Here is a 1,115,948-nt window from a genome sequence, read left to right as displayed (position 1 = left end):
GTGACATTTGAACATTGTGAAGTCAATCCCTGATGTAACTCGAAATTTTTATGATTCCCAGAAAGTTTATTGTTACGAGTGGAGCTCTCGGTCATGATTGATTGTAAAATTTTACTGAGCAGGATACTATGAATCTACATCGAAAATACCCAAATTTTTGATGAAAAAAAATGATCGAAAGTTAAAGTTTTGTATAAACTCTTTATTCAACATTAAATCACAATTTACGTTAAAACGTGATTAATTCAAAAAGTTTTTCCCCTTCACTCAATGATTTCAAATACGGATTCTGGGTTTTTCTCCTCGCCCTGTTTAAACGTGAATTTCTCAGTAACCTGAATTTTGATTAAACTCTGACTTCGGACATGTTAGTTCAACCATGACTTTCAGGCTGTGTAAAAATTTACCTTAGAGTCATTTCGTCTTGGGTAAAATTTTTGCTCAAAAATTTGATACATTAACTTTATATTCAATTTAAAATGCATGAGCAGCAAATATTGGGTTCAATCAAATTAATTGCTATTCAATAGTTAAAAGGTTTTTGGTTAGTTTCATTCGCGTTTAATGAAAAATGTTATTTAAGAATTGAAACAATCTCTTTGTTAGACTGGCCACACAATGTGGACTGAAATAGTTTATTGGACACGATTTAATTAGCCAATTGAAAGAATCGAAAGAAATGTATTTCAACAATTTAGTCAAAATTATTGGTTATTTAAACTTAAAACGTGATCTTTTTGGTATCAAGTGAGGGTTAATTTAAGGTACAATCATAGTATAAATGATGATAAACAAAAAAGGTTAATCTGATTTCATGATCGATAATTCACTGTGAATCAAATTGAAGACTGAAAATGAATGTCCCAAAATGTCTAAAACAGACAAACATTCATGAGTTGGAACAAGAAGGGAATAAGAAACTTTATACAAAAAAATGTTTCAAAGAAGAAGAAGAAAAAGAAAAAGAGAAAAAAAAGAATCAAAAAATTGAATGAATGATGAAAAAGCGAGTAAAACAGGGAAAGAAAAGGGCAATTTGAAGAAACCATTTAGACTGATGATTAGTGATACATTGTCCTTGCTATCATCACCATCATCAGTCGGAATCAATGGATTACCATTCACCAAGTCATTCTCAATGATGAGTTTAATAATATCTCCATCATCATCTCTTCTGTTGATCATTTTACCCCTTTTAATATCATCTTCATACCTTTTCTCTCTCTCTCTTCATCTTCCTCTCTTCTTGTTTACTTGTTTACAGGCTTACATCAGGTCATCTTAATCCAAATCCTTGTGGCAATGTTTTAACTCGCAACTAATAACCTGAATCAAGATGAACATTATATTGACAAGAATGAATGGTCAGTAGAGAATCCGGTTGATCCAAGTCATTCATATCTTCTCTCTCTTTTCCTCTCTTTCCTTTTCTTTCCTTTTTATTAACTTGATATGAAGGGATGAAAAAAAAGGTAACTTGGATCAGGCCAAAGCTGTCAGCTTGTTGCAAGTTGTTGCTGCCTTTACCGTTATTGCTGTTACCGTTGCTTTTACTGTTGTTATTCACTGTTACAAGCAACAAGGTTTGGTGTAGGCCTAAAGGGCATTGGGTTGGGCATCGTATCATTGGTGAGAAACAGCAAAAGGACCTGTCATGACGATGATGATGATGATGAACAAACCAAACAATCTTCATCCTCATCCCTCCCCTGCTTTTGAGCTTCTTGTTTACCTCCCTTGGGCTTTCTTAGGAAGAATCTGAAAATGATAAGGATGATGATGATGATGATGATGATGATGGTGATGATGAGAATGGTAAAGGTAGCCACTTGAGGCTATTTTTTACGTTCAATATACCTTCTTTTTTTAGCTGGTTTGAGACAAAATTGATCATCATTCTTGGATAACCCTTCCAGGTTGATTGCAAAAGTATCAATCAGTTGGTACACAGGGTCAACCCAATAATCAGGAATTTGGTTAAATTTTTTTATATAAATAATCACATTCTTTCAAGACAATTAAGCTCAACACACTTGGAATACGGAATGAATAATTTCAACATTTTTTTCTTCATAATTTATTCATTTCATCAATTTCTTTTCTCTTTTATTTCTTCTTCTTCTTTTCTTTAACCAGATTTATAAACTTAAGTTAATGACTGTATTCATTAGTAGCATTAGTGGACGATAGTTGATGTCAAATTGAAGCTGCGTGCGAAGTATTAAGGGAATTAGCTTCGATTATGTATCACTATTTTACTGTATTTATAAGCATTTTGAGTTCAATAATAAATTGATATTAACTCACTTTCACACGTCAATTCCGATACAAGTTTCTAAATTAAGATTCTTATTCATTAATCAGTTAATCATCATAGCGGTCAACATTAAGAAAGAATCATAAAGTTTAGCTTTTCTCAAATGAATACCTGACAAATACAAATAAGACTCAATTAGCAAAATTATACATTTAATTAGCAAAAACTAAGTAGCCAAAGGCATTAAAAGCCAATGTAACTCAAGAACCACTTCAAGGATCAAACAATTCAATATTTTAGGTATAATACAGAGGCAAGTCTGAAATAGAGTCAAAGTCAAGATACAATGACGGATGTCTTCTCATGATATAACTTTGAAAAATCATGTTTGGCTAAATTGATTTGTTTGATGTTTCGTCGCTTAAAACAAATCAATATCAATAAAGTCACATGTAGACGTCAAGTTGGCACGTACTTCACTATGTAAATTTGCGTTACTTTTCCTTTGAGTACTCAATTCGAATGCCATATTACAGAAAAAGTTATTCAATTAAATCAGTGCTTGCTAGGGAAGTTACCTGAATTGCGATTTCATACAACGTTGCGTATTCAACAAAACTTTGATTGTCAATAAATGAAAAGTGCTTTTAATTTATTAGAAAAACAATTGAAATATTATTGAATTAGCTGAAGGTATCAATGCTGCTGTTTGATGAAAGCTCTATTTTTAAAGCAAACTAAACTGCAACGTGAACGGCATTTGTTCAGATTTGACATCAGCTATCATGAGTTGAGGTGGAAATTATTTTTCATCAAACTTCCGGTGAAACTTGAACGTCTTCGCCATGTACTCGGATTATATCAATGATAACGCTATGCATGTACTCAAAGGCTTCATCAGCAAGTAAGATGTCAGTATGTGACCACAGAGGCCATGTAACTATGTGATCAATAAAAGGCCGATCTGTTGATAGCGAATTGATGAATAATATGAGTTTGTGTAAATTATTTCAGAAGCAAATATTTACCTGGCAAAATGTTTCTCAGCTTTTGAACGCTTACTGGTGGAGCAAAATAGTCATTTAACCCACTAATGAGAACCAAATTGTGTATTGGAACATTTTCAAAGGGAAATTTGGGCGGCTCTTCCGAACCATATACTTCAAGGTTTGTCTTTGGACCATAATCAAACTCACGAATTTGATCATATTTGAATGGTTGAATTACATGAAGAGCATTTTTAATTGAGTTTTGATCCACTTGACTGAGTAGTACTTTTATTTGATCTGGTGAAATCATTTCTCGATCAGGTCCAAACAAGTAATTGTAAATTTCGAGGCAAATCAATTTGACAGCATCGTTTGTGCATATTATCGATAAAATGGCATCAAATTCTTGGAGAAAGGGTATTAAAGGACCTGAATATTGTGATCCCATTTCCGTGAGCAGTAAAGATGATGGTATAACAGATGTGACTCCCTTTCTGTGACCATAAAACGCTATTGGTGCAACAAGTATGTTTAAATCCAATTTACAGGCAAATTGTGGTTGCTTCACTAATAGAGTTAGCATTGTAATAGTTGCTTGTGAATAACCGATGTAAACAATTTTCTCTGAATAAAGTTACAAATATTAAAATTATCGATTGAATAAGTGTGTCAGTGCAAATGAAGCTCTTACCAAATCCAGTTTCATCAATAATATAATCCACCATAGCAGTTATATCATACTTGCCCATTTCAACGAAGGTAAAGTTCCAAAATTCAGCATCTGAAAGAAGATATTCATCAGAGGCAAATTCATAAACATATTGATACATGTATATTAATAGAATAAGATGTAAAAGCTTATAACTGTTTAGTCTAAATAAATTAATTATGCAAATTAGACAGGATAATTTACCTTTATATGGATCGAGTCGAGTATGATTCGAATACCTGGTCCTCTGTCATTTCCCAGCCAAACATCGAACTCCCCATTGGCCAAAGCAAAAGCAAGACTTTTCGATGTATCATGAGGAGGACTACCATCGACCCATTCCTTTATGTGACCGCCTGGTCCATTGATCATGAAGCTACTACATGATGTGGGTGCACCGTGAAGCACTAGAATTGGCTTGAGGTTCCGTCCTCGAGCTGCTTGAGCATATGGATTGATGATTCGATACAACTCAAGTATGTAACCATCTTCTGTTGTAACAAAGTGACGTTCGTATTTGAAGCCTCGAGATACAATCAACTGTCCACAGGTTAGAGCTTGATTTAATGTTGTCCTGAATGGATTCAATATAAGTTGTTCCTGGACAAAATTAGGATTCTCTGGTGGAGGCAACTTTTGATATGAGACGTTTGAATAGCTTGAGGAAAGAAGTAGACTTAAAAGGAAACTTGGAATTATGCAAAGGTGGAATAACTGCGATAAATTAGAACCCATTTTATTGACGGAAATATTCTACTTCCTTTACTTTCTATTTCAACCACTAATTGATTGAATTATGTGCCAACCTGCCCTTGTAATTATAAATTTATTTACTGAACATTTTACTGTGTAAATTTTTTGTGTGAATATTTGCTGATCATTGAAAATTCAGCCCTTTGATGTCTCGACTTGAGCATTAAATATAAATATTAATCTTGTTTTGGCTAAAAAACGAGCAAATTCAAAGTACCGCTTCTCTGCACAAATATTTGAATTTGAGTAATGAATCAGATTAAATGCCTATGCCTGAATTTCATTTCGGTCAAAATTCAACTTATTCATTGTACAATCATTATATTCATAATATCCAAGTTGTTTCAATCAGTTGAATTCATCCGCGAATGCTTCTCGATGAAAGAAGTAAACTTAACTTATCTGTTTTTCTCAATCGAAGCGAGGGTAAATTATCTAGAAAAGCCAATTGGTGCTCAAATTTCCGTTTCACCTTTCTAACGATTTAGGACTAGATTATCAAGATCCAAGGAATCGACTATTAAATTTACCATTTACCATTTACATTGATATTAAGATCTTGAATTGTTTTAAAATTGAAAAATTGTTTTTTCGTTAAGTCGGTTTAGGTAAACTAGAAAATATTTGCTCATCCTTGTCAGCCATTCACTTGTGCTTTATATGGTTTATAAATATTAACCTAAAATATTCAATTAGCTGAGATTGATTCAAAATAAGATTAAAAGACTGCAAACATTTAGGCCAGTCGCAATTGAAAAGTTTCAATTCATTAAAAGATTAGAACAAAAATGTTTCTTTTCTTGATCACGGATCTTATTATCATTATAATTGTGATTCATCTTTTTTTTGCTTTACCATATTTACTTGTATTCATTCCCAACTGTATATCAATTTCAATGAAAGTTGTCAACATGTTTATAAACCTGTAAAAATGCAAATCTCCTTTGGAGGTCAGTATTGAGGTCAGTCTTTTTCATCTTCATTGTTGGTAACATGAGATGGACGCAAATTGATGATGAGAGACAGCATTATGAAATAAATCACAGTTGATTAGGCAAACCCAAATTAAACTAGTCAACTCTAATCTCACGTGCACAGTAAAACTAAGGGTCAACCAACAATTTGTTACATTTTACCTTCTTTAACTAACCTAAACATCTATTTTTGTTTTTGTTTTTACAGTAAACAAGAGGAAAAACAAACGCAATAACTCAAACCAAATTTCAAGATCAAGCTGAATTACGATTCAAGATCATACAGATAAAGAAGGCTAGTCAAGCTGCTTCAGACTCAGATTGAAAAAAACTATAAATCGAAAGCTTATGAGTAGAGCATTCCTCCAAAATCAGATCGAAATTCGTGTTGAATTAAGAGTTATCCAGAAAATCTCTTGAACGCCATGACGACCACAGAATGCATTACTCATACAAACATACTTGAATCATCGAACACGACATCCCAAACAATCTTAGGTCAATTGGGCTTTCCTTAGTTACATTGCATTCCCAACAGTTAACTCGATGAAAAATTGACAAGAACTTAATTATTAATTTTTTATAAAGTGTACTTTACGATTTAATGTGTTAGTCATCTTTGGGGACTTTCAGTCAAATGACATTAACTTTAACTGTATCTTTCTTGTTAAAAATAACATTATTCAGAAGCCAAAAGAATGGTTATTTGATGAAACTGGGCAAAGCTAACCCAAGAGTCAATGAAATGGTTGCCAGTGATGATACGAAACTGGGTGAAACCATGCAAAGGCCAGCAAATGTAAATCCAACATCATTCCGATTGGTTCGCAATAGAAATAAATTGATCTACAGAACATAAAGCATTATATTTTAGTGAACATTAAACAGTTACAAAAATGAATGCACAGATGATTCGAGTCTTACCTCGTTCATGGTTGCGATTGTATGGGATGAGTCGAGTGAAAATGAGAGTCGATAGACTTTGTCAAACATTTGGATTGATAGTTGATTTACGCGAACCAAATGATAAGTAACCCAAAAAAGGTAAAACGCATCAACCAGAAATCTCAAGACAGCGAATGACAGAAAATAAAATGAGCTGGCATAACTCAATATGATACCAAAAGCGAAAATACAATGGCCAATGTAGTACGAATAGAAAGCGAAAAGAACAAATGTTAGAAATTTATCCATGCAACGAATAGATTCAGTTGTTTTATCGTAACTTAAACGGATTAATTTAGCAATACGATTGATATCAATCGATCTTTCATTTTGCCTTATAATTATATCCAGTGAATTGTTTAGAGGTATGAAGCTTGATTGGCAATAGATGCAGCATTCAATGATAAATTGTACGAAAATTAGTGAACTACATTGAGTGATGCATGCTGTTACTGAAAGGAAAATCATTTCACTTCGAAAACCAAGTTTGCGATAATAATTGAGATAATTGTTGTACCCAGTAATGGCCAGTTCACAAATAAAGGCCAACTTGATGAACAATCGATTGATTTTGAGTTGTTTCTCCACATATTCAGTTGAGTCAATATCGAAGCCATTCTTGACGATCCTTTTATAAGCATTCAAGTATTTTATGTACATTGAATAATCCATGTAAAAGTTCAATAGGATTAAACCAAGGCTTAGAGCATACAGTTGGTTGTAAATTTTCTCATACTTGACAATATTGTCGTCGTAAAGGGAAATTGTTGGATCAAAGATTGAATAAAGTCTGTAAAAAGTTTTGAAGATCATTAATGCTGAGCAAACCCAAATTATTATTTTACTTGATACATTTTTATTAATACGAACAAGTAAATAGCCAAGTATGCTGATTGGTTCATGTTGGCCATTGCCGTTGTGTGTTGACTCGATTGCATCCATAATTGCTGATTGTCAGTTTGATTGTAGTTTGTTAAACTAAATGTCTTTCTCGCCTTTTCAGTTTCATTGATTATGTGTTGCGTTGGTGAACTTGTTTTTATAATAAAACTAATCATCAATCATTGGAACTGAATAAATTGAAATGTAATAATTTCAACCAAATTATTGATTCATTAAAAATAGACTGTTTCTTTTGAAAATAAACTGTTTATTGTTCGTTTTAATTTCAATGAAATTAATAACATCTTTGTTGTGTTACATTGACACCAAATTGTGCACACTGGTAACTGCAATTAGCGCAAAAAATTTGGATTTCAGGAAATTTTAGTGGATTTCTGGGCTCTGGAAATTGGAAAATTTTTTGTGCTATGATTGCCAGATTGCGCTATACACGATTTGCATATGACTGAACTAGAGATGATTCATCGCCAATCTCAATCTTTACTTTTCTGAAACTATTGAAAAGACTTGAGACCTTCATAGTTTTATCCTGATTGATTAGGAGTAAGAAATTGAAATTCAGAAGCTTTAACTTTTGTGTAAAAAGTTGAGTGGTTGCTTGGTTTGCAGGGACATGGAAATGGATTAGATTGCTGTAAACAAAAACCTTCTCTGAGGAGTAGTTATCGAGAAAATTGCTTCTTAAGTTGAAAATTCAATTGCATTTTGTACAGTTATGGGACCAGACATCTCCATTAAATTGATGTCGTTGATGTAATTGTTGATGCCAAACCAGAAAATGGATTTACTTTGAAAAATAAAGTTGCATTCTTTTGTGCAAATGGATAACTTCAATTTAAAGTTAAAGCTCCCGTTTCGAGCGATGGTGCCAGTTAGAAGGTTGAAACTTGTCTACCTTCAACAGAAAGGGCTGGCCAACCGCACCAGTTAAAAAATCTTTTAGAGTCATCGCTGGTTCCTTCGATATCAAACAATAACATCGAAACTTTGTACCTCGATAACTCAATAAATACATGAGCTATTAACATAATTCCTTCACCAAATATCATACATTGCAATGCTCATGTGATAGCAAAAGAAAAAATCACCATTTCCGCAAAATCGCTCAAGAAACATGAGTTTCTAATGCAAAAGTTTGCTTTTGTTGTCAATTGAATGCTTAAAATGCTTCTTTGAGGTAAATTGCAACTCTTTTGATTCATTCTCGTTATGTGCTAAAAGTATTTGATTGTGTACGAAATTCTGATACAAATCTTTCTGAGATTCATTAGTATTCTATTATGCCACTTGGTATATGACATTTGAGTCCAAGAATTGTGTCGATAGCTTTTGTACTTGTTGAGTTATCGAGGTTCAAAGTTTCGATTTTATTGTCCAAAATCGAAGGAGCCAGTGATAAATCGAGAAACATTTTTAGTAGGTGATGTTGGCCAGCTCTTTTCAATTACGAAAAACAAGTTTCAATCTTCTAACTGTTATCATCGCTCGAAACGGGAGCTTTAACTTTAAATCGAAGTTATCCGATTGTACAAAAAAATGAAACTTTATTTTTCAAAGTAAATCCATTTGCTGGTTAAGCATGAACAATTACATCAAGGATATCAATTTGATGGAAATATCTGTTTTCATAACTGCACAATAAGCAATCGAAACTTTAACTTTAGACGCAATTTTCTCGAAAACTATAGCTCAGAGAACACGATTCTTGGACTCAAATGTCATATACCAAGTAGCATAATATAATACTGATGAATATCAGAAAGATTTGTATCAGAATTTCGTGAAAAATCAAATACTTTTAGCACATAACGAGAATGAATCAAAAGAGTTGCAATTTACCTCAAAGAAGCATTTTAAGCATTCAATTGAATACAAAAGCAAACTATTGCATTAGAAACTCATTTTTCATGGGCCATCTTTGGGCAACTGGTAATTTTTGCTCTTATCATAGCATACCAATTGCAATATGAGTGGTTTGATGAATGAATTGCGTTGATAGCTTTTGTACTTGTTGAGTTATCGAGGTTCAAAGTTTCGATGTTATTGCACGAAATCGAAGGAACCAGTGATAAATTGAGAAGATTTTGCAGTTGGTTAGGTTTGGGGGACCTTTTGGTTGAAGGTGCACAAGTTTCAACCTTCTAACTACTCTTATCGCTGGAAATGAGAGCCTTTACCTAAAATCGAAGTTAGCCGTTTGTACAAAATATGAAACTTTATTTTCCAAAGTAAATCCATTTTCTGGTTTGGCATGAAAAGTTACATCAGAGGTATAAATTTGCTGGAAATATCTCGTCTCATAACTGTACAAACAGTCATCGAAGTTTTAACTTTTGAAATTTATTGAAAACAACTTTTTCATTTCGCAAATGGTTTAATCAAGTGTTTCCTCTATTTATGCATGTACTTAGCAGCAACAATCTTTTTCACGTTTATTTTCTGTACCGTGGTTAAATCCATGATCCTCCCAAAAACGTTGAGATCAGTGAGAATCTTCGAAAGCTCTTTGATAATCAATTTATTTCTAGCTTCTCTCAAATTTCTCTTTTTCTGAGTTTCTCCACATTTTTCTGGCATACGCTCTTATTGATCGCTGTATTATTAACAGCACCACAATATTATATGGTGCTTGATTACTTGATAAAACTGGGCAATGCTAAGCCAAGAGTCAATGAAATGGTTGCCAGCGATGATACGAAACTGGGTGAAACCATGCAAAGGCCAGCAAATGTAAATCCAACATCATTCCGATTGGTTCGCAATAGAAATAAATTGATCTACAGAACAAAAATTATTATATTAGTACATGATATTTCAGTGAACATTGAATCATTAAATAAAATGTTAGAGGTTTACCTCATTCATCGTGACAATTGAATGGGATGAATCGAGGCTAAATGAAAGTTGATAGACTTTATCAAAAATACGAGTTGAACTTTGATTTACACAGACTAAATGATACGTTATTAAAACAAGGTAAGACGATTCACCAAAGAACCTAAAGATCATCCATAAAGTGTAATAAATTGAACAACGACTTGCATCCAAAATTTCACCAACAATAAGAATACAATGACCAGTAAAGTACAAATAAAAGACGAAAATGGCAAAAGCTAAAAACTTGTCCATAATACGAACAGATTCAACTGTCTTACTGTAATACAAGCGAAGTGATTTGGCAATGCTATTCATATTGTTTGGCAATGACTTGTTCAATAAAGAATCAAGTAAATTGTTCAAAGGCTTGAAACTTGATTGTGAGTAGGTACAGCACTCAATAATGAATTGCATCGAGAAGACGTATCCAAAAAGAGCAAATGCCATTAAAATTAACTCGACGAAAAAGACTATTGAAAAGTCAGTCGGTCTATCGGATAGATAATGGTTAACCGAAGTAGTTAGCATTTCGTAGATGGTTGCAAAAACTAGAAAAAATCGGTTGATTTTGATGCACCTTTTCTTAAATCCATTTGAAGCTAAACCAAAGTTGCTACGAACAATTGTCTGGTAAATGTCCAAATATTTTAAGTACATTGAACGGTTAAATTTAAAGTGCAATATGATTAGGCCAAAACTGATTGAATGCAGTTGAGTGTAAATTAGTTCATACTTGACGACACCGCGACTATGTGGGGAATCTTGTTGGATTGTTGGGTTAAAAACTCGATATAATTTATACAGACCTTTGGCTGTTATGCCCAAAGAGGTTATCCAAAATATTACTTGGCTTGTTACATTTTCACGTACAAAGGCACGGCCAAATATACTGATGGGTTCATGTTGGCCATTTTGACGATTTGATTCAATATCGACCATTGTAAATGACAATTTCAACTATTTCTTCTGGTCAAGTCGAGGCATCTTTTTATTTTTGTTCATCTCATTGTTACTGTTGGTGACAAACTTGATGTTTACTGTTATTCCGTCCATAAGTGAAGATGTAATCAATCAATGTTGAGTAAATTGAAATAATTTTAACCAAATTATTGATTCGGTGATACTTCAATGATTGATTCAACAAATTGGTTATTGATTATCAATCTTTCAAACTGACTTAAACAATCAGTCATTGATGTCAATGTAAATAATTCAAAGTCAAGGTTAGTTAATACTGAGAAATGAATAACATTTTATTTAATTTGATCAAATCTATTCAGAGAATTTCAACGAATTTTGGGCTGAAATTAGAGAAAGCATTCGATTCTTAGCTATCTCATTAAATCAAATTGAATCCCTGCCAACTTAACCAAAATCAACCTTAAAACCAAAGAAATGACTTGAAATGACATTCTATGGATGTGCTGCACAAAGATTTCTGGTTGTCGGTAAGATTCTGGTAAAAAGCCTGATTCATCATTGTATATGTAATATAATGAATTAAACCATGCATTTTATCAACTGTTGGAGTGATTAACGCCAATTGAATATCATTAAGCTATAACTAACTTCAATTATTATAATAATATATAAACTAGTACCAAGCAGACAAGTTTTTTTATGAAATCAGATACGAGGTTTCATTGTTTCTATCACATATTTTGTATTGATTGTGCTAAATGAGCTAATTAAATCTTTCTTGATCTTTATCAAATAATATAAAAGTATGCGAAACTCGAATTGTTTCCATTCAGTTTTATATGTTTGTTGAAAATTGTGTGATTACCATAATAGAACTAAAATAAAAGTAAAATGAATTTCTTGATCATTTTAAGTGCCATCTTTTGTCTCTCACCCATCAGTGCTGCTCCAACCGAAGGTAAGACTTTTGCTAACCTAATCTTAGCCTAGTCTTGTTAATGTTGTACCGTTTTTACAGGACCAACTCCACTTGCCAAAGCCGCTGTCGAATTTAATCGGAGATTCGTTAATGAATGGGAACAAATGGTTCCTGGTTAGTTAATAAGTAAATGCTTTCTTAATAACATTAAAAAACTTTGAATTCTCAATTTACAATTCTCAGGTTGGGATTCAAAAGCTTCACTTCAATCAAATCTTATGGCTCTTCTCTCAAGACCTTTTGACAACAATATGGTTCCTGGTGAGTTTTATCAACTTTTGTGTCCAATCACAGATTACCTTTATGTTTGAATTGTTATATCAGCATGGAACCCAGATATCAGTGCCAAGGAAAATTTCGAAAAGTACATTGTTCTTCTTGACGTCGAAGGTAAATATTTTCATTTGATTTTATTTGATTACAACAACATTGTTTAATTACATCTTTAGGTTTAGCTAGAAACAAATCTGTTGTTGATAATATGGCACTGATTGTTCAAAAATACTTCAATAAATTGCCGATTCCAAGTAAGTATTCATAAGTACAAATGATTTCAGTCGAATCTCATTTTAATTTCATGTTTCATTATTCATCTACAAATGATCAGTGTTTTTCCCGAAAAGTGAAATCGAAGAAAAGATTGTCGATAAAATGACTAAGTTTGTCACAGAACATTTTGATCGTAAGTAAATAGTTTTAAGAAAATTTATACAATTTCTTTATTTATTATAATTTCTTATATTTTTGATTCTCTGTTTCCATTAGATAACATTAAAACTGAGACTCTTGGCCAAGCTGTTAATGCTTGGCTCGATAGTCTTGATATTAAAAGTAAGTACAAGTGTATTGTAATAGTGTTATATTTTACTGATCAATTGCACTTTTTTCATGTTTTCAGTTTCGGATCCTAAAGACTTCATCAAAAGCACTTTAGAGACAATTTTTGCCCAAATTTCCTTTCCTGGTTTCAGTTCTGATAAAACTTTTCAAGATAATGTGGTTGGACTAACTGAATTTATTTTTCAAAAAATTGACTTTTGAATTTCCATGCCTGCATAAAATATTATCAAAATGATGATTCAATAAACCTTATAATTTAAGCATAAAATAAGCTAAACTCATTTCTTTATTAATACAATTTACAATTCCATATGAGCATACAAAACTGAATGAAAACAATTCGATTTTGCCCCGCTTATAAGCAAAGTATCAATCTTGTATCATGGAAAGCGATTAAGCTCAACTCTTTTATTTAAAATCTCTTTCAGTAAATAAGTGTTTTTTCATGGCGTAAAACAGCACCACTATTGTAATCCCGTTTTGCAAAAAACAGATTCAATTAGAGTAATTATCCAATCTTTGGAAACGTGCCTAATCCAATAATAATGTTTTGAGACATATAAGGCCATTCTCTGTAGCAAAACTGAACTCTTTCCGTTTCAGTCTTTCCCAAATCATCAATGTTCAATATCATTGCCGACTTGCTTTCTTGGAATGGTTTCCACTTAGTTTCACCAACCATTGGAGGCTCACTGTAAATAAATAATGAATCAGTCATTAGATGGATCACTCAATGAAATGAATAAACTTACCCATTTTCAGCAAAATGAGTCCAAATTTTCATCATTTCACGAGTCAATGAGACATCTCTCTGTGAACAAGCAGGATTTAGCAGATTTATTCCGAAACCGTAAGGCACATCAGCTCCATGATAGATTCCTATCCATTCAGGCATAATGTCGACTGGCTTTTGAGTGTGATAATAAGCATAGACTTTACCGCCCTGTTTACCCAAGCTAGAAGCGTATTGAAGTCCAAACTCATAAGTTGGACAAATGAATGTAACATCACTGTAAGCTCTTTCAAGTTGAAACCTGAAATCTGAATTGTTAGTTTCAGGACCAAAGTAGAGTTCACGGTAATAGTCGACTGAATCAGAAGCAAAAATGCGCTTCAAGTATGTTGTAGCTTGTTGATATGATATTGGCTCAGGGGCTTTTAGATAATCAAAGGCTATGGGATAATCAAAGGCTATGGGATAATCAAAGGCTATGGGATAATCAAAGGCTATGGGATCGACAGTTGTCATGAACAGCGAACCGTCATTTCTTTCAACGCCCAATAGAATGTCAATCGAATTATCAAAGAGTCCTTCTGCAAAAGCTTTGGATGGTTCGTAAGGAAGGAAATCATCGCCCACGGTGAAGGAATATGCTATTGCTTTATCATTTATGTTATTCAGAATTTCAGTTGTTGGCAAATTCTGCATGCATTCAAGAACATCTTTCGATTCTGAACATGATGTTTTGTTGTACAGTTTCCAAGAATCTGTAATCAAGGCATCGTCATTGTGATTCAGGTGAATTGTCCCTGATCCAAGAATAGCTCGTTTAAAAAGTCCTTTTGAAAGGGGAGATAATAAATGAGCAGAGACTGAAATCGAACCAGCAGATTGGCCGAAAATTGTCACGCTATTTGGATCACCGCCAAACTTTTGAATGTTTTCATGGACCCATTTCAAAGCAAGCAGCTGATCCTGCAAACCAATATTTGAAGGAATTCTGGGTTCTTCAGCTCCAAAGTGAATAAAGCCAAATGCATTGAGACGATAATTTATAGAGACGAGTACAACATCATGTAATGCAACAATTGGATGTCCTAAAATAACTCCAGATCCAGCTGTGAATCCACCGCCATGAATCCAGAAAAGTACTGGTCGTTGTTTGACTGATGAACTATTGAAAGTTGATTCAGTAACATGAACATTTAGATAGAGACAGTCTTCACTGGTTTCTTGTATACTCGGCATGACATGTGGTTGAAGACAAGCTGGACCTGAATCAGTCGCTGATCTAACCTCTTTCCATGGGTCTGGTTTAACTGGTAACTGTAACCTCAACTTACCAACCGGCGGCTTTGCATATGGAATACCGAGAAACTGGTAAACACCAATCGATTCATATTCGATAACTTTACCTTGAATAGGGCCACTAGTCAAATTAACTATTGGAGTTGCATCGAGCCCATAAATGGGGGAAAAAATTAAACAGAAAACTACGAAAATATACAAAGTTTGTTATTTTTGCAATTAAATGAAAAAAACACAATTCAAATCCAATTGTTATTGCACGTTTATATATTGTATTATCACAAATTAATCATTGAATTTCAATTGAGAGACGGAGACGGAGAAAATCCGAGAAAACAATAGATTCTAAAGGGTGTTGCGCGTTATTATTGCCAGTTATCTTATCTCAATGGAGATTTATAAGATTTCCATTGGACATCTTCATCTTTATCAGTTGTTTAATCTCCATTCGGATGAGATAACTGGCAAGAATAACACGCAACACCCTTTAGTTTTGACTAGATTTATTGAACAATAAATTTTAGTACAAAAGTGTTGGGGAAATTCACTTGAATTTTCAATTAGGTCGATTTGATTGCATTTTAAGATGTCATGCTACTGCATCAAAAATATTTGTGATTAAGCAGATTATCTTAATCACAAATAGTTTAGATAAAGTGGCATAATTTGCTTATACAAGTTATGAATCATTGTTATTGTATGAAAAGAGTAAAGAGATAGCTTTCCATAGGAAACAATGGCAGGTGAGTTAGGCGAGATTTGGGTGGATGTAATCACATTAATTTCAAGTAAAGCCTGTTATAAATTGATCTTTTAACGTCTATCACAGCATGTGGATATAAACTCGAGGGCGAAGTCTGAGTGTTTATTTCATAACCAGAGAAAGGCAAAGAACAATCTTGATTAAAAAATATTCTTAAACTATTTTTTAATCCAAATCATACTTGCATTTTTAAGCATAAAACCCAGTTTTTTCATTTTTAGATATCTTTCTCTTACGAATTCAGTTTTCTGGTTGTAAAGGGTGTTGCGGATAAAAATTGGAGATTATCTTACTTTAAATTATGATAAAAATGAAGATAACAAAATTTAAATAAGAGACAAAAGGAAAATATGTAAAAATTGCTTTTCGTCAGAGATTTTTCTTAATCTAAGGTAAGATAATTTCCAACTTTTATCCACAACACCCTTTAACTAGTTATTTTTTTGTTTTTTCTGGCCAAATTGAACAATCTAACAACCGTCAATAGTTTGCAGTACTGCCTCTGCATTTCCCCCTTGTCTCTATTTTCACGAATTTCTCAGAAACCTAAACTCGGAGAAAGTTCTGACTATTTTTTGTGGATGTAGTTTAATCATGACTTTCATGTAACGGCTAAATTTTCTTTAGAACCCGCTCAGTTTGGCTCCAAGTTGTGCGCAGAAATTGGTGTTTTTTACTTTATATGCATATGAATGGATGTATGGATGCTAATTTGCCTCATTCAACTGAAACCTAATCACCATTAAATAGACAAATTATTAAGCCTTAAAGCTGACAAGAGTTTCAATTTAAAGTATCAATTTAACATGATGATGATGGATAATGCAAATTGTTTAACCGGCGTTTAACTGTATATTTACAACAACAGTTTCTTAATACTTTGATCATGAATTTAACTTTGATTAATCAAGTACAGGGTTAACCGGTGAAGGTAAGAAAAATCAACTTTTAAATTACAATCAAAATGATCATAAAATAAAGTTGATCATTATAATTATGATTGGGCTGCGAAAATGTTTTCATTCAATTTTGGGTAAAATGAAAAGGTTGAAGTTGAGTTACCCAAAAAAAGTGATACAAGATTCAACCTTTTGCCATTTGAAGTGATTTGAAATTAACCTTAAGCTTGATTAAATGAAGATACAATTTTACCTTAAAAGTGTTGCATATATTTAATAATGATTATTTAAAGGTTAAGAGGATTGAATGAAAATTTAAATATAAAGATCAACTTGATTTGAAGGGTTTGCAATTTGTTAACAAATTTCATCTTCTTTTCAGTCAATCTGGAAACATTTTCATTTGAATGGACAGTTGATTGATTCAAATATAATTGACGTTTTATGTGATAATCAAATTGACAATTATATGAATTTATGAAAGTATATCAAAAGGCAAACTCGCCTTATTGTCACCTTAAGCATTGATGTTCATTTTGATTTGAAAAATCTTTCCTCTCAAACTCGCTATTTTTCACTATTTATCAAATTATTGTTTTTATTATTGCTGTTTAAATATCATTTTGTTGGATCATTGAACTCATTTGGCTTTAATTTTCAACCAATATTAAGTATCATTTTAATGGTTGATTATAATTGATAAAAAAATGTGTCTGACTTACTTAATTGATCCAACCTGAGGCTGTTAATTTTTTGCAACAACTTGATGCTTCTTTTTGTATGATCATCATTTAGATATAGTCATCTAATGAGTAAGACAATGATCAATGTTTATACATTAATCGAGAACTTGAATTAAACCGCTAGATTAACTTACAATCTGCAACTTAATTTTCATTCAATTCAAAAACTGCCCAATTCAAGTGCAAAAATGAAAATAAAATTTTTGCTCAACTTTTTTTGGTTTTGTTAACTCTTATTTCCATCAATAGATGGCATCACTAACAACGTGTTCTTTACCGGTTTGATTAGATTTATTGTAACAAGTTTTGCATATTTGTACTTTGGAGAGAACTAAATGTAACTGTATCAAAGTAAACCGATTGGTTAGATTCGTACACATAGCCATGCTCCATGATATTTTCAATAACATAGACAATTTGTAAGATTTATCGGGCGTTTTTTTATTATTTTACGCCTTCACGCAGGCATAACTCATAAACCGTGCTACAGACCTCAGACTTGAACCATGAGATTATGCAGATTGCACAACCATAAGTTTGAACGCTAGAGGTTATTCAAGGTCTATTCTTTATTTGACCTCTAATTGACATTGAAAGGTCATTTTCTGAAATCGCCAAATTTTTCTAGCCCAATTATATTAGTTACAAGTACATAACTGTTACCATCTGTAAGATAAATGCGCGATTGAGTAACTTGATGGTATGGAATCACTCATATCCTTTAGCCAGTATGAGTTTCGAGAGTTTCTTCAATATTTAGACCATCAAAACTTTACAACACAAATTAAGCATTTCGAAAAAATTAGACTACATCTTCATAGAATGAAATACTCATTATTCTCTTGATTAAATGTTGCATAAGGTTCTACAGTTACGTTATAAATCCAGATAGGACTTACGTTAAAAACGAAACCGGCCAAATGAAACATAAGTAATTGATTACGCTGGCAATGGGCTAGAGATAAACGAAAGGCAAATGCCGATTATCTCCTATAGACTCCTCGAATTGTTGGTAAATCGCTTCCTCATTTACCGGGAGCCTAATAATCAGGTTCGGTTCTGGTCGCCGTTGACATGATATTTATACGATATTATTGGAAAGATCATTTGACAAAAATTATGATTTACAACATTGGAATAATAGAAATAGTGATTATTACACTATTAAACTGGCAAACTGAGAACCCTCCTGAAGTTAAATTCAACTGTGAGGCTGAAAAGGAATGAATACTGAAAAACGAGAGGAAAAAGAGGAGGGACGAGATGAAAAAAATTGGGAGAGAAAATCATCATCCAGTTTCCACTAGATACGTGGTTTTGACAGTCAAATAAACACGCTATTAAAATTGACTCAATGTATGGATATTAAGATGGATTTATTGTTTTCTTGTCTCTTTCATTTCACACCGGTTTATCTCTTTACTCAACCACCCACAATTGAATAATACCGGGCGTTTTTTTCGCCTTCATGCAGGTATAACTCATGAGTGCTAAGTGCTACAGAACTCAGACTTGAACTATAAGCTTATTCAGATTGAATAACCATAAGTTCAGACGCTCAAGGTTATTCAAGGTCAATTCTCCATTTCACCTCTAATAACTCATAATATTGGAAAGATAAATGAATTTTTTACAATTAACTGAATTTTATGGAATCACTCATATGGTTCAGCTAGTATCAGTAATGAACATGTGACTAACACTATCGCGTCAGAAAAACTTTGAGATCTCAGAAAATGACCTTTCTATGTCAATTAGAGGTCACATAAAGAATTGACCTTGAATAACCTTGAGCGTTTATTTGGTTATCAAAACCACGTATCTACTGGAAACTGTATGATGATGAAGAGGACCATAATTTAGTTTGTAAAATTTTAAATTATTATTCACTTATAATACTTATCATTTATTGTAGCGATTGTGATCGTAAATTATTTTTCACTGAATCAAATCCAATCCAAATTTAAAAATGTTGACTTAAATTATTGATGAAAAACTATTGTCAATGAGAAAAACTAAAAAATTTGTGGTGTGATTTGAACCTTGGTTGGCTGCAGGTATAAAACTGATTTACTTATCCTTCTAATGCAACAATAGACCATCAACCTGAATAATTATAAAGTTTTTTCTCTTAAGTCAATAGTGAGAGATACGGATTCTGCATTTTTTCCCTCAGTCTGTTTGGAAGCTAAGCTCTCAGTAAACTCTATTCCGAAAAAGCTCTTACTATTTATGCAGTTTAATCATGGTTTCAGGCTGCATAAAATTTTCTTTAGAATCCTTTTAGTTTGGCCACAATCTTTACGCAGAAATTTCATGTTTTGACTTTATATTAATATATTGTGTAGATTCATTTTGATTATTTGTTTATTATGGTTCAAATTACTTTTAATAATCCGTGTACCTGGCAATTTCATCAAATAATAGTTTGATTTGTACCCATTTGGGTCCAAAAAAATCAAGGTAAGTCTGTGGCTATTCTTAGTGGAATAGCAAAATTGCCTTTCTGTTTGAGGAAATGGGTGCTAAAAAGCAAAATCACGAATTTGTCTTCAAAATTCACCTTTTGAGAGGTTCATCATAACTCTAACTCATAGAATACCTTAATGAGAGAATCCTACAAATTCCCTCCCAGAACTATTATAACTTAAAAATAACCCTTTTCTCAATCACCTGTTTTTTGCCACCAAAATTAAAGCAAATTCAATTTACTGAAATAAATTTTTGCTTCCCGATCAACCTGAGTTATTAATAAATACACTCAAACCAAGACTTTAGACATCAGCTAGACAATCCCACAAACAGACAACTCATACTAACTCGAACTTGAATGAAGCTGAAATTTTTTGAATTTAACTGAACACTTTACAAGCCTGGCATAATATTTAATTTATGAAAGATACTCCAAATGAAACTACCAAATATATTAGCTTCTTTGATATTTTCTAATTTAACCATTGTCATAATTTTGTATTTTAATTTAAACTCTTCAACACTTTTACTAGTATATTTCCCCTTACAGTAGCATAAGCCGTCTAGTGGTCCAGCCGAGTGCATTCGCCCGTTACTTTTCCCTTAACGAGAGTAGCCGTCTGTATACCTTATTCCTGTGATTGAGTGAAAACGCCATAAAAACTGAAGAGGAAATTAAGAAAATTTTATCTTCTATCTGACAATTAATTAGTAAATTGTTTATTAAAGATGGAGCTATCATCAAATATATCATCAATTCAATATTCAGTTTCGCCGAAAATTAAAGTTTATTATGAATGGATATTTAATCAATAAACAAGATGCAACTTCGGTATACGAATAAAATGTGAATAAAATTCAAAGTTGAACATTAAACTGAACTAAGTTTTCAGGGGAAAAGAAAAGAAATAAAATGTTGGAAAACATGGAAATCGTTGATTGAGGGAGCAATTTTTAAGGTAAGGATTTTATCCAATGTTGATGTTGCATGATGATAACTTGAACCAACTTTTCATGACTGAAGATATAAAAAAACCTGCAACTCAGTTCGCATGTGTCAATGAGTCACATGATTCACTTCTTCTATTTCCGCCATTTTCCATCATTAATCGTGTTATCCATCAACTGTTATCAATCTTTCCCTGTAACTCCCAGGATACAAATAATAATAGTGATAATATAATAAGTAAATTAATATAAATTTGCCGTTTTTCTTCTTCTTCTCATCTTACTCTACATTTTATTTCCTTTACTACAGTTTAACATATCAGTGTTTTCACATTTTTTCACATTGGCCATTATGTTTGTTGTACTTACACTGGTTACAGGGAATGAAAAAGGATACCAAAAATGGTTAAACTACCGGTTCCAAGTTGACCATGATTGTTAACTAATTATCAATGTTTGTTTTCGCCTTGATATGGATTAGATGAAAAGTGTTGAAACAAATGTCCAAATCAATGGTTCGTTGAAATATATATATTTTGGTTAATCTTGTAAAAAATTTAATCTCAATTGAATATCAAGTAAGAAAAGGATAACATTTGCGTGAAGCAAGGAAAGGAACATCAAAATGAATCAAAGTAAGTAAACATTTTATATTCAACTTGATGTACATTTCAAGCGAACTCATTTTCATATTGAAATTGCTTTTTTCAGTTTCCATTTTTTCTTGTTTTCATTCATTTAAAATGTACAATTTACAAGAATTTGAAATGATTGAATTTGAGAAATTTTTCTCTTCTTTTCTTTTGTTATTTTTAAAATGAAATTTGTCTTTTTGCATTGAAGATGATGCCAATTATCGTTGGAGGACAGGTAAAGATGTTGGTCCAAGTGGTCCACGAACGGTTCGTTTTCCGATGGGCACTCCGTCATGTCACTCATCCGGAAATCAGTTGAATCAATTGCTGCTCTCGTTGAGAGAGTTGATTGAATGGGTAATCAAGAAACGAACCGAGTTGACCTCAATGTCGTCCATTGGCGGTGATGTCTCGACAATATCTAAGCAACTTGAAGAACTGACTCTATTCCGAATGTCTCTTGAAGAGGAAAGGCCAGTCATCGAGACAACCTTAATGTCGGGTCGATCATATCTATCCAAAGATGATCCTCAAGGTAAGCTTGAAATGAATTGTTTAACCCAACTCCAACCAAGATTCAGCCTTCAATCACTTTTCATCTCAATTGAACTCATCACCAATTCAAGTGTAGTCTTCATGTTTACAATCATCATAATAATCATGTCACACGTAAATTGGTTGAATAACGCAATCTGAATACATAAAAAAATATTCAGGGAAAACATGAAATTCATTATTTTCCTTTTTTTCATCATTTTAATGTTCACCAATTGTTGAGGTTGGTGAACCTTGAATGACTATTTTAATCTCAACCCAAAGTCAGTTTTTGTTTTACTAATCAATAGGGAAGCATTTCTTTTCACTCCAAGATTCAACTGGGAGGGAATAATGTTATGCTAATAATGATAACAGGGAATGTTGAAAGTGTTTCATCTTTACTATCAAAAGCAATCCAATCTTTCCATCCATTTCACCTTTCAACATTTACTCACCATCTTGACCTTTATTTACTTCTTTGTTTCAAGTGCAAATCGTTGGCCTTTAATTCAATTCTAGTCATTCATTACCAATCACTCGTTATTGCCCATTTTGTTTTGTATGAAATCAAAAGGTTATTTTCAGCTTTTCTGTCCTGTTTTTGATTCCTTTGATTAATCGTTTATTTAATGATTTTTGCTGCTTCTTTGCTTAAACATTAAATGATGATTATCTTGAAATTTCAATGGTTAATTAACTGAAATGAAAGTTAGTTTTTAAAAGCTGTTAACACTCAATCATAATGGAAATGTTTCCTTTTGTTGACTGCTCATTTAGACGACTCTTGATCATGTTGACAAGATTAATGTGCTAATTGCTAATCAATTCAAGTCTTTTATTAAGTCTCCTCACGAATCTTGTGTTGCTGATTGAGAGTCACTCTACCTTTATGTTTTTACTTGTTTATTATTCTTGTTGGTCAATTGTCTTGTTCAATCAAAGGTCTTGACCTTAAACAAGAATCATTCATCTCATGTTCAAGATTTAATATTGTTGGGTCAATATTGGTTGGTGAATGTTGATGCAGCGCATTTCAAATGATGACTGATTCCGTTCAGTAACAACAAGAAACTTCATGAAATTGGATTAGGGAAAGGCTATTATTTCACGTTTCAACCATTCATTTCTTTCAATGACAATTATTCATTGATATTAGAATGGCAAAGGGTCACAGCAACGGAAGTAAAGTAGACAAACTCAGAACAGAAAAGGTTAAAAGATGAAATCAAATGGCAAGTTCAACTTGTATTCAGGTAACTGACGAAAGAAATTTCATCAAAGAAATGGGTTAAAATTCTCATATTAAATCATGTTGAACAACCACGAGATTTAATAAAACATGAAAAGGTGAAAATATTTCGAATAATTACGTTTCTTTTGGAGAGATTTTCACGGTTTTCATTTTTGCCATTTAAGCTCTTGTTCAACACATTTCTTGGTTTAAACCCAGAAACAGCTCTAAATTTTAATTTGATTAACATCAAATTTGATTAAAGTCTTTACCTACATTCAACTTGCACTTCGCTTTTATTAATAAATCATAAGTCTTTATCCAATAGTTAAATAAACTGTAAACTGTAGCTTTTCATTCATTGAGATTCAATTATCTTTGGGTTGTGAACAGATTAATCTTTAGACTGGAGATTTTTGCATGTAAAAGTGACGATAAAGTCTGGAGTAAGATGATTCTTTATTCCTTTGAATTAGTTACAGTTTTCAACTAAATTTTTGTTTCTTAGGTTTGGATTACAGTGAAGATGAAGATCGTTACAGGGTAAATGGAGGCGATGAGGAGGTTATACGCAAGACGACTCGATCCATCCGTAGAGAAGTTAAAAAACTGACAGAAAAATGGTCCGAATTGTTACAATTGACTGAACAACGACAACGAAGATTAGATGATATTCTTAGGGTAAGTAAGAGATCGAAACAATTGCCAGTTTATGCTGATTTTCAACTCATAGAAACAATTTAAAGATTTTCTAGTAAATGCATTTCGAACCAGAAAACACTGAAAATACACTTTTGACTAAAAATATTTAGACATTTAAGGATTGCTTGGGAATAAAAGGACTTGAAAAATACGAATTTCAACGTTAATGAAAAGCCTTTTCTCCATTAATTAGCATTCTCAGCATAATCTAATGATTCTCTTGTTTCTAATCATTCAATGTTTTGGTTTTGGGTTGCTTTTACCTTTCTTTATTAACCTTATTATTCCAGAAAATGATTACACTGCAAAAACAAATGGATGATTTAACTGGTAAACTTCACATGGCTGAGATAAATAAAAGCAAATGGCTACCATTAAATGATATTATATTGGATCGACTTTCAGAACAATTATCCGAGCTTCAGGTTAGTGGTAAAATTAATTTGTATAAACTTGTTAAGACAATTAATCAGCAAGATTTAACCAGAAAAATTGAGTTCATCTTTGCCTTTTTACATTAATTTTTACTCATTTTGATTAAGCCTACATTTTACCGAGGCTTAATCATTTCAAGCGTTATTTATTAATAACCTCTTCTTTTTTTAATATTCATTTTGTTTCTCTTCTTTTCTCTTCTACCTTTTACCAACAGCTTTTTCGTGATATTATTTATAACTGTCAAATATTGGTTGAATCAATGAATGATACAGCTTCACGAATTACTGGTTCAAATGTGCTTCTTTCTCATGTCAATTTAAACCGTTTGGAGGAATTGAATACTCGCTGGAAGTTGATCCAAGTGGCTGTTGATGAAAGGCGTAAAGGATTGGAAGAGGCAATGAAAGATTCCAGTTCATCTGTGGGTCAATCCTTTCTCAATGATAATCTTGAACATCCATGGGAACGAGCTGTGGCTCCAAATAAAGTACCTTATTATATCAAGTAAGCTTTATTTTACTTTATTAAACCCGATTCTTTATCCAACCCAAAATGAATAAGAACCTTAAGGTTAACCTTTTTTGTATTTACTCTCTTGTTTACATTTTAGCCATTCAAATGAAACTACTCACTGGGATCATCCTAAAATGATAGACTTGATGAATTCATTGGTTGAATTTAATGAGATTCGTTATTCTGCTTATCGAACTGCAATGAAACTTCGAACCATCCAAAGATCTCTCAATATTGATTACATCCATTTGGGATCATTAATCAAAATATTTGACGGCCATGGACTCCATGGACAAAATGATAAACTAATCAGTGTGCCTGAGATAATTAATTGCCTGCAAACTGTTTACGAATCAACTGTAACCCCATCTGAAGCAGCTCCACTTATCGATATACCTTTATCAATTAATCTTTGCCTTAACTGGTTACTCAATTTGTACGACACGTAAGTAAATTATTTGTTAATTTAATTAAACAGTTTACACAGTTTACAGTTGACTACCTAAAACTGTCCCTTTAGTGTGGTAGATGAAAAGAGCGCGCCTTTCAAAAATTAATATTTGACTCAAGTTGAGCTTTTATTATATTTTTATTATTAACATTTTTACTAATTAAACACAATTTTCTGTTGATTTTATATTATTTAAAGATGTTTTTTCAATTTTTAGTTTACTGTTTATTACAATTTTGATTGGATTTAATTGTTAGGAATTTAGCTTCTTTTTATTTTCCAAAGATGGTGCCTTGGTTGAGAGCAATTTTAAACAGTCACGAAAGATGAGTTTTCACATTTCTCATGTTTATATTCAGATAAATCTAATAACAGTATTAACCAGTTTTTGGGAGTGAAACCACTATTTCTTATTGAATGATTTCACCCATTTTCATCAAGAATCCTTCCTCTTCTTTATCTTAATCAATTTGAATATCAAATGTTTTATTGATAAGCAATCAAAACATGTGTTAACTGTTAACTCATTTTTGTGACTGCATTTGTCTACTGAATCTAAATGACATTTGCTAAATGTTTGAGTAAAAAAAGATGTTTCAAATTTACAGTTTTTCTTTTGAATATTTCATGAGTAGGAAATGGATTTAATGAAATTTCTCCATGAAATAGGAGTGTATGAAGATTTCTGATGAAAAATGTTCATTTTCATTTTGATTTACAGCTAGTTTTTTCAGACTAATTTCTCATTTACAGTAATGTGAAGACGTAAAATTTCTGGTTTGAGTTACTGCCCGTGTGAAATGTTTCATTAATTTTTGCTTCGGATGTTTCTTTTCTTTTTTCAGATCTAATCGTACTGGTTTGGTTAGAGTTTTTTCATTCAAAATTGGTTTGATAACTTTATGCAAAGGAGCTCTCGAAGACAAGTATCGATGTAAATATCAATTTGATAAATAGTGCTGTTTACCAAAAAATTGATTCCATTCTTTTTGTTTTTTTTCCGAAATTCGCTTTCTTCAGTTATGTTTAGGTTGATTGCCGATGTTCATGGATTTGCTGATGAACGTAAATTGGGCCTGTTATTACATGAATTAATTCAAGTGCCTCGCCTTTTAGGGGAAATCAATGCTTTTGGAGGACCAAATATTGAACCAAGTGTACGATCCTGCTTTCAATTGGCTGGTTACAAGACTGACATTGATTCAACCGATTTCCTAGTCTGGCTTCAACGTGAACCTCAATCAACCGTTTGGTTACCCGTATTTCATCGATTAGTTGCTGCCGAGGCAGCCAAACATAAAGCTACATGTAATGTTTGCAAGCAATTTCCCATCATTGGTTTTCGCTACAAGTGTTTACTCTGTTTTAATTTTGACATGTGCCAATTGTGTTTCCTTTCTGATCGAACCGCTAAAAGTCACAAGATAACTCACCCAATGCAGGAATATTGTCTAACCACGTCGTCCGGTGAAGAGGTTAGAGATTTTACTCGCATCATTTGTAACAAGTTCAAATCTAAATCACATTTTGAGCGTAACTACAACAAGTACAGTTATCTTCCTGTACAATCAACTAATGGTATTCACCATGGTGAACTTGAAGGTGATTGTCTTGACGAAAGTTCACCAATGCACAATTTAACTCATCAAATTCCCGTTGACATGCACTCCAAGCTTGAATTGTACGCAAATAGGTTGGCAGAAGCTGAGCTCAACAATTATTCTGACCAGGTTAACCTAGATGAACAGTAAGTATTATCATGTTCAATCATTCCAAGCAAATCCATACAGAAACAAACAATCAAACCGAACTTGAACTATTGCCTTGTTTTTACTTTACCTTACAGGAATGATGTTGATCACCAGATTATGGGTCAATATTGTCAACCATTGAGCTCCGATTATGCTTACAACTTAAACCAATGTAATCCTGGTCAAATGATGGGTCCTATTGAAACAGAAGATCGTAAAGAATTGGAATCCATTATTTACTCTCTTGAACAAGAAAATAGGTAAAAGCAAAAAAAGCCATTTTCCTTGTTATATTACCAAAAGATTATCCACTTAAATCATCATCAATTAATTATATTGACCATTAATTTTCTTTTGTCCTTTCCATTGCTTTTTATTTTCACTCAGATTACTTCAAGCTGAATATGAAAGGTTAAAAGCTGGAAAGAATCAAGAACAACAACAACACCAACAACATCATATATCAAATGGGAAAGCATATTCAATGAATCATGTTGATGGGTTAATAGGGAACGATTTGGCTGCATATTCATCATCAAACTCAAGCAGAGAGGAAGCTTTAATTGCTGAAGCTAAAGCCCTACGATTAAGGAAAGATGAATTGGAAACGAAAAAGCTTCTACTTGAAGAGCAGAATAAACAATTGGAATCTACTTTGAAAAGATTGAGACAATATTTAAATGGAGAATCTGATGAGATGGTTACAACCAATTTACATACAATCCGGAGTACAGGTTATCCATCCTTTCATCGAACCTCATCAACACCAAGATACTATCACAATACTCATTACAATAGTTCACCATATCGATCTAATCATCATTATCACCATCCACCTTCACCGCCGTCTCATCATCAATCAAACCCATATCTAGATGAAATCAGATGATTGATGTAAGACAAAATGACCAACAAAAAAACAACCAAACCAAAACCAAAAACCAGAAAAAAAACTCCAACACGAACAAAGCTTATTACATTGTTATTTGCCAAAGAAAAGCACCTTTTTAAAACCTAAATTGTGATACACCATTTATCAACATTAACATGTTAACTACAATCAATCATATCGCAATACAATCATAATCAATTGATGAACCAGACAAGCTTACCAGGTTGTTGATGATTTGATTGAAAGTAAAAAAGAAACATTTCATATCAACTACATTTTAACCATACACAATCATTATACCTCATATTGGGATTGGCCTTTGATTTTAAGCAAGACAATTAGTATTACAACAACAAAACCATGACAAATCGACCAAGAAAATCAAATGTTATTCAAATATCGATTGTTTTCTTTTTCTGCCAAGTTTTGAGTTAGAATTTGATTTATCTTGTTGTTAATGATGTTACTAGTGGAAGAAGACACCAAAACATATAGTCTATCGAATAGTCTATTCAGTTTCTAATGTTTGGGTGTGCAACTTTGTTTTATTTTCAAATCATTTATCAACTCAACAACAGTTATCGTTAATATTGTTGGACAATTAATCAACTAAAATAGCTGTTTTGAACAAAATCAAAGGATGAAATCAAGAAATAAAGGAATCAACACATGATCATCAACTTCTTTTGCCGTTTCTTGTATTGTTTCCTAACATTTTATATCGCATAAACTTACACATACACAAACCTTAACCTAAAAAGTCTTGGTAAAAATGTTTCCATTTATGTTTGAATAATTGTACATTTTGCTCTGTTAAATCTTATTTGTTTTAGAAAATAATAAAAATTATTTGATAATCAATGAAAAAAAGATCAATTTATTATCTGACAAAAATCTACGCTGAACTTGAGCGTCTTGTGATACATCTTAAGGTCTCATTACTCTGATTTTGTTGGCAACAGCAGCCAAAGCAGTTAGCTGTAATCGGCTAAATATAGATTTGAAGAAATGACATTGAACTTGATTTAAACCTCATGATCTCTACTCATCATCATCCTCATCTCCTCAAAGCTGATCATGATCATTTTTCTGGTTAGCTTTGTATTTTGGTGCAACATTTTAAGTCGATACAAAACCCAAAAGATCAACCAAAGTATCGAGTTAATGTGATCAAGTCTTTGTTTTGTTTTTTTTTCGTTTTCTCAATTTTCTTTCCTAATTTACTGATTTAATAACCAATAATGGTTTGTGATTTTGACAGTTCAATTGAAAAGCTTCCTGATAATGTATTATTCACCATAATCAACAAAGTTCAATTCCTTGATGATCTGTTCAATGTTTGTTTAGGTAATATATTTCAACCCAAAACATATGATTACCGCATTTGCTGATATTTTATCTTTAGTTAACAGACGATGGAATGATCTTGGTCAATACAGATTACAACACATCAAACATTTAATTGGTTTACCAAAAGGTAATTGTAATTAAATTGACCAATTAACCGTTTTAAATAATTAATGTAATTTAATTTCCTTTGCATGTTACATGCAGATAGTCAAGTTACAATCAAAGATAGAGAGACTCTGTTTTTCAATTCCTCACCGATTCCAAGTTCATCTCGAGTAAAACAAATTTTACCAAATATTCAGGTAATCATGCAATTTCATTTATTATTAATATGACTGAATAATTACATCTAAATTTGTTTTCGCAGACAATTTTAATTAAAGAAAAATTGGATTGTGATAAATTATCAACTGCAGGGACAGCGGTAAGCTGTTGTAAACAAGAGGAGTTGCCAAGCCGGGTAGAGCTAGCATCAGACGCCAAAGGTTTATTCATTTACGATTGTGTCAAGTTAATTTTATATGAGCCCAGTCCTGAGATTGAATTGAATGACCCAGAAGTTAAATATTTGAAAACATTTCTTGATCTCATCGATGTTTATGGTCAATATATCGAATCATTGACTATCTTAACCTTAGACTGTCAACAACTTAAAATTTTGTCAAACCTATTGACAGGTGATAACTGGAAAGGTAACACTTTGAATTTTTCCTCTTTGCTCTTTATTCTTGTATCAATGTTCACGAAGTTTCAAACCCTTGGTATCTGTTTGTGTTCACGGCATTTGAACTGTTAATCCTCAACTGTTCATGTTGGCAAAGCAACGTGTTGGCATGTTAGGCGCAATTGTATTAAAAACTTTTGCCATTGAAAAGTTATTAACCTTCCTTTGTATAAATTTTTGTCTGATAAATATTTTAGCTGAATAGTCTTTTCACCGGCAAGAGTTAAAGAAAAATGAACCAACAGGCTGAAAGTCAAACAGTAGATTTACCTTGAATAATCTTGCGAGTTACTTTAAATTTACAGAATGCAAGCATGAACTTGAACATGGACATGAAAAATTGTTCAAAGGTTTTGACCACAAACAAATGCTATGAATTTGAAAAACTTACTTTTATTTACATTACAGATTTGGATGGCAATTATCCTGCGTATCCTGAAGATGTTACCCATCTAACAATTGGTATTCCTGTTTGGTATGATTTTCGTTATGTAACTTTACGATGTCCTCAACTTGAAACTCTTTATTTTTTGGCTCGAGACTCATGGAACCTTGTGACACATCATCAATTTGATTCTTTTCAACATTATAGTTTAAGAAACTTGTTCCTTGAATTTTGGGTAAGTAAATAATCTCGAGACAGATGAAGGTAACGAAAAAAATTAACAACAAGCAATTGACTTGAAATAATGCAACAGATTGATGTAAACAAGAAGTCTATTTAAAGCTATACACTCAACATGTACTTTTACTGTTACTGGGTTCCAACAATTGTCAAGAATTGAGTCCATTGTGGATTGAATCTACTCTAATTTCATTGAATGGACAATAGTTGGAAACAAAGAGTGCTTGAAAAGTGCTTGAAGTTGCATTGCAAGTTCAATGTTCTGATTTTTTCTAATGTCTCTTTTTTTATTCTCATCTTTTAGGCCAACGACTATTGTCACATTGATCCATGGGTCTATGTGAAATTATTTCCCAAAATACGCCAATTGGCTATCCGTGATCATCCCAAGCTTGACGATTCTTCCGTTTACTCGCATCTGGTTTCACTCCGTTATCTGGATAATCTTGATGTACGAGGTTGTCCCAAAGTTTCACCTTCATCGACTGAAAAAATAATTTGGAATGCTCAGTGTGATTTACCCCATCGTGTTAATTATTTTTGTGGTCCTTACGAAAGAGTCAATTTCGTCAAAATAAATGCTGACTTTATATTTACTTCTTGGAAACTTGGTTCTGTCAATCCATTTGATTTGTATTCAATGTTGGCTCGACAGTTGTTAAGTGCTGGTCAAAGGCTAACCTAACTCAGCACATTGTCCAACAATTTGGCTTTCACAAACTCTGTATATATTTGCTTATCACGATGTTCATGTCAAATATTTATACATAGATGGTTAAAAATATTGTATATAAATCCTGGAATACTTGTAAAAACCATTTAAGTTTCAGTATCAATCAATAAACGGTTTTTGAATGTGATTTATGCAGTTATTTTAATTGAGGTAATACTGATGTTGTCGGTTGTGAAGAGTACTTTGGGGCTAATCATTACAAGTCGTTTCATGTCAAATACGAATGTACCAATGAAACAATCGATACAAATGGCTGTTACCCATTCACAGAGAGAAGCAATTAGATGCAAGTAATAGCCATCCTCATCTCTGGTCCATTTACGAGGGTTGGTACCATTGAAGCGTCTCATTGCTTCTGGACCAAGGAAAAAGGTTATGATAAAAGTAATTGTTAAAGTGGTTGACAGAAAAAATCTAATGTAACAAATTGGTTTTTCATTGAGATGCGGATAAGATTTAAAAGTTATCCAAGTTTGTAACCAGCAATAGATTCCACCAGAGCAAAAACACATTAATGCACCAGTAAGATGAACCCGGATGAGATTGGTTTCTTGAAAATTGGCCACCATTGACATTCCCAAACAGGCCATCATCCCAATAAGGAAAGATATTTTATTGATGGTTAAAAGTAATCGTTGACCATGAATACGATTGTCCTTATAATAATGATAAACTTGCTTATACCTTGGGATGAAAAATGGTAAAAATAAAGTCAATTTCATAAATCCAAATGCTTAGGAGTTTGCTTCATTCAAAGATCAAAATTTACAGAATAAAAGCTTTTTCAATCACTTCAGGAATAAAAACCAGAAAATCTCATGTACTATCTGAAAATATGCTTATAAGATCATCATTAGAAACATCAGAGATTTTTAACATGGAAGATTTGGTAAATTTTTGTATCTCGGATATTAAAATCTCTCTGAATTTTTAAAAACCTATTTATTCCTGGAATTTTATCCAATTTAATCTCATGAAATTATGATGATTGAATGTAGCAAAATCCGAGACTTGTTGATCATCTTGTAATGTATGTGAGTAATAACTGGATCAATACCTGAAATAAGTTGTGAATAGATATAAAACGGCCACAATGTTTAGCAATTGGGCAAATACACATGATTCTGGACTTGTTGTTCCCGTGTCACTTATATATGGAAATTCTGGACTTATATTGCCATCAGTTACTGATAAAAAATACCTGAAAACAATGATAAAACAATAAAGATTGCTATTATTACCAGTATTTCCCAAGAAAGTGTTTAAGGTTAAAAGGTGATTTCGATTGAAACTTGATAGCTATATTATTGTATTAGTAAGCAAAATGTAAACTTGAATCCTTTTACTAGATAATTAATGATTGATTGACTGATTTCAAGGTTAATCAGGATTAACAGGCAACGTACTTTGAGCTGTGAAATTGAATAAACATTTTTACCATATTAAGCTATAAAAAATGGAATAATGTTATTAAATTAAAAAGCAGATTTAAGGGAGGAACAGCAAGAGTTTTTAGTTGGCTCAGCTCATCAATTATCGCATTTAGAACTATTTAATTTATATTTGTTTGTGAGATTGTAAATGGAGTATAAGAAGGGGTAAAGTTAAGATGAAATTGGTTAACTCACGTTGTGATGAAAGTCGCTGGTAAAAGTATTGAGGCAGCCAAAGGCACCCAATGAACATTAGTCCAAGCCATTTTAGATTCACTGACTTATCTTTGGCAGTTGGACCGAGTCAAGTGATCGAAATTATTCAGTGGGTAATCATCTGTCTTAACTATTGAGAAACACGACTTTCCTGGTTAATATGACAACTTCAATTATAATCACTTTAATTGGAAACACTTTTTTAACCACTTTAATGGGAAACTTATGAGTATTACCAGCCACTTATTATCAACACAGTTGAAGTTGAGTGAAAGCAAACTGGAAATGAAACGAAATCATCTATTCAGGGCCATCCAAGTGTATTAACTAATCTACTCGTTGATAACACAATAACTGATTAAAGATATGACTCTATTTATTATGCGAATATTGTGGCTTTAAAACTTGGCTTAATCAGTTTAAGGCAAAGAGTTACTCTTTGGTTTAAGGGGAAATGTGATTAAACTCTTGTTTTAAGACAAAAACTTGGTCAAATCGAGACAAAGGTGAAAGGATATAATATTTGAATTGACACGCATAAAGGCAACTTTAAAGCTACTGATTCTGTTTCAAAAATATTTAGTTTTTGGTTAAAATTTCCATGAATACTCGGTTAAAAAGGATGGTTCAAAATTTTTAACTTGTGATTTTAGAAATGACAACATAAGAATCAATATTTACAGAGTTTCCATTTTTTATTTTCTTGCATTTGAACCGAGATGGCAAAAACGGTCACTTGGTCGATGATGCATTGTTAAAACAGTCATGATAAATTAAAAATTCAAGATGAAAAATTTCAACCAGTCGTCAAACAAGTCCATTATTGTATCACTTGTACATGTAGTTCTGAATCTATGTACCATCAGTTATTGTACGATCTATACAAAAATAGAGCCTTTGGGAATCATGAGATTTCCGATTTACCTAGAAGACTTCAAATGTTTGGTGGGCGATCAACTCCGACTAGTGATGAACATTTCCATCGAGAATGATAAGTACAAGTAATTGATCAAAATGATAAAGTTAACTTCTCTACTATACTTCTTGGTCGGTATGGAGCCACTCATATTCACATCGAAGTTTATTCTCGAAACACGGAAAATTATTTCTGAATTCAACCCCGAATTATAAATGATATAAACTTATCTTGATCCAATTTATTAATTTATAATACAATAACTTTATTCTTATGAATCATTCGCTACATCAGGGATTGACTGCACAATGTTCAGACGTGGAACTATATTGGTTACAAAAAAATTGTCATGAATAAATGAGTTTTATTATTTCAAAATTTATTTTAATACTGTATTACTAATAAAATTTAAACTTTAAAATCAATTAACATGAAGGTTATCCGAGTTGAATTTGTTTAATCAACTATTGTTAATGACTAGTGTTCGGAATGAACGGGGCCCGAGAGTTAAACCAACTACATTTTCGGCAAATCCTTCAATAGTCAAGTTGGCAGCATAATCATTGTTGTTTACGGTAATAACAACAAGTTGATTTTCTTCAGTTTTAAATACAGTCGATCTAACATTATCATCTGGATTAGTAACTTTAAAACCTAATCTGGTTGATCCTGGTTTCAAAAATTTACTGAAATGAGCAAGTGCATAGTACATCGGCTGCTTATAATATTCTTGTTTTTCAGCATTCACAATTATCGCAGCATCGGCAAAATTCGATACCCAGTTAGGTCCACCAATCATGTTAAGAGCAAGATTCCAATCTACCCAACCTGAACTCCAATGATTCATATTTCCAACCAAATCATTTACATATTCTTCACCTCTGCTCCATGAACCTAACTTCACTGTGGATTGGAGAAGAAATGTTTAGAAAAAGATATTAGTTCTGTACCGAATTATGATTGATTAAAAAATTGTATAAAATGAATAACATTCATTACCTTCTGGATTTTTATAGCTCAAACCAGTACATGCTTCAGTCGATAATATGAAATAATCTGGATAAAATTTATGAGTGATGTCGGATTGGTCGAAACCAAACTGTGCATTTTCATACCAATGAACAGCAATACCAGAAACATATTCTGCTGCCATTGGGAAATTTAAGACTCTTGCTGCATAACGAAATAGTAATGATACATTGTCATCAAGTATCATTAATTTAAGCTTATCCTTGCCATAGCCTGCAGCTTCGAGGCTCGGGCCAAGATCTTTAAATATCCAGAACATCATTTGCTCAGGAGATAATGCAAGACAGTTGAAAGGGTAATAAGGATTGAAACCAGCACCTGGTTCGTTCATAGTAGTCAATCCCCAAAACTCAAGTCCATGCTTCTTATATTCGTCTAAAAATCTGAAGAGTGAGAAAATATTCAGATGGTTATATTAATTATTGTTATGCATTGATAGAATTATCTGGTTGGTTCAGAATAAATGAAATGGAAGATGGAAGGATAATGACATATTTTCAAAAAGGCTGAGTTAACGAGATAATGAAGCAAGTACAGAATCCCTATGGTTTTCATATGTTAAATTTTAAGAGTAACAAGTGATACATACTTTACAATGTAATTGGCCATTGCTTTGTAATAAACTTCTCCTGGATCACCAATCAAGATTCCTGTACCATTTATCCTTTGTTGATATTTCATCCAAGCTGGAGGTGACCACATGCTACCAAATAATTTCAAGCCTCCAGAAAAATCATTTGCTAGTTTAATATAAGGAATCTGTTGTTAAGGTGTAAATAATGGAAAGATATTGAAAAAATTGAGTGTCAGAAGTGGATTATCGTCATTTACGGCATAATAATTTACCTTGTATTCTAAATCCTCTTCGGCCAGTGCGAAATGAGTCCAGTTCAAATCTTGGTAATCATCTTGATAAGTGTAAGGACGAGTTGAAAAATCAGATCCACCAATGGGTACTCGGCCCATGTTATACTCCAATCCATCTTTGCCGAAATAATCTCGAATCAGGTCCAAGACCAATTTATCTGGAAGTGATTTAATGTTAATTCCAGCAGCATCGGTAAAAGCACCACCAAAACCAATAATTTGTTGATACGTTTCGTTAACATTTATTGAAAGTTTGATGGAATCAGCTGTAACTGTATTAAGAGTCTTAGGATCTAATGTATCTTTATGGAATCGATGCTCATCTTTATCAGATACATAAGAGTAAATCAACCCTTTTGGTGGATTAGTCACTGGTTCAAATGAATCACATTCAAGTTCATTGCAAACACAAACGAAAGAATCTTCTTTGAATTTTCTTTTGTGGCAACCATCAGTTTTGATTGTATTGATGAAAAGTAACAAAACGATTGTACAAGCAAGTAATTTATCCATGGTTTAACTCGGCGAAATCGAAGTCTATTAATATCTTGAATCTGAAAAAGTTCCAACAATTTATACCTAAATCACTGACTTAATCTCTTAATGATTGATCTTTAATTGGTCTGACAAATGGTGAGTACAAATAAACAGTGTGATAAGAATTGAAATTAACTGGAACTCAAATTGTGATAGTCAAGCAATAATAATATTATCAAGAAATCAAAGGATCATCGATAAAGTAAACTAGGTTATTAACAATTTTCTGTTCAGTGCAAATAATTTTATAATGATCAATTTAGCACTAAATGAATTTTTATTAGTAAATTTCCATGAAAATTAACGCCTCAAAGAGTTGTCGATCAGTTTGTACTAAAAATTTGATAAATACAATGGAATTCCCATGTTTCAAAATTAAAATGAATTTTCCCGATTTTTTTGTACTGTCCTTACGAAAAAATGGCAATTTTGTAAATCTCGAACTTTGAGGTCACATAGCGTTGTTAATAATGAAAAGTTTTTCAAAGTCATTCCATTGAATTATAGTAATTGGGTTGATAAAAATTACTTTTCTCAATTTTTATCCTGATCTCCAAGTTTTCGAGAAATGTTCGATTAAAAAAGTTTCTATCGCGAGAAAATCACAGTAAAGAACCTTAGTTTTTAGAAATTTTTGAGCCGCACGAAATTTCATTTTTTTGATTTTTTCCCAATAAATTTCGAATTAGAAAACGGAGAATCATAAATCATGCGTCAAAAAAATTCTGCATCCTTCTTCAAATGATTTTCAAAAGATTTGTTTTAATTGATGCGATTAGCAATAAAATATTCACATTCAAAGTCCCGACACATTGAGCCGGACAACCGCATATAAAAAGAAAGAGAAATGAAAGAGAAAAAGAGAGTAAATAAATTGAAAAGAAAGTAAAAAGAAAGAGTCACTTTATTGCCATCTTCTGGCACCAGAAAAAAATTCACCGTTGAATTGCACACTCTTCTCCTTTACTCTTTGGTTGTGTCTATTGCAATGAGTTAAGTTTATTTTGAAAAACATTGCATTTTGAGCCTTAGAGATTGTTAAATCTATTTATGAATTTGAGCTGTATCCATCTCAAGATCAACAACTAAGACAGATGATTTAGGTCTAATCACCACGATTTAAATACGCTGTTCAATGGAGTCAAGATTTGTTGCTCTCTTTCTTGGAACCATATCAAACTATTACTAGGTCAGACGATCGATCGTCAATATCGGAGCGTGCAGCAATAGAATGCAGTGAACATTCTTATTTCAGCAGAAAATTTTTTCGATTTTTATATTAATTACAATCAAAGAAATGATTTGAATAACTAATGGAATATTCAATGCAAGAATTTTGCTTATGAGAGTTGAATAAGAGCATTCGCAAGATGTTTCTCATGAAACACAGAAATTTTAGTCAAGGGGTTTTACTCTTTCGTATATTGCTTTGATTCTTTTTCAAAGACATTATTCAAACATGAACGCTCTCACTCATTTATCAAAAATTGGTTAATCTTCATTAATTTCAACAAAATTTTGTGATCTACCTTCAAATTCTTGCTGCCTGTTAATATAATTCATGATTGCTGAGGTTTTCTTGCGTTCTAACCTTCGTCCATCTTTGCATATGACATATCTATGTGCGCAGAACACATAATAAATGTGTTTCAAATGTGTTGTAAATAACATTGTTTCATGTTAAATATGATGAGTTGCGTTGTTAAATAAAGAAAACTGTTTTTCTAATGTCCTACAAGGGTAGGCATTGCAAAGATATCTGTTGCTTTAACTTGTTTCGAGACGCAGAAAGATTTAGTTTTTTAGTGAGTAGTTTTTTAGTGGAGGACATTGCTAGTATTTCTAGCTATATTTCGATTATAATTGATGATAAAATGATGGATCTTTCATGTAGATATCCAAAAGCATTGAGAATGTTCAAATGAACTCTAAACGTCAAAGGTCGAATTTCCGGAAAATGAACTGCGATGGTCTAAATTTTTGTTCCAATTCTTCAAAATGACCTAAAACGACCATCTTGCTAATATCAAATTCGAAAACAGAACTATTCGTGAAATAAACGTAAATTGCTCTTTCATGAGTTTGTGACTTTTTGCATGTTTTGAGTCATATTTCGATAACTAATAGTGATATAATAATGCACCTGCATGAAAGCAATGAAAAACTGTCGAAAAATGATAAATGACCTTCAAATGACCTCTAAAGGCCACAGGTCAAAATCCCGACAAATGACCTCCGATGACCTTGGATTTCACTTCAGTTCTTCAAATTGATTCAATATGCTCTAATATTAAGTTTGATGAAATTTACTCAAGCCGTTACCGAGATTTTTTGAGGACAAAAAAGTTGAAAGTGAATTTGAGTTTACGGTAGTGCGAGTTAAAATCTCCACTTCGTTTCACTACGCTCCGATAAAAATCTTGATTGTAACTTGAAATATAAATATAAGAATTATTCTGATTGAGATAATTAAATACAGTGATAAGTTATAATTATGGCCTCCACAAAGCTTGATATTAACCTAGTTGACTTAGCCAATGATCCTTTGATTCCACGATAGTATTATTTTATTGCCTGACTATGACAATTTGAATGTCAGTGAATTTCCAGTCAATTCTTATCTCATTGTTTGTGAGATCAATCATTATGAGATTAAGTAAGTCATTTAGGTATAAATTGCTGGAACTTTTTCAAATTCGAGGTATTAATTGACTTCGATTTCGCCGAGTTAAACCATGGATAAATTACTTGCTTGTACAATCGTTTTGTTACTTTTCATCAATACAATCAAAACTGATGGTTGCCACAAAAGAAAATTCAAAGAAGATTCTTTCGTTTGTGTTTGCAATGAACTTGAATGTGATTCATTTGAACCAGTGACTAATCCACCAAAAGGGTTGATTTACTCTTATGTATCTGATAAAGATGAGCATCGATTCCATAAAGATACATTAGATCCCAAGACTCTTAATACAGTTACAGCTGATTCCATCAAACTTTCAATAAATGTTAACGAAACGTATCAACAAATTATTGGTTTTGGTGGTGCTTTTACCGATGCTGCTGGAATTAACATTAAATCACTTCCAGATAAATTGGTCTTGGACCTGATTCGTGATTATTTTGGTAAAGATGGATTGGAGTATAACATGGGTCGAGTAACAATTGGTGGAGCTGATTTTTCACCTCGCCCTTACACTCATCAAGATGATTACCAAGATTTGAACTGGACTCATTTTGCACTGGCTGAGGAGGATTTAGAATACAAGGTAAATTATTATGCCGTAAATGACGATAATCCACTTCTGACACTCAATTTTTTCAATATCTTTCCATTATTTACACCTTAACAACAGATTCCTTATATTAAATTAGCAAATGATTTTTCTGGAGGCTTGAAATTATTTGGCAGTATGTGGTCACCTCCAGCTTGGATGAAATATCAACAAAGGATAAATGGTACAGGAATCTTGATTGGTGATCCAGGAGAAGTTTATTACAAAGCAATGGCCAGTTATATGGTAAAGTATGTATTACTTGTCACTCTTAAATTTTGAGATAGATTAATAGTTACTCTTATACTACAGTTAGCAATTACTTTATTTTCAAGTTTTCACATCCCTTCTCGGAAATCTTCTTCCATTATCCTTTTATCCCTTTTGATGCTACACTTTATTCATTCAATTTTTTTTATATTGATTATTGATATTAACCATCTGAATATTTTCTTACTCTACAGATTTCTAGACGAATATAAGAAACATGGAGTCGAATTTTGGGGAATAACTACTTTGAACGAACCAAGTGCTGGTTTCAAACCTGATTACCCTTTCAACTGTCTTGGAATATCTCCTGAACAAATGACTAAATGGATAGCTAAAGATCTTGGCCCAATCCTCAAAGCTGCTGGTTATGGCAAGGATAAGCTTAAATTATTGATACTTGATGACAATGTATCATTGCTATTTCTTTATGCATCGAGAGTGTTTAGTAACTACGAAGCATCACAATATGTTTCTGGTGTTGCTGTTCACTGGTATGAGAATAAGCTGTTTGGTTTCGATCAGTTCGACAAAACTCATCAATTTTTCCCTGATTATTTCATGCTATCGACTGAAGCATGTACTGGTTTGGGCTATGATGGCATAGCAGGTAATAAATGATTTTAGTTCTGTCTAACCAATATAACATTGTAATTCGAACAAAACAAAATATCTTTTTCTAACTTTTTTTTCCAATCCGCAGTGAAATTAGGTTTATGGAGCAGAGGTGAAGAATATGCAAATGATTTGGTTGGAAATATGAATCATTGGAGTTCAGGTTGGGTGGATTGGAATCTTGCTCTCAACACGATTGGTGGACCTAATTGGGTATCTATGTTTGTCGATTCTCCGATAATTGTGAACGCTGAAAAACAAGAATATTATAAGCAACCGATGTACTATGCACTGGCTCATTTCAGTAAATTTTTGAAACCAGGATCAACCCGATTAGGTTTTAAAGTTACTAATCCAGATGATAATGTTAGAACGACTGTATTTAAAACTGATCAAAATCAACTTGTTGTTATTACTGTAAACAGTAATGATTATGCTGCCAACTTGACTATTGAAGGATTTGCCGAAAATGTCGTTGGTTTAACTCTCGGACCCCATTCATTCCGAACACTTGTCATTAACAAAAGTTGATTAAACAAAGTCCATACGGGTATTTGCATGTAATAGGACTTTAAAGTTGTTGGATTTCAATAAGACAGTATAAAATAAATGCTCAAAATGCTAACAAGACTCAATTATTCATCACTATAATTATACTTCGATACAATGTCACATCTGAACATTGTGCAGTCACTTCCAGATGAATGAATTATACCTATTATCTACAAAAATGAAGTGATACTATTTGAAGTTGATATTGTCAAAAGAGTTCATATATGGCAATGTCTTTTAACCCTCCTTTGCTACTCTTAAAAAAAGTTACTTATGCACTACACTGGTGACAAAAATAGTTAGGGTAATAAAGCAAAAACTTGTGAACTTGAAAGGGTGACCCTGACCCAAAGAGTGAAGGAAGAAGAGACTTCCTTTACTCTTTGCCCTGACCTTTACTAGGCAAAATTTTATAATTATAATTTTTATGGCTTTACAGTTTTTCTAGTCCTTATTCGAGTTTTGTCCTTTTCTTTTTTGTCTCTTTTCATTAACAAGCTTTGTTTTTTCAATCTTGGTCCAAATTTTTAAGCTTTTCAAACTTTTTTTAGTTGCAAAAAATTCAAATTTTCAGTGTTCATGTAGTTTTTTCGTGCTGATATAAAACATATCAATCAAGTAACAATCAATTAATTATAAAATAGTTGATAATTCATATTCATATTTGAGTCCAATTGGATTACAGTCAAGCCTAGTGTTGCACTGATATTATCGATACGAGTAATAGTATTGATATTTCACTCAACAATACGCATCGATATTTTGAAAAATAGTATCGATATTTTCGATATTTTCTGTTGGTTGTAAGTTCAAATAAAGAGAGGTTTATGTTTGCCTTTGTTTGAGTGAAATCACCATTTTTTCCTGAATCAAGCAAAGGATTTGTAGAATCCTGTTAATTTTTTCGTCTACAATCAACAAGATGTTATTCTTAAATGAAACAATCAAAATTAATCTTTTGACTTACATTGAACAACATTCAAAAACCAAGTCTTCCAAAAGTTTGCTTGAAAAAGCTTATTACCTACTATACAATGTAAGTTAATCAAAATTTTGTGTTCCATTTTTAACGAAACTTTCTGCCGATTTCAGATGACTAAAAGAAGTTCTGTTTGGTCACACTTTTAAGGGAAAAAAGATGGTGACCCAAGGCTTAAATTATGTCGAACTTCGCTCAAATCAACTACTAATGCATCCTAGTTAATGAAACACATCAAAACTCACCATAAAAGTGTGAATTTAACCATAAATGATCAACAAAAAGAGTCAACTGAAAATGATTGTCAACGTATTGATGCCTTTATATCTTCTGTTGAATCAATGCAAAGTAAGTAAAATAGTAATCATAATAAGTTTTAAAATTATTAGTGTTTTTAAGCTTAAATGTTCAATTTTTTGCCTTTGAATTTAGTCCAGAGACAACATGACTTTGACTTGAAATACTTAACATAAAAATTAATCAATATATCGTTAGAAAGAGGAAATTAAATGATTTTTAACAATATAATATTAAGACTTGTAGATCAACTGTGTCTTGACTTACGTCAAGTTGAAATATTTAAATCACTCTTTCGATTGAAGTTTACTTGAAAAAGATCATGTTACTGCTCGATAATAAGAAAACTTAGATAAATTATAATTGAATAGGTGAATTACTCATAGAATGTAAATACAAATTAAGTATAAAGATTATTTTTCAAAATTTTCATTGAAAATCATGATGACACTGAAAATATTCGTGTTACATGAAATCTACGGGAAAAAATTGTTGCTACCTTAGAGCTCGAAAATACTTGAAGTAAAAATGCTGTTTTATACATCAAATGAAAGCGTTTTGAATGCTCGACCCAAAACTATATCAACCATATCTGTCAGATTTTTCTCTCTGAAAAAAGTCAGGGTCGCCAGGATGACATTACCTTATATTCAATATATAATAAAGGCTATGAAAATTTTTTTGTTGACTTGCAGCTCAGTGGTTATTGATGTACCAATGTTTTATACACCAAATGAAAGCTTATTAGATGCTTGGGCCAAACTTGTATGAAGCATGTTTGTCCGATTTTCGGTTCTGAAAAAGTCATGGGTCGCCAGGATGACTTTTACCATTTTAATGGCTATCGCAAAATATTGACTTTCAATATTGATTATTAAGTTAATCAAATTGAAATATTGACTAATTTTTCTAATTTATTATATTTATCTTTTCAGGTGGGGGCTTATCAGACAATTTTGACCAGGAAATAGCTTGGTGGGTTATTTGGAACAGTTTACCATTTCGAGTTGTTGAACAAAAAGGGTTTAAAGATATAGTAAAAACGCTCAATAATAATTATTCATCACCTTCAAGGAACAAATTGGAAAACATTATTTGTAAATTATATGAAGTTAAATCAAATCAAATGAGGACTTTTTTAGACGATGTAAAATGGTTGGCATTAACTGCTGATGGATGGAAAGATATCAAAAATCAAATATCTTACGTTGGAGTAACTCTTCATTTCATTGATAATTACCAAATGATGAGTATATGTATCAAGGCAAACCAATTTACCGGAGAAGCAACTGCTGAAAGGATTGAGAGTGTGATCAGACAAACTTGTGATGAATTTGCTATTGATATTGCTCGAGTTGTTTCAATTACAACTGATGCTGGAGCAAATTACAAAAAAGCAGGCAAAAATATTGCTGCTCATATTCATTGTGTTGCTCATTGTATGAATCGCGTTGTGGAAGATGGATTGGAAAACAGTCTTTTGTTATCTGATACAGTTGAGAATGTTCGTAATATTGTAACAGCTTTCAAGCAAAGTTCAATATTAATGGATAGTCTTCGGAATCATCGACTGAATAATGAGGATGAGCCTTTGAAATTGATTCTAAGATGTTGTTACTCGTTGAAACTCAACTTATTTAATGATACATGATCAGATCCAACTGCTGGAATGCACAATGGGTTGAAACATTTCCTAGAATCTGAAATTATCGTTATTCCTCGAAATGAAAATCCTTTGAAGTTTTGGCAGTCAAACAAAGGCAACCCCATAATCTTGCGATTAAACATCTTACAGTTCAAGCTAAATCTGTTCCAGCCAAACGATTGATTTCAAAAACAGGTTCAATCATCACTGATAAGAGAAGCCGAATCAAGCCAAAAAATGTAAATGTATTAACCTTCTTAGGTTCAATTCCCGAGAGCCTCATTTGAACTTTAAATTTGTATACTGAATTTACAATATTGAACTGACAAAATAATATTAATAATATTCCCAATACTTTTGATATTTCAATATTTTCAATACATCAATACTTGATCAACCAATACCAATACTATCAATCATTACTTTACCAAAGTATTGTGCATCTAGGCAAGCCTCTCAAAGTTAGTCGTTGCCTAGACACCAGAGTAGACAATTGTCCATTCAATTCAATTTCCCTCTTATTAATGAAGCTTCAACATGCCTCGTCGTAATTTGAATTATAGTGAAAAATAGAGCTTTGATGGCCAAAGATCAGAATCTGTATTCTGAACAGATTGCCTTGAAGTTCAAATCTGTAAATCAATGGTACATAATATAATTAATAACAAATCAAAGGTAAAAAGTGCCATTGAGAAAAACAAAGGACGGTCAAAAAGGTTAGTCATAATGTATCAATAAGAGTTCGAATTTGATCAAATTATTTCCTTTTTTAGGATCGTTGAATCAGTAAATTTTTTTGATGAAAAAATTGTTAATTATATTCAATCAATGCAAAATGTTGAATTTCCAATTACAAGCTTGATGATAGGCGGCTCGACTGGCAAATGAATATCAAGTCAATATTGTAGCTTCAAGAGGATGGTTTCATCTATTCAAATCAAGGTGTAAAGTTAAACATGGAAAATTACATGAGGAATCAACAAGTGCTCATCTTGCTGATGTTGAAAGTTTCACTAAAAATATGATATAGAAAATAATGAATAAATATGAACCAAATATGATCTACAATTTGGACGAGACAGCTATTTTTCACCGACAGCTTCCAAGCAAGACTTATTTCATTACCAAATAACCTAAAATTTACAAAGAAAGAGTAACATTGGCTTTTTTGCGATTCTGTTGGAGATAAATTGACTACAATCATAATAGGCAAATCACGCAATCCTAAAGCTCTTAGAAGAAATCAACAACATTTACCGGCTTTGGATATAATTTATCAAGATAATTCAGCAGCTTTACTTTTTTCCGTTTCACCCATCAGCACAAATAATGACTCTGACTTATATGCAAAACTTAATCCAGTCATAGTACATCATCATTAATGCAATGATTTATAACCTGAGAAAACCTCAGTTTCTCCATGAACTATGAACTCTCAAAAGTCCTAGGCAAAGTGCCCACTAGAACCCAACCACTCAACCTGATAACTTAATCTTTTCTTCAATCATTTTCTATCGACCTACACTAACTAACTAAAACACCCAATTTAAAGCTAGAAGCTATTGCCACCCTTCAACTTGACCATTTTTCCCGACTTATGCTACACTTTGGAGCGAAATCATAGATACACAGGTTTTTTATATTATTTAGTAAATGATTGAGATAGTCTAATTTTTCGAAATAACTTGATTCTAATTGAGATAAGCATTAAATTTATATGCAACAATCAAGGAGAAAATATTTAAAAATTTCGCAATTTTTTTTCCGAAAATCCAGGGTTGCAGAATTATAAATTCAACATATAAAATTATGATTAATAATGAGTTTGAGCTCCTTTGAAAGTTTCAACTTCAAACAACCGCTTATTCATGCTTTCTATGAGCTTTTGCAATAATTCTGGCTCGATATTGTACCATGCGTTTTCAATCGCAGTCCATAATTCGTCAACCGAACTGTTTTGCTTATTAGCATGGTGAAAAGCCTTACTTAATCCATTGATATCTTGCGTATTTCGTTCCTTTGCCTGTTATATTGACTGGAACAACTTAGAGATCAATTTCAACTCCTTAGGTATAAATAAAGGAAGCAAATTAAACAGAATCTTAGTTAAGTTTCGCTAATCATTTAAAAAACATCAAAGTTAAATCTTTTCAATTATTTTCATCAACAATTTTGGCGACCATGGCAGGATACTGCCCAACTTTGTTTCCTTTCCTTGTTATCCTTGTTCATTCTTTGACTCCTAACCTCAAACCAACAACCGTTCACCAACAACAGTGAGTTGATAGTGAGACGAGCCAGCTCTTGTTAACCTGCTAATCGATCACCATTTAGCTTGTAACTTCTCACAAGGGAAGTTACCCAAGTGTCACTCCTGTATTTTGATGTTTGATAGCTCATTCGATAGGGCCAAAGAGTGGAATAAACGGGTTGATCGGTTTCGTCTGCGAGTTAAGTGGTTCCTAAGATATTTGGGTTTAAAATTTGGGCATTTTCATTAATATCATTTTTCTAAATCATTAAAATTGTCTAGGAAGATGTAGCCTAGTGGATAAAAGAGTAGGTGAAAGTATGGATATTTTGGGTACGAATCCTGGTGACTTTGCATTTTTAATCAATTCAAATAATTTAGCATTTTTTAATCCAATTTTTTTTTATAAATTTTTGTTGATAATTAATTGTATTAAATATTAAAAATTAATATAAATCATTTAATCACATGTTTTTAATCAACAAAAATTTATAAAAAAATTGGATTAAAAAATGCTAAATTATTTGAATTGATTAAAAATAAAGTCACCAGGATTCGAACCCAAAATCTCCATACTTTGTCCTACTCCTTCATGCACTAGACTACACCTTCCTGGACAATTTTAATGATTTTAATGCAAATGCCCAAATTTTAAACCCAAATATCTCAGGAACCACTCAACTCGCAGGCAAGACCCAACAGGGTATTTTTCTACACCCTTAGCCCTATCGAATGAGCTATCAAACATAAAAATCCAGGAGTGACACTTGGGTAACTTCCCTCGTCAGCATCATCTAATCAACTTAAGAAATGGAATTTCATCCCGTTAAGTTGAATTGAAAAATTTTTCCCAAACAACATATAAAGCTTAAACCATCTCACCAATCATTACAATGCAACCCGAACCAAATGTTCCTTCCTTGCACGTTGTGCGTCAGCCATGCGATCGACTGAAGATCTTCAAACTCACACCATTATCCTGTAGTGATAGCTAAGATCTTCTCGACTGAATCGAAGAATATGAAACGAATGCTAATGCACATGGGTGGGATGATGTTATGAAAATGAATGTACTTCCTCTATATTTGAAAGGAACAGCCCGAAAATGGTACAATAATTGTACTCACAAGGGAACCTTACGAATTGTTAAATCGATATTGATTAATCATTTATTGGCATCGATAGACCACTTGACCTGAAGGTCAGCGATACTTATTTTAGCTGCCACCTTTTCGGTTTTCGTCCGCTAGAGGCCATTTTGTATTCCGCTTTTTGCATACATTTGAAAGCTTTTCAATGACAATGCAATGTTATTATTGGTTTTTCTTTATTTTCACTTATCAATACATGAAAGTAAGTGAAAAAATGTGTTTTTCTGTCAACTGAATTTGATGGTAGTGTGGAATAGTATATAAGTGGAAGCCACATACAGCTTTTTGACAATGTACACATCTGATAAAAGCAGTTTTTGTGCAGTCTATTTGACATTTCTCGCCCTCTAGCGACCTGAAACCGAAAAGGTGGCAGCTAAAAATAGTATCGCTGACCTTCGGGTCACGTGGGCTATCGATGCCAATCATCGATTTATTGATATCGTTTTAACAATCGTAAGGTTCCCTTGTCAGTCAAGTTTATTATCAGCTCCTAAAACCTACGCTAATTTGAAGGTAGCTTTAGTCGAAGGTCTCTGTCCAATAAATTATCGCAGTCATTAACACACAAATTAGCCACATCAAAACAGAAAGAGAATCAGTCTGTACAATCGTATATTCATCACATGGTAAACGTTTGTCGAAGGATTGATCCATTAATGTCTGGGGCTATCATGATGAGCTATTAGGCTGCAAGGAGCAAGGAGAACTGGTTTTGTATTAGCCGCGTTTTGTTATTACTGACTTCTCAGGCCGCCGCAAGGGCTCTTTTTGTAGCTAAGGAAGCGGGAAATCATTTTCTTTGTTTATTGTTGTAAAATATGGATTTCAAAAGTGATCTAATCGAACAAATAAAAACGGAACATCAACGAACTTTTATTTTGTTTGGTGTCCTCGCTTCTCACTCAAACACCATCATCCACCAGAATCTCAAAAAATTGATTGGTGACAAGGCGATAAGTCTATCGCAAGTCGCAAAATATGCAGCTGAATTCAGGCAAGGTCAGCTTATTGACCAACGTGGCCATGGAGGTGATAGATCAGATCCCGCTGCCTTGGAACAACAAGTGAACAAAATTCAAGCGCTAATGGATGATTCGAGACACTGGTCTCAAAGGCGTTTATCGATGGTGTCGGGTGTCCCGAAAACTACTGTGGGCCACATATGCAAAGACATTTTGAAGTTGCGTAAATTGCTTGGAAAATGGGTCCCTCACAATTTGAGCCCTGAGCAAAAGGAACGACGTGTTACTAAGTGCAGAATCAACCTTATGCACTGGCAAAAGACACAAACCCTGTTGAAAAGGACGCTAACCATCGATGAAACGTGGGTGTCACTCTACATGGCTCCAGACCGTAGCTAAGCCAGATCTTATGTGTATCCAGGTGAGGCAAACCCACAAATCGTAAGGCAAAACATTCACAGCCCTAAAAGGATGCTAATAATGGCAATGGATCACAAAGGAATTGCTTTTTGGGAGCTCATGGCAGAGAAAACCACTGTCAAGGCCGACAGCTATGTAGCCTTTTTGGACAGGCATATTGAAAATTGGCTAGGTACAAGATCAAGTCGGTATCTGTGGTTGTTACATGGCAATGCTAGACCTCATGAAGCTACTAAAGTTAAAGAATATTTAGCAGAAAAAGGAATCACCCTTTGGGACCACCCGCCCTATTCACCTGATATTAGCCCCCTAGATTTTTGCTGCTTTGGACAACTAAAGAGGGCCTTGAGAGGAGTCCAATACCAAAATTGGGTAGAGTTTGAGGAACGTTTGACCGAGGTTGTGGCAAACCTTAACGTAGAACACAAAATGGGCGGGGTCAATGATTTACCAGAAAGATGGAAGCGAGTTATTGATGAAAATGGAGAGTATCTCCAATAATTAACAAATTTGCCAAATTTCATATTGATATGATTTGAAATAAAAAAGTTATTAAAAAACAAAATCAGTTCTCCTTGCTAAGGGCAGCCTAATATATTCATGCTGGATTGCTCCCTAAAATAGCTGAATCTTTAGACCTATTAAGCCCCACAGGAATATATGATTTTCTCAAAAAGGTAATTATTGCTGAGGAATCAACTCACAGGAGCAAACCAACACAAACATTGAGGAAAACTTCAAAATATAAGATAATAAGTAATTGATGATATCATGTTATTAGTGGCTGTATTAGTAATATAAATACAGCCACTTCCAGAAGCACAACCAAATAATCCACCAGTAGCACCGACACTTCTTGTAGCACCACCAACGACTCCATCAACAATTCTTCCAATAACACTTTGGATTTCGCTGTCTGTTGAATTTCTTCCAATTGTACCTAATTCTCCAATTACAGTGCCATTGCAACTGTTTTGATCGTTTTGGTTAATGAATGCATCCTCCCTTGTGGCAAGTCGTTTACCACCAGCAGATCACCTTGGCATTCTACTCATTGTCTGAAAAAAAGAGAGATATACAAAGAAAATGTTGTTAAATGTATGTCAATGGTAACATTCAAGATGTGACTCCTTACCTTGTATTTTGTTAACGTAAATGAACAAAGAAATGAAAAACCTAATTTCTAAACTTACAAGGGAAGTAACCTCGTTGGTACGGGCAGATCAAAATGAAAGTGGGTTGAATGGAAAGCCCGTGTCAGAAAACCCTTAAAAACATTAATCTCCCATGGAGGAAATCGATCTAAAAAAAGTTACAGGGTCAATTTGACCCACTTTCATTTTGATCTGTCCGTACCAACGAGGTTACTTCCCTTGTTAGAATAACAATAATCAAATGAAGAAAAACTGTGGTCAGTTTTGGTCACAGGCGAGGAATATATAATGAGTATATTTAAGCGTCACTCTACGAGGACTCTTTCACTCTCTCCTCATTGGTTAGTGACCTTAACACTGTATTGCCCTTTACAAGGCCTTGTTAAGAGGTTTAGGATGATCCTTTTGCTTGTATGCACCTTCTCTTAAGTTTAAGAAAGAAAGCTTTTCCATCAAAAAAAATGATACATGATACATGATAACAACCCTAAATTACGCTCGATATCACGATCTCTTAATTTATGTGGTACCCAATGTCCTTCCTTTTGGATCATACCCAATGCTTGTAACCGCCTAATCACTGTCGATCTGTTAACTTCAAGTTGCACTGCAAGCTCATCCGTCATTTGACATGGATCATGGTCCGAAATTTCTTCGAGTTAACTGTCCTCGAACTTCTGCGCTCTTTGTCGGCAACACCATAATCACTATTTTTAAACCTTCTAAACCAATTTCTAACTGTGGTTTCAGATGGACAATGTAGAGCATAGTTTTCTGATAAAACTCGATGCGTTTCAGCACCTGTTTTTGCTTGAAGAAAGTAGTGCAAGATCACTTCCCGCAAATGATGTTTCGTCGGAATAAATTCGGCCATACTAAGTTCTCAAAAACTACACTCACAATCAAAAAATAATTAACCTAACTATGTATTTCGATAGTCCGAATTGATTACTACAGGAAACGGAGTTCATAGGCCATCGGAAACAGAAAGGTTGAAAGTGGCGCCATCTATTAAAAAACAGCAGAAACTTATGCACACCCTAATAGATGACTTAATTGTGTTCTCAAAAACGTTTGACGAACACTTAGGTAAGATTGAAAAAGTGTTAACTCGATTAATCCAGGCTGGTTTGACCATTAAACTCAGTAAATGCGAATGGCTGAAAACTAAAATCCTCTACTTGGGACATGTTGTCACTGCCGAAGGACAGGAACCTGATCCAAGTAAAATTTAAGCGGTAAAAAATTTCCCAACTCCACAAACCATTAGAGATGTAAAGTCTTTGTGGCTTTGTGCTCCTATTACCGTAAATTTATTTCAAAACTTGCTGATCTAGCAAAACCACTAACCGAACTAACAAAAAAGGACATTCCATTTGTTAAGAGTGTTTCCTAAGAACGATCCTTCGATCTAATTCTTAGTGTATGGTGTTTGAGTAGGGTTAGGTATCAAATACTTCTAAAAGAAAGTAACTTATTTTAAAAGGCTCTGCGAATCATTATAGTGGTATAAGTGTAGTCTATTCCGTCCATTCCTTTATCTATTGCCATTGTAAGGTGAAAGCTGTGTGATTTTTACTACATGTGCGACATCTCTGCATTGTACTTGTGCAGTCGATCATTCTGTGTGGCCCTGAGCATTTCAGGCAAAAACTCTGTCTACCTTTGCATTGCCTGATCCAATGTTTGACTGACCCACATTTGTAGCATTTCCTGACATTGAAGGGGTCCCCAACTCGTAACTTTTCTCCATTGTAGTGTATTTCACCCTGAGTTTGTCTGCTATTTATGATCTTATATGAGCACCTGTCTCGACCAGAAGATTGGTAAAAATACCTCCTTGAGGGGTATATGTCTTCATTATGTCAAAGCGGCTTTTTTCTAAGAGTTTGAGATTTAGTAGTTTTATTTGGGTGATAATCTCCTTCCATGAGGTCTTGTCTTTCTATTGTATAACCAAAACTTAATGATGGGTGTCTTTATGCTGTTTTTTCTACTTGTAGATTGAGGATTTTGCAGATATCCATTAGAGCCTATCTTTTGTGTTCTTTTTAAAGGATAACTATCTATCTATATATTTTCCATCAGATTTTTGATAGGTCCGAAGTCCATTGGCGATTTGAGCATTTCCGCTATATCTCTTTGTAGCCAGTACTGGATATGATTGTACCAAAGCCTCTCATTGATAATGATTCCCAGGGAATACTATTATCTACGTTTGGTGTTTGTTTAAATCGTTTAAGATTTTTGGCATTTTGAATACTATAAAGTTGTGTTCTTACGAGGGATCCACTTGACAGGTTGTCTCTGTGTGGTACAAGTTGAAGCGGGCATGTTTGAGACAAAGGATTGATCGTTGGATGTTGAGGGGGTATTACTTTGGGTTATGGGCATTGAGGCTGAGGTTTCTTTCCTGTTTGTTTCACAGTCAGTAAGTTTAGAGTTATTGTCATTTATATTTGATAGTCCAGAGATGATTTCGTGCTGCCATATCTGATTCTCAAGGGTATTGAGATCCGGTTCCTTAGCTGCTTCAATTTCCATTTCTTCCGTCAGGTTCTGTCAGGTTGGAGGGCATGGGTATACAGAGATCACCTCTTAAGAACCTCTTTTTTTTCTCGATAACTAATTCATCATTCGTTATTCATTTGATTAGATATATTCAGTTTATTCCAAATTGCCTTTTTGTGAACCATAAAACTTTTACGTAAGTTTTTGAAAGTTATGTCGAGCTTATTGATCTAATCAATTGTGCCATTCGGACTTAAGAAACTTGCCCACACCCATATTTCACAAAGTTACTAGAAGAAACATCAAAATGGTAAGTTCAAAATACTTCATAAAATCTTTAGCGTGATTGAGATTATTGCCATATTCTGAAAATCACTAACAAATATTTCTTATCTTTTTGAAGCCACGATTATCCGAAGCATCTGTAATAAATCCCCTTTTCTCTTTGTCTCGTAGAGAGCAAGGTGCTGGAAACATTACCCCTTTGGAAGATTTACTGCAAAAAAGTTTGAGGCAAATAATTTTGAATATCCAGGCTGGCAGTCATTATGAGTTTGACGAAGAAGAAGATCTTTATTTGGTTGATTCGATTGCTGAAGATGCGGCTGATGTTACTTTCGAACCACTCCCTGCGTCAGAAAATGATGTTTTTACTTATGATTACTGCTGTAAAGTTTTACAATGGAAAGATGATAATCCAAATGCTTCATTTGATAGACTCAAACACCATTTCCGACGAGTGTAATCAGCCAGTTAAATTAAACGCTTTGGTGACTATGTTGAAGCCCAAGGAACAATTCGAGAAAAAAACAGTTGATTGCTAATCACGTATATGAAAGTATGTATGTTATTACAGTATTTGAGTATCTCTGACTTGAAACAAAAATTTTTATCTTTCACTTTTTCATACCAGTCAAAAAACTTAACCCTTTCATTACTTGTCATTAAATCAGGTTCATAATACATACTCGATGGATAATTACCATTGTATGACCAATTCTCAACACAGTTAAATTTATGAGGAAACCAACCTTTTTGCTCTTCAAAACCCAAAGCTTTAGGAAGAGCTTTCAATGGCATAGGCAAAAAAGCCACTGAATCAATAAACTTAACATTCATGTATTCCATTGATATTATCTTAGATCCAGTTTTAATTATATCTGGAGTGCCTGCAATTTGATAATCGTTCAAGTACTTCAATATGGAATGAAAGTCATAAGCTTTGCCGTTGTGTGCAATTACATATATCTTAGGATTTTTAACAATCTGCCTTTTATCTTGTTTGACTAGAGAAGCTCTCAAATCCTTAAACAGCCGCTTACAAAAAAGCTGAATACAATTTTCTCCTAAATATTCTAATTTAATTTTTTCACAAAACTCACAATGATGGTCAGGAATAGCATTTACAACACACACATTTAGCTATCAAAAGCATCGGTTTATGCGTTCCATTATCAACAACATAGCTTTCAATATCGTAAAAAATGAACAATTTTACACATGAATCTTCTTTGTTCAACTTGATTAACGATGGTTTGCTAATATAGCATAAGTGATTTTTAGAAGAAACCATCTCACGACAACCAGTACAATAAAACTCTCCACATTTTTGCTGCTTCTTCGAGTTCTTCAAGTTCTTTTGCATAGCTCACAGAATTTTAGTTTTGAGCAAATTGAATTCTGTATATGATTATCAAAATAATTTACATTATTAAACTCTCTACAGCATTCATTACAGTATTTAAGTTCAATTAACTGACACTGTGATTCAGTGAAACATTTTTTACAAATTGACTGACAATGATGCTGTGTTTTTCCCTAAAACCCTATCAGACAATAACTACAGAAGTATTTATAACCTAAAAATGCCTTCATAGATCTCGTTGGAAAATAATGATTATCATTATAAATTAGATAAATATTGTTTTTATCAGGGCACTGGCAAATATTATTTTCTTAGTCTTAACATCTGTTACTACTATTCTATAACCTGAAAGTACGTTTTGAAACTTTTGTAACTCTTCTATTCCACAATTTGTGTAGGGAAGAACATTGGCTAAATTACACAGCGTCTCTGCTGCATCCTTCTGTTGACGTCCAACATCATCTTTAATTCTTCGCCAATCATTACCAGTGACTTTATCTTCTATAGCTTTACCAACAATTAGAGATCTTGCACAGCATAAACCATCCTTCTCAATTTTTATTGCTTTTGGAGAAAGTCTCTCGTACGATGCTAAATCTGTCACACCATATTTCTTTCATGACCCCCTCCTGATGGCATTTTTATGATAACAATATCAATGATTAATATACCTTCAATTAAAAATTCAAGTTTTGACTGACAAGCTTTGAAAATAGCATTAAATATAACATTTCTTGTTAACTGAGAACCCTTTTTTAATGATACCCAGCTATCATGGGATAGACTTTCATTTTTGATGGCTATTCTTATTCGGTCTCCTGGTTGTACATCATAATCAATATTAGAGATCACAGTGAATAATGTTTCCTCTATATCTCTTATCAATTCTTCTAATGCAGTTATTCGTTCTGTCCCATCATAAGTAATCCTTTACGTGCGCGTTATCTCTATGTAATTCCAATCTTCGTTCCTTCGCTCATTTGAGGATAAAAATTGATATTCAAGCATTTTAAATATGGAAATTTTTTGCAAATTTTTTGGTTTTTTTGGTTTTTTACAATTATATATTCATAGTTATATTATTATTCAAAAATTAAGTGTTGAAAAATGTAAGCAAAATGTAAATTGATTATTATATGTGTAATATTATAAATCAGAAATGGAATCAAAATTAAAAATAATTATTGAGTATCAATATATGCGTTACGCTTCGTATTGCGTGATCATCGCTTACGTTTCTGTGGGGAAAGAGAAGCAGGATGAGGAACATCTTTTAATAAGTTTTCAGTTGCAATGCAGTAGACAAGCTCAAAACAATCTGACCTATAATCGTTCAGCACTGTTTTAATTAGTGTTCGGAGATACATGTCCTTTTTAAGGTGACTGTAATGATCAACAATATGATCTATCGCAGCAGTCCTTGAAAGCTCAAAAAAGTTCATCACTTTAATGAAAAGTGTGTGGCTTTCTTTGTCTATCACATGATTAGTGAACAAACCATTTTGAGTTGTCGATATCGGCTCTGATGATACTGTTACACGAATGATCAGAAGTGAAAGAACTTCAATTTCATCGTTTTTCCCCTTCTGATTGCAAGCTTTACAGTCTTTTTTCATCAGAGCCTTTGCTTGAATATAAAGATTGTAAACAATACAATTGAGTAAAATTTCTTTACATGCTTCTACATCAGGATCAAAGTTGTCAATGAAGTATGTCATAGCTGGAATAATTTTACAAAGCCTATCTATCTTTTTTTTAGTAAGCATTAGCTCAGAAACCTTGTCTTTTTCGAGCAGGACTGCGAAAGTAGTAGTTGCATTATCATCTTCATCTTCAATTAAATGTAAAGATCTGCGATAGTAAGAATTGTTTGTAAAAGATCTTACAGAGTGTTGATCATTAAACAAATCTTTCAACTTTTTGAGCTCATTTGACTTCAGTCTCAAACCTGTTGGAGTCCACGTCCCGTCTTTTTGCCATATCCTTAGATCAATGCTCAAACATGCTTTAGGTTTTTCCTCAGACTCTTGCGTTGTTCTCATTATTCTGATAGATTTCGTCTTATTGGCCAGAGTTCCTGTACCACGCGAAATTAGTGAAACATGAGGTTGTCAAATTCCATTTCAATAATACAATGTAGAGCTAAAGCGTGCGAAGATTGTAATATAACGATCTAACTTTTTTCTTTCACAGTTAGAGTACGTTTAACGATTAGTTGCGCGATTCTTTCACCTTTTCTTGCTGTAAATGTTTTCCTACCAAGGTTGAATAGAACGACTTCGACTTCGCTTCTATTACCAGGTTCAATAATACCACCAACAACCGTAATTAATGCAGATGGGGGATAATCAGCGACTACTCGACCGTAATAACCTTCGTTCAAGTCAACACAGATTCGAGTTTTCAATTTGATATAATCTTTCGCTTTGATTTCAAATTTTTTAAGACAATACAAGCTTAGACCAAGAGAAGATTGTTCAACTGACGAGAAAGAAACACCTTTAGAAATGATTTTAACCTTCAGCGACATGGAGCAACCTACGGAGGCAAAAAGACAAAAAGATTTAGAATCAACACATGCAAATGCATCTGACCATAACTCTAACAATAAACCAATATCTGAATAAAGTTACAGACATTAAAAACGTAATGTAACTCTATTCGTAGCTACCGATAGCTAAGTCCTGGCCATCGAGCCAGAGGATTTTATGTTGTAGCTACCGAGAGCTAAGACCTGGCCATTGAGCCTAAGGGTTTCATGTTGTAGCTACTAAGAGCTAGGACCTGGCCATCGAGCCTAAGGATTTTTATCGAGCGTTAAACGCTGATATCGGTTCAAAGTTAGAGTCTTAAGAGCAAAACTACTAACCTAATTTGACAAATTTAGCGTTGCATTTCTCTGCTTATATAGCAAAATAAAAGTTAAGTTCAGCCCTCAAGACCAATATAGCAATACTTTCATTGGTTGGTTTAACTGTAATTTACATATATGTTCAGGTTGAAGAGTTGTATATTAATATGCATTATTATTATGATTAGTTTTCTCATCTTTGATTTACCCTGCTAAAGGCTAAAGAGTTGTAATACAATGTTAAGTTGTGCCTGGATTTGTACTACTCTCTGTCTTCTTTGACCTTTAGATTGAATTTAATTGAATTTATAACTTATATATTGATTTTATTTTTGTTAAGATTTATAGCTAAAAAAATATAATACTGAATGTGTTTGACTTTTCCCTCTTTTGAATTATTGTATTGAATTTAATTTTAAACTTGTCATCTTTATCTGATCTAGGGACTATCGAAAAATTTGTCTTGAAACATAATAAAATGAGAAGATAGTTAAATTTAGGGTTTGATGCCTTCAACTTTTTTGAATTATTGTTATATTGAATTTGATTGAATTGAATTCAATGACAGCCATACGCTATTTGAGATACAAATAATAAAATGTATAAAAGCCTGATATATTCAAAGAAAAAAACTTAGTATACCTGGAAAAAATAGATGCATTGTATTCAGTTAACGCATTTTGAAATATTATTTAATTGAATTGACTTTAAAATACTTGGAATCTGCACATAAAAATCCAGGATCGAGATTAACAAAATTTTCCCATCAATTTTTGTGATTGGAAGAAGAAAAAGTATGAAGATTCATATTTGAATGATGATCATCCTTCATATACAATAAAATTGACCCTGAGAAAATTTTTGAGAGCTTAGAAGCTTTTCGGTTAGAAAATTCGCATTTGAAAAGAGGCCTAAATTGTTAAATGGTTGCATATTCTTTTGTTACCCTTGTTCTCATCTTAAAGGTTGTTTAAAATTCCATTGTTGTTCGAAAATATGAAGTTTAGGTCAATGTAGGGGAATCTTTGTTAATATGAGTGTAACTCAACATTTATATTGGCCAAGTATTAGCTATAACTTCATTCCAGTGTTAAGCTGGAAATCTGTTTTCAGATAAAATTCAATTCAATTCATTTCAATCGATTGAAATTTAAAGTAATTTTCATTTAATTTAATTTAATTTAATTAATCAGTGATTTCATTTCATCAGTAAATATTCATTCGTATCTAATAATGAATCAACCGATACCTAAAAAAGCTAAAACAACAATCACCAGACTGATCTCAACAGTCAACTGTGCCTGAAAACCAACCTTCAACTAGCAAAAAACCACAAAATTTGGTGAATTCTGATTCCAGAGGCAAAGATTTGATGAATTTGAAAAAAACCATCAAATGTACCAAGCATCCTGCTGGTTTATCAAGACGCGTTGATATGCATTTTGACGATGTGAAGGAAACGTCAAGAAATATCTTAAAAATAATTTCAAAATTATCTTTTGAAATTGAAAGTGTCAAAAAAATTGTGATCGACAACAACTCAGTCATCAAAACAAAAAAGCAAGAAATCAGTGCAGAGGTGCAGGTGTTGAAATTCAGGAAATTTTGCTGCTCATCCAGTGACGGTGAATCACTTTGTTCAATTCCGCAACAGGACAACAATCTTGAAACAGATACCAACGAATAAGGTAAATTATTGTTTAATAAAATAAATGTTCAATTCTATTTATTAGAGCGATCCATTGATGGTTACCCTCGCATAGTTAACTTAACTTGAGGTGGATAAAAACACTTTTAAGTTACTCTCCAGGTCTTATTAGATCAGGGAAAAAGGTTTGGACAATTTCTGATTAGTTTTTATTAAGTTGTGCGCAAAAACAAAAATTTTTGACGAAGAAATTTTTTGAGCTCAGAAATCAAAATTTTTACAGATTTTTCGAAATTTTGGACTTCAAATAAGACTTTTAGCTGCATCTGGACTTCAAATTGGATGCATAAGGCGACTGGATTCTGGATATACAGTCTGAAGTCTAAATTTCTCGCGTAAAGTTTGAAAAAATTTTGATTTCTGAGCTCAAAAAATTTCTTCGTCAAAAATTTTTGTTTTGCGCACAACTTAGTCAAAACTAATCGGAAATTGTCCAAACCTTTTTCCCTGATCAAATAAGACCTGGAGAGTAACTTTCAAGTGTTTTTATCCATCTCAAGTTAAGTTAACTATGCGAGGGTAACCATCAATGGATCGCTCTAATATTATGATGTCGATAACTTCCGTTAAACAAAAACGGGCACCTAATTTTTTACTTTTTTGTACTACTAATGCACTATTAAAAAATATATAATTCATTCGAAAACTCGATTACCAGCTCATGCCGATCCCTTGCGAGTTTTACTTGGAGAGTTACATAAATTGTAACCAGAAAATCTTTACTGTATGCATTAATTTTTTTATTGGAAATGAATATTTTGATATTATTCTGTTTCATTTTTTCACCCATTCATGGGCATAATTTAACTCCGATAGTCAACTTGACTAGTGGTCTATCCAAGGTAAAGTTACTGAATATGAATCGACTGGTGTTTACCAGTTTCTCGGTATTCCTTATGCAAAGCCACCGGTTGGTAAATTAAGGTTACAGTTACCAGTTAAACCAGTTGGACTGACTTTGGTTCATCTTGTCTCCAACCATACATCACAGCTGATATAAAAAGCATCAGCGAAGACTGTCTCTATCTAATAAATGTCTATGTCACTGAATCAACTTTTAATAACTCATCAAACAAACTACATGTACGACCAGTACTTTTATGGATTCATGGGGGTGGTTTTACAACGGGAACTGGAAATATCGAAGGAATTCCTTTGGTTCCCTTACATGATGTTTTACTAGTCTCTATAAATTATCGTCTCAATGCATTTGGTTTCATGCACTTTGGAGCAAATGAGCCTCGAATCCCTCCAAATATTGGTTTTCAAGATCAACTATTTGCAATGAAATGGGTTCATGAAAATATCCAAAAGTTTGGCGGTGATCCGAATAGCGGGACAATCTTCGGCCCATCTGCTGGATCGATTTCAGTCTCTGCTCATTTATTGTCACCACTTTCAAAAGGACTCTTCAAAAGAATTCATTCTTCTTGAATCAGGAACAGTTTATTCTAGTGATCATGCAATGGATACTTTGATAACCGATTCTTGGAAACTTTACAACAAAACATCATGTTCAAAATCGAATGATGTTCTTGAATGTATACAGAATTTGACAGCAAAAGAAATTCTAAACAGTTTGAATAATAAAGTAGTAACATTTTCCTTCACAGTTGGTGACGATTTCCTTCCTTACGAACCATCCAAAGTTCTTGCAGAAGGATTATACGATAATTCAGTTGACCTTTTATTGGGCGTTTAAAAGAACGAAGCTTCGATGTTCATGAATGCTATCGATCCCATATCTTTCAATTACTTTTCCCCTAAGCCCATATCGTATGGTGAAGCTACAAACTTTTCGGAACGTATTTTTGATTCTAAATCAATCGACTATTTCCGCGAACTCTACTTTGGTCCAGAAACTAACAACTCAGATTATTTGAGAACTCAACTTGAGAGAGCTTACAGTGACCTTTTATTTGTTTGTCCAGCTTATATATTTGGACATCAATATGCTTCTAAAGGTACAAAGAGTGGTAAAGTTTTTGCTTATTTCCACACACAGAGATCAACATCTTTTTTTGCTTTCTGCACTCATGGATGGGAACACATCATGGAGCTGACCTTCCTTATGTTTTCGGTTATCCCTTGATGAATCCTGGTTATTCACAGAAAGATATCTCATTTCGCTGAAAATGGGTAAGTTTATTCATTTCATTGAGTGATCCATCTAATGACTGATTCATTATTTACAGTGAGCCTCCAATGGTTGGTGAAACTAAATGGAAGCCATTCCAACAAAAGATGTTAGCAATGATATTGAATATCAAATCAGAAATTGAAAATCAAAAACAGGGAAAGACTGAAACGGAAAGAATTGAATTTTGTCTTAAGGAATGGACTTACATATCGCAACACATTAATAATAATAATAGCATTACAATGCCTAATTTTATTTCTGACGCTTTTATGGAAGCCAATTAAATTCATTTTGCATAATACTATTCCCTGTCAATACAATGTAGTAAAAATAGTCAATAAAAATTTTATTGAATTTTGTCAAATACTGGCCGTTTTTTTCATTCGACGTCTGATCTAAAGGTCTGCGATTTAACCATGAATTTTCGAAAGGATCTGCAAATGAATAGGGAAAACCACCTGTTGAAATATGCATTCAAAATAAACTATTTTTAGTTTTGATTGCGAGTATCAAGTCTTCGAATACAATCATGCGAGAAAAATGCAAATAGTCTTCTCATGAACAGACAGGTTTTCACATTTTCAACTTGTATTAAAACTGCGCAAATTCCGATCCAGTAAACATCAAAATGGAACTTCAGAGGAATTGAGGCAGCATAATGCATCAAAATTAAGTCTTATCACAAGAGTTCGCAAACAACATGAAAGGCAAATCTTATTCTACACAGAATTGAGATGCTTTCAAGTTTGGTCAGAGGCAGATAATCAATTTCTGTTATTGCAAAAATACATTAATGATGTAAGATCTAATTCACAATATTCATCTCAATAATCAGGTCAAATTCAATAAAATAAAACTCTTGGTTCGTTCTGCTGTAATCCCCCAATAATTGTTATTTGAAAAGATAACCATGAATAATTGAGTCTTGTTAGTGTTTCTAATATTTTTTTTATATTATCGCACTAATAAAATATAACAACAGGAAGATGAGTCGTGTGGATTTTGTTTAATCAACTTTTGTTAATGACAAGTGTTCGGAATGAACGGGGTCCGAGAGTTAAACCGATGGGATTTTCGGCAAAACCTTCGATTGTCATGTTGACAGCATGATCATTACTGTTTACAGTAATAACAACAAGTTGATTTTGATCAGTTTTAAATACAGTCGTTCTAACATTATCATTTGGATTAGTAACTTTAAAACCTAATCTGGTTGATCCTGGTTTCAAAAATTTACTGAAATGAGCCAGTGCATAGTACATCGGTTGCTTATAATATTCTTGTTTTTCAGCGTTCACAATTATTGGCGCATCGACAAAGTTAGATACCCAGTTAGGTCCACCAATCATGTTAAGAGCAAGATTCCAATCTACCCAACCTGAACTCCAATGATTCATATTTCCAACTAAATCATTTGCATATTCTTCACCTCTCTTCCATGAACCAAGTCTCACTGCAAATAGGTAAAAAATGAAAGATTTAGTTATTTCAAAAACAACACTTTAAGATTAGACGACAAAACTAATAACATTTATTCATAACATTACCTCCTGGATCGTCTGAGCCCGCACCAGTACATGCTTCAGTCGATAGCATCAAATAATCTGGGAAAAATTGATGAGTTTTGTCAAATCCATCAAAACCAAACTGTGCATTCTCATACCAGTGAACTGCAATACCAGAAACATATTGTGATGCTTCGTAGTTACTAAACACTCTCGATGCATAAAGAAATAGCAATGAAACATTGTCATCAAGTATCAATAATTTAAGCTTATCCTTGCCATAACCAGCAGCTTTGAGGATTGGGCCAAGATCTTTAGCTATCCATTTAGTCATTTGTTCAGGAGATATTCCAAGACAGTTGAAAGGGTAATCAGGTTTGAAACCAGCACTTGGTTCGTTCAAAGTAGTTATTCCCCAAAACTCAACTCCATGTTTCTTATATTCGTCTAGAAATCTGTAGATTAAGAAAATATTGAGATGGTTGAATATCAATTATAAAATTATCTTTGATAAATAAAGCTCAATGAATGGAATGCTTCAGTAAGAAGAAATGAAAGGGCAATGGCAGAAGATTCCAAAAACGGCTGTATAAACTTGATAATAAATCAGTTACGGTTTAGGTATAAGAGTAACTATAAATCTATGTCGAAAAGTAGAGTAACAAGTGATACATACTTTACCATGTAACTGGCCATTGCTTTGTAATAAATTTCTCCTGGATCACCAATCAAGGTTCCTGTACCATTTATCCTTTGTTGATATTTCATCCAAGCTGGAGGTGACCACATACTGCCAAATAATTTCAAGCCTCCAGAAAAATCATTTGCAATTTTAATATAAGGAATCTGTTGTTAAGATGAAAAAATTAAACACCGAGCGGATAATCATCATTTACAGTATAATAATTTACCTTGTATACTAAATCCTCCTCAGCCAGTGCAAAATGAGTCCAGTTCAAATCTTGGTAATCATCTTGATAAGTGTAAGGACGAGTTGAAAAATCAGCTCCACCAATTGTTACTCGGCCCATGTTATACTCCAATCCATCTTTACCAAAATAATCACGAATCAGGTCCAAGACCAATTTATCTGGAAGTGATTTAATGTTAATTCCAGCAGCATCGGTAAAAGAACCACCAAAACCAATAATTTGTTGATAAGTTTCGTTAACATTTATGGATAATTTAATGGAATCAGCTGTAACTGCATTAACAAGCGTCTTAGGATCTAATGTATCTTTATGGAATCGATGCTCATCTCTATCAGATAAATAAGAGTAAATCAACCCTTTTGGTGGATTAGTCACTGGTTCAAATGAATCACATTCAAGTTCATTGCAAACACAAACGAAAGAATCGTCTTTGAATTTTCTTTTGTGGCAACCATCAGTCTTGACTGTGTTGATTAAAAGTAACAAAACTATTGTACAAGAAAGTAATTTATCCATGGTTCAACTCGGCGAAATCCAAGTCAATTAATATCTTGAAATTGGAAAAGTTCCATCAATTTATATCCAAATCACTAAATTAATCTAATAAATATTGATCTCTAATTTGTCTGACGATTATATCATGACAACCATGTAAAAATTGGAATCCACTGCCATGAAAAATTATAATAACCACACATCTGTTTTGTGCAAATAATTTGTCAGCTGATTGTCCCAATTAATGCTTAGACATTGCGATGAGATTCCTATTTAAGGTTTGATTCAGGTTGATTAATATGAAGCGATTGGAATTGGGTTAAATAACACAATCAGGGTTTTCTCTGCGATTAAAATGGGTTTCATTGTTATTAATATTATAACTTATCAGTGTTTTTGATTGTTTTGATCAGACCAATTGTTATATTTAAAGACACAATCCAGATTTTGTAACAGTTTGACAATGTTCCAATTTTGAAAGCAACATTTATCTCGATTCCATTGAACAGCGTAATTAAAAATCATGGCTATCGGACCTACATCTCTGCGTTAGCTGATAAGCAGTTGATAGATTCAGCTCAAATTCATAAACAGCTCTAACAATTTACATTGAACAAGCTTCAAATGAAATGTATGTTATTCACGTTTGAGTCCATTTTTCACTCAAGATTACACCAATACACACATAGAAACATTAAATGATGTCTATTGAATTATTTTGGTGTAATTTTTCTGAAATGAATTAGATTATTCAATGCGTCAATCGATTAATGAAAAACATGGAAATTATATTTGTAAACAAATTGTAAAACTCAGCCGGCTTTCATATATTTGCAGAGTTACTGATCAAATCAAGGAGTGCTTAGGAAATTATTAATTAAAGCAAACAAAGACCATTGATTATTGGCTAGTAATTGATGATTACTGGTACAATGTTTGATCATAATCAACGTAAACCAATGACTGAAAAAACCATCAGCAATGCTCAAGATAGATAGACTAGAGATAGACTTTTGACTTTACAAATCTTATGCATTTTGTTTATGGCACTAATTGTGATAAGATGGTGATGCACATTAATGGTAGCTGTTAGCTGTTAATTGTTAATTGTTATTAAATCATTTTCTGTTTCATCTAATGAACTGCTTTTAATGCTTAAGTTACTCTTTAATCAGATGAGATAATGACAGATTTACTCTAAACCTTTTCAGATTAATGTTTGCTTTCAATGCTTAGGCCTTTTTCAAACGTTTTAACCTTTTTGAGTGTTTATTTGCATCCAAAAATTTCAGTTAACAATCAGTTAACTGTTGACCATTTAAGTTTCACTTGTTAATTGTATCATCAAATTTTTGCCTAAATCCCGTTCTAAGATTGGGAATAAACAATGATCAAAGATCGTTGCAAAGAAATTCAAAATGTTGTCCAAAAGATTCGGATTGAATTGTATTGTTTCCTCTACTTTCTGGCCACTCATATGATCAAATTACCCTTGAATCAGTTAATTTTTGATAAATTGTGTTTAAATGATTACAGACTTGCTGCTGACTCTTGCGAGTCACTAAGTGATGAACCAGATAGTAAAGTATACAATCAAATTGAAACATCTATGGTTAACCTCGCAATCTATCAACATTTACTCTCCATTTTACCATCAATAATTTTAACCCTTTTTCTGGGCCATTGGATTGATCTAAGGTTGGATCATTTAAGATATATTTTAGCATTACCTTGTATAGGAGGAGCCATGCTTAACATCTTTTTGACTGTTCAATGTATTAATTTCGATGCAGGTAAGTAATTGTTTAAATATTTAACTCGGCTGTTGAAATGGTTCATTTCCCTTATTTCGATAGAGTCTTACCAGTTGAATAGCCAAAAATTTACGTAAATTTTTATTGATATTACACTACTTTTAATCAATATTAACCTTAGAACACTCATTTAAAACAGAAATCTAATTATTTACGTATTTGCAATAAGATTGCAATTGAAACGTTATTTAATTAGATGTCGATCTCCACCTGTTTAGGGGACGTATAAAAATTTAATGTAAAGACTATCATACGACTTTATTTGTTTACCAAACGTAATCTCCTTTTCATTATAATTTTACCTTTGTTAAAATTTTTAATTTTTCTCATTTAAATTATAATTTTCTATTCTAATTTTTAATTTAGAGCCAATTGACACTATTTATCCTTACATCATCACTGGATTTTCTGGAATTGAAATTCTTGTCATTACTGGAGCCTTTACTTTTATTTGCAAAACAACTGATTCAAAATATCGTTCAATACGCTTTATCATATTGGACTCCATTTCTGCTCTTGGTAAGTTACCATTATTTTAAACATCTGATAGTAACAACGGAAATCAACTCAATTTTTCTTGCTTCTTGTTTCAATTTCAGCATTTCCTTTGGCAAATTTTCTAAGCAAAAAACTACTATCCCAATCTCCATGGATTCTTGGACAATATCGCAACTATATTGGTGTGTTTCTTATTAGTGGAACCATTTTAACCTTCACAGAATTTTGGGTTCTCATCACTCTTTTAACAAAAAAATCAAATTCAGCTCATTCATCTCGACGACAATCACGTAAATTTTCTCAAGCTTCTGCTTACAGCTATTACAAATCATTGCATGATGCTAAAGCACGACGTGTAACCGCATTTTCACTACAATTTCCTGGGCCAAGTGTTCGTCGTGAGTCTCTAGTAAACCAAGCTCAAGCAAGGCGTACCTCAGTTGCTAACATTTTAATGGGATTCAGTTTGATGAATAAACCACAAGGTCAACGGCAAAGTCTTGGTACACTTTCAGAAGATGATTTGGACACTCGAAGGCCTTCAACTATCGCTCAGGGTGTTAACCGTAACAATGCGCCAACAACAGATTTCACTCTATCTCAAGTTTTCCATTATACAAATGTCACAATGACTTTAAAATCATTTTTACGGCCTCGAGTGAATAACGGAAGGGTTCAATTAATGTGCTTAACTGTTTCAATGATATTCATCTTTTTTGCTATCAACAGTGAAACAATGATCGATCAAAGTTTAACTCGAAACATTTTCAGATGGACCAAAACGCACACTGATTTTGTAACTGATATGAAAAGGCTCGGAATAAGTTTGGCAAGTGTTGTAGTCATGATAATATTGGTCAGTCTAGCCAAATTAGAAGACCTTAGCATAACCATGATTGGAGCTTGTTCAATTTTAATTTCTTTGCTGGTGAAAGGGTTTTACGTGGATCCCATTGGTTTTTACTTAAGTGCGATGATTGAGATTTTCTTTGGCCTGACATTAGCTGGATTCCGATCATTGGTAACCCGAATCGTTTACAATTACGAGACTGCTAAAGTATTTGCAATTATCGCCTGTTTTATGACTCTAATTCATCCAACTCAGATTTTTATCTTCCACAAATTGCTAAACACGGCTATGCAATCAAAACCAAATGTACTATATCTGTGTCTTTGTTTGACTTTACTGATTCCTATCAAAACGATAATCTATGTTGGCCTAACGCACAAACAAACGGTCAACCAGCGGAAATCTTTTTGTTCAATCCAAATAATCCCAACATCACATTCAGTTAGGCCGGCTAATGTGTTTGAATTACCGGGACCTAAACAGGATGAAAGGCGAAAATCAAATAGATTCTGAATCATTTTATCGATTATTCGGATGATTGCACCCATGAACTTTTATTCAATCATATTGATTTGCTAATCATTGATGTCTCATAGTGTGCAACAATGAGAGGGAGTTGTATTGAAATCAGGATTATTTCCTGATCATTGTTTTTATGCACGTTATTATGTGAATTTTATATTTTTAAATTATCATCAAAATTAAAATGTCATGTAAAATTAAATCCAAGTACATTTCTTAATTTACTTTGAATAATAAAATGTCCAGTGGTTAAAACCAATGTCATCTTTCAGCTTTAATTCAAAAAAGGACAATGGGCAAAAAGTGGTTCACCTTTTGTTTCTTAAAAAATTATGGCGAGTTTTGTGTTTATTACGAATTGATTTCTTCCTTTTCCTCTTTCAAATTGGAACCTCGTTAATTGCTGTACCTGTTAATCAACTTGTGCAAGACAAAATATGTCTAAACAATTTATTCTTAAATCACTCTATTTGTAATGATATAACCAATATTCCTCCAGCCTTTGAAGACGTCAAAAAGGATATCTTAGAGGCTTCAACTTTCATCAAAAGTTATCAATACATAGTTTCAGCATCTCCAGCAATATTTTTGTCATTATTTCTTGGAAGATGGATGGACCTTTATCCAGGACACATGAAGTACCTCTTATCATTACCCTGTTTGGGAGGATTAATTCAAAGTTTAATTTTAATTTATCAAGTTTATTTTTGGCAAATCGGTAAGTCTTATAAGAATGATTGAAAAGATGAATTCAGGTCTAGTTTGCACAAGAAAACAGCTCGATATGAACATGAAGAGTATCAGTTTTCAATTTCAATTGTTTTATAAGAAAAGTCCAAATATTGTAATATGTAATTTCGATTGAATGTACAGATGCTCGCAAAACAGTTTATAGTTACATTAGTTATGGAATCACTGGCGGAGAAACGTTGGTATCGATTGGATCTTATACTTATGTTGCTCGTAAAACAGCCATTGATTACCGGCCATTAAGATTTGCTGTGATTGAATTTTTTCGTCTCTCAGGTAAACAAAGTGTTATTAATTAGTTTTGTTGATAGTTGCATGCATTAGAATTTCAATTAAGTCTGATAATTTACTCTTTTCACAGCTTATCCGTTGGCTAATGCACTAGGTGCTAAACTACTGTCTACTCGACCATGGTTTGGTTTAGGTTTTCGTAATTACATTGGAGTTTTTATAGTTTTTGGATTAACAAAGCTGATAACGGCTCTGTGGGTTCTGGTTACTTTGCATGACGCCGAGGAATCTGATTTAGTTTTCAATACTGATCCAGAACAGCCAATTGAATGGAGAGGAAAAGAAACCAATGGCAAATCATTTGTTTCCAATGTTTTCAGCCTATCAAATTTGTCTCAAACATTTCAAACATTGATTCGAACTCGTCCCAATGCTCAAAGGGCTCAATTGTGGCATTTAATTTTGGCTTCTTCTTTAGTCCCCTGGAGCTTACTTTGTGATACATTGATTGGATTTCAATTTGCACAGAAAGTCTATGGTTGGAATTATGAATTTTTTTCATATGTTTCTGCAGTATTTGAAGTTGCTCCAATGCTTTTCAAACCCATTGCTACGTATGTTTTGATTCATCGACATCTCTTTCGAGATGTAAGCTTGGCTGCTCTGGGCAATTTATCAATGTTTATTGGCGCTATTATAAGAGGTGTCCTCCTTCAACCATTAGGATATTATATTACCATTTTTACCCATTTCACCATGAGTTTAGGTCCAATTGGATTAAGGTCAATCATCACCAGAGTGGTCGATTACAACGAAATCGCTCAAGTTTATGCAATCATATCTTTGGTATCATCTATTTCACCCATCATTGGAACCATTGTCATAACGAATATATTTGCAGCTACTATCGAAACCTATCCAGGAATAGTTTATCATTTCATTGCTCTAACTTTAATTTATCCCTTGATGGTTATTCTGGGTGTTGATTTAACTCAGAGACATTTCAATCATCTAGAAGAAGAGGATTTATCTATTGATCCAGAGAAACGTCCAAAGTCAGATTCATTCGCAATGGCACAAATTGAAAATCCAAAGATTAATCACCAACAGAAGGTTCAACAAGTAGTTGACATTAAATGTTGATATGAAACATGATTAATTCCTACCATGATAAGAAATTACAAATTTCATCGATTCAATAAGTGATACGATCTGAAGTTTATTGAAAATTGAAAATATAATTATTTCAAGATAATTTACAGCAAAAAATGTTTTCCAAAATAAATTAATTTTTAAAATCTAAACAACAGATCATTGTATTCAACATGTGTTAAAATTTTTAATTTTTTGATAAAAATTTCAAAATCTTGTTTTAAAATTGAAGTAGAAAAAAATATTTTGATATTCCTACAGTTTTTCATCAGAATATGAGGCTGATGAAATGGTCGAAGTCCTTTTGTTTGATGTTTTGTTGATTGATACAAATGATGGTGGTGATGATATCGATTGAGAAACTACTGAATGTGGGGATGAAATTGAGGAGTTCCCAGGTCTGGCTGGTTCAATTTGAGCTTCATCCGATGGCTCTGAATATGTTTGATTATCTGCAAACATGGAACTGTTATCACCACTTATCTGACCAGAAACAGATATTAATGATGGATATTTGATAGCTTGTTCATAAGGTGGAGGTAAATCATTATTATTCCTCGATATTGATCCTCTTAAAGCGAAATTGGAAGCCTGTACGAGACAAAAAAGAAAGGAAACAAAATCAAATCAGAAATCATTGTATAATATTAATATCAACGAATTTGAAAAGTAAAATATTGAAAACAATGAATTTGTAAAGTCAAAATAAACCAATTTTTCATATTCACTGCTTTCTATTGTACATTGTAATCATGATTGCCTATTTTGGTTACCAGTTTATCTTACCAGTTGATCTCGATGAAATCAAGTCAAACATACCTAAAAATGACAAACATAATCCTAAAACTAAATTGCAAACAAAGTAGCCATTTTGGATACTATTGCCATTGTAGACTGAATAGGAGTTTAAATGACAAAAGATAGTTTGGAAGCGAAATTGGTTGAAAGTTTACTCAAGATAATTTCGGTTAAATAGACAATCAGCAGAATATGTATTATCACTATATTAGTAATGTAATAATGATACTAGAAATCATTAAAATGGCAATAATAATCAATGAATATGACTTTCTTTTATCCTGGTGAAACTAAACAATCTCATTTCATTATCTAACCTAAGTTTAGATAATACAAGTAACAACCAGGAAAGAGAGTAAACCAGAGTTGGTGCTGGTATTTGAATTGATGGTAAAGTGGTGAACAAAATAGGCTTATAGTGTGATCACAATTAAATCAAACACGCAACCTGACCTGACTAACATCCCGATGCATTTGATTAGTTGGTCCAATTGAGCCAAAAACCTGGCGACATCTTGTTATACCGTTAACCATTGTACCAAAGCAAAAGATCCTCCAGCAAAGTAGAATGAGCCAAAAGATTATATTTATTCCGAGAAGGCATATTAAGACACTGAATAAAGTAGAGCGACAACGAAACGCATTAAACAATTATATCTTATGACCATTGTAATTAATTTAAAAGTGGGTACTTACATTTGATAAGCTGGAAAGAATGATTGAGCCATCGATGTTAACTCATGCTAACTTGTTGATGATCGTTTGATGTCAACCGTTTTGTTTAACCAAAAGGGTTTTAGGATTACAAAATGTTTGTTTGGATTAACAACCAAACGACTTTTAAAACAACATTTTAATGGTAATTACTGATTTTAGGACATTGATCTGGTGAAATGCGGAATGGATATGATAAATTAAAAATAACAGACAAAGGAAGAGAAATAAAAAGGACAGAAAGACATAGGAAGACTAAGGGAGAGGGAGGGAGAGGGAAAAGAGAGGGAAAAAATGTGTAGACTAAAGCTTTCATTATAAACAACCTAACTACAATCAGTTTGTAATAACACACAGTAATAATGAATTTTTGTTCATAAACAGTTCTTAACACAATTTGTTAATGCATCTTCAAAAACATCAAATGCTAATCTTAAAATGGGATACAATTTGGGTTACCAAAGACTGAAAAAATAAAAGTAAAGCAACTTTAGTCTTACATGTTGCATTCATTGTACATTGTATTTTCAATTAGTTTTATACATTAAATTGAGTATCTATTTTTGCAACTTTTGAAATGATAATGATGAATCAAAACACTTAAACAGGTATTTGATATGAATTTTGTTCGTGCAAAAAAATCAAAAAATTCTGCATTTGTTAGGAGTACGATGTTAGTCTGAATCCAGCTCTAACGTTATGATGTAAATTAGCTAAAATCGATTGCTGAATGGTCTTTTTATGCACAAAAATAAGAAAGTTGAACATTTAAACTCCAACTTTTAAGTGATTAGAGACATTTATAAATTGCTAGAAACCCTCAAAAACTGAGGTTTGAGTACTATTAACTAGTAGTTAGTGAAACAATAACATTCCATTGATTGAGACAATGAAATATTAGATTAATGATTGATTTAGCTATGATGAAGTCATTCTATTTATTGGAATGTGCTGCTAAATATTCGTAAAATAAAATATGAATGATAAAATTCATTGAAAAGGTTGACGAATCCAATACATTGAGTTGAATAACAGTAATTACTTTTTTTAAATTATATTTAGAAACAGTGACTTATTGTTTTGATCAATTCAAATACATATAGATTGAATTTTACTGTGGCCCAATGAAACCACTAATGTCCGAAATACACATTGATGATATTGTATATTGATAAAATTTACATCACGAAAAAATCGCGAACTAGCCTCTTGGCTGCGTCTGTTTAGTTTTGTTTCAATCGCAAATATAAGCGAACGAAAACTAGCAAAGGACAACATAAATTTTGATAAATTTAATTGATTGAAAAGCACCTTTACTTTGACTTTTAAATTTGATACACTGGGTACTGTGTACGCCTTTAAGGAAACCACGAAAATAAAGCGTGTCGATTGCGTTATCAAGTACACCCTGACATATTCCCATTTTTAGACAGTTGTAACTTCTGTTATATAATCAGATTTCCAGTCATTCCAGAATACTGTTTATTATTATATTGAAACTGATGTTTTCTTTGCTTGAATCATGGAGTTACAAAACACTCTGCCTTCCGTAAGACTCGTTTCCATCAAAAATGCAAAACGCTTCTTCATCCAGATTTCATTGATTTATAATATCTGGGAACAGAAACATTACCTGCTTCTGCTTTCAATTTGATAAAATACCTGTCCACTATATTTTTATCAATCTTTGCGGAGCAATAAAGATCTTCTGATCCCATCTATCAATTAACTTTTAATTAAACCATTAAATGTGTTGATCGGAGGATTTATTATAAAGATTGAATGATTGGTGTAAATGAAAATGATAGTACAAGTAATATACTGTAGATGGCAAAATAAAGAAGTTGAAATCAGAATTTAAAGTTCAAATTCAGCATTATAATCTTCATGAGCCATCTTAATAACCAATGGTGGAAACATCAGGTCCTTAAATTGTTCTTTCATAAAAATATTTGTCCTTTTACACACATGGGCTGACCACAAAAATCCTTTTCGTCTCCATTGGACCAATTGACTGGAATCTGGCCAAAAATCGCCTTAGAGTTATGAATCCATACACCTGCTAATTAATCACTAAAACCATCGACACTTGCATTGAAAGCATTTTCAACAATCAGGTCAAAAGAAGACAAAGTTAAATGGTTCCATAGACAATTGTGTATACTATCACTTTTAAATCACTATCACATTGATTGCATTGAATAAGAAAAACATTAAAATTAAGTTTAGATGAAAACAAAAAAACTTTGAAACATAAATAAACTGAACAATCAATTCTCAATTGAAACTTTTCTGCTCGAGTCAAACTTTAAACTACAGATGGAGCTGCAATTTTTACAGTTATTTCAACGATTGAACTTCAATCGTTTTGCTAATGTTTTTGCTAATGTTTACAGTAAGCAATAAAAAAATAATTAAATTCATCTGTATAATTAAATATTATTTATGTATAGATATAGATAATAACAATAAACAATAAATTGAAAGATTAAAATGAGTTAAACAATCGGGTTAGGAAGACTAAGAAATGAAAACATAATCAAATGTAAGCAAATCTTTTTTTTCTGGCTCATATTTTTGGTGACTGATTAAAAATTATTGATTTTTGATAAGTAAATTAAGAATGGTTAATTGTGTGGATGAGCAGTTGATCAGTAAAATAGCATTTTTTTAAAAAAAATAGAATGATAGTTAAACATTGAGCCAGAAAAAAATTTGGAAGCAACTTTGAATCATGTTGTTTGACACTTTTTGCTTGGTGATGAAGAATTAGTATTTTTGTTGTTGATGGTGAATGATGGTTTGATGGATTCAGGATGATGATGAAGTTGATGAGCGATTGAATGTATCAAAAGATCAGTAAGTGGTTTCAGCATAAGAAAATCCAGGGAATGCATTATCAGGTATGCTGTTGGCACCAGACATATTAACAGATTTACAAACCGACTGAGGAACTGGTTCCTTGGTAAAATCAGGATCAATATTTCTCAAGTCCATATAACCTTTCTGTAGATAACAAAAAAACAATAACAATTAATACATAATGGGAAACATGAATGATGACAATAACAACAATGAGTACAGATGAACTTCATTAACAATGAAAAAACTTGAATCCCACACACACAGTGGTATCAAAGGTACATTTTCATCATGTATCTAATTGTATAATTATTGATAATCACTTTTAATCTAAACTCTACTAACCACATTGGGATTAAATGGAGGTATTATTTGTTTGGATTCCAACTCGGTCCATACAATTGGCTTGAAAAAATCATGTCGTTTAATCTCATCTGCATCATTTTTAGATCCAAGACGCTTACGTTTATCCTTTTGAAGAAGCTACAATCAAAGAAAAATGAGTGAAAAGATAAAAGCATTATTATAAGAATTGTAACCATTATCTACAATTGAGTAAATGAAATAATGATGATCCAACGAGTTGTATAACAAGGTTAAGCGGATAATTCAGCTGATCGTATCAGCTACTTACCCCTTCAAGTATACTGCGCGCAGCTAATGAAATATTAGTCCGCAGACGAACCGGCTTATTTAAAATATTATCATACATTTCAACTGTGTCCCGACTGTAAAATGGAGGCTAGGAGAAAACAAGAAAATAGATAATTAATTGATTAGTCGGTGAAATTGTAACATAATTATCTATTGGGAATTTTTTTACAGTCAAAACAATTGAAAGAAGAAAATCTGAAGAGTGGGAAAATCAAGTAAACAAATGCATGTGAAAGTGAATGTAAACAAATCAGAAGACTTTTACTCAACCAATCTAAATATTAATCTATTAATAATATTTACATTTATATTTAGTCTTATTGGTACATTTTGATGCCAATTGATTGTCTTTTTTTGCACCAAAAATTATCTTTTAATGTCAATTAAACAGGTATCATGTGAGAATCGGAAATCAATTGAATATGCTAATTTCAGGTTCATTTGTTACTGAATCAGGTTAGTATCATTTTCAAAGATAGTGTCTTTAATATTGCATTCAGCAATTAATCGTTGTTAATGAAATTACAATTGGGGGCAGAATTGATTCAATTGAATCGGTTAAGATGTCAATTTCATAATAATTTTATAGTGACAATAAAATTTCCATGTAATTCATATTTACAATTGTTTTTACAACTCACACACAGAGCAAGGATGATCTCAGAATTGCTATCAACCCATGATAATAACAATTAATGGCGTATCTAATACAAAATTAGAAAGAAATTTGTAACTTGATTTCGTAAACAAATTGAAATCTAAATCAACTCAATTTATCCGTCTGCTTCTTGTACTGTATTTACATAAAGTCTGTAATTGCTTATTACATTAATATCTGGTTAAATGTGGTTAAGCTGATCAGTGATCAATGATTCTTAATGGTTTAACCATCCAATTGAGCCTAAGTTGATTACCAATTTTGGATCACATTAAAAATCGTATCATGTTGAATGTAAAAATTAAAAATGTATTCCTTTGCAACCAGCTTCAACATTTTCAACCAATTTTGCCCTTTTTGTGTTAACATATTAATTGTTGTTTTGATGTAGTCAATTTGATCAGTTGATAAACTGTTTCTAAATTATTATTTAATCAGCTACTTGATATACATAGACTGGTGTTTACTTTAATTTAAATAAACATTTCAATGTTTAGCTTTAGTGTCTATCCCTAAATTGATTGCTTTGATCACCAAAAATAAAAATTAATGACTGATTAACATTGTTATTTAATTTACAATTGAAGGTCAATTCGGGGCGTAAATTTAGCAATGTTGACTACAACAGGATCAGATGATTTTTGTTATTCAAGTCAAAGTTGTACTTTGAAATTAATAGGAATTTTTATATAAAGAAAAAGTCATTTGTTTTTCAAGTGGAAATTTTGAATTGATATCAATGTAAAAAGGCTTTAAAATTATATTATACACTTGGTTTTACGGGGCAATTTAGAGTAAACTTAACCACCAACCAGAAGTTAATCAGTAAATTAGTAATAAATTGTGAGCTTCTAAAAATAGTAGACTCTCAAGTTGGTTTATCCAATAAACTTTCATTGTAAAGACAAATACTATTAGATTTGAGGCGATGATAGGAAATGTGAAAGTGTATTGCAATTAATTTGCAACTACAATTATTGTAAATCTTTAGACTTGATAAGCATGGTGATAAAAAATTTCCAAGTTAGGAAAGGAAAAGAAAGGAAAATCATCACTCATGAAAAAAGTGTTACAGTGGATTGGAATTGCATGATACGAATATGGTTGTTGAACAAAAAATATTGGTTATAAATGATGATTGCAAATTATGCCAACAACTATGACAAAACTGATAATGATAGATGTTTGAAACTCAATTCAACTTGGTGGTTAAAAGACCGATTAGGGAAACAATTCAAAGCTCAATAACATTGAATACAAGTCAAAAAAAAGTGAATGTTCATCATGATTCAATCAACTGATTGACTGAGAAAGATGGAAATGAAAAGAGAAAGGAAAAGAACCAGTAAAGGAAGAAAAAAGGTAAATGGGAAAAGCTTACCAATCCATAGAGCATCTCATAAAGTACAGCTCCTAAACACCACCAATCAACCCGTCTATCGTAGGCTTCTTTTCGCAACACTTCGGGTGCAAGGTATTCAGGTGTACCACAAAAGGTTGAGGTTGTATCACGATCACGGAGTCCATCTTTACATAGTCCAAAGTCAGTTAGGACAACATGACCTTCTGAGTCGAGTAATATGTTTTCTGGTTTAAGGTCACGGTAAACAATACCTTGGCTGTGAAGGTAACCCAAAGCAGATGTAATCTCGGCTGCATAGAAGCGAGCTCGAGGTTCGGAAAAATATTTGTCCCGTTGTAGGTGGAAAAAGAGTTCACCTCCGTTAACATAGTCCAGTACAAAGTAAAGTTTATCTCGCGATTGAAAAGAATAATGTAGGCCTACCAGGAATGGATGGTTCAAATTTTTGAGTAGCACATTTCGTTCACACATCACATTGTTGCGTTCATTTTTTTTGAGTATAACCTTTTTCTGTAAGACTTTGACCGCATAAATTTTCTCCTCGGCTTTGTGACGGGCAATCAACACTTTACCAAATGATCCATGGCCAATTACCTTGAGAAATTCAAAGTCTGACGGTTTAGCGTGTTTCATCTCACTTGGTCCCAAGTCCAATGATTTATCAACCCCATTGTTACCATTGTTGGCCATCAATCCAGTCGATGAGTTAAGGCTGTTGCTGTTGCTGGTGTATTTGTTGCTGTTGCTATTGCTGTGGTTACTGCGAGCGCTATTTTTGCTGATTTTACTTGATGGCGAGGCTAACATCATCTCACTTGGCCAACTACCATCGACAGACATGTTTTCAACTTCATTTTCATCGGAGGAACTTGTTGAACTTGATTGATCCGTTGAACGGTGATCCGAGGATGGGGAAATGTCAACCAATTTGGTCTTGTTACGACGAGAATTACCAAGTTTAAGTTTAACCTTCCAACGGTCCCATCGGCTGAGGTCAACCATAGCAGCACCTTTTTTCAACACGTCTAAACCCAGTTTGGATTGTTAGCCAGGTCAACAGGCCAAAAAAATATATATACACAAATGGCAGATGACCAATTTTAACAATCTTTTTGAATCTAGAAAAGGTTAAAAAAAATAAACTTGATGTTAACCAGTGAAGAGAATGTTGAATCTAAAGTGAAAATGAAGAGGGAGGCTTGAAGTTGCTGATTGGATAATCATCATTTATCAATGATGACGACTAATTATGAAGATAGTAGCAAAGAGTAACTTACTTGATTGAGCGCGATTTAATTGTGCATTTGTTCAGGATAAAAACAAAAATGGTTTCACTATAAAATCCAATGTGACAAATAAAACAAAAACAATAAGAATAAGGGTGGAAACAATCCCAATTGATGTTTATCTCAACACTCATCATGGTTGCAAATTGCAATGGCAAATACAGCAACATTGCACAAGTTTAATTGGTCCACATCAGATGATAGGTAAATCCAATCAACAATTGGTAAAAATAACACAATTTGACCTTAATTTAGTCCATTATGGAATAAAATGTTAAATATATTTTTTAAAAAGTAAACTTTTGATTATGAACTTGAAAAAATAATTTGATTATGATCGGAATAAGAAATTTACATTATGTCAGTACAGTGGATTACAGTTTTTAAAGCTTTATTTAGCTCTTATTGAGCTTTAAGATGTTCAATGGCTAATTTAATTAGCTGTAAATACTCTATTCGAGTCAACGGGAAAGATTCATTGAGAGCCAATTCCTCTTCTATCGTTTCTTTTAATAAACTTAAGCCATCCAAACCATTTGAGAGTAAAACATCCCAATCTAAAATTCCTTTCGATTTATTAAGTAAATGAGTTAATGAGCATTCTTCAGTCTTCTTGGTGGACTTTTCATGATTCTGGAGTCCATTTTCACTGGGTTCAGTGGCTGTGATACGAGTATGGCTTCGTAAAGCGTATCTTGATGTTGAAGGTTTTGGGTCAAGGACTGATTTAGTTTTAGAACTTGAAGCTTCTTCGTTTGTTTTTTGCTTTTTAGGTGTTTTCGGTGAATCTTCGACCAAGTCTAGAATGCCCAACTTCTGTCTGAAAGTTTGCCTGTATTCTTGGCATTTCTTTAAAAACATTTTACCTAAAATACTGTTACGATGACAAAGTCGAACTGCTTTGCCCCATTTTCTTGATGATCTCATGACCAGTGAGATATTTCCAGGGTGATTGTGATCCTCAACAACTTGGAGATTGAACATAACAACTAAATCATCGGCTGTTGTTAGGTCAACACATCTGAATGTGTCATAATGTTGAGCCTGGTCATTGTTTTCTTCTTTCCAGATATTGAGAGGGAAGTATCTTTCGTAGGCAACTTGAAAATAATCATAGTTTATTGACTCCAGTCCTTGTGGCAAACGACCATCAGGTCCAAAGAAAGGTGCATATTTTGGCTTGGTGGTATCCCAAATGACGGCATTGATACAACATGGACTTTTATTAAAAGCTAGAACTTGACAGCAGATGTCAACAAAGGCACCGGGAGCGGGTAAATTACATAATTGATTACCATTCAGAATTTTTAAGGAAAACCATTGCTCTAAAAGATGACAAACTTCCCTATCGGCTGGTAAGTTGAATCTGGTTTCGGTTAAAGCTTTGTTACGTTCATCGCCCATGGGATTGTCATAATTGTAAGAAAATAGAGGGAAAAATACAGTTTTTGTTGATGGGGTGAATAGGAAGGCGACGGATGATCCCGTTCTTTGAACTTTTAAAGAGCTAACTTTTATTATTTGGCCAACAGCTATTTTTGTTTGAGTACCAAAGGTTTCCAGTTCGATACCTTTTTCGCTTGTGGGATCAATTATCGTGACATATTTAAACTTTGTTGCGCTAGAATGGCGAACAGATTTCACAACACCGAATACGGTGGAAACGAAACTTTCACCGTCTTCAAATTTCCAATTAATGAGTTCGGCAAGACATTTGATACCATCAATTTTCTTTTTATCAAGCAAAGTTTTATAATTTTGGCTTATTTCAGCGCACGGCGATCGAGTAGAGGCGTCAGATTCACGCTGTGGACTTAATGTTGAAGATGAAGAATTTGGAGAATCAGAATCACTGATTGAACTATGAGAGAAAAACTCGTCTCTCGGTAGGAACGAGCTAAATTGTGACGATGAAATAGTTGTCATAATAATGACAAAACGAATAAACAAAAAAATAACAAAAAAATAACAGGCTTACAGTTAGAGACAACTTTGATGATGAAAGTTTCATAAGCTTTCAATCAGCTGTAACCGCGACAAAAGCATTTTTCTAACGCCTCCATCTATCATCCAAATATGAAACTAAAAAAACAGTTGATTAAACAGTAATTCATTAAAATGATTGTTGGTCGACTTATGAGATATTCAATTTGAAATTTATTATTGCACTGGGTATATAACAGTATGGAATAACAATAAGTATACATTGATTTGTTAATTTGTTAATAAGGGTACAATTTACCTGAATTTGGCCTTTTGAGTTAGTCTGTTGAATATGAATCTTATTAAGTGTATAATAATACGGTAAGCCCTCGATTTTTTTACACAAATGGATAGGAAGAATCGTAACAGCTCCGTATAGCTGAATTATAAATGATTATGTTTTTATAAACCAACAAAGATACTTGATAGTATTTGATTGTTTGATGGCTTGTCATTAAATGGCTCTTTTTGCAAGGATACCGAGAGGTTACTGTACATGCATTGGGACGTTTAAAAATTGATCTTGAATTCCAGTATAGTGGATCACAACGAATTTTGATAATATATGTTGGCTTGAATTGTTTCAACAAGATTACAAAAGAGATAAACTGTTGAATCTTGAATTGTTGACCTGTGAATTAATCATCATCGTCCTCTTGAAACATAAATAAGCCAACTTTGTCTAGGAACCAAGCACCAAAATGAGCAGCATAGGCTCCAGCAAAAACACCAGAAATCATGGTAAATAAAGTTAATCCATATGTTTTGACTTTACTCTTGTTGTTGCTTTCAAGAAATGAGATAATCTCATCAACTTGGTACATAATATCATTCAATGATCTCTCAGGTGGTTGTTTACCAAGATAATCACCATACTTTTCATCTGATTTAGAGAAAGCTGATGTTGGAGATGATGTTGATGATGGTGTTGATGATGATGATAATGAGGCACAATGTTGTAAACTTTTTGAAACATGGAGCAAGTTTAACTGATTTCCAGAAGATCCTTTAATTGCACTTGAGTAAGATGAGCTTTTACCACAACGTAACAGGTGACCCAAAATTGGGCGACTAATTATTTGATTCCACATGTTTAAAAAAATGAAAAATAAAAATTGAAACAAATGTAACTAATTCTGAGATTCTATCTATTGTCAACTTTATCAACACAAGTGGTGAGTAAACTTGTTGAATTGTCAGCTGATTTCTGGAAATGGGCGGGTTCAAAGGCTCAAAAAATCGGTTGAGAGCTATTTTAGGAATGAGATTTCAGTGTTTGCTGACATAGAATGAAGTTCATTTCATTCCTTATTGCTAGCAATTAACTTCATATGAGCAATCATAAAGTCTATGAGTTTTTACATGATATGAAAAATAGACGCGTAATTAAAGGAGAGCTGCAAATGATGGAGGTGACAAGAAAGTCAATCTTAATAACAAAATTTTGGCATATTGATCAAGATAATAATGAAGATTGAGAGCAGAAAAGGACAAGAATATTGTTGATTAAGATTTACTTCAGATTAAATTGTATGCTATTTCATATTTGCATATTCCTAATCTAAAAGAATAAGAATGATTTTTTATATTTTGAGATAATATTTTGCTTGAAAGTGAGGATAGATTGAAAAATAATCAATATCTTTGAAAAAACATTGCTTGCTCGAAAACAAAAAGATGAAAACATCAATTAAGATAAAATTTTATCAACAAAATGTGATTTTTTATGAGTACAAGAATCATCTGATTTTTTAAAAAACTGGTCATTTGGGTTTTCATTATTGACAATATTTCAGGTGAACCAGAAATGAAAATCGGGTTATTCTTGCATATTGATTTTTTCATATTTTTTGCCTTTGCCTCTGCTTATGAAGCAACAGGTTTAGTTTTGGTTTCATTGTCTCTGCTGCTTCATAATTATCTCAACTAATATCACCAAATTTTGTGATTAAGTTAAGATTATTTTTACCTTTTCATTTGTTCGTTTAGTATAATTAATATTAGGTTAGCCGTTTTTCTCAATTTGAATTACCTACTGTATGTAAATTGTTGATTGTATTCACCTAACAATCGATTACTGTAACAATGTAATTCTCATTGGGTAACTTCCCTAAAGTAAAATAAATATTTAATGGGAAATTGAAACAATTTCCAGCTGAAATTATTAATAGACGATACTTGACTTAATTAGCTTCATCAATTAAGATTTTAGATAAAATCAAATTGAGTTGATTGCAAGCAAATTTACCAAAAATCACTTGACAGAAAAAAGAGAAAAACAAACAAAAAGAATCGGTTATCGATGATAGATTGCTATTAGATGCCAAAATAATCGACCAATTGTCCGAAAACCGAGAAACCAGATTTCACATTGAAATTTATTGAAATTTGTTAAAAGTTCCGAAAAAAAATTCAATGGAAATTGCTTGGAATCTTCTTTGGTGCTGACAACTTGTAATTTTTAAGATCAAACGCATTAATTGACAGTCATTCCAGATTGATAGTTCCAAAGATTTACCAGCAAAGCTCACCATAAATTCATATGGAATCTAAAATTTAAAAAAAATTGTATTCTGTTGTTATACAATAATGATTCTCAAGATGTAATGTTAAACGTTTAAGAGGGAACCATCGCCATTACCGAAGCGTGATATGGCTCCGAGGATTGGCAAGACCCAAAAACCTAGAAATTCAACTCAGAAGTTTAACTAAAATAGACTTGAATCAATTCTAGTGTAATTTTCAAACTGTATTTACATTAAAAAACAATTAACTTAATTATCATCCTATTCTTGTCTCTTGTTATTTTTACGTAAGACATTGCGTTTTCGGGATTTAATTATTTTTGCGTTTTTTTTATTCAAACCAATAATTTCTCCACTCATGGTTTTTGATTAATCTTGAATGTGATCGGTTATCAATTGTACGTAACATCAACCAATACATTGTTTTGTTACCCAATTAGATTAACCAATTGCTGAGAAGAAGACAAATCCATGGCACATTAAACATTAATAAGTACAGTTGAAGTTGACTTATGCACTATTCACCTTGTAACCATTCAACACCATACTTCATCCTAATTTAAAATAGTCTTTAATAGTTTTAATTTATTTTGTCATTCTTTTAATAATCAACTTTATTTTGTAAAACATCCTTTTTTTGAATTTGTTTTTTAAATCATTTCTTTTGAACAGGATAGACAACAATGCATGTAAGTATCTCATTTCAGGTTACAGACCAGATCTGCCTTGTATTATATAATACGTTTAGATGGCAGCACTGCAATACCTTCTGGTTGATGTTTAACATTGTGGTAGTGTTTAAGAGTGTTTTTAGGTTTTTTGGTTTGCTAATTTTTTTTTGTATTTAACTTTACTTCATTATTAAATTGTTATTCGATCAGTTTTATGTTGGATTTACACCGGTAATCATGGCATCATCAACAGTACCGGGGGGCAGTAAGAATGCTGATCTTGATGGAATATGGGATGATCTCAAATCAGGTATTGAACAGGTTTACATCCACAAAACAGAAAATATGTCCAAGAATAGATATATGGAGCTTTATACGTGAGTAGCTTTTTCGATTTCTCTTTTAATTAATCCTCATAACTAGTCTATATACTCTTATCTAATCCCTGTTGTTGTCCAAATTTTACTTACTAATCCTTTATCTTCTTCCATCTCATAGACATGTTTATAATTATTGTACAAGCGTCCATCCTCAGGGTAGTCAACGTAGCCCGATCGGCTCTATCGGAGCTAAAAACAAGAAAGCACCAGCTCAAGGAGGTGCTCATTTTGTTGGATACGAGTTGTATAAAAGATTAAAGGATTTTCTCCGAGATTATCTAACCAAAGTGCTCCATGTAATATTCAACAGCCTTTTTTGCAATGATCATTGTTGTTAATCAATTTTTCTCTTTCTTTTTTTCATGACCTTCTTCACATTGTTCATGCTGCAACAACCTATTGTGCTACCTGCTTGCGATTACAACTTGTTTCCGTTTGGCCTCAAAAATGGGTTTCTTCGCTACTCGGATGATTTAACAACTTACTGTCATCTTGTGCTTGACTCTTAATGCCTCAATGATTGTCTTTCTGATGATCTGTCCATATTTAGGAGGGTATTGATAAAATGGATGAAAATGTGTTAGCATTTTACACCCAACAGTGGCAGGAATATGATTTCTCTAGTAGAGTATTGAATGGTATCTGCTCCTATTTGAATAGACATTGGGTTAAACGGGAGTGTGATGAGGGTATTAAGGGTATTCATGAAATTTACCAAGTGAGTTCATTTCCATGTCATTCCATCTACCTGTTGTTTTAATGTCATCTAATCTCTGTTTTTAATGTTTTGTTTTTCTCTGTTGCTCTAGCTTGCTCTCTACACTTGGAGGGATTGCCTTTTTGAACCTCTCAATCAACAAGTAACAAATGCTGTTTTAAAATTAATAGAAAAAGAACGGAACGGGGAAACGATTAATACAAGATTAGTTAGTGGCGTAATAAGCTCATATGGTACGTTTAATTTAATTGAAATCCACCAAAATGTTTGTATTTACAAGAAAATGATGAATCATGCTATCTTAGATAGAATAAGAGAATCTATTGATTATCTAATGCATCACCTCATGTCCTGTATTTTTGTTATCTATACAAAGAGCCAAGTGCATAATATTTCATTTTCGCTTTAAGCAGACGTGCACTACCCTAGATTTTAAATAGTATTTTAATGCGCAAATCTTTCTTTGTTTTTTACAGTTGATCTTGGACTTAATGACAATAAACCCGCTGGTAAAGGTCCTAATTTATCACTATATAAAGAACGTTTTGAATCAAAATTTTTAGAAGATACAGAAAGATATTACAATAGAGAAAGTACGGAGTTTCTTCGTCAAAATGCAGTCACTGAATACATGAAAAAAGCTGAACAAAGACTTCAAGAAGAAGAGAAACGTGTTGCAACGTATCTTCATGAGACCACTCAAGCACCTTTGGCCAAAACTTGTGAAAAAGTACTTATAGAGAAACATTTGGAAATATTTCATTCAGAGTTTCAGAATATGTTAAATGGTGATAAAAATGAAGATCTTAGAAGAATGTTTCAACTTGTATCTCGTATACCTGATGGTTTAGGGGAACTGAAAAATTTACTGGAGAAACATATAACAGATCAAGGCCTTGCAGCGATCGATCGAATCAGTGATTCAGCTATGAATGATCCTCGACTGTATGTAACAACTATTTTAGGCGTCCATCAGAAATATAATCATCTAGTTAATACATCATTCAACAATGAATCTGGTTTTGTCGCTGCACTAGACAAAGTAAGTCAATAAGATATTACTCAATTATAGCTCATCCTTGATATTAAATTATTTTTCTTTTATTTCCTTAGGCCTGTGGTAAATTCATCAATAATAACTCCTTGACAAAAATTGCAAATTCATCATCAAAATCTCCTGAACTATTGGCTAAATATTGTGATTTCCTTTTGAAAAAGAGCTCAAAAAATGCCGAAGAATCCGAATTAGAGGATCTTTTGAATCAAGTAATGGTAGTCTTCAAGTACATTGAAGATAAAGATGTCTTCCAAAAGTTTTATAGCAAAATGTTAGCTAAAAGATTGGTAGGTCATATGTCTGCCAGCGATGACTCAGAAGAGAGTATGATATCAAAACTGAAGGTAAATTTGAACTTTGTCCTAACTTTATGCTTTATTTTAGCTTTCTTTGTCCATTTTGCTCATACTAATCAACATTTCTTTTACTTTTAACAGCAAGCCTGTGGCTACGAATATACATCAAAATTACAACGAATGTTTCAAGACATAGGAGTGAGCAAAGGACTCAATGAACAATTTCAACAGCATCTCAAAAATTCTAAAGAAAGTCTTGATTTAGACTTCAGCATTCAAGTCTTAAGTTCTGGATCATGGCCTTTTCAGCAGTCTTTCACTTTTGCTTTGCCACACGAAGTAAGATATTTTTCATCTATTATATCTTCATTTTCTTAATTCTTATCAATTCTTTTAAATACAGCTTGAAAGGAGTGTTCAGAGATTTACCTCATTCTATAGCGGACAACACAGTGGTAGGAAGCTTCACTGGCTTTACAATATGTCTAAAGGAGAGCTTTCAACTAATTGTTTTAAAAATAAATATACTCTTCAGGTAATTTTAAATTCAATTAATATCAAGGAAAAGCTTTCTAAACTCTGGTTTTTTTCAGGCTTCAACTTTTCAAATGGCTGTGCTTTTACAATATAATACTGCAGATAGCTATACACTACAACAACTTTGTGATTGTACCCAGATTAAAATGGACGTGTTGGTTCAAGTTATTCATATTTTGTTGAAAGTTCGTCTCCTCACATGTGACGATATATCAGTCATTCAAAGTGAAACCAATGAAGACGAAACTGAAGGATTAACAGCTAATTCTGTCATTTCACTGTATACTGGCTATAAAAACAAAAAACTTAGAGTAAATATTAATGTTCCCATGAAAACTGAATATAAACAAGAACAAGAAAAAACTCATAAACACATTGAGGAAGACAGGAAATTGGTTATTCAGGTAAGATTTTCCGCTTATCTATTGCATCATTATCTAATCATATTTTTTACTTCTTTCCAACGTAATTAGGCCGCAATTGTAAGGATTATGAAAATGAGGAAAAAGCTCAAACATCAACAACTCTTAGCCGAAGTTTTAGAACAACTTAAATCACGATTTAAACCCAGTGTACCTGTGATTAAGGTAAGCAACTAATTTGGCAATGGTTTTAACTAAAGCTGTCAAATTTTATATTTCTAACTTGAATTTTGTTATTTTGCAGAAATGTATCGATATTTTGATTGAAAAGGAATACCTAGAAAGAACCGATAATTCAAAAGATACCTACAATTACCTTGCTTAAAAATAACATTTTTGGAAAATCACATTTTATTAAAAACTGCATTGTAATTAGTTTTGATCGATCAATTGTGCTCTTCATTGTGGATAACAACAGAAGCATGATCTAACCAAATATGCTTTCATGTCTGTTCTTTTTTTACAAATTCAAACTACAAGGGACATTTTCATGGTATTGACGACATTTGCTGTTATAAATCCTGAAACATCTTGCAAATAAGTCTGAATTTTCAGGGACGATTTTTGAAAAGTATAACTGAAAATCAAGACATCTTTTGGAATACATTCTCAACAATAGATTCTCTCTCTTTCTTTTTCGATAAAACAAAAGCCTTTGTACATTGAAGTAATTTATTTGTCTATAGCTTATTGTGCCTAAAAACAAAAGATCATTCCTTCGAAGCAGAGCAAATGAAATGAAAACAAAAACAAGATGAAAAGTGATAGCATAAACTGAAAAAAAGAAAGACAAGAGATGTATTGTTCTATGTATGCAGTCACCACCATTTTTACCTGGACATCCACAAACATTAAGCAAATTTCCTGATAAGGCTCAAATACTGGACTAATCCTTACTATAAATAAATCACCAGTTAAATCAATCAAACTTTAGGAGCAAAGAAAAAATTCATACTCTTAATTACCATTTATTCACCTTTCCCTTTTTTTCTTGTACATCCTAAACGCTTTATCTGGCTTTTGCTGTCATAATTATCATAACTTGAAACACCACCTACAACAAATGTGAAATGAAACAAAATCAGGCTACTTTTGAACATTTTGTACAATAATTGAATAATCCAATTTATTTGTCTAATTGATTGAAAATATTTGGTCTAATTTTTTCATTTCTTGATCCATAATGTTATCAATATCAGCATCGGAAGAATTGGAATTTGTAGTTTTATCCAAAATACTGGGCTTCAGACGGTACAAAGGTCTAAAGGCAAAATTGTTTGATGTACTTTGTGCATTGATTTGTGAATTATTTTGCGAATTATTTTGAGCATTACTTAGTACATTAACTTCACTATGAATTGAATTTTCACGGAATATCAAGCTCTCTTGACTCCCATTTAGAGTGTCTCCACCGGTTGTGTCCATATCCTCAATCATTTCTTCAGAATCATCAAAACATGATGTATCGTATACACTTCGTTCTTCTTCGCCTACATCTTCTCCCGTGACCATGAATTTGGCAAATCTATAGATTATCAAAAATAAAAAAATTATACTCAAAAGGGTTAAACAAATTTCATCAGAATATAAACAAAATGTAATTACGTAGGATGAGTTGAGAGGTTAGTTTTCCTGTGGGTGTTTAACAATAATCTGTTGTTGAACGTCAAATGAATTTAACCACAGGTAAATGAGCTTTCATGAATAAACTCTACTCATTGATCTAATTACTTACATCTTAAATCACAGGATAATAAAATTACATATTTAACATGAATTGCAGATGTTAATTGTTTCTTATGTTTAGTTACAACAGAATCAGAGAAATTGGAAATCGATTTGAATAAAATGAGAATTTTTTGAGCAAAATTACGTACTATATTTTTACATGGAATGAATTGGTAATTTACTTTAAAACTACTCAAATGGAAAAATTTTAAAAATACTTTTATAGAATAAAATTTTGAAATTGTATTGTAAAAATTGAATGAATGTTAATTGGCATAAAAGAGTAGTTAGAGAATTTTTGATAACTAAAATTCAGTACCTTTCAGGTGTTTTAAGCTTGTTGATAACTTTCCAAGGATCAATTTCAGGAGATCGACAATATTCACGTAGCTTTTTAAGCTCCTCCTGTGTGGCTAATAATCCTTGTAAATAGTATTCATCTTCAGTTAACAAAGTTCTTGGTTCAGGTTTCTTGCATCGCCTGAAAGAAAAATTGATACATCATTCAACTAAAGTTGTAAAATTAATAGTACAATCCACTTAAAATATTGCAAACCACAGTTCATAAAACAGTTTTCGAAGGTGAAATCATCAACAGGTGATCAAGTTGATCTGTGCAGATCTGTTCAACTTCAAAAAGAGTTTGTTTACAATCAAATGCGCTCTCTTTTCGCACATGATCTCCAAACTGTCACTAGTTAATTTTAATATGAATTGGTAATGCAAAATACTCACAACCACAACTTCTCCCAGAGATTGCTAAAGTTGTAATGCAAAATTAATACTCCACATAGCGATAGTCCAACAGATGGTAAAGAATTTGAAAGCATGATTAGAGAAAGAGCTAGAATCTGGAAGAATATTCAGAAAATAATAATCAGATAAAAGGCGAATTAAGTCAATGCAAGTGTAAATATGATTTACCTGACATGTCCACTGCACTAAGTTTAAGGTTTTCGGATGAGTTGGTGGACCATAACGATAGGCGAAAGCAAAAGTGATAAATGCAGCAATCACTGTATACCAAATAATATATGTTCCATAATCGATAATCTGCTGATAAATTCTGTCCTTGCACAGCTGATAAACAAATCCAATGGTTGAGCTACCGAAAATAAGAGTGGCATAAGCGAATCTCTAGAATTTAAGAATAAATACGCATTAGAAAATATATATAATGGGGAAAATTTCATGTTAGAAGGATTAAATTTTGTCTTTGAAGCAGATGCTCATGATTACTTAGATTAAGAGACGATTAAGGGGCTTAGATTGTAACGATTTCGTATTTACGATTGCAATTGTTTAGGAAACAATCATACATTCAAATTTGAACTGTTTCATCAGACTGTTGCCTCACAAAAAACGTGACATTCAGGGTTATTTTCGAAATGAGATTAATTCGAGAGTACTTCAGATGTATTGAAAATAAAATCCTATCAAGTAACAGATGATAGATGATCATTTCGAAAGCTTATCAGAGTAAAAAGTACCGCAAAATGCTTCAAATGAGACAATTCAAGTCTACAAACCTTTGGCACAAATCTACCTAGAACGAAAAATACAACAAGTATAGATCCTAAACACCCCAAAATGAGTGAACAAACGTAATAAAAACTTGCACTTCTGCAAAAAAAAGAGAAAAAAAGAATTAAATGAGAAAAAAATAAACAAGAAAAAAAATTCCAAATCATATGTTCTACAACAACAAACAAACCTAATGTGATAACAGTCTTTACTGGAAGCTTTTGACCGTTATACGTAGATTAATCAAAGATTAAGTATTAATGTCACTTTAAAGACGAATAATTATACTTGAAAAATGCCAGCTGAATTAAATCAGGAGGGAAATAAAGAAAACAAAGAAAACTTACTTTGAGTAACTTGGAGCTTTATAAAATAACAGTATGCCCATAAGAGTCAATCCAATCATAAGTGGGTCGAAAGAAACATTATAATTATAATTGATAATGGCCAGTGAACAGGCTAATATTGGGAAAATTAAAAATATCAAGGTACTGAGATCCATCAGAGATTAGCGTGAAATTTACAAACAATTACATTAACGATTTAAATATGAATTTTCAACTTTCCATTTTAGCCTTTATAACCTAAGCTTGTGAAACATGTACCGATATATCGATTAAAGAAAATTGTAAACATCGAAACTGAATGCGCCAAACTATTATTTAAACAAAAATTGTAATCAAACCAATTAATTTTGCTGTAATTTGCATGCAAAAATTTAATATCCATATTAAATTCAATTCAACATATAATTAACATCAAGAAATTTTATACCTAAAAAAATCAATGATTTAAACAATGGTATAAAATAGCTCAAATTAGTTCAATAGTCGGTTTTCGTGTCCACTTAACGCATTTTCACGGTTTCCATCTTCGATCTTTTAATCAAGCTTAAAGTTTACATAAATTGAGGCAGTTTTTATAGTCTTTAGAGTGTCTGATTAACACAATAAGATTGTAAAATCCTAAATTTCTTAAGAATATGTTACTAGATGGAGACTAAGAAAAAGCATTTCGTTAAAGCGCACTCAAGTCTAATTTGCTATAGTTGATAGCAAATCCATTTAAACATTAAAATTAGCTTTTCTCTAATGGCAGTCAATTGCAAGATTATATATGAAAGAGTTTAATCTTAGTGGTTTTTAATAATCCTTTGAAGGATTCGGAATTATTTAATATTATATGCTGTTTCATTTAAAATATACACGATCATTTTCTTGCATAATTTTAGCATTCTTAATCGAGTTGTCCGTCTTAAATATACTTTAAACAGATCAAATTAACTTTAAAATAGCAGTAAATAACCTTTTTGTGAATTTTTGTTTAAAACATTTCAACTAATTTTAAAGCAAAAATGAAAAATAAACTTGTTAATCCAAAATCGATAGTATTGGTTTCTATCTTTATTTGCTTTCATCTCATTTCAAATGTGACTTCTTCATTATCATTGGATGAATTATCATTGGATGAAAATAATGAAATTACCTATCTAAAGGATAAACCATTGGCTTTACAATCAACAAAAACCTGTGGTAATAGAATCATTGAACCAGACGAGCAATGCGATTGTGGTCGACCAGATTGTGGTAGTTGTTGTGATGGCAAGACCTGTATGCTCAACTCTACGGCTTGTTGTGGAAGCGGTCCCTGTTGTAATCCAAAGACATGTTTTCCTTACGCTAGAATTGACAATGTAGTTTGCAAAAAAGCTGTAGATGAATGTGATTTACCTGAATATTGTGATGGACTTTCTGAATTTTGCCCAGAAGATCGCTACAAACCAAATGGTATCCCATGTAACAAGTCACAGTTTAATGCAAGGTGTTACGCAGGTCGTTGTGCAAACCACGCTATACAATGTGGTAAACTCTGGGGTCCAAATATTATCCAAAGTCATGAGTCTTGTTATCAGGCTAAACTGATGGGTAAAACAACATTTCCTTGTAAACTCGAAGGGCCCATGAATAAAACGGAACAGCAGTGTACCATAGATGATACTACCTGTGGTCTACTTTATTGTAACGCTCCTGCAAATACTAAATTGGTTTACGAACAACCCTTTGCTGGCAGTAAAAAACATAATATTATCAACGGAACACATCAATGTTTAGCTTTAGAGGGTTCATTGTCATCTTTAAATCCTGGAATGGTTCCTGATGGTTCGCCTTGTGGTACAACTATTTCTGGAATGTGTGTTGGCGTTAAATGTGTCCTTGTTGATACTGTTTTAAAAAAAATCAAGGCTTGCCCCAAAAATTGTTCAGGACATGGGATATGTAATAATGCTGGTGCATGTCATTGTGATCCTTTATATACTAGTTCCGATTGCTCTGTTGAAATCTCTAAAAATATGTCAAAACCAATGAATGGGTCAACGGCTTCACTCATCTTCAAACCAACTTCAAAGCAAATAGCGGAATGTCGAGATAAATTACGAATATTTACAACATCAGCATCATCTCAACCCGTTAATCTATCTACATTTACCTTGGCCATTATCATCGGATTCTTACTCTCAGTCCTGGTTTCAGTAGCTGTTCTCTGGAATTTGTATCATCGCTATGGATCAAGCAATACTGAAGATAACCGACCAGGAACAGCACCCAAACCACCAGCAACACCAGCAACACCAGCAACTCCAGCAACTCCAGCAATCCCACCAAATTGAATCCTAGAAATGATAAAATTCATCTCTACATATAAACTTAACTCAGCCAATTATTATTACTTTTTTACTCTTTCTATCTAAATTCTGGTTTACTTAACTCTACTTTTTCAACAATCCTCTCCATCTCATAATGCTGTTCAAAAATCTCATTAAATTCAATATAAGTGTTTTGGATATAATTTTTTGACAATAAATTTAATTAATTTTCAAGTTTGTTATCCCTGATTTACATTTAAAAAGCTTATAAAAACAATATCTTTATCAGAAACATTATGATTACAGGTGATTATGGATTTAATGCTGGCTCTTGAGCCTTTAATTCACACAAAAAGGCAATATATTCCTGTAACGGGTCTTTGTGATAATCCTGGTTATTGCATCTGTTGAACCTGACTATGTTCAACTCAATAACCTGGATAACAAATTCAACTCAACAATTAAATTTCCTATCTAGATGTTGTAAGCATATCATCAAATTCCCATCAAATCTGGCAAATCTATTGTTTAACCATTATTACACACGGAAATTTGCAATATTTCAAATCACCGAAATGAAATCCTCCAATAACAATGAAATATCGTAAAATTTCACCGTTTTAGTTTCCTTTTCAGATTCCATTTTACATTCTCAGCCAATTTAATCATTTCCTTGATTGAAACGAACCTCATTCCAACCTCCATTACATATTTACCAGTGTTTTTTTGTCCAAGTACATTAACTTTCTCATATATTTGCTTTGATTGTGACTTATTGCTGTCATTTTTTCACTGTTTCTTGAATCTTTAGCTTTTCCTATTAACCATCGAGCGCATATTCAAAGCCATTCCTCAAAAAAGGTTCAACTCCGGAGTACAAAATGATTAAATCAGATTCATTCCCAAAGTTTCTCCCTCAAAAATGTATTCAGTTGAAATAGAGTTGGTTATTGAATGAGATAACAAGAAATAAAGTTTACGATTCAACGGTAAATCCATAGGAAGAAATGGATAAATCAACTCGATTAACATCAACAATCATATTAAACTCCAATCTGGTTTCACCAGCAACAGCAAGTCCGTTAACCAAATTATCAATGACAACAACACTGGCAACAACAGTAAACCCAAGTCCAAGCAATTCATCAAGCACAATGACCACAACTCCAGTGACAACCTTTGATGAACTTTATGGAGCCTTTGCTGGTTCACCTGGAGATGAAATTTCATCTGAATCTCTTTCATCTTACAGTCAAGAGTTTAAAACTCAATACCGGGAATACCTTAAAATTGAAATAATCATACTTTACACACTCCTCATCTCTGGCAGTTTAACCAATTTGTTTGCCCTTTTCCAGATTGCCTTTAAAAATCACCACAAAACTGGTTCCAATATACTTTTATTAAACCTTGTCATTGTTGACCTGTTTGTCGTCCTGTTTACCATTTTCCCACAAATACTTTGGTGCCAATCAATCTCATGGGAAGTCGGACAAATAGCGTGTAAACTGTACCAAACACTGCGCAATTTTAGCCTTTTCTCGTCCTCCTTTATGGTCATCTGTATAAGCTACAATCGCTATTATCTACTCAAAGAGCCTCACATTTTTCAAAAGGAGAAACAAAGGGCTTACCGAATGCTCAAAATCACCTACATTTCATCATTTCTGCTCAGTATTCCTCAGGTATGTATTTTAATTTCAATCAAATTTCAGTTTCATTCAATGTCTAGACAGTTACGTAATCATAGTTTTACCTGAATTTTGTTTCCAATTTCACTCTCTCAATGTAAACATCAAGCAAAAACAACGATTAACCAATCTGGTTCATAGCCATTCAAATATTTCATATTCAATCCAAGCTACAATATTAAACTGTAAAGCTTCAAATTTTACCGAATCTTGAAGCAACTCCAACAATTGGTTCACTGTTACAACAAAAATTAATAACTGCCAACAAGAAGATGAACGATCAAAGAGTAATATTTCAAAGACTATTTGTTGCTCAGCAATGAAGATGATCTAAAATATCAGAAAGTTGCCTTCATTACCATAAAGATTATGGAATAATATTAATATAAAGACTCAAGAATCAAATCGTTCATTCATTAAACAAAAATCAGAAAGATTATCAAAACTATCCCAATCCTCCCAATAATCAAACCTAAAACTTGATCAAACATTAACTTAACAATTGGAAATGACTTAAAATTAGTTTTTGACTATTTCTTGGATAAGTCTTGGAAGTTTTATAACATGTTTTAAAATATTTACTGCAAATTTGAATTGCTTTTTCTAATTTGATTAAGAGCATTACTCAATATTATTACTGAATTCATAGTAAATTTAATTAAAATTAGATACATTTACATTTGATTGCTTGAAAAATCGTCAATTTCCAATCATTTATGTTTTCATGGAAAGTAAATTAAATGGCGAATGAATAATATCTTTTCAATATATTCTTAGGATTTTATGTATTAACTTGTGGAGTTTCAATTAATTTTTGTTAATCAAACTCTTATTCAATCGAAATGTTAATTGAAAAATTAATCTTTTCATGAAGTTATAAGGTTTTTACACCAAAATTAGATTCTGAATCAACTATGAATTTACAAGTGTTTCAATGTTAATCCTTTTCCTTTGCGATATTTGATCTCAATTGCAATTAAAACTTGTTTAATAATTAATTTTGCTTCTGCACAAAGGTTTCCAATTTATCAAATTAAAATCTCAAGAGTTTTGTTACCGGAAAACCATTTTTAAAAGTAAATTCAACAATCATTATTTTTAATTGCTCTTAAACGGTTAAACAACAAGTTGCTGGCAAAACTCATTTTTCAATGTTAAACTTGATTTGACATTTTACCTGACAAAAGTTTGAGGCTTTTTAGTTGCGATCAGTAGATCTGCCGAATGACTATTCAAAACGATTTCAAGCAAAGTGATGGAACAACAATCAAAAGTGATTTCAATTGTTGTACATTCAATTTACTTTTACATCGAAATCAGTTAATCAATAGCTTTTCAAGTGCATTCACTGAGCTTCTTCCTACGTAATTTTCATCTTCACTTTAAATTGTGCATCAAATTGCACCAAATTGTTGAGAGTTGAATGAATTGAATATAGCACTAAGTTTGGGGTTAAATCAAATCAAACTATTTCAACTTGTTTGAGTATTTTAATTTTGATAGTTTGGATTGTAAAATACTGTCAAAAGTCCATTACTAGAAAGTAAATACCAGTAGCTGAGAAATACAAATTAGTCTTGATCCAAGTGATTGATTTTCTGGTTGATTCTATTCAGTGTTAGATTTTGTCGAATTGAGTAGGTTAACTACGACAAGAATATTTAAGATGATTAGAGAATCTGGTATAAGCCTTCATTCATCGTCAATTTCCATCATAACTTTTTTCCTGAAACTGGTGTTGAAAAGACTTGACACCTTCATAGTTTTATCCTAATTGATTAGGAGTGAAAATAAGAAAGAAACTCAGAAGCTTTAAGTTTTGAGTAAAAAGTTGTGTCTTGCTTGGTTTGTAGGGATGTGGAAATAGATTAGTTTGTTGTAAACGAAAAACTTCTCTGATCAGTAGTTTTCGAGAAAATTGCGTCTAAAGTTTAAACTTCGAACGCTTTTTGTACAGTTGCGAAGCGAGATGAGCCCAGCAAATTGATAAATTTAATGTGATTTTTAACGACAAACCAGAAAATGAATTTGATTTAGAAAATAAAGTTTAACTTTTTTGTACAAATGGATAACTTCGATTTTGAGTTAAAGGTCTCTTTGCGAGCGATGGTCACAGTTAGAAGGTTGAAACTTGTTTACCTTCAACAGAAAGCACTGGCCAACCTCACCGACTGAATAATCTTTCAGATTTATCACTGGTCTCTTCGATTTCGAACAATAACTTCGAGACTTTGAACCTCGCTAACTCAATAAATACCTGAGTTATTAACATAATTCCTTCACCAAATATCATACATAGCAATGCTTATGTTATAGCAAAAGAAGCAATTACCATTTCCTCAATATCGTTCAAGAAAATCGAGTTTCTAATGCAGTAGATTGCTTTTGTTGTCAATTGAATGCTTAAAAAGCTTCTTTGAGGTGAATTGCAACTCTTTTGCTTCATTCTCGTTATGAGCTAGAAGTATTTGCGTTTGTACTAAATTCTGATCCAAATTTTTCTGATATTCATCGGTGTTATATTATAGCACTTTATATATGACATTTTAATCCAAGAATTGTGTCGATGGCTCTTGTACTTATTGAGTTATCGAGGTTCAAAGTTTCGATGTTATTGTCCAAAATCGAAGGAACCAGCGATAAATCGAGAAGAATTTTTAATTTGTGAGGTTGGCCAGTCAATTCTGTTGGCGAAAAACAAGTTTCAACCTTCTAAATGCTACCATCGCGCTGAACGGCTGCTTTAACTTAAAATCGAAGTTATCCGTTTGTACAAAAAAGTGAAAATTTATTTTCCAAAGTGAATCCATTTTCTGGTTTAACATGAAAAGGTATATTAAACACATTAATTTGAGGGAAATATCTGCTTTCATAACTGCACAATAAGCGATCGAAGTTTCAACTTAAGACGCGATTTTATCGACAACTATAGCTCAGAGAACCCAATTCTTGGATTCAAATGTCATATTGCAAGTGCTATAATATAATACCGATGAATAATAAAAAAATTTGGATCCAACTTTAGTACAAACGCAAATAGTTTTACCTCATAATGAGAATGAAGCAAAAGAGCTGCAATTCACCTCAAAGAAGCTTTTTAAGCATTCAATTGACAACAAAAGCAATCTATGCATTAGAAACTCGATTTTCTTGAGCGATTTTGTGGTAATGGTGATTTTTTCTTTTGCTATAACATAAGCATTGCAATGTGTGATGTTTGGTGAAGGAATTATGTTAATAGCTCATGTATTTATTGAGTTATCGAGGTACAAAGTTTCGATGTTATTGTTCGAAATCGAAGGCATCAGTGATAAATCTAAAAGATTAATCAGTCAGTGAGGTTGGCCAGTGCTTTCTGCTGAAGTTAAACAAGTTTCAACCTTCTTACTATTACCATCGCTCGAAACGAGTCCTTTAACTCAAAATCGAAGTTATCCATTTGTACAAAAAAGTGAAACTTTTTTTTCTAAATCAAATGCATTTTCTGGTTTTTCGTTAAAAATTACATTAGAGGTATAAATTCGCTGGGCACAGCTCGCTTCATAACTGCACAATAAGCGATCGAAGTTTCGACTTCAGACGCAATTTTCTCGAAAACTACTGATCAGAGAAGTTTTTCGTTTACATCAATCTAATCTATTTTCACGTCCTTACAAACCAAGCAAGACACAACTTTTTACTCAAAACTTTAAGCTTTGCATTTCCATCTTCGATCCACTGAAAACTTTTGATAGTATCTAACGATTTACTTTGTTAGTAATTAATTTTGTTAACCATTTTCATCGGCAAACCCTATTTGTGATTAATAATTTACAGAAATTTCAGGTCCCTTCATTTGAATTGGTCAAGAACGTAGTCATTTCCCAGTTTTTTGAATCGAGTTCCCTGGAAATTTCGTGAAAAATGATCTTTTTGTAAACCTTATTCATAATTTGCAATCTCAACTTTTTGATGCTGTCTTCAAGTCTAGACTCATTCAACTGCTGAAAGACTTGTCCAGACTTGGACTATCATATTTAACAAAAGTATCCAATTTCATGAAGAGTGTTTTCAATATTCATTTGAGATTAATTCCATAAACCAATTTCTGAACAACTATTGAAATTTACTCTTTCAAGCGAAACTCAGAGCAAGAAAAAATAAAATGATCGGCACAAAGCAAAATGCTCGTTCAACATTCAAAATATCATTTATAAAGCTTAATTCCCAATGCTGTACTAAGCCTTACTAAACAATCTGAAATTTTAAAGTTTCAATCCAATGATTTGATCATGATTCATTATAAATCAAATTACTACAATGTCTAGTCTAACATAAAACTATTAATATAATCCGTTTCAAGTAATACCTTTATACTTCAAGTTCAAAGCATATAAATCAAAGAATCGCGTTATTCAAAATTAGATGCAAATTAATTTGACAGCAAATAATCAATCAATTCTACATCATGAGAAAAGTGATAAATACTATTCATAATAAATAGATTAACAGCATTTCCATCATCTTCTTAACTCTAAACAATTAAAGACGATCTTGAGTCACATTGAAAAGTGTATTATTGACTTAAATGTGTCCAATTTTCTGGTTAAATCTTCGGTCTTTGCTGAACCAGAAAACCCATTCTCAAAATATTCACTTCTAAAGTTATTTAGCTTTGTCGATGCTCTTCATTTCTAGTATTGAGATATTTCCACCAAACTTGATTACTTTCATTAAAGATCTTCCAAAATTCAATCAACAATTCTGAATGTGATCAGTTAATAATAGCATCTTCATTGATGTAAATTGAGTAGAAACATTTTGGAAGCGTTGATGTTATCAAATGAAATAAGATATTCAATGCTAAATGTGGAGTCTAAATTAAATGGAAATTGGAAAAGGAATTAATAAGTTTATTTTCAGGTTTAATAACATGAAACCTGTTGGCTGCCAATATTAGACAATAACATTTACTGAATGATTTTCAAAAGACTGTAAGAACTTCTTACTAGGAAGGATTCCAAAGCCTTTCAATGAACATAATTAGGTGAAAAATAAGGTTGCAAATTAAATTTTGTCAACATTCAAGTTCAACTATTAAATAGTAAATAGAATTAGAAATGAAAACAAGTTTGATTTAAAGTATTTTACAGCAATTAGTCGAGATTGATTTACAATTTGATTTCTAATGCACTATTCTAATTTCTAATTCATTATTCAACATCAACTCAACATCATTCCTGGAAACTGATGTGGAATGAGAAATAAGCGTAAAAAAGATGAGTTTCCAGATTATTAATAATTCACGATGGAATTGGAAATTGCAAATTTACCTGAATCTTTATATCAACAGATTATTCAACGTCTTGAGTATCTTCATAACCTCATTTGCCATAAGAAAATGTTGTAAGCATTAATGTTGGATAACAAATTATGAATGTTAATTTGAATCCATTTTGTCTCAACATTCATTTTCCTGCCAACTGTGATTCAAGTTTGACAAAAAAAGGTTTAAATTACAATTTCGGGTTTTCATTTTACTTAACCAGAAACTGTGTTAACCAGAAACCCATTGTTTGGTTTTCAATGGAAGCCAGTGTTAGGAAAAAAACAAGGAAAATAATCATTTGTTAAACTGATTTATATCTTAATTATATCAATATTAATATTGATTACGATGTTCAATTGAATTGCAATTTTAGGTGGATTCAATAAACAGTCTGACCAAGCCTTTAATGTAATTTACTTTTTTTATTATCGTGAATATATTAGAATATTTTGACTTGATTTATCAACAAATCTCTCCATCATCATTATACTAAAAGCATTTTCAGCATTTGTTTTCCTCAGCAAATCAGCAGATTCTTTTATTTATACTTTCACCTTTCCTTTGGCATGTTATTATAGCTTAAAAACATGTACAAAAGCAGTGATACAAGAAGTTGTTTCAAGATTAAACTTTACATTTTCAAGACATTTTAAAGGCAAAACATTTTCCTCTGTAAATAACAGGGCTCATCATGTTGACTGCATTATCAAAACACTCAGTAAACCCATGACTTTCAGGGAATCCTGTAAGTGTTGAAAGAATGAGAAAAAATGATAAAAGAATGGCCAAGAAGTGCATTCTTCAAAGGCATCAAAAAATCTCATGTTGAAGTCAATGTCTTTTCAGACTTCATCTTAAATTGGAAATGACGATAAATATGATCAATAAATTGAACAAGAATTTTCTTTGCCTGAAATTTGATTTGGAATCATTGAACTCCAATGATAATCGGATGAAAAAATACAAAACTAAAATGGACTGAAAGGCAATTGTTGACAAGATTAACTGCAAATTAACTTAGCAATTGACTTTAATGTACAATAATGGAGTCAAGTTATCACATTAATACATTTACTGGTTAATTGTAGTTGCAATAATTTACAAAGTAACATTAACGTTGACTAAATGGTTAATTGTTCAACAATCAATTTCTCATTATTACCACTTATGAACACTTTTAGAGAAACTTGAAGGCTCTTTATTTAATCAAATTAATCATTTTCCTGATTGATTGACAAGATGAATGCAAGAAAATGTTCATTTACCTTTTGATTTACAAAATTTTCATGATCACTCCATGATCAACATTAATCATGTTTTACGCCTTCATTTGCATTGGATTTTGACATGAAGAAAAAATGGAAATTTTTGTCATTTATTAAAACGGTAAACTTTACTTCAATCATTTTCGTTGATGAAGTTATTAATATTAATATTAACCTAATAAAATATTAATTATTGATCCTTAAATGTTTACCTTTATCAAGTTTACTCAACCTTACATTGAAGGCAAAGTAAAGCTCATCTTGTTGCCTTACAAGTGAGACCTTGTCAGGTTAAATCTTTGCTCATCAACCCTGGTTAATCGAGTTGATCATTAACCAGAAAACGTTACTTCAAACTCCATGTATAATGTAAGAAGTGATACCCTGGTGGAAAAGTTTATCCGAAACAAACAATTTCGTTTAAAATAAGTTTGAATTTACTCGCCCGAGTAATTGAATGATTTAAAATTTGCAAGATTCGGGTTTACAATTTTCATGTAAGTTATCGTAAGAATGATATAAATTTAGTGTTAATCGACCCTTTTTAATCTAAGCAAAGAAGCTAACAAAGCCCAATATTTATCCGTGTTTTATACTGATATGCACCCTTTATAAACTGCTTGATTATTGAAAAATTGTTTGATTAAGTAAAATTTATCAAAATTGATTGAAGGTTTCCTCAAACTAAATATTAGTTTAATAATTTTCCATATTTCATTGAAAACAATGTAAGTTATAATTTATATCAAGTTATTATGGGTTTCTATCAATGATCTTTGTGTGTTTAAATTAAAATCGATGTGATGATAAATTGTTTCATCACATCTATCATAGCAAAACAGTTGTTGTTAATGTAAAGCCATATGTTTATATCAATCAGTTCTTCTTCATGTTTTCTAAGTATTACTAGTGTAATCAGAAAAATAGTCCATGAGAAATTTGAAGACTCAGCTAATATTCAAAAACACTATTAAAGTAAGTAATTAATTTTTTTGTTGGCTATTTCAATGATATATTGATGTGAGGATAAATTGTTTCCTCACATCTCACCTAGCAAAATAATAGTTGTTAATATTAAGCCAGATATCATATAAAATTCAATTAAATCAACTTCTCCTTTCTTTGTTACAGAATGCTGTTACTAATAATCATTTTGAGTGGCCAGCAGAATTTTCAGCAGTTTGATGAAGATGGTGAAGAAATGAAAAATGAATGAAGTCATTTCAATTTGTAAATATTTAGGCATGAAGCACAATTAGTCTTTATCAATACATATTTGAATCAATTATAACACAGAGAATTAACTGATTACTAGCAATCTTAATCTAAGTTATTTGTGATTTAATACAATATCTTATTGTTTTATTGTCGAAACTTGCACGAGTTATCATCAAAAAATTGCAATTTTAATCTTTAATTTCATTTATTTTAGAATTGAATAATGCTTTTTCAAACAATTTTTTCCACCAGGGTAATAACAATAGCAAAGGCAATAATGACCATTTAGCTGTGTCCATCATAAATTGTGCAAACCTGGTTCTAACCAGAAAAACACTTTTACCTAAATGAAAAGACAATTGGGTTAAAAGGTAAAGTCTTTTCACTAATTTGTCTAATGAATAGTTGAGACAAGGCAAGATAACATGTTTACAATAATGAAAGCTAAATGTTTCCTTCAATCAAAATTGGCTTTTCAAACCCAATTGTTGTTACCTAAAAGTATCACATTCACATTTCAATTATAAAACATGGAAAAGGAATAAATTGGTAAAATTTGAAGCCAATTTCAATTCTTTTGTTTAATTTCATCTACTTTTGAGTCTATAAATTTTGTTTAATCAAATCCACTTTTCCCTTTCATTTGTCTCAACTATCTGTTAAATTGAATGGCAGGTTAACTGATAAAACTGGTGCACAGCTTGAAGGTCCATTATTTATGTCCATCCTTTATACTTTTGCCATGCAATAACAAGAAAGGGTCAAAAGTTAAACTTATTACATTGCTAAGCCATCATCTGAATCAACGATAAACGATTCTGATGAACAATGGAAGAAGAAAGAAGATGAAAAAAAAGGTTAAAAGTACAGTAATACCACAAAAAGTCTATTCAAGTGTCAATATCACAAGTTACTTAAGACAAATGGGATTCTTGTTCACATTCCCATTGCTGGGAAGGAAAAGCAAAAATCCAAATGTTTATCAATCCTGATAATCAATCTGTTGAACATGAAATGTTTATTGACTTTCCCTGAAAAGAGCAGCAATAAAAGGTAAAAATGAAAATTAACTCGTTTCCAACTTGCAAATTGAATGATGAAAAAGCTGTTGTTTTCAAATAATTGATTTATTAAAAAATAATTGTACAAAATGGCATAAAAAGTGTAACCAGAACTCAGTGAAAAGATGAACTAAAACAGCAAAATATTCAATCTTTTCATCATTACTATCTTTATTATTTACACTTGAATCGTTTGCGAGTTTTGCCGAGTTTACATTTAATATCATTTATTGCCTTTTTACACTCAAATTTCATTTTTCATTATTACTTTTGTTATTGTGCTTTTAATGATATTTTTCATTCCTTTTACTGTTGCCTCTTGATTAATTATTAAGATTGAATCTTCATTTTGGCTGAACAAAAGCAGTTTGGTTAAACAATTGCCTTGGAATTGATGATATTTTTACTGCTGATTTGTTTTGGGAGTCAATCAGAGATGAACTTTTATACTGACAATTTTACCTTCAATCCATCTAATTAGTTGATACAGAAATTGTTTATTTACTTGTCTGTAAATATTGAAGGAAGGAATCGAGTAAAGCTCATTAAAGCACCTTATTATACTTGAATTGTTATTCAATTTGCTTTTTTTCACCTTCCATCCTTTAACATTATTTTTGATGAATAATGGATTGTGTGTTGATTGCAATTTAAAAATAACTAATCACTTTAAAAGATTCATCTTTAATGAGCTCATCTTGGTTGAACACATTTAACCATCAATCCAATTAACTTACCGAAAAAAAATTTAATGCTTTCATAAACAATTAGATTAAAGATGAAATTTGAATAAAATAACTTCAAGTGAAACAAAAACAATAATTCAGTCAAGTTGACCATTTCAGTTAACTCAACCTGACAACTATTGAAGTAAATCAACCTAAAAAAGATTGAATATTAGGTTTAACCAGTTGTTCAAATAATGGTCAAAGACAATGAAAGATGAAACTGAAATTTGGGTTTACTCAATATTTTGCCTTTTCTGGTTTACTTTTATTTTTTGGGTTAACTCTTGTTTTCTGGTTTACAGTTCATCATTTATAAAGTTCAACCTCAACCCGATCACAAATTCAACCAGTGCGTTGGCTTCACTTTTTTCACTTCGCAATGGCAACTGCGAGCTTACAACTTTTACACTTTACTGGGAATGTATCTCATACCTTTACAGTTGATTATATTACTTTATTCAAAAATAATTGCCTCTCTTAACCTGGATAAATATGTTGTAGGTAAGTTAACCTTTACATTTGTTTCAACATTAAGACTCATTGTATCATGTGTTTAAATCTGGAACCGAAAAGTGTTTTTCATCTTGCAAAAGGGTAAAATGGTTAAACAACATTGTTTTACTATTTATTTATTAAATGAACAGAAAATATTACAGCTGGAAATAAAAACATTGTAACTCTTATACCAGAGCAATGTTATTCATTATGAATTAGTCTAAGGCTGTTTTTTTCACCTCCATTTGATAAACTGCAACAAAATAATCTGTTTAACATGAAATTTGTATAAATTTTTCGTCTGCTTTATGAAATAAATATTCAGTTATCTTTGTATAACTTCATGTTGTACTGCAAGCCCACGGTCATGTTGGAAGGAAAGCAAAATGTTGAAAAGTTATATTTTTTTCTCGTCTTTACCTTTTCAATATTCATGAAGGTTCTTGATGATACTGATTATTATCTTGATGCAGATGATTGTGATTATGTTACACTTTTATCACATTGAAATGAGGTTACAAGAAGGATAAATGTTAACACTTTTATACTCTTTTTGTTTATCGTTTTACTTTTGTATCAATCATTTCCCTGAAGCAATTCAATCTCTTCCATCTCATGATGAAACTCTGCTCTATTTATTGCCTTAATTTATACCTGAGACTTTGTCTCTCAGTAAATTAATTTGATTTACATAATAACCTTGTAATACATTGAAAATGTCTGCCTTTTGGGTTAACCTTTTCTTCATTTTCCCTCATTTTACATCTTTTTTTGCTATTCAATTTTGATCCTTCATTTTCATTTACAAGTGATTTATGATTTTGATTTATGACAAATTTTATTAATTTTTATTGATTTTACCTTACAAAATTAGCTATTAATATTCAATAAATATTGTCTCTTGAAGTCTTTCAGGTTAATCTTGGAGTTAAACACTCCAAAGTTGAATTCAATTTTCATTTCATGAGATTCACTTGAATGTAAGCTTTCATTGAGGTGAGCTTTTAGCTTTTCATTTTGATTCAACTTCAACTTTTATTGGCATTTAATTACTCAAAATCAATCTTTTACAATCTAAATGTTTGTTTTTTGTCTGACAAGAAAGTTCATTTGATCAGCAAATAACTTGGGGATTTTGTTGGTTATATTGTAACATTTGAACCTCATTTCTTTGGCTGGAAAACATTGAAAAGTAATTTAGTTCAATCTTTATAATCAACAGTCTGCAATCGTTCAATCTTTCAATATATTTTACGAAAACTGTTTATTTATTTATTTAGTTATTTAACCCTGAAGCCATTGAATTTACTAGATTTGTCAAAAGTCAGAATGAATACGATTTGCTTTATTCAAAGGTGCTTCAGTCTACAATGTTGTTTACATCGTTTTCAGTTTTGTGATACAAATTGTATAACAAATTGTTGGACAGTTCAATTATAAAAGTTTAAGATGAGCTTGATTGGACTTTTTGTAAATAAATACTGGCCTTTGATTGCAACAATTGAAATAAAGTGATACATTGGATTGACAGGGAATAATGACCAATGTTACTTTATTTGGTCAATTTGGAGTTTATTTATAGCTTCACTTTGGATTGTCAGGGTTTTCATGTTAACAAGTTTATCAATTTATTCAAATTAATCTAAAAGGTGTTTTATTAATAGTTAGCTTAATTTGAGTAGGTTGGAGTTATAAATAGGCTGAGATGTAAGGTAAGAATCAGGTGTAATCAATTCAATTGGGACTTGAAATGGACCCTGGCAAGAGTAATAGAGTTATACTCTTTGGACCCTGGTCAAAATGAAAATAAACTTAATGAAAGGTGACAAACGTTCAAAATGTAAATTTTAATGACACCTCAAAAGATCACATCAAAAAGCTGTAGCCAGTAATATGGAGCATTTGGAACTGATTTGAATCTTGTTTGACGGAACTTTTGATAGCATCTTTCATAAAATTAAGTTTAATTTCAATTTGATGAGCATCAATTTTTGGTGACAGAGACCCCTTTGGCTGCATTTGTAAATTAATCTCATATGATTCAACAGTTTCCTTGGCTTCAAAGACTGTTGGTTTATTTAAATGATTTGTTAAATTTTATTGTGATTTTTTAATAAATTAATTGAGATTTTATAAATGTGAGGTTTAGAAAGTTCCAGTGTTTATTAAAATGGGATAAAGGTTTAAGTGTTTATAAATTTTTAATGGTAAGCTTGTTTGACTTTTTATAATTTTGTATTTTTTATCTTCTTTTGTTTCTGTTTGCCTTTTAGCGCGAATGAGCAAGTCTGCTTCAAGCGAGGAACGTCTTTCACAAAAAACAAATTGTATGCTCAAAACTAAACGCAAAGCAATTAGTACCTTTCTCGCAGTTACAATATCATTTACAGTTTGTTGGACTCCGTACGCCTTTATTGTCCTCTGGCAAGTGTTCAGTGGTCAAGATGAGATAATCAATCCCGTTTTTACCAGTTTAATGTACATGTTTGCTCTACTCTCATGTACTCTTAACCCCATTGTTAATAGCAGCCATCTTTATCGTGTGCTCTTCTGCTGTAAAAGATCTGGTTCCTCGTGTCAAATGGTGAACCGTCTAAGGCCGCTACGGGGTCGTGCTAATGGATCTGATTTAAAGCCAATCAACTGCTCAAATGATAAAGCCAACATACTGAAATAGTACCAAAGCTTCAAACCTGAACCACTCGACCAAACAAACCAAAGAATTAACAATCCGATAGACTGCCGTTTGGAATGGATTGCAAGCACATGGCATCATTGGTGGATCAATGATTGTGAAAAAGAGTACAATCATAATGAAATTCTGATTCTTGTTGGTAACTCAATCATTTTCACTATGCTGTTTACATTTGTTAGTGTAAAATGTGAGTTGATTCCTTCATTTCTAGTTGAGTATGTTGCCTCACATTTAAAAGCCCTATAAAACAACTAACTTGAAACCATGTCCACTGAGTCCAGTTGAAATACTTATTGTAAGTTTTGAGGTATATGAGAAGCTGCAGACTCTATTTAATAAGACCAAAAATTATTTTTCTCATCCTTCTTCTGTGTATGTTGCAAATTATTTTTCAAGTGTAACTTAATGTCATCATTAATGTTTGAAAATTAATAAAAAACACTGAATAATCACGTTTACTAATCCACAATCCTCATTAAACTCGGAAAAATTAATAAATGACACCAACACAAGTTGAATGGCTGTTTTGTCAACACTTGATTATTGATTTGGCAAGTTGAGATGAATTAGATTTAGGTGTGATTGATTCAATTGAAAATTTGTTTCTCAACCATGCAGAGCAAATTTAGACATAGATTAACAATCTCTATTGATTTCATTGCATCTCAATCCATTGAACTCTTAATGATTATCCAATCATTCTGTTCTTTTTTCACTCCAAAAAACAAAATACATAGTAAGGAGTAAATATTTGAAAGCGAATCCAAAGCCAATAATATAAACTTATAAAGTTTTCTCCTTCTTTTTCTTCATTAAAAGCAATTATACAATTTATATCGGGCTCATTCTCAATTTCTGAACTTCCAATGAACTTTAAGGAAGAAGGGAAATAATATATAATTGAATTCCTTATGTATTAGAAAGGTTAAAGTGGAATCAGTTGAAATTGGTATAAAACTGTCAAGAATTCCAATACAATTCAAGCTCTGAATCAGACTGCACTGTAATTTCTTTTTTTATATTATCCTTGCGTTCATTGTTATCATAGCAGGATGTGAATTGAACTATACACTTGAATAAAATCATCTCATTAACTCTTTTGTCAAAGGCAGAAAATTATACCATCAAAACGAAGCATATCCATTGAAATTACAAGTTTACATCGGGAACACATTCTGCTGAAAAAAATATTTAAGATAGTAATTAGTCTTTTAATATAACAAGTTACTTGTTGCTTATAATCTAAACCAGTGGAAAATGAATTTACTTACGTCCTAATTAAGAATAACGATGAAAACATTATTGTTATTGATGATGGAAACACTGAATTGTAACAAAAAAATTTACATTGAGCAAGCTAATCTTTAATACAGCTGATAGTGCCTTACATTAAGCATGTTAGTTGAAGCGCCATTTTTAATTATCATCAATAAACTGTTGAAAGGTTTATTATGTATGCGTTTGATCGCTGGAAATGCTTCGATTAACCCTAATTTAACATCTATTTAACAAACAATTATACTCCAAGTGGTTGCTCATTTTAATAACCGTTGATGAAATATATTTATGCCTATTAGATAGGTTATAATTTTTTGTCTGCAATGAATTGATAAGCCTGAAAAGATTTCTGTTGAATACCTTTCTAAATGTTGCCAATAATACAGTCCATGGTGAATCCATCCATTAACTGTAAATAGGATATGAAATAGATTATGATTAGCCTTTCTAAGTTACAAATCAAGTGTATTAAGATAATTTTGTTACCTTAACACAGCAAGCTTCATCATCTTACCTTTCAACTTCAATGCCATACATATCAATGAACCAAACATATTTATTGATCAAAATGAAGATGACCGTTTGATTAGCATTATTCAGTTGAAAGAAGGAATGAATGAAAATACAAATTCACCAGATTCTTCATGGATCAAATATCTTATAACAATATCCAGAAGCCTAATAATAATAATGATATGTTGATCCCAAAAAACCCTGTTCAATATCCTTTACTATTCAAGTTTAATGAACTTGCCAGAAACTAAAGCCATCAAGTCCAACATTGAAACTCACCTTTACATCCATTCAGTCAAATCAAGTTCAATTATTAATATTTACTGATTTAACAATCAAAAAAAGCCTTAGCCTTGAGGGTTAAAATTGTGAAAATTTAGGATCAAGTTAACCCAAATTAGACTTATAAAATAAGGTTATTCAATTGAAAATAACAATTTCATTACAACCATTTTATGCCTTCATTTTCATTGTTCAATCTTATTCATTTGCCATTAAGGAATCTAGAATGCTTTTTTTATCGTTTGTCTTGAATCTTTATCAAATCCATGATAACCTTCAATATCCTTTCAAAAATCTTATTGGTCTTCAATAATTGGATAACTCACATTATTACCATCATTTTTACTGAATGTAATATTCTGAACATTTACTTTTTTGTTGCTCTTTTTTTTCACTCAAAATGTGAATTACACATTTGATGCACTTGAACTGAGAGTAACTTCAGATGAAAATTGAATACAAATTTTATCACATATTTAACACAGCTGATCAATAATGTTGTTAAAATTTAATACCATACAATTGGAATGGTTAAACTTTTAAATAGCAACAAAATAAAGAGTGAAAAAAGGTGAAAAAATGAAAATTTGATCGTCTTGTTAGAAGGCTTTAGACAACCTTTTTTGTCAACATCAATTTTCAATTCAACTTTGCTTCAACAAATTTGATGTATACATTTTATGTACAAATGATTGGGTTCCTTTCGACCTTTAATGTTGAATCTTTAATAAATTAATCGAATTGTCATCTTTATCATTATCTCTCCATTTCAGCATGATAATTGTTCAGTTCAATGTACTCAACCTTCACCTACCTTAAGAGCAGAAAAACCCAAAAAAAAGTCAAAATCAATTTCAAGTCTATTCAATTTAGATGAATAAACTTTTCAAGACACAAATTAATGGTCTTTTTGTAATCATATTTCACTTAAATACTGGAAACTTCAATGATTAATCAAGGTTTGTCAGTTATTTAGTGTTATCAACCTTTTAATGGTTCATTTGATTATATATCTAACAGCTTTTTGTTAAATGGTTTGTCAAGCTGTTGAGATTTTAGTAAATTGATTTTCATTTACAATTAAGAGTACAAAATTACATCAACCTTTTATGTATAAAACAAAAGTCAACGAATATTAAATGATTAAATTCTGGGCCTTCAATTTCTTTGGCGAAACTTGAATCAAAAGAGAGCAAAAAAGCTATTCAATCCATTGTGTACTGGAATTGCTTCAATGCAAGAAATGATGATTAAAAACAATTGGCTCATTGTTTTTTGTTGCCTTTAAAAATCAACCTTCTTTTAAAGATTCATGAAAAATTCATTAAATTCACGGTGAAAGTGCTTATCAAATTTAATATTATTCTGGAAACATTTTCCATTTTATATATTTTTTTATCTTTTTGAGCTTTTATCGATATTTTTAGTGATATATTTTTGTTTAACAATGATATGCAAGTATGGATGTAAAAAAAGAGAATTGAATTGATTTTATAATAAATAATGAAAATTGAATGGTTTTTGTTTCATTTTCCTTTGGAGTTTCTTTTGGATTTTGCTTTACTCCTGTTATAGTCAATCGTTGGTTGATTTACTAATTAGTTGAGTTATGCTTGTCACTGTTGACTGATTGCTTCCCGGTGACAGTGATTCCTGTGATGAGGTTGGTTCGTAAACTGGTTCAGAATGTTCCAGTTCTGATTGTTGACTGGTTTCTTTGGGTAAACCTGGATCTTCTCCATTATCTTCATTTGTTGCTTTCACTGGTTGATAATTTGATGAAGATTGCAGGTGATTTGGAGGTATTGGAGGTAGGTTTGATGAAGAATCCAGATTCCTAATTGATATTGGATCATCACTGTCCATCAAGTCACTTTCATAAACTAATAATTTAGATTAAATACGATTGGGAAAAGAAAACAAGGAAATGTTATTTAACATGAATATTATTTAAGATTATAACGATTGATAGATGCTTATTGATTTTCAACTTACCCAAGCTTGAGGTTCCATCATCACCTTTACCATAATCATCTCTTCGGTAATTTATGTATGGATATTTGTTGTTACCGTAATTGTAATTCAAACCATAAGATGATTCATCCATTGAGACTGATTGAGGTCGAGTGCGAGGTTGAGGTAGTTGACCGGCTGCTGTTGATGAGGAAATGGTTGATTGAGATTGCAGTGATAAACCATCGGTCAGATCAATAACCAGTGATCGCTGGTCATCTTGATTTCCTGATTTTGATCGATTAATTATGCTTCGTCGAGCATGATTAGGTGAAGGTGAAATACGGTTAACAATATCTTCAACTGAATCTCTTGAGAAAAGTGATGAAGATACTGAACCTTTGAGTGTTGCATTGTTAATGTTATTGCTGATGGAAACCTTGCGAGTTCGACGTCGAGGAGATTTCAGGCTAAATGAAGTATTTAATGAATGCAATCCAGAGTTTGGGAAAGATCCTTTCTCCGTTCCGACAGATCCTGGTTTCAAGGTTGTTGCGGAAACATTTTCAACAGATGAACCAAGAATCATGTTGGTTATTCGGGAACCAATGAAATCTGGTAATATGTTTAAGGCTGATTGTGATATGGAAGATGGTGGACGACGACCAGATGAACTTTGATTTTGTCGATAGTCCATTTCTTGATCTTGAGTGTTGAACATTAAGTTTGACATTAAATCAGCACTAGGACTGTTAGGAGGAGTCAAGTACTGTGTCATCGGGTCAACTTCATCCTCCATAATGGTTTCCAGTGAGGGAGGAATAAATTCACTCTCTTCTGAGTTAATTTCTAAATTAATGGCAGATCCAAGGTAAGGTTGATTTCTTAGTCCCATCGATGATTTAGTGTAAGGTAAGGTAGGTGAAGATTCATCCCAGTAAGAGTCACGTTGTAGACGAGGAAATTTATTGTACATAGAGTCAACAATTATCATAGAAACAACCAGATTACGATCAAGTATCCAATTCAACTCAAAATCATCATCATCTTCACCAAAAGGGTTAATCAGTTGTTCAGCCACCTTGAGCCAACCCATGAAAAAGAAAAACTCTAAAATTGTAAATATGGGTACGTAAAGGTCAATATCATAGCCTGAGTAACCTTGTGCTGGGTCAAGGTATTGTCGAGCCACAAGGGTAGCAAAAAAGTAAGTGTAAACAGCAATGGTAACCGTTTGAGTGTAAACCAAAGGTATTGAGATCCAATCAAAGGCAAACAAATCACCGCCCATGGATCTAAAACGGTAAGCTTCGGTTAATATTTGCTTCATTAAAATGTCATCCTTGATGCGACCCTCTTTACGAGCTCGAATTGTTAAATTGGTAAACCAGGCGGCTGGAAGCCACCATTTACCATGTGTCCCGGTAACTTCATCATAAGCAAGTTTCTCCTCTTTGGTCATTAAACCTGCTTCAACAAGATGGTCCAGAGTAGGGAAACGTCTACGAACCGATGTACTAATGGCCTGGAAACACAAAGCTTGCAGCAATAATAGATAACGAGCCAATGTTCGCCGAATAATTCGACCTCTCTCATCGTTACCATGAATATATCCTGCTATCATCAATAACAAACTAATAATTGAAAAAATAGACATAGATTAAAAAGTGTTTCTTGCTTATTTCATAACCAAATATTAATAATTTCAATAAATAAAAAATCATTGTTCAAGTAAACAGAGAGATTTTGATCTCTTCTTGTGATTCTATCTTAAATAATAAAACTAGCTATAGATATTTATATCTTATTAATTATGCAAATGACAGCTAGACTTTTCAATTTGCTCGTAACAATTTAGTTTCGTTTGATCCAGAAAAAATGAAACCTATTTCATGAAATTTCTCATAAATTTTAGGTAACATGTGAAGATGAAAAGGCAAAAATGGGAAACAAAGTAAATGTGAGAAATTGTTTAACAAATGTTGTAAGTGGAAGAAGAGGTTTGAAATTTTCCGTTTTATCTGATTTTAAATTCTATTTCTTAGGATTTCTTCTTACTCATGAAATATTAATAAATTTATTGATAATTTACTTACTCATCAGGCCATGGGATGGCTGAGAATTGTTTCCACCAGCGGTTAACCACTATAGAAACGTAAAAACCAAGCACAAATGAAAGTGGAATCAACTTGGTAAAGGCTTCACAATATAGAGCAACTTTTTCAAATACTCTGTAATAAGATGATAATAAGATGATTATAAGAAAGGAAATTATTAATTAACAATTTTAAAATACACATTTGATTGTTGATTAAAAAGAAATTAAAATGAATATTAATCACGTTGAGAGATTTTAAAATGCTTCCCAACTATTTTCGTATGGTCTTGTATAACCTCTTATCTTGATATCGTCTGTCTATTTGTTGTAATGTTACAAATACAATCAATCGATGAATCGAACGCTTTTAATTTCCCTTTTCAGAAAAATTAATATTCAAATTATGCTTTAATCGGCTGAAAATATGAAATTAAAACCAAATAAATTTAAAAATAAATATTCGTTTCATTGTTGATTGATTTGTTTGAATGTTTAACCTTTCAATCAGTCTATTTCTTCGCCTTAAATTCAATCAACTTGATTAGGAATGAAACGTTTCTTGTTTGCATATCAATTCATTTTGTATCCATAAACAAACCTAAACTAGAAGCAACTTAAAATTAGGTTTAAAATAGCATTCTAATTCAATAGACTAACTAACCTAAATTTAATTTTACCATATTCCTGCCAATGATTTTAATAATCAACTTTAATCAAATTAATCCAGACTTCATTTTCTTCCTCAATACAATTTGAGATGAAAAAAATCATAATTAGTTGACACAACAAGCATCTTAACAGGTTAATCTTTAATATTTGATTGATTGTAATTCAAGTAACTTACACTAATTAACTGTAAGCTAATCAATTTACTTTCATAGCAATCCCATAAACCATGTCATTTCCAGTGTTTTGTTTTTGCCTGAGTTAAGCCTTTAACTCTAATACCTACATCAATAAAAACACGAGCTCAATTGTTAAAGTAAATTTTTCTGCTTGTTTGTTATTTAATCATCATTGCAAACAAGAAGAAATGTTGTTGATTGTTTACCATGTGAGATCAAAATGTCAATCGTTGATAGTACAAAAATCAAAAACAAAAGTAAACCTTGAAGACAACATTTGTAACCCAATCAAGTGAAGTTGTAGATTGAACATGAAAAACTGAGATTACCATCAAACACAGCATTATCACCGAGTTGAAATGACTGAGGGAAACTGTTGAAAATGTCTGATTGACCCAAATTAACAAAGTAAATTGACACTATTGATTCTGGTCAAATCAACAGAAAGACCAGATCAGCAAGATGTCACAAAGCTTAGACTGTCTTGGTGAATATAATGGATGGGAAATGGTTGTAATGGATAAAAGCAAATCTTCAATCTTACCTACGCTGTGGATCTGTTAACCCATAACGATAAACTAGACTGAGGCTATAATAGCACATACAAAAGATCAACATTTCACGATATAGAAGTTTATAAATGCTTCCTTTCCAGCGAACCAACAGCTTAGCAAATCCAGCTAGCTGGGTGTTGGCAACGTTCAGTGAATAGGTAATGGTCATTGTTGGTGATGTCAATAAATTCCGGGTCTAAATGGTGTAAACACAACACAACACTAAACACCAAATGAGGCTTAAGTAAATGATTAAACTGGAGAATGAGTAAATTGTTGATTTGGTGGTTAAGGTTGATGTTGGACTGAAGCGAATGTGAACGAGTCGCACCTTATCATAGCACAAAATTGAAGGTTGAATGACTTATTACTAGAGTTGATTTTTTGTTGTTGAAAGTCACATGAAAAATTATACTCATTACAGCTATTGTCTCCTTCATCGTCATCATCTTCACCACAATCTTCATTATTATTAGCTGTATTCATGGAGATGTAATTTACGGTGAAACAAAAAGCTGTCACTTTTTTTTCCATGTAAATAAAAAAGACATACAAAGGGTTCAAAGGCAATGGGACAAGATAATGTTGGTTTAAAGAAATGGATTTAGAGGATGAAAGGGTTTCATTTTCATGGTTACTCGATATTTACCGCCTTATTGTTGAAGGAGGGTTAAAGGAGGGACAATTAGTACTTTTAAATTACTCTGAGGAGGAGATTGACTGGATTCACTGGAAATTTCATGATAAACATTTTAATATTTTTGTTTCTTTAACTTTCATTGTTATCTTTTTTTGCCATTAGCTTTTACTTTGCCAATTACCAGAATGGTTATTAGGGACCCAAATTTTGTTCATCTTACAGTTTTTGGGTTGAAAACATTTTGATCCCCTCTTTTGTTTTTGCTTATTCAATTCATTTTTTGGGTTATTTTTGGTTAGTCTAGTTAAATATCTAACATTGAGGTTGATCTGGAAAAGTAGAGACAAGAGTATTGCTGGTATTCATAAGAAGTTATTATTCTTGGCAATCATTCAATTTCATTAAAAAAACATCGTCATTATCATTGGGTTGAAGAGGAAGAAGTAAAAAAAAGGTTAGATTTGTTATGCATTCAATGTAAAGGCCTAATTTATTGCAGCAAGTAGTTGTAGATTGAGTAATTCAATTGCTTCCATTTAATCACCTTGTAATAACATTGCTATTCACAGATATAATCACGAATCCAACATTAATTGTTGTAATAATATCCCAGCAAAACAAAGTAACGACAATACTCTCAATGTGTGATCTCGTTTCATAACAGGCTTTACGACTAGAGTCTAATTTACCTTTCATAATTTGATATTTTATTTTTTCCACCTTTCTCTTTTACCTTTTATGATTTGAAAAAAGGTTGAACATAATACAATCCATGTTAATTCTTAACCTTTCCTTGTTATTACAATTCTTTAGGCTTTAATTGTTATTACGGTTCACACTGTTGAATGGAACAGTTGATTTTGTTGCTGCTCAAATCATTTATCATGATCCATCTTTTCACACTTGAATTGATTTTCTTGGAATATTAAGATGAAGATAAAAAGTATGCAGAAAAAAATGATAGTCTTTGGTGATTCTTTGTAAAGGTAGGCGTCAATGGATAAGAGTCATCTGTAACTCTTTTCATTGATTGTCTTCATCAGTACAACCATTAAAATAATGCATGAAACTTGATTTTTACGTTCCAAGATGATTGTTATCTGTTATATCTTTGTAAATTGTTGCCAAGTTTCATCTTTCCAAGGTCTTGGTTAGTACAATCATCCTCATCCTTTGCTTTCTCTTATATCCTTTGATTTGACATCATTTAACATTATCATAACGCAAAAATACGCCAAGCAGTCTGGATTGGAAGAGTTTATGTTTTTTATCTTTCCTTTCATCTTTGCTTTCATCGTCATTTACCCATCCATAGCAGCAACGACCAGAGTATAGAGGATCCACATTGTTCGGAGCTTTAATCTTGACTGTCAAAATGTTGGGTACAATATACGCCAATTACAGTCAATTGTATAATGGCAATCATATCTGAAACCAGTATTCAGCAGAAATGTATAGAACTTTTCCTTCAAGTTGTTATTCGCCAGTAATAAAAAGCAGCAACTTGTTGATGTTGGTAAACTGTTTTTGTCAATCCAATGTTAGGTTAACACTTGTAAATTAATTGAGTTACATGTTTGTTTTTATTCCCATCCAAATAAATTGCAAATAATGTTTTACTGATTTTCACTTTTATACAGAAATAAAACTATACATGTATTGTAAATATGAAAACAATTTAATTTATAGATTGTTTACTTTTAATTTGGCTTGTTTATTTGTTTAGAGAGCGAATCTATCTTTTATCTAATATCTTCTATTCAAATATCTTATATCTGTTACTCGTATCAATTGCGATTTCATTTTTGTTTTCTTAAATGTTGAGAAAAACATTTTTCAAAAATCAAATTTCATTAATTACTGACATTCGAGATTCATTGTTAAACTCATCACTATAAATTAAACCGATAATTAAATTACAACAAAATTGTTTGCTAACCATCAGGCTATCATCGGAACCGGCTTTATCCAACACAACCACCAACCATTCACCATTTCCCACATTAACCGGATTGAGTCAACCCTTAATGATTGAAAAGCTCTTACTATGAAATTCCTACTAACCATATACTAATAGTAAATAATTTGCTGAGAAATCTGAGGTAAGAAGAAAAACCGATTTCCTGTCATTCATTATCATTGAGTCCTACCTCAATCCACACCAATCCTCAAAAAATAACAAACATTACGTAAATATTAAGTGTTTTAAAACATTTTTATTGTGCAGCAACTTAAATACATGAAATCATTTAAAATTGAAATATTATTACAGAATATTTTGACTCATGTTTCAGTATTTATAATCAACTTTAAATAACAATCATTGATTTACCCAAGTGGTATCCTCCATGGATGCAAAGCATGAAATGAAATCCAGTCAGATTCCCAGCTTATATAAATGTCTGGTTGATGTTGCGATGTGACAACTGAATTTTGTGACTACTGTTGAAGGTTTAAGATCATAATGTTACTTTTTTGTATAATTTAACCATTGAAATCTGAGATTCGAGGCTCACTGTTGAACTCATCAACATGAAATCTGAAGAAAAAGATTGTATAAAACTGTTTATTCCGAGAAAACATTTTCACCCAACATTGAATTCATCCTTTACAAGATGAAACATTTTGATAACAGTTTTTAAACCTTCAATTCGTAAATTAATCTTGCATGTTAGTGAACTTGATATTATATTTTTAAACGGTTGATTTTAATCCAAAAAAAGGGTCACCATCTTGATTCCATAGACATTTGATCTTGTAACCAGTTTACTGACCTTACAACTCCAACCATTTCAGGTTGACTGTCAATTCAAGTGTACAAAGTCCCTCGGACATTGACATTTATAATGGCTTATAACCATGTTAACCTTTTAAAGCAAATTTGACTCGAGAGCAACATTAATTGCATTTGTTTAACTCATTTGATTTACAATGTTAGTTTCACTGATTTCAATCTGCTAATACTACCTGATTAAAAGTCATTAACCATCACACCTGATTACTCACAATATTCAATGGATGTTTTATTCATCTCATCAAGTTGTTACAGCAATAACAGACAAAATGGTTCAATGAAGATTAATAGTTTGCCAGTTTTATTAATTAATTTAGGCTTTTTTTACCAGATTTTGTTTACATTTTGAATTTATTTTAATCATTTCAAATGCGCTAAATTATCACATTTTTTGCCAATTGATTTACTGTAAGCAAAAAAAGATGTCACTTTATTTTACATCAATTAATCATCACTTGTCAGATGATGAATGCAGCATTTCAACCTTTTTTGCTGAATTTGCACAAGTCTGACAGGTAAAAGTTTTCAGGGAATTCAAACTCAATTCTGGTTTAATAATTGATAAATTTGTGGATTGAATCGATATGATTATAAGGATCAAAATTGTTTGGAGCAATTTGTTTTGGTAACTTGGTTTGTCTATTCAAGATCCACATCAATCTTGGTTTACTAACTATTAGATTCAGCTAATTTTGATAAGTTGATTCCTTTCAGGTTACCACGGAAATTGATTAAATGGTGAATAAGATGATGAAACTTTTCTAGTAACTGAATCAAGTGTTGGTTAAATCTTGCTTATTATTTTTTATCTACCTTAAACAACATCAACTTTACCTCACAACTCTGAACATTTTCATCTTTAAATGAATTTTCACCTCGGAGACCTCAAGTTGTCAAGCTAAAGGTCGACTTAAATACACTATGTAAACTCCTATGTTTATTACTCTATTTATTTTTATTTTGCCACTTTTCAAGCAGATTTAATTATTTTTTATAAAAATCCAATCTACAAATGAGCATTTAATTAACTGTTTTACTCAATTAATCTTATAAAAACCTAAATTATCGAAGAAAGACGACAATTCAAGGTTTATCCTTGGGGCAGTGAGATAAGTAACCAGATATTCACCAAAAAGGTAAACATTGCTACATGACATGAAGGTCATTGTGTTTTAAATCATTTGTATTTAATTGCTAGACATTCAGTAAATGCGCCACATTGTTTAACTACAAAATTATAAGAAATCAACTTGAAATAACAATAATTTAATGAATTAATCTGATAATTATTAATGCGTGCGAAGATTCGCCTCCAGATTCGCAGGTTTCATTTATGTTATATGATTAAAATTTCATGTAAAATTTTGCAGTAATTAATATCTAATTTATATCGGCTTCTTATGCCATTTCAATGAAAATTTCACCTCGAGTAATCAGAAAACTATATCAATACTGATAGAAGTTTATTTATGACGATTAATTATTTGATAAACAGCATATCAAATTCTTATGGATTTGATAGGTTGATTTCAGAGACATGTAGTTCAGCTATTCAATGGTCAACCTCAACTCTATCTGAGAACCCGTGACAATAAGCTGGATCATCTTTTCTTGAGTACATGGAGATATGATTTCGATTGAAATCATGTCTCCATGTACCTAATATTATGCTCCTATCTATATTATACTTCTGCTTCGATAATATTAGGTTGACCGGCTCAATGTGTCAGTAATTTAAATGTGAATTTTTTATTTTTGTTCGGATAATTTAGCGTGAGCTTTGAAAATCATATAAAGATTCAGAATTTGTTTGACGCGCATCTATAATTTATCATTTACTAACCCGAACTTTATTGGGAAGAGTCGAAAAAATGAAATTGCGTGCGACTCAAAATTTTATCAAATGCAGGGCTCCCTGTGATTTGCTCGCGATGGAATCTTTTTTAATCGAACATTTCTCGAAAACTTGGGGATCAGGAGAAAAATTGAATAAAAGTGATTTTTAATCAACCCAAGTACTATAACTGAATGGAATGACTTTGCAAAATTTTTCATTGGTACCAACAACCTATATGGCCACAGAGTTCGAGATTTACAAAATTGCCATTTTTCGATTTTTTCTAATTAATTGTGAATTACCAGTGTGTAAAGGGTTTAAGATGTGTCAAAAAATTCTCAATCTCTATTTATGTGGTTTTTAAAAGAATTGACTTGATTGGTTCTGGCCTCAATAAAAGTTTCTCATTTAAAGTCTCGACTCATTGAGCCGGACACCATAATAGATTCTAATATCTAATTTATATCGGCTTCTTATGTCATCTCAATAAACATTTCACTACGAGTAATCAAATCTATATTTCATTTACAACAATTAATCCTATTCAAATCATCCTATTTCAACTATTATATTTATATTCTACTAATATTTAAAATAAAATCTTTTGACATTGAATTTTTGAATTGATATATCACGAAAAAATTGAATTAAGTCAATTGGTAATTGAAGAAATCGAATCGAGACTCGTGATAACTTATAAGTTATAACATACACTTTATGTATTTGAATATTGCGGGATCAATGGTGATTGAAGCGCTACCTTTACTGTTAATGGTTAACAGTTGTTTTCCCGGGCCATTTGGTTTGAAACTGGTGTACATATCTTGCTACTCTGTTGGTCGTTAACTATTAAAAGTGTCTTTAAATGGTTCATTTTGTGAATCCTTTAACTGTGATTGTATTTAATCTGATTGACCAAGTGCCCAAATGTCGTCACCTTCACAATCGCCTAAACCTCTATCCCCCATCACCACTCCACCTTCACCTTCATTCGCCAATCCGTTGAAAGATATTCAGCTGAAAAGCTCAATGAACGCCCTAAAGGAGAACTATCTTCGATCAAAGATTACTAAAGGTATGCTTGTTTGTATTTTCATTACCATGTATCATATTTATATTTAATTTCGTCTTGCTACCCATATTTCAATTTACCATTGTACATTAACCGTCTGTTTGTCTCTTTTTCCTGTAATTTTTCCCTCAATTTTCGTTTCTGTTCTGCAGACTATGAGACTTTATCTGAAGAAATTCAAAGACTGCAGAAAAAGAATGAAGAGCTTGAATTTGAAAATAACGAGTTTCGAGAGACTATCGATTATCTCAACTGTGAAAAACAAATAATTGAAGAAGACAAGAAAGAATTCGAGGAACAGTTGGCGAAGGAGATAATCACTCGCACTGAGATTGAGGCCAAACTGCAACAAGCATACAACAAGATTCAATCATTAGAGTAAGTTTATCTTTATTTTGGGCTCCAAATGCTACTAAAATATTAGCAAAATTTTATTCACTTATCTTTTTGGGAACCAGTTTACCTGGGCAATCATACTAATCATTTTTCATTATTTTTTTATCCTACTTTAGAAATGAAATTGAGAGCCTCGGGAAAGAGGTTAAAGATAGAAATGATGAACTTGATAAATTGGATAAAAGGTATATCAAACATCGAGCCATCTGGGAAGAGAACGAAAGACGGGCAGAAGATGAAATTAAAAGGTTGGACCAATTTATTGACGAAATGAAAAGTATTCTTAAAGGCAATTATGACATTGTATCTAAATGTAAACCTCTGGAGCTAATGTTTCAAAAGTTAATTGAAACGAACCAATCTGGAGAAAACGATTGAAATCTCATTTGTTTTTAATTGAAACTCACATTAATGCGACCTGATTTTCCCTTTTTCAGTACTGTTCCAATGTTTTTGTATTTCACATCACATTGTAACACAATGACTTGAAGCAACCATTTTTATTGTTTATTTATTCTTATGTTCTTTGTATCCTGATTGCTTGTTAAAACTTTAAATGTACACGAAAATATCCATTCTAATTATCTAAAATTATCAATTTCATTTTACTTTCCCGCTTGACAAGAATCAAGATTTAGATTAACCGCTGAGGATTGCATGGAAATGTTGCTTTTAAAAGACAAAGATTAAACAAGATGTATTTATTAAATCGTTAATCATTTTCGCATCTCGATAAAAACAGTTTTGGAAAATTCATCGTCATACAAAAATTATTTAACCTAAAACGTTTTCTCTTTAATATCTTTATCCTTGATCACGGGGAATGTCCAAGCTCCAATGGTATACATCATACAAATACTCAGTACATCTTTTCCCATTTGTAACCAACTGAATACTGGTACAATCTTTGATCCGTCAATTTCGGTCCAATTGACTGCCGTTTCACCGATATTACAATTAATCCTTTCAGCAAGGTAAAGCAGTTCAACATCGAAAGCCCATTTTTCCACATGCATGTAATTGAAAAGAATACGAGCAATGTTTCGACCAAACATTTTGAATCCACATTGTGTGTCTTTAACACTACGTACTGTGAAAAACCAAACCACAAAATGGAAACCAAGCATCAAAATAGTTCTAAAAATAGATCTACTGGCCATAGCTTGTCGTTCTAGGTGAGCTCTGGATCCAATTGCAATGGAATTGATTAAGTCGACCTCATTGTCTGTCGATTGGTACAAATAATTTTCCAATTTTTCAATATCACCAAATTTAGTTGCGCCGTCAGCATCTGCAAACAATATCAATTTTCCTCGGGCAGAGAGGACACCTAAACGAACTGCTCCTCCTTTACCTCGATTTTTGGTTGCTGTCAGAACTCTCACTTTATCTGTCCCATATTTACGTGAATATTGGAGAGCAATTTGTGTTGTTTTATCACGAGAACCATCGTCAACAATAATAATCTCGTATGTGAACTTTTCCCCTTTAGGACAACTCCATGTAACATCTGATGTGCCAACATCTTTCACTTTAGAGTCTACTTTAGATGACTGATTGATTGTTTCATTTGATCGTCTCTCTAAATAATCGAGAGCCTCATCCAACATAGAAGGTAACCGAAGCTCCTCGTTATAAGCTGGAATAATAACAGATAAATATTTTTCACTTTTAGATGGTATTTCCTTCTCCTTGTCACTCATTAACGGAGGAAAAGGTAAACGTTCTTCTGTGACTGGATCTAGGTAATATCTTTCATCTTCATGGACAATTATCTTTGGTTTACCCGTTGAGTTTAGTTTAATAGTAAGAAAAATACCCAACAAGGCAATGTACAGAATAACGAAACAAACAATTATTAACATGGTAAAGAATATGAAATCGGTGATGAGATGACCAGAGACAATAGAAGCGCGTGAAACGTGTCCCGAGGTTACTTTGGACACGTTTCAGTGAGAAATATTAGATAAGATACAAATAAATTAATGATGTGGTAAATAAAAACAAAAATTATTAAATCTATCAACTGTCGAGCTGGACAGCGCCACCTACAACATATGGTTTTCTAAAATTAGGTGTTGTTTTGATGAAATGTTTTCTCATGAGTTGTTTTGGTGTTGAAGTTTTATTTATTAATTGAACTAAGTGACTTTATACTATTTAATTTTTTATTACAAGTTTTCTCTTTTGATTCAGGAACAATGGAAAGAATTGATTTAGACGACGATCAAAAAGGTTACCGCTGGGAAACCGAATATGAAAAGACATGGGAAGCGATTCGTGAAAATGAAGAAGGACTGCTCCAGCCTTCTGTCAATGATATGATTCACCGAGCCAAAAGAAAGCGACTTACCGATCGTAAAAATGTTCGTCTTGGAATGATGAGACATCTTTACATTGTCATAGATATGTCTCAAGCAATGGTTGAAGTTGACTTGAAGCCAACACGAATTTATTGTACTTTGAAGATATTACAATTATTTCTCAATGATTTTTTCGATCAAAATCCAATAAGTCAAATTGGAATCATCGTGACACGGAATAAAAGAGGTGAAAAAATGGTTGAATCTACTGGTAATCATAAAGCATTAATGGACACTGTCAATAAACTAATGGACGTAAGCTGTGTTGGCGAACCATCACTCCAAAATGCTCTGGAGATTTGTTTACATTCATTAAAACATCTTCCAGCTCATACAAGTAAAGAAGTTTTGGTCATTTTCGGCTCATTAACAACCTGTGATCCATCTGATATTAACGAGACAATCGAAGCATTGGTCAAATATAATATAAGGGCTTCAGTAATTGGTTTAGCCGCCGAAGTCAAAATTTGTCAAAAACTAGCTAAATCTACTAAAGGAACTTATGATGTTATCCTGGATGAAAATCATTGTAAAGACTTAATATTCGAGCATCTTAATCCTCCCCCAGCCACTGCAAACTCTGAATCATCTTTAATTAAAATGGGATTTCCTCCTTATATGAATGATGGAGAGGGTAAACCGGCAATGTGTGTTTGTCATCTCTCTACAAGCGTCAATTTCTCAACATCAGGCTACTTTTGTCCTCAATGTGAATCTAAATATTGTGATCTTCCCGTTGAATGTCAAACATGTGGTCTAACATTAGTTTCATCAACTCATCTTTCACGATCTTATCATCACTTGTTCCCTGTTGATCTTTTTAACGAAATGGATTTTGAAAATGGCGAAAAATGTTTCGCATGTCAATTAGAGTTAACCAAAGGTTCTCAGTGTAGTCATTGTCAAAATTTTTTCTGCATTGAATGTGATCTTTTTGTTCACGAGAATATGCACCTTTGTCCTGGTTGTGCCAGTAAACCAGGTACACACAGATAATCATAATTGAAACTCAATCTATTTATAAGAAAAGATTTCATTTAATAAATTTCACTTTTTACTTTTGCAAATCATTTTTTGATAAAGTTGTTTTACAATTGATATAAAAAAGAATTGCATTGAAATGAATAATAAAATACAATTTGAATTGTGCACAGCCCAAGAGAATAAATAATATTGAAATTTGACAAACATTTAAATACTATGCTTTCGAGTTCGCTTTAAAAATATCAATGCTATCAAAGAGGCGATGAAAGTACACACTCGTAAGACTTTGGATCACATTTCGGATATTCTTTGACTCTAGGATGCTTAAGATCTCCAACATCTTGTTCAATATCAGTTTTGGATGATGCATCAATACTTTGAGATTCATCTAAATTCCCAGTGACCTCATCGTCTTCCTCATAATCAATTGCTGGAACAGTTGCTGGACCTTTATCTTTCACACAGGCACACCGATAAGACTTGTCTCTCGGTACATACAACTGCCTCGGTACACCGATCCAATTCCTTTTTGTTCCTCCACTCATGTCAGAACACCAGACTCTATGGTAATTTGTTTCAGCATGGAATTCACTATTGCAATGAGGAAATTGGTCAGTATCTTCCAATGCTTTGGCTTCTTCCTCATCCATTTTTAAATACATAGATTGAACATATTCAACTGCCTTGGTAGGACAACCTGAATCATCATAATAGGTTCCAACTAAACGACCAACTCTTTTGTAATCTTTTTCATAAAAATCTTCCCATTGACGGACGCTTGAAAACGAATCGACGGTTAAACCAGTCACATCATCCACTAAACCTTCTTCATCAAATTTTCCGGTAACGAAAGCACGAGTGGCATCTTTACCAGAGAAAAATGCATATGCTCCTCCAGGTCCATAGTGTTTAGATCCGCTAGATACATCATATACAACACCAAGAAAGGAAAGGTAAATTTTAGCTTCTTTCCCGTCACCCTTGAACTGAGCCAGCTCTTCTTTGGTCATCAAAATCTCGCCAGTATTTAAGCAGCTATTGCTGACAGCTTTATCTGATTTAGATGCTGGATAAGCTAGGGAAGAACATCAAGAAATTAGTACTCATTGGTTTATAATATTTAAATTCAAATAAAAAGATATACTTACATCCTCTGATTCCATTGTAGACTGTATTACCAAGGAAAAAAATTAGCTCAATACTTTGATCTTTGATGGAAGGACGGATATAAACAATTGAAATACCAATTAATGGTACCAGTAAACTGATGATTGCTATGATTAATTTCATTTCAATGGGGGATCAACTCGTTAATTGTATCACAAATTTGCTTAAAAAGAAAAAACAACACAATAACAAAGAAAGCAGGTAACCAAACTGGCAACTTGAAATTGGTAAAAACTACATCAAATAAAAGTTGTTGGCTGATTAATTACATTAATTTCAACAAAACTCTAGAAATAAAATAGAAAGTTAAAATTAGTAAAAGTTGTTTGAAAAAAGCTGTTATTCAATGAATTGATAAATTACTAAATTACGTAAAGAGATCCACTGAAAGCAACTTCAAAACACAACACTGATCACCTGATTTTCTATTTACCTGTAACAGGTAACCTGTTGCTAACACAGAAAGTGAAAATCTTTTCTCATGCTTCAGTTACTTTTAGTTACACGTATTTTAAGGTTCTTTATTTTAGTTTTGATCAACTCGGCCGAGCTATTCGATTATTTTTCTTCATCTATTAATGCAAAATTGATTAGAATTAGCCTTTCAATGAAATTTTGCAGAATTAACCGCTGAAAATGACTTATGATCAGCATGACAGATTTTTGCTGAACAGCTGTACGGCTGTAGCCAAGATATTTCCATAAAGCTGTTAGGAAAAAATCGAACTATGAACAAATTTTTAGCAACAGGTACGTAAAATAGTTCATTTATTACATGTTTAATTCATTATACAAAGACTTCACTTCAATTACTTCCCTGTGCACCAACGTTGTTTAAACGGTGTATCTTCAAAAATCAGTTTTATTGGTTTCTATTAATGCAGCAAACTTTTATTGAGTCCAATATTGAGAGAAAAATTAGATTCTTCAAAGGATTTGTTAATGCTTCATGTGAAAAAGCGAAATACTTTTATCGTTCAAAGATTTCTTTGTATGGTGCTTGATGAGATTAGACTTTGTGAAATTTGATTTTGCTTTGAATTTGAAAAGGGTCTAAAGTTCATTATTAGAAGAATCTCTCGTTTAATTATCTTCTTTATCGTTTTCAATGGTTTTTCTTTAATTACAGAAATAACAAATGGTTCAATGAAATTTAATTTCTCCATTACTTATGTAGGAGTAAAACTGTTTAGTATTAAATCATTTTTAATGGTTAAAAATAATGGTTTTTGATTAAAACATATAGTGAGACCATGATTTCATTTCTAATAAAACATTAAACACAGAACAGCGGGCATTTTATGAAACAAGATAACAAGACTTGGTGAAATTTTCAGTTATAATCAGCTTCTTCTTCTCTTCCATCTTCATCTTCATCGGCTGTTCCAACCTCTTGGTATTGTTGATATTCAGCAATCAAGTCAGCCATATTAGATTGTGCTTCTGTGAATTCCATTTCATCCATACCTTCACCAGTATACCAATGAAGGAAAGCTTTTCGCCTGAACATGGAAAAGAATTGTTCTTGGAGTCTTTTGAATACCTCTTGACTGGCAGTTGTATTGCCGATGAATGTGGCTGACATTGGAAAATCTTTTGGTGGGATATCACAGACAGCAGTTTTTACATTATTAGGAATCCAATCAACGAAATAGGCTGAATTTTTACTTTGCATTGCAGTCATTTCGTCTTCTACTTCTTTGGTTGACATTTTACCACGGAAAATAGCTGCTACAGCCAAATAACGGCCATGTTTAGCGTCACAAGCAGCCATCATATTCTTTGAATCAATCATCTGTTGTGACAGTTCATGTACAGATAAACTAGAGAAATTACGAGAAGCTCTTGACATGATTGGAGCAAAACTAGAAACAAAGAAATGCAAACGAGGAAAGGGAACCATGTTTACTGCCAGCTTCCTAAGATCAGCATTTAATTGACCAGGGAAACGAAGACAAGTTGTGACTCCGGACATAGTGTAAGATACTAATTGATTGAGATCACCATAGGTTGGTTCAGAAAGTTTCAATGAGCGTAAACAAATATCATGAAGAGCTTCATTGTCAATAACAAAGGTCATATCAGTTGACTCCAATAATTGGTGAACTGAGAGAGTTGCATTGTAAGGCTCAACAACAGTGTTAGACACTTTAGGTGATGGAAAAACTGAGAAGGTAGTCATAATACGATCAGGATATTCCTCTCGAATTTTAGAAATAATTAAAGTACCCATACCAGAACCGGTACCACCACCTAAAGAGTGACACAGCTGAAAACCTTGTAAACAATCACACCTTTCAGCTTCACGACGTAAAACGTCCATCACTGAATCAACCAATTCTGCTCCCTCGGTGTAATAACCCTTTGCCCAATTATTACCAGCTCCAGATTGGCCATTAATAAAATTGTCTGGTCGAAATATGCCTCCTAAAGGACCTGACCTTACTGCTTCCATTGTACCTGGTTCGAGATCAACCAAAATGGATCTAGGAACATAGACTCCCTCTGAAATGAGTGGAAAAACAGAAATTAATGTAAAGCTGGGTAAAGATTTGAAAGTCACGAATGATGCAATAAATAACTAAATTGATAACACTTACCTCCGGCTTCATTAAAGTAAACATTAATTCTTTCCAACTTAGAGGTACGGTCATTAGTAACTTTGCTAGAAAGATCATTGATAGCAGTACATCTCCCATTGCCATCAATTCCGTGTTCATCAGCAATAACTTGCCAAAATTTGGAACCAATTTGATTACCACATTGTCCAGTTTGAATTTGAATAATTTCACGCATTTTTATTAAAAAATTTGAAGATAAAAAACTCACAAGGTATTAATAGCAGAATTTAAAAACAATTAAAAAAATACACTGAAAACTGAACGGGTAAAATTGTAAATTGACTGTAAAACTGTAAAAACGAGCAGAAGATTGGGTAATCAAAAGGTGAAACTTGGTTCTTTCAGGTAATTTCAATTGATGATGATGTTGGTGGTGGTGGTGGTGGAAGTGATGATGAAGATGAAAAGGTAACAGTCAATATGGAATCAAACTGTATCTCAATTTAAATAATCAAGCAAGAAAGGGAATTTAAGATAACTGAAAGTGACAACAAATTGAATTCGGTGTTTTAAGCCTTCGTTACCTAGGCTAGCAACGCTACAGTGATTGGCTGTCTCAGTTTCTGGTAATTGTTAACAACTAAAACGTAATTTGATTTGATCAGATGAACCGTTGTTTTAGTAAATTTTATTCACTCTTTCTTTTCTTTCTTTCTTCTTTCTTTCTTCTCTTTCTCTCTTTCGCTTTCGTTCTTTCTCCCTCTCGCATCTCAACAACCAATGATGTCTGGTTTCTTGAAATGATGATTGATAAACATGTGTTTAATGAAAAGAGACAATTTTCAATTAAATATTAACGGCTTTTTGTGGCGGTTAATTTTTTTATCTTTAATTGTATTTACAATGTATAAAATGAATTGATCAATATTAACAAACATTTTTTTCTGTGCGTTCTTCTTCCAGATTTTTAAGATATTAAGTTATGTCATATTATACAAAACCAAATGAGGATGATTTTTCAAGTGGGAAAGACAGTTTAGAGTAAGCAGCTTCAAATGATGACTCTTTATATGTAACCAAAGGACGTTTGACTTTCCTCGGGCTTGGTAATGGACAGTTTGGAATCGGATTTCGCGTTAAATGGGCTGGTGAACAGGAACCTGAATATTGACTTATATTACCAGAACCAGAACGAAGTGGTCCTACCCTTGGGAAACCATGCCGTGCACTTCTAACATTTTCAACTGCTTGGAGAGCTTTTAGTTTATTATGCAGTTCAGTAAAAGTTGGTCGTCCTCCTGGTTCACGTTTCCAACACTCGGACATGATTGAATAGAAATGAGGCGGACAGTCTTCTGGGCATGATAAGTGATGACCATCACGGATTAAATCGATGACTTGTTCATTGGAAAATCCAGTGTAGGGTTGGCATCCATAGGAAAAGATTTCCCAGAGTACAACCCCAAATGACCAGACATCTGATGCTGAAGTAAATTTTTCATAAAATATGGACTCAGGAGGAAGCCAGCGAATGGGAACTGACATATTATTAGGAATACAATAATAATCACTTGAATAATCTTCCCTATTTAAACGAAAATTGCTTATTTTGATTGTCAAGTAATCAGAGACCAGGCAATTACGGCATGCTAAGTCTCTGTGGGTGAAATGTTTAGATGATAGATATTCCATTCCGGCTGCAATTTGAATTGATATGTGAAGCAAATCTTGAATCTCAAGAGTTATTATTGACTGGGCTGAGGAGGAGCGACCAAGTGAGCTTGATTTACGAGGGTTGTAGGCTTGTAAAATACCAAGAAGATTGCCTTCAGCCATGAGCTCAAACATCATACATAATGGTCTATCAGTAAAACAAACACCGAGGAGGCAAACAATATTTGTGTGCTGTAAGGAAGCCAAAGATGCAGCTTCTGATTTGAAGTTTTCAATCAACGCTGGAGACGAATCTTCACGAAGTGTCCTTATTGCTACTGGAACAACTACCCCTTGAGGTATTAACAGCTCACCCATTAAAATATCACCTAGATCACTTTCACACAATTTACCCTCAAATTTTATCGAGCTCATAGGATAGTGGATAAGTTTACCCTGTTTTTCAGAGATAACATCGGACAGTTGATTCAATTGGTTTGAAGGAGTTGGACTTTGAGGATTTACTGTCTCGGAGTAACGATTAGGATCATATTCAACCCACAATGGAGCAGGACTTCGTTTACATAAAACAGGAGAAATAGGTGAAGAGTATTGAGCAGTTCGAAGTGCTGTTGTCATGTAACTGGCAACACTTGATTTACGGTTTAAAACTTGACGATAGATGATCACAATGAATATTATCAAGAAACCACAAATGGCTGCCAATATTGGTGTTAGTAGGAAATATAGACGGTATGTGTCCTCTGCAATTGACCAATGAACAAAAAATTGAATGAGTTTACTGTTAATGAGTTTATTATTCTGGAAAACTTACCACATCGAGGTATATCACAGAATTCGCGTTTTCTTAAATTTTCATCAACCAGGCACCATGGTTGAGCTTCAATTCCATCAGGATTTCGGCAATAATTATGGCCTCCAATCAATTCTTCATAGTGAATTGTATTATAACCAACGCTCCAAGGAAGGCATTTGCGTCCAGAAGTACTGTGATCAACTATTCCACGATACTCTCGTCCATTTTCACTGAAGCATACTTGAGCATCTAGATGAATATAGACAGAAAAGGAATTAATCAATAAAACCAATATAAGAATAAAAAGGTAAATATCAAATTCAAAATTGTCAAATATTAGTGGAATGAATATAAATCTTTTCTATGCAAATCTATCATTTTATATGTAGGTCACTATTTGCTAAACTATAATGAGCTTCTGAAGAAGTTTTATCAATATCATAGAAATGTTCAACAAGCAACTTATTTGATGACGATGTCAACAAGAAAATCAAGTTTATGTTACAGTATTATTGGAATAATATGCTCAACATTTTATCATGAAACTTTTCACCATCATCATCTCATTCTGTATTGCAAAAATGTGTGGTTACCCTTAATAGTTGAAAGATATAAACTTGACTGTTTATATTAAAGATTCCGTAAAGATTTGAATTTTTTACTCAAAATTTAACTCTAACTCCCTTTTTTCTGCAATTTCCTCAGGCTATTACTATCAATTTCAACTGTACTCTTGAGACGAAACCATTTGACAAGAGCATAACCTTTTTACATGGAGTAAAGAAATCCAGCCAAGATTGATGCATTTTTTTCTTGTTCAAGCATTTCTAGTTACTCATTATACAGGGTTGCAACCAGATACATGGAGTGGGTTCAGAAAACTATGACCATAAATGAAATTAACTCAATTTCTTAACCTCAGGAAATGAAGTTAACAAGTATTTAAAGCTGGTTGAATAATTTGCCATCAGTTTGATCTACAAAATGACTTCACATCTCAGCGTTTATAATACAACAAGAATTTGGTTTGAAAGTGTTTTAAATTTCTCAATTTAATCTATACATTTTGGCTGCCTTGTTCAGAGTTTGTTGGAAAATTTCAACAGAGGCTGACTTTTGGTGATATCAGTTTCAAAAAATATTCATGTAAATATTGTATGTTTACTGAAGAAAGGGAAACGAGTAAAAAAATCTCACCAAAGCCAATATCGAAATCAAAAATATCAAAACAAATCAAATAATCTCCAAGGGTATTATTAGCAGTAAAAATGCAATTTCATATCAAGTTTCTCGTTTTAATGTAATAACCATGAAATGAGCATTTTTTTCTCCGACACTAATATTTTCTTATTTTTCTTTCTCAACAAAATTCAGGGGCAATTTGGGAACATGAGTTTAAAATGACTCGGAAAAGATGAATCGTTCAAATAAAGTGATAAAAAGGATGGAAGATTAAATTTTGTTTTTCATACCTTTAAGAGGACGAACTGAAGATGGCACTCCAAGTTGAACACATTCAGAATCACCAGGAGCTCCAAGAATGGGTAAATTTGTACACTTGGGCAACAAATTGGCGTTAATTACTGGTATATTTCGAGCCATTGAATACTCTTTTCGGCATATTGAACTTTCCAAGATTTCACATTCATCTCGACAAATCTGGTAATAATGATTGGAGGTGAGGACAAAAGAGCCACAAAAGTAATGAAAAAGATGAATTATTATGTGAAATTTATAATATATTTGTTATCAAAGGCCAGATTTGAATCAGATGCTTTGATAGTCACAGGGTGAGGAAGAAATGGGTGAAAATATTGACAACTGTGGAGTATAAATAGATAAATCAATTTAAGCTTGATCAATCATGTTTTTTGCTTGCTCCAGGGAATTTATGTGTTCATTTTATATCCGGAAGAAAGGTTATATTCACCTTATCTCAAGGTAAAAAAAGATAACCATTCCCAGTATTATATATGTTAGGTGTGTAAGCATGTAATGTAATTGTTTGCAAGTCTTTCCCTGCTTTCTTTCGAGTTGATTTATTTGTTACAATTTTCTCAGTTTCTACTTTTCATCTTATATTCCAATTCCAAGTAACTCATAAATTGCATATAATACAGGTTTAGATAAGGTAAAATGCCCGTGAAAACCTGAAAAACATTTAACATTGATTCCTCTGGTGAATCCTCTAAATTATATCAATTCATTTTATTGTGGCCATTGCAGCAGCATTGGAGGTAAGTAACAAGAAACAAAAAAATAAATAACCTTTTTTACTCCTCATCTCATCATTTTTCACTATATAAATGTATCGTTTCCTTTATTTCTATCTTTTCTTTTTTTCCTTTTCTTCTGATTTAGTTATATCTCTCCTCGATTAACTGGCTGGATCAAGAATGTATTAAGCTGGACCATGGTTGGAACCAAGAATTCCAAGTTTCTACTCGTTGGATTGACTGTGCAAAAATAATGCAGTTCAATAGATTCTAGACTAATACTGGTTTAAAATGAAGTCTACTTTGGTTGTTCTTGTCCAAGACTTAAGATCTCCATCGTTTCTACCCTAATAACCAGGATTATTCTTGTCACAATATGCTTTCCATCTTAACAACAAGTGTTCCTACATTCCATGTTACTGTTTACTCTCAAGTCTGATGATTGAATGGACTTTAATATATTTACGTACTCCATGTGATCCAGGAAATCTGTCTTCACTCATGATGTACACTTTTGGAGTATTAGACAATATTTACAAGGTATGTTTGTTTACCAATTTTCATGTTTTTTAATTTTCAATCTACAAGTTGTTTTTGGTATTATCTCATTACTTTCTCTTGATTTTTGTATTTAGGGATTTAAAGACAAGTTGTTAATCACTAACCTTTCGTATTCCCAATTGGCCTGATGGTTCAGTGCGGCAAACAGGAAAATTATAAAAGCAAACGGATGATATTGCAAATCGGTGGCATTGATGTGAAATTTGGTGTGATGTTGCTATCATTTCAAAGAGAACAGCCAAATTTTCTTCCAAAATTTCTTGGCTTATTTCCGATTCTAAATAGATACTTCGATTACCAATAAACTGTGAACACAATTTGCCAACATAAAGGCTACACTTTGGTCCTGAACGAGACTCTGAGGATGATGATGATGACAATGCTGGTGACAGTGGAAATGTTGATGGTGATGATGGTGGTGATAAAGTTGATGATGAAGGCAAAATGGCTTTCGATGAGCTACAAATAACAAGAGGAAAAAGGAGAAACATATATTATAGTTATAATATGGAAACTGTTTTTTGCTTTCATTTGCAACCATTTTCATGGTGAAAATGGATAAAACATCAATTTGATTGAGCGGAAACATTTTAAAGTAAAAAAGAGAGAGAGAGGAAAAACAAGAAAAATTGTTGCAAATTTGTGATTTGAAAATATTGTTGAGAAAATTCGCTGTTCAAAAGTCTCCTGAATTTTCACGAGCAGAGGAAAAAGTAGATGATTTGAAATTAATAGTAAACCTTTTCTTATCAGAGGAACCATTAATCATCTGGAAAACCTTTCATATTTTCCTCTCATAATCAATTGTAATAATATTCACGTAAACATCCAAAACAGTATTTCAATGATGAATTAATGTAATCATCATCAGCATCATCATCATCTTGATCGCTTTCAACAGGAACAATTTATAATAATTAACGGGACAACCTGAATGCCAACCCTTGATTAACAACCTCTAATGAAAGTTACTTCATCCATTTTACTGTATTTTATGTAATTAACTTTTGTTATCATTAACACTGATTTATGTTGGATTAAAAGTGATTAAAAGGTTTTCGCCTGAATTAAAATCAATTTAAATTATATTTTTTGGTAAATTATTGAGAATAATGTTTGCCCAGTAATTTACATTAATGTTTGTTTTTTGTTATACTGAAAGGTTAAGGAAATGTTGACTTGTAAATATGATTATGTTAAGTAATTTTACTAATTCAATTAAATTAATTGTCACTTCACATTTTTTCAAGAGAGATTTACTTGAACGATTCATTTTAATTTGCTCAAATGATTTATGCGCTAATAAATATTGTTAATTGAATATTTAATTTGATTTCAAGTCTTTCCAATGTCTATTGAAGTGATTGTATTCCAATATGATTATTTATTAATAGCAAATATCTGCCATGAATTTTGATTATTTAAATCTCGATCAGCAATAGTTTTCACCAAAATGGATCCAGGTTTGATGAATATGTCTTTAAATTGTTTAATCAATCATCATAATCATAATGTTTCAGCTGTTTAAGGTACTTTCAGTGGCTCCAAAAATAGCAATTAAAATTGATTGAGTGAAAGGAAAGGTGTAAGGATAGATTGTTGAACAGCTTGGTGGTTTGCCTTTTGTATCTTGCAACAATCAATGGTATGATTAAATGGTCCCAAATGATTAATTAAAGCTTCAATAGATTGACGTTGACGGAATATTGTAAAGTTTTTAGCCTTGATTACGAAAAGGAGAGTGATTGCTTGATTGTAATAAACCATATTAGACACTGTTTATGTGTACCTTGATATGTTTCAGGAAAATTGGTTGAAACAGGGAAGAGAGAAGAATTATGAAAGAATAAGATGATAAAGATGAAGGTTGTGCTTGAAGTTTCCATTTAATGTTGGATGGCAGGAAAATTGCAAGTAAAAACTGATGGATTCCAAGTCTTTTCATGATCACTTAGCAGGAATTGGGTTAAGATGAAAGTCAGGGAATGGGAAACGATTTAAAGGCCAAATCGTCTTAAAGTACAAAACAAAATGTGACACAAAGTGATGTCTGTACATTTGCCATATATAATGCCAAATAGATTTAAAAAGTTGGATGGAAATGTTGCAGAATCCAAAGTTGATGATCTTTGAAGCTTTTGTTGCCATAATATTTGTATGTTATGGGTACATATAAAATGAACAACAGTAACACTGGTGAATAGACAAGGAATCAAGTAAATCATGAGGCAAACTGTACCAAGGAAACGGAAGTTGAAAATAAGCCCAAGGAGGGAATGAAGATGATGATTAAGATGATAATGAAGATCCATTTATGTGAGTGACAGTTGATGCAATGAAGATGAAAAAAGAGGCTGAAAAATTGTAAAGCCAATGGTGAAAAACCAATGGAGATGAATCTTTGTTGCTTTAAGCTTGAAGCCTGTGAGTATCTCCATTGATTCCTCCATGGATGAATAGGCAGACGATGATAACAATGAAAAGTCTATTCTTGTCTTAATAAATAGCTTCATCCACAATGATCGAGAATACAGTTGATTGTTGTTTGATTACAATGAGAGAAGGCAAGAAAAATAGTTCAATTATTTGAAGAGAAAAAAAACAAAATAAAATAAAAACAAACCTAACCTTACCACACCTAATGCGATGTCATACACTGTACAAGGCCTAAACAATTGGCCCCACCAACACACCCAGGTTTTCATGAGAAAATCAATCAGCAAATACATTTAGTTTAACCATTGATTGTAATAGTAAAAATCAAATCACAAATTTTGAAACAAAGAGAAGGGTTTAAATGCAAAAAAAGCAAAAAGGACTTCTAACATCAGACGATCTTACCTTGGTTTTGATTGAGTTTGATGAAATCCATTGAAATGTCCCAATGAATTTGGATAATCGGTGATTATTGGTATTGAATTGCTTAACAAATTTGATGATCCAGTATCTAAATAGTAAAAATTGAGAAAATAAAATTAATTAAATCAAAATCAAAACAATTCATCTTTTGCTGTTTACAAAGGCGCACTGCTTAGGCCTAACACATTTAATGTTGACTTTGGGTAGCTTGTAACATTTTGCACCTTATTGGGTTTGCAAAATAGCTTTAATTATACATTTTCAGATTAATTAAAGTCTACAATATTTACTATTTGATTGTAAACCTTAAATGTTCAATTTTAGTTGAAGTAGATTGTCATAAAATAGGGTAAAGTTAAAAAAACGGGAAATTACATTTTAATCTAAAGTAACCCTTAAGGTAAACTTACAGAAACCAAACATGTGTACTGTTGATATTACAGGTTTGCATGAATATTTATGATCAAATAAATGATTTAATCAGTCAAGTTAAAAGTAAAACTAAATAACATGGATAAACAATGAAAGGTTAAGTTGAACAAATTAATAAATTGTTGCTACCATTAATATATTAACATCAGCAACCTTAATTAACTGCAGGCTTAACCTCAACACTGACATTGGTAAATGTTTCCATATCAAGATATCAAGCAATAACTAGAGCTAACCATTTCCAGATATTTACTAGTAAATTGATTAACAGTAGATTGTTGAAGCCAAATTTCAAGTTTACTCACACAAAGGTATAAATTAAAGGTTACAAACCTGAAGTGACAACAAGGATTCCAAGAGTTTCCAGAGTTACATGTTTATTTGTTGCTTCACACTTGTAATAACCAGTATCATGAATGTCCAGATTGTTGATTAACAGTCTGGACGTTAATCTTCCTCCATTTGAAGGAATCAATTTGATTGTTAATTTACCTCTGACCGGTTCAATTGGAGCTTCATTTTTAAGCCATCGAATGATTGGTAAAGGATAACCTCGAAATGAACATTTTAACCTCACTTTCGATCCAATTGTACGAGTTACATTTCTCAATTTACCAATCAACTTTAAATAAGGCTGTGAATCTGTGTATTGAAGAGCAGAAGAAAATGTCAAAATTAAATTTCATTGAAAATGATTTGTTTCAAGCGCAATCTTGTAATTGACTTCAATTATCATGAAATGCTCTATTGATTCTAATTGATACAATAATTATGAGTTGATGTTTTTTTTCTTGCCATCAACTAATGAAAGGTTGATGGAAATGAGGAATGAATATTGAATAACATTGATTTCCTGAGAGATGAAACGGAATCTTGCAAGATTGAAACTTTCCTGTATATATCAAGTTGGAGTAAAGATGAAGACTTGAACAAGTCAAATCAATAAAGTTATCGAGTTGAGTGAAATTTATTTTTTCATGTTTTTGTTTCCTCAAAATGTTCAAAGGTTTTGTTACTCCAAAACCAAACTGGCTTTGGGTTGAGTTAAAGTTGAATAACTTGCTTTGCATTATCATTTTGACAAGAAACTGGGAAAGGTTAATAAGCATTGTACCGACTTTAAATTGTCTATTATTTTGATAGTCAAAGATTATTTGTTTCCAGCAAACATTTCATCTTATCCAAACGTGACAAGTATAAATGATGAATAATACAACCTCTTTTCTTGTTTCAAAACTTGTTTCAATCTCTAAACTGTATTGTTCAGAGTCTAATTGAAATAGTGTCTCATCTTTCGGTTATTTTGCATTATTATTGTGACAAGAAACTTCCGAGACCTTAAACACTCATTAGTATTGTCACAACCTTTCGAGTAAACTTGATTTCATCTCAACACTAAGCCAACTTAAAGGCCATGTTATGACAAGCAAAATTTTGTCTAAAAGTTTATCGCCAAAATTAATAACAATTTCAACTTAAATCATTAAGACTCATTAAGTCGTTAAGATAGTTCACCGTCTAGATCAAAATCTAGATTTTCAGAAAAATCTATTTTCTATAAATTCATGACTGACTCTGGTCATGTTTATTCATGTGCACTTTGTACACAGGAAAATGTACATTTCTCAAGTAGCGAAAAATTTCTAGCGTAGAAAACCATTTGCAAGCATTTTTCTTCAGGGTAAATTGCTCATTCCCTAACTGCTCAAAAACTCTGTAAAAATCATAAAATTTTACAAAATATTTCATTTCAATTCATTCTCAGTGGAAAAACTGCTAAAAAGACTGATTTATCCAAAAATAAGTGTGAATCCAAAAATGACTTTTTTAGTTGAGTTTGAAATGATGCATAACAAAGTGTTTGATTATTGGGAAGCTTGGGTAGTTTGCATGAAAATACTGGTTCAACATGCATATCGTCTAAATGATTTGAAGTTGATTTGAGCCTAATAAAATGAGGAAGCGTTTAAGACTGACATGAACCATTACTCAAACGGCTTATAATCAACAATTAGATTAATAATTTTGATTTCAATGTGGATGATTGATAATAAATTAGATTGAGGAAATAGGAAAGTATGAATCAAAAATGATTGGTAAAAAGCGAGCGAAAAGCAAAAGGCATAATATAATATTGACATTTCTCGAGTTGTTGTTCTTGTTATTTCATCCTGAAACTGGGAATCCTTTCTTGATTTACCTTTTACTCTCTCACTCCTTACGGGTAATAATCTTTAACCCTACTTATTTCAGAGTCATTAATCATATTAAATTAGAAGGTAAGAAAGGGAAGAAAACTTTCATTCCATCTTGATTGGGTTATAAGTTCAACCTTTTTTACTCGTCACCTTGGAGTGTGTTCAAGTGTAAGGAGTGAAAATACAACTCTTGATATAAAAGTAAAAAGATGAAGATTCCAATTGAAATGATTTCAATGATTGATATTCACCTTAATTCCATATTGATGATGTTTCCACCTTTTCCAAATCAATTCCCAACATCATCATAATCATCATTATCATCTGATGAAAGTGAATGAATAAAAGATGATGATTATCATTGGGAAGAAGCAAAAAAAAACCCAAGAAAAACTAAATTTTCCTAAAACTCAAAATTCGCCTTTTCTCCTCATCTTATCCTCTTCAAAGCCCGATTGAAACTTAATGGGTTGAAAATGATGAACTTGATCATGATAATGATGATGTTCAGAATTGAAGATTACAATTTGATTAAGGAAAAAGTTATTGGAAAAGCTGATTGAGATTAAAAAAGGTAAAATTAAAATGCTTAATGAAATGTTCAACTTTAAGTGTAACCTTTACCAAAGTTTAACCCAATTTAACCAGATTATCATTACAATAACAGCCATTAATATGATTAAAAGTGACTCTAATAATGATGATTAAAAGGCTCATCAAATTACTCTAATGTAATTAAACCAACAACGAAAAGTGGATCAAAATTTTCTCGTCTTATTTATTATAATAAAGCACAACATCATTACTGTAAATGCATTTGAAACATTAAGAGATGCTTTAGAGTTGCTTCTGTTTGATCAACTTATTAATTACAATTTTTACAGTCATTAACTGTTCTTGAGTTTAATCAACATTTAATTGATAAATATGAGTGAAATGAATGTTAATTGTGAATTCATGTTCACAGTAATTCGTGATTAGTTGAGCAAAAAAGCGAAAGTAAATTCACTGGATTGCGCTTTTAAATGGTTTTTAACTTACCTTTGGCTGATTGTGGAACTTGATTTTTAGGAGTTTTCCTGGTCAATCCATGGTTGACAGTTTGCCTGTTGATTGTAAAGTAAATGTTGATAAATGTTTAGTTTGCTTTTCGTTGTTTAATTGTGATTTGTTGTCTCAACCTTAATTGTTATTAACTTTCAACTTTCAAGTTGACAAAACCTAATGAAAAGTAATCTTTAAAAGCCATTATAAAAGTTTACTGGATTCACTATTTTAATGTTGTTTGAACAGTTTGTAAACAGTAAATTTGTAAACTTCAATTGTTGAATGTTCAAAATTGATCCATTGATTGTTTCGATAATCATTTTTTCCTTCAATCATTTCTCTGTTTACGCTCATGAATGTTTCAACTGTTGATGGATTAATTGAAATTTTCAGTCTCTAATAGTGAAAATTGAACAAAATTTAAATGTTTACTCTGATAAGTTGAACAAAAGAAGTGAAAATGAAAGGATGATCATGATGATGGTTATCGATGATAGAGTGATGATGATGTGTAAGCTGACAGAGTTACAAAATGAGAAACTGTGAAAACTGTCAAAAGATATTTTGATTGATTTACTCTCAATCTTTTCTTTATTCTTGTGATGATGAAAATGAGTAAAATTTCAGGTAAAATAGCACGTAAAAAGCAATTTAAAAGTGTTTCATTCTGCTTTCTCAATATTATTGAAGGAAAAAGAAGGCGAGAAAAAAGTGAAAATGAAAAATGAATGAAATTCAATAACAATGAAGGGAACTGAGGAAAAAAAGGTGAAAACGGAAAAAATGATTATAACTATTTAACGATCAATAAATTGTTGAGAAAAGTCTAAATCACTATTAATGATTGAACTAACAAAAGGTTGCTTTGAATGATGAAGTCAACCTAAAACTGTAACTCACTAATCATTGATAAAAACTTGAAAAAATGATTTTCAACAAAAAAAAGAAAATTTTATTTCTAATTTGATCACAATTTACTCTTGAAATGTTGATCGATTACTTTCAATATTAATGCAACAATTTGTTCATCTTCATCAAACTAAATCAGTTGAACAATTTGAATAAATTTCTTGTCAGTTCTGAGAGATTTCAGAGTTGATTCTTTGCTTAATTTTGAGCGATTTGTTGATCAACTGAAGTGGCGTTTTGTTATTGAGATCAAACTGTTGCTTGATTCAATTAAGAATGAAAAGCTCTTTTTAATTGCGACTTTTGTTTTTTTACTTGAAAGGATTATTTCTGAAAGGTTCAACAAGTTCATCATGAGTTGAAAAATGTGAAACAAAAGTTGCTTCCGTTTTTTGGTTCTTTCATTACTCGAGGTTGAAGAACCACAAATCAAAATTATCATTGAATCAGTAAATCAGCCTTGTTTTCATTGAACATGTTCATCAATCGATATTGTTTTAAATCGCCAATTTGACAAGTTTCAAGGTAACAAAATAAAACCTCAAAGGTGATTACGCTTTCCTCTTTTGAAACTTTTACTTTTTTTGTACTTTTAATCTTACCATTTGATATCATTAAATTGAACAACTTGAGAGTGACTTTTGAAGTTGAAACGAAATTTGAACAAAGAGTTTTGAGTTTACCCAAAAAATTGGAAAACAAAACATCTAAATTGATAGATTATACTTTGAAACTTTTACAATATTTTCAATGATAATAATTGTCATTTTGTGACAAGTTAAAGAACCCGGAAAAAATGGAGTAAAAATGGATCAAAATTGGTTCTAAAATTAAAGTAAGGAAAAGGTGAAACAAAAGTATGAAGAGTAAAAAAATGGGTGAAAATATCAACTTACTCATTATTATTGTTTCCATTTTTACTCCCTGTTGAACCCGAGCCAAGTATATTTGATTCAACTGTATCATATTCTGACGGTAAGATGTTTCCATTTTTATTGCTATTTCCCTCTTCATCATCTTCTTCGGCTTCCTCATCGATTCCACCATCTTCCCCATCACCACCGCCATCATCATCATCATTATCACTTGGCTTTTCAATGTCATTCCCTTTGTCTGGGAGTGTCATTGAGATATGATCATGAGTCCAAACTATACAAGATAAGAAATACAAAACCAATGATTAATGGAAATCAAATGAACGGGAAAAAATTCATAACAATTATCAGCATAATCATCACTATCATCATCACCATCATTATCATAGTTATCGACATAATTATCGTCATTCTCTTCCCTCCCAGTCTCTTGACCAAAGTAAAGATCAAAGTGTGAACACAATGAGGCTCATTGATAGTTGAGTCAACCTAAAGAGCCACCTTTTGCCCATCAAACAAGAGCTTACCACTCGCCTTCATTGTGATAACATTCAAACGTCTTTTCAATCCCAGTTTTCACTCCCTTAACAGTCGCTATTTGTTTCAATTTCAAGTTTTCCTCTTTTCGAATCAATTCAACATTCCAATCAACTTTGATTTTTATTATCCTTTAATGTTTATTATTGCTTGTTATTTTTGTACTCCTCAGCACTCCATTATTATCATGTCATGGAATGAGTTTCAGTTTTGCATTTCCATGCTACTTGAAACCCATTACTTTGAATCAATTTTAATCAGTATATGTGGTGAATCTATCATTATTTTCCGCATTATCATCATTATCAATGCTATTATATCATCTGAAAAGTATAAACATTATGCTATAATATCTTTGTTTGTGAAATGAAAAAAAGCTTTATCAAAGATGATGAAAAGATGGAGTATAAAGCTGTTTAAATGCAAATGTTTATTTGTAGTTACTTTTTTTGTAGCTTTACCAGTAAAGCAAATTGAACCTAAATAGACTTTTTATTATTATCACCAGCATTATAATAAAAGTAATAACAATAATAAAGTGATATCTAAATTACAATATTTTCACATGAAACTGATATTGTTAGTGCATTTTTTTTACTTAGTGATAACTTTTATGATAATAGGTGAGAAGCTTATATTATAACTTTTCATAAGACAGGAAAATTTACTCTATTCATTTTAGGGCATTAAAGGTATTTGCAAATTATTATTATCATCTTTGATGAACACTTATTTCATATAAAACAGATCATATTAATTCCAAGGCTATTATTACATTTTTGACATTGATGAAGCAGTTAGTTTGGGTTTGCTTTGATTTGCCAAGAAGCTATCGAATGCTCATAAACAGGAAAATTATTTTTACTCAGATTGCGATCGTGCTTTGGATTGGCACATCTCAAAAGTCATCCAATTGTCAGATTAAACTAAAGTAATTCCGATTAGGTTAGGTTTGGTTAGGTTAGATCAGTTAAGATCAAATATAATCATATTCATAGATTATTTTGAAATCGATATTTAAAGATTTTTAATCGATTTACTAAGAAGTTTTAATCGCAAAAATGATCGATTGTTCGATCGTGTCGATTTTTTCAATCTTTTCGAAATACAATTTTATTCTGCTCTTTCCGTGCGTTCCGGAATCGAATCGCATTTCTGATGAGAGATCAATACTCTGTTTGATTTGAGTCGCTTTTTAAATCTATTAATCTGTTAATCGATTAATTTATAATCGATTTTTCATTCTATGCAAGCGTTTGTTAAACAAATTCATGCAAATTGTTTTGCTAATGAACCAAGAAAAATTGTCGCTAATTTAACTTACTCTTGCAAATGTTAAGTAAATTTCATGGTAGTTAACTTGAGTTAGCTATGAGACTTCACATTTCAATTCAGTTCAGAAGCTTTATCAACTAAAATTTTACCGCAACTTGCAATATCATTAAGGGGATAATCAGTTGAGGTGTCAAGTTAACATTGAAATAGTAATTAATCATCATCATCACTATAATTTTCATCGTCATTATCATGATAATCATCATCATAACGACTCAACTTTTATTCCCAATCAATTTTGACCACATTGGTTGGAAAAAGCTTCAACCTTATTCAACTCTGTAATCAAAATGGTTTATCCGCGAAAGTTGAGAGCAAAATTTAAGGAAATGAAAAAAAAGATGAGCTTCAAAAGTGATTATCAATTACGGTATCAAATTTCATGATGGAACTGATGATAATGATGATGACAATCCTAAAGTTTCAACAGCAAAAAGCTAGAAGAAAAGAAGCCAAGAAGCAAAGAAAAAGAAGGAAAAATTCATCTTCTCCCAAGCAAAGGAAACTGTTGGATGATGAAAATGTTGTCATGAAAAGTATAGCAAGAGAATGAAAAAAAGTGAAGGTAAAAAAAATTAATAACATCCCAGCGAGTATTGGAGTATAAAATGTATAAGAAGGAGAGACTCGAAAAAAAAGGTTGATTCAATTTTCACACTGCAAGGTTGAGCTTTCATTCTTGGACACAAAGAAAGTGACGCTAGATTCAAGAAGAAAAGTATCCAGAATCGCTTAGTTGAACCATCATGAGACTATTCAACTGGGAGTGAAAAATAGTGATAACCTTTTTTGTATCCTTGGTTCATCAAAATGTTTCATCTTTCATTTTGCTTCACCTTAAATGCTTCAACAACCAACAATATGACAACTTGATTGAAATCACATTATTGAACCTTTTTTGCTTTAACATTCAAACTTGCTCAACTTTTGCTCGACAAAATATTTGGCAAACTTTCAAATATCATATTATAAATACAAATGTAATAAAAATAAAGATCAATATCAAGATGAAATCATTTTTTTGCACAAAAAAATGAACAGCAAAAATGAGCAAAAGAAAGCTCGAAATTTCAATTTCACTTTTTTCCACCTTTTGTTTGATGAGTTTTGTCGCACTTTTAAATGAAAATTGAACTCGACAGTAATGATGACTTGATAATAAAGTTTAATTTAATAGAGTTGAGGGAAAAGGCAAAAAATTCATTTTCCCTGTTCATTCCAGGTTTTGTTACCTGAGTAAATGAAAAAATATTTGACACTTTTTGTTGATCCATTTTAAACTAGCATTTCATGAAACTTGTTTACCCTTGAAATTCATACTTTTTTCAAGTCTTTTTTTTCCTGAAAGTGATAATGGATTCATGATTACATGATTTGACTGGAAAAGATTGAGTTTAAATTGATGATGAATTCAAGTCTTTTGTTTCATTTTTTTCTTGTTGTTCGTCTCTTCACTCGGCAATTCGATCAGTTAAATCCTTGCTTTTTCAACATTAAAACTGAGTAAATCTCATGAGAACAGTTTATATTGATACCCATTGAATTGGAGATTCTTATGGATGGAAAGATGAAAATGATGGAAATGATGAGGATGAGGGAAATGGTGTAATAATAAACGTAGCACTTGTGAATATAACCTGGCATGAAACCCTTGAGAGATAATTATTTCAAATTTTTTGCTCTCTTCAGAGATTCTTATTGTCTTTTTTGTTGTTGTTCAAAAGTATCCAATTGTGAAGGTAAATTATTTTGTTCACCTTTCTTTTGTTCAACATTTTTCTTGTCAACAATTTTCAACTCGACAAAAATCAATTTCATCCACTGAAATGCTCGACAATTATAATGAAATCACTTTCATCCATCATTAAAACAATCATTTTTTTGTTCAATTTTGTTGAAGCCATTAAACTGTTTTATAAAGTCTTATTTGAAATGTATTAAATTGTTAATTTAATGGCAATTGAATAGATATTTTTTGAAAAATTTTTGAAATTATTTTGTCAAATGAAAAGTTGAGCCAAATAGCATGCATTTGAAAGCTCGAGTACAAGGTGAAGCGAGTTATTCCATATAAAAGTCAGGTTATTGTTAAATTTAATTTGGGTGTAAATGTGACAGGTGATAGATGGCAGAAGTGAATGAGTTTAAACTTTTAACAGTCAACATGATTTAATTGCATTTTTCAAATTTTTACTGATAATTGTTCAATAGCTTCATTATTCTCAACATTTGTCCAAGATGATTTAGAATCAAAGTACCGGGCTATTAAGTTAACTTTTAGGCGCGTTTAAAGGTATCCCTCCTGAACGGTTACTGATACAGACCTCAGATTTGAACGATGAGCTTTCGTAGATTGGACTACAAGTTCGCAAGGTCATTCAAAGTCACTCTATTATTCGACCTCTAAATGACATTTGAAGGTAATTTGTTGAGAGTACGTAATTTTTCATATCGTTTAATGTTAGTCACAAGTTCATAACTCTTAATCCGGAAAGTTGAAGGTTAACCGGCCTTTTCGTACAAACGGTATGGAAACGCTCATATCCTTAGGCTAGCATGAGTTATCAACACCCGACAAACAATGACCAATCGATCAACATTTCCTACTCAGAAAATGACCTCAAAATGGGAATTAGAGGTCGAACATGGCTTGACTATGAATGACCTTGAGCATTTTAATTTACAGTTTTACAGCCTTCAGAAGCTTATAGTACAAATCTGAGGTCTTTGACATCAACCGAGTTATGCCTGTTAAGTTCGTAAAACCAAAAAACGAACCAAATCTTCCGCGATATAAGGATGTTACAATAGAAAATTCAGAGTAAATGTAGAAACAAAAAGAAAATCATAAAGCCATGAGCCGGAAATTGTACTTCAAGAGAGTGGAGAATGCTTCATTGACGATGATTGCTACTTTGATATACCATTTGATTCAGATAGTTGGAAATGTCTTTCTGATCTACCTAGGGATGCTCTTGAATCAAATCTTGGCTAAATAGAAGTGGCATGGACTACTATTTAGTAAGATTTGACAGAAATATATTGTTGCTTTTTTAATATGGAAGAGGGTCAATCGACGAACGGACATTAACATGTTTAACAAACGCAGAAGTGATCGGTAAAGGGAAAAATGTAAATGAATGCTATTATAATGGTTTGAAATAAAAAATGGAATTTTCCGATTTCTCTTGTTACCTCACTTTTTGATGATGATTAGTGCTAAAGAATTAAGTTTTTCATTGTAAATAAATTTTTTATGTCAACCTTTTAAGGTTATCAAGCTCATTCCGTTATTGACCTAAAATTGGCAATAGACTTTATTTTCTAAGAGAACAAAATTTTACAGATCGGTTAATGTCATCAACATGTTAATGTCTCTTACCATTAGAAAATTAAACGGATTCTTCTCAAAACAATTGCGTAACTGAGTGGTATGGAAATGATCATATCCTTTGGCCATCATGAGTTATTCGGTTAGCTTTCTAATGGTAATAGTTAGGAACGTGTGACTAACATTGACCGATCTGAAAAATTACGTACTTTCAACAAATTAACATCAAATGTCATTTAGAGGTCAAATAATGAAGTGACCTTGAATTACCTTGAGCATGCGAACTCATAGTTCTTTAATCTTTGGAAGCTCAGGGTTCTGGTCTTAGGTCTACAGCATGAACCGTTCGTGAGTCCGTGAGTTGTGCCTACATAAAGGCGTAAAAGGGAGAAAATGCTCGGTGATAAAAAGCTTCAATCGATAATTAATGATTAAAAGCTCAAACTGTTTAAATGAGTCTTTTTTCAAAGGTGCAATTCACCACGTGTTGTTGAATAAAATTCATTTCTGAAGGGAATACCCTCACCTGTTTTGATTAATTATGATGACAATGAAATGTGTCATGAAAGGAAAAGTTTAATAATAAAAATAAACTATTAATTTGTCACTATTATTATTTTAAACTAAACTAAATATTAATCCACTAAAGGGAAGAAAGGTGAATGACAAGTTGAGGAAAGGAATCAAACATCTTTATAATAAACACATTTATTTGTAGTCCTGCAATTGTTTGCAATCAAATTGAAATTGTTTTTTCATTATTGTACCAAAAATGAATAGCAAATACGCAAAGCGCATTGAATGAGCTGTGTTGAGTGATAAAGCAAATATAATTTACCATTTGGCCATTAAATGTTTAACATTACTTTTCCTCTTTATCTTCCTCATTTCATCCTCCCATTTTATCCTCATCAATTCATACTCTTTCAATTTTATTAGGAAAAGATTAACAGGCGAAAATCGCAAAATGAAAATGAAAGGTTTCATCTTCAATTGAATCAAAATGTAAATGTTGAATATCATGATTGAAACTCAATAGTGAACAGTCAACATTAATGAATAGTTTCTCCAGACAAGATGAAAGTGGTTGGAATGGAAAAAAAGTGAGAAAAGATTGAAGCAAAATGAATTGGATAAATAGTAACCTTAGATTGACCGTAAATGCTTGCAATTATTGGTCAACAATGTCCAACAGCGATTTTCACTTTTCACTTTTCCTTTTGTTCTTTGTCCATGATGGTCATCATTTCTTGCCCTCACAAGTTGACTTGCCAATTACATTTACATTTACTTTTCTTGCCATTTCCAGTCTTCGGTTATTGTCTTGGTATCATCAGTAGGATATCAATCTTGTAACCAAGATGAACATGCTGATGGTAATGATGGAAATGAGCAAAACTCTGTTCAACATTATTCCTCTTTGACCCCATGCTGACCTATTATACTATTTATTATTGCTTCAATTTCTCAATCTATTTATTTCTACTCCTTTCCTTTACATGGCCGTGCCTAATTGAACAATTGTTGGCCATTTTGCGAATCATAATGTACATTATTATGAACAATTGTCAGCTCTTGCCATTTTCAAACTTGATCAAAGTTTAATGTAAATAAGATTACAGTCAAACATTGTCTTGATATTCAATTGAGCCCCTGACAATAATAAGTCACAATTTACAATGGTTTCATCAAAAGTATTGTAATAAAAAGGTTTTCATCAAAAAATTAAATATTAATAAAAACACTTTCTTGACATTCGCTTGATGCGAAGTGTCTTCTCGAATTGAAAAGCCTTTGATCAGAGTTGGTCTTGGTCGATTTTTCAATGCTTTTGATCGGATATTATTATTATGAAATTGATGCCCTTTGTGATGGTTTCTTAGTGATTTGGTTTGATCTTAATATGCATTTCAAGTCTCATTGTCTCAATTGATTCAAAGTTGAGGTTTAAGACTCAGATTAGAGTATAAATCTCAGGTTATTATCATTATAACTGAGGAATGACAACTGATTGAAAATGTTAAATGACTAAAGTTGATTTGATTTCAATACATTTCTTAAAGACTTTTGTTTAACCTTTTTATACCATTTCCCAATGAAGCAATTAAAGGTTGAAATGAAGTTAAATGAAAGGTTTCGTCGTTCATTAGTCGATTGATCTTACGAAGTGATTTGAAATTTGCGATTCATTTATTAAATTACTATTCAACTCTTCGTCTCTAAACGCAAACTATTAGTACAATTAGTTTAATCAAGCTGAAATGTTTATCTTTTTTTGGTAAATGGTTTGAAAAGTAAAGTGAAACAAAATCGCTTTTTGTTTTTGGTTCTTGAATTGCCTTTCAACCAAAATATGCTGGCTACAGTCTTGAGAGTTTGAAAAAGTGGCGATAAAAAGAGCAGGCAAAGTGAAAGGTTAAAGTTATTTCGAAGGTAAAAAAAGATGACTTTCTGGAGTATTTGGCGTAATTTGAAAGAGCAATTTGCTACCTTTTACTATTCAATGATGATTCAATTCTTAGCCTTTTTTTGATGGAAGAAGAAGCAACAACAAAAGTTTCATTGCCATTCCCAAATAATGCACTTGTTTACCATTTTCAAATGAAAACTCAGCACCAATAGCATCACTTGACCAAAGTATTGGTAATAGAAAGAAGAAGAAAGAAGAAGAAAGAAAGTCATCACAATTTCTTAACCATTAGGTCAAGTTAATTTGATAAAATGTTACCTCCAATGCAATCAACTTCAAATCCCCTGATTATTTGGCCTTTCATTTCAATGTATCCAGATGTAACTCAGAGTTACCTTAACTGTTTAAGCTGAAACAAGATAAGTTGAGTTGGATGATGATGAGAATAAGCTTGGACAAGATGCGATCGATTCACTTGATTCTCATCATCATTCTGTATATATTTATTGTTTCTGTTTTCACTTCACTCTTGCAATCACAAGAATTGTCATCAACTTGGAATTAAATAGAAAAAGCTAATTGTAAAGCAAATTTCGTTTTCTTCTTCTTCTTTTTTTCGCAGGGGAGTTCAATGACAGGTATGGTGACATGAATAAAATGATGAGGATAAAGATGATGATTATGATGAAATGATAATGAGAAACATTGTTACAAGTGAATTGAACAGTAACAACAAGCTAAGAAGACCTTTTAGCCTTCCAAAGCACTGACTTGAATGTCAATGAATTTTCATCTTCACGTAAAAACTGTAGATTCACATGAAAACGATCTTTATTTTTTGTCTCTTGTAAATGTACTTACAAATCAAGTTGAGTAAACTTTAATCAAACATCTGATGTGGCCAACTTCAATCGACATTTATATCAATTGAAACTATTCAAATGTTTGGGTAAATGCGATATTATGATAATGAACACTATATCGTGCTGTAAATTGAATGATATTAAATATGATTATCTTTGTGATCATTGCAAGTTTTCATTAGCAAAAAAAGATTCACGAAAAGATGCAAGTTATTAAAGCTGGAAATTACCTTGAATCACGAGAAGATTAAACCCTTTTCTGTTCATCATTAACCGATTTAATGAAATGTTAACTGCCGTTTTCTGATTCCATTGCCTTATCAACAAATGACAAATGTTAATCTTTCAATAATGATACAAAGCTAACAACGGATGGAACTCAACTTTCAGGAGTTAAGTTGGCAAGTTGGTTACCTTTGTTTAAAGGTTATTCATTTGTTGCCAAAACTGAGATCAACATTAGAGTTTCATTTATTGTCATCATAGTACAAAATGTACTCTATTAAAGGTCTGTGAGTTTGATTTGAACCTTCATGTAAACCATTCATTTTGCAAATCTTAGACTCTAAATATCTATAAGAAGCAAATCACTTTAATCATAAAACTAACATTTCAGTCAGTTAGCAATTCCACTTCTGTATAATGCTAATAATCTGATGATCTATCCTAAACTTTTTGTACAAAATGTTCTCGAAAAGTTTACCTTCATTTTGATGGTTGAATACTGTCTATAAGTCCAATGAAACTGTCTCAATTGAGTTTTGAAAATTAGTCCAAAACATTAGGCCATACCTTGGAAGCCTTTCCATATGAAAGTATTGTTTTCAAATAGACGATGAAAAGGTTTCTATCAAAATTATCTTTTTTTTTGTAATTGACTAAAATTTTGGTTAAACTTTGACCAATTATGAGTTTGAATTTAAGCTTGAAATGGCATTAATTTCAAATGCTTTCACCATTTAAAGGGTAGATTGGTTTTTGAAGAGGAAAAAGTGGGAAATCCAATTTAGCTAAGTGAACTTTACAGGATTAAGATTGAATGGTCATTGAGATTGAAATATGAATCAAAATCAATGTCAACAGTTGCAACTATGATGATAACCTTATGCTGACCATCTAATTTATATCCTCCACTCTCATCTTCATCCCAATTCTCACCATTATCATCCTTCAAGTCTTTTTTTTTACTTTATTATCATCGCGTAAACATGATAAAATAACCTGAAAACCCATTGTACATCAAACCTCAATCATCACCATGATAAACAACAATAAAGATAATATTAATATTTGTCTTCGTTTTTCCTCTTCATCTTTCATCTTCATCTTGGTTCACACTCGAGAGTCAATCAATAACACTTTGCACTTTTACCCTGCTATTTAACCAACAGATAATCTTGATTCAACATGAAAAGAATGAGAAAATTTTTGTCTCACTTTAGCCTCAGTATACTGCTGTTTACCTCTGCAATATTATATTATTATTACCATTATCATTGTCATTATTATTCAGTTTACTGATGTTATTTTATTGAAAAAAAGACGAGACCAAAGTCAGGGAAGAAGGAAAAGACTGAAAGTGACTTTGTAATAAACTTTACTCGCAAGTTTGCCTGGAAAGAGCAGGGAAGCGAAATTGATGTGAAGATGAAAAGGATGATAAGAGAATGAGGCAAAAATGAAAATGCAAAGGGCGATATTGGATAGATGAAGATGAACCAAGGGAATCATCATTATAAATATAAAGTCTCAACATTTTTGTCGATAAAATGAGAGAAGAAGAAGAAGAAGAAAAAAAATATTCTTTTTTCCCTTCTTGTTCCCTGTTTCACCAGTTTTCTTGTGATGATAAAAGTATAAATAAAGAGGTCGACTCTTGAGAATGATAAAGATGGTGAGACAAAAGGTAAAAACTTGATGAAAGTGATGATAATGATGATGATAATTGTGAATGTTCAATCCATTAACCAAGAACAACGGTAAACGATTGAGAAAGTTGTTCACTAATGAATCAAACTGAAGGAATGTTGAAATTGCTTTCATTCCGATATTCAAATGAAGGGGCAAAAATTATGGTGAAACTGGTGAGGTAATGAGGGTAAAGAGTTTAAAGCATTTCAAAAGCAAGCTCGGAGTGAATATGAAGTGGGAGTAAATATTGGGAGTGAAAACTCAAAGTCAAATAATGAAAGTTAAATGAGTTGGAAACATTGTAACACTTTTTCAAGTAAATATTTACTCCAATCTAACCATTCAAATTTTAAATTGTACAAAAGAAACAATCATTTGAATGTTTCACTTTTCAGTGAATTTTGGCTTCCATACTCTTGATGCAATCAAAGCTGTTGTCCAAGTAAATGTTGATGAACCAAAGTAGTTATAATGTTGAGCAAATTTGTTTTTTCTCGATAACTTGATTGGTAAGAAGCTCTTCTCATGAGATTTCAGGGTTTTGTGTTGAGTGGTGAGTTTAAAGCTGGGACTGATAATGATATTGATAATGATATTAATAATGTTGATTATAATAATTGTAAACACTTTGCATTTTCGGTGCAAAGTAACTATGATTGATTAGGATGAAAATTTGTGTCTTTCATCTTTAAACCATGGAAACATTGAAATCTCTTGACAATCTCAACTGCAATCTCTAGTAAACAAAAACGGGTTCAGAAGAAGAAGAAGATGAAACAAAGAGCAAGGCAAAGGAAACATTTTCATCATTATTTTTCCTCTCTTTTACCTGATAATGTTTTTCATCACTTTGGGAATTTTGTCGATACACAGTTTTGTAAAGTACAGATTCATTGGCAATTTTCATCTGACACTGACAACAACAAATAAAAATGAATGTACTTTTTGCTTTCACTTGTTTAATGTTTCAGCTTTTTTGCTTTACCTTTAAATGTTTCTCTTTACTTCTCATCTAAAGCCAGAAAAATATCATATTTTCATTCCGAGTTTACTTAAATTCATATTTATCTGCATTTATACAACATGCTTTTAACGTTCATGTTTCATGTTGCGCCTTTTTTGTTTCCTCCTAATGTCTTGATATTCAGAGGAAGTTGTCAACATTAATTTCAATTGAGATGCACATTTTTAACCCACTTTAATAGTATAATCATTTTACATTTCATCTTTGAACCCATTATTTTCAATAAGAAAACAATTTTTCTTTTAAACAACAACAAGAAAAAAACAAAAGGAAAACATTCAGGTTAGCCTTTTATACTTGAATACCTTGGAGTGTAACCAGATGATGAATGGCACCATGAAATGAACACTGACAAGTATCCAATATGTCATGAATGCAAATTGAAATATTGGATAATGGTTTATGGATAGAACAGTAAATCTTGAATAATTTGAACAGAATTTCATGTCAATGGAAGAAATGAAATAAAAATCAATTTTACAGTCAACTCTAATTGCTAAGAGTGTTTGAGCAACATTTAAAGTCCATTCACTTGACAAGTTTGACTTGAAAAATGAAAATAGTTATGAGCTTTTAATTACTCAAATGAAATGTTGGACTTGATTTGATTTGCATTTTGAAGGTTTGAATTAATTTCAACCTTTTAATGGACTGTTTGACCGTTAATGAATCTTTGTGTTTACAATTTGTTGAGTTTTAAAGTTGACAAAAGGTTTGCCAGGTTTGAATTGGCAAATAAGTTGAAAGGTTAAAAAGTGAAACCATAAATAGAAACAAATGAATCAGAAAGTATTTGGTCATTGGAAAGGAACCATTATTTGTTCAACTTTGATCACAAACACTAAACACACATCAGGAAACCTTTATTTTCATCATTACTTTGTTGTTGATTTATCATTGAAACATTGAATGACTTTTATCTGTAATCATTCAAGTTTTCCAGGTTAAATTGAGTGAAGCAAAAGCGAACCAACATGCAATTCATTCAACACACAGTTAAACACCAAATAAAAGTTCAACTTGAATCAATGATTAGCACAGAAAATCAAAAGAATCAAAATGATTGGAAATTATATTAAAAATGAAATTCACAAATGTTGACCAAATTGACCAGCAAAAGCTGAAGTAAATGTAAAAGAATGGAAATTCAAATTTAGTCAAAAATGTCAACAACTCAAGAAGACTAAATTGGAGTCTAAATTAGAGACTAAATTATCCAATTCACTAATTAAAGTAAATTTTTGTCATTTTCTTGTCAACTCTAATCAACACTAATTACAGTATTAAAAGTAAGTGTCAAAGAAAGTTGAGTGAAGGAAGAAAAAAGTTGGAAAAGAAATAAAAATTGATGAATAAAATTATCAACATGATATGAACAAAGAGAAGAGGGGAAAAAAGACTTGAAATTGAACTAATCAAGTTGAACATTAAACTGTTTCGAGTCTCGAAAGGGAATCATTTTCATCAAATTAACAATTTTTCATTTCGTTTCTTCCATCAAACATGCCTTTCATCCTGATCATCAACCTCATCAACTCGATTGTTAACAATGGTTAATTAAAGACATTTGTAGTTCAATTGTTATTCAAGTCAAGTCTATCGCAATGACAAATCAGTAAAAGAGTTTCAATTTAAACTTCTTTAATTTCCAGTTGAACCTTTGGACAATGTCCATTTGTTTTCATGTTTCAAAGTCTCTCAACTTTAAAACCATTCAAGTTGAACTTTTGTTTGTCTTTTGTTGAAAATGAACTTTTTTTTGTGTTCAACTTTACTTCTGCAAATGGAAAAGGTCTGAACAAAGGAAAAAGTTATCAGAATGATAATTCAATTCAATATCTTTCACTTTTTTTCTTCTTTCCTTTGCTTTTTCTTTGCCCTTCCTTTTTACCCTTTTGTTATTCAAATAATGTTGATGATACACATTTACATATGGAAATGGATTCATCTTTCAAGTACCCTGCAGTTCAAGTATCACCTTTCACTTTTCATGGGAAAACTGAAAGATTGAAAGGGCAACCAGATAAGTCATGATATTATGTATTACTGATGAATATAAATATCAGAAAAGAGTGAAGAGAAAAAGCAAATTTCAATATTTTCTCATTTTTAACATAAATATTATGTTAATATGAATGAACCTTTAAACAAATGAATATTGATATTGATGAGAAATTGATCAAATTTGTTGCCATAATGAACCGGTTGATGTTGGGTTAAAAGGTTTTACTTGGCACTTGTAACCCGAAATTATTGAATTACCTTTTATTGGAAGGAAATTGTTTGTCAAAAAAGGTTTCCTTGTGAATCGGGTTGCAAGTGCAATACAAATAAATAGCCATTTAATCATCAGATAATTGTTTCAACAAAAAAGGTGATTTGGTGAAACAAAAGGGTAAAAGAGGAGCAAAAGTCAGGAAACGGAAAACAATTCAACATCCATTTTTGTGGTTAAACTAGCTAATTTGAAGCTTTCAGGTGAAACAAAAAGTAGCCAATTAGAGTTCAATTTTCACTGTTCATTGTTTCATTTAATTTCATGAAACTAGAGATTTTAGTCTTTTTCTGTTTTCCAATTTCAACAGCTTCTAATTGTGTTTACCTGAATACAATTGTGACTTTGCTATTGAGGAATAATTTGTTTTGATGAATGATAATCAAGGTCTTGGATGGAGATGAATCTTGGGTTTAGAAGAGGAAAAAGGTTGAGATTAATTGAGGCGAAAACGTCTTTACCAGATTGTCAAAGTTAATCCTTAACTTGATTCCAAGATTTTCAGTGTTTCTGGTAAATACTGTATTGGGTTAAGACTAATTACATAGGCCATTGAACAGACAAAATGTTTCATTGTCTTTTCCCATCAACAGCTTTTTTTCAACTTTTCTTTGTTTCGCCCTTTAATCAACCAATCTGTACAACATGAGGTTGATTAATTATCATTGAAATGAGGAAACAATCAACAACAGAAGCTTAACGATGATGATGATAATCAGGGCTAAAGCAGGCTAAAGCTGGTGAAAAAGGGAAAAAGTAACATAATTGTTGATACAATCTTATTAAACAGTGACAAATTATTTAAATGAGAAACAGGCAAAAATATTATTTTTCATTAATCTTCACTCATCTAGTTATTCATGATAATTCAAATGTAACTCAGGTAAAAGTTAAAAATAATCATTAACATGATTAACTGACAAACAATGTTTATAAGAGTGAAAAGTGAGAAACTCAAAGCTCAATGTTAACTTTAAGTTTCTGACCTTTTTCAGTGTCCATTAAAATTGCCTTTCATTTCAATGTCCAATGCTTTTTTAAATTTTTGGATTCTCCCATTTTTGGCAACAAAAATGTCAAACTATTAATGTTGATTTATCTGAACATGATCAAGTGTGAGAATGAATCATTCTGAATCAGAAATTATTTATTGATATTGTTAATGGCTTATTACGAGTCTTCAATATTCATTGATCGTTAAATTTACACTTATCTTGACATTTTAATTTCAAGGTTTCAACTCGTTTTGATCAATTTTCAGGCTTGCGACAGTTTAGTCTTAAAATTTTCTGGTTGCCATCTGCAATTCATTCATTCAATCAGCAGATATTAAGTTATTTTAAAAGGTGAATACAGTTTCTATGCACATTTTAATACTCGCATCCCAAACACGAATTTTCATGGAAAATGAGAAAATTTTCGATAAAAATCATTAATAACCAATTATCGATTTATCGTTTCTGAGGTTCCTTTGAAATGTTGTCACTGTCAATATACAATTTTAAATTCAATTATTTTTTTTGGTTTTTACTTGCTTTTTGTGAAAACCCTCGTCCGTAGAGGAATTGAGTTTTCTTAAAATAAAACTAAATTGATTAAACTATTTCATTATGCGCACAATATAATAAATGTTTGCGACCCGACTTGAGTGGGTACAGAAAGTGAAAAGTTGCCAGTGAACATTATAAACTTCAAGTACTCTTTTCGGTTTAACTTGACAAACCATTTGACTAAACCTTTACCAAAATGTACGGCTTTTTAACTAAATGCAAAGCAGCATTTCATGAATTAATATGTAAAATTTTAATCTTGGCCGGTCACTCTAAAGGTGAACCTTTCACGGAAGCTGGGAAATCATTGAGACGATTTGAAAGTCTAACAATTTCTTCGAGAGCATCGAATTATGGCTTTAAATATTGCAATCAAAAGAACCGAACTCATGTCAACTCTAAAGTGGACAAAATACATTTGCTTATTCGACTTTCCGTTTTCTCTTCAATTGTTCGAGTTTTCACGTTTATCTTTTTTCCCAATGGAAACATTTCTCTTTACCTGGCCAATATACGTTACAAAAGCGACAAATCTGATGCAGCCATATTCACGGTTGTCTTGTTTGCCAGCATTTCGTGTCTCCTTATACGAGAATATTTTTTAATCATTGAAAGGCGAAATGTTTTTCGATACAATTTCACCATTTATCATTGTTTAATCAACAATCACTTGAAACAATGTAAACTGAAACTGTTTCCAACTTTAGTTGAACCCTTTTACCGCACTGTAACTTCAATATCCATCTTGGCATATCAGTTGACTCTATCGGCTACCATTTCATGTTTTACCTGCAATGTTTTAATTTACTTTTTCAATGATAACTTTTATTCCGACAATGTTTACCGAATTTTCTGCCTTCTCTGGATTCCAGCTGCTTCGATAACCTTTGCCAGTCTAGCCAACTCGGTCAACTCGGTAGCTGGCTATTTAGCTCTGCATATAACCTTTGATCTTTATCGGGTTCAATCGATGAAACTTTGGGTTAAATATTTAAGAAACGAACACACTAAAGACACACGAGTTCAATCAAAAATTATGTCTTTGATCATCTCTTGTCTTAACGAATACGATTATCAATCTAAAAGAGTCCGAAAGCTGGCCTTCATTGGAATGTTCATGTTCTTTATGATGACAAATTTACTTCTTTTCATTTCAGGGATCGTCAAATCCTATTCACAGGCTTTTCAGATTTTCTTGATTTTCCTAGGTTCCTCTTCAATTATCGTCGTCGTTTGTCTTTGTTATGCTACTGCTACATTTTTAAGTCAAGTAAGAGACACTTTTTCATTCAATGCAAAATCAAGATTGATTTAAAACTTATAATTGAAATATTTGTTTTTTGTAACAAATTCAATGATAATGTTTCATGCTTTTTCCCGACTATTAGTTGAATAATCTGTACCATCAACTCCACTTGAGCTGTCGCTACAACAAGTTTAACTTGTCTGTATCTTTAAAGGTAAGACATCAACTAATAGCTTTAATACAATATGTACCAAGATTTAATGATTTTGAGTAGAAAACAGTGAATTTCATCAGGAAATATTTACATTATAAACTTAATGTTATTAAGATACTGATCAATTAATTCAATTTGTTTCATCTCGAGGCTCTTGAAATTTTAGACCGAGTTTTAAGTCCACACAATGGGACAACTATTGATGGAGGTTTGCAAGTAACAAAAACTTTTGTCGTTTTTGTAAGTAAAATTTTTAACCCTTTCAATCTCTTATTTGATTCCAATTTGAAATGTTGATTATTTCTGTTAATTTTCAGTTCTGCTTGGAATTCGCTTCCGTATTTATGCTTCTTGTTTGCAATTTGAAACAAAAACTATTCTAACCCGAAGCAACATGTAACTTAATTTAATAATTACCACTGATTAACCATTAAAAAAGTATTAAAAATATGTCAATTTTCGTTGCCGTCCACTGATTTTCAGGGAAGCATACTTTGCTCATCATAAGCTTTCGATAAATGATTCATAACATTTTAATCTTAGGTAAATATGGCTATTGACCTTTGTCAATTTTACCGAGAGCTGAGATGATCCTGGGCTAGTATGCCGATCCAGGCGATGAATCTGAAGCCGATGCTACTGCTACTGGCCCTGAAGCTGTTGAGTTAGCTTAGTTTACTGGCTTAACAGAGTTACCGGTTGAAGTTACTGATGATAATGCTTCTACAGTTGAACTTGAATTTGTGTCAAGTCTTTTTACCCATTTTTGATATGAAAAGTAGAACTGGTAATTTTTTTAATAAAATTTTGAACCTTTGCTTTTGTTTCATTTTGGCTTCACATTTGATAATCACATAGATTTGCTGAAACTCTTTATTTTGAATAAATTTATCTTGAAAAATGAATTTTTCAGTTTTCTAACTTGTTCATGTGACCAATGATAATGCAATCAAATTGATCATCCATGAAATTCAAATTAAACTTTGAGCCATTTTTTTGTTCATTCATTTTCTCTCCATGCATATAACATTGTATATTAGATTAGGAATAAATGTACTTTTCTCGCTGCAACTCCAATGAATAGGCATTTCCATTCCCTGGCCACATAATATAATATGCATTTCTTTTCATCTTTTTTTTCTTCCCTCCTTCTTCCATCTTTTGCTAGTTGCTTTTTTCACCATTCAGTCATCTTTTCCTCCATCACAAGTTTTCCTTCCAGGCCAACATCTCTTATTTTTACCAACAATTATGCAAATCAAAGAGTCAAATCCTTTCTCCTTTGGCATTCATTTGATTCTCCTTCTTCTGCCATTGCGACCATTTTCTTGATTTCCTAAAGTTGACTTGAACTGTTCAATGTTAAACTTGAAATTGTAATGAATGGAAACCAAGCAAACAATTTGAGTTTACAAGGTTTAATCGTAAAAAATTGTATCATCAAAATAAAGTTTAATCAGTCAAGATTGTTTCATTTCAATGGAACGCCCTTTAACCATTCACTTGATTATCCTGAATACGATTATCATGATCATTGCCAAATCAATATTGACTTGAAAATTTCTCATCAAAGAGCACCTACTGAGGGCAAAAGAAGCAGAAAATTTTCAAAAGCAAAGATGAACCGTCAAAAGACTAAGAAACTAATCGAAACCAGTTTCACCTTGAAAATATCAAAATAACTGTCAAATTAACGATTTTTGATCTGAAGATTGAATACTCATATTAAACCATTAACCTGCATAACCAATCATCACGTCATAAATTAATGAATAAATATTAATAAATAATTTCTCATTTCATCAGAATAATTCATTAGCGATTGATTTTACTTAATGTGATCCGACTCATTGTTGATCAGTTAATTTAGCCCATAGAGTCGTAAAGTGAAAAACAAAAGCAAAACAATTAAGTTGCCAAAGTGAAGTCTGAAACTTCGGGTAATCTTTTCGGGTTAACTTATTTGGCCAAACATTTAACCAAAAATGTATCAAATTTTGACTCAATTTATAGCAACATTTCATCAACTAATGAGCAAAATTTTACTCTTTACCGGTTACTCTAAAGGTGAAGCTTTCCTTGAGGTTGGAAAATCATTGAAACAATTTGAAAGTCTAACAATTTCTTTGAGAGCATCAAAGTATGGCTTTAAATATTGCAATCAAAAGTACCGAACTCATGTCCCCTCTAAAGTTCACCCAATATATTTACTTATTCGACTTTCCGTTTTCTCTTCAATTGTTCGAGTTTTCATGTTTATCTTTTTTCCCAATGAAACCATTTCCCTTTACCTGGCCAATATACACTATAAAAGTGAAAAGTCGCATACAGCGATATTTACGGTTGTCTTGTTTGCTATTATTTCATGCCTTATTATGCGAGAATATTTTTTAATCATTGAAAGGCGAAACGCTATTCGATACAATTTCACCATTTACCTTTGTTTAATCAACAATCATTTGAGACAATGTAAATTGAAACTCTTTCCATCTTTAGTTGAACCCTTTTACCGAACTGTAACTTCAATATCCATCTTGGCATATCAGTTGACTCTATCGACTACCATCCCGGGTTGAAATATCAAGAATTATCTTACTGTAGAAAATGATTTATCAAGATTTTTGTAATATAACTATAAAATAATTCTGCGTTTGCAAGTATTCATGATTTGCCAAATCACCTTCCATGTTGACACAAGGAATATTAGTGAAGTACAATTGCTAAGAAATGAATATGGTTTTCAGCATGATAATATTTAATTTAAAAGCCTTAAATTTATGTGATATGAAATTATTTAAAATATTAGAAAGAATGGATAGATTTTTAATTGTTAATATTTAATCAGTAATTGAAACATGAATTTGACAAGATTTGATTAAATATTGATTTTTGTTTGATGACATGACCATGGAGATTTCATGACAAGATCATTTCAATATTAAATTAAAACTAATCATGTTCAAAATTTTCAACGAGCTCAGTTCCCCAATAGATATCATCTTCATTTCTTTCCTTGAAAATGATGGCTTTATTTCTGATTCTCTCGGCTCTCATAACACAAATATCGTTGCACAATCTTAGCTTGTAGAAAAATCTTTTGAGCAGCTGATTGTTAGAAATAGCCCGTAAGTTTCTATTCATACAGCCACTAGAACCAGTGTGAACACTCTGTGATTCGAATGTTTTGAATTTCTTAAATACAACGAATGAATGACTTAAACATGTTGTCCGTGAACTTGATGGTAATCCAATGAAATATTCAATCAAACCAAAGTTAGGCTTTTGATTCAGACCGATACTGTGAGAAAAGTAATAAGATGCAGATGTTCTTCTGTAAGTGTAGATCATAGAATGAAAAATCACTTTATCCAATTTGATTCTTGGAAAGATCTTAGCATTATCTCTGGTGGCCCATGGTGCGCATCGTTTTAATGTTCTTAATACTTGTTCATCTTCAATCATACTAAGAACAGGTTTATCAATGAACCTCTTCACTTCATGTGATTTAAATGGTAAGAACTCTCGTATTTCATCAGGTAAATTACCAACAGATTCATCGCTGAAGCCTACTACTGCTTTACTGAGGCAATAGGTCTTTGAAATTTGATTAAGTTGACCTCTTGTTCCATGAAAACCTTGCTTCAAATTGTACATGTTGTTCTCGTAAACAAATGCTGAAAAATTTGTACAATTTCCGATTTCTGATATTTGATGGGGTAAATGTCTCAGTAAGTGCAGGTTGAATGTCATTGAGTAAACACCAAAAATATCCTGATATGATTTCAAAAAAATACCGATTAAAAATTGTAAATCATTTATATCTTGTCTTGAAAGCTCTTTTTGCACCATTGTCCGAAGAATGATAACAAAACACGATATTAACTTGAAAAAGTCATCAGAAATTTTTCCTCTGAAGATTGGTAGCAGATAAAAAGCTGTCATCCTTAGTTCATGTGCTTTCCAATGCGTTAGCAATGATAATGGTCTGACTTTCCTAGTAAACTCGTGTGGTATTGCTATGATCTTGACATGTTCATCGAATGTGTTCGTTAAGTTGGCTTCTCTTTGGATGAGTTTCAGTAACAAAGCTCTGAATATGCCTTCAAGACAAGCATGCATGTAGTCAACAGGAACTTGATTGGGAACTTTAATAAGGCTAGTAAGTATAGTTGAACCATGAATACCATAATGAGGTCTTTCTTGGTTACTTGCAATATTCGCTGCTTCGATGTAAAATTCATGTGATTTCAACGTTGGATTATCATCAACATCATACCGGTATATTCTGTGATTCCGATTTCTGTGATCAGCTATGGATTCACATCTTTGCTTACAGTATGGGCAGCCAAATTCAGCATTGAAAAGCATACAATTTAAAGACTTCGGTTTTGCCACTGAATCCATTATGATCAAACCGATTCTAACATAGACAATGATTTCTCGTCCGCCAACCATCAATATCTTGCCATTGAAAAGATCAGACAAAGGATTTTTAATACATTTTTCCCATAAAAGATCATGTTGCACTCGTTGAGAACCCCACCAAATACCAGCAGTCATCACGTTACTCTTATTGTATCTCCTATGGTGTGGTAGCTCAGCGATAGTGAATGTTAACGGTGTCACAATTGTATTATTTGACTTAACCATTGAGGCATCATCTAAGTTCAACAGTAATGTGATCTTGGCATGATCTTGACATGAAAGTGTCACCAAATCAGACCATATCCGCTTGTAGCATGTACTTTCAATGAAATCACCAAAATTGTTTGTAGTTCTTATATCCTTATTGATCAAATACTCAGAATTATTCTGCATGATGTAATTTATCGATGATTCCATGCCAAACACTGACAAAGATCCATGGTCCTGTGAACAGCACTGTGGCGTTTCCAGATTGGTAAAATCCATTGACAAACAATGATACTTGAATAATGAGAAATTTATACTGCAATTCGAGAAAATTGTGTCTTTAAATTGCTTGTAATCAGGTAATTTAATACTACTGTCAGTGATGAATTTTATCAACGTGTAAAGAGATTTAGATGCGACGTCATTGATTTTAAATCTCACTGACATCGAGGAGAATAGTTTAAAAATTGTGTTGATTAGATCTTCATTCGAGATTAGTTGATTTGTAATTGGCACAACGATATTGCTGTCTAAATGTTGTTCAATCACATTTGAATGTTGAGATGTGGAAGAGGATTCATCAGTGCTAATATCACTTGAAGATATGGCCACTCTTATCCTTCTTCTTCGTCCATTGTTACGGTGATAAGATGTTGAGAATGATCTTATTCGTTTAGAGCACATAATTTATTTGATAAGATACACAGATAATTTAATTTAACTATTATAAATGTGTAGAAATTTGGTCACTTTAATGCATTTGAAATCATTCACTGTTTCTTCATTGTGATCACTATGGATACCGATAAAATCAAACAGTTGTTTGAGTCATGTGATATGAGCATTAAATTGCAAGGTGAGTTTCTAATACCATTAATGATACGACATTTACTAATTTATTCCAAAGATGCCAGTGTTATTTATTGTAGTGAAAATTATACGGATTTTACCATAAGTAAAGCTCGTTATTTTGCCAAAAAGGTCAATGATGTCGATGCTTGGATCGAAAATCAAACTTCAAGACCTGATCCATTCGATGATAAAAGTCAAGTGAAGGTTGTGTTTTACGGATCATCCAAAGAAGCTAACAAGATCTGTCGTGATCTGAAAGGTGATGCAGCTTTAATTATGAAAGCTAAGCGGAATGATGGCTATTCAGCATCAACTTCAAGACGTGGAAGCTCAGACAGGAATTTGCGGTCTAAAACTATCACTGATATCAATCCAACGAGTGGGGAAGCTATTAGTATGATTCGTGCATTGGAGAATAGAATTGAATCACTTGAAGCGAAAATGTCTGAAATTGAGCGGTCAGTTGACGACATTTCAGATAAATGTGATGATTTGAAAGATCAGAAGGATGAAGATAATGAAATCGAGATCATTGGAACTAAAAGTAATCATAGAATAGCTGAAATTGCTTCATCAATAATTGAGAAAAAAAGACTAAGTAAAAAGGTGAGTTCATGACAAGAACATGCCAAGATCTTACAGTGAACATTATTTTTACAGTTTATCAATCAAGTCAAAAAGTGGACCCATAAAGATCTTAGTAATGATCAGATTAAACAAGTAAGGAGTGCTCTATTGAGTGGGTCAACTTTAGCATCGAAGGTGGCTATTAAATTAGGTACAATCATTTTTGGGGATGAAATGCTGCGAAAAGCTCTACTCGGTGTTAATGGTGAGTTTACAAGAAAGCCACGACAATTTGAAAGAAAGGAAATTATTCCAAAAGAAAAAGAACAGATTCTCAGAGGTAAGGTCTTACTAAGATCATGTTAAGATCTTATAATAAAAATTTCAATTAAACAGATGTACTAGCGCTTTATGATGAAAGCGTATTCACTGATGGCCAGGGTTGGAATCAAATTGTGCGTGGTCCAATTAATCAAAAAGGCAGGGAAATCCAAACAGATACAAATAGTATTAAAAGAAAAGATAAATCACCAAGTCCACAATTCAGTAAAAGACCGCGAATAGCGAGTGATGATGAAGATACAAGATCTCCTGATGAATGTAATAAATTCAATGTATCAAATTTTGAGCCACCATTTTCACAGCCACTTCAGAATGAAATTGATAATTCTTCTGAACATGAAGATTGAAATATTTTTATATTGAAATTGGTTGTAACACTTTGAAATTTTTGTACGGTCCCTATATTTTTGCACACATGTTTTCATCATAGCAATTCTCTTTAGAATAAATTCAACAAGTCAATTACTCAGCGTTCATTATTTATTTCCTTTCGTTTCTCGATTTAATTCTGACTCTTATTATATTCTTGAGTGATTAAAATGGGCTCTCAAACAGGTAAGTGACCAAAATTATAATGTTATTATTTTGTTACTAATAATATATTCTCTGTTCACATTTTCAGATGATTATTGGATTTGTTATAAAAATGTGAGCAATAAGGAGTTCCAATGCATAAAGCTTTCAGATACTGACAAATCGAAGATTGAACTGGAATATTATCTTAACAAAGCCCTTCCCGTTTTCATGACAATATCTGATGAAAAAATGATGGTTCGAATCATCTTGATTGGATCTGAAGAAGAGGTTAAAAGTCATAAAGATTCCATCACATCAGCTAAAGGTAATTCTATGATCATGCCATGATCATGGCAAGAAAAATAATCACATTCTCTAATTGCAAGCGTTCTCCTCCATTTTCAGACAAAGCTGCTTCCGAGCTAAAAGATTTTATGGCAAAGACGTTAGAAAATCAAGATAAATTAATGGAAGCCATGATGGCGCTAACGCAAAATCAAAAAGAACAAGAAAATGAAATCAAGGCGATCCGGCTTGAATTACAATCACTCCATCGAAGTCCAAAAAGCCCTTCATTCCCATTGAATTCTCCTGGACCTAATACTGGAGCAAGTGGTAATTCTCAACCTGACTCTGATGAATCTGAAAAAACTCAGCTATCCAGTAAGAGCTACATTCCTGAAGGATACATTAAAGCTCCTGCTGCTTCAGGTCGCCATGAGCTTAAACATATCGTCCCTGTTAAACGTTTCATTCCAAATTCAACCAGTCAAATAAGGTTGACTGGTGATGAAGTACTGGCAGCTGCAAGGAGAAATCCTGAGGTAAGAATGGTTTCATGACATGACCTTACTATGACCATGATGATATCGTAAAATTTATCTATTCTTCTCTTTTTATTCAGTGGCTCAAGACAGTTGAAAATCTAAAGATCAGTGGTATCAGTGAAGCTTCAATGTGTTTAGTTAGAAATCTACTAGTTGATGGACCGACCTCAGTGAGGAAGCTTTCACGAGCCCTGGCTTCATCAATTTATGGTGATAAAATACTTGCTACTTTCTTGATGGGATACGATGGCAAAAGTGGCCGAAACATACGCTTTGACCCACTAAAGACTGGTCCAGAAAGGCAAACATTACCAATAGATGAAGAGATGAAAATGAGAAGTAAGATCTTACCAGTTTCTTAGCAAGTTAATTTTAATGTTACTTTTTCTTATAGAAATTTATTCAATCGTTGATGAGATATTTGAGCGTCAAGCAATATGGAGGGAGCTTGTCGCAGATCCGATCAACCAAAAAGGAAGGGACGACAAGAAAAAGTCAAAACTCAAAGTCTTAGTCGCAAGTACTTCAGACAATGTTACTGACAATGTCAATGAAAGCCAACAATGATACCAAAGCAATCGCCATAAAGATCATTCAAGTTCTTGAGAGAAACAAGACATTATTCATTTAATATTTTCATAACAAACCATTTTCATTATTTCATATAATCTCAAGATTTAAATAAAAAAGGATTAAGATCACGAAGATTTTATGCTGAATCATCAATCCCTCCATGTTTGAAATATTCGCGTACTTTTACATGAACACTAAATGTTCTTCACAATTTATTTTGAAGACGTTGTATGTTCATGGTACGATCATGCCATGCTCATAATCCATTTTTGTGAGTTACTTCATTGAATAATATCTATTTTTCGCGAAAAGCTACTATAAGATTTGCCAAAAGTTGGCTGATTTTGCACTCTTTTTTTTAAAAATTCTATCAAAGATTTTGAAAATTTTTATGAATAGAATGTAGTCTGAAGTTAGTGAAAAAACTTCTAATTCTTACAATTATTAGCTTGGTTTTAGTTGCAAGACCGAACAGATAATATTAGAATGATCTTGTGTGTCTCTCCTTCAATAAGATCCCATAGGTTTTTTAACCCGGGATTTCATGTTTGCTTTTTTCATTTGCAATGTACTTTTTCAATTCAAACTTTTATTCCGACAATGTTTACCCAATTTGCTGCCTTCTTTGGATGCCAGCCTCTTCAATAACCTTTGCCAGTCTAGCCAGCTCGGTCAACTCTGTAGCTGGCTATTCAGCCTTATATATTACCCTTGATCTTTATCGTGTTCAGTCAATGAAACTTTGGGTTAAACACTTAAGACACTCTCGTAATCAATTTGATGCATCAAACCTATTAACATGCCTATTAACATGCCTATTAACATGCCTTTGTTATGCTGCTGCAGCAGCATAACAAAGGCAAATGGTGACAAAAATTGAAGACGCACCAAGGAAAATAAAGAACATGCGAAAAGCTTGTGAATAGGGTTTAATGATTATTGAAACGAACAGGAAAAAATTGGCCGTCATAGCAAATATGGTTATACCGAGGAAGGCCATATTTCGAGTTCTTTTGGCTTGATAGTCGTACTCGTTGAGACAGGAGATGATGAATGTTAATAGGTTTGATGCATCAAATTGATTACGAGAGTGTCTTAAGTGTTTAACCCAAAGTTTCATTGACTGAACACGATAAAGATCAAGGGTAATATATAAGGCTGAATAGCCAGCTACAGAGTTGACCGAGCTGGCTAGACTGGCAAAGGTTATTGAAGAGGCTGGCATCCAAAGAAGGCAGCAAATTGGGTAAACATTGTCGGAATAAAAGTTTGAATTGAAAAAGTACATTGCAAATGAAAAAAGCAAACATGAAATCCCGGGTTAAAAAACCTATGGGATCTTATTGAAGGAGAGACACACAAGATCATTCTAATATTATCTGTTCGGTCTTGCAACTAAAACCAAGCTAATAATTGTAAGAATTAGAAGTTTTTTCACTAACTTCAGACTACATTCTATTCATAAAAATTTTCAAAATCTTTGATAGAATTTTTAAAAAAAAGAGTGCAAAATCAGCCAACTTTTGGCAAATCTTATAGTAGCTTTTCGCGAAAAATAGATATTATTCAATGAAGTAACTCACAAAAATGGATTATGAGCATGGCATGATCGTACCATGAACATACAACGTCTTCAAAATAAATTGTGAAGAACATTTAGTGTTCATGTAAAAGTACGCGAATATTTCAAACATGGAGGGATTGATGATTCAGCATAAAATCTTCGTGATCTTAATCCTTTTTTATTTAAATCTTGAGATTATATGAAATAATGAAAATGGTTTGTTATGAAAATATTAAATGAATAATGTCTTGTTTCTCTCAAGAACTTGAATGATCTTTATGGCGATTGCTTTGGTATCATTGTTGGCTTTCATTGACATTGTCAGTAACATTGTCTGAAGTACTTGCGACTAAGACTTTGAGTTTTGACTTTTTCTTGTCGTCCCTTCCTTTTTGGTTGATCGGATCTGCGACAAGCTCCCTCCATATTGCTTGACGCTCAAATATCTCATCAACGATTGAATAAATTTCTATAAGAAAAAGTAACATTAAAATTAACTTGCTAAGAAACTGGTAAGATCTTACTTCTCATTTTCATCTCTTCATCTATTGGTAATGTTTGCCTTTCTGGACCAGTCTTTAGTGGGTCAAAGCGTATGTTTCGGCCACTTTTGCCATCGTATCCCATCAAGAAAGTAGCAAGTATTTTATCACCATAAATTGATGAAGCCAGGGCTCGTGAAAGCTTCCTCACTGAGGTCGGTCCATCAACTAGTAGATTTCTAACTAAACACATTGAAGCTTCACTGATACCACTGATCTTTAGATTTTCAACTGTCTTGAGCCACTGAATAAAAAGAGAAGAATAGATAAATTTTACGATATCATCATGGTCATAGTAAGGTCATGTCATGAAACCATTCTTACCTCAGGATTTCTCCTTGCAGCTGCCAGTACTTCATCACCAGTCAACCTTATTTGACTGGTTGAATTTGGAATGAAACGTTTAACAGGGACGATATGTTTAAGCTCATGGCGACCTGAAGCAGCAGGAGCTTTAATGTATCCTTCAGGAATGTAGCTCTTACTGGATAGCTGAGTTTTTTCAGATTCATCAGAGTCAGGTTGAGAATTACCACTTGCTCCAGTATTAGGTCCAGGAGAATTCAATGGGAATGAAGGGCTTTTTGGACTTCGATGGAGTGATTGTAATTCAAGCCGGATCGCCTTGATTTCATTTTCTTGTTCTTTTTGATTTTGCGTTAGCGCCATCATGGCTTCCATTAATTTATCTTGATTTTCTAACGTCTTTGCCATAAAATCTTTTAGCTCGGAAGCAGCTTTGTCTGAAAATGGAGGAGAACGCTTGCAATTAGAGAATGTGATTATTTTTCTTGCCATGATCATGGCATGATCATAGAATTACCTTTAGCTGATGTGATGGAATCTTTATGACTTTTAACCTCTTCTTCAGATCCAATCAAGATGATTCGAACCATCATTTTTTCATCAGATATTGTCATGAAAACGGGAAGGGCTTTGTTAAGATAATATTCCAGTTCAATCTTCGATTTGTCAGTATCTGAAAGCTTTATGCATTGGAACTCCTTATTGCTCACATTTTTATAACAAATCCAATAATCATCTGAAAATGTGAACAGAGAATATATTATTAGTAACAAAATAATAACATTATAATTTTGGTCACTTACCTGTTTGAGAGCCCATTTTAATCACTCAAGAATATAATAAGAGTCAGAATTAAATCGAGAAACGAAAGGAAATAAATAATGAACGCTGAGTAATTGACTTGTTGAATTTATTCTAAAGAGAATTGCTATGATGAAAACATGTGTGCAAAAATATAGGGACCGTACAAAAATTTCAAAGTGTTACAACCAATTTCAATATAAAAATATTTCAATCTTCATGTTCAGAAGAATTATCAATTTCATTCTGAAGTGGCTGTGAAAATGGTGGCTCAAAATTTGATACATTGAATTTATTACATTCATCAGGAGATCTTGTATCTTCATCATCACTCGCTATTCGCGGTCTTTTACTGAATTGTGGACTTGGTGATTTATCTTTTCTTTTAATACTATTTGTATCTGTTTGGATTTCCCTGCCTTTTTGATTAATTGGACCACGCACAATTTGATTCCAACCCTGGCCATCAGTGAATACGCTTTCATCATAAAGCGCTAGTACATCTGTTTAATTGAAATTTTTATTATAAGATCTTAACATGATCTTAGTAAGACCTTACCTCTGAGAATCTGTTCTTTTTCTTTTGGAATAATTTCCTTTCTTTCAAATTGTCGTGGCTTTCTTGTAAACTCACCATTAACACCGAGTAGAGCTTTTCGCAGCATTTCATCCCCAAAAATGATTGTACCTAATTTAATAGCCACCTTCGATGCTAAAGTTGACCCACTCAATAGAGCACTCCTTACTTGTTTAATCTGATCATTACTAAGATCTTTATGGGTCCACTTTTTGACTTGATTGATAAACTGTAAAAATAATGTTCACTGTAAGATCTTGGCATGTTCTTGTCATGAACTCACCTTTTTACTTAGTCTTTTTTTCTCAATTATTGATGAAGCAATTTCAGCTATTCTATGATTACTTTTAGTTCCAATGATCTCGATTTCATTATCTTCATCCTTCTGATCTTTCAAATCATCACATTTATCTGAAATGTCGTCAACTGACCGCTCAATTTCAGACATTTTCGCTTCAAGTGATTCAATTCTATTCTCCAATGCACGAATCATACTAATAGCTTCCCCACTCGTTGGATTGATATCAGTGATAGTTTTAGACCGCAAATTCCTGTCTGAGCTTCCACGTCTTGAAGTTGATGCTGAATAGCCATCATTCCGCTTAGCTTTCATAATTAAAGCTGCATCACCTTTCAGATCACGACAGATCTTGTTAGCTTCTTTGGATGATCCGTAAAACACAACCTTCACTTGACTTTTATCATCGAATGGATCAGGTCTTGAAGTTTGATTTTCGATCCAAGCATCGACATCATTGACCTTTTTGGCAAAATAACGAGCTTTACTTATGGTAAAATCCGTATAATTTTCACTACAATAAATAACACTGGCATCTTTGGAATAAATTAGTAAATGTCGTATCATTAATGGTATTAGAAACTCACCTTGCAATTTAATGCTCATATCACATGACTCAAACAACTGTTTGATTTTATCGGTATCCATAGTGATCACAATGAAGAAACAGTGAATGATTTCAAATGCATTAAAGTGACCAAATTTCTACACATTTATAATAGTTAAATTAAATTATCTGTGTATCTTATCAAATAAATTATGTGCTCTAAACGAATAAGATCATTCTCAACATCTTATCACCGTAACAATGGACGAAGAAGAAGGATAAGAGTGGCCATATCTTCAAGTGATATTAGCACTGATGAATCCTCTTCCACATCTCAACATTCAAATGTGATTGAACAACATTTAGACAGCAATATCGTTGTGCCAATTACAAATCAACTAATCTCGAATGAAGATCTAATCAACACAATTTTTAAACTATTCTCCTCGATGTCAGTGAGATTTAAAATCAATGACGTCGCATCTAAATCTCTTTACACGTTGATAAAATTCATCACTGACAGTAGTATTAAATTACCTGATTACAAGCAATTTAAAGACACAATTTTCTCGAATTGCAGTATAAATTTCTCATTATTCAAGTATCATTGTTTGTCAATGGATTTTACCAATCTGGAAACGCCACAGTGCTGTTCACAGGACCATGGATCTTTGTCAGTGTTTGGCATGGAATCATCGATAAATTACATCATGCAGAATAATTCTGAGTATTTGATCAATAAGGATATAAGAACTACAAACAATTTTGGTGATTTCATTGAAAGTACATGCTACAAGCGGATATGGTCTGATTTGGTGACACTTTCATGTCAAGATCATGCCAAGATCACATTACTGTTGAACTTAGATGATGCCTCAATGGTTAAGTCAAATAATACAATTGTGACACCGTTAACATTCACTATCGCTGAGCTACCACACCATAGGAGATACAATAAGAGTAACGTGATGACTGCTGGTATTTGGTGGGGTTCTCAACGAGTGCAACATGATCTTTTATGGGAAAAATGTATTAAAAATCCTTTGTCTGATCTTTTCAATGGCAAGATATTGATGGTTGGCGGACGAGAAATCATTGTCTATGTTAGAATCGGTTTGATCATAATGGATTCAGTGGCAAAACCGAAGTCTTTAAATTGTATGCTTTTCAATGCTGAATTTGGCTGCCCATACTGTAAGCAAAGATGTGAATCCATAGCTGATCACAGAAATCGGAATCACAGAATATACCGGTATGATGTTGATGATAATCCAACGTTGAAATCACATGAATTTTACATCGAAGCAGCGAATATTGCAAGTAACCAAGAAAGACCTCATTATGGTATTCATGGTTCAACTATACTTACTAGCCTTATTAAAGTTCCCAATCAAGTTCCTGTTGACTACATGCATGCTTGTCTTGAAGGCATATTCAGAGCTTTGTTACTGAAACTCATCCAAAGAGAAGCCAACTTAACGAACACATTCGATGAACATGTCAAGATCATAGCAATACCACACGAGTTTACTAGGAAAGTCAGACCATTATCATTGCTAACGCATTGGAAAGCACATGAACTAAGGATGACAGCTTTTTATCTGCTACCAATCTTCAGAGGAAAAATTTCTGATGACTTTTTCAAGTTAATATCGTGTTTTGTTATCATTCTTCGGACAATGGTGCAAAAAGAGCTTTCAAGACAAGATATAAATGATTTACAATTTTTAATCGGTATTTTTTTGAAATCATATCAGGATATTTTTGGTGTTTACTCAATGACATTCAACCTGCACTTACTGAGACATTTACCCCATCAAATATCAGAAATCGGAAATTGTACAAATTTTTCAGCATTTGTTTACGAGAACAACATGTACAATTTGAAGCAAGGTTTTCATGGAACAAGAGGTCAACTTAATCAAATTTCAAAGACCTATTGCCTCAGTAAAGCAGTAGTAGGCTTCAGCGATGAATCTGTTGGTAATTTACCTGATGAAATACGAGAGTTCTTACCATTTAAATCACATGAAGTGAAGAGGTTCATTGATAAACCTGTTCTTAGTATGATTGAAGATGAACAAGTATTAAGAACATTAAAACGATGCGCACCATGGGCCACCAGAGATAATGCTAAGATCTTTCCAAGAATCAAATTGGATAAAGTGATTTTTCATTCTATGATCTACACTTACAGAAGAACATCTGCATCTTATTACTTTTCTCACAGTATCGGTCTGAATCAAAAGCCTAACTTTGGTTTGATTGAATATTTCATTGGATTACCATCAAGTTCACGGACAACATGTTTAAGTCATTCATTCGTTGTATTTAAGAAATTCAAAACATTCGAATCACAGAGTGTTCACACTGGTTCTAGTGGCTGTATGAATAGAAACTTACGGGCTATTTCTAACAATCAGCTGCTCAAAAGATTTTTCTACAAGCTAAGATTGTGCAACGATATTTGTGTTATGAGAGCCGAGAGAATCAGAAATAAAGCCATCATTTTCAAGGAAAGAAATGAAGATGATATCTATTGGGGAACTGAGCTCGTTGAAAATTTTGAACATGATTAGTTTTAATTTAATATTGAAATGATCTTGTCATGAAATCTCCATGGTCATGTCATCAAACAAAAATCAATATTTAATCAAATCTTGTCAAATTCATGTTTCAATTACTGATTAAATATTAACAATTAAAAATCTATCCATTCTTTCTAATATTTTAAATAATTTCATATCACATAAATTTAAGGCTTTTAAATTAAATATTATCATGCTGAAAACCATATTCATTTCTTAGCAATTGTACTTCACTAATATTCCTTGTGTCAACATGGAAGGTGATTTGGCAAATCATGAATACTTGCAAACGCAGAATTATTTTATAGTTATATTACAAAAATCTTGATAAATCATTTTCTACAGTAAGATAATTCTTGATATTTCAACCCGGGTGCTACATTTTTAAGTCAAGTAAGAGACACTTCTTCCATTCAATACAAAATGAAGATTGATTTTTTGGCTAATCATTAATAATTTATGAATCGAATAAGAACTCATTGATTGCTTTAAGAATGAGTTCCACTATCCCAATGATTGGGGAAACGGTAAAGGTTATTCAGATAATTATAAGCAGAAAGAAAGAAAGTTGATAGTGAAAGTAAAAAATCGTAATCAAAATAAAAATTGAAAATATTTGTTCTTTTAAACAAATTCAATGATTATATTTCATGTTTTTCCTGATTAGTTGAACAATCTGTACCATCAACTTCATATGAGCTGTCGCTACAACAAGTTCAACTTGTCTGTATCTTTAAAGGTAAGACATGAACTAGCATTTCAAGATTTAATGATATTGATGAGAAAAACAAGGAACTTCATGAGAAAATGCTTTTCATTGTAAATTAATGTTAAGATACTAATCGATTAGTACAATTTATTTCTTCTCAAGGCTCTTGAAATTTTAGACCGAGTTCTAAGTCCATACAATGGGATAACTATCGACGGAGGTTCGAAGATATCAAAGTTATTTGTCGTTTTTGTAAGTAAAATGTTTAACCTTTTCAATCTCTTATTTGATTCCAATTTGAAATGTTGATTATTTCTGTAAATTTTCAGTTCTGCTTGGAATTTGCTTCCGTATTTATGCTTCTTATTTGCAATTTGAAATCACTTTTTTAACGCAAAACACCATGTAATTCAATAACTATTGATAATTAACCAATAACAAAGTATTACAAAAATGTTTCAATATCTTTAGTCCATCAAACTCAATTTAGAGGTAAGAAATGAATCTAATTTAAAATTATACACTTTAATATGCTCTCAACCGTTTACTTGATAAACATTAAAAGGTTGAAAAAGGACAAAATTTTGTTCATTTCACCACAAATTTGTTCAACATTATCTGGTAAAAGTAAAGTTTCATGGTTAGTTCAATATAGTTGATTGATTATATTGTAAAATCAATTACTATACTCATTGATTTATTTGCTTGTCGATTGTTATATTTAATAGTTTTGATTCTCTGGGTTTTATTTCTTGATTGAGCTTTCTCGAGCAATCATTTTTGTCTTTCCCATTCAAATTGATTTATACGTTTTTTTTCAAGCTATTTACTGTTGTCAAAATGATTTAGTGTTTACATTATTTTCAATGTTCTTGTTTTTACCCTTTTGGGTTTTTATTTAATTTAGTCATCTAATACAATCAACTGATGACAATCAAGACAGTATAAAAAGGCAGTTTATATTATTGGCTTATTATTGAAAAAGGTTTGAAAAAAGCATCAACGGACATCACAGTTAATCTTGTTATTAGATTATCAATCAATTGAGCATTGTGTTATTATCGAAGAGTAAACAATTCATCTAATAATACAATTGTTATGATTATTAGTATTTTTTACTCAATATTAACATGTATGTTTAATATACACACAGATATTTTGTTTCCTTGGAAACAAATTGTAGTTTATGTTCACTTTAGTGTAAACTTTTACATCCACTTTTTACATGCACAATGGTAATGTAAATTATCTGTAGCATAATTTAAAGATACAATGAGTGTGAAAATCATTGGACCAACGGTGTTGACTTTGAAAGGGTTCAATTGAAGATGGACTGTCCAGTGGTTAACAGAAATGATAAATTGTTGAAGGTAATCGTTTTCTGGTTGATTTAATTTCGGTTCACATTGATGAGCTAGAAGAAAGTGTAAGGGATCGACACTACTTTTTGCCTCTCTTAATTTACAGTTTGTAATTCAATGTCAACCCCCATTAGTTTAATATCACATGTTTAGCTTTTCTTCCTTTTCCTCTTTACTTAATATAAATACTGGTCAATTTGACCAACAGATTAGATTATGTTTTTCTCTCTCTCTCTCTCTTTAAAACTGTGATCAACAAATTGTTAATTGATTGAAGAGGGTATTCTCTCAATACTGTGCTCATCATAATCAACTTAATTTACTTAAAAATAAGTCTAATTACTTATTACCTGTGCTCTTGTGTTAACGTTTGATTTACTGGTGACTTAGACACCTCAACTGAAATAAAATAATTTAACCTCAAATTGATTAACAACGTTGATTATACTTAAAGTTATTGAGAAACTGATCTCAGTTGTAAGTCTCTATTCCTCATCCCTGAAGAGACCTTACAAATGGCGAGGATGCTACTCTGAAATCGAACCAGTTAATTGTGTACCATTATCGTGTTTTACTGAAATTGAAGAGAGTTTCTCTCAAAACCTAGTGAAGATTAATCAACAAAATTACTAAACAAAAGCTGAATCTTCACCGTTAAACCTTGAGGAGAGTATTCTCTCATAAATAAAGATTTGTCATTAACACAATCAACTCGTTCGTCAGAATCTTACGATTAAACCTAACCAACATCAGACCTCGATAACTAGTTCCTGCTTTTTCAAATTTAGTATCAATATTGTTCTTCAAATCGTCATTTCGTTGAATTGAAGAGCGTATGCTCTCAAATGTGATAAAGCTGATCAACTATAAATCTGGTTCTGTTGTAAATTGAGTTCAACATTAAGTTCTGTTATAACCTTTATTTAACCTTGGTACAACATTGAAAACTAAGCAACTATATTCATTCCTGCTTACATCTTGAAACAATCGAGGCTTTCATCATTGATCAAACTAATTTAGATTCGCTTTGGTCATTTTCTCAGTTTCCTACTCTTGAAGATAGCGTTGAAGATACATCAATAGTATCAATCAAACCAAATATGGCAACTGTAAAAGATTACTTATCATCAGAAACTGTTAAAAGAGAAACAGCACAAGTTCTCGGTCTCAACATGCCACCATCAATGAAGATAAACTATGTAACTGGTCAAGTCAAACAAGCATTGAGAACAAATGCCATTTATCATAAATCAATTAATACAGTTGGTGAATGGAACCTAGAACTTGTATTTGATAAAAAATGGCTAGAAACACCTGAAAGTATAAAACGTTTACGAAACTATAAAATTACTGAAGATAATATAGTAAATCTAGTTTTGTCTGAAATTGATGATGATATTGATTTAGATGAAGAAACATTGTTTGAAATGGGTTTTACAGCAGCTCAAGTATCTCGATTCAGACAAATGGCTCAAAAAGAAGCAAACAAAGACGAAGAAACATTTGGACCTCAGTCATTATGCTTTAATCGCTTACCAGATAAAAACCAAGATAAAAGCAAAGTAACCTTTGAGCCTAATAAACCTTCGACAAGTTATGAATACGAGAAACCACCGCAAGAAGCTATTTCAGCGCAAGATAAATTTATTGAAATGAATAAAGACAGAATAATCCAACCATTTGATGAAAGATGTGAGACGATTCTAGCATATTTAGATCGTTTCGTTAATTTGATGTTTGATGTTTATGAATTATCAGAAGACATTGCAATTAAACTACTAAAAACCAGAGTCTCTGCGGACGTTTACCAGCTAATCAAGAATATTGAATCAAGATGTCACAATTTAACCTTGAAACAACTGATTACAGAAATAAGAAAAAGTTATATTGGGCAACCAGAACTCATTGCCGCTAAAAATCGTTTGTTTTATCAAAAATTTCAAATCGGAATGGACCCTCAATCATACGTTAAAGCAATTACAGACGCTTACAAAACAGTTATCCCATTTTCAAAAGACATTCATATTGCTTATTGGTTATTAACCTTGTTACCTGAGAGACTCGTATTTAACGCTATTCACGAGCAAACAATTGATTCAACTGAAAAGGTTTTAACGTTACTAATTACTTATGTTAATAGGATATTGACTGACAATATAAGAAGGAATGAAAGAAGATCAGAGCCTAGAATTGCTCAGTCTAATCAAAATTATTACAGTCAACCAAATAATTATCAACAAACAAACAACAATCAACAGCAATATCCTCAACAACAAAACAACTATCAAAATAGTAATCAAACAAGTAACAATAATCAATCTCCTAGATACACTAGAGGAGGTTACAACAACAGAAGAGCGAACAATCGTGGATACAGAAACAATTATAACCGTCGAGATAGACCTCCACGTTATGAAGATGCAATTCAATCATCATCTAATGCTAATCAAAACCAAAATACAAGTTCAAACGTAACTAATACGAACCAAAATTCATCAAATGCAGCAACTCCTTGTTTGATTTGTTACGCCCCTGGTCATGTTGCTGCAAATTGTCCTCAAAACAATAATACAAATAACAATACGGTTAATCAAGCAAATTATTTACATGTTTTAGCTACGGCTTCAAGTGAAAAGAAGAATAATGTCCCTGAAATCAAAATTTTAGTAGAAGAAACTGATTTATCAATTAACGGTTTATTTGATACGGGTGCAAATGCTACCGTTATTAAGACTGAAGTTGCAGAAAAACTTGGTTTAAGAATCTACAAATTCAGAGAAAGCTTCATGGGATTTGCAGTAACAACAACGAAAGCTGCTGGTGTAACTCAAGTAATTTTCAAAACGGTTGAACCGTTCTATCAAAATGCACTAAGAGTTTATGTATTTGACAATTTACCTTATGATATCATTTTGGGATCTAACTTCTCATATTGGTGTGATGCGGGTGCAACAATTGTTAATCATGAACGCTGGTCAATTTTTCAACATGAAGGAACATTTTTTCCTCTCAAATTATCAATCAAGATTCCATCAAAAGTCAGTTTTGATTATGTTTTCACTGAGTATTTTCCAAAAATATTTGGTCCTGAAGTTCCAAGTGAACCAGAAAAAACACCAGAAAAACCAATTAAGAAAAGAAATCGAAGGAAAAATAAAAAAGTGGATGATAATTCAGCAACTAATCCAGATTTCGCAGTAAATTCTTATAACATACTCAACATTGAAAAAACTGAAAATGAAAAGTATGAAAAAACTTTCATGAAGATGAAAATCGATAAAAGAAAAGAAGAGTTTCCTTCGCAAATTGACAACGTAATGCAAACGTTGAATTGTGGGGTCGATCCAAGACTTAATTATAAACAAAAAATAAGATTGAATAATTTTTTCAAAGTCTATTCGGACGTGTTTTCGAAGTCAAAATACGATATTGGAAAAATTCCTGCTGAAAAAGTTGGAATTAAAATTGATTTGGGAATGAATCCAATACCTCAATGCAAACCATATCGACTGGGACCTGAAAAAAGGGAAATTTTAGACAATATGATAAAAGAGCTGATTGAAAATGATATTGTTGAACCATCAACATCACGAGGTGGTTCACCTGCCTTTTTAGTTCCAAAACCTACTCCAGGTACTTACAGATTCGTCACATCATTTCAAGAACTAAATGCTTTAATGCGAACCAGAAATTATCCAATGCCAAACATTGAAGATTTTATACAAGCACTTGCTGGTTACAATTACTTTATCACTATTGACTTTGCTCAAGGATTCCATCAAATTGAATTAGATCCTGAAGAGCGAGAAAAGGTTGCCTTTGTCACTGAAACAGGCAAATACCAATACATAAGGCTACCAATGGGCTTAGCAGACAGTCCAGCATATTTTCAACAATTTGTCAACAAAATCTTCGGTAAACTATTATATAAATGTTGTCTAGCATACATTGACGACGTAATCATTTTTGGAAAGACATTTGATGAACTTTTGATGAATGCGACTCAAACCTTTAACAAAGTTAGAGAAGTCGGACTTAAAATTCAGCCTGATAAATGCAAGTGGGGGCATGAAGAAGTAAAATTCCTAGGACATATTATATCTGGTAAATCTATTAAACCAGATCCATCGAAAATTGAAAGATTGAAACAATTTAGTCCACCTAAAGATTTAAAATCACTGCAAAGTCAACTCGGATTATTCAATTATTTGTCGAAATTTATACCAAATTATTCAACTTTAGCTTCAAACTTATTTGAATTATGTAGTCGCAAGAAAAAATTTAAATGGACGTCAATACATCAACAAAACTGGGAATTAATTAAATCAATACTTATCAGAGATTGCGAACTCTGTCAATTTGACCCACTCAAAGAGCATCAACTTGAAGTTGACGCATCATCGATTGCTGTGGGAGGAATGTTAACACAAAAAGAAGAAGATAACTGGCGCCCAGTTGCTTATTTCGGTCAAAAATTAGCTAAACATCAGTTAGCATATACAATCACAGAAAAAGAATGCCTTGCTGTTATTGTAGGAGTACTTAAATATGGTCATTACTTACTTGGTAGACCTTTCACAATTATATCCGATCATTGTGCACTTTGTTCACTGAAGAAAATCAACTTTAAATGCGCTCGATTACACAGATGGGCAACAATTTTATCACAATACAATTACAAAATCATTTATAAAAAAGGCAGTGAACATCCAGCGGACTGTTTTTCTCGTAGTAACGAGTGGAAACACAAAAGAACGGGTGAAATTGATGAGGAGGATTTTTACCGTTACATTCACTATTTAAATGCTCCGAGTTTAAATTTAATTTTAGAAAATGATGATTCGTCACAAACAAATGAACCTTTAGTAATTGAAAATGAAGATAGATGTGATTTGATTTCTTTACATGAAACTGAAAATGAAAATGAATCTGTTCAAATCGCAACGATAAAAGAAATTATAACAGATATTAATGAAAAAACTGGTCAACCTGAAATCATGGACAACCATACCATGAAAAAATTTATCTTCAGCATCACTTACCCAGAAATTGAAAAGAATCATTCAATTTTTCACCAAGAACAAGAAAAAGATTCATTCATTAAGAGAATCAAAGAAGAAATACTGAACGAGAAGATTCATCATAAAAACTACATCATTAAAAATGATCTTGTTTGTCGTAAAATGAAAAATGGTAAAATTGCTGTTTACGTACCTGCTTCCTTAATTGAGAAAGTCTACACTGAATATCATGAGAAAACATTAGGAGGACACTTTGGCTATAAACCAACAGCTAAACGTATAAGAGAAAATTTCTGGTTCCCACTCATGAATAAGATTATTCGTGATAAAATCAGACTTTGTGATATCTGTGGTAGATACAAGCATAAAACAACAAACGATCATATCCCTAGATCAATGCCGGTTCCAAAGTTACCACTTGAAAGAATCCAGATTGATGTTGTTGGTGCTTATAAAAGTTCAAACCTGCGAAACAAATATCTTTTCGTTGCAGTTGACATGTTAACACACTTTGTATTTGCTCAGGCATACAGGAATCAAACATCAAAAGAAGCAAAAGAGTTTATTGAGTACATCATTCGATTTGTTGGACCATTAAACGAAATCCAAACTGATAACGGTCCATGTTTTAGGTCAGATGACTTCAAAAAATATGTTGAAGAAAATCAATTCAAACATATAAAGTCAACACCTTACCGACCAGAATCACAAGGATTAGTTGAAAGAACCAACGGAATCATTGGGAACTTGATAAAAATGACAGCTGATGGAAATATAAAAAATTGGGACAAAAATTTAACCAGAAACATAATAAGCTATAACCATACACCTTCAGAGTCCCTTGGAAACTCTCCACATTATCTGCTTTTTCAGATTCCATCAAGAACAACTCTTACAAATCAAATGGATACTCCAATCGAGTTCGATAGAAGTAACATCGAAGCGATCAGACAAGAGGTTATTGATCAAAGGTTAATTAAACAGGAAAGATTCATGCAGAATCAAAAATTGAAAGAGAAACCATTCAAACCAGGGGATATTGTTAGAGTTGCTATCAAAAACATTAGCTTAACCCTTGGTAAAAAGTTAACTCCATCATTTAAAGGTAAATACATTGTTCACAATGTTTTGGATTCAGTCGCTGAAATTACTTGCATCGAAACTCTGAAAAAATTTAGAGTAAATTTTGACCAACTCAAGCTTATCAACGTTGGTGAAACAGAAATTGAAGCAATTGAACAAGAATCAAGCGAGTAAAACAAGGAAAACCGTCATTATTCATAATTCATCAAATTACTAAGTAATCTTCACCTGTTAATAGAATAATCTACAACGAAAAATATACAACGAAACAATCTCATGATCATCATTGAAACAACATTAAGAAAAGTAGTTTTAATCTTTTACAATATTAACAACAATTAGTTCAAAATCAAGAGTCAAAATTAACCAAAACTAACGTATTTTAAGAACCTAAAGTTCAAGGATTATCATGATTTACAACAAAACTAACAAATCAAATTCACCTTATAATGCTCAAACTAGATGCTCAATAACATATTCACAGTTAATATTACTTTAAAAATGTTTAAAAATACCAAAAAACTCGAACACAAAATGACCAAAAATTTACCTTAGAAATGCCATTGAAACTCGCTCATTAATGATAAAGTCAGATTTATTTTTGGATTAGCTCCAATTTTAATGCATAGTTGAACAGATCTCGTTGAGATCTTTCGATTGATATATTGCTTTCCTTCACCAACTCAAACCCTTCAATACCACAAGTGACCAAAGTTTCAGCCTCCACCCCCACGAATCATGTTTTTTGCTTATAATTTTGGAATCAAATGTTGTAGATCAATGTTCAATGTCTCAAAAGATTCATATTTAGCTCAGTAAAGATGCTTAATGATAAAAAACATCTTAAACTTACATTTACCTATTACAAGGTGAAAAAACCTAAAATTTAGTCAAAATAAATAAGCTTGAATGGTTACTTTTGGATAGTTGAACAGCTCAATAATTGTCCAACTTATCATAACATATTATATATCAATCGAAAGCTCAATTCATGGTGAAGGTAACTGTATAGTTTAACTGAATGCATTGTTAAAACATGAAGCTCAAAAAACGATCAAATCAAGTCATGTTTTTCATAGATTTAGCATTGAAAAATTTCTCAATGTCATAGCTTTCGAGCCGATAATCCTACAAATCTAAAACCAATTTTAACTCGTTTAGATTGTTCAAATTAGCTCTAACAAATGCTTTAAAAAGCAACAAAAAGTCAATTTCAAGTTTCGAGTTTCATCTCAAAACCAATGCTAAATCTCATGAGATCAATCTTTCAACAATAACTAACCATCAAAGCTAATCATGCTCATGAAAACAAATTTTATGCATACAATTTTGATGCACTTATGAGTATCGATGGTCAATTAATCAAATATTTTTCATTTATCGATGGATTGCCTTAATGTCTCCATCTATTGTTTTGTCAATTTACATTGTCAATGGTCTTCCTTTTCCTCTTTTGATAAAAATGCACTCATTACTAGATCAAGCAGTTATAATACATGTTTCTTAATGCTCTCATTTACTTCAATCTTTTCTCATGAGTTTGTTAATGAATTTTTGGTGCATTTTTCAGTTAATTTCAAAATTGAGTTCAATATTGTTTCAAGTTGTCACAGAAGTAAACGTTTGAAGAGAGTATTCTCTCAAATGATCATCATCTCTGCATCATAATCAAAAACAAGCGACAAATATAGTGGTACAGTGTTCAGCTAATGAAGTGAAGATGCTTATTGAATTGAAAGCTCATGTTTTCTATGCTCATTTCTCGGAAATAAATTCATTTCAATTCCAAATTGATTGCTAAAATTGAATCAAATTCAACAATAAGTGAAAATTGTGCTCACATCTAACCAACAAACATCAATCAATTGAGCTGCTTGTACATCAAATCATCATTAAACCGTCAATCTCAACATTAAACAAACTACTCTTCTTCTGGTCATTCATTCAGCACCTTCAATAATTGCTGTATCGTTGCTAATTGACGAGCGTATGCTCTCAATCTGATGGTCAACTTTCTTCATTTCATCACCTTTACATGTTATTCAGTAACCACATCTAATCTCGACCATAAAGTACTCTCTAACTGAAGAGGTTTGATCCATTCATTTGACTTGATTCAGGTTCAAAGTCTAACAACCAAATTGGTGGATTCTTTTGATATTGGATTAGCATTAAGTTTTGAATCAAATATCAACAGTGATAAGATTGAAGGAAAATTGGTCAAAGACAAGGTTTTTACTGAAAGCAATCATCATCTTTTCATCTTAAGCAATTACCATTAATCTCATAATAGATTGAAATGTCATCTTCATCGTCATCTTTAGCAATAACAAAAGTCTATGATGTTAAACAATTCTACCAATTCATCGAAGACAAGTACAAAAGAAAGTTCAAAAACACAGCAGTCGAAAGCATCTTTTCAGCATTCAATATTGTTAAGCTTAAGCCTGGTTTTACCATTGATAACGATCCTGGACTCGGTATAACCAAAAATTTGTGCAATCTTTGCGACCAATTAGCTGTTGAACCTTATAAATGTTACAATTGTGATCGACTTTATTGCAAATTATGTTCACATTTCATGGTAATTGTCAACAAAATAACTAAAAATGAATCAATACTGGGAATCAATGATAGCTATTTGGAAAATTTAGCATTCAATTGTATAAGTCATAATTGTAACAGTCAACAAATCTTGAAAAGAGTATCATCAGATCGTGAATTTGACTCAGAAATAATAACAGTTAATTGTATCTACAATAACTGTAAAGAAAAGAGATTTTATTCATTAATGATTGACCACATTAGTAACTGTAAACTGCAATCAAATGTCTTCAAATTTGATCAATCGTACATTGCTGACACTTTCATCAACATTATGGACCCAATACTCAAGCAAGATGACTTGATGGTAAAGTTTTTATCAACAATAACAACTGGAGATGAAAACCATTGTAATCAAACGGCTCAAGATGTATATAAGCAAACCTTCATAAGTTCATTTGAAAGACAACATAAAAACTTAATTCAACAAAAGGAAAGAATCGAAGGCCTTCAAAAGCAAATCGATGAAAAAAGAGCCAATTCTGCTAAGCAAATTAATAATCAACAAGTTAAACGACCTTCTTATTCATACCCATCAAAAAATGCAAACAAATGTATCAACAACGACCGTCCAAGTAAACGAGTGAGAGAATCGAGTTCAGTTGCTTCAGAATGTTATTCCATTGTTGATTGGGGCGATTGGAATAAACCAATCATGAATAATAATGATGTTAATGAAAAACAAATGAAAAGCTCCATCACTCACCCAATTAATCATGAACCAAACCAAATTCAAGTTAAATCAGTTATAAGTAAACCTGCAATTACAGATATTGAAATTGAAGACATTGATGATGTTTTGTCCACAAATCTCGATGCTTATCAACCAGATAGCAAAAGTGGTCCAAAAACTAAACAATCAATGGAATACAGTGATCTTTTAAAAAGAAAGTTTCATGATTACCAAAGAAGACACTCAGTTGAACGAAATAAGAAAACCAGAATAAGACGTGATGTTGCTTACGATTCGATTAAAGCTGAATTTTGTGTTAAACAGCTAGAGATGATCAAACCTCCACAACACTTTGCTTGGTTAATAGCGAAAAATAATGTCCAGCTTCACCAAGATAGTTTAAATGCTTGTTCAATTGATATTGAAAACTTAACACTGAGAGTAAAAACTTCTTCCAATCAAACGTCCAAAATACAAGTTCCATGTTGGATTTCTATCGTTGATTCATCAGGAGAAATCATATTTAATGAATTCATTAAACATCCAAAATCAGCAATTGAAGACTTTATGACTGAACATCATAACATTACATGGGTTCAGTTAAAATATGCACCAACATTTTACCATGTCCGTAAACGAATCATCACGATATTGAGGAAATATAAGCGAATTATTGTGTCAGGTCAAGCTCAGGACTTCAAAAACCTATTCATAAATCCAAATGATCATGATTATCTACTTCCAAGAATCATTTGTATCTCGAGTTATTATAATTGTAGATCTAATTCACCACAATTAGGATTGAAATATTGTATATTTACGCTTTTTGGTAAGATCACTCAATCCAGAGAACACTCTTCATTGGTTGATGCTGCTTATACAATGTATTTATATTTGATCGACTACCAAAGAATTGAACAAACTAGAATCAAATGGCTCAGCACACAACCAGTAAGAATCCACGGACTCTACCAAGGTTATGTTTATCCAAAAAATCATTACATGTCTGGACTTATTAATGACATTATGAATTACATTGATGATTGGCCAAACCCTTTGAAAAATGATGTTGCTTTGAAACATTACATGTCAAAAACTCGAAGACAAGAAAAACTGAATAATAGATCTTATGATGAAACCAATTTCGTCGAACCAATACCAAACCATGACCGTCCAATCCCTTATAAGTTTAATGAGGCAAAATTTCGTTACCTTTGCCGCCCTCGAACCTAATGAAGGACCGATTGCGACTTAGTGGGGGCATCTGTAAGGGATCGACACTACTTTTTGCCTCTCTTAATTTACAGTTTGTAATTCAATGTCAACCCCCATTAGTTTAATATCACATGTTTAGCTTTTCTTCCTTTTCCTCTTTACTTAATATAAATACTGGTCAATTTGACCAACAGATTAGATTATGTTTTTCTCTCTCTCTCTCTTTAAAACTGTGATCAACAAATTGTTAATTGATTGAAGAGGGTATTCTCTCAATACTGTGCTCATCATAATCAACTTAATTTACTTAAAAATAAGTCTAATTACTTATTACCTGTGCTCTTGTGTTAACGTTTGATTTACTGGTGACTTAGACACCTCAACTGAAATAAAATAATTTAACCTCAAATTGATTAACAACGTTGATTATACTTAAAGTTATTGAGAAACTGATCTCAGTTGTAAGTCTCTATTCCTCATCCCTGAAGAGACCTTACAAAAGAAAGGAAAAAGTTATGATAATGATTGACACCATTGGACAATTTGTAATGATAGGTTTGTAAATATTTATCAAACGTAATTAGAGACCAAAGGCAAGATTTTGCTTCAATTTAACCGGTTTTCATCATTTTCAGATTGTTAATATTAAGTTTACTGTTTGAAAAGGTAAGGCAACCGTTTTTGTTTCATATGTACTTATTTGTACTTTTATCGTTTAAATCAATATTGATTCATGTTTCTTTTACAATCTAAAATCAACAAAGGGTGATGAAGATAGGAAAAGAAAGCTTAAAGCTTATCACTTTGGCCATCCCAATAGTCAAAATGTATCAATCAGTTAACTAACCTGAGATGTAGTTTAATTTGGATTTTTGGTTGGGTTTACCAAGGGGAATAATATTGAAGGCTCAAGATTATATCCTTTTGTATTGAAAGGGTAACAATCAAGATGAAAGCCTTTTTTGTATACCTCCTTATATCACCAGGTTATTCATTAATCACAATACAAAAATAGAAAAGGATTTACAGAGAGAATAAATGTTATCAATAAAACAATATGTAAACGGGAAAACGATCGGAATAATCTCCAAATTACTCGATAAATTGTTCAACCTGAGAACAATAATTTCCACCAACAGTTGGTCAATATAATTAATTTAAATCAGAATATTTAATTAAATGAAAATCAACACAAGTCACATTGAAATAAGCAAAAACATGAAAGGATTGAACTGTTAGGTAATGGAAGCCATTGACTTCAAAATTGGAGGGAAAAGGCTATCATGTGATCAAAGGACATGAATCCTAAAGGGGGCGCAATTAAAGATATCAAGATATTGACTTGTAATTTAAGATGATCGTTAAAATGTTATGATTGTAAACAATTTAGTTTGATCTAGTGAAGTTGATTAATCATTAGATGCGAATGTTGGACAAAATTGTTAAAAGATTACAAACAGTAAGGATGATTAAATGAAAAACTAAATAAGGAATTGGTAATCCCATTGGATCGTATCAAAGACTCGATATCTTAAAGTTGATACTCTTGCAAACTATTAATTGATCAATTTATTTATTTCTTCAAACATTCTCTGGATTATCATCATTCCCATCATCATTATCCATCATTATCAACTGTTTGTGCTCATTTATTTTGCTCTAAAATGAGTCAATGAAAAAGGTAAGTATAATTCCTATTTATTTTTCCTTGCTACAATTTTTGCCATTTGATAAACATTATCCCTTACCTTACGCGAACTCTTTCTTTCTTGTTGTTTTGTTCATCCTTAAACTGTAATTTTATTTTGTCTTATTTATTTAGGTAGCCAGTTAATTGCCCTTGAATCACGTTCATTCAACTACTTTAATCATGTCTTCTGGCCAGTTGAGATAAATCCGTTTTTTTGGTTTCCTTACGATTGTTAATGTGATCCAATGGAAGATATTGAGAGCAAAAAAACAAAAGCAAATGCTAAATACTGAAAGGCATGGACATTAACTGGAAGACAAACGTTTTTACTGGTCATTTCTGTTAATTGTAACAAATTAACCATCCAACTTTTGCTCATTACAATGGATGGAATCTTTTGTTAGTTAACAGTCAAAAGAAGTTAATGATTGTTGGATAAACATGTAAAGACACTCAAAAGTGAAGCCTGTGACATTAAATTCATCCTGTTGAGTTGGACTTTATCTCTAAGGAAAGGAAAGCCAAAATGACAACATAAGCAATCAAACCCAATTAGCAAACCCAAAAGTGAATATAATTCAAGCTAACCAAATTGCTACAAATTCAAGACCAATAATTGATCAATTGAATTGAAATGGTAAGACAACAGTTTCCAAACAATTCTGTTGGTTAACAATAGCAATAGGTTTATACAGATCGTAACTCCTATCATTTCCAATCAAAAATACTTATTTTGATTAGCTGTTACCTGAAACGTTCATAGATACCAGAGTAATCCGATGATTATGATAATGATGGTCTCGAATTTCAAGATTTTCAAGATTAATAAGTAGATTAACCTTGCAATACATTTGTATTTGATGACTCTTCACCGATGGAAGTGAATAATAATGATTGAGTGCTTTTTACAATTGTACATTTAATCAGTTTAATCGTCTTCAAAGTTGACTTAAGATGCACTTTAAAGATTATAAAAGGCTGATTATATCCATTGAACAGTTATTAATTACAGTGGAGTTAATCATCACTATGCAACTTACCCGATGGAGTTTCAAATAACCTTTCCTCGGTCAATTGATTATGTGAAGATGAGAAGAACGGAAAAGTTGATTTTTGACTTGTATCAATGGTAAACTGACTGTCTTGTTTAACCATGTGATGATCACGATTAGAGTCATGTAGACCAGATTGTTGATGTTGATCAAAAGGATAATTTTTGTGAGGCGAACTGAATTTACCAAAATGATGATTAGTTAAACTTTTGGGTACAAAAAGGAGCGTTATCCAAACACAAACAAACAATGTCATCATTTGAAACTTGATGAACAAAATTGATGACAGCAATGATGAAGTGTAATATAAACAGAGAAGAAGAAGAGAAGTGAAACTTCCTAAACACTTGATTAGTCTATTGTTACACTTTTAAACATGATTTGAAATGTCCATTGATTGTGTTTAAAAAAATGTCGAGTCAATCCAAAAAAGTGAAAAACCGGACAATAAGAAAGTTACTCCATTAAACATTGAAAACACATTGTGACTCAAATAAAGTCTCAATGATAACTGAGCATAAAATTCACTCCCAGTTTCTCAATGTCGACTCAGTCTTGCTCACTTTTTGCTTACTCATCTCACGCAATCTTCCTTCTTCCTCCTTTTCCTCATCCTTTCATCATCTTCTTCTTGATCATCTTCCTCCTCTTTGCCTTTCCTTCACAATTATATCACAAACTTGAACAACATCATCATACTTCATGAAATAACATTTAACAAGTTGAAAGTGAGTTAAATGTGGAGATGGAGAAAGAAAGAAGAAAAAACAAAATTTTGATAAATTTTCCTTCCAAACACTGAATTATTTTCCTCTTATTAGCCTTTTTTGGTGAAACTTATATCAGATAAAAATAATGATTAAAATATACTTTTCTTTTCTTTTGCAGGCTTACAGTTCAATGTTTGGTGACTACTTTTTTGTTCAATCTAATAATCAATGGTATCAATGATTGAATCGATAAATTGATTGATTATAAATGTAATAATAACCATAATAACATAGTTGCTGATGATTATTGCGATAATGGAAATATTCTGGTACATTTGTTGGCCTGAAAACCAAATGGAAATTAAATTGTGTGTTTACATTTAAATGTAAGTAAATGAATAATCTTGAGTGGAAATTGTTTTCAATTGAAAAGTTTCCAGCGCAATAAAGTTGCAAATTTTCAGCTGTTGACAATTTACTCATTTTATCACTTCAAGTGTGCTCAGTGGCAATGATAATTGTTTTGTTTTAAAGCTTCCAATTTGATTGTTACCATTACATGATTATTATCAGTGTCAACTTTAAATTGAACTCTTTTTTGCCTTCTCTCTGAACAAAGTGTATAATTATTTTTCATTATCATTATCTTTTCTCCTTTTCTTTCTAGCTTTTGTTCGCCATGCAATAATATCTGGTTCTGTCAATAACATTCACATTTTTACGCCTATCAATCTGATTCTGGGAGGTTTCACATTTAATACAGCTTGGTGTAAATCTTGAAGAAAAAGTCGGTTCTTTGGTATAAACTGGATGAAACAATTTTTGCCAACTAATCAACATGATTCCCCATTGAAGACATTTAGAATTGAATTAAGTTACGCCCAAAATGGTTCAACATCATCAGGATCATCATGAGAAACCACTAAAGAAAAATGAAGTTTATTCTTACATTAAATTCAAGACAACATTTTCACCAAAATGGCTTTTGGACTGTTGATTAAAAGGATGAACTCCTATTGTATTGATGAACCTAATGAAGAGCAAGGATAATTTTTTAATTTGCTAATGAGATGCTCTAGTAATTATCATCTAGAAGATTCCAAGCTCATCATAAGTTATGGTAAACCTGGTTGACTTGATTGATGCTGACAAACAAATAAGAAAAGTTGATGGCAATAATTGAATTGGAGTTTGTATTATCTAATGGAAGAGCAATCGACTTGATTCTAGCTCTATTGGTATATTACATTGAAAACTGTTGTTGCCCTTCAATACGAATCACCTGTCCAAGCCTTGCATCTATAATTTTTGGGAAAATGGTTTCAATTATTGCAACCAACAAAACAGTAATTGATTTAACGATTGATTGAGTGTTTACCATCAAAATCAATGCATAACAACTTAAATATCACTTAATCACATTTCATTTTCTTCTTCCTCCTCTCATTATTTCTACCTTTTAAATACAATCTAATCACGTTAAGAGCTATCCTACTAACACAACAAAGCTTACAAAAAAAAGTATCAACATGCGATTGAACCTTAATGATCATGCTGGAAGTAATCGTAATAATGGGGAAAAAGTGAACATGGAAAAGTAAAGCACAAAAAGGAGATGTAAAACCTGGTAATTCAAATCATGTTTTACCTCATGTAATCTGTTCCTGATGAGTCCAGTGTTTATATGTAAGCTTCAGTTGGAACTAGTAATGAGTAAATGATGACATTGATTTTGTGTAAGGAAAAGCAAACGATGAGCAAATCTGACAACATAACAGCAACATCAACAAATTCAATAACAAGCAAAAAAAAATAACCCAAAAGTCCAAGTACATGTGTATATTGTGTGAAAGTAATCAATAATAGATTGGTAATTAGTAATCACAAAGACATTGATGACCAGAAATTAACCAGAAAGACATTCCAGAAGACTTTTGTGGATGACCAAAGTATCAATAACCTGGAAAAGAAATACATTTCCACCAAAACGGCTGACTGACCATCACTCAATTCAATTATCTAATCATTGGTTTATTCACGATTAGATAAACCCACTTTTTGAATATCCTTTTGCTTGCTTCTTTCTCGCCTGCAAACGGTAATGAAATTGTATCAATAACTTTGATTTTTTTCTGTTGATTGTTAAATAGCTAAACTCATTAATCAGCATCATGTTGTTAATAAGGTTAACATTATAATCAACTAATGAGAGATTCCTTGTTCATCCAATCTCTCATTGAGAATCGAATAATCAGTTTCATTGCCTCTTTTTTCGTGTCTCTTCACCCAAATTAGATTAACACAAATAATTTATTTAACCTCACTAATATTTATTTTCATCAAAACCATCATGAGAGGAACAGCAAAAAAAAGGACAAATCTGAAGATTCATCATTACTTTTCTGTTAGTACATATAATGCACGGATAATCAGTCAAGATATTTTTGTTACTAATCACTTTTTTGTTCATCCTTTTATTCAGACTCTGGACTTGAATCTCACTACTAATCGGACCAAGAAATTAACCTTTTGCTGTTGCATTTCTCTCTGTTACAAATTGAATCAACATTAAATTAAAGTTACTCTGGATGGCAATTTAATTGATGTATTTTGTGCCTCTCTTTCGCTTTTCGATTAATATGATTGAAATTGTTTCCTACATTGTGCTTTTCTTGGTTATTGTTATATCATTTCACTCCTCATAAACTGTCAACTTGGATCAAGTCAATTTTTAAAGCAACAAACAAAAAGTCAATCAGTTAATTCATCTTTACATTGGTGATCAGCTGAAAATGCAATTTCATCTTAAACTCAATTACCATTTCAATCCTGTTGTCAGACACCATTTTACTTTCACTGCATCACCATTGAATATAATGGAAACTGAAAACATCTATGACAAAAGGACCAAGAAGTAAATTCAATTTAAGACTTGACTTACCAAATGGAGATACATTGTCAAGAAGGAAAACCTTACCCATGATTCATAAGTTAACCATAATCATCTTGAATATTTGCCATCTTTTGGAACCAATTCACTTCTTCAACATACTTTCACTTTTTTCATAGGTACGTATACCTTTAAATGGCTTTAATGCTTTTATCCAAAGTAACCTTTTTTTCAACTTACTGTTTTCAATAGAAAAGTTACTTTTCTTTTCTACGTAAAGTCCAAAAAAAGATTTTCTGGGTTATTCTTAAGGGTTTTAGTTTATTTCTTATCCGTGACTCAAGGCCTGAAGGGCTTATCTCAAATCGGCTCAAAATTTTTTCTTAAAACTGGACAACAACCTTAGTTTAAACATTTTACTTGAACAGACACTTTACCCTTGACCAAAATCATTGTATTCACTTTTGACTATTTTCAATTGAAATGAAGTTTTCATTCGTATTGTTAGTTTTTTTAATTTTATTTATTTCCGTAAATGCTAATGTGATTATTAATTATAAGACAGGATCTGGTGAATCGATAAGATATGATGGATATAAACCAATTAACACAAATCTTAAATCAATTTGGAAAGGAATCATGCCTGGTATGTTTATTACGGTTATGGTGCTCTCTAGTGTTTAGCAATTAACTAACATTGTAAGTGTCTTTTTTATCATCAAAGGTACCAAATGGTGTGGATTGGGTGACCAAGCTAAACATTACAATGATCTTGGTGAATATGCTGATGTTGATAGGTGCTGTCGTGATCATGACCATTGTCCAACCAGAATGAGATCTATGAGGGTGGCCTATGGTCTAATGAACTTCTCGTTATATACCATGTAAGTTATAGTTTTCATTATTCTCTCCAAGTCATATGATAGTTCACAAGTTCAAAGGTTAAATTTTGTTGAATATTAAAAATGGCCTCAGAAAAAGGGATAACCATCTAAGATTGCCTCAAAATTTTAGCAAGTCTTATTATCTTCATGGACACTTTGATACTTCAAGTCTAAATCATGAATACTCTATCTTCAGTTGTCTAACCTTCAAATATCAAAGTGAATTGTATTGAATTGAATAACTAGATGAAATGTGAATAGTGAATAGCCCAAAAGATTGAATACTATTAAAAATTGAACAATTTAAGAAACGTTTAAAAGCTATTCTTTCGAGTTAGCTTTAAAAATATCAATGCTACGGGCACAGTTGCTGGAGCTTTATCTTTCACGCTTGCAATTCTTAAAATTTATTAGTTAGTCAATTATTTGAGAGTGAATTTGTAGTAGGCCTACTTTATGATTGAAAATTTGTCGTACATTAATTAATTGTCTTTGTTTCTTGTTTCAGATCCCATTGTCGATGTGATGAAGCCTTCTACAAGTGTCTCAAGAAAACAAAATCTTCCTTAAGTGACTTAATTGGTAACATTTATTTCAACGTGATGCAAACAGCCTGTATAGATACAGCGAAACCTTGTAAATCAAAATTTGACCCATTTTGCGCTGATTCCATATTTTTTAAAGGAAGACCCAAATCAGAGCCTAGAATTGTTTTTGTACCAAATAAATTAGAATATTGATCAAGTTCAACTTTCTATGGTTTTAGCTCATTTAACATTTAACTTTCATCGGTTCTAACATCACTAGTGCCATCTATATTTTTCTCCGTTTACTAGCTCTACTTATTGCCACTTTGCCATTAAGCTCGGAAAACTACAGATATTTACTGATTGTACTGAAACTCAGGACCAGATTTCCTGGTAAATATGATTAACCAAATGAACGCAAACCTCCATCAATAAATTGATAGCTGTTTACTCGTTCATTTTGATATCTTCATTAGAAAATATGAAAATCAAATGCTATAACACGAGTAACATTATTTAATGCCTTTGGAGTAAATTCAGATTACCTGTGGACATAAGACTTAATATTTAATCGTCATTGAATCTGAAAAATACTTCACAGCATCTTTGAGATAGGACTTTTTACATGTACACATGTATAATATGAGTATTGAAATAAAATAATGTTTTGGAAATAATAGTTTAATGTTTGTGTAATCAATGTGGACATTTTAAACTTTTCCAAGCTTTCATGACGAGTATAAGGATTAGAGCTTAATTTGTGTTTTTATAAGTTTTGATTAGATATGTTTTTTGGTGCCAGCACGAATAAAATAGAAAATTTTTGTATTAAAAGAATAGTATTTTGTAGTTGACGTTCCATATTTTGGGTGTTTCATATCAAAAGAAGTGGCAATCCAACAATCACTTGGTTAAATAGCCTTTGAATAGTTCCATCGGTAAAGGGAACACTATTGTTGAATTTTTCTCGGCAGCAATTGAGCTAAGGGTTTGTAGGTATCGTAATTGTAAAGCAGCGGGTGAATCTGCAATAACATCGGCAGCTTCTTTCAGAGCTCTTGAAGCCTTTTGCTCTCCTTCAGCGGCAATCACTTTAGCACGAGCTTCTCGAGAAGCTTCAGCTTCAGCAGCCATGGCTCTTTGTAATTGTTGAGGTAGACGAACATCCTTACTGCAAGAGATGCAAAAACAAATTATTATTTCATCAACTCTAAATGTAAAACGAGTGTCAAGTCACTTACACTTCAACGCGTTCAACTTTAACTCCCCAAGGATCAGTGGCAACATCCAAACTACTCTGAATCATATGGCTAATTGATTCTCTTTCACTGAGAAGTTCAGATAAGTTTTTGGTTCCAAGTACATTACGGAGTGTTGTAGCAGCTAGTAAACGTGTTGACATTCCATAGTCTGCGACATTTGTAACAGCAACAGTAGCATTACTAATGCGATAATAAACAACCGCATCAACAGCTACAGTTACAGAGTCCTTAGATAAGATCTAAAGAAATATAAATAAAAGAAACAATTGTCACTTCAGGTAAGAAAAAAAGTAGATAGATGGCACAGTTGATTTGATTTAACATTGTGATTATGAAATGTGATTTTGTGTTTATAATGTAATTCCGAAATCGCACGCAAAAAATACTCACCTCTTGAGGCGGAACATCAAAAGTCACCGTTCTCAAATCAATTTTACAATATGAATCAATACAGGGAATGATGAAGAAGATACCAGGTCCACGAGCCCCACCCTTAACCAAGCGTCCTAACCTAAAAATAACGGCTCTTTCATATTCTTGGACAACCTGGAATAAAGAACAAATGAAAATATAAAATTGAAATATTAATTGAATAATGTAAAAGATAAATAATGTAAATTTTCAACATGAAACGGGGTAAGAGTTTGATTAATATTTATTTGACTTACCTTAACGGTAAAGAGAAGAGAGAATGGTAAAGTAATGACAATCAATAAGATTGATATAACGCGTAGCAAGGTAGCAATTATAGCATTGTTTTCACCCACATTTGCTGAAATAAAGGAAAAAGAAAGAGTAAATGAGATAGCTCCAGTTTAGCTCTCTTTAATAAACTTACCTCCATCTTCATGGTCAGAAAACACGAATTTCCGTTCAGATTTTTGTGGTGGTGGTGTGAGGGCAATTTCAACGGACATTTTTCCAATTTAAAACACGATCACTAAGTTGTGAAAGATCGATAATAAAGAAAAAAGCGTTACTCTAAATTGACTAGGATAGACAGAGGCAGGATGGAGCGAGATGCGCCCAGCTGGCCCATAAGACTAGTTGAGATCAAACAAAGCGCGTAACCATTGGAGAGATTTTCCGAGATTATCCAAACATTAAATAAAGTCTGGTTTAATGTAGCTATCGATGAGGAAACTTAAAGGCCTGAGTTACGTGATAGATTGGGACTTCACAGTTTTATTTAAAGTCAATTCGCACTAATCAGCTGTAGCTGTATTCCATGGTTTGGATTAGGTCTTGGTTAAGGATAATAAATCTGAAACCGTCTAATATTAATCCTCACTTCTTTCTTTTAAACCATAACCCATTTTGGATATCAAAAGATTAACAGTGATTGTTTCACAAAATTATTGAATTAACAAAGTTTATCGTAATAGAGTTGGGTTTTTATTATCAAATATGGTCTTGAGATCAATTAAAATAAAACATTCAAACATTCAATTTTATACAACTTTGTATTCGGGGGATATAATTCTATTAATAATTGAATGGGAATTCAATAAGTGAATGAGATTAACAATGAGTGATTAAAATAAAGAATTTTTTATTTGATATTGCCAGATTAGTTGATGTTTGTTAATTATAAGTGATTTTGATTTACATTAAAACAAGTCGCGATATAGAGAGGTTTTCAGAGTTGTTCAAAGAGCTTACAAGTTATCTCGAGATTATAAATGTGATCAATCAGATATTAATATATTTTTCTCAGAACCCTCACAAGTCGCCGTGATTAACCATGATTTCAATAACGAATGAAATTTTAGTCTAAAAGAAAGATAGTTAAGTATTAAATTATTATCAAATTGATTTCTGTGTATAAAAAATCCAAGCTAGCAAATCTTGCAGCTATCAGCTAATCATCCTTGATCAGCTAGTTATATGTCCTTTAAACAATTCCATTGGAATAGGGAATACTATTGTTGAGTTTTTCTCGGCTGCAATAGTAGCCAGAGTTTGCAAATATCGTAATTGCAAGGCAGCAGGTGCATCGCTAATAACATCGGCAGCTTCTTTCAGAGCTCTTGAAGCCTTTTGCTCTCCTTCAGCAGCAATCACTTTAGCACGAGCTTCTCGAGAAGCTTCAGCTTCAGCAGCCATGGCTCTTTGTAACTGCTGAGGTAGACGAACATCCTTACTGCAGAAAAAAACAAGAATAACAAATGATTATTTCATCAACACTAAAAACACCACTAAGCATCAAGTCACTTACACTTCAACACGTTCGACTTTTACTCCCCAAGGATCGGTTGCTTCATCTAAACTACTCTGAATCATGTGGCTAATTGATTCTCTTTCACTGAGAAGTTCAGATAAGTTTTTGGTTCCAAGTACATTACGGAGTGTTGTAGCGGCCAATAAACGGGTTGATCGTCCATAATCTTCAACATTGGTAACGGCAACAGTGGCATTACTGATTCGATAATAAACCACAGCATCAACTGTCGTAGTTACTGAATCTTTAGACAGAACCTGTAATGGCAAATTAAAACAGCTGTATGAGTTATCATCTAATATCACATAGTAAAATGAAAATTCTTACCTCTTGAGGTGGTACATCAAAAGTCACTGTTCTCAGATCCACTTTAGTATATGAATCGATGCAGGGAATAACAAAAAAGATACCAGGCCCACGGGCACCACCTTTAAGCAAACGACCTAACCTAAAAATAACAGCTCTCTCATATTCTTGGACAACCTAAAATAAAAAAACATACGAAACATTAGTTAACATACAGTATTAAAAACCTAAACGCACACAGTTTCTCAGCTGATCATTATTTCATTTGTTAATGATAATTAGATTACGTACCTTTATACAGTAAAAAAGAGAGAATGGTAATGTAACGATAACCAGTAAAACTGAAATAGCTGTTAGAAAGAAAGTAGCTATAGAATTGGCTTCCTTCTTAGCTATTAAAACAGATACATGTTAAAAAATAATTAGTAAAGATTCAAGATTGCTTTTGACTTCCAAAGCTGATTCCTAATAAATTAAATTCAAACTTACAATTTTCATCATGGTCCGAGAAGATGAACTTCCTATCAGTTTTTTGAATATCTGCAACTTCAATATCAACCGACATTATTTAAATGAACAAAGAAAAATAACAAGAACAGAATAAACAAAAGAAAAAGCAAATGAATAATAGTTTATCAAACGATGCAACGACAAAGGTGTGTGATTATGCACAAGAGCAAAAAGAAACTGTTTTCCTTTCCCTTGTTTACCATTTTTTTAAATATATATCCAGCTAATTATCTGATCGGTTCGAGAGTTACTCCTCATCCAGATTTTGTGTGAAATGCTTTGACGCAACAATGAATCATACTGATAACATACAAAACCGTTTATCTTTGATTTGTAGAGTTGATTAAACGATACAAAATAAAATGATTACAAAAAGTTTCGAAGACCGGACCAAAGATTAGAGTAGTGCTAGGTTCTTATGAGATGATATTTACGCATGCAAAATGAAGGATTATTTTTAGATGTGTAATCCAATATTACTCACATTAACCGATATCAATTCATGGTGAAGTTCATAGTTAAGTAAAGGATTCAATTAGTCAGTTCACGTGCAATAAACATCAGTTTGTTTGTATTATTTGAATAATCTTGATCTTCATTGTCTTCCTTTAAATTGATGAACTAATCGGTTTCCTAAAATTATTTGATTTGTAAATGAAATCTTCATCAAGATTCCAAATCATTTCATTATAAAGCTAAGTGCAAAAGTATTGGCTATCGAACTCAAAATCCTGAAAAATCCAAATCGCGCCAAATCGTCGTAACTCATCATTAAAATGAATTTTCCAATACTTTTACACTAACTTAGCTTTAGTTAATCTATTAATCTATTAGTGATTCATTCAATACCGTTTGCTTTTGATATGAGAAAATGAAAACTCTGAATGATCAATAAAGGTTCAATACACAATTGGCTTTATGTACAAAAAGAAGATATTTTATTGAAAATAGGTAACATTGAAGGTGACCAGGTTAGTGTTAACATTGTTAATTGGTGATTATAATAAAAAAAGAAACAAGCCACAACATTAATAATTTGTTCTTAAATTGCTTTGCTAGTTTCTTAAAGAGCTCATCAAGCTGTCTCAAGATTAATGTATAAATGTTAAAAGCGTCTTACAATTTTTGATTTTTTTGTTAATCATCGACGGAATAAAACACGAGGCAGAAATGAGTACAGCTGATGTGTGTTTTTTGTGTGTGATGCAGTTTCGAATGACAAATAAAAGGTATAAGGTATAAGCTTACAGAGGGATAAAAATTGCATTAAATCCCGCATTACTCTTTTCTCATTTTTTTTAACTTAGAAATAAAATATATATTATATATTTCCATGATTCAGTGCACCGAGCAGAGATTCTACGACAATAATCACATGGTTATATGTCCTTTAAATAATTCCATTGGAATAGGGAATACTATTGTTGAGTTTTTCTCGGCCGCAATTGAGGAAAGGGTTTGTAGGTATCGTAATTGTAAAGCAGCAGGTGAATCTGTAATAACATCGGCAGCTTCTTTCAAAGCTCTTGAAGCCTTTTGCTCTCCTTCAGCAGCAATAACTTTAGCTCGAGCTTCCCGAGCAGCTTCAGCCTCAGCAGCCATGGCTCTTTGTAATTGCACTGGTAAACGAACATCCTTACTACAAGGAAAGAAAAGTAAGAATGAATAATGATACAGACAATTTGTTGCAATCTCAAGAGATTGATTTGGCTTTTAAAATAGAAATATTATGATTGATTTACAGCATATAACTTACACTTCAACACGTTCGACTTTTACTCCCCAAGGATCGGTTGCTTCATCTAAACTACTCTGAATCATGTGGCTAATTGATTCTCTTTCACTGAGAAGTTCAGATAAGTTTTTGGTTCCAAGTACATTTCGGAGTGTTGTAGCGGCCAATAAACGGGTTGATCGTCCATAATCTTCAACATTGGTAACGGCAACAGTGGCATTACTGATTCGATAATAAACTACAGCATCAACAGCTACAGTTACTGAGTCCTTAGATAAGATCTGTAAATCAAAATTAAAATTAAATATTTATTAAATCGTAACGTCAAATATGATGTGGGTGACTATAAAATTAAAATCCTAAAATGATCACTTGTTTTCATAGATTGATGGAAACGTGAGCGAAGTTTTGGACTACTCATGTAAATTAATTGCAAACCAGCTAGTATAATGCATAACATCAAAGATCACATTTGCTAGAAAATCAACAATATATTGTTGTAAATTGATTCATTTGATTGGAAAGAGTTGTTCTCATTACTTATTTTCAATCTCTAATTGATATGAATATAACTGATGATGAATCACTAATTTACGATCAGGATAAAAGCAGCTCAGGTTCTGATGAGAAAGGTACCATGGAAAATGAGATAAAGAAGTTAAATATTTGAGTTCTATTGGCTGGTAAAGAGAGAAAATGATAACGTTAAACAAGTTGAAACTCTTTTTTTTGTTAATGCCACAGATCAAAAGACAGAGTATTGTCGAAGAGAAACCATAATAAGTTGAGCTGATAGTCCATCAATGAAAATCTCTTGATAGTTGATAAATATTTGAGTAACAAATAAGTCAAACCAATGAATGCCACAAAATATATGCCATGAATATGAATGGGGGAGAAGCTAACAAAATAAGATAAACAGCATCTCATTTCATCACTTTACACCAATTTGGTCTAGGTTAATGGTATGCATTTTAGTTGATTTAGCAATTAATGTATCCGAAGAAATCACTTATATCTCAGAAGTCATGTAACCCCTTGAAATGTGATCAATTATGTTCATGAATAACTTTCCCTTTCAACACCATCCGAAAGTTGTAGAAATCAAAGATTCTCACCTCTTGAGGAGGAACATCAAAGGACACTGTTCTCAGATCAATTTTACAATATGAATCAATACAGGGAATAATAAAGAAGATACCAGGTCCACGGGCACCACCTTTAAGCAAACGACCTAACCTAAAAATAACAGCTCTCTCATATTCTTGGACAACCTAGGAAATAGAAGAAAAAAAAATGTAAATAAATAATGGTGATAAATAAGTATGCGTGATGAGGAATTTATGTTATGAAATAAATCAAGTTAAGAAGAAAGTGACAGCCTTGCGTGCACAAATATTCAAAATAACTTATCCAAGTCTATTCTTAATCAAGTATGGTCAACGACTCAGCATATCAAATAAATGAAATCTCTATCATACAAAAATGAATTGACAGTTGAATGGATAAAAATAGCAAAAGATGGAAAGAAAGAAGACCATGTGTGTAAAGAAAATGTTTTGACTTGACTAAACTTTAAATGCTTTTAAAACAAAAGTTGAAGGTAAAGCTATTTATGAAACAGTAAGTTGAAACAGTTGAAAAAGAAATACTTACATTAACGATGGTATCAGTTTCAAGAGATTACATATAATCATTATTTAATGACAAATTAAACACAACATGCTTAAATAACAATTACAAGAAAGAATCGATTTTGCCAACAAACTTTTTCCGTGTTAAAATGACAAGCAACAAGCAACCCAAAACAACCTTGGCAACGCCATGTTGTAAGGGAAATCATATGTTTAAACGAGAGAGGAAAAGAAAGAGAAGTTAGAGAAAGAGAGAGAGAGAAAGCGATACAAAATGGAAGACTCAATTTTAAAGACTGAAAAAACAAAACTAGCAATTAAAGTTAATTAAATTAAAACTGTAGATCTATCAAGTGAATGTTGAAAAATTGTCACCACTAGATGAACAGAAGAAAAGACATGTTGATTATGATAGATTGGGTGTGATTCAGGCTACTTCATGTGTCAATTAACCAAGGCTGGTTTTCATGTAACAGGCAAAAGGGGAGGAAAGACAAGACTAGTTTTTTTTGGTTGGAACATTGGAATATTTGTTGGATGACAATAACAATTTGATTAACTTACCTTAATACAAAACATAAGAGAGAATGGTAATGTAACGACAATCAGTACAACCGATATGGCGGTTAGAAAGTAGGCACATAAGCCATTGTTTTCAGTGTTATTTGCTGTGAAACAAAGAAAAGAAAAGCGTAATTAGTTGGAAAGTTTATCATGTTTACAGCTGGTTTTCAAATCAACCTTACCACCATCTTCATGATCAGAAAAGACAAATTTTTGTTCAGTTTTCCGAGTACGTGCAACTTCCACATCAACTGACATTATTTAAATCAAACAAGATTAAATAATAATATCACAAGAACAGAATAACAAAAGCAAAAGAAAAAGCAAATGATGAAGAGTTTATCAGACGATGCAACGAGAGAGGCAACGACAAGGGTGTGAGTGAGTTACAGTAAAAAGGAAAGCTCAATAAAAATGTCTGCCATTTGCTTGTTTACTTTTGGCTGTTTTATCATGTGAACTCTGCGTAATTATCTGATTATAGAGTTGAGCAAGATTTTTTGTCTCTTTTTTTCATCATCATTAGTTCATCATGTTATCATCAAATGTATGTGTTGATCGGAGATTAATTATGAAAAAATTTGCTTACTTATAACCAAATGATAGAAACCCAATTTAAGTCTTTTCAATGTAATGTGTTTTGTTATACAGTTGAAAATATTGGTCCTTTGGTCAAGACGCTCAATCCAAGAATTGGGTTTTAATTAGAGCAATAAATGTATTGAGTTTACTTGAGTCTTAATATCCTCAAGATTTCATGTTTAATTAGCCTTTGTGTTACGCAGTTAACATAATTTCAATGGCTATTACTTGTTGAAGTCCAATTCAATTAATGAAGTACACATGAATTGATGAGACATTCATTTGCAGACATGTAATATAACCATTGATTTGGGCAAACAGACCTTTTCCAATGATGATCAATATCATCTAGATGATTACAATGAATGATTCTAGTTTACCATGTGGACTCATCAGGGGATAAAAAATAGTTTTTAACAAGGTAAGCATTCCTTACACGTATTATGTACAGTGAAATTGGATCAATTTGAATGAATAAACATGTGAGCAATAAGATTTGCAAACATGATAGGTTTGTATTTTCAGTAATCATGAAAATCGTATGTCAAACGAACCTTCAATATTGGACAATAATATTCAATTACCGTTGTTGTATCGATTAATGATAAAGCTTGTATTGTAAGCATTATAAACATATGCTAACCAGATGGAAAAGATTGAAATGGATCAACATTAACCTCCATGTAATGTTAATAATCCAGTTTTGATTATTTTAAATTATTCAATGGTATATTCAATTCCTTTGAGATTAAATATGTATTTGTATGATACAATTTACATTGATTTATATTTTTGTTCATTGCTGCTATCCTTCAATTCACCATCAATGCTTCAAATTCAACTCTTAATGCATCGGGATATGCTTTTTTTATTCAAATTAATTCTACTTCCAATTTACTCGATTCCGTTTCTTTCCAGATTACATTCCCATGTTAATTGGTAACAATTGTATCGTTAACATTTCAACCTTTGGCTTCAATAAATTTTGTCAATTGACAATCAATAAGACAAGCATGAGAGTTCAGTGAAAAAAGCTCAAGTTTTAACCAATGTCAATGATAGAAAATCAGAAGAGGAGAGAACAAAAGACTTTTCTAATGACCTGAATAATCATCGTATCCAGCCAATTATAAGCTGGAAATGTTAGACATTTACAAAACCGCCATTTTCACCGTTTTATCATCGGTTAAAAAATTAGCTTCAATAGATAACAATCAACATTTTGTAAGTAGTCTTGATGACTAGTGAGTCAAGCCATTGTCAATAAAATAAACATTCACTTTTGTCAGCTTTTCAGTTGGTATCTAACCCTTGAAAGTAAGTGATCATAAATTAAAATAATCAGTCTTTTTATTTCTGTTGGTTAACTCATTCAATACAGCTGGAACCGAGTCTATTCCTAAGGTGACCAATTCGCAAAGAAAGGAGCGATTACGACTTGATATTTGGTGAAAGAATTTTAAATCAAAGGAACGTTTAATCGGATATTGATGAGGTAAGATAGATTGAAAGATCAAACAGTAATCCATCATAATGGTTTATAGATGATCAAGAATTGAGGTTAAAGGTTGAATCCATGAGATTCACTGAAATTAACCTTGATAACTCTTTCTTTCTGCTTTTTGTTCACCTTATTACATTTTGTTTTGGTCAAAACCTAATAGTCTAAAGAACATATCATCTGAAAATTTAATCCAATACTAATGGTTAATTACGTTACAGGTCCAGATTATTGCGGCATTTGAGACAATGATGGTTTATAACACAATACACTAACCGAGATAAACTCTCAGCAGGGTTATTCTGAGATGAGATTAGATGGTTCTAAACGGAACAACATAATGAGATTGGAATCCTTATTTTGGAAGGAATAATGAGTTGAATAAAAAAGAGGAAGAAGATGAACAAAATGAACAAAAACAACAAGGAAAAAGACAGACTCAAGATAATGAAAGGCTATTTCTTAAAGAAGAGTCAAGTGACCAATAAGACTGGCCATTTATTGTTGCCATCTGAATTTGTTCCCGGGTTGAATTAAATTAGCTCCTTTATTCAGGACAATTGAGCTTTCACCAATAAACTTAAATGTCAAGACAAGTAAGCATAAATTTTGATTAAGCCTTTCCTTGTAAATTATTCTCATCTCATCTTAACGCTCAATCTTTTTTCCCTTTCAACTTAATCCTTTAAGATTATTCTTTCACCAACAACTTATAAATTGAATCATTTCCAATTTATTAGTGTGCAATCAATGTTTCATGTCCCAAACAATCAAACCAATTGTTCCCCTTAAACACCCCTCAAGCCACAACCAATTTTCTCACTTAACCTCATTATTGACAGTTTTCACTCTTCTTTTTTATTTCTCTTGTTATTGTCTTCCTCTTGCAATTTATATCTTCATTAATCCTTTTTTCTCCTCTTCTTCCCTGTTATTGTTATCCTTTACGTATTCCAGAATCACTTGAGAAATCACTGGAAATCAATTTAACAAACCAACCTGATTATGTGTGTATCATCTTACAACAATGCAGAAAACCTGAAGGATTTACCATGGGGAATGGTATTACTCTATTAACATTGTTATTTACATCAGCAACAATCTCTGTCCAATCGTCACCATCTATATCCTTACTAAACGATCCATGAATTTCAACAATTTCATCCATATGGATAACGAAAGATTTACCTAATTCTTACACCAATACGTATTGTGCTCTTAACCTCGGAATAACCCTGTGAAATCAAATGTTCAATTGAAGGTCAATTAACTGAGCATTTCCATTTTCTTCAACCTTTTTACCTTCCCTCAACTCTTTCATCTCATTCAGCATATCATGCAAACTTGTCGTTGCCTTGACAGTTATTATTCTAAAATCCTATTAATTATCTAGTGATCGAACTACACTTGATTTGAATATTCCTTTTACCTTTTATTTCCCTTCTGTATACATTCATCTCTGTCTCAAGTCTAGTTTAACAATGAAAAAACGTCAGAAATGACCAGAATCTATCACTAAGGTAACCGATGAAACTGGTTAGTAATAAATAGACCTTATTGTTAAAATGATATTGAGATAGAGAATTATTATTTTTATCTCTTCATATTGTTGTGATAAAAACTGTTCAAAAAAAGACGAATAAGTACTAGGAGGAGAAGAAGAATAGGAATTGCGAGAATAACATTCTCTTTTGATGCTATTGATATTGATTAAGAACATATTAGCAGTTGGATCCAGGGCGTTCCAAAGAAGAGGGAAAAAAACTTGTGAAACATTTTATTCGATTGGATCGTTAAGAAGAGAACCAAGATGAGGATAAATCATCAGAATCATGGACAGAAACAGAAAACTCAAGACAAAATATCAGTTAATTTGATAACAATTGATTCACTTATCTTTTGGCCATCTCTGAATCAGGTTATACAGCTTTTTTTCCTGTTAATAATCTTTCTACAACTCTTTCCATCCCACTAAAACTACTATTAACCATAAAATATTTTCAGTTTACCCCTGAACTTTACTCACAACCTTTTAATCTACTCATCAGTCTTATGATTGTTTAGTAATCATATTAACCATTATTCTCAATACACACATATACTATTAGGACATGTACACATACACTAACAGTTAACTTTTTTTTCTTACCACTGTAATTAATTCCTCTTGAGAGTTTAATTTGGGCTGTAAAGCATCCATTAATGAATAGTAAATTTTGTATCCAATTATCATCTGTATTAATCTAACGATTCTAATTATTATCATTTTCTTTCTCTTCGATTTTAGCTATTAACCATGTATAAGTTAAAAGTACAGATTGATCATTGGAAACAGCTTAATGTATCCCAGGATAAAGAAGAATCAAAATTTGGCCTCTTTTCCTTCTCTGATCAACCCATCACTCGCAGGCCAACTAAAGAATGACCAACGGAAGGAAACGCAAATAGATAACATGGATGGTTAAACCAGGATGGAAACGAGAAAAGAGATCATTGATTTGATAAAGTGGATTGCAACAAAAGAATTGGATTAAATACTTATATTGTATCTAAATCCATTTGATGTTAATCAAATGTTGAATAGTTGAAATACATAATGATACAATAATGGATACAAAATTTTGACCATTCATGGATCCAAACGTTTCCAATCAATTACAAGAAAAGAGGATAAAATGGTTTGTCCAGTTGATCAATGAATGTCAGTGTTGAACATTTTTCTTCAACTTTTCCTATCCTGAATCTTGTTGAAATTGGTAGATTAAAACATTCACTTACCGTTGAAGATATGCTGTTAGATTGAAAAACACTAAAAAAGCTGCTACATTTTAATGTTAGAGTTGGTACTTTTAAAATTGAATAGGAAAGTGAAAAAAATGATTTCTTCCTATGATCGATTGAAAGTGTATGTGTGTGAATCTTAGCTGCTTTTTTCATTTCTATCTTCATCTTCTTTGTCATTTTCTGCTTCTTCATCTTCGTCGTTTTCTTCTGATTAAATGCAACCAGCAAATACTAGGAAATTTGAAACAGTTTCAGAAGACCTGACAACTTTTAATGCAACTAATGTTTCCAAAGCTCCCATTGTGTGAACAATTTCTTGTTGTTCATCATTTAATTTGATTGGGACGTTTGCTGTTTTTTTTTTCTTCTTTTCAATTTTCTCATTCCTTGCAACTTTCACGATGATGATGGTGAGGATGATAAAAAAAGAAGAAGAGAAAAGTGAAAAGTGAAAGCTAAAGATACGATTGAATAGGATGTTGAGTAGAAGATGAAGACGAAGTAGAAGGAAAAAAGGCTGCAACGATGAGAATGAAAAGAGAGGCCTAGAAGAAGATAAAGAAAGAGATGATAATGATGAAGATTGAGAGGAAAAAGATGAGAAATGGTAAAGTAAAAAGACCAAAAGATGAGCATAAGTTAGATGTAAGTTTATGTTACATTCACAGTTGAATCTCTTTTGGCTCATTGAAAAAGCAAAACTCATTTTTGTCTTGTTCATTCTTCTTCTTTTAGGAATCTCAAGCAAGCCAAGGGATAAGAGATAATCATTGAAATGGATTTGATTCGAACTGATTGTCCAACTAAATCTTGAATTTCATCTTTTCCTGATTGAAAGTCGGATAAACATTTCAACGTATTGTATTTACTGTATGTGCCCATCAATATTTATCAACATTCAGTTTAATTAATCAAATTTTATTTCCACTCTTCCATAGAAACAAAATTGACTGTTGTTGAAGGATCCAACGTTATAATCAACTCGACAATTAATGGACAATTATTTTCCAATTGGTTCCTCCATTAACTGCTGGTCAAGAGTTATTTCATCTTTACTCGTACAAGAACCAGTGTCAATGGAAAGTTGAGATTACTATTGGATTGTAAATATATTTATCAGAACATTCAATTCTAATTACAGTAAACCCATGATCAAACCTTATCATTATTTCCTTAATGAATGTTTAGTTGAGTCAAAGATGATTTAATTAAATTAATTGAATCAACTTTAATTGAACTGTTTTCATCTCTTTCTTTACAGCCTCATTTCAGTCAGAGACAATTGTCAATCCTATTAATAGATGGTTAACAATCAACAATAAAAACTTCACCAAAGGAACCAAAGGAAAAACGAAGAAAGAATGAAAAAAAGACAAGGAAAAAAGGCAAAGAAAGCAAACGAGAAGATGAAATTATCTTCCATCAATACTCATAATAATAATGAAAATAATAATGTTGGTTCTTTATATTTCACTATTTTTTTATTATTTATCTCAAAATAATCTTTTGATGACTTTTATTACATATTTTTGGATGTTACCATTTCCTAGAAAGGTCAATTGTACTTGGAACCAGTCCAAATTGTTGTCCAATCATCAGCAAAAACTAATATAAATTGTCATAGCTGATATTACAAAATTGTTGTAGTTGTAAGATGTAGACACATATAACCAAAAGGAAGGGCCATATTTCAATGCGACTTTTTGTTGTGGTAAAAACACAAAAAGATGTTGAGATATGACAAGTTTCATGTTGATTTTAATTTCATTGGCTTTTGCAGATTCTTATTGAATGTCACTCAACTTGAAAGATGTTTGTTTATCATTATTTGCCATAACAAACTTAAATTCATCTTTTTTTATTATGAATTTACTTTGACAGCAAGACATCATCTTTCTGACCTACAAAATGACATCTTTCTGAGCTTTAATTTGTTTGAAATAAAACAAACTCAAAAAGATTCAAATAAGTCTACCAATGAAACCAATCCAAATTGGACACAATCAAGAAAATGTGATTAAATTGTCGCCAAACTCGGAGCAAATACTGAAGGGCAAATATTACAGGTTTATTGTAATATAAATCAATGTATCAACACTTTTCTTTTGCCAATTTGGTTTCTTTACTTGAACATAAATGTTTAACCAAATTGTTTCTTTTGCCTTTTTCTTATAATGATTCCATCAATGTATTGAAAAGATTGAAATTCAGCCGTGAACCTTTTCAACTGGTCACACAATCAGGATGATGATGATTATGGGCAAATATTTTTCATCTAAAATGAAATGGAAACTTATTTTCAGGACAAAAATACTGTTATACACACCAACATCATGAAAGGCAAACATAATTCAAATGGCTTCAAGGCTTCCTTGACTTAAATCTCAATTGAATCAATTGCTTTTCCCTTTTCGCCTTTTAACTTCACCGAATCCTTAAGAGTTGCAATTTCAAGCTCAATTCAAGAGTACTCTGGTTAAATTGATAATCTGGAAAAATTGTTGAGAGATCCAAAGGAAAAAAGAAAAAGGAAAAACCTGGAAAAATATGAAAAAATGTATCTTTGTGCTCGTCAGGCACAAGCTAATGGTCTGCCAGTGTTAATGTCATTTGGTCAATTGGAGGAAGGGAAAAAAAGTTAAACCTTCAACCTGATCTAATTTAATCAACTTTGCTTCCAATGTTACCTTCAACCTTTTCCTAATTGTACAACTTGATATTATTTGTTATTATATCAGATGATAATCTGTTTAAATAAATAGTATAAATTGATTGGTATATTGATACACTAAATAAATATGTTAACAAGCAGTGAAATGAATAAATGTAACTGACATTGAATATAAAGTATCCTAATGAGAATGGTTTCTGCTGGTGAAAATTCAACTTGCTTCCAAGTTGAATGAACATTACAATAGCGTCAACACTTACTAACATTCATCCTCAGCTTGAATCACTTGGTCCATGTCTTCAAATAGGAAATGTTTAATCATTTAATAGGAAATTGAAACTTTCCCCAAATCAAAGTTAAACTAAGCATTTCAACTAAAATAGACAACATTTTAACATGCCAAGAAGCCTTTGATTTTCAATGGAAAGAAATGTTGAAAAACAATAACATTAACATCAACATGTAACATTAATGAGCAACAATTCCTTTTATTTGTATTTAATTTTCAATCAACTGTACATTTAACCTCTATCTTTCTACCTCTTCCCTGCATTTCCTGAGTATTTCAATGATTCTGCTTTTAATGATTAACAGGCTTGAGTGTAGCTAAAGGCTATATTTACAGTTAAAGTAAACAATTGTTGAAACTTTTCTTGTACAGTTGTAACAGACTGCAACCAAATAGGTGAACTTTTCCTCTAAGAATGAAAACCCTCATGAACACATGCTAATTCAGAGTTGTAGATGAATGGCAAGTGTAAGATGGAGTCGCAACATTGAAATTCAATCGTCTGAAGGTTAGCTAATGAACTTGTCGGAGATGGATAGAATAAAAGAAAAAGATTTGATTATTTCCTTTTCCAAAATAAATGCCAAAATGAATTTATTATTCATTTTAAGTAGAAGATGAACACTTCAAGTCACTTTCAAAACATTTGACAAATCGCATTAGTACACTTAAACATAAACTCCTAGAAATTAAAATGAAAATCAGTTAATAATTACAGTTGATATAAATTTTTAATAACTAAATCTAGTTACTTACAATGGGTAAAGCCTTGAGATCCCTACAAAATGGCATGGCTTACATGGAACCAATTTGTTCACAATAACAAAGTAAAAACATAATTTAGATTTAAATTTCAACAGCAACAATCAACTTGACAATAAAATTAATAGACTAAATTGTTCCTGTTAAATCCAATTGTGATGTAAATTATAAACAAATTAAAGTAAAAGTCAAACATTACAAGTAACCAAAGACAAAAGGTAAAGTAAAAAAAATGAATAAAAAGGAGGGAAAAGTAAATATCAAAACTGGTAAAGGCGCTCAATACAAATGGTTAAATGCAAGAAAAGACAAAATTAGGAAGAAAACAATTTAAATTGCCAAACATTAACCATTTAAAGATAAAATGAAATAAATTTAATTTTAATTGTAGACAATAAAAGGCAGTAATCAACAATTTATCCAATTCAGTGAAACTTGCAGCCTCCAAGTGCAGTGGGTTTGTAAAGGCAAGTATAAAAATCAAGATTACAACTAAAAGTTGACTTGATTTTGACAGTAAAGCAAATTGATTGAATTAATCAAAGGCCAATCTTTTCACGATCTCAATTAAAGTTAAATCAAAATGTAATCAAGACTCAATTAGAAGCGCTTTTATCTCAATCAATTTAACTCTTGTTCAACTCTCTGGCAACATAAATCACGAAAGCAAAAAAAGAGCTCAAACTCAAAGGTTTATTAATTTTCTGCATAATTAAACCTCAATAATACAGACTAAGTATAATAATAAATTGACATTTTCCTATCTCATAATAGTCAGCTGGTTGAGACACTAATAACTTTAACCAACACAATTACAGTTGTAATTAACTGAACAATCTTAAAGAAGGTCGAGAAAATCAATACAAATTGGTTAAACAGTAAACCCATTTTCATCTGAATCAGTCTCAACCTTTTCCATCATTTAAACATTTTGATTGTTAATGACAAAATTAGACAGTTTATTTTTAACACTGTTTTGATTGTGATTAGAGAAGCTAAAAGTTGACAAAATGGTCAATCAATTGAGCCATCGATTGACAAGAAAGACTTGGGTTTACTTGGTTAACCTTTTAATTTTCAATTGTATTCAATGAATAATGATAAATTCAGTGCTCTTTTGACAGTTCAATTGTTATCACATTTTGAGGTTCCATTTTTTTCTGGGATTTTTCACTCCATACAAATGTTTCCTTGGTTATTCATGTGAAAATTCATGTTGATGAAAAGATTAAGATTTATTTCAATAGACAAAGAAAGAAAAGGAAATTTTCCAGTTTACTTTTTTCAACCTTTCCTTCAATTTCACTGTTAATGGTTGTGATTGTGTTTGAAAGAGACTGATTTTGCTTCCAACATTGATAAATCATTTTTAATTTCATTATAACCATAAGCTTTTTTTGATACCAAATGAGAGACGGTTTGATTTATCCTTGGAGTTAGTTTAATCTTTATTGTTGATATCATACCTTGTTGCATGATTGATGGCAACAATTTACTGGCATATTAAAATGACTGAATTATCAAGCCCATAAGTTGAACAGTTGAAAAGGAGTGAAACTTTTTTCTCTCAACTCATTAGCATTTTGAGATTTTTGCAAAAAAATCAGCTTCTTTAAACTGTGAGTGGTTAGTAGAGGCTATTAATAACAAAAGGGAATGAAAATAAAAGTTCAATTTACTGATAATTTGACTTCAGATTCAGATTACTAATAAACCACAGAAAGTTAATGAGAAAGAAAATTCGTTATTTATCTGAATGAATTTAGTCAGAACAAGTCAGAAAATTTGGTTTGCTATCTTTAAATTGAGATGATGTTGCATCTGTTTTGACTTGGCTATTTGGATGCTTAAAGAAGTTTTGCTTTCAACTGAATGATTAGTTTGAACTAGGCATTAAATCTTAAACAGAAGTGTTCATTTCGATCAGTAAAATTGATACAATGATGAAAAATCTCTCTCATTAATTATTGAGACTTTATGGGATAAAAGATTGCGACCCTTTCAAGATCCAGATCTGAGATTTTAAGGTCTTCTTAGACATTTCGTCAGAACAGTAGACTATAAGCAGCTCTGTCTGAAACATTGACGATTCACCATTTGACGAGTTGATCGTAATCACGGTGAATTGATGAGTTCTAACAGACATTTCGTGATTATCCGATGAGTTATGAGGTTATAGAGCATTTCAATGAAGAAGCAAAAAAACACAATTTAGTCATTGAAGCAACTTGGCATAAAGTTTGTGAATAAAAACGATAGTCAGCTCAATGTAGCGCAATTAAGACCAATAGAAAGGTTTTGGAACCATCCGGAGTCCCTGGTTATTATTTTGAGCTCATTTGATTATTGAATTAACCATTAGGATTGACCAAGTTCAATAAATCCCAAGCCCGAACTTTATTTCAATATGTGTTTCCTCCGCAAAGCTAAATGTTCCAAGAATAAACTTGGCTAACTTTCATTTGGTCGTTAAACTGTGAGATTTCCGATTTTGGTTAAAATTGATTTTGATCCTAATAAAAGCTTCCAATCCATTGAACAATTAGCTTGGGTGAGAAGGGAAACATTTTTCATTGGAAAAGTTGATTGATTGAATCACTTTGATTGGCAATTTGGTTTTCAAAATTGACCAATAATCCAAAGCTGTGAGAAAAATTCAACATTCAATATGAAAGAAAATTTATTTCAATATAATCGATTATGAGCCTGAAAATGTCTATCAATATTTATCAATTTAACTTGAACCCATCCAAAGGTTTACTTTCATCTTATCAATATTAAAGAAACATTGAAACCAGGAAAAGTTTTAGACTCAAGCATGAGATTGAACGCTAAGAATGCATTATTATTAATCCAAGGGAAAGCATTATTGTTATTAATAAGAATGAAAATAAAGGCAAAATGTTGAACAAAAATCGGCCAACATTTTACTCCATTTGCTTGACCAGAGAAAAGTTTTGCAAATAATCTTTAGTAATAAAGTGTTTCAAGTGATCAAGTAAACATCATGTTAACTCGGAACAAATTGCCAGAGCAAAATTGATCCATTCCGAGTTGATTGGAAGAAATGTGAAAATAATTATCGAACAAAGTTTTCAATTATTCGTAAAAACTTTTTCTCGTCTGATGTTTGTTGGCAAATTATTCGGCAAATCTGAGGCCAAGAACTTTATTCAGCTGAACAGAATAATTGATGAGGAAGAAATGGATGAAAAGAAGAAAAGATTGAAGAAAAATATTGAATTTTTTGTTTGCCTGGAAAACAATTTAATCCATCTGTTACTATTGTTTCGTCTGTTGAATCTGATGTCTGATTAAAGATTGATTTATTCACCATTTCACTTGGAAGAAGCGATGAAATTTCATTTTACAAATGTTAACCTTTTATTTTGTTGTTCATCAGTTCATGTTTTAATGAGCAAAACCAAAATATCGACTCGATTCTGGTATAAAAAGCTTTTGCTTTATTGATTTTCAAATGATACTTGAAAGATGATTTACTTTTACCCAATAAATGTACGATGTTTGGCGTAAAGTCAATCATGACTGAATCAAATTGGTTTCAATTTTATTGTTGTTACAAATTATCAAAATGTTTCTCAAGGGTTGATCAATTATATTACTGATGTTTATCATGAAATACTTGAACAACGAAAGGAAAGGTAAAATATTGGATTCTCAATTGTCAATAAAGCATGAATCTGCCTCTTCAAGTGTCTCTGTATTTGGTCAACTTTTGCTTCTCAATTAGCCTCATCCATTTCAGTCACATTCAGTTTAGAAGAAAAATCTTGCAAATCGACGATTTTCTTGGCCAATCTCGATAATCCTAGATGCTCTTGAATCACGACAGTAGTAAAGGTTGACTATTGTGTCAAAAAGGCGGGGCTTATTTTTACCCCCAAAAAAGCGGAAAACAAGTTTTAAGAGGTTAGTTTGAATGCTATTTTGTTATAGCCAATTGCCATACTTTTTGTTTACTAGTTTTTAGCGAAAACAAGCTATGCCTCAGGGCATATACCGTACCCATAGACCTCAATGTTAATTATTTTTCTTAATTAACTTAGCAACTAACACTAACCAATTGATGTACAATACGTTGTTTTGAAGGTGTCTTTCTAACCATATGAAAAACTTTCCTAACAAGCCAATATTCACTAAAATTTTCAACACTAATTACTAATTACTAAAATTTTTAAAATGCTAATTAACAAAAATTTAACTAACAAATTATAATGTTTCATACATAGTTTTGAAGCTATTTCTTAGCTGTATTTAACTATGTTTAAACCAAACCTCTATGAGCAAACCGAGCTGAGAAAAAGTTTTTCTAGTCGCGAGCATAATAGAACGTGACTTTGAACATGAATCCTCAAAACCTTCGAAAGTTTTATGAAGAGTGCGTCTCTGACATCGAGGATGATTATTTAAACTCATCGCAAGAAGAACCATCCTCAACATCAAATATTGGCGACTCCTGTGTTGGTCAATTTTTGGTTAACGCTGATTGTTTCCGGGAAAGAGTTGAACCAACTTTAATCGATTTGGTTTCAGATGATGAAGAAGAAGAAGCACCCGTAAATAGAGGCTTCAAACGATTACGAGCTGACTCTATTTCTTTGTCCGACTGTAGTAGGTTCAAACCTTTGGACCTCTCAATGAAAAATTGGCTTTTCCATTCATTTGCCTTGCTTTTCTTTCATTTCATTTTTTAATTATTTGCACTTACCTTTTTGTATTTCCCCTTTTCATTTTCATTTTCTCCATTTTGAATTTTCCATTCTTTGTATTTTGAATTTTTCCAATTTTTCCAATCTCAATAAATTATTTTGAGTGAAATCTCTTTGTTTTTTTTCATTTGAAAAAGCAATTTTTTTCATTCAGTATTCGCTACCTGAGAAGAATACCCAGGCCGGGCGATGGGGAAAATTCACGTTCTATTATGCTCGCGACTAGAAAAAAATTTTCTCAGCTCGGTTAGAAAGACACCTTCAAAACAACGTATTGTACATCAATTGGTTAGTGTTAGTTGCTAAGTTAATTAAGAAAAATAATTAACATTGAGGTCTATGGGTACGGTATATGCCCTGAGGCATAGCTTGTTTTCGCTAAAAACTAGTAAACAAAAAGTATGGCAATTGGCTATAACAAAATAGCATTCAAACTAACCTCTTAAAACTTGTTTTCCGCTTTTTTGGGGGTAAAAATAAGCCCCGCCTTTTTGACACAATAGTCAACCTTTACTACTCACGACTGAAAGGATTTTCTCAGCGACTTCGCAAAGCTTTAGTTAGGGTAACTTAACTTGGACATTCCGATCGCATTTTACTAATATCAATCGAGCTGAGATAACGTAAAATTTTAAACTTTGGAGGGAACACAATTCAGGGCTGCATTAAGCTTAAGCTTGCCATCTTCAGACATGATGTCTTGTAAAGACTCTTACCTTTCATTCATTTTTCAAGATCCACTTTTTGAATTCATGTTCGTACATTTACGAACGAAAGAAGTTTTGCCCAAAATGAATGAAATTCATCATGAATGATTGAACAATGAATATCTTAGAAAGTTTTCATTTGATGAATTCATGCCCTTCGCGATTAATCAAGATAGCTATTGATGAATAAACAATTTTCACTCAATTTGTAAATCTTCAAAAATATTTTAATGTTTACACTTTTGCACAAAGGTTGACAAAGTTTGTAAGCCTTGCGTCTAATGAATCAAGCAACAAGTTTAAGCGCTAATTTGAATTTTTATCTAAAATTCTTTTTCTGTTGATCATTTCGAACAGTGTAACATTTCGATAATCACTTGGATTTCAACTTGCTTCACTTGCTTCGATGACATGAAAAGGTAAATGCTTTTTGAAAAAAACAATGAAGATGAAAAGTTACACCTGAATTGTCACTTTAAGCATTTGTTAATCACTTGTAAACGACTTTGACTTTTCACCTGATAACTTTACTCACTTTCAAATGATGATTATATGTTGGTGAATTTGAAAAGGTTGAATAAGCTAAAAAATGACTTTTCAAAAAAATGTCATTACCTGAGAGTAAAATTTTGTATTTTTTTTGTGTTACCTCAATAACTGTAAAGTACAATGTAAATATTACAAAGGCAACAAATTTAAACATTAGTTGAATAGTTTAAAATTGTTATTTTAAAGGTTAGAGTGGAAAAGGAGAAAAGCTGTGTTTACCTTTTCAAGGGTTATAATGAAAACAGATGAGAATCATGAATAATTCAAATGAATTGGAAACAATGATTTACATTTAACTTGATTGCTTTCAAGTTGTTGTTGTTGCTTCAATTTTGTGTTATAATCTTAAGTGTAAAGAAGATGAAACCAATAGTGAAAAGGAAAACATTTCAATCAATAGTAATTATCTTTAGTCGAAATCTTCTTTTCTCTCGTTTCTTCTTCACACAAAGTTGATCTTTTCAGGTTCACATGCAAGGAATCATGAGCTGAATAATTAGTTGAAATAGCTGCAAGATTGTGGAAGAAGGATAATTATGAACTTTGATTACAATTAATCATGTAAATAAGTGAAGAAAGTTTTTGCAACGAAAAAAAGAAACTTTCGTAAAATGACGTCAAATTGGGTTCGTTAGGATGAAACTCATGAAACTTGAGTAACAGTTTGATGGCGTTGTTTACTGAGAGCCTTGCTAGTGCCAAAGTTGTGATAAGGTTGAAATGAAGAGAGAAATGTTGAGATTGTTTTAAACCCTTTAAGCATCATTAATAAAGATTGTGAATCTGTCGAGGCATTATCAGCCATTTATCAAAGCAACTAAGTTTCACTTCAATTGTTTCATTAGCATTTTGTTTTCACTTTTGTTGCGAACATTTAAAACACTTGACTTTTTTGCAAGTCTTTAACCTGAGTAAAGACACTTGCAATAATTCAAAATGAGCTTCGAAAACAATCGATATTTGCATTTTAATCCTTTCCATTTATCGACGATCATTGAATAGATAAGGTGAAGGTGCAAGAAGGTTTCACTATTAGTCAAGTAAATAAACTTGGATTAAACAGATTCAATCTTCTCAGTTTATCGATCGACATCTTTGCGAAATTGTGTTTCTTTCATCATTCCAACCAATTTACTTTCAACACTCGAGTTCTGATTTTCCGAAGTTCGAAGCATCAGTTTTTAAAGTGACTTCTTGCATAGAAAGAGAAATTTATTTTTCAAAATAACTGCATTGAAAGTTGAAAGTTACTTCTCAAAAAATTTGACCGAAAAATCTTCTTCCACAACTGAACAAAAGTCGATCGAAGTTTCAACTTTGAACTCGATCTTCTCGAAAACTATCCATCACAGAAACTCTTTAGCTTCACAAATTGATTCCGTTTTTATGCGTCTATCACAAGCTAAAAATGTCTAAACTCTCAACTCGAATTAAATTTTTTCATTTGCAACTTTGGAAGTTTTTTCGATTCTTTTGTTATGGAAAAATTGATTTCGTAAAAAATCCCCGTTTTTAGATTGAATCAGTGGCCTGCCTGTTCTCAATGTTTCAAGTTATTCCAATCACTTTTTCACAATATTCGAACAGCAAATTAATGATTTCTTAAAGTTGCATCAGAAAAACTAGTGCGATGGAAAAATCTGTATAAAAAGTGATCGCAGTGGGAACATTGAATTTCTCGAAAAATTTTATGATATTATTACCAGAGAATAATACCAATAATACCAGAGAAATTTTCAGACTGCACTTGAGCTGGTCAAGACTGAGACCTAAAAAGTTCACAAGAGCTGCATGAACCCAATCGTAACGCATAACTTATCATACATAAAAGGTGAACATGATCATTCTCAAATTGAGTTAACTAATGCCATCGGCATCGCTGTAAATCAAATCTATGAAACGCGAAAGCATCAGAATTGGTTACAATTGCATCAAAATTTGAAAAAAATTGAGAACAGAGAAATGACCTTTGACTGCAAAAAATGAAAACCTATGAGAGGTGATGATTGAAAATTCAGTTTTGAACAAAGAAAATGATGAAAAGAGAAAATTTTCTAAAAACTGGAATCGAACGAAAAATGATAAGTTTTTCAGAAGTTATTGAATTGGCAAAGTAAAAATAATATTAATTACAATAGTCTTGAACACAGTGAAAGATGAGGATGAAGAAAAGACTGCCTGACAATTAGGTTGTCAACTTTTCAGTGACTTTCTATTGATATAAACACAGAGATATTTTTCTGTGTTGAGAATGAAAAATGATTTTCAACTCTATTCTACTTTTTTTACCCATGAAATGATCTCTTCACCATATGATATCCTTCATCATTTTCATCATCATCATTATAATCATCTTTATTTACTGTCAATCGATCTAATAACATCTTAATCTAATGATGTAATAAAAGTGAAGAGCAAAAGAAGAGGAAAGTTTTCTTGATTATCCTTTTTTTTACTGGCAACATCAACATTAACATTTTTGCTGTTCAACTTTTTTGTGTTCAACTTTTGCAGCTCAATTCATTGTATAATGTTCATTTCAATCATCATTGATTGAAACAACGAAATGGTTAAACAGTGAACACTGATTGATTGATGGAACAATGATTTTCATTTGATTGTCTTTAAACATCAATTTAAACATTAATCATGAAATTGATTTTGAAAATTGTCATCAACTCTTTAACCATCATATAATTTACTTTTACAACTTTTCTCATGTAAATCTTTTCTCTGTTTCAACTTTTTACTTTTCACTGATTCAGCTTATGTGCTCACTTTATCTGATTTAACCATGAAAATCATTAATCTTGCACTTCTTTTGTTTTGTCTCTCCTTACCTAATTTATTATTCATGACGATCATGATGATGATGATGATGATGGGAAAGAAGATGAAAAGAATAAGCTGCATTGGAAAAGTTATCATTATTCATTACAAATTTAAATGGTCTTAATACCATTGTAACATTGATACAATCAAGTTAGCATTAATTGAATGAAGTAACAATCTATTTTTTGTTCCTTCCTCATTTCATTTTTGTCTATTCCAATGTCATTTAACAAAAGGACCAAGAAACAATTGCTATACAAAAAGACATTTCATTGATTAATCTTTTTTTGTCTCATATTTAACTTGTCAGTTTATCAATAGTAATGTTTGATGAATATTGGTGAACAATTTTCAAGGTTCAATGATGAATGGATTGGATTAGGCTTATACATCAATAGTAACATGAGATATGAATTTCAATGAAATAATCACCTAAAAGTAATGCACAAAAGTTTTTTCCACTTTTCACGCAACCATCATGTGGTTGAAATTGATTGACCAATGTAGTTTGAAATCTTTACACCAAGTCAATTAATCAACAAATGAAGCAACTAAAAGATCGATGAAAAACTCCATCCAAAGCTTTATCCAATTCTTATTCAGTTCTTATATGAATGCAAGAAAATCGATGCAATCACAACTAGCTATTGTATCCAACGATAACGAGTTGTAATAAACATCGAAATTACTCGTCACTTCCAACTCGAACAGATTTGACTTGAAGAATGACTTGTGAAATCATTTTGCAGCGACAATCGTAGTTGATGAAACTTTTGTTACTGGTAGGATTTGAACCTGGGTATCATTGCCTAACTTAACCAAACCTAACCTAACACTTAACCATTTAGCTATCGTGGTTTTTAAGCTTAACGACAAAGACTTATTTAGAAACCAATTCACTTTGAACGGAACGGTCAATTGAGAGATATTGAAATGCGAAGTTTTTTTCGTTAATAAATAAGACCATCTATGCAAATATGGGATGGGCTTGAAAGTCTTTTCAGCACATCTACACATGTTGTTGAAAGCTGTACTCAGTTTGAAGTTATTCTGTTTAAGCGATATAGTCGTTGAACGGAATCAAAAAGTGAATTTTCAAAATGGTTAAGCTGAGTTAAAATCTTCACTTCGTTTCACTACGCTCCGATAATGATAAAATTGCTAAAAGAAATTTGTAGCGTTAGGTGGATCAAAATTTTTGATGTTTCTTTGTGTACCAAATAGTCACGGTTGCCATGCAAGAGAGTAGCAAAAGCTCAAGCTAGACAGTCGACCTTGTAGGTTGAATCAATGTTTCATTTGTCGTCTCAGTAAAAGTGAAATGCAAACATGAAATAAACTAGAAAATTTACAGTTCAATTACTTTGAATCGTAATAACTCGAAACCAGTTAATGATTATTTTAGTTTACCAAAGAAAAAAATACACAAAAATACCATAATTGGTACACTTTAATTTGGTCCATTAATCGCACAACAGTTTGCGAGAAAAATATGAAATCATATTTTAACTTGAATCATTTTGTATTTAAGTGAGTTTCACTTCATTAACCTTAAATCAATACATTTGATTGTTTCCCAATGCCGTCTTGAACACGGCCATTAATAACATGTTAACTTGAATGTAATCAAAAATATTGAATGTAAACCTAAAACCAATACAAGAGCACAAAATTGAATGTGAAAGTGAAGGGAAAACGAGAAATGCAAAAAGTCCAACATAAATCAATCCCTTTAATAACACATTTCTTAATATATTCAAACTATTATCATCATCACCATTATATTATTCATACGATTAATTTAATTATACGATTAAACGAAATAAATGTGATAATATTTACCAGTTACTTGTTAGCCGACTATCAAATGTTGTCTAACACACAAAATCAAATTAATTATCGTTACATTAAAATGGGTTAGAAAGTTAAATCATGTGAGCTCAACATTATCATCATCATTTGTTTATTCAACAATTTATCTGACTGCTGAATAAAATGATATAAAAATAGAGCCAACAGAGGCAAAAATGGAGAAAAACTAATAAATTTTTCGTTTTTTGTTCCAATTCCACAAAATAATGTTTTTGGTCAACAATTTCGGTCCTTTTTTTACTCGAACCAAACCATTTCAAATGCAATTCATTCCAAGTATTCAAATGTTGAACAATTTCATTAATATTCATGAATTGAGGAAAATGATAAAGAGAGAAATAAAAAAGTAAATGATGAAAATAAATGTTTTTGACAGTTAACAAGATAACTCATAATATTGATAAATGATATTGAAAGTGGGTTAAAAGATATTCCATGATGAGTCGAAAAAGACTGCGTATTCTTAAAAAAACTAGCGAAAAAATTTTGTCCACAAAAGTTCGAAAGTATTGCATTCCATTCACAAATGATTAATGGTTGGAATAATTAGAAATGACGAAAATTTCGATTAAATCCAATGTTTGCATAAAGTTATCAAGGAATTTACAGGGAGTGCACTGGGAGTTTTCGGCGATTTTTCAGGCAATTTTGACAATTGCCATTGCCAAAAGTATTTTTCATTCTTTGTTCTGATGATGAACTTTTTGATTGCAAACAGTTGCAGAATTGAAGATGTTTGAGCTGCTTTGGATTATTGCTCAGCATTTGAACGTTGCTATTGAAGGAGTTAATGATAATTATCGAATGCGAATTTGGATTTTTCCACTTTTCTCTTTATAGAAACATTTTGCTTCCTTCTTTCAGAGTTGAACTAATGAACAATTTTTTTCTCGTCTATTTTGCAGATGATTTAATCACTATAATTTTACTCTTGTTCAACCTCATTGTAACTAGTTTTTGTCTGTTTTTATTGCTCATCAAACTGATAAAGTGTTTAATATTAGAGTCTTTTTGTGTGCTTTGATAAAAGTCTATTTTTACTTCGAAAAATGGAGCGAAAAAATAACGAGAAATAATTTCTGTTTTTGGCTTTATTTTAGTTGCTTTTAGTTTCTACTCTTTATTAGACCTAAGAGGCCAATAAACTGTAACAATTGAGGGAAAAGATTCAAGACTAACTAGGTTGGTATAAAAATGTTGAAGCCTGAACAAGTTGAACAAAAATACTTATGATAATGATGATGATTAAGTAGCAAATAAGGTTTCGTTACTCAATGTTTATTATCATTTCAAGATTTGTCTCTATTTGTATCTGTTTGCCACCTTCAATGATGAATACTTTCGAGTGTTTGTAATGTTAATCATGAAGAGAATGATGGAAAAGTAAAAAATATTCAACTTTGAGGTTAGAATATCATATTTTTGTGTCTTTTTTGCCACATTCATTGCTATTCATTTCACGAAAAGTTGTTGTCTAGCTATGAAAGAGACTCAAAGAATCAATCAAAATGGCAAACGCAAAAAGGCTTCATTTTTATCCAACTTTTTCTTCTTCTTTTTTTTCTCAATCTCTCTATTCAACTCCACCTCGGGTATGAACAAGATTGACGATAAAGGTGATGATAATAATTGTTGGTGATACGGAAAATTGTTGAGGTTAACTTTGAAGAAACACAGGAAAACCAATTGAACTTCGTTTCCTGAAAAACATTATCTTCACCTTTTTTCTTCTCATCATGAAACAGTAGCCCATTAAAGATCCTGATCAAGTCAACACTTTGTTGCTTACAAATCACGTCTTAGAGGCTTTTCAACTCCAAATGAGTTGGACTTTCAATACGATGACTCCATTACACAGAATATTTTACTCCAAATCTCAGTGACAGATTGAAATTGCAAAGCAAGAGAACAGAGCATTTCAAGCATTGATCATCCATTTGCCTAAATTGTTTGTCAGCCCAGAACTGAATCATCTTGAGAGAAAATCTTTTCTTGCAAAGTTCCATCATGGATGGAAGAAGACTGAAACTTTTGCTCTAATCCAAAGAATTAAGATTAACATGATTGAAGCAAACTAAGCAATAAGTTTCAATTTTGAAAGAAATGATCGAAAATAAAAAACGGACAAAATTGAAAGGAATTGTCGTCGAGTGGAAATATGCAGATGAATTTGGCAGATTAAATCAATAGGAAATCTTCATTTTGATTGAAATATTGAGTTGCAATATTTAGCAAATGAAACACTCGGAATAATGTGATTGGAAATGAATTTCTGCCTGAATAACCACAACACAAGTTGACGTTACATGCAATGATTACGTCAAGTTGTAACATGAAACCTTTATATTTTTAAGTCACTCTCAATGTTTACCAACTATTAGTCAAGTTGAGCAAATACTCATCACGACAACAACTCAAGTTCAAGTCCAGCCCGTGATATAACCTCGATATTGGCATGGATTTATAATCACATATTCATGCATTTTCTGAGCAAAAGTTGGGAAAAACGAAAATCGTGAAAATCAATTATTTTTTGTCGAAATGAAAATCGAGATTATTCGTGACTCCATTTGAAGACGATAAATCTAGCAAATGATATTCATTTCAAGACAATTTCAAGTTGCATTGTTGATGTTTCAATGTTACAAGTTGATGTAATCACTTGAATGAGATTCAATCAATAATCATTCTCGTTGCTCTTGAGTGTTTCATGGAGAGTGACAAACTATTTCCATGTTCATCTTACTATTGAAACTTTTTTGGCTTCTGATGCTTTACTGGTTATTATACACTTGAAGTTTACAAAAGTTGTTAACAAAAGTGTGTACAACTGGAAATGAAAAATAAACTAATATTATTTTCATTTTACCTTATCCAACTTGAAACCCATTCAACTTTTCCCTTTCGTGATAACACAACAACAAAAAGGAAGAGATAATAATAATAGTAATGATGAGCAATAATAGCTACAAATAACTGATAGATATAATATTCATTTGATCCATTCTTTTGCATACAACATGCAAAGAGAAGAGAATCAAAAATACTTTTCTTTATTTTCTTGACTCTAGTTCTTTTTTTCTTCCTGTTCCTCCGAGTTAACTTCAAAACTTTTATTTGAAAGCAAAATTCAAGAAGCAACACAAATGCAGAAACAAGGAATAATAATAAAAGAAGAAGAAAAATATGAACACAAAAGTTATCCTGAAATGTTCTGTTCTTTTTGCATCAACAACAATAGCAATTGATCTTAAACGATTTTGTTCATCTTTACTCGAATTTGGTTGTTACAAAAACTTGCAGAACTTCATTGAACAAGGGAAAAGAGAAAAGAAGAGAAAAAAATAAGAAGTAAAATCAAAATATTTGTTCCACTTGATGTAACCATGCATGAGATGGAAAAGAGATAAAAGTAGAATCGCCAGTTTCAATTGAATCACCAATCAACTTTATTTCAATTTTCATCTTTTGTCTATTCAACGGAAAATGTCAAACTTCAAAGTTCATCAGGAAATCACAAATTTCATAGACAAACAAACAAGTGAAAAAGGCATTTCTCTTTGTAACCACAAAGAAGAAGAAAAGATATTCTGTTCATGAAGAGATGAATTTTCGAAGTTCATTTAAATTCACTTTTTCACCGTCAAGTTCAAGTTACCTTGACTGTCAGTTTTATCAAACATTTGCTTTTGTTTTCTGTCATTAGAAGTCAATGTAAACTTGCAACACTTGGGAATTGTAATGAAAGTTCAACAGAGTTGATCAATTGGCATTTTTGATTGATTCAACTTTGCAATTCGTTTTCATTGATCTTGCAAATGAGAAGCAAAAAAAATGTTTACCAACGAAATGCGTTTCAAGATGAAATTTGTCTTGATTGTTGGTTGTTGCAATCGCTAGGTTTTCGTCCCAAAAGAGCTTCAGGACAAGAAGAAAAATGAATTATTCTGACTTGATGATAATGCTAATGGTACATCAGAAGAGGATAACAGTTGTGTACAGTTGAGCGAGGTTCCAGGTTGTGAAGTATACAAGTTGACAGATAATGGTGAAGAGCCAACTGTATATATTAACACATTTTTGCTTCTCTTTTCATCTTCATCTTCAGTTCTTCTTTCTTTTTTTAACGGTCACTTTTCTATTCTTTTTCATCCTCTTTTCATCTCATCTTTTTTGGTCTTGCATTACAAAGTCAAGTTGGTAAAATTTTCAAAGATAATCACAGGCTTTTGGACCAGTCTTTGGATACAGTTTTGCATTCACATGTTACAAAGTGTTAATCAACCTTTGGTAACTTTTGCTTCAACAGTCAACATTCTGGTTGAATGGTGGATTCAATGGGAATCAAGATGGACACCATCTCAGTTTACAAGTTACATTATTGCATTACTTTTACTGTTGCTCTAAATAATGATAATAATAAAAATAACAATCATGATGATGTGATGAAAGTCTTTGGGCCACTTCAATGAACATTAACTCTAAACATGAGCTGGACAAAAGGATAACCAAAATGCCAATTAAAGTCTTGTCAAAATGGTTGAGATATTATTTACAATTGACTCGTAAACTGTTAGTTTACTTTAACGACAAATGATATTAAACTGGATCATTTTACCTTTACCAGTGAACAAAATTGAAAGGCTGGAAAAGGCGACATTGAAATGAATAGATTCACTCTTCTCTCAATTATTGAAATATTTTAATTCCAAATGTGTACCATTTGCTTTTAACTTGCAATGATTGATTAGCTCAATGTAACCTTTCAATAATGATTGTAATTCATGCCCAGTGAACTGGATTCACCCTGAAAGATCACATTGGATGCCAGTAAAGTTTACATTGACACAAATACTCAAATATCTTCTTACTCTGGCTACTTATTATAAAGTTTATAAAATAGCAATTTTCTTTCACTGCTCGGTTTACAAACAAAAACCTAACCCAACCAAACTGGTCATTTAAAATACCAGTACAAATGGTTCAAGTTTCGTTTAATTGGCGCTGAGAAAAGCCATGTAAGGTAGAAATCTTAACCCACTGAATTTATTCATTGCCTTACTCCTTGACTCGAATCTCTAGATTCATTTTCATTTAATTCATTTAAATTCATTTTATTCATTTAAATCAAACCTTAATTGTTAGCCCTCAGATACCCAATTGTTCAAACAATATAATTCAGCCCTAATTGTAATACTCAAATGCAGTTCTTGTTTATTTTAAATCTTAAATTCAGAATCTAAAACCATGTAAATTGACCACAAATCCTGGTTAATCTTCCCACCAAATTAAGTTGCAAATTTTGAGCACAAAAAGAAAGAAAGGTAAAAATCTCTTTCTTTATGGTTAACATTTTCAACCTAATAACTCACCTCTGTCTAATCCCTTTACACTAAAAAGGCTACAATCTCTAGAGAGATATCTGTATCTGGTTTATGTCTCAAGACATGTCACCAAGGTAAAAGCCATATAGCTTGGTAGTGCTAATTAGCTGATAAGAGTAACTTAGTCACTCGTACTAATTAGCCAACTTTAGACAAAGCTCGACAGAAAAACCTTTTTACTCTCCAACTGTTCCCTCCAAAATTTACTCTTTGTTTTCAACATTGGTATAAAACCAAATTTATCTTATTTTTTGATTCACTTCACAAATTCATTTGTAAGTCAACTTAAACCATTCTTGTAAACCATCATTAAGCTTTTCAACTCAATTGTTTAGCTTCTCATTTCTCAAGAAATCTCAACATTATTCACAGTATTCTTACTTTTGTTCAAATTAATAAAGTTATTCTCGTATAACTCTCAGTACTCTTGATTTGTGTGTATTTCATCTCTTAAGAGATATCCAAGGTTCACAGTATTCATCTGTTCAGTGAGAATTCACAAGAACGATCCTTGATTCGAACTGAAAACTTGTAGTGAAAGCAAGTGTGCAGCCTTCTACTCAGATAGCTACCGTAAACCGAACCTTTCACTTGGCGACTCTGGCAGGATCGTCTTTTGTGTTATCTCGCTGTGTATGTGTTTTATTGTGTTCCCCCTGCTTGACTCAGTTTGACCTTCCTGAAGGTTATAAGCTTCAAAACCTTGTGTCCTTCAAAACTCTAGAATATCGGACTCGCCGTGCCCTTTACTTAGTGCCTGACTCAGTTCTCTTGAACTATTCAATTTCAAATTCTCAAAGATTCACCGAAATCTCTTCTTCATTCAACTTAATTCAAAGTCAAGACACTCAAGTACTCATAGCTATTCATTAGCTCTTACAAGGTAAAATTGTATCAAGTTTTTACGATTATTCCTCAAAGAATATTTCGATATACACCATTTCTTGAATCTAATTCAATTCCAATTTTTCAAAGAATACTCCTTCCAAACAATTCAATCCTTTTCAATTTTAAATAAAATTCAACTCCAGTTCTCTGAACTCGTTCCTTAAACTTTGAACATTGTTCAAACTTACAAAGTCAATTCAACTTTCTATTCCGATTCAACTTTAACTTAACTCCAGTTCTACTCGAACTCTTATTCACAACTCCGAACTCTTATTCAACTTCTATTGACTTCATCCATCATTCAACTTTAACCATCACTTAAGTGATATCATTGTGAACATTTACTTGCATTACTAATTCAACTCAAATGGCAGCTACTAGAAGAAAGAAATTCAATGTTTCTTCAGACATTCCTATTGTCTTCGAGATGACTCCAGAAGAGGTTACCGAAATCTTAACTTCATGGCATGTTAGTACGCCAATTGCTTGTCTGGCCAGAAAGCGGTTGTACGAGTGTATCAAAACACATCTAATATGGCTTGGAGATTCGCTCAGCGATGAAGAGATCGAAGGTTTACCAACTGAAGAAGTAACTACTTTTCAAGTTCCTGATTGGATGAGCTCATGTCGACGCCAAGGATTCACAGAAGATGAAATTAAGACCGTCATAAGAACTTTAGGTCGTAACCGCGAAGCTATGCTTCGAACAACTTTTAACGAAGTTATTTCTATTCCTCTTCCTACTGCTAATCAACGCAAACTTATTCAAATATTGAACTCCTTAGGTGCTAACATTGTTGATCCTCCTGAAACTCCGATTCCTCAAGCTTCCCCACTATTCAGTAATGCTTCCCCTCCTCAAAATGAATCACAATTTAATTCTCAATTTCTCTTGAATGCCCTTTCCAATTTAAAACCTGATCCTCATGTTACTGAGTTTAAGAAAGGTGAAGATGCTCTTGATTTTATTACCAACACTGAGCAAAGACTCGCTCAAGAAAATGTTGACGATGCTACTCGGTTGAGATGTTTTAAAAAGGCTTTAGCTCATGAACTTTTAGCTGTTTCTAAAACTTTAGATCCAACTATTAGAACTTATAGAGAGTATATAACAGCAATCATTAATGCAGTTAAAACTCCTGCGATGCAATATTCCGCTCAGTTCCAATTAAGACAACTCAAATATAATCCAACCGATCATCCTAATACATTTTTGCTAAAATTAAGAACTTCACTTACTAAAGCTGTAGGTACATATACCGAAGAGGTATTCAAGCATGAACTTTTAAATCACCTCCCTTATTACATTCTCACTGAAGTCAATACTTTAGGCATCAATGATGACCTTCCTAAAATAACTAATTTACTTATTCGAAAGCATTTCGAAGCCGAACAACAAAAAACTTATAACAAAAACAAATCCAATTCCTCTCAACCTCATAAAACTTCAACTCTTAACAACTTGCTAAGAAAACCTGATCATAGAAATTCAAACACTCGTTCTCAACCCTACCGTTCTAATCAAACTTCAAATTCAAACACAGTTACTTGCAATTATTGTAAGAAACCCGGTCATACCCTCCAACAATGTCGAACTAGACCCCAAAATAATCCAAATTATCGTTCCAATACTTCTAATAACCCTACTAATCCTAATATTAGAGCAATTACTGCACCTCCAAGTGCAACTTCTCCTGCAAACACGCCATCATCTTTCAATTTAGCCACGTCTCTTCCTCCTGAACCTCAAGCTGATGCTTTGAGAAACCCAGGACTTCTTTGGACACTTTCCTCAGTTCCAACTGTTCCTCTTCTAACTCAGTTGGGTGAAACTCAATTGTCTCACATGCCTCAAGCAACTTTTAAACTCTGTAAACCTACTCGTGAATTGGTCCGAGAAGGTCGTGTATTGCTTGATACTGGTTCTACTTTGTCAGCCCTTGATGCCAGCATCGCCGAAGAACTTGATGCTCACATTATTCCTTATACTCGAACATTAAAAGGAATCGCTGCAAAACAATATGTCCCATCTCAAGGTTTTGCTTATGCTGTTGTCAAACATCCAGCTATGGCGGAATCAAGAGTTTTCCGAATCCATATTGTTAAAGACTTTGAACCAGCCTGCCTGATTGGAAATGCGTTCATTCATTTATACTATTTCACTTTGAAATCCGATGGCGAAAATTACAAAACTACCTGCTCTGAATCCCTAGATTCACCTCCATTAGATCCTACTTTTTACTTCCGATTTTGTACCCCTGATGAAACTAAACTAATCTTTGACACTACAACTCTTCCTGATCATAATAATGCAAATAACTACATAATTGATACCCGTCCAAACTCAACTCAGCCTGTTCCAATTCCTGTTCAAATTGAAAATACTTCTGCTCATATGGCTAAATGCGAATTCATTACTCCTGAAGAGTATAAAGAAATCAAAATTCAACCTTTCCGAGAAAAAATAGCAGCACGAATCAATCCTGAATTACCTCAAGAATTGCAAGAGCAATTAACTGATTTAATTGATTCTTTTCAAACAAGTTTCTCACAGTCAAAAAATGATTTGGGACTTGTTCCAGCTTCAGTTTGTCCAGTTAAGATTGATCTTGATAATCAAGAAATTCCCAACCAGAATCCATACAATTGTGCTATTCACAGACGACTAGAATTTAAAAAGATCATTAATGAAATGCTTGCAAACGACATTATCGAGCATAGTACTGCTCCTGGTGGTTCACCTTCCCTCTTGGTTCCTAAACCTGATGGAAGTTTTCGAATGGTAATTGATTACCGAAAACTTAACCGAATCACCAAAGTCCCTCGTTATCCTATGCCCAGAATAGACGACTGTTTAGAAGTCGTAAGAGGAGGCAAATATTTTAATATCTTTGACTTAGCTCAAGGATATCACCAAATTGAGCTTCCTCCAGGTGAAAGAGAGAAAACCGTATTCGTCACTCCTGATGGTAAATACCACTATAAGCGTATGCCAATGGGTTTGGCCAGTGCACCTTTCATCTTTCAACGATTGATGAATAAAGTCTTAGAAGGCTTAATCTATCAGAAATGCATTGGGTATTTCGATGACATTCCAGTCGTAGGAAAAGATTTTCCTGATTTGCTTGATAATACTAAACTCGTATTAGATCGTCTACAACAATTTAACCTCAAAGTTAAATTAGAAAAATGCCATTTTGGTTTTGAAGAAATACTACTTCTTGGACATCTTGTCTCTGGACAAGGAATTAGACCCGATCCCAAGAAAGTCGAAGCTCTGAAAAACCTCCCTTATCCTCGTAATGTACGAGAATTACAAAGCATTCTTGGTTGCTATAACTATTTTTCTCGTTATATTCCTAATTTCTCAACACTAGCTGCTCCTCTTTATCGTCTTATTTCAAAAGAAAAAAGATTCCAAATTTTTCCCGAAGATAGAAAAGTCCTCGATACCCTCAAAGATTCACTAATTTCCACAACCATGCTAGTCCATTTTGATCCAAATCTACGAAGAAAGATCTCTGCTGATGCATCTGATCATGCCGTTGGTGGAATCCTTCTTCAAGAAGATCCAAAGTCACCTTCTTATGATTCTAATATTCCCATTGAAGAAGTCAAAGACTGGCTTCCCCTTTCCTTCTATTCACAAAAACTCCAAAAGTATCAAAAACATTATTCAGTTTCTGAAAAGGAACTTCTAGCCATTTTTGTTGGTGTAAACAAATTTACCCATTTCCTCGAAGGAGATCTATTTCTCATTGAGACAGATCATCACGCTTTTTGCCAGTTAACTAAAGTTAATTTCAAAAATTCAAGATTACAACGTTGGTCAATTATGTTGTCAACTTACAACTTTAAAGTTGTCTATAAAAAAGGCTCTACTCATCCTCCTGACTGCTTTTCCCGTTATCAAAATTTCTGGTCACATCGTAAAACTATCGATCCTGAAGAAGAATTCCTTGATCGTATCTATTTACTTGATTATATTTCTGATCCTTCTGAAAATCGCTATTACGATATTGGTCTAAATGCACTTTGCTTTGCTGAAATACCTCATTTAAATGATTTAAATCATGTTCCAGCTATCTTATATTCAACTCACTCTGAAACTTCTCACATCAAAACTTCTTCAAATCCCTCACCCTCCGAATTCAGTATATGGAAAGACAAAGTTCGATCCACTCAAGCTAACAATCCAGATATTCAGAAAATTATCACTCTCTATCGCTCTGACGATCCAATTGCTGTTAAACGCTATGTTATCCGAGATGGCCTGTTATACAGGAAAGACATTAATACACCCTTTGGTTCACGTCTGGTAATTGACTCTCATCTCCTGAAAGATATCTTCTCCTATGAACATGAGAGCCCCTTAGGTGGACATTTTGGCCCAGAGAAAACTTATCTTCAAATCTCAAGAAGATTCTGGTGTCAATATCTTTATGATATGGTGAAACAATTATGCGACAATTGCATGATTTGTCAAATTGCAAAACCTACGAACGTCATCTACGTAGATCCCTCAGTTAAACCCATTCCTCGAGAAATCTTTGAAAGATTTGAATTGGATGTTCAAGGCCCTATTGTGGTCAATCAGGTTAAGAAATATATAATTGTATTAGTTGACACACTTTCAAGATATGTCATCGCAAAGCTTACTAACAACCAAACAGCTCAAACAGTTATAGATTTGTTAAAGTCAGTATTTCAAACTTATGGATTTCCAAAAGTTATTCAAACTGACCAAGGAACCAACTTCACAAGTGAAGCGGTTCATCAGTTCCTCAAGGAAAATGGTGTTAAACATGAGAAATCAAATCCCTACCATCCACAATCTCAAGGTATAGTCGAACGAGCAAATCGTACGATTGCTGAAAGATTGAGATCGTATGTGATTGCCAATAATACTAAGAATCTAAAGAATACGCTTGAAGCGTCTTTATTTGCAATTAATTCATCTGTCCACAAAATTACTCGATTCAGCCCCTATTTTCTAGTTTATGGAAGACATCCGAGAAAGCCCTTAGACAATCTATTAGATTTCCCTGATGCCAATTACTTTAATGTAAATCAAGCTAGAAAGTTAGCCTACGCCAGACTCCATTCTCAACAACTCTATCAAATTAATCGAACTAAAGCTCTGCATCAATCTTCCCCATATCGCTTAGGCGATTTTGTCTTTGTAAAAAATGAATCAGTAGATTCATCAATAGCAAAGAAACTTAGAGAGAAATTTCATGGCCCTTATCTAGTCTGTGGAATCCAAAAAGGTTCCCTTCTTTTGTTAGAAACTGAAGATTTAGGTTTATTCAGCGCAAATGTTTCAAATACGAAACTTTACCGGGGTGAGCTTAATGAAAGAATGATTAAATTGAAAAATCAATATTTTAATCCCGATACATACTTAGAATCAGAAACCTTTAGTTTGCCTGATTCAGTTTCTGAAACTGAATTAAGTCAGACTGAAATGACTGATTCTTCAACTGATTCAGATGATCACTCTAATGATTTAACTGATCACTCTAGTGATTTAACTTTGCCAGATTCAAATACAAACTCAGATTTAGATTTCAATTCAGAAAACACCCAAACAGATTCAAATTCAGAACAATTAGAGCCCCCCTTAATCATCTCCAAAGATGATTTTAACTTAAACAAATTTCTTCAGATTCCCTTCGATTCATCTTCAAATCAAACAATTCAAAATTCAGATAAAAATTTAGCTACAAAAAGTATATCTCAAGATATATTTAAAACCAGTAAAAGCCAACCGAAAATATCTTTAAGTAAAACTAATACAATTCCTAAACAATTAGCTTCAGAAACCATCTCTCAAGAGATATTAAATTCAAACAATTCCGATAGTGCAGAAAATCTTAATTCAAATATTGATTTAAATTCAACAATTAATCCAAATTCAAATTCTCGAGAAATTTCAAATAATTCAAATTATATTGATAAAGAGTTTCCCATAAAAGCAAAGAAGCCCAAACCCAGAAAAAAGTATATTACAGCAGACAGAGAAATTTCCCATCAAAATAAAAATTTGAGTAATCATTTAAATGATATTAACAAAAGACAAACCAGAGCCCAGACAAGAAACCTAAAATTAGGCGCCAACACTTATGTGTTATACTCTTGTTATGCTATCAATAAGTCAGCGGTAAAAATCACAAAGCCTGGTAAAGATAAACTTTTGACAATATCAAACTTTGATTTAACAAATTTTTTAACCAATGAGAATTGTCCTCGCAATCAAGGGAAAATAAAATTTTTTCCCCCTTGTACCAATGTTACCAACAGTAAAACAAAAGAATCCATAAACCTTTCACTTCACTCTTCGTCTCTCTTAAGACCAGACAAAGTCTCCAACTTTAGAAAATTTTCTAAGTTCCATTTTTACCTTAATCCGACCACAACTCTACTTAACACTTTCAACTTTCAACTTGGTTCAAGTTGTTTTAATCTTTTCCATTTGAACTTAAAGTTCCAATTCTTCATAGAATATTCATTATCCTTTCTCCTGTTCATTTCAACTCAGTTATTATACTTTCAAATTCATTTCCAAAATTTTCCTCACCTTCCGATTTCTTCAACACTTTACTTCTTCCAGTCTATCTTTCCATTCCATCCCTCAAAGGATATTTCAAGTTTCAGTTCTTTAGAACTATTCAACAGTTTTTCTTAAAACTTCTTCAAATTCATTTCAATTCTTGTGAATTTATCCAGTCCTTTAAGACTATTTCCAAGTTTTTCATAAACTCCTTTGATTTTGTGTTGAATTCAATTTACTCTGACTCAAGTTTACCAAGTTTTCTCGATTGTTTCAATATGAATCCAGCAAAGAGAACCATTATTGAAAAAGTGCTTCCTTCAGGGAAAACTATCAGAATTCCTACGCCTCCTTCAATTGCAAATCGAATTCGAAGTCCTTCACCGACTCCGCTCAACATGTTTCCTGATGAAGGATTAGTGCGTGCTTCGTATACCGATGATCCAAATACCATCATCTATGTTCCTCGAAGAGTTCCTCGTGACTCAAATACCCGAACTTCATCTATGGAATTTTTGTCATTAATCTCTGACGAACCAACTGCAGTCAATGTTCATCCAGATTTGAATCGTGATTCAAATGAATCTCGAAATCATCCAGTGAATTCATCATCATTGAACTCATCAGCTCAAGCTGAATCATCTAAATTGCCTTCGCCTCCACCACCGAATCATAAGTACACCAAGGAGAACTATGACTTTAAGTCTAATGTGTTGAGTGATGACTCGAATGATGAAGATGAACTTTTGGCCATTCGATTGAGTCGAGAACCTCGAGCTCCAAGTGCTACTTTCCCTCAAACTCTTTCTCATCAACTTTACCAAAAGCCACCTAATCAATGGAAAGAAGAAAATTTTGCTAAGCCTCTGATTCCTGGTACTTCCAAAAGAACCCAATCGACTGTTCGATTTGATTTACCGCCTCAAAGCTCTAAGAAAGAGAAGGAAAAGGACGCTGATAAAGCTGATAAAGTTCAGAAGCCAATCGCTGGAGCAATCAATAAGAATAATTTACAAATAACTCCTTATCACGGTATCGGTAAGCCTTCCAAACTTGACTCTACTATTCCGAATCAGTTACCCAGATTCCCTTTCAAACCCACTATCATTCCTCCTAAAATTAATACCACTCGTAAATTGTGGCCTAATAAATATTTAAAACCAAATGAATATAATTTCGCTAGAAATGAATATCCAGCTCCTCTCCCAACTGCACCTCTTCCATATTTCTGTTCAGATGAACATTTTCTCGAAATTAGAGAAATTATTAAGAAAAAGGCCGAAGTTTTCTCAAACATTAGAAAAGATTTCAATCAAATGATTAGAACCAAACTCTATGATAATGTCTATCATCAGCCAGAAATTAAAACAATGTTTTTACCTCCAATTCCTCATGGAATAGTAAAAGCCCATATAAACAATCCAGAATTTGATTCAATTGCTGAATCAGTTCGATGCATCTTTTGCGAGCAATATAGTATTCAACCTCTTGAATGCCGAAGTTGCAAAAGCTGTTATTGTCGTGAATGTTTCCATTGGTTGAGAAAACTTGTCTACACTCTCGAACTTCTTCCTTTACCTCATAATGACCAATTCCTTTGTATTCACCCTCGCTGCCTTCAATATCATTCTCAAAGGGATGATTATCCTTTCATTCAAACCCTTTCCAACAAAAAGACTCTGGAAATTTACAATAAATCTACATTCAAATGTAGAAGAACTTTATGTATCTCTAGTTTCCCACCTGAATTATTCCTCAAACATGAGTTAGGTTGTCGTTTAGGTTTGTTCAGTGAACAAATCGTATTAGATAAACCTATGCAAGAAATCATTGCAGCTCCAGTTCGTGAAGAACTTAAAAAGGCCCCAAAAAATATTGCAAATTTCCTTCCAAGTCATTTTAAAACTGGAAACTTCGACCTTCCAGAAAATCATAGATCCCACGATAATCAGTGGTATGAAAAGATGAACCTTTGGGCTTGTCTTTCTCATATGAAAGATGAAGATCCTAATGACCCTTACCTCCGACCAATTGCAATCAGATCAATTGCAAATTTCAGCCTTGGATTCTGGGATGCTACCAAGCAACTCAAAGATCCAACTCATCCTCTCTCTGAAGGAGAACATTTTATTCAACATATTGTTGGATTAGAGCCAATCAAAGGTCCTAAAATTGATCCTAAGATCATCAAACCCCGACCTCATACAATTACCTGGTCCAATGTTCCCTTTTACCTCTTAACTGATTCGGAAGAATGGGTCCAAGTTGCCCGAGGTTTTCCCCCTAAATTCACTCCATCTTATCAAAAGACCGTAGCTCCTGATACTGAGGATAAACTCACACCTTTCATCAGAATCAATCCTCTTGAAAGAATCTCTCCCGAAGAAAGAGATCAACTTTTTGAATATGCAAAGCATTATTTCCCTACACTTCGTGGATTCCGAATGGAACAGATCTTTCCAACCACCACAAGTCTTAAGCATTTGCATAATAGGCAAAATAAATTAGCAGTAGCTACCCGAGAATTTCATTCTCTAACAACAATTAATATGCCACCTCTTCGCAGTAAAACTGAAAAACTAATTACTGAAAGCATTAAAATTCATCCGTCTCCTGAGACAACTTTTTCAGTTCATATGGCGTATTGCCGAGTTAAAGGATGGACTGCTGATGAACGAAATCCAGCTATGCGACCACGACCTATTTGGGTAGTAATCGTGGATGGCTATCGAAATATAGTCTATGAATCTCTCATTCGTCATGAGAAAATTGATCACATGGATACTCAATTCCATGGTTTAACACCAAAAGACATAAAGTCTGCTAAATCATTTGAGTCAATTCGAGATCAGATTCTCGCTTTCTTTCTCACTGCAACTGCAATCGTAGGTTCTGGCCTGATAAACTTAATGAGATCTCTCGATTTACATGATGATGAGATAGAGGCCCTTCAGCACAAATTCAGGGAGATTACCCAATTCTTCTCTCCTTATTCTGGTTCCCCTGCTGCTCTTTCACTTGTTTCTTTCCTTTTGCTTCCTGGTTTTACCATCAAGGCTGAACCACATTCTCCAGCCGTCGAAGCCATAACAGGAATGAACCTTTATATGGCATATTGGCAAGACATTGAAACAATGTCTCGAAAGTTTGGTGGAATCAATCATGCCAACATCACTCGAACGTGTGGAAATGCGAAAGTCTCAAGACTTCTCGAAATCTATCGCAAACGAGTTGAATCTCAACAAGCTCGTTGGCCAGCAGATTGGGCATATGTCCTAAGACATGGAAAGCCTGAATTTAAAGCACCCTGCGTTCCTCCTGCTTCCTCTCCTGCCTCTTCAGATTATTCAAACTTTGGCTCAGAATGCAATGTATCAATTCATTCAGTTTCCTCAAGATCTTCCTCACCATCTATCACATCAGAATATGAATGGACTGAACCTCCTGAATATATTTCTCCTGCTCCTTCAAATAGCCCTCGATTGGAAAAAGATTTCCCCCTCATCGATCTTTCAGATGATTCTGAATCTGAATCAAGCCAGCCAATCATTCCACTTATTCCAGTTCAAATCCCTACAACTCCGGCTTCCCCTCAACATTCCACATCATCTCAATCAACTGATTCCATTCATTCAAATTGGTCTCAAGAAAATGTAGCTCAAGCTACCTCAAACTCTAACTGTGACTCTGAATCCTCAAATGGGAATAGAAAAAGAAGACACGATAGCGCTAAGGAACAATCTCCAATGTTTCCTCCACCATTAATTGAATTTGATCACCCTCCGTCACCTTCATCTTCAATCTACTCATATATTGCTGATTTAATCAGGACTCCATCTCCTCCTGCTTCAAACCCGAGATCTTCCCCTGTTCATTCTCTGAAACATCAACAACAACAACTACTTCAACTTCTTCTTCTTCATCTGTATCAACAACTTCAACTTCTTCTTCCCATTCAACTTTTTCTTCCTCATCCTCATCCTCATCTTCCTCCGGCTCTTCTTCCTCTTCTTCTTCTCCACCTTCATCTGCATCCAGGTATGGAAAAGGACGAATCATTCCGATTCCAATTCCATCAAGTCCATTTCAAAGACTTCCAAGAGTTCAGAATCAATCGGACACAAGCAACTTTTCAAATCGCTCCACTCAATCTGGATCTTCTCAAGCCACAATCATTCAAAGGCCCTTTCAAATTAATCCAAGCCAAGTCCGATCACATATTTTCTATCCAACTAGACAGAGATCAAGCTCACGAGATTCAGCATCAAGTCGTGCTGCATCGATATAAATTCACTGAGTAATCAAGGTCTCAAATTCAGGGAAGTGTAAGGTAGAAATCTTAACCCACTGAATTTATTCATTGCCTTACTCCTTGACTCGAATCTCTAGATTCATTTTCATTTAATTCATTTAAATTCATTTTATTCATTTAAATCAAACCTTAATTGTTAGCCCTCAGATACCCAATTGTTCAAACAATATAATTCAGCCCTAATTGTAATACTCAAATGCAGTTCTTGTTTATTTTAAATCTTAAATTCAGAATCTAAAACCATGTAAATTGACCACAAATCCTGGTTAATCTTCCCACCAAATTAAGTTGCAAATTTTGAGCACAAAAAGAAAGAAAGGTAAAAATCTCTTTCTTTATGGTTAACATTTTCAACCTAATAACTCACCTCTGTCTAATCCCTTTACACTAAAAAGGCTACAATCTCTAGAGAGATATCTGTATCTGGTTTATGTCTCAAGACATGTCACCAAGGTAAAAGCCATATAGCTTGGTAGTGCTAATTAGCTGATAAGAGTAACTTAGTCACTCGTACTAATTAGCCAACTTTAGACAAAGCTCGACAGAAAAACCTTTTTACTCTCCAACTGTTCCCTCCAAAATTTACTCTTTGTTTTCAACATTGGTATAAAACCAAATTTATCTTATTTTTTGATTCACTTCACAAATTCATTTGTAAGTCAACTTAAACCATTCTTGTAAACCATCATTAAGCTTTTCAACTCAATTGTTTAGCTTCTCATTTCTCAAGAAATCTCAACATTATTCACAGTATTCTTACTTTTGTTCAAATTAATAAAGTTATTCTCGTATAACTCTCAGTACTCTTGATTTGTGTGTATTTCATCTCTTAAGAGATATCCAAGGTTCACAGTATTCATCTGTTCAGTGAGAATTCACAAGAACGATCCTTGATTCGAACTGAAAACTTGTAGTGAAAGCAAGTGTGCAGCCTTCTACTCAGATAGCTACCGTAAACCGAACCTTTCAGCCAACTAACTTTAAACCAAAAGGTTGAAGGTTCAAGTCTCACTCAAGGTCTATTTACGATCATTTCAACTGCTCAAATGATTGACTAAACGATCGAAAGTATGAGCTAAAAGACCAGAAACCCAGAAAGTTTCGACTGCCACAGTAACAGCACAGAAGCCTAAAGCTGCGCGTCGTGAAGAAGCAAGATAAATTCATGGGCAAGGCTAAGAAAGCATTCAAGGATGTGATAGAGCTAAGATCAAGCTTCCTTGCAGCATTGGATCCAATATTGAATAAGGTTAGCGAGACAGTGTTATGATGATTCCTTGTTTAATCGCGATAGCCTCCAACTCGAGGAAAATTCACACCATTATAAGTTATCCAAGTTTACCTGCGGTCGTCTTGTGGTTTAACACTCGAGCATCTCAACTACATCAATTGCAACTATTCGTATGTTTGTATCGCTAAGTAAGACAGCAGTTACAAACAGCTTGAAAATAAATGTTGAATCGCTATCAAAATAAACAAAGAAATCGTTTCTTAAAAGTTATCACGATTCATGGGATTCATCCAACGCTTCAGCTCATGATCGGTTTTGCAATAGCTAGTCTTTAAGGGAATATAAAATGATGAAGAATCAAACTTAAGATTTGCTTCTAATGTTGCATGCATTGGCCTGGTTTTTCGATTATTCAAGTTTTTATGTACATTATGGGTTTATTTTGCATGATTGTGAAAAAACTAAAGAGGATAAAAAAACTGTTGAAACAAGAGCGAGAAAAAAAGTTAAGTTATAAATGAAAAGAGACGATGACAATTTGATGGCAATTTATATTTTTGCTCGATTTGGTTGCTTCTATTAGATTGATTTCCTATCCAATGGTAAGAGTATAAAAAGTCTTAATGAGCATTGAATAGCTGTAAAACTTGGAGTGGAAGCAAAATGTTAACTAATGCAACAATCAGAATGATATTGAGAAGGCAATAAAAATGAACAAAACTAGAGACACTTAACTGTGAAATAGCTGATGTACGGATACATTAATCTTAAGGGCCAGTCATCGGTAATAGTAAACATTGAAGTGAAACAAGAAAAAAATAATGTCAACAATCCGAGAAAGTATTTGCTGTTTAGTCAATTTGGCAACAAAAACTGATCCAATAATGAAGCAACAACAATTGAAAGGGTTCATCTTTTGTTTCACCAACATCAACCTGCATCACAAGCAACTAATAAGGCAACATTTATTCTCATTATTTGTAGACAATTTTTATTCAGAAAATTCCATAATCCATAATGAAAGGTAACATGACGAGCAAAATGAGTGTCACTGGAACATCATTAGTAAAAGATATTTCTCAATCTTATTTCAAATCTTTCGTGTCTGGTCATCATCTTCATTGGCGAGTCTTATCATTACAAACATGTTTCAGCATGATGAGGTGTAACACTTAATGATGTCAACATGATTCCATCAAGGTAAAAATGGCCAAAAATGGAAGCGATGAGGAAGCAAGAAAAAAATGAGCAAGAAAAAGGTAGACAAAGAAAAGCAAAAAGATGCGAAAATAGAAAAAAAAGCGAAATTCATTAATCAAACATTTGTCCACTTGGAGTAAAGTTTATCAACCAGATCAACTCCCAGTTGATGAACATTGAAACCTTTAACCTTATAAGTTGAATGGTTAAAGAGAGTGTAAATTGCAATTCGTTAATCAAATTTTTAGATTCAATTTTTTCTCATTTCTTTTTTGTATCCATTTATCCAGTTGCCAGCATTCAGTGTGTCGTCAAATGTTGTCATGAAATTGTGTGTTTTCTTGAAGATAATGAACATTATGGGATGAGCAATGAAAAGATTAATGACACTTTTTTTCCTTCTGTTAATGTGTTTAGATTAATTGTTTAACAGGGCAAGAAATTTGATGAAGAAAAGTAATTTCAGAATTAAGATGATTTTGGTGATGGGAAAAAAAGTTTGTTTAAACTCTTTACTGGCAAGTGTTGCAAATCTTGTAAATCTCATGAATCAAGATTCATTCATTAGCCATTGTTATCCATTAACATTATTAGCATGATAACTCATTTTGTGCATTTCAAGTTTTATTCAAAGAAGTGGCAAAAAGAAGTTTTCATTTTCACATTTTCAAAACATGCAAATATTCAGATATTTCATCTCATTACTTATCAACTCTCTGTTGAAATGGTTATCATGTTGAATGAAAAGTAGAAGAATCAACTTTTTTATCGTTATGACTAACTTTGATGCCTTTTTTGCTCACTTTGACCTCTCACATCGAAAACAGTTGAATGGCTTGGGTTGAAACTTTTGACTCAATTTATGCGTAAATTCATGGTGAATAGTAATGATGATGGTCAAAAGATGAAAGGAAAGGATACAAGTTTTCATCACTCACAATTAACTTGATGTCTTCTTTCATTTGCTCCAAGTGATTTTAATGTGCACATATTAGGCGACAACAAATGAAGAATAACAGATTTTGTCCAAAAAAAGTTTACAAGTTTTCGGATCATTTCAAGTGAAGGCTATTTCTGATACTGGTCAATAGGTGAAGATACACTAGGAAAATTGTGTTGGTCATTTCGCTTCAGAGATCAACTCATATTCCTTGAAAACCAAATAGTCATCTAGTTCATTCCGAAGAAAGTGCATTTTCTGATGATGAAAGAGAGATGCGATCAAAGTGCTCTACATTCTTGAAGCATTCTTCATTTTAAATTTATCGGGCTTCACGATGTAATGACCTAGCGAAGGAAATGTCAATTTTTGTTCCAAAAACACTCGATTTGTCACAGAAAGAAAAGCTTGAAAACTGTCAAACAATGAAAAAGTTTGGAACTAGCAATAACTTATCAACCGATCTGATTCTGTTGGAGTGAGTTTTTGATGTTTCTCTCTTCAAAAGCTTAAAAAGAAGGTCCAGAGAATCTTCGTTGACTGATCTAAAGGAAAGAACTTCTCTCAGAGAAGGTCGATCTTTTCTTGTTCGCCTCTATCTTGGTATGGATTTGAAGAAATGAGTTTATTTTTCGTAGCTCAAGTTGATTTCTGTACCTAAATGTACAACTTGATTAAAAGTTGAAGCTTTTCGCTTGCAACATTAGGCTTAGAGCATAATCGATTTCCCTAATAGATGAACAGAAAGTCACTTTTATTCATTTTTTCACGATTTGTTTGATAATTTAAAATGGTATTTGTCACTAAACCGAGTGCAATATTAATGCATCCGTGAGAGATTTCAGTCAACAGCCTTTAACTCGGAAAGGAAATTAAAATTTTGAGTATTTCATGAAACTACTAAAACGTTTATAATGGACATTTTCATGGTCAATACGTCCAATTGACTAGTCTTTGGATCAACACTAATGGCAAAACTTTAGCTCTTAACGCTTTATAACATTCAACATTTGTAAAGACAACTTTATCCAGATTTAAAAGTATTCAATCATTTTTGTATCTAAATCAAAGCATTTAGTACACTGATCGATCATGATCAACTTAATCTACTTTATTGCAAATTGATGTTTCCTGTTCAATCAACTTTGTCCATGGGAATAACTACTGACCAACTTGTGATCATAGCGACAATCAAAATGTAGTTCAATTGAAAAGGAACAATAAAACGAAAATAATTTATTCGCAAAATGCAATTTTACCAAAATAAGAAACAAGTCATCAAAAGAAAAGTTTCAATACATGAAATGCATTCAGTTACAAGAAAGTTAATCCAATTCAACTGTTAGTTCTGATTACAACCGTGTTATTGGTTCAAAGAAGTTGAAGTTTACTGGGAAATGGCCCATTGATGGACTCGAGTAGCAACTTTTATCAATCAAAATGATGCAAATTGAAACAAACCAAATTATAATATCAATTATCAACCTTTTTGTTTGCACCAACTTTGCACCCTTTTTCATTCACTTTTATCGTCTCTTGAATAACATCAATGGAGTGAATAAAGATGAAAGGGAGGGAACACACAGAATTGGAATTATAATGATAATGATGATTGATTCAGTTATGGGATGAATGAATGAATAAATGGTAAGATATGACAAGTTTCGCTGGGATAAAAGATTAGAATAATTCGCAACTTGAAATGTGCAATTGTATTTGATTAGGCTTTTCCAGATAAAGAAACAAAAGATAACCACAGTTACTGGGATTGGAAACATTTTCTCCTTCATTTCTCTTCTATTTTCACCTGAACATTTGATATTGATTAAAGGATAACATTAAAAGGCTTCCTAATAGAGCTTTCTTCTCATCACTTCTCATGGAAAAATGGAAACATTTCGTCTTGATTTTTGCTCAAATAATCTATCAATTGAATGTTTTCATTCTCGCCAATCCTTCAACAACCCAACTTAAGAACAGCCGGAATGTTTTAAGTAGTAGAACGGGATTTTCGATCTCAATGGAGATGAGAAATGAGAAAGTTCTCATAGAATTCTGGAAAATCTTTTTTTCTGAAAAATCGAGAGCGCTTGAGATTGAAATGTTTTTTAATTACATGTTGAACTCGAGTATTGAATGATAAATTGAAAGCAAAACTTTGCGGTTAGAATTCAAAGTTTGTAGAAATGAGATGAAGAATAAATAGGTTCATGAATTTTTCAATTCATAGAATGTTCTAAAAAATATGATTTATGGAATTTTCATCGTCTTGATCATGTCTTTTACATGATGCTAAAGAATGGTGAAAAAAGTTGAAAAGGCAAACCTCAACTTGTAAGCTTAACGAGACTTCCTTAGTAAGCGATCCTTTGTAACCACATAAGTTATCGATTGAACTTTTTTTGTCAACTTTCAGTAAAACGAACCAACTATAAATGCAAATTTCCAGGCCTTTTCTGTAAAATTTTCGTTCATTTCTCAATTAACCTGGAATCATGAAAATAGAAGAGCTAATTTATTCGAGTTTTTCCGCTCAATTTTCTCGCTTCAAACCAGTGTTGGACGAAATGTAAAACTGCATTATAATTACATTATCACTTAAAGTAAATGAAAAGTGAAAACTTGTAAATGGTTAGAGTTTCGTGTCAACATCATTCCCAGTCAATCTTTGCCTTTGAATCGTTTATAATACAATGTAAGCAAACATCTCAATGGTCATTCAATACCTTGACATGGATTTGAATATTTTTTCATTTTCATCATTTTTCTTTTTCTACTTTGCTTTGTTTGTAAATCATTTCCATTATTTTACAATATTTAGTTCTGAAACTTTTCAGAGTAAATGATGAAAAAAAGATTTGCTCATGAATTTTACAACTCTTTTCTTTTCAAATTCACACAATTTTTCATGACTTTTTTATAGACGAAAACTGTTTACAGGAAAAGCTTTTTTTTTAATTTTTATGAATGAATAATGACAGACTAGATTTTACTGTTGCTAATGGGGAAATAACGATTGCTTTGACCTTATTGATGGTCGATATTGTTGAATGTTATAACCTTGATGGAAAAGTGTTGAACAGTAAAAAGTAAAAAGTTTGTCCATCATTTTCAGTGTTTATTGATTTTCCTTTTTGTTCCACCTTCGATTCGTCAGAAACAATTGAAATGCTTTTTTTGCTTTTTCGTTTTCTCTCACAAATGAAATTCTGGACAAAATGATGGATCATGAATAATATGTAATAATGATTGTGACAAGACCAATTGCCATTTTACCTTAACTTTTGCAACTTCAACATTTATGAAAACAAGAAAAAAATCAAGGTTCAATCGAAACTCTGTTTTTTTCATTTTTCACTCCTTTTCCTTTACCATTACTCAGCTGGGAGTTTAAAGTAAATTTAACAATTGGAAAATTAACAATTCAATATTTTACCATTAAGTTGTTGAATGGAGAAAAAGACATTTCCAGCTTTTCACAAACCATCAAATTCATCACAAGGTGATGTGAACAATTTCAATGGTTTATTATTCAATTCCCGATAGATTTAGAAACAAAATATTGATTATTTTATCCAATGTTCAAAATTGTTCGCCTTTTCACTCAACAACTCCAACATTCAAAATGAACTAATCTTGCGATAAAAATGTTTTACAAAATCAAATCGAAAGTAAAACGATAAAAGCACAATTCAAACAAAATCTTGCTACGAACAACTGATTAAAGAATATCTTAATTTTTGAAGGAATTTTTCTAACACCTAACTTTTTTATGTCCATTTAGCTTTTAATAGATATTTAACAAGTATCCAGAGTCACTTACCCGACTCGATGCGATTTCAAAGATTAGTGAAACATTTAATTTAGCTAACAAAAGAGTTGAAATGCTCAAGTGAAGAGAACGTTCGAAAAAGGATTTATTGTCAGTTGATGTAGACAGATCAATAAGTGCCTTCGTTGCACTCGTTTTGTTAGTAAATAATCATGATATGAAAATTGACCGAATTTTACAAGTTTTTCGAATTGATTTCGAATTAGTTTTGAATAAAATCAATATTTGTCAAATGAAGAACAATAATTTTTATCTCACACCATTACACTTCTCCACGAAAAAATCAATTAAATAGTTATTATTTATACGATTAAACAATAACAAAGAATATAATAGACTAAATATCATCGTTTGAATATCAAATGAATACAAAGTTACCAAGAATCAATTAGTCTTTAAAAGATGAAAAAGCTAAAAGGTTAAAGGGGGAAGAATTCGAAGATTTGAAAAGTGATTAGCTTTTGTAGCTTCGTCAGCATTTTACCTCAACTAAATCTGATTTTATTAGTGTACTAGATCAAGGGAAAAGATAAAGATTTAACGAGAATCGCAGGACAATTAAAAAGGAACCACAGAAAAAATCTTTAAAAAATAGGAGTTAAACTATATCTTAATGAGATTAAGCAGAACAGAAATTGTTTGCATCGAAAATCCGGAAAAACCATCAACTTGGAGAAATCGAAGAAATGAAACCGATGGAAAGACAATAACTTTCTAACAATTCAAATCATTCATGGAAATCCATTTGGAATTGACCTTCTCAAGCATCAATATTTAAAAGCTAATTGTCGAATAGAGAAAAATGTTAATTTCGTTGACGAACCGAGTTAATTTTGATAGTGATTCACTTTTTTGTCTCTTCCTTGCATTCCATTCTTTTTACTTGTGCTGTTGCTCATTGCCTGTGTAGTTACCATGAACAACTTTCAAGAGTTCATCAATCATGAGAAGAGTTGGAAAGAAGAGGAAAGGCAAAAAAAGGAGAAAATAATTGAAAGTTGAAAATGTCTCTTCGTTTTACAGTCTTAACCAAGTTTTACCAAATGTTCAACTTTTCCAAGTCTCTAGTTTGGTCTGTCAACTTGAAGGTAAAATCAATCTTTCATCTTGATCGTCATCTAAGCCTATTCACTATAATTATATATTTTTTTGTTGCTTTCCATTCATTCCATTGATTTTGTTTCACTTTTAACTGCAAATGAAAATGATACACTTTTTTGTCTCTCAACTTGAACATCTTCATCTTGGCTGATCATCTCTTTTTGCTCATCCATTTCATTGAAAATGAAAAGCCCTTTCAAATGAAACAATGAACAACTCGAGGTATAATTGCGCCCATCAATTCAATTAGAACAAATAAAGAGATGAAAAACAGAGAACCGAGAGAAGAGGGAAAAAAAGAAGTTCAGAACTTTATTCTTGCTCATTTCTACTCGAAAAGATAATTTAATCGAAATCGTGACAAGTTTATTGAAAACAATTGAAACTCTTTGCCTGTATAATTGAACATTGAGTAGAGAGAAAAAATATTCAATGTTTATCATTTAGGAATACAAATTTTAAAGCTCAACCAAGTTGTCAGACACGCAAAGATGAAGCGCACAACTGATGCAAAAGTATTCAGTTTCATTTGTAAACCAACTTTAAAAGTAAACAAGGTTTGATTTTAAATTTGATAAAAACTTCTGTAAAGAGTTTACTTTAACGAAATAACATGATCATGTTTTTGTACCAACAACAAGATCAACATTAATAATTGAAACTTGTTGGTGTCCATTCAAAGTGTTTTTTATTCAATTTAAAATGGCCACTTACTTAGCTTTTAATGAACTAATCTGAGAAATCATTTTTCAATTTGTTTTTAAAAAGGTTCAACTTTTTATCGACTTTAGCTATCGAGTCAATGAGCAATTTTTTTCGATTTTTTGCGATTCTCTTCATGATGGCTGGTTCAGTTTTGAAAATGGAAAATTTTGAGTTTAGTTTTTTCTTGCTTTTAGATTGAATATGGTGAGGAAACTCATGGTTTCAAAGGAAAGAGTAAAAAATGACCAATTTCTGATTGATGGATGTGATGTGAATTTAATGATGGTCTGGGTCAGATTTTCCGATCATGTAAAGTTGACTTCTGTATTCGCTAGAAATTCAGTCTCGAGTTTGTATCCTTTAAGTTACAAACTTGTGACCACTTGTCATGAAATTTTTCCTTCATGTATAAGCTATTAACCTGAGCTTCCTTACTAAACAAAGCAAGTTAGGCTGTCTGACTGGTTAAGATTGAGTCTGTATGGTTATGGAGAGTTTGCAGTTGCTGCATTCAAATCTCATAGTATTATAAAATGCAAAATTTAAAAAATGTCGTTTCTCAATACATTTTTATTCCATACTTCTCATGAAAATAAGTTTAAACAAATGAATTTCCCAACTTGCAACTTTGGATTTTGTTTTGTAAGTCTTTTCAGTAAACTCGCATCTTTGACTAATCATGAACGGAAACATGGAATACAGATATGTCATTCATACTTATTACAGAAAAGATTCTCTGTCAAGGAAAACAATGAGGAACTTGATCAAATCATTGGCGATAAAAGCCACAGCTCCGACTTCGTCTATCGATCTTCGCAAAAAGCATTAATTAACTTAATACTCATATCTTTTTACCAACACGTGTTATAAACATGTAACAAACATCAACCAATCTGAAAAAGTCAGCCCTCTCAGAAATTGACCCGCAAATGTCAGGTCTTTAGAGGTCAAGTAACTGAATGACCTTGAATGTCCTTGAAACTCTGGATTTATGGTTTTACAATTTTGGGAATTCTACTGCTCAAATATAGTCAAAATCTGACTTCTGGTCTCAAGTTGAAGTATAAAAAACCAATATAAACATCTATTTGCTTTAAAAAATCATAAATTATTGTTATGCTCATTAATACCGAAAGTGCTGTGAAAAAAACACATTAGACTAACAATTTTAGCCGTTTAACTCTAATCAGTTTTGTCATGAAACTTTGCATTCGTCAGTATTAGAATGGTAAAGAATCAATTTGAAACTTGTAAAATTGGCAAAAATCAATTTTAAACAAAATGAAAGCGAGAGAAAAAGAAATGAGAAAATTGATTTTTCATTTGAAATCGATCAAAATAAATGTTAAATGGTACAATAAAAAAAGATTAAAAATGCGTATTTTCTGTAATTAGATTTGCATAAAAAATTATCTTTTGTTGCTACAAAAGACCATTATATTGTTTCAATTGTGCTGCAAATTGTTGGCAAAACATGATTGTTGATTACATGAGAGTTGAAGGAAGAAGAAGAAGCAAAACTATCAATAAAATGTTTAAAGTTTAATCCATCTTATTAAGTTTCATTTCATTTTGAAACCATTTCTATACACAATACAATTTTCACTTCAACTTTTCTTCTTCGTCTTCTTCTTCTTCGCTTTTCATCTCAACATCTTTGTTAGTTGCAACTAATATTATCGTACTTTAATCACTGATAATGCAATAAAGGATCAACTTTAATGTGATGAGGGGAGGGAAAGCAGTGAAACAAAACTGAAAACTGTAAACCTTGAAAGTGGGTGAAGATGGTTTAATTTATTTTAAGATCTTTTACAAATGGAAAAGTATCTGATTTTTTTGTTCCTCTTCTTCATTTCAAATGTAAAAAGAGCAAAAACAAAAGTAGAAGAGCAGAGACGCAAAAAGTGGCGAAAAAAAAGTTCATCTCAATTGAAAGATCAAGACTGTCAAGAGTTGGGTGTTTATGTGTTCAACATTTTACTTGATAAAAATTGCATTTAACCAAGTTGAAGCTTATTGTACAATTTAAACTTTATTTAATGTTAATTAGATGAAGTGCAAAGGATGAGTAAAAGGAGAATGTAAATGAAAGAAAGAAAACGATTTATTCCATTTCATTTCATTTCTTCTTTTTTTCTCTTCTTCAGCTTTTCCATTCTCGTCTCATTTTTGCATGATGATCATGATTCGAGCAATAAATGGTAAACAAGAAAGTAAAACAAGAGCCTCAAGAATTCATGGGAATGACTGAAAGACCAACGAAATTGGAACAAAAAAAATTGACAACTTTTTCTCTTCTTTTCAATCATTCATCATTTTTGTCGAAAAACTTTCTTCTTCATGTTTTCATGTTGATGAAAAAAGAAAATTTTGAAACGATTTTTGCATGGAATCGAGTTTTCAATTGGTCAAATGTTTAGGAACAAGATGATGACGAACTGAGAAATTGGGTGAAAATTTTCAACTTTGGGTTCCTTCATGTGAGCCAAAAAAGTCGAGTTGATTATTATTAGACAAAAGCTGAATCTTTAAACTGATCGAGTATAATTGGTTAAACTGTTGGACAGTCGCCAGAAACTGGAAAAGTCTGGTTGCGAATCAAAAGATAAAGGCTTTTATAAATGGATACAGTGTAAGAGTTTCAATGGAAATGGTTTTGTAAATTATGGGTTGAGCTATTTACGATTGAATGTACGATTTGTGCGGCCTTAGTTTTTGGCCTCATTTAACTTGTGTGTAAACTTTATTCAAAACATTGATCCAATAATGAACCATGAAAGTCTTTCAACAAAAATTCACGAAAAGTTTGGGAAATTTTTTTCGCTTTTCATTTTTCTCTACACAAGACAAAAGATGTTTTCAAATGTTATTTACATTCATTGGTTGATGAATTTATTTTGGCGAGTTAATTACACATGATTAGGGTAACAGTAACGCATGTTAACTTATCATTTATGATGGTTATGATGAGGATGAAGATGAAAGTGAGAGCTTAAGAAACTGTCAAAATTTTTGTTCGTTTGTTTGTTGTGTGTTTAAATGGCAATTTAACAAGTGTACAAGTGTATTAGTTTGTTACTTTTAAGTCAACCTTTTGCTTTACTTTTTTTTGGTGAATCAACTTTAAAACATTTCTTGAGAGTAAACAATTGATTCATTGTTTTCCTTTGATTCCTTGGCTTTTGTTTTTTTTGCAAATGCACATGAAACTGTTATTAGTTGTGCTAAAACTTGCAGGGGAGTAATGGAATCATCACGGAATGTTATCATGCTAAAATCATATCAAACATTTGATAATGAGAGTTTATTTAGATTTTAAAAGAAACTTTTTTTTCTCAACTTTTTTTTCTTTTCACCACTTTCCAATTAGCTTGATGATGCTATTATTGCTATTATTGTATCATAATAATTATCCTTGCTTTTCACTTCAACTATTGATTGATGGTTAAACTTTTCATCTTTACTTTATGATGATGGGTTGTCTTTCATTTTGTATTGTTAAAGTTTCCCGAGTCGATGTTTCGACTGAACATTTTTACTGAAGCCCATTGATCATGTTTCATTTGGTGCACAAAAGGCATTTGATTTGGGTTGAGTTGAAGTCTATTGAGAGGCTTCTACTTACTGACATATCCAGTTGTTTGGTGAAGGTGATGATGTTGGTTATTAGGGTTATTAGGGTTGTTGTTGTTGTTGTTGTTGGGGTTCCCTCGGAATGCCGAGTCTGGTGGATAACCTGGACTCATGCTTGATTCGGGTGAAGGAATTGCACCTTTTCTAGGCATCTCGTAGCTATATTGGGCATTGACAGTTTCGTTATTCATGGTCGCTTTCTAATTTCAATCTTTTCTCTCCTTGTATTTGTTTTCCTTCTTTGTAAGTTATTATTGTAAATCAACTTTGTCCATTTTAATCACAATTGTAAAACTGGACACTTTAACCTGGTTTGCACAAAGGTGAAAAAGTTTTCGATTTATGTTGAAAATCTTGATTGATAAACCTTTAAACGGTTTAAATAAAGGTCACATTAATGATTGTTGAATGCTGGGTTGAGCTAGGAACAGAAAGAGTTTACTGTTTACTCTGATGCTACACTTTTCAGTTTACATTACTGACTGATTGATGTTGGTAAACTTTTCAGCTACGAGGCAATATCAGAGTTCAACATGCAATGTTGAGATGAATTCATGGTGACACCTATGATTCGAAATTCGAAATGAGTCGCTATTTTTATTTCAGTCAGAGTTTTGGTTTTAACTTAAGATTGACTTCAACTGCAATTAATTTAAAAACTATCTAAAAGATGATTTGTAAACTTGAAACTTTGTTATTAGTTGATTATCAATCGAAAGCTTATGATGAGCATATTATGCTTGCCTGAAATCAGTGGATGGCAAACGAAGTATCTTTAAAAATATTTTTATTGCCTGTTATTGGTTAATCATACATAGTTATTAAATTACATGTTGTTTTTGGTTAAAAAAATGCTTTCAAATTGCAAATGAGAAGCATAAATACAGAAGCGAATTCCAAGCAGAACTGAAAATTTACAAAAATAATCAACCTTTCAAATTAGAATCAAATAAAAGATTGAAAAGGTTCAACATTTTACTTACGGAAAGAACAAATGTCTTTGATATCTTCAAACCTCCATCGATAGCTATTCCATTGTGTGGACTTAAAACTCGGTCTAAAATTTCAAGAGCCTTGAGAAGAAATGAATTGAACTGAATGATTATTACCTTAATAACATGAATCTAACAATTGTAAATAAAACATTTTCAGATGAAATTCATTGCTTTTTTCATCAATATCATTAAATCTTAAATGTTAGTTAATGTCTTACCTTTAAAGATACAGACAAGTTAAACTTGTTATAGCGACAGGTCATGTGAAGTTGATGGTACAGATTATTCAACTAATAGTCGAGAAAAACTCATAAAATTTATCATCAAGAAAACTAATTTTCAATAGACTCTCATGGACTTTCATAGACTCGAAGTTATATGATGAAAAGTATCTCGGGCTTCGCCCTCGATAGTAAATCATACAACTTCTCGTTGCAGTTGATTAAATAATACTTACTTGACTTAAAAAAGTAGCGGCAGCATAAGAAAGACAAACGATGACGCAAATAGAAGCTGAACCAAGTAAAATCATGAGCATTCGAAAAGCTGGTGAATAGGATTTGACTATAATTGAAATGAAAAGGAAAAGATTGGTCGTCATCGAAAACATGGTTATACCGATGAAGCCCAAATTTCGAGCTCTTTTGGTTTGGTAGTCGTACTCGTTGAGACAAGAGATGATCAATGATAAAATTTTTGATTGAACTCGTTTATTGTGACTGTTTCTCAAATGTTTAACCCAAAGTTTCATTGATTGAGCTCGATAAAGATCAAAAGTTATATGCAGTGCTAAATAGCCAGCTACAGAGTTGACCGAGCTGGCTAGACCGGCAAAGGTTATTGAAGAAGCTGGAACCCAGAGAAGGCAGCAAATTCGGTAAACATTGTCAGTAAAAAAGTTTGAATTGTTTAAATAAATTAAAACGACACAAACATAACCTGAAAAGGTAGCTACAAGAGTTAAATGATAAGCCAAGATGGATATTAAAGTTACAGTTTTATAAAAGGGTTCAATTAAAGTTGGAAAGAGTTTCAAGTGACATTGTTTCAAATTGTTGTTGATTAAACAATGATAAATGGTGAAATTGTAACGAAAAACATTTCGCCTTTCGATGACTAAAAAATATTCTCGTATAAGAAGGCATGAAATAATGGCAAACAAGACAATCATGAATATCACTGTAAGTGGCTTTTCACTGTGATAGTGTATATTGGCCAGGTAAAGGGAAATGGTTTCATTGGGGAAAAAGATAAACATGAAAACTCGGCCGATTGAAGAGAGAATGGAAAGTCGAATAAGTAAATATATTGGGTCAACTTTAGAGTGGACATGAGTACGGTTCTTTTGATTGCAATATTTAAAGCCATACTTTGATGCTTTTAGTGAAATTGTTAGACTTTCAAATTGTTTCAATGATTTTGAAGCTTCCGTGAAGGGTTCGCTTTTGGAGTAACCGGTAAAGAGTAAAATTTTACTCATCAGTTGATGAAATGCTGCTTTTAACCGAGTCAAATATTTGCACATTTTTGGGCAAATGTTAGTTAACCAGCAAAGATTACTTGAAATTCAAAATGTCACTTCACTTTGGCAAATTAATTTGATTGCTGTTCTATTTCACTTTTTACAGTCACGCAAATCGGGTTGTAAACATTTTCATCATCTTGTGCGCATAATGATGTAGTTTCATCAATTTATAACAATCATTACTTGATATAAAAAGGTAATTTACTCAGCGGACAAGACATTTGCAGAAAAAGTAGGTAAAACTAAAGAAATGAGTTTTAAATACAAACAGTGACAACATTTCTCACAAGTGAACTTTAGAAATTGTAAATCGATAATTGGTTATTAATGACTTTTTCACCGGAAATTTTCCCATTTTTCAAGAAAGTTCATGTGAAGGGAGTATCAAAATGTCCCTAGAAATAGTATTTACCTTACTAATGCAATTATCATATCGTCTGACTGAGATCGATGCAACTGTCTCGTTAATTGTCTACGCGTAAGCTAAAACTATCAAAATTTTACCTTCTTACAAGGTAAAATAAATTACCCAGTCTAGAGCAGAAACTACCGGGTCGACTATCGCATTCTAAGGGTATGGTGCATTGCAGCTAGAAGTTCAGTTGGGATTGGCCCACTTTTGAAATCTAGAAGACTTTTATTAGTTGAGATTGTTGCATTCCGATAGAGCAACCTTAAACCAATCATTTGATTATCATGAATAAGATTGAAATTATATGATTTTCAGATGATAATTGATTTGAAACTTCATTGACAAAACATACTACTGATAAAAAGAAGAAACAGAAAATTTTAAAACCAAAGAATGATGAGTTGGAAGTCTAAAAATTGAAAACGAGTTTCACCTTGAAATGAAAAAATGTCATTTTATCGATTTTTGATGATTGATTAGCATCTTGATACTAATCGATGCAATGTAAAAGACTAGATCATCTGACATTTCATTGTACAGTGGAAGTTTCACTTAAGTTTTACAAATCTCAATAGGCGACGTCTAACGGAAGAAATTTATGGACTGAATTTTGAAACTTTTTCTCGCTACTTGAGAAGTTTATATTTGATCAAAGATGGGCAAAAATCTTTTTTAGTGTAATTTTGATAGTATTTCGTTGAATAATTCCATATTTGAGGGTCGATTTACTTTGGTTAAAAATCGTAAAATTTTAATCTTTACAAATTTGTCAAAAAATTAGCCCAGTATATGGCGACCCTACAAAAATACAACGTGAGCGTGGCCCAGTGGGTTAAAAACTGCGATAATCTTCATATGTTGTAATCTGCATTTCAGGGTTAGCGTTCAAATCTCGCCAAGTCCTGTGTTTGGGGTGAGTGCAGTACAGTCCGCAATTAGTAGTAAAAGGGCGTCTTTCAAGCCATTTCTTTTCCATACGCAAATTAAGCGCGGTGCGAGGGGAGAAGCCCTCTGATAAAGTAACACAAAGATTGACGTTTTATGATTTATTAAAGAAAAAATCAGGTGACGAAGACAATGGCAAATGAAAAAAACGCAAAAGATTTGAAAAGGGGGAAAAATTATGTTCAAGATTGAGGTCCTCCAAATCATGAAAATAAAACATGTTTATTACCATATTCAGCAAGCGGTCTAAGTTGAAAAAATTGTATCTCTCTTCATATTGCATTGATTGTGAGTGTGTAAATTGTAATTAAAATTAACTAGTAAGTTTCATTGCTGCAAAAATTAAACTGACTTAGTTGCATCATAAGTTGACCAATTACAACATAAAGCTTCTTATATTCAACATCTTATCAATTTCTCATTGTGCGGAAAGTAATTTATTGAAGTGAATATGGATATATGGACATCACCCTGTGTTCCAGTTGACACGGTGAAAGTTCATGTGGTACCCAAAATTTACCTCGTTTGGTCATTTTGAGGACATCCTGTATAGGGTGTTTGAGGAATCTCGATGTAGCCCGCTAAGTGCCTTATACTCCAATGTCTCTCAATGTCAGGAATTCATAAAATTATGTGATTCTCTTGCATCATCTCCGGCATCATCTCCCTCTTCATCATCTTGGTCTCCTCCTTTATCTTCAAAATGGTCCTCTTCCCCTTCTTCATCTTCAGCCTCTACATGGTCCTCTTCCTCAGGTTCGTCTTCCTCTTTATTGTCCTCTTCCGCTACGCTAACTTCTTAATCTTCAGCTTCGTCTTCCTCTTCAGGTTTGTCTTCAGCGTCTTCATTATCATTCATTGATCAGCCGTATTCTTTCATCAACTTAGATGATCAAGGAAAATTAATAATTCCTAAGAATAATGAGGAAGTATTTCAGCATTTTGACTTAATTGTAAAAGATGATGAATTCCCTATCGAAATTCTGCCTGAAATACGGAGGGAGGACGAATGGATCAATGATATGGTTGATATTATTTTGAAAGATCCAACTGACCCGGTAATGATGTATGATGAATTTAAAAAATTTTTAGATAATTTGTTTGATACCCCATATATGCAATAAAGAAATTTGATTTTTAATCAATTTTGCTTATTTAAAAAAACGCGAAAAACCATTGGAAAAATTTTGTTCATTATTTCATTCCTGAAAATGAGCTTTCTGGTACGCAAAGCAAATTATCTCTTTTATACAAAGATGTAATTAAAAGCAAGAGAAAGTCGATAGATAGCTAAAACCTATTTCGATTTGCGTCAATTTTATATTGACCCAAATTATCAAGCAAATACTTTTAACAATGCAAAGGTGATGATGCTAGTTGATCAACAAGTCAATCAAATTGAAACAATGGGTAAATCAATTAAATATTAGTGATCAAGAAAACAGTTGTTGTTGATTTATGTCAACACTGTATTGTTAATAATATGTTTTCTTTTTGCAATTTCCTTGCAATTTGCACTCCTTGCTTTCTCAACTCTTCATCTGGTTAACTGCATCCTCTTTTGATTTCTGTCGGTTTGGTTTTTTTTGAATTTTGTAATCCCACTGTGCGTTGGGTTAAGGCCTGTGATCCTAAACTTTTTACAATGTTTTTATGGATGACAGAGGCTGAACAAGCCTGTAGCCAAAAATTTACAATATCACGCTGAGTTTGGTCGAAACTGAATCAATAAACTTTTATTTAAAATCCATATTTTAACTTAAGCGGTTGTTGATCAGTGATCTTTGCTCTACAAAAAAGCTTAAGATAGTGAAGGGTTAGGTAATAGGCCGTAAGGGTAGAAAAACATCTCCCTATTACGCTTTAAAGTTCCATCCTGCTCATTGGAATACCCTAAAACCAAAATCCTTGATGAAATAGACTGAAAAATGGCAAAAAGATGCATTCAATACAAATTCTAATATTATGCATTAAGCTAATTTTTAAATGTTTTCCACAAACCATTTCTAACAAATCATGGATCTGTTGAAACCAAGCTTTACCCAAATAAATGAAGGAATTTTCCGCACATCGGGGTTCGTCCACATTTTCTCGTATTGTTTACCTCAATTTTTTTTGAACGGTTAATTGGTGTTTACACTCAGTTTTTCTCTGGTTCAGCCTTTTTTCAATTATTCAATGATGACCATTCTAATATCAATCAATAGGTAAGCTGTTTTTAAGAATAGTTCAATGCAATGATTAATGTATGATTTTTTTCTACGCTAGCGTTGTTTTTTGTCGAGATTTTATGAAAAACTGAAAAACGACTTTTATGGCCTCAGATGCAAGTTTATTCACATAAACAGGGACATTGAGATGGTTATAAAAGGACTAGTCAACTTCCAAAGGATATCATAAACGAATGGCACAGAAAGTGCGATTTCATCAGGATTGACATACATGCTGAAACATTGTGGTATTGTAACTTCTGCTATGATTTTGAGTAAACTACTCTTCTTATATTTCAATATTTCGTTATCAAATATCAACAATTGTCTTTTCAGAATACCATTATGAATATGTATGGAGCTTCGCAACATTACTGGCCATAGGATGTTTTTTGCCAATCCGGGCTACTTTTCCTGCAATCGCTGATCACATCATAAATGTTCTTGTAAGTTTTTTCGTTAGCGGTCATGAAACTTGTATACTAATGTTTTTTCGTTTTTTCAGAAACGATTCAAAATGCACGGAACTCAGATTTCCTTCAGCTTCAACGACCAGAAGATTGACCACAAGGATGTCAACATTAAACCTCTATTTTTGGACATTATAAATAGTGTTGAAGTGTTTGTTGACATTGTTAGTGTTTGCACTGATGACTCGCTAGTGAATATTGAATGACCTATCTGCTTTTCCCCCATAGCTGAAAGATGCTACAATTTTCCCAGCAATTACCTTCTTTGTACCAGTTGTAGCTTTAAATGGTTTTTTGAAACAACTGTCAGAGCTTTTAGTTATGATGTAGAGAGATTCAATGTTTGGCCCAATTTGAACAATTTTATTTTAAATTGAGTGACCGGGTGATTTTTCTGAGTGACCGGGTGATCATGGTTGCCTTGACAACTTGTCTGACGATGAACTTTTTTATTAGACCTCTCTTCATCTTAACTATGTTCTCAGATGAACAAAGAACAAATAGATGTACCAGTTAATTATTTGCCAGCAGGTTTAGAGGCAGTTGCAGCAATCAATTTTTTCGTTTTGCTTTTTGTATTGATATTTTTTTATTTTTGCGAAATGTTTCGTGGTCGTTAGCTAAAGATAACTACGTTTTTACATTTGAGCTTACAAATTATCATCCTGTTGGTAGTAGAGTTGAACCCAAAAGACAGTAAATGACTTCGAATGTAGATCAAAAAAGTTAGCCTAGAAATACAGGCAGCAGAATGCAGAGAAAGTGAACCAGAAAACGGAAATGATAGCAATGAAGACTTGCCTTAAAAGGAAAACAGAATTTTGTCGAAAACATTGAACCAAACACCTGAACATTTCCATAGCTCATTCACGTAACATAATTCAATTAGGTATAGATGGTTTGAATGCTTGCGCATTAGATAGCGAATGTATTGAAATTGAAAATGAAGGAGAAGATGGATCAATTAAAATGAAGCTTGTTCCATGTTGGGTTGCGATAATTAATTCATATGGTGAATTAACTTTTAATGAATAAATAAGATATCCGCAAAATAATAAGAATAATGTTACAAAGCTTTCACGGGTTAACTTGGAAAGAAATTCAATATGCTCCATCATTTTATAAGGTTCGACTTCAAGTAATCCAAGAGATAAAAAAGTACGAAATAATCATTGTTCGCAATCAAACTGTTGATTTTGCGTATTTGATGATTAATGTTGGAAATCATAACTACTTATTACCAAGAACTGTTCATATCCCATCTTTTTATAATTGTCGTTCAAATGCAGACTCAATTGCACTAAAATATATTGTATTTGTAATGTTTGATAAAATTTTTCAATCTAAACATCATTCTCCGTTACTCGATGCAGCATTCACAATGTACTTGTATTTGATCGATCGACATCGTATTGTATCGTATCTGTCACCCAAGTACCAGTAAGTAGGTACTAGTGTGACCTTAGGGGAGGGATCTGTAAGGGAATGACACTTCAATATTCCCTCTCCACAACCAATCATCAGTAAACACATATTTAACTTCAAATGGTGTAACTTGTATTAAATCAAGCTGAAACAAAATGCTATTTCCTTTTCCCTTTTTGTAGTATAAAAGGTAATGTAAATGAAGACAAATTGTCAGTTAACTTCGTCATGTTTGCCACTCAATCTTTTACCCAAACTGAACCTGATTGTTGAATACTTCCAATTTACTCAGTCTTGCCTTCATCTTCCTTCTCAGTTCCATCTTTGTACCGAATGACCAACATTGTTAATGCAAGTTATTCAATAAACTAAAATTCAATTTAATTACTAGGGTAACTCGTTTACCTCTGGTGTATCTGTTTCTTCTGTTCAAAAGATTACCTTTACTGTTGACAGAGTCACGGAATACGAACAAATTTCTGTGTGGTGATTCACTGATCTATTATCCCCGGTGAAACACTTACACTTATATCCCGATGTACCGGTCATTTTTTCAAATTTACGCCTTCATGCAGGCATAACTCACGAATGTTTTGACGCTACAGACCCAGACGGCTCCTCAAGGTTATACAAGGTCACTTCTTTATTTGACCTATAATTGACATTAGAAGGTCATTTTCTGGAATAGCTTTCAGCATTGGAAAGATAAATTAATTTTTATGAAATGCGCTTGATTAACTGGATGGTATGAAATCACTCATATCCTTTAGCTAGTATGAGTTACGAACATGTGATTAACATGATAGGGTGAGAAAAATTTCAGAAAATGACCTTCCAATTTCAATTAGAGATCAAATAAAAACGTGACCTTGAATAACCTTGAGCATCCGCACTTATGATTGTGCAATTTGCCTAAGCTCTTCGTTCAAGTCTGAGGTCTGTAGCGTCAAACGTTCGTGAGTTAGAGCATAGCAATCTGGTACTTTACGTTTTCGACTAAGCAATAATCCAGAGCCATTGGAATCGGTTTTGTGTAACATGAATAAAACATTTTTCAGTCAAGATTAAAATTATCTGCAATTGCAAATAAACCCAATATCAGGTGCAGCCTTGAGCTCAGCTATCTTTGAAAAACTCCTCTCACTTAACGAGCTTGACTTTGAATCTTGACTGGACAAATTAATACTACTGTTTTTATCGGAAAAATTTAGTACCCTGAATAAGAAATGAAGAATAAATTAGTCGTGAAATGAAATACATTTTTAATTTCAACGAGCTTGCAAGATCCATTAAAATCTCAATCGTCAGAAAATTGTGACATACGATCGAAATGCCAATCAGCATTTTTTTCAGTTGTACGTTCTTGATTCCTCGCTACAGGATACTCAATGAAGGGGGGTAAGGTATTCAGCCAGTGCCATATTTGAAATTTACCTTTTGTTACTATAGTCCGTCTATAATGCTTTTCAATTTACCTGTTCACATGTAGATATTTACATCCAAGTCCTTAACAGTAACCACTGTTTATGAAGTTGCGACAGGAGATCACGCTATAAATAGAAAATATAAATAATTATGTTAGAAACAGTTTGTTGTTTAGTAAAAATTAACACTCACCCATTGAATTGTGTCTTCGACATGATAATGTTGAAGATTAGATTCAAAAATTAAAGCAAAATATCCAAAAAATAACCAATTAAGGGTAAAATTGATAAATTCATTGGGATTGAAAATGTAAACAAACATTTTTTCATGGACAATTTATAAGTTGAATATTGGAAACATGGATATGGATATGCAGGATATGCAGCATCAAAAAAGTTAAGCTTATTTTATTTATTTCAGATCATACAGGGCATTTCAGCTAATTTTAATGTTGTAAATTGGCTATATCTTTGCCCCTGAAGAACCTTAAGGCTAGATATTTTCAAGGTAAATGTCATTCAAGGTCATTGCGTCATTTGACCTCTAACTGATATTTGGAGGTCATTTTCTGAAAGTGAAATTTTCAGATTGTTTGATGCTAGTGACATGTTCATAACTTATTGTGGTCAAAAGATATGAGTGTTTACACATTTTTGTGTTGATCAATTGGTTTTGAGAAAAATGTATTTATCTTTCTAACGCTGTGAGATACTGCCTCGTAATAAACACCAATCAATCTGTAAATTTTTGCACTCTTTGAAAATAACCTCCAAATATCAGTTAGAGGTCAAATGACGCAATGACCTTGAATGACATTGACCTTGAAATATCACAATTGAGTATCGCCCAAATTTCCATAAACAAAATATCTAGCCTTAAGGTTCTTCAGGAGCAAAGATATAGCCAATTTACAATTGTAAAATTAGCTGAAATGCCCTGTATGATCTGAGCTTTAAATGAGTTCAATTGGTGAAACAAAAATTTTATGCAATCGTAAATTCAGTTGATTTAAAGATCGAATCGATTTTAGTTTTGATGTCGGTTGGTGCATACGAGCCTAAATCAACATGAATATTTCACCAGTTTGATTAACAATCTTTCGTTTCACGGCTAAGCACATAGAGATACATTTGTAATCATCAATAGAATGACAAGTAACACCAATATAAGAACGAGAATTAAACTCATCAATTCAATCATTTGTTCTATTGGTTATGATGGTGAATTCAATTAATTTAGTTGCAAACAAATAAAAAAAACACACGGTCAATATTCAGACCGATCAAACACGAAGTCAAAATAATCAATATGAATGAGTTTATGCAAAAATGTTAAAGATGATGAAGAAGCAAATGACAGATTCAACTTCATGTAAATTCACACCAATAAGGACAATAAAAAAAGATAAAAAACTAGTTAATGTTCAAACACACTGAACATACGACAAATTAACACCATACATGTTAAGGTGATATTTTAGGTATATAAACTTAGGCAGGTGCGACAGCGCTTTTGCGTCCTCGGTGAGTAAGTAGATGTTGATGGTTAAGATAGACAAGTGGAAGAAAATCAAGAAAAGTGAGTTGCTTCAGGGATTTGTGTTTGTTTCTAGCAAAAGGTAGAAAATAGCTCAAGTCGGGTAAAATGGTCAATTTGAAGTGTAAGAAGCTTCTGGTTAAGACAGAACAGAATTTCATAGTTAGACTTCATGTTCACAGATGTCATTGTATGCTCAAAAACATCTCGTTTTTGTTCTCAAAGATGCAATTGAAAAGATTTAGTTACTTCAAACATTATTACATTATGATTGTTAAGAGTTAAAGTACAAAAAAGATGATAGCGGACAGTAAGGAAGACCTAATCTCTAAAAACAATGGTCAGAATCTAAATTCGTTTCACTCATCAGAGAGGTGCTAAGTGCATCTAACGTAAAATTATGTAGAAAATAAACTTGGATGATCTCATCGTAGATGCTAGCTCTCGAACATTTTGTACACAGAACAGAAATTTGTTATTAATGGTAAAAGCCGATAAACTTAGGCAAAGGCTGATAATAGATCTTATCAAAGTGTCTCACGAATATGACCCTAAATGATACAGTCTTTCACAGACCCATTTAAATCAAAGTTGAAATAAACCAGAGGGAGCCTCATGTAATGCTGAACAGAGAAGCGCAATTTCATTAAAAATATTGAAAAGTAACAGCAAAATGTAGTTCAAGTTAACTTTATTCATTCCATCAGAATCTTCAGCTCAGATTATTTTCCAACAGGCCTCTGATGTCCCCAATGATAGGCATGTGTAAAGATAAAAGGTGTCACCATTAGACAATAAAATGTAATCTCGTTATATTCATTCTAATCTTCCTCTACGCTGTGCTTGTCTCTCCTTTTTTTGTACAACTATAAGCATAAACTAGCTGCTGTTATTACCTTCATTCAGTACATCACATCATCATCATCAACTTTATCCAAAAACAGCACAAAAAGCAACATTATTTGAATCAAGTTAGTAAATCTTTGGCTATGATCAAGCTGTGAGACTAAACAAAATCTCGGATACATTTTTCTTAGCTTGAAGCTTCCATTTAGTTAATCAACTTTATCAACTCAATTTGAATTTAAAACAATCGCCAATTTACAACTCTTTCAACCTCAATCATTCCATCTTTACCTTTGTCCATCTTGTTTCATCAAATTAAACTGATTATAATATTATCATCATTTCATTTGCAATATGACTTTATTCTGATTGTTTAATAGTCCATTGGATTACATCAATTTATACACTGTTTCAATGTGTTGGTGAATTGAAATAAACATTGCTGTTGTTTTCATTGACGATAAGTTTATGTCGGAATCAATTGGAAACATAATTAAATCTTGTTTTTGATTATCAATTTCATTAGCAATTCACTTTGATAGAATCCATTCTAAATAATTGAACATTTAAACTGATTGAAAGACATCAATGACATCAAATCCAATGGTTGTAAATGGATAATTTTTGGTGGATTATACCAGTTTTCATGGTAAGTGATTACACTTTTCACCAATGAATCTTTCATTTGTTCACCCAAAACACAGAGAAAAATTGAATTGAACCATTTTGAACAGACAATCTTTCAAATGACATGTTTCGTTAACGATTTTACTTTCTTTTTCACTCTTGAGAAATCATTCATGAAACTTCGGAAATCCTTTCTATTTATCTCTTTAATTTTCTTATTTTATTGGTCATCATCAATTTATGCTGTTATTTCATTAATCAATTTAATGCTGGTCAACAGTAACTATAACAAGAAGAGAAACGGAAAGGCTATCAATAGTTTTATCAAAGGGATTAAAGTTATTGAAGTAAACAAAAATATGGACTCTCTTCATCATCTCATGTTACCTTGTCAACAGGTTAACAACTAATCAATCCTAAAGTCTCATGATATTTAATTACAATTAGATAAGTGAACAGATGAAGTGAAAAATTGCAAGATTTTGAAAGATCGCCATTGAAAGTGGAAACGTATGTCAGTCTCGAATTGCCACAAATTGAGATCGAAATGAGCGTTTCATTCAAGTAAAGTTCTAATGGTTACAAAACTAGTTCATAAGATGAAAAAATGATTCGAATGACTTGATTGAGATTATTTAAAAATCACATTTCAAGAAGTTCCAAACTTGAATTGACTTCAAGTTGACAATACCGAGTTCATAGCGAAGGAGTTGAGTTGAGTGTTGATATTTTGTGGCATAAAAATGAGTCAATTAGTGCTATTGAAAATTTCGATGAAAGCTTGAGATTTTTATGAAGCTCATTTTCCTAATGCCACTTTTCATGGTCAATCAGAAAATTCACTTATTTTGGGAAATAAAATTTTCTTTTTCTGTACAACAGATCACTTCGATTTTCAATTAAACTTAGAGCTTCGAGTGACAATAAGAGTGAAAGAGCAGAAACTTATTTTTAGTCGATGAAGAAGGTTGGTAAACACTCGAACACTTTATTCAATTTATCTACAGCTCTCTTGATTCGGTCTTTAAACTCTGAACACCGGGATCGTGAGAATGATATCAGATTCCATTCACTCATCAATTATTAGATAATACTCTGAGCTACAGAATATATAGAAATATTAGATCAATCAAGATCATATATGAAAAGTTATAGCATTGTATTACTTATGTTGTCAGATTGTATCAGATCTTGATATCTTAATCATATGTGGAAAAAATTCGTTTACGATTCAGTCAAAAATCAACTACTGCTAAGTCAAAAACTAGAGTATTGGTTATGGTTGACTTTACAGAAAAGTTTTTTTTCATAAAATAAACGTTCATTTTCAAACTTGAACAGAAACGTTTTTTCCTTCAAATGTTTAAAAATGCGTTCCTAAGAATTTTTGAAAGAAAAAGTTTTGTTAGAACAAATTGTACTCGACAATAAAAATGAACTTTTGATGAGTTGCACTTTTTTTCATGACAAAAAAGTTCAATTTCGAGTTCAATGGATTCTAGTTAGAGTTGCAACAATTTTCGACTTACAAAGTCAAATGAAATGCTGATAGACTTTTGCAGAAAAAAAGTTTACAAACAAGAAACTCATTCGTTTGGAACAATTTTTCTCTCCATAAAGAACAGTTTGTTTCTTAAAAACATTTCGAGTCGAAACATTTCCCTCATAAACAATCTAATGCGTCGAGTCATTAAAAGTGTCGAAATTTTCTTTTGAAACAATTTCCTTGAAAAATGTTTTCCATTAGTTTCGATGGTTGATAAACGATTATCATGAAAATTGCAACATTTCATGTTGACAATGGACTGAAGAGTTTCACACTTTTACATCGATAAATATAGAAATGAAATACTTTAAGTTGATGATGGTTACAAAAAGGATTGGGAAAAGTGTCGAGTCAAGAGAAAAGTATTGAACGCAAATCTCTTGAATGGTTACATTTTGGATGAAAATCCGTTTCGACGTGACTGAGTAAAGAAGAAAAAGAAAAAGAAAACGAAAAAAAGATTCAAAATGTATTATTTTCTCAACCATTTTCACCAAGTGAATCAACTCTATTTATCTCTGTCCTTTCCAAGTTACGAACATGAAATGAAAACAAAACTCATCAAGTAGCAATTCAAATGTTGTCACAGGTATGAACACATTACCATGCAAACAGTCTACCAACAGTTGGCAACATTTCACACTTCTTTTTCCTTTACATTTTTCTCTATTCATCTCATGAAAACTTGCCATCTTACAGGGAGTGAAGAGTGGTCGATAAGTGTCCCTCAACTGTTCAACATCAACATTCATCATGAGCCATTTGCACAATCCTGACAATTAAGTACAAAAGTTTAAAAACGAGTTAAACTAAGTGAAAAAAACGAGTAAAAATTTTGTTCGTTTCAACACAAGTCATTTGATATCCAAAAATGGATATTTTTTTCTTCGTTCAATCTTTTTCTTTGCTTTTTCTTGTCGCCCTGCATTCGTCAACCTTCGTCAAGTCAAATGTCACTGAATTTTACTCTCAATTCCATCAATCAAATTTAATCGAGTGTCATCATGTACCTACCAGGGTTTACCATGTGAACCAGGAAAATGATTCAACATTTAGATTAGTTTTTGAAACGCTCTATTCTTTACTCTCTTTTTTGCTCTGTTTATCCATTCTGACGATTCTCAAGAGTAAATAATATTTAATCAAAATTTTCTTTTCACCTCATTTTCCTTTTGCAGTTTCATGATACTCAGAAAATTTGTAACTTACCTTTCAATTTTGGATCTGCTATTTACTTTGCCAAAATGTAAAATAATGTAAACCAATAAAAGTGGGTAAAGAAAAAGTCGCTTTTTTCCTCTTTTCTCTTCATCAACTTTTCTTCTTCTTCTTCTTTTGCCTACTCATCAAATCAATATTCAACCCATCATTTTCAACTCATCATGTTGGTTTATTGATAAACTTGAACAACAATATTCAACAGTTGAATGCTTTGTTTACAGTGTTCTAACACATGAAAAGTTTGCTCAAACTGAAATGTTATTAAATTTACAGGGAAGGAAATGCATAGGAAAAAATTCACACTTTTCTTTACATGATAATAATTGTGATAACAGAATATTGAAGTAGAATAAAAAGGAAGAGAGAAAAAATTTGATATTGGAAAAATGTTTTTCTTTTTTTCCAATTTTATCGATAAACTTTTTCCAACTCGCTATTGGAATAATTGATAAGATGGAAAAGTTGATATTAAAAGAGTGAATAAATTGTTTGATAAGCCTTTTTTGATGCCTTTTTTATTGGCTTATCGAAAAGTTTTGAATGAAGAAGAAAAATTGTCAGCAAAAGTCGAACATTTGATTATTTTGATCACTTTTCTCTTGCTTCGATTGATGCACTTTTCTCCATTTCCACTGATAAACTAATCGTAAATCCCTTTGAATAACCTTTTTACTTCCTTTTTAAGCTGTTTACTTACTTGCTTATCAACATTACTACAACCATTATCATTATGATTGTTATTATTGTCACTATTTTAAAGCTTATATCAAGATTAGTTTGTTATCTTCATCTTTAACTCCCAGTGCTTTTAAAGTTGAACATTTATTCTTGGCCTGTTTCTTTTGTTTTAGTCTTTTAGCTCAATGATAATGTTCATGTTAAGCTCTGGATTTTTTGGCCAATGCAAATTGATAGACATTTGTTGAGATGAACAAAAATTTCATTCCGTCTTTGCCTCAAAGTACATTGAAAAACATCCTTTTGTTTTAACTGAACCTTTGTAATAAGTTTACTTTTTCATCCAATTCTCCATGCTCGATCAACTTTAGAACTTTCGTACTTTGTTTTTCTGATATCTTCATATCAGTTGCTTTTGACACTTTTCAGACTAAAATTGTAGCGATGATAATTTGAGCTATTCAAAAATGACCTTCAGAAGTCATTTGAAGGTCAAATAAACGAATGGCCTTAAATGCCTTGAAACTTTGCAAAAATTGTCTTTTAATTCTCAAGAGCATATCGTTCAAATATAAGCAATTTGGCTGTTTGTGTCTTTGAATATTGGATGAAACGTGAAGTAAATGAGGTTTAATAGCAGAAGATAGATTTCGAAGATTTTTGAATGAACTTCAAATGACCTCTAAAGGTCAAGTGCCCTTTAAAGGTCGATATAATCTTCCTTCAGTTATTGTGATGTCACATGTTAAGTATCAACTTGATATCGAGTATTCATGCAATTTTACGCCTGTTTGCTGTCATAACTCACGATTGGTTTATGGTAAAGAACTCGAATTCGCGCCATCAGCTTCCTCAAATGTAAGAACAATAAATATGAACGCTCAAGGTCACTCTATAATTTGACCTAACTGACATTTAGAGGTCATTTCCTGAGAATGTGAACTTTTGCAAATTGGTTTTCTGTTGAAAACTCATAGTGCGTAAACCGATACCATTGAGCTTACATGAATATACAAGATCTGAGTTTCATAACAAAGATTCTCAGATTCTATTAGAGACATTTTTACTAGAAGTAGAACACATTGTTGATAACTCTTAACATATGATGTAAAAATTTGGTAAAAATTATCAATATAACCTTCCGTTGTTATGGTAAGTATATTTACTGCATTTAAGAGTTTTAAGTAACAAAGATCAGTCAGCAACTAAGAATTTTACTTGGCCGGACATTTTCTTATCCTGTACTCCTTTTTGCAGTCATAACTCACAAGCGGCTAGTGCTACAGACATCAGTTTTCAGCCATGAGTCTGGGCAGATTGAAGCATCATAAGTTTTGAACGCTAAAGGTCATTCAAGGCAATCTCTTTGTTTGACCTCTAACTGACATTGAAATTCGCGTGGTCTCGACTTGATTTAATGGATCATTTTTTATTGAATCTCTTAAAAATTTAGTCTTATTTATTTGCATTATTAGTTTTTAATATAAGCATTTCAAGGGAGACATTTTATAACGCAACATGATAATTTCATTTATCCCTTGAAAAAAGTTTCAAATTATTTGCTCCATTTAATCTATTTTTTTACACCATCCTAGACGACAGGGAATTCAATTTTTAACCCTGTTCTACAAAAATGATTATCATGAAAATAATTATTCAATTATGATAATTCAACTGGATGGATGTAATGTTTTGGCACAAAGTTGAATAATTGACTGGTTTGGTAGACATTTTTTCAACTTTTTTTAAAAAAAATTTCATCATTCATGAAATAATCAGTCAATCGTGCACACAAAGTCAAGACTATTTTCACCTTCATTTGTTGATGAATTGACAATTTATTTAATCTAATAACAAGAATAGTTTTTCTCCTCCTTCGTTTTATATAAAATAAATGATTCAATTTAAAGAACCAAAAACTGAACAAAAAATTATCGAAGGCGAATCTGAAAGGGGAAAAAAGTAAAGATAACTTTGATGATCCATCATGATAATGTCAATGGTATAATTATTTTATTCATGATATACAACTAATGGTTGAATGAAATGTTTTTTATGTTGAAACGGGAAAAAGATTAACTTAATAAAAATTCAATAAATTGCGATTAACCCAATAGTAACATTTAATATGATTACATAAATAATAAATCAAAAGATTTTCTTCGATCATAATGATATATTTTTAACAAACCATTTCTTCTGTGTCTGTTCGCGTTACAATTACCAATTGAACAGATAATCGATTCGAATACAGTCAATGTCGAAAATCTAAATTACTTTATCCAAAGTCGAGTATAACCTCAGTCGAGTAGCTTGAATTGCTCATCATTTTTGGGTCAAAAGCCTCGGAACAGTAACCAGAAACACAAGTTCGTCAACGATTAATTATCAAATCTGAATTCATTAAACCTGAACGTCATTGGTGTAAACGAAACTCAAATTGATTATAGACGATTAAAAAGCAAGAAAAAATAATTAGCAGATAATGATGATTAAAGATGAACTTGCAAGTTGCTTGAAAACATGAGATTCGTTGGCAACTCAACATTAACATGATTAGTTGGTTAACATAATTTTTACTCAACCTCATGTTTTGTGCTTTCACTTTTGCTACTGTTTTGTTTATGATCACATTCATTATCATTATTGATAGTCTAATTGTTTTATTGTTTTGCCTTTTCCTTCCTTCCAAGTCTCTTGTACTCTAGATGTCTTTCAATGATAATGAAATAACATAATGATGGATAGCATCAAGTTGTGCAACTTTACTCATCAGGATACAAAATATTGCAATAGAAGGTAATCAACGTAATCATTGGATAATTTCAACTCGACGAAAATCATTATCATTTAATAACATTTCTTTTCACTCCAACATTCGTCATATCAATTGCAAATTCATTGATAGTTTTCACTCCCTGCTGTTGACAAACCAATAGCATCAATCATCTCATCACAAGTCACCTTGTCTTCAATTGAACAGAAATGAAAGCGTTAAATCAAACAAAATTTGAAACTTGAAATGTATCAATGTCAATGGAAAATTGTAACAAAATTCTGTAAATCATTTTACTTTTTTCCTTCTTTTCATCAATATCATAAATAATGAACAACGTTAAACTCGAGGGATAAATGGTTTGACATTCATTGATTTATCATTGATTCCTCGGAATAATGGACAAGTGGGAAGAAGAGTCGACGGTTTATTACACTGATAATGATGCTTATGATATTGACTTTAAGTTTACGATTAGTTTTTTTAGATTTTTTCAGCAATAAAAAAGTTCTTTGTTGCTTTTTTATTGATTGATAAATGAATCTTTTTTTTCTCAATTTCCAAACGAATTGAATCATCTCTAATCTGGTCATTTTTTGTCTTACAAAATGTTCGTATTACCATGAGGCTAAAAGACATCAATCACATATTATAAATCTGCTATTCACATGGAAAAATGGTGATAACATTTAACCAGGGAATTGATTGGTAAACAAACAGAGAGCTGACCATGCTATTCATGGTGAAATCAAGTGCAATAATCAGTATATTCTTGTATAATTTGCATCACCTTCTTGACCCTTGACATGTAAAGATCAATAGAAAAGGTGTTTCAATTGAAATCGAAATTGAAACTCGATTGAAAAAGTTGGAAATGTCAAGAGTTGAATGTAAATGTTTTGCAAATTTTAATCACAATGGGTTTTCCATGAAGATAAAAAAGAATAGAATTTTGTGACCATTCCTTGTTTTTCATGATGCAATTTGATGAAGTTATTCTGCATTGATGGAGAATCCATTTGATTGAGAATAAAGATGAACCATGTAAACATGAAAGTTGAAAGGGAAAAAAGTAAAGTTAATTTAGTTCTGCTATTTGCAATTGAATCACACTCTTGTAATTTACTAGACTCATGAATAATTGTATATAATCATGAATGAATCTCTATATTTCTTTTTTGGTTGCAAATGAATTGAGAAATCCTACGATAATAGGCTCAGATTTATTGACAACTTTCGATCAACTGTATAATTGCTTCTTCATTAGCACATTGAAGAGCAAAAGTAACATTTTCAATTTCATTTTCAATCAGACTGCCAACTGTCTATTTTTATCCTACGTAAATATAGCTATTCAGATAACAAATAAGATGTTGAATGAGAATAACTTTACAACCAGAAAAGTTATTGACTCGAAAACTACGTATTATATTTGTGATTCGATGCCATTCATTTTTGGTTTCAGAATGTTCAGGTTATTCAACATCACTTATTTGTTCGCTGATCACACTTGATGACTATGTTCGAACCATCTCGTTTTATCAACGTCATTTCTGAAAGTTTACCAATGCAAACAAACTTTATTGAATACCTTCAAACAATTTGATAAAATTAAATGAAACCCTCAGCTTTAACCCGTTAAGACAACCTAGAAACTTTCATTCAATAGGCTACACCCATTCGGTTTATCAACCATTTCGTTCAGTTCGATTCGGTCGTAACCATTTCGTTGAGTCTTTTTGAATGGACCGAGCAGTCGAGAGTTCAAAGTCTGGATGAATAATATTTTGAGACGAAACAGTTATGATCTTCAAACATCAGTCAAACATCAACAATCAGTGTTCAGTAGTGATCAGCATTTTATCACGCAATTTTCGGTTTCACTTTTCCAATATCGACCTTTTGGACTTTTTCTCTCTCAAAATCTGATGAATTTTCTGTTGAAAAACTGCAAGTTAGAAATGTGAAATTTCTTATAAACGAACTGATCGGCAACAGATAATGCAAATAAACCTTAAACTTATAGAGAATGAATGATTTTCAACTTTTATCAACATTTAGCAAACATTTCTCTTGGCAGTATTGATTTTTTAGACTGATTGTTATTCGTTACAAGTCGATTTTATTTCAAAAAGATATACCAAGTGTTTAGATACCAGCATAACGAAAAAGAATAACCAATGCTAATAAAGTGAAGAGAAAATTGTTAGGTCAATCAAAGGTGAATGATGTGCATCATGTATTATTGAGCACCTGTTTTGAAATATCATGAACTAAACCAAAAATTAAATTACAATACAAGTCATTTATGAAATTGTATCCATGATGGATAGTCAATTCTTTTCAACTATAAATCAATTGTATTATTTTGCAGGTTGATTGAAAGGTAAAGAAAAGTTTAGTTTTCAATAAAACTTGAAATGAAACATGACGAGTTTCAAAGTGATTACTTATCAAACAATTGAATCAAATTATTCAGCTTTTTTCAACTAAAAGTGCAAATTATACATTAACATGTTTAACATATTTGAGGTTATTTATTGGTAAGTGTTAGGCTGTCTATTAGGAATCCTGGATGTAACTTTACTGATTCAGGGGTTTGATAATTTCAATCTATCAACAATTCAATTACTCTTCTTACCTGCAGCTGTTTCATCTGAATAAACTCTAACATGGTTAAAGTGGTTAACACTTGCGTTCATTGCCATGTTTTGTCATTAAATTAATCAATTCATTCAACATTAATGTTCAGAAAATTAATCAAATGTAAATAATTTAAACAACAAGAAAAATCGGTAACCAAATAGAAACTTGAAATCATTTCGAGTGCACAGGGAAACAAAATCAGTGTTGATGTTTGACAAAATGTCTAATTAAATGCTCCTGAATAAATTGCAATTTTCATGATCAATTAATTGTGTAATTGATGAGAAAATTTTGCAAATTTTAAAATTTATATTTTCGTTGAATAACCAAAAACTATACTTTGACAGCCCAAGTGTAACGATTAGAGAGAAAAGCAAGCTTTTGATTACCCGTTTCAACTCTTGATTCATTTGAAAAGGGAAACTAAAAAGTGATAAAAATTCAAATATCTCATTTATAAACTTCTTTCCTTCAACATTCATGATTGGATAACCCTTTTACACTTCTAAAAGTAACAGCTCTGAAACTTGTCTTTCAACAAGGACTAGCGAATGTTGTGACATCGATTATTGACAAGGAATTTCAAGGAATTTTTGCGGTGTTTGTTGGCTATTACTCGACTCTTGGATTATCTTAATTTACAAAGAACTCGTCACAAAAAGTTGAGTAACAATTGACTTCGAGAAGTGCGACTAAACTTAAAGCATGAATAAATTGTATTAATAATTTGATTTTCATCTCGAAGTAATTCAAATGTTATACATCAAATGTAAATGGTACTACGTCTGGTGCTACGAAGGCAGCTATAATCCTTTTGACTATAAAAGTAAAACTTTTCAATGATCAAAGTACTCCAAATGCACCAAACTCTGAGAATTTGAATGTTGAGAGAAAAAATTTCTTATCAAAATGTTAACATTCTCTTGGTACATTGATTTTGAATATTTTTTTTCTTCATCAACTTTTCTTTCTTTTCCTCGTTCCTTTTCTCTGCTATTTTTGCCATTCCTTTTAATGGTAGCACCAGCCTAATGGATACCAATTTTATTCAGTTCCCAGGCCATGAAAAAAGTATCGAGATAATATCAATTTTTATTGACTACAAGAATTGCTTCTTTTATCTCTACCCAAAAATAGCAAGAGACTAAAGCAAACTCAACACAACCAAATCAATTCCGTAATAACTACTTCAATAAACATGAAAAAACCACAAGAAAAGAGTTGAAAATTGGGTTGAACAAAACAAAAATTACCAAATTTTCCAAATTACAGATGCTCTTCCAAATCGCCTCTTTGATGACACTTTAAATTACCTTGAGCTGAAAACAATCCATTAAATTTGGAATCAAACAAAAAGCGAAGTTTAAATGAACGTAATTTGACCAGAAAAAAGTTCCAAAAAATCAATTTCCAAATAGTTACATTGTGAAACATGAAAATGGAGCCTCAACATTTAAATGTCGATAAAAGATTGAAAGTAAAAGGTCAATCATTTCAATGAAAAACAATAAACACTGTGTTGCAATTGTAATGTAATATAAAAAAAGGTTGATTAAGGTCAACATTGAGCATTTCAAAACAGTTGCCAAACACATCTTGACAAGGATAACAATGTTATTCAATTTTGGTCAATTATTGGTTCGCCTGATCTTCCCTTTCATCTTTTCTTTCATCTTTATCTTGATGCCTTTCATCGTCAATTGGCACATGGAAAAGGTTTGAAAGGTTGAGTTTAGAAAATTTCCAATTTTATCATTATTCCATTGACTGGGAGGTAAAAAGCATTCCACTAAAAGCAAATTGGAGGTTATTTTAATTACATTACATTTGATGTAATACAAAGGCAAGACTATCACCATTTGTACGTCTCACTGTGTTCATAATTTAATCAGAATATAATTACTTAAGAGAAGAGAAAAAAAGTTTTTACTTTTTTTTCTGCATTTCGTTGTTTCTCCTCTTCTCTTCATCATTGTAATGCTTTTTTCTTGCCTTTGTTTTCCTCTCTCATTATAATACAAATTTGCCTTCAGCATTTGTAAAGTTGACGGTGAGAAGGTGAAATTGAACAAGCAAAGGAAAAGCTTTCTTTATGCCGAGTTTTGTTCAAGAATGAAAAATTATTTCCATTTTTATTTGCTTCGCCTTTTCAAACCATGATAATAAAGATTTTGTTTGCCAATGATAATAATAATGAGTTTACTTTTGAGCTCAATTTTGGTCTCGGCTTCATCTGCTTATGTTTTCTTCATTCCTTTTTCATCACTCTTTCTCATCATCATCATGATTAATTATGAGATAAAAAGTATTGAATTGTTAAGTTGAATAAGATTGTCAAGAGTTTACTTTCTCTCTGCCATTCAAATCTTTTTTTGTTGAGCTACTTTGCATTATTTATGAGAACCATTTTCATCATATTTACAGTTTTCCAGCCATTTATTGAGCAAAGAAAAGAGCTTTTGCTTCTTTACCTTTTTTACCGTTAAATTGTTGACTTTCATTCAATTTCAAGCTAATCATTATGTTGTTAATCACTGTGTTTAACTGTAAATTATCTTGCTCATATTTGCTACTTGTTCACTTTTATTCACTTGCATTCTGTAAATGGGTTATTTAAGAAACTATCATTGACTTTGCTCAATCATGCTGGTGCACCTTTCATTTCTGGTTTCCCTTCATTTCTGCTATCAAATTAAGCTAATTAAGTACACGTGAATCATCACATGCCATCTTACAGTTCAACTGTTAATCTCATGTAAACATAAGGTTATAATTAGAAGGAAAAAAATGTTTGGCTTTTATGCAGTTCGTTCAATGGAATCAAGATGTGCGGATGCTATAAGATTAGAATCGAGACTTTCTTTTCTAATTTCAAGTGCTTTTTGGAGCAGATATTTCTGATAGATGAAGTCCAAATCAACGAAATGGTCATTTTCCGTTTGAAGGCTCTTCAATTCCTTTTCCTAAAAAGACAAAAATTGAAAATCAAAAGCTCAAATCAGAAAGTCTTTTTGCTTTACTCTATTCTCATCATTTTTAGTCGTAATTCTTGTCGTAAAATGATGAGAAATCAGTCCAAAAACTTCTAAAAACTTTTATAATATTTTCTGTTTGGTCTTAATATAATTACAATGTTTAAATACATGACGAAGGTTTAGTCTCAGTTAGTCTCAGTGTTTCAATGGCAGAATAATCTGCGAATTTCGCGAATATCTTAGCACCTGTGTCATTCCTCTGTTGATATTTTGTTAAGTAAAGTATTCACCCAGCCTTTTCTGACTGAAACATGTGATGATTAGGCCATGAAGGTCTTTTTGTAGCCTCCAAAGCTGTTGAACCACTTGGATTAATCAGCGATCCAGCACTATCATTGAACCATCCAACGCTTCTATTGATTTGGCTTGAAATGATGATGGCAATGATTAAGACTGAAGAAAGCGAAAGAACAATCGATGCAGAATTGCCAAATGGTCAATCTTTTCTCATAAAACCTTAACAAAAGTCCAAAGAACAGATTTGCAAAAAACTTGCCAAGTCCAAAATTTCCCCAATAAAACTCTTTAAAAATGTTATAATGAGCCTTTTATAATAAAATCAAACTTTTCTTTTCCTCAATTAATTTCATTTGCATTCATAATTTAATAGTAAAAATTTTCCGCATTTCAAGTGTTTCATGAACATAGCATAACTGTAAATCGATTTGAGTCTAACTTTCATTTCTTGCACAAAAGTATAACAGAAGATGAGAAATCTGAAATTCTATCGATATCATAATCATAATCACAGGGACTTTTAATGAACACTTCCTATATTTGAATAGTAAAAGTTTTAATTTTCACAAGAATTGAGCAAACAACTGTGACGAACACTTTCTCTTAACAAAGTTCATTATTGAATAAGCATGAGATGAGAAAATTATTTGCTCAATTGTTGGCTGAACAAACTTGAACAATTACAAGTTAACTGTTCACAATCAAAGTTGAAAGATTTTTCATCAAACTTTGATCAACTGAACAAGAAAGTGTTAAAAGAGCAATAAAAATCCAAGGAAAGACGATCCAAAAAAACTAATAAAATAGCAGTTAAGAGTAAATATTATTTTGAAGCAATTTAAAGAGAAGCACAAAAATAGAGCAAAATAATAGTCTGTGTCAAACTTGACTAAACTCGAGCAACTAAAATGATTAAAAACTTTTGCTTTGATGGCAAAATAAGAAGGCATTTCGAATGTTGAACAATTGAAGAAAACGAAAGAAAATTTTCATTTCCAAATAATGAATTGAAATGAAAAGTTGTTGACATTGAATGGCGATTGCGATTGCAATTAACAGTTGAATACACAATAGAACTAAGAAAGAAGTAGAAAAAAATTATAAAATCCAAGTTGAAACATGATTCCATTAGAAAAGGTTTGACAAAATGTGAAATGAACACTGAATCGTTGTCAACAATTTTGCCAGATTAATTCATTGTTGTCACATTTTGTGTGGTAAAAGGATTCAATCAATTTGATTGTCTATTCAATTGTCTTCGTTTGTTTACCAACAAGAAAATCAAATGAAAACAATCGTCGAAATTTGATTTTCCTTTATTCCTTTATTGCTCTCATTGTTACATTCAAATGAATCAATTTTAATCTCATTTTTGCAACACAAACTTTTCCCTCTTTTATCGAGTTATTGTCCTTAAACATTCAATCGAATAGTTTTTTCTTTAAAATGACATTTCGATACTTTTTTTTGTTGATCTCTTTTCAATGCAACTTGTTTGGATCAAAAGCTGAGTAGGAGGAAGATGCATCTGCAAGGATTAACTGAACAACATGAAAGTCCGAAAGCTTTTTGGTGAAAAGGAATGAAAAGTGTTAAGTTGACATGGAATGGGAATGGAAACAAAAACAGCGAACAGGATTATCATGGTTTTAATGGTAAAGGTAGAAGGCTAACAATGGCGAAATACGAGTAAAGAATGGAAATTGACTTTGATGAAGATTGAACAATTTTCTTTTCTTTCAATTGAATAACTTGAAACTGGAAAAGAACAGTTATCGTCGAGTTTCACGTTCCCTTTACCTCGGTTTGTTATTTCATCTGAACAGCCATTATTTGCTTATTATCATCATCTTTTCATTAACACACTAAATCATTGGTATCATCAAATTTTGTTCAACTTTTCACTTTTCATTCAGTTTTAAATTCTTTTCGTTCTTTTGTTTTCTGTTTAATCAACTGGAAATACTGATGAATTGTTCGGTGAAATGTAACGAGATTAAAATGAATATCAACTATGAATGTTAATCGTGACAATTTTTGAAGAGAAAGTTGCAAGTTCTAGACTCACTTGGACATTTGAGCAAACAAATCTTTTTTATTTCATGACCAAGCATAATGTAACAGCAAAAACTGATTCAATTCGGAAATGATTACAATGACAAAATATTGACACTTGTCAGTTGATTAAGTGTTTCACTTGTCAATGGCAGGTCAAAGGAAAGTGTTGAACGTGTACAAACAAGATGATGACTATGCTAAATGGGAATCATTTTTATGCCTTTTTTGTACTCACCAAACCTGACAAATGCTCAGAGTTAGCGAAATGAGTTTACCAAATGAAGTGACTTGAATTTTTACAACACTTTTGGCTCTGTCGGATCAAACTACATTCATCAATAATAATATCGAGCATTTAATTTCTCATTTTTCAACATTTTTCTCTGTTTCTTTACTCAAAGAGGAAAAGTTGTTTTAAGTTTATTTTATTTCTTTAACCAAATCGGACAATTTTTCCTGTTGTTTGGTAAAGTATAAAACTGTGTTTTAAATTTACTTTTCTTGTCAAAACTCAATTCCTTTGATCTATCGGTAATGTATTTAATGTATTGATATTCAAATCTATTTAGCTTTTAAGGGAATCGAGATAAACGCTGACCTGAAGCAATGCTATCCTGAGTTATAATCCTGCTCAATTTGATTCATGCTCGAGGAAACTTTTGGCAATGTTTTGTTAAGGATGAAGCTTTCGATTGTTCAATTTGAATGTTATGTGACAAAATTTATGAGTAAACAAGGGTTTTGTTAAGAGTTTTCAACAATCTTTATGGAATGGATAAAGTTTCGTGATTTTATCTGTTTGTGCCAATCTGATCGTTTTGCTCAAAGATTTTATTTTTCTACTTAATATCGGAAATAAGACTATTTGCATCCAATTTAAATTCGGTTGCACAAATAAAGTCTGAGAAAAGCTGAAGAATGCTAAAGAAGCTAATATATGCAAATAGATTAGTAGAAATAAAGTCATCCATGCAAAACAGAATTTAGATGTTATTCACTTCCAAGTGTTCCTACATGAATATCATCATTACTATCTTGAGCACAAAATTAACTTAAATAGACAACAAACAGCAACCCAGAAAAGGTCCAACGAAAAGTCACGAAAAGTCAATTATTTTTGTTTTCTAAACAAATATTGTTTTTAACGGACAAACCTAATGATATGACATCGTTTTAAAGCCTAAAATGGTTTGAACTGAACTGGTCATATAACAAGCTCCATGCCTTCTTTACCTGTGGCTCAATGCAGCCTTTAAAAGTTGTACATGACCGTGACTCTTGACTGCTTTGCACAACTTGAATATGCTCTTGATTTGTGATCTTTAGCCATGCTCGTCGTATCATGATGAATATGTAATTTCAAACAGTGAATCAACTTCCTGAGGGGTTGAAAAAGTCACTTAAACTGATCAAACTAGTGTCAAAAGTGATTCCTCAAAATTTCTAAGTTTTTCTTTGCCTGCAGGATTGTACTCTTCAAAAGACATGGAAAAACTTTCAAGTAATAATGTTAAAGGTATTACTTAGCTTGTTTCATTAGAAAAGTTTTATCCGATAAAATAAAATTCTCAACTCAATGTGTTTAAAACGACACTCTACTCAATCTAACAGTCAATCCAAAGGAAATTGGATTCATGCAAATTGGCCAAAATTTACCCCCAGAGGTTGGGATATAAACAGCTTATACATTTGATTTACGATTTGAAAGAAATTGATTTAACCTAAAATTGAAAATAAAAGCCAATAAAGAGTTTAAAAATACTTTTCTGTGTCACACTAATCTGACCATTGATGAACTGCAAATAGAATGAAGTTTCCAATGAAACTTGGCCAACTTTGCTCAACCTTTCACTTCCCTTGAGTAAATTAATTGAAAAATATCGATTAACATTCACTGTGAGCAAATACAGTTAGCTAATTAGCTAATTTGATTGAGCCAGTGTCAGTTTCAAGAGTAAAATTTATCACATTTCCTGACAACCCAATGAGATTAAGTTAACCAAAAGTTGAATAAAATATAACGATAAGTGACTAAACGAATTGCCAGGTAAATTTGATAACCTTTGATCACTATTCAACTTTTCTGAATATTAATGATTGGAAGAAGAAAGCAAAGAAAAGCAAAAGTAGAGCAAAAGCTTCTAGTCGAGCAAAATAGTCCATCAATATGTAAAAACTCTGGGATTTACAGGGAATGATATTTATCTTGATATTGCTTTTTTTGGCCTTTACCATCTTGAGCCATGTTGTTTGGCAGGAAAGCCAGAGTTGGAGGAAGATGATGGAGGAAGAAGAAAACGAAAAGAGATGAAACATGAAATATCATCTTGAATCAAGGTTGGAAGCTCTAGAGAATCGTAAATATCAATTCAATTCATGGGTCGCGATCAACACACATATTTTATATCATATTCAGTATTCTTATCTCTGTTTTTTTGATCAACTTCTTTAATAAAAAAAATAGTTTACAGAAGCAAGGAAACAAAAATGAAATGCATAAATTCATTGCCTGTTATCCTGAAGGGAATTTCAAGTTGACCAATTTAATATGATACTCGTTTAATTCATTGAAAGTCATTTCACATTCAGCCCATCATCATCAACATTTTCATCTTTTCTTGCGACATGAGACACAATTATCTTCATCCATTACCAGCGAGTTAAATGTCAATTAAAGATTATTTAAACTGCCAGAATCACGCTGTTACAATAATACCAATTTAATGTAACCATCAACCATTTTCTGGTTAACATTCAGGGATCATGAGCCAACCTAATGAGTCTTATTTACTTTCATTTCAACTCTTTTGCGAAAACTTTTTTTTCTCTTTTTTTAAAAGTCGAACCAATTGACGAACCAAAAAGAAATTGATAATTGCTTCGAATCTTGAAATCTTTAAATTATTCATTTTCTTCCTCAATTACAACTCAAGAAACATTGAAAGCTTTTCTGGTTAAGAAGCAAAACTTGGGATTGAATCTTTTTTTATTACAAAAACTTGGTTTAGAGTTTTGAGATTTTTCCTCCAAAAGTGATTTACTTTAAAATTTGCATATTTTTTCATGGAATCTCTAGAAACTCTAAAAATTGAAATGGATACTCTGATTGGCCAATGATGATATCTGATTGAATCTGAGTTGCATGTTGATTCGGTTTAGTAATGCTTTTAATCTAAACAGGAACAGAAAACTCATAAATTAGTGTTTGATTACTAATCTATTTGGATATTTGAAAGACTCTGAATGGAAGAAAAATTAATTTCCTTTTTTATTCTCTTCACTTTTTTCCTTTCCCTTTTCACAGCAAAAATAATTATATGAATTATATTATGCATTATTGAAACTGTTAAGCCTCAAGTTATCAAGTATTATTAGTTTCATCTCAAACAATAAAGTAACAGTGAATAAAACAAATGAACAACTTGAATAATACTTGGCTCTTTCAATGCCATTACTAGACATTCAATGGTTACCCTTTCACAGGATATTTTATCTCCTCTATTATTAGGATTATGATTGTTATTATTTTCATCATTACCAGAATTAATCGCAACTTTGACAAACAAGAAAAGCTCTGAGTAAAGCAAAAATGAATGGAAACAATGAAAGCAAGAAAAGGTTGAAATGGCAAAAATTTTGCGTAAAAAAAGAAGAAGAAAAAAATGTTTCTCTTTTCACGATAAATGTCATTATTCAATTGATTTTTGACTCGATTGAGGTTCAACTACACTTTGCGGTTTAATCTCATTTGGAACCAACTGAATGTCATCAGAATAAGAATGAAATTTTCTTGCAAGATTCAGTTCTAATGAGATTACATTTCTTCATGTCAAGTTTAAAATAATTGCTATAATTAATAACATGAACACATTGGCTCAACGTTTGACTTCAAGCTGTTGAATCAACATTTCCAGTAAATTAAACATCGAAAATGTTGGCAACAAAATTGACGAAAAAAATGGAAACAAAAATTTTCGACAAAAATTCAGTTGAAAATCTTTTCCATTGATTATTAATATTTAAAAGGTAAAAGGCATTTCCACTTTTCCTTTTCGCTCAATTTCAGATGAATGAATTTTGATGACATTTTTCTTGAGCTTTTCATTTTTGATTAACCTTTACAAGCCACTTGATATCAAAGAGTAAGTAATGAACCTGAATCGAGTTGGCCAATGACCAAGACTTGAAGTTGAATTATTTAAGCAAGACTATCATGAAGATAATCCAATTGAAAGGTTCATTTCATTTTTCAACTTTTACAAAATTACTTATTGGGAGTGAAAACAAAAAAAGTTGATTCTATTACAGGAAAAGCAAATATTGATAAGTTGAACACTTTTCTTTGAGAAACATTTAATATTTGTTTTACCATTTAACAGTTTGAAGGTTAACATTCATACAATTTTAAATAAAGTTTAAAAAAAGATACTTTTTATGCTTTTCACTCCCAGTTTTGGAGTTTTTTTGGTTTTGCTATTTTTTAATCTTTTACTTAATAATTTTGTTTTGAAAAAATTCATTTAATTGTTGATCATTTTGAACACTTTTTCATGAGATTCGAGGAAATTGAGAAAATGATGAATGTGATTTGGAAAAGGATTTGGACTGAATAGTTGTTTACTTGAAATGAACATTTGATCGTTTCGTTGGAAAAGTAAATGCAACTGAATTCGTTTCAATATATTTGCTTCTAGTTTATATTGATGTGTACAGGGAGTTTCTGGGTGAATGTTGAAAAGAGAAAAAATGTTTTTCTCCAAAAGTTCATTGAAAATTCTTTGAATACTTTTCCATGATTAATGTCCAACTTTGAGAAACATTATTCGTTGACGATCTTTTCATCACTTGACCAAATTGTCGTTTCATTGGTAAATCACAAAACAACTAATCATGAATCTTCAAGTTTATGATTCCCTGGAAATGAACTTTTGATCTCATTATTAATCAAATATGAAAAGTGTTGAAGCCCGTTGAAATGAGCCCGGCGAAAGGACGAAGAAAAAAAGTTCAATCCAATGATTGATTATCGTCACTCAAAAAGCGCATTTATTGAATCACTTGAAGCCAGAAAAGAGAAAATGTCAAATTATTTTTTATTCCAATCCTTTTTTTCTCATGTATAATAGCACAGCTTTTTGTAGCCAAATGATTGATTCAAATTGAATTCAAAGTCGAACTTTTTTTTCTCATTTTTTCTCCCAAAATTTATTCATCCATTTTCCTCAGAATGCTTGCTCTTTAAAGGCAAAAATGATTATCAATTTTGTCGCCTTGGTGTTGAGCCAGATTTGACAAAATTTAAGTGCAAATCTGTGATTATCATGTTAATGGTTGCTGAACTTTTTTATCCCTTCACAAGGTCAATGTTTAAGAACAAAATTGCCAATCATTTTCATGGCTAAATGGCAAACAAATTGCAAGTTCAACAAGTTGACGAAAGTACTTGAACCTTTGTCGAAAGTTTTTTTTCGTTGCTCCATTTGCATTAACTTTGTACATTTGCTCATCTTTTTTTGTCCTCAAAACTTGTCCAAGTTCGTCTATTCTCTGTTCGCTTCTGTTCGCTCATTGCTCTAATCATCATTAAATTGCATTTCACCTTCTTATTTGCTCTAAGTAATTGAAGTAGTTTTCCAAACCATTGAATTTACTGACACAAAAATTGCGATATAAAAGATTAACTATTTGCTATTTAATTTCAAGTAAAAGGGAAACTTTATTTTCATCATTTTCTTTTCTTCCTTCCTTGCTCTTCATCAGACACTCTCTTTTTCACCTCTTTTTCATGATTACTTTTCCCGAGTACCATGGTGGTTAGAAAACTTGTATTCACAGTAAAGAGTAAAGTTTAACCGAAAAGGGAAACAACCGTTTAAAGGAGGGAAAAAAAAAGTTTGGAGTGAATGGACAGGAAAAAAGAGTAATTTGGTCATCAGAAAAGATTAAGATTATCTTTTTCATTCTGTTGAGTGTGAAAAAAGTACGCTTGACACACATTCGAAGATTTGTGAACAAGATTAATGAGGTTAAATTAGTGTTGGACCGATTGTTGAAGTGAATTGAGGTTACTTTACTTGCCACTTTAATCCCAACATTTGGCAACATCTCAACCGAGGATAGTCTATCCTCTAGGTTGACTCGAGACTACACTGGCTAATCAATTATTGAACGGGTCAACATTCATCTTGTTCAGTTTTTACAATTTCATTTCATTCCAGGTAAATAACCTTTGATGAACATTTTCATTTTCATGTCAAGCAAAAATGGAGAAAAATGATTCAACTTTTGTACTTTATTCAATTTATCAAAATTGTTGAGAAGGAAATGAAATTTTGTGTGTAAATTTGTGAAAAAAGACACAAACACAAAATGGATTTTTCAAGTTGCTATTTTTCATTTGATACAGCGTAATATAAGTTATTAGAGTCGCAGTTGCAAACAGTTTCAAAATGTTATATCCACTTGAAATGGTTGATTGTGATATTAATAAAGTACAGATTAAAGTTGAAGTTCAATATTGAATGAAAGCAAATGCTCTTGAAATGCTTTGACTGTAAGGCAAACAGCTTTTAGTCATAGTTGGTAACATTTGATAGCAACAGAAAACTGGACAATTATTGAGCAAATAAATTCCATCAAAATAATAAACCAATTAAACTATTTGCTTAATATCGTCGTGTTATGTTTCCATTGAAAATGAGCAAATGATATTTATAACGTCATTATAATGTTTTGCAACAATAGCAAGTCTTTAACCTTTGGAGTGAATTGCGTTTTATCCTTAAAGTTGCTTTACTCTTCAAAGTTCGAGACTTTAGAGGCTTAATTCAGACGCTATTTTGGTTTATCAAACTTCTTCGAACCTGATCAATCTCAGAATATCGAATGTATTAAACTGATTATGTTTGTTCAAAGTTAAGATTCTTTTTCTAGTTTGAGTTTGAATGTTTATTATTGTGTTATTATTGATCTTTGGTTACATTATGAGGCGGAAGAGTCAAGGTTTTTACATCTTTTGATTGACTCTAAATGGATGAATAATATTCAATGGTTACATGTCCAGCATTTCCTCTTGCATCAATCATCTAACTCAAGGAATGTTAATTAAGCTAAGAAAAGTTTGTGAGTCGAAAGCTTCGTCTAAATGGATCGAGAAAGTTTTGTCTTTTTTATTCTTCTTTTTCCGTCTGGATAGATAGTTGTTCATCTTGAATTTCCAATTGATTTTCGATCTTTTTCTTGTTTATTCTTGTTCGTTATAAAACATAAAACATAACCAGAAATGCCATTAAGTTGGCCCTTAGAAAGCTCATCATTTTGCCAAAGATAAACTTTTCTCTCCTTGCAATAAGGTTGAGGAATCATCTAAAAGCTAAAAGTTACTTGTAATGTTAATCTCGTGAATGAACAACTGGACAGCAAAAGAAATTGTTTTTTCGACATTTTTTGGCTTTTCGAGGATCAAAAGGCAGCAAAAGATGAGATTACTCGAGTAAACAGTGAAAGGCAAGACAATGGCAACAGAAGTAATAATAAAGTGAAAAAATTATCGTTAACCAAGTAAAGGAAAAGTTGAATAGTTTTGAAACAAAAAGCAATAACAAAGCAAAAATACTAAGCAATGAAACAGAAAGCCAAATGTCAGTCTGATTAATGGATGGGTTTGGGTACAAAATTGGGTTGCTTTACGAAACATGATGATGTCGAGTGAAAAGTCAATGAAAGTTAAACGTTATGGTAAACAATATTATGATTACATAAATAATTGTCACCTGAGATTGCAACTGTCAGGTGGAGAGAAAAAAGTGTTTACACAATTTTTTCTCTTCTCTTTGGCCTTTTCACTTTTCCTCTCATTTCCAAACTCATCTCGAGTCTTGAAGTTGACAATTATTCAAAGATAATTGCTGTTCAATTGAATGGAAATCAAACAGAGCAAAGTTGATGAAATGCTTGACGAACATCATTTTTTTCGTAAATAATTTTCATCTCTATCGAGTTTTGGAACTTTCAAAACCTCACTTTTTTCTCTCTTCTCGCCATGCAATTTCAGAGCTTTTTTTCATACCTTCCAAGACTATTAATAATAGACTGAATAGAATGAGTTTCTTCATTTTTGGTTATCTAAATGTTTATTTCATGAATAAAAAAAGCTCATATACAGAGATGAATTTATGATTTAAAAGTTTTCCTTGTTAAACAACTTGTTCAACTGTTTACTTTTGCCACTTTTCATTTTCATATCTGATTTGATTTCTTTTGTTGCCTTTGACTTTGAATTTTGTGCTGAAATTAAGTGAAAATTATTGACTGGAATTAGGTTTAGTTAATCATTTCATATTAGTTAACCTTTACACTTCTCAAGATGACAAGCATGGAAAGGTTAGAAGAAGAAAATATTCTCATTTATTCAAAAGATAATCTTGATATTTATATTACAAGTAGCCCATTATAAGTTGCTTATTATCATGATTTTCATTGAAATTCCAAGCTCAATTTCCAGGTTAAGTTGGATCATTTAAGGTTAGTAAATGAATATTTATCGGTTGAACAGGCTTTAAATGAGGCTTGGGAGTTGAATGGGATTGCACTGGGAGTAAACTGGGAGTGAAGTAATGAAAGGTTAACTTGTCAAGCAGCAAGAAACAAGAGTAAAACTCTTGTAATTGTAAGCTCATGGAAATGAATGAATATTATTGAACTTCATCTTGAACTTCATTTTTTACAGCCTTTAAGCTTCAACAATCCCACATTCATAATCACAGAATGCTGCGATTCGAGTGTTTCTCAGTCAATCATAGATTTTGACATTTCTCATGATTCATAAGAAAAGATAGAATTGAGCGAAAATCGCAATTCCAATGTTATCATGTGCTTGGATAACGGTAGATAAAAGAATCGTCTTGGAAATTTTGTGTTTCTTGAGCAACATTTTTGCTCGATTCATAAAGAAAATGTGGAAATTCTTTTGAACTTTTTTATCATGTGCTTGGAATGAATCATTGGTAAATCGTTGATATCATTACTGTTAATACCTTCATTGATATGTTTTCAGTCAAATTTTCCGTATCAATCATTTGACCTTCTCATGAGGATTAACTTTAATTCAATGAATGGCAACTTTGGTTCAACATGGTGAAACAGATTTTTCTTTTTATCTTCCCTTGGATTTCCTTCTCTTCTTTTCATTTCACCTGTCCATGTATCCAACTGTTCAATTCCAACTGAATTATCTTCTCAAGTATCTAATTGATATTCATATGATAATAGAATTTCTTCTTTTTTCTCCTTTTTCTCTCTTCGTCTGTTCTTTTCTCAAAGTGACGCAAAATTTCGTCTCATTGTGTTGTGATATCAATGGAATATTCTGATATTAAGAATAAATCTGTCAATTTATTTGTTCCAATTTTATTTATGTATTCCAAAAGATGCATTTAAACTCTGCTAACTAAATGTTATTAACTTGGATTTATCATCACAGCTAAATAAGAAAAATTGCTATTTTTGTGTCTCTCTTTCAGGAAAGAATAAAAGATTCATCAGAGAAAAATAAAGCCAATTCTCTAATCAGATAACATGGGAAACAGCATGAATGAGAATCCATCAAAAAATGCTAATTTCCAGTGAAAAAGAACAAGAAAAGAACAAGAAAATGTCGAAAGATATTCAACTTGAAATGTTTCTTGCAAAACTCATCTTTCATAACTATTGACCAAAGAAGTAAAAAAAACTAAGAAAAGTGAAATTCAATGAAGGAAAAGATGAAAGGTAAAAGATAAAATGCAACAAAATGATTGCAAGTGAATAATTTACCTTTACGATCAAATTACAATTGAAATTAAATTATTATTCCCAGATATTCATGCATTAATAAGATGAAAAGGAAACATTAACGAACCCAGAAAAGGAAAGAAAGTTGCTTTTCCAGTGAACACCATCGACTATCGAGATTGTCATTTGATAATACTGTGGTTACCAATTCGTGAAATGTTCAATTTGACTGATTGAACCTTTAATGGTCACCTTGTCTGTTCTGTGCGAGTTCATTGTAAACTCTTTGACTTGCGCATTTCTCTGTGAGTAAACTTTACACTTAGACTTTCATTCAGTATAACATGGCAATTGTCATGATGAGGATGATTACATGTGAATAGTGAATGGATATAAAGATTATCACAAAGCAAAGTGTAAAGTTTAAAAGGATATGAAAAGAAGAAAGAAAATCTTTTTTCTGTTGAACCAAATTTTCTAATTCCACTTTTCTCTTTTTTCCACCTTTTCACAGGGAGTTAATGTTTATCGTCAACGACAAGTGAATGTTTAACTTGCATTTGCTTTTCATCAAATTCAACCAAAGTTTCATCTCACACTTTCGGCAAAGTGCTTTGGACAGTTTGCTTTTCGAGGAAAAACCAATAATTGCAACTTTTCACCAAAACTGTTCAATCATTTTCTTCATTTTTTCTTCTTCTCAAGTGAATAATGTGAACAAAGTGTCAGACGAATGGTCAAAGTCTCATTTTCTTATCATTCACTGTTACGGTTAACATCATCATGTGTGGTGTTGTGTCTTTAGTGGCTTTGTTTGCTTCGGTTTAATTAATGACTGCAAAGTGTCCAAGAGATTGAACTAAAGAATCACAATCCCAGTGCGAACATGGATCCACCTGGAATCAACAACATTTTCAGTCAACTACGAACTCTTTACTCACCTTCACCTTCATCATCACATTTACCCTCTTCACCCTTGTCCGATTCATCTGAAGAACCTCTTTACTTGGACCATTTATCAGTTGACCCTTCACTCAACTCGACGGGAACTTCATTTTGTGGATCGCTCATTTCTTCCCTCGATCCAAATGTGTCACAAATTTACGCCGATGAATGTTCATTTGCCAATGTTGAAGAGGTTGTCCGAATCCTGGTTCCTCTCGTCTTTTCAATCATTGTAGTCATTGGTTTACTGGGCAATTCACTGGTCGTCATTGTCGTCCTTTGGGACGATCAGATGCGCTCAACAACCAATGTACTTATATTCAACCTGGCAGTTGCCGATTTACTTTTCATCATTTTCTGTGTTCCCTTTACGGCAACCGATTATGCTCTTAAATACTGGCCCTTTGGGGACATTTGGTGTCGCATTGTACAGTATCTCATCTACGTATCTGCCTTTGCCTCCATCTACACTCTTGTCCTCATGTCACTTGATCGTTTTCTTGCCGTAGTCCATCCCATTGCTTCCCTTTCCATTCGAACTGAGGTCAATGCCTACAGAGCGATAACCATCCTTTGGATAGCAATAATATTTCTATGTCTTCCTATTTTAATTGTTCACCAAGTCCACGTCGACCTCGACAGTGAAACATCCCACTTGTGCCACATCAATCCAGCCGAGAATAAATTTTTTGCTCCTTCCGTGTTCCTCTCCTCTTATGCTATCCCACTCACTCTTGCCTTTGTACTCTATGTGTACATGTTGAAACGTCTTTGGCACAATGACATTAGAACTGGCCGGTCTGTTCGAAACAAGAGAAAAGTTACTCGAATGGTTGTCGTTGTGGTGGTCATTTTTGCCATCTGCTGGGGACCCATTCACATTGTTCTCACTCTAAGGTCTCAGGGAATGTTTGAACCCGACTCTAAATTCAAGTTGGTCACTTTGATTGTTTCTCAAATTTTGGCTTACATCAACTCTTGCATCAATCCAATTTTGTACGCCTTTTTGTCGGAAAATTTTCGCAAAGCTTTTCGAAAGGTTATCTCTTGTCGTCCAAGTGGCTCACGTCGACGCCATGATCGTCCAGGCTCAGCTAAAGAGGAAACCAATAGGATGGACGAGTTAACAACGGCAACGTGCCAAACAACCAAACGAACTGAGCTCACAAATGGATGTGTATGATGTCAAGTTCAATCGAAATTGTCATTTATAAAGTGTAAAACACTCAGTGTTTCAGTGAGGAAACTGCAAAAAAGCAAAAAATCGAATGGAATAATAAATTTATTTTTTCTCTTTCCATTCTCATTCTCATCTTTAAATAATAAAAATTGTTATCAATCCAAAAACTCGAAGGTTAACAGATTCAATGATTAAAAAGGTCCACACATAAGTTGGTTTCCATTCAAACCAGCAAAAGTAAAACAACAAAAAAATGATTATCAATCAAATTCACAATTCTCATGAAATTTTGAGCTATTTCAACAACTGAACTCACTGATGAAACTGAAAGTCGGACACTTTTTCAATTAATTTACCCAAGGATCAGGATTATCAACAGTCAGAACTTTTCTGATCTAATACGCATTACTTTGTGATACCTTCCATAATGTTTCATGACATCCATATTTTGAATCAAAGTTGCTTTCAATGCACAAAGATACTAAAAATGAGGCAAAACTTAATATGAATATATCACATATTATTCATGGTCGGTACAATATTATTGCAGAAACAGTGATGGGTCAAACAGACGCAATCGGCTTTTAAAATCAATATAAATCTATTGAAAGTTTTAATACAAAAATCGGTTTGAACCAGGTTAGTTAGTTAGTTAGTTTGGGCCCACAAAGACCTTTGACAAAATGGAAAATTTTAGGTAAAATCACATTCGAAATTGAAAGTCGATTCATTTGCACAGTACACGAAAAGTGTCCGACTGTCAGTTTATCATTTAGAGTTTCAACTGCTCGATAAGTTATATGAGAAGTGGGAATTTGATTGGCGATACTTTTTGCTATTTCATCTTTTTGTTCATTTGCTTTTACTGTTTTGAACTTAAACCGCAAAAACACTATAACTTGCTGTTTACCCAATCGCCCAAATTTGAATCTATACTCAATTGATAAATCAGTTTTACCGCTCAAAGTTCATTGTTTATTAGAATCAAATCAACTTTAATCATCAAAGTAAACCGTCACAATCAGTTAGCAGGTTCAAAGTTTAACTGTTCAAAATTGACATTTTTTGTCACTTTAATAATGCAAAATGAGCTGATGAGAAACACAACCTTGATCAGCAATAAAACTGCGATCATCATTATTCAAGAGTTGCTTTCCAAAATGAAAAAGTAGACAAAATTTCAAACGAACTTATCCATCCATAATGAGTTACTGGGTCAAGCTTTTTAATTAACTTTGAATACAAAATAATGTAATCGTTTGAATTAGTAAACTTTACGCAGAGACAATTCAATGATGTGAACCAGTCAACATTTATGATTCTGCAAAGACTTTAAATTTTAATTTAAACCTTTTGCAACTTGGCAACCAAAAAGCTTACCAGTTAAAGTAGAGATTTGAGGGGAAAATTTAATCAGTTGAAATTTAAAGCAATCAACTCAACAAGAATGACTTGAAGAAAATGCATGATGAGTTCAAGTCAACTTTATAAACCATTAATATTTTATCATGAGTTGGCTTCAAGTCTAATGTATTTTGATTATTTTGCCTATGAACAGCTTCAAAGGTAAAGGTTGCAAGAGGGAAAGAAAAGTGAAAAATCTGTCTTTTCATATTAAGCTCAACATGAATAACAAGTGACCTGAACCAGTGAACATTATCGTTTTTTTCCCTGACTTCTTTCTTTTCCCTGTTCAGATCTTTTTTCTTTCAGATCTGCTGATCATTTGGAGGTCAAATAAACCCACAACTATTATCTTGAAATGTAAAAATATTGAGATTCTGTTTCATCTAAAACCTTTGACTTCTTTTAATGATCGCTTCAACTTGTTCCCTGTAATCTTGAACCTACTGATGTTGCCCATGATAATGAAGAGAAGGCAAAAAAAAGAGTTCCAAGTGTCTCATGTTAACCATTGTAAAGAATATCTTTTTTTCTCTCTTCTGTTTACTTCTTTTTTCCTTCCAATGCAGATTCTTGTTGAATAAATGATGGTTAAATGATGAAAATGTGAAACAAAATCTGTGATTAAATTGAATTTTACCTTCATTAATGTGGATGGAAAAGTTACGTAAATGTTTATCAGTTCAACTCGATAGCTCTATTGACTCTGCCATCATGTGGAACCATTTCAAGTTGAGCTGATTGAATGCTCAAACACTCACCTTCTTAGGTAAACGGAAAACAGCAAAATGGCTCTTGAACCATTTCACCATTTACTGTCAATATTACGAAAGATGCTTCAGTTTCATTCACATTTTGCGCGAAAATTCATTGATAATGTTTTCTCTAAATTTTCATGATGCTTTTCAATATCTCATGGTTCCTTGATTTCAATGTGTTTCAAGGAATGGAAATCATTTCAGAAAACTTCTTAGTGAACATGAAACTTTACATATTCAAAGTTCGTTACAATTCAACTTTTCTTGGCATTTCATGACATTTGAAACGTTTTCATTTCATCTAAAGTTATTGAAAGTGAAATATCAATTACAAGATTCTCAACTTATTGTAAAACTTTAAATGTTACACAAGAAAACATTAAACTTTAAATATTCATGATATAATTGGATTAGCTGATGAGCATCTGGTTGTAACAAGAAGTTCTGATGATTTTTCAGTTGGTAATCCATGCTCGTTTGTGGTATTAATTTTCTTTGGCTACTTTTTTTACCATTAAAGTAACAACGAAAAAAGGAAAAATAACAAATGAGCAAAACAATTAAACCATCAAACTGTAAAAATCAGTCAATTGTTATTAATCAATTATTTTGCTTCAAATAATTTTCCATTCAACTTTTTTTTCTTCAAATTTTCTGTTCTTTTATTTCTTAACCCATTCTTTGGAAACTTTGTAGTCAACAATAAAAAAACCATCGACAGTTGAGAAGCAATTAAAAACGACTTTTCAACTGTTTACATTTCCAAGAATCAATAATTAATTAGCGAAAAGGCAAAATACAGAAATTGAAAAACTTAAGATTACTAATTAAAGTGTTTTCAAGATCATTTTCAGCATGAAATCTTTTAAAACAAAAGGATAAATTCATAATTAAGGATACTTTTCTTTACTTATTTCGTCAAACTTTCATTCCTTTATACAAACAATGTTACGATTTAAAACGCAGTATTTTCTCGGCAGCTTGAAAAAAACTTAAGCATATAAAGAGTCAGAATGGAAATGAAAATTGTCTGAGTTTGGCGAAAATTTTTCTGTAGCTTGGTGATTTTGAAGATATTAGTATTGAGCATTGGTAGGTCTAAATATTATTAGAGTTACAAATCTTTTCAATGTAGGATGCTATGGAGTTCAAGATTATAAAATGAGCAAAAACTCCCATAAAATCTTAACAAAAAAGGTTAAATAAACGAATAACTTTAAAGTTCCAAATTTCAAACTCTTCAGTCATAATTTATTCAAAGTTCAAATACTTTAATAGTTCAAACTAACACAAAATCTGACACAGATTATTCTTGCAACATGATCATGAATAAGTTAAACAGTTGGATTTTGGTTATCATCTTATTATCAGAGCATAAGCGACCAATATTGAATTGATATTGACCAAAGGGAATAAATTGGTAATTTTTTCAAGCTTTTCTTTGCCACTTTGAGTACTAATATTTTTTTGTAGCAAGAGCCTGGCTGAAAAGTTCTTTTCTGTGGCTTGTCAAAAAATTTCAATGCCCTTTCAGCATTTCTACCAAGCTCAGTTGCTTTTACCTAGAATTTTGCTTTCAGCCTCGAGACACTTTCTGTGCGTTATATCTACACCTTTTACTAATGAAACAAGTTTAACGCGTTTCAGAAACGAACAACGACTAAAAACCTAAACATCACGCAACAAATTCTGATGCTGAATTGCAAACATTTGCAGTTTGAGCGGAGGTAAAGTTTTCCTTTTTTATGTCTGTACCAAAAAACAGTTGACTTCTACGAACTTTAAAGTTTATAGCATTTTTGGTCTTTATCTTAGAAGCTATGCGTGCTAGAAAAAAATGCGTTTGATTTTTGCAACAATCATTCATGTATAACTAGGGCGCGATAAATACGCAAAGTCAGTAGTCATATAAAGTCCTCTTCGAGGACGACTTGGTTTTTCCAGGACAAGTTGGTTTTTCTGGGACAGTCCGCTTCTGGGACAAACGAACTGTCCGCTTCTAAGCCAATGATACCGTCATACGGTGTTAGTTTTTTACCGGGAAAAAATGAAACTTTTTTTAATTAAAATAAATAACCTCTTTTCTCTTTTCAGTCAATCATCACCTTTAACCATCCAGCTTAGAAGGGTACTGACTCACGTTGAGTCAGCCCTGATTGCTGTCCTCTCCTTTATCCGCCGTACTCTCGAGCTGGCGATCGAGAAAATACGCTCGTTTGAGGACCAGGAGGCGCGAATCGAGCGCCTGTTGGTGCGAAATCAGCGGCTGTTGGCGCAAAACCAGCAACTCCAAAACAAAAACTAGGAGCTGAGAGCTGAGATGGCAGAGGTGAGGAATGAACTGGCCGAAAAGGACCAGTTCATAACATACATTGATTTGCGCTGTGAAGCCGCCTTTGGTTTCCCTCCTGAAGTATTACAAGAGAGATATGCTCGGTGGGTCGAGTCTCGAGTACGAGAACTCGAGCTCAGAGACTCAAGCCGAGACCTCTAAATTTGTATAAATTTCATTTTCATTTTTCTATTAATTTTCATTAAAAAAGTTTATTTATTTTCATTGAAAAAAGTTTCATTTTTTTCCCGGTAAAAAACTAACACCGTATGACGACATCATTGGTTTAGAAGTGGACAGTTCATTTTTCCCAGAAGCGGACTGTCCCAGAAAAACCAAGTTGTCCTGGAAAAACCAAGTCGTCCTCAAAGAGGACTTTATATGACTACTAAAGTCCCATTTTATAGCATTGTCAAAATTAGTTTAGTTTGATGAAATTTCGATTGCATTACGTTCAATTTTGAAACAATATTTTAGCTCATTTTTCAGTTATTCACATTAAAAATTTGATTCTTTTGAATGTGGATTGAACTCAGCAAAAGAATTTTAAGATGATTCATGACCGCAGTAGCCTCTTGTTATTGATAACAATTCTTATTGCAGTTCCAATATGAAGTTTTACCTTTTTATTGCTGCTAATCCAGTCAGCTATTTGCAAAGTCATTTCCTATTTCGTTTGCAATTTTCAATGGACAAGATAATCAATCATGTCCAGTTCCTTTCAGTATCAATAGGTTTTTGGTTTCTTTGTCAAAAAGCATTTTCAAATCATTTTTAGGCATTTAACAAAATCAAGTCAAGAATCAAGCTGTTCATTAGTTTGAAATGATGAACAATCTGCAATTAGATAAAATACAAAACTGAAAATGGTCAAATCTCCCAGTAGAATAAAAATGATGATGATAATGATCTTTTGACCATCCTAATCATCATGATAATGAATCATTTTCATTTTGAATCAATAATCTTTCAAGCGGATAAAGATTGTCTCAACAATGTCATCACAATGGTTGATTAAACTTGAATATAAATCAAAATTATTTCCCTTTTATTTTGGTTCAGTTGAATGTTTTAATAAACGACAATTGATGGTCAACTGATAATTAATTGAAACTTTGGTCAATCATTTTGAAGTCAACCAAACAAAATGGAAAAAAAGGTTTACTCCGATGAAAAGACGAAAAGAGCACAAAGAAAAACAAGTTTTTTTTCATCGATAATTCAAGCTAATGATGATAACAGGGAATGGTGAAGATAATGGTAATAAAAATGAATTATATCGTTGTGTTATTGATTAATTCAGATAAATAAATTAACCTCATTTTTTCGTCTACTTTGTCTTCCTTTTTCCCAACTCAACTTATCAGTTCATATTCAAACCTGGAAACTTGTTCACACTTATCATTCAATTGACTTTCATTTATCGCCAATGAAAATGGATAAAGAAAATGTTTTCCATTAGAACAGTCGAATGTTTAGTTTTGAGATGAAAAATGATTCTTGCTCAATGTCCAAATGGTCAATTCTTCTTTCATCAGAAATCCAAGGTTAGACAAAAGTTTAATCATGAAAACGGATCTTGAATTGAATCTTTTTTTGGAATCAAAATGATCAAGATGTTAATTTCCGTTTACCTTTTGCAATCTTTGACACTTTTAGATCAATTGTTTTCCTTCAATTTTGATTCTTTGATTCTTTTTGGTGAATCCATCTTTTATTTGAAGATTCAACTTTTACCAATTAGACTTTAGTTGAATCTGTAGTTGAGCCTTTCTTGCCAATTTAAACTTTGATTCAATGGTTAAACTTTGATTGCTGGTAATCAAAGGAAAAGGTTTGTTTAACGAAACATCAAATTGATTAAAGCCTTGAGCAATTGTTTCTTGTATCAACATAAACTTGTCAAACTTACATTTTCACATTGGAAAAATAAAAGCCAATGAACAAGATTGGGTCAACATTTTGGGTCAAAAAACATGTTTATCTTGAATATTTTTGTATCTATGACAAAAGTAATTTGACTTGAATAAGATTACATCAAAAATGATGGAAGAAAAAATTTGATCCACTTTCTTTGATAACAGGGAATGATAACGAATAAGATGCAAAATCATTTCATGTTATTCATGGAAAATTATCACAACTTCAGAACCTCACATTTGGCAAAAAACTTTATTCCTCTTCCATCAATTGTCTGAGAATCTGGTCAGTTTCACAATTCTCATGAAATGCTGCGAAATCCATATCTTCTTAAGTTGCATGATATTCGCCATTTTTTCAATTCTCTCTGAATCAAGTGCTTTATCCGTTTATTTTTTGCCTTTTAATGCATTTTCTTTTCTCCAAACTTAATCCATTCTTATAGATATCACAAATCACATTGAGCAATTCAACTCTAATCCATTCCCTGAATGGCTTTTAAAATTAGATAATCTTTCTGTTTTGAAATTAGCAGATGAAAATGCTTCACTCTACCGATGCAGTCAATGAAACCAAATTTCAAGATGAATTTCGAGTGAAGATCGATTGAAATTAAATTTGAATGCTGACGAATTGAAGGACATTCAGAATGGCTTTTAATCTTCAGCAATGATGGTTCCTTAAAAATGCTATTCTTGCTTTACTTTAATCTCTTCTTGATGGTTAAATTATTTTACAAAATTGATTAATTAACTTTCACTCCCAGTGAAGCTAAATGAGCTGTAAAATTGAACAAATTTTCTAACCCTTTTTCATGTTAATTAACCATCCAAGTCAAAGTATTACACAGAGATGTGACCATTAAATCATCGAGTCTATCTTGATTTAGTCTGTCAAACCTATTAATTAGTGAAACAATTAGCCAAAATTATAAAGTAGCAAATGAGTTGCAAGTGCAATTAATAATTGAAAAATGTTAAAATTCACCAAAAGCATTGTGATAAAGGTGATAATTTTAGTTAACATGAACATTAATATGAAGTTGAACCAAAAAGTGTTTGTACAACAAACAAGAAAAGTTCATTTTTCTTCATTTCAGATTATCCATTTAGCAAATAAAGTTGAATGCAAAGGCTTTTCTCTGCCATCTCTACTTGCAACAATTTGCTGATTAAAGTAAACAATTTAATTTAATTGATAAACTTTACGGCAAGTTGATTTACAATGAAAATGTTGAACCAGAAAAGTATTTAAAATTGTGCTTTCTGTTGCATGAACAAAACATGAATCTTATTTGATAATTCACATTCTGCATCCAACAATGAACCAGAATAAAGCAAATATCCGAATTGGAACAAAAATTCTGGAAATAACTCAGGATATTGGGATGACCTTGTTTTGCCAGCCAATAATTGTGATTAAACTGATAATCTTACCATCAACTCATCAACTGATAAACAATAAACTCGCTCTTTTTTTACTCTTTCATTTCCGTTGGTAAACCTAATCAAATTAATCATTCATTTTATTGTTTATAAATACTTTTCGACTTTATTTGTTCATCTCATCATTCCTGACCATTCTTATCCCACTTCATCCTTGACTCTCATCTTTCATGAGACAAATTTTTTTTTCATCAATCATAAATCTCATCATGACAACAAAATCTTGGTAACCCTTTACAGTTGTGACTTTCAATATTTGGCTTTTTTCTTGCTTCTTATTTTTCATGTTTCTTTCCATTGACAACACTTTTACTCGTAAGGTTATTAATATTTTCATTATCATTATCGTTGTTATTATTATTGCTATTAAAGGCATTGTTTGCTATGATAATGTTTCGAGTTTGCTTGGCGAAAATGAAATGAATAAATGGATTGATGGTGAAAAAATGCTCTTTTTTGATGAGGGTCAACATTTTGTTCCTTCTTCACCATTACCCAGTTTCACTGAGACTACCCAGACTGAAATTTATCTAGAAATGGACAACAAAAAGGACAAACTTAATGTAACCATTATTGCTATGGCTATTATTTTCATGATTATTGGATGTAAAGTTAGTGAAGATGTCAAGAGATGGTGAAACTAATGAAATTGTTTTAATAAACGGACTATCAAACATGTTTTGAAATGAGATGCAATATTAATTGGAATCACATTATATGATTGAAAACAGTTATATCAATGATCAATCGTTTATTTAGTCCTTTACGCCTGTTCAACCGTATTTTTTTGAAACCGCTTGATTAATTGAACGACATCAAAACATTCATGTCTTTTGAACAACAGGAGTTATGAAACAGAATGTATATAAATACGATTATGATCATTAAGATCACCACAATTTAAGCTTGATTCGTGAAGTTTTTTTTGCAAAATGACTAAATTAAAATTGTAAGGTTCATGATCTCACTCGAAATTGATGGTGTCAATACCAATACAATAGTCAATTCAATTTACTCGTCAATATTTACTTTTGAAATTTTTCATAGACGATAAGCTCACTCCGATTGCGTTCCTACCAGTTACGGTGAATTCGCTCGGTTAGAAAAACGTGGTGCCATGTATTATGTACAGCGTACAGTAAGTTCACCAATGCTTAGGAAAGTTGAGTTACAGTTAAAATCACATATTGTGATATTGTGTCAAGGACATTTAAGGTCATGTATTTATTTGACCTCTAATCGACTTTTGTTTGTTTTCTTAAAGTGCAACAATTTTTCAGATCGGTTGATGCTTTTTACATGTTGGTAAGGATGCTTGTTTTCGCCTAAGAATTAGAATTTCTTGCGAGAAATAATTTAGATGTACTTTCACATGAAACGACCGAATTTAAAACTCATTTTTCTACGACTTATACTTCTCCCGACAATGACCTTTGAATTTTAACTTTTGTAGAAGCTCATTTGATTTATTTTTAAAGAATATATTTATACTACAAATTCGTTTTCCTCAATTTCCAGGTGATTGTTTTGCTCAATGAAAAGAAGTTTGAGATTTGAGTATTTTGCCAACATTCTTTTAGCCCGAACCAGGAGTAAATTTCAACATGATCTAAATCATCAATGGGTTCATTTCAGTCCAACTCGATTGGGATCCAATATTCTGTATAGATTTTTGGAAATTAGAAATTATTGAAATAAAAAAATCAAGAATCATACTCTGCATATAAAAAAATCACAAATACGCAAAGGTAATTTTAATACAATGCTAATTACAAAAAATAAAATAAATCTTGTCCAGCTTTGTGTTTCGAGTTATTAACCAAAATATTACCAGTTTTCATTCTGTTGGGAGCACTATTCAAGTTTGGGACATGAATTCATGCACTGAAAAACATAATGCATGTCTGTCGCATTCTCATCGCTAGCAGAAAATTCAACTAGTTTTAGTTTTTTCAATATTGTACCCCTTTACAGAGCATTTGCTGTTGTAAAACGGCTATTACTTTGCACTGGAGCGACCTTGTGGATAGATATTTTGTTTTTGGAAATTTCAACAATACTCAATTGTAATCTCAAGGTCAAGATCATTCAAGGCATTTCGTTATTTGACCTCTAACTGATATTTGGAGGTCATTTTCTGCGAGAAAAAATTTTACGTTGTTTATTGTTCGATGCTAGAGACATATTGATAACTTATGCGAATTCAAATATTCTTATTCAAACAACGAAACGACCTTAAATGACCTTGACCTTGAGATATACAATAGAGTATCACTGAATTTTCCATAAACACAATATCTAGTCTCAAGATCACTGTATTGCAGAGTAGCAGCCGTTTCACAACAGAAAATTTAGCTGAATTGTGCTGTATTAGGATTCTTAGGGGCCTGAAGATAAAGATTTTCATTGATAAATTTTTTGAACATTGAATTTAATAAACGTACCGAAACGATAATGAATTGCAGTCTTTCAAGACTTCCGAAATGGAGAACATCTGATTCGAAATAAAACACCGGTACACATATAGCTAAAGATTTAATTACCGATTGTTTAATATTGGCTCCTCTCGCTTGTATCTCTGCTGGAATGCTGCTACACGAGACCATTTCGAGTTGGCCACAATAATTGAAAATTGATTTGCCTCTTTCATGAATTGGCGTAATCAACCATTTTAAAGGGGTGGGTTCCGAACCAATGTAATAATATTATTGTGAATTGTTTTGAACCGCAACCTAGCCGGCATGAGATGTATAACGAAATGAAGTTTAAAGTAGACCATAAAGGTTGTATCATTAACTTTGGAAATAATATGCTCAGATAGCTCCATCAATTAGTTGCTCTGATCAATAATAACCGCAGTGAGTAGGAAAATCTGCAGCTACATAATTTCTTCACATATATTTTGTACTTAAGGTATAAATTAGTGCAATAAAGGAGTTGATCCAAGTTATTGCAATATAAGGATAGTTAGTACTTTGAGTTTAACAGTAAAATATATAACTTTTGCTTTTGGTTTGCTCTTCAATTAATCGGCGTCATGTGATACATGCTGTAATGAAATTATGCATGAAATAACAGAGTTTTCAAATAAGGAACTAGAATAAGCTTGTCATTCAGTTATTTGACCTCTAATTGACTTTTAGATGCCAATTTCTGAAAGTTCAAACTATTTCACATAGGTTGATTTTGTCTCATGCTGATAACTCATGTGAGTAAAAAGATATGAGTGTTTAGTTGATGAATGCCGTATGAGTTTGAGTAAACCGTATGATCGTAATTTGGCATTGTTTCAACCATTTTTCAGCAAAATCAAAACAGAAATTTTCAAAAAACTCATGGAACTGATTCCAGCATTAAATGAATTCGATCAATATTTCTCTCGAAACAATTTCCATATTCTTTTGTTCAGAGTTTCTCGTCGAATCATTGCATGATTAGCTAAATAGTAGATGACGAAGTTTGACCCATTCATATATTTCTATCCACTCAAATCTGTCTTTAGATGTTGCACTTGATTTTTGCAATTGAATCTATAAATTCCGCATTCAATAACTTCATGGTCATTTGTAGATTAAATTTATGAATATTTATCTTTCCACTCTCCCTTTATCATTATAATCATGTTTACCAGATCTATTAAAGCCCATTATTTATTGAATGAATCGATTTGTAAAAGCAAAATATTTTATTTTTTACCTTTTCAATGATTGAATGGTGTAAAAGTTGAGTCTAGTTGCAATCTGAAGCAACTCAGTTACATGAGACAGATAGACAGCATTGAAATGGAATTGCATTTTTAAAGAAAAAAAATCTCCAGTTAAATCTTGTCAACAACCTGATAATATACAATTTTTGCGTAAGGATAAACTATATAAACCTGAATGTTACACATAATTTAATGTTGAACAGGAAAAATAAGACGGAATGAGATGAAAATTGTGAGCTGACAGAAACACGAATAAAAATTTTGCTTTCATTGCAATGTAATTTTGAAGTTTTACAAGTTCAATTTTACTCAACTTTCAATACACAAAATGAGACAGAATGAAATAAAGCAAAATAAAGAGCAAACAACAAGATCAATATTGATGTTATTGAAAGATCTTTCCACAATCAAAAGGTGAACTAAATTAAACATTGAATTCATTTCATCCACTCTTTATACTCATACAGTTGGCATTATTTTAATACATTGAAAGAGGCAAGTTGCTGGTGTTTTTTGTACAATTTTGTTCAAAGGTAAGGTTGAGTTTTTAGGATTCAATTTCTTTCTTTTTTATTATTATGTTGAGTCTTAATTTAATTCAGATTTCAGTTGAAATGGCAAATATTGAAAAGTCAACACTTCAATTCAAGTGTTGATTAATCAACATATGAAATTGAATCATTAAGTAAAGTGATTAGAATGACTTATTTGAGGAAACAATTTTCAATGTCACCATTATTGAGAGATTAATTGAAATGGAGACGAAAAATGGTTCCGAGTTTTTGAAATTAATCGCTTCTTTTACATGTGACAATCTTTGGGTTTACTCTCTTCTTTGCATGTAAACATCAATGTTAAGTCAGTATCATGTAACATGATGAGAATGATGATGATAAGGGAAGGTAAAAGTTGCTTGGGAAGATACGGCGTAGAGGGAATGAAAATAAATCAAATGATTGAGAGGAAATACAAAAATTAAACTTGAATGCTTTGGGTTTTTTGGGTAATCAATTGTTTATCTGTCTGGTGGTTTGCTTGTTTAGTATATTTGTGTATTGATGTGTTTTAAATGGCTTTAGTTAAAGCTTTGATGTGATTAGAGTGGAAAAAGTGGGTAAAAGTGGGTGAAAAGAGGGAAAGAAGTTGCGGGTCTAAAGAGTCTTCATGTCACCCACAGACAACAATATTATTGAAAACCATTTCAACCTACACTTTGTTTGTTTGTCTGGTTGGGTAAGATTATTATTATTATTATTATTATGATTATAATGATGATGACGGAAGATTATGGAAGATTATGGATGATGAATGAGTGAGTGAAAAACATCTTCATCTTGTTGTTGTTGTTGTTGTTTTCTGGTAATGAGAAATAATTTGAAGCTAAAACAAAACAGAAAAGTGCACTCTTTTCAATGTTTCAGCTTTTCTCATTTTCTGCCTTTTACTTCTTTTGTTTTCCTCCTTATTTTTTCATTCCAAATTTTGGCAACTTTGTCTTTTGGCAATTTGGCCAGTTCACAGTGTAACCCTTATTTGTCTGTCATTTCAACAGTACATTACTTAAGAGATGACTTTGTCAGCCTTTGCTCTTTACTTTGTTGCCATCTTCATCATTCTTGGCCTTCATCATTTTCCTTTTCTATTACCTCTTGAGTCGATAAATCATGCAACAGGAACAAGATCAATTCAATCCTGGAAACTTCGAAAACAAACAGAAAACTCGAATATTGCTGTTCTTTACTGGTGTTATTGTTTTGCCTTTAGTTACACTCTTTTTTTGCACCTTTTCCCTCATGTTGGAGTTTTTTGTTGTTTGTTCAGCTTCAGTCTTGATATCCAAACATTATTGGCTTGAAAACTTTAGTCTTTAAAACTTGAGTCTTTACACATTGGTTATTTGCTGCAATAACACGGATTAACTTGACTATCATGGAGAGGCCAAAGAAACTGGAAATGCCATTGAAATGAAAGATTTTTTATCGAAATTTGTTTCACTTGTAAAAGAGGAAAGTGAAACTTCGGTTAGTTTTAACAAGAAATATGTTATATTAAAAAAATTGAAAATGAAACGTCCGCCAATCCATTTGCTTTTTTGTTCCTTATGACTAGGCTTTCTTTGGCTTAGGATCGTCTTTTATTCTTGACCATTTACGTAGCTTGGTTAGACACAAATTGATCCATGGCGTGACATTGGAAGTGCACTGACTGAAATGAGAAAATAAAGAATTCCAATAAATTAAAGGTTAAATGATTGATGATTAAATTAATTGAATAGATAAACTGTTATTCATCATCTTATTCCAGTTTTCCTTTTTCTTATTACAGCTTTCTCTTGGTTTCTCTCACTCCAACTCTTCAATCGATTGGAGCCTCATGGTTGCCTTTTAATCACTAATCAATACCAATAATAGTCAAATTAATCAATAATTGACTTTACATTATGTTCATAACCATTAACTAAGTGACTTAAATAAAATCAATCATGAATAAAAGAGATAGAGAAAGTGGGAAAAGAGAAACAAATTGTTGAATTGGATATCAATAAGTGACTGTACATGATAATATTATTAGTGGTAATTTTACTTCTTTTTTCTCTTAAATAATTCTCAATGAGAATATCAGATGATGATCAACTGGTTGTTATTAAATTAATGCTAATGCTACTTACATAATCCAAGTCCTTGGCAAAAGAGTAAAAGATTATAAGCAAATGTTTCAGGAGATTCAGTAAATATATCAGAGCAATCGTCAATTTTAACAATTGTAGTCAACTTTGGGTCCAAAAGGGATTGAAGTTGATTTGCTGCTTGAACAAGTTGAGATCGACTTCCAGTAACCACAAGAGCATCAACTTTCAGTTTATCCTTTAATTGGCTTGAAATATCGGTTCGACTAAATAAATCAACAAACAAAATAAATCAAAAATTAATTCAAATCATTTACAAATTCAAAACCAGATGTTACACAAACTGTATAACTAAATCACTGGATGGAGCTACTCTCAACGCATTTTCCCGCTATAAACACATGTAGAGTTGAATGCGTGTCTGTTGATGTTTAATTAGTATCGACCAATTTATTGCCATATAATTTATTTTTTATGTAATAATTAATTATTCATTTGAAACCATGTTTGGTTTTATCAGTTTAATTGATTTACATTTGGTTGCTTGTGTTTGATCATTTTAAGATCAGAAACAGCATCCATTAAATTAACACCATCAACATGATTTTGTATTAGCTAATACATTAGCTGATTTACTACAGCAATTGTGTAATCGACTGTTCTGTTCCATCATCAATAGCAATTGCTCAATTGGGAACAATTGGTTTCAACTGGTTAAACTTTTATTAGGCATTGTGTTCATTAACTGTTACTGTTACCCTTTTCGTGTACCTTTCTAGTACTTATGGGAATTTCAAGTCCAACAAAAGTACAGTTCAACAATCTTGGTAAATTGGTTGCTCTCTTTGTGTGTTGGCCTTTACGTATTTCAATTGTAATCAACTCTAGATGCAGTTATTGAAAGTCTTAATGAACTAAGTAAGTGAATTGTGAACTAAACCTTTGATTTTTACATTTGTTTACTCCAACCTGTGTTTACTCTTGCTGTTGTACTAATATAATCATCATTCGTACTAAATAATTGTGTTTATTGTTTATATTGTCTAATACAACAATTGACAATTGACAATCTAGTTTATCAACTAAAATCAACATTAATATGTATCTACATTAAAAGTCTACACGTCTAATTTGCAGTTGATAAATATAAATATTGGCTCTCATTACTTTCATCATTCCAGTGAAACTTTATGACTTTTTCCTTTGTTCTTGTTTATATTATTCATTATCATTAATTTAATCATTGATTGAGTTGATTAAAAGGAAGGAACAAATGATCTTACCTTAAATAAGCATCCTGGTAACGTTTAACATTCTTAGCATTGATACGACGTTGGAGTTGCTTTCTCAAAAACTTTTTACCCACTGTTTGCCTGTTTTCCTTATTATCAGCAGCCTAAATTGAATTAAATTGATTATAATTACACCAAACCAAATTGGAGCAATAAACCTTCAAAGTGAATTCAAACAATCGTAAATATGTTCACCAAATCATCATCAGCAACTTATTGTAATATACAAAATTATGCTCTTCAAAGCCTCAAGATTTTTCTCATTGATCGAGAATGATTTACTTCAAATAGACAAAAAGTTACAAAAATCTCATCAACCTGATGTGACTGATCATCTTGGTGGATGGAAAGTTGTGTGCAATCAACTAATTACCTGACCTTGACAATCAAGAGATGGAAATTATTTCAATTTTTTTGTTTACATCTTTTGTCAACTCATCAAGATTGTTCAACATTTATATCAATTGAAAGTTAATGACTGTCAACCCTTCATTGCTCAACACACAGTTTCACCATAAACTTGTACTTTTTGCCAATCATTGTCAATTTATTGTTCTAACTTTTAATAGCCGATAATTAGTAGCTATTAATGAATCAACTACTTCAAGGCTGTGGAGATCCTGAAGAGAACGAAAATGAAAAAGGAAAAAATGAAACATTAGTGGATTGAATGATAACATTACATGATATTAATAAACTTACCTCATCAATTTATTTATAGCTGGTAAAGTTGATGATGATGATCGGAATAATAACAATTGTAATGGTTTAATTACCGTTGGCCTACAATGAATGAGAACCACTCCAAGGATACGATCTGGATTATCCATCTATTAATCAATCAATTAGAGGAACACATATTGTTGGTTACAAATCTTTCTGGAGTCTTTCGGTGACATAGGATTCTCATTATTGGATGTTACTTACAGCGAAACGAGCGATCACGTTGGCTCCAGCGCCTTCACCAATACCAACACAATATTTCATCCTGTTATAATTAACATCATAAAGAAAGGAATTGTAATATTTATATGACACAAGTTGTAAAACAACCAGGAAATCTGTTTACTTGAAAAAATCAAGAATCGCTGGAATATCTTCACTTAGATCTTGCATCGAAGGGAATGGGAAACTATCTGGTAAATCTGGAGCATCAAATTCTTGACCCGGTACTTCAATGTGAATCCAAACTGAGCGAGCTTTCAACTTTCCCATGCATGAATGTTCAACCAATTTATGAAATTCCGTATCTAAATTAAGAACAGAAAAAGTAATGAACCAATGCAAATTTGCATCCACAGGGCAATAGTCGTTGCTATGTTATCTTAAGTTTTTATGTAATACATAATTTCCTCATAATTGCTGTGCATTACAATTGTTAATTTAATAATGAATCTTCCAATTTGCCTAAGGGATGGTTCTTCTTTGCTCAGATTCAATCATGAAACATTGCTGGTGCTTCGATAATTGAATAAGATTTTGGCTAACAAGATTTGTTTGAATGGTGTTGGAATTATTCTTTATTTAATCTGCAATTAAGTCTGGCTAATTAAATTAACATCTGATGAGATCGAATAAGGTAGATTGAAGTAAAGGCTGAGATAATGACAAAATTTAACAGCCTTTAATTAAGGAAGAGTTAAATTTTCTTGCGTAAAATATCAATCAATTTACGTTAAATTTGATCTATTGAGGAAGCTTAAAATGATGAAAATACACTGCCCGACGAATAGTGGGAATAAGCTATTCCAAGAGTCTCATTATCTCAGCTCTTACTGTATTAGATTTATGAAAATCAAAAATAAAGAGCACTTGAATAAAATTGTCAATTAATTTAATGGTCTTTTCCCCTTCACTTTGCTATTTCTTGATCGAATCTTCAGTTTATTAATATAAGTGATAAATGAGAATCAAGAGACGCTCATGAGAATATAAGAATATAATCTTGTTTAAAGATTGAATAAATTGTCAAAAATGAGATAAACTCAATCCAATCTTTGTATCTTGGGCTATGTTTTTTCACTTTTCAAACAAATGGAAAGCTTTTTTGTTGTTTTTGCTTTCTTTTGTCTTTTTTTTCTTACATGGACAATCGTGTAATTTGAATTTGTTTATTCTCATTTTCGTGAAACCCGAAACTTTACTGAACATATTAGATTAACTAATGTACTTACGATTAGTTCCTACATCATGGATTGTTAAAAAAACTGGAGTTGTAAGAGTAACTTGACTAAGATCTCCTTGGACATAAGCATTAACTATACCACAATGAGAAGTTTTCAATTCATATCTCTGAAAGTTGAGCAAACAATGTTAACTAATTGTACAATTTGATTGATTAAACACAAAATTGGACATTGAAACAATAAAATATGAACTTACCATTTCCTCAGTATCATCATAGTCATCCACATCGTAGGTGTAAATTGTTGGAATTATACGCTTTTTTGTTTTGGAATTAGCACTCATAGTGAATATAACAAATAATCATTTACACTTGTTTCAAGTGAATAAAAAACAATTCAATTGTAAATGTTAGAAGAACAAAATAAAGTAAATTATATTCATTGAAAATCCCAAATATTAAGGTTTATTATCTTATGTTTACAACTTGAATTGTAGCAACTGGGTAAATCTCATTCTGGGTAAGACCACTTTTACTATTAACTCAAAACATTTATTGGATGTGTGCACAAAAATAAACTATTTAATTGACAAAAAGAGCAATATAATGATATAATTTGATGAAATAAAATAAATATCAATTAATCTTTGTCATTGTTATTAAAATAGATTTTATTGTGAGTGACTTGAGACGTCATCTAGTGCATCAATTTCAAACTACTAAACATCTAATACAAGAAAAACTTGATAATTTTAATCAATCTCTGAATTTCATTTTCAAAATAATGTAGCAAAGACAATAACAATATTTGATCTTTGAGTCAAATTCATTCTTGCTTCAAACAACAATTAAGCCAGAAGATACAATACAGATACCGAAGATACGTAGAGGTTTTAAATCAACCGAGAAATTATATTGATGTTTACTGTTTGATACAAGATCAAATAATCAAAACAGAGTAATATTTCAATGTGGAGTAATATTTTACCAAAGAGTGCACTTTTTTTCTGGATTCATTTTAGCTTTGGATGGACAGTTGAAGGCTTCAGAAAATTCAACCATGTTTGACAAAGTGCCGATAATTCTGAAGATAAGAAAAAAAAAGTATAATTAGATAACATGATTTGTGGGAATTTTGTCTGATATCAAGTAACACAATAAATTATGGGTCACCTAAAAATTCCTGGACTATGTACATCTGTTCGTATCATATGAGATAAAGCTGGAGTCCTCCATTTGCCACAATAAAACTGGTGAATTAAAACAAAAGGTAAAAAAATCAGGTTAAATTGTTTAAATAACGACAGACGTAATAGAGCAATAAAAGATACTTTACATGAGCTGATCTAATGAAAAATAGTTGATATGGATTATATTTAAGGCCAGGTAATAATGGCTCTTCTCCGTGATCCTTGACGTACTTTTTGTAAGCCTTTCAAATTATCAAATTACAATTTATAAATAAGATCAAATTGCAAGCTTAAATAAGTGATAAATGTAAATAATGTCTATCTTGTAATAACCATTTGTCCTAAACTTACCACAATTGCTTGTTTCATGCCACCATTGTCTGCTATATTTTCAGCAAGTGTTCGATTTCCATTAACCTGGATAAGTTATTGGATAAATGATTAACATTTTGTCAAATCAATTAGTGATAAAATCAGTTTACCTTTTCACCAGTCTTTTTGAGTTCAAATTGACTATACTGTTCTGCATAGCAGCGAGTTTTGGCTTCAAATTTTTCCGTAGTTGAATCTGACCACCAATTTTCATAATTCCCGTGCTCATCAAATTTTCTACCAACAGTGTCAAAACCATGAGAAATTTCATGTCCAATAATCCAGCCAACTGCTCCGAAATTTAAGTACCTGCAATACAAAATGAATCTTTTAATTTAAGTAAATCAACGTATACTTGATCTTACATGGGATAATCAGCATTGATTCCAGTTGATTCAATGATGCTGAGTGGAAATTGAATGCTATTTTCTTGATGACGGTAATAAGCATTTATATCGATAACATTACTGTAATCAACCCAACTTTAGGTGGAAAAAAGATAAAAAAGACGAGAATTAATTTTAAAAAATACTGATAATCAATCTGGAAATGCTGAACACTTTACAATCCTTTCTCATTTCCAGTAGTAATCTTGAGGTAATCTTTATCCTTCTTCCAATGTCTGAGAAACAAAATCATTTCAAACCATGTAGTGTTTCTACCAGTAGGAACCTGGTCAAAGAGAGAAACAAATAGAGAGGAATGCATAACAATTATAATCAATAAAAGTGAATATGTGAACAGGTAAAAACATTAGGGTATTAATTTTGTTGTGGCTAGGAGTTTTGGATAAAAAAGATTGCGGAAATGACTTACCTCTTGATAATAATCATTGATTATATCGAAATCAGTCAATTCCTGGGGATAACCAACATGTAAGGTCATCAAACTTGTCTTATTTAGAGCAGCTTCCATTGATTGTGCATCCATCCAATCAGATGATTTAATCATTCCAACAAAAGATTCTTTGATATATTCGGTCATTTTTGACATCTGTCCAAATAAATAAGGCGAGATATAGAAGGGAAAAATGCAATAAATGTGAGTGGAAATTGATAAATCAATCAGATGTTATGAATATGACAAGAAAAAGTAGAATGGACAAAACCGATACAAAATTATTTTATTCAAGCTTACCAAATTGAGATTACTTTTGTCTTCAGTTGCATTAATATAAAGTCCAGATGAACCAATGTTGAAATATTTTTTGACCGTTTCCATGCAAAATGAATGTCTAGGCTTTAATGATTTACGTCCATCGATATGTTGATAAAATTCACGACCCAGCAAGGCCCAGCGTTCGTCTAGTAAAACGGTTGAACTGAGCACAACTCGCCATAACAAATAGTTGGCCAAAACTCTATATGTTTATAATTTTTATAGATATTGTTACATATGGACCTTATATGAATATGGAAGTTATATGGACCAACCTTTTATCTGTTGATTCAATCAGCTCACTCACGGCTTTAATATAATTTGGCACATAAACAATTATGTAGCTGTCATTATTAACAATTGAAAATGGATCAAAGATGCCATTGAAATATTGAGTCCAGTTGTACGCTTCCTGTGATAATGCTTGTAACTGGTCAATCTTCATTGGGTTGTAATAGTTGTGAGGAGTATTACGAGATATTGTCAGCTGTAAACGAGAAAAAATTAAAATATATAACGTTCTAAGAATTTACATTCTTTGAAATACTCACTAAAGCCAATTGTATCGCAAATTGTAACACTTTTGCCATTTCAGCTTCAGCTAAGGCTTGATCAGCTCCAAGGTATACACTCGATTTTACCATAAAACGTAGGTATTCCTGAAGAACGGGATCATCTAGATCTTCCTCGTAGTAACTACGTTCTTCTAAAGCTAAATTGGCCTCACCAATCTGCACAAATAAACGATTGTTATTAATATGTACAGTTCAATTGGAGTTCGGTCAATTTACATAGATAACGTTGAATTTTTGGTAGAAAATGTGTGGTGAAATGGTGATCGAAGCAAAGATGTCATGAGGATAACCATATTTACGCATATTGACCAATGTATCAACAACGTCAAACTCATCTTGCTTCCATTTGGTTCCCGAAACCACAGGCCAACCACCTAACTGATCGAGAACACCAAGGAGTAAAGAGCTTCCTAAATTTTCCAAATTATCTGTAAAATGTGAACAAAACCAGAAAAAATTCAATTTACTGTTGACTTCTGCAAAAGTTAAATACATACCTTTATCCATACACAAATCATAAAGATTTTTCATTTTAGTCAAATAATTATCATTTTGTGTTGTATTGATGGATTCTAGAAGAACTGGAAAAAGATTGAGAATTAAATAAAAATCAAATGCTAATAGAATCACTTACCTTTCAATCTGTTGTTAATCTTTACTTGAGCTAGTGAAGTAGTCCACATGTTTGTACGATCCTCTGGTATCTCTATAAATTCATTGTCTAATCCTCCGCATGCAAATTCATAAAAACCATCACATGGTGAAACTTCTTCATTTAGTTGGTCCAAAATAGTAGAGGCTAAACAATTTATAATTAATCAGTAAATAAATAAAAGCATTTTATAAAGAAAACATGATTTGAAAAACAAAGCAACTTACCTGCTTTGATACACTCTCGGCTTAAACAAACTTTGTTAACTAAAACATTGAAAACAGAAACAGTTGTTAGACCCAAATATACCCAAAATTGATTAACAGCTTGTTAATGATGTTTGATTATTCAATTGTATGTTTAAATAGAAATTAAAATTGACACTTGAGATTGGACAAGAAAAGGCTTACCTTGGCAGTAAGATGTGATAATCACAATGGCTAATGTAAAACATATGAATAATGTTACAATGACTAACAGGAGAAGACATTTTTCAGAGCGAGTCAATTTTCTGAAAATTTGAGATTTATTTGGAAGCAAATTTAGTGCAAAATTTGCCACTTTAACCATAAATGATTTAACAATTGGAAATATTAACTAGAAAAAATTAACTTTAATTTAACATTAACAAATAGACAATTTAACAATAGATTTCAACTGGAAAACAAATAAACAGAGCAATCTTGTTTCTTTACGGAAATATGTTGACTAAGAGATCAACAAGTTATCAGACGATAAAGCAAAGAGTGATAACTCTTTCTCTTTGCTATAAAGGGACCGATAAATTAAACGTGAAATACAAAACAATATTCATCGGTCATTTCATGGTTGACATGGCAATCTTAATGATAATAAACATAATAGCAATAAAGACTGGTAAATATTAAGAATCAGGAATAAACAGAGTGTGGAATGAGAAAAAAGTGAAAAGATTTAATTCAATCGATACATTTTAATAGATTCAGAAGACTCAACAGTTTAACAAGATTGTCAATTTAACCGAAATCAATATAATTGTAATATCGGACGAGCTATTTGTACATTAGAATCACAGATTGCATCGACTTAATTGATGTTGACATTATTGGTTGTTTTTTTGCCTCCTTTCATTGAATTATCCTTTTTTTGGTGGAGGACAACTTTGATAAATATTAATATTATCATTACTGAGACAGTGAAGGTCTTGAATATTTCCTATTAATCATTGAACCTGATGCTGAGTCAAGGATATACACTTCTGGATCGTAAATTGTTGTAGCAGCTAATTGTCCATTTTGGTCATCATCAAAAGCCTTCTCTTCTGATTCAAATGTTGGATCCCACGGTTGAAGCTTAGATGAACCCAATAGAGCAAAATAATGAGTCCCTATGATACAAATAGCTGTGGTTACCAGAAAAAGGTTTGACCAATGGTGGAGATCAGGGTGATCACCAACTAAGTAATAAGCTGTTTGATTCATTATCATACCGCCAAAATTGTGCATGCTATCAATTAAACCACCCAATAAACCAGAATAGGTTGGTGCTAAATCTAGGTGAACACCATAACTACCAGCAATCTGTGCAGCGGCTAATGTTTTGGCGAGTACAATACAAGTGATCACTGCTTTCGTTTTGTGGCCAACTAGGGTTGACACTACGAGAAACAATGGTCCGAAAATGAAGCCTTAAATTAAATATAAAATGAAAAGTGTAATTAGAAAATTTTGTTGCCGCATAAAAAATTTAATTGTTTAAACGACAAACTCACCGAAATCGGCACATATTTTCCTGATTGCTGTAGTTGAAAATATACCTTTCTCACGTAATTTATCTGAACAATAACTAAACATAGTTAATGAAATCGATGATCCAACGTAAGGTAAAGCTGCATATACACCATCCTTAAAGAAAAGAGTAAGACATTAATAAAGATGGATTTCTTCACTTCAAGTTTTCTTTACCTGTGTCATTGATATCTTCAACAAAGATTTGAAAAATTCTGGAATTTGGGTGGCAATCACAGCACTATACCAACCATGAGAAAAGTGAACAAAAATCAAAGCCCAAACAGGACCTGAGAGGAACATTTGTACCCATGGAATAGGATTATTCTGATAAAGAAATCAATAAAAAAGAGATTTTCCCGGGTTGAAAATGATAGCGCGTAATTGTCATGGCCTCTGGTTTGCTAGCATCAGGGCAAATTAAGACTAATAACGCAGCAAAAAGTTGAGGCATTAGGATTTGAATCATAAATTGCTAAAATATTAGTCAACTTAAGACAAAAAAATCTGTGTACATTATGCAAAGCTTTTATCTGTTACTCACTGAATTAATTTTATCGTTTATCGTTGACCGTTCTTTGAGTATATATTCTTTCTCTGCTTGACTTATTAATGGATGCTTTTCTGGTTCATCAGTAACAATCATAAACCACAAAAGTCCCATAAAAATGTTGCCTGAACCTAAAATATAAAATGGTAAAGGCCAGCCACCAAGATAGTTGAGACTACATAAGTAACCAACGAATGGACCTGTTAATATCATGGCTATCATTGCACCCGAAGATATGGTTGTGATGAATAAAGTTTTTTCATATTTGGGTGACCAACGAGAGGCCAAACCACTGTAACTGGATAGTCCAGGACCTAAGAAGAATCCGATGACAAAAGCTAGAGCACAGACGGCATAGACATTCCATCTAACAGCCCAAGGAAATAATAACATTGAGACTCCAGCCGTGAGACAACTTGCCAATACAATTCGCTTTGGTCTCAATCTATCAGCCAATCGACCAGCCGGAATAGGACTAAACAAACCTCCACAAAACATTATTGAAATCAACCTATCAACGGTACTTTGAGTCCATTTAAAATTAGACTCTGTATCGATTTTGCGACTGTTAAGTTTGTCCTGCAGCCCAGCATTGGTGACTTCATTTTTCAATGACTCTGATCGAGTATGTGAATGTACTATAGAGACCGATGATACGACTATGGTCATTTTGGAGGAACAGAATATGATATTTATAAAGAAAGCGGCCACACAAACAATTACTCGTATTTTGATGAAAGGTTGTTTCGGTGGGTCAGACACAAAATTTGAATCCATTGTATTAATTGATCTCGTTTACATGAAAGAATAGAATCAAAATCAAATTGAAATTTTAGAGTGTTTAGTGTCTAAATCTATGCGTCTGAAAAAGTCAAATAACCTTTATTTGTATAGATGTCCATTCTATGTTTCTATGACAATTCGTTGATTAAATATTTTTAAATTTTTTACATTTTTTGCCAGCCAAGTAAAATGGCATTGGAACCATTGGCTCAGTAATTTAGTACTAACGAGGGATCAATAAAGGTCTAGAGGTGAGTTGCTTCCACGCGATGAACATTGTTTACAGAACTGCCAATATTAATAATGTCAAGTTAGTTCTGCTTAGATTCTTGTGCTGATTTTTCTTTCAAGGTGATGATAAATAGATCTAAATAATAAGAATATCTAATAATATAATAGTTTTATTTTTTTCATTTTCTTGTTGTTGGAGCGTAGCAAAGCGAAGCGAAGATTTCAACTGAACTTATCAATATTATCAATATGAATTTGGATATTTTGTCAAGAAACCTGACATTGATGATAACATTGACTTTCACGTTTAAACATTAGATGAAAAGTTTCTATTATAAGGTATGACTGGTAAAGTTTTGAACAAATTTTTGAGCATTGATATGAGACAGTTGGACTAGACTCACAGGCACCATTGCATAGTTAAATCAGAGGTGGACTTCGCAAGAATACGTTGTGAAAAAATAAATTAATTTTGATAAAAGATCATCAAAATATGGCCTTAAATGGACAAAGGTTCAAAATCTGATTTCGATTCGAATGCCTTTCGTTAAAAACCTTATATTTTCAACTTCATACCAGGGTTTTGAAGAATCTAAAAATGACGAAATTCGGCCTCAAAGCTGTTGAAAAGGATATAATTCGCCCAATATAACTCAATATAGACCGATTGAAAGGTTCAGGTCATTATCGAAACACAATTTAACAGACATTCGGTAGAAGACCAAATTTTTCATCAATTCAAAATCAATTTACTAAAAAAAGACTTGCGAATTAAAAGGATAATAAGGTCAAATTTGATGCCGTTGATAAAATCGCGATCTTTTATTGTATAACAATCCTTTCGATATTGTTTGTTTGTTAAAAATGTGACAAAAAAGCGACTGAGTTGAATCCAGCTAGAGTCGACTGCTTGACTAACTCGATCGGCTAACTTCGGAGTCTAGTTATGAGAGGTTTGAGTGTATTAATATTACTGAAAATTCCAGCACATTTTCAGCCCAGCTTAATGTTAGCATATGGATATGAGTTACTTCAGCATAGTTTAGGCACAATATGCTAAATGATTATTGATAATTGAAATTAAAGTAGCATATTGTTTTAATTTTTGCTTTCGAAATAAGCCATCGAATGGAGGTTTTGCAATAACTTGATCAGGGTCAAGTCTACATTGTATAAAAAGTGGGATATGATCAGTTTTTAAATTTGCAAAATCTGCTGGCGCTTCACTGAATATCACATTTTCGGTGTGCAAGATATAATCATATCTATGGCCGTTTCCTTGTGTTTCAAAATAGGTATCAGATGTTGGGTGAACAGAAAGGCGCAGCTTTTTGGTGAATGCTTTTAAACATCCGTCACTATCTGTTGGATTAACAGTCCGATCGATATCCGCATTGAAATCGCCTACGATAATTTAATATTTGGCAGGCAAAAATTCTTTGTCCTCATCATCTTTTCCACTGTGTAACATCCGGCAAGTTGTCGCAAGAAGATTTGTAAAATAGTCAAAAACAGTAGCTCTGTCCATGTTAGGGGAGCGATGTGTATTGATAAATCCAATGCCTTCACTATGAATGATGGCTTGGATCATGTTGTGGCAGATAGAAAATTCATGAAATTTGGGGCGCCACGAGTATAGAAAATCGCCATATTTGCACCATCATAAAATTCTAATCTAAATTGGTGTTTACCTTGTTGTAGGCTATTGTGGGACCTAGCTGAAGCTCTACTTATCTCTTGTGAGACAGTGAATGTCTTGAATATTTCCTATCGATCATTGAGCCTGACGCTGAGTCAAGGATCGTAAATTGTTGTAGCAGCTAATTGTGCATCTGATTGATGATCCAACGTAAGGTAAATCTGCATACAAATCACTATCCTCTCGAGGAAAAACAATTTTCTAAGTCGCCATCTATCGCATTGATCTAACATATTAACAAATTGTTTCTTCAACTGTAAATTTTGATAACAAATTATTTTCTGTAACTAGATGGCGACTGTGAAAATTTCAAGCGAGAGTAAAAAAAGTTTCCTTAAAAGGATAGTGGTGTGTGCATACCAATACTACAATTTGATTTAAATTACTAATGGTTAAAGGTATTGGAAGTGGATAATTAATGAAAAAAATATAAATTTATTAACTTGAACAACAATTGAGAACTACATCAACCTCGTGAAGATTTTGACAAAATTAATTTCAAACAATCATCAGGTAATTTATCCATTGACATGTTTAAAGTTAGACTTGGATGGTTAGTCTACTGGGTGATCAATAATAACCGCACATGTGTATTTTCGAAAACTTTTGAACGGCACGTCGGATTCCAAAATGGATGTCACTTTTGGAATCAGCATCGAAAAGGAGTTTTTTTGAGACCATGTTGAAAATTTCGAAAATTTTTGAGTTTTCAATGGAAAATTGCATTGGAAATTCGATTTCATTGTATTGATGGACTGCACAGTAGAAATTGTGCATTTTTGTTTTTTGATGTTTAAAATAATGTTCCTTAGCTCAAATTCCCGATATTACAGGTTTATCGACTTATACAATGAAATCGAATTTCCAATGCAATTTTCCATTGAAAACTCAAAAATTTTCGAAATTTTCAACATGGTCTCAAAAAAACTCCTTTTCGATGCTGATTCCAAAAGTGACATCCATTTTGGAATCCGAAGTGCCGTTCAAAAGTTTTTCGAAAATACACATGTGCGATTATTATTGATCACCCAGTAAATAAAGGGTGTAACACTTAAAAAGGCACAAATGAAGGAGGTAACAAGAAAGCTAATCTTACCTTAATCACAAAATTTGACGATATTGATTAAGATAATAATGAAGCAACAGAGACAATGAAACCAAAACCTAATCTGTTGCTTCGAAATCTTCATTATTATCTTAAGCGATGTCACCAAATTTTGTGATTAAGGTAAGATATGCTTTCTTGTTACCTCCTTCATTTGTGCCTTTTTAAGTGTTACACCCTTTATTAATAGATTAATAATAGAAAAGAAAGTCGAAATTGAATGAAGACACTTTGGATTAAAAAGGAAACAGTATTTAAGTTTTGTTGTTTAATTTCATCACCCACTTGTTCTTGGAATTGTGTGAAGAAAAATAAGGATATAAGAATTTTATATCACTAGGTATAAAACTTCAACTTTTGAGCGGCCAGAATTGGCTGCATTCTGTAGTAACTGAGCAAGTAACTGAGAGCAAGCTAACACTTTGAGTAGTTGGTTTGATGCAAAACTGTAACTGGATAGTCCAGGACCTAAAAAGAATCCGCAGACAAAACTTAGAGCAAAGGTGGCATTTGCATTCCATTTAGCAGCCAGAGGAAATTATAATATTGAAACTCCAGCAGCGAAAAAACTTGCCGATACAATCAGTTTCGGTCTCAATCTATCAGCCAGAACGGGACTAAAAAAGTCTCCAGCAAAAATTAGCGACATCAATTTATCAATTATTTATAATACTTTGGGTCACTTAAAATCAGGTTCGATTTTGCCACTATTTACTTTGTCCTGTAATTCAGTATTGGTGGCTTCATTTTTCAAAGAGTTTGATTGACTATGTGAATGTACAATAGAAATCGATGACACTACGAAGGTCATTCTAGAAGCAATCAACGTGAAATATTTAAAAAAGGCGGCATCACAAACAATTGCTCGTATTTTGATGAAAGGTTGTTTTGGTGGGTCAAACACAATATTTGAATCCATTGTATTAATCGATCTCGTTTACATGAAAAATAGATAAAAATCAAATTGAAATTTTAGAGTGTTTAGTGTCTAAGTCTAGTCTGTTATTAATGTTGATCTATTTATAATGTTTGATTATTGTGTCTTTCATTATGATTTAATGTTTGCCTTGAAAATTAAATTTAAATTTTTTAATTTTAATGGCAACTTTCCATTTCTTTTTTGACTTTAAGTTGCAAGACTTCTTTATGTCTAGCGATGATAGAGATTATTTGCTTACATGTTTTACTCGCATGAAACTGAGTAGATATTTTATTAATCCCATCGATAAGTTAAAGTGTCAATGCTGATTAAGTGGAAAAAATGGATTAAAATCAGAGATATTGACCTGGGAGATTGATTCAAGTCTTGGTTTGCAGCGCTCTTCAACAAGCCAACAATCAACTGCAACATTATATCATCATCTCAGCTCACTTACCCAATTCAAAATTCACTAACTCCCACCCATCATCATCATCATCATCATTAACATCTCTCACTCTCTGATTTCCCTCTGTTTCTTTCATCTAAAAGCTCAAACCTGATCAAAACTTTGATGAAATTCAAATGAAACATTTGTCAACCTTCCATTTCTTAGGTGTATACCTTTGTGATTATTACTGATTTATGCTTCCATGACAGTATAATTTTTACAATTAACTTTATTTAGTGACACTTATTTTTAAATTTTCAAGGATCAATCCATTTCGTTTTTACATTTCTTTCAACCTTATCAAGTCTTCCATTCAACATGGCTTCCAGAGATGGTCCAACCAATGCATCGTTAAATAATGAGTTGAGTATACATCATTCACCCAGAAATCAACACTAGATTATCATCAAATTAACCCACCAATTGATTCATGATTTCAGGAAAACCATGAAAAATGATGAATTTCGGAAAATGTCCAAGATCAATCGTAAGTTGACGACTTTTTTTCACCATAATTAATCTTCCCTTTTATAAATTAACCTTGATTTACTTCAATTTTCCCCTTATTTACTTTTCATTAACCTTTTTTAACAATATAAAAATTATTGAATTATTATTAAATGTTGATGTTCAATTCATAAAGTTAAATATTCAATCAACTGATTCACTTTATTGAATATTTACTCACATGATGGCTAATAAACAACATTGATTCTGTTTTTAAAATTTAATTTTTTTCATACAATTTTGATAATAACATCCAAGTGAAAATGAGAGCGAACCTTTAAAATGTTATACCTTTCAACTATTGTCAACAATTAGAACGATCATGATTATCTTTTACCTTGAGAGTTTCCATTAAAAAATCCCGGAAGAAAATATTGATTCAAAGTAAACAATTAGAGAGAAACTGATCAACAATAAGAGGTTTGATTGATTTGCCGATCAAGGTGATACAATTTTTCCATTGTTAAATAACAGTTCAATGACAATTTACTTCAATCTCAAGCATAAAAAAGTCCCAATATTGGCAGTAAAACCAGTTTTTCAATTTTGTTTACTTCGACTTGAAATTTTAATCAGTTGATAATGCTTATAATTAAGGGAAAATTAAAATTAATGGAAATCAGGAAAAATCGCATAATTTTTGAGAAATGACACCAATTCAGATGAGCTCATCTTATCAGTCTAAAGGAGTAAAGATTCAACAATTATCCTAATTTTTAATCAATTGCCTTGCTACTAATTTCAATTATTAAATGGGTTTGCCCTGGAATTGTTTTAAATGGCAATTTAATCACTCTTGAAGACATTAAGAGATTGTATCAAGTGGCTCAATGTGAGCTTATCAAAAATCGTAAGACTGTTAGACCTTGTTAGATACAATTTCAGGGTCAATTGATGATTGTTGATTAAATTGCAGATGAGATGATGATTCTGACGCTGAATCTAAACTTAGATAAAATAAGTCAACCTAATCAAATACGAGTTACAATTTGAGTGAAATCAATAACTTTACAGATGCACTTGTGCACAACATTTAGATATTGAAAAGGGTTTGTTGCTGATAAGCTGTTGAATAAGTTTGTATCATCTTTCAAATGCTACATTGACTTACTGGTTATGTCATCAAGGTTTACTAATTAAATTGGATAGGAATTCCTATTGATAGTGTTTCAATTAAAAATCTCGAGTTTATCATCATTTGATGTAAACATATTTACCAGACTATCACCACAAACCTTGGCTTGATCATTGTAAAGGGTGCGTGCTAGAACTGACAATCTAATCTCAATAATAATTAAAAAATTGTTACAGATGAAAATGTCCAACCAGTAGTAAAGATTTCCATTTGACATTTCCAGCTATTTAATCACAACGAAATAAGATGATTGTAAATCAGTAACACCCTTTAATATCATATGATATTGATCAGAAAGTACTCAATTGAAATTGTATCTCAACCTGTTATTCAGATGTTATTTAATTTGCTATTTTGCGCTCAATTTTACTAAAAATAACATGGCTTCGAGCTGAAGTTTTAATCTAGATTAAAGTTTAAGGCATAAAGATTTATATCGATTGATAATCATCGCAAAGTTGATTATTAGCCAACTCGTTGTAATCAGATGAAGCTGTACTATTGTCAACCAAGTCAATCAATTAACTGATTTGTATTTGATATCTTGTACTGAATCAATTGTGGAATGAATATTTCATAATTGAACCAACTTTGAAAATTGATCAACTATTGAATTGGGTTACATTTCATCTTTATATGCAATCATAATACAACTTGATTGCGATTTCGGTAGTGATCATAAAAATGGATAATCGTTTAAAAATTGCTGCTAATTGGTTTTAAGTTGATTAATTCATTAATGGATGATTCTGTTTATCTTATTGCAGTTAGTAGATGACAGATACTCATCCTTTTATATCATAATTAACCTTATTTACCTAAAAGTGTTTATCCTTTTCTGGTTTTATTTACAAGAGCATTTTATATTAATCATGATCAACTAATCTGCATGGACACATTTTGGTACGATTTAGTGAATCTTTTTTTCTCAGCAACTATTATTGTACAATGTAACTGAAATTTTATTTGTTATGTTCAATAGACTTGAAATTGATGAGAAATGATTATTTTCTTACGAATTTCATATTGACTGAAATTTAATATGATTCATAAATGATATCAACTCTGTTAACTGATGAGACTGATTGAATATTTGCCAGCTTGATTATGCAGATGTCAACAGCTGTAGCTCAATTTAAAATTAATATTACTCGTCCTTTAATCAAAATCAACCTTTTGATAGTCGATGTTGAGGAAATATAGCAATTCAGTTATTGAAAACAAGATTCAAGAAAATTTATAACTTATCGTTCTGCTCCAATTGATAGAGAAATACTTTCTTAATTCAAACACTTCTAACATTACGTTCCAAGGCGTGGAAGAGTATCTCCAAAACTGTTGATGAATTCATATATTTCAGCTTTGTAATTTATGATCGTCCTGATTGTCGAATCAAAGTTTAATATACATATGTTATACATAGGTGGTTGTACTTTTACATCGTATAAACAAGGGAAACAAAAAACGCATAACACAAAAGCATCAGATTATTTGTGGAAATTTTCCTGATCATTATAATCAGATCTAGTAAGATTTTGCAGTTTCATCAACAATAATTGATAATTAATTTGCTATTACGACAAATTTTTTGTTTACTAATGTTTTTTGTTTATCATTTTCATCTTTTCTCTCTTTCCTCTTCTTTAAATTTGTCTCAATAAATAGCCTTGTTACAATGTTATTAATAATTGTAATTTCCCAATGACGGATAATGTTATATAACAAACGCATTAAATCATCATTTTCATACACTTCTCGCAATGCTAAACAATTGATAAAGCATATTTTCATCCAAAATTAATCATATGGATCAATAACCATCTAATTTTTTGCTTATAATGATTACATTACAGCGGCTGTTCGTATCAAATCTGAACCCTCCTTATTGATGTTCATCGCTTGTATCGGTGCTCTTCTCGGTGGTTTCTCAGTAGGAATGGTGATTGGATATGCTTCACCAGCAGTTAATAGTATGGAAAAGCGCAATAGCCATCCTCATTATGACCGTAAATTGGATTCCGAGGTGGAAACTTGGATCCGAAGTATACCAACCATTGGTGCCATTGTGGGAGGTTTAGCTGGAGGTAATGATAAATAGATGCACAAAACCAATAAATAATATAATATAATAGAAACAATATTTAAATGAAAAACTGTTTCCATTTTCAATCAATTCTCATGCATAATTACTCACCATTACAGGTCCACTTTCTAGTATCACTGGTCGACGGATGTGTCTAATTTTATCATGTTTACCAATGTTTTTGGGATGGATATTGATTGCAGCGGCAAAAAATACGCCAATGATTATAACTGGAAGGTTAATTACTGGACTCGTATCAGGGATATTTTGTTGTGCCACACCAACTTATGTTCTTGAAGTTGTACCATTATCTTTACGAGGTACTTTTGGAAGTGGTTTTCAGGTGAGCTTCATTAAAAATGTTTTTCTCTCGAGAAACGTGTCTAATATTTGAATATTATTCTGAACTTGTTCGAATAGGTTTTTGTTGTTATTGGTATACTTCTTTCGTCAATTTTTGGAATGCAAGTTGAATGGCAAATGCTTGCATTTTTATCTTCAATTTCGTCAATAATAATGCCCATAGCATTGTATTTTTGTCCCGAATCACCTATTCACCTTTTCAATAAGAAAGGAGCAACAAAGGAAACTTTAAATGCTTTGAAAAGGTTGAGAAGTGAATCAAGCCAAATTGACGCTGAATTTGAGGAAATATCCAAAACTCCCAGTGAAAGGCAACCAATGATTCTCAGCTGGGAACAAATTAAAACACCAAACGTTTATTATCCACTTTTCTATGTATGTGGAATGCTCTTCTTCCAACAAGCCTCCGGAGTTAATGCGGTCGTTTTCAATGAACTGGACATTTTTGATCTTTCGGGAATCAAATTGGATTCAAACTATTGTGCCATTATCTTGAATACAGTGGTTGTTGTTGTGACCGTAGGAAGTGCTTCCATTTCCGATAAGTTTGGACGTAAAGTTTTATTATTTGTATCAGGTAAATATTGATTCAGATGTTTGATAAAATTCAATGAAAATATCTTCATTAACATCAATCACTGCTTAAACTTTTCATCTAATCCAATCTCGTCTTCAACAGGTGTTGGTAATACACTTTCATTATTCAGTTTGTCAGTCTTCTTTTACCTAAGCGACAAGAATTCAAACTTTGGACAAAATTATGGCTGGATTGCTTTACTTTCAACAATAGCGTATTTATCCTGTTTTGCCATTGGCTATGGACCCATTCCTTGGGCCATTGCACCAGAAATGTCGCCTTACTTTGCTCGTGGTTTCATCACGGCCGCAGGAACCTTCATCAATTGGGCAACTTGCTTTCTGGTAACCAAAGAGTTTGAAAAAATGGAACATTTATTAACTCCTGCTGGATCGTTTGCATTTTTCACCATAATCTCTTTCATTGGAATGCTGTTTACCTCGTTCGTCCTTCCAGAAACCAAGGGTAAATCAATAGAGGAAATCCAAGCACTTTTTAATAAAAAAGCGAAACCAGAAAAGCAAACCATATCAACCATCCATTTAGATTCCTTGGATATACCTAGTACAATTGAAAAGGGAAGAAGTAAAAAAGATTCAAATATCTAATGTAATTTAACCGGTTGAGACAGCAAAGTTAGCAAGCTCTTGTATTACATCCATCAACCATCAATCAGCAAGAAGTCATCTATTGTGGTTTGCACTTCTGAAAGTCTTCTGATAATTTGACCATCAAGATCAACCCATGTTAGGAAAAGAGTTGAACAAATGCAACTACAATCGCCTTATTTCAATAACAGATGATATTGAAGTGGAAATTTTCAGAAGAAAATTGTGAATAATCTTCTCTAATACTGGTTTTTATCATTGTTTTTTTCAATTAACTGAAAGTTATATTTGTAAGTTTAAGCTTTAAAGCAAGCAGTTTGCAAATTATCCTTTTGCTATGTTGTAAATATACGTCTTGAAGTTGACAACTCCTATAAAATTTTTACATCCATTTGGTATAACATTAATATCGATGTACAGTTGTATAGCATTTTGTTGAAAACCAAAATGTTTAACAATTTTATAAGACAATTGATTAAAAATATACTTGAGAAATTGAGTAAAATAATAATTTTTATAACAAATGTTCGGTCTGTGAAAGAAACATTTAACAGAATCCATTGAGAATGTAAAAATTTTCAATGCATGTTGAAGACAAACTAGATTTTTCTTCAAGCTATTGACGTTGGCTGACATGGTTTTTCAATGATTTATCAAACTTTTTTATTCACTTACTAAGCTATCCATGGTTAGTCATTTACTGAGTTGGTTTCAGGAATATAATAGCACTGAACAGTGGATCCGATGGAAATCAATTGAAGGTTAACATCCTCTTAAGCTTTAACTCGTAATTGTATTCTTTCTCAACTGTATAATCAAGATCCATTTAACTGTAATACACTTTCAAATTGAATTACTTTTACACAGTTCATCTGTTCCGTGAATTGAAGTAATGCCTATTTGAATTGATTAATCCTGGAATTAATTCACGATGAAAAATACCAACAGCATACTAAATAGAAGTCAACATTAACGTCATAATGATCAGGAAAAACACCAGGGAAACTTCCTTTCTGGCTAGATTCACTAAAGGTTTCAAAATTTTGGCATAATCTTTACCAGCGAATTCGCTTAAATTGAGACAAAAAATATGAACTAGAAAATTAAATTACACCTAATTGCATGTTTCGTACATTTTAAAATTGAAACAATTAACTTTGAAATGGATAAAAGCAAAATCGTACATTCAATGAGATTCATTTCTGTAGATGGCAACACTTATACTTTCCATTAAGTATTAATATTAGTATTGCCGACCGTACAGTTAGCAATACACTTACCTTGACAGTAAGATGTGATAATCACAATGGCTAATGTAAAACATATGAATAATGTTACAATGACTAACAGGAGAAGGCATTTTTCAGAGCGAGTCAATTTTCTGAAAATTTGAGATTTATTTGGAACAGAATGTGGAATGAGAAAAAAGTGAAAAGATTTAATTCAATCGATACATTTTAATAGATTCAGAAGACTCAACAGTTTAACAAGATTGTCAATTTAACCGAAATCAATATAATTGTAATATCGGACGAGCTATTTGTACATTAGAATCACAGATTGCATCGACTTAATTGATGTTGACATTATTGGTTGTTTTTTTACCTCCTTTCATTGAATTATCCTTTTTTGGTGGAGGACAACTTTGATAAATATTAATATTGTCATTACTGAGACAGTGAAGGTCTTGAATATTTCCTATTAATCATTGAACCTGATGCTGAGTCAAGGATATACACTTCTGGATCGTAAATTGTTGTAGCAGCTAATTGTCCATTTTGGTCATCATCAAAAGCCTTCTCTTCTGATTCAAATGTTGGATCCCACGGTTGAAGCTTGGATGAACCCAATAGAGCAAAATAATGGGTTCCAATGATGCAAATAGCTGTGGTTACCAGAAAAAGGTTTGACCAATGGTGGAGATCAGGGTGATCGCCAACTAAGTAATAAGCTGTTTGATTCATTATCATACCGCCAAAATTGTGCATGCTATCAATTAAGCCACCCAGTAAACCAGAATAGGTTGGTGATAAGTCTAGGTGAACACCATAACTACCAGCAATCTGTGCAGCCGCTAATGTTTTGGCGAGTACAATACAAGTGATCACTGCTTTCGTTTTGTGACCAACAAGGGTTGACACTACGAGAAACAATGGTCCAAAAATGAAGCCTTAAATTAAAGATAAAAAGTGTAATTAGAAAATTTTGTAGTCGTATAAAGAGTTGAAAGTCATTTAATCAATGAAAAACTCACCAAAATCGGCACATATTTTCCTGATTGCTGTAGTTGAAAATATACCTTTCTCACGTAATTTATCTGAACAATAACTAAACATAGTTAATGAAATTGATGATCCAACGTAAGGTAAAGCTGCAAATACACCATCCTTAAAGAAAAGAGTAACTCGACATTAATAAAGATGGATTTATTTCACTTCAAGTTTTCTCTACCTGTGACATTGATATCTTCAACAAAGATTTGAAAAATTCTGGGACTTGGGTGGCAATGATAGCACTAAACCAACCATGAGAGAAATGAACAAAAATCAAAGCCCAAATAGGACCTGAAAGGAACATTTGTGCCCATGGAATAGGATTATTCTGATAAAGAAATAAAAAAGAGATTTTTTTTACAACACAAAAATCTGTGTACATTATGCAAAGCTTTCATCTGTTACTCACTGAATTACTTTTATCGTTTATCGTTGACCGTTCTTTGAGTATATATTCTTTCTCTGATTGGCTTATTAACGGGTGGTTTTCTGGTTCATCAGTGACAATCATAAACCACAAAAGTCCCATAAAAATGTTGCCGGAACCTAAAATGTAAAAGGGCAAAGGCCAGCCACCAAGATAGTTGAGACTACATAAGTATCCAACGAATGGACCTGTTAATATCATGGCTATCATTGCACCCGAAGATATGGTTGTGATGAATAAAGTTTTTTCATATTTGGGTGACCAACGAGATACTAAACCACTGTAACTGGATAGTCCAGGACCTAAGAAGAATCCGATGACAAAACCTAGAGCACAGACAGCATAGACATTCCATCTAACAGCCGAAGGAAATAATAACATTGAGACTCCAGCCGTGAGACAACTTGCCAATACAATTCGCTTTGGTCCCAATCTATCTGCCAATCGACCAGCCGGGATAGGACTAAACAAACCTCCACAAAACATTATTGAAATCAACCTATCAACGGTACTTTGAGTCCATTTAAAATTAGACTCTGTATCGATTTTGCGACTGTTAAGTTTGTCCTGCAGCCCAGCATTGGTGACTTCATTTTTCAATGACTCTGATCGAGTATGTGAATGTACTATAGAGACCGATGATACGACTATGGTCATTTTGCAAGAACAGAATATGAGATTTATAAAGAAAGCGGCCACACAAACAATTACTCGTATTTTGATGAAAGGTTGTTTCGATGGGTCAGACACAATATTTGAATCCATTGTATTAATTGCTCTAGTTTACATGAAAAAATAGAATCAAAATCAAATTGAAATTTTAGTGTTTACTGTCTGAGTCTAAGCGTCTCAAAATTGGTAAAATAACCTTTATTTGTATAGATGTGCATTTTAAGTTTCTATGACAATTAGTTGATCAAATAATTTCATGTAAAGTCATTTTGTATAGTCAAGTAAAATGGCATTGGAACGATTGACAAAATCAAATTGTTGGTAATTTCACGTGAAAGCAAAGGAAAACATCAAGTTTGGTTTTACAATTTGTTTATTTTAAAACAAAAGCTTTATGGAAAGAATTGAAAGGTGGGCCATGACGATTTAACTCGAATAATTAACAAAAAATACCAAAAGAAAAGGTGATTACATTTGATGGAATAGGAGGAATAAATTTGATGGACACAATATGCAAATCGAAGGGTGATTAAGGCGCAATAGGCAAAATAAAGATGGGAGTAGATGTTTAAATTAAGAAACAGTCAAAAAGCACATTTAACACATAACTTTGCGATTCTGTCTTTTATGGGGCGTCTTTGTCCATTAAAGCATCAAAAATTGAAATAAATCAGAGAAAAACAGCTTCATTTAAAATACAATAGGCTCAATGGAAAAAATTGATGAATTTAAATACTTGATGAAGTTGTTTGATCATTTTAACAGGCTTGGCTAATTGAATTGGCAATGATAGATTAATTTCAAAATGAAACCTTCAACAGATTTATCAATATTATCACTTCTTAAACAATCAACAGATATAATTTTTGTCATTTGAGAAAACGCATATTCTCTCTTAAGCAGTTGAATCCTTTTCAACTTTCGTATAAAGAAACAGGATATTTTTTCGAAGTCAAGTGTAATTTGAATGAAGCTGTTCGCACATTAATGTTCTTGACTAAAGAACTGGTTAAAATTCAATAAAAATTGACATTGAAAGGTTATGCGGTGAAAAATTGGTGTTTTTGATCCGTTACGAGTTAACAGGACGTTCATAATGTAATAATGTCTATGATGATTTAGTCACAATTAGGTAACAATTGGAATCAACTTTGTTTTGGTTTAAGGAGAAAAAGGACATCGTTTAGCCAATAATAGGACAACTCGAGATCACCTTCACATAAGTATGGTACTTTAGTCCAGGCAACCAATTCTAAATCATTTGGTTCGATATAATCTTGGATAAATGATTGAGCATGTTGTTCCAATGAATTTCCAGTCAAATTTATTACTTCACTGGGTTTGTGTCCATTGCTTGATGATTCAACATACTGGTTAAGAGGAAGAACCAAAGCGAGCAATATTCGTCCATTGGGTTTAATTTTTTGCCTCATCTTTTTTATCATGCTTAATGGACGATCACATCGATCTAGCACATTTAAACAACTGATAAGGTTGAAAGACAGATCATTTTCAAACCATTTATCAACATCTAAAACTTCATATCCTCTCTTGGCCAGCAGTCTTTTCATCACTGGACTAACCTCGGTACAATATGTTTTATGAAAATATTTGGCCATCACTGAGGTTACTCTTCCATCTCCAGATCCAATATCCAATAGAAGAGATTCTGAGTCAGATTCAACTGAATTAATTTCATCGTAGATGAGACTGAATTGTTGGTTAGAGAAAACAAACATTGATCCTCGCTTCAATAATCCATTTATTGAGGTGGCAGTCATGAAGAGACCCAAAAATGCCTGAGCCAAAGCATTGAAGATGTGAGTAAATAACCAATCGGATTTCTGGTAGCACGTTTTGATAAAATTATCTGTTTCCGTGTCATACGATAATTCGACAAACTTGGAAGCAATAGATTCATCGACTTTGGTTAAATCACATTTGTACCATTTGGAACTGTCAAAATTTCTCAACTGTTCCTCACGGAGCATCCTCTCATACAAACTTCGGGCAAGGGAACCACGTATTATCGGCCTTTGTTGATTACAATTAACCAATTTACAATCCATCACCAATAGAAACGGGATCCTTTGCCAATAGTAACGATGATAAAGCTTTCTTTTTTACTTCTTCAAGGTTTGTTAAGTATTCTTTTATCTGCTAAATCACTTGGCTGATGATGAGTGTTACCTTTTTCACTGGAAATGGTCACTGGGTCTTCTTTGTTTCTCTTTCCAAATAGAGTATAAAACTGACGATTGTTTGATCAACCTTTTGACAAATCCAAATTCAAGACATTACTGAAAACATGAAAGAAACAGATTAGTAAAGGATTAATAAAATGGATGCATAAAAAGATAACACTAGGATGCCATGAGTGACAAAACAGCTGAAAGAAAAGCGATAGAAAAAGCCAAACAAAATGGTTACATGAACTGAAAATCCTACCAGTGAATCAATCGGTACTTTATAGTTGCTGGTAACCTTGAATTTTTGCAATTAACAGACGTAAAAATTAACTAATTATACACACAATCATGCTTTTAATACTTATTATATTTTACAAAAAAAACTAAACACAGTATAAGAGGTTGGAAATTTACCCAATAGATGTATCGGTTATCCTCACTACCAGTTTCTTTTTACCCATTCAGGCAGACTCTTTGAATGGGTTTCTGGTTATCCTTTTAATAGCATAATTATGATATTTTTTATTTAATTTAGCTTTTATTTGCATATATAGAAATTGATAAAGTGGTAGATCTTCACAAAATTGCAATAAAGCTCTAATCAATATGCAAAAGCCTGGTTTGCTTCAAAATCATCAAGTTTACCGGTGATTTCATATCTATCAACTCTCAAGCAGAGAAAATTGAATTCATGTCTTCTTAAATTACCTTATCATTGTTTAAGCTGACTAATTTTGATCGTAATCATCAAACTAATTAAAAAACCCATTTCATAAAGCTAAGTAAACAGAGGGACCATTGAGGGATCGTTAAAGGCCGAGAGGTGAGTTGCTTCCAAATGTACCATACAAAATATATGGGGAATATTGTTTACAGAGCTGCAAATATTAATAATGTAAATATTAGTGCTTTCAGACATTTGCCTGTTGCAATTACAATTATATTTAGATCCTTAAACACCTTTTATATGATTTTCATCATATCTAGGTTTAAAATAGTCCATTTTTAATTAATTTTATATCTTGCCGGATGATTTGTGATTTATATATCAATCCCTTAACAAGAAGTCTACTTGAGTTTCAACCTTGTTTTTGTTGTACTTCTTACTTTACTTGCTGTTTTACTTGACCATAATTATTTAATTATTCTAATTGTATTTTAGTGTATCGACTTTTTTATAATTGTGTTTTGTTACCTATTGGCTTCAATAGTCTCCTGATCAGCTGTCTTGAGATGGACACCCTCAAAAATTTGAATCCAACCGAAGAAGAGGAAGACGACGATGATGAGGATGATGAAGACTATGTTCCCAGCAAAGAAGATCTAGAAAATGATGGTTTGTTGAGTGATTATATTAGCCGAAAAATTTTACCAATCGCTAATTCTTGTTCTGCTTTTTCCTCTTTCTTCCTTCAAGATGATGTTGATAAGGACGATGACGCCGAGGGCTCTAGCGATAGTGGTTCTGATGAGGGCGATGGTGATGATCTGAACAAAGTAAAGAAGACCAAAAAGCGTGGAAGAAAGAGGAAAGTATCGGCATCCAATGATAATGCCGAGAATGTTTCTGAAGATGGCAAAAAAGAGCTGACCATTGAGGAGAAGAAGAAAAAAGCTGACGACTTGTGGGCTGAGTTAAATCAGACTAGTTCAAATAAAACAGAATCGAAACCCAAAGTAGATTCAAAGACAAGTAGTGAAATAAAATCGGAAGAAAAGGTCTATGATTTCGCTGGTGAAACTGTCGTTATTAAGGAGACACCTAAAGATAAAACTATCATAAGGTAAATCATAGCCAAATTGTCTTATCACTGCTCATTAGATTCTATATTACCAAATACTTGTGTTCGTGATCGAGCAACATCAAATGTATTATCTGTGATGTCATGCTTGCTTCTCTATGTATTGTCCGGTAATTAATTTTTTCTTTCTACTTTTTAGCTCATCATCAAGCTCATCAGCTCAATCTACTAACTCTCGCATACCTGTTAGACGAAGTGGTTTAAAAGACTTGGTATCCAATCTTGGTAAAAAATCGAAACTCGGAACATTACAAAAATCTAAATTGGACTGGGACAGTTTCAAGCGTGAAGAAGGAATCGAGGATGAATTGAAACAGGCTACTTTGAGTAAAGATGGTTATGTTGAAAGACAAGCTTTTCTTTCTCGAGCTGATGTGAGGCAGTTTGAAATTGAAAAGTCGATTCGTTCAAAAATTCGGAAACCTCAATAAATCGACTGGATACTTGATGTTCAAAATTAAAGACATAAAAGTACCGATAATTCCTTCATGCGATTTGAAGCTAACTTTCTACTAATTAACACTTGAAAAGCAAAGCCATGAAAAAAACTGAATACGTAAATAGATTCTTGGATGTTGAACCATGTGGCCCTTTGTTAGAAAATAAATCTGACATGGATTCATTTCTTTACTCTCTTCATTTCTTTTGTTTCATTTTTTATAATTTCAACAACCATCATCTTTCAAACCATAGACGAAAATCAACTCACTTTACCAGGGCAATTTCAATCATCAAGAGTCCAAAGCTCAGTATGGACAGATAATTAATATGAAATACCAATTAACTCCATGCTTTTCAAAATTGTATTTTTGATGTATCAACTCCATTGTAGCTTAATCAATATATTTTTTCTCTGTCTCTATCTTCCCACCTTTATCCTCCTTCTCTTTTTTACTCATTAAATTATCTCTATTGATCTTTCAATGAATTTCAATGAATTAAGATGTCTAAATTTTTAAATCATTAACAAATCACAAACAAATCATTTCATGTCAATTCCAATTGTATTATAGATTGATCACTCAAAAATTGAATTGGTGGTTAAAGAAATCTAGTCTTGCATAACTTACCAATCATGCCAATAATATTGGAATCAGGCAAAGCGATATAATCATCTGACACCTTTGACTATAATTTATAATCAAGGAAAAAGGTAAATGAATTAACATTATACAGTAAATTTAGCCATCAGTTTTCAATGTTTAATAGACTCTGGTCAACTTCACACTGAAGTCATCTCAATACTGTAGTATATTATTTTTCCCATAATTTTACTGTAAAGTTAACCAAAATATATGATAAAATGAGTAAAGGAGAAATTGTCATCTCTGGAATTTCCGGTCGATGGCCTAAATCAGATAATTTAGATGAGTTCTGGGAAAATTTAAAGCAATCGAAACCCATGTATGAAAAGGAGGATTTTCCATATTCAAAATGTAATTATTTTATCCATAATGTTTCATCTTTTAAACTAATCCTTATTGCGCTTTGTTTTTAAATGCAACAGTTTTTCCTGTCACCAGCCTAGCTAAAGGATCTTTAAAAAATGCTAGACTTTTCGATGCTCAATTCTTCGGATATTCCGATCGTGATGCTGCTGATCTTGATGCTCAATTCAGAATCCTCCATGAAACCGTCTACGAAAGTCTTTGGGACGCAGGTAAGCAACTTTAATGTTTCTATAAAGTCAGTCCAGTGTTTGTTTTCAATTTCATTATAACTACTACTGCTTGTACTTATTACCGTAATTTAAATAAGCTAAATTAACAATCATTTATGCTCGTGTTTGATTATCTTCTTAATTTTCTTAACACAATTCAAATTCTTGTAAGCATAAAAGTCTTAGCATAGTATTTTGCCGTCGATCTCGGATTTTTGCTGATTATGTGTTGCCTAGCTGGGTTTATCCTTTTATCCTATGCAATTCAATTATCCGATTAACGTAAAATGAAAGGATTGGTTAAATTTTAATTGAAAGTCTAACCTTTTACTGATTAATCAGTTGGCATTTAAGTTGACTGAATAATTTCTCTTAGGTAAATTGATCCTTTATCATTTACGTTATGTTTTTTTATAAAAGCATAATTTACATTGATGTTTTACCTTTAAGCTGTCATCATAAATATAAAATAGTGGCGAGTCTTCCTCTTATGATAAATTAAATTGTGGGTTATCTTTGTTCAAGGAAACAATTTTATTTTATTTTAACTCTCATGATATAATTCCATAGCTAATTGTATAGATTTCAAAAATTGATTTCCATGCTTTAACCCTTTCTATCTACATTTATTTTTAATTCTTCTATTTATGTAGGAATTCAACCAGATGATTGGAGGTCAACACGAACTGGATTTTATGTTGGATCATTTACCGATGATGCTGACACAGTGGTTAATCCCGACAAACGTGTTGACTTTATTCAATTACTGGCGTCCAGGATTCCATACGCATTTGATTTCATTGGTCCAACTCTTCAAGTTGACACGGCTTGTGCAGCATCTCTAACCGCTCTCCACGAAGCTTACTTGGCTTTGAAAAGAGGACAATGTGAACGAGCTATTGTAGCCGGTGTAGCTGTTCACCAAAGATTCGGTATCAACATCGAAGGAAGAGAACTGGATGTGCTTTCAAAGTCAGGTAAATCGCGATGTCTTGATGTTGATGCTGACGGTTATGTCAGATGTGAAGCAGTAATTTCACTTGTACTCCAGTGGTCGTCACAAGCTAAACGAACCTATGCAACCATATTGGGTAGTTCAACAAATGCTGATGGCTATAAAGTGACCGGTATCACAGCTCCTGGAGCAGCAACTCAAGCCATCTTAATGAGAACGGCCCTGTCTGCGGCATCAATTGACCCTATGGATGTTGATTATATTGAAGGCCACATAACATCAACTCAAGCTGGCGATGTTGCTGAATGTGAATCTATATTAGAAGCTTATCGAGGAAATAGCGATAAACCAATTACTGTTGGATGTGTTAAATCATTTATAGGCCATTCTGAAGGAGCTTCAGGGTTAACTGCTGTGGCTAAAGTGGTGAAAATATTTCAAAATAAACTAATTCCTGCTGATATTGGTTTAACCAATCCAAACCCAAAGATCGCTGGGTTATTTGATGGTAGATTGGTTCCAGTATCCAAACCCATCAATTTTACTGGAAAATATATTGGAATCAACTCATTTGGATATGGTGGTGCTAACGCTCATGTAATTGTAACCTGCAATGCTCCTGAATACAAATCAAACAATTCTGTTTCGCATAATGGATATCGATTGGTTTGCTTTTGTAATCGAACCATGGAAGGAATCGACAAGATGATTAACTGGCTACAACATGAACCGAAAGCAACTCGATCTGATTGTCTGTCATTGTTGGATGATCTTGCAACAATTAAACCCTCGACCGGAATGGTTGCTCGAGGTTATGTTATACTTAATAAACAACAAGCTATTATTGCTCAGGATAAAGCAATTGTGACCCAAATGGAATCAACATTGACTGTTTCACTTGACGCTTCGCTAAAAAATTATTTAAAAACGTTAACTGCTTTCAAACCGTTTAAAAACTCTATTGATGCTTCAATTAAATGTCTCAAGAAAAGTGATGTTTCTGACTTATCACCTGATTCGCTGGTTATTTTAACTTTTATTGGAATTATCGATCTGCTTAAATCGTTGAACTTATCATTTAATTTACTTGATTGTAATTTAGCTTATCAGCAGGCAGTAATCAAATATCTAGAAGGAAAGTTGTCCCGAAATGAAATAATCAGTTCAACAATGAAAGAAATGCAATTGAATGGAAAGTTAAAACAGACCAACAAATCACACGAAGATCGTTCGTCAACAGTTAAAGTATCTTCTTCACCTCCACAATCATCATCATCGGTGATGTTAAACCTTGGGTCAAATCTAATTTTGTCTCAAAATGGAAACATTATATTCCAATCTTCAAATCTTAATGAACCCAATCTTTGGTTAGAAGCCTTTCATTCTGCCTTGGGAACAGTTTATCTTCTTGGTTGCCAAATTAGATTGTCTTCACTGTATCCAACCTACAATTATCCAGTGTCTCGTGATTGTCCATCATTAGCAGGTTTAATTAGCTGGTCACATACAGTTCAATATCCAACCATTGATAGATTTAACCATTATGCTGATTTACCCAAGAAAACAGATCATAAAATCGACTTGTTGGATCCAGAATATTTCTCTGTCAGTGATCACATTATAGATGATCGAGTAGTTTTCCCAGCTACTGGATACATCCATTTGATTCGTAAACATTTATCTTCAATTTACTTGGGAGCATTCATGGATCCGTTTGACGTTTCATTCAGAGTGTGGAATGTTACAATCAACCGAGCAGTTTTCATCACTGATCCAATAGTTTTCACAGTAGTCTATGATCCAGACAGTAAAGCTTTTGAAATAATAACTTCAGGAAATATTATTGCCACTGGATCAGCTTCACTTCTTGACTTAAGCTCTTGGAGTGCCCAAGAAAGAGACGATTATCGTTATAATAAAACAATCGAAAGTGAAGACATGGAATTAAATCGTGAAGAGTTTTACCAAGAAATGACTATATTGGGTTATCGTTATCAATCCAGCTATCAAAATGTTTCATCAGTAAAAATAGTTCGATCCAGTGCTGTCCTCAGTTATACTAAAAATTGGATGGCGTTAGCTGATTGTTTCTTTCAACTGGAAGCTTTCTGGTCAAATGAGAGAAAATTATTGGTACCAACGAAAATCAGTGAATTACGATTCGATGCTGATTTATTTAAATCACACTTAACATCCGAACAAGAATTTATTAAAGTCTATTCTACTAGACCTGGTTTGATTGGTACAAGTGGTCTGATCATTGATGGAATGGAGGTGAAAGAATTTCCTATCAAAGGTCAAAAGGATCGATTACGAATCGGTCAACAAGCATTTACTCCCTTTGATAGTTTGATTGATGTCGATGAACAGTTGGTTAAACTGAGGACAAGGTATTGCGAGTTTAATGCAAAATTATTACAAAAAGATGTATCACACATTGATTTGGAGGAAATTAAAACTCTTTCTGAGTCAATACCAGCTGAATACAACCAAAATATTCTCAAACTGCAAAAAAATCCTTTAAATATCCTAAACAGAGTTGATTTCTTTCTCAATGAATTGAAAGATAATCAAAATGAAAATATTTTCGATGATTTGATTACCTTGATACCGGCTGATTGTGTTCATCCTCTAATTGATTTGGTTGCAGACAACAATCGGAAAGAAGCAAAGATAACAATTCAAAATTATGCTTTTAGCTCTCAAATGTTGAAAAAATATATTCAACAACAATTCAGTGCGATTGGTAAAAACTGTGTCTTTGTGGATGGAAAAACTGATAAATTAAACAAACCTGCTGATTCTAAACCTGGAACTGAAATGACCCTGACTGTCTACAAGCATAAATCATTAGATTTAATGGCTGGCTCACTATATTCAGATTATTGCGAATCTTCAATTGTGTCTACAATGAGAGGCAAATTTTGTCTAATTTTGACTCGAGAAAAGCTAACCTCGACAGAAGAGCAACTTGCTGATGTTTGTCAGTTAAAAATTGAAGTTGATCCATCAATATCCACAAAACTGAGTGGATTAATGGAAAAATCAAATTATATTCAAATTGGATCAACTTTTTGTAAAGAAACAGGTTTAAGATGTATTTTATACCGACGTAAGCCTACAGATTTAACCAAGCCTCATCGTATAATTAAAATAAACGGTTCATCTGATTGCTCTTGGTTTGACGAGATTAAGAAAACTGTTGACAATTCAATTAATGATATAAGTCGCCTTTGGCTGGTTGCTGATGACTCTTATCAAAATGGTATACTTGGATTAGCCAGTTGTCTCGCATTAGAACCAGAGTTGAATAAAATTCGTTGTATATTTACTCCTGGCAAGTCTTTTAATGAAACGGATCTAACCCAATCTTTGATTGACCGCGATTTATTGATCAACACTTGTCTGGATGGAGTTTGGGGTTTTCACCGCATTTCCGTCTTATCACCTGAAAAGGAACAAAGATTCACTACTTCAGAGTATGTTTACTTGAAATCAATTTCCAGGAGTGTTCAATGGCTACAAGATGATACTTTGATTACAGACTTGAAAAATAATCCATCGCTAGCTAATGAGCTAATTACAGTTGCCTATTCAAGTATTAACTTTCGTGATGTTATGGTAGCAAATGAACTGATGCCACCCAACGCTTATCCCCATAAACTACTTTTCCGCTTAGGAATGGAGTTTTCAGGCTATTCAGCCACCGGTCAACGAATAATGGGAATTGTTGGTGGTAACGGTTTCGCAAGCTTCATCGATCCAAAATCTTCACCATTTTTGTTTACTCTCCCAGTACCCGATTCTTGGTCTTTGGCTCAAGCAGCAACTGTACCCATATGTTATGGGACAGTTATCTATGCTTTGATTATGAGGGGAAAATTAGAGCCTGGAGAAACTGTACTCATCCATGCTGGTTCTGGTGGTGTTGGTCTTGCGGCAATATCCATTTGTTTGTCTCTTGGCTGTAAAATATTTACAACTGTTTCCTCAGCTAAAAAGCGAAAGATGGTTCAGCGGATGTTTCCACAATTGACTGATGATTGCTTTGCTGATTCTCGGAGTACTTCTTTTGAAGAGTATATCTTGCGTAAAACCAATGGTCGGGGTGTTGATGTTGTCCTCAACTCTTTGATTCGTGAAAAACTGGACGCTGGTTTACAAGTGTTGGCTGATCATGGACGTTTCCTAGATTTATCCAAGGTCGATATTTATGCAGACAAAAAAATAGGTAAGTTCGTTAAAACATTGAACGCAAGCTAGTTTAACCAGCAGAAATTTGTGTCAAACCTTTTTACAGAAAAAAATGTTTTTGAACCTCTGTTCTCAGACCAAACAATATTACGGCCCAATATAGCAATCCACTCTATTTGTTTGGCAACATTTTTATTTTCCAAGAAAGCTAATGAAGTTGATCGCCTCACTCGAATATTTATGGATGGAATGGCTGATGGTTCGGTCATTCCTTTACCTTACAAAACATATAATCATTCAGAAGTATCTACTGCTTTCAGTGACATGATGTCTGCCAAACATATTGGCAAATTAATTGTAGAAGTGCGCGGTGAATCAAATCCGACCACTAACCATTCAACACAAGATAACAAATCAATGCTCGAAAAACCTGGGTTTTCAATCCCTTGTTTAAAACAAACCATTTTTGATTCAGAAAAGGTTTACATGATTATTGGTGGTTTGGGAGGAATGGGTCTTGAAATGGCACTTTGGATGGTTGAGCGAAACGTTCGGAAATTAGTTATTACCTCAAGATCGGGGATTAAAACAAATTACCAACGATATGTGATAAGAAAGATAAAATCTGTTCCAAATACAAGGGTTGAAATAAGCCGTTTGGACGCATCTCATTACAAATCAGCGATTCGATTGATTAGGGAGGCCTCAAGATTGGGTCCTATTGGTGGTATTTTTAATCTAGCAGTAGTTCTTCGTGATGGTCTTTTTCAAAATCAAACTCTCGATGCTTTTAAAACTGTCTGTTTGCCCAAGATTGAAATAACTCGAAATTTGGATATTTTAAGTCGTGAAAACTGTAAACATCTCGATTATTTTGTCACTTTTTCATCCATTGCTTCTCTTGGTAATTTGGGACAATCTAATTATGGTTACGCTAACAGTTTTATGGAAAGATTGTGTGAAAATAGACGGAAAGATGGACTACCAGGATTAGCTATCCAGTGGGGTCCAGTAGATGATGTTGGTATTGCTGTTCGTACTTTAGGTGAAAAAAAATCTGTAGGTGGCTTTGAGCCCCAAAGAATACGATCATGTCTAGAGATGTTGAACTTTTTCCTTGGATCTACAGTCTCTGTAGCCTTTTCAGCCATTCCAGTGGTTGAGAATGAACAAAGTGACCCACAAGATGCATTGCTTCGTGTCTCACGAATCCTAGGGGTTAAAGATATTCGAGTAATAAACTTGAAGCTTCGCCTTCGTGATCTTGGTATGGACTCAGTGCAAGCAATTGAAGTCAGAGAATACCTTGAAAATACTTACAATTTATCCTTTGCGGCTGCATCAATCTATGACTTGACTCTTGAAAATTTGGTTAAAATTGCTGCTGTAGAGATAAGTTCAGTTGAAGAGGAATTCAAAGATTTAGACAAAATTTTCAGACCGCTCAAAACGACTGGTCCAAGGCCTGTCTTCTTCTTCCCGCCTGCAATATTTGATTTCCTTGGTATGCTTCCCTTGGCTCGAGGTCTTGAACGTCAAGTTTTTGGCATTGATTTCACTGATGATGCAGATATAGTTAAAAGCTGGGAAACTCTTACTGATTACTATTGTGCACGGATTTTGGAACAATGGCCATCTGAACCAAGTTATGATTTCGTCTCTTATTCACTTGGAGCTGCGTTTGCTTTTGAGGTGGGCCGAAAGATTCAATCGATTCGCGGTCCAAATGCAGTCAATCGTATCGTCTTCATTGATTCAACTCCCTTTGGTATACAACAAGCGCTCTCATGGTCAACCAAGATTGCTGAAAAGGTTGGCAACGTACATATCGATAAAGAAACTTTACTTGCTTTCCTCAGGCGTATGGACCGAAAACAGGGTAATTCATGGCGATCTCGAGTTTACAAGACTACTCAACAGGCATCCAGCTCTGATCTCATGGAGGATGTATTGTTTAGCAAGTATCAATATATTTCTCAGATGAAAATCGAGCCCAGATTGAAAGCAGATGCTCTCTTCTTCAAATGTAAACATGCTATTTCAGCATTCGAAGGAAGTATTACTGTTTCCCTTGACAAGGTAAGATTTATCATCATCATCACCATATCTTTTGCACCATTCTCATCAAGCATGTCTTCATCCATCATGATATTTGTTATTCAATCAATAACATATTTTCAATATGCTATAGAAACATTAAGATATAGCAAAGTAAACCAAATCAAACTGACCATTACCAAAACTGTATTTAAACAATTAAACAAAATACAAGTAAATTATTGGTCAAACATATGATTAGACTTTCAAAATATTTACTTACCCAAATAATGGCCCAGCCTAAACAGCTCTGTTTAACAACCTAAAGGAGTAAATAATCATACACATTGTTTCACTTATGATGGTCACTAATTTTGTCCTTTGATTGCAAATTGTTTCAACATAAAACCAATTAATCTCCTTTAAGACAAGTCAAGAAATACTAATTAATCATCAAAATATAACAATATACCTACCAAATGAGTTGGAAGGTTTAGGTTGACTAACAAGGCAAAAGAAACATCAGGTTGATGTCAACAGACGATTAGAGGGAGCATTAACCAGATTTTAGTTGAACGATTATTTAACCTAAATAAATTATTTTCTTCTCTAGATTTATTTGATTCATAATTGGCCAGATTTTTCCAAATTGTGACCAATAATACTCAACTCAAATATATTTATAACTATTCTGGTAAACCCTGTATTTAGATGGAAGGATGAGTTTATTTTCAGATCAATAGGCTTTAAATAGATGAATTTGTTGAATGACAACTTTATCTCAACTCTTCTGTGCCTCAAGATTATTACAGTTTCTTTTGTTTATCCTTTTACTTCTTCCTTTCCTTTTCCCTGTTTTCGGATTCATTTACTGGATAAGCTCTGGGAAAAGGATAGTTTCAAGTTATCATTTCTCTTATTATTATCACTATTATTATTATCATTATGTGATATCGAGAAACAAACATTATATTTTTTTTCCTCGGCCCTTTCATCATTCCCATCTCTACCAAATCATCTATTATTTTCATTCAATTGTATTGTTGAAAAATTTCTAACACTTTTTTTTCTTCTCTTTTTTTCTGTTGCAAAATTTTCATCATCAAGTCAATCGATGGCAATATCAAGACCATAATGTTGGACTCTAACCATGCCGAAGTGATAAACCAATGTAAAGATTTACTAATTGCCGAGTGCAATGCATTTCTTGCTGTTTAGTTAAACATGATCAAGACTGTATTTCAATCTTTAACTGCTGATCACTTTTGTTATGGGTTCATCAGAGGTGGAATCAATCAGCTTCAGCGACATAACTAATAAATTGATTCAATCATGATCAAGTGGTGGTTTCATTTTACATACTGTGACTGATGAATACTTATTGCAAACAACCAATATTTAATCATCTTAATGTTTTTACTGTCTTACCTGGTTTTATATTTCCAATTAACCGTAATTGCTTACAAGTGTATCCATGATTAGTCTTGACTGGTTTACAATTATGCTACTGTTTGAAATCAAATTTCAATTGATACCAATGATAAATTGTGTTAATGTTCACGTAATAATCAATTGATATTATTTTGTCTGTTATAATGTAGAAGCTGAAGAAGCTTCAAAATTTGATAAAACCTCTTTATAGTGGACTGTAACTGGACTTTGGCTTTTTTTAATCTTAAGATGATTGAAATTGGTAAAATGATGAAAATTGAATTGTAAATGGATTGAAAATTTATGACGGAATCGATCCATAAACAAGTGAATCAACAACAGTTACAATGAAAAACAAAGTATAAATTGACAAAAGCAATGTTACAATTTGACTTTTAAAATTAACTATTGATAGTAAACTGGAAAATCAAAAGGCTGAACCAAATCTGAAGACAATAAGGACATTTTAATTCAAATCTGTGAGCAGTTGCTTCGGTTGAAAAACTCATTTAAATACAATGAAATGAGCAAATATTTTATCAAGTGAAAACCCAGAAGAAGCTGGAATGAAGAGGAATCAAGAGGAATATGAAGTTTAAGATTGAATAAGAAAAGCTTTTCTTGATATTTTTTATATTCTGGATTGTATTCTGTTGTCTGAATTGATTGTTGTGAAAATAACAATAATAATGTTATATACAAATAATGATAGACTACAGATAAGATGACTTTGAAAGTTAGACTTTCTCAACTTTGGCTTTTGCTGAATTTATTTCAAGTGAAATATCAACGCTTCAATCCTTATCTTTAACATCAATAAATTTGATGATTCTCAGTTTTTTTCAACAGTTGAAGAGTTAAACAATTGAATGGGAATAAAGAAAAGTCTTGGAAAACTAATCAACATAATAAAGTATTTCATTTCTGTATAGACTTTTGATGTGTCAAAGCAAAAGAAGGCAAACATTGAAATGGAAGCCATTTCATTGTGAACACAAAAAGTCTAGTCTTTTTTGATAGTCAATCAATCAACTGATTTATAGCTAAAAAAGTGCTTGTAATTGGTAAGGTTTGATTGACTAAATCTGGCTTTAGCTTTAACATTGTTATGATTAAGTGATTTTTGATGACGCTGGAAGGCCTTTTCATCTTGCAAGTTTGTCACCAGCAAACAAAAATTTTCAATGTTTTCACCTTTCAAGCTCAGTTCAGCCTGAAATTGTATCACTCATTTTCCGAATACATTCACAAAATTTCCTTTTTTGTTGACGGGTAAATCAAATTATTGAATGAACCAAATGATATAAATTCATAAAGAGTGGTGAAAATATATGGATAGGGTTTAGCTTATGGCTCGCATTATAATGAAACTTTAACCCATAATTCAATACACTGTTGGCCTTTTTCAATGGATAAATTGAATTAAATCAATATCAAGATTTGAGATTCAACTTTTTTCTTCTTCATTTCCATAGCAGATATTCTTGTAGTCAGATAGTTACGATGTTAGTGATTTTTTGGCAAAAAAAAGATGTCCTTCAATCAAGATAAATGGCATGGCAAAGGGTTGCAAATACATGCATATTGCAGTTGTTTGTTGGGCCTATTGAAGGCAACTTATAAACAATGTACACAGTAAATCGTAACAGAAAGAGTAACATTTTTGGCTGAATCGATGATTAAATTTTACTTTTTACACCAGACTATGTCTATGACAGTGAAAAATAATGAAACTTGTTTTTGAAAGAATAAAAATAAAAGCAAGAAATTTTTTATATTTTTTACTCTTTCTTGCCTCGAGGTCGATACTTTTAATGGTCACATTTGTAATTATAGTTGCTCATCATTAATTTCATCAAAATTTTAACAAATTCACAATTTATAATTGACTATTTACTAATTGAAATCTAAAAAGCTCAACACAATTATTGTTAAACAAATCTAAAAATAAGACTGTCGTTTTTCATTAAACCGAAAGATGTCAGGATTTTTAATGTTTGGATTTTTTCGCGGTGTTGATAGATCCATAAACGGTAAACGATATTTGTAAATCAATGTCACTTACAGTTGAAGTTAATCAAATTAAGGGACTATTAATCTAGTTGATTGTGTGTGCTTTTAAAGGCTATATTTGAATCTTCAATAAACAATTTAGTTTATTGTTAAACAATAATGGTTACAAAATGACTGGCTCAAACCATTAAAAATAATTATTTTAATATATCATATCTTTATTCACCTATCATAAACAGAGGGAAAGATATCATTGTCAAGGAACCGAAAAATTAACTCGACTGGTAAAGAAATATGGATTGAGTTAACCATTAATCATGGTAAGTGAATATGTTTAAGTCGACAATTAACTGTATTGATATTTCTCACACAATTAGTCAATTTATTGCTCATATTAATCCTTGTTAAGTATCCTCGTTCAATTTGCTTTGAAAATTCAATTTTCAGGTTTAATAGATTATTGATTTGTTATTTCAGTATTGAATTTACACTCTAAATGAAATAAATTTATATTTTTAGCTTCTCTTTTCTGGTCATTTTAGAGCTGACGATGCAAGCATTCCGAAACATTGTTGAGTTTCCAGTTTTCCTGATAAATGGCAACCAATATTGGCAAATCACATTATAATGGTAACGAGTGTAACTTTATGTATCTCGCAATGACAATTCTTTTTTCAAATATTAATCATTATCATTTGGCTTGTAATTGTTATTGCATTGAAAAGGGTTAAAGGGTAAATAGATGGATATAGAGGGTTAAAGAGATTCACAAAAATTGGTAAACAGCTGAAGCTTTAGGTCTTTAGGGTTTTGTTAGGTAATGTTTTTTACTTTTACCTTTTGACTTTGATTTATGTGGATTAGGTTCATCATGATGATAATTTTTGATTACAATTTTGTTCACCATCAATTGTGATTATTGAATTTGTGTCTTTGTCAGTATGACCTTTTCTTGATGAAAATAAATCATGAGGAAAATTTCAAATCAATTGTAAGTTACATTGAAAATAAAAGTAATATTTTCTGCCCTGTCCAAGTGTTTAAAAACTTACGTCTTACCCAAAAAAAGGACTCTGTTCATCTCATCCACTGTTTAAACATCATTTTCATTAAATCTAGATATGTAACTGCTATAAAGAATGGATAAAACAATTGGATTGAAATGACTTTCGCTGAGACATGAGAATATAAATTGTTAAGAAACTGGACCAAGAAACTGAAGAAAAATCTAACGTAAAACTGTCCTGAGATCAGTTCAAAAAACAGCAAAATGACCAACTCTAACAGTGTTTACATTTGTGTCTAGATGTAAAGTGATTGACTGGAAAAGGTCACTGGGAGTTGAAAACTGCAGCCATTTTGGGTTCACATTAGACAAATATTGCCAATTCAATTTTATCTGCTAAAATTCATTGAAACCCTTCCCTGAACCATCATTCTTTGCCTTTCAAATTGGTAATCAAAGATTTATAATGATAATAGCATAGTATTACCATTTAAATTGCAGCTCAACAGTGATGCCAAATATCATCATCATTATTCCAGTTCAACTTTTTTTCATTGATAAACCCAAGGTTTATGTCTAACAAACTGGTTAGTTTAATAATCTGGAAAACCAGAAAAAATGACATTTACCTTACACTTGACTCAACAATTAAATTTCAATTTGCCTCAATTTTTGCTCATCAAAACAATCAGAAAATGGTTAGTTGATCAGTTAACTTACATTATGATTATCATAATCAAATAGAGTTAATAAATAGCAAACAAGTCTAAAAAATTGAACTCATCAGACTAAATCTATTTCTGATGCTTCTCCTTCATCAAAGAAAAAGGTAAACACAATATTTTCCACCCAAGGATCAGAATGTAATTAACCCTGAACATTAATTATCATTCATAGAACAGTAAAAAATAAATTTAATTAACAGAAAGTATAAATAACCAAATCAATTTGCGACTTTGCTGGCGACGATTGTCCCTAAATGAACCCTTGAAGCTAAAAGCAAACAATACCAGAAATCACCAAGAATTACCAGATTACTCTTTAAATCTGCAAATTTGGGAATCATTTTTGTTGAACAATATAAGTTGGACGATAACATTGAAGATTGTCTAAACAACGGTTGGAATGGAATATAAACTCAGTTATAGAATCGCCATCGTTGGAACCTTAGTCAATCAGTTGATGGCTCTAACAATTGTTGTTACCAGCAACCTCTATAGTCATGATAATCTTCAATTTTCTCAACTGCTTTTCATCAATTCATCGTATTCAATTTCAATGGATTTCATGGGTTTAGTTTCAAATTCAAAAGAGCGGAAAAATAGGACGAAGAAAACATGTAATCATAAAAGTAACCCAATCAATTGTGAATATACAGTATTTTGGGTTGATATTGAATGTTGAACAGTTCAACCAGCAATTGTATTTTTTTCCTGATAAATATTCTGAAATGAATTACTGAACACCAGAAATGTATACTCACAAGTAGTCAGATGTTTTTCGTTGCAAGACTGATTGATGAAAAAAAATTCATGTCAAAATCAAAACAATTTCAAGAGGTAAAAGGATTATCTGTCAATTTTCTGGTTTTTTTATTCATTTCATCACCATAAGAGGATTTGAAACGTTTAATTTTGTTTATCTATTTCATTATTGTCAACCTTAATTGTTTGATTCCCTTGTATGATATTCAGATAAACAATTTGTGTCTTTTGTTGATACTGATAATGGTCTTATTCAATGAGTGTTTCTCCATTCAAGTATAAGTAAACACTTTGTAACTCTTATTTTTGTAACCCTTTTCACCATTTCAACCATTTTTTAGTCTACAATCAATACAATCTTTACAATCTTTATCGGAAAAAGTATAAGGTCAAAGTGTTCAAAAAATTTTCGTCTTATATCGACCTTTAAAATGATTGGAAGGCAAAAAAATGTCCTCTTTGGTTACAAGGAATTGACAAAATTGCCACTTTTGTATCAAGAGTTTTCATCAAGTGTGGTTACAATCATTGAATCGATTTTATAATTTGTTTCTTGATTCTTTCCACTCAACAATTTATTCTGTTTTTAAATTAAACTTGAATTGGCTCAACTAAAATAATATCAAATTTACCGCAAAAATTGTGCTTTTCCCGCTTCTGGTGAAAGAGAGGGAAGGAGGTTGATCAATTCGTCATGAGAAAGGGTTTCATTTTTATATCAATTTGATTTTTCCGATTTGTGTTTGTTTTAATTTTAATTTTCTACATTTATTTCTTGATTATTTACTCGTTTACCATTGAAATATCTTCAAGTCTATATTGTAATTGTTTACTTGTTAGTGTTAACAGCTGGGAGAACGCAAAGGATTAAAATTATGTGCCATTTAACCCTGCATTTGATAAAAGGCTGTAAGATAAATCGTTTCATTTCGAATAACTTGTTTATTTTGACTGTCTTTTAGTTTTTTTGTGTTATTTACAACTGCTATATTTGCTACTTTCAACCCATTGTATACTATTCAACTTTATTCAACATGACAGAAGATTCAACAATTAATGTTATTTTGCTCAAAGTATTTGCTTTCTGTAGATTCACTTTACGAAGGAAGCAAGACAAGATGGAAGGTTGAAGTGTCAATTTATTATTTGGTGGTACATCGTTTTTTTTCTGGATCCTCGTTTGATTTTAATTTCATGATGGTTATTATTTACAATTGCTGAGCTTTTGTGTTCCAATTTAGGACAAAAATGACTTTAGGACAGGAAAAAAGGCAATTAGTCAACTGCTGTTCTTCGTGTTGCTGCAACTGTAAATGTATTTTTGGTTACTTGCCTTGAAAGTTACAAATGCTTCTAATTGAAATAATTTATAATTGGATCGAAATATGGATGTAGAGGTAAATAGCAATTTGATTATTTTCCCTTTTTTACTGCTCTTGTATTTTACTGTCCAGATCATTTAATCAACGTTACATTTACCTTTTAATTTCTTTGCCAAGGTTACACAATTTTATCAAAGGAAGGATCAAGTTAACACTGTTTTCCGTTTTACCAGTTAATATATTCACATTTAACTTGATCATCAGTCACTTTCTTTCACTTTACTACTACAACATTATCAGCATTCATTAATGGAGTAACACCATTAACAGCAGCATCCTTATCATAATCATCACCATCACTTCCATATTATTTTGCCCTTCTGATATTCATCTTATTCATTCTTGTGTCTCTAGAAATTATTTTATCAGACCAATCATTATGTTGTTTTATCTTTAAAAATCTTTTTAATTAATCAAGATTAACTAAATATACTGGCAAGAAAATCGTTCTTGTGCTAATCTGTGGTTAAAAAATATGTTAAAAAGTACTTTTAAAGAAAATTCTAGGGAAATTCAGCAAAAAAGATATCAAGACTTGACTTTCAATCGACGTCGTTCCAAAAGCCTCCAGCCCAAGACTTAAATCCAAAGTTTATTCTTAAGTTAGTATAGTTATCTTATTGTCTCAGGTTGATTAATTGTTTAGCCTTTTGTTCATTTCTTAGCTTTAGAAATGATTTTTCAGGCGTATTTCTTGCTATAAATGGCGCGTCTATCATAAAAAATTGTACATTTAAGAGTAGGTGCCACGATACTCTTCATGATCTTAATATATGGTGATTTAAGGATGAATTGATTTTCCAAATCATTTCAAATTTCTGTATCATTTAGCTCATGGTATATTCATTAATTCCTGTTAATGTTATCTAATAAGTATTCCTTGTTTTTTAATTATTCAGAATATACTGATTTGTCCCTAAATTTTAGCCCACAGGTTAGATGGTTCTGCGACTTTCTGCAAACTTCGAATGCATATAATACATTTTCTGATGAACGCGTGGTCGTATCTTAATTGGATTTTCGGAATCAGCATTAAAAATTACATTGAAAAAGTTCATTTGGTGTGAATATTTCAACAGGCGATTTCCCTATTCATTTGCAAAATCTTCTTGATTATCATTTTTGGGTACATCAACATCCAGAAGCCATCATTTCTCGTACGTGATTATGCTGTTGGTTATGTTTCTCTGGTATTGTTTTCCTCCTTCAACTCACATACCTAGTTTTAGTCATCCGATCCCATGTAAGGTGAATTTACTTTATATTGTATGTGATTCACTCTGACTGTAACCACAATTGACTGTGATTGAAATCCCTTTGAACTCTTCAATAGATATTGATGAATGATGGATTGTTTCCTTTTCATTTAAGTTCACCTTTGGTAAATTGCGTTATACTCTTGCGTTGATTGGAATCATTGGATAATCATTAGACCCAATTTGTGATTGAAATGCTAAAAATGCTCAAAAACATCCTCACAGGGTTATAGAAATAACTGAGCAAATCTTTGGACAAAATATCAGCTGTTCACAGCTGGACAATTGATTTTATTGATTTTGACCAGAAACGTCATCTGATTTTACAAGTTGAATTTCAATATAATCACTCAATTCTGTAAAAAATTATCACTAAATATAACCTCATTTGCAGGTTGAAAGGATAAACAAAGCAACCAAAGCAAAAATGTCTCCAATAAATGAAAAAGCATTGATTACGATCATAAATTTACTCCTTCCCTCGCTATATCCATCACACTGTTTTATCACTAGAAATGATTTTATTAGACCAATAATTTCGTTTCCCATCCTTAACAATTTCTTTAATTAATCAACATAAACATTCACATCTTTGCCGCAAAAAATCACTGAATTGAAATGATAGTCTTTTTATCGTCTTCTGTTGTTGATTGATCGGTAAGGAAAAAAAAGTCATATCTTTTGGCTTGAAAATTGATTTCACAAAAGATTCAACTCTTAACCCAAAAAGAGTAAAAATGATTGACTAAATATCACATGAAAGCTAATCGATTTATTAAGCAAAATTTGCTGTCATTTAGGTTCTTTCATTCATATTTTTTCACTTCAATTACATTTCAAGTTCACCCTGATTGTTTACATTTTGCTCACAGCTATTGTATAATAAATATATTTAATATACATAATTCAACTGAAAAATACATTGCCAATGCAAACACAACAGTAATAAATACCAGAGCAATGATCAATTTGTAATTCAAGTCGGCAAATCAATGTTTGATGGTTTAATATTCATATAAGCCTATGAGCTATGATAAGTATAAATAATTTATTTCAATTGAATATTGAATATTGATAACAGATTGTCTCCAAATTGGGTAACAAATTAAAGTGAAACCTTTTCAGACCAAATCTAGTTAGTTAACCGATAGTGACTTAACCCGATACAAGGAATTGTCCCATTATTAAACCAATCACGTATTCAAAATTGGGTTACTATGGTTAGTAATGGTTGCTCATTGATTGTATTTATATTTACATTGCTAGCTAACTGTAAGCCAACACAAAGCGACCGTTCAATGGCTGATATACAGCATTCAATGATAATTTTTTATTGTTCACAAATTAACAAGAATTATATCAATTGCTCACTTTAATTAATATGACGTCTTTCATTTTATCCATTAAAAGTTCCAGAGCATTGGATAATTCAATTACTTGCATGAGTAAAAACAAAGTAAATGAAAATTGAAATGAAATCACTTTTTGTAAGTTTTGCCTGTCTTCTCATTTTACCTTGGTCTATTCATGGAGTACTGGGTGAAATCCTGGAGCAACTTACATCCACAGTTGGTGACATTTTACAGCCAGCTTCAGAAAATAAGGAATATGAAACTGAACAAAATTATTTGAAGCTATTTAAAAGAGTTGACGATGAAGCTTTAACCTGTGGACAGCTAATTGAATCTCGCGGATTCAGATATGAGCGCCATTTCGTCACCACAGATGATGGTTACATCATACAATTGTATCGGATCATCAATCCTTATGCTAAAGCAGCTTATGGTAAAAAATTGAAGCCAGTTCTGTTGGTACATGGAGTTTTATTGTCCTGTAGCTGTTGGATGTTCAATCAGCCTGATGGTCACATTGAGGAATGGTCTCTGGGTGTTCCACCCAATGTTACATCAAGCAGTCTTGCCTTTGTTTTGGCTAATCTTGAATTTGATGTTTGGCTTGGCAATAACCGAGGGACATCTTACTCAACTAACCATACGACACTTAACCCATCTAAAGGTAATTAACAGTCTTTAAAACAATTCAGTTATAACCTTTTCTTTCACTTATAATAGATAGAGAATTTTGGGATTTCAGTTTTGCTGACATGGGTACATATGATTTCCCGGCAATGATAAATTATGTTACCAATACTACTGGTTTCGGTTAGTATTTACACTTTTCTTTGGCTTTTTTTATTAATATCTATTTATTAATATTAATATTATCTTTTGTTTCGACCTTTATCTTGTTCATTTTAATTTTGTTTCATCGATGAGCAGAAAAAATTGTCTACATTGGCATGTCTCAGGGAAATCTTCAAATGTTTCTGTCGCTCTCGGATGATCCATCGCTGGCTGATAAACTGGATCTTAACATTGCAATAGCACCGGTGGGTTCGTATGAAGTGCCTCCAATCCTGCTCTATCATGCACTTCAAAATCCAGTGATTGAAGAACTGACTCGCGTTCATTTACTTGGCCCTTTTCCGCATTTTGTGGCTGAATTTGATGCCACATTGTCCGTTCTTTGCTCCAACCCTGCCCTCAAAAAAATTTGTACTACTATTTACTTCTTAATTTTTGGCTACGATCCGAAGATGCTAAATGGAAAACGATTTCCAGTAATAACCAGTCTAATTGATTCCATACCAGAGAAAAGTATAACTCATTTCGCCCAAGTAATATTAGCTAAAGAGTTCCACAAATTTGATTATGGTTCGAAAAAAAATTTAGCTACTTACGGCACCGAAAAAGCTCCTGGGTATAACTTTTCTCGAATACCAACTCACAATTTAGTTTTAATCAGTGGCCTAAATGATAACCTAGCGTCTCCAGCTAACGTTGCAATATTGAAAAAACGACTATCAGGTAAGACACTTGAATAGACGCCAATGGAAAAAATTGATTAACTATTTCTTTTCAATTTAGGTCCACCCTTGGTAGATTACGTTGTACCTTATCCTGATTGGAATCATGTGGACCCAATTTTTGGATTGGAAGCTTACAAATATTGTCACAGTGTAATTGTCGACCTACTGCGAAAATATGCGAAGGCATGAACGGATTGGGTTGGCTATCATTACCGTTAATCTTGGTAATCGTAAATATCTTCAAATGGTCTGCTTGGTTTTGATAGCTACAATTGATTCGAGTGTGTATATAAAACATAAATCGACATATTCACTGGTTTTCACTTAAATGGTAAATCATTAATTGCCTTGCAAAAGATATCAAAATTGAACAATGTTTTTTTTATTTCTAGGTTTAACCTTTCAAGCAAAGTTCAGAGACTCTCGTGTTACATTAATCACTGATTGTAATTATGAGTTGTATTTTTATAGATGAAGCAATAATATTTGCTAATTATTATACAAAATGTAAGGTTAAACAAAAGGCAACAAATTAAAGATTACCAGCTTGCTGCAAAAACGATGATAATTATTTCTATCATTTCATATCTTCATATTAGATGATTTTATAAAGGAAATAGTTATATATTTATGTGTTAAAGAATCTTTTTAATTAATCAAGATTAACAATATTAACAGTTCTTACAGGAAAAATCACTTTGAGCTGAATTGGTTTGATTTTTTATTGTCTCTGGTTGATTAATTTCATATTTTTTGGCTTTAAATTGATTTAATCAAATGCTAATATTTCCTTTCTTTAGGTTGTTCATCAGTCGTGTTGATACTAAAGTTGATCAATTAGTTAATATATTAATGTTCATATTAATATATATATTGTTGCACCAATATTTTACAGTCGCGATTGAATTTCTGAGTTATCCTGAGTTAGTCTTTTTATTATCAAAACAAATGTATTAGGCACTAATGATGAGGTTGTTATTGGTGTTGAATCTTCTGTTTGGTTACTTCACATAGTCATCTCCGTGTTGATTTAAATTGTCTCAATCAGATTTGAAATTGTAAAATCATTTGGAAACATTAACATGATGTGCGTGTGATGTGAATGCTGATGAATGTTACTATTGCTTGAAAGATGAAACGATGAGAAATGGTAAATATTGAGCTGTTTATATTTTTGTTTATCACATTCACAATGATTTGTTTTTTTTTCTTACCTCTTTTTCAGTTGGAAATGATGATTATTTGATCATTTTCACTCAAATAATCAGCACCATAATCAATTAACACATTAACACAATTTCGAGATGGATGCTGGTTTTTGGGTTGATGTTATCTGAATGTAATAACTCACCAGAATGTTTATGTTACCAAATGTTGATCTCAGTTGAACCGGAAAAAAAACAGTAACCTTTAATGTTCTGGTTGTTGGATAGGCTGATGATGTTGATGCTCATTGTTCACTCTTTTATAAATAATAGCAAATATTATTAATGTTACCAGAAATAAATAATAATAATAATTATTATTATTATTCCTTATTCAATGTTTAAGTTTATTCTCATCTCTATGCTGGTTGTGCTCTTTTTATCGTATCAGATCGATAACCACGAATGGAAGCTCCAGAACCTGGATAACCAGGAATCCTTTTATCACGAAAATTGAGGCAACAACACATACAAAGAAGTGTTATTGAAAATAAAACTCCACCAACCAGCTGAATGACAAATTTCAATGATATTGGTGGTTGATTGGCTTGTGCAGATGAGGATGAAAAATTCCAAGTGTTGGACCTTCGATGAAGTCTAACTGAAACTCTTACTGTAGTCTGTTGTTGGGTTTGACTTTGTGCTGTTGAACTTGTCCTTGTTGGCTTTGAGGTTGATCTTGATGTTGATCTTGATGTTTGACTTGCCGTTGAACTTGATGTTAGGTCTGTTGTTGTGGTCGTTGTTGTTGTTGGTGTTGTCGGTATTGAGGTTGAAGTTGACTCTTTGGAGGTTGACGTTGACCGACTGTCAACCCATTTGAATGCAACAATGAAACAAAGAAGGAAAAAGGTTGTTGATATTGTAATATTAGATTTAGATGAGAACAACATTTTACTTGATAAAATAATGACAGGAACAACAACAATAACAATAATAATAATAATAACTGGCGATAGATGAAGATGAATATGAGGATGGCGATGGTGAGGAGGATGATGGTGGAGTTGGAATTGAAGATGATGATGTTGATGCTATTGATCGACACCATGGTAAGCAACTAACAGGCAAGTTGAACCTTTATTTCATCTCAATTCTGATGTTGATAGTGAAGAAGGAGAGAAACAGGGAAAAGGGAAAGATTCCTGGAGGCTGCGTCACCTTCATTTTCCTTCATCATCTTTTATCATCTCTCGTTTTTCCTTCCCTTTTATCATGCTCCTTATCCAGAAGCTCAGAGTTGAAACTCTCAAAACAAGTCTCTCTCCTAGTCTTCAATGTTAGTCTTCAATGTTAGCCTCAATGTTAGCCTCAATGTGTGTGTGTGTGTGAGTCTCTGTAAAAGATGTTGAAATGAAAAAGAGAAAGAAGATGATTTTACTTTGTACTATTGCTTTTCATGATGATACTGATGATGATGAAGGGGATGCTCTGAGCTTTTCAAAAAGTAACTACAAAATGAGTTAAAGAAAAGGGACCAAAAATTTTGTGACTAGGAATGAACTTGCAATAAGAGTAAGAAAAAGGGAGAAAAAATTGAATCTAATAGTTGAGGCGAATGTGAATGATGAGAATGAGGAAGAGAGAGAAAAATGAAGATAATAATGATGATGATGAAGATACAACAATTTTGCTTTACTCTGGAGGAGAAATAACTTTTCAGGGCAATAATAATGTTAAGAGATTGTTGCCAAAAGAAATGTAAGTGCATAAGAAAATCCAGAAAAGACTGGGAGTAAAAATGGATAAAACAGTAAGCCAAACGATAAGGTAATATTTAGATGCAACTGAATAATTTCCATTTACATTTTTATCTTAATCTAACCTAATCATCTCACAAAGCCCTCTTCATTCTGTGTGCGTGTTCAAGCATTAAACTGTTTCCAGTCAATCCACTAATCAATGTTTTCACCATTCAATTTCATCCTTTTTAACCAGTTTTTAAATTGTATAAAACATTGAAATTTATTGATTTAGCTTTTTTTGTGTGTGTTTGATAAATCTGATGAGTCTTCATTGTTAACCAATGTTTACCCTTTTCAAATGGTTTAACCATTGATTCAACCATTTTATATTTTTAATATCATCATTAAGTCTATTGCTAATGAATTAAATTGTGTGAACATTTTGATCAATCATTTGTTTTTAATGAAAAGCATTCCAAAATGGATTCAAGTCAATTGAATCAACCTTTGATATTTATGCTTTGATTCCCAGTGAAAATTAATAATGTTTGACAATATTTTTAAATTAAAAATAATCATTTTAAGAGAAAGGTTGAGATTTCATTTTTCAATTTTAGTTCAATTTTTTTCCTCTTCATCATTGATACAATTGTAAATTGAGAAAATTAATTAACAAATAATTACGGCTTAAGGTTCCACTTTCATCCAGTTGTTATCAACAATTGAATTGATCTTGAATTTAATTTACTTTTTTCACTTCTTTTCAATCCATTTTTCAATTGAAATACTTGAGATACCTTTGAGTTTCTCATATTTCATTTCAACTTTTGTTTTCACTTTGTTGACATCTTTCAGCAAATCAATTCATTTTTTACAAAAATTTAGGTAATTTGATCTGATTAACGGTACTTTATTAATTTTGTGTTAATCTGGCAAAAATTTCATTCTTCTCGTTAGATTTAGATTAACTCTGAAAGTGTGATTAAATTTTGATTCTCCAAAAAATTGTAACTTGATTCGTTTTTAATCAACATTTGGTTCACTTTTGCTACCAATTATTATACAATTACAATTTACTGGACATTATTGAAGTTTGAAAGGTTTCATTTCAAGAGTTGGGTTAACTTTAGAGGTAAACCTAACATTGAGGCCTTAAATGTAACTTATTGATTGTCAACACTTAGACACGTGAAAATGTTACCAGCAACTGTTTTACTTGAGTTACCTGATCAGGTGTACAAGCGACTTACTGGCGCCAGACAGGAGACTTAGGACGAGTGACCTAAAAGGCCTAAAGGCAATTCACCTTTGATTTGCTTTGAGGAAAGGTAAAACAGCAACTTTTTGTCAAATGTTAAGCTCAAGGTGAAAGGTGGATGGTAAAGAGGTAAAACCTTTACCGACATATAGCTTACCCTTTTTTATCTTTGTTTTTTTGGGTCTCCTTTTTTTTCGCTCTCCTCCTTCAATCCTTTTCAGGCAACTTCTGTTAATTATTGTTGGTCTCTTTTAAGCTATTTTTAAACAAACAATGGATATTCAAATAGTCCCTTAGGCCTGTAAATTATCATCAATATTAACTTAACTGGGTTGATTTGTTACATCAAAACAATTGTCAGTAATCAGATACTGTTGAACCTTTCATCGACTCAATCTATTGTCAGGTTTAGGCTTTACACATTATCAATGTTTTATTCAGTATATCTTGTCCTTTCCTTTTCAACCTGTAACTCGCTGTGTTTTAACACTAATAAAACATGATTCAAATTAACCTGTTTTGTTTTAACCCAATTTGTTTTGCTGGTTTTATTGGCTCGTAGGGCAGATTCAATCAAGATTGGTGTGTCATCTTTGAACACCTTCAATCATGATTCAATGTTCAACGTTTGCTTACATTGGGATTAAGATTTCAGACCCTTAATCACAACACATTTACATAGGGAAATAATGGCTTGAATAATTTTGTGATCCAATTTTCTGGTTTCCATTCATTTTCCCGCATCCATGTTGCTGGGGTTGCTTTGTTTTTTGGCTAAATTATTTTGTTAATTATTTTGTTTAAAGCTGCTTCTCTCATTAACCTACACTTCTTAAGTTAATGAGATTAAACTAGACTGCAAATTTCATCAGGGTTTCATCAGATATCAAAGATTCTGGAGACATGATTGATACGAGTTTCCAATTTTAACATTATTAGTAAAATGTATTAAACACAAACTTGCTTTAATCTTCACTTTTGTCCAATTTGCTTTTCTTCACTTTTCCTTACATTATTATTAGATTATTGTTTCTCAATTTGTTTCTCAATCGGTGATTCCTGAAGTGATTTTAATTTAAACATGGTTGCCATTAACAATCTATTATTGTGTTGTTTTGTAATATTCATCACTCTTGTCCGTTCATCTGAATCGTTTTGCTTTGGATTAATCTGCAGCTGTGTTCCATGGGTTTCAAAATCATGTTGTGGTACTTTTAGGAAATGTTGCCTCCAATATCAAGCTTGGTAAGACTTTTTCATTTTAACAAGATATTTGTTTTTGATTTGATTTAACTCTAATCAATTCTCGATATTGATTATAATTGCTCTGATTGTCTTTTGAAAACAAGGCTAAGTCCTTTGATTGGAACTGAAGACGTTTTCTCTGAATATATCGATGCTATGGCTGGTGAAGCAATGAACGAAGCAGGTCTTGTTGAAGGCTATCCTGATGGACAGGTTGTCCCTATTAACGATCCTTCACAACTTGGTGCTATTCCAGTTATTCCTGGACCTCCTCCACATAGGATATTGAATGATGCTTGAGTTGAACATGATTAAATAATAAATTAACGATCTGCATCTTTCATCTTTCAATTCATTCGCAATAAAAGATTAAATATACTAGAAAATTATATCTGTTTTAGTTATTCTAGTTATTTTGATATTGAGGAATGAAATACAAAGTAATTTAGATTACCACCTTCAATAGATTTCTTTATAAATTTTATTATATTTAATATTAATATATTATTGTTTTCATATAAATTTATGCGATGAACAATTTAGTCCTCGTATTAGTTTATGTTTAGCTTGTGAAATATTTTCTCTTGATATAATCAATTTTTATAAAATAAACTTTAACATACAACATGGAAAAATCAGGTAATTTGATTTGATTATTTCTTTCACCTAAAACAATTTTTCCAATATAGACAATATTGGCATGATGGAGAAAATGGATGATCCGAATTGTAAAGATTGTGAATTACTTTGATGGTTTGTAATTCAGTGCAATCTCTTTCACTTTTGGAAGCAAATCTTTCAATCTGTTTTCAATTTGTTCCTTTTCTTCTTGACTGGTGTCGTCCTTTTGCGCTTTCAAACGTCGAACAATTAAGTCTTCACATTCACGGAAAAGTTGATGAGTTTCTAATGGTAAAGATGATTTCAATGCAGTCAAAAGTTGTGGGACAAATTTTCCAGATGCATGCACCATAATTTGTTTGGCAGATCCAAATATCAAAAGTACACAAAGATGTAAAATTAAAGGATAATCAAGTGAGTCAGTTTCATTCAGAGTGACTATTAAATTTTGACGAAGTTCACTGATCATTATTGCCTCTCTTTTTTTATCAACCTTTTTAATCATAATGTCACAAGCTTCCAAAGTATTGTCCAGTTCAGTAAAAAAGTTGTCCAGTGTAGAATCATTTAAAGTAGCAACCAATTTATTGAAATTTTCCCTCAGCTTGGAGTCTAATTTGTTGATAATTTTCTGACGACCCTAAAAATTAAAATAAAAAATGAGGTAATTATCAATTAATAAATTTTAATCCATTTCATTAATGATTCAAGTATTTACCTCATTCGATGTTCCCATTGGTTGACCTGATCTCTGTCTTTCTTGATCAACAAGAAATAAAATGTTATCAACTAACTCTGAACAAAGAGATTTCAGTAGATATTTAGAAAGCGATATCCGTAATTCATCTGCAATAGAAAAAAATAATGAGAAAAATATTATTTAACTAAATGTGATAAATATAACCAGATTGTTTGAAATCACTCACCATCAAGAGTTTTCAGTCCTTTCTCATAAATTAAAATATTGCCGTGTAAATTATTAATTGTATTTTGAACATCAGTAACAGTCTTTTTTATGGAAGATGTTTCCTTGTTCATTGATTCATTGAATAATTGACGGGCGATTTCCAAATATGCTGCTCTTAGAGGTTCAATAAGGAAATCAGAGATTGTTTCAACAGTTTCAGCGTCATGTTCACCGGATGGATCAATTTTTGTTTTTAAAACATTGATAAGACTGGTAAGATCGATAGACAATCCAGGATCATTTGAAGATTCATCTTCAGAGCCTGATTCATCACCAGCACCTTTTTGATTAGCTCGATACTTCTTTTTAACAGCTTTAGTTTTAACTTCACGTCCTTGGGTGGAAAAGGTTTTAGTGGCACCAGATCTTCGCTTTCGCTCGTCTTTTCTGACAGCTGCAGCTGATTTAGAATCCCCAGCAGCAGCTTTATCTTTAAATGCTTGATTAGCAGCAACAAATATTTTGAAAAGAACTCCATCTTTTAAATCTTTTTCTGCCTTTTCTCTCATCAAATCACTTAATGGTTCTAAACAGCTCGATGCAAATTCATTCGAAACAATAAGAGTATTATTTAACAAAGTAAACTTGTTTGCCTCGCTTTCATTACGAGCTTTATATTCATCAATCAATATTTTCAAATCATCATCATTTAAAATCGAGGGAAGAACATCAGTCAAATTCATCCATGATTTATCAGCTAAGCAATCATCTACTGCACCTTCCAATTGCAGAATGATACTTGTACCGACACAACATGTGGATAAAAAAATTAAATCTTCAAATCCTTGTCTTTTCTTGAGAGCTTTTGGCTCGGAGATACCGATTCTAGCTAAAGCGTCATATTCAAGACATCCATTGTGCTTGTAAAAACTTTCAATCCATTCTTTTTGCGTTGATGAGTAAATACTTGGAATAAAAGTTCGATTGAGACCAGTAGTTAATTGGCCATTTATTCGTCCTGTTTTCAATAAATCGTCCAATACCGCTAAAGAAAGAAGCAAACATTGAAAAACTCTGATATTTTAAGGATTTATGATATCACTTACAATTAAATATTCTTTCAGGAAATCGATATCTGCTAACAATCTGAGACACCACCAATGGACGAGTAATAGCTGACAAAACACCCGTAATTTTTGCTTTATATTGATCAATGTAATTGCGCGTAAAAAATGTTGACTGATTATTAACATCTTGAACACCATCAATTGTAGAACCAAGATGAGACACAATAATTTGATGGATGAAATCAGTTGGTAATGAATAATTTTTAGCCAATTCAGAAACATCTAGAACACCTTTTTTCTGCAACTTTTCATTTATTTCTACTGCCAATTGTTCTTTGTAATCACGACTAATAAGCTCTTCATTGACAAACGAAATGTAACCAGAAGAAGATCGGGCAACTTCTTTAGCTTTAACATCAATATGACTGTAGTCAACATTTAAATTATTAGCAAGATCCACAAAGGTAATCCTTCCATTCGATACTATCAATTCATCTTGAATTTCACGCATCAGATGGTCAGGAGTGATATATTCTTTACCGTCAGCTGTATAAATCACATCTAGTAAATTTAAATTGACCAATTTCTTGACAATTTCAATACAATTGCGTTCTGAGAGACGCTGAAGAGTTGCTACTGTTTGACTCAGCTGAAAATCGGCAGCCAATCTTTTTACTTCCTCCCAATCTGAAGCCATGATAGATACCAACAATATCACTAGTTAATGGTCAATAATATACACATATAAAACAATTAGAAAAAACCAAAAGTAAATTCCAAAACAAATAATCACAAAAATAAGATTACAAGTTGCCACGCATCAAAAATGTAAACAAACAATATTTTGTTGAATTTCCAGCAAAAACAGACAACGCCATCTTTTTAATTGATAGCAAACTAAAAGGCGCAATTTTTATCAATACTTCGTTGAGATAAGTCGCAAATTTCTTGTGTCCTGAAAATTGTAATTAATTAGCTTAATTAAAGTAATCAAACTTATTTTTTCTATTGTGAAATTAATAACTCAAAGTCTCCTAATGAATACTGTGTCTTCCTCACCAACTCCGGACCCCATCACCTCCAGTTTGACCAAATTCAAGGATTACATGTGTTCTCTCCTTTCACCTAAGACCAAGGACAAGCACATAGTTAATATTGAAAACAGTTTTGCTCTAGTTCTTGAGGCTGTTAGTGCTGCATCTCAAAATCTGGAGGTAATCAAGAAATTGAACTCCATTGAAAACACGCTTAAAACGTATCAACCTACTCCATCATATGCTAGCGTTGCAGCTAAACCGAAAGTTCAAGTCAAGACTATCCTAATCAAACCAATCGACCCTGAAAAAAACAAGGAAACGAGTGAAGCCATTACTCAGCAGGTAAAATTGGATCCTACCATCAAGATAGATTCAATTTTCACTGGAAATAAATACGTGAAAGTAACCTCTTCTGATCCACAAATCAAAGCTAAATTGTCAAAGTTACATCTCCTTCCTGAAACGTCAATAGTTGAAGCTAAGAAGCTATTACCTCAAATATCTTTTTCGGTGAACAAAGATCAACTAGAAAAAGAAGAATCCTTTATAACAAGAAACAACCTTCCTGACAAGGAGTGCACCTTTGTGAAAACCATTGAATATAAATCATTTAAGGACGTTGAAAAAGTTAAAGTTATTGTGAGACTTTCCAAAGTCAATAGAGTTCATTTGGCCAACCAAGGAAAAGTTTTTATGGGAGGACATAGTGTTACCTTCAAAAGTGATATCTACGTCAAGTACTGTACTAACTGCTACAAAGCTGGTCACCTCACTCACCATTGTAAACATCCAGCTGACATCGAACCAAGACCTGAAGGTTGCTGCATGTTGTGTAAAACTGCTAAACTAAACTCAACAGACCACAAACCAAAATCAAAAAATTGTCAAGCCTATCAAATCGAAAGAAAAAGAATAGCCAACATCACTGACTGGGATGATGAATCTCAATAAACTTAATTGGTACAATCATAACTGTAATAAAGCGAATGATAAAACTCTAAATGCTATAAACAACATAAAAAAGTATCAAATTATCACCCTTCAGGAAGCAGCCACAGCACCTCTTCTAAATCTATTCAATCAAAACTACAGAATCTTTACCCATGGCAGATCAGCGACAATCACCCTCTCCTCACTCAATGCATCATCAGAACCAATCTCAAGAGATTCCATCTTCACTAAAATTCATATCGATGACAAACCTCTCTTCATAATTAACATCTACATCACTCCGAACTTGACTCTTCAAGAATACATTACAGAACTCAATGACATCTTTAACAAATTCAAAAAGGTCAAACAATCACCATTAATCATCATCGGGGATGTTAATGCTACCAACTCATTATGGTCTTATACAATTAATCACACTAATGAAGATAAAGGAATACATCTTGCTGGTCTCCTGAATGAATACTATCTTGAACCTGTTAGTAAACCTGACATCTACAATTATACTTTCATCAGCCATACTAGCAAACACTTCTGGATTGATTTAATGGCCACGAATCTTCATTCCATCTTTAAAAATGTTGAAATTAAACAAGAAATGCATGATGCTGCCTTCGATCATAGACCCTCTTCCATCTCAATCAGCTTTACTGGTGCTAAAATAAAGTCACCCAACAACAAGATTACCATTGTAAACACCAAAGTACTGGTTCCAAAGATAAATGAACTACTCTCAGTTCAACCAGAAATTGATGATATGCAAGACAAGGAAGAGCTGGAAATGCTGGTCAATCAATTATTTATAAAAATGGTAAACATCGCAAATGAATCAAGACGAAAAATCATCATCAAAAACATCATTAATCATCTTGCTGACGACTCCTTGTTAAAGGAGAAAAAACGACTCATTCAAATCATCAAGAAAAACAGAAATAGTAAATATCTAAGCGACCAACTGATGATGATTAAACAAAAAATTAACAAACAAATCAAAGACAACATCAAATTGCACTTTGATCAGAGCAACATTGGTCCTATCAAATTATGGAAAAATATTTATTCAATATTTAAAATCAATGAAACTGCCTCACAAAAATTTCATGATAATTGTCATCAGGAGCTTGGAACCTACGAAGAAATCAATCTGGTAAATCTGCTTAGACACTCAAGTACTCCACCTGAGCCGCTCAACCTAAGCTCTCCTGATGTCATCAACATGGATCAACTGAAAGAAATGGTCAAGGGCTTAAACAACTCCTCACCTGGTCCTGACTCCATCAACAAAGCTGCTACTAAAGAGATAATCCTCTCGAATATTCATTTCTTTCATAGACTTTATAATGTCCTTTTCAACAACTCCATCTTTCCCAAATGCTGGAAAACCAGCTTAACCATATTAATACCTAAATCTGACAACATTAGAGTAAGAACTATTAAAACAATATCCAATTTTGGGAAAATACTTGAAATTATCATCAAGAACCAAATCCTTCATATAATTCCCCCTGACTCCTTCTTGATACAGCATGCCTATCAAGCTAATAAGAGTGTTTCCTCCTGCCTCCTCTCCCTCCTTACCAACCAAAAACTCACCTTAACCCTTTTACAAACTGACATAGTTGGAGCTTTCGATCATATCGATCACAACTCTTTTCTTAAATTCATTGAAGACTTAAATCCTAATCCTCTCCTTCTTAATATCCTCAAACATTACCTTCACGATAGATCACAAGTAATCTTTTCCAAGGAAAAAACATACTTTAAAAACAATGAGAAAGGTGTGCCTCAGGGTTCAATCCTGGGTCCTTTTCTTTTCATCATTGGAATTGATAAAATCTTAAATTATCTTCAATTTGAAAAATTTAATGATAAAGTATCCCCTTCAGTATTTAGATACAGATTTGCAGCATATGCTGATGATATTTTCATCAGTCTTGTAGACAATAGATATTCATCCTACCCTGAGCTACTAATAAACAAATCAAAAGAGATAATTAATGAAATTAACACGCAGCTGAACAAGATATCCTTGTCTGCCTCACTAGAAAAATCAAGTCTTCTGGTGTCTGATAAAATATACAAGAAAATAGATCAAAATTCTCTACCTTTCAGAATAGATACCAAAGCCAAGTGCCTAGGTTTTCCGATTACTCATGTTAAACTCTTTGGTTCTTACACCGACACCAAAACATTACTTCAAGAAGTCAAAACTTACATAAACACTAAATTCAGTAACTTAAACCTGCTTAGATCTCTACCTAACAAAACCCAAAAAATGATCATCTACTCCTTGCTCTACAGCAAAATTACCCCCTATTCACCTCTTCTCCTTCCTACCCTCATCCACAATCAATGTTTCAGAGACAGTTTAACTCTTGCCTTAACATCTGAACTTAACACTGCAGTTGGTCTCAAAGGAAGAGACAATATCCTAATGGCATATGCTGCCTTAGGAATTAAACCACCATGGCTAATCTGTATTGGATCGGCAATCTCACAGATTCTACAGCTTAAACAAAACAATATCTTGAAACTGACAGATGAACCCTATGATAACATTAATCTACCGGTCCGTTCAGATAAAATCTGGTACAACAACAACATCTATGCTGCTCAATATACCAATGAAATTACTCAGAAAATATGGCAACAAAAAGTCAAGCATAAACAAGAAGGACAAAGCATGTTGCTGGTTTTACCTCAATGGAAAATCATATCTTCTTTCAAAAGAATCAACCCAAACTTAAGACTACTAATAGGTACCTACAACTTCATCTTCCAAGGAAAAACCTGTGCGTGTGGACATCCAAAATTTGACAACATACACTTAATAGCTCACTGTGAAAAATACAATTCTGTTAGACCCCAACTACCTCAAAAACTCCGGCACCTTACCATTCCTCAATATGCCTTCATGTATCCCTTTAAATGCAAAAAATTACTAGATGCTATTTGTAAAGATCTTGTACTCAATGAAAATTGTAACAATCCATCTGACTCAACTCCCACTCAAATATAAATGTACCCACCAGCAGCCCACCCTTAGCTGCTGCCTCTCACAGAGGCGAAAGCCATCAATTATCAATAAAACTCAAATTAACCGCAAAACTGTTTTTGTTGCTAGTAAATATGATAAATTGTAAAAACATTGATAAATAATGGATATTACAATGAATCAAAACTTCACAGCTAGTTAATGAATGGAAAATTTTGTCAATAAATTACTATTTTCTAAATGATGATCCCAATTTTGGACAATAATAAAGCGTGAATAACCAAAAAGGACAACAAATGTTGGTTACAAAAAACCGTTCACAACTCTATAAGTACATTGTAATTGAATGAGGTATTGAATTGAAATTTTTTTTGTGAATGATGAAAGTTTGTAAAAAGGTTAAGAAAAGGTAAGTAATATGTCGGTAAAGGTTTGTCTTTCCTCTGCCCTCTCAACCTTTAACCTTAGGCTTAACATTTGACAAAAATTTGCTCTAAAATGTTCAACCTTAAACTTCAAAGGTAAGCAAAGGTGAGTGTAAATTGCCTTTAGGCCTTTTAGGCCAGTCGTCTTAAGTCTCCTTGTCTGGCGCCAGTAAGTCGCTTGTACACCTGATCAGGTAACTCAAGTAAAATAGTTGCAGGTTACATTTTCACGTGTCTCAATAATTGCCTTCAATCAATAAGTTTCATCCATTATAAATCCTTTTTTTTACAATCAATCCTATGTATTTACCCATTGCAAAAAGATGCAACCAGGATTGATCAAGAGATAAAATCAACTTTGGTGTTACAATCGCAGGTGTAAAAGTGGACTTTGAAAGGCTACAAAGTTCAGGATAATCATTTGAGATTTACTCAATTAATTACTCGCCAAGTATATTATTTATAATCATTGTTTGTTTTGAAAATAGTCAACAGACACATTAAGCTTTTAATTGCCATTGTTTCCTGATTTGGCTTCTAAATGTTACTTTTGGTTTTTACACTACAGTGTGAAGTGAAAATGAATTTTACTTTGAGAAATTGTTCAACAATTAAAATTTTTTTATTGATCAACCGGATTAGATATAATTTTTGAACAAGAAAAATTGTTTAAATTTTACAAAAGTGTTATTAAAATGCAAATTGGGACTTGAGATTGAATTGGAATTGAAAAAGGAGAAGGAAAATTGAGGAATCAAAAAATTAGTTGAACATGATATTATATTAATAAGTAGTTTGAAATATTAAACTATCTATGATCTATAAATTGCGATATTATGATGAATTGATGAGTTGATGCTTATGGTAATCAAATCTAATCAACAAGTAAAAATAATTGCCAAGGTAAACATGATGAAAAACAATGATTAGATTATGTTGGACATAAAAAATTATGTTTTGCTAAGTTACAAAAAAACGGTTAGTCAATCTTTATGTTGGCACTTTGCAATGAATTTTTATAATGTTGATTAATTTTGATTGATTTTCGTGGTTTATTTTTTCTATTGGTAACGCCATCAGGGTCGTCCATTATTTTAATTAATTTAGCTTGATCACCGGCATCAATTGGAGCAATTGAGATATCTCTTACAGCTCTGAATTCACCACAATTGTTGAGATGTTCATTTTCAAGGCGGAAAAAGTTCCAAATGAAGCGTCTAAATATCTCAAGGGGAGCTAAAATGGAGACCATCAGGTCAGCATGGACAACACCAATTTCTGTGAGTGAAACAGATAATGTCCAGCCAAAGCGAAGAATTAAATCTTCACAAATGGCAAAGTAATAGAAGACTGGTGAGGAATAGACCATTTCTTCCCGTAAAAATGGATACTCGGATGGACTGGACGAATCAAATAGACCCCAATCCATTTTAATGTCCCAAATATAAGTGTAACAAGAGCTGATTATAAGAGCAATTATCCAGAGAGTGAAAAATGGATTGTCAGTTGATTCATCATAATTGGGTTGATAAGCTTTGGTTAAAGATGAGAATAGGATGACGAAAAAAGTTGTTGAATATTTGCCAGCATTGACTAAATGGGGAAAAGGTCCTCGGTTGTCATCATAGTAACGTCTTAAACATTGACAAAATCTAAACCAAGCTGGAAGACAATTTAAAACGGCTCGAGTAATTAATTCAACCTTGGTTCCACCTGAACATCGCTCTGGAAAAAGAATCAAGAAAATAGAATGAGAAAATTTGAATTTATCGGCAATAAGCTTGGAATGTCCCCTTCAATGTTATAATCTTAATGCTTCCTTTTCCACCTCAACACCTTCACTAATAATCATAAAGTGAAAGGTAAGCGCTGTCTGATGGTCAAAGTTCATGCGATACTTTTGTCAAGATTTCACATGATGACAAGTAAAACAAGCAAAAGAGTCAAATTTTAGTCAAAAGTACCAGAAAGTGACGCATGACATCTGAAGGAAACTCCTCCTCACTAGGATAAAAAAGATAGTGAAGATCAATGATTCTCTTTAGTTTAGTATCAACTGTTAAAGTGACAAACCAACACTCAAAATAAAAATTGATCAGTGTAAATTACTTCGGTTAAATCAAATCAAAATGTGTTGCCAGGTACAACGCAATGTGGACTCAAGTAAACCCAGCTTAAATTTTGTTGCTAGTGAAGAGGAGACAGTGATACACCAATTGGTTGATCTTTTACATATAAACTGTGATATAGACATTGTTGATCTTTTAAAAGAGGCGATGGCCTACATTTCAGAACTGCAAAGACATCTCGCAAATTGAGGTATGTTAAATTAAGAGTTAATTTCAATTATATTTTTGCAGTTTTGTCTGACAATTTGTGTTAATCTCCTTTTGTGAATTCCCCTTCATTTTCCCCTTATAGAATCTGTTATATGCCAAGTGATCATGCAATGCTTACTTACCATGACTTGAATACCAGTTGTCTATGGCACCAGATGAAAACACTGAGATGTAAAAGCAAATAAAATATTGGATATCGACAAATATTGGTGACATACTATTCATCTGATCAGCTAACCAAAAGTCAGCAAACTTAACCCGGCAGAATGGGGCTGCTAAACATCTCCCCTGTAAAAGATCAATATAAATGTAAATATTATAGTATGGTAGATTATAATAATGTCTAACCTCTAACTTGTAATGTATTTATAAATAAATATTGAAATTATTTGTTAATTACCATTATTCTGAGGAACCAGAATCGTGCATTTCTTTGAAAAGTGTCAGTTGGATTAAAAAGAAAGAACAACATAAACAGAACCAGAAGCAACGGATTGATTATCTTGGGTATATGAAGATAATCACTGTAAAGATAAGATATTACCGAAGTAGACCATAGGACACTTAGAATAGCTGCAATTTCGATAATGTGTTGCTCCGATAAATGATCTCTTGGATCAAGTTCAAAGATAAGAACATGATTGACGCCTGAGGTTCTCCAGCCATAAACATTGATACCCATTAAGAATAGAAAAAGTATCACCAAAAAGGTTGCCCGGTAAAGGCGAAAAGTAATTGTGAGATTATTTTGAGGGTCTCGGAATACTCCAGTAATCAATACAATTGCAAGTAAAATGACAAACGCTCCTGAAAAGAAGCCCACTTTAAATGTAGTCCATTGGCTTTGTTGGTCATTCAATGGGGGAACTCGAAGACGCTTCATTGCTCTCTGTCGATGTCCTTCCTCTAATTCTTGAGTAAACAGATTTTCCGTTTCTTCGATCAACTTGTGAATCTCTTTATTCAAATGGAAAGGTGCATTTTCGACATGAGCTCTTCTCCATTTGAGACCTTCATCGTTCCCTAACAGTTTATCGTGTTTCTTGAGAATCTTGACAAATCCAGTAAAATTCAGGTTCTGGTAACTTTGTAATAACACAAGGCTAAGGTAAAATTCAGAGAAACCCAATTTTAATTCTCGCAACTTACGATTGCGATGTCTCTCATCAGCTTTTTGTAAAATAAAGTCTTTGGCATTAAAAATGCTGCGAAAATTGCCATCTTCATCGCGACGAGGAAAAGTGTCAAATTTACTTTTAATCAGATTGAGCTCATTTTTGAGGGTTGAAAATTTTCTAGTTGCTTCGGCCAGTTTTTCAGCGAAAAATATATTTATTTTGGCCAATTCTTTTTCGCAAAAGCTCAAAAATTCCTCATCAAATGCTTTATTATACCGAGTTATCTCATCTCGATCAGCAACTAATGATAGTGACAAATATTGGAAAAAAAGGAAAAACCAGAAACCAAAATAGAACAATTAACATAAGGAACAAGAAAATGGGATTTAAAACGAGTCGAAAAGGGTCACTAATGAATAAATGAAGTAAACTATCGATTGCTTAAAGAAATTGCTTATTTCATTATTCAATGGACCACAATGTAATTGACAAGAGCTAGAATTAATATTATAGAGATTTGATTTGCACAGCAGCTATCACTTACCTTCCGGTGATGGTTGCCTTTCCATTGCACTGTACAACATGTATTTCATCTCTTCGTAGAGTATATATTGTTTTCGCCATTCTGGAGTAATAAGAGCCGCCAAATGTTCAGCAAACTTCATTTTTATTAAATTGTACAGCTAACTTGAAATGAAATTACCTCTGAATTAAGTCTACTATTTTGAGTTAGATGATTTTAGATGAATCAAAAAATCAAATCACAATCAAAACATAGGAACAATGCCATCTAGTGTAGATAAAATGAACTCGACTCGAATCATTTTCTAGACTTAACCCAAGATCTATTAATAATTAAATAATAGATCAATTTTTCGTTCATTTATTGGATGTAAAAACAATATAAAATGAGGTGAGAACATATGTGAATAAATTATAATGCAAAATGTGTATAAAAACGGGTTATAACCGATTAGTAAAACCGAAGATTGATTAAATCGAATGAAGTAAACTGCTAAATGAGAGTAAAACGCTAAAGAGTCATTTCTCCGGTGATCTTGATATTATTTGATAACCATGACATTATACCATGACATTCTAATTGTGTCTGAAGTTGAGTAATTCACCAGATTAAATAATCTAGTTGATAGCAGTTGAAAGAAACAATCATCTATGGGAATTAATCGCGATTAACTTGAAAGCCTTTTCATTACTATTCTTGAACTAGTCCAAGATGATAATAAAAGCACAAGATAATTGTGACACAGCTTAAAACATGTGTACCAATGTAAGCTGACAACGGTTGAGAAATGAAGTAATATAAACATGTGAAAGTAAAGATTAACACATGATTTTGCTAATAATAATTAATGGTCAAAACAAAGGTAAAAATAAAACAACAAAATGATTCAAAAAAAGGTGAAAATGCAGATTGTAATGACAATAAGGTTGATTAAATGAGCAGCTTGCAGTGAGAACCAAATGAGAAAAGTAAATTGATTTAAACAGATATCTTGTTTTGTACCATCAATACAAATTGGTGTGTTAGTCCCAGTAAAGACTAGTAAAGCAAGAATAGGAAGGGAAAAGAAAGGAAAGAAAGAGGAAAAAGTAATGTCAGTTGACAAGATAAAATAAAAGCGAAATGGTGAGACAAAAAAAGGTGAAAATAATCTGCATGAAACACTCTGAATAAGATGGTGTTAAGGGAATTGGTGAAAACAGCTGTCTCCCTCTGGTTGTTAAAAGTGAACTAGCATTTATCGATGATTATCTTTAACATGATCGGATGCTCATGTGACTCGATTTATATGAGGTCAGCTGGTTCGTGGCAAGCCGCGTGCTCTTGATTCCTCTTCCTTCGACCATCAACAGCAGCAGCAGTCGCAAAAACAACAGCCATAACAACATCAGCAACATGCTTGTCTCTCTCCTTGCGAGTTGACATACGCTTTGAAAGCTCTTTTTTTTAATGGATTCATCAGGTAACCAGTGATACAGCGATGCTGATGAAAGCCGGCAAAGGTTTACCAAAAGTCTGTCTCTTTCTCAGCCTCACAAAAAAAAACAGAGGGCTCAATGGATGAAAAGGTGAGATGAAGAGCATATGTTATGAGGGAAGTACGAGGTTCACACGGTTTCCGGGTAAAAAAGCATACGAATAAAATGTCCAATGTTCAATGTTGTTGTTTTTTGTTTTCACCTTTTCGTCAGTATCTTTTTCACTTCTTTTAATTTCCTTTGTCTCTCCGTCATCTCGACTCTTAATGTTTCTGCCATTCCATGTCGTCCAATATTGAAAAATGTGTACTCTTTGTGTTGATGTCCATCTTGAGCAAACACTGCAATATGAGTAAAACATGGGTCCGTTTTTCAAGTTTAACAGCTAAATATATTATTAATAATGTTATTATTATCAATGGCTAAGTGCGTTTCCCATTCATAATATATAAGCTTGTTAATCGTGTGTGAGCTTGGCTCTTCTTCCTCTTTATCTCCTTTACCATCTTGGCCATCATCTCTTTCACTTTTTGTATGCCGGTCTCATCTTTGTAACCATAAGGTCTATTCAAAAAAAAACGGGAAAAGCCTGGAAGAGAGAGAGAGAGAAGAAAACGTGTTAAAAATGATGATAAAGATGAGAAGGATGAGAAAGAGTAATAACAAGTTCAGGTCAGGTTAATTTGGTCAAATTGTAGCGTCAAAATATTGATTTGTCAAGTCCTCCTTTTGGCCACCGTCCAAGATCCTAAAGAGACAAGAATAATTGTAGGTTTTTGAGTGAAAGGGAAAGTTTATCTTCTGGTTTCATCTTTGTCATCTTTCTCTTCACTGCTAATCTAGTTATATTTTTTGAGTATCTAAATTAAATTAAACTAATTCAATTGGTTATTGTCCTTGCTTTGAACAATAAGAGCTGAATGATAACAATGTGTTCAATCAACAGCGGTGAAACACTTTCATTGCTTTTGTAATGTACTGATAAATGTTTAAATTGTTTACAAGATAATTCAAATGTTTTAATTCAATCGATTCTTTTTTTTTCTTCTTCCTTTCATTTTATTATATTGATGACAATGATGAAAATATATCAACAATGTTTGAATGAATAATTAGATATGTTTGAGATGTGCTTGTGTAATAAGAGTTTTCATTTCATTATTTGATTTCTGTAGTTGTACAGTTGTTCAAAGTAATGTTTACATTTTTTTCAGGCTAAATGGATTAGATTTACTTGAGGGATTAATCCAACTCTATTGTGCTGTTTTATATAAAAATGTATTATTAATCTGCTAATGTATTGTAACATTATAGTTGTGATGGTTTTAGGTTGAAAATTTACTTGTTTAATCACATTTAGCGGGTAAATTGGACCTCTTTTTCAGTTTATCAGCTCATTAGCCAGACAATCAACAGTTGCAGTTATCCAGTTATCAATGTGATTATCAAGAATTGGGCAATTTTTTAGACACAAAGCGATCCTTTTCATCGTAATTTCAATATTAACGGGAGATTCAACAAAAGGAAATTCTTAATTTAACTTGTCTTCACTTTACTGGGCGAAACAATCAACTGATTGTCGTTGAAAGTAGAGTTTATCCATCAAGGTTGTCAGCAAGAAGGTTAAACTGTTAATCAGGAATCAGTTGACGGCTGTTAAGATATTCAATGGAGATTGAGATGCTTTTGATTAATAGTATCAATATGTGTGTGTGAGTGCGTTGTCTTTGTGTGTTCAATATAATTTGAATGATAAAATTGACATTGGAAGGCATGATGTTGATGATGAGGAAGGAAATGGATGAAAGTGAAATGAGGATGAAACAGGAAAAAAAAGCATCTCAACAAAAAATAGAGTATCGACCAAGAAAAAAGTTCCCAGAGAAACAAAAGGTTGGTCTCTTTTTTTAGCTTTTTTCATCATTATTATCATTCCGAACTTTATCAGCAGTGAAATCACAAGTATTGAGCCAAAAATCTGGACAACACGTGTAACAATAAGACTAAAATTAGCTAATTGTAGTTTAATTAGCAACAATACATGTTCAACAGGAAAATTTCATTCCATTCAATATTAATTCAACGTCAATTCCGAGTTTTGGTCTCTCTTTCATTCCTGGTTTATAAGCATCATCATATTGGTAAAGTATTTGACATTAATTAAGTGAAAATCAATCAATAGTCTGCTTAAAGGTTCAATCGTTTATCTTGAAGTCAATCTTGACAAAAATACCAGGTAAAATCATTTCCACGTTTTGTAACCTCTTAACCAGGTAACCTTGACACGCAAACGACTTGTTATTTGGTGGTTCCTAGAGGAGAAAGTTGTAAAGAAAATGAAAGGTTAATATATTTAAAGTAATTTGAATGAGTAAATCAAAAGTTTAAATTGCTTTCTCGTTTTTTTCGGTCTCCTTCTTCAACCTACAACTATAACCCTGCAATTATATCCTTAATAGACTGTTAATAAACAAAACAAAAAGTGTACCACTGATTGACTCAAAATGATGGCAAGTCTTTAAGATAGATCACCATGTAAAGGTTTGATGAAGGTCAGCAAACACACAAAATGATAATAACAGTCTTTTTAAACATTTTTACCCTCAGACCACTAATGATAGACTTTGGTCAAATTATTGGACTACAGATTTGTACAACTTATTTAGGATATAAATAAGTTGAAAGTAAGAAAACAAAGGAGAAAAGGATTCAAAATTACCTAAAGTTATTTACCTGAGTAATCATTATTTCAAGTTGTACATATTTGCTCGTCTTACCTGGATAAAGATATGGGAGGAAGAAAAGAAAAATTAGATCACTAAATCGTTTTATTTTCCCTCTTTAAATTATTGCTGCTTCTTTTACCATCTTAAAACAAACGTCTTGAACATTTGCTTATCGTCCTTGCTGTGTTTTAAAAAACAATCTTCCAAGGTTTTTTTGCATCCGATCATCATTCTCATCATCTGTAGAGGGAGTAAAAAAGACAAGAGTGAAAGAGTCAATGTTATCATCAGCTCACCCACTTCTCATCTGCCGCTGGTTCCCATTGAAAAAAAGCACAAGATGATGACGAGGTGAAAGAGTGAGAGTGAGGCAAGATGAAAATCGCACATGGTTAAGCTTCCGTTGTGAGTTACTTGCGGTTATACAGCAAGAAGTTAACAATTAACTTGATCCGGTTTTTTTTAACCTTCAACATTTTTTCCTTCTCTATCTGGCACTAAGATGTTGTTGCTGAATGGATGCATATTTATTGAAGCTTCAAGTTGAAGTAAAATCAAACGTAAACTGATTATAATTAACATTAATTAAACATATTGACAAGACAAAATGCAAAAAATTGTGTAACATACACACAATAGGAATCTTATTGGCTGTGAGAAAAAAAAGCGCAAAGGCGTAAAGCGCCAAGTTTAACCGTCTTTATAGTCATTAGACTTTCTTAATGTTGAATCTTTTTTTCGCTTCACCTTAGCCTTATTATTAGCATTACTAACGTGATGTTTTCACATTGGAAAGACACAAATCATAGATTCATCAGTCGAATTAAGGTGAACATTTGTTCTTCCGTTTGTAAACGATTGATGCGAATCCAGCTTCCGATTGCTTATGCAGAGTTACTTAAGAGAGAAAGAGAGAGAGAAGGAAGAAACAGTGATGAGAAGAAGAGAGTTAATTGTAGGCAAAAAAGGTACCATTTTGTAGTTATTGTAATTTAACTTCACGGTCAACAGGTAGTCCGTTAAAAAAGGTCAAATTTTCTGGGCCAAATCGAGTTAAGAACGACTTAAGGTTAACGAAATGTTGCCTGTTACATGTTGCTCTCGCTGCTGCTTCCCTCTCTTGTTTATTAGCTTGCTTAACCCGTAATGGATTCTCAACCATTTTTAAGCTGTTGAGGAAAAGATAGTTACATAAACAATAAGGTATCAAAAAAATCTGTTTACCTTGTTTCCGGTTATTATTAACCTTGTTATTGATATACTTAAATATAGTGAATGATAAGTATTATACTATTTTCTAATCAATTGATGTGCTCATTGTGCATAGCAATGGGCTTGAGAGTTACAACTCATTGAAATGTGGAAAGTGAAAATGGCAGGTTCATTGTAGCTCTTCATTAATCACAGTAAGTATTCCCTTTCCTTCCTTATGTAACATATCCTTCCAACAATTGTAATTTAATCTAATCAAATTTTTTGTATATTTTTACTCCATTAGGTTACGTTTTGTGCATTTCAAGTTGAAAGATGGCTTAACGGTTTTGGTACATCAATCATAATGTAAATTATTATTTTATTGGTAACCTGTAGAGTTAAGCCTTTGTTCACTCTAGGTTTACCGTTTAATTGTGCCATTTTACTTGAACTGATTTTCTCAGTTTGAATTTGATTAATTAGATGGAAAGTATATTTGTTTAAATAATTGGATGACACTTTTTTTTGTATTGATACATATCTAGCTGGCAGCTACAAATTGTAATGGACTATTGGAATGGCGAGGAAAAATGTTTTGTCAAAAACCAAAGTTACAAGCAAGAAACGCGTTCATGTTCACCAACTTTCACTTTCATGATCTATTCTGAGCTTCTCATCATCATCAAGATCATCGTTTTACACTCTTCTCATCTCTTAATAATTATCCACTTCCGAAAGCTGTTGAACCAATCATTACAAAGGCTCTCACGCTCATCAGACAACAGCCGTAACATTTGCAAGCTCAAATCAAGTCAATGTAACTAACATAATTTTTGTCAATTGCGAACATCATTTCCAATTGAACCTGCCTCCAAAACAAAGATAAACTCACAGGGGAAAAAGGCTGACAATTTGTTTTCTCACCTAACCCTCAACGTCAACCAGGGTGTTTCAATACCAGTCCAATTTATTTGTTCAACATTGAACTGATTGCTATGGTAATTTTGAACCCAGCAAGATACAAACATTTTAAAAGAGTCAAAGTTTACAAAGCAGATGAGAGTTGAAACTCTGCTTATCCTTGCATAGTGTGGTCAGTGGTGCCTTTTTTGTCTCCTCTTGGTCCAAATTGTGTCAATATTTGTGCTTCCGGTCAAGCAATGGCAAGAAAATAAGAAAAGAAAGTCAAATCTTTACATCTTTTCCTCTTACAAAAAAAATATCCAACTGAACATTTTGTCACATGTTTTTTAAGGGCTTTTACTATTGACGTTTTTTGTTTACAAGTCAAGGTTCGAATTACGTTCAAACTGACACAATAAATATCCTTTGGGTTGCAATTATTTACCAATTTGCAGTTGAATATCAGATTATCAAGTGATTTGATCGAAACATGGAAAGACAACAAGCCGACGAGAGCAAAACTAAATGGAAGAGTTAACTCTGAATGAGATTGAACAAGGACTAAATGGTTGGCTTGAGTATAAATGAGGCGAAAAGGAGTTGTTATGATCAGAAATTTGAAGACGTCTCGGTGGTTTGACTATTTTCCCCGATTTTTAATCATAAATTCAACTGAAACAAATCAGCTGAACGATGTGTAAAGAAATACGTTAATCGATTATCCACAAAAATTAGAAACTGTTTTGCCGTTATTTTTAGTTCTTATAGAGATTGGTAAGTTAAGTCAATAGTCAATACTATTTGAATAATATTAATTTGGTTTTTTCTATTTTAATTTCAGCTCAACTAGCAAGGAAGCCATCTGATTAAACATAACAATTCCCTGAAGGAAACACTTTCTTCCTTTCCATCATCATTGTAATCATGCTGATTAACATGTGCATTGAATGTAAAGCCAACAAACTGCAACAGATCGCGAAGTGCGTCTCACCTTAATCATCACAAACATCATCAAATAGATTATATGTTTTAATAATGATTCATATTGAACCTTTAATTAATTATCAAAAATATTGAAAATGTGCAATTCTACTGTTTCCATTGATTGGTTGGTTAAACGTTATGGACAAGTTACAAAATTAAATGATTGTACAATGCAATGGACAAGGTAAACAAGGTAAAAACACAAACTCAAGTTAATTTGGTGTTTTGTGACAACATCTTGCATCGATATGTTATCAACCATTGAATCCATACAACGTTTATTTTTCCTTCTTTGGATGTGATAATAATAATAATATTAATAATAATAATGTTCCCAACAGAATTGACGCAGAAATAATATTATTAATAATAATAATAGTAACATAAAAAGTAACCTTTACTATAAGCTTGGAGTGAATCCATCTGGCATCTTTAATATTTCATCAACATTACATTTTTTTATCCCTATCCTAACATTCCCAATTGCATTCCCAATATTTGACCCTGTTCCTGGTTCCCAAAATCCCTGTCCAAAAGGGAGTTTCATCCTTCATTATATCAATAATAATCTTGAGTGTGATTCATGTTGTAAAGAGTACAACATTAATGTACATGGAAACCCAAAGAACCAGTTTTTATCCATTCAGTGAGTGTCAAAATTTTGTCTCTCTTTTTAGGCCTTTTGTTTTGTCTACATTCAAAATTTATTCATTAAATGGGCTTAATTTGTACATTTACATTTTAATACTGCTTTCAACATTTGCATCAGATGACTAACCTTTATGCTTAAGGTCTTGCAGATGGAAAGTTAATAAACTCAATTCCCATGTCAATGGTATTATATTGGTAAACACGTGGCTCAATCATTCTTTATATTCATGGCTTTTATTAAAATGGACTTATTATTGATCTATCCCTTTATCCAATCTAATTGGTCACCATAGAGAGGAACAATTTGGTTGATGATTCTGAATAACATGAGATTGGTTGAGATTAAAAAGCAAGGAATCACTAAAAATTAGCATTTCAAGTTTGCTGGATTTAACTTCAAGTCTTTGAATGTAAATGATTGACTAACTTTCCTGAAAGCTTGTAACAACAATCTGCTGTTGCTTTTTGATAGTCTTTTGTTTCCAATTTAAATTAACTTGGCCTGACTTTGGGTGTTCATGGTTGTGAATGTGTGAATAATGAGTAAAGAAATGAACAGAATAATTGAGTAAACTTTACATTAAACAAATGACAATGAAACGGCCCATTGATGGTTGTAATTCAGTTGTAAAACAGCAAGACTTGCAGATAATTGATGTTACAATGTTGAATCTCCTATTCTTGCTGTTGATTTTTTGTTGTGCTTTACCTTTTTTACCCAACAATGTAAAGCACTTGAGTTTGATGAGTTGTTACCTGTTTTCCTCTTTGCTGTTGATGAGTGATGCTAGGATTGATTCATATGAACCGGAAAGGAGTTAAAATTGTTAAGGTAAACACCAGCTCAAAATAATGTAAGCGTGCCCAACTGTAATTAAAAAGATAAATTTGTATATTTATTTGCTGTTGTCTTTGATTTGGATCACTTGTTTGTAAACCCGTAAGCTCAACAAACTAAAACTAGAACAAGATAAAATTGAATATGAGAACATCTCAAATTATCTGTTAATTTTCACATAAATTGACACAAGTTAGACATGATGATAAATTGTCGAAAATTAAAAACCAAAAAGCGAAAGTAAATCAATTGTAAACACAATGCACATAAAAAACAAATAGACAAAACAATTATCGACAAAAAAGCTTCCACGAATCTTAAATTTCCAACTCGATAACTTGATATTTTTGAAATCTAATCACCAGACAATCAAGCTATTAATAACTCGAGCCTAAACTATTAAAACCAAAATTAAAAACACAAAAAATCTTGATTAAAAGCAAATTAAAAATTAAGGAAAATAATGAAAACAAAAAAGCAACACGAGTAGCGACTTCTGTTGATAAAAATATGAACAACGAAAAATGGTTAGGTTTGAAAGATTGATGTTTATAAGATGAAAATGGCAATTTGAAAAATTTAGTAATTTAATTTAAAAATAAAGAAACAGATTTAGATTCTATTAGAGTTTTTAATTTTCTTTTCTTTTCGTTGATGATTTAAATCATTTTAGTATAATTTGTTTAGTTTTCATTTTGATTTTTTTGGATTTTGTTTCTTTGCTTTTCTTTACAATCTTGGCTTAATTGTGTTTCATCAGTAAAACACTTGACAAACAAAAAGGTTAATGTCCATGAAAATTGTGGTATCAATTGAAAGAAAATGAAGTTTATAATGAAAAGATGAGACATAAGATGAAGACAGGTGAAAGAAGAAGAAGAAGATTAACAAACAAAAAAAATCTCTTCATCTTTTCCAAGCATCTTTGAAATGAGCTGAAAAGAAATGGTTTTAAATATGAAAAAAGATGTTTCTAATCACACTGAGAATAGGAACTGAACAGAAGAAAATCAGAAACAAAAAATAGTCACATTTCGGTGAGTTGATCATTTTATCCCTTGCAATGAAGATGAAGATGAAAATGATGATAAAGAGTAATCTATTCAGGTTATGAGAAGCAACCAAAAAGCGTTAACATTTTGGGTTCAACTTTGTTGATTGTTGCTCCGTAACAATTTCATTTGCTCAATCAATTGCAAGTCTTTTCAATTGATTATTAAACTAATTGACAAAATGATAATCAACAAAAGACATTCAATGAAACATTAACAGCAAACATGTAATTGTAATAATAAAGGTAAAACGTATTTTTTTGTCATTTAGCTTTTTGTTTGCTTCATTTGCTTATTTTTTCCCGTTCATTTTTTCATCCATTAATTTGAATTTATTATTAAGCAAAAATCAATTTCAACAATTTTTAAACAAATAATCAGTTTATCAACTTGATTAACCTTTTTTGTTGCAAGGATTGAAATTTATATTTCTAGTTAATCAACGATAATTTGGTTATTTTGTTGTATAAGTTAGGTTTGTTTGTTTGTATCGTTTGAGAAGACATTTTGTTTTAGAGGAAGGCCTCAGTAGTTAATCAAGAATCAAAAGCTGATTAAACTAATTCAGGTTAAAATTACACACTCAACTGTAGCTGGTTAAAACTATTAACTTTAATTTCGTTGATTAGGTTTAAACTAAAGAAACTGGCAAAAGAATGGGAAAAGAACAATTAATTGCAATCTCTTGATTCATTCAGAGGTTTGGTTTCCCCACATTTAGGTTGAGTTAATCAAAATTGAACTTTCAATGAAGGTTTTCATGATGAATATGGTGATGATGATGAGAGGTGACAATGGCCATGATAAATGGAAATGCATGCAAAGAATGAAAAGAAGAGACTAAAAAATCAAATTCTCATTTTTCCTTTGCTTGCTTTTTCACCATTCAAATTGAGGGAAGAGTTTGAGTCTAAACTGGTCAACGATTGAATAATTAATTGTTGCCCAGTTTGTTATGGTTAAACTACAATAATGATGATTGTTGATGAAAATTTGTTAGGCAGTGAGCAATTAATTGTATTACAATTGTAACTATTTATTGGTAAATCCATTTTCTTATTGTTTGCCTTTTTACGCAGTTTTGATGAGCGATCAGGATTTAGGTTAACCTGGACTTGATCTGGTTTCACTTTAATTTTGAGTCAACCTTTAACCTTGTCCAATGGTTAATCAATAAAGAAACTTGGTTTTCGCTTGAAGTCCATCCATCGATTCAAACAATTGACCATTTTCAATGTTGGCCATCTTTTCCTTGTTCATTTACAGCAATCATTTAATGGCTTATATTAGTTGATTGGTAATGCGAGTTTTTTTTTGCGTTTCTTTCTTTGCTTTTGGTTTTTCCCTTTTCTTCTGGTTTTCAGGTTCACTTTTAATAAGTTTTAATTCCGTAGGCTTCAAGGCTTGACATGAGGACATAAAAGAGCCAAAGGCCAATGAATAGTATCGTTGTTACTAGTTTCCAGCTCAATGGACCTCCAAGTTCCCCGCCAATGATAACCCATCGTCTTAAACCCAGGACTATACAACAAACGCCTGCACATATACAAAATAGTGTCACCGAGAATGCAAGGTTTCCTGGTTCTACGTAAAATTTACGGCCATGGTAGGTGTGATGAGCAGCGGCAATGAACCAAGCAATTCCAATGCCAAGGAAAACATTTACAGCATTACTGCCAGTTACATTGCCAATTGAAGAGTCGGCATATTTGTCGTTTATTGCTGCAACTTTACTGGCAAAGGTATCTGTTACGAGATTTTGGAAACAGAATAAAAGAGTTAATTTTTGCTCATTTTTTTGGATCAAAATTTGATTCTTTTTCGACTTTTTGTTCGGAATAAGATTTCGGACTCTCTTTGAAACCTCATTCCAGGTTTAAAAATGAATTTTCATCGCTTCATTGAAACGTTTTTCGACTCAATCTAAGGCCTTTGAGTACATGATTTTTTTTACTGTCTTAACATTTCTTTTTTTGAATACTTGCCAATGAATTCAAGTGTAAATTTTTACTATTAATATCTTATTAATAAAGACTTCAAATGTAAGGTCGATTTTAGGAAAAGACGGAAAATTTCGTCTCTTTATTTTTCTTCGTTTTTTGTGCTTACCTGGTACACTAGTGCCCAGAGCGACAAATGAGATTGCCGTTATAGCATCTTTTAAGCCAACAGAGCAGCCAAAATGAGAAGCACAGTCACCAATGACTGCAGTCAAGGCACCAATCAACACAATGCTTGTTATGAAACAGGCCCAACCACCCCAAATATCTGTCAATGAAAAGTGAGATTCAGAATTCAGTGTAAGATTATTTGATACAATTTTACTAATTCATTATTAATGTCGTTCCAACAAGAAATACAACAAGTATTATCAAAGACCCTCACATTTTCAAGTTTACACAAATTGCCTATGTAATCTACCAATAATACTGAAAAGATTATTAATCAAAATCACTGAAAAATCAAGTAGAATGAATAAAATTTTATCAAAGACTTAATTTTTACATCAAATTTGACGACTTATTTGCATAGAAAATGAAATTTCTCAACTGATTCTCATCTCGAATCTTCATGAAAATGATAATATTGGATCAACGAATCATTGAATCAATGAATCAAATGATTAATTACCTGTGGGAGGTACAAGAGCAAATAATACTTTCCAAAATAAGGTAATAAAGTGCATAACATAATCTGAGCATGAGGGCATTCGTTGTTCACCATCTTCATCGCCCCCATCATCATCACCTGTTGAGAAAATGAAAAATTTAAATATTATGTTGCCTTGTATTTCAACTTGAAATTGCAATCACTTGTAAGACTGAACATTTACCTGGACTAACGGTAATGGCTTCAACAAATTGATCCCACCAACATGATGAACCAACAAATGAAGTGGTATTTTTTTGGAATAATTTATCAACAGTATTCTGTTTTGTAATATCAAGTGTTGATGGTTAGAGTAAGAAATTGGTAAAAGGAGAAAGAAATGGGACTTACCTTAAACTCTTTACTTTCTTTGATACGAATTTCAACTCTCCAAACTTCACCCAATTTCGGACGACCTAAAAGAGCGACTTCCTTCTCTTGGCGAGATAAATTAGATTTAGGCGATTCCGGTAAATCAGTTTCTTGAAATTAAAAAAAAAGGAGTCAACAGATATTCAGACTTGAAGAGACTACCAGAAGTGATCAACTTACCTACATCCCATATTGGTTCACCCAATTCAACGTAAAATACAGCGTCTTTCTCGTAACTTTCATTATCGATTATTTGAACTTCAATTTCTTTGCTGTTGATGGAGAAAATATTCAAAAGATTAATTACAATTGAATCGACCATAAATTATCAACACAATTGAGTTTATTTCCCGTATTACAATAATTTCCCGTAATAAAAGGAGAAAATTAAACCTAAAAATGAACAATTGAATTGAACTCTCCAAATGAATTGATTCACAATAGTTTTCTAATAATAAAACTTGAACATTATAATTCACTTTTTTAGGCAACAATTGAATGGGATTTGGATTTTTTGGTAAACCCAATTTTTATTGATAAGTTTTTCTACATCCCAATAGATGGCGCCTGAATACAGAAAATTTTTCACTTTTTTCAATGCTTTAAATTGCTCTTTTTCATCAAATTAAATTAAATTTATTAAAAGTAAACAATTCTTGACCTCTTCTCCTAATCGAATTGAGGAAATGACACTCACTTGTCAAATTATCTGAGAATTGAAAGCGATTACCTTTCCTGAATCAAACAAAACTTCATCGTAGACTCGGAGTTCAGTCCGAAATTAATATGAAAGATTCCAACTGGAGAAGCAAAAACAATTAGAAAAGAGTCGAAATTTTTCTTACACCTCAGGTCTCATTCTCATTGTTTATCTTGAAATAATCTAATTCAATTTTTGTAATATTTGTGATTCTCTATTTTATAAGCCTTTTCCTAAAACTCCATGAGTCTATCTGCTTGAATAAAATTCATTGGTGAGATCCGTTGGGAGATCGGTTTTCCAATGTTATTTAGCAAAATCAACTGAAATTATGAGTGAAATTGATTGATAATTTAATCTGATGGTGAGGTTGAGATGAAGAGGTAAGAATATATTTAAGACTTGAAATATGAGTTGAACGAGTAAAAGTGTTAATTTACTCTGTTGGTTACACATTGAATCACATTTTTTGCCTAAACAGCAAGGAATGGTGAAAATAGCGCATCAAATCAATCAATTTATACCGTATTTTAAAGAAATGAAATATTTTTTGCTCAAGAACAAAGACTTTTATTCACTGAGTAAAAGTAAAATTGAAATATGAAGACTTGAAAAGCATAAAAAAAAATGAAAATAAAATGAGCAAACAAACACTCGGAGTGAAAGGGAGTTGAACTGGGAGTGAAAAGTGTATTGAAATGAAGTTGAAAAGATGAGTAGAAAGCAAATTGATAACTTGTTTCAAAGATTAATGTTTACACTTTTGCCTGTCAACTGTTCAATGATGAAAAAGTGATGAATTTGAAATTTGGCGAAAAAAAGTTGCAAGAAGTTCAAAGGAACAAAAAAGAGGGAAAATGAAAACACAAATTTAGACAATCATGAAACTAACTATAATATTTACTAATGAGAAGGACAAACAATTTGATGATGAAGCAGCGGATGATCGGGTTACAGTGATAATGGTTCAGCCTTTTTCAGGGTTGAATAGTGAATGAAGCCTTTTATCCAAACGATGAGGATAAAAGGATAACAATGATATTGATGAAGATGATTTTAATGACGATTCTGGTGATCATCTACATTCGTCCATAAAACAAATAAGACGATTGGTTATCAGCCTCAATTGAATGAATAAGAACTTTTTTTCTGCTGAATTGACCTCTTCTTTGAAAGATTATCTTTAATCATTTTTGACCTTAATTGTGTTTATAGTTTTCATGATAATTTGCCTTTGTTTGTCAACAGTTTTTCATTGTTATTGGATAATGATTAATCACATTTAGTGGATTTGATTCAACATGAGTTTCAGTTTTAATATTTCATTACTAATTGCGGTAATTTAGATGAATTTATTGAATGAGAATCACGTCTGTTAATGGCTTTTGTTTTGATTGTTGGTTGGAAATGCAATTTTTAAAGATCATTATATGATAATTAAGAGTAATTATGATTAAAAATGTGTTGCACAAAAGAGTCTAACAAGAGTAGGAAAGGGAAGGCAAAAAACTGATGAATCAAAGTAAATAGTGGTTACAATTAAATTAACATTTTCTTGGGTAAATATTAATATTGATTATTAATTATATGATTAAGAGAGATTAATTTGATCACCAATTAGAGTTGATAATAATGGGTATTAATGGTGAATCTTGAAAGTGAAACTTGCAAAAGACAAAATGAACAGTGAAAAATTGATTGTTCAGAGTTGAACAGTTAACGATTTGAGAGAATCGCTCTTCTGTGGCTTTTACCAATAATTATGCTGTCAAATTTTCTTTGGTCAAACAATTAACTGGCAGTTAATGATGATGATTTTTAAGTTAATTACTGTTAACATTATTATAGTCTTTTCCTTGATTAACGATGAAATTAACTCATAGTATTATATTGATAGAGTTATTGGTTTAATGGTTCAATAATGTTAAATACCAAGCAATAGGAATACAGAAAGTCAACTAAAAATCAAAATTATTTTCAATTTTCGCCGATTTGAGTCGATCAATCGTGAAAATCGTTAACTGTCGCTCTCACTTTGCACCTTTTGAAATGAAAAAGGACAATCAATAGATGCTGACAATCAGTTGGTTATCAGATTGTAATTCATCTCTGCAATTAAGAGGTTGGTGGCACTTGACGAGTATCACAATTGCATTGAATGTTGAACGATTTCCAATTTTGGTGTCTATTTGAGCAAAATAATTGAAAATGCTTCAACTTTTCAATTTACCATTAAATTTATTGCCTTCTTCAATTTGAATTGTATTCAAATGAATGGCTTTTTTTCTTGATTCTGGTAATTTATTGATATTAATATAATAATGATAACCTTTTGTACTTTTATATCATCAACTTTACATTTACAAGTACATTTAGATTATATTAAGATACAATCATTGAATGGACCTTTATTGTTATTATTGTTATTGTTATTTATCTTTACTGTTATAACATTTAAATTGTCAACTAAATCAAGGGAAAATCATTTTATAGCTAATAGTTTATCACAATGGTAATAATTTAGCCATAAAGATGAGTTATCAAATATTAATGTTGAAAGTGATTCAAAAGACGAAACACTTTTATTGTAACTGTTAATCAATCATATTTACTGATCATTTCAATGATCAAAGTGTCGCATTTTTGTTCATGTTAAGTCAACTTTAAATTTTCACACATTTAACATTAACACTCAATTGTTACATTAAATGGACGTTCATCATTTTCAATTGAAATTGGATATTAATTGCGATAATTTTGATTCCTTTTTTCAAGCCTTTCATGCTATGGTTATTTTATTGAATAAATCATTCAAATTTTCAACTGATTTTGTCATTATCTCTGATTATTATTAGTTGACTTATTAGACTAAATGTTATTTAATATCATAATTAGCATTAAAAATGAATCTAAAACTAAATTCATTATAACATGGAAACATTTTATGGAAAAGACAATCAAATAAAGCGCCATTAATCAAGTCACATTGGCAACCACGCCTCAACAGAAAGGATTGGAAAGATTTATTTTGAGTTAAGCCTTCGTTGTAAATGTTTTACGGTTAATTGTATTTGATTAAAGTGTATTTTGGCCAATTGATTTTTACTCTATCCTATTAAAGCCTGGAAACATCATGTGCCGGAAGAAGGTAAGAAAAAAGTATATTTAATTGACAAGAATTCCAATTTATAATAATATTGGAGCAAAAATTTGCTAACAATTACTTTAGCTTTTGAACATTTTTGTGTTTTCCCTCTGTTTTTAATGGTAAAATTAACCTCTTCTTTTTGTCTATTTTTATATTCAATTATTACAGCAAAGGTAAAGGCAGTATCTAATCAAGTGAGAGTTTCAAATGGAGTTTAAATTGCCCTGAGAATTAAAATTGAATCGAAAGAGTTTACAAAGTTTTTTTTTGTAACTGAACATTCAGTGAAAGAACAGATGAACATTTTTGTTTCTGGTAAGTTTATAATTAGCATGTTAAATAATTGGTCGTCCATTTTAATTGTTTTATTTTCTTATTGTTTTGTTTCAGCTGGCTTGTGTTTCTGGTTTTGACTGTTGATCGCATAAGGGTAATTGAATAATGCAACCCAACGCCTCCAGAACAAATACTGTATAATGTGTCCATCAAGAACAGACGATGCTGAGCAGACGACACAAAGAAAAGGCCAACTGGTTTCAAATTGGTGGCATTTCAGGAACTGTTGAAGTTAATTATGGGAAATTAATCTAGTCAAGTGATCTCAAGGAGTTATTTTGTTATGATTGTGATGATGTTTGACTGCTCGTATGGATAAATATTTTAGAGGAATACTTATTGGAGTTAACCAGAAAGACTATGAATTTTCAACGAATTATTGAGCAAATTATTCATCATGTTATTGGAGTTGCTTTTTTTCTCAATACCAGAGAGAAAATTTTGAGCCAACTTGTCAGAAAACACTTTCCCCGTCATCAAATTGATTGATATTTTATTATTAATCATTTATTAAGACATTTCTTATCAAATTGGTTTGTTGTTTGATTAAAATTTAGCATTAAACAGCAACAAAAAAGTGTGTTACCATGAAAATGAAAACACTTTTTGATGTTTCAGTTTGATGGATTATTAGATGAAATGATTTAGTGTCTGATGGATGAGAGGCAAAATTGACAATGAAATACATATTCCTGTTAGGCGTTAAAGAAGACGAGTTGGAAACATTGACATAACCCAAGTTAATCAAAGTTTAATGGATATATTGCTACATAACTGTAATCCAATGGAGTTAATCCTATTCTGTGGAATTAAATAATGACAATTAACACGAGATTATAATGTCATTAACCAGCAAGTAAGAACTGCAAACATCTCAAGAGGAAAACGAGCAATATTATCAACAAAAAGATTCATCAAGTTTTTGTTGGTGCACATTAACAATCTATTGCAATTGTTAATGATAATTTGATTATGCATTGTAATCATTGGTCCACAATGTTGACAAATGGCCATTTTAAGCTGAGGCTTGACTGATCTCATAATCAATGATGGATTTGGACACAAAAAGAGATGGAGTCAAAAAAATTCAGCAAGATTATTGTTTCTAATTGGATATTATCATGATGATGAGGAAAAGGAGGAGTAAACACACACAGAATATAAGGAGGGAAAATAAAAAAGTTAGATTATTCAGATTATAGAGATAATTAACGAGGTAATCAGTTTGGATTTAATGTGAATTGTGAATTGCAAGAGATGTAAAGTATTAATTGCAGTGGATTGACATTGTCATTAAACATTTTCAAATCTATTACCAGTTTGTTTCAATTATAAAAACTAATCGAACAGATTAGTAGCTAATTTATCTAACAATACAATTCAATTGAAAAGTGTGCAGATTAATTTAATTCCATTAATTTTGTACTCGATAATTTAACCATGTTCAAGTTACGTTCAGACATTTTAAACGGTAAAAACTGAGCTTCTGTTGTGATTAGAAAGTTGAAGCATAGATGGCATTAAACGGTACAAGATGATAAAAAATTAATTTTTCATTCCATGATTTTCATCAGGTTTTATTGAATTTCAATTTCAATCAATAAATTTTTCTCTTTTAAAGATACAAGTTCATTTTGATAAGCATTGAACCATAATAATTTCATCAATAAATCTCATTTGTATTGCAAACTAATCGAGGTAAGTGAAGCTGTTGAATATTGAAAATGCTTACACAAGAAACAAAAAAAAGAACCAAAATGAGAAAAAATACAAATTAAAATACTACAGTCACCATTGAGATAATACACTCATTATTTCAACAATGGCTAATTAAACAGAAGTTAAATCTAATTTTGATTTAAGTCAATTTCATTTCGATTTCCTTTCGTAAAATATCAATGAAAAAGCTCAAGAAATCAACTAGAAGTGACAATTAAGCTTGAATTTCAGCTTGTTGAGACATTTCATGGTTTTAAGCTTTCCAACTTCAGATTGACTTAAGGAACACTCAGTTATAATATCAATTTTTTCAGTCAATGATACATGTTACATGTTATATTGACACTTGATCTTCTTAATTGAGACTTGAATCGTCTGACCCTTTTACCCCTCAATTTTTTTGTTGTTTTAGTTCACCTAGATGGCAGCATTCAAAAGTCAAAAGTCATAAGTCAACGTAATGCTGTAAATGATTTGAAATTGAAACTCAACTATTATTGTAAAATGTAGACTTTTTTAACCAAAAATATTTGTCTTACAATGTTATAAACGATTACTTGGATTGCCAAAAAATCTTGAATAGTTTGAACTTTTATATTCAATTTTTGTGTCCATTAGTGTCAAGTATCTTCTAGAAAGATCATCAACTCAACAGGATTAAACCGTTAAATGTGATTTTTTGAAAAGTGTTGACCTCATTTTCATCTCGTCTGACTTTATGAAAAGAAATCAAATTTAAGATTATCAATAATCACATTGAAAGTTCTTTAATCATAATCATCACACTGTTCAGTCAAGTTTTACCTTTAATTTTCAACTTGTGAGCTGTTAATGCATGAATCTTTAACAAGAATGAGTTGAGCTAACATTTATCCATAAGATTGAGTCTTCCAAACGTCTTTTTAGACTCCAACAATTGGATTCATTTAATGGTTAGTATATTGATTATCTTCTGTTACCTTTAATCTTCTTCTATTTGGAAAGTTGATCGAAAAGGAAAACATCGCTGCTCATGGAAATAAAACGACCATTTATTTACCATCAATGGCCAGTACCAATGCAATATTCATTCCCATAATGACGTTACCTTAAGAATGGTCAACTCAATTTGGAATGGTCTTCAGTCTAATATTTAATGTTCTGATGTGATTGTTTAACGTTTCGTTGATTTTCCTTCATTTCAATTCTTCAGATTTTTACTATTTGTTCTTTATTCTCTCTTCTTTTCTTCCCTTTCTCTTCTCTTTCCCTTCTGTTTCTATTCCAAACGATTATCCATCTTTACTTACTCACAACTTACGTAAGCCAGTAGCCATAGTCTAGCTTTACTATTTGCCAATCTGATGATTCTGGATAATGAGCCATGCAATGAAAATAACATTAACATTCTTTCATCTTCTCTTTTCCCTTCTTTCCCCTCATTTTTATTCATTCATTTTGTTTTATCCTCGTTTCCATCCTTAGACCTTTTAACATTCCAATCTACTCAGTTCCATACACTCTTATCACTTCAACCTTTTTCGTCTTCGTTACAGGCAAAAAAATAGGATGGCAAAAAAGCATCAAACAAACAAACAATCATGGAAACATTTTACTTTCATCTCACCATCCGGTCAGAACTCAGTGGTGACCATTTATATTATTTATCTTGAACCTGAAGGCTGAAACACACAGACACACTTTAATGCACTGCAAGGAGGAAGAAACAAGAGACCCAAAAAAAGTGAAGGCGAAAAAAGAGGAACCAAGAAAATCATCTTTAATCTCGTTTAGTGAAAAACAGGCAAAAGCTATTCAATGGAAAGTGATTAATGATAATAACATTTTTTGTCGACTCCAAATATCACCAATTTGATTAACAATTTAAATATCCAATTTTCATTCACAAATCCATATTCATTAGGATTCCAGTGAGCTTGCTGATTAACCTGAATACAGCCCAAAGCAGAGGAGGAAAGACGATACCAGTGATTGTACCAGTAATCAGTTGAATGGTGGTTAATGTTTCCATATCAAATACCCAATTGAATATTCAGGCAAAATACTTGAAGCAAAAGTTGGAAACTTTAAAATTTGAAAGAAGCTACCAAATTGCGATCGCAAAGGAAAAACCAAAGTCAACCTTTTTTTTGCTTTTCATTTCCATGCCAAGTAGTAACCAGAAAACTTCATCATCTACCTCTTTTCACCATTACATGATAATATTTATACGATGAAAATTTAGAAGAATCTTATCAGGAATATGAATAATATCCGACAATATGTACATCTACTTATGAATTCAGCTTCACGGTCCAAAGAATTGTATGAATGTTTTTTTCCACTTTTTGTTCCTCATCAACTTACATGTATTAGGAGTTATTATTGATATGAATCAGAATTGATTCTTTCATGAACAAATAATCATGTAACATATTTTTTCATCCCTAATTCAAATTGAAGGAAAGAAAATTTAAATTTTTCCAATTTCTCCTCGTTAAGGTAAATAATGTCTAACTCAATAATCAACATTAAAAAACAACTCGCAAGGTTGATTATAATGAGTTGCAAGTTAATTGTTTGTTTGACTGTTTAATAAATTGTAAAAATATTCAGACTCAATCTATTGACTCAAGATTTGGTTGTTTGATAACAACAAAATAAGGTTTTCTGGATTCAAGTAAAGCTTTCCTCATGTAAAACGCAAACCTTACAACCTTTTTTGTTCAACTCCGTTTGTTATTTCAATTTGTTTCATGTTTTGCCAGTTATTTTGGCTGATTTATCTTCATGAAAATTTATTTCACTTTCAATGAGCATTCTCTGAATAACAATGATAAAAGTGACAGAATCTGTTGTGAAAAAAACTGAGTTGCAAAGAAAAAGAAATGCAAAAAAGAAGCTTGAAAATTGTTGTGATCAAAATTTGGATTTGGTGAAGCTTGGTGATCATTTCATTGAATAGATAACAGTATATTTCATGATCATCATGAAGATAATGGTGAAGGTGAAAAAAACTGAGACAGAAATGAATGTTCAACTGAGCGTAAAGAGCAAGCTTGGCAGGTTACCATGTATTTGGGTTTTCACTTCATTACAGTGAACTGCTTTTGTTTTCAATCCTTTTCATATTTCTCCTCTCATTTTAATCTTGATCATCTTCATGTTCATGATCATCTTGAATATGAACCATCAAGACTAGTGTGACAGCCGTCGGGATCAAACACTTTAAGTGCTTCTGTTGGGTTGAACCTGATTCAAGGGTAAATATTTTTGTATTTCATTTCATTGAGTTTCTTATTTTGTTTTTGTTACCAACTTTTCAGACGATTTAATGTTCAATCAAGACCTAAGGGTTAATCCATCAAAAGGTGAACAATGAAATTGGTGAAAACAAAAGCTTATTTTTGCACTGTTTACAGTCTCATCAACACTTGTGAGATAAATTTAGTCTCCTCTTTACCTGTCAACACATTTAACTAACTTTGTCCATCTCTTTGATAATTTGATTTCTAGGACCTACTTTATCATGATCATCATGGTCTTTGTCATTATCATCTTTACCATCATCTTCATTATATTACTGAATGAATGGTAAAAGTTGTACAGTGTAAGTTATAATAACCTAAAGCTATTTGGGTTGAAGACAAAGCTCAAAGTTATTGTCATTGAATAAACAGCCTTTATTGGGTTTCACATTTGACAATCAAGTTGATAATAAAAGCTGAAAACAATTCACATGATTGAGACAATTAAGGGTTCCAACTAATTTGTATATCTCACAGTGTGACTCTTTAATGGTTGAAAAGGGCGCTTCAAGGCAAGACATCAGCTGTTAACCTTTTGTTGCATTTTCATTATAAAATTTGCTTTTCAATATCGACTTTTCATTTTGTTTTCTCGTTTTTACGTCATAAATTGTTTTTATTACTATTGATTGGTGTATTTACCGGGAAATTGGTGTTATTAATTGGCCATAAAGGATCTATTATTGTTTCAATGTGTTCAACTGAGCGTTGAAATGTGATATTTTTTTGTACTTTTCATGACGGCAAACATGTGTAGTCAATGGTTTGTCTGAAGGGTTTCAAATAATGTGATGATATTAATAGTATCAATCGGCAGATGAATATAAGATTAAATTACAACATTAGATGGAAATGCGTGTGTTTGGTCAGCAAATGTTGGATATTCAAAAGAGATAAATATTGGATTAAGGTATGGATTTTGAGCAGCAGAATATTGAACAGGAACAAAGTATTTAGGAATTGGAGGGTTTATTATTTATGAATGAGGATTGGAGTTGATGAAAGTTAGTTTGTTGTTAGCTTGACTGAATTATTGGAAAAGTTATTATGAAGAAAGGCAGAAATAAGGCAACAAAATGGAAAGCTAATCACAATTTATCAAATTGATTAATAATTACAGAAGAAAAGTTACAATTCTCAAGATTTATCTACCATCAAAAGACCCTGAATGGTTGAACTCTGTTTTTTTGCAGTGAAAATAATTATCATTTTGTTGACTATTTGAAAGGTTAAAAATAATTTGATATCATTCTGAATTTGATTAGTGTTTATTGATAATTAGACTCATTTCCTCTACAATCAGTTTAAATTGCAATTTTTAATTTTGAAGATCGCGCAAATTACACTCCAATTACGTCACTAACACTTTCCCTCTCTTTTTGCACCATGTGATTCATTTTACAGTTTTTTTAAGAAAAGGTTCGTTAACTTATAATTTTTGTGCAAAATTTTAGTTAATTAATTGTGTTCGTTTTGTTAATTACCTCAGTAAGTTTAGCTTTTTATCGTAAACATAAATCTTCAACATTTAATTGAAGGAGTTGTTCTGTATAACAGTGGATTTCTTGATTGGTTGATTATGACTTGGCAGCTTATTTTAAGATCTTTGTATGGAAAGATCTTTGTATTGAATCTATTGATTAAAGTGTCCTTTCATAATGTAATAACATCATTATTACCTGAATTGATTGAAAGCCCGGGAATAGGATTGAATCAAGGACTCAGAAATGGAAACAAACTCAATCGGTTGAGTACAAAAGTGGTAAAGTGGTAAAAATTGATTAAACTTACCATGTTTCATTATTTTCAAAAATTAATTCACCTTCTTTCATTATGAAATCTCTTTCTCCTTTAGCTGAACCTTCAATTGTTTTATATGGAAGTATAACTTGTCCTCTTGCACCACTAACTCGACTAACCTGGAGAAGATAGGGTCCAACTGATTCTGGTATTTCGATTGACGCTTCTTTGAATGCAAAAACACCTGAATGGTCATCATCGAGAATCATCACTGTGGCAGTCGGAGGTGTCCCCAACTGTAATTTAGGCCAGTCTTTACCAATGTTGACCAGGCCTCCATTATCAATGTTGAGATATCGAGGATTACTCAGGCGGCAGTAAAAATGTTCATCTTCTTCAAAAACATCATCATCTATGACACTTATCATCACCTGTTGCACGACAAAAGATATATAAATCAATTAATAATTTAATTGAATTTTTTTCATAGAGAAAGGTAACCAAAAAATTCTAATTAAATAATGTTACAAATGAAACAAGTTTAGTTTAAACATGAAGAATCCTTTTCTGTTTACTCCTGTTTCTAATAATATACACTTTTGTATATACTTTTACGTTCCTTATTTACAAAATGAATTGAGATCCGTCATCTTTATTTACTTTGAACAATTTAATTATCTACTCAGAAAAATTTCAATTTAAACTATCACTAAATTGCGAGTAAAATACTTATTAATCATCTTTTTATTTGTCATAGTCAATTGGTAATGAGAAATCTGAATTGGTTATTTCAACACTTAACCAGGCAGAAGTAGCAGTTTTAATAAATTGCTTTGCAATCTCATTTATTAATAATACGCAAAGAGGCAAGGAGTAAATGCCATGAAATAAATTAACTGTTGGTGATAGGGATAATTGAATTGGATCTGTAATATCTTTAATGATCACTGTTAAATTGTTGAAATGTAAATATTTCCCAAGTCGAGGTTGTTTGTTTAATTGTCAATTAATTTCCATTTTGCGTGTTTCAAAGTAAAACTATTGACTAAACTATAAGAGCGAAGAAAAGATACTAAAATAATTTATTTATTTTTTCTCTTCAACAAAAATCCAGGTGATTTACCTGTTTGGAAGTTTCGTTTGGCTGGAAAACGATGGTTTCATTGACTCCAATATAATCAGAGCCAGCATTAGCTGTACCATCTTCAGTGGCAAAATCAACTGCAATCGATTTGGATAAATCACCTTCACGGGCAACTGTTACAGCAAATTGTCCAACATTTTCCATTACCGTATAATGAGCAGGATCAAAAAAAACTTTGATTACACTTTCCAACTTCTTTTGAGTTCCATCTTTCTTATCCTCGACCTTTTCCACCCTCCTTTTAACCATGGCCGATCCTCCAGTTAATTTTTTGGTTGCCTTCAATGTTGACAAGTTCATCAAATTTGACGATCCATTTGAAAAATTAAAGGAAAGAAAGAAAGATGAATAAAATTGTCCATCAACAATCAATCATCCAAATTTATATTCACTCTGGAAGACAAAGGATTTCGTATAGACTGTTCACAATGCCATTGAAATCATAAACTATGTTCACCTTTATCATTCAACCCAAATCTAATGAACTTGTTCGTATATTACACAACTGAGAATATGCTGGATTACAGATTTACTTGGACTTTCACCAGAAAAACTGCAATCTCAATTGAATAATGATCATTTTGATTCTAACTTTTGCTGAAATGTTCACATTTGATGATAATGGATATATTTTTTGTGCATTTTGACAACTTTGAATGATTATCCTTATGATTGTTGTTGCTTTTTTTCCTCTTCCCTGAGCTTGAATTATAATGATTCAAAATTAATCCAAAAATTGTAGCTAAATGGGATCATTTAATCCTTATATTTTTCTACAATTGTTGATACAATTATCTCGTTAATCCAGCTTAATTATTGTTCATGTTGAGATTTAAGGGCAAATATACTAGCAAATTGGAACCATTGAAAGAGCTATGATTATTCATTTGGTTAACGAGACTTTTTACAATTACATTTAATGACAACAATGAGGACAACAACAATACTAAACATTGTAAATCGTTGACAATGTTTGTACATAATATTAAATGCATGTATGTATCATCTTGCGACGAAAATGATTACATCGGCAACAATTTAACAAAACAAACAAGCAAATGTATAAAGATAATAAGATAATGAAGTTTCTGTTTCTTCCCTTTACCTTTCAACATCTATTTAATACAAAGATATATATGTTGAAAGGTAAAGGGAAGAAACAGAATGCTATTAAATGTGAAAACCTAGAAACTGATAGTTGACGATAACTGTAAAGATGAACAAAATGATTATCCAGTTTATGCTATTGTTATTGTTGATCTTGGTGATGATAGTGATGATCGGAAGAGAGGAAACTAAAATTTATCACAAAATCTGGTTTCAAACAAATTTCATAGATAAAAAGATGAAGGGAAGAGCAAGAGTAAAGCTGTAAATGTAAGTTAATGTTAAGAATGGGCCACAATTGTAGATGAACATTTTTGGCAACACTTTCTGTCCAAGTAAATTTGACACTATTCCAAAGGAAATAAAATAGGTTATTTGAACACAGAGATCAGTCTATTTCTGGAAACCATGTTTTTCCTCTTCTCATGCCGTGTTATTCAGTTTTTCACTCACAGTCAGATTCATAATGATATTAGGACATTTCTTAGCCATATCATTATCAATATGCAATCTTGTTCAGCCAATCTTCACTAGTTTTTCCTGATGTTAAACAATTTAATTAAAATTCACATTTTCACATTATATCGATTGGGACTGAGGACAGGAAAATAATAGTAATGAGTTTGTTTTGATAATCTGAATTTCAGTATCAACTCATCTGCTAACATCTGAAAATAATATAAAAAAATGATGATAATAATGATACAGATAACAATGAAATAAGCAGTAAATCTTGATTCTTTCCCATGCTGGTTCTTTTCATTAAATTTCATCTAAACAATCTTGGTACCAACCAAGAAAAATTGGCATTGACATTGATTCAATTGAAAATGATATAAAGATACAATTGTTACCAATTAAGAATACAAAAATTAAATAATAATGATAATAATAGCGATAAGGAAAAAAAACTAATCAATAACTGAACAAGAAAAAGTATTCAATTGAATTAGAATCAAGAAGAAGAATCATTATTAGATGAGAACAAAAAGGTTAAAGAACGTAATTATATCTTTCATTTTGACAATGATACATAATAAATAAAATGGCAGGATTAATAAATGGTTTTAATTAAGTTACTATTAACTGATTACATTTCAATGTTCAACTGGACCAAATAAATTATTGAAATCAATGAGATATAAAAAGGTCAAAGGAAAGATCCAGCAAAGGTTGTAAAAGAGTAAAATGATCAGATTCATTTTCAAATATTCAATCAAAGTTTAAATCATTAATCTAATTTGATTAACTGAATGTTAACTCGTTTATAGATTTTAATCAACCCTCTCTTAATTAATTAGCAATGGAAGGAAATCAGGGGAAATTGTTTAATTTGCGAAACCGATAACAAAAATAGTTGAGTTATTTTATTTTTAAGGTAAAATGTTGCATTGAAATGAATGTTGAAATGAATTTGATTTGTTCATTTTAAATTTACCGGATTCTCAGAGAGATGATCAGGCTGTTTAAATGGTTATTCAAAGTGAAGAAAGGATTGATTAATAGATGAGTTGAAACATATAAATCAAGACTAAGAAATAACTTACATGAGAAGAGGAATAAAAATGAAGGTATAAAAATTTTGTTGGTTTCCATGCTAGACTTAATCATACGATTAACGGGATCAAATAAAGATGAAAATGAACAGTTGAAGCAACTAAAAAATGTGATCCAACCAAAGAGTAACTCTTTGGATCCAACTGAACAATCTGAGTGTATTAAGGTTTCACTGCATCAACAATTAGTCAGTAAATGAAGAGGCACAAAGGTTAAGGTAAAGTCACATTTCACAATCAAACCTAAAATTGGTTATTGTCAAATTAATATTACAAAACTGATTGTCCTCAATAGTTAAATTCAATGGAAATTTGCTTCAGGGATAAATGAAAATAAAGGCAATCTAATTTTCACATTTCCATGATCATAACCATGTAAAGACTACATTCAAAAACTGTAATGCATTCCTAATCAGACACTTTTGGGTTAAAATAAAAGCTACAAAATTAGAAAGAGAAAAGTCTTCTGTTTTAAATCTCTTTCTTTCTATCTTTCTTATTCTCTTTCTTTTATAACCTTAAATTCCTAATGGGTTTATGATAAGAGTTAAGTAAGAGTTGACAATAGGTTACCTTGGATACTTAAAATCAGACTTTTCTTATCACATTTTTCAGTTGCTTTATTTTGTCTGTTAAAGATTCAATTTTTGGACCGTTTTTTTTGTCTTAATGTTGACAATTTATTATTGTTAAATAGTAACTATTTCTCTACGAAACTGTCTTCAATCCATTATTAATCAGTTGTTTGCTCAGTTAATTTCACAGTCAACGTGATCTAACCAGTTAATCTTTATTGACAATGGATTATTAATCTGCTAATGGTTCTTCATCTCATTGTGATTCCATGGGCTTACTTTTTGTGATTCACTTAATTTTTAACTTTGAATTAATTTGGTGTATAATTACATGATTGAAATGGTAAACATGCTTTGAATTGAATCAATGGTTTCCTCCAACTCTTGAAAAGTCAATCTTGAGACATTGATAAACATTCCTTGATTCTTAGCTGCTAATGTTTATGTGCTTCAAAGTGATTGATAGATTCAATTGATGGATTCTGCCTTTGATTTTCGTTTTTTTTTCAATTTTATATTCTGTGCAACTTTTAAACATTTTTCAAGTAAATAACAATATTGAAAGAGTAACATTGGATGTTATTTGAATCGACATTATTGTTGACTGAGTTAACTTGATTCAAAGTATTGATAATATTGACAATGAATGATTAATTCCACGGTGAAGAAGAAAACGAGAAAAGAAGATGATGAAGATTGTGATTTGAAAAATAAATGATAGGAATAGTTTAAGAGGAAAGTGAAAAGATGAAAGTGAATAAAAAAGAAGTTCAATTTGAATGGAACATTTAATTCTATTTTTAAAAGCATGTACGGCTGATGATGGTAATGAAGATAAAAATACATTGGCAAAGTTAGAATAAGAAGAATCTTCACTGAGTAGGAATTTGAATAATGATAATAGCAATAACAATAATAATGATAATAATAATGCAAATGCATGAAATATTAAATTGAAGTTTTAAAGAAGAAAAAAAGTGTCAACAATTGAAACGAATCACCAATTACCATGAGAAGAGAAGCTTTTTGATTGGCAAAAAGCAACGAAATTGAATTTACAGTAGTAAGTTGAAAAAATGTGCTTATTTTGCTGTTAATCAAGCAGAATTAAGAAGAACAAGGTTGAAACTAATGAACAAATATAAAATAATTTTCTTTTTCTTTTCAGTGTTTACCTAAAATTATGGAACTAACGGAATCTGAAGACTCGTGGGGTCTCAACTCATCCAACGGAAGCTCTATTCCAAGCATTGATTATCTGATGAAAGCTAATGTGAATAATGAAGGATGGCATGAAAAAGATACATTTTCAGACAGTCTTTCAACAATTTTCTCAATGTGACACTTGAACACTTTTGGTGGTTTGAACCCTTGAAATGGGCTCATGTCTAAATTGTTGCTTGATCTTGAACCATTTCCACCTTGGATTCAATTCATTTGGCAACGCAAGTCTTAATTTTATCATCTTGAGTTTAATTACAAGCAAATTTGGATTAATACTTAACGTGTCAAGTATAATCAGCAATGAATGCTTGGTGAGTACAAAAAGTTTCACTGTTTCTTCACTACATTTAATGTTTTTAAATTTTACCCAATAACTATAGTTAGTCTCTTCATGATATATTCATTTTCATTCATTTTATTTGCTTACATCTTCGGAAGTGTCAACAAATTTTCATTTTTCCCCTCCTTCTGTTAGTTGAAAGCAACAAGAAAAAAAACGCTTATCTAGGTCATTCACAAAATCATATTTCAGTACAATTCAGTTGAGTGAAACAAAATGATGACATTGATGACATCTACTTTATCAAAATAGTATAATATCTAATATCAAATGTTTAAGAAGTTCTGTAGCATAATAAAAGCTTTTCTTTTATTATTAAACAAAATTAACATCAATCTTATTCTGATGTAGAGATTTTTCAAAGTGAAACTCTTTTTTCTACCCTAAATCCAAGACGTTCAATATAAGGTGAACAAGGAAAAGTTATTAATCAAAATGGACCTTAAAAATGTGATATTGCAGCATCATGAATTGATTCTGAAAGCTAAAGATATTATACTACACAGTATTAATGCATGGATATGTTGGAAGGAAAAATGAAAAATCTTTTGTTTCCACTTTTTGACCCATTCCAACATTTTATTATCATATCATTTGATGTTACCAAAAGTTGAACTCAAAATTTATTCATCATAAATTGATATTTATTTAAGCTAAATTTCCGGTTACTCTTGACCCTGTCAATCCTGCGAATTGTGCGAACAATTTGACATGAGAAGAAGACGAGAAGTTAATTTCAGAAGTGGAAGAATTTTCTTGCTGCTTCAGGCTAAACAGATGATGATGATGATTATTATTATTTGAACAAGAGAAATGATTATTGGTACTCAATCATATCTCTTTTTTTACCACCTCTTAACAAGTTTTAAACACTCTAATTTGATTTATTGATGATAACAAATTCAATGAATGATTTATGGTGAGAAATACGATTTAGAGATAAATAATTCATACTTTTTTTCGAGATGATTTAACACAAGGTGAAAATACGTTAATGTTCAATGGTCATTGATTTTGATTTGTTTCTTTTTCTTCTACTTTTTAGCTAAAAGTTAAGTATGTTTTAATGGCACTCACCTGGAGACGATAAAATGCTCGACTTTTAGGCCCACGATTGATGATCTCTTCTCTGGCCATGTGTTCAATATCCTCCATTTGTGCATCCGGATGTTTCTTGCGAAGTTCACGAAGAATTGAAATAAACTCACGTCGATGTTCCTCAAACTCTTTCGTCTCCTCATTAATATCTTCATCATCATCAAACACTCTAAACATTCCATGAGAGTGAACACCTGATGTTAAATGAGTCGACTGACTTGCTGCATCTCCAGAAAGGTCAACATGATTAGACAATATCTTATCACCCAACTCAACATCTTCAGCATCACCTTCACCTTGAACAATGACTCCACGCTTATTCATGCGATAATTTTTGGACAAATATTTGTAAATAAGAAGACGACGATCGGCAATCCAAGCGGTCAGCACGGTAGCCGGGAAAAAGGCAAAGGTTAAAAAGGCTTCCCAAAGGTCAACAATGCCCGGTGAAATGACGGAAAGTATAATAAACAGCCAGATGTAGGCGAAAACGGACCAAACCATTGTAACGAAAAAAACTCTCAAATGTTTAATCTTTTTAACCTCACCGGTTGGAACAACCCAAACACAAACGGCGATAATGACAAACATGTTGAATGCCGCAGAACCGACAATGGTTCCAGGACCAAGATCACCAGCCTCGTAGTTTTGTGCATACACTTCAATGATGCTGAGTAAAATTTCAGGTGCACTTGATCCTAAAGCCATAAGGGTTAAATTGGAAACTGTTTCATTCCAAATGCGAACCGAGATGACCTGATACTCGCCGTTTGCTTTTTTAATGCGCACATCGCGTTCTTGTGAGGTAATCACCTCAATGGCAGCCATAAATTTATCGGCAACTATAGAGACACCTACAAACAGGTAGACAAGGCAGAAAAAATAGACTAAACCGCGAACAATTACATCACCGGTGGACAGGTTTTCCATTGGACGCCAGGCTGGAAGAACCAGTCCATCTTTACATGCTAATCGATGAACTGATGAGGTTCGATTGGTGTGTAAATAAACTGTTGAAGAGGGTTTAGAGGAAGGTGAATCTGGTGCTTCGGCTGAGGATGATGAGACATCTGCTGTTTCCACTGCGGATGATACAAGCAATGAAGAGGTTAATGATGCTGATGAAAACGATGATGGTCTCGATGAAGAGGAAGAGGAAGAAAATGATGAAAACGATGGTGATGATGATGGTACAGAGGATGATAATGATGATGTGTATGAAGGTGATGCGGATGATATTGAAAATAATCTGTTGTCATATTGTTCTCGTGAAATGTCGTTTATATTGTTGAGGTCAGTGTTGATTCCAATGGTAACAAGGTTGTGTTTTTTATTATTCCCTGTTTGACTAGATTGCACAGGTAAACAGTGTAAACTGCATAACAATAGTATTAACAAAAGGTTGTATAAAGGTTTTAACAGTTTAATTGTTAATAACCTGTCGTTTTTCATCATGAATTGAGGATGACTTGGATAACACTGAATCCTACAGTGAAAAGAAGACGAAGAAGCAAGAAAAAAGGCAAAAAATGGTGAATTCAAGGAATGTTAACTTTTCTTGGAATGGATTGGATTAAATTTTTCCCTTCTTCTTCTTCCTGATATTAATTTAAACATTCGATGGAAAACACTTTATCAATTCGAATGAAAAAAGGATCAAAATTTTCATCTAAATTGCTGTTAACTGGTGAAGTTTAATGCACAAGTGCAAGAGTGCAACATTGAGAAGACGAGACAATTTAAAAATTGAGTCGCTACACAGTATTGCACTGAAAAAAAGAGTTGATGGAAAAAACAAAAACACTGAAAATACAAAACTCAAACTCGAGATGAACATTAACAATGTTATATTAACAATAAAGTGGATGTAAGGTTGTGATGATTTACTGGTGTCGAGTATGAAAAAGATGATAATGATGAAGATGAAGATCAAGTTGGTAAATGGTGGAGCCAAAAAGTAGAGGATAAAGATGAAGTCTAACTCATCATCAACTGACTGTTTAATTGACTAAATAATTTCCTGGCTTGGATAACCTTTCAAAGGTTGTCTTTGCTAGAGACTCCATTTTTTTGTTTCAACCTCTGTAATTTTTTAGCTACTCATTTAAGTCCCAAAGCTTGAGCTAAATTTGAAACAGCTAAACATAAAAAGTTGGATAATTATCAACATTAAACCTAGCGCCTTCTAGTGAATTTCAACTTCATCTGATTACAATCCTGATCATGTAACAAAAGATGAACCTAAACTCACCTTAAATGACAAGAAAATGAAATTTGTCTTCAGTCACCTTTGTGACCTCTAAACAACAGAAAGGACCATCAAAGGAGCAAATCTTGTTTTACCTCGAAATCAATGTTTAAAATGAAAACCATTATCTTTCATTATTGATTGTAACTGAAGATGATTTTGAAATGAATAAACGATTCATTGATTAAATCAATTAAACTCTGGAGTTGCAGTTGAAACTAAAAGGTTGAGATGAATTGAATGTTTTGATTTATTCAATTCGGTGTTTAGTTTTTTTAAATTAATTTTTTTCTGTTCATTTTTATATTCGTTTTAATGGTTATTGGAGCGATTAATTGGCTGCTGGTTGAACTAATTGTATAACACTGATTAAGTCTATGTTTCATTTGTTGTTCAGTTGAAGAGGGAAATGCCATTCAAATGAAGTACTTTATCAATGTATCATTAATTTTGTGTAAACACAGGCAGATTAGAAGCTGAAATCAAGAGCTGACTTAATTAAATTGCTCGCAATTGAAATTAGTTGAGAAAATTAAGGAAAAAAGTTGATTATTTTGATTGATTGGAAACAAAATGAACAAAGGAATCACCTTTTTCTTGGTTGTTGTTTTTTCAAAGACAAATGAATGTTCACACTAACTAACGATTAACTCTTTTGTTTCAATTTTCAGCAACAAAATTGAGTTTACATGGTAAACAATCAATAATCTTTATTCAGTTTTTTGATAGTCAACAGGGAATGTAAATTTATTATTAAGTGAAACAATATCTTAATGACAAAAAACGCCTTTCATTTGTTTAATGATTTCGTCTTTTCCTTCAATTCTGTACTTTAGATGAAACTCAATTTACATTAGATTAACATGATAAAAGGTAATATAAAACAAAATGTTTTAAAACAAAGTAAAGGTTTACAATTTATGCTAAATTGTCAATCATCAAAAACAGAGTAAAAAACATTCTTAGCTGGCAGCACAAACAGATTAACAATGTTAACACACAAATTACAATTAAAGAAATTACAGAAATTTTGTTCTCCTCACAATTTGATCAAATAGTCATTTGATTATCCTAAATTTGCAACTTAATCAGGTTAACGATCACTGAGCATCACAAGTTCAAGCATCGATCAAAGCTGAATAATAATTTTCAGCTTGAATCAAGATCAAGCAGCAAAAACTGTTTAATCACGAAACAGGCAACTTGGTCATGATCAAAGCGATTGTAAGATGATTTGTATTCAGTCAGCTTCACTTGAAATATCTAAGTTGAGCTTTAAATTTAATCCAAATTCAGGGTTAATCTTGGCTATTGAATAGGTTTAACTTGTAATTAAGCTTCGAGTCAGATAAGTTAAACTGAGTTACCAGGTTGATCTTTGGCTTATTTGCTTGTTGAAGAGACAAGAAAAGGTAAAACTTGACCAATTAAAATGATTGTTATTTTGATGAGAGTTGATCCTTTCACCTGAAATGTTCAGACAAGACTCAATGTTTCATGCAACTTCAAGAGCAATACACTCGTTTGGTAGGTAACATTTGCCTAGCAAATTAACTGGAATCATTGGGTTCATTGGGTGAAGTGTGACAGCGTTACTTGGTTTACAAGCTGAAGCCATCATTTGATTGTTACTCGTCACTTGATACTCTCAATCATTCAAGTCAAGTTGAATGCAAAAAATTGAATGTTGAACCATTTCCTTTGTGAGGCTATTAATTGAAACATTTCATCTTGACCCATGCATGGTAACAATACTTGCTCACCCTTGACCTTTCCTTTCCTTCCTCACGATAACCTTCACCAGATGAAATTGATTGATTAAGAGGGTGAAGAATAACATTTTGTCATCAATTTTACCTAAAATTTTGGTCACCCAAATGATTACCAAAAGTTGCCAACAGTGTTCACTCAAATGTTTAGTCAAATGAAGAAGAAGATGAAAATTTTTGAATAAAAGGTCAGCTTACCTGATATCCAAGTGCAATGGTGATTTGTCTTCATGTTTGATAATTAGTTTATCCCAATGATTGAGATTACTATTTGAATTTGGCATTCCCATTAACAGTGGCAATGAGTAGAAGAAGGTAAATTTATTGGGAAAAAATTTGCTTCTCAATTGATTTTTCACTTCATTTTTGTTTCCATTGATTTACTTGCAATCGTTTCCAGAGCAAATTAAAGCTTTTGGATGAAATTGTTCACCGGCAACATTGAAAAACTGATGAGCTAATTATTGGAAGCAATTGATTTCATTCATTTGCTGTGACTCTTGCAACCAAACAATCTGTTGACAGAAGTAGAAGGAGGAAAAAAATTAATAAAAATTAATATCAAAATATGATCATCATTTTCAAATTGAAATTCACATGAAAATGGAAAGCTAAAAAAGTCTCATCAAATGATCAAATTCAAATGAATAAATTACAGTTTCTTTTGCAATACCTTTTATTAATAACTTTGCAGCAGGGAAATATTTACAATATCATCAATAAAACAAATTAAATTTTTCTTACACAATTCAATAATCTAGTCTTGTACTTTTCATTAAATTCAATATTGAATGCAATTTAATTGTTTCATTTCTCATGTTACCTTCACACTTTCAAATCTAATATTGAGCCAAACCTGGAGCATCTTCAAGTTGAATGTTTGCTGAAAAAATAGCAAATGTTAAGATGACAAGGTAAAGCTCAATGAACCAGAAACAGCTGTTGACTCAACATGCTCAATCAAATAATTTCAATCACTAAAATGGTCAAAATTCAATTCGTTTCAAGTTCAACATTTGAATCTGCAAAAGGCCCAAACAACACAAGGACAAGACTAAAGTTTACTTGAAGACTCAAGTTGCTCACATTGCCAGACCAACTTATTTGCAAGGTCGATCTGTTTGATCGCGTTCACTAAAGATCGATCGATAGAATCGACATTTTGTTTAAATTCGCTGTTCCAAGTCTTGTCTTTTGCTCTTCGAGTCTTAATCTTTAGACTTTGATGCGAAATATTGCTATGATTAAGGCTAATGAACCATTTGGTTGACTTTGGTTTGTTGTCTAATCGCTATTGTTGATGAGAAAAGTTGATTTTTGAATTTACTTTGAATGCGTTTGAATTTGAAGCTACAAATGAATAATTTTTTTCTATGAATGTATTTAGTTGAATAAAAGGCTTTCATTATTGTTATTGATCAAACATTTACCTAGTAATCAAAGGAATACCAAGTGAAAATGGTTGATAAAAACTTGTAAAAGTTTGATGCTTATAAGATTAATAGGTGTACAGTTATCGTCAGGGAGTGAAAAACAGGCAACATGAAATGTTTACAATTCTGAAGCTGTAAAATGAATTGAAGAAGCTGCTGTGGAAAGGAAAAAACAAGACAAATAACATTTGAAAGTGATAACGTATTTCACATTTGTTAACATTATTATTATGTATAAAGAAGGCGAACAAGAAAAGGTTCACGTTGAACACATAAATATCATGAAAATAGCAATAATAATAACATCTAATGATTCACTATTCTTGCAATGATAAAAGGTTAAACTAGCTTCTTTTTGTGTACCTTTAAAGGATCAATTGTTACAATCATTTTGCTTTCTTGCTGATTTCATCAACTTGCTAACTTACATGGAAAAAGGTTCATAATAAATTGTACAAAATTGTGAATAAAAGCGAGGGAAACTTTTGAATTTAAACTATAATTGAATAAGGTCAAGCATATCAGATGGTACAAAAAAAGAGTCAAAAAATGTTAACAAAGTTTATTATCAAAGCTTTCTTTTGTTGACTTTTTTTCTCACTCCTTCGTCTTCACATTATGAGTTTATTTTTTTTGACTCTGTCATTTCTTTGAATTTTTCAACACAACAACTCGTAGGAAGCCAGATTGCAAGACTCTATTGAATTATTTCAACATTTTTATATTCAGAAGCAAAGTAAAAGCAAAAAGTTCAAAATTTAAAATTTTCATGACTGGTCCATTACGAAAGCTATTAAAATTGAAAAGTAAAATATTCATTGGACATTAAGTCGATTAATCGATCAAAAAGTCAAATCGATTAGACAATCGATTTTAAAATGAAATCAAGGTAGGATAGGTCAGGCCAGGTTAGGTTAGATGAAGATGAAATGACTTCATGCTTCATCGAATAACGAAAGCAAATTTCAAAAGTTAGCAAAGTCGTGGATAAATATTGATACATGAAGATGATTAATAGATAATATCAACAGATCGATCGAAGGAAGGAATCGATTAGAAAATCGATTTTAAATCAAATAAGGTTAGGGTAGATTAGCTTAGGTTAGATGAAAGTGACAATTTCATGCTTCTCCAAATGACGAAAGTTCATTAAAGCAACTTCAAAGCTATCAAATACGTAAATATTCATGGATGAATAAATCTTTAATCGATTAAGACACCAAATCGATTGATCGATTAAATGAAGATACAGTTAATCGATTAATCGATAGATTTTAAAATGAAATTGGGTTAGGATAGGTTAGGTTAGGTTAGATGAGGATGAAAAATTTCATGCTTCATCAAATTACACCGCAGCTTTCCATGGTTTTCAGCTGAAGTAATCTGGGAAACATTCAGATTTTGTTCTGAATTTTTCTTCCTCAGTTGAAAAGTTTTCTCAATTGAATCAAATGATATGTGATTGAAAAATGAAAAGAATCATTCCACCTTCGCAGTGTAAAGATTTTGGTTAAAAGACAAACTCAATTGTTTCAATTGAATTTTTCGTGATTGGAATGAACCTCTTTTCTCTTGCTCTCTCTCTCTCTTTCCCCTCTCTCCACAAAATTCAGTGTGAATTGACCTGAACCAGAAATGGTAACCAACATGAGTTTGATGATAAAGTTTACAGCAGCAGAAGCAAAAAAGTAAACTTGAAACATAAGAAAAGTTGAATTGATTTAAAGTTTAAAAGTTGATACAAAAACAGAGTAAGTAAATATATATGAAAAAGGCGAAAAGCTATTCTTTGCAATATTCAATGGAAGAAGAAAAAAGAGAAAGAAAATGCGAAAGAAAAGAAAGAGAAAACTAAATTTTCTTTCATGGAAAAGTATTTTTATCACATTTTGGAATCCTTTTGATGGCAAACAAAAAATACTCATGAGATTAAACAAGGAAAGTGTTGTGAAAGTGTGAATGAAAGGGAAAAAAGATAGCATAAATTGATGATGAAAAAAGAGTTGAATGTTTCAAATTTATTCAGGGAGTGAATTGAGTTCAATATTTGATAACAAATAATAATATGCATGATAAGGAAGTGAAATAAGACAAAAAGGGTTTGAATTGATAATGACGTGGCAAGAGGACACAGTTAGTGTAAAATGAAATGTAAAATTGAAAGAGTCAGTGACAGTGTCCATGGATGGACAAAGCGTTAAACGATGTAAACGAGGCTAAAGTTTAAACTCTTTTGTAACAAATTTGCTTGGGAAGTAAAAATATCAAGATATAAATTCAATTCCCAGGATAAAGTTAAAGATAAACAAATAATGAAAAATATGAGCCCATTTTTTGAGCCTTCAGGTTAAACTGTTTTACTCAACCTTTTGATTTAATCCAATATCGAGTCAATTTTTCACCTTTACTTTATATTTAGATTTTGGGAAATCTTTTTTATCGGCAAAAGTTTCAATGTTATTTTACTTTGTTCACTCCAACTGGGAGTCAATTTTGAATGCTTTCAGTGTTTGACTTGAAAATGGGGGACAAATAAGTAAATAACTTTACCCTCAACTTTTAGGTAAAATCATCTTCATCATGATCGTCTTCATCATCTCTTTGATCATCATGATTCTTCCTTTGCTTTACCAGATAAGATGAGAGGATCAAAGATGAGGGAAGGAAAGGAAATCCAAGTAAGCTTGCAGGTTGGCCTAAAGGTTTTACAAATTCAATTCTCATGGGAACTTCCCATGGCACCAAGAATCATATTTCATGGCAATAATGGCTTGTACTTAGATGATGATGAGAAAAGAGGAAGAGAGGCAAAATATGAAGATAAGAAGAATGAAGTAAATAACCATTGCAAGATATCAAAATTTCATCTTATTTAGCCAATATTATTATTTAGAGAAAAGCCTTTTTGCTCAGTTTTTTTCCTTATACTTCTAATAACAAGTTGAATTTGTAGCATTTGTAGCATTATTAGTACATTATAACCTTATCGTTGGGTTGGTTTAGAACAACTTTCATTAGTTTCATCATGTTTCACGATTTTTCCTGTCAATATTTTCTTCGCTCAACTTTTCGCAAAACTTGTTTTCCAATGTGATTAAAGTAATATTTTTAATAATAACTAAATTTGTCCGATTATTTTGACGCTATCATTTGAAGATGAAGAGGTTGACCAGTTCAATAGCTGAGAGTCACAAATTTCAAGCTCAAGTCAAATGTCTCAGACTTGAAAAGCCTTCCAGAAATTATGTTAAAGAGTTATCGGTTCAAATGAATCAACATTAAAACCAAAATTTTGTTTTGATTTAAGTTTTGTTTGTTTCGCATTTCAATCCAAATATTAAAAGTAAACACTTTTTTAATAACAATCAGATGAGAGTAAAATTAGCTCGATCATTGAGTTTTAGATAACTTTTTTCAATAAGGTTTGCAATTCTTGAATAAGCACTGAAGGCAGTGAATTAAGCGATTGATTCAATCTGTTTCGGAACTTGCGACGGAAAAATTACCAGAAAATTATTGAGTACAAACTTGTATAAACTGGCAATCTTGAAATCAATAAAATCCGAGAAGTAAATATAAAATGTCTGATTAAATGAAAAGTCCGAGTTAATGATAAGCTAAATGTCACATATTTTTACACAATTTTTTCGTTTTTCTGGTTTCTTTTCAGCCTTTTAGAGGCTTTTTGTCCCTAAAATTGTTTTATTGCTAAAAAATAATGACAATGTTTAGTTGTAAAATTGTTGATATTGAACCAATCAAATGTTATCTTAAATGTTATTGTTGGTCTTAACCTTTTCTCGAAAAGTCTTGATTGTTTACCAGATTTTAAATGGACTCTTTACTGTTGTCATGTACTTTCAACTAATTTATCCTGAAAAATTGAAAATTCACTTGGAGTTTTGATGCTTTTTCTTGCTGAATAATCATTTTGACTAGCAAACACCAGTTTCACCATTAATGTGGTTAAATTGTTCAACAGTAAATTGAGTCAAAATTTGTCAAATGATTAAAGTGAAGTTATTATAAAGCAAAAATGAGAAGAAGAAAAGTGAACAAAATTCAACAAAAGATGATAGTAATGGATGCTTGAAATTGAACTCTGTTTAACCATTTTACTCAATTGTAATGGATTGGCCTTGATTTGGACAGTTTAATTGTTTCCTTTTGAAATTGCAATGAATAAATTGTTGACATTTATAAGCCAAGCAGCTCAGTAGGTGTCCAAAATGAGCTTCAAGAATCCCTTTACCAAAGTAAACCTTTTTATTGTAATAACAAAACTTTTAGTTATCACAGCAAAACAACTCAATGGAAACGAGAATTATATAAATGTTCATATTTTATGCTCAATTTAGGAACCATTTTGTTTTTAATTCAAGTTTAACCTTTTCTTGTTTCTCTCTCTTCACTGATTCTTCCTCTTCATCATTCACTTTCTGCTCTTCATTTAACTCTAGATACGCTCAGTAAACACGAATTGAAACAAGAGGAAAACCTAATCTCAACTCTGAATTGTTATCTTGATAACTTGTCTTGCTTTTTTTGAATTTTTAACATTTTCCATGCAGAATCATGGTAATCATTTTTGTTCAGCAAATTGTTGAGGTTGATCAAAATTGAGCTACTTTACTCTTCACTTGTTCAAGAGTCAGACTGGTCAAGTTGAGCTTCATGTTATTCATTTTCTGAAAACATTTTTCTTCGTTCGTCTTTCACTTCATTATTGAATGAAATGAATCATTGAAATCAGTTCTCTAAAGATCTTCTTTAAAGGTCAGACAGTTTTCAAAGTTCAATCTGAAATGATTACTGGCTGAAATGACTGATCATTTTACAAAGAATGATACTTTTCGAATCCAGACAAACTTGAAATTTGAAATTTCTTCAACTTCTCTCGTTTGAAGCATTTTAATTTTGAACTGGAATCGATTTCAGATGATGATTGAGTAGATTGAGGTTTATATTGATGACAACGAATTTGGTCTGAAAATTGGCAGCTCATGAAATGAAGTAAAAGGTGAAAGTTTGCTCTTGAAATGTTCAACCTTTTTTTGAAATGACCTGTAATGATGGGCGGGAATTCTCGGGCTTACTTTATTATTGGAACTGTCAGAATACCATTTCATGTTTAATTAAATGTTGAATGAAATTTTTTCTCTTCTTTTACATCTTGAATTGTTCTCAGGAATTTTATGAATGAATGAATGAATTTTATTCAACCTTCTTTTTTCTTCTTGTTCACCTTTTTACTTTTCTCTTTTCTTTTCTTTTCCTCAGTCAACATTAAAGTCTTGAGATTGAATGTATAACAAGATTGTGATATGATGTACAAGACAATGATTATCATCATTTTATACCATTCAAGTTGATGTTCAACTGTGAATTATGTGAAAATATTTGTCATCCCTGTGAGCTGATTGTTGTGATAATTTATAATAATCAAGTGCTCGTAAAAATGATGAAACTTGATAAGCGTTTGACACGCAACTTTACCAATGTCTTTACCAGAGTAACATGAAGACATTCATTTCTCATTATCATTCCCAGATAAGTATGGTTTCATCAACTTCCATTTTCAACCTTTGTTCAACCTTCAAATTTCATGATCAAAATATTGAGATTGAGTTTAATAAAAGTGTGAAGTAAGCTTTCACATGCCATTGATTCAAACTGGGTTCACCAAATTTCACGTTAAAACATCGAAACAAAACCAACAATCATTACCAAAAATTCATCCAAATTTTCCTATTATTTCAATAGAATCAAGATGCAAATTCAATTCAAAATTTTAGATTTTGAGCGCACACTTGGCTAAATCTGGTTCTGGTCAAATCGTCATGTGATAATTATTATATTGATATTAAAGCAAAGTTGATAATAAATTGTCTTTAGCTAAGTGATTTGATTGTTATGATTATTATTATTGGGGCGTCAACAGTTTTAGACTAACCCTTGATTGTTACCTTGACCAGTATTCATTATCATGTAAATGAACTGGCTACACGAGAATCATGATATTCATGTTGAGCCTTTTTCCATCTTCATTGGCTTTTCTTGTTCCCTCCTTTTTTAGATAATGTCAAATTGTATAATATTTGAGGGAAAAAAATGAGATATAATAACACACGAAAATTGCAACTATTCATTAATTCCAGACACTGAGCATTCACCATTTATAAATGTAATCGTCTGGCTTTCATTCACCTTCAATTGAATCAGTTTTACTTTTGAAACAAAACAATTGAACAGGCAAACTAAGACACTTGTCAAAGTTGGTTCGTAAGGGAAGGTCATTTGTTTCAACTGTGGTCAAATGATTCTCAATGGATTCCCTTCTTGGTCAGTTTGTAACACAATTTGTTGTTGTCCAAAAACTTGCAAGGTAACGATTTTGACAGGATAGTGTTCAAAGATACAAACAGGCAAAATTGTACTTTTCATTATTGTAAGGAAAGGGAAAAGTTTTTACTTGCATTTGCTCACAGGCAAAGTCAAATGTTGAACAGGAGACAAAAAGAGCGATAAAAATGAGTAAAAATGATGAAAAGAATCATTGGTTCAGTTTTTCTTGCTCTCATCTTTCAGCTTTCATATTCAATGAATCATATACAGTTTTGTCTGATGATGCCATTCATTTATCATGAAAAGAATGGAACAAGAAGGAGAGAGAAAAAAGATAAAATAATTGAGAGTTGGATGAAGTCGAAGATGAAAAGAGATGATGAAAAGAAGAAGAAGAAAAGCTCAATTTGAGAGGAAAGAATGGAAAAATGTGGATGAGAATCAATTTAATAATGATAATAATAGTCGTAACCATCACAACTATTGCTATTATTATTAGCAAAATGGACTAGGTCAGATGAAGAAGGTTTAACGATGCAAAAAAAAGAGAAGCTGAAAATTGGATAAAGCAAAGGATATGACATAAATTGGACTCCCTGAAGAGAGTTAAGATGGATGAATTAAGATTCACTCCAAGATAACTGGGAGTGATAAGACTCTGGGAGTGAATAGTGAGGAAACATTTAAACTCAACATTTGATGTTGAATTGCAAAAGTTGAACCAAGACTCATATGGATACAAATGGCCTTCAAAAAGTTTCAACTTTGTTCATCTTGAAAGAGTAAAGATGAAAAGGGATAATAACAAGGAGTGAAAGTAAGTGATAATATCTTGACATTAGTTTCGTCTTCATTCATGACTGTCTTTCGTTACCTTCAATAGTTACTCCATCAAGTCATGATGACGATATGATGATGATGATGATGAAAAGGTTTTTCCGTTTGAGATTTGCAGCAAAAGCTTTTACCAATAAAATTTGAAGGAAAAGTTGAAAAGTGATGAACAAAAAAAGTGAATTTTCGTTGGAAGCAAAAAATGAATCTTCTTCTTTTTTTTGCTTCTTCTCCTTTCATTCTGTCTTTCTGTCAATTGAACTTTTTTTTGCACTTTACTGAGTAATCTCAAGTCATGTGTGATAAGTTAGCTTTAATCCATTAGATCAAAACTGGGAGTTTTTTCCCTCTTCATCACCAACACTTTGAATGCTTGGTGTGGCTTGCAAGGTTTGTGCTTATAGTTTTTTACTCGACTTGCTCATCTGGGAGTGAAAAATATTGTTTCAACTGTTCAAAAAGGTTTAAATGATTGTTTGTCGACCAAGCCAAAAAAAGGTCATCATGATTCACAAGAGGGAGAATGATGGTGATGATGGTTGAAACTATGGGAGGTTATGAAAAATGCTGAGCTTTTTTACTGTTATTGTCGTTACAATCATGTTGACTCTTTTGGCTCTTCTTGTATTAATAAAAAAAATTGGAGCAAAAAATTGAAGCTCAGTTGGGAGTTAAATATATCGTCATCTTGTTCATTTTTTTTGTGCAACGTTTAAAACTTGGTCCTTTCTTAATCACCAAAACTAACCGTAAACATTAATTTTTATTAATATAAAACGAATGTCTCTTTTCATAGTCCAACCACTCGCATCATTATCATCATGTCATTTGTTACCCTAAACTGGGAGTCAACTGGGAATGTTGAAGTTTAAGGGAAGCAGATAAATATATTTATACTCGAGTTAATAGCGCACTGTTGTTTAATGTATATAATCAGGGTCAGGGTAAAGAAATTGAGATTGGAATGGAAGCCGATTAAGGTTGTGAAAGACTCTCCATCCACAGGCAAGTAAACTGCAAGTTGATGTTTAAAATTATAAGTTTAAAGCAAAATTACTCAAATTACTTTTGTTAAAAAAATTGACTAAAAATGAAATAATATGAGTCTCGGTAAATCGAGAAAAACTGAATTCCTCAATTTTTATGAATCATTGACAAGGATAGGTTAGTTTTACCCTGAGTACGAGAGCCACCGCAGGTTCAGGCAGAGGGTAAATGTGACTGCTCGACTGAATCGCCTGACTTATGACTGCTTCTAAGTCAGAATCCCGTCATTATACGGTAATATCGTTAAGTACTCGGTGTGACTGTAGGTAGGTTGATCGGTGAATCGATGAATATTTGTAAATATTTTTCCCTTTTTGTCGGAGTCACGAATTCAGCTGAAATGATGATTTTCTCTGTTTCATTGAGCAAAATTGGATTTAAAAGTTTTCTTAGGTGTATTCAAAGGTCGCATGAAGAGTTAATGAAATTTCAAAAGACTGAGTCAACTTAAAGAGCTACAACAAAAGCGGGACCAAAATTGACTGTAAAATAAACAGTCTATCGATCAATCATGTCCAGCATTTAATATGCACAGAATATGCAATAACGTCGACAGTTTCATAACTTTAAAATTTTCCAAATGCTTCTTGCATTTTCACTAACACTTGCCCATTCCCACCTCCAAAGCACTTGATCAACAAGATAAGAGACTGGGAAGCTTTTCCCTCCCAGTCAATCACTTGATAGCAACAATGCGAGTTAAAACTCATGTATTTGAAAATGAAATTTCAATAAAAGCTTAGAAACCAATAAATATCAATATTGTGTAACATTTTAATATCAATATTTACCTGTTTTCAGTTGATAACATTTTTGATTAATTTACAAAGGTAAAGGTAACTCAATATGATGTCGAGATTATTTACTCGCTATAAATGAAAAGTAAAATATTACTGTTTAGAGTTATCATTCACTTGATTATCTGATATTAATTTACGTCAACTCTCATATTTTCATCTCAAGAAGCAACACAAAGATTTATCACTCCAAGAGCATGAATCAATAAAAATAGCAATGCTAATAGCGATGATATTTTGTGAGGTTTGTGTGCTTTCGGCTCATGAATATTGTGCTAAAAGGATTATGAAACTTTTTTTGTTACCTTGAAACAAAGTTGAATGTTGATTCAAACAAGAATTTCATTTCCATCATAAATGGTGATAGACATTTTATGCAAAGATAATTGATTGGTGTTGAACGAAACAAAGCTCAAACAAACAAGGATGAGAAAAGTTTTCTTGAAATGTTGATAATAATAATGATATATTAATCTGTATTGTGAAAGGTTCAGGTAAGTGTTCAGTGAGCACAAAATTGAAACACTTTTTTGCTTCTCTCATGAAATGATATCAACTTTTTTTTATTGTTGATATTTTGCTTCTTTTTTCCTTTTTTACTTCATGATGAACAAACATGAAACATTAACGCTTTATTCAAGGCTATCGTTTTGTTATAATAACGGTAATAAAAAAAACAATTGTTATACATTGTTATCATGATGATTGGATGAACAAAAGCAAACAATTGAATTCAATTGTTTCACACAAATCATTCAGCAAATGTTACTCGTGTTACTAGCCTTAACCTTGTGTAAACTGTTATCATTTTCTGTTTTCTGTCCACCAAATTGTGGATTCACTGGGAGTTCAACAACAGTTTCAGATATTACAATTGATATCAACTTTCCTTTGATTACATTTACCAAACTTTTCCCATTAAAATCACTTCTAAATGAAACGAAACCAGAAAATACTTTGCTTGGTTCGAGTTTAGATATTTTCAAGAAAAGTTGGACAAATGAAGTCCTCTTCTGAATCAGTCTGGCCACAAAGAAACTGACAGAACTTTTACTTTATATAGCTTTTGGAAACGAAAAGTCAATTTATTTTTAGAAGAAAATAATCGAAAAGTGTCTATCATGTTTCGGAAAAATTCATTCAAAGAGGAAAAAATCTACTCGGAGTTCAAAAAGACATCTGACGATTTTTTCGCTGTGCATTTTCGAATGGGTTTAAAAATGTTATCTATTCGAAGTCGAAATTAAAACGTAGCGAGGATAACTTGATTCACCAGAATTCCGTCAGTTCTGACATGAACGTATAGAACTGTAAAATATGTTTGACACCTTAATATTTCAGTTCTCAACAGAAATAAATGAATAAGAAAATTCGAAGCTGAACAAGAACTTAAATATTACGATTTTTTTCGCTGTCCCAACTTTGCAACTTAAGCTTTCGTCCAATATAAGTTTCTATTTTGGGATTCCTGAAGTTCTTGAAAATTTGTTTGCCCTTGCGACAATGTAAGAGATGAATGATTATCTTTCTGATTTTTCCTTCAACAGTTCTTAGAATCTTTCGTTGAGCTGTTCAATGCACACATCGCAAAACTCAGATTCTGTATTCTTTTTCCTTTCGTCTAAGGATTTGATAAGTTTCTTTCTGAGGTTCCAAAGAGGTATTCTCATTTTTTCGGCTCCAAAAGCAGACAAATAAGTTTTCAGAAGTTCAGATGCTGTTCTAAAAATTGGTTTGATCATTTGATACTTATGAACTTTACATGAAAGTGAGCTTTTCTTACCTTCATATCAAGATTAATGTTTTCCTGTTGCTTATTGTTAACTATGTCGAACCCGTAAACCAGAAGAATGTAAATTATCGAAGAGAATCAATTTCCAACTTGAGTAATTTTTGTTTCATCGTCAGTCGCCAGTGAACATTAAAGTTGACTAAAATTTTCTATTGCATAGAGAAATGAGGGAAAAAAAGGAAATGAAAAGTTAATTAGTTAAATGAGAATAGAGAGGAAAACTATTGATCCAATTTAATTGTGTGTGATTAAAATGGATGAAAATTTGAGTCCAGATTAATAGCAACATGATATCATCATTGAACCATTATCATACGTCAACCTAATTCTGAGTTTTCATTTTTTCCTTTTTTCTGTTTCATTCTGTACTTCAATTTGGACGTGACTTTGTTCAACAATTGAACTCAGCTCAGATCAAGTCAAATTACCAATTAAAGTCAAGTTAAATTATATTAAACAACCAGACAGAATCAATATCCATCAACCAGAATTGCAAGAGAAGACAAAAAGAGCGAAAAAAGTGAAACTTTAATCAAAGATAATCAGGTAATTCGACGTTTCATCGATTGTGACTATTGATCAAACAATGGATTTTTGAAAAGTCGACAGTCAAAATTGAATATCATTTTCAGCAGATATTCACAGAGAAGAATAATGATGTTCCAGTATAATCTTGCATGATACTCTGAGTTTGAAAACATTTGCTTGTTGAAACATTTTTCAATTTGGTTTGAGTTCAATGAAGTGCAAAAACAATTTGTTGCCTTCAAAATGCTCGACGCAAATTGTGATCCAAAAATGAATCGAATCTCGACTTTATCCTTGATCATTATAAACTCAACTTCAGTTCTGTCAACTGATGTTCAATTTTTCATTATAAAAGTTGAATCTGTGATAATCTTTGATGTCTTCATCATGATCATCATTCACTTGCTATTGGAATGAAAATTGAATTTCATCAAATGCAATCATTTTGTCAGAAAATGAAATGAAAAATGGATTTTCATTGGCGAATTATTGTCATTTGATTGAGTTTCAGTGTAATTGATCCACTGATTTTGGTCAAAAGATTACCGACTAAATCTGGTCAGTTTCTTTGGGATCAAAATGTTGCAGCATTTCATCGTAACTCAAGTTTCCTTAGAACTTCAAGTTGACCGCAAATTCGGTTAATTCAAATTTATATTCTTCTCTATTCATCATGAACTTTGCAAATGTTTTTGATGAAATTTCTCAACTGATTAGGAATTGCAAGAAATATTGCCTCAAATAAAACATTGTGTGACTTGAATGGTAAATTTTTGCTCGAAATTGTAAATTGCATTTTCTTTCTTTACATATTTCCAGTTTTCAAAATTTCAATAATGAAACTTTCTTATTATGAAAGGAAAAGTTAATAAAATTTCAATTGGTAATCAAATAAATTTCAATTTCCATTTGGTTTTACCAAGAAAAGACGATGAAAATAATGAATATCACTTCGATTGGAACAAAGAAATTTTAAATAACCAGAAACAATTCAATTTGTTCATTAATATGAAAATTTTAAGAATCTATTAAATCTTATTGAATAATAACTAAACTAAAGACTCCAAGTTAACGTACTTTATGCTGTTGAAACTTGCATAGACTAAAGTCAAGTTATAACTCAAGAAATTAAAATTGTCATTCAATGAAAACTTCATTCCAGTACTCAAAGTCAGACATGAAATAAACTTATTACTTTGAATGGGCAATGAGAACTGAAAGTTAGTCTATTGAATGCATTACGAGCTATTATACTCATCAGTAAATGAAGTAAAGCATGATGTTGAAAACTTTGTAACGAACACTTCAATCATCAATCAAAATATTTATCCTTCAATTGAGTTTGAATAAGACTGAAAAGGCAATTTTTTAGGTTTTCTGGTAAACAAGAAAATTTGGTTCTTTTTCATGGATTTAAGTTGATCACAATCTACAGTCTGGATAATTTGTGTAACCATTTATATCAAAAATATAAGCTTTTCAAATGCGTTTAACTTTCTTAATAATTCCTAGTTAATTATTTAAGATCATTTCAATTTTCATGCTTTTTTAAGCCTTTGAGGTTGAACACTTGACAATATTTTGAGATGCAATATTTGGATCCTTATTTGGTATTTGAACTTAGAATGCTAAACTTGAGGCTTTGAACATTTACTGTTGCTGTTTGAACGAAAGATTTAAACAATAATAAATTTGAATTTGAAATGCATTGATTCGATATTGAAATTTGGGTTCATCTTTTCTTGACATATAATGTTCACTTTAACCTAAATATTGTCAATTTTGTTTGTACTTTTTTTCAATGGCTTTTACATGATTCTGATGAAAGACAATTTTGATCGTTCTTAATGGTTTTGTGTTAAGGTGAGATTATTTTGCTCAGCATTTCATTTACTTTTCTCAATTTAAATGGCCTTCCATTAAAACCATTATTTTATTTGCAATACAAAAGGTTCATTTTAATTTTAAAATGCAAAGAAGAAGACGAAGAATTGTCTTTGGAATGAACATGTAAATGATACAAAGGTTAACATTGATAATCGATAGAATACATTTAAATTTTCATGATAATGGAACGATATTAATTTTCAATGATTTCCCGATTCCATGCAATATCTAATGTAATATAAAAGCCATTCAAGTTTAACCCAAAATCCTTTTCTGGTTCAATACAATTACCGCATAAGTTGGCCAATAAGTTTATCAATGTTTCAATGACATTTGCGAGGTTCTTTGTGCCTTCTCAGTGTTCCTGCTGTTATCAGCATTTATTACATTATCCTGTTATAAAATGTTGAGATGAATGTTGATATATTTATAGCCTATCAAAGTGTCACACTGTAGCTTCATGTTGTACCTTTAATTAGGTTTGACAATGTAAGCCGAGAGGAAGCAAGAAAAAATGGATTTTTACTTTTAATTTATGGTTTCTTGCCAGGTTGACGTGAATGGTATAACAATAATAGTAATGGTGAAAATGGTAATAATACCACAACAAAAGAACACACAAAATATGCAAGATAATTAGCAGATAATGTTTCATTGTTACCATTATTGTTATTAATAAATGATTGTTAATAGTTGCGATTCTCTTCATTAAAGCAACTAATGTCAAGTTTGACAAAAAACAAGACCAATAATGAATCCAAGTTATTGCAATTCAGTCAAGATCATCTTTATTCGTGAGACGGAATCAAAACAAATCAGAAAAGGTCAATCGTCATGAAATGAGATGAGAATCCCAATCATCTATTTTTAGTCTAAAACTGTCGATATAAATTGATGAATGGATTCAAGTCAATTCAAGTTGTCAACCTTTACATTTGCGTCAATTTTTCGGATTATTTTGTTAAAAACTAAACATTTGTTTCAAATCAAAGGAATCAATGATTAATCTTTAACTTTTACATTTTGTTGTCTTAAAACTGCTTGGAGTGAAAGAAGGGAATGATTTAACGATTAATTTGACCAATCAATCAATTCAAGACTGATCACTGATATGAATTTCAAGCTTGTTTTGCTTGGATTTTGGATTAATGGGAATCTTGTTTCATCAATTTTGTTCAATGTTTTTTGATCAGAAAATCGATAATTATTAATTTAAATCCAGGCTAAGAAACCTTAGCATTTGGTTGAGCAACTAATTGTTTACCTTTTTCATTGTTGATCTAAAGTTAATTTAGTTTATAACTGCAATAATAATAAAAACATTTCTATGTTTTTCAATGAAACTGCAAATATTTTTCCCTCTTTAATCTAATAGACTTTATTTTTGATTATCATATTAATAGTATGATTATCATTAGAATGGTAAAGTAAATGACTTTCCTTCCCTTTCCTTTTGCTCTTTGAATATTAGTATTTCTTGCTGATTATTTCACTCTTTACTTTTGCTTGAAATCACATGAAAACTTTTATCCCTTTTGATAACCATTTATATTTATAAATCAAATGTTAAACTTAGTTTTAACTTAAGTGGGTTTACTTGTTAACTAAATGATGAACGATAGTTATCACTTCAACATATCATTTAAAATAACAAAAACATTCCTCACTTGCAGGGAGTGATTGTTATGCTTAATAATTATGAAAGCAGTTACTTAGTTTCACTCCATTTCACCATGGCTATTGATTAGCTGTTTAACAATAGTCAAAGGTAAAGTGTGATTCAGTTTGACTACGATTTTAACCTTCATCTTGCTAAACTGGGTTCATCTTAATCACCAATAACAGCTTGTTTTGAGGCATCTTAATGTCGATGAATAATGAATGGAATCAATTGGTCAGATTAGGTTCAATTTGGGTTTTTATGTTGATCAAGTTGATTGAGGTTGAAATGGTTAATGAGTGTTAAACGAAAAGGAACAAAAAGTTTAGTTTAAAAAGCATTTTTTTCTTCTGGTAAACACTGAAGTTCTCATCAGAATAATGTTTCCTATTTTGGTTATTTGATAGTTGATATAAAGCAATGATGATGTTGATGATTATGATGATGATACTGAATCAATCGATTGAAATGTTGTTACAATCTCAGTTGAATTACATGAGAATCTTTTTTCTTTTCTTTTCTTTCGCCTTCCTTCTTAACCATCATGACTATTGATTCAGGTAATATAAGATTGGGAATTAAGCAGAAGAGTGGAGAACAAAATGGAAAGGAAATGTTGTTTCACTCCTCAAGATTCATGATTATTCTGTTGTACCGACTGATGATGTGCTTAAAATGATAATCTAAAACAATAACCATTCAATTTTCAGTTAACTTTCATTTTTACCCAAACGTTAATCACAATCTGAATCAACATTGAAAAGGTTTTTTGTTTTTGTTCCTTGTTTCATGCTTTACCTTTATGATGCTACAGAAAAGCAAAACATGAAACAATTTAACCTGATGATGATAATAACGATGCTGAAACGAGTCTTCAATTTTCAACTCATTTCACCGTTAATGGACTTTCAACTTGAAACAGATTATTTTGCTTCGCTTCAATTTCACCTTCAACTTTTTTTTCATCAATTGACAATCAATTATTGGTAAAGTTGTTTCATTGGTAATCATCAATTCAGTTGACTTAGTCAATTGTTTTGTACTTTGTCCATCTTGGACATTATTGGCATCATATTAGATACAATTTTTCATCTAAAATCCAAGTATAACAACAATTGTTACTCTTGACTCTTCAGTTGAACTGGAAGAATCAACAAACAGGAAAATGTAACTTGCCAATGAACACAGAATCATAAAAAGTGATTGAACAAAAGGAAAGTTGAGGCAAAATTGGAGCAAAAAAGATCAATGATAATGGGTAAAGCAATAAACGGCAAATGATACTGAATAAAAGTACATCAAATCATCTGAGGAATGAAGAGTTTGAAACAAAGCCAGAGAATCAATAGTTTGATAATAAAATGAGTTTAGTGTATGAGACTGAGATGGATTCATAATTTGAAGATAAACCCAATCCCAAGACTGATCAAGTGGATCAACATTGAATGGAAACGTTTAGTAGCCACAAATATTTCCTTGACTTCACTTGGAGTGCATCTAATGAAACCATTTTGAAGATGTTTTTGAAGGCGAAGATCAACCTTTGAAAAGTGAAAAGCCATTGCCTTGTTCATTGACTTTATTTAGATACTCTTTGCATTTGTTTCAATTCATCTTCATTCCCATTCTTATCCTTTTTCAACCTTTCTAATCATTTAAATCTTGCCTGATTTATTTAGATTTGCATTCTGTTTGCTTTACCATCAAACTGATTTATTATCAGTGCCTTTTGCGCTTCCAGTGTTTACCTTGCAACTCTGTGACGTTTCATTATCATTATTATTACTTTGCTGAACAGATTTTCCCTGCAAATTAACTGCATTGTATGAACATGAGGATATTTATCAAACTGCAAATTGTCATTTGGCAAAAGTTATTGGTCCAAGTTTGGTAAAAGGTTCAAAGATTGATAATGTTCATCTTGCTTTTACTTGCAATGAATATTGTAAAACAGAAAAGGTAAGAACGATTCTCTGCAAATAAAACAAGGTAAAAGTTGACTGATCATCAATTTGATTTACACTGATTCCATGTTATTCATTGGAATCATTCAGGTTTAAGACTTTTTCCTCAGTTAAACAGTTTTTCTACATTTGGATACATTTTGCTTTCGATATTTTTGTTGCACTGTTTTTGCTTTGCAAAGCAAATTCAAACTGTTGAGGTTGTTCAAGTTTCATTTTAATTTCATTTTCCACTTACATTTGTATTTGTTTATTCTTGATTGTATTTTGTTATAATAAGGTTGCTTGAAAATTAAATGGTTTGCTTCACATTTTGAGTATACTTTGAAAGTGAAGAGGAAAATTTAAATTGAATTGACATGAAACACACTCAGGCTCAAGTTTACATTGAATAATTTATTCATTTTGTGACCATTTACATGGCTGGAAAGTTTCAAGTTACGAGTCAAGTATCCATTGACACGCAACCTTAAAGATGTGTAACAGTGTAAATGAAATCATTTTAAAACAGTTTATGTTCACAATCGAAGCAACAAAATGATTTTAATTTGTTCAAAACTGCCAGTTAAACGTTTAATGTTTCCAGAAGCCAATTTGTTTCATTACAATGTTTTAATATTGAAATAGCCAAAGCGGTTGAATAGTGTGTTAATAATCAATGGAAAAAGTCGAAATAGATTGAAAAATTAACATTAAAAGTAGCATTCAGTTGAATCTTTATTGCAACTCGTTTGTTTTAACTATTTGGCTGACAGGATGAAAATAAATAAGTTCAATGTGAAGTCAAATTTGCAGTTGGATTAAATGTTTATTTGAACCAGATTGACTTTATTCAACAGTCTCATCAATACAGATTTATTCAAAGATTCCCTGGAATAATTAAAATAACCAAATCATCCATGATGAACATTGAACCAGGCAAGTTATTTAGGTCTTTAAAGGAAACCTTCGAGTCCTACAACTTGAATAGCTGAACTGATCAACTGAAAGACAATTTTATTTGAATTGCATCGACTTTGCCTGACAAGTTACTGTTTACTATCGATTTAGTCGCTTCCAAGTTTAATCATTGTATCACAATTAAGTGGAGAGTTTACTATTACCGGCTTTGATTTACTGTTCTCTCGACTTGCTTTTGACCTGAATGTCACAGTCAACGTGTAAAGTTAAAAACTGAATAAAGTCAATTTGTGTTTGACTTGGAACTGTTAACAGAATCAAATCAACTCCAGTCACCACAGTAATCAATCAAGTCAGTTATTTAGCAAAATATGCTTTTGTTTTATGGGATAAAACAACCCAAATAACCAAAATTATTAGACCAATTACCATATTAAACTGAGTAGCATTAAAGATCATTTAAAGTGCAACTTATTATCCAAACACTCACCCAAACCTTCATCAAATTACCAGTTTTTAACCAGTTAAATGCATCTCTCGTATTTTACAAAATGCACAAAACTGTCCATCTTAACTCTCATGAACTCATCAAGATGAGGGAAATAATTATCATTGAATTTTAATACTCTTTCCCTAATGTTTACATTAGTTAATCATTTTGATGGCAACATTATTTACCTTTTATTGAGACTGTTTCAAAATATCCTAAACATTGTTACGACTCTACAAAGGGTGAAATCAGCTTTACTTCACAAGTATTTTACATGATAAATAACAGAGTGCAAAATGTTTATCCAATATTTATATTTGAATTTCGTTTTTTTTTGCACAAAAAAAGTTTACAGAACATTTGAAGTATCAAAAAAGGGATGAAATTGTTGAACAAAAAAAAAACGAATTCTTTTGGATGCAAAATTCGTTTCAATTGATGGTTAACCTTTTACTTGTACCTGTGTTATTGCCCTGACAATAATAATGAAAATGATAAAATGATGTTATTAGAGGTAATAGTTATGATCAATCAATGTCGCCAGTTTTGCCTGTTTGAATTGTTGTGTCTTTTGGGTTCTTATGTAACATGTAATGAAAACTGAAGATGATTACATTGATTTATCAATGAACAATGATTAAATACACAATAGATCAATGTCAAGTAGTGTATATCCATAGAGAGACAGAAAACAAAGACAGAGACTGGAGTTTCAATTGTCACAGAAAATGTCAACTTGACAAGTCCAGGTCAAGATTAACCTGACATTGTGAAACATTGGAACCAAGTTTTCAACTGTTTAACAGAAAGTCCAGTAAATTGCATGGAAACATGAAAGAAAAGGTTTCAAGAAAATTTTCTCCTCCAGAAAAACTGGGAATGTCAAGGAATGTGTTGGGATGCACTGGGATTGAGACTCATTGATGCTCTTGTTATTGACTGTAACAAGGCAACTGGAAAAGGTCTTAATAAATGATCTTAATTAACCTCTTAAAATGTGTGTAAATCAAGTCTGGCTTTTGTTTCTTGTTCAACATTTTACTTGTTACAATTCATGTTACATGTTGTAAGGTTAATAAATAATCAGCTTGATTGATATTTAATTCAACATCTTTGATTTAAGGTACAAATGATTGTCAACATTTTTGGGTTTTTTCTGGTTCTTCCAACTTTCAAATGTAAATTGTAATTTTAAATGCAAGTTTTTCATGAAAATTTAAGTTTTGTTTCTCTGTTCAGTTTAATGCTTCGTTTCATGCTTTCTGATAAAGGTTGTGATTGTGCTGTGCTCATGTCACAGGGAAACATGAATGGAACAATCATGATGAAAATGGTTACAGATGAAATAAAAAGAAAGGAAATTAGAGTTTTTTTGCTCTCTTCAGTTGTAAGAAGTGCAGATATTTTCATCTTCTTCTTGCGCTTGGCTGTCTTGGCATTTAGTTAACCAAATCAGAGTATTCCCTGGTTACTGGGAATGTTCAAAACGCCAACTCGTGTATCCAAAGTGATTAGATTTCTGCTCTTTTTTTATTTGAATCTACTTCAAGTGGAAATAAATAGTGAAATGAAAAGAATCACAATTGCAAAAAGTGGAATAAAAAGGAATGGAACAAAAAAAAGAAGGGAAAATGAATGAATAAAATTCATATGATGACTGGAGTAATGATAGTAATGATGGTGATGAGCTTGGTGAAAGGGAATGGAAATGGAAGTGAAAATCGTTTAATAGGTCATAAAAAGTGTAAAAGGATAATTATCGCTATTTTTTCAACCAATCAGTAAAGTCTTTGTCTTAGATGTTCTGTGTTTGTTCAGACAAGTTGAATCTTTTTGAATCCAGTTTGTGCAATATTCACTTATTCAGTGTGCATCCAATGTTTCATGAGTTTCAAAATGATCAGTTTCGTAATCACTAAAATAATCAATTAGAATGTCAATGAAGATTCTGCCTCCAATCAATATTTTTTGTCTTTATTAGTGGAGCATTACTCAAGCATTCAGATTTTAGTGATTTATTCAATTTTTTGCCTTTCATTTACTCTTTTTGTCAGACTTTTTTTGCAATTCCAAGGAATCGATTGATTTATGCATAAAACTCTTAATAATATTGAGTAATGAATCTTGTGTACGTGCTATATGGTACGTGTAGACATCATAAATAGTTCAATATCATCGGGCAAAATTTTTCTGCTTGTAATAAAGACTAAAATGAAATAAAGAGCTCTCAAAGTAAATAATGACCAAAATTTAGATTGCTGAGTAAACAGATCAGATGCCAAGTTGAAGTGTTTGTTGATTAGGTCTGATAATGATCTGAATGCTAGGCATGACTAGCTCACTTAAAAGCAATGCATTCACCATAAATATGACCAGACAAGTGATAACTTAGCAGATACTTTTTGTGATCGCTTTCTGTGAACATAAAATTTTGTACTTCCAAGTTGAGCTAAAGCAATGAAGTCTAAGCTTGGAATGGGCATTATTGGTTGATTTATTGTCTATTTATATTTTTATTTAGATTGTTAAAAATCTAACATAACGTTACCTAACCTATCAAATACTTGTCTATCGTCGTACTTTTTCGCATAAATTTCACCAGTCTAAGTGCTTGAAATATTCAATGTTTCATGCAGATTCATGAGAGTTTCAAGCAATCGTCTACAACGAAAGGGAGTAAAAATTTTTTTCAAAACTTTTTTCAAATTCTTATAATGAGTTAGTCGTCAACTGACGAAATAAAATAAGATTTGAATGTGAGTAATGAAGAAAATCGCTCTTGGTGTGATATTTAAAATGAAATAATTTATTTAATAAGCATTTATTGGAACGTAATCTTTGAAAATTGATTATCAGTGCTATTAAATAGTAAAGGTAAATTTTTTAAGAAAAATCATCAACCACAGTTGTTATCTTAAATGAAATTATGAGAGTGTTAATGACAAGTTTAATAACTTTATTATCTTTTATTTTCAACTTGACAATTAATTGTGTCTGGGAGTGAAAATTGTTTGGAGCCATATTTTTTGGGCTTTGCACAGTTTTTTACAGCATTATATTACATTTACTTGAAAGCCTAAAAACAAGAAATATTTTCCATCTTTTTTTGAAAATGATTGATGAGCTTTGCTAGCCTTTCCATTGTTATTATTGTTACAGATGATACTCATGATCATGTTGTCGTTGATGATGATGAGAATGATGATAAAGATGATAAAGATGATTGAAATGATTTAACAATCAACCATAGAGTTAACCAATCAATTGAATGATTCGTTTGGAAAGTTGATTAACTTTGAAGGAGAAAAGGTTTTTTGCCTTTACTTGAACAATAACAATAAGAAATGTGAATAAGAATGAAAATGAGAAAAAGTAGTTTTGATAAAAAAAAGTAGAGAAGATGGAAAAATATATTTCATGGTAAAAATAAGATTCTGCCTCCATGGCTACAGGGAGTTTATTTTGTATAGTAATGATAATAATAATAATGATTGAAGCATTGAATGAGAAACACTTTCCATCATGTTGTTTCTGAGTGAGTAAAATAAGTAAAACCTGAAAACCCATATTTTTCAAGATTAGGTTAACTTGCAAGTCATTTGCATGGGAAAGCTCAATGTTGGAGTAAATTTTTCACCCTTTTGTTTACTCAGATTCATCAATATTTTTTAACTCGAGAAACTGATAGAAAAGGGAAGAAAAAAATTACTGCTATTTTCATGGTTTTCAGCTTCATAACAATGGACCATCAACGAATCGGAAGTTTCTTGATACACTTAAATCACATGTATCATGAAAAGAGGGATGAAAATTTCCATTTGGTTTCAGGCTAAACAAGTTAAAAATGTATTATTTTGCTTTATCCTTCAATCCCTTTACAATGATAACGGATGTTGGAGGGAAATTTTAATTCATTGATTCATTTTCACTTAACTGAATAAGCTTCAGATTCGATTGTTGTTTTATTGGCTCGCCAATTGGTCGACAGTTTAATTAATGAGCAAACATGTTTAATTTTCAAGATTGTAATCATTGTTGACTTTTCTACTAAACAGAATTATCTCGACCATCAATTTTCCTCCTTGAAATTTACTAATTTATCTAATATCTGTGAGGCTGATCAGACTGATAATGGGTATGATAAAGCCTCTAGAGTGTTGTTTGACAGTTTGCTTTTCAATTTTCATCATGAAAATGAACACTGAACTTGATTACTGTTAAGATGATTAAATAATCTGTAAGATAAACTTGTTAAAGACAATTGACTGGAAGGGATTTCACTTGTTATTAAGTTGGCCAAGGAAAGGGAAGGTAAAGTGAAGCCAAAAAATTGAATATCTTGAGCCAATAGTTAGTCTTTAAGGCTCTAATTATGTCAATCATTGACTGATCAAAGTCACTTTGCCAGGTTAATTAAAGCCTTTTGTTTTGGCAACTTTAATAATGTTTAAAGTTAATTGTAAATTGAAAGTCTCAACTGAATCACAATCAACTTATCAAATGCAAAATGTATTCAATTGTCAATTTATCTCATAAAAGCCAAACCGATAACCTCATAAGCATATAAACCTTTTCATTGCGAGTTTATTTCAAGTTTACTCTCATCCTAAGGCTATTCTTGAGCCAATTACCTGACTTTTTTTCTGGTTATTTTTAAGATAACTTTTTTGCCTTTTCTTTTGGATTCAATGCAAATCATAAATTGAACCATTAACCCTTTCCCATGGTTAACTGTTCAATGGTTGCAATCAGAGGACCAATAAAGTTGATGAGCTCAAGTTTAGTGAAACCTTTCATGTTCAAATGTCAAATGTAAATGGGTTTCGTGATTAAAAAATATTTCAACTTGTTCAAATGAAATATATTGAAGTTGATGAAGAGCTAAAAATAATGTTTACCGATAAATAAATAAAGCGTATCAATTTGGATGCATTTAATTAGCTGTTTGACTTGCAAGTGACAAAAAATAATGCATTTGCTTTGTATTTGCTTCAATGTTGTCAGTTATCTGTTTCATATTCAAAGCGATCAATCAACTGATATCAGGTTTAATTAGGAAAACTGGACAGTATTAATGAAAATAATATAAACTCTGGACAATTGGTCTTGATAAAGGTTTGTCAAGGTAAACAGTTTCATGCCCACAAGCACTGATGACTATTGGTGAAATTTACAATGCTATTTGGTCAGCTTTCAATTGTTTACAGCTATTGTTGGTCACTTGCAATTGAGTCGTAGGTTGATAAAGTAAATGAAAAGATGAAACAAAAATCTTCATTAATTTTCGCTATTGAATTATACCTTTTTTCATTTTATCATTCCCTGTAAGCCTGGGAGGTTAAACTAAATCCTCAGCTAATAACAACTTACCATTAACAACATAAACTGTTGACTGATTTAATAATCGATTTCAGATTTATAATCGAATTTTCGACTGGACAAAAATCGATTTTTACTGTCATTTCTCTCGATCAAAAGGAATCTAAATATTTAGCTAAATTTTTGAATAACTTTTCGTTCTAGCCGATTGCGGAACAATCGATTTAAATCGTTAATGATCGGGAATTGGTAATGATAAAAATCGATATTTACCTTAATGATCGATGCATAAAAATCGATTTTTAACCGCACTATTTCGTGACTCTAATAAATGCTTTTGTGTGTAAAACAATCGATTATTGTGCCAAAAATGTGGTTCAAAAGTAGATTCAATTGAATCTCCTGAAACTTTGGTGTTTATGTTGCAACAAAATAATTGATGAACCACAAGAAAATCGATTGAATCGCTAATCAAATTGAATGGCAAATCATTAATGTCAACTTTTCATCCAACCTTAATCACTAAGCTATTTATGATACAATAAAAACTGGCGAAATAAAAAAAACCCAATTCTTAGACCAAAAGTAATAAAATGTTATCACTTTACTTCAGGTAATTTTCATTATCATATTTCATGAATAACTATTGTTACGAGTCACTTTGATATGTTGACATTTTTATGGTAAACTCATTAACAATTGTTAATATCATCAGGTAATCTTATTTATCTGCATAAGTTTTGCTGATTCAATCAATCATCAAATTAAATTTCAATCCTAACAATTGAACAATTAAAAAGCATTAATAGCACACACAAAGCTTGATAATAAAGTGATAAACCTGTTGAAAGTCCCAGTCAACTGGGAGTGAAAAGGTGATGTAAAGCATTTTACAGTAAAATAACATTTCCATGAAAAAAACTCTTTTTCCAATTATCGTAAATTGTTCAACAATGTTTTCATGATGATGTCTTTTCATTTCAGACACACAAAAAATGTTGAACAACTTTGTGACATTTTGAAATTTTGCTTCTCTCCAAAAGACACTTTCAATTGAAAAATGAACCATTTTCAGTTATTTATATTATCAATCAATCAGTTGCTATTTTGGTTCAGTTATTGCTGAATCTTTCGGTGAAATCTTGTATTCAATTTATCAGGAAAAGTTGCCTTTATTATTGAGGCAAATGGAGTCAACTTGTTTCATTTCCAATCAAATCACCTGTCAATTTGGTGAGTCAATTTGGCTCTTCAGATTGAACAATTTGTAGCAATTATAATTGTAGTTTTTCAGTTGAAATGAAACTCACGGTAAAACTTGTTAACCTTTCAAGTTATCACATTTTGTTTATTGTTTTCTGTCAAAAAAATTATCTCTCATCTGATAATATCATATCGATCCCATCGTAATTGATTTATCATCACAATGTACACATGATATTCAGTTTATAAATAGGTTATTACACTGGGAGTTGAGAAGGAAAAATATCAATCCAAGATTATAATGTATCAACTGGAGTCAAAATGTCCATTTTTATTTCAAGTGAAACTTTAATTTGAATCGAGTTTGCCATTTTTATTGCAATTAATTAAATTTTAATGAAATTGATCAATGATGACACTTTACTGATGAACATTTGAACATTTCTTGCTTTTCATTTCCATTTTGTTTGTAATTTTAAATTTGAGTCAACCTGAAATTTGCAAATCAACTTGGATTACTTTGGTGTATTTTTGCATAAAAATGATGATCACTTCATGATTGAAGTTGAATTTGATTTGAAATAAAGGTTTACATGATTCAATTGCAGTTTACATGAATAACATTTTACACTAAACATTTTTCAATAAACATTGCCATTTAAATTAGTTTCAAAGGTTGATTAACATTTGGCTAATTCATTGAACATCAGTTGAAGTAAAATAAAAGCATTTGGATATTTGGACAATTTTAAAGTTGATTTAAAGATGAACACACAATTTTTTACTTTACATCAAATCAAAGATTCACTTGAATAGACTAAAATCAAAAGTCTGGTCAAAGTTGAAGATTTAATGGATTCAGATGAAAGCTTAATTTTGATCATTAACTAGATTCTGGTAAACATTGGACTGGCATTCTTGGTGGTTGATTATCATCTTGGACCATCTTTAAGTCCAAAAATTATTGTCACTGAATTGATCCAAGGGTTGAGTTTTTTTCTCGAGTTGATTCAGTAAAAGGATTTGCAATTTTAAATCCATAGTTATCAATCTTGTGATGCCCAAGAAGGTAAAACTGGACCCACAAAATGCTGCAAAGGAAGCAAACAGGAAAATTGTGTCTAAAAAGACTAAAAATATCCCTTTCTATCCTTTTTTTGGGTTACTTCATGTTTTTTGCAACCTTTTTTTCACTTTTTGATAAAAAGATGAACCCATTATCCTTTTGGGTCAACTCTTGAAGTATTTTTGCTGTCCTGTTGTTGAGTATAAAACATGTTATCCAATGTCGACTAACATTGATATGATTATTATTATTATCGTCATTGTCATTGTTATTACGATGATTTTGTGTTGTTACCAGAATAGCAATCAAATGAGAATCGTAAACATTTTTTTCTTTCTTGTGATTTGGCTTTACTGGCAAGAGCTTCATAATGATAATGATGGTAAGTTAAACAGCATTGAAGGTTGCAATTGATTCAGTTTATTGATTGAAATCAATTTCTTGAATGTACCAAAATCAGGTTGAAAAAAGATGATGAAAGTGATTCGTTTCTGGTTGCAAATAAAACCAGGAATGAGCAAAAGTAAAACAATACACATTGTGATACACATTCAATTGTGTATAATTATTGAATGACCATCAAAATTTGGTTCATTTTCAGATCATTTCAGCTTTTATAACTCAACAGGGTTACCTTAATGATTATCATCATCATCACTGAGTAAATGTTTCTCAGTGGGAACCTTTCGCTTTATCGTCTTTTTTACTTTAATGTATATTTACATCAATTGGTCCATCTTTTATCTTTCATCTCTTTTTTTTGGTTCCTTTTCTGGTCAATCTTGGCAATTGTTAAGCTTTCACATTCATGGTAAATAATAAACATCATAAATTGTGACATAATATTCCTATTATCATATTATAAGGTTGAAAATGAACAATCATCATGATTACAATTTGTTGACTTGCAGAGTGAATAAATGATAACACTTTCAGTTATTTAAGTTAACACATTTCTGGTCTTTTCAAAACCCATTTGTATTCATCAATTATTATATTTGGTTATATAATAATTATCATCTTCATCCTGAAAGGACAGTATCATTATCATCATCATCATCTTGGTTTTATTATTGACTTGCTCTTCTTCACCCAATAATGTTGGATCAATAAACTTGGATATTTTCTGGTTCATTTCTGGTCACTTTTGGGTTTCAAATTGTCTTTTATTTGTTTGTCAGTACCAATGGTCACAGTTTCAACTAATTATCATTAGAAATGATTTTAAATATTTATTTTACCAAACACATTAATGTTTGAAGTTGAATTGGCAATTTTTTAGGTTTCAATTGGGTTTGGGTTGAAGTTGATTTTTCTGGTTCTCTTGGAAAATCCATTATTTTGGGTCACAAATGCACTTCACAATGGTTAATTAATCACAATCATCTTTGGAAATGTTAATCATCTTTTATCAAAATGTTGCACCGAAAAAAAACTGGTACTCCTTTCAATGGGTTTTTGGACTTAATGTATTATCTGGTTTAAACGTTGTTTTTAAGCTTAGTCGACCATTTTATTCATCTTTTTATACCCTTTTTCACTGTGATAATGTTCAACTTTCAACTGTAAGGCTATCTATTATTTTAATTATCATTTTCTAGGTTAAATTATTTCAATAACCTTAACACTGGTTGGTAATGGGAAGTTGCAAGTAATGAATGTTAAATTGAACTATTACTTTTCATGTGAACACCATTAAATATCATAGATGACTGAATTGTCAAACCAATATTTCATCCAATATCTAATCTGTATGATAATTTAAGTTGAAAAAAAATTGTCATTAACAGACTAATCTGATCAATTTTGTATTTAAAAATTGTGTTCTTTTTGCTCTTCACTGACTTTTCACTTTGACTTTTACAATTTTTGCTAGTCAACTTTCATCATTTTTCATGAGTATTATTAACTCTTTCAATTGAAAAGTTTCAATTGTTGTAAAGATTATTGTTGTTGTTTTGTTATAATGTATTTTTGTATATTATTAATGAGTTAATTAAAACTTACAGTGTAAACAAAGTTTGACCACATAAAAGACTGAATTTAACCTCAAGTGAACTCATGAAAAACATGGAGATATTTTTTTGCTTTTGCTTTCCTTGTTTTTAACTGTCTCTCTATAAATAGGCTTTGGCTTTTATGAATGTTAAACCAAGCATCGACCAAAATAATGATGATGATGATGGTTTATATTAATTAACAACAAGAAAAGTTAATCGATTATTTGATTCCTTTTCAGTTGACCTTACAATTGATTTATTTGGATTCAGTTTTTAAACACAACATTAAAGATCAGATGGTAAACACATTACACAGTAAAATTGAAAATATACAAAATCCAATAGCGAAAGTTATAACTCTTGACTAGTTAGTTGGGTTTAAGATTGACTTTTTCCTCCACAAAATTAACTATTCAAGGTAGACACAAAATGATGAGCTTGAATTTGCTGTTAATCAACATGATTCATGTTTAGAGTAAATTGATTAATAAGATGAAATACAATTGAAAGTAAAAAACATGGATGTAAGTCACGTAAAAAATATACATTTCTTATTAGGAATCAAGATGGAAGCAAAAAAGAAGACAAAGAAACGGTTAGAAAAGACAAAGAGACAAAAAAAGGAGAACACAAAATTATGTTAATCATAAGGTGAAACATTTTGTCATTTCATTTGCTTCTTGTTACCAAATTAAGTAAAGCGGCAGATTGTCTTATCTTTCTGTCTGTCTCTGTCTGTCTCTGTCTTGCATGGGAATATTGTTACCCGTTAACAAAAGATTTTCAATATTAATTGAAAGTATGACAAAGGTTCATCTACAAAACGACAAAAAAAGACTACTTTTGATTCTGTTCTGCTTTTTGAAGCTTCATTTCTTATTCTTCAAAATCATCATCGTAATTTGTATCATCTTCATGTATATCATCATTGACTGTGAATTGGAGGTGAACGATATTCAAAGAAATACCTATCCAGAATATCGATGTTATTGCTCTTATACTATCTGTGCCTTACTACTGTGAATCATTTGCCAATTCAGTGGAAAATGTTTGATCAACATTGTGACTTATTTTCTGGTTTCATTTGGTTCCTTTTTCTTGTTTAACTGGTCCTACAGTTTTTCCTCATTCTAGGTGTACATTAAACTTATAATGGTTAATTATGTCGACTGTCAATTGTTGATAAGTGAATCGACTGTGTTAACTTCATGTGTCCTAATTATTTGACATCGGAACCAATCAATTTTGTGAATTAGAGTCAACAGAAGGAGTAAGTCAACAGGCAATAACTAATCATTTTGCTGTCAAAGATGAATAAAGATGGTTGCACATACAAGTGATCAGTGAACCTTCGATAATTTACAATCCTATTCTGTTTTACTTCATTATTATACTGTGTCAATTAATAAATATACATTTATACAAACAGAAAAGGGTAAGATTATTGAACTCTGCTGTTATTAATTTTCATCCCATAAGTTTCACTTTCGATAATTCAGCTTTTCTCTTTTGATTCTTCTTGTTTCTCTATTGATTACGATTAGATAATGAGTTATTAATTTGGCTATTTGAAACTGCATAAGTAATGAGAAAAGTATCATCAATTACTGTTAGTCACATTAGGCTACATTATGATGTATCATGATTTCATTAATACTTTACAGACCAATTATGGTATAAAAAAATTTTCGTCACTTGTTCAGGTTAACTGAAACTGATCAAGACTTACCGAGGTTTGTTGAGATTGTATCCATTGAGATAGTTTTGGCATATGATGGATCACTAATTTAATTTGATTTCAAATTAATCAAAAAACTTGGATTGATTTGGTATACTTTAGTTTAATTTGATGAAACAAGTAAACTCTCGATGGACAAGTCTACCTTTTAGTAATATGGAAGAGATGATAGTTGAAAACTTGTCTACGTTCACTCAACAATAAACCAGTAAAGATGTAACAATATAAAATGAAAAAAAGGTTGAAATTTAGCACAATTTATCAATTTATTTCATATATTCATCACTAAAGTTGAAAATTAATGTAAATGCATACATTAAACAATGAGCTTTTTGGCGGTAGAACGGAATAGGAACCCAATCTATTATTTGAATGAATACAACGTTTATGCTAGAGTTGATTAAACACAATTGATTTTATAATAACTGTTATCAATAGATGATGATGTTTATAATGATGATGACGATGATGAAAATGATTGATCTGGTTATAAAGGAACGAACGAGCAAACATAAAAGGAAGGAAACCAAAGGAAGTTTGTAGACAAATGTTAATAGTTATATTGATAGATGTTTTTCCCAATTGATCTTTAGTTTAAATGTAAAAAACCTTTACATTCACCTTGATTCACTTTATCATCATAGAAATATAAACATTGATGATGATATTAATCTAAGAATACATGAAATGAACTTAACGTACAAGAGTTTCTCTCATGGTTATGCAATGAAATTAAGTGAATACAAATTTAACCATTGCAAGACTGAGAATGAAACTGAACTTTCAATCGGAAAGAAGGGAATTTCTCATTTTCTATCTTCTTTTTCTCCTTCACTTTCTCTCTTCTCCTCTTCACTATCTCTCTTTCTTGTTCTCTTTCTAATTCAAGAAATACTATGAAAACCATGAGAGATGAATGCGCAAGAATATTGAATCGATTAAGCATGGTTAAGACTTTTGGTACCTTCAATTTTATACTATTTTATCGATTAGTTTATATCAAGTTACCATGACAATTAGAATCTTAATGATGCCTAAACTTAGTATTCTGGTTAGATTGTGAGTAACATATGGAACATACTTGTTCAGTTAATTATCATGTAATTTTATAGCCAATTTTTAAACATAAACATAATTATGTGGGTAAGTTTCAACTCTTTGCAATCACCAGATCTCATTACTACTAACCACAAAAGGGTAATTACGAGTAGAGGAGGTAACTTATTCGGGCAACATAATTAGAAGATGAACAATTAAATAAAAAACAGATTAATCTATTAATGGATCTTTATTAAATTAGATAATTTCGAAGGAACAGTCAATAGCTGTGATAGCAATTGTGATAGCTTTTCTAATAAATCCTGAATAGAGTCGGATGGGTCAACATTTACAGTCAAAGTTTCACCAACGACATTTTTGATGAAAATTTGCATTCTAGATGTAGCTAATGTATTATGATGGTGATTGGGCCACAACGCATACTTGCTAATGATATGTAAGACTGTTCCATTCCTTGAGACTGGAAACGGCGCAATTTTGAATCATCACCATAATAGTAAGGGAATGATGATATTGAATAATTATCTTGAGATTTTAGTTCTAAGATTTTGTTGAAGATGGCGAAAATGACTTGGTTTTGTAATTGATTAAAATATCCTTAGATTCAGATGATTTGGCTTGATTATTTATCTCATGTAAAGGTATTTTTCCACGATCGGGAGTATTACGTTCACTATTATCACTATTTGGTGTGTATTGCACTTTGTTATCCAAAAGTTGGATCGAATCACTTTTTCCCTGAGCTAAATGGAGTAAATTTATGGCAAATTGTGTGGCATTATACGGATTCCAGTCAAGTCCATGAATACGTTGATCATGGGTTGAAATATAGTGTACAGGATTGGAGATTTTCTAGAAAAAAATTATGGATTGAAAATTATTTTTTGCTAGAAAATAAATTGAACTGGCTAAAGAGCTTTGGTAAAATTACTCTTTTATCCTAAATCTGGTGTCCAAATCCAAATCCTAAACAAGGTCTTCGGTGTTCTCTGAGATCCCAAACGTAAACGAAAGTGTCCATGGAACATGATGCCAAAAGGTTTTGATCAAAAGGAGCCCAGTTAAAGGCAGTAACAACTCTACGGTGATCCTTCAACATTATCGGTGATCGACATGACATCAGCTTCGATGTCTTTGTGTTCCGCGGTGACTTTCTCATTACTGCAACGGGTAGACATTTTGATAGATCTGCAATCACAATTTGAACTGGTAGTCAAGAGAGTAAGTTTTGAAATAAGCAGCAAGATATGAATGGAGATATAAATAGAGAGAGGAACTAAATAAATCCAAGGCAAAATTATCAGAAACTTACAAAATAAATATAAAACAAGTGAAAATAATTGAACGCATACCTTTTGAAGATGGAATCAAACAATATTAACAAAGATAAATAACCGATTTAACAATTAAGCCAATTCAAATCATTAGGACCTAAAACTAAAACCAAACAAGAACATTTTTTCTCTAGTTATCTGTTTCATGAAACTCACTCGACTTAAAAAAGCAAATTGAAATTATTTGGGCAACATAATTAGAAATTGAAAAATTGAATAAAAACAGATTAATCTATAAATGGATCTTTATTAAATTATATAGTGTCCATTTATTTGGTTTCTTCAGGTTTATCAAAAACAAATGTTAGACCACATTTTCCGCAATATTGACGATCGAAATGATTAGCCATGAAAACACCAGCTCCACATTCCTCATTAGTACACTCACGTCGTAACCTAGTAATTTTACCATTTTCGTCGACCTGGAGAGGATGAACAAAAGAAAAGAATCAGTAAGTGAAATTAATAGATAAATAGGCAATATGGAATACTATCAGTTTGCGATAAAACGCGACAGTAAAGGCTATTATAAAGGACAGAGTGTCAGTGGAAATAATTGATCTTACCTTATAATATCTAAGGACAGCTAATTTAACCTTCTTTTTCTTATGCTTATTCTTTTTTGGTGTGGTGTAATTCTTCTTTTTCCTTTTCTTGGCACCTCCCGGGAGACCGACCACAAAGTTTACAGTTGAACCCTCTTCAAGGGTTAATTCAGAAATTAGCTGATCTTCATCTAAAATACTTCCACCGAAAATGAGTCGACCATCTTCTTCGAAAGAAACGTCAATTTGTGTAAGCTTTTCTAATAAATCCTGAATAGAGTCGGATGAGTCAACATTTACAGTCAAAGTTTCACCGACGACATTTTTGACGAAAATTTGCATTCTAGATGTATCTAATGCGATCCCGAGATGGACCTAAATAGTAAAGATCACAGTAAGAAAGAGAAAAAGAGATTAAATTCATGCACAAAACAATGTAAGAAATGTACACGGGTAAATGAACCAGGCCAAGGGAACCAAATAAAACCAAGGTAAAATTACCAGAAATATACAAATTGAATACAGAACAAGTGGAAATAATTGAACACATACCTTTTGAAAATGGAATCAAACAATATTAACAAAGATAAATAACCAAATTTAACTACAATTAAGCCAATTCAAATCATTAGGACTTGGATAAAAACCAAACACAAACACTATTAGAGGAAACGGAAATAAGCCGCAACCATGCTCTCTATACAACACACTTATTCTTTTGCCAACCAATCAGGAAAAATGAGGTTTGAACGCCATCTACCAGTCTTTACTTCTACTACTTCTTCTCTTAATCTCACATTTTATAGTAATAAATTGATGAACTAGATGTCACGACGGATTATTGTACCTAAAATTTTTGCCATGCTTGAAGTTTAAATAACAACTTGTTAAAAAACAGGACGAGTTACATGCTTGCTTACCTTTGATGCGGTGTTGTATCTCAACAAATTGTTCTGTGGTCTAAAATAATTTCCCCACGGAATATTTTTTCAACAAACAAGTATTGTTAGGTTAAGTAAAGTAAAGAATTAAATAAAGACAGTGTTGCTTATTAAAAGTACCAAGTACATTATTGTCAATACCTTTTATAAGGAAAACCTAAATTATTAATTTAACATCAACAACCCTTTTTTTAGAGAAGGTGAAATATGACTACTAGACCGAAAGGATCCGAGTCTGAAAGGTCAGACAGTCCATCATCATCGTCATCTTCTACATCATCATTGTCTGCTTCATCTGAGAGTAAGGTTAACGGTGAAATTATTACGAATGGAGATCACAAGGAAAATGGTGAAACCAATAATGTAAAATGTATAGAGAACCCATGTGCTTCTGAAGTCAAATCCGAATGTGATGTATTGGAAGGATCATTTTTTGGTCATTTAAATGGTCATCCTCTCGAAGAGCCTGTTATAATTTATCAATTTGAATTGGCCCAATATTTATGTGGTAGATTAATTGGAAGAAATGGTCATTTTGTTAACCAAATTAAAGAAAAATCTAATGCCAGTGTTATTGTTAATCGTCATCCACTTTCTCCTCTTTATAAAATTTGTAGCATAGAAGGTGAGTAAACAGTTTTCCTTTTCTCTTCATTATTTCCTTTAGATTGCGTGGCTAGTTTTAATCAATGATGCCCTTTCCTAACAACATGTGTTTCAATTTATCGACCGTGGATAACCATTATCAACTTGAATCGTTAATGTTACTGAAACAGTTGTACATTTTGTTGTTACATCTTTTCTTATCCTTTTCTTGTATCATCTTGATCTTTCAGGAACTAGATCTGAAATAAGAAGAGCATTGCGATTAATTCGCTCCAGATTTCCGGTGTATGAGTTTCCTGAAGTTACATTGCAACAGATAAATGTTATCAGTCCATTATTACAAGCTTGCCAAGTCACCGTACCTCAATCTTGTCAGGTAAGTGTTTTCTATCTCAAAATTGTTCTGATTGACTATTGTATTCTATTATTCTGTTTAATCAAACAATTATCCTACTTGTATAGAAAAGTCATTAATTTATTCTTCAATTTTCCTTATAATAGCTCCATCTTCCTGAAGGAGTCTCATGTGATGTGATATTGTCCAACGTGGTTGATGCTGCACATATTTTCGTTAGACAACCAACACATCCAACTTATCCATCGCTTAGTCGACTGGACCAATTCATGAATGCCACTTACTCTGTTGATACCCCTCCTGTTCTCTCTCCTCATCGTATGTTTTTAAGCATTCTATTTATTTATTCGGATACGGAATTTACCTCACCATTCAATTTAATTGACGTAACTAATATTCTCTCTTTCTATATTCTTTTAACACGACATCTTAAACTCGATTCAGCTGGTGATATATGTGCCGTCAACATGTGTAATGCCTGGTATCGGGCAATGGTAGTCAGTTTATTGGATGACATGGAAGTTGAAGTCAAATTTGTTGATTATGGTGGCTATGCTCGTGCACCGATCTCATCTCTCAGGCAAATTAGATATGACTTTATGACTTTGCCTTTCCAAGCCACAGAATGTTATTTAGCAAATGTTAAACCTACTGACGGTAAGTTAAATCATCTGGTGCTTATTCTTGATCAACTAATTGATTGTTCCATACAATTTAATCCTTAAATCAGAAAACCAAGGATGGTCTAAAGAAGCCAACGTTGTTTTTCATGATCTCGCTCAAGGACAAATGTTACAAGCTAAAATTGTTGCTTATGCTGATGATGGTATACCTTTGATCCATTTACACAAAATTCAAGGAGCTTCGGTAGGTTTCATCTCTAAAACAATGCTTTCACCTTAAGCATCATCATCAACATCATCAACAACATTGTCATCATCAAGAACTGTTGAAACAGAACACTTTTATTAGTCTCACTATTTTGTGGTCATTTAAGTTATAATTGTTGCATCTTGTCTCTCCTCGTGTTCACTTTTCTCATCATCTCTCAATCTCTGCATCGTGTTCATTTCTCTTTTTTCTCTTCACTTCTCCATTTTTCTCTTTTTATCTGCTTCATGAAACACACTCGACTTAAAAAAGCAAATTGAAGAAATTATAAGTCTATCCTGCGTTTTCCATCGCTTCAATGAGCTCTTCTTTTTTGCACTTGTGTATATATTTTTCTCATCACTTGCTCACCCATCCTCTCTCTCTTCTCTTCTCTCTTTTTTCACCAAAGACAGATTTTAAGAAGAGTTAGTCAGACTTGAAAAAAGTACAGAGAAAAAAAAGGTCTAAACATGCTCATCATTAGGACTGGTTTGTCTTGCCCTAAGCTAGGTTGACAGCCTTAGCTCAATGAAAACAGAAATCTAGTTGAACAAGTTAGTACAACGTACCTTTATATATAAATGATTGAGCATTTCATCTCTATCTTTCAACTCCATTGGGTGAGCCCATAATATTAGAATATCTTATTTTCTTCCCCCTTTTCTTCTTTTCTCTTTCTCTTTCATCTGCAGCGTTTATTCTCGGCATTTGAAAGCAACTTTTATGTATTCATTAAAAACGTGCTCTTTACCTTTACCTTTCCTTCCTTACCTCAGCTAGCTTCTTGATGATAGTGTTTTTGTAATTTATTTAGCAGCTTAAATGCTTTAAATTTTTATTATTGATTGCCGAAATGATGTTAAAAGTGAACATGATTCAGACTGATCAAGTTTATTAGAATTATTATCAAGCAAATATGCTTGAGGATGTTTACTGAGCCTATTCTATCAATTTATTTTTCAATCTGACGAAGAAACTTAAATTAATAGCTGCTGTGGCAACACTTGACTACTAATTTGATTGTTTCTCTCAAATTCACAGACAAAACTTGTTAATTTAGTGTAAAATTTTTCATTACAATTGATTTTTTTCCTGATTTGACATCTAATTAATAATATTTTACCATTTTTTTCAGAGCGTCTTCATTAATCAAGAATTGGTAAATCGAGGACTTGCTGAATGGATTGAACATCAAATATGGGAATAAATTGCATGGTATCCTGTTATAAAACGAAAAAAATCAAGTGACATTATTAATGATTAAAAGCGAAGACTGTCGATCATCAATCATCATCGTATATTCATATAAAATAGCTTACGAGTTGAAAATCATCCATAACGACACCAATATATAAAAATGTTTCATTTTCAACTTGAATTTAAAATTATTCTTTTTTTGTTTCTCTTTTCTCTTTTTCTTTTCTTTGGTTCATCAACAATCAGACTTTATATTTATCAATTTTGACTAACAATTTACTGTTATGCTTGTTGCCAAAAGTAAATGGCTTAATGATAATCCGTATGAGATAAACCTTTGTTTTTTTGGCTTGGTTAAGCTTCATTTTTCACATCACCATTTTTTTCTTGCTGTTTTGAGATTTGGTTTTAACATAAGTCTAATATTTGATGAAACATTTGGTTATATTTCAATGATAATATGTAAACTTAATAATATTTTAAAAATGTAATAATCAGGGGAAATATTTAATTATTATTTGATTGGAGGAAGCAAAAATTAATCAATCAATGTTACTTGAACGCAACAAAAGAAACCATTGTAAATGTTTGTTCACATTTTATCACAACAATTATAACAATATTTTCTGAATTATATTATTAGATTATTATAATACTCTAGTATTAGATTGAAACTTGATTAAAAAAAACAAGCAAACAGTTAATCAACAATTAGTAAACAATCAATCTGTCTATTATTGTTGTAATAAAAGAAGAGCGCAAACAATAAACAACAAATGATAATCATTTACATAATCTTTTGTCTATTTAAAATTAAATCTGATTAAACTCACTGATTCAATTGTATTTGATCTAATAAACGTAGTTAAATAAACAATTGTTTCTAATATTTACTCATAGTCCTCAATGATGATCACTATTAGTGATGAGAAAAGGTTGAAACAAAAGCTTTTAGTTGCTTAGCAAAAAATGCTGCATTAGCAAGCTACTTCAACCTTTCCAATTCACTCACATGGGTATCATGATCATGTCCATGATTAATCAATCACGGATCTTTTTTTATTTAATTTAAACAGTAATTATTATATTTAAAACTATGATCTTTCCAATAAGCCCAAACACGTGCGTCAATTCAGAGCGCTTCAATCTCAAATAAGTGTTAATAGTGAAAACTGTAATTTATAAGACGCATTTCTGAGTATATATTTCACTTGAAAACCAATGTAACTTTAAGATCATACTTCAAAGGATCATTTCTAGAGTATGATTGGGACGTTTCGTTAACAAAACGAAGTCCAACTCAGCCACGATGAGGAGTTAAGGGGCTTTTTCCTGAGCGGGAAACGGAGTGTCTAGAATTGACTTGTTCAGACCTAGCACTCATTGATGACCGTTCTTGACCGGTTTAATTACCGGTTAGGAGGGAATTAGCTCGATCTGAGTGGTATTATTAAAAAACCAAAAACAGAAGCACTTTTTAAAGTAATATTCATTACTTGTTAATGGATCTTTGAGATCTTGAATGAGTAACATATTCAGATGTTTTTTAAATGTTCAGTTTCATTGCTTTAATTCATGAATTGGTTTTAAATTAAACGTAAGATTGATACAATATTTACTAAAATGGTTGCTTTACAATAGCAGTTTATTTAGCACACTTATCCTCAACTGATTAATTAAAATTTTCAAAATGCCAAAACATTGTTTAATCTCAATGTTTAAATAATTTAGAAAACAATCCTTTCTTCTTGCTTCGCTCTGGATTATTATTGGATCGAGAATTCTCCTTGTGTGATGAGCTATTTTTACAAAACCTTGAATTAAAGTTAATTCCTCCTCTACTATTACTTGATATATTATTGTAACCAGTCCTTTGTGTTGGTGGAGGTGAGGTTGAAGAGGAGGTTGTTGAGTCAACCTTTTCAAAAGGTGATTCGCTCTTCTTTGGATAGTCTGATAGACCAAGGCCTAGTAAGAGACCTTCATCTAGGCCTGGTTCAATATCGTCATAATTGAGGCAAGATATTCTAGACTCTAAATCGTAATCCTCTTTATTAAGAAAATCTAATAGTGGAGGTCGTTCTAGATGTAAGGTTGACCATCTTGTTTGCGGATATTGATTGGCTGGATTAAAAAAACTAGGCCCAGGAAGGTTAGATGATGGTGACTTTGATGAGGATGAAGATGATGACAATGGTGAGGTTGATACTGTGATTTTAGCTGGTTGTGAAATTTCAGTGAAAAAAGGGTGAGACCGAATTGATGGATATGAGCCCAAAGTAAAATCATCTGAAGCACCTAAACGGGAACAGGGATCCAGGGTAAGTAATGATTTTATCAAATCTTCGGCCTCTGGATAAATTTTATCATCTGGAAAAGTAAGATTGAGGGCAAGTATCTTGTGAAAGATGAGATAGTCAGTTGCGTCATTGAATGGTGGACTTCCTACCAACATTTGATATATAATACAACCATAAGCCCATAAATCTGAGCTTGTGAAACATCTTGCACATGTTATCATCTCTGGTGATACATACTGAGCTGTACCAACAAACGAGTTACTCCGAGAGTTTTTTGTTTTGTTATTGTTCCTATTATGTGCTCGATATCTAGAGTGTTGCTGCCTTGACTCATCACTTGAACTATTATTTTCATCTTCCTGTTTTTCGTCTGATTTGTTGTTCTCGACGTCATCCTCGTCATCAGTTTCTTCTCTGTCACTTTCTGCATCGCCATTTTTGTTTTCCTCGTCTCCTCCGTTTTGGGTTCTTTCTTTGCTTCTTGACTTGGTCATCCTTTTCTTTCGTATAGTCAAGGGGGTAGGTTTAATCGAATCCGTGCTACCTTGAAAAGCTGAACCAAAATCAGTTATTTGTATTTGCATTTTATCATTCAAAAGTAAGTTCTCAGGTTTTAAGTCTCTGTCGGATTGAAAATAAAGAAGAAAGATGATAGAAATTTTAGACGTGAAGCTAATACTGTTTCACCTGTTAAAGACGAAAACAAGTAATTTACCTGTGAATAATGCCCAACTTGTGCAGATACTCCAAAGCAAGGAGAATTTGAGCTGAGTAAAACCGGGTACATTCTTCGTTGAAACCAGATAATTTATTGATATATGTCAACAATTCTCCTCCTCTGGCAAAGCTGAGTCCAAAAACTGTAACAGAAAAGGTAAAGAAAAAAGATATAGAAAGATCGACAGACAGACAGAGACAGATTGAGACAGAGAAAGAGAGTAGCAGACAGCCAGTCAAGGAGAGACAGTGAAAAAGAGATGAAAGGAAAGATGAAGAAATGAGATATCAATAAGTCAATCAAAAAGGTATTTAAAGAAAAAAGATCAAATGTCAGGGAAGACGAGGTGAACAAGCAAGATAGAGAAATATTAAAAACTCACATAACCGGTGAGAGTCTTGAAAAGAAAAATGCAACCTTATGAAATAAGGACTTGAATGTGAGTCCAATAGATTTAGGATATCTTTCTCCCTCATAATTGCTTTAGCCTTGTTTTCTTTCAAAAGTTGCCTTTTCTCACAGATTTTGATTGCATACTTTTGTTTGGTGTGTGTATCAACAGCCAAGGCCACCATAGAGAATGAACCTTCCCCAATTAAACCAATAAACTTAAAATCTTGTGCACATTTCTTTCTAATCAGAGGTTTATCGGAGGGTTGGGCAGTTGGATTGTTTGTTGTTGAATTACTCGTGTTGTTCATTTGGTTGTTTGTTTTTGTTTTCTTGAAAAAGGGTCAAAACACTGATAACAAAACAGAGTACATATAGAAGCAGGTAAGCCGGTGAAGGTGAAAATAAGAGGTGTAGTATTAGTTGAAAACAGAGACGAAACAGCCACTTTCAAAATAAATGATACAATTTAATCAGCAGAAAATGAAATAAAATTGACTCACAAAAGTAAAATAACAGCAATCTTCTGCATAAATACAGAATAATGTACATTGATTCTACTGCTGAGACTGTTAAACCGGCGCAGCCGCGGCAGCTTTTAAGGCGCCACCTAGCCAGTTTAACTCTGGCTAGGCTTTAACAGCTTAGCTGGGAATGCGAGGAGGAGGTGAGGACTTAAGCTAAGGTGATCGCGACGAAATCAGGACTTGGCGAGGATAAACGCTAATCCCAAGATGCAGAATACAAAATTATAAAGATTAACAATCTTATTGTAAGTGCTAAACATTAGGCTTCAGTTATTTTGACAATTTAATAAGAGCCATCTATGGCTTGAAAAATGAAGCCAGCGAAAATAAAAAAGCTTGGATCGTCTTTTTTAATTGTTAATTAAAATCCTCAATTATTTATCATGTGTTTGTAATCTAATGTTTAAATGCTCTATGGTTCCATTATTATAATTTTACTGCTTTTTATGCAAAATCTATAGTTACATTGTGTTTCTGTATGATTGTCAAAATTTATAATTTATCCTCACAAAAGATGGGCTTATAACCCCTTTCTGATGCATTCACATGACTGTGCTGAATCAATCCCAAACAAACTGATCAACATACAAATATAAACATGATCACATGAGTATAATTCAAAAATCCACTAAATATTCAACATCGAGTATTGGATACGATATAAACATGCTTCTCGTAAATAGCCAACAAGAATGGACTTTTCGAATCATAAATGCTTGGCGACATTTAGGATCACATGAAGTAGATAGAAGCGATTTGGTGTTTCCGTGTTTTGAATGCTTGGTGATGTAAGACAAAAACAAAAGCTAAACTATATGGAAAAACTAATAATCTAAAACATGAAGTCGCAGCACGAAGAATCGTCTGACAATGGCACCTGTGAATACAAAAATCATAAGCAAAAAATGAAGAAAATTGAAGAAGCTGAAAGTTATCTCTCTTTTAAAAAATTCTGAACTCTCAACCTTGGATGGTCTAGTCATTGAAACAACCCTCATGAAGTTATATTTGTCGTACTAAATGTTACTTCAAATGTTATAAATGCTAAATTATATTGTAAAACAGTTTGCTTGAGTTACTTTCTTTTCCTTTGTTAGATAAGTTTATTTTGTATTTCTTTCTCAACTGTTGTAACTCAATCCAAAAGTGATTATCCACCTCCTCTACTGAAAAGTCACATTTTTCTTTACCTGAATCTGGTACTCAGAAACTTGATAATATTAACTTACAAAAAGTCAGTAAGATTAGAAGTAACTCCGAAAAAATATTCCAGATGTCCTTTGCTGTGAGCACTGCGTAAGCCTAGTTAAAGCGATTCTCCCTTATAATAAAGAAATAAATGATTCCTTACGTTTATAGATTTATATGCGATCCCTCTACTGACAAAAACTTTTGGTTTTATGCTTTTAATAAAGATTGTTTACATGATGTAAATTACATCGGTAAATTTATAATTGTTACAAGTGGACAATTATTTAATTCAGTTTTATTAGATCCCTTTTGATGCCATCTAAATCAAATGATTTGATTGTGATAACATAGAATATTTTAACACTTTGATTCTTCCAATTTTTAAATTTGAAAGATCCAAGCCTGGATAAAAGTGTCTTAAACTTTCTATTATGTGGCTTAAATGTAAATACCCATTAACTCCAACCGAAGATAGTAATATTTGGTATCCAGAAATTGATGGCTGTGGTCTTCTGTGTAATATAACATTAATATCAACTGAAGATCAAACTTCAATCCAAAACATTGTTTGGTATGCTGGATTAAGTGTCATCATATTTCTTTCTTTGTGTCTATTTACTTTTCGTGTTGATTGGAAAAGTGCTAACCGTTATCCATCGGTTGGAATTTATTATCTTTCTATCTGCCTTTTTCTCCATTATATTGGATGGATGGTTCAATTTTTTTACACCAAACAATCAATAGTTTGTCGTCATGACAATACTAGAAGATATAGTGAACCAGGTAGTCCTGGGTCAGCACTTTGTATTCTAGTTTTCTTTCTTATTTACTACTTTGGCATAGCAGCGCTTATCTGGCTGGTTATTGTCTGTTACCTTTGGTATCATAAACTCAAAGTGCCCAAAGGAAATTTTAATGATCTTATTGAAAAACGTCGCCAACCTATGCATGTTTTCGCATGGAGTATTCCATTTGCTCTTACCGTAATGATAATCCTTCTTAACAAAATTGATAGTTATCCGATGCTTGGAATCTGCTTCGTTAGTTCTGACGAGCCTATTATGCAGATTTTTGTTTGGATACCCATTATCTTATGCCTATCTGTAGGCATTTTTAATACCAGTAAAACTATGCATGTTTTAATTAAAGCAAAATCAGTTGCTGTTTCACATCTCACAAAGAGGAGAAAGCGTGATGCTACCATCAACAGAATGCTTATAAGATTAGGTAAGTTTGGTATAAGTTATATCTCTTTGTTATCTTTAAATGAACTAATTATAATATAATATCTTTACTTGATTTTCTTAGGAATCTTTTGGTGTTGTTTGTTGAAATTCTTTGCTGTGGTTATTTATGCTCAAATAACAGACCATTTAAACTCCCATAAATGGAAAAAAAAGTTAGATAATCTTGTATTGTAAGTAATAATGTCTCTTTTTGCTCTAAATTCAACTTTTCTACTAATTACTGTATAATTTCAATTATTTACAGATGTTCAATAGATTCAATGATTCCTAAATTGGATCCAAACAGAACTGCTGAATGTGAACCAAATGTATCGGCTCCTAGTTTGTCTCACTTGAAAATCCAATTATTTGTTTGGTTCAGTGTTGGTTTTACTATTATTATTTGGTTATTCACCCGAGCATCGTGGGAGGCATGGAGGAGATTTTTTCTCAAAAAGTGTGATGCCTATTCAATAGGACGTCATGGAAGAAAACATGAAATGTTAGCAAAAGCGTATAAATACCGGAGAGCCACTAAATATAATCAAGAATCTCTTCATGGTGATCCAGTTGACATGAATCTCACTTCTGCAACATCGCAGGAAATATCAACTGAATGGCTTGCTAATTTTCCCAAATTTCTTCAACGAAGAGCTGCTATTACAAGTCTGACTAATGCCAATCATTATTTGTCTAGGTATAGAACTTACAACAACAATAATAACTCTTCAATATCAGACACTAGTATGCAACAAGGATTGTCCTGTGGCTCCATGATCAGTAATCATCAATCACTCGATTCACAGGCTAGTATTGATATTATTAGTCGTCATGTTCGCCGTAAAACAAAGAAAGAGCGTGTACGTCTCTCCTCCAAGATTGGTCTTTGGAAACGGCGAGGGAGTGATTCTTCGATTCAAAGTAACAACCTTGCAATTATTAGCAATCAAATTCGCTCTCATGACGCTGTTACTAGAGCAACAAGTACTGGTGACTTACAATTACCAGGTCCTTCGTCAGTGTTACCTGCCTGTAGCTATTTACCTTCCTCTTTTCCTCACCCAACTGCGTATCCTGTTATGTCTCCTACATTTTCAGTAATGAGCCGACCAAGAACCGATAAACCTCCTGTTAATCATCCCTTTACACATGGGATGTCCCAACAAGGAGATTCACTCATAAATCCATTGCAAGAACGACGTCGACCAGATAGTAGCATCAATGGTAGTAGCGCGTCAGCTTCGCAACAAAATGCAAATTTAGGAGTTGGCTATCTTAACTCTTTTAATTGTACAATGTCAATGTCAGGGCAACCCTTAGGCCCTTTTGCAAATCCAAATCTCATGGTTAATGGCTGCGGTCCGCCTAATGGAATACCCAATTATTTTGGATTTTCAGCTCCAACACCATTCTCTCAACAACCGCCAACTTCATCACTTTATAATCCATACTACCCACTGGTTCCTTGTGCTCCTTTTTCAAATGGTGCCAGTAATTTAGATGAATTGCAAAGTATTAACCGTGCAAGAGAAGCTTGCCTTCCTTTGATCACTGGTGTTGACACTTGCAGTGAAGACGGAGAAAAAAAGTTTTTACCAATAGCAATTTCAGACTCTGAAGGTTTTACTGATGGTGGATTTGGTCCATCAGTTAGTCGCACAACAAGTCGAACGGCCCGTCGTTTACAAGGTAGCTCTTGTAAGTGAACTAAGGCTTTTGCTCAATGAAGAAAAAATCAACAACTGATTAACTTTCGCTAATGAAGTGCTCAAGATTTATCGAGTTTTTAAAAGCTGACTATTTATGAAACTGTCTTTCTATTTCGCTGTTTATTGACATGAATTATTCGACTCATCCTTCAATATTGGAATATTATCTCAAAATCTTTGCGGCTCAATAACTAATTTAATTTCCATGACAACTTTACTTGACTCAATCTCAATAAGGTCAAGTTTCTCAACTATACTAAAATTGCAAAGAATTGAAAAGAAAATTTTTTTCCACGTAAAGTAAAATACTACAAATTTGTGATGATTTGTGCTTTATGTGGAATCAAATACCCCAAAATATACATGAATCTCGTTTATGTCAGCAATCAGCTTACAGAAAACTGCCTTCACTTCTATTTATTGTTAGACTCTTAACCGAAAGGATTAAAAACATAGGACTATATCCATGATAATTATCTAATACTGTTCTAGTTGATCATGTTGTTGGTTATTTTGTGTGTATAAGTTCGAACTATTTATAGATCTTTTTATAAAAATCTGACCATTTGGTAAAAATTGAAATACTCTAAAGTAAATCAACAAATTTCAACTTGAACAGTATTTCTCACTGTTAACAATCAGTGGAAAAGCACAGATAAATATCAAGGTTACTCGTTCTTTTGCCTCTGTATAAATGTTCATTATTTTTTCACATCAATCTATAAACTTGATTACTTTTTCATCATCACCTGAAAATCCTCATCACAGATTTCTGATAAATTTGTGGTTTTTGACCATACTGTCAATAAAATATTTTCATTTTCAATACGTTTCAAACGATCTCTTTATTTTCAAAAAAATATCATTGCAATTTTTGAGTTTAGAAGATAAATTTTCCTATTTACAAAAAAATTTAAAAAACAAAACTTCCAGTGAAAATAAAAACTAAATAATGTTGATATTTAGCAATAATAATGGACATTGTGTATTAAATATAACCATTAAAAGAAAGATTAGATCATAACATTTCGCTAGTTATCAAAGAAGTAACAAATTTTGATAAACTAAATATTATGAAGGTTACTTTGGACTTACAAAATTATCTTTAATTATCTGGCAAGAGTTTTTTTGGATTGAGAATGTTATTGGGATCGAAAAGTTGTTTCAATTGTTTCATTAAATCAACCACTTCACGTTGCTTTGAATAGTATATTAAGTGTCTCTTTTTCATTCCTAATCCATGTTCAGCTGAAACACTTCCATTGCGTTCACCCACCCATTCATGTAAAAGAGTTTCTATCGATTTGATTTCATCGCTAGTAAATGACTTTGCAGAAATGGCCAGATGAAGGTTGTTATCAGCCAAATGACCATGGCCACTAACTCGAATCAGATCTTTTTTGTTTGCTAAATGTTCTCTCATTATATCGACAATTCGATAATAGTCTTTATGTTCAAGAGAAACGTCATATGAAAGCGCTTCGCCTTCTGCTTTAATTGCTATCATAATTTGCTCACGCATCGCCCAAAGTTTATTGTAACTGGTTAAATCTGTGGATAAAACTGCATCATTGACAATTCCCTCATCAGAAATCATGGTGTCAAGGAAGTTGGTTAAATTGTCTCTGATAACCTCTTCACTGGATCCAGGGAATATGGAAATTTCAAAGAGAACATAAAACGGTGCCGAGAAAGGAGGTTCAAGGTGCAAGTTGATGTGAACAGAGTCCATTGTAGTTTGATCCATCAATTCATATGCACTTAAATATGCAACAAATCGCGATCGGATGATTTTCAACAGTTTAACTGAAGCTTCGTAACTTGGTACTCCAAGAAGGGCAACAACTTTATCGATTGGTTTTACTGGACACAAAATGGATGCTTTGGTTATTACTCCGAGAGTTCCTTCAGAACCAATGAACAGCTGTTTCAAATCATACCCAGTATTGTCTTTGCGAAGAGTTGACATCATATTAAGGACAGTTCCATCAGCTTTAACAGCCTCTAATCCAAGGACTGATCCATGAAGAGAACCATACCTAACGTAACGGATTCCCCCTGTTGAGCAAAAAATAGGTTCAAATTATTTATATGTATTTCTATAGACTCTTATTCAAACGGGTGAAAACAACTGAAAATACATGAGCAGTAAGATATTACCTGCATTAGTAGCTATATTCCCTCCAACATGACACGAGCCCTTTGCTCCCAAATCATAAGGCATCATATATCCTTTTTCGTTGACAAACGACTCAGCTGTTTCCAGAATGACTCCAGGCTGACAAGTTAACACTCCAGTGGTATCATTGAATTCAATTATCTTGTTCATTGCTTCCATTGAGATTATAATTTCGTCATCTTGAGGAACTGAACCAGCTACTAAACTTGTATTTCCTCCTTGAACGACCAACTGTAGACGATGATCATTACAATATGACAAGATTTTGGAAACATCTTCCGTTGTCGAAGGAACCAAAGTCAAGCTACTTTTTCCTGTGAATATCAAGAACGGTTGAGTAAAACTGAAGTTATGAATTGAAATTTGTTAAGAGCCAAATTTACCTTCGTGGAGGCCTAACCAATCACGGTTATATTTCTCCAAGTCAGTTTGTTTAACCCGATTTTCACCCAAAACTGATTTAAAATAGTCAACATTGGATGCTTGGATAGAATTCAATTGTCTCACTGAATTAAAACGAAATAACCTTAACAATGAATTACCAAACTTCACATTTGATAACATGGTCGACGATGATTGATATGACTATGGTGAACAAACCGAAAGACGATATGGCGATGTCAATAAATAGATTACATTACAGACTTGTTGATAAGCAACATCAGTTAACATAATAACATAATATTTTCAAAACAAATCAAGCTATATGCGCGGTAAAAATGAATTAACCTAACGAGATCGCGATTTCTTCTTTTATTATTAATTCAATCTGAGTATTCCATGTTCTCATCAATTTTTATTTCTTTTTTATCAAACTGAATGAATTAAGTACCAGAAGAACACTCTATTATAGATAGACTTGTTCATAATCAGCACATCAACCGCATATTTCTGAAGTAAAGTTCATTTGTTCAAAAGTTCAATTGAATGATTCATTCAATATTTTCAATTTTCAAGATTCATGGTGGAAAAGTTAAAAAGCTAATAATAAGTAAAGTAGCAATGAAAATTATTTCAATGTTTATTAATCTTGTCGCTTCTACCAAGAAACTAGAGCCATCGATGGTGCTGATCAAATTAATGCCGAGAGCTCTGAAAATCTTAATGAAATTGATCTTTGTAATGATGTGAATCAGTGATATCAGAAGAGTACCTTCAACCTTTGCTCTGTTTCTGAAACAATGAAACCAGCAAAATACCATGTAACTATGTATCTATCATCTGATTATCGCAAGATTATTTCGTTTCGTAAAATTATAATTAACAATCTTTTTATCCTCGTAAAATTGACCCTGTATTGATTAACCGAGATAAATGTATATCAAATTGGCCATGAAACTTTAATTGTGAATCATATTGTACCAATGTAATACAGAATCTATTTTGAAAAAACCCTTCTGATTAGTAGCAATCAAATCGATGTAATCTATGCATGTTTTTCAGTTTATATTATTTGATCTCGAACCAGCAAAACAAAATTGCATTCATTCAAATACAATACAAACATCAATAGATTGTTGCTTAGACGAATGGGTTAAATCACAGCGAGTTAATGGAGGAATTAATTGCAGCTCTAATGGTAACAATGAAGAAAGTAGGCGATTAGAAAAGATGTTAATTGAGAAACAATCAAACTTGATACATTTAATACAAACTGATTAGATTATCTTCAAATAGGCTCTAGATCACGATTGATCACGTAGATCAAAAACAAGTTATTGCTGTTAGTGAAAATTGACTACAATTTGACCTTAAGAAAGGCACTTTTTTGTTGTTTGATTTCCCCATCCATTGATTTAATACTTGCTTTATTGGTAGCGCTATTACATTCACTCAGTTGCTCTTGCTCTTCATCTGCTCTTTCTTTCTCTTCCTTTGTGTATGTTATTTTGTAGTGTTTACTTGTCTTTCTCTCACAGTTCTTACCATTTTTATTTTCATTTTTTAGTTAATCGCTGTGTCTAAATTAAAATGATAACGTCATACAGAATGAGATTAATTATTTATCTGTTTGACTACCTATTACTTTGTATCTTTTAATTTTATAATATATTTGGAACTTCATCAATAATTCCTTTAATGGGTCAAAATTTTTATTTAGCTTGTTGTCATTAACTTTTCTTCCTCCAGTCAACACCAAATTTTTTTTTTGTAAATCTACTTCTTTTATTCTATTGTTGATTCAATCTATGTTGAAGTAAAAGGATGTCCAGGGTTCGCCATTACAACCAAATTAATATCTGGAATATAGATCACAGGAAACATTTAATTACTATCTTGCTGTTATTGTTGCTACTTTCACTTGCTGTTGTTAATGTCAGTGGTTTATGACAACCTCTCTCTTCTCTATTTATATCTCCATTCATATCTTGCTGCTTATTTCAAAACTTACTCTCTTGACTACCAGTTCAAATTGTGATTGCAGATCTATCAAAATGTCTACCCGTTGGAGTAATGAGAAAGTCACCGCGGAACACAAAGACATCGAAGCTGATGTCATGTCGATCCATTCCAAAGGTCGTTACGTTGCTTTGTCAAATTCAAGAAACATCTATATTATCGACATTGACAACCCGTCCAAGATAGCTCGGTCGGTTGCACGATCATCTAAATGGGACGTTACAGCTTCCGAATGGAGTCCTCATAAAACTAGTTATCTTGGTCTAAGCTATTATCACTACATTGCGGTTTATTCATTTGCCGGTAAGCACTTTATCTTTGCTTTGTGAAAATTCAATTTTCCTCTTTTCTATTGTTATGAAAGCAGCTACAGAATTTAAATAACGCTTCTTATGAATTGTGTTTCTTTTCTATAGATGTCAATTCGGATAAAGGAATAGTCTCTGATACAAGGCGATTTCAAAGAAATCCTGAACCCGAAATATTGTTGAAGGGTCACCGTAGAGTTGTTACTGACTTTAACTGGGCTCCTTTTGATCAAAACCTTTTGGCATCATGTTCCATGGACACTTTCGTTTACGTTTGGGATCTCAGAGAACACCGAAGACCTTGTTTAGGATTTTCATCTGTAGGTAAGTCAGTAAACAAAATCAAGGTTATATTTGTTGTTACCAAGGCTTTGTGTACCATCCTATTTTTGACATAAATTATCCTGCTTTGTTTGCAGTTGGCCCAAGTCAAGTCAAATGGTCCAAGTCTGATGAAAACATCTTAGCAACAGCATTAGAGGGGGACATTCGGATTTGGGATAAAAGGGTAATATTACCAAAGCTCTTTAGCCAATTCAATTTATTTTCTAGCAAAAAATAATTTTCAATTCATAATTTTTTTACAGAAAATCGCCAATCCTGTACACTATATTTCAGCTCATGATCAACGTATTCATGGACTTGACTGGAATCCGTATAATGCCACACAATTTGCCACTTGTAGTCAGGATTGTACAGTCAAATTTTGGGAATTATCAACTGTTATTCAAGAAGAGCCAGTTGTTTTGCCCACCAAACTTCCGGTTTGGCGAGCTAAATTTACTCCATTTAGAGATGGATTGATCACAGTAGTGGTACCGCAACTTCGACGGACTGGTGACATCAATTCGTTATGGCTATGGAATACAAACAATTTAGAGCAACCTGTGCATTCTTTTTTTGGTCCAACCGATGTAGTCATTGATTTTGGGTGGCGTTGGAAACCAGATATCAGCGCTGCTGAGCTAGTCACATGGTCTAAGGATAGTACCCTTCGTATATGGACTGTAGATAAACCCATTTTATCATTATTCAATGAAGTTAGAGTCGTCGACCCACTTGATTATTCACCGGCTGGAGAAGTTGAAAATAGGAGTATATTTATTTGTAATACAATAAATATTGGTATGACCTCTCCTCAAGCTCAGGGAAAAAGTGATTCGATCCGACTTTTGGATAACAAAGTGCAATACACACCAAATAGTGATATTAGTGAACGTAATACTCCCGATCGTGGAAAAATACCTTTACATGAGATAAATAATCAAGCCAAATCATCTGAATCTAAGGATATTTTAATTAATTACAAAACCAAGTCATTTTCGCCATCTTCAACAAAATCTCAGAACTACAAGGCAGCTTCTGTTGAACCCATTTCCTCAGGATTACTAACTCCACCTGATCTTCAAGATGAATTTGCTCTTATGAATCTAGAATCTTATCAATTTACTAGTTCAAATTTAAGAATTGATGATTTTAATCCAATTAAACGTTATTGTATAGTCAGTGTGGAAGCATCATACAAATCTGGCCTTCGAGTTAAACTCAAAGTAACTTTTCCCAATTCCTATCCTAATGGTATTGCACCAACGTTCGAGATTCTTGACGATGGTGAATTGGACAAAGTTAGACGCAGTGAGATTCTTCGTATCTTAAGTAACACAGCACAAAAACAAGTCAAGCAAAACCGTCCGTGCTTAGAACCCTGTCTAAGAGATTTTGCTACTGCATTAGACCGTAAAGTCAACCTGAACGTTAGCTCTCTTCCCAACAACGCGACAAGCACCTCTTCATCTGACTACTCAACTCTTTATGGTAGTTTCCATGATGCCCAAGTTCCTTTTCCAAAAATTTGTGGAGCTCGTTTTTGTGGAGCTGATCTTTTAATTTGTTTTGGAAAGATGTCTTATTTCCAGCGGATTAATGATTCAAATGACCATACACCTAGAGCCTTATCTGATTTATCAGCTTATTTGCAAACTAATTACCGTCCTCTTGCGCCGATGCCAGTTAAATCTTTCACAGATTTTGGTAAATCTCAAGATAATTATTCAATATCATCATTCCCTTACTATTATGGTGATGATTCAAAATTGCGCCGTTTCCAGTCTCAAGGATTAGAACGGTCTTACATATCATTAGCAAGTATGCGTTGTGGCCCAATTACCATTTATAATGCTTCGGAACTAATGCCTTGTAACCGTAGATTAGCTGAAAAGTATATTTTCAATTACAAAAGTAGAGTGGAAATGTGTCAAAAAAATGCTGCAGTTGCATATGAAGAGAACCGGAAAGATCTTCATCAAACATGGAATCTTGCTATGCTTTCCTGCGATCCTATTTTAAACTGGAACTCTTATAATCATCTTAGCACTGATGCACCATGGGCCACTCACCCGTTTGGACGTAAAATGATTCAATCTTTGATTGACTTCTACCTTTTAACAATGGGAGACATTCAGACTGCAGCTATGTTATGCTGTTTATTTTCTTCACGATGTACAAATTGTGGTAAACTAGGCTGTCCTCAGCGCTGTACTTCTGAATATGACGGTAGTTTAATTAATTATGTGGTAAGGATTCTTAACGTTGTCAAATGACTTCTGCTCAATTTCACTGATTTCAAAAATTCAATTTTCTTTTATTCAACATGATTTAGCTTCCAAAACTCTTGAGAAAGCTGTCAAAGGTATTGAGTCTTTTATGATTCTGCATCCTTTTTGATGTTTGATTTTTAGTCATTTTGAATTCTTTAATCACCTTTTTATTTTTTAACTCGCTACTAAATCTGTTTTGTTATTGCTCCTAACAATGCTAACACTAAAAAAATTCAGTCTAATCAATTTTAATGGTTAATTATGTTTGTTTTTTTTAGCCTGGAGAATCAGGATGTAGTACAATTTCCGAACAATCAACCTCGACTACCCCAGTTGTTACGAAAATATCTGATGATTGGAGCATAAGTGAGTATATTATAGCAAACTTGAAATGATTTTGTCTATCAAAACTAAATTAATTTTTAATTACTTTAAATTACAGTTTCTGCAATAAAAAGTTTCAAACGAAATCGATCAAACTCTTGGAGTGATTCAGTTGAAAATGAATTACATTCTCCTCATGCTATTCTTGACTCGTATCGTTACAATTGTAACGAGATGGCTTTATTAAGAGACCAAAGAGAAGCTGAAAAGGCTGAAATTTATGGTAAAATGTTGGATCCTCGACTAAACCTTTATTTTGATTGCATTAAACAAATGTACGGCGATTTACTTCTTCGTTGGGGTTTACTTGGTAAACGAACCCAACTAATGAAATATGTACAAGACAACTTTAACTTTCAACAAGATGATACCTTACGATCAATTAACATTATCTCTATATGTCAATATTGTTCAAACCACTGTCCAACTTCATCATCAAGTCAATGCATGGAGTGTAAAAGATTAAATCTTAATTGTTCACTTTGTAATATATCCGTTCGAGGAATAGTCAGCTTTTGTCAAGTCTGTGGCCATGGAGGACACGCAAAGCACATGTTCAACTGGTTCACTAATAATGATAATTGTCCTACAGGTTGTGGGTGTAAATGTATTTTAGAAGAAAAAAATATCTAAAGTTACTCTCACACACAAATAATTTATCTCAACTTATCATTTAATGTTACTTTTTTATTTCTTTGTAAGAGATCATTTCATTTTGATAAAGATATAATTTAAACTCTTGAATCTAGATTGTTTTTCATTTCATCATTCAATTTCATTAAAATGTTGGTGGTAATTAATTTTTTTGAAATGTTATTTTATGAATAATGATTAACATTTTATATGCTTATGAGAATGAAAATTCTGGTCAAAAAAAGTCGTGACCATTCGAGACAATATCTAAACACTAGATGGCAGCCTTGTAAATGTCTAAGATATTCAGTCTGCATATCTTTCAACCTAAGAATTGTTATCTTTATTTTGTTTTGAAAACTGTTTATCTTAAGTGGGGACCAATTTGATTATTAGGTAAATCAAAGTCTGTGAAGGTGTCAATAATGGCTTTATCTGGTGAAGATCTCAACTTGGAAAGTGATATTAAAAGAGCCGTTGAATTGCTCGGAAAGCTGCAACGGACTGAATATTCTGTATGGATGGGATCAGATGTTAATCAAAACAAATTAGCTGCTCTTCAAAAAGTATTGGAATCTGATTTTTTCAATGCTGTTCGTGAAGTTTATGAACGTGTTTATGAAACAGTGGACATCACTGGAAGTCCTGATATCAGAGCTTCTGCTACGGCAAAGGCTACAGTTGCTGTATTTGCTGCTAGTGAAGGCCACTCTCATCCGAGAATAGTAGAATTGCCAAAAACTGATGAAGGTTTGTTAAATACTATATTATATGCCTAACTGTTTCTAATATCTTTACTCGTCTTATATTTAGGTCTAGGCTTTAATGTTATGGGAGGAAGAGAACAAAATTCACCAATTTACATTTCAAGAATCATTCCTGGTGGAGTTGCAGATCGACAAGGTGGCTTAAGACGAGGAGATCAACTAATCTCTATCAACGGTGTTAATGTGGAAGGCGGAAATCACGAAGAGGCTGTTGAACTATTAAAAGTAGCTCAAGGAAAAGTTGTTCTGGTTGTTCGATATACACCGAAAGTATTAGAAGAAATGGAGATGAGATTTGATAAACAAAGAATGGTTCGTCGAAGCAAAAACTAGTTTCTCCTTTTAATCAGACTTGTTAAAATCAACATTTTTTAACCAATGCTTCCAAATCAATCCTTTTACATTTTTTCCTTTGTGTAACCTCATTGTGTTTGTCTATTATAAATCTATTGTAGATTAAAAATCAATGCTTCAAATCCAATTTTCCATGTGAGTTGCGTGACCAGTTTTGAAAAACTGTATGATATTCATTTCTATGGAATCCAATAATTAATCAACTTATCAAAAAACTATCCCACAGTAATTATATTGAGTTAGTTTTAAGTATATTATATTAGGGGGAAAACATGCATGACCTTATAAGGCATTCATGCAAATGTTTTACTCATCATTTTTAACAAGTAAAGTGAGTTACATACATGGAATATTTATAATATAATTAAATGTAACATGGAAATTCAGAAATTGTTGATCACTCTTATCAACTTAAACTCCATTAGCTAATATGATGGTAAATAATCAAATGGAGTGCCATTAATCAATCAAAATCCGATTTTAGTGATTGAAAGCTTGTATGGAATTTGGCTGGATACAAAATTAATAATATTGGAGATTAACTTGATCAATACAAGTAGATGATTGAATTGAAAGCCTCACTCACTCAAGGAGGTTGTGATGAAATTAGTAAAAGCTCGAAACTGCTCTCACACCACCACCCGATTGAGTGAGGAAGGCTTTTTGAAGATCTCGATGAATTTCTCGTATGAAATGATCATGGGATTTAGTGGTTCTTCAAGTCAATTGGCTGTAGAGTCCAACAGAGATAAAGTCTCAGGTGAAAAAACCACCATGAAATAAGGCCTAATACAAAGAGAGATAAAAATAAATCGCAATAAGTAAAATATGAAGTGATATCCAAACTAAATACAACGTCAATTCAATTGAACCAAAATAATCACAATTATGGAACATTTAAAATAAAACTGCGAAACAAAAATAAATCCAATATACAACAATACGTTTGATTATATAAAATTGGTTAGTAAAACTGTGAATAAATGACATTTTAGGGAAATTATTATATAAAGAATCAAGAACTTACCCAATAATCTCATGGATATTAGAGTCAGTGAATTTGAATTGCAGGAAGAGTGTACATTTCATGTGAAAATATATCAAATTGGCGTAGAATGAGAGCTTTAAATAAACAAAAAAGTCAGTATAAAGAGATGTTGATGATGTTAATACTGATAGTGAAATTGAATGAATTAGAGAAAGAAAACAACGATTAATGATAGAATAGATAGGTGGATCATAGATTAAAATAGACATAGTAATCGATTATAAGGTGTTTTATACAAATAAATAGAGAAAGAAGGTAAAATTATCATGATTGCCATCGTAAATGGCTGGTAAGGCTAGGAATTGATGAATAACACAAGAATCACATTGCAAAAGGTTAAAAATAAAGAGGATAAATATTGGACAGTTGAAATTAAATAAATTTTGGTTTTGGAAAGGCTTCTCTTTTATCTTCCATCCCTTACAGTTAGCTTTTTTCATTTATCTCTTTCTTTACATGATCGGAGCCTGAGCAAGAGAGGATTTAAAAAGGCGAAGAAAGGTTCTTAGCATCGAGAAAAAAAAGAATTGAGAAGTAAAGGCAAAAAAGAGGAAGATCATTGAGAGGGAAGAAAAAGAGAAGAAAATCGAAGCTCGGATTTACAGAGAGATAGCAAAAGTACAATCAGTAAATGAAAATGATACTTACATATAAGGATTCCATAAAATATGTAATCATGGCGATGCATTAGAATGAAATAGAGAAAGAAAAATGGAAAGAGAGAGAGAGAGAGATTACTATTATTATGATTATGATGAACACTGATGTTGATAGGATACACTGGCTTTACTAAGGTTTTGACTTTTTGATAATGGTAGTGAAGCAAAGGGAGACACTTAGCGAGAGAAAGAGATATATAGAGGGAAAAGAGGAAGAAATGCTAGTAAAAATTATATTAATACTTGATTGTATGTCAGTTAGAATAATTAAGATTTGATTACTGGCAGAATGATTAGCTGATGATACAAGAAAATGAATCAAAGGTTAATTAAAAAGCGAAGACCATGTTAAGCGAGCAAAAAATAGGATTGAATGACTGAGGGAAACTGAATGTAGCTTATTCCGCAATCTCTTATTTAGAAGGCAAGAAAAGAGAGGTTGCTTCAGCTTGAATTATTGTTAACCAAATTGGATTGGATTTCTGAAAAGCAAACTGAACAATTAATTTGTTTGCATATTAGAAGCATATTTTTTTATTGCTATCGCTTAATTTAACTTGTTCACTGTGTAAGGATGGAAAGAGTCAGAGAGGAAAGGAAAACGAATAGAAAGTTGTTGGGTTTTGGTGTTGTGTAAGGAAAGTGCAATGATGAAGATGAGAACATAGTAAATCGAAAAATGATTAGGGATTGAAAAAAATAAAAGAGAAGTCAATAAGAGAAGAAAAGGAAGAAGAAGAGAAGAGAGAAGAGGAAGATAAATGGTAAAGACTAGAGAAAGCACAAGTTAGACTGGTAAAAGTCGATCGATAATCAACCTTCTCTATGGTTACTTTCGATGATATTGAAAGAATGAAGGTCAACCTAAATTTTAGCCAAAAAAAGGTCTCAGAGAAAGTAATCGAACCAGAGTATCCACCTAATTTGATAATGATTGCCATTGATTAACATATTGACAGCGGCCAACACAGTCGTGAGATTTACATTGAAGCTATTTTAATAGTGTTTTACGAGTTTTGTAGGACATGGCATTTAATAAGCTATTTGTATCTTTCAGTCGATATTTACATTCACATGTTTTGTAACAACATGCATTTGTTTTAGAGTTTGCTTTTTGTAACTCGATTTTGTTGATCATGAGATTGAATCCTCCTACTTGAAATCATTTGAACATTGAACATGATACACGGATGTTTATTTGAATGGACTTGCATTGTTAACTGAGATCAGATATCAAATGAGGGAAAATGTAAATGCTATTGATATTGATGCTCGCTATAGTCAATAACCTATTCAGCTTTTTAACTTTCAACTTTCAATCAACTGGACTTTCATTAGCAGCAAAAAATCCCAATAAGAGCCATCCAAACAAAGGCCTTAAAAAGTATTCAATTATTAAGACTTAACAAAAAGATTCTTATTAAGCTTAAGATTATGATTTAGTGGATACCTGTATAGTTAAAATGAATCAAACAAACGCGTTAGTGTTACCTTACTGGAAGACTGGTTCATGAATGGAAAAATTCGTGTAAATGTATCAAATGAGACAATATAATTTATATTCACTTACTCTACAATGACTTGTATAATAGAATGAAGTGATTAAGAAGAAATATTGTTAAAAAATAATGTTTGTATTCATCTTTACTTTGTATTGTTTAACAAAAACTTCAGTTCACCCGCAGTTGCATTGCATGAAATTTAAATGATTGTGTGAGAAAGTGTAAAAATTGAAAATACGATAGCCTTTTTTAGCTTAGCCGAAACTGTCCCTAAAATGAATATTAAATGTCTATTATTGGATAAATTTTAACAAAATTTAACTTCACATAAATCTTGGTCAATCCATAGGCATCTGGTAATCTGGTAATAAGTTAGCCACGCATTCTTAGATAAAGTTGCGGTCGATAATAAACTTCTGTAAAGATGCAAAGAGGATTCCGATATTGAGCAATATTCAAATCGATGAAAGCATCATCCCACAGTTCTGGCCAAGGTAGATTTGCTTCGGGATTTACAAGCATCGTTTGCAATTGTTCAGCCATTTTTTCACTAGTAATCAATTTCATTTTTGCCATAGTAAAGGCTCTTGATGTCTTGTGGCGACACAGAAACCTCGTACATCCTTTTTCACTTGAAAGATTTTCATCGATTAAAAAATAGCTAATGTAAAGATGCTTGTCGTAGGAACATGCCATATACGTATCCAGAATAAATCTATCGCCTTCGTGTATCACGCTTTCAAAAACGTTTCTATTGAAATAATCATAACCAGAATGAGCCAATCTGAGTCCACTAAAAAACCAAGAGAAAGGAATAGGATTAGTCTATTGAACAATGGATATTGATATGAATTTCCCTACGTTGGATTCATTTCTATGTTGGAATAACTGACCAATCGGTCCGTATTTGGACGGTTAGTTTTAAAAGTTAAGCTCATAGTGTATTTTACTGGTATTCCTGTGAAAGCTGCAAGCTGTTGGTAATTTCATGTACAGAATGTTTAAAATAACAGTTATTTTTGTCACAGAAAAATATAAAAAGTTTTTTGAATGAAGTGATAGGCTTACCTGGTGAAATACTTGTTGCTGTTTGGTTTTGCATTCAACATCAGACCAATCAATGCGAATATTAAAATATTCCTTGTCATCAAACATTTTTACTTTAATATTGACTGTAAGAAAAGGTACAATACAATTGTAGTACAATTAAAGAAGCAAACGAAGAATCAAACATTAACTAACAAGTACAAGTAAGTACGTCCAAAATATTATTCAATTTTCAAACTTACGGATATTTGGATCACCACTCTCAGCCATTTTTGAGTAGCACAGTTAAATTAAACTAAACAATGATCAATCTAATTTATAAAAAGTAAAAAAGTCTTTGTCCAACGTTTGAACTGGAATATAATTTGTTGATAAAAAATCCTTGATAAAGAAACAATTGTTTGTTGCAAAATAGGCCAGTCACCTTTGACCAAAATCTGAAGCGCCAATTTTAACACTGGGACAACTTTCTAGGTAAAACAGCAATGTCTGGGAATTGTATCAATTGCATAAATAATATAACTCAATAAAAATTCAATATTATTTAATATTTAATGCTTAACGGCCAATTGAGCTATATTTGGATTTATTTTTAATAATTGACAATTGAAATTATCCGAGAGAATGGCATTACATGTTCTAAGCTGAAAATTCGAGCTCTGTTGAGGAAAATCATGTTGTTTGCAAACTGGTGCTGTAAACTGATAAATCAGAAGATTTGTTAACAGAGTAAGATCATAATCTAACTTTGAGCAAATGATAAATTCAGTCAACTAGAGATGTCGCATTTTTTATTGAAACGATTATGATTTGTCAAAGTTCTGGCAATTTCGCTAAAAATATTGAACTTTTAGTTCTATCCTGGTTACATGAGGAATATATCTAAAAGTTGCTGCCTTTCTAAATTTTAATTTTGAATTTGAATATTTTGAAATTGTTTCAATGGTTGAATTTTGATTTGAGTCAAGGTAATAATTATATCATTGATGAAATATATTTAAGAAATTATTTATTAAAGAGACACAGAAGTGTTAATAATAATAAAGTGAGAAACATAGATGTATTATATACCACTTGTTTTAATCATTGTTTTAATATTATTCAACAGCGACTTTATTTAGCCACAACAGAGATGCTGGCTGTGTGATTATTTTGAGTGACTGGATTGGAACCGTCATCTCCACGAGTCTGAGGCGGACTTCTAACTATAATATTACCATTTTCGAGCATCGCTGATCTCAATATTAATGCTCGAGTTTTTTTCTGCCATTCCTTGCCCATATTGAATGCCTTTTCAAAAGTTACTGTTCTCTGATCCACATCTTTGGCGTAAATTATCTTATTGTGAGAATCTATGCGTGCCTGAAATTTAAAAAACGATATTAATTATTGAGTTTTCATTGTTTCAATAGAAATGAATTTATACCTGAATTTGACCATCTAAAATGAGCTGCATCAACTCGTTTTCCAAAGCATTCACATTGGTATTAAACGCTGCGGCCATTTTGTTCATGTCAGCCGATAAGTATGGTGAAAAATATTGAACCAGTGCTAAGTTTCGAATCATATTGTAGAGTATTTTAATATGTGGAGCAAGATAGATGTCTAAAAAGAGATTGTCTTTCATTTCGGATGCTATGGAAAGGCAACTGGCATATTTAGAGTCATAAAATTTCGAGATGGCATCTCTTAACTGTGGCTCCAGTTCGAGAAACAATTTGAAAGATGAGCTTGTGATAATCAAACGATGCAGTTCACTCCTATTGAAACTTGCCAATGCACATAATCCACCATAAATGGCAACATTGTTCGGACTTAGTATCTCCCAATAATCAGGCGTAAAATGATCAAAATTAGCAGCTAAGAAATGCTTAGCAGCTGACTTGTATTTTTTATTAGCCAAGTCAGCCAATCCGGCAGCACAGTGAAGTTTTGTGCCTATTGGACTATTAGGTGAATATTCGGGGGTTCCTTCAGCCTTTGACACATAACTCATCACATGATTCCAATTTTGGGCATAAATACTGACTTTGATCACATTTAAACACATATTCACGACATGTTTACCACTAGTACAATAGTCTCGAGACCTTGAATAACATTTCAAAGCATTGCTTATGTCACCCAGTTTGAGGTAGTGATCACCCAAGTCATCATGTCCTCTCCTTACACTTTCCTTAATTGAATTTGATTTGTAATTTTTAAGATCCGTGTCAAGCTTTTCTAGATTACTTGCACCTTTTTTACTGCGGCTTTCGATCCAAGCTGAATCTATTTGACCAATAACTTTTTCAGGTGTCAAACCTTGCTGTTTTAAGGCTTCTGTTAACCGGCAATAGATTTGTGTGTATAAACTAGTATTAAAGGTGTTTTCTTTTATGTAATTTAGTGCCATTTTAAGAGCATCAACACGCAAAGATGTACAATGATCAGCAATGAATAGGAGACGTTGAATTTTAGCCATTCCAGAATAGCAACTTGCATAAAATTCCAAGTCTAGAGTGGGATTTTCGACCAGGTAATTAGATGAATAGGAAGTATCATTCCATGTAGAGCCGATGTCACCACCTTCAGCGGAGCTTCCATCGTCCATCGGCATATCCAGTTGCATGGGTTCAACATTGTTTGATGCCATATTTGTAGAATTAAAACAAAAACAAATTTAATACAAATTTAACAAAACTGAAGAGCACGCAGCGAAATCTTATTAATCTTCCTTGTAAACAGCTTTGCGAGGGGGACAGAAAAAAGCTTAGCAACATCAACAGCTCCATCTTTTGTCATTGTTTGATAATTTTTATGACAGACAAAGAAATTGTTAAAAATAATTAATCAAGAATTAATTTTTAATAGAGTAACAATAATATTTGATAAAACCATTGAAAGTTGATGAAAAAGTCAGAAATCGTTCAGATGTCCAAAGAAAAAATAAAAATTTAATTGTTTTCTTTGTTTCAACAAAATTTGATGGATCTAAAAAGTAGGTCCAAGGAATTACTCGAATGATGAAGTCTTCTACTTAATACTTAACTACTGCATTTTAGTTTTCTAATTTAAGCGTCTAAATGTGTTTAAATAGATAAAATGATGCAGAATTCAACATTTGAATCTCTGATTTCATTAAAACTTGCATTTTGAAAGTTTCTAAAGACTATTTTTAGTAAAAATTATCAAATTTAATTGTGTAAAAAAATTGTATCGATTCAATATCGTAGGTTAAATATCGATAAGTATCACTGGATTCTGATATTTACTGATTTTGTTGTTGAGTCATACAATAGGAAGCTGGTAAATAGAAGCATAACAAAATATATCAAATTACTTTTCTGTATTTTATGTCCAATTTGTGACTGATTAATCTCTCAATTTTTTAAATTACTATCAGATAAAGATCTTTGTTTTTTTCTACTTATAAAGTGAAAAATAGTAAAGAAATAATGAGTCAGGATCGATCCCAAATCCGTAGAGCATCTCATTCTGGAAGTTGGTATTCCTCATCAGAAAGAGAATTAAGGTCACAATTGGACAATTGGTTAGCCAAAGCTGGACCCAGTGTCTATGGTCCTGCTCGAGCAATCATTGCTCCTCATGCTGGTTATCAATACTGTGGTGCTTGTGCGGCTCACGCTTACAAAGAGATCGATCCATCCATTGTCAAGCGCATCTTTATTCTTGGACCTTCTCATCATGTTCGTCTTTCTGGTTGCGCCCTTTCCCCAGCCAAAGTATGCAAAACTCCTTTATATGATTTAAAAGTGGACCATTCAACGTATGAAACATTGTATAAAACAGGAGCCTTTGAAGAGATGTCCTTAGATACTGATGAGGATGAACACAGTATTGAAATGCATATGCCATACATTGCTAAAGTTATGGAAGGCCATGATTTTCAAATTGTGCCTGTTATGGTGGGCTCTTTATCCTCAGATAAAGAAGCTTTATATGGTCGAATTTTTGCTCCATTCCTTGCCAACCCTGAAAACTTTTTTGTTATATCATCTGATTTTTGTCACTGGGGATCACGGTTCAGTTACCAATATTATGATGCTACCTGGGGAGAGATATATGAATCCATACAGAAACTTGATGAACTTGGTATGAGTATAATTGAAAAAACTTCCCCCAAAGAATTTACAAGTTATTTAAAAGAGTACGGGAACACGATTTGTGGCCGTCATCCAATAGGTGTTTTGCTCAATGCCGTCCATATCTTGAATACCAACGAAAATCAAAAGATTTCTATCAAATTTCTCAACTATGCCCAATCAAGTCGATGTATCTACAAGCAAGATTCATCAGTTAGTTATGCTGCTGGCTCCTGTCGATTTGATCGATGAAACAACAAAACTAAATTTCAATGAACTATCAGTTCACTCATTTGTAACCGGTGATTGATTTCTGCTAAACAAAATACTTACCAATAATACCATTCACTACTCATCGTCATCATCACCAATAAAGCTTTTCATTTTTTAACCGCTATTTATTCATTCGTCAAACTACTGGACATGTATAAAATTAGTCCAGCCTTGGTGAATCCTTGAGGAAACGGACATGCCCTTTTTAATTGTTTATTTAGTTGACTTAGAAGATAAGCCTTTAAACCTAATCGGCTGTTTACTGGAAAACACCGTTTTCATGGTCTTCAGGAGCTTCCTTCTTTCTCACTTTTATCGTGTCTTTCTTAATTTACTTTTCATCTTTACCAAACGAGCCTTTCCGTCCGTTTATTAACTAAATTGACAAGGTTTGTTTTGTTTTATCCGCTTCAAGGTAGACAACAATTTCAATGGTAATTTGCTTCATCAGCCTATCCATAAAACTTGCTTGAAAAATGTCCTTACTTGATACATTCAATTAATTGAACTCCTTTAGCTTTTCTCTCTCCTTCTCTCTATAGACAATCAGCTCACAATCAAATGAGAGTGATTAGTTTAACTTTATATTCCTCGCAGTTAAGTTTTAAAACACGTCACTCCTGGTTATTTTCATATCAATGAGAAAAAGCTGTTTAAAATAATTTAGCAAAAACACCGAGAAAAGTAAATATTGTGAAAAAATAACCATAGATATGAAAAGACTTGACCAAGGTTGATTTGTTTTCAAAACTATCTCAAGTTGAACCTCCTCTTTTCAATACTTTAATTTTTCAGATATTTTTATTGGTTTTTATCTTCCAAGAACTACGTTCATCTGTTCAGTGATCTAAATTTATTCTATCCCTTCCTTTTCCTCTTAACCCTCTTAACTTTTCTCTCTTTTTTGTTCATCTCTCTGAATCGTCTTTAGAAAATATTATCTCCTTGTTAACCACACTTGTGTTTTCATTTATCAAAACCTATCGCCAATCATCAGAGATGAAACGTTTTTTTGTGTTCACTGCCCTTAGTTTTTTGCAGCCTTTAATAGTTCATGCATCGTTCACAATTATACTTTCAGTCCTCCAAAGAATTCGAACATGGTTTGAAGCCAATGATTCTGGACCTAAAATAATTGATTACCCTATGCTTCATTCTGATAGGCTATTTGGTTAAACCCATGACTGTGTTACAAATCCTGCGTTTACTCTTCAGGCCAAAGGTGAGACATAGTGAAATGATAATGTGTAAATTAAATTTATCATGTGTATTATCGTTTTCATCAATTTGTGTCTAATTTCAAGGCTTGATCTCAAAATATTGTGACCTAAGTGTGCCAAAATCAAAGGCAATCAATTTCGCCATTATGTTAAGTCAGCAAAAAAACCAAGCAAGTGAACAATCCAAAGGATAAACTCATTGTATTTGTATCTTTATATCCATCTACCATGCCTATTTTTTCCTCTCTCATTATCGATATCATCATTGTTCCATTATTAATTGACGATTGTTGTTAGTTTTTACCAGTATTTTTAACTGTTTGCCAGTCAGCTTCATTTTCACCATTATTTCTTGGTAACAATCATCGGCCAACATTATAGTAAACCCAACCGAACAGGCTATACAACCCCTGAAAAGACTGGTTATTTCACATTTCCTTTTACAGTTAACATGTTACACCTGGTTGGAAGATATCATTTTTGTTAACTTATCTTTGATAGATGAACTATTATTGAACTTTTCAAGTGATTCATTTTTCAATCATTTTTTATCACAATTTTACATTCTAACAATTCTCTATATCAATCTAGTTGTTGCATAGCGATAGTAAATGTTTAGGTTTATATTTCGCTTCTTGTTACCGATGATTGATCAATTGCTGAATGAGACTCTGTTTTTAGTTAAATCATAGAATTGAAAAACATTCCAACGAATCAGATGATTAAATAAATAGGTGTTATGATGATGATAATGATGATGAGTATACCTATTTTCATTGCGTCCTCTATGGAAACCTCCATTCAAACTGTTTTTCAACAAGCTCACAAGCTAAACTCAAGCAAAAACAAACACAAAAACCTGATATCAGTAAAACGAGAATAACAAAAGACAATTCAATGGGATTATCATAAATTAATCTGAATAGAGGAATGAAAAAGTGAATATTTCCCAATGAAACTGTAATTTATTATCATATTTACCTATTTTTTCAATTAAACCTATTCAATGATAACTTAAAAAATAATAGATATTTTTTTCCAATAAACATTTCTTTGTTGTTAAAGTTTTCGCTTAAAGTGATTTAAAAAAATTAATGACTGATTTGTAGATTTGTTGTAACTTTTTATTATTCCAGTTGATCTTGACAAATTTAAACACAATTTATTAATCACCGTGAAAGAGTTAGATGAAAAAAAAGAAGTAATTGGTTAAATTAAAAAGTCTGTAAACCGATAGACTCAAGCAATCTTGGCTTACTTGTTGGTTGTTAAGCTATATTTTACAATAAGCCCAGAGCAAAACGAAACAAAATACAAAAAAGTTTCAAATGATAGCTATGAATCAATTTACAAATTACAATTAAATGGACGGTGATGTTTCATCTGTTAATTACAATGGTGGTTGGATGCTCAGTTTATGGTGAATAGCTGCAAATTGTTGCAGTTTTACAGGTTGAAATGGATAACAGAAGGAAAAAAGTTGAAATGTATGAAGTGATGGGAAAATGTGAGCTGAAAAAGAGCGGAATTAACTAAAGATTGAAGATTTGTTGTTGCCAGCAAGAAAGGTAAGAAAGAGGATTAGAGGGAGAAAGAAAGGTTGAAGAAGGCTAAGATGGAAAGGTCGTTAACAGGAATGAAACGTAGCAGTGTGTAACTGAACATGAAATTGTTAGAGAGGAAGAACCAGTTCGGATGACTGGGAAGAGAAGTGTAAAGACAGGGAGTAAATAGATGTGATTTGGATCATCAGATGAGATTTTACTGGTAGGCAATTGTCTTTCCAATTAACTGATTGTGAAGTGAATGTCAAGATTGTAATTAGACAAAGAGCGAGCAAGAGAAGGCACCTTTCTTTAAAGAAAAAGTACCTAAGCAGATTTTTCCATTTTACAAAATTTCAACCAATTTCCTTTTATTTTCGTGGAAAATGTGTTTTTTTTGTCCGGCGAATTGTTGGTCAGTTTAAATGAGTGGAATCAGCAGGTTGAATTACAATATAAATTAATTTATCATCAACTACGAATCAATCAATTGTTGCAAATTTCATTTCAAATGAAATATACACATTTTGGTGGAACAATAAAGAAAAAGCAAAAAGCAAAAAGTTGATTAGTAAGGTCATTGAGAGTTTATGCCAAATTATTGGAGTAAATAATTTTGATCTTTAACTCCAGGCTAGATGACGATTGAGATATCTTGAGTTTCTTTGCGTTTCCTTGAAAAGATGATAATTTTTGTTTTTTTCCTTCTCAAAAAAAGAGTGAAAAATAGAAAGATAGAGAACAAGCATATGTATAAAAAGACATACTAAGAAATGAGTGTTTTTTTGTGAATAGATTTATGATGTGTTGTGTGTTGAATGTTTTGTGATTTGCGTGTGTGAAGAAAGAGAAAGAAAGAGAAGGGAAACAAGAGTGAAATGTCAATAAGATTTGAATGTCCACATGAAGAATAATGATTTGATGTTAAGTTGAGATGTCGGAGAACATTAGATTTGCCTTCAATATTTTTTTTGCATTTTAGTCATGATAATAATAAATTTAGAAGATGTATACGAATGATTAACGCAGAATAAAGATAAAGAAAAGCAAAAAAGATGTCTATATTGACAATTATTCGATTCTGGATTTCTTCTCCAACGATCCATTATCTTCGCTTCCTTTGATTTCATTAGTAATCTCCTCCACAGGTCTCTTAATAGCAGTAGCATTAGTTGTTGTTTTAGAGAGGGTATCCATATCGGTTATAACATTTTCCTCTAAAGAATTATTTTCAGACTTTTTAATTTCGCTAATTTTTGTATCACCATTATCAGCAACATTGTGATCATCGTTACAGCTTTCACCATTGGCCACATGTCCATTATTGTTTGTTGTGATTGTTGTTGTGGTGGTCGGTGGGGTTGGTGTTGCTGTTGGAGTTAAAATAGTAGAGTTGGTGGGTGCGTCGGCTGTATTTTCAGCTGTACTGTTGTTCAAATCATCTGAACTTAAATTAGAGTAACTTAGATTACTGTTGTCTCCATTTGTTATAATCTGTTGTCGTGAATTATCATCTGAACATAGACCTAAACCATCTTTACTATCTTCGATGCAGTTATATGCGCTACCATTATTTTTATCATTTCGTCCTAATCTTGAATCTCCATCTAGATCATCTTTAGTTGAATCATTACTCTTTTCTTCTACTTCGGAGGCATTAGATACAGGTACAGATATATTGGAATCATCATCTAATACTTTATCACCTCCACCGTTTGTATGAGAATCACCATTACCATTCTTTAAATCATCATCATCTTTTTCATTATCATTCTCATTTGCAACTCCATCAGGAGTAGGCATATTATCCAATAAGTTAAGTTTCATTTCTTTAATCCAATAATGTGTCCATAAAGTTAATTCTACTTTATGTGGAGTCCATTTAGCAGTGGGATCTGCATACGGATAAAATGAAAGGAATGTAAAGTGTGATTACACATTTTTTTTACTGAAAAAATAACAAAGAGATTATATTGAACAAGAAAATATGACTTACCTTCGGCTTGTAGTCTGTCACAGGCGACTTTAATTTGGTCAGCGAAAGCAATAAATTCATTTACGGTATAATTGGTGTTTTCTATTCCTGGAACTGACATTAAACATTCATCCGCCATGAAAGGACAAATCTCGGGAGCATAAGCACATAAAATAGCTAAGACAAAATAAAAAAAGTACCCGTATTAAAATCTAATAAGAATATTTTTTTGCTTATTAGCTAAATAATGATTTTTAGATATTACTGATGACAGTATGACAACAAAAAAAAACTAAATTATCACACTCAAAAGATTTCATAAAAATAATACACATCTAAAATAAATATCTAAATACCTGATGCGGTAGCAACTCCAATCCCTTTTAAATTGACCAATGCTGAAATAGCTCCATGGAGATTCGTTGGACATTTTTTGAAAGCTTTGGTGGATACTGCTTTAACTGCAGTTTCTGTATTCATTCGTACAAGATCCAATAAACCTGCACGATTTTTGGTTCGCCATAATTTCCATTTAGTTATCTGTACCAACTCATCATGCCGGATTTGACGCTCTTTACGCGCCGCTAAAATCTTTGGTAATTCTTCTTGATACCTAAGAAATAAAAATAATATTCAAGATAAGAATAAAAATATAAAACAAAGAAAATATATGTCACTAAATATATATGTGTAACTAATTACTAAATTAATAAATTGTAAAATAAAAGAATTATTACATAAGTAAAACTTTTATTCAATCAACTGATCAATAAAAAGCGCAAAAAAGTTAATCTGTCAAAAAATATTGGATGCTAACAAGAAATAAAGTCAAAGGGAGGAAAGTAGACCGAGAGAAGCTGCCATATAAAGACCTTAAGAAATACAACGAATACAAAGATTTAACTCAATTAATCTATTCCTTATTCTTTAAAATATTTACCATAATAAATGAATATTGTAATAAGCCGAAAGATCCAACAATTATATATTGAAATAATATAAAAAAGTAGCGAGAAAAATTACGCTACATTTATGCTATTTTGTATGGAAAAAGATGGTAAAAGAGAGCATAAGACTGACTTGCTATCGGTTCAATGAAAATGGTGGCTTTAGTTGGTTGTTGAAGTTGCTTGCTTGTTGTATGTATGTATGTTGGTTATATTGGGTAGAAAGAAGAGAAGAGAGGAAAGGAAAGGAAAAGAAAAAGAAAGAAAAAAAGAAAGACTAACTAAAAGCAAAAAGAAAGAGAAAGAAAGAGAAGTAAAAATTAAAACAAAGAAAGATTGAATAAAAAAAGGTTAAAATTAATAAACATTCAACTTGGATTGAAAAGTTTACCGGTATAAATAAGTGTTTACATCTCCAGAGACATACAACAACAAAAACTGTGAAATAGAGAGGCAAGTAACACGAGCAAAAAAGAGATATTCGTAAAACTCGCCTCTCAATCGTATATATATATACTATAGATTATAATATGAGGTAGAAAGAGAGCAAAGAAAGAAAAACCAGTAAAAGAAAGAGAAGAGAATAAGAGAGAGAGAGAAAAGAGACCGGGATAGAAAGATTATTAAATGAAAAAATAAAGTCTTACCAATTATCCAATTTAATTGCTTCTTGTGGACCACTTTTTTTAGAACCACGAGTTGCCTGAGCTCGAATCTTGAAAACTTCCTTATATTGTGATAAAACATAAAGCCATTGGTTACTAGTTGCCTTACTAAAAAACTTAATAGAAGAATCATTTACAGTCGCCATTATCAATGTATGGAGAGATAGAGAGTCAGCTTTAGCATCAGTTGAAAGCTTTCAAACAAACTAAACTCAACTCAAAACAGGCAACCTTCTCCTCTAAATGTTGTGAGTCTGACTCGTTTTCCCCTCTTTTCTTTTCATGCCCCTTTTTTCTCATCCAACTTACGAGTCACACAACATACAGTGAGACCTCTCATAAGTTAACAAAAAGGTACTCATCGGGTGTACATCCCAGCAGATGGCTCTTCTGTTGAAGAGGCTTGTTACTAGTTAAGGTTTTATTAGCGTAAAGCTAAGTCTCTTACTTTTTCAAAAATGAGAGGTTGTGAGTGATACGGGCAGACTGTAACTCAACAAGCCATTTCACAGCTAAAGCTGCTGGCATCAGTTAAAGCTGAATTTTCATCTCACAATTGCACATTACAATGGCGACTGTAAATGATTCTTCTATTAAGTTTTTTTCAAAGGGTAGCAGTAACCAATGGCTTTATGTTTTATCACAATATAAGGAAGTTTTCAAGATTCGAGCTCAGGCAACTCGTGGTTCTAAAAAAAGTGGTCCACAAGAAGCAATTAAATTGGATAATTGGTAAGACTTTATTTTTCATTTAATAATCTTTCTATCCCGGTCTCTTTTCTCTCTCTCTCTTATTCTCTTCTCTTTCTTTTACTGGTTTTTCTTTCTTTACTCTCTTTCTACCTCATATTATAATCTATAGTATATATATATACGATTGAGAGGCGAGTTTTACGAATATCTCTTTTTTGCTCGTGTTACTTGCCTCTCTATTTCACAGTTTTTGTTGTTGTATGTCTCTGGAGATGTAAACACTTATTTATACCGGTAAACTTTTCAATCCAAGTTGAATGTTTATTAATTTTAACCTTTTTTTATTCAATCTTTCTTTGTTTTAATTTTTACTTCTCTTTCTTTCTCTTTCTTTTTGCTTTTAGTTAGTCTTTCTTTTTTTCTTTCTTTTTCTTTTCCTTTCCTTTCCTCTCTTCTCTTCTTTCTACCCAATATAACCAACATACATACATACAACAAGAAACAACTTCAACAACCAACTAAAGCCACCATTTTCATTGAACCGATAGCAAGTCAGTCTTATGCTCTCTTTTACCATCTTTTTCCATACAAAATAGCATAAATGTAGCGTAATTTTTCTCGCTACTTTTTTATATTATTTCAATATATAATTGTTGGATCTTTCGGCTTATTACAATATTCATTTATTATGGTAAATATTTTAAAGAATAAGGAATAGATTAATTGAGTTAAATCTTTGTATTCGTTGTATTTCTTAAGGTCTTTATATGGCAGCTTCTCTCGGTCTACTTTCCTCCCTTTGACTTTATTTCTTGTTAGCATCCAATATTTTTTGACAGATTAACTTTTTGCGCTTTTTATTGATCAGTTGATTGAATAAAAGTTTTACTTATGTAATAATTCTTTTATTTTACAATTTATTAATTTAGTAATTAGTTACACATATATATTTAGTGACATATATTTTCTTTGTTTTATATTTTTATTCTTATCTTGAATATTATTTTTATTTCTTAGGTATCAAGAAGAATTACCAAAGATTTTAGCGGCGCGTAAAGAGCGTCAAATCCGGCATGATGAGTTGGTACAGATAACAAAATGGAAATTATGGCGAACCAAAAATCGTGCAGGTTTATTGGATCTTGTACGAATGAATACAGAAACTGCAGTTAAAGCAGTATCCACCAAAGCTTTCAAAAAATGTCCAACGAATCTCCATGGAGCTATTTCAGCATTGGTCAATTTAAAAGGGATTGGAGTTGCTACCGCATCAGGTATTTAGTCATTTATTTTAGATGTGTATTATTTTCTGTGAAATCTTTTGATTGTGATGATTTAGTTTGTTGTTGTCAATCTGTCATCAGTAATATCTAAAAATCATTATTTAGCTAATAAGCAAAAAAAATTATTCTTACTAGATTTTAATACGGGTACTTTTTTATTTTGTCTTAGCTATTTTATGTGCTTATGCTCCAGAGATTTGTCCTTTCATGGCGGATGAATGTTTAATGTCAGTTCCAGGAATAGAAAACACCAATTATACCGTAAATGAATTTATTGCTTTCGCTGACCAAATTAAAGTCGCCTGTGACAGACTACAAGCCGAAGGTAAGTCATCTTTTCTTGTTTTATATAATTTCTTTGTTGTCATTTTTTACTCAAGCTAAGAGTAATCACACTTTACATTCCTTTCATTTCATTCATATGTAGATCCCACTGCTAAATGGACTCCACATAAAGTAGAATTAACTTTATGGACACATTATTGGATTAAAGAAATGAAACTTAACTTATTGGATAATATGCCTACTCCTGATGGAGTTGCAAATGAGAATGATAATGAAAAAGATGATGATGATTTAAAGAATGGTAATGGTGATTCTCATACAAACGGTGGAGGTGATAAAGTATTAGATGATGATTCCAATATATCTGTACCTGTATCTAATGCCTCCGAAGTAGAAGAAAAGAGTAATGATTCAACTAAAGATGATCTAGATGGAGATTCAAGATTAGGACGAAATGATAAAAATAATGGTAGCGCATATAACTGCATCGAAGATAGTAAAGATGGTTTAGGTCTATGTTCAGATGATAATTCACGACAACAGATTATAACTAATGGAGACAACAGTAATCTAAGTTACTCTAATTTAAGTTCAGATGATTTGAACAATAGTACAGCTGAAAATACAGCCGACGCACCCACCAACTCTACTATTTTAACACCAACAGCAACACCAACCCCACCGACTACAACAACAACAATCACAACAAACAATAATGGACATGTGGCCAATGGTGAAAGCTGTAACGATGATCACAATGTTGCTGATAATGGTGATACAAAAATTAGCGAAATTAAAAAGTCTGAAAATAATTCTTTAGAGGAAAATGTTATAACCGATATGGATACCCTCTCTAAAACAACAACTAACGCTACTGCTATTAAGAGACCTGTGGAGGAGATTACTAATGAAATCAAAGGAAGCGAAGATAATGGATCGTTGGAGAAGAAATCCAGAATCGAATAATTGTCAATATAGACATCTTTTTTGCTTTTCTTTATCTTTATTCTGCGTTAATCATTCGTATACATCTTCTAAATTTATTATTATCATGACTAAAATGCAAAAAAAATATTGAAAGTAACTCCAACGTTCTCCGACATCTCAACTCAACAAAAGAAATATTGTTTCCTCTATAATCAAACGGGAAGCTATGCTAACTCAACGGCCACTTTTTCACTAAAATCCAATGTGGTTCAAATAAATCAATTCTATTCTTAAACAAGCATCTCCACTTTAATCAACTGTCTATTTAATTACCTTTTCTAAATGATTTAGTTCTATGTTAAATATCTTTGCTTCAATAAGAATATGTATTTAAAAAAATTACATTTTGTCTACATTGTTTTCAAGTCATCAAATATTTCATCAATTTAAGCTTCTTTATTAAAGTTTATTTGAATATCAATTCCACGAATAAATTGTCATTGATGAAAATCTTTTCTTACTTTCATTCAAGCCCAATTAATTCTTGAACTTTCAACAATTATAGCTAATTCAATTCATCTTTCAACTCAAGTCTCTGACTAACAATTGAAACTAGATTACTCACCTTCGTTAATGACAACTTTCTTAGACTCTCGCAGTCATAAAGGTTAATTTAGTTGACACATCGTTTTGTGAAATTTGGTGTAGATTTGTTTGTTTAAGATTAAATAAATACAAAGTTAATTATTCAGTAAATTACATTTCATAGTTAAGTTAGGGTTTATCAAAAAGAGTAACAATTTGTTTAAAATTGATTAAAAAATATGAATTAAGTTACATGAAATTTGACAAAATTTGAATTGACTAATGACTAAACTGTAATGCTGTCAGCTTATCTGGCGGGAGATGACAGTATTAAAATGTCTTGATTATCATCAACCAGAATATTAATCATCAAGCTCAGAATGTCTGATTACACAGAATAGTGACAAGGCAAAGATAAGGCAAAGGAATTCAACAATTACAGCGAACGCATTCAATCCAAGTGCGATTCCTCCTCTAAGATCATAAAAGCGACCCAAAACACGACCACATCCCTAATTAAAAGTAAAATGAAATCAAATTAGTCAAGAATTTCAAAAGTAAATTCTGAAAACACAAAGGCTAAAGATTGAATCCTTGATCATTCATTTGTTTGTCTTGAGTTAAGCAACGATTTCCATGTTGTCAGCAATTGCATTTCAATTTATTTAAACGCGTAATCAGGATTGATGGACTTATACTAACCTCTTGATTAATAAAGTTGGCTTGCTCTCGATAACATGAAACAGGAACTTCTAATCCATATCTATGGTAATCGTTGAAGTTTTCAGCTCCACAACATTTTAACTAAAATGAAAAAACAAATGTATTATCAATGGAGATCATAAGGAATTTAAAAAGTGTTTCAATTTACCTTAACCTGGATAAAATCAAGTAATTCTCGAGCTTTTTCTGAAAATGGCCTTTGTTGTATTTGGATCAAAACTTGTTGAGTTACATAGTATTCCAGCTAGAAAAGAAAATCAATTTGTAAGATTGACGAAAATTCAGGCTTACAGAAAAAGCAAATTGAATTTGCTTGATCATAATACATACTCTGTCCCCGAAACCATGAGTTGCAGCTAGGACTACACAAGCAATCGCTAGTCCAATTAAAAGAGCCATAATGAAAATGTACTGTGAAATAAAATGGACAAGAAAAGTGAAAATGTTGAGCCGTAATTTGATTAAATGATATTCTTGCTTACTGAGCCCAATTTACAGGTTGAATTGGTCAGAGTTCCGATGCATCCGATAATTGATAAAATAACAATCGCCAATCCACTAAACATCATTATCCAGCCAACGTTAATGAAATTTTCCGTGTCAATGTACAGCGTTGGTTCGTACATTTTTGGATCGATACGAAACCAGAGTCCAATTCCAATCAATGTCATCCCTGTGCACTGAAGGATATCATGGAAGGATACGAAATTTTATTTAATTTCACATTTTGAATAGTCGATGAAGTTATCAAAATTAAACAATTGTATTATGTAAGTTGGTAAGGTTTGAAAGTCAGCAGTAAAAATAGACGCAGACATCCTGTGGTTTTATCAATTTCTTGAGTTGAGTAGTTTGAGTTATCCAAGATTTCAGTTGACAGTTGAACAATATTGGTTGTTAATTGAAATAATTACTTACCCAGAGAAGGAAATTGAAAAAAATGAGAAACACTTTAACGCAAGAGAAGTATTGGACAGAGTAACCCATTTCTGACGGTTCCTTGTCAGACTCCTTCTCGTTGCTGTAATCTTGTGTTTGAGACCCAATGGTGAGGCCGAGTTTATTGTGGTTGACTGTTGGTAATTAAAGGCTGGTCAATGATCAATGTTGTTAAAAAGTTGACCAAAATTCGTAGATGACAAACAATAGATTTAAAAGCAATTAACAAGAAGCGACGCAAAAGTAAACTTAAGGTAAACTGGTTTACTTATTGAGACTTGATCATCAAACATAACTAAAAAAAGAGAGGGAAACAAAATAATGGGTAAATTGAAAAGAAACAATTAAAGTGCCATTTTGTAAATTAATTAAGTTATTCAAATTTAGTAGATTAAAATGGCTAATTTGAGTTTAATAAATAGATAGACATTAAGTGACCTAAACAACAAACTTGAGTCAATAGTTATTAAATCATTGTGAATGATTTACAGAAACGACTGAAATGAAAAGTCACTCCTTCAGTTAGGAGTTTTGGTTCACTTTTTTCCGGTCTCTCATAGTAATCATCATTATTATCACCATCATCCTCAAAATAAATTGTTAAATCATTGATTGACTCAGCAAAACATTTTGTCCAGTTGACATTAGATTTGATTGAAGGTAAAATCAAAATACTACATTTTCAACCTTATTGAACAAGATCATTATCCCTCAGCAATAATCTTGTTGACAAAACCTATAGAATTAGATTTAATCTGGTTTATGATCTGACTAACACAATGTGTAATGATAATTGTCAGGTAAAACCCTAATTAATTATGAATCTTTGCAAGCTCCTAATCATTAGTGCTAATAAAACCTAAGTAAAATCAACATTTTGCTTACAGAAGTCAATTGTTAAATAATTTCAATGTTTTTCAAATCATCAAGTATTATATAAATTCATTCATCAAGAGGCGAATCTACTCCAAGCTTTATTCAATCTTAAAAATACTCAATTTTTAGCAATTCAAGTCTTAAAAAACTCAAGTCTCATGACTCAAGGATTGCAAACCGTGTTACTCACTTTATTAAATCGCGACTTTATTAACTGTAATCATAAAGGTTAATTTAGTTGACGCATTGTTCTCGTGGACTTTTTTCTTCGCAAAAGCAAATAATTAGTCCATTTATGTCAAGCTTTCCCGTTCTCTTCATAATGAAAATTTGCAGGTAATTATTGAATTCGTACAAGATTCGCAACGTAAATTTAACTTTTTTATTTTTGAAAACTAAATGTATTCACAATTTAAAGATTATAACTTGTACATGACTATTAAACTGAGCATCAATGGTAATCAAAATAAGATGGTTCAGCAGATGGAGTTGTCAAAAACAGCAGCAGCGCAATGATGAAATTTGATTATGTTGAAAAAATTAATACATATGTACCATCCATTAGAAGTAGTGATTATTTGACGGAAGAAAGGATTCTTGAGCATAATTTACACATCACATTAATTGTGGTTAGGTTTCCGGCCAATCAGTATTGGCATAAGTTGACAACCGTTTAATGAGAGCACTGAGATGTCAAATAAAGATAGAAAATTAAGCGATTAATAACAGAAATATATCACATATTGGTTGAATACTAAGGTTCTATCGAGCATTTCAAAACCTCTCGAAAGATTCAATAATCATTTAAATTATTAATTAGGTGGATATTAACATAGAAAATAATAACTTACCTTTTTTGTTTACTATAGCGATCTACCAATTTTTTAAATTCATATATGTGTTGAATGAGCTTTTCATTTTCTAATTTATATTCTTCAATCCTCTTTGAGAGTTTGACACATTTAATTTCATACAATTTATCTTCAAAACTGAGCAATTCAGGGTTTGTAATACTTTCGGTTCCAGGTTCTTGTTTAATATTTTTATCCATTTCAAAAGGATCATTTAAGTTGTAGCTAAACGGCAATGAAACACAATAATCCATCAGCTTAGCAGCTTTTAATAAGATGTAAGTTAACTAAAACCAGAGAAATTAGTGGTCATTTAAAGACAGTTAATATAAACAACAATTAAAATATTAATAAAACCTAAAATGCAGTATTTCAGACAATGAGAGTCTCATCATGTCTCACATTTAGTTGCCCGCTAAATAGTGAAAATAAGCTATTACCACGAAACACTATATTTTGAGGTTAATCAAAATGTGAACAATATTTTTGAATGAAATACATTGATTTATTAAAAAAGATTCACCGACACGAAACTTTAAATTAGATTTTGCTAAATGGCCTAACAATCAATTCTGATTCAAATTATTGAAATAAGTAAATTCTGAAGTAAAGATTGGAAGCAAGGTTAGATTATCATCATCAGAAAGGAAAGAAAGAGAAAAAGTTCCTGAAATTATTGATCAAAATTTGGATGATTTAATGGTTGAATGAAAAAAATGTTTTAAAACTTGAAGATGAAGGTTTTGAGCAAATCATGAAGATAATACACAATTGTAGATAAATCAAAAACTGAAAATTCAATTTTCTATAATTGAAATTGAACGCGTTGAAAGTATTGCATTTGGTTAAATCCAATTAGTCTTGTGTCTTCATTGAGAATTGATTTTTTCTTAAAATGATGGGTATATAACAATAAAAATGGACAAGCATGGTCAATGTATAAGATGCATATATTGCATAACAATCTCTTATAAATTTTAGCTTACAATTAGATATTAATCGCGATTTTTTTACAAAAGGAGGAGAGAAAAATATAAACAGCATAGGTCCAAATATAACTCTGTCATTTGCTTTGTGTGGTTGTGTATGAATTGATGTGGTGTAATTTGTGTGTAGGTGTAAGGGTATGTACTTTATGTATGTTTTCACGAAAATTATCCGCATTTTTTCAAATTTGTCATTTAACTATGTACAGAAGCCAAAAATGGGTAATTTAATTCATCCATTTACGGCAAGTTGATGCTCCACAAAGACAAGGTATTTTAGAGGAATCATCTTCAACGTCAAAACGATAATCATAGGTTAACTGTCAAGATAAATAAAAAATGTTAATTTGTAAATCGAAATAAATCTAAATAAAATTTTTTGCTTTATGTTAAAATAGTTTTCATTAAACTCAGAATACTAACCTCTTCGCCTCTAGATATTTTACGGCTTGCAATAATAAGAATTTTGTTTTCCCTGTCGATTTGTACAATTTCAGCAACACAGTTAGGATTGCAGGAGTGATTGATGTATCTCGCCAAGCCTCCTCTTAATGTGGCATCAACAACACGATTCTCGTCCAGTCTAAACATGTAAACACCTCGACGATTCTGAAAAGTAAAAAAAAATAAGTTAAAAATATGTCACGATGAATGATAATTATATAGAAATAATTAAGTGATTAAAACTTACTTGAGTCTCATACAGTCTTTCATTTCTTTCAGCTATTTCATTTCTAATCAATTGGCCGATATATTCTATGATCATTGTATGTTTTTCAATATCTCGAGCTGCATATAAGCCAAGTCCAGCGATTCGAGATCGAGCTAAATAAACCATCTGTCTCCAGTCAGTTTTCATCTTTTTGTACTGTTGTGATTTAGAGTGGAAAAATTGTTTAATATAAGGAGATTGCTCTTCACAGCAGGCTAATGATGATTGCAATGATGATCGAGTAGCAGATCGTGTTTGTAGTGTGTGTACACGTTTGTAAGGAACTAATAATCTTGGTTCAGTTCGGGCACAGCCAGTTGGATTGATTGGTAAGGGTAATTCAAGTAAGTCTGATCGAGTATGGCGAAAATTATAATCACTAAGACTATCTACACCAGGAAATGATTCCAATATACGGCTGACTGAGGCTTCTGAAAGGCCGAAAAGATCTTCTCCTGTTATGAATTCAGTGAAAACTTTGATGATCCCCGCTTCTTCTCTGATTTTTACAATTGCGTCTAAAATATCTTTCCAAACAGATTTAGGTGAATCAGCTCTGTAAGTAACTTTTTCATATCCTTCTTCTTCAATTTCAACAACGAACTCAGGTTTTCCATCTTTTTCTTGAATTGTACAAATATATTTACACCTTTTGGTCAACTCTCTCATGCTCCAATAGAATCTATGAATTCGATAGCCGACTGGATAGATACTTGTCGGACTGTGAAAAGCAGATAGCTGGTGAGGCAGCAATTGGCCGATATTAAGAAATATAAGGCTTCCAATTCGCATCAAATGCGATCCATCAGAATGTATCATACGAGACATTTGTTTGTCTTCCTCACGTTGAACATGAACTCGACGAGGCACAGTGAAACTTTCCATCATTTCTTTCTGCTTAACACCTTTAGGTATATGTTGAGGACAAAAAATGGACTTATCCTTGAAGAACATACACTTATCACTGACAGCACAAGGGAAATGGTAAACGCTCGTACATTTTGGCCTGAAACATTTCAAAGAAGCGCCCACTCTATGACAATGGATACATTCAGTTGTTAAACCTCGGCGACAAGCTGCTTCCACATTGAATAGAAAACCTCCACAAGTTTCATATACTTCAGGTGACCATAAAACACAATTAAGATGAACCCATTTACCGACATCCATATTAAGGAGTCGAGCACTTCCATCAGTTTTACCATCACCGGCAATTTGACAAAGGACACATTTGCGGGAGTCTGGAGGTAATACTCTGGGTCGATAAGACATATCGAAATTCGTTCTGATGTGAGGATAGAATTCACTTGATTTTTCTGGTTCAGGTCTTTTGGGCTCCTCAAACAAGTTGGCTTTCCAAAGTTTATACTTTGTGCCAAACCATTGTTTAGATTGCGTCGAGGATTCAGCTGATGATGACCTGGCAATATCGTCTTCTACCCACTGTCTTCGTTTGTCATCTTTATCAGTTGCTGTGAGAGATGGAAGTTGAGAGGGTGACATAGTAGCTGATCGACTTTCTCCTTCATTGATCTCATCTTCTTCCATCATAGGACTCATCGGAGGCAAAATATCCATCGGTGTTTCATGGATAAGCTGTTCATCACTAATTGATTGGTCACCCCAATGTCCAACAACGGGGCCCGCTTCTTTATTTTCAGATTGAGATGAAGAGCCATGTGAAAGAGCAAACTTCATATAGCAATTAGTACTACAAAAAGTTATTTCTTCTTCGTCAGATTCTTCTCGTGCTGATGGTGGGAAATCAGTTAATTTCTTTTTGAAGCCAGTATTAATGACGACAACTTCACAAAAACGACAGAATTTCATATTCTCATCAAGAATACTATCCATATCACCGTCTTCTAGCTTGTTTATGGAATCTTTGCAATTTTCCATCGATTGTTCATCATTGGGACAAGGAGATGATGTTCGGCCAACAACTTCCCAATGAAGAGGGATTTTGATTTGGAGCATATCAGCAACACGAGATACAATTTGTTCAACATCATCGTTTGAAGATAATGTTAATATCACTGGAATATTTCGAGAATCGGGGGATGGCACAATAGGTGTTCTTGAGATTTGTTTCTTTTTATTCGACTCGATAGCTTCTTTGTCAAGATTCTCCTTATTTTTCTCCAAGTCGGTATCAGGATCACAAGAGGAAACCTTGCTGACGGGTGAATCATTGACTTTACTCACTGCTGGCTGAGCTGAAGATGTTATTGGCTTCAAAAGAATTGGTCTCAACAATGGTATTACTGGAGATGCTCGACTATCATCTTTCTTGTTAGATTCACTATCATCAAAAGCTGGTAAAACTCTGAACCAACAATCAGATTCCTCATATAAACAGCACTCAGGTGAACTTGAAGATATGACACTATCTGGACTGTCACAATCTCTAACGAGACGGCTATGAGAATTGGTCTGTCCAAAAATAAATTGAGATCCTTGTAAAGTATTTGGAGAGAATTCTTGACTGTAAAAACTACGTTCAGATGATCGTTTAGGTAAAGATGTTTCAATCAAGGTTGATTTTTGTACAGGTGTGACTTTTTTCAGACTTTTAGAAGAATATTGATCTTGAATATTCGGTAAATAAGCTCTACCATAAACTCCCTTTAAGCACGATTGGGTAGCATTAAGATCACCACTTCCAAAGATTGGACATACATTATGATTCGGGCTGATTTCGGGTTCCTGAATTTGAATAGGTTCTAATTTCCGCAGTTGAGTCATTAAATTAGTTATATACAGTTCATGACTTTCATCAGCTCGGTTGGATGAAGATTTTCGTGGTCGTTTCTTAGGTATAGCCCCTGGTTCACTAACTTTGGGTTCTTTTCGTTTTCCAGGCCTTTTCTTTTTAGGCTTAAGTTCTTCAGGTGGAGGTGTAGGCTCTCTTTCTAATTGCGCTTTTCTTATATCGAGAGAGGATATTTTCTTCTTTGGGTTCGCTGTCAATGAGTTAACACCATCGCTAGATTGCCCTTCTTGTGTAGTCCCATGTTCAGTTGAAGTAGAGTTCTGTTCAATAAGAGTATCATTTACAGCATAATTATCAACACCACTTCCTTGCTCAGCAAAATTTAACTGAAATGATCGTGATTCCCCAACTTCACTCGAATCAGATGCGGTGATTGTAGTCGTCGTATTAAGTATTTGCTGCTGTTGCTGCTGCTGTTGTTGTTGCTGTTGCTGATGTAATTGCTGAGATTGCTGTTGCTGCTGTTGATTCTGCAATTGCTGGCCTTGTTGGTGCTGTTGCACCGGCTGCGCTTGTGGAGACTGTTGTGGTTGTATTTGTTGGGACTGCTGTGGCTGTGTTTGTTGAGGCTGATGTTGGTGGTGTTGCGATTGCTGGGATTGCTGCTGTTGCTGCTGCGGTAGTTGCTGAGCCTGTTGTTTGAGTTGTTGCTGTTGCTGTTGCTGCTGTTGATGATGGTGATGTTGTTGGTGTTGTTGGTGTTGTTGATGCTGTTGAATCAGCATTTGCGGAGACTGTGGTTCTTGTTTAGGCTGCAATTGTTGGACTTGTTGATGCTGTGACGGCGACTGTGGTGGCATTGGCTGAGATTGCTGCTGATGTTGATGCTGCTGTTGTGGTTGCTGTTGTGGTTGCTGTTGTGGTTGCTGTTGTGGTTGCTGTTGTGGCTGTGACTGTGGCTGTGGTTGTGGCTTTGGTTGTGGCTGTGACGGCGACTGGGGTGGCATTTGCTGAGATTGGAGCTGTGGTTGCGACTGGGACTGTGGTTGAGGCTGTGGTTGTGGCTGTGACTGTGACTGTTGTTGCATTTGATGGGGAGACATTGGACCCATTTGTGGCCTTTGCATTCTATTCCAAGGCTGTTGTGGTTTACCACGAATCATTTGCTGTTGATGAAGTTGTTGTTGAGAATGCAAGTGAGGTTGAAATTGATGCATTCGAGGATCTCCAGGATGCCTGAAAACATGATAACCCGAATTTTCAACTGTTCCTGATGGGGACCATCTTCTAAACTCATCAGCTGGCATTGCTTCGTGTTGTTGTGGCTGATGTTGCTGTTGTGGCTGCGGCTGAGGCTGAGGCTGAGGCTGAGGCTGAGGCTGAGGCTGAGGCTGAGGCTGAGGCTGTGCATGTGGCTGTGTCTGTGACTGTTGTTGATGTTGTTGGTGTTGTTGCTGTTGCTGCTGCTGAAGCTGTTGCTGTTGCTTTTGCTGCTTTTGCTGCTGTTGTTGTTGCAATTGCTGTTGTTTTTTGACTGCTTCTAATTGTTTTCTAACACTCTCTCGATCAATATTGATTTTATCTAATTCAGCCTGATCGGACTCAGATAACTCACATCCATTCTTTTTTCTTGCTCGTTGGCGAGCATTAATGGTTTTCTTTGCTTTAAGCAGTCTTGCTTTCTCTGCTTCTAAACTTTTCTGGATATCAGCGAGAGTTTTTGGTTGCTGTTGATTGCCCCATTGATTATCATGGAATCTTTCACTAGGTTGTTGAACATTCATCTGAGGTGGGTTGGATGGCCCTACACTTGAACTAAAAGGATGAGGTGCTTGTGATGGATTTAAGGTTGGACTTTGTAAGTTAGAGTTTGGTGAAACCAAGCCAGTTTGACCAACTTGGATATGGTTCATGTGAGATCCACTTGGAGGTATTTGCTGCAGCGTATAAGTACCAGACATTCTAGGAGGAGCTTGAAACATCATAACAGGATGACGCTGAGCTGCATTCATTCGTGGTCCTAGAAAATGTTGCTGAGTAGCCACTCCTTGTGGAGGTGGAAGTTGATGGTGTTGAGGATGCATTTGAGGCATTCGGGGATCTTTTGTTTCAGGCCAGGAATGTTGTTGCGGTACTTGGTGTCCATAAGATGGTGCAGATGGAGAAGGTGGAACATTTGGTGGCATCAATGGATTTTGCAAAAGCGGTCCCGTTGTAACTGTCGATAAAGTATCATCAGACAGAATTTCAGCTTTAAGTCTTTCAAACTCTAAATCACTTAATAGAGCATCACCTTGGCCTATAAAACTATCACCAGGTTGTGTGTTATGTTGTGTATGTTGTGGCGGCATCGAGCTAACATTAGAAATTGGTTGGCGAATTAAATTTGCACTTGATGGTACAGACTCTTCCATAGGCGAATACACATGAGATTGTGGTGTAGTGGTGGTGGGATAAGGTGGAGGGAGTGGAAATTTAACGTCATTAGTCGGAGTTCCTGGATATGGAGGGGGCGGTGGATGCATGTTGGAACTCAGCGAAGATGTATGAGGAATCACTACCAAAGAAGTATCTAGTGACTTTAATGGCTCTTGTTTGATTAAAGTTCCACTAATTGATACACTCGTATCATTTGAGGCCTTTTTGTTCTCCGATTCCTTTTCGTGTGGATCAAATTTGCCTAACCCTTTATGCTCTTCGTTGTCCACTTTCGCCTTCTCACCATCCTCGTCTTTATCACAGATTTCATCAAAATGCGCATCAAGAATATTATTTTTACTTCCAGTTGCTCCATCAAGCATTTGATGAAGTTCTGGATCAGCATACTCTAATATATTAAAATCGTTGCCTAAGCCCAATAATTCATCATCATCTAGATCATCTGGGGTGGCATCTTCTTCATTCAAAACAGATTCTTGCACATGTTTGACTAGCTCAATTGAAAATGGAGTTTTAACATCTTCCTCTGGTTTAGAGGGGGATTTGATGATGTGCGAGTCACTCTGACTTGTGGTAGCAACAGTAGTTTGAGCTCCAACAACTTTTTCAATAGACTCGACCTCTTCAGGATTGGTACTGATATTGGCACTGTTTTGAGATTGCTGATTAAGAGATGAGACGGTTGCTTGATTTGAAGCAAATTGAGGACTCGAAGCTGGTTTTCCAGGAGAAGGGGCCAAGTTACTGTTAGGCTGGATGAAAGGTGAGACGGCTGCTGGATTTGAAGCAAATTGTGGACTTGAAACTGGTTGTCCAGGAGAAGGAGCCATGTTACTGTTATGCGGATTAAAAGGTGAAACGGTTGTTTGATTAGAAACGAACTGTGGACTCGAAACTGGTTGTCCAGGAGAGGGAGCCAAATTACTATTAGATTGGCTGAAAGGTGATACAGTTGCTCTATTTGAGGCGAACTGGGGACTCGAAACTGGTTGTCCAGGAGAAGGAGCGAAACTATTAGGTTGGCTGAAAGGCGAGACTGTTGATCGATTTGAAGCGAATTGGGGACTTGGAACTGAGTGTCCAGGAGATGGGGTCGAACTGCTGTTAGGTTGATTAAAATTGAAATGTTCAGTTTGAGGAGACTGAGTTTGATTTGGCCGCATAGTTAGCTGAGGAGATGAAGGCGAACTAGGTGGTTGGAAAGGAGTAGGAGTCCGTTTCATTCCCTGTATTAATTGCATTCTTTGCATTTGCATTTGATGTGGGGATAATGGACCCATCTGTGGTCTTTGCATTCTATTCCAAGGCGGTTGTTGTTGTGGTTTACCACGAATCATTTGCTGTTGATGAAGTTGTTGCTGAGAATGCAAGTGAGGTTGAAATTGATGCATTCGAGGTTCGCCAGGATGCCTGAAAACATGATAACCTGGATTTTTAACAGTTCCTGGTGGGGACCATCTTCTAAATTCATCAGCTGGCATTGTTTCATAGTTAGATTGCAGTTGTTGTTGTTGCTGTTGTTGCGGTTGCGGTGGTTGTTGTTGCTGTTGGTGCTGGTGCTGTTGATGGTGCTGTTGTTGAAGTTGCTGCTGTTGAATTTGCTGTTGCTGTTGTTGTTGTTGCTGTTGTTGTTGTTGTTGTTGTTGCTGTTGTTGTTGAAGCTGTTGCTGTTGATGCTGTTGTTGCTGTTGAAGCTGTTGTTGCTGATGCTGTGACTGTTGCTGTAATTGGTGCTGTTGATGTTGTTGGTGCTGTTGTTGCTGCTGTGATTGCTGCTGCATTTGTTGTTGCTGTTGGGGCTGCTGTTGAGCTACTCCTGACTGAACATGTTGAATCATCGGTGGTCGATAACCCTCAGAATGGGACGGTCCACTTGGAAAAGCAATTCTATTAGGGTCTATTGGGGGTCTAACCCGAGATACAATTAATGGACTTTTTTGAGGTCCAGTTAAAGGCAGTCTTTGATGCTGTCCAATCATCGGACTAGAGGCTGTTAACGTTGTTGGTCTTATTATACTAGAGGAATCATTTATTGGTGTTGTTGGGGCTGAATTTGAATCGTGCTGTTGAGCAAACGATTCGTCTACCCCAGAAAAACAGAATTGTTGATTATTCTCTACTTCATTTGAATTCTGAGGCATATATACTGGGTTATTCTCTTGACTTTCACTACCGAAACTATTCGACTTGTGATCACTATCAAATGGTCCTTGTGTTTGTTGCTGTACATTCAATAAAGATTGCTGCCTCTGCTCTTGCAGAAGTTGATGCTCTTGCATTTGTTGCTGCTTTTGCATTTGTTGCACTTGTTTCCATTGCATTTCTTGGTCACTTTCACGACGGGTATTCGACCTTAAATAAAAAAAACATTCAATTAGAATTTTTCCTTATTCATCAAAATTTATAACATAGATTTAAGTTTATGTAAATAATAAGCTAAATAAACATTGAACGAACTGTTTTAAAACATTGAAATCATGCAAATGAGTACTATTGTACATACCTATTATCTTTGTAGCTCCCTTTATTTTGTTCTTGTTGAGCCTTTTGTGCTCGATTTTGGCGATTTTCTTTGGCCTTTTGGCGAAATGGAGCTCTAGCATCATCCGAAAGTTGGCGCCAATATTTGTTTGCTTGTTTGCACCGTTCACTAATGTCAGGTATATCTCTTTTAAGATTAGGATAAGTCATGTTGCAATATAATATTGCCGAGATAGTTGAATTTAATCCTAGCGCTTCTTCTTCCTCAAATTTGATAATTTTTTGATCTTCATCATTAGGAGCTTGAGCTTTTGTTGGAGGTGGCACAGGAAGCTGTTGAGGAGATGCTGGTGGAGGCTGTTGTTGAGGTTGAGAGTCGGGGAAAGGTGTTCTCGGAGAAAATGGTTCAACAGTAGGCGAACTGCTTCCTGAAGTTTGAAGGAATGTATTTGCTTGTAGCCTGATAGGTTCGCGATTGAAGGTAGGCCTGATTGACACTGGGGTGGGTGATATTTGCTGTGGTGTTGGTGGTTGTTGATGTTGTTGAGGTGAAATATGATGAGGTATTTGATGCGGATGCCTATGGGGATGAAATTGTTGATGCTGATGTAGTTGAGGCTGGGGTTGAGGTTGAGACTGAAGGAGCTGATGTAGATGTGAATGAGGACGAATATGCTGCGAATGTTGTTGATGAGGGGGTGTCTGTTTTTGCATTTGTTTTTGTAGTTGGACCTGTGGATGCTGATGTTGCAGTGGTATTTGCTGTTGGGGTTGGGGTAGTTGTTGTTGCGGCTGTGGCTGCTGCTGCTGCTGTAGTTGATGCTGTTGTAGTTGCTGTTGTTGCGGTTGCTGTTGTGGTGGTAATGACGGAGGAGCTGGAGAAGGCTGCTGTGGTTTGATTTGAGGTGACCGATGAACAACCATTTCTGGCTGCCTTGGACCTGGAACATCTTTGACTATATTAACAGAATTATTAATATTTGTAGGTAATAAAGATGTGAACGAAGGAAATTCTTCTACAGCCTGATTTTGACCATTTACAGTGGCTGTTTGAGGACTTAAAACTCCTTGAAAAACATCTTCTACATCTTTACTATCCATGTGGGGTAAACCACTATCCACAACAATAGTTTCTAAATTAAAATTCGTGTTTAAAATGACTGCGTCGATTCCATCTTTAGCGTCATTAATTGATTTATCTACAGTAGGTGAATTGCCTAGAACTTCGTCGTTTTTGTCAAGATCGTCATCATAAAGGATATTCATCAGCTCTTCATCTTGCGGAAGATCTTGAGGCAACAAGCCATTCAAATCATCATCGTCCATAGTGACAGAAGTGGATGCATCATCCGAGGATTTCCTAGTTTCACTTAACTTTACTTTTGTGAATGGTGACTTAGCGATAGGAGTATCAGAGTGATTGAAAGTGACCGTTTGCTCATTTGTAATTCTATTCAAAAACGATGAACTCTCATCTATACTTGGGGGATGTTTAAAGTTCACATTTGAATCTGGCACCGAGTTATTTTGGCCTGACATATTTGAAGATTCTTTACTTGATTCAAGCAGACCCTTACCAAAAAAGGCTTCTTGTAAATAGGAAGGGAAACTATCAAGTAATTGACTCTTTTTCTTCATTCTTCTTCGTCTTTTTGGTTTTTCGTTCTGTATATTTGGATCAAGCTCACTTGGAGCATTCTCTATTGCGTCGCCATCTTCGTCTTTACTCCAACGAGTGCGATTTTTAACACAGAAACCTCCGATTCCGAGACGTTGTATCTTTCTCTGCTTTTTCTTCTTTTCACTAGCATCTAATGAATCAGTCTTGGAAGATCCGTCCTCCGTCTTGAAATCTTCATTATCTTCATCCCTTGTATCGTCTATTTCTCCACTAGGTAAAAGATTAACTTTACTCGTTCTCTTTGCACGCGGTCTTTTAGGAGGGTCCAACTGAAGAGATTTTATAAGCGACATACCGCCTTCAGACAGCGTTACACCATCCAGATGGAACTGACTTTGATATTTATTGTGATTTGACTTTAAAGCTGATGAATTTGCAAAGGATTCTGAAGAAGGCACCAGAGAAGTTTGAGAAGAAAAAGTCGATGATGCATTAACATTTGGTACCGAATCTCGACCTGTACAAGATGCATCTTTAATTGCATTAGATGAAACATTTCCATTGACAAGAAACTGCATGGACCCACTATTATTATCTAAAGAACTGGCTAGTTTACCAGAGACGGAATCAACAGAAGAACGAGGCGAGACTAACGGAGATGCACGTGAAACATTGCCAGTCCCTCCTAGGCTACCTTCAATACTTAAAGCTCTTTGTCTTTTCGTTGGCATTGCATTGAGTTTAAGAGCTGAAAAAAAATGAAATGAAAACAATTTGTAAGCATAAAATATTGAAAAAGCATACAAAGATGGCAGAGTTGAAAATATGCATACCTTGCAAATGAGCGGATGGTTCATCTTTAGGACGACATAATATACATTTATAACCAAAATCTGCTGCTCCTTCGCAATCATCTTCATTGCTCATCCCATCACATTTTGAATGTAACCACCTAAAGTAAAAAATTAAAGAATAAAAGCGGTGTAATGGATGAATTATAGAATGAAAAAAGGGTGTACAATTCAAATGAAAATAAATAAACATACCGTTTACAATGGATACACTGAATTATGAGATCATTTTCTACATAATCAGCGTAGCACACAGGACAAGAAGTCTGACTACTACAAGGGCCACATTCGGTGTAATTTTTTTGCCACAATGAATTAATTCCAGGAGATATGGATCCACATTTAATACACACTACACACCATTTACACTTCCATGTCCCGACTGGTATATCATCCAAAGGTGGATCGAGGCAATATGTATGATAGCTTATGTCACATTCATCACACAATAATAGCTTACCCTCGTCGTTGGCTTTACCACAGCCTTCACATACAGTACATTCAAGGCACCTCCAACCTTTACTTAATATAACTTTTGTTACTTTAATATTAGCACAATAAGGATGATAACACTGACCACACTGAGAACATATGATTAACCATCCTTCTTCACCTTTACCCAAGCTTCCACAGATAACACATAAATCTTGGGACAAGAGGAATTCATCCTTAACTGAACAGAAGACCATATGATTTTCCATTAGGACTCATGTAGTTCCAATATGAAGAGGATAGGGCTGATAATCACTTGATTGATGTTTAATCACTTGAAAATAAATTCTCTTTAATAATATTTTACAATAAAACAAACCTTTCACACACACACACTTCTTGGTGACACCACAATCACTCTTTTAAAAAGGGCCGGTAAGAATCGTCCGGTTCACAACAATTACAATCACAACAACTTTCATCCATCATATTGATTGTACATAAATCATTTTACAATATATAAACTGTCAATAAAACTTGTTTACAAAAAAGTCAATTAAATTAAAAATTGTAAATCGGAAAAAATGAACAGTTTTGATGTGTGTGTTTTAATATCGGACGCCATTTTGGCGAATTGTTTATAAACCTATAGTCCTATATTCATAATAGTCTGCCATCTAGTATTGCTATGAAACATTATTTTCTAGGATTTTTTGTTGCAACGAAATTTCGAATCTATTTATCGAAACTTTTTTATTTACAAAGAAATATAGTTCTTAATTAAGAAATGATTATTAATCAGACCAACTCCAAGCTATAAAATGGTTCTATATTTGTATTGATTAAAATAAACCATAATTATTAAAGAGATGTATTTTAAGCTATGAATAAAATTAGTAGATTTTTTATTCAAGTTCACCATAAAAGGATTATTTTTTTGATAACAACTCCAGACTTTACACCTCAGAAAGGTCTGAGATTTTAATATTTTGATAAATTTACTTCTTATAGTATGAGTAGGTTTAATTTAAATGTTCAAGGAGCATATCGATAAGTCAATTATTTAGACATGTAAATTTGGAATTGTTGCTCGAGGAATTTATTTGGTTAAGATTTTTAATTTCATGGTTTTTAGACACTTTGTCAATCATCACATCATGATAGACAATATCGGATTTGAATTCAAAAAGAATGGAATTAGTGGTCAAAATAGATTTCTACTGGTTTCTTTTCTTTAAGGGATCTCGGATCTTAGAAAAAGTTATAACTTGATGCGATTTTGTTGCTAAATTTTGTCTGTGAATAGCAAAAAAATAGATCAACAGCTTATAATAAACAACTGGTAAATGATACTCCTATGATATTACTATGATGAAAATGTCAGTAATCATGAAGTTCACATGTTTCTCAGCTTAGCCAGTCTTTGACTAAGATCATCTTGATCGGCAGAAGCCACACTTGCGTCACCAATGCTCGCTGTCTCTTCTCTTGGTAGCTCCATTTTCAATTCGATGCTAAAAATGAGAAGAAAAAGAAACAGAGTTTGATTAATTAACAATGAAATGATATTTCTATCGATAAAGGATCGCTTTACTTACCCTGCTTCTTCTGCAACTTGTTTCATTAAGTGATCAACATCATTTTGTGGCACTGAAAGTGTAGTAGTTGAGCTCATTGTATCTTCCATAACAGACGATTGTACATCAAGATCCTCAAACTGTTTTTCAAATTTATCCATAACAGAAGATATCTTTTCTAAATTCATACTCTTCATTGCCGCATCCATGGCTTTAACAACTCCAGTCATACTCTGAGTAACCTTTCTGGTAGTTAAAGCAGTTTGTACACGACTGGCCACAGCATCAATTCGAGCACTCATTCTCAAGTAATTGAGTGATTGATTTTTTTGCCTTATAGCATTCTCTGCATGAATCTTGGCAGCTTCGTAATTATTTTTCGTAATAGCCATCTTACACTTCTCCTTCTCCTTCTTCTCCTCTTTTTCACATTTCTTAGAATTCCTTAGAAGATCCTTGGACGCAAATTTGAGATTGAATAGATGCTCTTCAAAAAAATAAAGGAAAATTAGAGTTTAGTTTAATCATAGTGCTTAACCAATAGACTTGATTGACAAAATAAACGTTAAAAATGGGAGAAACCAAGATTTTTCTATTGAAAATCAACATAGATAGATATAAACAACTTACTTTCCATCGTTGCTACAGACATGGCTGGGTCACAATTTTAATAGCTACTATTATCTTTTCTTAAGGGACACAGATTAACCAAAAGCTGGACACAAACAAATAGAAATCTAGATTAATTATTAATTTGTGATAAAGAGAATGACTAATAATCAGTTTCAGCAACCAACTGACATCGCATCAATAAACAGTGAGGTGGAGTTACTGGTGGTATTGTTTACATGCCAACCAATATCAATTCAACTGATCCAAAATAATCTCTGGTCTTGTTTTAATTTATTTTGAGTAAACTGAGTTATTAATTTTAAAATTACTGTTAATAATTCTGTAGTTTTTTCTAGTAATTATGGCTATCACCTTGTATAATCTCTATGAATCTATTTTATTAGTTATAAATGCCGTAGCGATCCTTCATGAAGAAAGATTTCTTAACAAAAGTAAGTTTCTTTGATTGCTTATGTTATCTTTATTTGAACTAATCTCTCTCTAAAACTCAATAATCTGTGTATTTTCATAGTCAATAATTTCGAATGATAAGAGTCCTCAATACTGAAATCATCTTCGTTTTCCTTTTTTGTTTACAATTCATTCATTTACTTATTGGTTTAATTTTTTCCAGTTGGCTGGGGGAGAAATCAAAACAACCCTATGAATTTCAATCAGCCTTATGGTGTGCCTCCACCGCAACCAGGAGTTAAGGCCAACATTTTAAACCTAATACATTCAATTAGAACGGTCATGAGAGGTCCGTATGCAGTAAATTAAGACGAAACTTAGTTCTAATTTTGATCTTCTTTTCATTTCAGTACCGCTGATATTTCTAAATGTTGTCACCATTTTGTTCAAACTTCTTGTTGGTTAAAAGCTGCTGAACTGCCCTATGCTGAATATTAAAAAGTTTTGGAAAGATTTAATTTGTAATACATTTCTCAATTAAATTTCCTCTAGAAAATTTTAAATACTCATGACATGATGTTGATTTGTTCCATTTGTTTTCATTTCACCGTTAAAATTTATTGAAAAAGAGCAAAACTAGAAATTAATTACGAAGACTTTTTATTTAAATTAAACCAAAAGAACTGCATTTATACAACCATCATTTTCTGGATGATTAGTCACTTGAGCATATTTACCCCAAATAACTCTACCAGATTGTGTAACTAAACCAAGTTCTGATACATTTACTTCGATAATAGTTCCTTTAGTTATAACTCCTAAGCTAGTGAACATCTGAGAGCTAGGATTCTTTTTAACGCCTATTATTGGAAGATGGAAAGTTGTCTTTAATTCAGGATGAGTAACGTGAGCCTTTTTAAATCTCAGTCCCATAGGTCTTATAAAGCGTTCAAATTTCGGAGGTTTACGTGTGAACCCTTCACCAACATAACAAACTTTAGTAACCATTCTTTTCCAGGCCTTCTTTTTCCTTTTTCCCGTCTTGATAACTTTGAAGACTTCAGCATCTGACTGTGCTTTAACTTTAGGTAATGGCACTTCCCATTTACCGGCCTTTTCTTTTCTTTTTTGTTTAATCATGTTAGAAAGAACTTTGGCTCTGCTTTGACCTTCTCTGTCCAATAAATAGGCAGGTACGGCACCTTCTTTAACCTCTTCTTCGGCCTTCTTTTTAGACTTCTTCATTTCATGCATCCTCATTGTCTTCTTCATTTGGATTTTCTCCTTGAATCGTTCCCTGTTAAACATCTTGGCTTTCAATTTCCTTAAAGTCTTAGCTTTGTGCGAGATTTCTCGATGGGCCCGAGCCTCCTTTTTACGTTTACGTTCTTCATAATCAAGACGACGTCCATAGCGCTTCCTATGGAGCTCGATGTGGTTGTTTTGTGGCATGTTGTTTTATCTGAAAAAAGATACCAGAAAAGAAAGAGTTATTACGCACTTAAAAATTGATGTTTAAAGACACACGTTTGACAGGACGTGTTAGGACCAAAATAAACTTACATTAATTCACAATTTAATTTAAAACAACAAATTAACCAAAAAGAACAATTAACTAAAAATTGATAAGGTTTGGGTTAGTAAATAACCCACGTTTAATTTTTGAATCGCCTTTTGGGGACCATTGAAACATTGCAGCGTTTCTTTTAAAGAGCGCAGCTTGAACGAGAAAAGGCAAAAAACTTGTTCATTTTAATACACTCAAACCTCGTATATTTTGCCTTTTTTGAGTGCGGACATCTAACGTTCAAAAAAATAGAATAAGCACATTTTTACTTATGTTGACTGTAAATTACAGTAGCTCACAATCAAATGAGCTCACTTTTTGACTCATTTGAGCAAATTTTATTTTCAGAGACTGTAATTTACAGTCACCATAACTAAAAATTTGCTCATTTTATTTTTTTGAACGTTAGATGTCCGCACTCAAAAAAGGCAAAATATACGAGGTTTTGCTGTATTGTTACAATGATTAATAAAATTTACTGGAATTAAATAAACTCGGAAGACGATGTTCATTATCCATGTGATATTGTTGAAGAAGAATAATTATTAAAATGAACAAGGTGAATGAAAAAATCAAAACAATTAATTGCATAGTAATGAAAGACACATGAGAGATGAAAGGTGAACAAGTTTGATTTCCATTGTGAACTTTATTCAGAATGCCAGATTCTCCAGATTCGTGATCGGATTTAAAGGAAGACATTTTCTAAGCTATTCTGAATAAACTAATCCAGTGTATTCAAAAAATATTAGTTAGGATTTCAAAGAATTGAAATGGAGTAGAAAAAAGTTGCTTTGAGCTTTTATAGCAATTTACTCGTTTCAATAGATTGATACTTTAATTCTGAACAATGCTTGAACGAACAATTGAAATCTGAATTGAAGTGTATAAAAGAATTGATAAGTTGATTAAATTTTATTTCAACCATAGATTCAAATTTCGTCAAGGTTGGCTCAAGTTTCATACTCACAATTGTTTAACAAATGACACTTCAATACTTTGATTTTTTAATGACATGTAACTCATCAGTTTAAATATCATTGTATAAATTATTATCCAAAGGATTTGACTTTTGGTATTTGAAATGCTTAAATAGATGCACCAATACTCAGATAAATCAAATAACTATTCGAGATGTGATGGAATAAAATGAATTTTATGGTAAATTTTGATTGTGATTTAATATTGAGATGAAGATTAATCTTAAACAAGTCATTTAAAAAAATAAGATAAGATTTTCCAGAGTTGATAAAATTTAGGAAACGATGATAAAAATCAATACCCTGCCAGCATCCCAGATTTGTATGGCAAAAGGGAATCAACTAAGTCAATATGTTGTATGATTTATAAATGAAATCACTTTTGAATAAGTAAAATAAATAAAACTATAGGAGAAAACATTTTAAAATTGAAATATCTTCCAGATTTTTTAAGATGAGTCTTCAATTTTTCGCCAAATAACATTGCATAACCCTTTAACAATAGCTTTATGTTGATCAGTAATCACTTCATTGTTAATTTCAGCATTTGTACTTGGATTTTCTCTATTTTCCACTGCATTGATGCTTTTCGAGCCTTCTCCAGAACCAAGATCTTCATGTATTTGCAAAGCTTTCATTGCAACCACCAAAGGTTGTGGGCAAACAGGTGCTGCAGATTGATCAGAGCCATCCTTAGTAATCGCTTTAGTGTTTTCATACGTTTCGTTAGTTGAACGAGAATTTTCGTTGCTTTTTGTCCTTTCATTTTCCAGCTGTTTTATTCGCCCTTCCAGTGATCTTATGTATTCCAATATCTGCTGACTCAGAATAACTTTATGCTGAGGTTGAACACTATTTTCATGATTACTGTAGTTATTGCTGTTGTTTTTGGCAGTTTTTGATTTCACTAAATAAAAGAAAAACGAAGGTTAATTTAATAATTTACAAAAATTCCAGTTACAGATTTGATTTTTAAGGCATCAGTAAAACACTTTTGATAATTTGTAGAAGATTGAAAACTTACGAGCTAACGATGGATTGATACTTGTTACTCCATTCGTATTGGAATTAACGATTGAAGAATTATGAGGTATTAAAGAACCATCTGGACCTTCCCGTGAAGATAAAGCATTATCTAAAAGCAGGCACAATTGTTTCAATTCAAAGTTTTCTCGGACCAATTCAAACTGTTTTCCTTCTAACTGAGTTAGTTTATTAGAATAGTTTGTCACTTCATGCCGCATAACTCTGGACATATGTGTTCCAAAAGATTGCCATTCTCGTGCAATTGATCTACACCGAGACCTTTCGTCTTCAAGGAAACAGGCCAGTTCACGTAGCTCATTGTTCTCAGATATTAAATGATAATTTTGTTGCTTGAGCTGTTGCAATGTGGACAAATGATGGTTTATATCTTTAGTCATTGCGCCATTATCATAAAGAAGTTTCCTGTTTTTAGCTTCTAGACTTCTAATTCGAGAAATTAAGTCGTCCAATGTTAACTGTCCCAACAATTCATCATCAGGTGTTGGTGGAGGAGGAGTTGTTACCGACGAAGTTACTGGACTCCAAACATCAGCTCTTTGAGCATAAACAGTTCCGTGAGGATTTGAGCTTCCTGAATATAGAGAAGTTGGTTTACCCAGTAGAAGATTCTTATATTGAGCTTCAACTGGTTGGGGTTGTTTCTGTTGATGTTGCTGGTGAGATGAAGATCCTGATGCTAACGGAGGTAAAGGAGGTGGTGGGGGTTGGCCACTTGAATGGCTAGCCTCATCTCCATGTATATTGGACACAGAAGAGTTAGACATTTAGGCAACCATAGAATATCTGTAAAGATCTAAACAAAGTTAATTTTAATAGAAAAATAAACAATCAAGTAAAGTTGAATTAAAAAAGCGCGACTTAGTTGTCATTTTTTACACACAAGTTAATGGACAACAAACTTCCTCAAATATCATAACAAAAGTGGATAAAAATCATTTACTTACATTAACATTCGAAATTAGGATACTCAATGTATCTAGAAAAACTAATTTCTAAATTTTAGTTGAGAATCAGTCAATTAACATAACTTTAGATTTACTTTGAGAAGTCAAGAGCCAAAGTTACAAAAATTTGGCCCAGAAAGTTGTTTTCACAGGAGCAACAATTCAAACACAAATTTTATCTAATTTCTGGAACACTTTACGAGTAAGCCTTTACCGCCTATTCAAAACCAAGTCTTCAATAATAAATTAATATTATACGAAGATTATAATTTTTAAATATTTGTTGAGATAAGATGAAATTTAGGGTGAAAGAGGCTGAAAATTATTCTGAAAAAAATAGTGACATCTTCCACCAAATAAAAGTTCAAATTAGGCATGAAAGAGGGCGCTAAGTAACCAGTAAACAATAAACGAGTCAATAATTTATTTAATTTTTATTGATATTTCTAGCTAATTATTACTATATTTAGATCGACTTAGATTTCAACTTATAAGTGAACATTCAATAAGGCATCCTGTTGATGACAATCTCGGAAACTTGGAATAAAACGCTTCAACATCCACAAGTAATCCTTCCAGGTAAAACTAGTGTATCTTGTCAATGCAAAATCATCTTCCTATCAGCCTAGCACCGCTATTATAAACATTAGTTTTTATCAACTAATAGCTAACAAACTAATTACCTAGAAAATCTCGATTCAATGACATAGAAAATATTTGTGCCCTTAACATGGACTGTAAGTATTCAACAAAAAATCCTCTACTCTCCTCGAAACTTCAATGTATTCCCATTTGCCATTAAGGTACCAATCAATCATTGTTCAATTTTAGGAATACAATGTAAAAATAATGACAATTTATATCTAAAAGTAGGTAATATTTTGAAAATAGCCAACTATGGATTGATACGTCATTGACAGTAATTTTCAAGTTTACCATTATATTTACCGTTTAACAAAGCGTGTTGATCCTCAGTTTCCTTGAAAATAATTTTACACATTTGTTTGTACGGAAATAAAATTCAGACGATTATTTATAAATAAATAAATAAATAATCACCACCTAATTTGATTATTTGACTCAAACACCCTGTTTACTGTTAATTAGACATGCTAACTAATTTGAATTGGTATGAAAGGTTACAAAGGAAACATTTAAACTGAATGTTGCATGTTTGTACATTTTGTTGTACATTTTGGACGAGTCAATTGATTTCAATTGTTTATGAGTAAGCTAATCAAATTGAGAAGAACTCCAATGAACAAAACAATAGGATTATTCATCTCATACAAGCACTTGTCAACCTTTTATTTACAACCAACAAACAGTCCAAATTACAATAACAAATGATTAATGTCTTCTATTTTAAAACAAGACATAATTGCGATAATTAAACTCCATTAACCCTTAATAATCACTCTCAACTTAATCATTTGTCATCACAGAGTTGAAAAAATTGGATTCTAAACATTGCCATTTACAATGTAAACTTTACACTGCTTCAAACAAATCTGACAAAGCAATTTGTTGGTGTTGACTTAAATCGTTCAATTCTGGAACTGATTTGATTTTTTCATTTCTGGATACAGATTTTGTTAGGCTGATAACCTTGATTGCCAATGAGACTATCAAGATGGAAACAGCAAAAGGGTTGAATTAACCTGCAGTGTGAATAACTTTTATCACCTTTTAAACGGTTATGCAAATATAACAAGAGCAAAGTGGAATCGCGCTTGTATCCAAGACCAATAACCATTGAATAGCCTTCAAGTTGAACAAACAATCGGCTGGTCAATGAAAAATCATGCAAGCTAGAAATTTATGGTCATAATTGTGACCAACAATGATTGAAGGGAAATTTCATGCTCCATAAGTGGTCACCATAATGATCAGAAAACATTGTCATTTTTTACTTGTTTTTTGTTCTTCGGGAAATTGCGAGAAGGAAAAGTGAAAACAAATTAAAATGAGTGAATTAAGGTAATAATAAGGTTTTTATTGTTGACCCATCATGATGAACGTCATGTTACTCTGACTATAACTAGATAAACAACTCTATTGAAATCAAGTTTGAAAGCCTTCAAGGGCAATCCTCTTTACGAGATGTAAGATGTTCAAGTTTAGTGTTAATAATATCGAGTGTATGCGACGGTAAATAATAAATAGCAATTTTTGAGGGAGTAAAGAATAAGGTGAAAACAATTTAAGGTGGAGAGATAGTTGAACAATTTTCAGAAATATATAAAGGTAAGAAAAATTCTGAGAAACGTCAATTAGATTTACTTGATTTAAACTGTTCAGTTCCAAGATTGTCTTTTTTTCAATTTCCCTCTCACTCGTCTATTGGTTGAAATATGGAGTCTAAGCTTTTTGTGTTAGCTTTATTTTTTTGCGTCTCATTTGCTTTTGTTTCAGGTAATTGATTAATTCACCATTCATTTGGAATATTTTTTATCTTAATTTTATTTCATCATTTAATGAAATGATTTACTCAACCTTTTTTTGCCTGTATTTCACAACTAACAGCTCAAAGAAGCAAAAATTGCGATCAAACTTTGATCGAAGCTGACAAGTGTTTGAAAAGACTTCTTTATGTTGGAGACTGGAATCTTACAATCATCAGAAATGAAGCTGATCTCGTTGCTCACTGTCGGTAAGTTTTATTCATTTAATTATCAGTCTTTCGATTATTAATTTATTATTAATTTTGTCTTACAGGGATACAAAGAAGGATATGGCTTGTATCAAAAGGTATCAAAAATGCTTGAACAGCTTCCCTCGAGAAGTCTTTAATTTGATGTCTCGAAATGCTCGTCAACTCAACAAGGAGAGATGTGAAGATGCCAAAGGAAAAGCCGGTAAGTTTCATTAGCATACTAGATTATTTAAATCATCATCTTGAAATTTTAAGATTTATTTTAATCTATAAGTTTCACTGTTACAATTAACGTTCTCTTGAGCTATTTTATATTTTTTCTGATGAAATCATCTTTTTTATCTCTTAGAATTCTTGAAGCACATTAAATGTTTGGACAATTCAACAATCAGTGTTAATATGTGCATGGACAAAGTAATCGTCCTTCTTGATTATATTGCAAATAATATTAAAGGTGATCGTGATGCTATGCTTGGTTCAACATGCTGTGCTGTCCACTTGGGTTTAAGCTGTTTCACTGAGAAGGTTAATGAAAACTGTGCTAAGAAAACTGGTCCAGAAACCTCTGTCTATGTAACCGCTAAAGTTAATCAGATGGTCGCTGATGTATTTGACTTAGCTTGTGCTAAAGTGCCCGATGTTGCCTCATGTGATAAATCTAATCCTGAATTGATGAAAACTTACCGCAGTATAATCGCTCCATCCGCAAACATTAAACGTCAACAAATTTCACCATTGATTCCATTGATGAAGGTTGTCAAAAAGATTGAACTTTAAACTGAAAACTCAACCTTGACATGATTTTTAATTGATTCCCTTTTCACACTTTTTTACCAATCAACCCACCCTAAATCAATTTATTTGTGTCTATTTCACTCATGTATTGTATTGCAATTGATATTTAATAAAAATAATGACTTATAAGCAAGCTTTACACATAAAATTGATTTACATCGTTTTCTCAGAGCTCATGGTAACAGGCATGTGTTCAATATTTGAGGATTTTTATGAAAATTTTATCAAAGAACGAAATCATTCCATCATTAAATTGCCACAGAACGAAATTTCAATGGACAACTAACTAAGGACAGGCGAAGACTTACAGTATTTAGTTATCCAATAAAATGAAAATTCCAGCTTCAATAATTCTCGAGTCAAGTTGAAATTGAAGTCAATATCAATTGGAACACAATCAAACCTAAATTGAAAAGAATTGAAAAAATGTAAAAAACTCAAAATAACAGTGACATTAAAACAATTATAGCGCAAGTTGATACAATTGATGTTGATTTTTAAACAAAACTACTATTTTTTATCCAGCTTTTTTTTAATGATAATATGATATTTTTTATTTTTAATGCTGGTTTCAATTTCATGTTATTAAAAGTGCAATACATTCAGGGTGCTATTAAAGTTGATAAATTTACCTTATTTATGGAGCAGTTTCGTGAGCCTGTCGTAAATATTATTCACTAAATGATTAAGTCTTAGAAGCTTTACCTGTGCGATTCAACAACAACATAAGTTTTGGGCTTACATGATTGATTGTCTTATCCTTGATTTTACCTTTAATTGTCCAATTTTCCAAGTGTTGACTTTGCAGCAAATTTAAAAGAGATTTACATTGTTTTAGTGTGTACATGTTAATAATACAAAGTGAAATTTCACTTCAATCATCTTCAAATCAACTTAAAATTTTCACTCGACAATATCAAGTAAGTAAACAATCTTCAGTTGCAAATAATGCATAATTTAAGCTTTTAATTTCTCCAATATAGTTAAATGACAATTAGAACTGTCTTTTAACAATGCAAATCAGAACTGGAAGTTTGTTTGAAAAAGGTGCAATCATTAACCTCGACATGTGAATTGAATTACAAGATTGCCTGAGAAGAATAATAAATCAAGTTATCAAATTGATTGAATTTTCGATGAATGAAAACATCAATATTGCAATAATTTAACAAAAAGTTATAAACACAACAATCAAGATTTGTCAATGACAATTGTTAAACCTTAAGTTTGTTCAATCAAATTTGGGTGGATCCGATCTATTCAACTTGAGTCTAGGATCAGATATTTTAATGCATCAGCTTTCTCGCCTAACCTAAACTAGTCTAACGTAAACAAATTCAGTTCACCTGATTTAAGTTGATAATCTTTGATACTTGAGTGTTGATTCAGTTAGCTCTGATTTAAAGGGAGAAGAAATTCATTGACGGATTCTTATATTCGCTCACTCTTTGACTATCTGATATTTTATTGATATATCGCTTGTACGCATAGGCCTTACCGATTGGATTTGTTGTCAATTGAACTTTGATTTAAATGTCGAGTTTTTGGGAACCTGCTGATGATTTTAAGGGTGAATTGAAGTTTGACAATGACTTCGAGCCCAGTGAACAATTCGAGCCAATGGCTGACAGGGTTGAATACTTGAACAAATTGGGTGAGTAACATTCAAAGCTTATTGTTTACATTTTATAATGCAGATTAACTCATTAATGTTTCTGTTTTTTATTCATTTTTTTTTCTTTACTCATGCATTTAGAATCAAAATTAAAGAAAATAAAAGGTACTGGTCGTGAACCTTCCACCAAGGATATCTTAAACTGTTTAAATTCAGCCAAAGAAGATTTTGTATCCAAATTTCATTCACAAGAGTCCAATAACTCTGACAGTCAGATATTGGAAGAACAGGAATCTCTAGGTTTTAATACTGGTAAATTGCTGACTGATTTGGAAAGAGTTGTTTTTCCTAATCGCTCAACAAATAACCCTGAAGAGCTAGAAAAGTTACTCAAATGTGACATCTTAGCAATACTGGCTGAAAGAGCAGCTAAATCAGATAAAACCGATGATGGAAAGCCTCAAGATGAGTGACAACATATTGACGCTTAATAAATGCAAGATTCATGTTCAAATCATCGAAAAATTTTCTCGGTCAACAATTACCCATGTAAATAAAAGCGCAACTCAATAGTTTGTTAATAGAAAAACCTTTTTTCATATTTTCGCAAATTTGTTTTGTGATTTTTTTCTCGCAAAAATGTGAATAAAAAACTAGAAATCATAGCTAGTCAACATTTTCAGTTATCCGACATTTAATTCTTAATAAATTTGAATGTTTACTCAGGGATTGCTGAACTTGAAAAAACTGGTTGGTTGTGATGACTGGTGATTGGCAACTTCACAAGTCCGACAAACAATATTTTATTCATTCAACGAACGTCTCAATTTTCCTTGAATTTTCTCATTCTTGTCTAGTGATCTTTAGTTTTTTGTTTGACAAATTACACCATTTTCAGTTTATCACCATATGACCAATATCATCATGTTTCAATGTTTGTTTGAATATACCATTGGATCTTTGGTAAACACAATTTTCAGTGTTTATTCAATTAGATTGAAAAACGTTTTATTACCGAACTTAAAGAATTTCTTGTTCCCATAACCGATTGTGTCCAACCTCTGAAATCTAAACCCAAAAACCCATCAAATCCGTTTTTTAATGATACGTCACATGGTTATCTAGGATTATGATTTGAATTTGAAGCTTTATTTTTTAAATCACAGGATAGTTCTTGTTGTTAAATCCAAAACCTAACTAAATGATATGAAATTAAATAGCAAATAGTCAACTTTTATTAGCTTTGAATGATTTAACATCTCACTGTGACAGATAACAACAATGCCTGATCTCAAGTTTTACACATTGTTTCATTAACTTTAGTGTGTGAGCTAAATTTTCATAATTTCGTGATTAATTTTGTTTCAAGTTTCGTATTAGTTAGATGTTTCTTGATCTTATTGCTCTAAGAGTGCTTATCAGTTAGATCAAAATTAAGCTTGAAATTATTTTTTCATGAACAGTTTCCTTGAAACAAAGAAAGGATCACTCTTTGTCAGATTATCCAAGTTGAAACTGATAACTAAATTGACTATTTCATGTGTAGCATTCAATAAGCATCTATTGTTTTTATCCTGATAGAATAATCTATGAACTCTATGGAAGAAATAATGAAGAAAGTGGTTCTGGTTAATAAACAATGCTGATAAATTTTTATCTCCAGTAACTGTAATGCACAATTTATAACCAGTATTTATGCATCACCAGTCTAGAAGGAAACATCGTCATCAGCAACTATTCAACTTTTCAGATTAAAGTTATGAATTATTTATTATTGAATGTGTTTGGGACAATTTCATTATTTCAATTAATCAATGGTCGGACCATAACACCTGCAATCAACGATACTATAGTTGAATTTGATTGCTCATCTCCGAATGTAACTTCAAGTGAACTTCGCACAGCAATTTGTGGTAAGTAAATTATTATTTATCTCAATTGCTAGGAATTTAATTCTCGGTTTGATTTTAAAATTGAAGGTAGCCATGTTGGTGCGATCAACATTGACGAGAAGGAAACAAACAAAAAATGTAAGTCATCATCATCAATAAATTGTTTACATTATTGTTAACGATTGTCTTTAAATCTTCCCCTCAGTCATTCCTATTGCTATTGTTGCATTGCTAATCGGGATAATTATCTGTGGTACAATTTATCTAACATTTTATTTAAAGAGGAAAAAGTCTGCCAAGAATGGAAAGGTTGAGAGTCAAGAACAAAGCAAACCCATCGAAGAGCTAAAGATTCATGAAATCAAAAGTGACGCCAATAAAAAAACAGTGACTAATGAGACGAAAGATAATGGCAAAGATCAGCCATTTTATTCACAATCCATTGTACCAGATGATCAGCTAGATGAGGTTTCATTGAGTGATTGATAACCATCGAAAATTTTTTGACCTGGAATCACTACTTGGCTACTCAGACTTGCAGATGTTGAATGTCCATTCAAATTTTAAGCTATTAAAGATGGTCAAATGCTTGTGGTCACTTCATGCCACAAAATGGAGAATCGTTATCAACTTTTCATTGTTATTGATTCCTGACTCTGAAAAAACTGGAAAATCTAAGAATCATATATTTCAATAAAATCTTGATGTTGTATCTTCAGATTTAGTTGGTTATCGATTCACCTTTGACTCTATTCCTATTTTTCAAGTAAGGTTTAAAATGAGTTGATCAGAAGCATTTGAATATGTTTTAAATTTAATTTTAAAGACAGTGTTAGATGAAATTGTAGTATTTTTAATTGAATAGAATTGGTTTAAATTCGTAATTAACCTGTGCACTTGATTTGTATGGGTTGCGATATTTTATTTTAAAGAAATGAATCAATCAGATTTGGGTTCTTTGTACTTATTTACGGAACAGGGAAATCAGACAACTTTGTGTAAAATAAGATTATCGTAAACACTTACAATGAACTGAAAGGATCTTTAACAATTAACGAGCCTTAACGAGATGTAAATTAAACAAAAGTGAAATAAACAAAATATTAGATACACACGAGTTGTTATCAATTTCATAACAACTTAATTACTATTAATAACTATTAAAATGAAAAGTACGTAACGCTTTAATCGCTTCAATGCGAGACATGTTAAGAGAGTTTGATGCAATTTATTATCATTTTGATTAGTTGCTGCCTTTTTCAAATTGTAATCTAGTTTGATGAATGTTGAATCAATTTGTTCTCATGTTGATGTTAATATGACCATCGATTGATAAATGATTCCTAACAGGCAATCGAAACCTTTATTGCCTATTTTGGCTTTATTAATGTTGTTTTGTGCTTCAGCGGGACTATTATTTAACAAAGGTTCGTTCTCAGGCTGTAAGACATCTATGCGTAATGCATTATCGATGGATCAAAAGGCCATTCCAGTGAGAATAGTTCAACCAAAAGCTTCTTTTAGAATGATCAAGAGACCCAGAGCGGCCGTAGCAACACCATCAGGATGTAGTTCAGCCTCTCAAACGAGTTGCCCGTGTTCAGCTCCTTCAACATGTGGATGCAATACACCAGCATCAATGTCAGTGAACATGATTCCAGCGCCATCACCAGTATCAGTTTCTGTTCCAACGCCAATGGCATGGAATAATCAGCCAACGTTAACAATGATAACAAATTCTGGAAGTTGGTCAATGACTTTACCTTCATCCGTGCCTGCACCGGCTCCAGCTCCTGCTCCAGCTCCAGCTCCAGTGCCAGCACATGCACCAGCAGCCGCCCCAGTTCAAATGATAACAATGCCACCGATGAGCTCAGGATGGGGACCAGCAACCGCCCCTGCTCCTGCTCCAGTGGCAACATTGCCAATAATGGCCACTGGTTGGCAATCAATGCCTGCTCAAATCCAAGCACCAGTGCCGATGCCAACTATGGGATGGTCAATGCCTGTTCAGTCACCAGCTCCAACACCGATTTCTGCACCAATAATGATGGGATGGGCACCAATGCCTGCTCCTGCACCAGCCCCTGCACCAGCACCAGCACCGATACCCGCAATCATGATGGGCTGGGCTCCGGCACCAGCGCCAGCACCACCTCCAATGATTGCTCCCTCCATGGGCTGGGGTCCAGCTCCTTCCCCATCTCCAATGATCGCCCCTTCGATGGGTTGGGGTCCTCCTGCACCAACAATGATGATGGTTCCAGTGTCCAATCCTAGTCCATCTGGTTGGGGATCGAAAGGTAATTCCAAATGTGGATCAAATTCCGATTGTGGATCACAACAACAAGTACTTTACATAGTTGTAGAGGAACAGACAATGACACCAATGATGATGAAGGATAGCTGGGATTAATTATCAAAATTTTAAAGTGTAAAATAAATTTACTCCAATGCTTAACTTAGACGATATCGTTAATTTATTGCTGTTAAACTATCTGGTCAACATTTCGAAAATTTTTTTTATAGAATGTCATCTTAAAGATAACAAATGTCACTTCCATAATCTTCCGGTTATCTAATTTTGTCGAATCAAACTAAAACTTGTAGAATTCATCTGAATGAATGAATCACTCATGAATTCTTAAATGTTAATAATACTCCTTACTTATTTTCAGTTCTCTATTTCCTTTTTTATTGTGTTTCCAGTACTCTTTGTGATCAATGTTCAACAAATTGATCAACTTTTAATTATCTCTAAATTTGTAACGTTAATAAACTCCTAACGTTCAATGATTAACGTTAGTAACTCCTTTCCTGTAACTATTGATCAACTATTGATTCCTGAATTTTCTGCATCGATAACAGTGTCTTCCAACAAGGCATTACCGTGTTGCTTATTTAAAAATATGACCATTTAATTGACTTGATTTGATTGAATATTGATGCCTAAAATGAATTTTCTTGAATCGTAAAAAGATATTTTACTTTCAACTTTATTCTGAAACTTTGTTTTCATGTCTTTTTAGATTTTATACACAAGATGGCGGTATAAGCGATTTTTTCTTTCAATTTTCATTTTACAGGATGTTCCCTGGAAGCTGTCTGCCATTTTATTTGTTAGCAACAAGGAGTAAATTGATCTGTTTTATTTATTTCAATTTAAATTGTCTATTTTCTTCAAATTGATAAAATTTATAAGTTGAAATTATCTTCTGACTAATTCAAGCTCCGAAAAATGACACCAATCACGCTAATCATTCTCTGATCATCAAAGATGCCAATAAGTACGATGATACAACTATTTTAGAGTTAGAAAATTGATGAAACTTGATTACGTTTATTTATATTACAAGACATTGTGCTTTCACTTTTGTGATGTCGCCTTGAATCAAAGCAATAACTCATTAGACAGTGATACTCTTCAGCCTCTTATATACTCTCAATATACTCGCTTTCTTCCCTGATTTATTTTGGAATTTCTCTGTTTCAACATGATTTCAACATATCTTTCATCTTTAGCATGATTTATTTTCCATGAGTCAGTTTTCATCGCAATCGCCTTTCTTTTATTGTTATTAGGTGAGTTTTCTTATTGAGAAAAGGGTGGATGGCCCATTTTTTATTTTCTGTAACACTCCTGATTCATTGATTTTCTCATTTATTTATATTCTTCAACATTCTCGTCCAGATTTAATGATTCTATTGTTTTGTTGTTTTCTCTCCTGACTAGTTACCACTCGTTTAAAAAAGTATTCCAAATATAAACAGTTGGCAGTTAGCCGTCCAAAAACCTTTATCTTTTTAAGGTTTTCTTGGCAGCTTTAACGGTAACCAAAAGACTTGATGATAATTCATAAATAGTTGATAACTTCTCTTCTCAAACTAAATACAAACACTTTTGTTGCTGCTGCGTGACAAAACAATTCATTTGGTGATGCACAATGGCTGCTGCTTACAGACCTTACAAAGACGAAGACAGCTTTGATAATTTGAATGCTCTAGATGATGATGGGTTAAATTGGCCGGACAATGAACCTGCGTCTCTTCAAATTTATGAGCGAACCACTGAAGATTTACCATTTCCAAGCAATCGTCGATATTTGATAGCATGTCTTGGGCTAGCTATTATGTCAATGTTTATCGGATTAATGATTGGTTATTTCGCTCATTCTTCTCATGATGAGTGTATACCCAATTACGTTGTTTCTCTTCACTCAGTGCGACAAGAAGATCCTACAATCAGTTCTAAGCTGTTAAATTCAATTGATGTTGCTAATTTAGAGAGTTTGGTTCGTGAATTCAGCAAAGAGCCTAGAGTACCCGGTTCTGCTAGGGATCAATACTTGGTTTCATTTATACAGAAATACTTTTTGGACGCATCATTCGACAAAGTCTCAATTCTCAACTATACTGCTCTTCTCTCGTTACCAGATGAAATAAATCCAAATCTAATTCAAATAATTAATGAAGATACCAAACAAGTTGTTTTCAATTCTAGTGAAGGCTTGAAATTGGACCCTAAACAAATTCATCCTTTCAGTGCCTATTCTCCAAATATTGACCTTCAGGTATTCATACGAACAATTTGTATTACAAACTTATCATAACCAAAACTAGAACTTATTACAAATATATTCTCTTTTTCATTATCAGGGGGATTTGGTTTATGTAAATAATGGACATCCTGATGATTATCGTTTACTCGTTGATAAATACTCAATTGACTTTAAAGGAAAAATTATTTTAGTTAAGCTTGGTGAGTTACCGTTGGATCAAGTTGTCCACACAGCCAAGTTCCATGCCGTCGCAGCTATAATCTTTTTCCCAGATCATAAATTTTTTGAAGTCAATCATTCGGCATTTAAGTTTCCCAGTGATGCAATTAAATGGGAGTCTGCTCTTTGGGCCGAGTTTGGGGATCCTTTGTCTCCAAACTATCCGTCAACAGCGTATGCTTATAGAGAGAATCTAGGCTCACATAAAAATACACTTGCTAAAATTTCTGCTCAACCCATTAGTAGTGACCAAGCAATGAGGCTCATTCATCTTTTAGGTGGTCATAAATCACCTCCAGAATGGAATTCAGGATCGAATTTTTCACACGCAATCGGACCAGGATTTAATAACAGTAATCTCAAAATTAGAATCAAAGTGAATAATCATCTGAAAAACGAAACTATTTCCAATGTATTTGGTTACATTAAAGGTCGCGTGGAACCTGATAGATATATTCTCATCGGTAGTCATCGTGATTCTCTTACAAAAGGAGCAATGGACGCAGCCAGTGGAACTGGTGTCATGCTAGAGGTTGCTCGGGCTTTCGGAGAACTTCTAAAGAAAGGTTGGAGGCCAAGAAGGACAATAATTTTCTGTAGTTGGGGAGCCGAAGAGTTTAATTTGCAAGGCTCTACTGAATGGTTAGAAGATAAATATAAACTTCTCCACGCTCGAGGTATTGTGTATATCAACGCAGACACTGTTGTCTCAGGTAACGATTCACTGAGAGTGTTTGCATCCCCTCTTCTCCACCATGCAATTCTCAATGCCACCAAAATGGTATCCAATCCAGATAAAGATGATTCTCAACATAAAACAGTATTTGAAAAATGGTTCGCAACATTTCCTTATGTTCGTAATGACACTATTGTCAAACAATCTGGATTTATCCAGAAAAATTCTTATGAAATGGATCTCTTTTATGGGGATCAAGATATTTTTGCTGATCTACTTACAAAAGAGGAAACTTTGGCTCATCTCAATCATGTTAACTCTACTTACCTCATTTCATACATTGAAGGTGTCATTTCACATCGACAACCACAAATACTTCCCATCCAAGGGCGTTCAGTGTATGCAGCATTTACCACTTTTTTAGGAATACCATCAATGGATTTAAGTTATGTTTCATCTAATCAAAACTCTGAGGCAAAATCTCTATCAGCATACAGTCTGATTCATACTCAATATGACACTTTCGATCTCTTCAAAACATCGATTGATCCTGATTTCAAATATCATAAAGCAATGGCACAAATTTATGCCGAAGTTTTACGAGATTTCTCAGAATCTTTGTTCATTCCCTTTAATTTATTTCATTACGTCCAATTTTTACAAAACGTCCAACTTAAAATATATTATCAAGCACAGCATCTTTTCCCTAAAGGAGGCTTAGACACCGGTAAGATTGAAATTTTAAAATAATGTTTAAAACGTATTTTTACTAACACATGCTTGTTCTTGCAGATGTACTCAGTTCAGCTATTCATAATTTCACTGATTCTGTTTACAATTTTCATCTACGTCAAGGATCAATTGATTTCTCCGAGTAAGTTGTCTTTATAAACTTTTTTGACTTAAAATTTGGTATATATTTAATGATTAAACCAGATTTTAATTTACACTTTATTATGGTTGAATTTATAATTCTAACTAATTATTAACTCTTCTAAATTTTTACTCTTCTAGTCCAATGGCAATAAGGACAATAAACGATCAACTTATTCTACTAGAAAGAGTCTTTCTCGATCCTGTTCAACTTTACATGGTTAACAATATTCATTTAATCCAAAACCCAGAAGGACTATACTCAGGAGAGAATGAAACTCTGGTTGGACTAATCAACTCACTTTATCAGATCTTCAGCAATCCGCATAATTTAGACGCTGAGGGGAATAATTTACCCACTATTTTAGAGCGCGGGTTGAAGCCTCGGCTTTCTATTCTAGTCCATGCTATTCAGAATGCTGCCGACATCATTAACAGCGTAGTCTGAGAAACAAATTACAATTGCGTACAAATGTGCGTTCTCCTGATATCGTTTTCAAAAAGACTGAATCAACTAAGATGAAACGATTTCTGTTCTGGTGATATTGACTTCAAATATTTTAGAAAACATGAGATTTTAATATAAGATTTTATTATAAGATTTACTTGGGATATCAAATTGTTGATGCTCGAACTAATTAGAATCTCCAAGCGCTTTAATCCAAAGAATTCCATCCGTAATCTCAGATTGTACAAAATGAATTTTGTGAATGTGAAAAGAAATAACCGATTTGTTGATAATTTGCTAATAATTTGACTAAACATTTTCTTAGCGCTTGCAACCAAAAGATAACTTAATCGGTTTTAAATTATTTTCATTTCCCCTCTTCGTTTATAGTATTAACCAGTGTTATGTAATCATTACCTTTTAATGTTTCCTTTCAAAGCTTGATTGTAGGAAGTGTTAATTTATAGAACTTCCATTTAAGATTCTTTTTCATGAATAGAAACAAGCTCAGAAAAATGCCTATGTTTATCATCATCATTATTGTTTGGATTGTTGATGGTTATGCTAATGGAAGCTACTTTAACTGTTGAACTCAAATGTAATACATTCATGTATACATAAATTTGCTTGAAATATTCATGGTTCTTCCACTTTTGGAAATTCTCTGATCTATTGAGTCTTCAAACGATAGTAACCAGAGTTAGTCAGAATCCAGTGTGACAATCTGAATCTTAACTAAAATTTATTATATTGTGGAAACGACTGAATGCTATAAAATGGATTGAACCGAAATGAACGAGCTTCAATTTACCATCGAATGCTGAAATAAATGAACAATTATTTGATTAATTTGAATTTGCGTTTAAAACCTTTGGAATACAAACCTTTCAAGCTCAATAAGTCTAACAACTCGGTTTTTGAGGCAATCCGAGCCGTCAGATCGGATGCTGTCGAAGTCTTGCTCAGTTGCTCTCTTCAGCACTTTAATCTCTTCAACTATAGTCATCAGCTGGTAAAAGTATTCCAAAGCTTCACAATGCGACTGAACACTCGAAATCAAATATCTCTGCAATAAATAAATGTAAACGTACTGCTCCGATCTGGTTGGAAAGATCGAAGATTGGCATTACAGTTGAAGTTAAATATAAAAAACAACAAATTTGATGTTGCTTCAACATTAATTATTACTAACTTGATTGTATTTTTGAACCTCAGTCTGGGCAGATCAGCGTTAAAGATGATGACCAAAAAAAGTAATGCTACAACGTTAAAGTCACTTTTAAAACGAACTGGAAAACTATCCATAAAATAGACGGCTTTTTTAAGCAAATTTGGATTTGCCGTGTACATTAGTTTTCTTGAGCATATTTTACCGCCAAACTGAACGATTGGAAAATTGAAGATAAAAATAAAATTAAATTATTGTTTCTGTTTAGCATTTTGAATGCTTCACAATAAATGAGAATGGGAATTGTATGGTAAATATTTTATATGAGGCGAAATCGCAATAATTTTCAACTTACAAGCCAACCGTCGATTGTAGCATCATAGGTAGTTACATTTTTCATTGCATTGAGATCCAAGAATGCATCTTTTAGCAATATAATTTTATCATGTAAAGTCAATTTCCTAAATGCTCGAGATTTTTGACAAGAACGTACAAGTTCAACGGGAAGTGGATCAGCGTATAAGTTAGCTCTGCTTTCATTCAAATCTCCTTCTCCTTGGGCTCTTTTCAATCTGACAATTTCGTGTAAAGCAGAGACCGCTTCTTGCAAAGCAAATGATTCAAATCCATCCAACGCAGTTTCCTTTGATAAAAATTCTGATTTTATACTCATTGGTGAAAAGTTAACTGCCAATATCTTTTTCCCTACATTAGAATTCCAAATCTTGTTCTTCAGGCAATTCTCTTGATCCCTTGGCTTACATTTATCGGAAATTCTTGTAACTCGGTTTTCTGGTGAGATTAAATATTGCCTTGTTAATGACACTGTTGGCGATGAGCTTTCAATATTTTTTGTTACAGTTGAGTTAGAATCATCAATTGGGCGGTTGCAAGCAACAGTTGGCATCAACATTTCATTTAAAGTCGAAGAGTTCAATGAAGGTGGATCTGGATCCAAATTTGAGTTGTAATAAGAATCGATTGCACGAGTAAATATCTTTATTTGGCCATGCTCGAGCATTCTTTCTTTCTTGAGAGAAAAACTTTCCATTTCATTCGATTTTTGGTTTACAGGTGTTTGAGCGTTATCCAAGCTGAAGACTGTATCAATACTCACTGGGGAAATTGATGGCAATAGTATTGACGTTTCCACGTCGATTAATTTTTGACTTGAAAACAAGACTTCGTTCTGTGTCACAGAGGGAACAAATTGAGATAAATGTTCGTAAAACTCCATTATTGGATTGCAAAAGTGATGATGAGTTCAGGAAAAAAGATTGGTAACCATTTAACAAAAGAAACAACCAAATGAGCTGAAAGCTGCCTTTTTACAAAGAGACCGGTAATTGATCAATTGAAGTGAGAATAGAAAAATGGATGAAATAAATGCTAATAAAATTGAAATAATTACGTATAGCTAAATGTGCTCAACAATTGCTTGGATCACAATTAAGGATAAATAATAACTGAGCACGCTTGAATAAAGTAAGTCACTAGAGCATCAGAGCTGTAATTTTTTGATTTATTTTTGCTAATCTTATCAAATATGCTTTAAGGTGAATTACAGTAGATAATTGTTCTGAACTTTTCACTTACATCTATCAGAGTTTCACATCAAGAGATAAATCTTTCTGATATTCGAAAAGGATAAAAAAGATCAAGAAATCATGAACTTTTCATCAAAATATTGGCAAAAACTAATGCGATATATTGTACAGTCTTCCTCTTTTAATCAGTCTACTTTTACAAATGCAAAAATCTAAATCTTTCCTTACAGATTAAAGCCTCTCTAGAGCTATTAAAGTTTTCAAATTATTATTATATTGTTATTATAGATTCCAAAATGGAAAGATTTTATTTCAAGCGAAAAAGTAAAAATTTTAGTTTTCATTAGCCCTTTACGAATATCATATAATCATAATATCAACGCTGAAAACTTCCATCTATAAATATCTGTATGAATAAAGGCATTGGTTTGAGTAAATCCTCGATGAGTTTTGTTTAGATTTATTCAAGCCAAAATTATGAATAGAAAAATCAGCAAGTAATTGTCAATTTTGTAAATCAATTGACTTGATATAATGCTGGAAATCATTGTTTTTCATAGAACCTGATAAGAGCTGATTATCCAGGTTGATATATAATGTAGAGCAATTCATTGATGATATATCATTGATATGAGATTAGACTCTTTGGGGTTCATCCTCTTACATTAAATCTCTTATAAACTCAAGGTGGTTGTTAACTTATGAAACATATTTGAATCATGATTTCTGACATTTCCATTGTTTTATGAGCTTTTCGATTTAACTTCCATCAGCTTCATAAATCTTTTTACATTTTGGCCATTATTTCATAGCGATTTGAGTAACATCGAGAAGTAGCGCACATATTTCTCACCTGATAGCAACCTTCTTCAATTGATCCTGAAATTGTGATGTTGACCAACAAAACTCTAACAAATGACAAATTGTGTGACTGCTGAAAAATGAATACAAATTGCAAACATATTCTGGTTAGATCAGGTTACCAGCCATGATGGACTACATTTTATATGTAATGTTGAGTACATTCAACTATTCAACTTGTTGACATTTATTTCATTAAATAATTTGGCAAAACATTTTTTAAAACCTTGCAGCCGATTTTGAATAATTTTCAAGTTAAATTTTTATTTTATTGTATTTCAACATGAAATTAAAATAGTTATCAAAAGACTTATTTATGGTCAAAATAATCTTTATCTATAGAAGCAAAAATCGTGTTATGAACCTTGCAATGCAAGATTTTACAATTTCTATTGGACGGAATTTTTAATTCTTGCCTTTTCTTGTTGATCATACTTGACAGTCGTCATTACCACTTTCTGGACTTGTATTTGAATGTCTTCGTAATTGGTTGGAGTATCAGGCCTTCAGAATAGTAACTGTTGGTGGGTTGTAACAATTATCTGAGAAAATTGAAAAGATAAACAAAGGCTTCATGTGCAATTGTCCTCATGAGTTGCCAAAAAATGACTGGAATGGATGCTTCCTTTGCAAATTTCTAGTTTTACTGTTAACTTGAGATGGAATCAAGTTCAAGGTATCAATCTCGTCTATGTCATCTTCTTCGTCTGAGCTGTTCCTTGGTGTTTCAGCCATTTTCCGACGGTATTGAGGTGAATAGATAAAGTCTTTGGTCTGGCTAATCAACATCCTTATGAAAATGATCATGAGTACGAGCAGGATAGGCTCGAAAACAAGAGTGACCCATTTCAGCTGTTTAACCTCCTCGTCTTTGGAGCTATGAGATCCAATCAGTTCAAAAATGAAACCAAAAATGGTTAAAAATAAAAACTTTTTACACTGAGAAACATTTTCTTTAAGGGTAGACCATAAACCATAGCCAGTAGTGGTAGCAATGTAAAGGCCAGTGATCACAAAAAATTGGCTATGATGTCTATATTTGATGTGTCCTTTGGTTTCCTTAATTTTACCCTTGTAGTGAGTGAAAACATTGATTGTCCAAACGGTAAGGCCAATTAAATAGGCACTTAAAGTAGCAATTAAAATGATTTTAACGAGGGCAAAAGATTTGCTTGCTTTAAAGTTGAGAGGAAGCAAGATTGAGCGTTTCTTTCTACCCATAGGACTGGGTTCATCAGCAAAGCTGATAACACTGATTGGGTCGTTGGAAGATATTGTTGCAAACTAAATTGAGCCAAGTTCCACTATTGAAGTAATTGTAGATGAGTAGATAATTAAATCACAAAAATCACAGAAAAAAATGTTAAAAAACAACCAGATGAAACAAGGAAAAGTCTGGTTAAGATGCAAGCAATGAGACACAAGATACCACAACTCTTCTGGTTGCCTTACATCATGGCGCAAACAAGTTTTTGTATCTAAAAACCAGTTTTCGTATTATTGACGATTGGTTTGTTCCCCTTGTCAAATGCAATTGAATAAATGAAACTGTAAACCTTAATCACCAGCAGAAGGAAGCTTAACAAAAACTAAAATGAAAAATCACAATATGATCTATAGAACTGTTTTAAAGGGGAAAGCATTTTAAAGTAAATACAAATAGTTTGCAAATCCTCTAAAATATACTAACCGTTGCAACTGACATGTGAGTCAACTTGATTTCTATTGAGTCATTTCACTATCTACTGTCATTACTGAGGAACAAGCAGCTCAATGAAGTCACTAGACTTCAATACCTAGTATATGTTGAATTAATAGAAAGTTCATCATGGTAGAGGTCAGTTCGTTTCATACAAACATGCAAAGTTACTGCGAATCTAACAGGAGTAATGTTTGCTTTTTGAAGGCATAGTTTAAAACTGAAGCTCTTTGCTCAGTCCAACTCATAATGGTGAATAGTTATTTTAGGGTTATTCCGAGGGTTATTTTAGCCCCATATTTAAGCCTCGATATTTTGAAAATCTAGTTGAAAACCAGATTCGGATTATGCCAAATTTTAAACCTTAAAACTGTTTTTGACCACTTTAGTCCCTCTATTTTCAAGATCACAAGTTTTCTGGGTATGAGAATAATCCTGGGCTGAAAGCAAATCTCAATCCCTTTTTAAGGCCAAACAAACTTACTAAATTCAACATTCGAAGAACTATCTTTGTGTTGTTTACTTCACTTCTTTACCTGTGCTTCAAGTTGTCCAAAATGAACACGTTTAAATATTTGATTGTCTTATCAGTTATTTTAAATATAGCGCAAAAAACATCCAGTCATGTGGTTAGATCAACCAGAGATTCTGATTTTGATGAATACAATGAAGATGCTCGAAAAATTGATGAACCCGAGGCTGATCTTTCAGTGAATGAAAATCCTGATAAAAACATTGACACATTAGAGGATGAAACTTTGGAAAAACCTTACTGGGATGCAACGAGATTATCTAAACAGTACAATCTACATCGAAAATTGTTTTTCAAACCAAAAACTCGTCCACCTGTAATCAAAGTCAAATTAAGCTCTCCCAAACCAATGGTAAAACCAAGTAGTGCCTCAACAGTGAAGCGTAATAAGCCATTATCAACACCAATACCATCAACCACCTCATCGACGACAACTACCACAACTACGACGACCACAACTACAACTACAACTGAATCTCCTAAATTGAGTGAAGGACTTATGATTTTTGAAAATTTCGAAGAACCAGTCGCTACAACTACGGAGTACATCACTGATTCTATGTTATTACCAATTGAACTTACCAGTTAATAAAGAAAACTGATCTCGAAACAAATTTTAAATTAAAGTCAGGTGATTTAACAATATTTGTATCTTTTTTTGAATGCATTTGCTTTATAAAATAGCATTTTCCGCGAAAATGTACATTACAAAATAAAGTCCCAAACAGTCCAGTCAAACTGAAAACTGGAAATTATCGCAGATCACCGAATTATTTTGTTGATCATGGTCCAATTTCTTGATATTGTTTAACTTTTCCTAACTCCACCAGCAACTTTTTTCAATAGGAATTGGTAAGCATAGGAAAAATCTCTCTCTCCATGACCATTGTTGGTCATAGCTTTGTAAATCGATAGAGCCAAAGCTCCCATAGGAGTAGGGGCATCAGTTAAACTAGCACAAGACTGAGAAATACCTAAATCTTTAGCAATTAGTTCAACTTTGAAGCCAGGCTTATAATCTCTAGCAGATGGCACATTTTCCATTATACCAGGAACAGGATTGTAGGTATCAGAGCACCAGGTACGACCAGAACTGATGTTGAGAATTTCGGTCATCATTTTGGGATCTATACCAAGGCCTTGAGCTAAAGCAAGGGTTTCACTAGTTCCAATCATTGATATGGCAAGCATCATATTGTTGCAAATTTTTGCAGCTGAACCGGCACCAGTGTCACCACAGTGGATAACCCTACGTCCCATACAGAGTAATAAGGATTCAACTTTTTTAACCAAATCGGCTTTACCACCACACATAAAGGTTAGAGTACCAGCATTGGCAGCAGGAACGGCACCAGCAACAGGAGTATCTAAGAAATCAACTCCAGCATCATTGCTCAATTGTAGTAGCTTTTTGGATGTATTTGGGTGAACAGTTGAACAGTCCATCAAGATGGTTCCTTTCTTAGCTTTAGTGAGTAATCCATTTGATCCTGAGAAAACTTCGATCACATAAGGATCAGCAGGAACCATTGTGAACACTCGATCACATTTTTCAGCAACTTCAGCTGGGCTAGAAGCAACTACAGCTCCTTTAGCCTTGAATTGCTCAACAGCTGCTGAATTGATGTCGTAAACAACCAGAGAGTTACCCTTGTTGATAAGGTGGTTAGCCATAGGAGTACCCATGAAACCTAGTCCGATCCATCCAACATGAGCTTGACATTTTTGAACTAAAGATTTAAGAATGGAGATTAATTAAAAAAGTCAAATTATAAGGCACATGAAATAAGTGTTGGATGAAAGTTAGACGAGAAACATTGAACAAAGTTGTCTTTGCCTGGTTCATTGTTTGTTTATTTTGGTAATTTCACTTTTACTTACAATGTAATCCTTGGTTCAATGATTTGGAAGTCAATTTAACGATACTCCTTAAAGTGATCATGATGGTTTAATTTGGCGACTGATTTTAAATGAAAAAATAGAAAAATGAAATGAACAAAACAAGGTAACTGCAGAAAGAAACAAAATGATGATTGTTTAATATCTCTAGTCTGGTTTAAAGAGAAGCTCTTTGGTCTGGTAACTATAGAAGAAGAAAGCGTATCACTCAAGGCATCAAGGACGACAATAACGTTTCCTAATCTTCCATCAGATTATAAGCTGTTCATATTTATCTACTTCTTTAGATTTAATTTTGATTATATTTCTATCATTTCTTTCTCTACCTTCATTTGTTAATTTCTACTTGAGATTGATGCAATCTAAACCTTGAACTCTCAAAGTCATTTCTTATTTAATTATCGGAGCGTAGTGAAACGAAGTGAAGATTTTAACTCAGATATGCCTTTTCGAAAATCCACTTTTTGTTTTACTGTGTACAAGATATCTAACGAATGAAACATCATAGAAACTTGATATTTGACACTTAAACAGAAAATGTTGAGACAGTGAAACGATCAACTTTTCAAGGTCATCGGAGGTCATTTTTCGGGATTTCGACCTTTGACCTTTAGAGGTCATTTGAAGGTCGTTTGAAATTTTTCGAGGTATTTCGATGACTATCAGGAAGATTCAACATTATATCAACAATAGTAATCGAAATATGGCCAAAAAAGGGGCAAAAAACTCTGAAACTCATGCAAAAGCAATTTTTTGCAATTATGATATCTCCTAAACGGTTGAGGTCCCGAAATTGATATTGGCAACATGCCTGATTAAGAGCATGTTGCAGATCTGAAAATCGAAAAACGAGCATCAAAGGTCATTTTTCGGGATTTTTCCCTTCGACTTTAAAGGTCATTTGATGTTCATTTGAAAATTATTGTTACATTCGATTCAATTTATAAAAGATACATCATCGTAGATCGTATATCAACATCATAATAGTCATCAAAATATAGCTCTAACTACGACAAAATCGTCTTGGAAATGTTGAATCTTCTTTCGCTTCCCCGTCTTTTTCTCTGTATAACAGTGAGTTGAAGTTTTAACATCAACAAGATGGCAGATCGATATTTTAGGCTCTAGAAAGAAGAGCAAGAAAAAAGTAAGGCAATCGGACGTCACCACTTAATGAGTAAAGTTAGAAAATATTGTGGTCTCTTAGACTGTTCATTAAATGTAATGTCAAGTTAATTTTGTTGCCTATCATTTGTATTGGTCTCATTTCCGCCACTTCTCATAATTTGCGTTTCGCACCTTCAGTCGTAAACTTAAGTCATTCATTCAAACTCACCCAATAGACAGGGAAAGTATTCTCAGTGTAAACCTAAAAATACCTCAGCTATCAATCTTTATAACCAAAATTTTTTACTTGTTTTAAAGTAAACAAATATTGAATAAAACCCCACATGTATATATCTATATAGCGGCAAAGGAATTATACATTCGATGCCCAATTCATAAATTAAATCTATTCATTGACCAAAACTATGCATCGACTTTTTTCGAAGTTAAGTTTCGTTTTTTGTTAAATCTAATAAAAAATACGATAGATTCAATTCGTTACTAACGCTCCGATTTTGGCGAGCGATCGTCTGACCTAGTTAATGTTGAATGTGTTTAATATTTCCTGTGATTTCCTAACAAGAAATAACGTCACTACAATGATACAATGTTTAAGATGATAATGATAATTATAAAACTTATCAATTGTAGACTAATGAATGAATTGAGTTGGTTATAACCTCTTCAAGAATTTAATTATTACTTTCTACCACCTAATCGTTATCTTTGTGTTACTGGTTCGACAATTTTCTAGCATTCATTTTCCCTAAATGACTACCATCAGGTCATTTTAGTTAATAAGATGGAAGGTGAATCAACGGTCGTTTTATAATATCATTGGATCCATATTACGAGCAAGTTGATTACGACAAAAAAGCATTTGTTTATGATAATCGAGGTGACTTTTTAGACTTAAAATTAAAAGTATTTGTGAATGAATAATGAAGATTGTTGATTTGGCTACAGGTAATCAAGTACAATCAATTTTATTGTCATCTGAAATTCGTGAAGCGTTAACTTTCTGAGCGACATTACATCAGTTCGTGCTAAGATTAAGTGTCTCAAGACTGGTTAAAGGTTTTAACAATTGTTTTCATTCAAATACTTAAAGAATTTGGCTAAACAAGACTGTCAATTTGATTGGAAGTAATCAACATTATTTTTTTGAGCTTCTTGGTCTATGTAAAGATCATTATTAATGTCTGCAATTTGATAATTGTGATTGAGCTCAAAGTCGGCTGATGTAGCATTTTGCTCAGCAAATGTATCTTCAAATGAACCAGGTCCATATTGGTTTTGTTGATCTGGAAAAAATATTTCATTAGTCACCATGCTTCTCTCTTCATATTGATGTTCGTTGGATAGACCCATGGTTTCTGGATTTGAACAATTTGACGATGAAGATGTTGATGGCATCGATTCTGGCGTAAAAAAAGAACAGCATAATTGAGATTGCATTGATTCTTGAGTTGATGCTAATGGTAAAGAATGTTGCGACAAGAACATGGAATGATCATGTTGAGAAGTGAAATATAATTGCTCAGGAAGAGATGTTTGATAAGTCAATGGTGATGCGGAGATAGGAATAAACTCATTTTCGACATATTGACCCACATCGTTTTGTCCAGAGGAATTAATAGCACATATAGTTGGTGAACTTGGAAAGGGAAAAATATTAGCAAACGGTGCTTCATCCGTATGCTTGAAATCAGCGCAGTTTTTAATCTGACTGGAATGACCTCCATCATGATTTTCATCTTTTGACAGTGCAGCTAATTTACTGTTAGCGATTTCATCCACTCTATATTTCAACTCTGCAGTCGTCTTGTTACCACAATAAGGAGTAAGTAATTTTACGGTTTCACGTCGAATTTTTTCGCCTTGCTCTTCGCTGCAAAAAATAAAGGTTATTAAACATATTAACAAACTTTTTGAAGCGGAATAAAATACAAACCTTAAAGCTGTGGCCAGGACATGCAAAAGTATTGTTGTCTCATCATGTTCTAATTTACCAGTAGAGTTTATGTAGACATAAGTGTTGTTAATGGCTCGTAGTCTGTGCACCACTTCACCCACACCATCATTGCTTCTTAGTGCTGCAAGAACATAAAAAAATAAGATTAGTTCAAGTATTCTTACGCTTTTGTATGATCTATTTACTTTTAGTGTGTAAATAAAGTGATATTTGTTGATCGTCAGGACATATAAAGCTGTACGCTGATTTCCCAATAACATCTACTGGTTGGAATCCAATGACATTGACGATTCTTTAAAATTCAAAAAATAATGTTAAACGTCTATTTATTACTTCAGAAAATCGTCGCTTTACAATAACGTAATATTTTACTTACCGGTGATCAGCATACAAGATCATTCCATCGAGGTTCATTAAAAGATGATATTGATCGTTTTTAGTAAACCTATAGTTTATTTGCGAGGATAGACTAGAATCTTTTATAACATCTATTGAACCTCGAATCAAAATCGCTGTATTATAGTTTATCAAGTGATCATTTTTCGTCTGTGCTATTTCCAATTTTCTAGTTATTAGTTGTTTATAGTATTGAATTATGCCTTCAAACCGTACCAACTGATATTTTTTGCATTGTTTCCTTAGATTCTTCTTTTCACACATTCTAAAGTTTATGCATAACTCCTGTTTGTCAAGTTCTGTTGGTTTCATAATAGCATCTTTGAAGTGACTGATTTCATTCACAACCTTTTCACAATCTTCTTCGTGAATCAAAGTTGTAAGTTTGCTTCCATAGATATCATATTCTTTATAGCCCAATTCTTCAAGTGCATTTTTACTAGAAAATATGACAGTCAATGTTCCATCACATATAACGTAATTTCTATTCCCTGTTGACTATAAAAATAAGATAATTATTTTCAATCCTGATCCAAAATTAAATTGATGCATAGAAATATTTTGTAAATGATACAAACATACCTGAGATAGTCTGTGATTTAAATCAACAATGAATGGTGTAACATCCAAATCCCTGAAAGCTATAAAAACATATCTTTAAAATGTATAGATGAATGATATATAAATCATTTTTACAGGGACTTACCATGCATAAACTTGATGTAACCAGTGGCTAATTTTAAACTTTCATTTTTAGATAATTTTGAGTCACTTCGACTGATGAATGGCACTAGAGATCCAATTTCATCAATTAACTGCTTTTGAATTGATCGACGTTTTCTCTCATCGTTTATCTTTTTTTGTATAATATTTTGTTTTGATTTTTTAGCTTTGTTGCAATCCATTTAACTGAAAAGGAGTAATGTAAAAAAGGTATAGATTATTCATAAATATTATATTATATTATATTATATTATATTATTATCGTATTTATACTGTCTTATTTATATTTATACTATATTCATATTTATACGAATAAAAGTGTTTATAACTATCTCGGCTCAAAGAAATTCATGATAACATAACTTGAACGAGTTCAATGAATGTGCGTCCAAACTATTATCTAATTATCAAGATTATAACATGATCTTATAACATTATACTTTAACTTTTTTATTTAATTCTAGTTTTATCACTATTGATATTAGCAGTCTCATTGTATTTCATGATATGGATAACGCGACTAGCAACTATAATAACGATAAAGGATTCCCTTTCAATCTGAAAATTTGGATTCATTGGAAAACTTGATGATTTCTTGACAACGACTATATGAGAATTTCGTTGTGGTTCATTTGCTCATAAACTTTTTTATGTGATAATGTAAATGAAGATTTCCTGACTAGGCCCACAAGCAAATAGCGATGTTACATTACTCATGAACTCTTTAAGGTGCTAAAGATTCAATCTCCTGGAATAAATATACCATTCATGCATGTATTTTAATTGATTTATTATCATTTGTGCTGGCAAAATTCGTGATATTATTCAGAATGAACTATTAACTCGAGTATGGTGGAAGTGAACAGAGATTATGATGTCTTTCTCAGTGTTGGATTCAGCCAGTGAATCTAAAAAAGCTATCGACCAAGTGAATTTACTGTTTCTGTGTTAAGCTTCAGGCTCATTTGTACATAAAATCAGTTATCACATTCAAGGTAAACATCCTGGTATCAAATTTAACTGGGCTCTTTCAACACTGAATGCATATTACGAGCAAATTGATTCAATCATGGCAATGATAGATTCATAAAAGATGTGAAACTTTATGGAAATGATGATTATTTTGGTGATGATTATCGCGGCAACTTGTTAGATGTGGCATTTTTAAAAAGTATTGTTGATAAATTTGGGAATAAACCTGTTGATATGATTACTAAGGATGGTGGAATCAATTTTATCGATTCACCTAAAATTCAAAAAAAGTTATCTTTCCAGTTTATATTACATAAGTCCTTAGCTACCATTAATTGTTTCAAGTCTAATGTTCTTTTCATTGTCAAAATGACCCTTTCTCTCGTTCATTGGTTATTTATTTTGGTAATTTCACTTTAACTTACAATGTAATCCTTGGTTCAATGATTTGGAAGTCAATCTAACGATGATTTCTTGATTAGTACGCGATGAGAATTTCGTCGTGGTTCATTTGTTCGTACACTCTTTAAGCTGCTAAAGACTTAATTTACTCAGATGAATATACCCATCATACATACATAGTAACTGATTCAACATCATTTGTGCTGGCAAAATTCGTGATAGTATTCAGAATGAAGTATTAACTCGAGTATGGTGCAAATTAACAAAGATATTCATGTCTTTTTCAGTGTTGGATTTAGAAAGTGAATCTAAAAAAGATCTCAATTAAGTGAATGCGCTGTTTCTGTGTGGCTCATTTGTACATGCAGTCAATTATTACATTCAAAGCTAACATTCTGGTCTCAAATTTAACTGGGTTGCTTCAACTCTAAATCTCTATTGCGAGCAAGTTAATTCAATCAAAACTGCAATTGGCGCTGATAGATTAATCAAGCATGTAAAACTTGATAACTGATTTTGGTTTTAACATTGAGGTTAATTGTAGGATGTAGAATTTTTGCAAAGTTTTGTTGATAAATTTGGGAATGAAACTTTTGATTTGGTTACTGGGGATGGTGGAATCAATTGTATCGATGCACAAGAAGAGTTGTCTTTCCCTTTGCTATTACATCAGTTTTTAGTAGCCATTAATCGTCTCAAGTCTGGCAGTAGTTTCATTGTCAAAATGTCTTTTCTCTCGTTCATTGGTTGTTTATTTTGGTAATTTCACTTTTACTTACAATGTAATTCTTGGTTCAATGATTTTCAAGTCAATTTAACAATACTCCTTAAAGTGATCATGAAGGTTAATTAATTATTAATTATTAATCAATGAATTCAATTAATGTGTTTAAAAGTTCCTGATATTGCTGAACGAAAAATAACGTCACTACAATGATAAAATGTAATGTTGATTATAAAACTTATGAATTGTAGACTACTGAAGGTATCGAGCTGGTTAAAACCTCTATAAGAATTTAATTTCTACCACCTAATCGTATTCTTGTGTTACTGGTTTGATAATTTTCTAGCATTCATTTTCCCTAAATGACTAACATTAGGTCATTTCAGTTAATAAGACGGATGGTCAACAAGACTCAAAAACATACTTGGAAGTAATCATGATTACAACGGTTCAATGTTCACAATTTACAAAGCTCTTCAAATAATCATGTTTTTCTAGCATTAGCAATTTGAATAAGCATTAAGCATTCACAAGAAAGAGCTGACAGATGGAATCAAAGATAAAATATAGATAATTTGATATATAAGTTTTTAATCTTCAAATTTTTTACTCAACCAATTGCCCGAAATCTTACCTCGTTTATGATCGACTATTGCTAACTTTAACTCTCACTCAAGTTCAATGTTCACAATTTACAAAGCTCTTCAAATAATCATGTTTTTCTAGCATTAGCAATTTGAGATGAACTTTCAACAAAATCATTGGATTTATATCCACATTCAATCTGCAATTGATTACAACACGAAAGCAATTGGTTATGGGCTGGTTAGACGTAGAATGCAAATTATTTGTGAATGAATAATGATTTCTGTTAATTTGGTAAATTGTAATAGTGCAATCAATTTTATTATTTCATCTGAAGTGCGTGAAGCGTTAACTTTCCGATCAACATTACATCAGTTTTTGCTGCCATTAAGTGTCTCAGGACTGGTTGAAGTTTGAAAAAAAAATTTGACATTCAAATATCGAAAGAATTTAGCTCAACAAGACTCAAAAACATACTTGGAAGTAATCATGATTACATTGGAGAATCTCGATGATTTCTTGACTTAAGTAATAAATAGGAAGAATAGACAGTGAATGTTGTCTATTCGAAGCTGTGAAATATGGCTGAGATAATCTAACCTAACCTAACCTAGAGCGCGATAATAATCGATCATTTATTTGAATCTATAGCACTGTTTATTATATGTGTCCGTATAACAAGACTCTCATCGAAAAAAAATATTAATTTCAGAAACAACAAAGGAATCGGTAATTTAGAAAAATGATAAATATGGATCTACTTACATTATTTTCATTAGTTGGACGCAGTTCCTGAAGTATCTGTTGCATCGTTCACAGGTTAATAAGAGTAATAAGCTCAATAATAGAGCTCAATGAGAGTTGAACAGTTGAAGAATTGAACAAAAATGTCTTTTCCTCGTTCATTTGTTGTTTATTTTGGTAATTTCACTTTTACTTACAATGTAATCCTTGGTTAAATGATTTTCAAGTCAATTTAACGATACTCCTTAAAGTGATCATGATAGATATTTAATGATGAATTAATTATTAATTGTTAATTAATGAATTCAAATAATGTGTTCAATAGTTCCTGATATTGCCTAACGAGAAATAACGTCACTACAATGATACAATGTTTAAGATAATAATGAAGATTATAAAACTTATTAATTGTAGACCTATTAATGAATAAAGTTGGTTATAACCTGCCCAAGAATTTCATTTCTACTTGCTGCACTTAAAAATCGTTATCTCGATGATTTCTTAATTAGAACAACATGGGAACTTCGTTGTGGTTCATTGTTTAGACATGTTCGAGCCGTTCCGAGATGTTTATTAGTTCCTAAGATTGCTAATATTAAATAACGTCACTACAATGATACAATGTAATGTTGATTATAAAACTTATGAATTGTAGACTAATGAGTGAATCGATTTGCTTGAAACCTCTATAAGAATTTATTTTCTACTACCTTATCGTTATCTTTGTGTTACTGGTTTGATAATTTTCTAGCATCCATTTTCCCTAAATGACTACCATTAGGTCATTTTAGCAAATAAGACGGATGGTGAATAAAAGTTCGTTTTATCATTTGATTCATATGCACATTCAATCTGCAATTGATTACAACAAGAAAGCAATTGGTTGGGGTGGGTTATGGGCTGGTTAGACGTAGAATGCAATTTTTTTGTGAACGAATTATGATTTCTGTTAATTACTTAATAGTAATAGTACCATCAATTTCATTATTTCATCGAAGCGTTGAAGCGTTAACTTATGGATAAACATTACATCAGTTTTTGCTGCCATTAAGTGTCTCAGGACTGGTTGAAGTTTGACAAAAAAATTTGACATTCAAATACTGAAAGAATTTGGCTCAACAAGACTTAAAAACATACTTGGAAGTAATCATGATTACATTGGAGAATCTCGATGATTTCTTGACTTGGCCGTCATGGGAATTTCGTTGTGGCTCATTGTTTAGACACGATCTAGATTGCACTCGAACGATGACGACCTAGATGATAAAGATTTAATCTCCTGAAATAAACATACTAATCTGACTGATTTAACCTCATTTTTGCTTGCAAAATTCGTGATAAGATACAGAATGAACTGCTAACATACCAGCATTGGCAGCAGGAACAGCACCAGCAACAGGAGTATCTAAGAAATCAACTCCAGCATCATTGCTCAATTGTAGTAGCTTTTTGGATGTATTTGGGTGAACAGTTGAACAGTCCATCAAGATGGTTCCTTTCTTAGCTTTAGTGAGTAATCCATTTGATCATGAGAAAACTTCGATCACATAAGGATCAGCAGGAACCATTGTGAACACTCGATCACATTTTTCAGCAACTTCAGCTGGGCTAGAAGCAACTACAGCTGCTGAATTGATGTCGTAAACAACCAGAGAGTTACCCTTGTTGATAAGGTGGTTAGCCATAGGAGTACCCATGAAACCTAGTCCAATCCATCCAACATGACATTTTTGAACTAGAGATTTAAATTTTAATCGAGATCAATGAGAGTTTGGCGGGAAAAATTGAACAAAATTATGTTTTTCCTCGTTCATTGGTTCTTTATTTTGGTAATTTCACTTTTACTTACAATGTAATCCTTGGTTCAATGATTTGCAAGTCAATTTAACGATACTCCTTAAAGTGATCATGATAGTTCAAGCCAATCAACTAGAAATCTTTAAAGATTCAATCTCCTGGAATAAATATACCATTCATGGATGTATGCTAATTGATTTATTATCATTTGCGCTAATAGAAATTCCTGAACACATTCAGAATGAACTATTAACTCGAGTATGGTGGAAGTGAACTGAGATTATGATGTCTTAAACAGTGTTTGATCTAGCCAGTGAATCTTGAAAAGTTTTTTTCGCGTTTCGTATATAGTGCTGTCTCTGTGTTAAGCTCCAGGCTCATTTGTACATGAAGTCAATTATTACATTCAAAGCAAACATTCTGGTATCAAATTTAACTGGGTTGATTCATAACTAAATCCATATAACGGGCACGTTGATGCAATCAAGAAAGCAATTGGCGATGATAGATTCATCAAGCATGTGAAACTCTAAGATAATTTGTTTTTTGGTGATGATAACCAGCATTGGCAGCAGGAACGGCACCAGCAACAGGAGTATCTAAGAAATCAACTCCAGCATCATTGCTCAATTGTAGTAGCTTTTTGGATGTATTTGGGTGAACAGTTGAACAGTCCATCAAGATGGTTCCTTTCTTAGCTTTAGTGAGTAATCCATTTGATCCTGAGAAAACTTCGATCACATAAGGATCAGCAGGAACCATTGTGAACACTCGATCACATTTTTAGTTCTGTTTATTTATAGGAGTGCTCACGAAACCTAGTCCTATCTATCCAACATGTGCTAGACATTTTTGAACTAAAGATTGCAATTTGAATCGAGATCAATAAAAAAAGTCAAATTATAAGGCACATGAAATAAGTGTTGGATGAAATTTAGACGAGAAACATTGAACAAAGTTGTCTTCGCCTGGTTCATCGGATGTTTATTTTGGTGATTTCACTTTTACTTTCAATGTGATCCTTGGTTCAATGATTTGCAAGTCAATTTAACGATACTCCTTAAAGTGATTAAAGTAAAGTGATGATCAATTAATGATGAATTAATTATCAATTATTAATAAATGAATTCAATTAATGTGTTTAATAGTTCCTAAGATTTCCTAAAAAGAAATAACGTCACTTCAATGATAAAATGTAATGTAAATTATAAAACTAAATGAATTGTAGACTAATGAATGTAGCGAGTTAGTATAACCTCTACAAGAATTAAATTGCTTCCTGCACTTGAAAATCATTATCTCGATGATTTCTTGACTGAACCACCATGAGAATTTGGTTGTGGTTCATTGTTTTGACATGGTTTCCAGTGCCTGTGAACTCTTTTAGATAATAGAGAGTAAATCTTCTAGAATGTACAGACCAATATAACTGATTTAACATTTGTGCTTGCAAAATTCGTGATATTATTCAGAATGAACTTGATAACTTGGCAACTCGGATTGATAACTTGGCAGAGTTTAATTAACGTGAGTATGTATTTAATCTAATGAACAAGATTATAAACTTAAAGTCTTATGACATTATACATTCATACTTTAACTTTTTTTATTTTCTTTCAGTTTTGTGACTATTGATGTTAGCAGTCTCATTTCACTTCATGATATGGATTACGCGACTAACATCGATCAACTTTTTGATAAAAGATTCACTTTCAATCTTAAAAATTTGGATACATTGGAGAATCTCGATGATTTCTTGACTTGGCCGCCATGGGAATTTCGTTGTGGTTCATTGTTTAGACATGATCTAGATTGCACTCGAACTCTTTTAGATGATAAGGATTTAATCTCCTGGAATAAACATACCAATCGAACTGATTTAACATCTTTTGTGCTCAAAGAAATTCGTTATAAGATTTAGAATGCACTATTAACTCGAGTATGGTGCAAATTAACAGAGATTATTACGTCTTTTCCAGTGTTGGATTTAGAAAGTGAATCTAAAAAAGATCTCAATAAAGTGAATTCACTGTTTTGGTGTGAAGCTCCCGGCTCATTTGTCAATGAAGTCAATTATTACATTCAAAGCAAACATCTTGGTATCAAATTTAACTGGATTGCTTCAACACTAAATCCATATTACGAGCAAGTTGATCTAATCAAAATAGCATTAGATTCATCAAACATGTGGTACTTCATGATAACTGGATTTTTGGTGATGATAATCGAGGCGTGGAATTGTGGCATTTTGGCAAAGACTTAAAGTTAGTATGAATAAACCTGTTGATATGATTACTGAAGACAGTGGAATCAATTGTGTCGATTCACCTGAAATTCAAGAGGAGTTATCTTTCCAGTTGATATTACATCAGTCCTTAGCTAGTATTAATTGTTTCAAATCTAATTTTCTTTTCATTGTCAAAATGTCCTTTCTCCCGTTCATTGCTTGTTTGTTTTGGTAATTTAAATTCACTTACAACGTAATCCTTGGTTCAATGATTTGCGAGCAAATTTAAATGGTTACTGGAAATATTGGAATCAATTGTATCGATGCAGCCGAAATTCAAGAGGAATCTTTCACGTTTATTTTAAAGCAGTTTTTAGATGCGATTTACTGTCTCAAGAATGGTGGCAGCTTTAGCACCAAAATTTTTTTCCATCATAAACACTGACACTCACCTATCTAATAACTAATCTGTTTTCCGAGGTTTAATTCTTCGAACCGGTCACAAGTAAACCTTGTAATTCTGAAGTTTATGAATAGGTTTATATCAAGCTATATGAAATTACTTAAATGTGATTTCAAGCTCCAAATAACATTTCTCCATATAGTAGTAATTTGCAAAATTTTAAATGAAAATACTCAAAATATGAAACAGTTATTCTACAAGAACATGAGTTACTGAGGTATTTCAACAGAGCTGATTATCTCAATTGAATGACATAGAAAGACAGCAAAATTCAGGAAAAAATAGGACGGAAGAACATACATTACTTACCCTAAAAGGGAATCAACTGTTTACTGAATTTTTTGTGGTACTTGGAACTACTGTTTATACTATAATTGACGAACGCTATTAGAAACAAGATTGAGTTTTTGATGAAAAGGCACAAAAAGTTCGTTGAAATAAATTTGTTTGATTTGCACTAAGAAGTTGACTAACTTAACTGTCTTGATTTATGATAGCTTCAAGATTGAATCAAAACAGCAAATTCTTCCAGTAAATTTCATAATCAAAAATACTCACTTAATTTAAGTGAGTGGCCATTAAATTTCAATAAAAAAATTTACTCGCAAATTACTGTGAGTAATTTAATTACAAAATACAATCATGGAATCCGGTAATTACCGGTATGCAACAAAACATGAACAATCTATGATAAAAAATAAACTTGTGAAAAGCAAATTTGATTTACTAAATGTTATATAACCCTAAATACATTCGCAATTTGTTTGTTTTTCTGAAATTTTGAAATTCGAAACAATTAATTTGAAATAAATCTAACAAAAACTGAACCAATACTTACGAATTACTTTATGGTGAATAGTTTTAATATTCGCATACATAGTATGGCTAGTATAAACTAAATAGAACCACAATAGAATGATTGAGATTTTATCCTTGACTTTTTCTAGGTTTATCTTCAATACTTCAATAGCACTCTGGAATAATCTTCTGTTTTCTTGGAATTTTTTCTTATTTGAACTACCTGAGCCAAAGTTGATCAATACTTTCTCTTCCTTGCTGATATTAATTGTCTCAGAAGCCGTTGAATTGGTGGTTGATTGATTGTTACTGCTACTTCTTAGTTGTTGGACATTGTATGTAGACTTAGAAGTTGATAAGAGGCACGATGATTCCTTCCTTCCAACACCTTCATTTCTATAATCACATTTCAATTGCTGATATTAGTGTCATTGTTAATAGAGGTCACACTATACTTACTAAAGTCTAGAAGCATTCTTGTTGCTTTTTTGCAAAAAATTGTTCCTTCTGACGAGATACATTCTCACGATTATAACTACGGCTGTCGAACATAATAAAGAATCGATACAATTTTAGAATAAATAAATGAGTTGATAGTTATTCAATTTAAGTTGCGAATATCCAAATGAAATTGTCAAGCAGCTTCTGCTGATAGTTAATCAGATTACAAATCAAATTATTTACTCAAGGTTATCCACGGTTTGTTTAGCTAGGTGTTTCCCTGAACAATCTAAACAGATCCATATTCCATATGTGAACCTGACCCATTATGGATTGAGAGCACCACATTCAAAACAACTCTAAATAGAAAGAAAATATTAATTTCAGAAACTATCTAAACCAAAGGTCCTGAGCTAAAGCAAGGGTTTCTCTAACTTTTCCTAACTCCACCAGCAACTTTTTTCAATAGGAATTGGTAAGCATAGGAAAAATCTCTCTCTCCATGACCATTGTTGGTCATAGCTTTGTAAATCGATAGAGCCAAAGCTCCCATAGGAGTAGGGGCATCAGTTAAACTAGCACAAGACTGAGAAATACCTAAATCCTTAGCAATTAGTTCAACTTTGAAGCCAGGCTTATAATCTCTAGCAGATGGCACGTTTTCCATTATACCAGGAACAGCTTTTTGGATGTATTTGGGTGAACACATTCAGAATGAAATATTAACTCGAGTATGGTGGAAGTGAACTGATATTATGATGTCTTAAACAGTGTTGGATCTAGCCAGTGAATCTTGAAAAGCTCCTAACGAAGTGAAGTTTTTTTCGCGTTTCGTATATAGCGCTGTCTCTGTTTTAAGCCCCAGGCTCATTTGTACATGAAGTCAATTATTACATTCAAAGCAAACAAACTGTTCTGAAAATTTAATAGATTCTTTCAACACTGAATGCATATTACGAGCATATTGACTCATAACTAAATCCATATCACGGGCAAGTTGATGCAATCAAGAAAACAATTGGCGTTGATAGATTCATCAAGCATGGGAAACTTTATGATAATTGGTTTTTTGGTGATGATAATCGAGGTGACTTGTTATATGTGGAATTTTCGCAAAGTATTGTTGATAATTTAGGAATAAACCTGTTGATCTATTAGTTACCGGGTATGTTGAAATCAATCAGAATGAACTATTAACTCGAACATGGTGCAAGTTAGTAGAGATTATTATGTCTTTCTCAGTGGTGAATTCAGAAAGTGATTTTAAAAAAGATCTCAATGAAGTGAATTTACTGTTACTGTGTGCAAGTCATTTGTAGATGCATTCAATTATTACATTCAAACAAACTGTTCTGAAAATTTAATTGGGTTGCTTCAACACTAAATCCATATCTCGAGAAGTTAATACAATCAAAACAGCAATTGGTGATAGATTCATCAAAAATGTGAAACTACTTGTGATTTGTTACTAAAGATTGTGGAAGCATTTCATGGATGCATATGCATTCAATAGTTATCTTTCCTAGTGATATTACACCAGTTTTTAGCTACTATTAATTTCCTCGAGGCTGGTGGTAGTTTAGTTGTCAAAATGTTTAATTTATTCTAATCGCATACACACTCACTCACCTATCTAATGACTAATCTGTTTTCTTAGGTCTCGTTCTTCAAATCGGTCACTAAAAAATCTAGAATTTCAGTTCTTTATATTGTGTGTTGAGCTAATACATGAAAGAGAACTTTAATTGACAAAATAATTAAAGAATGTGTACAAAAAGGAAAGAAGTCTCTAAAATCACACAATTATACGAAGTTATTCCGAAAAAATTCATTGCAAATCAAGCAACCAAGCGAACTTACATTCAAAGCAACCACCCGGTATCAAATTGATTGATTTATAACTAAATCATTATTACGGGCAAGGCACAGTGGCTTTAAAGCAGTTATGCATATTCGAATGATAATAGAGAACCTGATTGTACAAATCAGGTACTGTATTGTAGAGAGATGCTTTCTGGTTGAAAAGAGTTGATAAATCTGTCCATCCTCTTTTGGAAACATCAACTACCTGAAAAGATTAAAAAAGTTATTATTATCTAATGAAAAACTTCGTAAAAATATAATTAACAACCTTAGAGCCAATCGTTGTTGCTTGATTCTGTAATGAGTCAACTAAAGAACCTTCTTTCACCTTTAAATAAGTCAGGATTTTAAACAAAAAACAAGCCAGGAAAAAACAAATGAAAAAAAATAATGAATAAAGGAGGTTCAAACTTATTAATAAATAAAACTCATAAATGAGTTTAGCTTTTCCTGTTAGAGTTCCAGCAATATCAGCAGCTTTTTGTGAAGCAATCGAACCAATTTTCAAAGCCTAATTAAAAAAAGATTGATAATTATTTTTGAATCAACCAATGCATAAAAAATGCTTACGTTTTCAGACGCCTTTGAAGCTACTTTGGTGGCTGTATTTGCGATTGAGGATAGTGAAGACAAGAAGATGATTCAAATATTAGAAAAATGGAAATATTTTTCATAATCAGGTCTAGAAGCATTTTCTTGTTGCTTTTTTGCAAAAAATTGTTCTTTCTGACGAGATAGATTCTCATGATTATAACTACGGATGTTGAACATAATAAAAAATCGATACAATTTTAGAATAAAATAGATGAGTTGATAGAAGATAAAATTAAGTAGCGAATATCCAAATGAAATTGTCAAGCAGCTTGTGCTGGTAGATAATCAGATGAAAATTTGGAAAGATTTTATTAGTGGTGGTCAGTACCTTTGGTAGCTACTTGCAGCCCATTCGTCTTCATCCCAAGATGACTGTTTTCCGCTATTTTTAGATGCATTGGAAGCCGAACTTGACGAGAAACTAGGAATGACTCGCGAAACATAGTCTTTTGCTGTTGAAGATTCAATGGACCAACTTTTACAGCAGCTTCTGTGGCGATCTAATGAAAAGACATAAATTTGTAAGACTAATTGGTAATTTTCAAGTTTTGTTTCACACATACCTTACCACCAGCTTTCATCTTAGCCAATTCAATATCCTTCCATTTGTCCATAGTGATTGAACGAACAAAACTGCGAAACAAGGAAAACAATTCATTTACTCAAGGTTATCCATGGTTTGTTTAGCTATACCCTTAATAGGCTAAATCATATGGTAGACTTTACCTCAAATGAACTCCGAGTCCCCGGTGTTTCCCTGAGCAATCTAAACAGATCCATATTCCATATGTGACGCTGACCCATTGTGGATTGAGAGCACCACATTCAAAACAACTCTAAATAGAAAGAAAATATTAATTTTAGAAACAACAAAGGAATCAGATATTTAAAAAAATGGATAAATATGGATTAACTTACATTATTATCATTAGTTGGACGCAGTTCTTGAAGTATCTGTTGCCTCGTTCATTGGTTGTTTATTTTGGTAATTTCACTTTTACTTACAATGTAATCCTTGGTTCAATGATTTTCAAGTCAATTTAACGATACTCCTTAAAGTGATCACTGATCATGCTAGTTAAAACTAAACTCATATTTAGCCACTTCTTTAGATTTAATTTTGATTATATTTCTATCATTTCTTTCTCTGCCTTCATTTTTTAATACTTGAGATTGATGCAATCTAAACCTTGAACTCTCATAGCCATTTCTAATTAATGTTTAATGTGTTAGAATAAGATTTCCTAACAAGAAATAACGTCACTACAATGATGCAATGTTTGAGGTGATAATGATAATTATAAAACTTATGAATTGTAGACAAATGATGAATCAAGTTGGTTATAAACTTTACAAGAATTTAATTTCTGCTTGCTGCCTCCTAAATATCGTTATATTCGTGTTACAGGATTGACAATTATTCATTTTCCCTGGATGTCTACCATCAGCGCATTTCAGTGAATAAGACGGAAGGTGAATCAATGGTCGTTTTAGCATTAGCTCCCTAACCGCAAGTTGACTACAACAAGAAAGCAGTTGGTTATGATAATTGAGGGTTGGTGTAACTGAAATTCAAAGTATTTGTGATAAATAACGAACCCTGTTGATTTGGTTACAATCAATTTTATTATGGTATCTGAAATGTGTGAAGCTTTAATTTTTCAATTGACATTACATCATTTTTTGCTGCCATTAACTGCCTCTGGACGGGTTATAGTTTTTATCAGTTTTTGTTTCATTCATACACTGAGAAAATTTGGCTAATTTAGAATCAAGAATTTGATTTGAAGTAATCAACATTGTTTTTTAGGCTTCTTGATCTATGTAAAGCTAATTGTTAATGTCTGCAATTTGAAAATTATAATTGGGTCCAGAGTTGGGTGATATAGTATTTTGTTCAGCAAATGTTTCTTCGAATGAACCAGTTCCATGTTGATCTGCAAAAAATATTTCATTAGTCGCCATGCTTCTCGCTTCAAATCGAGCTTCATTAGATAGACCCATGATTTCTGGATTGAAACGATTTGACGATGAAGATGTTGATGGCATCGATTCTGGTGTAGAAAGAGAAGAACATAATTGAGATTGCATCAGTTCTTGAGTTGATGCTAATGGTAAAGAATGTGGCGACGAAAAAATCGAAGAATCATGTTGAGAAGTGAAATATAATTGCTCAGGAAGAGATGTTTGATAAGTCAATGGTGATGCGGAGATATGGATAAACTCATTTTCGACATATTGACCCACAACGTTTTGACCAGAGGAATTAATACCACATATAGTCGGTGAACTTGGAAAGGGAGAAATATTCGGGAACGGTGCTTCATCTGTACGCTTGAAATCAACGCAGTTTTTAATCTGACTGGGATGACCTGCACCATGATTTTCATCTTTTTTCAGTGCAGCTAATTTACTGTTAGCAATTTCATCCACTCGATATTTGAACTCTGCAGTCGTCTTGTTACCACAATAAGGAGTAAGTAATTTTACGGTTTCACGTCGAATTTTTTCGCCTTGCTCTTCACTGCGAGAAAATAAAGGTTATTAAACATATTAACAAACTTTTTGAAGCGGAATAAAATACAAACCTTAAAGCTGTGGCCAGGACATGAAAAAGTATAGTTGTATCATCATATTCTAATTTACCAGCAGAGTTTATGTAGACATAAGTGTTGTTAATGGCTCGTAGTCTGTGCACCACTTCACCCACACCATCATTGCTTCTTAGTGCTGCAAGAAAATAAAAAAATAAGATTAGTTTAAATATTCCTAATTTTTTGTATGTTCTATTTACTTTTTGTGTGTAAATAAAGTGACATTGCTTGATCGTCAGGACAGATATAGCTGTATGCTGATTTTCCAATAACATCTAATGGTTGAAATCCAATGACATTGACAATTCTTTAAAATTCAAAAAATAATGTTAATAGTCTATTTACTTCAAAGAATGTTCGCTGCTCAATAACATTTAACTTACCGATGATCAGCATACAAGATAGTTCCATCAAGTCTCATTAAAAGATGATATTGGTTTTTGTTAGTGAACCTATAGTTTGTTTGCGAGGATAGACTAGAACCTTTTATAACATCTATTGAACCTCGAATCAAAATTGCTGGATCATAGTTTATCGGGTCATCATTTTTTGCATTCTTTATTCCTCCTTTTCTAGCTAATAGTTGTTTGAAAAATTCAATTTTACCTTCAAATCGAACCAACTGAAATTTTCTGAATTGATTCCTTATATTCTTCTTTTCATACACTCTAAAATTTATGCAAAAGTCCTGTTTGTCAAGTTCTGTTGGTTTTATAATAGCATCTTTGTAGTTACTGGTCGCATTCATAACTTCTTTAATATCTTCTTCATGAATCAAAGATGTAAGTTTGCATCCATAGATATCATATTCTTTATAGCCTAGTTCTTTAAGTGCATCTTCACTAGAAAATATGACAGTCAATGCTCCATCACATATAACATAACTTCTATCATCTGTTGACTATAAAAAATAAGACAATTATCATTATTTCAAACGTTGATTAAATTTAATTTGATGCATTAAAATACTTTGTTAATGAAACAAAAATACCTGAGATAATCTGTGATTTAAATCAGAAATGAATGGCGTAACATCCAAATCCCTGAAAGCTATAAAAACATATCTTTAAGGTGTATAGCTGAATGATATATAAATCATTTTTACCTGGACTTACCATGCATAAATTTGATGTAACCAGTGGCTAATTTTAAACTTTCATTTTTGGATAATTTTGCATCACTTCGACTGATGAATGGCACTAGAGATCCAATTTCATCAATTAACTGCGTTTGAATTGCACGACGTTTTCTCTCATCATTTCTCTTTTTTTGTATGTTTTGTTTGGATTTCATAGCTTCGGTTCGATCCGTTTATCTGAAAAGGAAACTGAAAATAATTAGTATAGTTTCTTGTTGTTACTTATGAATTGTTATTAATGTCGTAACATAAAAGGGTGCAAATCTATTTGGGCTTGCAGAATTCATGATAAAATTTTAAGTGGCTTATAAAATTTGATCAGTAAATTACAGCGATTATTAAATTTTTTCTATTGTTAAGTTCAGAATTCAAAAATATGAGAGCAAAAAACTTTGTTTAAACTTGTAGTTAATCTTTAGTTTTGTTGTGTTAGCTCCGTTGCGATCCATGGCTATTATAACGACAGAGGATTCACTTTGCATCTGAAAATTCAGATACATTGGAAAACTCAATGATTTCTTGACAACCAGAATGCCATGAGAATTTGGCTGTGGTTCATTTGCTCATAAACTTTTCTATGTGATAATGAAAATGAAGATTTCATGACTAGGCCTCCAATCAAATAGCGATGTTACATTGCTCCTGAACTCTTTAAGGGGCTAAAGATTCAATCTCCTCCATCGATAAATATACCATTCATGAATGTAGACTAAATGATTTATTATCATTTGCGCTCAAAGAAATTTGTGATTACATTCAGAATGCACTATATACTCGAGTATGATGGCTGTGAACAGAGATCATGATGTCTTTAACAGTGTTGGATCTAGCCAGTGAATCTTGAAAAGCTATGGACCAAGTGAATCTACTGTTTCTGTGTTAAGCTCTAGGCTCATTTCTACATGCAGTCATTTATTACATTCAAGGCAAACATCCTGGGATCAAATTTAACTGGGTTCTTTCAACACTGAATGCATATTACGAGCAAAATGATCCAATCATGGGGATGATAGATTCATAAAAAATGTGAAACTTTATGATAATCGATTTTTGGTGATGATTATCCAGGCAACTTGTTAGATGTGGCATTTTTGAAAAGTATTGTTGATGAATTTGGGAATAAACCTGTTGATATGATTACTGAGGATGGTGGAATCAATTGTATCGATTCACCTAAAATTCAAGAGGAGTTATCTTTCCAGTTGATATTACATAAGTCCTTAGCTACCATTAATCGTTCCAAGTCTAATGTCCTTTCTCTCGTTCATTGGATGTTATTTTGGTAATTTCACTTTTACTTACAATGTAATCATTGGTTCAATGATTTTCAAGTCAATGTAACGATACTCCTTGAAGTGATCATGATAGTTAATTAATAAGGAATTTAATTATTAGTTGTTAATTAATGAATTCAAATAATGTGTTCAACAGTTCCTGATATTGCCTAACGAAAAATAAAGTCACTACAATGATACAATGTTTAAGATGATATGTAATGATAATTATAATATAAATTGTAGACTTATTAATGAATAAAGTTGGTTATAACCTGTCCAAGAATTTCATTTCTACTTGCTGCACTTAAAAATCGTTATCTCGATGATTTATTAATTAGAACAACATGGGAACTTCGTTGTGGTTCATTGTTTAGACATGTTCGAGCCGTTTCGAGATGTTTATTAGTTCCTAACAAGTAATAATGTCACTACAAATGATACAATGTAATGTTGATTATAAAACTTATGAATTGTAGACTAATGAATGAATCGAGTTAGTTAAGGTATGACCGGTAAAAACCCAGAAACGTTTTTTAGAATTGAATTGCGTCAGTTAGACTAGACTTACAGGCACCATTTAACCGTTGAAATAAAGGTACACTTCTCAAGCACATCTTCTGAAAAAAAGAATTAATTTTGATCAAAAATCGCCAAGTTATGACCTTAAATGAACAAAGGCGTCAAAATCTGATTTTGCCTTTTCCCAAAAACCATAAATTTTTCAACTTTATACTAGGGCTTCGAAGAATCAAAAAATGGTGAAATTTGGTCTCAAAGTTATTAGAAAAGATGTAATTCAATTAATATAACCCAAAATAGATCAATTGCAAGGTCCAGGCCATCGGAAAAACTAAATTTCGTGGACGTTTGATAAAAAAACGGGTCGTCAAGCTTTTCCAAAAAGACTTTTTAGAAAAATGACCTGGATTTCGAATATTTCGAGTAATATGTTGAAATAAAAAGGTCTTAAGGTCACCTTACTGCTGTCTATGAGATGCTGACGTTTTTATTTCAGGCTAATTGCTCGAAATATTCGAAATCAAAGTCATTTTTTAAAAATTCTTTTTAAAAAAGCTTGAAAACCCGTTTTTTTATCAAACGTCCACGAAATTTAGTTTTTCCGGTGGCCTGGGCCTTGCAATTGATCTATGTTGGGTTATATTAAGTGAATTACATCTTTTTCAATAACTTTGAGACCAAATTTCACCATTTTTTGATTCTTCGAAGCCCTAGTATAAAGTTGAAAAATTTATGGTTTTTGGGAAAAGGCAAAATCAGATTTTGACGCCTTTGTTCATTTAAGGTCATAACTTGGCGATTTTTGATCAAAATTAATTCTTTTTTTCAGAAGATGTGCTTGAGAAGTGTACCTTTATTTCAACGGTTAAATGGTGCCTGTAAGTCTAGTCTAACTGACGCAATTCAATTCTAAAAAACGTTTCTGGGTTTTTACCGGTCATACCTTATAACCTCTACAAGGATTTAATTGCTACTTCCTGCTACTTAAATATCGTTATCTCGATGATTTCTTGACAACGACGCCATGAGAATTTCGTTTTGGTTTATTTATTGAAGATGGTTTCGATTGCCTATGAACTCTTTTGAATAATAAAGAGTAAATATCCTGGAATAAACACACCAATCGAACTGATTCAACATCATTTGTGGTCAAAGAAATCCGTGATAATTCAGAATGAACTAACAACTCGAGCATGGTGCAAATTAACAGAGATTATTACGTCTTTCCCAGTTTTGAATTTAAAAATGAATCTGAAAAAGATCACAAAGGAGTGAATTTACTGTTTAGGTGTGAAGCTTCAGACTCAATTGTACATGCAGTCAATTATTACATTCAAAGCAAACATCCTGGTCTCAAATTTAACTGGGCTGCTTCAACACTAAATCCATATATCGAGCAAGTTGATGCAATCAAAACAGCGATTGGCGATGATAGATTCATCAAGCATGTGAAATTCTATGATTGATTTTTTCAATAATTGTTTTTTGGTGATGTCGTTTTGGTTTTTGGTTTTGGTGGCTTCATCACAAACACTTTCAGCCCACTCATCCAATGACTAATCTATTTTTCGACTTCTCATCCATTCTCATCCATTCGAGGTCACTAGCAAATCTGGTAATTCTGAGCTTTATACTTTGCGAAAGTGAACGTGATTTAATTGACCAAATAACTAAAGCTCATATTCAAAAGGAAAGGAGTCTACAATCATCAATTTTACCTGCAGCAGTTATTCCCAAACAATTGATAAAATTTAAAGCAAGATCCTAGTTCAAATATTTTCGCAAATTGACTATTGAACACAACTTAGACAATTATTATATATTTATACGATAAGGCAATTATTTTTGAAGACAAAATAAGAAGACCCTAAGAGGGACTCAGAATGATTGAAAAATGGCATAACTATTTCTTTGAAAACCATTTTCTATAATATTTAAACTTTTATGCTAATGTGAATAAATATTTGACAAGATATCAAAGTAAACTACTATCTATTTGTTGAAACAAAAGAGAGAAAGACATGTAGTACTTACCAAAAAAATTGTTCAAAAATAGTAGTCCGAAGGTATACTTGTTTATTGATATAAAAACTAGATTAAATTGCTGATGATGGCTAAATAACAATGTTGCATTAGTTTAAATAATTTGTGAATTCTGTTATGTAAATAGCTTGACTTATAATAAAGAAAATGAAATTGAACAATGAATGAAAACATGCAAAACTTTTACTGCATTACAAAATCAAAAAACTAATGAAATTATGTAAGTAGCCATTAAATTCAAATAAAAATTTAACTAGTAAGGCACTGTAGACAATTTAATTATATAATCCAATGATGAATCCGGTTATAAACTTTGCTTAATTAACATGAACAATCAATAATGCACAATAAAATTGTTAAAAATGGATTTTATTAAGCTTAATGTTGAATAAATCGTAATGTATAAACGCTATGCATAAACCTGTGGTAACCTCAACGGATTTAATAATTGCAGTAACAACGAATGTGGATGTATTAAGTTTTTAACACCCAATTCAATATAAATCTAATAGAAGCTACTTGCTAATTATAAATATGATGGAAGCGAAATTATATGCTATATATGCAGATACAATTCGCGTCTGCCATAGAATTAAAAATAAAAATTGAATTGAATTGAATGATCTATAAATGTTTATCAGCACATCTTTAATACTCAGGAAACGCGAGAATACGGTTGAGGTTTGGCGCCATAATAGTGGCAAAATATTCTTAATTTAAAATTAACAATCTTTGTATTAGCCAGATGGAAAGGCATGGAATTTTATGTAGATGAAAAATTTAAGCGAGGAACAAAAAAAATCATTTTTTTGTTGAATTTGTTTGAACTGTGATGTTAATATTCATAGTTGTAAATTACTTTCTTCTTGAAGATTTCCTAACAAGAAATAACGTCACTACAATGATACAATGAAATGTTAATTATAAAACAAAATGAATTGTAGACTAATGAATGAATCGAGTTGATTATAACCTCTACAAGAATTTAATTGCTACTTCCTGCACCTAAAAACATAAAACAATCATGAGTTCAAAATTACATTCAAGACTCTTGAATCAAGAGCAAGCAAATGACTAACAATGAAACTACTCTTACTCAGATCTAGAAGCATTTTCTTGTCGCTTTTTAGCAAAAAATTGTTCCTTCTGACGAGATACATTCTCATGATTATAACTACGGATGTTGAACATAATCGTTGAAAATCGATAAAATTTTAGAATAAAATAGATGAGTTGATAGTTATTCACTTTAAGTAGCGAATATCCAAATGAAATTGTCAAGCAGCTTGTGCTGATAGTTAATCAATTTACAAATCAAATTATTTACTCAAGGTTATCCACGGTTTGTTTAGCTAGGTGTTTCCCTGAACAATATAAACAGATCCATATTCCATATGTGAACCTGACCCATTGTGGATTGACAGCACCACATCCAAAACAACTCTAAATTGAAACAAAATATCAATTTCAGAAACTATCTAAACCAAAGGTCCTGAGCTAAAGGACCTTTGCTTTATAAAATAGCATTTTCCGCGAAAATGTACATTACAAAATAAAGTCCCAAACTGAAAACTGGAAATTATCGCAGATCAACGAATTATTTTGTTGATCATGGTCCAATTTCTTGATATTGTTTAACTTTTCCTAACTCCACCAGCAACTTTTTTCAATAGGAATTGGTAAGCATAAGAAAAATATCTCTCTCCATGACCATTGTTGGTCATTGCTTTGTAGATCGATAGAGCCAAAGCTCCCATAGGAGTAGGGGCATCAGTTAAACTAGCACAAGACTGAGAAATACCTAAATCTTTAGCAATTAGTTCAACTTTGAAGCCAGGCTTATAATCTCTAGCAGATGGCACATTTTCCATTATACCAGGAACAGGATTGTAGGTATCAGAGCACCAGGTACGACCAGAACTGATGTTGAGAATTTCGGTCATCATTTTGAGATCTATACCAAGGCCTTGAGCTAAAGCAAGGGTAGTGATGTTCGATATGATTATTTTTTATATATCGATATTTTTGATATTGAGGGCTTTAATATCGATATATCAAAAAATATCAAAAAAACTTTTTTACATTTAAATTTGACTCATTTGATTTGCTGAAATGTTTTTGTCACGCAGAGTTGCAAAGTCACATGTGCTTAGCCTTAATTCAATTATCAATTCAACATTTCTAGCTGTAAAACACAAATATTTTCAAGACGAGAAAGATTGTTCATGAAAAATTGGACGCATTAATGTCCAAAGGTGCAACTTTAACCATTTTTTCAATGTTTTTATATCGATACCATATCGTAACTCATATTGATATTTTCTTGGAAAAAATATCGATATATATCGGTTGTTTCGATATATTAGCACATCACTAAGCAAGGGTTTCACTAGTTCCAATCATTGATATGGCAAGCATCATATTGTTGCAAATTTTTGCAGCTGAACCGGCACCAGTGTCACCACAATGGATAACTCTACGTCCCATACAGAGTAATAAGGATTCAACTTTTTTAACCAAATGGGCTTTACCACCACACATAAAGGTTAGAGTACCAGCATTGGCAGCAGGAACGGCACCAGCAACAGGAGTATCTAAGAAATCAACTCCAGCATCATTGCTCAATTGTAGTAGCTTTTTGGATGTATTTGGGTGAACAGTTGAACAGTCCATCAAGATGGTTCCTTTCTTAGCTTTAGTGAGTAATCCATTTGATCCTGAGAAAACTTCGATCACATAAGGATCAGCAGGAACCATTGTGAACACTCGATCACATTTTTAGTTCCGGTTAGCCATAGGAGAACCCATGAAACCTAGTCCAATCCATCCAACATGCGCTTGACATTTTTGAGCTAAAGGTTTAAATTTGAATCGAGATCAATGAGAGTTTGGCGAGAAACATTGAACAAAATTGTCTTTTCTTCGTTCATTGGTTGTTTATTTTGGTAATTTCACTTTTACTTACAATGTAATCCTTGGTTCAATGAATTGCAAGTCAATTTAACGATACTTCTTAAAGTGATCATGATAGTTAATTAATGATGAATTAATTATTAGTTGTTAATTAATGAATTCAAATAATGTGTTCAATAGTTCCTGATATTGCCTAACCAGAAATAACGTAACTTTAATTATACAATGTTTAAGCTAATAATGATAATTATAAAACTTATGAATTGTAACCCTATTAATGAATAAAGTTGGTTATAACCTCTTCAAGAATTTGATTTATACTTGCTGCACTTAAAATCGTTATCTCGTTAATTTTTTGTATTCCAAGCAAATATCGATGTTACATTGCTCATGAACTCTTCAAGGTGCTAAAGATTCAATCTTCTGGAATAAATATTCCATTCATGCATGTATACTAATTGATTTATTATCATTTGCGCTCGAAGAAATGCGTGATTCACCTGTGAACTCTTTTGAATAATAAAGAGTAAATCTATTGGAATAAACATACCAATCGAACTGATTTAACATCATTTTTGCTTGCAAAATTCGTGATATTATTCAGAATGAACTATTAACTCGAGCATAGTGGCAATTGTCACAGAGACGTGACAGAGATTGTCACGTCTTTGTCAGTGTTGGATTTAAAAAGTGAATCTAAAAAAGATCTCAATGAAGTGAATTCAATGTTTTGGTGTAAAGCTCCCGGCTCATTTGTACTAGGTGTTCGGATGAACTATCCCTACATTGGCGCGTTTATAACTCAGCAACTATAAATACTAGAGAGATATGATATAAGCCATTCGATAGAAAAAATGTAAAAGTTTTGTATGGCGCTACTTTGGAAATTTTTCGAATACAGAGTGTTTTTCGGTAAATCGTCAAAGTTGAAAAAGTGTCACATTTTGCTGTGCGTGATTTTTTCTAATTTTTTATCAGGCCATATTGAAGTTCCAAAGATTTTATTTCCGATGGTCTTATGCTGAAAATGCTCCGATAAATGGTTCTCAAGATATCAGCGTTCAAAGTAAGGGAATTCTTCCATAGGAAACAATAGGACTCAGAACGCAAACACGCAAATGAGCCAAATGACAAAAGGAATATGCTTAACTGATCAGGAAGGATCACTTGACTGTCAATAGCTCTTATTTTACCATTTTTTGTTGCGAATTCCGTTATTTGATTTTGAAGAATTCACAATGATTGTCACTTTTGCTCCGCTCTTGGAGGTATGTAAAAAGAACTTTTGACGGCAGGCTGTCACCACAAGATCCTTTTTAATCCATTAAGCATATTCTTTTTGTCATTTGGCTCATTTGCGTGTTTGCGTTCTGAGTCCCATTGTTTCCTATGGAAGAATTCCCTTACTTTGAACGCTGATATCTTGAGAACCATTTATCGGAGCATTTTCAGCATAAGACCATCGGAAATAAGATCTTTGGAACTTCAATATGGCCTGATAAAAAATTAGAAAAAATCACGCACAGCAAAATGTGACACTTTTTCAACTTTGACGATTTACCGAAAAACACTCTGTATTCGAAAAATTTCCAAAGTAGCGCCATACAAAACTTTTACATTTTTTCTATCGAATGGCTTATATCATATCTCTCTAGTATTTATAGTTGCTGAGTTATAAACGCGCCAATGTAGGGATAGTTCATCCGAACATCATTTTTTAGCTGCCATTAATTTTTTTCAAATCTAATGTTAACATCCTGGACTTAAATTTTATTGGGTTGATTAATATCTAACAAATGCGTTGTAAGTCCATACTATGGGCAAGTTACATCTCTTCAATCGAATCAGCAAATGCTGTTTTGCTCAATCTAAATTTTTGCAAATTGATGTGTTAAATTTATGAGTTGATTCAATGCTTTGTTACTGTGACGGTGGAATCAATATTATTATATCTGAATAACAAGAGTAGTTATTATTCCATTGATATTAATCTATTTTAACAGCCATCAACTTTCTGGTTGTTCAAAGATTTTTAAAATAGAGTAGCGAACTGATTTTAGAAATAAATATGATTCTCAAATCAACAAAATTAACCTTTCTTCTTAATAAAACCAAAAAACTCGCTCAGATTCACTTGAAGAGTTCACAGTTTCTGATAGATGGAATTAACTTGAGGTAAGATTTTGATTTAAGTATGTTGACAGATGTTATTAAAGTATTCCTACACAATTGAATGCCTCAATCGAAAAATATTGATAACTTACCTTAAAGTGAAGAAATTGTCCAAATTGCAATATTTTGAAAAATGCAATGGATATTATCACTACTATTGGTGACTGCTATTTTAAACTAGATTAAGTCGGTGATGATTATTATCCACAATAACGTAATAGTTTGTTAATTTGTAATGAAATAATTCTCACTGAAATAAATTCGTATCTTTTAACTTACTACAATCTGTATAGCTCAACTTATGAAAATGTAAAATGAATAAACAGACAATTCTCCAAGTAAATTGCAAAATCAAAATGCTCACTGAATTTACGTAATTGGCCATTAAATTTAACGAAAAGATTAAGATAAAAGGCAATGTATCAATTTAATTACAAAATTCAATGATAAAATCCGGTAAAAACTGATGCTTAATAAACATAAATGATGAACAATTAACTTGTTAAAAATGCATTTCATTTAGCTAAATGTTAAATTACTTTAAATGTATGGAACCATAGAAAAAAGCTAGATAAAGTTAGAAAAGGATTATCACCAATAAATTTTTAAATTAGCAATGCATGGTTTGAACATAATCTTAACCTCAACTTATTTAATAATCAGTTAAATTTCAGTACAAATTTGGTTGTTTTTTCAATTTTTTCGTATCTACTTACAATTCGAAATTAATCTAATAGGTACTAGAAAAAACATTTACTAATCATAACATGGCAAAAAAGTTTAGATATTTTTTGTAAACAATGACTAGTTTGAATTGCATAAAGCAACGATAGAATCGAAAAATTCATTGAATTAAATTTAATGATAAATAGATTTTCTTTAATAATCCAAAACGCGAGAATCAGATTTGGTATAATATTCTTAATGGTAAACTAACAATCTTTGTAGCCAGATGAAATGGCATGGAATCCTATTAAGATAATTGTGAAAAACTATGATAATGTAGTTGATAATGTAAACAGTGCTCTTGACATGGAAAAATCGTTAGTCTCGAACATTTTATGCAGACCTGATTTGTATAATGGAATGGTAACTTGGAAGATTTAAATAAATGTGAGCATTAATTATTATCTCATGAACAATAGTATTAACTTGTAATCTTATAACATATATTCATACTTTGTAACTTTTTTATTCTATTCTAGTTTTGTGGCTATTGATGATAGCAGTCTCATTTTAATTCATGAGATGGATCGCGCGATTAACATCGCTATTATAACGATAAAGAATTCACTTTGCATCTGAAAATTCGGATACATTGGAAAACTCGATGATTTCTTGGCAACGACGAGAATGAGAATTTCGCTGGGGTTCATTTGCTCATAATCTTTTTTATGTGATAATGAAAATGAAGATTTCCTGACTAGGCCTCCAAGCAAATAGCGATGTTACATTGCTCATGAACTCTTTAAGGTGCTAAAGATTCAATCTCCTGGAATAAATACACCAATCATGCATGTATTTTAATTGGTTTATTATCATTTGCACTCAAAGAAATTCGTGATTACATTCAGAATGAACTATTAACTATTATGATGTCTTTCTCACTTCACTTTCTCAGTGTTGGATCTAGCCAGTGAATCTTGAAAAGCTCTTAACGAAGCGCTGTTTCTGTGTTAAGCTCCAGCCTCATTTGTACATGCAGTCAATTATTATAGGTTATTATTACAAGTTAACAGGTAATGTGATGTCTTTGTCATTGTTAGATTCAGCCAGTGAATCTAAAAAAGCTATCGACCAAGTGAATTTACTGTTTCTGTGTTAAGCTTCAGGCTAATTTGTATATAAAGTCAATTAATACATTCAGAGCAAACATCCTGGTCTCAAATTTAACTGGGTTCTTTCAACACTGAATGCATATTACGAGCAAATTGATCCAATCATGGTGATGATAGATTCATCAAAAATGTGAAACTTTAAGGAAATTTGGTTTTTGGTGATGATTAGCACGGCAACTTGTTAGATGTGGCATTTTTGCAAAGTATTGTTGATAAATTTGGGAATAAACCTGTTGATATGATTACTGAGGATGTTGGAATCAATTGCATTGATGCGCCTTAAATTCGAGAGGAGTTATCTTACCAGTTGATATTACATCAGTTTTTAGCTGCCATTAATTGTTTCAAGTCTAATGTTAGTTTTATTGGCAAAATGTCCTTTCTCTCGTTCATTGGTTGTTTATTTTGGTAATTTCAACAGATCCATATTCCATGTGTGACGCTAACCCATTGTGGATTGAGAGCACCACATTCAAAACAACTCTAAATAGAAAGAAAATATTAATTTTAGAAACAACAAAGGAATTAGTAATTTAAAAAAATGATAAATATGGATCAACTTACATTATCATTAGTTGGACGCAGTTCCTGAAGTATCTGCCTTGTCCTCGGACTAGCCATGGTTAGTCATCATATGTTATCTAAGAAATCACTTACATTGCTCAATTGTAGTAGCTTTTTGATTATATTTGGGTGAACAGTTGAACAGTCCATCAAGATGGTTCAACCTTTAGCCTTGAATTGCTCAACAGCTGCTGAATTGATGTCGTAAACAACCAGAGAGTTACACTTGTTGATAAGATGGTTAGCCATAGGAGTACCCATGAAACCCAGTCCGATCCATCCAACATGAGCTTGACATTTTTGAACTAGAGATTTAAATTTGAATCGAGATCAATAAGAGTTTGGCGAGAAGAATTGAACAAAATTGTCTTTGCCTCGTTCATTGTTTGTTTATTTTGGTAATTTCACTTTTACTTACAATGTAATCCTTGGTTCAATGATTTGGAAGTCAATTTAACGATACTTCTTGAAGTGATCATGATAGTTAATTAATGATGAATTAATTATTAATTATTAATTAATGAAATCAATTAATGTGTTTAATAGTTCCTAAGATTTCCTAACGAGAAATAACGTCACTACAATGATACAATGTAATGTTAATTATAAAACTAAATGAATTGTAGACTAATGAATGAATCGAGTTAGTATAACCTCTACAAGAATTAAATTGCTTCCTGCACTTGAAAATCATTATCTCGATGATTTCTTGACTGGACTGCCATGAGAATTTCGTTGTGGTTCATTGTTTAGACATGGTTTCTATTGCCTGTGAACTCTTTTGAATAATAAAAAGTAAATCTTCTGGAATAAACATACCAATCGAACTGATTTAACATCATTTGTGCTCAAAGAAATTCGTGATATTATTCAGAATGAACTATCAACTTGAGCATGGTGCAAATTAACAGAGATTATTAGATCTTTTCCAGTGTTAGATTTGAAAAGTGAATCTAAAAAAGATCTCAATTCACTGTTTTGGTGTGAAGCTCCCGGCTCATTTGTCAATGAAGTCAATTATTACATTCAAAGCAAACATCTTGGTATCAAATTTAACTGGGTTGCTTCAACACTAAATCCATATCACGAGCAAGTTGATCTAATCAAAATAGCATTAGATTCATCAAACATGTGGTACTTTATGATAACTGGATTTTTGGTGATGATAATCGAGGTGACTCGTTAGTTGTGGCATTTTGGCAAAGTATTAGTATGAATAAACCTGTTGATATGATTACTGAAGATGGTGGAATCAATTGTATCGGTTCACCTAAAATTCAAGAGGAGTTATATTTCCAGTTGATATTACATCAGTCCTAAGCTGCCATTAATTTAACATAATAAACATCAATTTTACCTGTTTGGCTATTCCGAAGCAATTTTTGGAAATGAAAAGGTTCTATGTTGTTCAAAGAATTACGAAAAATTGGCTTTTGAACTTAACATTGTTAATATTCCACAGAATTTCCCTGTTCAATAAAGCCAAAAAACATCGCTATAGACAAAGAGATTGAATTGTAAACAAAACAATGAATTGAATGGAATGATCTATAAATTTTTATCAGCACATCTTTAATACTCAGGAAACGCGAGAATTAGTTTGAGATTTGGCCCCATAATAGTGGCATAATATTCTTAATTTAAAATTAACAATCTTTGTATTAGCCAGACGGAAAGGCATGGAATTTTATGTAGATGAAAAATTTAAGCGAGCAATAAAAATAAAATCATTTTTTCTTGTTGGATTTGTTTGAATTGTGATGTTAACATTCATAGTTGTATATTACTTTCTTCTTGAATTCTTTTTACTAGAAGCTTTAGGACTGTCATTGAGAAGTTCCCAGAAATCATCTTCTTCTGTTTTCTTGGAGTTTTTCTTATTTGAACTACCTTCGCCAAAGTTGATCAATGTTTTCTCTTCCTTGCTGATATTAACTGTCTTCGAAGCCGTTGAATTGGTGGTAGATTGATTGTTACTGCTACTACTTAGTTGTTGGACATTAGGTGTAGACTTGGAAGTTGATAAGAGACTTGATGATTCCTTCCTTCCAACACCTTCATTTCTATAATCACAGTTATCTTCTTTATAACCCTCTTGATAGCTTCCACCCTGATCTCCAGTTCCATAATCATATTCATTGCTCTCAGAATTAGGATCACTGTAGAGAGATGCTTTCTGGTTGAAAAGAGTTGACAAATCTGTCCATCCTCTTTTGGAAACATCAACTACCTGAAAAGATTAAAAAAGTTATTAATATCTAATGAAAAACGTTCATCTAATGAAAAAATTAACAACCTTAGAGCCAATCGTTGTTGCTTGATTCTGTAATGAGTCAACTAAAGAACCTTCTTTCACCTTTAAATAAGTCAGGATTTAAAACAAAAAACAAGCAAGGAAAAAACAAATAAAAAAATAAAAAAATAGTCAGAAAATAAAAACAATTGATTGAAAAAATAATGAATGTAGGAGGTTAAAACTTAAATAAAACTCATAAATGAGTTTACCTTTTCATTTAGAGTTCCAGCAATCTCAGCAGCTTTTTGTGAAGCAATCGAACCAATTTTCAAAGCCTAATTAAAAAAAGATTGATAATTATTTTTTTCATCAACCAATGCATAAAAAATGCTTACGTTTTCAGACGCCTTTGACGCTACTTTGGTGGCTGTACTTGCGATTGAGGATAGTGAAGACTAGAAGATGATTCAGATGAACATTAGAAAAATGGAAATATTTTTCATTATTTTCTGTACTTACTATTGAGAAACCCCATGAATCCAAACCGTAATCAGATTGGCTTCTTGGAGGTTGGGCACTATAACCAAACCCGGAATATTTTCCTCCTTGGCTAGGCGGGAGATCACTGACAAAATAATTTTCGATTGAATGGTGACAAAAAGGTTTTGATTATTATTTGAATAAGTGTAAAAAACATAAAACAATCATGAGTTCAAAATTACATTCAATAGCAAGCAAATGACTAACAATGACACTATACTTACTCAGGTCTAGAAGCATTTTCTTGTTGCTTTTTAGCAAAAAATTGTTCCTTCTGACGAGATACATTCTCATGATTATAACTACGGATGTTGAACATAATAAAAAATCGATACAATTTTAGAATAAAATAGATGAGTTGATAGAAGTTAAAATTAAGTAGCGAATATCCGAATGAAATTGTCAAGCAGTTTGTGCTGGTAGATAATCAGATGAAAATTTGGAAAGATTTCATTAGTGGTGGTCAGTACCTTTGGTAGCTACTTGCAGCCCATTCGTCTTCATCCCAAGATGACTGTTTTCCGCTATTTTTAGATGCATTGGAAGCCGAACTTGACGAGAAACTAGGAATGACTCGCGAAACATAGTCTTTTGCTGTTGAAGATTCAATGGACCAACTTTTACCAGCAGCTTCTGTGGCGATCTAATGAAAATACATAAATTTGTAAGACTAATTGGTAATTTTCAAGTTTTGTTTCACACATACCTTATCACGATACAGAGCAGCAGCTTTTGAGTTATATCTTTCACTCAGTGGCATAGAAGGGTTCCAATCAGGTTGACTGGAAAGAAACTCCTTTGCTTTTTTATTACCACCAGCTTTCATCTTAGCCAATTCAATATCCTTCCATTTGTCCATAGTGATTGAACGAACAAAACTGCGGAAGAAGGAAAACAATTCATTTACTCAAGGTTATCTATGGTTTGTTTAGCTATACCATTAATAGGCTAAATCATATGGTAGACTTTACCTCAAATGAACTCCGAGTCCCCGGTGTTTCCCTGAGCAATCTAAACAGATCCATATTCCATATGTGACGCTGACCCATTGTGGATTGAGAGCACCACATTCAAAACAACTCTAAACAGAAAGAAAATATTAATTTTAGAAACAACAAAGGAATCAGATATTTAAAAAAAATGATAAATATGGATTAACTTACATTATTATCATTAGTTGGACGCAGTTCTTGAAGTATCCGCCTTGTCCTTGGACTAGCCATGGTTAAATTTGGTTAGATTTGGACTAAATTACAAACTAAATTAATCAATAAATTTAAGAAAACAGTTGGCAGTTAAGAGGTTGAATTGGTTAAGAGTAACATAAATGAATATTGAGCTACCAAGTTGAGAGGTAATTGTGACGACAGCACTGTCAGGTTAGGAAAAAATTTCAGCTGGAAAAAGTAGAAAGAGAAAGATGCCTTGAAAGAGTATGAGTGAAAGCTATCATTGCATTTAATAAAATCACCCATTTCACGTTGTAATTAAAAATTTTAATCTCAAAAACTGTTCTGTTAATCAACTATAGCTCAGGAAATCAATAATTTTTTTGGAATTAATTGTAAGTATAGGTGATATCCATTAATCACGCTGTTTTTATGCATCTTTTTAGATTTGTTTTGGTTTTTCATCATTGTTTACATTTTTATTTTCTTTATTTGAAGTTGATTATTTTCGACTTTTTATTCATTCCAGATTTAAAAATCTGAAGCCTTTTTCAGATTCTCTTATTGTGATCACATGCTTAATATCTATCAATCATTAACCATGGGCAAAGGACAAAGATCAGAAGGCAACACTAGGGTAAGAGAGTTTAATTTACTCAGCTGTTAGACATGTAATATTTATTTCATGCCTCGATTTACAGCCTGGCAGTTCTTGTGCATCTCATCTGCACAATTTTTATCACCAACTCTTGGAATTACAATAATCAATAGATTCATTGGATTTGATGATGTGAAAGAACCAACTGATGGACCTATCGCCGATTCCAGTCTTGGCTCTCTGGTTGAGGAGGAAGAAGTTGACACCAATTTGACACCAGCTAATGATCAAAAAAATGTATAAAAAGGAAGCTTTGCCCAAAAAATCAGGCATAAATATTGCATAAATCTTCAAGCAAGAAATTTGGGTCGTTTACGTCGCGATTCACTCATGCTGTTTCAGCTTGTGCTGCTAGATCATCTCTTTCAATATTCTTATCCGTTGAAATGTTGGAAAAGAGGTAAAGATGGAGATAAAGATGAAAATGTCCATAAGACGAATAAAATATTAACCCCTTGTTATTATTTTTGTTTCGACATTTTCAACAATCTTTATCATAATCATCTTTATCTCTTTTCAACATTTAGGTAGTGAATGCTTGAACCTTACTTACCACAACACCTTTTTAATGTTATCCAAAATGTTATTCAATGAATTGAAGAAATTGCGCGAATTCGAAAGTTTTTCTTGATAATTTTGATAGAGTCATCAGTAAATATTGTAAAAGTTTTAATGTCGTTCGAAATAAACATTTATAACAATATTAACTCTAATGAATGAATTTATTACATTATTTAAGACTCATACGCTTGTGCTTGTTGCATGATTAAATTGTAGTAAAATCCTTTCTTTTTAATCAATTCTTGATGAGAACCAGTTTCAATGATTTTTCCCTTAGCTATAACGACAATAATATCAGCATTTTGAATGGTACTCAGTCGATGGGCGATAATCATCACAGTTTTTCCTTTCATAACAGTTTCTAAAGCTTGTTGGATTGATTTTTCCGCGCTAGCATCCAAAGCGCTTGTTGCTTCGTCTAATATCAAAATTGTTGGATTTTTAAGAATTGCCCGTGCAATTGCGATTCTTTGTTTTTGTCCACCAGAAACTGCTAAACCTCTCTCACCAACTTGAGTATCGTAGCCATCTGGAAACTGTTTAATGAATTCATCTGCATTAGCAAGTTTTGCTGCTTCATAAACTTCCTCATCTGAAGCTCCAGGTTTGCCAAAGCGGATGTTTTCCCTGATTGTTGTAGCAAATAAAGTTGGCTCTTGGTTGATGTATCCGATTAACTGTCCTCTCAACCAGCGACAATTCATTTGGCGAATATCTGTTCCATCAATTTTTATTGACCCTTCATCAACATCATAAAATCTTTCAATGAGTGCAGCTATAGTTGATTTACCTGACCCTGATAAACCACAAATTGCTGTCACTGTTCCTGGTTTAAGATTTAAGTTTAATTGTTTTAAAACTTCTTGACCAGGTCTTGTTGGATATGAAAATTTAACGTTATTAAATTGAATGTCACCAGATGGATTAGATAAAATCATTCCTCCAATTGCTGGGATTTTGTGTTTTGAATCTATAAATTCAAAGATTCTTTCCCCTGCGCTACAAGCTCTAATGTATTGACCAATCAAAAGCGATAATTGTGCCAATGACCGTTGAACAGTTTGACTTTAATGAGAACATCAAGAAAATAGAAATAAAAGGTTATTGGAATGCGATTAAATTTAATAGTTTGAATATCGTACCTTGCCACCAGAAAAGACATTAGACTGCCCGGAGTGACATCGCCAATCGAGACAAGATATCCTCCCATCATCAAAGTTCCTAGAACTAATTGATTCAATGCTAAATTTGTGACTCCTCTGAACATACCAATGCCAATTCCTAACGCTGTATTCATTTGATTAGTTAATGCCATCTCATTAGAAAAGGATCTGAAAAGAAAATTGAAAATACGTTGATTTCCGTTATCATTATGGATTTATCATTCAAAATTAACGGCAACTTACTCGAATTCTCGATCTTCCAATGAAAATGCTTTGACAGTTCTGATATCCCCTATGGCTTCATTAGCAACTTCAGTTGCTTTAGCAATCTTATAAAAAAATAACAATTTTAATAACAAAAAAAGATGAAAGTAAATCAAAGCTCACCTGTTTCTGACATTCATCGGAAAGTCTTTTAAGATAATAACCGAAAATTCTTCCTACCGATACCATAGCAGGCAAAACTAAACCAAGTGTTAAAGTCATTTTGGAAGATAAAGAATATAAAGAAACCGCCGAACCAATTACCTAGAAAATGTATCAAATAATTAGTTCATTGTTCCTTTGAATTTAAAGCTAATTTATTTTACCTGAGTAATACTTCTGATACCCTGAGAAATTATCAGCTTGAAGGAACTTTTAAAATCTTGAACATCAGTAGTCAAACGGCTGATTATGTCACCGGTTGAGTTTTTGTCAAAAAATTCAACATCTTGATCAAGAATACATCGAAAAAGCTTTATACGAAGGTTGAGCGCCATTCTTTCTCCAATGATAGATAAAGTTGATATGTTGATGAATGTCCCTAAACTCTGTTGAGAAAATGAGCATCAAAGTAGAAGCGCCAAAATTTATTGTTTTTAACATACCTGAAGTAAATAAAGAGTTATTAAAGTATAGACTGGATTCTTGATTTCTCCAATCAGTTCGGTTATTGACCATTGATTAGTTCCTTGAATATATTTACTCAGATCATTGATAATTGATCCAAGAGCCAAAGGAATTTTTATATTGAGCACAGCGACACAAAGAGCACTCTGTTGATTGGATAGATTTTAGTTTTCCAGTTATCATAGTCAATATGTATTCTTACAGCGATTGAAATAAATAATAAGATATAATCATTCTTAATAAAAGCCCATATTCGAGACCATCTAAAGTGCTTATGTTCATTTTCCTTTGAAAATGCTGGCTCATCTTTTGGGGAAATTATCTCGGTAATATCAGAGTCTCCATGATGTCCAACTTCACATTTCACGTGAACTAAATTGTAAATCTGATAACCAGAAAAGGCAATTAAACCCGAAGCCAGTCCAACCTTTCTTCCATGCGTTTTGATATTTTGACCGAATCGGACATTTTTCAGTGACTTGAAAACAGATGAAACGTTAGGATGCCAACTATTAGATAAATTAAAGAAAAAACATTTATATGAAAATATAATTACAGATTCTACACAGAAGCTTGCTCTGATATTTTTTCAATTAAAAGGAAAACGACTCACCTACGTGATAATGATAGAAAATTATTTGTCCCATGAGAACGTACAAGCTTTAATATCAACATCGATAAAAATCAAGTCATCAACGAAAACAAAAACAGCTGATTTTGTTGAAATAAATTTTGATCACTTGTTTATCTTTGAAATATTCTGATGAATAAATACATAGATAATGGAGTTTAATTTAATCCACTTTCAGCATGGCGAAATAATAATGTAATTAAAGTAATTCGGTTTAAAAAATTTACTTCATTTCATAACAAAAATTTGGAATCAGATATTTTTAAAGGATTAATTAGGGGCGATTCTTTAATTGCAAGAAATCTTCTTTTAAAGGGAATCTTCTTTCGGGAAATAAAATTTTCTGTTTTTGTGACATAAGTCACTTCGATTTTAGGTTAATCATATTTTTTTTTATTGATCTCAAAAGTTAGCACATAAAGTCACATGAAATATCAGGTCCATCCCTGTACGAAGACGATCGAAATTTCACCTTCGTAAATTGTGGACCAGAAAAATCGATTACATTGTAATTGTTAAATGGAGTTTTCTTACTACATTATTGGTTAAATTAAAATGAAACCAAATCAAATATGTAGCATAATCGATGTAAACAAAGCCAAAAAATCATTCGTTTAAATAGCTTCTGTGGAAATAAGCTTAAAAGCTATTCACAGAGAGTCTCATTATGAGAGGTTTGAGTGTAATCCACAAAGTTCCAACTAACTCGAAAAGTTATTCCTTAGTTCTTGGAATCTCTAATTTCACCTTAAGGCTTTAGCGATTGCGACTTAAGCTCTTTTGGTCCAGCCCTTTATTCAAATCACTTTTAAAGGTCTTGTAAGGAGTTTATTTTCATCTTAATCTTTGGTCACTCAACGATCTCTACTGGCTACATTGGTTTATTTCAGTGAAGGGTAAATCAGTTTTACTTTGGCATTTCACCAGTAAACATCATGAATCAACGTGTATCTAAAAGGATTGTTGAAATACAAACTTTATCTGAACGCTTGTCTAACCTGTGCAATCAAATTATTTATAACTATGGAGAGATTATTAATTATACAAATCAAATTGATAAATTATCACAATCTTCAAATTTAGAGTAAGAAACAATTTTTTTTGCTAATTAAATTTTATTCCATTAATTTTTTCTGTTCTTTTTATATCTACAGTTTATATGAAATTCAAGAGCTGGAAACTTTGAGTGACAAATTAAACAACGTCAAGATAAGTATTGATCAGAATGTTGAGTTCTGGACAACTCAGTGTAACAACTTGAACAACGCTTTGAGAAATACTCTTCCCGAAATTTTTGCAATTATCAATGGACCACATTGCAATCAATCATTAAATTGTAATGGTGTTCCAATCCCTGATAAGGAACAAGCTTGCCAATCCTGGTGTGAATCTCTGACCTGTATTTGTTTGAATGTGCGCCACGAATTGACATTAATAGCAGCTTACTTTCCAGTTTGGGAAGAAATTTTTAATAACATGAGATATGATGCTGATAATATGGTTGGACAGTTGGTAAAGAACACATTCATCATCGAGAAACAGCCGCCTCAAGTTATCAGAACAAATAAGCAATTCCAAGCGTCCATACGCTCTTTGATCGGAGGACTTTTCAACTCTAATAATACACTGTTTAATAGCTCAAGCGTTAGTGTCTCCATATTGAGCGAGTCACAAGCCATTTTAATGATCTCACAAGAAGACAACTCTTTATTTAGCGACGCTTCTGGTGAAATATCCAATAGCGAAAGTAGCCTGGAATATCAGTCAACAACAGGACAATCTATTGCACATTTTGAGCATCTCATCTTGAAGAAAATTAACAGGACCGAAAAAAAGGGAACAGAATCGGTGACAGATGAGAAATTTGCTTTACTTTTCCAAGCAACGATCAAACTGGGTGAACTCGTATTTCACGTCAAGGTAAGTTATACAATAATTGTGTTTCCATCATTTGTGTCCATTTGCTCATAATTATTTTTCCTATTTTGTAGGCTCTATCATCGCCTTTGGTCGTTATTGTTCATGGTAATCAGGAGAACCATGCTTGGGCAACAATCACTTGGGACAATGCTTCACAAATCTCTTCAGTGGTAAGTCATCATTGATCTCGTTTCATTACATTTCTCATTTTTAACATTGAAATTTTCTTCAGGATCGAATTCCGTTCATCGTTCCAGATGAAATTCTTTGGGCCAGAGTTGGACATGTTCTGAGTAACAAGTTCAGTTCAAACGTTGGATGTAATCTTGCGCCAAGAGATTTAAGATTTCTTGCTAGAACAGCCTTCAGGGATCCCAGTTTACTTGATTTTGAAAATCTCTATTTGAGTCGCGCACAATTTTCCAAGGCACCTTTGCCGAATCGCGATTTCACATTTTGGGAATGGTTCTATTCAATTCTAAAGTTGAACCGGGAACACCTGAAAGATTTATGGCAACCACAACGCTTGATCCATGGATTTATTTCTCGAAAGGATGCTGAGGATGCTTTAATGGATAAACCAGAAGGAACTTTTCTACTGAGATTCAGTGAAAAAAAACTCGGTGCTATTTCCATAGCTTGTAGAGCACATTCGACGTTTGGGAATTCCGTTTACATGGTTGAACCATACAGTCTCAATGATTTATATTCAGTTTCTTTATCTGAACGCATACATTACACAAGACGTTTAAAATACTTGTATCCAAATATACCAAAAGAACAAGTTTTCAAATTCACAGAAACACTAACTCCTGGATATGTTGCAGGGTCATTCCTTTCATAAAAATTCATAACAATCTTTATTATTGATTAAGTCGAGTCATGGATCAAGTTTCATCGAATTATAAGATTTTCCTGACAGCTTATAAATGATGTAAATAAAATGAAAAAAAAATAAAATAAAACATTGATTTGAAAAGCTGGATATTTACATGATCAGCTGTTTTTAACAGCCAGACGTGATTCACTCTAAACATAATTGTCACTACAATGTAATGATTGCACTATTAAAATCACTGTTATTGAAAATAATATTAACGTACATAATTACATGGAATTACGTTCAGAATTAAATTGGAAAAATTGATTGTTCGAGTAAAATACGACCAATACAGCTTTAATCTGAAGATAAAATTGATGTTTCGGATTTTGTTTGAAGTCTTTTTTCATACTTGGCGCTCTTTTCAATTTCTAGACTTCTGTTGGTCAAGTTAAAGCATTGATTGTGTAGCTCTATCAAGATCCCAATTATTTGACGATAAGGCTACACGCGCTTGATGTTCATCACATCCCATAACTTCACGAAGTTTAGCTATTTTAGCATCAAAATCATGATTAGACCATTTTTCCTTATCATTTTCAGGTCGAGCATAAACTGAAGTCCAGTGTTTTGCCGTTTGCACGAACAGTTCATGGTTTTCCTTGTATTGTTTAGCAACGACAGCATCCTGGGGATCATCTGGCTCTGCAGCGGCTAGTAATGCCTGTAAACTAAGTAAAACAGTTCTTATAGTCAATGCAGCAGCCCATTGATCTTGCAGGATATCCAAACATATAGCACCAGTGACTGAAGAGATATTTGGGTGCCAAATCTTAGTTGTGAATCTCATCTTAGGAGGATTAAAAGGGTAAGTTGATGGTATTTTGATTTCCAAATTGAAAATACCTCCTTCATATGGAGTATCTGGAGGTCCTGTATATGATAAATAAAGATCATGTTAAAAAATCATAAAAAAAGTCTGTATGAAATATGCAATATTCAAGTAACAAATAAAATCTCAATGAATAACGAAAAGGTTGAATATGTATCAATATATTTCAATGAGCTAAACCTATTCTCGTCATCAAGATTGAACTCTTATCCATCTAACAATTAAGTAAGTCAACAATAAAATCAATGATTAAGCTGAAATAGACTGTTGGAAATGATGGTTAGTTTGTTATCAGTTATCTGTCAACGTGGTAACCAGAGACATGTTTAACAAAAGAAAAAAAGTAAATATCAATTTAAATTACCTGTAATCTTTCCTATTAAATCCAGTAGACTGCCGTTAACCATTTCAATGGATATGGCTTTCTTTTGAGCTTCGTCAAACTTGGCTACTTCATTTAATTCACGTTGAATCCTTTGCGTAGCAATATTAGCCATTATGGATCAGTTTATGAAAAACAAGTAAATAAAAAAAACCAATGATTAAAGCAACGAAGATAGATAGAGTTCATAATACTGTCAATATTCCCAAAATAAAACGGTTGGTACTAACAGGCCACAATAACAATACTCCAACCATAATAACCATAATCGAGTTTCAGCGCTCCCTATGTGTTTAATTTTTATGAAAATTACTAAAGGAGGTTTTTACGAAATTGGGAGGCGGTGGGAGGCAGTTGGGTCATCATTAATTAATTCATTTACTGATGAATCTCGATGCAAAAGCATTGAAAAAATTCATTTTAATTATGACGATTGACTGAATTCATCAGGCTTTTTAGTACAAATAAAAAAATCACTCGACGATCATAATTTAGTATCCAGTTTATTGACTGTACCTAGAAAGACAAGCAAGCTTGGCGAACCTCAGCTTGGACTCAAACGTGAATTAATCTTGAATTAACTAAAATAAAATAAAATTAAATTTACTTGTATCAATGGCGACATTGAAATTTAAATTTTATTGAAGGTTTTCAACCATCTCTCATTGAAGCCACATTCACTTAGTGACTTCCAAATTATTTGAGATGTTCAACTCTAATCAAAGCAGCCATAATTAAAGCTGTTTAATTAAATGAAATAAGCATATAATAAATTTAGTAAAATTGGTATTGAATTAACTTTGTCCAAGGCTCAATAATTGTTACGAATTGAGACCAATACAGATGTAAATATCGAAGTAATTTTGATAATGTGACAATTTTATTGCTCGAAATCTTCAATGTGAACAAGCCAATACAATTCAGAGGAAAAGAATAATAGACTTACATGGTAATTTTAAATTGTAAACAATCTGAATCTATTTTTATAGTCTTATAATAGTTTCACTAATTAAGCTAACTTGTTACAAATTATATTTGTATAGGTCAAAGGGTAATGTTGGATTTGGTCGTGGCTAATGATCAACAAGTATTGATCCATTATCTGATTATGACTATCAGAGATTTCTTTATGCTCAGAGTCTTTTTGATACATTTGACAAACTGACTTACTCTAGTATTGAAGGAAGAAGGAAATATTACTTACTTTTCTTGATTTTTCTTTCATGATAACAATCCAAGGTTAATTTAATCTGTTTTGATTAATATCAACTCTTAGCAATCATTTATCTTCAATTTAGATTGGTAAACATCCTGAAAGACTTCAAACCTAAGCTGAATCTGACTAAAAAAGCCCAGGTTGGTATTAAAACCTCTGTTTATCCAAATTGTAAACAATAGCGTCTCAATAGTGTCCTATCGCTCTTACCCAAACTAATTTAATCTTCTTGAAAGTAGATTATCATCAATTGACCGACATTTGTCAATAATTAAATTTTGTGTGATAGCGAAGAAGACGTTTCCCACAATCCAGAGGAAAACCTTCCAGAAATATGGACGATATCTTTGGATTCAACAGGAACCATGATGACAACTACTACAAAATTCTTGGATGTGATAGACTTTCTGATGTAAGTAATCGTTTGCTCATTCAACCATTATAAGTCCATTTAGTCTAATAATTCTTGAATCTTAAAGATCAATCATATAACCAAATAATATCTTGAACCATATTTGTTGATTCATATCAAGCTCTCTGTTGAACAATTTCAATTGACTTTACTTCACACGCTAATGATTGATCTTATATTACCATGATTTGTCGCCTCTAGCTTCTAGATTAAAATTTATAATAAATTGCAATATATTAATTTTCTGATGTGCCTTTGAATGTTGTTGGCCGTGTCGGTCATTTTTCAATATTTCAACTGGATGAAGCTGCTCGGTTTGAATACTGTATCAGCTTGTTTAATGGACAGTGATATGATAATTTAAATCCAAGCTGACATTGAACAAGATTATCCTTGAAACAAATTAATTGCAAATTCAAGTATATTCTTGTGTTATTATTCATTGAGTTAATGTATCATTATTGATACAATTTAGAAAAGTTTAGCTTAAAGTGAGAACAAAAATAAGCAAAAACAAAATACATTGATTCATCTTGTTAAAAGGCTTTCAAGTGCACATAATTGAATGCTGTTAGTTGATTAAGATTGTCGATTCTGTAATACTTATCCATCAGGAAACACATTCATAATCATATATTGTATTTCTTAATATTTCCATGACATCTAATATCTCGTAATTTTCTCTTTCATAATAGGTCGATCAGATTATGAAGGAATATCGATTAAGAGCAATTAAATGTCATCCAGATAAAAAGCCGGAAGATGAACAAGCAACGCAAGAGTTTGAAAAGCTTCAAAGGGCCAAAGAAATATTAACTGACACCGAGAACCGTAAACAGTATGATAAATGGCTTGACTCTGGAATATCTCTTCCCTTTGAAAAATGGTTGAATATTTCACGAAATGTTCATACATCAATACATTGGATGAACCGACGTCTAACCAACCCCATGATCACATATCCAGAGGAAAACCAGCTTTGGAAGCCAAATCAATTTAAATGGGAACGAGATTATGATGATGAAGTTCTGAGGAAATTTCGCAATTATGAGCTTTAATGAAAATCAAGTTGACAATATTCCCTTTATGCAGCATTGTCAACAGGATAAATTATATGGCATGACAAAAATTGACGATTCCTAAAATGATTATCTCTACTGTATTAAAATATTGGAGTATTATAATCGCACAATTAAATATATCAACATTTCTCTCGCTTAATCTATTGTTGCTCACTCAGAAAATATGGTAAATAAAATATTATTCCCAATCACAGGGGAATCCAGTGGTTGTCACTCCAATCTGAGTGGATGATTTGTAAATGGAAACTTTATCTGAGATTTCATCTTTTCTCCATCAAAAAGTAGATGTGAAATTCAATAATGTAAACATTTGTAAATTCAATAGGAAAAGTTATATATTTAACAGTTGAAACTGATGAGTTGTGAATGACTGTGATGACGATGATAACAAAATTAATAAAATTAATAGCGAGATGCTTTAATTGGGTTGAAAAAATAAAATAAAAACCCAACTGAAATAAAGATCAAAATTAACGGCCAAATGAATGGAAGATGTTTTAAGTTGATGTTTGATTGTGCCTCCAATTTATCCTTTACAATCTTCAATCACTGGACCAATAAAGGGATCTGCAAGTTTTAGAAGGAAGGTTTCAAATTAAATTAGAAAACGCATGAATCTAGTTTTGATCATCATTCCTCCATTAGAGTTGGATGAAAGAAAAAGGAAAACAATTCATCAGTCTAATAAAATAGGATATTGGCGTGTTGAAGTCAACAATTATGAAAATATTGAGTGAAGATAAAAACAAAATTTAATGCTACGAAGTTATAGCAGGAGGGCGAGCGTAGGCTTTAGGAATGAATCCGTATTTACGTATTTTAGGAGCATAAGCCCAAAGCCAACCATCAACCTTTTGATTATTGTAATTAGCGTATATCCAATCGCCTCGTCTAACACTGAGATCATCTGGCGCTTGAGCTTTATAATCATATAACATAACCAATTCTGTTCCAAAGGGTCGACCTTCAATAACCGGTGTCATCAAGAGTTCACCACTATCCTCTTGAGATGGAGGTGGTGGAGGTGGACTGGGTGAATTGTGGTCAATTAAATTATCAAGTAAATGGTGTTGATGGTGATGGTGGTGGTGATGATGGTGATTATTATTAGGACGATGGTTACCAATAGATCCTGAGTTAACCTCACCACTTGCACTGCCACCTTCTCCTTCTCCACCGCAACCGCTGCCACTACCAGCCCCATTACCATTGGGTATACGGTTGATTGAGCTACATGAATTACCATTTGAGGTGGGTGCTGAAGAATTGGCTGCTTGTTGATGAACCATACTGGGATCTGAATAAGAAAAGTAAAAGAAGAGAAAATCATTAGTTAACTTTTTTCTTTCCTCTATCTTTGATTTCATTTTCCTCTCTTCTTTATCATCATTTCTCTCTCTCTCTCTTCTTTCTTCATTTAATTGCTTGTCTCGTCTTTTCGGATCGTTAATATGTTACTCCAGACACTTCTTCTCAGTTGATTTAATACATTAAACTTGAAAAAGGTTAAATTTTACATTCTGGGCGGACCAGTGCAGTTTTTAAGCAGCCGGCATGTTTCTTGATTGATACCATATTGTATATACACGATGAAGATGATGAAGGTTAATAAGATGAAGAATAATGGGCAAAGAAGAAAGAAAAAAAGATGATGGTGATAGGTATAAGTAAAGGAAAAGTCAAAGAGAGAAACGAATCGGTCTAAGATTAAGAGGTGAAAAAACATCATAGTCGATCTTTTGATTATATTTCTCAGTTATCTGGTAATTTTAAACTATGGTCAAGAAAAGAAAAGATAAAAACTAGACCAGCGGGAATCTTATTATGACCAGTATAAGGTACCAGATTAATAGTCTGAAGACAGACAGGGCAGATATGAAGGATGCTAAGAAGAGTTTTCCTTCTCTCACATACATTCTATCTAATTTTTTCATCTTCTTTTTCAGTTACAATCACACATAAATCTTTTTACAACCAACGCTACGATATTATCGAGAGAGAAGAGGAGAGAACCATGAGAAAGAGTGAGCAAGAAGAGAGAGAGAGAGAGAGAGAGAGAGAGAGAATAGCACGCTGGGATACACTCTTAATTACTTCTTCTTTCTAATCTTTAAGAAAGATTCTCCTACCGATATTTGACTTAAAATAACCTGCATAAACCTGAAGACACAGCGGTGAATAACTGTGAGACTGTAAAAAAATCTCACAAGAAGACAGGGTCAAGATTGGTTAGTAAACGGAGAACGGAGTTGACCTGCGTTTGTCTCCATCTCTTTAGTCTTTTCATGTTCAAGGTAACCAAAAGAAGCACTTGTTTCAAATCTGGGTAGCTAAGTGGGTGTTTAAACAAGATTCAAATATTGCAAAAAAGAGAGTAAAAGAACCAAAAAGAAGATGCTGAGAAGAGTAAAAAAATCAAAGATGGATACCTCTAAAACGTTCTGCACGCAAATCTGGTTGACCAAAAGTTAAAAACAATCATCCATAAAAAGAGTCATAATATATAAATAGTAAGTCATTTTGAATATCACTTAAATTAACTGAATAGATGGCAATGAAAAAACTCTTATATTTTCACGAAATTAAAACACAAAATTGTAAAATCAGAACTTTTTAAGCTGAAATAAATCGTCCAGCAACAGGTTAATTACAATAACATATAAATCTATTGATATCGCGGGTTTTTTAGGGAAAGAAGGAAAGTGCGCCATATTTAAATTGAGACAGACTGTTTCAAATTCAATGTTTTCAAATTGAAAATGTGTAGAAATGATTGGGATTGACTTGAAAAATGTGATATTGAAGATTTTAACAAATTAATTGGGTGAAGATCTGAACATTTGCTTACCTTGAATCATCTCAAAGGGACAGAGAAAAGCTGACGGAACGAAACCTTCTTGTCCATCAGATCTAACAATCCAAAACCAATCAGTATCCTCTTTATTTAGAACAGTCACTGATTCTCCTCTTTCAACACTTACATCATTCTCATCTCGAGCGATAAAAGTGAATAAAACAATATAATGACCAGACGGATCCTTGTGAAATGGTGAAACTTCAATGGATGGCGGCGCTGAGCTTACATGCAATAAATGATTGTCTTTGATTTCATCTTCAAGTAAACTATTAGAGTAATGATGATTAAGATGGCGATACTGAGTTTGATGATGATGATTGTGACTTTGATTGTTGTTATTTATATTCAAATTGTTGTTGATGTTGTTGTTATTAATGTTGTTGAGATTGTGAGCACTATTATTGACATGGTGATGCGATGTATTGTTCAGATATGTTTGATGGTGATTTATTTCATTAGGTGCATCATTTGTATTGCTTGTGTCCAAACCATTTCGATGACTTTTCTTGTGTTTAATATTTAAGGCTAGATCGGCTAAATGACTTCCAATGGGTGCACAATATGAGTGTGGTATAAAACCTTCTTGGTTATTTTCCGCAATCACATAGATCCATCCTTTCTCTTGGTACAGTATATTAACTATTTGGCCTCGTTTAACTTCAAGTTCATCATCAACACAGGGATTAAAATCATGTAAGACAACCATCTTTGAATCAGGTGACAAGCCATTTTCCTTTTCAATACCAACTCGGACCAATGTTTCAATTGAATTACTTCCAGTGATACGACCTAGAATTGGTTGACGAGTAGTTGGCTTGTCTATGTCTGTAAGTGTCAATTAAAATAAAAAATCAAGTGATTAGCATGATTGAAAATAAACAGCAAACAAGCAGATTGAAGAAAGGTGATGAGAAAGAGAGAGGCAGAGAGGGGAAAAGCAGACTTGTTGCGTTCAAAACAAAAACAAAACAAAAAACAAGTGAAAAATTTACTAACCTTTGGTCTTTTTATTTCGTCTTACACGAGCTGAGCACAGAAAGGCCATTTCCGGATCAGCCTCTATCGATGGTTAAACTAACACTGGTCGGTTATTAATGAGAAACAAATCAAAAAATATAAAATAAAGAAACGACTGAAACAATAAAAACCCCATAAGCTGAAAAAGTAAGAGAAAAACAGAGAGAGAAGGGGGAGATGGATTGAGTAGGAAAGTCAGAAGATGAAAAGTTTGGAATAAAAGTTGTTGCTTTGGTTCTTCTTTATCTTCCTAAAGTGAGTTTGGGATGAAGAAAAAAAAAGAAAAAGAGAAGATAGACAGAGGAAGATAGAATGATGAAAGAGGAAATGATGAGCAAAGAGAGATTGAAAGAGTAGGTTGAACTTGCCTAAGGCTTGTAAGATTGGAAGATTTACTGATGATCGTTCTCCTTTTCTCTTCTTTTTTTTCTTACCTTTTTCTTTTGTGTTCAGAGTCGTTGGTTAATATCAATAATCCAATGATAATTAATAAATTATGCTAATCATTTGAATACGTGCACAAACATATTAAAAATGAATGTTGATGGCGAGTTGCACAAGAAAAACCAAAACATAAAAATCTATATCCACATAACATGGTAAACAACAATGTAAACAAGAGATGAAATGAGAAATATTGAAACGATATGAGATTAATTGTTAATAACAGTCAAATTGGTTGCAATAAGTTTAGTTGATTTTGTAAAATTAAGAAAAATAAAAACTAAAAAGACTGAGAAATATTAAAATTGAGTCAAGTTTACATATGACTGTTAAAGATGGAAGCTGTTATTAAATTGTGAGGGTTGAAGATGGGTTAAAGCTGAGTAGGAGTTAGAAGCTGTTCGCCTCTCAAGATCATATTTTTTGGATGTTATTATCATCTTTATCTTTTCAGACTCTGTGGGCTTACTGGACGGACATTGTAAGTTAATTTATATTCATGATTGTGGTGAGATTGTCAATAATTTAAACCTACACCTTTATTGATTCAAAGTAATGTACTTATGCTTTATGCCTATGCTTTTACCTATGCTTGTGTTCAGCTCATGTATTGCTATTAATTTGTTTTTTATATTTCTTCTTATTCTTCTTATTATTGCCATTTTAATTAGCATTTGAATGAATTAATATTACGATACGTTCAATGCCCTAATGATAGCTAACAGAATAACATAATTGTATGTGTTGAGAATAATTGTTTACATTTTCACGAGAAAATAATCAACATTTGATTATGCTAATCAGGCAAAGCTCAGTTTGCTCATTCAAAGATTCAATATCTTCTCAATTATATTGTATTGATTTAATTTTAGTCTAATTTATTCATTTTATAATTATACAACAACGTATTTGCTTCATCATATTTGATACATTTTATTGGAAAATTACAATTTGTTTGTTACAATGTTTCATTTAAAAATTAGCTTCAATTTGATTCAAATTCAATTCAGATTAATGGGCTTGTCAATTGTCTGTCAAGTTCAAGACCAATGACCTAAACATCAATTAGCTAGAAAGGTACTGATGATGATAGCTCATGATTAATTCGAGGAGGAGGAAAATGATAATAAAGAGTCCATCTTTTATATTTTAATTTATGTAGATATGATTTTGCATGATACATTAATCATTAAAACAAATTTTCTATCATCATAATCATCATCAGCTTTTCTCATTATCAGCTTACCAAAAATATTAATATAAAAGCTTAAAAGCATGTATTCACATTGAAGAAACAATCTAGAGTTTGATTGTTACAGCTCTGCAAGTATTTCAAATAGCTTGGAATCTTTAACTCTAATAATTTAATCATTATTTTTAGAGAGTCGGAAAAAATGCTCAAAATCGACCATTCTAGTTATAATCAATTGTAATCTTGAGTTCAAACAATTGAATACACTTGAATGATTTTTGGATTTTCCAGAGCTTAAATCTTGAATTTTGCAATGTATTTCGTTGGATTTCATGATTCATAGCTAACGTATTCAGAAACCAATTGTTTATTTAACAAAATTTTCATCTACTCTCAATATTGCTCAGTTGTTCTTGAGATTTGCAAACAGTAACTCAAATACTATAAATAATTGCTCACTTTGATCAGATCGAAGTGTCTTCAACTATTAAAGATTGATTATTTAATAGAGTTTATTTGTTAAGCTTCGACTTCGATGCATCTAAAACTTTAAAGTTTTCCAGCCGTTTCCATATTTAATAATGGCTGATAAATAAATGAAATGCAAGATTTTAATTAATAATGAAAGACATAATAATATAAAATACAAAAAAGATGATCACAAAATATGGTTATAATTTGAGGCAGCCGATCTTTGTTCAGTTCCTTGGGAAATGTTTTTGTTTTTTGTTGTTGATCTTAAGGTTAACATTTGGGTATTCCTCAGTTGCAAGTCACTCAACCCAATTCATCAAATTTACATTCATTGTTAACCTTTTACAATTTATTCGATTATTGGTAACTTAACTTGTCACCAAGAATCGGAAATAAGAGGTCAAATGTTTGGTGATTGGATTGGTTGACTTTTTAGGGTCCACGAGAGTTCCAGCAGCAGGATATAATGCTTTACATCGGTCACTTGAAAATAAGAAGTCATCTTGTTTACAGACCATGTCACTTAATCCAGTAAATGCTTTCTCCATGAAATTATTCATTGCTTCTCTACCAGCTCCTTGACATTTTTCAGCAGTCATCCTGTTAAAGTGATTGAAATTGAAATAAAATTTGAATTAGAAACAGAAAATACAATTAAGAGTAAAAGTAAACTTTTCTGCATATTCATACAAAAAGATTTGATAAGTCTCGAAGCCTCCAAGACTGAAAACGATGAAAATGCGATAACTTACTCGAGTAAACAGTTTTGCCACCGATTGTATGAACAGCAAGTTAAATCAAGTCGATCATCGAAGTCTTCATGTTTGTTAACCTTGTCAATAGAGGCCTGGTAGGGTTGATTACATTTAGTCTTGTACTCATCTTTACCTAAAACATTTTCAGCAATACATGGAGAATGACGAAGGAATTCTGTTGATAATGAAAAGGAAGAAAGACGAAACAAGTTTTACTCCTAATTCAAGTAAATCGTAATATTGGAGTGGTGATGCAGTTAAACATATAAATCTCAAAACTTACCTGTTCTTAATTCACCAGGTTTACAAAATCTATCAATAGATTTCGAGAATTGATCGAGAACAAATTCAAACATTTCCTTTTGAATTGGAGTTCCACATTTTTCCATATGATCTTTGAAGCAGTTTACACCTTCCAATGAATTTCTATAGCCACAAAATTGAATATATCCAACATAAATTAATCAAAAAAACATATTAAAGATAGGATTAAGCTTCATTAAGGTTTATAGATGAAAAAAAGCTAAAACCTCTGAACCCGGGAAAGTGTTAAAATGGCAAAAGGGAAAATTATTAAAATCAGATGTCTCTACTTACGAGCAAATCTCATCAATTCCTCTTGAAGATGTAATCAATTTGTACGATTGTGAATCATTTGTATATCGATCAACCTTTTCAATACAATCTTGTAACTCTTTCATGTGACAATTAGCTTTGGGTCTTCTTCCTCTGAATTTGTTCTTCTTCTTGTCATTAGCACAACTAATCAAGGTAAGACAGAAAGCAATAACAATTGCTGCAACAAACACTTTCTTAAACATTTTGGATAAGTAACAATGAAATCAACTTGCAGCACGTATAGGTGTATCGAGATGTTTCCAAGTGAAAAGTTAATTGTAAAATGAGGTAAGTATTTCTAGTTTGATGACTGTCTACATTAATGATTTGATAGAGTAAGGAGGAATCTCTGACAATTAGGGTTGAAAAAAGGTGAGTCTAATTTAATACACAAGGTAAGATATTAAAGAAAAGCTGTTCTTACTTTCTCTATTTTTTTCTCTTCTTCAGCTAGAAATGATTGCCAACTAAAAATATCAACCTGTTTCTCGTACAATAAACAAATGTAATTACACTGGACACTTTGGAGTTTGGCAACAATAATAACCAATGTTAATCATCATTATCATCGTGACTCGTAATCACCACAAATAAACCGGTTATTTACGTAAATAGCCAAACTATTGCTGTGAAGTGTCCAACAACAATAATAATTATTCCTGTTTCTCTGTACTCTTCAACATGTCCTTAACACTTTGATTACTTTTTCTCGTCATTTTAGAATAGATTTATATTTTTAAACTCAAGTTAATCCTTTCCAATAGTTACTATTGAACACTATGAATTGGTCAATTGTTGATTATTAACCAACAGCAACAACGAGGCTTAATGCTTTTCAAAGGTAAAATTAAATTTTGGTTTCACTGTCAATAAATAATAATTTATGAAATGTCGTCTTCCTTAATAACATTATCAAGGACAATTTAATTTCCTTCACTTTGATTGATTTGTTGTCTTTATTGTTGATAGTGTTTTTTATGAACAATATTTAACTCTCAAATGTTTAATAAACCTTGATTGATTCATCATTTGGAAAGCAAATTGTCCATTGATTAACCATGACTCGATAGTCACCATATGTTAGACATACTGTGCAAGTATTTCCAATTTTCATCTTGTTTTTTTTGTGTAAAAAATAGTCAATTTGATCATTCCATTTGCATATTCAATTGAATAGATATAATTTACGAGAATTAACTCATACCAGTGATTCATTCCATGCCTGTGGCTGTTAGTTGATTGTCATTAAATGATAGTATTTCCTTGAAAATGATTGAAATCCAAAATTTTCACTTTATCTTGCTATTAACACTAACCAAAGGGAAAATAATGTCTCCATTGTTACATCGGATGTCTTGAATGAAAAAACATTTGAATCACAGTTAAACTTAATTGTCATTAATGTGTCTACGTTTTTGCATCATTATACACTTTTTATGACTATTTTTGCCATTATTTAAATTTATTAATGGCTAATTGTTAGATCAAAGTAACCAGAAAATTACGACCCGAAAACTTGAACCAACATTTAGTCTCATCTAAACTCGAACTAAAATATCCAAAGACTGAAATGATTTATTTTTACAATTTTAATGATTTTAGTTTCAAAATGGAATATCAAAATTATTTTAATTATTGTCTCAGATATTTATCAATAACATTGTTTTATCGTTTGTTTTGCTAACAAATGACATCAACTGATTGACTTTTTTACTGCGTACCTTTTCAATTTGAGTCTAGAAACAATTGTTTCATTGATTAAAATGAGCGAGTCTTCTTTAATTTTCAGATTTAGGTTTAGTAAATAGTTTTGTTCAGTAATTTACTTTATTCTGGTTGTTGGTTGATAACAATTTCAATTTGTTTATGAAATATTTTGCTAACAATTGAGTTAGTTAAATGAAATTGGTATAAGACCCCCAATCCATAGATTTTGCTTTCTAAACTGACTGTAAGATGTCGACACCTTATTGAATATTTTTCGCCCCAAATATCTTCTCATATTTTAAAACCTTCTTGACGGAATCTAATTTTGTATCATTAATTGGTTATTATTATTTACACTGATTTCTAATAATGTTTCTTCAATCAATTTTATAACCAAATCAAATCCTATTTTAATTATAGCCACCCTTTGCTGGCAAAAAAACTAATCCATTATTTATTTGTTACCTTCTACTTTGGTTAAAGCCTCAGTTATTTACTTCAAGGTTTAATCCTTCTTTTTAAAGGATCGGGATCAAATACCTGATCTGCTACCTTCACTATCAGCCATTTTTTGATTCTTAATGCAATCAAGCTTGCAATTAAGGTAAGATAATTAACAATTTAACTTTATTTGACACTTGTTTCATCTGCGATTGAATTTGAATTGCTCTCACCATTATTTATAGGTTTTATCTATTGTTTGTGATAATAGTTTATCCAAAGTTTCATCGAATACCGCTGTTTATTTCATTTTATTTTGTTTTCATTTTTCAGGCTAACCAATGTCTCAAGCGTCTTCGCATAAACTGCCAACTATGCTTTCTGAGGGTGGTGATGGTGATAATTGCAATAATGCCAACCTATTAGGATGTAATCTGAATGATGAAAACCCGCTCACTGGCAAAAGTAAAACATCTAATGACAATAATATCAAGTCAAGTGGAGAAACATCAAATAATTATGCATCTTTGACTGAAGCTGTTATTAGTAATAATAGCAGAGAAAGTAGTAACGCGGATAGTGATAAAGATTGGGTTTCTTGTGAGGATACACAAGAAACAGGTGACTCGAGTCGGAGTGGTGGAGAAGAACGATCTCCTGTTAGTGAACTGTCTTGTGGAAGTTCATTTTCAAATGCAAGTGAAGATAAGTGGACACCTATCTCAGGTCCAATGCAATGGATTCAACAGCAAATTTGTCAAGGAACCGATCCAAGAGAGGTTTTACGTGAGGTTTTACCTGAAACCTTAGATCATTTGCCTCCACGAGTTGACAATTTAGTCCTTTGGAAGATTCTACTTAATTTATTTGCTGAGCCTCCACAACGGAAGAAGCAACCACACGTCAATACACTTGATGACGTTGTTGAATTAATTAAAAAATGTAAAAATATTATTGTTTTGACTGGTGCTGGTGTCTCAGTATCCTGTGGAATACCTGATTTTCGATCTGCAAATGGTATCTATGCTAGATTGATAGAAATATTTCCCGAACTTCCAGATCCCCAAGCAATGTTTGACATTGAATATTTTCGTGACGATCCAAGACCTTTCTTTAAATTTGCCAAGGAAATTTATCCTGGACAATTTCAACCTTCAATAGCTCATAAATTTATTAAACTCATCGAAGACAAGGGTAAATTGCTGCGAAATTACACTCAAAATATCGATACTTTAGAAAAAGCTGCTGGAATTGAGAAAGTTATTACTTGTCATGGATCCTTTGCTACAGCAACATGTACGGTATGTGGATATAAAACAAATTCAGACGCTATCAAAGAGGATATATTTGCACAGCGATTACCATTGTGTCCCAAATGTCCTGAAGACGCTGATCCTACACCTGTTATTAAACCTGACATTGTTTTCTTTGGTGAAAGCCTGTCGAGTGAGTTTCATGACTCAATGGCTATGGACAAAGATAAATGTGATTTACTCATTGTGATGGGCTCATCATTGAAAGTACGACCAGTAGCTTTAATTCCAACTGCAATCCCTCCCGAAGTACCTCGTATATTAATCAACAGAGAATCTTTGAAACACATTTGTTTCGACGTTGAATTACTTGGTGATTGTGACGATGTGGTACAACAAATATGTCGTAAAATTGGTGGAGACTGGCTTTCTATATGTAAAGAAGAACCTAATAATGCATCCGCTGATAAAAAAGAAGGAACCTCAAATGGTACAAATAAAAATAGTGATATAGACTCATTCGAGTCAAATTCTGATTCTTCTAAATCATCACCTCCAATTTCACCAGTGGGCCCAGTTAAAGAGGAATCAGCTTCAATGTTATCAATGCCTGATGATGATTCAATGGAAGCTGGACCAAGTCATGCCTCTCATAAATACCTATCTTAGATTAACCCTGGTTAGGTTTTTATCATGTCTCCTTTCTATCTCTCTAATTTCATTTCATTTAACTCTACCAATACAAACTTCACTTTCTTGAAATTAATTATATTGATACGTTTCATCATCGCCATCAATAATTTGAATGAAAGTTTATCATAAAAAGTTCAATACACCATCTTTTCATCACTGGTCCGATTCAAACAATAAATTCTGTTTCCAATTCATTTTAAATATCGACGTTGATGGCTAATGGACATTCAAGACAAAAGATAAACTTTTTTATTCAATCATTTGTGACCAGCTGAAAAACAGCCATTCTAATGTTCTGTGTACAATCTAAACATGAACATGCTCTATTATGAGTTACATGCATTTTCTTTTGAATATTTCACATACACTGTTCTCATTTTTCCAAATCGCCTGAGTTTTACCTGATCCAGCTATAAGTTGCTCTCTCACACACACACAAGCAAGCAAACCGTACAAATCAATTCAAAAAGTACCGAGACCACTTTTTATCGCTATTTCTATTCCAATTGGCCTTGTTTTCGGATTAAAACAAAACTTCAGTTGGATGTAACTTTTGATTAAGCATCATCATTATCAATTCAATTTATCATCAACAATTATCTCATCAACTCAACATGACCCAATGGTAGAGAAACATCATTGATTCATCCTCGATCTTCATTTTTGAATATCAACCTAATTATACCGATGGGTTGAATTTTATCCCAAGATACTCTGGATACTTTCTATTATTTAAACACAAAGAATACTTCTTCCATTTAATATCTAAAATCCTCGGGCTTATTTGAAACCAAATTTTTCCTCTTAAAGTATATAATTTTGATTAACGGGATATGAAAGATCTCGTTAAATTTTATCCTAAATTATTATTACTATTCTTCAAGCCTGTTTCAATTATTCTTTCCACTGTTTGGCCAAATAATCGATCTTAACATTTAGGCCTTTTTGTGGATGAAAGGATAATAACTTACAATCTTTGTTTAAACAGAATTGTCAAACTTTTTAAATCTTGAAATACAAAGTTGAAACAACACTGTTGTTTAATTGAATTGACTCTTCATAAAATAATGAAGTAATCATTAATATTATGTATCAAACACAAAATTCGAAAAAAATCTTGTAAAAATAATAAAGAGTAGCAAATCGTTGTTGTATCGCTACTATTGTTGTTACAAACTCCGTCTCAAATCATTTTTTTATCTAAATATCAGTATAATTGACCAAAACTGAATTTCAGGTATATTTACTTAGAGCGTGCGACTCGCCCAGAGCCTAATTATACTAAAAAAATAGCTTATTCATTTTTTAATCATGAAAATATACTAAAAGAATGCTTCGAGAAATTTAGTCTCATTTGATGTTAGATAAAAATCGGGAAAAACTATCATTCAGTTCCACAGAGTCGACAAGTTGTCAATTTATTGATAGCGAGAATTTTTATCTAATAAAACTGAAAATTCCCAGGAAAATATAAAAATATGAGTAGATCTTGATTATGAGAGTTTGATTGTGATTATATACCAAATTCAAAAGTTTAGTTTATAGTTTAGTTACATTATTTACATACATTACCAGGATAGTTTAATGACATTGATGGTATCATTTGAACAATTGAGTCTATCAAATATTAAGATCGCAACTAAAAAATAAGATAACTATTCAATTTGATCCGAACAAGATTCTTAGACAATCGAATGACTATTAAAATTAGTTTACTGATGTAAAATTTAATGCTTTTAGGAATGAAAACGAGATGTTTATCAAAAACTTGAATCTTTATTGAATGACATTAATAGACTTGGCGTTAACGCAGTCAACCAAATTATTCACGAAAAAAGGAGGTTCTAATTAGACAATCAAGATTTAGTGTTAAGAAATTTTCTATTAAATATTTATTTACTTTTATTTAGTAATAACTTCGATGTTTAAAACTTAACTAACAATTGTAAGACACTAATTAATGAATAGATCTGACCTTATTTAATCTTAAAATCATAGTGTCTTTCATTTAATTCATAATATTATGTTTTTGATCAATACTTATTTAGTGTTAACTTTTTTCGTAAATTTGGTTTACAGTTTGGCATCGGATAGTTCCAATTCTTGGCATTTGGTTGAAACTTTCACCAAACATTGGTTAGCTAATTGGACTCAAGAGACTGAACTTAAATATGGTTCCATATTACTTGAAAGCAACATTTCCTCCCAGTGTTACAACTCAATTAGACAATATATGACAAAATTGAAATCATTTGATCCAAACGCTGTTCAAAGTAAGTTACACACTTTTTCACTTTTAGTAAGGTTGTCAGTAAAAATTTTTAACCACTTTCTAGTGTTCGATTCTTCTGGAAAGATTCCTTCTGGTCTTCTTCAAGGTTCATGGACAGATTTAGGAGCTTTCGATGAATGTTTGGCACTTCCATCCAGTCAATATTGTCTCGTATACAGCAAAATTCCGCTAATCTGGTCCCGAAAATATGAAGGATTTTTCCATCCAAGCAATCAGCAGTTGTACAATCATGATTCTAATCCAACTTTCCACCGATTAATCTCGCAATATGGCCATTACTTTCTTCAAATGAACATAACGACTGGAATATGTCTTCCTTTGGGTTGTTCAGTGGATGAACTTCGTTTATTACTCATCTCTGGTCTTTCTAGTCATAACTCAGGATTACAATTTGATGTGGATTCATGTCAAACTCATTCCTATCCAGTGCCATGGAAGAAACATGAAATAATTGCTGCCTCTATTTTGTTAGGTGTTGTTATTGCCAACATTATCGGTTCGTTTACTTCATCCGTGCCAATCTTGCGATTTTTCGATGTCCCATCAAATTTAGATAAAGTATTATCATCTCCTCAACATACGCCGTTTCCCTGTCTTGGTGGAATCAAAAGTTTAACCATGATCTACCTAATTTGTGGTCATGTTGTTTGGGGTTTACTATTCAATAGTTTTGATAATCTATTTGCTCTTCCATCTACTCTGGTCAATCCGTTGGGACTTTCAGTGCTTCTTGGTCCAGACACTGTTGAAACCTTTTTCCTAGTCAATGGTTTGGAAATGATGACTCTGTTTCTCACTAAATCACCGTCATCATTATCATCTTCACCTAATTTTCCCCTTACAATTTTCTTGTTGCTTCGTTGGTTTCGTTTCGCTATTACTGTTGGTTGGTTCATTTGTATCAACATCATTGTCTTCTCAGATCATTTTAGAGTCGCTTTTGGTGGACCTTTCTGGCATCACCTTCAATCAGCGGCATCAATCTCATCAACTTGCGCTTCTACCTGGCTTAATCATCTCTTTTTAATTTCTCATTACTTTAATTCACCTGAAAACTGGAATACATGTTTGTTAGCTGATTGGTATCTAGAAGTCGATTTCATCTACGTTATACTCTTCATCTTCTTCATAACTCCATTTCTAGGAAACAAAACATTCAAACCAATTTTAAATTCAACTCTAATCATCTTGGTAGGAACCTTAATTACCGCAATAATCACGATTGTCTATGATGTTCAAACTTCTTGGCTTCCAACTAATTTTGTTTCAAACCAATTTGCAAAGTATCTTGTTTACATTCACTCAAAGCCTTGGGCTCATTTGAGTCCATATTTTTTCGGTGTTATTCAGGCTTTTGCTATGAACTCGGATAAACCCAAAATCAATAAGGTAAGAACCCTAAAAACTCTAAACGACAATAATGTTACGATCACATAACATTTAGCTGATTTTTCAATCTAAAAGCACACAAAACACATACAAAAAACTCGAAATTGTTAGCTCTAACAGTCTCTATTACTCATTACAGCAATTAATTGATGGCAATTAGAAAACTCATGCTTGACGCAAACAGAATCACGATAAAATCTAATAGTTATGCTCCAACAGCGTATTACTAACACTATTATTGCTGTTTTGTTACTAAAAAGACACAACTAACACAATTGAAACACTTTTGCACAAATTGACACAAATACTGAGAAACAAATGGCCAAAAACGGGTGGAAATTGATTTCTTTCATATTTAGACTATGTCAATGTGTAGAGGAATAAAAACTGAAGCCATTTGTGCGATTTAAAAGTTTCTCTGGTCAATGGTTTTCGAAAAAAAAGAGTTCAAACTTGAGACTTCGATCGCCTTTTTTACAATAATTGAGGCCGATTTTTTCGTGAAACGTATTTCCCCGTATGTAATTTTTAATGGCCAACCAGACAATGAACTTATTTTGAGAAATAAAATTTTCTTTTTTTCGAAAAACACGTAAGTTCGATTTTGAATTAAATCGACTTTTTACGATGACCATTTGAGTTAGAGAACTGAAACTTGTTATTCGTCGCTAAAAATTGTTTTGTCACATCATGTGTGCATTACTTTTTTTAGTTCATTGAAGATTCTCTTGATTTTGGCCATTAACCCAAAAACTTTGGACCTCAATAGTTCGAAAACGGCATCACCTAGAATCATCATTCTTTGGCGTAACATTAGATTTTATTATGGTTTATAACAAAATGTGAATGAAAACCGAAGTAATCTAAACTAGTTCATTTAATAATGAATATTCTTTTGACACATCATAAGTAACCAGTTATCTTTGATAACAAAGTCTCAAAACTGACAACCTAATAATAAAATGTTATAACTTTTTTCGTGGTTTCTTGAATCATCTAAAATTTCAATTTATCATAACCGTATGATAAAATCTAATGTTAGGTCAAAGAATGATGATTCTAGGTGATTCCGTTCTCGAACTATTGAGGTCCAAAATTTTTGGGTTAATGGCCAAAATCAAGAGAATCTTCAATGAACTAAAAAAAGTAATGCACACATGATGTGACAAAACAATTTTTATCGACCAATACCGAGTTTCAGTTCTCTAACTAAAATGGTCATCGAGAAAAGTCGATTTAATTCAAAATCGAACTTATGTGTTTTTCGAAAAAAAGAAAATTTTATTTCTCAAAGTAAGTGCATTATCTGGTTGGCCATTAAAAGTTACATACGGGGAAATACGTTTCACGAAAAAATCGGTCTCAATTATTGTAAAAAAGGCGATCGAAGTCTCAAATTTGAACTCGATCCTATCGAAAACTATTGACCAGAGAAACTTTTAAATCGCACAAATGGATTCACTTTCCATTTCTCTACAACGTAACAGTGTCTAAATTTGCAAGAAATTAATTCCCTCCCGTTTTTGACCATTTGTTTTTCAGTATTCTTGTCAATTTGTGCATAAATGTTACAATTGTGTTAGTTGTGTCTTTTCCTAACAATTTGTTGTTTTATTCTGAATACCTAAATCCAAGCTTTGCAGATTCATTAATTTGTTCAATATTTCTAACGACAGAAACTCATTCCCTTAGGATGGTTAATATTTTGGCTTTCTGTAGTCACGATAGACTCTTATGAGATTGTTACCAATATTAACCTTTTTACAGTAAAACGATCATTCGCAATCCTCTATGGTTCAACTTTTCGCCTGATCTGGTCACTCTTCGTCAGCTGGCTAATTTACGCCTCTCACTACTCTTTAACGTGGTCTTGGGTGAAGAAACTGCTCTCTTCCAAGTTTCTCGGTGTTTTATCTCGCTTCAATTTGAATGCACTTTTTGTCAATTTCCTAATTGTCCGATTTAATAATGCAACTCAAAGATCACTAATGAATCTTTCAATATCGACAATCCTATTCAGTTACAATATTCCGATCTTATTGCAAACATATTTTCTTTCCGCTGTGTTCACAATTCTGGTTGACAAACCAGTAACACGGATTATGATGGATTCAATTAGGAAAAATTTCACGATCAATGACAATGATAAACAGAATCCAAAGTTGCCATTGAATGTTGTTAAATAATACATCGTCAAAAGCATCATGAAAAGTTCAAAGCATCAATGACCCATCAGAACAATAAATTATGTGTTTTTATTCAAAATATTTACACTGATGGCTGATAGACAAACAAGATACAAGGACAAGGAAACAATTCTTCATAAAATCATGAATTAAATATAATTATGAGTGTATCAACTACAAAGACTTGTAAAATAATAACAAGTAGCGAATCGTTGTTGTATTGTTACTATTGTGGTTTGGAGTTTATTTTTAAATTCATAGCCATGTATCACTATGTTTGATTAAAACACTGAAAATTTAAGTAAATCGTCCGTTTTGGTTTAAAGACAATGAAAGCTATAAGATACAAGTTTCGACCTATTGATAACTACTCAAATGCATGTTTTGACCTCCGTGCCTGAGTTGACATTCTCTTCTTTGGATAAATTTTTTTAAAAAGTAAGATAGCTTGAGGTCCATAGAGAGGAAGTCAGGTAATTAGGGTTAATTGGCAATAATTCAGAGTCCAAGCTTTGTTAGAGTCACTAGTAAAGTTTAAGAGAAAAAAATTTGGGGATTTCTACACTTTTCAGGGCTGTAAAAAGACAATATTTTTGTGAATATTTGGCCTAATTTGATTTTTTTAAACGGATCTATTAAGGATATATAATGTTTTAACCAGAAAGGTCGCAATCAAACTTTTTTTCATAGCGAACCACAAAATATACCTCTTAGGGTACTTGATACCCTAATAGCAAACATAGGGTAAGGCAGAAAAAAAATATTTTATACATAAGTATTCTTGTAGAAAAATTGGTTTATAGTATATCTGGGTTGTATTATTTCCAAGACATTTTCAAATTTTATTGTAAGCTTTAATTTTCTTGCGATTTAGTGAGAAATGATTTGACTTTCCTTGGTTTTGAGAAATATTCAAATTTACCGCTACTACAACTCACTCTTGTTGATTTGGTTACAGCATACTTTAACGCCAACTCAGTAAACTGTATTAATTTTGTTGACTTGTCAGATTTGTCATGTTTAGTGTTATTTTTGTTGAATAAATTGAGCAATTACTTAATCATGGTGGTCAACAATTTAGTTTTGCTTGCTCTAATTAGTGTTCTTCCTAGTCTATCTTTTGGATTTTACATTGGAATTGATGCTCATGCACAGGAATGTTTCTTTGAAAGGGTAACAAGTGGTACTAAAATGGGTTTAATGTTTGAAGTAGTTGAAGGTGGATTCCTTGATATCGATGTTAAAATCACCGGTGAGTTTATCTATTATTTTATATCTGCAAGACTTTTTTCATTGATATTTTTTTCATCACACTAAACTATATAGGTCCTGATAATAAAGTTGTCCACCAAGAAGAGAGAGTTTCATCTGGTAAATACACTTTTGCAGCCCATATGGATGGCGTCTATCATTACTGCTTCAGCAATGCCATGTCTACTATGACTCCTAAGGCTGTTATGTTTTCTTTGGATATTGGTGAAGCACCGAAACCAGAGACACCAGACAATGATACCTCACACAATAAATTGGAGGATATGATTAAAGAACTTTCATCTGCTTTAATAAGCGTTAAACATGAACAAGAATATATGGCTGTTAGAGATAGGATTCATAGATCAATCAATGAATCAACTAATTCAAGGGTTGTTTTGTGGGCCTTTTTCGAAGCAATAGTTCTATCTGCTATGACTTTAGGACAAGTATTTTACCTCAAACGATTCTTCGAGGTAAGAAGGGTGGTTTAAAATTTTTTTTCTAATAAAAACGTGTTCCACGGTATCTAAGATCTTATTTTCAATTTTTACTCATCAATGCATTAAAAGTATTTAAATTTGAAAAATAAAATTTTGATCATCTTTTTTGGGTGAAAAAATAGTTTATTCAACTTGTTCAATACATTGAGAAGGTAATGGCAGTGATTTCACTAAAGTTAAACAGCTTTCATACAGCTCATCATAAGCTTCATTCTTGCGAATCATGACCATAACACAGGGTCTTTTAACACCCATAGCAGCAGAAATGTCATAACGAAGAGGAACAAATGCAAATGGAATATCATTTTCTTCGCAAAGAACAGGTAAATGGCTGATCACATCAATTGGAGTTACATCGCCAGCAATGACAATGATACCTTTATCCCCCCGTCTAATTTGTTTTTGGACATTTTTTAAACCGGCCACAATTCCTTTCTTCTTTGCAGCTTTTTTGGTTAGTTTCAACAGCTTTTTGGTCATCTTTCTAGAAGCCATTGGCTTCGCAATAACTGAAACATAATTTAACTTGTCTTCATAGGCCAAATTCACAATGCTCGCTGGATCCGAGGTAGTATCACCATTCTCATCCAAGCGTGTTTTCTTTAAAGCTGATTCATCCTGAACTTCATCAGCTGTAGTTTCGGCTGGACGTTTCATTATTTGAAGTGGTCAACTAAAGTTAAATCACACAAAAAAATAAATTAAATCAAAGTCTACAATGAACTTAAACAAAAACAAATAAGATGGAAACCATGTGAGTTTGGAAATTTTACTGGAAAACCAATAGGCCACACTACATGCTCAGTTGCTATTAGCAACACGACCAAAAATCTTAAGTTTCCTTAGGATTACTCTAAATCCTCAATCGCTATACGGATATGTCAAACTTGATAAAACAGGTTCAATTGTTACGGATAGCTACTGATATTATTTAAACCATTTATCGATTTTAATAGTAAATCAATATTAAATTACAACAGTGGCGTCAAAATTCAATGATCACCGAAATTATGATTTATCTTGCGCCTTCCCATAATGGCGGTTGCTTCAAAAATTATTTTTAATGAAGATATATTGATTTTATTATAACAATTAAACAAAGCATAAGGATGCGACTGGTCGATGTATGTTAATTGAACATTCCAATTGCTTTATTTTTCATGTTTTTCTTATCTGGTTCTGTTGATACCCGAAATGTCATCAATTTTTGATCAACAATCTGACATCGACTTGACAAGTGTTCAAACAGGTCTCATTATAGTGATAGCAGTCATAGTTATAACTATTTTCATTTGGTGTTGTGTTTGCTGTATAATTTCAATGTGTAGTGGAGGTGCTGGAATAGATCAAGTGCGTTCATCCATGGTTTCTGTTTATCATTCATTATCAGCCGGAAAAAGATCAAACAGTTCAAATGTTCATTCGTCTCAACAATTAAATGATGAAGTTAGTCAACAAACTGGAGTTTTTTCAATCGCTTTGAACGACACCACACAAGGTCAAACTATTGACACTGCTGACAAAGAATCCAATCCAAGTGATTTAACAATGACTACATCAATGGAGACTGCTGGAAGATCATGTTTACGTCCTAAGCAAATGATTAAAATAAATAAAATGAAAAAATAACCATTGCTGTGTATAATAATCATGGAATGTATGAATTGCTTTGAAAAGATAGACGAGTGAAAGTGTTTGTGATGCAAATAAATTAAACATTTTGATTATAAAACAATCACAAGGCTTGAGACAATTAATGGCAGCTAAAGACTGATATTACATCAACGGGAAGGATAACTCTTCTTTAATTTCAGGTGCATCAATACAATTCCACCATCACAGTAACCAAATCAACGAATTTATTCTTAAATTGAACACAAAACACAAAATTTAGATCAAACAAAACAACTCGATTATCATCACTGGTTGCTGTTTGATGAGATCAACTTACCCGTAATATGAATTCAGCATAAATCAACCCATTTAAATTTAAGACCAGAATGTTTGCTTTCAATGTAATAATCGAATACATGTAAATAAATGTTTAAGTTCCATTCGATAGCCAATTTTTTGAAAATCTTTAAACAACTTGGAGCAATTTGTAAATCGTTCAATGAATTGTTTCGGGATAGCTTCTGCAGGTAAAATTGATGGCTGTAGGAAATTCAGACGAGCCTGTTTTATTCAAATATTTTAATATTTTTTAAATTTCTTCTATTGTGAACATCAGATGAGATTGCTTCAAATTTAAAAGTAAAATGATTCAGAAGAAATTAGTCAAGTAAAATAATACAATTGATTCAAATCAAACGAAATTGACTAATAAGATTTTAGATTTGTAACTAATGAAGAAACGGCAATAGATTCATGAATTGAGATGAGATTCATAATTTACAATAAAAACATAGTTGACTGCTTTCATAAAGTTACTTTTTTTAAAAAAATAAATAATTTTGATTTAATTAATGGCATCCACAGGATTTAACGACCATATTCCTATACTTTTTGAGGATAACATTAGAATTATCATCAAAATAGAGAACCATAATAGAAGTCAATTTGGTGGGCGCACAATTAGCTTTAGGCACTTTGTTTGGTTCCATTGTATGAACGAGTGTTTGAACTATGGCATGATTGGTGGCATTCATTTGAGCAGTGAGTGGGAAAGAACATTCGCCATCACAAAAGAATGCTGCATATCCATCGGGGGCAATTATCCAATCTTGCCACCCGAGATCTTTGAAGCTAACATATAAGCTCTTTTTTTGGCAACTGCGGCTTGAAACGAATTCCGTAAAATCTATAGAATAAAATTTAAATGAAATCTAGTAATCATTAAAATTAAATATTAACTATGCTAACTTACCATAATAAGGATTATGAGGTTTAAGAGCAGTCACTTCGTCACTACTTTTTGTATCTCTTTTTTTTCGATGCAGCAAATGGGATTGGCGTTCGAAGAAAGCAAGAACAAAAGGTCGCTTATCTTCAATAGGATCACTTAGCCCAATGTCCTTTGGGTCAAGCTCTTTACCTGAAATCAGATTGATGATTAGTTTTCATAATTGGCAAATGTGAATACAACTTACCAGTCGATAGCGAGAATACAGTCACATAAAGACCGAGATTGCTTAACGGATGATCAATCCATTCTTGAATGGCACCAGTGATATTAAACATTAGCCAGCCTTGTTTATAAGAAAAAGTTTTAGAATCTATCAAGCGAGATTGCCTGAAAACGGGATAAAATACATATTAATATATGATACAATTGATAAATCTCGTTTCACAAAGATAACTCACTGATTATCAAGATCAGTGATCATATCAATATTTATCTTGAGGAGATCAAATATTGCAGTTGAAGAACGAGTTGCGCCTAGGAACAATCGTAACTCAGCACTTAAGACTTTACTGCCTGGAGCTATTTCCCTTGTATCAAACCAGAGATCAGACTCTTCATCATGTCCAACATGCGTCACATGTATTGGAACTAAAAAGAAAGGAAAGGAAAAAGAAGAGAGAACAAATTAGTTATCACATAATCAAATCCCGCCAAAGTCAACATACATTTACTAACAAAGCTGACAATTACATCTGACTCGTTAAGAGCTTTAACACTTGTTCTTCTTAAAACTTCGCCTTCAACGATAACAGGATGAGAATCATCGCAATCAAGATTAGCCGTTTCTTCATTGAAAAACGATTGATACAAATTTTGAAGGTAAACGGATGAAAACAAATCTGTAACAGAGTAGAAAAGAAAAGAGAAGAAACAATTGGATGTAAATGATTGCAGAATAAAAAAAATAAGGTAAATTATGAATAGAACCAAACAACTATGTAAACTTGTTCATCATTCCACACCATGGGACATCACACAGAGATAAAGGTACGGATAAAGAAAGAACGAAGTATTTTCGTCGCCAAAGCATAAGAATCACAAAAATAAACATTAAAAAACACTTACCTTTTCTCTTTGGTTTTGGTCTATGATCTAATCCGAACAGATTGAGCATCTGATATTGAAGTTGCCGCTTTTCTGCGGCCGGTAGAAGCTTGTAAGCAATACTTTGATCATAACTGGCACCAGAAAGTTGCAATGCAAATAAAACTTCAATCAAATTAAAGACACCAATGAAAGACTTGATTGTAAATTTCATTGTAAATTCATCAAGCAAACGATATATCGAGTTTCGGCTTGACGTTTCATTATTTAAAGTAGTCAGCTAAAGTTAAATCACACAAAAAAATAAATTAAATAAAGGTCAACAATGAATTTCATTGAATGAAATTAAACAAAAACAAATAAGATGGAAACCATGTGAGTTTGGAAATTTTACTGGAAATTTCATGTCAATTTGGGTGCGCCACAGTGGCGACACTATTCGCTTGCTAGCGAACTACAAATGTGTATTATGATCAAATTCAATTTACAAGCTAAATTTTATACAACATACTTTATTTATATTTTAATACATTTTAAATTTGAGACCAGAATGTTTGCTTTCAATGTAATAATCGAATACATGTAAATAAATGTTTAAGTTCCGTTCGATAGCCAATTTTTGAAAATCTTTAAACAACATGAAGCAATTTGTAAATCGTTCAATCAATTGTTTCGGGATAGCTTCTGCAGGTAAAATTGATGGTTGTAGAGACTCTTTTCCTTTTTAACATATGCTTTAGTTATTTGGTCAATTAACTCACGTTCACTTTCACAATGTATAAACCTCAGAGTTACCAGATTTGCTAGTGACCTCGAATGAATGAGAAGTCGAAAAACAGATTAACCATTAGATGAGTGGGTGAAAGTGTTTGTGATGAAAATGAATCAAGCAACAGGAACTTTCCTCTTTGTCTTTGTAAATAAAATGTTCTCTTTCTGAGAATCAAGTTAAAATATATTCCATTTTTTCGACCAAATTAACAAAATTACCAGTGTAAATCAGCTTGGAAAACGATTCATCTGTAACAGAGTAAAATTATTATTAACATTTATAGTCATTGACTTATTTACCATTTCATAACTTACTCAATAGAATCTCAGGAACAGAAAAAATCTCTAATAAAGAGTTTTGGTATTTTGTTTGACTCATCTCGTAAGCATTCTTGATTTTTTCAAGACTACTTGCAACTTTTTGTACAGTTGCAACATCGAATCTACGATTTTCAACAGAGGAACCTTTAAAAATGAGCAACATTCCAAAATTGGTTGTTCTGTTTGGATTTGTGTGTGTAAAAGATGGAATAATGGCTAAATCAGCAAACAATGAGGTTAGTAAATAGATTAATCCCACCATTAACCGAGATAAACAGGAGCTCATATGTAAAATTAGAATATCAGTTGACTTGAGACATTCAATTGAGGCAATCAATTGTGTAAGAATACTTTTAATAACATCCTGTTCTTGTAGTATAATTGTTAACGATTTAGAGCCTTTTTCATTTGAAATTTCTGTCAAATGACTAAAATATGGATCAATGATGACAAAATTTCTACCTTCAGATGAATAAATGCTCGTTTCACCTTTAACAATCATTCTTGATTCCAGATGATGAAACTTATTGGAAATTAAAGAAGAAATCGCACTCAATTCAGGTCCTAAAATGTATTTGAATTGTGTGGCATCATCAGATAATATGTGAGTTATCAAAGAGTTGAATCTGTCCAAAGTTTTTTCGTTAGCGGCTGAAGATGCGATTTCTGTAGCCGGCATACAATCACTAGAGTCAGTAACCAAATTATAAAGATGAAGTAAATATTTGTCCACAAATTTTGAATTTGTAATCCTATTGAATCCAGAGCCAAACGTAAGTTTCATCTTTGATATATCAACTGGACTAATGGTTGACCAACGATTCAAAATATTTTCTGCTTCATCACGGTCGTATAAATTTTTGAGAATTACAGTAATTCTTTCAAAACTGATTTGTTCATCTTGTTTACGTTTTTCGTAGCTTTCTTGGCTACATACTGCGTTCAAAAGAGCATATAAATAATATTTGAACATACATAAGTGCTTAAAATCCAAATCTTGACCAGAAGTTAGTCGAAATCTATCAGAAACTGTGAAAGTATGATATCTCTTCAAGTAAATCCGAGTGATGGCCTTTTTGGTTTTATTAAGAGAAAGGTAAATTTTCTCCCTTTGAGGATCATTATAAATGTCTAAGTTCCGTTCGATAGCCAATTTTTGAAAATCTTTAAACAACTTGGAACATTCTGTAAATTGATCAATGAATTGTTTCGGAATAATTGTTGCAGGTAAAATTGATGATTGTAAAGACTCCTTTCCTTTTTGAATGTATGTTTTAGTCAGTTGGTCAATTAAATCACGTTTACTTTCATGTAGCTTGATACACACGGCATAAACCTCAGAATTACCAGATTTACTAGTGACCGGTTTGAAGAATGAAACCTCGGAAAACAGATTAGTCATTAGATAGGTGAGTGAAAGTGTCTGCGATGAGAATAAATTAAACATTTTGACAATGAAACTACCACCAGCCTTGAGACAATTAATGGCAGCTAAAAACTGATGCAATATCAACGGGAAAGATAACTCTTCTTGAATTTCAGGTGCATCGATACAATTGATGCCACCATCCCCAGTAACCAAATCAACTGGTTTATTTCTAAATTTATCAATAATACTTTGCAAAAATGCCACATCTAACAAGTCGCCGCGATTATCATCACCAAAAAACCAATGATCATAGAATTTCACATGCTTGATGAATCTATCATCGCCAATTGCTGTTTTGATTGCATCAACTTGCTCGTAATATGGATTTAGTGTTGAAGCAGCCCAGTTAAATTTGAGACCAGGATGTTTGCCTTGAATGTAATAATTGACTGCATGTACAAATGAGCCTGGAGCTTCGCACAGAAACAACGCATTCACTTCATTGAGATCTTTTTTAGATTCACTTTCTAAATCCAACACTGGAAAAGACGTGATAATCTCTGTTAATTTGCACCATGCTCGAGTTAATAGTTCATTCTGAATCTTATCACGAATTTCTTTGAGCACAAAAGATGTTAAATCAGTTCGATTGGTATGTTTATTCCAGGAGATTAAATCCTTATCATCTAAAAGAGTTCGAGTGCAATCTAGATCATGTCTAAACAATGAACCACAACGAAATTCCCATGGCGGCCAAGTCAAGAAATCATCGAGATTCTCCAATGTATCCAAATTTTTAAGATTAAAAGTGAATCTTTTATCAAAAAGTTGATCGATGTTAGTCGCGTAATCCATATCATGAAGTGAAATGAGACTGCTATTATCAAAAGTCACAAAACTGAAAGAAAATAAAAAAAAGTTAAAGCATGAATGCATAATGTCATAAGACTTTAAGTTTATAATCTTGTTCATTAGATTAGATACATACTCACGTTAATTAAACTCTTCCAAGTTATCAACCCATAACACATAATCAGGTCTGCATAAAATATTCAGGACGAACGAGTTTTCCAATATTAAAATACTGTTTACTTTAGTAACTAGAGTAATTTTTCACAAAAATGGCTATTCTTACTACAAACATGTGAAATCCTAACCGTGAAAATAACTGCATCATTAAAAAAATTCAAAAATTGAATGATAAAAATACTTTTACAGCGGATAATTTTATTAATTATTTATGATTCTTTTCTTTTCAGATTTATATTGAATCATGCATTAAACAACAGTATCTCAGCCAAAAAGTATAAAAAATAGCAAAAGTAAAAAATTTACAGATTAGCAAAATTATTTAAATATTAAATCACAGTTAATAATGAAAATATTGATCGCTAGAGTCAGTGTCGTTTCTATTTAAAAATATTCAGTATTAATAAAATTGTGACTTCATGTTCTGAATGGCGATGAAGTTTAAAGGATTTGTTTAATGGCATTCATTGATGAATTTTACTTTGAATAAATGATTTTGTTGAAAGTTCATCTCAAATTGCTAATGCTAGAAAAACATGATTATTTGAAGAGCTTTGTAAATTGTGAACATTGAACTTGAGTGAGAGTTAAAGTTAGCAATAGTCGATCATAAACGAGGTAAGATTTCGGGCAATTGGTTGAGTAAAAAACGTGAAGATTAAAAACTTTGTTCCTAATCAAATTATCTATATTTTATCTTTGATTCCTTCTTTCAGCTTTTTCTTGTGAATGCTTAAGAAAACTTCCTTTTCGATTGTAATCGGTTCCATGTCAAGATGTTTATGAATAAAGCTTAATGAAAGCGCTGAAGTTAAATCATGTGCGGTAAAAAAATTACGAGATGAATTGGCACCAATCATGGCCCGGACAGCCCAAGGCATAACAAATGGAATATCAGTTTGGTTGTAATGAACTGTGTTCTTGATTGTGACCACTTTTCGCTCAATTTTATTGGCTTCGATATCATTTGTTTCCCCATCGTCTGAACCTTTGGAGCTCTTGTCATGATGATTTCCACGGAGACTAGAAAACTCGCCTGGATGATCAAAACTGTTAACTTGGAGAAGCTGTTTGATGGCTCGAAGGTTGGCCTTTGTGTGAAAAGATTGAGTATTAATAAATAAAACTGGTTGAGTGACCATTTCAAAGTTTTCCTTGTGAATTGGGTACATCCAGGCATCTAAGCAAACGCCTACTTTGAAACGTAGCTCAGTGGAAAGTGTCATCAGTGTTGTTGCACCACCAAATGAGTGTCCCATTATTACGGCAGAATCTATGTCGATGAGATTTTCAAACTCAGTAGGATCTAGCATGGGATCTAGAAGATTTTGTACTTCATATCCAGCATTAAGCGCTTCCAATAGATCTAGTGTTCTGATGCATTCTTTAACTCTCCGATGAATTTGTTTATTTCTCAAATTATATCGACCTTCTTTGATGGGTAAATAGGGAATCCAGTCCGTTGTTATGTGAGGAATTATAGCTGAATTAGACAGCGCTTTTGGAGGCAAGTAATTTGGATCATCGATTTCATCATAACCCTCTTCTTCGTCGTCAGTAAATTTGAGAGGTCCATCAACTGAATTTATGTTCATGTTTGAACCTGACATTGGCATCCGAGTTTCCTTGGCAAAGAAAGTACAGCAAGCTGATCCATCTCGATGTTCAACAGCTAAAAAATATCAAAGAGAAATAATAAAATATAAATTTTTGGTCAAAAATTTGAAATCAAAAAAGATCATTCCATTATAATTGGCCTTCAAAAAGTTAATGCACTTCATGTCTATTGTTAAATAAAGGAAAATACTACAAAGACCATTAAAAAGTGAAGGTTGTAATTTTAGACTGAAAAAAGTAGGAAAAGTAAATGTTTGCTGTAACAAAGCGCAAATACTTTGATAATTTTACGTCTTTTATAACCAAATTGAATATTTTTCATCTTGTTAATGAACTATGAGTAGGTTAAAATAATTTCTTACCCGCAACTATGAATCCATGAGAAGCCAGATCGAGACATAAAGCTGAATAGCTCGACCGACAAGCTCCTACTCCATGTGAAAACACAATTAATGGCATTTTTCGATCTTTCATTGGCTTCGCCTTGGGTAGGGCTGGAATGAAAACATCCCCAGTGTACCATCTTAAAATTTTTTTGAAAGGTGACCAGTTAATACCACCGACAGACATTAATCCTTCCCGATAATTTTCATGAGGTAGCCAATTTGGCCACATTAAATGTTGACTTTTAATGGGTACAGTATCAGCTGCTGGATAGTAAAGTCTCACCATTATACCAGATATCCGAGAAAATCCAATCATTATATCACGAAAGCCAACATTCTGATATGGTCCTGTAGGCAATGGGATATGGCGACGACCATTGGTGGTTAAACAACGATCACGGGTAACTTTTATTGTTTTAGTCATGTTTCTGATTACTTTGGAGGCCAGTTTTTAGGCAGTTTATCACAAATGGCAGATTTTAAATGAAACAAACTATGAATATCACTCAAGCTTTTAGTAAACTAAAATGAGTCGAAAGTGAGTGACAAAAATAAAAGGGGAAAATAGAGATAGTTATTATTAGACAATTACCAAAGTATATTGATATTTGCACTGAATGCTTGGATAAAGCGTTGAAAAGGATGGGTTGATTTGCAAAAGTGAAATCACTCAAAAAAAATGGAAAGTGAGATAAATAAGGTTACCAAGACATGGTTTACTTTTAAGTTTACAACAATAACAGCTCCAAAGCAACTGCAGAGATGAACAAGACAAGTTAGAAGTTGTTCTTGATGATAAAGTGGTTTCTAATGAAGATAATAATGGAGGCCCGAGTGAGTACAAATAAATCTTTAAATGAACTGCAAGTATGAAATTTGAAAAGTACTGGACTATAAGATAAAAGGGATCTGAGATTCGTGTTTAACCCAAATTTGACAGCTGCTTTGACCACCAAAAAACACCAAACATAAAACACAATCAAGATAACATGACTATACAATCTTAAATAATTATCTTCAAGATGAACAATAGTTTAAATCATTTGCTGTTTCTCACTTTTTGACAAATTTGTTTCACAAGCTTGGAATGAAGTAAATTGAAAATATGAAATAATATGAAAAGGGATGATAATAAGTGGCATAACTAACTGATAAAAGGTTGTTCATATTCAAACAGAAGATTCAGACAAAAGGTGAGAGAAAAAAGGTTGACAAAACAAAACATAAAACTCACCTTAGAATTGCATCATTTGATATTCAAAGATTTCAGCTGAAGAGTACATAGACATGGTTGAAGTATGGAATTTGTTGACTAAAGAGTAAGAGCTAATAAACAACGATAAACAACTGGTTAAACTGATGAGATGGTAATGATGAGATAAACTCCTTATTATGGATTTAAGCAGCTTTTCAGTTCAGAATAGCTGTTGGCAGGGTGTATTTAAAATTTCTATTTAATTTACAACCATTATGATAATTAACTTCCTACTGGTTATTATCTGGACAAGATAGTCTGAATAATGTAAAACTGATTAACAAATTATAAGCAAAAATTCAACAACACATTGTAAACAATAACCCATCACCTATTGAGCTTCCTTCGCATCATATGTTTTGGACTGCTAAGACCTCTCTCTCTGTTTGGCTTCAAATCCAATGTTTGTCTGTTTGGTTACACATGTAAATATTTTCGGTAGCGTAATAAACCCATTAATCTTTGAGCTATTTATATTCATAGCGTTATTCATTCTAGCGAAATGTCTTAAAATTTACAGTTTAGTTCAATGATCAAATTTAAAGACCATTAACAGAGTATTGTTTTCATTAAATTAAATTAAAGTTACCGGTGCAAAGTTTTAATAAGAAAAACATGAGTAAATTGGGATTTGATTGAATCACGATTCGAATCAATTCAACTTGGTTGTAAAACAATGAAATTTATGCAAAATAGTTTGTAATTGTGTAAGTTGAAAAGTAAACCTGTTTTTATTAAATAAACTGACCGGTGCAAATTGAGTTGATTACCAATGAAGCAAATAGAGTAACTTTCTCGCCCAAATAAATCACAATTAATTTTCAAGTGATAATTAACCGTGTCATTTCCTAATCTGTTTTATCTTAATTGGGTGACCGTGATTGATTTTGTCCATGGAAACACCGCCTTGAACTATATTAGAGATTGATGTGATACTGAAAAAGAATAGTAAAATTTGAATGCTCATTGTGTTTGATAATGAGCACAAATTAGAGGAATCGGTATTGATTGCAAACAGAATAAAGCTTAATTTATTAAGTTAAATATGTATTTACACATCTTACAAGATTTAAAGATCACTGAGAGGACATCAAAATACAAAAGTTCACTTTTCTATTTTGATAATCATTGGACTGAATTTGGGTTAAAATTGCACAAAATCGCAGTTATAGTTTATCAATCCAACAATAATCAAGGTAGAAACAGTTTTCCGAGTTATTAAATCGATAATTTAACCGAAAGTGAAAGTATATTTTCCACCGAAATTTTGGAAATGGAAAGGATTAAAGCCATTGAATCCTTGATTGGCTTGCGATTCTGGGTCTAATGGATCTTCACCTGCATCAAATTTTCGTCTCTTTTCTGGATCAGTAAGAACTTCTTTGGCCGAAGCTATATCAATAAATTTCTTTTCCGCAGATTTTTTCTCGTCTCCTTGGAAATTATCAGGATGCCATTTTTGGGCTAATTTACGATAAGCTTTCAATATATCTTTCTTGTTCGCATTCCTAGGTAAAAAAACGAATAAAAGATAATTAAAAATTGTACAGACAGGTAGAAAATTTTAGCTCAAGTTATTTTGAATATGATAAGTGCAGTGATTAATCTTTGAGTAGCAAAATTACCTTCTGACTCCAAGAATTTTATAATAGTCTCTTGCTTGTCGTTGGCGGCCTTTAACAGCTTTCAAACCCTCTTGGGCTCTTTTAAGATCTGGTTCAATTTCACGGGCTCGCGCATAGTCCGATTGAGCTATAAAATATAAATTTTTCATTAAATAAACGAGTTTTCGCTAGAAATTTGAGCTTGAATTACCGTTTTCATAATCATCGTTGTTTAAATATGCATCAGCTCTATCACAGAGAGTAGCGGCATCATTTGGATCAAGTTCTAAAGCTTCAGTACAAACTTCTATGGCTTTTGTAGGGTTGTCGAGCTGTGGAAATAAAAATAAACCATAGTTATTAGAACAAAAATTACATCAAACCAAAAATGAAATGAACCACTTACCTTGGTAAGGCAATGACAAGATTTTTTCTTTATTAACTGTACAATATTCGTTACTCCTGATTCAACTTTAAGAGCTGCGTTGGACTTTTCAACACATTCAGCAAATTGTTCAGTTTGCGAGAAATCGTTCATTGATTTAAAATGACCAGCTAACTTTTTGACTTTTTTATAATGTTCCCAACAGTTTTTATGATCTGGATCAAGTTTAAGACATTCCCTGATGGTTGTCAGAGATTCTTCAACATCCCCAATTTCATAATGGAGTTTACTTAACTTTAAGTAGCCATCAGTGTTGTCTACTTTTAATTTAGTAGCTGCCCTTAAATCACTGATAGCGTTGAAATAATCAGCAACATTTTCAAAACATGTAGCTCTCATTTCTCGTAATTTGACATCCCATGGCAATTCGTGAATTAATTTTGTTATCACATCAATTGCCATAGGCCATGCACCGTCATCATAATACATGTAAGCAGTTTGTAGATCGTGTTTGATTGGTTCTATAGATGTATACAAACGTGTGGCTTCTTCATTATAAGGGTCATTACGCAAAACCCATTCAAGATCTATGTGAGCTTCATCAAGATATCCTTGCTTCATCAGAACTCCTCCACGTTGCAAACGCGCCGATAGAAAATCTGGCTTCAATTGAATGACTTGATTTAAATCTTCAAGAGCTGGTTTAGACTTTCCCAATGCCAGATATACTGTTGCTCTTTTGAAGTACGTTAGATAATTTTTAGGATCCGCCTCTGCAAAATTAAACAATGCAAGGATATGATGATTTGAAGTTGGACAGTGGAATCAAAAAATATATTCTTACCGACAGCAGCATGATAATGAGACAAAGCATCACTATATTGTCCTCTGGCTACCATTTGCTTCCCCAATTCGAGGTGGCTTTCAATTTCATCGCTGGATAGACTATCCAGACCTATTAAAATAAAGATTAAAGTGAAATATTCATTAGCAGATCTCTAACAAAATATGACCAACTCAAAAATGATTTTAAAAGACAACTATGAACACAACATAATGGTATCTAATGACAGCAACAATTAGTTGCTAAAAATTAAAATTTACTCACCATCGAAGCTATTTAAAATAAGAAGCATCCAGATAGACATCAAATTTGTATAACAAACTCTTTCGAGCAAAGTATTTATCACTGGTAATTGATATATATACATTTTGTCAGTATAATCAAATTAATGTTATGTTACATTCAATGTCCAAAGAGAAGTCCAGGTGATCAGAGACTGTATAACACTAATAAACACATCAACAGTCAGATCAATGAAGAAAACTGAAATCAAATGGGAAAAATTTAATTCATCGTCATTCAAATAAAAACAGCTTCTAGTTAGAGTTAAAAGAATTAAGCTCTTTAAGCTAAAACTTGACAACAAACTAGATATACATGTGTTGAACTGTGATTGGCTGTTTTGACAACAGGAAGAAGCGCCAAAATGAAAATATTTGAATTTTTTCTGGTTAATCTCAACCAGAATCTACTTTTCCTATCTAATTCAATACAAAAAGTATAATAAATATATAAATTTGAATTCTAATAAATTTTTAACAATAAGTATACTAAAATAAGAATGATATGTATGTTAATCAATTGTTAGAGTTCCTTTTATTAACTTTGTCTGGCCATATCAATGCAACAAAATTCATTTAAAGGGCGGTCCATGAGTAGGGTTTGATTTGTAAACGTTTAATTTTTAAACCACTCAATATTTAAGAATCTTATTTATGTTATCGGACTAATCACACTCTGAGGCTTCTGAGTCTTATTATTTCCAGTTTTTTGTTGCTTGAAAATTTTGGTTGCATTAATAAAATTATTAAAAATTACCTGCAAATCAATAAAATATTGGTTTGAAATCCTACCAACAATTAATTTAACCTAGTTATTTAATACATCTAATAATATAACAGATTTTCCATCTAAAAAAAACAGTATTTTGAGCAGCTGAACATACTCATGTAAAAAGAATGAAATTATGCAGCATAGACTCAGATGACAAAAGATGTTTAATTTCAATGATAACTTTTTAAATGTCAGTTTTTTGAGCACTCAAGTACAATATTTGCAAAGAGCGTTGAAACCTCCATTAACTTTCGCACTCAAAATTTTTCAATAACGATGAATGAAATGACAAAAAATCAGATACATCAATGTTAATAAGTAAGTCATTTTATCCCCTCTGTACGCACTCAATATAACTGACGATTATGGAACTAATGTTGAATCTTAGCTTGTTAAATGACGATTATTAGGCCACTCAGGTATACTTTACCAATGTTTCAATCGATCCAAAATAGCCTAAATTTGGGTTAAAAGATAATAATTGTGATATTCTTGGTTGAAAGGATGTTTTATAAAGCTGTTTCAAACCAACAGTGACGTATTAAATAAGGGGATTTTTAATCAAGACAATGATTGAACAAATATTTGTTTATCATTTAATGTTGAATTATTACAAATGATTTGAATTTAAAAAAGGCTCAATTATCACAAATTGATAAAATAAGAAAAAAATAATAGTTGATTGAATTAAAAAATTTAAAGACGGCATTTTTTAACATGGTTGGTCTTTTTGCATTTGAAGGCTTCATTGAATGGAGCAAAATGTTTGACTATAAAATTGACTGGAGTTCTTTCAATTTTATCATTTGAACAGAACATCTGAAATTGAGAAAAAAAATAAAATTAATTGGATATTTTCAACAAGTTATCATAGATTGAAAAGTATAATCAGAAATCGATTTAAAGTGATTCTTATCCGGCAATAGAATAGGATCTTTCAAGAGTTTGCCAAAATTGAATAAATTTCATTCTGATGACAGATACAATTTTGAATGGTTTACCTGAGCATATGATATGAAGAATATTTGCTCCAGTGAAAAGTTTTTAATATCTTTTGGTATCCTAACATCTCTTGAGTTTGCTACTAAATCATTGAATGCTTCAAATGAAATTCGCAATCCTTCAACATCACGAATAACTTGTTCCAATGATCTATTGTTTAAACCAACAATTGAATCATAAACATTATCAAAACACCTTGAATTAGTTTGATAATCGATAGACCCTTTCGTTGTCCACCAATTGCGTTTAGCACCGTTCTCATCAATCTCTGATCCTTGCAAATCAATGGCAGCAATAATGTCTCTACCGATTATTGAGCCAATTGCTCCATAATTGATTGGTAATGGTGCGTCGGAATTATAAATTGGTGTTTGTAAAAACCCAGGACTGTAGACTATAAATTGAAAAACACAAAAAACAATCGACAATTAAATAGTGAAATTAAACAAGAAAAAATCATCCGACTTACCTAATTTCAAGTTTTCTTGGTCAAAGAAGCTATCAACAGAAAGTATACCAGGAACATCGCTAAACAGAAAAAAATGAATTAAATCATCATGATTGCTGTTTTGTTGAGGGAATCAAAATGTGTTGCTCATTGTCAATGAACATACAAATTGATGATTGTAATGTACTTACGGGTTTGGTATTGGTTTGGTAAATTTCTGTCTCAATCGTCTTAATTCTTTATAAGTTTGTCCTGTAATTACATCTATTATACTTCCAAGATATTTACGATCAGAATAATCGGGAATGTCTGAATAATATTCTTCGACTTTATCCTTTTTGGCGATCCAATCATCATAACCTACCAAGCCTTCAATTTTTTCAAGCTACAGATGCAAAGAGAAACAAATATTAGAAAATGGATATTTTTATCATAATTGAGACAATTTGATCGAACCTTTCTCTTAATACGATTTTTCATCTCACGATCTTTATCGGCCATTGAGATAGTTTGCAAGTTATTGATTAAGTAGGTTTTAATTGTCTTCACAATTGTAGCCACTCTATTTCGCGAAGTCGAGTCAAAATATTTTTCAACATACAGTCGCTTTAATGCATGACTGTAATATTTAAATGTTGCTTGTAAACAATATTTTTCACGATTCACTTCATCAACAGGCAAATCATTTAAGTGTCCTCCATATTGGGAAACAAATTTCCAACCAATATACGTAGTAATTACTCTGCAAAAATAGTAAAATAATGTTAACATCTAATTGTTACCTGGAAACTTGTTTCAATAGTAACTTACTTGTTTGAGGTAGTCGATAATATTTCATCAAGTCTCTTATAATACGATTGGTGAGATAATAAGATGGGTTCAGTCTTGGATAAAGTAATATTAACGGTTCCAAAAATTTCTCTCAACACGAATTCCCATGGAATCTAAAATGAAGAAATTTGATAATAAGTAAATTGATTTTGAGATGTCTTAAAATTTTAAAGCTTACCTTTCGTTCAGGACTAGTTTCAATGAGCTCACCAAGACTCATATATTTATCTTCAGATTTATCCATCAATGCTGCTGAATAGGCTTTAGCAAGTTCCTTTTCAAACGCAACAACCTCATCAATTAATTGGTTATTTAGCTGACCACGTTTTCGGCCCATTTTTTCAACCCAACCTCTTATTGATGCTTTGTAATCCTCAACTTTAGTATTGATGATATCAGTAGTATTATCGCTCTCTTTCAATGTGTCCCAAATGCTTGAGTATTCAGGCAGATCAATCTAATTGACACAAAAGAAAATTAAAAATAAGTGTTAATTCTGTGTCTGTACTTCAACTATGAAAATATAACAAACCTTTAAAATATATTTAGTTCTATATTTCGGGTTAACTATTACTGACATGCCAATGATCCAGTTGCCATTCCATTCAGTTCTAGCCTTAACATAGCTATCAGTCCAGTTAACAGAGGCCTTGACTAAATCTTCAGAGTCTGAACTTTCCGAATCTCCATTCTCAACATTAACTGTAGTTGTTTCCTCCTGGTTGCTCGAAATTAAAGGCCATCCTCCAATATCTTGTAACTCCTCATCAAGCCATTTAGCTGCATAATAAGGCGCTGATATGAAGTGATAAAAAAATACGGAAGATTAAGAATCGATTTGTAAAAAATAACCAACTAAAGCGTCTTACCTGCATCGAGACAGTTTTTATAAAAAGTGGAAGCAAGTTGAACAGGAACCGGACTGCGAACCAAACTTGTTCCTAATAGAGCTGTAAATTGAAATGAACAAAATCGAATTAATATAATTAAATCATCATTTAAAAACAATAAACTGGTAATTAACAGAAAAATAAAATCACATTTTAGCTTATTTACGTTTTAAGAGGGAATAATTTCAACCATTGAGTAACAGCTAAAATTTTGAGAGGTAAATTCAATTTAGATTTTACTGATTTACATTTTTAATCTGTTCATTGTCATCATTTTATTTCACCTTGAAATCCAAATTTCAACCTTTCCATTATTATAAATCAGTCGCTAAAAGCTGGTTTCATCAATTGATTAACTAACTACTCGAGGAAAATTTTTAAGGTTATTTACTTTAGTAGAAAATTTCCAATCGATTTGAAAAACTCATTGTATTCTTCTCGATTAATTTGTCATTTATTTGCATTGACATCACCAAAATTCAAGAACAATAGATTCAGCAAATCAGTCAATCAATATTGAAAATGAATTGTTATGAGTAGGTGAAATCATCAACAATTTTTTAAAACAGAAACCAGAAGCATTAAGAAAAATCAGACTAACGCTGAACTAACCCTAACAACGATTGAAAGAAAGCTCAATTAAGGGAAAATTCATTCGATCTGATTAACATATTCGATACTCTAAATGAACTGATAATCAAAGGCTGAAATCAAACCTTTCGACTGTTAGGAGTGAAATGATTTGATTGTTGGTATTGTAAAGAATGTAAAATTTGAATGAATCAATCTTTTCACAAGGTGATGGACAACATATTGTTGGCTTGACCAAATATATAATTTTTTTCAATATTGTTTGTCTTGTATTCAACCTTGATTGTTATCATTATTATTGCTATTAATGTTGTCATTTGATGCACTTAAACATGTTAGCCTTGACTAGTGAATCTTTATATACATTATTACCTGGATTTACAATTAACTATTGCTTACCACTCGAAAAGGTAAACCAAAAAATTGTCCCTCAACTATTATCATCAAATCTATTCATTAGTAAATTAAGAATAAAGCCTTAAAAATTGATTTAACCCTCTAGGTTTGTTATTAACATTTTCATCATAACACTGTACAGATTATTTCAATTCAACTAATAATATATTATTTGGGTATTGATTGTGGTTAATATTAGCAGTTAAACATGCGAAAGAGGAAAGATAAATTGAAAAATACAATTTTCAAGTCATTTTGTTATTCCAACTTCAATCCACCAACAATCGAATCAATTTTGATGCTGTAAGATTGATCAAGCCATGAGATAGAATCAGAATCTTTACCTTTACTAATTATCATTATCTAGACTAATTATTGAAATTGTCTCACAATGAATCACAACGTAAAAGTCAGTTAGTTGAGAGCAACCAGTTAAAAGTCACCAATCAGTTAATTTCAAACGGCTGCTTCAAGCAACTCTATTGATAAAGAATCAACATGTTTAAATATGAATTGATAGTTTAATTTAGCTGCTATTTTGATTATAAAAAATGTAAAACTAAAGCTGTAAACTGAAGCTATCAGCTAATTGAGATGAAAAAAATTGTTACAATAATCGATCAAGTTATTTAGATCGCAAGTGAATCCGGTTTTTGTGTATTTAAAAACTAAAGATTACACTTAATGCAACAAAGTACTGGCTATTGGATCAATTAGACTGTCCAGGCTATTTAAAGATCATCAAAGTCATCATTTTTCCACTCAATTTTTAATCAGTTAACTGGGTAAAGTTGCCTTCATTTTCAAGCGGACACTTTTCCTTGTCAGCTGACCAATTGAATAACCACCGAATAACCATTAAAATGATTTTGAACTTACTCTTAATTTGTTTAATTAAAGTTTCTTGCAGTTCATGTTTAACTGAATAATTCCTTGGCTTTTCCAGGATAATCCATTTACCACAGGCGAGTGAATAAAGATCATTACAAGCATCAGAATCTCTATCAAGATATTTTATCATTTGTTTACCTGCAAATAAAGGAAAAAATTAATATTCAGCAAAAAGGTTAATCAAAATTATGTAAATGATTGAAATCACAGTTGAATCGAGTTGGTAAAGGTTTAATTACAGTTAGATTCAGGTTTTTTGTCTCAAGATATTTCAATGGGTTTTTTTGTCTCGATCACTGATGATTAGCTTTTTGCTAATTGTGAGAAAGATTGATCAGTAAATCAGACTTGATTATTCGAGTATAATAAAAAACACTTATCCAATCAAGTGAAACGTATGACAATCAATTCACGGTTAAACCAACCATTAGTAATTTAGTTTAATCACTTTCTCTCCTTCCTTCCAAATCAAGTCCTAACAGTTTATTGGAGTTAAAGAGTGAAAATCCTCAACCACCCACAAATTATTACAGTTAACCCCATTAAAATTTGTCCATTATTTATTGATATCATTATGATTACGTATTTTTTTGTTTGTAAATTACATTTTCACTACAATTCAATAGTCATTTACAATCAAAAATGTCTAACGTTTTAAGACAATCAAAGGTTGTATTGTTTATAAATCATAACCTTAACCTTAGTCAAATATTAATCATAAACACTCCATCATTAAAAATTATCATTAAACATAGAAACTGATTTGAAATTGTTTAAAGTCAATAATAAAAATAATTGATTGCAAGCTCAATTTAAATGTTAAACTTCCCTCAACCAGAAAAAAAAACATTGGGATGGACGTTCAGAAAAACTGGTTAAAATCTGGTTAATTCCTGGTAAACTTGGTCAATGTCATTTTTAATCGAGATTATGACGATTTAGATGATTGTGACGAAGTGAATTGCTAAATAGCTTTGAAGGAAAATGATTATAATTTACTGATTTTCTGTTTACATCTTCAATGTATGCTTCAAACACTTGTAATACCAAAGGCATTGCTTTAACCGCACAAGGCTTTTCTCGTTTTTTCACCAATAATTATCTTAACCATTTGTTGCTATTAAACAAAAATTGCTAATTCAATGTTTTTGCGATAGAAATGCTCAACAATTTATGACATGATTAAGCTAACTAAGATGACTTATCGACAAACATTCATAATACAGTTGTATAAGTGTTATGTACGGCTCTATTTGTGTTTACAACTCTAACTGACAATCAGTGATTACAAATTGATTGACTAAATTACAACCTGAAACTGGTTAAATTATTGAAAATGGTCAAACTTACCGGAAGCTTTACATCCTTCTGACCTGCAGATTCCTGTTAAAACACAGCACAAGAAAAGTGATATTAGTCCGAGGGAAATAAACGTTAATTATAATCAACTAACCTATCTTTTTATTCTCATTGCCCGATTTAGCGACTAATAATATGACCAGAAGTACTAAAACAAAAGTTGCAAAAATGGCATAAGCCCACTTTTTCCCCATTTTGATGGTGTCGAGTTTATTTTAAAACTTATATAAATGGATGGGAATATTAACACTACTTCAATATATCCAATAGTAGGGCACAGCAGATTAGTAGTTAATTAGTCCACAAATACATAGATTATATGAATTGGTTGATAAATTAATCCATTGTGAATGGTGAGTCGATTGGTGAACAAATCCGGTAACGCTGAATTGAACAAAATCAAAACAAGCCGATGTTAATATAAAATATAACTTTTCAAGACAATTCAGTAACTCTGGATACTGACTTTTTTCACATGAGTGTTAATCCAATTGGGTTGATGTTGGCGTGGTTCACAAATAATCAACAGGCAATGTGAAATGGGGAAAAAATAACAAAAGTTAGCTAATGGAGGTAATACAGAAAACGAAAAGATATCTTTAAGATGGACAGTAATTTTTCCTTATTGAAAGTGTGATTACCAGGTTGAGTCCATGATCAGCTTATACAAGTCAACTTTCTCTTCCCTTCTAAACAAGTTTGCTACTCAAGACTTGCGGGCATTCAATGGTTAATTAGGAAAAGAAGGAGAAGAAGATGAAAAAGAAAGAGAAGATTAAAGGTAGACAGAAAAGGAATAAAGAGTGAGAGAAGAGAAAGAAATAAACCAAGAAATAAGGTAAAGGCAAGATTAGTTAGTGTAAAAAAGAGAAGGAAAAAATTGAAAATCCATTGAAATTTCAGTTTGATTGACGGTGATTTTCATGATGATCACTACTAACCTTTCTTCACTTTGTCCCAATCATCATTTTATCATCTCTTTCTTTATTCTCTCTCTCCCTCTATCTCTGGTTATCGCGACTCGAGGAACGAGTTATCACCTTGTAATACGAGTTTCTGGAAACATTAACACAGGAAAGTAAAACCTAAATTCAAGATTGGAGGAAATAACTCAAAGACGAACACGATGGCTTAAGTGGAGTCAGTGTCACTGTTGGCTCAGCTGTTGTTGGTGAACACAGATTAAACAGAGAGATTGAAGCGTGAGTTATCCGTAAAAGGTTACTTTGCAAGTGTTTGAAATGAAATTTGTTTACGATCGATTCGTGTTGACACCAAATTTTAATAGCATTTTGTGGGTGAATGAGAAATGATCAAGTGAAGAGAGGGAAATGGAGAGAGAGGGAGGTTGAAAGAGAGAGAACGAAAGTTGAAGATAAAGTGATTTTGGGTTTACTTGTTGTTTGCTTGCAATTGGAGAAACTTGATTCGGCTTTGACCGGAAAAATCGAAACAAGTTATTAACTGCTAATCTTGATCTCACAATTTACCTGTCTACTGTTAATCTATCTTTCTACTTTAGTGTCTATTTAGTTGTTTCATTCCCTTTCCTTAATCTGAAAAATTTCCTTCTAACCTCCTTTAGGATGTCTTTTTACTTCATTTTTTCACTTCACTCCAATCTATCGTTTCTGTTGTTTTTTTCACTCTCTTCAGTTGTCGCTTACATTTCGCTATTTCTTTCACTATTGATTACTAATTGTTACCATGTAATTGTAAAGTGTTAACCATTAATCCTTCAATGTTATATCTTCACGATTATTCATTAAATAATCCTGTTTACTCAGTCTTTTAAAGGTTATTTATTGACCGAGTCAGGTTCATCAATTGATTGGTAAAATGATAACACAGTTTGTATTGAACTGATAGTAATAATGTTCAAAGGGATTAACCAATGAAACCTTTAATGACTAGTTTGTACTTTAATTGTCAAGAATTAGGCGAATCAAAATTAACAAATAATTCAAACGACAATTAAATAGCATGAAAATAAATACTCGTTCATCTTGTAATTGTAACTCACAAGCACTTAAGGTTCTCATTAGTTAACATTGAGCGACTCACAAGGATAACAAAATCAAATCAAATTGACGCTAATCAGTTGTAATTAATAAACGAAATGACTAGCAATTGTCAATCTACAGACACTTTAAAATAAGGTCAAAAAAGGTCTATCTTGGACAAGCTGAGAGCGTCTTCCTGACTTTTCAAATTATTCCGTAATTTTTAATAATTTAGGCTCAAAATTTGATTATTAATGATAACAATTTAATTTTCCTGAAATCTTGAAACAAAAATATATGGCGTCAATATTGATTGATATTGTAAAACCTGGAGAAACAGGAAGGTAATCAAACTAAAAATATTGAATATTAAATAATTGACTGGAACAAACTGAACATAAAATATTTGATAAATGAAATGCTCCTAGCAATAAGAAAGGAGATTCCATGAAGTATATATAATATATTAATTACAATAAACAATATTAGAATCACCTTAAAACAGATGATCTTAAGTTGACATTTTTTTAACATAGTTATTTATGCTTTTAAATATCTTTCTTGAACGTTCAAAACACTACTTCTTGATTTGACAATTGGTCAACAATTCCTCTATCATTTTCCTAACTTCCACCTGACTCACAAGCATAAATAACAATATTAGTTATTGAATTAAGAAGAATAATCAAATCTAAGTATCCATAGATGATTGGTTGGCCTCCGAATAGTGAAAATGGTCAAGATGATGAATAACAACCAATCGATAAATTAATGTCATCGAGGAGTCTTGTGAACTCGAGAATCAAAGTCTTCCATGCTGTCAACCCAAGTATAATATGCGATTGCCACCAAAACAAAAGCAATCGGGAAAATAATTTTGGAATAAGCGTCGACCTGATTGGTTCCTGAGCCAAAATGTTTCATACCCCGGAATAATTTCTCAAAAAAACAGGAAGGTCTATGAAAATCATGTCTTCTCTCGTCTTCACAGGATTTGTTTTTCTTCTGTAAAAAATAGAATCCATGAATTAAAATAAAATTGAATTAGAAAGAGTATAAACAAGTTACTGAGGAAACATGGAACTCAGTTTTTTCCTGATATCATCTTACCGTTTGATTAATGTTGTTGTTGTCCCAGCAAGTAGCAATGACAAACTCAATAAGACCAAGGAACACGAAAGTTGTACAAATGTTATTCCAGATATGAATTGAGATTATATAAGAAGCATAAATATGGACAGTTTGGACTTGTTGAGTTATTAATGAAAGTAGAGAAGTAACAATCAGGGTAACTCTGGCTGGATAGCTGTGAGATGGAATCCAGAATCCAATAAATGAGGTAGAAACGATGATAAAACTGGGAACGTATTTTCTAGACACAAAATATCCCAATCCTCTATCCAATACTAAAGCTGTTTGGAGACAAGCGAAAGCTCCTGATGAAAGAAAATAAATTATATTAGTTGAGATATTATTAATAAATTGTTTGAAATCGTAATAATTGTTTAGGTTTACAATTCAAAGTGAGAGTTATGTACAGTTTAAATGAACAGACTGTGATCATCAGCTGAATTTGATTTATCGATCGGCGGATTGCAACAAGTTTCAAGATTTTTCATTATAATACTGACTAGTTAGGAAATTGAAATATCTATTCAAATTGTGTAAAAATGTGGAATTAATCTAATTAAGTTCATCTGAATGTAAATAAGACAAAATTAATGGTTAAACCTTGAAAAGACAAAGACTTTTAGGAAGAAAAGCCAAGACCACAACAAACAGCCAGGATAAATGTTAATCGTTTACTATCAATTAACTGTGATCAATATACAAACAGTTAAACAACATATTGGACTTATTTCACTCGAGTAATATATTTAAATGCTTGCTCAACCAAACAATTTCAACTTTTTCCCCTGCTTGGTTCAAGATCTTTTCTGTTGATCCTTTTCATGCTACAACCTTTGCTTGTCTGAGCTGTGTCTTCATCTATCTGTTTGTCAAGTTTGAGTAAAGGCGTAATAATGGCAAAAATAGAGTGTAACTTACTTGGATTATCATAATCGGTACAATCAACAGAATCACTTTGATTTAAGCTGACCATATAATCTGTGTTATAAAGATCTGGAGATAGCTCAGTTTTACTCCATTTTAATCGAACCGTTTTAATTCTATGAGACACTATTGAATGATGATGACGATAAATTGGATAGCCAGACGAAACATCAAGATGCCAAGAAATGTGATAAAACCCGGAGACATGTGACAAAATTTGAAAATTAGATGAGTACGGGTTAACAAAGAAACTTGATAGTTTGATTAGAATGAGAAAAATTCCAAGATACTCAACTCATTCCGATGTTGATGGCACAGGAGTGTTTGTCGTGGGGATATTTACGGAAGCTCATGTGGCAAAATAAAACAACTGATACTCTGTTTGAAAGAAATCATAGAAAGAAAATCAAAATTAGTGAATTTTGTATCGTACGGATTGAAAGCAAAAAGCTTGATCAACTCACCTTTGGGTCATTTGTACACTTTTATTTGGAAATATTTCAAAATAAGACATCGGAGATTTTTCAAGGTACATATCACCACGAATACCGTTTTTAAAAAAGACTGATGGACACCAAAGCTTTTTATCCCAAGTTTTGTCCAAAATTAATTGATCTGTGATTGCTGTTAATGTTGCATTGGTTATATTTAAACGTGGCTCGGTCCATTTTAACTTGATAAATAAGTCAATCGTTATGGACTGGAAAATTGAAGCAAAAAAATCAGACTTTAAGCCAAAAATAAGTAACATTGCAATTGAACAACTTGTAATATAACATCATTAGTCTTGTGTCTTGATTTGGTTACGAGTAGCTTTCAAATATCATCCGAGATCTTAATTAAAACAAAATTGTGATTGACAATTGATTAAGAGTCTGACATATATAACTTGGCGTTTAAATGCATGTACATATCCTATGTCTATTAAATATTAACCTCAAATATCGTTTAATATTGGTTAAATTGTAACCATGGTATGATCCTTGAAGATATAAATTGCGACCTTGATAGTAATAAGAATAAGAATTTGAAGGTTTGAATGTGATACAGTTTCATCGGTTTCCAGAGTAAGTCTCAATGATCTCAAAGGAATCTTTTAATTTTGACTGATATAACAATGTAATGTAATAAAAAAAATAAATTTTGACCATAGTCATCTTCATGATCCTCTTTTATTATCATTATCATACACATTGTCATGGTTAAACTTATTTTGTTCAACGTTTACTTCAACATTCTTCTTTGAACAAAAAAAAATCGTGTTCAAAAACAATTTTACTCCCAATTTCAGTGAACAATTTCTCAAATAATAACATCTCTCTGATATTGAACTGAATATTGAACAAATTTCCCTGAAAACTGACTGAACAAATATGACAAATTCAATCTAAATAACCAATTCGTTGTGTACCAGTTGATTTGAATTATTAAAACAATGTTAATCCAACAATGGTGTGAAGTTAACAAGGTACATAATTGAACTTACCAATTCCCCTTCATTGACGGTTATCAACCTAAGATCAGTTATTTCCACTTCGACGTCAATTGGTGCTCCTGAATTAAATACAAAAAAGGCTTATTAATGAAAATTCATGAAGATTTAGTGTTAATTAGTAGTAGACTTGGCTTACCTCGTGGTTTTGGTGGTATAATAAGATCATAACTACTAGGTAAAAGGTACTTTCGAATGGATCTGCATAATTTGTTAATTGGTAGAATTAAATTGATTTGAAAAAGGGGGAAGAGAGAGAAATTACAGGTTAATTAACACAATTAACTTACGCAAAAGCTTTGTAATCAAAAAATAAACTGACAATAAGTAAATTGATGCCAAGTAATCGTAGATAAGGCATATTGATGATTGATGGCACTCCAGACTTGTTGATATCCAAATTGACAATCAATATTAATTATTAACAATAGATGCTACCGTTTATGTTGATAGTGATGATTGTAGCATAAAATTTACTAATAACCAGAGTAGTGTCAAACTTAGGACTAAAATGGCTATTTACAAAACACAGATTCAACAGTTGAAACTTTGAAAATTGCACAGAGTGAATATGGAATAATCAGGAATTTATCGATTGGATTGGGACAAGTAATTAATCTATTATTCTAAGGTCGGAGTAATTAGAGTTGTTGGCATGTTGATGTTGTTTGTGGAAACTTGGAGGTTAAACAAATCAGAGAGATGAAAACTAGCCCGGATTATCTGGTTAAGAGAGTTAAAGATGATAAAATTGGATGAATCGATCATTGAATGTTATTAAAAAAGGTTGGACAATGGGCATGAAATTATATGACGATAATGAGGGAGGAAGTGGGAAAGTAATGGGATGATCATGAGAATAATGATAATATTGTGATCATCAGATGATGACAAAGTTGACCAAAAGGTTTAAGAAGGAAAAAGAAAGTTCATCTTACCATTTAGTTTACTTCTAGGTCTTTCATCTTCAATTTTATATATTTTGATAGACACGATGATGATAATGTTGATGAGTTGATTATGCGTCGCCATATATATATATAAATATATATATATCGTAAGTATTATAATAATGGTTGTGATCAAGTTTCACTTGAATATTATTAATGGTTATTGTTTGGACTCCAAATGATTTGGGTTTGATTGGAAAGAGAACCAGAAAAAGGCAAAGGAAAAAAAAAGTAGAGGGAAAAATAAAATAAATGGAGGCAAAGTGATTCATTGGACAAAACCAATAACAACTCTAATGGAGGCTTAACAAAGGTTATAACAATGGCTACAAGATAAACATTATTCATTATAACTTTGATCCACCTTTAACCCTTATTAAGTTAATCATAATTTTATTAATCATATTTATATTAATCATATTTATATCCAATTTGGTCCTTGTTTAGTTAAATAAACCCTGTTAAATCAAGTTAACTGTTATATTTAATTTGTGTGACGTGAAAAGACCAAACCTGGTAAAAACATTGTTGCTACCAGGAGTTGGAAAAAGAGACAACGAAAAATCCTTTTTCGCCATATTCAACACTTTTTCTGGTCCACTTTTCTCATGTTTTTTGGCCCTTCCATCATCAACATCACCAATATCATCTTCATCATTTCCATGGTTACAAGTGTTTATATCTATTTATATATCATTTACTTTGGTATCTTTTTATTAATCATCTCCTGGGTATTGAACATGATGGATGTAAGGATGATGCCCAATTGGTTTACATATGGGATACCCTTTTATTGAAAATGTAAAATATCAATCCGGATACAATGTTATACTTGACTAGATTCATTATAATAACAATAACAAGTGTAATATTTTCATGATAATCTAATTTCACATTCAACTCATATTCAAGAACCAAGCAAATCAATCTTTGATTTCAATGTCAAAAACAAGAAGTGTTGGTTAAAAGACTCAAAAAGTGACAAATTAATATCAAATAAATGCATCTAAATTGCTACGAAATTTCAATTTATTTTAAAATTTAATTGAGTAGTGATTAGACAAATTAAAAAAACAAAACGTTGATTATAACATAATAGGAGTATTCAAGTTATATACACTTTTAGACGCCTTTGAATATTTCTCACTCCTCAACTCCAAGTATGAAATTGCTGTTAAACTGAAACAGATTTGGATTGTCGATTTTGAAATGGTTTATAATGATTTAAATTGGTCAAATTACTTAATAAATTACCCAAATCAAGTGCAATGTCAGCTAATAGAAAGGAATCAAAGTTTTCTGGTTTCAACTTCAATTGAATGAACTGAACGAGATAAAATTATTATTTTAAATTTTACTGAAAAACAGATGATCGTATTTGATTCTAGATTAAATCAACAAACATAAGACAAAAAAACTAGGCAAGATTGAATCAAGTTACATGCGCCAGTCATGATAATTCAGAATGAATGAACCTGAAATCTTTTACAATGGGTTATAACACTAAGCAAGACAATCAGTTTTAAACAAGTTGAGTTGAAATAAAAGTTTGTTATTTAAATCACAGATTAATTTGTCAATTTTTCAGTTTTGAAAAAAAACTTCAAAGCTAACCAATGGACATGAAAAACGTTTACCTTCAGATTACCAGAAAAAATGGTTCAACTGTTAACCCTAAAAGATGGAATCTATGAAAACTGGTTAAATTGTGTTCATTATACTAGTTAAATTACCAAAAAAAAAATTTCTTGACACTCTGTGTGTTTGTGTGTCCAGTATTGAATGATTTGAAAGATAGACATTAGTTGTCCATATTAAATGAATCCTGAAAGAAAAATGTCAATTCTAATATGGATTGGAACATTTTTCTCACTTCTAATTGTCTTGTTATTTGTTATATCGTTTTCACTCTATTGTGATCCAGCCAAATCATCGTTCAATCCTAACTCTATCTGTTTAACCTCTGAATGTGTAAAAACAGGTAAGGGGAAAGCATTAAAACTGCCATTTCTTTATTCTTTTCTTTCTTCTACATTCAACCTAGTCATAGTTCAACTGTTGGTGCCATTTTTTAACCTTATCAATCCATTTTTATTTCATTATTCAATCTTACCGGCTGGTTTAACAACTGTAACTAAAAAGCTTCATCTTTATTAAGTGCAATGGATATCACTGCTGAACCATGTAATGATTTTTTTCAATATGCATGTGGTAATTGGAATAAGAAACACATCATTCCAGAAGATCGCTCCAGTATCAGTACATTTGAAGTATTGGCTGAAAATCTTCAACTTATTCTAAGAAGTAAGCAACAAACTAAAATTAATCTCATCATTTCACTGTTTTAATCACATCTTTATTACCATCGTCATCATGTTTTGTCTTCAAACAGATCTTCTTGAGGAACCAGCTTCAAGTCATGACAATAGTGCAACAATTAAGGCTAAAACCTTTTATAAATCTTGTATGAATATTGGTAAGTTCCAATTTCTTCTCTCAATTATTTTGCAACTAAATATAGCTTCTAATTAACGATCAACAAACTGATGAGCAAAGGTTGAAAACAATTGAAAACGGTTGAGAAAATATCATTTTTGGTTTAACAAAAATAAGTAATCTGATAACAGTTTTGAACCTTCACTGTAATCAGCCATTTTGCCTTTGTTGTCTAAGATTTTACCCGCTTAATTATGTTTCATCTTCATTTTAACTTTGCCTTTTTGCCTTTGACATCATTTTGGCCAATATTTCTTGAAATTTTCTCAGCTTGCTATTGTTTTTAATGTAAAAATTATATTTTTTTAAATTGTGACTCTTTCATCACACCAAAAATGATTCCTTAATTGCAGAGGAAGTAGTTAAGGTTGGTGATATTCCGTTAAAGAAAACGTTAAGTGATTTAGGTGACTGGCCAGTTACAAATAAAAAATGGACCAAACCAAATTGGTCATTTGAAGAGTTATTGGGACGACTTCGGGGAGATTATAATCAAGGAATAATTATTGAACAATGGATTGGAGTTGATGATCGTAATTCATCTTTACATATAATTCAAGTAAGTGATCACATATTTTATACAAAAAATCCTAAGCAAATCCATGCTAACCAAAAAAAACCATCAACAGAAAACTCAAAAAGATACAATCAAACTTTATGCTAGACTTCTGTTATCAATAGCAATAACCATCATTCTTCATCCATTTTCTGATCAAAGGTGAAAATATTGAATGTAAAAGATGAAATTGGTTCAGCTTGTTCAGGTAATTTTAATATAAAATTATAATGTTACCAAAGCAAAAACATTGAAAAGTAAAAAAATCTATTGGTTATTGGTTTTGCGTTTTTGCTTTTCACTTCAATAATATAATATAAGCAAAATAAATGAAAAACAACAAGAAAAGCAAAAAATATTTCAAAATGAAAACAATAACAAGGAAACATTTTTCTTTTCTGTTCAATATCATATTTGTAATTCAATTGTAATCAATTAACATCTTATAACACTTTATTGTTTTCATTTTTTATTCTTCTTTTCTGCTTCTCATAATATTTACCAACATTGAATGGATCATTGATTTCAACGTCTTTTTAATCTATTATCCTTATTATTGTGTCTTTTTTCCGACATTTTCAAGATCGATCAAATGTCTTTAGGTTTACCAAGTCAAGATTATTATTTGAACCCGAGCAGTAAAAAGGATAAAGAAGCTTATTACAAGTTAATGGTTGACATTGCGATTTTACTTGGAGCTGAATATGATTACGCTCAACAACAGATGCAACAAGTTTTAAATTTTGAAACTAAACTTGCAAATGTGAGTCAACAAACAAATGAAAAAACATTTGCAATTCTTAACCCAAAATTCAATGTTGAAAGTCAATTTTTTGCTGACATCTGAAAAAATCAAATGAATACAACTCTTGCTCAACTTACGCTATAGCGAATTATGATAAAATCTGTTTGATTAATATCATAAATTCCTTCATAATTTACAGAAATACGATTATTCGTGATTGTCCCTTTGATTAACACTATTCCAAGCGGAGATAAATATGCACAACATTGTTTATTTTGATTACATTTATGATGATTTACTGCTATATTTGTCTTCCTTGGATCTTAATTTACCTCAATCAACAATCCCACTCTTTCCTGGTATTGCTTGTTCACCTTCTTAAGAATCATATCAAACAAACTTACATAAATTAACACTTAAAGTTTTTCACAATCACTTACCATTGATCAATATGCATAACAGTATAAATATCAAGCTGTACCCACCACTGATATAATATGCCATATTGAAAAAATTAAATAAGAATTCATTTGATTTCCATAACATTGAATATTGGGTAAATTTTACAATCAAAATGACTAATTGGTTTACCTTTTTATTTCCATTGCAGGCAAGTCTTCCAGAATCTGAACGCCAAGATACAAATGCCATTTACACCAAGTTGACCGTTCAACAATTAAGTGATTTAATACCCGAATTCAACTGGCTTGTCTATCTAAATACATTTTTACCAATCAAAATCGACAAAAATGAGCCAGTTGTCGTTTACTGTATGCCATACCTATTCAATATCAGATCAATTCTGCTTGAAACTCAGCCTCATATATTATATAACTACGCAATTTGGAGATTAGTAAACTATGTAACCATTTACATGGGAGGTGATTATCAAAATAAGAGGGGCGAGTTTCGTAAAGTAATTGCTGGTGTTACAGCTGAAAGACTTCGATGGTCTTCTTGTGTTGAAATGATTAATAAGCGCCTTGGTACCGCCGTTGGATCATTATTTATACGCGAAAATTTTGATCAAGAAAGTAAAAGAACGGTAAGCTTCACCATATATTTTCCCATTAACACCAGTTACAATCATCATCATTGTTATTTTCATCATCATCCTTACTTAATCTTGCGCATTCAATTCATGGGCTTACAATTTTTTCATGCTGTTGAACATCCAAACGTTGAATTTGCCTAAGGCTTGAATCAGGATTTAAAACGGATTTATTGTCAAATTGCTTCTTTTTTTCTGTTGATACCTTGGAAAATATTTTTTGTTTCTCTTACACCTTACCGTAATATGATTGTAATTAGTTTTACCGTATTTTTTTCCTCTCTATTTCTTCAATAGATTGAGATTAAATCGTCTTTTAATAATTTTAAGCTCCTTACTTAAGCTTCTTCATCTTCTTCTTATTGCTACTGTATTTCTTGGATGATATGAGGAAAAAGACAGTTTCATTGTGTTGTTTTTTTTATTTCATGATAATGCTACTCTTATAAATTCAATTGTAAATAGTGAATGTTTCTGTTTGACTCCATAGATTTGATTTTAAATTCGCAATTAAATTTTCAATGGATAGTTCCAAGACCTTGAGGCTATTTCGACTTAGATCTTTTTGTTCATATCAAAGTTGAGCTGGTACACTATAATGTTATCACTTTGTTATTCAGCAAGGTTAAGACTTTGTAAGATTAAAGAATGATTACAACAGGGATTTTTTACTCTTATTGCATTTCTTATCTGTATCAACACTTGAAACTGATTTTTCCGCAATAAATCTGTAATCAAGTGCAGTAAATCATAAAAATCATGCAGACATTAACCCAAAGGCAATGTTATTCAATGGATAATCTTTTGTTCCTGGTTTGCTGTCTGAGGCATACAAAATGTTTACTCAATCATGCCAAATATTAGGCCATTCAATAAATAATCCAACTAGGTGTGAAAGAAATGAGTTTAATCTATGATTATCTAAGTAATGATTTCTCAGTCGAAAACATTTTCGTACTGATCTCTCGAAATCGAGATCCTTTGAAAAGATCCTTGATAGCGGACTTCAACATAGTTTGGTCTGTCTGTCAGAGTATGCAAATGGTCTTTTAGCCTTATTTCAAGCCATTGAACACCTAGAAATCACTTGGTCCTAGAGATCACACAGCTATCTTGGCCTTTTTGAGTTCTTTGAAGTACCAGTAGACGAAGTAAGAACCAGGGGTTCATCTGACACAGATTCGGTGATTTTCCTTTTTTGATGAGCTTTCAGGTTATTCTGTAGAAGATGTTAGTTGCTATAACTGTACCTTGTTGATTGTAATCGAAAATTGAAGTAGATTCAAATAATTTTTCTAAACAAAATTTCTTCTAAACATATGAAAAAGATGCTCTTTCAAGACATTAGTTTGACTTTGGTAACATCGTCAAATAATTCCTTCGTACTTAGTTGGACTACTTATTGAATGACTTGTTAAATATTGGAAACATTTTTATTATTTTATGACAATTAGTTAAGTTTCTTAATTGTTTGGTTCTATTTGATTAGCAGTTTCATGTATAATTTCAGTCGGGAATTACTTTTGAAAAAATAACAAAACTAACAACAAAGTTATAAACCATTTGATTTATTTGGGTTATTGTTTTATATCTGATTAACTCCTTTTTAACATAATTTTTTAGGCTCTTGAAATGATTCACAATATTCGCGCGGCTTTCAATGAATTGATTGATGAAAATGATTGGATGGATAATGAAACTAAACATGTTGCTAAGGAAAAGGCGAATGCAATGAACGAACGGATCGGCTATTCAGAGACATTAACCAACCCAGTTGAAGTATCAAAGGAGTATGAAAAGGTTAATTAAAATTGACAACAAATTGTGTTACAAAATTAAAATCTTATATTGACTGTTTTTCATTGTTACAGCTTCAAGTTTACGAATCCCAGTTTCTTATAAATATTTTGAAGCTACTTAAATTTGAATCAGCCCGGAATCTTGAAAAATTACGGAAACCTGTTGATAAAGATAAATGGACAACTGAACCAGCCGTGGTCAACGCTTTTTACAATCCCAACAAAAACGATATCGTGTTTCCAGCTGGGATACTTCAGCCAAATTTTTATAGTCATATTTACCCAAAGTAAGGAATTATTTTCTCAGCTCATTTTCAATTATTTAATTGCTTGAATTCTTGTCATTTTTTCAGATCACTTAACTATGGAGGTATTGGTGTTGTTATCGGACACGAGATTACTCATGGATTTGATGCTAAAGGCCGACAATTTGATAAAGAAGGAAATCTTAAGGAATGGTGGAACAATGCAACTGTTCAAAAATTTTACGAGCGTACTCAATGCATTATCGATCAATATTCAAGTTATGTTCTTCAAGAAGTTGGCCTTAATATTAACGGAAAAATGACCCAAGGAGAAAATATCGCTGACAATGGCGGCTTGAAACAAGCATATCGAGTAGGTTGACTCAAAGATTGCCTTTTCAATCTTAATTTTATAACTTGCATATTTATCGTTCATCTTTAGGCTTTCAAAAAGTGGGAAAAACAACATGGAATCGAACCACTTCTACCTGGATTAGATTTGAATCATGATCAATTATTCTTTCTTAATTATGCACAAGTAAGTTGACTGTCAATTAAATTTATGGCTGGCATTCGCATAGACTTACAGATAGGTATTCAAGTTTGAAAAACCAAGATACTCTTACAACAAAAGGTACTTCGTAATTCCACCTTCTAGACTTGATTTATTGATCAATTCTATCTTGATCAAAAATCGAATCAATTTATTTCTATTGAAATTTTTCCATATTTCTTTCACTATCTTTTGGTTTAAACTTGAATATTAATAGTTGTATAGATTGATGGAAAAATAAAATTGAAATTGAATTGTATGCAATTATCATAACTCTCAGAGTTTCAAGTTTCAAGCTTCAACCAATTTACAATTTACCTTATAACATTAAGTTACTCTTAACGATTAAGTTGCTAGGCATGATAAATTGTAGCTAATCAAAAGGTTGTTTGATTACTCAATTGAAAGTTGAAACATGATGAAAAGAAATTGTTAAGTGTACCTTTCAGGTAAACTAATGTCATCTGTTGGAATGAATAATAAACTTTTCTATAAAATTTGGCATTACAGTAGTTTTGACTCTTAAATTAAAATCATGAAAATTATCCTAATAGACATTGATATTTTAATTAGATTTGGTGTGGATCCATGCGAAATCAAGACGCGTTGAGTAAGATTCGTACTTCAGCTCATAGTCCTGGTCCAATCAGGTTGGCTCTTAAATGGTTCAATTTTTTACTATTTACTAATTTTCAATTTTTTCCATCTAATTTTCAGAGTTCTTGGACCTTTATCTAATTCCTACGATTTTGCTAAGGCCTACAACTGTCCATTAGGAAGTCGAATGAATCCAAAAAAGAAGTGCTCTGTTTGGTGATGGAAATGAAACCCAATTTTCTCAGATCGCAATCTGCAGTTGATGACCAATGATGAGCATAAATTATAAAGTCATGGGACACTTTAATTAAGTCCATCGAGACTTGAAATAATAACCAGCAATATTTATTATTCAAATTTTTGTATAATTTGTTAAGTCGGATTATAGCGAAATATTTGATTAGCAATAGTCTGATATCTTCCGATTCAGTGTAATCAGTGTTTTGGCTTTTTTTACGCCAAATCGAAGAGAGTTTTAATGGTTAATAATTATATTTCCATTAAGATTGACCTTTATTCAGTTTTATTAAATTGTTAACTTAGTGTAAAATACATTCAAATGAGAAACTCTTTTATAAGAAAAGAAAACCGATTTTCTTGTAATATTGGTCATAAATTTGCCAAAATTATAGACAATAGCTACATCAGCATGAGGCCAATTGATTGACCTGAGAATCACTGAATTTTAAAATATGCATATCATTAATTGACTACCAATAAGTAATAATAATAACAACATTTTATTAAAATTGAAAAAGCAGAATAAGAAAACCAAATCTATTTTAATTGCGGTTTTAATCGGGTCAATTGTTAATCATTGTTTATAGCTAACCAAATTGATTTGATCTATCATTTATCAATGTATATTTCACCATTAATCAGTTCCTATTGATTTACAATTGTATTGACATGTATTGTATTATCACATCATTTTCATTATTATTATCGTTATTATTATTCCAATCAAATTTTCCCTAACAAACAATTCTCATGTAAATGGTAGTAAAAATAATCAACTAATTGTTACAATAAAAGTGAAAGAAAAATTTCAAACCACTGTGAAAACGTTATCCACTGTTAGTTATCAATCTTAATGAGCTAAAATAATCAACTAATTTAATTGAATAATCTTTATATTCTCTTTCATCTTTAATGTTAAATAACTCTTTCATCAGATAAATACTGTTTGATAATTACTGTAGCTTCTGAAGATTCAATTCATCATTGATCAACAAGTTACTTCTCAATTTGCCATCAAGTTAATGTCATATATTGTAATTATAATGAAAAGTCTGTAATTTAGAGAGGCAATCTAAATCCATTCTTAATCATCGTTGAACTTATGGTTAGGGTTTAATGTTGGTTTCAATTAAATTCATTGAGTTAACAATGGAATTATGGGCTAATTATTTTAGCATGAGAATTAAGCCAATCTCTCAAGACCTTGATTAATCCTTGATGACAATAATACAATAAACCAAATAAAGAATAGTGACGTTAATGACAGTCAATTAATTACAATTAAATGTCCACATGATCAATTACAGAAGGTAAAATATTTACTCTTCTAAATCAAACAAGAAAAATCCCTGATTAGTACAGATTTTTCTTTTTACAGTCACAATTTCAACCAATCTTATTATCACATAATCTAAATCAATTCAAGTCAAACAAGCAGCAATATAAAAAATCTTACAATTTACATAATTAAAATTGCTAAAAGTGTTTAGTGATCTGTAATAATACAAGAAAGAAGTAAGAAGTCTAAAATATACAATGAAAAACAGAGGAAAGCATCATAAGATATTTGGAAGGTGAATTGATAATTACACGTGTTGATTAGAGACGTTGATTGTTGATGATCTTCACGTGAATATGACAATAGATGATTAAAAAAGATTGAATCAAAACATTTGATTTGGATATTTCCAGTTAAGTCGTTGGACCAGAAATGATTGAGACATTGACCACCATTGTTAATGGTGGCGTGATGTGTTAGGGGCGCTAATTATAAACAGTGAATCAATAATGTTGACTTCGTTGTTGCTGGTGCCGGTTAACTGTTGATTTTTGATTGTAAATGATTAACTTACTATTAACTGATTCACGTCTCATAAAGTTATTGAGAACAGCGAAACCACAAATGAAGAAAAGGATTACTAAAGAAACAATGATGGCCACAACCAACCAGAAGGGAAAATCACAGTCAGACATTTGCTGATAGGAGGAACAGTAGCCATTTTGGAGCAGCTTTCTGTTCACCGTTAACTCAGCGTCTTCAGTGTATAACAAGGATTCATTTTTGGTACACGAATGAACAACTAATTGGGTTAAACATTCATCAGCCTCCCAGAAAGAGCAGCACGCTGATTTGATATCTTCATCTGATATTGGACCCCATTTTTTCTCTGAGTTATAAACACAGTCAGCCGTTTGACGTCCATGGGAGTTCATACATTTTTTCACTTTTAACTTGTTGAAGCTAATATTATATAAATAATGGATGTCAACCATTTCCCGATTAGAGTCTAGATAAGGTTCAACGGTCTTCTTTTCATTCCACTGGTACACTTTGGAGCCATTTACCAGGCAAATATGGCTTATTAAAACAATGGCAACGCTTATCCATATCAATGTGTTGATGGTTGCCTTGATTAGAAGTAAAAAGTGTCGCTGATCAAACACAAACATTATAAGAGATTGATATATTTGTTGATTATATCCTCCAAATATTGGTTCAACTAATTGCCCGATAATTACTATATATATTTGTATAATTATATATACACACACATACACATTTGGAAACAAAGAAACGGTTAGATTTGGATAAAAGTTATCGACTATGAATGCATTTACGAAATGAACAGTCAATTACATGTTAACATCTCTACAAATGGCAAAGTTAAGCAAGTGAAAGGTAAGTAATGATGTTTTGTTTGTTAGTTGATTATGATAAAAGATGAAACCTAACCATTTGCCTAATTGAATAGGAAACATCAAGCTTCGCAATTTACCTTAATACAATGATCTATCATCTGTCTTTTGCCTTCAATGTCTTCTTTATCATAATAAATAAATCTCTCATCATCACTATCATCATCATAGTAACAGGTAAACACAATTATAAATGAAAATGCTAATCCTCAGACCACAGAATTAATATGATAAGCTTTTCAAGAGGCTCTTATTTTCCTCTCTCTCTCTCTTTTCCCACCTAATGATAATCAACTTAATTATGACATTTCTATTACCTTTGCGATTATACTTTGCGAGATTAAATCACGAAAATTCTGTTTTTTATTGATAATTCTGATAGAAAGGAAACACAAATGCAATGTATGGTTAGGATGAGATTAACCATTCCACCTGAAACTTAAAATAAGGTTAATATGTATGGATGGCTGTTTAAAAATGTGGATGATCTCGATATATGTTGTGGCATTTAGCAATGATCCAAATAATAAGGTAATTATGGTAGTAAATGATTGTCCAGATAGTTAGGTGAGATTGAACAGTAGACCAACCCAGTGACACCTTAGTAACTTCATTGTATGATACGGATGTTGTTCTTATCATCATTCATGGGTGTTTTTTGATACTCTAAATGAATTTGATTTAATCAAGTGAAAGGAAATTTTCCAATTTTCCATTATTTTAACCCTTAATGATTAAAGTAAATCGATGCAAATAATGGTAAACCAGTGTTAAGACATTGGACGCTGATTGTGCATATCGATACTGATTACACCAGTTCACACAATTTTCATGATAATTTCTAATCAATAACCGTTTTTATTTTTCCTTTTCCAGTTTCAGTTCCAGGATAAACAGCAGAACGGTCATTAACCCATCACCTAATCACTGGAATTTCAGATTGTTGAATTGAAAAGTCGAAAAGATGTGAACTTGTCTCATACAAATAATGTAAATGATCCGTTGAACACATGTAGGTACTGATGATAAATATGGTGAGTATTGGATCAAGGTGATTGAGAAGTGACCGCATCTTGCTTCAATGGAGATGTTTTCATTGTATCATCACTAATTTCTGCCTTTTTACGATTCATTAAATATCTAACAGCAAAACCCAGAGCAAGGATGATTATGGTTAAACTAAAGACGACGGATAAAGACACAATTAACATTGGACTGATTTTTGGATCAGCTACAGAAGGCCAAAAGGTTAAATAACAATCAGACAATTGTTGGTATGATGAGCAGTAGCCATTCTGTAGCTCCATTGTGGCTGAGATCAATTCCTGGTCATTGAAATAAAATTGAGACTCATCATCGGGACACAGATCAAGAACCAAATTTTTTAAACACTCATTTCCCTCCCAAAATGAGCAGCAAGATGATTTAGTCTCTTCTTTATCGGATAATTGGTACCATTTCTCCATTGAATTGTAAACACAATCAGCAAAGGCTGCCTGATGGTTGTATAAACATTTCCTCAAATTGTACTTCAACTTTGAATAGCAAATGTTGTATAAATCTGAAGTATCGACATTGGTAGCACCAGAGAAGTCATTTTCCGCCTTTTCCGGATCGGATGCTTGGCATATTGAAGAGTTGCTGATTAAAATAGTAACTGTCCAAATTAATTTGATAATAGTTGACCTGGTCGGTGTGTTTAATGTGGTTAAAGATGGTAAATTTATATTCAAAAAGAAACACATGGTTTAGTTTATGTTGGATTAACCAATCTTCAAACAATCCGTAATTATTTACCAATAATTATGTTGAACAAGGCAAGAAATACCAATGCAGATCAATAAGCATTAATAAACACATGTTGATCAACCAGACTATTTATAAAGATCCGATTGAACCAATGAATGAACATGAACATGGAACAAAAAAACGCCTTCCTAATTTAGGAATAGTTTATTCAGTGAAAAATAGTTTTATAAATCAAATGAAGATATCAAGCCCAACACGAAGCTAATACATAAAAATCTACATAAAAAGTTATGAAAGCTGAGCTTATCTTGATTGGATTCAATGTTGGAAAATTTATGCAAATTTCACCAAAAATTTTTCATAGTTTTTCAAGTTAAACATGGAAAAATGGATTGAATTGAGATTACAAATTCATTATGGATCAGTCAATTGAAACATTATGGATAAGAAGCAAAACCAAATATACCTGTTGATGGATATCAGTAAAGCAAGCTTTGGGACTAAGAGAGACTCATTGAATTAATTTTTTCAATAACTTATTCTTGATGGTTTAAGTTCAACATGGCCTGACATTTTTACAATCTTGATTATCTTTGAACTTGAACCAGATTAATCTTGAAGCTTTTCATTAAATCGTCATCTCATTCAGCTCGAGACTATAAATAAAGCATAAAGGCTCTTAATTGTAACATTGATGTCCATAGTTAAACCTTGACATATTTAACAACATTGAATATGATCTGAAAATAAAATTGCAAGACCTTTTGACATTATCAAGTGCAAATGAGTTTTAACGCAAACTCACCAGCTTTTAACTCCCAGACATTTTTCCAACTGATAACAGAGTTTTGTTGAACAGTTGGATGATAATATCTTACCTTTACTCATCCATTTAATCATTCAATTTATATATCGACAACAGATTCGATTGATTTGGCCAGTAAATCACGGGAAAGAAAAGAGGAAGAAAAGTAAACTCAAATATTCAGTGATGTCTACAAATAAGGCAAATTGTGGTGACCAAAAGGACAACAATGAAGGCTCTGTAAAGGACAATGTGAAAGATGTTAATAACAATGAAAACAATGTTAAAAGTGTTCATTGTAAGGATAATTGTTTACCCGTTGTTAATCATGCCATTTCGGGTGGTTCATCAAAGGAGAAACAATGTTCAGGTAAACGTTTTAGGTTACCCTTTTTTAATAAAAAAACTGTCAAACCTGGTAAACCGATTGATGAAACCATCAATGAGGAAGGTTTGATCTCGGGAAGGCGAAGGACTTCATCCGTTGGAGAGAAAGATATGGAAACTGTTCGTAAAAATTCAAAAGCTTTGGCCATTCGTCGTGGTCCACACGATATTGAACCTGAAACTCAATCAGCTCCAGTCAATTGAAAGATTTACATCAACATATGGTCAAGTGTTTTGCTACTATTCAACATTTTCAATATAAATGTCAACTCGTTTCCTTCAAAATTATTATTAACTTCACTGAATGTTGTCCATATTATATTATTTAATTTGATTGTTTAATGGTTGATTTTAATCATCACCATCATCAGTACCATCGTCCGTCAACGAAATTCAATCAAAAAAAGTATAATTAGTGCCCAACAATAGATGTGGCAATTTATTTCAATTATTTTGTCTTCCATGTTAAACCTAAATGTTTAACCTTGTTTTTTTTCGTTGTGACCAAATTTTGTGCTCAACTTGTTAAATTATAATTTATTGATTGTAATTACAAATGTTTCTCCATCAATATATAATTATAAATCTATATGTAAACAATTTATGACTAATTAACCTACAAAATACAATAAAAGAGCAAAGTCACAATTAATTCACATTGCATCAATATGATTTCAATCAATTTTTAACAAACAATATTTCAATACAATGGTCAGGTTTTTCATTGTAAGTGGTTTTATAAATATAATAACCGAAAGGATAATAAAGGTGACCAGAAATGTCATTGAAAAGTCCAGTTTTTTTCAAGTTAACCAACAAGGTTTGGGTTACTTTGAGGGTTATTTAATCAATAATCACAATCAATCTCATTTAACTGTAAATATTGAAATGAATGTGTTTTTATACAATGAAAGTGAATTGAGATGAAAACATAATTCAAAATCTATCTCTGTGTTCATCTTACAATTAGACTGTGAGATGCTTTAGGAAATGTTAAAGGTTGAAATGACAATACAATCATGAGATTTACATAATATAGTGAACATTATTTTTAACCTGACAAATACATTATTATTAGGACAAACAATTATCATAATAGCTGAATTATTTCCACATGAATAACAATTTATTTTTCTTTCATCTCCTTGAGGCTTTCTTTTTTTCTCCTTGTCTTTATTTTCTTCTTTGTCATCTTTTGCTTTTTCCATCCTCATCTTTTCCATTATAATTATCTTTGTAATCATTGTCATCATAATTTGTAAATGAGTTTCAAATTGCTAGGACAGTAAATGAAGAAAAGGCAAAATCATTATGATTGTAATCAAGTAGTATTAGCAATGAACAAGTTACCAACTTACATTCAACTGTTGCTTCAGGACTTTGGTGAAGGCTTAGTTAGACCTCGATCAGATTTGAATTTTGATTTGGGAAGCTTCACGAATCCTTTCAATCTGTTGAACAAAAGTCAGAAATTATTTTCTTTGGAATTGAAACAATCTGTGATAAAAATACATACATACATAATTGAGTCCTATTAAACCTGAAACATAAAATGCTAGAGAAAGAAATATAAGTGAGTCTAATGAAAATGTCGCTTGAAAACTGAAATTGTTGTTAATTAACTAATGATGATTGAAGATTGTTTTGGTTTGTTGATTAAAGTTTGTTTAGTGTTTAGGAAATGTAGTTGCGTGTAACAAAATAAAATTAATTTCCGATTCATTCATCCATTTTGTTGACTCTTCTTTGCCTCATTTCGTTACAATCACAAATGATTACAGGAAATCAATAGAACCTTCCAAATTATAATAAGTAATAGTTGATGGTGAGAGAGAGGTAAAAAAGATCAGCAATAACAATAATAAAGCTATGGAACAGCAAAAATGTTGCTGCTAAAAGTAAATCAAATTAGCTCTTAATAAACTGTGTAACATTCAATGTAACAACAAGTAACAAGTGTTATTAATAAAAAATTTGGGCCTTTCGATATGGATTGTTTCAGTTTACGCCAACAATTGCTTTCTTGATTAACATAAGTGTTAGTGAAGGATCCAATTTACTGTACATCACCTTTTGTCGATTCAAAAGGGAAACCATTGGATGGTAATCAATGTTGATAGTGACTTGATAAAAACCAATTTTCACTGTTTGCTGAATTGATCGGCTGCCGTTGGTGAATTAACCATCAAACTTGACTTTTACTCAGAGAGGTTGATTGATGATTGGTTAGCGTTGGTGTCCATGTTGCTCAATTGTACTGATTCAACAAATACCTGTGAAAGATGAATATTTTAAAGATATTAACGCTTTTCTGGAAATTTGTTAGATTATTATTGTTAACCAATAACATGGTTAATTAATTGAGAGTGGAATCAGCAGTAGCAAGGTAAAAAGGAATTGACTTCACTTGCCTGAAGGTGATTTGAGTTAATTTGCTCATCAGGCGTTTCATTTGACTTTACTTTGTTTGACAATCCAAAAGATGATTATAAAGATAAAGTGAATAAAGTAGTAAAGGTTCAAGATCAAAAATTAAACCTCAATACCTTTTACTTTTCAACCTAATCTTGCTTTCCAATTCAATAATGAAATTAATAATAATAATGTTCGTTTGATTAACTCCACTACGACCTTCATATCCCTTAACCGGATCTGATTGTGATCATTACAGCTTTGTAACAGCAGCAGTTAATCGTCAACAAATTGTTAATTTTTTTGCTCATAAATGCTTTTTACTCAGTATTATGATTATTATCAGAATTATTATTAATTCTAATCATCTTCACGACGGTCTCCAATGAGTTAAGCTTAAGGCAATTGAGAAGCAATATTCATCAGGCATATTTTACATGTTGATCATCATTTGCTTGTTTGCTTCTTCTGCTCATTGTCACTTGTTGCTTTTGGCATAAATGAAGTGATCACTATTAATAAACTGTGATTACAATCAATCCAAGTCCATTTATTTGTTTACCTGGATTCAGAAAAAAAAGAGCAAATAAACATTAGAAAAAAAGGGAAAACAAGATTGTAATTACTTTCACTACTCATTTTTGTTGATGTTTATTGGCATGAATTGAATCAATGGGATCTTCATGTTTTTCCAACCTTTTTCTTCTTCATATTGATTAATTTAATCTAATCACAGTTGATTGCAATGACTAATTACTAATTAGTAACCAGATGAAAAAAGTTAACATGCAAAGTTGATGGAAAAAAATGAAAAATCCTCTTTTGATTTCCCTAATTACGAGTATCAAGCAGGCCTATTTGGCACTTTCTAATTTTGCGTTTATGTGTACTAACTATTTACCATTTAAATCAAAATAGTAGCGACAATTAATGCCAATTTAATTGTAACCTTGAAAGATTTCATTTTATAGTTAAAAATGTTTTTAATTTTTCTCATCAGCGGTAATCACACCAGCAACAGCAGTAAAAATGGTGAAATGAAAACAGCTTGATGGTCAAGTAAGGTGAGTAAATGCTGAGATGGTTAAAGATGAAAAATGATAATATCTTTTATAAGAGTTGACTACATTCAAAGGTAAAGGTAAACTTGAATATCTTGGTAACAGAAGGAACGAATAAAGAAGACAAATAAGATGATAAAGATGATGGAGACGAAGAAGAAGACGAAGAAGAGTAATGAAAAAAGAGGAAAGAATCAGAAAGGAGTGAGAAAGAGATACTGGTGTAAGCACTGTTGTAGTGGAGATGAAGTAAGATATCCTCTTGAAAACGAAAGTGAATCTTCAACTTGGCGAACAGGTTAGTTGAATGTAATCGAGCGGTAAATAAGCTACTATTAAATATAAATTAGTTAACATTCAAACACCAAACAAACAAAATTGAAAACAATAAACAAAATATAACAGTGAAAAAAGCCAAACGAGGGAAAACTGTTGATACGGTCGGTCATCTGGTGGATTTTTTTTGGATTACAAATTTCATCTATTGTACAACGATTTGAAAATGTTTCAAAGCTCATCGATTGCTGCTATCAACAATATGTATCTAAATTACAATTTTAAATAAGTGTAAATTACCAACATTATCACCATCATCATTATTAATGGTAGTTGGTTCATCATTTGTTTCTCATTTCCTCGTTAAATTCATTATTAGTTGATGAATCTTCAATCAAGTTGCCACTAAAAATGTCAACATCTTCAAGACCAATTGTAAAATGTAAACCGACAATGTGACTGAATTTAACAACCATTTGTGATGATTACATCGTGCTAATTGTGGCCATTAAGACTATCTGATTTGTGATCTTTTAATAAACCTGGGAAAATCCATTTCATTAACCAAAGCCATACCTGTTTTTTAATGAAGACAATGATTTTAATTATTCTGTTTATCATTTCCCTGATACCATTGAGTTTACAAGAGTGTATACGATTTGAGTTTCATGAAAAAATTGAATCAACCTTTGGTCAATCTGATTTGATTAGAGCCATGTGTATTGGTAAAGGAGGACGTATTATTGATTACTCTCTACAAATGATTCAATTAGTTGGTCCATCAATTTTCAATGTAACCTTCCATTGTTGTGGTAAGCAATATTTGCATGCATTTCATTATTTTAGCTCTTCAACTTGAGACTTGTCAAAAAGCCATCTTCTAATTAGGTTAATTGTGTTCCTTATTGATTATTGTGATTCTTTTTTTGGGTTAACCTTGTTGATTACCCATTATAGTAACCCAATGATCTTTTAAGATTCCTTTAATCCTTACCGTTTAGGTATTTTCAAGTGATGTGTTATTGTTAGTTTCATTGTTAGCCATCTAATAGGAAGGGATAACAAAAGTTGCCTGATTAGAAATGGTCTTCATCAATCAACTGATCAAATTGACCTTCAATCAGATAAGTTTGCCTGACCCCAAGATTTTTGATTAATATAAATATTATTATTTATGATATGATAATGTAAAACCTAATGCTTGACCTCACTTTATTGATGCTATCACCAACCAAATAGCAACAAAAGGGTCTCTTAATTGCAAGGATAACCTTTAATCAACCAGATTTACTGTCTATTTTTGAAACAAAAACCACTTGAAGGTAAACAAACAAACCTATGATAATCAGTAAACACTTTTGACTCTTCTTATTTAAGACTCATTTCCTTACCATGAAACTGTCATCAATTGTCCTGAAAATTGAAATTTCTGTTTTTCCTTATCTTGTCAATTGAATGTAAACTTGCCATTGCTTAGGTTTCACCATTCAATGGTTAAATTGTTTGCTTTCTTGGGTAAAATTGAATTTTGCATTTCAAGCCAAAAGATATTACCATTAATTTTGCCAAGTTGATTAGCAATTAATTTGAAGAAGTGTAAAAATCTGAATCATATTTTTGTATCATCACTGGACCTGACCTTTCACTTTAATACAAAATCAACTCTCGGAAGTGACATATTAACCTTATAACAGGACCAAATTGTCAAAGCTGTATCTTTATCAGTTTTACATCAATAGGTCAGGCTTTAGTTAGATTGAGGGACGATATTTATATCATTACTCATTGAACAGACTGTTGAATAATACAGACTTTAGATGAAAAGATTTGAAAATTTTAAATATTCACCTTTTATTTGTGAGCCAATATTTTCCTTTTGATTGTTAATTCAATTGAAATATAAATTAACAATTTAGATTAGCAAATGTTTACAACGGTAAACCATAAAAAATTGTCAATAAACTGTTATCAGACTAAACCATGATTAACCTTGTTTCTGGTTGAATCAAAATTGAAAATCAAACTGATAACCAGGAATCATCTCGATTCCTAACCAAATATAACCATTTCCAATGAAAACTCATCAGTTGATAATTAACAGCAAAGTAGACTCAATATTTAGCCTTAGTGTATTATTATGAGCTATCAATCAGAGTTGTTTATTCATTGCATATTTATGAGCCATAATGACCAAAAAGTGCGAATGAAATCATCATTATTCATCAATCTTGAGACGATAAGCGTTTCATTTCTGTGAAAATTGTCAATAATTTTCCTTTTAATAGAAGGCAATTTTAGAAAGCAAATTAATCAATTTAAGTCTAATTTTCCGTCACTAATGCTATTATTAATAGTAGACTTGAACTGATTTTGATCATTTTGGTCATCAACAGCTTCATTAGCTATCAACAGTGAACCTGACTTTTGTTCATACTTCAGCTGATCAGCTTTTCATTCAGACAAACATACAAAGTCACTGATCATAGGAATTGCATCCTTCTCAATGCATTTTAAGTATTGATTATGTGAGTAAACCTCTGTAAATCGTTTCAAATCCGTCCGAATTTGAATTGTAAATTGGTTGATAATGAATGAATGAATGATGCCAATGTTTCAATCTGATTCCATAAGCACTTTTGATCGTAAAATCAATGAATGTACCAAATAAATGGATATTAACTCAAGTCTTTAATGTCAAGAGCTATTTTGTGTTACTATTTACTGCTGTTATCTTTGACCAGAAATTGAGGAAATTCCTAAATATCAGTTTGATATCAAATTCTGACCAGTCTGAAACAAGGTTGATGAAACTGAATGGGTAACAGAGTCAACTTTGCTCATATAAATAAAGGTATTTAGGTTAAGACCTTGGCTCATCTTGACTGTTGGGAAGAAAGTGAAAAAACAAATGAAATTAATGTTGACAAGTTTTTAATAAAAAGCATTAATAATCTGAATAATGATGGGGTTAACCATGAAAATTATCTGCGCCTTAAATCTCATTAGCAAGTTGTTACATCATTAAGTCAACTTGTGATAAATTCATGTCAATTTTTGATACTAATTGTCTCACAAGATTTATCGGTATAAAGGACTTTCATTCATTGAAATAACATTTCTTAATTGTACGATTAACATTGAAAGTTGTAGATATTCCTGAAAACCTAAGATATGAACAATTTTAATCTACAAGGTAATTGAGTTAAATGTGTGTAATTGTAGCCTTTTTCAATTTTTGTTCAAAGAAAGAGGTTGAATTGAATTTGCGAAACAAGAGCAGCAATTAAAAATAAATGATTGCGTGTTCAACTCTGATACATGTAAACATGGTCAACAAATGTTACTTTATCTGATTTGGAATCTTTTTTTTCTTTTTGTTTATCCTTTCTCTTAGCTCCGTCATATTGCCTTAGTGATCACGATTGTCCAATCAATTTTAATTGTAAAAACGGAATCTGCTCAGTTGCTGAATGTATTTTGACCGATGAGCCGGAAATTGTACTTCAAGAGAGTCGAGAATGCTTCATTGACGATGATTGCTACTTTGATATACCATTTGATTCGGATAATTGGAGATGTCTTCCTGATCCATGGTGCTTCCATAATAAATCTTGTGATAATTCGTACAATTTTTGTAAAAGGTGCCCAACAGGTTACATAGATGCTGACCCAAAACGATTCACAGATGGCACTGTTCAACCTCCGACAACTTCATCTCCTTGGTGGTTAACACCTTCATCAATACCCAACAATGATCCTGATGTTAGTAGTTATTTTGGTTCCACCGATCAACCAATCAATTCTGTTCATCATGAGCATTCAGTTCCTAACAATACTGAGACAACATCTTTGGTCTCAAGTTTTGATACAACTATCAATTCAACGCCAATCACAAGAACGGTTACAACCTCTACAACCTCTGAAACTCCTGAACCAATTACAGTCGGTTTTGATGAACTTAGTCCAAATGGAAATAATTCAGAGACTGGATTTGGCGCCTCAGATTTACCAATCAACTTATCGGATGATGAGTTAATCACAAACGTCTCTGTCATTGATTTAGCAAGAATAGACTCAGTTGATGAAATAGGGGAAGCCTTGAATAGCACTGAATTTTCCACACCACAGCCTCCGATATCAACTTCAATTTCCTCGTCACCATCAAGTCCAGATTCGTCTTCTAATCCTTCATCCTCTTTGTCACCATCGGGCTCAGACTCACCATCTAATCCTTCATCACCCTCGTCACCATTGAGCTCAGAGTCATCATATAATCCTCCATTGGCCTCGTTAACATCGGTTTCATCTCACAATTTGAATAACTTTGAATCAAGACCTTTTGTTACAGCTAATCCTTTCGCTTGGGCTGGACTTTTTGAAAGTGATTTGAATAGAACATCAACAAATAGAAACAACACTAACGCTGAGAGAGGCACGACTAATATACCTAATTTTACCGATATCAATTATATCTGAATAAACTAATTTGTAAATTTTTTTCATTATTCAATTACTGGCATTTATACAACAACTATGACAACTATATGAAACAAGTTTACGGCTGCTTGGAATGTGATGGTACTTTGTGAACTCCTCCAGTCGCCAAAAGACCACAGCAATCTGGTACTTTACGTTTTCGACTCAGCAATAATCCAGAGCCATTGGAATCTGTTTTGTGTAACATGAATAAAATATTTTTACTCAAGATTAAAATGAAATTGTAAATAAATCCTTACGAGTAAAATACTTACGAGCTTTATCTTCACTCAAAATTATAACAGGTGCCGCCTTGAGCTCAGCTATCTTTGAAAAACTCCTCTCACTGAACGAGCTTGACTGTGAATCTTGGCTGGAGAAATTAATACTACTGTTTTTATCAGACAAATTTTGTACCCTGAATAAGAAATGAAGAATAAATTAATTGTAAAACAAAAATGAAATTCATTTTCAATTTCAACATACTTGCGAGATCCATTAGATTCTGAACTGTCAGAAAATTGTGATATACGATTAAAATCCCAATCAGCATTGGTTTCACTTGTACGTTCTTGATGCTTCGCTACAGGATACTCAATGAAGGGGGGTAAGTCTGCCTTTTTTTGTACTAAGGTAAGACTATTGATGGAAAATGATCCAAAGTCTTTCGATAAGCTACGACTGGAATTCCTAAATGGAGATCTGTTAGAGTTTGATGAGATCTTAATCTTGATATGCTGGTCTCGCCATTTAGTAAATCGATTTGCTTCAAGGAAAGAAAAGAACGCAATCCAGATAAGAAACCCAAACTCGAAGGTGGCAGTCATTGAAATCACAAATAAATAAGAAACCATGCTTCCAGTGTCTGTATTATGATGAAAGAAAGGTAGGAATTAGCAAGCGATTGTCATATGGTTGAAGTTCAATACTTACCTTTTGTCATTGAGGTTGTTACTTCGCCCAGGATAATCAAGTAAAATGTCAACAGAAAAGTGAAACTTCCGATACAGAATTGTTGTAACTCATCTTCATCAGAAGATAACCATTCAATAAAGGAACGATGTTCAATCGATATAATGAATTTAAATTGGCAAATATCACAATTTAAAATTTTGGTAGCTGATATCCATTTTGATAGGCAAGATGAGTGGCAATAGGCAAGTTCACCAACACAGTTACATGGTTGTATCAAAGGACAATCATTAGAGGAAGTTGTCAAACAAATACGACAGATATTTTGAGGCTCAGGCTTGGAAACGGTCTCCGTCATGTTAAGGATAATTTAGATGAATACTACTTAAGGTAAGTACATTAAATAAAATTAAATTTGATAGTTAACTAATTTAAAACAAAAGGATTATTTAGAGCCAAAGAAAACTAAAAATAGTCTTGACTCATTAGTATAGAGCAACATGTCTTACAAGTGTAACTTTATTAAGGTTCAATATTTTTAAATATTTTAATTAAATTAAGCCTAATATTGATGAATGAGAAATGAAACCTGTCACTAAAGTCATCGCCATAGCTTACAATTTTCACCAAAATCATATTGTGTCACTAAATTGTTTATTATAATCATATTATGCTTATTTTTATCCTTTATACCCTAGACTTGACCAGAAATCAAGGAACTCAAACAAGTGTCTCTCAACAAAACCGCTTTAACGATTCAAGTTCCGAAAGAGTGAACATACAAGGTTGTCGACATCAAAAGGTCAAAAAGAGGATAGAAAACCGAGAAGTCGATATTTCAATATCCAGAGTCTTACTCAAATTTCACTTTCACAATCAATCACAAATGGATGATTGCGGTGATATGAACTCATACTCTACCTAATACCTAAAATCGCAGCTTAATACTCATTATGTTTAATTAGTTTGAGCAATCTGCAGCCTGACTAGAGAAGTGTCGAGCTGAAGTGGATTTTTACACCCTTACCGTTAGGGAAATCAAAATACTCTACTTGTCTTCGATTTTGATTTTTTTCCTTATTTACGGCTAAATATTCTCTATCTGAGGGTACATCGCACTTTCATTCATTTTCAATCCACTTTTGCAGTTGTTAAAACCATTGAAAAGCAATGACAAAAATCATGAATTCCCAATTGAGTCAAATTGCTTTTTAAGGAGGCAGATTCCTCGCGACATCAATAATTAGATTGCAAAAAAATCCAAGTTTCTTAAAAAGTTGACAGTTGGACACCAAAATTGAACCAGCTGACTTAAAAATCAATGTAGGCTTTGTTGTAAGAAATTTGCCAACTCTGAGTTGATAATAATCATGAGTCTGATATTAACGAATCTCATTTACCAATATTCGGTCCCACCCGAACAATCCTTCACTGGCCTCAAATGGTTATTTCAAAGATAAACGTCCATTGCCGATGCCTCAGAAAGAGCATATCATGTATCATATTGTGATGTTGAAAAATAAGGACTTGAACCATTATTAAAAACAAAATACCAAAGTTAACCTCAAATAAAAATGTTACTGATTAAAGTTTAAACAGTTTTCAAATTTTGAGCTTTGACGTTGAAAATTTGTATCTAGAAGCGATCTGGAGGTTCGCTAAATTGGTCAATGAAAAAATCACTTAATACATTGGATCTGATGATTAGGATATTAAAAGGGTTATTTTTAGTTGAGATTCACTTGCCAATGCATAATTAAGTTAATCCGATCAACCAAACCAACTTTTACTAATGATACTTTTGATGGGCCATTAAGCAAGCCAGTTCAATAACCAGAAATGCTGCAATTTCAAATGAGATAAGTGTTGGTTAGATGAAAGTCAACTATTTATAATAATTAGGTTATCATAGTTTAAAATAAATAGAAGCCAAAAGTACAAGTAAATGAGAACTGGTCATTACACTGTCCATTATAAATCAGTGGTAAGAGTCATGATAGATAGCAGAGTCCAAATTATCATCTTTCGAAATCTTTTCTATCAGGATCTGTACAAGACACTGTCTTGAGAACAAGCCTAGAAACTGAAAAAGTCCTTAATCAACAGCGTTCGGTGCCTACTAGACTGGTCATAAATGGCCCACTCAATCAACTCGAGTCCTGCATTGAGATCCGGTTCCAAGGGTTGAAAGTAAATATGTGAATGCCGATCATGAGGTCATCACTCGAGAAGAGATCACTAACTGTTGATCATTGTAATCGGGAAACATTACAATCTTTTTGATTTAACAGGTAATTTATTTCTTTCATAATTAGAATGTTAAATTAAATTTTACAATACGTCTTGTCACCGAGTTTTTTTTTACAAAATCAAGCTTAAAAAATTAATTGGAAATAATTATTTTCAGCCTAAAATGATAGACTGTATTGCGTTAATGCGGGTATTTTATATCAATTACAAAAATAGAAGGAATAAGATTTGTTATATATATTAATTTCAATATAAAATTGCGTTAATTTATAACTTGTGTTTTGCCAACGTTGATCAAACCATTTATGCAACATATTTTAAATATGTTTTGATAAATTAGCACTGAACCTGCAGTTGATTTGGTTTCACACTTTGTGCTTGACAAATATTGCAATTGTATGATATCACGAAGATAGGTTAAATGTACAATTTAGTAATTCATTCAACTCGATCTGCTTTATTGACATCATTCGTAAATCATTTGGCCAAAAACAAGTCCATGTTCCGTATTCACTTGTATCTACTTTCACTATAATGCTGATATTGGTATTCGACGTCTAATATGTTCACCTGGACTAACAGCAATCACTAGCGGCATTTTATTTTGTTCAGGTTTGTTTGAAAATCGATTTTTTACGCGAGAGGAAAAATCCAATGATGATGATGACGATGACGATGACGATGGGATTTGAGGTGGCTTTAAATGAGCAAATTGTGATATGGACGGTGACTGAGAGGCAAAATTTGATGATGAAGATGGCGATGATAATGAAGGCATTAAATGAATTGCCTGAGATTTTTGTTGATTGGATGATTTAAATGGAGACAAAGGCCTCCATTGGCCAAAGTCAAGAGAGGTAACCTTTATTGATGTCCCTGGAGGTGGTTTATGATTGGAAGGAATGGGTGAAATGGTTCCCACAGAGACGGTCGTTGATGGTGCAACAGTTGACCTTAAGCCTGCTAGTAGCATTGGAAAATCGATTCGTGTTCGAGTTGTTTTACGTGTAAATGAACTTGGATCTCGACTTGTTAGCTTGGTTACCTCGGTAGAAACAGCGGGTGGCTCTGGAGTTGTAGTTGTCGTTGTAGAGGTTGTTGTGGTCGTTGTAGTCGATGTTGAAGTTGTTGAGGTTGGAGTACTGGTTGTTGATGGTGTCATTCTTACTCTCCTCGTGGTTGATACAAAAGGTGCCTTTGTTGTGGTAGTAGTTGCAGTAGTTGGTGCTCTTGGTAATACAACCCTTACTAATCCTGATGTTATTATGGGCAATCCAGTAGTTGTGGTAGTTGGTGTTGTACTAGCTGTTACAGGTCTCACAGTTGTTAAAGATGGTTTTGAAGGGCGAAGTCGTTCAGCAAATCGATTGATTAATGATGGTGAGTTACTAGAGTGATAATTTGAATGACGCCGATTATCGTTTGTTGGATAAAGAAACGTTTTACGTTCATCCGTAAGAATATTATTGTTACTGTCAAAAGTTGAAGGTTTTGATTGATATTTATTTGGCTTTGAAGAGGGTAAAGGTGTTGTAGTTGTTGATGTTGTTGTTGATGTGGTAGTTGAAATGGCTAGTGAGGTTGATGATGTTCCTACGGTTGGGCCTCTTGTTGGGGTCAAGGTGGGTCTTCGGGTTGACTTTAAAGGTTTAAGGTGGATAGCTGTTAATACAGAATCAATGGGTGTATCTTCGCTGTTTTTCTCATAAAATATATTTCCTCGAATCTGTAATGGCATTGATTGATCTTTCAAGTTCAACATTGGATCCGTGTGATAAGATGTAACAATTAGTGAATCAAAATCAATTTCTGGTCTACCTGGACCAACCATCCTCAACTGAATCAATCCTTCTTTCAATTCCTGTTGAACCAAACTTGGAATCAGTTGATCATTGCGTGATGATCCTGGTGACCTTTCCTCTGTTTCTTGAGTCAATTTTGATTCGATAGATTTCCTTGAATATGCTAATGAATTTCGAGCTTGAATAATCTTTTTCCGATCAAGATAGACACGAAAATGGACAATCAATGAGCCCTTTCTAAAAGCGTAAACTTCACTCTTAATTATTGAATTATCAATTGATGTCCATTGGAGAGCAGAATGAATCTGGAAAATAAAAAAACAATAAATTAGAGTTGATGTTAAATTGTTAAATTGAATGTTGAATGAAATTTAGATGAATCAAGTGAAATGCAAATTTCAATGGTATAATAATTAATGGATTACAATTGAGTTTATTACTTTACAGGCTTGACTTTAAATTAATTTAAGAGTTATAGCTACAATAAGATGGTGATTTCTGGCCTCTTCAATCACCATTAAATTCATGATAGCCAAGATAATAGTTGAAAATAGCTGATAATGGCAATTTGTGAGAAGAAGAAAAAATAAGGTTGATTCATTGAACAAGAAATTGGTCATTAAAAAGGCATTTAATGATGATATTTAGTTGAGATGAAATTTAAAAAAACAAATGAAGATTCAGTTGATCTTGTAATACAAATGCCTTTATAAATTTCTCTAACCTGGTTTATGTTGAGAAGTGATCTTATCTGATTGGGAGGATGAATAAGATGAACCCGATACAGATGAAGATGTAAATGTATCTGATGGCGAGGATGATGGAAAAGAAGAGAGAGAGAAAAGGCTAAATGAAATGAATCAGAATTAATGTTGATATTCCCAGAAGTTTAGTTAATTGGATTCGGATGGGAATCATCTAAAAACAATGCTGTTCCAGTTACCACACCCGAAAAAGGTTGATGAAGAAGAGGAAAGATGAAGATGATTTAAGTGAGAGAAGGTGGATTAAATGCTCAAGGGAAAGGCAAATACTTAATTCATCTTAATTCATCAATTAGAGGTTTCATTTTTTTCATCATTTTATTCTTGTCTTGGTCATTATTAGGATTAAATTTACGCCCTTAAACTGGCCTGCGGCAGCGGATGGGTGATTTTCAGTCAAAGGCATTTACAGGTAACAGACACAAATTGTAGGAGTAAAGAGAAGTGAATTTAATAATAAAAATACCGTTAAGCTTGCAATAAAAATGTAATCAAGAATGAATGATTATTGGTGAAAAAAAAGATTGTTTTTCTTGTTCAATTGGAACGATGATTTTCAAGATCAGCAAATTTTTGCTTTGATTTACCTTCTTTTTTTTCACTTCTTTCCAAGCTTCTAATGACATTCATTTTTACAGGTTAAAAAATGTTCACTGTTTGCTCTAGTTTGGTTGACTATTAATGAACACTTGAACAGATTAACATTATTCTTGTTCATATTGATCATTAAAAGGCAGATGAACATTTGGTGACTTTGCTGTTTAGACTAAAAATTATCATTCAAAGTTTTACCGTTGAAAAGCAATTGACATCAATTGTTGATGTTTAAGATTACATTTTTTGTTGTTCAAAGACGATTGTTGTTGTTTCATGTCAATGATAAGTGTATTAATGGTGATGAAGTTGAATTATACAATAACGGTGATGGAGTTATCGTATTCAGTCTCTTTTTGCTAACTGAATTGGGTAGCAATTCAAGTCCTCTCATAATGGCAATATTCATTTCATAACAATACAATTGTGTGGTTTAAAAGATGAAGACAAATGGATGATCAACAAGATGGGATTGTATTAATTGAATGGGATAACAAGTAGGAAAACAATGATTTTGTTAACATTTGTAGTAAACTTGATGGAAACTGAAACATTTTCAGAATCAATTTTGCAACATTTGTAAGTAAAAAGAGGCAAAAATAAAACCAGCGGGAAAGTAAAAGCAAGATGTTGATCAGAATGATCTGAGAAAGAGATGAAGAAAGGTAAACTTGATAAAAGGCTACAAAAAGTGTCATTGTAGAGGTTTGCGGCTCAATAAACGCAATAACCCGTTTTTACACTCTTGTATTTCTCAGTCGTTAATCATGCTATTTAAACCGTCTTCTGGTTACAATAAAATCAAATGAAACAAAAGCTTAACAAGACTTCAACTATTATCTTCATTGTTTCATAAAACAAAAACCAATGAATAGAGTTTCAACCAAAAAAAATCTCACTGATTGAAATCAAATCTTGAATCATTTTTCAGACAAATTAATAGTTATCCAATTAAACAAGTAACTCAACCTTTTTTCATTCAATAGCAATTGAAATAGTCAGACAAAACAATTTAAAATTTGTAATGGCTACTTAACTTACAAGAGTTAAATATCAAATGTTGAAATGTAAAAACTATGAAAGGCCATTTTATGGTTATAAAAACACTTCGCTAGGCATTTCGTTTTGGTCACTTTGAGCGTTGATTTATGCTGCTCAAGTTTAGTGAACAATTGAGTCTGACCAAAGTAGACTTAAATGAAGAGTTAATGAAACGAATCATTTGAAAGCATTGACAATTAAACGTTGGATTGAAAACTAAAAGTTAACCAAAAATTTCACTAAAATGTAATTTTTAGCAGAAAAGTTTTCGATGTTTAATCAAATATAAAATCAAGGAAGGGCTCAATCGATTAAATATTAGGCGATAATAATAGTCGCATAATTTTTGTGAAATGACAATAATTCAAAAAGCTAACCTCATTTTATCAAAAAATCATTAATACAGTAAATGATTCAACGATTATCCTGATTTTAAGCTTAATCAAAATTATTGAATTTCTTTTTGTCGATTTATGGATTTTATCATGAAAACTATTTTCATAAATCACCTGAGTTGCCATCAATTGATAATTGTGTCTAATCAACTTTTAAAATTGAAAGTGAAAAATGAATTAAGATTGAGACTATTGAAGTTACTGGTGCTTAAAATAGGTGAAAGACCGACAATTGTTTTGTTAACCCAAATTGACCTTTTATACTTACAATGGCATTATACTTTTCGGCCTTTTCGAGGAATGCTGTAGACGAAGTATTGTACAGTGAAGGGACAAAATCGTCGCCAGATATAACACGGAATCGTCCACTGACTGGTAAAATGGTGGCTTTACTTAGATTTGTTATGATACCTTTAATAGTGGAAATAAAATTAGATGCAAAAAAGGACGCAATTAATTTACTGTGATACTGAAAGATGATTGAAGAGAGCAATGATGAAGAATACGGTTAAAGTTAATTAGATGATGTTCAAAGAAACAGTTACAATTAAAGATGAGAGTAACAAGAGTTGGTCAATTGTGTGTGTGTGTGTTTTGACGATGACCCGATTTAAGACTCGCAACACTTGTATCACAACATCCGGCAGCAGGACATCAAGTCCATCATATTCATTATCATCATTATTATTAGCAACTCTTGACTTGAGCCAGTTTGAGTCGAGCCAGTTATTACTTTGAAAGTGACCAACTTGAATGTAACAACTAATATGGTTATGGACATTAATTATATACACAAACGTTTGAGATTGAGAGAAGAGAAGAAGAAGAAATTAAGATTTTAAAAAATGAATCAAGATTAAGATGAAGATGAAGATTAACTTGTAAAAAAAGGGTTTTCGTGTGAATTAAACTTGTTGTGTTAACTCGACATTCAAATGTTAAATTGTGATAATCATTTATGCATAACTTAAGGGCATTTTCATCATTATTATCATTATTTATACTCAGTTCATTTCAGTTCATCTATTGTCAATTTTTAACCAATTTACAATTGGTTAAACTAATTTTCATTTAACATTGAAAAGCAAATGTTGATCAAATCACATCAATTGTCACTATTGAAAGAGATTGGGTTTTCTGGAGATTCACTAAATTAACGATATCCATGACTTTTGGTTAATCACGCAAATTGAAAAGTAATCAAGTTAAACAGTTTAAGTATTCATGATTTTTCATTTGTTACATCAACAGTAAAAGGTTTGCTTTTGGGCAAGCAAATGGTAATAATTGATGATAATTTTGTATTTATATTGATCAATTGTAATAATTTTTATATGAAAAAAGTGAGTTTTTATAAGCTCAAGATCATGATTTTTCATGACTTTTTACGGATTCTAAGCAATCAATTAACTCGAATCAATGGATTGTAATATTGTTCAACTGGAATGTCTTTTCAAGATGCTTTTTTCATGTTTCAAATTGAGACAATTTGATACATGAATATCGATAGATTATGAGATTTGCTTTAAGAATTTAAATGTTGGTTGAAATTTGAAATCAAACATAATTAGTATTACTTGGATTGACATCTTAACCAGGAACTGGAAAGGTTAATCGTATTCAAATAATCACAATTGAAAAAGATTGTAACAGAGTTTTCAACAAAGATTGGTGTTAAAGAATAAGAAAACAATGAAGATTATTCTGAGTGAAAAAAATTCAATTCTAATGCAAATCGGATGGTTAACAGTTTTGACAATTCAATTGAAATGAAGATAATTTGTCTGTGACTTGTAACTATTATTAATATTTAGATATGAAAAGTTGCAAGTTGAAAAGATTAGCTAATGGTTTCAAGAGAAAGGTTGAGGAAATAAATCATTTCAGGTAAATTGAATCAATTCAACTTAGGATGCAAATTTCAATTTCAATTGTGTAAATTGTTGCACTGGAAATTGAGATGAGCAAATTTATGGAAAGAAAATTTATCCTTATTCTTGAATAGTAAAAATGAGAATCACAATCTTGAATAAAGACACAAAATAAACTCAATTTACTCGTGTCATTATTATTGTGATTTACATTTAAATGTCGTGAATCATGATTCTGAGTGGAGGATGATTATGCGATTGAACATATGATGGAAAATAAGACATTTACATGTCTTTATTCAAATGGGTCACCATGATTTTGTAAATTGTCAAGCCTTGAACACACAATTGACTGGTTAAATATTGGCAAGTTACAAAGCAAATTTGGTTTGCTGTTTAACCTGCATTAAGATGATCATTGTAATTGTTTTCCTTCAACTTTATATTCTTGTATCATGTATCTCGGCCAATGGTGGCTTTAATCAACTGCAAACCCATTTACATACCCAAGTAGACAGCAACTCCGATAACGGTTAATAGAGCAGCCAGGATAAGTATGGCTGTTAATAGGATGGCACAACAAGCCGGTGAACAACAACGTCTTGGAAATGAAGATGAATCCCATGAAAGAGTTGATGATGCTTGGCATGAATTAATCATTGGCGGAATATGATTATAAGTAATTATGGAGGCTGGATGACTGTGTAAAGATGGTGCTGGTCCATATTCATCATTTCCCGTTGAATCCCATACAATGTAAGGTAAATCTTCAGGTGAAGCAAATCGACGGCCACATGAGCCACCATTGCTTCGAATCATTTTACAGCTCATTTCAATTCCATTGATTTAAACATCATCCATAGCCACCGTTCATTTGTAAGCCAAGAGATACCAAAAATTGAACCGAAATAACAATCAAAACAAAAATCACCAGAATCAATGCAAAAAAAAGAGGGAAAATAAAAGTAGACCAAAAAATTCAAAACAATCAGATGAATTATCCACAGGTAAAACAATTTAAATGTAAATCAAGATAACACAAGTAAACAATCGATAGAAGGCACAAAATTAATAAACTACAAACAATTAATCCAACAACCGACACTTAAGAAGCTAAATCTTCAACAAGATTACCAAGTAAGAGTTCAAACGAGAGCTAACTGTTCGTACCAAAACTCACTCTCAAACCAAACCGTCAGATGGCGTCGCATCGTTAATAAACGCCATCTGCTGTCAAAAATAGAAAAGGTAAAACTTCCAATTCTGATTCAGAGATCAGTTCAAATGAAATAGCAACTAAAGCCTTTTGTTATTGATAAATCATAACAGTTTATTATTAATAGAATCAATGATTTCACTGAGAAAATCAAACAACAACAATAAGTGAGTTGAACTTTGAAAAGACGTGAAAAGCGGGAAAAAGTAGTTTCTTTGAAAATCTCACAATTTAAATGTTAACATTTTTGTTGAAGTTAATTTTGAGGAAAAATTTGAAACAAATTTAAATTCTTTTTTTGGGCTTGACTAATTCAATACAAGGTAAGAATAAGGTAAGATGATTATCATTATGAAACCAGGTATTTACTAATAAAAGAGTCAAAGGATTGGTCAAACAGTTGATGACCTGGTTTGTTGGTTTTTTTTCACGCAATCCCAATGAACAATAAACAACAAGCAACATCATGTTATCATCATTTTTCCTTTGCTTCATCATGTTTACCTTCTTGAATTTCATCTGTAAACTTCAGGTCATCTAAATGGTTTATCAAATGATTATCATTATCAAAAAAAAGGCTCACATGAAAAGACAAGGTTGAACAAAATCTCAAAATTAAATGTCATCATGTAAACACTTGCAACTTTATTTTGTTCAAAAGCAACTTGAAATGTGAGAAATTGTCACAATTGGAATTGTTAATGTTGAGAAACAGTCAAAATTAGATTAACTTTTACTTTTTCCCATTTTTAGACCAAAACCCGACGACAGTTGAATGTTACTGTGTCAACGAGTCTCTTCAACCCACCAAACGAAAACCTTACCTTAATTAACAATCAATTGTTTCTTCAACTTGAACCATAATCGTTTCAACTTGATTAACCCAAAATTCAATGTTACCCATCGGGTTATTTGGCATCATTACAACCAATAATGGGAAGATCATGGTCGACCAAAATTTTCAAATGATCAAAGACTATTTTGATAAAAGCATCTTTTAAGGGAATTTTTAGAACTTTAAAACTCGGTAAAATTTAGAAATTTTTTGATCGATTCCGATCGTCAACACTAATTTCAACCAAAAATCGACTAAACTCCAAATAGTTGATCAATCATAATGAACACTTTTTCAATTATTCAACAGTTCTCTTGATTTCGGCAATTGGCTAATGTTGTTCAATCGTTAATGTTCACCAATAATTCCTATCGATAAGCTTCAGCTCTGCAAATATTGCAATCACTCGAATCGAGGCTCAACCGAAAATCGAAGTTGCATAGAAACAGAAAATTTATTTCCCGAAATAAGTGCCTTTTCTGATTGACCATCAACAGTTAAATCAATGTTATGAAAAAGTCTGTCAACTTGTCTGTGATCAATGCTCTAAAGGCGATTTTAGTTTGAATTAGAACGTGATTTTATCGATGGATGTTGATCAGGGAAATTTTTTGATGGCACAAATGGACTACATTTTCTTACCTTTGCAAACCTACCAAGTGTCAACTCGGAAGGCAAAGGTTATAATTGAACCTTTTAACGCATTTAAGGTTGTCACCTTAGATTGCTTTAAATAATTGGGATTGTTTCAGAGTTGGATAAAATGTTCATCTTGAGTTGATCTTGATTGTGTTCCTACTGACATAATCATGAGGAATGATGAGAAAAGATTAATTTGTTTCACCTTTTTTTTCTGATGAGTTTTCATTGAATGTTGAACCTTTTCTCATTCCTGTGTTTCTTCAATTGAATTATCATTATCATCAACATTGGTTACTTTGTTTCCTTATTTATTAACACAAACCATTAATAACCAATTATATTGTCAATCAAGTTAATTTTGTTTTCTTTTGTAGACTTCTCATTACATTTCAATGATAACTCTCATCAGAATCATGATGAACACGATGATAATAAAGATGAAAAGGGCAAAAATATTGTTCACTTGATTGAACCTTCAATTGTTCAAATGTAAACCACCATAACCACAATAATAGATAGTAATCTTCATCTTTCACTCAAAGCCAATAATCATTTTGTTTCCCCTCATTTTCCAGATTAAATTGTTAACAATTTACAGAATTATTATTAATTTTCAATCAATTTCAACGGTCCAAGATAAATGGTTCAATTTGATGGCAAACACAAATCAATGAAACACAAGCAAAAAACCCAAAAAAAAATGTGTTTCTCTCAAAGTCTGAAAAAAACATTGAACAATTAAAAAGATTCAAATTGTCGACAGCAATCTAAAATTGTTAATGAACTGATATTTAAAAAGGTTAATTCTGTTGGCCAATTAAAGCAAAATAATAAGCAAAATTTAGCACATTGACCCATCCTTGACTGTTAATTAGTATTATGATAATTAACATGATGATTATGATGAAAAGCAAGATAAATATGAAAAGTCTCAATGAAAAGCGAGAACAAAAAAGTGATCCTTTTTTTTCTTGAAAAGTATTCCGTTGTTTCACATGAATAAAGTTATTTTTAATGTTCACACCATTTAATTGTCATGTAAGACAATTAACCAACATGTTGATTTATCATGTGATGATGGATTTGATGAAGAAACTTGAAAATGGACTGAAAAATGAACGAGAAAAATATTGATCTTTCAGGTTAAAAGGATAATGATGAGGAAAAGGATTTCCCTTCAATGACAATGAGAGATCAAAGATGAACATTTCAACCTCATTTCATGTAAGTCACTGAATCTTCATTTTCGTCATTAATCTATTCTTGAATCTTTTTCACATTATTTTATGCAAAAATTTCCACTCATTTGAAAGCTTTTTTTAATTAGAAAACAAGATTTTCAAGAAAAAATGATTCAGATTTTAATCAGTTGTATTTGCATTTTCAGCAAGTCGACTAGAGACTGAAGAGTCATTGAGGCGTTCAGTGTTTTATTTCAGTTCTGAATTGTTCAAGTTTTCCGATTTTTTCTTGGAATTTGTTTCTTCTACTAATGGTCATTGATTGATGATCAATTATCAATTGCTACAAACCTGATAACCCAATAAAATTTGGTGAATTCAAGGTTAGTAAAAGGAAATCTTTTTGTTTCAAAAAATCAGGAAAATGGGAAACATTTCAACAAAACGTTTGACAATTAACTAAATATTGGAATGGAAGTCGGATTCTTTTGTTTCATGTCAATGCCAGGAAAATGAACAATTAAACCTTTTAACCTGACAGGATGAAATTTTTATATAACCTTTTATCTTAGGCAGACATCTTAATCAGGCTTGTGTTGATGAGACAAGCTTTTCATCAAATTGGCTTTAAATGATGAATAAAAGTGATCATATTTTGGGAAATTTATTTAACAGCAAAATGATTATTAATAGTTTGCTACAATGCTGATGAAAATAGTAATCATCAATTTAATAATGTTGACCTTATCAGGTTCCATCATTGTTCACATTTTCTCAGGCCAAGAGGCTTGGTATAACGGGTTGACTAAACGCTTAAGGTACTACTGCCACAAATGGGTTGATTCACAGAGGTTGTATTGTTGAAGACTGAAGTAGATTTTATTCAATTAAGTGTCTCATTAGCAATTGTTTTGTCATTAACAGGGTTTAGTTGAGCACCAATCATGCTAAATGAGTTAACTGTCCATGGCTTATATCAGACCTACCAATGGTAGACAGTAAAGTGATAATCGATAATCATTACTGAATGGTATTTGAACAGAAAAGTAAATATTTAAATGAATAACTGATTTGGTTAATGTTGATTGTCATATACAATAACAGTTGAACCTTTTAATGGATTCCTTGTTCAGTTGATATTGTTACGAGAGTTTTGTTTTCCTCTTTTTGCTTTGCTTTGGTCGATTCAATTGCGTTTGTTTCATCAATTATCATCACCCTCAACATGGAGTAGGTGTTTGTTTGTCTTTAACTAAACAAGTTGAGGTGAGTTGCAAGAGATTCAATGAAAGAATAGAAAAGGAACCCGAAAAAAGGTTAAAATAGGAGAAGCAGGAAGATGGTGATTTGATGATTGAAAAAGCATTTGATGGTCATTAACTTAATCCAGTTGTATTACAGTTTTGACTAAACCAGGGTTGGTTTCATCACTAAAGGTCACTATCAATAATAATACTATTTGTCTTTATTACCTTTATAACCATTATTAAATTGATATTTCAATGCTCTTCAAGCTCAAAATCAATGTTAAACCAGCAAATAAATGCTTCTATTTTTTTGGTCTCCAATGGTAATTGTTTCATCAGTTAGCAGCATTTTTGCCCTTTTTATTTCAAAATTAATCGTCAAATAAATCGTTTTATCCCTCTTTCGTGTTCACCATTTCACACAAATTGTTAGGCATAAAATTTCAAAATCACCGAGAGGCTAATCATGATAGTTGAGGCCTTTGCTTTGCAAAAATCAAGAACGCAAATTGGATTGTTTTTTAACATTAACAGCAATTTGTTACATCAACAATTAGAACCAGATTTGAGCAACTGAACCTAGAGCCATCTGGATGACTTAAATGTAACTTTTTTAAAGTGAACTGGAGTTAAATTTTTATTGTAATTGATATCCATTTTTATCAGCATAAATTGTTAAGTCAAGATTGGTAAATTTGATCATTAATTACGACAAAGCTTTGATTTTAAAAGTTAAAAAAGACTATTTTCGATCAAATTCTGTCTAAATAGCAATGAGATTAAATGCAGTGACATTTTTTGAGCATAACGACTGTCAAAAGTGGCTCTGTCTGAAAAGATAAAGTCAATATTATAATAGTTAATGAACAAGTTTTCAGTGTAAATACTAATTGTAAAAGGTAAACCAACAATGTAATATCAATTGTGATGATTACGTTATTATATCGTGCTAAATATTGCCATTTAGACTGTTGATTGCTGCCTGATTGGAATTACAATAAACCTGGGAAAACCCATTTCATTGAATCAAGTTCTACCTGATTTTAAGACAATCTATCCACCGATTTATTTCAAATCATCTTAATAATTCCATAGTTTGCTCAAATTATTTATTGTAGATGATTCTATTAATTGTATTAATATCAATGTAATAACCGAAAGGATAATAAAGATGACCAGAAAAAATGTAACAAAAAAGTCCAATTTTTCAAGTTAACCAACAAGGTTTGAGTTACTTTGAGGGTTATTTAATCAATAATCACAATCAATCTCATTTAACTGTAAATATTGAAATGAATGTGTTTTTATACAATGAAAGTGAATTGAGATGAAAACATAATTCAAAATCTATCTCTGTGTTCATCTTACAATTAGACTGTGAGATGCTTTAGGAAATGTTAAAGGTTGAAATGACAATACAATCAAGAGATTTACATAATATAGTGAACATTATTTTTAACCTGACAAATACATTATTATTAGGACAAACAATTATCATAATAGCTGAATTATTTTCACATGAATAACAATTTCTTTTTCTTTCATCTCCTTGAGGCTTTCTTTTCGTCATCTTTTTCATTACAATCAGCTTACTCAGTTACTATTTCAATCAGCAAATCTTCAACCAGCCAAGCATCTGATCCGGAAAAGGCGAAAAATGACTTCTCTGGTGCTACCAATGTTGATACTTCAGGAATTGATCTTGGCAACGATGGAGCTACAGAATGGCTACTGCTCATCATATCAACGATTTTCTGATTGTTATTTAACCTTTTGGCCTCTGTAACTGATCCAAAAATCAGTCCAATGTTAATTGTGTCTTTATCCGTCGTCTTTAGTTTAACCATAATCATCCTTGCTCTGGGTTTTGCTGTTAGATATTTAATGAATCGTAAAAAGGCAGAGATTAGTGATGATACAATGAAAACATCTCAATTGAAGCAAGATGCGATCATTTCTCAATTACCTTGATTCAATACTTACCATATTTATCATCAGTACCTACATGTGTTCAACGGATCATTTATGAGACAAGTTCACATCTTTACTTTTCGACTTTTCAATTCAACAATCAAAAATTCCAGTGATTAGGTTACAATATCGATTTTAAGCTCAAACTCTTTTCTTTAAAAGACTTTGGTTAAAAGCTTAAAAGATTAACGAATCAGGAATAAATCTGGTTCACAGGTTCTGACCAGTTTCACCAATCTCTGAACCTTTGAGGAGGGACCAAAATTTCATATGAAAGGTCTAGGGCCTTGGAATGGGAACTTTACTTTTCATCGAGTTGTCACTAAAAATGTCAACATCTTCAAGACCAATTGTAAAATGTAAACCGACAATGTGACTGAATTTAACAACCATTTGTGATGATTACATCGTGCTAATTGTGGCCATTAAGACTATCTGATTTGTGATCTTTTAATGAACCTGGGAAAATCCATTTCATTAACCAAAGCCATACCTGTTTTTTAATGAAGACAATGATTTTAATTATTCTGTTTATCATTTCACTGGTACCATTGAGTTTACAAGAATGCCACCGATTTGAGTTTCATGAAACTATTGAATCAAGCTTCAGCCTATCTGATTCCATCCGAGACATGTGTAATAAAAAAGGACGAATTGTTGATTACTCTTCACAATTGATTAAAAAACCTGGTCCGCCAATTTTCAATGTGACCTTCCAATGTTGTGGTAAGCATATTTCGTAGCAATTAAAAATGCACGATTGTGTGTTCAGATGTTACTTTGTATTGACTTTAAATTCTCTTTCTTTTAGCTCCGTCATATTGCCTAAGTGATCACGATTGTCCAATCAATTTCAATTGTAAAAACGGAATCTGCTCAGTTGCTGAATGCGAATTCACCGAGGAGCCGGAAATTTTATGGCAAGAGGGTCAAGAATGTTTGATTGACGATGATTGCTCCTTTTATATATTACCATATGATTCAGAGAATTGGAAATGTCTTCCTGATCCGCGGTGTTCCCATGGTAAAACTTGTGATGATTCGTACAATTTTTGTAAAAGGTGCCCAACAGGTTACATAGATGCTGACCCAAAACGATTCACAGGTGGTAATGTTTAGATAAAACAAGTTTACGGCTGCTTGCAATGTGAAGATACTTTGTGAACTCTTCCAGTCGCCAAAAGACCACAGCAATCTGGTACTTTACGTTTTCGTTACTTTACGTTATGATCCAAAGTCTTTCGATAGGCTACGACTGGAAGTCTCAAATGGAGATCTGTTAGAGTTTGATGAGATCTTAATCTTGATATGCTGGTCTCGCCATTTACTAAATCGATTTGCTTCAAGGAAAGAAAAGAACGCAATCCAGATAAGAAACCCAAACTCGAAGGTGGCAGTCATTGAAATCACAAATAAATAAGAAACCATGCTTCCAGTGTCTGAATTATGATGAAAGAAAGGGTAGGAATTAGAAAGCCATTGTCATATGGTTGAAGTTCAATACTTACCTTTTGTCATTGAGGTTGTTACTTCGCCCAGGATAATCAAGTAAAATGTCAACAGAAAAGTGAAGCTTCCGATACAGAATTGTTGTAATTCATCTTCATCAGAAGATAACCATTCAATAAAGGAACGATGTTCAATCGATATTATGAATTTAAATTGGCAAATATCACAATTTAAAATTTTGGTAGCTGATATCCATTTTGATAGGCAAGATGAATGGCAATAGGCAAGTTCACCAACACAGTTACATGGTTGTATCAAAGGACAATCATCAGGGGAAGTTGTTAAACAACGATTGAAATCCTTATGCCTTGCTAAAGTATAAAAACGCAGGCTGGTAAGTTAGCCAGTGCCATACTATGGTAACCGAGTTAAATTGTTTAAAAATATTTCGATAAGCTCCGGATGGAAGTTTTGAATGGATCCAGATAAGAAAAGGAATGGCAGCATTTAAATGAATAATAAACCATGCTTTCAGTTTCTGTAAATGATGATGAAAGAAAGGGTAGAATTAGCAAGGAATTGTCATATGGTTTAAAGGTCAATACTTACCTTTTGTTATTGAGGTTGTTACTTCGCCCAGATAATTAAGTAAGATTCTAACAGATACAGATACAGCCTCCGATACAGAATTGGGAAAATTTTCAATCAATATGATGAATTTAAATTGAATCACAAATTTTGGTCCTGATAACTATTTTCATTGGCAAGATAAATGGCAATAGGCAAGTTACAGAGTACAACAAATTACAGGGCTGCTTTAACGGACAAGCATACAAGGCTGTTGTTAATCAAATACGAACGATATTTTCAGGCTCTGGCTTAGAAATGGTCTCCGTCATGTCAAGGATAATTTAACACCAGCAAGGAAAATTCATTAAAATTTAACTCGATAGTTAAGAAATATAAGACAAAAGCAATAGGTAAACAGAAACAAAGGATTATGTAGAGCCAAAGAAAACAAAAAAATTGTTTTGACTCATCAGTTTGGTAAGAGAGCAACATGTTTCTTTATGCCTTTAAAACTGTTATGTTTTGTTATTCAATGTGTTTGCTTTCGCAAATTAATTTAATTTTTGTGTTTTTTATATTTTTCTAGTTTTTAACTATAGACTTTTATCTATAAAAAGCCATACTTCGAAGTAGTTCGAATGATTTTAGCTTGTTCTTCCTGTTTTAAAATTCTAACTGACGTTTTCGTTTTTTCTTCGCAGCTTCACAGTTTTTATCAAAGAAATTTGGAACAATTTTAAAAAAGATGATTAAAGACTTATCCATTTGACTTAGAAAGGTAAGTAACAGTGTCCTGATTTGAGTGTATTTGCGCAAATAATTAGGTGATAATGATGATGATGATCCCAAATATCCAATCGGATTAGATTAAGAAGAAAGGATTTCAAATGGAAAAGAATGTTCAAGATTTAGTGTTTTTTTCCCCACTTCTCTTCACTTTCTATTATTCCGTTTGTTTAATCATTTGATTTGTTAACTTGACCAATCAGTGATTGAAATAAAACCCCAATGGATGTTTAAATTATTGTGATGTAGTCATAATCACCTTGACCACCAAATTGCATCGATCTGTGAGTCAATGTATTCTTGGTGACCTTACGTCAATGATTCCCAATCATCATCGTCATAATCATCAGCTAAACCTTCCACCAAAATCATATTATTATGTCACTAAATTGTTTATTATTATATTGTACCCTATTTTATCATTTACATACTAGATTTGACTAGGAATCAAGGAACTTAACCCAGTGTCATTCTCAACAAATCCTCCTGATGTTTTAAATTTTTTAATCCAACAAGTGATTTTATTGGTGCAGGACTACCCCTCATTTTTTTAAAGGATATATCATCATCCATCATCATTTGAACACACAAAGAACCAACAAAGACATCAATCCACAAAACCAAGTTTTAGAGGCGTTCTTTTTAACCAACTTGACGATTTTACTTTTCATTTTACTGTGAAGGAGGAAATTTTAATTTTTTTTCCGGATAAGAATAAACTTTGGTTGCCGAAAATCAAAAGGTCAAAAGAGGATAGAAAACACGAGTAGTCGGCATTTCAATACTTGGAATTTACCTTTCTCCTGTAATGGTGGAGATTTTTATCACCTTAACAAGATGATTACAGTACCAAGAAATCCTTATCATGTTCGTGTTCAATCTCGCTCCTCAAGCCCAGAGTCTTACTCGTCCATTTCTCAGATGGGCGATTACGGTGATATGGACTCATTCAAGTCTACACTACCAACTAAGCTTTATAATCATTATGATCAAGTCTGTTTTAATAATATCATCAGTGAATCTAGTCACCTCCATATTAATCATAATCATACCTCACCTTCTCTCAACAACATCACCAACCACAACAGTAATAATAATCACCACCCTCTTCAACGAAACAACCATCAAAATCACGTAAATAGTCAGCATAATAATCATGAGTCTGATCATCAACGAACACCATGCACCATTTCCCGGTCCTATTCATCTAATTCGTCCCTGGCCTCGAATGATTCTTTCAAAGATAAACGTCGATTACCAATGCCCCCAAAGGGACATATCATGTATCACCCATCTCGTTACAAGACGGAGCTTTGTCGACAATGGGAAGAACTTGGCTATTGTGAATATGATGATAGATGTCTTTTTGCCCATGGAATTTATGAGCTCAAACCATTACCTAATCGTCACCCCAAGTACAAAACAGAAAAATGCTCAGCATTCCATGATCAAGGTTTTTGTTCATTTGGACCTCGATGTAGTTTTATCCATTCCAAAGTTGATCCTGCCGATCTTTTAGAAAAAGTTCTCACCAACTTACCCAAAATTCCAATGCCTGAGAATCCTGAGGATAAAGAGAATATCAATACAATTGTAGAGCCTGATGATGACGATCGTTTACCCATTTTCAAAAAGATCGCTCCTTCAACGGGCTCAGTTTCTGGTTGATTGGTTAAGGAGATATTTATATTTATATATATATGTATAAGAGTTAAAAGAAAAGGTCATTTCCTATGTCAGTCATTACGAGAAATCGATTTGTTTCAAACAGCAGTTCAAAGTTAATTCACATTTTTGTTTTAAGTAATTTTTATCAAAGAAAAAAAAATCATCTTTATATATAGTCATTTATATTTCATATACACATCAATCCACCCCTTTAATGATTTCATTGTGAATTAAATTTCACTCATTGTTATCCACTCTTTATAATCGTGATTTAAATTTCATAAACAAAGTTTATATTAGTTACAAAAAAATTGAAATTTAACGATAAAAGAAATTGTTTATTTTTCTATACTATCAATTCTCTATTCTTTTCAATCCAAAAATCTCAACAAGCAATGATTTTCCAATAATCTATTTGACTAGTAGCTCGATTGTTGGTACCTTCATTCATTTGGTTATTCAATTTAGTTCATTCATGGTCACTTAGACTCAAATCATGAAGCTGGCCTAAGAATCAAGGTTAGGTGGTCCTGTCAAATGGTGTTTCAAGTAAATTATAATACAACCAAAATAAGGAAGGATTAGATGATAATACAGCAAAAAGAACGATAAAAACCTTGCTCTCATTCAGTAAATAACATTTGTTTTGGAATCTTGCTCCGTGTTGGTCACTTTGATCATCTTTTGATGATTAACTTCACCCTTTTATTTGAAACTTTATTGATTAGATGCATGGGAACTTGAACCGATTTAGATAATGGTAAATTTATGAGATTTTATAATTCCATCGTTGATTGATCTCCAATGGGATTAACAGGTAATAGTTTACATGATATCCGTAAAGCATTGCAAAAAAGAAACAGATGACTAGCCTTGAGACAATCAGAATCAATTTAATTACCAAAGAATGAAGGTTAATCATCATTGATTTAGAAACAGTATATAAATATGAAGAAAGGTTCACATATAATAAAGTGAGTTTTAATTACAAGGGCAATCAGACTGCCTGAGGATTAATTTTGTTAATTTTCTTGTTGTCCGTAAAAGTCGACAAAACTTTGAATACAACATAGTGATTAAAGTTAATGATTTTATTTACATTATGTTGAATCATAATCATAAAAAAATAAATTATTTACAGAGACAGCAATTAAGAAGTTACAAGAAAAGATAAACATCAGTTTGACATAAGACTCGATCAGGTTAATACATAACTAAGCATGAACCGTGCGTCCAGTCAAATCGATTCGAGTTTAAATGAAAACTCTTTGAAGAATCAAAAGGAAATTCGTGATCTCACAGCGGTGAATACAATCTGAAACCATTGAAAAATAAACATTTTTCGATGGACATGGAATAACATCGGTGGTCGTTGACATTCTTGACAATTGCTTGCTCCAATAAACTGGATTATGCTACAAGGCGTGATGCGATTGAAACTACAGGACCAATTAAGAACCGTTTTGCGAGTTCAGTTTTTTCTGGTGGGTTGATTGACCTCAATTTTTCCATTATTTGAGGAATCTGACTATCACAAGAATCCAGAGATGGCCATTTACCGCAACCAAGATCCAGAACATCTTTAGCTATATTGTCAACGATGGTCCTTTCATGGAAAAAAAGAAAAAAAATATTTAACATTCTCAATCTTAAAGAATTTGTCAGTCAATGTAGCTGTAAATGAAGTTTCAACAGTTGAATGGCCTAAGCTCTTTATGACTTCCTTGTTATATTATAAATCTGTAAAGGAAGAGTTGACCGGAGAAACTTGATTTCTAACTAGTAACCCAGCATTTATCATGTCTTGATAAAAGCAAGATACCAATGAAACAACATTTATTTAACTGTTAAATTATGTTGGTAATAATTACCTGATCAATCTAACGGTCGAATCCGGTGATTTTGAGCAATGGTGACGAACCAAGTCAATTGTTTGGTTATAAATTAAGTGAAATGTACAACACAAAGTTGATAAGAGATCATCATCATGAACATTGGCTGAAATATAGTCAATTCGACGGAATCCATGTTCCAATGAGTTGTAAAATATTTTTGAAGTCTCCGGAGTAACACATTCTAGATGTTTCAAGATTTCTGAAGAGTAGAAGAAATAACAATGTATTAATAAAAACTGATAAATTTACATGTATAAGATGAGATGTCAACTGTTTTAAACAGTCAATGACAAATGGTTCAGCTAAAATAGCTAAAAAGTACATCTTTAAACAGGTATGAGACAGGCAAAACAAAGTTCAATAGCAAACGATAATAATCATGTCATCATAAAATTCAGCTTTTCACCAATTTAATAGACTAATTTAAAATTATCAATTTTTAATATTGTTTATCAATGTAGCAGCTGTTTATTAAGTAGCGTTAAAATAGCCATTGTAGTGTAAATAGCGATTATCCTTTAACTTACCGGCTCGACCTTTGGTTGCGTCACAATACTCTTTAAGTGATTTTTTCCCTCCGTGTACAATTATGTTGAGAACTTGTCGAGGAAATGGCTTTAAACATTTACCATAGCGAGTGGCAACTTTCATTGCTGATTTACCGTGTCTGGAATATTACAATAGAATGGATTTGATTAATTTATGCTAAAAAAGAGGTAAAACAAAGGGTAAGGTATAGATGAAGCTGAAGTAGGATTCTTACTTGCAATATATTTGAAGTTCTGTTTCATTTCTTGGTATTATCAAATCTTCTCCAATCATAAACAATTTTTTGAAACTTTTATCTGCTTCGATCTCCATAGATATACATAATTCAGGATCTGGCTTGGACTTACTTTTCCGATATCTACCAAGTGAGCTGTCACCTCGTGATGAATTGGTTGAATCGATTGGGTTATGCTCGATCTCATCAATGTCTTCATCAAGAATGGCACTTTCCATGTTTCGATAAACTCTTTTCATCATCACCTCAGTCAGATTGACCGCTGATCGAGCTTCAATAGTTATACACAAGGTAAACACAGTCGCAAAGGTAGCAAACAATTGACAGTATTTCATTTTGTTGACTTTCAATTTGGATGGTTCTATTAACTTATCGTTTCTTTATTTTTTTCAGGCTGATTCACACAAATGAAAGTTGTATTTTTATAGCTAAAGTCAAGTGTGACCGGTTGTAACTATTCACTCACTTATGATTTCTAAATGAAATCAGTTGAATATATTATGCATCAAAAGATATAAAGATTACCAGGAGGGACGATTTTGATGTCATTTTCTCCGCCTTGACTCTTCACAAAAAAACCAGGCAAGGTGGATCACTCTGGTGTCTTTCATTATTTTTTTTCTAATCAAATCTTAATTCGCTCAAGGTAACTTGAAAGACTTGCTTGACTTTTGATTTGGAACCTGAAATACTACAAGATAATTTGTATTGTTCAACTTGAGAAACAACCTAATAACGGGAGTTTTATTTTTTAAATTCAATCTCACTGCCAATTAATATCTTGGTGCTGCTGTCAGTGGTTGTTAATCCCCAGTCATTTTATTATCACAAGACCAATTAGCTGGATTAACTTGATTTGCAATCAGAAGACCATTAACAAAGAACTCCCATTTAATGGACAATAATTCAAAGCGGGTGTGTGCTCTTAACTCAACATCTATTATTATTCCAGAGCTCTTCGCAATTAATTTTCATACACACAGCCATGTATATTCACGAAAACCACCTTAAGGGTTAACTTGAAGGTAAATTATGGTCACTTGGGAAAACAATTGATCTTTCAAGTGAGTAATTGATTGTTATGCAATTATATTTCAAGGGTAACAAAATGAATAACTAATGGTATCACTCTTATGACAATTTGAGGCTACTGTCTTCTGATTTATGAGTTAATGTTTGATTGAGCAATGTTTTAATTGCGCAAATTTACCATTACTTTTATCTTATTGTTCTAATTAAGCTGAATGTGCGATTTTGTAGACTAGGGTACATATGAAGACGTTCAAGTGGAAGTAATAATTTAGATACGCTCTTAAAAATCTTCGTTCTTGTCTCTTACAGTGAGTTTTGTCTTATATTGCAAGTTGCATTTTTATTAGGACTCATTTTATTTTAGATTTAGATAGTTCTCATATTGCTTAGAACCATTCAATAACAATACATTTTTATTCTCACTTGAAAATTCCATCTTTTTATCTGAAAAATAGGTAAGAGTAAGGTTTTACGGACTAAGGAGTGGCAACATGGGACATTTAAATTAAGATCCAATCTGGTTAATCTTTAAAATTAAGTCTAATGGTTATAATGGTAATTGAACTAATTGTTACAGTCACCTACCAGAACCTCCACCAAGCTGGAAATAGCTTATTTACACTATTCTTCGAGCAGCATAATTCATAATTTAAACTGATTTTGAGAGTTTTTAGATTGATATTTCACGAAAGAAAATTTAATTAAGCCTATTGATAATTAAAGAAATCGAATCAAAATTCGACGAAATCCAAAAGTAGATAAAACTCCTCCTTGTTAGGGGCCATTGAAAAAATTATGTGCAGTTTCTGGTAGGTGCACTTTTTGGTAGGTGACTGTAGTTACTAATCTTGTCTCAAATCCATGGATACTGAAAGAGGAGTAGAGAAAATTCTGATTAATCATAAATTTCATATGAAAAACAATTAAATTTGAATGTTCACATGTTTGTGTATTATTTATCAATTTTACCATTGGTTAGCAAAAGTGTGTGATTTAAGTTCCGCCTTAGTCCGTAAAACCTTACTCTTACCGAAAAATATTTGAAAAAATTTTGTTTTGTGCGCTTGACTATTTCAAATGTGCGTCTCCATAGTGACTGAAATCATTTGTATCCATGCTTGTTCATTTCAATATGCGTTTCTCTTTAAACTTCTCTAAGTTCGACACTTAATATTCTTGGGTATTTTATTTCATACGTGATTAATTTTTATCAACATGGATCTGGAGATTGAAAGCTTTGATGACTTTGGATTAAGATCTCCTGTACGGAGTACATCTCGAAATAAAAAGTGGTTTGAGCGGACTGAAGCTCTGAATTTGAAAGATGATGATGTTTCCATTCGGTCAAAAATCTGGAATTTTGGCTTGAATTTAATGAAACCCTCTTATATAGGGGAAGGCCGTGACTACTCGTAAGTAATCGGATCTCATTGAATTTATTTTTTACTTATTTGGTTCTGTTTTGTATTTACAGGTCAACTATCAAAAACTTGATAAACGTCGGGTTATTGAAATCGACCAGAAACGAAGAGAAAGATACATATTCGTGTACATGGCAAATTTATGACAAAAATGGACAAACTCACACGGACAAGGATTTGAAGGATTACATTCGTACACATTACACCAGGAAAGTTGATATAAAAAAAGATCTTTCCGTTTGTACCTACAGAGAATGTGATCGTTCAACATGTACTTATCATGATGGAAAAACTCCACGCACAACTAACACTGTTGTTGGTAAAATTTCTAAACTCATCGCAACTTGGTATTGTGTCTACTGCCAAGAGCCTTTATCCTATAAGGCAGGTGTCGGAGACCACGGAAAAGCTTGTCCATATCAAGTACGAGCTGCTTCCGAGGATCCCCAAAAATCAGATTCAAGATCAAACAAAAATCTGAGAGGCGCACAAATAAACGTCGAAAAGATAACTTCACCTGAAAGCTTTGAAGAGGAATTGAATAATTTTCTCGAAAAAATTCATTACCAGATGCAAGCATCTGACTGTTATTCAGAAGAAAAAGGTTTTGACATTTTCATGGAAGAGCTAAAACAAAATCCGTCATTTGAATTCATCGAAGTTTTCAAAAAATTTCATTATTCCCCTACAAAATATCGTGTCAATATGTAAGTTTTTTTATCAATCAATCGAAATTTTTCATCCTTATTTTTATTATGATGTTATCATTTTGTTATTTTTTACTTTCAGTGAAGACGACAAATTTTATCAAATCATTTACGTGCCTAAGAATATACGATACCCTGATAAAGCAAAATCACCAAGATTCCAGATGGTGGAAATCTCTGCTGAAAAAGTAATTACAATTCATCGATTGGACGCGATCCGTGATCAAGCAATTGGTGCAGCAGCAGATGACGAAAAATGCCATTATGATGGTTGTGCTTGTGGAGGCAAGTTTGAAAATGGCGATCAAGAACGATTGATCGGACATGTGTTCGAAAACAACATTGTGATCGTATGCGTTGGATGTGGACTAGGCTTAAGAAACATAAAGGATTATGAGGAGCATTTACGACCGCAATGCTGGCTGCCAAGACCATCAACGGGAAATGAAAAAAATAACAGCTGAATAATTTTCAAGCATTTATATAAATCAAAAACCAATTTATAATTTACTATGCAAGTATATTGCTAGTTTTTTGATATTTACTTTATTTGCTAGTTTTTTTAGTTCAAATAAATTACCAAAATAAACAAAAAAATCTGATTCAATTATTATTTCAGTTACATGAAAATAAAAAACTCAGTGCAAATATTTTGCTTGCGATGTTAATGTTATTGTCACTAGTTTTACAGTACTGTCAAAGTACTGTCAGAAATACTTATCAGGATATCGACTCCCCAAACTGGTCTATGCATTATACTCAATCAGATTCGTTTCAAACACTTTTTAAGTGTTGCTAAGTATTAATTTTTCTATGTTTTCATTAGATAACAAACTTGACTCAAAGAAGAAAGAATTTTTTATTAGAATAACCTTCATTAGATGAGATTTGGATTCACTCCCAATTCGGTATGACAGTATCTTTTTCGTAATTCCTATTTCCCAAACTCCAGCCGATAATTTCATGACTGTGCAATAATAATGAACTTTATTCAAGTAACCTACAATTAGTGCTGGTTGTGTATAGTATTTCAGATTTTGAAATATGGTTTTTATATTTAATTTTCAATTTAATTTCAATATCACCTATCAAAATTTTGACAGTATTGTCAAGATACTGAAAAACTGAAAAGCAGATAATTAAAGGTAAACTTTTGTAAGTCAAGTTAAGAATACTTATTTATGCATAAAAATATAATTAAGTTAAAAAATGTTATTCTGATCTATCGTCTTATAAAACTAGTGTACTTTGTTCCCGCATAGATAGCCCCAGACCCAGACTTCATAAACAAACAGGAAAAAGAATACCAACTTTTAAAATTTTTGAATTAAATGCAGCGGCTATTTTGCATTAACATTCATACAGTGTTTAAAATTTGTAAAACAATATAAACCGAAGTGTGTTAAATTAATTAATTCTTGTAAATTTGTGTAAACTAATATGTGTTCATATCAAAAGATGTGCAATAGTAGTGACATTTCAATAGTATTGCATATATTTTATTCTTTTGATTGTAAGAATTTGATTTAATGCAATAATGCAATGCAATATGATTTAATATTATATGCAATATTAGTAAATATTGCACATAATATTGTTTTAAGTCAAAATATAACATATAATTCAAAGCGGGTGTGTGCTCTTAACTCAACATCTATTATTATTCCAGAGCTCCCCGCAATTTATTTTCATACACACAGCCATGTATATTCACGAAAACCACCTTAAGGGTTAATTTGAAGGTAAATCATGGTCACTTGGGAAAACAATTGATCTTTCAAGTGAGTACATTAGTTCAACGGATATCTTTTTTCTGATAGACGCCACCTACTGTTCTTTAGATCTTTAATAATACCATTGGTAATATAGTAGACGGCACTTATCAAAAACTAACCTAAGCGTGAAACTAGTGTAATTGATTGTTATGCAATTATATTTAAGGGTAACAAAATGAATAACTAATGGTATCACTCTTATGACAATTTGAGGCTACTGTCTTCTGATTTATGAGTTAATGTTTGATTGAGCAATGTTTTAATTGCGCAAATTTACCATTACTTTTATCTTATTGTTCTGATTAAGCTAAATCTGCGATTTTGTAGACTAGGGTACATATGTAATTTAAATGTGGACGTTCAAGTTAACAATAATTTAGATACGCTCTTTAAAATCTTCGTTCTTGTCTCTTACAGTGAGTTTTGTCTTATATTGCAAGTTGCATTTTTATTAGGACTCATTTTATTTTAGATTTAGATAGTTCTCATATTGCTTAGAACCATTCAATAACAATAACATTTTTATTCTCACTTTAAAATTCCATCTTTTTATCTGAAAAATATTTGAAAAAATTTTGTTTTGTGCGCTTGACTTCATTTCAAATGTGCGTCTCCATAGTGACTAAAATCATTTGTATCCATGCTTGTTCATTTCAATATGCGTTTCTCTTTAAACCTCTCTTAGTTCAACACTTGATATTCTTGGGTATTTTATTTCATACGTGATTAATTTTTATCAACATGGATCTGGAGATTGAAAGCTTTGATGACTTTGGATTAGACCATCGTTTACAAAAATCAATCAAAATGGTTGGATGGTCAAAGCCAACTGGAATTCAATCGGCTGTTATTCCCCTTGCTCTGGAAGGTAAAGATATTCTTGTTAGTGGGAGAACAGGTTGTGGTAAAACCGCAGCTTATCTGATTCCTATATTGAACAGGATAATTATCGACAAACAAAACAATTGCGAACAACGTACTAGTGCGGTTATACTAGCTCCAACTAAAGAACTCTGTCGCCAGATCTTTGTTACTGCTACTCAACTTAATCGAAGCTCATCAAATCTGGTCCGTATAACTTCTTTACTGGAAGGTAAAGATGAAAAGATTAACACGACAATTATTGAAGATCAGGATTTAATTGTCTCAACACCAGCCAAACTAATCAAATATACCAAAGTGAGTGAATTCATAATCAAACCTTACCCTCAATTTTGCACACTACCTTTTCTTTAAAGCATATTACAATAACCTTTGAAGCAGAATGTGTGCTAAATAAACTCAATTTTACGTCGCTCTTCTTGGCTCGTATTTTGTGGTCCTGTAAGATGAATCGTTGACTTACATTTCTTTTTTTCATTTCAGATGGAAAGTTTATGTTCTGGCCTTAAATTTCTAGTGGTTGATGAAGCTGATTTAGTTTTTTCATTTTTCTACAAAGAAGAGATTTTAAAAATTTTTACTTCAGCAATGAATAATTCCTTTTGCCAGTGTTTCCTGGTATCTGCTACGTTGGAAGCTGCGGCTGAAGACATCAAAGAAATGAAAAAATTTCTCAAAAATCCTGTATCATGTAAATTGGAAGAGCCTGACATTGTTGAGAATTTGGATCAATATGTTATTAAATGTGATGACGATGAAAAATTTGTTATTTTAGCAGCCCTATTCAAGCTGAATTTAATCGCTGGAAAAACTCTAATCTTTGTCAACACAACAAATATGTGCTATAAGATAAAACTATTTCTAGAACAATTCGGAGTCAGAAGCTGTGTCTTAAACTCTGAACTGCCTGTAAAGTCACGTTGTTTAACCATAGAAGAATTTAACAAAGGAGTTTATGAAATCATCATAGCAAATGATGCGATCTGGTCCGACGCCGATAAAAACGACGAAAAGAACAGCAAAGACAACAAAGACAGTAAAGAAAGCTCGAAGAAAAAAAGACGGACTGAAGATAATTTATCAAACGTTTCTAGAGGAATCGACTTTCAATTTGTTTCCAATGTTGTTAACTTTGATTTCCCTCTAACAGTAGCTTCATATATTCACAGAGTTGGAAGAACAGCTCGTGGATCCCATGATACTGATGGTACAGTTCTGTCCTTGATATGTCCAAAAGAAATGCCACGTTATGAGCTAATGAAAGAAAAGTTACAAATCGATTCTAATTTCAAGCCATACAACTTTAGAATGGAAGAGTTAGAAGCATTCAGATATCGTTCTAGAGATGCTCTAAGAGCAGTAACTGGTATTGCAATCAAGGAAGCTCGAATAAAAGAAATTCGTAAAGAACTTCTTAGTTCGGAAAAACTGAAAGCTTATTTCAAAGCGAATCCAAAAGATCTAAAAGTTCTCACTCAAGACAAAACCTTAGGAACTACAAAACAGAAATTCAATCATCTTAAACATATTCCTGATTATATAGTTCCCCCAACATTACAAAGTGTTTTACACGGAAGCAAAGGATCCCGGAAAAAGTTACCTGGACAAGATGCTACACTTCATCTGGTTTCTCATTCAGTGAAAAGGCGTAAAAATAAATCAAATAAAAAGAAGATAGACCCACTCAATATGTAATAAATTTTTGTAGAATAAATTTCGATAAAAACACTTTTGTGCATAAATATTAAAACCTTGTATTGATGTTAATTATTTGACAATGAAAACGCTCCATGAAATTATTTTGTTTAATAAATGCAGACCATTTTTAGTTGCATAAATGCTTTGAATAATTTGAGAATTTTGAATAAAAACTTCAACACCATGACTCGATAGAAATTGTTTCTTCGGCTAGTTAGGAGGTAATAAAACGACATTTTCGGTTCTCCTCCTTGCAACAGTTTTGCGTTAGTCAAGACAGTCAAAATTTTAACAAGTTTTATTGTAGATGTTGAATTGCATGAAATGCAGACAAAAGGCTGTGTCCATACTTTTGGCAAAAAGGTTTATGGAGTTCGACAAAACACATTACTGTGATATTTAGATCTTATCTTTGGAAATGTTCGTTTTCTTGTGATAACTCTTTAAAAGGTATCGGTTAATCTGGGATTTTCAAAAATAGGATAAGAATACTTTTGAGCCTGGTTTAAGAAAGTTCATTTCCGTCGGAAACGATCTTCTTAGACACTGTAACCAATCTCTGAACCACGGAGGATGGGCTAAGATTTTGGATATAAGGTCCACGAAACCTTTGAAGACTATTGTATTTTAGTGTTTCCTTCAATTGTTCTACCTGTTTCACCATTCCAGTTGATATTTCATCATGTTTTCCCGTATTTCCATTTTCTTTGTTTTCTTGGCCATCGCCAACGGACAGTTTGTCCAACAACAATTGATGAGTGAAGACCCAGAGCCAGAGGTAAAAATAATATTTCTAGATAATTTATTCTTTGATTTATTTTTTCTAAATTTGTTTAATTTTCTTATTTTATTATTCGCATCTTTTAGCCTGTTAAAGTGAAAGAATACGACTTCGATTGCCGTAACAAGAATGGGTATTTTGCCGACGTCTCGGAGAAATGCCAAGTTTACCATGTATGCCAATCATCTGAGAGTGCACCCGAACAAACACTCAAACATTCATTCAACTGTCCTGAAGGAACCTTCTTCAATCAAGAAGTGTTAACTTGTGCTCACGAAACCGATTGTGGAAGTAGTGAGAGATTCTACCAAAATCAAAATTCTCAGAATTATCCTCTTCAAAAATCTGAGCAGCACCCTGAACAATTTCAACAAGTCAACATTTTTTAATCCTAATAAATAAATAATGTTAATTTGTCCAATTTGAATTTGTCTATTCTTTTAAAAATTAAAGGTTTTGGTGTTTTGACTTTCAAATAGCAGAAGGAGATAAGAGATGGCGTCATCTCAAAAGTATTTGTATTGACTGTATGAAGAAAAGTCTTGTTGATTATTTTCCTTTGTTGTTAAATTTTAATCAACTGAAGTTTCAAAATACGTTTAAACTTGAATATTTAAATTGTGTTTTCTTTTTAATCCCATTAGTTAGTATTCTTAGTGTTCACCCTCGTTTTTCCCCCTATCTCCTTATGGTCTTTGGTTGTATATTTTGGCTGACTGTATCAAGACCGTGCACCACATAGCCAGCAACAATAAAAACCTCTATAAACTGTAAATTGATGTCTATTATTGATGTTTTCTTTAAAGTACCCTATTCTCAAATCCTTTCATTTTTCATCTATCTTTTAGTATCACGTAAAAACTAAGCCTGGCCTCATATTCGGATAGAGAAGGGTCTTCTGAGGGTGGTATAACTCCCCCAGTATCACCTCCACCTCGGAAAAGGCAGAGGAGATCTGCACCTTCGCTGTCTTTCCTGGCTGAAGAAGTAGACACTCGGAATTTATCAAGCGTCTCCGAGGGTAACTGTAGTACGATGCAGCAAACCAATTGTCCAACAAATGGCTGCCTAGTTAATGATGGAACTGCTAGCGAGGATAAAGGTTACTCTCATCAGGAGCCCATTGGTAGTCGAAATGATTCTGGTGAGAGTCATCAACAGAATGGAGATGGTACCAGTTACACTGATACCAATGGTTCCGCCACTACACTGCCTCATGTGAAGATTAAATCTCGAACTGAAAGAGATATAATTAAGTTGATTGGACAGCATCTTCAAGGACTTGGCTTAAGTCAAACAGTGGAGCAGCTTATCAAAGAATCTGGTTGTAGGTTAGATCATCCAGCAGCTACAAAGTTTCAAACTCATGTTATTGAAGGTGATTGGGTTAAAGCCGAAGATGACCTTCTTGAACTTAAGTCCATGTTAGAGCATCCACAAGCTCTTTTAGAAATTAAGTTTCTACTCTTAGAGCAAAAATATCTTGAGTTTTTGGATGACAACCGTGTAATTGATGCACTTTACTGTCTTCGTAATGAATTAACTCCGTTAAATCACAAAATCAATCGGGTTCATGAGCTAAGTCGCTTCATTATGTGTAATCCTGGAGATGAACTGCGTAAATTATCTGGCTGGGATGGCAAAGGCCTACAATCGAGGCAATTATTAATGGAGAAACTTCAGGCTTTCCTTCCGCCTTCAGTTATGCTACCTCCGAGACGTTTACGGACACTCTTGTGCCAAGCGATTGAATTACAAAAAGAACGCTGCTTTTATCATAATAATATCAACGAAAAAAATTACGATAATTATTCTCTACTCGTTGACCATACTTGTAGCAAGTAAGTCCATCTCATTTAAATCTATCCAGATTTCTCATTCTACAGTGTTGAAATATTGCTAATTATGTACTTATATCTTATTTTTATTCTCACAGAGAAAACATGCCCTGTGAAACTACTCAAATTCTCACTGATCATGGCGATGAAGTTTGGTTTTGTCGTTTTTCAAATGATGGGACCAAATTGGCGTCAGGCTCAAAAGATAGTACTGTTATTATTTGGGACGTTGATCCAGTAAGCAAATATTAGCTTGTAAATGCCAATTGTCTATTTCATCATAAATTTTATCTTTTACATCTCAGGACACTTTAACTTTAAAACACAAGCACACATTCGACGGCCATTCATATGGTGTATCTTATATTTCATGGAGTCCCGATGACAATTATATTATTGCCTGTGGACCTGATGATTGCTCAGATCTATGGGTTTGGAATGTACAAGTAAGTTCCTATCTTTTTTTTATGGTAATCTTAAAGCCCGTTTTAAGTATCTAACTTGTTTTTTATCTTTTTTTAGACTGGTGAGCTCCGAGTCAAAGTTAGTCATAGTCCAGAAGATAGCCTAACAACCTGTTCTTGGCATAAAGATGGCAGAAAATTTGTGACTGGAGGCTTAAGAGGTCAATTCTATCAATGTGTAGGTTCATACTGTGTTTTAAAGTCTACAAAATCTCGTTCTCGATTATAAAATTTTCAAGCAAACATGCACCAAAAGCTGTTAAGAATGTAGATTTCATTTGTTTAAAATTTTAATTTAAATTTTCATTGTTTTTTTAATCACTTGACCAATATAGGATATAGATGGAGCTATCTTGGACCAATGGGAAGGCGTTAGAGTGCAATCCTTGAGCTATCGCAAAGATGGAAAAACAATTTTAGCTGCCGATACCCACCATCGTATCAGAGGTTATAATTTGGAAGACGTCATTGATTTTAACATGTAAGAGACTCAACTATTTATCACATGCGATCCATTATGGATATTAAAATTTCATTTTCAATTATTGTAATAATTTTGAAGTTAATTGAATGTTAATCCATTTTTTCTCTTCTCTTTACTTAGTATTCAAGAAGATCATTCCATTATATCATTTTGTACCGATGAGACAGGAAGGTTAGCTTTGGTTAATGTTTCTTCCCAGGGTGTTCATCTTTGGGATTTGGAAGATAGAATACTTGTGAGAAAATTTCAAGGCGTCACACAAGGATATTACACAATACATTCTTGCTTCGGCGGAGTTAATCAAGTTTACGTCGCAAGTGGAAGTGAAGGTATTTTCATTTTCACATTTCTTTTTGATGGTCTCTTTCGATGTAAAATTATTGAAAAGATGATCAAAATAAATAAAATTAATCAACAACTAATTCTATCTTTTGCTATTTTCTATTTCTTCAGATCATAAAGTTTATATATGGCACATAAAAAGAGAGAGACCTATTAACGTTCTAACAGGTCATGCGAGAACTGTGAATTGTGTCTCTTGGAATTCCAAATATCCTCAATTGTTAGCGAGTGCCTCTGACGATTCTACTATACGAATCTGGGGTCCAGCCAAATCCGGATCTCAAACATCCTGCTCACCAGATCAATCTTCATTAGTACTATCATCAAATAATTGTTTTCAAGACTTTTTCTAATTACTCATCATCATCGATTTCAAGTTAAATAACCCCTTTCAATCGTCATCATCGAGTTCTTTTTTCTGAAGACCGTGACGAAGACTATGTGCAGTTTTACTTATCACATTTGGTTCTGAAAAAATAATATCGCTTTAGTAATATCTTAAAAATGCATAATAGAACAAATTTCTTATGAAAAACTAAAGTTTTTTGTTCAATTTACTTCGCAAATGGTTTTATACATTTTATAAAAACAAACAATTATTCAAGCAAGAAGTGCATTAAACAAGCAAGAAAGGTATTGCTTACCTTTTAGGTTTCAACAAGCTATTCTATCGGTTAAACATTGTAAAATTTTCTTCTCTGGCGTTATTTTTATTTAATTTTTAAATTGACTGGCTAAAAGTCAATGTCCACTCTATTATTTCATGTAATTGATACAAAGAAAAATGTAAACAAGAACGACGTTGATTCCGTTCTTGACAGGATTTACAAGTCGTATATCTTTTGGCATCACACCAAACTTGGTTTAACCATTAACAGGGTAAATAGAAAGCTCATTTAGTGGTACTGATTTAAATCAATTAGCATTATTTTTAAAAATAGAAATGAGATATTAAAATGAATGGAGAAATGCTAATAAAAACCAGTTATTTAAACATCAAGTATAATTGAGGCTGTTTATTTGTTTTAGATTGGAAAGAGATCTATTTAACAGTGGCTTAAAGATTAATCAGATGAGATTAAATGAAAGTATAAAACAATAAGAAGTAACGGATAGGAATATCGAATCCTGAAGCCCTGATGAAATTTCCAATGGCTTTGCTTACCAAACACGTCGAGTTGATGGCAGTTTCCCTTCATTATCAACACTTGTTTTCATCTTTTGGTCTGCTGTCGTGTTTTGATTCCATTTTGATATGGGTTTACAAGTAACTCCTTATATTTAGATACCAAGGAATGATTTGATTTGATTAAATCAAATGCAGATCAGTAGTCAAAAGGTTTCCAAACATTAAGGCGATGAACTATCATTTGAACAGATGTGAGTTTGCTAGCAATTTCATTTTCTTATAATTTATGTACATGCTTGTAGGTAAATTGGGTTTAATCAATTTAACTGTTTTCATTATGAATCCTTTCTTTTCCTATCATAACATACTCTGGATTTTCAATGTTGATCAGTTCCACCAGTTTATTACCAAAGACCATCTTGAGTTTCATGGATTTTTTGATGGCCGCTATAAAACTATCGATTGGATCATCATTCGGTTAATCATACTTAACATATTTAACTACTATGATGATCTTTCATCCAGTAGGCTTTAAGACTCCTCTTTCGAGAACATCAAAAAAGTCGATAAAGTACAGTGAATATTCAACTGGTTTACCATTCTAATCTTGAAGAACCTGGAGAAAGATTAGATGAACTTTATAACATAACATTTATACAACTGTTGGCTCTAATGATAACGATAGCATCAATTTTGCAACATTTCTGTTATCAATCATACAGATCAGAATACAAATCATACAATTGAGTGCTAACTACTGTGAAATATGAAGAAACTCTCAGATCTTCATTCTGAGCTGCGAATTGAAAAAAAGATTGAAAAAAGAAGGAAAATTACTTTGATTTTCTTGGAAAACAAACGCCTCAATTAGACCATAGAATTGATTGTTGATATTCCTCCAAAAAATGATTCAAGTTCCAATAATCTTGGTGTGGGGTGTAACAGTATTTGCCAATATTGTGACGCGAATCAAATCATATGGGAAATGAATCAGATGGAATGGGTTAAAGTTTCATGGATACCAATGGGTATCTGGCATAGAAACATGCAATCTAATCAAAGGAGACCGATTTTTTTCCACCACATTTTCAATCAATTTTTTCATGCGATTCCAGCCAAATCCACCAAATTGTTCATCACTTTCGGATATGATAGATATGAAGGTTGTGAATAAAGGATGCGTTAGATTAGTGTGGTTGGACAATGCAAGAGATTGCTAAAGTGGGGAAAAGTCTGTCTCAAAGTGTTTCAAAATTTTCAATCGATCTTTGATAAATTATCATCAATGACAAGGAAAGTTTCAATTGAATGACAATAGACAATTTCCTCAATTTCATGTGTTAATAATTTGATAAGATATTATGTATTTTTACACCAAACAATTAAGTCCGGTTTATGTAACAAAAATGTAATATTCTTACATATAATCTGACGAATCTAACATTTTCTAATCTAATACGGGTGTTTATCATGAAAATGGGAATAAAAACATAGATTAGCAATTTGTAAACAAAGGTTGAAGTGTTTGTTTGATTTATACTGATGAAGGAAGCATCATTTGCCAGTTAAACAGTTGTTACCAATTCATTAACATGGCCACATCACAGTCTTTAACAAGTAAATGTGTCTTTTATTTATTGTTAGTCTTCACTTGCCATTCAAATGCTGATCAATGGACCTATGACAATCAAACTATTGACTGGAGTGGTTATACTTGGCGAATCAAGGATGGCTATCGCAGTCCAGGACCAAACTATTTCACCAATGATAGCATTAGTGTCACCAATGATACATTGACTCTTACATCCAAACCGTTGAGTGAAGGAAAGTGGAGTTCAGCCGAGATTTACACTGTTTCCTCCCTTGGTCATGGCACTTATCAGTGGATCATTGAATCGGAGATCGCCACTCTTCCTCCTCAAATTTGTCTAGGTTTGTTTACATGGGAAGACAATGCTCCAGAAGTATTTAATCGTGAAGTAGACATTGAAATATCTAAATTTGGAGAAGCAAATTTAACAACAAATGCTCAATTTACTATCCAACCTCATGAAGTTCCTGGAAACATCTTTCGATTTGACATCAAACCTTCTCCTGGCCGTAGTCAAGCCGAGTTTACCTGGTCACCTTGTGGTGTGACATTTAGGTTGACCAAGGAAAGTGATGAAAAGCAATATTTCAATCACACCGATACAAGATACCATATGGCTCATGGAAATGAAAATGTTCACATAAATCTTTGGCTTTTCGATGGTCAACCACCAACTCCAAGTGAACCAGTTACTATTGACATTTCATCGTTCACTTTCCGCACTCTTGACGAAACCAATCCAGAATATATTGTACCATGCATTACACAAAATTCAATGCTGCCCAATGTAACAGCGATATCGGTATAAAATCATTCAAAAGTCATTCAAAAGTCGAGTCTTGTTGGGAAAATTGATTTCAATTATGAACCAAGATTTGGCTGTATTTATTGGGTTTTGAGTAAAAGCATAAATTGCTTTCTCAGAAATTTTCGAGTCAAGATTTCTTTATCGATAGTCATGAACTGAATAATGAATGAAAATAATGGAAACAAGATACAGCATTGAAATGGGTTAATCTTTGACAAATAAGTTATGAAACTAATATCCATCGATTGATCTCTTTATCTCAAAGCTTTCTGAGGGAATCGATGGATATTTTTATGGGTTTTTAGTTTAATAATTAGCTCAAATTGGATGTAAATTGATTGATTGTTTGACCAGAAAATTGAATTTTCAATGTTGATTGAAATATGTTTTGATTTAAAAGAAAAGTTTCCATTTGTTATCTCAACTGCAGTGATTAAAGACTATCAATAATATGAATCTACTTCATCTTAAAATATAAATGTCACAACTGAATGTCCATTTATCAATAACTGTAATAAAGTTAATGTTTTATTGTTCAACTTCATTTCGATGCCTTTCACTAAATCAACCATATTTATCATCACCAGGTTACCATGGATAGAATCAATTGATTGTGAATTCCATTGGATTCCATTGACACCTAATCTTCTTTCTTCGGTCAATTATCAAGAATGAAATCAAGAGCAATCACAAAATAAATGTCAATTTAATTGACACTGATTCATTTTTTCCTCACCATTCAGCTTCTTCTAAAACCCTTTTCATGACCAACCTTAATCAAGCAACACTCTATTTTCAGCCATCATACAAACTCTTCACCATAATCAGATAACATTTCCAATCAAACGATCTTAAACTCATCATTATTTCTTGCTTTATAACCGCCAACAATTTAAAAACCCAAGACAGTCAGATTTTAATTTTGGGTTTGACTTTTTCAAGTTGAATTTTGGGTTAAGATTGAATGAGAGACAATTATAATGCCAGGTTGAGTTAATGTTCAATTCAACCATTTTTATTGTATTCAAAAGAAATGGAAAAGCCTGAATTGGATGAAAAAAATGATTTTCAGGTAAAGTGAAAATGAAAATCTGGAAAAATGAGCTGAAAATAAATAGTCAACAGATGAATGTTTATAATAAGCTGAGATTGTAAAGGTAATGGCAAGTTATTATGAATAACAAGGGTTAAGTCTAGGGTTATCATTATTACAATTATTTTTGAGTTTAGTGTTTAATCATTTTTTAAATGACGATATGAAGGGTAAAAATTAACAGATGAAATGAAAACCTTTTTTTATCTTTGGTGATAATTGGCATCCTCGAAGACAATTGAGAACAATACATTAGGTTAATGATGATAATCTTGACAATGGATGGAAGTTGAACCTAAAAAATGATATTGGGTGGGAATGGGTTTCACCTTTTAGGTTAACAGTACAATGGGTAGGAATGAAAACATGAGAGTAAAGCTGTACATTTTTGTAATGCTTAGTCTGTGTTACAATAAGATCATATTTAAAGGTAAACACACGCAAACCCAAACTGGTTATTTAGGTATTTGGCAAATTTACAGTATCAAATGGTCAACAGTCAAAGCTCATCTTGAACATGTTTAAATAAATATATTTTTGGCTTGTATTGAAATAAAAAGTTAATGTCATCCGATGGCCTTAGCCTCAGTTTAACCTTTCTCGGGCAAAGCTTCGGTTAGTACTGTTGGCGGTTGATCCTCCACTAGTTGAACCAGTAATGGTTGAACGGTTGCAATGACTTCCATCATTACGTTGGTTGGGATTGAATATTTTTCTTATCGCTAGTTTAACTTCACGAATGCGAAATATGTAAATGAATGGATCGACTATGGCTTTCATTATTACCAAAAGGTTACATATTGAACTTATTATGATCACTATTTTTCTGGGTATAGCAAATATTGAGAATGGACAGCCATCTTGGCAGGTTAAAACCAGAAAAGTAACGGCAGGAACCCAACAGAGAAGATAAGTTCCAAGTATCAGTAAACTGGTAATCAAAGCTTTGGTGTTTGTCCTGGTTGGACCGACTGTCGTTAATCTGTTGTCTTTTACTTTTGACAATATTTTGTGGTGAGGTTGGTTGGTGCTGTCATTGTGCTTCTTGCTGTTGATTGACTGACGTCCAATTGGTACTTCATTTGAAACATTTTCATCCATTGTGATCAATTTATTGAGAGACTCTTTCGATTGAATAAGAGTTGATCCATTTGATTGAATCAGTGGAGATGTTGAATGTTTTACTGGTTGACTTGGTGGTAATGAATTTACAGTTTCAATCGATTTAACTCTAATGTAATTAACTTTATCTGCAGGATCAATTGAGGTCTCCACTGATTGAGATTGAGGATCAAATGTGATTGGAGTTGATGAAGATATTGACGAAGTAGATGATTCAGTTGGTTTAGGGCATTGACGGAAGATGAGGACATGTTTAGATGATGGCGTGCTTTTGGAGCCATTTTGTATCAACATGGCTGCCGCTTTGGGAAATGACGATTCCGAGACACATCCATGTCTGGACTGGCATCTCATTTGTTGATTTTGTCGGATTATTTTAAATATTCGGGTGTAAAGGAAAAACATCAACACCAATGGAATCGCGAAAAAGGACAATATAAACAGGCGATAACGCTTGGATGCTAGAAAATCATAATCACAATTTATTGAGCGAAAACCTGTTTTTTTATCAAAAATAGGTGGAAAAATAAATACTTGAATCAGTAAATGGTAAATAAAAGGTGAACGAGTGGTTGATACAATTATATTAACAGAAGTAGAAAAGGAAAATCAAATTTACTCGATTGGGTAAAAGGTTGGCACAATGAATAAGCAAAATGAAAATGGTCAACTCACCTTGACATGGAATTGAATAAAAGTAGATTGTAAATGCTGTTAAAGGAATGCCCCAGCAAATAGCACTGATTGAATGAATACTTCGTGTTACATGGTGTGAGAAAAATGCCCGAACACTGAAACAATAAAAAGACAATTACAATAAAATAAGTTAAACATTAAAACAAAACATTAGATAGGAAAAGTGAAACCATTCAATAGACAAACAAAAGTGGTTAAAAAACTGAACAGGGTTGAAAAAGCATTCCCAAGCCTCCCAGTAATCAAGTGAAAAATGTTTAAAACCTGATTGAGAATTGATTTTTGATCATATCGCATTTATGTGGCATATCAAATGCGCATAAAATAGCGTTTGAGTGTTTTTTTCTGGATAAGACTGTTGTTAAATTTTAGGTCATATTTCAATATATTTACTTTGGACTATGGACAAAACATTTGACTTGCGAAGAGTTGAGACTAAGTGTGTTTGTAGTAGTTTAAAACTGTGTCCATTAGTGCTATGAAAAGTTTTCCGATTGACAGTTTTTGAGAAAATCGAATTAAAAGTTGTAACTTCGATCGCCTTTTGTTCAATTATGTTAGCAGATTTTTACATGAAACTCATTTCGCTCATGAGACTTTTGATTGTCAAGCAGAAAATGCACTTTTTTGAGAGATAAAATTTTCTTTTTCCTGTGCAACAGATCAGTTCGATTTCTAGTTAAACCTGACGCTTCGAGTGACAGTAAGAATCAGAGAGGTGAAATTTGTTATTTGTCGATAAAAATTGTTGGTAAAAAAATTCTCTAACTCTGATGGTTTGAGTGCTATTCTAATAAGAAAACTGTTTTTTAGCGAATTTAAATATTTATAAAATAAAAATCATATCGATATCATAAAAAATGTAAATTATTTTCTGAATAAAATTCAAATTTTCTTTATTGAGTTTAAAATTTCAATAGTTTTTAATTGCGATGATATTTTAACATAATTTAACCAGTTTTTAAAGATTTGGGTTAAGACAATCATAACCGTTGAGTAGCCTTTAACCTTATGAGACTATCTCGATAAACCTTAAGATAGACAATTTTTCTCACTGACAAACTTACAAATATGAATATAAACGTTTAATTTATCAGTTTTTTACATCTTTACATTACCAGAAAATAACCAGAATATAACCAGAACAAACTAACATGTAAAGACAGAGAGTTATACCAGTTGACACATGGAATCTTATTTTTTAAAAATTTACTTCGATTGCTACCAATTAATCAATGGCTAGCAAACAAGTTGAGTAAACAATTTAATTTATTCCCAAATTGAATGAATCTTTTTGTACGTAAGGCCACTAATGATGATTGATACAACCCTAATGATCAAACCTTTCAATACAAACAAACCTTATCCTCACTGGATTTACTGATGAACACAAATTGATATAAAATTAAGACAACAAACAAGAAGATGATTATGATGTCGATGACGAGTCAAAAAGGATGCATGGAAATGAAAATAAAAATGTAAACTAAAGTTGATATTAACTTGTATTGAATCTAATAATACCAAATTTAGTGTATAAAGGCTGCAAAACCTTTTGCCTGAACCAACAGAAAAATGTTATAAAATATTTTGATAACCTTGATATCATGAAATTTGATATAACATCCAGAGTAAGCAAATAATCGTATTGGAAGGCAAAAATATCATAAAAGCAAACAAACAAGAAAAAGGAATATTTTTATTCCATTTTTTCCTGTTAAATTGTTGATTGAGTTTTGAACCTTTTCAACCAATCAAACTGATCATTAAATGTGTCATTTCGTATTGAACAATTTAACAAACAATTGATGCACCAAAATAACACTGATTAAATTAAACTGCTCTAACCTGATAAACAGGTTAAACAAAATCAATAAACTGAATGCCTAGTAATTTGATTTATCTTGTAGCTTGAAAAAGCTAAATTTTCATTTCAATTGATGCTGTTTAACCAGAAACAAATCCATTATAATTGAAGGAAAATCCTGAATAAAAGTGCTTTAAAGCAAGCAAAATTGACTGAATGTTTAAAATCATTAAAAATTGGATTCAAAATGAGCTTTCAACAATTTAAATTGTTCAATTACTGAGCGAGTCTTATTTTTTTTATTATTTTTCATTTGCTTTTCAAGCAACAAACAAAAATGTTGAAAGCAAAAGAAGCTTCGCTTTTATTTGAATCCCTTTTTTTACTCCATTTCTTACCTTGATTTACCTTGTTCATTGCTAATGAAAATCAATCAAAATGTACATGTTAAGAAGTTTATCTGATGAACATGGAAAAAAGAAACAAAACAAAATGAGAAACAAGAATTTTCCTGCATTTTCAATGATTTACTCTGAACTTCTGTCTGATAATGATAAATCTCAGCGGAGCAAAACAGACTTTTATTTTATTATTATTGTTGTTGTTACAATTGTTAGTCAACAATCAGTTTCATTTAAATTAACAGTACAACTTGTACATTGTAATTTAACCAGTAAATAAGCTTATGATCACAATTAAACCTTGAATCAATCATAATCAATTGTCGAGACACAGAGACTCCAATGAAAAACAAAGGTTAAATCTTGAGTGGGAAGAGATGACGATTGGTTATAATTGTTACTCAGCAAATACAAACCTTTCATTGTAATTTAATGTAATTATAAGATTAATGTTAAGAATGATCTACAAATGAATAGGGAAATCGCCTGTTGAAACATTTCCATAAAACAGACTTTTTAAATGTAATCACTCCCCAGAAAATAGCCAAACAGAATGAAAAATGAAGAAAACTGTATCGAACGAAAGATTTTATTTCCTTTTTTTCAAATCAAAAGAGATCGAAAACCAACCAATTCTAATCATAATCCATGAAAGTGAGCATACAAAGTAATTTGGTGAAGATTTTGAGTCTAAAAATCGCCAAATATGATGAAAAAGGCAAAACCTTTGGATAAAAGGTTAATAGGTTAGACTTTGGTTGCTGAGGGTGGTCATAACAAATGCAAGTAAGGTTAAATTGATTGTGAGATCGAAGCGATTCTTTAGTTGTGTCTTTAGTTATTTCAAATGATAAATAAAAAGTTTAAATGCTTAATGGAAGCGAACTAAAGCTGCAATCTTTGAGAGAAATGTATCTTTGTAGATCGTCTTCAAATAAGATTTTTGATTATTTCATTTTTCAAGTGTTCTTACTAATTTGTTACATATTATAATGAAACAAAACTCTTCATTGTAAAATATTTCTCAATGTAAGAGGTATAAACAAGAACAAATTAGCTATTCGTAATTAGCATGAAATTTTGATTGAGAGCAAATTTGCATTAGAAAGAATAGGAAAAACAGGCGATTTTGCAGATGCTCCTTTTCAGGTGCAACCCTTTCCCTTTCCTGGTCCATTTCGGTGTGTATCAAGTTGATAATCATGGTTGAATAGTCATCATAATCCAACCCAACTTAAGCTACTTAACCTAAATCCAGAATGTAAACCCAGAAAATTGAATGCAACTGAATACTAACAACAGTAATACTGGAAGTAACAACAATAAAACCAAATTTTACCTGCAATTTATTCTTATTCCTTTAAATGTTCAATTGGGACTTGCAAATTTTGAATAAAAAGGTAGCTTTGAATGATTATCTAGATCAAGATTTGCTTCAATATTACTGTTATTAATACATTTATTGATTCAGACTGAACAAACTTCTACTCATCTGTTTAATTGTTGTCGATCGCTTTAAACAGCAAATGTCACAATAATAAAGTGAAATAGCTCGATGCTTATAAGACAGTTTTTTAGTTTTCAATTTCTCTGATGAAGACTTAAAGTAATTTTGGTTTTGTAAGTATGAAGCTACCCAAAAGACTGACTTGCTAAACTTCCAAACAAATTGTACTACGTAATTAGAAGATTTGGACAATTTTCAAACTTATTTGTAACTTTTTTACTGGATTTATTGCTGAATTAACAATTGATATCGAAATCATTGTATGTACACTTTTGAATTGTTGTTCAATGGCATTCTGAAGTTTCCAACAGCTTTGATCTGAGCTAGCTTATTTTAGCATTTGTTTCAGCAGGTTTAGGATAAACAGCTCAAAGAAAATTATTAGAAGCAGACAAGTTAATGGATTTTATTGCTAATGTAATTCAATGAAAGGTTTTCTGGATAAATTCTTGACTCTTCATTGTTGCTCGTTTCTGTTAGTGTATTTAGAAATCGATAAATGAATAAAATTTTGTCCATTAAATTGTGTGATGAAGTTGACAACGCGATTAAGTCACTTCCTCAAGATTGAAATTAACATTTGAAAAGGATTATCAAATGACTCTAAACATGGTTTTGAATCGTCAAGAAAAAGAAAACATTTTTCAATGTTTGTACAAAGTGAAATTGACTTTGCAGTTTTCCTGAAAATTTCATAAATAATTTCCAACTTTTCCAGTTGAATGTAAATAATGAAAGGTAAATGTCAGACAATTTAATTATTTACATGACTAAATGATCTGTTTACTTGTTGATATTCAATTTGACCAATTAAATGCTCATCTACAAGTGTCAACTAATTATGTCAACAGTTTTCATTTAATCAAACAAAAATCATCACTTGACTCACCAACTTTCCCCTCACAATTAATTCCAGAAACCATGTAATAGAATCATAAAAGAGACCCAAATGAATATCTCAATATTCCTGGACTTTTTTTTCGAGTAAATTGATAGCATTCAAGTGAATACTTTTTGTTGATTGCTTTGCTTCATATTAACCATTTAAATTCAACAATAAACTCAAAAGCAGTAAACATGAGAATGATTAAAATATATAAATATAAATGTAAATGAATGGGAAAATGTAATTGTGATTTGGACAAGAAAAAAGTTGCAGTTGAAAACTTGTTGAGATAAACAAAACTCTTGAGGCTTTTCAGATTGTATTACTTTAATGTAATGTTGAACAATTATAATGAACATTTTTAATGTAAACCAAAAGAAGGAAAAAAAATTGTTTAATAATAATTAACTAAATTGTAAATGTTAAGAATGTAAATGAGTGTAAATGTTTCTCATCTTAATGTTCAGGTTGGACAGAGATTTAATAAGATTAGAAATTCAGAAAAGAGAGAAAAGTAAAAAGATAATTACAATTAATTATCTTTTAAGAAATCATCAATTTAAATTACTCTCTTCTGTTGACATGTTATTCAATGACAATGGCTTATTTGGTCGGAATTATAACTGGGAGTGAAAAAACTCCCAGCTTCAAACTCTTTATCTTTTTCCTTTTGGAAATGCATTTAACTTGAATAAACTTTCATTGGTTATTAAAAATGCAAGTTTTACTTTTTCTTGTCAATTTTTTTCCCTAAATTGTTTCAAAGTTGAGTTGATCAAATTATCACTTAGAAAAGCTGAAAAATTGAATTTTCAAGAAAATTTTCATTCGCTTTTGTTAAGTAATTGAATAAAAACTCGAAGCATGAAAAGTCTTCAACATAATGATTCGACTGATTATGTAGATTGACCAAAAGGATTCAATAAAAGTGATAAAAGTTGAGTCTTGACAACTTGATATTTCAGTCTTAATCTTGATGATAGACTTTGAATGTAAAACAATTTATCATTCAAAATGAGTTGAAAGCTTAGTTTAATGATGAAAATTTTTACAAAACTTTCTGTTTACTCGACAATGTTGATAATATCAGCTTCGAGTTGAGCATAATGGTCATTTCGTTTCTTTTCCGGAAGGATTCGGTCGAACTTTGAAATTCAGATTCAAGTTGGTGAAGGAAATAATCATGAATTTTATGAGAGTTATGAAATGAATTCTCGGTGATTTTGTTCGATGAAAGTTGAGGTTTTGGTGAAGTTGATATCGGATTATTGTTGGAATTGAATCTATGATGGAACTGTCATTTTTTCAATTTTAGGTTCATCCAAGTTCGATAGTTGATTCTCTAATGGTTCTGTTTGGATTGAGTATATTGCTTTGAAGTTGAATACATTGTTTCATCTTATTGTGAACGAAGGTTGCAAATGTTGAGATTTCTTGTTATTGCTTCTCAAACGATTAACTTGTCCATGTATTGTTATCACAGTCGTGATCATTTGACATTTCAATCAATAACATATTACTCAATGAGATGACATGATAACCTAAACATGATACTCATCAATATACACATATTGTTATCTGATATTAGGCTATTCTCTATCACCATGACAGAAATCGTGGAATATATTTTCATTGATAAATCATTTCGTTCAAATGTATTTTTGGTTCAACATTTTTCAAGTTATTGATACAATTTTTCCATTCCCTTTCAGGACAAATGTACTATTGAGAAATGCACTTATTGAAAGCTTCTTAATATTTTTTCTTTAATAAATCATTTCAAATCGTTAGCTATTGATTTGAATAAAAAAAAAGACAAAACAAAATGAAAAAGAAATTCCCGATCGAGAAAACCATTAACAATAAAGACTGCAGGGAAAATTGACAACATATCAACTCTGAATAAGTTCATATTGAAAAAGTATTTCTGAATAGCAAATAAGTTGAAAATATTATTTGTGATTGCAAAATGGTCTGTATAAGTTATGGAAATGAAAAGTCGGAAGAACAGAAATTATTGGAAAAAGCAGATTCAATTCGACAGCACCTTGAGTAACATGAGGTTCTTCAAAATCTTGACTGACTCATGATACTGAAAGAAAAAGTTTTGTAAATTGTAACAGAATCGAGTGGCTTAGTGAACAGACAAGTGTCTTAATTAAGGGTGATCATCGCTTAATAGACCAACATTTTTACCATCCAGTGTCAGACAAAACTTGACAAAGCTTGCAAGGCTAATGGTTAGAGTCCTGAGGTTATGCCATCCGACTCACCCAGAGGTCCCAAGTTAGGTTAGCTGTGAACAGCTTAGGTCGTAGTTTGTCAAGTCTTGTACGACACTAGAAGGTAACAATGCTAGTCTATTAACCGATAATCACCGTTAATTAAGCTCGTCTGTTCACCAAGTCACTCGATTCTGTTACGACCTCAGCTGCTCACAGCTAACCTAACTTGAGACCTCTGGTTGAGTGGATGGCATAACCTCAGGACTCTAACCATTAGCCTTGCAAGAAAAGTCAAAGTTAGCGTCAAACACTGAAGCATACAAAAAACTTTAACCTAAACTAACTCAACCCAACCGACCAAATGATGATTGTTTCTGGCTTCTATACACACAACTCAACAAGTGTCGATCAATAAAAGACGAATAAAAATGTTTCTAACTTCTTGTCACAACGATAATGCAAAATGATCGAGATTCGAGTCTACACTTAGAATTGAAATCTTTCAACCTTTGAAAATTGTAATTTAATGATTTCAATTTTTAATATTAGGGTGTTCGATAATGCTTTGACCTGAGGTATTTTCTCTGAATTCTGGTAAAAATTAACATTTTGATATGATTCTCCGTACTTAAAAACAAATATTTACCGAGTTTGGTCAGCATCGATCAACATTTAGTCGAGTTATCAGGTCAAATTGCGTTTTGAAATCGATTTACGGCTGAATACTAGTAACTCAAAGGTCAAATATGACCTTCCTGTATTAAGGATCGGCTTATTGTGCAAACATGCGAAATCTCCAAGCATTCAGGTATTAAATGAGGTAAAAAAAGTCCAACTTTACCTAAAGGCCAGCCGTTTATGGTCATTTTGCGGATGCGTTACTTAAAATCGGTAATTTCTTTTTGAGTGACCGCAAAAACACAATGACAAATTTACCGTGAGAAATTTCTAATGCTAAAAATTCCTCATTATCTGGCCTTTGAAATCATAAAATTTTTCAGTCTTTAATGCGCGATTTTATCCTGTGAAATCTTCTTATAAGATGTATCCATTAAGATTTGTGTTTAGCAAGCAAAGGAGTTTGATGAAGGTGAAGACGTTGAATAGAAAAATTTCGGGAAAAATTTACGATCATGCGATGTCACTTTCCAATTCAACTAATGTAGCCCTGATGATTAATATAACACTTTAAAACTTCATAAACAACGCACAGAACGCGTTATTGCATCGATAAAAGAGAAAAAGGCTTAAATTTAGATACTTTTCAGAGAGAAGCCAAAAAATAGGCATGCCGACGGAATTTTTAAAAATCCTTTTAGATGGCCTCTATATACTTCCCAAGGAAGTGATTTAACTCTTTAGTTTGAAAAAATAATTTATTTTTCTTATTGAGGTCAACACATTATCGAACACCCTAATACATAACCAAACCAACGATGCTGGATAAAATAATCATGACCAGCAACTGGTAAAAACCACAATGACAATGCATGACCAAATGATATTAGCAAGTTTCAGTCAAAATCTATGAATCGTAAAATAAAACTGACAAAAAATGACATGAGCTTCTAATAACGTTGGTCGGTTGCAATGTGACAACTTTGAGTTTCCCATAAAACTGGCTCAACAATCATAAATAATCCAGTTTCTGTCTTGTTAACACAATGGTTCAACATGGACAGTCTTTGATCAATATTGATCTGATTAATATTGCATTGTGAGCAAACAAATGTCCAATATTTCAGTGAACAAAATTAAATGGTCTAACAATTGACTTATCAACTGTTTACACAGGAATCGATTGAGAAAATTGCTGTTGCTTCCAAACTTAGAGCTCAATATCAATTGAAAAATGAACAGTTTCACTTCAATAATCATTCCTTGAATATAATTTCATTGCTCATATTACAATCTGTTTATTCAATTGATTAGCAAATTTTAAATTTACTTTTCCAGTTTATTTACAGTTGATCAATTTTTCCATTCATTTCACCCTTTCCTTTCGAAGTAACGTTTCCATGTTATATCAATTTTACTTTGTACATTTCACCTTCTTGCTGTGGTTTCCATTCACAACTCATTGAACATTTGATTAGCCAAGTTAACAAGTATTGAGCCTGGAAAGCCATGAGATACAATTGAACCCGATTAAATTGAAATACAATCAGAAAATAAAATTGTTTCTCGATCTTTTTAAATTGATTTCCAATAATGTTCATCTCTAGTTGTAATTGACAATCCAATTAACTTTAATGAACTGCAAACCAATTAGATTGATTAGACAAGAAAGTTTCCTTTCAGCTTCCCATTTCCATTTTATTAAACATTCAACATCATTTAATCAACAAGGTTTATGATTGGAAACACGAAGAGTTTTATTGAACCAAATGTATTCCACTTGCATAGTCAAGTTGATTCTTCATCAGATCATAATTTCAATTTAGATCAGGAATTTACATTTGAACTCTAATCGAACTCAAAAAGTTGACCAAAGGGTCGAGACACTCAATCCAATCATTTGTAATTGTTGAATGCCAACTTGAGTTTCTGGTTAACCAGGACTTGTAACCAGAAAATGTTTAATGTTTAATGCATCTGCAACTCATTTATTTCACATTTTATTCAAATTTAAGTTAATTCGACAATTTACTTTAATTATTCCAAATGATTTTTGTTGTTCTTTTTGAATGGACAATTTTGATGAGAAAAATGATCTTTTTTTGGAATAATTTGATTCACTTTTGCTGCGTAGGAAACTTTTGGTAAAACAATGTTTCAATTCATCATTGCTTTTAATCAACAAATGACATTTGCGAGTTTAATCCTTTAACAGCTTTGCTAATTCCTTCCAATGCGTGGGTTGAGACAATTGTGATTGAAAATTGAAAACTTGTCTTGTAATGTTAATAAAAGGATGGAAAGCAATGATCAAGAAAAGGCTTCAAGGCAAAAATCTCCAAAGTCTATTGAATCAACTTAATTGCGTCTGATTAAGTAAAGATGGTTTTAAAATGATACAGTTGACAGCTTAAAATGATACTTTTGTTGGTCAAATCTCTTGATTTAAAAGCTCCGAAATCAAGTTACATCAAGTCGAATCATTAGACAACTGGAAATGAATTTAAAGTTACGAAAAGACTTGAAACTTCAAAATGAATTCACATTACCAAGTATTAGTAACTTTATAACTATTAATATTCAAATACTCATTCATGTGTTCGATGGGACTAATTGCCAATAGCGATTAATAGCAATTTAAATAGACTGTGTTTGAGTAATTATCGTATGGAAGTGATGAATAGAGGTAAAAGTTGAATCAGATTTTAATTGTTCTATCAAAGATAATTGGCTATGAATTTCTAAGAAAATGAAATAATTGATAATCTAATTAAATGATGAAGCAAGTGGTGATAATTAAGGCAATTAGAGCTGATGATTAACCTGAGTTAATGACTGCAATTATAAGGAGAGTATTTGAGCTTTGATAATTTACGGGTTAAAAATATAGACATTTATTCAAACATTGTTGCCCATGATTATCATGCAATTATTTGTAGCTATTATCATGTCTGGGAGTGATTAGTTATTGTAAGTTGATAAGACGGGATCAACTGGGAATGTAATTTATAAGGTGAGAAATGTCCATTTCTTGCCGTTGATCACAATATTGAGTCAATATTATCAAGATTGATGAGACTTGATGCGTCTGTTTATTGCATTCATCTGTGAAAATGGGTTGAAATGATAATGATAATAATGGTAATTACAATAGTCAAAGTAGCTTTTTTTGGTTGACTTAATCGCCAAACTTAAGTCAACTTGATAGTTGAACCAGAAAAGGAAAAGTTACCTTAATGATAAACAATGAATTAACACTTGCTGTATATTGATTTTTCACTTTCAATTCAACTTTGACTTTATCATACAATAACTGTTGCCCAAAACCTGTTAACGACATTTATTATTACCTTTTCATTTCCGATTACATTAAAGTACAGATATTATATTCAGATAATATTCAAGATGTTAATCAGAGGCAAGTCAAGATTGAAACTTGTATAAGCTTAAGAGCAAGTTACATCGCAAAAAGATAGCATCGTGACTACTCAAAATGCCTGAGAATCGATAGGAAGAGCTCAAATCATTGGTCTTTTTAACACAGAAACAAGCCAATTTTTCATTGAAAAAAAGCAAATTTCGAATGACAATTTGATCAATTCTATTACACTCTTGTGGGTTAACTAGTTTGAGCTGATGAACTTAAGCAAATTGAAGACCATTTGCATGAAATTTCCCACATGTTTTCAATTAATACATTCGTTTCGAATACGAATTTCCAGTTTTAACTGAAAATACGTCATGCTTAGACTCTTAAGATTCTTAGGCTATTATTGGTTTGATGAACAAACTACAGTTTATTATTAGTAATACTTTGCTACTTGTCATTGCTGTAGTTGATGCTTATTATTAGTTCATCAATACTGGAACCACCTTTTATTGAGTATTTAAAAGCACACACATGAGAGTTACTTGACTACATAAATTAAAGGCAACACCAACTCACGAAATATAAAATTTATGGATAGTGATGAAACTAAATGACATGAATTACAATTAATCTTTGACAATAAACGTTGATTACTATTGAATGAAATACGTCACAGTTGATTATATCCTACTCTGAATATATTGAACTGCATGATGAAGCCTTTTACCATTTTAAATTACTATTTGTTGCGTTAAACTGTTTACTCTCAGCATTCATTGATAATTCATGATCAAAGTAGCTAATAAATTTTTTATTCGCGGGAAACAGTTTGTTTAGTGACTAACGTGTGAAAGATGAACATCAAAAGACAAGTTTAAATTTCGTTTAATTGTTAAGTTGAAATCGTTGTTTCCCATTGTATCATGAGCTCTTTTGGACTAACAATGCTGAAGTATTTCATAACGAGTAGTGATTCATTTATGCGTCAATTACTCGATTAGGGAATCTTGTAGAGTCAGACGAAAAAGGGTCGGAAATCGAACGAATTTAAAGTTTTAAATTCCCAAAGAATTGATTATAATTTCATTTCCGCTCTAAAATTTGAATAAATCTCTTGAAAATTGAAGCTTCTTGTGCTCCAAGCGAAACAATAAAATTGAGCTTTTGAAGATTTGAACCTTTATCTATTGGTGTTTAAATAAAATTTAAACACCCGCAAGACTTGAAAATGGGCATAAAATAAAATAAAACATTCCATTTTTATTCTATTCTCCCACGATCCCTAACAAACAAACTAAAAATCGAAGTATCGAACTTCTTCATAGAAAGCAATAGAATTTTTTGTACAGTGGACAGAAATTTCACAAGATGATAGAGTCCCATCCCAGCTTTGTTCTCCTCAGTTCGAAATGGCAAATCCATCATCATCTCAATAAAAAATAATCGACACTATCAGATGTAGCTGCATAATCGACATTCGTAGAAAATTTTTTGTAAATTCTGTGGAGACTGTATGTCAATATGTCAATCTGTGTTACCATATGATGAGACCTCGAGTGAACCTTCAATCGATCCAGTGACTTAGGCTTGTATGGTGGGAATTTTGGATAATTACGCTTCACAAGGTCATTTTGAGGCAATCGACACTAGAAATCTTCAGCCCCAGTAATTCCAACAATTTTCTTGGTCTCCGAAAATAAAACTGAAGAAGAATATTCAGAGGACAGAGGTTTCTAGCGGCTTCACGATGACTCGATTGATTTGTCGAAATGTAAATGATTTAACACATTGAACAAAAATTAATTTGAATTTTCATTTATTGTTCAGTTCATTTTCAATTATTACTTTTTATTGAAATAAATTATTTTCATTTTCAATTTTCCATGCATACAACTTTAATTGAAATAGATGTGCAAAATAATAGTTTTTCTGTAAAAAACAGAAAAGAGAATCACAAAAAAATAAAACACAATTCCTTCATTTAATATCATTTCTTTCAATTCTAATAAATCCATAAGTTTCATGAAGCCTCTTTTAATGCTGTGAGCTATTCAAAAAAGGTTATTTGAAAATTTACGAAATCATAGTGACTTCGATTAAAGCGACAGAGTCGAGAAAGTATCCAGACAAGTGCTTTTGATGTTCAAGTTCGTAAGCTACATTGATAGCTCAGAGAGTTTTGAAGCTACCCTAAACTGAAGACTGGGCCTAATTGGTGCTCTAGGTGCGCATATTTCACCAAGAATTTTCTTCAACACAGAGATTGGCAATTTTCCATTTCAGATATTTCATTTTCTCATCGATTGATAGATCTCATTTAGGTCACTCTCGATGCATTTCGTCGATTTTTTCGATAAATCAATCTAATAATCAACTCTACTCCAACAGTTATTCATATCTTTACAAACAACAAACTATAACCTGATTAATTATGCAAGAACGTAATAAGATTAAAAATATCATAATAAAATTATGAATTTTGTTTTTCGTTTGGAAAACAAAAAAAAAGTTTAATTTCCTGTCTAACCTTGAACTTGAACATTATCAAGTTGAATTTCAAGTGTTTAAAAATTGAAACGGTTAAGGTAATGATTGTAGCGATGAGTATGGTGATGATGAACATGATGGTAATGATGATAATTGGAGTGAAAAGGAAAAATTTTGACAATTCCATCGAGATTTTTTCTTCTTCTTCTTCACCCAACATGATGATAATGTTAACAAGTTAATCATGTGAATGATGAAAATATCCACGAATCTTGATGAATAATGAATTTAGTTTTTTGATCTTTTTTTCTCGTTTTGTTTATTCAATTGAACAAGTATTAAGTGAGTAAAAAGTGCTTTTACTGTGTTGTTTTCATGTTATTAATGTTTTGTTTATCTGAATCGACCTGGATTTGAAATGAAATTTTACTCATCAACCTGTTACCATCTCATGGACATGAATATTTACAAAGATAGAGTTGAGAGGAAAAACGAGGAAAAAAAGTTTCAACATGTAACATGGAAGGTAGAAAAAAGATGAAAATATTTTAGTTCTCAATTTTTCTTGATGAAACGAAATGAATTAAGCGTGAAACACCGTCAGAGGAAAAACATTGAGTTAAAAGAAGGTTGAAATTTTACTCTATCAATATCTATTTATTGCTTGCCTCATGTCAATTGAATAAATCGGAACTTGTTATTGATAGCGATAATCACAATTCAATATAATCATCTCTGCCTTAAAAGCTTTCTGCTTACTTTTTTACCAGCCAATTGATTACATGTTTACTACTAATGATGAAAATTTCACGGTTCAACTGATGCTCAGCAAACGAATCTAAATCACTCTTTATTCAGGTCGGTAAAATGTCAGAGTTTAATATTACTGGGCGTTTCAATTGTTTATTAATCATAGTCAGCACATTGAACCATGAATAAAACAAAATATATAAGACTCGATGCAGCTCAAGAAAAGTCTAACATGAAAATATGCTGAATTAGCTTTAGGTTCAAGCAAGTCTTATGGTAAAGGAATCAAGTGTCGTTTGAATTTTGCGGTTAAAACGGTAACTGAGTTACCTTAAAACAATTTGATCAATCTTGAGCAAACATTGTTGAAGATCAAATTACAATTTTTTGCATTATTCTTGTGACAGTTGATTGTCCATCCAATGACCTTGACTTTTCGAAAGAAATGAACTACTATTTTTGTATCAGATGATTTTACTATTATAAATGTTAGCTTGTAGTACAACTTTGTTGTGGCCTAAGTTAACCTAACATTACCAAATATCTCGAAATTTAATTCACCAAAGCCTTTAAAGGTTGTGGTGAATGGTAAATGTTTATTGCGAGGGAATCTCATGAATCGTAAATCGATATCGAGATTTCATTGGTAGCTATCGGTACATCAGGCCTTGTCGAAGACCAATATAGCGAAATTAGCTGCCTGTTTCGGTGACTTTAAATGTTTAAATATTTGGTAATGCTAAGTTAGGGCAGGTCAGGTTAGGTTAGGTTACAACAAAGTTGTATTACAAGCGATATTTGATACAAAAACACTCTGCTTGTTAATTCTTTAAAAGAGTATCACATTTTGATTGCAACTTTTAGTTGATTAATTACAGCATTTGTATGACATTTAGTTTTTGTAACAGTAATTGAATTGTGACGTTTTTACTTTGAATCTATTTAGCTATTTTTTTCTCCTTAGAAGCTAAGAAATGAGAATGAAAATCTTGAGCTGAATGAATCAACAATTGTGAATGGAAATAATGAGTATATTCATGGGTATATTCACATGAGAATTGATTAGATGTGGAAGGCAAAGCAAAGGTAAAAAGTAGTAAGAATCATATTAATAGTAATATGAGTCTGTTCCAAATACATTATGCACTTTCGTACCTAGTGGATAAAAAAGACTTGACTTGCCATTTCACTCCATTTCAATGAAGATGCTAGCGGATACTTTCTAGCTTTCAAGTAAGAAGGTGGATACTTCAAGAACTGCGTCCAACTAATGATAATAATGTAAGTTGATCCATATTCATCACTTTTTTTAAATTACTGATTCCTTTGTTGTTTCTGAAATTAATATTTTCTTTCTATTTAGAGTTGTTTTGAATGTGGTGCTCTCAATCCACAATGGGTCAGTGTCACATATGGAATATGGATCTGTTTAGATTGCTCAGGGAAACACCGGGGACTCGGAGTTCATTTGAGGTAATTTCTGGTGAGGTAAACGAACCATGGATAACCTTGAGTAAATGAATTGTTTTTCTTCTTCCGCAGTTTCGTTCGTTCAATCACTATGGACAAATGGAAGGATATTGAATTGGCTAAGATGAAAGCTGGTGGTAATAAAAAAGCAAAGGAATTTCTTTCCAGTCAACCTGATTGGAACCCTTCTATGCCACTGAGTGAAAGATATAACTCAAAAGCTGCTGCTTTGTATCGTGATAAGGTATGTGTGAAACAAAACTTTAAAATTACCAATTAGTCTTACAAATTTCTGTCTTTTCATTAGATCGTCACAGAAGCAGCTGGTAAAAGTTGGTCCATTGAATCTTCAACAGCAAAAGACTATGTTTCGCGAGTCATTCCTAGTTTCTCGTCGAGTTCGGCTTCCAATGCATCTAAAAATAGCGGAAAACAGTCATCTTGGGATGAAGACGAATGGGCTGCAAGTAGCTACCAAAGGTACTGACCACCACTAATGAAATCTTTCCAAATTTTCATCTGATTATCTACCAGCACAAACTGCTTGACAATTTCATTTGGATATTCGCTACTTAATTTTAACTTCTATCAACTCATCTATTTTATTCTAAAATTGTATCGATTTTTTATTATGTTCAACATCCGTAGTTATAATCATGAGAATGTATCTCGTCAGAAAGAACAGTTTTTTGCAAAAAAGCAACAAGAAAATGCTTCTAACCTGAACCTTAGACTTGAGTAAGTATAGTGATTGTTTTATGTTTTGCACACTTATACGAATAATAATCAAAACCTTTTTGTCACCATTCGATCGAAAATTATTTTGTCAGTGATCTTACGCCTAGCCAAGGAGGAAAATATTCCGGGTTTGTTTATAGTGCTCAACCTCCGAGAAGCCGATCTGATTAAGGTTGATAAGCAACAACGATTGGCTCTAAGGCTGTGAATTATATTTTTACGAAGCTTTTAATTAGATATTAATAACTTTTTTAATCTTTTCAGGTAGTTGATGTTTCCAAAAGAGGATGGACAGATTTATCAACTCTCTATAGTGATCCTAATTCTGAGAGCAATATGATTATGGAACTGGAGATCAGGGTGGAAGCTATCAAGAGGGTTATAAAGAAGATAACTGTGATTATAGAAATGAAGGTGTTGGAAGGAAGGAATCATCAAGCCTCTTATCAACTTCCAAGTCTACACCTAATGTCCAACAACTAAATAGTAGCAGTAACAATCAATCTATCACCAATTCAACGGCTTCGAAGACTATTAATATCAGCAAGGAAGAGAAAACATTGATCAACTTCGGCGAAGGAAGTTCAAATAAGAAAAACTCGAAGAAAACAGAAGAAGATGATTTCTGGGAACTTCTCTATGACAGTCCTAAAGCTTCTAGTAAAAAGAGTTCAAAAAGAAAGTAGTTTACAACTATGAATGTTAACATCACAATTCAAACAAATCCAACGCGATAAAAATGATTTTATTTCAATTCATCGCTTTAAATTTTTCATCTACATGAAGTTTCATGCCTTTCCATCGGGCTAATAAAAAGATTTTTCATTTTGAGTTAAGAATATTATGCCACTATTATGGGTCAAATCTCAACCTAAGTCTCGCGTTTCGTACCTAGTGGATAAAAAAGATGATCCATTTCGATGAAGATGCTGAAGATGGACAAGGTGTTCAATACAATGGATAAACTAAGGTAAAGATGAATAAAGTGAGTGAAACTATTAACTCTAATCAGAATATGTTGACTTTATTTTGTTTACCCAAACAAACAGGTAAATCAAGGCTGATGATGCTTGTTCAACTAAGTGATTATAATATTATCATGTAAGAATGGAGAGATCAAAGAGCAAAGAGATCAAAAAGAATGATTAGAATTGATCATTTAGCTTTCACTCAGTTTTCCTGATATTTGGTTGAAAGTGTCAATCGAAGTTGAGATGAAAATCGGAAAAAATTTCATTAAAGATACTCCACTTTATTGATCTAACATGACTATCAATTTAGGTTAGTTTATGAATAAAATTAAGAGTCAATTTCTTGATGGAAATGAAATTATCATTTCAAATTCATTTAATTGACTATTTCCCTTTCGAAGTAGTTCGATTGAAAATTCTTAGTAATTTCAGTTTGAAAATGATCAACTCTGTCCATAGTTTGATATTATTTTTGGAAGACAATTGCTTTTGAAAAGTTTCCATCACTAAACGTTATCGATAGTGATTCTGGTCAAAATTGCTGAGAAACTATTCAATGGTTGCAACTAATGGTTATTTCCAAGTAAAACATGAAACTCTTACCGGTAATGAAGAGGTCTAACGATTCCTTTGTAATGAATAAAGGCTAATGCCAAAAGGTGAAGTACTGATGATATTAAAGCGGAACAGCGGACAATTTCTAGAGCCAGGAAGGGACAAGTGTCAAAGTGAATGTCAAACACAACTGGAAGGTAAGAGTTGAAAACAAATCCAAGTGCATTAAGAAGGGAGGCAATTGTATCTGTACAGGCAAGGTTAAGCGAGAGTATTAGAACGGGCGACTTCTTATGTGTTCCCATACGTCCCACAATGATGAGGCCAACATTGAGAGTGACGGAAACGAGACAGGCAAATATCAATGGAGGACAAAGCAATTTGTAAAGTGTAATCTGAGTTTGTCTTTCTGCATCATCTTCACTCTTGATGGGCTCACTGACGTTACTTGGTACAACACAATAGTTCATTTTAAACTTGAAATGACCCTTTATTTTTCAACATGAACCAGCGATAGTGAAGTAATCAAAGTTTGGATAGACATTGAAGTTGATCACAAATGAATCAAAGAGTTTCAACAATTTCATCTGTCAAAAACGATTCAATAAAGTTTTTACATGAAAATATCATTGATGGGCAAAAGGAAAGGAAACATTGAAAAAACAATCTGATTCAAGGTTCAAGATGATTCTGGTTGATGCTCAGACAATCAATGATGAAATGGCTAAAATGATTTTCTCAAAATGAGCACATCTCTGACTCACCAACTCTACACATTTTTGCCATCATCTTCCTCATCATCATCAACATTTTCGTTGCATTCATTTTAACTTGTTTTTCCCTCACTTTTCATTCTTACTTATTGTTAACTTTTGCAATCCTTTTGAATTTTATTCTATTTTTCCATTCATTTCTTTTTTATTTTCCTGCTCATCAATATCATCCTTTATTCATGATCAACTTTACATATGAAAATACCTTTTATTCAGAATCAATAGCCATTTAGATTGGAGTCATTGTACAAATAGTCAGCTAACAAGCGCGAAGTTAGTTTACACTGACAAGGAAAATGTTCAATCTGAAATTAAGTCCATGCATTTTGAATGATATTCATTTACATTGCTTTTCAACAAAAAATCACTTGTTCATATTGGATTAGATTTACAAGTCTATTTTCGATTATCAAATTCGAACAGAACTTTTCGCAGTTTCTTGAGAAATTAATTTCTTTCAAGAGTAGAAGTGAATGTCACTGCAAATGCATTTTACTCTCAAGTCAAAAAGTTCGCTGCTTTTGCAAATGAGTTTTGAGAGAAAAAAAAGTTTTGATTGCTTAGTCATTTCATCTACTCATTAACACTTCAAGTGTCAATTTAAATGCTATTCATTTGATGAAAAAATGATTGTCTTTGGGCTCAATTAACCTTTTATGACGTTCAAAATGTACATTTTAAAGTATTCAAAAGTGCATAGACAATGGTTCAAGTACAATTGACGAAAATGGTTAAATCATCATTTCTTTTTGAGTCATACAATTTGCAAGATCATCAATTAGGAAGCAAAGTGAAATGAAAAAATTGTAATTAATGAGCTTCTTAAATTGCAATTAATTGTTGAAATTATGTTTCAAGTGAATCTTGTTGAGTTTTTGTCGTTGATAAAAGGTCAATGCTTTTTGTTGTTTTTTCCCATCAAATTATTCCTCAAGTTTTTTGGTTCATTTTATTCATGTTTTCACTCAAATTTCAATTTCAAAGTTCATCATTTACTTTTGATTCTTAATGCATCTTGGAATTTGTTTTCAATCCTTTTGCCAACACTTTATTGAACCATGTCGAGATTCAAGTTAATAAATGTATCTTCTTCCATCACATGGAATATTTATTAATGAATGAAATTTTGAGGCAAATTTTTCTTCTTTTGCATTCCGATTGTTTCTTCCGTCTAAATTGTCATGAGGAACAAGTGTTTTAATCCTGAAAAAGATTATGCAAATAGTGTTTCATGAAAACTAGTTTTCAATTTCATTCATTAGTAAAGTTTTTTACTTTTCTTTTGTTTGTTTTGTTCCATCAAATACTTGAAAATGAATGAAAAAGAAACAAAAATATGAATTCATTTCTAGTCTGGAAAAGTTGTACCCAATGTTAATGGTCCAATGATTTGAAAGATGAGATTTTATACAAATCTATTTGAATCAATTTTGAGCGAAACATGGAAATTTTGCTCAAAATGAATTATGTTTTGTTTGATGAACCTCGATCAAATTGTCGTAAAGGTGAAAAGTTTATTTTGTAAACAGAAACTGATTCAAGGTGAAGCATCAAATGTTTGACACAAAATAGCAGAAAGTCTTAAGTCTATCAGTTGGATTACCTTACCTTTATGCAAAGCAATTGGAGCTACTTAGAATCATTTGTTAAATGGTTTTAATTTAAGTTTTAATCAGTACTGAAATTTTCAACCGCAATTTTCGTACAAAACTTCTTGACCAACTCAATACGTCAAGTCGTTTTCAAACAAGATGAAAGTTAATACTTTTGTTGAAATCACTAGCAAATGCTGACACCTATTGCTTCGATTTCAAACCTTTCTCTCGAAATATTTTAGTTCAATCTTTAAATGAATTTCAGATAATAAACAAAATCTTTAAAGCTAACCATTCGATTTTCATGCCAATGTTCAGGATAATGTTAAGATTTCACTTTAGCCCTATTCATTTTCAATATGCTATTAAGGCAGACATTTTCAATCACGTTTGGTTTATCTTTCCAACGGTATAATTTTTTCACTCTTGACAAACTTCAACCCATCTGAAAAAGTTTGTACTCTTAGAAAATGACCTTCAAATTTCATCTGAGGTCAAATAACGGAATTACAAAAATTATTTCAACTTAAGAGTGCAACTGTGACCGAATTGTCTATAGGACTTTTGATAAAAGTTAACATTGCTTTTTAATGTCAGCTTTCGTAAAATTTTGTTTATTTCAAATGACAAGATTCTTTATTTTTGGTGTCAGATACTCTTTCATTTCGATTTTTAATTATTAAATGACTCAAATATATTTCATTTCTCATTACATTAGTAAAACAATCAAGAAATTAGCTAGAATTGACATTCCACATTGGATTCGATCTATTAACGGAGATTGAATATGCTATCCTGCAGAGCTGTGATTCAAATTGTCATTGATTTGACTCAGCTTTGTATTCAATATAAAACAGCCAACATAAGCACAAAATTCAATCGCAAATGATAAAATTATGGCACATGTATTTAAATGTATGTCAAAGCGTGCAAAGTATAATAAAAATCCACCAAATTGTCTCGATTCTGGATACTAAATTCATCTCAACTTCTATTACATCTGAGTATCCGGAAAGTTTTCTAGATAAATCTGGTTACAAAAGATGTAGAGATAAACTTTAAGTTGAAGAAACTTGGATCCATTTGCTAATCGATATAATGGACCGGATTCATCATGAGAGGCAGAAAAGGGTAAAAGTATTAGGGGAAAAAGGCAAAGAAAGAAAGATGTAAAATGAATTGAATGAAGAAAAGTTCATCTATTTTGTTGATGTCAAGCTGAGTAGATTTATCTTTTGGTAAAGCATAAAGGGTTAAAGTGTGAAAAAAGAGTCGTAAATGTCGTCTCATCAATGCAAATTAATTTACTGTTCAAATAGCATCTCAATCTGCTTACATTTCCAGTACATTACAAGACTATTACCAGGCATTAATCTCCTACTGAGGTGAACATTGAAACCACTTTACCAATTAGTTTATCAACTTTGCATATACTTATTTACCTTTTCAATGAAAAGAAACAAATTGAACCAAAAAAATTGATAAACTTAGAGTTGAATTGAATCAAAATGCTAAAATAAACTAAACAAGTCCAAACGTCGAAAAATCAATTTCATTTAGAAAATTTCGAACACTGAAAAGATGCAAAAAAACAAAACTTGAACAAAATCTAACGAGTCCATCTTTAGTCCATTTCAAGATTTCTTTAGAGAGGAAAAAATCTTTCTGTTTTAAACAAATGAAGGTAGAGAAAGAAATGATAGAAATATAATCAAAATTAAATCTAAAGAAGTAGATAAATATGAACAGCTTATAATCTGATGGAAGATTAGGAAACGTTATTGTCGTCCTTGATGACTTGAGTGATACGCTTTCTTCTTCTATAGTTACCAGACCAAAGAGCTTCTCTTTAAACCAGACTAGAGATATTAAACAATCATCATTTTGATTCTGGAGGAGCTGTAGTTGCTGAAAAATGTGATCCACCCAATGGTTCACAATGGTTCCTGCTGATCCTTATGTGATCGAAGTTTTCTCAGGATCAAATGGATTACTCAGTAAAGCAAAAAAAGGAACCATCTTGATGGACTGTTCAACTGTTCACCCAAATACATCCAAAAAGCTACTACAATTGAGCAATGATGCTGGAGTTGATTTCTTAGATACTCCTGTTGCTGGTGCCGTTCCTGCTGCCAATGCTGGTACTCTAACCTTTATGTGTGGTGGTAAAGCCGATTTGGTTAAAAAAGTTGAATCCTTGTTACTCTGTATGGGACGTAGGGTTATCCATTGTGGTGACACTGGTGCAGGTTCAACAATATGATGGCTAACCATGGCTAGTCCGTGGAAAAGGCAGATACTGCAGGAACTACCTCCATTTAATGATAATAATGTAAGTTGATCCATATTTATCACTTTTTTTAAATTACTGATTCCTTTGTTGTTTCTGAAATTAATATTTTCTTTCTATTTAGAGTTGTTTTGAATGTGGTGCTCTCAATCCACAATGGGTCAGTGTCACATATGGAATATGGATCTGTTTAGATTGCTCAGGGAAACACCGGGGACTCGGAGTTCATTTGAGGTAAAGTCTACCATATGATTTAGCCTATTAAGGGTATAGCTAAACAAACCATGGATAACCTTGAGTAAATGAATTGTTTTCCTTCTTCCGCAGTTTTGTTCGTTCAATCACTATGGACAAATGGTGATCTCTTATCACGATACGATATCTTGGGATGAAAACGAATGGACTGCAAGGAGCTACCAAAGGTACTGACCACCACTAATAAAATCTTTCCAAATTTTCATCTGATTATCTACCAGCACAAGCTGCTTGACAATTTCATTTGGATATTCGCTACTTAATTTTATCTTCTATCAACTCATCTATTTTATTCTAAAATTGTAGCCATTTTTTATTATGTTCAACATCCGTAGTTATAATCATGAGAATGTATCTCGTCAGAAGGAACTATTTTTTGCAAAAAGCAACAAGAAAATGCTTCTAGACCTGAGTAAGTATGGTGTCACTGTTAGTCATTTGCTTGCTCTTGAATGTAATTTTGAACTCATGATTGTTTTGTTTTTTACACTTATTCAAATAAGAATCACAACTTTTTTGTCAACATTCGATCGAAAATTATTTTGTCAGTGATCTCCCGCCTAGCCAAGGAGGAAAATATTCCGGGTTTGGTTATCTGGTCAATCTGATTACGTTTGATAAGCACGAAATCTCCTCTTTGTCTTTTATAAACATGTGAACAATCCTCTGTCGACCAAGAGGAATGATAGGCGTTGAAATCCCCGACAATTGGCACCATATCTGCTCCTGGCAAATTCCTTGCCATGTCAAAAAGTTTAGTAATAAGCGTTTCAAACCTCTCACGAGGCATGATTTCCGTGTTGAGTGTCAAATATATCGAAAAAATACACAATTTCATATTGCTCCATAGCAAATACGCAGCACATAACAGTGCACAAGGTATCCTGGGAACCGCTCGTAAACTAAGAAAATCATTTTCATAAATTTTAATTGTGGAAGCATGAGGGTCAACGTAATCTATCGTTTGTATATTAGCTGCATCTCGATTTGACACCTCCACTTGAATAACCTCAGTATATACACATAAATCAGCATCATTGTTTTGTCCATGTGAATCGAGGAATTCTGTGGCTCGACGCGTAAGCCCACAATTGCCATAACACACCTTCAATGTTTTCAATGTTTGCATATTGGATAAAAAAAACTACACTAGGATCGAGATTTGATGATTACAACTATAATTTGGACTCTCGAAACAGAAATACTTGTTGACCTGAGTATTTCTGTTTCGGTCATGTTGGTGTGAACATTTAGTTACACATTTAACATCTAGATTTCTTTAGATTAAAAGCGTTCTTCCGATGGCGGAACAGAAACTGTTGCGAAACGAAATGGAAAAAGGTTTATTGGATATACTGAACATCACGCTACCGTGCGGTCATGAATGTCCAATAGAGTTAATTGAACCTAATTACTGCTTCCACGATAAAGAAATCAGTTAAGTTCATTTTAATTTTTACACCAAAATCATTTCAAATCATGATTTTATTTTTATTGCTGACCCTTTCAAACTTTTACAAATACACCGTAATCAATCAAAAATCTGTAGCATCAATTATGCAGGACCTACCGAAGTCATTTACAACACAGAGAAAAATAGCATTACTCAAAAAGATAACATTGTTCGACTAGGACCTAACGAAGTTCGAATCAATTCATAGGCGATGTCATGTATTTACAAGCACACAGATCTCGACAAATCTGACCTCTGGTCAGATGATCTATGTTCAAATAAAACAAACATAACAGAGCCTTCTTTATTTCAGGTCAAGTTCAGCTCTCATCAAAACTATGTTTATTGTCCTACTAAAGCTATCTACTTATTGAATAAGACTTATCCATGTCCAGATTTTCCATTTAGCATTCCAGTAAACATCTCATTTAGCGTAGCTGATTTCACTTATAATCCATCTACTCTAAGAACAATTGGAAGCTTTATAATTGTAGAAGACTGTAGTTTTAAAATAAACATGCATTTGGAGTCACAGAGCACTTTGCAAGGTACAATTGCTATCCATGATAGATTAATCAATGAGATACAAACTAACCACTTCAATTCTTTTGAACATAACACAAGTATTTCCAATCTAATCATCATTCTCTTGGTTCTTTTAACAATACTTGTTACTTTTGCGATTGTATAGCCAGAAAACAAAATCAACAGCCTCTACAAACGAAATGAAAGTAGAGCTGGAAAACAAAACTCAAACAATCACAAGAAAAGAAAGAAATCCTTTGCTGAAAAGACAAGTATTAACCGAAAAAAATGAGTCCGAAGACTCACCATTCTTTAAGTATTCTTCTAAAATCTAACATTTCACTTACAACCTTTTTTACTGTATTTAACACTTATTACTTTTAAATTAATTCAATTTAATCAATTAATCTAAAAAAATACAACAAAAAGAAAGAAAACTAAATGTAAAATTATTTAATCAGCATTTTGAACATCTGAATCATCTTGAACTAAAATAACAATTCGCTATATTAAGGGAAACTCATGAAATTAGCTGCCCGATGAATGGTGAAAATAGGCTATTCCACAGCATTCTCATTATCTGAGATATGCACACGAAGTGTGCTGGAGCAAGCAATGAACAAAAGTGAACACCAGTTAAACAAAATGAACATGATGAAGTGATGGAGTGAAGATGGCATTTTAGATGTCTTTATGATATCTTTTATTGTAAATTTTTTGCCAAATATCAATTGCTTTTTTGAGTGCTTCTTTTGTGTTTTCTTTATCCGCAAGGAGTACCAGGGCAACTCTAAGCACATTTAAAACCTTAAATAAGGGCATGCAAGGGTCCAGGAGGAACAGGATAGCTTGGTGTCAGGATTTTGACACCGTTTGATGATTTGTAAAGCTCCGCTTGTTTTTTACTAAGTCGTTTCTCATTAGTTTGTTAATTCATCCCGTCAAAACGATTTTGGTCAATTTCTCAAACATTAGTTTGTTTCTAATCTTCACACCATCATCGACTACTAAAACATCTTTTAAACAATTATCTTTTACTTCTCAACATGATACTTCCAGGTTCTTGACACTGCATTCTTTTCATTAGCGTATACTCAAGAACCGATGCACTCACAATTATGGTTTTCTTTTTACACCAGAATCCCTGCGCTCAACGTCTTCATCGTCAAACTTTTCCAATCCAGAAATCAGAAGCCTATCCTATGCAGCTCAATGTGAAGAAGTATGTCGACTAGTGAAATATTTTTTACAGATCAACATCACTAATATGGAACTGGTTCATTTAGATATACTCGCTGAAAAAATACTACATCAGTCAACTCTGGTCTTAGTTACAATTATCAAATTGCAGATTTAACAATGATCTTTACATAGGTCAAGAAGCCACAAAAATAATGTTGATTACTTCTAATCAAATTCTTGAGTCTTGTTGTGGCAAATATTTTCAGTGTCAAAATTTTTTTAAAAAACTTTCACCAGTCCTGCGACACTTAATCCCAGCAAAAAATGAGGTAATGTCGATTGGAAAATAAAGCTTCACGCACTTAAGATGACATAAAAAAAATTGATTGTACCTGTAACAGATTTGGATATTAAATTATAGTAGTAAGTAAGGGCTACAGCTCGAAAAAGGCGGTCCTTAGCAACACATGTTTTTGCGCGAAAAGAGAGGGAAGAATTGGGGGTAAAATAAAACTGCAGCACCATCTTGCGTAGAGAAATAAGACTTTATTAATAAAATTGAATAAAATTTTTTAATACAAAATCATATGATTTCACAATGGTTGGTTCTTTATACTTACCTGTTAGTTGGACTGCCTTTCGTATACAGTTTCTCACACAGGTTTTCGAACCAAGGTTTTACCGGCCACATGCAATCCACCCAATCCTAATTTTTAACTTCTTGGCGAATATCTTTTCTATCGAACCAGGGGCAGCGTAGGAAGCAGTGAGAGGGTCAAATATTATCATTTTGTAGTCCTTTTCCTTGTAGAGGCGTAAAAGTCTACAATGGGCAGATGAATCTTCCAACCCATTGTAACTTGAAATTAATACACAAAGTTTCTCACCTTTGCGTGCACACAATTCTTTGATGACTGTTTCTAGGGTACTGTAGATTTTTAAAGAAGGGTCTTTACTTACCGGACCAAATTGGCGAGACATTTTCATATCCTTACATGAACATGTACCCTCGATTTTGTACCCACTTTTTTTACCCCGCTCTATTTGACATGCGCGGCTAAGGGCCGCCTTTTTCGGGCTGTAGCCCTTACTTACTACTAATTATGACAAATACTTTGCATTTTACATCCAACCAGCCAACTCATTTATCATAAGCAATTGCTTTTTTGTTGTAATGAACTTGCGCGTAATATGGATCCAATTATACAACGACCATTGATTCACCTTCAGTCTTATTTGAACTGATGTTATTTATTTAGAGAAAATGAACAATAGAAAATAATCAAACCAGTAACACAAAGATAACAATTTTAAGGGGGCAGCAAGTAGAAATTAAAACCAGATTTCATTTTCTCTTTCAGTTTTTCTTATACTGAAGGTTGATTTTTCGTTAATAATTTAAGTCTTTTAAATGTGGATTTTTCACAGAAAAAATAATTTAGCAATCAGTCATGATGATAGGGTCCACTTCTATTGACATGTCAACCCGTGTCATGTTTATCTGCTCACAATTAAAATGACTCGTACCAATTTACCAGAAACTTGTTTTGATCGCGGGATGGATTCAGGCTTACAGTTAATTATGAAACTCTTTTCATTCTCGGTTGAATGTTTCTTGTCCAAAAACTAAATTTATCTTAATTTAACTTCTTTCAATCCAATATTTTATCGATAAATTTACTGGGAGTAAACTGCATAAAATATTAGTCAACATGAAATTGGCTTCATCCCATAGTTTATCGACTGGGAACAAAGTAAAGAAAGTTTGTCATTGAACTGGCCGGTTGGTTGAGATGAACATTGAAATTGCTAAAAATAATCAAGAGATAGTGTCTGGAAATGAGGGGAAAAAGTCATTTGATTATCACAATTTGAACTGGATAAAGAGTCGATATTGATCAGTAAACCATTACCAATATGGTTTAACCATGAGGTTGAGTTGACAAGCTTCAAGATGCAACTTTAGTCAACATTTGATTCAGTCAAAGTGAATGAAGGAAACAAATCTTTTAAATGCATTGCGATTGAAACAATCCTTTATAGCTTTCATTGACCATTTAAGTATAACAATTAGTCTTGAGGTTTATGCAGAAGCCCTTGACATTTACCAGTAGAGACAACTTTCAATAAGAATTCAAGTTCTTTTACCGATTCTTATTGTTCATACAACATGGTGGAGCTGAAATGAAGCCAATTTCATGCTGAACAATATTTATGTTGATTACCGATCTTACAGACCACAATACAGAAGAAAAGATAGAATAAGAGAAACAATCATTTGGATGAAAGCATAAAGGATGAAGGGAATTGAGCATTAACTGCTTTTTTGAATCAATTTATCGTCCTTTACAGTCGAGAATAAGTTTGAATTTTGGGTAATTTCAGGTCAAATTGGTTGCGGTCAAATATTTGGTATTCAAATGTAAAATGATAAATGTTAAGCTCAATCAAGATTGAATATGGAATTTCTTGAAAAAGAATTTCGTTGAAACCAGAAAATGTGTTTTGCCTTTGTCAATTGCAATGAGATGAATGTTGACTTAATCTTTGATTACTAAACAAATAAAATATCATTTCAAACCTTTGCTCAACATTTTCTTGTCTAACCTTTAATCGCTCTCTTGGCAGTTTCAATTTGATTCTTGATCATTTCTTGGCATTTTGTTTTCTGGTTAATATCATCATGACTCAAAAGTAGCCCAAAGTAAACACATTTAATGATCTTTGTTGTAAAAGTGTTTACAAACTGTAATCAACTGGAACTTGGTTCATCTTAACCTGGTAAGTAAAAATTGGCAAATGAACAAATTAAAGCTTCAATATTAAACTCACGTAATTTGACAAAATTCTGTAAATAAGAAAAGCCAAGGAAAAGGTTTGGGAGAAGCGAAAAGTCGAAACAAAAGGAAAATGCATAAGGAGACAAAAATGCTCAAGAGATGCTGTGACTTTTTTGCCTGAGTAAAATAATAATAGTTGGTGGTTATTATCATGATTATGGTGATGATCATGTTCATCATAACAATGGTTGATGGTTAAAAGTAACCATCATCATTAGCATTATCATCACAAGTAGCTACAGTTTAGCAAAATTTTGATCATTTTAGTGCTGCTCACCTTCAACGTGATTCACTTTGTTTCAAATTGATAAAAAGGCTCTAAAAAACATGAAATTACCTCTGTGTTTTACCTCCTTTCATTCAATTATTTATTTTAGCATGCATTCATTTATCATCCACCAAAATGAAGAAAAATTGGACTTTGAGTCTGTTGCGTTGCTAATTTATGAGTCTGAAATATTTTCTGAGCAAAAGAGGGTAAATCTATTGAAATTATATTTGGCGTTTTTTTGTTTTTCTATCTGTCTGTGGTCATAGCTTACGAATGATACTACAGACTCAAGATTCAACCGATGAGCTTCCGCAGGTTGCAAAAGCATTTGACTTGAACCATAAGCTTGCGCGGATTGAAGAGCCATAAGTACGAACACACGAGGTCATTCAAGGTCACTCCATTATTTGACCTCTAAATCACGTTTGAAGGTCATTTTCTGAAAGTAAAACCTTTTTCAGATTGTTTGATGTTTGTTACATGTTCTTTACTCATACCGATCAAACAATCAAACAAATGAATGACTTCATGTGTTCGTACTCATGGTTCAAGTCTATGGACTGTAGCACCAACAAGTATCAACCATGCACTTGATTGTTTAAATGTGTTGACTTGTTTAATGCTCAAATATTTGCTGAAAATGAAAAAGTATTTCTTGATTTGAATAAAACTGAAACCTTTATCTCCCATAATAATAATAGTTTCCCTATGTAATTGATTCAAACAGATGCACAATGTTTGCAGCGAAAAAAATAAAAGAAAAAAAGTTTACGAAATGAATGCTAAAAATTCATGACAATTTTTCATGATGCTCGAGCGAAATTGGAGAATTATTTTTGTTCTTTCTTTAACATTCTCGGTTCAATTTGAAAATAAATTCAATTGAAATCTATTTTCCATTTCATTTGATCCAATTTGGTGAACACAGATAAATAAAAAAGGTAACAAGAAGAAAAAGATGAAAAAGATGAAGATGAAGAAGAAAATGAGGAAAGAAATAAAATGTTTGAAACAGACTCAGGGCAAGTTTCAATTCTCATCTAAATTGAAAGCTAAGGAGGTAACAATTTTCCTCTGAATTAACTTCACAATCAAGGCGAATCGCAAGAGAGAAGCAAAGAGAGAGAGAAAAAAGCGAATCAAAAGATTGGACCATTTCATGATGATGAACATGATGATAAGAAAGTGATTCTTGAAAAACAATTTAATCTTGATTTTTCAATCTTTCGATACTTTCTTCCTGGCCTTTCCTTTTGCATTACATCAATTTTGTACTTTCTCAATCTTTCACTTGATGATATTATCATTAAGTTGAAAAGGGCAAACAATATAAAAGGTTAAATGTTGAAGAAGAGTCTTTGGTTCGTCAAGTAACACAAAAAAGGGTGAAAAATTCAAGTAAACCACAAGAAAGAAAGAGAATGAATGACTTAAAAGAGATTGAAATTTGCATGAAAATGAAAGGGCAAATTGTTTCCAATAAATAACCTAAAACTGGTTCATTTTTCTGCAAACAACATTTGACAAAATTTCAATTACACGTACATTTCAATGGAAGGTAAAAAATGTTGCAAAGTTTAGGCAATGAAAGAACTGCTTTTGATGTTGATTGAAATTTTTCAATTCAATTTGATACTTTTTTCTTTGATTTATTTTGCATCTTGAATCAAGCTTTTACTCTTTCTGTACATTTTCGAGCTGAGAGTTTGTGTGTTAAATTAACTCTCCTCCTTGTGTCCGTATAACTAGACTATTAACAATTGTAATTGTTACTCAATATAATATATATATAGACTATAAATTGAAAAACATAAACAACAATTGACAATTAAAAAGTGAAATTAAACAAGAAAAAATCATTCGACTTACCTAATTTCAAGTTTTCTTGGTCAAAGAAGCTATCAACAGAAAGTATACCAGGAACATCGCTAAACCGAAAAAAATGAATTAAACCATCATGATTGCTGTTTTGTTGAGGGAATCAAAATGTGTTGCTCATTGTCAATGAACATACAAATTGATGATTGTAATGAACTTACGGGTTTGGTATTGGTTTGGTAAATTTCTGTCTCAATCGTCTTAATTCTTTATAAGTTTGTCCTGTAATTACATCTATTATACTTCCAAGATATTTACGATCAGAATAATCGGGAATGTCTGAATAATATTCTTCGACTTTATCCTTTTTGGCGATCCAATCATCATAACCTACCAAGCCTTCAATTTTTTCAAGCTACAGATGCAGAGAGAAGCAGATATTAGAAAATGGATATTTTTACCATAATTGAGACAATTTGATCGAACCTTTCTCTTAATACGATTTTTCATCTCACGATCTTTATCGGCCATTGAGATAGTTTGCAAGTTATTGATTAAGTAGGTTTTAATTGTCTTCACAATTGTAGCCACTCTATTTCGCGAAGTCGAGTCAAAATATTTTTCAACATAAAGTCGCTTTAATGCATGACTGTAATATTTAAATGTTGCTTGTAAGCAATATTTTTCACGATTCACTTCATCAACAGGCAAATCATTTAAGTGTCCTCCATATTGGGAAACAAATTTCCAACCAATATACGTAGTAATTACTCTGCAAAAATAGTAAAATAATGTTAACATCTAATTGTTACCTGGAAACTTGTTTCAATAGTAACTTACTTGTTTGAGGTAGTCGATAATATTTCATCAAGTCTCTTATAATACGATTGGTGAGATAATAAGATGGGTTCAGTCTTGGATAAAGTAATATTAACGGTTCCAAAAATTTCTCTTAACACGAATTCCCATGGAATCTAAAATGAAGAAATTTGATAATGATAAGTAAATTGATTTGAGTTGTCTTAAAATTTTAAAGTTTACCTTTCGTTCAGGACTAGTTTCAATGAGCTCACCAAGACTCATATATTTATCTTCAGATTTATCCATCAATGCTGCTGAATAGGCTTTAGCAAGTTCTTTTTCAAACGCAACAACCTCATCAATTAATTGGTTATTTAGCTGACCACGTTTTCGGCCCATTTTTTCAACCCAACCTCTTATTGATGCTTTGTAATCCTCAACTTTAGTATTGATGATATCAGTAGTATTATCGCTCTCTTTCAATGTGTCCCAAATGCTTGAGTATTCAGGCAGATCAATCTAGTTGACACAAAAGAAAATTAAAAATAAGTGTTAATTCTGTGTCTGTACTTCAACTATGAAAATATAACAAACCTTTAAAATATATTTAGTTCTATATTTCGGATTGATTATTACTGACATGCCAATGATCCAGTTGCCATTCCATTCAGTTCTAGCCTTAACATAGCTATCAGTCCAGTTAACAGAGGCCTTGACTAAATCTTCAGAGTCTGAACTTTCCGAATCTCCATTCTCAACATTTACTGTAGTTGTTTCCTCCTGGTTGTTCGAAATTAAAGGCCATCCTCCAATATCTTGTAACTCCTCATCAAGCCATTTAGCTGCATAATAAGGCGCTGATATAAAGTGATAAAAAACACGGAAGATTAAGAATCGATTTGTAAAAAATAACCAACTAAAGCGCCTTACCTGCATCGAGACAGTTTTTATAAAAAGTGGAAGCAAGTTGAACAGGAACCGGACGGCGAACCAAACTTGTTCCTAATAGAGCTGTAAATTGAAATGAACAAAATCGAAGAAATCAAAAGTGTAGGAATACAATCAGCAATAAAAGACAAAATTGTTGATAATCTTGATCAATTTGTTGGTGATATTGTCCATAGTCTTAGATGAGTATCTGAATTTTTAATTGTCGACGCTTAGTAAAGCGAAGATTGTTTACCGAGTTTAGCCATTCTCAGAAAAATTAAATCGTCAAAATAAAGTTTTTAATTTTTTCTGAAATTTTTTTACGTCAGCACATCGCATCATCATCACATCATTCAGTCCATCCTGTCTCAAGTTTCCTGGTAAACTTTCCTTCGGTAGATGGCAGTAAATGTGTAGTCGAGTTGCGTTGAAAACAAAAGTTACAGTTGTATAGAGCTGATGATAAAGTTGATGTTGAATAGTGAAGTTAGTCAGTTTAAGCAAACTGTTTCATCGAGTAACACTGTTAGGGATTAAATGTCGTAATGGCCAGTTTACTCATGAATAAACTGATTAGTTTTAATTAATTTGTGTGCATTTGTTTTCCGTTTCGTGTCTTCATTTTGTATTCATCTTTTCCTCACTTTTTTTGACAACTTTTTGTTGTGATTGAAAACAAAAAAAACTGTTGGTTGACTTTTAACCAACAATCAGTGTAAATAAGATGAATCTATTAATTACAAGTTGGATACTTTTAATACCAAACTGTTATGCCAATCAAATAAACTATAATCACCAACAATTGGATAATTTTACCAATGAAAGTGGACTAAAAGTTGACCAACAATCTCAACCGAATGGATTTAAAGTAGTCAACAAAAGATCCTATTCACTTTACGGATCAAACAATAAGCAAATCCAAAGTGAACGACTCAAATTACCATCAAGTAAGTTGAACTTTTTTTTCAAGCAAAAGTTTGATCAACAAATCCATTTGCAAGTTCAACTTTCAATTTGAAAAAAACTCACAATGAAAGCCAATCTAGATTAATCCACAAAAAATGATCCAGAAATGGGCAACACAAAACTCGAATAAATGTTGAACCTCAAAGTTACTGGTCGTAAAAATAATAAGTTAAGCAAAGTAAACTGTCCAAACAATTTACACTCTAATCAAATGTCTGTCATAATTGGCACAACATTTAAACAGATTTCAGTTTATGTACATTCTGTGCTTTTTTTGACCAAAAATAACCATTACAACGTTCCGTTGTTTATGACCGATTTTACTGTCTCTTTGACCTTCTTGTCCGTTTATCTTTCTTGTACTGTTGTGACCTTTCAGAGTAAACATAAAACCTTTTTGTCTTGACAGCTCAAAACTTTGACCCACAATTTGTGTCTCTGTGTGTGTGTTTAGTGTCCATCTCAATGAACCATTGTTTACCCAAACTGAAGGCAGATTATTGCTACAACATGATACCGTTAAGATGGTGAAAATTTACACAGTCTCATCATATTAGTTACAAGTAATACATTGTATCCAAGTTTATCCTCAACATTACATATGAAAAGTTGAAAAAGATTGCCTTTCCTTGTTTACAGTTTAGACCTTCTTATGTTTTCCAGCAATTAGTTAAAGACTTGAACAGGATCTGTAAAATGAGAAGACGGGCGAGTCCATTGGAAGGCCGTTTCTGATTGACTTTTCCAGTTGCATTGCAATTTTGTCTTGAGTCGAAATTGCAATTTTTAATAATCATTTGCATTTCTGTAAACAAAATAAAAATGAAATTGATTATTTGTTCAACATTTTTTTTGATGAAAAAGAAATAAGTTTGGAAAAATCAAACATTTTTTTTCCTTTTGCCTGGTTCCAAGATTATTGCTTTTCAAATATTTGACACATTATTTCCTTGGAATGAAGTGTTATTTGAAAATTTTGAGATTATGATGAGGTGCATGTTGATAGAGTCTTGAGAAACCTTGTACAATGATATTGGTATGAGTGAGTTGTAATTTGAAGACAAGATAAACTTTATTCAAAAGTTCATCAAAATTGGGTGAATTTTTTTTTCTTTTTCTTCTTATATGCACTTGAGTTGATAAAAAATTGTGTTTTTGAGTTTGTCTTTTTGTATCCTTCAACCGATTCTTTTGCTTGATATAATGTTGAGTATGGTAGAGTTTTGATGATTTCAAGTGTTTTGCGCTTTGCTTGACTTTGCTCAGCTTTTGGATACAACTGTACTTGTTTAATGTTTTCTTGTAAAATGCATATTTATAATATTCAGATTATTTTTTAGAAACATTTTTAAGATTTTGAGCAAAATGTTGGTCATAAAAAGGTAGAAACTTGAGTGTCCAGTTTAAATGTTTTTTGTTCAATGATGAACTCAATTCTGGTTGACAGAAGGAAATGTTGAAAAGTTAAATTGTTGACACTTTCTGCTATTCTGATTCCATTGGACACTTGAGTTTTGAAACTCGAAAAAATTCTCTTTCCTATCCTGTTGTTAAAAAGGTTTACAATTACTTTTGAACTTTTGATTTGTTATCAAAAACTGAATCCATTTGATGGGGAAATTCAGAAATCTATCTATTTTCGATCGAAACAATGGTTGATTGAAGAATGAGATAATTAACAATCGATTCGACTAATTGCTTCTGAGCATCTGCTTCAAGGTTTCCAATCTAAAGGTCGAGATCTTGAACCAACTTTTTTAGCAAATTGTACTATTCAGACAAAATTTATAACCATCAAAAAAGCAGCGTAAGTTATCGTTTTTTTGTCCAGCGCAAAACAAATGATAATAAAAAATTCATTTTGTTTTGTCTAAATTACTTTCTTGTTAGAGGCAATGAAACGGCTGGAACTCGAATGTAATAGTAAAGCATCACAAAAAGACCAAAATGCTTGCTAAAAGAGAATGGGCTAGGTTGAATCATGCTGAGCTAGGTCGGGCAAGCAAATGGTTTATTACTCAAATATGTTATTGAATAAAAAAATCTTTGAGTTTTGGAGTTTTTGAATGAGTAACTTATTTTATCGGAAAAGATTTAATTCATTTAATTAACAGGAAAAGTTGATGTTGCGAGCTCAAGTGAAAGCAGAAGGTCTAAATGCAAAATTTTTATCCGTCATCGGACGAATCCAATCTTTTTCAATAACATATTTGATTTCAAACCTTTTGTTGAAAGTTCCATGTAAAATGTTGATTTATTTAGGAGCGAGAGCTTTTCGACAAAAAAGGCCACTTGTAAGACCAGTGAACCACTGGTCATATGATAAAAAGCGTACTTTAACCAATATTTTGTGGCAATCGAGCCTAATCTAGTCATTATCAAGAAAGTTTGGATTTCTGTAATCGTTATATCCCGTGATCCAATTCTTGAAAACCGATTTCCTTTCGTAATCGATGGAACTATTCAAGAACTGGATCCACACAAAATTTCAACTTCTGTCATGACTAATTTTCGAGAAAGTATCAAAAACAGTTTTAACTTCAAAGCGCGATTGGGACAAAACGTGTTTTTTCGTGGCACATTCGCTTTTCGATTAATCACATTGATTTGAGATCGAACTAAAATCTGTTGGCTGATAAAATCGATTGCTCCATCGATTACTGCATCTATCGATTGAAAATAGCTTTTTGCTTGCAAATTAATTGTAGCACTTCAAGTGTTATCGCAATCTGTTGTCAAAATAATAATGCAAAATAACTCGATGATTAGTTTTTGACTTGAAAATTTTGTGCTGACAAAAATTTCTTCCTGTACTTTTTTCATAAACTAATCAAATTAATAAGAAAAAAAATCAGAATCAAAATGAGTAAAATGCTTCGAAATTTGATCGAAATTGAAAAAAAATTGATTTGCAAATTGAAATGAAACTTATCAGATTTGTATTTATTTTCACATTTTTCTCGGTAAAATAAAACAGGAATCAATATTGTTTTTATATGCATGCCTAAGTAAACACTGAATTTAATCTTGAAATTTTATCTCTCTTTCAATATTTTTCATCAACTGAATCTGTCAACTAATTTTTCGGTCCATGTCTTGTTATTTACTTGAGATGCCTTTTTATACCAGCCTCATCATCATACGATTTTGATATATTAAGAATAAGTGGAATGTTATTGATGTCTTTTTTAATACAACATCTTGCAAGTATTTTTTTTAATAATATGTCTGGATAGGAACAGTATGCAGGTTTTTTTTCCTGCTTCATCATTCAAGATAATCAAAAACATATTAGAAGAAGGAAAGATGAAAAAAGGGAAGAAAAAAGATGAAGATGAGAAGAAGAGAGAGAGAGAGGGTGAAAAAATCAAGTAATCTCATGTCAATATTTGGTTAACCTTTATTTTACTTTTAGGTTAATAAAGTTGCCAAAATGTTGGCTCACATTATTCAGTGGAAAAACATTTTAAAATGTTGACAATCAAATTTTTAATTTTAAATTTTCCCTTCCCTTTCTTCCAGCAACTAGTCAATCTTTAAATCAAACAAATTAATCATAACTGCTACAGTTTCAGGTGATGTTTCAATCTTGTCTAAATGAAGCATCAACATTTAGAAGCAAAAAAATCAAATCCAAACAGATTCTTGAATCAAAGCTAACATCCACTACAATAGAAGGCAAAGTTTTTAACACCAAAAACGAAGTCTTCAGCTGTAGCTTGAAAGGAACGGAAATTACCAATTGAGTTCTTAAAAAGATTCAAAAGTTCTTTCTGTAAAAAGATGATTTTCCAACGTTATGAGACCTTTCGAACTCTTACTCTGCTAGAAAGATTTATTGAGCTTATGGCCTGACCTCAACCTTTAATCTTAGGACCGTAGACATACCAATACCAGGTTGAAGCTTCTTCTTCATACAGACACCAACTCTTCTGACCAACTTGACTTCGAGCCAAAAATTCAATGCGACAGCTTCTTCATAACTCAAGAAATTATCTTGATCGAAATTCGAATCTTTATTCGCTGGTCCATTTTCTCGTAAAATATTGCAACTTTTGCGAAGTTCAGGGTTGATCGTGAAATGAAGATGGAAAATTATTTGAACAAGAAAATTAGACTTTCAGTGTTTACTTAATGAAGACGGTTAAAGATATAACATGATAAATTAAAGATAAAAAATAAGAGTGAAAATGAGAAGAGAAATCTGAAATGGAAAAAAAGCAGAACTTTTGTTGCAGGTAAAAGAAGTAAGTAAAGGTAAAATAAAGTTACATAATTGGAAATTCATCTCATTAATGAGCCTCATAATAACAGTGATAATAATGATAATAATAATTCCAAGACATTTCCATGTATTTTCATTTCCAATTTTCATCATACTTTTGGTGTGCATTAAACCAGATAATGAAAGTTGATGAAAAACAAAACAAGTAGCAAAAGAAACTGTGGGATTGAAATTAAAGAGGAAAAAAAGGTAAAGAAAAAAAAGAAAGAAAAGAAAGAAAAGAAAGAAAAGAGATGAAATTCAAAGTATTATTCAGTTGCAATCTATTTACAGAATTGAATACAAAGTAAAACTTAAATAATTGTAAACTCCCAGGTAAAGCATAAGCATTCTTTTATTCAACAGATTTTCCATTCTCAATTTATTCTCAGTGAATAAACTTTTGCAAATGTTAAGCTATAATTTACTCAAAGAAATGCTCAAAATGCTGAAAACAACTCAAAATGCTAAGAACATTTTGAATGGCAAAATTGTTCCTTTTCTCATTCTGTCAATCACAATCTTCTCGAGTCTCTCATCTTGATCACTTCATCAAGAATGATCAGTAATCGAACCTCAAAAGTTGATCATTTGCACAGTCGAATCGACAATTTTCTGGTCACTTGAATTTCCACTTGGAATTTGAAAGTTTATAAAATTTCGATTTCACTCATTTTCTTTTTCGTTTATCATTATTATTTCTTTATTGGAATTATTATTACGATATTTTCTTTCCTTCCCTGTAGCTCATTCAATGGGTTAACCTCATCTTATCATTACTGATATTTGCATTTATCTAAATATTGCACACTTTTATGCTTCAAAGTGGATGGTAAAATATGCAAAGCAAAAAGGTTGAAGTATATTAAACCTGAAAATGTAATAATAATAATTTCAAATTGATTTGTATTATAATATGTATTCAACATTTTTTTCTCCTTCTCATGATAATAATAAAAATACTTTGCGTGAATACGAGTCTTGCAATATTGTAAATACTCGAGTATTCAAGATATTATACACATCATGAACATGATACATGTACTTGATAATAATCTTGTTTTTTCTCTCCTCTTCTTCTTCTTTCTTTACACTTCTCTTTTATTCTTCCCAACCAATTTCTTGCCAATTGTTGTGGGTTTATTAGAGATTGACTGATGGATTCATTCGTCTAATTTTATTCATTTAATAATTGAATATCCATCCATTTTTAGGAACATTCATTATCTACTAGAAGAGACAACTCAGACAAAATAGATTTTTGCTCAAAAATGATTTTCACCTTTTCCATGCAAATAAGCAACTCGAGTAAACTCGAAGTTTTCATCAAAAACTATTTATGAACCTTTCTTATTAAAGCATGGAACATGAGTTTCCAAAACGAATTCGCGATGGAACGAAACGATTTCAAACGATAACTTCAATATCAAGATCATTCTACAAAGATGATGTGAACAAAAACTTCCAAGCAATGATTGAAAACCAAGCTATTGAAGCTAACAAAATCAATCGGAATAAAACATGGTGAATCTGAAGCTACTGCTGCTGCTGAACTTGAATATCCCGATGATGCTGAGTCTCATCAACTTGATCATCGTCCTGATACTGCAGATGGTCCTGAAACTAACGCTCCTGATGAAACTGCTGATGATTTTGATAATGTTGAGTTACCTTTGTTACCGGTTGATGTTGGTCCTGATGGTGAATCTGAAGCTGCTGCTGCTGCTCAACTTGTAGCTTTGATGTCAATCGGATGAATAAGTTGCCGAAGGTTGAACTTTATTTATAAGAAAATTAGTAGCTAAAGTTAGCATTTCTTTGGATGATAAGAAGATTTAATGTAAAAGTTAAAGCAAAATAAATTTCTAGCAATGGAATCAGTTTAAACAGACATTAAATGGGTAATCATCATCAATACTTGAAGTATCCCAGGTCAAGTTGAATAAGTTTGACAATTTGCGTTCAAAATGCAAATGAACACATAATTGAATAAGAAATTTTCTGGTTGAGAGGCAAAGTAAGGAATGGAGAAAATTTGTTCACTGAATAATAATCTAAATAGTTTATATTAATAATGAAAATGGAGCTTGAAAAGAAGGGTGAAAATTGGTTAAAAGTAATTTACCAATTTTGTGCCCAACTTTATACTTTTGGTGTTAAACGGTTAAATAAATTTTGTAAAATTGAACACATTTGAATGGCTGATGAACAAGACAAACAAAATATTAAAATGTAAATTTCAAACCTTGCGTTCATTATTATTATTAAAAAAAAGCTGTTGACGGAAAGGAAAACAAAAGTTGAACCAAATTTGTAATCAATAAGCAAAGTAATGGATTCACAGTTTGCTTCTCAAAATTACAAGCCTGTGAAGCTGATGAAACCTTTGTTGGCCAAAAGATGCATGAAAATTGAGAAGCAACAAGAAAGTACCAGCTAAGCCAGGAACAAGGTTAAACTTGAAATTGAATCAAATTTCCATGAAAGAAGAGAGAAAAAGTATTTTTTATCGTTTCATGTGAAATGATGAAAAAAAAGGCTAAACATTTCATTGAACAAATTTTGCTTTTTCTTATTTTCTTCTACTCTTTGCTTTCCCTGTTGATGCATTCTTACCTTTTTGAACATGAAAATGCTGGTGAATACAATGAACAATCCCTTGGAATGAAAAGAAAACTGAAAATTTATTCCTGAATCATGTTACCTGACTGTGTTTATGCAACTTGACATTCAGCTTTAACCAGTCAACACTTGCAAAGTATCCATAAATTAATATCATTGAGTAAATGTTGCAACTTACAATTGGAAATTTCAATTTCAAAGTTGAACTGAAAAGATATTGTTACATGAATGGTTTGCTTCTTTTTTACCATGTAAACATTTAATTGTATTTAATCATTCAAGTTGAACTCAGTTTTCTTATTCCATTTGAAGAAAATGAAAATTGAAATTTGTTTGCAAAAGTGAAAGAAAATGTACAAAAGAATATTAAATGACCATTTAAGTGCCTTTTCAAAGGCCGTTTAAAATGTCATTAACAGAACTTTTCTGATAAAGAACTTTTTTCTCGCAAATCTTTTTCTTGAAAAACTTTTACCTTGAATCGATTGAAAAGTTACAGTTGAAAAGTCCGATTAAACGATGAAAGGAAATTTACAAGTTTCTCTTTCAAATTATTCAACTGTTTATGATTTGTTCATCAGTTTCAGGAATTGATGCAAAAGTCGAGAAATTGAAATGAATTCATTTTGCAACTTTTCATGTAATTTTTTCATTTGTTTCTTTTATTTTGTTTGCCTTTTAGTTTAATTTGAATTTGTTAATGTTTAGATGTTTAGATTGATCAAAGCTGAATGTGAGGCAAACTCGGGAAACATTGTTCAACACTTTTCCACTTGACATTATTATTGGAAAAGTTGAAGTATTTCAACTTAATTTGTCTCAAGCAATCTTTAAGTCTTTTTTCTTCATACCTCATCATGAACAGATAAAAATGAAAGTTATCTTAATGATGAAAAATGTTTCCCAGTAATCGTCTTTAATCAATCATATTAAACTGTCAACTTGCAACTTGCGGCTTAATTTATCAATCAAAATGATCAAATTTTTTAACCAGCAAAGACGAAGGAATGTCAATAAATGAACTCTTTCAAATATTAGCTCAAATGAAATGGAGAATCTCGAATGAAATTTTTGCCTCAATTTCCAGTAAATCATTGGACAAGAGAATTTCTGTTCAATTGTTGATCTCAATTCAATGTCGCTGCATATGGTACAACTCCAGCTGACATACTATGACCGATGATAAGATCATGGTCATAATAATGTGAATACAGTTTTCAAGTTTGAACGGAAACCTAGAAAAGATATTTGGCTCTTTGCATATTCACTTGTTTTGATTAAAATTTGCTAAAACTTGATGAAAATGTTTTTTTGAGGTTAGCAAGGTTTACCATGATACTGAAAATATGAAACTCAGTAAATCTCTTGAAGATATTTCCATGTATTTTTGCCTTTGAACAGCTTTTCACTTGTAAAGAGATATCAAGAGCCATTAAACAATATCAAATAACAGGGAATCAATTTCACATTGAAATCGAGCCCTTTCTTCTTCTTTAAACCTTCTCATGAAAATTTTCAAAACAAAGCAAAACCTTGACAACTTGTCGAGTTAATCAAGTAAATTGCGCTAATAAAAACCTTTTATAGAAAATTTTCACTCCAACCTTTGCCTTTGAATAGACTTTGCAAATTTCAATGGAAAACAAAAAAATGTCCAATTTTCCTAATTCAATACTTCTATCCATTGAAAAGCAGAGTCTTGAGATTTGAATGTAAACAACTTTTTGGTTTACCTTTTTGACTCTTCATTTTAACGATGAAATGAAACGATCAAGTTGTAATTCAAAGTTGATCACATTTTCAGTTTCCATGTTGCGTGGCAAAAAAGAATGAAACGCAAAAAATGAAAAAGAACAAGAAATGTTGAACAAGATGTTCATTTTTTCTTCATTCCAACCATTTCAATCATCATCATCATTCTCATCATTTTGTTCATTTTCATTTTAAAACTTTCATATGTAACTTGAACAGAGACAAAAGTGCAGCAAGTTGTAAAGATGAAGGAAAGATGCTGGAGAAGAAGAAGAGGGGAAAAACAAGAAATGAAATGGACAGTTTTTTACTCTTCCTCATCATCCTCTTATCTTTCAACTTATTTTCCAAAATGAGATTCTCTTCTCTTCCTTTCCTCCCTTCATCTCCTTTATTGACCTTAAACAAGAAACAAACAAAACTGTTAAAAAACAAGATTGTTTCCTTTAACGTGATAATGTCTAGTAAAGTCACAAAATGTTAACACGAAAATATTGACTTATCCTTTGAAAATGAAAGGCAACTCAACTTGACGAAGCAAAAAGTCGTTCAACTTGAATCATTCATTCACATTAACCTTCACTTTATTTTGTTCAGTTTCAAGATTTACATTTAAAATGTTTCATTAGGCAACCCTTTTCAATGAACCAATTTACATGAACAACAACCTGAAGAGTCAAAAATATACTCATGATTGATACCATGATGAGGAAAAAGTGTTTACTCATGGGTGGCCAAAGTGTTTAGGGTTACATTAATTGTTCATCTAATGAGTTTCATTACAGATTGAAAAGTCACTTGAACAAAAGCCATCTCTAGTAACGAGAGAAACGAGAAAAAAGTGTTTTTTCTTTACGTTCAACAAAGTTAATAGCTTTGGAAAATTTTCATTTTTTCATTTTGAATTTCATGTTTCAATTTAATCGTAAATTTGTGTTTGTAAAATGATGAGGAATGGTGAAAAGAGTTTCATCAGTTTGGAAGGGACAAAAATTGGCATTTACTTGATCAATTTCTTTCTTCATCTTGTTTCATTTTGCATCACTTTTTAGTCACATTAATTCTGCTTCTCTGAATCTGAGTAACATTCAAGTATCATCATCATCATCTCCTGTTTGACATCATTTTTGCCTTACTCATCTTTACTTCATCCGGTTCCTCCCAACTAATGTGTCTCATTTTGATCCTTTTTTCTCTCTCTCTCTCTTCATCATTCATAATTTTCATCCTTCATCTTTCATTCAAATTTCATCTTTTCTCTCTCTTTTACAAGTATCCTTTTTGCCACCTCAAATTCAATCCAATTTCAAGTTGCAATTTACAATCAATTGTAAACTGTGAAACTGGTGAAATGGTGAAAATGTAAACTGAAAGATTTTCAATTCCAATTGCAAGTAAAAAATGGTTGAAATTGCCTGAGCTGAGAGCAGAGTGAACAAATGATAATTTGATGAAATTATTTGCTAAACAATTAACTCAATTGAAAAATGAAACTATGAATGAAAACTTTTCTACCATTGATGACAAAGTGTTATGGTGATGATGTAGAAAAAAAGAGGATGAAAATGAGAACGATAAAGAGAAAGAAGATGAAGATGGAAAGCAAAAGCAGAAACACAGTCATCTGATAATAATAGTTGCAAGAGTAAGTGAAAGTGATGAAGGAACAGATGAAGATAGTAAAAGTTTAAAATGAGAGAGATAATGATGTACTTAAAGGAAGATGATGAAGATGAAGATAACATTTTAAACTTTTTGACTCTAAATTTATCAGCAAACATTCAATTGTTGTACAGTAATTGGAGTCAACACGAGCATTTAAACTAATGATTGTGAGTCACTGGATGCTATCCTTTTATGACCCAACAGTGCTTCATCTTGGGTTGCATTGAGCCAGACTCGTCGGCCTCTAACTTGAGGCTCTGTGCAAGTCGACATGAAACATGGATGAGTGTCAATGGATGTAAATCGGTTTTTTTTCTTACTTTACTTTCTTCCTTTCTCATTCACTATCTTTCATCTTTGTATTCTTCTTCTCTATCTTTCCTTATGATGGATTCAGGCTCAAATGATGCGGCACTCATTGAATCAAATGGAGCCTATTAAATGCTTCTAAATCATAGGTTTCACTGGATCACATCTTCACATCTTTTTTTTCTGCTCATCTTTTTTTCTTTTCTCTTCTTTCTTTTACCAATAGTTTCTGTCTAAGTTTTTTTTCCTCTCTTCATTCCATCTTGCTGTTTCATCCTTTTTTGTCTCTTCATCATCTTCATCATCCCCATCCAAATCTTAATCTTTTTTTCATCTCTTATTTACAGTAAATGGCTTACTTGTTATAAAGTCGATAAGTAAACCAATAATCCAATCTTTTCCTCTCACTCCAAACTTTGGTTCAACTTTACTCTTTCTCCATCTTTTTTACATCCAAATTTCATTCAAATGAACTTTACTCTCTTTCAACCATTAACCCTGACTGACTTTTCAAACTCAATACCTTTAACCTGAAGCAGTCAACCTTTAGTTATGCTTTATTTCAGCCTCTTCCCCTTTTGAGGATGAAAAACATTGATTACTTTTCATCAACAAAAAAAGGTGAAAAGAGGCAAGCAAACTCTCTGTACACTGCAATTGAAAAGATCAATTGGCTTGCTTACAAATTGCCCAAGATTAATCAAGAAACATGAGCTGAATAAATAATTGCTTCATTTTGTTTTGAAACAAATTAAGCCCATTTAAACCAGTTATGGTTAATCAATCAGTTGAATCAAAAGTTCAACTTCAACATTGTCGGTTATTATTGCCTTATTATGAAAACTAATCTGATAAAACTTTATAAAGAAAGTCTTTATTTATCCCAACACTCGTCGCTAAAGCTGGTTGAATGATCTAGCGATGACTTCAGACTCTACTGGGTAAGATTTGTGGTCGGATTGTGCTGAAAGATTTTAAAATTGATGATTTGGACACGGTAAAAGTCGTAGCAAGGTTTCCGTAGGTGAAGCTGTGGAAGAATCACTAATGTATTACCCTCTTATTATAAGCGAAATACGACCTTCAAACCATCAAACACTCTGCATAGTGATATTGTAGATGCTAATATGGTGAATGCGATTGAATTGTATTTGCATTAGAGTCGCACTTTTGAATGTTTGTTCCAACGCAACAAAGACTGGTATCATGAAGTCAGGCTTGCATTTAATCACATTAACCAAATTATCTTTAAAATTGGTCGATTTCTTGAGCTATTCTAGCAAAAACCAACAGGTACACGAAACTGTTTACATTTTAGCATTAAAACTTGTTAGTTGTAAGTTAAATTTTAACCGATGAGTTGGTTGAATCAACTCTGGAAGCGTCATTAGGTTACTTTGCATTGTAACAGAAACACTTGATTAGACTGGAAATGACTGGATTGAGTCACAATAACTATAACTTTGATGACTAAAGTTGCTCTAAATGTCCTAATAAAATAACATATCACTCGAATAACATTCAAAAGGTCATTTATGACTGCTCAATTCAATATAATCAGCGTTCAATTATGCATATAAGTTTATCAAGCTATCAAATCTTTGTTGCAATAAATATCCTTTTTCATTTAATTCAGCTGCATTTATTTATATGAAAATGCATCTACATTAAAGTAAAATTGAGTAAATAAAGTTGACCAAATGTCCAGCAAGCAAACAAAAAGTGACCCTTGTTTAACCAAAGTAACCAAAGTGCACGTTTTGATGGCACAAGATGCATCCGCATCCACTTTTATCAACAAAGCTGAGAAGCACCAGACAAAGTGTTTCCTTGATTAATTCAGAAAAGTAAAAAAAATCAATAGCGAAAATTGTGATTGAAAAGTTGCCAATGCAATTTCATCTGGAAAAAGATTATTCCTTTGACCACAAGTTAAACCTCAACAAAATGGTTACCATAAATCTTAGCCAATTTTAGATGATAATCATTTGGACAAGATTTTGAAGGGAAACTTGAATGGACCAGACAAAGCTTGAACCCAGACAAAACAAGAAAAAAGTGAGACAAATTTCAATATAAAATATTGGCTAACAATTGATTTTGAGTCACACGAAGACACAACAATTTGAAAATGGGTTGCACTTAAAATTAGATTAAAAATGTGTGGCAAGTAGCAACACAAAAGAATCAATTTAATGTGTTGAAAAAATAATGCCATTGAGATGATCTCACAAAGAAACAGTACTTGTGATGTTTTCATCTCACCCTTCCAAGTGGCACTCGTGTGTATCAAAATTGCCCTTATAACGGTATATTTAACACTCACAGAGACACAGAGGTTCACATAATGAAGGGAAACAATGAGCTTACAAGTGAATAATAATGAGCACAAAAGGCCCAGATAGACTCGTCTATATCAACAGAAGGTTTATTGTTGGTCGTTTATCAATTCAATAGCATTCAAAAATATAATATTGTTGAAGAGGGAAAGGGAAAAGATGATGAAAAAAAGGAAGAAGAAGGAAGAAGACCAAATGAAAGTTGAAAAGGGAGGAGAAAGTTGATGATAGTGATGATGATAAACAAAGTGAATGAAAGATGGTGCAATAAAAATGATGATGTACAGCTTTGGGTTATCATTGAGCACTGCAAGGAGCTGCAAATTATAATAATTTGATTGAAAAAAAGACGAAGATCCAAGAGACTCTCTTGGAACCTTAACCGGCTTGAAAAAGTTAAATTGTCATAAAAAGTTGTTATACTTTATTTGATTGGGCAAAGAGAGTAGTAAAAAAAAGAAGAAGAGAGAAAAATATCTTTTCATTGCTGCTTTTCAATAACATTATTCAATAATAACCAGTGAATGGGAAAAAATCGTTTCTCCTTTCATCAACAAACATTATCATTGACATAATTTGGCCATACACTGATGATGAAAGTGATGATGATAATGAAGAAAGAAGAGGATGAAAAAGTTGACGCTCTATTATTACCATTATTAAATCGTTATTTTCACTTTTCATTACCAACAAAACTTTAATCATGAGCCAGACAAGTTTACCTCTAACCTCCTTCCTTGTCAAACCCAGTCACTCATCGGTTTACCGTTGAAATAAACAACAATGGACAGCCTTTTCTCACTTGCTTCAATCATTCAATTTTCATTTTCAATTTAAACTTTTCATAGTTCATCACTTAATTGCATCAATGATGTCTTTTCAACCATTTCAACTGTGAGTTGAAGATGCAAAAAAATCATCTTTTCTTCATCTTTACCTTTGCATCTTTTTTCTCCCCTCTTCTTTACATCATCAATCCTTTCTTTTCACACTTGAATTTTTTCCGACCTAAAAATGGATAAAGAACAATATTCATGCAAAGTCATTACTTTGCTTTTGTGTAGTGTTTTTGCCTAAAAATGAGGCGAAAAAGCATTCTTGTGTTGGCCTTTGAAAAAGGGGCTTTTTGTCTTTTCATCTTTCCTTCTTTGACCCTCTTTTTTTCCTGGCTACTCTTGACGCCATTTTGAGATGAAGATGAAAATAATCAAAATGATTCTTGCACTCTTTTTACCCATCCTCACTTTGCTTCAACATTCATCAACAAAAGTAACCAACAATCAAGTTAACTTGTTTTCCCGTTCATTTTGCTTAAACTTTTATTGCTCTTTATTGAAGCAAAACTTTCAAGCATCTCATCCTCATCCTCATCCCTTATCTTTATCTGTCACTTTGCCAAAAGTCTAAAAGTCCAACTCTCTACTGGCTTTCAGACAAGTTACTCTTTGCCCTTTTCCTTTCCATCCTCATCTCTTTACATATTTACACTTTTCTTTTCATCTTTTACGGTCAACTTCATCCTTACCATCACCATCATCATTATCATCATTTTCACCATTCTCATTGAAATCATTATCCAATAAGAAAAGAAAATTTTCCAATCATTTAGACAATCCAAATGAAACTCAATCATTTTCATGTTCCAAGATTACAACTCTTACGAACAAAAAATGACTTCTTTTATTACATCATTTAAACATTTTGCAACTTTCAATGTTTACCTTTACTGTTTACCTTTTGACTTGCAATCAAGTTTACTCAACAATTAACGTTAATTATATTTACTTTGAGCAAAATTTTCTTCACTTTTCATTTCCATGGAATAATATCAAAAAGTAACTCTTTTCTTCATGTTATCCTCTTTATTTGACCGGAAAAAGTTTGCAAATTACAATAGTAAAACTGACCAAACAAAGACAGAAAAAAACATTTCCATTAATAGTAACATGAGCTTTAGAAGGAAAAAGATTCATGAAAAATTTTCACAACAAAAATGCAAATAATTCGTAATGATATAATGCATTTACATTGACAAATTAATGATGAATCAGTCTATGAAAGGAAAAAAAGTTGTCATCAGATTATCTCAACATTTATCAACATTTTCTCCTTTCAGTTCCTTTCCAGTTCCTTTTCAGTTTCATTTCAGTCTTGCTAACCGATGAGCAAAAAAGTATGAAAAATGTAATGAAAATTATTCATTTATTTGAAGCAAAATTTTGTCAATCCTTTTGTAACAAATGATTTATTCCGACCATTTTTAGAGTCAAATTTAGCAAATTTAATCAAACAACTTTTAATAAACTTGAAGGAAACTGGTTAAAGTGAAGAGGAAAAGAGGTTGAAAAGTGAAACAAATGGTTTGCAAGTGACTCACCAACTTGGAGACAATTAATTTTGATTAAAAGTTTAGATTGGTAAACATTATGAATGGCCAATTTTCCCTCGGACATTCACATAATGCATAATGTACTAGCAACAAATGAAATCGCATCCAAAACACAAGAGACTAATTAGAGGTTAGAAAATGAAATGGAAAAAAGAAAACTATTTTTTCTCCTCATTTCATCCATTCTGTTCTGTTGCTGATAAAATTGAAACGAGTCATCAGAAACAATCAACTGTCGACTTTGCCAATTCATAAAAAAACACTAATATGTGTTATCACATTTTCACTCCCAGTTATCGATAGAACATTGAAATGAGGAAAAAGTTGCATTTACACATTTGCATCGATTAGGTGAAAGCCCAAGAAGTGACCTTAATGTCCATTGGTTACTCTTATTCTTACATGACTTGAATTTCTTTCAACAATTTTTTTCCTCTCCACTTGTCCTTGTTCCTCTATAATCATAATCATCTTTATCTTCATCATCTTAACCCTCTCTTGTTCACCAAGCCATTTGCTTTCCACCAAATTGAAGCATTTTTTTCCTTCTTCTTTGCTCAACCTTTTGCATCAAACTTTTTTTCCCTTCTCCCTTTACTTGATGTTGTTTTACATTCAATTGATTGGTTACATGCATTTTGGTGCTCAGATTGAATTAGAAGCAAAAAAAACAATAAACACAAAAAGTACAAAAAATCGAGATCAATTGAACTCTCAAACCTGATTACCATTTGTGGTTGAGAGTAAAAATTTTTACATTCAATATCCAAAAGAAAAGCAATGAAAAAAAGCTCTCAGAGTCTCAATGAGTAGCAGGGTAAAAGAACGAGTAAAAACAAGAAACTTTAATCGTAACTCACTCTGTATCGACTTTTAAATCGATAACATTTTTTTTTCTCTCTCTTTCACCATTTACATTTCTTGACCCTTTTTTATCCTCCTCACTCCATCACTTTTCTCTCTCTCTTTTCGTCTCCATTGTCATCATTTGCTGGAAAAAAGCAAAATGAGCAAAAACAGAAACAAGAAGAGCAAAAAACTCGATATCAAACATTTTGCACTTTACCATAATTTCATAACTTTATTTCCTTTTCCTTCCTCTTTCATCTCAACCAATTTTTCCTCCTCATCATCCATGTTCAACCATATTCATTTGTCTATTTTTTGTCCCTCAACCTCATCATCATCTTGATCCATTTTTTTGCAAAATATTTTCCTCTTTTCTCGACTCAAATTGGTCCAACTATTTATCATGAAAAATGATGTTATCCATTGGGTTGCACTTGGAGTTAAACAAAAACTCAAAGGGCAACATAAAACACCTTGAAAAGAGCAGCTTGACTTTGCTTTTTCAATCATTTTTCTTCTTCTCTCAACCATTTTCCCAAACCGTTGCACATTCAAAATGATGCTCTTTGATTAGCCTTATCATGTCGCTCATCATAAAATATCCTTTGGCTGACCAAATGGCCATTTCTTTTTTATCCATTTTCTCATCTTGCTCTTTACCATTTTGTTCAACTTTTTTGGACTCTTTTGTTTTGAACCTTTTTTACGTTGAAAACAAACATTCATCAATATCAATTAAAATCAACACTCTTTACGTGAATGCATTTTGAAACTGATCAAGTTCATCTCTAGTTTTTACTCTTGAATCTTACAATTTCATCTCTAAATTGGTTATTTATTGTGACTCTTTGTTTCGCTAATTGGCCTTCATTCGCTTGATTATTTCATCTTGTCTTTCCTTTTTTCATCATCTAATCATGTTAACTTGTTATTAGATTAACTTATTGTATTAAAGAAACTAGATTAGACACACTAAATAAATCATTGATCTAAACAAGAGTTTAACCAAGTGACAAACACGCTTCAATTTTCGGCTTGTTGGCACATTGAAATTTTAAAATTCAATTTTCACCTTGAATGGAAACATTTTCAACAATGTTGCCTGGTAATTGCAAGACAAGAATTCAATTTCAATCCATTGAATATTGAATCAAATGTGATTTGTTGATTATTCTAGTTTTGGTTTTCATGTACTTTTACCTGATAATATTGTTTACTAATCAATTGTATTTTTGGATATCTTTTCACAGTGGCTGAACCGCATATTGTTATGGAAGTTATGGATGAATATGTTGTTACTGGCAATACTGCTGTTTTCAAATGCAATATACCAAATTTTATTAAAGACTATTTAATCATTTCAGCTTGGATTGAAGATCAAACCATGGTTGTTATTCAATCACTTTCAAATTATGTGATAAACATGCAAACACTAGGTGATAGCAGGTATCTAATGTTGCCAACGGGTGAACTTTACATTCGCCAAGTTGACAGTTCATTGAACCAACGGAGCTACAAATGCCGTGCAAGACACAAGTTGACTGGTGAAACCTACATCAGCTCAACAGCGGGTAAACTTATTGTTTCAGGTAAAGTTGAATGGTTTAATGTTTTCATCCCTGACCAGGGCTTGAACCCGTAATGTTGCAACCTTTTACCCTCCTTCATACCCACTGTGCTATCAACTATACAATGGATTCAAAGACTATCAAACTTGATCCAATTTATCCTAACCTAATCTAACCTAGCCTAATTTTCATTGTTATTTGATTAAATCAAGAATACAAACTATTATTGGATTGGGCAAAAATTAATGTCTGCTCAGCTAAAGAGTCAAATGTACAATCTAATATAATTCAAGTCAAACCTTTGGCTTATTTTGCATTATTATAGCGATTAGAAATTGATAAGGCTCGAAACAGCCGCCTTGGCAAAGCATGCTTTGTGACTTGAGGTTATCTTTACAAGCACATCTTTTGCGTTTCTCGACAGAAAATTTGCTCGGGCCAAATTGTTGCAAAAGCTTTGATTAATTATGCATGATGAATGAACATGCATTGATAATTTGTTTGTCGAGTCGAATTGTTTGCTGTGGTTAAGGGAAGAATGAATAAAAAATTCAGCGAAAAAAAACAATCGATCCATTCCTAGCAATAGTTACAAATTGATGCATCAAAAGTCTTTCATCATGTGTATACAGAGACACACATCAAACACATTATATACAATAAACATCAGCAACATTGTTTTAGCCTGAGGGAATCAAGAAAAGGTCTTTCATTTTGTTCACAATTTAACAAAAATTTGGTGCTAACTTGGCGAATAATTGCCTCATTGTCTTTATTTTGTGCAACTTTTTCTCTTCACTGCTCAGCTTGCATTCAGCCAAAGCCATGAGTTAATATTATTTGTCAGCAAAAGAGTATCGCACAAGGCACAACAAAGATGAAAAAAGTTGCCCAACAAAATATTACAGGGATGAAGTGCGTGGTTAGAAAAAAATGGAAAAAATTACAAATGAAATAGCATAGTTTACCTTCTGGTGAGATGTAAAACTGGGAATAACACTTATCAAATATTAACAGAACACAAGCTGAATACCCTGAGGAAAATTTCACGGAAGAAAGAAGCAAATAAGATAAAAATGATGGCGAAAGGAGATCATGATAAGGATAAACTTATAATAATAATACATGAAATAGCAAAGCTAAAAAAGCTGATGATAATAAGAAGGAAGAAAAAATATGATAAAAGTAAAAAACATAAAAATGAACAGATAACCACAGTAATAAAAGGTTATCACTAAGTTTATATGATAAAAACTTTAAAATGCAAGTTCATTTATCAAATTGAATCTTTATCTTTTTTGAAACTCATAAGTAGATGATGAAAAGTTAAGATGGAGAAAAGATGATAAACTGATTGCTTAGAGTAGTAAAAATGGCGAGACTTGATGCTGGTAGTTAAATAGTGCAAGCTCAATACTGGGAGTTGAACACTGGGAGTTTTGAGAGTGCAATGTGAATGCTAGAAGTTCAATGCTGGGAGTTGAATGTTTGGAGTTAAATACTGGGAGGTGATAATGATGATGATGGATACAAAATGGTTAGTGAGTAAATTAAAAGTGAAAATATTTTTTCCACAACAAATGCAGACTTTTACGATGGAGAAAATTGAAAGATTAAAGGTTTTTCAAGAGGAATCATCTTTATCATCTTTTTTGTGTTTTTTTTCTTCTTCATTTCTGTTCATCTTGATAAGTTTTGCTCTTTACTCAAACAAATAAGTGGGAAAAGTTTCTCCCAAGGCTTTTATTAAAGATCACTAGAGCGCTAAAGGTTTACTGCCTCCACCCCTTTATCATCATTTTCATCACTACAGAAAAAGCGTCTTGTTCTTTACTCTTTTTTTCATCTTCTTTGTTTTTTCTCTTTTCTCACTTTTCCCATGAGAGATGACTTTTCATGGTTACCAAATCATTTTCACATATATAACCATGCAAACAATAAGGAAAAGTCAGTTACTCTTTAGTCTTATTTTTGCACTCTTGTATCCAAAATGAGGCTTACATGAGCTCAAATTATCAGTCACAAGAATAGGCTAAAGTATGATGAACAAGTGCAGAGGAAGAAAGGAAAAGATTTGTAGATATTGTTCTGATAATTATGATGATTATGGTGATGGATAAAAACATAAGGATAAAGATTTTTTTCTCTCTTGGCGTCTACTTTGATAATGTCGGATGAAATAAGGTACAAGTTGATGATGATGATGATGAGTATTCATAGTAAATAACATTGACTTTGAATCTACTTATTGGCATAATTTTATGTGTCATAATGTTGCACGTAATAATACATAATAATATGTAATACAATATTTTTTTGCCTCATCTTATTACAGAACAATTGTCGGTTCAAGAGAATATATTTTTTTTCTGTTCATTTTTTGCACTCTTTTTCCACATCATCATGTTTACTCATAATGATAATCAGTTTGAATGATAATTTTTTTTCTCTCTCTGTTTCTCTCTTTTTCTCTTGATGTCGATAATGGCGATAATAATTCTTAACCATCATCATCAACATAATCGTTAACAATAAAGAATCTCATAATGTGATAAGTCCACGTATAAGTGATATACGATCTATTGTGTTGGCTGTTAAAGGTGATACAGTGATACTTCCCTGTGTAGCTCAAGGTTATCCTGTGCCACATTATAATTGGCTTAAGAAAGAGTCAACGGAAAGATATTTGACCACTCTTTCACCCAGTTTGATGGTTGATGAAAGGATGACCCGATTAGATGGCATTGTATTTATTCAAAATGTTAAAATTCAAGATTCTGGAATTTATGTGTGCCAAGTGAATAATACAATTGGCGAGGAAAGAGCAGAAACTAAGCTGCTTGTCCGAGGTAAGTTTTCACACTTTTTATCCAACAAGCATTGAGCAAAGATAGATGTCCGTTTATCAGAAATCAAAATCCGCTCACCTGACCCTTTTATGTGTACTCAACTATCGAAAAGATTAATTATGCGAATTCAAATATTTAAATTTCACGATTAATGGTTACCTAGTTGCCATTATTAAGCTGCCTAACCTTGTGTAATGATTATATGCTGTGCCTGTCAAAACATTCAAGGCATTAGTTATAAATTATCGTTTCATTTTGCATAATTATTATGACAAGAAATGGTTTAAATCAGGTAATCAAGTCGACAAGCAACAGACTAAAGTCGATTCGATCATCGACCTCAAACACTTGAAAGCATCTTAAACGGACACTATTTTTGACTCATTAACTTTATAACAAAATCGAGTGTAGACTGGATCACATCAACACTTCAAGTTCAACCTAGAGGTGAGCCTTTACTGCATCAAATTTATTACTTGTCAGCCTCTTAACTCGTCATCAAGTCACGAGTTCCAATGCTATTTATGCAAATGCTTTGCTCTAAATCCATCTCTCCATCACATTATAACTTACTGAATGGGTAAACTTTGACTTCATGAGTATCATGAATCATTGCAAAACCACCAAATCTGATTGTCTCAATTCAACAAAATTGAACAAAACTCTTTCTCTTCTAAAAATTACCATTTTTGCAAATCGAGTCAATGATAATTTTATGACAATAACCAGTAAAATTGAAACTTATACCAATAAAAGTGAAGCTGGAAACATGTATTCATGGTAATGATTGTAGAAAAGAATTACAAGTTTCAATATTGACTCATTTGAATAACAATGGACTGCAGAGTAAACTTTTCTTCTTACCTTTCACACTTTCCCAAGTGACAACATGTTTGAGAATGATGGCGAAAAAATTTATTCAATCGTTAATTGAATACCATGTTAATCATTTTCCCTTTTCACCAAACTTTTCAAACTTTCCAATTTTTTCTCTCCCCAACAAAACTTTTTCTATTGTTTTTTCCTCTGCCCTTATAAATGGTCTCATTATTGGTGGAATGAATATTTTTTTGTGAGAAAATGAAAAAGAAATGAACTGAAAATGATCAACTGAATAAGAATATCTATACATCTACATTCATAGATGAATTTTTTTCTTCGCATTATTTTTCATCATCCCAAGAATATCAAGTATTAAAAATTATTGAAGTGAAAATATTTATTTCTCCTTTTTGCTTGCTCGGAATATCTTTTCAGCTCAGCAAAGATTTTCCAAACTTGAAGGAGAAGCAAAAATTTAAGTTGAAAATAATGATAATGATTACGATTCAGTTGTTGGGTTCAAAATTGAAACCCCTTTTGCACTCTTCTTAGCCAACAATTTCACCACAAGAAGGAGAAATATTTCGATATTATTTTGATAAATTTTCTTCTATTAACATTCTATTTAAAGAGTTATATAGAGTAAAGTTGAACCTGATGAACGAATATGTGTATCATGTGCATCTGAAAGGGAAAAGATTTGTTGGTGAAAGAATTTGATTCTGAAGAAGAAAAAAAAGTATAAAGAGAAAAGTGACATTGAAAGGAGTAGAGAAGGAAAAAATTGTTACAAAATTGATAGAAAATGAGAAGAATAAGAATAAAGAGTGAAAAAAATGATCCGGAATACGAATTGTGTTTCGATTATCATGGAACAGTGCGAATGTTAAGAAGACTATTGAAGAGGCAAGAAGAAGAAGAAAAAGTATTTGAGAAAAAGCGTTATCAGGTTCACTGAAAAACTATTCATTTGCCTTCATCATAATCATGATATTTCTCACTTCTTTCCTCGTCTTCTCTTTCTTTTCCTGAATATCAATGAAACTTGGAAACAGATAAGTGATGAGAATGGAATGAAAAGAGATGGAAAAATTGTTTCGATCTTTTTTTTGCATCGATAAAAGAAAGGAAAAAGTAGGAGTTGAAATGAGTTGTTCAGATGATGATAATGATGATGATTATCAAAGAGTTGGAGCAAAGAGATGCAAAAAAAGGGTTGAATAGCAATGATAACCTTATGGTGTCAATAACTATGAATCAATAAAATAAATAAAAAATGGCAAAACCAAATTGAATCTTAATATGAATTCAAATTTACGTCTCTTTTACCATTCAAATTTTATCTCTTTTCATTTACTTCTTTTTATTTCACTTTTACCTCTCACATCATCATTATCATCCCATCTTGTTACTGAAGTTTGAGCATTTGCAGACAAAATGTTTCATCTTTATTCATTAGAGTGAAACCAAAATTTAGACGTTTTTCATCCTTTTTTTACAATCGCATTTTCAATCATTACTTATCATGATATTGTTTCATTTTGTTTCATAATTAAACAAGAGATGAAAAGAAGCACTTGAAAAATATCTTTGATGAATCTGTTCAGTTGATGAAATACACTTCATCTATTAAGCTATTGTCTGAACTTTTCAAATAGTAATTTATTATATCAAGTTGCAAAAGCTTCAACACATTTTTTTGTTATTATAAAAGCTAGTTTTTTGCATTAATCGATGATTAGTCAAACAGCCAAGTTTTGCACATAAAAATTGGAGTTCAATATTTAAACTATTTATAATGTTAAAACTAGTATGTTTTGTAACTACTAGTAGCATGAAAAAAAGTATCTATTGGACCTAAGGACATTTCAGGTATTTTTAGTATTACTCAGCTTATTACTCGGCCTGTGAGTGACCTAGAGATTTCTATGAAAATTTCGCGAATACTTATTAGTAGTAAATAAGAAGAGAAGAGTGGAAAGGGCATGTCGAAGAGGCAGCAAATGAATGAACTCTCAAGTTTCAAAGTTTTAATTTAATTTTTGAATTGAAAACTTCACAATTTTCGTTTTTTCGAGCAATGTTCAACTAAATAATCATCAAACTCTCTCTTTCCCTCTTTATCCTTTCGAAAGAATTAACAAATTTTGCCGATTTGGAAAGAGACGTCGTGGGACAAGAAAAAAACGCGTTTTTTTTATTAGAATTTTTCTAATGGAAGAGAATGAGAGAATTTTTTGATTGAAACTATTTATTTTTCTTTTTGCTTCTATGAAAATATGGCTACAAAATCATTTTTTATCGCCAACTTCTTGGGCTTTTTTTGCTGCCCATTCCAAATATTGTCTCTCAAACTTTCCTTTCGGAAAACCAAAATGGTTTTCCATCCGCTTACTCATGTAGTCGCAGAACATGTCGCGATCTTTCAAGTCCTGAACCAATTCCAAGTTCACTCGGGAAATTCTTTCTTTCGCTCGTTAGCCTCTCTGGCTTGAGTAGTTAGGGCTTCCACTTTGCCACAAAAGCTGTCTCAAAGTTAGCATGACGTACGCACCTTACGTACGTCTGCTGTACACTGTCCCAGAGTCGGACATTAGAAGGAAAAAAAGCTGTCCTAAAGCAGACAAGTTGTCCTGAAGTAGGTCTTTTTAACATTACTTTCACACGAAGAATTGAACGAAACTTTTAGTTTATTGTCCGCCATAGCATGACCCTCCACGTTCACTCCTAGAAGGGAGCCTCTCAAGCTCACTTATGAACCTCCACCCCCTTTCCGATCCGAAACCAGTTTTTTTCAGACCGAAGAATTAACAATCTTTAGCTCCGCCCCTTCGACTCTTCCCTTCTTATTTACTACTCTTATTTGTTATGGTCATCTAAGTTTATTTTCGGAAACCGCTCCTATTGATATTAGAGATTAATTAAGGTCAAATCATGATTCGAGAAGTCGCATAATCGTACTGGTAAAGTTTCATTCTTCTGTCATGAGTCTTAGCCAGTTGTTTACAAAAACTGCACCATATGACCGTATCCATGCTGTCCTGGTGTGGATATTTTTTGTCAAAAAACAGCGGTTTCCATACTTCTATCAGCTTACATGTTGCATGATTAAATAAGTACCTAAAATTATCCAGGTTTGAGATCAGTTTGCTGACACAATATGCCTCTTGGATTGGCTTTGATACATTTTGTATTTATAATAGTTTAGAAAGTATCTTACTGTTTAATCTAATGCTTTAGCAACTGAGCTATCCGGAAATTTCAAGTTTAACCCTTATAAGGCCATCTCTAAGTTACCCATGATCACTTATGAGATAAGAGCAGCTCTGGTTTTGTTGGTTTGTCATCAGGAAAATGTTGCTGTTGTGGTTATCATCAATTTGACTTGATAAAAAAAGCCAAATCTTTACATGACCATAGTTTATCGAGCTTTTTTTGTTTTTTTCCAATGTGAAGTAAATGTTTGATAAAAGTGAGTGATCGCTGATAAACGTACAGAATTGAAAAGATGAAGGTTCAAAGTGATATGATGATGATAATGGATGGATAGATGAATGGATGGGTGAATGAATGAATGAATGAGAAAGAGTAAAGTAAAAGAAGTTACTCATCATTCGACTCTTAGACTCTCAGGGAAGCCAAAAGAGAGAAGAAGAAAGAAGCGAAAGAAAAAAAAGAGTTGATGTGATGATGAAGAGGAAAAGGAAAAAGATGAAATGAAGAATGATGAGGATGAAGAGTAGAGGGTAAAACAGGAAGATGATAAAGAAGGATTGAAATTTATCAATGGTCTTGGAAAAGGGGTGAAAACTAAATGACCTTCAATTGGAGCGATAAATGATCTTACCTCATTAACAAATCATTCATTGCCTTATAATGTATTCCTTTTATACTTGCATTATCATCATCATTTACATTCACCAGAGCCTGACAGTTTCTTTCATCAAGATTAAATTGATTCAAATCAGTTTCTTTTCACTTCATCATCCTCCTCATCCTCATCATCTGAATATCAATTAATTTTTTTCTCTTTCATTTGAAGAGAGAAAAAATTTCCATTTAATTAACCATTAAATTGTGCTAATTACTTTCTCTCTTAGCAAAACTTTTTTTTCTTCCTTCGCCAAATCATTTTCATGAAAATTGTCACAACTTTTGCTCTTTTGGGTTCACATTTTTTCTCTCATCTATTAATTGAACTCAGACAAAAATAATGATTAGCTAATCTAATGCCTCGAGGTGATGGATTATTCAAGTTGTACATCAATCTGACTTTTATCAGTTTCAGTTTAACTGGGAGTTAAAGTTATCTTTTTTTTTATAACAAAGTGTTGTAACGTTTTAAAGTTGTTTGAGTTTTTCAGTTCAACTGTAAAAGTTTTTTTGTTCAACAAAAAAAAAGATGAACAAACAATCTAAATCTATCATTATCTGTTTCATTTTAGCCTTTTATTTTGTTCACCTTCAAAGTTCTGCAACGTTTTTGCTCAACATTAACCTTATTGGATGTTTCATGAGCCTTTAGGCTCTGACAGATGACATATCTTTATCCCTTACCTTTTCAATGTTTTCATGTTTTCCTTTTCATTGTTATGTATTATTCCAACGAAATGTTGCATTCTTGACGCACTTCTCAACTGGCTGTCAATGAGTTGCTCCTATTAATTATCTGCTTCATTTTAATTGCTCAACAATATAGATGTGCATTTGACAATTAATTGCAACATGAATGATGATGTACCCTGTGGCTGAGCAACATTGATGTTCAATATTTTCATTCGAGTTTCAAGATGTGTGATCTTTAAATGTAACGTGAAAAGAGACTTGTTTCAAGTTTGGTTAAGCTTTCATGATCATCCCTGCAAGGCTTGCAACTAATCTCTTACCTGGCATCTCATGTTGACGTCCTTAATGGCTTCCTTGAATGGCTATTTTTGTGTACAATTTTGTTTATTTAGTTTGCTTTTCTTTTCCTTCCTTTCCTTCAATTGCAATGTTATTAATTAGTTTCTATGTAGATATGGTTTTACTCATTTTACTATTGTTAGCAGTTTCCTCAAATCTTTCTTGTCTATTCTTATTTCAGGGAGAGTAAAGTGAGAAAATGATTCTCTAAGCAATAATAAGTTCTTTTACTCTTTCTTATTCCTTTTTTTTCCATCCTCCCTTTACTCTTTTTCCTATCAATCCGTTTTTACTCTTCTCAAGATTTACTTTCACAGTAAACGATTTCATTTACATTTATTCATAGCGAGAGGAAAACTATCATTTGAATGACATTATTCTTGATTAACATACTAATAGTTATAATTTGCATGAAATTGTGGTGATTCTGTACTTTTCTTCTTCTTTTCTCTTCTCAATTTCTCCTTGTTTTCCCTTCTTCAAACACACATTTGCTTGATACCTTGATAAATTACTTGCTCCAAAATGAACCTCAAACCTTTCATTAATTTTGAGCGAAAATTAGTTGAGAAAATTTGAAAACCATTATCAAGAAAATGTCGTTCGTTAAGATTGAATAAAACTTTGGTAAAGTTTCCATCAAGTTGGAATCGAACCATCTTTTAAGTTTGTCAATAAGTACTTAACTATGATAAAATTTTTAGTGCTAGAGGGCGATGTTTGCAGTCTAGTGAGCATACAAAGGAACCTAGGAAACAAGTTTTGGTAAGAATGTGGTGTGTTACCGAAAACCAAGATGGATGACACACTTGAGTTTTTCTTTGTTGTTCTATATCTTCTTTCCAAACTGTTTCAGCTTAGTACTATTTATGGTGAAAGGGTGTTTAGCGTTCAGTTTGCCATGTTTTGTCTGGCAAGAATAAACGGGTACACTCTGCTTTGCGTACAGAGCTTTCGACACAGTATGAAAAAAAATTTATGCTTATCTTGAAAAATTGGGCCAGGCACATCATGTATTGAAGCAGGAGGGCAAATAGGCCTGTGCTTCAAGAAAATTTTGTTTATTTCTATTATATATTTGTGATTAAAACAGCAATAAAATATTCAGTCAGTTCCTAGGGAAAATGTCTGATTCGTGTTCGGACCTTAATCTGAACATTTTCTAGGTCGCGGTTCTCAACGGAACATTGTACAGATACGTAATTACTAATTAAGCAATGCTGATCAACTTGCCATCCTCCTTTCCTTGAAAGTTCTTGACAATACGCTAGTGAGATGCCAAATTTGGGAGCTAATTTTCCCTGGGACTGAGTAAATCCTTCGGCAACCTCAAAAAATTGGCTTAATTTAGCATCTGGCTTTTTCAGCGTTGCGGACACATTTATTTAGAGGAAAATCATTCCTAACTTTTTGACAACTACATAGACAGAGGAACAATAATAGGGTTAAGATTATTCATTAATTAACCTCTATCGCTGACTTTGACTCTGACGCTACCTCTGACTTTCTCAGCTAATCAAGGTTTTTCAATATTCAACTAGAACTTGGACCATTCGTGAAATGTCAACTTTAAGAATGACATTTGCAATACTTGAACTTGAATAATTGATGATTTGTGAATGAAGCACTATCGAAGCAAAAAGTACTCAAAAATGTCTGTCTCATTATTATGAAAGGTTTCATTTTTTATGACATTTTTTGTCTAGCTAATATGAGAATGATAATGTTGGCAATAAATGAAGATGGTTATAAGATATGAAAACAAGACAAAACAGTACAACAATACAAAAAGACTTGAAATTTGATACCTTAATGAATATCATTAAGTCTTGTCTCGATGTAAACAATTTCCCTTAATATGAGAGAAGATGGAGAAGAAAGATTAACAAGAAAAATTGGACAAAACCGAAAACAATCTAAAACTCGATTACTCAGTTTCATCTTGATAAACTCATAAATTGTAATACAATCAATGCATTAACCTTGACAATTTCATCGACTAGCTTCTTTGGACATTAAAAGTCAAGTATTCGCTTTCTTCTTGGATCTTCAGTAATCTGAACCTAGTTCAAGAATAAAGATGAATTAGAATAATTTGGAAAAATATTACAAAAAATTCGAGAAAATATGCTCTATCATCTCGAACCATTCAGAAGAAGAAAATGTTGAAACTTTTCATTTCTCAATTCATCATTATATTTGTTCATGTTTCTATCAAACTCGTGTGAGTCTATCAGAACAATTCAATGGTTGTCAACAAGATGAGTAAATATTTAATTTCATGATACAATCTTTGCAAAGATTCATATTGAATAGACACTTATCATTTCTCTTATTTCATTAGAATAACTTTCGTCTTTCCTTCACTTCCATTTTATCCACTCTGCTGACTATTCAAACAATAATGATGACAATGAATGGTAAATGAGTGGAAACAATATTTTTTGTCTGATTAAATCGATAAATCAGAAACAAAATAATCTTTTTTCTCTTCGTCTATTGTTTTTACTCAGCAGAATCTTGTTTGAAAAATTAACTCGGAAATCATTTATTTTCATGTTAGTTTTTTTCCGTTAATAAATTATATTCTCATTATTATCATGAATCAACTTTGTTTAAAGGTTGTTTCACTTTTGGCAGTTTCACCTGAAGCTTGGTCAAGAAGTGAGGATAAGAAAAAAACAAACTTCAAGTAAAGATGGAAAAGTTAAATAAAGATTAACTTGAAAGAAAATCTTGTTATAAGATGGACAATGTTGAGATGAGAATGATGATGATGATGATGGTGATGACCATGATGATGATAAAGAGAATAGGAAATGAATGATGAAGGCAAAGGCTATTGTCAATGTTCATTCTATTGCTGTTCATTTCACTCTTTCACTTTTATCTCAAATAACAACTATAATCTTTGTAAAAGATAAGCAAAGTAAAAATATCATTCCGTTTTAATCTACTGTTATCCAATTTCACCATTTTCAATCGGTTAACTACTATAATCAACTGGACATGATAACATGACATGTCACTCCAAATCCCAGTCCTTCCGGACAATCAGGTTAAAGTATCTATTAAATACTTTTCGAGTATTCCTTATTCTCCTTCATCACCATCATTATCAAGTCAATGATGCATTGTTACATATTCAATCAACTTTTACTGGAGTTAGTTTAAAACGCGTGCAATCCTTTTGAGATTCAAGTAGTAATACTTTCAAACGAAAATAATGACTAATGCACCGCGAATCAAACTTCATGACATATATACTGAATAATGCTTACTATTCATTGTTTTTTTAAAATAGCTACTTTTGAGCGCGTAGTCCTAAGATTTAAAAAAAGAAACGAAGGTACATAAGAATTCGCTGATTGGTTTTTGTTACACACTTTTTATTGCATAATTTGTCGAATCGGTATCTGACAATTACATCAATCAATAAAAATCTATTCATAAATCTTATTCATTGCGATTAGCTATTTCTTTTTAATGCTATATTAATGTGCATAGTGAAACACAACAGTGAATATGACTACTTACCTACATTATACGCACCTAATGCTTTGATGATATGAAACATTCTCGGTAGGTCAGTCATTCCATTCATTCACTGAATTGTCTACAGACTTTTGTCCTCTGAATCGGACTGATTCAACCTCACCATAAACTAGAAAATAAAACTATATAGAGCTATATCGTAGCTTTCCATCTGCATTTTGTGGTTTACTTTTCACAACAAAACCGGTTTCAAGAACGGTTATGATCATATGGAAAGCTTAGAAAGCATACCATCAATAGATGGCGCCACTCTAAAACGTTCTTAATATAAGTCTCCCTATCTCATATTCTATTGCCACAAAAGTGGTAGCCACAATACAAAGTGTTTGGCTTTAAAGAAATAAACCCGGGTTCAAACCCGACCCGAGGCCAGTGAAAGATTCAAATTTGAATCAAATCTCACCTAGCAAACAAAACCTAACCTAGTAACATAACCTGATAACCTAACCTAGCAGACTTCTGCGTGAAAGCGCTGTATTCTGAGAATGTCTCAGAATACAGTGTCTTTTTCTATTAAATAAAAGCTATTTAATTAAATTTAATAAAATTTAATATTGTCGCTTCTTGAATTATATGATACATGGACGATCTCATCAGATCTTGATCATTAAATTAAAATTTGCGATCGGTTACAAGCATGCGGCTACATACAGTCAATAAGCCTAACCTATTATACGTAACCTAAAAAAATAATAAAAGATAATAAATACAATAAAAATAATAAATAATATTAAAAAATCCCACTAATAAGATTAACACCATTTAGATGCGTGTAGTGTGATTTCTATATGCAAGGTCAGGGAAACATCACTCCATCATGTGGCATTTCCACGAAGCCCAGTTAGCGTTCAACGGCGCAAACCTATATAGATTTTCACAAAAATTTTCATTTTTATAATTTGCCATGGCTAAGCTTTAGGTTGTTAAGCATTTGATTTGTGTTGGATCAAATGGTAAAATTTATCAGTAAAAGTGAATATTTTGACATGAAAAATTAACGAAACTCCAGTATCGGAAAATTCTTAAAGCGTGATGCACTAATTGCATAACTCTCTATCTCTTGTTTAATAGCTTGTTATATATATCAATTAGACTTCTTTTTTCTGTCTTCTGTCGCTTTTACTCAGCCTCGATTAATCTCATATTTTGTTAATTGAACTTATCGATGACTAACTGCAGGCTACACTAGACGTTCTTGCTTCATTTCATTTTAAAGTGTCTCCAAACTTTGGTGCGAAGAGTTGATTCATTGATTTTTCATTTGAGCAACAAATTTTCATCTTATTCCATCTCTTTTCAGCCTTTCCCTCATCTTCATGTCTCTTCCTTTTCATTTATTTTTACAACTCATTTTATCATTAATCAAGTTTCTTGCTTGGTTAAATCTTGAATTTTGTCTCTCACTTCTCTTTCCATCTCTATTTATTATTATTTTGATTAATTTTTGCCTTCTTTCCTCTCACTTTTCATGACATCTGAAACGAGGAAACATTTTCATCTTGTAAGCCCATCTTGATCTGCCTCTTGTCTTCAATTATACAATACTGTTCAATATTGTTCAATATTTCAAACTTTAATTTCTCATGATTATCACAGTTGTAGGCACAAAGTGAGAGCAAAAAAATGAAAAGTTGTTCAATGTTCAACTTATTCGTTTGCCAAACCAAAAATTTCAATACATTCATCATTGGTTATATCAAGCAACACATTTGTATCTGATTGTTCAACATTTCCTCAGCCATTTGTTTATATCTATATTCATTGGTTAAATGTTTTTTCCCTGTTCAACTCTTTTTCATGTTCAATCTACTTTTTCCTTCTCTTTGAAACTTTTCATTCTCATTTGTTCTGATGGAATGTTTAACTTGGAATGTAAAATGAAAAATTGGATGACAATGAATCACAAGTTGATGTTTTTACTAACAAATTCACATAATTCCACTTTTACCATGGTTACTCTGAATCGAGACTTCAACTCGACTAGCAAACCCATTAGTATAATTTGTAAATTAAAATGATTCTTATTTTGGATTTTCATCATTTACTTTTCTTCTCTCTTCCTTTTCTCTTCTCCCTTATTCTGGGATTTACAGTATTACCATGTAATTTTGTGTTTTCCAAATTTCCATCAATTTCAATTTCATGGAGAACAACAAAATGAATGGAAAACTCCTTTTCATCTGTTTACTTCTTCTCGCAACTAATCAAATCTTTTATTCACTTTCTTTTATGAATTTCTATAAGGTATGACAGCTCGAGTTTTGTACTAATTCAGAGAAAAATGCAAAAAGTTTAACAAAATTTGCAAACATTCGAAAGTTGAAAGGTCCACTTCGATACTGAATCGACAAAAAATAATCTTATTTCTTCTCACTAAAGGACGATAATGAGTTTCATACCTTTTAGCATAGATATTGAGACTACTGAATGATTTGTCCAAACAACATCCAAATACTTGTCTTGACAACTTAAGTCTAAACTCTCAAGTTTGTTTAGCATTTTACTTTTGATCAAATGATTAGACAAAAAAATCTTCATTTTCAACAGAAAAACAAAAAGTTGGCAAACTTTCGAAAAATGACCTTGATTGACCTTGAGCATCATACTATGAGGAAAGACCTGCAAATTTTGCATTAAAGTCAAATAAGTGAACAACCAAAAAGTTCGAGAGCAAACTTCAAAATTTTCAGTGTGAAAAGTTGGCTTTTACAAGCGGTTTGTCATTGCCTAAAACAGAGAGAAAATTTGTACAATTTGTTCCAACATTTTGTTGACAGAGTCGTTTTGTAGACATTTTTTAAACTCGGAAATTCCGTTAAATACATTGCTATGCAAAATAGTCCCAAAGCTGCCATTTCAATAACCATAAGTGTGGAAGTATCATTGAATGAAACATTGATTATTATCATTCGAAACCAGTTTAGATGCTTTCTTTGTAATGGATCAAGGCGTTGTTCAACTTGCTAGTTGAGAGCAAATTGTGTCAAAATATCGATATCTTTCAATGAGATTCAATTAATTTGGTAATTTTCATTTTCCACACAAAAAAATTACCATGAAATGTTGCTAACAATTATAAAACTCATCTCATGACAAGAGTATACAGATAAAAAATGTCCAACATTATTCTTCTCCACACTTGCCCATTCAGTTGTTCATTGAGAGGCAATAAAAGCTACCCAACATTTCCCATGAAAATTATGAACAAATTAATGTCGAGAAAAAAAGTCTGAAAGAAAAGCAAAAGAATGAAAGTTTCACAAGGTTAAACACTACTGAACACTCGGTGTAGCGTATCCAATCGTGGCTTAGCAACATCCATGATCTTGTAGAGCACCAAATGAATGGTTCATGATGAGATTGCATGTTGATAAACATTGTATTTTCATTGATGAAATGGAATGAGGAAAGAATGAAATTCCCTCAGATTGAGACAAAGTTTAACCAACAACTTTGATCAAGTAAAATATTCATTCCCAGTGAAAATATTTTCACTCCCTTCAATTTGTCATTCTTAATCAGTTTTGATGCAAACATTTTCCCTTTCACTTTCCTTCTCGAAGCAAAATTAATCAATTTTTATTCAATTTGATTCATTCATATTTGATAATGAAAATTTCATTTTCATTCACATTTTTTCTTCTTCTCTTCGCAATCAGTTTCATGTAAATTGTTTCATCAAAAGCCTTCACAAATGAAACAATTTTCATTTACATAATATTACATTTAATACCAAACCTTGCCTTTTGTTGAAAACAATTTTGCTTTTCATTTTTACTTCTTTTCCCTTCCAATTGATTAACACTTTAACTTGCCTAACTTGATAATCATTTTCATTTGCTCAATGAGATTCACGAAAATTGAACAACTCAGTATATATTAACATGTAATGATGATGATGGTCATGATAACTTTGTATATAAAGCGTTGAACACCCATTGACTTTCATTACAAATGTTAATCATGAGAATGATTACAATAGAAAACTTTGAATCTTTTCATAATCAAACTTACATTCAATTGAACTGCAATTTATTACCTGCAATTGTAGCGTGATTTACCTTCATTTGGGTTTTGCACATCTTTTTGGGTTCCTTTACTCACCTTTCAATGATAACATTTACTTGTTAGGATGAGCCGAGTGAAAATCCACCGAGTCATCTCCTGAAGATCACTTTACAGAATCTAGTGAGCGTCGAGGAGAAGACTTTTACGGGTGTCACTAAAAGACCAAACAAACGGCCAAATGGGCAAAAAAACGCAAAAATAAATAGAAATATATTGTTTTGAATAATTACTAATAAAAAAAGTAAACACAAATATTAAGTGTTCGAAGAAGATAGTTAATTTAAAAAGGATAGTAAAATGCATTACAATTTGGAGAGCGCGTTTAATCTATATCTATACCATATATAAAGTCAAAACATGAAAGGAGGGTCTCCAGAATTTTTCACTTTTTTATCCTTGGGAGTTAAGAACTCAACTTTTTTTTCCTAAATAGAGTCCTACATTCTGAGTTCAAAAATAAAAACTATTCTCATTTTAGATCAGCGGTTTCTGAGTTATACGAGGTCAAAGTGCGCAACTTTCGAGGCCATTTAAGACCGGACTATTAATTCAATTTCTTTCTTACTTTGGCAATCAATAGATCTTGAAGAGGCCTATCGAATAGTATATAAAACTTTTCTTTATCTATCATAGTTTACGGTTAAAACTTCACCGAAAAAATTCGGACAACTTGGGCGCTTGGCCTTAGGTTTGATCGCAGAGTCATGATATTCAGTTTTTAGCCACACTGTATAGAGGCGCAAAGATTAGATCGGAAACTTTTTCGATATCATTTATTTTTCATAGAAAAAAAGAGGCATGAAATCTGCAGTAATCCCATGTTAAAACCCATAGACAAAATTGAAACCAGATAAAAGAGCAAACCTAACGCTGAAAACCATTAAACTGAGTATGATAATGATTGTGGACCACATTAGAAAAGATATCCGTCAACAGTTTTCAGTATAGAGCGTTTTAACGCTTTCACCTGTTTGCAGTGATAACTTACAGACATTTAATGCTACAGACCCCAGATTTGAGGTTAAAGCATCTTCATGACATGCGAAAAAATAATAGCAATTTCTCAAGGTCATTCAAGGTCATCCCGATAATTGACCTCTAAATGACCTTGCAAAGTGCGCTCTGGGATGAGCACATTTTTTTAGACCTGATTATCTTTGTTGCATATCGATTGGGTGTGGCACAGAGAGACTTTAATCGCAAAAAAGGTGAAAGCGTTAAAACGCTCTATACTGAAAACTGTTGACGGATATCTTTTCTAATGTGGTCCACAATCATTATCATACTCAGTTTAATGGTTTTCAGCGTTAGGTTTGCTCTTTTATCTGGTTTCAATTTTGTCTATGGGTTTTAACATGGGATTACTGCAGATTTCATGCCTCTTTTTTTCTATGAAAAATAAATGATATCGAAAAAGTTTCCGATCTAATCTTTGCGCCTCTATACAGTGTGGCTAAAAACTGAATATCATGACTCTGCGATCAAACCTAAGGCCAAGCGCCCAAGTTGTCCGAATTTTTTCGGTGAAGTTTTAACCGTAAACTATGATAGATAAAGAAAAGTTTTATATACTATTCGATAGGCCTCTTCAAGATCTATTGATTGCCAAAGTAAGAAAGAAATTGAATTAATAGTCCGGTCTTAAATGGCCTCGAAAGTTGCGCACTTTGACCTCGTATAACTCAGAAACCGCTGATCTAAAATGAGAATAGTTTTTATTTTTGAACTCAGAATGTAGGCCTCTATTTAGGAAAAAAAAGTTGAGTTCTTAACTCCCAAGGATAAAAAAGTGAAAAATTCTGGAGACCCTCCTTTTTGCGTAAAGATTGTGGCCAAACTAAAAGGATTCTAAAGAAAATTTTTTCAAAGCCTGAAAGTCATGATTAAACTACATCCACGAAAAATAGTCTGAGCTTCATCGGAATTCAGGTACCTGAGAAATTAGCGTTTAAACAGGGTAGGGGAAAAAATTGCAAATCCGTATCTTTTACCATTGACTTTGGGGAAAAATTTTTTTGATTTAGGTTGATTGCTGGTTTATTGTTAAATCAGAAGGATAAGTAAAATCATTTTTCGAGTAAAGAGTTAGGTAAAAAACATGTTGCCTCAAATGTTGAACCAAATTTTATTTTATTTTTTCTCATTGACAATGGATTTTCATCAATAATTTGAATTTTTAAATGTGGATTGGATTTTTTGTATTCAGTGAAAAGAAATTTACGATCAGTCATGATCGTGGCTCAGCTTGTTAGTTTTAATTAACAAAAGGTTTGATAATACGCTCTTAATATTAATCATGATGGGGACGAATGTAAATATAGTTGATTGTGGACAACAGTAGTTTTTAAACATGAAATAAATTAGAGTAACTGTGTCATCTTTTCCGTTAATAGATTTTCATCACGATTGGCTAATGAACTTCCAGTGGTCTTTCTTTCCAAGAATCTGATTTGTCCATAAGTTATGGTAAAAAGCCATCTCGAAATTACTTTTAAAACACGATCTACAATTCAATAGAAATTAAAGAAAAATAATTAGTTTATTTGAATAAGAACAATGAGTGATTTTAAATATGAGTTGAATGAAGGGCAAAAATAAATAGAAATATATTGTTTTGAATAATTAACTAATTAAAAAAGTAAACGTATTAAGTGTTTGATAAAGATAGTTATTTTAAAAAAGGATAGTAAAATGCATTACAATTTGAATAGCGCGTTTTTCAAACTGAAATTTGAGGGGTCGTCTCCATATTTCCACCCTATCCACCCTGGTTTATATGTCCAATACTTTTGCTTCTTTCATCAAAAGACATCGCTCTCGTTAAAAACTGGCTCGAGCGTTTCATGTACTTGCCTTGTAAGTGTGAATGGCAAAGGTAACGTTTTGCATTATTGATCAACAAACATTTGATTAACTTCAAAGGTTATTGTTTACAAAAATGGAGCAAAGTAACTACAAGGGAAATTACTGTATGCGTTTGGCTGTTTATTTATTTCTTGGTTTTTTTTCTGTACTGTTCAGCTCTACAACTCACAACCTGAACGTTGAGTAAATAATAATGAAAATGAAAAAAAGCAACTCTGAGATTGAAGATGGTAAAGAGATGAGGAAAGTGGAAACTCTTAGATAAATAGAAACTGAAACTGATATTGAATTTGAACTGGAGTTATTTATAAATAATGTAAGATAAATAAAACACACGGAAAGGGTAACAGTGAAACAAAACAAAAATGTACAATAAACAGAGTTTACAGCATTGAAAGTCGACTCTTTTCACTTACAATGAATTTTCAGGTTATTCAAAAGCCAAGAAAGCGACAAGAAAAGCTGACAATTTTCCCAATAATCCAACCTTTTTTGACAAACCTGAACCTTAAGCTAAACAACAAAAAAATGTTGAGCAAAAAATGCCAATAATGAGTTAGTTTATCCTAATTTGGATGCAAAAAATCGAGTTGCAAGATAGAATAGAAAATGAAAGGATAAGAGAAAATCAGATTGTTCAGATTCCATCTGTGAATGGGATAAACAATTGATCCTGTTGAATAAGGAAATGTTGACTAAATAAATTGCTATAAATAACAAAAAAAGTAAGTCGATAGACTATTTGAAAATGGCTCCTTTTTTGCCTTCTTGGGTTGCCTTTTCAAGTATTCAATCCTTGCCTTAATCTTTTCCAGATCTGATACTTGAAAGGATATTAAAAACAAATTAATTTCATTTTTTATCGTTCTTATTCATCTTAATTAATCTCTGTTAACTTTTGAATTTAATTAATTATTGTTAACGTTTTCTGCTTAAGCTGTTCATCGTCCAAAGGCAATATGGCTTGAATTTGGAAGTTGCTTGTTACATTATTTGCTGTGTTGTTTGGCCTAACTGCAAGTCGATAACTTTATTATGTTTGATTGGAAAACCATTTTTCAACTTAAATAAGATAAATGATTATGATGATCACAAATTATTTCATCGTCATCTTTATCATCATCAACTTAATATACTTTGTTTTTTCTTCTTCCATTGGATTCTCCGAGATTCTGGCTTTCATCGCTTTTTTTCAACCATTACACTGAAACCATTTAACCTTCTTAAATTGCTATTTTCAAAGGGTCATCATAAAATATCTCTTTTTGCTTTCTAATGGACATTATCATTTCTTAATAACGTTATTATTATGTTTCATTGTTGTTATTATTTATTGTGGCGCTTTAAAGAGAGATCAACGTTTAAATCAACTGTTTAACTAAATTCAATTAAGCTTTTCTTGGTTACACTATTTTCAATCATTAAAGGCATCTTCAACATTGAATTGTTTCAACAATTTACTTTGCTTTATCAACTATTTATAAAGTCAAATGTACTTCTAGATTTAGATGAATGGTGAAAAATTTTCAATCTAATAACAGTTTGCAAATTAAATTGTTTCAACTACAATTATTAACATTTTGTTTACTTTCTTTTGTTGTATAAAAACCAATTTCAATTCAAGTTCTTCCACTTTGTTTTCCATTTTTCTTTGTAAATAACTCCGATTATTACTGAAATAATAATCATTTTGTGCATTTCTCATCATTTCCTATTATTGCTGGTTCTTTAAAGACTTTTCCTCTTCCAAAGAAATTCATAATGAAAATGAGTAAAGATAATTTGTTGATAAATTTGTGTTGAATTGTTTCAATCTTGTGATGCATTGTCTTGTCAACAACCATTTGCTTTCAATTAAACTTGTCTTCAATGCTATTTTTAGAAACTTTGTAACAGCTCAGACTTGATCATTTTAAAGGTTGAACAATTGTTGATCAAGGATTAGTCCTAGTTAATCTTGTGGTTCTTTATTGATTTCCTGAGTCCAGTTAAAGGATATCCTCATGGTATTAACCTCTTCTCGTAACTGTTAACAATTATCAGCATTTGTCTGAATTCAATCTTTTCCTTCTCTTTCGTTTTACTTAGTTTTTTAACATTGCCAGACTCTTCTTGATTGACAGTTTCAATTAATTCAAATAATAATTCAAGGTTTAACCATGCCTGTGACTTGCTTCTCCATAATGATAGCTAATAGCATTTACACAATGTCATCAGAAATGAGGATGAACACAAAAAATCTTTACAAGCTAATCATATGCTGAAGTGTTTTTTTATGCTCCATAAACTCATATTCGCCTTCAATAATTGAATTAATTGTTTCCCTCCTAATCTTGAAGTTTATTCATAATTAATCTTGTGAGCCTCTTGGCTGGTAATTGGCTGGTAAATTGCTTCATATCACAACAGAATCCCATGTAAACTCTAATATTTGAGTAATCCTGGCAGTTCCAACTTGTCTCCATCATCAATGGTTTATAAATCAGTCAGTTAAAAATGAAGATATGTAACATCCATAGAAGAAAAAAACTGTCCAGTTGAACCATGATGACAGCATTTTGTATTCAGATACCTGCATAAATAAGGGGAAAAAGTCATTAGCAATTGTGATTGTTTGATGGAGTTTGAAAAAATTGATTACTTTTCCTCACTTCTTTTAATCAAAGCTTACGTGGTTACGATGAAAAAACCACAAATTCATGTTAACAATTATTGTTGCCAGTGTTGACTTTAGGTGAATAATACAAGTAAACGTTTATTCCTGTTTGAATAGAGAGGAAAATAAAGAAATATATTAATAGAAATAAATGTTGAACATTATATAATTTAGTTTAAACGTACCCTAAATCTATTTACAAAATGACAAACCATCAGGCAAAATGAATTGATGCAAAGTAATGGAATGTCCCAGTGATGAATATGAAGGTGGATAAAGGAGAAGCAGAATGATGCTGATGATGACGATTATGATGATAAAAAAGGAGAGAGAGAGAGAGGAAAGGAAAGAAGAAAAAATCAACATGAATGTATCATGGTTTAGGTTTGATGACGAGAAGGAAAAAAACTTAGCAAGTTGAAAAAAAGCTGCATGACTGAATCGTTGTTAGGAATATATTTGAAGGAATGAAAATTGTAATGGTAGACTAAAGTAGGTAACCATTTGATTACATATAATGGTTGACCGAGCTCAGAGTAACCATATAAATCTATTACACAGACTCATAGGAATATATATCCAACTATTTGGATAACTATAGTTAGATGTAAACATTTTTTTCCAGTTGTGAAGAAAATGATTTCAAGTTAAAGATGATAGAAAAGGAAGAAGAGGCGAAAAAAGCGAGGAAAGAAACATGAAGGAGGTGAAACAATAGAGAAGGGAAAAAAAGATGATGTTGATGATGATGAAGAAAAAATAGAATCTGTTTCTGTATTTGGTTCATCATTTGAAGATTAAAACTGATGCTTTCAATCAATATGATATTAGGCTCATCTTTTCGTTATGAGGACAAGAAGAAGTTTAAGGTGAAATGATGTTAGTTTTTTCTCTAACTTTCTTCTAGTTCATCATCATCATCATCATCATCATTTTCTGAATCTTGGGAAAATGAGTTTACTTTCAGACAGAATAATGTTTTGTTAGATCAAGATGGAGAAACAGAAACATAGTTTAGTTATATATATAAATATATCCTTTTTTTGATGATAACTTCAGTGGGAGGTTTAGCTGATGGTCGCTATTGACATAATTGGTTGCCATTAAACACTTGATCGCTCCCGCAACTTCCATTGAATAGGTGCTTTTAAAAGTATCAAAACGATGAGGTTAAGCTCAATATTCAACTATAAATAGAGATGAAGGGAGAAAGATTTTTGTTAGTTACAATATTAAAGGGAATCAATCAGTATTACGAGTTTTACTTACAATAATATTTTGTTTACGGTTCAAGATATCAGTATTGTTTCAGGATAATCAGTGATGATGATGGTGGTGGTGATGTTGATGATTTGGATAAGTGAGATGTAAATTGATTTTCCATTTGAAATGTTGTTTTTTAGATTGAAAACAATAAAATATTTTCTCTTTTCTCTCTTTACTTTTAATGTTCAATTTGTTTCCATTTGCTGTTTCCATATGTGTTGTCAAATTTAGAATCATCAACTTATCATGATTCAATGTTAATAAGATGGTAAAGAATAGTAAATCAGGTAAAGACTGTCACGTTAACCTCTTAATGTACAGGTAATAGATTCATATTCACCATTCTAGATTCGTGTTTCTCGATAATTCCATTTGTTCATGTTGATGTTTTTATGCATATAATATAAACATTTGGAAAGGTAAAGAACAGAGAATCTGAAAAACAAAGAAAAAAAAGAACTTTTAAATCATATTCATCTAAATCACAAGTCACAAAGTCAAAAGAAAAAGTGATTTACCTTTTCGACTTTGCAGGTAATTTAAACGGCTAAACGGTGATAAACATCAAACATCAATTGATTTAACATGGTTAGTGAGAATGAACAAAGACTTACATGTAAAGGTAAAAATCACGAAATGTAGAGATTGATACAAAAAAAGCAAACAAACGAAACAAAAAAGAGAAATGTTGAAGTAATGAATGATATTACAAGCAATTGTGTAAATAATATTTCCCTTTTGGTTAAATCTGTTCACCAAGATTCTTGGTATGTAACATAATAGGCAAACATTCATCTTTATCTTCATCATTTCTACAGATTGTTCAGTTTATCTCGTTGGTTCATCTATGCAACTCCTTGTTTCCTCCATGCTTATTGCAACCATTTTTTGCCTTGTCTTTCTCCTCTTCTCCTTGATTCCTCTTGTGATCATCTTTTTATTCATCAACCCCTTTCCACCATCATCATCATTATCAACAGCAGCAGCAATTGATTGTTTCCTTGTGTTATAACTATTTAGCAATAAGAAGAAGAAGAAAAAATAGCCGACTGTACATGATTCCAACTATCCATGGATGTATCTTTAAATGTATGTTACGATTGACAACAATTGTCAGAAGAGTTTTGTCGAGTTTAATCATCGTTGCACCAAATAGAGAGAGTAATAAGCAGCTTCTTTTCGGGTGACTTTACCAATCGTTTGACATGGAAACTGGAATGTAGAGGGAAAAGGAGAAAGATATACAGTTAGAAACAAAAATGACACACAAAATCATATATCATTATCAATTTAAATCAATCATCTTGCCTTTTGACAGAAAATTGTCTAACACAAGAAATAGCCTTGTAATTGCCTTTGCCTTTTACGTACAGTTAAAGGATGAAGAGACTTGATCTTCCCTTTACTAGCTTATCCTTTCATCATTGTTTTTACCCACTTCGACTACCTTTATCATTTCAATGGCAACATTTTTTACTTTGTTTTTATTGATTATGATCGATCAAGTTTATATTTATGTATGTAATAGTTACATAAATACATGAAGATGGAGAAGAAGAAAAATGTCTCTCTTTTTACCAGACAAAAATGTAAACATATTAAGTTGGAATTACACTTTTGTACTGGAAAACAATTGTGATGACAAGTAACGTCTGAAAATGAAAAATCATTTTCATCTCAATGGATTTGGAGAACCACTTTTTTTTCAACAAAAAAATCATATATTAAACTGATTATTGAACACACACAAAAGTTATATATTAATAACTCTGCTAACTCGAGTCAACTTTTGGATTATTCTTGTACATCACACACTTCATGTAATACATGAGTGTGAAAAGCAAGTTTTGAAAAATGATTCTCAATACCCTTTGAGCTAATCAACAAATTGGTTTGTCGTCAACAAAATGTGTTGATGAAAATGATTTTGCATCTAAATAGTGAATTTGGTTAATCATTAGATTCTTACAATTATACTGGAATATTGTTTTTTTGTGACTTCCTTTTGCTCTTGCAAGTATTAGTAGAGGAAGAAGTAAAAAAACAAAATCAGTTTGTCTCATGATTCCTCTGGAGATCCATAAATCTGATGATGATAATGATGATGGTGACGAAGATAATAGTAATAATGATAAGGTTGATGATAGTGTTGATGTTGATCCCAATTACTCTTTGATATACACTTCTAAGCTATTATGATCATGACATTTATTTAATAATCATGTTACCATTGTTTTTTCTCTCCTCTGACTGTCTTCTTCCTTTTGCTTTAACTAACATCAATTACACTGGAAACCATCAAACATGAAAATTACATTTGATTAACAGCTCCATTGTCCGCAAAACTGGTGCCTTCAAGTGAATCAACTGATGTTGGAAGTTCACTATTTCTTAACTGTTCGGTAACTGGCCATCCAATAGATTCAATAGTATGGGAGAAAGATCATAAACCAATTAAAGGAGATTCATCTGAACTCGGGATACATTTAGTGGCAAAAGATTTGCTTCACATTGAATCGATCAAAAGTAAACACCGAGGAATATACCAATGTTTTGCCTCAAATGAATACGAATCTGTCCATGCTTCATCACAAATAAACATAAGAGGTAATGAATCTTGATTCCAAATTAACAATAAAAATCCTAATCCACCAAGAATAAACATTGAGTGTAAAGCGAAAAGTCGAACAGCCAGAATAACAAGATCTGTGGAGTCAGCTGAGTTTGATTGAATCTGTGAGAGAAAGAAAAATTTTATAAAAATGTGTTAAATCAATAATTGAAAACAAATGGTGTTGAGTGAAAAGGTAAATGATGAGTATAAAGTGAAAAAGGTAAGAGATTTAGATGATCCTGGACAGATTTCAAGTGAACAAAAAAAACGCAGACACTAAAAGTTCACAGATATAGCCCTGGTTGAACAGATTATTAAGTTATCCAATTTTTAGGAGAAACAAATTGCTTTTCATCTTCATCTTCTGTTTTCAACACTCAATAAAAACCTTTCCCATTCCATAACCCATGTCTTACTCATCTCTTTTTTCCGTTGCTCATTTTCATCTTTTCCATTCCTTTCCTCCTCCTCCTCCTACTGCACCATTTTTCCCTTTGCATCGTCTGCTTTTCTTTCCTCGTCTTTGTTTAACTTCTTGTTTAACCAAACAACTTTATTTCTCCTTCTATGGCTTTTTGCTTCATCTTTTTTCTTACATCGCACTTGTCTCAACATGGCTTCTCATCACTTTCGATTCAACTGTTCATTTTACAACTGATGATGGTTATATGATGACAACAATGGCGATGATTATCCTGTTAATGATGGCTCATGATTTATCAACAATAGATGATCCTCCTGAGTTTAAGGAAACCTTTAAATCACAAACTTTAGATCCTGGTCCTTCATTGTCACTCAAATGTGTAGCAGCCGGTAATCCGTTACCACAAATAACCTGGACTCTTGATGGTTTTCCAATTCCAGAAAGCATGAGAGTTCGTTTTGGTGATTTTGTAACTAAGGTAAGAAGATTAATAAACAAAGTCAAAATATTTTACAATTGATGAGCTTTTGATTGAGAAGTTTAAAAATGAAATCTTATGCAACCTTTTGTTAAACTGAAATACCATCTGGAATAATCTGGAATCAACTGCAGACGTTAACATAAAGGCGTCAAGTTTGAAAAATGAACCAACATGCTAATTGAATAATCTAAATTAGTAATTGGCATAATTTGTTTACAATTAACAGTTTAAACGTTATCATTAATCAATTTGTTTTCTTGGTAATTAAAGAAAACTGATTGTTGAAAACTGATTTGGTGAAAGGGCAAAAATGAAACCATTAACTGGTTTAATTGAATGTAAGCATTTTGAATCAACAAATGTAACCAAAACTGAAAGATACAATAAATCAACTGATTTTCATCATTTCTCTACCCTTTAGTTAATCACTTTCAACCCTGAAGCTTTGTTTGCTTATTTGCTCTTTCAATCAACGCAATTGTTTTGTTAAACAGTTGACAAACACAGCAAACAGAAACACCAGTAAACTGTCAATTTTATTAACAAATAAAAGTCAACAAATTGTCTCATTAGTTTCTCGTTTTAAAACACCCGCCATTCAATCAACACCCAAGATAGGCAAAGGTGAAAGGGCAACTGTTGGTTATGATGGTGAATTCAAGAAGGTTGAGATGAATCAAATAAAACAAAACACACGGTCAATATTCAGACCAAACAGACATGAAGTCAAAATATTCAATTTAAACAAGTTTATTAAAAATTGTTGTAGATGATGAAGAAGCAATTGACAGATTCAACTTAAGTGAATTAACACCAAGAGGACAATACAAAAAAGATACAAAACTAGTTAAGTTTAAACAGACAACAAAAGTACACCATCGACATACAATATACACCATAAGTGTTAGTGTGACATTTTAGGTATTTATAGTAGGCCAGGTAAGACAGCCCTTTTGAGTCCTCGGTGAGTAAGAGTTTGTTTGACGGTTGAGATGGACAAGTGGAAGAAAACCAAGGAATGTGAGTTCCTCTAGGGATTTGTGTTTGTTGGTAGCAAGAGGTTGAAAATAGCTTAAGTAGGTAAAAATGGTCAAGTTGAAGGGTCAAAATAGCTTCTAGGTTTAAGGGGTGAAATTAGGTGTTGTAGTTAGTTAGAGTAGGCCAATAGTAAATGATTAAAGAAAAGATCAAGTTATTAGGTTGAATGGTTGAGATACAGTGGGCACTTTCCCTAGGACTTTTGAGGGTTCATAGTTCATGGAGAAACTGAGGTTTTCTCATGAACTATGAGTTGTACAGGTAAACAAATGTTACCAACAGATTTGTCTCAACAAGAGGAAGCTAATGATATGTAGAAATATTAAGGAATATCAGAGGTTCCTTATTCAGTAGCTTCATGTGGTGAAATGTACGGGAAAAGGTAAAAATAAGGGTTTTTCATAGTTATCAGTGAAATGACTTATCAGGTCAAAACTAATTATTAATCATTAAGTTCATGATGATGAACTATGAGTGAATAAAGTGTTGAATGTTAGTCAGAGTCATTATTGGTGAAGTTGGAAGATGAAACGAGAAAAAGTGAAAAAAGTCAAAAATTGAAATGAATTTAGATTAAAGGTAAATCATGACTAATAAGTCAAATTGAACATTTAGATAGATAGAAAGGTTAGTTTAAGTTATGATAAATCAAGTAATGTTGATATTTTCAACCAACAGCCTCCCTTGCTAGGAACAAACACAATTAACTAATGTTGAGCAAATTGATACATTTGCTTAAATTTGCTGGTGTTAACGATTTGGTTAACATATCGGCTGGTTGTTTAGTTGTTGGAATATACTCAATTCTTATTTTACCATTTTCTTGATGATCACGTATAAAATGAAAACGCATATCAATATGCTTAGTAAGTTTCGGTAAACAACTATTTTTGGATAAAAGGATTGCACCTTGATTGTCGCTGTAGATTGTGATTGGAGGGGTCAAATGTACATGTAATTCGGTTAGTAGTTGAATGTACCACAAAACATCTTTAGTACATTCACTAATTGAAACGTATTCAGCTTCGGTAGTTGATAGGGCAACACTTTTCTGGAGTCTCGAAGCCCAAGAAACTGGTGAATCTCCAAGTGTCACAGTGAAACCATTTGTTGACTTTCTTTTAACGAGATCACCACCAAAGTCAGCATCACAATAACCATGTAATTGGAGGTCAGGATTCGGATAATTGTAGATGATGCCATGATCAATTGTACCTTTAAGGTAGCGGAAGATTTTCTTGATTGCTCCCCAATGAATGTCATTATAACACGAATTAAATTGACTCGCTTTGTTGACCTGAAAGGAAATGTCAGGGCGAGAGATGATGGACAGGTACAATAATGCACCAACGGCTTCTTGGTATGGAATTGATGCATCAGGAGGATCATTAGTTGCAATCAGTTTAATGTTAGGATCGCCAGGAGAACCAATTGGTTTGCAATTTTCCATGTGGAAACGTTTCAGCAATGATTTAATGTAAGCTGATTGCTTGATTTTAATTGATGAACGATCTGGACTCTGGATAATCTCCATACCTACAAAAACTTGAGGAGATTGGAACTTCATATCGAAAGCTTTTGACAAGGAATTAGTTAATTTTTCAAGTTCACTTTTGTTAGTACTAACAACAAGTCCATCGTCAACATAAATGACACAAATAGTTAAGGAATTTTGATTATTGACGAAAATACATTGATCAGCTTTGCATTGAGTAAATTTATGGTTTGAGAAGAACTCAACAATTTTTGCATTCCACTGACGTGGAGCTTGTTTTAGGCCATACAAGCCTTTCTTTAATTTGAACACTTTACCACTTTTATCGTCAAATCCAACTGGTTGCTGCATATAAATCTCTTCATAGAGATCACCATAAAGAAATGCAGTTTTAACGTCGAACTGTAATAAATACATTTTGTTAGCAGCAGCAATTGAAAGTATTGCTCTTATCGAGTCGTAACGAGCGACTGGACTGTAAGTCTCAAAATAGTCGACTCCATATTTTTGAGAGTAACCTTTAGCTACCAATCTAGCTTTAAATCTCTCAATAGTTCCATCACTTTTACGTTTGATTCGGTAAACCCAACGACATGAAATTACTCGTTTACCTTTCGGAAGTTCAACTAAATCATAAACATTGTTGTCATTTAAAGATTTCATTTCATCTTTCATTGCGTTTAACCAATTAACTGAGTCTGCTGAACTCATCGCTTCATCATAACTTAATGGTTCCAATATATTGTCAGAAATTGAAGCAAGACACATGTTAACAAATGAATTTCCTTTTAAATTTAGGTTGGTCAGTTCATCCTCATCAAGTGGGTCGTAAATGATAGTCTCATCACTATCAGAGTCATTATCATCTTCATTTATATCTTCATCATTGACTCCACATAATTTTCTTAAGTTAACAACTTCGTCATTATTAACACTATCAATTGTAGCTTCTCCATTGTCATCATTTTCGGAAAACTTGACATTACAAGTTACACTAATTTTGTTTGTAAATGGATCGTAAACACGATAGTTTTTAGTTGTTTCGGTGTAACCGATAAATATACACTTCTTGGACTTTGCATCCCACTTCTTTCTTTGTTGATCAGGTATTTTGACGTAAACAACACAACCAAAAACGCGAAGATGGTCGTAACAAGGTTTTTTATTGTACCAGAGCTCATATGGTGTTACACTTTTATGTTTTTTGTTAATTACTAAATTCATTACATAGACAGCAGTGTTCATTGCTTCGGCCCACAGTCTTTTAGGTAATTTACTCGCGAACAACATCGATCGAGCTAATTCAGCAATCGACCGATTCTCTCTCTCAATCAGTCCATTTTGTTGAGGAGTATAAGGACAACTCAACTCGTGAGTAATAACATTGTTTTTCAAAATCGTTTCAACTCTACTATTAATAAACTCTAATCCATTATCGGATCTCATTATCTTCACCTTCGAACCGGTAACCTTTTCAGTCTCCTTAATATGTTCATCAATTTTTGCAAAAGTGTCTGATTTGTGGGTAATGAAGTAAATTGAACGAAAGGAACTGAATTCATCTTTTATTACTAATGCATAATTTGAACCTCTAATTGATGAAACTTCCATTGGACCAACTAGATCGCAATGAAAAGCTTCACCAACCTTTACTCCTCTAGGTACAGCAGTCTTGAATGACTTTGAACACATTTTACCTTTCATACATCCATCACAAACAAATTTATTAGGGTCACAATCAATCTTAATTTTAGGTAACAAACCTTCTTTGGACATTTCAATGATTTTATGGACATTAACATGGGCAAGTCGTTTATGCCACTCGCTTAATGAAGCATCTCTAACAACTAGAGCAAAACTATTTTCATCTTTTCGTGTCTTCAAATTTAAAACGAATGAATTACCAACTGGTCTACAAGTCATCAATACTCTACCCGACTTACTATCACTAATTTCTGTTCCTTCTAATGAGGAAAATAACTTGTAACCTTTTTTCATTGCTTGCATCCATGAAAACAAATTGAATTTACCAAGTCGAGGAGTAAACAATACATTTTCAAGTTTACACTTATTCCATTTTTCACCATCAAAACATTCAGCTAATACTGTACCTTTAGCTATACCAGTAATTTTATTCCCATCTCCAATAGTCAAAGGTATTGGCTCTTCCAATTCAACAAATTCACTAAAACTATTAATGTCACTGGTACAGTGATAAGAGCAACCTGAGTCCCAATACCAAACTAACTCATTTGATCTATTTTCATGTGCTGTATAAGCAATATCATGTTCGTTACTCATTTCATTTTCATTGTTATTTAAAGCTACATTAGCTTGTTGATTGTTATTTCTGTTTGAATAATTATTTCTATTGCTGGGTAAGTTTACATTGTTAGGACGCTGAAAGTTTCTATTTCCTCTGAAATTATTGTTGTTATTGCTCGAGTAATTATGTCTGTTAGAGTTGTTGTTGTTATTGGAATAGTTGTTACTTCTGTTTTGATTGGTGCATCTGTTTGAATTATTTCTGAAGTTATTTGATTGAGAATTCAGATTGTTTCTTTGATTGTAGTGATTGTTATTTCTATTGAAATTATTGTTGTTGTTTGCTCTTCTTCTACAATCATTCTTCAGGTGTCCTTTAAGACCACAATTGAAACAAAATTTATCTTTCACATTATAATGAATTTTATTCGCAGGTTTAACTAACAAGGCTTCACCTTTCTTACTTGGGTTACCTTCATTTATACGTTTCTCTGTTCGCAAGAGATTAGCTTTCAACTGAGCTAGCGTAATTGAATCACCTGTATCTATTCTCATTTCAATATTTTGTCGGAAATTTTCATAAATAATCGGTAAATCATCTAAAACTTTCATTACAAGATTTTCTTCATCAACATCAATTTTACGATCTTTATTTAACTTAATAGCAGTCTCAAGTTCGGAGAAATAACTAGCAACTGTATGAGCCGAAGTGAACTTTACTTCAATGATTTTTCTCTTGACACTGAATGAGCTTTGTTTAGTTCGCTCTTCTCTAAAATTAATAATATTGGTAAACATTTCATGAGCAGTGGTAGCATTAATAAATAAACTTGTTAGACTTACATCTTCGGAATCAATGCTAAGCATGATTAGTTGTTGAGCGGTGGAATCTTTGACATCCCATTCATTGATTTCGGTGTTTCTTCTGGTGATGTCACGTTGAGTGAGAGTAAGAATCTCATCAGCATTATATTCAGATGGACGTGATGATGAACCGTCAAGAATTTGAAGTATTCCTTTGGATTTACAGATGGTTTCGATGGACCTTTTCCAAACATAATAATTTGTCTTGGTCAATTTAATCACTTGGATTTCGTTGGGAATCATGATGGTGTTGTCGGTGATGATTATTCAAAAGGATGATGTTTAACTAGTGGACACAATAGCCAATATTCAGGTTTAAAGATTTAGTATCAAATACTGATGACAAAACAAACACAAGTCAGCAAAGCGTGACTGGGCCCATAACCTGTTGGTTATGATGGTGAATTCAAGAAGGTTGAGATGAATCAAATAAAACAAAACACACGGTCAATATTCAGACCAAACAGACATGAAGTCAAAATATTCAATTTAAACAAGTTTATTAAAAATTGTTGTAGATGATGAAGAAGCAATTGACAGATTCAACTTAAGTGAATTAACACCAAGAGGACAATACAAAAAAGATACAAAACTAGTTAAGTTTAAACAGACAACAAAAGTACACCATCGACATACAATATACACCATAAGTGTTAGTGTGACATTTTAGGTATTTATAGTAGGCCAGGTAAGACAGCCCTTTTGAGTCCTCGGTGAGTAAGAGTTTGTTTGACGGTTGAGATGGACAAGTGGAAGAAAACCAAGGAATGTGAGTTCCTCTAGGGATTTGTGTTTGTTGGTAGCAAGAGGTTGAAAATAGCTTAAGTAGGTAAAAATGGTCAAGTTGAAGGGTCAAAATAGCTTCTAGGTTTAAGGGGTGAAATTAGGTGTTGTAGTTAGTTAGAGTAGGCCAATAGTAAATGATTAAAGAAAAGATCAAGTTATTAGGTTGAATGGTTGAGATACAGTGGGCACTTTCCCTAGGACTTTTGAGGGTTCATAGTTCATGGAGAAACTGAGGTTTTCTCATGAACTATGAGTTGTACAGGTAAACAAATGTTACCAACAGATTTGTCTCAACAAGAGGAAGCTAATGATATGTAGAAATATTAAGGAATATCAGAGGTTCCTTATTCAGTAGCTTCATGTGGTGAAATGTACGGGAAAAGGTAAAAATAAGGGTTTTTCATAGTTATCAGTGAAATGACTTATCAGGTCAAAACTAATTATTAATCATTAAGTTCATGATGATGAACTATGAGTGAATAAAGTGTTGAATGTTAGTCAGAGTCATTATTGGTGAAGTTGGAAGATGAAACGAGAAAAAGTGAAAAAAGTCAAAAATTGAAATGAATTTAGATTAAAGGTAAATCATGACTAATAAGTCAAATTGAACATTTAGATAGATAGAAAGGTTAGTTTAAGTTATGATAAATCAAGTAATGTTGATATTTTCAACCAACAGCAACAAATTACAGCATTTGTTTCTGATAAGAAGAAATGGTTTCACTTGAAATTAGGATAATCAGAATTGAGGCAAAAAACGTATGAAAAACATTAACATTTAATGAAGCGAAAAAAAGATTAACAAAAGGATTAGAAAGAGTTGCTCTTTCCATTTTGATTAACAGAAGTAATTGAAATTATCTCATTTACCAAATGATGGTGAACCCAATCACAATTAGACAAGTTGAAGATGACTTTCAAGGATTCAGTTAATAGACGGTGTAAAATGATTACAGAATATTATGCTCATTGTGAATGCAAATTCATAGGCAAGGTAAAGGATTGAAATTTTGTCTGATTTCCCCTTCTAAAACTGGTGAAAACCATTGTAACCCATTAGATGAATTTAAAAATATACAAGAAATGATAGCAAGCTTAATTTAGATTTTTATAAATTCCTTGGTGAACGATATTTTCCAACTTATCTTATTCTTTATTCATTTCTTTTCCTCTTGAAAACTTATCATTTGCTCTCTATTTTCCTTCTGTGCTTCAACCTTATCCTGCTAAACCTTAATTTCATGTAACTTTTTGCCCATAATTTAATCATATTTTACTTCTCTTACTCCACAAATAAGGTTGCAATGGAAGAGAGTAAAATATGGTAAAAAAAGAAATGGTAATAAGAAATTTAACAGGTATATAACTGTATTATAAAAAGATGTTGAAGACGCACCAGAAATAGGCAGTAAATGTGTTCACTGTGAGGTTGCCAAGTGATTGATTCAAATTGCTTCAAGGAAGAGGAAATGATCTGGAGAGAAAGATGAAGAGGAAGATGCTCTTTTTTTCGATGATGATTATGATGACACAAAGAAAAAGGTTAAATAGTTTGGTTCCTAACTTACATCTTTGTTGACAAGTTAAGTCTCAATAGTAATTTAAAGTGGTAAAAAATGATTACAAGTATCATACAATAACCAAGTTAAATGCATGTCAATTTTTTAACCTTGTCTCATCATCATCAATTGAATGGGTGTTTTAATGGCACCAACACCGAGAAACACTGAAAAATACATCAACATCATAAATTGATTTCCAATCTCTGAATGGATCCATGAATATTTATCCTAAAGTTGATCAAATCCTGGCTGTTAGTCGGGCCTCGCTGTTTGAACTTGATCTCTAAGGCCTAACTCATGGGCTTCACTTATTGAACTTGAATCTTTGATCCAAAATCCTTGGTCTAAATAGTTGATTTGATTCTTAGATTTATCTCTTCGACCTCACTATTCGTACCAGTTTACATAATTGAATAATTTTGAAGCTGCCGACACCTTTCTTTAACTGCTTAAACCAGGTTGCTTTAGTTGATTGAATTTTCTCAGGATGGTTAGTTTAGAGATTGAGAATTGCCATTCAATTGTTGACCAAGTATTAGAGTGTGTCAATCAATTGGATATCCTTTCGACTATCCAATGAATCCAAACATTTTAGTCTTCCTTTTTCTCTTGTCTTCCTGTCCCCTGTAATGATAATAATAATAATTTCATGGTTAAATGGACCTCTAAAAAGGTATTGAAAGGATGTTGAAAAGGAATTATTAGGAGAGAACGAAAGATGAAGATGAAGATGATAAGCAAAGATGAAAGAGTAATATAACAACATTGTCTTGGTGTAATAGTCAAGATACCATGTTTCCGGTCACATGAATTGATACTAAATCTTGCTTATCATTGGCTCAGCATTTCATTTCTTGCAAGTTTTTCTTTTTCTACCCATCTTGAAACCTGCTCATCTAATTATCATTTGCTATTATCGTTTGTTTCTCTTCTTCTTCAAAAAAGAGAAACTTCATCTTCAATTGTGGAATGAATCCATGAATATCTTTTGGTAAACTCTTTCCTTTGGTTTGATCACTTAAACTCGCCCAAATTGGCTTGACACTCAAAACAGAGATAGATGTGAATGAGATGAAGAGGATAAATTGAATGGAAGAAGAGGAAGATGAAAGGGAAAGATACAATAATGATGAGCATCTAAAACAAATACAAAAACCTTAATGATTCCAAGAAGATGTTCACTTAACTGTATCTTAATTTGCAATCAAACTTTCCCTTTCTATACATCTCACTTTGTTTGTGGTCAATTTAGATTTCAACGCGAAAAGGTAAAGATTTAATGAGCAGCTTTACATATTTCAAGAGCTTTCACTTTCACCAAATTTTGCTCGTCATTGAAAAATACAGCAGCAACTAAATTCACAAAGATAAAGATAATAATAAAAGTTAACAATAAAAGAAATTATTTGTAAGTTGTAAATGATAAAAATAAACCTTACCAAGTACATGGTGTAGGAAGATGATGTTAACTGTAGGCCCAAACAAACCAATGTAAAGCTGAACAAATAACGAGTTAAAATTGAATTTTTCCTCTATTATCTGTTATAAATTAATCCCATGTGAAAAATTGGACAAAACATTTACTAATAATGAACAAGACTTTGCAATCATCGCTATAAAAAACCCTTTCAATGGCTATTTTTATCAAAATTTTGAAAAACAAAATCCCAATCAAAGGGGAAAGCTTTCAGCTCCATCTATTGTTGAAATCAAAATGCTAATTGGGAGTCAAAAGTAAACAAAGTCCATCGACCATTCAGTGTTTTGAATATCTGTTGACCAGAATATTGGATTAGAGTCCAAATTGATTTAAGTGAATTAAAGTTTAACATTTCAGTGACAATAAACTGTGAAAAGAATGTATTTATTCAAAAAGTGAAGTACAATTTCAAGATGAAAAGCAGATTGAGTCGGATTGTAATGTTGCTTCAACTCATCATTTCACCTCACACTTGTCCAGTTATTATTTAAAATTGCCATCTCTAATATAAACTTCAATCTTTACCATTTGATTTCACCTTTAACTTTATTTTTCTCATGTTCAACTTCAGTCCAGGACAAGAGGAAAAGAAGAGAAGAAAAAAGAAGTGAAAAACATTGAAAATGAAAAGTTTATTTTATGTGTGTTGTTACATGACTTACACTTGACTTTTAGACTCATTTTACGAATCAAATGTTGACAGCCATTAACATCAACAAGAATAAAATGATGATGATAAAAACTCATCATAATCATCATTTATAGAGAGAAGAAGGAAAAAGATTTCACATCCAGAGAAAAAAAGATACTTGTTTCTCTTCCATTTGACCCATAATTTGAAATAAAAAGCGCAAAGTATTCAAAGAAGAGAAGGAAAGATGTTGAAAGATATAAAAAAGACGATCATGTTGATCATCATCATCATCTCACCATCATCAATTGTAAAATTGTCCATCCATTGATAATCATATTTCATATCCAATTCTTAACTGTATCTTCATCTTTTTTCATTCCTTTCACTCCATCCATTTCATCATATCACATCATTTCCCATTTTCATTGCCATTTCTCATCATTTCTCTTCACATTTTTTCTCTCTCTTTTCCTCCTTTCACCATCAATTACCATCCCCTGATTGCTGAACAATTAATAGGAAAATTTGGTCGTCAGTTATGTCAACATTTCAGATGTGCGAGTTGAAGATGGAGGTGAATATAAATGTAAAGCTGATAATGGAGCTTCATCCATTGAACACGGTCAACGTGTAAATATCAAAGGACCACCAACAGTTCGGCCAATGGGAAACATAACAATTGTTGCTGGTGACCTTTTACTAATCAACTGTCCAGTCGCTGGTTATCCAATTGAATCGATAACATGGACAAAAGGTAAGAATCGTTTTCAAACACTTTCCATTTCAAGTCAACTTTGAAATGAAAACTGTTGCTTTAGTCTTGTCTTGATATCAACTCAAGTAACTGGTAATGAGAAACTTTTTTTTGTTTCGTCTTCAATTACATTTGTTATGAACAAGATAACGGAATAACAAGTTGACCAACCATGAATTACAGTCGTTTCAACCATATTTACACATCTTTGTCTTTACATTTCTTTTTTTCTCTCATCATCTTCTTTAACCATTTCCATTGCGATTATTTTACTCTTTTTTTTATTATTATCATCAGGCTCTTGAAATGGCACATTCATTCAGTGTATAAATTAACCCAGACTTGCCTTGTCCCTTGTTGCTCTCTTGTGTTAACCAAAAGCTTCTTTGAATCTCTTATACGCAGTACAAATTTATAATGCAGTAAAAGCATCTACCGAATGCTTAAACCTAAACAATTAGAGATTGAATTCCGACAGGAATCAACCATTATTACGATAAATTCTCACTTAAATTGTGTTTCTACTCTTGTATGTTTTGCTTCTCAAACATTTCCTGTTCTCCACTTCAACTAACTTTTATTATTATTATTACATTTCTTTCCTCTTTCATCTCAAAACACTCTTTCATCCATCTTTATCTCTATCTCCAACTGCATCTTTATGCTTCATCTTTTCGGTGAAAAGTCTAAACTAGATTTTCAGATTCGATTAAGAGTCACATTAGATTCAAATTATGTGTATTGTCTGAACCCAAACTCTGTTATTGTAAACTTGCATAATATCTCTGAATCTAGTTTATTTCATCCTCCCACCCGATCAAACTTCACACACTATGAGGTCCATCAATGTTGCCCTTGTTTACAATTCCTATTATGAAATTGCTCCCAAACTCCCAAATCATCCATACCAGCTCTTCCTCTGAGCTTTCACTAGTTATCACTCCAAACTCATCTCCAACTCCCTAGCTCTCCTCCCAGCCTCACTCCAAACTCCCAAGTTATCCATCCCAAGCTCTTCTCTGAGCTTGGACTAGCTATCACTCCAAGCTCATCTCAAGCTCCCAGAATTTCACTCCAAGTTCTCCCTCTGGATTCTCCCTTCCAGTTTAAGCTCACAGTTCTTTCCCTTTCACCTCTCTAGATCAGAGACACTATTTCAACTTCCCTTTAACCGTGTAAGTAAAGAAACAGAGTAATGGCATTTCAATGTTTCCATTTCCCTTCCTCTCTTCGCACTCTACTCCACTACGTAGCTATCCATAGGTCGTCATCTCTGTACAAACGCGCGAATTCACGTATTCATTTTTCCCTCTCAAATTCCATCATTCCATTTGAGTTCCTCCACTAGCTTCCTCATTCCGATAACTCGCAATTTCTCCCCCTAATTCATCCTCCCAGTTTTCACTCCCAGATTTCCTTCCCTGTTCTCCTTCCCAGTTTGCCTCCCAATCTGATATTGTTATTTTTCCCTCAAAATATTCATCTATTCCTTTTGACGCTCTATTAGACTGCTTTTACAGCTGACTCAATCAATGATACTTTTAATGATAGTGAATATGAGGAAAAAGGGATTGCTAAAACAGTCTATTGCAGCAACTCATATGATTGTATATTTAGTCGTAATATGAATCAATCTCTGGGTTTTTGGTGCATCCACTATCTTCATTATTCCTGTCCCTTTTGGGTTTGGTATACAAACACATAAGCAGCATGATTGATTGTCCATTGAAAAAAAAGTTACCAGACAAACTGTGTTATAGCCAAACAGTTAAGCTTCTCGTGAGATTTAAAAGCAATTGATTTGAAGCCATGAAAGTATCACTTTGATAATGTATATTATCAACTAGCATGTATCAAGTGTATCATCATCAGTTTCATCACCCTCTCTACATGTGAATCATTGAACAAATTACACTTTGAATGAAATAACAGAGCCAAGGAACAAACTAAACCGGCAACAAAAAGGTAATCAATAACATTATCGATAGTCAAGTAAACAAGAAGGAAAAAAAGATTCAACTGTTCATGTTGATATGAAAGCGCATCACACATACAAAATAACAATATTTATGTTATCCTTTTGTTTCTCCAACCTTTTACATTGAAAGAGACTTTAGTTGAAGTTGTAATTGTACAGAAACAATGGTTTTATATTATTATATGAATAGTAAAGTTAATCAATAATTAAAATATTAATTTAAAGACAAAAGCCAAAAAGTATGTAATGCATACAACAAACTGATTTACTTTCCTATCCCATTGGATATAAAAGGACTTGCAGTTGTTGTTTATTCACAATGGTTAATTATAAATGAGAGTTAATGATAAAGATTACTTAAGCTTTCTTTACTCTCAACAGTTCATTTGTTATTAAAGATTATGCTTAAGCATCCTCCTTTCAATGTCTAGTATTGGAAGCTCAATTCAGCTGACATTTGTTGTTTATAATGTAGGGTTATCCATTATCAACTGGGAATTGGTTTGTCCAGTGAAAGATGATGAGCCAGAAAATAAACCAAAATCAAGGTTAAACATGTTACAAGGAAGAGTCATTGATATAAATTAAGAATGAATAAAGCGAGTTGAACTTCATGGATGAACTTGAGATCAAAGAAAAGCTGGTCTTTTGGGTTCGACCGAAATCATGAAAATGTTTTACAGTAACAATGAAAGGTTTTTCACGTAAAAGGGTCTTCTTTAGATACGATCTTGTGCAACAAGAGTGACTTTGTTAGGTTGAATAGAAGCTTGTCTCTCGACTTGAAAATGTTGGTTTTCTGTCATTTTTCTTTCATCTTTTTATCGATGAATTGAATATTTGTGATTTATGCTGTTGCTTGTATAATGATTATCGATGATTAATTTAATTGTTTTATTTCTTCTTTTTCTTTTAAATGTATTCTAGCTGGACATAGACTGCCCGATAATCATCGACAAAAGGTTCATGATAATGGTTCACTTGAAATACATCAAGTTGAAAGCTCAGTTGATGAAGGTTTTTATGCTTGCCTTGCTCGTAACAAACAAAACCAACAATCTGAGTCCAGTTTATACATTAGTGTTAAAGGTAAGTGAAATTTTGTTGATGATCAACACTTTATTTCAACTTTAATCCAACACTTGACAGTATATTTATCAACATCCAATTCATTAAATCATTAAGTCCAGTTAAACAAGGTTAATCTTTTCTCACAAAATGTTGATCATCTTTTCACCATCTAAATCAATCTGCACTTAAACCAAATTTTACCCTCAAACAAGTACATTTCAATCACTAACACTTTCATTTCAGCTAAATAATCATTCAATTATACAAAATTTTGTCAACTGTTAATCAACTTCAAACATGGCGCTAATCAGTTTCCCTCGCTTTTTTTCATCAAATCACATGACAAGTGACGATTTCAATGTAACCAAAGAGTAACAGAAGATAGTTAATTTTTACAAATGCAACCATTAAGATTTATTTCTTCGAGTTAATTGTTCCTTTATTATCAGTCATAACTTATAACATTTTCTTCAGATGATTTCACTTAAATTGTGACCAAGTTTACTCTTAAACCATGTGAAATAAACAATAAATGTGTGAAAAAGGGAAACAAAAGGCGTATTGAGCTGTAATAATTTGTGACTTTGGTAACTATGAATGTACCCTGGAGTTGAAGCTTTATTAACACAGTTTAATCAAAACCAAGTTGACCAATGGTTATATAAATCATCCTGATTATATCAAAATTGATTTGGATTCGGACTCTTCATGGTTCCAACTTGCAATTGGATTAGCGAATTTTTCCCGTTAATGTTTCACGCTTGACTTATCAGCAAGTAATAAAATGGGCGTCGGTTTACTCTCTTTCCCTCTTTCTGTGGACAAACTGGTTAAATTGTGGTCATCTCGTTGTTTATGAGCCAATTCCAGTGCTTTCTAAAGACTTCCAGAAGCAACCCGTTCTAATGGGAAAGTCAATGAAAAGATGGAGATATGAAATATCATCAGACATTATGCAAAAGATTGATATGTCGACCCGTGTTTTTTGGTGGTGACCAACCCCAGGATATTTATAAAGACATCAAAATTGGAAGTTAAAGGAAAAAGATTAACCATAGCATTTGTTCTGAGTATTGACTATTTCTCAATACTTTTCAATTTGAAGCTGGACTTGATTCATGAGATGCAAGAAAATGGCTATCGATTAATTATTCAATCCTAAAGATTTCAAAGGTTTTCATCTAAATGAAAATGAACTATTCTCATCAAATTGTAATCCTGTTTCAACAGTAAGCAAGACTTCTGTCATCTCTACTGTTACATACTCAGCTAACCAGCAATCAGAAAGCTAAACAAGGCAGAAGTCCATGGCAGGAACAAAAAATGCCCACCAAAAGGAACCCATTTTCTGTTAACAGCTTCTTTCTTCAATCGATATTATTCTCAAGTTTTCCCTCCTCACCTTCATCTGTCTTTATTTTTTCTTCCTCTCCTCCTTTTTCCGTACTTACACTTTTTACTCTATTTTTCAGCCAAACACTGTGTTACCTTGAATTTAGATTAGTTTGTTGTCTTCAACTTAAACTTCACCTTAAAAACAACTTGTTTTTTCTTCATCTTATTGTCATCAGCAACTTTACCAACTTATACAGAATAAGAATGAATTTAAGTTATTGCGAATTCATTGTCAAGTTTCACAATCTCCACCTTAATTCTGTCCACTAACATTATTCGAGTAAACTCTTTACTAACCTGATAATTTACTCAAACCCTATTACCATCTCTTGAACAAAGATCCGTCAACCTTTCCATTCTTCCATAAAACTCGTGATATTTTGTCTACATGAAAAGCTTCAAATTTATTCTAAAATTTCAATGGTTCCTGACAAACACACACTTAAGGAGACCATTTTTACAACAAATTACCAGACAATTTTCAATACTCGTTGTCATGTTGATTTGAAATGTTGACGTAAACCAATCAATTTAAACATTTTCCAAGCTTAAAGCTGGAAAATGCATAAAATCCAATCAATGAAATGTATTTGTTTTTACATTGATTAACCAGAAAATGAGAATCAATTTTGCTTCATTTTCCCAGCAAGTGAGGTCAATTTAACCATATTAGCCAAAAGAAAGCCAAGATTCTTTAGCCCTTTATATACACACTCACAAAGACCATTATTGAATAAACTGTTTAGTCCAACAAGAATCGATATCTTTGATGAAGAAAAAAAAGTCTCATTTTTTAGTTAATCACTGTAATTGTAATTCTCCAAGAATGCAATGCTTTTTTGCTTCTCTTATTAATTTTCATTTTATTTCTTCCCTTCTTTTTCTTCCCGGCTTCCAATGTTATTCCAATGACTGGGGATTACACATAAACACACACTCACACAGTGCGTCCAACAATAGCCAACTTCTCATTTCCTGCAAACCTCAGGGAGGGTCAACGAGCATCAGTAATTTGCACAGCAGCCAGTGGTGATTATCCGATTCATGTTAAATGGTTGAAAGACAATGTTCCCGTTAACCATCAACGAGGCATCAAAGTATCCCAACTGTCTGACTATTCATCAATCTTGCTCTTTGAATCACTGGCATTGGAACACAAAGGCAATTACACTTGTATAGCAACCAATGAAGCTGGAACAGCAACTCACACTGCCCATATGATTATCCATGGTGAGTCAAGAAAAGAAAGTAAAAGTGGAGAAAGCAATAGTCGAAAGTGACTCCAAGCTAGGGAAAAAAAAGGAAAAGCCAAAGTGGAAGAAAAATTGAAACAAAAAAATCTCATCTCTTGGCTGCAAATGACCATTTCAATAGCTTCAATTGTGAATCTTCAAGATACCAAGAAATGTGCTTTTACTCTCTGAGTTGCTTGTTATGGGACAAAAAATTGGTCAAACAATTTTTTGTTTTTGCTTCTCATGGAAATGTCAACTTTCACCTTCATCATCAATTGTGTTGATAATTGAATTTGATTCCTGTTAAAGGTAATCAGAGTCATGGAAAAAGGTCACCAGATGATTTGTCTAACTACATTTTTGGCCTTTTTGTAGTTGAATAGTTGTTTGGTTGAAAGGGAACACACAGAATGTACAAAATAGCAAATAAGAAATGGGTAAAGACAAGACAATTAAATTGAATCAATTGTTAGCCTGACTATTTACTGTTTGTTACTTCACAATTTTCACTGAAAGTGACTTGAATTTTAAACTCAAGTGAAGAAAAAAATTGCAAGGAAAAGTTATTTTCTTGTAACAGGAATGATTATGATGAGGTTGATGGTGATGGTGATGAATGAAAGTAAATATCTCAAAGAGAGAAGGAAAAAAATCAAAAGTAAAAGGTGAAAATGTTGGGACAAAATATGATTACAGATGAGAAAAGGTGAAAAGAGTGAAACTTGAATTACTTGTGCCTTATCATATTTAACCATCTAAACTGTGATGAATTTATAGATCAAACAAACGTTTCAATTTTCGACTTTTAATCATGACAATTGATCATAGACAGTTTAATGAAGAAACTGTTAACAGATTTGATTATCGAAGGTGAAATTGAATTGAAATTGTCAACAAGTAAATGTAATGAATCTAGCAAAAGAAACGTTCATTTTAAATGGAAAAAACTTGAGAGGAAAAAGATTTTCCTTCAATGTTAAAGTTCACTCTTGACTTTTGATCAAATATTGAAGCAAAAATTTAGATTTAATTGATAAAATTAATGAAATTATCAGTTAATTTCAAGTGTAATTTAGTTGATTGAAAAATAGTGAAACTCTGAAGGTAACAATGTTGATTGAAAAAGAGACTTGGATTCATTTCAACTTGCGCTCAACATTTTTGCCTACCAAATGAATAACTTATGCTTCTTGGATGATGAACATGATGAGAATTGCTTTTTTATTTATTGTTCATTTCCAATGTTTAAATGTATTATTCACATGAAGATGAGAATAGAAGAAAAAAGTTGATGTAATACTTTTTTTTTCATTAATATTATGTGTGTTGTTGAACAAAGTGAATTGTTGTTACGTTAGGATTTAATGTTACAAGTTAAAAGGAAAGAGAGGTTTCACATTGAAAAGATGAGCAAATTTAAAAGCCTGATGATCATCAATCTTAACCAATTTCAAGTAATTTCATTCATTAATCTTGAAATGATATTGATTTTGGTGTAATTCAGTAAATTGTTCAAAGTTAAACATGTAAAAAGCTGAAACCATTTTAACATCTTTTTCCTTCACTGACAAGTCTTTATAATTTTCACCACTTCCATTGATTTCCTTCAATTCAAAGTCAATCTTTAATTATTCATTTTTCCTCAAATAATTTCTATTCCATTCCAAGTGTTTCTTTTCATTCTAATCCATCTTTGACTATTTATTTCAATTTGATTGTTTACTAATCAATTTGATTAGTTAATCTTTTCAATGTTTGCGTTTTGCTTCTCGTTGATCCATTTTGATGCCATTTTTGGCTTTTGTTTTCAACTTGAGTTGCTCTTGAATGAAAATTTGAAATTAAGCTCACCAGATTAATCAAAGTTATACTATTGAATGATTGCTTGCAGTTAAATTAAATTAACACTTCTTTCACTGTGATTAGTTGGATGAAACTTGATTTGTCAAATGAAATGTGATTTAATGTGACAGTGGCAAGAATCAATTGTTTATGATTTACTTTCATTAAATCAAATTAACCAGCAATCTTGTTTGACTTTGAGAAGTAAAACCTCTTTTCTTTTACTTACATTAATAATTTGCTATCAAATTAATCACTAATTTTCTCGGTAATCATAATCATTATGAATTTACTTTGAGCATTTCAGTTATTTCAAGGGATTTTGGTATCAAGATGCTTCAATTGAATTAGATAATCTTGAAAAATTGTTTGCCTCAACAAAAAGCATTACATTACAATTCAATTAGACATTGTATTATTAAAAAATAAGTAAGAGAATGTTGCTATTTTTGTGTGTTTCTTTCCTCACATTATCATCATTACCATTGTATGTTACCAATTACTTTAACTTTAATTTCATTTCATTAACCAATTAGATAATTTTCCCTTTCATCTTGATTAATTATTATCATTGAACTATCATGTTTATCAACTTCATTAGTCTTAATTCAGGTTAATCTATTCAATAGTTTTTTTCCCTTCTCTCCAAGTTTTACTTGAAGAGGAGAAAAGCTTAATTAAATCATTTAAGATCAATGATAACAATGAAACTAAAGCAATGCAGGCCTATGAATAGCAACAAGAACAAAAGGCAAACCATTGAAACATTGATTATTCAAATCGGCAAATCATTGAAATCACTGAAAGATTTACAAATAACAGTCGAGTTAAAGATTTAACAATTGATCAGTTACAAAGATATTAGTAGAGACAATGGTTTCAATTTAAATTGAAATACAGTCAAATACAAATTCCTTGTAAGATACAATTCTTAATGTAATGGGTAAACCAACCTGATATCACGAATCTAAATCATTATTCCTCCGATTGAATGTTTTCCTTATAACTGGGGAAACTGTTTCAAATATAACTCAACTATAAATCAATTAAACTACAATTAAAAATTGAATGGATTAGTTAAGCTTGGAAAAAGTCCGTCAACAAACAATAACAAATTGCGGTAAGGCTTTACTTTTACGGACAAAGGCGTGAACACTAAAACATATGATTTTTTGGTTAGGTAAGTTAGATCAAGGGGCTGTTGGTTGGTCGGTCAGGTTAGGTTAGGTTCGGTTAGGTTAGGTTAGGTTAGGTTTGGTAAGGTTGGGGTGGGCTTAGGTCGGCCTGGGGCCTTAATTAGCTTCATTTAATTCAATTGTTCATAAAGAGCGCTTTTAAAAGACGTCTACCATTGGATGATTTTTAAAGTTCACGCCTTTGTCCGTAAAAGTAAAGCCTTACCCAAATTGCTTTAATAGCGTTAATTTACATAGTTGATTTGAAAAAACACAGATGGAGGCTGTGAAGGCTTTCAATCTGGAGTTTGATTTCAACGGTTTTTTCAATTTTCAAACATTTCGTTTCATTTGCTTAATTGATTATCGATTTGTTTATAAAATAATAATTGTTTTGGTAGAGAAATATTGATTGAAATTTTCGATTTTGTTTACATCAGAAACATCACTTGACCAGATTTTAGAGTGTTTTTTTGGTTAAGAAAGGCTGTTTGCAAAAGAAGCCCGAAAATATGAAGATTCACATTGAGAGTTACATTGAATGGTTTCCAAAAATTGCTTGGAATGGGATTTACTGTTTCTCATTTGTCTCTCATGTAATCATCATTATAATCATCATTTTCTTACTCTTTTTTCCTTCTTTCTTTCTCCTCCTTCTGTCCATTCCTTTTATTTATGGATCCATAATTATCAATCCTCAGTGCCTCCTCGTTGGATTATTGAACCAGTTGACAGTTCAGTTGTCCAAGGTCGAAGTATATCAATAGACTGTCAAGCTGAAGGATATCCAATTCCTCGAATTCGTTGGACTAAAGGAGAAGGTTTGTGCTTCTTTCATTTTCATCAACAGCCTCATCATCTTGTTCCCCTTTCTCTATCATCATCATCTTCTGTTTACCTTTCCCTTTATATTCACCTTTTTTGTTATATTCATACTCACGAAATGCTCATTAACATTCATTGAACTTTTCTTGTTCCTCACCTTTCCATTCCTTACAATTCACACATCATGTTATCTTTCTTACCTTGCTATTTTTCTTAGGTAACTGACAATTCATCTTGTTCATCTCTTTTTTTTATCATCTCTTTATTATCGCTTATTTACCTTTCAAATCGTCTCTATTTCACATCTTCATATTTTTTTTGATTCATCATTTGCAAAATTATCATTTTCTGCAATTCTTATAACCATTTGAATAATTTTCCATACCTTTAGTATTCTTTTTAAACTGATTCAATCGATAAAACAATAGCAATTTGTTTGTTCATCAACTTGTTCAACTATCATTTTACTTTCATCACAATATTCAAATAAATCAGAACTTTCATTTGCAGACTTCCAGTCAATTCAATTGACTCGATTCAAAGCTCCAGTCTCCCTCTATTGTTACATAATCAAGTTACTAACACTTTCTTAATTTATCCATTTTTAACCCTTCTTCCTCAGCATTTCATCTTTAATTGTTTTACCAGTCTCATTAATTTGCGTTTTTTATTTTGTCTGTCTACAGGCTATCAACAAGAGCCACCAACCAATTTTAAACCCATTAATTCGAGTCCACACCTGCTTGTATTTGAAAATGGTTCCCTTGCTATCCATAATGCTCAAAAATCAGACGCTGGTTACTATTTATGTCAAACTAATAACAATATTGGAGCCGGTTTGAGTAAAGTAATTAAATTAACAGTCAATGGTAAGTTGATCAGTGATATAATTAGCAAAATTGACTATTTAAGTTTAGATTTTAATGTTAACACTTGTGGGTTTAATCGTTTATTTTTATAGTCGCTGCTCATTTCGAGACAAAATTTAATGTAGTTACCGTTACTAAAGGCGAAGAGGCTCGTTTGCAGTGTAAATCAATTGGAGATAAACCAATAACCATAACTTGGTCCAAAGATAAAATAAATTTTACACCTAGAGATGATCCAAGATATGAACTTTTCGAAGAAGCTAATCCAGAAGGTGAGTTTCAAAATTCAAGATTCTCAAAATTGTAACAAATTCTAAAAATATCTTAATCTTTTATGAAGGTATGGTTTCTGAAATACTCATACGAGATGCTGATAGACGTGACTCAGCTCTGTTCACATGTAACACTTTCAACAGTTTTGGTAAAGATGAAACAAATATCCAATTGCTCCTTCAAGGTAAAAAAAATCCAATACTATTCGCATTTTGAACACAATTTCCGATTTAAATCTAATATTTCTGTTTACTACTCATTGTCCAATTTCAGAGCCTCCGGATCCGCCTCAAGATATAAAAATTGTTGATCATGATGGAAGATCAGCAACAGTCTCATGGTCACCACCTTATCCAGGAAACAGTCCAATCATTGATTACATTATTCAATATAAATTGGATAAAGGTATAGATTGATCAACACAGTGTAACAAAAGTAAGCACTCACTTTTCTCATTTCATTTCTTTGATTGAACCAGAAAAATGGACAGCAACTAAAGGCTCATGGAATGCTAGTGCATCAGGAGGAGTAACATCTTATCGGATTGAAGGTCTTCACCCATTAACTCATTATCAATTGCGAATGTATGCAACAAATGCAATTGGTCGAAGTGAACCAAGCTCAGTAATTCATTTTCGTACTGATGAAGAAGGTAAACTTTCTCTGATTCTTTTAACATCAATCTTAATCTTCATTCTGTATTTGCATTTATTAAGCTAACGATAAATTCAATGATAATCCATTCATTTGTTTTTATCATTTGCTTTTTTGTCTTTATTATAATATCAAAGTCTACCATTCTTGTAAATCTAACTTTGTCCTTATTTATCTTCTCATGAATTGTTATAGCTCCAGGAGGGCCTCCACTTCATATCAAGGCAATTCCCATGAGTTCATCGTCTGTTCGAGTCACATGGAAACCGCCTAAAAAAGAGTTGACTTTTGGTCCTATTATGGGCTATTATGTTGGCTATAAGATTAAAGAGACTAACCGGGAAGAAACTGGTGGATCATATACTTACAAAACTTTGGAAGCCAATGATCGCTCAGTAAACATGGAAGCTCAAATAACTGGATTAACTCGAGCAACAAAATACTCAATAACCGTCCAAGCTTTTAACTCGAAAGGTTCAGGTCCAGCATCTGAAAAGATTCTTGTCCAAACATTAGAAAGAGGTGAGTAAACATTAAATTACAGTTTTCTTTCCAATCCAATATATTCAATTGAACTGTTTATTAATCTCTCTCTTCACAATTTCATTTAACAGATCCACCTTCAACACCTAACTTAAAAGTGTCTTCAAAAACGTCCAATTCAATTACAATTACATGGTTACCCGAGTCTCAAAATCAACCTGACACGCCAACAGGTAAGAAACAACTAAATTGAAATGGATATAATTTTGGTGTAATAAAGCGAGATATTAAAACTTCAAATCATTTCTTCTTTAATTAGGTTATATTGTCTACACGAAACGTTCAAGTTCAGACAAGTGGGATTCATCTGAAATACCTGGAAGTCAAACTTCACATACAGTAGAAGGTCTGAGCTGTGGATCTTCCTACCAATTTTATATCGTTGCATTTGATGATATTGGTAAAAGTGATCCATCAAACATTATTTATGTCAAAACTGAAGGTCTTGGTAAGTCCACAGTTTTTAATTGTAAAGCTGGATTTTTTTCATTCTTACAATCAGAATTTAATTGATGCTTTCGTTTTCTTGTTTACAGCTCCAGTTGCGCCAGATAAACACTCCCTGTTAACAATAAATTCCTCTGCCGCCGTTGTTCATTCCGATTCATGGCATGATGGGGGATGTCCAATCGATAAAATGGAAATAATGTATAAAGAAGAGAAAAAGAAAGAATGGTTAACCTTACCTTTTGTGTTCCCTCCGTCCAAAGAAGATAAAGATATTATTATAAGTGATCTTCGACCTGCTACTTCATATGAGCTCAAAATAATTGCGACCAATGAAGCTGGCTCAACTACCGTTTCTCACACATTCAAAACAAACAGTTTAATAAGAGGTAATTTAATCATAAATTGAACCATAATACTTTAATTCTAATCGAAACATCCTTGTTTTTCTTTCTATACTTTTACTCCAATTATTCCAATCTTATTGATTGAAAATCTCCAACCATTAATTTTGATAATCTGTGTTTTGCATTGGAAAATTAAGCAGAAAAAGGGCCTTTCATGATTGGTAATGAAGCATCCAAATCAGCGGTTGATTCTAGTTCCTACTCTGAATTAAATTTAATCTTACCAACAATTATCTCCATTGGAGCTACTTTTATCGTTTTGAGTTTTCTTATTTGTATACTATTCTTGAAAAGACGTAATAATAACATGAGCTTTTATGGTACGTATCGTAATTTTTTGCGAATATTTGAAATCACGCAGATAAAACTGAACTAATTTATTCATTATTAATTACAGAAAACCAGGGTCTTTATGAACCAAGTAAACGTGAACCAGGTAGTGAATCACTTCGCTTAACGTCGCTGGATGGGACATTGAAAAAATCAACAAATGGTGCAGCTGCTAGTCTAGAATCAAGCAATTACCCATCTTCATATGGAATGACCAAGATTGAATCAGAAAAGGATTTATCTGATGGTCTTATTGAGACAGAAGTTAAACGAGCATGTCCTTCGCCCATTAAGCAGGTACAATTTTTAATCAAACTCAACTTTTACCACTTGAATCAATTATTATAATAACAAATGCATAATTTTGAACACTTTTATTTTTCTTTTTATTCTTTAGCACGTACAATTGAATCAAGCTGAACCATTATACGCAACTGTTAAACGCACTCCTCGTCAACCACGAACTGATGTACACGTCTACAATTATCCAAGTAAGCAAGTGTGCAAAGCTGTGATAATTGAATGCTAATAAATCTGTTCGTTTGGTTTATAATTTAATTGTACAGTTACACAAGCCACATCAGATTCTGGATGTGCCTCAGAAGCTTCATGGCAAAGTATGTCATTAGCCGGACAACCTAACCAAGGAACAATCAACACAAACACATTGTTACGATTCCATGAAGTAAATGATGAAAAAACTTTGACAGGTAACAATTTGTGAAGAAAAACGAGTTTTACATCAATAAAATTATCAAAATTAATTTCACATTTCCTTTTTTCCGCAGCAATACCAATTACTGCTGCTAGTTATGCGACTTATATTGAGCGTCAACCCATTCTGGTTTGTCAACAACAGCGCTACAATAATGGCAGCTACACACGAGGACCGATTCCCCAATAGTAAAAGTTAAAAGATGCTCTTGTCATTAAAAAGCTCAGAAAATAATTTAAATTGGAAATTCTGTTGTGCATTCCAAATATCACGATGGATCTCAGGAAATGACTTAATGTCAGTGATAATTTTATAACTTAAAGCAAAAGAGTAACCTTTTCCGGATGTCATTTTAATAATGATTATTCCACAATGTTGTTAGATTGCGTTCAATATAATTTTCACCATGTTTTACACAAGTGAAACTAACCAACGCTGAACACATTGAGATCAGCTATGCCATAATGGAGTCGACCGTGACTTCACTCTTCCCATTATTTATTAGTCAAACTTTTTATTAGTAGTTTTTATATTAATAATTGTAAATTTTTGCTCCTCAATTTTTCTGTCCTCCAACTTTGATTCATTAACATTAGACGATGCTTCATGTTTAACGCTTTTTTATAATGTAAAAGTATGTTCTCCATTTACTGAGTCTACTCTCAGTAGCCTTTATTAACCTGCAAAGAAACACACTTTCCTGTGAGAAATGCAAAAGTGTTTCAGGGTAAATGCAATAACAACCATTAATATCATGGTTGTGCAAAAAAATTACACAAAAGCTGATTAAATGGAAGTGAATCTATTTTTTTTGTATTTTACATTGTACTTATAAAACTTATACAATTAAATACCAAAATAGTCTTTTAAAACTGCGTTCAATTTAATCTTCAAACTCACCAATTTTAAAAAGCCAAAGAGTAAAAACACAATAACAAATGTCCAAAATTGAATCCAAAATAAACAGCAACAAGATGGTAAAAACAGACGAATTGGATGTTCGATATCAAATTACCAAAAAGAAGTATAAAACACTGAGAGAAGCTGAAATTAAATTATTATAAACGAAGTTAAAAATTACAAATAAATTGTTAAAATGGTTACAATAACGGTTGATTGACATCAATTGCTTTTATTACATTTGAAATGTTAAACTAACGGTTAAAAGTTAGGTATCTCCATCAAAAGATGGCAGTATTGAGCAAGACAAAATAGTCGAGACTAAAAAGATGAAAAAGGTTCCAAGATAAAGTGAATGTTGAGTTGTTTAGTTATGTTCAGTTTAACCGAGTAACTTCAACAAGAAACACCATTTATTACAATTAATTTTATTGCAATTCTTAATGAAATTGAATTAATAATTTGTGGCACAATCGGAGAAAATTGTTTAACTGTTGAAACCCGGATTTTGTTGTGACCAGTTTAGTTGTTTTGTGCTTTTTGTTTCACTTTAAACTGTTGGTTGACTTTTAACCAACAATCAGTGTAAATAAGATGAATCTATTAATTACAAGTTGGATACTTTTAATACCAAACTGTTATGCCAATCAAATAAACTATAATCACCAACAATTGGATAAGTTTACCAATGAAAGTGGACTAAAAGTTGACCAACAATCTCAACCGAATGGATTTAAAGTAGTCAACAAAAGATCCTATTCACTTTACGGATCAAACAATAAGCAAATCCAAGAGCGACTCAAATCTCCGTCAAGTAAGTCAATTTTTCTTTCCATTTAACCCAATCTTTAATTTATAATTAACCCAAAATCGACCAAAATCATTACCAACAATTGACAATCACATCACTAATCATTTTCAATCTAAATCATGACCAAATGTTTCTTCAACAGCCAAGGAAAGTTAAGGTTTACCAAGTCAACCTCAAGTTGAATCTCTTACCAGTTGGAATATAAATGTGGCAATAAAACCAAATGAGTTTACACTGGAAATATTGTAAAATATTAAGATTTTCATGATAAACTGTTGAAAATGTGACGATAAATTGATAATAAAGACACGAAAATGTCCAATTCTTAAAAAAAGTCTATTAAATGATGATCATATGTAAGCTTTAACCCTTTGGATAACCCAAGGGCAATCATTGGAGCAAATCTAGAAATTATTTTCATCAGTTTTTTCCTCTCATCCGAACCATATTATATTTGAAATGTGAATAATAAGAAATCTCAACTTTTATTCCTTAACCAGTGATCATTTAATTTAACCGTACATTTGACTTTGTAATCAGTTTAGTTTTAGGCTAAACATTTTTTCCCTTTTCTTCCTCCAACAACATAAATTATTTCAATGTGAAAATGTTAACTGTAAACATTGTCTCTTCACTATAAGTCAACATTACGCTTTAATGTTACTCGAGTTTCAAGTAAATTTGATAATCTCAAGTTTCCCATTGAAATGTGATCAACAACATTTGTCAACATTTTTCAACGTCTTTTGCTTGTTGATCAAAAATATTGATTGTTAAATTGGTTCGCCTCTTAAATTATTAACAAACAATGAAAGTCGTCAGTCAAGCTGAAATGATCACGCAATTGATATCATTACAGTTTAATCCATCAAACCTTGACTTTCAAGTTTGATAAATCAATTCAAGTTTCACCAAATTTAAACTCATCTGTTTCAATTGGAAAATGTTGAATCGATTCGCCAAATCAGTTGCATATTTATCTTGTTCATTTGCTAATGAAAATGAAACATGTTAACATGTCAAAGTTCAATAATTAACTTGACTGATAGTTGAATATGCATAATACTCATTTCATGTTCACTTGTAACACACTTTTACTCCAAGTCTAATTATAATCATGAAAATGATAATTCAAATGATTCATTGAGTGATCTTTTTTTACTCTTTCTTCTCTTTTCACATCAGCAAAACGATAAATCAAAAAACATGATCATATCATCAATATACACAGACAGAACCGGAAACATAATGAATAACATTATTCTTCAACATTTAGCTTAATGGTGTAACTCTGCATCAACTTTGCTTCAAACCATTTCCAGAGAGTTTCCAGTGAACTTCAGGGAACACAAGTCGAGTTGGAAACCAGAGCAAAATTGTACAATAATTTTCCATCGAATTTCAGATCAAACTCGAAAATTCTTCAATCGAAGAGTAAAAACCAAGAAAAAGCGATTTTTCTTATTCATAGCAATTCTAAGCTAACCTAAGCTGACCTAACCTAACTCATAAAAATTACAAACTAAATGCTGATCTTCGAGGTATGAGCTTCGAATTGATTCATCGCAGTTTTGGATGTTCAAGATCATTCGATGTTCAAGTTTCAGCACTTCTAACATGAGTTTGAAATTCGAACGAACCAAAATTTCGAAAAATTTCACGCTTCACTTTTGTAGATAACCTTTAGTATATTTTCCTGTAACAATCACGTTTCTCTGAATTAATTTTAAATTTCCAATCAGTTGTTAGACGATATCAGTAATAAAAGCCTTTTTCTAGGCAGTTTCATGAGAACTCATTGATTCTTAATAATTGCTCTTTCGATCCTGAATGAAAATAAAGGTTCTAGTGAATTAATTTGCAAAAAGTATTATTTTAAATAATTTTGCGTTCCTTCACTTTTGCTCATTAACCAGTCTTTATTAGCTTTCATTTTTTACTCTAATCTTGTTGTTGATTAAAGAGATAAAATTGAGGTGTTGACCAAAGTAAAATATAATATCAGGTAATTTTGGGTGTTTCCTGTGTTTTGTGGGCGTAAAATTGTACTAATTCTGTTGTGGTTTTGGATAACAAGCTTCCATTATTCCGCTTCCTTTATTTTTATGTATCGTATATTATTTCACTTTCGCCATTCATTTTTATCATCATAATCATCATCATCGTCAGTCATCATTTTATATCTTTTTTCACAAACTTTCTACCTTTTCTTCTTACTCTCATTTCAGCCCATTTCATGATCAACATTTGAAAATGCATTTCAACAATTCCATCAACATTAATATGATCATTATTAAACCTCAATTTTGCTATCATTATTGATGTTTAACAAACATTGAATTGATTAAAAGAGGCAAAATGTTGACTTTTACTGTTGAACTTTTCTTCAATTTTACATGAAAAACTACACAAGAAAATATGAAACCTTATCAGTTGGAATAGAGAAAAAATATTTTTTTCTCTTTTCATGATTGATATATAATATCTTGCAAAAGTTTCATCTAATGATCATTTGAATTCTGATTGCTATTGCTCATGAAAACAATTTAAATGTTTAACCAAGAAGAGTGAAACATGATGACATGAATCGAAAAAAGTAAAGGTAAAACCAAGATGAATAGTTTTCTCGAGTCAATACAAGTTGACATCTATTGTCACCCCTTTTCACTCCCAGTAAACTCCACACTATTGGAATCTTGTGTTATCATTTAACCATTGAAAGAAGCAGTAAAAGACAGAATAAGAAGAATGATTGAAACCTTTTCTTTAGTCGTTCTCTTCTCTCATCTATTCATTTCACTGCCAACATTTTGCCAGTTTTTCGTCCTTCGCTCATCTCTGGGACTTTCCCTTTTCGTTGGTCCTCTACAAGGCTCAAGGCAAAAGTGTAAACAAATTGATCCAAACTAATAACAACTGTGTACACTTTGTTGCCACTTTTTGTTTCCTACTTTTTTCAACCTTACATCGCCTCTAGCATTTCCTTCAACATCACAATGTTATAACTGTGCATTTGATTATGAACCAAGCCAGCTAACTATTTCTCTGATTGTTTGCTTAACAATTACAATAACTTCAATAGTCGATTGTTTTTCTTCCCAATCCGCTTCCAATGTCTTTCATAATTTATTAGCCTATTATTATTCAGACACAATCCAACAAAAGACATTTTCTGACATTCATTTCAGAAATGCATTTAACTTTGAATTAGAAGCTGAAACATCTGTATTCATTTACTTTTGTCAGAGCATAGCCAAGCCAAGCAAAGAGTTTTGCTCATGAAATTCATTTTCAAATTAACTCTTCGATCTCTTGTAAACAAGTTTTCTGACGAACGATGAGCTCAAACTTGTCATAGAATCTTGTCAGTGACGAAACTTGGATTTCCCAAATTGCGAGCTCATCAGAGTTCCTTTAACTTAACATTAGATTTTAAAACGAAATGAAAAACACAGATTTGCGAAATTCTGTTTGTGATTTCTGTGGAAACTCATTTTCTCGATGTTCATTTTTTGATCAGTAATTCACTTGCAATTGTTTCGTTCAGTTAAATGTTTAGAGTTAAAGTGAAATGCATTTATGAATGTTTCCAATGAAATAACAATTTAGCCAAACATAAGCAACTAAATAATTTATTGTAAATATTTTTTCATATCTTGTGTTGGTTACTAACCAAATTACCAAATCATTATTGAAGAAATAAATTAGACTCTCTTTTTTGATTGTAACCAGAAAAGCTGATTTGTTAAACTGGATAATGTTCACATTATATGCACCAGTTGTAATTGAATTTTTAAGATACCTTCTGGCAAGAAAAGATGTTATAAAATGAATAAAGTTGAAGCGCAAAAAAGACTCTGAATTTTGAACATTCTTCAACTGTTTATATACAATTAGAAATTTTGATTTCAATTTAAATTACCTTTTAGACATTGTGCTTTGTCTTGTGCTTATTACCTATTCCAGCTTATTGTAAACATTAACATCATTATCATAATAAATAATGATAATATTTTTGCTTTCATTTCTCATTTTTTCTTCTTCTCTCTCTTCATGCAAATTATCATTTCTGTAAATAATAACAGAAATATAACATTATCTAGTTCACATTTTGACATTTATCAACCTTCAACTGCACCAAACTACAGGGAAGAAAAATAGAGGTTAAAGTTTTACTTTTTGAATAATTTATTAATGTGTGTATTATATGAGCAGATGACTGGTAATAACTAAAGAGAGAGAGAGAGAGAGAGAAAAAAAATACAAAATATAATAAGTTCTAAATAGTTTGTAAATGGAAAACGTTATTGTTCATTCTTTATTTTAATTTCAAGATGAATTCATTTTTTCATCAGGTTTCAACCTTTTTGCCAAATCTATTGTTGCCTGTTGTCAGTAACATCTTGTTTGCATCAAGAAACATTTTAACCCTCAATGAGCTCATTCTTTTGCTAACCAAAATTATTAAACTTATTTGCAAAATGGTCGTCCCAATGAGCTCTTCCCTTGAAATTGTTACACAAAACTGAGAAAGTCAAATCTGAGTTTCAGAACATTTTCAAAAGAATCGCTAAATTGAGCTTTCTGATTGACCTAAAAGAGCATGATTTTTAGGTTTATATCTACCATTTTCTTTCATATTCAGAATAGAATTTTTTATCAGCTTGAAATTTTTCTCAAATTTTAACGGAAAGTCCAACATTTGTTGAGTCATGTTCAATTATTAGTTGCAAATGATGAATATTCAATATCGACATGAAAATACTTAAATTGTTTAAAGGTGTTAAGTTGTGACTAGTCTTGACAAGATCATGATTGATAATGGAATGAAATTGATAAAGTGATGAGATGAAGGAATAAAGTTGATCATTCTCTATTACATGATAATACAATGGAATGGGATAACAATTGTTATGATAATTGTCTATCTATTTGTTGCACATTTATCGAGACTTGATAGTTGCCAACTTGTTATCAGATGATTCAGATCAATAGGGAAAAGAAAAACCATAATCTGATTTTCTTCTTCTCTCTCATTGAACATGTTAAACTCATTCATGATTCCCATTATTTTAGCTTTTGTTTTTCCTCCTTTTCCCGATCATTGACTTTTCCCTGTCAAAAACGAACCTTCAACATCTTTCCAAGATTAACCTTTAAATGCTAAATAAACTGATAGCAATTATAAATTTCGTCTTCTCGTCGCTATTCAACAATCAAATTTGCATAAAATTAGCTAAACATTAAATTTTATTTTTTTTCTTTTCTCAACAAAATTCCAAAAAAAAGACAAAATAAGATTCATTTTAATCATCAAATTGACAACCTAATAATACTCTGGTTAATCCAGTTCACCAGCAAACTCAATCAGCAAACTTGATCATCCAAACATTTATCCATGGGATAAGGATTGAAAAGAAGTTGAACTTTTCCATTGTTATCATGAAATGTTCATCATTAATTCAAATCAACCGAGAATTGAGATGTTAATCAGAAGAAAAGAGTTAACACGAAATTAGCAAGTTTACCTTTTCGCCTGTTCAGTAAACGGTGAAGACAAAAGGTTAAAATTACGGATAAAATTAAACTTCTTAATTTAACACTTGAGTGAACGTTTCTTTTAAAATAAGTTAATCAACTCATTATTCAATAAACTTTTCAATCAACATCAAAGTTTATCAAGTAAAAAGCTTGTTCAACTTTGCTCAATTGAAGGAAACAATTCAAGTGTCAAATCTGTAATCAGAGAAGCTCAGCGAACCCAAATTTTTCGACTTTTCACAACTGCAAAATGGTTCGAGCACAAAATGGACAAAGTCGAATGTTGAGAAAAATTAAGATCTAATAAAGATGTTGTAATAAATTTCTTGTCTCTCGAGTTAATTAATTAACCCGCCATTAAAAAGCTGAATAATAAAACATGAAAATAGTGTTTGCCTGATATCATTAATTATCATCTTAAGATTGAGTGTAATCGTTAATGAAAAATCGCAAGAAACAAGATTGAGAAAAGTTTCATTCTCTCATCAATTCTATCAGATTTTTCATGTTGACAGTTTCATTATCAGATTCTTTATCGTCTTTAGCAACACCTTTGAGCAACAAAATCGCAAAAACCAATTTAAACACTTTTTCATCATTAATTTCAACAAGTAAAGATGAATCAGAGAATTGATTGCCACTGTTGAAATTAAATGTTTAATCATTTAACCTGATTATTCAGTTAAATGAAATTTTCTACTGAATTGTAATCATTATTGGAAAGTTGAAGAGTAAAATGAATAATTTGAAATTCATCAACAAGTCATCATGAATAATGTTTAAATACATTTGAGTGAACATAAATGAAGGGAAAAAGTTGAACGATAAAAGTTGACAAATTTTGAATATTTACATTCGATAACAATGTAAACAGGGAATGATAACAAAATAATAATTTAAATAAATAATCAAAAGGAAAATTTGAATAATGAAAAAAGTTCAACTTACATTGTCAACATTTACAATTGAATAACTTTATTGTTTAAACTAAATCTTTCCATTTCATCTTTAAAATCGTTGCTCATAATTATTCAAATTGTAAGGCAACACCAAAGCATTGACCAGTTTCGAGTTGGAATTGAGTTCTAAGAGTGAATCAGTAATTGCAAAGATTGACCTTTTTTCCTCTTCGACTTTTTTGTCAAAAGTGAATTTCGCTTTACTTTTGAAAGAGTAAAATGTTGTCAATTTGATAAATCCTTAGTTCTCAGTAAATGGCAAAATTGTTTCACTTTCCTTGATTCGAGGATTCATCGTTTTTCATCGGAAAAAAGTTCAACAATCAAATCTATTTTTCTGCCAAAGGTGACTTTGCTTTGCTCTTTAATAATTGACAATTTTAATCAGTGACAGGTTTAGATTTACCTGAATTCAATTGAAATAATATAATCGTTTTTCTCAAGCTTTTCCTTTGTTTTTTTCCTCATTTTGTGGTAACTTTTTTTGATGAAAGGAAAGGTTAACAAAAGTGTGAAAAAAACAAAATAAATGCTTTCGATTGTCTTTCAGTTTTCATCTTTGTCCACATGAAACTTTTATCGTATCAAAATTGATGACAATTTGTTTAAAACTTTTCCTTCGCCTTTGATTATTCTTCCATCAACTGTCAAAAGACATTTGTTTCAATCTTTACTTTTAACTTACCTGGGGACAAGACAAGAGAGTAAAAAAGGTGCAAGATTTGTGTCCAATTTTCTTGTCAAAATGTTGTGAACTCATCAAAATAGTTATTTTTATCTACTATTGGATCCACAATATTCAGTCTTTGAATTGCAAAAAATGGTGAAAATTTATGTTCTTTGATATTTATATTAAAATCTACAAATTCAAGATTGAAATTTCCTTTTGAGCCATTTCTATCTTTTAATCTGCTCATAACTTCAAATGAAACTAACAGAAAAGGTCTTCGTTTGACATATCGTATTTCATCACTTCGTTTCGAGGTCAGTGCCACTACTTTTTGAACACTAACAAAAGTTCTTTTCTGAAACTTAATCGTCTCAAATTTCGCATGCTTCAATATGCATGTTTTGGTACATTCTGTGGCGATTTAGTCTAGGCGACTTTCTCCTTGAGATCGATACGAATCGTCAAAAACGATAATCTGATCAATATTAATATTGATTCTGAGTACATTTCAATTCTGTGTAAAAGTCTAATGAAATACTTTAACAGCTTAAGTTTGATTGTTGAACCGATTCATTCATTAGTCTCTTCACTTGACTGACTTGCTTGAAAATCATTACTAAAAACGATTCGAGAAGCATTTCGATGCTGAAAAATGAAAACTTTGCATAAACTCACCTTATCAGACGAAAGAGAAAAGAAAACGAAGCAACAAACTTTTCGTTTCTTCATTTTCTTCAGCATTACCATTCCTCAATCCTTTGAATTGCAACTTAATTAAGCTGAAATTTCGTCAACACAATCTAATGTGTTTGCTCTAATGATTACCAATGTTGATAATTATGGCAATTTATTTAGTGAAGAAACAAGAGGACAAAAATTTGATCTCTTTTCACACCTTAATTTAATGACTATAATGCTTGAGCACTTAGCAATTATAGTGATCATCTTGAGTGGCAACCAGTAATTACAATTTCAGTGAACAAAATAACCATCAACATGGAATTAAACAGAAAAGAAAATTGCTAAAAAATTGAGATTCTCAATCAATGGATACATAATTTGAAATGCTATTTATAGCAGCGACAAACTGAATAATAAAAATTGATATCAAAAAATTTCAACAAATATCAAGGAAATTCAATTTACTCTAATAAATTTTGATATAAAATGAAAATAAACTTTTTGTCTCCAAATTAGAAACACATTTTTCCATTTTTCTCATGAAAATGGTTCAACTTTGTTTTCTCATAAGTGTTACAATAAACTTGAATAGCTTGATGAAATGATTATACGTTATTGGTATTAATGATTATTAGTGAGCTTTGATGGTTTCTCAATCATGAAATGGCTTTTATCATGTTAATAGGAATTTACTAATAGTTTCATCTTGAAGTGTAATAAATCAAAATTAAGATTCAATTTCATGTTGAAATTGGATCAGTTTAAGTTGCTTATTGATGCCATAAGTTTACACTTTATTAAAAGCACTTTTGCCACTCGTTGACTTGAAGTCATTTATAATAACAATAATGGTAAACATGATGATGAAGATAATAATGATAAAGTTCATCTTTTCCAGTTTCCATGAGAAAAGACAAAAAGAGTTAACGAGTTGATTGTGATATAATGAGATAAAGCTGTCGAGTTGAAATGAGCCATTGGAATGTTGAACAATTGTTGGTGCAAAAAGGGTTCAAATTTATGATCAATAAAAGTACCGTTTCATGGCCTGAAGAATGAAATTCCGATTTTCTCTCTTCACCAAAACTTGACTTTTATCGATTTAACCTGAAGCTTGCAAAGAAAAGGAAAGAAGCTCATCAGAGTTTTCAAGTTTCTCTTCCAAAGTGAGAGGTTAAAGTGCAAGATTAGTTTAGTCTTTAACAAGGATTACGTCTTATTACAGTTAATAGCATCATTATCAGCACCTTTCGAGTTTTGGTGGTAAAAGATGAGTTTCTGTAATTCGCTTTTCTTCGACAATAAATTTCTATTTCCAAGGATTGACCTTTTCTGGTTTCCCTAAAAATTGGTCAAACTTTTGTTTCAACTTTTTGTGAAAAGGTTTCATCTTTAGTTTGATCGTAATGAGAGCAATTTTGTCAATCATTTGTTTTCCAGTTGATCATTTAATTTGATTTTAATGAGAGTTCAAGTGTTGACATTGAAGCTTAAAAATTGATTTGTTACAATTTCACTCGACTAACTGATTAAATTTGTTGAAAAAGGTCAAAGAGAGCAAATCAATTATTATAAATAGCGCAACATTGAGAGTGAAAATATTTTTTCCAATAATGTTTACTCCAAAGTGTCTCTAGTTTTTTCAGTGTTTTTACCAATGATACTGATGACGAAGATGAAAGTGAAAAGTCAAATTGTGCTTCAAGATAAATGTTGAAATAATGTTTTGAGAAGAAGATGAAAAGAGAGGAAAAAAAAGTTTTGTCATCATTGATAATATAATTTACGAATCAATTTTGAGCTTGGAAAAGTTTTGCCTCTAATTGTCATCACTTAACTTGTAATCATTGCCTTAGCCTTGTTCCTTGCCTTGCACTTACGGGTGCAGTCTTGTCCCATTGATTATGGATAATGAGGCCAACAATGTAATGATGATTTGCCTTGATCCTCATCAGACTCAGCATCACTTGAAGGGAAGCGCAAAGGAAGAAAAAAATTGCACTAAAAACTGTCAGTTTTGCCAGTCTTTTTCAACCCAATCTATTTAATGGAGCAAACTAACCTTCTCACTCTTGACTCATTTTTTTCACTCAAACTTTCAACCTTTCTTCTTCTCCATCTTCTTCATCTTCATCTTCTTCATCTTCATCTTCATCTTTTCCATCCTTGTGTTTTCCTCTAAAAATTACTATCATTTTCTTTTCTCTTTTCTCTCATTCCTCTTCTCACCATTCATGCCATTATTATTAGTTGTCTATTTATTTAACTCCCTGGACTTTTGATTAAATAACTTTTTTACAGCTTCAAATATTTATAGCCATCTTTTTCACTTTTCCTCAGTTTCCATTCAAGTGCAGTTTGCACATCTTTTGTCCTCATCATCATGACTATCATCATCAATGCCACTCACCAAACAAGCAAACCAACAAAAGCATACTCAACAAACACTTACAGAGCAGAAAAAAAACAATCATTATGTTGAGATAACTCTTCAATCTTTTTTTCATTATTTTTCATTTTACTTTTTTTCATCTCGCCTTTACCTTCACCTTCAACTGTTTATCATTTAGCATTTTCACACTTAAATTCAAATCTTCTCTTCATTTATTTTCATCTCAGAATTTTCAATTTCATCATTTTCGTCATTTTCAAAATTTATAAATTTTCCAAAACTTGAAGCCATTTTCATCTCTATAATGATCAAGTTCAGTGACATGATGAAATTGGGAAAACTCAATTTGGCTTTGATAATGAATTTTACAAGTTTGTCAGTTTCTCATTAATTTTCATCTTCAACTAATAACTTTATTGAAGGAGCGTTTCATTCATTTTCAATTGTCATCATGTGTGCAAAAAGTACTCTAATGTAATCTTGCAATTCTTGTAATTGTCCTCTTCTTTCATCCTTTCCTTTACTTTTCATCATCTTCTTTCATCGACTTTTTTCTTCATCATCTTTCACAAGTTCCAAGACTCTTGAGTTTCAAGGCAAGAACAAAAAGTCTTTTCTTTCATTTTCACTCGCCTTCTCTCTCTCTCTCATCCTAATCATCTTTATTTTTGTACTTCTGCCATTCTTTCATTTCTATACTTTCATTGCCATGAAAAGAGAAATCATCATTTTTTCCTCACTTTTTTATCCTTCTCGCCGTCTTAACTATTTACTCGAGATATTGACTTGTAACTTATAAATCTGTGTTTCAAATCTTTTCCATTGTTTGATATTTTCGTCTTCTCTCAAATTGTTTTCTCCTCTCTATAATCATAATCTTTATCATCTCAAACAATAACCAGAATGAAATTGCATCGTAAAATAAAAACTTGCAAAGTTGCTTACCTTGCCATTCAATGGAGTGGCAATATTTACTGTCAACTTGGCAAACACACAGATAGACTGTGCAAGTCCAACACACACAAAAATTCAAAGTAAATGCATTTTATCCTGAAAGTTGCAGCATTTTAGGTTTAAAGTTGATATTTTTAAACGAAAAGTAAACAAATTTTCAATCCAAGTTTTACTGAGGAAAACAATTGCAAAGCAATGTTTTCTTTGTTTTGTAAATCAAATTTAATAATTTCTCTGATACTCTTTTTTATTGATCGGAAAATCACATTTTAATAGTAAAAGGGTAACTTTAAAGCTTCAGCACTTTTAACATCATTATCATGTTAACTAAGACTGATGTTAAATCAAAACTATGCTCAGTGGAGTAAAATCAATCCCAGTCAAAAGTGCATTGAACAGATGAGTTTGAGAATTTTCTCAACTGACTTTTCTTTCAAAATTTTTGCTGGAAATACTGATTAGACTTTGGATCGATATCGAAAAAATAGATTTTTTTCGCATTTCACGATTTCAAATTGACATTCTCTCGTCCATTTGGCTCTTATCATTTCATTTTTGTACTTTCATCACAGTAAAGGGAAATTCGATGTGTAAACATTCGAATTTTAAAATCGATTAAATCGATTTTTGTCCCGAAATTCATAGCTCGAATTGGATTTCAGTCGAGCCTAGTTGCTTGATTAAACAGTTATGTTAGGTTTCTTGCTTGTGTCTACGGATGCAGGCTTGAACCTACATTTCGCTTCCCGGGTGTTTACATTCATAGTGTTTAGACAGAAAATTGCTCGATATTTGCTATCAATCGATGCAAATACAAATCGCTTAAAGAATCGATTAAAAACTCATTAAATATCTATCAAATCGTTTATGAATCGATTTTCACTACAAATCGACATTTATCTTTGGATTATTTTGCATTATTTTTGTATGACAAAAAGCAGATAAAACTTTATCTAAAATCTCTCTGATTATTTCCGCAAATGGATTGAAAGTTGAAAGCGTAACTTTTACTGCTCTTAAACAATTGTCATGTTATTTTGAACCAGTAAACATAATTTATCACATTTTAGTCAACAGTTTCAAAATATTGTACTCATTGTCGATAACTGTTTATACTTCTGAGACTTTTGAAATGCAATCATTTATCATAAAAGTTAAAGTGAACATTTAGTTTTCCGTCGACTTTCAACTAAATGATAACAAGAAAGAAAAATCATTTTATTCAGAAACAAATTTATCATAAACTCACCAAATTTAAACCTGTAAACACTTTAAAAAACAGCAAGTAAAGGGAAGCAAAAAGGTTGACAAAAAAAAGTGCAATCATTTGAACCATTTATTGATTGTTTTTCAATAGTCTGTGCAAGACGCAAACTTGAACTAGAAACTTGACAATTTATTTACTAGGAAAAAAAGGATAATTATTATTTTCCTAAGATAATGATACATGATCATTAAAAGTGACAAAATTATTTCAAAATAATGCAAAGTATGATTGAGGTTGACATTAATTTAGATTATTTTACCTCAATTTCGGGTTCATCATTGCATTATCATGAATAACCATTATTAGTTACATTTTCACTCCCAGCATTTGAAATGTTCAACTTTTCCGTCTCTTCTTTTTTCCCATGAGAATATTTACATTTCTCAAATATAATTCTCGTTTTGACATAATTTTCTCATGTGTAACAATTAACCGTAATAACTTAATTTCGTTGCTTTTCTCCCTGTTAATGACTTTCGTTCATCTTCATGATTGTCCTCTTCATCTTTATCATCATGCAATAATAATGATTCCATCCATTATTATCATTATCATTACCATTATTATTGTAATCAACATCACTTTCTGTTTACTGTTGGTAACAATTAATTAAAAAACAATTTTTTCTTCTTCTTTCGTTTTTTCAGTCTTTTTCCCTTTTCTTCAACCATTTAATTAACCTTTAATCACACAATTAAACCAAACAATTATTAATGACAACAGATGCAACTAATTGTTATTCAATTGTTGTGTTAAACTTCATTCAATGTTTCACATTTAAAATGTTCAACAACAGTCAACAATCGTTTAATTAACATTTGTTGAAATGAAAAGTCTTTTACTTTCATTTGAATTTAGCAAAAGTTTTACTTTTCAAACAAATTTTTCATTCATCACAACTGAACAACGATAAATTGTTCAAAATTTTTTCCTCAAAACATTCATCCATTCATCTTTATGCTTTTTTTGTCTACTTTTTTTCATTTTCATTTTCATTTCATGAAATATTTTTCCTCTCTTCTTCTTGTTTCAAAGTGAAAAAAAGATGATTGAAACTTTTGAGAGCTGAAAAAACACTCGAGAATACAATCATTTCTACTTTTTTATCATTGCTTTTGTAAAGTATAGCTTTGCAACTTTTTTTGTGCTTTTCAAACAGTTTAACCTTTCACTTGATTTGATCAATTTTGGTTTCATCTGTGACCAACAGTTGATGATTCTCGGTGAATTATGCAGATTGAACGAGTTGGAAAACGACTGAATTTTGTCAAATTGAGTGCAAAGTTTTTTCTTTCTATGAATTATTCATGGAAAAGAAATTTCGAACGCAAAAAAGTGCTAAAGACTGGTCTCAATGCAGTTTTCTGTGTAAATCTTTAAATCAGTTGAACTGTGTCTTGAAAGAGGCAAAGATCATTTCTTCGAAATCATTTCTTCCTGTTGTCGAACGATTTCGGTCAATTCTTCAACGTCCGAAATTAGAGCTTCCAGGTGCGTGCGCGTACAATTCATCGCCGCGAACGAGGCAAAGGGCTCTCATGAGGTGATGAATCATGCGATAATTAAGGTATATGCGATAATCGGCTAGAAAATCGGAAATCTTTTTATTCCAACCAGAAATGGAATGAGTTTTTTGTAAAAGTAAACATTGTTGCTCTGAAAGCAAAAAGAAGCGTGAATGAGAGCAAAAAATTGAGAATCCATTTGAAAGGATTAAGATGAGATAAAGTTGCCAATGGAAGTGCAAAGGTAGCAAAGATATTAGAAAAAAGTAGACTAGATAAAGGTATAAAGGTAGAAAAGTAGAGAAAAGATTAACTGAAATCCATTCAATCTTTTGACCGTTAAACACTAGTAATTCCAAAATCTGGTTATCTAAAGGTAAACGATTTCCTCCAAGACCAACATCATCATCATCAACAACATCATTAACTTTATCAAAGGATTATTTTTGGTAGAGCTTGAAACAGTATTAATACTCGATAAAGAACGAAGCAAAAGAAGAAACGAAAAAAGCATTTCTCGAATCAAACATTTCATTTTTGTCCCAACCTTGATCCATCGAATTGAACATTTTTTTAAATATCCCAATTAGCAAAAGGAAAGGCAAAAGAGAAGCAAAATGTTTGCAATCAATTTTAACCATTGATAATTTGTTATCATGATAATTGGGAGACTCTTGATTCTGCCATGATCAATTCCTAATTGGAGATTCCATGTATTGCAATCATTAACTTTTCCTCTCATCATCATCATTTAGAATCTTCTATTCATCCTTCATATTCTTGAAGCGATTCTTGTTCTTGATCCATTGAATATTGACATAGAAACCCATATACAAAACCTACTAATAGACCTTCTCCTCCTTTTAATCCTCCTTTCTTGTTATATACTCTTCAAACAATCCTTTATCAATGATGATAATGATGATGATTGTCATGATTTCTCTGTTTCCCATGAATCTGATTCCTCTTAATGGACCATTCCCATGAGTTTCCACTACCAGAATGGCCATAAAAGAGGAAGCAAAAAAAGAAGAAGGTAAAGAGAGAAGAAAAAAAACTCTACGTTTGTTTTTATTTGTACCTTTTCCATCATCTTCCTTCTCATCTTCTTGTTTTTGGTCAATCACAAATTATTTTTCTTCTATTTACTACTTTCTCATCTTCTTCTCAACTGTATTCTTTGATGAACTGACAATCATGTTAATGGTTTCCATGATACAACCTTGATAACTGACGGTCCAAAGACAAGTAGTAAAGACGAAAAACAAGAAAATGGACAAAAATTGATTTTCATTGTTGGACACAACTTTTCTAGTTGCACTTTCATTCCGTTTACATCATTAGTTTCAATTAACATCATTATCATTCTCATGAAACATTGTGAATAATTTATTGGAAAAGGAAAACGATTCTTTTCGAGAAATGGTAAAAAAGCATTTCGAACTTTTGGCTAAAAAAGAATCGAAAATTTGGGAAAAAAATTCGAACTTATGAAATTTTCTTCTTTTCTGTATCAATATTTGCCAATGAACAAGTTGCAAGATTAATGAACCTAATCATGTTTCGAACTTGTATTTAACGCTTTTTTTCGTTTACCTCAATTTTAATGTTAACATCATGAGTTATCAAATCATCTCAACTTTTCTATTTCCTTTTTTTCTGCTCAATTTTAAGGATAATTTTCTTTCATTTTTTTCTTTGCTCTCTCTTGCCTTCATGATCCTCATCATGCTCTTGTGCTGCTTTCTTCAATATCACACTTGAATATTCTCAACATTTAATGATCTTTTACTTCTATTTATACTCTGGACTATTTTACTCCCCTTTATCTCTATTTACGATTCATTCTTATCTTCAACTTCTTCTTCCTGCTACTTGATTTCATTCTCATGCTGAGATCATTTGTATGAATATTTACATTTTTTTCTCTTTGACTTTCTCTCAATCATTTTTCAGCTCTCGTACTTAATCATTTTTTCATTGAGCCAACATGAACAAAATTACTTTACATGGAATGAATAACTTTTTTTAAGATGCCGAAAAAAAATGATTCATTTGAGCTGAAAATTGAACAAGTTAACAAAACGAATCGGCTTTACTTTTTTTCAGCATCCAAAGTCATTTTTCATTCCTAGTCTTGAATCAGTCAAAGAGCAGATTTTGAAAAGGTTGAAAAAACCTCTTTCAATGGATTCTGAAAATTGAAAAACATAGAATCATAGAAATATCATTAAAGAAAAAAATATCGAAATTTACACAAATGATAATAATCACTCCCAGTGAGTCGATAGTGGATGCTTCTCAGTGAAGCGTTTTCCTTCAAAAGTTCAACTCCAAGACTCCTAACTTTAATGTTATAAAGTGAAAATCAAATGTCAAGAACGGTCACGCAACTTCACTGAATCATCGAACAATGACGAGGGCTCAAGTTTCGATAAGAAAAACTTCCGTAAAAATAAGTTTTCGTTTTGAGGCGAGCATCGTCTTATCAAGATTATTGGATAATAATCATTCCCAGATCTTAGAATTGGATAAACAAAAGTCCAACACTGTTCTAAGCTTTCAACGAAAAGTGAAAAAATTCTTTTAAATTCGTTATCAGATTCTTCATTATCATTATTCATTGTGCTTGTATTCATTCCCTAATCTTGCAATTCTGATGGGAAAATTAGAACTTAATCAAAAAGTTCTAAAAACTTTAGATTTTTATCTCGATATTTTATAAAAAGAGAAAAATTGCAAATTCTTTGTCCTTTTCTGTACTAGTTTTGTAATTTATTGCATTATCATTGTTATTGTGTTGCCACTTTAATATATAAAATGATTCATGAGAAATGTGATAATACAAAAAAAAAAGAGTTTGAATGAAACGAAATTTACAAGATTTATTAACATTATCATTATCAATATTATCATCACTATTTATAAAGGTTGAAATGTTTCGCGAAAATTAAACTGATTTAAGTTGAAAAGCTTTTTGCACCAATTGAAGTGTATTAAACATGAAAACCAATAAATTGTCATTACGCTTACCTAAACCGCCAATCCAATAACCGTGTCAACACAGGGAATGAAGAGAAACTTAACTTAAATCAATCCATTGTTAACAAACTTATCTTCCTTTTCTTGTTCATCTTTTTCATCATTTCACAAGTTTGTATTTTTTTTGTAACTTTTTCTTTCATTTTTAAATGGCAAGATGAAAAGATGAGGATGCAAAGGGAAAAATAGAGAGAAGAGGAAGAAGAAGAAAACAGGAAAAAGAATGAACAGGGAATGAACTGGGAGTGAAAAACTATCAATCGGCTTTACTTTTTTTTCTCACTTTCCATCCTTCTCTTTCCAGTTAATGTGACGATAAAAGTTGAATCGAAAGGTGAATAAAGAGGGAAAAAGGAGAATCAAAATAGTTTCAATACTTAAAAGAATCTTGACTTTCTTTTCACTGCATTCTGTAAAGAACAAGAAAATTATTCTTTACCTTTTCAGAACTTTTCCTTTTCTTCATTTTCTATTCACTGCTTAAGACTCAACAAAGTCAAGGATGTTACCATTTGTACATTTTCCCTTTCATTTTCATACTCGACTAATAAGTGATAAAATTGAAGCGAAAAACCAAGCTCAAAAATGCATCAACTGACATTCAATATTCGTTGACGAATTTGAGAAAATGCAAAATATTTCCATTCGTGTTGAGAGTTTTCATTACAATTGATGTTGCATTGTAATTGAAGCTGTCAATGTTGATGAAAATAATTAGAAAGAAATGAGCATTAAAATGAAAGGAAAGGGCAAAGGGAAGAGTAAAGTTTCAATTGATGTTGTTGGTATGTTTAATGTTTGCCAGTTGAGTGCTTACAAATGTAAAGATTGATAAATGCGTGAGTCTGCCAAGGTGAAATGTTACAGGGAATGATGATTAGAGGGAAACAACGAGGAAGCAAAAAATTGAGATAAAATATCCAATCCATTTAGTAACAGATGAGAGGCAAATTGACGCCCAAGAATGAAACAAATCAGATTCTCTGTTTTTCCTTTTTCCTTTTTCTTCTTCTTCTCTCAGCCTTCATTCCCAATGAGATAAACAAGAAGCTGAATGAAAACAGAAAAACAGATGAAGAACAAGAAAAGAGAGGAGAGAAAGTAAAAATATCAGATATTCTGCAACTAATTTCACTTACGATAACCTAATACACAGAGAAACACTGAGCAAATTGTCAGTGACATGAAGCCAGCTAAAAGTGAATAGACATAAAAAAGAAAAGGAAAAAGTTCTGAACAATGTTTCAGATGTTTGCTTCTTATAACCATGGAAACTATTAGAGTAATTGCAAGGGAATGCAAGAGCAAGAAACAAGAAATACGAATTTCTATCAACTTTGAATTCGAAGGAGAAACGAAAATTTTCTGTTCGTCTTTGCCATTGCATTAAAAAATTGTAATTGCTAATCAAAAGCAATTAAAGGCAATTGTTGTTGAGTAAAAAAAGGTTGAACAGTTTCCATTGAAATGATGAGCGATGGACCAGATGATGCTAGGAAAATGATGTTTGATTACAAATGATAATGTTGTCAATTGTTGTTGAATATAAATAGAAAGAGAGGAGAAAAAAGTTAAACAAGAATATTGCATGAGAAAAGAACATGAAAAAGGATTTTCCATAATCTTCCAAGCATAATGTTACAGAAGCAAAAATTGACTAACCGGACATCCCTTTGAGCGACACTTTTCACTACCATTTCAACTTGTAATAACATTATTATATTAATATGATATTATTTCAATGAAAATTTATTTACAGCAAAAGATGAAAACAGAAGAGTGGAAAAAATGTGACAAAAGCAGCAAATGGGTAAAAACATTTGCTTTTTTGTGACACTTTTCAAAATCGAATCAACTTTTTTCATTCCTTTTCCATGTTCATTATTGCATTTGTTTTTTTTTGTTTCATGAAAATTCCTTCATAACTTTTTCTTTGAAATTTTCTGGCAAATTCTTGAAGCGCTTTGTGCTTTTCATTTCAACTTTTGTTTGGTTCATTTTGGTGCTTTTCGAGTTTGATTGCAAGTTTTTTATTCTCATTGATTAGGTGCTTTTATTTGCAATGATCAATGTTTAAGCTTTTATTTTGTATTTAAGGTTTGTGCATTTCTCACGAGAGTTCAACTTTTTCGAGTTCAACTGTTTGGTGCAAAAAAAAAAGTTTGAACCATTAAGACTTTTGTTTTGGTAGGTTAAATAATCAGCCAAACCATTGGTTTCTAATTAAACAGACGTCAGGCTTGATTGTAAGGGAATAACGAGTTGAAGGTGAAAATGATGATGATAAAGGATGGAATGGGAAAGAGAAAAGAAATCGATCTTATCCTCATGAGTGATTCCAACAGCTTGTTCTTCATTCCATGTCTTATCTGCTCTTTTGAGCTGTAAGGTTACAGAGGAAAAGAAGCAAATTGAAGAGTAAAGGAAAAGAGTAGATGCAGAGGAGGTGAAGAGAAAAAAAAACCAAGTTATCATCAGAATTTTCAACTTCGAGTATTATATATTTGCAAGAAAACTTGAAAAGTATTCATTGGAATCTCAAAGTAATTATCAATTGTAATTGCAATAGTTGCATTAGTTTTATGCAAAAAATTTCAAGATTCATTCTCGCTCAACTTGCTTTTAGTAATGAAATGCATTTTTGGTTCATCGAGTTAATGAAAGAGAGAAAACAAAAGAAGCTTTCATGATCATTTCACTGTTTTTCACTTTTCATTTCATCGAAAATCTCGAATGCTAAGAGATTTCTGACTATCCAAACTATTGCACTAACAAAATCTTGTTCTCAACCTGAGGCTGTGTGACTTCTTTTGTGAAATTGTCTTTTCTCAGTTTCCATTTCATTTGTAAAGATCAAAAGCTTTTGTATCAATCGAAACTTAAACTTGCATTTTGTGAAAGATTTTGACTGAAAATTATTATTACTTGAGTTTCATCTCAACGAGTATAAATTTTCACTCGAATGCTGTCTTTTGCTGTTGTTGTAATTAAAAGCTATTTGATTGATTATCCCATGAACTAATCAATTATCGTCTTTTATAGTCATTTTTATTTAACGTTTTCTTTCAACTCGTTTTGCTTTCTCTCTTCCTTTTCAGCCTTATTATTACTTTTGATAACTGGAATAGAGTTGACAAAGGGATTTGTTGAATACTTTTGTATTGAATGCAAGAGAACATGAAAAGCGAGAGAAACTTAAGGTCAACTTTCAGTGCATTTGGGCCACTTATTATTATCATTATATGATAAAATGTCCATTGATCTTTGATCACAACTAAAAACTCGATGAAGAATTCAAATTGAATGGTTTATTCCCATTTATAAGATAAATTACATTTCACCTCAAAAACCATTTATCATCAGAAAAATGAAACTTTCCTCAACATCATCATCTCCAACAAGAAGAAGAAGAAGAAGCGAAAAAAGTGAACAAACTTTTTCTTGCAAACCCTTTTCATGCCATCCAAAGCATCCCTAGCATCATCATCATCGTCTCCTTATTTCCCCATCTTCATTCCCTGTCATTTCAAGTAAAATGATTCTAATTAAATTCAACCCTAACCTCAGCCCATTAATAGAATCCCTTTTTTTCTCGTAACCCAACTTTTCTCTAATTGCTTCAATACTTTTCTTTCTTTCCTCTTTTCCATCTTAATCTTTTCATTCGTCCCTTTACTTTCCATCTTCATCATCTTTCCTCAACTCCCTTCATTTGCCAACTTTTAAAGCTAATTAAACTTCTCGTAACTTTCAAGTTTCAGACATTGAACACTCTCTTTATCCTCTAATTGTTTCAATAAGCATATCACTTTCAGCTCTCATGCTTGACCTTCCCAATCCATCTTTAGACCAGCATTCGATGAGAAACTACAATCAAACAATTACTTGTACAAGGCTGGTCAATAGTAGATTGAACAAAAAGGATTGTTTTCGCTATACTTTAGCATTAGTTAAAGTCGAACAGATTTCATTACCAAAGTTTCAAAAGTTTTGTAAACACACAGAAATGAATCTGAAACACTTCACAAGTTGCAAAGCCTCAAATCTTATTCAAATTTCAAATAAAATTTGTTGATGCAAAACTTAAAGTTTCGGTTCTCTTCAAATAACTCAATTTGCTACTTCGCTACAATCCAAATAACATTGTTTTTCGAGTTTCCAGGCTTAATGAAAAGTCAATCGAAGGACCAAATCATGTATTTAAGCAGCTTCTATCAACTAGAATTCAATTTTAACGATATTTATTTGATGTAGAATCAGTTCAATATTGCAACTGAAATGCTTTGAATGTAAATTGCATGGAAAAGTCGTTCAACTAATCAGATTATTCATCCTTGTTATGTTTGCATTTGAGTTATTTTCAAATTCGTGTCCATTAAAATTGATTGATGTTTGTTTAATGAAAGGGAAAATTGCGATTCACATTGAAGCAAAACTATTATCCTGACAATTGTAATTAAAAAATAACTCGCAATTGCATTCATTTTTCAGTCCTTAACAAGACAATTTGACAAGTTATGGGAAAATATTTGTTCCTCTTTTTCGTAAATTAAACATTTCATGATGAATAGAGGAAAAGATTTGAACAATTTAAGCAAAATAAGGGTAAACAGAATGCAGTTTAAAGCAAAGATGATGCTTAGGAAATGAATAAGATGAAGGTAAATGATTAACTAGACGATATTTAAATATCAACCAATGCGTAACTAATTTAAATGTTATCTGTTCAACTGAAAAGGTATTGAACCATGAAAATGGTCCACACATTTGGATAGACCTTTTAATGAGTGAAAAGAGCAAAGCTTTTTGTTTCACTTTGCTTCTTCCCTCCGCATTCATTAAACTCATTGCCATACTCATTTTCACTCTCATCAACTTTTATCCTCATTCAATTGATTCATCTTCAAACACTAAACCATGATGGGTTAATTGGATCAATCAATGTTAACCATTATTCAACATTTCATTTTGATATTTCAATGCTCAACAACGACAATGGCTTTTCAATAGCAATTCATTTCTAACTCATAAACGTTTAGACCAAACATAAATATCCTTTTATGAATAGCATTAAATAATGAATTTAGATTATGTTTCGATCCTTGGAAATGTTTCTCAGACGATTGTCAATTGATTTTGGGTCGATTTGTGGTTCTTTATTGGATATATTTTTGGGTTGGACTTTGCATTAAACTCCAATTGTCTTTCTTTTCCAGGATATCCACCAACATTTTTACGTACTTTTGATGAAGCCGTTCTTGAAGAAGGAGCTTCTCTATCGCTTAACTGTGTAGCTTATGGTAATCCACTTCCTCAAGTGACATGGTTACTCGATGGATATCCTGTTCTTGATATCTCGAGGTACAGAATAGGAGATTATGTGACTAAAGATGGACGCCTTGTTAGTTATGTTAATATTACTTCTGTTTTGGCTCAAGGTAAGTCTTTAACCATTTTACATCTTTGGTTAACCATTGAAACAATCTGCCAGTTGAAAGTCAAACCTATTCAGTAATTATCAACAGAACAGTCGATTTTCTCCAAGAACTTGCACTTCAATCGACAAGCAAAACGTATTCGATCATTTGTTATTCTTTTTGCTTGATCTCCTGACGGCAGAAGCTAAGAGACATTCAGCTTAAGAGGTTCTGTTCGCTATTTCCAGCGGAATCGTTTCTTAATAATGTTTAAAGAAACTCTCTTTGCGTCAAAAATCATCTAAAAGCCTTACAAAGACACTTCAATGATTAGCAAAGTAAATTAAAGACAATAATAGTCTCAAAACAGCGTTTAGTGCATTGGATTGTTTGATCAAAATGTTTATGAAGTTGGTTCAAAGTGTTTATCGAGAAAGATTTCCACATTTGTTTGTATCAAGAGTTTAATAACTGAGGCTGAAAGTCTATCGCATTGCAGACTCGATTAGCTCTCTAAAGGTATGAAAGCGCTAGATTATTTGACTAATGTTTAGATTTGTTTACTTTTATAATTTTACTGAGTTTATTATGAATTCTGTTGTTAAACTTGAATTCAATTGGATTAGATATCAATTACTTTACAGTTTTACTTCAATAACTCAATAAAACAAAATTGGATTGTTTTTTGTTTCATTGATTCCTTCCGATTGAAAACTAAATTTCAATTTAAACATTTAGAAAGTGATTCGCTAAACGGTTTACAATCCCCACAAACTGTAATGCATAGTTGAATCTCAATTGTTCAACATTCAGATTTAATCGATTGAGCTTTTTTGATCTCTTCAGTTGATCATTTGAACTAATGGCTTAGACAACTTGTAATGCCATTACATCTGTCTATAATGTACATAATATGGTATTGTTTTCATGTTCACCATGTTATTGGATGAAATGATAATGATGACATGTGAAGTGGAAACCGTTTTTGATGGACTGATAAGAATGGTAATTTGATACAAATTTATGGTTAAACAGCAAGTTGCTCAATTTGCACTCCATGTTATCACAAGGAAAGAACCATGAATCCAATGAAGCAAGCAAAAGCCTCGAAATACTCATCAAATTGCTCAAAAAAATGAAAGTAAAGAGACGGAAAAGAAGAGCAAAGAGACAAAAATTAATGTTTATTAGCAAATGAAATTACAAAGAATACAATTTTCCAGTTTCTCTTCCTTTCCGTGTCAACATTTTTTTCAATAAACCACGTTAATGATGTAAAATGAGTGAATAAATATCACTTTTTTTTGCTCGCAAAAAATGACTTTGAAAAGAGACAAAAAAGCAAAGGAAAAAATAAACTGTTTCCTTCCGATTCTTTAATTGACTGGCCATTCAAGTCTCAATGGTGATAATAAATTAATAAACTTGATGAGCGACAATTGAAGGGAAAATTGATGAAACAATTTAAAGACAATTGATGGACAATTGTTGAGTTAATAAGGAAATGCATAAATGCTGAGACTTGAATTGAAGTAAAGTTTTCAGCAAAAGGCAAATGGTGATAATGAGAGTGAAATGAAGAAGGAAAAATTGTTAACTTTGGTTACCAGGATTGACGTTTGAATAGGACAGGGAAAGGGTTCCAAGAGTAATGATAATCTTGAAGAAAATGGTAAAGATGAGTTTTTACATGGAAACTGGATGATGGGAATTAATGATCCATTCATCTAGCTTGCTTATTGGCCTTATTCTGGTTCATGTTCAACTTTTTTCTCGAGTTTTCTTTTCTTCTCTTCCTTTAGATTCTCAAGGAATTGTAATACAAAAAAAACTTGAACTTCTTTTGGTTGTTGATGTTGAATGATTTTTGGTTAACAATGAATGTGCAATTTGAGCAAATTGTTAATGAAAATTGGTTTCCATTGCAATGTGAATAGTCTTGGGAAACAAAAGGTCAACATTGAAAAATTGTAATAACTTTTTAATGTTATAATAAGCAACAAATCAGGTTGACTGTTGATCATTTATAATGTTGCTTTAATAAAATGCATGACGATATAAATCACTGTCAACCAGTTTCTCGAACAACTTTTTTCTTTTCATTTTTTCGTCCTTTCTTCTTGCCATCACTTATATCGTTATACAATTTTGCTTCATTATCATTTCTTGAATGGAAAAATTTGACCTTTTTTCAGTGTTTTTGCTCATTTCATTTGGAAACATTATTAGTATTTAATATAGCATTTCGAGTTGGGTTTGAAGGGAAAGAATGAGTTCAATGGTTAACCAAATGAATGCAACAATCTTTGATTAATAACTTTCTATTCATTTCATTCCACAGATGGAGGACTTTATGAATGCACAGCATCTAATGATGTAGATACAGTTCGCCATTCGAGACGCATTAATATATTGGGACCACCATTCATAAGGCCAATGAAAAACATTTCAGGAGTTGCCGAGGAATCGCTTATAATCAACTGTCCCATTGGTGGTTATCCAATTGAAACCATTTTCTGGGAAAGAGGTTCGTTCAAACTCGTTTCAAACATTTTCCCTTTTCTTTCCTTGTCCAACTTTACCAGGACTTTTCGTCCAAAGTATTTCCAAGTTTCCTCTTGACCATTTCGTTGCATTACCAATGATTTTAGTGCAATGAAACAGAATCAGAATTAGAATTGTTTTTGGTTGTAAAACTTAAGCTCGTCATAAACTTAACGAAAATTTGATTCGTTCGTTTTGTGCAATGTTTCGTTGGAATTGTTTATTGTTTGATTAGAGAATTATTGATTAGATTGTTTGTTTTGTTCCATTTTGTAAATCAAGTTTAATTTCATTTTCATTCATCGTTACAACCTTTTCTCATTACAAATTCAGACTTTTATCTTTGTTCATGACTTTGAAAGAAACAGGAAAATGAGAAAAAAATGAAACACTTTTATTTCTGAATTGCATACTTTAAAGGATAATGAGTATTCAACTTGTACTCGAGTGATTGCACTGAATTTTAATATAATTGGAAAATTATTTTCCTTCATTATTCCATTCATTCATCGATTCAACTAATCTTTATTTCACCATTGATAGAGGTTCAATGTATTTACTTGAAGGAATGAGAAAAAAGAAGGAAAATGATGAGAAAATTTCGATCTTTTTCTTGTTGCATTTGTTCATCTAATATCAGAATGATTTGTATTAACCCTTCTATTCATCATCTTTTCTCGCAAATTTAAGCATTCATTTTGCTAATCCAATCAAACTTTGTGTTGACATTTTCCTTCGACTTTTTCCTTGAATTCATTTTTCATTTCTTGATCAACTCTTTGCTTTCAACAAAATGGTGTAAAACAATTTCATTCAACTTTTCCCAAAATTGTTTCTTTTCTCTTTGTTTCATATTCTGTCAACTGAATTGAGTTTGCATTCTCTTTGGACTTGAACAAAGAGCAAGAACAAATGTCTACCAAATGATGTATGATTTCATTTGATTTTTTGTCCACAAATCATTTCAATTGCAAACAAGAAGCAATCCAAAAAGGTCTAGTTTGCTGTTTAACAATGCGAACAAATGAACTCAACCAGAATCTTAGATAACTTTTGATTCCATTATAAGAGAGGCAGGGAAAAGAAAAGACGGAGAAGAAAGAAAAATGTGACAAAAAAAAGTTGAATAATTAATGTCAAAAACATTGGAAATTAGAACTTTTCTTCAAATTTTCATTAGTCAGTTACAAGTTTACAACAATTTCAATAATATTCATTCATCAATCATGCTGTGATGAACACTGAGGAATTAATATTCGTGCTGAGAAACATTCAAGTGGTTTTCAGTTTCGAAGTTACTCTTGAAAAGTCAATTTTCGCCTGAAATCAATTGTTGAACTTGATTTTGACAGAAACTTGCTCATTGAAAGATGAAGATGAATTGCTTTCAACGAAAAATTTGAACCAAAGTGAAACCTCAAAGGTTAAAGGTTCAAGCGAAATGTCGTTCAATCAGTTGTGACGATTGACGCAAATGAAATGTTTGAGTTAAGTTGGTTGAGAAAAGGAAGAAATAATTTTCTTGGAAAAAAATGTTGGACCTTTGGAGAGACAATGAGATGAGGAAGAGACGAAAAAAACAAAGCTTTTAACCAGTCAGTCAATGAAAAATGGCCCTGATCTTGAAGATGTTTAGTTTGTTTCGCTGATTATTTTCAACAATCAAACCTTTACTGGGTCAAGAAATGGAAAGGAAATGGGAAAAGATGATGATGATGATCGAAGTGAAAACTCTATAAGTATGTGTGTATTAACTTGTTTTGTGTAAAACTTTTCTCAGTTTTTTTTCTTCTTTTCGTTTTTTTCCTCCTTTTTTCCATCTTTTATCCAATTTGAAGGAGATGATATAAAAGTTTGAGCAAAGTTCGGAGAAACATTTTCCAGAATCTATGGTAGGAGGAGAAAAGGGGAAATTTTCTTGTTCAAATCAATTTCTTTTATTAAATTTACAATCAGTTAAAGTAATAGTTTTAAATGAAAAGGCCAAGTCCATTTATTTAATCACTATTTTTTCACTTTTACTTTTCTCTATTCAAAATTCTTACCTTTTCATCTCGCAAAAATTATCAAAGAAATTCAGAAATTCGCTCACAATTGCACACATTTTGGCACAATTACGTGACAGTGAATTAAAAATAAAGTTCAACCGTACAACGAGTCGATCATCAATTGAAATCTTTTTCAGTTAAAACAAGTTTATTGTATGAAAAATGGCTTAAAACACTCGGAAGTACGTGAATGTCCTCTTCTGGGACAACTGTCCGTACTGAGACAAGAAGGTGAGAGCAATACAATGAATTGAAAAATTATTTCGAAATGAATTCTGAATAAAATTAAACTAAACAATAATCTTTGAAATCTCGGGTTTTAATCCTTTTGTTGAAGGCGACGAGAAAATCGTTCAATGAGTTCTCGACTTTGAACAAAACTTCTTTTTAACCTTATAGCGATGTACTTTAAGAATTTGAATCGTTCTTATATTCTTGAATTTCTTGAACTTTCACGCGCAATTCTTCGACATATTTGGTTCTGTAGCTCAAACCACTTTCGAATCATGACACACCTGATAGCAAGAAAATGCCGTTTCTTATAACTTGAGAGTTGAATTTCTTTCTGTTTCCTTCTGTGTTCCATAGGTTTTGTTCCGTCTATTCTGTTCCCATTGGAACTTATCTGAAAAGATTTTTTCAAATTTCACTCTAAGTGTTTCATGAAATTGATGAATATTGAAAGTTGAAACTTTCAGTTGCTGTAAATTAGCTGTTGAAATCAATTGCAGCCTTTTAACAAATAAAAGTTTGCCTCAAAATCATTCAACTTTGAATAAAATAATTTCAACTCTTTTTGCTTTTCCCTCTAAATGTTGAACCTAATATCTTATCTTTTTCTACTCCTCTCCTTTCATCTTGGAAACACTCCTTTATTTGTCAACCTTTAATGATGATATTTCCACTGAATTTAATATGAAACTTTCAACAGATAATACAATTGAACAATAAAAAAAATAATGCAACTAATAACAATAATAATAAAAGTGTGTGTGAAAGTGAAAAGAGAGAGAGAGAAAGACAAAATAGGGAAACAAATATTTTCCCATTTAGATTAATATCATAACTCTTTTCACTCTCTACTGCTTTGATAAATGATAACTCAACGAAATTTGCGTGAAACTTTATCTCATTATGATAACGATATTATAACTTTGTAACTTGAAATGAATTATTTCCTTTTGCAGTTTTCACTTTATTAGCGATCAGTTATCGTCATTAAAAATATTACAATGGAAACTCGAAAAGCAAGGAAATCGTGAAAATGGCGATCATTTTTTTTCTTCTTTTCCCAATCAATTTGAGTAATTTATTATCAAAAGCTCTTCGATTTTGTGTAAAGAGTTTTGTATTGAAATTTGTATTGCCTTTAGCAAATGTTTATACAGTAAATTAACAATTGGAATATAAAATTAGCTGAAAATTCTTGTGAGATTTGGTAATTGAGAATTAAGTGGAAGAGAATAAAATACAAATAGAATTTGATTTTCATCTGGAATTGGCTTCATTGATGAGAATGATGATGATTGTATAAAAGGCAAATGAAAAGTGATGATAATCGTTTTGAAAAAAAGGATATATTCAAGTGTCTCTCGAGTCTACTTCAGTTTAGCCTTATTTTGGTTTCCAAGACTCAAATCTTTTATTGCATTGTTTTTAAGGCAAAAACAAAACCTCAAGAGTCTAATAATTGTTTGCTTAGGCTTTTCAATTGTTTGAGTTAACAATCAAAAGGTAACAAATTGAAATTCCGTCTCAACAAATTGATTAAAGTTGATGATTCTTTTTATTGTCAACCAAGAAAATGAAGTTTTTACCAAAAGTGGCTGAAACCAGTAAACTTGAAAAGTGCCAAAAAATCATTCAACCCAATGAAATGTTTACGAATTCCTATTGGTTCAAAATCTTTAGAACAATCATTTTTGATGAGCTAATCGAAAAGTTATATGAAAAAAGATAAAGTGTTTTGCCAAAAATCAGAGCCAATCAAGCCACAAGCTTCTTTTTTGATGACAACAATTCAGCTTCAAGCTTCTAAACCTAACTTCCTACGGAACACAAAACTTTTAAAACCTGTAAGTCTCGTGTTAACAAGGAAACGCATCTGTTTAGCTGTAAATCTACTGGAAAATGTTTTAGTTCATGAAGCATATCAATTTGATTTGGGATGATATGGTGTTGAATTACTTGGAAAAAAAGATATTAATGCCGATCTTGGTGTTTTTATTTTCGAATTTCTGAGCACTTTGCCTAAAAACCACCTTAAGACCGCCTTGAGCCCCTGAAAATCTTGTAAAAATGTACGAGTGTCTCTAGTAACAATTAGAATTTTCGTCAGTTGTCGTTTTCATATCATTTACTGGATCAGCATTCTGTGTAAGTGTGAGAATTTTCAAAATTTAATGAAGAAGTTATACATCAAAATGATTTTCATTATTGGTTTCATCACTATTATTTGACTTGACATTGTAACATTAGTTTATCAGCCTTTCCATTTTGCCTTTGCCTTCAGTTTATTGTTGGCTTTACTTTTAATGGAGTAACTGAAAGAGAATCCATTAAAACATTTGCTTCAACTTGTATTTGAACAAATCATATTCAATGAAACCTTTTGTTTGCTTCGAGATCACTCGCCAAAATCGGATCGTTAGTGGCATAGTGATTTTATTGCATTTTTTCAATTCAATATTCGCTCCATTTTAAGACGTTTTTTGTAATATCTCAGCAAGCATATTGTTGGATGGACTGTTTTCAGGAAGAATTCGAACTGAAATTCTAATCAACAAATGAGAAAGTAGCACATAAATCTATCGACCCTATTGAACTGTCATTAATAGCAGATGATAAATGCGAGAAAAATGAAACGGTAAAAAAGCGCTCGGAGTAAGAAAATCCAAGAAACCAGAAAGGCCATTTTATTACTATTAGCTATTAGAGGAAATCTCGAAGCAAACAAAAGGTTTCATTGAATATGATTTGTTCAAATACAGCCTTTCCATTTTGCCTTTGCCTTTGGTTCAGTTTATTGTTGGCTTTACTTTTAATGGAGTAACTGAAAGAGAATCCATTAAAACATTTGCTTCAACTTGTATTTGAACAAATCATATTCAATGAAACCTTTTGTTTGCTTCGAGATTTCCTCTAATAGCTAATAGTAATAAAATGGCCTTTCTGGTTTCTTGGATTTTCTTACTCCGAGCGCTTTTTTACCGTTTCATTTTTCTCGCATTTATCATCTGCTATTAATGACAGTTCAATAGGGTCGATAGATTTATGTGCTACTTTCTCATTTGTTGATTAGAATTTCAGTTCGAATTCTTCCTGAAAACAGTCCATCCAACAATATGCTTGCTGAGATATTACAAAAAACGTCTTAAAATGGAGCGAATATTGAATTGAAAAAATGCAATAAAATCACTATGCCACTAACGATCCGATTTTGGCGAGTGATCTCGAAGCAAACAAAAGGTTTCATTGAATATGATTTGTTCAAATACAAGTTGAAGCAAATGTTTTAATGGATTCTCTTTCAGTTACTCCATTAAAAGTAAAGCCAACAATAAACTGAACCAAAGGCAAAGGCAAAATGGAAAGGCTGATAAACTAATAATACAATGTCGAGTTAAACGCAAACATTTTACTTTTGAATAAGCAATCTTAATCACCAAACCATTTAAGATGTTTAACCATTACATTAGTAAAGGCTTCTTGTTTATCCAAGAATAAGCGAAAAACGGTAAAAATAAAAATTTTACGCTCTTTAGTTTTTACCTCAATTCCTGGCTTGTAAATAATTTACAAACTCAATCGGATTATCACAGTTGAATTAGATGAATTAATTTTATTGGTGATTAATGTTTCCATTTGGAGCCATTTCCACATTTCATTTTCATTGCTCACTTTACTTCGTTATTTGCAAGATTACCTCTTCTTATTTTTGGTACAATTGTTTCATCTGATTGAAGCTCAACACAAAGTTGCTGTCAACTCGAATCAATTGAATAGATTCATGAGATTTATTCACAGTTTAATAATCTCTGTTGAATGAATCACTTTCATCTTCATGGTGTTATGCATCCAATTTACCAACCGCATAATCACACGGATTAAAGTGTAAACATGCAAGTTGATCCATTTAAAGCAACTTTCATTGAATAAAGTCTGAATGATTAAACTGAAAGTTTAGAGGTTTCTCAGTTTAAAGATAAGATGATTTTGCATGGGAAAAGGTTCAATCATTTTCGCGATTCAAGTCAATGTTTAAATAGATTTGGAGGAAACACCAAAAATATCACTTGAAATGCTTTCGTTGATTAGCTGAATAAAGTTGATGATCTTGTTGTTTATACTTATGATTGGTTTAGTTTGTGCCTGGTCTAATTGTATCAACTTTGGCCATGTTTAACAAATCGTAATCTAATTTGATAAATCATTAGATTTACTTTAATCATAATGTTTACTTTTTGTTTATTGATTATTCCATGTTAACCCTTTTAACTCAACACTTTCTCTCTGCTTTGGTTTTGGCATCATTATTTTTGTAACCACTAATCTCATTTGGATAAAAATCTTGAGCAATTACTCATGACATCATTAATTAACATGAATCAAATTTGTTGCCAGCTAATTATGGTTAGCATTTTTTAACATCAGCCAAAGTAGAAGATAATTTTTAAAGGTTAAACCTTCCAACCGATGATTCCAACATTGAAAACTTTTGTAGAGGTCAGTCTTCAAGGTTGTACTGATGTAGAATTGATTTATAGAGAAAATTGTTTTCAACTGAAGAGATCGGTCCAAAGTCAGATCGTTCGGTTAATTAAGTGCAGTTTATTGTTTCGATGAAATATGTGGTGACTGATAACTAGATCGAAAATGATGGAGTGATAATTTTTACAATATACGCTAGTAGAATCAATGTTCACAGTCGTGTGATTGCAGTCCGTCATTAAGAAAAAGTAAGCCAAAGCACCAACTACAAAATGGCTCAGGTCTAAACTTTTCTACAGCTCTAAAAACTCTGGTTGTCATAAGGGTCGAGAGAGTCCACTTTCACATCAAAGGCAACGGCACACTAGTTTTGTATCAGGTTGATAACTCATAGTCATTGCCAGGGTACGTTAAAGTTTGTGTAACCCTCAGTAAAGCGAGCTTTGTATCTTGACAATCATTGTAGTTATCGATCTGTGTCAACAGCAACCAGCTTCAAATGTTGACTAGAGACAAAATGAGCGAATGACCTTGTATAACCTTGGAAATGCGAATCCAAAGTTGTTCAATTCTTGTAAGTGGTTCAAACCTGAGATCTGTAAACGATTGTCAAAAAGCTCATTTATTGATAACTTAACTCGCAACCTGACCTTAAATCATTAGTCTCTGCCGTGAAGTTGTATGAAAATATCTCGTCATTTCTCTAGGTAAACATTACAAAAAGGAGGCTCCAAGTATTCATTATGTAAACAGCTTTTCTGAACTTAGAACAGATAAAAACTAAAATGCATTCAATGTTGAAATTAAAGTTGAATAAAAAGCCCTTTCATCTTGCTCCAATTCACCTTTCTTAATCATTCAATTTGGTTCAATAATCTAGAATGATAATCATTGAAAGTTGTGAAGAGAAACGATGAAAATAGTGAAAAAGATGATAATGATGTAATGATGCTGTCGAATCCATGAAAATATTTAAATATCCATTTAAAATGATTTAACTTTTTTTTCGTTTTCCAAACTCAAAGGCAAGCCACAAGTCGAAACAGTTTTCATGTAACTTTACCGTGCTTTTCCCTTTTCATTTAACTCTTCATTAGTGAATTTGGTTTTACACTTTCAACTAGCATGATGATGAATCAGGATGCTGATGGAAATTCCAAGAGAGGAAAGACGAACATGATTCTAAATTGGAGTTTATGGGGAAAAGTAACTGATGATGTTTAACCCATTACAATTTTTTCACCTATCTTCCATTCTCTATCATCAGTATCACCATTCAGACCTTTATCTCTCTTGATGACAATATTTATTGGTTTCATTCATTCCTCTTTCGTTCCTCTTTTTGCTCTCTTTTCACACTTTTTTATCTCATTTGACATTTCACTCTTCGTCTTTTTCAATGCATTAACGAAGGGAAAAAAAGGTTAAAATGAATTGGTGATTGACTTAATCATAAACAAGATTACAAGTTTATTTAATGTTTCAAGTGCTTTTTTGTGTTCAAATCATTTTTCGTGTTTAATTTGTTTCCGTTTCAACCATAAATCAACCTTTTTTTCGCCTTTCAGCTCTTTGAAGCTTTCATGATACAATGGTTTCAATGAAGCCAAGTTATCAATGTTTTCTGGTTAATCTAAATGATTTGTTTCGTTGCATGAAAAGTGGAAAATAAATGAAAATGATTTAGTATAAAAAGAAGAAACGATTCATTACCAATCATTAATAATTTGCCTTTGTGATTCAACAAATTGAATTGATTCTTGACTCTCTCGATCTCTCGATGAAATCTTGGCCAATTCATTTAAGGCGACCATCTCATTTATAGTAATGATAACAATAAAGAGAAACAAAAGGTCACAACAATTGATCAAAAATTGTTTTTCTTTTCTTCTCTGATAATTTATATCTATTTTATTTGTCAGAATAATTCATTTAACTATTTCAGCCAAAATGCAATTTGCACTTGATAACTGATGTACATTATCATTTGATTATTGTGTTACTCCCAAGATCACTCCAAAGGTTCAATCATCCATCCAGCTAGAGCATCTCTCGATTAACTTTCATTGACATCACTAGGGTCACGCTCAGATTTGACCCAACAGTCCAGTCACAATTCAGCTTCCATTCCATCCAGTGTCAATCCGAGCATTTCTCATCATTAATCTAAATTCGAGTTACAAACAAGCTGAACCATCCCAGTCAGACAAGCTATAAGATTAATGTAAGATAATCGCAAATTTTCATTTCAACTCCCAGTGGAACTCCCAGCTCCGAGTTCACAAGGCTCTCTAGCGATCTGGGCCGATCTCATGCTTAGTCTATCGAATATATTTCGGTGTGCGATATGAAGATCAAAGTGAATTGTCTGAAATTTTGGTGAATCGAAGTAAGCACTTTAGTATTAAATATAACATTTCAATTTTGAATTCGAAGAATTGATTCCAGTTTTGTCAGAGATAGCAAAAACATGAACAAATGCATAGCGAAGTGTAAATTGTTTTTGAGCTCATTTCTTCCAACTGTTCTATGATGAGAAGATTGAATTTTATTAAGAAGACTTGGGACACCATCTTTGTCAATCGAATTCTCATCTTAACTTCAACTCGACTCCCAGTTGATATTCCAGTCGCATTCCCTGTAAAACAGCTTGAGACTCGTGGCGCAACTTCCATTCTTACTCCCTTGTGAACCTTTTGCCGGAACTGCTAGTAGAATCAAACTTCCATTCTTGATCAATGAATCTTCAGTCTCTTGTCATCAGTTTGCAATTATTGGCAAACTTATTCTCTGTCTTTTAATTTAATTTTTACCCATCAATATCATTCTTCATCTGCCTTTTTCCCTGTCATACAATATGACTCGTCTATAAATTATGGCCTGTCAAATGGACTCTCTGTCTTCTTCCTCTTCCGTATTTAAAACACTGAACAGCTAAAAATGTTACCCAGGAAACTCAATTTGAACATTCATTGAAACGAACATGAGTTTACTTTTTATTTCAACCCTCATTATTGACTCACATCAAACATGTCACAATCACTAATCAAATAATATGCAATCCTCATTTTCCTATTTGATTTTCATCCAATTCACTCCCAGTCCAAATGATAACCAGATATCGACTCATAACTATTTTTCAACAAGCCAACACTTTTAACAGCATCATGCTTTTGCTTGTTGCTCATCTAATCATCAGTTAATCTTTAAATTGAACATGACTTCAATCATGCACTAACTATTTTTGCACTTCATTCCCAGACCAAACCAGACTTTCCAATTTTCCATTTCATTTTCATGCCCAACTCAGAACAACTCTGAAAGGTCATTTGACTTTATGTCAACAGTCTTGAATATGGAAATTATCATTCTTGCAAAACTAATATCCAAGCAAAATTGAAAAGAAAAAGCAAAGTGGACATTCCCATGTGAATCAGAGTCATCAAAAATAGAAATGAATAATTTTGTTGATTCAGAATGAAAAGCAAATTGTTAGAAGACAAACAATCAGTCAATAATAAAACTACAATTGTAATACAAAATAACAAGTTAAAGCACATGAAATGTTTATGCAAATACTGTAAATGTAAACACTATGTAAATGCATTTTTCAGTTGAATTCGTGACTTGAAATTCGAAGGGGAAAAAGTTGGAAACAGGAAATGAATTTGTTGAAACTTTATCAATAAAAAGTTCAGACAATTAGAAATCTTTTATTGGAAGAAAATTTTCCATTTTTTCTCATTCCATTCATTCACCTTGAAAGGCACTCAGCTAAATATACTTTTCTGTAACAAAATAAACTCAATAACCTTGAGACAATAAAACTTATCCTGCTTTTTGTTTGCATTAATCTTCAATTCATATTATTCAAGAGTTCATTTATCATGAAATATTCTTCCCTCGATTCAATACTGATTCTCTTGCCAATGACATTCAATCCAATCTTGCAAGCATTTCTTTTCCATCCAAAAACTCCGGAACTTGAATCAATCTATTTCAATGACAAAACATGAACAACCAGAAAGTGAGTGAAAAAATATTAATGAAACGAATTTCCGATAAATTTTGTTGCAAGCAAAGAGAAGAGAGAGAAAAAAAACTGAATATCAGAACTTTTTACTCAACATTTTCATGAAGATATTTAGTTATCAACATTTTTCTTTTACCAGCTTTACACCAATCAAGTGAAAAACAAGAAACAACCTGATACATTTTTATCTCGTTTCAGAAGTTCATTGGTTGTTCAATTCAAGTTTTTCTCCTTTTTTGTTATTTTCTTATTTTCTTTTGCCTTTTTTACATCAAATGAGAATCTTGATTGATGTAGCAACTGCAACTATTATCAAGTGAATAAAGTTGAAAATTTTGTGTGAACTTGAAAGATGATGAGAAACAGTGATAACTCGAGTAAATTGAAGACTTAATTATCTTTTGAAAAGGCCAATATTTGTTAACAAAGTTTGAAACAATTTTTCAATTTTCATTCCATTTATCATGTACTGTCATCCAAAGAAGGTTAATTATCGCAACAATATTTTCTTAAACCTTATCATGTCTAAATTGGATTTTTTGACTTCCTTTTCCAAGATTATTCCGAGAATTTTCTAGTTTCATATCAACCTCCCAGTCCAACTCCCAGCCAAACTCCCAGCCAAACTCCCAGTCAAACTCCCAGTCAAACTCCCAGTTGAACCTTCAGCTCAACTTTTATTCGCACTCCCAGCTCAACTCCCTGAAAGGTCATTATAAACACTCCATCATGTTTATTGTATGGTTCACTGATTTACTCCAATCCAATTGCTTTTCTTGTAACTTGCCTTTTCCTCATCATTTTTGGTCTTGTTAAATGAATAGTTTTTTTTTCTGTGCCAGAATTTTCTCTTTCTCCAAATTATTTTCATGAAACTTTTTTTCGCCTTGTAAGATTCTTATCCAATTTGAATATGATTTTCGTTAAATCCTGGCTTTTGCTCTGTTAGTCGATGAGTTATTCAGTGAGATGTTATATTGAACGATAAGCGGTTTTATCACATCTATTTGATGTTATTACACTGGGAATGAATAATTTAATATAAAATGTTATATTATGTTTCTATTTCTGGTATTAATCTTTATTTAGTATGTCTATGTCTTGACGTACAAAATAATTATTAACCTGAACAAAATGAACATGATTCTTATCACTTGGCTTAACTTGGAATTTCAAGATTTTCCGATTCACTCTTTTTTCTCAACTCAGTTTTACTACTTTTTTTCATCACTACATCTAATTGTTGGTTAAATTCCCAGTCACGTTGATGGATATTTTGTCTTGGTCACGGATAAATAGCAGACCAAATGATTATTATTTGCTCAAGAATAGTTCAATAGTTTTGATGATAGAAATGTTTAGCATTTGAATTGATGAAAAATGAAATGGTAAAGTTGATTTTCATTAGAAAATCAAAATTTTGTACTGAATTTCAGCTCAACTCATTCATTTGTAAAAGTCAGTTTTTCTGATGAAAATGATTTCATTATAAACGAGTTTAAATGTGAAGGTCAGGATTAGTTGATAATCTTGGTGAAGATTTGACCAGTTTGGAAATGATTTTAATTCCATTTATTAATGAGCTTAATCACACTGCAACTGATAATGAAGTTCAAATGTTGCAGTTTATTAGCTAAAAATAGTTACTTTTAGTTGCACTTAGAGATTAAAAAACTCTTATTCATTAACATTGCACTTAACAACATTGCTAATCTTCAAGCTAAACATTTCCCAATCATGATGGAAAAACTCAATTCTGCTAATCCTGATAATAATTTTTCTTTTGATTCTTTTGCAACAGAAAACATTCGTCTTCCATATAACCATAGACAAAAAGTTCTAGCCAATGGAACTTTAATCATCAACGACGTTGAACGAGCCACTGATCAGGGTAAATACACGTGTGGAGCGCGCAATAAGGAAGGTGTAGAAGCCAAGGGAAGTTTTTACGTTTCAGTTTTAGGTAAGTTCAGAACTTTCTCGTTATTCCTGTGATTTACGATTCTAGCAGCACATAAATGCAAGTTAGAGTCTCACTTCAACGCATATAGCTATCGTAGCGATCGCTATCGATCAATCGATTTATAGCTATCGTTAGATAACCCTCACTCTTGGTTGCATTGGATAATGAAAGATGGATGAATGAATGAACGAATGCAATGCGAATAGAATCATGCTGCAATGGATAAATGTTCACATTCACAAGTGTGATTTACTTGAACGGGTTCAGGCTGTGCTCTGAAGACAAAGTTTCACTTTCCCATTCGATTTTTAAATCAGAATCGATTGATCGATTGAAAATCGTTGGCAGTTGCGTTTGTATTTTAATACATTTGTTTTGATTTAAAGATCTCAAAGTCGATAAATGTTTTCATTCGATAAGGGTTTCTCAGTATCGATTTAAAATCGAATGGTTTCATTCAGGTTAAATCAATCGATTTTTTAGATTCATCAGAGTACAATTATGTCTATCAAAATGCTGTGATAATTTGGTTAGTTTAATCATTAACATCTAATTAAAATCAATTTTATCAACCCTAATGTGCATTAAATATTAAGATCATTATTTGAGGTTGCATCTAGAAGATTTTTCAATTATGAGAATGACTTTTTAGTTAGCATTTTTCGCATCTTATCACAGCATTTTAAAACTAATGACCATTCATGATTGAATTGATTGCCAAATAGGGAATCTGCAAGTGGTTAGGAAATGTTCATTATCTGATGCTTAAGAATAAAGAGTTTTCATTGTTGTGAACAAAACTCAACTATTTTCCTCTCTTGACTACACTTTTCTTATCGTGAATAAAAATAAGAGGTTCATTTGCATTGAGATGATTGATTGTTTTATGCAAATTGTTTACCTAAGATGACATTGATCACACCATTTACTGGCAAGTTTTGTTGTCCTCGCATCTCTCACTAGTATTACAGACAAAATTTAATAAGCATTCCTGAAGTGACATGATAAAGTCAGTCTATTCTTGTACAGGGGAAGGTAAGAAAAAGAATGAAGGGAAGCAAAAATTGAAGTATTGATTTATTCAAATTACATTAACAGGTGAAGTTTTATATCAAGTACAAAAAAAGTTTCAAAATTGTGAACATTTTTTTTAAAATAAACAGGGAATTATCAAATGAAATTTTGGTTGAAAAAATCTGATTAAAAGTATGCCTGAAAAGTTCATAAATCTGAAAAAAAACTATTATAAAGATAATGGTTAAATTGAGTAAACGTTTTACTAACGTTCAGATAAACTTCATTACAGAATCAATGTTATCAACTTTTCATGCCTTTAATATCTTCACCTTTTTGTCTTACCTTAAGCCTCTTAACACTTTTCAACTGTATAGTAAACGATTAATCACAAAAATTAATAGCACTTAATTAAATGAGACTAAAAAATTTACAGCTCAGAGGAAAGCCGAGATAACTTGAGATAAATCTTGAATGGGTTTAAATTGAATGCTAAAACAGCTTACTTACAATAACTTTAATCGAGTTGATATTGCTTCAAAATAATCGATGTTTCTTTTTCGATTTAATCGATTTTGGTTAGTGTATGATCGATTGTGAACCAACATATTGAATGTCGATTATTGAGCGAATCAAGCCTAAGCTAACCTATTCAAACCTAAAAGTTTCTTTCATAAAAATCGATGCAAATCGATTCATATATCGATTTTAGTTTACGATTTTTAATTTTCGCTCCACAAAAATCGATTATTTCTCAAGCGCAAAATGCATTCTAGCGTTTAAACGTGAGAAAAATAGAGCTTCGAAATTTGAAATGCTCTGTGTGACTCATCAATCTCGATTAGAATCGTGATATTCAAGAGCAAAAAGAGACTGTTTATTTTCATAGCAAAGTTGCTTTAATCTCAAGCAACCAATATCATGAAGGCTTAATGAATCTGCATAATCACTTTTGTATAATCACTTAACAAATATTGTCTTTTTTCTAAACTTTTTACTTTTATTTTTGATTCAATCTTCACAGTTCGTCCTTTTATTGATCCGTTCAATTTTTCAAGTAACCTTCAATCGGGTCAGCGTTATAATGCTTTATGTTCAGTTACGCGAGGTGATCCTCCGATAGAGATTCGTTGGTTAAAAGATGGTCGACCGATAACTGGAGTTTCATCTTCCTCAATGGATTCAAATCCTTCATCATCTCCTCACCCATTGGGCATTGATATAATTCAAGTGAAAGATTTTTCTTCTCACCTTACCTTTGAATCTCTTGGACCAGAACACAGAGGAAATTACACTTGTATTGCAACAAATAGTGCCGGAAGTGATTTACACAATGCCTCAATGATTATTCACGGTAAGTACATTCACTCCATTACGCCAAGTGCTCATTGAGAGAGATTTCAAAGAATTTGTCCAAAAAAATAACTTGCAATGAATCTTGACTAACTAGATTCCGAGAAGAAAGTGAAATGATAAAATGAAAGTTTCACTGTGATACAGAACATGCTCAAATTAGTTCATTTCTCTAAGAAAAATTGAATGAAATTTTCATTCGAACTTCAATTGTTCGTAATTGTGGCGCTTCATTGTATCGATCTGAATCGAGATGAGGTTAGATCGGAAGAGTTTAATTTCTCGATCTTTAGATGTAAACTTTAGCTGATGAACTTTTAATGCACCGATTTCTGGATCAACATGTAATATCAATCAAGAAAATCTGTTAAATCAATTCATGGTAAACTTATTACTAGACAAGGTGAGCAAATTGAGTATTTTAATTTTACGTTTGTTTCTTTGTTGGCTCAATTTATTCAAAGCCACAAAGCAAATTGATTCATTTCAACTTGAACCCTAATCTCAGTTTATTCAATAAAATAATAAACTTGATGGTTTCCTATTGAAACACAGCCACAACGGTAATAACCAGAATACAGATTAGAGTGAAAACAGATTACATTGAGACTGTTAATTCTGAACAAAGTTAATTTAAATGGACTCAGAAAGGAAACAGATGCACAATCAAAGTTGGAACAGGCAGTGAAACAACAGTGAAATTTACAGGAAGCTGGAGAAAAGTCAGAAACTGAGTAAAACCAATATCAAGAATCAACCAGATAAACAGATTACAGATTGTCCAGTATAAGTCTCGAGTTAATGTAAATTGATTGGAAAGCTTAAATGTTTACATTAAAATGCAGTGGAAATGTTGACATAAACTTTTGCCCACTAAATGTCAAAATTTGCAACTCAACAAATGAACGATGAATGAGAATGTTTTCATCACTTACCGCAATTAGTCAACCTATTAAGCAAAACTTATTCAGCCAATGTCAACACTGATGCAGATTCAGTTTTAATAAACTTGTAAGACTCAAACATCGATTCAAGCTGGAAGAAAACTTTTGAATAACATTTCGCAAAAAGAACTTCAAAAACTATTTTCTCTGAAAACATGGCATAAAACTTTTCTAACAAATCGTGGATTCTAAATGATATATCATTGTTGGAGTATCGAGTCAAGCGACCAAACAGTTTCTATAAGCGTTCTTTCAACGTTCTGTCGTTTTTAAAAGATTCCCTAATTGTCTCTTTACTTTAAAGCATGTAATTAACTGTTAATCACTCGAACGATCCTCTAACTTGTCAACTAGTTTTTGCTTTTTCTCCTTTTATTTTGTACAAAAAGCTAAAGTATGATTGATTTTTCATGTGTTGATATTTTGTCTCAACAATAAATTAATTGTTTGATAAATCCTAAAAACCATGTCAATAGAAGCGATGAAACTTATGATCAAAAAGACTTGTTAAGCTGGAAATTGTTTGAAAAATGAAATTGAATGATTTAAGTCTTTAATGTTGCCAAAACTGAAAAATGTTCAAAGTGGATTGGCCAAACTGCTGAATGACCGTTTACACTCTAAATGTTGTGTTATAAATAATAATTTACGTACCGATAAATTAGGGCAAATGATGTGAAGAAAGTGAAATAAATAGTTGATGGTTTGCTGTTGATGCATGATTATCTCAATGAAAATGGACTGAACAACCACAATGGCCAATGGATAGTCTAAATTTTGTCTCTTTCTTTTTCTTTCGATGCATTTTTTTCTCAACTTTTTTCTTCACCATCTTTTTGCTTTCCTTTTTCCCAACAATTTTGCTTTTTCCTTTTCTTCATACTCTTCTGAATATTCACTTGCCATGGTTATTACCATGCCTCACAATGGTAAAGATGATGATGTAGTAGTAAGAAGATGGTGAAAAAAAGTGTTGTTGTGTCTAAAAGTACAACAAAAAGGAGAAAAGGTTGAAGCTCAAGAATAGAAGAGGAAAAAGGCAAGAAAAACTCTTTTCTCAGGGAAACTTCTTTTTTTTCCTTCTTCTTTTTGTTTGTGTTCAACAACAAATATCGAAAGGTTCATAACCTTGGTGAGGTTAAATGTTGTATGTGTGTTACCCTTAAGCTCTATGACAATACAGGAAATGACTTTTATCCTTTTGATTTGGAATACATTTGGATGAGGAAAAAAAGAAGCACAACTTGAATCATCAGCAAAAATTGAACCGGAATCGAGTCTGATTATTAGAACTTTTCTGTTGACTTTCAACTCTTGCCATCTTATTTGACTGTGCAACTTCATTATCAAATGTTGATGTTTTCAATGAGAAAACATTGTCTCTCAATTGAGCTTCTCAGCGCGACATTTACCTTTTCCCCTGTTTACTCATGAAAAATGCTCAACTTGACAAAATTATTTTTTTGCATTTTCTTCACTTTCTGTTTTTTTCGCTTCTTCTTCTTCTGACAATTTACATTCTTGTGTTCAATTTTTACTTAGTGACAATGCAATTGCAATCGTATTAGGCTCAAGGCTTACCGGAGTCTCTTTGAGACTCTTGATGTAAACTCTTGTTTACCTTGAGGGTGAAAAAGGTTGAATGGAAAAGGACAAAATGGTGAAAAATGTTCATGAAAATTGTTCATTTCATGTTGCCTTCTTCAGAAGAGAAAATGAAATTTAAAATAAGTTGCACTTTTCCATCTTGCAATGTTAATGCTTTTACTTTTCAATAGTAAATAAGTTGTTATGAAAATTGTTTCAACTTGCTCTTCATCTTCATCATTGTCTTATTGCTGCATCAGATTATTTTCATTATTGAACTTTTTTTTCAACTTTTTTACTTTTTCTCTTCTTTTTCACTTTATCATCACAATTTTGTCACTCATTTAGTCAACTTTATTTAGCGTTTTAAGAGTTTTAAAAGTGCAAAAGATTTTAAGTAAAAATGAAACATTTTCTCGAAATTTTGCTTTTCTAAATTCTCTCAACTTTTAAAGGTCAAAGTAATCAACATTAAGAATAAGTTGAATCAATGGAATCTGATTAAATTGGATTTTTCTAAACCCTTTATTCCAATCACTTTTTCATGATGAAAAGGTAAAAACTTTTTTTCTATTAAATTGTAGGTTTTAATTTTTATTCAAAGCTCTTCAGATATGGAAAGGTGTTAAAATAGAAACTGAATTTCCATTGAAATTCAAACTCAATATGAATAATGGTTGAACCATGAGATGACTGGTAATGTTTGCGTGACATTCCATGAGTATCTTGATGAACACCAAATGAACATTCGGTTAGGTGCTATCTAACCTCAGGCAAGTCACGTATGAATGTATTCCTTTGATGATAAAGAAATGCTTAATTTACCATTGTAATGTGTGTTCAAGTTATGATTTACTGTTAATTCATAATCAGTTGAACCAGAAATCCTTTTCCCAAAAAGTCAACTCTTCAAATTGGTTGTGCCAATATTGTTAATTAAAGCTTATTGGACTATCACAGACATTGAGGTTGTACTATTGTTGAGATTATCGAAGGTTGATATTGATCTTAACCATTTACTTTCGAATGCTTTCGATCTTTCAATCAGCTTTTGAACAATATTTACCTTCAACTGTTCATTATGCCATATCATCAGAATTTAACTAAAAAAAGATGTTTTTCCTCTTCAATTTAGTCTTTTTGTTTCTTTTGCCTTCTTTTTTGTTCCAACAAATGAAATGATTACGAGTTGGGAAAAGTGCTGAATCAATGATTGAAACTTTGATGAAAGAAACTTATTGTCAATAAATCAAATTGATATCTTCCACTTCGATTGATATGGATGAGTACGATGAAGCAAAAGTAAACCAAAATTTCATCGAAATTAAACTTCGAATCCTAGTTCGAAAAACTCAACTTTATCCAAACTCGTCTTCACAAACCTTTGCTGCTGAAAACTTTACATTTGGCTGTTATCGAATGTACTTGAACTTAATCACTTTTAGCGTTAAAGTCCAGTTAATTAACTATTCAAGTTGAATAAATGTCAGCTAATTGCTTAGGATAATTGAGTCACTTCATTATTCCATATCGAGTTTAACCGTTGATAGTCATTTGTTGTCTCACATTAAATGCAACTTAAAATTAATGATAAATTGTCTTTAATTTTATCATTAAACTTTTCACCAAAAGCATTACAATTAATTTAATGAGTTATCCATTTTTTCAATTTTTTGCATCAACAACTGGGATGGCACAATTATGTGATAATTAACTTTTAATTGTTTAACATTTAAATTTTTTTCTGCTCTCTTTTAATCTGCTTTGAAAATTTTTGTTGGCAAAGTTTTGGCAAACAAATGGCTAAGTAAATTGCAAAATTGAATCAAATTGTTTCCAATTGATTTATTTGATTCTTGACTTTGCTTCCAATCTTGTTCACCTTCAATTGATAAATGAATTTCTTATGCAAGTTACGGCTCTGGAAAAGGATTTGTGATTTATTCAATTGAACAAATGTCATGTTAACCTGAATATTTTAGCTCATTTATCATTTTGAACTTTTACATCCCACTAAAGGGCTCTGAAAGCAGTTCAAATTAGCCTCATTTCAATGCATGAAGACATTGCTACGATTTACATTGAACGCAAGGTTCAAGTCGAGAACAGACTTAGGCTGAACACGTGCTAATATTGTGCTATCGAACTATCGAGTTCAGACATTAATATTTGTCATGATCGATTTCAAGTCAATCGATTTTTTCCTACTTTCCGATTTCAGCATAACTTATTAATCGACTTTATTAATCGATTGAAAATCAAGATTGAAAGTCAACAGAAAACGAGGAAACGAAATACTGCTATCAGTCAACGTCGATGAAATTTGAAGAATTGACACATTCAATGTTACAAATCGTAAAATAGAATGTTAGAAACAACAAAATTTTATCGAAAAATTTGGTGAAAGCGAAGTTTTAGGTACTTTTATCTATTTTTTGGTCTCAATTTTGCTGAAATGGCTATCAATCCTCATTAATCACTGCATTCAAATCAGTTCAAATAGTTGAAAAAATGTCTATTGTATTAAGCTTAATGAATGATGAATTGCTATTCAGTTGTTATTTAATATCAAAACAGTGTTTGCTGGTTTAATTTCATTTTAATTTCCCATGATAATCATTAAATGTAAACTTTATGGAACCACTTTGTGTTCAACATTTAGTCTCATTATTATTCAAGAATAATTTTTTTAAATTCAACTACAATTTTTATTCATTTTGTCATTATCAAGTATTTAAGCTCATTTTTCATCACTATTTTTCATGATGAATGATGAATGAAAAATGAATTTCTTCAGATTTTCAAACAATCTGACAGCTAATCTAATCAACTAGAATTGATTCACTTGAAGAAACTATTGATGAATAATGAATAATTTTTTAAATATTTCATCGCATTTCGCAAAAACTTAATTCAATAAACTCTTTAATTAACCTTGAATGGTCAAATACAATGAAGTTGATTGTGATTAAATGGTTGATTCTTTGTAAAGCAATAACTGTAATGACATTGAAATGTAAAGGTAAAGGAAATAAAAGATTATTGTTTACACTGAATAAGCTTCAATCATTACAATCTTTTACTTTTGAATTGCCTTCTTTTAACAAATGAAAAAGTGCTAATCTTCGCCAAGATTTAAGCTGCTTCAAATTCAAGCTTTTTAATCCATTGGTTTTCAAAAGAAAAAATTTGTTTAACTATTGAAAAAGTTCATAGCCTCTGTTCCTTAAGATACCCGATGGACAGTTTGTGTCTGAACCTTTGCTTTGAGTAAACTGCCTAAACTGTCTCAAGCATTGTTTTAGGGAATGACTTTTTTCAATAGTTAAACAAATTTTTCCTTTTGAAAACCAATGGATTAAAAAGCTTGAATTTGAAGCAGCTTAAATCTGGGCGAAGATTAGCACTTTTTCATTTGTTAAAAGAAAGCAAATCAAAAGTAAAAGACTGTATTATTAGTTTCTTTACCCTTTAGGCTTGGGCAAGTTGAGAATGACCAAGTAAAATGAGAATACAAGATTGTTACAAATGCAAGTTTATTGGTTATGATAAAAGGCCTTTGACCAAGAGCAAGAATAATAAGAGAATAGCAAGAAAAAAATAAGAATCCAAGAGCCACCAGAATGTTATCAAGAATAAAAAGAAGTACAATTTAATATCAATGAGAAAAGAGAAAGAAAATCCAAGGTAAATGCATTTATTCAAGAATACTCTGATCCATTAAATTGGTTACCATGTTTAAGATGCTTTAATAGCGACCTGATTGACCTTGTTTTTTCTTTCTCACATTTTCCGTCTTTGAACTGTTCTTTCAATTCACACAAATGCTAACAAAATTGTGAACTTTGAAGAAACAAAATGAATGTTTAACCAAAAATTTCAACTGAATAAGTGAACGAATTTAACAGAATAGCGATCAATGGTGCAATCTTTCGTTGAGTTGACGATTAACGATCCGAGAGGTTCTTTGTTAATCGAAACGATTTCCAAAGTTATGTAATCAAATTATTTCATTTCGAAATTCATGAACCATGTGCAGTTACCATGAAATATTCCCAATGATTAGCAAAATGAGAATATGTGTTCTGTTTTTCCTTATTCATGAAATGAATAAAGATAAGAGAAAAATAATTACTCCAACAATTTAAAGTATGCAATTTGTACGCTTATTTTATTATCATGTTCATAGTCATTCATCTCTGTTTTATCTCAAAATTTGTCACTCCCAGTGCTAATATCTTGATAATGAGCATGAAGGGTAAGCACAGTTACAGTTAAGGTAAATGATGAAATGAATGAGAAAAGGGAAATTGAATATGTAGTATCTTTAACATTCGTTTCGTCAATTTTTATTCCTAAAATTGTGATGCAATCTCTGATAAACTATTTTGTTGAAGCGACTGTAAGAATAAAAAGGAAAATTTTATTTTTATTTCTACTGTTGCCCAATTTTGTCTCTTCTAAACACACATATGTATTCACAGTCTCGATAACCTGATATTCATAATCATAATAATAATAAGGAGTGAAATGAGAATAATAATAATGTATAAAAAATGTCTAAGAATAAACACAGAATTTTTGTATAGCGAGAATTTTGTGCATCTTGAAATGTGTCAACCGTCAAACAAAAAATTTGCATCTATATGAGTTTTTATCTTGAAAACTTCCCTTTTTTGTTCCATTCTCAACATTTTATTTTCTCATTTTTCCCTCAGTTTTCGCCTTCTTTCTTCCAAGAGAGGCAAAAAGGTTAGAAAATAACTTGGCAAAATATTCATACAACTGTTAGGTTTAGTTTAATATAAAAGTAACTTTTCACAGTTTACAGAGAGGGCACAGAAACTGCCACCTAATTTACATTTCAAGGTTCCTCATTCATGAATTGAACTTTTGTTTTTCGACTTTGACTGCGCGCCATTGTGCACGAATCTTGCAAACTTTTTCTAATATGCCAATCGAACGTATTGAATGTTTCCAAGTGGAAGGTCATGTTGACCGGAGTTCGATTAAAAAACTCGAACATAGAATATTACCGTATCAGCTTTTTAATGTAAAAACTGACGTTTTTTATTCTGTTTTATTTATATTGTTTTGAGTCATACCTAACGCACGGTAATGCTATAGAACAAAGGTTCGAACTATAATTTCAATCGTGCAAGGTCATCCAAGGTCACTCAAGGAGTTCTAAATGACATTTTATATCATTTTAGAAAAGACTTTTCCAGATTGACTGATACCGGGCGTTTTTTTCATTTTACGCCTTCATGCAGGCATAACTTACGTACGGTTAATGCTACAGACTTCAGACTTGAACCATAAGCTTATTCAGATTGCACAACCATAAATTCGAGTACTCAAGGTTATTCAAGGTCAAGTCTTTATTTGACCTCTAATTGACATGCAAAGGTTATTTTCTGAGATCGCAAATTTTTATGACCGATAGTGTTAGTTACATGCTCATAACTCATACTAGCTGCAGGATATGGGCGAGCCCATAACATTCAGTTGATTAGGAAGAATTAGGAAAAAATCTTTTCAATGGTATTAGTTAGGAGCATGTAACTAACATTATCGGTCATAAAAATTTTGCGATTTCAGAAAATGACCTTTCAATGTCAATTAGAGGTCAAATAAAGAATTGACCTCGAATAACCTTGAGCACTCGAATTTATGGTTGTGCAAGCTATGAATAAGCTTATGGTTCAAGTCTGAAGTCTGTAGCACTAACCGTTCGTGAGTTATGCCTAAGGCGTAAAATGAAAAAAAACGCCCGGTATTTGAGACACGTTCATTTCTCGACTGAACAATCCATGCTCATTTATTATTCATCTAACAATACACTGTATTCAGCTCCGACGAAATTGAATAGATTTGAATCAAAATAAACCGCTTATTGAAATGTTTATTGATACACACTTTATGAGCTTTTAGTTGTGAATATTCAATATGATGAATTTAATTTTATTGATTCAATTGTTTTAACATATTTTCTGTGCACGGTGGTGCATTTAATATCAGGAAACATGGTACGGATATACAGAGTTTTACAGATACGAAAGACATCGCTACGCCAAAAGAATGTAGTGTTGTAAGAATAAGTTTTAATTTTATCCAAACAAGATTTATAGATGTGGAAGTAAAGACAGTTATCGTTGTGGTTAAATATGGAAATAGCAGATATCACCTGATTAATCACTTGTTTTCCTTTATGTGAGCCACTTCTTTCTGGCCTATCGATTACCAAATCTTGATACTCCTTACAAATAAATTTCTTCGCTGGTGAAATGCTGATGAAGATTTGAATTAAAAAAAGCCTAATTTAAATGAAGAACACAAAAATTCACAAGATAAGCTTATGCGACTTGAAATGTTGTATTAAAGACAACTTTATTGTAATATTAGGTTCCGGAAATAAAAGTAAAAAATTGCGGTGGTTTTGTTGGTGTTGAAACTGTAAACAATGTGGAAAAATGTAAACACTTGTTTTGGGTTCGAAATTTTCGCGATTCTTCTGTCGGTGGCAAGTCGAAAAGAAAAAAGATTTTAGCTATATAGATATAGCAATTGAATGTTATGGAAACACCTTCGTCATTGATTGAAATTAGTTATGAACATGTAACCACAGTCAACCAATTTACATGGTTTAAACTCTCAGGAAAATTTACTGAAATGTCATTTAGAGGTCAATAGCGAAATGACCTTGAATGACCGCGTGCATTTGAACTGTCTTTAAGTATTTCAATCTGCGCGATCGCATGACTTGGATCTGAGGTCTGTAGTAACATTTCTTGAATTATGAACGCAAACAGGTAGTAAGATTAAAAAACGTCCAGTACTTTAGTCAAACCTACCAAGCTTTGATTTCTGTTAAAATAATAAACCAAAATATTCCATTGAATTACAGACCTTCAGCTATTAAATCGTATTTACTTCATTGTTCAACTTAACAGATTTTCATATTAAACTCATGCAATACATTCAAACTTGCATATCGATCAATACAGTGTTAATATCAGATGACATTTTACTTTGCTTGAAACTATGGTTCAACATGAAATTTATTCATTCAACTCCCTTTACTTTCTGATTGACTTTGATTGATAAATTAATTTGATGTAATAACAAAGTTGATCAGTCTATATTGAAATGAATATCAACCTTGTGAATTAGCTGGACAAAATAATGATGTATAAAAACTGATTGACAGATAGTTGTGACACAATTTTACATCTCTCGAGTTGCCTTTTGTCCATTCACATTCTTGTCCAGATAATAAACATTGGACATACAAAAACATTGATCCACATTTTGCTTCCCTTATGAATACATTTCTTAGACAAGGTTGAAAGATACAAAAGTTTTTATTAATATCATCATCATAATAAGGATGAAATATATTGTCACAAGGTTGAATACAACTGCAACTAAATTCATGGGAAAATTATGAATACAATTTTCTTCATTTTTATTTGAGCATTTATGTTGCTGTCTGTTGAACCAAATGCTCACATACAGCATGATGAGTATGCAGAAAGGAAAGAAAACGAACAAAAAAATATTTGATTCTCAAACAAATTCTTAGTTTTTTGTTCCAAAACAAAGACAATTTCATGTGTATGCATAGTATTTGCATAAATTGGTAAATTAAACAATCCTTTTGACAAGCACAATGTTGGAGTGAAAATTATATTGAACTGTCAGAAGAAGAAAAAGGAAAATATTTAATGATAATGAAAATAATGAAATGTCGGTATTTACAGTTTAATGTTGATAGTTGAAGATAAAAAATTTAACCTTTTTTTCATATTCTTTCAACATTTTTAAATGAAATCTATTTTCTCATTCTTGAGCAAATTCTTGAAATATCCTCATGAAAACAACTTGACTGAGTAAATATTAGCTATAAGAGTTTGTCAACTTTAGTCCAAAATTTTTCATGATTATTTTATCGATATAAAACTTATGAGGCATTAGAAGCAAAATCTTCATACGGCTCATGAAAAATCTTGTTGAATCACAATGGAAATTCATAGTCAACAAACATTCAGACGAAAGCTCAAACTTGTTTCGCTAGCTTAAGATTTAGATTCGACATGTACAGATAGATTGCGATTTAAACAATACTTTCAGAATTTTCTTTGAATGGAAAACTTCGACGATTCAGAATCTCACTGGATTTTTTTGGATAATTTTTACTATTCATTAGTGAAAATTTCGCCAAGAAGTTTTTTCTTGAGTTTGAATGGTTTTCGTTCGGAATTTCACTGGGAGTTGCACAAAAAACTCAATCGTGAAAAAGTTTGTTATTTGACTGCAAGTGTTGAACTTTTTCATGAGTTGTTTGATATTAATAAAGTTATCAATTTTTGGGCAGATTCTTTCTTCTCTACTCGGAAAATTGGCATTCCAAGTGACATTTTATTGATAATAATTGGTTTTTCATTATCTATCTAATTACCAACTTCTAGTACCTCCTCGATGGCATATTGAGCCAAGGGATACTGCAGTGATCAAAGATCAATTAGCAATTATTGATTGTCAAGCAGATGGATTCCCTGTTCCTCAAACACATTGGTCAAGAGCAGAAGGTAAGTCAATAATGTTAATCAAATTAATCTTGACACCATAAAAAGAGCAGCCAATTCAAAGGTAGCCTGAAACTATTGAACCTGAGCTTCCTAATTAAAGACAATCAATTGTCAAGTTTACCAATTAACAAGAATATCAATTACCAATTATCTTTCTCATCACACAATCTATGCAATATTTCACTCCCAGCATAACAAAAGAAATATCAACTCAAGTAGCTCTTTATTTTCATATCAAAAGCAAGTCATGTTTTTGCCCTTCAAATCCCGTTACCAAAAAAATTATATCAAACAATATCAAGTACACCAAGTGAAAAGATCAAAATTAGGTTAAGTCAGGTTAAGTTAGATATGATTCCAACAAAAGTTATCGATTTCGTTGCGAAAGACTTCAGCAGTGCGACAAGTCTTGATAAAGTGTCTAATTGCAAGTTGAAAAACCACAACTTTCATAACATCAAGATTCATCGAAAGGAGAGAAACATTTTTAGATCAGATTTTTCCCACTTGAATTTTTCCATGTTAACAAAACGAAATAAAATGTCAATCAATCAAAATCTATTAGACCCTCTCTCTAGCCTTTGTAGCATCCTTGGGAGTGAAAACTCCAAGCTTATTATCATGTTATTGGTTTAACATTATAGACTGTCCCAAACATAAAAAAGTGCTTGAAAAAGCCATCAGTTAACCAGAATGTGAAATCTTTCTGTTCACTTTTTTTTCTCTCTGTGGTTTCATTTTTCTTGGAACCAATAATAATAATACATAAAATATTGTAGTTCAAGTTACTGATAAGAGTTGGAGCAAACAAATATATTATTATACTTTCATTTAAATTGAGCAGCAAAAAAGTGACTCAAGAATAAGCTTGAAATGATGAAGATGAAAAAAATTTCTTCTCTCGATATTAATAGTGAATCCATTTTTTTGCTGTTGATATTTTACCCTCCCAGTCAAGAATCAACTATAACCTGTCACTCAAAGTGACCGACATTTTCATTATGTAAATGTTGACTTTTTGCTTGTTTTTTTTCAATTTATTTCATTTCATATTTATCAATCGGAAAAGTGTTTACAATTTATATTTATTATTACCTTTCAATGTGACTTTTGTTTTTCCATTCAATTTTTTTCTTGTTAAATCAAAATTTATATTCTCATCTTTTTTGCAACTTCAAGTGCATCAAAATGAGTTTATCTTGGTGAAAAGTTTCAACCTTTTTTGCCTTTTATGGGCCAGTTTTATTTACTCAATGTCCATTGAAATGCCAGAAAACTATTATTTCCACATTACAATACAGGGAAGGAAAAAATATTTAATTCAACTTTTATTGGTTTTCACTGGAAACGAGAAAATCTCACAAATATTGTTTTACTTTATTCCCTCATTGCTCTTTCCCTTTAGGTTACCTTCAAGAACCATCGACCAATTTTAAGCCAATCAATTCAAGTCCACATTTGAGGGTTTTCGAGAACGGATCTCTTGCTATTCATAATGCTCAAAAGTCAGATGCTGGCTACTATTTGTGTCAAACGAGTAACAACATTGGGTCCGGCCTTAGTAAAGTCATTAAACTCACAGTTCATGGTGAGTATGATTTATGAGTTTATAAACTTTTTTTTAGTTTTTCGTTAATGGACTTTTCGTTTTCCAGTGGCTGCTCATTTTGAAACCAAGTTTAACGTTCACACTGTACGGAAGGGTCAAGAGGCTCGGGTTCAATGTAAAGCAATAGGAGACAAGCCAATTACTATAAACTGGCTCAAGGATAAAATAAGCTTTAACCCTCGAGATGATGTACGTTATGAGTTGTTTGAAGAAGCCAGTTCAGAAGGTTAGTACAAGATGAACGTTTGAAAAATTCAGTGGCTTGAAATAATTTGTTAATTTCCACTTTGAAAGGACGATTGTAAAAATTGAATCAGAATTTCTTTTTTCATTACTAATGGAAATATCAACCCATTTTTTCGATCATGAGTTGTAACGAAATTGAACTTTTTTTTCGTTTCCGTATCAATCGTTTTCCAGGTTTGATTTCTGAAATTTTAATCCGAAGTGCCGATAGACGTGACTCTGCCTTGTTTACTTGCAACACTTTTAATGGTTTTGGTAAAGATGAAACCAATGTTCAGCTTCTTCTTCAAGGTAAACCTTTTTTGCTTCATCAGTGTTGTATTATATTCTGTCCACCCGGAAGTTTAATTTTCTCACCCAAATTCATTTCAATAGTAAATCTTTTCAACAATTTCCTATTCACTATTTACCTTTTCTCTTCTATTCTGTCTTCTTCTTTTTTCATTCTTCTATTTTCTCTCTCACACAACTATTCTTTTTCCACATTCAAACCTTTTTTATCCATTGAAACCATTCACAGAGCCTCCTGATGCACCACAGGATGTTAAAATATCTGACCATGATGGAAGATCAGCAACAATTACATGGTCACCCCCTTATCCCGGAAATAGTCCAATAATGGAATACATTGTTCAATATAAATTGGAGAAAGGTAAATAAGAAAATGAGATTAAACCAATTCCGATCAAATTATTGTCCAATTACTTGAAATTTTTATCCTTTTGCCAACCATTAACCATACAAATCTCCAGAAAAGAACTGAACTTAAAAGAAATTCTTTAAAAATCAAATTTCAAACGCAATAAGCTAAAATGATTTCATTGCTACACTCAAAGTTTACCCTCATGAGCAGACACAAACTCCGTGTGAGATGCTAAGATGTTAAGTCTCTCAGGTTATCTTCAATCAATAACTAGTAAAGTACATCAGCAAACAGCTTTAAAGACTCTTTACGAGGAAAGAGCCTCAACACTCATTTAAGTAACCGAACAAGTGCTTGCTTATAGCATAACTTTAGAGCTTTATACAGCCTCTTTTAAGAGCAACAAAAGTCGAAGTGAATTCATTATTTAACTTGTATTTTGAGTTAGTTGTACTTCAAGATGTTGACGTAGAAGCAGAATCGTACTAGAAACAAATTAATATCATGATCAATTTTCTTGTTCTGTAAGATTTGAAGCTGAAGTTTTGAGCAAGTTCAATATTATTATTGTTTCATTTTTTGAATAAACAATAAGACATTAAACATTATTTTGCAACTTTACTTCCTAACTCTTTAGTTGAAAAAAAACCAATTACCAATATTAATACAATGATGATGATTATTATTATGATTATTTTTCATGAGAAAAGTTTCTTCTTTGAAAGCAATCAGCTAAATTGATTCTCATTAGAGGGTAAAAATGAGTGTCATGATGAAAGATATTAATATAAAACTTGAGAAGATTAAAATGAACATGGAAAAAAAGGAGAAGAAATAATGAGAATTGGAATATACAAGAAAGAAAAAAGGATTCGGAAATGATGTTATTTGTGGTTCTTGTTTGTTGCAAATTCATGAGTCATTCTTTTACCATCTTGTTTACTTTCTTGTATCATCATCATTATAACCATCATCTTGATTATCATCATCATCCTCATCTTGTTATAACCCAGAAAAATGGACTGCATCACGAGGCTTTTGGAATGGCTCAGCTCCAGGAGGTGCAACTTTATATAAGCTGAAAAATCTTCATCCAGTGACACATTATCAGTTGAGGATGTTTGCAACAAATGCAATTGGACGCAGTGAGGCCAGTCAAATCATTCATTTCCGGACTGATGAAGAAGGTATGCATCAATACTATTTCCTCTCATCAATCTAAATCTCTTTTCTTCATCATCCTCATCATCATTATCCTCTTCCATCTTTTCCCTTTCCATTTATACGTTTCCCTCGATTCTATCCATTTCAATCAATTATTATTCCCATTTTTTCCTCATTATACTTTTTTCACTCATCGATTCGAACCATTGTTTTTAACCTTTAACCTGATCAACCTTAACCTTGTCCTTGTTTCAAATGTAATTTTTTTCCTTCTCTTCATTTCATCTTCGATGGACAATGAAAATGTCATTAATTTATTTCACCTTTTCTTGCTGCTTCTAATGTTTAATGTCACCTTTTTCATTCAATAACTAAATCCTCTTTAATAACAATTTTGATGTTCCCATAATGATTCATTGTTACCCTGCAAGTTTTTTTCATCAAAATTTTGTCCTAATAATAGCAATAGATAATGGTTCTTGATAGTTTCTAGACTTTTTTTCCTCTCTCTCATTGCTTCTTGTTCCTGATCAACTGAAAAGATTTGAAAGCCTTTGGGTCAATCTTATGTCACAGTTGATTGAATTTATTGATCAGTCTTGTAAGCCATTGCAACAGTTGCACACAATTGAATGTATTACATGGCTTATAAGACGGTTGATGAATCTTTATCAAGTTGATTTTGTTAACTGAATAGCTTAATGTAAGGTAAAAATGAAAAAGGTTGATTATTTCATTTTTGTATTGATAAATTTGATTATCCAACTAATGATGGAAAAGCCTGCAAGGTAGATTCAGGTTGAAACAGGTAAAACAAATTTGGTGAAAAATGTATTTCTCGAGAAAAGAAGAAGAAAAATTGAATCCAAACTCGTTAATCATTTCATTTTGATCGCAGTACTTTTACAACTCGATTATTGATGAACTGCTTTTTCTCGCTCATTTGCAGCACCAGGAGGGCCACCACTCCATATCAAAGCAATACCCATAAGTTCATCGTCCATTCGGGTAACATGGAAACCACCCAAAAAAGAGTTGACTTTCGGTGTTATCAAGGGTTACTATGTTGGCTACAAAGTGGCCAAAGACACTGATGAGGCTGGTGGTCAACGTGCGGTGAACGGGGAAGGTGAAGGCAGTAAGGTTGAGGGTTCACCCAATGGAGCCTCTTATACGTACAAGACGCTGGAAGCCAAGGACAGGTCGTCCAATGAAGAGGCTCACATAACTGGCTTGACTCGAGCAACAAAATACTTTGTTACTGTTCAAGCTTTCAACTCGAAAGGCTCAGGTCCAGCATCTGAAGAGGTTCTTGTCCAAACTTTGGAGAAAGGTTAGTCAAGGGAAAGGGGAAGAGCTGACCGATTGAGAAAAAGATATTGTTCCAAGCCATTTGATTTCAATTTACTATCATCATCATGAGACAGATGAAGATAGAGAGAGATGAAACTCTGACTAGAATGAAAATCATGACATGTTTTTTTTCGCTTCTAGTAATGATAGACTATACTAGGCGAAATAATGTTCAAATTGAAAAATTTTTGTCTCCAAATTTTCTGTTTGCAATCATTTAACTAGTAATTTTATTTACTTTTTTTTCAAACACGATTAAACTTGAAATTGTTCATCAATTGAATGAACATCAGTATCATCATTATTGATGATGAAGCAAAACTTTTCACTGTAACATTTTATCGCAATAATGATTTCAAATTTTTACTATCTTTATCTAATTACAGATCCTCCTGTTTCACCAAATCTCAAAGTAAACTCAAAAACTTCTTATTCAATCACCATCTCTTGGTCCATTGATCAACAAGCTCAAACTGATCCTCCAACAGGTAAATATCAACTGAATAATTTCAACTAGAGGTGGGCGATTACATCGATTACCTCGATTATAATCGATTAGTTCAAACAAAATAATTATCGATTAGAGAAAAAAGTTAATCGATTAGTAAACATGCTAAATCTAGCTATATTAGCTAGTACAGTTTGTTTTTTCACGTTGAATTCATGGCGAATTTTCAGTGAATTCATGTTATTTTTGAAGTTTTCTTGCTTTTTTTCGATTAATCGATTAATCGATTATCTGAAGAAATTTTTGATTATAATCGATTATCTGATTATCAACTAATCGCCCACCTCTAATTTCAACCCTGATTGTTCACAATTTATATGCATCATTGGGTCACTTTACAGCATTACAAGTTTTAAAATGAAAGTTTAGTTGAGAAGCAATTGCTCTTAACATCAGCAGATTTGATCTCAATAAACTTCTCATTTCGCTGTAAAATCCGATTGAGCGGAAAGCTTCACTTCCTCACAAATGTATTACAAAGTTATGTTAGATTGCAATTCTAGTATCATTCGATTTTTAATCGATTTTCCATATTATCTTCGATTATTCACAAACTAATCGAATACTGTCTCGATACTCAAATATTTGAATCGGTGCACTTTCATTTATCACAACTTTTCAGTACAAAGTATCGATTAAAATCGATTTTTCGTTAGATTTTTATGAAACAGGGGTGTCTTTAAGATTAACAGCTTATGTTAGCAGATTGACAAACATTGTGACTACTGACTAGTGTTTCGATTCTGATCAATTGATCTATCAAATCGATCAGAGTCGAATGTTAGATCGAACGATTAAATCAATTTTAAAAGAAAAATTCGTGATCGGAGATTTCGCCTCATTTGTGCTGCTGATTTCTGGTCGAATCGAATTTTTTATTAGAAATTTTCTCAATTTTATGGATTTCTAAAATGAGCTTGTTAAAATTGTCTTCATCTTTCGGATGAAAATTGGCAAAATTATGAGTTTGACGGTTGAACCACATATTTAAATTAGACTCGTTATATGAAGCTATAACTTGACTGGCAAGATAAAATAAAACTTATTAACCTTATTAACTTTCATCAGTTGATATAGTCAATTTGTTATCAATAATAATAAACTTTTCATCTTTCATTAAATCATTAACCTCAAGATGAGGGAAAAACAAAGATTATATACCATGAATGGAATGTTGAACGATATATCATCCTCATCTTGATGATGGTGATGATAATGATGAGAATAATGAAGAGAGATGAAAGAGTGTGATGCAACTTTTTTTCACTTATTTTTTTCCTCTTCTTTATCCTGTCATCGTCAACTTTCCCTGAATTTTTTGCTTCCCTAACTTGATAATTTAATAAACAATAAGCCTTGAATATTAGATGAATTTTCACTCATTGCTATTGAACTTTCTCTATTGCCTGGTAATAATAATGTTTTTTTTGTATAAAATAAAAAATAATGAAAAAAAAGTGTTATTAGAGAAGCAAAGTCAAAGTTCAACTCATGATAATGTTGAGCCAAAACAAAATATTCAACTTTTTTTCTGCCTCAACACAAATATCAATACTAATTGATCCATTAAATTTAATAACTTTTTATATTATTTCTACAACTACAAAACTCATTATAATCATACAAATCTTTTCTTTTCAGGTTACATTATTCATATGAAACGATCAAATTCAGATAAATGGGAATCAATTGAAGTCTCAGCAAGTCAAACATCTCATACATTTGAAGGTCTAAGCTGTGGTACAAGCTATCAGTTTTATATAATTGCCTTTAATGAAATTGGTAAATCTGATCCAAGTAACATTATTTACGTCAAGACGGAAGGTTTAGGTAAGTCAACCAGAAAACTCCAAAAAACTCCCAGCTTATCAGTTATCAGCCCAGCACACAGTTAGACAATTAAATGCTAGCCGAATTCAATGAAAATGAATATTGAGAATCAAATGAATAGTAATGATTGGAAAACGATAAATCAAAATTTTTTTCAACTTAAGGCTCATATTGTTACCGGATAGCATTTGGTGATCAACATGCCAAGACTAGACTTTCTTTAAGCAATCGATTTTATTCGACTTTCAGAGTCTTATCACATTCATTATCAGTTATTCACTAAACCGCCCAGCAAAAATCCCAGTAACTCCCAGTCAGAATTTTGTTGATTTTCCTCACAATTGAGCAAGTAATGTAATGCAAGCGAGTTAATAAGGAGAATTATCAAAGATTACTTGAGAATTCTCTGGGAGTTTTCACTCCAACAAGAATATCATTCCTAGTGTTCAATATTATCTGCACAATTCTCAGATTAGTGCGAAGTAAAGCATTTGTATTTATATTCATTCAATAAGATATTGTATTACATCTTTCCTCATCTTCTTATTTCTCAATGTATTCCTAAGTCGTTTTCATTCTCTGTTATCTTCATTGTCTTTCTTCATCCAATGTTATCATTTTAATATGGACATTGGATAATTGATATTGCATTGTTAGACTTTAACACAATTCTGTTCATTTTTAGCTCCCGTTGCTCCAGATAAGCATTCATTGTTGTCCATTAATTCAACCAATGCTGTTATCCATTTGGATTCTTGGCATGATGGAGGTTGTCCCATGAACAAGATTGAGATTATGTATAAAGAAGAAAAAAGATCCGATTGGTTAAGTCTTCCTTTTATTTTTCCTTCACCATCTTCATCATCTGTACCATCATCATCATCATCATCTTCCGCCACTTTATCATCATCTCGAGACGAGAAAGATATTTTATTGAATAATCTTCGTCCAGCAACAAATTATGATCTTAAGATTACGGCTACAAATGAAGCTGGACCCATTCAAGCTGCTTATTCATTTAAGACGAGCTTCAAAGCCAATCGAGGTAAGCCCATTATTCAACAATTTTATTCTGATGAATGTTCAACTTGTTCAAATATGTTCATCATTTTCATTATTTTACATCATCTTGTCAGCATCACTTGAAAGCATCTTTTGTTTGTGCTTTTACGGAATGCTCATTTCAACAGGATTTAAACAAATATTTTTTAATAATCACATTATGAGTGATATTCAAGTGTTGAATAGTCTTTTTTTTGCATGGTAAACATTGATGTGACTCATGATAATAGAAGATTGTTGATGAGCAAAAATATTTCACTTTTGATATTCATTCATTTGATTGATTTACTGTGTTAATATGTGCTCTCTTTCAATCAATTTAATTAAAAAATGCTTTTTTCCATTTTCCTTTTTCTTTCCATCACTTTTCATTCACTTGACATTTTTTTCACACCTACAATAATTATCAATAATTATATTTGACTCTTGGATAAACTTTTAAATTGCATTCAATGGATTCAACTCAACATTAAAGGACATTCCCTGATTGGCAATGAAGCATCCAAATCTTCAGCTGATCATTCCCTTTACCTCGATATGAATCTGCTTTTACCGACAACGATAACAATTGGAGTTACCTTCATCATTTTGACTTTTCTCGTTTGCTTAATTTTCTTGAAGAAGAGACAAAACAATATTAGTTTTTATGGTAATAATTTTATCACATTTAAATTCCCAAACCTTTTCAAGCTAAAGCTATCAAAACATAACCCAAAACTGGTTGACAGTCAGAACTAGACAAAAATATCAAGTCAAAATAACTAAACAAGTCTTAAGATTCGAACAGTTCTTGCAAGATTAACGTTTTTACATTCAAGTTTGGCTAGTAATGATACTTGGCTTTTTATCGTATCAGCTCTTGAAACTTGATCGTCCTTAAAAGGTGTAATGTAGCTCAATCAGGTTTTATCAGCCTAGGATTTCTGAGGACGATTGATCGTAAAAATCGGAAATCGCACATTCCTGGATCTAACCAATCCTAACCTAATCTAACCTGACCTAATACATTTAAAAACATCGAATTTGATTTTTTATTTCTTTAATTTTTCTTTTGCAGAAAATCCTGGAATTTATGATTCAGGAAAATGTGAACCTGTTAACGAGTCCGTCCGACTAACACAACTGGATGCTGGAAGCATGAAAAAGTCAACCGGTGACGCTGCATCTGCCCTTGATTCAGGTTACTTTCCATCACCTTATGCGATGACGAAGATTGAAAATGAAAAAAATGAAGTTAACGGTGTCCTCCAAATGGAAACTAAAAGACCAATAAACTCCCCAATTAAAAAGGTAAAATTCAAAATTTTTCCCATTTCGTTTCAAACATGATTCTCATTTCATTTAAACTTCATTCTCAAACTTGAACACTATCTTGTGACCAAAATGATAAACTGATGAAAATGTTTGCCATTTTTTACAACTTATTAGTATTTTGTACGCTTAATAGTTTCCATTTGTGAATCAAAGTCGCTCAACTTTTCAAATAAAATTGCTATTTTAGTGTAAAATATTAGCTGAAATAATATAAACTTTTCCTTCTCATTCCATCGATATTATTCAATTTACTCAGTTTCATTTTGTTGAGCCATTAGAATAAATAAAGACAAATGTTTTCCAAATGTGATTCTTTGCTTTGGTCAACAATGTTTGTCTTTCAAACTTGAAACTTTTCAATAAGTTGACAATTTATCTCAACTATTGATGAAAAAAGAACTGAATAAGACTAAATGTGGTAGAAGAAGCAAAAAGAAAGTCATAAATGCTAGAATAAAGAAGAAGAGGAAAAATATGAAAAAAACTCCCAGTGATGATTCTCTATTAGTATTGAGTTTATTGTTTTAGATTCTATTCTTTTTCATAAAAGATGATGATGATAATGGTGATGATGGTGATGCTGATGATAAAAATGAAGATTGTTGAGATGAATGTTCACCATAAAAAGATGAAGATGATTCTTGGAACATTGATTTTTGCTTCTCTCTTCTTCATCTTTCCACTGTTCACTGTGGGAAAAAAAAGAAGTTCATTGAAGCAATAAATAACCTTTTCTCATTTTTATTTCTTTTCATTATTTTTTCACGGTTTACCCCTTATAATATCTAATAACAATGTCCAGGGAGTTTTTGTACTCCCACTTATCCACTGTGTCTTAACATTTTTGCCTGCATTTTTTTTATATCTCACAACGTTGACAAGTTTTTACCAGTTTGCTTCAACTATCATTTGAAATGTACATGAAGAGCAAAATGTATGAACAAGTATTAAATAGAAACAATTGAAAGCCAAATGTCATAACCAAAGACAATTTTCACTTATTATCATTGGCTCAGTTGAGCTTCAACTGTTTAGATTAAGAATCAAAGTTTGCTGTCCAGTAAACACCAAAAACAAAACCCCAAAGCTGATATCATGAAACATGATCAAACTCGCAATTAAACTCTTTTCAAAACACTCTTTTTGCATGTTCATCTTAATAGTCCCTGATGCCTCCAAGCTAAACAGTTATTTTGCATTATTACTGTAACAGAGAAGCGGTTGAGATCTTCAACAGTTTATAGTTTCACGGTGATTTTGCTTTGATGAGAATCTCTATCTTTTTTCCGGAATTCATCTGAGAAAATGTCTCGAAGAATCGATGAGAAATGGATTGATTAAAATGTTCATTTTCATTTTTTTTGGTGAAACACTTTTGACCAAACTTATTAGATTTGTAGACTGGAAGACATTTAAACATGATTGGGTTATTTTGCATTATTGTGACAATTGCTCTAAATGATTATTGATTGAATTGTTCTGTTATTTAATCATCATTAATAATCAATAATATGCAACTCACTTGTACAAACCTCTTGTTGTTTATTACATTTATCCTTTTTACACCAAATCAGTTTGATTGAATTCACCTTATCTTGTTGATTGTTAAGTTGCCCATGAAAGGTTTATTTAATAATAAAAGGTTTGACACGGAGGATAAATTGATGAACAATCTGGAGTAATCTTGATCATTTTGATTCTCATGATGATTTGGAATGAACGAAACAGAACGGAAAAAAGCGAAAGGCAAAAAAAGTGAAATCTCAATTGATTGTCAATCAGTAATCAGTATAATACTTGCAATATACAGTAAAACAGTTTACATGGCAGCGACCATTGTTTTCATCATCAAACAAGGTTCAAGACAATTGCAAATAACTAATATTTTTGTCATCATTATCATCATAATCATGATGAGAAACAAGAATCTTCATCGTTGATATCTTGAACATCTTTATATTAATGATTATTCCCATCATCCCTACAGAGTCAAAACAATGAACCAGATTGGGTTGACATTTTGTTTACTCTTGTTTAACCAATTCATTTTGTTCATTCATTCATTTGCCTTCTTAAATCTGAAACAAGAGTAATGATTATTATGCTGATTATAATAATAATGATAATAATGGTAAAAGGCAGATTTGTTGTCCACTAAACATGAAAATAAAAACAAAAAGCAGCAATTTATTAAAACTTGCTCATCATTTTGGTTAAGGATAAACTTGTAGATGGATCATTTAACTGACAATTGCAAATTGCCTGTCCATAATTGAATTGTTGGTCAATCCTTTTGACTTCTTTTGAGTCCTTTTTTTTGCTGGACAACCTTTTCTTCCTTTCATATTCATCTCTTTTTTTCTTGTCCCATCTTTGCCTCTCAGTTAATACATCAATCATTTTGCATATAAATAAATGTTATTTATTGTTATACACTCATAACTTTTCTTCATCAGATTTATCTTCTTTCTTCATCATTCTATCATCTTTATCATCAACTATTGTTATTAACTTGCATTTAAATTACTAAGTAACTGTTTAATGTAATAAAAAAATACTAGAGGTCATTAGAATCATCAGAGTCACTTCCTTTTCCTTTGCTGTTTTTTCCCTCGCTTTTTTCATTCACATGGTAAAGCTTATAAACATGTAAATTGTAAACCCTTTTTTCAGACTCTTTATTATCATCTTTTCATCTTTATTTTCATCTTTCCTATCATCTGTATCATCAGTATCATCATCTCTCTTTCTTGTTCATCTTATTGCGTATCTTCTGTTTAACAAAATGTGAATTTTGATGTAACTTTCTTTTTAGTGAAACATTCTTTATACTTTTCGGTCTTGCTTTTTTCCCTCTGTAAGTTTCTTCATCATCATCATCATTTTCTTATCCTGCTGAGTAGACGGTAGTCAGTTTAATCAATCAATCATCTATTGTACTCTCTTGTACCATGAATGTATATCATCTAAAACATCATCTTTTTCATCGTTTTTCTTTTTTTTGTTGCCCTCCATCCTTCACTTAACACAGCATTCAACATCCGAATCAGGAGAGCCTTTATATGCAACAGTCAAAAGGACTCCTCGTCCACCTCGATCGGATGTCCATGTTTACCATTATCCAAGTAAGTGTATATTGTGTCTCTTCACTTTCATCCCATTTATTAACTTGGCAATTTTATACTGACCAATTTTTTCACTTGCAATCAATCTAATCGACTGCTCTTAAATGATTTACATGGTTTATCTCTTTATAGACAATCTTGACATAAAGTTGATGGTTACATTATTTGTAACTTTGTAAGAAAGATCTGTTAAAACTGAGTCTATTAGTCTAAATAGCTTTAAATGGTAGTCAGATTAGATTGGTCAAATTTGATGCATTAGTCTTCCAAGCTTAGTTTTTAAAAGAGCCAGAGTTTGTTTTGCTAATTGTTGTAAAAAAAATTTTCTTTTTCCTCAGTGACACAAGCTACTTCTGATTCTGGGTGCAACTCTGAAGCTTCATGGCAGAATATGGTTACTCCGAGTCAGTCAAGTCACGAGGCAACTATTAACTCTGCAACTTTAGTGCGATTTCATGAAGGACCATCAGAGAAAGGATTATCTTGTAAGTTTTATTGGGCTTTTCCTGCTTCCTAAATGTTCTGGTTTCATCTTCATTTCATTTGATCTTAATTTATCGCTATTTTTATCTTATTTTCAGCTACTCCAATGACTTCCATGTACTCTGTTTACACTGACCGTCAACCCATGCTCATGTGCCAAAGCTCACAACGTTTCAATGGTAGCTATTCACGAGGCTCAATCTCCTGAAACTTACAAAAGCCTTAGTAAATTGCTTAAAACATGTGGCCAATCTTCACCTCAATTGTATAAAGTTTTTTGGTTTGACTTATGAACTTTATTGAGTCATCAAGAGCCTGATTATCTGATCATCTGATAAGATGTTGGATGCAATCAGATTACTTTCATCGCCGGTTCATCATTCCAATAACCTCAGGATCTGTAAACTAAGTTCATCTAGTCTTGAAACCAAATCACACCCAGCTTACAAAAATGTGATTCAATTTAACTTTTCACTTCAATGCCTTGTGATTTGATGGAAATGATTACAATGACAGAATCAAGTTACACCTGAAAATGAAAGTAATTTGAATCTCCTGGATGGTTACAACAATTTAATCTCTTAATTGCATCAACTTAGCTTTCTATCTACAAACTTGGTTACACCGCCATTAAAGCTTCTCCATTGACGATCCATTTTTTTCCAACACTCAATTAAAGCCTAAATCTCTTTTCTGCTCAAAATGTTCTTATAATGTACATCTACTTCAGCTGATCTAGTCATGGATGGTTAACAAGAAAATGTTAATGCCTTCATATTGTTACAAGCTATTCATTAATTGTCTGGAGATATAAAATGGTTTTTAATGTTGTTCCTCAAGAATATACGTCAAAACTTCTGCAGAGAGATCAATTTCATTCCATTGCCAATCAACTTTCCGCTTTAACCGTTTCTATAAGAAATGTTTATTGTCCACAACTTGATTACTGTATACTAATCAATAAGTCAATGTATTTGTATTATGCGTATTTACTAAAGTGAATCTCCGTCCCCTCTTCGCACAAACCACACACGATAACTAATATAATTCAATGGATTTCTGATGAAAAGGATAATGAAGTTAAACACGAAAATATGGTTCAAATTATGGAAAGTGCGATAAAAACTAAGTCAAATACAAACTCGCAAACAAAGTTGACAATTTGTCCCGATGTTTAATAATTTATTTTTGTTATCAATGGCAGTATACAATTAAAAAAAGTATAGAATCAAATCGATACATAAATTTGTTGCCTTTTTTGTTATCTCCGTGTTGGATTAATTAATCATTGTTCATCTTTACAAATTGGAAATTCGATAATCGATTGAATAGTTTTTTATTGAGTATATAACTATTCAGTTTTTAGGAGACAAACATGAGCATTGTAATAATTTTTATTTTGTAATTTGTATAATGTTTTTGTTTTTTTGTGAAAATGATGTGATGTGTTTCTTTTAGAAAATATCATTTTCAGTTTAACTTGAAAATATCAAGGCAAGCAGAATAATTAATTGTTATAATTAGATGAAAAATTCACTTTTTGCGAACGTATCTCAGAATTATATAACCAAAGATCTGGGTAAACGTCAGGAAACAGAGTAAAATGAATGTATTTAAACCAATTGACTCTAAACCAGTTGTACTGCCAATCGTTTCCACTGTCATTAAAAGTTCATCTTTGGCTATAAACAGTCCATTTCCTTCTAGAAGAGTTTCATTTCTTTTTATACAACTCGGGAATCTAGAGAAACTGGGCGAGCACCTATTAATCAGAAAGAAAAGAATTGCGATTAAACAATTTGATCAATCAAAAAGGCTCAACAATATAACATCTGATTAGAAAATTAACTGAACTTTTTCACTTTTTCATGTTTAACCAATTTTTAGTTCTATCTACGAACAGTAGATGGTGTTACTGACTTATTATTTTCGCGCATTTCATTTAATAATAGCTATTTACTTTTGATTGTTTAGAGTTAATTTGATAATAGTTATTGTAAATGGTTTTCCTTCTTTTGTGATTAATTTCGTAGTTAATTGGATTGGTGGCTAATATCTACTTACTTAATCGGAGGTCCATACATGAGCTCGATGATTTGCATATTTTGAAATGCATAGTGAACAATTGACAAATATTTGGCCCATGTTAACCATGATGGTACCATATTTGAGTAGAAGCCACCGAATAGATTGGTTGACATGGAGTAAAGTGCTGATATTGTCATGGATACTTCGAGGTTACCTGTGGTTACACCGATTACAAAGCCCATCGTTTGTGCGACAACAGAGTTTAGTATAAAGAAAAACCATTGGACTATGAAAAGAGTTATGGAGTAAAAACTAAACATTGGATATGATATAAAATAAAAGGCAGTGGGTAAAGCCACTATTGACGGTAAATCTCCAAGCAATTTGGCAATATAGTAAGCAGACAAGCGATAACATCCAGAGGCTCTTTCTTTATTTACCACTTCTTTCTCTGGGGGAAGAGAAACAAGTGTACCAAATAGAGCGAAAAGCTGCCAATATGAAGTTGCAAAAAACATCCAACCCCGGATATCATTGAGGGATGTTTCTTGCCTTGGTATTTGAAACCACATTAAACCTGTAATTACTCCAAGTACAATAGCTTGGATCCAGTTCAATTTGGAAAGCATTCTTCCCCTTGATTGGTGGAAATTTCGCTGCATTAATACTTTACATTGAGTCCAAAAAGAGGTTGGCCATTTACCGTAAGCTTCATTGCCTACAATACGACCAGTTGAAGAGTAACGTGATGATGGACTTAACCTACTTCCTGCGTAGTTCATTTCATCATTTGAGGCTGCCAATGAATAAGAAGAAAAGGTTGCTGTTGAAAGGCGATCAGTTTCGGTCCAACTGGATCTTCCCGAATCATCATCATAACCGATTTTGGTATAAATTTTTGTCAACTTTTTACAAGGATCGATTATTACTCTAAGCTCTGTTGATCCAGGAGGTTTAGTGTCGTGTCCATCAGACGATTCATGTCCATCAGGCCATAGAGGATTTGTATCTGCCCGGTCATGATCACCAACAAACTCACCATTGGGAGGTGTTACAGGAACCCGATTGTCAATGTCATCCTCATCGCAATTTGAATCATGATGATTGTCTGGTTCCGTCTGATGATGATGTTCTGAAAGTGAATCTTGGCGATGATGATGACGTCTTTGATGAGAATGATGATGCTGAATATGTTGATGATGGGGATGGGGATTAAGTTCAGATTGGGAATTATCATCGGAATCTTGAGAATGGTGGTCAATGGAAGATGTTTTCATTTGATGAGACGATGGCGATGAAGATGATGAAAGTGAAGGTGGTCTCGATCGTTGGGTTAAAGGTAATTTACTTAATCGACGAGCAGCTGATATTATCTTTTCTTGGTCTTGTTTGCTTCCCTTAATAGTTTCCATCATAAAATCAGCCGGATTATAATTTGGAGTGATTTCAAAGCCGATTGAAGAGAAAAAAGGAACAACCGAATGGGAGTCTCCAAAATACGCCAAATTACCATTGGATAATAACAATAATTTGTCAAGCAGATAAAATATCTGAGATGAAGGTTGATGAATACTGATAATCACAATTTTACGCTCTTTCATTGCGTATTCCTTTAAAAATTTCATTATTCCTAAGGCAGTGCTGGAGTCTAAGCCAGATGTTGGTTCCTGTTAGTCACATAAAAGAAACAAAAAGAAAGGATAAAAATTTCAATAATTAGATTCATTCAAATTTTAAGATTTTACGCAAATCATTAACCAAATTGAATCTTAAGCATCTGTGAAGCGCATAAATAATATCACTCATTTGAAAAGACATTCAACCATCAAAGGACAAAGTTGCAAATTACTGGAAATTTGTATTTATAAATGTAAAAACCAATGCTGTTATATTTTCCCTCTGAATATCCAACACACAAGCAATTAAATCGTTATTCAACTATATCTATGAAGTATTTTGGTGCTGAAAAGGTTGAAATTGTAGGGTAAAATCGTTTCACCAATCAGTGTATCCAAGTATTTGATAAAAAGAAGAAGATTCTTGAAGACATAATTCTTGACTAGTGACAAAGTAATCAATAAGGTGGATAATCATCAATCCCCGGAGAACCTGATATTTAAAATCAAGGCTAACTAAATTATTTTATTACTCTACTTGAAATCTATTCAAGGTCGCTGTTAGACAATCAACAGACAAAATTATCTGTAAAATAATATAAACATGAAAGGCTTGTTATTCCCATCATCTACAACACGATAATCAAGATCACACCATGTCAATTAATGAACAGCTGACGACGTGAGTATTAAAATGGTACCATAAAGTTAATTATCGTCAAAAGAAATGGTTGACTATTTGTTTGTTACCTGGTCTTGGATATTATTTGAATTTGCTGAGATTCAATAAAATCGGATTGGATTATCTGGATTAATTATTCTCTGGTGTTTACTCATATATTAATGTTGATTAACTGGTAAAGAGTATTAAATAGATTGACATCTAAGACAATCAATTGGTGTTGTTTTTTGCTTATTGATTGTCAGTCAACCTTTCGCCTTATAATTGGCTAAACATGTAAATGTTAGCTTGGACAGATGAAAGGATTGGAAATGAAATCCACTAAAAAGATGTATATTTTAATACATGTTATTTAATGGATAATTACAATTTAAATTGATGTTGGAGGCAAAACAAATTTATAGTTTTTAATGGTAAAGTCAAGCCTTAAATTAGCTTCTAATTGCATTTGATCGTAAAGTTACTCAATTATAACTAGGCCAAGATTTCAATTTCAACAACAATTTAACCGAAAAGAGAAAAGAGAGAAAAAAAATCTTTTTTTCTTCATTTCTCTCCTTCTCATGTCCATGCTAATCATTAATTAATTGTTCAGCTATTTTCAGTCCAAATGAGCTTTCTCATCATCAATTAAATTTCCGGGTTTACAGTGAAAATTAATAATAATGATGATGAAATAGAAGTACCTTTCAACTTTCAAAAGTGAAAAGTGAAAACAATCAATAAACTAAAGACGTTATCAACATCAATCAACATTCAACATTACCAGAAGATTAATATCCCATCAATCCTTTACCATGTATTAATTGATGATCATCTTATCAACAACAATTAGCCATTTGTGCAAGACTCAACAAACTGAGAAGTAAGTAAATAGCAAATGTTTCAATGTTTCTCATTCAACTAATGAAAATCTTTCTCTTTGTCCAGGATTAATTGGTCATTGGATTTGAGCGAAAATTGATTTAACAATTAATGGTTAACTGTTGGAAACAATTAACCAAAACAAACTTACATCTAAAAGCATTACACTTGGATTTGATAAAAGTTCACAAGCAATGTTGGCTCGTTTCTTTTCACCTCCAGATAAACCTCGTCGTGAAGCATCACCAATAATGGTATCCATACATTGACCCAGGTCCAGAATGTCAATAATATTATCAACTTGCTTCATCTTCTGAGAGTAACTCATTGATTCAGGTAGACGAAGAATAGCGTTATACTAGAGAAATAGAAATAGATGAATTTAATTGCAATTGACAATTGTTTAGGTGAGAAAAGGTGGAAAATCAAAAGCAACATTCAATTTCAAGTTTCATTAGAAATGTTTATTTTTTTTCTTCCTTTCCAATCTTGAATCAGTTTAAATCCTGGTTAACTTGATTTACTCGCTATTTCCATTGATTGCTATCAATTTGACTACTTAACTATGCTATAAATATAATTAATATCATTATACTGTTATTGTGATTTCATTATATTAATCGGTTAGGTTGAGTAATCTGACAGCTAAAGCGAAAACATGAGATTTGTTGAAAGTCATTGTGATTATCGTATCAACAATCAAAATTTCAGTGTAAGATATACTGAATCAAGTTAACCAATTGAATTGATTATCAGCCAATTAATGAAATCTTGAACAATTTACTGTCAAGTTGCATCATTATGCGCATTTCAAGTCAAAAGAAACGGTAAAATCAAGAATCATTTTTATTCGAATTCAATGTTTTTTTTCTCTCATTTTTTCCCTCGTCAGATTTTCTTCTTCTTCTTAATAACAACAGTGAATGTTGATTTTACCCTAATTGTGTTTATAAAATGATCGTATAATGATTAATATTGATTGTGAAATTGAAATAACACTCACCTTAAGAGTCTGTCTAAGAGTTAAATTAGGTAGGAAAATGTCATGTTGAAGGACATAATTAATCTTTCGTTTCATCCTTTTATTAAGCATCTCACCAGCAAGTGTAATACAACCTTGATCAGGCTTTAATCTTCCGGATAAAACATTTAATAAACTTGATTTACCCGATCCTGATGGACCCATAATACCAAGAACTTGACCTGGCCTGGCATAACCATTAATATCGTCCAAAATGCGTCTGTTTTCCGTTAAACTTGAGGTTGCCGTTGAACAGCTATCATAACTGTTGACTTGATTACGTTTATCATCATCTATTGTAATTGAAACATCCTCACCTTTACTGGCAAGACAAGATGATTTGGAGCAAAAAAGTCCATTACTTTTCACATTAAAAGGTTCATACAGAATAATATTCCTAAACACTAACTCCATTGATCGGTGGTTATGATGGTGGTGATGGTGATGGTGTGAATGATGGTGATGGTGATGGCGATGATGGATATCAGGTTGAATCAAACGATTTTCAGCTTTATTTGAATTGTCATATTTGCTTACTGAATCCTGTTGATCGAATGTTTGTTTATCATTTTGCTGATTTAAATGTTGATGGTGATGATGATGATTAGGTTGATGATGTTGATCAACTTGTTGATCAGTTGTAGTCATTTGTTGATTGGTAATATTATATTTGGATATCGTTAAAGGACTCGATGTTGATGACGGAGATGAAGATGAAGATGATGATGATACTGATATTGATATTAAAGATGATATTGTCTTTGTTGGTGATGATGATGGTGAAATGTTTTGACAATCAGCAAGAGTTGAAATTGTTTGATTGTTCATCATGAAATGCCGATTGCTCCTTTAAGGCGGTGACAGAGACTCACATCTTTCAGATGATTGGCAGTTTCTCTTCATCTTTTTCATCTTCTTTCTTTTTCTTTCTTTTTTCTTCCCTTCAATCCGGTGAAGGAGGAGACAAAGGTGATTAAACACTTATCTTCCTCTTCTTTTTACTTCTTTCTTTTCTCTCTCTTTTCTCTTCCTTTATCTTTCTTTTCCTTCTCTTCTGTAAAAAAAAATGAAAAGACAAAATGAAATGATTTTGTTCAACAAAAAAAACGTAAAGACAATCAATTGAAACAAAACTGATTAACAATTTGAATCATCAATCCAAGGCTAAAGGATAAGATTAACTCCAAGACAAATGGACAAACTTTGAGTATCGTTAACCATTTATCAACTGTCAATCCAATTGTCAATCCAATAATTGCAAGTCTAACTTTAGATTTCAATTGTAAACTCATTTTCAAGTCAAATTTAGCGCATTTTTTCATTTATTTTTAAACCAATTTTGATTGATTTGCACTTCCTTTGTTTTCATTTTTCTGATTTATTTTCATTTTAACAATTTCATTTGATTTTTACATTGCATGTTAACAGGAAAAGTCAAAAGCGCAAAGGACTGAATCAATATTGAACTATTTGTTCAATAACATTTAACCCACCATATTCAAGGTAACCAGTATTTAACCAATTGGTTAAATTGTATCAATTGGTTAACTAACACAGTAAACTAATTAAGCCGTTTGCTCAGTAGACAGTGATTAGACCTTTTTAAATGTCAAAATTAAAATACGGAAATGAATCTTGAATCCAATGAAAAATTAAGACATTTTGTTTTGAAAATCAAGTAAAAAATAAGTGTTGAGGTTGGATTACATATTGGTCTAAATCAGTTAAACCAGAATCTCTCGAGGCTAGGAGATACTCGGGCTTTGCTTCGAGTTTATGTCTCATAACTTGTCTCGATTGTTAGTTGATATGTATATAAATGTATTTATATTTATATGAGTGTACATTTTTGCTGAGTTTAATAATCTTAACTCTGTTTTAATTGCATTAAGGTTAATTAAAGTCAAGAGGTTGACCAAAGATTAGTGATTTAAAAATAGTAAATTGAATGTAGTCTTTCATTTCCTGGTTCATCCATTCAATCAATCTTGAATTGCATCGTAATTTAATTATCAGTTGTCTTTGAATGAAAATTTGCAAACAAGTTTCTATCCCGAGTTGACCATCAAATTATCCAAATGTGAACAATGTTAACCTCTGACAGCGGGTCAACTTGACTCTGTATTTTTGAATCGCTATAAATGACTGTTAGATTTCGCCTTGTTCCGGTCAAGGTGAAATGGTCAAGGTAAGTTGGTCATGCAAGGTCAGACATTTGATGTCTTGGAGTGACCGAAATGCTAAGTCAACATAGCTGGACAACAAGACAAAAAGGTTGAGGAATTTGAGATTCTCAAAGGTTACTCAATTGTCAACGTATTTCTCAGTGTATTTCACTTTTGTGTTACTCCAAAGATTATTGTATTTCATTGAGAGAAAAAAAAGATTGAATGAAAAGATTTTCTTCTCTCTTCTCTCTTCTTCTTTTTGTCTTCTTTTGCTTTCTTTTTCATCTTCATTTTACAGGGTCATTTACTTTACTCAAGCAGCTGTCTTGAATAAAGGTCACCTTGTCTTGTCATTGGTGACACCTTTTATTAAGGTTAAACCATTAGCCCGACCTTTGTATGTGTGTGTGTTGCTTGAGTAAAGGTTAAGTAAGAAATGTAATGTTAACTTTGTTTGGGACAATTTTGAAGGATACTTTCTTTACTGACCTCTAATCCAAGTTCAATGGACAATAGGAACCACGTGAGTTATGTCTTCTTACTTTTGCCATTCTTTTCTTTTCTTGCCCATAATTGTCTAAATTTGGACACTTGACCCTCATAAATACACATGTACCTAGTGAGAGTAGCATTTTACTTCTGCAATAAAAATGCTTTTCGTCTTCAAATGGTTTTCAAGTGAAAGCAATGAAAGCAAAAGAGAAAAGGTAAAAAATTATTTTTACCAAGAAATTTCTCATTTCGGTTTTATGATTCAACTTTTATTTTATGTTTTACCTTAACCATTTGGTTAGGTAAACAGGCAACAATTAGCTGATGTTCACAAATCATCACTTAATCAATCTTCATCTGTAAATACTGGTTAACTCAGGCTGGAAATGTCAAGCCTAAGATAGTCTTGACTTGATGCTGTAAGGTTAAGCTTCTAGGTTGCAACACGGATTGATTGGCAAGTCAGTTTTACGAGGAAAAAGATTGTTGAATTGAAAAATTGATAAATCATAATTTCTTACTTATAATTGTAATCAACTGTTATAATCAATGTTGAATGTTGATCAAGAATAAATGATGAAGATTTTTTGGGTAAAGATCACTTTGAATAAAGGCACTTTCAATGATCACAATTCAAAGTACGTTTCATGACACTAGATTAAATTATTGGTACAAAACTGAAAACAAAAAACACAGATTGCCGTTGATACTGAACTTGATACTGACTGAAGCCGAGTAAATGTAAATCTTTGTGTGCCTATTAAAAGCTATCCAACCCTTAAACTAGTTTCAATCTTGATCATCATTAATGCCTCTTCCGCATCACCTTGTCATCATCAACTGATTGCTCTTTAACTTTTCAACTTTAACAACAAAATATACCTTTGATTGTGTAAATGATCATCATTCTTGGATCAACCAACAACATCATCTTCCGGATCAAGCAAACAAAAAAACAACAACAAAAATAAACCATTCCCTGGTACAAGTTGGTTACGACAATTTACAAGATTTGCTGTTTTCACCTTGATTTATAATTGATTTATAAAGAAATTAAATTTGCCTTGAGTTACAATTAGCTTGATGGTGAGAATGATAACAATCACTAAACATTTGTCTAATGTAAGAGTTGAAATTTCGGTCCAAAAAAGGTTTTCAATTTTCTGGTCAAAACATCATTTTTCCCTTTCTGTCCATTGACACTTCAAACTACTTTTACCTTAAATAGCTTCTAATGGTGAACATTAAGATGAACATAAAGATGATTATGAAGATAATTGTTGATGTTTCTTTGGATTATTGAGAAATTAAAATGAACAAAAATTGTCTCTTTACATGATTGTATCGAGACGTTAGTTAATAGGTTTGTGGGACAATATTGATGATCACTTTGGGTGACAATTTAATGTCACCAAGACATTTATTAACCGGTTATTGATCTGTTTCCTCCTTTGCATTATAATCATCTTCATCTTCATTTTAATCACTATTTTTGTTTTGGTTAAACAATTTTTCGCAACATTTTTCACTTCTTTTTGTTTTTGCACCTTTTTTCAGCTGGTTTAGGCGCCAAAGTGTTCAATGAATGATCAAGATGAACATGATGAATGAAAGAATCATGATTGGGAAAGAAAGAAAAAAGAAAAAGGAAAAAGAAAAAAGTTGAACATCTGATTGAACTTGAATGATATTATAAAACATCTGATCTTCTTTGACCCTAACCCGTCTTTAAATTTCAGGTTTAAAGCGCTTATTAAACTAGTTTCCGTCTTCCGCATCATCTTCACTCTTCTATCTCCATCCTCATCGTCTTCACCAGTCAGTCTTCCCTTTTTTGGGTCTAAAAAAGGGTAAGAGTTTGAAAAATGAGATGAAAAGTCTTGAATAACTTTTATATCCACTTGTTTATCATCTTCAGTTTTTACCTTCTTCCTGATTCAGGCAGACAGGGAAGTGCCTTTTTTGGATACTTTTCACGGAATCAGATAAATTGACATAGATGAATGTAAATACACAATGAAACCTGCAAGATTACCTGTGATTAAAGAGTTTAAACACTGGCTTTCAATATTAATGGCATCTTGGTTTTTTGGGTTTAACCTTACTGTTAACCTTAGTCTTTTCATATTTCACCGTTATTGCTGGCTATTGTTTTGGGCTTATTGTTGCTAATTGAGGATTTTAGTGATTAATTGATTAAACATAATTTACATGAGTTAATTAACAGGAAATAGAATTGGTAATTTGAGAAGAGAAGAAGAAAAATATTTCAAATTAAGATTGTTAACAGTATCAAATGGTAAATAACAAGTTGCTTGGTTAATAGTTACGCTTCATTTGAAGACTAGTACAAGGGCAATCTATTTAAAGTTCATTCAACTTTTCATCAGCACGCGGGTGAACATGATAAGGGATGAGAAGGATGAGAAGAGGAAAGAGATTATTAAGAAGGAAAGAAAGAGAAAAATAGAGAGTAAATTAGCTTTCAAGCTTAAATGATTACTCTGATGGTTCTTCATCAGTTGACGATCATGAAAAGGGAAGGAAAAAAATGAAGAAGAAGAAGAAAAACAAAAACAAAAATTTTGCTTTCTTTACTCAAACAAAAATGGGTTACCAAGATGATTCCAAGATTGATGGTCCAAAAAGTCAAAGGGTCAACTAGATTAATGCGTTTTTTTCTGGTTCAAGTTCAACTTTGATTTTGGGTAACACTTGGGTTTGGGTTAACGGTTTGGGTTAACATTTGGGCTTTTTACTAGTAAGTTTTTCAACTCATCCTTTTCCTTACAGACTCTTTCCTTAGTTAATGTCAATGAACTTACTTTTTGCTTTCAATTACACTGTTGCTTAACTTTAACGTTTTTTTATTGTATAATGTTCATTATTAACCGATGAAACAATGTCATCGACTTGAGCTGAATTTTTCCTCAAATCAAGAGATGAAGTAAAGAGTCAAGATTATGTAATGAGGAAGATGCTCAATGATTAAGATGATGAGAGAAAGTGAAAGATGCAAAAGTGAGTAACCTCTCAGTTAACTATCAATTGGAATCGGTATTGTGTTCAGATCATTGGCATGTTACTCTTATCTTGGTGGAGGCTCAATCACTTTCAAACTTATTTCACTCTCATCATCATCTTCATCTTTTTTCCTCTTGATTATCACTTGCCTTTTCATTTATCAATCTTGACTGTTTCCTTAAATCAGGAAACCAATGTTAAGATGAAGACAATTGAAAAATTACACTGCAAATGAGGTTTAATGAAAGGATGGTGATGATGATGATGATGATAATGATAGTTATGATGATGATCAATAGATGATGCGGAAGAGACTCACAATGGATGAAACTAGTTTAAGGGCAGGTAAGATTATCATCAAGTTTGGTTAGGGTCTGCTGATGAACCATTCAAATGGCTTTAAACATCTTTCAAGTTCAACATGAAATGTTAGTCTTTTGTATGCAATGTTAACACTTGTTCAACCATATAAACACCACAAATGTTGATGTTAATAATAAACAATTTACTAATGGTGTTAAGCTTTAATTGTTGACAAATTGATGTATGTTTATATCTCCTTTCAATTGTCCTACAAACCTAATTGACTTGATTAACGCATAGTGTTGTTTTTTCCTGAAAATAAAAACGCTTCAACCATCAACACCAAGCAAGCTTTGTATATTTTTGTTTTGCCTTTTGTTTTATTCAACCTTTGCTTCTTGTGTCTGTCTATTTCTTGCTCTTTCTTCTTCTTCTTTCTGTCTTTTCCTCTTTCTTTCTTGTTTACAATTTGATGGTGATCAATGTGATTAGTTAATTGTTGTTCAAATGAATGCCTTACTTTGGATCATTGGTAAGACTCAATTTTTTTGTTATCATTAATATTGATCGACACTTGACTAACATTTTTCCCTTCACTATTTATATGTATCAACATCAAGTAATACCATTTAACGGAATCGCTCTTTTGTTTCTGTCTTTTTCACCTTCAACAGGTCATTTAATTGGTTTAATTGCTGCTAATGATTCAACGTGTTTTGATTGCATTTTTAAGGTGATTAAAATGATTCCAATTGATATGAATACTTTCATCATTCACATTAACCACTTAACATTGAAACTTTGCTTAAGGTTTTTTTACACTTTCCTTTATAAAGTTAACCTTTTCTTTATTATTCTGGTTTCAACCCAAAAAGCCCAGCAAATGGTTAAGTGATTAACAGTCAATGTTTAACTGTATAAAGGTTTAAAAAATCTACTAATCAGACGATTCTCTGTGAAATAACCGTTTTAATCTGGTTTTAAGACATGTGATGAGTCAAGTGTTAAGTGAAAATCTTATTCTTACCAATCTTACATACACAATGTAAGATTGGTAAGAGTTCATTGCTTTGACTATGATTAATATTTGAAAGTTTATTCACAGAGGTAGATTGACAGAGGGATAAAAAGTGAAATTAACTCACCTAACAGTGATGATGAACTTTTACATTATTTCAAGATAGCAATTGCGAGGAAAGTGGAATCTACTAGAAATGTGATCTTTACAAAGAAAATGATTTAAGATTTTTCAATGGAAACTCACAATGGGTCATTGACATAGACTTGATCAGATTAATCAGTCATTTACTTAAACATTACACCATAATCAGAGAAAGGAAATCGACACTTTGGAGGTTCCATACGATCTTGATTTTATACTCATATGGTTGATGATGGCGATGTAATGGGATGATGATTTTAAATATGAAGAGTTGAACACAATTTAAGATTAGGAAAACAAAGAAACATAAAGGTGAGACTTGATTGAAGTTATTGACTGATTTATTTTCAAGATTTAGTAAGATTTAGATTCATCGGTCTTGCAAATGACATCAATGTACTGACAACGAACACCAGAATCAATAAGAAAATGAAGGTAAAAATGGCAAGGCGTCACCATAAAATTAACCGCGAACTCGGATAATTGGTTAAAATGTTTCATTACTTCAATATCTTCTGTTGACCTCTTCTCTTCATTTCTCTCTCACTCTCTTTTATTATCTTATTATTATTATTTAATCAGCTTCAATTTAGTTCATAGTTTAATATCACTTTTGATATTATTAAGATAATGTATATACGTTTTAAGGTGGCCTGGCATTCCAATTAAAAATTTGCTTCACTTTGAGGCCCCTTTTTTGCACTCACTTTTCTTGGTTTTCATCTCTTATTTACTTTTCCTTCTTGCCACCATCATCGTCATCGTCATCATCCTCCTTCACCATTCTCATCGTCTTCTTGAAACACCAGCAAGTGTATTTCCTTTACCATACTACCTTTTGAAACGTGTTTATCAACAACAGCAACACGATAAAAAAGGTCGTTTTCTTTGATGCTTTCTTAACCTTCAAAATTTTTTCTCCTTCAATCAATCAAGTCAATAACAACTATTAGTACTCGTTGATTATGTATTGTTAACTTGTTCAATAATGTTCAGTCAACTTTACATAAATAACACCAAATGAGTTATGTTAATTCGAAGAAATTCTGAAATTTCCTGTTCCATCTATTAACTTGCCATTTCTTTTCCCTCTGTTGCAGGTTCAGTCGAGTAAAGCGAGTGAATCGTTTGTTCAAAATGATAAGTTGAATTTTACTCCAGCTTGGCTCCAATTAGGCAAACCAGACAATGATATTGATCTTTGCTTAAACTCCATTGAATGTCGCCAATCCGTGGTGAAACAGTATTTAATAGACAATGGTCATGATTGTAATGGCGATGGCTCGATTGGTTGTATAGATTATGCGCTCATTTTCCTATCAAATGATTCCAATTGTCAGACAGCACCGTCAGTAGTCGTTGAGTCCCTCAGTCAACAAGTCAATTCATGTCTTGATCAAGGTAAATTGGTAAAGACAAAAACAGAAAATGAGAATAATTCGATGTTATATTTCTATCTTTTGAAACGTACGATTTATACCTTTTTGCTCATCAATCCTCTTTTTTGCCGACAGATAAAAACGTTATCTCTAATCTTGATGAGGTTACAAGTCAGTCAAGTTACACCTTAACTGGCGATAACCTGGAGCCATCAACCGAAGGTTATGAAACCTTACGCACAACCATTCCACCAGTTGCAGCCAATTTGATTAATAAAGAATGTTTGAAATGTATTTGTGAAGCTTCGACCAACTGTGACAGCAATACTTCGTGTACTAATGAAGCATGTGGACCTTTCCGTCTGTCTCGTAATTATTATGAAAGTGCTGGTAGTCCTGGAGATGGATTTGAAGTTTGTTGCCGTGATGTAGCTTGTTCAGAGAAAGTTATCCAAAGTTACGTTTTGAAACACCTTAAAGATTGTGATTCCAATAGCCTGATTGACTGTGACGATTTTGCGGCAATTCATCGATATGGAAATTCTTGTGCAAACTATAAACATAAGCAGACCGAATATTGGCGTCATTTTGAATATTGCACAGTTATGGCTGATAGTGTTAGACGTAAGTAAACATTTGTGTACAAATTAACAATTCAGAATACAGTCCAAGAAGATGATTTACAGTCAACCCTTTCAAAGTTAGACGTTTCAAACTTGATCCTTTAGAAATGATAAGACAATAAATCACCTAGAAATGTTATCCTTCAGTTAAATACATCAAAAGGTATAATTTCTATGGCCATCCCTCACCTCATCAAAATTTGCGAAGTACCGAGTTTGATTGTGAGCGTCAAGTTAAATTATATCATGACAAACTCATTTTCTCTGAATATATCTGATTTTTTCAATTCAGGTGAAGTCGATCCATGGGAAAATAGTCCAAGACCAAGTGTAAACCAGCCGTCAATGTCATTACCACCATTGGTTCCTTATCCAGTTCGCTTGGGCTTTTCTACTAAACCACCAATTAATACAATAAATCATTTAACCAGTCAAATGATCAACTTGGATGAGCACTGTTTGAATTGCATCTGCCAAGCAAGTAGTGGATGCAATATAACTCGAACTCAATGTCCCAATGGAAGCAATTGTGGTCCATACCAAATCGATTTATCTTATATCAAAGAAGCTGGTGGAGATTCCATGGCAGATAACACGTTTGAGGATTGTGCCAATGACAAAGAATGTTCTGAAAACATAGTTAGAGTTTATATGAAAAGAAATGTTATGGATTGTAATGAAGATGAAATATTAGACTGTACTGACTTTGCATTGGTTCATAAACTTGGTCGATCTCATTGTCGTCAGGCCAGGGAAGTTGAAAGCTTCTTGAATTCAGCTTATTGGGCGGAATTTCAAGCTTGTTATGGCTTTGATTAACTAAATTTATGTAAATAGAAACTAAATGTTTAAAAATTAAATCGATTAAAGGTTTACAATTAAAAAACTTCCACTTTTTACAAAAAATTTTCAAAAGAAGCAAGTTGAAGTGCTATTTACAAACATAGTCACTATACGCGCGTCTTTCAAAATAAACATCACAACATTTATGTTGTTGTTGTTATTCATTCATCATTATTCATTAATATCAATATTTTGATAATTTACCTGATGATGGTTATTATGGCTTTCTTTAAAGGGTATGTTGAAAAAAATAAATCAGATGAATTATTACCAGAACTGTGCTTTATTTGTCATAAATAATAAATAGAAAATGAAATCTTAATCGCCATAAGTACATGATAGTTTCATCTTGATCATCATTGATTCAATAGCAAAGAATGTTATCAAATTTAGGAGATGCTATTTGAAATGTGCAACTATTAAATGGGAAATAGTAGCACAGAGAATGGTTAAAGAATGTGGATACATCTAAACCTAATCTCTTATTTCGGTCAACCACAATTGAACATAAAGCAATTTGATGTTCTTTTGCTATTGCAACAAATTGTTCTACAATTGTTGGTAAACAATAGAGTAACGGATTTAATTTAGCAGTAATCAAGCTTTGCAAATTAAGTAGCCTCAACGATTTAAGTTGAATTTGGCTAAAGTCACTTATTTTACAAGAGATTAGATAAAAGATTGATTGAGTGACAGCATAGAAAATTGAATGGACATTAGGATTAAAATTTTCGTCAATTATTACATCACTATATGACTCTGAATATCCTAAAGCCCAATTGATGGCATTTTCTAAGAAAATTAAAACATGGTCAGTCTTGATATAGCTTGCTTCTACCATCATGGAGGCTAACAGCAGTACAGTCCTTTGGTTACTTTTATCTGGATAGTTGATGGTATTATACCAAAGCCTTTCCAAGGTTCGTTCACACAGATCTTCTGAAAAACTCGACCAATAAACCAATGTAAATGGAAGGTTGATTAAAGCTTCAATGTTTATTACTTGATGGAAGAATATGTCCTCGAGAGCATTAATTGCTGTTTCAGCTTTTGTGAAATCATATGCGTGTCCATCAGGATGAAGTAGGTAATGAACTTTGTTGAGGAAAAGGTCAAATCCAATATCAAACAGACTGAAACATTTTACAGACAAATCAACATCATTAGCACTGGTATCAGCTTTAGAATTATCTACTTTATTATCACCGGCAACCTTGTATGAAGATAACTCCAACCAAATTAATTTGTCAACCACAGTATTTAGAATGTCATATGTATCCAATAAATAGTCGATTGAAGCTAAAATATTAGTTAAATAAGAAATATAACCGTGTGATGTTGATGTTATGTAGTGAGGAAAATTTGATCCAATGAGACCGGTGATCAATTGCGAGGCGGATGGATAAGTTTCGACCAATTCTTTCATGAAAGTGTGTGTCCTTTGGAATACATGAGATTCAGCAGAACTGAGTTTATCACCAGTCCCATCACTAATGTCTCCTAGATAAATTTTAAGAATTATATTTTTTATAATTGGCTGAATAAAGCTAGGAGTAATAGCTATCATATCACTAAGCATGTCCAATAAACAGGTAAGTAAATCAAGTCCTGCTTGATCTTTGAACACCAAATTACGCCAAGGAATAGTGAAAAGTATTTGACCCAGTTGAGTTGAACGTCGCCATTTAACAAGAATCAGGTTAAGATTGCTGGAAATAAGGTTCAAATTGTCAATTAGCACGGGCAAGTTTGCTTGGTTCGATATAATTATTTCACGCAGTTGAGTAAACCTTGTAGAAATATCACTCTCGGATGCTTGATCATCAGTCAAAATATTAGTTAGAGATGGTAAAGCCTTGGGTTTGGCTTTAAGAGTCTTCAAATAATTCATAGCGACTAAATTTAATCAACAGGGTAGTCATCAAATTAACAATTAAAAATGTAAATAAAGAGCAACCGGATAAACCAGGAGACAACGTGGTAAATGAAATGTTTTGCAGTGGTAAGCTGTTCAACTAATCTGTTCAATGTAGAGAGTCTGCTCAATAGAACTCATGTTAATTGAAGAAATAAAAATTCTGATTCTTTCGCAAGTTTTCAAGGTAAATTAGGTTTACCTTGCAATACCAAAGCCTTAATTTTGATCATTTATCAATCTGCTTTGATAGGGTCAATTACTTAATTTGATTATTTCTCAACTCCAAGAACTTTTCTATTCTTTAACAATTCTCTTGAATCTCTTTAACTGTCTTCGTCTTAAAGACTTAAAATAAAATTAAAATTGTCAATAAACTTCGTTTTAATCATTGCAAAGCTATATTCTATATTTTATTACTATATTATTGATGTATTTCCGATTGAATGAATAAATAGTTTAATAATAATTGTTTAGCAATAAATGGTTCAGAAATAAATTGTTTTTCTTGTTTTTGCTATGGTTGTCATGTGACTTCAATCAGCTGTTAAGGCTTTTTGCGGTTTCCTTGATAATTTGTTTTTCTCAATTCAGTTTCTATTTTGAAGTGTAGTGTTTAGAATCGGCCTGTATTTTTGATCTATTTTGGTTTTATCTTAAACGATAATTAATATTTAAAACGAGAGGATGAGTAATATTTATATTCAAGAGCCTTCAACCAATGGAAAGGTAAGTTACTTTTGACCATCCGTTCTTACTTAAATTACTTTCCTTTCCTTTTTATTCATGATGTGATATATTAATTTGTTATGATGTTTATGCGAGAATGATATATCAGCTGTCGTTAATTTAGCTGGAAATTCATATGTTATGTCTAAACACATCTAATTGTGCAAGCCTAATTAATTCTGCTAACATTGTTTTCCATCATCTTTTGACAGGTTATCCTGAAAACTACTCTGGGTGATATTGACATTGAACTTTGGTCTAGAGAAGCTCCGAAAGCATGTCGGAACTTTGTTCAACTATGTATGGAGGGTTATTACAACAATACGATATTTCATAGAGTTATAAAAGGGTTTCTCGCTCAAGGAGGAGATCCGACAGGCACTGGATATGGTAACTTTTTTAATACATAAATTGACGAATGTACAGTGTTCTTTTGTAATATGAGCTAATTATCTAATAATTAATTTTAATTCTTTCATTTCATTGTATAGGTGGAGATTCCATTTATGGAGAAGGATTTAAAGATGAATTCCATTCAAGATTACGCTTCGTTCGCAGGGGTCTTCTGGCAATGGCTAATGCAGAAAAGAACGCCAATGGATCTCAATTTTTCTTTACTCTTGGCCCATGTCCACATCTTCAAGAAAAGCACACAATTTTCGGGAAAGTTGCTGGCAAAACATTGTATAATATGATAAAATTTGACGACTTACAAGTGGATCAAAATGAAAAGCCGCTATATCCACCAAAGATAATTTCAACGGAGGTTGTTTTCAATCCTTTTGACGATATAATTCCTAGAAAGATCGAAGCTAAAAAAACGAATAAAAAGGAAGAAAGGCCCAAAGTAAAAGGAACCAAAGATTTTAAATTACTCTCTTTTGGTGATGAAGCTGAGGAAGAAGAAGAAGAAATAAGTGAAATTATAACAAAATTCAAAGGAAAAAGTAAAAGTAGCCATGATTTGTTGAATGATCCAAAATTAAGTTCAGTTCCAGCTGTTGAACCTTCTCTAACTCTCAATAATCGAAAGATCAAAGGTGACATCGATGACAGAATGGAGGAAGATGATTCAACTAGTGATGATGAAAGCAAGAAAAGCTCAAAACTAAATAAATTGAAAAAGATTAAAGATAAATTTAAACATTCTTCGTTTGGTGAAGGAAAATCAACAGACAAATCAACCACAGATCCATTCGGTGAAGGAACATCAAAAGATTTTAATGAAGAGCAAAATGAAGAAGACGAAACGAACCCTGGATCTAAATTGTAAGAAATTTCAACCGATTTTCAGCGTCAAAAAATAACTTAATATTACTTTCTTTTTATTTCAGAGATAAAATTAAAAATGAGTTCAAACTTTTAAAGAAACAAATGAAGGAGCGAATAAAGAAGACGGTAACCACTGAAAACCCTTTCTTTTCAAGTGATCAACCTGATGCTGTGATTGAGTTCAAGAAAGAAATAGACCAATTCAAAGCATTACAAAGTAAGGATAAGAAGAAACGAGCCGAAAAAGTAAGTGAAATTCCCTTATTATTCAATTTTTATCATTAGGCATTAATGGTTAACTATTACTTTGATTCATAACCCTAATTTATCTTAATCAGGTAATCTGTTCATTTAATCGCTGGTTGAATGTTTCATTCAATTGACGAAACCAGAATTGAGCTTATAAATAAATAAAATAAAATTGCCCATCGTAAAGAAAACAAACAAACATTTACATGATATATTTTTGGTCCGCTTTAAGCTTAATACGAGACTTTATTATCATTTTGACCGGTGGCCCATCGTAAAGTAAAAATGACCAGATTATTAATAAAAGCATTTTTAATCTGGCAGCGCGTAATGATCTAGTCATCCACACTCGATCATTTTAAATCTAATTCTTATTCAAGAGATAACAATGATGATTATCAATTGAATTTAAAATGAGCTAACTAGGGCAATTAGCCATTTTGATCCTTGTTTGATTGCAATCAGTTCTGAGCACACTTTTATATTTTAGCCAGCTTTCGTCAAGATATAGTTAAACCATTACCGTTTCCTAGACTTCAATCACAATTCCGGATCTAGTGAAATAAAGTTTAACTAATTAATATTTCACAATAACTTTCACTAATCTATTATCTTAGAGCATTGATTTTATAAAATACATATTAGCCTTCATTGTACAAAATTGGCAATTGTTCTAATTACTTCTTTATTTCTTTCATTCCACAGAATTTATCCATTTTTGAAAAATTCCAAGCAAAAATATCAAATATTGAAGGTGATTCAGATGATGGTACACTTAGTGATTTGTTTAAACATAAATTGGTCAGCGAAGAAAGTGAGCCTGTTCTAGCAAAAGATGCTAATATAAGGAAGGAGGCTGAATGGTTTGATATTTATGATCCAAGAAATCCAGTTAATAAACGTCGACGTGAAGCCGATAAAGAAAGTGAATCTAAATCAAGTAAAAAAGCGCACCGCAGTAAAGAGAAACAATAAATTCGCTCAACATCTTATCATTTGGATTGGTTAAAATACAAAGCCTTAATCTGGAAAACTCCAACAAAAACTGTTGAAACTTACATCGAGTTGATGATGTCTACTTGTAACCAGTTTCAATGAACAATTAATTGACTTTTCTATGCAGCAAATGGAGAGTTGAGAATGATTTTATAATTTAAATTCATCTCCTCACCTTGAACATCAAATGATAATGGTGTTTGATATTGCAACGATATTTTCATTTTCACCAGAAGAGGACAAAGCTATAAAGAACACATATAAAGATGATAGAACAAGTTGAAGAATGAACAAAATAACGAAGAGAGTAAAGAAGGAGGAGAATAGGTGAAGACGAAGAAGATAGACTTACCCTGGAAGGAGGGAGGGAAAGATGAAAATAGTGAAACAGTAATTTGAACAAATTGTTATTGAGGATTACCTGGAAGATGCTGCCTGTTTTCCTGCGATAAGCTTTGAAAAGGAAGCCTGAAAAAGTGAGATAATCATGGACCAATGCTTCCGGAGACAAGCTCTTTACGCATTCACTTTCTTTGGCAAACTGTTTATTCACAAATATAAAGGTTGTTAAAAGATAGAGAATCAAATTAATCAATTGAATTTGTTTTTTTTACCTTACAAATCAATTGGTTATTTCCTTTGAAAATTCAACTCCACCAGTTGTGCTTACATCAAAGTCCAATCACAAGCTCATCGCAGCCTCATCTTCATCTCCTAAACCTGCCATAATAATTTATCCTTTTTACCCATCTTTATGACAAATAATTTCAATTCTCATCACCTTTTGATCATTGATTATATCAACCAATTATGTATAGTTAATCTTGTAAACAAATTACAACTGTAATAAATTGTTTAATCCATGCCTTGGTTTAGTTTTCACGTTTAAACCTTGTTTCAATTTAGTATAACTGTAATACAGATCAAGTCACCAAATGATTTTCAAATATAATTCACTATGCAAATAGATTGTTGTAAAGAAATTGTTGAAATTACAATTTAAAGGGTAATAATTTTCTCACAATATTATCAACAATTGCATTGGAAGAAAAAATATTTACATTAATTGCGCTCTCAATGTATTTTAATGGTGAAGTAATTTAGACTTTTGCTGTCTTTTTCATATAATAATCATCTTTTAAGCAAACAAACTCATCTTCAATAGATATTCATCTTAATCTAAATTACTGATCAAAAGATTAACTTGGAGTAAAAAAAGATGATCTTGGTTGTGAGAAAGGTTTAAATGTCTCATGTTAACACAAAGTCTGAGAGTAATATTTTTTTTCTATTAAAATGCATTCTTCAGCATAACCAACCAAACAGATTTGATTATTGACAATCTAAAAACGTGATTCTAAGCAGTTGATGGTAAATTTTCATTCAAATGTTTATCCTTCTTCAAGTTTATCCACTTTTCAATACATTTTAATATTATACAATGGTGATGAATAAAAAATAACTGTAAGGGATTAACAGTGTATTAATGTAAACAATTGTCAAAACTGCAAACGATGTGCATGATATTGATGATTGTTTTTTAAACAATGTCAATAATATGAGCATTCATATTGTTAAATAATTGCCTTTATTGATAAAAAAGTAGCAAAAAAATAAAAAAGTCACAAAAAGGAAGGTTAAGCTGAGGATAAACGCGTGTCAAGGAACCAGTCGATCAGGCCCATTGATAAAAGATGATCATCATAATAAGCACCAACTTCATCATAACTTTCATCAAGATTTTTACATTCATCAATGTTATGATTATTTTCCAGTCGCTTCACTAGTTGTTACCTTTGTTCAATTGCTCATTCCCTTCCCTTTCATTCCTTTCATTTCTTTCTTCTCCATCTTTTTCATCTTTCTCTTTTCCTCCCTTTCTCTCTGTCTCTCCGTTTCTATCTCTATCTCTGTCTCTCTTCTCATCCTCTGTAAGTTGACTTTAAATCTGTTATAACCTATACAACGAAAGTGATATTAACAATGGAAAGCCTTCTCATTGGATGTTATTCACTCCAACCTAGCCTGATAGGTTAGCATCCACCAAAGTTCAGCCTCTTTTATCATCTTTTGCGTTTCATCCAGATAGTCACTTGATCTTTAATTTTCATCTTCATCCAGATTCTTTCTTCAATCTTTATCTTTGTTCCAGTTTTAAGTTTTTCGAAATCTTTTTTTTTCATTGTTCCATAAGTGTCAAAAATCATTCAATACTTGTAACATTTCTTGATTCAGCTTTTACCATTTTATACGAAACTGTGGCCATTAATTTTATCTTAATAACTTGATCTTGATCTGGATTACAGGAATCTTGAAACTGTTTAGGTGAAATTTTTGAATAAACCGTCTTTTTGCTTTACTTTGGTTCATTTATAAATTCAATGGTAATCATGATTAGAAGTACTGGTTCAATCAGGTCCCGGAGAAATAAATCAAATGATAAAGATTTAGCCTCAAAGGAACCAATTAGCAGCCTTAAAATAATCAAAATTGAAGCATCTTCAGTCAGTGAATCATTTATCAACAGTTCAACCAGACTCGATCTCTCATCGCCAAGTCCGAAATCACCTTCTCTGTCTTGTTCATCTTCACCTCAGCCAAGTACCGTGATAACATCCATTCGAGTATCGCCCAATCATCGATCTCAGTGTTATATAACGACAACTTATACACCTTATCGTGATTTAATAAGAACCAATTTGATAAATACGGAAACATCATCACCAGCTGCAATAGACAGCAAGCAATGTTCAGGGGAACCTGCAACATCAACCTCTCCATCAACAACCATAGGAACCGTTTCATCTTCATCAGCAAAATCTCGAAATGGAAGGTCAGTAAACAAACGAAATGGACGTTGGACGTTTACAAATTGCCGAGAAAGACAGCGACAGCAGAATGTAAATGAAGCTTTTCAAGAATTGCGATCAAAAATACCAACTCAACCAATAGATAAAAAGCTATCCAAATGTTCAATATTAACAAGAGCCATTGAATATATCAAGCTTTTAAACGGAATCCTGGAAAAGATGGATGATAATGGTGATTATTATAGCCAAGGAACTCGAAAACGTGCCCGTTATGATTCGGAAGACACTCAGCTGGATTGTAAACCATCTTCAAGAAACTCTTTGTTGACCACATCATCATCCTCTTCAATACATGATTATGAAAGTGATTGTCCAAACCCAGGTGAAGATGAAGAAGAGAAATATGAAAATGCCAATTTGGTTAAAACGGGTAACAAAGGTCTAAGAGAGAGGCAAAATTTGGGTTCATCTCGTTTATCATGCAACAACCGTCCGTTGGAAACAAATGTATCAATTACTCGGGTTAATGGAACCATCCAAAGTCCACAATTTAGCCAGATTACGGATCGAGTTATCCTAGATTGTTCACCAGTTAATGGATCAAGTCAACGATCTTTCACCAAAGAAAACCTTTCCGATGGTTTCTCCCAAGATTCACAGGAAACCATAAGATCATCTGAAGATAAGATAATTATGGATGATGTTAGTCTAGTTAGTTATGAGTTTGATTCATCTAGAGAGCAAAGTATTTCATCAACTGTGAGCAGCCCATCTGATTCGGATTAACACTAAACACAAATCTTTTGCTTCTTTGCTTTTCTCTCACCATCTTCACTTTTCATCAGCAACAATAAAACTGCTATTTTGACTAATAAGACTGATTTCAGAGAAAGATAGTCAACTAGTTGATTTAAGTATAACTGACGGGTCAATCAATTGTTGACAGTTAATTAGTTTGGCAACAAATGATGGGTGTTCACATTACAGCAAAACAAACATGTAATATATTCATAATTAGTCTGTATCATTAGTCTCAAATCAACTGATTCTCCTTCTCTTATTGTTTAAAAGTGGTACTGTTTTTCAAACAATCAACAGGATAACGGCTCAATGAACAGTGAGTTTCGTTGTCTGTTCAATATACTCACATTACTTTGATTTACAAAACAAAAAGAGACAAAACTTAAACACAATTGAATAAAGTAAACGTTTAAAAACACATGTTGTAAACAAATAACTGATTTAAGTAAAGATTTACGGATTGTTTCATTTGTTACCATTCTAACAAGGGAAGTGAGGTAAGTGGTACGGTTAGAATCGGATAAAAAGTGTATAATTCTATTGATCATGATGAAAATAGTTGGTTACCGTACAAAGTTGAGAACGCAATTATCCTTTTCTACCTCGAAATTCGATCATTGCTTCTCAAAGCGCATAAAGCCATAGTGAATATAATAATAAATTTTGACTTTTCAACAAACCAAAAGTTTACCTCTGTGGTAAGTTACACAATTTCAACTTATCACTATGGCTTTATGCGCTTTGAAAGACAATGATCGGATTTCGAGGTAGAAAAGGACAATTGCGTTCTCAACTTTGTACGGTAACCAACTATTTTCATCATGATCAATAGAATTATACACTTTTTATCCGATTCTAACCGTACCACTTACCTCACTTCCCTTGTAAGGCCTAAGCTGAGATCTAATGTTTATTATGGTAGGCATTATGGTGTGTCTATACATTACAATATGTAATACTAGACCTTAAATTTCAGACCATTTACCTCGTTATCTTGTTGACATTACAATATGAGAGTAAAAACATATTTACTAAACTATTAACGATGTAAACTGGATTCAAATTCAGACAATTAAACTCTATGATAGTCAATATAATGGCTATCAACATTATACAATGCTATAAAAACTGTTAGATACAACAGCTTTTAACATTCTTAACCCATAGCCAAGACTTTACACATCAAGAAATATATTGCTCATTAAGTATTTCAGTATTTCAGTATTTAGAGTTGAAACAAGTAATATTTAACTTGATAATGTTAACTTACAATTCATTAATTTGTCAGGCTTTACATCGATAAATTAACTTCTCAAGTGACCCTTGAAAACGATGAATCCAACTTCCTTGGGTTTCCCTTTTTGAGGCTAAATCACTGTCTCTCCTTTCCTTTGTATCACTATTATTATTTTGTTAATCAATAGGATAATGTTGGAGTATCAAAAGGCTAGGTGGTGGGTTTGATATACAAAACATGATTGTCATCACCTTAAATCTTCACAATTGATAACCAATCAACCCTTAACACAGTAAAAATACACGAGTCAAAAGAAAAGCTAAAATCACATGCAGATGATTTGTCACACGTTCAAGATTGGCATAATTTTTTTAGGGAGTTTGCTATGATAATGAAGTAAAATGGAGGGAAAATTCATTTGTCCGGAAATTAATAGAAATACAATTGAATAATTTCCAAACGATTAACACTCAACAGATAAAAATAATCAAAAATATTCAAAGCAATTCTCCCATAAAAATAAAGATAAAAATTTTTATTGTTAAACTCATCATAAACAGTATAATAGTTGTCACCCGAGTTGACCAAAAGTTGGCTTTAGCTAATAAATCTTGAATAATCAGACTTTCAATCAGATCTTTCTGTCTTTGGATCATTCGATTGCTAATTAATTTTTGGATGATCAACCTTTAAACAGTTAATTTGATTTATTGGTTACCATTCAAAGTACAGCATTGAATCTATCTTTTAACCATTCAAAATTAGCATATTATTCGATATCTTCTAAGATTTTTCAAACTACATACGATGAATCACAAATATTTTAAAAAACTAACTCAATTATTATCAACAATTACCTAAAATTATTTTAAATTGTCAAAAAATCAGTTAATAGCGAGATTAAGAAGCGCCATCTAGTGATACAAAAACTTGATTGTTGTTGAAAAATCTTGTTCAAACTGTCATTATCTTTATTTTCACTGAATCATCAATCAATTCTGGTTGTTCTTGATTGGATTGAGCCCTCGTGATTTATCCTAAGCCTTCTCAATTGAAAAAAGCATTTAACTTGTTTAATCTGACATCTGTTGGTAAATCTATCCTATTTACTTCTGTTTTACGCTATGTTTACGTGATTCCGTTCAACCTGTGCAAAATTTGGAAAATTTAAATTGTTTGCTGATTATTGAATTTCATTTATTCATCGTTGGGTAATTTTTTGTTATTTGCTGTCTCTTTCATGTACAATTCAGGATGTGAATGACTTTGATTGTAAAATGGATATACATTGATAGGTTTGTAAACCTTTGATCTTTATTATGACTTATCGCTTTATCATGATTATTCAATAACTCTGTGATTTTTTCTCATCTAGATGAACCTTTGTGCCTTATTGATGTAGACGAGATTCAAATACGAGCAAATCTTGAGCTTAGTTTGTTCATTAATCTTTTTAACAATTGTTCTGGAGTTCTACGTTCAAATATCTGTATGCTCTTCTCTGATTGGCTGATTGGCCACCAAACCGTTGGAATACATTTCAAGTGTCTCGAGCTCAAATCTGGTTTAAACTTTAAAGATAGATCAATTGGTGTATATGTTTTTATGTGTTTACTCTGTGAATCGACTGCTGCGAACTTACAATCATGATTGAAAGCTTGGTTAATTGCATCCGACAAGGAAAATTAGAGTAAGTTTTACTTATAAATTTAGGTTTTGTAAACCCTGTTCTTGTTGTTTACTAAACAATGTACTGCTGATTGTTATGACTGACTATTTTTTTGTTTCCCTTGTTTACTATTTCCAGTGCCATTTCTGGTTTTATCAAACGTTTGAAAAACATCAACATTGTTTTAATTAAAGAAGATGACTGCAATTTGAATCTCCTTCATATTGCTGCTGGTATCGACTCAGTCTTTCGAGATGATGTTGTTAATTTAATTGTGAAATCAAAAGAACTTGACATAAACAAACCTAGTGGACCAGGAAATGATTGTTGGACCGCAGCTCATATAACTGCTATCAAAGGCTACTCTACAACTCTAAAGTGTTTACTAGATCACGGAGCCGATCCATATTTACTAGACATTGACTGTAACACTGTTTGGGATGTTGCATCAGCTAACAACAACCACAGCTGTATTCGCGTTCTAGAAAATGCAGTTAATTCGCCACCTTCTCCATTAATTGATGACTCCATTTACTTTTCTATGAGCTCTCTAGGATTGATAGACCTGGACCAGACCATCAAATTAAGTGACCAATCCTCAGTGGTCCAAGTCACATCTCAAGAGCTCCAACTTCGTAGAAAAAATACAGATAAATTGCCACAGAAGGCTCCTAAATTGAAATCAACTAGATCACCACCCAGAAGACCGACAGCAGATGCATCATACAGTTTAGTGACAGATAAATCAAATGACACAGTAATTTACACTGATCCAGACTTTAATGTTACTTTAGTTGGGGTCAAAGATACAACTTTAATCTCTAATGACTCCAGCTCTACTTTAGATAATACAACGCTGAGCCCGCTTGATTCAAATTTGAAGAAATTGACCGATTCAGAGATATACCAGCAACTTCAGCGTTTTGGTGAAAGCCCTGGACCAGTCAACAAATTCACTCGGGATCTTTACTTAAGAAAATTAGGAAAAATTATATCAAATAGAGTACAGGTTAAAACACCGATCAAATCATCGATTAAATCACCGATCAAATCACCACTTAAATCATCAGTAAACAAGACACAAACGCTTTCTTCTTATCCACAAGAAATCAACAACATAGTCTCGTGGAAGTTTGATTTTGTCGAAGCCAAAGAAATAGATAAAGAATTTATGGACATCTTTTCAGAAGCAAAAGGTCCTCGAGATTTTTTCAATTACCTGCTGTTAGATCCAAGAAAAACATGTAATCTATCTCAAGCAGCATCCGAAGCACAAGATAAGAAAACGGAAGTCAGTCTTTTTGTTAAATTTATAAAAGCAATTTTCTACATTGGTAAAGGTAAAAATAATCGACCTTACATGCATCTTTACGAAGCTGCTTTACCATTAAATAAGCGAAAACCAATTAGCGCTAAAGTTAAAAGGATAATTGAAATCTGGGATCAGGATTATGGAGTAATTTCTCTTCATTTTCCCAACGGAATGACTTCTGAAGAAGCTTTTGCTCGTGAATCATTAATGATTAATGCCATTGATCTTGATAATTTAACCAATATCAGATTGGGTCAAAATAAGGTGCATTCTGGTTATTTGACTGACGCCAAGAAAAAGGTTCTTGGTGCATACTGCCTTTGGAAGGCTTATAAAAATCTTATTCTCAATGGTGAACGGCAAATCAAGCGTTTTAATATTACTCGTTAAATTATTATTCAACGATTATCTAATATGATAATTTTATGATTTTATCTTTTATAATTTTTCACCATCATTTTCAAATAATTTGTTTAATCACATTGTTTATATATCATCTCCCTCATTTGCTTTTATTTTTCATCAAGAAAGGTTCTTTTATAAATAAATATAAGAGGCGAAATGAAATAAAAGTGATCTTATTTGAAGTCAACAGGTTATGGCTTGAAAAAGAAAGAGAGAGAGAGAGTTAAGAATAAAGTTCCGAAGAATGAATCGAAAAATTGAAAAGTAAATTGAAAAGTGAGGAATAAGCAGAAGACAATGATAAAAAGTGGAGAGAAAAGCATTTAAATCAAGTCGATCACATTATACATTAGTTGCTGTTGAGGCAGATGCAACGGACGTAGTTACTGAAGTCGCGGTCGCCGTTGTGTTTTTTGTGGGTGTTGATGGTTCCAATTTCATTACTTGACAAACCCATCGAGCAAAATCGAGATCTTCACTTTCAGATTTCTTAACATAAGGATGATTCTAAGGAAAGAATAAGAGAAAATGCAAAATTAGAACATCGTAAAGGAATTGTGATACATCCATGCTGAGGTTAAACATAAAATAGTAATTGATTCAAAACAAAATAAGATAGAGAAAAAATCACATGGAACGATATTGAAATTTAAAGTCAAAGTAATCTGTTTTTCTAACTGTGAGAATGGGTTTACAAAATTTCAAACATGTATGCCTTACCATTAAAGTTTTGAGATCAGGTCTTTCTACTGGATTCTTTTTGAGACAACTATCAACCAAATCTTTGAATTCTGCTGAAAATATCCCGGATGGTATAGTTGGCTGTGGCTCATTTACGATGTAATCTAATAATTCAAAGATGGATAAACGTGGACAAACGTCCCCTGCTGTTGAATTGGATGCAGAATTTTGACTAAAGCTAGCCGGACGCGTCTTCGAATTGGGGCTTACAGGAGTTTTGGCATCGTTTGAGCTATCCTGCAGCTCGGGTTGATATTGTGAGCCGAAGATGGCCTTGAGCTCTTTTGGCTCTGGAGGTGGAACAGGATATCGACCAATAGCCATTTCAACAAGGGATAGTCCGAGGCTCCATATATCAGATTGAATGGTATAATGAGTACCTTGTAGCCTTTCCGGCTGTGAGAAATTATGCAAATATAGAGAGTTAGAAATTATGGAATAGGCATAGCAGTGTCAGTAACATGGAAAAATTTCTATTTTGATCATCTTTCAAATCAGATTGTGTACTTCTAGGAACCAACCATACATAATCTAGAAATGAAAATTACAATATTGAAATTGTTCGATGTTCATTGGTAGATCACCGCTTTAAGAATGGTGTACGTTACGTACAGACATATAGGATCTAGTGCCAACAAAAGAGTTAGCCATTGAGTCAATTAATTGTCCACTGACGCCAAAATCACATATTTTAATTTCTCCTCTGGAATTTACAAGAATGTTGGAAGGCTTGACATCTGTGAATAGATCATAAAAATCAAATGAAATACAAGATTCATCTAAAAATATCAAGATATTCATTATACCTCTATGCATAATTTGATGTTTCTCCCTCAGGTAATTGAGTCCTTTTAGGACAGCAATGGTAACTTTACCAAGCACTTGTTCAGGTATTCGTCCAGCTTTTTTGAGGACCAAATCAAGGGAACCTCCATCCTGAACAGAAGCATTGAAAGTATTAGATAAGCATTTTTGTATTTGATAAAAATAACCCTGTAATTACCATATATTCCATACAGATATTAATCTCTCCATCACTGTAAAATGCACCATAAAACCCAACAATGTGGGGTGAATTACATTCATGAAGAACTTTTAATTCTCGGATTATTTGATTGCGAATGGCAGGTTTAACTTCAAGATGAATGAGCTGAATAAGAAGATAAAAACGCGCGTTAATAAGTAATTGAGAATACCAATGTTAAATGTAGTCTAGAATTAAAGACAAAACTATACCAACCTTACGGGCCATGATAAGACCAGATGGTCGATGCAGGACTTTGGTGACAACACCTCCATTACCGGCACCTAACTCTCCTAGATATTCAAAATCTTCTCCTGTTAATTCACCAACCTTTTGTTTCTGAGTTAAAAAGGTTTCCAATCTTTGCCTTTGTTGATCATCCAAATCAAGGCCTTCGAGTGTTTTATGGAGAGCTTCAATGCTTGTGTCCAATGGTTGCCTATCATATGAAAATATGGAAAGAAAAAGAAACAAAACAGTGTTAGAAGGATAAAGTAAAAGGGTATCAATGGGATAGAATACAGAAAGCACAAATGATACTCAACTCATTTTGGTCCTGACTGGAATCACCTGAGTCTACTGAGCCAGGAGGAAGTTTAAGGTTGAGTTTATTTTTATTTTGGTTACGACTCATCGGAACTAAAATTCAAGTGTAGACACCAGTATTATGGATAATGGTTGAATAGAGTGGAGAGAAGAAAGAAGACAGATGAGAGAAAATTGGATAACAATGAAATTAGTTGAACACTTGATAAAGCCAACAAGCCAATTAACTTATTAAACACTAGGCTAGCCTTAGAATGACTGAATTAACTTGATTCAAAGAATTAACAAAATAATGATGCATAAGATGACGCTGATGAATAACTGAATGATAAGTTGAACATTAAAATACCAACCAGAAACCCAAATGTAAAGCTCTTTTTGCAAGCCATTGAAAATATTTGCCTCTTACAAGCTCTCTTTCTCTCCCTTTCCCCCCTTCTTTTTGCATCTCTTTCTTTATCTATTTACCTTTCATTTTAGTCACTTGACTTTCTCTGGATTTACAAAAATTTAAAATTAAAGAATTAAATTGTCTCAAAGAATTAATATGCCATGTAAATGATATAAAATGTGATAATTTGCACAGTTAAAGTTACCAATTTTGTACCTAAAATTAACATGCGGTAAGTACCAGAAACATGTTGAACTAAGTAACGCATTTTAAGGGTTAACAAGTGTTGTAACTGCTAATCTCTATTATCCAACGGCTATAGCAGGATTCGGGTAGATAAGCCACTGAACCATTTTCGGCTTGTATTTGTAGTTATCATGCGCTGCTAATTGACTACATTCAAATCTAGGAATATTGACAGCTTTACAGTGTTTAAACGTCAATCTAACGCTTAATCGGATTCTTTTTACCTGATATTATTTGAATTTTTCAATATATCAATAAATAAATAGCAACATTACCTTGACGAATAAGTTTACTGATGATTTTGTTGGCTATAGATGAATATAATGGTTCCTTGTTGATATAAAATTTCACCACAAGACTTTATTTATATCAATACTCACATGGAAAGCACCTTTTTTTATCTCCTCAATAAACTTGAATTTACATGGATTGATGTTAGTGATGATTTTGGTGGTGATGATGAATATTAAGAGATGATATCAATAAAATTGTAAATATTGAAAAATAAAACGAAAATTGAATGAGAAAAGGAAAGACAAGAGTTTGAGGAGAGAGAGAGATGAATGCTCTGAGAAGTCGATTCTTGTTTTCAATGAAGGCTAAGGTGATGGAAAGAGTTCAATGTAAAGGGGGAAGAGCTTTCACTATCTCTTTCTAGTGTTTAGAATTTAAAGAAAGTAAAATAGACAGTGAGGTCAGATGAATGAAAAGATGAGGAAGATGTGAGGGAAAAGAGAAAAGAAAAAGAAAGTAGAGTAAGATTTTGGATGAGGTCGATCGATGCTGTCTAGAGTCTTAGAGATGCTCGTAAAAAAAAGGTTGATGATCTAGAGCTGAAGATTGAAAGGATTTATGCAAGATATAGTTTTTTTAGGTCATTCTCATCCTGATCATCATCCTCATCTTCATAGTCATGATCAATGCTAGTTCAACATTCATTTATTATTGATTATATTCACAGATTGGTCGGTTTCAATCATCCCTTTCAACCAAACCCATTAAAGCAAAAGAGTTGCACATCTGTTTCAACATTTCAATGTTTCAACTTTAATCACTGTCAAAGTCTGGTCAGTTGTTACGAGACTGTTGATTAGATCAACGGCAATGTATTAATTAGAGATGAAGCAATTAAAAAGTCGATATGCTCTTCTAGCCTTTCATCTACCCAAATATCAAACATTTACAACCAAAGAAATTAAAACTATGCAATTTCAAGCCTTTACAATGATGATCTTTTGTTTCAAACAATAATGTTTCTTGAGTAAATATTGAATTATTAAAGTGAATTATCAGTAAAGTATTAAATTTGAAATAAATAGGTCAACATTCTTGACTACTGAAAGAGTTCTGTGTTTGATTGTTTAGAGAAACGAAAATATATATTCTTGGATAAAAATGAAAATTGCTTATCAAATGGCTTGCACTTATTAGACTTAATTTTGTAAAATATTAAGCTTACTTTAGTGAAAAAATGAACCAATAGTTTTGATGTGACCAAATCATCAAATGGTTGAACCAACTTTTCATTTCAGTTTCTGGTTAACTCTGTTTTCCATATGATTCTGGTTCGCATGAGCATTATGATTGTTGATTGTACACGCATGGCATCGAACCAAAACTGATTATTGACATTGAACTGAATCAAAATACAATTTGAAACGCAAACACAACAATAATAAAACAAATTGTTTCTGAAAATCAAACTCTGACAAAATTTCATTTTGAAATAAACCTGAATAGTCGCGCCATCTATAAGGTAATAAATAAACAATAATAAAACAAATTTCTGTTGAAAGTAAACAAATGTTTAGATTTTAATGTTGATCTATTTATAAGTTTTGATTATTGTGTCTTTTATTATCATTTGATTTTTGCTTTGACAATTAAATTTAAATTTTCTAATTTTAACGACATCATTCTATTTCTTTTTTGACTTTAAGTTCCAAGACTTCTAATGTCTAGCAAGGATAGAGATCATTCGCTTACATGTTTTACTCGCATGAAACTGAGTGTATAAGCGTAATTGAACATTTGGATTTTTCGCAATTTGCAAAGATACACCGAAACAATGAAAATACTATGATGAACATTCTAGATGAAAATTTTCTTGAAATATTTCTTCAACTCTTTCTATTGATGATCTGCTTCATGCAAATACTTGGACATATCCCAAAGTAGGCTTTGTTATTTTTAATGGCATTGACAACATTGAATTGTAAAAATTATATGGACACCTGTTACACCTATTCAGACATCTATACCAATCTAGACTGGCCGTTTCATGAAATACCTTTGCTCGCATGAAACAGTATCATCTCTGCACTTCTTCTGATTGAAGGGAAACCAAATAAACCAAATATTAGGTAATAATAAAAGGTAAGTCGTTATTTTTTCTTGTTAACTGAAAGGTAATCAATTTTACTTGTACTTAAGGTTGAGAGTACTCTTTGAGAAACGTGCTCTTTTTTTCATCAATATTATTATTTATCCAATTAGAATCGGATTCATCTTTTTTTATTCACTAATTTAATTCATTTCACTTTTTACCTTTAGGTTTTCCCTTCCCTTTAAGTGAAGGATTGATGAAGGTAAATGCAAAAAACAAGAGAAAGTGAATGGTCTAAAAAATTGGTTGAATATGCTAGGTTGATCAACTGGAGTTCATTGGTTAAGTGATATAAAACGTTTAAAAAGATCACTTTATTGGAATAACGATTTACATTTATTTGAAGATACACTTACATTTCCGTGTACCCAGATGTTGATTAACGATGGTTAAGGCTTGGCAAAGTACAAAAGAGTTAACTTTTGATCAGGAAGCTAATGTAATGGATTCAGTGGTTCCTTGATATGTTGATCAGGAGGACAAGGACGAAAAAGAGAGCAATTAATTGCCTGTTGATACAATCAATTTTATCAAAACTCAAATCAGCCTAATTATACTAGGCTTGAGATTCGTTGCAGTTAGTATTTTTATATTGTTACCGGAACACTTGAACTAATCAAAGTTACAATTGAAGAGGTACAAAAAGATGATTTATTAATGTAATAAATGGTCAAGCCTTGGACAAAAATCACTTTAAACCAAGGAAGAAGAGTTACCAACAAGATATTTATCTGGATGATCTGTAAATACTGAAGTATTACCAATTTCTGGCAATTGAACATCTATTAAAAGACAAACTGTAACAGTTAAATCAAGTCTGGTTTTAATGGTTTAGGTTGAAACCCAAATCATATGGTTTGTCATTTTACTGATGCAACTTTAGATCTTCAACCAGAAAATGGACTCATTTTGAGAAATAAAATTTCTGTTTCTGTTCAACAGATCAGTTCGATTCTCAGTTCAACCTTTTGCTTCAAGTGACCGTAAGATTTAGAGATCGGAAACTTATTATTTATCGATAAAAATTGTTGGAACACATCAACGATCGAATACTTTTTCAGTCCGAACCCAACTCTTAAATCAAAAGTCACATTTTCTGCAGATATTCCTTCACGGTAAACCTTGGTTAAAATTGAAAGTTGAAAGCAACAAAAATGAGTCTAATTTATGATCTTTTCTGTTGACCAGGTCACTATAAACTTAATTAACTGGATAACTAACTCTCAAGCTATTAAATTTTGGCATAATTGAAGTGACCAGCTACCGTCTCAAATCAACTATTATTATTATATTGGCCAAAAATATTGTCTTGATAAAGTCTTGAAGGTTGACCTTAACAACCTTTACAGCCTTTACAAACCAGGGTAACCCAAAGTAATCAAAAAGGTGAAAGTGACGACGGAAAAGCCTGGATTAAGGCCAAATTGAATGTCAATTGAGATTACATTATCCATTATTTTCGGGTTTCAATTCAATGGGAAACTTGGCCTTTCATTTGATCATTAATAATGCGAAAATACATTTCGTACTTTTCTGGTTGATCAATTGTTCAATTGAACAATAATAATATTTTAAAAATCATTTCTCATTATTAGCAAACTGGTAATCATTGCTATTGTAATAAGTTATTACTAATAACAAATTGATAATGGGCAGCAACAATATCAACATTATAAATAGTTAATCACAAATGAAAATAATGAAATCATAATTAATCTATTCACAGGAGTGTCTAAGGCCATTTTGATTAGTAATATTTTAATTACAACCAGAAATTACTGCAGACTGTTAATTCTTGACTGATAAATTAGCTTTCAATTGATAGTCTCAATATAGCATATAAATTAACCTTGTTTACCGATTTTACTATTTACATCTTGCGATCATTTACGCTTTTGAATTAAATTACTAACAATCCAATCAAGGATTTTCCAACAATTATGCTCTTTTTCTTGATCATCCTGACAATCATAGTCAATCCGTGTAATTATCAGTTGAATCGATGTAATTTTACTCTGATATCATTGCTTTAAACTCAATGTCGACCCATTGGATTTAAGAGCAACATTTCATTATTTTTTTCAGGTTGAACATTATCCTGATCTTTAAAAATCTGGTTCCAATCCAAGGAGGTGATTCAAGTGAAAGTGATGACTCTGTTTTTTGTACTTCAATTACAACTGAAGGATAGTTTTTGAAAGGATGGTTTTCACCTGATGTAATTTGGTAATCAATTGGTTAATGTTAACTGGTGAAGAGTGTCAAAAAAGAGCGGAAAAGTAGCGCAAAATTGGTATTTTCCTCACCAATTCGTGGAAACCAAATTGGCATCGCTTCCTTTTAAAACACAGTTGGAGATGAATTGGAATGAAAGCAAGAAACTGTAATCACTGTTCAATCACAATTAACATTTTAACCCACAAACAATTGTTGAAATATCATCATTAACCATTTCTCATCATTTTTATTTTAACCTTGCTCATAGTTTTCATCAATAAATACCAGTTGATATTTAACCGGTAAAACCATTGATTTCAATCAATTTATTTAATTTGCTGGACCATCAAATGAAAAATTATAATCAGATGTTTAAACAGCTGAATTTGAATCATTTTTACTTTCCATTGTTCAGGCAAATTGCAAAGTATATATTTTTTCCTGGTTTAATTGTGAAAATGGTGTCTACAGGCATTGGTCATACATGTTAAATTTCATTTTGGTAATCAAGCTGACAATTTAAAAATTAAATTAATATTGTGTTATGAATACAATTTTTCCACCCAATAATTCATCATCCATTCCATCATGTTCACTACAATTCACTTGATTCTTGGTGTTATTCAAAATTTAAACAAGTGTCAAAGTTAAAGCAAATTAACGTTTGCAAGACTTTATTACAATATGTAGGCTTATTGTGACAATTAGCTCTGTCATCAGTTGAAAAGCATGTAAATGTGAGCCTTAAAGACTCTTAAATTGTATTTCATTTCCGAGTTGATATAATAATCAAAAAAGTATATGAGTTAATCATTGAGCCCAAGACAAGCTTAAAAGATATCAATCAATACAAATGAAGATTTCAATAAAATCTTTCCTTTTCTGGTCATATTTATCGTATTGCTTAATTTCAAGATTAACTGGATTTGTTTTTTGCTTGATTAGACATTCAACTATGAATCATGTTTAAATAAATACAATTTGACGCTCACAATAGTCTTAATAGCTAATGGCGTTTATCTAGGCTTATTTATTCACGAATCAATAATATATTCCTAATCCAGGTCACAATTTAGATGTGGTAATTGCTTGTTTGGCCTACAATCAATCCACCTTGAATTAACATTTCATCGTCAAATTGTGAATCCCGATGAGTAATTTCTTTGTCCATTCATGACATCAACAGATTAAAATGTCCAAGACTTGTTATTGTCTCCAAATTGCTTCGGTTATCTTAATTACTTGTTGCTTTCATTGCCTAAATATCAACGGAAGAAAATTATTAATATCTCGCAATTTCATCAAGTTGCTGGGCTTACCTTAAAAATCTTGAACACATTTACGGACAAGAGTGATAATCATGGATAAATAGCGTTGACATAATGTTAATCTTAATGGTCAATTTTTCGCACCTTTTGATCATCTAACCAACCAATTGAATAGATATTTTAAAAAGTAAACATTTAAGACTAAACCGTCAAGTTTAGTTATTTTTGTTTCTGTTTGCATAACCATATTGAAGGAGAACAGGTAGAATGATTAATTATCTTATAATCTGAATTAATAACTGAATCAATGAAGGTAAATCATCCCCATTTGATTGTGTCTGAAATACGGGAAAGAAGCTGGATAATCCAAATACAAGTGAAAACCCTGAAAATAAAAAAATAATAATGAAAAATTAAAGCTCAACTAATCCAATATACATATTAATGATAAGCAAAGCTAATCACTATTGAGGTTGAAGGTAAAAATTGAAATGAAGCAAAATCAATGTTGATATGATGATTAGACCATCAGTAAGGCCTGATGATAATGATGATTAAGGTAGAGACAAATTGGCTTAGGCCACCATGAAGGTTATGATGAATAAAAAGGTATCTTTTGTTGGACGTTTGAAAGCAAAAAATGATAATCATCTGTTAACAGGGAAAAGTCTCATTTCTCTTGTTTACTTCTAAGGTTACTTGGGTAAAGTATATTCATCAATATATCATTAATAGTAATCAATAGATTTTAGTTGAAAATGAAAAATGATATTATACTATTAAGAGGATGGATGACGATGATGATCAAGGAGGGATAACATGATGCTGATGAAAGGGCGTGAGTCAGTCTATTGAAGAGAGAGAGAAGAAATATTGACCAAGGTTGAGGTCAAATTTGGCGTTGTTTTACTGTATTACAGGTAAATAATTTGATAAGCTAGTGAAAATGATTAAAATTGGGATAACCTTGACTAAGCACAGGAATGAATCTACTGTTTTGGTCAATTGGCATTTGTAAAGGTAACAATTTACCTTTCAAACGCAATTTCAATCTAAATATTTCAAGCAAGATGAAGATGAAAGTGCATGTATTACAGGTAAACTTGTCTTCATCCAATTTCATCCTCAAGCTCAAAATGAAAAAGAAACAAAATTATAACATTTTCAAGGTTATTTCCTCTCATTTTTGTAAGTCAATCTGTTGATCAACAAGATGATAATGATGATGATGATGAATGGACTGAGAAATGACCAGATCAAGAGAGTAAAGAAGAAAGGTAAATAAAAATTCAGGCCAATTTGTAGCGACTTTCAAAGAGAATGTAAAGAGAAGCAAGAAAAAAAAGGAAAATTGAAAGAAGTAACAAAATCTTTCTTTTCTTTCTCGCTTTTCACAACATTTTTTTGCTACCTTCTTCTTCATCTTCATCTTCATCGTCGTCATCATCATCATTATCATTATCTTAAAAAATTTGTTTCCATTCTTTGTTTATTTATCTGTAACAAGTTGGATGCGAGCAAAATCCCACCCAATCTTGAATCCTCCCTTGCGACAAAAGCAAAACCAAGTAACCCAACCTTAACTGATCTCACCCACCAGCACCAGCATCAGCATTAAGAGTACCAAACATTAAGAGAGAGAGATCGAGAGAGCAACAGATCGTCATCATCTTGGACAGACAGACACACACATCATGAGTGGCACCTTTCGCTAGAAAAAGTAAGAGAAAAGAGAGAAAAGAAAGAGAAGATAAGAAAAAGTGAGTTAGACGATTGTAAACATTGAAAATGTTATTAGTTTTAATCAATTGAAAATTCCGTTCGTTCAAAGAAGGAAGAAAGATATTTGGTTCAATTTTTATCGTTTCTGTATTATAACCCAACTTATCATCATTACCACCACTATCACCATTATTATTATTATCATCATTATTATTATTATTGCTATCATCATTATCATCATCAATAACAACAGCAACATTTGTTTCTCCCTCACAATTTCATTTTGTTAGCATAAGTCTGAACATCTTAAAAACGTTTTACCCTTTAAGATGCTTTAATATTGTGATTTATTAATTGTTTTTTACGAATGTTGACGGACAGTCTTTCAATTGTTTGATTAGAGACTTACATTCATTGACAGTTAGCTGCAGTTATGAACAGTTGAAAGACCCCATCGAAATCAGCTGTCATCTGGATTATCAATTTGTATTAACTTTTGCCCTTTTTATCAGCCGATCGCCATATTCCAATGGTTGGTGTTTTTCATCTGGTTGGATTGGGTTCATATTAATTTGTTGTGTCCTTCAGGACTAAATTGTGCCTTCAAATTATTTTCCTTTATGAGTGATTAATTAATTTATACAAAGTGGTTTGTCTCAACGGAATTAATAATACGGCCTTTACTGGTCTATTTGAGTTGATACTCAAATGCTTTTCAGTTGATACAACCAAAGTAGCCTCATCATCAACTCCATCGGAACCAGCTTGTGCATCATCGTCTTCACCGTCTTTCATTGAAACTCCATCGGCATCATCATTGACTTCATCTTTTCAACCAACATCGCTTTACTCTATACCATACAGCCTTAATCAATCATACCAAGGATCAATCATGAAAAATAAGACACTTGATTGTTGTCGTGCTCATGGTCAAGTTGCTCCTTCTTCAGGTCCAAGTGCTTTACGTGGGGTTACAATGAATCCTGAGGGTAAACCAAAAGCCCATATTCAACATAATAATCATCGGTCGCAAGCAAAATTTGATAAAACCATTGGATCTGGATTAATTAGAAACGAAATCAAATCAAAGGAAATTGTTAAATTGGAAAGGTCAGTTTTCATTCTACCATTTAATCATTAAGCTTGATAATGATAGTATAAATCATTAATAATAGACTTGGCGAATCAGATTACCAACAATTAGATCAATCTTTCATATCAAAGGAATTTTCTCTTAATTGTATTCTACCGTTAATTTGAGGTGAAAAATTGAGGTTACAAAAAATTCAATTTCATTCTCATTTTCATTTGGTAAATTTACAATTTAACCTGTCTATTATTAAATTGATATTGATCGTCTAAAATAGTTGAACACTTTTTAGATTCATTTTAACCAGAGAAATGGTTAGATTAAAATACTAATTGCAGTAATGGTTAAGGTAAAGAAATTAAATAATCATCGTTTTGATTGCAATTGAATTGCAAATCAAAAGACAGTTTTATCAACAAAATCATCTTTGATGCTAATTCATAAGATATTTTGTTCGTCCAGTTTGAAGAACACTAATTAATATGAATTTTTGACTGTTTAGCAATACTAATGAAAAATACACAAATTAACTGGTGATTTAGCAATGAATAATGACCATTTAAAAGGCTTCAACCATCAACTCTTCACGGAAGTTTATTGATAATTCAAGTCACGATGATTAAAATCAGTAAATCACTTTGTCCTTAACCATAACAGAAACCTCGCAATCCATAATCCTGATAATCAAGTCGACCAAATTTAATCAAATATCCTGAAAAGATGAGAAATAATATTAATAAAAAAAGATGACAAGTTTAAAGGTTAAAAAAATGAAGATAATTCGGTTAATTCATGTGTTAATTGTTGCTCTTGATTGGACCATTTCTTGTGTGAACCAAACATTGAAACAGTTTCCTTGTTAAATTGTTACAATTCATATCATTGTGCATGAGGATAATTGTGCAAATAATTTACTTGATAACAATTATGAAGGAATCATCGATACTTAAAATTGTCGTTATTCAGATTCAGAAGCTAAAGGATGATTACGGTGATTAGGATTAAACATGTTAGTGGGTTCCTTTTTCAATGATAGTACAAGATTGGGTCAACTCACAGTTGATTTTTTTCATTGCTTTTCACCTAACTATTGGAGTCTCTTTTCAATTGAAACAGTTGCAGTGATTAACCAATTGTGAATTAAATTGTTACAACTTGAAAACAAATATTCAGTTAAACTGTTAAAATTGACAATCAATTAACTTTGATTGAAGACTCTTCCTATCTTGCTATCTTTTTCATCCATTCAAACTAAACTCTAAAATTGATCATCGAGCAAACAATAAATCAATATTAATGAAATTATGATTTAAATGAGCCCAATTAAGTGATTAATTAGCAACTAAGCTTTGGACTCTTAATGGTTAATTCAGTTATCCTTTAGGCCAATTGATTCTTGATCAATTGGCCTGAAATTTGCTTAATTTTAACCTAAAAAGGCAAATCTATCTTGAAATGTGTTAACCAAATTTTGTGTTGATTAGACATTAACAGTAATTTGTTAGTTTATTTTTTAGTTTAACTATCACTTACTAATTGTGCTGATTTTAGTAAAGTTGAATGGGTTAAAGGTTACGAGTTTGAATATTTTCTCACTTTTCATATTTTTGATTAAATCAAAGTGACATTTGATATTAAGGTTAATCTGATTGAGTTTCAATTGTCAATATCAATTTCAAAAAGGTGCAAATGAAGCTTACCAATTAAGATTGAGACTTTGCCAATTATTAAATGATGATGATGATGATGATGATAATCTCCCTTTTAAAGGCGTTAAATAATCCTTGAAATTAAATTGATTTTCAATTGAATTGTGGATTGAAATTGATTTAAACAACTATTCAATGTTGACTGTTGAACCAACCAATCCAACTGAACTGCCAAACCTTTATAATAATCAGTTATTTGTTTCAATCTTCAATCAATTTGACTTTTCAATTGTCAAATAATCTTATCATTTTCAAATAATTGGCATAATAATCTATCTGGATTTAGAGTACTTAAACTATAATTTAACTGCTTTTCTCTTTTTTGGTTTATTTTAACAGCCCGCAACCTGAGATGATTAGTCGGCGAGATATTTTATTACGTGCTAAACAAGCTGAATCAAAAGGCCACAGAAAGACTCCAGATTGTGATTTAGATGATGAAGATGTTTGGCATGATAAAGATAAACTTTGTCAGGTAAGTGCAATCCAATATAAACAACAGTTATGGAATACCAAATTAACAATTAGCAACCAGCAAACAAAACCAATTCCAATTGACTCAAGTTGGCTCCGTCTTTTATCCAATTGATCCTGTTCATTCCTTGATACTGTCGAGTACCCGGTTAAAGCAATCTTTTTTTCTCAGTCTCCATCTAGTGATAATGCCTTGCAGAAAGTGGCAACGCTTAAGATTTAGGTAATGAAAGGATTCTATAAATTAAAAAAACAATGTAAATTTTCAAAAAATCATAGATGGCGACTGTGAAAATTGCTTTAAATGGGGCTCAAAAAAATTGCTTTAACCGGGTACTCGACAGTATTTGTTTTGTCCGATTTCCAACTGTTAACCTAACCAAAAGAAAAAATGAATAATTAGTATTCTAGTTTAAATATGATTGTTGCAGACAATTAAAAGCAGTTTAGTTTTCATTCTTAATCAATTAGCAAGTGTTAGTAAACTCAATTCAACACTTTGTTCACACTGTAAAAAAGGTAACTTTTTACATTTTAATCACCTTTAATAACGGGTAAAAGTGTTAGATAGTTGGATAGTTTATGTTTTGAAAATTTTAATATCTCCTAATTGGCAAATTAATAAGGCAATTTAAGCTTAAATCAGGGCATTAATTCAAATTTATAAGGCAACAAGAAGCTTTAAAAATTTTAATCGATTGATACTAAATTTGATTATTGGCACAATAACGTCTTTTCAAAGCAAATTGTGTATCAATACTTGATGAAAAGAAGCAATTTATTGCTTTATAATACAACTTTTCATGATAATTTTAACACTAATATAATGAATTTGACCTTAAAAAGCTGACGATGATATTGAATGCACCTAAAGAATTGAAGATTTATAAGAAAAATGGTTTAAAATGAAATTTATATTAAAAGTCATCTAACCAAATGCAGATTGAATGATTATCACTTTAACTAGCAGAAAAATTTTAACACTAATTTGCTAAAAGAAATGAAAAAAAAGAAGATTACACTTTTATTTCAATACCTTTAAACCTTACCTTTTGCATCTCCATTTGCCGATCTTCATCTTTGATCTTAAGAAAGGATTAAAGTGTTTTTAATCTGGCAATAACTTTCTCTCCTTTCAACTTGTACTCCAAGGTTAAACCGTGATTTTTTAACATGAAACAATCCATCATTCACCATGATAGGTTTCAGCCCAATCGTATTAATGATATGTAGACTTAAGACCAAGGTATTGAAAAGAAACCTTCTGAAATTAATAACTGCTTTGTTGAGTATGGATTACCTCTTTTATCACTTTCTTTACTTGCTTTCCATTTTATCAATCGACGAAGGTCACTTTAAAATTATCACTTTCCTTGATTGAATATCGAACAATTATTCTTTCCTTTCAATTACATTCCATTGGTGGGCGGCAAAATTTGATCCTGTTGTAACGGAATACCTTTTTGAAACATTATTACATTGTATCACTTTTTCTTGTCTTTCAATTTTCATTTTTTAATCTTCAGGATTAAAGCTAATTTCACACAGATCAGGATAATGATGTTGGTATTAATTTTAAAAAAGCTTGTTAATAGCATTACTTAAAGCTTAAACTGTTCAAGTAAACATTTTGAACGAAACCATTGTTTAATAGAAACCTCTTTGAATCCAATGACAACCAGATGATGAACCAATAGTTATTGAAGCGGCATTATTGATTCGTTTGCTATTCAATTTAAAAATTGGTTAATTGATCAGTTGTAATCTGTCAAACACGAACTAAATAATTTTAATTTGTTTATCCAATTTTAAAAAGGTTAAAATTATTGATCTTTCAGCATTAATTAATTGTCTAGTTAAAAAATTCATCACAAGTAACAATCGATTTTTCGATCTATCGAAATATGAGAAGTCAATCACATGGGTAACACTCAAGTTTCTAACTGTTAAAGTTACAATTTTTATGTTAATCTTCAAGTTAACTTTAATTGCTGATGCTTATAAACAATGATTTAATTTTTTCAATTTTAAAACTGTTTTGTTTCAAATTAGGTTGTATCAATACCTACAATTTAATCGACAATTAAGTGTTAAACTTTCTTTTGTTTTAACTTGTGTTCGCTATGAGTAAACGTTTTTGTCAACAACTACAATTGGATATTGTTGGTATCAATAAAAAAATAATCAACCAGAATTGTGATGCTACTTAAAGTGATCATTTAGAGTGTTTCTTCATAAATTAATTGTCAATCGGTGGCTTCCCTAATTGCTTTATTGTGTTTTACTTGTCTACCTATTTTTTGTGTTTGTTTCTCATGTTAAATTGTCTATTACTTTTGATACTAAAGTTGTAATTATATATAAATATATATTTATTCATTGCTATTGTTACGATTTGTAACTCACAAATTAGTGTTGATGCAGTTGAAAAGTGAAGTTAAATTTAAAAAATTATAATAATTGTGTTAATTTCACTCGAAAGAATTACTGTTTACCTTTGCTACTCTTATACACACACACTCACATTAATATTAACTTTGAATTTTCTAATTTTCATTTTATTTGTTAACATTAATGATTATCCCATTTGAGTGTTCATTAGCATAAAATACTCACTAATTATATTAAATTGAGTGAGATAAATTGCGGAAGACGATTTGCTTAATGAACCGAAACAATCAACCAAACATACAATTCATTTCAGTTAGTATTGACCTCTTGTTAAAAGCTTTTGGTTAAACTGTCAACCAAATCGTTCATGGATGGTTCCATTTAATATACACAATATTTGAGTAGATTAAAAATTCAACTAAAGGTAAGGACAATCATTAATCTATTAGTCGAGTTGATATAATAATTGAATTACGACCATCATTTAAATTTGACTGAAAAGTAAACCAATATGACTAATTGATGTTTCTTAATTTCTTTCCCTCTACAAATGTGACATTTATTAGATTCAATTAGCAGAAGCTTTTGTTCATAATCAAGTTAACTGTTCACTTAAATGAATTGGGTCTTGGTGATGATTTGATTACAATCTGATTATACTTCAACTGTGTTCGGAATACAAGAGCAGCCAAGAAGGATTCTTGATTTATCAATTAGAATGAAAACAAAAAAGCTTTAATGATTGAGTCCCGTTGAACCAATGAAGCAGATAAATTGTCCATTTTTTGTACCAACCTCTATTGTTTTAAACGTGAATGGACCTGAAAAAAGTGAAATCAGTTAATTTGCTAATTGTTTATCGCTCCGATGATGAGAAATTTGCTTTACAAATTAATAGAAAGTAAAATTTTGATGACAGCTGATGAATTGGCAATAACAATAAGATTTCCAATCGAGGGTTAACCAGAAGAAGGTTAATAATCAAATTGAAAAAAGGGATGAATCGACAATCAGTTTTGAATAGCTGAACGTTGAAAGATCAAATGATAAAAGGAATGGAAACAAATTCAGTAATCATAATAGGAAATCAACATTTCCAAAGGAATGCAAGTTGAAAGATGTATTTTGTTTGGGAAACGAGCAATTGTCAATGTTGATGGAAACAATGTTATCGTTAAAGATTTGGTTAGGGTAAAAATTTGATTTAGTAAATTAACCAACTAATGATTACCTTGGTTAATGATGAGAAATGCTGTTCGATTAAAATCAATAATATATTGGTTGTAAAAGAAACAATTGTTTGTATTTGTATATCAAAGTATTGAACTACTTTAGTGTTTAAAGCGATCAATCAAATACGAAATGCAGTTAAATCAATAATTTTAATAGATCAAGCTTCCGTTGATTGACTATGGGTCAAGATTTGTAGGCTTTATCTATTCTTTTATTGTGATCTTATTATTGTTGAATCTTTGATTAAAAATTTTTGATTGTCACTCAAACCTGAATCAGTCTTAACCAGAAACTGGTTTTTCAAGTTTAAGTCCAATGTTTGCGTTTGTTGATCAATTTTTGTAGATCAATTGAATAATGAGAAATAACAATTTCTTTATTATCATTATTATTATTACAATTAACGTTTTATGGCATGTTAAATATCAATCAAAGGTAAAAAGGTTGATTTGTGAAGTGAAAGGACAATTTTATTGTGAAAACTCAATGAAAGGTTATTTAAATGAGAAGATGGTGAAAGTGAAAGGTTGATCCAGAAAGGTTGGTTCTGGTAGCCATCGATAAGGGCCAATTGATTGCCAATTTTTCAAACTGTATTAACCAAATAGAGGTCAAAGATTGAATTATATATATTTGCTCATTTAACTTTCCAATGATTAACTGGGAGAGAAAAGATCAGTTAAATAATTACATAAATAATGATAATGTTGGAAGTGGAAAGTGAAAGTCACTTTTACTCGGTTTTCATTTCTTCTCATTCAATCTTGCTTCTGTTTGAAACTTTCACTGATTAATGTACAATAGTTGATATAAATTACTATTTCATACTTTAAGTCCAACATTAAAGTCAATTGAAGGTTTAGTTAATGCTTGTTGGTCAGTTGTTGCCGTTGTTGAGTTATTAATGGGAAATTGGTGAATAAGTTAACCACACCTTTGGTCAACATTTTGGGTTACCAGTTAATTCAATTGCACTTGTTTTGCCATTCATTTAACAACGGGAAAAGGTTTCGTATTTAACAGGATTAAAGTTTTAAATTGGATTCCTTTCTTGTTATTGATTATCGAGTGTATTTTCAATCTTGACCAATCTATTATATTATCTGGATCTATTGAAAAATGTGAACAAAAAAATGAGATTATTACTATTATATTGGTAATCAAAATTTTCAGTTTCAAGGTTGATGGTTAATTAAAGTACAATTTGTTTCGGTCAACATCTAATTCTTGATTTCACCCAAAATTATCTCATCAGCAAAGTTAATTTAGTGTGTATTTAATTCAATTTGCTGGACTAATTACTCGAGTTGAAACCTTTTCTATTTACTTTCAATTGAAAATGATTTGCGTTAAGGACCAATTTTATGATTGTAATGCAACAAATTGAAGAGTTGTCATTAAATTTATCTAATTGCCTATTAAAAGTCTGTCAAGTCTGACAAGGTTTCCACATTTTTGTCAATCAACATTACGTGTAAAGGTATTACATTACATTAATGTGATTAATAATCTTATAGCTTAATCGTGAATTTAAAGTCAATGTTTTCCTTTCTTTAAACTTCTATTATCGTCATCAATTGTCAGCACCATCTTATAAAAATTAATCAATTCAAATAAATTCAAACTGATGTCAGTCTAATATTCATTGAGTATCCTTGATTAGCTTTACTTGATTAATGAACGGGAAAATTGTGATGGTCTGTTGCTCTTGGTCAATTTGAACGCAAATCATTTCGATACAAGGTAATGGTCAGGGTTGAACTTGTCATTTAGTGTTGAAATAAGATGATCATTTCCTTCCAAATTGAATAATTGATTCATTAATAGTTAATAGTTCCTGTCCGACATTATTGAGTCTTTCCATGAGATATTGGTTTTCACTTTCAGCCAAGTTTCTTCATTGCTTGGTAATTCACTGTAAAAATACAATTAAAAAGAATCATTAGTTATTACAATTAATGTGGATAATAAAGTCATTTTTGAAGATATCGTACTCCTAATATTTGAAGTTACAATTGAATATTGTTCAAGTCTTTGTACGCCTTTTCATGAAGATATTTTCTCCACCTTTTAGTTATAAAATTTTCCTTTCATCCAGAGTTACCGCTCTTTATTTTTCTCTCCCATAAACAATTAACTATGAATTGGCTTAATTTGAATTCTGTTGGTTGATTACCAGGTTGATTATTCAATGCTCTTTAAAAAAGTCAAATCTTGTAAAACACGGAAGTGTAAGTGTCGATTTTAGGCCAAAAAGAAAGTTTTTTGGTCACAATTAAAGTAAATTTTCAAAGTAAATTGTATTATTTTGTCAACTCTTCCTGTTCATTTTTTATATCTTGTTAAATCTTGTTTGACTTTGTTCTTTACTCTTTTGTCATGTAAAGGGTTGAGAAGTGACATTTTTTTCAAAACCAAACTGACATCAAAAGTATTTCAAAAAGCAGGGTTAAAATGTATCATCTTAACTAAACACTTTTTGTTGCAATTCAATTCAACCTGATCGGTACATGTACTTGACTGAAGCGTTTCAAATTAGCCACCAATGTAAAAGTTTCAATTCTATTTTTCGTTGAAGTTCGGCGTAAATGGCAATAAGACTGGTCCTGCGAAGTGACATTATGAGCATAACGACTGTAGTTTGCATGAAATCCAACTGTCCAGCTTAGCTTTGAATTTACGAAATCAGGACTAGCCCAATGACATGATTTACCTCACCCAGTTTTGGCGGAATTTTGTATTACCAATCAAGTTGAAAGATAATCTAATAAGCTAGTTCATTAGCAGCTTTGAAAGTGATTTACCTGACTGAATGCTTGCAAATATTTTTAGGTAATAATCTCGACTGTTCCTATCGGTTCTCTTTAATCCCAACCTTTCTTTCTCCTTAAATCGATTTGCGACAAAAAACTTATCCCATTTCAGAAATGTTTATAAACAATAAAGGGTTCCAATTAAGTATCGATATTGAATAATTCCATTGTTATTGCTTTAAGTCTTCAATCGAGTTGATTGTTTCGATTTTACTCTCACACTTATTGAGTTTGGTTTGTACCACCAACAATTTCCAGACATGTTTTGAACTTGAGTTTTCTTGTTCTTGATGCTCCAAACCAGGATTATAATCTGCGTCGAGAAGCAAAAAAAGATCAAATGGATTGATTATGTCCTTATTTTTGAAGCAAAATACACGAAAAAAGGTGCATAAAAAGAAAGTATAAGACGTCAATAATGTACACCTTTCACGAATTTTCGTATTAGTAAAATCAACTGATCAAGGCAAATCAGATCATGAGTGGAGATAATGAACTACTAACCTTTCATTAGGTGACAATGAGAGTACAATTGAAACAATAACATATGCTTGGGTGAATTTGAATCAATGATAAACACAAACAACGAAGGTATAATGCAAAAAAAGTGATGACTCGATGAACCCAAATCTTAATTGATTTTTACATATCAGCTTACAAATTCACAATTAAGAAAAGTTTGTTTAAAAACTAATTAGAATCCAAAGGTATATTAATAATAATAACAATAGATATCAAAACAATAGCCAAATATTACTCGCGCTCATTTTAACCGCAGCTTTTTATTTTGATACTTTAGAGTCGCCATCTATTATTATCTATTAATTTTGCATTTACATTTCTTTCAAAAACAAATATCAAATGTTAATTCAATTTATTTCATCAATTTAGTAATTTTTCAACTGTTCTTGACCACGTTGTCAATTAAGATGTTACAGTAATTTAACCGTGCGTTTCAAATGGAATGAAATTTGTTTCGCCATTTTAATAATTCAACTTGCTTATAACCTGACCATTTTGCCTGACTTCTGAAGCTTCATCCAACAGTTTAGATGATTATTAATTTGCCGTTAATTTTTAATACAGTAACCCAGACTTTCCAATCAACAACTAAAATGTGATTCAGTGTAAACAAACAAAAAAAGGTAAAAGAAAGGTGAGTGAAGAGGTAAAAAGATGAAAGGTTTATACCGGCGCAATATTGTCGGGTTCAATAATTTTTCAAGAGAAAGTAAACCTTTGTTTAATAAATTTGAATCTGATTTGCTTGATTGGTTGCATTTTCAAAAATCAACAGGAGGTTGATACAGGAATGATTTACTTTTACTCATTTGAGGTCAAAGTCGTGAGCTATCAGCTTCCCACAATCGGCGTCCAGTCAAAATATTTCACTTTGGTCACTCAACAGCCACATAGGAAGCTTTTTCATCATTTGTTTTTGATGATGAAGCCAACAATTATTACGATAAAATGAATTGACAATAACATTATACATATATGTAATGATATCGACCACTCCTGAGCTCACAATCAAGATATCGTTACAAGATTGAAGCAATCAAGACTCGGTTGGTTTTACTGATCTGAATGTTAACCATTATTTGTTTTCCTTCTCATTTTGGTCATTATTCAAATCAGATTGGTCCAAACACCTTGATAATTCAAATAGTACTGTAAACATGTATTAGGTTATACTAATCATCTATCATTTTCTTTGCTAATTGTTAAATTGTTGTATCCCATAACAAGAATGCTTGACTTTGCTGAAACTGTAAAAAATCCAACTGAATTTATTGGCTATTTACCAAATCAATTAGAATTTACTAAATTATGAATAATTTTACTATGATAAGCAGAAGTAATACGATTTAGATTAATTATCAACTCTTTTTGTGATTCTTGAGGTGATTTTGCAAGCTGCTGTACAATTAGCCATACAAATGTAATCCAATATAGAAACATTGCTACGTTTCGATTGTTTTAAAATATAATTGCTGTCTCTTTGTTGAATCAATTAGCATCTGATTAGCATAGTAATATAATGTTTACAATATTCAAAATATACAATAAAATTAAAATGATAAGAGTTAATTTCAATAATTTGAACACGAGCTTGATGTAAACTTAGAATAGTCGTTCACTACTTATTCAATGGTAATAACAAGCAGAATGACTTGAAACCTTATAATTATCCAGTAATTAGCTTGCTCAATTAGTAATAATGGAACAATTAAGGTATTACTACATTATAAGCGCCTTTAAAGGAACAGTTATGATTTGGTAAAATCAGTTTTCAGTGGGTTAAACAGTTTTGGTTAGCACTTTGGTTTTTGGTATTTGTATTATTTTTGGACATCGATTGATTATTTCCTGATTTTTTCCTTTTAACTTGACACACAATTCAGGATCATATTCAAGAAGTATTCAACAAATGGGAACAGATTGACGATGAGATATGGGCAAAAGTAATCTGTATGGAAAAGAATCGTCGTGTTGCCAAAGCTTATGCTCGATTACCGTTTCTCATTGTTGATGGATCAGACATTGGTTTTGATGGAATCCGAGTTGGCCTTAAAGGTTTTGAGAATATTGATCGTCCTGAGAAAACAAAAGAGATTCTTGAAACTTTTGGTGAAGTAAGTAATCATAATGAATCAAAATTTTTCAAATAACTTACCACCATCAAGGCGATCACTATATGGGAATATTACTTTCCAGTTAGTAAATCATAAGCTTCCATCCATTCTTTACCTGTATGAAGCAGACAAAAATTGAAAATATTTAGTCCATTTTTTGAAGTCAGGTATGAGAATAGGCTCAGAAATACTCTGAGTAATTTTCCCATCACACACATTTGATTACAATGTCAATTAATGATGGAATAAGCTTAGTAAATATGCATCATTGGTGATTGATTAAGATCAGGCCATAGAATAGGGTCAGCTGGTTGGTAGCACAAACAATGAACTTATAACATGTTAGAGTTAGTAAAACACATAAATAAACATATTTAACGAACTTAAACTCATAATCTTTGGTACAATCAGTCGCCATATACTAACAACAAATTATTGTATTTTAATGTAAATTTTTTTAACTCTTCTCAGGGTGTTAAAATTAAAATGGATGGAAAGGGTAACATATTAATTAAAAGAGTAGGCAAAGCTGCAGTCTATGTAAAGAGTTTTGTTGGATCATCAGATGGACTAGGATCTTGTATTGGTAAAGATATTATTGAATCAAAGGGCAAATTGGAATATAAAAAAGTGTCAACATTATTCGATATCCGGTCATTCCAGGCCGGTATCTCAGCCGAGCTTAAAGCCACTTATCCACAAACCCAAAAATTGGAGTCACAGTGTATAACAGCAATAGCTTTTGGTAAAGAATCTGGTACTCTGGATCTACTTGAAACACCATCTTGGATTATGATAATTAATATAGTAGCCCTTGAATTATTACGTAATGAAATTCCTTCGGTCAGCCTAGTTAATTCAACCAATCAGTCATTGGTTTCTGTGGTTAACAAGACTTGTCGATCTCATATTCAACAACAATCAGGTAACAATAATAAACCAAAGTCTCGTGAAGCTGTTGAACGTAAAGGTATCAATGTTAATAACAATACCAATACCAATAACAAGCTTAATAGCAAGGATGGTTCAATTATTGAGGGTAATACGGTTTACCAATTGATTTCCTATGATACTGGGTTAATAGGAGACAATAAAAGCCCGTTAACTAAACAATTATCAAACAAATCGGATCTAAAAAGACTAGAGCCATCAACTAAATCAGTGAAAGGAGATAAATTCAATCGTAATCCATCCAATCGAAGTCAACTGAAATCGCTTGGTGGTAAAATTAGGCTTCCAGATCCTGATTATGATTTTGAATTACCACCAATTCGTGAGAAAACATTCCTAAGAAAAGGTAGGTTTGAACAAAAACGATCAAGAAACAACCTAAATTATGTAAATATTGATGATGATACTAAATCAGCTGCAAGATAATGCGATGCATTCATCAAAAATTGATTAACCTTGCCAATTGATTGAATTAAGTCATTTTTAATGACGACTGTCGGTCTATCCTTCGGACCTTAAGCTTTATTTTGACACACTGATTCGAGAGTTTCATCCAATCATTATTAGTTACACTCACAAGATTTTATAATACAATAAAATGTACCTTTATAGCTAGGTAAACCCTGAAGGAATAATGTTAAAGGTTGAGATTGAATGCGAAAATGTGACTTTTAAATTAAAGACAGTTTGAGGTCTTACAATTAAGATTAAGCTGTTCAGTAATGGGAACAACGCCTCTTAAGGTTTGCTGACTCTCTGATCAAATCTATCATCCAGTTCATCATTAATTTTTAGCGATCATTTTGATTACCATTCTTACTTTCAGGTTGCCAAGCCTTGATTATTTGTTGAGATTGTTTCTTGATGACTAAACTTTCATTGATTCGTCTTTAACAATTGTATTTCATATAAAATATTAGTTTGAGAGAGATAAGCTTAATTGGTATTACCTGAAGAATGAATATTCAATAAACATTTGTTGGAAACAACATTTATATTTTGAAATCAATTGACCAATTCAATGGATTAAGAAGGTTTTCAATAGACTTATATTTATTATCACAATATTTATCATGTGAAAGATGGAGATTTGAATAAATTTATTTATTTTTGGTTATTTGAATTCACAGAGGATCCATATTATTGTGGTTTAAGCGCTAAGGTTTCTCATGGATTACGGGAAAAACGAGAAAATGGCCAAACTAATGGACTGAATAGAATTTACAAACCTGCTAATGGCCACAAGAATCAAAATAAATATCCTCTTATTAACCGATTCTATTCATATTCATCTTCTGATTCTTCACCAAGCAGTAAGAAATTGAAATTAATTTATAAATTAAATTGTATTTTTAATTCTTGTTGTTCGCTATTTTAAATTTTGAAACAGGTTGTGAAACATCTTACTCAACAATTTACAACAGCATTAGTGACGGATCAACCAGACTTGAGATGAAAACTGGACGCTACTGATGAATTTACTCAAATAGGACGATTCTGCGATTACAATGATGTTCGTGAAAATGGAAGAAGAAGCCCATTATTAACTTGAAGAATGTCTGGAAAATTTGGACCCTGGAAATTGATTACTACTGACGATATGCACCGTCAACGCGCCAGATGATTCTTGAATCATCTGCAAACAAAGGATGTTGTTTGTAAACAATGAAGAAAAAAACACTAGATTTGATCTTTTTAGAATCAAACTAGCAAATGTTAAAATTAACTAGAAATAAATCTGTTCATGAAAGTTAAATCACAGATATCTTTTTTCAGCACATATCTGAGTGTTTGATTGCCTAAATTTAAGACACTATTCCGAGATTGTTAGGTTCAATCGAATGATGAACTAGAATCGTGGTCTCGACAAAATATTTATTTTTGAAACAGATGAAACTTTGGTTCATGTAAAAAAGAGTGAGGCGGATGGGGTTGGTACATTATTTACCAATACTTTCAACGGTTCCAGACAATCGGAGTCCATTGAAAAGGAAAAAGTTTCTAATAGGTGCATCTTGATGAGTAATAGATCGAATCATATCCTGACCAAGGGCTCCACCAATGATTGCAGAAACAGGACTTAATTCACCATAAACATGGTGATGAAATTTATCATCCTCTAGTATTTTCAAACTAGATTTAGAGTAGGCTAAATCGTCTGCAACTTCTTCTTTCAAGCGATTTAATAATTCAATGTCTTCGTCTCCATATTGGCTGTCAGGATAACGATCTTTCAATTGGTGAAATTTGAAAAGAATGTGCACTAATATTAAAACAGGGCTGGTTCGCTTTGTAATTCCAATACCTGCTTTTCCTGATTTAACAGCTAAGGCTTGTCTTAATGGAACAAAATCAAGATATTTTTCAACATATGTTTTTTCAGGTTGTTCATTTTTGAGTTTATTCTCAGAGGGTCCTTCAGCATATATTTCTTTTTGAGTAACTTCTCTGTAATTGAATATAAAAAGAAAATGTTGTTTAGAAAAAAATATCATTAGAGATTTTGTCAATAGACTTACTCAGAAATATATTTGTATTTACGACCCAAGTCAGTAAACGAAAAACCATAGTAGCCCCAGTCACAAGCGGCAAAAAAATTAATGTTAACACCTTCAATGGAATGGCATAAGTCATTGAGTTTTATCATAGTCTCAGGATCATAGTTTGATATGAAAACAGCTGTGCTGTTTTTCAGAAGATTTAAAAAGTCTTCTTCTGGTGTCTCTATTTTCTTTTTAATATTCCAATCCAATGCTCTAACCATAACCATTGGATTCAATGTTCGTATATTTTCAGCAGCAACTTCAGCTCTATTCAAGCCAATTTTATTCCGTGTGAAAATATTACTAAAAGAATCTTTTTCACTGATCTTGGCGTCATCAATAACTGTCAGTGAGTTGATGCCGGCCAGCACTAAAGAAAACACAAAAAAGAGAAATAATTAGATTATTTCAAATTACAGTACAAATCATGGGATAGAAAACATGACACCGGGTTTAAAAGAAGAAACACTAATAAAATATTAAAAATATTCAATAACTTACCAATATTTTTCACCACTTCAGAAGCAAGTCCAGACAACCCAATGCAAAGGACATTGGCCTTCCGAAGCATTTTTTGAGAGTTGACACCCCAAAGACGAATCTGTCTATCATAAAGCTTAGCTTCATCTTCAGTAATTTCTCTATCAGAATTCGGGTTTATAAGTTCAATAGACATTTTAAGAATTTAAAACACAATTAATAAGAAACAAAATATGACAGGAATAAGTCATAAAAGCGGGATTCAATGTTGAGCAAAAATGAACACATGCAATTTTAGGGGGCCGTTTATGAATTGCAACACGAATTTATCATAAACATTTAAAATAAAATAGATTTGAACAAAAATCGTATTTAAAAACAATAATACATCTGATTTCTCAATTTTAGTCGCTTTTGGCATCTCAACAGTTGTTATGTTAATTTTGAAAGATCAACATGCTATCGATTAAACAAATTAATATGGAACCAAATTTAGGACAAGGACTGGACGTTGGATTGTTAACTGGTTGTAGGTGGAGGTGGATCGAATTTATTAGATTATTAATAGAATAGGAAGACTGAACTTCTGTTGCTTCACCTTTTCTAAAGGTAAGAGATGCGTTCATGAGAAACTTCAATGTCACCTAAGCCATCATGATGTTCTTTTGATATTCCATCGACATGTGGCTTATCTTGCTCGGGTCCTATTGTATCAGCATTTGCATGACTCTGATCTTTGCAAGAAGCTGGTTTTTCATTATTATCACAGATAAAATCCGTTTGAATACTATTTTCTTTCATCATTACAGTTAATATACAGTATTTATTGCATTGCCTATGAAAATGGGTTATCCTTGATTGTTCAGAGTCATTTTGAATTGATTTTTCCACCATAATAGCCAAATGAGATTGATCCGGCTTATGGCCATTCTTGAGGTTTTTATCAGTAGGTTTACTCTTAATTTCAAAACGTCCAATACCTTCTATGGAAATATTAATAATAGATCCTTAGATACCATGTTGTGTGCAGAGACAATTGAATAGATTAGATAGAGTGGAATAAAGATCACTATTGTTTGTCCCATCAGTTTGCTCGGATTGATTTCTTTTATCATTTATCATGGGTTTAGTTTGAGGTCCAAGAGCTTCTTTATTGCCATTTGGTTTGCCGGACAAGTCACTTTGTTTAATAGAATCAATTAATTGAGTCTATCAACAATCCTAAAACACAAAACACTAAATCAAAAGGTAAATAAAAAACTAACGCAAAGGGGAAATCACTTGAAATATATTTGTAAAAAAATCAAGCAAAGGAAGGTGATTGCATTAAATTGTGCGATTAAATTTATTCGTAAAATGTTGTGTTTGGTAAATTTTTACTTTATTCATTATCATCTTGATCAAGACTTAAAAGAAGACAATTTACTCTGAGATAGTCACTCAATCTTTGCGAAATGATTAGTTTAAGTAATTAACACAGAAGATGAGAACACTATTAATTATGGCTTTTTGCTTTTAATTTGGTAATTGATGAACCTTTGAAAGACTCACATTTGGAATGGTCTTAATTCAGTTGAACAGTTTGATTAATTTGGTTGAAAGACTCAGTAACATTGTTATACTCGACTTGAGTTGTTGGGTTTAACAAATGGAAATCTAAGCAATAAATGGTTAAAATGAAAACAATTACAAACTGATATCAAATTATGGTGTACAAAATAATTGTTAATTGAAATGAACAAAAAAAATATGATTAAAGAGTAAATTAATAGACGTTTTGAAACAAGAATTAAATCATTACACAGATTAATTGTCACTGATTAGAGTTGACATGCTAAAGAGAAATCTAACAATTTGTTTCATTTGCATTTTCATTTGTTTATCTCATTTCTTATTTCAATCAAATTTACTCTAAAATCAATTTTTTTCTTTCTTCTCATTGTTGATCAATTAAAAATCAATTATCAGAACTAATTATAAAGTTCTCTCTGTAATAATTAATTTATATATATATAAAGTTTCCAAAATTAAGTTGGTTTAACCTTTCAATCAATATCAAATGAAAAAAGAGAGAAAAGTCATTTCTAAAAGGTTAGGGAATCAAATTAACTATTAACCATTTAAGTTGATATTGGATTGAAGTGGATTAGCTTAATTTTGAAAACTGTAATTACAATTGAGATTCTCATCCATCCAATCCAATTTTACATTAAAAATGAAATGATAAGACGAATAAAGAAGTTAAGAATTAATTTGAATTGATTGTCCAAGAATCTCAACTTGGATATTTAGGAGTTTTTTTATCGTTTTTTTTCTTCTTTTGCTCAAGTTAACTACGAGTTAATTGTGAATTGAGAGTGAATGTGAATTAAAATGAGATTGTGATGAGATGGAGACAATTAAAGGCATCCTAAACAGACTGAGCTGATTTACAAAGGTAAATCAACAATTAATAGTGATAAATATATTACAATTGTTTGTCAAACTTAAGAAATTAATTAAAACAATTACTATCAACTATCTACTCATTTGATTATTACAGTTTATCATCTTTTGGATATCGTCCTTATTGATCTTTGTCGCGGTTTCTGGTCATATCAATTAATTACAGACGAGTTTGTAACTAACTCAATTAATTGATTTAAACCATTCTTTTGTTTTTCTATTGAACCTTAAAAATCAATTATCAATTAAGTTGAAATTAATTCAAAGACTTCTTAGTCTCATCATTACATAGATTGCTGGGTTGATTTGATTTTAAACGCATTTTATCCCTTTTTCTGGTCTTTGACAACCTCGAAAAATAGAATGGGTTTTTACAATTTTGTTTTGTATCAATGAAGTTGATTAATTGTTGAAAGACATCTGGCAATTGATCATTGATGGTTGATTATTGTTCCGGCAAATTGTTGATTACTTCGCTTGATTCCTTTGTTTACGTTTGCGTTAAATTAATATTTCCATTGAAAGACTTTGGCCATTGTGTGTGGATAATATCAAATGTTAATTACGATTGTTTTGTCACTAGTGAATTGTTTTTGCATTGCAAGTTTAAATTGATCAGATATAACTGATCAGTTGTAGTTTAATCATGAAAGACTTGATTATGTTGGCAATAGAGATGTAGTTGAAACTTGTTAATTGATGAAGATGACGATGGATGGTGGTGATGATGATGATGATAATGGCAATGTTATTATCATTTGTTGTAATTGTTGAAAGACTTGACCAGGTTGATTAGTCAATTAATCAAATTTTCAAGGTAAACTATGAGATTCTTGTACCTTAATATTTTTTTTGTCTGAACTTTACTTTCTCCAAGAAAGTAAAGGTAAGAAAAGGAATCTACATTGAATGCAATGAGCATTCCTTTTGTTTTCTTACTCAATCCTTGATTGAGTTGATCTACTTTAGTGGTTAATTTAATATTTTTGATTGGTTCAAATCATTCTAAGATAGATTTCATCCTTGCTGGAGATTCCTGATTTCTGAGTAGCGTTAAATATATTAATAATAACCATAATAATAATGGTAATATGTAATAATTATAGTGGAAGTTAATTGTAAGAACAACACAGTTGCTGCTTTTGACTGTTGCTTTCAATTGTAAACATGATGTTTATGATGTCCAGGATGATGATGATGGCAATGACAACGATGATTTTTCGGGGCTTCAAGATGAGAAATGATGAAAAATAGGAAGAAAAAGATGACAATTAATCTAATCATTGGATAATCATCCTTAGACAGAGGTCATGGTTGTGACTCCTTGTTCCTTTAACACTCGCCGTCTTATTTCCTCTGTTATTTCAGGTATATCAGGTCGAAATAGTTTCTTCAGTTTCTGTAACAAAAAGATAGAGAAAAAAAATGAATGAGATGAAGGAATAAAATAAGAGAGCAAAGAAAGTAAACAAAATAGAAGAAAGAGAAAGAAGAAGAAAAGCTGAAGAAAAATAGTTAATAGCTCAAGATCGATATTCAACCTCATTCCGTTTCCTTCCCAGAGTAAAAATTCAAGCTCAAAGGAAAGATGCTGCGCATCAACAACATCCAAATCAATAAAGAAGATGAAGAAAGGAGAAAAGATAAATTTGAAAGAAACTGTGAGAAAAAAGAGGATGATGAAGATGAAAAAGGGAACAAATTGTTAAGGTTATGCAGCTTTAGACTGGGATTGCTTATGATCTCAATATTATTATTATTATTATTATATTTATTATTATGCCAACGATCAGTTGCTTTTCACGATCAAAATCAACGAAAACCCCATTTACAAAGTTACTTCTTTCATTACCTTCATCTTCATCTTCTCTTTCTCCACATCTTCCTTTTCATCTTCCTCCTTCTCCTCCTCCAATCCCTTCAAACTACATCTTCTCTTACTGTTACCATTGCAACTTTCAATACATCTATTTTGTCTACTTTTCCTTCTCCTTCTTAAGCGTTCAGTTTTTTTTTCTTCGTAGCTTTTCTTCGTTGAACCTGACTTTTTTTTCAAGTGTACAATTGTGTCGTCATTTTTTTCTTTCTATACAAAAAATGATGCCGAGTTCAACTGTTCTTGTTACCTCTTGCGTTGTTCCTGGTGTTACCCAATAAATGTAAATAGCATAACCAGGTACACATAACATGGATGATAAAGCAAGAAGCCAACCAATCAGTTGACCCCACCATGGGTAAACATAATCCATGTATGTCAATGGTTTGTATTTCATAAGGCTATAAATGAATATTCCGACACAGATGATTGGAGTGGTTACTGTCCAAGATATTTTCCACCATATACTAGGCTCATAACCCATCATATCTCTTAAATTGTCGTAATATCGATTTACCCCTGAAAATTGAGCCAATTTGCAATCAATCCAGATTTGAACATGAAAGAAAAAGAGAAACAAAAGATTGTTAAAAAATTGTTGAAAAAAATCAATGGCATTAATAAAGTGGATAACATTTCAAATCACAAGTAAACTCAACTCGTAAAATTTATATAAATTATTATATCATGAAAAGATGGTAAAACTAACAGAGATGTAATCACAATGAAAGGACAGTTGATGAGGAAATGATGTTTGCTCAAAGAGTTATTGTGGCAAATAATTGAAACATAAGATCTAACTTCATTGACTGTTTGATTACAATTTTGTTTGATTGATTTTTGTTCTACCTCCGACCAACCCTGAAAGACTGATTAACATGGAAATTTGCTATTACAAGTTATATAAATGATTAAATGTTTCCATAATTTATTATTGCCCAAGATTAAAGGATAAAAAAAAGCACAGCGTAATATTAAAAAAAACGTTGTGCCTAATGATTAATTAAACTTACCGTAACTCCAACCTATTGAAATAACTTCACAAAAAACAAGGAATAACAGTGCAAAGCCACTGGATGCATAGTAATTAAAAAGTTCAAACCAATAAACGCCACCCTGTAAGTAAAATAATTGTAGTTTTAATGATAATGATTAACAATTGTATAACCTTTCTAGAAGCTTTCCATTCATTGTACAGATCAAGCAAATTGTTCAATTATAAGCACAAAAGCTTATGAATATTGATATTGAAAGTGGTTTTCACAATTAGAATGAAAAGAATCACGTAAGAAGATTTTGTTTATCGTTCCATATTTCATCATGAACACTTCATCTTAATCTCTTGGTAATAATGTTGCTGATTATTCATTGAACATTTAGAGTGTTGGATTTACATTGAACATCATCAACATTAACAAGTAAATAGTTATTTGTAAATTGAACAATCTATTGAAGAAGAGGTTAAAAGATAAAGTCAATTGGCATTTGATGGAGTGCAATCAAGGAAAATGTTGTGTACATTTGTTGGTATTAACAGACACTTGATTGATTTGTAAATTCAGCTAAATTCATTTTTCAATAACAACAGATTTCAAGTATAATTCAGTGAAATAAAAAGTCTCGATAAATCAAATGCGTTCATTTTCAGAGGGAAAAAAAGCTTTCAGGGTTAAAAAGTTGTTTACATGGTTATTATTTTGCTAGGAATGTTATTATGCTTAGTAAGCAATAATGAGTGGTTTGGAGTGAAATTTTTTTTTGCATCAATTGGATAAGTTAACAGCAATACCAAATGAACCATTGAATGATTAAGTTAACAATTTAAGGTTGAACAAAGCAAAAAGTGAATCATAATATTCACAAGAATGGAAATCTTCAAGTGGAGAGAAGAAAAAAACTTATGGTAACTGATTTTGTAAATATCATGTTATGAGTTATTGTGTGAGAAAGGGAAGCAAATAGGGAAATAAAAAGCCTAAATTTTGGGAATGGTAATGATGATTAAAATTTTTGATGATGACAGAATGAGAATAAAAGTGATGAAAATATACAGAGTAAAAGATGATGAAGGATTTCATGATGAAAATTGAGGTGAATCTACCTTTTTACCGTAAAGGTAGATTGCCTTTTTGCATATTAAAGGTCTTTTTAAGATATTTTTGTGCAGGCAAAATAACAGGGAATATCATGAGACATTATTCATGGTTAACATCATTCCAAGGGTAACTAAGCATTTAGCTTTGTTTGGCTCAAGCTTTTTGCTCTTTTTTTCAATAAAATCTGTTTTCTTCTTCATCATGTTGTTGTTCAGGGGAAGACAAATTCTCTGAATATTTTTCATACGCTGGGTTCGAAATTTTTGAATACAATTTGCATGAGTATTTTTGCATTGAAAGGAAAGATGAAAAGGAAAATTTATCTTTCAAGAAAAAAAACACAACTAAATGATTGTTCAACATAACCTTAAGCAGTTGGATCGTTTTACCAATTACATTTGTACTATTTACAACAATAACATTAAATTATCAATACTCAGAGTTAATCAATCAATCATCTTCAGAATATGCTATAATTCATATTAGAGTGAAACCAGTTTATCCAAATGTTTTGACCATTTGGATGATAAATATTTTTCCCTATTATTTATCAATATCAATATCTGAAACGCCAATAATAGCAGCATTTACGAAAATTGCTAAATAATGATCCAATAATTAAATATGATTTCTGGTTCTTGTTTCTTTTCCAATGAATGGTAATTTTTCATGATTAGCTCGCTTTAAGTCGGGTTATCGAACAGGGAATGAAAATCTTACCTGGACGACAAAAAAAAATCCAATAATATAAGATATAAGACAGATAAATGCGATAAAGGCTTCTTTATGTTTTCTCAATACAGATGGCCATTCATCGACAACGGCAGTGACGAAACCTTCCATCGTACAGAACTGGATGAGATGAGATGAGACAAATATGACATATTAGTAAATGAATGAATGAAAAAGAGGAAATTGATGAAGTAAATCCAAGTGATTTAAATTGAAATTAAATAACCTATTTTGTTAGTTCAATTTGACAATATTAAACTTGGATTGGGTTTTTTTGATTGATACCAAAGCTTTTCAAGAATTGACATTTTGTCTTGTCAAAATTTGATAAAGACAAAAAGGTCATAATATTTTGTTGTTGTAAAATTTACTGTTTCTTTCAGAGATTGTTGTAAAATCAATTTTTATCAAATAAATGTAGATATCAAAGTCATTCACTGGACAACTGTCAACTAACAAGTTCATTTTTCATTTGGTTATGAAATCTCACAAAATTTTTTTCATCATGAAATTCCATTGAGTCTAGTAAAATGATACTTACTTGACTGTCCAAACCTAACATAAGAATCATAACAAAAAAGAGGACAGACCATAAAGGTGAGATTGGAAGATGAAGAGTTGCTGATGGATATGCCAAGAAAGCAAGTCCTGAGCCTGTAGAGATGAGAGAAGAAAACAGAATTAGTTTGAGAATGAAAATGATGAAAATTTGAAATGAAATGAAATCATCTTGCTTTCATCAAATAAGGTTAGTTAAGATGTTGGATGAAAAAATGAGAAAATCTTCAAGTCAATGTCTTCATGCTAACCCATTGGTTAAATTAGTAAATTTAAAATGCATAATTTGCAAACTCAATGAAGGCAAATTTTGTATTGTTATATGAAAATAGTTAAGCTGTTTCATGTTTTGTGAAATTGCCTAATTTTTAAGATGAAACTCGGAATTCTGAATACATGAGCTTGTAAATGTAAAGCAAAGTAATCTGAAGAATTTAAAGTTCGATAAGAATTTTTATCACAACAAAGTTACAATATTTTACAATAGTAGGGAGAAAAGGAAAGAATGAAAAGGTTTTGGTTTGGTGATAGATCGATAAAAAAGAATGAATGATGAGGATGAAATGGAGATGAAGATGAAAGGATGAGAGGATGATAGAGTAAAAAAGGTTTTGAGTTGAAAGTAAAAAAAAGTGTAACGATAAATAGCACATTTATAATGATAAAGTTGCCTAAACTGAAACAATAGATGATTTGCTTTTGATCGTTTTTTCACCGAGAGATGCTTTTTGTTGAGAAAGAAGAGGATGATGATGATGATGATAATGATGAAAGTCAGTAAGTGAACCGTTGCTTTTACTTTTTTTTGTGCTACCGTAACTAGTATATTAAGAAATGTGTTATCAATTGACTTTAAGGATGAAACCATTTTGAACCAGAAAACAACAAAAAAGTCTAAAAGGCATAGACCAATGGACAGTTTTATCCGAAACATTCAGTATTTTTGTAAAAGTAAGTAAACATTAAAGTAAATAATGTTAAAAAGCTGATAAATATTGTTTAGAGGCTAATATTGTCCTGAGCCTTTTCACTCCACAGCACACTTTTTTAGGTCTTGTTGGTCAGGAATAATAAAAATAAAGATGATAATAAATTAACCACTCGTTAAAGTGCTCATCTACCTGATGTTGCAACTTCATCAATAGGTCTATTCTGTTCATGAGCCATGAATCCGATTATGCTAAATATCACGAATCCAGCAAATATTGAGGTTCCACTGTTGATACATGATATAATCAATGCGTCCCTGTAGTAAGAGAAAAATGCAAAATTAGTTGATTTTGTTTCTATTAACATTAAGAAAGATTGATCGCTAGTTTGAGTAAACTCTGATCAATCCTATCTTATAATTTTTTCAATCCTTCCGTAGTAAAAGGTAACATTTATTGATTTGTTGAACTTGAACTGCAAAAATTCAACAATTCAAGAGATGCTCTCAATTACCTGTGCATCAACTTACCTTTGAACATTGTTATTGTATTTATTGTAACTTCCTAAAGCTATAAGAGCTCCTAAACCAAGACCATATGAGAAAAATATTTGGGTTGCTGCATCAATCCATACCTAATTGAAAAAAATGAGAGCATTAAATAGTGAAACAATTAGCAATGAAAAGTTTATGTTGAATGAAAAATGAATGGCAAGAAAGTAAATATAAGAATATCAATGTTATTTGAAATGTTAGCTTGAATGGAATGAAACTGTCAATATTAAAGCCTATCAAGTTAGTTTGTTTGGTTACTCAATGGGAACTTTAAGGAAATGGGAAAAGTAGAGTTATTATTAAGAAGAAAATAAGGGAAAAAAAGAAGATGAAGAAAATCTCATTTTGTTTGTATTCATTGAATGACAAGTTAACCAAGTCAAGGTAACGATGAAAAATACGATTTGATTGACAGAGTTGATGATTTTTTATGTAAACCAGTATCAAGAAGGGAAGAAAAAGTCAGACAAAAACATTGAATCATGATAGTTACATGAGCCTTGTTAACTTGACTTCTGGTTGCGACAACCTTAATTGAGTTGATGTAAAAATAAAGTTGATTTTGCCTTCATCATAATCATCTTTATTCTTATAATATTTACCTTCTCACCAAAAAGGATAGATAGAATGTAATGATAAAAGTATAAAAAAAAAGAAATACTTACATCTGATTCTGTTATTCTATCTATTTTAGGTCTCAAATAATACAAGATACCATCACCAGCTCCAGGTAAGGTAACACCACGAATCAATAAAATAATCAAAAGTACATATGGAAATAAAGCGGTGAAATAAACAACCTAGAAAATGAAAAATGAAAAACAAATGAAAGGTTAGTCGATACATTGAACAATACATTGCAACAAATTGACTCAAAACCAAAAAATTTACTCCATATTTATTAGTATACCTCAATTTTATACACCAAGCAAATAAAATTAACACAACAATTGATTAAATTTTCATAAAAATATCGAAGATTCAGTGACAATCATTGATTGTCAATCAATGATTACAATAAAAAAGGTTAAAAACGGTTGAGATTGAAAAAAGCAAACAAAATGGCTGCATAAAAGAGTTGAACTCTTACGAATCAAAATTTTCGCTCCTTTTCAACTTGAAGCTTGACACCAAAGTCAGTCGATACATTGATAGAGAGCAAATTTATTTTTAGCCATTTCTAGCTATTACACACACTTTTTAAATTTCATTGAACTAATTTTGAATTATGAACAAATCGAGATTTGAAAATCTGATTAAATGAAAATACGATCTCTCTTTACAATACTTTGAGTTACATCATTTACTGATACACTTTTACTGGTGTTTTTTGCTAGATTTAAACTCAAATGGACTTGAAATATAACTTTCACTTCATTTATTTGTAACCTGAATTTAGGTCAGCCTCATCCTTTTCCCATCACCATTTTCATCATCTGCATCATTATATCTGAACTTTTTTTATTAGCAGATAGATCCATTAATAAATCATTTCCCTCAAGCAAACAACCGAGACATAAAAGAAGTAAAAATGAATTGAAAACCATTCGATTCCATGTTGATTTAAAGTTTACAAATTGGTTACAATATTTACAAGTAATCAATTAATAGTCATTAATATGATAAAGATGCTTGATCATCGTGTTTAAGCATCAATTAAATCACAGTTTTTCAAATTATTCAATAGACTTCAACATTTAAATCAAATGCAAAAACAAATCCCAGGATAAAATAGTGAGTTAATGTCTTCAGCATTTTAACATTGGTTTTTAGCTAAGAATACAAAGCTTGACAATTCAGTGAATTGAAGTTAATTGTAATTTAATAAGCAACAGTGAAATTGGAAATATTGTCCAGTGAGAAATAAAATTAACCAAATTGGTCAAGATCAAGCTCAATTGGTTGCAATTGAACCCAATTTGATATGAAATTATTTTATACAGCAAATTAACTTTTCCTTGACGGAATAACCATGATTTATATTGAAACATTTTGATTTACTGCAGCTATTGTAAGTCAATTGGACTATCTCACTTTACCATGAACACCTTTTATTATTTTTTTCTCTCTCCTTTATTCCCTCTTCTGTCATCTTTCACTGATCATCTTCATCATCTCTGTTAGCTGATAATTCATCAAACTTAGAGTTAACTGTTACCTTTGATATAAACTCATAATAGGAACCTTATTGAATTACAATTTACCTTATCTGGTTCACTTTGGGTTCTCAGTTTTTTTTTCTGGTCAACTCAATATTAACTGGTTCAAATGGAGTATCATTTCAAGTTGACTCATCGTTGTTTGATAAAATTACCAGATAATGTACAATGTAAATGAACTTGTGTTGCACCAATTTTCACCCTTTACAAAACAGATTGAGTGAAACAAAAGTGAACTTTCAAATGATGAACATTACCATTTTTCACCAAACATATTATCTTCATTTTCGTCATTCTTATTATTTTACCAACAATGATAATAATGATGATTATGTTGATGAAAACATTGTTAAATTGTAACAATAATCAGGGCAAAAAGAAAGTAAGAATCAAATGAAACCAGAACGGAAATCGATTACATTGAATGCACTGATAATAGTCAAGAGTTTTGCCTCTAATATCTCAAGCTAACATGGATTCAATCTGGGGAATGGAATGGATTGAAAAGATGTTCATGGCAAGGAAATGGATGAAGATGATGATGATAAAAGAGCAAAGTAAGACAAAGAAAGTTGAGAAAATAAGCTTTTTTCTCTATTATCTGGTTAACCATTTTCTGGTTTTAATGGTAACCCAAAACGAGGTAACCATTTTCAATTATTTACCTATTATTTTGACTTCTTTTCAACCTTTTTCAGATCAACTTATTGATTAAATGAAAAATTAACCAACAATTGATTAACAGTTCAAGTTTAAAACTATTAACTGTCGATGCAAAAATCTGGTTATCATTATGGTTATGGTTAAGGTTAAGCAGAAACCAGAAAATGTTTCCTTGCCTCTTTCAATATTTGGGTTAAACTGATTGAGAGTTTGATTGTGACTCGATTGTTGTGACAACCAAAATGGCAAATGATTAATGATTATACCTTGATGAGGATTATTAAAAATTGTTATTTAAATGATTAAAATGTTGTTGGCTCTTTTTTTTCCTGGTTCAACATTTTGGTTTAGTTTAAAGTACAAGCTAACATGAGTAGCATAATACCTTCTGAGTAACTAGATATCATCAATTATAACTCTTGAATTTTTTAACTGAATTTACAATGGATATCAATTTACAGGTTAGAATTATCTTGAAAGTAAAATGTTGTGAGGATAATCATCAGTCAGGATAACATTGACCGTTAATTTTAATCACCAAAAGTGACTAAGGTAAAGATTGTGCTTCTAGGCCTAAGAGTTGAAATGTTATCTCAAAGTTTACTCAAGATTGAGAAAAGGTTCAGAGCTTGGAGAGGAAAAAAACACAAGTAATCATCATGAGAAGCAAACAAATGAGTTTAAATCAGAATGAGCAAAAAACACTATTAATTACAATAGATCAGTAATTACTGGTCTATTGTAAGGCAATTTTCATTAAAACCTAAATTTAGGTTACAAATGAAAAGGAGTTGAGCAAATAAACAAATAATCGTTGGCCTGTTTTTGCACTCCATTTGTGAATAATGACAAACACAGATAATACAGGAAAATAGGTAATGATAACAGGGAGTGAGAATTGAGAATTGAAAAGATATAAGAATAATAAAAAAAAGTGAATATCTTGATAGTGATCAGATTGCTCGGTAGAGAATGAAATTGAATAACTTCTCCATGAGCAATCCCAATCAATGATTTCTTCTTGCTTTTTCCTCATCATCATCATCATCATCATCCTTTTCTGATCAAGTCAACCTTTCCATGAATATCTAGAGATTTTCATTCCATTTTGAGAATCGATTTTTGTTTGTTGTTGCTGTTCATGTTATTTGTTTGTTTCCCTCTTCGAATACAAATTGACAAGGAAAGTATTGAAGTAACAAACAAAAATAGGCAAACAAACAAATTTTAACAAATAGTGGGAAATGAAAAACAATTGAACAATTGGAAACCACAGGAATAAATAATGTTCAATTCATTTTTCACCCAACAAACCAAGTACACTGGGAAACAGATTAATGAATCCAAAAGCAAAATTTAAATATAATTCAACTTTGCTGTTGAGATTTATTAATAATAGCAATTCAGTTGTTTAATTAAATTTTCCTAATCTTAATATTGTAATGCTGAGAGTAATTGCAATTGAAAAATGTTGATTTATCTTTAGAGGTTGAGCTTTTCAAGCATCACAGCTGATCCTGGAATCATGTTCAATGTTGGATATTTGCATGTTTATCAATCATTTTTGACGATTGATTCTGATAATGAACAAAAGGTGAAAATGATTTTGGTACAAAAATCAAAATATGTAAAGGTAAAGTGTTACAATTAATTGGAAATGGATTTTCATTTGGATATGCTTTTTGCTGCTTCGCTATTTTACCTTGGATGCTACTTGCATCAGGCTAGTTAAAGAGTGTCTACAATTTATTGATCGTCAGATGAAAAGAGAGCAAAGAAGAGAGGATGAGAGAGAGAGGATGAAGGAAGCAAATAGATGAGAGATGATGAGGATGAAAAAAGGAGAGAGCAAATATGATGCTTCGCTGAAAAAAAAGCTCTCAGCTTACAAATTGAGACACAATTATGGGTAAACGGTGAGAGAAAAGGATGATTTGACTTTGTATTATTTTCAAAGTCCAATAACAGAGTATGAGGATGCGGATGATAATGATGATGATCATGGTAATGATGATCAAAGTTTTAAAAAATTCATTTACTTGGCATGGAAATGAAAAGGGCTAGATATTGATTAGTTGAAAAGTGAGTTTTGTTTTCATATTATAATTTACTTTCAATCAATTGTAAAATCTTTTTGTTTTTCCTTACTTTCCATTGTACCTTAGTTAACCATAATTTTGATCAACTTTTCAGCAAATTTTTTTCATCCCTCTCTTTGCCATTGTAAAGAAATTAAATTAACTATTGATTTGTTCAATATTTAGGTTTTGTTAGCATTTTGCAAAAACAGCAACACTTTTCAAATGCTTTCATCTGCGTTCAATCAACTTACAAACACTTCCACTTCAACTGAATCAGCAAGTTAAATGTGCTTTTTTTGTTGATTGAAACTATTTCATTTGATTCAAGATTGAATCTTGAGATTTACAATTTTAAATTAAATTATTATTAATTTTGCTTTCATTGATGGACTAGGCAAGTTTGCACTTGAAAAGGTTTAACTGTACTTCAAATGTTTGCAAAGTGAAGTTATTTGAAATAATTAAATTTTGAAATGATTAACTGATTAAGCAAAATGTGGTTGAAAAGGTGAAATTAATGGGAAAATAAGATGAGAGAAGATTATGATAAAATGAAGAAGGAAGGAAGAAACAAATTAAATACAATTATTTTGTGATTGAATCAATAATAATACAATCAACATCATCTTTTGTCAACTTCAAGATGAGGTTAAAAAAGTAAAGATGATAATAGTGAAGGTAAAAAGATGAACCAAGAAAGGTGTATAAAAGGTGGACTTATCTTCATCATCTTAATCACAATACTGACCAAGTGAAAAAGCCAAGCCACTTTACAATTCTAGACTTGATGTATTTATCATGATATAATCAAACTTTGGTAAATATTTAATTTTCAGGAGAACCGGTAAAAGCTGAATGTTGAAGGTAAAGAAAATGCTACTCAACTTGGACAGCAGTAATCATTGATTGACACTTGAGTTTTAAGGTTACTTTAAATAAATTTGTAGCTTTGATTTTGGAGACTTTTAGGCTTTTGGTTTTGAAGTTAACTTGGATTTTGATTGGAAAGTCAATTATCTTACCTTTCCAGTCCATTTGACTCCTTTCCAGATGCAAAAATAACATACAATCCATGATACAGCAAGTGTAACTGCCAGTGGCCAGCGAATTTCACCCAAATCATGTAATCCCGATGTTACCTGGAGAACTTGTCTTTCCCAGTATTCCTTGACGGGACTTCGATAATTTGAAGTGTTGAGAAGTCGACAATCATCGAGAAATGTGATTGGATCGGATCTACAGTTTGTCCATTTAATTTTAAGATCGGAATCAGTGATACAACTTTTGGTATTCCAGGGGTTGTTACAATCCCGCCAAGGAACATCCAATCCAAGGGAACTCCAAGCATAATATAATGCCCAAGCCAAGACAACAATGTAAAATGTGTTCAGCCAAAAGGCCATAACAGCCGCAGCGTAGCCAACACCTAAAAAGAGGAGAAAAAAATTAAAGATTAATAAATTATTGATAAATCCAAGAGTAAGGAGTGAAAGTTATGACAATTCAATTTCAATGAATCATATTCATTCTCATAATTACCCTTGAATATTGGACAGATTCGCCATACACCGATTCCTCCGATACCAAGAAACTGTCCCAATGATATTTCCAAAAAAAATGCTGGGATTCCAGCTAAAAACAGGCAAATACAATATGGAACTAGAAATGCACCTGAAAGGGGAAAAGAACAGAAAACGTTGATTAAAAATTGGATTCTCTCAGAGTTTGTCATCAAGGCTGGGAATCAAGGATTGGTAAAGCTTGTAATAACTACAATTTAAGTCTAATTGTGATTGTCTCTCTAATACCATTAAAATGTACAACCAGTAGGTAATTGGCATAATGATTGCTGTTATACAGATGAGAAGTCAAGGTTAATTTAGGTTAACATGATTGTTGTTGTAATCTGTAAGTTGATAACCTTTTTTTATATCTTCCTTATACTGTTGAATTATTATTAACATTAATATATTATTATAATAATGATTATTATTACCATTATTAGTATTAATATTGGTATATATTAGTGTATTGCTTTGCCTGTATCACTGGATATATTCAATTACATTGTATATTCAATTATTTTATTGACATGTTATTTGATCATCTTAGCCCATTAAAAACTATTATAATATTGTATAAGATATAATTTGATCAAATTTGTTTAAAATTAACACAATAATGAACATTAAATTGAATTTTGTTGACAGTTTCAACAAGATTAATAGTTGCTATTTAATATGAAAATTTAATGCCAATTGTTTCAATTTTATACACAACTTTCACTGTAATGCATTAGACGGCTAATTTTTCAACAAAAGTTTGACTTTCATCCAAGAATTGCGTTAATTAAAGCAAAAAATTGGAAGATTATCAAATTTTGTAAACAATCGGATCGATCAAGCTCAAGTTTACAAGAATTGGAAATTTAAACGTTGATATTTCACTGGACTAAATTGTCCAGTGAAATCAAGACAACCTTGAATGCGATCTCACAATAAAGATCATTTAAAGAGTAATTCAAAACCTTGATTGCTAGGAGAATCAAACCTCAAATTTGTTCACCCACACAGTGGGTCTGATGATTGCAAGGTAATCAGCTATTGAATTTTCAAAAATCAGGTAACATGTTAACCCATGCATCTAGCCTTGAAGTTGATTCAGACTTTTCAACCAGACAGAGAAACTAATTTCTTGAAGTCTTCAATCTTAATGGTGACTACAATTATTGGCAAATCATTTACCGAAACAATTTAACCCTCGTATTGATGGTTATCAAATTATTGTTAAAATCTTTCCATTAATCAACTCTGGAAAATTTGTATCAAATCTAAAAGATGTATCCTTAATAAACCTAAAGCTTAAATGCTTTACCAATCTAGGGGAAGAAATGGTTAAGAATTGAATGAATTATTAGTTAACTGGTGTTGACTGGGTTTGATTGGGTGAAAATGGGTATTTACCTCCTCCATTCTTATAACAAAGGTAAGGAAATCTCCAAACATTTCCGAGACCAATGGCGTAACCAATACACGACATTAAGAAATCAAGCTTTCCTGACCACTGTCCACGCTCATCAGTCTCTTCACTCAATAATTTTACCTCTGTAGGCACCAAATTACTATTTTGCGCTCCACCATTGGCCCGAGCCGGACGACTACCTGAACCCGAATTATTACCACCTCCACCAGAACCAGGGCGAGAAAAGCTATTCATTTCCACTTTATCAGTCATAGTGTAAGGTTGATGTTGATGATTCAAATTTTGACGGTTAAGCTGAAGAAGTATTCAATCGAATTTTTTGTTGCAGTTGGAAGACTGTGATTTGTTTGATTAACTGGCTAATATCCTTTACTTCCAGAGTTTTCCTATTGCGAGAACCCTTTCAACAGGCCATTACGTATAAACTAATGATGATATGTTGATGTTATAATTTTGATTTTTACTGGATTGATTAAAGATTGCCAATGTTTATTGGATTTAGAAACAAGGCAACTTTTATCTTATTGAGGTACAATGATTAATAATTATATTATAATAGGTTGCAAACACAACACACAAAAATATTGAGTAAGAGTATAACTTTGATGGTGATTGGAATCTCACTTAGATGTTGATGCAAAGGGTTGTATCAATTTTTGAGATGTAATTTTAACCAAACGATGTGGTCCACAATGAGGCAGATAATGATTATGGTTGGTTAATTGATAGAAACTATGGTTGATGAAAGACTAAACTGGAAGACAGATGATAGATTTTGAGCGTTTAAAGATTATGTTTGGTTTTGTCAGAAGATTTTTAGCTTTTAGATTTTTCTCTCCTTCTGTTATTGTTGTCTTGTGATTAAAACCACTTTTACTTTTGGTGTTTTCAGGCTGAATATTTTACAACAGGGAAAGCACTGATGATTAACATATGATGGGTAATCAGCAAATTGCTTTAAATAAATACACTTGCTCAAAATTTTGCTTTGTTTTTAAAAGAAACACATAACCGTTGGTTAACACATATTTTAAGGAATGACTAAGAAAGTGTATGGGGTGAGAAAAATGGATTGATTAGCAAAGAAAAATAAGCTTATATGAAAAGACAGAAAAAGCGAAACAATTTTTACAAATGAAATAATCACTGGGTTAAAACAAGAAGTAAGATGATGTAAGAGATGATAACGGAGAGAGAGAGAGATATGTTTGTGTGGCTTTGCTGGGAGTAAGAAAGATGATGATGATTATGATGATGATTGAGACAGTGGTTATCTTTTTCCTTTCTTGTCTCCTGTTGACAATTTTTACAAAATAAAATGACTGAGCATTAAAAGTGAGATGAAAGTTAAAATGAAATCCGGGAATCACGAAGAAGATGACGATGATGGTATGGATGACAAAAAGAAGATGAGGATAAGGATGAAAGAGAAGAGAGAGAGAGAGAGTCAACGAAAGGGATGGAAAGAGAGGAAAGATGAAATTGGGCTTACAGTGAACGAGATAAATGTAAGGTTTTGAGGTTGGTTCCAAAGAGGGCTAAAAGTGTGAGCAAGGTTGAGAGAGGAAAAGTAAGAATAATGATGATGAAGATGGAGAAGAGAAAGAGAGGAAAGAAAGTGGAATCGAAGGGATGAGAGAAGATGAAAAGATGAGGCTGAAAATGAAACGAAATGTCGACTTGCGCATCTTTGCATAATATTATTTGCAAGGAAAAAAGTGAACTTCATTTTTCCCGCCTGCGTAATAACCTTGCTCTGATTGGTCGCAAGAGAAACCCTTGAAATAAGCAAGTAACATCGAGCCTTGCATTTTGTATACAAAAAGTAAATTGTTTTTTTTTGATTGTTCACGTTTTATGATTTAAATTGGTTTCAATTGCTCATTTTGATTGTATTTTATCAAATATATTGTTTATTATCTGCTTATAACTCTTTTAATTGTGACTTAGGTTAATTATTAAGTCTATTCCCTTTTCATTTTACTGTTTAAACGTTTGATGTTAACTCCTGGCTTTTTCTGGTTTCATCTTTTCAATTTCTGGTTTTATTTTCGCGTTTTCACTGTTTTCTAGTTTTTTTTGGTTAATTTTTCGTTTTGATTTCTTTTGCTTTACCTTTTTAGGTTTCACCCTTTTGAATGTTATAAACAAATGGTATAACTGATTTGAATAGCATAAAAATGCATAAATGGATTGGTATAAGTACATCAAAGGATATGACTAGATTAATCATTTAATATGGATATGACGATTGCTGAACAATTTAGATTGATAATTAATCCAATGAAAACTATGGTGATGATGTAAATAAATATAGAAGTCTGAATTGATGTGAATGCTGATCGCGAAAAGGAATGGAAAAGATAAATTGCAATCTATTATTATATTATTATAATTTCTCTTGTAAGTCATTTCCAAATATTTTATTTTCATCTTTTTTTTCTCATCGTTACAACTTATTATAATACTTTAGTGTTTGTATTGTACATTTCGAGTCAATGAGAATTTTGAGAATAGAAATGGAATCAATTGAAAATGGTGAAAAGATGGAAAGGACAACACTAAAAAAGAGAAGTACAAGTTGAATACAAAAGTAGAAATTTTGATTTTCCTTGAGTTGAAGATTACTTGATGGTTCCTTTTATGATTTATCGATTTCACAGGTATTCTGGTTTTATATAAATTACTTGGAAGTATTGCATATATCATTAGCATCAGAAAAGGTGGGAAATGGTTTGCAGATTTCAATGTTGATAACCATTGGTCTTGATCCTGGGTAAAGCAGGCTTATTGAGAAGCTCCACCGTTAAACCAGTTTATCATCATTTAGGATGATTCGGGAATTAGTCTATTGTGCTATTGGTTTGGAAAATGAAATGTAACCAATGATCAAGTTATTTGGGGTTAACTTTAATGAACTTCAACTGCATTCATCATTTTGGGTAAAACCATTTAAATTTTATTTGATTTCACCGCTAATCCCAAACGGATGCACTCGTAATTATGAACCTGAGCAGCCACACTCGGAGTGCACTGACAAGTACGGCATACGAACCGTTTACAAAAAATGAAATAATAGTGAAAATTGAATTAAATTAAATTATAGTTTGAAAAATGAAAAGGTGAAGAAACAATTTGAGTAAAGTTAAGTCATTAGGGAAAGTAAACCTCGATTACCTCGAACCTTACCTCGATTGTTTCCGACAATAATTAATGAAAATTAAACTGTTTGATGAATTCACTAAGTGTTCAGAGTATTAAAAAGTAATTTAAACCACAAATAATAAACAGAAAACTAAATCAAACGAAATTTAATTAAAAATTGTTGGGAAAAATTGTCAATTCGATGGTCTCCCCATCTCGTATCAATTGACATAACCTTGGAATTTGAGTAAAAAGCAAATAATAATCGATTTTAGTGTTAATTTTTCATTTTTATTCAATTTTATCTGATTAAATTCAACTAAAACGACGCTTTGAGAAGGAAACGATCTAAAAAAATAGCGTTAATCAACAATTTTTGATTAAAATTTGATAGGAAATTAGTGTTTCAAGCTTTTCACCGGAAACATTAGACAAGCAATTTCAGGTACTCGACTGTATCAAAATTAAAGGTAAGACAATCATTAAAGCCATTGGATTTGATAGGAAGTCAATAATTCTGCCAGTTACTCTTGTTCTGAAATATCTGAATGAAGATTGAGGTCAATATTTTAATGGATAAGTAATTTGTTGAACAGCTGATCTTTTAATGTAATTCACTCTCAAGTTCATTCTCACACCAAACAAAGGTACTATAAAATGCCCAAAGGTTTTGAGTAAATCACTCCATTATAAAGTCATGAACTGACTGAACAAATATCAAGCCATAAATTAATCAATACAATTCAAATTTTTAATTCAATAGACCATAATATCTTTAAATGAGATGACCGTTATCCAGTGTGAGTGACTTTGAATATTGACAATAAATGAAAAACAGCTGGTCATAACTTGTTTAATCAAATTTACTAAGGAACAATTAATGGAACACAAACCAATGGATTGATCAGAACTCCTCGAATTGTCAATATTCTGAATGATTGATTATAATCAATAGATGACACAAGTTTACAATGGGTCTCTAAAAGATCATACTGTCTATTGTTGGGCAAAAGCAGAGATCAGAGATCGAAGTCAGCTCAGGTAATACTTGATTAAAATCTGAAAATAGCTCTCGCCAAGCTCCAGTTATCTAAAGTTCCGTAAAATGTCGATATCCTATGGCTGAGAGATATTTGCTGATACAGTTGCCAGTTCATCGATTAAAGTTAATTTTCGTTAACTTTGACTCCTTGTTCAAATTATTGAACTTTCAATCGTGATCAATCACCTTCACCTCCCTCAATCGTATTTTTGTAAACAATGGAACTGAATGATAAATGATTTTAAAAGGGTTTCCCTATAAATCATTTCTTACTCATTACAGATCGTAATTTGGTATAAAATGTTAAATCTTGAATTATCAACTTGAAAATTTGGGCTTTTCATAAAAATTAAATAGTGTAACAATGGTTTTAAAGATTTTTTTGCTCAATTAATTAAAGTAGTTTAAATAAGTGATTGGATTAGTATACAATGTCAAAAAGCAAGGAATGTCTTTATTCAATAGCTCCTAATGATTGAAAATTTGAGCTAAGTGTTTTGATCATTGATCTGAATAAATAAAAAGAAAATATTAAATACTAAACAAATAACATTTGTTTTAATATACTCTCCCGAGAAAATAAGTAACCGAATCAAGAGAAGTGAACATGATCAAGTTGATTGTTAACAAAATGATAAACGACTTTAGTCTTGGTGTCTGTTAATATTTAAATGTAACTGTTTATCATGTTTTGACCATGTTTTGCTTTGCGTTTGTGTGTGTTTTATCGTAAGTTACTAAAAAATGGTCATTTTCATCAACATGCTAATTATAAACAGAAACAATTAGATGATGATTTAAGATGATGAAAGGATATGATGAATGAAGATGATAATTTTCTAAAATTAACAATTAGATTTAAACATAGAAAGTATTTACATATATGACTTCTTTTGTTTCAGTTATTTTTTGTTTCAATCTTTTACACCGTAACATTCAGTTTTTTGTGTTTTCTTTTTTTTTCTTTGAGGCAATTATATGGTGATTAAGAATTTTGCATCCATAGGACAGTTTTCAGGTGGGTCATCATCAACAGCCATATTTTCAATAAAGCTATTGCTATTATTTATAAAAGGACTAATACTTCGACATTGGGTAGAAATGTTTTCATCGTGAGATGACTGTTGATCATCGATTAAAGTTGAATCATCACCCAAAATTCCGGACTCAATGGGTGTTGAAGGCATCCTACTGCTACAGCTACAATCATCACTTGTTTTCGGACTCGGGGAAATGGTTGGATTTTGGTTAGGATCGTCAGGCTTAGGGTTATCATTAGGCTTTGGTGGAAAGAGCTTCAATGCAACAGCCAGGTCAGCCAAAGCTTCGGTTTCCTTTTCATCGATCATCATAAATTGATCATTGAAAAGCATGAAATGAGAGAATATGCAATTTGTCTGAGGATGGAGGTTCAAAAGTTCAATTTCTTTGAAATGTGAATGGTAGATGTGAGCCAATACACGAAAAAGAAGAAGCATAATTTTCTTTACAATTGACTCAAAGGAACTCGGGAATTCTTTATCTGTAATAATAGAAGAGAGAAGAAAACGATAAAAGTTAAAAAAAGTGAGCAACAATAAAAATATTTATAAATTTAATAGCATTTAGTGATGAATGGAAAGCAGGAGTAGCAAAAAAGAAATGAAAAGATAACCGATGAAGCCTTTGAAAAAAAATATATGAAGTAACTGGATCAATTGTTTCTCGAAGCTCATGTGTCCTAGTTAGTGTAAATTTATGAAAAAATAGCCTAAATAAAGCAACCTGAGCGGAAAATGCGATTAATTTTACGTGACCTTAATAAACAGTTTGGTTACATTTTAACATGAGTTTCATTATTTGGATAAAGGTGTAAGGCTATTGATGAGCCACTTTCATCAGACTAAAAATTTAAATGGTAAATATTATTTCATGGTATTGACTAGATTGTATGGTTATGGATGAAATAATGAGTAAACAAACATCATCTATGGACAAAAAATCCTTGCGATTGCAGCTTTTCCTGAAATTTGTTGTCCAAATTTGCATAGACTGGTTTTATTGTATCTAATTAATTGAATCAAAGAAGATGTATGAAACAAAACCAACAAGGCACAATTCATCTGAATCTAATTTACTAGGAAAAAAGTCAATTCAAATTAAAAATTGATTGGCTAGTTCTGAGCTGATTATAACTTGGCTTATTGTATTAAAACAATCAGATTATAGACACAAAAAGGTAATGTTATCATTGATCATTCTTTTGGTTTTGATAGCCTCTACAGTTTCTATGAAAACCATGGGATTTCATGATTTATCAACCATGACTATGCATACCTAAGAATATTAAATTATTGCTGAACGGAATCTGGACTAGTTTCATCTCTTCATCCTTGCTTTTTTTTACCTGAAAAGGTTTGTCTACATTTAATTTCACCTCTTTTCTGTTTTCTCTGTTCTTCTATACCTCCTTCTAATGGCCTCCAAGAAACAATAGTGATAAATTTTATCGTTTAGCTGAGCTAGTACAGGAAACCCTTTTTCAGCTGTAACAATAAATAATCACATATACAGAAATAACAACTAACCTAGAACAGTGAATTCAAAAATGACAGTAACATTCATGTAACCTTCTTTAAATTCATTGAAAAGAACGATCTTCTCCTCGAATGCTTAAATGTTTCTTTTACAGAGACTAAGTACAGCTGAATCATTAGTTTTTTTTTCATTCATGTTCATGTATTAATCGAGTCATCCAAGGAACTAGGTTCTTCCATTAATTTACACAGACTCTTTTATATTTTAGTCTTTTAATGAGACATTCATTCTAATCATTCACTCACCTTGCAACTCACCTTTTACTCTTACATTACAAATCTAAAAAATCTTGTAAGTTTTAGTCTTTCTGCTCATTTTTTTCTGCTATCCGAGTTTAATTAATTATCTACTGTTTCCTATTGAGTGAGCTTCGTAAAAATAACATCAAATCATGAAAGGAGAAATAAGTGAGGTAGATGAGATGATTTACCGAATTTAGTTGGAAATATTGATTCATCATTAACCGTCCGTTGTGTATAGGTCATAACATAATCAATATACTGTGGAGCAGGTAATTTACAGCGTTTACCTTTCTCATCAACCCATAAGTACAATCTAGAAGGGAAAAAGAGAGATAGATAAATTAAAATTAAACCATAAATTTAAGTGTTGAAAGGATTACAATCAAAGAGGAGGTTAAAAGAACGAGGATAATTATCATGAAGAGACACAATTGTTTAGAACGTCATTTGTTTTGTTGATTAGTCAATGTCTCACCTATTGTTGGGTCCTATCATATCAGGACATCCTGAAGTATTACAAAACTCTGAAATCGTTCCATAAATGAGATTTATATGGTCAAAGAATGCTAAACCTGGGTGATAAGAAAGATATTAGAAACATTTAAAATTAATCTTGTTTAAAAAGTAAATCCATTTAGTATCTTTGTTGCTCATTTTACCAAAAGGAATATCATCATACATTGACACAAACAATGATTGATTTAAGGGTGACCATGATAGCAAATTTATTCATGGTGTATTACCTTAAATCGAATTAGAAGACAAACAAAAGAAATAAGTGGCTAGCTAATAGATGAATGAAGAACAATGAAGAAAAAGCGTCACATCAAGAGCATGCCAAGCTGGCTTCATCTTTCTAGTCTTTTAGTTACTAGAATGCACTATTCCTTTTGGTAAAAAAAGTAAAATTGACAATAGCAAAAAGTGATCTTGGTTACGTACAATGTGAGGCCAACCATTCATTATAATTTATACCATCAGGTAATTGTACAATATCTCGCAGTCTATACTCTGGTGTGCAGCATTCGAGAAGCTCAGGTTGAAGATATCTCTTAGATTCTTGTGATGGCAAAGAAGTAGCATCTTTCTCTTTGCGTCGACCTTTACTGTTGATGGTAAAAATATTAAATTTACCAGGAAAGTTGACATTGTGACAAGATGAAGAAATAAATAAAGACGTCAGAAAAGAAAAACGCATTAGTTTCATTTCAATAAAAATTATGTTATAAAGACAGAAACAACTGGCTCGAGTACAATCAACAACAACATAGTGAGTGTAATATTATAATCGATGCAACCTATTAGATTTAACCCATTTCTCTTATTGTGACCTATCTTACATCTGTTTGTCATTTAATAAGCATCAAAGATGAAAACCACGAACCTGTGATTCACTCACATAGGTTATGTGTTAATTGTAAATCATAAAGTGATTTTCATGACAAAACAATGAAAGGCCAAGTCATTTGAAAGGAAAGGTAGAGATAGAAATGAAAGAAACAGTTTAACTCATAATAGAAAAAAAGAAAGACAGAGAAAGAGAAACTAAAAGAGTGCAAAAGGTGAGAAAAATAAAAACAATGAAAAACAAAATTACTTACCCCATAAACCAATCAACCAAAGTATCTCTAAAATATTCTCCTAATTGTAATCTGTCCATTAATGTCCAATGGAAATAATATACAGAAGGTTTATGAATTCATATTTTCAAAAAATACAATCAGAAGCTAATATATTTTCATGACAAAAAATAAACAAAAAATTAGCGATAAACTTATGAGATACAAGAGAGGAGAAGAAATGAGAAATTGGAAAGAGAGAAAGAGTGAGCCAGTCGAAAGACCAGAAGAAAGAGAAACTGAGTGAGAAAAGAAAGCAATTTGACATCGCTTTCTTTACTTTATGTCGTTTCCAAGCTGAAGAACCGCTAAGTTTGAATTTTCAGATCAGCTAAATCATTATTAAATTGTTTTCTTGCTTTTAAAATACTAATTAACGCTAATTTTGTGACCAACTAATATTTTAATGGTTAATTAAAATATAAATATTTTAAAATATCTGGTTACTTCAACAATTTTTTCTCAAGTTTCTATGATTTTCTTTGTTTCTATTGTTTAGTCTTAAGCTTGTCTTGATTTTGTGCGATGACACTTCGTTAGCAATTAGTGCTTCTCATTATTATTTCTTTATTATTCTGTTCTATGATTCACATCTATGGTTAATTATTTATCAAATGTTTGATTGGAAATACCAGTTTGTTTTAAATTTTATCCGGAAATGCCATTTAATCCGGATTGCGAACGAGTTTTGATTGTTTCTCTTATTCTCGCTTTTTTGCAGCCTTTAAATGACAGATTTCAATCTTTATTCAATTGTCACCCGGATATTGAACTGACTGAGGAATTGAGCTGTGTTTTGAGTCACTTGAGTTTTTGTAATCATTTAAAATGCTTAAATGTCAACAATTACCGTAATTGATAGAGTCTTCAACTGATTGACACTCATTTTTGGCAGACTTGACTTCTGTTTACATTGCATATAAGCTTTGTCTTGATTCAAAGCTTTCTTTGTGAAGATGATTTACCATTTATTATTATGTGTCACAATGATATCGATTGTCACTTAATTCACCCAATTAAGTCTGCAATAATTATTGCTCATTAGTAAATTTGATAGAAATACTGAGATATATAAATACTAGATAGAATCACCAGTCAATGTTAGTTTTGTAAAATAATTTTAGACTCTTCATGTTATTGTAAAGCTGAATATCTATTCAACTCTTGTAAGACTATAGACTAAATTTATCGAAGTATTAACACTCAATCACTTAATCTTAATTTAACTCTAATTTTCCGATTTTTACATTAGCAAGCATAACTTGTCTCAATCTTGTCAATCTTATGACATCTTATCATTGTCTAATGTGCGAATTTGAGTAATAAAATTTCACATTTGTGCTCGTAAAATGATAACATCAATTCGTAAAGAAATAACAGAGCAAAGTTGATTTAGATGAAGAAAATTGATTATGACAGCAAAAATTGCCAATTATACATATTTTATATTAATCTAATTATCTATCAACAATTGTAACAATGAGTGGATACGGCAATAACGACGAACCAAAATATAAACAATTATTGATGTATTCTTGTTTTTTTCCTTTATTTTTATAACACAGTTGGAAGCTTGTTATTATTATCGTTAATATTAATTATAATTAATCTTTATTATCATTATTAGAGTTTCTTTGTCGAAGTAAAAAGATTGGTTGTGGTTGGATTCAAGGGGCTCATCGGGCTGATAACTGGCGATACATTTGGCTGAGCTCCAATTAAATTCAAGCCACCCATGTTAGCTGCTAATTGGTTCATAGTTGGTGCATTGTGTTTCTCGTATTTAGCTGCTAAAAGATTGTCCACATTAATGTTGACATTTGAGCTGTAGCTACTCCAAGTGTTGTTGCTGCTTTGAATCGGTGTTTTAGTTGCTGTAGTTGAATTTAATGACAAATCTGTCGGATTATTACCAAATGGAATGTTATTAAACATTGGATTGGTCGATGAAAGCAGTGGTGTAGGCTGCAAAGGTAGGGATGTCGGAAAATGAATATTTGCATTTGAATTTGCATTAATATTGGAAGTTATGAGCGGATTTATTGAATTGAGCAAAGGATTAGTATTTCCTTGACTCAAGCCAATACCATTGTCAGTACTAACAAGGTCAGTACTGATAAACGGGTTGATACCACTTAATTCGTTATTTAACAAGTCAATTGAGCTTGCTCCACTGTTATTGTTAACAGTTGTATTTAATGTAGCATTTAAAGGTAATTGAGCTTTCAGATCAAAGGGAGGAAGAGAGTTAATTATTGAAGAGGGTGTAATATCTGTTAAAGGTGCTGTCAACGAAGCTGAGGCCATTATATTAGGAGTAAAGGCTGACGTAAAATCTGCAAATTCATCAGTTTCTTTAGGTTCTTCTGGTTTTCCGTCAGTTTTGTTACCATCACAGTTTTCAAAACTAGTAAAATCAGCAAAATCAGCAAAGTCATCAGCTACCGAGTTGCTTACGATTGGAGCTGCTGTTTTATTTGAATTGTCACTAATTCCGCTGAAGATATCATCCAACAGATCTTTACTCTTTTGATTTGTTTCATTTGGTTCACTGTTGTTGCTCAGAGTTATACTCCCTATTAAATCACTATTATTTGCTTGGGTTTTCCCATAATTTGCTGCTGCCCCAAGATCAATTTTACGGCTTGGTTCACTACTCTTAGTAGATACTTTTGGTGGACGACCTTCACTTGTGGGCTTAGGAAGGGTTGGGGTTGTTGCTGTGGTCGGTGAAGATTCATTACTGGCTGATTGATTGGAACGTTGAGTTTTGTAGTTATTAAAATCGGGCTCCGTTTCCTCTGTTTCACTGTTCTCTTCATCGTGGAATTTACTTTTTGATTTTGATGTTCCTTTTTCTTCAGTTTCTTCAAAATCATCAAACGATTTCCTTGGTGTATCAGACCAGCTATCACTGTTGAAACGAGAATCAAAAATTGAAAAGTATAGTTAGAGGATAATCAATCTGACATTGAATTAAGTTGCTTGGCAAACTTGTACATAATTTAATAAAGATAAATTACTTGCAACACTGTATCGTAAAGTTGATAAAGGGTGTTAACTATTGGAGCTACCTTCAACTCAATGGGAAATGGAGAATACGTATAAAAAGCCAGAATAATGAAACAATCAACACCTTTCAAGATGATATTAAACAAAAGTTGTCCAAATCTCTTTCATGATTTATCAACCATTCAACTTGTAAATATATATATTTTTTTCTTACTTTTCTTTCATCTGTTTTGTTTTTTACTTTCTCCCTCCCTTTTCAATACTCTTTGTCTCAGATAATGGTTAGTTTGGTATCTAAATAGCTATTATATTCATACAAAACTATTAATTGTGATAACATAATCCCGAAATGATATAAGCAATCAAGTTATGATCGGAGAACAATTAAAAAATGATTAACTAAAGGCAAAAGGCACAACTATCAACTGTAATAACTAAATATCCTTGAATCTCTATCAACTGAACATATAGTCGAGGTGATAACGTTAGCAGGGAGATTGGAAAGCAGAAAACGAGTTCAATATGGTGAAATCTGATGAAAACAGCAGAATAAATGTTCAAGACGATAAGTATATAAGGAAAGAATTACCGTGAAGGAAACAATATCGATCCAGAAGAGACACCAATGTACTTGTCCTTAGCTTTCTTTGCTTTTTTTCGTTCCTCTCTCAATTTATCATCATCTTGGATGAATTCAATTAATGACTTAGCTCGATGTCTAATATTGATTCCCATATCTTTGCCTTGTTCATCGACAAAAGTGTAATTCTCCAAACTTCTTAGATCGTAAATGTGCTCCCGTGCACTAGTTATAACCCGCTCAGATCCATATTTAATGAGATATTGAAGTAGTATTAACGATTTATACGTCCTTCTCCAATTCCGCCGGTTATCTTGTAACATCCTTTTCCAAAGCATACCCATAACTTCGGGGAATTGATCATATGAGAATGTGTAAGAAGCTAACTCTTGCATCAACGATCCCGTAGGACCCCAAGGATCGTCATTAGTTGCTTCTCTGACTTTTCCTTCAATCTCAGTGTAATTCATGACAACATTGGTCCTGTTTATGTTATTAACAAAAAAAAGAGAGAAAAGAAGGTTTTTTTTATCAGAATCATGGCGGTTTACATGCATTAATATATGTCAACTGAGTAAAGCTGTGTAAGCTGTATCAAGGATATTTACAATGACTTGAATAATATTAACAGAAAATGATACTTACACTTTATCAGCTAATTCTCTTACTTTCCACATATTGAAAAACAGGTAAAAGGTTGTAATTAACAAAAGATAAATTAGATTTGGTTACAATAACAGGATCAATAACAAGATGTTTAAAGACTGAAATAGTCCTTGGGATAGAATAAATGTTCAAAGATGTTCAACACGTATAAAGCAGAGTAAAAAATAGAAGGAAAGCACCAATTTAAATATTATAGTAGGAAAATGGACCAATGAAAATAATTACACATTAGTATATATACATCGGGCACTTTTTGGTGAATATAGGGTTTAAAGGATACTTTGATTACTGACAATTAAATTAGGCAATGTGTATAATTAAAATAATAAAAAAAAGAGAGTGAAGAGACCCAAAAGAATGCGAAGGGATGAAGGTTTACCTGCTCTCAGTTAAAGCAAAAACAAGTTGTTTTAAAACTGGTGGCTACAAGAATGCAATAAAGACAGGCAGAGAAAGACAGTGAAAAGGAAAGGAAGAGGGTGATAGAGAGAGGTAGAGTAAGGGAAATAATATACGGTGTAAATCGGTTTCTGCTGCCTGCTGGAAATGAGGGTGGGATGAGAGATACACCAAAATGTATTGAATAATAAAAGCGATTTTACAACACAGTTGAGCCTTCAATTGATATCTGCGCACAAATTGTGGGCTGAGTTAAGTAACATAAACTTGTTAAACACCTTGTAGCCATGATTGCGTTACATCTGATTAGCTTTGTCAACTCTGTGATTAAAACCTGTGAACAATCAAATAATCAATTGATAACCTGATCTTGGTTAGTAAATCAAGGGTGAAATCTTTTGGTTCATCCATCAAGCCTCAACACTTATTATTAGGGAATGAAACAAACACAGATTATTATTATTTACATCAGGTTTACTTTGATTATGTCGTTCAAGAGTCATAGAGTGGTCAGCACAAATGACCTTTCATGATGTTTGTCTTTTGGATTCTGGTTTTTTGAGAGTCAACCATTTCTTGGTTGAGAAATTTTGAACTTGATTTCGACTAACAAATGAGCTTGCACCTTTTTTTCAAAAAAATATCAATCGAGGTTAAAATCAAAGAACGTTTAAGTAACTACAAAACAAACTAAATAGTGAGTTTATTAATGATCACTAATCGATTTTGATAAACTTTTCACCTGAAAGAGATAATTAGCGTAAACTTATTGTTGAGCTGATAAGACAATCATTTAACTACATAAACAAGCAAAACACCCATCATTCAACAACAAAAAATTAGAATTAAAAGTTCATAACGTTGCATTTAACTTACGGAATAATCCGATTTCATCTAATTGATTTTGAGATTCTGTCTTAAATCAATTTACTTTTCAATCAATGTAGCAATGATTGATATGTTTGATATAAGCGAAAATTTACATGAAAGTATTAAATAAACATGATAAACAACATTTTATCTGGTTAAATTCAGCTATTACAGCCTTGTAAGATTTATGTTCAGAAAAACATTTAGAATATACAATGTAAACATGATGATCTGAATGGAAAGTATTTAGTGGTTTATATCATCGTTTGATAAGTGGCTGAGAGATTCAATTTGAAATGGCGTGAATTTCACCAATACTAAAAATAGGCAACTTTCCAAAGACATTATTAGAAAATGATTATCCACTATTTTCAATTGAATTAACGTCTTTTAGTTGTGGCGTAGCCAGCTTTCGTTTCTGTCTCAGTTTCAGTGCTAGCATATGTTTTACCAAAATTAGGGTTGTTTTGATGGGTAGACGATGAAAAGCTTTCTCGTGTATAACTAGGTCCGGCTGAATTTCTTGCGAAAAGGTAACCGAGAAGGCCTCCAGAAACAAATCCTGTACCAAAACCAGGACCATCTCCTGGACGAGTTTCTGGTCCACACGAAGGTCCACTTCCATGATCATAAGGCGGTGGGTTTCCAAAGTAGCCTGGTCTAAATCCTGGCGGTGGAGGTGGTGCAGTTGGTTCATGAGCATTTCTAGGGCTTCGGAACAGATATATTATGAAAAATAGAGCTCCAATGACAAGAATGATGATGAAGATTGATTGCGACCCAAGCTCTGAATCATCTGGTGTCATTGATTTAGGGTATGGTGGAGGGTTGAAGTTTCGTTGCCTGGGAGCACCATCAGCCACATTGATAGTGAACTCGAGGCCACAGGAACCGGCAAGAATGTAGTCATCATCAGGGTGTTCGTAGCCTTCACAATTAACTTCTAATAAACCAAACGAATACTTCTTGTCCATATCAGCCTTGCATTCCCAATTGACAGTCCGACCATCCCATCCTCGATTGTAACATTGAACGGTTTCTGGGATGAAGGAACACCTGGCTGTACCACCAACACACATCAGTTGATGCATCCGCCGCGACCGTCGGGCCTCTGTGTATTTGCCTTTCTGTAAAGTAAGTACTTGCACATCCTTTAGTTTTACTCGGTCTGATTTAGAAACAACTTGTTCGATTAAAAACAAAACGAAAAAAGATAATAAGAGTTTCATGATGAGAGTGATGAAAATTGATGTAAAATTTACTTAACACACGTATAACACCTGATCCAGACCACGTGATGTAAATGTCATTTGTTGAAACTTAAAGAAACATTGTTTCCATAAAATTACATGTTAACCATATTGATAATAAATCATTTGCTAGCTCATTCAATTGATTTTTCACTGAATAGATGTCGGTTGAGAGAAAGGAATATTCCAAAAGAAAACTTTCGCACTTTAATTAGAATGATGAACGAGATGAAAGCCCTAAATTTGCAAATCAAATATTTAAGTGTTTAAGATATGTCTTGGATTAGGAATCAAGAAAAATATGCTTGTTGATGATTATTGATGATTGAAAATATTTTATTGATTCAAATTGAGTCAGTAGCAATTTAAATTGTGAGTATTATCTGTTTACATTGTAAAGTTAACAATATTTTTGGTTTCCATGAAAACAGTTAATATCATGATCAGCTGATTGACGGCTGAGATTCTCAGTCTGAGAACCAATCTTCAAACTGTTTAATTTGATAAGTTATCTCCAATTATTTCATTGGCCATTATAATTGTTGCAATTGTATTGTATTTATTTAAGTAGAAGTTACAACTGACGCATTGTCATAGTTCTTAATCATCAATAATCCATCTATTGTCTATTCATCAATTTCTATATTATTTTAATTATTCATAGAATTTAATACAATTTAAAGAAAGGTAAGATAATTTAATTATTATACTATCGATTCACTTACTCTTTGTACTTAAATCTGATCAGTGTTCACTTTACATTTCTTGCAGTTTAACAGATTAATGATCCCCTTTGGTGCATTTGGTATAGGGAAGATGTTCCTATTTATGTTCAACGTTTTTATCCTTTTTGCGGAATTTTTTATGCTGATTGGTCAAATTTACGCAATTGTGTTTGAAATGTGTAAACAACTAATATTCCCTGTTAAAAGGAAATTGGTTCAAGGAAAAAAAGTTTTGATCACTGGAGCTGGTGGATGTATCGGCAGGGAATTAGGTAAGATCATTTGACACGATTCCAGATTCTAACTGTGCAAGAATTCCTTATTAAAATTTTTTATGTTTTATAGCTATCAAATTTAGTAGACTAGGAGCAACAATAATTGTTTTGGACAGAAACAAGGTAAGGTTACATTTCTAAAAAAATTCATACATTTTTTAATAATACTCACCTTCTTTCACAGCACAAAGGTGAAGAAACAGTTGCCCAGGTCAGGCAAAGGGGTGGTATTGCTTTCTTTTTTGAAGTTGATGTCAGTAATTACGCTTGGGTTGGAGATGCTTTAGATAAAGTATATCAAACTGTTGGCCCTGTTGATATTGCGATTAATAATGCTGGTATACTTAACGCCCGACCAATCACTAGATTATCTGAGGAAATGGTTGCTGAAACAATCAAAGTTAATCTTTTGGGTCAAATGTGGGTAACAAAGCAAATCTTACCTCGAATGGTCGCAGAGAAACAAGGGCATATTGTTGCTATAGCATCTAACAGTGCAATTTTCGGGAAAACATTTTTAACCGATTACTCGTGAGTTTTATCCCATTGCTAAAATCAGTTCTATCAATCTAATTCAGTTGGAATGTGAATTTTTCTTTTATTCATTTATTCTTTTGCGATGGAATGATCTTAACTTATTGATTTACATTATTTCTCATTTACAGGTCATCAAAAGCCGGTGTCATTGGTTTTATGAGTGCTTTGGAGGAAGAATTACGTTATGAGAAGAAAGACTACATTAAATTAACCACAATCTGTCCGGCAGCAATCGACACTGGTTTATCTGCAGCTGTCGAAACTCGTTTTCCACGTCTTCTACCAATTCTTAGTGTCCAGAAAGCCGCTGATATCATGATTGAAAATATCCTGAGAGAAGAGCCTTTCGTTATCATGCCTCTTGGCTACAAAATACTCTATTACATTCTAAGGTAACAGTTCATCCTAATCTATCTCTTACAACTCATGAATTTATCATTTATATTTTTTTCATTTACAGAAATCTTCCTTACAAAATTGAAATATTGGTTCGTGATTTTATTGGTAACACCGTCGAAGCAAAACCTTGCGATTGATTGATTGTTCCACAAAGATGAACCCGCACTAATTACAAACTCAAAAATATTCCCCAATTTATATTCCTTAAATTTCTGTTATATGTACAAATTTTTATTTTATCTCATAAGTAGAGGTCATTGCATGAAAAACTTCCAATTCTCTTATCTCGATGGTGATTAGTAAAAATTGGTAAACATGAAAAGTCCAACCAAGGGTAAAGGTTAAGATTTCCATTGAACATTTCCATCTTAATTTTTTTAATCACAATCGAAACAATATAATTGTAAGTTCTTTCACGCAATACTCTTTACTAAGAAATCGATTGAAATTTTATTATTGAAAGAAACTTTCTGAAATGTTAATCAAATTTTTACTCCAATCTGTGAACATTCCGTATTTACGCATTTAACTGATTATCAAATAAATACTGAATAATTCTTTTATAATTCGCCCTTATTTTCAACTTATTTAATTCTTATATTCTTAAAGGATGCTGTACATGTAATAACCTCAGTCGAGTAAGTTCACTCGACTTACTAGAATGTAGAAAAAGAGAAAGATGATATTAAGGATAAAGAAACGATAAAAATAACGTTGACACAACATTTGAATCGTCATATAGACATGATCAACTTTATATTAATTATCTCATTCTCATTCTTTTAATTCTAAGCGATTACTTGAGCCTTATTAACTGCAAAATTTTATATTCCCGGTGAAATCGGAATTTTCTTGTTTCAAAAAAATGAAGAGAAGCGCCAAATGAGAAGTTGTCTTGGAAACCAACAATTGCCTTTTTTAATGACTCATTGATAAGGTGATATAAAAACAATTTTTTGTTCAATTGTAATTATTTTTTAGTGTTACTGTGTATGATTTTATTTTTAAGTGTCCAGCAAAATGATTACTGGCAACATGATGGGCAAAGTCAAATCTTTCAATATTGGTAAAAAACAGCTGACAAAAAAGGAGCTGGAAAAACAAAAGAAAGAACAAGAGGAGAAAGATGCAGCCAAGGTATATCAGGAATTTGTTGAAACTTTTGAGAAACCTGCAGCCGCTGGCCAGGTATTTGTACTTGGCTCTGTTATGAATTCTGGCCATGAAGAAGGAAAGGATTCCTCGAAAGTATACAAGCCAACCAAATTGCAAGAATTGAGTGATAAAAAGAAAATGAATACAATGCATTATGGAAGTGCTCCTACTTCTAGTGCATCTTCACCAAAAATGGAGAAGCTGGTGAGATCTTCTTGCTTTATATTTTCATTATTCACATCGTTCTCTGTTATAATTATTTTTATGGTGTTTTTTTTATTTTCAGGGTAAAAAGAAAGAGAAGGAAAAAAAGAAGAGTAATCTTGAACTTTTCAAAGAAGAATTGAGACAACTTCAAGAGGAAAGAGAAGAAAGACTTCGATTGAAAATGTTGATGAAAAAAGAGGGCAAAAAAGAGATCGATCCTATAGTCACTAGTAAAATAGATGACTACAGAGGAGCCAATTTTGGCTCATATGACACTGGCGATCCAAACACTACTAATATATACCTCGGAAACATTAATCCAAAAATGTCAGAGAAGGAATTGATGGAAGTATTTGGTGAATATGGACCTTTAGCTAGTGTAAAAATTATGTGGCCAAGATCAGAGGAAGAACGAGCTCGAAATCGTAACTGTGGTTTTGTTGCTTTTATGAACAGAAAGGATGGAGAACGAGCTATAAAAGCGTTAAATGGCAAAGAGATTCAAAAATATGAAATGAAATTAGGATGGGGAAAAGCTATACCTATTCCTCCTCACCCTATTTATATCCCACCTAAGTTAATGGAATTAACTATGCCTCCACCTCCATCAGGGCTTCCATTTAATGCTCAACCAGATCCTGCTGATTTTGACAAACTTCCTCCTCCAGGAGTTGCTTATCCTATGGCAACTCCTCAAGATAGAGAAAACTTTGAAAAAATATTAGCAAATGCCACAGTAAAAGTAGTCATACCAACTGACCGAGCTCTGTTATGTCTTATCCATCGTATGGTTGAGTTCGTTGTAAAAGAAGGGCCAATGTTTGAAGCAATGATTATGATTAGGGAAATCAACAATCCAATGTTTAGATTTTTATTTGAAAATCAAAGTCCTGCACATATTTATTATCGTTGGAGACTTTTCTCAGTACTTCAAGGCGAACATCCAAGTAAATGGAGAGAGGAAGAATTTTATTTATTCAAGGGAGGCTCTAAATGGAAACCTCCACCATTGAATCCTTATCTCTCAGGAATGCCTGAACATCTAATAGAGAAATCACCTGAAAGAGAAGTTGAAGATGATCACCAGAGAAAAACTTGGAGAAGATCAAGATCCAGATCGAGAGAACATGATTCAACTAATCGAGGTTTTAAAGAATTCAAAGGAAAAAGCCAAAAGAAAGGTATCCTTACGGATACTCAAAGAGAAGACTTGGAAGATATTCTTAGAAATTTGACTCCTGAGCGATCTAAAATCTCTCATGCTATGGTTTATTGTATTGAACATGCTGATGCTGCTGAAGAAATCGTAGATTGTATTTCTGAATCATTAGCATTAATAGAAACACCTCTGCATAAAAAAATAGCTAGACTTTACTTAATATCAGATATCTTGCATAATTGCTGTGTGAAAGTTTCCAATGCATCTTATTATAGAAAAGGGTAAGTATTTATTTTAGTTAATCAACTTACCAATCAAATGAACGCTATACACTCATGTTTGGGGGAAAAATGTTACTTACCTTTTAATGTTTCATCTTGATGATATAATTTAGATTTCAGTCTCGTTTAACCACCATCTTTTTCGATATTCATCAATGTTTCAATGCAATAGAAGGGCGACTTAAAGCTGAACAATTTAAGGTAATAATTTTCTTATTTCTGCCAAGTTTGTTTTATAGTCGATAACGTGGTTTATGTTTTTCAGCACCGAGTGATGAATTGTTTCAAAGCCTGGGAAGATTGGGCTATTTACACAAGTGATTTTCTTATCAAACTTCAAAATATATTTTTAGGTTTAAGCCCTCGAGAGTCTGTAAGTAATTTTAATGTTCATAGTGTTACTTTTATTTCTTTTTGTTTCGAATTATTCTTTGCTTTGGAAAATGCTCCTTTCATTATCAATATATTAATTACGTGAGATGTGTTCAATTTACAGTCTACGGAGAGAAAAGCAGACGACAGCAATGATATCGATGATATCGATGGAATCCCTGTCGAAGATTCCGACATCGATGGTATTCCTATTGATACTATTGATGGTACACCTTTTGAGAGTACAAGTAACATTACAATCAAATTCAAACCATCAAAATGGGAAACAGTAGACCCCGATTTAGAGGAATCGCAAAGTAGTCTTCATGGCTTAGATAGTGTAAATAGAAGAAAAAGATTGAAATTAAGTACCAAACCTTACAATTTGGATAATTGTAGGAGTTAGATGACGGTCAAAATGAAATGTTCACAAATACCTGGAGCTTGCAAAACGGTAAACCTGATTTAATCAATTTAAAGGCTAATTCTCAATTCCATTAAACTATAGTTTTTCATTTGAAAATCATCAATGGTTGAACATTGAAACTAAATACTGGGATTGAGATTTAAGGTTTTTCTAGGTCCACTACCATCTGGCATCTCCGGGTAAACGCTTGATTGAAGGTTGGTTTCAATTTTTTTTCTAAGCGTGAATTTGTTAATTTAAAATTTGTTTGAACTTATACATTTGACATTCATTTTCCAAATTCACAAATATAAATAACTAAATGATTTACAATGTATCTTCAAATTATGTACATTTCTTTTAAAAATGATGATTCTTTTTCTTTCTCAATGCTTTCATTAGGATTCCCTTTCGGTATTCCTTATTTATACAAAATCGCGTATCAAGTCAATTAAACTTACAATTTGCATAAGCATAAGCATTTATAGTACAATTAAAATAATAATTAGAGTGACAGCTTTTGATAATCACAAAATAAGATAGTCAGATATTGTTAAACAGATGATTTGAGGAGCAATGTTGATTAAGCTGTGATGTGGATGAATGTATTTCTTTGGAGATAATCAACGTTTACAATTAAACCGATAATAATAGTTAGTAATTATAGTTTCAAGATCAACTCTTTTGCATGTCCAAGATATGTTTATCCGTCAATGTCATCAATCGATGTCTTAGTTTAAGATTACGTGAACGGACATGTTTATTTACAATCTCTTGAGTGCATGAAGCCGGGAACCAACCTCGGGCACCATCTCGTATCCTTTCCCCTTCATACCAATCTGTAAACATAATAAAATTAAATAAATTAATTGTTTCAACAATGAGACACAATAATATAACCAGGAAAATTTACCATTTGTTTTACGGAAAACATTAACGACATCAGATTTTTCCAAGCTCAGCTCATCTGGTTGTTGCGCTGTATACTGTCTTTCACAAATAACTTGAGGGCAATCTGTAAGGTAAGAGATAAATTATGATTCATTGATTATTTCGTTTATTTTTATATTTCGTATTATTTTGATTCATCAGAGTTTAAATTACTTACCCCATTCTTCGTAAATCTTTTCATTTGGTTTGTCCGATTTCGGTGGTTCAATAGCCTCAATGAATCTGATTTTATCAGTTCTAGAATGGAAAAGAATAAAATTAGATAAATTATGATTGATTGCTTGAAACATATCGAGTTTAATGCGCCTCCAATGTTTTTGTTGTTGTCCTTCAACTCATAGATAAAACGAAGACAATTTGTGATGATTAAGAGGCAATCATGATTCAATGAAAATCAAGGTTACAATGATTTGAATTAGGATAATAAAATTACTCAATATTGAAAGTTAATATTTTCAAAGGTAAGTTAACTTGCAGCAAATGGTTTGAATGATCACAATCAAATATAATATAAGATGAAAACAAACTGATGCTTACAGACAGTGGAACAATTGAATCAAGGTTAACCTAAATTGTCCTTTTGTCCATTATGAAAATTCTGGATTCTGTCAGATAATTATCAATGTTATCTAATGGTTATTGAATGAACTCTCTATTGACTGGGTCAAAATCAAGATGAAATATTGATGACTGTCTCATTGTAGTTTGATCAATAAATCTTACTAATAATTATATGAATATTAAGCTTGATTAGAGGTTATTTGTTTGAAAGTTGAAATAGTTGGTCGATAACAAACACTTCATTTCATTGATTGTCAAGCAAATTGCAACAGGCTTGAGTTAAATAATGTATTTGACTAGCAAAATCAATCAATCAGTTGAAGTTATTAAACTACTTTAATGAAGTAATGATGCAAACAAAAGTATCAACAATTGATTGGGATGGAAGATTTTAAGCGGATGAAATAAATACGGTTCACAGATTACTGTTAATCGTAAAAGGAAACTTGATGATATCAAGGAAATGAGTAAATTAACAATCAAACAAAGCAATGATCTTCAGTTTATCGTTGTCTAATTGTGACTAACAAAACTTAAAAGTGAAAGAGTAATGAAACTCAAAAGGCAAAACAAACAATGAGACTTGTTTAACAAAAAGATGAAGCTATTTTTGCTAAGCATAAGTGTTTTTTTATCATCAATTTTCATATTTTCATTCTGAATAAGATATTTCTTCCGGTCATGATTACAGGTTAACAATTGAAACTGATCGAAGGGTAATCATGAAATAAAATGCGGTATTGAATTTTGACACAGATATAAATGATCATTTGAATCTTTAACTGTATAAGATGCAATTATGAATAAGTCTAGATCAAGATATGGTATTTTATTACATTAAAATGAAAGCTTTTCCAATCAGTGACTATAAGATATAAAGAATGATAAATTAGTCGATTGGTCTTCATGTTTGAAATGGTTATTAATTATCTGAGTCGGGTTATAATGAGGTGGATACGGAAAAAAGGGTGAAAAATAAGCTGTGAGTGACCCAAACATTAAATTACGTGATGGTAAATTTTAATCTTTGAATCTAACCTTTTGTTGGTGAAAGATGGAGTCAATAGGATGTAAGACAACTTATTTAGTGTATGTGAAGGAATCTACATGAAAATGATGATAACAATTGATGAAATGTTGAAACTCTTTTTCTCCAAAAGTACATCATGTTGATGCGCATATGAAAGGTGAAGATGATGATTAATTTGAAAAGCGAGAAGCTGAACAAACACTTGAAGGTCAATCTCATAAGTTATGAGAATCATTTGAAAACAAGTAAAATCTATTTCTGGATTTAGAGGCTGTCAAAGTTAATTTAAAATTAAATTTTTAACTCAATCAAGTCATTTGCTCTTTAACTCAGCAAAATGCAATGAATCAATTTTTGCCTTTTCCCTCCTTGACTTATATTCATGGTTGGGTTTTAATGATGATGATGGTGAAAATTGCTGAAACTTGGAGTTTATAATTTTCTATGGAAATGTAGCAAATTAAATGAATATGCAAATAGTGATAAACTATCGAATAAAGAATGGCCTTTCTTTTTTCTTCCTGGATGTTCTTGCATCTTAATTACTTTCATTTCATGTTTAATTTGGCTTGCCAATTATAACATATAAAAACATTTCCATATTTTTTTTCTGCGATCAGTAAAGGTTTTAATCAACAAAAACCTTGGCAACTGATGACTTGTTGAGGGCATTGGAAAGCAAGAAAAAACTGAAAACTCTAAACTGAACTTACTCAGTTGGAAAGGCGATATAATATTCACTGGTTCGTCTTGCATGATTTTTGAGAAAAGTCAATTGAATCAGGTTTTCTAGGCTTGATTTCATGCCTATTGGAGGAGTTATCTCTTCACCTGGAACATCCATGGAACGCACAGTTAGACAGTTTCTTTCACAATAATCATTTACAGAATAATAGATTTCACTGGAAATCAAAAGGAAGAATGAAAGAAATAAAAGAAAAAGATTATTGATTAGATTTGGATTGTAATTGAGAGATTATCACGAGTACTCTTTGCTTACCTTTTCTTTGAGGCAATCAAAAGAAGATCATTGAAAAGGTATAAATGGAGGGGAGATTTTTTCCACAATGGATTCCTGCCGCGAGCGGGTATTATTGAGCTGGATGTTTGCTTCAATCTGACAACTTCATCTTTTTTCATCAGGTATCTTGATTCACTAATGAGTGGGAAATATTTTACTTTATCAAAATTTAAAATACTATCCAAATCAATCAGCTCTTGAAGTCTTTCCGTTTTCTTGGCTTCCTCGTTACAATCATTGACAACCGTGTAAAGAGCAGCCAACGTTTTTTGACACATCTCATATTTATCCGTTTCTGTAGGGGCTCGATGGTTGAGTATTGCTTCAACTAGAAGTGGATATCGAGTTATCCGTTGCATGGGCAACAATAAGAAAGAGGTTAAAGCAAGTCCATGGCATTTTGGATTTGTTTCCAATTGTTTCAATGAGGCAGCAAATTTGGGTTGTTTCTGTAATGTTTTCAATGTTTTCTCTTGCTTTTTACAAAAACGTAAATATTTAACGTAATCTTCAAACTCGGAAGTTGCATAACGAAGTAAAATATCGCAAACATCGGATATAACTACATTTGTTTGCCAACGATCATCTAAATCTTTCATTAGTCGACGAGTAATTTCAAAAACAGATTCAATGTTGGAAAAAAGGTCACTTCGATCATGTGAGTTGAGAATTTCAGGGTTAGAAAATTCATCACTTTTCATGAAATGATTGACTAGAATGTCTAAACTTTTAAGGTAAGAAGCTTCAGAGGTGATAACTTCAAACATGGCCTCTTGATGTTTCCTTTCTTTGGGTGTTAATTTAGCTGCAACACCAGCTTCCTTGACTTGCGGAACCTCACACCATAACTGACGATTACCATTTTTGCCAACTAAATCAATTGCTGAAATATGAGGAGTAGCTGATGTTGTCGATACAATTGATGAAGTAACTGAATCTGTTGGAGTGCTCCCGTCATCCAATTCACATGAGCTACAAGCACACTTGGAAACACCATCCAATTCAGCATAAATGGCATCCAATGGATCAGCTTCTTCTTGAGAATCATCGCCTAAACCACTGGCCCAAAGGATTCGATTATGTTTAACTTGTTCATCATACAACTGATATAAAGGTTGCTCAGCGGTTGATGAAAAAAAGCCTCTCGTTTCTTTGAATTCCATGTACCCCTCATATTCATGAGTTTCATACCGAGATTCTGGATGAATTAAACCTTCTCGGTAAAGATCATTAATATTGGGTTTCTTTTGATCAGCTGGATTTATAGCCTCAACATAATCAGAAGACTTTTTACTAACTAATGAGAGTCGATTGGAATGAAGAAAACTGCTGTTTTTCACCAGAGTTTCCGATTGATGTAAACGGGAATGGTATTCTGAACGCTTCATTTCTCTTTGAATGGTTTCTCTTAAAGAAGGTGAAGATGACTCAAGGATAGAGTCCATCAAAGAGCCTGATAAGAGAATTTTATTTTCCATTATGGAAGGAAAGTTTGCATAACCTCCAGAATTAGACTCTTGAGAGGATTTAATTGTCGTCCTAGGTGTTATCTTTGGGGGAACTTGAGATGATGAACAGCTGGTATTCCTGATGCTTTCCAACGATGAACTAGACTCACAACTTTTCAATGTTATTATTCCTGATGAAAATTCATCTGAACTTTTATCACGACTTTCTGAAGCATTGGAGCCATTTCTTGAAACTGAGGAACAGCTTAAGGTTGACGGAGTTCTGGACATAGAAGCACCAGAACTATTAGTACTGTTGGTATCTTCTTTAGCATTACGATCACCATTGGGAGACATGTTTTCCAATTCTTTCAATAATTTGCTCAACGCTTCACTTTTATCTAGAGTCAATTCGTCAGATAGATTGTTGTAATAAATACTATCATAAATATGATCAGCACCGTAACAATCGTCTTTATTGTCCCATTGATTTGATAAATAAGTATCCAAGGCAGTTAAACTGAGGCCACAGTTAGTCGATATGGGATTAAAGATATTAGCTGTTGTAGTGAAAGTGTTGCTGTTTCCTTGTTTACTGGCTTCTGGCCAACGAGGTGGTAAAGGTGGTGGCAGGATAGAGTGGTTACTTGGAATCACACTGTTTGACCTATTTGAGGATGATGTAGACGATGAAAGAGTTGAAGCTTCATGTACACCAGACGAGTAAGAGCCCGAGTCACTGTAAGTAAGAGATGAATTTTCACTAGCTAAGGAAAGATTGTCATCATAATCATGTATTATGGTACGATTATCACGATTTATTGCTGATAAATTGTTTGAAGGTAAACTTCGGTTGACACTAGAATTTAAATTAGAAATATTGACTGCTGGAGTTGTTGAATAGCTGACAGGTTCATAAATTGGTTCATCTATGCCAATGGTACTCTCTCTGTTGTTACTTTCTTTACCACATTGGTTAGACTCGTTAGGAAGATTATCTTTCCTCTCCTTTACATTAGCAGTTGAAGATGGTAATGTACAACTGGTTCCTGCTAACCGATTAAAGTTATGATTATTGTTGCTCCATAAGAAACTTGGCGTCTTTTTAATTTCTTCAGATGTTAAGGATACAAGTTTAGTTGACGATGACAAGGTTGATAATGATGATGATAAGCAAGATGAGTCTTTTAGTGTCTCATGGTTTCCCTCAATTTTGTCATTCTTATTAAATTTGCATGTGTTGGATTCCTTATTTAGCTCATGACCATGTCTTGAGAGTGAAGAAGAAGAGAGAAAAGTGGTTGATGATGATGTTGACACCAAAGTATTCAATGTTGCAGTGGTTTTTGGTGATGATGAAGATGATGACTTCACTCCTTTAGTCATATAACAATCTTGGTTATTTGATATTTTTCTTGGTGCTGGTATGGGAACCTTATCACTTTTACCTGAATCCTTAAGTAAATTACTAGGTAAGGCATGATTGGAATCTGAAGATAGACTCAACGTATTTTGATTATCATTATTTTCATTAATGTTTACAGCTGATAGTGAGCCATTGTGTAAAAATGTCGCTCCGGGCAGAGTTTTCCTTCTCGATGAAATCACTGGTTTGGTTGACTGTTGATCAGAAATTGATCGATTAATTTTAGCTCCTGATTGATGTATACTATCAACTGTTGATGCTTTAATGCATTCAAGGCGAAGGATAGTTTCTTTAACAGAAACAATTTTCTCTTCCTCATTTTCATTACGGATTGATTTAACATCAGTCGAACTGGACAATGAGGAGGAAGATGGAGAAGATATTGAATTGTTTGATGTAAATTTTGATTTTTTACATTTTTCCGATTGTTCAGAAAAATTACACTCAGATGATTGTTTAACAACTGTAAATAATGAAGTTGTAGAAGACGATGTAGACGAAGAAGTGGTTATCATCTTGTTAAACTCGCGAAGGTCACTTTTACTTTTACATGCTTTTGATTCATTGAAAGTACCACTGTTTAAACTGGTAGTTGATCCACTTTGGTTAACACCGGAATCAAATTTAGACGCAATTTTGGCTATACGTGAATTACTTTTCATCCTGACGCTTTGTTCCAGATGAACCTTGCCAGAACTACACATCCTTTCAATCGGATAATTACCATGGTTTTCAAGAGAGTAGGAGGATGATAATGGTGATAACGAAGTTGCTGTTGTTGATGTTAATCGATCAGTTGAAAAACTGTTGGGTCGATCAGTGTATGAACCATTGGTTAAAGTAGATGATGTTGAATGAGAAGAGGAAGAATATGATGAGGTTGATGAGGATGATGAGTTTGATTTCAAAGATGATGTTGAGTAGCGATTGTTGCATTTATTTGTTTCATTATTGGTTGATTGTAATGGAAACATTTTTTTATCCATAGTTGCTGTTGACGATGAAGAAGAAGACGAGAATGATGGCGTTAATGATATTGAACGAGCTTTTCCACAATTATTGGCTGATAATAGAGTCAAATTACTTAATGATAGGGAAGGTGTTAAATTTGATGTTGATGTTGGATAAGTTTTACGTCGAAGTTGTGGAGAAGAGTAAGTTACTATTTCAGTTTTATCCTTATTCTCACTGCTATTACCATTATTCGAGTCATTATTGTTGCTTGATTTTTCAAATTTTTCCTTTATAATTGACCATTTAGGTGAATCCAATAGACTGCCAACAATTCGATGTGAACTGGTCTCACCAGAATTTAAACCATGGTCAAGAGATTCACGTGAATTTGAGATTGAATTGGACCGATGAGAAGGACTTGTTGTTAAATCACTATTTAAACCATTTGGTATTGAAAATGCTCTTAAGCAATTACGAGGGGTTGGCTTGGAAATAGTTTCATCATTGAAATCATTTGAATCGCTATTTTTATTGCATGGTAAACTGTTTAACCGTGAATAGGAGCGAGTTGATTTGGGTGGCTTCAAATTACAGGTCAAAGTTGAATTGGACTCTTTGGAAAAGCGATTTGATTTAAAGCGAGAAACTCGAGGTTGTGGAGAGTCTTCAATACTATTCACATAATCAACACAATCATAAGCTACTGATGATGATGAAGATGATGTTGAATCATGTAAACATTGATTGGTTTCACTTTGAAGTTTGGAAGAAACTAACTGGCTGGTGGATCGCATTCTTCTAGGTGATGATGATGGTGATGAGCTCACAAATCCAGAAGATTCAGATGGTGTTGTTGGTGATGAGGATGAATGTAGTGGAGAGGATGGTGAAGATAAACCGTGTAAGTGCGTTGAACCAATATTTATGTCAATTGGTGATGATTGAAGAGACTTTGATGTTGATGACCGTGATGGTGAGTGTTTCCAACTTCGAGGTAAAAGTGTTAGTCTCTTGATTGACTCGGATGTTAATGATGGTTCATCATCGCCGCTATTTTTCGCATGATTTGATTCACGATAAATTTGATCCCTTAAACACTTTCTTCGCCTGTTAATTTTACTATTAGTCTCGATATTGCTCTGTTGATCACTATCGCCATCACTTTTAATATTGATATTTTTATCACCAAAGTTTTCATTTTCATAATCACAGGAGTAAATTTTATTTTTCTTGGTTAAGTCTGTTTCATGCTGTGTTTCAAGCTCACGGTCAGTTAAATGTGAAATAAAATTTGGTAAAGATGACCGAATCGACTCAGGACCGGTTGTTGATCTTGATGGTGATGCTGTTGAGATTGTTGTTAAACGAGTTGAAGTTGCTGTTGTTGTTGTTGTTGATGTTGATGTTGTTGTTGAATTAGTTAAATGAAGATGACCACTCCTTGGCTTAAAGCCGTTTAACTTTAAATCAAACTCAGATAGTTTCCGGGAGAATTGTTCAATCTTGCTTGCTTGATCTGATATTTTAACCAATTGAGCTAAACAGCTATCTGATCCGGTCTTGCATTTAACAGTTAAACTTGAAATCAAATCTGTCGGTTCCATTTTTTTTGACGATGAAGAAGATGATGGTGAAGATGAGGTTGATGATGATGCCGTTGGGCTAAAAGTTTTAATCATCATTGAGTCCCTATTCTCATTTAAAATCATCTTGATGATCAACTTTTTTCTCTTCTGTTTAACATTAACCTAGGTATTTAAACCCAATTATGGATCAAGTTTAACCAATTCTCCAGCAAAACTCATTTAACGGTCCTCTTTCTTTCTAATTTTTTGATGAATGGCGATCAAGATGAAAACCAGTTTTTATGGTGAAGATGATTATAATAAGAATGAGGATACAGAATGAGGAAGAGAAAGGTTTGGTAGAATATTGAATGTAGATAAAAAAACAACAACAACAAAAAAATGATCTTATTGATGCAACAGATTCAACTGTTGTTCACCATCTTATTTTTATCAAAGCATTGTTATTGTCTAGTTTGCGTCAAATTTATATTAATTATGAATCACTAAAAGCAGGATCGGTTGATTATGATGATTGACTTTCCTCTCCTGGTTATTACATTATGACAAGTAATGCACAAAACAAAAAACAACTGACAAGATAATTGGGTTCACACAAACAATCAACCAGCGAAGACACCGATTTTGTATGGATTAAAATACGCAGAATATTGATGAAGCAAACTGTAGATGGATAATTGAATAGATTGAAGAAACATATTCAATAAGCAATTAACAACTGTACACAATGGTAATAATTGATTGAAAAAAAGGTAGCATTAAAGAAGTAAAGTAAAAAATTAACATCAATGTGACTAGATTTGCGCCCATTTGCCTTGAGACAAAAAAGTCAACACACAAAACCAGCGAACCAGAGGGAGGGGGAGATTAAATGAAGGGGTAGAAGGCGCGATATTAAGATGGCGTTAATTATTTAATAAAGTGTGTAAAGGATAAAAGAAACTTAATAAAGTGTTTAATTGCAATGTAAAGGTATTAAAATTAACTGACAATTGCAAGACAAAAAATGGCTGAGTAAAAATAAAGCGAGAAATAAATAAAGCCAAGATGACATTGGAAATGGGTAACAAAGCCCGGCTTTTACAAATTTTGCTTTCAATTTACTTTCCCTTCTCTCTTTTCTCGCCTATCATCCTTCTCATCATCAGTCTCTCCAATATCTCACCCTCTACCTTCATCTTCATCCTCATCCTTATCCGTTTTCCTCTTCTCTTTCTCTTCCAGCTTCATATTGCCATATTTTGCCTTATATTTCCTCCGGGAAATCGATGAGACTGTTGTTATTGGTGAGAATGAAGATGGTGTAAAAGAAAGGGAAAGATGATGAATAAAAGACTAAAATAATACCTGGAATATTGAACTAACCAAAATGGATGTGAATTGTTCATCTGGTAATGGCTACATGATTATGGTAAACATTGAAATGATTTCAGGTTAAACTGATTAAAATTGGAATGAAGGCCAATCTATCTCTGTACAATTAATTGGTTGCCTTAAAGGTATCAAAAAATATCTTCAAATATTGGTTTTGCTTTTAATAAACCAAATCTAAAATTACTTATTAAAAATAGTAAATTGAAAATTTATTTGATTTCAACCATTTGTTTGTTTTACTTCAATCAATAACCTTCAATCTAAATGATAATTTAGTCTTTACCCAATCATCATTTGGGTTAATTTTGCTGGACTGTGCTGGACATTTGGTACATGTTGTTTAATACAAGGTTTTACAAGGTTTTTGATTTTACGAGAGCAACCAGTTAACTATTATCATTGGCCTCATGTAATTAGTATCTCACTTGATCCAATTACTCTTCTTGTTGGGGTGTGTAATTAATCAGGTAACTACTTATTTAAAGCAATTTGATAATCACACCCTCACTAGTCGTTAATCATCTTGAGCTTTGATTAAACACTGATCAGTGGTCTTTCGCAAACTGAATCCCATTTTACACCATTAAGTTTAATCAAGTGAAGATATTGAAAAGATGAATTCAATTGAATTTCAGTTTCTTTTCACACTTGATTTCGCCTGGTTAATGTGTCTATTACTATTGGATTACTATTACTATTACTGTTTTGTATTTGCTCATGAATGATTTCAACAATAAACAATTGGTTTAATCAGAAAAAATCACAATTTAAAACAAAGCTTTTGTCTTTCGTCTTTATGATAATAACACAAAAGGAAGATGCATCAAACTTTGATGGAACCTTAAGATCAACATTTGAAGTTTTATCTTGCTAATGATGGGGATTCAACAATGTTTTTCAAGCTCATTGTCCCAATTTATATTAACATCGGTCATCAACAATTCATTATCACAATCATTACCAGTTTTCCTGGAAAACAGAAGAAGATAAAGAAAGATATTAATTACTTTATTATGTATGAGAGAAAGGCATCTCAGCTGTAAGGCAATATTACCCTGTAAACCCAATTTTGTCTTGCATCGAGTAGGTGGATCTGGTTAAAATGATAAATTTAACTATTTAAATTGAAATTTCAATTATGAATCCATGCCGAGGTTAAAGGTTAAACAGATTTGAACGAAAAAAAATTCAGTGTCGAGAAAAGTTCCCTGAACAGTTTAAAAATAATACATTTGCAGTCATCATAATGAACACTTGTTGTTACTCAACAAAATCTAAACATGATGTATCTATTATTATTTATGTTTTTAATTTGGATAACTGATAATTATAATTGACATCAATTAAATCAAACAAATTAAATTTATTAATTACATGAGATTGGTTAATTTGATACCAAAAAGGTAGACTTAATTTCATAAATTAATACGCACAATAAGGCCGAATGCGATGCTCTCGCGAAAAGAGTTATTTCATTACAGTTTTAGACTTACCATACCTGTGGCCATTGGATTTTAATTAAATTTAATTGTCACTGGGTGTTAGCTGAGCAAAAATGAGCATAAGTTTTAAATAAATCAGTCACTTAATCAAGAAAAATTGAATTAAATTATTCTGGTTAAAAAAAATTACAACAAATTATCCTGATAGATGGTGCCATCTCTTTTTTGCCATTTGAAATAAATGTTGCTATTTTTTGTCTCGATATTATTTTATTTTTTATGATTAAGAAGACGATTTAACCAAATCAATGGCTGCAATTTTATCCTAATTTTGATAAAGATTATGCAGATTGTCAAGAAGTGGTCACTATTATTTGAATACATTATAATATAATCTTGACGTGATCTTTCAATGTTTTGCTTATGGTGTTAATGAGTGTTTGGTTAACCTCTTTTGATGCTAATTTTGTGACAGTATGAATTAATTTACAGCATTGATGAAGTACAAGTTTAATTTAAAGAGATTCATCTGGTGAGTCTGATTGCTGAACAATTTTTAAATCAACAACAGCTGTTTGGAGTTTAAGTCAATGCAAATCAAAATTATAGTCTATTTACATTGAAAAGGTTTATAAAGAAAATAATTTGAAAATTAGATTAATTTATTCTTATTAAATGTATTTAAAGACAAAATTGAAAAGCAAAATTAATTTGTAACACAAATTATAAGCCAGTTATTAGCAACAATCAAACTCTTTTATAAGTAAAATGAGTTGTAACCTTATTTTGCGTTCTTATGTTGCTATTGAGCTATCAACTTGGCAAATTGAAGTTGCCAGACTTTCTGTAAATTATATTCAAAATGTAAACAATTGTTTCAATCAGGATTAACGTTATTAACAATTTGAATAACATGATATCTTAAGTTGCAAACAGGCTTTGATCAGATTGAAATTGACAAATTTAGTTCAACAATTCATGCTAAAATTATATTTTCTTTCGTTTTTTCCAAGATTGAAAATACTGTAAACCTTAGAATCATGTTCCCAGAAGAAGAAGAAGGAATTTTCTCAATACAAAAATGCATACTTCTGAAGATCACAGAACAATTAAAAGATTAAGTTGAAACATTTTTAACACAGTAATGAAATGGAAACAGGATATCCACAGATTCAGATTCCTGGATGTTACTTTGTCCAAGCATTATTAAGGGATGTCCATGTCATGACTGATCGCTTGGATTTTGATATGAATATTGATGAATAATTATTAATATCAAACTTGAAACTGAAAGTAGATTTAATCTTTGCTTGATTAGGAACCAATGAAAAAACGAGCGACTTGAGAGGCCTGATTGTGTTTAAGATTCAAGTGAAATCACCGATGAAAGATGTCAACAATCAAAATTGTCAAAATGCTACCAGCGACACCCGTTGGCGAGATATTAAATGACTTTATACATTTTGCTTACTTTTTATTATCGCTTCGAAATTTACTTTCATCTTTAATTTTTAATCAAATTCAATTTTATTAGCTGAAATTTTGTTTAAATTTTATGTGTAAACTGTTTTGAAATTTGTTTTTTAATTAACTGTCCGTATCAAAGTACTTACACTTACAGTTAATTATTTTTACGGTCAACAAATGTAAAAGCCTTAATTTGTTACAATTTTATGTTTTTACCCTTTCAAATTGACTGCAGTAACACCTGACAATAATCAAAACACCAACAAACCAGCTTTCAATAAAGCTTTGTAATTCAACATTTTATTCAACATGACGTTCTGAGTATTAGAAATTTTAGACAATAAACTGGATAGAGTTATTGTACTTAAGATTATGTCTACTAATATACAATACATGTACGTGTCTGGTCCTCATCTATTACTTTTACACATATACCGGTAAATATAGATGTATTTTTCCGTATTGACGCTGAATACACGGTGCTCAAATGAGCTTTTAAACTTTGAATTTTAATTACTCGCTAACGACTGAAGCAAAATCTATGATTTTTTTTCTGGATCTTCCGGACACGAAGAGAATTCGATTACCGTGATCAAAAATTCGAAAGCGCGTTTCTTAAAATTTCTCATTTTTGGCAGAAAATGCGCAAATTAGTGGTTAAACCAGATTTTAGGCAATTAAATTGAATTCTGATTTATTTTAATGAGATCCTCTGAATGAATCACTACCTTTCGAACTAAAAAAAATCAATTTTTGACCCGAAAAAAGCAATATCTAAAAAAGTGGCTAAAACGACGAAACAAAAAATTGAAAAAATAGGTGACCATTTTGTTAACTTTTTCTCCTTGTTATCACTAAACAGAAATATCATTTTGGAAAATTAAATTAATTAAAATCCTTTTAACCCTAGAAATTATCAATAAAAAAAAATTTAAAAAAATAGTTGAATTAAAAAAGTTACAGAACTTTAAACTTTAAGAAGCCATTTGAGCACCGTGTATAAAGATTAGTTGAAGAATCGAAAAGGTGAGTACAATAACGTATAATAACAGACAATATTTTTTATCGCAAGCATCGTATTGTTTTAGTTAACATAAGACATTGAGACGAGTTTGAGATTTATAAAGGTAACGGAAATTGAGTCTGAAAAAGGCAATAACATTTTTGGGTTTAATTTTTTCCTGTGTGACAGTCAATCCAGTCTTTAAAGCCAATCCTTAAAATGAAAAATAGCCTGAATCATTCAGGCCCTTTAGGTACTTGAAAGTAAGATTGTAAAGCTTGGATGAAACTGCTTTGTTTATTTTCATGAAAATTTATTGGAATCGAGGTAATGTCTTGCACTTATCAAGGACTGACATGCATTCCAGCAACCAACTCAGCGCCTTTCTTATTCAAAACCCAAAAAAATACTGATTCTTCATCACATTAAAGCACTAAACAAGCGCTTCAAACCGATCGAGAGTAGTATAGATGTTGAGTAACAAAAGTGTCGACACTATTGATATCAAGAGTAAGATTGAAACGGTAATGGTCTGATATATCGTCCAACTATCAACTTGCTGCTTGGAATCAATGCTTAAATTTGGGCCTCGTTGGTGGCCCTCTGACCTTCATTTAAACGCCATCCTTATTAGTTTTAATCAACTTTCATCTGAAATGATAAAGTATATTTGGTAATACTCATCAATAGTGGACTAAACAAGTTTTGCAGTCTTTCAGAGTTGGTTAGTTGGTTGATTAGTGTCAGAGCTGAAGTTGAATCTGTGTGTTGATTCATCATCACCATTTGATGATCATTTTCACCAATCAAACCGAAAACATCATTAAATGCAATTAAATCTCAAATGAGTCCGCAATCCAAATCAAAAATGGAAACAAGCCTCAATCCTTCTACATTTTTCATAATCAAATTTTGCGAAATAATTTAATTTTCGCTTTTTTTCTTTAATGGACTCATTATAAACTCTTTCTGGTTGATTCTTATAATTTTGATTCTAATTAAGATTATATTTTGGGCTTGATGATTGGGTTTAACTAGTAAGAAGAGCATCAAATTGGTAAAACATCATAACTCAAACCAAAATCAATAATGAAGCAAATCAGTTTGTATAATTTTTGCTGAGAAAGTAAATTAAATTTTACCGATATAAATAGCAATCAATACATTGTAACTCTAATACTGTTATACTCTTCAAATTGTGATTGGAAACATCAAGAGTCTGTTTTAAGGAAAGTGCTGTTTATCAAGTATTTTGGTCAATAATTATATGACCATTAGCATAATTAAAATAATTGGAAGGTATTTTTTGTATTGAACTTTCATCTCTTATTTTTGATATTTTATAATCAGCTACTCTTGTGTTTAAACATTCATCTAATAAGACATCAATCAATTTAAACCATCAGCTAAACCATTTCAATCAAAAAAGTCAACACACACCTTGAGTTTAATAAATTTGATTGTAGGAAGTCACAATTATGGGCTTCTCTTAAACCCACTTTACACTTTAATCTCAATTTTGCTAATAATTTGACCTCCATCTAATGGCTATCTAATGTTGATTAACTTGCCTCCTTGTATTAGCTTCAATTCAATTGTATCTTTAATCAATTACTTTGAAAATCCAACTTTCAAACATCACTCCTTATAATGAGAAGCTCAACAAAAACGATGAAATTGAAAGGCTTTTTTTCATGTAAAATTCAATATCATAATTAACTGGATTGATAGATTGTCAAACGTATAAATGTTTACCTTTATCAAAGTGAAAAGGGATTGATGATTGACATTGTTTGCTTTTTTGGTTGACTTTTTGATTGATTCAGTGAGTAGATGATAATGATGACATGAAGGAAAGATGATCAAGTTTAAATCAAGAAAAGGTCAACATGATCTAAACCTTGAAATGAGCAAAAAAGCGATGATAAAAAGACAGATAAAAGGTGATGTGAAAAGATGATGTGAAGATGTAACTGAAAAAGCTAATAAAATTGTCATCTATTTGATTTCTCAATTTAAGTCGCTTTTGGCATCTCAACAGTTGTTGGGTTAATTTCAAAGATGAAATGCTATTGATTAAACAAATTAATATGTAGCCAAATTCAGGACAAGGACTGGACGTTGGATTGTTGAAGGTTATCAAAATGATTCTCTGGTCAATCAGCAATCTCCTGCAATATCCAATCAACATTAAGATTTTTCATTTCATTGTTCCGTTCCATATTTATCGATTCTATTGTTTTGCTGATTCAAGTATTTATGCATTGATATTGTATCTCATGTAACCCAAATGTTTTATAAAATCATCTTTCGTTGTTTTGATTATATCTTTGCGATCCTTCAGGTTGGAATAGTTCAAAACTGATAGTAAAATTGGACGCACTTGTGAAAGTTATTGCAGCTATAAGGAAAAAAACAAAAAGTGTTAACTAAAATATCAGCGAAAAAGGTAATTTAAAGTAATTACGTTACATGTTTCGGTTCCCAGAGAGTAATCATTACGATAACAGTTATAACTTCCGTGGCCAACATAACAGGCTGGATCGGAAACAGAAAATTGCATGGCATCAGGAAGATCCAGATGAACATTCAGAAGCCAAATGGAACATAAAAGGCTTGATAAAGTTGACAATGTTGCTGATTCTTTCAATTAATTTTTGTTGACAGTTTCATCCTCATTTTCCCATGTCAGGACAATTGTAGTGTTGATTGTGACACCAATTAACTCAACATTACGTTGACTTAAAAGTCTCAAGAACTGATGATTTTCTAGTAAAATTTCAGGTGATTCAATTGAGAATTGCATCGATATAATTGTCATTAAAATGACATTCATTGTAGGGTAAACGTCCAACTCAAACTGGAATGTTTCCAAGCTGTGTCCATTGAAATTGCGTCCAAACAGCACAAAGATCAGAGTAAAAAACTAAAGAATCAATTTATCAACTATTTCCATGACTGAGTGCTCATTGTTATTACGAGCAATTAAGATCCATTTTCAGAAAAATGGTCAAAATAGTGATTAAGCATTCGCATCTCAATGCTTATACAAAAAATCCGTTCAACTGTAAGCGATTAATTTCAGCAATTGTATGTAGATCAATATGGACAGATTAAGGGTAAATTGAATTAATGTTTACAGTATTTTTAACATCCATCATTCCAGTCATCTTCATTAATGTGATTGTACCTTGAAATATAATAAATATAAGGAAAGATAATGATGAAAAATAGTATTAGAATGATAATCATGTTATTTGTTGATATTATTGTTTGTAATGTTGATTGCTTGTTAAGATTTTTACAACCACAATACAAATCATGTCTCAATTGAATCACAATCACCAACATGAGACACCTTTTTTTAAAAAACCTTTAACTCATTTTTTTGGTATAATTTTGAATGGTTCAACAATTTGAAGGTATTATTATTATATGTATTTAAGTATTATTACAAATCTTAATAAAGATGGATTCATTTTTTTCTGTTGAAACTTTTCTGTTCTCTTTCCATACAGATTATCATTACTTTTGTTGCTCTCTGCTTGACTCGTTCATTTACTTCATCTGCTAATTGTTTTAAAGGTTAGCAATACATTCAAATGATAATGTAATGTTGGTAATAATAACAATCGAGTAATCACCACCAAAGTTAATCATATTAACCATCTTAAAATCAATAAAACAATCAGCAAGACGATCAGCGAGACAAACCAGTAAAAATGGGAAAGTACAACATGTAACAAATATTTACTGTTGGTAAAAATAGATTCAATTGAGGGTTCAAATCAATTGTTAACCACATTTCACTGATAGCTCATAATTTCAAGAGCAAATATGTAATTAAAACTTTACAATTAAATCTAAAAGTCAGGGAACAGAAAACATTGCAACATTACAAATTGTGATTAACTTACACTTTGGTTCAGTCTTGTTTGGTGTTTTCAAAATTGTTAATGTTGTTGTTGGGCTTTACTTGGGCTGCTAAATTGCTTGTTAAATGATAATGATTAACATTTAATGATTTTCTTTTGGTTTGATGACTTTGGTGTTGGACCACAATTTTAGCAGCAACAATCATCAGGACACATTATGAGAGTTTACTTTTGCCATCATTAAAACCGTAATAACATCTACATCTTGTGAATAATGTTGCTTTCAGGTGAAATTTCACATGACAATCCATAAAATGATCAGAATCGCGTTTGTCTGCAAAAAAATGGAAAGTGAAGTGTTTATTCAATCAGTATTAATACATTACTAATGCTACTATTGTTGTTGGTGTTGTGATGATGATGAAGTGATGAACTGCATATTAAATTGTTATTGCACAGTTTGTTTAAAGGTTTAATGATAAAGATTTTTTAAACACCAAAAAAGCTTTGTACATTTATTTTTAGCGTTTAAAACGTTCAAGATGAAAAGTAGACAATTAAGTTGTTGAACAGATTGCTGTTTGTTGAGTGTAAAGCTTTCTCGCCAAGTTAAATAAACTGATAGCTAAATCATTATTACAGCACCAGCAAAATATAAAATAATAACATTAATAACAATAATTTTCACCTTATCCGTTAGATTGATATTATAAACTTATATAATAAGATCTAATGATAAGTATGAAAATAGTGAAATAACAGCTTTCTTGGATGTCTTTAGATTAAATAATCATTATTATTATTGTTTACCTTTTTTTCTGGCTTTTTTCTTCTTCATTTTCTACCTGTTTGTTATTATTATCACTGACAATTTCATGTTATTTGAGTATCTGAAGGAAGGGTCAGTAGGATTTTAAATGGCGAACCAGGTAGAGAAGAAGAAAAGGTTATTCTTATTCATGAAATTCAAGCAAGAATAAAAAAAGTCTCTTTTCGTCCTACATTGAAGTTTCTTTTTTCCTCTTTATCCTTGATTATTTTCAATTGTTACTGGCCATTAATGATCCCTTACCATCCAATGAATTAAATTAGGTTGACTTGTTTAAGATAATGGTAAGAAAGATGACGATGTTGATAATGATGGCAGTCTGGTTGGGCGTCCAGATGACATTGATTAGTTAGACCAAAGAGCCTGTTGATGCGTAACTCAACAATCAATGCCAAGTTTTTCCTACCAACTTCATCAACTTTCATGCACTGAACAACAAAAATGTGAGAAAACAATACAAAAAAAATAGCTTAAGAATACAAGATTTACAGAGATTGGATTAATCTTTTATTATAAAACTTACTTGATCATGAATCATAACCGTCAGACGATCACAAAAATGAAATCCAACGTGGTTGAATGGTTAAAGGAAGCTTCCATAAATTGACTATAATAGGTTCTAAATGGCGAGCCACAAATTGAGTATTTTTTTATCAAATCAACTGAAAAAACCATATTATTTAGTTGTCAAAAATAATAATGCATAGCACAAGAATAAAAAAATACCAACAGCAATAGTAAAATCTACAGCAATAGCCTTTATAACAAGCTAAACTTAGAGCTTTTTTCAGGAAATAAATTGCCCGCTTTATTTGAATTAATAAACGATTGTTATTAGGTTTACCTAATAACCTTGCTTTTTCTAGATTACCTTGACCTAGTGTCGTAAAGGTTATCGGAAACGAAGCATGACAAGATTAAGGATGAAAAAAGATGAAGATGAGGAAGAGTAGGAGTAGAAGGAATAAAAATAAGCAGAAGATGTTTACATAATGATGTTGTGATGGCGGTTGTGTTGTTGTTCAAGTCATCTTGGTTGCGTGTTTATGGTAAATTATTAATACATTAACATTGTATTCTGGTCAAGATGATTACATGAAATGAAAAAGGTTCCCTTCATGTGATCAACTAATGAATATTTTAAAGATTATGGATTAGATTACTGGACCATAATGGAAATTTAAGATTGTAATGGTAAAAACAAAATGTCAGACGAAACAAAAAGCGAGATCCAAGTGAGTATAGTTTTATATTTTATCATTAATTATTCCAACTTTACTTATCCTTTGTTTATGTTTTATGTTCCCCACCTCCTTTAGCACATCTCTCCCTCTCTCTATCCGTTCATCTTATCTTAACACCATTACGAAAATATGAAACAAGAAGGAAAGATTCTACAAAAACCAATGTTAAAGTGTATACAGTGCAAGTGTACAGCAAACCTGTCTGTCCATTAAGAAACTGGTTTCTTCCAAAAACTTCATCTTTTCATCATCATCACCACCACCGCCACCATCTTCATCATCATCTTCCCTTGCTCTCCTGTCTTTTCATTTCATCCTTCTTTTCACAACACAAAACAAGAAAACTGTTCTTTTGCTTCTTCTGTTTGTACATTTCATTTTCTCAGCCCTCAACCTTTTTACAGTACTTTTTGATACTTGTTAACTCATTGCTACATCCTAATCATCATCTTCATCATCATCTTTTGCTTCCCTCGAAAAAAAAGGTAAACAGAAAGAGAAGATATCGTCTCATGTTTAAAAGTATTGGTCATGAGTACGATAACCTCCTAATTCAAGCTTCAAACTCTCTCCCTCCTTCATTCCCTCTCTCTCTCTTTCTGCCGTGATCTTCCTCTTCTCTCCTCCATTCCTCTCATCATTATCATCTTCTTCTCATTTCTCCCTCTATTGCTTCTCCCGCTCAACGAATTTCATTTCTTATTCTCAGCCAAATGATTTGTTGTTGATGTTGTTGGGTACAGGTCTAAGTTGGTTGTATTAGTGACCTCCATATTCCGTTCCGTTATTCTTATTTTCCAACTTTTGCCCCTCTTTTAGTAACCCTAATCATCCTCATCAGCATATTCATAACTAACATCACTGTCACCGTCATGTGTCCATGAGAAACTTGAGAAATGTATTGAATCCACCGAGTAACCAGAAACTTTTATACAAATCATATGTTTCCATTTGGTTAATTTTAGTCTTGTTTTTTACCAAACTCTAAAGCTTTCCCTTCGTTTCTTCCAGTTTTATTGGACAACATCAATTGTTTTTCATCTTTAATCAACCCAATTATCGACTTACCATTTCTAGTTCATGGATTAACCAAATTCTTTCCATCTCAACTCAATTACTGGTATTCAAGCAAGTGGATAGCTGGTTAACTTGGTTAAGAATTTCAACTGTAAACTATGAATTATGCTGATCCAATTCAGCTTTTAAGTGTGACCAAGCAAGTTTGCTTTCCTTGGTATAAAATTTAGTTTGCTTAAACAAAAGCTTCAACTGACAACAATAGTGCTTGAAACAACCAAATAACCACTCTTGGTTACTTAAAGATTGATTGAAAAATCAGGTTATTTAATATTGGAAATCAATTGGTAAATCCTGTTTTTGGGTTAAAGTGATTCCATTATCTCAAGTTGGTCATCGTATCAACATCAATAATTAGCTAATTACCTGTGATGGGAAATAGCAATGTTAAAAACACTTCTGGACAATACAATAATCGACCTCATTCTGTTCTCGGTGTTCGAGGTGATGACCGTTATACATTAACTGATCCTGATATACTTTCACGTTACTATCATTCACCCGTTCTTCACCCTCATCCTCACTACAGTCAGTCCAATCATCAAGAAAGATCACCATCATCAAATAAAGTATCTGGTAAAGCAATTCTTCCTCCACTGCCAAGGTCTCATTCATTTCATCAAATCCTTAGACCTACCGAAAACGGAGTCAATTTAATTCAAAAGGGTACCATCCGTGGTATTGACCATCGTCACAATCAATATCACCACAATTCTGGTAAAGATTTACAATTAACATCAGCCGATGATTCACTCAATCCTGAGTTGAATGCAATATTGCGAGAACGTCGCTGTAAAAGTGAAGCTGACTTGTTTGGTGATGCAGATAGTGATTCAGCTGCCCAAGAGGACCAATCAGTCTCTGAGAAGAGTACCGACAGGTCAATCGAAGGATTGAGGAAAGGATTAACAAACGGTGTTGCCGCACGAATTCAACGCGCCAAGTATAAAGCTCCTGCTCCACCTGTTCCAGTTAATCGGACATCAAATGATGCGCCTAATGGGAACAATAATATCAACAAAAACAATGAGGATGTTAATTGTAATGATTATAATAAAATGCGGTCCAATGGTGAAAGTAAAGTGCCATCTGCCTCATCTGGACTGATTATGTATTCCGATTCAAATAGTCGAGATAGCAAAAGAAGTTTACAAGCCAAAGAAAAATCAACGCCGCCACCGAACAAATCCAAATTGAGTTTAATTCGCCGTTTAAGTGATAAATCATATTTTCCAATTGGTCGTACCAATTCTAATGGTGAATCTCGAGCTGAACACAACAATTTGTACCCTAGTAAAGATAAAAATTTCATGTTACTACCAAGACTGAAAGATTCTTCGCCTTCTTCGCCCAAACTGTCTCATATCAATGAAAACATCAAAAGCAAACGTGATACCGAAATTATTAAAACCAACAGGTTTAATGGCAATTATGAAGAGACCAACTTTCAAATGTACTCAGATGGAAATGAACCCGCTCTCAATGAGATAAATGATTTTATTGCTCGGGAACTGGCTTTACGTTCAGCTGTTAATGATAGTCCAGATGGTGACAATGATAAAGGATCGGGACGAGATGAAAATAGTGGTCGTCGAGGGGTCAGTAAAATATTCAGGCGTGATAAATCCAACAGTAATGGGAAAAATAATAGTTTTAATGTTGGCTCCAACCATGGTGATGGTCAACCAGTTAAAAATGGAAAATCATTATACCTTCCTCCCGTTTTTGATGATAACTTTATTTTAAAAAGGACTACACCAAATGCAGGGCTAAATGGATCAAATAATATTACTAATAAAAAGTTGCTTGATCTTTATCCATCAAAAATTAACAACCATGATCTGGACAAAAATAGATATAATCAAGAAGGCCAAATGTCACCCAAACTTGGTTTAACTAATCTATTGTCTAATAACAAACACCGCCATCCCTATCAGCATCATCAATCTAATCATCAACTTGATGGATTAGCTGGTTTTGAACATCATCCATACAATCATAGTTCATCGGGGTCACCCTCACCACCAGATTATCATAATCGTTCCTCACATCACAATTCACGCCAACAAAAATCACCGGGAGATCATCGATCTCAATGGATTTTGGGCAACAATTATTCAAGAGAGACAACACCATTATCATTACTATCCTCATCTTCCCCACCACCGCCTCCACCGCCTCTTCCAACTCTTCCTTACCTTCCTGGAGACTCTTCAAATCTTTCATCAAACCGTAAATATGATTCAAAAGAGGAGAGCATCACTCGATTAGACTCATTGAAACATCTTAATCATTCATCAATAAGTGATAGCGCCAATTATTCCGATGAGGATGATGAAGAGGAGATTAAGGTTGTACTTAAACCTTACCTTCCACCACCTCGTCGGTTGCCTTTTAGCGAGGATCCCGTTATCATTGCCGATGATTTATTTAACACGGACGATAACAGTATAACCAAATGTCCACCCTTAACCTCTTCTGGGATTCGTCAGAAACACTGTTGGACTCCAATGGAGGATCTAACAAGTTCAGATGAGGAGGCCGAAGATGACGAGGATGATGATGGAATCCATTGTGACCCTCAGTCTGAAGATGATGATCAATTGAATGGGAAACGGGATGTTAGAGATTTAATTAATGATTACAATACAAGATTTACGTTGAAAAATCAATTGAGAACAATAATACAAAACAATAAATTAAGATCATCCCAGGGTTATCCTTAATTGAACATTTTTGTGAAACACCAAATACAATCTGTAAAATTACTTCAACATTTTTAAATGATCATTGTTTTTTGTAATTGTTTTTTCCTAATTTTATTTCATTTTCAACATATTTGCTAATCAATCGTAAATATCGTGATATCGTTAACAAAACAAAAGTGTTGTTATTGTCAAAATTATTGATTTTCAGTTAATTTAACTTCATTTCCAATAAATATCCATACTTTAACATTTACAAAATGCGTAGGTTTATTGTTTAATTTGCCAACCTGTCCAGTACACCATGAATGATGGTTGTTATAATACTAAAAAGACAAAATTGTAACATTACGACAATTATAACATAGCCATCACATTTATACACGAATTGGCACTAACGGGTAAAAATTAGTTTCATACAAATTAGGCTTCATACAAAAAACCTCATATCTTGGTAAATGAACCAAATTTTATGGTTAAACTTGCAAATGAAATGCAAAAAGTGCTTCCAAAGGCTCCAACATTTGCGTCAAGAGTTGCGAATTGGTAGATTTGTAGAGACTGTAAAATTGAATCCATTGGTACTATTAAATAATTCGTTCGATAGACCATTCTCGAGAGGATGGCCATTATCCTAGAAACTTTGAGTGTCGATATTTCGAGAATGGCATCACTTGCAATCATCACTCTTTCACCAATTCATTCCTACACTAATTAATAATTTAGTTCAATCAAAAAAATTCCCATTAGTGCATTCGGGTTACGATGTTTGGGTTATAAATGAAAGACCAACATCTTATTTAACACAACAAACTCATATTAGTGCATATCTTGGTAAATAAAGCAATTTTCTGGTTAAAGCTGCAAATGAAATGCAAATAGTATGACCAAAGGCTGGAATATTTGAGTACAGAGTTGAAACTTGATAGATTTGTAGGGACATAAAAACTGAATCCATCGGTGCTATTGAATAAATCGTCCGATGGACAGTTTTCTAGAAAATCGAGGTTAAACTTGAAACTTCGAACGCCTTTTGCTCCGCTATGGAAGCAGATTTTTTCATGAAACTTATTCCGGCTGATGTAAAATTTGGTTAACAATAAGAAAATGAAATAATTTTGAGAGAAAAAACTTTTGTTTTTGCGTAAAACAGATCACTTCGATTTATATTTAAACGTGTCGCATTTGCGGACTGAGATAGTTAGAGACCTGAAACTAATTATGAGTGTGTAAATATTGTTGCTCCATATTATGGGTTGAATAATTTTGTCAGTTCAACAATAGTTCTCTTGCTTTTGCCCATTAACCCGAAAACTTTGAGTCTTAATATTTCGACAATGGTACTATCTACAGTCATCATTCTTTCCCCAAACATTATATTTCATTATGGGCTGTAATATGTGGAAATATTAAATTGTTCAAGTTTATACAAGAAAAGATATAGCATTGTTTTACTTAGGTTTTAAGATTTGAGCCTTGGTTTATAAATACAACTGGTTACAAAACACAACACTTATGATGAAGCAGAATATTCATAATCAAATGAATCATCGCAGAGTTTTTTGAGTCTTTATTCATATTATGTTATTTTCCCTAATGAAATCTAACGAATAGTCAAAAAATAATGATTATATGTGCTATCGTTCTCGAAATATTAAGACTCAAAGTTTTCGGGTTAATGGGCAAAAGCAAGAGATCTATTGTTGAATTGACAAAATTATTCAACCCATAATATGGAGCAACAATATTTACACACTCTTAATTAGTTTCAGGTCTCTAACTATCTCAGTCCGCAAATGCGACACGTTTAAATATAAATCGAAGTGATCTGTTTTACGTAAAAACAAAAGTTCTTTCTCTCAAAATTATTTCATTTTCTTATTGTTAACCAAATTTTACATCAGCCGGAATAAGTTTCATGAAAAAATCTGCTTCCATAGCGGAGCAAAAGGCGTTCGAAGTTTCAAGTTTAACCTCGATTTTCTAGAAAACTGTCCATCGGACGATTTATTCAATAGCACCGATGGATTCAGTTTTTATGTCCCTACAAATCTATCAAGTTTCAACTCTGTACTCAAATATTCCAGCCTTTGGTCATACTATTTGCATTTCATTTGCAGCTTTAACCAGAAAATTGCTTTATTTACCAAGATATGCACTAATATGAGTTTGTTGTGTTAAATAAGATGTTGGTCTTTCATTTATAACCCAAACATCGTAACCCGAATGCACTAATGGGAATTTTTTTGATTGAACTAAATTATTAATTAGTGTAGGAATGAATTGGTGAAAGAGTGATGATTGCAAGTGATGCCATTCTCGAAATATCGACACTCAAAGTTTCTAGGATAATGGCCGAAATTGAGAAAACTGTTAATCAATTCGAAAAAGTAATCTATCTACAATGTGAGCCGAAAGTTTTTCTGGAAAAGTGATAAGTTTCAGTTCTTCAACTCCTATGGTCACAGAAAGCCATCGGTTTAATTGTAAATCGAACTAATCTGTTTTACAGAAAAAGAAAAGTTTTGTTCTCAAACCAATTATATTTTCTGGTTGATCATTAAAAGATAGATCATTAAAATAAGTTTTATGAAGAAAACTACTTTCATAGCTGAACTAAAGGCGTTCGAAGTTTTAAGTTTGATCTCGATCTACTAGAAAACTGTTCATTTTAGAAATTTTTAAATCACACAAATGGATCAATTCAACAAAAGACACCTAAAGAAATAGCATCAACCGATTATACTTTTTACCGAATTCAATAAAGGGTTTCAAGTATCGCGATAGTATGATAATTCAGGTTACAAGTGAAGACAATTTAATAACACTTTAATAGCTCTACATATTACAATTATTAATATATTACAATTCAACTTCTACTCCTCTGTTAAAAGCAAGTGACCGTTTCAAAATCATAGGATGCATTCCGTATCAAGGTAGCGAAATTAGCTTAACGTCTATTAACGAGTTTCTGTACAGTTCCTGAATGGATGGATGTTTGGATGTTAGTAATCGATATTCAGAGACATCGAGAAATGTTTCCTGTAACTTCTGATTTCTGCTATCCTTTATTTTGAATGGCCATCGTAACGGAGTGAGTCCATTATACTTTTCATATTCAGTCGATGTATCCATATTTATATTTATCTGTTCTAACTAGGTCGGTTTCTCTGAGAGTTGATTTTGCCATCTGATGTTTTTACAAATATTATCATTACGAAACAAAAATGATTTCATCTCAAGACTTGCCTTTTGATTCATTTTAATCTGATCATGTCTCATTTTGAAATTAAGAATGAACTTTATCAGTGGCTATCACAATTAAGTTGATCACTTTTGTTTTAAAATCTTTCTCTTTTTTCCCCTCATTCAATTTTAAACTTGCAAATATAAAGCAAGCAACCAATCCTTCAATTGTATTTTCAGCTGAAACCAACCCTGATTAAGTTCACCTGATTATGCCGCACAAAAACACAAACATTATGATTGATCAGTTGAACAGTTAATCTCATGATAAATCTAATGATAGTCATTTCTTGATTTAAAGGCTATTCTGTTGTTTAACCCTGAAGATGAGGTTATACAAAACATAACAGAAATGCGGTTTTATTTGGTTAAAGACATTTTGTTTATTCAAAAATAAAAGCTCCAGATTTACGCAGAAAATGTGTTTAGTAAATTTGATTGATTTGATGATGATTGTCCAGTCATCACTTGATTATCCAACATATTTAATAGTAACAATCGACCACTACCAGTATCTTGAAAAGGGCAATCAATCTTGTTATATCCGATAATTAGGGTTAACTAATGATGGTTACTATAATGAAACAGGTAAACAAATTAGACCATGAATTAAGTCCCAATTCACAACATTCAAAGTGTAAACAAAAAGGACCTACAATTATAATTGCATGCAATCAAACAATTAGATGTTAATCAAATGAATGTCTCATGTAAATAAGGCACAGCAAAAAAAACAAAGTGAAACGGGTGAAGGGAAAGGAGATATTTTCATTTTATCAGTTCATCACTCGACCAAACGAAATTTTCACACCGTCCCTTATTATACAACAATAGATGTTTTTGTATCAATATTTATATTTTTTCACCTTCTTTTCAATTTAAACTTGTTTTGCCCTCAACTATTAACAGTGTAATTTGACTCGGACATTGAACAACAACCATGATAACTTGTTAAAAGCTGATGTTGACCAAGAATAATCGGAAAAAAGCTGATTGTTAGGAGGAGTTAATACACTGTAAATTGACCCTCAATTTCAACCATTTTATGTCAACACCAAATGGGTTTACAATGGAAAAGGATGAATCATTATTTACCTCTCCGTCCAACAATTTATTCAATTTGATCACCATTGTAATCCTTACAATGAGAACCATTTTTGATAGTGAATTTGATTTTGAGAAGAAAAAAAAGACTTTTTGATTCGGTTACCTTTGCCAGAAAACAACAAAAACATCAGTTACAAAAAAAGGTAACATCAAACTGAGAGATCAAATTAAGAAGGGAATTGTTGCCGATTACAATGAATAACCATTTGAATGGACTCAGATGAACTGCCTTTGGTTTGTATTTTCAATTGTAATCATTACTAACTCAGAGAGTGTGTCTAGGTAATTGTAATCGCAATTACAATTGTAAAGCTCAGTCAAACGAGACTCGTCAAGTCTTCATCAAACCTTCCTCCTTCTTGATCTTACCCTTCCAATTTCAACTTGTATTATTGACAATATTTTTACTTTTCTTCAATTTTTTTTTATCTAGATTCTGATGAGCATTCAATTTCATCTTCACATCCATGACTCTAATTTTGTTGATCAAAGGACCGATACAAGGAATGAATAAGTTCACAGGATCATCAAAGCAAATCTAAATCTTCAACATAAATCCAAAACTGAATTCAAGTTACAATGTAACCCTATCCTGTTGCATGTATTACTTGGACTTAATAACAATTTTTGATGATTTCTTAATCAAATTTGCTCGTTTATTTACTTTAATGCATATTAATATTGATAATGATCAATAAAATGATCACCAAAAGGTAAATATAAATCATTTTTACCCTTAAAAGCTTGATGGGTAAACACACAATCAATGGAGATGCTTAATCAATCTTTAAATTTAATTGCTCATGCTTTTCCCCCTTGTATTGTCATTATTATGATTATCATTTGAACCTTTCTAAATGATTCTCAAAATTATAACCTTTTAACTTGTTGCAAGGAACTACAATTAGTACACTTTTGCGTTAATGTAATAACAGAACCGTAATTTTGAAATAATTATGAACTTAATTATTGCTTTATTGCTACTTGTTTCTCATCTCTTGTCTCGTGGCCTTCATCTTGATCACCCAAAGTATTATATCATCATCAATCTTAATCGATAACACGAATTAAGGTAAACCTTTTGAAGCTACTAATAGCCTTATAACCCCAAAACTGGTTAAACATTAAACAACAGTAAATGGGAAAACAATTCAAGTTATTTTGTATTTCTAATGTAAAAAAGCCGATTCTATTGTAATGGACTGTACTCTTAACTCACAGTCATTATAATTTACCAAATAAATATGAAATTAACTTGTATTGTGCAGGTCATAATGATAACAATTGTTGAAACTAATTGTAATGGAATGAGAGTTTTGGTTGAAATTTTGAGGGTAAATTAAAAAAGGTTGAAAAGTCTCAAAATGTATGTAAATAAATGTTTGTCTTCCTGGCTCTTAACCAAGTTTACCCATTTTGTTGTCCTTTTTGCATGACTTGCAATCGTAGCTTCATGCATTATTTTAATATGAATGAATGATAATTCATCTTATCATTTTCATGTTAATCCATCAAGGTGAACCTAAATTATATTGTAAAAGACTCTTTACCTTATTACAAAAATGTTCAAGTGTTAACACAGCAAATCATTTTGGGTTACAATCTTGTACCTTGCATGATTGTATAAAAGTTGACTTTACAAATAGATTTGATTAAATTAAAGTAAAATAGGTAAGTTCCTCTTTTAATGATGAATGTTAATTGAAACATTAAAAGGCATTTAATGGCACTTCCTTACATTGAATTGAATTTGAAACAAATAAATATTCCAACCATTCAGTGTTCACTTTATTTTATGTTTTTGTTTCTCTTTCATGACTCAATTGATGATTAAATTTGTAATAACTAATTTTTACCTGTTAATTATATGATGCTATTAAAAATTATTACAACCTTCTGCATGATCAATATGGATGTGTTGAGAAATGTGATTTATAAATTGATTTGCTGGCAACATTTACAATCTAATATGAGGATACAGCTTTAATGGATGTCAATTAAATTTAATTGAGAGACTGACTAATGAAACATCATGATTGTTAATGATTGAATCGGGATGAATGTTTAGGCTTTAGTATCAATCGTGACTTGAAATAATGAATCAATTACTACAATTCAAAATCGATTTCTCTTTAAGATTTATTGATGATCAAACTCGAAGATTAGGTAAGATACAAAAATGAAACGTTAAAAGAGGTAAGACGGTTTAAATATGTGAAACTGGTCAACAATTGTTGATGACCCATTATTTGTATAAAAAGGATTTTGAGTATTAATAATTCAAGACTTGATTTTCAGGATTGATACAGCTTTTGTTTGTAGTCGTTCAGACTTTGAGACAGTTGAGTTTACCTCTAAGGTTAGGAAGTCATTTTCAATTCTAGTTTTACAATGAAAAACGAAAAGTGTTGCTTGGTAATGAAATTGCCATGATTCAGTTAATGGCTGGGGAGCTTTTGACACATGTTTTCATACAAAATTTGATATAAATGATTATTCAGATTTGAAATTATCGCCTGCAGCATTTTGCTGAAATTGCTGTAAATCAACGTCATCAGAGTCAAACAATTTGTCTTTGTTGCAATTTTCAATCAAAGGAATGCCATTCGGTGGCTGATAATTTTGAAATCGGGTTCGTCTTTTCACGTAAAGGGCTACGAAAACAGTAGCCAAGACAATTGTTATTGCTCCCAGTAAAATGAATGGTGCTGCAATGAGAAAATTGAATTAAAGTTAATAATCAAGTCTGTGAGTGTTGATTAAGAAAATTTTACCTGATCCAAGAGTGACTCCTTGAGATTTTTGAACTTTATCATGATTAGCAGCAGTAACAGGGATATCTATATCATCAGGTGTCGTTGGTCCAGGAACAGTCGGAATTTTGCTTTCCTGTGTAGTTACTTCAGTGTGAGGAGTTGGTTTAATTGTGGGTGCAGTTGTTGGTTCATGATGTTCAGTAGTTGGCTTTGGAGGTATTTTGGTGGGTTTTGCAGTGATGGGTTGTTCAGTTTCTGTAGGAACCGGTTTGGTGGTCGTAGTGGTCTCATGTTTTTCATGGGGATCACAATCTACTAATTGAAAAGATCCTAGTCCACCATGTACTTTAACATCATCAGTTGATTGCACATCTAAAACAAATTGTATGTAATAACCTGGGTCAAGCGATCCAAGCGCTAATAGCTTGTCACTCCATTCATTTGCGTGATCTAAATCAAACACCTTTTTTGTAACTGATTCAAGATCATTTCTTAATCTAGCTGTCATTGAAGCTTTATCGGCAAGGAAATATGTAAAATTAAAGCGACAGTTTGGTGATGTTTTACCAAGTCTTGGTGATTTAAGTATGGCTCGAAGATTGTTTGAACGTTTTTCTGGAACTATAAAATTTTTTGGTTTATTTTTTTCTGGTATCCTAGCATTATACTTATTTCCATTGTATTTGTCAAATACGACCCAATTGTCTTCACCTTCATTGGTCCAACCGCAAAGAGATTGACTATCAAACTCACAAGGACCACAATAAAGTTCATCAGCACCATCCAAACAATCAATATTGTAATCACACAATTTATCATCTGGAATACAAACTGATCCAAAATCTGTTTTGCAACGGAATTCATTTTTAGGACAGTCAGATGTTATCGTTTTAATTGGGTCATCAGATTTATCGAAACATGAATCACTAATAACAATATCATCGATAACAGCATAATAATTACTTTGGTAATTTCCTTGTTCAGATTCTGAATATCTGGCCGTGAAAACGAAATTGAAGGGAACTGAAATGTCACCCTTTTTAAGGTTAATACGTTTACGTTTGAACCCAAAAACATCATCAAATGGCAATTCAAGTAACTGGGTATAATTAGAGTTACTATCAACAAGTGAAACTAAAAGAGTGACTCCAGCTGTATTATAATAGAAGACCATTGAACAATTATCAACTGATGTTAACTCAGGACTAGCTAATTTAATTTCTTTCGGTATGCTTCTATCAGAAGGATCAGATAAATAATCGTACTTTGGATAAAAAGCCATGTAATGCGAGTTTTCTAATCCTTTTGAATGATCTCTTGTTGGTGTTGTGATAACTTGATCATCAGTTTCAGCCAAACCCCATTTTGACTTTTCATTGGATAAATTAGTCCAGTACTCAGCATCACTGCTATCTTCAAATGAGTAAATCCTGTAATTGTCACAATTAAACTCATCATCACCATCGAAACAATCAATTGATTGATCACACACTTGATCTTGACTTATGCGCCTTCCATTTTTACAAGTATAAACTTCACTTGACTCGAAGCTATCAATAGTATTCTGGTAGCCACAATCAATTAACTTAATTGGGCCAAGACTTAATGGATAAGCACTGGTTCTTATTTCAGCAAGGAAGTAAAGATTAAATGGAATTGGTATGCGACTTAAGTTGATTTCCACACTGCCGTTCTGAATCGATTTCAACATTGACTCGTCCCAAACTTCAACTGTATGTCCATCTTGGAACATCAAGTGTACCTTGAGTTTATTAGAATTACTAGAATCCTTTTCAAAATTAAACTGTAATTTACAAGTTGGTGCAGTTGGTTTTAAAGGTTGACTTAAAAGAAAAGCATCTTTTTTTGTGAAGATCCAAAATGCTGGTCTGCCTTGCACGTTTGCCTGGCCATTTTTGATGAACCAATTGGTTTTATCGTCTTTCCAATAATCACAAAAGTCATTCTCGAAAGAGCAATCACCACAATTATGCTCGTCTTCACCTGTTGGACAATCTACAATGAAATCACAGACTTGGTGTCCCAATAATGTTTTCCCATTTTTACAAACAAATGGAGATTCATCACAGCTACCCGTCTTAATAGAGATGTCATCGATAGCAAGTGCACCACTTCCAACAAGATAAACACGGGCAGCTTTGGATAAATCGGGATTGAACTTCATTAAAGCATTAAAATTCTCCCAACTAGTGTCAGTGGCTGAGCCTTTTTCAATGAGTTTATACACTCCACCTTGTTCAGTGATGATATCAATATTATTCTTAGCCATACGATAGGTTTTGAAAGATAGGCACATTTCAGCTGTTTTTTCAGACAAGTAGATTGGTGGAAACGCAAGAATAGCAGTTTCGAAGTTCTTCTTCATAGCCATGTAATGCCCATTCCAAGTGCCCAACGTTGCGTCTCTGAACTGTACTCGAGCCTGAACAGTGATCCATTCAGTTGTTGCTTTGTATTCATCACCAGATCCAACCAAAACGAGTGATTTATCTTTATCAAGATTATTTAATGAGCAGTCCTTCTCAAAATCACAAAAGTAATTATAATCGATTGAACATGTTCCTTCAGTCAATTCTAATCCATCAATGATAATTGTTCCATGTGAATTGGGTGTCTGACTTGCACCAAAAATTAATTTACTCTCTTCATTTAATTCGTCCAATTGTATTTTTGCTTGGTCCCAATCACCATCAGAATGACTGTGTAATGTGAGGATAGGAGTTTGTCGAAGATATTGATTAAAATCTGCGTCCATTTTATCAGTCCATAAATTCAATTCAATATTTCCAGCGATTGAATACCAGAATTTCAGACAATATTCAACATTTGGCTTCACATTGGAAATGTAAAAGTGAGAAAAGGAACTAATATCACGAAAATCAACTGGTTCATCGAAAAATAAAACAAAGTCGTTTTTAAATTTGTAATCAAGTTCTGAAGGTTTGGGTATTTGACTGGGGTTCTTAAAAACCCAATTGTTAAATGCAGAGGGAACAACTTTGACACATTTTTGATCAATCAAACCATCATGAAGGCAAGCAGGAGTCTCTTGATGTTCACAATAGTTAACCACAATATCATCAATAGCTGCAAACAGTTGAACTCCACTGAATTCAAATGAATATTTAACAAGCTGACCAGAATCAGATAAAGGTATTTCGATTGTTTTCCATTTTTCTTCTGATACTACAGGATTCAATGACCAAACTGTCTTGCTGTCTGATGCCTCATTCGAAGTCAATTTTATTGAAAATTTTCCGTCTCGGCTAAATGTTAAGGCATACGAAAAAGATAAACAGGTTTTGCCTAGACTTCGGTCCATAAAAGGACTTTCCAATGAGTACGAAACCAACTCATCATTTTTTTGTGTGTTTGTATAAACAAACAAATCATATGGGTCAATATTTTTAAGTGGTGTCCAATCGATTGCCGCAGGATAAGGTAGTCGTCCAAACCCAACCAGTAGTTCCCCGCTTTTAATTGTATAATCACATAAACCAGAATCAAAGTTACATGAACCATGAGATGAACAAGGTTCAGGACTAACTGCTAATTCATCTATCGCTATTGGAGTTGATTTTTCCGTGTGTCGAGAGGCTGAAAGGATGAGTTTAATGTAATCATCCAAAGGAGGTAAGTCTACATTAATTTTAACCCATTGTTGACTAGTAACATATGGTTGCACCCAGACGGTAGAGCGAGATCCTGATATAGATTGAATGCCAAGTTGAAGAGTGTCCGAAGGGTATTTTTGCTCAAAAAGTTGAAAGGATAAACATTTGGCTTCATTAGATGATAAGTAAATTGTTGAGATCAGATCACTAGATGAACCAACAAATCCATTTGTTGGAGTTCTCACGAAATGTCCAGCTTCAGTATTAGTTGTTGCATCGAAACCAACTAAATCATGTTGTGAGTTTGATCCATTCGACACAAAAAATCGGAAATTACTTTGATAATCAGGTTCAACCAACCAAAAACATAAAGATGGATTTTCAAAATCACACTTATAATCAAAATCACAAGAACCAGGTTTAACTAAAATTGAACCCAAAGCAATATCGTCTGATGTTGCTACAAACTTCAACCTAAACATGTCACCATTTTGCTGTGAAGGATCAAAATAATATTTACCAAGGATCCAATCATCATATTTGGATCCTTCTTGTCTCCAAACAGTTTGTCCAGTTTGGTTAAACTTTGAGACATCATCTCCAATTACCGATTCTAATTGTAACTCTAAAGATCCAACTGATAAACCAAACATAAAATAATTAAAGTACAAGCAAAAGGGTTCTTTATCATGCAATATTGGTGACTCTAGAACACTTCGCTTGGTTGGACTTTGGGTATAAATGAATCCACCTAAATGTTAATAACCAGGAAAATTGCAAAATATGTTTTGTTATGAACTACATTGAATATTGTTTGTTAATTAATATGTTTTCTTACCATTTTCAATTTGCTTAGCTGGTTGTCCAAAGCCAGATAAACTGTAATCACCCAGAACCCAGCCATTCCAACCTTGATCTTCCCATTGACAGAAATTGTCAGTAAATTTACATTCCAATATTTGAACGTTTGCCAAAAGTCCTCCTACAAAGATACCGAAAATCGCAGGTTAGTCAAATGTAACCAGTAAAACCTATCTTCAACATCTTCCATGCAAACTATTGTATCTTTCAATCAGTCTTGTGACGACCTTTCGATCACTTATCTTGTTAATTTATCTGAGCTCATTGAAACTTCATTATGCATTCAGACCAAGTTGAATCAAGCAAATTTCCCCCTTTATATTTTGCTACCGAATTACTTCACTCATCTACTGTTTTTTATCTTTAATGATTTGCCATTGTTCACACTATCATCAATATCCTTTTCATCAATTAAACCAGTAATCGGTTAATTCAGTCAGATTCATAAACAATGAAGCTTAAAACAACATTGAACTAACAATGTAACTTGTAAGTTTTAATCTTTGACCTTTTAGCTACCTGAATTTGCTTTGAGGTTTACTTCGTTCATTCAAATTTACTTCTGATTAGCCCCATGAGCTTTCATTTTTCATCTTCTATTCCAAGTAAATAGAAATAAATTGATTCTGTTCCATTCTCAAACTGAAATGAACCAGAAATAAGCTCCAAAAAAGAAAGAAAAACTTGCATCTTGTTTTCAATGAATCTGGCTGATGGGTAAACGTAATCTTGCGGTTTAAATTGATTCAATTTCAATCCTTCAAACAAATTAATCAACTTCAAACACCTTAATCCATTATATACTTTTGGACACATTGAATTGATTTTAGTAAAGTGAAATTACTAAAAATTTCAAGGCATATCATTACAATTAGGGGAAAAAACAGTCAAATTGGATTCAGAAACAGGTATAAGATCACATCAAAGGCTTACCTTTCAAGAATGAAATGAGAAGCAATAAAATGAAATGAGCTTTAATCATTTGGCCACAATGAATCAAATGGTTTTAATGTTGATTGTAAGTTTAATTAGTATGATGGTAATTAAAAAGCAAACACAAACAAACGTTAACAAAGCAATCAAATGGTCGTCAGCTAATTGGCATCATAGGACATTACATTAGTAAAAGACAAACTTCAATCTCGTTAATTAAACAGCAAAGGCGTTTATAAAAAGTTTCATCTCCAATTCATATTTTTATATTTAATTGTCTTTTTTAATAATCTTTTCAAATGATTAAAATTGTTCATATCAAAACCTCCACCTACCTTAATGTGTGCCATGTGAATTGATGTAATTGAGAATTTGGTTGAAGGAAAGTCTTCAAAGGTGACAAATAATACAATATGAATTCCAATGTAATGAGATGTAAATCACGGCACTTATTAGGTAATTGATAACAATTAAAGGCGTATGTAAATTTGATAATTTCAATAAATGCTACTGTTTTCAATGAATCTATCATTGTCTGTGAATCTAATTTGGAAGGATAAAAATGACCCAAATGAAAGGATTTCACGTTAACTTCAGGCTCATGTGTGAATTTTCATTACTTGAACCATTTAACAATTTAACAATTAAAAGCAATTTGTATTAACTTTAAATTAAATGAAAAACAGCTTAACCGTCGTGATAGGGATTCAAGAATTATCGCAATCAGTTAATTTACCGCTTTCAAATTTTCAATAACAAAGTAAATCTGATTTTACTATGAAATTTAAATGATTGTCTCAATTTATTTTGAACGATTGGCTCATATTGCATTTCAAATTTGAACTCAGAATACATTTCAAGGTAGACCATTAAAGATGGATCGATAGCTAATTGAATCTTGAATATTTTAATATCTTTCTATGAAATTCTTATGAAATTTAAATTTTGGTTGGCAACAAGTTTTGCTAGTTTTTATTAAATTAATCAAGCCTGAGATTTGAACGGATAAAACTGATAAAAATTGAAAAATCGATGAACCGTTGTTATTTTCATCGCAATCATCATGAATGATTCAACATTATCCCCTGAATAGATATAGCTTTTGCCAATGAAGGGTTAGACACAGAAACAATTGAGTCTACTTTTTTTATTAAGTCATAAGCATTTTTAACCTCTAGTTTTACTGTAAAAGATTAAAAGTTTAATTGTGTAGATCAGTTTGAGGAGTCAAATGTAGACTCCAATGTTCATTCATGATGTTCAGTAGTTAGGTTAGGTTAAGATAGTGAAATAATTATTTTGGTGAGCCTTGCAGATAACGCCATTGCCATTCAAGTTTGAATCTATCACAACCAATTAACCTAACAAATTTTTAACAAAAGTAATATTTTTATTCTGGAAATATTTCGCTCTTCTGTTATTTGTTAAAAATCAACGCAATCAAATTAACGAATGAACTCACGATCATGTAAAATGCTTTGTCAAGGCGATTTCTCTACCTATTTGAGGTATTAGCAATAAACAAAAATACTGCTGACAATTAGATAAACTTACAGGCACCATTAACTTTTAAAATAAGATATTTTGTGAAACTCATTTTACTTGTGTAACTTTCGATGGACAATCATGAAATGCACTTATTTGCCAAATAAAATTTTGTGCCTGTAAAACAAATCAAATTCAACTTTCCGTTAAACTTTCCGAATTATGTGACCGTAAGAGTAAGAAAGCTGAAAAATTTTATTCGTCGATAAAACTTGTTGGTAAACACCATGGATTGAACACTCGATTTTCGCCATTTGCCTAAATTCTTCGAACATTCATCATTCTTTGAAATAGATTTTATGAAAGAAAGAGGTTTTGGGTTCGATTCCAATTGTGGCTTTTTTCGATAAAACTTAATTGTACTTAACTTTGACTTATATTTATTATACTTTATTTAAGGTTTTTTTATGATTTTTCGATATTTTTTGGTATTTTTGATGGATATATAATATATAGTAATACACTATCATTAGTGAAGGTGAAGAGGATCAGTACAATGTTTGCAACAGAGGGAAATTTGACAATATGAACATTTTACAGAAATTGAATATTCACAATTAGTCACTGAACATTTGTCAACGCATACAACAAAATTGACTTCTAGAACGTTTTTGAAACCAGTTAACTTTCTTTGAATTGTATATCCAAATGCTTTCTATGCATAATACAACATGTCTCTGAAAATTGGACTCGACAATTGGTTATAAACGAAAGAATGCATATGCATTATAAAAATTCGATCATTTAATTTTGCAATTTCATCATTTGGGTCAGCTGCGCGAACAGCATCCTGATATCTTCGAATAAATGATTTATATTGTCTGAAAAAGTGAGCATCCAAAGGTTGACAATATTTGGGTCGCTTTTGGCGGGATTTTTTCGATTTTTAACTTTGAGTAATTACTTTCTTTTTTCTGAAAAATGCTCATATCCTTCTGAGCTGGCCAAGAAGCTTGAATTCGCAAGGTATTGTTTTGAACAAAAATGTTAATGCATTGTTCAACCCGATACTCTACTGTACTCTTGGTCATTTATCCACTAGAAGTGCAAGTAACTATGCTATTTTGTAGAGTACTGCTCTTGATTTTTCATTGAACTTGTGGACCAAACCTACCATTTGTTTCTTGAAAGCAAATGAAAAGCTTCGGTGCAAGTTCACCTGAATTCGCATCTAGAACTTTTGCTACATTTTTAACGATTCCTAATGTCTGTTTTTCGCCCTGGTCATTCAAGGTTCTAGCATATATAAATTTATAATGAAAACCTGATTGATCTGTCTTCCAAATATTTTCATCCTTTACCCTATTTTTTAACGAGTTAATTTTTGCAACGAAATCAACAGCGGATTACGGATTTCTGCTACTTTTGCAGATGTTCTTTTTGTTGTAATCTTTCTTGATGTTATGCGATATACATCCTTAAATGACTTCATGAACTTTGAGCTATCTTGAAATTCAGGCGGTCCAAGACCTAAAGTTTTTGCAGACTCTAAAGCCCAAGCATTCAAATGATGACCATGAATTGGTAGATAATTATCACGATTATTACGATATTTTGCGTACATGAGGGCTCGAATACATGAGGCTTCGTTTACGAATTGTACAATTCTCATCATTTTTTATGACAGCAATTCAATGACCTATAACGCTGATAACATTTGATGACCCATATCTTGCATAACAATTTTTTATTTCTTGCATTGTGCTCAGAGAAATTTGCTGTTCGATCGGTACGTGTCTGCTTTTTCCAACAGGAGAAACCTAGTAATCTGATGATGTTGACGGATCGCCAGTTTCTTCTTCTGTATCTGAATCGGGATCAGACTTCGAGTCACAGGCTTCATTAGCATAACAAAGTTTCATCTTCATATATCTCTAGAGATCCTTGACTATTACTTTGAATCAAATTCCAAATAACCACAGCAAAGTATTTTTCATCATCAACAATCGTTGAAGAGTGATAGTTCTGAGGAATAAAATTAACCCTAAATTGATTATGAAATGATTGAAACTGATGAAGATGATGATGTCATAAATTTTATCATGTATGTGTAAAACTGTCTTTTGTGTAAAAAGCCTCAACTGTACCAAATTCAAATTTTAAAAGTTTCATTTTGAACTCAATCTCGCGCATTATTTTCTTAGCTTTGTCGTGTCACTATACTTGTTAAAAGTCAAAACGCTTGGTCACAGGTTTGTAATTGTCGCAATCTCCTACCATCAAATCATTTCACTCATGTTCTATCAATCTAATGTAGGCTTATTACAAAAATCAAGAAAATACAATCGACTTAATTAAATCAGTTTATTTTTTCGAGCATTATAGAATTTCGTGCATTAAGCATAACAAACACAGGTTTGCCCAGCTGAATTAACATAACGATTAGCATATGAAGCTGCTGCTGCTGAACTTGAAGCTGCTGATGATGATCCTGATCCAGTATTTGATGCTGATGCAGGTGCAGATGATGAGTCTGAAGCTGCTGCTGCTGCTGCTGAACTTGATGCTGCTGATCCTGATGATGAACCTGAACCAGATGATCCTGAACCTGATGAACCAGATCCTTGTCCTGATCCTGAGCCAGATGATCCTGAACCTGAAGCTGCTGATGAAGCTGCTGCTGATGATCCTGAACCTGATCCTGATGATGCTGAGTTAGGTGAGTTACTGGTTGATGTTGATGTTGTTGTTGGTCCTGATGATGAATCTGAAGCTGATGCTGCTGATGCTGCTGCTGCTGAACTTGAAGCTGCTGATGATGATCCTGAGTCAGTATTTGATGCTGGTGCAGGTGCAGATGATGAGTCTGAAGCTGCTGCTGCTGCTGCTGAACTTGATGCTGCTGATCCTGAACCTGATGAACCTGAACCAGATGATCCTGAACCTGATGAACCAGATCCTTGTCCTGATCCTGAGCCAGATGATCCTGAACCTGAAGCTGCTGATGAAGCTGCTGCTGATGATCCTGAACCTGATCCTGATGATGCTGAGTTAGGTGAGTTACTGGTTGATGTTGATTTTGTTGTTGGTCCTGATGATGAATCTGAAGCTGATGCTGCTGATGCTGCTGCTGCTGAACTTGAAGCTGCTGATGATGATCCTGATCCAGTATTTGATGCTGGTGCAGGTGCAGATGATGAGTCTGAAGCTGCTGCTGCTGCTGCTGAACTTGATGCTGCTGATCCTGATGATGAACCGTAACCAGATGATCCTGAACCTGATGAACCAGATCCTTGTCCTGATCCTGAGCCAGATGATCCTGAACCTGAAGCTGCTGATGAAGCTGCTGCTGATGATCCTGAACCTGATCCTGATAATGCTGAGTTAGGTGAGTTACCGGTTGATGTTGATGTTGTTGTTGGTCCTGATGATGAATCTGAAGCTGATGCTGCTGATGCTGCTGCTGCTGAACTTGAAGCTGCTGATGATGATCCTGATCCAGTATTTGATGCTGGTGCAGGTGCAGATGATGAGTCTGAAGCTGCTGCTGCTGCTGCTGCTGAACTTGATGCTGCTGATCCTGATGATGAACCGTAACCAGATGATCCTGAACCTGATGAACCAGATCCTTGTCCTGATCCTGAGCCAGATGATCCTGAACCTGAAGCTGCTGATGAAGCTGCTGCTGATGATCCTGAACCTGATCCTGATGATGCTGAGTTAGGTGAGTTACTGGTTGATGTTGATGTTGTTGTTGGTCCTGATGATGAATCTGAAGCTGATGCTGCTGATGCTGCTGCTGCTGAACTTGAAGCTGCTGATGATGATCCTGATCCAGTATTCGATGCTGGTGCAGGTGCAGATGATGAGTCTGAAGCTGCTGCTGCTGCTGCTGCTGAACTTGATGCTGCTGATCCTGAACCTGATGAACCTGAACCAGATGATCCTGAACCTGATGAACCAGATCCTTGTCCTGATCCTGAGCCAGATGATCCTGAACCTGAAGCTGCTGATGAAGCTGCTGCTGATGATCCTGAACCTGATCCTGATGATGCTGAGTTAGGTGAGTTACTGGTTGATGTTGATTTTGTTGTTGGTCCTGATGATGAATCTGAAGCTGATGCTGCTGATGCTGCTGCTGCTGAACTTGAAGCTGCTGATGATGATCCTGATCCAGTATTTGATGCTGGTGCAGGTGCAGATGATGAGTCTGAAGCTGCTGCTGAACTTGATGCTGCTGATCCTGATGATGAACCTGAACCAGATGATCCTGAACCTGATGAACCAGATCCTTGTCCTGATCCTGAGCCAGATGATCCTGAACCTGAAGCTGCTGATGAAGCTGCTGCTGATGATCCTGAACCTGATCCTGATGATGCTGAGTTAGGTGAGTTACTGGTTGATGTTGATGTTGTTGTTGGTCCTGATGATGAATCTGAAGCTGATGCTGCTGATGCTGCTGCTGCTGAACTTGAAGCTGCTGATGATGATCCTGATCCAGTATTTGATGCTGGTGCAGGTGCAGATGATGAGTCTGAAGCTGCTGCTGCTGCTGCTGCTGAACTTGATGCTGCTGATCCTGATGATGATCCTGAACCAGATGATCCTGAACCTGATGAACCAGATCCTTGTCCTGATCCTGAGCCAGATGATCCTGAACCTGAAGCTGCTGATGAAGCTGCTGCTGATGATCCTGAACCTGATCCTGATGATGCTGAGTTAGGTGAGTTACTGGTTGATGTTGATGTTGTTGTTGGTCCTGATGATGAATCTGAAGCTGATGCTGCTGATGCTGCTGCTGCTGAACTTGAAGCTGCTGATGATGATCCTGATCCAGTATTTGATGCTGGTGCAGGTGCAGATGATGAGTCTGAAGCTGCTGCTGCTGCTGCTGAACTTGATGCTGCTGATCCTGATGATGAACCTGAACCAGATGATCCTGAACCTGATGAACCAGATCCTTGTCCTGATCCTGAGCCAGATGATCCTGAACCTGAAGCTGCTGATGAAGCTGCTGCTGATGATCCTGAACCTGATCCTGATGATGCTGAGTTAGGTGAGTTACCGGTTGATGTTGATGTTGTTGTTGGTCCTGATGATGAATCTGAAGCTGATGCTGCTGATGCTGCTGCTGCTGAACTTGAAGCTGCTGATGATGATCCTGATCCAGTATTTGATGCTGGTGCAGGTGCAGATGATGAGTCTGAAGCTGCTGCTGCTGCTGCTGCTGAACTTGATGCTGCTGATCCTGATGATGAACCGTAACCAGATGATCCTGAGCCAGATGATCCTGAACCTGAAGCTGCTGATGAAGCTGCTGCTGATGATCCTGAACCTGATCCTGATGATGCTGAGTTAGGTGAGTTACTGGTTGATGTTGATGTTGTTGTTGGTCCTGATGATGCATCTGAAGCTGATGCTGCTGCTGCTGCTGAACTTGATGCTGCTGATCCTGATGATGAACCGTAACCAGATGATCCTGAACCTGATGAACCAGATCCTTGTCCTGATCCTGAGCCAGATGATCCTGAACCTGAAGCTGCTGATGAAGCTGCTGCTGATGATCCTGAACCTGATCCTGATGATGCTGAGTTAGGTGAGTTACTGGTTGATGTTGATGTTGTTGTTGGTCCTGATGATGAATCTGAAGCTGATGCTGCTGATGCTGCTGCTGCTGAACTTGAAGCTGCTGATGATGATCCTGATCCAGTATTTGATGCTGGTGCAGGTGCAGATGATGAGTCTGAAGCTGCTGCTGCTGCTGCTGCTGAACTTGATGCTGCTGATCCTGATGATGATCCTGAACCAGATGATCCTGAACCTGATGAACCAGATCCTTGTCCTGATCCTGAGCCAGATGATCCTGAACCTGAAGCTGATGATCCTGAACCTGATCCTGATGATGCTGAGTTAGGTGAGTTACTGGTTGATGTTGATGTTGTTGTTGGTCCTGATGATGAATCTGAAGCTGATGCTGCTGATGCTGCTGCTGCTGAACTTGAAGCTGCTGATGATGATCCTGATCCAGTATTTGATGCTGGTGCAGGTGCAGATGATGAGTCTGAAGCTGCTGCTGCTGCTGCTGCTGAACTTGATGCTGCTGATCCTGAACCTGATGAACCTGAACCAGATGATCCTGAACCTGATGAACCAGATCCTTGTCCTGATCCTGAGCCAGATGATCCTGAACCTGAAGCTGATGATCCTGAACCTGATCCTGATGATCCTGAACCTGATCCTGATGATGCTGAGTTAGGTGAGTTACTGGTTGATGTTGATTTTGTTGTTGGTCCTGATGATGAATCTGAAGCTGATGCTGCTGATGCTGCTGCTGCTGAACTTGAAGCTGCTGATGATGATCCTGATCCAGTATTTGATGCTGGTGCAGGTGCAGATGATGAGTCTGAAGCTGCTGCTGAACTTGATGCTGCTGATCCTGATGATGAACCTGAACCAGATGATCCTGAACCTGATGAACCAGATCCTTGTCCTGATCCTGAGCCAGATGATCCTGAACCTGAAGCTGCTGATGAAGCTGCTGCTGATGATCCTGAACCTGATCCTGATGATGCTGAGTTAGGTGAGTTACTGGTTGATGTTGATGTTGTTGTTGGTCCTGATGATGAATCTGAAGCTGATGCTGCTGATGCTGCTGCTGCTGAACTTGAAGCTGCTGATGATGATCCTGAGTCAGTATTTGATGCTGGTGCAGGTGCAGATGATGAGTCTGAAGCTGCTGCTGCTGCTGCTGAACTTGATGCTGCTGATCCTGATGATGAACCGTAACCAGATGATCCTGAACCTGATGAACCAGATCCTTGTCCTGATCCTGAGCCAGATGATCCTGAATCTGAAGCTGCTGATGAAGCTGCTGCTGATGATCCTGAACCTGATCCTGATGATGCTGAGTTAGGTGAGTTACCGGTTGATGTTGATGTTGTTGTTGGTCCTGATGATGAATCTGAAGCTGATGCTGCTGATGCTGCTGCTGCTGAACTTGAAGCTGCTGATGATGATCCTGATCCAGTATTTGATGCTGGTGCAGGTGCAGATGATGAGTCTGAAGCTGCTGCTGCTGCTGCTGCTGAACTTGATGCTGCTGATCCTGATGATGAACCGTAACCAGATGATCCTGAACCTGATGAACCAGATCCTTGTCCTGATCCTGAGCCAGATGATCCTGAACCTGAAGCTGCTGATGAAGCTGCTGCTGATGATCCTGAACCTGATCCTGATGATGCTGAGTTAGGTGAGTTACTGGTTGATGTTGATTTTGTTGTTGGTCCTGATGATGAATCTGAAGCTGATGCTGCTGATGCTGCTGCTGCTGAACTTGAAGCTGCTGATGATGATCCTGATCCAGTATTTGATGCTGGTGCAGGTGCAGATGATGAGTCTGAAGCTGCTGCTGCTGCTGCTGAACTTGATGCTGCTGATCCTGATGATGAACCTGAACCAGATGATCCTGAACCTGATGAACCAGATCCTTGTCCTGATCCTGAGCCAGATGATCCTGAACCTGAAGCTGCTGATGAAGCTGCTGCTGATGATCCTGAACCTGCTCCTGATGATGCTGAGTTAGGTGAGTTACTGGTTGATGTTGATGTTGTTGTTGGTCCTGATGATGAATCTGAAGCTGATGCTGCTGATGCTGCTGCTGCTGAACTTGAAGCTGCTGATGATGATCCTGATCCAGTATTTGATGCTGGTGCAGGTGCAGATGATGAGTCTGAAGCTGCTGCTGAACTTGATGAACCTGAACCAGATGATCCTGAACCTGATGAACCAGATCCTTGTCCTGATCCTGAGCCAGATGATCCTGAACCTGAAGCTGCTGATGAATCTGCTGCTGATGATCCTGAACCTGCTCCTGATGATGCTGAGTTAGGTGAGTTACTGGTTGATGTTGATTTTGTTGTTGGTCCTGATGATGAATCTGAAGCTGATGCTGCTGATGCTGCTGCTGCTGAACTTGAAGCTGCTGATGATGATCCTGATCCAGTATTTGATGCTGGTGCAGGTGCAGATGATGAGTCTGAAGCTGCTGCTGCTGCTGCTGAACTTGATGCTGCTGATCCTGATGATGAACCTGAACCAGATGATCCTGAACCTGATGAACCAGATCCTTGTCCTGATCCTGAGCCAGATGATCCTGAACCTGAAGCTGCTGATGAAGCTGCTGCTGATGATCCTGAACCTGATCCTGATGATGCTGAGTTAGGTGAGTTACTGGTTGATGTTGATGTTGTTGTTGGTCCTGATGATGAATCTGAAGCTGATGCTGCTGATGCTGCTGCTGCTGAACTTGAAGCTGCTGATGATGATCCTGATCCAGTATTTGATGCTGGTGCAGGTGCAGATGATGAGTCTGAAGCTGCTGCTGCTGCTGCTGAACTTGATGCTGCTGATCCTGAACCTGATGAACCTGAACCAGATGATCCTGAACCTGATGAACCAGATCCTTGTCCTGATCCTGAGCCAGATGATCCTGAACCTGAAGCTGATGATCCTGAACCTGATCCTGATGATGCTGAGTTAGGTGAGTTACTGGTTGATGTTGATTTTGTTGTTGGTCCTGATGATGAATCTGAAGCTGATGCTGCTGATGCTGCTGCTGCTGAACTTGAAGCTGCTGATGATGATCCTGATCCAGTATTTGATGCTGGTGCAGGTGCAGATGATGAGTCTGAAGCTGCTGCTGCTGCTGCTGAACTTGATGCTGCTGATCCTGAACCTGATGAACCTGAACCAGATGATCCTGAACCTGATGAACCAGATCCTTGTCCTGATCCTGAGCCAGATGATCCTGAACCTGAAGCTGCTGATGAAGCTGCTGCTGATGATCCTGAACCTGATCCTGATGATGCTGAGTTAGGTGAGTTACTGGTTGATGTTGATGTTGTTGTTGGTCCTGATGATGAATCTGAAGCTGATGCTGCTGATGCTGCTGCTGCTGAACTTGAAGCTGCTGATGATGATCCTGATCCAGTATTTGATGCTGGTGCAGGTGCAGATGATGAGTCTGAAGCTGCTGCTGCTGCTGCTGAACTTGATGCTGCTGATCCTGATGATGAACCTGAACCAGATGATCCTGAACCTGATGAACCAGATCCTTGTCCTGATCCTGAGCCAGATGATCCTGAACCTGAAGCTGCTGATGAAGCTGCTGCTGATGATCCTGAACCTGATCCTGATGATGCTGAGTTAGGTGAGTTACTGGTTGATGTTGATGTTGTTGTTGGTCCTGATGATGAATCTGAAGCTGATGCTGCTGATGCTGCTGCTGCTGAACTTGAAGCTGCTGATGATGATCCTGATCCAGTATTTGATGCTGGTGCAGGTGCAGATGATGAGTCTGAAGCTGCTGCTGCTGCTGCTGAACTTGATGCTGCTGATCCTGATGATGATCCTGAACCAGATGATCCTGAACCTGATGAACCAGATCCTTGTCCTGATCCTGAGCCAGATGATCCTGAACCTGAAGCTGCTGATGAAGCTGCTGCTGATGATCCTGAACCTGATCCTGATGATGCTGAGTTAGGTGAGTTACTGGTTGATGTTGATGTTGTTGTTGGTCCTGATGATGAATCTGAAGCTGATGCTGCTGATGCTGCTGCTGCTGAACTTGAAGCTGCTGATGATGATCCTGATCCAGTATTTGATGCTGGTGCAGGTGCAGATGATGAGTCTGAAGCTGCTGCTGCTGAACTTGATGCTGCTGATCCTGATGATGAACCTGAACCAGATGATCCTGAACCTGATGAACCAGATCCTTGTCCTGATCCTGAGCCAGATGATCCTGAACCTGAAGCTGCTGATGAAGCTGCTGCTGATGATCCTGAACCTGATCCTGATGATGCTGAGTTAGGTGAGTTACTGGTTGATGTTGATGTTGTTGTTGGTCCTGATGATGCATCTGAAGCTGATGCTGCTGATGCTGCTGCTGCTGAACTTGAAGCTGCTGATGATGATCCTGGTGCAGGTGCAGATGATGAGTCTGAAGCTGCTGCTGCTGCTGCTGAACTTGATGCTGCTGATCCTGAACCTGATGAACCTGAACCAGATGATCCTGAACCTGATGAACCAGATCCTTGTCCTGATCCTGAGCCAGATGATCCTGAACCTGAAGCTGATGATCCTGAACCTGATCCTGATGATGCTGAGTTAGGTGAGTTACTGGTTGATGTTGATTTTGTTGTTGGTCCTGATGATGAATCTGAAGCTGATGCTGCTGATGCTGCTGCTGCTGAACTTGAAGCTGCTGATGATGATCCTGATCCAGTATTTGATGCTGGTGCAGGTGCAGATGATGAGTCTGAAGCTGCTGCTGCTGCTGCTGAACTTGATGCTGCTGATCCTGAACCTGATGAACCTGAACCAGATGATCCTGAACCTGATGAACCAGATCCTTGTCCTGATCCTGAGCCAGATGATCCTGAACCTGAAGCTGCTGATGAAGCTGCTGCTGATGATCCTGAACCTGATCCTGATGATGCTGAGTTAGGTGAGTTACTGGTTGATGTTGATGTTGTTGTTGGTCCTGATGATGAATCTGAAGCTGATGCTGCTGATGCTGCTGCTGCTGAACTTGAAGCTGCTGATGATGATCCTGATCCAGTATTTGATGCTGGTGCAGGTGCAGATGATGAGTCTGAAGCTGCTGCTGCTGCTGCTGAACTTGATGCTGCTGATCCTGATGATGAACCTGAACCAGATGATCCTGAACCTGATGAACCAGATCCTTGTCCTGATCCTGAGCCAGATGATCCTGAACCTGAAGCTGCTGATGAAGCTGCTGCTGATGATCCTGAACCTGATCCTGATGATGCTGAGTTAGGTGAGTTACTGGTTGATGTTGATGTTGTTGTTGGTCCTGATGATGAATCTGAAGCTGATGCTGCTGATGCTGCTGCTGCTGAACTTGAAGCTGCTGATGATGATCCTGATCCAGTATTTGATGCTGGTGCAGGTGCAGATGATGAGTCTGAAGCTGCTGCTGCTGCTGCTGAACTTGATGCTGCTGATCCTGATGATGATCCTGAACCAGATGATCCTGAACCTGATGAACCAGATCCTTGTCCTGATCCTGAGCCAGATGATCCTGAACCTGAAGCTGCTGATGAAGCTGCTGCTGATGATCCTGAACCTGATCCTGATGATGCTGAGTTAGGTGAGTTACTGGTTGATGTTGATGTTGTTGTTGGTCCTGATGATGAATCTGAAGCTGATGCTGCTGATGCTGCTGCTGCTGAACTTGAAGCTGCTGATGATGATCCTGATCCAGTATTTGATGCTGGTGCAGGTGCAGATGATGAGTCTGAAGCTGCTGCTGCTGAACTTGATGCTGCTGATCCTGATGATGAACCTGAACCAGATGATCCTGAACCTGATGAACCAGATCCTTGTCCTGATCCTGAGCCAGATGATCCTGAACCTGAAGCTGCTGATGAAGCTGCTGCTGATGATCCTGAACCTGATCCTGATGATGCTGAGTTAGGTGAGTTACTGGTTGATGTTGATGTTGTTGTTGGTCCTGATGATGCATCTGAAGCTGATGCTGCTGATGCTGCTGCTGCTGAACTTGAAGCTGCTGATGATGATCCTGGTGCAGGTGCAGATGATGAGTCTGAAGCTGCTGCTGCTGCTGCTGAACTTGATGCTGCTGATCCTGAACCTGATGAACCTGAACCAGATGATCCTGAACCTGATGAACCAGATCCTTGTCCTGATCCTGAGCCAGATGATCCTGAACCTGAAGCTGCTGATGAAGCTGCTGCTGATGATCCTGAACCTGATCCTGATGATGCTGAGTTAGGTGAGTTACTGGTTGATGTTGATTTTGTTGTTGGTCCTGATGATGAATCTGAAGCTGATGCTGCTGATGCTGCTGCTGCTGAACTTGAAGCTGCTGATGATGATCCTGATCCAGTATTTGATGCTGGTGCAGGTGCAGATGATGAGTCTGAAGCTGCTGCTGCTGCTGCTGCTGAACTTGATGCTGCTGATCCTGATGATGATCCTGAACCAGATGATCCTGAACCTGATGAACCAGATCCTTGTCCTGATCCTGAGCCAGATGATCCTGAACCTGAAGCTGCTGATGAAGCTGCTGCTGATGATCCTGAACCTGATCCTGATGATGCTGAGTTAGGTGAGTTACTGGTTGATGTTGATGTTGTTGTTGGTCCTGATGATGAATCTGAAGCTGATGCTGCTGATGCTGCTGCTGCTGAACTTGAAGCTGCTGATGATGATCCTGATCCAGTATTTGATGCTGGTGCAGGTGCAGATGATGAGTCTGAAGCTGCTGCTGCTGCTGCTGCTGAACTTGATGCTGCTGATCCTGATGATGAACCGTAACCAGATGATCCTGAACCTGATGAACCAGATCCTTGTCCTGATCCTGAGCCAGATGATCCTGAACCTGAAGCTGCTGATGAAGCTGCTGCTGATGATACTGAACCTGATCCTGATGATGCTGAGTTAGGTGAGTTACTGGTTGATGTTGATTTTGTTGTTGGTCCTGATGATGAATCTGAAGCTGATGCTGCTGATGCTGCTGCTGCTGAACTTGAAGCTGCTGATGATGATCCTGATCCAGTATTTGATGCTGGTGCAGGTGCAGATGATGAGTCTGAAGCTGCTGCTGCTGCTGCTGAACTTGATGCTGCTGATCCTGATGATGATCCTGAACCAGATGATCCTGAACCTGATGAACCAGATCCTTGTCCTGATCCTGAGCCAGATGATCCTGAACCTGAAGCTGCTGATGAAGCTGCTGCTGATGATCCTGAACCTGATCCTGATGATGCTGAGTTAGGTGAGTTACTGGTTGATGTTGATGTTGTTGTTGGTCCTGATGATGAATCTGAAGCTGATGCTGCTGATGCTGCTGCTGCTGAACTTGAAGCTGCTGATGATGATCCTGATCCAGTATTTGATGCTGGTGCAGGTGCAGATGATGAGTCTGAAGCTGCTGCTGCTGAACTTGATGCTGCTGATCCTGATGATGAACCTGAACCAGATGATCCTGAACCTGATGAACCAGATCCTTGTCCTGATCCTGAGCCAGATGATCCTGAACCTGAAGCTGCTGATGAAGCTGCTGCTGATGATCCTGAACCTGATCCTGATGATGCTGAGTTAGGTGAGTTACTGGTTGATGTTGATGTTGTTGTTGGTCCTGATGATGCATCTGAAGCTGATGCTGCTGATGCTGCTGCTGCTGAACTTGAAGCTGCTGATGATGATCCTGGTGCAGGTGCAGATGATGAGTCTGAAGCTGCTGCTGCTGCTGCTGAACTTGATGCTGCTGATCCTGAACCTGATGAACCTGAACCAGATGATCCTGAACCTGATGAACCAGATCCTTGTCCTGATCCTGAGCCAGATGATCCTGAACCTGAAGCTGCTGATGAAGCTGCTGCTGATGATCCTGAACCTGATCCTGATGATGCTGAGTTAGGTGAGTTACTGGTTGATGTTGATGTTGTTGTTGGTCCTGATGATGCATCTGAAGCTGATGCTGCTGCTGCTGCTGAACTTGATGCTGCTGATCCTGATGATGAACCGTAACCAGATGATCCTGAACCTGATGAACCAGATCCTTGTCCTGATCCTGAGCCAGATGATCCTGAACCTGAAGCTGCTGATGAAGCTGCTGCTGATGATACTGAACCTGATCCTGATGATGCTGAGTTAGGTGAGTTACTGGTTGATGTTGATTTTGTTGTTGGTCCTGATGATGAATCTGAAGCTGATGCTGCTGATGCTGCTGCTGCTGAACTTGAAGCTGCTGATGATGATCCTGATCCAGTATTTGATGCTGGTGCAGGTGCAGATGATGAGTCTGAAGCTGCTGCTGCTGCTGCTGCTGAACTTGATGCTGCTGATCCTGATGATGAACCGTAACCAGATGATCCTGAACCTGATGAACCAGATCCTTGTCCTGATCCTGAGCCAGATGATCCTGAACCTGAAGCTGCTGATGAAGCTGCTGCTGATGATACTGAACCTGATCCTGATGATGCTGAGTTAGGTGAGTTACTGGTTGATGTTGATTTTGTTGTTGGTCCTGATGATGAATCTGAAGCTGATGCTGCTGATGCTGCTGCTGCTGAACTTGAAGCTGCTGATGATGATCCTGATCCAGTATTTGATGCTGGTGCAGGTGCAGATGATGAGTCTGAAGCTGCTGCTGCTGCTGCTGCTGAACTTGATGCTGCTGATCCTGATGATGATCCTGAACCAGATGATCCTGAACCTGATGAACCAGATCCTTGTCCTGATCCTGAGCCAGATGATCCTGAACCTGAAGCTGCTGATGAAGCTGCTGCTGATGATCCTGAACCTGATCCTGATGATGCTGAGTTAGGTGAGTTACTGGTTGATGTTGATGTTGTTGTTGGTCCTGATGATGAATCTGAAGCTGATGCTGCTGATGCTGCTGCTGCTGAACTTGAAGCTGCTGATGATGATCCTGATCCAGTATTTGATGCTGATGCAGGTGCAGATGATGAGTCTGAAGCTGCTGCTGCTGCTGCTGCTGAACTTGATGCTGCTGATCCTGATGATGAACCGTAACCAGATGATCCTGAACCTGATGAACCAGATCCTTGTCCTGATCCTGAGCCAGATGATCCTGAACCTGAAGCTGCTGATGAAGCTGCTGCTGATGATACTGAACCTGATCCTGATGATGCTGAGTTAGGTGAGTTACTGGTTGATGTTGATTTTGTTGTTGGTCCTGATGATGAATCTGAAGCTGATGCTGCTGATGCTGCTGCTGCTGAACTTGAAGCTGCTGATGATGATCCTGATCCAGTATTTGATGCTGGTGCAGGTGCAGATGATGAGTCTGAAGCTGCTGCTGCTGCTGCTGCTGAACTTGATGCTGCTGATCCTGATGATGATCCTGAACCAGATGATCCTGAACCTGATGAACCAGATCCTTGTCCTGATCCTGAGCCAGATGATCCTGAACCTGAAGCTGCTGATGAAGCTGCTGCTGATGATCCTGAACCTGATCCTGATGATGCTGAGTTAGGTGAGTTACTGGTTGATGTTGATGTTGTTGTTGGTCCTGATGATGAATCTGAAGCTGATGCTGCTGATGCTGCTGCTGCTGAACTTGAAGCTGCTGATGATGATCCTGATCCAGTATTTGATGCTGGTGCAGGTGCAGATGATGAGTCTGAAGCTGCTGCTGCTGCTGCTGAACTTGATGCTGCTGATCCTGATGATGAACCTGAACCAGATGATCCTGAACCTGATGAACCAGATCCTTGTCCTGATCCTGAGCCAGATGATCCTGAACCTGAAGCTGATGATCCTGAACCTGATCCTGATGATGCTGAGTTAGGTGAGTTACTGGTTGATGTTGATGTTGTTGTTGGTCCTGATGATGATCCTGAACCTGATGAACCAGATCCTTGTCCTGATCCTGAGCCAGATGATCCTGAACCTGAAGCTGCTGATGAAGCTGCTGCTGATGATCCTGAACCTGATCCTGATGATGCTGAGTTAGGTGAGTTACTGGTTGATGTTGATGTTGTTGTTGGTCCTGATGATGCATCTGAAGCTGATGCTGCTGCTGCTGCTGAACTTGATGCTGCTGATCCTGATGATGAACCGTAACCAGATGATCCTGAACCTGATGAACCAGATCCTTGTCCTGATCCTGAGCCAGATGATCCTGAACCTGAAGCTGCTGATGAAGCTGCTGCTGATGATCCTGAACCTGATCCTGATGATGCTGAGTTAGGTGAGTTACTGGTTGATGTTGATGTTGTTGTTGGTCCTGATGATGAATCTGAAGCTGATGCTGCTGATGCTGCTGCTGCTGAACTTGAAGCTGCTGATGATGATCCTGATCCAGTATTTGATGCTGGTGCAGGTGCAGATGATGAGTCTGAAGCTGCTGCTGCTGCTGCTGCTGAACTTGATGCTGCTGATCCTGATGATGATCCTGAACCAGATGATCCTGAACCTGATGAACCAGATCCTTGTCCTGATCCTGAGCCAGATGATCCTGAACCTGAAGCTGATGATCCTGAACCTGATCCTGATGATGCTGAGTTAGGTGAGTTACTGGTTGATGTTGATGTTGTTGTTGGTCCTGATGATGAATCTGAAGCTGATGCTGCTGATGCTGCTGCTGCTGAACTTGAAGCTGCTGATGATGATCCTGATCCAGTATTTGATGCTGGTGCAGGTGCAGATGATGAGTCTGAAGCTGCTGCTGCTGCTGCTGAACTTGATGCTGCTGATCCTGATGATGAACCTGAACCAGATGATCCTGAACCTGATGAACCAGATCCTTGTCCTGATCCTGAGCCAGATGATCCTGAACCTGAAGCTGATGATCCTGAACCTGATCCTGATGATGCTGAGTTAGGTGAGTTACTGGTTGATGTTGATGTTGTTGTTGGTCCTGATGATGATCCTGAACCTGATGAACCAGATCCTTGTCCTGATCCTGAGCCAGATGATCCTGAACCTGAAGCTGCTGATGAAGCTGCTGCTGATGATCCTGAACCTGATCCTGATGATGCTGAGTTAGGTGAGTTACTGGTTGATGTTGATGTTGTTGTTGGTCCTGATGATGCATCTGAAGCTGATGCTGCTGCTGCTGCTGAACTTGATGCTGCTGATCCTGATGATGAACCGTAACCAGATGATCCTGAACCTGATGAACCAGATCCTTGTCCTGATCCTGAGCCAGATGATCCTGAACCTGAAGCTGCTGATGAAGCTGCTGCTGATGATCCTGAACCTGATCCTGATGATGCTGAGTTAGGTGAGTTACTGGTTGATGTTGATGTTGTTGTTGGTCCTGATGATGAATCTGAAGCTGATGCTGCTGATGCTGCTGCTGCTGAACTTGAAGCTGCTGATGATGATCCTGATCCAGTATTTGATGCTGGTGCAGGTGCAGATGATGAGTCTGAAGCTGCTGCTGCTGCTGCTGAACTTGATGCTGCTGATCCTGATGATGAACCTGAACCAGATGATCCTGAACCTGATGAACCAGATCCTTGTCCTGATCCTGAGCCAGATGATCCTGAACCTGAAGCTGATGATCCTGAACCTGATCCTGATGATGCTGAGTTAGGTGAGTTACTGGTTGATGTTGATGTTGTTGTTGGTCCTGATGATGAATCTGAAGCTGATGCTGCTGATGCTGCTGCTGCTGAACTTGAAGCTGCTGATGATGATCCTGAGTCAGTATTTGATGCTGGTGCAGGTGCAGATGATGAGTCTGAAGCTGCTGCTGCTGCTGCTGAACTTGATGCTGCTGATCCTGATGATGAATTGTAACCAGATGATCCTGAACCTGATGAACCAGATCCTTGTCCTGATCCTGAGCCAGATGATCCTGAACCTGAAGCTGCTGATGAAGCTGCTGCTGATGATCCTGAACCTGATCCTGATGATGCTGAGTTAGGTGAGTTACTGGTTGATGTTGATGTTGTTGTTGGTCCTGATGATGAATCTGAAGCTGATGCTGCTGATGCTGCTGCTGCTGAACTTGAAGCTGCTGATGATGATCCTGATCCAGTATTTGATGCTGGTGCAGGTGCAGATGATGAGTCTGAAGCTGCTGCTGCTGCTGCTGAACTTGATGCTGCTGATCCTGATGATGATCCTGAACCAGATGATCCTGAACCTGATGAACCAGATCCTTGTCCTGATCCTGAGCCAGATGATCCTGAACCTGAAGCTGCTGATGAAGCTGCTGCTGATGATCCTGAACCTGATCCTGATGATGCTGAGTTAGGTGAGTTACTGGTTGATGTTGATGTTGTTGTTGGTCCTGATGATGAATCTGAAGCTGATGCTGCTGATGCTGCTGCTGCTGAACTTGAAGCTGCTGATGATGATCCTGATCCAGTATTTGATGCTGGTGCAGGTGCAGATGATGAGTCTGAAGCTGCTGCTGCTGCTGCTGAACTTGATGCTGCTGATCCTGATGATGAACCTGAACCAGATGATCCTGAACCTGATGAACCAGATCCTTGTCCTGATCCTGAGCCAGATGATCCTGAACCTGAAGCTGATGATCCTGAACCTGATCCTGATGATGCTGAGTTAGGTGAGTTACTGGTTGATGTTGATGTTGTTGTTGGTCCTGATGATGAATCTGAAGCTGATGCTGCTGATGCTGCTGCTGCTGAACTTGAAGCTGCTGATGATGATCCTGATCCAGTATTTGATGCTGGTGCAGGTGCAGATGATGAGTCTGAAGCTGCTGCTGCTGCTGCTGAACTTGATGCTGCTGATCCTGATGATGAACCGTAACCAGATGATCCTGAACCTGATGAACCAGATCCTTGTCCTGATCCTGAGCCAGATGATCCTGAACCTGAAGCTGCTGATGAAGCTGCTGCTGATGATCCTGAACCTGATCCTGATGATGCTGAGTTAGGTGAGTTACTGGTTGATGTTGATGTTGTTGTTGGTCCTGATGATGAATCTGAAGCTGATGCTGCTGATGCTGCTGCTGCTGAACTTGAAGCTGCTGATGATGATCCTGATCCAGTATTTGATGCTGGTGCAGGTGCAGATGATGAGTCTGAAGCTGCTGCTGCTGCTGCTGAACTTGATGCTGCTGATCCTGATGATGAACCTGAACCAGATGATCCTGAACCTGATGAACCAGATCCTTGTCCTGATCCTGAGCCAGATGATCCTGAACCTGAAGCTGATGATCCTGAACCTGATCCTGATGATGCTGAGTTAGGTGAGTTACTGGTTGATGTTGATGTTGTTGTTGGTCCTGATGATGAATCTGAAGCTGATGCTGCTGATGCTGCTGCTGCTGAACTTGAAGCTGCTGATGATGATCCTGATCCAGTATTTGATGCTGGTGCAGGTGCAGATGATGAGTCTGAAGCTGCTGCTGCTGCTGCTGAACTTGATGCTGCTGATCCTGATGATGAACCGTAACCAGATGATCCTGAACCTGATGAACCAGATCCTTGTCCTGATCCTGAGCCAGATGATCCTGAACCTGAAGCTGCTGATGAAGCTGCTGCTGATGATCCTGAACCTGATCCTGATGATGCTGAGTTAGGTGAGTTACCGGTTGATGTTGATGTTGTTGTTGGTCCTGATGATGAATCTGAAGCTGATGCTGCTGATGCTGCTGCTGCTGAACTTGAAGCTGCTGATGATGATCCTGATCCAGTATTTGATGCTGGTGCAGGTGCAGATGATGAGTCTGAAGCTGCTGCTGCTGCTGCTGCTGAACTTGATGCTGCTGATCCTGATGATGAACCGTAACCAGATGATCCTGAACCTGATGAACCAGATCCTTGTCCTGATCCTGAGCCAGATGATCCTGAACCTGAAGCTGCTGATGAAGCTGCTGCTGATGATACTGAACCTGATCCTGATGATGCTGAGTTAGGTGAGTTACTGGTTGATGTTGATTTTGTTGTTGGTCCTGATGATGAATCTGAAGCTGATGCTGCTGATGCTGCTGCTGCTGAACTTGAAGCTGCTGATGATGATCCTGATCCAGTATTTGATGCTGGTGCAGGTGCAGATGATGAGTCTGAAGCTGCTGCTGCTGCTGCTGAACTTGATGCTGCTGATCCTGATGATGATCCTGAACCAGATGATCCTGAACCTGATGAACCAGATCCTTGTCCTGATCCTGAGCCAGATGATCCTGAACCTGAAGCTGCTGATGAAGCTGCTGCTGATGATCCTGAACCTGATCCTGATGATGCTGAGTTAGGTGAGTTACTGGTTGATGTTGATGTTGTTGTTGGTCCTGATGATGAATCTGAAGCTGATGCTGCTGATGCTGCTGCTGCTGAACTTGAAGCTGCTGATGATGATCCTGATCCAGTATTTGATGCTGGTGCAGGTGCAGATGATGAGTCTGAAGCTGCTGCTGCTGCTGCTGAACTTGATGCTGCTGATCCTGATGATGAACCTGAACCAGATGATCCTGAACCTGATGAACCAGATCCTTGTCCTGATCCTGAGCCAGATGATCCTGGACCTGAAGCTGATGATCCTGAACCTGATCCTGATGATGCTGAGTTAGGTGAGTTACCGGTTGATGTTGATGTTGTTGTTGGTCCTGATGATGAATCTGAAGCTGATGCTGCTGATGCTGCTGCTGCTGAACTTGAAGCTGCTGATGATGATCCTGATCCAGTATTTGATGCTGGTGCAGGTGCAGATGATGAGTCTGAAGCTGCTGCTGCTGCTGCTGAACTTGATGCTGCTGATCCTGATGATGAACCGTAACCAGATGATCCTGAACCTGATGAACCAGATCCTTGTCCTGATCCTGAGCCAGATGATCCTGAACCTGAAGCTGCTGATGAAGCTGCTGCTGATGATCCTGAACCTGATCCTGATGATGCTGAGTTAGGTGAGTTACCGGTTGATGTTGATGTTGTTGTTGGTCCTGATGATGAATCTGAAGCTGATGCTGCTGATGCTGCTGCTGCTGAACTTGAAGCTGCTGATGATGATCCTGATCCAGTATTTGATGCTGGTGCAGGTGCAGATGATGAGTCTGAAGCTGCTGCTGCTGCTGCTGAACTTGATGCTGCTGATCCTGATGATGAACCGTAACCAGATGATCCTGAACCTGATGAACCAGATCCTTGTCCTGATCCTGAGCCAGATGATCCTGAACCTGAAGCTGCTGATGAAGCTGCTGCTGATGATCCTGAACCTGATCCTGATGATGCTGAGTTAGGTGAGTTACCGGTTAATGTTGATGTTGTTGTTGGTCCTGATGATGAATCTGAAGCTGATGCTGCTGATGCTGCTGCTGCTGAACTTGAAGCTGCTGATGATGATCCTGATCCAGTATTTGATGCTGGTGCAGGTGCAGATGATGAGTCTGAAGCTGCTGCTGCTGCTGCTGAACTTGATGCTGCTGATCCTGATGATGAACCGTAACCAGATGATCCTGAACCTGATGAACCAGATCCTTGTCCTGATCCTGAGCCAGATGATCCTGAATCTGAAGCTGCTGATGAAGCTGCTGCTGATGATCCTGAACCTGATCCTGATGATGCTGAGTTAGGTGAGTTACCGGTTGATGTTGATGTTGTTGTTGGTCCTGATGATGAATCTGAAGCTGATGCTGCTGATGCTGCTGCTGCTGAACTTGAAGCTGCTGATGATGATCTTGATCCAGTATTTGATGCTGGTGCAGGTGCAGATGATGAGTCTGAAGCTGCTGCTGCTGCTGCTGCTGAACTTGATGCTGCTGATCCTGATGATGAACCGTAACCAGATGATCCTGAACCTGATGAACCAGATCCTTGTCCTGATCCTGAGCCAGATGATCCTGAACCTGAAGCTGCTGATGAAGCTGCTGCTGATGATACTGAACCTGATCCTGATGATGCTGAGTTAGGTGAGTTACTGGTTGATGTTGATTTTGTTGTTGGTCCTGATGATGAATCTGAAGCTGATGCTGCTGATGCTGCTGCTGCTGAACTTGAAGCTGCTGATGATGATCCTGATCCAGTATTTGATGCTGGTGCAGGTGCAGATGATGAGTCTGAAGCTGCTGCTGCTGCTGCTGCTGAACTTGATGCTGCTGATCCTGATGATGATCCTGAACCAGATGATCCTGAACCTGATGAACCAGATCCTTGTCCTGATCCTGAGCCAGATGATCCTGAACCTGAAGCTGCTGATGAAGCTGCTGCTGATGATCCTGAACCTGATCCTGATGATGCTGAGTTAGGTGAGTTACTGGTTGATGTTGATGTTGTTGTTGGTCCTGATGATGAATCTGAAGCTGATGCTGCTGATGCTGCTGCTGCTGAACTTGAAGCTGCTGATGATGATCCTGATCCAGTATTTGATGCTGGTGCAGGTGCAGATGATGAGTCTGAAGCTGCTGCTGCTGCTGCTGAACTTGATGCTGCTGATCCTGATGATGAACCTGAACCAGATGATCCTGAACCTGATGAACCAGATCCTTGTCCTGATCCTGAGCCAGATGATCCTGAACCTGAAGCTGATGATCCTGAACCTGATCCTGATGATGCTGAGTTAGGTGAGTTACTGGTTGATGTTGATGTTGTTGTTGGTCCTGATGATGAATCTGAAGCTGATGCTGCTGATGCTGCTGCTGCTGAAGTTGAAGCTGCTGATGATGATCCTGATCCAGTATTTGATGCTGGTGCAGGTGCAGATGATGAGTCTGAAGCTGCTGCTGCTGCTGCTGAACTTGATGCTGCTGATCCTGATGATGAACCGTAACCAGATGATCCTGAACCTGATGAACCAGATCCTTGTCCTGATCCTGAGCCAGATGATCCTGAACCTGAAGCTGCTGATGAAGCTGCTGCTGATGATCCTGAACCTGATCCTGATGATGCTGAGTTAGGTGAGTTACCGGTTGATGTTGATGTTGTTGTTGGTCCTGATGATGAATCTGAAGCTGATGCTGCTGATGCTGCTGCTGCTGAACTTGAAGCTGCTGATGATGATCCTGATCCAGTATTTGATGCTGGTGCAGGTGCAGATGATGAGTCTGAAGCTGCTGCTGCTGCTGCTGCTGAACTTGATGCTGCTGATCCTGATGATGATCCTGAACCAGATGATCCTGAACCTGATGAACCAGATCCTTGTCCTGATCCTGAGCCAGATGATCCTGAACCTGAAGCTGCTGATGAAGCTGCTGCTGATGATCCTGAACCTGATCCTGATGATGCTGAGTTAGGTGAGTTACTGGTTGATGTTGATGTTGTTGTTGGTCCTGATGATGAATCTGAAGCTGATGCTGCTGATGCTGCTGCTGCTGAACTTGAAGCTGCTGATGATGATCCTGATCCAGTATTTGATGCTGGTGCAGGTGCAGATGATGAGTCTGAAGCTGCTGCTGCTGCTGCTGAACTTGATGCTGCTGATCCTGATGATGAACCTGAACCAGATGATCCTGAACCTGATGAACCAGATCCTTGTCCTGATCCTGAGCCAGATGATCCTGAACCTGAAGCTGATGATCCTGAACCTGATCCTGATGATGCTGAGTTAGGTGAGTTACTGGTTGATGTTGATGTTGTTGTTGGTCCTGATGATGAATCTGAAGCTGATGCTGCTGATGCTGCTGCTGCTGAACTTGAAGCTGCTGATGATGATCCTGAGTCAGTATTTGATGCTGGTGCAGGTGCAGATGATGAGTCTGAAGCTGCTGCTGCTGCTGCTGAACTTGATGCTGCTGATCCTGATGATGAACCGTAACCAGATGATCCTGAACCTGATGAACCAGATCCTTGTCCTGATCCTGAGCCAGATGATCCTGAACCTGAAGCTGCTGATGAAGCTGCTGCTGATGATCCTGAACCTGATCCTGATGATGCTGAGTTAGGTGAGTTACCGGTTGATGTTGATGTTGTTGTTGGTCCTGATGATGAATCTGAAGCTGATGCTGCTGATGCTGCTGCTGCTGAACTTGAAGCTGCTGATGATGATCCTGATCCAGTATTTGATGCTGGTGCAGGTGCAGATGATGAGTCTGAAGCTGCTGCTGCTGCTGCTGCTGAACTTGATGCTGCTGATCCTGATGATGAACCGTAACCAGATGATCCTGAACCTGATGAACCAGATCCTTGTCCTGATCCTGAGCCAGATGATCCTGAACCTGAAGCTGCTGATGAAGCTGCTGCTGATGATCCTGAACCTGATCCTGATGATGCTGAGTTAGGTGAGTTACTGGTTGATGTTGATGTTGTTGTTGGTCCTGATGATGAATCTGAAGCTGATGCTGCTGATGCTGCTGCTGCTGAACTTGAAGCTGCTGATGATGATCCTGATCCAGTATTTGATGCTGGTGCAGGTGCAGATGATGAGTCTGAAGCTGCTGCTGCTGCTGCTGAACTTGATGCTGCTGATCCTGATGATGAACCTGAACCAGATGATCCTGAACCTGATGAACCAGATCCTTGTCCTGATCCTGAGCCAGATGATCCTGAACCTGAAGCTGCTGATGAAGCTGCTGCTGATGATCCTGAACCTGATCCTGATGATGCTGAGTTAGGTGAGTTACTGGTTGATGTTGATGTTGTTGTTGGTCCTGATGATGAATCTGAAGCTGATGCTGCTGATGCTGCTGCTGCTGAAGTTGAAGCTGCTGATGATGACTCTGATCCAGTATTTGATGCTGGTGCAGGTGCAGATGATGAGTCTGAAGCTGCTGCTGCTGCTGCTGAACTTGATGCTGCTGATCCTGATGATGAACCGTAACCAGATGATCCTGAACCTGATGAACCAGATCCTTGTCCTGATCCTGAGCCAGATGATCCTGAACCTAAAGCTGCTGATGAAGCTGCTGCTGATGATCCTGAACCTGATCCTGATGATGCTGAGTTAGGTGAGTTACTGGTTGATGTTGATGTTGTTGTTGGTCCTGATGATGAATCTGAAGCTGATGCTGCTGATGCTGCTGCTGCTGAACTTGAAGCTGCTGATGATGATCCTGATCCAGTATTTGATGCTGGTGCAGGTGCAGATGATGAGTCTGAAGCTGCTGCTGCTGCTGCTGAACTTGATGCTGCTGATCCTGATGATGAACCTGAACCAGATGATCCTGAACCTGATGAACCAGATCCTTGTCCTGATCCTGAGCCAGATGATCCTGAACCTGAAGCTGCTGATGAAGCTGCTGCTGATGATCCTGAACCTGATCCTGATGATGCTGAGTTAGGTGAGTTACTGGTTGATGTTGATTTTGTTGTTGGTCCTGATGATGAATCTGAAGCTGATGCTGCTGATGCTGCTGCTGCTGAAGTTGAAGCTGCTGATGATGACTCTGATCCAGTATTTGATGCTGGTGCAGGTGCAGATGATGAGTCTGAAGCTGCTGCTGCTGCTGCTGAACTTGATGCTGCTGATCCTGATGATGAACCTGAACCAGATGATCCTGAACCTGATGAACCAGATCCTTGTCCTGATCCTGAGCCAGATGATCCTGAACCTGAAGCTGATGATCCTGAACCTGATCCTGATGATGCTGAGTTAGGTGAGTTACTGGTTGATGTTGATGTTGTTGTTGGTCCTGATGATGAATCTGAAGCTGATGCTGCTGATGCTGCTGCTGCTGAAGTTGAAGCTGCTGATGATGACTCTGATCCAGTATTTGATGCTGGTGCAGGTGCAGATGATGAGTCTGAAGCTGCTGCTGCTGCTGCTGAACTTGATGCTGCTGATCCTGATGATGAACCTGAACCAGATGATCCTGAGCCTGATGAACCAGATCCTTGTCCTGATCCTGAGCCAGATGATCCTGAACCTGAAGCTGCTGATGAAGCTGCTGCTGATGATCCTGAACCTGATCCTGATGATGCTGAGTTAGGTGAGTTACTGGTTGATGTTGATGTTGTTGTTGGTCCTGATGATGAATCTGAAGCTGATGCTGCTGATGCTGCTGCTGCTGAACTTGAAGCTGCTGATGATGATCCTGATCCAGTATTTGATGCTGGTGCAGGTGCAGATGATGAGTCTGAAGCTGCTGCTGCTGCTGCTGCTGAACTTGATGCTGCTGATCCTGATGATGAACCGTAACCAGATGATCCTGAACCTGATGAACCAGATCCTTGTCCTGATCCTGAGCCAGATGATCCTGAACCTGAAGCTGCTGATGAAGCTGCTGCTGATGATCCTGAACCTGATCCTGATGATGCTGAGTTAGGTGAGTTACTGGTTGATGTTGATGTTGTTGTTGGTCCTGATGATGCTGGATGAGGTGATTCTTTTGGCAACCCAGAGTTACCAGTGGTTGGTTTTCGGCTCGTTTTGGAATCTGAAGCTGCTGTTGCTGTTGCTGCCACTGTAGATGTAGCTGATCCTGATCCTGTTTTTTTATGACTACCAAAAAGGTCCATTGGGATTTTCGCGATGTTCATAGGATTCCATCTCGATAAGCTGTTTGCATCAACAACGTTAAACGCTGCGATTGATACGAGGCACAATGTTATTAATTTTATATTCATGTTTAGTTGATTTCTTGTTGATACTTTTTCAACTGTTATCTTTATCGTTTTTCTGAGGCTTTTTATACCATTCAGTATCTGCTGATTTTGTTTGTGTGCTCCATCTGTACAAAATTTTTCACTGTTTTGGCCAAACAATTGATTTGGTAATTATTTATTCAGATTTTATTTCCTTTCAATTGTAAACGTGGATGAATCCACTGTTGAGTTAGTTTATCAGACTAACTAGAGGTAAATTTAACAAGGATTGTACAACTATACATCTAGCAAATAGGATCAAAATTTTGAAAAATGAAATGTCAGCTCTGTTTACTGAGCAGAAATTAACATAGCTTTCTAGCCAGACAAAAGTCAATAAAAAAGAAGGTTGATACTTTGGTAAACAATTATTTTGCATATTTTTCTGTATCTATTATAATCTGCTTATTTTATACTGTTTTTACATCCCCGCATCCACGAGTTCCTGTTTTCTCGTATCATTTTTACTAGTTTGGCAAAAATTATGAAAATGTTGGCATAAAAATAAATTTATTTTATGGTTCATTTGTTTCACATGAAAACAACTTTAAAAATTGAATTAGCGATGAAAAAGGAAAAGTTTAATCAGCTTTAATTGAATATGATTGATAATCAGTTTGGCTGTTTTTATTTGGCTTAGCTTTTATGGCTCAATTCATATGTATTTGTACCTTTTCGTAGAAATGTAAAAGCAAATGAAAAGGTTAAACAGGTTTTTCCTTTTGCTAATAAAACAGCACCCAAGACAATTGTTATAACTCCCAGTAAAATGAATGGTGCTGGAATGAGAAATTATAATAAATTAAAGTAAATATTTAAGTTGGTGTGTTGATTAATCAGATTTTACCTGATCCAAGAGTGACTCCTTGATATTTTTGAACTTTATCATGATTAGCAGCAGTAACAGGGATATCTATATCATGAGGTGTCGTTGGTTCAGGAACAGTTGGAATTTCGTTTTCTTGTGTAGTTCCATCAGTGTGAGGAGATGGTTTAATTGAGGGTGTAAGTGAAGATGTAGGTTCAGGAGATTCAGTAGTTGTCTTGGTAGGTATTTCGGTGAGCTTTGTCGTGATGGATTGTTCAGTTTCTGTCAGAACGGGCTTATTGGTGGTCGTAGTGGACTCATGTTTATCTATGTTACTAAGTGTCGTTAGTCCAGCAACAGTTTCGCTTTCCAGTTTAGTTACTTCAGTTTGTGAAGATGGTTTAATTGAGGGTGTAGGTGAGGATATAGGTGTAGATGTAAATGTAGACTCATGATGTTCAGTAGTTGCCTCGGTGTTTATTTTGGTGGGTTTGGCCGTGATGCGTTGTTCAGTTTCTGTTGGAACGGGTTTATTGGTAGTTGAAGTTGGCTCATGTTTATCAATATTACTAGGCGTCGTTGAACCAGGAACAGTCTCGCTTTTCTGCGTAGTTCCATAAATGTGAGTAGATGGTTTGATTGAGGGTGCAGGTGTAAGTGTAGGTTCATTATGTTCAGTAGTTGGCTCGGTAGGTATTTTGGTGGACTTTATCAAGATAGGTTGTTCAGTTTCTGTTGGGATGTATTTATTGGTAGTCGTAGTCGGCACATATTTATCTATGTTACTAGGTGTCGTTGGTTCAGGAACAGTTGGAATTTTGCTTTCCTGTGTAGTTACTTCAGTGTGAGGAGATGGTCTAATTGAGGGTGCAGGTGTTGGTTCATGATGTTCAGTAGTTGGCTTTGGAGGTATTTTGGTGGGTTTTGCAGTGATGGGTTGTTCAGGTTCTGTAGGAACCGGTTTGGTGGTTGTAGTGGTCTCATGTTTTTCATAGGGATCACAATTTACTAATTGAAAAGATCCTAGTCCACCATGTACTCTAGTATCATCAGTTGATTGTACATCTAAAACAAATTGTATGTAATAACCTGGGTCAAGTGATCCAAGCGCTAATAGCTTGTCACTCCATTCATCTGCATGGTCTAAATCAAACACCTTTTTTGTAACTGATTCAAGATCATTTCTTAATCTAGCTGTCATTGAAGCTTTATCGGCAAGGAAATATGTAAAATTAAAGCGACAGTTTGGCGAGGTTTTACCAAGTCTTGGTGATTTAAGTATAGCTCGAAGATTATTTGAACGTTTTTCTGGAACTATAAAATTTTTTGGTTTATTTTTTTCTGGTATCCTAGCATTATAATTATTTCCCTTGTATTTGTCAAAAACGACCCAATCGTCTTCACCTTCATTGGTCCAACCGCAAAGAGATTGATTATCAAACTCACAAAGACCACAATAGAGTTCATCAACACCATCCAAACAATCAATATTGTAATCACATAATCTATCATTTTGAAGACAAACTGATCCAAAATCTGTTTTGCAACGGAATTCGTTTTTAGGACAGTCAGATGTTATCGTATTAATTGGATCATCAGATTTATCAAAACATGAATCACTAATAATAATATCATCGATAACAGCATAATAATTACTTTGGTAATTTCCTTGTTCATATTCTGAATATTTGGCCGTGAAAACGAAATTGAATGGAACAGAAATGTCACCCTTTTTAAGGTTTATACGTTTACGTTTGAAACCAAAAACATCATCAAATGGTAGTTCATGTAACTGGGTATAATTAGAGTTACCATCAACGAGTGAAACTAAAAGAGTGACTCCAGCGGTATTATAATAGAAGACCATTGAACAATTATCAACTGATGTTAACTCTGGACTAGCTAATTTAATTTCTTTCGGAATGCTTCTATCGGAAGAATCAGTTAAAGAATCGTACTTTGGATAAAGAGCCATGTAACCCGAATTTTCTAGTCCTTTTGAATGATCTCTTGTTGGTGTTGTGATAACTTTATCACCAGTTTTAGCCAAACCCCATTTTGACTTTTCATTGGATAAATTAGTCCAGTACTCAGCATCACTGCTATCTTCAAATGAGTAAATCCTGTAATTGTCACAATTAAACTCATCATCACCATCGAAACAATCAATTGATTGATCACACACTTGATCTTGACTTATGCGCCTTCCATTTTTACAAGTATAAATTTCACTTGAATCAAAGCTATCAATAGTATCCTTGTAGCCACAGTCAATGAACTTCACTGGACCAAAACTTAATGACTGTGAACTTCTCAACTGAGCGAAGAAGTGAAGATTAAATGAAATTGGTATTCGACCTAAGTTGATTTCAACAATGCCATTCTGAATCGATTTCAACATTGATTCGTCCCACACTTCAACTGTATGTCCATCTTGGAACATCAATAGCACCTTGAGTTGATTAAGATCACTAACATCCTTTCCATAGTTAATCTGTAATTTACAAGTTGGTGCAGTTGGTCTTAAAGGTTGACTAGTAAGATCAGCATCTTTTTTTGAAGAGCCGTAAAATTTACCTTTGGCTTTTACGTTTGCCTGACCATTTTTGATAAACCAATTGGCTCGATTGTCTTTCCAATAATCACAAAAGTCATCCTCAAAAGAGCAATCACCACAATTATGCTCGTCTTCACCTGTTGGACAATCTGCAATGAAATCACAGACTTGGTGTCCCAATAATGTTTTCCCATTTTTACAAACAAATGGAGATTCATCACAGCTACCCGTCTTAATAGAGATGTCATCGATAGCAAGTGCACCACTTCCAACAAGATAAACACGAGCAGCTTTGGATAAATCGGGATTGAACTTCATTAAAGCCTGAAAAGTCGTCCAACTAGTTTCATCGATTACGCCTTTTTCAACGAATTTATACACTCCACCTTGTTCAGTGATGATTTCAATATTATTTTTACCAATACGATAGACCTGCATAGATAGACACATTTCAGCTGTTTTTTCAGACAAGTAGATTGGTGGAAACGTAAGGATCGCAGTTTCATAGTTTTTCTTCAAAGTCATGTAATGCCCTTTCGAAGTTCCCAACGTTGCGTCCCTGCTTGGGGTTTTCACTCTAGCCAAAAAAATGGCCCATTCCGTTGTTGCTTTGTATTCATCACCAGATCCAATCAAAACGAGTGATTTATCTTTATCAAGATTATTTAATGAGCAGTCTTTTTCAAAGTCGCAAAAATAATTATAATCAATTGAACATGTTCCTTCGGTCAATTCTAGTCCATCAATGATAATTGTTCCATGAGAATTGGATGTCTGACTTGCACCAAAAATTAATTTGCTTTCTTCATTTAAATCATCCAATTGTATTTTTGCTTGATCCCAATCACCACCAGAATGACTGTTTAATTTGACGATAGGAGTTTGTCGAAGATACTGATTAAAATCTGAGTCCATTTTATCAGTCCATAAATTCAATTCAATATTTCCAGCGATTGAATACCAGAACTTTAGACAATATTCAACATTTGGCTTCACATTGGAAACGTAAAAGTAAGAAAAGGAACTAATATCACGGAAATCAACTGGTTCATCGAAAAATAAAACAAAGTCGTTTTTAAATTTGTAATCAAGTTCTGAAGTTTTAGGTAATTGACTGGGGTTTTTGAAAACCCAATTGTTAAATGCAGAGGGAACAACTTTGACACATTTTTGATCAATCAAACCATCATGAATGCAAGCAGGAGTCTCTTGATGTTCACAATAGTTAACCACAATATCATCGATAGCTGCAAACAGTTGAACTCCACTGAATTCAAATGAATATTTAACAAGCTGACCAGAATCAGATAAAGGTATTTCCATTGTTTTCCATTTTTCTTCTGATACTACAGGATTCAATGACCAAACTGTCTTGCTTTCTGATGCCTCATTTGAAGTCAATTTTATTGAAAATTTTCCGTCTCGGCTAAATGTTAAGGCATACGAAAAAGATAAACAGGTTTTGCCTAGACTTCGGTCCATAAAAGGGCTTTCCAATGAGTACGAAACCAACTCATCATTTTTTTGTGTATTTGTGTAAACAAATAAATCATATGGGTCAATATTTTTAAGTGGTGTCCAATCGATTGCCGCAGGATAAGGTAGTCGTCCAAACCCAACCAGTAGTTCCCCGCTTTGAATTGTATAATCACATAAACCAGAATTAAAGTTACATGAACCATGAGATGAGCAAGGTTCAGGGCTCACTGCCAATTCATCTATCGCTACTGGAGTTGATTTTTCCGTGTGTCGATAGGCTGAAAGAATTAGTTTAATGTAATCATCCAGAGGAGGTAAGTCTACATTAACTTTAACCCATTGTTGATTATTAACATATGGTTGATTCCAGACGGTAGAGCGAGATCCTGATATAGATTGAATGCCAAGTTGAAGAGTGTCCGAAGGATATTTTTGCTCAAAAAGTTGAAAGGATAAACATTTGGCTTCATTAGATGATAAGTAAATTGTTGAGATTAGATCACTAGATGAACCAACAAATCCATTTGTTGGAGTTCTCACGAAATGACCAGCTTCAGTATTAGTTGTTGCATCGAAACCAACTAAATCATGTTGAGAGTTTGATCCATTCGACACAAACAATCGGAAATTACTTTGATAATCAGGTTCAACCAACCAAAAACATAAAGATGGATTTTCAAAATCACACTTAAAATCAAAATCACAAGAACCAGGTTTAACTAAAATTGAACCTAAAGCAATATCGTCTGACGTTGCTACAAACTTTAACCTAAACATGTCACCATTTTGCTGTGAAGGATCAAAATGATATTTACCAAGGATCCAATCATCATATTTGGATCCTTCTTGTCTCCAAACACTTTGCCCAGTTTGGTTAAACTTTGAGACATCAGCTCCAATTACCGATTCTAATTGTAACTCTAAAGATCCAACTGATAAACCAAACATGAAATAATTAAAGTACAGACAAAAGGGTTCTTTATCATGTAATATTGGTGACTCTAGAACACTTCGCTTGGTTGGACTTTGGGTATAAATGAATCCACCTAAATACAATAAAATGTATCAATTACAAGGAAAATTGAACGTGCAAAATACGTTTCTATGAATTACATTTTATATTGTTTGTTAAATGTTTTCTTACCATTGTCAATTTGCTTAGCTGGTTGTCCAAACCCAGGTAAACTATAATTGCCCAGAACCCAACCTTGATCTTCCCATTGACAGAAATTGTCAGTAAATTTACATTCCAATATTTGAACGTTTGTCAAAAGTCCTCCTACAAAGATACCGAAAATCAAAAGGTGAGCGAAATGTAACCTCACTTCAACATCTTCCATGTATCGTATCTTTCAATCAGTCTTGTGACAACCTCGTGATCAACCTTTCGATTAATTATCTTGTTATCTGAGCTCATCGAAACTTCAGTATGCATTTAGACCAAATTGAATTAAGCAGAATTTTCCCACTTTTCTATTTTGCTACCGAGTTACTCCACTCATCTACTGTTTTTTATCTTTATTGATTTTCTATTGTTCCCACTATCACCAATTACGCTTCACGTTAATTTAATCAGTTATCGATTAATTCAGTCAAATACATAAACAATGAAACTTAAAACAATATTGTATCTAAAAATGTAACTTGTAACTTACAAGTTGTAAGTTTCAATATTTGACCTTTTAGCTACCTGAATTTGCTTTGAGGTTTACTTCTTTGATTCAAATTAACTTCTGATTAGCCCCATGAGCTTTCAATTTTCATCTTCTATTGCGATTAAATAGATATAAATTGATTCTGTTCCATTCTCAAACTAAAATGAACCAGAAATAAGCTTCTAAAAAAATAAGAAAAATGTTGTCTTGTTTTCAATGAATCTGGTTGATGGGTAAACGTAATCTTGCGGTTTAAATTGATTCAATTTCAATTCTTGAAACAAATTAATCAACTTCAAACGTCTTAAGCAAATGTTAATTCGCTATATACATGTACTTTAACAGGTTTAAGATCATGTCAAAGGCTTACCTTTAAAGGATGAAATGAGAAGCAATAAAATGAAATGAGTTTTAATCATTCTGCCACAATGAATCAAATGGTTTTAATGTTGATTGTAAGTTTAATTAGTATGATGGCAATTAAAAAGCAAACACAAACAAACGTTAACAAAACAATCAAACGGTCATCAGCTAATTGGTATCATAGGACATTACATTAGTGAAAGACTAACTTCAATCTCGTTAATTAAACAGCAAAGGCGTTTATAAAAACTTTCATCTCGAATCCATATTTTTATATTTAATAAATATTTGTTAATAATCTTTTCAAATGATTAAAATAGTTCATATCAAAACCTCCACCTACCTAATGTGTGCCATGTGAATTGATGTAACTGAGAATTTGGTTGAAAGGAAAGTCTTCGGACACAAAAGTGTTCAATAATACACTAATGTACTAAATATTATATGAATTTCAGATGCTGCAAGATTTCATGCAGGCATAATATTCCACTTTATGCCTGGTAATGTTTCATTTACAGTAAAACCTCTTTTTGATGTTGGTTGACTGGCTAGCCGAGACAGCTTTAAGACGCTGTCGACCCAATGCTACTTAAGTGGTTTGGATCTAAGGCTTTATCCAGTTTAGCTGGGAATCCAAAGAGGGAGGAAGAGGTGTCTAGTTCAGAGGTTTGGTGGTTGCTACTACAATTCGCCCAGCCTCAGGACTTGGCGCGATTCGAACGCTAACCCCAAAATGTATAACTCAACTTATGACGTTTAGCAAAGTTATCAATTACACTAACCACTTGTTCACGTAAAGTTCGTATGAAATTCGGCAAACTCCGTCTTTGGAGATTTAAGATTCTCAAATGCAATTATGTTAATAATTTGGAAGATTTTCATATACAGTACGACTCACAACCCATGCGAATAAAACTCAGTGTTTCATGATATTAAAAATGGTATAGAATCGGTATCATAGAGATATCTAGATATTTAATGAATAAAATTAAAGCATGAGTTTGTGCAGTGAGTCCCTTTCAGGGCCTTAGAAACAGCTAAAAGCTCAATTTTGCTGGATACTGTAATCTTTTGCCTAATAATTTCATCAAATTGTAACATACTTCAATTTTGATTTAATTTAATCATTCTTTGAAAATTTCCCCCACGAATTAAATTATTGATTAAAAATGCTCAATAATTTAAAATCGTAGAAACTAACAGAGATAAAAAATTGGAAGTTAATAAGCTTTTAGGATGATAAAAACTGAATATATTATTGATAGTAAAGATTTCTCTGATGAATAGTTTTCGCGAAAAATTGATATCAAAATTACAATTTGAGTCGCATTTACTATATCGGATATTTTTTTCATTTTACGCGTTTGCAGTTCTAACTCACAAACGGTTAAAGTTACAGACCTCAGACTTTAACCATGAGCTTCCGCAGATTGAAGAACCATTAGTTTGAATGCCAAGGTCATTCGACGTCAAACTGCTATTTGACCTCTGTATGAAATTTGGAGGTCATTTTCTGATACAGCAAATTATTCAAATGGTTTGATGTTTTGTCGATTGTTGATTAACCAAAACTGTCGGGAAGATACTGTTTAACCAGTTGAACCATTACTCAAGGTAGCTATTACCGATTTAATTAGAATGCCTGTCGAACCAACGGAATCTAATGATATAACCACTGAGGGTATAATTGAAATTTCATCAACATCATCGTTCACCAAAACTGAATCTGATATCTTATCAACTACTTAAAAACCTTTGACAACTACCTGAAATACTTCTGGAATTATCTCTTCATCTGTCTCTTCAGTTGTCGATTCAGAGATTAGGGAAGATCTCAGTCAGAAACAGTCGGAGCTGAGACTAATGCCAACCTCACCCAAACTCTTGCTGCATTAACCACTTTATCCTCGATTATTAATCAAACAAGCGTTAATGATTCACTTTCAACTGTCGTTTGTTGAAACAGAAAATAATATAATTACTAAATGTCTTGAAGTCAATTATCTTAATTGAACATCGTCCACTATCAGTTCGATAGAGAGATTCCCGTCGAGATTCAATTTTCTCAAAATATTCTGTCACAAAGGATACGAAATTTCGAAATTCTCATTTTTTAGATTTAAATGTTGTTTGAATCAGTGCAGGCTTGATTAAGTTTATTTAACTGAAATTTTAATTTTCAGATTTTAATAAAATGACTCAGTTAGTGCTAGAATGAAATAAAGGTAATACTGATATCAAAATGGGGGGAGCATGGTTTAGAAGCGTATGAAACACTACTGTCTGAGATAGATTAGTTTAGGTTAAATCAGATTTGATTCAAATATCGAATATTGAGTCAGCTCTTAGCGCTGAGACTGAAGATGAAAAAGTGGGCTGACGGGTTCTCGTTTACCCTTACCGCTGGTATCAATTTTATGTAAATGTTAAATTAAATATCACATTTCTTAGCTCGAGAAAAATTACTCCTTTAATGAGCTTATAAGATCTTTAATTCATTTGTCAATACAATAAGTCGATGTGTATGTCAGTTGATGCACTAAAAAACTCATAATAAAATGGGTTATAATTAAAGATCACTTTATATTAGCTAGTATTGTTTGATGTTTTACTTTCTCTTTTTCGTGTTAAATGACAAAACCATTCCGTTTCGGTCAATGAAAACATGAACCACTAATAACAATGTCATCAACAGCAGCATAGTAATTATCGGAAATCCGTGTCCATGGATTTCCAAACTGACTATAGTCCAATTTTATAGATGCTGAATATTTAGCCGTGAAAACAAAACGAAATACACCAGAAACGATCCCCTTTCTTAGTTTCACACTCGCACGTTTGAAGCCAAAAACAAGGTCACCAGGTATTTCAAGCAACTTCTGAAGGCGTGAATTGTTATCGATAACTGAAACTATAAGGTCAACTCCAGCGGTATTATAATAGAAAACCATGAAACAATTATCGACTGATGTTAACCTGGGACCAACTAAACTAACCTCCTTTGCTGAAGAAAAGTCCGATTGCTGATCATGCAATGGATAAATAGCCATGTAACCCGAATTTTCTAATCCTGTTGAATGATCTCTTGGTGGTGTTGAAGAGATTTGTCCAGAAGCTTTAACCAAACTCCATTTTATATTATTATTTGACAAATTAGTCCAGTCATTGGCGTCACTGCTATCTTCAAATGAATAAATCTTGTATTTGTCACAATTGAATTCATCGTCACCATCGAAACAATCAATTGATTGATCACACACTTGATCTTGACTTATGTGCCTTCCATTTTTACAAGTATAAATTTCACTTGACTCGAAGCTATCAATGGTATCCTGGTAGCCACAGTCAATAAACTGCACTGGACCAAAACTCGTCGTATCTTTGACAAAAAAGTAATTTTTAAGAACACTGTAGAATTGAACAGCAAATGGAATCGGAATCCGACCTAATTTGATTTCAACAGTCCCCTTGTCCCAATCCGACAACATTTTATCTGTCCAAACTTCAACAGCTCGTCCATCTTGAAACACCAAGAGAACTGTTAAATCTTTAGCTTTGTGTTCATATCCAAACTGCAATTTACAAGTTGGCGCAGTTGGCCTTAGAGTTGGACTTGTAAGTTTAGTGTGTGTTTTACCAAAATCTGAACTTTTCGCTCTTGCCTTGCCATTTTCACCGAACCATTCAGCATTGCTATCATGAGTATATCCACAAAGATCATACGAGAAATAGCAACCACCACAGTTATGTTCATCTTCACCTTCACCCGGGCAATCTGAAATGAAATCACAGACTTGAAGAGTTGATAACTGTTTTCCGTTTTTACAAGTGAAAATAGGTCCAGCTATTGGACAGCTACCCTGGCTAATCGAAACATCATCGATAGCAAGTCTACCACTACCGACAATATGAACATGTCCGACCTTAGATGAATTGGGATCCAACTTTATAACCGATTGAAAAAGTTCCCAATTCATCGAATTCATTGACTTTTGTTCAATCAGTTTGAGCACACCGCCTTGTTCACTTATTATCTCAATAGTGCTTTGTCCAGAAGTATACGTTTTGACAGAAAAACACATTTCAGCTGAATTTTTAGACAGATAAAATGGTGGTAATGTAAGAATCGCATTTTCATTAACACTCTTCAATGTCAAGAAATGACCATCTCTAGAGCCTAATGTTGCGTCTCTATCAGGGCCTGAATTTTTTGCATTGACTTTGATCCATTCAGTTGTTGATTTGTATGTGATTCCTGATCCAGTTAAAGTAAGTGATTTATCTTTTCCGAGGTTATTCCATGAACACGAATCCTCGAAATCACAGAAATAATCGAATGAACATGTTCCTTCATTCAATTCTAATCCATCAATAGCAATTGTTCCTTGAGAATTGACTGCATAACCGGCGCCAAAAATTAATTTACTGTCTTCAAATATATCATCCAGTGGTATTTTTGCTTGAGCCCAGCTCGAACCAGAATGACTATTCAATGTGACGATTGGTGTTTTACGAAGATGTTGGTCGAAATTTGAATCTACTTTATCTGTCCATAGACTCAATTGAATATTTCCATTGATTAAATACCAAAAATTGAGACAATAAGAGACATCTGACTTTAGATTAGGAACATAAAAGTGGGAAAATGAGCTAATCTGAGCTGAAACTGGTTCATTAAAAAACAAAACCAAATCGTTTTTAAATTTATAAGCGGGATCCAAAGAGTTACCCAATTGACTAGTTTTCTTGAAAAACCAATTGTTGAAGGCAGAAGGAACAATTTCAATACAATCTTGATTGACCAAACCATCATAAGAGCAAACAGGAGTCTCTTGTTGTGCATCACAAGAGTCTAACACAACTTCATCAATAGCTGCAAACAGTTGAACTCCGCTGAATTCAAATGAATACTTATAAAACTTATCAGAATAGGGCAAAGGTACTTGAATTGTTTTCCATGTTTCTTCTGATACTGGAGGATCTAATGACCAAATCGTCTTGCTCTCTAATGAATCGCCTGAAGTTAATTTTATCAAAAAAGTACCTTTTTGTAGAAATGTAAAGGCAAATGAAAAGGTTAAACAGGTTTTTCCTATCGTCTGTTCAATGTAAGGACTTTCCAATGAGTAGACAGCAGATTCGTTATTTTTTTGCGTATTTGTGTAAACAAATAAATCATATGGGTCAATATTTTTAAGTGGAGTCCACTTGATTGCTGTAGGATCAGGTAGTCGTCCAAAACCAACAAGTAGTTCCCCGCTTTTAATTGTATAATCACATAAACCAGAATCAAAGTTACATGAACCAAGAGAGGAGCAAGACTGAGGACTAACTGTTATTTCATCTAACGCTATTGGGGCTGATCTTTCTGTGTGATGATGGGCTGAAAGGATTAGTTTGAATGTTTTAGATTGTATTGGTATATCTAAATTAACTTTAACCCATCGTTGATTGACAATATAGGATTGAAACCAGACTGCAGAGCGAGAACCTGATTCAGACTCAATAGCGAATTGTAGAAGGTCCGAATCAAATTGTTGCTTAAAAACTTGAAAAGATAAACATTTAGCTTCACTTGATGATAAGTAATTTGTTGAGATTAGATTACTTGATGAGCTACCAAATCCATTCGAGTGAGTTCTCATGAAATGTCCAGCTGCAGAATGAGTTGTTGCATCGAAACCAACTAAATCATGTTGAGAGTTTGATCCATTTGACACAAACCATCGCAAGTTAATGTTATAATCAGGTTCACTTTTCCAAAAACATAAGGACGGATTTTCAAAATCACACTTATAATCAAAATCACAAGAACCAGGTTTATCTAAAATTGAACCCAAAGCAATATCGTCTGATGTTGCTACAAACTTTAACCTAAACATGTCACCATTGTGCTGTGAAGGATCAAAATAATATTTACCAAGGATCCAATCATCATATTTGGATCCTTCTTGTCTCCAAACAGTTTGTCCATTTTGGTTAAACTTTGAGATATCAGCTCCAATTACCGACTCTAATTGTAACTCTAAAGATCCAACTGATGAACCAAACATGAAATAATTAAAGATCAAGCAAAAGCGCTCCTTGTAGTTTGGAAATATCGGTGACTCTAGAACACTTGTTTTGGTTGGACTTTGGGTATAAATGAATCCTCCACCTAAGTATTATTAACAAGAGAAGTCGTAAATGAAAAAAGGTTTTTCAGTTGAATATTACTTTCTCACCATTTTCAATTCTTTTGGATGGTTTTCCAAACTCAACTTCACCATATTCACCCAGATTCCATCCTGGAACCTCTTGATCATTCCAGTCACAGAAGTCTTCTGTAAAATCACATTCCAATTTTTGACTGCTCACCAAAAGCACTACAAAGAAATCATAAATTGAAAGATATCAGAAAAAGATATTCAATTGGATTTACATACGAGTTTTAGATGCCGAGACTCACCTTTCGAGAATGAAATCAGAAGCAACAAAATTAAATTTAACTTGATCATTTTGTCAGAATCAATCGAAAATATTCAATCTTAATTGTTGAAAAAACTTTGACACAACAAACTTCAAACTATATTGAAATGAACAATAACTATTTAGCAATGATTATTGGAAAAGGATAATTCAATATTTGCAATTAAACATTCAAGGAGTGAATAAAATCTTTCATCTCTGGTTCTTATTTTTATATGCAATTGTTGAAATGATTAAATATTATCAATGATTAATCTATCTTTTCATTTCAAAATCTCAACCTACCTCAACATGTGTACTGATTTTATTATCAATCTGATTGAAATCTAAATTTTGTATATCTATGGACGTCTATTGAGTGTAAATTGGTATTTTAGTGTGTGAATTGATGAAATGGGAAAGTACAAGATCTCGGCACTCACTAGTCACTGATAGGAATTCAATACAAATTTGATAATTTCAAAATAAACTATTGTTTGTTGGATTTACAAAGTATTGTCTGTCAGTGGGATCTTTTGCATTGAAATCTGATTATATCAGTAACAGAGATGTGATAACTTTGCATGACTCGAATCATTTGACTATTCATTGAAAGTAAACAATATTAAATCTTAATCTACCAATAATGAACCTAAAAAGTGCATTCGTTAACATCAGTTGATACACAAACAAAGGTTTTATTGGTTATAAAGGTTACTTTTGCTCTTTGTGGTCATTTCGGTTTGAGGTTAGATGCATTTTTGACAAACAAGTCAGACAATAGCGTGAAATTGAATTGAAACACGACTTGAGTTGATAGGTTGACCAATTGGTCAACATTTCATTAGTCTAAACTTCAACAGTTTGTCAATCATTAAACGCCGAGAACACGTTCATATTATTAGCTTTTTATTCATATGCAAACTTCATAATGGCAATTTATTGTTAATATATTCAAACTGTATCAACCTTCAATTTCACAAAAATCAAAAGGTGTAATTTTAATTCAAGAATCATCTTTATTTTCCACTCAATTTGACGGAAATAGAAAATAAATTTTTTACCTTTAAAGGCAATTCACATGCTAATTGATTCCAATCGGATATTGAAAATTTATATCTTCCCAAGAAATGTTTATTATCTTTATGCTGTTTTCATCTTAATTGGCAATAAGCTTAGCTAATGTTTATTGAATTGATCAAGATTGAGCTTATTAATTGCTGTGATAATATTATAAAAGATCATTTGTAAACATAATTACACTATTGAAAGGTAGAAATGTTTTGCAAAATAAACCAAAGATATTTAATGTAGTGTTTAAGATGTGAAAAGCAAGATTTATCTCAACTTGAAGAGGTTATCCTGAACTTTCAGATTAAAAGGAAAGCAAATTTAGGATCAAAGTGTTGATAATTTCAACTGGTTGTGGAAATTGAAATTAATTTCAATCAATTTACAAACGCCCATACTTGATTTAGATTTAATGGTGGGCTAATTTGAATTTGTTGAATGAAACGTTTAATGGTTAATTTAAAGATTAAGAAATTAGATTCTCTGCCAAGTTAATTTCACATTAACTGATTGGGATACCGAAAATGATGATGATTGTTTTTTAATAATAGATTAACTAACATTATTTGCAAGTATCAATTTTGAATTGAGTGTAGGTACTTCATGGTGAATATAAAAAATCAGCAAATTACACTTTATTAAAATTGTGTCTTTTCAAGACTTTTCATGATACAAAATTTCTATTTACAATTTTGAGTATAATAAGTATGAATCAGGTAGGTTTTTTGTTTGATTTTTAAAAAAAGATATAAGGTTAAGTTCAACAATAATGCACCTTATATTGATAACAAGTTCTGCAACAATTTGCTGCAGAATTAATTTGGAGGTAAAATAGTGATGATGGTGATGGAGATGGTGGCCAAGTTGTGGAACAGGTCACTAATCAGAAAAGGAAACCCTCATGATCCCACAACTTTTTAGGGTAAATTTGGCTGGTTGGTTCAATGGCAAATGCGAGTGCAACAATAAATAATGATGGCAAATATGAAGACAAATAGGAACAAGAAGAAGAGTGCCATGTAAAGCGAGTGAAGTTGGCGACGAGAAGGTGAGGTTAACAAGTGATAGGCATCTTCTGAAACAGTATGAGCTAGACCGGCGGAACAAATGCGATTCCTACGTAGTGTTAGGAATACTTTTTCATGGGAATCCATCACAGTTATATTTACATTAATGGCAACATGGACTTCGGCATCTTCTTTACCTGTACATGGAAAACCAATACTGAAAACTGTTTAGAGTAGAGGGGAGGAAAAAAGATCAACATTAGACGCGTCTGATAATAATTTGTTTTATGGGTCCATTGAGATTATATCTAGCATTTGAATTGATGTCGCTATTTTCATTGGTTACAAATTAATGATTAAAAGATGTTTGCAAGACTCTTGAACGGCTAATTTCATTTTTGGCTGTACTTGATCTAAAGAGCTGTAAAAAAGTCAAATAGAGACACTCGGATAGATTGTAATTGTCTTTGGAAATAATGTAGAAATGTTGATGAATGTTATCATTTATGTTTTTGCCTGCAATTGACTGTTTTTCATTTCCAATTGACTTTTTGATTTATCTCAAGACTTGATAATTTATTGACAATGATAGACTGGAAGCAGAGATACCCGCCAAGATAGCAGTTAAACATTAATAACATTAATAACAATAAGAAAAGAAAAAATTATTCAGGTTAAGCTGTTAATAACATTTTTTTTTCATCCAAGAGTGAATGGATGAGAGATTATATCGAGAATTTTATCTATCCTTCAATAAGTGAACAAACATCTTCACATCTTTAATGTGTAATCAAAAAGTCGTTTACGGTTTGATTCTTGATTAATTACCTTCTGCTTCAGTAGGAACAAAACCTTGTCGAGAAATATTCATGTAAGTCATACCAAGAACATGAAGATTATCAAAATGAAAAGTTATTGAATAAGGCATCTAGAAGAGGAAAAAATAACAGAAGAGTTATCGGAAAAATTACATTCATGGCTTAGAATGATGAATGTGAAAACATTGTGAACGTTGAGTAATTACCTTTTTTTTGATTAAGTTTTTCCAGGTAAAATTCAGATCACAGATGTGAGGCTGGATGTTCATTTCAAATCCAAGTGGATATTCTTGGACCACGCCATCTTTGACATAATAAATATCAGAAGAAAGGCCTAGAATGGGTGAAATTAAAAAACCATTAAACAAAATTTAAGGAAAAAATCCGGTTTGCTCAATGCAAATTCATGCAAAGTTGATTAAACTAGCGACATATTGAGGTCTCCTTTTAAAAACTGATGGCTTCAAATGTTGAATTTAAGTTAGGAAGCAAAGGATAGGAGTTCAGATAATGTGATGTAGATTATGAAGACTGGATGTTTATTACAGGTATAAAGAAATAAACTAATCGAAAATGCTTCAAGAAATTAACTAAGCAGAAGTAAATTTTCACCGGCAGATTACTCAAAACATGAAAATATAATGAGAAAACTAAGAATGATTTGAAAACTTCTAAACTGCTGTTGTCTAAAAATGTTGACTCTATTGATTTTCATGAAAAAATTTTCTATTCGCTCAAATAATTTGATGGAAATATAATGATAAAGTTGGCAACCCTATTAAAGATTGCCGTCAACAAAGTGAATCATTATCTGTGAGTTAAACTATTTGCGGTCAGCATAAAGTATCCACATGATTTATTTTGGAATCACGTTCACGGTCAGTGAGAAGAGCAAATTTATAAAAGGTGAATAGAATAGGTGAGAGAAAGAGAATGAGCAACGAATAAAAAAGAGATATAAAGAATCCAAGAAAAAGATTAAAATTTGACTAGTTTAGTTAAACTATAAATGATGATCTTAGGTGAAGCTGGAAATGTTAAAAGAAATAAGAAATACCAAAAGAAAAGGTAAAAAAGGTAAAGCAAAAGATGAGAAAGGTTGACTTACCTATCAGACGATGAACTTCTTGTCTGTCGATGTAAAAATTTAAAAACCCATGAATAAATGGAACCAATAGGAATAGATGTACAACTAGGTTTGTAGTAAACCATGTTGAAGCCAACATTGTTCAATTGCCAATTTTAACATTCGGATGAACAATCATGCAAAGATAGAAAAATATACACAAAAATAAAGTTGAACTGAGCAACAAGTCTTGAAACTGTTGAATGTTATCATAAGACCAGGTTTCTTACAGGTGGTTAACAAAGTTTCCTTTAGGGGGAGCTGAGCCCCTTATTGATGCGCAGAAACCAATTTACCTGTAAAGCCTGAATTTTTTTTCAGCAAGTTTGTTTTTCTCAGAGTTTTATAATTAGCGCGTTAACGCACCTTAAGCTTAACTTACTGTTGCTTGTTAGCATCATTTTAACAGAGAAAAAGATAAACTAGGATAAGAGAGGAGGAGAAAGAGAGTGGGAAGAGAGAGGAGGGAGAAACATTGTTGATATATCGTTTGCTTGATGAGTTTACAATGAAATTTACAATCAAGTCTTTCATTGGTGTCTTTAATTTGATTGAAGTTTTATTTGCATTGCGACTTTCTGGTGCCAGTTATGATCAAAGTATCGCTTACAAGCTTTTACCGGCCGCAGAAAAGCGGCAACTTCAATATCAGATGCTCAATCTGTTCGGATTAGATCATAGACCAAAGCCAAAGAGAAAAGGTAAGTGTTTTTTAATGTTTATTTTTGTGATTTTTATGCTTTTGCGACGAAAATACTTCGATCTTTTCTTTATCCGTACCTTTATCTCTGTGTGATGTCCCATGGTGTGGAATGGTGAACAAGTTTACATATTTGTTTGGTTCTGTTCATAATTTATCTTATTTTTTGATTCTGCAATCATTTACATGCATTTGTTTCTTCTCTTTTCTTTTCTACTTTGTTACAGATTTGTTTTCATCCGTTTACCTTCAAAATTTGTATCAATCGTTTTTCAATGAAGAAACGGCTAATCTTAATTTCGATGATTCTCATCCTGTTATCGTTGAAGGCGAAGTTTTAAGTAGACCAAGTGTTAAAGCTCTTAACGAGTCAGATGTAATTGTCAGCTTTGTTAGTGAATGTATGTTGACTTTGGCGGGATTTGATTTGATTATGTGTTAACTAATTTGTTCTCTCTTCTTTTTCCTTTTGCTTTCTTTTTAGTTCCAATACATGTGACGCATGTTGGACATGATGAAGAGTCTGATCTCTGGTTTGATACAAGGGAAATAGCTCCAGGCAGTAAAGTCTTAAGTGCTGAGTTACGACTGTTCCTAGGCGCAACTCGTTCTTCAACTGCAATATTTGATCTCCTCAAGATAGATATTGATATGATCACTGATCTTGATAATCAGTGAGTTATCTTTGTGAAACGAGATTTATCAATTGTATCATATATTAATATGTATTTTATCCCGTTTTCAGGCAATCTCGCTTGATAGATTCTAAAACTTTTTCTTATAAACAAGGCTGGCTAATGTTTAATATCACTGGTGCCATTCAAGAATGGATTGATCATCCTTTAAGCAATCTTGGTCTTTATGTGACTGTATTCTCGCTATCGACTGGTATGTTGTATTCAAGTTCCCAAATATGAAAACTAATCATCAATCTAATTTCAGGCAAAGAGCTTGACCCAAAGGACATTGGGCTAAGTGATCCTATTGAAGATAAGCGACCTTTTGTTCTTGCTTTCTTCGAACGCCAATCCCATTTGCTACATCGAAAAAAAAGAGATACAAAAAGTAGTGAAGAAGTGACTACTCTTAAACCTCATAATCCTTATTATGGTAAGCTATCATAGTCAATATTTAATTTTAACGATTACTAGATTTCATTTAAATTTTATTCTATAGATTTTACGGAATTCGTTTCAAGCCGCAGTTGCCAAAAAAAGAGCTTATATGTTAGCTTCAAAGATCTCGGGTGGCAAGATTGGATAATTGCCCCCGATGGATATGCAGCATTCTTTTGTGATGGCGAATGTTCTTTCCCACTCACTGCTCAAATGAATGCCACCAATCATGCCATAGTTCAAACACTCGTTCATACAATGGACCCAAACAAAGTGCCTAAAGCTAATTGTGCGCCCACCAAATTGACTTCTATTATGGTTCTCTATTTTGATGATAATTCTAATGTGATCCTCAAAAAGTATAGGAATATGGTCGTTAAATCTTGTGGATGCCATTAATTAAATCAAAATTATTTATTTTTATAAAAAAAGTAACTTTATGAAAGCAGTCAACTATGTTTATATTATAAATTATGAATCTCATCTCAATTCATGAATAGTTGATTTTGCTTCAAGTTAATTTTCATGAATCTATTTGCCTTTTCTTCATTAGTTACAAATTTAAAATCTTATTCGTCAATTTCGATTGATTTGAATCAATTGTATTATTTTACTTGACTAATTTCTTCTGAATCATTTTACTTTTAAATTTGAAGCAATCTCATTTGATGATCATAATAGATAGAAGAAATTTAAAAAAATATTAAAATGTTTAAATAAAACAGGCTCGTCTGAATTTCTTTAATCTTGCGGTGAACAGAAATGAAGGATAAATATAGATTTACTTTGTACATACGAACCCAAACTCGATTTGAGGCAATCGATTAACAATAGTTTAATTTACATGTTCTAATTCAGAGTAGGGAATTTAAGGGTTCAAATTTTTCACATTAGCTTTGTCATATACGTCCAACACTTCAGTTAAAATTTTATTTATCGGAATTGATTAGGCTGTTAGCTCATCTAAATAGCACATATTATCTAAATTACCCACAGACACTAGAGTACCCTTTGTTTTCATGATCTTTGCGGCAGCCGCGGAAACATCCTTTAATGTAATTCCATCAACCAATTTTTCCATATCATCGACTGATTTAACTTCATTATGATTTGTCAGAATCATACCCAAATGATCCAAAAGGTTGTTTTGGTCTTCGAGAGACAAAGCAAAAGATCCCTTGACACGATTTCTGTTTGGAAAAGAAAGGGAAAACAGACAAGATTAGAAACATTTTCACAGAAGTATGACACGAAATATTAATTTTCACTTACTTTGCGTGTTGTAAATCTTCCTCTTTCAAATTTTTGCAAGTCTCCTTCATTTTAGCAACAACAGCTTTGACGATATCACCAGATTCTGAAGCATGACATGCAATAGCAAAACCAAAGAGACCAGTATCGGCATAATTGATATTAACACCGTCAACTCTGAAAGGAGCTTTGGCTACTTTAGCTGCTGCTTGGGCTAGTTTACTTGCTCCAACACCTTTCTTTGTGTGTACTCCAGTTGCAAGGATAGCTTGTAATAAAGTATATGTGGCAACATCTTTAAGATTTTCAGCACTTGGATAAAGAAAAGATTAGAGTTAATATCGGTCACTTTTCAACAGTAATATTTAAAAAAGATTAAGAATGTTAAATACCTCACTCCTTCGGTACCTATAACAGCAAAAGTTTGATCGCGATCAGCATCCATAATTATCCTTGATTCACCTCCAATAAATTTAGATTTTACTAATTCTGGACCAGAAAGATCAGGTAATCCGAAAGTTTTCTCAACATGTTCTAACAATCGATCCTGGTCAACTCCAATACCAATGACTGTGGTTCGCTTGTTCATAAAATTTCTGCTATGGTAATGATGAAGCATCTCGGACAAATGTTCTGGATCATGATGTTCAATAACCTCCTTGCTAGCATATAGAGAATTAGATAAACCTCCTTTGAAAGCGATGCGATGAACTTCATCTAAAAGAACTTGTTGTGGGTCAAGTTTGGATCGTTCAATCTCCACTTCCAATCGATACTTATAATCGTCAAGTTGCCAGAATTTAAAAGCTGGTCGAGCGATAGTGTCAGCAAGGTACTTGAAATTATCCTTCATAGATTCACGTAGTCCATTCATTTGATAAATAATGTCATCTCTGGTAGAGGAGGCTGTAAGAGAAGCACCAGAGTATTCCATGTTACGGGTTATACCAAAAATGGTGAAATTTTGTGTATGCATTCCAGCTGCATAACGAATCAAGTGAGATGCACCAGCCTCTTTGGAAGTTTCAAAGCGAGGTCCAGCTCGAACAAATACACCAATCTTGGAGACAGGTGAAAGATTTTCTAGAGAAGCTACAGTCATACCATTAGGTAATACTTTAGTCTTCAGTTCACCTTTAGCCAAATGATTAGGCTCACTTTTACGTGCAGCTTGAGCTTGGGCAGCAAAGGATCTCTTCATGAGACCGGATAACGCAAGCTTACCCTTCATGATGTTGAAATAATGATTAAACAAATAATTAATTAAATAATAACCAAGTCAATGGTAAATAATTCAGATGAATTGATTTTAATCACAATTTGATAAACCTGACAACAGTAACTCAGACCAGGACAAGCCAAGGTTAGAGTAACCAGGGAAACAGTTTCTTCCAGATTTCAGGGATCATCACATAAGTTCACTTGTAAATGGCACAAATTTTAAATTTTTAAAGATTCAAAGTTAAATCTTTTAAACAATTCCACTTTAGATTAAGCTAATAAACAATTTTTCAGCATTATCGATCGATATCTGTTGTTTATTCACCCATTTTTTACAATAAATATCAGAAAGTCGAGATCTAAATAAACTGTCATACAAAGCTGTTATACTTTCAACTTATAAGTTCAACACATAGCAACTTTAAATCATATCTACTGAAATTAAATTTCAATTCCTTCTCAATAAGGACTGTTGAAAAAATTATCTAAGGCATCACTTTAGATCAAAATTAGGATCAATTGTTGTAAATTAAAATTGATTTCAATTAAAGTGATTTGAAAACAGCTTACTCCGCCTTTACTAACACCTTTAGCCGTTTTTGCTCTTAGCCACTTTTCGCTGTTTATGGTTTTTCCAGGGTCGACATTTATGTGCAGATCAATCAAAAGGACTTAACGGAGGCACCAGTTGATCATGGCTGATTACGACGATAAAATTAAAGAATTCTGGTCTCAAGGCTATACCGTGTTACCTGATTTTTTGTCCCCATCAGATGTTGACAATGTTTTAAAAGAGACTAAACAAATTGTTGATACTCTGGACCTCGATGAACACCGGAATGTTTTCAAAATTGGAAAAAGTAAACAAGGTGATGACTACTTTCTTGACTCAAGTGATAAAATATCGTTCTTTTTCGAGCAGAAAGCTATTGATTCTGACGGGAACCTTACATGCCCTCACAGCCAGTGTTTAAACAAAATAGGACATGCTTTACATGCATTGAATCCAGTTTTCAAAGCAATTACGTTTGATGATCGAATTAAAAGCATCCTAAAAAGCTTGGGATGCGTTGAACCCCATGTTATCCAGAGTATGGTCATTTTCAAATACCCTCATATTGGTGGTGAGGTTTCACCTCACAAAGATTCAGAATTCCTGTACACTGATCCAGTCGATAAGCTTACGGGATTCTGGCTTGCTCTTGAGGACGTCACTATTGAAAATGGTTGCCTCTACTTCATCCCAGGTTCACACAAGGAGCCTGTAACTCAAAGATTTGTTAGAAACAAGGAGGATTCAGGACCCAGAGTATCATTCAATGTTCCTAAGGCTAAATATGATGATTCAAAGTTCGTTCCTCTCAAAGTTTCCAAGGGATCACTAGTACTTCTTCATGGTTTAGTTGTTCATAAAAGTGGTTCTAATACATCACTATCACCTAGACCTGTTTACACATTTCATGTTGTCGATTTTCATAAAACACAATGGTCACCAGATAACTGGCTTCAACCTACAGAAAAGCTTCCTTTTTGTCGAGTCTATTGATACATAGAAGAATGAAGGCGTATATCAATTTTTTATTATAAATTCTTTAAAATTGAGTTTGTTAGTCTCAATAGATTCAGAGATTAACCCAATATACATATGCATTTACAAGATTAATTTTTAAGATATATTTTTCTAATCCATCATATGAAAACTCTAAAAGCATTAACACAGTTTAGTTTCTTAGTACATCGTGATATTATACTGTCTTTAAAGCTAAAATAAACTTTTAATGTTTATAGTTGGACTGTTGCATTGTTTAATATCTGAGTTTAGTTCTTTTGACAAAAAAATGGAAATGGAGATAATTTTTTGATTTGGAATTTTCAAATAAACGAACAAGAACGTAGATTTCAAGAAATACATTGGACTCATGGCTGTAGAGTAAATTATTAATATACTTTAATGAAAGGAGCTTCTTTAGTAGGTTGATTCCAGTTGTCTGATGCCCATTTTGTGTCATGTAAATCGACTGCATGGAAAGTGTAAGCTGGTCGAGGTTTATTTGAAGTATTGGCTTCACTTTTATGAACAACTTGTCCATGGAGGATCACTAAAGATCCCTTTGAAACTGGAACAGCTTTGTACTTGCTTTCATCGTATTCAACTTCAGGAGCAGTGAATATCATCCTCGGTTCCTGGCCTTCTTTATTTCTTACCCACCGACGTTTAACAGGTTCATTATGTGATCCAGGAATAAACCAAAGACAGCCATTTTCGAGAGTTGCATCTTCAAGGGGAATCCAAAACCCAACCAATTTGATTTCAGGTTCAGTGTACAAAAATGTAGCATCTTGATGAGATGTAATTGTAGTACCAATGCGAGGATGTTTAAAATTGACCATACTTTGTACTAAATAAGGTTCAACAAATCCAACTTTCTTGATGATTGTCCTTATCCGATCATCTAATGTAACCGATTTAAAAACAGGGTTCAATTCATGTAAATAATAGCCAATTTTATGTAAACACTGGTTTTTGGGTACAACCAGTTTACCATCTTTATCAAAGGCTGTCTCCTCAAAAAAGTACGATATGTTTTGACCAGAATTAAGGAAGTAGTCATCAGGCTCTTCGTGTTTTCCTGATCTATAGATGTTACGATGTCCATTTAAATCAATACCATCAATAATCTTGTCGGTTTCCTTCAAAACATTATCAACTTCATTTGATGACAAAAAGTTAGGGATAACTGCATAACCATTGGTCCAATAGTCTCTTATTATATCGTCATAACCGCTCATTATAAAAATCTATCGATTTGTAATAATGTTGTCAAGAAATTTTTTATCACTGAAAATACAAAACTATGATCAATTCGATGAATTGTTCGGATCCGGTTGAAGAAAGAGTTTTCTGGATAATTTGCCAAGTTTCAAGCTCCAAGTCGCTTTGATATTTGTAGTGGGAGTCATAGATATGATCATAATTGCCGATATTTACAACACACGCATCAAACTTGAAAGAGTGTTGATAATTTTTGAAGTTGATTATACACTTTCAACAGATCTTATATAATTTTAGATAATTTGTTTCAAAACAAAAAGATCTCAAAACAATATTAACTGATAAATTTAAAAAAGGCTCCAAGAAAAGTCAGCTCTTCAAAGCAATAAAAGGATAGTTTGATATCAATAAATTTTACCCAATTTTACTCAATATGAGACAATCCAGTGTACTGGTGTTTACTGGTGCAAATAAGGTTCAACTCGATTACTCTATTAATTCAATGTCTACTAACGAGTTATGAGTTGTTTATTTCTTTAAATTTATTTTACTGATTTGATTGCATCGATTGATTTGTTCAATCATAAGACTCGTTTTCCATTTTAATTGAATCACAATCTAATCAGAATGGAGAAACGTCATAAAAAATAGCAACCATAACAAAAACAGTGACACTGGGAAACACTGATTTTGAAAATTGAATCACAGAGTACAGTTCAAACTTCAGAGTAGAGATATCATGAGAGATAATCAGGGAATTCACAAGAAAAAAAGAGAAGATTAATTATGATTCAATAATTACCATCTATTAGCATTCAATTGCCTAGTTTATCGAAAATCTTTATTTTGATGATTGTTTTTAAAAAGCGATCTTTACTCAAGTGATAATCTTTCTCTGCATGGGAGTCGTGTCTATCTGTTTGTGTTAGTAATCACTAAATCATTCTCTTGAAATTAATTCATAATCTTCAATTTTCTCTCTGACAAACTCTCTAAATTTACTGTAACGAAGGCTACGCCTTCCGTTGGCAAATATATAAATAAACAGACCAATCGAGTTTCCAGATCACAAGTTGCCATAAGTCGATTCCTTTACCCTAAGTAAATCCTTTCACCAAGCCAAGCTTTTACCATTTCAGACAAGATGTACAAATACGAGCAACAAATCAAGGAATACTGGGAAAAAGGTTACACCGAACTGCCAAATTTTTTTACCGAAAGTGAAATTGACAGTTTATCCAGTGAAATTTCCAAAATTATTGACTCTCTAGATTTCAATGAACATCGAAGAGTTTTCAGAACAGGGAAACAACAACAAGGAGATGATTATTTCGTCAACTCTGGTCAAAATATTTCCTTTTTCTTTGAGGAAGGAGCTTTCGATGCTGATGGAAACCTTGCCGTTCCTAAAGGCCAGTGTTTAAACAAGATGGGCCATGCTCTTCATGAGTTGAATCCAGTCTTTAAATCCCTCACCTTTGACGACCGAGTCAAGACTCTGCTCAAAGGTCTGGGACACGTTAAACCTCATGTGGTTCAGGGTATGATCAACTTTAAGAATCCTCGTATTGGTACCGAGTATACACCTCACAGAGATGCCGAGTTTCTATACACCGAGCCAGAGATTAAGCTGACTGGATTTTGGGTTCCTCTTGCTGATGTTACTGTTGAAAATGGTTGCCTCTACTTCATTCCAGGTTCACACAGGGAATCTGTAACTCGACGATTTGTTAGAAACAAGGATGATTCAGGACCCAGAGTATCATTCAATGCTCCAATGGATAAATATGATGACTCAAAGTTTGTACCAGTAACTGCGAAGAAAGGATCCTTGCTTCTTATCCATGGTTTGGTTGTCCATAAAAGTACGGCAAACACCTCTGACAAGGGTCGACCTGCTTACACATTCCATGTTGTCGATTTGGATGGTACAAAATGGGCACCAGATAATTGGCTTCAACCAACTGAGAAACTTCCCTTCTCACGTGTCTATGGTTAAAGGAAAATACAATCAAATTAATCAAAATAATCACTGTTTGTCATTCAATAATGGATCAAGGATTTGATTACAAGAGATACAGATATCAATACTGACTAGATTACAAATCCAGTCAAAGATGATCAAGTTTTATTTGAATCATTTTATTGTGCTTTAATATTTTCTTTTATTAATTAATTAACTTGCTTTTCTTTGTAAAATTTTACTATTCATGATCAAGCTCAATAAAAAAATACAACTTGCAGCAATCAAACTCTTTACTCAAAATTGATCGGTCAAAAGTTACAAATGAATCAGTTTCAAAGGCTTTTTCCAGCTCATTTCAATCAATTTTTCATAAGATTTTTCGTCATCCAAATCCACCGAATCGCTAATCACTTTTCTGATATGATAGGTACACTGTATGATGGTGATGAGTAGTGGATGGGTTAGATTTGGAGATTGAAAAAGTGGTGGATTAAAGCTGGTCCTCAGTTTTATGCGGCTAAGCTCAAATAATATTTTACGTTTAATTTTGCATAATGAGTAGCTACAATAAATGATTGGTACACTTTTGTTAAATTATTGAAAACAAATGAAGGGGAAATTGAAAATCAATCCAGGAAATTTGCCAGAATAATTTTTGCCTTGACTGGTTTACTTGGGGTGTTGAAAATTACTGTTAAAGATTGGCTACTTGGAACAATTATTCAATAAGTGTACTCGTTTATTACGTCTAATTGTTTAATAATATTAACCGCGATTCATTATCTTTATTTGATTAAAAACGTGATAAATTCAGCTAATTTTGTTTACAGAATAGTAGTTGTCATTAAAACGTGTTCATATACACTCAGCTCTCTTATCAGTTCGCATGAGATAAACTTGATGAGTTTAATTCAACCTTTCCTGCACTTGATCAATTCGGATGCAAGAACCCAAATGAATAAAACATATAAATATTAATATATCTTTAATCTATTCTGAGCTGATAGACAAATTCATAAACTAAAATTTTAGTCATGTATTTCATTCAATGACCTGTGAATAAATTATGGGATTTTGCATTTGTATGGTTTGAAATCCCATAATTATCCACACAGGTTACTTGATTATTAATAATTGATAATAAGTTTTATCCACTTACACTTCTAGTAAAGCCGATGAAAGGAGCTTCTTTATTAGGTTGCTTTGGTCCGTCATTTTGTGTCATAAAAACAGCAACATGGAAGGTGTAAGCCGGTCGAGGATCTTTAAAATATTGGCTTCCCTTCACGGCTTTTATGAACAACTTTTCCATGGGTTAGCACAAGAAATCCTTTGCAAACTGGAACGGGCACAAATTTGGTGACATAATATTGAAAACTGTAAAAGAATCAACAGTTTAGTTTTTAGTATCGTGATATTATACTGTATTTAAAGGCTAAAATAAACTTTAATGTTTATTGTTGGACTGTTATTGTAATACATTGTTTGATATCTGAATTTGGGACTTTTGACAAAAATGAATGGAGATAATAAGATAATATTTTGATTTAGAATTTTCAAATAAACGAACAAGAATGAAGATTCAAAGACATCAGGCCCAAGCTGTAGATTAAATTATTAATAGACTTTAATGAATGGAGCTTCTTTCGTAGGTTGATTCCAGTTGTCCGATGCCCATTTTGTATCATGTAAATCAACAACATGGAAGGTGTAAGCTGGTCGAGGTTTACTTGAAGTATTGGCTTCACTTTTATGGACAACTTGTCCATGGATTAGCACAAGTGATCCTTTTGGACCTGGAACCGGCACAAATTTGGTGTCATCATATTGAACTTCTGGAGCATTGAATTTAACCTTAGGACCAGAACCATCACTACTTCTTACCCATCGACGCTTAACAGGTTCATTATGTGATCCAGGAATAAACCAAAGACAGCCATTTTCGAGGGTTGCATCTTCAAGAGGAATCCAAAACCCAATCAATTTGATTTCAGGTTCGGTGAACAAAAAGGTAGCATCTTGATGAGCAGTAATTGTAGTACCAATACGAAGATGTTTAAAATTAACCAGACTTTGGGCAATGTGTGGAGAAACAAATCCAATTTTCTTGATTAGTGTCTTTATCCGATCTTGTAGTGTAACCGATTTAAAAACAGGATCCAATTCATGTAGTAAGAGCCAATCTTTTGTAAACACTGGTTTTTGGGTACAATCAGTTTACCATCTTTATCAAAAGCTGTTTCCTCGAAAAAGTACGAGATGTTTTGACCAGATCTCAGGTAGTAGTCAGTTGGGTCCTCTTGTTTACCAGCTCTGTACATATGTCGATGTTCATTAAGATCGATGGCGTCAATAATCTTTTCGGTTTCCTTCAAAACATTATCAACTTCATTTGATGACAAAAAGTTAGGGATAACTGCATAACCATTGGTCCAATAGTCTCTTATTATATCATCATAACCGCTCATTTTGAATTTACTCTGGAAATGTTTCACTGACTTATTAATAAATTATACTTTATTTATTAGGATTTATAAGAATTGAAATTAAGTCTGATTGACTGAAAGCACTATGAATTTGTTTTTAGGTTGATCTCAACTCTTTTATACTAATTTATACTTTAATTCGTAAACAGATTTTACCACGAATTCAAAGTACGCCCATTGAGTGCACCAGAACTCTTCAGATTTTGATAGAAATGATAATCTTTAGACATTAATTAAGTTGGCACCCATCAATGATGCTATGAAAGCTTGAAATTAAAATATGATCTCCATTTTATCAACTTTCAAGTGCAAATAAACTGGTACTCTCAAATAAACTATCAACTATAAAACATGATTAGTCTAATCAAATATTGTAAAGGGTGTTAAGTTTAATTTTGCTCAGTTATCTTACCTTGATAATGGAGATGGCAAAGATAAAGATGAAAAGAATGTATGAAGAGACAAGATGATGAACTTTTCTGAAAGACCAGTGGATGAACAATATCTTTTCATCTTTATCTTTGCCATCTCCATTATCAAGGTAAGATAACTGAGCAAAATTAAACTTAACACCCTTTACTTGAACCACTAAGAATTATGATTAATCACTGATGGATCTTATTTTGCTATGGTAAAAAGGGGATTTATTTGAAATACACAATTGCTCTTGATAATTAGTAAAGAAATAAAATTAAGTTGGATTGCACTGATTCCACCTTTTTGTTCAATTCATTTTGATGCACTTGAAAATATGGGCTGATAAAACAATATAATCTGATCAAATGCTCTGCATGAGACTTTCAAGACTAAACCCAATTCGAGTCTATGACAAAATTAGTCACCAATTCAAGACACCACTTGACTCAATGCAAAGTTTTTACTTGTAAAAATGTACTTTCAATGAGACTTTTGGCAGTCAAAGTGTTCATCAAATCAAAATTGAAATCAATGAACATTTTCAATGCTATCAATGGTTTTTTCAGTGATTCAGTGATAATTTAATGCCAAGAAATTAACCTTTTAGTGGCTTCATCTCATTTATAATAGTTAATTTCAACCTTTCTTGATATCTTTTCAACAGAAAATTGTTTCTGAATGTTTTAATTGGTTAAAATTGAGGTAAATTCAGTGGATTGCAATCCTTTTAACCAACACTTATCGCTCGAATTAAAGTGCAAGTTTGATGACTGATGTGCGAGTATTCGGTTAGACCAAGAAATAATTCCATGTTTACCATTTAAAATTGTTTCTGATGATGTTCCTCTGATTTATCTCAAACTGAACGAACTTTTTCACTGAAATCAATGCATTTGATGGACCAGCTTCATGTCGATGGATAAAACTGAACTTAAATTAACTTCTCAACAAAGGATTATCTATCTCTCTGGAACATTTTGTTAGAGAGATCATTGATATTGTTTTGGCAAATTCAACTAAGTTTAACCCTTTTACAGCTTCTTGAGCTAATTAAAATTACAGTTGTGAAGATTTCCGATCATTATAATTCATTGTATAATAAATAATCGTGATTTGTTATCATTTTCTGACTAAAAACGTGTTTAATCAACAATTTATTCAATTCAAGGTTAGATTATGCTTAAAGTTCCTTATTGATTGATTCATGTTCAATTCTATTCTCATTAACTAATCAATTAAGGAAAGAGTACTTTGAATGAATCAAGTCTTTCAAAATGGATCGATTGACTCAATCGTTAACCTATACATAATGAAAGTCATTAGATGTAACTGATTGAGAAATTATTTCTCGTCATCGAATTGCAGAAAATGAATTTGAAACAAGTCGTGTCATAATAATAAGATGTTTAATAGACTAACTGTAGGGAAAATAGTTACATTGAGGAAAAGGCTGGTTAATAGTGGCGAACGGGTTTAATAGCGGGAATGTACAGCGGGTTTAAAAAGGAGCAGGAATATGTTTATACTTTTAGAAAATTCAATAAGGCCAGAACTTGTCATCTGTAATTTTTCCTAATTTTGCATGATTAATAGACTTTAATGAAAGGAGCTTCTTTAGTAGGTTGATTCCAGTTGTCAGGTGACCATTTTGTGTCATGTAAATCGACTGCATGGAAAGTGTAAGCTGGTCGAGGTTTACTTGAAGTATTGGCTTCACTTTTATGAACAACTTGTCCATGGATAAGTACAAGTGATCCTTTAGGAACTGGAACGGGCACAAACTTGGAATCATCGTACTTTATCTCGGGACAAGTGAATACAATTCTAGGTTCTTGACCTTCTTTGTTTCGGATCCATCGACGTCTAACAGGCTCATTGTGTGATCCAGGGATAAACCAAAGACAACCATTTTCAAGTGTTGCATCTTCAAGAGGAATCCAGAAGCCCATAAGTTTAATCTGTGGCTCAGTGTACAAGAAGGTAGCATCTTGATGGGCAGGTATGGTGGTACCAATACGAGGATGCTTAAAGTTAACGATACTTTGAACAACATATGGATCGACGAAGCCGACTTTCTTAACCAAGGTCTTGATACGATCATCAAAGGTTACAGCTTTGAAAACAGGGTTAAGAGCATGAAGGTAAAAACCAATCTTGTGTAAACATTGACTTTTGGGTACAACCAGTTTGTCATCCTTAAAGGCTGTCTCTTCAAAAAAGTGGTGTATATTTTGTCCAGAACGAAGGAAATAGTCATCAGGATCTTCTTGTTTACCAGCTCGGTACATATTTTTGGGTCCAGAAAGATCGAAATCATCAATGATTCGGTTGGTTTCCTTCATTATGTTGTCAACCTCATCAGAAGTTAAATAGTTGGGAATAACTGCATAACCATTGGTCCAATAGTCTTTAATTACTTGATCGTAGTTGGTCATCTTGACTCGTTATGTTTCAACTAAATCTATTTGGGAAATGAAAAACAAGAGAGGAGAATAAATTCAAAAGCAGAAATTACTTCTCAAAATCAGAGTGAATCAACTGAGGGAAGCTGAATGTTTGATGGTCGAGAAAATTTAGCACCAGCCTATTTATATGAAAATTTATCGCAATTTCAATAATTTCATGGCGTCAAATGCTTTGATATGTTATCAATTTTATCAATTTCTATTTGTTTTTAAAGATCACCAATAGCTGTTTAGGTTTTGAAATTATTTCACGAGACTGTTTAAAGTGGGATTTTCTTGCACGTTTCTCTTCGCCTTTTTGTACAATTTTACTGGTGAAACGCCTTTGATAGTATCTTCTCATTAAATGGTATGTTGCATTGTTTCCAAGTACAAGAACAATCAGCATATTTCATGAAGCAAAGATAAAAAAGTCTCAGTTCTTGAAATTGAAAGCAACAACCAAACAAGTTGCAACTAAAACAATCGAGAAATTTTTAGGTAAAATGTGGCTTAACCTGAACCCTTTAATGATGGCAATGCGTTTAGATGCTTATTTTGAATTGTGAATGAACATTTTTTTCATTTTCTTAGTCCTAATCACATATGGATTTCACTTAAAAGCACTTTACATTAAAGTTTGTCAATACGGTAATTTTTAGACCCATTAACACCGAATAGGATAAAAATAATAAAACAAAAAATGTAAAGAGTGAAATATTCAATCAATTTAACCTCTGGCTCCAATATATGAGTTTCAATTTTTGATAGATGCAAATATTTTCAATTCGTTTTCATTATTTGTTTGATTAAATCCACATTTAGCTAAATCATTATGAAATATTGATATTTGACGTTTAAACAGAACCAATCAAACCTGATTTTGATCAAAGGTTTTTTGTTAGATTGGAAGTTATTATTTGCTTTAAAGCGTTTTGAGATATTCAAATTACATCAGAACATTAAACTAATCAATCAATCGCTATACAGATTTTGAAACCATTTCAGTCCATAATCTGATCAGGATTGCCTTAAAATCTCAGCTATTTTTTCTGATTAATATTATCAATTTTTGCTGTGTAATATTTTGCTTCATACGATGAGAATAACATTGAAAACAATAGATAAATAATGATAGCTTGGTGATTAGATAAACAATACAATTTTGAGATGGGAATATTTTCATAAAAACATTTTAATTTTTTTTTCAAATCAAAACATTAACTCACCCTTATCTTACTCTGCATGAGACTTTGAATCTACCTCCCATAAGTCGTTTCATGAAAGTCATCACCAACTCGAGTTTCAATAACTTTCATTTTAATCATGAAGGTAAGCTATCAAGATTAGGTGGGTGCTGATATGATATCCACGTTTCCAGTCAACCACTTGAAATAATAAGGTGATTAGCTGTTTGGAACATTCGAGTATTGTTGGAACCAGTCTTTTCCAGCTAGAAAATCAATTCAGCTTGTTAAGTAATCTGTGGTTGCTCATGTAATACTTTGAATTTACTTGAGCCAGTTACGATACATTTGCGAAATGCCCCATCTTGAAATCTAGTTGTTCTGAGCCAAATAGACAAACATTCAAAAATTTGTTTAAAAAATTTTAGCACATAAGCTTGAGCTGCTTTGCACCGAGTCCGAGCTGGAAATTGTGTGTTCTTATGGGCTTTTGATGTCATAGATACAAAAATAGTTGATTCACATAAATTTATCACCAATAGCTTATTAATAAAACTAGAATTATCCAGGTCCAAGAATATCATCCAAAGATTCTATGGAAAAATAAAGCGAGTCCAAATTAGCTGCACTAACATCAAAGGAATTTTATATTGTAATATTGCTAACCTGTTATCCATTGTTTAGTTGTACAATAAAAGCAAACGAATCAATTCTGATTTTATTACTTTGACACTTAGACACTTACTGTCAAACCTCCAATAATGTCACACTCTCAAAATGTATTGAAATTTATATCGAGTAGACATCACACAGGTAGACAAAGAAGGGGATAAAGATGATAGTGTCCATATGGCAATTAAATATTGTGTTTGTTTAGTTTCTTCATATTCAAATCATCAACTATCTTCATCTTTATCTCTTTTTAGCATTCTGGTTTGAGATTACTGCACCTTATTAAACGCGACACCCTCTACATCAATGGTAGAAAATAATCGTGATTTGTTATCTTTTCTTACTAAAAACGTGTTGGAATCAACAATTTATGATCAAGGTTAGATTGTGCTTTACGTCTATTATTTATCACTCATATGAATCACTTGAAGCACCGACAATCACAATCTAGATACAGAGGAAGACCATGCAAGGGTAAAATTATTTTTAATCAATATTTGTTTGATTGTAAACTGATTTCATTAAACTCAGCTTTGCAACAAACCATATCAATAAACACTCACCGAGATAGCAATTTTAACAATAGGTCAACAAATTGGAAAAGTCAAGATCGAAGAGCCAGTTTGACAGAAACAACTTGCTCAAACATAATGTAAGGGATCTAATGTAACAATTGTGCCTGAATTTAATTTTATACTGAATCACATCAATAATTTAACTACTAATAAACTTGAACATTTAAAAACAGATTGTGGCTTTAGTAAAACACAAGGAAAGTTTAGCTTTGCATTGAAATAAATTTTATTCAACTGTCGTTTCAACAATATAGCTGGTTGGCCAAATCATTTACAATCGACAGTTCAAACATTTTTTGATTCAGACAAACATTCAGACTAAAACTGTAATCAATAAAAATCTGTATGTGATTCATCTCTTTTGGAACATCAATAGACTTTTATGAACGGAGCTTCCTTAGTAGGACGAATCCAGTTTTCAGTTGACCAACTAGTTTGATGAGCATCATATGCATGGAATGTTAGAGCAGGCCGAGACTTATTTGATCTGTTAGGTTCACTTTTATGGACAACTTGTCCATGGATAAGCACAAGTGATCCTTTGGGAACTGGAACAGGCACAAACTTGGATTCATCGTATTTAATTTCTGGGCAAGTAAAGATCATTCTCGGCTCTTGACCTTCTTTGTTTCGGATCCATCGACGTCTAACAGGCTCATTGTGTGATCCAGGGATAAACCAAAGACAACCATTTTCAAGTGTTGCATCTTCAAGAGGAATCCAGAAACCCATAAGTTTAATCTGTGGCTCAGTGTACAAGAAGGTAGCATCTTGATGGGCAGGTATGGTGGTGCCAATACGAGCATGTTTGAAATTGACCAGACTTTCAACGAAATGAGGTTCAACAAATCCAGCTTCTCTGAAGAGCGTTTTAATTCGACCATCCATAGTAACAAACTTGAAAATTGGGTCGATAGCATGAAGGTAGAAGCCAATTTTATGTAAACATTGTCTTTTGGGTACAACCAGATTACCATCCGAGTCAAAGGCTGTTTCCTCGAAGAAATGGCTTATATTTGTACATGACTTGAAGAAGTAGTCGTTGGTTTCCTCCTGTTTACCGCTTCTGTACAAATTTTTAGGGCCATTCAGGTCGATATCATCGATAATTTTGTAAGTTTCATCCATAACTATTTCAACTTGTTCGGGTGACAAAAAGTTGGGAATAACTGCATACCCATTGGTCCAGTAGTCTTTAATTACATCGGCATAGTTAATCATTTTGATTTGTTGGTGGTTGATTCGATTCAATAAGTTGGAGGATAAAAGACTTGAATCTTGACGTACCAAACGGAATAATTTTGTACTATACTGAACAGATCGATTGAAGTCAATTTATATACATTGCTAACTGCTGAATGCTCTGGAAATCTTGCCCCCTGCTTTTTTATCATTATATTTTTGAAAAATAGTTTTGATTGGTTTAACCAGCAATACATTGCAGCCATTCAAGGGTATTATTTACCGATTCAAGAAGGCAGCTGATGCTATTCATAAGAGGCAGCTGATCCTCTTGTTGGAACAATCTCATTGATACAATGGCCATATTCTTTGACTTATAATATCGATTAGATGAATTTTGATATTCATGATACGAAGATGGAAATAAAGCGATAAACGCGTGAAAAATTTCCAATTGCACATATCAGATCACAGTTGCTCCATTTACCAAATTGTGTGATTTACAACATCAGCTGAGGATAGCAAATACAGTGTGTTTAAAATGAACTCTGCAATTGAACGTTGAATTTTTTGCTTATTTTTGCTCTTTTTTAGTGTCCAGTGCTTCTTTCGATAACTCATAGTATGTGATACTTCTAAATTGGTTCTAATTGTCCATCTCTTGCCTAATCACTCAAAAGAATTTCTTTGTTGCCTAAATCATTACAATGATAAATGTATATTGTTTAATGCATTTGCTTTTCTCGTTTATCACTATTCTTTATTAAACATACAGAGTTCATTTTCAATCAAACTGTTGTGATAAGTCTTCAGGGTGTACAAATTGTTTCGGATAAAGATCGTTCTTTTGGACTCTCCAGATCAGTTTGCTCATTGCCTAGTTTCAGTGCTTAAATTGTTTTAGTAAAGTAATGAAGATGTTACGCTTTAAACAAGGGTTGTCTTATCATTTCGAATTCAATCAATGAATCTCTAACTGAATAGTCTGAGAACAAGCAAGATTCACAATTATGTTGTCAAGCCAATTGAAAACTCTTCAATTGGCTCAACAACATAATATTAATACATAACCATAAATGTACCATAAGTTTTTTTGGTTATCTCTAACCCATTTAAAATACGATGTCTGCATTAAGGAACTCTCCTTGCTGGTGTTACAGTTGAAATTGCGAATCTTCAAATCTTTAAACCCATGCAAATTAAGATTCAAACTGAACCCTATAACAACTGATTCAATCCTATCCACAGTCAATAAGATATCAGTGATTATTCATTATTGTATAACAAAAAAATAAACGTGTTACCACCTAGGATAAAACGTGTTGAAATTAACAATTTGTCAATCAAGATCTAGTTTTGTCCAGCGTTGATCCATACAAGACTACCAAAAACGTATCATCTAAAGATGTCGACTCAAAGGCAAACATATCATAACTGTAACCCTCCCAATGAAGGATTTGTAAATTCATTAACATTTGATCAAATGGGTTCATTGACTAGATTCAAGTTGAATTGTACACTCATTGAAAAACTGGAACTGAAAAGCTGTCCTGTCTTAACCAAACAACTTATCCCATTGCAACTTCACCCAAGGTGAAAGCTCTCCTTAATATCATCAACATTTTTCACAATTAACTATTAAAATGGTTGTCATTATCACTATTTACTTTGGGTTGTACCTGTTGACGGCTTTAAACTTGTCCATTTGTGATGCATTTAAATTTAATCAAGTCTTACTTGACACATTTATTTTTTGAGGACAAACCAGAAAACCAGAAAAAAGATGTTACAATGAAACAATGTTTTAAACACGTCTAAATTACCATTAAATTAGGCCTAAATAGATGAAGTCAACAGTTGGATCAATTAAGTGTATCCTGTAAACACCTTTACTAATGAATAGTCTTGATTGTGGCAAGATAATCAATCAAAGTAAACCATTTAAAAGGACATTTTAATGTACACAAGAAACAATTTTTGTTCATCTCTACTCTGACCATCTAATTTTACCCAGTAAATCCGGATTGACAATTTACTCAACAAACTCAATGTTTGCCCACAATTAAAGTGACAACAAACTCTCGTTTATCTCTTGAAATAATCACAATTATAATATTAATCAAGTTCAACGGTCTCAGGTCAATGTCCATTGAATGGGAATATTTTGTTAATTTTTTTTTACCAAATTAAACTCACTCACTCTCTCCATCAATTTACCTTTCAGGATTCATTTGTTACTTTAAATTATCAGATGAAAACTAACCATTCAACTTAATTATTTGCCCGCCTTTACCTGTTTTCTCACCTAATTGCTCAGCAATATCAAAACTCTTTGGTAAGATTTTATAAATAAGAGTCATTTCCAAATGATTTCACCAAATTTTCATTAAACCTTTCAACCATCACAATCAGCTTCAACCATGGCTAGAATGATAAACCTGACAATTTCAATTCTCTTTACATTGTCAGCTTTAGGTAAGATGATCAAATTAAATTGTAAAATATGTTTAACCTTTAATCATTTACAGCTTACAGTGAAGTGAATTGCAACAAAACTCAAGCCGATGGTAAAGTTGTTTGCTATTTTGCTGCTTGGGCCAATTACCGTAAACCACCGTACAATTATGACATTGACAGTATCTCGGGCGACCTGTGTACTCATGTAATTTACTCATTCATCGGTATTAACGAGAAAACATCTGAACTTGAGTCAATCGATCCTGAATATGATTACGTTCGAAGTGAGTGAAAATCTTGTTCAACTCTGTTTTACCAGTTTTCATGTATTAATATTGTACTCTTTTCAATAGAGGGTTATGAGAAGTTTGTTTCTCTTCGAGAAAAATGGCCTCAACTAAAGGTTCTCATTGCTGTTGGTGGTTGGGCTGAAGGTGGTGCCAAGTATTCAAATATGGTTTCCGATGAAGGGCGAAGACAAAAGTTTGTCACTTCGGTCGTCTCTTTCCTCCAAAAGTACAAGTTTGATGGATTTGATTTGGACTGGGAATATCCTGGAGCAACTGATCGTCAAGGAAAATATGCTGACAAAGAAAACTTCTTGAAATTGGTTAAAGTAAGTAACCTGACTTTACTCATCCCATTGGTTTACTTTAATGGTTCATTTTTATCGTCGATTGCAGGAATTACGAACTGAGTTTGATAAGCACAACTACATTCTATCAGCTGCTGTTCCCGTCGCTAAGTTCAGATTGCAAGAAGGTTATGAAGTATACGATTTGGCAAGGTAATTTATTCACGTTATTTAATACTTTGTATCCATTTTAAATCTAAATTATTTTATTGGTTTTTCATTTAATGATTACTGAATACAGACTTTTGGATCAAATTCATGTAATGACTTACGATTTACGTGGTAATTGGGCTGGTTTCGCTGATGTCCATAGTCCATTGTATCCACGATCATTTGATGAATATGCATATGAAAAGTTGAATGTGGTATGTAATTTTCAATTTAACCATATTGAGCGATATAATGATTCTCAATTTATTTGATAGAGAGATGGACTTCAACTGTGGGTTTCAATGGGAACACCTAAACACAAGTTGATTGTTGGTGTACCTTTCTATGGACGAAGTTATACTCTTGGTAGTAAAGACAACAATGGACTGAAAGCTCCAATCAAGAAATGGATTGGAGGAGGTCAAGCTGGTCCTTATACTGGTGAATCTGGTATCCTGGCTTATTATGAAGTGAGTAAAACTTAAATCAATTTATTTATAACAATTCACTTCTAACTCCTTTTCTGGTATCTTTCGTGCCATTAGCTGAACTAAAGATACCAGAAATAATAATGAACCCAAAAGAGTAAAGGTTTCCAGTCAGGAAGAAACACTTTTTAAACCAGATTTTGCTAAATCTTGGTTTCTTCCCAATTGCTGGAATGCTTTTAATTTTAATAGTAACAATGTTGAGCTTTATTGTTATATTTTTTATATTAATTGGTCAAATGTTTTCTCTACTAGATTTGTACTCAGGTTAAATCAAATAATTGGACCCGAAAATGGGACGATGTTGGTAAAGTTCCTTATGCTTATTATCAAGATCAATGGGTAGGTTATGAAGATGAGGAAAGTATGCAAATTAAAATGAAGTTCATCAAGGATGAAGGCTATGGTGGAGCCATGACTTGGTCTTTAGGTAAGTTTACTTTACTTTTCATTTCTTAACTGATACACTAACACTTTATCGATGTTTATTGTGACAGATCTTGATGATGTTAATGGTGTTTGCGGTAAAAAAGATGGTTTACTTCAAGTGATTAATGAAAATATCAAAGGTTACAAAGTAAATGTTCCTGATCCATCAGAAATGACTACAACGGCTAAACCTTCACCAACTTGGTGGACTCAAGGTTCAACTGTAGCCTCAACTAGACAGTCAACTACCTCTTCATCATCTTCATCATCTTCAACTACCAAAGCTCCAAGTGTCCAAGGTGGATCAACATCTAAACCAACATCAGAAGAAGATTCAGTCTCTAAAGACATTGATTGTTCAAATGCATCAGTACAATTTGTCCCTCACCCAACCGATTGTTCAAAATATTATTGGTGCGTCCATGGTAAACCAATGGTCCTAAACTGTCCACCAGGAACTCTATGGAATCCAAATGGTAACCGATGTGATTGGGATTACAATGTAAAAAGTGCCAATTGTAACAACATTTAAACAACATTTCATTCATCTAAACATCTCTCATCTCATTTAAATTATTACTAATTGTAACAAATGCCTTTTATATTACAATATTTGTAATTTATGATCTGAAACAATAAAGGGGTATCTGCCACCAAAAATCGACCTTATTTGATTTTGAAATTAACTTGATATTATGAGAGGGGGGTTAAAAAAACACTGTTAACTTTTGTCAAAAGTCTTTTAGGATGACGCGTTCGGCCACAATTGCGCTTCAAAGTTGAAACAATTATGGGCGATTTTTCATAAACTAATCAACCTAGAGTGCTGAAACTTAACATACATATACACATCAATGTACTCTAGCGATCTACAGAAGGAAAGACTTCTACAATCCTTAAGTTAAACCTACCTAGGAGTCCTACAAGTTTCAGCACTCTAGGTTGATTAGTTTATGAAAAATCGCCCATAATTGTTTCAACTTTGAAGCGCAATTGTGGCCGAACGCGTCATCCTAAAAGACTTTTGACAAAAGTTAACAGTGTTTTTTTAACCCCCCTCTCATAATATCAAGTTAATTTCAAAATCAAATAATGTCGATTTTTGGTGGCAGATACCCCTTTTATTTACAATGTAATGTCAAAACAATTCTTGCAAATCTTGAAAGTGAAAAATAATCAGTCGATTTAACATGGTTTTTATACGAAGATTCGCCAGACTTTTCCCCATTGAAGAGCCAATAAGCTAGAAAATCGTTATAAATGTTCAGAAATAGCGCTTGAAGTTGCAAGTCAACAACATTAAAGATGAACCAATCTCCAACATAAACTGCATGGAAAAGACATCAAGTTATTATAAATTGTGCTATTATTAAATATCTACACTTTAACAAACAATCTTTATAATAATCATAATTGATTTGAAACAAAACTTTCCTCAAATGATGACAAAACAAAGTAACTTAATACTAACTCTAACGGAAAAGTCCTTTCCGATGGTAGTTATTGAGCCCAATTGAATACCATTATACGGTCCGTTTAATCGTTCCATTAATTGTAAAATCTTCAAGTGTTGACAATCAAAATCACTACTTTTCTTTAAATTTTTTGCTTACCTTAAACCGATTGTAAACATTGAAAACATTGTATCGCCAAATTACATGGAGACGTGAATATAAACGCTCTATCTGCAGCCAATATCATGATTGATGAGCATTTATTAGATAAAGAATCTGTCGTTAGACATTCGAATCAATACTCACTTTAATTATAAATTCTCGTCCAATTAATGAGAGGCAAGCAATAACGAGGCAAAAAATGCAACCAATTGAACCAAATGAATTAGCAAACAGTGGTGAATGAAAGTTCATGATAAAACCATAAAATATGAACAAATCACAAATAAAGGCAATGGCAGTAAACACACAAAAGACTAAAACACCCGTTAATTTAGCACACTTTTCCCATTGATTTAGATGTTTACAAGTATACTTGATGAAGGTTGAAGCAAGTTCATCGGTACATTTCAATTGTCGATAGGAATCTGCCAACTCGACTACTGATTCCAACCTAAAAAGGTAGTACACTTGTATCAAAATAAGATAACCAAAAATGGCAAAATATGTTGCGTCCACTGAAAAGATCGTAATAATTGCGACCAGACTCCAGACCAAACTGTAAAATATGAACTCTTTGGTCTGATAAAAGTGTGGATTGAAGAGTAGCACGGAGTAGTAGACGGCTGCAAGGAAGAGACAACTGAATGTGAAATTACGGTTGAGTTGAGTAACCAGAATATGGATTGTACGATGAAATTTAATTGCTTGGTTTGAAGTCATTTTCAAGTGCACTGGCTCAAATCCATGGTTAATTATGTCCGAGTAAATTGTCAAAACACTGTTTTTACCACTTTTATCGTACAACACAAACCATTCCTTGATACCGACTCCAATTAGGAAGCCTATGACAAATAAAACGTTAATCATTGATCGATATTTTGTCTTGTAAGCAATGTCGCCTAGGTACAGTTGGTAATCTTCATCGTCTATTACTGCTAGACAAATCAAACGAATCAAGTAGATTCGACAGATTGCTCGTATAATTAGACCGTAATAGTCAGTTTTAGTTGAGCGATGAGACACATTTTGGATGAACCCAAGGGAGGCACGAAAAAATATTAAAAATCTTTCAAATTTTACGAGTTGTTCGATTGTCTCTTCGGATGTCAAGTTTTGATTCGGTAATCCAAACAGTAAATTGTTCAATTTGATTCTAGGAGATGACATTGAAAAACTTCGCCATTGACTGAAAAGTTTCATCTTCAATTTATTAAACAAATCAAACGAAAGTTGAACAGTCAATACAAGAAAAGATTGAAACATTTGCTATTTTTGTTTTAAAACTTCACTCGCTCAATGTTTCTGTTCAATAAATTCATTACCCACTGAAATCTCATCGTTATTTGATAAGAAAAATTCAATTCGAAATTTAGGTTCATAAATATAAATTCAATATTTAATCGATAAATAAAAATTTAATATCATTAAACTCTAACTATGTAGTTATTATAAGTCATTAAAAGTGGAATCAATCCTTTCATTGTATGAATTTAATATCATTTGAGCACCAAATAATTGCGTGTGAAGTGCGAGTTGAGAAGAAAGTACAGAGTTCGGGGGTTTTTAGCGACAGGCAAATGAATTTAATCCATGCAATGTTTAATAAACAATTAATAATTAATAATAACAATTAATCACTTATTTCACAACTCACAATTCGCACGCAATATTTGTTGCTCAAATGATATTAAATTCATCAAATGAAATCGTTTCATTTGCGTAAATGCCAAATATTGATTCGACTTTTAATGACTAAACTTAATAGTTTAACTTTGTTGATATTGAATTTCCTTTGTTAATTTAAAAATGCAATAGATATGTAAGATACTAACTACCAATATTCATCTTAATACGATAGTCAAATCAAATTCAATACAATGAGTGAGGCTCGTTTTGCGTGAAACTCTTAACCAGAAAAATTCCTCTGGTTGATAGTTTTCGATAAAATCACGGTCACAGTTTGATCATCAAAACGTTTTTTCCTGATGTAACTTTCAATGACTGAAAAGAAACACGGAAAATAATATTGTGTTTTGTTACATCTTGTTTAATGAATACAGACTTTTGGATCGAATTCATGTAATGACTTACGATTTACGTGGTAGTTGAGCTGAGTTTGATGATGTCCATAGTCCATTGTATCCATAATCATTTGATGAAGCTCACATCAAGAAATGGATTGGAGGAGGTCAAGCTGGTCCTTGTACTGGTGATTCTGATATCATGGCTTATTATGAAGTGAGTAAACCTTAAATTACTTTATTTATTAATATTAATATAACGAATCATTGCTTAATTAGAGATTTACTGACTTTCTGGTACCAAAGACAGTAAGAAAGATAGTAGTAATAGAAATACACAAGATAGCACCCTTTTTCGGTTATCGATATTGATTTATAATTTTTATACCTTTGTTAATGTATACGTTGTACCTTGATAATGTACCTTTGACAAAGCACATATCGTTGCAGGGATTAAGGGTAAGATGATTTAATGCGATCGTAAATCAAAAATTGAGATAAACTTTAATTACTGCTGTTACTAAGAAAGGTAAAGTAACTTTAACAATCAACATCAATCAAATTCTATGGGAAAAACCTGCAGGGTAGATTTAGCTTTCCTTTAACCGCTTTTTTAGACATTGTTGCCAAAGATGACAAACCTTAATTATTTTTGCATCTTTAATGCTACGAGAAGATGAAAAGAGGATAATCACGCTGGGAGCAAATTAAATTGTCTTTTAGTATTGTAAAGCTTCTCAAATTGGATCGTTATAATCAATCATGGATATCGTTGCAATTTTGATACAGAACGAAGTGACAGTTTGATTGCATTCTAATAATTAATTGCCGTTTATTCGTGTAAAGGTACACTTAGGAATGTAAATAACAAGAGCAATTGGTTTTATGAAGATAAAGAAGGGCGGGCGAATGAAGAGAAAGAGAAATCAGAGCGTTCTTTGCTTCAGTTTTAATTCATCGTTCGGCCCAACTTGTTTGAAATTTTCATCTTCATCTCCTCTAATCATATTATAGTAAGTACGAAAACTTTGTGTTTCCTATTATCCCATTTGAACTTTTTTCTTTTCTTTCAGGCTAAACCAACTTGCTGATTACATAAAGCTAAGTTTAAGGCAAGGAGTTTGCAAGTATAAACTGTTTACTAATCTTCTTTTTCTTTTTGTGACTTTTTGTGAACCATTGGATTTTTTAACTTTTTTGTGACTTTTTGTGACTTTGCGTTCCATTTGGATAATTTACACCATCAGCAACGAACCCACACCACAAGCACCAGCATCAGAAGCATCATCAGCATCTTCCATCAAACCAGCATCAGCAACACCAATAACTGACCAACAGCAGTCGACTCCAACCACAAATCAGCTTCAAAAAAAGTAAGAATTTTTCTATTTCAATACCTTAGGTTAGGTTAGGTTAGTTTAAATTCGAACTCTGATCATTTGTGTGATCTAAAAGTTTCTCTGGTTGATAGTTTTTGAGAAAAATCAAGTTCAAATTTGAAATTTCGATTGTCTTTTGTTCAATCATAAAAGCAGATTTTTTAATAAAAAGTGAACTTGAAGTTTCAACTTCGGTCTTGATTTTCTCAAAAACTATCAATCAGATAAACTTTTAAATTACAAAAGGTTTCAGTTTTCATGTATCTACAAATTTTTTTAGATAATGAAAGATCAACTATATATTGGGTACAGGTAGAAATGGTTAGAGATGGTGTTGGTTTCCTTAGTCCAATTTGTTGTTTTATCTGGGTGTTATGGTTCACTATATTCCAGTAACCACATCTAGTCAATGGTGCTAATCATTACACTGATTGTTATTGTTCACTATATTTCAGTTATCACATCTAGTCAATGGTGTTAGTAATTACACATCAAAGTCCGTCTATGTGGAGGAGCACTGGAGGATCTCAATATTTAGTATCACTAGGTGATGGTAAATCGTTCACTTATCGTGAATTAGATGAGAACTTAAACTTAAACACATAATTTTCACTAAGTAAAGTATAATTTGATGATTTAGGTGTTGGAGCACAAGTTCGATTAACAACTGGCCAGAGCTACCGCGGGTGGCTATCTCGCAAACGAAACAAAGAAATGGTCGGCCATTTTATTGATAGCGAGGGAGAAATTCTTCTCCCTTACAAAATAGCCGACCCACCAAAAAGTAACCAATTGTGGCTTTTCCCTACCTACTTGAGGTAGGGAAAGGTAGCACCAAAACCAACCTGGTTAAAACCAGTTTTTTCTTTACAGTTGACCGGGGCACCAAAAGAACGTCCTCGTTCTGAAAATATAAACTAAAATATGGATTAATAATATGAGAATAATGTATATGAGAATGTGAGTTCGATAAAGTTTCACCAATCATTAATAGATAGATTGGCGTTGACCATTTTTCTTATGGTTTCAGAAAAAGGGACGTAATTAATATATTCAGCTTATTTTAAATACTCCATATATCCTCGTGAGGTCACTCGAGCATCTCTCTCTGGTGAATGTCCAGCAATAGTGTTCGTTGGATCATCTCGTTTTAATTTAGGTTTCTCAGGGAAAAAGAATTTATCGACATAAGTCAATCCTAACGGTTGTTGACCAGGCCATAACGATTGCAAATCAATCCAGATAATATCGTTATCCATTAGGTGAGTCGGAGTAAATTTTAATAATCGTAAGTCGCCATCTCCTTGTGTAATTACTCTTTTTCCTCTTAATATGTTAAGGACGGTTGAACGGACTTGATGAAAAGGTAGACCTGTTGCTAAATCAATAGGTTGCAGTCCTGTGATTTTTGTATTTGAATAAAACGAATTTTCGGACTTAACTTCGGCATAATAAATTGTTTGAATTCTAATTATATTTCCGAACCATCCAGATATGTGAATATTACCAACACCTCCACTTCCATTTCCCTCCATGTCTAATGATAAAGTAGGCAAAGATGGAGAACCAATTGGTTCTAATTTCTCCAGAATTTTCGGGTCATATTTTCCAGGGATTTTATACCAAATATTTCCAGTGAATTCTTTTCTTAATTTCCGTCGAAATTGTCTTCTTTCTTCTCTTCGTGCGTTAACAGGTTTCTTAACAGGCTGGATTTGTAAAGCAATTTGCCCTATTCTTTTAACTAGCTCAGGACAATTTTTTCTAAGGTGAGCGCTGCTTGAACAAAATGAACAATTTCTGCATTCAGTTTTGTGGTGGTCTGGTTCAAAGCATAAACTGCAATGGAATAGTGGTATTGGAGTAAGTTCAATCCATCTCGATCTGCCAGTCTTCTTTTTAATTCTACCTGCAATTTCTTTAATCTCTTTGATAAGAAAATTATGGGCATAGTTTATCGCTCTTTGAGTGTGTGCCGTTATCGTTAATTTCGTATATTTATGCATTTTCGGTGGTGTTCCGGACATTTTGCATCCCTCCATCTTCTTTTTAAAAACACCATAACCATTGACAAAATTCCAAGCATAACAGGACAAGAGCAAATAATGTTGATACAGTAAAATGGGTTTCTTCTCCTTATGTCCATCTGAGTACTTAGGATTTCTCCATCTCGGCTGATTTCTCTCCATCCTGTTAGATAAAAGAAAAGAAAAGAAAATGATTAATCAGTCCCAATCACCGGGACTTTTATTTATGACCCATCTCCGGTCATTTTAGACTTAGCCCAATCACCGGGCACTTAGATTTATGATTTTCTTCTTTTTCAACCCAATCACCGGGTGTTTGTGTTATTATTTTTTTTCAGCCCACTCACCGGGCTTTCCCTTTTATTTATTTATTTTTTGTTTGTTTTATCAATAGAATTCATCAAGAAATTTTTTTTTGTAGCCCAATCACCGGGCGTTTTCTTTCTTTTCTTATTAGATTTTTTTTTTGTTTTGTTTTTGTATTTTGTGATTTTTTTGTTTTTATTCGATTTTATCATTTCCCATCACCATAATGATTCCCCAAAATTTATTTTAATAGCATTTATGTAAAGGTATTACTTCTGGTTGTCTTTTATCTTTTGTTTTATCTATTCTGTTTGTTCTGTTATCCCTCTCATCATAAACTATTGAGTATACTGTTCGTTTTGGTGTGAACATAAAACGTACGCAAAGAGAACATAACAAGAAACAAATGGTTACTAGTAGTGAAATTGAAATCCATTTAACATAATCAAATTTCCAAGTAAGAGTGATTTTCTCAAAACTAGAAAGTACTTTCTCGTGAGCTGCATCTAGGAGTTCAAATTCTAGGGTTGGTATATTGAGTTCTTGATAAGTTGGTTGAAATAGTTTCAAATTTATTGCTTGAGTATGTTCAGTTACCCTAGGACCTCTAACGTAAAGGAAAAAATTAGTATATTGGTATTATATTAGTAAAATTGGTATATTTTGACAGTTTGATAACTTGGTTTGGACATGAATATGTGCCTGAATATATTTCAATTTTATGTCCTGCACAATGATCAAATAATGATCACCCATATTTTTAACTTGAATTTTTTCCGCCACAATTGTTTCATTTACGTTTCTAGAGACACAATGCTCATCTCTCCAGAGCTGTGTTTTATTGAACTTATTTGGGCAAGTTGACACTTTGGTGAAAATAGGGTTTGGTGACTTCAACTCACTTTCCTCAATTTCACAGAACTGGTATGTGGTGGTATTTACTAATAGGTATTCGGGTCCTTTGTATTTAATTTTACATGTATGTGTCGCATTGGTTTTATATAACAAAAATGGGTCCGCTTGAAAGATTTTTGTAACCTGGTCTTGCCTAAAGGTTGTGAAGTTCAAACTTAATATGGGATATTTATTTTCGTTGTGAACTTTTACTGAGATTTTTTCAATCACTGATAGGTCACAATCGTCACACTGCAAATTTATTTTTAGAGACTTGAAGAAATTACGATCTATTGTTGGTCTTGATTGTTTTATACTGTCATTGAATTTTTGCATTGTCATTAACTGAGTATTTGAACCAGTTATGACATCAGCTGCTTGAAAGGAAACAACAGGTATTAATTTTTTTATCACATCAATTTGTTGTTGTTGTTCATTCAGGAGTTTCGTAACGTTGCCTAAATGGTCAAACTGTGTTTTCATCGCTTTCTTGTATTCTTCATCTTGTTTTGTAATGGATTCCAACACAGGTTTAAAATCGATGTCAGGTGTCATCACACTTTTATACATGTATGCTGCTCCTGTAAGTACCACACCGCCCACCACAATAGCTGTTGACCCAACAGCTATTGCAGTAAGAAGTTCTCTTTTTAATAACTGTGGAGATCTGTCTTCCTTAGCTGTAATAGTTGGGATGAACCTAATAGGTTGAATATATTTTGTGTCAATAAATTCGGAGCAATAACCTTCTAGAGCATGTAAGGATGTTCTCACTTTAACGCATACTTGGTTACTTAAAGGACATCCATATTTAGGGTTTGATTTATTCGTTATTTTTCCCCATTCGTCGCTGTCATAATTTAGCATTTCTTTGCAAGGATTTGAGAAGGCTAAAATTACTCTTATTTCTTGTGTTGCTTTTCTAGGTTTGTGTTCTGTTTCCTTCCATAAAATTGTATCTCCAGTTATGAATGGGTTAATTTGTCCAGCTACTAAGCAAATTAGTCCCATTAAAAGTATTAACGACGTTGATAAGGAAGAGCGATAAGGTTTTATTTTTTCTACTCTATTAATACTAGTTTCCTTTTGTGAATTTTGTATTAGTCTATGGAAAGGTTTAAGTTTGCTTCCATGAGCCCTTTTTATTTTTCCTTTTTCTCCTAACGGTAGAATTCTGTAGGTTGTTTTTCCTAACTTTTCTATTATTTTGTATGGACCTGAGAATTTGGGAGCTAACTTCTTTGATCCCTGATAAATCCTATACATTACTTCTTCTCCTACATTGAAGTCTCTGAGTTTTTTCATATCGTGTTGAATCTTCTGGTTTTCCTTTGATTCTATTGAGTAAAGTCTGGCTTGATCTCGCAATTGAGGCCATTGGGAAATGGAATCTCTAACTGTTTTCGGTAAAGTTTTGAATGTCTTTGTATTTAAAATAATATCTATTGGTAGTACGGGTTGTCTTCCATACAATAGATAAAAAGGGAAACTTTTAGTAGATTTATTAGTCTGAGCGAAGCAAAGACTTATAAGATCACTCCCTACGCTTACGAAATTTCACCATTGTCCATTGTAAAGGTTTCTCAAAAACTACTTAGACCACAGCATTGAAACTTATGCAAAGTAACAATATAATAAAGACGAAGTGCGGAAAGAGCGGATTTCGTCTGAAAAATGTCGAGTCAAGCTTTATAGGCCAAAATCCTCTTTTTACAAAAACAGCAATAAAATGTTGAAATGAATGTCAGTAAATATCAAACTTGCTTCAGATATGTTCTTTATTCTTTTCTTGATGATAAACATAAAATTTCGAGATCCAACACTTCCGTTTCCCAAAAAGTGCAATAAAAGGGCAATTTCTGAGAAGTTTATAACGATGATACTTAGACTTATTCACTTTGAAAATTCAAAAATCTAAGTGCTTTTTGACTATCTTAATCTTAAGTGCTTTTGTTAAAAGGCTTTATTTATTAAGCTTAATTTATTTTATTTATTTATTATTTATTGGACTAAAAGCTATTTTCGTGAAAATTTTGAAAATTTTTGAACCAGTTTTCTCAACGTCTTTTTCCAACTTAAAAAACTATCCCTAAAGTAATAATAACTTATTTCAACAACAAACACCCCAAAGTAAGGTTACCTTTTTTCAAAATTCAGTGTTAACCAATTTTTGGGAAATTTGTGAAATTTTTTGAACCAACTTTATCAACGTCTTTTTTCATCTTTAAACACTATCTTTGCATCAATAACAACTCATTTCAACAACAATCACATCAAAGTAAGGTTTACTTTTTTCAAAATTCAGTGTTAACCAATTTTGGGAAAGGGGTATGTAAAGCAAAATCTCACTTCTGTTAAACTTTTTCAAATAGTAATTTTCTGAAAGAGCTTGTTGAAAAACTAGGTTTAACTTGAAAATGGGCATTGTGAGTATTGTGGTTAGGCCGCAATCAAGGTCGAAACTTAAACCTTTTTCGAGTCATATCTTAGCAACCAAACATGATAGACGGGTGAATAACCGGGTGATCTACCTGAATAACTTCACAACAAAATGAGTGAGAGTCTCGAACTTTTGTATATGAATGTTTGCATATCAGAAAACGACATATCTTTAGTTTCAGCCGTCTATCATGTTTGGTTGCTAAGATATGACTCGAAAAAGGTTTAAGTTTCGACCTTGATTGCGGCCTAACCACAATACTCACAATGCCCATTTTCAAGTTAAACCTAGTTTTTCAACAAGCTCTTTCAGAAAATCACTATTTGAAAAAGTTTAACAGAAATTTAACAGAGATTTTGCTTTACATACCCCTTTTTAAATTTTTTGAACCAACTTTACCAACGTCTTTTTTCTTCTTTAAACACTATCTTTGCATCAATAACAACTCATTAAAACAACAGTGGAAAGACGGTGAGATTACTCTGACTAGAACTCAATTTCCTTTAATTGTTGCACATGCTATTACTACTCATAAATCGCAAGGTCTTACTCTCGATAGAGCAGTGGTAGACATTGGTGAAAGAGAAATGATGCTAGGACTGTCTTATGTGGCACTAAGTCGAGTAGAACATTACAGGGTTTGATGCTTCTTCATTCATTTGAGAAAAATAGGATTGATAATATTTCTAAGTGTAAAATGTTGCCTCCAAGGAGCAGATTTCTAAGAAAATTTGCCTAATCACTTGTAGGCGTTATCTTGCCTATTGTTTTTACTCGCTCTTTGCAAATCTGCGCCTGAATAATTGCTAAATTGGAATGATTATGTTACAGTATGTTTTTGATTTTAAAATTATTAATAAAATTATTTAAATTAACAAATACTTTTGTATCTTATTTTATTCGGAATTTTATATTATATTGCCATTTAGCATGTGTACTAATCGAATTTTCAAAACAGCATTTATTAATCTAGTTCCTCTGCACGCTCGCTCAGACTACGCCGCTTCACGGCTGACCTAGTTAACGCTAGTGTTATAAGCGAATCCCATCACCGGAATTAATCTTGCCCATTTTTTACGATTTTCATTCTTACAATAGTGTGTTAACATTGTACAAACGGTTTGATTAGCTTTCTCAGTCAAACCATTTGTTGCTGGATGATAAGATGTTGAGAAGGACCATTTACTTCACATAAAATTTTTAACTTCTCCAACAATTGAAGAGATAAAGTTTCTACCCTGATCACTCAGGATTAACTTTGGACAACCATGACGAAGGAAGATTTTATTAACTAAAAATTCCGCAATTGTTTCAGCCATCAAATCACCGATAGCGTCTACTTCAATCCATCTAGTAAAGTAGTCTGTACAGACAACAATGTATTGTTGGCCATAAGACTTTGGTAATAGACCAACTAAGTCAATGCCAATTTTTTCAAATGCATTATTAACAACGATAGATTGTAAAGGAGCTTCTAAAGTTCCACTCCCTTGTTTGTCTAATTGACAAGTAAAGCAATTTTTAACATGTCTTTAGTCATCTGTGGCCACCAATAAAATTTTTTAATTTTATTGTAAGTTGAAAACAACCCAGGATGATTAGAAATCATTGCATTGTGGTATTCTTCTAGAACTTTTGGAATTAGTTCTCTAGGGAGAACGACGTTCCAAGTTTCTCCATAATGATTTGTTGTTAGTCTATATAAGGTTCCATTTTCTATTTTAAAACGATTCATTCGTTTTCTTTCCTTAGGGGCTAAATTAGCTAAGTTTTCCATTTGATTTAGTATTTTACTACATCTAGGGTCTTGTCTTTGTTTTGTAATCAAGTCGAAATTTTCTGCAGTAGTTTCCTCAACTAACATGGTAAATAATTCTTCGCATTCATCTTTGAGATTGTCTACGGGAATTTCTGAAATAGGGCACCGTGAAAGGCAGTCTACATCTGCGTGTTTTTTCACTGATTTGTAAGTAACAGTAAAGTCAAATGACTGTAAAGCCATCGCATAGCGTTGTAATCTTGCGGGTAAATTCTTTTTTGAATGAATGTGGCAAAGTGCACAATGGTCCGTTACTACCTCGAATTTAATTCCCTCTAAATAGACTCTAAATTTTTGAACTGCCCATACAATAGCTAAACACTCTTTATCCGAGATCGGATAATTGAGTTCAGCTCCTCTAAGGATTCTGCTCGCAAAAGCGATTGGATGCCACCCATTATCACTTTTCTGTAAAAGAATCGCTCCTAAACCATAACCTGAAGCATCAACTCTTAGTTGAGTTTGTTTATTAGAGTCATAATGAGCAAGAACAGGAGGTGTTGTTAGTTTTGTTTTCAACTCATTGAAAGCGTTTTCCTGTGCAGGACCCCACTCAAAAGGTAAATCCTTTCGAGTTAAATTAGTAAGTGGTCTAGCAATCAAAGCGAAGTCTTTTATGAATCTTCGATAATAAGAACATAAAGCTACAAAAGATTTAATATCCCTAACAGTTCGTGGAGTTGGAAATTGTTGGACCTTTTGGATTTTCTCAGGGTCTACTTCTTGTCCCTGTTCACTAACAATATGTCCTAAGTAAAGTATTTTCTGTTTAAAGAAGGAGCATTTATTTGGTTTAAGAGTTAATCCTGCCCTAATTAGTCGCCTGAAGATAGTTTCAAGTCGTTCTAAATGTTCCTCTTCATTTTTCGAGAAAATAAGTAGATCATCTATGAAAATCAAACAGGTGTTATAAATTAATCCTCCCAAAACAATACTCATCATTCTCATGAATGACGAGGGTCCATTTGCTAGACCAAAGGGAGGTCTAGTACAGGGCATTTCAGCTAATTTTACCGTTTTAAATTGGCTACATCTTTGCTCCTGAGTGAACTTGAGGTGTGATATTTTGTTTATGGAAATTTGGGCGATACTCAATTGTCATATTTCAAGGTCAAGGTGATTCAAGGTCATTGCGTTATTTGACCTCTGACTGATATTTGAAGGGCATTTTCTGAGAGCGCGAGAATTTTTATATTGTTTGATGCTAGTGACATGTTCATAACTTATTCTGGTCAAATGATATGAGTGTTTACGCGTTGATGTGTTGATCAATTGGTTTTGAGAAAAATGCATTTATCTTTCCAACGGTGCGAGATACCAACTCGTAGCAAGCATCAAACAATATAAAAATTCTCGCGCTCTCAGAAAATGACCTTCAAATATCAGTCAGAGGTCAAATAACGCAATGACCTTGAATCACCTTGACCTTGAAATATGACAATTGAGTATCGTGCAAATTTCCATAAACAAAATATCACACCTCAAGTTCACTCAGGAGCAAAGATGTAGCCAATTCAAAACGGTAAAATTAGCTGAAATGCCCTGTATAATCGGTTCAATCAGTTATCATATTCAGAAATTACTCAGTAATATTATTAACTAAATCAGGTATTTCAGTTTGTTAATTCTATGGAATCGATCAATAGCTCATTTCAGATTACTTCAGTTAAATTCTAATCGGTTCTGCTCATCAAATTGATCCGATTGATCTAATTGCTGTATTTCAATTTAGTAGTAGTGGAATTTACTAGCTAAATCTAGTTAATGAAAACCAGTATTGAATACCACCTTTAGTTGAGATCACTTAAACTCAATCACCGAGTTTAGTTTGCTCCCTTCAGTCAATAGATAACACCAACAACTAAACCGGTTTGTATTTACTGGTCTGAATGTCGATAAGGGGAATTCAAATTGAGGTTACGTGCCTACTGTTTTCTTATTCAGGTCGTTATGTATAGATTTGGGTAATACATTTAGGGCATTGAATTGCTTTTCCTAAATGACTATAATAAATCAACATTTATTGTTTAAAGTCATCAGTGGATGGATTAGTTATTAACTAATTAAAACCAATGATAAATCAAGAAAACGTCTTACTCTTATCAACATATAGGTACAGTTGGTAACTTAACTATTAGTTACAATGCAAGTTTAAAATGACATAAGTCAATAAGAAAATCATGAATAGGAAACAGAATGTAAATATATAATGCTTAACTTTCACTCCGTTGGTTTCACTCGTATCCCCGCATGGGTGCCAAAAACTGCTGGGTAAATTCTTTAAAGTAATAATCAAATTTTATTAAGATACAAATTTTTTTAGATAATGAAAGATCAACTATATATTGGGTACAGGTAGAAATGGTTAGAGATGGTGTTGGTTTCCTTAGTCCAATTTGTTGTTTTATCTGGGTGTTATGGTTCACTATATTCCAGTAACCACATCTAGTCAATGGTGCTAATCATTACACTGATTGTTATTGTTCACTATATTTCAGTTATCACATCTAGTCAATGGTGTTAGTAATTACACATCAAAGTCCGTCTATGTGGAGGAGCACTGGAGGATCTCAATATTTAGTATCACTAGGTGATGGTAAATCGTTCACTTATCGTGAATTAGATGAGAACTTAAACTTAAACACATAATTTTCACTAAGTAAAGTATAATTTGATGATTTAGGTGTTGGAGCACAAGTTCGATTAACAACTGGCCAGAGCTACCGCGGGTGGCTATCTCGCAAACGAAACAAAGAAATGGTCGGCCATTTTATTGATAGCGAGGGAGAAATTCTTCTCCCTTACAAAATAGCCGACCCACCAAAAAGTAACCAATTGTGGCTTTTCCCTACCTACTTGAGGTAGGAAAAGGTAGCACCAAAACCAACCTGGTTAAAACCAGTTTTTTCTTTACATTATCATTTAAATGTGAATATGATAAATTGAAAAAAGTTAGAGAAAAAAGTTTGAGAAGTTAGCATATATCAATATATATTGGTATAAGAAATAGAAAAGAAAGTAATAATAAAGAAGAATTGAAAGAGAAAAAAGTTTTAGTCGAAAGCATACATCAAAATACATTGGCATTAGAAAGAGAAAAGAGAGTAAAAAAGAAAGAGAAAAGAAAGAGAAAAGAAAGTGAAAAATAAGTAAAGAGTTAAGTGATTGAATAATCTTGAATGAAAATATTGATTGAGATATATTCTAACCCTTTAAGTCAACTGGTTCTTGAAAAATCTCAGCGTTAATTTTCATAACTTAATTGCTAATTCTTGTTGATTAATTAAAATCAATTTCCATTTTAACCCTTTGTGAAAATGACGTGAGAATCTTATCTCTCAAAGCGTTAAAATCAAGCTGATTTAATTGATTTTACTTTTTAAGAAATTGATCAATAAAAAAAATCATTGTCAAGTCATCCATCAATATTCTAGTAATTAAATTCTGTGCTCTATCAGTTTACTTTGAATAGTTCAATATGCCGAAATACTTACGTAGCATTCGGAAGTTAAATCAAAAAATGCAAGAAATTAAAGAAAGAGAAGAAGAGCTATGTAAAAAGGATGGAAGCAAACCCCTACAAGTGATGCTTCCCTCTCATGAGGAGTTTCGGAAACTTTTGGACGATTGTTGCAATCCACCAACCTCGAAATCCGGTTCATCTCCCTCTTCACCATCATCAGTTTCTCGACCACTTTCCCCTGTCCCTTCAACATCATCTTCACTGGAACCAGCATCATCAATTTCACCTTCCTCTATCTTTACAATATCATCTTCGCTGGAATCAGCATCTTCAGTTTCCTTAACTTCAACTTTATCTTCACCTTCAACTTCTTCAGCTTCTTCAACTTCAAACCCGATAAAGCCAACTATAAAACCTTTATTTTCGCCTTCTCCTACTCCTTCAACATCATATGAGATTGGTAATGATAAACTATCGATTCCTGCAGGTGATAATGAGTTGTTTGATTGGCTAGATGAAATTGTGCAAAGTGATTCATATGAAAATTTACCAAAACTGGATGAAAAGAATCAAGCAGATTTGGTAAAAATAGTTGGTGAAATTTATGATGATGGCGGTCTACACCCTGAACCAGATCAATTTAATCATTTGGATGATATTGAATTTGAAAAACTCTTAGATTTCACGTTGGGCCAGCCACAAAAAGAATTTAGATTTGAAAACTATTGTGAGTGTGGAAAGAAATTCAATATAAAAATCGATATGGAATGTATCTAGACTAAGTCTAGACTTGTTGTTGTTTAATCTTGTGCAATTTCCAATCATTACTAACACTTGATAAAAAATTTTCAATATTACAAAATATTATGCAATTTTGTTCAATGAGAATAAACGTGTAAAAAAGGTAACAAAAAGAAAGAGGGGAAAAAGAAAGAGAAAAAAGCAAGGTTAGCGCCGTGGTGCGCTAACTCGTGCTTTTTATTACTACTAATCTTTTTTCCATTCGTTGGATATTTACTTTCAATTGATCGATTGCTTCATTTGAAGCATCAAATGGATTGAAACAAGAATACATTGCCCGTTCGGCGAGTCTAGCAGTAGTTACTAGTTGTTTTATTGTTTTAGGATTTTGTAGTTCAACACCGTATTTGATTTGTGGTAATAATTTTTCTTTGATCAAGCTCACAATGAAAATTTCAGGCGTTTGTTCATGAATTCGCAAACAGAGCTCATACATTTCATAAATGAAACTTATTGATGATTGTCCAATTTGTTGCTCAGCTTCTTGCAGTTTTTTGCATAAATATGATGTATAATCGTATGGACAGAAGTCCTCAATCATTATATTGTTATAATCTTTGAATAAGTAATGTCAAGCAATAGAAATTTCTTGATTCTCGGATCAAGCTTTGAATGTTATTTAAGGTTTTAGTTGAAGATTTGATCTCAGATCAAAAGGTAAGGATGAATAGGAATATTTATTAAAATTATGTATAAAGTGAGCATAAATTGATCAAAACAAACTTGAAATAATTTGGTAAATTTACTTAGTTTAATATATATTCATTTTATCATGTTATATATGTGCTTTTTATTTATTTATTTTTATAAATGTTTTTTATTTAAATCAATGAGACACTATGCATAAGACTCTCGGCCCCAAGGGGCCTCGCGTCTTATGCATGAATATCTTTCAATGTAGTTATCTAACAAACTTATACCAGTTTTGTTGTATTAATGTGCTGCACTGGTATTAGTGCAATATACTTTTCACAAAACAATGGCTTTCCTAAAAAAGTGGTATAATAAGCTTTATAAGACCGTAAAGAAGAGAGGCTCACTTTGTAACACAGTCTTTGTTTTTAATTTAAACTAACCAGAAGTATTAAGTTTGAAAATACTGAATCAAATTCTGAAAACTCCAATAAACTATTTTGAAATATATACTTATCTTATATTATGCTTATGTCCGTCAATATAAATTTATCATATTAGTAATACAAACTTATGATAAGAAGAATCAAGTGTGAAAACTCAGTTTTCACCGTTTAAAACAGATTTATTTATAATTGAATTTCACTAGTTTTATTTGTGGTTGTTAGTAAGCAATTGAAACATTCACCATCACTTTGAATCCATCATGTCAATGGTTGAATAATTTATTTTTGAGTACTTTTTGTTGGTTATGATGGTGAATTCAATAAGGTTAAAGATGAATCAAATAATACAAAACACACGGTCAATATTCAGATCAAACAGACATGAAGTCAAAATATTCAATTTTAACAAGTTTATTCAAAATTGTTAAAGATGATGAAGAAGCAATTGACAGATTCAACTATAAGTGAATTAACACCAAGAGGACAATACAATAATGATACAAAAACTAGTTAAGTTGAAATGGTCTCAACATAAGACAAAAATACACCATGAGTGTTAATGTGACATTTTAGGTATTTATAGTAGGGAAGGTAAGACAGCCCTTTTGAGTCCTCGGTGAGTAAGAGTTTGTTTGACGGTTAAGATGGACGAGTGGAAGAAAACCAGGAAATGTGAGTTCCTCTAGGGACTTGTGTTTGTTTGTAGCAACAGGTTGAAAATAGCTTAAGCAGGTAAAAATGGTCAAGTTGAAGGGTCAAAATAGCTTCTAGGTTTAAGGGGTGAAATCCGGTGTTGCAGTTAGTTAGAGTAGGTCAATAGTAAATGATTAAAGAAAAGATTAAGTTATTAGGTTGAGTGGTTGAGGTACAATGGGCACTTTGCCTAGGACTTTTGAGGGTTCATAGTTCATGGAGAAACTGAGGTTTTCTCATGAACTATGAGTCGTACAGGTAAACAAATGTTACCACCAGATTTGTCTCAACGAGAGCAAGCTAATGATATGTAGAAATATCAAGGAATACCAGAGGTTCCTTATTCAGTGGTGAAATGTATGGGAAAAGGTAAAAATAAGGGTTTTTCATAGTTTACTCTAAGATGACTTATTAGGTCATAACTAATTATGATTCATTAAGTTCATAATGTTGAACTATGAGTGAATAAAGTGTTGAATGTTAGTCAGAGTCATTATTGATGAAGTTGGAAGATGAAACGAGAAAAAGTGAAAAAAGTCAAAAATTGAAATGAATTTAGATTGAAGGTAAATCATGACTAATATGTCATATTGAACATTTAAATAGTAACTGAGTTTAGTTTAAGTTATAATAAATCAAGTAAAGTTGATATTTTCAACCAACACTTTTAATAATTTGAAGTTGGTTTGATGTATTTTGGTTGTAGAACTCACTTCACTTTGTTAATTTTTACCTAAATTATTTGAATCATTACACATAATTTACTATTAACTGTTAGTTGTTTTTGTTAAAATTTGCTGTTAATTTGATGTTAAGGTTGATGTAAATTATCACTTTGAAAAAAATTTAAATACTGGTTCTTTTATAAAATTACTTATACGCAAAAAAATTTTCACTGTTTTTTAAAAAAATTGATTTTACTGTACGTTAGGCCGTACTCGGCATCTTCACCACTTGAAACTCTTTTATCGAGTCTAAACAAATTTTATTATTCAACTCTTTAAGTAGTTTTCTACAAGGAGAGCAAGTTGCTCTTTGCCAACTAATTAAGTTATATTTAGATAGTTGGTTAAGATCAACTAATGCAAGCAAGCAATAAGATTTCATCATATTATATTTCTGTTACAGCTGTATGCATTACCAAATGTAAGAATGCATTGTAAAAGGTACAATAATCATTAATATCAATCAAACTTATGTATTATCAAAGGTTCGAGTGCATTTAACAAGGTAAGTTAATTATAACGGTATAATTAAGGTAATTTCGATATTCGCATTGTCAAAGGTGCGTATACATTAACAAAGGTATAAAAATTATAAAGCAATATCGATTATCGGAAAAGTGTGCTATCTTATGTATTTCTATTACTACTAACAAGGGGAGTGTCTCAGGTGTCTCACAAGGGGACATACCCTAGTATGAAATCGATATAGAGATTTTATTGGTCGCTATCGGCACATTAGAACTTGTTAAAGACTATTATAACTAGGTCAGACGATCGCTCGCCGAAATCGGAGCGTTAGTAATAGATTGTTTCTAACGTATTTTTCAATGCGATGTTTCGCAAAATCAATCAATCAATCGTATTTGTTGAAATAAACATTTGGCAATTTTATAGAGCCAAATTTAAGCCGCTAAATGTTGTCCAGTTGTCCGCTAAAAGTTGTAACCAAAGAGTAAAGGAAGAAGAGAGAGCAATTCAATACTAACTCTGATCCAAAATTTTTTTTTGGTGTCAGAAGATGGCGCGAGAAAGAGACTCTTTCTTTCTACTTTCTTTACAAATTTTTTACTCTCCTTTTCTCTTTCATTTCTCTTTCTTTTCACCATTAAAAATTAAGTTAACACAATTAATACCAACATTAGAAAAGGCTTTTTTGACTACTTTTCAATCGTTTTAAGATTATTTTAATTGATTTTGATGATTTTGATGCTATGATTTCTTATTTAATGATAAATTTGTAATGATTTAACCGACAAATTTCACTTTAATTAACAAAATCTGGCCTAATCAAGCAAAAGTCTATCAAAAAGTTTTTTTCATCATTCTATTACAGTTTTGGGACTATAAAACTGTAATAAAACTTCATCTTATATTCCATTATAAGATGGAATTATAGATGCCTGAAATGATGTGATAGAAGTTAGAGAAAAAATGAAATCGTTTGACTTCATAAATTTAGCCATCAATTATCAATACTTGAGATGCAACTCTGGAACTTACGGTACTGATTCCATCGAAAATTTACTGTTCAAAGACTTGAAAATTCTAACTTGTGATACTAACTTACATCATTTATAATATTCAAAACGCTATAAAATGTCTGCTTTTACAAATTCATTTGCTTTTTCTGATTTCAATTGGAATCATCATCACTTTACTCTTATTTTAATTTTCCTCATTATGCGCAGACATTTTATAGCCTTTTAAATATTTCCAATGATTTTTCAGGTCTGAAAACCCCAGAAAATGAATTAAAGTGCGAAAAAAATTCGTAGCAACTTTTCATTTTTACAAGAAAACGGGTTTTGACCTCAATGTTCCTGTGACACGAAAGTTTTCTATCTAAAGCCGACAAACCCTATCGCTAATTTTTATGCTCTATTGAATGAACATAGTCGCGACCGGAAGCCGCTGACGAGGTACATACCCAAGTATGAAATCGATATAGAGATTTTATTGGTCGCTATAGGCGCATTAGACCTTGTTAAAGACTATTATAATTAATAATAAATAATAATAATAAATTAGCTGCTATCTTTTCGGTTTCGGCATTTTATCGCCTTTTTTCTATAAAATTATGTATGTTTCTGTTTTTTATGCTCTATCGAATGAACATAGTTTCGACCGGAAATCGCTGAGACAACTGAGACACTTCTCTTGTAAGATACCAGAAAACTTATAATGAACCCAAAATAGTAAAGGTTTCCAGTTATGAAGAGACACATTTTGTACTGGATTCTGTTAAATCTTGGTTTCTTCCCAATTGCTATGATGATTTTAATTTTAATTGTGACAATGTTGAGCTATATTGTTATATTTTTGATATTGATTGGTCAAATGTTTTCTCCACTAGATTAGTGAACTTATCTGGTTCTTTAATGCTATAATTTTAATTGTATGATCTTCGATGATCTAAAAATTGCTAAATTATAGCCCATGATGAAATCTAATGATTGGTCAAAGAATGATGATTTTAAGTACTGCCATTCTCGACATATCAAGGCTAAAAGTTTTTAGGCCAATGGCGAAAATCAAGAGAACTGTTGATAAATTGAAAAAAGTGTTCAATAATAAGTTTCAGATCTCTAACTCTCAGGTCACAGAATGGCGGAGGTTTAAATGAAAATCGTAGTGATCTGTTTCACAAAAAAACAGAAAATTTTTCACAAAATAAGATTTTTTGGTTGACCATCAATAGCTACATCAGTGAAATGAGTTTCATGGAAAAATCCAGTTTTATGATTGTACAAAAGGCGATCGAAGTTTAAACTTTAAACTGGATTTACTTGAAAACTTTCTATTGGAGAAAATTTTTAATAGCACGAATGGACTCAGCTCTTATGTGCCTACAATCTTATAAAGTCCATACTCTTATAACTAAAGTCATCTATTTAGCCGATAACTAAAGCCAATCTATTTTGTTTAATTTTGGTAAATTTTGGTTTATTTTGGTTGTTTTGGTTGTTTGGTTGAATTGTGGTTTTTTTCAAACCCTGTCTTTTAAATTACAATATCTGTAATTTATGATCTGAAAAATAAATTTTAAGAAATATCAACGACGACATCAACACCATTACCAATGTCAAGCGAATATGGAGTAACAGCTCTGTTTAGAAGTTGTCGAGATTCTTGTCGAGCTGAAAGATTAGCTTTGATGGCGTATCCAGCTTCAAACCACCACCAAAGACTACCAAAGGCCTACTAACAGGTCCAGCAGGGGTTGGTGCAGAGTCTGGACCACAGGTGTCGCTACCAAACCAATGTCCGGGCGAGCAAGCGGGAGAATCGACGGATTCGGGATCGTAATCCGGCGCGAACGAGAAGAAATCCACTAAGAGAATGAATAGAGAAGACAAGAGATTAGTCTGGTGAAACAGGAGAATATATCCTTTCGACTGCGCCAAATGCGGCCGTTCACAACCGCTAACAGTCAAGGGAGGGAGATTTAACTTACTTTTCTATGGAGATGAACCAAAAGTGAAAAGTAAGAGAGAAAGGGGTGGGAACTTACTATTCTAAAACCTTTCGGTTTCAAGTGAATAGTAAGAAGAGAGAGGGCAGCACAAAGGAGTGAAGAGCCAAAGTTGAGAGTTTAATTCTGTGAGAAAACTGGTTTTTTAAGGTCTCTAACTTTCCCAGTAGGTAGGGAAAGGCCATTATTGGATAACTTTTTGTTAGGTTATCCATTGTGAGGGAGAAGATTCCTCCCTCACGGTGCATAAAATGGCCGACCATTTCTTTGTTCTCTTCGCAGTACAGCCACCCGCGGAAGCCCTTTCCAATTGAATACCGATTGTTTACAACTTCTTTTGACTAGCATAACGTATGACTTAATCTGAATTAGTGTATTGTTAATTGTGGATTATTATATCCGTGAAATATGACTATAATAAATTGTGAGATTCAACTATAACCTCCAGTGATCTTAATAGTGTTCATCTTTACCCGAATTGTATTGTGAATCAACAAGACTAAATCTACCTAATTGGTAATGACAGAAGCATAACAGTTTCATTCCAACTGATAAACTTGAACTCATCGCTCACCTCTAGAATTTGATGTAAAGTAAACTCAGTAAAGCGAACATTTATCCATCTAAGTGAAGGTTAATTCACCACCACTTCATCATCCATTATGCTGGCCGAGCAAATCCTCAACTCTCGTTCTCCTTGATCCATCTGGCTACTGCTACAATCTTGAATTTCTTTGTAAACTTAGAACAAATAAAATATTATCTTTCTGTAAAAGTAAATCTAGCTTCCAATTCAAACTTTATTGATAATGTTGAAGAAAAATTCGGAGCATATATGTCTCCCATGGGACATAGGAATATCAGTATAAAAATAGTTCAGTTAAATTCAGTATAAAAAATAGGCATAATAAACATGAAAATACAATGATGGAAATGTGCATAGTTAAAAGTACAATATTTTCTGTTTGGATTCACCGCTAGAGTTACCTGCTTTTGATTGGAGTGATACAATTGTAATGCATTAAGTTTGTATTGAAAAGCCCTAGTGGAGAAGGCTTGAAAGAGAGAGAAAACATATGCTTAAATTTTTGTGTTTTGGTTTGTTTTATTTTACTTGAAGTTAATCATCATCACAATGTAATCCCTAATAAAAAGCGAAAAAAATATTGAAAGATTGAAAAAGTCCATTAAAAAATGACTTACCATTATTTACGGGACTAGGCCTGAATGTACATTTAACGGTGTTGCCTGCATGTATGTCAGTTCTAAAAACATGGTGGGTGCCAAATTTACAATTTACCCATAACACTTTGATTGGTTTTGGTCTTAGCAAACATTCGGGTCTCTTTTTGCCAATATCTTCTGGGTAATGAAAATAATTAGATAAAATATTTGCATAAAAATTTACGCTAGCGGAATTAAAACTTACTTGCACCATTCTTCAGCTAATTCCGTTGGTAATCTACCAGTCTGTTTATATGAGGTTCCATTGGTCCGTCAACATGTAGATATTTGCAGCCAAGTCCATAACAGTAACCACGATTGACAAAGTTGCGACAGAAGGTTACGTTAGAATTGTTTAATTATGTCTGATAGGTTTCGCTTTGTGAATTCAAACAAAGGTGCTAAACTTTTAGGGCTTGACAATTATATTCATCGTCTGACTAATCTGTTAGCTTCAAGATGAGAAATCGCAATCATGCTTTCTCTATTTTGTCTTTCTCTCTTTTGCTTTCTCTGTTTTGCCCTTCTCTTTTATAAACCCAAACCGCTCAAAGGTTTGAAGTAATTGTTAATTTTTTTGAAATTAATGTAAAAAATACAGAATCCGTATTTCAAACAATTGAATTCAAGGTGTAAACTCTTTCGGTTGCTCGAGTTTATGGTTTATTGTTTCTATTCATAATGAATTATTGAATATCATTAAAATACAAGGATAATTATCAAATCAAATCTGAATAGATTTTGAAGAAGAGAAAAAATCAGTCGATCTGATTTTTTACACGATTTTCTTAGACTTTTTACCATTAAAGAGTCAATCAGCTAGGAAATCGTGTCTAAGTTAATCAACCATAATTGAATGTTAACCGTTTTTACTGTTCAAAATATCGTTTGAAGTTGCAAGTAAACAACATTAAAGATGAACCAATTTCCACCATGAACTGTATAAAAAGACATTAAGTTATATTATTATATTGAAACTTTCACAAATAATCAATAGTCGTAAAAAGATATCGATTTCATATTAAATGTGAACATCAAAAAATACAGTGAATCTGTAATACTAACTCTAATGAAGAAATCCTTTCCAATTGTTGTTATTGAACCCAATTGAATGCCATTATTAGGGTCGGATAATCGTTCCATTAATTGTAAAATCTTAAACAATAAAAAATCAAATTAGCACTTTTCTTTACATATTTTTATAATAAATTACCTTAAACTGATTGCAAGTATTGAACACATTGTGTCGACACATTGTGCGGATATGAAAATATAAGCGCTCATTCTGTATCCGATGTAACGATTGATGACCAAAAAATTAAGGCAAAAATTAGAAAACTAAACCGTTGTAAACTTGAATGAATACTCACTTTAATAATGAACTCTCGTGCAATGAATGAGAGGTAAACAATAACGATGAAAACGATGCAACCAATTGAACCAAGCGAATTAGCGTATAGTGGTGAATGGAAACGCATGATAAAACCATAAAATATAAATATATCACAATTAAAGGCAACGATAGTGAATACACAAAGGACAATATAACGAGTAAGTTTAGCACATTTTTCCAATTCATTCAAGCATACAAATGCGTGTTTGGCTAAGGTCGAGGCAAGTTGATCCGTACATTTCGTGTTACGATACAAATCCGCTAACTCGACTACTGATTTCAACCTGAAAAGGTGATACAGTTGTACTAGAATAAGATAACCAAAGATGGCAAAATATTTTCCAATCAAGGTAAAGGTGACAATAATAGCGACTAGACTCCAGGCCAAACAGTAAAAGGGCAACTGTTTGACTAGATAAAAGTGTGGATTGAAGAGTAGTACGGAGTAGTAGACTGCTGCAAGGAAGATAAAACAAAATATGAAGCTGCGGTGCAGTTGAGTAACCAGAATGTGGATTGTACGATGAAATTTAATTGCTTGGTTTGATGTCATTTGCAAGTGAACTGGTTCAAATCCATGCTTGATTATGTCCGAGTAAATGGCCAAAAAACTATAATTACCACGTTTATCGTATAAAACAAGCCATTCACTATTAACAGCTCCAAATAAGAAGCACATTGTAAATAAAGTGTTAACCATTGAGCGATGTTTCGTCTTGTAAGCAACGTCACCTAAATACAATTGATAATCCTCATTGTATATTGCTATTAAACAAATCAAACGAATCAAGTTGATTTGACCAATTGCTCGCATAATTAGGCTGTAATAGTCTGTTTTAGCTGATTGATGAGACACATTTTGAGCAAACCCAAATCGAGAGGCACGAAAAAAGATTGAAAATTTTTCAAATTTTACAAGTTGTTCAATTGTCTCTTCGGATTTCAAAGTGTGATTCGGCAATCCTAATAGTAAATTGATCAATTTGCTTTTAAAAGATGACAATGAATAATGTGGCCATTGACTGAAAAGATTCATTTTCAATCTATCATACAAATGCAAACCATTAACCAGATTTAAAAATTTATTAACTATAAGGTGTTTTGATCTTCTCATCAGAAAAGTTCAATCAATAGCAATTCAAGTACCCAGTGGTTGACAAAGGTAAGTTTACAAATTTACAGTTGCAAGCACTTTAGTTGAGACTTTGGTGGATTTGCATTGGATACCAAATGTTGTATTACATTTAACGAGATGGAAATAATGATCATGTAACAAGAAATTTTGTGGGAAACTCAATTAAAATGATAACCTTGGCATCTGATGAGAAAAGTAATATTGTTTAATGTTTAATGTACAATCGTTAATGTTTAATGCATTTGGTGTGAATTGATCAATTTGGTTTTGAAGGATGACAATGAAAGATGTCGCTATTAACTGGAAATTTCACAGTCAATTGATTATACAGATGAAATGCACCACCGAAAGTCAACGTTCATCAATATAAGTTGGCTGTTACGAACTAATGTAAGTATAAAAAAATATCGATTGATAGCAATCCCAGTATTCAATGATTGAAGGAGGTAAGTTTCCTAGATTTACCAATGCAAAGCCTTCGAGTTGAACTTCAGTGGGCTTGCATGGACATTAAAAGTTGCATTAAATTTATCGAAATCATGACAAATAAACTTCTTATAACGAAAACTTTCGTTGGAAACTCAAGGAGAATCTTAACCTAGGCATTTGGTAAGAAAAGCACTATTGTTTAATGTTCAATCGTTTGGGTTGTCAACAGTTCCATCCAATATTTCCAGTGAATGAAACCAAGTTTTTTTTTGGATTGAAGTGTTGCTTTGATGAATCAAAATCCAGCCGATTAGAGCACATAGAATCCAGCATAAATCGAGAAATAAAAGTTAGTCATGAGACTGTCCAAAGTTGATCGCATAACAACCCAAATATAAAGCAACAACAGGTTCAAACTCGTAATTTGTAAAAAGATAGATTCTTACCGTGAATGATATTAGCGAAAGTAAACAAAGCCAAGAGATACAACGGTATACCATGGACTTGTTAAGACTAAATAAGTTAACCAAAGGAATGAATATTTGGTAAAATATTTAGACAGTTTAACCCTTGTTTTAGGATAACTTTAGCTTATCCATGTTTTTTGATTGTCACTAATTGCTAACCAGCTTTTGTGAATCAACTGTTAAGATGGATAGATGGCAACATATTTACATCTCTTTCATATGAAAACAAGCCAGACAAATAGTTTGAATTTAAAACTTTAATATTGATTGCATGTTAAACTTAAATAAATACATAAATAGTAATAATTTAAATAGTAATATATTGAATTATTATTCGTGACAAAATTGCACTTTTAATCAATCGAAAGAGCGATTGAAAGAAATGCTACATTACTGTATCATTACTGAATCGAGTTGATCAACCGAATTGTCTTCATTCGAATCATTTATTTCTCAATCTTCTTGTACTGTTCCTTTATATTAATATTATAACTATTATATCTCGTTAGACGCGTTAGGTTTGCTCACGTCTAGTTTATGCATATCTGTACAATAATGAGTTAAAACATCAAATTTTCGCTCAAAAATTGTGGACAAATTTAGTGGTTCTAAGGGAAATAATCCAAAGTTTAGCCTAATTTAGGCTGCTGAGAAATTCATGTACCTAGATGCAGCAGAAAAGATGCAGAATCCGTATTCTGTACAATGGAATTTGGGGTGAAAACTCTTTTGGTTATTCAGGTTTATGGTGTCTTTTTGCTATTCATGTGATCTATTGGTTTCCGTACTGGATTCGACTTTTGATTTTACATAAATATTTGCTTATACTTTTTACCATTAACGAGACAACCAGCTAGGAAATTGTTGCTGAGTTAATCAACCATAATTGATTGTTAATGTTCAAAATATTGCTTGAAATTGCAAGTAAACAACATTAAAGATGAACCAATTTCCAGCATAAACTGTATAACAAAATGAAATTGTAATGTGTTCATTATATTTAAACTTTTACAAATAATCAATATAATATAATAAAATATTGATTTCAAATAAAATTTTTTGAAATTAACATTGAAAATCTGTAATACTCACTACAACAAAGAAATCCTTTCCGATTGTAGTTATTGAGCCTAATTGAATGCCATTATTAGGTTCGGATAATCGTTCCATTAATTGTAAAAACTTGAACAGTCAAATGTTAATATTTTCATTTACATCTTTTAATGATAATTAGAACAATAACTTTTGTTACGAACTTTTGAGTTTAGGTTTGATGGGTTTATACAGGTTTAATGAGAAAATCGAGGTCAAAGGGGAAGCTTGGAAATTTATGTTCAATTATGGAAGCAGATTTTTCTTGAAAAACTCATTTCGCTGATCATGGGTTGATATTTGTTAAACGAATTTTTTAATATAAATTTCAATGCGTTTTCAATATTCATATTTGCTTCATATGTGGTTAATTTACAACAGATCACTGCGTTTTTCGACAAAACTCGTTAGAGTTAGCCTCAGTCTTCTATTACAAACCCATCAAGTCTCAACCCTTGACTCAAAAGTTTGAGTTTTTGTCATTACTCCTTACCTTAAACTGATTGTAGACATTGAAAACATTGTATCGATAAATTATTTGAAGATGTGTATGCGAACGCTCCAACTGTATTGAATGTCAATTAATAACCGAAGAAAGAGATGAAATAGTCTGTCGTTACAGATTTGAATAAATACTCACTTTAATTTTAAATTGTCGAGCAATGAATGAGAGGCAAGCAATAACGATGAAAACAACGCAACCAAGAGAACCAAGCGAATTAGCGAATAATGGTGAATGAAAACGCATGATAAAACCATAAAATATGAGCAGATCACCAACGAACGCAATGGCAGTGAACACACAAAGAACTATAGCACGAGTCAATGTAGCACATTTTTCAGATTGATTCAGACATTCAAATGTGAATTTAATGAAAGATGGTGCAAATTCATTGGTAATACATCTAAATCTACGATATGAATCTGCCAACTCGACTGCTGAGCACAACCTAAAAAACGCATATGCTTGTATTGAGAAAAGATAACCAAAAATAGCGAAATATTTTCCCAGCAAGGTAAAGGCGACAAACATTACGACTAAACTCCAGGCCAAACTGTAGAGAGGCAACTGTTTGACTTGATAAAAGTGTGGATTTAATATTAGTAACGAGTAGTAACAGAGTTGAACGAAGATACAGCAAGATATAAAGGACCGATTAAGTTGAGTAACTAGTATATGGATTGTACGATGGAATGCAATTGCTTGGCTTTTCGTCATCTGTAAGATCAATGGGTCAAATCCATGGTTAATTATGTCCGAATAAATTTTCACAGCACTGAATTGGCCACTTTTATCATACAAATTAATCAATTCACTGTTGACAACTCCCAATAGGAAGCAAAGGGTGACTAAAATGTTAATTATTGATCGATATCCGGTCCTGTATGCAAAGTCACCTAAATACAATTGATAATCCTCATCGTCTATCACTATCAAACAAATCATACGAATCAAGTTGATTTGGCCAATTGCTCGCATAATTAGGCTGTAATAGTCTGTTTTAGCTCGGCGATGAGACACATTTTGATTGAATCCAAATCGAGAAGCACGAAAAAATATTGAAAATTTTTCAAATTTTACGAGTTGTTCAATTGTATCTTCGGATGTTAAACTGTGATTCGGCAATCCTAGCAGTAAATTGATCAATTTGCTTTTAAAAGATGACAATGAATAATGTCGCCATTTACTGTAAAGTTTCATTTTCATTTTATTATACGGATTAAAAACATCAACATTCATTATAAGGTGTTCTGATCTTATTATAAAAAATATCAATTGATAGCAACACAAGTATTCAGTGACTGAGGAAGTATTTCAAATAGTCAAATATAAAACCTTCGAGTTAAGTTATAGTTTATATGGCAGTGGGTACATGTATTGTACTCAACAAAATCGTAACAAATAATCATCAAAAAACCAAAAATTTTCTGGGGAACTCAGCCTTGGGTATTAAAAAAACTCAACCTTGTCATCTAATAGGAAACAATATTGTTCAATAGTTGAAAGTCAATTTAATATTATCAAAGTTTAACCATTTAATTCAAACATTAAATTTCAAATCAATAATCGCTTTTTGTAATAGAAAATCATGCAGAAAATAATTGAAGCATCATTAATGCTCAACATTTTAATTTTATCATTTAAAGTGGAATCAATATTTGGCATTTAATCAGAGGAAAAGATTTCTCTTGTAGTTTTATTATGAAACTCGACAGTAGTATTGAAAAGTCCTACTCTGAGCCAACTTGTCTTCTCTAAACCATACGCGTGTTAAAGCCTATAATAAGCTACATATATTTGATTCGTGTTACCTAAGTTAGATTTGACAGGATTGAGGCGGTAGAAATTCTTTCAACAGGAAATAAAAAAGATTCGAAGATGAAAGAAGAATCTCGACACATTCCTTGCGTATGTTAATAAAATTAGTTGGCTTCCCACAGGAAGAATTTATAAAACAATATATTGAGAACCTCGAGAAAAAGGATAGTAACTTTTACTTTTTCATTTGTGTTAAAATGCATTTTCTACTATCACTTTTTCATTCAAAATTGAAATATATACTTCATCTAGCTACACATTCAAATCAAGCAAAAATTAATTCCATTGCTAGAAATAGCTATTTCAATTAGTTCATAAAAGCTTGGAAAAGCCATTTTTAATTTTGAATAAAAGTTAAAAAAGACATGTAGGCTGCAACCCGCGTGTAGCCTAGACTGACAAGTTGGCGTAGATTAGGACTCTCGACTGGATAAATATTGGTATGTTGAGTTGAACGAATGGCGATGAGGTGAATTTCATCGGTAAACTTTCTTATTGTAAATGGGTTAGGGATAGGTACAATATATGTGATATTTGATCAGTAGATATTGATCGTGATGTTGTTTCGCTCGCCTTTTCATTCCCTTTTCTTTCTCTTTGTTCCGTTTCTCTCGCTAATCTTTTCAACTCTGACTTTTTGCTGAATTCAATGGAACTTTTTGGCTCACTTTTTAGTCATAAATTTTGTTTCTTTTGCAATGTTAAGGGTCACATTGACTTAAAGGTTATGTTTGGGTAGTGAGATAGCAATCTCCTCTATGTTAATTTAGCCAAAACAAATAAGAATCATCACATATTCCTCTTGAGAGTCCGAAGATTCCCGACGACCCAAATTGATGTAAATTTTTACATCCACTGTTAATCCCACTGTTTCATTATATTCGGCAATTTTCTTTTCATTCTGCATATTGTGGTATTCTCATTTTTAGTGAAAGGTTTTAAATTGATTTAAGTCTTTCATATCAATTTTATATTATATAATTAAGAATACAACTATTTCGGTGATGAATTCTAAGATCTTCTCTGTGCATCTCTCAATCATAATTAACTTTTTATTCCAGGAGGTGCTTGCAGGGTTCAAGGATTTGGTCGGATGAATTGATTTCCTTAGCGGTTTCCTCAAACAACTTAAGAAAAATTGAATAAGTGGTGAAGTAAAACGTTTATTGGATGAGCTTTTGGAGGAGTTTAATCACCAATCAAGACTAATTTACAAGTTGGTGCTCCATGTTTGGATATGGAAACAGTCAACAATCTGCGGATGAGGAACCGACCATTTTTCTGGCAAGAATGACTCAGGAGGAATCCTTCTTCTGATCTTTTGGTGCCCGGATCTTCAGTACCAATTTACAAGAGGCAAGTCGACACCACAACACCTCCTCGATTCTCAATCAAGGAGGGTAAACATCTTGGTACCTGTGTTGATGGTTTCCTGTTCGGCTCTTGTTACGGACACAATGACACGTTTAATTCAATTGATAACAATAATAACGGTCATCATCATGTGATCAACAGTATCTCATCATCAAGTTTGGGTTACATACCATCATCATCATCATCATTTTCATCAACAAAAGCCATCGAAAATTCATCACATTCATTTCACAGCCTTAAGCCAACAAGTAAACCGTCAAACTTTTCATGGTCCCAGTCATCATTATCTTCTCCTAATTCACCATCCTCATCCTCATAACCATCGACATCATCATCATCATTCTTAGGTGAACGGAGCCATCCGTTTACGGAGTATATTCATCTGTAACCTCAGCTCCTCCAACGACCAAAGCTCCATCTTCGTCAACAACATCTCGTCCACAATCCTATTGGAATCAATTTGAAACCTGGAATACTTCTCATAGTCCTTTACATGCACAAGTATGGCCTGGTCAAATAAACACGACTACACGACACTTATTTTATACGATTTTTGTAAACGATTAATGTGTTACATGTAATCACAGAAGTTATTATAAATAAGCGTCAGGTCGACATTAAGCGTCTAGCTGTTGTATGTTGAATAATCCAGAATACGGGAAGATAGCGATCTCCTCTCTGTTGATTTTAGCCAAAACAAGCACGAATCATCACAATATTTCTTTCATTTCATTTAATACAATCTGTGCATTGAATATTTTGAATACAGTCACCTACCAGATACTGCACCACTCGCAAAACTGCTAACAATTCAATAGCCTGCACCTTATTTGATTTTATGAGCCCTAAATTGCTTAATGCATTCATACAAACTTAGTTCGGGATGATCTCTATGAGATTTCGACGATAACTTAAACTTAGCAACAAATTGAATGAATAAAAAATTGAAAATAACTATAAAATTATATCAAATTGGAGCTCATTACATTTTTCGTTGAAACAAGTCTTATTTGTTGATAATGTGTCTCGCCATGCAAATTCAAGGGTTTTATTAATATTTCCATTCATTATCAGTTATACCTTACAAAGAAACGGAAGCAGAATAAGTATTTTACACAATAAAATTCGGGAACAAAACTCTTTAGTTACTTGTTTAGGGTTTATTTTTTGATATTTGTTTGCCTTTAATGTGAATTATTAGGTATAATTTAATAAGATTAAATGATTACAGATCGTATCATTGTAAACGGTAAAATAATCATTCGATTTAACATTTTATTTTATAAGACTCGCTTATCTTTTTACAATTGCGGTAGTCGTAGTAGATAGTCGTGTCTAAGTTAATCAACTATAATTGATTGTTAATAGTTTTCAATTCTTAGAAATATCGCTTGAAGTTCATAGTGAACAACATCAAAGATGAACCGATTTCCAACATGAACTGTATAAGAAAAACAAAGTTCTGATTATAATATTTAAACCTTACCAAATAATCAATATATTTATTTATATATATTCGATATTTATTTGGAATTTTTTTTCTGGAATGAGATTGAAAAAATAGTAAATCTGTAATACTGACTTTAATGAAGAAATCCTTTCTAATCGTTATTATTGAACCCAATTGAATGCCGATATTAGGGTCGGATAATCGTTCCATTAATTGTAAAAGCTTCAAAAATAAACAATAAAATGTTATTACTTTTCCTTTCCATCTTTTTTATTAGAACAATACCGGCAAAAACTCGAACTTTTGAGTGTAGAGTCTAGATTTTGTGGGTTTCTACAGTTTATAGCACCAATGGAGTCAGTTCTTATGCTTCTAATGCAAACCTATCAATTCTTCACTCTGAGCTAAAATTTTCAAGTTTTTGTCATTACTCCTTACCTTAAACTGATTGTGAACATCGAGAGCATTGTACCGACACATTATTTGAAGATTTGAATATGAACGTTCAATCTTTATTTATTGCCGTAGTTCAAAGACCAAAAAATAGGTAAGTCTGTCGTTGCACATTTGAATAAATACTTACTTTAATAATAAATTCTCGTCCAATTAATGAGAGGTAACCAATTACGGTGAAAGCAATGCAACCGAGAGAACCAACTGAATTAGCAAATAGTGGAGAATGAAAACGAACAATAAAACCATAAAATATGAGCAGATCACCAATAGGTACAATGACAGCAAACGCAGAAAAGACTAAAGCACCGGTTAAATGAGCACTTTTTTCCCATTGATTTAGACATTCAAACGTGTATTTGATGAACGTCGAAGCAAGTTCATCGGTGCATTTTAATCTACGATAGGAATCTGACAACTCGACTACTGAGCGCAACTTGTGCATTGAATATGCTTGTATTAAAAAAATATAACCAAAAATAGCAAAATATCTGCCAAACAAGGCAACGGCGACAAAAATAACGACTAAACTCCAGGCTAAGCTGAAATAAGGCAACGGTTTGACTTGATAAAAGTGTGGATTGAAGAGTAATATGGTGTAATAGCACGGTTCAACAAAGAAACAGATAAATATGAAGCTACGGTTGAGCTGAGTAACCAGAATATGGATTGAACGATGAAAATTAATTGCTTGGTTTGATGTCATTTGCAAGTGAACTGGATCAAATCCGTTCTTAATTATGTCCGAGTAAATGGTCAAAACACTGTATTTACCACTTTTATCATATAAAACAATCAATTCACTGTTGACAGCTCCCAATGAGAAGGAAATGCTCATTAGAATGTTAATCATTGATCGATATTTCGTCTTGTAGGCAAAGTCACCTAAATACAATTGATAATCTTCATTGTCTATGAGTGTTAAACAAATGCAACGAATCAAGGTGATTTGATCAATTGCTCGTATAATTAGTCGGAAATAGTCAGTTTTAGCTGATTGATGAGACACATTTTGATTGAAGCCAAATCGAGAAGCACGAAAAAATATTGAAAACTTTTCAAATTTCACAAGTTGTTTGATTGTCTCTTCGGATGTTAGACTGTGATTCGGTAATCCGAACAGTAAATTGATGATTGTGATTTTAAAAGGTGACAATGAATAATGTCGCGATTTACTGAAAAGTTTCATTTTCAGTTTATTATACCAATGAAAAATATCAACGAAAGGTAAAAAATTATTCATTTTAAGTAAATCTCAATATTCAGTAATTGAAGTTTTACAGATTATAAAAATTTAGACTTCAACATCAGTTTAGACTGCAGTCGATCTGAATGAACATTAAATGTTGTATTGCATTTAACAGAGTAGATACAAAATCCTCATCACAAAACAAAAACTTTTCTTGGAAACTCAAGTACTAATAAAAGCTCCACCTTTTCATTTGATAGGAAAAACAATATTCAATTGTTGAGGGATTTGATATTAGAGTTTAACCATTTAATTGAGACATTAAATTTGAAATCAATATTCGCTTGAGAGAATCAAGAATTAAAAAAAGAATTGAAACATTATCAAAGTTTATCAAGTTTAGTCATTAAAAGTCGAATCAATAATTTGCATTTACGCAAAGGAAACAATTTCATTTGCAAATTTATCATGAAACTCGACGAGTTAAATACTTTTTTTCATTCAATGAATTTAATGTAATAATGTGCATCGAGTATTTGCGTGTGAATTGCGGGTTAAGAAAAAATGCTATGACTTCATGAGGTGTCAGTGACACACTACTAGGCAATCAACTAAACAATCTTCAACTATTCAAGTTCCAAGAGTCCAAAGTGAATCAACAACTAGACCCTTAAAAGAAGAAGATTCAGTCTCCTAAGACATCGCTTATTTAAATTCATCAGTGCAATTTGTTCCTCACCAAACTGATTGTTCGAAATATTATTGGCGTGTCCATGGCAGGTCAATGGTCCTAAACTGTCTACCAGGAGCCTTATGGAATCCAAATGGTAATCGATGTATTATGTCTCGCAGTCTAAACAAACTCGGGCTACGCTTTCGCTAGTAAACTTTTAGTAGTATACAACTTCTCGTGGACGCTAGTTAAATAATACATATGTACTTAACAATAGTTAGTTTTTCATATTCAGAAATATCGCTTGAAGTTCAAAGTAAACAACATTAAAGATGAGCCTATTTCCAACATAAACTGTATACAAAAGATATCAAGTTATTATTATCATGATATTCAAAAATTCAAAACAAAAGTTTTTGTTGAATTGAAAATCTGTAATACTCACTACAATAAAGAAATCCTTTCCAATTGTAGTTATTGAACCCAATTGAATGCCATTTTTAGGTTCGGATAATCGTTCCATCAATTGTGAAAGCTTGAACAATAAACGATCAAATGTTATTACTTCTCTTTACATCTTTTATTAGAACAACAAAATTCACACTTTTGAGACTTGGCGTGTTTGTACAGGTTAAAATCGAAGCAAGGTTGAAACTACGAACCTTTGGTCAGTTATGGAAGCAACCATTCACTTTTGTAAATCAAGAATGAGTTATTTGTTATAGCCCTGATGACCTCGGTTCTTATGCCTCTACAAAACCATCAAGTCTTGACTCGAATTTTTGAGTTTTGTTTTTACTCCTTACCTTAAGCTGATTGTAAACATTGAAAACATTGTATCGACAAATTACATGGAGACGGGAATACAAACGCTCTATCTGTATCCAATATCACGATTGATGATCAAAAAATTGAATAAATAGTCATTCGAATAAGTACTCACTTTAATTATAAATTCTCGTGCAATGAATGAGAGGCAAGCAATAACGATGAAAACAATGCAACCAATTGAACCAACTGAATTAGCAAACAGTGGTGAATGAAAACGAACAATAAAACCATAAAATATGAGCAGATCACCAATAATGCAACGACAGTGAATGCAAACAAGACTATAAAACCAGTCGATTTAGAAAATCTTTCCAATTGATTTAGACTATCAAATGCGTACTTGCTAAATGTTAAAGCAAATTCATCTGTACATTTCCGTCGTTGATGAGAATCTGCCAACTCGACTATTGAGCGTAACCTAAAAAACGAATGTGCCTGTATCAAAAAAAGGTAACCTAAAACAGAAAGATACCTTCCAACCAAGGTAAAAGTGACTAAATTGGAGACCAGACTCCAGGCCAGACTGTAAAAGGGCAACTGTTTGACTTGATAAAAGTGTGGATTAGAGAGTAATATGGAGTAGTAGCGAGCTGCAATGATGAGACAACAAAATATAAAAATCCGTTTAAGTTGAATAACCAGAATATGGATTGTACGATGAAATTGAATTGCTTGGTTTGATGTCATTTGTAAGAGCACCGGGTCAAATCCATTGCCGATTATGGGCGAGTAAATTGTCAAAGCACTTAATTTACCACCTTTATCATATAAAACAAGCCATTCACTGTTAACAACTCCAATCATGAAAATAATAGTAAATAAAAAGTTAACCATTGCTCGATGTTTAGTCTTGTAAGCAAAGTCACCTAAATACAATTGATAATCCTCATAGTCAAAAACTGTTAAGCAAAGCACACGTATCAAGTTGATTAAAACAATGGCTCTTCTAATTAGACTGTAATAGTCAGTTTTAGCTGATTGATGAGACACATTTTGCTTGAACCCAAACCGAGAAGCACGAAAAAATATTGAAAACTTTTCAAATTTCACAAGTTGTTTGATTGTCTCTTCAGATGTTAAACTGTGATCCGGTAATCCAAACAGTAAATTGATCAATTTGATTTTAAAAGCTGACAATGGATATTGCCGCAATTTACTGCGAATTTTCACCTTCAGTTTATTATATAAATGAAAAATATTAAAGAAAGTTAGAAGATTATTCATTATGAGAGGTTTGATCGTATTACCAAAAATATCAATAGCGATTCCAATTTTCAGTAGCTGAGGAAGATAAGTTTCACAGATTTACAAATGTTAAGCCTTCGAGTTAGACTAGAGTTGTGACCTGCACGGACACCAAATGTTGAATTTCACTCAACAAATGTTAACAAAAAACAATAACTTTTCTTGGAAACTCGAGTATTAATAAAATCTCAACCTTGGCATCTGATAAAAAAAACAATTTTGTTCAATCGTTTAGGATGATTGAATATCATCAAAGTTCAACCAATAAATCCAGTTATTAAATGTCGAATCAATATTTGCACCATGGAATCGAAAAAAAAGAGTTGAAACATCATTAAAGCTGAACAGTGCAATTGTGTCATTTAAAGTGGAATCAATATTTGGCATTTGATCAAAGCAAAAGATTTCATTTGTAATTTAATCATGAAACTCGACAGGCTAAATATTTCTTGTTTTTTGATGAATTAAAATAATCTGTACATCGAATATTTGCGTACAAATTGAGAAAAAAAGATTTGATTTCCTGAGGGTTCAGTAAACAATTTACCGCAGTCTCTCTATCGTTAGCTACTAAAACTCCAAGTGTCTAAGGTGGATCAGGTAAGTCTTTATGGTTTAGTTGAAATTAAGTTGAAATTAATAGACCATACAATTGTTTATGGCATTGATCAATTAGCTTCAATATTGAGATCTGTCCTAAGAACAGTTGGTATAAGAGGGAATCGCGAACTAAATTGCTAAACAAAGAAAAGCAATTGAATCAGCCATAAAATGGGGTAAATAAAAGCACCAAGCAAACACTGAACCATGAAGATCTCATCCAAATAAACGGTATAGTTGAAGCAAGAATGTTGATCGCATAATCACCCAAATATGAAGCAACAACAGGTTCAAACTCGTAGTTTGTAAAAAGATAGATTCTTTAGATAGATTTATTCTGATATTGATACAAAAATAACATGTACTCTATTTATAATAGTAGCTAATACTTGATAACTGCTGTGAATTTTTGAGTTTAATTGGATTACAATAAAAATTAGCATCTAAAATTAAAGCGAAAAATAATCAATCGATTTATTCAATTGCATATAAAGATCTGCTTAGGCTTTGCACCATTGGAGAGTCGATCGACTAGGAAATTGTATCCAAGATAATCAACCATAATCGTTTCCAATGTTCAAAAATATCGCTTGAAGTTCAAAGTAAACAACATTAAGGATGAACCGATTTCCAACATAAACTGTGTACAAAAAGACATTAAGTTGTTGTTATTGTAATAATATTTAAAAATTCAATACAAATCAATATTTCATTATACTGATTTGGATAAAACACAATTTTCTGGATTGGTAATATTGAAAAGCTGTAATACTAACTCTTATGAAGAAATCCTTTCCGATTGTTGCTATCGAACCCAATTGAATGCCATTATTAGGTTCGGATAATCGTTCCATTAATTGTAAAAGCTTCAACAATAAACAGTCAAATGTTAATTTTTTGGCGACATCTTTTCACTAAAGGCTTCATGATAAAAACTTTAAGTTTAAGTTTGGTGTTTTTTTAGAGGAATAATCTAACGATTGGTAACAATATCTTGATTGTAAGTTCTACCTTCTCGAAATTTTGAGTCTCAAAGTTAGTGGTCAAAAGCACTGTTAAAAAGAACTGTTGATAAATTGCAAAAAAAGTGTTAAAGCATTGATGTGAGGCAATAATTTTTGTCAACAAAAATTCGATCTGACTCGTACTCGTGATTCGTCATTTTGTTTCTCAAAATGCAATGCTGGTTGTTCATTAAAAGTTGCATCTGTTTAATTATCATAGTTTCAGTTGCAAAAACCATGATTGCAAAAACGAAAACTGTGGATCTAAGAAATTTGTTAACAACATTAATGAACTCAATATTTGCCTCTACAAAACGACAAAACTTGAACATTCATCTCAAACGTTCGAGTGGCTGGCATTGCTACAGTACTTACCTTCAACTGATTGTAGACATTAAAAACATTGTATGGGCAAATTACATGGAGATGCGAATATAAACGCTCCATCTGTGTTCAATGATGACCGAAAATTTGAGCGTAAATTAGATGGAATAGTCTATCGTTGCGAATTTGAATGAATACTCACTTTAATAATAAACTCTCGTGCAATGAATGAGAGGCACCCAATAATGATAAAAACAACGCAACCCATTGAACCAACTGAATTAGCGAATAGTGGCGAATGAAAACGAATGATAAAACCATAAAATATGCATAGATCGCCGATAAATGCAATGACAGTGAATATACAAAGAACTAAAAAACCAGTGCGTTTAAAACATTTTTCCGATTGATTTAGACTATCAAATGTGTACTTGGTGAAAGATGAAACAAGTTCATTGCTAAATTTCGAGCTACGATAGGAGTCTGCCAGCTCGACTACTGATTCCAACCTAACAAGGTGATATACTTGTATTAAAATAAGATAACCAAAAATAGCAAAATATTTTCCAATCAAGGTAAAGGTGACACTAATAGCGATTAGACTCCAGACCAAACTGTAAAATACAAACTCTTTGTCCTGATAAAAGTTTGGATTGAAAAGCAGAATGGAGAAGTAGCGAGCTGCAAGAAAGAGACAGCAAAACTTGAAGCTACGGTTAAGTTGAGTGATCAGAATATGGATTGAGCGTTGAAATTTAATTGCTTGGTTTGATGTCATTTGTAATAGATCTGGATCGAATCCGTTCTTAATTATGGCCGAGTAAATTGATAAACCGCTGAAAGCACCACCTTTATCATATAAAACAAGCCATTCACTGTTAATAACTCCGAACAGGAAGACAACGGTCAATAAAAAGTTGACTACAGTTCGATGTTTCGTCTTGTAAGCAATGTCGCCTAAATACAGTTGATAATCCTCATTGTCTATTACTGTTAAACAAATCAAACGAGCCAAATTGATTTGACCAATTATTCGCATAGTTAGACCAAAATAGTCAGTTCTAGTTGGGCGATGAGACACATTTTGATTGAATCCAACTCGAGAGGCTCCAAAAAATATTGAAAACTTTTCATATTTTACAAGTTTTTCGATTGTCTTTTCGGGTGTTGAACTGTGATCTGGTAATCCTGACAGTAACTTGATCAATTTGATTTTTAAAGCTGACAATGAGATATGTTGCCATTGACTGATTAGTTTCAACTTCAATTTGTTATACAAATTAAATATACCACCGAATCTCAAACTATCAAAGTTTATCATGATAAGCTGGTTTTGATTTTACGACCAAAATCCCAATCCTCGGCAATATTTAGTATTAAGTATTTATTTCCAAGAACTTTCACAGAGGTATTGTGTTTCGAGTTAAATAAGATGTGAGACTGCAGTTGGATTTCATGAACATAACATGTTGTAGTGTTTCATAACAAAATCAAAACAAAAGTACAAACGACCTTAAAGCAAACCTTTGCTGTAGCTCGTATAAAATCTTTACCTTGGCATTTGAAAAATAATATTGTTCAATCGTTTAGAGTGAATTTAATATGATCAAAGTTTTACTATTAAATGCAATCATTAAAAGACGAATCAATATTTGCTTTTGAAATCGAAACAAAGAAAAAGATTGAAACAAAAATATTTTGCAATTGAGCTCACCAGACTCAATATTTCTGTTCAATAAATGTCATTGAAGTTTAATCACTCATTTTGCTCATTTATTAATTATCATTTATCATTTATTTTTAGTATGTTCTGTCAAGCTGGATGTTTTTTATCATTCTATGAATTTATTATTATTGCATGCGACTTGGGAGAAGCAGGTTTAGACTTCGTGAGGTTTCAGTGACAAGCTAGACGATAAATTACAGTCTCATCATCTTCAACTGCCGAATCTCCAAGTGTCCAAGGTGGATCAACATCTAAATCCACATCAGAAGAAGATTCAGTCTCTAAAGATATCGATTGTTCAAATGTATCAGTAAAATGTGATCTAAACTGTCCATCAGGAACCCAAATGGTAATCGGTGTGATTGGGATTCCAATGTATTAATAAAAAGCGCTGATTGTAACAACATTTCATCCATCACAGCATCTCTCATCTCATTTGAATTATTACCAATTGCACCAAATGCTTTTTATATCACAATATTTGTAGTTGTAGTGATCTGAATCAATAAAGTTTATTTGCAATGCAATATTACACAGTAAAACCTGCAGATTGATCAAATGATCTTGCTATTCCGGTTAGCATTAATGATGACCAGTAACAAATGTGAAGCCATCTCAATTGCAACCTAAGAAAAACAATTTAAATCAAGTCATAATCAAGTTTAATTGAGAATAATTTACTTACCAAAAGATAATTTAGGCTATTCATCTCTAGAACTGCAAAAATGGCAAATAACTTTCTGTTCACCAAATATTCAGCAATGACAAACAATTTAACTTTATGGTTTAGTTTGAATTGGGTTGAGGTTAATAAACTATACAATTGTTTATGGCATTGATCAAGCTACATCATGTAGAAAATCCATTTTATAATAAGAATAACAAGAAAAAGAAATATTTATTAGCTAATGTCACTCGAACAAAACTCGCAAAGCAAAAGCATTTGCTTCCAATGCAAAAGTAATATTGCAAATGAATGCTCGAAACCAAATTCATTAGCAAAATTTGGTGCAGATGAAACAAATCAGAAGAAGCTTATTATAAGCCATCCGGCGATTTTTTGAGTTAATGGTCTTTGCTCAGTTTTCAATACTTTTGCTCTTATTATTTAGTTATGACCAGTTTTATTACCTGAATAGATACTAACCTTTAACCGAGCATAAGTTCCACTTAGAAGGTTAATTGATTGACCGCAAGCAAAGTTGATTATGCCAAGAGCAATCAATGTAATCCTTGTAATATTGTCCAGTGTAACAAAAAACACCAAATAAAGTATCAATATGGAGGCAATGAATGTGAATATAAAAGTAATGCTATTCAATGGTGACCAGAAGCTACTCGTTTGATCTACTTGCTTTAATATCGAGATTACATCATTAGCATTGGAAAAGACGATTCGCCTTGATGAATGCGATTTCATTGATTGTTGCTTCAATGATCGTACAATGTAGTCAATTCTTTGTCCAGTAAGAAAAGCATAAAATGAGAAAAGGTAACCAAAATTGACACAACAAGCGTTGGTATAAAAAGCAGAAGCTGAAGCTAGGAGGGAATCGCGAACTAAGTTGATAAACAATGAAAAACAATTGAAATTAGCTATAAAATGAGGTAAATAAAAGCACCAAGCAAACACTGAACCAGCAATTAACGACGATTTCATGCATATAAACAGTATAGTTGAAGCAAGACCAACGGCAGATTCAGATGTGCATTGAAAACGCTTTGGATGGTCAACAGTTCCATCCAATATTGCCAGTGAATGAAACCAAGTTTGTTTATGGATTGAAGTGTTGCTTTGATGAATCAAAATCCAGCCGATTAGAGCACATAGAATCCAGCATAAATCAAGAAATAAAAGTAAATCATGAGACTGTCCAAAGTTGATGGCATAATCACCCAAATATAAAGCAACAACAGGTTCAAGCTCGTAGTTTGTGAAAAGATAGATTCTTACTGTGAATGATATTAGCGAAAGTAAACCAAGCCAAGAGATCAAACGGTTATACCATGGACTTGGTAAGGCTAAATAAGTTAACCAAAGGAATGAATATTTGGTGAAATATTTAGACAACTTAACCCTTGTTTTAGGATACTTTAGCTTATCCATGTTCTTGGATTGTCACTAGTTTCACCAGTTTTCGTGGGAAACTGTTTTTAGGTGGATAGATGTCAAGATATTAAAGCTTTTGCTTCCAAACAAAAACTGGCCGAACTTAAGAATAGATTGAATTTAAACCCTTATTGCATGTTAAACTGGAATAAATACATGAATAGTGGTTAAATAATTGAATTATTACATTCGTGACAAAATTGCTTTGTTTAATTAGTCGAAAGACCGATCAAAAGAAATGTTCCTAACATTATAAATTAATTTCAAACGAATGGCAGAAACATTGTTTTCCAATGCATGATTTAGTGCATCATTACTATATCCAGTTCATCAACTAAATTTCAAAACATTTGTCTTTATTTGAACATTTATTATTCAATATTTCTCGACCTTTATAAAGTTTCCTCAATAACTCGTTTAGACCATAAATCAAAAGTCAAGTTAAGGAGTGTAAACTTTGCTAGGTTTATTAGGCATAATTGAATTACAAGAATAATCATGTTTGTACATAAAAGCGAAAAAATAATCAATCGATTTAACATTTGCATTTACATAAAGATTCATTTGCAAGATTGTCATTTGTAAGTGAACTGGATAAAATCCATGCTTAATTATGAACGAGTAAATGGTCGAAAAACTGAATTTACCACATCATATAGAAAATTCAATAACTCCAATTAGGAAGCAAATGGTAAATTGTTGACTATTGATTTGTGATTTGTTAAGTAAGCGATTTCGCCTACATACAATTGGTAATCCTCATCCTCTATTACGGCTAGACGAATCAAATGAATCAAGCAGATCATAATTGTTTTCGAAGAATCGTGAGTTGAGACTTAGCGAATTTTTAGCCACACGGAAATGAAGTTCCTGCTAATTCTTAGAAATATCGCTTGAAGTTCAAAGTAAACAGCATTAAAGATGAACCGATTTCCAACATAAACTTTAAAAAAAAGACATTAAGATACAAATATTATTAATATTATTATAATATTTAATCTTTCACAAGCAATCAATATAATTAATATTGATTTGAAACAAAACTTTCGCTGGGATGACATTGAAAAACATATTCATTACAAATCTGTAATACTAACTCTTATGAAGAAATCCTTTCCAATCGTTGCTATCGACCCCAATTGAATGTCGATATTAGGTTCGGATAATCGTTCCATTAACTGTAAAATCTTGAAATTACAATCAAATATTATCACTATTCTTAACATCTTTTTATTTTACCTTAAATTGATTGCAAACGGTGGAAACGTTGTATCGATAAATTATATGGACATGTGTATGCAAGCGCTCGATCTGTATCCAACATCACAATCGGAGTCCGAAAAATTGGAGCAAAAATTAGTAAAACAGTCTGATGAAATTCGATTGAATACTCACTTCGATAATAAATTTTCGTCCAATCAATGAGATGTAACCAATAACGAGGAGAACAATGCAGCCAATTGAACCAAGTGAATTAGCGAACACTGGTGAATGGAAACGCATGATGAAACCATAAAATACAAACAGATCACAAATAAAGGCAATGGCAGTGAAAACACAAAGGACTAAAGTACCAGTTAGTTTAGCACACTTTTCTGATTGATTTAGACATTCAAATGTGCTCTTGGTGAAGTTTGAAGCGTCTTCATCGTTATATTTCAATCGTCGATAGGAATCTGCCAACTCGACTACTGATTGCAACCTGAATAGGTGGTACAATTGCATTAAAATAAGATAACCAAAAATAGCAATATATTTTCCAAGCACGGTAAAAGTCGTAATCATTGCGACTAGACTCCAGATCAAACTGTAAAATACAAACTCTTTGACCTGATAAAAATGTGGATTGGAGAGGAGCATGAAATAATAGCAAATGGCAAGGAAGAGACAGCAAAATAGGAAATTACGGTTAAGTTGAGTGATCAGAATATGGATTGTACGATGAAATTTAACTGCTTGGTTTGGTGTCATTTGTAAGTAGACTGGGTCAAATCCATGACCAATTATGGACGAATAAATTGTCAAAACACTATTTTTACCACTTTTATCAAATAAAACAACCCATTCATTGACAACGAATCCAACCAGGAAGCCGATCATAAAAAATACGTTAAGCATTATTCGATGTTTTGTCTTGTAACCAGTGTCTCCTAAATACATTTGATAATCTTCATTGTCTATAACTGTTAGACAAATGAAACGAAGCAAGTTGATTTGACCAATCGCTCGCATGATTAGACTGACATAGTCAGTTTTGACTGATTGATGAGACACATTTTGATTGAATCCAAACCGAGAAGCACGAAAAAATATTAAAAATTTTTCAAATTTAACGAGCTGTTTAATCGTCTCTTCGCATGTTAAACCGTGATTCGGTAATCCTAGAAATAAATTGGTCGATTCAGTTTTCAAAGACGACAATGAATAATTTCGCCATTGACCGGAAAGTTTCATCTTCAATTTATCATAGAAATGATATAAACCACCGAATGTAAAAAAATCAAAGTTGATCATTATGAATTGATTTTGATCTTATGATGAAAAAATATCAATTAATAGCAATCACAATATTCAGTTGTTGAAAAAGGTAAGTTTCACCAGATCCAACGTTGCAAAGACTTCGAGTTAAATCAAGTTTAGACTGTAGCGGGTTTGCATGGACATTACAAGTTGCTTTAAATTTAACGAAATCATAACAAAATAATAATATAATATAATATCTTATAATATTAGTATTAGAAAACTAAAGTAAAATCTCAACCTTGGTCTTTGGTAAAAAATGCAATATTGTTTAATGTTCAATCTTTAAGAGTCAATTTAATATCATCAAAGTTTAAAGTCATTTAAAGTTGAATCAATATTTGGTATTTACGCAAAGGTAAAGAATTCATTTCCAAATTGGTTTATGAAACTCGACAAACTCAATATTTCTTTTCATTCGATGAATTTAATATAATCTGTGCGTGCCAATTGTTAGTTGAGAAAAAAGTTTTGTGCGTTTTAAGTGACATGAAAATAAAGTTCATTCCTGCAATTAAAATATTTCTCTGATAGTTTTCGATAAAATCACGTTTACAGTGCAAAAATTTGTGCCCTTTGTGCAGCCAGGTAATCAGAAATGATTTTTTGTACTGTAACGGCTAATTACTAAAAAAACATGGAAAATAACATTTGATTTTGTTGTAGTTTAATACAGACAACTTGCATTAAAATTATAGCGATATTTAAAGAGCTGAAACTTTATCGACAGAAAAGTTCTCGAACATCAACTATCTAATATTTTCTTCTATAAATCGAAAGCTTACTTAAGCTTTTTGAATCTAAAAATACTAAAAATATCCCAAATTTTACGAGTTTTTCGACTGTCTCTTCGTATGTTAAACTGTGATTCGGTAACCCTAACATTAAATTAACGAATTTGCTTTTTGCACTGAAAAGTTTTGTCTTCATTTCTATGTACAAATATGGAGTTCATTTCGATCATACAAATTATACGATCAGGTCCTTTATACACAGTTTCGCTTGGACTTTTTATAATTGAAGAACCAATCGGCTATGAGATCGTATCCAAACTAATTCACCATAATTGAGCGCTAATTGTTTCCAATGTTCAGAAGTATCGCTTGAAGTTCAAAGTAAACAACATTAAAGATGAACCAATCTCTAGCATAAACTATACGCAAAAAGACATTAAGATATTGATTTGAAAAAAACTTTCGCTGGGATGACATTATAAAACATATTAATTGCAAATCTGTAATACTAACTTTAATGAAGAAATACTTTCCAATTGTTGTTATTAAACCCAATTGAATGCCGATATTAGGGTCGGATAATCGTTCCATTAATTGTAAAAGCTTGATTAATACAAAATAAAATGTTAGTACTTTTCTTTTCACCTTTTTATTGAATTACCTTAAACTGATTGCAAACAGTTAAAACGTTGTTACGATAAATTTTATGGATATGTGTATATAATCGCTCTATCTGTACGAATATCACAATTGTTGTCCGAAAAAAATTGAAACAAAATTAGATAAAATAAACGATAAAATTCGATTGAATACTGACTTGGATTATAAATTTTCGTGCAACTAACGAGATGTAACCAATAACGAGGAAAACAATGCAGCCAATTGAACCAAGTGAATTAGCGAACACTGGTGAATGGAAACGCATGATGAAACCATAAAATATAAACAGATCGCAAATAAAGGCAATGGCAGTGAAAACACAAAGGACTAAAGTACCAGTTAGTTTAGCACACTTTTCTGATTGATTTAGACATTCAAATGTGCTCTTGGTGAAGTTTGAAGCGTCTTCATCGTTATATTTCAATCGTCGATAGGAATCTGCCAACTCGACTACTGATTGCAACCTAAAAAGGTGGCACACTTGCATTAAAATAAGATGACCAAAAATAGAAATATATTTTCCGACCAAGGTAAAAGTCGTAATCATTGCGACTAGACTCCAGATCAAACTGTAAAATACAAACTGTGCGACCTGATAAAAATGTGGATTGGAGAGGAGCATGAAATAATAGCAAATGGCAAGGAAGAGACAGCAAAACAGGAAATTACGGTTAAGTTGATTGATCAGAATATGGATTGTACGATGAAATTTAACTGCTTGGTTTGGTGTCATTTGTAAGGTAACCGGATCAAATCCATTGTTAATTATGTCCGAGTAAATTGTCAAAACACTATTTTTACCACTTTTATCATATAAAGCAACCCATTCATGGACAACGACTCCAATCAGGAAGCAGATGATGAAAAAAACGTTAATAGTTATTCGATGTTTTGTTTTGTAAGCAGTGTCGCCTAAATACATTTGATAATCTTCATTGTCTATTATTGTTAAACAAATCAAACGAATCAAGTTGATTTGACCAATCGCTCGCATAATTAGACTTAAATAGTCAGTTTTAGTTGGGGGATGAGACACATTCTGATTGAATCCAAACCGAGAAGCACGAAAAAATATTAAAAATTTTTCAAATTTCACCAGTTGTTTAATTGTCTCTTCGGATGTTAAACCGTGATTCGGTAATCCTAGAACTAAATTGGTCGATTCAGTTTTCAAAGATGACAATGAATAATTTCGCCATTGACCGAAAAGTTTCATCTTTAATTCATGAATGGAATACATCAGAAATTAAAAAGTCAAAGTTTATCATTATTGGTTTCGATCTGTTGATGAAAAAATATCAATTAATAGCAATCACAATATTCAGTTGTTGAAGAGGGTAAGTTTCACCAGATTTACCGTTGCAAAGACTTCGAGTTAAACCAAAGTACAGTAGTGGGTTTGCATGGACATTACATTAACCAAATAATAACAAAATAATCATCTTGTAACAAAAATTTTCGTTGGATACGCAAGTGAAAGCAATATTGTTTGATGTTCAATCGTTAAGAGTGAATTTAATATCATCAAAGTTTAGCATTTAATTTAGTCATTTAAAGTTGAATCAATATTTGGTATTTACGCAAAGTAAAGATTTCATTTGAAAATTTGTTTATGAAACTCGACACACTCAATATTTCTTTTCATTCGATGAATTTAATATAATCTGTGCGTGCGAATTGTGAGCCGAGAAAAAAAAGTTGCAACTTTGTGCGTTTTAAGTGACATGAAAATAAAGTTCATTCATGCAACTAAAAAATTTCTCTGATATTTTTCGATAAAATCACGTTTACAGTTCAAAATTTGAGCACTTTGTACAGCCAGGTAAACAGAATAAATCATCAAAACGATGTTTTCTTCTGTAACGTCCAAAAGCCAATAAGAAACATGGAAAATAACATTTGATTTTGTTAACGAATAGACAACTTGGATTAAATTAACAATAGTTAAAGAGCTGAAACTTTATCGACAGAAAATCAAATAGCCAAAACTTTCTTCGATAAATCGAAAAGTTACTTGAGCTTTTGAATCTAAATAATAATCTTCTGAATGCTTGAATATGATCTCACATGATATTTTCAAATCTTGTTGTAAAAAGATTGCGATAAATTCATAGAATGAACGCATTAGTGATGATATCAGAAAAGCTGTATTGCACTTCTATTCATAGCTAATACTTGGCATTTATTATGATCTTTCGGGTATCATTGAATTACAAGAATAATTATAATTTTTAATATTATTTTGTAGATATTGAAAGCGAAAAAATAATCAGTCGATTTAACATTTAATTTTATAAACAGATTTGCTTAGGCTTTTTACCATTGAAGAGTCAATCTACTTGGGAATCGTGTCCAAGTCAATCAAATCATAATTGACTGATAATCGTTTCCAATGTTCAGAAATATCGCTTGAAGTTCAAAGTAAACAACATTAAAGATGAACCAATTTCCATCATAAACTATATGCAAAAAGACATCAAGTTGTTGTTATTATTTAGAAATTCAGTATAAATCAATATTTCATTATACTGATTTGGATAAAACAAAAGTTCCTGGATTGGTGATATTGAAAAGCTGTAATACTCACCACCATAAAGAAATCCTTTCCTATTGTAGTTATTGAACCCAATTGAATGCCATTTTTAGGTTCTGATAATCGTTCCATCAACTGTAAAAGCTTGAAAAATCAAAGGTTAGTATTTTGTATTAATACATCTTTTTATGAGAATACTTTTTTACGAACTTTTGAGTGAACAGTTGAGACTTTGGGGGGTTAAATGAGAAAATAGCAGTCAAATTTTAAACTTTTTTATACCCCGTGATTCATAATCACCTGACGGCGCTTGATTGCTAATAACTTTTTTATTAGTTAACATATTAAGATCAAGTTGGTGCCTAATTGTAGCTCAAAGATTGCTTGTTAAATGACAATATGCTCGAAATGATTACCTTTCGAAACAATGATGTTTCAGAGTCGTTTTTGAAAGTTGACAATTGCTCAATTTTACAGTCTCAAAAGATATTTTTGTAGTTTTTTAACAAAGAATTTGAAAAAAACGATTGATTCTAATTCTGACTGATGAATAGTAACTCTACAATTTAACTGAGAATCAGAAAATTCTGCTTATTAATAGAGGAGAAAATCGGGTCAAAAGTTGTTTAAAACAAAAATTCCCATATTTTGATTTTTCTAAATTTTAACTCAATTAAACGCGAAATTGGATCGATTGGATCTATTCTAAGTTAATTAATGATGCAAAATAGCATAAATAATAATAAAAATAAAAAATAATAGTCTTAATACAGATTAAAGTTATTAGCAATCAAGAGCCGTCAGGTGATTATGAATCACGGTGTATAACGTTCAACTAACGTTATATATCTGTTTGAGTTTTTCTCATTACTCCTTACCTTAAACTGATTATAGACATCAAGAACATTGTATCGATAAATTATTTGAAGATGTGAATTTAAATGCTCCATCTGTATTGAATGTCGATTAATGACGAAAAATTAGACAAAATAGTCTGTTTGAACATTTGAAAAAATACTCACTTTAATTTTAAACTCTCGAGCAATTAATGAGAGGCAACCAATAACGATGAAAACAATGCAACCAATTGAACCAGTCGAATTAGCGTATAGTGGTGAATGAAAACGCATGATGAAACCATAAAATATGCATAGATCACCCATAAACGCAATGGCAGCAATCACAGAAAAGACTATAATACCAGTCAATTTAGAAAATTTTTCAAATTGATTTAGACTATCGAATGTGTACTTGATGAAGGTTGAAGCAAATTCATTTGTAAATTTCGAGCTACGATATGAATCGGACAACTCGATAGCTGAGCGCAACCTGTAAAACGAATATGCCTGTGTTAAAAAAAGATAACCAAAAATAGCGAAATATTGGCCAATCATGGTAAACGAGACGAAAACTACGACTAAACTCCAGGCCAAACTGTAATAAGGCAACTGTTTGACTAGATAAAAGTTTGGATTGAAGAGTAGTATCGAGAAGTAACAAGGTTTAACGAAAAGACAGCAAAATATAAAGCTACGATTGAGTTGAGTAACTAGTATATGAATTGTACGATGGAATGCAATTGCTTGGGTTTTCGTCATTTGTAAGATCAAAGGGTCAAATCCATGGTCAATTATGGATGAGTAAATGGCCAAAACACTGAATTTACCACTTTTATCAAATAAAACGAGGCATTCACTGTTAACGGCTCCAATTAGATAAATAATTGTGACCAGAAAGTTAATTATAAATCGATAATTTGTCTTGTAAGCAAAGTCACCTAAATACAATTGATAATCCTCATTGTCTATAACTATTATACAAATAAAACGAATCAAGTTGATTTGACCAATCACTCGCATAATTAGACGGAAATAGTCAGTTTTAGCTGATTGATGAGACACATTTTGCTTGAATCCAAACCGCGCGGCACGACAAATTATTGAAAACTTTTCAAATTTTACGAGTTGTTCAATTGTATCTTTGGGCGTTAGACTGTGATTTGGCAATCCTAACAGTAAGTTGATCAATTTACTTCTGAAAGGTGAATAATGTCGCCATTGACTGGAAATTTTCAGTTTTAAATTGTCATACAAATGAAAAGAATCAACGAAAGTTAAAAAATTATTCATTTTCAGGTGTTTTGATCTTATTCAAAGAGATACCAAATGATAGCAATTCAAGTATTTAGTTAATGAGGAAGCTCCACAAGTTATCAAATGTGAAACCTTCGAGTTAAATTTTAGTTTAAACTGCAGTGGGTTTGCATGAGCTCATCCTTGTCATCTGATTGGAAAACAATATAAACGTTGAGAGTCGATTTAATATTAGCAAAGTTCAACATTTAATTCAGGCATTAAATTTCGAATCAATATTAGCTTAATGGAATAGAAAATTATGCAAAAAAGAATCGAAACATCATTAAAGCTCGATCTTTTAATTACATCATAAGCTCAACCTTGCCATCATTTAGATGATCACGAACAGATTGTTTTTCAACAATTGATTTAAATGATAAATTATCTTAGTTTTTGTTCAATTGTTCGAACTTCATCTGCAATAATTAATCAATATTTGCTCAATAATTGAATAATGGTAATGATTAGAATTTACAAATTTTTATCAGTCAGTATATGGATTTAGAGATTCCGTTGGATATTTTTCTTGATTCCGGATTGTTAGTCATTTCAATCAACAATTTGATTTGAATTTTAATTAAATTTTCGAAAAATGATGATTTGATTGAATTAAATACGTATAAATTGTGTATAACCAATGTTTTTAATCATGAAACTGGGTGCAACTTAAAGAGCAAATGATTAGTCATTTTTAAGCGAACTGGATCAAATCCATGCTTGATTTTGACTGAGTAAATCGTTAAACAAACCAAACGAATCAAGTTGATTTGACCGATTGCTCGAATTATCAGACTGAAATAATCAGTTTTAGTTGATTGATAAGACTCATTTTGATTGAATCCAAATCGAGAGGCACGAGAAAATATTGAAAACTTGTTGTTCAATTGTCTCTTTTGATGTTAAAATGTCATTCGGTAATCCTAATAATAAGTTGATCAATTTTATTTTAAAAGATGACAGTGAAAAGTGTTGGCAGTGATTGAAAAGTTTCATCTTTTATTTATCATATAACCGCATAAATGCAATGAACCGCCGAAAGTTAAAAAATTTATTATTATAAGTTGTTTTGATCTAATTATCAAAAATTATCAACTGATAGCAATCGATTAATAAGTAGTTTAGACAGGTAAGTTTCCAGATTTATAAGTGCCAGTGTTTCGAGTTGAACTTTAGCTTAGACTGCATGTTTGCAAGGAGGTTCAATGTATTGAATAGAAATAGACTTTTCATGACAACTTAATGAAAATCTTAACCTTGACATCTGAAGATGAAAGCAATATTGGTGCAAATTGATCAATTTAATTTTCAAATATGACAATGAAAGATGTTGCTGTTGTCTGAAAATTACCAAAGGTATCAACTTCGTTTCAATGTAAAAATGAAATATACAACCGACACTTAAAAGGTTTACTGCTATCATTTCAAGTTGATTTTGATAAAAAATATCAATTGCTTACAATCCCGATTTGCAAATATGTGAAACTTGACAGCCCAAATATTGTTCTTCATTTGATGAAATTATCATAGAGATTCTTTTATCTGCGGAAGCTTATAGTTCAAGTCTGATGATTGTATCATCAACCGTTGGTGAGGATAGGTAAACGTCCACTAGGATTGAGTGTGCTATACGTTTGACTTCGGAGGAAATTTATTTCATCCCACTTGATTATCGACCCACCTACAACAAGCGATCTGCACCCGACCCTCAACCCCACCAAACGTCAACGAGGACATCTAGGACATCTGCAATGGTTATAATCGTGATGGGGGTTAAAATGGTGATGAAAATGGTGGTGGAAATGATAATATAAATGTTGATGTTAAAGTTGACACTGACCCCGTTAAATCTGCATTCGTTGTAGGTGATGATGCTGGTGAAGTTTTATATTCTTCAGCTGCATCCTCTATTTCGTTAGATTCACACTCACGATGTGAATATCAGATTATTGTAAATTGTTTCAAAAATTCTGTTTTTCATTAAATTAATTACTGAATTAATTGTTTTATAATTTATTTCCATTGATTTAATATTGTCACCAAAAGGTGGCACCAACACGAAATTCTACCAATTTATGGGGCACTTTACTGTAAACACAGTAGCGTCAAGGCTTCGCTTTTCATTCGACCAAACATCGTCGTCATAAAACTAAAAAATATAATTCGTTTATCGTTTATCGTTTAAAATTCAATTTATCCATATCTATAGGATCGCAGGGTTTACAGGAGAAAGGAACAATTGAATTCAAGGTTCTTTTCTCATTCGAGTTTATAGTTTATTGTTGCATATTGTGAATCATTGATTATTGATGCGTTACAAGAATAATTATGATTTTAAAAGATCTTAAAAAGTGCGGAGTCGATTCACATTAGATTTTATCTTAAAATTGGCTTGGATTTTTACTATTCAAGGGTTAATTAGCTAGGAGATCGTGTCTAAGTAAATTAAACCATAATTTTGATTAATTATTTTGAATATTCAGAAGTATCGCTTGAAGTTCAAAGTGAACAATATTAAAGATGAGCCAATTTCCACCATAAACTGAAAAATAAAAGACATTAATTTTCATAAACGAAATTTCACAAATAATCAATAAAAAAAGATATTGATTTCAAACTTTCTGGACCGATGACATTGAAAAGTCACAGTAAATCTTTATACTAACTGTAACGAAGAAATCCTTTCCAATTCTTGTTATCGAACCAAATTGAATGCCATTATTAGGTTCGAATATTCGTTCCATCAATTGTAAAAGCTTGAACAATATACAATCAAATGTTATTAATACTTTTCTTTGCATCTTTTAATCGGATTACCTTAAATTGACTGTAAACATTGAAAACATTGTATCGACAAATTGCTCTGAGATGTGAATATAAACGGTCTATCTGTAACAAAATCACGATTGTTGGCCCAAAAATTAGACGCTTGTCTGTTGTTACTCATTGAAATGAATACTCACTTTAATTATGAATTCTCGTGCAATGAATGAAAGGAAGCCAATAATGATGAAACCAATGCAACCAATTGAACCAACTGAATTAGCGAACAGCGGTGAATGAAAACGAATGATGAAACCATAAAATATGAACAGATCACAAACAAAGGCAATGACAGTGAACACACAAAGGACAATATTACGAGTAAGCTTAGCGCATTTTTCCGAGTCATTTAAGCATACAAATGTGTGCTTAGTTAAGGTTGAAACATGTTCATCGGTACACTCTGAGCTACGGTATGAATTAGCTAATTCAACTATAGATTTCAACCTAAAAAGATGATATACTTGGATTGAAATAAGATAACCAAAAATAGCAAAATATTTTCCAATGACGATAATTGTTGTAATAATTGCGACTAGACTCCAGGCCAAACTGTAAAATTGAAACTCTTTAACCTTATAAAAGTTTAGATTCAAGAGGAGTATGGAGTAGTAGCCAGGTCCAATGAAGAGACAACAAAATATGAAATTACGGTTAAGTTGATTGATCAGTATATGGATTGTACGATGAAATTTGATTGCTTGGTTTGATGTCATTTGTAAGTGAACCGGATCAAATCCATTTTTGATTATTTCCGAGTAAATGGTCAAAACGCTGTATTTACCACTTTTATCATATAAAAAAATCAATTCGCTGTTGACAACTCCAATTAAGAAGCAGATAGCAAATAAAACGTTTACCATTGAGCGATGTTTTGTCTTGTATGCAACGTCACCTAAATACAATTGGTAATCCTCATCGTCTATAATTGTTAAACAAACCAAACGAATCAAGTTGATTTGACCGATTGCTCGAACAATCAGACTGAAATAGTCAGTTTTGGTTGATTGATGAGACTCATTTTGATTGAAGCCAAATCGGGAGGCACGAAAAAATATTGAAAGTTTTTCAAACTTTACGAGCTGTTCAACTGTCTCTTTTGACGTTAAACTGTCATTCGGTAATCCTAATAATAAGTTGATCAATTTGATTTTAAAAGATGATAATGAATAATGTTGGCAGTGATTGAAAAGTTTCATCTTTAATTTATTATACAAATAAAATCTAGGTAATTAAAAAATTTATTATTTTAAGTTGTTTTAATTTTATTATCAAAAACTATCGACTAATAGCAATTCGAAAATTCAGTGGTTGAGACAGGTAAGTTTCCTTAAATTTACAGGTGCAAAGTTTTCGAGTTAAACTTAGCTAAGACTGCATTTGTTTGCATGGAGGTGCAATGTATTTGCATTAAACAAAAAATTTTCATGGAAACTCAATTAAAATCTTAACCTTGGCATCTGAAGATAAAAGCAATATTGGTGTGAATTGATCAATTTCATTTTCAAAGATGACAATGAAAGATGTCGCTGTTGACTGAAAATTTCCAACTTCAATTCGTTCTACAAAATGAAATGTACAAACGAATGTTAAAAGGTTAACTATCATCATTCCAAGTTAATTTTGATGAAAAAATATCAACAAATAGCAATCCCGATTTTCAAATATATGTTGAAACTTGACAGGCTAAATATTTCTTTCATTCAATGAAATAAGCCTAATTAACGACACTTCGAGTGCAGACTACGCGAGTTTTTAGTGACAGTGAAATGAGGTTCATTCCTGCAATTCATTTGCTAGTTTTGGGTATTTTCACAGTTTTATCAATGTCTCGTTAGTGTAACTTGAAGATTCTGCATTTACTTTTTTATTATTGAATCTTTAAAATTCAAATACTGAACACATTCATTATTATAATAAATTGGGAATGCTGTTTAATGATAATAATGATTTTAATTTAATTGTAGATCTTGAAAGCGAAAAAATAATCAGTTGATTCTGTTACATTTTTACACAGTTTCGCTTGGACTTTTTACCATTGAAGAACCAATTTACTAGGAAATCGTATCCACCATAATCGATTGATTTCTAATCGTTTCCAATGTTCAGAAAAATCGCTTGAAGTTCAAAGTAAACAGCATTAAAGATGAACCGATTTCCAACATAAACTTTAAAAAAGACATTAAAATTATAAAATTATTAAAATATTGAAACTTTCACAAATAATCGAATAATCGAATCAAAATATTGATTTCAAACAAAATTTTTGCTTGGACAACATTGAAAAACATTGATTGTAAATCTGTAATACTAACTCTTATTAAGAAATCCTTTCCAATTGTTGCTATTGGACCCAACTGAATGCCGATTTTGGGTTCGGATAATCGTTCCATCAATTGTAAAAGCTTGAGTGATATAAAATAAAATGTTATTCCTTTTCTTTACACCTTTTTATTAAATTACCTTAAAATGATTGTAGACATTGAAAACATTGCATCGACTAACTGAATGAATATGTGAACATAAACGCTCTATCTGCATCCAATATCACCATTGATGACCCAAAAAATTAAAGCAGAAATTAGATGAAATAGTCAGTCATTAAGCATACAAATGAATACTAACTTTGATTATGAATTCTCGTGCAATTAATGAGAGGTAACCAATAACGCTGAAAACAATGCAACCAATAGAAGCAAGCGAATTAGCGAATAGCGGTGAATGAAAACGAATGATGAAACCATAAAATATAAACAGATCACAAATCATGGTAACGCAAGTGAACACACAAAGTACAAAATCACCAGTTGATTTAACCCACTTTTCAGATTGGTTGAGACATTCAAATGTGTGCTTGATGAAGGTTGAAGCAAGTTCATCAGTACATTTCAACCGTCGATAGGAATCTGCCAACTCTACCGCTGATCGCAACCTAAAAAGGTAATACACTTGAATTAAAGTTAGATAACCAATAATAGCAAAATATTTTCCAGCCACGGTAAAGGCGACAATAACAGCGACTATACTCCAGGCCAAACTGTAAAGTCGAAACTGTTTGACCAGATAAAAGTGTGGATTGGAGAGTAGTACGGAGTAGTAGACAGTTGCAAGGAAGAGACAGCAAAACATGTAGCGACGGTTAAGTTGAGCTACTCGTATATGGATTGTACGATGAAATTTAATTGCTTGGTTTGATGTCATTTGTAAGTGAACTGGATCAAATCCATGTTTAATTATTCCCGAGTAAATTGTCAAAACACTATTTTTACCATTTTTATCATAAAAAATAAGCCATTCATTAGTAGCGACTCCAAATAAGAAGCAGATAGCATATAAAATGTTAATCATTATTCGATGTTTAGTCTTGTAACCAGTGTCACCTAAATACAATTGGTAATCCTCATTTTTTATTACTGTTAAACAAATCAAACGAATCAGGTTGATTTGACCCATTACTCGAATAATCAGGCTGAAATAGTCAGTTTTAGCTGATTGATGCAACACTTTTCGGTTGAATCCAAATCGAGAGGCGAGGAGTAACATTAAAAATTTTTCAAATTTAACGAGCTGTTTGATAGTCTCTTCGGATGTTAAACCTTGATTCGGTAATCCTAGAACTAAATTGGTCGAGTCAGTTTTCAAAGATGACAATGAATAATTTCGCCATTGACCGGAAAGTTTCATCTTCAATTTATCATAGAAATGAAAAAAACCACCGAAAGTTAAAAAATCAAAGTTGAGCATTATGAGGTGATTTTGATCTGTTTATGAAAAAATATCAATTAATAGCAATCCAAATATTCAGTTGTTGAAGAAAGTAAGTTCCGCCAGATTTAAAAATTCAAAGTTGAGGCTGAAGTGATGGACATCTCATGCTGTATTACATTTAAACAAATCATAACAAAATAATCATCTTATAACAAAAACTTTCGTTGGAAACTAAAGTAAAATCTCAACCTTGGCCTTTGGTAGGAAATGCAATATTGTTTAATGTTCAATCGTTAAGAGTCAATTTAATATCTTCAAAGTTTAACATTTAATTTAGTCGTTTAGAGTTGAATCAATATTTGGCAATTACGCAAAGGAAAGATTTCATTTGAAAATTTGTTTATGAAACTCTTCAAACTCAATATTTCTTTTCATTTGATGAATTTAATATAATCTGTGCGTGCGAATTGTGAGTTGAGAAAAAAAAAGTTGAGACTTTGTGAGTTTTTTGTGGCATGAAATAAGTTCATTCATGCAATTTAAAAATTCGTCACAGTGAAAACACTGATCACTTCGAATAGCCATCAGAACTAATTATCAAGACGATTTTTTCTCCCGTAACGTCCAACGACTAATAAGAAACATGGGAAATAACATTTTATAATATTTTGCTGTAGTCTGCTTAATACAAACAGACAATTTTGCACCAAAATAATAGCGATATTTAAAGAGCTGGAACTTTATCGACAGAAAAGTTTTTCGAACATCAACTATCGAAAGCTTCCCCAAACTTTTGAACCTCAATAATAATCTTCTGTGACCACTAAATTTGTCTGAAATTTCCTGCCAGATCAACTGTATTTATACAAAAAAAGCACTTTTATTTAAAAATAATACTTGGCATTTATTATCATCTTTGAATTACAAGAACAATTATAATTTAAATCGTGAAAGCCAAAAAATAAGTCGATTTACCACACAATAAGTTGATTTTATACACAGATTTGCTTAGACTTTTTACCATTGAAGAGTCGATCTACTAGGGAATCGTGTCCAAGTCAATCAAATCATAATTGATTGTTAATCGTTTCCAATTCTTAAAAATATCGTTTGAAGTTGCAAGTAAACAACATTAAAGATGAACCAATCTCTAACATAAACTGTATAAAAAGATATCAAGTTATTATTATCGTGATATTTAAAAATTCAAAACAAATCAATATAATTAAATATTGATTTCAATAAAACAAAAGTTTCTGGGTAACATTGAAAATCAGTAAAGCTTACAACAACAAAGAAATCCTTTCCAATTGTAGTTATTTGGCCCAACTGAATGCCATTATAAGGTCCATTTAATCGATCCATTAACTGAAAAATCTTGAGACAAAAATTAACATCAAAATTTATAACTTGGCTTAACCTTTGTTTCATTAAATTACCTTCAAACGATTATAAGCATTGATTACATTATATCGACAAATTATATGGAAATCTGAGTTCAAACGATCTATCTGTATCCAATATAGCAATGATGATCAAAATTTGAGCAAAAATTAGATCAATTCAAGTAATCATCAAAATCAGTCAAATGAATTCCTACTTTAATTTTAAATTCTCTGGCAATGTATGAAAGGCAACCAATAACAATGAAAACGAGACAACCAATTGAACCAGACAAATCAGCAAACACTGGTGAGTGAAACCGAATAATTAAACCATAAAATGTCAGTAAATCGCCAATCAAGGCAATCACCGTGAACCCATAAAGGACAATAGCACGAGTCAATATAGCGCATCTCTCTGATTGATTCAGACATTCAAATGTATGTCTGATGAGGCTTTTAACCAGTTCATCGGTACATTTCAATCGTCGATAGTAATCTGCCAACTCGACTACTGAGTTCAACCTAAATAGGTGATACACTTGCACTAAAATAAGATAAATCAAAGTACCCATATTTTGTCCAGTCATGGTAAATGTTGGAACAATTGCGACCAGACTCCAGATCAAACTGTAAAATACCAACTCTTTGACCTGATAAAAATGTGGATTGGAGAGGAGCATGAAATAATAGCAAATGGCAAGGAAGAGACAGCAAAATAGGAAATTGCGGTTAAGTTGAGTGATCAGAATATGGATTGTACGATGAAATTTAATTGCTTGGTTTGATGTCATTTGTAAGTGAACCGGATCAAATCCATTGTTAATTATGTCTGAGTAAATTGTCAAAACGCTGTATTTACCACTTTTATCATATGAAACAAGCCATTCATTGGTAACAACTCCAATTAGGAAGCAGACAGTAAATAAAATGTTTACCATTGTTCGGTGTTTTGTCTTGTAAGCAATGTCGCCTAAATACAATTGATAATCTTCATTGTCTATTACTGTTAAACAAATCAAACGAATCAAGTTGATTTGACCAATTGCTCGCATAATTAGGCTTAAATAGTCAGTTTCAGTTGATTGATGAGATACATTTTGATTGAATCCAAATCGAGAAGAGCGAAAAAATATTGAAAATTTTTCAAATTTTACCAGTTGTTTAATGGTTTCCTCAGATGTTAATCTGTGATTCGGTAATCCTAACAATAAATTGATCAATTTGATTTTAAAAGATGACAATGAATAATGTTGGCAATGATTGACTAATTTCATCTTTAATTCATGAATGGAATACATTATTGGAAATTGAAAAGTCAAAGTTACTTTTAGAGGCTGCTGGTTGTTATTGTCTAATATCGAGCCTGGTGAGTTTAATAACAAAACTGTAAAACAATTATGTTTCAATCTTTTTCTTTGCATTATTTACGATTTTATAAAACAAATATTGATTCGACTTTTAATGACTAAACTTAATATTTAAACTTTAATGATACTTTTACATTCATCGGTTGAACATTGAACAAAATTGTTTTTCTTATCATATCACGAGGTTGAGATTTCAGTGATTTTCTTAGTCCTTCAATAATCTAGAGAATCGTTAAAATTATCTGGCAAAGCCTCATTTTAACCAAAAAATTAAGTGTTTTCTGGAATCCGATTTCATTATTGTGTGAGAAAAGATGATTACAGCATTGAATTTCTTGTTAACTAATCTCATCGGATTGACATTTTGAATCTAAGAATCGATAAAAGCTTAAAAGCGTTAGTAGTGTGTTTAGATTGTGATCTAAATTTCTGCTCGTTTGAAAAACTGTTTAGCTTGATTGGTTATGTTCACAATAACGGGTGTGAATATCTGATTCCACTGAGCCCTTTATTTTAGTATTTAATTAGCTAGGTTAAATTATTCACAAATCAAATTGAATTAATGAGGATCAGTCTTATGTCATAATTTTCAGGGGTAATATCCTAGTTTTATAATGTAATAAATACGATGAAATGTCAGAGCACGTCTTGATTAAGATGTTCAATGAATAAATCAGTCGAGATGGTTATTATGGAATTTTTTTATTTTGAAAACTAAAACAACATCAAACAAAATGTTGGTTTTCCATCAGATTGTTTGCGGTTATTAGCATGTTTAAGACTCGTCATGATGAAAGTGACAATTCTTTAGCTACATTCATCATATAATTCAATTTGATATACATTTAAATCTAATTTATGATCGAGATCAAATTATCTTACATACCATTAACCACAAAAAACTGATGCTAGTTTCATAAACAGCTAATCTTTTAATAAATGAGGAAAAAATGTTAGGTACACGCAGATTAAAATAGCCTATTTCTTCCAGCAGTTCTTTTCGTAGTCCCATTTTGATGCATAACCATCAAATTCATCTATTCTGTTGAAAAGAGCGAATTTCATAAATCTTTTAGTATTCTCTGGATTCATTGACTCCGGTAATGGTGGATAAATGTATGTCCTTTCAGCAGCAACAACTAGTAAAGTGATACTCATTATTCCGAGTATACCAGCAATAACTTGTTTCCAATTACCAGTAGGAGCTGTTAATTCAGCATATGTGCGACAGTACGAGTGTCGATATACTATAAGAGAGAGAGAGATAAAAATGTATTAGAAACATATGATCCAATAAACACAAATTATGGCTATAAGAGAATAATAAAAATAAAAACATTTTACCCTTAACATGTCCTTATATCAGTTATACTGAATGCACAAAGATGCAGAAAAATACACATCTTTTCTTCATGTTATTTCTGTATAGTAAAAAAATTTACTTACATTGTTTTTTCTCTTCATTGGACAACAATTTCCAATCACCTTTTTCCTTTTCCTTTAAGGCCAACATTTCAGAAGTGTCTTCCTTAAATCGTATTGCTGGGAAAGGTTTATTAAGACGATCAAAATAAAAAGGTTGACCATCATTTCCAAAACCAACTATCTCTCGGTTTCCAATAACATCTTTGTATTCATAATAACTAGCAGTACTTGCTTTTAGATGACCTTTAGATCGCAAAAAATGTAAAATTTCACGTTGTAAAGCCGGTCGAAGGTGAAAAATAGACATATTATTAATAATTGACTAAATAACAATTAATTCTAGGAGAGAGGGGAATAATTACAAACTGGGCCTAATTCAGGAGAAGATGCTCTTGAGAAACCAAGCAAGGTGAAAACTAGCTGTTTAGTTTATATTACATTTCACAGATGGCACATTCAAAAATTGCACACATGTCAAGAATACTTCTTCAACGTCATGTTTGTTGTTGACAGTTTTTTCAGTAAAATGCTACTGTTAATAAAATTACTGCTTGTGAAATTTTGATTTTATATCTAAGTGCGAAATTTGGAGAATTAATATTTTTTCGCTTTGAAACAATCATCTACTATTAACATTACAAGTGAACTGGAAGCTATCTCAATAAACAATTGAAAATGGTTTTAGCAGATTTGGGTCGAAAGATAACAAATGCATTACGGTCTTTGGGTAATGCTACAATTATTGACCAAGAAGTGTTAGAAGGTTTGCTTAAGGAAGTATGTAAAGCTTTATTGGAATCTGATGTAAATATCAGACTAGTCAAAGAATTACGTGAAAATGTACGTAAAGTTATCGATTTCGATGAGATGGCTGCTGGCCTCAATAAACGAAGAATGATTCAAATGGCAGTCTTCAAAGAATTAGTTAAGCTAGTTGATCCTGGAGTTAAAGCTTGGCAGCCAACTAAAGGCAAACCAAATGTTATCATGTTTGTCGGTCTTCAAGGTAAGTTTTTACTTTTTCAAAATAATGGAGCCAGAAAATATTAGTCAATATCAAAAGATTTAATGATATTAAAATTTTGTTTCTTTTAGGTGCTGGTAAAACAACTACATGTACTAAAATGGCCTATTATTATCAGAGAAAAGGTTGGAAATGTTGTCTTGTGTGTGCAGATACTTTTCGAGCTGGTGCTTTCGATCAATTGAAACAAAATGCTACAAAAGCAAGAATACCATTCTATGGATCATATACAGAAGCAGATCCAGTTGTTGTAGCTGCAGAAGGAGTAGACAAATTTATAAAGGAAGGCTTCGAAATAATTATTGTTGATACAAGTGGAAGGCATAAACAAGAAAGTGCCTTATTCGAGGAAATGTTATCAATTAGTAATGCAGTTCAACCTAATTTGGTTATTTTTGTTATGGATGCTTCTATTGGTCATGCTTGTGAAGCTCAAGCTCGTGCTTTTAAAAGTAAAGTAGACGTTGGAGCTGTAATTGTTACAAAATTAGATGGACACGCTAAAGGTGGTGGTGCACTTAGTGCTGTAGCAGTTACCAACTCTCCCATTATTTTCATCGGTACTGGAGAACATATGGATGATTTCGAACCATTCAAAGTTAAACCTTTTGTTTCTAAATTATTGGGAATGGGTGACATAGAAGGTTTAATTGATAAAGTAAATGAGCTCAAATTAGATGATAATGAAGAGTTAATAGAAAAGTTAAAACACGGAGAGTTTACATTAAGAGATATGTATGAGCAATTTACAAACATCATGAAAATGGGACCTTTTAATCAAATACTACAAATGATTCCTGGTTTTGGGCAAGAATTAGCAAGAGGAGCTTCTGAGGCAGATTCAATGGCTAGATTAAAAAGATTGATGACAATAATGGACTCAATGAGTGACGGAGAATTAGATCACAGAGATGGTGCAAAATTATTTTCCAAACAACCAACTCGTACAACAAGAGTAGCTCGTGGAGCTGGAGTGACCACAAGAGAAGTCCAAGAACTGTTAACTCAATTTACAAAGTTTGCTGCCGTAGTGAAAAAGATGGGTGGCATCAAGGGTTTCTTCAGAGGTGGAGATATGAGCAAAAATGTGAATGCTATGCAAATGGCAAAGTTAAATCAACAAGTAGCCAAAATGATGGACCCTCGCATCTTACAACAAATGGGTGGCATTTCAGGCCTTCAGACAATGATGCGACAATTACAGGGGGCTGCTTCTGCCGCTCAACACAAATAAGTACACATGATAATATTGTAACAAAAAGATTACTCTTTGGACAATACTAAAAGAGTCTCCGAGTGATCAGTAATGACATCCTTTTTCCTATCGCATTAATTTTTTGGTTTAAATATTTACTTTTTTTGTATTCATCAGTAAATTGTTTACTTATTTAAACCAAATTTGTGTAAAGCTTAAAGTGAAATCAAATTGTCAATTATTCGAAGGACTTGGGATAAAAAATAGTCTTGTTGAATCAACTCAATTCAAGACTAAATATTCATATGATTGGAAAGAAATCTAAATATTATTTATCGTATTGAAATTTAAACTCTCATTGTTTTACATAGTGTTTAGTATATTTTCAGTCAATTTTAGTTTGATAATTATTTACTTATCTTTTTACACCAACAATTATTTAAATTTTGCTTAGGTTTTGAAAAATTGTGACGTATATACTTTAATGTCTCTTTTTGATTATAAACTCATGATATAACGAAAGGGAAATATGATCTATTCCAATAATATGACCTAAGTGAAGTCTTACTGTAATTATCATTTGAGATCAACAATGACCATTTTTATCCTTTTACCACTCAATAATCAAATCAAGCCGATTTTTATAATTCTGTTAATTGCCACAATATTTATTCTAAATATTAACTTTTCCATAATTGAAACATTACAATATTAAACAGTTTAAGCCATCATTTTAATTATTTTTTATTGTGATTTACATTCATTTTCAGTGCAGTTCACTGAATCAACAGTTAAATTAATCCAATAATCAAGATTTATTAAGCTTTATCATTGAATCAGCCAATTTGGAAAAGGCAATCAGGTTCAGGTAATGGCCAATATTTACATGCAGATTAATTAGACTAGGGTAAAGAAGGATGAGATTTTGGAATGAACAGTTGAAGCAATTAGAATCTTTGAAGTAAAAACATCTAAATTGAGAGTAGTGATCAGTTAAGACTCAGTTTGTTCAGTAGATTCAATCAGCTTTGATTGGTTTTTCATTCTTATCTGACGTCGATGCCTCTGATTTTTCGTCATCTTTCTTCGGATCCTGTAGCAAAAACACAATAAAATATCAATAAAAAAATTTCAAGCTAATGTTTTTACAGTAATTAGGTATGATACATACATTTACCGCTTTAGGAGTAACCCAAGCATCAATTATGGGTTGGAATATTGGCTGGAGATACCTAGTCCAAATGAGAAGCAAAACTACCATAACAGGAGCAAAAAAGCAAGGAAGGCAGACCATGATTACCTAAGGATACATATGAAACAATTAGAATAACAAAATTAGTACAAAATATTAATTTTTGAGATAAGTTGGACACAAAAAAATCAAAAAGACATCCAATAAGTAATAAAGCAGATTTAACGCTTAATAAAGAGTATTTGTCGAGAAAAAGTCTGTGCATAGCTGAGTGAATTAGATCCAAATTTCAGATTATTCTTGGTCATCACTGAAGACAATAAACTGTGTCAAAAAAGTCAACGTTCCATTAAAAAAATACTAAAAATATTTACATGTAAAGGGTGTATGTCTAAAACCAGGCAGAGAGCTAAACAGTGAATGAATATTATTGGTCATCGATAATAACAAAATAGATTAAAAATTGCCATCATCAACACCATCTCTTGATTGAAAAATTGTTACCTTATTAGTTGAGCCACTAAAACATTTGATTTTAAAGAAATTTTTATGCACATTGAGCATATGATTTGAATCAAGTTTAATTCAATCAAGAGATGGTGTTGATGATGGCAATTTTTAATCTATTTTGTTATTATCGATGACCAATAATATTCATTCACTGTTTAGCTCTCTGCCTGGTTTTAGACATACACCCTTTAGTTTACATGTTTATGCTTATAAATAATGACGCAAAACTATTTTAACTCTACTTCGTTAATTACGAGTTAGTTTTCATTCCTACACCTCAATCTTTACTAGCATTTCAAAATGGTCATTCTAGATTAATTTGAGCCATCAATAACAGGTACTTCGTTCCTTGCTCTCATTGAATGGTCCTTGAATGGTCAGTCAAGGTTGACCAAGGCCAAGGCTGACATTCTCGAGCTTGTACAGTTCACCGTCCAACATATTTTCCATTTCCCCTGATATGATGTATTTCGAACTTCCGTAAGGTCTGTTTTTACTAACTGGACCCTAAAAAACGATTACTGCAAAGTTTTTTAAGCCCAAAAATTTTGTTTAAAAAGACCCTGTGGTTGGACTATACATATGGTTGTAAATCACTCAGCCAACATAAGACTTTTTGTAGTTTTCATGGAAAAAATTGAACCTCTGTTTAGTAATTTTTCACAAATATAATTTTCACTCCGAGAATATGGTTAATTTTGTGAACTTTATCCTCCGAGAATCAGGCTTATGGAATTTGTCAATACAAAAGCACAACGTAATTCTGGTACTCACCTTATTTTGTTTTACACGCAGAAGAAATAAAAACTTATGCTATTTGATGATGTGGCTGAAAGCACAGAGTATTCAAATATTGTTTAAATTAAGAATAGTAAATTTAATTGATGTAGAATGAGTCAAATTTAACAATGAAACAATGTTGCATCCACACAAATCAAAACAAACAATGATTTTGTCAAAATCAGTTGTTTGAGTTAGCCGATACAGTGAGCCGTTTTTTCGGCTAAGCAAAGCTAACGAATTTTACTATCAGCTCAGTCGATTATATCGATCATTTTTTTTGGTTAAAATGTTTTTTCGCACCCATCGCTAAAAAGTCATGGTATAAATTGATCGAAATAGCATTTCAATGAAATATTTTATGCCATTAATAGAATAAGAAGCCTTTTGATATTTGAATAAGAATTAAACATTCTAAACGAATTAGAAAGGAAGCATTTTTGAATTTGTCAATCAACAGTCTGGACTCGCTAGAAAAATTATAAAAAACGCCTAAGGTTGATTTTAACATAATTTGAGAATGTTTGCTCTTTCAATATTGAAGTTTAAATTGCTATCAATTCATTAGAGAAAAAAATAATCGTAGCGAAACTCATTTTCACGATAAATAGATAATGTACCAAATGGATTTAATAAACGCGAAGGGGGGATTGAAGCAAATAATTTTTACACAGAAGACGATTAACTGATAATAATGAACATTGTTAGAATATATAGGTGATATTTCTACATAATCAAGCAAAAGTTTCAACTCGCAATTTGGAAACCAATATTTTGCCATTTTAGAAATTTACAGGATCAATTTCAAAACATTGAAGTGATTGGCCACTCTGAAGCCTGAGTCGTTTCTTATTTCTTCCAACAATTATTTTCGTAGTCCCATTTTGATGCATAACCATCAAATTCATCTATTCTGTTGAAAAGAGCGAATTTCATAAATCTTTTAGTATTCTCTGGATTCATTGACTCCGGTAATGGTGGATAAATGTATGTCCTTTCTGCAGCAACAACTAGTAAAGTGATACTCATTATTCCAAGTATACCAGCAATAACTTGTTTCCAATTTCCAGTAGGCGCTGTTAATTCAACATATGTGCGACAGTACGAGTGTCGATATACTAGAAGAGAGAGAAAAAAATATTAGAAAAAAGAAAAAATAAAAAACATTTTACCCTTAATATGTCCTTATATCATTATACTGAATGCACTGCACAAAGATGCAGAAAAATACACATCTTTTCTTCATGTTATTTCTGTATAGTAAAAAAAATACTTACATTGTTTCTTCTCTTCATTGGACAACAATTTCCAATCACCTTTTTCCTTTTCCTTTAAGGCCAACATTTCAGAAGTGTCTTCCTTAAATCGTATTGCTGGGAAAGGTTTATTAAGACGATCAAAATAAAAAGGTTGACCATCATTTCCAAAACCAACTATCTCTCGGTTTCCAATAACATCTTTATATTCATAATAACTAGCAGTACTTGCTTTTAGATGACCTTTGGATCGCAAAAAATGTAAAATTTCACGTTGTAAAGCCGGTCGAAGGTGAAAAATAGACATATTATTAATAATTGACTAAATAACAATCAGTCTCACAAAAAGCAATACAACATGCACCCAGTACAGGCAGTAATAACCGAAAATATCTTCTTGTATAGATACGTAAGTATCGGTATCGAGATTCCTTTCCATATTGATTTGCAGTTTTCTTTTGCTTTTCATTCATAATTTGCGAATCGTAAAGCCTCAGTATATTAAAACTAATCTTCTTTTTGTAAAAATTCAATGCTAAAAACAACTGTGATCAAGTCAAATTCTGGATTTGTGACAAAAAATTACGAATGGATGACTTACGTTCAATAATTATTGTTTACTTCACTGTTATACCTTGTGATAATAGCAAGACATGAGACAATTTCAATCGATTGTGAAATTTTCTGTAGACCGGCCAAATAAACGCACAGATTCCTATTAAATGTTAATCTATTAAACTAACCAAAGGTTAAATGTTCATGGTATTGTTATCCTAAGACAAGCTGTAGCATCAATCGTAGTCGCATTCAATTGTTTGAAAGTGAAATTCAAATGATCCAATTTATAAATCAAACGAAATTGAATAACAAATATTAGGGCATCCGGTAGTGTTTTGACCTAAGGTTGAATTTAGCATTTCCTGGTTTACCGAGCCTGAAAATACCACAGCAATCATCATCATTGCCTTTTCGAGATCTGTTCTTTGGTGATTACTTGTCAAAGCTCAAAACACGTACTTAAAGCGAGATATCTGACAATATATCGAAAGCCTGAAAAAATGAGGATTTTCAAACATGAAGCCTGTTCACTGTGATGCTGATAAACTTGCTCGTTTTTCTTTGGATAGGTTTATTTCAACGCCTAATAAGGCCATCGAGGCTATTTAAGGCTCATCGAGAAGCCATTCCTTCATAACAAGGTTAAAACATTACCGGATGCGTTAATGAATTGAACAATTGATGATAACTCTAAATGTTGAGCCTCGTCTAACCCATCATCAAACAATTATTTTAATACACTTAATATAACCAGTTTAGATGATCACTTTT

At 32.4% G+C, this 1,115,948-nt stretch overlaps 146 protein-coding genes, 34 long non-coding RNA genes, 1 other non-coding gene and 7 pseudogenes across 237 annotated transcripts; 77 read left to right on the top strand and 111 right to left on the bottom strand.

The window, feature by feature from the left end:
- Window positions 1-2,881: 2,881 nt before the first annotated feature.
- Window positions 2,882-3,864, bottom strand: LOC112539280 (lipase member N-like). The gene is made up of 2 exons (XM_025161671.2): window positions 3,286-3,864; window positions 2,882-3,221 (listed from the first exon to the last, which is right to left on the bottom strand). The coding sequence occupies exons 1-2, from the start codon at window positions 3,827-3,829 to the stop codon at window positions 3,070-3,072; spliced, it is 696 nt and encodes a 231-aa protein (XP_025017439.2). The 5' UTR covers window positions 3,830-3,864; the 3' UTR covers window positions 2,882-3,069.
- Window positions 3,865-6,254: 2,390 nt separating this feature from the next.
- LOC112539282 (uncharacterized) lies at window positions 6,255-7,028 on the bottom strand. Its single transcript, XR_016198275.1, has 2 exons — window positions 6,607-7,028; window positions 6,255-6,528 (listed from the first exon to the last, which is right to left on the bottom strand). It is a non-coding gene; the product is annotated as an uncharacterized LOC112539282 (long non-coding RNA).
- A 5,138-nt stretch (window positions 7,029-12,166) lies between these two features.
- On the top strand, window positions 12,167-13,418 carry LOC107366073 (uncharacterized). Of its 2 annotated transcripts, none has more exons than XM_015933647.3 (8): window positions 12,167-12,286; window positions 12,347-12,421; window positions 12,491-12,568; window positions 12,632-12,697; window positions 12,757-12,834; window positions 12,915-12,989; window positions 13,073-13,138; window positions 13,206-13,418. In XM_015933647.3, exons 1-8 carry the CDS (start codon window positions 12,220-12,222, stop codon window positions 13,346-13,348), a joined length of 648 nt encoding a protein of 215 aa, XP_015789133.2. In that variant the 5' UTR covers window positions 12,167-12,219; the 3' UTR covers window positions 13,349-13,418. The 2 variants fall into 2 exon arrangements, with proteins under 2 accessions (XP_015789133.2, XP_089122989.1); XM_089266863.1 differs by having other exon boundaries at window positions 12,473-12,568.
- LOC107366036 (acetylcholinesterase-like) lies at window positions 13,403-15,419 on the bottom strand. Its single transcript, XM_015933612.3, has 2 exons — window positions 13,900-15,419; window positions 13,403-13,839 (listed from the first exon to the last, which is right to left on the bottom strand). Exons 1-2 carry the CDS (start codon window positions 15,114-15,116, stop codon window positions 13,656-13,658), a joined length of 1,401 nt encoding a protein of 466 aa, XP_015789098.2. The 5' UTR covers window positions 15,117-15,419; the 3' UTR covers window positions 13,403-13,655.
- A 5,750-nt stretch (window positions 15,420-21,169) lies between these two features.
- Window positions 21,170-29,027, top strand: Dys (Dystrophin). Its single transcript, XM_015933852.3, has 10 exons — window positions 21,170-21,636; window positions 21,845-22,171; window positions 23,913-24,085; window positions 24,397-24,531; window positions 24,759-25,048; window positions 25,155-25,502; window positions 26,354-26,442; window positions 26,529-27,255; window positions 27,355-27,519; window positions 27,647-29,027. Exons 1-10 carry the CDS (start codon window positions 21,627-21,629, stop codon window positions 28,146-28,148), a joined length of 2,766 nt encoding a protein of 921 aa, XP_015789338.2. The 5' UTR covers window positions 21,170-21,626; the 3' UTR covers window positions 28,149-29,027.
- Window positions 29,028-29,124: 97 nt separating this feature from the next.
- LOC107366291 (uncharacterized) lies at window positions 29,125-31,710 on the top strand. The gene is made up of 6 exons (XM_015933873.3): window positions 29,125-29,498; window positions 29,557-29,628; window positions 29,706-29,803; window positions 29,869-30,193; window positions 30,634-30,845; window positions 31,155-31,710. The coding sequence occupies exons 1-6, from the start codon at window positions 29,393-29,395 to the stop codon at window positions 31,533-31,535; spliced, it is 1,194 nt and encodes a 397-aa protein (XP_015789359.2). The 5' UTR covers window positions 29,125-29,392; the 3' UTR covers window positions 31,536-31,710.
- On the bottom strand, window positions 31,698-33,515 carry LOC107366292 (DNA damage-regulated autophagy modulator protein 2). Its single transcript, XM_015933874.2, has 3 exons — window positions 33,212-33,515; window positions 32,641-32,784; window positions 31,698-32,267 (listed from the first exon to the last, which is right to left on the bottom strand). The coding sequence occupies exons 1-3, from the start codon at window positions 33,280-33,282 to the stop codon at window positions 31,712-31,714; spliced, it is 771 nt and encodes a 256-aa protein (XP_015789360.2). The 5' UTR covers window positions 33,283-33,515; the 3' UTR covers window positions 31,698-31,711.
- Window positions 33,516-34,506: 991 nt separating this feature from the next.
- Window positions 34,507-36,997, bottom strand: LOC107366056 (putative glucosylceramidase 4). Its single transcript, XM_015933630.3, has 4 exons — window positions 36,024-36,997; window positions 35,767-35,936; window positions 35,148-35,560; window positions 34,507-35,051 (listed from the first exon to the last, which is right to left on the bottom strand). Exons 1-4 carry the CDS (start codon window positions 36,555-36,557, stop codon window positions 34,609-34,611), a joined length of 1,560 nt encoding a protein of 519 aa, XP_015789116.2. The 5' UTR covers window positions 36,558-36,997; the 3' UTR covers window positions 34,507-34,608.
- A 2,297-nt stretch (window positions 36,998-39,294) lies between these two features.
- Window positions 39,295-41,368, top strand: LOC107370710 (putative glucosylceramidase 4). Its single transcript, XM_015938679.3, has 4 exons — window positions 39,295-39,850; window positions 39,938-40,107; window positions 40,321-40,733; window positions 40,827-41,368. The coding sequence occupies exons 1-4, from the start codon at window positions 39,317-39,319 to the stop codon at window positions 41,267-41,269; spliced, it is 1,560 nt and encodes a 519-aa protein (XP_015794165.1). The 5' UTR covers window positions 39,295-39,316; the 3' UTR covers window positions 41,270-41,368.
- A 1,125-nt stretch (window positions 41,369-42,493) lies between these two features.
- LOC107370709 (uncharacterized) lies at window positions 42,494-44,217 on the top strand. The gene is made up of 2 exons (XM_015938678.1): window positions 42,494-42,617; window positions 43,502-44,217. The coding sequence occupies exons 1-2, from the start codon at window positions 42,494-42,496 to the stop codon at window positions 44,215-44,217; spliced, it is 840 nt and encodes a 279-aa protein (XP_015794164.1).
- Window positions 44,218-58,192: 13,975 nt separating this feature from the next.
- Window positions 58,193-61,397, top strand: LOC149093788 (cholinesterase-like; annotated as a pseudogene).
- A 538-nt stretch (window positions 61,398-61,935) lies between these two features.
- Window positions 61,936-63,981, bottom strand: LOC107366209 (lysosomal acid glucosylceramidase). Its single transcript, XM_015933791.3, has 4 exons — window positions 63,424-63,981; window positions 63,189-63,358; window positions 62,555-62,967; window positions 61,936-62,460 (listed from the first exon to the last, which is right to left on the bottom strand). The coding sequence occupies exons 1-4, from the start codon at window positions 63,958-63,960 to the stop codon at window positions 62,018-62,020; spliced, it is 1,563 nt and encodes a 520-aa protein (XP_015789277.2). The 5' UTR covers window positions 63,961-63,981; the 3' UTR covers window positions 61,936-62,017.
- A 1,176-nt stretch (window positions 63,982-65,157) lies between these two features.
- Window positions 65,158-67,882, top strand: LOC107366207 (uncharacterized). Its single transcript, XM_015933789.3, has 3 exons — window positions 65,158-65,732; window positions 66,120-66,272; window positions 66,353-67,882. Exons 1-3 carry the CDS (start codon window positions 65,327-65,329, stop codon window positions 67,612-67,614), a joined length of 1,821 nt encoding a protein of 606 aa, XP_015789275.1. The 5' UTR covers window positions 65,158-65,326; the 3' UTR covers window positions 67,615-67,882.
- Window positions 67,882-69,911, top strand: LOC107366208 (proton-coupled folate transporter-like). Its single transcript, XM_015933790.2, has 3 exons — window positions 67,882-68,341; window positions 68,497-68,649; window positions 68,735-69,911. The coding sequence occupies exons 1-3, from the start codon at window positions 67,882-67,884 to the stop codon at window positions 69,745-69,747; spliced, it is 1,626 nt and encodes a 541-aa protein (XP_015789276.2). The 3' UTR covers window positions 69,748-69,911.
- LOC107366210 (uncharacterized) lies at window positions 69,799-71,452 on the bottom strand. Its single transcript, XM_015933793.3, has 3 exons — window positions 71,251-71,452; window positions 71,008-71,167; window positions 69,799-70,347 (listed from the first exon to the last, which is right to left on the bottom strand). The coding sequence occupies exons 1-3, from the start codon at window positions 71,280-71,282 to the stop codon at window positions 70,012-70,014; spliced, it is 528 nt and encodes a 175-aa protein (XP_015789279.2). The 5' UTR covers window positions 71,283-71,452; the 3' UTR covers window positions 69,799-70,011.
- Window positions 71,453-73,697: 2,245 nt separating this feature from the next.
- On the bottom strand, window positions 73,698-77,971 carry LOC107366196 (serine/threonine-protein kinase Sgk2). The gene is made up of 4 exons (XM_015933777.3): window positions 76,824-77,971; window positions 74,765-74,872; window positions 74,476-74,613; window positions 73,698-74,274 (listed from the first exon to the last, which is right to left on the bottom strand). The coding sequence occupies exons 1-4, from the start codon at window positions 77,805-77,807 to the stop codon at window positions 74,125-74,127; spliced, it is 1,380 nt and encodes a 459-aa protein (XP_015789263.1). The 5' UTR covers window positions 77,808-77,971; the 3' UTR covers window positions 73,698-74,124.
- Window positions 77,972-78,350: 379 nt separating this feature from the next.
- LOC149093787 (uncharacterized) lies at window positions 78,351-80,212 on the bottom strand. Its single transcript, XM_089267597.1, has one exon. It carries the CDS (start codon window positions 80,015-80,017, stop codon window positions 78,494-78,496), a length of 1,524 nt encoding a protein of 507 aa, XP_089123723.1. The 5' UTR covers window positions 80,018-80,212; the 3' UTR covers window positions 78,351-78,493.
- Window positions 80,213-80,228: 16 nt separating this feature from the next.
- Window positions 80,229-81,466, bottom strand: LOC107366198 (uncharacterized). The gene has a single exon (XM_015933779.3). It carries the CDS (start codon window positions 81,163-81,165, stop codon window positions 80,713-80,715), a length of 453 nt encoding a protein of 150 aa, XP_015789265.1. The 5' UTR covers window positions 81,166-81,466; the 3' UTR covers window positions 80,229-80,712.
- A 1,660-nt stretch (window positions 81,467-83,126) lies between these two features.
- On the top strand, window positions 83,127-87,829 carry Cul1 (cullin 1). The gene is made up of 12 exons (XM_015933803.3): window positions 83,127-83,288; window positions 83,481-83,647; window positions 83,769-83,946; window positions 84,201-84,368; window positions 84,460-84,601; window positions 84,845-85,410; window positions 85,482-85,769; window positions 85,863-86,060; window positions 86,125-86,256; window positions 86,315-86,662; window positions 86,732-86,845; window positions 86,925-87,829. Exons 1-12 carry the CDS (start codon window positions 83,283-83,285, stop codon window positions 87,003-87,005), a joined length of 2,388 nt encoding a protein of 795 aa, XP_015789289.1. The 5' UTR covers window positions 83,127-83,282; the 3' UTR covers window positions 87,006-87,829.
- On the bottom strand, window positions 87,257-90,503 carry Nemp (Nuclear envelope integral membrane protein). The gene is made up of 6 exons (XM_015933805.3): window positions 90,280-90,503; window positions 89,938-90,031; window positions 89,333-89,545; window positions 89,144-89,259; window positions 88,728-88,889; window positions 87,257-88,205 (listed from the first exon to the last, which is right to left on the bottom strand). The coding sequence occupies exons 1-6, from the start codon at window positions 90,432-90,434 to the stop codon at window positions 87,815-87,817; spliced, it is 1,131 nt and encodes a 376-aa protein (XP_015789291.1). The 5' UTR covers window positions 90,435-90,503; the 3' UTR covers window positions 87,257-87,814.
- A 3,016-nt stretch (window positions 90,504-93,519) lies between these two features.
- On the top strand, window positions 93,520-107,489 carry LOC107366244 (gonadotropin-releasing hormone receptor). Its single transcript, XM_015933828.3, has 3 exons — window positions 93,520-94,261; window positions 104,150-104,348; window positions 106,616-107,489. Exons 1-3 carry the CDS (start codon window positions 93,584-93,586, stop codon window positions 107,017-107,019), a joined length of 1,281 nt encoding a protein of 426 aa, XP_015789314.2. The 5' UTR covers window positions 93,520-93,583; the 3' UTR covers window positions 107,020-107,489.
- A 324-nt stretch (window positions 107,490-107,813) lies between these two features.
- Window positions 107,814-108,431, bottom strand: LOC107366245 (uncharacterized). The gene is made up of 2 exons (XR_001569607.3): window positions 108,309-108,431; window positions 107,814-108,215 (listed from the first exon to the last, which is right to left on the bottom strand). It is a non-coding gene; the product is annotated as an uncharacterized LOC107366245 (long non-coding RNA).
- A 2,008-nt stretch (window positions 108,432-110,439) lies between these two features.
- Window positions 110,440-115,503, bottom strand: LOC107366243 (bestrophin-4). The gene is made up of 4 exons (XM_015933827.3): window positions 114,551-115,503; window positions 113,160-113,294; window positions 111,106-112,697; window positions 110,440-110,993 (listed from the first exon to the last, which is right to left on the bottom strand). Exons 1-4 carry the CDS (start codon window positions 114,727-114,729, stop codon window positions 110,686-110,688), a joined length of 2,214 nt encoding a protein of 737 aa, XP_015789313.1. The 5' UTR covers window positions 114,730-115,503; the 3' UTR covers window positions 110,440-110,685.
- A 5,156-nt stretch (window positions 115,504-120,659) lies between these two features.
- Window positions 120,660-122,051, top strand: LOC107366122 (uncharacterized). Its single transcript, XM_015933690.3, has 3 exons — window positions 120,660-120,906; window positions 121,056-121,281; window positions 121,416-122,051. The coding sequence occupies exons 1-3, from the start codon at window positions 120,759-120,761 to the stop codon at window positions 121,675-121,677; spliced, it is 636 nt and encodes a 211-aa protein (XP_015789176.1). The 5' UTR covers window positions 120,660-120,758; the 3' UTR covers window positions 121,678-122,051.
- On the bottom strand, window positions 121,986-123,164 carry wol (Dolichyl-phosphate beta-glucosyltransferase wollknaeuel). Its single transcript, XM_015933688.3, has one exon. It carries the CDS (start codon window positions 123,162-123,164, stop codon window positions 122,079-122,081), a length of 1,086 nt encoding a protein of 361 aa, XP_015789174.1. The 3' UTR covers window positions 121,986-122,078.
- Window positions 123,165-123,340: 176 nt separating this feature from the next.
- On the top strand, window positions 123,341-124,729 carry Ssl1 (general transcription factor IIH subunit 2 Ssl1). The gene has a single exon (XM_015933687.3). The coding sequence runs from the start codon at window positions 123,501-123,503 to the stop codon at window positions 124,656-124,658; it is 1,158 nt and encodes a 385-aa protein (XP_015789173.1). The 5' UTR covers window positions 123,341-123,500; the 3' UTR covers window positions 124,659-124,729.
- LOC107366121 (neuferricin) lies at window positions 124,680-126,214 on the bottom strand. Its single transcript, XM_015933689.3, has 2 exons — window positions 125,795-126,214; window positions 124,680-125,721 (listed from the first exon to the last, which is right to left on the bottom strand). The coding sequence occupies exons 1-2, from the start codon at window positions 125,934-125,936 to the stop codon at window positions 124,898-124,900; spliced, it is 966 nt and encodes a 321-aa protein (XP_015789175.1). The 5' UTR covers window positions 125,937-126,214; the 3' UTR covers window positions 124,680-124,897.
- A 787-nt stretch (window positions 126,215-127,001) lies between these two features.
- LOC107366118 (tubulin beta chain-like) lies at window positions 127,002-128,843 on the bottom strand. Its single transcript, XM_089266885.1, has 2 exons — window positions 128,414-128,843; window positions 127,002-128,318 (listed from the first exon to the last, which is right to left on the bottom strand). The coding sequence occupies exons 1-2, from the start codon at window positions 128,607-128,609 to the stop codon at window positions 127,147-127,149; spliced, it is 1,368 nt and encodes a 455-aa protein (XP_089123011.1). The 5' UTR covers window positions 128,610-128,843; the 3' UTR covers window positions 127,002-127,146.
- A 332-nt stretch (window positions 128,844-129,175) lies between these two features.
- On the bottom strand, window positions 129,176-190,080 carry LOC107366091 (tyrosine-protein kinase transmembrane receptor Ror-like). The gene is made up of 9 exons (XM_015933662.3): window positions 189,566-190,080; window positions 141,963-142,215; window positions 140,152-140,216; window positions 137,246-137,554; window positions 136,463-136,568; window positions 133,726-134,080; window positions 132,317-132,503; window positions 130,863-131,093; window positions 129,176-130,791 (listed from the first exon to the last, which is right to left on the bottom strand). The coding sequence occupies exons 1-9, from the start codon at window positions 189,834-189,836 to the stop codon at window positions 129,365-129,367; spliced, it is 3,204 nt and encodes a 1,067-aa protein (XP_015789148.1). The 5' UTR covers window positions 189,837-190,080; the 3' UTR covers window positions 129,176-129,364.
- Window positions 131,030-134,859, top strand: LOC107366099 (uncharacterized). Of its 3 annotated transcripts, none has more exons than XR_016198245.1 (5): window positions 131,030-131,151; window positions 132,219-132,522; window positions 132,965-133,081; window positions 133,206-133,600; window positions 133,696-134,859. It is a non-coding gene; the product is annotated as an uncharacterized LOC107366099 (long non-coding RNA). The 3 variants fall into 3 exon arrangements; XR_016198246.1 differs by lacking the exon at window positions 131,030-131,151 and adding an exon at window positions 132,600-132,634 and having other exon boundaries at window positions 132,392-132,522; XR_016198247.1 differs by lacking the exon at window positions 131,030-131,151 and having other exon boundaries at window positions 132,408-132,545.
- On the top strand, window positions 163,995-165,495 carry LOC149093786 (uncharacterized). Of its 2 annotated transcripts, XM_089267080.1 has the most exons (4): window positions 163,995-164,125; window positions 164,177-164,727; window positions 164,782-165,028; window positions 165,085-165,495. In XM_089267080.1, exons 1-4 carry the CDS (start codon window positions 164,065-164,067, stop codon window positions 165,375-165,377), a joined length of 1,152 nt encoding a protein of 383 aa, XP_089123206.1. In that variant the 5' UTR covers window positions 163,995-164,064; the 3' UTR covers window positions 165,378-165,495. The 2 variants fall into 2 exon arrangements, with proteins under 2 accessions (XP_089123206.1, XP_089123205.1); XM_089267079.1 differs by having other exon boundaries at window positions 164,057-164,727.
- Window positions 165,445-167,078, top strand: LOC149093785 (uncharacterized). Its single transcript, XM_089267081.1, has 5 exons — window positions 165,445-165,585; window positions 165,653-165,871; window positions 165,952-166,370; window positions 166,451-166,712; window positions 166,768-167,078. Exons 1-5 carry the CDS (start codon window positions 165,570-165,572, stop codon window positions 166,938-166,940), a joined length of 1,089 nt encoding a protein of 362 aa, XP_089123207.1. The 5' UTR covers window positions 165,445-165,569; the 3' UTR covers window positions 166,941-167,078.
- LOC149093784 (uncharacterized) lies at window positions 168,669-170,302 on the bottom strand. Its single transcript, XM_089267084.1, has 5 exons — window positions 170,162-170,302; window positions 169,876-170,094; window positions 169,377-169,795; window positions 169,035-169,296; window positions 168,669-168,979 (listed from the first exon to the last, which is right to left on the bottom strand). The coding sequence occupies exons 1-5, from the start codon at window positions 170,175-170,177 to the stop codon at window positions 168,807-168,809; spliced, it is 1,089 nt and encodes a 362-aa protein (XP_089123210.1). The 5' UTR covers window positions 170,178-170,302; the 3' UTR covers window positions 168,669-168,806.
- Window positions 170,252-171,752, bottom strand: LOC149093783 (uncharacterized). Of its 2 annotated transcripts, XM_089267083.1 has the most exons (4): window positions 171,622-171,752; window positions 171,020-171,570; window positions 170,719-170,965; window positions 170,252-170,662 (listed from the first exon to the last, which is right to left on the bottom strand). In XM_089267083.1, exons 1-4 carry the CDS (start codon window positions 171,680-171,682, stop codon window positions 170,370-170,372), a joined length of 1,152 nt encoding a protein of 383 aa, XP_089123209.1. In that variant the 5' UTR covers window positions 171,683-171,752; the 3' UTR covers window positions 170,252-170,369. The 2 variants fall into 2 exon arrangements, with proteins under 2 accessions (XP_089123209.1, XP_089123208.1); XM_089267082.1 differs by having other exon boundaries at window positions 171,020-171,682.
- On the bottom strand, window positions 175,723-188,294 carry LOC112539287 (uncharacterized). The gene is made up of 2 exons (XR_003082988.2): window positions 187,683-188,294; window positions 175,723-176,292 (listed from the first exon to the last, which is right to left on the bottom strand). It is a non-coding gene; the product is annotated as an uncharacterized LOC112539287 (long non-coding RNA).
- Window positions 187,257-187,736, top strand: LOC149093782 (uncharacterized). Its single transcript, XR_016198248.1, has 3 exons — window positions 187,257-187,390; window positions 187,471-187,501; window positions 187,600-187,736. It is a non-coding gene; the product is annotated as an uncharacterized LOC149093782 (long non-coding RNA).
- On the top strand, window positions 188,179-194,811 carry LOC107366096 (acidic phospholipase A2 PA4). Of its 4 annotated transcripts, XM_089266887.1 has the most exons (9): window positions 188,246-188,516; window positions 188,658-189,162; window positions 190,466-190,673; window positions 190,955-192,385; window positions 192,583-192,691; window positions 192,770-193,356; window positions 193,739-193,823; window positions 193,902-194,061; window positions 194,570-194,811. In XM_089266887.1, exons 7-9 carry the CDS (start codon window positions 193,817-193,819, stop codon window positions 194,799-194,801), a joined length of 399 nt encoding a protein of 132 aa, XP_089123013.1. In that variant the 5' UTR covers window positions 188,246-188,516; window positions 188,658-189,162; window positions 190,466-190,673; window positions 190,955-192,385; window positions 192,583-192,691; window positions 192,770-193,356; window positions 193,739-193,816; the 3' UTR covers window positions 194,802-194,811. The 4 variants fall into 4 exon arrangements, with proteins under 4 accessions (XP_089123014.1, XP_089123012.1, XP_089123013.1 ...); XM_089266888.1 differs by having other exon boundaries at window positions 188,179-188,516; window positions 190,955-192,691; window positions 193,743-193,823; XM_089266886.1 differs by having other exon boundaries at window positions 188,224-188,516; window positions 190,955-192,691.
- A 437-nt stretch (window positions 194,812-195,248) lies between these two features.
- Window positions 195,249-197,112, bottom strand: LOC107366094 (mechanosensory protein 2). The gene is made up of 5 exons (XM_015933666.3): window positions 196,689-197,112; window positions 196,519-196,622; window positions 196,241-196,396; window positions 195,830-196,089; window positions 195,249-195,759 (listed from the first exon to the last, which is right to left on the bottom strand). The coding sequence occupies exons 1-5, from the start codon at window positions 196,765-196,767 to the stop codon at window positions 195,492-195,494; spliced, it is 867 nt and encodes a 288-aa protein (XP_015789152.1). The 5' UTR covers window positions 196,768-197,112; the 3' UTR covers window positions 195,249-195,491.
- A 273-nt stretch (window positions 197,113-197,385) lies between these two features.
- LOC107366095 (band 7 protein AGAP004871) lies at window positions 197,386-199,057 on the bottom strand. The gene is made up of 5 exons (XM_015933667.3): window positions 198,867-199,057; window positions 198,669-198,769; window positions 198,399-198,554; window positions 198,069-198,328; window positions 197,386-197,993 (listed from the first exon to the last, which is right to left on the bottom strand). The coding sequence occupies exons 1-5, from the start codon at window positions 198,940-198,942 to the stop codon at window positions 197,726-197,728; spliced, it is 861 nt and encodes a 286-aa protein (XP_015789153.1). The 5' UTR covers window positions 198,943-199,057; the 3' UTR covers window positions 197,386-197,725.
- Window positions 199,058-199,802: 745 nt separating this feature from the next.
- LOC107366093 (mechanosensory protein 2) lies at window positions 199,803-252,393 on the bottom strand. 2 transcript variants are annotated; one of them, XM_015933664.3, is made up of 5 exons: window positions 251,874-252,393; window positions 202,821-202,924; window positions 201,741-201,896; window positions 200,644-200,903; window positions 199,803-200,526 (listed from the first exon to the last, which is right to left on the bottom strand). In XM_015933664.3, the coding sequence occupies exons 1-5, from the start codon at window positions 252,070-252,072 to the stop codon at window positions 200,259-200,261; spliced, it is 987 nt and encodes a 328-aa protein (XP_015789150.1). In that variant the 5' UTR covers window positions 252,073-252,393; the 3' UTR covers window positions 199,803-200,258. The 2 variants fall into 2 exon arrangements, with proteins under 2 accessions (XP_015789150.1, XP_015789151.1); XM_015933665.3 differs by lacking the exon at window positions 251,874-252,393 and adding an exon at window positions 203,003-203,231.
- Window positions 203,252-208,770, top strand: LOC107366098 (uncharacterized). 4 transcript variants are annotated; one of them, XR_016198242.1, is made up of 7 exons: window positions 203,897-204,626; window positions 204,784-204,897; window positions 205,125-205,499; window positions 205,861-206,164; window positions 207,191-208,332; window positions 208,423-208,543; window positions 208,626-208,770. It is a non-coding gene; the product is annotated as an uncharacterized LOC107366098 (long non-coding RNA). The 4 variants fall into 4 exon arrangements; XR_016198243.1 differs by lacking the exon at window positions 203,897-204,626 and having other exon boundaries at window positions 204,718-204,897; window positions 205,861-205,965; XR_001569553.3 differs by lacking the exons at window positions 207,191-208,332; window positions 208,423-208,543; window positions 208,626-208,770 and adding an exon at window positions 203,252-203,823 and having other exon boundaries at window positions 204,321-204,626; window positions 205,861-206,474.
- On the bottom strand, window positions 210,822-211,679 carry LOC107366100 (uncharacterized). The gene is made up of 2 exons (XR_001569563.3): window positions 211,404-211,679; window positions 210,822-211,329 (listed from the first exon to the last, which is right to left on the bottom strand). It is a non-coding gene; the product is annotated as an uncharacterized LOC107366100 (long non-coding RNA).
- An 11,143-nt stretch (window positions 252,394-263,536) lies between the features above and the next one.
- On the top strand, window positions 263,537-290,557 carry LOC107366296 (allatostatin-A receptor-like). The gene is made up of 2 exons (XM_015933877.3): window positions 263,537-264,319; window positions 288,780-290,557. Exon 2 carries the CDS (start codon window positions 289,152-289,154, stop codon window positions 290,391-290,393), a length of 1,242 nt encoding a protein of 413 aa, XP_015789363.1. The 5' UTR covers window positions 263,537-264,319; window positions 288,780-289,151; the 3' UTR covers window positions 290,394-290,557.
- Window positions 290,558-302,391: 11,834 nt separating this feature from the next.
- Window positions 302,392-308,655, bottom strand: LOC107366143 (uncharacterized protein ZK1073.1). Its single transcript, XM_015933720.3, has 8 exons — window positions 308,256-308,655; window positions 308,048-308,165; window positions 306,943-307,123; window positions 306,801-306,861; window positions 306,650-306,703; window positions 305,865-305,977; window positions 304,624-304,847; window positions 302,392-304,160 (listed from the first exon to the last, which is right to left on the bottom strand). The coding sequence occupies exons 1-8, from the start codon at window positions 308,340-308,342 to the stop codon at window positions 304,117-304,119; spliced, it is 882 nt and encodes a 293-aa protein (XP_015789206.1). The 5' UTR covers window positions 308,343-308,655; the 3' UTR covers window positions 302,392-304,116.
- Window positions 308,645-312,708, bottom strand: LOC107366138 (neprilysin-11-like). Its single transcript, XM_015933714.3, has 16 exons — window positions 312,356-312,708; window positions 312,173-312,211; window positions 311,928-312,092; window positions 311,791-311,874; window positions 311,510-311,721; window positions 311,270-311,449; window positions 310,994-311,205; window positions 310,698-310,920; window positions 310,377-310,553; window positions 310,126-310,232; window positions 309,926-310,042; window positions 309,671-309,869; window positions 309,540-309,605; window positions 309,335-309,430; window positions 309,172-309,248; window positions 308,645-309,082 (listed from the first exon to the last, which is right to left on the bottom strand). The coding sequence occupies exons 1-16, from the start codon at window positions 312,513-312,515 to the stop codon at window positions 308,983-308,985; spliced, it is 2,214 nt and encodes a 737-aa protein (XP_015789200.1). The 5' UTR covers window positions 312,516-312,708; the 3' UTR covers window positions 308,645-308,982.
- A 154-nt stretch (window positions 312,709-312,862) lies between these two features.
- On the bottom strand, window positions 312,863-315,133 carry LOC107366141 (sialin-like). Its single transcript, XM_015933718.3, has 4 exons — window positions 314,256-315,133; window positions 313,889-314,038; window positions 313,696-313,828; window positions 312,863-313,611 (listed from the first exon to the last, which is right to left on the bottom strand). The coding sequence occupies exons 1-4, from the start codon at window positions 315,036-315,038 to the stop codon at window positions 313,109-313,111; spliced, it is 1,569 nt and encodes a 522-aa protein (XP_015789204.1). The 5' UTR covers window positions 315,039-315,133; the 3' UTR covers window positions 312,863-313,108.
- A 4,285-nt stretch (window positions 315,134-319,418) lies between these two features.
- LOC107366139 (facilitated trehalose transporter Tret1) lies at window positions 319,419-325,217 on the top strand. Its single transcript, XM_015933715.3, has 6 exons — window positions 319,419-319,811; window positions 319,890-319,936; window positions 322,945-323,175; window positions 323,294-323,517; window positions 323,595-324,114; window positions 324,217-325,217. The coding sequence occupies exons 1-6, from the start codon at window positions 319,768-319,770 to the stop codon at window positions 324,720-324,722; spliced, it is 1,572 nt and encodes a 523-aa protein (XP_015789201.1). The 5' UTR covers window positions 319,419-319,767; the 3' UTR covers window positions 324,723-325,217.
- Window positions 322,460-323,426, bottom strand: LOC149093781 (uncharacterized). The gene is made up of 2 exons (XR_016198848.1): window positions 323,286-323,426; window positions 322,460-323,169 (listed from the first exon to the last, which is right to left on the bottom strand). It is a non-coding gene; the product is annotated as an uncharacterized LOC149093781 (long non-coding RNA).
- A 942-nt stretch (window positions 325,218-326,159) lies between the features above and the next one.
- On the bottom strand, window positions 326,160-328,392 carry LOC107366140 (sialin-like). Of its 2 annotated transcripts, XM_089267778.1 has the most exons (5): window positions 328,291-328,392; window positions 327,405-328,200; window positions 327,174-327,323; window positions 326,977-327,109; window positions 326,160-326,892 (listed from the first exon to the last, which is right to left on the bottom strand). In XM_089267778.1, the coding sequence occupies exons 2-5, from the start codon at window positions 328,185-328,187 to the stop codon at window positions 326,390-326,392; spliced, it is 1,569 nt and encodes a 522-aa protein (XP_089123904.1). In that variant the 5' UTR covers window positions 328,188-328,200; window positions 328,291-328,392; the 3' UTR covers window positions 326,160-326,389. The 2 variants fall into 2 exon arrangements, with proteins under 2 accessions (XP_089123904.1, XP_015789203.1); XM_015933717.3 differs by lacking the exon at window positions 328,291-328,392 and having other exon boundaries at window positions 327,405-328,247.
- Window positions 328,393-328,449: 57 nt separating this feature from the next.
- Window positions 328,450-330,714, bottom strand: LOC107366142 (protein-L-histidine N-pros-methyltransferase). Of its 2 annotated transcripts, none has more exons than XM_025161663.2 (2): window positions 330,525-330,714; window positions 328,450-330,394 (listed from the first exon to the last, which is right to left on the bottom strand). In XM_025161663.2, exon 2 carries the CDS (start codon window positions 330,161-330,163, stop codon window positions 329,240-329,242), a length of 924 nt encoding a protein of 307 aa, XP_025017431.1. In that variant the 5' UTR covers window positions 330,164-330,394; window positions 330,525-330,714; the 3' UTR covers window positions 328,450-329,239. The 2 variants fall into 2 exon arrangements, with proteins under 2 accessions (XP_025017431.1, XP_015789205.1); XM_015933719.3 differs by having other exon boundaries at window positions 330,543-330,714.
- A 24-nt stretch (window positions 330,715-330,738) lies between these two features.
- LOC107366145 (heterochromatin-stabilizing protein CFDP1) lies at window positions 330,739-333,023 on the top strand. 2 transcript variants are annotated; one of them, XM_015933722.2, is made up of 4 exons: window positions 330,739-331,106; window positions 331,495-331,619; window positions 331,701-332,067; window positions 332,225-333,023. In XM_015933722.2, exons 2-4 carry the CDS (start codon window positions 331,517-331,519, stop codon window positions 332,514-332,516), a joined length of 762 nt encoding a protein of 253 aa, XP_015789208.1. In that variant the 5' UTR covers window positions 330,739-331,106; window positions 331,495-331,516; the 3' UTR covers window positions 332,517-333,023. The 2 variants fall into 2 exon arrangements, with proteins under 2 accessions (XP_015789208.1, XP_015789207.1); XM_015933721.3 differs by having other exon boundaries at window positions 331,446-331,619.
- Window positions 333,024-333,275: 252 nt separating this feature from the next.
- On the top strand, window positions 333,276-342,583 carry LOC107366193 (fatty acid synthase). Of its 2 annotated transcripts, none has more exons than XM_015933774.3 (5): window positions 333,276-333,521; window positions 333,593-333,745; window positions 334,399-338,931; window positions 339,031-340,973; window positions 342,039-342,583. In XM_015933774.3, exons 1-5 carry the CDS (start codon window positions 333,389-333,391, stop codon window positions 342,147-342,149), a joined length of 6,873 nt encoding a protein of 2,290 aa, XP_015789260.1. In that variant the 5' UTR covers window positions 333,276-333,388; the 3' UTR covers window positions 342,150-342,583. The 2 variants fall into 2 exon arrangements, with proteins under 2 accessions (XP_015789260.1, XP_015789259.1); XM_015933773.3 differs by having other exon boundaries at window positions 339,001-340,973.
- A 4,790-nt stretch (window positions 342,584-347,373) lies between these two features.
- LOC149093780 (uncharacterized) lies at window positions 347,374-349,971 on the top strand. The gene is made up of 5 exons (XR_016198847.1): window positions 347,374-347,774; window positions 347,940-348,262; window positions 348,365-348,849; window positions 349,175-349,513; window positions 349,581-349,971. It is a non-coding gene; the product is annotated as an uncharacterized LOC149093780 (long non-coding RNA).
- Window positions 349,972-350,944: 973 nt separating this feature from the next.
- On the top strand, window positions 350,945-352,934 carry LOC107366272 (lysosomal acid lipase/cholesteryl ester hydrolase). Its single transcript, XM_015933857.3, has 5 exons — window positions 350,945-351,519; window positions 351,576-351,665; window positions 351,783-352,370; window positions 352,431-352,703; window positions 352,765-352,934. The coding sequence occupies exons 1-4, from the start codon at window positions 350,964-350,966 to the stop codon at window positions 352,559-352,561; spliced, it is 1,365 nt and encodes a 454-aa protein (XP_015789343.2). The 5' UTR covers window positions 350,945-350,963; the 3' UTR covers window positions 352,562-352,703; window positions 352,765-352,934.
- Window positions 352,935-352,999: 65 nt separating this feature from the next.
- Window positions 353,000-354,829, bottom strand: LOC149093779 (uncharacterized). The gene is made up of 2 exons (XM_089267779.1): window positions 353,587-354,829; window positions 353,000-353,496 (listed from the first exon to the last, which is right to left on the bottom strand). Exon 1 carries the CDS (start codon window positions 354,468-354,470, stop codon window positions 353,937-353,939), a length of 534 nt encoding a protein of 177 aa, XP_089123905.1. The 5' UTR covers window positions 354,471-354,829; the 3' UTR covers window positions 353,000-353,496; window positions 353,587-353,936.
- A 2,365-nt stretch (window positions 354,830-357,194) lies between these two features.
- On the top strand, window positions 357,195-358,916 carry LOC107366076 (uncharacterized). 2 transcript variants are annotated; one of them, XM_089267223.1, is made up of 3 exons: window positions 357,334-357,465; window positions 357,543-357,765; window positions 357,870-358,188. In XM_089267223.1, the coding sequence occupies exons 2-3, from the start codon at window positions 357,602-357,604 to the stop codon at window positions 358,063-358,065; spliced, it is 360 nt and encodes a 119-aa protein (XP_089123349.1). In that variant the 5' UTR covers window positions 357,334-357,465; window positions 357,543-357,601; the 3' UTR covers window positions 358,066-358,188. The 2 variants fall into 2 exon arrangements, with proteins under 2 accessions (XP_015789135.1, XP_089123349.1); XM_015933649.3 differs by having other exon boundaries at window positions 357,195-357,765; window positions 357,870-358,916.
- Ufl1 (UFM1 specific ligase 1) lies at window positions 358,229-361,184 on the bottom strand. Its single transcript, XM_015933862.3, has 4 exons — window positions 360,400-361,184; window positions 359,313-360,338; window positions 359,105-359,232; window positions 358,229-359,026 (listed from the first exon to the last, which is right to left on the bottom strand). The coding sequence occupies exons 1-4, from the start codon at window positions 361,055-361,057 to the stop codon at window positions 358,508-358,510; spliced, it is 2,331 nt and encodes a 776-aa protein (XP_015789348.2). The 5' UTR covers window positions 361,058-361,184; the 3' UTR covers window positions 358,229-358,507.
- A 5,187-nt stretch (window positions 361,185-366,371) lies between these two features.
- Window positions 366,372-369,946, bottom strand: LOC107366276 (solute carrier family 53 member 1). The gene is made up of 4 exons (XM_015933859.3): window positions 369,770-369,946; window positions 368,508-369,526; window positions 368,230-368,395; window positions 366,372-367,493 (listed from the first exon to the last, which is right to left on the bottom strand). Exons 1-4 carry the CDS (start codon window positions 369,888-369,890, stop codon window positions 366,748-366,750), a joined length of 2,052 nt encoding a protein of 683 aa, XP_015789345.1. The 5' UTR covers window positions 369,891-369,946; the 3' UTR covers window positions 366,372-366,747.
- Window positions 367,822-368,506, top strand: LOC107366277 (uncharacterized). The gene is made up of 2 exons (XR_001569617.3): window positions 367,822-368,087; window positions 368,190-368,506. It is a non-coding gene; the product is annotated as an uncharacterized LOC107366277 (long non-coding RNA).
- Window positions 369,947-372,356: 2,410 nt separating the features above from the next.
- Window positions 372,357-374,746, bottom strand: LOC149093778 (uncharacterized). Of its 2 annotated transcripts, none has more exons than XR_016198518.1 (4): window positions 374,727-374,746; window positions 374,092-374,192; window positions 373,960-374,003; window positions 372,357-373,538 (listed from the first exon to the last, which is right to left on the bottom strand). It is a non-coding gene; the product is annotated as an uncharacterized LOC149093778 (long non-coding RNA). The 2 variants fall into 2 exon arrangements; XR_016198517.1 differs by lacking the exon at window positions 374,727-374,746 and adding an exon at window positions 374,253-374,590.
- A 407-nt stretch (window positions 374,747-375,153) lies between these two features.
- LOC107366248 (uncharacterized) lies at window positions 375,154-376,297 on the top strand. Its single transcript, XR_001569610.3, has 3 exons — window positions 375,154-375,358; window positions 375,451-375,512; window positions 375,692-376,297. It is a non-coding gene; the product is annotated as an uncharacterized LOC107366248 (long non-coding RNA).
- A 1,514-nt stretch (window positions 376,298-377,811) lies between these two features.
- LOC149093777 (uncharacterized) lies at window positions 377,812-378,577 on the bottom strand. Of its 2 annotated transcripts, XR_016198522.1 has the most exons (3): window positions 378,441-378,577; window positions 378,112-378,190; window positions 377,812-378,001 (listed from the first exon to the last, which is right to left on the bottom strand). It is a non-coding gene; the product is annotated as an uncharacterized LOC149093777 (long non-coding RNA). The 2 variants fall into 2 exon arrangements; XR_016198521.1 differs by lacking the exon at window positions 378,441-378,577 and having other exon boundaries at window positions 378,112-378,251.
- Window positions 378,578-379,133: 556 nt separating this feature from the next.
- Calx (sodium/calcium exchanger 3) lies at window positions 379,134-436,360 on the bottom strand. Its single transcript, XM_015933729.3, has 12 exons — window positions 435,581-436,360; window positions 416,826-416,983; window positions 404,785-405,101; window positions 400,549-402,055; window positions 394,649-394,948; window positions 393,577-393,956; window positions 382,776-382,867; window positions 382,575-382,705; window positions 382,408-382,504; window positions 382,206-382,322; window positions 381,684-381,842; window positions 379,134-381,320 (listed from the first exon to the last, which is right to left on the bottom strand). The coding sequence occupies exons 3-12, from the start codon at window positions 404,874-404,876 to the stop codon at window positions 380,947-380,949; spliced, it is 3,249 nt and encodes a 1,082-aa protein (XP_015789215.2). The 5' UTR covers window positions 404,877-405,101; window positions 416,826-416,983; window positions 435,581-436,360; the 3' UTR covers window positions 379,134-380,946.
- On the top strand, window positions 386,308-388,094 carry LOC107366156 (uncharacterized). Its single transcript, XR_003082971.2, has 3 exons — window positions 386,308-386,443; window positions 386,612-386,758; window positions 386,834-388,094. It is a non-coding gene; the product is annotated as an uncharacterized LOC107366156 (long non-coding RNA).
- Window positions 388,977-390,368, top strand: LOC149093776 (uncharacterized). The gene is made up of 2 exons (XR_016198519.1): window positions 388,977-389,430; window positions 390,034-390,368. It is a non-coding gene; the product is annotated as an uncharacterized LOC149093776 (long non-coding RNA).
- Window positions 393,324-395,330, top strand: LOC149093775 (uncharacterized). Its single transcript, XR_016198520.1, has 3 exons — window positions 393,324-393,547; window positions 393,641-394,021; window positions 394,640-395,330. It is a non-coding gene; the product is annotated as an uncharacterized LOC149093775 (long non-coding RNA).
- LOC149093774 (uncharacterized) lies at window positions 396,823-397,802 on the bottom strand. The gene is made up of 2 exons (XR_016198523.1): window positions 397,324-397,802; window positions 396,823-397,238 (listed from the first exon to the last, which is right to left on the bottom strand). It is a non-coding gene; the product is annotated as an uncharacterized LOC149093774 (long non-coding RNA).
- On the top strand, window positions 398,553-403,006 carry LOC107366155 (uncharacterized). Its single transcript, XR_001569581.3, has 3 exons — window positions 398,553-398,970; window positions 399,076-399,442; window positions 400,517-403,006. It is a non-coding gene; the product is annotated as an uncharacterized LOC107366155 (long non-coding RNA).
- A 1,849-nt stretch (window positions 436,361-438,209) lies between the features above and the next one.
- On the bottom strand, window positions 438,210-439,163 carry RpS27A (ribosomal protein S27A). Its single transcript, XM_015933823.2, has 3 exons — window positions 439,080-439,163; window positions 438,549-438,902; window positions 438,210-438,404 (listed from the first exon to the last, which is right to left on the bottom strand). The coding sequence occupies exons 2-3, from the start codon at window positions 438,867-438,869 to the stop codon at window positions 438,252-438,254; spliced, it is 474 nt and encodes a 157-aa protein (XP_015789309.1). The 5' UTR covers window positions 438,870-438,902; window positions 439,080-439,163; the 3' UTR covers window positions 438,210-438,251.
- Window positions 439,164-439,444: 281 nt separating this feature from the next.
- Window positions 439,445-443,135, top strand: LOC107366238 (A-kinase anchor protein 1, mitochondrial). The gene is made up of 6 exons (XM_015933821.3): window positions 439,445-440,093; window positions 440,305-440,450; window positions 440,576-440,747; window positions 440,874-441,086; window positions 441,160-441,296; window positions 442,438-443,135. Exons 1-6 carry the CDS (start codon window positions 439,676-439,678, stop codon window positions 442,507-442,509), a joined length of 1,158 nt encoding a protein of 385 aa, XP_015789307.1. The 5' UTR covers window positions 439,445-439,675; the 3' UTR covers window positions 442,510-443,135.
- Window positions 443,136-443,730: 595 nt separating this feature from the next.
- Window positions 443,731-443,945, top strand: LOC112539300 (small nucleolar RNA U3). The gene has a single exon (XR_003083010.1). It is a non-coding gene; the product is annotated as a small nucleolar RNA U3 (small nucleolar RNA).
- Window positions 443,946-444,041: 96 nt separating this feature from the next.
- Window positions 444,042-446,440, bottom strand: Pdk1 (Phosphoinositide-dependent kinase 1). The gene is made up of 3 exons (XM_015933864.3): window positions 445,900-446,440; window positions 445,515-445,659; window positions 444,042-445,420 (listed from the first exon to the last, which is right to left on the bottom strand). Exons 1-3 carry the CDS (start codon window positions 446,216-446,218, stop codon window positions 444,211-444,213), a joined length of 1,674 nt encoding a protein of 557 aa, XP_015789350.2. The 5' UTR covers window positions 446,219-446,440; the 3' UTR covers window positions 444,042-444,210.
- A 1,391-nt stretch (window positions 446,441-447,831) lies between these two features.
- Window positions 447,832-451,386, top strand: smo (smoothened, frizzled class receptor). The gene is made up of 3 exons (XM_015933832.3): window positions 447,832-448,852; window positions 448,934-449,042; window positions 449,117-451,386. Exons 1-3 carry the CDS (start codon window positions 448,057-448,059, stop codon window positions 450,555-450,557), a joined length of 2,346 nt encoding a protein of 781 aa, XP_015789318.1. The 5' UTR covers window positions 447,832-448,056; the 3' UTR covers window positions 450,558-451,386.
- On the bottom strand, window positions 451,387-453,363 carry D2hgdh (D-2-hydroxyglutaric acid dehydrogenase). Its single transcript, XM_015933833.3, has 3 exons — window positions 453,123-453,363; window positions 452,721-453,053; window positions 451,387-452,618 (listed from the first exon to the last, which is right to left on the bottom strand). The coding sequence occupies exons 1-3, from the start codon at window positions 453,301-453,303 to the stop codon at window positions 451,666-451,668; spliced, it is 1,467 nt and encodes a 488-aa protein (XP_015789319.2). The 5' UTR covers window positions 453,304-453,363; the 3' UTR covers window positions 451,387-451,665.
- A 1,209-nt stretch (window positions 453,364-454,572) lies between these two features.
- LOC107366255 (WD repeat domain 59) lies at window positions 454,573-459,172 on the top strand. Of its 2 annotated transcripts, XM_015933838.3 has the most exons (7): window positions 454,575-455,442; window positions 455,556-455,771; window positions 455,867-455,955; window positions 456,035-458,020; window positions 458,107-458,136; window positions 458,323-458,410; window positions 458,487-459,172. In XM_015933838.3, the coding sequence occupies exons 1-7, from the start codon at window positions 455,067-455,069 to the stop codon at window positions 459,059-459,061; spliced, it is 3,360 nt and encodes a 1,119-aa protein (XP_015789324.1). In that variant the 5' UTR covers window positions 454,575-455,066; the 3' UTR covers window positions 459,062-459,172. The 2 variants fall into 2 exon arrangements, with proteins under 2 accessions (XP_015789325.1, XP_015789324.1); XM_015933839.3 differs by lacking the exon at window positions 458,107-458,136 and having other exon boundaries at window positions 454,573-455,442.
- A 210-nt stretch (window positions 459,173-459,382) lies between these two features.
- On the top strand, window positions 459,383-460,309 carry veli (L27 and PDZ_signaling domain-containing protein veli). Its single transcript, XM_015933883.2, has 2 exons — window positions 459,383-459,811; window positions 459,875-460,309. Exons 1-2 carry the CDS (start codon window positions 459,487-459,489, stop codon window positions 460,159-460,161), a joined length of 612 nt encoding a protein of 203 aa, XP_015789369.1. The 5' UTR covers window positions 459,383-459,486; the 3' UTR covers window positions 460,162-460,309.
- A 132-nt stretch (window positions 460,310-460,441) lies between these two features.
- On the bottom strand, window positions 460,442-462,240 carry LOC107366303 (uncharacterized). Of its 2 annotated transcripts, XR_016198516.1 has the most exons (4): window positions 461,879-462,033; window positions 461,210-461,304; window positions 460,769-460,968; window positions 460,442-460,692 (listed from the first exon to the last, which is right to left on the bottom strand). It is a non-coding gene; the product is annotated as an uncharacterized LOC107366303 (long non-coding RNA). The 2 variants fall into 2 exon arrangements; XR_001569622.3 differs by having other exon boundaries at window positions 460,442-460,968; window positions 461,879-462,240.
- Window positions 462,241-463,504: 1,264 nt separating this feature from the next.
- LOC107366070 (uncharacterized) lies at window positions 463,505-464,858 on the bottom strand. Its single transcript, XM_015933643.3, has 4 exons — window positions 464,681-464,858; window positions 464,460-464,563; window positions 464,253-464,365; window positions 463,505-464,184 (listed from the first exon to the last, which is right to left on the bottom strand). The coding sequence occupies exons 1-4, from the start codon at window positions 464,706-464,708 to the stop codon at window positions 463,764-463,766; spliced, it is 666 nt and encodes a 221-aa protein (XP_015789129.1). The 5' UTR covers window positions 464,709-464,858; the 3' UTR covers window positions 463,505-463,763.
- A 572-nt stretch (window positions 464,859-465,430) lies between these two features.
- CSN1b (COP9 signalosome subunit 1b) lies at window positions 465,431-467,137 on the bottom strand. Its single transcript, XM_015933872.3, has 2 exons — window positions 465,865-467,137; window positions 465,431-465,800 (listed from the first exon to the last, which is right to left on the bottom strand). Exons 1-2 carry the CDS (start codon window positions 467,071-467,073, stop codon window positions 465,552-465,554), a joined length of 1,458 nt encoding a protein of 485 aa, XP_015789358.1. The 5' UTR covers window positions 467,074-467,137; the 3' UTR covers window positions 465,431-465,551.
- Window positions 467,138-467,659: 522 nt separating this feature from the next.
- Window positions 467,660-468,914, top strand: LOC107366205 (protein MEMO1). The gene has a single exon (XM_015933788.3). The coding sequence runs from the start codon at window positions 467,876-467,878 to the stop codon at window positions 468,773-468,775; it is 900 nt and encodes a 299-aa protein (XP_015789274.1). The 5' UTR covers window positions 467,660-467,875; the 3' UTR covers window positions 468,776-468,914.
- Window positions 468,915-472,003: 3,089 nt separating this feature from the next.
- Window positions 472,004-475,342, bottom strand: LOC107366039 (uncharacterized). The gene is made up of 4 exons (XM_089267222.1): window positions 475,130-475,342; window positions 473,892-474,148; window positions 473,557-473,712; window positions 472,004-473,455 (listed from the first exon to the last, which is right to left on the bottom strand). Exons 1-4 carry the CDS (start codon window positions 475,291-475,293, stop codon window positions 472,632-472,634), a joined length of 1,401 nt encoding a protein of 466 aa, XP_089123348.1. The 5' UTR covers window positions 475,294-475,342; the 3' UTR covers window positions 472,004-472,631.
- A 369-nt stretch (window positions 475,343-475,711) lies between these two features.
- Window positions 475,712-478,816, top strand: LOC107366288 (uncharacterized). The gene is made up of 4 exons (XM_015933871.3): window positions 475,712-475,879; window positions 476,858-477,114; window positions 477,293-477,448; window positions 477,551-478,816. Exons 1-4 carry the CDS (start codon window positions 475,716-475,718, stop codon window positions 478,372-478,374), a joined length of 1,401 nt encoding a protein of 466 aa, XP_015789357.2. The 5' UTR covers window positions 475,712-475,715; the 3' UTR covers window positions 478,375-478,816.
- Window positions 478,817-479,023: 207 nt separating this feature from the next.
- LOC107366103 (tetraspanin-1) lies at window positions 479,024-481,071 on the bottom strand. Its single transcript, XM_015933671.3, has 6 exons — window positions 480,562-481,071; window positions 480,126-480,323; window positions 479,974-480,054; window positions 479,792-479,887; window positions 479,623-479,724; window positions 479,024-479,432 (listed from the first exon to the last, which is right to left on the bottom strand). Exons 1-6 carry the CDS (start codon window positions 480,628-480,630, stop codon window positions 479,283-479,285), a joined length of 696 nt encoding a protein of 231 aa, XP_015789157.1. The 5' UTR covers window positions 480,631-481,071; the 3' UTR covers window positions 479,024-479,282.
- Window positions 481,072-481,826: 755 nt separating this feature from the next.
- Window positions 481,827-495,147, bottom strand: LOC107366040 (uncharacterized). The gene is made up of 7 exons (XM_089267221.1): window positions 494,308-495,147; window positions 494,095-494,213; window positions 491,663-494,009; window positions 483,987-491,511; window positions 483,719-483,904; window positions 482,310-483,615; window positions 481,827-482,143 (listed from the first exon to the last, which is right to left on the bottom strand). Exons 1-6 carry the CDS (start codon window positions 494,811-494,813, stop codon window positions 483,523-483,525), a joined length of 10,776 nt encoding a protein of 3,591 aa, XP_089123347.1. The 5' UTR covers window positions 494,814-495,147; the 3' UTR covers window positions 481,827-482,143; window positions 482,310-483,522.
- A 473-nt stretch (window positions 495,148-495,620) lies between these two features.
- On the bottom strand, window positions 495,621-496,909 carry Chmp1 (charged multivesicular body protein 1). Its single transcript, XM_089267219.1, has 3 exons — window positions 496,752-496,909; window positions 496,143-496,608; window positions 495,621-496,058 (listed from the first exon to the last, which is right to left on the bottom strand). Exons 1-3 carry the CDS (start codon window positions 496,771-496,773, stop codon window positions 495,941-495,943), a joined length of 606 nt encoding a protein of 201 aa, XP_089123345.1. The 5' UTR covers window positions 496,774-496,909; the 3' UTR covers window positions 495,621-495,940.
- Window positions 496,910-496,980: 71 nt separating this feature from the next.
- LOC107366107 (immediate early response 3-interacting protein 1) lies at window positions 496,981-497,713 on the top strand. Its single transcript, XM_015933675.3, has 3 exons — window positions 496,981-497,185; window positions 497,368-497,493; window positions 497,555-497,713. Exons 1-3 carry the CDS (start codon window positions 497,095-497,097, stop codon window positions 497,608-497,610), a joined length of 273 nt encoding a protein of 90 aa, XP_015789161.1. The 5' UTR covers window positions 496,981-497,094; the 3' UTR covers window positions 497,611-497,713.
- Window positions 497,714-497,787: 74 nt separating this feature from the next.
- Window positions 497,788-498,791, bottom strand: Ip259 (NSA2 ribosome biogenesis factor-like IP259). Its single transcript, XM_015933670.3, has 2 exons — window positions 498,708-498,791; window positions 497,788-498,606 (listed from the first exon to the last, which is right to left on the bottom strand). The coding sequence occupies exon 2, from the start codon at window positions 498,594-498,596 to the stop codon at window positions 497,814-497,816; it is 783 nt and encodes a 260-aa protein (XP_015789156.1). The 5' UTR covers window positions 498,597-498,606; window positions 498,708-498,791; the 3' UTR covers window positions 497,788-497,813.
- Window positions 498,792-499,873: 1,082 nt separating this feature from the next.
- On the bottom strand, window positions 499,874-502,013 carry Ccdc85 (coiled-coil domain-containing protein 85). 2 transcript variants are annotated; one of them, XM_015933886.3, is made up of 3 exons: window positions 501,683-502,013; window positions 500,716-501,531; window positions 499,874-500,598 (listed from the first exon to the last, which is right to left on the bottom strand). In XM_015933886.3, exons 2-3 carry the CDS (start codon window positions 501,500-501,502, stop codon window positions 500,141-500,143), a joined length of 1,245 nt encoding a protein of 414 aa, XP_015789372.1. In that variant the 5' UTR covers window positions 501,503-501,531; window positions 501,683-502,013; the 3' UTR covers window positions 499,874-500,140. The 2 variants fall into 2 exon arrangements, with proteins under 2 accessions (XP_015789372.1, XP_015789373.1); XM_015933887.3 differs by having other exon boundaries at window positions 500,716-501,521.
- Window positions 502,014-503,964: 1,951 nt separating this feature from the next.
- Window positions 503,965-505,266, top strand: LOC107366297 (uncharacterized). Its single transcript, XM_015933878.3, has 4 exons — window positions 503,965-504,097; window positions 504,209-504,335; window positions 504,401-504,540; window positions 504,688-505,266. Exons 1-4 carry the CDS (start codon window positions 504,037-504,039, stop codon window positions 505,113-505,115), a joined length of 756 nt encoding a protein of 251 aa, XP_015789364.1. The 5' UTR covers window positions 503,965-504,036; the 3' UTR covers window positions 505,116-505,266.
- Window positions 505,267-506,436: 1,170 nt separating this feature from the next.
- LOC107366313 (coiled-coil domain-containing protein 32) lies at window positions 506,437-509,358 on the top strand. 2 transcript variants are annotated; one of them, XM_015933896.3, is made up of 4 exons: window positions 506,437-506,787; window positions 506,890-508,661; window positions 508,728-508,778; window positions 508,846-509,358. In XM_015933896.3, the coding sequence occupies exons 2-4, from the start codon at window positions 508,508-508,510 to the stop codon at window positions 509,124-509,126; spliced, it is 486 nt and encodes a 161-aa protein (XP_015789382.3). In that variant the 5' UTR covers window positions 506,437-506,787; window positions 506,890-508,507; the 3' UTR covers window positions 509,127-509,358. The 2 variants fall into 2 exon arrangements, with proteins under 2 accessions (XP_015789382.3, XP_015789120.1); XM_015933634.3 differs by lacking the exons at window positions 508,728-508,778; window positions 508,846-509,358 and having other exon boundaries at window positions 506,890-507,434.
- A 487-nt stretch (window positions 509,359-509,845) lies between these two features.
- Window positions 509,846-511,463, top strand: LOC149093773 (uncharacterized). Its single transcript, XM_089267218.1, has one exon. The coding sequence runs from the start codon at window positions 509,977-509,979 to the stop codon at window positions 511,054-511,056; it is 1,080 nt and encodes a 359-aa protein (XP_089123344.1). The 5' UTR covers window positions 509,846-509,976; the 3' UTR covers window positions 511,057-511,463.
- A 276-nt stretch (window positions 511,464-511,739) lies between these two features.
- Window positions 511,740-516,264, top strand: LOC107366146 (putative N-acetylated-alpha-linked acidic dipeptidase). 2 transcript variants are annotated; one of them, XM_015933723.3, is made up of 5 exons: window positions 511,740-512,222; window positions 512,374-513,211; window positions 513,297-514,821; window positions 514,887-514,968; window positions 515,109-516,264. In XM_015933723.3, exons 2-5 carry the CDS (start codon window positions 512,585-512,587, stop codon window positions 515,413-515,415), a joined length of 2,541 nt encoding a protein of 846 aa, XP_015789209.1. In that variant the 5' UTR covers window positions 511,740-512,222; window positions 512,374-512,584; the 3' UTR covers window positions 515,416-516,264. The 2 variants fall into 2 exon arrangements, with proteins under 2 accessions (XP_015789209.1, XP_089123334.1); XM_089267208.1 differs by lacking the exon at window positions 511,740-512,222 and having other exon boundaries at window positions 512,351-513,211; window positions 515,109-515,708.
- LOC107366147 (uncharacterized) lies at window positions 515,538-520,382 on the bottom strand. 2 transcript variants are annotated; one of them, XM_015933725.3, is made up of 4 exons: window positions 516,939-520,382; window positions 516,608-516,795; window positions 516,300-516,515; window positions 515,538-516,235 (listed from the first exon to the last, which is right to left on the bottom strand). In XM_015933725.3, the coding sequence occupies exons 1-4, from the start codon at window positions 517,818-517,820 to the stop codon at window positions 516,223-516,225; spliced, it is 1,299 nt and encodes a 432-aa protein (XP_015789211.1). In that variant the 5' UTR covers window positions 517,821-520,382; the 3' UTR covers window positions 515,538-516,222. The 2 variants fall into 2 exon arrangements, with proteins under 2 accessions (XP_015789211.1, XP_015789210.1); XM_015933724.3 differs by having other exon boundaries at window positions 515,538-516,515; window positions 516,939-518,100.
- A 1,475-nt stretch (window positions 520,383-521,857) lies between these two features.
- On the bottom strand, window positions 521,858-523,240 carry LOC107366149 (3-hydroxyisobutyrate dehydrogenase, mitochondrial). The gene is made up of 2 exons (XM_015933726.3): window positions 523,104-523,240; window positions 521,858-522,952 (listed from the first exon to the last, which is right to left on the bottom strand). The coding sequence occupies exons 1-2, from the start codon at window positions 523,162-523,164 to the stop codon at window positions 522,030-522,032; spliced, it is 984 nt and encodes a 327-aa protein (XP_015789212.1). The 5' UTR covers window positions 523,165-523,240; the 3' UTR covers window positions 521,858-522,029.
- A 1,943-nt stretch (window positions 523,241-525,183) lies between these two features.
- On the bottom strand, window positions 525,184-527,532 carry LOC149093772 (protein cycle-like). Its single transcript, XM_089267209.1, has 6 exons — window positions 527,306-527,532; window positions 527,182-527,240; window positions 526,580-527,097; window positions 526,389-526,495; window positions 526,183-526,324; window positions 525,184-526,119 (listed from the first exon to the last, which is right to left on the bottom strand). The coding sequence occupies exons 1-6, from the start codon at window positions 527,502-527,504 to the stop codon at window positions 525,360-525,362; spliced, it is 1,785 nt and encodes a 594-aa protein (XP_089123335.1). The 5' UTR covers window positions 527,505-527,532; the 3' UTR covers window positions 525,184-525,359.
- Window positions 527,533-532,102: 4,570 nt separating this feature from the next.
- Window positions 532,103-554,852, bottom strand: LOC107366043 (3-hydroxyisobutyrate dehydrogenase, mitochondrial-like). 2 transcript variants are annotated; one of them, XM_089267216.1, is made up of 3 exons: window positions 554,409-554,852; window positions 554,155-554,295; window positions 532,106-532,376 (listed from the first exon to the last, which is right to left on the bottom strand). In XM_089267216.1, the coding sequence occupies exons 1-3, from the start codon at window positions 554,467-554,469 to the stop codon at window positions 532,276-532,278; spliced, it is 303 nt and encodes a 100-aa protein (XP_089123342.1). In that variant the 5' UTR covers window positions 554,470-554,852; the 3' UTR covers window positions 532,106-532,275. The 2 variants fall into 2 exon arrangements, with proteins under 2 accessions (XP_089123343.1, XP_089123342.1); XM_089267217.1 differs by lacking the exons at window positions 554,155-554,295; window positions 554,409-554,852 and adding an exon at window positions 532,599-532,735 and having other exon boundaries at window positions 532,103-532,484.
- ArfGAP1 (ADP-ribosylation factor GTPase-activating protein 1) lies at window positions 538,373-558,125 on the bottom strand. Of its 3 annotated transcripts, none has more exons than XM_089267213.1 (10): window positions 557,930-558,125; window positions 557,738-557,847; window positions 557,473-557,644; window positions 557,237-557,409; window positions 556,991-557,068; window positions 556,746-556,851; window positions 556,622-556,681; window positions 556,496-556,561; window positions 556,287-556,346; window positions 538,373-538,543 (listed from the first exon to the last, which is right to left on the bottom strand). In XM_089267213.1, the coding sequence occupies exons 1-10, from the start codon at window positions 557,987-557,989 to the stop codon at window positions 538,388-538,390; spliced, it is 1,041 nt and encodes a 346-aa protein (XP_089123339.1). In that variant the 5' UTR covers window positions 557,990-558,125; the 3' UTR covers window positions 538,373-538,387. The 3 variants fall into 3 exon arrangements, with proteins under 3 accessions (XP_089123339.1, XP_089123340.1, XP_015789255.1); XM_089267214.1 differs by lacking the exon at window positions 556,287-556,346 and adding an exon at window positions 538,607-538,666; XM_015933769.2 differs by lacking the exon at window positions 538,373-538,543 and adding an exon at window positions 555,542-556,220.
- On the bottom strand, window positions 540,540-542,532 carry LOC107366042 (uncharacterized). The gene is made up of 4 exons (XM_089267215.1): window positions 541,910-542,532; window positions 541,727-541,833; window positions 541,521-541,662; window positions 540,540-541,456 (listed from the first exon to the last, which is right to left on the bottom strand). Exons 1-4 carry the CDS (start codon window positions 542,272-542,274, stop codon window positions 540,763-540,765), a joined length of 1,308 nt encoding a protein of 435 aa, XP_089123341.1. The 5' UTR covers window positions 542,275-542,532; the 3' UTR covers window positions 540,540-540,762.
- Window positions 548,008-549,281, bottom strand: LOC149093771 (3-hydroxyisobutyrate dehydrogenase, mitochondrial-like; the record flags this gene model as incomplete). Its single annotated transcript, XM_089268290.1, has 2 exons — window positions 548,008-548,488; window positions 548,889-549,281. Coding segments are annotated over 2 exons (744 nt in total), but the record flags the coding sequence as incomplete, so codon positions are not given.
- A 58-nt stretch (window positions 558,126-558,183) lies between the features above and the next one.
- On the top strand, window positions 558,184-559,306 carry LOC107366192 (uncharacterized). The gene is made up of 3 exons (XR_001569597.3): window positions 558,184-558,330; window positions 558,434-558,572; window positions 558,637-559,306. It is a non-coding gene; the product is annotated as an uncharacterized LOC107366192 (long non-coding RNA).
- On the bottom strand, window positions 559,246-562,094 carry LOC107366188 (mitochondrial potassium channel ATP-binding subunit). The gene is made up of 8 exons (XM_015933767.3): window positions 561,822-562,094; window positions 561,411-561,717; window positions 561,187-561,354; window positions 560,908-561,129; window positions 560,705-560,845; window positions 560,561-560,646; window positions 560,297-560,485; window positions 559,246-560,219 (listed from the first exon to the last, which is right to left on the bottom strand). The coding sequence occupies exons 1-8, from the start codon at window positions 561,881-561,883 to the stop codon at window positions 559,328-559,330; spliced, it is 2,067 nt and encodes a 688-aa protein (XP_015789253.1). The 5' UTR covers window positions 561,884-562,094; the 3' UTR covers window positions 559,246-559,327.
- A 658-nt stretch (window positions 562,095-562,752) lies between these two features.
- Window positions 562,753-564,738, top strand: LOC107366189 (signal transducer and activator of transcription 5B). The gene is made up of 4 exons (XM_015933768.3): window positions 562,753-562,923; window positions 562,994-563,759; window positions 563,831-563,929; window positions 563,992-564,738. Exons 1-4 carry the CDS (start codon window positions 562,775-562,777, stop codon window positions 564,601-564,603), a joined length of 1,626 nt encoding a protein of 541 aa, XP_015789254.1. The 5' UTR covers window positions 562,753-562,774; the 3' UTR covers window positions 564,604-564,738.
- On the bottom strand, window positions 564,596-566,067 carry LOC107366191 (ubiquitin-conjugating enzyme E2-22 kDa). Its single transcript, XM_015933772.3, has 2 exons — window positions 565,836-566,067; window positions 564,596-565,512 (listed from the first exon to the last, which is right to left on the bottom strand). Exons 1-2 carry the CDS (start codon window positions 565,966-565,968, stop codon window positions 565,031-565,033), a joined length of 615 nt encoding a protein of 204 aa, XP_015789258.1. The 5' UTR covers window positions 565,969-566,067; the 3' UTR covers window positions 564,596-565,030.
- A 953-nt stretch (window positions 566,068-567,020) lies between these two features.
- LOC107366265 (dnaJ homolog subfamily C member 12) lies at window positions 567,021-568,702 on the top strand. Its single transcript, XM_015933850.3, has 3 exons — window positions 567,021-567,209; window positions 567,309-567,481; window positions 568,177-568,702. The coding sequence occupies exons 2-3, from the start codon at window positions 567,404-567,406 to the stop codon at window positions 568,537-568,539; spliced, it is 441 nt and encodes a 146-aa protein (XP_015789336.1). The 5' UTR covers window positions 567,021-567,209; window positions 567,309-567,403; the 3' UTR covers window positions 568,540-568,702.
- Window positions 568,703-568,880: 178 nt separating this feature from the next.
- Dlish (Dachs ligand with SH3s) lies at window positions 568,881-573,337 on the bottom strand. Of its 3 annotated transcripts, none has more exons than XM_015933848.3 (4): window positions 572,872-573,337; window positions 572,417-572,687; window positions 571,412-572,245; window positions 568,881-569,860 (listed from the first exon to the last, which is right to left on the bottom strand). In XM_015933848.3, exons 2-4 carry the CDS (start codon window positions 572,463-572,465, stop codon window positions 569,322-569,324), a joined length of 1,422 nt encoding a protein of 473 aa, XP_015789334.1. In that variant the 5' UTR covers window positions 572,466-572,687; window positions 572,872-573,337; the 3' UTR covers window positions 568,881-569,321. The 3 variants fall into 3 exon arrangements, with proteins under 3 accessions (XP_015789334.1, XP_015789335.1, XP_089123338.1); XM_015933849.3 differs by having other exon boundaries at window positions 572,417-572,500; XM_089267212.1 differs by having other exon boundaries at window positions 572,417-572,500; window positions 572,806-572,942.
- Window positions 573,338-574,666: 1,329 nt separating this feature from the next.
- LOC107366215 (uncharacterized) lies at window positions 574,667-576,195 on the bottom strand. The gene is made up of 4 exons (XM_015933799.3): window positions 575,900-576,195; window positions 575,586-575,728; window positions 575,300-575,477; window positions 574,667-575,147 (listed from the first exon to the last, which is right to left on the bottom strand). The coding sequence occupies exons 1-4, from the start codon at window positions 576,121-576,123 to the stop codon at window positions 574,916-574,918; spliced, it is 777 nt and encodes a 258-aa protein (XP_015789285.1). The 5' UTR covers window positions 576,124-576,195; the 3' UTR covers window positions 574,667-574,915.
- Window positions 576,067-581,190, top strand: LOC107366214 (NAD-dependent protein deacetylase sirtuin-1). Of its 3 annotated transcripts, none has more exons than XM_089267210.1 (4): window positions 576,067-576,208; window positions 576,375-576,761; window positions 578,111-578,231; window positions 578,402-581,190. In XM_089267210.1, exon 4 carries the CDS (start codon window positions 578,410-578,412, stop codon window positions 579,988-579,990), a length of 1,581 nt encoding a protein of 526 aa, XP_089123336.1. In that variant the 5' UTR covers window positions 576,067-576,208; window positions 576,375-576,761; window positions 578,111-578,231; window positions 578,402-578,409; the 3' UTR covers window positions 579,991-581,190. The 3 variants fall into 3 exon arrangements, with proteins under 3 accessions (XP_089123336.1, XP_015789284.1, XP_015789283.1); XM_015933798.3 differs by having other exon boundaries at window positions 576,152-576,292; XM_015933797.3 differs by lacking the exons at window positions 576,067-576,208; window positions 576,375-576,761 and having other exon boundaries at window positions 577,899-578,231.
- A 785-nt stretch (window positions 581,191-581,975) lies between these two features.
- Window positions 581,976-586,023, top strand: LOC107366044 (nose resistant to fluoxetine protein 6-like). The gene is made up of 2 exons (XM_089267207.1): window positions 581,976-583,696; window positions 585,373-586,023. Exons 1-2 carry the CDS (start codon window positions 582,038-582,040, stop codon window positions 585,880-585,882), a joined length of 2,169 nt encoding a protein of 722 aa, XP_089123333.1. The 5' UTR covers window positions 581,976-582,037; the 3' UTR covers window positions 585,883-586,023.
- An 860-nt stretch (window positions 586,024-586,883) lies between these two features.
- On the top strand, window positions 586,884-587,661 carry LOC107366165 (transmembrane emp24 domain-containing protein 2). The gene is made up of 2 exons (XM_015933741.3): window positions 586,884-587,134; window positions 587,209-587,661. The coding sequence occupies exons 1-2, from the start codon at window positions 586,945-586,947 to the stop codon at window positions 587,625-587,627; spliced, it is 609 nt and encodes a 202-aa protein (XP_015789227.3). The 5' UTR covers window positions 586,884-586,944; the 3' UTR covers window positions 587,628-587,661.
- A 77-nt stretch (window positions 587,662-587,738) lies between these two features.
- On the bottom strand, window positions 587,739-588,293 carry NHP2 (NHP2 ribonucleoprotein). Its single transcript, XM_015933742.3, has one exon. The coding sequence runs from the start codon at window positions 588,291-588,293 to the stop codon at window positions 587,760-587,762; it is 534 nt and encodes a 177-aa protein (XP_015789228.1). The 3' UTR covers window positions 587,739-587,759.
- Window positions 588,294-589,814: 1,521 nt separating this feature from the next.
- LOC107366169 (bone morphogenetic protein 7) lies at window positions 589,815-592,043 on the bottom strand. Its single transcript, XM_015933749.2, has 6 exons — window positions 591,607-592,043; window positions 591,207-591,380; window positions 590,940-591,129; window positions 590,726-590,868; window positions 590,503-590,670; window positions 589,815-590,436 (listed from the first exon to the last, which is right to left on the bottom strand). The coding sequence occupies exons 1-6, from the start codon at window positions 591,797-591,799 to the stop codon at window positions 590,099-590,101; spliced, it is 1,206 nt and encodes a 401-aa protein (XP_015789235.1). The 5' UTR covers window positions 591,800-592,043; the 3' UTR covers window positions 589,815-590,098.
- Window positions 592,044-592,077: 34 nt separating this feature from the next.
- Window positions 592,078-595,139, bottom strand: LOC107366167 (cap-specific mRNA (nucleoside-2'-O-)-methyltransferase 2-like). Of its 2 annotated transcripts, none has more exons than XM_015933743.3 (3): window positions 595,035-595,139; window positions 592,672-594,944; window positions 592,078-592,605 (listed from the first exon to the last, which is right to left on the bottom strand). In XM_015933743.3, exons 2-3 carry the CDS (start codon window positions 594,899-594,901, stop codon window positions 592,529-592,531), a joined length of 2,307 nt encoding a protein of 768 aa, XP_015789229.2. In that variant the 5' UTR covers window positions 594,902-594,944; window positions 595,035-595,139; the 3' UTR covers window positions 592,078-592,528. The 2 variants fall into 2 exon arrangements, with proteins under 2 accessions (XP_015789229.2, XP_015789230.2); XM_015933744.3 differs by having other exon boundaries at window positions 595,039-595,139.
- Window positions 595,140-595,256: 117 nt separating this feature from the next.
- Window positions 595,257-598,715, bottom strand: LOC107366168 (platelet-activating factor acetylhydrolase 2, cytoplasmic). Of its 6 annotated transcripts, none has more exons than XM_089267206.1 (4): window positions 598,313-598,701; window positions 597,799-598,159; window positions 597,055-597,600; window positions 595,257-596,747 (listed from the first exon to the last, which is right to left on the bottom strand). In XM_089267206.1, exons 3-4 carry the CDS (start codon window positions 597,500-597,502, stop codon window positions 595,762-595,764), a joined length of 1,434 nt encoding a protein of 477 aa, XP_089123332.1. In that variant the 5' UTR covers window positions 597,503-597,600; window positions 597,799-598,159; window positions 598,313-598,701; the 3' UTR covers window positions 595,257-595,761. The 6 variants fall into 6 exon arrangements, with proteins under 6 accessions (XP_089123332.1, XP_089123329.1, XP_089123330.1 ...); XM_089267203.1 differs by having other exon boundaries at window positions 597,784-598,018; window positions 598,313-598,678; XM_089267204.1 differs by having other exon boundaries at window positions 597,784-598,159; window positions 598,313-598,582.
- Window positions 598,716-599,341: 626 nt separating this feature from the next.
- P58IPK (dnaJ homolog subfamily C member P58IPK) lies at window positions 599,342-601,694 on the bottom strand. Its single transcript, XM_015933812.2, has 6 exons — window positions 601,431-601,694; window positions 601,167-601,277; window positions 600,344-601,095; window positions 600,149-600,269; window positions 599,959-600,085; window positions 599,342-599,841 (listed from the first exon to the last, which is right to left on the bottom strand). The coding sequence occupies exons 1-6, from the start codon at window positions 601,531-601,533 to the stop codon at window positions 599,565-599,567; spliced, it is 1,491 nt and encodes a 496-aa protein (XP_015789298.1). The 5' UTR covers window positions 601,534-601,694; the 3' UTR covers window positions 599,342-599,564.
- Window positions 601,695-602,792: 1,098 nt separating this feature from the next.
- Window positions 602,793-609,998, bottom strand: LOC107366227 (neprilysin). 3 transcript variants are annotated; one of them, XM_089267202.1, is made up of 14 exons: window positions 609,569-609,911; window positions 609,269-609,339; window positions 608,722-608,879; window positions 608,619-608,651; window positions 607,257-607,406; window positions 605,370-605,450; window positions 605,033-605,295; window positions 604,679-604,957; window positions 604,480-604,613; window positions 604,126-604,411; window positions 603,861-604,054; window positions 603,691-603,749; window positions 603,221-603,615; window positions 602,793-603,038 (listed from the first exon to the last, which is right to left on the bottom strand). In XM_089267202.1, the coding sequence occupies exons 3-14, from the start codon at window positions 608,819-608,821 to the stop codon at window positions 602,916-602,918; spliced, it is 2,097 nt and encodes a 698-aa protein (XP_089123328.1). In that variant the 5' UTR covers window positions 608,822-608,879; window positions 609,269-609,339; window positions 609,569-609,911; the 3' UTR covers window positions 602,793-602,915. The 3 variants fall into 3 exon arrangements, with proteins under 3 accessions (XP_089123328.1, XP_089123327.1, XP_015789297.1); XM_089267201.1 differs by lacking the exon at window positions 609,269-609,339 and having other exon boundaries at window positions 609,569-609,998; XM_015933811.3 differs by lacking the exon at window positions 609,569-609,911 and having other exon boundaries at window positions 608,722-609,011; window positions 609,094-609,308.
- Window positions 609,999-610,873: 875 nt separating this feature from the next.
- On the bottom strand, window positions 610,874-615,002 carry LOC107366065 (glutamate-gated chloride channel subunit beta-like). The gene is made up of 8 exons (XM_015933638.3): window positions 614,468-615,002; window positions 614,317-614,378; window positions 614,172-614,239; window positions 613,150-613,385; window positions 612,981-613,063; window positions 612,680-612,811; window positions 611,741-612,066; window positions 610,874-611,635 (listed from the first exon to the last, which is right to left on the bottom strand). Exons 1-8 carry the CDS (start codon window positions 614,536-614,538, stop codon window positions 611,405-611,407), a joined length of 1,209 nt encoding a protein of 402 aa, XP_015789124.1. The 5' UTR covers window positions 614,539-615,002; the 3' UTR covers window positions 610,874-611,404.
- Window positions 615,003-616,635: 1,633 nt separating this feature from the next.
- Window positions 616,636-624,215, top strand: LOC107366242 (neprilysin-1-like). The gene is made up of 12 exons (XM_015933825.3): window positions 616,636-617,108; window positions 617,270-617,431; window positions 617,520-617,603; window positions 617,977-618,182; window positions 618,763-618,942; window positions 619,535-619,969; window positions 621,599-621,775; window positions 621,847-622,061; window positions 622,128-622,392; window positions 622,462-622,557; window positions 623,146-623,222; window positions 623,290-624,215. The coding sequence occupies exons 1-12, from the start codon at window positions 616,946-616,948 to the stop codon at window positions 623,387-623,389; spliced, it is 2,160 nt and encodes a 719-aa protein (XP_015789311.1). The 5' UTR covers window positions 616,636-616,945; the 3' UTR covers window positions 623,390-624,215.
- A 2,080-nt stretch (window positions 624,216-626,295) lies between these two features.
- On the top strand, window positions 626,296-629,703 carry LOC112539298 (uncharacterized). The gene is made up of 3 exons (XM_089267487.1): window positions 626,296-626,637; window positions 626,983-627,140; window positions 627,254-629,703. The coding sequence occupies exon 3, from the start codon at window positions 628,847-628,849 to the stop codon at window positions 629,249-629,251; it is 405 nt and encodes a 134-aa protein (XP_089123613.1). The 5' UTR covers window positions 626,296-626,637; window positions 626,983-627,140; window positions 627,254-628,846; the 3' UTR covers window positions 629,252-629,703.
- On the bottom strand, window positions 629,565-632,730 carry LOC107366270 (uncharacterized). Of its 2 annotated transcripts, XR_016198665.1 has the most exons (7): window positions 632,361-632,730; window positions 631,594-632,021; window positions 631,459-631,508; window positions 631,118-631,320; window positions 630,564-630,602; window positions 630,406-630,498; window positions 629,565-630,324 (listed from the first exon to the last, which is right to left on the bottom strand). It is a non-coding gene; the product is annotated as an uncharacterized LOC107366270 (long non-coding RNA). The 2 variants fall into 2 exon arrangements; XR_016198664.1 differs by lacking the exon at window positions 632,361-632,730 and having other exon boundaries at window positions 631,459-631,598.
- A 206-nt stretch (window positions 632,731-632,936) lies between these two features.
- Window positions 632,937-637,736, top strand: LOC107366268 (uncharacterized). The gene is made up of 2 exons (XM_015933853.3): window positions 632,937-633,608; window positions 636,191-637,736. The coding sequence occupies exons 1-2, from the start codon at window positions 633,383-633,385 to the stop codon at window positions 637,270-637,272; spliced, it is 1,308 nt and encodes a 435-aa protein (XP_015789339.1). The 5' UTR covers window positions 632,937-633,382; the 3' UTR covers window positions 637,273-637,736.
- LOC107366269 (uncharacterized) lies at window positions 637,279-638,678 on the bottom strand. The gene is made up of 4 exons (XM_015933855.3): window positions 638,206-638,678; window positions 637,759-638,137; window positions 637,548-637,690; window positions 637,279-637,464 (listed from the first exon to the last, which is right to left on the bottom strand). Exons 1-4 carry the CDS (start codon window positions 638,540-638,542, stop codon window positions 637,352-637,354), a joined length of 972 nt encoding a protein of 323 aa, XP_015789341.1. The 5' UTR covers window positions 638,543-638,678; the 3' UTR covers window positions 637,279-637,351.
- A 1,782-nt stretch (window positions 638,679-640,460) lies between these two features.
- Window positions 640,461-648,057, bottom strand: LOC107366295 (uncharacterized). Its single transcript, XM_015933876.3, has 3 exons — window positions 647,408-648,057; window positions 645,299-645,441; window positions 640,461-642,541 (listed from the first exon to the last, which is right to left on the bottom strand). Exons 1-3 carry the CDS (start codon window positions 647,730-647,732, stop codon window positions 640,964-640,966), a joined length of 2,046 nt encoding a protein of 681 aa, XP_015789362.1. The 5' UTR covers window positions 647,733-648,057; the 3' UTR covers window positions 640,461-640,963.
- A 5,150-nt stretch (window positions 648,058-653,207) lies between these two features.
- Window positions 653,208-656,785, bottom strand: LOC149093770 (uncharacterized). The gene is made up of 4 exons (XR_016198662.1): window positions 656,052-656,785; window positions 655,502-655,980; window positions 654,006-655,432; window positions 653,208-653,892 (listed from the first exon to the last, which is right to left on the bottom strand). It is a non-coding gene; the product is annotated as an uncharacterized LOC149093770 (long non-coding RNA).
- Window positions 656,786-656,917: 132 nt separating this feature from the next.
- Window positions 656,918-658,815, top strand: Tis11 (Tis11 zinc finger protein). Its single transcript, XM_015933824.3, has one exon. It carries the CDS (start codon window positions 657,636-657,638, stop codon window positions 658,464-658,466), a length of 831 nt encoding a protein of 276 aa, XP_015789310.1. The 5' UTR covers window positions 656,918-657,635; the 3' UTR covers window positions 658,467-658,815.
- Window positions 658,816-659,542: 727 nt separating this feature from the next.
- LOC107366250 (uncharacterized) lies at window positions 659,543-661,606 on the bottom strand. Its single transcript, XM_015933830.3, has 4 exons — window positions 661,125-661,606; window positions 660,889-661,028; window positions 660,338-660,560; window positions 659,543-660,072 (listed from the first exon to the last, which is right to left on the bottom strand). Exons 1-4 carry the CDS (start codon window positions 661,478-661,480, stop codon window positions 659,877-659,879), a joined length of 915 nt encoding a protein of 304 aa, XP_015789316.1. The 5' UTR covers window positions 661,481-661,606; the 3' UTR covers window positions 659,543-659,876.
- On the top strand, window positions 660,943-662,170 carry LOC149093769 (uncharacterized). The gene is made up of 4 exons (XR_016198663.1): window positions 660,943-661,077; window positions 661,225-661,436; window positions 661,539-661,791; window positions 661,943-662,170. It is a non-coding gene; the product is annotated as an uncharacterized LOC149093769 (long non-coding RNA).
- Window positions 662,171-663,271: 1,101 nt separating this feature from the next.
- On the top strand, window positions 663,272-664,953 carry LOC107366045 (uncharacterized). Its single transcript, XM_015933622.3, has 3 exons — window positions 663,272-663,589; window positions 663,652-664,305; window positions 664,388-664,953. The coding sequence occupies exons 1-3, from the start codon at window positions 663,393-663,395 to the stop codon at window positions 664,767-664,769; spliced, it is 1,233 nt and encodes a 410-aa protein (XP_015789108.1). The 5' UTR covers window positions 663,272-663,392; the 3' UTR covers window positions 664,770-664,953.
- Window positions 664,954-666,749: 1,796 nt separating this feature from the next.
- On the top strand, window positions 666,750-668,800 carry Ddx56 (putative ATP-dependent RNA helicase DDX56). Its single transcript, XM_015933829.3, has 2 exons — window positions 666,750-667,259; window positions 667,446-668,800. The coding sequence occupies exons 1-2, from the start codon at window positions 666,822-666,824 to the stop codon at window positions 668,655-668,657; spliced, it is 1,650 nt and encodes a 549-aa protein (XP_015789315.1). The 5' UTR covers window positions 666,750-666,821; the 3' UTR covers window positions 668,658-668,800.
- A 489-nt stretch (window positions 668,801-669,289) lies between these two features.
- Window positions 669,290-669,864, top strand: LOC107366258 (U-scoloptoxin(01)-Er1a-like). The gene is made up of 2 exons (XM_015933841.3): window positions 669,290-669,438; window positions 669,528-669,864. The coding sequence occupies exons 1-2, from the start codon at window positions 669,343-669,345 to the stop codon at window positions 669,828-669,830; spliced, it is 399 nt and encodes a 132-aa protein (XP_015789327.1). The 5' UTR covers window positions 669,290-669,342; the 3' UTR covers window positions 669,831-669,864.
- Window positions 669,865-669,996: 132 nt separating this feature from the next.
- Window positions 669,997-673,109, top strand: LOC107366257 (WD repeat-containing protein 26). The gene is made up of 8 exons (XM_089267486.1): window positions 669,997-670,211; window positions 670,290-671,282; window positions 671,378-671,516; window positions 671,585-671,725; window positions 671,802-671,921; window positions 672,079-672,224; window positions 672,348-672,556; window positions 672,681-673,109. The coding sequence occupies exons 2-8, from the start codon at window positions 670,477-670,479 to the stop codon at window positions 672,920-672,922; spliced, it is 1,803 nt and encodes a 600-aa protein (XP_089123612.1). The 5' UTR covers window positions 669,997-670,211; window positions 670,290-670,476; the 3' UTR covers window positions 672,923-673,109.
- A 3,972-nt stretch (window positions 673,110-677,081) lies between these two features.
- On the bottom strand, window positions 677,082-697,507 carry LOC149093768 (uncharacterized). Its single transcript, XM_089267484.1, has 3 exons — window positions 696,842-697,507; window positions 678,988-679,103; window positions 677,082-678,809 (listed from the first exon to the last, which is right to left on the bottom strand). Exons 1-3 carry the CDS (start codon window positions 697,261-697,263, stop codon window positions 677,776-677,778), a joined length of 1,572 nt encoding a protein of 523 aa, XP_089123610.1. The 5' UTR covers window positions 697,264-697,507; the 3' UTR covers window positions 677,082-677,775.
- On the top strand, window positions 691,570-695,991 carry LOC107368502 (uncharacterized). The gene is made up of 8 exons (XM_089268289.1): window positions 691,570-691,593; window positions 694,272-694,340; window positions 694,423-694,532; window positions 694,602-694,773; window positions 694,837-695,009; window positions 695,178-695,267; window positions 695,380-695,395; window positions 695,600-695,991. The coding sequence occupies exons 1-8, from the start codon at window positions 691,570-691,572 to the stop codon at window positions 695,951-695,953; spliced, it is 1,008 nt and encodes a 335-aa protein (XP_089124415.1). The 3' UTR covers window positions 695,954-695,991.
- A 3,406-nt stretch (window positions 697,508-700,913) lies between the features above and the next one.
- On the top strand, window positions 700,914-702,201 carry LOC149093767 (ADP-ribosylation factor GTPase-activating protein 1-like). 3 transcript variants are annotated; one of them, XR_016198661.1, is made up of 4 exons: window positions 700,914-701,493; window positions 701,576-701,685; window positions 701,779-701,873; window positions 702,013-702,201. XR_016198661.1 is itself a non-coding variant. In XM_089267485.1 (3 exons), the coding sequence occupies exons 1-3, from the start codon at window positions 701,434-701,436 to the stop codon at window positions 701,810-701,812; spliced, it is 204 nt and encodes a 67-aa protein (XP_089123611.1). In that variant the 5' UTR covers window positions 700,914-701,433; the 3' UTR covers window positions 701,813-702,035. The 3 variants fall into 3 exon arrangements, 1 of the variants encoding a protein (XP_089123611.1); XM_089267485.1 differs by having other exon boundaries at window positions 701,779-702,035; XR_016198660.1 differs by having other exon boundaries at window positions 701,047-701,493; window positions 701,779-702,024.
- Window positions 702,202-709,805: 7,604 nt separating this feature from the next.
- LOC112539293 (endothelin-converting enzyme-like 1) lies at window positions 709,806-711,624 on the bottom strand. The gene is made up of 7 exons (XM_025161705.2): window positions 711,527-711,624; window positions 711,191-711,453; window positions 710,837-711,115; window positions 710,636-710,769; window positions 710,282-710,567; window positions 710,017-710,210; window positions 709,806-709,905 (listed from the first exon to the last, which is right to left on the bottom strand). The coding sequence occupies exons 2-7, from the start codon at window positions 711,236-711,238 to the stop codon at window positions 709,806-709,808; spliced, it is 1,041 nt and encodes a 346-aa protein (XP_025017473.2). The 5' UTR covers window positions 711,239-711,453; window positions 711,527-711,624.
- A 383-nt stretch (window positions 711,625-712,007) lies between these two features.
- On the top strand, window positions 712,008-782,263 carry LOC107366082 (cell adhesion molecule Dscam1). Of its 2 annotated transcripts, none has more exons than XM_015933656.3 (23): window positions 712,008-712,473; window positions 729,932-730,270; window positions 732,787-733,098; window positions 755,564-755,842; window positions 756,579-756,751; window positions 767,398-767,632; window positions 770,538-770,699; window positions 773,022-773,306; window positions 777,030-777,149; window positions 777,840-778,022; window positions 778,115-778,294; window positions 778,363-778,479; window positions 778,569-778,700; window positions 778,774-778,947; window positions 779,145-779,471; window positions 779,564-779,665; window positions 779,752-779,940; window positions 780,029-780,328; window positions 780,484-780,666; window positions 780,744-780,973; window positions 781,074-781,167; window positions 781,243-781,386; window positions 781,465-782,263. In XM_015933656.3, the coding sequence occupies exons 1-23, from the start codon at window positions 712,251-712,253 to the stop codon at window positions 781,578-781,580; spliced, it is 4,599 nt and encodes a 1,532-aa protein (XP_015789142.2). In that variant the 5' UTR covers window positions 712,008-712,250; the 3' UTR covers window positions 781,581-782,263. The 2 variants fall into 2 exon arrangements, with proteins under 2 accessions (XP_015789142.2, XP_015789143.2); XM_015933657.3 differs by having other exon boundaries at window positions 712,029-712,473; window positions 780,487-780,666.
- Window positions 750,626-752,935, bottom strand: LOC107366089 (uncharacterized). 2 transcript variants are annotated; one of them, XR_001569550.3, is made up of 3 exons: window positions 752,155-752,935; window positions 751,965-752,074; window positions 750,626-751,885 (listed from the first exon to the last, which is right to left on the bottom strand). It is a non-coding gene; the product is annotated as an uncharacterized LOC107366089 (long non-coding RNA). The 2 variants fall into 2 exon arrangements; XR_001569549.3 differs by having other exon boundaries at window positions 750,753-751,885; window positions 751,955-752,074; window positions 752,155-752,918.
- On the bottom strand, window positions 752,968-753,376 carry LOC149093766 (uncharacterized). Its single transcript, XR_016198658.1, has 2 exons — window positions 753,239-753,376; window positions 752,968-753,156 (listed from the first exon to the last, which is right to left on the bottom strand). It is a non-coding gene; the product is annotated as an uncharacterized LOC149093766 (long non-coding RNA).
- On the bottom strand, window positions 753,840-756,580 carry LOC107366088 (uncharacterized). Its single transcript, XR_016198657.1, has 3 exons — window positions 756,266-756,580; window positions 755,205-755,969; window positions 753,840-754,447 (listed from the first exon to the last, which is right to left on the bottom strand). It is a non-coding gene; the product is annotated as an uncharacterized LOC107366088 (long non-coding RNA).
- LOC149093765 (uncharacterized) lies at window positions 781,790-782,453 on the bottom strand. The gene is made up of 2 exons (XR_016198659.1): window positions 782,292-782,453; window positions 781,790-782,071 (listed from the first exon to the last, which is right to left on the bottom strand). It is a non-coding gene; the product is annotated as an uncharacterized LOC149093765 (long non-coding RNA).
- Window positions 782,454-782,666: 213 nt separating this feature from the next.
- On the top strand, window positions 782,667-848,887 carry LOC107366084 (cell adhesion molecule Dscam1). Its single transcript, XM_015933658.3, has 20 exons — window positions 782,667-783,105; window positions 805,330-805,551; window positions 807,872-808,057; window positions 820,667-820,828; window positions 822,867-823,196; window positions 834,198-834,317; window positions 835,723-835,905; window positions 835,973-836,152; window positions 836,347-836,463; window positions 836,693-836,824; window positions 837,829-838,002; window positions 838,929-839,312; window positions 839,719-839,820; window positions 841,482-841,670; window positions 842,356-842,715; window positions 843,208-843,381; window positions 843,790-844,022; window positions 847,078-847,171; window positions 847,510-847,656; window positions 847,753-848,887. The coding sequence occupies exons 1-20, from the start codon at window positions 782,886-782,888 to the stop codon at window positions 847,860-847,862; spliced, it is 3,819 nt and encodes a 1,272-aa protein (XP_015789144.1). The 5' UTR covers window positions 782,667-782,885; the 3' UTR covers window positions 847,863-848,887.
- On the bottom strand, window positions 848,785-861,384 carry E23 (ABC transporter G family member E23). Its single transcript, XM_015933659.3, has 5 exons — window positions 860,998-861,384; window positions 853,848-854,919; window positions 852,996-853,202; window positions 849,719-851,349; window positions 848,785-849,416 (listed from the first exon to the last, which is right to left on the bottom strand). Exons 2-5 carry the CDS (start codon window positions 854,694-854,696, stop codon window positions 849,188-849,190), a joined length of 2,916 nt encoding a protein of 971 aa, XP_015789145.2. The 5' UTR covers window positions 854,697-854,919; window positions 860,998-861,384; the 3' UTR covers window positions 848,785-849,187.
- On the top strand, window positions 856,435-863,902 carry LOC107366087 (uncharacterized). 2 transcript variants are annotated; one of them, XM_015933660.3, is made up of 6 exons: window positions 856,435-856,556; window positions 860,345-860,384; window positions 860,527-860,585; window positions 862,115-862,415; window positions 862,529-863,017; window positions 863,309-863,902. In XM_015933660.3, exons 1-6 carry the CDS (start codon window positions 856,539-856,541, stop codon window positions 863,833-863,835), a joined length of 1,434 nt encoding a protein of 477 aa, XP_015789146.3. In that variant the 5' UTR covers window positions 856,435-856,538; the 3' UTR covers window positions 863,836-863,902. The 2 variants fall into 2 exon arrangements, with proteins under 2 accessions (XP_015789146.3, XP_089123609.1); XM_089267483.1 differs by lacking the exon at window positions 856,435-856,556 and adding an exon at window positions 859,950-860,207.
- Window positions 863,903-864,123: 221 nt separating this feature from the next.
- LOC107366293 (RNA polymerase I-specific transcription initiation factor RRN3) lies at window positions 864,124-865,834 on the bottom strand. Its single transcript, XM_015933875.3, has one exon. It carries the CDS (start codon window positions 865,748-865,750, stop codon window positions 864,224-864,226), a length of 1,527 nt encoding a protein of 508 aa, XP_015789361.1. The 5' UTR covers window positions 865,751-865,834; the 3' UTR covers window positions 864,124-864,223.
- A 104-nt stretch (window positions 865,835-865,938) lies between these two features.
- LOC107366171 (spliceosome-associated protein CWC27 homolog) lies at window positions 865,939-869,910 on the top strand. Its single transcript, XM_015933752.3, has 5 exons — window positions 865,939-866,503; window positions 866,716-866,893; window positions 866,995-867,772; window positions 867,838-868,021; window positions 868,730-869,910. Exons 1-5 carry the CDS (start codon window positions 866,462-866,464, stop codon window positions 868,997-868,999), a joined length of 1,452 nt encoding a protein of 483 aa, XP_015789238.1. The 5' UTR covers window positions 865,939-866,461; the 3' UTR covers window positions 869,000-869,910.
- A 685-nt stretch (window positions 869,911-870,595) lies between these two features.
- On the top strand, window positions 870,596-873,049 carry LOC107366173 (uncharacterized). The gene has a single exon (XM_015933755.3). It carries the CDS (start codon window positions 871,402-871,404, stop codon window positions 872,614-872,616), a length of 1,215 nt encoding a protein of 404 aa, XP_015789241.1. The 5' UTR covers window positions 870,596-871,401; the 3' UTR covers window positions 872,617-873,049.
- A 1,795-nt stretch (window positions 873,050-874,844) lies between these two features.
- LOC107366170 (uncharacterized) lies at window positions 874,845-877,421 on the top strand. The gene is made up of 3 exons (XM_015933750.3): window positions 874,845-875,163; window positions 875,244-875,558; window positions 875,676-877,421. The coding sequence occupies exons 2-3, from the start codon at window positions 875,515-875,517 to the stop codon at window positions 877,237-877,239; spliced, it is 1,608 nt and encodes a 535-aa protein (XP_015789236.1). The 5' UTR covers window positions 874,845-875,163; window positions 875,244-875,514; the 3' UTR covers window positions 877,240-877,421.
- Window positions 877,335-879,922, bottom strand: Dsor1 (mitogen-activated protein kinase kinase 1). Its single transcript, XM_015933753.3, has 7 exons — window positions 879,565-879,922; window positions 879,236-879,458; window positions 878,999-879,145; window positions 878,802-878,931; window positions 878,608-878,732; window positions 877,975-878,391; window positions 877,335-877,761 (listed from the first exon to the last, which is right to left on the bottom strand). The coding sequence occupies exons 1-7, from the start codon at window positions 879,651-879,653 to the stop codon at window positions 877,597-877,599; spliced, it is 1,296 nt and encodes a 431-aa protein (XP_015789239.1). The 5' UTR covers window positions 879,654-879,922; the 3' UTR covers window positions 877,335-877,596.
- A 6,416-nt stretch (window positions 879,923-886,338) lies between these two features.
- On the bottom strand, window positions 886,339-890,935 carry LOC107366176 (uncharacterized). Its single transcript, XR_003082954.2, has 5 exons — window positions 890,586-890,935; window positions 889,442-889,597; window positions 888,205-888,853; window positions 887,652-887,784; window positions 886,339-886,458 (listed from the first exon to the last, which is right to left on the bottom strand). It is a non-coding gene; the product is annotated as an uncharacterized LOC107366176 (long non-coding RNA).
- On the top strand, window positions 887,897-902,848 carry LOC107366174 (uncharacterized). Its single transcript, XM_015933756.3, has 6 exons — window positions 887,897-888,905; window positions 890,934-891,069; window positions 899,911-900,141; window positions 900,613-901,438; window positions 902,223-902,405; window positions 902,483-902,848. The coding sequence occupies exons 1-6, from the start codon at window positions 888,688-888,690 to the stop codon at window positions 902,563-902,565; spliced, it is 1,677 nt and encodes a 558-aa protein (XP_015789242.2). The 5' UTR covers window positions 887,897-888,687; the 3' UTR covers window positions 902,566-902,848.
- LOC149093764 (uncharacterized) lies at window positions 892,995-894,382 on the top strand. Its single transcript, XR_016198656.1, has 2 exons — window positions 892,995-893,883; window positions 894,026-894,382. It is a non-coding gene; the product is annotated as an uncharacterized LOC149093764 (long non-coding RNA).
- LOC107366177 (uncharacterized) lies at window positions 895,048-898,232 on the bottom strand. The gene is made up of 4 exons (XR_016198654.1): window positions 898,010-898,232; window positions 897,497-897,818; window positions 896,362-896,607; window positions 895,048-895,801 (listed from the first exon to the last, which is right to left on the bottom strand). It is a non-coding gene; the product is annotated as an uncharacterized LOC107366177 (long non-coding RNA).
- Window positions 899,475-900,619, bottom strand: LOC149093763 (uncharacterized). The gene is made up of 3 exons (XR_016198653.1): window positions 900,358-900,619; window positions 900,183-900,256; window positions 899,475-900,103 (listed from the first exon to the last, which is right to left on the bottom strand). It is a non-coding gene; the product is annotated as an uncharacterized LOC149093763 (long non-coding RNA).
- A 105-nt stretch (window positions 902,849-902,953) lies between the features above and the next one.
- On the bottom strand, window positions 902,954-904,394 carry Aos1 (SUMO1 activating enzyme subunit 1). Its single transcript, XM_015933759.3, has 3 exons — window positions 904,137-904,394; window positions 903,612-904,005; window positions 902,954-903,540 (listed from the first exon to the last, which is right to left on the bottom strand). The coding sequence occupies exons 1-3, from the start codon at window positions 904,309-904,311 to the stop codon at window positions 903,033-903,035; spliced, it is 1,077 nt and encodes a 358-aa protein (XP_015789245.2). The 5' UTR covers window positions 904,312-904,394; the 3' UTR covers window positions 902,954-903,032.
- A 1,080-nt stretch (window positions 904,395-905,474) lies between these two features.
- On the bottom strand, window positions 905,475-922,848 carry Gat (sodium- and chloride-dependent GABA transporter). Its single transcript, XM_015933820.3, has 11 exons — window positions 921,172-922,848; window positions 919,748-919,879; window positions 919,231-919,634; window positions 913,971-914,105; window positions 913,282-913,385; window positions 912,944-913,068; window positions 911,806-911,918; window positions 911,253-911,384; window positions 909,450-909,552; window positions 908,687-908,955; window positions 905,475-907,959 (listed from the first exon to the last, which is right to left on the bottom strand). Exons 1-11 carry the CDS (start codon window positions 921,440-921,442, stop codon window positions 907,858-907,860), a joined length of 1,890 nt encoding a protein of 629 aa, XP_015789306.1. The 5' UTR covers window positions 921,443-922,848; the 3' UTR covers window positions 905,475-907,857.
- A 603-nt stretch (window positions 922,849-923,451) lies between these two features.
- Window positions 923,452-924,311, top strand: LOC112539275 (uncharacterized). Its single transcript, XR_016198655.1, has 3 exons — window positions 923,452-923,593; window positions 923,664-923,783; window positions 923,854-924,311. It is a non-coding gene; the product is annotated as an uncharacterized LOC112539275 (long non-coding RNA).
- Window positions 924,312-925,912: 1,601 nt separating this feature from the next.
- On the bottom strand, window positions 925,913-929,984 carry LOC107366285 (MOB kinase activator 2). Its single transcript, XM_015933865.3, has 5 exons — window positions 929,797-929,984; window positions 929,138-929,301; window positions 928,671-928,767; window positions 928,384-928,508; window positions 925,913-926,898 (listed from the first exon to the last, which is right to left on the bottom strand). The coding sequence occupies exons 1-5, from the start codon at window positions 929,853-929,855 to the stop codon at window positions 926,351-926,353; spliced, it is 993 nt and encodes a 330-aa protein (XP_015789351.1). The 5' UTR covers window positions 929,856-929,984; the 3' UTR covers window positions 925,913-926,350.
- A 1,360-nt stretch (window positions 929,985-931,344) lies between these two features.
- LOC107366263 (clathrin interactor lqfR) lies at window positions 931,345-934,469 on the bottom strand. The gene is made up of 3 exons (XM_015933847.3): window positions 934,052-934,469; window positions 933,416-933,889; window positions 931,345-932,728 (listed from the first exon to the last, which is right to left on the bottom strand). Exons 1-3 carry the CDS (start codon window positions 934,081-934,083, stop codon window positions 931,438-931,440), a joined length of 1,797 nt encoding a protein of 598 aa, XP_015789333.1. The 5' UTR covers window positions 934,084-934,469; the 3' UTR covers window positions 931,345-931,437.
- A 1,017-nt stretch (window positions 934,470-935,486) lies between these two features.
- On the bottom strand, window positions 935,487-937,011 carry LOC107366262 (store-operated calcium entry-associated regulatory factor). The gene has a single exon (XM_015933846.3). It carries the CDS (start codon window positions 936,568-936,570, stop codon window positions 935,722-935,724), a length of 849 nt encoding a protein of 282 aa, XP_015789332.1. The 5' UTR covers window positions 936,571-937,011; the 3' UTR covers window positions 935,487-935,721.
- A 182-nt stretch (window positions 937,012-937,193) lies between these two features.
- On the top strand, window positions 937,194-939,093 carry LOC107366261 (epidermal retinol dehydrogenase 2). Of its 2 annotated transcripts, none has more exons than XM_015933845.3 (6): window positions 937,194-937,278; window positions 937,363-937,588; window positions 937,662-937,714; window positions 937,776-938,122; window positions 938,257-938,520; window positions 938,589-939,093. In XM_015933845.3, the coding sequence occupies exons 2-6, from the start codon at window positions 937,375-937,377 to the stop codon at window positions 938,662-938,664; spliced, it is 954 nt and encodes a 317-aa protein (XP_015789331.2). In that variant the 5' UTR covers window positions 937,194-937,278; window positions 937,363-937,374; the 3' UTR covers window positions 938,665-939,093. The 2 variants fall into 2 exon arrangements, with proteins under 2 accessions (XP_015789331.2, XP_089123608.1); XM_089267482.1 differs by having other exon boundaries at window positions 937,340-937,588.
- A 352-nt stretch (window positions 939,094-939,445) lies between these two features.
- LOC107366158 (U2 snRNP-associated SURP motif-containing protein) lies at window positions 939,446-942,497 on the top strand. The gene is made up of 5 exons (XM_015933733.3): window positions 939,446-939,886; window positions 939,969-941,329; window positions 941,443-941,530; window positions 941,595-941,702; window positions 941,826-942,497. Exons 1-5 carry the CDS (start codon window positions 939,548-939,550, stop codon window positions 942,105-942,107), a joined length of 2,178 nt encoding a protein of 725 aa, XP_015789219.2. The 5' UTR covers window positions 939,446-939,547; the 3' UTR covers window positions 942,108-942,497.
- A 73-nt stretch (window positions 942,498-942,570) lies between these two features.
- LOC107366157 (uncharacterized) lies at window positions 942,571-952,130 on the bottom strand. Its single transcript, XM_015933731.3, has 5 exons — window positions 945,650-952,130; window positions 945,363-945,551; window positions 943,216-943,295; window positions 943,021-943,122; window positions 942,571-942,946 (listed from the first exon to the last, which is right to left on the bottom strand). The coding sequence occupies exons 1-5, from the start codon at window positions 951,205-951,207 to the stop codon at window positions 942,783-942,785; spliced, it is 6,093 nt and encodes a 2,030-aa protein (XP_015789217.2). The 5' UTR covers window positions 951,208-952,130; the 3' UTR covers window positions 942,571-942,782.
- A 5,422-nt stretch (window positions 952,131-957,552) lies between these two features.
- On the bottom strand, window positions 957,553-961,811 carry LOC107366234 (uncharacterized). Of its 2 annotated transcripts, none has more exons than XR_016198651.1 (6): window positions 961,598-961,811; window positions 961,248-961,502; window positions 961,056-961,135; window positions 960,288-960,579; window positions 958,838-959,560; window positions 957,553-958,771 (listed from the first exon to the last, which is right to left on the bottom strand). It is a non-coding gene; the product is annotated as an uncharacterized LOC107366234 (long non-coding RNA). The 2 variants fall into 2 exon arrangements; XR_016198652.1 differs by having other exon boundaries at window positions 957,951-958,771; window positions 958,843-959,560; window positions 961,598-961,807.
- Window positions 961,812-962,091: 280 nt separating this feature from the next.
- On the top strand, window positions 962,092-966,198 carry LOC107366233 (uncharacterized). Of its 3 annotated transcripts, none has more exons than XM_089267481.1 (3): window positions 962,092-962,309; window positions 962,394-962,803; window positions 963,309-966,198. In XM_089267481.1, exon 3 carries the CDS (start codon window positions 963,767-963,769, stop codon window positions 966,119-966,121), a length of 2,355 nt encoding a protein of 784 aa, XP_089123607.1. In that variant the 5' UTR covers window positions 962,092-962,309; window positions 962,394-962,803; window positions 963,309-963,766; the 3' UTR covers window positions 966,122-966,198. The 3 variants fall into 3 exon arrangements, with proteins under 3 accessions (XP_089123607.1, XP_025017430.2, XP_015789303.2); XM_025161662.2 differs by having other exon boundaries at window positions 962,093-962,309; window positions 963,330-966,198; XM_015933817.3 differs by lacking the exon at window positions 962,394-962,803 and having other exon boundaries at window positions 962,137-962,309; window positions 963,330-966,198.
- Window positions 966,199-972,567: 6,369 nt separating this feature from the next.
- LOC107366047 (MAM and LDL-receptor class A domain-containing protein 1) lies at window positions 972,568-978,890 on the bottom strand. Its single transcript, XM_089267480.1, has 4 exons — window positions 978,639-978,890; window positions 977,683-977,826; window positions 973,228-977,595; window positions 972,568-973,161 (listed from the first exon to the last, which is right to left on the bottom strand). The coding sequence occupies exons 1-4, from the start codon at window positions 978,685-978,687 to the stop codon at window positions 972,947-972,949; spliced, it is 4,776 nt and encodes a 1,591-aa protein (XP_089123606.1). The 5' UTR covers window positions 978,688-978,890; the 3' UTR covers window positions 972,568-972,946.
- Window positions 978,891-982,468: 3,578 nt separating this feature from the next.
- Window positions 982,469-1,006,149, bottom strand: LOC149093762 (uncharacterized). 3 transcript variants are annotated; one of them, XM_089267478.1, is made up of 4 exons: window positions 991,168-1,006,149; window positions 989,539-990,486; window positions 986,236-988,857; window positions 982,469-986,007 (listed from the first exon to the last, which is right to left on the bottom strand). In XM_089267478.1, the coding sequence occupies exons 1-4, from the start codon at window positions 1,006,103-1,006,105 to the stop codon at window positions 982,520-982,522; spliced, it is 21,996 nt and encodes a 7,331-aa protein (XP_089123604.1). In that variant the 5' UTR covers window positions 1,006,106-1,006,149; the 3' UTR covers window positions 982,469-982,519. The 3 variants fall into 3 exon arrangements, with proteins under 3 accessions (XP_089123604.1, XP_089123605.1, XP_089123603.1); XM_089267479.1 differs by having other exon boundaries at window positions 982,469-986,571; window positions 986,905-988,857; XM_089267477.1 differs by having other exon boundaries at window positions 982,469-988,857.
- Window positions 1,006,150-1,006,682: 533 nt separating this feature from the next.
- On the bottom strand, window positions 1,006,683-1,013,251 carry LOC107366199 (MAM and LDL-receptor class A domain-containing protein 1). Its single transcript, XM_015933780.3, has 4 exons — window positions 1,012,993-1,013,251; window positions 1,012,112-1,012,246; window positions 1,006,971-1,012,013; window positions 1,006,683-1,006,902 (listed from the first exon to the last, which is right to left on the bottom strand). Exons 1-4 carry the CDS (start codon window positions 1,013,039-1,013,041, stop codon window positions 1,006,760-1,006,762), a joined length of 5,370 nt encoding a protein of 1,789 aa, XP_015789266.2. The 5' UTR covers window positions 1,013,042-1,013,251; the 3' UTR covers window positions 1,006,683-1,006,759.
- A 2,181-nt stretch (window positions 1,013,252-1,015,432) lies between these two features.
- On the bottom strand, window positions 1,015,433-1,019,989 carry LOC107366308 (MAM and LDL-receptor class A domain-containing protein 1-like). Its single transcript, XM_015933889.3, has 3 exons — window positions 1,019,434-1,019,989; window positions 1,019,210-1,019,350; window positions 1,015,433-1,019,142 (listed from the first exon to the last, which is right to left on the bottom strand). Exons 1-3 carry the CDS (start codon window positions 1,019,480-1,019,482, stop codon window positions 1,015,640-1,015,642), a joined length of 3,693 nt encoding a protein of 1,230 aa, XP_015789375.2. The 5' UTR covers window positions 1,019,483-1,019,989; the 3' UTR covers window positions 1,015,433-1,015,639.
- A 1,127-nt stretch (window positions 1,019,990-1,021,116) lies between these two features.
- On the bottom strand, window positions 1,021,117-1,023,645 carry LOC107366304 (inactive tyrosine-protein kinase Drl). The gene is made up of 4 exons (XM_015933885.3): window positions 1,023,437-1,023,645; window positions 1,022,535-1,022,662; window positions 1,022,339-1,022,438; window positions 1,021,117-1,021,734 (listed from the first exon to the last, which is right to left on the bottom strand). Exons 1-4 carry the CDS (start codon window positions 1,023,552-1,023,554, stop codon window positions 1,021,445-1,021,447), a joined length of 636 nt encoding a protein of 211 aa, XP_015789371.2. The 5' UTR covers window positions 1,023,555-1,023,645; the 3' UTR covers window positions 1,021,117-1,021,444.
- Window positions 1,023,646-1,023,937: 292 nt separating this feature from the next.
- LOC107366260 (bone morphogenetic protein 7) lies at window positions 1,023,938-1,025,986 on the top strand. Its single transcript, XM_015933844.3, has 6 exons — window positions 1,023,938-1,024,155; window positions 1,024,382-1,024,555; window positions 1,024,639-1,024,828; window positions 1,024,900-1,025,042; window positions 1,025,097-1,025,264; window positions 1,025,331-1,025,986. The coding sequence occupies exons 1-6, from the start codon at window positions 1,023,963-1,023,965 to the stop codon at window positions 1,025,666-1,025,668; spliced, it is 1,206 nt and encodes a 401-aa protein (XP_015789330.2). The 5' UTR covers window positions 1,023,938-1,023,962; the 3' UTR covers window positions 1,025,669-1,025,986.
- On the bottom strand, window positions 1,025,973-1,027,864 carry UQCR-C2 (Ubiquinol-cytochrome c reductase core protein 2). The gene is made up of 3 exons (XM_015933843.3): window positions 1,026,913-1,027,864; window positions 1,026,542-1,026,832; window positions 1,025,973-1,026,459 (listed from the first exon to the last, which is right to left on the bottom strand). Exons 1-3 carry the CDS (start codon window positions 1,027,749-1,027,751, stop codon window positions 1,026,216-1,026,218), a joined length of 1,374 nt encoding a protein of 457 aa, XP_015789329.1. The 5' UTR covers window positions 1,027,752-1,027,864; the 3' UTR covers window positions 1,025,973-1,026,215.
- Window positions 1,027,865-1,028,435: 571 nt separating this feature from the next.
- Window positions 1,028,436-1,029,287, top strand: LOC107366230 (phytanoyl-CoA dioxygenase domain-containing protein 1 pseudogene; annotated as a pseudogene).
- A 392-nt stretch (window positions 1,029,288-1,029,679) lies between these two features.
- On the bottom strand, window positions 1,029,680-1,030,531 carry LOC107366049 (phytanoyl-CoA dioxygenase domain-containing protein 1 pseudogene; annotated as a pseudogene).
- A 513-nt stretch (window positions 1,030,532-1,031,044) lies between these two features.
- On the top strand, window positions 1,031,045-1,032,766 carry LOC107366229 (phytanoyl-CoA dioxygenase domain-containing protein 1 pseudogene; annotated as a pseudogene). Its single transcript, XR_016198649.1, has one exon. The product of XR_016198649.1 is annotated as a phytanoyl-CoA dioxygenase domain-containing protein 1 pseudogene (transcript).
- A 1,331-nt stretch (window positions 1,032,767-1,034,097) lies between these two features.
- LOC107366231 (phytanoyl-CoA dioxygenase domain-containing protein 1 pseudogene) lies at window positions 1,034,098-1,034,948 on the bottom strand (annotated as a pseudogene).
- A 2,021-nt stretch (window positions 1,034,949-1,036,969) lies between these two features.
- On the bottom strand, window positions 1,036,970-1,037,818 carry LOC107366282 (phytanoyl-CoA dioxygenase domain-containing protein 1 pseudogene; annotated as a pseudogene).
- A 2,645-nt stretch (window positions 1,037,819-1,040,463) lies between these two features.
- On the bottom strand, window positions 1,040,464-1,041,625 carry LOC107366283 (phytanoyl-CoA dioxygenase domain-containing protein 1 pseudogene; annotated as a pseudogene). Its single transcript, XR_016198648.1, has one exon. The product of XR_016198648.1 is annotated as a phytanoyl-CoA dioxygenase domain-containing protein 1 pseudogene (transcript).
- Window positions 1,041,626-1,043,820: 2,195 nt separating this feature from the next.
- On the top strand, window positions 1,043,821-1,046,241 carry Cht5 (Chitinase 5; the record flags this gene model as incomplete). The annotated part of the gene is given in 8 exon segments (NM_001323144.1): window positions 1,043,821-1,043,918; window positions 1,043,972-1,044,184; window positions 1,044,254-1,044,516; window positions 1,044,584-1,044,687; window positions 1,044,776-1,044,899; window positions 1,044,960-1,045,154; window positions 1,045,428-1,045,602; window positions 1,045,670-1,046,241. Coding segments are annotated over 8 exon segments (1,593 nt in total). The 5' UTR covers window positions 1,043,821-1,043,863.
- A 550-nt stretch (window positions 1,046,242-1,046,791) lies between these two features.
- LOC149093761 (uncharacterized) lies at window positions 1,046,792-1,048,535 on the bottom strand. Its single transcript, XM_089267476.1, has 4 exons — window positions 1,047,362-1,048,535; window positions 1,047,215-1,047,286; window positions 1,047,073-1,047,162; window positions 1,046,792-1,046,928 (listed from the first exon to the last, which is right to left on the bottom strand). The coding sequence occupies exons 1-4, from the start codon at window positions 1,048,478-1,048,480 to the stop codon at window positions 1,046,866-1,046,868; spliced, it is 1,344 nt and encodes a 447-aa protein (XP_089123602.1). The 5' UTR covers window positions 1,048,481-1,048,535; the 3' UTR covers window positions 1,046,792-1,046,865.
- Window positions 1,048,536-1,070,106: 21,571 nt separating this feature from the next.
- Window positions 1,070,107-1,072,663, bottom strand: LOC112539277 (uncharacterized). The gene is made up of 4 exons (XM_025161666.2): window positions 1,070,931-1,072,663; window positions 1,070,774-1,070,845; window positions 1,070,626-1,070,715; window positions 1,070,107-1,070,498 (listed from the first exon to the last, which is right to left on the bottom strand). Exons 1-4 carry the CDS (start codon window positions 1,072,065-1,072,067, stop codon window positions 1,070,430-1,070,432), a joined length of 1,368 nt encoding a protein of 455 aa, XP_025017434.1. The 5' UTR covers window positions 1,072,068-1,072,663; the 3' UTR covers window positions 1,070,107-1,070,429.
- A 6,289-nt stretch (window positions 1,072,664-1,078,952) lies between these two features.
- LOC112539294 (uncharacterized) lies at window positions 1,078,953-1,081,871 on the bottom strand. 2 transcript variants are annotated; one of them, XM_089268187.1, is made up of 4 exons: window positions 1,079,804-1,081,871; window positions 1,079,659-1,079,730; window positions 1,079,353-1,079,442; window positions 1,078,953-1,079,211 (listed from the first exon to the last, which is right to left on the bottom strand). In XM_089268187.1, exons 1-4 carry the CDS (start codon window positions 1,080,914-1,080,916, stop codon window positions 1,079,149-1,079,151), a joined length of 1,338 nt encoding a protein of 445 aa, XP_089124313.1. In that variant the 5' UTR covers window positions 1,080,917-1,081,871; the 3' UTR covers window positions 1,078,953-1,079,148. The 2 variants fall into 2 exon arrangements, with proteins under 2 accessions (XP_089124313.1, XP_025017474.2); XM_025161706.2 differs by having other exon boundaries at window positions 1,078,953-1,079,442.
- A 7,950-nt stretch (window positions 1,081,872-1,089,821) lies between these two features.
- On the bottom strand, window positions 1,089,822-1,092,059 carry LOC149093760 (uncharacterized). The gene is made up of 3 exons (XM_089268501.1): window positions 1,090,771-1,092,059; window positions 1,090,473-1,090,686; window positions 1,089,822-1,090,318 (listed from the first exon to the last, which is right to left on the bottom strand). Exons 1-2 carry the CDS (start codon window positions 1,091,887-1,091,889, stop codon window positions 1,090,606-1,090,608), a joined length of 1,200 nt encoding a protein of 399 aa, XP_089124627.1. The 5' UTR covers window positions 1,091,890-1,092,059; the 3' UTR covers window positions 1,089,822-1,090,318; window positions 1,090,473-1,090,605.
- A 3,412-nt stretch (window positions 1,092,060-1,095,471) lies between these two features.
- Window positions 1,095,472-1,097,951, bottom strand: LOC112539279 (uncharacterized). The gene is made up of 4 exons (XM_089268497.1): window positions 1,096,845-1,097,951; window positions 1,096,701-1,096,772; window positions 1,095,877-1,095,966; window positions 1,095,472-1,095,748 (listed from the first exon to the last, which is right to left on the bottom strand). Exons 1-4 carry the CDS (start codon window positions 1,097,949-1,097,951, stop codon window positions 1,095,686-1,095,688), a joined length of 1,332 nt encoding a protein of 443 aa, XP_089124623.1. The 3' UTR covers window positions 1,095,472-1,095,685.
- Window positions 1,097,952-1,100,251: 2,300 nt separating this feature from the next.
- LOC112539281 (uncharacterized) lies at window positions 1,100,252-1,102,107 on the bottom strand. Its single transcript, XR_016198222.1, has 3 exons — window positions 1,100,772-1,102,107; window positions 1,100,621-1,100,710; window positions 1,100,252-1,100,496 (listed from the first exon to the last, which is right to left on the bottom strand). It is a non-coding gene; the product is annotated as an uncharacterized LOC112539281 (long non-coding RNA).
- A 626-nt stretch (window positions 1,102,108-1,102,733) lies between these two features.
- LOC112539283 (uncharacterized) lies at window positions 1,102,734-1,104,602 on the bottom strand. Its single transcript, XM_025161684.2, has 4 exons — window positions 1,103,403-1,104,602; window positions 1,103,241-1,103,312; window positions 1,103,093-1,103,182; window positions 1,102,734-1,102,945 (listed from the first exon to the last, which is right to left on the bottom strand). Exons 1-4 carry the CDS (start codon window positions 1,104,519-1,104,521, stop codon window positions 1,102,883-1,102,885), a joined length of 1,344 nt encoding a protein of 447 aa, XP_025017452.2. The 5' UTR covers window positions 1,104,522-1,104,602; the 3' UTR covers window positions 1,102,734-1,102,882.
- A 673-nt stretch (window positions 1,104,603-1,105,275) lies between these two features.
- Window positions 1,105,276-1,107,770, bottom strand: LOC112539284 (uncharacterized). Of its 2 annotated transcripts, XM_089267982.1 has the most exons (4): window positions 1,106,086-1,107,770; window positions 1,105,925-1,105,996; window positions 1,105,773-1,105,862; window positions 1,105,276-1,105,645 (listed from the first exon to the last, which is right to left on the bottom strand). In XM_089267982.1, exons 1-4 carry the CDS (start codon window positions 1,107,289-1,107,291, stop codon window positions 1,105,583-1,105,585), a joined length of 1,431 nt encoding a protein of 476 aa, XP_089124108.1. In that variant the 5' UTR covers window positions 1,107,292-1,107,770; the 3' UTR covers window positions 1,105,276-1,105,582. The 2 variants fall into 2 exon arrangements, with proteins under 2 accessions (XP_089124108.1, XP_089124107.1); XM_089267981.1 differs by lacking the exon at window positions 1,105,276-1,105,645 and having other exon boundaries at window positions 1,105,662-1,105,862.
- A 153-nt stretch (window positions 1,107,771-1,107,923) lies between these two features.
- LOC107366202 (cytochrome c oxidase subunit 4 isoform 1, mitochondrial) lies at window positions 1,107,924-1,109,037 on the bottom strand. The gene is made up of 2 exons (XM_015933784.3): window positions 1,108,684-1,109,037; window positions 1,107,924-1,108,484 (listed from the first exon to the last, which is right to left on the bottom strand). The coding sequence occupies exons 1-2, from the start codon at window positions 1,108,967-1,108,969 to the stop codon at window positions 1,108,216-1,108,218; spliced, it is 555 nt and encodes a 184-aa protein (XP_015789270.1). The 5' UTR covers window positions 1,108,970-1,109,037; the 3' UTR covers window positions 1,107,924-1,108,215.
- Window positions 1,109,038-1,109,177: 140 nt separating this feature from the next.
- Srp54k (signal recognition particle 54k) lies at window positions 1,109,178-1,111,618 on the top strand. The gene is made up of 2 exons (XM_015933782.3): window positions 1,109,178-1,109,668; window positions 1,109,758-1,111,618. Exons 1-2 carry the CDS (start codon window positions 1,109,338-1,109,340, stop codon window positions 1,110,918-1,110,920), a joined length of 1,494 nt encoding a protein of 497 aa, XP_015789268.1. The 5' UTR covers window positions 1,109,178-1,109,337; the 3' UTR covers window positions 1,110,921-1,111,618.
- Window positions 1,111,619-1,114,044: 2,426 nt separating this feature from the next.
- LOC107366201 (cytochrome c oxidase subunit 4 isoform 1, mitochondrial) lies at window positions 1,114,045-1,114,991 on the bottom strand. The gene is made up of 2 exons (XM_015933783.3): window positions 1,114,641-1,114,991; window positions 1,114,045-1,114,481 (listed from the first exon to the last, which is right to left on the bottom strand). Exons 1-2 carry the CDS (start codon window positions 1,114,924-1,114,926, stop codon window positions 1,114,213-1,114,215), a joined length of 555 nt encoding a protein of 184 aa, XP_015789269.1. The 5' UTR covers window positions 1,114,927-1,114,991; the 3' UTR covers window positions 1,114,045-1,114,212.
- Window positions 1,114,992-1,115,948: the final 957 nt, after the last annotated feature.

The sequence above is a fragment of the Tetranychus urticae genome, chromosome 2 (assembly GCF_039701765.1).
Source record: "Tetranychus urticae isolate SD_2017Ah chromosome 2, NJAU_TeUrti_SD_1.0, whole genome shotgun sequence".
Taxonomy (NCBI): domain Eukaryota; kingdom Metazoa; phylum Arthropoda; class Arachnida; order Trombidiformes; family Tetranychidae; genus Tetranychus; species Tetranychus urticae.
Note: the sequence above shows the minus strand (reverse complement) of the source record. Positions and strands in the feature narration are given on the sequence as shown.

What these genes read in the sequence shown, in the direction of transcription:
- LOC112539280 (XM_025161671.2), bottom strand. Translation starts at nt 3,829, where the DNA reads ATGCTAACTCTATTAGTGAAGCAACCACAATTTGCCTGTAAATTGGAT. An exon ending in GCTGAGAAACATTTTGCCAG is followed by an intron (nt 3,222 to 3,285) that starts GTAAATATTTGC and finishes CGCTATCAACAG; the next exon opens with ATCGGCCTTTTATTGATCAC.
- LOC107366073 (XM_089266863.1), top strand. Translation starts at nt 12,220, where the DNA reads ATGAATTTCTTGATCATTTTAAGTGCCATCTTTTGTCTCTCACCCATC. An exon ending in TGACAACAATATGGTTCCTG is followed by an intron (nt 12,569 to 12,631) that starts GTGAGTTTTATC and finishes TTGTTATATCAG; the next exon opens with CATGGAACCCAGATATCAGT. An exon ending in TGTTCTTCTTGACGTCGAAG is followed by an intron (nt 12,698 to 12,756) that starts GTAAATATTTTC and finishes TTACATCTTTAG; the next exon opens with GTTTAGCTAGAAACAAATCT.
- LOC107366036 (XM_015933612.3), bottom strand. Translation starts at nt 15,116, where the DNA reads ATGCCGAGTATACAAGAAACCAGTGAAGACTGTCTCTATCTAAATGTT. An exon ending in ACTCATTTTGCTGAAAATGG is followed by an intron (nt 13,840 to 13,899) that starts GTAAGTTTATTC and finishes ATTTATTTACAG; the next exon opens with TGAGCCTCCAATGGTTGGTG.
- Dys (XM_015933852.3), top strand. An exon ending in AAAGTACCTTATTATATCAA is followed by an intron (nt 25,049 to 25,154) that starts GTAAGCTTTATT and finishes TTTACATTTTAG; the next exon opens with CCATTCAAATGAAACTACTC. An exon ending in TTACTCAATTTGTACGACAC is followed by an intron (nt 25,503 to 26,353) that starts GTAAGTAAATTA and finishes TTCTTTTTTCAG; the next exon opens with ATCTAATCGTACTGGTTTGG.
- LOC107366291 (XM_015933873.3), top strand. Translation starts at nt 29,393, where the DNA reads ATGGTTTGTGATTTTGACAGTTCAATTGAAAAGCTTCCTGATAATGTA. An exon ending in AAATTTTACCAAATATTCAG is followed by an intron (nt 29,804 to 29,868) that starts GTAATCATGCAA and finishes TTGTTTTCGCAG; the next exon opens with ACAATTTTAATTAAAGAAAA. An exon ending in ACTTGTTCCTTGAATTTTGG is followed by an intron (nt 30,846 to 31,154) that starts GTAAGTAAATAA and finishes CTCATCTTTTAG; the next exon opens with GCCAACGACTATTGTCACAT.
- LOC107366292 (XM_015933874.2), bottom strand. Translation starts at nt 33,282, where the DNA reads ATGGCTTGGACTAATGTTCATTGGGTGCCTTTGGCTGCCTCAATACTT. An exon ending in CCAGCGACTTTCATCACAAC is followed by an intron (nt 32,785 to 33,211) that starts GTGAGTTAACCA and finishes CATTGTTTTCAG; the next exon opens with GTATTTTTTATCAGTAACTG. An exon ending in CTATTCACAACTTATTTCAG is followed by an intron (nt 32,268 to 32,640) that starts GTATTGATCCAG and finishes TTTCATCCCAAG; the next exon opens with GTATAAGCAAGTTTATCATT.
- LOC107366056 (XM_015933630.3), bottom strand. Translation starts at nt 36,557, where the DNA reads ATGGATAAATTACTTGCTTGTACAATCGTTTTGTTACTTTTCATCAAT. An exon ending in AAGAGGATTTAGAATACAAG is followed by an intron (nt 35,937 to 36,023) that starts GTAAATTATTAT and finishes CCTTAACAACAG; the next exon opens with ATTCCTTATATTAAACTAGC. An exon ending in GAGCTATAAAAATCCAGAAG is followed by an intron (nt 35,052 to 35,147) that starts GTAATGAATGTT and finishes TCCAATCCACAG; the next exon opens with TGAAGTTAGGTTCATGGAGC.
- LOC107370710 (XM_015938679.3), top strand. Translation starts at nt 39,317, where the DNA reads ATGGATAAATTACTTGCTTGTACAATCGTTTTGTTACTTTTCATCAAT. An exon ending in AGGAGGATTTAGAATACAAG is followed by an intron (nt 39,851 to 39,937) that starts GTAAATTATTAT and finishes CCTTAACAACAG; the next exon opens with ATTCCTTATATTAAATTAGC. An exon ending in GGGCTATGATGGCATAGCAG is followed by an intron (nt 40,734 to 40,826) that starts GTAATAAATGAT and finishes TCCAATCCGCAG; the next exon opens with TGAAATTAGGTTTATGGAGC.
- LOC107370709 (XM_015938678.1), top strand. Translation starts at nt 42,494, where the DNA reads ATGAAACACATCAAAACTCACCATAAAAGTGTGAATTTAACCATAAAT. An exon ending in TTCTGTTGAATCAATGCAAA is followed by an intron (nt 42,618 to 43,501) that starts GTAAGTAAAATA and finishes TTATCTTTTCAG; the next exon opens with GTGGGGGCTTATCAGACAAT.
- LOC107366209 (XM_015933791.3), bottom strand. Translation starts at nt 63,960, where the DNA reads ATGGATAAATTACTTTCTTGTACAATAGTTTTGTTACTTTTAATCAAC. An exon ending in AGGAGGATTTAGTATACAAG is followed by an intron (nt 63,359 to 63,423) that starts GTAAATTATTAT and finishes TCTTAACAACAG; the next exon opens with ATTCCTTATATTAAAATTGC. An exon ending in ATGGCCAGTTACATGGTAAA is followed by an intron (nt 62,968 to 63,188) that starts GTATGTATCACT and finishes CTTAATCTACAG; the next exon opens with ATTTCTAGACGAATATAAGA.
- LOC107366207 (XM_015933789.3), top strand. Translation starts at nt 65,327, where the DNA reads ATGATCAAAGATCGTTGCAAAGAAATTCAAAATGTTGTCCAAAAGATT. An exon ending in ATGTATTAATTTCGATGCAG is followed by an intron (nt 65,733 to 66,119) that starts GTAAGTAATTGT and finishes TTTTTAATTTAG; the next exon opens with AGCCAATTGACACTATTTAT. An exon ending in GGACTCCATTTCTGCTCTTG is followed by an intron (nt 66,273 to 66,352) that starts GTAAGTTACCAT and finishes TTTCAATTTCAG; the next exon opens with CATTTCCTTTGGCAAATTTT.
- LOC107366208 (XM_015933790.2), top strand. Translation starts at nt 67,882, where the DNA reads ATGTCATCTTTCAGCTTTAATTCAAAAAAGGACAATGGGCAAAAAGTG. An exon ending in AGTTTATTTTTGGCAAATCG is followed by an intron (nt 68,342 to 68,496) that starts GTAAGTCTTATA and finishes TTGAATGTACAG; the next exon opens with ATGCTCGCAAAACAGTTTAT. An exon ending in TGAATTTTTTCGTCTCTCAG is followed by an intron (nt 68,650 to 68,734) that starts GTAAACAAAGTG and finishes CTCTTTTCACAG; the next exon opens with CTTATCCGTTGGCTAATGCA.
- LOC107366210 (XM_015933793.3), bottom strand. Translation starts at nt 71,282, where the DNA reads ATGGCTCAATCATTCTTTCCAGCTTATCAAAT. An exon ending in TTCTTTCCAGCTTATCAAAT is followed by an intron (nt 71,168 to 71,250) that starts GTAAGTACCCAC and finishes TACTTTATTCAG; the next exon opens with TGTCTTAATATGCCTTCTCG. An exon ending in TGCATCGGGATGTTAGTCAG is followed by an intron (nt 70,348 to 71,007) that starts GTCAGGTTGCGT and finishes TGTCTCGTACAG; the next exon opens with GCTTCCAATTTCGCTTTAAG.
- LOC107366196 (XM_015933777.3), bottom strand. Translation starts at nt 77,807, where the DNA reads ATGGTTGACCTCAGCCGATGGGACCGTTGGAAGGTTAAACTTAAACTT. An exon ending in ATGAGATGCTCTATGGATTG is followed by an intron (nt 74,873 to 76,823) that starts GTAAGCTTTTCC and finishes GTTTTCTCCTAG; the next exon opens with CCTCCATTTTACAGTCGGGA. An exon ending in CTCCATTTAATCCCAATGTG is followed by an intron (nt 74,275 to 74,475) that starts GTTAGTAGAGTT and finishes TGTTATCTACAG; the next exon opens with AAAGGTTATATGGACTTGAG.
- LOC149093787 (XM_089267597.1), bottom strand. Translation starts at nt 80,017, where the DNA reads ATGACAACTATTTCATCGTCACAATTTAGCTCGTTCCTACCGAGAGAC.
- LOC107366198 (XM_015933779.3), bottom strand. Translation starts at nt 81,165, where the DNA reads ATGTGGAATCAAATAATTAGTCGCCCAATTTTGGGTCACCTGTTACGT.
- Cul1 (XM_015933803.3), top strand. An exon ending in ATCTAACCAAAGTGCTCCAT is followed by an intron (nt 83,947 to 84,200) that starts GTAATATTCAAC and finishes GTCCATATTTAG; the next exon opens with GAGGGTATTGATAAAATGGA. An exon ending in CTTTTGCTTTGCCACACGAA is followed by an intron (nt 86,061 to 86,124) that starts GTAAGATATTTT and finishes TTTTAAATACAG; the next exon opens with CTTGAAAGGAGTGTTCAGAG.
- Nemp (XM_015933805.3), bottom strand. Translation starts at nt 90,434, where the DNA reads ATGGATCTCAGTACCTTGATATTTTTAATTTTCCCAATATTAGCCTGT. An exon ending in AAAGCTCCAAGTTACTCAAA is followed by an intron (nt 90,032 to 90,279) that starts GTAAGTTTTCTT and finishes TTTTTTTTGCAG; the next exon opens with AAGTGCAAGTTTTTATTACG. An exon ending in CTCTGGGAGAAGTTGTGGTT is followed by an intron (nt 88,890 to 89,143) that starts GTGAGTATTTTG and finishes TTTTTCTTTCAG; the next exon opens with GCGATGCAAGAAACCTGAAC.
- LOC107366244 (XM_015933828.3), top strand. Translation starts at nt 93,584, where the DNA reads ATGGATAAATCAACTCGATTAACATCAACAATCATATTAAACTCCAAT. An exon ending in TTCTGCTCAGTATTCCTCAG is followed by an intron (nt 94,262 to 104,149) that starts GTATGTATTTTA and finishes TCTGGTTTACAG; the next exon opens with TTCATCATTTATAAAGTTCA. An exon ending in CCTGGATAAATATGTTGTAG is followed by an intron (nt 104,349 to 106,615) that starts GTAAGTTAACCT and finishes TTTGCCTTTTAG; the next exon opens with CGCGAATGAGCAAGTCTGCT.
- LOC107366243 (XM_015933827.3), bottom strand. Translation starts at nt 114,729, where the DNA reads ATGACCATTACCTATTCACTGAACGTTGCCAACACCCAGCTAGCTGGA. An exon ending in GCCATCCCATGGCCTGATGA is followed by an intron (nt 112,698 to 113,159) that starts GTAAGTAAATTA and finishes TTCAATTATTAG; the next exon opens with TTTGTTATTGATGATAGCAG. An exon ending in TGATGGAACCTCAAGCTTGG is followed by an intron (nt 110,994 to 111,105) that starts GTAAGTTGAAAA and finishes CTAAATTATTAG; the next exon opens with TTTATGAAAGTGACTTGATG.
- LOC107366122 (XM_015933690.3), top strand. Translation starts at nt 120,759, where the DNA reads ATGTCGTCACCTTCACAATCGCCTAAACCTCTATCCCCCATCACCACT. An exon ending in TCGATCAAAGATTACTAAAG is followed by an intron (nt 120,907 to 121,055) that starts GTATGCTTGTTT and finishes TCTGTTCTGCAG; the next exon opens with ACTATGAGACTTTATCTGAA. An exon ending in AACAAGATTCAATCATTAGA is followed by an intron (nt 121,282 to 121,415) that starts GTAAGTTTATCT and finishes ATCCTACTTTAG; the next exon opens with AAATGAAATTGAGAGCCTCG.
- wol (XM_015933688.3), bottom strand. Translation starts at nt 123,164, where the DNA reads ATGTTAATAATTGTTTGTTTCGTTATTCTGTACATTGCCTTGTTGGGT.
- Ssl1 (XM_015933687.3), top strand. Translation starts at nt 123,501, where the DNA reads ATGGAAAGAATTGATTTAGACGACGATCAAAAAGGTTACCGCTGGGAA.
- LOC107366121 (XM_015933689.3), bottom strand. Translation starts at nt 125,936, where the DNA reads ATGAAATTAATCATAGCAATCATCAGTTTACTGGTACCATTAATTGGT. An exon ending in CTACAATGGAATCAGAGGAT is followed by an intron (nt 125,722 to 125,794) that starts GTAAGTATATCT and finishes GTTCTTCCCTAG; the next exon opens with CTTATCCAGCATCTAAATCA.
- LOC107366118 (XM_089266885.1), bottom strand. Translation starts at nt 128,609, where the DNA reads ATGCGTGAAATTATTCAAATTCAAACTGGACAATGTGGTAATCAAATT. An exon ending in TTACTTTAATGAAGCCGGAG is followed by an intron (nt 128,319 to 128,413) that starts GTAAGTGTTATC and finishes CACTCATTTCAG; the next exon opens with AGGGAGTCTATGTTCCTAGA.
- LOC149093786 (XM_089267079.1), top strand. Translation starts at nt 164,065, where the DNA reads ATGGATACCGATAAAATCAAACAGTTGTTTGAGTCATGTGATATGAGC. An exon ending in AAAAAAGACTAAGTAAAAAG is followed by an intron (nt 164,728 to 164,781) that starts GTGAGTTCATGA and finishes TTATTTTTACAG; the next exon opens with TTTATCAATCAAGTCAAAAA. An exon ending in AAAAGAACAGATTCTCAGAG is followed by an intron (nt 165,029 to 165,084) that starts GTAAGGTCTTAC and finishes TCAATTAAACAG; the next exon opens with ATGTACTAGCGCTTTATGAT.
- LOC149093785 (XM_089267081.1), top strand. An exon ending in CTGCAAGGAGAAATCCTGAG is followed by an intron (nt 166,371 to 166,450) that starts GTAAGAATGGTT and finishes CTTTTTATTCAG; the next exon opens with TGGCTCAAGACAGTTGAAAA. An exon ending in TGAAGAGATGAAAATGAGAA is followed by an intron (nt 166,713 to 166,767) that starts GTAAGATCTTAC and finishes TTTTTCTTATAG; the next exon opens with AAATTTATTCAATCGTTGAT.
- LOC149093784 (XM_089267084.1), bottom strand. An exon ending in TTCCATCACATCAGCTAAAG is followed by an intron (nt 169,796 to 169,875) that starts GTAATTCTATGA and finishes CTCCATTTTCAG; the next exon opens with ACAAAGCTGCTTCCGAGCTA. An exon ending in TGAAGAGATGAAAATGAGAA is followed by an intron (nt 168,980 to 169,034) that starts GTAAGATCTTAC and finishes TTTTTCTTATAG; the next exon opens with AAATTTATTCAATCGTTGAT.
- LOC149093783 (XM_089267082.1), bottom strand. Translation starts at nt 171,682, where the DNA reads ATGGATACCGATAAAATCAAACAGTTGTTTGAGTCATGTGATATGAGC. An exon ending in AAAAAAGACTAAGTAAAAAG is followed by an intron (nt 170,966 to 171,019) that starts GTGAGTTCATGA and finishes TTATTTTTACAG; the next exon opens with TTTATCAATCAAGTCAAAAA. An exon ending in AAAAGAACAGATTCTCAGAG is followed by an intron (nt 170,663 to 170,718) that starts GTAAGGTCTTAC and finishes TCAATTAAACAG; the next exon opens with ATGTACTAGCGCTTTATGAT.
- LOC107366091 (XM_015933662.3), bottom strand. Translation starts at nt 189,836, where the DNA reads ATGATGACATTGTTTGTTTGTGTTTGGATAACGCTCCTTTTTGTACCC. An exon ending in AATGGAAACAATAATAATGA is followed by an intron (nt 140,217 to 141,962) that starts GTAAGTTGATAT and finishes TACAATCAACAG; the next exon opens with GCAAACTGTCAACCATGGAT. An exon ending in TTCAGTTCGTCCTCTTAAAG is followed by an intron (nt 131,094 to 132,316) that starts GTATGAAAAACA and finishes ATATTCATCTAG; the next exon opens with ATGCTCAAGTATGCTTCAGT.
- LOC107366096 (XM_015933668.3), top strand. Translation starts at nt 193,661, where the DNA reads ATGAAGTTTTCATTCGTATTGTTAGTTTTTTTAATTTTATTTATTTCC. An exon ending in TTGGAAAGGAATCATGCCTG is followed by an intron (nt 193,824 to 193,901) that starts GTATGTTTATTA and finishes TTATCATCAAAG; the next exon opens with GTACCAAATGGTGTGGATTG. An exon ending in AACTTCTCGTTATATACCAT is followed by an intron (nt 194,062 to 194,569) that starts GTAAGTTATAGT and finishes TTCTTGTTTCAG; the next exon opens with ATCCCATTGTCGATGTGATG.
- LOC107366094 (XM_015933666.3), bottom strand. Translation starts at nt 196,767, where the DNA reads ATGTCCGTTGAAATTGCCCTCACACCACCACCACAAAAATCTGAACGG. An exon ending in TTCTGACCATGAAGATGGAG is followed by an intron (nt 196,623 to 196,688) that starts GTAAGTTTATTA and finishes CCTTTATTTCAG; the next exon opens with CAAATGTGGGTGAAAACAAT. An exon ending in TTGATGTTCCGCCTCAAGAG is followed by an intron (nt 196,090 to 196,240) that starts GTGAGTATTTTT and finishes ATATTTCTTTAG; the next exon opens with ATCTTATCTAAGGACTCTGT.
- LOC107366095 (XM_015933667.3), bottom strand. Translation starts at nt 198,942, where the DNA reads ATGTCGGTTGATATTGAAGTTGCAGATATTCAAAAAACTGATAGGAAG. An exon ending in CTCTTTTTTACTGTATAAAG is followed by an intron (nt 198,555 to 198,668) that starts GTACGTAATCTA and finishes TTTTTATTTTAG; the next exon opens with GTTGTCCAAGAATATGAGAG. An exon ending in TTGATGTACCACCTCAAGAG is followed by an intron (nt 198,329 to 198,398) that starts GTAAGAATTTTC and finishes TTGCCATTACAG; the next exon opens with GTTCTGTCTAAAGATTCAGT.
- LOC107366093 (XM_015933664.3), bottom strand. Translation starts at nt 252,072, where the DNA reads ATGAATAACGAAACTGTCAATGCCCAATATAGCTACGAGATGCCTAGA. An exon ending in TTGATGTTCCTCCTCAAGAG is followed by an intron (nt 200,904 to 201,740) that starts GTGAGAATCTTT and finishes TTTGATTTACAG; the next exon opens with ATCTTATCTAAGGACTCAGT. An exon ending in AAAGTCGAACGTGTTGAAGT is followed by an intron (nt 200,527 to 200,643) that starts GTAAGTTATATG and finishes CTTTCCTTGTAG; the next exon opens with TAAGGATGTTCGTTTACCAG.
- LOC107366296 (XM_015933877.3), top strand. Translation starts at nt 289,152, where the DNA reads ATGGATCCACCTGGAATCAACAACATTTTCAGTCAACTACGAACTCTT.
- LOC107366143 (XM_015933720.3), bottom strand. Translation starts at nt 308,342, where the DNA reads ATGAGTGCTAATTCCAAAACAAAAAAGCGTATAATTCCAACAATTTAC. An exon ending in ACGTGATCGCTCGTTTCGCT is followed by an intron (nt 306,704 to 306,800) that starts GTAAGTAACATC and finishes ATTGATTAATAG; the next exon opens with ATGGATAATCCAGATCGTAT. An exon ending in TCATTCATTGTAGGCCAACG is followed by an intron (nt 305,978 to 306,649) that starts GTAATTAAACCA and finishes AATTCAATTTAG; the next exon opens with GCTGCTGATAATAAGGAAAA.
- LOC107366138 (XM_015933714.3), bottom strand. Translation starts at nt 312,515, where the DNA reads ATGGTTAAAGTGGCAAATTTTGCACTAAATTTGCTTCCAAATAAATCT. An exon ending in ACAAAAGTAATCTCAATTTG is followed by an intron (nt 310,554 to 310,697) that starts GTAAGCTTGAAT and finishes TTATTTGGACAG; the next exon opens with ATGTCAAAAATGACCGAATA. An exon ending in ATCAATGCTGATTATCCCAT is followed by an intron (nt 309,870 to 309,925) that starts GTAAGATCAAGT and finishes TTTGTATTGCAG; the next exon opens with GTACTTAAATTTCGGAGCAG.
- LOC107366141 (XM_015933718.3), bottom strand. Translation starts at nt 315,038, where the DNA reads ATGGATTCAAATTTTGTGTCTGACCCACCGAAACAACCTTTCATCAAA. An exon ending in TGAAGATATCAATGACACAG is followed by an intron (nt 313,829 to 313,888) that starts GTAAAGAAAACT and finishes CTTTTCTTTAAG; the next exon opens with GATGGTGTATATGCAGCTTT. An exon ending in GAAAATATGTGCCGATTTCG is followed by an intron (nt 313,612 to 313,695) that starts GTGAGTTTGTCG and finishes ATTTAATTTAAG; the next exon opens with GCTTCATTTTCGGACCATTG.
- LOC107366139 (XM_015933715.3), top strand. Translation starts at nt 319,768, where the DNA reads ATGGCTTCCAGAGATGGTCCAACCAATGCATCGTTAAATAATGA. An exon ending in TGTGGGAGGTTTAGCTGGAG is followed by an intron (nt 323,176 to 323,293) that starts GTAATGATAAAT and finishes TCACCATTACAG; the next exon opens with GTCCACTTTCTAGTATCACT. An exon ending in AGTTTTATTATTTGTATCAG is followed by an intron (nt 324,115 to 324,216) that starts GTAAATATTGAT and finishes CGTCTTCAACAG; the next exon opens with GTGTTGGTAATACACTTTCA.
- LOC107366140 (XM_089267778.1), bottom strand. Translation starts at nt 328,187, where the DNA reads ATGGATTCAAATATTGTGTCTGACCCATCGAAACAACCTTTCATCAAA. An exon ending in TGAAGATATCAATGTCACAG is followed by an intron (nt 327,110 to 327,173) that starts GTAGAGAAAACT and finishes CTTTTCTTTAAG; the next exon opens with GATGGTGTATTTGCAGCTTT. An exon ending in GAAAATATGTGCCGATTTTG is followed by an intron (nt 326,893 to 326,976) that starts GTGAGTTTTTCA and finishes CTTTAATTTAAG; the next exon opens with GCTTCATTTTTGGACCATTG.
- LOC107366142 (XM_025161663.2), bottom strand. Translation starts at nt 330,163, where the DNA reads ATGGATTGTAAATTGGTTAATTGTAATCAACAAAGGCCGATAATACGT.
- LOC107366145 (XM_015933722.2), top strand. Translation starts at nt 331,517, where the DNA reads ATGGACACCCTCAAAAATTTGAATCCAACCGAAGAAGAGGAAGACGAC. An exon ending in AGAAGATCTAGAAAATGATG is followed by an intron (nt 331,620 to 331,700) that starts GTTTGTTGAGTG and finishes TCTTCCTTCAAG; the next exon opens with ATGATGTTGATAAGGACGAT. An exon ending in AAAGATAAAACTATCATAAG is followed by an intron (nt 332,068 to 332,224) that starts GTAAATCATAGC and finishes TCTACTTTTTAG; the next exon opens with CTCATCATCAAGCTCATCAG.
- LOC107366193 (XM_015933773.3), top strand. Translation starts at nt 333,389, where the DNA reads ATGAGTAAAGGAGAAATTGTCATCTCTGGAATTTCCGGTCGATGGCCT. An exon ending in GGATTTTCCATATTCAAAAT is followed by an intron (nt 333,522 to 333,592) that starts GTAATTATTTTA and finishes TAAATGCAACAG; the next exon opens with TTTTTCCTGTCACCAGCCTA. An exon ending in TTATGCAGACAAAAAAATAG is followed by an intron (nt 338,932 to 339,000) that starts GTAAGTTCGTTA and finishes ACCTTTTTACAG; the next exon opens with AAAAAAATGTTTTTGAACCT.
- LOC107366272 (XM_015933857.3), top strand. Translation starts at nt 350,964, where the DNA reads ATGAAAATTGAAATGAAATCACTTTTTGTAAGTTTTGCCTGTCTTCTC. An exon ending in GACACTTAACCCATCTAAAG is followed by an intron (nt 351,520 to 351,575) that starts GTAATTAACAGT and finishes CACTTATAATAG; the next exon opens with ATAGAGAATTTTGGGATTTC. An exon ending in TACCAATACTACTGGTTTCG is followed by an intron (nt 351,666 to 351,782) that starts GTTAGTATTTAC and finishes ATCGATGAGCAG; the next exon opens with AAAAAATTGTCTACATTGGC.
- LOC149093779 (XM_089267779.1), bottom strand. Translation starts at nt 354,470, where the DNA reads ATGTTGTTCTCATCTAAATCTAATATTACAATATCAACAACCTTTTTC.
- LOC107366076 (XM_015933649.3), top strand. Translation starts at nt 357,602, where the DNA reads ATGGTTGCCATTAACAATCTATTATTGTGTTGTTTTGTAATATTCATC. An exon ending in TGCCTCCAATATCAAGCTTG is followed by an intron (nt 357,766 to 357,869) that starts GTAAGACTTTTT and finishes TTTGAAAACAAG; the next exon opens with GCTAAGTCCTTTGATTGGAA.
- Ufl1 (XM_015933862.3), bottom strand. Translation starts at nt 361,057, where the DNA reads ATGGCTTCAGATTGGGAGGAAGTAAAAAGATTGGCTGCCGATTTTCAG. An exon ending in TCCTGAAAGAATATTTAATT is followed by an intron (nt 360,339 to 360,399) that starts GTAAGTGATATC and finishes TTCTTTCTTTAG; the next exon opens with CGGTATTGGACGATTTATTG. An exon ending in CAATGGGAACATCGAATGAG is followed by an intron (nt 359,027 to 359,104) that starts GTAAATACTTGA and finishes TTTAATTTTTAG; the next exon opens with GGTCGTCAGAAAATTATCAA.
- LOC107366276 (XM_015933859.3), bottom strand. Translation starts at nt 369,890, where the DNA reads ATGAAGTTTGCTGAACATTTGGCGGCTCTTATTACTCCAGAATGGCGA. An exon ending in AAGGCAACCATCACCGGAAG is followed by an intron (nt 369,527 to 369,769) that starts GTAAGTGATAGC and finishes CACTATCATTAG; the next exon opens with TTGCTGATCGAGATGAGATA. An exon ending in CAACTGGTATTCAAGTCATG is followed by an intron (nt 367,494 to 368,229) that starts GTAAGTAAGCAT and finishes TTCTTTTTCCAG; the next exon opens with AGCGATGTTCAGGTGGAACC.
- Calx (XM_015933729.3), bottom strand. Translation starts at nt 404,876, where the DNA reads ATGGGAATGCCAAATTCAAATAGTAATCTCAATCATTGGGATAAACTA. An exon ending in AGCCATTACCGTTAGTCCAG is followed by an intron (nt 382,323 to 382,407) that starts GTAAATGTTCAG and finishes TTTTCTCAACAG; the next exon opens with GTGATGATGATGGGGGCGAT. An exon ending in TCTGGGCACTAGTGTACCAG is followed by an intron (nt 381,321 to 381,683) that starts GTAAGCACAAAA and finishes ATCTCGTAACAG; the next exon opens with ATACCTTTGCCAGTAAAGTT.
- RpS27A (XM_015933823.2), bottom strand. Translation starts at nt 438,869, where the DNA reads ATGCAAATTTTCGTCAAAAATGTCGTCGGTGAAACTTTGACTGTAAAT. An exon ending in CTGTCCTTAGATATTATAAG is followed by an intron (nt 438,405 to 438,548) that starts GTAAGATCAATT and finishes CATCCTCTCCAG; the next exon opens with GTCGACGAAAATGGTAAAAT.
- LOC107366238 (XM_015933821.3), top strand. Translation starts at nt 439,676, where the DNA reads ATGACTACTAGACCGAAAGGATCCGAGTCTGAAAGGTCAGACAGTCCA. An exon ending in TCCTGTTCTCTCTCCTCATC is followed by an intron (nt 440,748 to 440,873) that starts GTATGTTTTTAA and finishes AACTCGATTCAG; the next exon opens with CTGGTGATATATGTGCCGTC. An exon ending in ACAAAATTCAAGGAGCTTCG is followed by an intron (nt 441,297 to 442,437) that starts GTAGGTTTCATC and finishes CATTTTTTTCAG; the next exon opens with AGCGTCTTCATTAATCAAGA.
- Pdk1 (XM_015933864.3), bottom strand. Translation starts at nt 446,218, where the DNA reads ATGAACAACACGAGTAATTCAACAACAAACAATCCAACTGCCCAACCC. An exon ending in TCAAGACTCTCACCGGTTAT is followed by an intron (nt 445,660 to 445,899) that starts GTGAGTTTTTAA and finishes TTTCTGTTACAG; the next exon opens with TTTTTGGACTCAGCTTTGCC. An exon ending in AAGTTGGGCATTATTCACAG is followed by an intron (nt 445,421 to 445,514) that starts GTAAATTACTTG and finishes TCAATCCGACAG; the next exon opens with AGACTTAAAACCTGAGAACT.
- smo (XM_015933832.3), top strand. Translation starts at nt 448,057, where the DNA reads ATGTGGCTTAAATGTAAATACCCATTAACTCCAACCGAAGATAGTAAT. An exon ending in CAGAATGCTTATAAGATTAG is followed by an intron (nt 448,853 to 448,933) that starts GTAAGTTTGGTA and finishes TGATTTTCTTAG; the next exon opens with GAATCTTTTGGTGTTGTTTG. An exon ending in AAGTTAGATAATCTTGTATT is followed by an intron (nt 449,043 to 449,116) that starts GTAAGTAATAAT and finishes AATTATTTACAG; the next exon opens with ATGTTCAATAGATTCAATGA.
- D2hgdh (XM_015933833.3), bottom strand. Translation starts at nt 453,303, where the DNA reads ATGTTATCAAATGTGAAGTTTGGTAATTCATTGTTAAGGTTATTTCGT. An exon ending in TTGGTTAGGCCTCCACGAAG is followed by an intron (nt 453,054 to 453,122) that starts GTAAATTTGGCT and finishes TGATATTCACAG; the next exon opens with GAAAAAGTAGCTTGACTTTG. An exon ending in GAATATAGCTACTAATGCAG is followed by an intron (nt 452,619 to 452,720) that starts GTAATATCTTAC and finishes TTTGCTCAACAG; the next exon opens with GGGGAATCCGTTACGTTAGG.
- LOC107366255 (XM_015933838.3), top strand. Translation starts at nt 455,067, where the DNA reads ATGACAACCTCTCTCTTCTCTATTTATATCTCCATTCATATCTTGCTG. An exon ending in TTTAGGATTTTCATCTGTAG is followed by an intron (nt 455,772 to 455,866) that starts GTAAGTCAGTAA and finishes CTTTGTTTGCAG; the next exon opens with TTGGCCCAAGTCAAGTCAAA. An exon ending in TCTTGAGAAAGCTGTCAAAG is followed by an intron (nt 458,137 to 458,322) that starts GTATTGAGTCTT and finishes TGTTTTTTTTAG; the next exon opens with CCTGGAGAATCAGGATGTAG.
- veli (XM_015933883.2), top strand. Translation starts at nt 459,487, where the DNA reads ATGGCTTTATCTGGTGAAGATCTCAACTTGGAAAGTGATATTAAAAGA. An exon ending in ATTGCCAAAAACTGATGAAG is followed by an intron (nt 459,812 to 459,874) that starts GTTTGTTAAATA and finishes TCTTATATTTAG; the next exon opens with GTCTAGGCTTTAATGTTATG.
- LOC107366070 (XM_015933643.3), bottom strand. Translation starts at nt 464,708, where the DNA reads ATGGCTGAGAGTGGTGATCCAAATATCC. An exon ending in GAGTGGTGATCCAAATATCC is followed by an intron (nt 464,564 to 464,680) that starts GTAAGTTTGAAA and finishes CTTTTCTTACAG; the next exon opens with TCAATATTAAAGTAAAAATG. An exon ending in AACATAGAAATGAATCCAAC is followed by an intron (nt 464,185 to 464,252) that starts GTAGGGAAATTC and finishes TTGGTTTTTTAG; the next exon opens with TGGACTCAGATTGGCTCATT.
- CSN1b (XM_015933872.3), bottom strand. Translation starts at nt 467,073, where the DNA reads ATGGCATCAAACAATGTTGAACCCATGCAACTGGATATGCCGATGGAC. An exon ending in TTTTAGATGGTCAAATTCAG is followed by an intron (nt 465,801 to 465,864) that starts GTATAAATTCAT and finishes TTTAAATTTCAG; the next exon opens with GCACGCATAGATTCTCACAA.
- LOC107366205 (XM_015933788.3), top strand. Translation starts at nt 467,876, where the DNA reads ATGAGTCAGGATCGATCCCAAATCCGTAGAGCATCTCATTCTGGAAGT.
- LOC107366039 (XM_089267222.1), bottom strand. Translation starts at nt 475,293, where the DNA reads ATGGCGACTGTAAATGATTCTTCTATTAAGTTTTTTAGTAAGGCAACT. An exon ending in GCAATTAAATTGGATAATTG is followed by an intron (nt 474,149 to 475,129) that starts GTAAGACTTTAT and finishes TTTATTTCTTAG; the next exon opens with GTATCAAGAAGAATTACCAA. An exon ending in TGACAGACTACAAGCCGAAG is followed by an intron (nt 473,456 to 473,556) that starts GTAAGTCATATT and finishes ATCCGTATGCAG; the next exon opens with ATCCCACTGCTAAATGGACT.
- LOC107366288 (XM_015933871.3), top strand. Translation starts at nt 475,716, where the DNA reads ATGGCGACTGTAAATGATTCTTCTATTAAGTTTTTTTCAAAGGGTAGC. An exon ending in TGGAGTTGCTACCGCATCAG is followed by an intron (nt 477,115 to 477,292) that starts GTATTTAGTCAT and finishes ATTTTGTCTTAG; the next exon opens with CTATTTTATGTGCTTATGCT. An exon ending in TGACAGACTACAAGCCGAAG is followed by an intron (nt 477,449 to 477,550) that starts GTAAGTCATCTT and finishes ATTCATATGTAG; the next exon opens with ATCCCACTGCTAAATGGACT.
- LOC107366103 (XM_015933671.3), bottom strand. Translation starts at nt 480,630, where the DNA reads ATGGGTTACTCTGTCCAATACTTCTCTTGCGTTAAAGTGTTTCTCATT. An exon ending in TTTTCAATTTCCTTCTCTGG is followed by an intron (nt 480,324 to 480,561) that starts GTAAGTAATTAT and finishes GATATCCTTCAG; the next exon opens with TGCACAGGGATGACATTGAT. An exon ending in TTGATTTTATCCAGGTTAAG is followed by an intron (nt 479,725 to 479,791) that starts GTAAATTGAAAC and finishes TTTTCATTTTAG; the next exon opens with TTAAAATGTTGTGGAGCTGA.
- LOC107366040 (XM_089267221.1), bottom strand. Translation starts at nt 494,813, where the DNA reads ATGGAAAATCATATGGTCTTCTGTTCAGTTAAGGATGAATTCCTCTTG. An exon ending in ACCATCCGCTCATTTGCAAG is followed by an intron (nt 494,010 to 494,094) that starts GTATGCATATTT and finishes ATTTTTTTTCAG; the next exon opens with CTCTTAAACTCAATGCAATG. An exon ending in AAATATCTAGAGGCGAAGAG is followed by an intron (nt 483,616 to 483,718) that starts GTTAGTATTCTG and finishes TTATCTTGACAG; the next exon opens with TTAACCTATGATTATCGTTT.
- Chmp1 (XM_089267219.1), bottom strand. Translation starts at nt 496,773, where the DNA reads ATGTCTGTAGCAACGATGGAAA. An exon ending in GTCTGTAGCAACGATGGAAA is followed by an intron (nt 496,609 to 496,751) that starts GTAAGTTGTTTA and finishes ATTTTTTTGAAG; the next exon opens with AGCATCTATTCAATCTCAAA. An exon ending in CAAGTTGCAGAAGAAGCAGG is followed by an intron (nt 496,059 to 496,142) that starts GTAAGTAAAGCG and finishes TCTCATTTTTAG; the next exon opens with CATCGAATTGAAAATGGAGC.
- LOC107366107 (XM_015933675.3), top strand. Translation starts at nt 497,095, where the DNA reads ATGGCTATCACCTTGTATAATCTCTATGAATCTATTTTATTAGTTATA. An exon ending in AGAAAGATTTCTTAACAAAA is followed by an intron (nt 497,186 to 497,367) that starts GTAAGTTTCTTT and finishes AATTTTTTCCAG; the next exon opens with TTGGCTGGGGGAGAAATCAA. An exon ending in AATTAGAACGGTCATGAGAG is followed by an intron (nt 497,494 to 497,554) that starts GTCCGTATGCAG and finishes TTTTCATTTCAG; the next exon opens with TACCGCTGATATTTCTAAAT.
- Ip259 (XM_015933670.3), bottom strand. Translation starts at nt 498,596, where the DNA reads ATGCCACAAAACAACCACATCGAGCTCCATAGGAAGCGCTATGGACGT.
- Ccdc85 (XM_015933886.3), bottom strand. Translation starts at nt 501,502, where the DNA reads ATGTCTAACTCTTCTGTGTCCAATATACATGGAGATGAGGCTAGCCAT. An exon ending in TATCAATCCATCGTTAGCTC is followed by an intron (nt 500,599 to 500,715) that starts GTAAGTTTTCAA and finishes TCTTTTATTTAG; the next exon opens with TGAAATCAAAAACTGCCAAA.
- LOC107366297 (XM_015933878.3), top strand. Translation starts at nt 504,037, where the DNA reads ATGGAGTCTAAGCTTTTTGTGTTAGCTTTATTTTTTTGCGTCTCATTT. An exon ending in CTCATTTGCTTTTGTTTCAG is followed by an intron (nt 504,098 to 504,208) that starts GTAATTGATTAA and finishes CACAACTAACAG; the next exon opens with CTCAAAGAAGCAAAAATTGC. An exon ending in AGATGCCAAAGGAAAAGCCG is followed by an intron (nt 504,541 to 504,687) that starts GTAAGTTTCATT and finishes TTTATCTCTTAG; the next exon opens with AATTCTTGAAGCACATTAAA.
- LOC107366313 (XM_015933896.3), top strand. Translation starts at nt 508,508, where the DNA reads ATGAATTATTTATTATTGAATGTGTTTGGGACAATTTCATTATTTCAA. An exon ending in ACTTCGCACAGCAATTTGTG is followed by an intron (nt 508,662 to 508,727) that starts GTAAGTAAATTA and finishes TTAAAATTGAAG; the next exon opens with GTAGCCATGTTGGTGCGATC. An exon ending in GAAGGAAACAAACAAAAAAT is followed by an intron (nt 508,779 to 508,845) that starts GTAAGTCATCAT and finishes TCTTCCCCTCAG; the next exon opens with TCATTCCTATTGCTATTGTT.
- LOC149093773 (XM_089267218.1), top strand. Translation starts at nt 509,977, where the DNA reads ATGATTCCTAACAGGCAATCGAAACCTTTATTGCCTATTTTGGCTTTA.
- LOC107366146 (XM_015933723.3), top strand. Translation starts at nt 512,585, where the DNA reads ATGGCTGCTGCTTACAGACCTTACAAAGACGAAGACAGCTTTGATAAT. An exon ending in CTCCAAATATTGACCTTCAG is followed by an intron (nt 513,212 to 513,296) that starts GTATTCATACGA and finishes TTTCATTATCAG; the next exon opens with GGGGATTTGGTTTATGTAAA. An exon ending in TAAAGGAGGCTTAGACACCG is followed by an intron (nt 514,822 to 514,886) that starts GTAAGATTGAAA and finishes TTGTTCTTGCAG; the next exon opens with ATGTACTCAGTTCAGCTATT.
- LOC107366147 (XM_015933724.3), bottom strand. Translation starts at nt 517,820, where the DNA reads ATGGAGTTTTACGAACATTTATCTCAATTTGTTCCCTCTGTGACACAG. An exon ending in CTACAATCGACGGTTGGCTT is followed by an intron (nt 516,796 to 516,938) that starts GTAAGTTGAAAA and finishes CCAATCGTTCAG; the next exon opens with TTTGGCGGTAAAATATGCTC. An exon ending in AGGTTCAAAAATACAATCAA is followed by an intron (nt 516,516 to 516,607) that starts GTTAGTAATAAT and finishes CTTTCCAACCAG; the next exon opens with ATCGGAGCAGTACGTTTACA.
- LOC107366149 (XM_015933726.3), bottom strand. Translation starts at nt 523,164, where the DNA reads ATGATCACTTTAAGGAGTATCGTTAAATTGACTTCCAAATCATTGAAC. An exon ending in ATTGAACCAAGGATTACATT is followed by an intron (nt 522,953 to 523,103) that starts GTAAGTAAAAGT and finishes TTAAATCTTTAG; the next exon opens with TTCAAAAATGTCAAGCTCAT.
- LOC149093772 (XM_089267209.1), bottom strand. Translation starts at nt 527,504, where the DNA reads ATGGATTGCAACAAAGCTAAAAAATCAAAACAAAATATTATACAAAAA. An exon ending in TAAATCACAGACTATCTCAG is followed by an intron (nt 527,098 to 527,181) that starts GTATGTTTGTAT and finishes TTATTTTTATAG; the next exon opens with TCAACAGGGAATAGAAATTA. An exon ending in ATCTTGTATGCTGATCACCG is followed by an intron (nt 526,496 to 526,579) that starts GTAAGTAAAATA and finishes TGAATTTTAAAG; the next exon opens with AATCGTCAATGTCATTGGAT.
- LOC107366042 (XM_089267215.1), bottom strand. Translation starts at nt 542,274, where the DNA reads ATGAATGCGACCAGTAACTACAAAGATGCTATTATAAAACCAACAGAA. An exon ending in ACTTTATTTACACACAAAAA is followed by an intron (nt 541,663 to 541,726) that starts GTAAATAGAACA and finishes ATTTTCTTGCAG; the next exon opens with CACTAAGAAGCAATGATGGT. An exon ending in GTCCTGGCCACAGCTTTAAG is followed by an intron (nt 541,457 to 541,520) that starts GTTTGTATTTTA and finishes ATTTTCTCGCAG; the next exon opens with TGAAGAGCAAGGCGAAAAAA.
- LOC107366043 (XM_089267216.1), bottom strand. Translation starts at nt 554,469, where the DNA reads ATGATCACTTCAAGAAGTATCGTTAAATTGACTTCCAAATCATTGAAC. An exon ending in ATTGAACCAAGGATTACATT is followed by an intron (nt 554,296 to 554,408) that starts GTAAGTAAAAGT and finishes TTAAATCTCTAG; the next exon opens with TTCAAAAATGTCAAGCTCAT. An exon ending in TGAGCAATTCAAGGCTAAAG is followed by an intron (nt 532,377 to 554,154) that starts GTTGAACCATCT and finishes ACATCAATTCAG; the next exon opens with CAGCTGTAGTTGCTTCTAGC.
- ArfGAP1 (XM_015933769.2), bottom strand. Translation starts at nt 557,989, where the DNA reads ATGGCTAGTCCAAGGACAAGGCGGATACTTCAAGAACTGCGTCCAACT. An exon ending in GTCCAACTAATGATAATAAT is followed by an intron (nt 557,848 to 557,929) that starts GTAAGTTAATCC and finishes CTTTCTGTTTAG; the next exon opens with AGTTGTTTTGAATGTGGTGC. An exon ending in CGTCAAAGGCGTCTGAAAAC is followed by an intron (nt 556,562 to 556,621) that starts GTAAGCATTTTT and finishes TTTTTTAATTAG; the next exon opens with GCTTTGAAAATTGGTTCGAT.
- LOC107366188 (XM_015933767.3), bottom strand. Translation starts at nt 561,883, where the DNA reads ATGTTGATATTAAAGCTTGTACGTTCTCATGGGACAAATAATTTTCTA. An exon ending in TATTATTTATTTCAATCGCT is followed by an intron (nt 561,355 to 561,410) that starts GTAAGAATACAT and finishes TCCAATCAACAG; the next exon opens with AGTGCTCTTTGTGTCGCTGT. An exon ending in TAACTCTTTATTTACTTCAG is followed by an intron (nt 561,130 to 561,186) that starts GTATGTTAAAAA and finishes TTTTCTCAACAG; the next exon opens with AGTTTAGGGACATTCATCAA.
- LOC107366189 (XM_015933768.3), top strand. Translation starts at nt 562,775, where the DNA reads ATGAATCAACGTGTATCTAAAAGGATTGTTGAAATACAAACTTTATCT. An exon ending in AACTCGTATTTCACGTCAAG is followed by an intron (nt 563,760 to 563,830) that starts GTAAGTTATACA and finishes CCTATTTTGTAG; the next exon opens with GCTCTATCATCGCCTTTGGT. An exon ending in CTTCACAAATCTCTTCAGTG is followed by an intron (nt 563,930 to 563,991) that starts GTAAGTCATCAT and finishes AATTTTCTTCAG; the next exon opens with GATCGAATTCCGTTCATCGT.
- LOC107366191 (XM_015933772.3), bottom strand. Translation starts at nt 565,968, where the DNA reads ATGGCTAATATTGCTACGCAAAGGATTCAACGTGAATTAAATGAAGTA. An exon ending in TTTAATAGGAAAGATTACAG is followed by an intron (nt 565,513 to 565,835) that starts GTAATTTAAATT and finishes TATCATATACAG; the next exon opens with GACCTCCAGATACTCCATAT.
- LOC107366265 (XM_015933850.3), top strand. Translation starts at nt 567,404, where the DNA reads ATGGACGATATCTTTGGATTCAACAGGAACCATGATGACAACTACTAC. An exon ending in GATGTGATAGACTTTCTGAT is followed by an intron (nt 567,482 to 568,176) that starts GTAAGTAATCGT and finishes CTTTCATAATAG; the next exon opens with GTCGATCAGATTATGAAGGA.
- Dlish (XM_015933848.3), bottom strand. Translation starts at nt 572,465, where the DNA reads ATGGCCTTTCTGTGCTCAGCTCGTGTAAGACGAAATAAAAAGACCAAA. An exon ending in ACGAAATAAAAAGACCAAAG is followed by an intron (nt 572,246 to 572,416) that starts GTTAGTAAATTT and finishes TGACACTTACAG; the next exon opens with ACATAGACAAGCCAACTACT. An exon ending in TCCCTTTGAGATGATTCAAG is followed by an intron (nt 569,861 to 571,411) that starts GTAAGCAAATGT and finishes TTTCTTATTCAG; the next exon opens with ATCCCAGTATGGTTCATCAA.
- LOC107366215 (XM_015933799.3), bottom strand. Translation starts at nt 576,123, where the DNA reads ATGTTTAAGAAAGTGTTTGTTGCAGCAATTGTTATTGCTTTCTGTCTT. An exon ending in ACCTGGTGAATTAAGAACAG is followed by an intron (nt 575,478 to 575,585) that starts GTAAGTTTTGAG and finishes CATTATCAACAG; the next exon opens with AATTCCTTCGTCATTCTCCA. An exon ending in TGGCAAAACTGTTTACTCGA is followed by an intron (nt 575,148 to 575,299) that starts GTAAGTTATCGC and finishes TCACTTTAACAG; the next exon opens with GATGACTGCTGAAAAATGTC.
- LOC107366214 (XM_089267210.1), top strand. Translation starts at nt 578,410, where the DNA reads ATGTCTCAAGCGTCTTCGCATAAACTGCCAACTATGCTTTCTGAGGGT.
- LOC107366044 (XM_089267207.1), top strand. Translation starts at nt 582,038, where the DNA reads ATGTTTTTGATCAATACTTATTTAGTGTTAACTTTTTTCGTAAATTTG. An exon ending in ATAAACCCAAAATCAATAAG is followed by an intron (nt 583,697 to 585,372) that starts GTAAGAACCCTA and finishes TTCTAACGACAG; the next exon opens with AAACTCATTCCCTTAGGATG.
- LOC107366165 (XM_015933741.3), top strand. Translation starts at nt 586,945, where the DNA reads ATGGTGGTCAACAATTTAGTTTTGCTTGCTCTAATTAGTGTTCTTCCT. An exon ending in TATCGATGTTAAAATCACCG is followed by an intron (nt 587,135 to 587,208) that starts GTGAGTTTATCT and finishes TAAACTATATAG; the next exon opens with GTCCTGATAATAAAGTTGTC.
- NHP2 (XM_015933742.3), bottom strand. Translation starts at nt 588,293, where the DNA reads ATGAAACGTCCAGCCGAAACTACAGCTGATGAAGTTCAGGATGAATCA.
- LOC107366169 (XM_015933749.2), bottom strand. Translation starts at nt 591,799, where the DNA reads ATGAAATTTACAATCAAGTCTTTCATTGGTGTCTTTAATTTGATTGAA. An exon ending in TGTATTCTCGCTATCGACTG is followed by an intron (nt 590,671 to 590,725) that starts GTAAGTTGTATT and finishes ATCTGATTTCAG; the next exon opens with GTAAAGAGCTTGACCCAAAG. An exon ending in ACCTCATAATCCTTATTATG is followed by an intron (nt 590,437 to 590,502) that starts GTAAGTTAGCAT and finishes TTTATTCTATAG; the next exon opens with ATTTTACGGAATTCGTTTCA.
- LOC107366167 (XM_015933743.3), bottom strand. Translation starts at nt 594,901, where the DNA reads ATGGATTACGCGACTAACATCGATCAACTTTTTGATAAAAGATTCACT. An exon ending in TGTTCCTGAGATTCTATTGA is followed by an intron (nt 592,606 to 592,671) that starts GTAAGTTATGAA and finishes ACTCTGTTACAG; the next exon opens with ATGAATCGTTTTCCAAGCTG.
- LOC107366168 (XM_015933746.3), bottom strand. Translation starts at nt 597,502, where the DNA reads ATGACTAAAACAATAAAAGTTACCCGTGATCGTTGTTTAACCACCAAT. An exon ending in TCATGGATTCATAGTTGCGG is followed by an intron (nt 596,748 to 597,054) that starts GTAAGAAATTAT and finishes GATATTTTTTAG; the next exon opens with CTGTTGAACATCGAGATGGA.
- P58IPK (XM_015933812.2), bottom strand. Translation starts at nt 601,533, where the DNA reads ATGTATATATATCAATTACCAGTGATAAATACTTTGCTCGAAAGAGTT. An exon ending in TATTTTAAATAGCTTCGATG is followed by an intron (nt 601,278 to 601,430) that starts GTGAGTAAATTT and finishes TTATTTTAATAG; the next exon opens with GTCTGGATAGTCTATCCAGC. An exon ending in CAACGATGATTATGAAAACG is followed by an intron (nt 600,086 to 600,148) that starts GTAATTCAAGCT and finishes TATATTTTATAG; the next exon opens with CTCAATCGGACTATGCGCGA.
- LOC107366227 (XM_089267201.1), bottom strand. Translation starts at nt 608,821, where the DNA reads ATGGGGAAAAAGTGGGCTTATGCCATTTTTGCAACTTTTGTTTTAGTA. An exon ending in AGAAGGATGTAAAGCTTCCG is followed by an intron (nt 607,407 to 608,618) that starts GTAAGTTTGACC and finishes CTTTATTTGCAG; the next exon opens with GTAAACAAATGATAAAATAT. An exon ending in GAACTAAATATATTTTAAAG is followed by an intron (nt 604,958 to 605,032) that starts GTTTGTTATATT and finishes TGTGTCAATTAG; the next exon opens with ATTGATCTGCCTGAATACTC.
- LOC107366065 (XM_015933638.3), bottom strand. Translation starts at nt 614,538, where the DNA reads ATGCCTTATCTACGATTACTTGGCATCAATTTACTTATTGTCAGTTTA. An exon ending in TATACCACCAAAACCACGAG is followed by an intron (nt 614,240 to 614,316) that starts GTAAGCCAAGTC and finishes TATTTAATTCAG; the next exon opens with GAGCACCAATTGACGTCGAA. An exon ending in TACCGATTATGATAATCCAA is followed by an intron (nt 612,067 to 612,679) that starts GTAAGTTACACT and finishes TTCTTTCATCAG; the next exon opens with GAGCTTTCGCTTGTCTCCAA.
- LOC107366242 (XM_015933825.3), top strand. Translation starts at nt 616,946, where the DNA reads ATGAATCCTGAAAGAAAAATGTCAATTCTAATATGGATTGGAACATTT. An exon ending in TATCAAAGGAGTATGAAAAG is followed by an intron (nt 621,776 to 621,846) that starts GTTAATTAAAAT and finishes TCATTGTTACAG; the next exon opens with CTTCAAGTTTACGAATCCCA. An exon ending in CATAGTCCTGGTCCAATCAG is followed by an intron (nt 623,223 to 623,289) that starts GTTGGCTCTTAA and finishes TCTAATTTTCAG; the next exon opens with AGTTCTTGGACCTTTATCTA.
- LOC112539298 (XM_089267487.1), top strand. Translation starts at nt 628,847, where the DNA reads ATGTCTACAAATAAGGCAAATTGTGGTGACCAAAAGGACAACAATGAA.
- LOC107366268 (XM_015933853.3), top strand. Translation starts at nt 633,383, where the DNA reads ATGAAGACAATGATTTTAATTATTCTGTTTATCATTTCCCTGATACCA. An exon ending in TGTAACCTTCCATTGTTGTG is followed by an intron (nt 633,609 to 636,190) that starts GTAAGCAATATT and finishes CCTTTCTCTTAG; the next exon opens with CTCCGTCATATTGCCTTAGT.
- LOC107366269 (XM_015933855.3), bottom strand. Translation starts at nt 638,542, where the DNA reads ATGACGGAGACCGTTTCCAAGCCTGAGCCTCAAAATATCTGTCGTATT. An exon ending in AACAACCTCAATGACAAAAG is followed by an intron (nt 638,138 to 638,205) that starts GTAAGTATTGAA and finishes ATCATAATACAG; the next exon opens with ACACTGGAAGCATGGTTTCT. An exon ending in GAATCTAATGGATCTCGCAA is followed by an intron (nt 637,691 to 637,758) that starts GTATGTTGAAAT and finishes TTTCTTATTCAG; the next exon opens with GGTACAAAATTTGTCTGATA.
- LOC107366295 (XM_015933876.3), bottom strand. Translation starts at nt 647,732, where the DNA reads ATGAGCTGTAAAATGATTCGAAGCAATGGTGGCTCATGTGGCCGTCGA. An exon ending in CGGAGTTGCTGTCTACTTGG is followed by an intron (nt 645,442 to 647,407) that starts GTATGTAAATGG and finishes CCACTATTAAAG; the next exon opens with GTATCATAACAAATCTAAGT. An exon ending in CCGAAAAGTATAATGCCATT is followed by an intron (nt 642,542 to 645,298) that starts GTAAGTATAAAA and finishes TTTATTTTCCAG; the next exon opens with ATTCATTCTGCTCTCCAATG.
- Tis11 (XM_015933824.3), top strand. Translation starts at nt 657,636, where the DNA reads ATGATTACAGTACCAAGAAATCCTTATCATGTTCGTGTTCAATCTCGC.
- LOC107366250 (XM_015933830.3), bottom strand. Translation starts at nt 661,480, where the DNA reads ATGAAATACTGTCAATTGTTTGCTACCTTTGCGACTGTGTTTACCTTG. An exon ending in CGCAACCAAAGGTCGAGCCG is followed by an intron (nt 660,561 to 660,888) that starts GTAAGTTAAAGG and finishes TCTACTCTTCAG; the next exon opens with AAATCTTGAAACATCTAGAA. An exon ending in TCGACCGTTAGATTGATCAG is followed by an intron (nt 660,073 to 660,337) that starts GTAATTATTACC and finishes TTTCCATGAAAG; the next exon opens with GACCATCGTTGACAATATAG.
- LOC107366045 (XM_015933622.3), top strand. Translation starts at nt 663,393, where the DNA reads ATGGATCTGGAGATTGAAAGCTTTGATGACTTTGGATTAAGATCTCCT. An exon ending in GGGGAAGGCCGTGACTACTC is followed by an intron (nt 663,590 to 663,651) that starts GTAAGTAATCGG and finishes TTGTATTTACAG; the next exon opens with GTCAACTATCAAAAACTTGA. An exon ending in ACAAAATATCGTGTCAATAT is followed by an intron (nt 664,306 to 664,387) that starts GTAAGTTTTTTT and finishes TTTTACTTTCAG; the next exon opens with TGAAGACGACAAATTTTATC.
- Ddx56 (XM_015933829.3), top strand. Translation starts at nt 666,822, where the DNA reads ATGGATCTGGAGATTGAAAGCTTTGATGACTTTGGATTAGACCATCGT. An exon ending in AACTAATCAAATATACCAAA is followed by an intron (nt 667,260 to 667,445) that starts GTGAGTGAATTC and finishes TTTTCATTTCAG; the next exon opens with ATGGAAAGTTTATGTTCTGG.
- LOC107366258 (XM_015933841.3), top strand. Translation starts at nt 669,343, where the DNA reads ATGTTTTCCCGTATTTCCATTTTCTTTGTTTTCTTGGCCATCGCCAAC. An exon ending in GTGAAGACCCAGAGCCAGAG is followed by an intron (nt 669,439 to 669,527) that starts GTAAAAATAATA and finishes CGCATCTTTTAG; the next exon opens with CCTGTTAAAGTGAAAGAATA.
- LOC107366257 (XM_089267486.1), top strand. Translation starts at nt 670,477, where the DNA reads ATGCAGCAAACCAATTGTCCAACAAATGGCTGCCTAGTTAATGATGGA. An exon ending in TTATTTGGGACGTTGATCCA is followed by an intron (nt 671,517 to 671,584) that starts GTAAGCAAATAT and finishes TTTACATCTCAG; the next exon opens with GACACTTTAACTTTAAAACA. An exon ending in CGTCGCAAGTGGAAGTGAAG is followed by an intron (nt 672,557 to 672,680) that starts GTATTTTCATTT and finishes CTATTTCTTCAG; the next exon opens with ATCATAAAGTTTATATATGG.
- LOC107368502 (XM_089268289.1), top strand. Translation starts at nt 691,570, where the DNA reads ATGACTCGATTGATTTGTCGAAAT. An exon ending in CTGCTTTGTATCGTGATAAG is followed by an intron (nt 694,774 to 694,836) that starts GTATGTGTGAAA and finishes TCTTTTCATTAG; the next exon opens with ATCGTCACAGAAGCAGCTGG. An exon ending in GCTGCAAGTAGCTACCAAAG is followed by an intron (nt 695,010 to 695,177) that starts GTACTGACCACC and finishes CAACATCCGTAG; the next exon opens with TTATAATCATGAGAATGTAT.
- LOC149093768 (XM_089267484.1), bottom strand. Translation starts at nt 697,263, where the DNA reads ATGAACTATTGTGTTGTACCAAGTAACGTCAGTGAGCCCATCAAGAGT. An exon ending in GTTAGACCTCTTCATTACCG is followed by an intron (nt 679,104 to 696,841) that starts GTAAGAGTTTCA and finishes TTATTGTTTCAG; the next exon opens with TGTTCGGGCATTTTTCTCAC. An exon ending in TTATTCAATTCCATGTCAAG is followed by an intron (nt 678,810 to 678,987) that starts GTGAGTTGACCA and finishes ATAAAAAAACAG; the next exon opens with GTTTTCGCTCAATAAATTGT.
- LOC149093767 (XM_089267485.1), top strand. Translation starts at nt 701,434, where the DNA reads ATGGCTAGTCCGTGGAAAAGGCAGATACTGCAGGAACTACCTCCATTT. An exon ending in CTCCATTTAATGATAATAAT is followed by an intron (nt 701,494 to 701,575) that starts GTAAGTTGATCC and finishes CTTTCTATTTAG; the next exon opens with AGTTGTTTTGAATGTGGTGC. An exon ending in GGACTCGGAGTTCATTTGAG is followed by an intron (nt 701,686 to 701,778) that starts GTAAAGTCTACC and finishes CTTCTTCCGCAG; the next exon opens with TTTTGTTCGTTCAATCACTA.
- LOC112539293 (XM_025161705.2), bottom strand. Translation starts at nt 711,238, where the DNA reads ATGTCAGTAATAATCAATCCGAAATATAGAACTAAATATATTTTAAAG. An exon ending in AAACTAGTCCTGAACGAAAG is followed by an intron (nt 710,770 to 710,836) that starts GTAAACTTTAAA and finishes TCTTCATTTTAG; the next exon opens with ATTCCATGGGAATTCGTGTT. An exon ending in TTATCGACTACCTCAAACAA is followed by an intron (nt 710,568 to 710,635) that starts GTAAGTTACTAT and finishes CTATTTTTGCAG; the next exon opens with AGTAATTACTACGTATATTG.
- LOC107366082 (XM_015933656.3), top strand. Translation starts at nt 712,251, where the DNA reads ATGAATCTATTAATTACAAGTTGGATACTTTTAATACCAAACTGTTAT. An exon ending in GGGTAAACTTATTGTTTCAG is followed by an intron (nt 730,271 to 732,786) that starts GTAAAGTTGAAT and finishes TTAACAATAAAG; the next exon opens with AATCTCATAATGTGATAAGT. An exon ending in AACTAAGCTGCTTGTCCGAG is followed by an intron (nt 733,099 to 755,563) that starts GTAAGTTTTCAC and finishes TTTGATTAACAG; the next exon opens with CTCCATTGTCCGCAAAACTG.
- LOC107366084 (XM_015933658.3), top strand. Translation starts at nt 782,886, where the DNA reads ATGAATCTATTAATTACAAGTTGGATACTTTTAATACCAAACTGTTAT. An exon ending in GCGACTCAAATCTCCGTCAA is followed by an intron (nt 783,106 to 805,329) that starts GTAAGTCAATTT and finishes TTTCTTTTCCAG; the next exon opens with GATATCCACCAACATTTTTA. An exon ending in TACTTCTGTTTTGGCTCAAG is followed by an intron (nt 805,552 to 807,871) that starts GTAAGTCTTTAA and finishes TTCATTCCACAG; the next exon opens with ATGGAGGACTTTATGAATGC.
- E23 (XM_015933659.3), bottom strand. Translation starts at nt 854,696, where the DNA reads ATGATGAACAATCAAACAATTTCAACTCTTGCTGATTGTCAAAACATT. An exon ending in CTCTTAGACAGACTCTTAAG is followed by an intron (nt 853,203 to 853,847) that starts GTGAGTGTTATT and finishes CTATTTCTCTAG; the next exon opens with TATAACGCTATTCTTCGTCT. An exon ending in ATGTATGGACCTCCGATTAA is followed by an intron (nt 849,417 to 849,718) that starts GTAAGTAGATAT and finishes TCTGATTAATAG; the next exon opens with GTGCTCGCCCAGTTTCTCTA.
- LOC107366087 (XM_015933660.3), top strand. An exon ending in CAATTCATGTCTTGATCAAG is followed by an intron (nt 862,416 to 862,528) that starts GTAAATTGGTAA and finishes TTTTGCCGACAG; the next exon opens with ATAAAAACGTTATCTCTAAT. An exon ending in TATGGCTGATAGTGTTAGAC is followed by an intron (nt 863,018 to 863,308) that starts GTAAGTAAACAT and finishes TTTTCAATTCAG; the next exon opens with GTGAAGTCGATCCATGGGAA.
- LOC107366293 (XM_015933875.3), bottom strand. Translation starts at nt 865,750, where the DNA reads ATGAATTATTTGAAGACTCTTAAAGCCAAACCCAAGGCTTTACCATCT.
- LOC107366171 (XM_015933752.3), top strand. Translation starts at nt 866,462, where the DNA reads ATGAGTAATATTTATATTCAAGAGCCTTCAACCAATGGAAAG. An exon ending in TCCGACAGGCACTGGATATG is followed by an intron (nt 866,894 to 866,994) that starts GTAACTTTTTTA and finishes TTCATTGTATAG; the next exon opens with GTGGAGATTCCATTTATGGA. An exon ending in AGAAGAAACGAGCCGAAAAA is followed by an intron (nt 868,022 to 868,729) that starts GTAAGTGAAATT and finishes TTCATTCCACAG; the next exon opens with AATTTATCCATTTTTGAAAA.
- LOC107366173 (XM_015933755.3), top strand. Translation starts at nt 871,402, where the DNA reads ATGGTAATCATGATTAGAAGTACTGGTTCAATCAGGTCCCGGAGAAAT.
- LOC107366170 (XM_015933750.3), top strand. Translation starts at nt 875,515, where the DNA reads ATGATTGAAAGCTTGGTTAATTGCATCCGACAAGGAAAATTAGA. An exon ending in ATCCGACAAGGAAAATTAGA is followed by an intron (nt 875,559 to 875,675) that starts GTAAGTTTTACT and finishes TACTATTTCCAG; the next exon opens with TGCCATTTCTGGTTTTATCA.
- Dsor1 (XM_015933753.3), bottom strand. Translation starts at nt 879,653, where the DNA reads ATGAGTCGTAACCAAAATAAAAATAAACTCAACCTTAAACTTCCTCCT. An exon ending in ATATCTGTATGGAATATATG is followed by an intron (nt 878,932 to 878,998) that starts GTAATTACAGGG and finishes GCTTCTGTTCAG; the next exon opens with GATGGAGGTTCCCTTGATTT. An exon ending in GCACTAGATCCTATATGTCT is followed by an intron (nt 878,392 to 878,607) that starts GTACGTAACGTA and finishes AATTTCTCACAG; the next exon opens with CCGGAAAGGCTACAAGGTAC.
- LOC107366174 (XM_015933756.3), top strand. Translation starts at nt 888,688, where the DNA reads ATGAAAAATAAGACACTTGATTGTTGTCGTGCTCATGGTCAAGTTGCT. An exon ending in GAAATTGTTAAATTGGAAAG is followed by an intron (nt 888,906 to 890,933) that starts GTCAGTTTTCAT and finishes TTATTTTAACAG; the next exon opens with CCCGCAACCTGAGATGATTA. An exon ending in TTCTGATTCTTCACCAAGCA is followed by an intron (nt 902,406 to 902,482) that starts GTAAGAAATTGA and finishes ATTTTGAAACAG; the next exon opens with GTTGTGAAACATCTTACTCA.
- Aos1 (XM_015933759.3), bottom strand. Translation starts at nt 904,311, where the DNA reads ATGTCTATTGAACTTATAAACCCGAATTCTGATAGAGAAATTACTGAA. An exon ending in TGAAGTGGTGAAAAATATTG is followed by an intron (nt 904,006 to 904,136) that starts GTAAGTTATTGA and finishes TGTTTTCTTTAG; the next exon opens with TGCTGGCCGGCATCAACTCA. An exon ending in AAATACAAATATATTTCTGA is followed by an intron (nt 903,541 to 903,611) that starts GTAAGTCTATTG and finishes ATTCAATTACAG; the next exon opens with AGAAGTTACTCAAAAAGAAA.
- Gat (XM_015933820.3), bottom strand. Translation starts at nt 921,442, where the DNA reads ATGACTGATAAAGTGGAAATGAATAGCTTTTCTCGCCCTGGTTCTGGT. An exon ending in TTGTTATAAGAATGGAGGAG is followed by an intron (nt 919,880 to 921,171) that starts GTAAATACCCAT and finishes TTCCCCTTTCAG; the next exon opens with GTGCATTTCTAGTTCCATAT. An exon ending in ATAGAATAACAGAATCAGAT is followed by an intron (nt 913,386 to 913,970) that starts GTAAGTATTTCT and finishes TTTTTCAATTAG; the next exon opens with GTATGGATTGATGCAGCAAC.
- LOC107366285 (XM_015933865.3), bottom strand. Translation starts at nt 929,855, where the DNA reads ATGGACAGATTACAATTAGGAGAATATTTTAGAGATACTTTGGTTGAT. An exon ending in TGAATGGTTGGCCTCACATT is followed by an intron (nt 928,768 to 929,137) that starts GTACGTAACCAA and finishes CTTATCACCCAG; the next exon opens with GTTTAGCATTCTTTGACCAT. An exon ending in ATGATAGGACCCAACAATAG is followed by an intron (nt 928,509 to 928,670) that starts GTGAGACATTGA and finishes TTTCCCTTCTAG; the next exon opens with ATTGTACTTATGGGTTGATG.
- LOC107366263 (XM_015933847.3), bottom strand. Translation starts at nt 934,083, where the DNA reads ATGTGGAAAGTAAGAGAATTAGCTGATAAAGT. An exon ending in AGAGAATTAGCTGATAAAGT is followed by an intron (nt 933,890 to 934,051) that starts GTAAGTATCATT and finishes TAACATAAACAG; the next exon opens with GACCAATGTTGTCATGAATT. An exon ending in TCGATATTGTTTCCTTCACG is followed by an intron (nt 932,729 to 933,415) that starts GTAATTCTTTCC and finishes TCGTTTCAACAG; the next exon opens with TGATAGCTGGTCTGATACAC.
- LOC107366262 (XM_015933846.3), bottom strand. Translation starts at nt 936,570, where the DNA reads ATGAAACTCTTATTATCTTTTTTCGTTTTGTTTTTAATCGAACAAGTT.
- LOC107366261 (XM_015933845.3), top strand. Translation starts at nt 937,375, where the DNA reads ATGATCCCCTTTGGTGCATTTGGTATAGGGAAGATGTTCCTATTTATG. An exon ending in TTGTTTTGGACAGAAACAAG is followed by an intron (nt 937,715 to 937,775) that starts GTAAGGTTACAT and finishes CTTCTTTCACAG; the next exon opens with CACAAAGGTGAAGAAACAGT. An exon ending in ATACTCTATTACATTCTAAG is followed by an intron (nt 938,521 to 938,588) that starts GTAACAGTTCAT and finishes TTTCATTTACAG; the next exon opens with AAATCTTCCTTACAAAATTG.
- LOC107366158 (XM_015933733.3), top strand. Translation starts at nt 939,548, where the DNA reads ATGATTACTGGCAACATGATGGGCAAAGTCAAATCTTTCAATATTGGT. An exon ending in GCATCTTATTATAGAAAAGG is followed by an intron (nt 941,330 to 941,442) that starts GTAAGTATTTAT and finishes GATATAATTTAG; the next exon opens with ATTTCAGTCTCGTTTAACCA. An exon ending in TTAAAGCTGAACAATTTAAG is followed by an intron (nt 941,531 to 941,594) that starts GTAATAATTTTC and finishes TATGTTTTTCAG; the next exon opens with CACCGAGTGATGAATTGTTT.
- LOC107366157 (XM_015933731.3), bottom strand. Translation starts at nt 951,207, where the DNA reads ATGATTTTAAATGAGAATAGGGACTCAATGATGATTAAAACTTTTAGC. An exon ending in TTGATTGCCTCAAAGAAAAG is followed by an intron (nt 945,552 to 945,649) that starts GTAAGCAAAGAG and finishes TTTGATTTCCAG; the next exon opens with TGAAATCTATTATTCTGTAA. An exon ending in TGTTTTCCGTAAAACAAATG is followed by an intron (nt 942,947 to 943,020) that starts GTAAATTTTCCT and finishes TTATGTTTACAG; the next exon opens with ATTGGTATGAAGGGGAAAGG.
- LOC107366233 (XM_089267481.1), top strand. Translation starts at nt 963,767, where the DNA reads ATGGGAAATAGCAATGTTAAAAACACTTCTGGACAATACAATAATCGA.
- LOC107366047 (XM_089267480.1), bottom strand. Translation starts at nt 978,687, where the DNA reads ATGATTAAAGCTCATTTCATTTTATTGCTTCTCATTTCATTCTTGAAA. An exon ending in TCTCATTTCATTCTTGAAAG is followed by an intron (nt 977,827 to 978,638) that starts GTAAGCCTTTGA and finishes GTATCTTTGTAG; the next exon opens with GAGGACTTTTGGCAAACGTT. An exon ending in AGGAGTCACTCTTGGATCAG is followed by an intron (nt 973,162 to 973,227) that starts GTAAAATTTTCT and finishes TTCTCATTGCAG; the next exon opens with CACCATTCATTTTACTGGGA.
- LOC149093762 (XM_089267477.1), bottom strand. Translation starts at nt 1,006,105, where the DNA reads ATGAATATAAAATTAATAACATTGTGCCTCGTATCAATCGCAGCGTTT. An exon ending in ATCAGGTTCAGGATCATCTG is followed by an intron (nt 990,487 to 991,167) that starts GTTCAGGATCAT and finishes CAGGTTCATCAG; the next exon opens with GTTCAGGATCAGCAGCATCA. An exon ending in ATCAGGTTCAGGATCATCTG is followed by an intron (nt 988,858 to 989,538) that starts GTTCAGGATCAT and finishes CAGGTTCATCAG; the next exon opens with GTTCAGGATCAGCAGCATCA.
- LOC107366199 (XM_015933780.3), bottom strand. Translation starts at nt 1,013,041, where the DNA reads ATGATTAAAACTCATTTCATTTTATTGCTTCTCATTTCATCCTTTAAA. An exon ending in TCTCATTTCATCCTTTAAAG is followed by an intron (nt 1,012,247 to 1,012,992) that starts GTAAGCCTTTGA and finishes GTATCTTTGTAG; the next exon opens with GAGGACTTTTGACAAACGTT. An exon ending in AGCTAAGCAAATTGACAATG is followed by an intron (nt 1,012,014 to 1,012,111) that starts GTAAGAAAACAT and finishes TATTGTATTTAG; the next exon opens with GTGGATTCATTTATACCCAA.
- LOC107366308 (XM_015933889.3), bottom strand. Translation starts at nt 1,019,482, where the DNA reads ATGATCAAGTTAAATTTAATTTTGTTGCTTCTGATTTCATTCTCGAAA. An exon ending in TCTGATTTCATTCTCGAAAG is followed by an intron (nt 1,019,351 to 1,019,433) that starts GTGAGTCTCGGC and finishes ATTTCTTTGTAG; the next exon opens with TGCTTTTGGTGAGCAGTCAA. An exon ending in ATCCAAAAGAATTGAAAATG is followed by an intron (nt 1,019,143 to 1,019,209) that starts GTGAGAAAGTAA and finishes AATAATACTTAG; the next exon opens with GTGGAGGATTCATTTATACC.
- LOC107366304 (XM_015933885.3), bottom strand. Translation starts at nt 1,023,554, where the DNA reads ATGTTGGCTTCAACATGGTTTACTACAAACCTAGTTGTACATCTATTC. An exon ending in AGAAGTTCATCGTCTGATAG is followed by an intron (nt 1,022,663 to 1,023,436) that starts GTAAGTCAACCT and finishes CACCCATTCTAG; the next exon opens with GCCTTTCTTCTGATATTTAT. An exon ending in AAAACTTAATCAAAAAAAAG is followed by an intron (nt 1,022,439 to 1,022,534) that starts GTAATTACTCAA and finishes TTCCTCTTCTAG; the next exon opens with ATGCCTTATTCAATAACTTT.
- LOC107366260 (XM_015933844.3), top strand. Translation starts at nt 1,023,963, where the DNA reads ATGAAATTTACAATCAAGTCTTTCATTGGTGTCTTTAATTTGATTGAA. An exon ending in ACCAAAGCCAAAGAGAAAAG is followed by an intron (nt 1,024,156 to 1,024,381) that starts GTAAGTGTTTTT and finishes ACTTTGTTACAG; the next exon opens with ATTTGTTTTCATCCGTTTAC. An exon ending in ATCACTGATCTTGATAATCA is followed by an intron (nt 1,024,829 to 1,024,899) that starts GTGAGTTATCTT and finishes TCCCGTTTTCAG; the next exon opens with GCAATCTCGCTTGATAGATT.
- UQCR-C2 (XM_015933843.3), bottom strand. Translation starts at nt 1,027,751, where the DNA reads ATGAAGGGTAAGCTTGCGTTATCCGGTCTCATGAAGAGATCCTTTGCT. An exon ending in ATAGGTACCGAAGGAGTGAG is followed by an intron (nt 1,026,833 to 1,026,912) that starts GTATTTAACATT and finishes TCTTTATCCAAG; the next exon opens with TGCTGAAAATCTTAAAGATG. An exon ending in GAAGATTTACAACACGCAAA is followed by an intron (nt 1,026,460 to 1,026,541) that starts GTAAGTGAAAAT and finishes TTTTCCAAACAG; the next exon opens with AAATCGTGTCAAGGGATCTT.
- LOC149093761 (XM_089267476.1), bottom strand. Translation starts at nt 1,048,480, where the DNA reads ATGTTTCAATCTTTTCTTGTATTGACTGTTCAACTTTCGTTTGATTTG. An exon ending in GACGAGAATTTATAATTAAA is followed by an intron (nt 1,047,287 to 1,047,361) that starts GTGAGTATTGAT and finishes TATTGGCTGCAG; the next exon opens with ATAGAGCGTTTATATTCACG. An exon ending in GAAAGGACTTTTCCGTTAGA is followed by an intron (nt 1,046,929 to 1,047,072) that starts GTTAGTATTAAG and finishes TTTTCCATGCAG; the next exon opens with TTTATGTTGGAGATTGGTTC.
- LOC112539277 (XM_025161666.2), bottom strand. Translation starts at nt 1,072,067, where the DNA reads ATGAGAAGATCAAAACACCTTATAGTTAATAAATTTTTAAATCTGGTT. An exon ending in CACGAGAGTTCATTATTAAA is followed by an intron (nt 1,070,846 to 1,070,930) that starts GTGAGTATTCAT and finishes CATCGGATACAG; the next exon opens with AATGAGCGCTTATATTTTCA. An exon ending in ATACTTGCAATCAGTTTAAG is followed by an intron (nt 1,070,716 to 1,070,773) that starts GTAATTTATTAT and finishes TTATTGTTTAAG; the next exon opens with ATTTTACAATTAATGGAACG.
- LOC112539294 (XM_025161706.2), bottom strand. Translation starts at nt 1,080,916, where the DNA reads ATGAATAATTTTTTACCTTTCGTTGATATTTTTCATTGGTATAATAAA. An exon ending in GACGAGAATTTATTATTAAA is followed by an intron (nt 1,079,731 to 1,079,803) that starts GTAAGTATTTAT and finishes CAATAAATAAAG; the next exon opens with ATTGAACGTTCATATTCAAA. An exon ending in ATGTTCACAATCAGTTTAAG is followed by an intron (nt 1,079,443 to 1,079,658) that starts GTAAGGAGTAAT and finishes TTATTTTTGAAG; the next exon opens with CTTTTACAATTAATGGAACG.
- LOC149093760 (XM_089268501.1), bottom strand. Translation starts at nt 1,091,889, where the DNA reads ATGATCAACTTTGATTTTTTTACATTCGGTGGTTTATATCATTTCTAT. An exon ending in GACGAAAATTTATTATCGAA is followed by an intron (nt 1,090,687 to 1,090,770) that starts GTGAGTATTCAA and finishes TGTTGGATACAG; the next exon opens with ATCGAGCGCTTGCATACACA.
- LOC112539279 (XM_089268497.1), bottom strand. Translation starts at nt 1,097,951, where the DNA reads ATGAATAATTTTTTAACTTTCGTTGATTCTTTTCATTTGTATGACAAT. An exon ending in CTCGAGAGTTTAAAATTAAA is followed by an intron (nt 1,096,773 to 1,096,844) that starts GTGAGTATTTTT and finishes CATTCAATACAG; the next exon opens with ATGGAGCATTTAAATTCACA. An exon ending in ATGTCTATAATCAGTTTAAG is followed by an intron (nt 1,095,967 to 1,096,700) that starts GTAAGGAGTAAT and finishes TGATTTTTCAAG; the next exon opens with CTTTTACAGTTGATGGAACG.
- LOC112539283 (XM_025161684.2), bottom strand. Translation starts at nt 1,104,521, where the DNA reads ATGCTCAACTTTGATTTTTTAACTTTCGGTGGTTTTTTTCATTTCTAT. An exon ending in CACGAGAATTCATAATCAAA is followed by an intron (nt 1,103,313 to 1,103,402) that starts GTTAGTATTCAT and finishes TATTGGATGCAG; the next exon opens with ATAGAGCGTTTATGTTCACA. An exon ending in ATGTCTACAATCATTTTAAG is followed by an intron (nt 1,103,183 to 1,103,240) that starts GTAATTTAATAA and finishes ATATCACTCAAG; the next exon opens with CTTTTACAATTGATGGAACG.
- LOC112539284 (XM_089267981.1), bottom strand. Translation starts at nt 1,107,291, where the DNA reads ATGCAAAGAAAAAGATTGAAACATAATTGTTTTACAGTTTTGTTATTA. An exon ending in CCAGAGAATTTAAAATTAAA is followed by an intron (nt 1,105,997 to 1,106,085) that starts GTAGGAATTCAT and finishes TATTGGATACAG; the next exon opens with ATAGATCGTTTGAACTCAGA. An exon ending in ATGCTTATAATCGTTTGAAG is followed by an intron (nt 1,105,863 to 1,105,924) that starts GTAATTTAATGA and finishes TTTTGTCTCAAG; the next exon opens with ATTTTTCAGTTAATGGATCG.
- LOC107366202 (XM_015933784.3), bottom strand. Translation starts at nt 1,108,969, where the DNA reads ATGTCTATTTTTCACCTTCGACCGGCTTTACAACGTGAAATTTTACAT. An exon ending in CAATGAAGAGAAAAAACAAT is followed by an intron (nt 1,108,485 to 1,108,683) that starts GTAAGTAAATTT and finishes TCTCTCTTATAG; the next exon opens with TATATCGACACTCGTACTGT.
- Srp54k (XM_015933782.3), top strand. Translation starts at nt 1,109,338, where the DNA reads ATGGTTTTAGCAGATTTGGGTCGAAAGATAACAAATGCATTACGGTCT. An exon ending in CATGTTTGTCGGTCTTCAAG is followed by an intron (nt 1,109,669 to 1,109,757) that starts GTAAGTTTTTAC and finishes TGTTTCTTTTAG; the next exon opens with GTGCTGGTAAAACAACTACA.
- LOC107366201 (XM_015933783.3), bottom strand. Translation starts at nt 1,114,926, where the DNA reads ATGTCTATTTTTCACCTTCGACCGGCTTTACAACGTGAAATTTTACAT. An exon ending in CAATGAAGAGAAGAAACAAT is followed by an intron (nt 1,114,482 to 1,114,640) that starts GTAAGTATTTTT and finishes TCTCTCTTCTAG; the next exon opens with TATATCGACACTCGTACTGT.